This window comes from Camelina sativa, chromosome 3 (genome assembly GCF_030686135.1).
Source record: "Camelina sativa cultivar CO46 ecotype springtype chromosome 3, ASM3068613v1".
In the NCBI taxonomy this organism is placed as follows: Eukaryota; Viridiplantae; Streptophyta; class Magnoliopsida; order Brassicales; family Brassicaceae; genus Camelina; species Camelina sativa.
In genome coordinates this window covers 6,463,725-7,467,721 of record NC_141882.1, presented here as the reverse complement: position 1 = coordinate 7,467,721, position 1,003,997 = coordinate 6,463,725, and the positions used below count along the sequence as shown (strand labels likewise).

The 1,003,997-nt window shown below is 37.1% G+C and overlaps 243 protein-coding genes, 19 long non-coding RNA genes, 8 other non-coding genes and 27 pseudogenes across 535 annotated transcripts in view; 130 read left to right on the top strand and 167 right to left on the bottom strand.

The window, feature by feature from the left end:
* The window catches only part of LOC109124621 (actin-related protein 4), a 4,357-nt gene extending 2,193 nt beyond the window's left edge, over positions 1-2,164 (bottom strand). Inside the window, exons 1-10 of the mRNA XM_010499930.3 lie at positions 1,889-2,164; positions 1,709-1,800; positions 1,440-1,598; positions 1,277-1,350; positions 1,114-1,194; positions 960-1,020; positions 770-819; positions 570-624; positions 270-347; positions 137-190 (exon numbers count right to left, since the gene is read on the bottom strand). Coding sequence (XP_010498232.1) covers positions 137-190; positions 270-347; positions 570-624; positions 770-819; positions 960-1,020; positions 1,114-1,194; positions 1,277-1,350; positions 1,440-1,598; positions 1,709-1,800; positions 1,889-1,901 — 717 coding nt within the window. The 5' untranslated portion in view covers positions 1,902-2,164. The remainder of the gene's footprint in view (positions 1-136; positions 191-269; positions 348-569; positions 625-769; positions 820-959; positions 1,021-1,113; positions 1,195-1,276; positions 1,351-1,439; positions 1,599-1,708; positions 1,801-1,888) is intronic.
* Positions 2,165-2,186: 22 nt separating this feature from the next.
* On the bottom strand, positions 2,187-4,289 carry LOC104775957 (peptidyl-tRNA hydrolase, chloroplastic). Of its 2 annotated transcripts, none has more exons than XR_015590490.1 (8): positions 3,825-4,289; positions 3,659-3,743; positions 3,314-3,373; positions 3,141-3,191; positions 2,983-3,056; positions 2,714-2,772; positions 2,545-2,621; positions 2,187-2,466 (listed from the first exon to the last, which is right to left on the bottom strand). XR_015590490.1 is itself a non-coding variant. In XM_010499929.3 (8 exons), exons 1-8 carry the CDS (start codon positions 4,158-4,160, stop codon positions 2,353-2,355), a joined length of 864 nt encoding a protein of 287 aa, XP_010498231.1. In that variant the 5' UTR covers positions 4,161-4,289; the 3' UTR covers positions 2,187-2,352. The 2 variants fall into 2 exon arrangements, 1 of the variants encoding a protein (XP_010498231.1); XM_010499929.3 differs by having other exon boundaries at positions 3,306-3,373.
* A 43-nt stretch (positions 4,290-4,332) lies between these two features.
* On the bottom strand, positions 4,333-4,404 carry TRNAD-GUC (transfer RNA aspartic acid (anticodon GUC)). The gene has a single exon. It is a non-coding gene; the product is annotated as a tRNA-Asp (tRNA).
* Positions 4,405-4,429: 25 nt separating this feature from the next.
* LOC104775956 (putative aluminum-activated malate transporter 3) lies at positions 4,430-7,065 on the bottom strand. Its single transcript, XM_010499928.2, has 7 exons — positions 6,866-7,065; positions 6,470-6,699; positions 6,239-6,376; positions 5,863-6,132; positions 5,626-5,765; positions 5,364-5,510; positions 4,430-5,293 (listed from the first exon to the last, which is right to left on the bottom strand). The coding sequence occupies exons 1-7, from the start codon at positions 7,063-7,065 to the stop codon at positions 4,655-4,657; spliced, it is 1,764 nt and encodes a 587-aa protein (XP_010498230.1). The 3' UTR covers positions 4,430-4,654.
* LOC147946666 (uncharacterized) lies at positions 4,963-7,355 on the top strand. The gene is made up of 5 exons (XR_015590491.1): positions 4,963-5,104; positions 5,293-5,557; positions 5,649-6,184; positions 6,287-6,404; positions 6,514-7,355. It is a non-coding gene; the product is annotated as an uncharacterized LOC147946666 (long non-coding RNA).
* A 151-nt stretch (positions 7,356-7,506) lies between these two features.
* LOC104778772 (non-specific lipid transfer protein GPI-anchored 10-like) lies at positions 7,507-8,512 on the top strand. Its single transcript, XM_087500495.1, has 3 exons — positions 7,507-7,963; positions 8,073-8,156; positions 8,246-8,512. The coding sequence occupies exons 1-3, from the start codon at positions 7,624-7,626 to the stop codon at positions 8,392-8,394; spliced, it is 573 nt and encodes a 190-aa protein (XP_087356621.1). The 5' UTR covers positions 7,507-7,623; the 3' UTR covers positions 8,395-8,512.
* Positions 8,513-8,817: 305 nt separating this feature from the next.
* Positions 8,818-10,998, bottom strand: LOC104778771 (SNW/SKI-interacting protein pseudogene; annotated as a pseudogene). The gene is made up of 2 exons (XR_015595332.1): positions 10,964-10,998; positions 8,818-10,732 (listed from the first exon to the last, which is right to left on the bottom strand). The product of XR_015595332.1 is annotated as an SNW/SKI-interacting protein pseudogene (transcript).
* A 424-nt stretch (positions 10,999-11,422) lies between these two features.
* On the top strand, positions 11,423-17,240 carry LOC104775955 (kinesin-like protein KIN-14O). Of its 4 annotated transcripts, none has more exons than XR_015590481.1 (21): positions 11,423-11,538; positions 11,658-11,716; positions 12,064-12,107; positions 12,195-12,290; positions 12,406-12,533; positions 12,665-12,748; positions 12,866-12,943; positions 13,023-13,115; positions 13,202-13,231; positions 13,328-14,047; positions 14,124-14,205; positions 14,306-14,401; positions 14,510-14,664; positions 14,832-14,938; positions 15,046-15,224; positions 15,361-15,525; positions 15,648-15,901; positions 15,978-16,141; positions 16,260-16,576; positions 16,676-16,833; positions 16,921-17,240. XR_015590481.1 is itself a non-coding variant. In XM_087500491.1 (21 exons), exons 5-21 carry the CDS (start codon positions 12,426-12,428, stop codon positions 16,986-16,988), a joined length of 2,883 nt encoding a protein of 960 aa, XP_087356617.1. In that variant the 5' UTR covers positions 11,423-11,538; positions 11,658-11,716; positions 12,064-12,090; positions 12,195-12,290; positions 12,406-12,425; the 3' UTR covers positions 16,989-17,240. The 4 variants fall into 4 exon arrangements, 3 of the variants coding, with proteins under 3 accessions (XP_087356617.1, XP_087356612.1, XP_087356609.1); XM_087500491.1 differs by having other exon boundaries at positions 12,064-12,090; positions 14,510-14,689; XM_087500486.1 differs by having other exon boundaries at positions 14,510-14,689.
* Positions 17,241-20,314: 3,074 nt separating this feature from the next.
* LOC104775954 (transcription factor BEE 1) lies at positions 20,315-22,641 on the bottom strand. The gene is made up of 6 exons (XM_010499925.3): positions 22,191-22,641; positions 21,967-22,092; positions 21,805-21,870; positions 21,346-21,414; positions 20,948-21,025; positions 20,315-20,569 (listed from the first exon to the last, which is right to left on the bottom strand). The coding sequence occupies exons 1-6, from the start codon at positions 22,536-22,538 to the stop codon at positions 20,483-20,485; spliced, it is 774 nt and encodes a 257-aa protein (XP_010498227.1). The 5' UTR covers positions 22,539-22,641; the 3' UTR covers positions 20,315-20,482.
* Positions 22,642-24,988: 2,347 nt separating this feature from the next.
* On the bottom strand, positions 24,989-29,309 carry LOC104775953 (LEAF RUST 10 DISEASE-RESISTANCE LOCUS RECEPTOR-LIKE PROTEIN KINASE-like 1.2). Of its 2 annotated transcripts, none has more exons than XM_010499923.2 (4): positions 28,398-29,309; positions 26,572-26,613; positions 25,743-26,380; positions 24,989-25,645 (listed from the first exon to the last, which is right to left on the bottom strand). In XM_010499923.2, exons 1-4 carry the CDS (start codon positions 29,152-29,154, stop codon positions 25,130-25,132), a joined length of 1,953 nt encoding a protein of 650 aa, XP_010498225.2. In that variant the 5' UTR covers positions 29,155-29,309; the 3' UTR covers positions 24,989-25,129. The 2 variants fall into 2 exon arrangements, with proteins under 2 accessions (XP_010498225.2, XP_010498226.2); XM_010499924.3 differs by having other exon boundaries at positions 26,820-29,122.
* A 2,758-nt stretch (positions 29,310-32,067) lies between these two features.
* LOC104775952 (kinesin-like protein KIN-7A) lies at positions 32,068-37,125 on the top strand. Its single transcript, XM_010499921.3, has 15 exons — positions 32,068-32,615; positions 32,885-33,134; positions 33,231-33,320; positions 33,414-33,514; positions 33,604-33,720; positions 33,823-33,904; positions 34,005-34,072; positions 34,158-34,217; positions 34,314-34,438; positions 34,532-34,730; positions 34,823-34,933; positions 35,022-35,123; positions 35,197-36,174; positions 36,258-36,586; positions 36,680-37,125. Exons 2-15 carry the CDS (start codon positions 32,894-32,896, stop codon positions 37,005-37,007), a joined length of 2,931 nt encoding a protein of 976 aa, XP_010498223.1. The 5' UTR covers positions 32,068-32,615; positions 32,885-32,893; the 3' UTR covers positions 37,008-37,125.
* LOC104778770 (uncharacterized) lies at positions 37,112-40,014 on the top strand. Of its 2 annotated transcripts, none has more exons than XM_087508639.1 (7): positions 37,112-37,846; positions 38,566-38,604; positions 38,690-38,760; positions 38,865-38,929; positions 39,028-39,117; positions 39,194-39,286; positions 39,373-40,014. In XM_087508639.1, exons 1-7 carry the CDS (start codon positions 37,719-37,721, stop codon positions 39,772-39,774), a joined length of 888 nt encoding a protein of 295 aa, XP_087364765.1. In that variant the 5' UTR covers positions 37,112-37,718; the 3' UTR covers positions 39,775-40,014. The 2 variants fall into 2 exon arrangements, with proteins under 2 accessions (XP_087364765.1, XP_087364766.1); XM_087508640.1 differs by lacking the exon at positions 37,112-37,846 and adding an exon at positions 38,108-38,303.
* On the bottom strand, positions 39,869-41,135 carry LOC104775951 (mitogen-activated protein kinase kinase 7). Its single transcript, XM_010499920.3, has one exon. The coding sequence runs from the start codon at positions 40,971-40,973 to the stop codon at positions 40,035-40,037; it is 939 nt and encodes a 312-aa protein (XP_010498222.1). The 5' UTR covers positions 40,974-41,135; the 3' UTR covers positions 39,869-40,034.
* Positions 41,136-41,698: 563 nt separating this feature from the next.
* LOC104775950 (general transcription and DNA repair factor IIH subunit TFB4) lies at positions 41,699-44,029 on the top strand. Its single transcript, XM_010499919.3, has 11 exons — positions 41,699-41,948; positions 42,046-42,134; positions 42,217-42,499; positions 42,701-42,747; positions 42,934-42,971; positions 43,063-43,108; positions 43,190-43,243; positions 43,318-43,386; positions 43,481-43,557; positions 43,643-43,738; positions 43,835-44,029. Exons 1-11 carry the CDS (start codon positions 41,918-41,920, stop codon positions 43,908-43,910), a joined length of 906 nt encoding a protein of 301 aa, XP_010498221.1. The 5' UTR covers positions 41,699-41,917; the 3' UTR covers positions 43,911-44,029.
* A 159-nt stretch (positions 44,030-44,188) lies between these two features.
* On the top strand, positions 44,189-46,550 carry LOC104775948 (uncharacterized). 4 transcript variants are annotated; one of them, XM_087508637.1, is made up of 9 exons: positions 44,189-44,355; positions 44,436-44,538; positions 44,865-44,944; positions 45,046-45,354; positions 45,482-45,558; positions 45,735-45,777; positions 45,861-45,926; positions 46,042-46,103; positions 46,192-46,550. In XM_087508637.1, exons 1-8 carry the CDS (start codon positions 44,332-44,334, stop codon positions 46,069-46,071), a joined length of 732 nt encoding a protein of 243 aa, XP_087364763.1. In that variant the 5' UTR covers positions 44,189-44,331; the 3' UTR covers positions 46,072-46,103; positions 46,192-46,550. The 4 variants fall into 4 exon arrangements, with proteins under 4 accessions (XP_087364763.1, XP_087364764.1, XP_087364762.1 ...); XM_087508638.1 differs by having other exon boundaries at positions 44,201-44,355; positions 46,212-46,550; XM_087508636.1 differs by having other exon boundaries at positions 44,284-44,355; positions 46,045-46,103; positions 46,212-46,550.
* An 891-nt stretch (positions 46,551-47,441) lies between these two features.
* LOC104775947 (protein REVEILLE 7) lies at positions 47,442-49,792 on the top strand. Of its 2 annotated transcripts, XM_010499918.3 has the most exons (5): positions 47,442-48,024; positions 48,158-48,265; positions 48,359-48,470; positions 48,549-48,610; positions 48,704-49,792. In XM_010499918.3, exons 1-5 carry the CDS (start codon positions 48,010-48,012, stop codon positions 49,472-49,474), a joined length of 1,068 nt encoding a protein of 355 aa, XP_010498220.1. In that variant the 5' UTR covers positions 47,442-48,009; the 3' UTR covers positions 49,475-49,792. The 2 variants fall into 2 exon arrangements, with proteins under 2 accessions (XP_010498220.1, XP_087364760.1); XM_087508634.1 differs by lacking the exon at positions 48,549-48,610 and having other exon boundaries at positions 47,784-48,024.
* LOC104775946 (mitochondrial import inner membrane translocase subunit TIM22-4) lies at positions 49,766-51,490 on the bottom strand. Its single transcript, XM_010499917.3, has 4 exons — positions 51,130-51,490; positions 50,531-50,721; positions 50,366-50,438; positions 49,766-50,130 (listed from the first exon to the last, which is right to left on the bottom strand). The coding sequence occupies exons 1-4, from the start codon at positions 51,299-51,301 to the stop codon at positions 50,045-50,047; spliced, it is 522 nt and encodes a 173-aa protein (XP_010498219.1). The 5' UTR covers positions 51,302-51,490; the 3' UTR covers positions 49,766-50,044.
* Positions 51,491-51,598: 108 nt separating this feature from the next.
* LOC104778769 (glucan endo-1,3-beta-D-glucosidase-like) lies at positions 51,599-53,074 on the top strand (annotated as a pseudogene). The gene is made up of 2 exons (XR_015594649.1): positions 51,599-52,185; positions 52,434-53,074. The product of XR_015594649.1 is annotated as a glucan endo-1,3-beta-D-glucosidase-like (transcript).
* Positions 53,075-53,093: 19 nt separating this feature from the next.
* LOC104775945 (nudix hydrolase 4) lies at positions 53,094-54,568 on the bottom strand. The gene is made up of 2 exons (XM_010499916.2): positions 54,128-54,568; positions 53,094-53,782 (listed from the first exon to the last, which is right to left on the bottom strand). Exons 1-2 carry the CDS (start codon positions 54,316-54,318, stop codon positions 53,347-53,349), a joined length of 627 nt encoding a protein of 208 aa, XP_010498218.1. The 5' UTR covers positions 54,319-54,568; the 3' UTR covers positions 53,094-53,346.
* Positions 54,569-56,502: 1,934 nt separating this feature from the next.
* On the bottom strand, positions 56,503-57,322 carry LOC104775943 (uncharacterized). Its single transcript, XM_010499915.2, has one exon. The coding sequence runs from the start codon at positions 57,269-57,271 to the stop codon at positions 56,738-56,740; it is 534 nt and encodes a 177-aa protein (XP_010498217.1). The 5' UTR covers positions 57,272-57,322; the 3' UTR covers positions 56,503-56,737.
* Positions 57,323-59,653: 2,331 nt separating this feature from the next.
* On the bottom strand, positions 59,654-60,916 carry LOC104775942 (non-specific lipid transfer protein GPI-anchored 3-like). Its single transcript, XM_010499914.2, has 3 exons — positions 60,332-60,916; positions 60,125-60,190; positions 59,654-59,954 (listed from the first exon to the last, which is right to left on the bottom strand). Exons 1-3 carry the CDS (start codon positions 60,696-60,698, stop codon positions 59,833-59,835), a joined length of 555 nt encoding a protein of 184 aa, XP_010498216.1. The 5' UTR covers positions 60,699-60,916; the 3' UTR covers positions 59,654-59,832.
* A 1,567-nt stretch (positions 60,917-62,483) lies between these two features.
* Positions 62,484-72,957, top strand: LOC104775941 (uncharacterized; annotated as a pseudogene). Its single transcript, XR_015595331.1, has 42 exons — positions 62,484-62,768; positions 63,061-63,136; positions 63,342-63,422; positions 63,516-63,596; positions 63,694-63,770; positions 63,899-63,953; positions 64,049-64,097; positions 64,344-64,481; positions 64,858-64,936; positions 65,110-65,188; positions 65,281-65,327; positions 65,467-65,661; positions 65,971-66,046; positions 66,166-66,246; positions 66,316-66,396; positions 66,600-66,676; positions 66,740-66,794; positions 66,886-66,934; positions 67,036-67,173; positions 67,429-67,510; positions 67,584-67,660; positions 67,924-67,970; positions 68,327-68,534; positions 68,690-68,777; positions 68,900-69,019; positions 69,124-69,242; positions 69,358-69,430; positions 69,516-69,635; positions 69,763-69,831; positions 69,966-70,136; positions 70,232-70,279; positions 70,369-70,510; positions 70,611-70,708; positions 70,844-70,988; positions 71,069-71,154; positions 71,227-71,337; positions 71,475-71,549; positions 71,739-71,804; positions 71,901-72,089; positions 72,186-72,293; positions 72,382-72,462; positions 72,602-72,957. The product of XR_015595331.1 is annotated as an uncharacterized LOC104775941 (transcript).
* Positions 72,958-72,976: 19 nt separating this feature from the next.
* On the top strand, positions 72,977-74,024 carry LOC104775940 (protein FLOURY 1-like). Its single transcript, XM_010499912.3, has one exon. It carries the CDS (start codon positions 73,282-73,284, stop codon positions 73,978-73,980), a length of 699 nt encoding a protein of 232 aa, XP_010498214.2. The 5' UTR covers positions 72,977-73,281; the 3' UTR covers positions 73,981-74,024.
* Positions 74,025-74,154: 130 nt separating this feature from the next.
* On the top strand, positions 74,155-77,471 carry LOC104775939 (ERAD-associated E3 ubiquitin-protein ligase component HRD3A). The gene is made up of 6 exons (XM_010499911.3): positions 74,155-74,797; positions 74,925-75,416; positions 75,536-75,751; positions 76,200-76,523; positions 76,678-76,920; positions 77,022-77,471. The coding sequence occupies exons 1-6, from the start codon at positions 74,276-74,278 to the stop codon at positions 77,256-77,258; spliced, it is 2,034 nt and encodes a 677-aa protein (XP_010498213.2). The 5' UTR covers positions 74,155-74,275; the 3' UTR covers positions 77,259-77,471.
* Positions 77,472-78,140: 669 nt separating this feature from the next.
* On the top strand, positions 78,141-79,754 carry ATLP-1 (Pathogenesis-related thaumatin superfamily protein). The gene is made up of 3 exons (XM_010499910.3): positions 78,141-78,617; positions 78,847-79,171; positions 79,266-79,754. The coding sequence occupies exons 1-3, from the start codon at positions 78,560-78,562 to the stop codon at positions 79,618-79,620; spliced, it is 738 nt and encodes a 245-aa protein (XP_010498212.1). The 5' UTR covers positions 78,141-78,559; the 3' UTR covers positions 79,621-79,754.
* Positions 79,755-82,210: 2,456 nt separating this feature from the next.
* On the top strand, positions 82,211-84,308 carry LOC104775934 (putative calcium-binding protein CML27). 3 transcript variants are annotated; one of them, XM_010499903.2, is made up of 2 exons: positions 82,407-83,002; positions 83,296-83,774. In XM_010499903.2, the coding sequence occupies exons 1-2, from the start codon at positions 82,504-82,506 to the stop codon at positions 83,322-83,324; spliced, it is 528 nt and encodes a 175-aa protein (XP_010498205.1). In that variant the 5' UTR covers positions 82,407-82,503; the 3' UTR covers positions 83,325-83,774. The 3 variants fall into 3 exon arrangements, with proteins under 3 accessions (XP_087364759.1, XP_010498205.1, XP_010498204.1); XM_010499902.2 differs by lacking the exon at positions 83,296-83,774 and adding an exon at positions 83,780-84,308 and having other exon boundaries at positions 82,410-83,002; XM_087508633.1 differs by lacking the exon at positions 83,296-83,774 and having other exon boundaries at positions 82,211-83,246.
* On the top strand, positions 82,861-86,249 carry LOC104775936 (ras-related protein RABA6b). Of its 3 annotated transcripts, none has more exons than XM_010499907.3 (3): positions 82,861-83,002; positions 84,803-85,036; positions 85,597-86,249. In XM_010499907.3, exons 2-3 carry the CDS (start codon positions 84,816-84,818, stop codon positions 86,048-86,050), a joined length of 675 nt encoding a protein of 224 aa, XP_010498209.1. In that variant the 5' UTR covers positions 82,861-83,002; positions 84,803-84,815; the 3' UTR covers positions 86,051-86,249. The 3 variants fall into 3 exon arrangements, with proteins under 3 accessions (XP_010498209.1, XP_010498211.1, XP_087364758.1); XM_010499909.3 differs by lacking the exon at positions 82,861-83,002 and adding an exon at positions 84,477-84,701; XM_087508632.1 differs by lacking the exon at positions 82,861-83,002 and having other exon boundaries at positions 85,589-86,249.
* Positions 86,250-86,267: 18 nt separating this feature from the next.
* LOC104775933 (golgin candidate 2) lies at positions 86,268-90,264 on the top strand. Of its 4 annotated transcripts, none has more exons than XR_015595328.1 (10): positions 86,268-86,616; positions 86,971-88,029; positions 88,330-88,440; positions 88,542-88,601; positions 88,785-88,842; positions 88,992-89,044; positions 89,137-89,279; positions 89,397-89,522; positions 89,618-89,665; positions 89,752-90,264. XR_015595328.1 is itself a non-coding variant. In XM_010499900.3 (10 exons), the coding sequence occupies exons 1-10, from the start codon at positions 86,563-86,565 to the stop codon at positions 90,115-90,117; spliced, it is 2,028 nt and encodes a 675-aa protein (XP_010498202.1). In that variant the 5' UTR covers positions 86,268-86,562; the 3' UTR covers positions 90,118-90,264. The 4 variants fall into 4 exon arrangements, 1 of the variants encoding a protein (XP_010498202.1); XM_010499900.3 differs by having other exon boundaries at positions 89,137-89,229; XR_015595329.1 differs by having other exon boundaries at positions 86,362-86,616; positions 89,141-89,229.
* A 2,821-nt stretch (positions 90,265-93,085) lies between these two features.
* Positions 93,086-94,053, top strand: LOC104775932 (GCK domain protein). The gene is given in 2 exon segments (XM_087495287.1): positions 93,086-93,430; positions 93,433-94,053. Coding segments are annotated over 2 exon segments (495 nt in total). The 5' UTR covers positions 93,086-93,333; the 3' UTR covers positions 93,831-94,053.
* A 620-nt stretch (positions 94,054-94,673) lies between these two features.
* Positions 94,674-96,087, top strand: LOC104778768 (golgin candidate 2-like). Of its 2 annotated transcripts, XM_019243524.2 has the most exons (5): positions 94,674-94,825; positions 94,921-94,968; positions 95,055-95,315; positions 95,526-95,582; positions 95,698-96,087. In XM_019243524.2, the coding sequence occupies exons 1-5, from the start codon at positions 94,709-94,711 to the stop codon at positions 95,704-95,706; spliced, it is 492 nt and encodes a 163-aa protein (XP_019099069.1). In that variant the 5' UTR covers positions 94,674-94,708; the 3' UTR covers positions 95,707-96,087. The 2 variants fall into 2 exon arrangements, with proteins under 2 accessions (XP_019099069.1, XP_010501508.1); XM_010503206.3 differs by lacking the exon at positions 95,698-96,087 and having other exon boundaries at positions 95,055-95,540.
* On the bottom strand, positions 94,759-97,587 carry LOC104775930 (uncharacterized). Of its 2 annotated transcripts, none has more exons than XM_010499895.2 (10): positions 97,448-97,587; positions 97,265-97,334; positions 97,093-97,160; positions 96,916-96,977; positions 96,715-96,796; positions 96,359-96,592; positions 96,132-96,260; positions 95,985-96,046; positions 95,781-95,900; positions 94,759-95,650 (listed from the first exon to the last, which is right to left on the bottom strand). In XM_010499895.2, the coding sequence occupies exons 1-10, from the start codon at positions 97,496-97,498 to the stop codon at positions 95,575-95,577; spliced, it is 954 nt and encodes a 317-aa protein (XP_010498197.1). In that variant the 5' UTR covers positions 97,499-97,587; the 3' UTR covers positions 94,759-95,574. The 2 variants fall into 2 exon arrangements, with proteins under 2 accessions (XP_010498197.1, XP_010498198.1); XM_010499896.3 differs by having other exon boundaries at positions 94,759-95,644.
* Positions 97,588-97,621: 34 nt separating this feature from the next.
* On the bottom strand, positions 97,622-98,956 carry LOC104775931 (peptidyl-prolyl cis-trans isomerase FKBP17-2, chloroplastic-like). Of its 2 annotated transcripts, none has more exons than XM_010499898.3 (3): positions 98,531-98,955; positions 98,386-98,430; positions 97,622-98,141 (listed from the first exon to the last, which is right to left on the bottom strand). In XM_010499898.3, the coding sequence occupies exons 1-3, from the start codon at positions 98,875-98,877 to the stop codon at positions 97,781-97,783; spliced, it is 753 nt and encodes a 250-aa protein (XP_010498200.1). In that variant the 5' UTR covers positions 98,878-98,955; the 3' UTR covers positions 97,622-97,780. The 2 variants fall into 2 exon arrangements, with proteins under 2 accessions (XP_010498200.1, XP_087364757.1); XM_087508631.1 differs by having other exon boundaries at positions 98,029-98,141; positions 98,386-98,413; positions 98,572-98,956.
* A 71-nt stretch (positions 98,957-99,027) lies between these two features.
* On the bottom strand, positions 99,028-104,834 carry LOC104775929 (putative serine/threonine-protein kinase SIS8). Of its 11 annotated transcripts, none has more exons than XR_015595325.1 (14): positions 104,402-104,738; positions 103,590-104,303; positions 102,968-103,408; positions 102,637-102,740; positions 101,136-102,277; positions 101,011-101,051; positions 100,818-100,882; positions 100,614-100,714; positions 100,367-100,445; positions 100,165-100,263; positions 100,025-100,093; positions 99,803-99,852; positions 99,522-99,698; positions 99,028-99,420 (listed from the first exon to the last, which is right to left on the bottom strand). XR_015595325.1 is itself a non-coding variant. In XM_010499894.3 (14 exons), the coding sequence occupies exons 2-14, from the start codon at positions 104,106-104,108 to the stop codon at positions 99,285-99,287; spliced, it is 3,027 nt and encodes a 1,008-aa protein (XP_010498196.2). In that variant the 5' UTR covers positions 104,109-104,303; positions 104,402-104,834; the 3' UTR covers positions 99,028-99,284. The 11 variants fall into 11 exon arrangements, 3 of the variants coding, with proteins under 3 accessions (XP_010498196.2, XP_019099067.2, XP_087364754.1); XR_015595327.1 differs by having other exon boundaries at positions 104,672-104,738; XR_015595322.1 differs by having other exon boundaries at positions 100,614-100,746; positions 100,818-100,886; positions 104,402-104,735.
* A 2,683-nt stretch (positions 104,835-107,517) lies between these two features.
* LOC104775928 (mitogen-activated protein kinase 8) lies at positions 107,518-110,464 on the top strand. Of its 2 annotated transcripts, none has more exons than XM_087508629.1 (11): positions 107,518-107,732; positions 107,835-108,110; positions 108,302-108,368; positions 108,500-108,559; positions 108,703-108,852; positions 108,974-109,129; positions 109,228-109,365; positions 109,459-109,532; positions 109,621-109,737; positions 109,829-110,027; positions 110,141-110,464. In XM_087508629.1, the coding sequence occupies exons 1-11, from the start codon at positions 107,683-107,685 to the stop codon at positions 110,216-110,218; spliced, it is 1,365 nt and encodes a 454-aa protein (XP_087364755.1). In that variant the 5' UTR covers positions 107,518-107,682; the 3' UTR covers positions 110,219-110,464. The 2 variants fall into 2 exon arrangements, with proteins under 2 accessions (XP_087364755.1, XP_087364756.1); XM_087508630.1 differs by having other exon boundaries at positions 107,528-107,732; positions 107,838-108,110.
* Positions 110,465-113,360: 2,896 nt separating this feature from the next.
* On the top strand, positions 113,361-116,107 carry LOC104775927 (laccase-1-like). The gene is made up of 5 exons (XM_010499890.3): positions 113,361-113,661; positions 113,838-113,989; positions 114,101-114,345; positions 114,465-114,593; positions 114,699-116,107. The coding sequence occupies exons 1-5, from the start codon at positions 113,554-113,556 to the stop codon at positions 115,820-115,822; spliced, it is 1,758 nt and encodes a 585-aa protein (XP_010498192.1). The 5' UTR covers positions 113,361-113,553; the 3' UTR covers positions 115,823-116,107.
* Positions 116,108-116,481: 374 nt separating this feature from the next.
* LOC104775926 (GDSL esterase/lipase ESM1-like) lies at positions 116,482-118,250 on the bottom strand (annotated as a pseudogene). The gene is made up of 5 exons (XR_015595319.1): positions 117,916-118,250; positions 117,654-117,766; positions 117,355-117,555; positions 117,067-117,273; positions 116,482-116,890 (listed from the first exon to the last, which is right to left on the bottom strand). The product of XR_015595319.1 is annotated as a GDSL esterase/lipase ESM1-like (transcript).
* A 2,502-nt stretch (positions 118,251-120,752) lies between these two features.
* Positions 120,753-123,298, top strand: LOC104775925 (protein MOTHER of FT and TFL1-like). The gene is made up of 4 exons (XM_087508627.1): positions 120,753-120,955; positions 121,569-121,630; positions 121,764-121,804; positions 122,760-123,298. The coding sequence occupies exons 1-4, from the start codon at positions 120,761-120,763 to the stop codon at positions 122,981-122,983; spliced, it is 522 nt and encodes a 173-aa protein (XP_087364753.1). The 5' UTR covers positions 120,753-120,760; the 3' UTR covers positions 122,984-123,298.
* LOC104775924 (exonuclease 1-like) lies at positions 123,299-126,722 on the bottom strand. Its single transcript, XM_010499886.3, has 11 exons — positions 126,494-126,722; positions 126,322-126,358; positions 125,930-126,104; positions 125,743-125,821; positions 125,254-125,298; positions 125,025-125,174; positions 124,815-124,929; positions 124,630-124,730; positions 124,438-124,535; positions 124,257-124,349; positions 123,299-124,140 (listed from the first exon to the last, which is right to left on the bottom strand). Exons 1-11 carry the CDS (start codon positions 126,569-126,571, stop codon positions 123,372-123,374), a joined length of 1,740 nt encoding a protein of 579 aa, XP_010498188.1. The 5' UTR covers positions 126,572-126,722; the 3' UTR covers positions 123,299-123,371.
* Positions 126,723-128,840: 2,118 nt separating this feature from the next.
* Positions 128,841-131,906, top strand: LOC104778767 (uncharacterized). Of its 5 annotated transcripts, none has more exons than XM_087508623.1 (13): positions 128,841-128,949; positions 129,049-129,167; positions 129,260-129,403; positions 129,507-129,637; positions 129,730-129,870; positions 129,969-130,135; positions 130,313-130,413; positions 130,629-130,775; positions 130,870-130,925; positions 131,027-131,084; positions 131,168-131,291; positions 131,433-131,543; positions 131,629-131,906. In XM_087508623.1, the coding sequence occupies exons 1-13, from the start codon at positions 128,940-128,942 to the stop codon at positions 131,646-131,648; spliced, it is 1,329 nt and encodes a 442-aa protein (XP_087364749.1). In that variant the 5' UTR covers positions 128,841-128,939; the 3' UTR covers positions 131,649-131,906. The 5 variants fall into 5 exon arrangements, 4 of the variants coding, with proteins under 4 accessions (XP_087364749.1, XP_087364752.1, XP_087364750.1 ...); XR_015595318.1 differs by having other exon boundaries at positions 128,852-128,949; positions 131,173-131,291; XM_087508626.1 differs by having other exon boundaries at positions 128,852-128,949; positions 129,739-129,870; positions 131,636-131,906.
* Positions 131,907-135,849: 3,943 nt separating this feature from the next.
* LOC104775920 (cyclin-dependent kinase B1-1-like) lies at positions 135,850-137,534 on the top strand (annotated as a pseudogene). Its single transcript, XR_015595317.1, has 4 exons — positions 135,850-136,591; positions 136,690-136,759; positions 136,956-137,094; positions 137,258-137,534. The product of XR_015595317.1 is annotated as a cyclin-dependent kinase B1-1-like (transcript).
* Positions 137,535-137,898: 364 nt separating this feature from the next.
* LOC104775921 (small ribosomal subunit protein RACK1z) lies at positions 137,899-139,778 on the bottom strand. The gene is made up of 2 exons (XM_010499883.3): positions 138,763-139,778; positions 137,899-138,230 (listed from the first exon to the last, which is right to left on the bottom strand). Exons 1-2 carry the CDS (start codon positions 139,645-139,647, stop codon positions 138,129-138,131), a joined length of 987 nt encoding a protein of 328 aa, XP_010498185.2. The 5' UTR covers positions 139,648-139,778; the 3' UTR covers positions 137,899-138,128.
* Positions 139,779-141,116: 1,338 nt separating this feature from the next.
* On the bottom strand, positions 141,117-142,376 carry LOC104775919 (uncharacterized). Its single transcript, XR_766086.3, has 2 exons — positions 141,592-142,376; positions 141,117-141,499 (listed from the first exon to the last, which is right to left on the bottom strand). It is a non-coding gene; the product is annotated as an uncharacterized LOC104775919 (long non-coding RNA).
* A 1,029-nt stretch (positions 142,377-143,405) lies between these two features.
* On the top strand, positions 143,406-148,474 carry LOC104775917 (uncharacterized). 2 transcript variants are annotated; one of them, XM_087508621.1, is made up of 20 exons: positions 143,406-143,604; positions 144,392-144,433; positions 144,505-144,579; positions 144,824-144,874; positions 144,989-145,042; positions 145,141-145,245; positions 145,323-145,434; positions 145,523-145,568; positions 145,684-145,755; positions 145,875-145,937; positions 146,031-146,185; positions 146,281-146,345; positions 146,429-146,579; positions 146,856-146,961; positions 147,044-147,179; positions 147,278-147,342; positions 147,421-147,585; positions 147,780-147,852; positions 147,953-148,033; positions 148,134-148,474. In XM_087508621.1, the coding sequence occupies exons 1-19, from the start codon at positions 143,601-143,603 to the stop codon at positions 148,009-148,011; spliced, it is 1,599 nt and encodes a 532-aa protein (XP_087364747.1). In that variant the 5' UTR covers positions 143,406-143,600; the 3' UTR covers positions 148,012-148,033; positions 148,134-148,474. The 2 variants fall into 2 exon arrangements, with proteins under 2 accessions (XP_087364747.1, XP_087364748.1); XM_087508622.1 differs by having other exon boundaries at positions 148,131-148,474.
* A 205-nt stretch (positions 148,475-148,679) lies between these two features.
* Positions 148,680-150,492, top strand: LOC104775916 (uncharacterized). The gene is made up of 4 exons (XM_010499881.3): positions 148,680-149,034; positions 149,382-149,564; positions 149,659-149,718; positions 149,951-150,492. Exons 1-4 carry the CDS (start codon positions 148,891-148,893, stop codon positions 150,242-150,244), a joined length of 681 nt encoding a protein of 226 aa, XP_010498183.1. The 5' UTR covers positions 148,680-148,890; the 3' UTR covers positions 150,245-150,492.
* Positions 150,493-153,738: 3,246 nt separating this feature from the next.
* On the top strand, positions 153,739-156,366 carry LOC104775913 (cyclin-dependent kinase D-3). Its single transcript, XM_010499878.3, has 7 exons — positions 153,739-154,039; positions 154,201-154,499; positions 154,588-154,696; positions 155,141-155,266; positions 155,414-155,649; positions 155,728-155,985; positions 156,066-156,366. Exons 1-7 carry the CDS (start codon positions 153,929-153,931, stop codon positions 156,112-156,114), a joined length of 1,188 nt encoding a protein of 395 aa, XP_010498180.2. The 5' UTR covers positions 153,739-153,928; the 3' UTR covers positions 156,115-156,366.
* Positions 156,344-158,891, bottom strand: LOC104775914 (putative protein phosphatase 2C 8). Its single transcript, XM_010499879.3, has 10 exons — positions 158,460-158,891; positions 158,119-158,227; positions 157,963-157,999; positions 157,815-157,859; positions 157,661-157,713; positions 157,360-157,521; positions 157,192-157,275; positions 156,899-156,988; positions 156,754-156,801; positions 156,344-156,650 (listed from the first exon to the last, which is right to left on the bottom strand). Exons 1-10 carry the CDS (start codon positions 158,759-158,761, stop codon positions 156,540-156,542), a joined length of 1,041 nt encoding a protein of 346 aa, XP_010498181.1. The 5' UTR covers positions 158,762-158,891; the 3' UTR covers positions 156,344-156,539.
* A 129-nt stretch (positions 158,892-159,020) lies between these two features.
* LOC104775915 (putative 12-oxophytodienoate reductase-like protein 2A) lies at positions 159,021-162,742 on the bottom strand. 2 transcript variants are annotated; one of them, XM_010499880.3, is made up of 5 exons: positions 160,558-162,742; positions 160,319-160,459; positions 160,095-160,225; positions 159,819-159,980; positions 159,021-159,739 (listed from the first exon to the last, which is right to left on the bottom strand). In XM_010499880.3, the coding sequence occupies exons 1-5, from the start codon at positions 160,623-160,625 to the stop codon at positions 159,138-159,140; spliced, it is 1,104 nt and encodes a 367-aa protein (XP_010498182.2). In that variant the 5' UTR covers positions 160,626-162,742; the 3' UTR covers positions 159,021-159,137. The 2 variants fall into 2 exon arrangements, with proteins under 2 accessions (XP_010498182.2, XP_087364746.1); XM_087508620.1 differs by having other exon boundaries at positions 159,819-159,975; positions 160,558-160,921.
* On the bottom strand, positions 161,216-162,689 carry LOC104775912 (UNC93-like protein 1 pseudogene; annotated as a pseudogene). The gene has a single exon (XR_015595316.1). The product of XR_015595316.1 is annotated as an UNC93-like protein 1 pseudogene (transcript).
* Positions 162,743-164,956: 2,214 nt separating the features above from the next.
* On the top strand, positions 164,957-169,532 carry LOC104775911 (nuclear poly(A) polymerase 1). Its single transcript, XM_087500475.1, has 12 exons — positions 164,957-165,722; positions 165,860-165,937; positions 166,029-166,136; positions 166,553-166,615; positions 166,708-166,869; positions 167,160-167,273; positions 167,370-167,432; positions 167,525-167,854; positions 167,937-168,101; positions 168,193-169,035; positions 169,121-169,188; positions 169,292-169,532. The coding sequence occupies exons 1-12, from the start codon at positions 165,618-165,620 to the stop codon at positions 169,329-169,331; spliced, it is 2,139 nt and encodes a 712-aa protein (XP_087356601.1). The 5' UTR covers positions 164,957-165,617; the 3' UTR covers positions 169,332-169,532.
* Positions 169,533-169,806: 274 nt separating this feature from the next.
* LOC104775910 (putative E3 ubiquitin-protein ligase HIP1) lies at positions 169,807-172,385 on the bottom strand. Of its 2 annotated transcripts, none has more exons than XM_010499874.3 (5): positions 171,564-172,385; positions 170,866-170,967; positions 170,521-170,619; positions 170,300-170,434; positions 169,807-170,192 (listed from the first exon to the last, which is right to left on the bottom strand). In XM_010499874.3, exons 1-5 carry the CDS (start codon positions 172,149-172,151, stop codon positions 170,058-170,060), a joined length of 1,059 nt encoding a protein of 352 aa, XP_010498176.1. In that variant the 5' UTR covers positions 172,152-172,385; the 3' UTR covers positions 169,807-170,057. The 2 variants fall into 2 exon arrangements, with proteins under 2 accessions (XP_010498176.1, XP_087364744.1); XM_087508618.1 differs by lacking the exon at positions 171,564-172,385 and adding an exon at positions 171,113-171,227 and having other exon boundaries at positions 170,866-171,043.
* Positions 172,386-174,866: 2,481 nt separating this feature from the next.
* LOC104778765 (threonine--tRNA ligase, mitochondrial 1-like) lies at positions 174,867-178,973 on the top strand. The gene is made up of 18 exons (XM_087508617.1): positions 174,867-175,108; positions 175,254-175,346; positions 175,468-175,542; positions 175,635-175,766; positions 175,858-175,974; positions 176,057-176,100; positions 176,195-176,291; positions 176,383-176,469; positions 176,597-176,681; positions 176,851-176,945; positions 177,249-177,281; positions 177,369-177,452; positions 177,548-177,640; positions 177,722-177,814; positions 177,921-178,148; positions 178,220-178,291; positions 178,618-178,689; positions 178,784-178,973. The coding sequence occupies exons 1-18, from the start codon at positions 174,944-174,946 to the stop codon at positions 178,865-178,867; spliced, it is 1,749 nt and encodes a 582-aa protein (XP_087364743.1). The 5' UTR covers positions 174,867-174,943; the 3' UTR covers positions 178,868-178,973.
* Positions 178,974-181,353: 2,380 nt separating this feature from the next.
* LOC104775909 (transcription factor MYB52) lies at positions 181,354-183,094 on the bottom strand. Its single transcript, XM_010499873.2, has 3 exons — positions 182,645-183,094; positions 182,112-182,537; positions 181,354-181,687 (listed from the first exon to the last, which is right to left on the bottom strand). The coding sequence occupies exons 1-3, from the start codon at positions 182,760-182,762 to the stop codon at positions 181,482-181,484; spliced, it is 750 nt and encodes a 249-aa protein (XP_010498175.1). The 5' UTR covers positions 182,763-183,094; the 3' UTR covers positions 181,354-181,481.
* Positions 183,095-185,076: 1,982 nt separating this feature from the next.
* On the top strand, positions 185,077-187,036 carry LOC147946665 (uncharacterized). 2 transcript variants are annotated; one of them, XR_015586770.1, is made up of 4 exons: positions 185,077-185,139; positions 185,372-185,428; positions 185,526-185,856; positions 186,817-187,036. It is a non-coding gene; the product is annotated as an uncharacterized LOC147946665 (long non-coding RNA). The 2 variants fall into 2 exon arrangements; XR_015586776.1 differs by lacking the exon at positions 185,372-185,428.
* Positions 187,037-189,957: 2,921 nt separating this feature from the next.
* On the top strand, positions 189,958-194,063 carry LOC104775907 (uncharacterized). Of its 13 annotated transcripts, none has more exons than XR_015595312.1 (14): positions 190,043-190,277; positions 190,421-190,472; positions 190,536-190,616; positions 191,335-191,602; positions 191,712-191,783; positions 191,875-191,933; positions 192,013-192,151; positions 192,311-192,407; positions 192,513-192,579; positions 192,694-192,792; positions 192,926-193,015; positions 193,089-193,432; positions 193,517-193,618; positions 193,716-194,063. XR_015595312.1 is itself a non-coding variant. In XM_087508610.1 (14 exons), the coding sequence occupies exons 4-14, from the start codon at positions 191,356-191,358 to the stop codon at positions 193,801-193,803; spliced, it is 1,215 nt and encodes a 404-aa protein (XP_087364736.1). In that variant the 5' UTR covers positions 190,043-190,277; positions 190,421-190,472; positions 190,536-190,616; positions 191,335-191,355; the 3' UTR covers positions 193,804-194,063. The 13 variants fall into 13 exon arrangements, 8 of the variants coding, with proteins under 8 accessions (XP_010498171.1, XP_087364741.1, XP_087364738.1 ...); XM_087508610.1 differs by having other exon boundaries at positions 193,278-193,432; XM_010499869.3 differs by lacking the exon at positions 190,536-190,616 and having other exon boundaries at positions 189,958-190,277; positions 193,278-193,432.
* Positions 194,064-194,530: 467 nt separating this feature from the next.
* On the top strand, positions 194,531-197,131 carry LOC104775906 (protein MAINTENANCE OF MERISTEMS). 2 transcript variants are annotated; one of them, XM_010499867.3, is made up of 7 exons: positions 194,547-194,684; positions 194,825-194,862; positions 194,996-195,075; positions 195,178-195,825; positions 195,933-196,085; positions 196,171-196,551; positions 196,636-197,131. In XM_010499867.3, exons 3-7 carry the CDS (start codon positions 195,019-195,021, stop codon positions 196,831-196,833), a joined length of 1,437 nt encoding a protein of 478 aa, XP_010498169.1. In that variant the 5' UTR covers positions 194,547-194,684; positions 194,825-194,862; positions 194,996-195,018; the 3' UTR covers positions 196,834-197,131. The 2 variants fall into 2 exon arrangements, with proteins under 2 accessions (XP_010498170.1, XP_010498169.1); XM_010499868.3 differs by lacking the exon at positions 194,825-194,862 and having other exon boundaries at positions 194,531-194,684.
* Positions 197,132-197,775: 644 nt separating this feature from the next.
* On the top strand, positions 197,776-201,780 carry LOC104775904 (homeobox-leucine zipper protein HDG12-like). Of its 2 annotated transcripts, XM_010499865.3 has the most exons (11): positions 197,776-198,163; positions 198,466-198,710; positions 198,799-198,916; positions 198,989-199,177; positions 199,269-199,724; positions 199,814-199,915; positions 199,998-200,198; positions 200,280-200,460; positions 200,542-200,804; positions 200,908-200,997; positions 201,075-201,780. In XM_010499865.3, the coding sequence occupies exons 2-11, from the start codon at positions 198,592-198,594 to the stop codon at positions 201,429-201,431; spliced, it is 2,076 nt and encodes a 691-aa protein (XP_010498167.2). In that variant the 5' UTR covers positions 197,776-198,163; positions 198,466-198,591; the 3' UTR covers positions 201,432-201,780. The 2 variants fall into 2 exon arrangements, with proteins under 2 accessions (XP_010498167.2, XP_087364731.1); XM_087508605.1 differs by having other exon boundaries at positions 197,800-198,710.
* Positions 201,781-201,812: 32 nt separating this feature from the next.
* LOC147946664 (putative wall-associated receptor kinase-like 13) lies at positions 201,813-204,583 on the bottom strand. Its single transcript, XM_087508604.1, has 3 exons — positions 203,539-204,583; positions 203,299-203,427; positions 201,813-203,190 (listed from the first exon to the last, which is right to left on the bottom strand). The coding sequence occupies exons 1-3, from the start codon at positions 204,566-204,568 to the stop codon at positions 202,052-202,054; spliced, it is 2,298 nt and encodes a 765-aa protein (XP_087364730.1). The 5' UTR covers positions 204,569-204,583; the 3' UTR covers positions 201,813-202,051.
* An 883-nt stretch (positions 204,584-205,466) lies between these two features.
* LOC104778763 (putative GDP-L-fucose synthase 2) lies at positions 205,467-207,025 on the top strand. The gene is made up of 2 exons (XM_010503201.3): positions 205,467-205,743; positions 205,885-207,025. Exons 1-2 carry the CDS (start codon positions 205,719-205,721, stop codon positions 206,826-206,828), a joined length of 969 nt encoding a protein of 322 aa, XP_010501503.2. The 5' UTR covers positions 205,467-205,718; the 3' UTR covers positions 206,829-207,025.
* A 250-nt stretch (positions 207,026-207,275) lies between these two features.
* Positions 207,276-208,903, top strand: LOC104775900 (basic transcription factor 3). The gene is made up of 6 exons (XM_010499860.3): positions 207,276-207,450; positions 207,868-207,935; positions 208,029-208,177; positions 208,286-208,342; positions 208,436-208,474; positions 208,573-208,903. Exons 2-6 carry the CDS (start codon positions 207,868-207,870, stop codon positions 208,749-208,751), a joined length of 492 nt encoding a protein of 163 aa, XP_010498162.1. The 5' UTR covers positions 207,276-207,450; the 3' UTR covers positions 208,752-208,903.
* Positions 208,904-208,922: 19 nt separating this feature from the next.
* On the top strand, positions 208,923-211,476 carry LOC104775902 (putative zinc metallopeptidase EGY3, chloroplastic). Of its 2 annotated transcripts, XM_087508607.1 has the most exons (7): positions 208,923-209,152; positions 209,234-209,723; positions 209,804-210,001; positions 210,101-210,325; positions 210,410-210,648; positions 210,740-210,894; positions 210,971-211,476. In XM_087508607.1, exons 2-7 carry the CDS (start codon positions 209,436-209,438, stop codon positions 211,327-211,329), a joined length of 1,464 nt encoding a protein of 487 aa, XP_087364733.1. In that variant the 5' UTR covers positions 208,923-209,152; positions 209,234-209,435; the 3' UTR covers positions 211,330-211,476. The 2 variants fall into 2 exon arrangements, with proteins under 2 accessions (XP_087364733.1, XP_087364732.1); XM_087508606.1 differs by having other exon boundaries at positions 209,073-209,723.
* On the bottom strand, positions 211,363-212,184 carry LOC104775903 (kunitz trypsin inhibitor 5). The gene has a single exon (XM_010499862.3). It carries the CDS (start codon positions 212,015-212,017, stop codon positions 211,430-211,432), a length of 588 nt encoding a protein of 195 aa, XP_010498164.2. The 5' UTR covers positions 212,018-212,184; the 3' UTR covers positions 211,363-211,429.
* A 382-nt stretch (positions 212,185-212,566) lies between these two features.
* Positions 212,567-215,247, top strand: LOC109124531 (rhodanese-like domain-containing protein 8, chloroplastic). Of its 5 annotated transcripts, none has more exons than XM_010499858.3 (8): positions 212,567-212,948; positions 213,082-213,135; positions 213,282-213,431; positions 213,573-213,729; positions 213,938-214,029; positions 214,193-214,296; positions 214,397-214,672; positions 214,812-215,247. In XM_010499858.3, exons 1-8 carry the CDS (start codon positions 212,619-212,621, stop codon positions 214,963-214,965), a joined length of 1,317 nt encoding a protein of 438 aa, XP_010498160.2. In that variant the 5' UTR covers positions 212,567-212,618; the 3' UTR covers positions 214,966-215,247. The 5 variants fall into 5 exon arrangements, 2 of the variants coding, with proteins under 2 accessions (XP_010498160.2, XP_087364734.1); XR_015595309.1 differs by having other exon boundaries at positions 212,570-212,948; positions 213,287-213,431; positions 214,381-214,672; XM_087508608.1 differs by having other exon boundaries at positions 212,570-212,948; positions 213,287-213,431.
* LOC104775897 (ABC transporter G family member 11) lies at positions 215,080-219,258 on the bottom strand. Its single transcript, XM_010499859.3, has 10 exons — positions 218,050-219,258; positions 217,556-217,845; positions 217,298-217,469; positions 217,087-217,209; positions 216,876-217,004; positions 216,583-216,777; positions 216,394-216,480; positions 216,048-216,320; positions 215,851-215,958; positions 215,080-215,750 (listed from the first exon to the last, which is right to left on the bottom strand). Exons 1-10 carry the CDS (start codon positions 218,431-218,433, stop codon positions 215,400-215,402), a joined length of 2,112 nt encoding a protein of 703 aa, XP_010498161.1. The 5' UTR covers positions 218,434-219,258; the 3' UTR covers positions 215,080-215,399.
* Positions 219,259-221,535: 2,277 nt separating this feature from the next.
* Positions 221,536-224,516, top strand: LOC104775895 (uncharacterized). The gene is made up of 6 exons (XM_010499857.3): positions 221,536-222,194; positions 222,867-223,087; positions 223,189-223,423; positions 223,526-223,611; positions 223,711-223,802; positions 223,925-224,516. Exons 1-6 carry the CDS (start codon positions 222,081-222,083, stop codon positions 224,191-224,193), a joined length of 1,017 nt encoding a protein of 338 aa, XP_010498159.2. The 5' UTR covers positions 221,536-222,080; the 3' UTR covers positions 224,194-224,516.
* A 792-nt stretch (positions 224,517-225,308) lies between these two features.
* LOC104775894 (uncharacterized) lies at positions 225,309-230,417 on the top strand. The gene is made up of 8 exons (XM_010499856.3): positions 225,309-225,594; positions 226,757-227,224; positions 227,446-227,684; positions 227,793-228,414; positions 228,519-228,885; positions 229,031-229,125; positions 229,277-229,471; positions 229,563-230,417. Exons 2-8 carry the CDS (start codon positions 227,006-227,008, stop codon positions 230,241-230,243), a joined length of 2,418 nt encoding a protein of 805 aa, XP_010498158.2. The 5' UTR covers positions 225,309-225,594; positions 226,757-227,005; the 3' UTR covers positions 230,244-230,417.
* LOC104775893 (putative aquaporin TIP3-2) lies at positions 230,359-232,048 on the bottom strand. The gene is made up of 3 exons (XM_010499855.3): positions 231,655-232,048; positions 231,095-231,360; positions 230,359-230,951 (listed from the first exon to the last, which is right to left on the bottom strand). Exons 1-3 carry the CDS (start codon positions 231,794-231,796, stop codon positions 230,556-230,558), a joined length of 804 nt encoding a protein of 267 aa, XP_010498157.1. The 5' UTR covers positions 231,797-232,048; the 3' UTR covers positions 230,359-230,555.
* A 615-nt stretch (positions 232,049-232,663) lies between these two features.
* Positions 232,664-233,417, bottom strand: LOC104775892 (early nodulin-like protein 22). Its single transcript, XM_010499854.2, has 2 exons — positions 233,171-233,417; positions 232,664-232,981 (listed from the first exon to the last, which is right to left on the bottom strand). The coding sequence occupies exons 1-2, from the start codon at positions 233,379-233,381 to the stop codon at positions 232,779-232,781; spliced, it is 414 nt and encodes a 137-aa protein (XP_010498156.2). The 5' UTR covers positions 233,382-233,417; the 3' UTR covers positions 232,664-232,778.
* A 1,929-nt stretch (positions 233,418-235,346) lies between these two features.
* On the top strand, positions 235,347-237,626 carry LOC104775891 (transcription factor GTE5, chloroplastic). The gene is made up of 4 exons (XM_010499853.3): positions 235,347-236,905; positions 236,993-237,038; positions 237,169-237,270; positions 237,359-237,626. The coding sequence occupies exons 1-4, from the start codon at positions 235,637-235,639 to the stop codon at positions 237,406-237,408; spliced, it is 1,467 nt and encodes a 488-aa protein (XP_010498155.1). The 5' UTR covers positions 235,347-235,636; the 3' UTR covers positions 237,409-237,626.
* Positions 237,627-237,646: 20 nt separating this feature from the next.
* LOC104775889 (uncharacterized) lies at positions 237,647-239,838 on the bottom strand. Of its 2 annotated transcripts, XM_087508609.1 has the most exons (6): positions 239,492-239,838; positions 239,250-239,396; positions 238,926-239,049; positions 238,442-238,817; positions 238,190-238,344; positions 237,647-237,966 (listed from the first exon to the last, which is right to left on the bottom strand). In XM_087508609.1, the coding sequence occupies exons 3-6, from the start codon at positions 238,989-238,991 to the stop codon at positions 237,751-237,753; spliced, it is 813 nt and encodes a 270-aa protein (XP_087364735.1). In that variant the 5' UTR covers positions 238,992-239,049; positions 239,250-239,396; positions 239,492-239,838; the 3' UTR covers positions 237,647-237,750. The 2 variants fall into 2 exon arrangements, with proteins under 2 accessions (XP_087364735.1, XP_010498153.2); XM_010499851.3 differs by lacking the exon at positions 239,250-239,396.
* Positions 239,741-241,986, bottom strand: LOC104778762 (histone-lysine N-methyltransferase, H3 lysine-9 specific SUVH7 pseudogene; annotated as a pseudogene). The gene has a single exon (XR_015595306.1). The product of XR_015595306.1 is annotated as a histone-lysine N-methyltransferase, H3 lysine-9 specific SUVH7 pseudogene (transcript).
* Positions 241,987-248,373: 6,387 nt separating this feature from the next.
* Positions 248,374-255,750, top strand: LOC104775888 (cleavage stimulation factor subunit 77). The gene is made up of 22 exons (XM_010499846.2): positions 248,374-249,150; positions 249,257-249,319; positions 249,413-249,522; positions 249,633-249,733; positions 250,430-250,491; positions 250,563-250,694; positions 250,824-250,952; positions 251,172-251,218; positions 251,586-251,649; positions 251,736-251,856; positions 252,080-252,138; positions 252,224-252,286; positions 252,502-252,642; positions 253,048-253,112; positions 253,294-253,390; positions 253,778-253,837; positions 254,163-254,315; positions 254,427-254,493; positions 254,579-254,656; positions 254,752-254,934; positions 255,031-255,222; positions 255,412-255,750. The coding sequence occupies exons 1-22, from the start codon at positions 249,094-249,096 to the stop codon at positions 255,582-255,584; spliced, it is 2,217 nt and encodes a 738-aa protein (XP_010498148.1). The 5' UTR covers positions 248,374-249,093; the 3' UTR covers positions 255,585-255,750.
* Positions 255,742-259,639, bottom strand: LOC104778761 (leucine-rich repeat receptor-like protein kinase PEPR2). The gene is made up of 2 exons (XM_087508603.1): positions 256,359-259,639; positions 255,742-256,272 (listed from the first exon to the last, which is right to left on the bottom strand). Exons 1-2 carry the CDS (start codon positions 259,255-259,257, stop codon positions 255,902-255,904), a joined length of 3,270 nt encoding a protein of 1,089 aa, XP_087364729.1. The 5' UTR covers positions 259,258-259,639; the 3' UTR covers positions 255,742-255,901.
* Positions 259,640-260,387: 748 nt separating this feature from the next.
* On the bottom strand, positions 260,388-264,158 carry LOC104775887 (D-3-phosphoglycerate dehydrogenase 2, chloroplastic). Its single transcript, XM_010499845.3, has 3 exons — positions 263,259-264,158; positions 261,567-262,054; positions 260,388-261,477 (listed from the first exon to the last, which is right to left on the bottom strand). The coding sequence occupies exons 1-3, from the start codon at positions 263,875-263,877 to the stop codon at positions 260,710-260,712; spliced, it is 1,875 nt and encodes a 624-aa protein (XP_010498147.1). The 5' UTR covers positions 263,878-264,158; the 3' UTR covers positions 260,388-260,709.
* A 461-nt stretch (positions 264,159-264,619) lies between these two features.
* LOC104775886 (ESCRT-related protein CHMP1A) lies at positions 264,620-266,522 on the bottom strand. 3 transcript variants are annotated; one of them, XR_766084.3, is made up of 4 exons: positions 266,016-266,496; positions 265,451-265,733; positions 264,892-264,977; positions 264,620-264,807 (listed from the first exon to the last, which is right to left on the bottom strand). XR_766084.3 is itself a non-coding variant. In XM_010499844.3 (2 exons), exons 1-2 carry the CDS (start codon positions 266,338-266,340, stop codon positions 265,447-265,449), a joined length of 612 nt encoding a protein of 203 aa, XP_010498146.1. In that variant the 5' UTR covers positions 266,341-266,522; the 3' UTR covers positions 265,291-265,446. The 3 variants fall into 3 exon arrangements, 1 of the variants encoding a protein (XP_010498146.1); XR_766083.3 differs by having other exon boundaries at positions 264,892-264,973; XM_010499844.3 differs by lacking the exons at positions 264,620-264,807; positions 264,892-264,977 and having other exon boundaries at positions 265,291-265,733; positions 266,016-266,522.
* A 604-nt stretch (positions 266,523-267,126) lies between these two features.
* LOC104775885 (serine/threonine protein phosphatase 2A 55 kDa regulatory subunit B beta isoform) lies at positions 267,127-272,205 on the top strand. 2 transcript variants are annotated; one of them, XM_010499842.3, is made up of 14 exons: positions 267,127-267,701; positions 268,514-268,617; positions 268,712-268,807; positions 268,901-269,020; positions 269,271-269,453; positions 269,702-269,793; positions 269,912-270,030; positions 270,176-270,299; positions 270,508-270,631; positions 270,743-270,811; positions 270,903-270,994; positions 271,090-271,167; positions 271,255-271,322; positions 271,404-272,205. In XM_010499842.3, exons 1-14 carry the CDS (start codon positions 267,584-267,586, stop codon positions 271,538-271,540), a joined length of 1,524 nt encoding a protein of 507 aa, XP_010498144.1. In that variant the 5' UTR covers positions 267,127-267,583; the 3' UTR covers positions 271,541-272,205. The 2 variants fall into 2 exon arrangements, with proteins under 2 accessions (XP_010498144.1, XP_010498145.1); XM_010499843.3 differs by having other exon boundaries at positions 267,141-267,701; positions 269,271-269,450.
* A 1,307-nt stretch (positions 272,206-273,512) lies between these two features.
* On the top strand, positions 273,513-275,188 carry LOC104775884 (inorganic pyrophosphatase 2-like). Its single transcript, XM_019243517.2, has 4 exons — positions 273,513-273,725; positions 273,832-273,953; positions 274,044-274,245; positions 274,525-275,188. The coding sequence occupies exons 1-4, from the start codon at positions 273,723-273,725 to the stop codon at positions 274,906-274,908; spliced, it is 711 nt and encodes a 236-aa protein (XP_019099062.1). The 5' UTR covers positions 273,513-273,722; the 3' UTR covers positions 274,909-275,188.
* A 575-nt stretch (positions 275,189-275,763) lies between these two features.
* On the bottom strand, positions 275,764-276,544 carry LOC104775883 (PRA1 family protein F1 pseudogene; annotated as a pseudogene). Its single transcript, XR_015595304.1, has one exon. The product of XR_015595304.1 is annotated as a PRA1 family protein F1 pseudogene (transcript).
* A 1,134-nt stretch (positions 276,545-277,678) lies between these two features.
* Positions 277,679-283,343, top strand: LOC104775882 (protein NUCLEOLAR FACTOR 1). 2 transcript variants are annotated; one of them, XM_010499839.3, is made up of 24 exons: positions 277,679-278,023; positions 278,137-278,272; positions 278,409-278,533; positions 278,748-278,910; positions 279,008-279,152; positions 279,259-279,382; positions 279,468-279,568; positions 279,702-279,833; positions 279,926-280,006; positions 280,262-280,458; positions 280,559-280,631; positions 280,719-280,778; positions 280,978-281,016; positions 281,099-281,187; positions 281,280-281,344; positions 281,476-281,522; positions 281,758-281,817; positions 281,885-281,956; positions 282,148-282,177; positions 282,332-282,426; positions 282,521-282,626; positions 282,745-282,807; positions 282,899-282,973; positions 283,129-283,343. In XM_010499839.3, the coding sequence occupies exons 1-24, from the start codon at positions 277,891-277,893 to the stop codon at positions 283,201-283,203; spliced, it is 2,286 nt and encodes a 761-aa protein (XP_010498141.2). In that variant the 5' UTR covers positions 277,679-277,890; the 3' UTR covers positions 283,204-283,343. The 2 variants fall into 2 exon arrangements, 1 of the variants encoding a protein (XP_010498141.2); XR_015595300.1 differs by having other exon boundaries at positions 277,699-278,023; positions 281,121-281,187.
* Positions 283,344-283,433: 90 nt separating this feature from the next.
* On the top strand, positions 283,434-285,168 carry LOC104778760 (putative F-box protein At1g30930 pseudogene; annotated as a pseudogene). Its single transcript, XR_015595301.1, has one exon. The product of XR_015595301.1 is annotated as a putative F-box protein At1g30930 pseudogene (transcript).
* A 541-nt stretch (positions 285,169-285,709) lies between these two features.
* LOC104775881 (uncharacterized) lies at positions 285,710-292,070 on the bottom strand. 8 transcript variants are annotated; one of them, XR_015595295.1, is made up of 18 exons: positions 291,877-292,070; positions 291,362-291,679; positions 290,958-291,045; positions 290,701-290,808; positions 290,278-290,462; positions 289,756-289,951; positions 289,371-289,628; positions 288,914-289,054; positions 288,750-288,831; positions 288,334-288,447; positions 287,888-288,033; positions 287,571-287,655; positions 287,361-287,478; positions 287,074-287,118; positions 286,801-286,927; positions 286,591-286,705; positions 286,308-286,498; positions 285,710-286,217 (listed from the first exon to the last, which is right to left on the bottom strand). XR_015595295.1 is itself a non-coding variant. In XM_019243514.2 (18 exons), the coding sequence occupies exons 2-18, from the start codon at positions 291,676-291,678 to the stop codon at positions 285,838-285,840; spliced, it is 2,700 nt and encodes an 899-aa protein (XP_019099059.2). In that variant the 5' UTR covers position 291,679; positions 291,877-291,996; the 3' UTR covers positions 285,710-285,837. The 8 variants fall into 8 exon arrangements, 2 of the variants coding, with proteins under 2 accessions (XP_019099059.2, XP_087364728.1); XR_015595294.1 differs by having other exon boundaries at positions 287,043-287,118; positions 287,361-287,482; positions 291,877-291,996; XR_015595296.1 differs by having other exon boundaries at positions 287,043-287,118; positions 291,877-291,996.
* Positions 292,042-292,115, top strand: TRNAV-AAC (transfer RNA valine (anticodon AAC)). Its single transcript has one exon. It is a non-coding gene; the product is annotated as a tRNA-Val (tRNA).
* A 56-nt stretch (positions 292,116-292,171) lies between these two features.
* On the bottom strand, positions 292,172-292,243 carry TRNAD-GUC (transfer RNA aspartic acid (anticodon GUC)). The gene has a single exon. It is a non-coding gene; the product is annotated as a tRNA-Asp (tRNA).
* Positions 292,244-292,673: 430 nt separating this feature from the next.
* On the top strand, positions 292,674-295,240 carry LOC104775880 (uncharacterized). 2 transcript variants are annotated; one of them, XM_010499837.3, is made up of 6 exons: positions 292,674-293,434; positions 293,841-293,893; positions 294,081-294,168; positions 294,257-294,355; positions 294,594-294,721; positions 294,885-295,240. In XM_010499837.3, the coding sequence occupies exons 1-6, from the start codon at positions 292,826-292,828 to the stop codon at positions 294,919-294,921; spliced, it is 1,014 nt and encodes a 337-aa protein (XP_010498139.2). In that variant the 5' UTR covers positions 292,674-292,825; the 3' UTR covers positions 294,922-295,240. The 2 variants fall into 2 exon arrangements, 1 of the variants encoding a protein (XP_010498139.2); XR_015595302.1 differs by having other exon boundaries at positions 292,733-293,434; positions 294,081-294,175.
* A 208-nt stretch (positions 295,241-295,448) lies between these two features.
* LOC104775879 (glyoxylate/succinic semialdehyde reductase 2, chloroplastic-like) lies at positions 295,449-297,891 on the top strand. Of its 3 annotated transcripts, none has more exons than XM_010499836.3 (12): positions 295,449-295,659; positions 295,757-295,838; positions 295,968-296,033; positions 296,140-296,215; positions 296,309-296,364; positions 296,532-296,616; positions 296,709-296,769; positions 296,934-296,986; positions 297,078-297,148; positions 297,224-297,296; positions 297,372-297,476; positions 297,576-297,891. In XM_010499836.3, the coding sequence occupies exons 1-12, from the start codon at positions 295,473-295,475 to the stop codon at positions 297,738-297,740; spliced, it is 1,080 nt and encodes a 359-aa protein (XP_010498138.2). In that variant the 5' UTR covers positions 295,449-295,472; the 3' UTR covers positions 297,741-297,891. The 3 variants fall into 3 exon arrangements, 2 of the variants coding, with proteins under 2 accessions (XP_010498138.2, XP_087364727.1); XM_087508601.1 differs by having other exon boundaries at positions 295,472-295,659; positions 296,140-296,219; XR_015595292.1 differs by lacking the exon at positions 296,934-296,986 and having other exon boundaries at positions 295,473-295,659; positions 296,709-296,795; positions 297,059-297,148.
* An 80-nt stretch (positions 297,892-297,971) lies between these two features.
* Positions 297,972-300,293, top strand: LOC104775878 (heterogeneous nuclear ribonucleoprotein 1-like). Of its 3 annotated transcripts, none has more exons than XM_010499835.3 (7): positions 297,972-298,094; positions 298,289-298,491; positions 298,652-298,692; positions 298,971-299,134; positions 299,214-299,322; positions 299,392-299,561; positions 299,645-300,293. In XM_010499835.3, exons 2-7 carry the CDS (start codon positions 298,295-298,297, stop codon positions 300,065-300,067), a joined length of 1,104 nt encoding a protein of 367 aa, XP_010498137.2. In that variant the 5' UTR covers positions 297,972-298,094; positions 298,289-298,294; the 3' UTR covers positions 300,068-300,293. The 3 variants fall into 3 exon arrangements, with proteins under 3 accessions (XP_010498137.2, XP_010498136.2, XP_087364725.1); XM_087508599.1 differs by having other exon boundaries at positions 297,995-298,171; XM_010499834.3 differs by having other exon boundaries at positions 297,992-298,491.
* On the bottom strand, positions 300,291-303,101 carry LOC104775877 (putative pentatricopeptide repeat-containing protein At1g17630; annotated as a pseudogene). Its single transcript, XR_015595293.1, has 2 exons — positions 300,865-303,101; positions 300,291-300,541 (listed from the first exon to the last, which is right to left on the bottom strand). The product of XR_015595293.1 is annotated as a putative pentatricopeptide repeat-containing protein At1g17630 (transcript).
* Positions 303,102-304,566: 1,465 nt separating this feature from the next.
* LOC104775876 (NDR1/HIN1-like protein 13) lies at positions 304,567-305,985 on the bottom strand. The gene has a single exon (XM_010499831.3). The coding sequence runs from the start codon at positions 305,588-305,590 to the stop codon at positions 304,787-304,789; it is 804 nt and encodes a 267-aa protein (XP_010498133.2). The 5' UTR covers positions 305,591-305,985; the 3' UTR covers positions 304,567-304,786.
* Positions 305,986-308,357: 2,372 nt separating this feature from the next.
* LOC104775875 (disease resistance protein Roq1-like) lies at positions 308,358-310,071 on the bottom strand. Its single transcript, XM_010499830.2, has 2 exons — positions 309,480-310,071; positions 308,358-309,372 (listed from the first exon to the last, which is right to left on the bottom strand). The coding sequence occupies exons 1-2, from the start codon at positions 309,953-309,955 to the stop codon at positions 308,721-308,723; spliced, it is 1,128 nt and encodes a 375-aa protein (XP_010498132.1). The 5' UTR covers positions 309,956-310,071; the 3' UTR covers positions 308,358-308,720.
* Positions 310,072-312,633: 2,562 nt separating this feature from the next.
* Positions 312,634-316,486, bottom strand: LOC147946663 (putative disease resistance protein At4g11170). Its single transcript, XM_087508598.1, has 5 exons — positions 315,937-316,486; positions 314,710-315,856; positions 314,301-314,627; positions 313,054-314,220; positions 312,634-312,962 (listed from the first exon to the last, which is right to left on the bottom strand). The coding sequence occupies exons 2-5, from the start codon at positions 315,793-315,795 to the stop codon at positions 312,762-312,764; spliced, it is 2,781 nt and encodes a 926-aa protein (XP_087364724.1). The 5' UTR covers positions 315,796-315,856; positions 315,937-316,486; the 3' UTR covers positions 312,634-312,761.
* LOC104778759 (toll/interleukin-1 receptor-like protein pseudogene) lies at positions 315,936-316,397 on the bottom strand (annotated as a pseudogene).
* Positions 316,487-317,414: 928 nt separating the features above from the next.
* LOC104775873 (disease resistance protein CHS1) lies at positions 317,415-318,951 on the bottom strand. The gene is made up of 2 exons (XM_087508597.1): positions 318,307-318,951; positions 317,415-318,216 (listed from the first exon to the last, which is right to left on the bottom strand). The coding sequence occupies exons 1-2, from the start codon at positions 318,901-318,903 to the stop codon at positions 317,647-317,649; spliced, it is 1,167 nt and encodes a 388-aa protein (XP_087364723.1). The 5' UTR covers positions 318,904-318,951; the 3' UTR covers positions 317,415-317,646.
* A 104-nt stretch (positions 318,952-319,055) lies between these two features.
* On the top strand, positions 319,056-322,812 carry LOC104775872 (TMV resistance protein N). Its single transcript, XM_087508596.1, has 5 exons — positions 319,056-319,607; positions 319,698-320,802; positions 320,888-321,190; positions 321,302-322,393; positions 322,519-322,812. The coding sequence occupies exons 1-5, from the start codon at positions 319,141-319,143 to the stop codon at positions 322,705-322,707; spliced, it is 3,156 nt and encodes a 1,051-aa protein (XP_087364722.1). The 5' UTR covers positions 319,056-319,140; the 3' UTR covers positions 322,708-322,812.
* Positions 322,813-323,047: 235 nt separating this feature from the next.
* Positions 323,048-333,219, bottom strand: LOC104775869 (myosin-5). 10 transcript variants are annotated; one of them, XM_087508588.1, is made up of 38 exons: positions 332,948-333,219; positions 332,463-332,588; positions 332,174-332,311; positions 331,951-332,096; positions 331,704-331,860; positions 331,555-331,613; positions 331,190-331,349; positions 330,942-331,091; positions 330,720-330,856; positions 330,482-330,628; positions 330,286-330,387; positions 329,883-329,940; positions 329,695-329,796; positions 329,492-329,529; positions 329,275-329,401; positions 329,005-329,175; positions 328,788-328,919; positions 328,478-328,587; positions 328,328-328,388; positions 327,969-328,146; positions 327,537-327,742; positions 327,298-327,417; positions 327,102-327,200; positions 326,762-326,980; positions 326,424-326,563; positions 326,123-326,240; positions 325,991-326,041; positions 325,859-325,909; positions 325,601-325,771; positions 325,325-325,480; positions 325,044-325,253; positions 324,534-324,680; positions 324,366-324,436; positions 324,185-324,284; positions 323,999-324,112; positions 323,836-323,916; positions 323,567-323,649; positions 323,048-323,450 (listed from the first exon to the last, which is right to left on the bottom strand). In XM_087508588.1, the coding sequence occupies exons 1-38, from the start codon at positions 332,948-332,950 to the stop codon at positions 323,327-323,329; spliced, it is 4,563 nt and encodes a 1,520-aa protein (XP_087364714.1). In that variant the 5' UTR covers positions 332,951-333,219; the 3' UTR covers positions 323,048-323,326. The 10 variants fall into 10 exon arrangements, with proteins under 10 accessions (XP_087364714.1, XP_087364715.1, XP_087364712.1 ...); XM_087508589.1 differs by having other exon boundaries at positions 325,325-325,474; XM_087508586.1 differs by having other exon boundaries at positions 332,936-333,209.
* Positions 333,220-333,736: 517 nt separating this feature from the next.
* LOC147946662 (uncharacterized) lies at positions 333,737-334,255 on the bottom strand. Its single transcript, XM_087507198.1, has one exon. The coding sequence runs from the start codon at positions 334,253-334,255 to the stop codon at positions 333,737-333,739; it is 519 nt and encodes a 172-aa protein (XP_087363324.1).
* A 1,937-nt stretch (positions 334,256-336,192) lies between these two features.
* TRNAS-AGA (transfer RNA serine (anticodon AGA)) lies at positions 336,193-336,274 on the bottom strand. The gene has a single exon. It is a non-coding gene; the product is annotated as a tRNA-Ser (tRNA).
* Positions 336,275-336,335: 61 nt separating this feature from the next.
* Positions 336,336-337,736, top strand: LOC104775870 (large ribosomal subunit protein uL14my). 2 transcript variants are annotated; one of them, XM_010499826.3, is made up of 3 exons: positions 336,336-336,512; positions 336,963-337,051; positions 337,162-337,736. In XM_010499826.3, exons 1-3 carry the CDS (start codon positions 336,479-336,481, stop codon positions 337,588-337,590), a joined length of 552 nt encoding a protein of 183 aa, XP_010498128.1. In that variant the 5' UTR covers positions 336,336-336,478; the 3' UTR covers positions 337,591-337,736. The 2 variants fall into 2 exon arrangements, with proteins under 2 accessions (XP_010498128.1, XP_010498127.1); XM_010499825.3 differs by having other exon boundaries at positions 337,159-337,736.
* Positions 337,737-337,926: 190 nt separating this feature from the next.
* Positions 337,927-341,206, bottom strand: LOC104743357 (protein phosphatase 2C 7). 2 transcript variants are annotated; one of them, XM_087500462.1, is made up of 4 exons: positions 339,562-341,206; positions 339,014-339,364; positions 338,812-338,917; positions 337,927-338,620 (listed from the first exon to the last, which is right to left on the bottom strand). In XM_087500462.1, the coding sequence occupies exons 1-4, from the start codon at positions 340,312-340,314 to the stop codon at positions 338,286-338,288; spliced, it is 1,545 nt and encodes a 514-aa protein (XP_087356588.1). In that variant the 5' UTR covers positions 340,315-341,206; the 3' UTR covers positions 337,927-338,285. The 2 variants fall into 2 exon arrangements, with proteins under 2 accessions (XP_087356588.1, XP_087356590.1); XM_087500464.1 differs by having other exon boundaries at positions 339,014-339,412; positions 339,562-339,700.
* An 870-nt stretch (positions 341,207-342,076) lies between these two features.
* Positions 342,077-345,557, top strand: LOC104775867 (U-box domain-containing protein 52-like). The gene is made up of 11 exons (XM_019239783.2): positions 342,077-342,409; positions 342,488-342,585; positions 342,673-342,794; positions 342,884-343,102; positions 343,193-343,385; positions 343,470-343,526; positions 343,631-343,708; positions 343,792-344,199; positions 344,278-344,641; positions 344,730-345,139; positions 345,243-345,557. The coding sequence occupies exons 1-11, from the start codon at positions 342,253-342,255 to the stop codon at positions 345,270-345,272; spliced, it is 2,136 nt and encodes a 711-aa protein (XP_019095328.2). The 5' UTR covers positions 342,077-342,252; the 3' UTR covers positions 345,273-345,557.
* An 815-nt stretch (positions 345,558-346,372) lies between these two features.
* LOC147946661 (mitochondrial import inner membrane translocase subunit TIM23-1 pseudogene) lies at positions 346,373-347,361 on the bottom strand (annotated as a pseudogene). The gene has a single exon (XR_015590453.1). The product of XR_015590453.1 is annotated as a mitochondrial import inner membrane translocase subunit TIM23-1 pseudogene (transcript).
* On the top strand, positions 347,352-350,652 carry LOC104775864 (telomere repeat-binding factor 4). Of its 4 annotated transcripts, none has more exons than XM_010499811.3 (6): positions 347,352-347,759; positions 348,745-348,977; positions 349,100-349,184; positions 349,679-349,762; positions 349,910-350,195; positions 350,299-350,652. In XM_010499811.3, the coding sequence occupies exons 1-6, from the start codon at positions 347,610-347,612 to the stop codon at positions 350,328-350,330; spliced, it is 870 nt and encodes a 289-aa protein (XP_010498113.2). In that variant the 5' UTR covers positions 347,352-347,609; the 3' UTR covers positions 350,331-350,652. The 4 variants fall into 4 exon arrangements, with proteins under 4 accessions (XP_010498113.2, XP_010498111.2, XP_010498112.2 ...); XM_010499809.3 differs by having other exon boundaries at positions 349,679-349,780; XM_010499810.3 differs by having other exon boundaries at positions 349,676-349,762.
* A 284-nt stretch (positions 350,653-350,936) lies between these two features.
* Positions 350,937-351,825, top strand: LOC104775863 (uncharacterized). Its single transcript, XM_010499806.3, has 2 exons — positions 350,937-351,346; positions 351,491-351,825. The coding sequence occupies exons 1-2, from the start codon at positions 351,137-351,139 to the stop codon at positions 351,668-351,670; spliced, it is 390 nt and encodes a 129-aa protein (XP_010498108.1). The 5' UTR covers positions 350,937-351,136; the 3' UTR covers positions 351,671-351,825.
* A 36-nt stretch (positions 351,826-351,861) lies between these two features.
* On the bottom strand, positions 351,862-358,055 carry LOC104775862 (putative phospholipid-transporting ATPase 4). Of its 4 annotated transcripts, none has more exons than XM_010499804.3 (11): positions 357,258-358,055; positions 354,918-356,810; positions 354,724-354,834; positions 354,352-354,628; positions 354,177-354,265; positions 354,012-354,096; positions 353,714-353,923; positions 353,493-353,618; positions 353,295-353,393; positions 353,018-353,209; positions 351,862-352,924 (listed from the first exon to the last, which is right to left on the bottom strand). In XM_010499804.3, exons 2-11 carry the CDS (start codon positions 356,708-356,710, stop codon positions 352,238-352,240), a joined length of 3,669 nt encoding a protein of 1,222 aa, XP_010498106.2. In that variant the 5' UTR covers positions 356,711-356,810; positions 357,258-358,055; the 3' UTR covers positions 351,862-352,237. The 4 variants fall into 4 exon arrangements, with proteins under 4 accessions (XP_010498106.2, XP_010498107.2, XP_087356547.1 ...); XM_010499805.3 differs by having other exon boundaries at positions 357,123-357,677; XM_087500421.1 differs by having other exon boundaries at positions 354,724-354,844; positions 357,258-357,677.
* A 2,651-nt stretch (positions 358,056-360,706) lies between these two features.
* Positions 360,707-363,981, top strand: LOC104775860 (uncharacterized). Its single transcript, XR_015590435.1, has 4 exons — positions 360,707-360,859; positions 361,265-362,945; positions 363,023-363,604; positions 363,693-363,981. It is a non-coding gene; the product is annotated as an uncharacterized LOC104775860 (transcript).
* A 1,848-nt stretch (positions 363,982-365,829) lies between these two features.
* LOC109131052 (uncharacterized) lies at positions 365,830-366,511 on the bottom strand. The gene is made up of 2 exons (XM_019241539.2): positions 366,364-366,511; positions 365,830-366,133 (listed from the first exon to the last, which is right to left on the bottom strand). The coding sequence occupies exons 1-2, from the start codon at positions 366,392-366,394 to the stop codon at positions 365,931-365,933; spliced, it is 234 nt and encodes a 77-aa protein (XP_019097084.1). The 5' UTR covers positions 366,395-366,511; the 3' UTR covers positions 365,830-365,930.
* A 179-nt stretch (positions 366,512-366,690) lies between these two features.
* LOC104775859 (protein IQ-DOMAIN 7-like) lies at positions 366,691-368,892 on the top strand. Of its 2 annotated transcripts, none has more exons than XM_010499801.3 (5): positions 366,691-367,017; positions 367,108-367,365; positions 367,634-367,828; positions 367,919-368,032; positions 368,113-368,892. In XM_010499801.3, exons 1-5 carry the CDS (start codon positions 366,955-366,957, stop codon positions 368,608-368,610), a joined length of 1,128 nt encoding a protein of 375 aa, XP_010498103.1. In that variant the 5' UTR covers positions 366,691-366,954; the 3' UTR covers positions 368,611-368,892. The 2 variants fall into 2 exon arrangements, with proteins under 2 accessions (XP_010498103.1, XP_010498102.1); XM_010499800.3 differs by having other exon boundaries at positions 366,697-367,017; positions 367,105-367,365.
* A 51-nt stretch (positions 368,893-368,943) lies between these two features.
* LOC104775858 (developmentally-regulated G protein 1) lies at positions 368,944-372,413 on the bottom strand. The gene is made up of 12 exons (XM_087500397.1): positions 372,311-372,413; positions 371,757-371,854; positions 371,447-371,514; positions 371,069-371,145; positions 370,755-370,935; positions 370,546-370,602; positions 370,374-370,448; positions 370,150-370,269; positions 369,822-369,992; positions 369,578-369,691; positions 369,312-369,482; positions 368,944-369,186 (listed from the first exon to the last, which is right to left on the bottom strand). The coding sequence occupies exons 2-12, from the start codon at positions 371,824-371,826 to the stop codon at positions 369,091-369,093; spliced, it is 1,200 nt and encodes a 399-aa protein (XP_087356523.1). The 5' UTR covers positions 371,827-371,854; positions 372,311-372,413; the 3' UTR covers positions 368,944-369,090.
* Positions 372,414-373,940: 1,527 nt separating this feature from the next.
* LOC104778758 (uncharacterized) lies at positions 373,941-377,121 on the top strand (annotated as a pseudogene). Of its 3 annotated transcripts, none has more exons than XR_015590409.1 (2): positions 373,941-374,191; positions 375,108-377,121. The product of XR_015590409.1 is annotated as an uncharacterized LOC104778758, transcript variant X3 (transcript). The 3 variants fall into 3 exon arrangements; XR_015590403.1 differs by having other exon boundaries at positions 373,969-374,191; positions 375,056-377,121; XR_015590396.1 differs by having other exon boundaries at positions 373,977-374,191; positions 375,006-377,121.
* Positions 377,122-377,750: 629 nt separating this feature from the next.
* LOC104775857 (uncharacterized) lies at positions 377,751-381,863 on the bottom strand. Of its 2 annotated transcripts, XM_010499797.3 has the most exons (9): positions 381,346-381,863; positions 380,784-380,951; positions 380,476-380,650; positions 380,122-380,231; positions 379,160-379,918; positions 378,810-378,944; positions 378,293-378,571; positions 378,143-378,199; positions 377,751-378,044 (listed from the first exon to the last, which is right to left on the bottom strand). In XM_010499797.3, the coding sequence occupies exons 2-9, from the start codon at positions 380,904-380,906 to the stop codon at positions 377,904-377,906; spliced, it is 1,779 nt and encodes a 592-aa protein (XP_010498099.1). In that variant the 5' UTR covers positions 380,907-380,951; positions 381,346-381,863; the 3' UTR covers positions 377,751-377,903. The 2 variants fall into 2 exon arrangements, with proteins under 2 accessions (XP_010498099.1, XP_087356499.1); XM_087500373.1 differs by lacking the exons at positions 377,751-378,044; positions 378,143-378,199; positions 378,293-378,571 and having other exon boundaries at positions 378,813-378,991; positions 381,346-381,562.
* A 48-nt stretch (positions 381,864-381,911) lies between these two features.
* LOC104775856 (protein ELF4-LIKE 4) lies at positions 381,912-383,130 on the bottom strand. Its single transcript, XM_010499795.3, has 2 exons — positions 382,990-383,130; positions 381,912-382,459 (listed from the first exon to the last, which is right to left on the bottom strand). Exon 2 carries the CDS (start codon positions 382,404-382,406, stop codon positions 382,062-382,064), a length of 345 nt encoding a protein of 114 aa, XP_010498097.1. The 5' UTR covers positions 382,407-382,459; positions 382,990-383,130; the 3' UTR covers positions 381,912-382,061.
* A 240-nt stretch (positions 383,131-383,370) lies between these two features.
* Positions 383,371-391,782, top strand: LOC104775855 (uncharacterized). The gene is made up of 17 exons (XM_010499794.3): positions 383,371-384,006; positions 384,087-384,453; positions 384,537-384,611; positions 384,744-384,806; positions 384,941-385,126; positions 385,212-385,841; positions 385,940-386,674; positions 386,786-387,067; positions 387,225-387,377; positions 387,633-388,036; positions 388,335-388,806; positions 389,015-389,332; positions 389,665-390,415; positions 390,496-390,554; positions 390,683-391,147; positions 391,242-391,280; positions 391,424-391,782. Exons 1-17 carry the CDS (start codon positions 383,651-383,653, stop codon positions 391,607-391,609), a joined length of 5,541 nt encoding a protein of 1,846 aa, XP_010498096.2. The 5' UTR covers positions 383,371-383,650; the 3' UTR covers positions 391,610-391,782.
* Positions 391,783-392,263: 481 nt separating this feature from the next.
* LOC104775853 (transcription initiation factor TFIID subunit 12b) lies at positions 392,264-396,415 on the top strand. Of its 4 annotated transcripts, none has more exons than XM_019243511.2 (9): positions 392,264-393,429; positions 393,714-393,926; positions 394,376-394,969; positions 395,061-395,135; positions 395,232-395,310; positions 395,418-395,479; positions 395,618-395,653; positions 395,747-395,983; positions 396,083-396,415. In XM_019243511.2, exons 1-8 carry the CDS (start codon positions 392,485-392,487, stop codon positions 395,927-395,929), a joined length of 2,187 nt encoding a protein of 728 aa, XP_019099056.1. In that variant the 5' UTR covers positions 392,264-392,484; the 3' UTR covers positions 395,930-395,983; positions 396,083-396,415. The 4 variants fall into 4 exon arrangements, with proteins under 4 accessions (XP_019099056.1, XP_087356482.1, XP_087356478.1 ...); XM_087500356.1 differs by having other exon boundaries at positions 392,288-393,429; positions 393,723-393,926; XM_087500352.1 differs by having other exon boundaries at positions 392,297-393,429; positions 393,723-393,926; positions 396,090-396,415.
* LOC147946660 (uncharacterized) lies at positions 396,406-398,444 on the bottom strand. The gene is made up of 4 exons (XM_087500358.1): positions 397,365-398,444; positions 397,151-397,243; positions 396,769-396,836; positions 396,406-396,584 (listed from the first exon to the last, which is right to left on the bottom strand). Exons 1-4 carry the CDS (start codon positions 398,100-398,102, stop codon positions 396,476-396,478), a joined length of 1,008 nt encoding a protein of 335 aa, XP_087356484.1. The 5' UTR covers positions 398,103-398,444; the 3' UTR covers positions 396,406-396,475.
* A 672-nt stretch (positions 398,445-399,116) lies between these two features.
* Positions 399,117-403,466, bottom strand: LOC104775852 (lipoxygenase 3, chloroplastic). The gene is made up of 8 exons (XM_087500347.1): positions 402,848-403,466; positions 402,359-402,639; positions 401,858-402,095; positions 401,422-401,751; positions 400,829-401,022; positions 400,429-400,730; positions 400,059-400,325; positions 399,117-399,951 (listed from the first exon to the last, which is right to left on the bottom strand). Exons 1-8 carry the CDS (start codon positions 403,239-403,241, stop codon positions 399,195-399,197), a joined length of 2,763 nt encoding a protein of 920 aa, XP_087356473.1. The 5' UTR covers positions 403,242-403,466; the 3' UTR covers positions 399,117-399,194.
* A 7,246-nt stretch (positions 403,467-410,712) lies between these two features.
* LOC104775851 (putative nucleoside diphosphate kinase 5) lies at positions 410,713-412,290 on the top strand. Of its 4 annotated transcripts, none has more exons than XM_010499785.3 (5): positions 410,713-410,995; positions 411,249-411,458; positions 411,541-411,648; positions 411,879-411,988; positions 412,084-412,290. In XM_010499785.3, the coding sequence occupies exons 1-5, from the start codon at positions 410,925-410,927 to the stop codon at positions 412,113-412,115; spliced, it is 531 nt and encodes a 176-aa protein (XP_010498087.1). In that variant the 5' UTR covers positions 410,713-410,924; the 3' UTR covers positions 412,116-412,290. The 4 variants fall into 4 exon arrangements, with proteins under 4 accessions (XP_010498087.1, XP_010498088.1, XP_087356459.1 ...); XM_010499786.2 differs by having other exon boundaries at positions 410,733-410,995; positions 411,257-411,458; XM_087500333.1 differs by having other exon boundaries at positions 410,741-410,995; positions 411,831-411,988.
* Positions 412,291-416,765: 4,475 nt separating this feature from the next.
* On the top strand, positions 416,766-418,501 carry LOC104775850 (protein LAZY 2-like). The gene is made up of 5 exons (XM_019239782.2): positions 416,766-416,914; positions 417,122-417,732; positions 417,811-418,000; positions 418,085-418,151; positions 418,245-418,501. The coding sequence occupies exons 1-4, from the start codon at positions 416,806-416,808 to the stop codon at positions 418,102-418,104; spliced, it is 930 nt and encodes a 309-aa protein (XP_019095327.2). The 5' UTR covers positions 416,766-416,805; the 3' UTR covers positions 418,105-418,151; positions 418,245-418,501.
* Positions 418,502-422,100: 3,599 nt separating this feature from the next.
* LOC104775847 (protein TIFY 11A) lies at positions 422,101-424,199 on the top strand. The gene is made up of 4 exons (XM_010499783.3): positions 422,101-422,828; positions 423,149-423,236; positions 423,330-423,719; positions 423,820-424,199. The coding sequence occupies exons 1-4, from the start codon at positions 422,642-422,644 to the stop codon at positions 424,046-424,048; spliced, it is 894 nt and encodes a 297-aa protein (XP_010498085.1). The 5' UTR covers positions 422,101-422,641; the 3' UTR covers positions 424,049-424,199.
* Positions 424,171-425,518, bottom strand: LOC104775848 (uncharacterized). Its single transcript, XR_766081.3, has 2 exons — positions 424,818-425,518; positions 424,171-424,740 (listed from the first exon to the last, which is right to left on the bottom strand). It is a non-coding gene; the product is annotated as an uncharacterized LOC104775848 (long non-coding RNA).
* Positions 425,519-425,764: 246 nt separating this feature from the next.
* Positions 425,765-429,500, top strand: LOC104775846 (oligouridylate-binding protein 1B). Of its 2 annotated transcripts, XM_010499782.3 has the most exons (12): positions 425,788-426,244; positions 426,717-426,778; positions 427,183-427,285; positions 427,401-427,477; positions 427,583-427,644; positions 427,735-427,822; positions 427,934-428,009; positions 428,105-428,135; positions 428,236-428,355; positions 428,477-428,562; positions 428,674-428,850; positions 428,957-429,500. In XM_010499782.3, exons 1-12 carry the CDS (start codon positions 426,134-426,136, stop codon positions 429,227-429,229), a joined length of 1,266 nt encoding a protein of 421 aa, XP_010498084.2. In that variant the 5' UTR covers positions 425,788-426,133; the 3' UTR covers positions 429,230-429,500. The 2 variants fall into 2 exon arrangements, with proteins under 2 accessions (XP_087356472.1, XP_010498084.2); XM_087500346.1 differs by lacking the exon at positions 426,717-426,778 and having other exon boundaries at positions 425,765-426,244.
* Positions 429,501-432,840: 3,340 nt separating this feature from the next.
* Positions 432,841-438,085, bottom strand: LOC104775844 (uncharacterized). 12 transcript variants are annotated; one of them, XM_087500336.1, is made up of 11 exons: positions 437,707-438,085; positions 437,390-437,591; positions 436,879-437,009; positions 436,594-436,782; positions 436,406-436,506; positions 436,291-436,318; positions 436,048-436,200; positions 435,138-435,964; positions 434,531-435,027; positions 433,242-434,430; positions 432,841-433,146 (listed from the first exon to the last, which is right to left on the bottom strand). In XM_087500336.1, the coding sequence occupies exons 3-11, from the start codon at positions 436,935-436,937 to the stop codon at positions 433,019-433,021; spliced, it is 3,171 nt and encodes a 1,056-aa protein (XP_087356462.1). In that variant the 5' UTR covers positions 436,938-437,009; positions 437,390-437,591; positions 437,707-438,085; the 3' UTR covers positions 432,841-433,018. The 12 variants fall into 12 exon arrangements, with proteins under 12 accessions (XP_087356462.1, XP_087356465.1, XP_087356463.1 ...); XM_087500339.1 differs by having other exon boundaries at positions 437,700-437,934; XM_087500337.1 differs by having other exon boundaries at positions 437,390-437,594; positions 437,707-437,873.
* A 1,867-nt stretch (positions 438,086-439,952) lies between these two features.
* LOC104775843 (putative complex I intermediate-associated protein 30) lies at positions 439,953-443,101 on the bottom strand. Of its 4 annotated transcripts, none has more exons than XM_010499776.3 (8): positions 442,764-443,101; positions 441,987-442,116; positions 441,570-441,683; positions 441,260-441,316; positions 440,998-441,089; positions 440,721-440,801; positions 440,512-440,610; positions 439,953-440,345 (listed from the first exon to the last, which is right to left on the bottom strand). In XM_010499776.3, exons 2-8 carry the CDS (start codon positions 442,036-442,038, stop codon positions 440,157-440,159), a joined length of 684 nt encoding a protein of 227 aa, XP_010498078.1. In that variant the 5' UTR covers positions 442,039-442,116; positions 442,764-443,101; the 3' UTR covers positions 439,953-440,156. The 4 variants fall into 4 exon arrangements, with proteins under 4 accessions (XP_010498078.1, XP_019099052.1, XP_010498079.1 ...); XM_019243507.2 differs by having other exon boundaries at positions 442,768-442,906; XM_010499777.3 differs by having other exon boundaries at positions 441,554-441,683; positions 442,764-442,868.
* Positions 443,102-445,363: 2,262 nt separating this feature from the next.
* LOC104775842 (auxin-responsive protein SAUR77 pseudogene) lies at positions 445,364-446,072 on the bottom strand (annotated as a pseudogene). The gene has a single exon (XR_015586763.1). The product of XR_015586763.1 is annotated as an auxin-responsive protein SAUR77 pseudogene (transcript).
* Positions 446,073-448,194: 2,122 nt separating this feature from the next.
* Positions 448,195-453,234, bottom strand: LOC104775841 (phosphoinositide phosphatase SAC5). The gene is made up of 16 exons (XM_010499774.2): positions 452,775-453,234; positions 452,118-452,322; positions 451,824-451,989; positions 451,491-451,713; positions 451,303-451,379; positions 450,927-451,114; positions 450,734-450,831; positions 450,483-450,616; positions 450,250-450,378; positions 449,804-450,107; positions 449,592-449,713; positions 449,390-449,500; positions 449,113-449,280; positions 448,850-449,020; positions 448,662-448,749; positions 448,195-448,554 (listed from the first exon to the last, which is right to left on the bottom strand). Exons 1-16 carry the CDS (start codon positions 452,859-452,861, stop codon positions 448,471-448,473), a joined length of 2,355 nt encoding a protein of 784 aa, XP_010498076.1. The 5' UTR covers positions 452,862-453,234; the 3' UTR covers positions 448,195-448,470.
* Positions 453,235-455,393: 2,159 nt separating this feature from the next.
* Positions 455,394-456,047, bottom strand: LOC147946659 (uncharacterized). Its single transcript, XM_087507197.1, has one exon. The coding sequence runs from the start codon at positions 456,045-456,047 to the stop codon at positions 455,394-455,396; it is 654 nt and encodes a 217-aa protein (XP_087363323.1).
* Positions 456,048-456,344: 297 nt separating this feature from the next.
* LOC104775840 (uncharacterized) lies at positions 456,345-458,752 on the bottom strand. 5 transcript variants are annotated; one of them, XM_010499773.3, is made up of 7 exons: positions 458,123-458,752; positions 457,933-457,963; positions 457,815-457,833; positions 457,290-457,387; positions 457,051-457,149; positions 456,717-456,889; positions 456,345-456,628 (listed from the first exon to the last, which is right to left on the bottom strand). In XM_010499773.3, the coding sequence occupies exons 1-7, from the start codon at positions 458,288-458,290 to the stop codon at positions 456,542-456,544; spliced, it is 675 nt and encodes a 224-aa protein (XP_010498075.1). In that variant the 5' UTR covers positions 458,291-458,752; the 3' UTR covers positions 456,345-456,541. The 5 variants fall into 5 exon arrangements, with proteins under 5 accessions (XP_010498075.1, XP_087356454.1, XP_087356455.1 ...); XM_087500328.1 differs by having other exon boundaries at positions 457,290-457,482; positions 457,558-457,833; positions 458,123-458,513; XM_087500329.1 differs by having other exon boundaries at positions 457,483-457,833; positions 458,123-458,348.
* A 415-nt stretch (positions 458,753-459,167) lies between these two features.
* On the top strand, positions 459,168-460,079 carry LOC104775838 (MADS-box transcription factor 23-like). The gene has a single exon (XM_010499772.3). It carries the CDS (start codon positions 459,277-459,279, stop codon positions 459,919-459,921), a length of 645 nt encoding a protein of 214 aa, XP_010498074.2. The 5' UTR covers positions 459,168-459,276; the 3' UTR covers positions 459,922-460,079.
* A 1,343-nt stretch (positions 460,080-461,422) lies between these two features.
* Positions 461,423-465,486, bottom strand: LOC104775837 (alanine aminotransferase 1, mitochondrial). The gene is made up of 14 exons (XM_010499771.3): positions 464,872-465,486; positions 464,174-464,224; positions 464,036-464,086; positions 463,878-463,943; positions 463,739-463,800; positions 463,560-463,638; positions 463,371-463,475; positions 463,178-463,288; positions 462,910-463,047; positions 462,622-462,817; positions 462,373-462,527; positions 462,179-462,253; positions 461,896-462,099; positions 461,423-461,798 (listed from the first exon to the last, which is right to left on the bottom strand). Exons 1-14 carry the CDS (start codon positions 465,106-465,108, stop codon positions 461,682-461,684), a joined length of 1,647 nt encoding a protein of 548 aa, XP_010498073.1. The 5' UTR covers positions 465,109-465,486; the 3' UTR covers positions 461,423-461,681.
* A 1,030-nt stretch (positions 465,487-466,516) lies between these two features.
* Positions 466,517-467,193, bottom strand: LOC109132221 (uncharacterized). The gene is made up of 2 exons (XM_019243506.2): positions 466,843-467,193; positions 466,517-466,749 (listed from the first exon to the last, which is right to left on the bottom strand). Exons 1-2 carry the CDS (start codon positions 467,058-467,060, stop codon positions 466,683-466,685), a joined length of 285 nt encoding a protein of 94 aa, XP_019099051.1. The 5' UTR covers positions 467,061-467,193; the 3' UTR covers positions 466,517-466,682.
* Positions 467,194-470,179: 2,986 nt separating this feature from the next.
* Positions 470,180-473,243, top strand: LOC104775836 (ubiquitin-conjugating enzyme E2 34). 4 transcript variants are annotated; one of them, XM_010499770.3, is made up of 10 exons: positions 470,180-470,338; positions 471,044-471,133; positions 471,359-471,413; positions 471,683-471,721; positions 471,804-471,867; positions 471,968-472,029; positions 472,116-472,155; positions 472,233-472,260; positions 472,433-472,524; positions 472,702-473,243. In XM_010499770.3, the coding sequence occupies exons 2-10, from the start codon at positions 471,077-471,079 to the stop codon at positions 472,976-472,978; spliced, it is 714 nt and encodes a 237-aa protein (XP_010498072.1). In that variant the 5' UTR covers positions 470,180-470,338; positions 471,044-471,076; the 3' UTR covers positions 472,979-473,243. The 4 variants fall into 4 exon arrangements, with proteins under 4 accessions (XP_010498072.1, XP_087356450.1, XP_087356451.1 ...); XM_087500324.1 differs by having other exon boundaries at positions 470,236-470,338; positions 470,938-471,133; XM_087500325.1 differs by lacking the exon at positions 471,359-471,413 and having other exon boundaries at positions 470,236-470,338.
* Positions 473,244-473,397: 154 nt separating this feature from the next.
* Positions 473,398-475,837, top strand: LOC104775835 (O-fucosyltransferase 5). The gene is made up of 3 exons (XM_010499769.3): positions 473,398-474,743; positions 475,051-475,300; positions 475,510-475,837. Exons 1-3 carry the CDS (start codon positions 473,437-473,439, stop codon positions 475,684-475,686), a joined length of 1,734 nt encoding a protein of 577 aa, XP_010498071.1. The 5' UTR covers positions 473,398-473,436; the 3' UTR covers positions 475,687-475,837.
* A 648-nt stretch (positions 475,838-476,485) lies between these two features.
* Positions 476,486-478,313, top strand: LOC147946658 (uncharacterized). Of its 2 annotated transcripts, none has more exons than XR_015590012.1 (3): positions 476,486-476,811; positions 477,129-477,544; positions 477,683-478,313. It is a non-coding gene; the product is annotated as an uncharacterized LOC147946658 (long non-coding RNA). The 2 variants fall into 2 exon arrangements; XR_015590006.1 differs by having other exon boundaries at positions 477,652-478,313.
* Positions 478,314-479,895: 1,582 nt separating this feature from the next.
* Positions 479,896-485,712, bottom strand: LOC104775834 (ATPase 10, plasma membrane-type). The gene is made up of 22 exons (XM_019243503.2): positions 485,397-485,712; positions 485,166-485,267; positions 484,957-485,076; positions 484,590-484,688; positions 484,352-484,489; positions 484,121-484,255; positions 483,839-484,018; positions 483,522-483,728; positions 483,241-483,360; positions 482,991-483,110; positions 482,671-482,793; positions 482,483-482,587; positions 482,214-482,358; positions 481,913-482,074; positions 481,586-481,824; positions 481,405-481,437; positions 481,242-481,323; positions 480,998-481,158; positions 480,734-480,907; positions 480,447-480,629; positions 480,206-480,354; positions 479,896-480,098 (listed from the first exon to the last, which is right to left on the bottom strand). Exons 2-22 carry the CDS (start codon positions 485,229-485,231, stop codon positions 480,062-480,064), a joined length of 2,778 nt encoding a protein of 925 aa, XP_019099048.1. The 5' UTR covers positions 485,232-485,267; positions 485,397-485,712; the 3' UTR covers positions 479,896-480,061.
* Positions 485,713-486,014: 302 nt separating this feature from the next.
* LOC104775833 (receptor-like protein 2 pseudogene) lies at positions 486,015-488,786 on the top strand (annotated as a pseudogene). Its single transcript, XR_015589975.1, has one exon. The product of XR_015589975.1 is annotated as a receptor-like protein 2 pseudogene (transcript).
* A 1,251-nt stretch (positions 488,787-490,037) lies between these two features.
* LOC104775832 (leucine-rich repeat receptor-like serine/threonine-protein kinase At1g17230) lies at positions 490,038-494,347 on the bottom strand. Its single transcript, XM_087500322.1, has 3 exons — positions 490,844-494,347; positions 490,378-490,761; positions 490,038-490,296 (listed from the first exon to the last, which is right to left on the bottom strand). The coding sequence occupies exons 1-3, from the start codon at positions 493,758-493,760 to the stop codon at positions 490,271-490,273; spliced, it is 3,327 nt and encodes a 1,108-aa protein (XP_087356448.1). The 5' UTR covers positions 493,761-494,347; the 3' UTR covers positions 490,038-490,270.
* A 269-nt stretch (positions 494,348-494,616) lies between these two features.
* LOC104778756 (translation initiation factor IF-2, chloroplastic) lies at positions 494,617-500,252 on the bottom strand. Its single transcript, XM_087500323.1, has 12 exons — positions 498,226-500,252; positions 498,096-498,128; positions 497,717-497,830; positions 497,393-497,542; positions 497,159-497,257; positions 497,007-497,069; positions 496,568-496,723; positions 496,400-496,465; positions 496,000-496,236; positions 495,622-495,897; positions 495,170-495,358; positions 494,617-495,050 (listed from the first exon to the last, which is right to left on the bottom strand). Exons 1-12 carry the CDS (start codon positions 499,768-499,770, stop codon positions 494,895-494,897), a joined length of 3,084 nt encoding a protein of 1,027 aa, XP_087356449.1. The 5' UTR covers positions 499,771-500,252; the 3' UTR covers positions 494,617-494,894.
* A 211-nt stretch (positions 500,253-500,463) lies between these two features.
* Positions 500,464-505,919, top strand: LOC104778755 (uncharacterized). 2 transcript variants are annotated; one of them, XM_087500318.1, is made up of 8 exons: positions 500,468-500,792; positions 500,999-501,164; positions 501,610-501,736; positions 502,039-502,385; positions 502,482-504,255; positions 504,351-504,601; positions 504,687-504,754; positions 505,364-505,919. In XM_087500318.1, exons 1-8 carry the CDS (start codon positions 500,641-500,643, stop codon positions 505,368-505,370), a joined length of 2,892 nt encoding a protein of 963 aa, XP_087356444.1. In that variant the 5' UTR covers positions 500,468-500,640; the 3' UTR covers positions 505,371-505,919. The 2 variants fall into 2 exon arrangements, with proteins under 2 accessions (XP_087356445.1, XP_087356444.1); XM_087500319.1 differs by lacking the exon at positions 505,364-505,919 and having other exon boundaries at positions 500,464-500,792; positions 504,687-504,790.
* Positions 505,193-506,923, bottom strand: LOC104775830 (CASP-like protein 2A1). Its single transcript, XM_010499763.3, has 3 exons — positions 506,477-506,923; positions 505,736-505,856; positions 505,193-505,650 (listed from the first exon to the last, which is right to left on the bottom strand). Exons 1-3 carry the CDS (start codon positions 506,824-506,826, stop codon positions 505,375-505,377), a joined length of 747 nt encoding a protein of 248 aa, XP_010498065.2. The 5' UTR covers positions 506,827-506,923; the 3' UTR covers positions 505,193-505,374.
* A 1,512-nt stretch (positions 506,924-508,435) lies between these two features.
* On the top strand, positions 508,436-511,847 carry LOC104775829 (uncharacterized). 4 transcript variants are annotated; one of them, XR_766080.3, is made up of 4 exons: positions 508,436-508,793; positions 508,890-508,965; positions 509,737-509,813; positions 510,180-510,398. It is a non-coding gene; the product is annotated as an uncharacterized LOC104775829 (long non-coding RNA). The 4 variants fall into 4 exon arrangements; XR_015589933.1 differs by having other exon boundaries at positions 508,458-508,793; positions 509,771-509,813; XR_015589927.1 differs by lacking the exon at positions 510,180-510,398 and adding an exon at positions 511,289-511,847 and having other exon boundaries at positions 508,483-508,793.
* On the bottom strand, positions 510,423-511,583 carry LOC104778754 (glutathione S-transferase U26-like). 2 transcript variants are annotated; one of them, XM_010503194.3, is made up of 2 exons: positions 511,269-511,583; positions 510,423-510,927 (listed from the first exon to the last, which is right to left on the bottom strand). In XM_010503194.3, the coding sequence occupies exons 1-2, from the start codon at positions 511,581-511,583 to the stop codon at positions 510,445-510,447; spliced, it is 798 nt and encodes a 265-aa protein (XP_010501496.2). In that variant the 3' UTR covers positions 510,423-510,444. The 2 variants fall into 2 exon arrangements, with proteins under 2 accessions (XP_010501496.2, XP_087356446.1); XM_087500320.1 differs by having other exon boundaries at positions 510,473-510,927; positions 511,403-511,583.
* A 476-nt stretch (positions 511,848-512,323) lies between the features above and the next one.
* LOC104775827 (glutathione S-transferase U25) lies at positions 512,324-513,335 on the bottom strand. The gene is made up of 2 exons (XM_010499762.3): positions 512,897-513,335; positions 512,324-512,817 (listed from the first exon to the last, which is right to left on the bottom strand). Exons 1-2 carry the CDS (start codon positions 513,209-513,211, stop codon positions 512,473-512,475), a joined length of 660 nt encoding a protein of 219 aa, XP_010498064.1. The 5' UTR covers positions 513,212-513,335; the 3' UTR covers positions 512,324-512,472.
* Positions 513,336-515,197: 1,862 nt separating this feature from the next.
* On the bottom strand, positions 515,198-516,644 carry LOC104775826 (glutathione S-transferase U24). The gene is made up of 2 exons (XM_010499761.3): positions 515,979-516,644; positions 515,198-515,693 (listed from the first exon to the last, which is right to left on the bottom strand). Exons 1-2 carry the CDS (start codon positions 516,300-516,302, stop codon positions 515,352-515,354), a joined length of 666 nt encoding a protein of 221 aa, XP_010498063.1. The 5' UTR covers positions 516,303-516,644; the 3' UTR covers positions 515,198-515,351.
* Positions 516,616-518,534, top strand: LOC104775825 (ribokinase). The gene is made up of 4 exons (XM_010499760.3): positions 516,616-517,382; positions 517,638-517,823; positions 517,964-518,159; positions 518,258-518,534. The coding sequence occupies exons 1-4, from the start codon at positions 516,714-516,716 to the stop codon at positions 518,350-518,352; spliced, it is 1,146 nt and encodes a 381-aa protein (XP_010498062.1). The 5' UTR covers positions 516,616-516,713; the 3' UTR covers positions 518,353-518,534.
* Positions 518,535-518,633: 99 nt separating this feature from the next.
* Positions 518,634-519,640, bottom strand: LOC104775824 (uncharacterized). Its single transcript, XR_766079.2, has 2 exons — positions 519,053-519,640; positions 518,634-518,972 (listed from the first exon to the last, which is right to left on the bottom strand). It is a non-coding gene; the product is annotated as an uncharacterized LOC104775824 (long non-coding RNA).
* A 1,923-nt stretch (positions 519,641-521,563) lies between these two features.
* LOC104775823 (exopolygalacturonase-like) lies at positions 521,564-523,458 on the bottom strand. Its single transcript, XM_010499759.2, has 4 exons — positions 523,312-523,458; positions 522,696-523,004; positions 522,103-522,621; positions 521,564-522,015 (listed from the first exon to the last, which is right to left on the bottom strand). The coding sequence occupies exons 1-4, from the start codon at positions 523,456-523,458 to the stop codon at positions 521,785-521,787; spliced, it is 1,206 nt and encodes a 401-aa protein (XP_010498061.1). The 3' UTR covers positions 521,564-521,784.
* Positions 523,459-526,147: 2,689 nt separating this feature from the next.
* On the top strand, positions 526,148-526,797 carry LOC104775822 (VQ motif-containing protein 1). The gene has a single exon (XM_010499758.3). The coding sequence runs from the start codon at positions 526,267-526,269 to the stop codon at positions 526,558-526,560; it is 294 nt and encodes a 97-aa protein (XP_010498060.1). The 5' UTR covers positions 526,148-526,266; the 3' UTR covers positions 526,561-526,797.
* A 203-nt stretch (positions 526,798-527,000) lies between these two features.
* Positions 527,001-529,773, top strand: LOC104775821 (E3 ubiquitin-protein ligase DA2L). Of its 3 annotated transcripts, none has more exons than XM_010499756.3 (9): positions 527,001-527,406; positions 527,670-527,906; positions 528,019-528,070; positions 528,160-528,205; positions 528,291-528,372; positions 528,473-528,623; positions 528,707-528,770; positions 529,106-529,172; positions 529,250-529,773. In XM_010499756.3, the coding sequence occupies exons 2-9, from the start codon at positions 527,706-527,708 to the stop codon at positions 529,589-529,591; spliced, it is 1,005 nt and encodes a 334-aa protein (XP_010498058.1). In that variant the 5' UTR covers positions 527,001-527,406; positions 527,670-527,705; the 3' UTR covers positions 529,592-529,773. The 3 variants fall into 3 exon arrangements, 2 of the variants coding, with proteins under 2 accessions (XP_010498058.1, XP_010498059.1); XR_015589801.1 differs by having other exon boundaries at positions 527,014-527,406; positions 528,696-528,770; XM_010499757.3 differs by lacking the exon at positions 527,001-527,406 and adding an exon at positions 527,436-527,517.
* Positions 529,774-532,610: 2,837 nt separating this feature from the next.
* On the top strand, positions 532,611-534,612 carry LOC104775820 (interactor of constitutive active ROPs 1-like). 2 transcript variants are annotated; one of them, XM_010499753.3, is made up of 4 exons: positions 532,611-532,735; positions 532,923-532,978; positions 533,240-533,328; positions 533,431-534,612. In XM_010499753.3, exons 3-4 carry the CDS (start codon positions 533,315-533,317, stop codon positions 534,428-534,430), a joined length of 1,014 nt encoding a protein of 337 aa, XP_010498055.1. In that variant the 5' UTR covers positions 532,611-532,735; positions 532,923-532,978; positions 533,240-533,314; the 3' UTR covers positions 534,431-534,612. The 2 variants fall into 2 exon arrangements, with proteins under 2 accessions (XP_010498055.1, XP_019099045.1); XM_019243500.2 differs by lacking the exon at positions 532,923-532,978 and having other exon boundaries at positions 532,614-532,735.
* Positions 534,613-534,634: 22 nt separating this feature from the next.
* Positions 534,635-537,210, bottom strand: LOC104775819 (uncharacterized). The gene is made up of 8 exons (XM_010499752.3): positions 536,675-537,210; positions 536,106-536,255; positions 535,874-536,008; positions 535,691-535,756; positions 535,439-535,489; positions 535,220-535,345; positions 535,047-535,110; positions 534,635-534,953 (listed from the first exon to the last, which is right to left on the bottom strand). The coding sequence occupies exons 1-8, from the start codon at positions 536,870-536,872 to the stop codon at positions 534,766-534,768; spliced, it is 978 nt and encodes a 325-aa protein (XP_010498054.1). The 5' UTR covers positions 536,873-537,210; the 3' UTR covers positions 534,635-534,765.
* Positions 537,211-537,307: 97 nt separating this feature from the next.
* LOC104775817 (cationic amino acid transporter 8, vacuolar) lies at positions 537,308-539,468 on the bottom strand. The gene has a single exon (XM_010499751.3). It carries the CDS (start codon positions 539,341-539,343, stop codon positions 537,571-537,573), a length of 1,773 nt encoding a protein of 590 aa, XP_010498053.1. The 5' UTR covers positions 539,344-539,468; the 3' UTR covers positions 537,308-537,570.
* An 808-nt stretch (positions 539,469-540,276) lies between these two features.
* LOC104775815 (ubiquitin carboxyl-terminal hydrolase 15) lies at positions 540,277-545,805 on the top strand. Of its 4 annotated transcripts, none has more exons than XM_087500314.1 (15): positions 540,277-540,772; positions 541,364-541,977; positions 542,070-542,475; positions 542,589-542,760; positions 542,854-542,952; positions 543,028-543,155; positions 543,248-543,336; positions 543,457-543,542; positions 543,633-543,795; positions 543,915-544,038; positions 544,125-544,282; positions 544,368-544,452; positions 544,554-544,766; positions 544,855-544,916; positions 544,996-545,805. In XM_087500314.1, exons 2-15 carry the CDS (start codon positions 541,529-541,531, stop codon positions 545,555-545,557), a joined length of 2,796 nt encoding a protein of 931 aa, XP_087356440.1. In that variant the 5' UTR covers positions 540,277-540,772; positions 541,364-541,528; the 3' UTR covers positions 545,558-545,805. The 4 variants fall into 4 exon arrangements, with proteins under 4 accessions (XP_087356440.1, XP_087356442.1, XP_087356441.1 ...); XM_087500316.1 differs by having other exon boundaries at positions 540,443-540,772; positions 542,884-542,952; XM_087500315.1 differs by having other exon boundaries at positions 540,509-541,212.
* LOC104775816 (uncharacterized) lies at positions 545,772-546,893 on the bottom strand. The gene is made up of 2 exons (XM_010499750.2): positions 546,366-546,893; positions 545,772-546,282 (listed from the first exon to the last, which is right to left on the bottom strand). The coding sequence occupies exons 1-2, from the start codon at positions 546,638-546,640 to the stop codon at positions 545,853-545,855; spliced, it is 705 nt and encodes a 234-aa protein (XP_010498052.2). The 5' UTR covers positions 546,641-546,893; the 3' UTR covers positions 545,772-545,852.
* Positions 546,894-547,496: 603 nt separating this feature from the next.
* Positions 547,497-548,530, bottom strand: LOC104775814 (uncharacterized; annotated as a pseudogene). The gene is made up of 2 exons (XR_015589787.1): positions 548,133-548,530; positions 547,497-548,047 (listed from the first exon to the last, which is right to left on the bottom strand). The product of XR_015589787.1 is annotated as an uncharacterized LOC104775814 (transcript).
* Positions 548,531-550,432: 1,902 nt separating this feature from the next.
* LOC104775811 (large ribosomal subunit protein eL20z) lies at positions 550,433-553,118 on the top strand. The gene is made up of 6 exons (XM_010499747.3): positions 550,433-550,605; positions 550,693-550,872; positions 551,139-552,035; positions 552,437-552,521; positions 552,660-552,777; positions 552,881-553,118. The coding sequence occupies exons 3-6, from the start codon at positions 551,822-551,824 to the stop codon at positions 552,938-552,940; spliced, it is 477 nt and encodes a 158-aa protein (XP_010498049.1). The 5' UTR covers positions 550,433-550,605; positions 550,693-550,872; positions 551,139-551,821; the 3' UTR covers positions 552,941-553,118.
* Positions 550,590-551,096, top strand: LOC104775813 (uncharacterized). Its single transcript, XM_019243498.2, has 2 exons — positions 550,590-550,872; positions 550,967-551,096. The coding sequence occupies exon 1, from the start codon at positions 550,590-550,592 to the stop codon at positions 550,860-550,862; it is 273 nt and encodes a 90-aa protein (XP_019099043.1). The 3' UTR covers positions 550,863-550,872; positions 550,967-551,096.
* Positions 553,062-555,750, bottom strand: LOC104775812 (septin and tuftelin-interacting protein 1 homolog 1). The gene has a single exon (XM_010499748.2). It carries the CDS (start codon positions 555,748-555,750, stop codon positions 553,189-553,191), a length of 2,562 nt encoding a protein of 853 aa, XP_010498050.1. The 3' UTR covers positions 553,062-553,188.
* Positions 555,751-558,456: 2,706 nt separating this feature from the next.
* LOC104775810 (cytochrome P450 72C1-like) lies at positions 558,457-562,084 on the top strand. Its single transcript, XM_010499745.3, has 5 exons — positions 558,457-559,074; positions 559,592-559,809; positions 560,634-560,878; positions 560,984-561,371; positions 561,462-562,084. Exons 1-5 carry the CDS (start codon positions 558,792-558,794, stop codon positions 561,885-561,887), a joined length of 1,560 nt encoding a protein of 519 aa, XP_010498047.1. The 5' UTR covers positions 558,457-558,791; the 3' UTR covers positions 561,888-562,084.
* A 563-nt stretch (positions 562,085-562,647) lies between these two features.
* LOC104775809 (solanesyl diphosphate synthase 2, chloroplastic) lies at positions 562,648-565,179 on the bottom strand. Of its 3 annotated transcripts, XM_010499744.3 has the most exons (7): positions 564,685-565,131; positions 564,508-564,611; positions 564,050-564,174; positions 563,831-563,958; positions 563,624-563,727; positions 563,407-563,534; positions 562,648-563,323 (listed from the first exon to the last, which is right to left on the bottom strand). In XM_010499744.3, coding segments are annotated over exons 1-7 (1,140 nt in total). In that variant the 5' UTR covers positions 564,687-565,131; the 3' UTR covers positions 562,648-562,774. The 3 variants fall into 3 exon arrangements, with proteins under 3 accessions (XP_010498046.1, XP_010498045.1, XP_087356438.1); XM_010499743.3 differs by having other exon boundaries at positions 564,508-565,179; XM_087500312.1 differs by lacking the exons at positions 564,050-564,174; positions 564,508-564,611; positions 564,685-565,131 and having other exon boundaries at positions 563,624-563,742.
* Positions 565,180-565,657: 478 nt separating this feature from the next.
* Positions 565,658-569,293, bottom strand: LOC104775807 (SH2 domain-containing protein A). Of its 3 annotated transcripts, none has more exons than XM_010499740.3 (11): positions 568,734-569,293; positions 568,343-568,534; positions 568,042-568,251; positions 567,801-567,953; positions 567,556-567,720; positions 567,167-567,442; positions 566,792-567,072; positions 566,546-566,708; positions 566,112-566,449; positions 565,964-566,041; positions 565,658-565,853 (listed from the first exon to the last, which is right to left on the bottom strand). In XM_010499740.3, exons 1-11 carry the CDS (start codon positions 568,890-568,892, stop codon positions 565,835-565,837), a joined length of 2,034 nt encoding a protein of 677 aa, XP_010498042.2. In that variant the 5' UTR covers positions 568,893-569,293; the 3' UTR covers positions 565,658-565,834. The 3 variants fall into 3 exon arrangements, with proteins under 3 accessions (XP_010498042.2, XP_010498044.2, XP_010498043.2); XM_010499742.3 differs by having other exon boundaries at positions 565,942-566,041; positions 568,734-569,259; XM_010499741.3 differs by having other exon boundaries at positions 566,792-567,066; positions 568,734-569,259.
* Positions 569,294-569,660: 367 nt separating this feature from the next.
* On the bottom strand, positions 569,661-571,864 carry LOC104775806 (uncharacterized). Of its 2 annotated transcripts, none has more exons than XR_015589520.1 (4): positions 571,350-571,766; positions 570,581-571,167; positions 569,978-570,468; positions 569,661-569,870 (listed from the first exon to the last, which is right to left on the bottom strand). XR_015589520.1 is itself a non-coding variant. In XM_010499739.3 (4 exons), exons 1-4 carry the CDS (start codon positions 571,624-571,626, stop codon positions 569,736-569,738), a joined length of 1,515 nt encoding a protein of 504 aa, XP_010498041.1. In that variant the 5' UTR covers positions 571,627-571,864; the 3' UTR covers positions 569,661-569,735. The 2 variants fall into 2 exon arrangements, 1 of the variants encoding a protein (XP_010498041.1); XM_010499739.3 differs by having other exon boundaries at positions 569,978-570,493; positions 571,350-571,864.
* A 595-nt stretch (positions 571,865-572,459) lies between these two features.
* LOC104775804 (protein SRG1) lies at positions 572,460-574,956 on the bottom strand. Its single transcript, XM_010499738.3, has 4 exons — positions 574,433-574,956; positions 573,435-573,682; positions 572,991-573,321; positions 572,460-572,911 (listed from the first exon to the last, which is right to left on the bottom strand). The coding sequence occupies exons 1-4, from the start codon at positions 574,685-574,687 to the stop codon at positions 572,669-572,671; spliced, it is 1,077 nt and encodes a 358-aa protein (XP_010498040.1). The 5' UTR covers positions 574,688-574,956; the 3' UTR covers positions 572,460-572,668.
* Positions 574,957-576,854: 1,898 nt separating this feature from the next.
* Positions 576,855-578,484, bottom strand: LOC104775805 (uncharacterized). Its single transcript, XR_766077.3, has 3 exons — positions 578,205-578,484; positions 577,753-578,033; positions 576,855-577,600 (listed from the first exon to the last, which is right to left on the bottom strand). It is a non-coding gene; the product is annotated as an uncharacterized LOC104775805 (long non-coding RNA).
* Positions 577,407-578,232, top strand: LOC147946657 (uncharacterized). Its single transcript, XR_015589770.1, has 2 exons — positions 577,407-577,637; positions 577,733-578,232. It is a non-coding gene; the product is annotated as an uncharacterized LOC147946657 (long non-coding RNA).
* Positions 578,485-578,725: 241 nt separating the features above from the next.
* LOC104775803 (protein SRG1) lies at positions 578,726-580,865 on the bottom strand. Its single transcript, XM_010499737.3, has 4 exons — positions 580,340-580,865; positions 579,647-579,894; positions 579,243-579,573; positions 578,726-579,160 (listed from the first exon to the last, which is right to left on the bottom strand). Exons 1-4 carry the CDS (start codon positions 580,601-580,603, stop codon positions 578,918-578,920), a joined length of 1,086 nt encoding a protein of 361 aa, XP_010498039.1. The 5' UTR covers positions 580,604-580,865; the 3' UTR covers positions 578,726-578,917.
* Positions 580,866-581,616: 751 nt separating this feature from the next.
* On the bottom strand, positions 581,617-583,579 carry LOC104775802 (protein SRG1-like). The gene is made up of 4 exons (XM_010499736.3): positions 583,159-583,579; positions 582,717-582,964; positions 582,300-582,627; positions 581,617-582,091 (listed from the first exon to the last, which is right to left on the bottom strand). Exons 1-4 carry the CDS (start codon positions 583,414-583,416, stop codon positions 581,849-581,851), a joined length of 1,077 nt encoding a protein of 358 aa, XP_010498038.1. The 5' UTR covers positions 583,417-583,579; the 3' UTR covers positions 581,617-581,848.
* A 6,263-nt stretch (positions 583,580-589,842) lies between these two features.
* Positions 589,843-590,680, bottom strand: LOC104778753 (uncharacterized; annotated as a pseudogene).
* Positions 590,612-591,928, bottom strand: LOC147946656 (uncharacterized; annotated as a pseudogene).
* Positions 591,929-592,313: 385 nt separating this feature from the next.
* Positions 592,314-597,740, bottom strand: LOC104778752 (putative alpha,alpha-trehalose-phosphate synthase [UDP-forming] 2). Of its 2 annotated transcripts, XM_087500311.1 has the most exons (18): positions 597,478-597,740; positions 596,564-596,752; positions 596,379-596,479; positions 595,718-596,103; positions 595,510-595,624; positions 595,293-595,394; positions 595,057-595,207; positions 594,886-594,974; positions 594,737-594,785; positions 594,527-594,627; positions 594,241-594,428; positions 594,039-594,156; positions 593,777-593,935; positions 593,565-593,687; positions 593,394-593,481; positions 593,164-593,294; positions 592,949-593,047; positions 592,314-592,860 (listed from the first exon to the last, which is right to left on the bottom strand). In XM_087500311.1, exons 2-18 carry the CDS (start codon positions 596,703-596,705, stop codon positions 592,471-592,473), a joined length of 2,532 nt encoding a protein of 843 aa, XP_087356437.1. In that variant the 5' UTR covers positions 596,706-596,752; positions 597,478-597,740; the 3' UTR covers positions 592,314-592,470. The 2 variants fall into 2 exon arrangements, with proteins under 2 accessions (XP_087356437.1, XP_087356436.1); XM_087500310.1 differs by lacking the exon at positions 597,478-597,740 and having other exon boundaries at positions 596,564-596,892.
* On the top strand, positions 597,221-603,406 carry LOC104775801 (ATP-dependent DNA helicase 2 subunit KU70). The gene is made up of 18 exons (XM_010499735.3): positions 597,221-598,600; positions 598,726-598,803; positions 598,932-599,051; positions 599,157-599,271; positions 599,576-599,681; positions 599,792-599,909; positions 600,030-600,113; positions 600,219-600,277; positions 600,502-600,679; positions 600,902-600,978; positions 601,232-601,379; positions 601,791-601,852; positions 601,982-602,042; positions 602,166-602,258; positions 602,351-602,471; positions 602,567-602,669; positions 602,758-602,920; positions 603,037-603,406. Exons 1-18 carry the CDS (start codon positions 598,535-598,537, stop codon positions 603,148-603,150), a joined length of 1,866 nt encoding a protein of 621 aa, XP_010498037.2. The 5' UTR covers positions 597,221-598,534; the 3' UTR covers positions 603,151-603,406.
* An 86-nt stretch (positions 603,407-603,492) lies between these two features.
* Positions 603,493-604,900, bottom strand: LOC104775800 (uncharacterized). The gene is made up of 4 exons (XM_010499733.3): positions 604,391-604,900; positions 604,137-604,259; positions 603,907-604,029; positions 603,493-603,820 (listed from the first exon to the last, which is right to left on the bottom strand). The coding sequence occupies exons 1-4, from the start codon at positions 604,422-604,424 to the stop codon at positions 603,756-603,758; spliced, it is 345 nt and encodes a 114-aa protein (XP_010498035.1). The 5' UTR covers positions 604,425-604,900; the 3' UTR covers positions 603,493-603,755.
* A 5,179-nt stretch (positions 604,901-610,079) lies between these two features.
* On the bottom strand, positions 610,080-610,652 carry LOC109131387 (precursor of CEP13 pseudogene; annotated as a pseudogene).
* A 1,705-nt stretch (positions 610,653-612,357) lies between these two features.
* LOC104775799 (F-box/FBD/LRR-repeat protein At1g16930-like) lies at positions 612,358-614,764 on the bottom strand. Of its 2 annotated transcripts, none has more exons than XM_010499731.2 (4): positions 614,521-614,764; positions 613,385-614,224; positions 613,154-613,294; positions 612,358-613,057 (listed from the first exon to the last, which is right to left on the bottom strand). In XM_010499731.2, the coding sequence occupies exons 1-4, from the start codon at positions 614,683-614,685 to the stop codon at positions 612,770-612,772; spliced, it is 1,434 nt and encodes a 477-aa protein (XP_010498033.1). In that variant the 5' UTR covers positions 614,686-614,764; the 3' UTR covers positions 612,358-612,769. The 2 variants fall into 2 exon arrangements, with proteins under 2 accessions (XP_010498033.1, XP_010498034.1); XM_010499732.2 differs by having other exon boundaries at positions 613,385-614,343; positions 614,521-614,762.
* Positions 614,765-615,580: 816 nt separating this feature from the next.
* Positions 615,581-617,664, top strand: LOC104775798 (ras-related protein RABA1b). Its single transcript, XM_010499730.3, has 2 exons — positions 615,581-616,008; positions 617,021-617,664. The coding sequence occupies exons 1-2, from the start codon at positions 615,788-615,790 to the stop codon at positions 617,448-617,450; spliced, it is 651 nt and encodes a 216-aa protein (XP_010498032.1). The 5' UTR covers positions 615,581-615,787; the 3' UTR covers positions 617,451-617,664.
* Positions 616,842-618,578, bottom strand: LOC147946655 (uncharacterized). Its single transcript, XR_015589511.1, has 2 exons — positions 617,865-618,578; positions 616,842-617,712 (listed from the first exon to the last, which is right to left on the bottom strand). It is a non-coding gene; the product is annotated as an uncharacterized LOC147946655 (long non-coding RNA).
* Positions 618,030-618,645, top strand: LOC104775797 (uncharacterized). Its single transcript, XM_010499729.3, has 2 exons — positions 618,030-618,188; positions 618,257-618,645. The coding sequence occupies exons 1-2, from the start codon at positions 618,125-618,127 to the stop codon at positions 618,400-618,402; spliced, it is 210 nt and encodes a 69-aa protein (XP_010498031.1). The 5' UTR covers positions 618,030-618,124; the 3' UTR covers positions 618,403-618,645.
* A 443-nt stretch (positions 618,646-619,088) lies between these two features.
* On the bottom strand, positions 619,089-621,037 carry LOC104775796 (EP1-like glycoprotein 2). Its single transcript, XM_010499728.3, has one exon. It carries the CDS (start codon positions 620,556-620,558, stop codon positions 619,194-619,196), a length of 1,365 nt encoding a protein of 454 aa, XP_010498030.2. The 5' UTR covers positions 620,559-621,037; the 3' UTR covers positions 619,089-619,193.
* Positions 621,038-621,458: 421 nt separating this feature from the next.
* On the top strand, positions 621,459-623,022 carry LOC104775795 (uncharacterized). Of its 3 annotated transcripts, XR_015589759.1 has the most exons (5): positions 621,590-621,825; positions 622,014-622,072; positions 622,165-622,256; positions 622,444-622,600; positions 622,753-623,022. It is a non-coding gene; the product is annotated as an uncharacterized LOC104775795 (long non-coding RNA). The 3 variants fall into 3 exon arrangements; XR_015589756.1 differs by lacking the exon at positions 622,014-622,072 and having other exon boundaries at positions 621,459-621,825; XR_015589757.1 differs by lacking the exon at positions 622,014-622,072 and having other exon boundaries at positions 621,590-621,849.
* Positions 623,023-623,530: 508 nt separating this feature from the next.
* Positions 623,531-624,905, top strand: LOC104775792 (EP1-like glycoprotein 4 pseudogene; annotated as a pseudogene). The gene has a single exon (XR_015586761.1). The product of XR_015586761.1 is annotated as an EP1-like glycoprotein 4 pseudogene (transcript).
* Positions 624,906-625,360: 455 nt separating this feature from the next.
* On the top strand, positions 625,361-628,918 carry LOC104775791 (alpha-1,2-mannosyltransferase ALG9). Its single transcript, XM_010499719.2, has 10 exons — positions 625,361-625,792; positions 626,273-626,360; positions 626,450-626,609; positions 626,803-627,020; positions 627,149-627,444; positions 627,584-627,695; positions 627,789-627,927; positions 628,100-628,296; positions 628,393-628,482; positions 628,580-628,918. The coding sequence occupies exons 1-10, from the start codon at positions 625,509-625,511 to the stop codon at positions 628,709-628,711; spliced, it is 1,716 nt and encodes a 571-aa protein (XP_010498021.1). The 5' UTR covers positions 625,361-625,508; the 3' UTR covers positions 628,712-628,918.
* A 264-nt stretch (positions 628,919-629,182) lies between these two features.
* On the top strand, positions 629,183-631,592 carry LOC104775790 (ubiquitin-conjugating enzyme E2 36). Its single transcript, XM_010499718.3, has 8 exons — positions 629,183-629,691; positions 629,922-629,949; positions 630,069-630,155; positions 630,444-630,502; positions 630,825-630,866; positions 630,981-631,054; positions 631,150-631,247; positions 631,340-631,592. Exons 1-8 carry the CDS (start codon positions 629,656-629,658, stop codon positions 631,375-631,377), a joined length of 462 nt encoding a protein of 153 aa, XP_010498020.1. The 5' UTR covers positions 629,183-629,655; the 3' UTR covers positions 631,378-631,592.
* Positions 631,593-631,658: 66 nt separating this feature from the next.
* LOC104775789 (ACT domain-containing protein ACR11) lies at positions 631,659-634,138 on the bottom strand. 8 transcript variants are annotated; one of them, XM_010499717.3, is made up of 11 exons: positions 633,991-634,138; positions 633,691-633,844; positions 633,485-633,530; positions 633,250-633,390; positions 633,073-633,167; positions 632,853-632,937; positions 632,708-632,767; positions 632,375-632,430; positions 632,139-632,244; positions 631,971-632,039; positions 631,659-631,891 (listed from the first exon to the last, which is right to left on the bottom strand). In XM_010499717.3, the coding sequence occupies exons 2-11, from the start codon at positions 633,840-633,842 to the stop codon at positions 631,829-631,831; spliced, it is 873 nt and encodes a 290-aa protein (XP_010498019.2). In that variant the 5' UTR covers positions 633,843-633,844; positions 633,991-634,138; the 3' UTR covers positions 631,659-631,828. The 8 variants fall into 8 exon arrangements, with proteins under 8 accessions (XP_010498019.2, XP_019099038.2, XP_087356433.1 ...); XM_019243493.2 differs by having other exon boundaries at positions 634,003-634,134; XM_087500307.1 differs by having other exon boundaries at positions 633,250-633,387; positions 633,991-634,132.
* Positions 634,139-634,658: 520 nt separating this feature from the next.
* On the top strand, positions 634,659-637,284 carry LOC104778750 (uncharacterized). The gene is made up of 7 exons (XM_087500301.1): positions 634,659-635,286; positions 635,390-635,556; positions 635,737-635,948; positions 636,032-636,286; positions 636,389-636,475; positions 636,550-636,722; positions 636,908-637,284. Exons 1-7 carry the CDS (start codon positions 634,847-634,849, stop codon positions 637,017-637,019), a joined length of 1,446 nt encoding a protein of 481 aa, XP_087356427.1. The 5' UTR covers positions 634,659-634,846; the 3' UTR covers positions 637,020-637,284.
* A 66-nt stretch (positions 637,285-637,350) lies between these two features.
* LOC104775788 (protein SHOU4-like) lies at positions 637,351-641,236 on the bottom strand. 3 transcript variants are annotated; one of them, XM_087500304.1, is made up of 6 exons: positions 640,554-641,236; positions 639,981-640,148; positions 638,831-639,771; positions 638,449-638,604; positions 638,137-638,348; positions 637,351-638,057 (listed from the first exon to the last, which is right to left on the bottom strand). In XM_087500304.1, exons 3-6 carry the CDS (start codon positions 639,692-639,694, stop codon positions 637,865-637,867), a joined length of 1,425 nt encoding a protein of 474 aa, XP_087356430.1. In that variant the 5' UTR covers positions 639,695-639,771; positions 639,981-640,148; positions 640,554-641,236; the 3' UTR covers positions 637,351-637,864. The 3 variants fall into 3 exon arrangements, with proteins under 3 accessions (XP_087356430.1, XP_087356428.1, XP_087356429.1); XM_087500302.1 differs by lacking the exon at positions 639,981-640,148 and having other exon boundaries at positions 638,831-639,774; XM_087500303.1 differs by lacking the exon at positions 639,981-640,148.
* A 1,161-nt stretch (positions 641,237-642,397) lies between these two features.
* Positions 642,398-643,341, top strand: LOC104775787 (uncharacterized). The gene is made up of 2 exons (XM_010499712.3): positions 642,398-642,767; positions 642,857-643,341. The coding sequence occupies exons 1-2, from the start codon at positions 642,520-642,522 to the stop codon at positions 643,068-643,070; spliced, it is 462 nt and encodes a 153-aa protein (XP_010498014.2). The 5' UTR covers positions 642,398-642,519; the 3' UTR covers positions 643,071-643,341.
* Positions 643,342-643,809: 468 nt separating this feature from the next.
* LOC104775786 (uncharacterized) lies at positions 643,810-645,470 on the top strand. 2 transcript variants are annotated; one of them, XR_766076.2, is made up of 4 exons: positions 644,102-644,640; positions 644,813-644,888; positions 644,985-645,091; positions 645,230-645,470. XR_766076.2 is itself a non-coding variant. In XM_010499711.3 (3 exons), exons 1-2 carry the CDS (start codon positions 644,232-644,234, stop codon positions 645,065-645,067), a joined length of 492 nt encoding a protein of 163 aa, XP_010498013.1. In that variant the 5' UTR covers positions 643,810-644,231; the 3' UTR covers positions 645,068-645,091; positions 645,230-645,470. The 2 variants fall into 2 exon arrangements, 1 of the variants encoding a protein (XP_010498013.1); XM_010499711.3 differs by lacking the exon at positions 644,813-644,888 and having other exon boundaries at positions 643,810-644,640.
* Positions 645,471-645,643: 173 nt separating this feature from the next.
* On the bottom strand, positions 645,644-647,975 carry LOC104775784 (putative pentatricopeptide repeat-containing protein At1g16830). Its single transcript, XM_010499710.3, has one exon. The coding sequence runs from the start codon at positions 647,573-647,575 to the stop codon at positions 645,737-645,739; it is 1,839 nt and encodes a 612-aa protein (XP_010498012.2). The 5' UTR covers positions 647,576-647,975; the 3' UTR covers positions 645,644-645,736.
* A 54-nt stretch (positions 647,976-648,029) lies between these two features.
* On the bottom strand, positions 648,030-649,849 carry LOC104778749 (reticulon-like protein B23). Its single transcript, XM_087500300.1, has 4 exons — positions 649,331-649,849; positions 648,750-648,891; positions 648,475-648,544; positions 648,030-648,266 (listed from the first exon to the last, which is right to left on the bottom strand). Exons 1-4 carry the CDS (start codon positions 649,495-649,497, stop codon positions 648,157-648,159), a joined length of 489 nt encoding a protein of 162 aa, XP_087356426.1. The 5' UTR covers positions 649,498-649,849; the 3' UTR covers positions 648,030-648,156.
* LOC147946654 (U2 spliceosomal RNA) lies at positions 649,655-649,849 on the bottom strand. The gene has a single exon (XR_015596073.1). It is a non-coding gene; the product is annotated as a U2 spliceosomal RNA (small nuclear RNA).
* A 180-nt stretch (positions 649,850-650,029) lies between these two features.
* LOC147946653 (uncharacterized) lies at positions 650,030-650,833 on the top strand. The gene is made up of 2 exons (XR_015589592.1): positions 650,030-650,192; positions 650,399-650,833. It is a non-coding gene; the product is annotated as an uncharacterized LOC147946653 (long non-coding RNA).
* A 116-nt stretch (positions 650,834-650,949) lies between these two features.
* On the bottom strand, positions 650,950-652,321 carry LOC104775783 (uncharacterized). Of its 2 annotated transcripts, none has more exons than XM_010499709.3 (3): positions 652,191-652,321; positions 651,488-651,648; positions 650,950-651,390 (listed from the first exon to the last, which is right to left on the bottom strand). In XM_010499709.3, exons 2-3 carry the CDS (start codon positions 651,636-651,638, stop codon positions 651,110-651,112), a joined length of 432 nt encoding a protein of 143 aa, XP_010498011.1. In that variant the 5' UTR covers positions 651,639-651,648; positions 652,191-652,321; the 3' UTR covers positions 650,950-651,109. The 2 variants fall into 2 exon arrangements, with proteins under 2 accessions (XP_010498011.1, XP_010498010.1); XM_010499708.3 differs by having other exon boundaries at positions 651,488-651,645; positions 652,191-652,320.
* Positions 652,322-652,357: 36 nt separating this feature from the next.
* LOC109130251 (uncharacterized) lies at positions 652,358-662,728 on the top strand. 2 transcript variants are annotated; one of them, XM_087500245.1, is made up of 22 exons: positions 652,358-652,780; positions 652,951-653,335; positions 653,507-653,623; positions 653,712-653,791; positions 653,918-654,070; positions 654,171-654,319; positions 654,395-654,525; positions 654,628-654,750; positions 654,857-654,930; positions 655,357-655,935; positions 656,026-656,134; positions 656,263-656,400; positions 656,746-657,039; positions 657,198-657,468; positions 657,574-658,703; positions 658,957-659,359; positions 659,489-660,405; positions 660,489-660,554; positions 660,635-660,760; positions 660,925-661,163; positions 661,253-662,295; positions 662,406-662,728. In XM_087500245.1, exons 7-22 carry the CDS (start codon positions 654,436-654,438, stop codon positions 662,435-662,437), a joined length of 5,634 nt encoding a protein of 1,877 aa, XP_087356371.1. In that variant the 5' UTR covers positions 652,358-652,780; positions 652,951-653,335; positions 653,507-653,623; positions 653,712-653,791; positions 653,918-654,070; positions 654,171-654,319; positions 654,395-654,435; the 3' UTR covers positions 662,438-662,728. The 2 variants fall into 2 exon arrangements, with proteins under 2 accessions (XP_087356371.1, XP_087356367.1); XM_087500241.1 differs by having other exon boundaries at positions 652,405-652,780; positions 653,918-654,064.
* An 11-nt stretch (positions 662,729-662,739) lies between these two features.
* Positions 662,740-663,466, bottom strand: LOC104775782 (uncharacterized). The gene has a single exon (XM_010499707.3). The coding sequence runs from the start codon at positions 663,352-663,354 to the stop codon at positions 662,917-662,919; it is 438 nt and encodes a 145-aa protein (XP_010498009.1). The 5' UTR covers positions 663,355-663,466; the 3' UTR covers positions 662,740-662,916.
* A 127-nt stretch (positions 663,467-663,593) lies between these two features.
* On the top strand, positions 663,594-668,792 carry LOC104778744 (pyrophosphate-energized membrane proton pump 3). Of its 2 annotated transcripts, XM_087500236.1 has the most exons (16): positions 663,594-663,808; positions 664,353-664,419; positions 664,494-664,691; positions 664,880-665,083; positions 665,201-665,352; positions 665,444-665,591; positions 665,664-665,796; positions 665,977-666,149; positions 666,277-666,397; positions 666,587-666,774; positions 666,975-667,412; positions 667,504-667,668; positions 667,768-667,923; positions 668,001-668,112; positions 668,197-668,416; positions 668,524-668,792. In XM_087500236.1, exons 3-16 carry the CDS (start codon positions 664,593-664,595, stop codon positions 668,621-668,623), a joined length of 2,409 nt encoding a protein of 802 aa, XP_087356362.1. In that variant the 5' UTR covers positions 663,594-663,808; positions 664,353-664,419; positions 664,494-664,592; the 3' UTR covers positions 668,624-668,792. The 2 variants fall into 2 exon arrangements, with proteins under 2 accessions (XP_087356362.1, XP_087356361.1); XM_087500235.1 differs by having other exon boundaries at positions 664,353-664,691.
* On the bottom strand, positions 668,763-670,326 carry LOC104775781 (uncharacterized). Its single transcript, XM_010499705.3, has 4 exons — positions 670,213-670,326; positions 669,850-670,092; positions 669,601-669,751; positions 668,763-669,534 (listed from the first exon to the last, which is right to left on the bottom strand). The coding sequence occupies exons 2-4, from the start codon at positions 670,000-670,002 to the stop codon at positions 669,011-669,013; spliced, it is 828 nt and encodes a 275-aa protein (XP_010498007.3). The 5' UTR covers positions 670,003-670,092; positions 670,213-670,326; the 3' UTR covers positions 668,763-669,010.
* Positions 670,327-670,364: 38 nt separating this feature from the next.
* On the bottom strand, positions 670,365-674,140 carry LOC104775780 (U-box domain-containing protein 51-like). Its single transcript, XM_010499704.2, has 11 exons — positions 673,736-674,140; positions 673,496-673,587; positions 673,255-673,376; positions 672,962-673,152; positions 672,810-672,864; positions 672,397-672,727; positions 672,205-672,306; positions 671,699-672,118; positions 670,815-671,567; positions 670,660-670,730; positions 670,365-670,570 (listed from the first exon to the last, which is right to left on the bottom strand). Exons 1-10 carry the CDS (start codon positions 673,911-673,913, stop codon positions 670,674-670,676), a joined length of 2,301 nt encoding a protein of 766 aa, XP_010498006.1. The 5' UTR covers positions 673,914-674,140; the 3' UTR covers positions 670,365-670,570; positions 670,660-670,673.
* A 5,406-nt stretch (positions 674,141-679,546) lies between these two features.
* Positions 679,547-682,508, top strand: LOC104775778 (uncharacterized). Of its 2 annotated transcripts, none has more exons than XM_010499701.3 (11): positions 679,547-679,893; positions 679,999-680,050; positions 680,140-680,226; positions 680,313-680,429; positions 680,519-680,668; positions 680,745-681,235; positions 681,326-681,425; positions 681,504-681,563; positions 681,651-681,743; positions 681,829-681,948; positions 682,030-682,508. In XM_010499701.3, the coding sequence occupies exons 1-11, from the start codon at positions 679,862-679,864 to the stop codon at positions 682,339-682,341; spliced, it is 1,614 nt and encodes a 537-aa protein (XP_010498003.1). In that variant the 5' UTR covers positions 679,547-679,861; the 3' UTR covers positions 682,342-682,508. The 2 variants fall into 2 exon arrangements, with proteins under 2 accessions (XP_010498003.1, XP_087356348.1); XM_087500222.1 differs by having other exon boundaries at positions 679,694-679,893; positions 680,755-681,235.
* LOC104775777 (uncharacterized) lies at positions 682,446-684,137 on the bottom strand. The gene is made up of 2 exons (XM_010499700.2): positions 683,631-684,137; positions 682,446-682,802 (listed from the first exon to the last, which is right to left on the bottom strand). Exons 1-2 carry the CDS (start codon positions 683,814-683,816, stop codon positions 682,608-682,610), a joined length of 381 nt encoding a protein of 126 aa, XP_010498002.1. The 5' UTR covers positions 683,817-684,137; the 3' UTR covers positions 682,446-682,607.
* LOC104775776 (uncharacterized) lies at positions 684,114-685,139 on the top strand. 2 transcript variants are annotated; one of them, XR_015589445.1, is made up of 3 exons: positions 684,114-684,680; positions 684,765-685,010; positions 685,091-685,139. XR_015589445.1 is itself a non-coding variant. In XM_010499699.3 (2 exons), the coding sequence occupies exons 1-2, from the start codon at positions 684,207-684,209 to the stop codon at positions 684,921-684,923; spliced, it is 633 nt and encodes a 210-aa protein (XP_010498001.1). In that variant the 5' UTR covers positions 684,114-684,206; the 3' UTR covers positions 684,924-685,044. The 2 variants fall into 2 exon arrangements, 1 of the variants encoding a protein (XP_010498001.1); XM_010499699.3 differs by lacking the exon at positions 685,091-685,139 and having other exon boundaries at positions 684,765-685,044.
* On the bottom strand, positions 685,075-688,760 carry LOC104775774 (protein HIGH CHLOROPHYLL FLUORESCENCE PHENOTYPE 173, chloroplastic). 2 transcript variants are annotated; one of them, XM_087500214.1, is made up of 14 exons: positions 688,494-688,760; positions 687,804-688,390; positions 687,447-687,659; positions 687,146-687,350; positions 686,983-687,058; positions 686,662-686,797; positions 686,471-686,575; positions 686,264-686,344; positions 686,073-686,162; positions 685,876-685,941; positions 685,752-685,808; positions 685,560-685,637; positions 685,404-685,451; positions 685,075-685,324 (listed from the first exon to the last, which is right to left on the bottom strand). In XM_087500214.1, exons 2-14 carry the CDS (start codon positions 688,368-688,370, stop codon positions 685,253-685,255), a joined length of 1,794 nt encoding a protein of 597 aa, XP_087356340.1. In that variant the 5' UTR covers positions 688,371-688,390; positions 688,494-688,760; the 3' UTR covers positions 685,075-685,252. The 2 variants fall into 2 exon arrangements, with proteins under 2 accessions (XP_087356340.1, XP_087356339.1); XM_087500213.1 differs by having other exon boundaries at positions 687,804-688,407; positions 688,494-688,735.
* Positions 688,761-689,120: 360 nt separating this feature from the next.
* LOC104775773 (histone acetyltransferase HAC12) lies at positions 689,121-697,919 on the bottom strand. Of its 2 annotated transcripts, none has more exons than XM_087500209.1 (18): positions 697,459-697,919; positions 696,834-697,228; positions 696,404-696,518; positions 695,964-696,210; positions 695,471-695,863; positions 695,215-695,342; positions 693,541-695,109; positions 693,089-693,385; positions 692,716-692,994; positions 692,420-692,548; positions 692,115-692,315; positions 691,881-692,023; positions 691,480-691,792; positions 691,222-691,361; positions 690,953-691,031; positions 690,447-690,839; positions 690,077-690,294; positions 689,121-689,895 (listed from the first exon to the last, which is right to left on the bottom strand). In XM_087500209.1, the coding sequence occupies exons 2-18, from the start codon at positions 697,058-697,060 to the stop codon at positions 689,781-689,783; spliced, it is 4,986 nt and encodes a 1,661-aa protein (XP_087356335.1). In that variant the 5' UTR covers positions 697,061-697,228; positions 697,459-697,919; the 3' UTR covers positions 689,121-689,780. The 2 variants fall into 2 exon arrangements, with proteins under 2 accessions (XP_087356335.1, XP_087356332.1); XM_087500206.1 differs by having other exon boundaries at positions 695,949-696,210; positions 697,459-697,879.
* Positions 697,920-698,737: 818 nt separating this feature from the next.
* On the bottom strand, positions 698,738-700,352 carry LOC104775772 (uncharacterized). Of its 2 annotated transcripts, none has more exons than XR_766074.3 (4): positions 700,141-700,352; positions 699,848-699,920; positions 699,429-699,542; positions 698,738-699,225 (listed from the first exon to the last, which is right to left on the bottom strand). It is a non-coding gene; the product is annotated as an uncharacterized LOC104775772 (long non-coding RNA). The 2 variants fall into 2 exon arrangements; XR_015589431.1 differs by having other exon boundaries at positions 699,037-699,225; positions 699,848-699,977.
* Positions 700,353-700,506: 154 nt separating this feature from the next.
* Positions 700,507-702,790, bottom strand: LOC104775771 (NADH dehydrogenase [ubiquinone] iron-sulfur protein 8-B, mitochondrial). Its single transcript, XM_010499691.3, has 9 exons — positions 702,628-702,790; positions 702,417-702,516; positions 701,872-701,950; positions 701,720-701,773; positions 701,517-701,608; positions 701,321-701,434; positions 701,145-701,212; positions 700,928-701,039; positions 700,507-700,834 (listed from the first exon to the last, which is right to left on the bottom strand). Exons 2-9 carry the CDS (start codon positions 702,468-702,470, stop codon positions 700,739-700,741), a joined length of 669 nt encoding a protein of 222 aa, XP_010497993.1. The 5' UTR covers positions 702,471-702,516; positions 702,628-702,790; the 3' UTR covers positions 700,507-700,738.
* A 171-nt stretch (positions 702,791-702,961) lies between these two features.
* LOC104775768 (uncharacterized) lies at positions 702,962-706,492 on the bottom strand. 8 transcript variants are annotated; one of them, XM_010499687.3, is made up of 13 exons: positions 706,036-706,492; positions 705,685-705,903; positions 705,455-705,587; positions 705,276-705,378; positions 704,769-704,892; positions 704,587-704,652; positions 704,396-704,434; positions 704,207-704,287; positions 704,056-704,103; positions 703,907-703,957; positions 703,734-703,802; positions 703,384-703,623; positions 702,962-703,292 (listed from the first exon to the last, which is right to left on the bottom strand). In XM_010499687.3, the coding sequence occupies exons 2-13, from the start codon at positions 705,829-705,831 to the stop codon at positions 703,083-703,085; spliced, it is 1,311 nt and encodes a 436-aa protein (XP_010497989.1). In that variant the 5' UTR covers positions 705,832-705,903; positions 706,036-706,492; the 3' UTR covers positions 702,962-703,082. The 8 variants fall into 8 exon arrangements, with proteins under 8 accessions (XP_010497989.1, XP_010497987.1, XP_010497988.1 ...); XM_010499685.3 differs by having other exon boundaries at positions 705,685-705,960; positions 706,036-706,437; XM_010499686.3 differs by having other exon boundaries at positions 705,685-705,960; positions 706,132-706,386.
* Positions 706,364-710,153, bottom strand: LOC104775769 (uncharacterized). Its single transcript, XM_010499690.3, has 9 exons — positions 708,944-710,153; positions 708,577-708,706; positions 707,982-708,478; positions 707,818-707,898; positions 707,612-707,716; positions 707,404-707,517; positions 707,227-707,310; positions 707,080-707,151; positions 706,364-706,956 (listed from the first exon to the last, which is right to left on the bottom strand). Exons 1-9 carry the CDS (start codon positions 709,262-709,264, stop codon positions 706,696-706,698), a joined length of 1,665 nt encoding a protein of 554 aa, XP_010497992.1. The 5' UTR covers positions 709,265-710,153; the 3' UTR covers positions 706,364-706,695.
* A 126-nt stretch (positions 710,154-710,279) lies between these two features.
* On the bottom strand, positions 710,280-712,917 carry LOC104775767 (cold-responsive protein kinase 1). 2 transcript variants are annotated; one of them, XM_010499683.3, is made up of 7 exons: positions 712,487-712,917; positions 712,172-712,256; positions 711,924-712,039; positions 711,617-711,827; positions 711,288-711,531; positions 711,047-711,197; positions 710,280-710,939 (listed from the first exon to the last, which is right to left on the bottom strand). In XM_010499683.3, exons 2-7 carry the CDS (start codon positions 712,224-712,226, stop codon positions 710,544-710,546), a joined length of 1,173 nt encoding a protein of 390 aa, XP_010497985.1. In that variant the 5' UTR covers positions 712,227-712,256; positions 712,487-712,917; the 3' UTR covers positions 710,280-710,543. The 2 variants fall into 2 exon arrangements, with proteins under 2 accessions (XP_010497985.1, XP_010497986.1); XM_010499684.3 differs by having other exon boundaries at positions 712,172-712,250; positions 712,487-712,870.
* A 628-nt stretch (positions 712,918-713,545) lies between these two features.
* Positions 713,546-717,233, bottom strand: LOC104775766 (uncharacterized). Of its 4 annotated transcripts, none has more exons than XM_010499682.3 (12): positions 717,012-717,233; positions 716,821-716,916; positions 716,630-716,713; positions 716,358-716,432; positions 715,928-716,008; positions 715,548-715,687; positions 715,204-715,422; positions 714,907-715,081; positions 714,713-714,796; positions 714,490-714,619; positions 714,260-714,411; positions 713,546-714,147 (listed from the first exon to the last, which is right to left on the bottom strand). In XM_010499682.3, exons 1-12 carry the CDS (start codon positions 717,132-717,134, stop codon positions 713,965-713,967), a joined length of 1,542 nt encoding a protein of 513 aa, XP_010497984.1. In that variant the 5' UTR covers positions 717,135-717,233; the 3' UTR covers positions 713,546-713,964. The 4 variants fall into 4 exon arrangements, 3 of the variants coding, with proteins under 3 accessions (XP_010497984.1, XP_087356273.1, XP_087356275.1); XM_087500147.1 differs by having other exon boundaries at positions 715,204-715,417; XR_015589406.1 differs by having other exon boundaries at positions 713,863-714,147; positions 714,260-714,421.
* On the top strand, positions 714,006-714,679 carry LOC147946652 (uncharacterized). The gene is made up of 2 exons (XR_015589417.1): positions 714,006-714,129; positions 714,220-714,679. It is a non-coding gene; the product is annotated as an uncharacterized LOC147946652 (long non-coding RNA).
* Positions 717,234-717,438: 205 nt separating the features above from the next.
* LOC104775765 (B3 domain-containing protein At1g16640-like) lies at positions 717,439-718,621 on the bottom strand. The gene is made up of 2 exons (XM_010499680.3): positions 718,381-718,621; positions 717,439-717,975 (listed from the first exon to the last, which is right to left on the bottom strand). The coding sequence occupies exons 1-2, from the start codon at positions 718,447-718,449 to the stop codon at positions 717,646-717,648; spliced, it is 399 nt and encodes a 132-aa protein (XP_010497982.1). The 5' UTR covers positions 718,450-718,621; the 3' UTR covers positions 717,439-717,645.
* A 1,819-nt stretch (positions 718,622-720,440) lies between these two features.
* LOC104775764 (uncharacterized) lies at positions 720,441-723,358 on the top strand. Its single transcript, XM_010499679.3, has one exon. It carries the CDS (start codon positions 720,665-720,667, stop codon positions 723,146-723,148), a length of 2,484 nt encoding a protein of 827 aa, XP_010497981.1. The 5' UTR covers positions 720,441-720,664; the 3' UTR covers positions 723,149-723,358.
* Positions 723,359-723,581: 223 nt separating this feature from the next.
* LOC104775763 (protein PAT1 homolog) lies at positions 723,582-727,559 on the bottom strand. The gene is made up of 5 exons (XM_087500142.1): positions 726,998-727,559; positions 726,654-726,790; positions 726,459-726,515; positions 726,260-726,323; positions 723,582-725,945 (listed from the first exon to the last, which is right to left on the bottom strand). Exons 1-5 carry the CDS (start codon positions 727,077-727,079, stop codon positions 723,967-723,969), a joined length of 2,319 nt encoding a protein of 772 aa, XP_087356268.1. The 5' UTR covers positions 727,080-727,559; the 3' UTR covers positions 723,582-723,966.
* A 3,387-nt stretch (positions 727,560-730,946) lies between these two features.
* On the top strand, positions 730,947-734,362 carry LOC104775761 (serine/arginine-rich splicing factor SR45). The gene is made up of 12 exons (XM_010499677.3): positions 730,947-731,326; positions 731,511-731,579; positions 731,670-731,758; positions 731,981-732,027; positions 732,112-732,192; positions 732,290-732,455; positions 732,537-732,756; positions 732,828-732,893; positions 733,033-733,146; positions 733,351-733,417; positions 733,521-733,558; positions 734,017-734,362. Exons 1-12 carry the CDS (start codon positions 731,121-731,123, stop codon positions 734,099-734,101), a joined length of 1,248 nt encoding a protein of 415 aa, XP_010497979.1. The 5' UTR covers positions 730,947-731,120; the 3' UTR covers positions 734,102-734,362.
* Positions 734,363-734,638: 276 nt separating this feature from the next.
* On the bottom strand, positions 734,639-736,151 carry LOC104775760 (DNA polymerase zeta processivity subunit). Of its 2 annotated transcripts, none has more exons than XM_010499676.3 (6): positions 736,008-736,151; positions 735,832-735,912; positions 735,628-735,740; positions 735,358-735,547; positions 735,005-735,254; positions 734,639-734,910 (listed from the first exon to the last, which is right to left on the bottom strand). In XM_010499676.3, exons 1-5 carry the CDS (start codon positions 736,033-736,035, stop codon positions 735,046-735,048), a joined length of 621 nt encoding a protein of 206 aa, XP_010497978.1. In that variant the 5' UTR covers positions 736,036-736,151; the 3' UTR covers positions 734,639-734,910; positions 735,005-735,045. The 2 variants fall into 2 exon arrangements, with proteins under 2 accessions (XP_010497978.1, XP_010497977.1); XM_010499675.3 differs by having other exon boundaries at positions 735,340-735,547; positions 736,008-736,145.
* LOC104775758 (UDP-glycosyltransferase TURAN) lies at positions 736,124-739,237 on the top strand. 4 transcript variants are annotated; one of them, XM_010499672.2, is made up of 16 exons: positions 736,124-736,337; positions 736,436-736,533; positions 736,622-736,655; positions 736,729-736,784; positions 736,869-737,006; positions 737,099-737,247; positions 737,331-737,420; positions 737,518-737,584; positions 737,690-737,753; positions 737,842-737,947; positions 738,034-738,176; positions 738,263-738,435; positions 738,535-738,587; positions 738,659-738,734; positions 738,819-738,947; positions 739,033-739,237. In XM_010499672.2, the coding sequence occupies exons 2-16, from the start codon at positions 736,441-736,443 to the stop codon at positions 739,054-739,056; spliced, it is 1,395 nt and encodes a 464-aa protein (XP_010497974.1). In that variant the 5' UTR covers positions 736,124-736,337; positions 736,436-736,440; the 3' UTR covers positions 739,057-739,237. The 4 variants fall into 4 exon arrangements, 3 of the variants coding, with proteins under 3 accessions (XP_010497974.1, XP_010497973.1, XP_087356158.1); XR_015589343.1 differs by having other exon boundaries at positions 736,243-736,337; positions 738,020-738,176; XM_010499671.3 differs by having other exon boundaries at positions 736,243-736,337; positions 738,659-738,947.
* Positions 739,150-741,805, bottom strand: LOC104775759 (uncharacterized). Of its 2 annotated transcripts, none has more exons than XM_010499673.3 (6): positions 741,308-741,805; positions 740,867-740,986; positions 740,419-740,668; positions 740,130-740,326; positions 739,855-740,042; positions 739,150-739,770 (listed from the first exon to the last, which is right to left on the bottom strand). In XM_010499673.3, the coding sequence occupies exons 2-6, from the start codon at positions 740,959-740,961 to the stop codon at positions 739,472-739,474; spliced, it is 1,029 nt and encodes a 342-aa protein (XP_010497975.1). In that variant the 5' UTR covers positions 740,962-740,986; positions 741,308-741,805; the 3' UTR covers positions 739,150-739,471. The 2 variants fall into 2 exon arrangements, with proteins under 2 accessions (XP_010497975.1, XP_010497976.1); XM_010499674.3 differs by having other exon boundaries at positions 741,359-741,526.
* LOC104775740 (cell division control protein 48 homolog C-like) lies at positions 741,645-744,593 on the bottom strand. The gene is made up of 3 exons (XM_010499662.3): positions 742,881-744,593; positions 742,647-742,799; positions 741,645-742,556 (listed from the first exon to the last, which is right to left on the bottom strand). The coding sequence occupies exons 1-3, from the start codon at positions 744,279-744,281 to the stop codon at positions 741,795-741,797; spliced, it is 2,316 nt and encodes a 771-aa protein (XP_010497964.1). The 5' UTR covers positions 744,282-744,593; the 3' UTR covers positions 741,645-741,794.
* Positions 744,418-750,338, bottom strand: LOC104775752 (molybdenum cofactor sulfurase). Its single transcript, XM_087500092.1, is given in 21 exon segments — positions 744,418-744,756; positions 744,826-744,936; positions 745,028-745,161; positions 745,232-745,464; positions 745,535-745,656; positions 745,735-745,799; positions 745,922-746,032; positions 746,339-746,453; positions 746,560-746,664; positions 746,756-746,833; positions 746,999-747,115; positions 747,254-747,356; positions 747,548-747,704; positions 747,770-747,808; positions 748,012-748,057; positions 748,141-748,246; positions 748,675-748,801; positions 748,947-749,262; positions 749,415-749,473; positions 749,654-749,752; positions 750,020-750,338. Coding segments are annotated over 21 exon segments (2,451 nt in total). The 5' UTR covers positions 750,126-750,338; the 3' UTR covers positions 744,418-744,654.
* A 154-nt stretch (positions 750,339-750,492) lies between these two features.
* Positions 750,493-758,032, top strand: LOC104755973 (LOB domain-containing protein 3). Of its 9 annotated transcripts, none has more exons than XM_087500075.1 (10): positions 750,493-750,591; positions 751,023-751,081; positions 751,193-751,312; positions 751,398-751,464; positions 751,730-754,280; positions 754,404-754,493; positions 754,601-754,678; positions 755,079-755,348; positions 756,648-756,822; positions 757,542-758,032. In XM_087500075.1, the coding sequence occupies exons 8-10, from the start codon at positions 755,272-755,274 to the stop codon at positions 757,860-757,862; spliced, it is 573 nt and encodes a 190-aa protein (XP_087356201.1). In that variant the 5' UTR covers positions 750,493-750,591; positions 751,023-751,081; positions 751,193-751,312; positions 751,398-751,464; positions 751,730-754,280; positions 754,404-754,493; positions 754,601-754,678; positions 755,079-755,271; the 3' UTR covers positions 757,863-758,032. The 9 variants fall into 9 exon arrangements, with proteins under 9 accessions (XP_087356201.1, XP_087356196.1, XP_087356192.1 ...); XM_087500070.1 differs by having other exon boundaries at positions 751,023-751,091; XM_087500066.1 differs by having other exon boundaries at positions 751,398-754,280.
* A 110-nt stretch (positions 758,033-758,142) lies between these two features.
* LOC104778739 (uncharacterized protein At4g15545-like) lies at positions 758,143-760,693 on the bottom strand. The gene is made up of 9 exons (XM_010503179.2): positions 760,107-760,693; positions 759,711-759,779; positions 759,549-759,605; positions 759,307-759,370; positions 759,155-759,223; positions 758,835-759,068; positions 758,680-758,725; positions 758,508-758,586; positions 758,143-758,426 (listed from the first exon to the last, which is right to left on the bottom strand). The coding sequence occupies exons 1-9, from the start codon at positions 760,374-760,376 to the stop codon at positions 758,334-758,336; spliced, it is 981 nt and encodes a 326-aa protein (XP_010501481.2). The 5' UTR covers positions 760,377-760,693; the 3' UTR covers positions 758,143-758,333.
* A 592-nt stretch (positions 760,694-761,285) lies between these two features.
* On the top strand, positions 761,286-761,739 carry LOC109131049 (uncharacterized). The gene has a single exon (XM_019241526.2). It carries the CDS (start codon positions 761,408-761,410, stop codon positions 761,669-761,671), a length of 264 nt encoding a protein of 87 aa, XP_019097071.1. The 5' UTR covers positions 761,286-761,407; the 3' UTR covers positions 761,672-761,739.
* A 1,920-nt stretch (positions 761,740-763,659) lies between these two features.
* On the top strand, positions 763,660-764,612 carry LOC104775692 (auxin-responsive protein SAUR41 pseudogene; annotated as a pseudogene). 2 transcript variants are annotated; one of them, XR_015589332.1, is made up of 2 exons: positions 763,660-763,750; positions 763,823-764,612. The product of XR_015589332.1 is annotated as an auxin-responsive protein SAUR41 pseudogene, transcript variant X1 (transcript). The 2 variants fall into 2 exon arrangements; XR_015589333.1 differs by lacking the exon at positions 763,660-763,750 and having other exon boundaries at positions 763,956-764,612.
* A 918-nt stretch (positions 764,613-765,530) lies between these two features.
* Positions 765,531-766,823, bottom strand: LOC104775675 (uncharacterized). The gene is made up of 3 exons (XR_766040.3): positions 766,344-766,823; positions 765,978-766,082; positions 765,531-765,805 (listed from the first exon to the last, which is right to left on the bottom strand). It is a non-coding gene; the product is annotated as an uncharacterized LOC104775675 (long non-coding RNA).
* Positions 766,812-768,096, top strand: LOC104775684 (uncharacterized). The gene is made up of 2 exons (XR_766044.3): positions 766,812-767,199; positions 767,732-768,096. It is a non-coding gene; the product is annotated as an uncharacterized LOC104775684 (long non-coding RNA).
* A 3,996-nt stretch (positions 768,097-772,092) lies between these two features.
* LOC104775662 (uncharacterized) lies at positions 772,093-773,355 on the bottom strand. The gene is made up of 2 exons (XM_010499618.3): positions 772,952-773,355; positions 772,093-772,792 (listed from the first exon to the last, which is right to left on the bottom strand). Exons 1-2 carry the CDS (start codon positions 773,177-773,179, stop codon positions 772,295-772,297), a joined length of 726 nt encoding a protein of 241 aa, XP_010497920.1. The 5' UTR covers positions 773,180-773,355; the 3' UTR covers positions 772,093-772,294.
* An 8,945-nt stretch (positions 773,356-782,300) lies between these two features.
* Positions 782,301-787,124, top strand: LOC104775634 (transcription factor MYB58-like). 2 transcript variants are annotated; one of them, XM_010499599.3, is made up of 5 exons: positions 782,301-782,569; positions 782,657-782,786; positions 782,868-783,401; positions 783,486-783,564; positions 783,726-787,124. In XM_010499599.3, the coding sequence occupies exons 1-4, from the start codon at positions 782,431-782,433 to the stop codon at positions 783,535-783,537; spliced, it is 855 nt and encodes a 284-aa protein (XP_010497901.1). In that variant the 5' UTR covers positions 782,301-782,430; the 3' UTR covers positions 783,538-783,564; positions 783,726-787,124. The 2 variants fall into 2 exon arrangements, with proteins under 2 accessions (XP_010497901.1, XP_019099032.1); XM_019243487.2 differs by lacking the exon at positions 783,486-783,564.
* Positions 782,485-783,314, bottom strand: LOC147946651 (uncharacterized). Of its 2 annotated transcripts, XR_015589396.1 has the most exons (3): positions 783,194-783,314; positions 782,971-783,061; positions 782,485-782,850 (listed from the first exon to the last, which is right to left on the bottom strand). It is a non-coding gene; the product is annotated as an uncharacterized LOC147946651 (long non-coding RNA). The 2 variants fall into 2 exon arrangements; XR_015589395.1 differs by lacking the exon at positions 783,194-783,314 and having other exon boundaries at positions 782,651-782,850; positions 782,971-783,100.
* Positions 784,115-787,124, top strand: LOC104775650 (putative pentatricopeptide repeat-containing protein At3g13770, mitochondrial pseudogene; annotated as a pseudogene). The gene has a single exon (XR_015589378.1). The product of XR_015589378.1 is annotated as a putative pentatricopeptide repeat-containing protein At3g13770, mitochondrial pseudogene (transcript).
* Positions 787,125-787,212: 88 nt separating this feature from the next.
* Positions 787,213-790,174, bottom strand: LOC104775599 (proteasome subunit alpha type-2-A). 4 transcript variants are annotated; one of them, XM_087500127.1, is made up of 13 exons: positions 790,026-790,174; positions 789,883-789,945; positions 789,704-789,770; positions 789,533-789,609; positions 789,379-789,443; positions 789,148-789,194; positions 788,984-789,059; positions 788,778-788,845; positions 788,459-788,528; positions 788,096-788,181; positions 787,859-787,921; positions 787,529-787,594; positions 787,213-787,441 (listed from the first exon to the last, which is right to left on the bottom strand). In XM_087500127.1, exons 3-13 carry the CDS (start codon positions 789,742-789,744, stop codon positions 787,393-787,395), a joined length of 708 nt encoding a protein of 235 aa, XP_087356253.1. In that variant the 5' UTR covers positions 789,745-789,770; positions 789,883-789,945; positions 790,026-790,174; the 3' UTR covers positions 787,213-787,392. The 4 variants fall into 4 exon arrangements, with proteins under 4 accessions (XP_087356253.1, XP_010497883.1, XP_010497894.1 ...); XM_010499581.2 differs by having other exon boundaries at positions 789,911-789,945; XM_010499592.2 differs by having other exon boundaries at positions 789,925-789,945.
* Positions 790,175-790,269: 95 nt separating this feature from the next.
* Positions 790,270-793,356, top strand: LOC104775570 (thiosulfate/3-mercaptopyruvate sulfurtransferase 1, mitochondrial). 2 transcript variants are annotated; one of them, XM_010499562.3, is made up of 13 exons: positions 790,270-790,405; positions 790,497-790,526; positions 790,870-791,058; positions 791,178-791,237; positions 791,399-791,461; positions 791,612-791,736; positions 791,843-792,005; positions 792,121-792,180; positions 792,427-792,485; positions 792,636-792,717; positions 792,800-792,863; positions 792,928-792,995; positions 793,081-793,356. In XM_010499562.3, the coding sequence occupies exons 3-13, from the start codon at positions 790,942-790,944 to the stop codon at positions 793,180-793,182; spliced, it is 963 nt and encodes a 320-aa protein (XP_010497864.1). In that variant the 5' UTR covers positions 790,270-790,405; positions 790,497-790,526; positions 790,870-790,941; the 3' UTR covers positions 793,183-793,356. The 2 variants fall into 2 exon arrangements, with proteins under 2 accessions (XP_010497864.1, XP_010497860.1); XM_010499558.3 differs by having other exon boundaries at positions 790,386-790,526.
* Positions 793,357-793,480: 124 nt separating this feature from the next.
* Positions 793,481-793,553, top strand: TRNAR-CCG (transfer RNA arginine (anticodon CCG)). The gene has a single exon. It is a non-coding gene; the product is annotated as a tRNA-Arg (tRNA).
* Positions 793,554-793,631: 78 nt separating this feature from the next.
* LOC104775557 (tRNA (mnm(5)s(2)U34)-methyltransferase, chloroplastic) lies at positions 793,632-795,316 on the bottom strand. Of its 4 annotated transcripts, none has more exons than XR_015589307.1 (6): positions 795,049-795,302; positions 794,879-794,960; positions 794,457-794,652; positions 794,293-794,374; positions 794,028-794,183; positions 793,632-793,890 (listed from the first exon to the last, which is right to left on the bottom strand). XR_015589307.1 is itself a non-coding variant. In XM_010499551.3 (6 exons), the coding sequence occupies exons 1-6, from the start codon at positions 795,251-795,253 to the stop codon at positions 793,758-793,760; spliced, it is 828 nt and encodes a 275-aa protein (XP_010497853.1). In that variant the 5' UTR covers positions 795,254-795,316; the 3' UTR covers positions 793,632-793,757. The 4 variants fall into 4 exon arrangements, 2 of the variants coding, with proteins under 2 accessions (XP_010497853.1, XP_087356133.1); XR_015589311.1 differs by having other exon boundaries at positions 794,879-794,942; XM_010499551.3 differs by having other exon boundaries at positions 794,293-794,366; positions 794,879-794,942; positions 795,049-795,316.
* Positions 795,317-795,493: 177 nt separating this feature from the next.
* On the bottom strand, positions 795,494-797,582 carry LOC104775546 (serine/threonine-protein kinase RHS3-like). The gene is made up of 3 exons (XM_010499546.2): positions 797,447-797,582; positions 796,585-797,198; positions 795,494-796,494 (listed from the first exon to the last, which is right to left on the bottom strand). The coding sequence occupies exons 1-3, from the start codon at positions 797,483-797,485 to the stop codon at positions 795,636-795,638; spliced, it is 1,512 nt and encodes a 503-aa protein (XP_010497848.2). The 5' UTR covers positions 797,486-797,582; the 3' UTR covers positions 795,494-795,635.
* A 185-nt stretch (positions 797,583-797,767) lies between these two features.
* LOC104775532 (mediator of RNA polymerase II transcription subunit 22b) lies at positions 797,768-799,417 on the bottom strand. Its single transcript, XM_010499539.2, has 3 exons — positions 798,791-799,417; positions 798,560-798,625; positions 797,768-798,168 (listed from the first exon to the last, which is right to left on the bottom strand). The coding sequence occupies exons 1-3, from the start codon at positions 798,971-798,973 to the stop codon at positions 797,935-797,937; spliced, it is 483 nt and encodes a 160-aa protein (XP_010497841.1). The 5' UTR covers positions 798,974-799,417; the 3' UTR covers positions 797,768-797,934.
* A 1,400-nt stretch (positions 799,418-800,817) lies between these two features.
* LOC104775511 (metacaspase-8) lies at positions 800,818-802,432 on the top strand. Of its 3 annotated transcripts, none has more exons than XM_010499530.3 (2): positions 800,818-801,378; positions 801,663-802,432. In XM_010499530.3, the coding sequence occupies exons 1-2, from the start codon at positions 801,030-801,032 to the stop codon at positions 802,061-802,063; spliced, it is 750 nt and encodes a 249-aa protein (XP_010497832.1). In that variant the 5' UTR covers positions 800,818-801,029; the 3' UTR covers positions 802,064-802,432. The 3 variants fall into 3 exon arrangements, with proteins under 3 accessions (XP_010497832.1, XP_087364711.1, XP_087364710.1); XM_087508585.1 differs by having other exon boundaries at positions 800,918-801,378; positions 801,739-802,432; XM_087508584.1 differs by having other exon boundaries at positions 800,921-801,334; positions 801,739-802,432.
* A 2,473-nt stretch (positions 802,433-804,905) lies between these two features.
* LOC104775492 (dihomomethionine N-hydroxylase-like) lies at positions 804,906-807,368 on the bottom strand. The gene is made up of 3 exons (XM_010499521.3): positions 806,310-807,368; positions 805,714-805,987; positions 804,906-805,491 (listed from the first exon to the last, which is right to left on the bottom strand). The coding sequence occupies exons 1-3, from the start codon at positions 807,291-807,293 to the stop codon at positions 805,121-805,123; spliced, it is 1,629 nt and encodes a 542-aa protein (XP_010497823.2). The 5' UTR covers positions 807,294-807,368; the 3' UTR covers positions 804,906-805,120.
* A 3,706-nt stretch (positions 807,369-811,074) lies between these two features.
* On the bottom strand, positions 811,075-813,539 carry LOC104775479 (dihomomethionine N-hydroxylase-like). The gene is made up of 3 exons (XM_010499517.2): positions 812,384-813,539; positions 811,814-812,087; positions 811,075-811,574 (listed from the first exon to the last, which is right to left on the bottom strand). The coding sequence occupies exons 1-3, from the start codon at positions 813,359-813,361 to the stop codon at positions 811,204-811,206; spliced, it is 1,623 nt and encodes a 540-aa protein (XP_010497819.1). The 5' UTR covers positions 813,362-813,539; the 3' UTR covers positions 811,075-811,203.
* A 649-nt stretch (positions 813,540-814,188) lies between these two features.
* LOC104778737 (dihomomethionine N-hydroxylase-like) lies at positions 814,189-830,824 on the bottom strand (annotated as a pseudogene).
* Positions 819,778-819,884, bottom strand: LOC147946650 (small nucleolar RNA R71). The gene has a single exon (XR_015595686.1). It is a non-coding gene; the product is annotated as a small nucleolar RNA R71 (small nucleolar RNA).
* Positions 830,704-832,507, bottom strand: LOC104740324 (organic cation/carnitine transporter 3 pseudogene; annotated as a pseudogene). The gene has a single exon (XR_015589284.1). The product of XR_015589284.1 is annotated as an organic cation/carnitine transporter 3 pseudogene (transcript).
* Positions 832,508-834,128: 1,621 nt separating this feature from the next.
* LOC104775450 (cation/H(+) antiporter 1-like) lies at positions 834,129-837,539 on the top strand. The gene is made up of 4 exons (XM_010499507.2): positions 834,129-834,376; positions 835,000-835,977; positions 836,075-837,015; positions 837,235-837,539. Exons 1-4 carry the CDS (start codon positions 834,218-834,220, stop codon positions 837,512-837,514), a joined length of 2,358 nt encoding a protein of 785 aa, XP_010497809.1. The 5' UTR covers positions 834,129-834,217; the 3' UTR covers positions 837,515-837,539.
* Positions 837,524-839,318, bottom strand: LOC104775437 (organic cation/carnitine transporter 6 pseudogene; annotated as a pseudogene). Its single transcript, XR_015589279.1, has one exon. The product of XR_015589279.1 is annotated as an organic cation/carnitine transporter 6 pseudogene (transcript).
* An 820-nt stretch (positions 839,319-840,138) lies between these two features.
* On the top strand, positions 840,139-841,449 carry LOC147946649 (uncharacterized). The gene is made up of 3 exons (XR_015595291.1): positions 840,139-840,447; positions 840,660-841,064; positions 841,170-841,449. It is a non-coding gene; the product is annotated as an uncharacterized LOC147946649 (long non-coding RNA).
* Positions 841,450-842,058: 609 nt separating this feature from the next.
* LOC104775423 (putative ALA-interacting subunit 4) lies at positions 842,059-844,770 on the top strand. 2 transcript variants are annotated; one of them, XR_015595288.1, is made up of 9 exons: positions 842,118-842,272; positions 842,853-842,911; positions 843,031-843,105; positions 843,200-843,313; positions 843,414-843,484; positions 843,567-843,864; positions 844,083-844,372; positions 844,518-844,626; positions 844,732-844,770. XR_015595288.1 is itself a non-coding variant. In XM_010499495.2 (8 exons), exons 1-8 carry the CDS (start codon positions 842,185-842,187, stop codon positions 844,573-844,575), a joined length of 1,053 nt encoding a protein of 350 aa, XP_010497797.2. In that variant the 5' UTR covers positions 842,059-842,184; the 3' UTR covers positions 844,576-844,770. The 2 variants fall into 2 exon arrangements, 1 of the variants encoding a protein (XP_010497797.2); XM_010499495.2 differs by having other exon boundaries at positions 842,059-842,272; positions 844,518-844,770.
* Positions 844,771-844,997: 227 nt separating this feature from the next.
* Positions 844,998-847,316, bottom strand: LOC109124597 (inosine-5'-monophosphate dehydrogenase 2). Its single transcript, XM_010499492.3, has 5 exons — positions 846,755-847,316; positions 846,032-846,627; positions 845,744-845,923; positions 845,385-845,642; positions 844,998-845,286 (listed from the first exon to the last, which is right to left on the bottom strand). The coding sequence occupies exons 1-5, from the start codon at positions 847,161-847,163 to the stop codon at positions 845,215-845,217; spliced, it is 1,515 nt and encodes a 504-aa protein (XP_010497794.1). The 5' UTR covers positions 847,164-847,316; the 3' UTR covers positions 844,998-845,214.
* Positions 847,317-847,418: 102 nt separating this feature from the next.
* LOC104775386 (2-dehydro-3-deoxyphosphooctonate aldolase 2-like) lies at positions 847,419-850,445 on the top strand. 8 transcript variants are annotated; one of them, XM_087508577.1, is made up of 15 exons: positions 847,419-847,540; positions 847,649-847,714; positions 847,789-847,892; positions 848,105-848,201; positions 848,540-848,605; positions 848,689-848,748; positions 848,825-848,899; positions 848,990-849,074; positions 849,166-849,224; positions 849,341-849,385; positions 849,490-849,588; positions 849,687-849,734; positions 849,806-849,841; positions 849,922-850,024; positions 850,124-850,445. In XM_087508577.1, the coding sequence occupies exons 2-14, from the start codon at positions 847,676-847,678 to the stop codon at positions 849,976-849,978; spliced, it is 870 nt and encodes a 289-aa protein (XP_087364703.1). In that variant the 5' UTR covers positions 847,419-847,540; positions 847,649-847,675; the 3' UTR covers positions 849,979-850,024; positions 850,124-850,445. The 8 variants fall into 8 exon arrangements, 6 of the variants coding, with proteins under 6 accessions (XP_087364703.1, XP_087364704.1, XP_087364705.1 ...); XM_087508579.1 differs by having other exon boundaries at positions 847,453-847,540; positions 847,789-847,968; XR_015595289.1 differs by having other exon boundaries at positions 847,457-847,540; positions 847,789-847,968; positions 849,494-849,588.
* Positions 850,446-850,627: 182 nt separating this feature from the next.
* LOC104775362 (putative cyclin-B3-1) lies at positions 850,628-855,676 on the top strand. 2 transcript variants are annotated; one of them, XM_010499476.3, is made up of 23 exons: positions 850,628-850,786; positions 851,145-851,184; positions 851,279-851,339; positions 851,422-851,454; positions 851,546-851,597; positions 851,693-851,744; positions 851,823-851,898; positions 852,086-852,121; positions 852,287-852,341; positions 852,516-852,570; positions 852,653-852,710; positions 852,905-852,959; positions 853,117-853,162; positions 853,272-853,339; positions 853,544-853,816; positions 853,895-854,017; positions 854,141-854,230; positions 854,343-854,504; positions 854,599-854,658; positions 854,732-854,830; positions 854,925-855,103; positions 855,181-855,359; positions 855,452-855,676. In XM_010499476.3, the coding sequence occupies exons 1-22, from the start codon at positions 850,772-850,774 to the stop codon at positions 855,314-855,316; spliced, it is 1,824 nt and encodes a 607-aa protein (XP_010497778.1). In that variant the 5' UTR covers positions 850,628-850,771; the 3' UTR covers positions 855,317-855,359; positions 855,452-855,676. The 2 variants fall into 2 exon arrangements, with proteins under 2 accessions (XP_010497778.1, XP_010497780.1); XM_010499478.3 differs by having other exon boundaries at positions 850,638-850,786; positions 853,550-853,816.
* On the bottom strand, positions 855,587-856,923 carry LOC104775348 (uncharacterized). The gene is made up of 2 exons (XM_010499470.3): positions 856,375-856,923; positions 855,587-856,262 (listed from the first exon to the last, which is right to left on the bottom strand). The coding sequence occupies exons 1-2, from the start codon at positions 856,701-856,703 to the stop codon at positions 855,773-855,775; spliced, it is 819 nt and encodes a 272-aa protein (XP_010497772.1). The 5' UTR covers positions 856,704-856,923; the 3' UTR covers positions 855,587-855,772.
* A 185-nt stretch (positions 856,924-857,108) lies between these two features.
* Positions 857,109-859,845, bottom strand: LOC104775326 (metal tolerance protein 10). 5 transcript variants are annotated; one of them, XM_010499465.3, is made up of 6 exons: positions 859,296-859,845; positions 858,571-858,683; positions 858,229-858,474; positions 857,981-858,061; positions 857,674-857,904; positions 857,109-857,563 (listed from the first exon to the last, which is right to left on the bottom strand). In XM_010499465.3, the coding sequence occupies exons 1-6, from the start codon at positions 859,483-859,485 to the stop codon at positions 857,222-857,224; spliced, it is 1,203 nt and encodes a 400-aa protein (XP_010497767.2). In that variant the 5' UTR covers positions 859,486-859,845; the 3' UTR covers positions 857,109-857,221. The 5 variants fall into 5 exon arrangements, with proteins under 5 accessions (XP_010497767.2, XP_010497768.2, XP_087364700.1 ...); XM_010499466.2 differs by having other exon boundaries at positions 858,543-858,683; positions 859,296-859,695; XM_087508574.1 differs by having other exon boundaries at positions 858,229-858,462; positions 859,296-859,616.
* Positions 859,846-860,568: 723 nt separating this feature from the next.
* On the bottom strand, positions 860,569-863,443 carry LOC104775312 (glyceraldehyde-3-phosphate dehydrogenase GAPCP2, chloroplastic-like). The gene is made up of 13 exons (XM_087508573.1): positions 863,425-863,443; positions 863,274-863,341; positions 863,149-863,187; positions 862,911-863,011; positions 862,566-862,678; positions 862,324-862,423; positions 862,008-862,154; positions 861,848-861,908; positions 861,657-861,754; positions 861,432-861,574; positions 861,232-861,315; positions 861,062-861,151; positions 860,569-860,968 (listed from the first exon to the last, which is right to left on the bottom strand). The coding sequence occupies exons 7-13, from the start codon at positions 862,104-862,106 to the stop codon at positions 860,914-860,916; spliced, it is 630 nt and encodes a 209-aa protein (XP_087364699.1). The 5' UTR covers positions 862,107-862,154; positions 862,324-862,423; positions 862,566-862,678; positions 862,911-863,011; positions 863,149-863,187; positions 863,274-863,341; positions 863,425-863,443; the 3' UTR covers positions 860,569-860,913.
* Positions 862,246-863,969, bottom strand: LOC147946648 (glyceraldehyde-3-phosphate dehydrogenase GAPCP2, chloroplastic-like). The gene is made up of 8 exons (XM_087507196.1): positions 863,877-863,969; positions 863,469-863,539; positions 863,274-863,341; positions 863,162-863,215; positions 862,911-863,011; positions 862,566-862,660; positions 862,324-862,423; positions 862,246-862,257 (listed from the first exon to the last, which is right to left on the bottom strand). The coding sequence occupies exons 1-8, from the start codon at positions 863,967-863,969 to the stop codon at positions 862,246-862,248; spliced, it is 594 nt and encodes a 197-aa protein (XP_087363322.1).
* Positions 863,970-864,409: 440 nt separating this feature from the next.
* LOC104755946 (uncharacterized) lies at positions 864,410-867,971 on the top strand. Of its 2 annotated transcripts, none has more exons than XM_010478433.2 (13): positions 864,410-864,766; positions 865,056-865,265; positions 865,407-865,457; positions 865,658-865,788; positions 865,876-865,992; positions 866,103-866,222; positions 866,413-866,474; positions 866,692-866,861; positions 866,975-867,028; positions 867,138-867,247; positions 867,343-867,456; positions 867,543-867,668; positions 867,758-867,971. In XM_010478433.2, the coding sequence occupies exons 2-13, from the start codon at positions 865,056-865,058 to the stop codon at positions 867,783-867,785; spliced, it is 1,293 nt and encodes a 430-aa protein (XP_010476735.2). In that variant the 5' UTR covers positions 864,410-864,766; the 3' UTR covers positions 867,786-867,971. The 2 variants fall into 2 exon arrangements, with proteins under 2 accessions (XP_010476735.2, XP_010476734.2); XM_010478432.2 differs by having other exon boundaries at positions 867,755-867,971.
* Positions 867,972-868,037: 66 nt separating this feature from the next.
* Positions 868,038-870,436, top strand: LOC104775252 (DEAD-box ATP-dependent RNA helicase 36-like). The gene is made up of 6 exons (XM_010478429.3): positions 868,038-868,816; positions 868,917-869,239; positions 869,332-869,535; positions 869,628-869,709; positions 869,808-869,906; positions 870,118-870,436. The coding sequence occupies exons 1-6, from the start codon at positions 868,202-868,204 to the stop codon at positions 870,268-870,270; spliced, it is 1,476 nt and encodes a 491-aa protein (XP_010476731.2). The 5' UTR covers positions 868,038-868,201; the 3' UTR covers positions 870,271-870,436.
* On the bottom strand, positions 870,417-876,019 carry LOC104740312 (RAF-like serine/threonine-protein kinase 20). 2 transcript variants are annotated; one of them, XM_087508571.1, is made up of 9 exons: positions 875,469-876,019; positions 872,415-875,107; positions 872,260-872,340; positions 871,928-872,080; positions 871,649-871,812; positions 871,415-871,562; positions 871,219-871,341; positions 871,048-871,135; positions 870,417-870,816 (listed from the first exon to the last, which is right to left on the bottom strand). In XM_087508571.1, exons 2-9 carry the CDS (start codon positions 874,935-874,937, stop codon positions 870,617-870,619), a joined length of 3,480 nt encoding a protein of 1,159 aa, XP_087364697.1. In that variant the 5' UTR covers positions 874,938-875,107; positions 875,469-876,019; the 3' UTR covers positions 870,417-870,616. The 2 variants fall into 2 exon arrangements, with proteins under 2 accessions (XP_087364697.1, XP_087364698.1); XM_087508572.1 differs by lacking the exon at positions 875,469-876,019 and adding an exon at positions 875,252-875,467.
* A 492-nt stretch (positions 876,020-876,511) lies between these two features.
* Positions 876,512-879,232, top strand: LOC104775238 (wall-associated receptor kinase-like 8). The gene is made up of 3 exons (XM_010499434.3): positions 876,512-877,537; positions 877,632-877,736; positions 877,832-879,232. Exons 1-3 carry the CDS (start codon positions 876,640-876,642, stop codon positions 879,037-879,039), a joined length of 2,211 nt encoding a protein of 736 aa, XP_010497736.2. The 5' UTR covers positions 876,512-876,639; the 3' UTR covers positions 879,040-879,232.
* Positions 879,205-881,563, bottom strand: LOC104775225 (F-box/kelch-repeat protein At1g16250). The gene is made up of 4 exons (XM_010499430.3): positions 881,242-881,563; positions 880,482-881,057; positions 879,765-880,343; positions 879,205-879,651 (listed from the first exon to the last, which is right to left on the bottom strand). Coding segments are annotated over exons 1-3 (1,152 nt in total). The 5' UTR covers positions 881,244-881,563; the 3' UTR covers positions 879,205-879,651; positions 879,765-879,769.
* A 58-nt stretch (positions 881,564-881,621) lies between these two features.
* On the top strand, positions 881,622-883,618 carry LOC104775201 (syntaxin-51). 2 transcript variants are annotated; one of them, XM_010499420.3, is made up of 6 exons: positions 881,622-881,874; positions 882,118-882,343; positions 882,461-882,666; positions 882,749-882,849; positions 882,930-882,974; positions 883,165-883,618. In XM_010499420.3, exons 2-6 carry the CDS (start codon positions 882,129-882,131, stop codon positions 883,294-883,296), a joined length of 699 nt encoding a protein of 232 aa, XP_010497722.2. In that variant the 5' UTR covers positions 881,622-881,874; positions 882,118-882,128; the 3' UTR covers positions 883,297-883,618. The 2 variants fall into 2 exon arrangements, with proteins under 2 accessions (XP_010497722.2, XP_010497725.2); XM_010499423.3 differs by having other exon boundaries at positions 881,699-881,874; positions 882,125-882,343.
* Positions 883,570-886,047, bottom strand: LOC104775187 (putative protein phosphatase 2C 6). The gene is made up of 5 exons (XM_087508570.1): positions 885,456-886,047; positions 884,852-885,217; positions 884,650-884,767; positions 884,347-884,570; positions 883,570-884,273 (listed from the first exon to the last, which is right to left on the bottom strand). Exons 1-5 carry the CDS (start codon positions 885,714-885,716, stop codon positions 884,049-884,051), a joined length of 1,194 nt encoding a protein of 397 aa, XP_087364696.1. The 5' UTR covers positions 885,717-886,047; the 3' UTR covers positions 883,570-884,048.
* Positions 886,048-886,337: 290 nt separating this feature from the next.
* LOC104775157 (uncharacterized) lies at positions 886,338-888,131 on the top strand. Its single transcript, XM_010499409.3, has 3 exons — positions 886,338-887,251; positions 887,515-887,634; positions 887,843-888,131. Exons 1-3 carry the CDS (start codon positions 886,694-886,696, stop codon positions 887,858-887,860), a joined length of 696 nt encoding a protein of 231 aa, XP_010497711.1. The 5' UTR covers positions 886,338-886,693; the 3' UTR covers positions 887,861-888,131.
* On the bottom strand, positions 888,074-891,278 carry LOC104775172 (putative ubiquitin receptor RAD23a). Its single transcript, XM_010499414.3, has 12 exons — positions 890,880-891,278; positions 890,454-890,615; positions 890,158-890,196; positions 890,030-890,068; positions 889,863-889,936; positions 889,561-889,738; positions 889,359-889,484; positions 889,203-889,268; positions 888,960-889,007; positions 888,755-888,864; positions 888,549-888,633; positions 888,074-888,459 (listed from the first exon to the last, which is right to left on the bottom strand). Exons 1-12 carry the CDS (start codon positions 890,943-890,945, stop codon positions 888,343-888,345), a joined length of 1,110 nt encoding a protein of 369 aa, XP_010497716.1. The 5' UTR covers positions 890,946-891,278; the 3' UTR covers positions 888,074-888,342.
* Positions 891,279-891,598: 320 nt separating this feature from the next.
* LOC104775123 (uncharacterized) lies at positions 891,599-894,395 on the bottom strand. 4 transcript variants are annotated; one of them, XM_087508567.1, is made up of 7 exons: positions 893,952-894,395; positions 893,375-893,611; positions 893,046-893,285; positions 892,846-892,957; positions 892,588-892,762; positions 892,258-892,498; positions 891,599-892,060 (listed from the first exon to the last, which is right to left on the bottom strand). In XM_087508567.1, the coding sequence occupies exons 2-7, from the start codon at positions 893,556-893,558 to the stop codon at positions 891,774-891,776; spliced, it is 1,239 nt and encodes a 412-aa protein (XP_087364693.1). In that variant the 5' UTR covers positions 893,559-893,611; positions 893,952-894,395; the 3' UTR covers positions 891,599-891,773. The 4 variants fall into 4 exon arrangements, with proteins under 4 accessions (XP_087364693.1, XP_087364695.1, XP_019099031.2 ...); XM_087508569.1 differs by having other exon boundaries at positions 893,375-893,577; positions 893,952-894,150; XM_019243486.2 differs by having other exon boundaries at positions 893,375-893,570; positions 893,952-894,092.
* A 286-nt stretch (positions 894,396-894,681) lies between these two features.
* Positions 894,682-895,763, top strand: LOC104775109 (uncharacterized). Its single transcript, XM_010499384.3, has 2 exons — positions 894,682-894,820; positions 895,270-895,763. Exon 2 carries the CDS (start codon positions 895,288-895,290, stop codon positions 895,564-895,566), a length of 279 nt encoding a protein of 92 aa, XP_010497686.1. The 5' UTR covers positions 894,682-894,820; positions 895,270-895,287; the 3' UTR covers positions 895,567-895,763.
* A 138-nt stretch (positions 895,764-895,901) lies between these two features.
* On the bottom strand, positions 895,902-898,548 carry LOC104775094 (wall-associated receptor kinase-like 5; annotated as a pseudogene). The gene is made up of 3 exons (XR_015595286.1): positions 897,583-898,548; positions 897,360-897,482; positions 895,902-897,275 (listed from the first exon to the last, which is right to left on the bottom strand). The product of XR_015595286.1 is annotated as a wall-associated receptor kinase-like 5 (transcript).
* A 457-nt stretch (positions 898,549-899,005) lies between these two features.
* On the bottom strand, positions 899,006-901,778 carry LOC104775060 (wall-associated receptor kinase-like 4). Of its 2 annotated transcripts, XM_087508566.1 has the most exons (4): positions 900,659-901,739; positions 900,464-900,586; positions 900,052-900,377; positions 899,006-899,963 (listed from the first exon to the last, which is right to left on the bottom strand). In XM_087508566.1, the coding sequence occupies exons 1-4, from the start codon at positions 901,599-901,601 to the stop codon at positions 899,880-899,882; spliced, it is 1,476 nt and encodes a 491-aa protein (XP_087364692.1). In that variant the 5' UTR covers positions 901,602-901,739; the 3' UTR covers positions 899,006-899,879. The 2 variants fall into 2 exon arrangements, with proteins under 2 accessions (XP_087364692.1, XP_010497664.1); XM_010499362.2 differs by having other exon boundaries at positions 899,006-900,377; positions 900,659-901,778.
* A 365-nt stretch (positions 901,779-902,143) lies between these two features.
* Positions 902,144-904,727, bottom strand: LOC104775073 (wall-associated receptor kinase-like 3). The gene is made up of 3 exons (XM_010499369.3): positions 903,748-904,727; positions 903,546-903,662; positions 902,144-903,470 (listed from the first exon to the last, which is right to left on the bottom strand). Exons 1-3 carry the CDS (start codon positions 904,682-904,684, stop codon positions 902,341-902,343), a joined length of 2,184 nt encoding a protein of 727 aa, XP_010497671.1. The 5' UTR covers positions 904,685-904,727; the 3' UTR covers positions 902,144-902,340.
* Positions 904,728-905,254: 527 nt separating this feature from the next.
* Positions 905,255-908,568, bottom strand: LOC104775038 (wall-associated receptor kinase-like 1). Its single transcript, XM_010499354.3, has 4 exons — positions 908,238-908,568; positions 906,893-907,903; positions 906,683-906,811; positions 905,255-906,598 (listed from the first exon to the last, which is right to left on the bottom strand). Exons 2-4 carry the CDS (start codon positions 907,827-907,829, stop codon positions 905,469-905,471), a joined length of 2,196 nt encoding a protein of 731 aa, XP_010497656.1. The 5' UTR covers positions 907,830-907,903; positions 908,238-908,568; the 3' UTR covers positions 905,255-905,468.
* LOC104775052 (uncharacterized) lies at positions 908,062-909,221 on the top strand. The gene is made up of 2 exons (XR_765669.2): positions 908,062-908,352; positions 908,664-909,221. It is a non-coding gene; the product is annotated as an uncharacterized LOC104775052 (long non-coding RNA).
* A 384-nt stretch (positions 909,222-909,605) lies between these two features.
* On the bottom strand, positions 909,606-912,320 carry LOC147946647 (wall-associated receptor kinase-like 22). Its single transcript, XM_010499319.3, has 4 exons — positions 912,252-912,320; positions 911,225-912,079; positions 911,015-911,143; positions 909,606-910,909 (listed from the first exon to the last, which is right to left on the bottom strand). The coding sequence occupies exons 2-4, from the start codon at positions 911,805-911,807 to the stop codon at positions 909,717-909,719; spliced, it is 1,905 nt and encodes a 634-aa protein (XP_010497621.2). The 5' UTR covers positions 911,808-912,079; positions 912,252-912,320; the 3' UTR covers positions 909,606-909,716.
* Positions 912,321-913,346: 1,026 nt separating this feature from the next.
* Positions 913,347-915,466, bottom strand: LOC104774967 (wall-associated receptor kinase-like 22). 4 transcript variants are annotated; one of them, XM_087508564.1, is made up of 5 exons: positions 915,304-915,466; positions 914,496-915,146; positions 914,298-914,386; positions 914,087-914,212; positions 913,347-913,995 (listed from the first exon to the last, which is right to left on the bottom strand). In XM_087508564.1, exons 2-5 carry the CDS (start codon positions 914,591-914,593, stop codon positions 913,724-913,726), a joined length of 585 nt encoding a protein of 194 aa, XP_087364690.1. In that variant the 5' UTR covers positions 914,594-915,146; positions 915,304-915,466; the 3' UTR covers positions 913,347-913,723. The 4 variants fall into 4 exon arrangements, 3 of the variants coding, with proteins under 3 accessions (XP_087364690.1, XP_087364689.1, XP_087364688.1); XR_015595285.1 differs by lacking the exon at positions 915,304-915,466 and having other exon boundaries at positions 914,496-915,279; XM_087508563.1 differs by having other exon boundaries at positions 914,298-915,146.
* Positions 915,467-915,547: 81 nt separating this feature from the next.
* Positions 915,548-917,338, bottom strand: LOC104775003 (uncharacterized). The gene is made up of 5 exons (XM_010499341.3): positions 916,773-917,338; positions 916,349-916,566; positions 916,121-916,249; positions 915,914-916,045; positions 915,548-915,820 (listed from the first exon to the last, which is right to left on the bottom strand). Exons 1-5 carry the CDS (start codon positions 917,116-917,118, stop codon positions 915,707-915,709), a joined length of 939 nt encoding a protein of 312 aa, XP_010497643.1. The 5' UTR covers positions 917,119-917,338; the 3' UTR covers positions 915,548-915,706.
* Positions 917,339-917,478: 140 nt separating this feature from the next.
* Positions 917,479-919,750, top strand: LOC104775026 (tubby-like protein 8). Its single transcript, XM_010499347.3, has 9 exons — positions 917,479-918,095; positions 918,182-918,296; positions 918,408-918,584; positions 918,691-918,746; positions 918,840-918,936; positions 919,031-919,120; positions 919,198-919,290; positions 919,375-919,442; positions 919,568-919,750. Exons 1-9 carry the CDS (start codon positions 917,674-917,676, stop codon positions 919,641-919,643), a joined length of 1,194 nt encoding a protein of 397 aa, XP_010497649.1. The 5' UTR covers positions 917,479-917,673; the 3' UTR covers positions 919,644-919,750.
* A 42-nt stretch (positions 919,751-919,792) lies between these two features.
* Positions 919,793-922,834, bottom strand: LOC104778734 (AP2-like ethylene-responsive transcription factor At1g16060). The gene is made up of 8 exons (XM_087508565.1): positions 922,563-922,834; positions 922,370-922,452; positions 922,134-922,142; positions 921,664-921,752; positions 921,387-921,460; positions 921,217-921,267; positions 921,025-921,101; positions 919,793-920,420 (listed from the first exon to the last, which is right to left on the bottom strand). The coding sequence occupies exons 1-8, from the start codon at positions 922,739-922,741 to the stop codon at positions 919,954-919,956; spliced, it is 1,029 nt and encodes a 342-aa protein (XP_087364691.1). The 5' UTR covers positions 922,742-922,834; the 3' UTR covers positions 919,793-919,953.
* A 2,181-nt stretch (positions 922,835-925,015) lies between these two features.
* LOC104774954 (uncharacterized) lies at positions 925,016-926,947 on the bottom strand. 3 transcript variants are annotated; one of them, XR_015595283.1, is made up of 8 exons: positions 926,598-926,947; positions 926,426-926,491; positions 926,239-926,281; positions 925,975-926,029; positions 925,737-925,896; positions 925,600-925,667; positions 925,416-925,524; positions 925,016-925,286 (listed from the first exon to the last, which is right to left on the bottom strand). XR_015595283.1 is itself a non-coding variant. In XM_010499313.3 (8 exons), the coding sequence occupies exons 1-8, from the start codon at positions 926,775-926,777 to the stop codon at positions 925,173-925,175; spliced, it is 684 nt and encodes a 227-aa protein (XP_010497615.1). In that variant the 5' UTR covers positions 926,778-926,947; the 3' UTR covers positions 925,016-925,172. The 3 variants fall into 3 exon arrangements, 1 of the variants encoding a protein (XP_010497615.1); XR_015595284.1 differs by having other exon boundaries at positions 925,810-925,896; positions 926,598-926,921; XM_010499313.3 differs by having other exon boundaries at positions 925,737-925,785.
* Positions 926,948-927,208: 261 nt separating this feature from the next.
* On the top strand, positions 927,209-929,357 carry LOC104774940 (heat shock 70 kDa protein 5). The gene has a single exon (XM_010499308.3). It carries the CDS (start codon positions 927,209-927,211, stop codon positions 929,159-929,161), a length of 1,953 nt encoding a protein of 650 aa, XP_010497610.1. The 3' UTR covers positions 929,162-929,357.
* A 101-nt stretch (positions 929,358-929,458) lies between these two features.
* LOC104774881 (uncharacterized) lies at positions 929,459-930,257 on the top strand. The gene is made up of 2 exons (XM_019243480.2): positions 929,459-929,824; positions 929,914-930,257. Exons 1-2 carry the CDS (start codon positions 929,602-929,604, stop codon positions 930,162-930,164), a joined length of 474 nt encoding a protein of 157 aa, XP_019099025.2. The 5' UTR covers positions 929,459-929,601; the 3' UTR covers positions 930,165-930,257.
* LOC104774895 (vacuolar fusion protein CCZ1 homolog A) lies at positions 930,204-933,491 on the bottom strand. Of its 6 annotated transcripts, none has more exons than XM_087508556.1 (10): positions 933,076-933,342; positions 932,720-932,833; positions 932,461-932,554; positions 932,166-932,349; positions 932,030-932,068; positions 931,810-931,919; positions 931,190-931,729; positions 930,952-931,107; positions 930,650-930,867; positions 930,204-930,571 (listed from the first exon to the last, which is right to left on the bottom strand). In XM_087508556.1, the coding sequence occupies exons 3-10, from the start codon at positions 932,467-932,469 to the stop codon at positions 930,541-930,543; spliced, it is 1,287 nt and encodes a 428-aa protein (XP_087364682.1). In that variant the 5' UTR covers positions 932,470-932,554; positions 932,720-932,833; positions 933,076-933,342; the 3' UTR covers positions 930,204-930,540. The 6 variants fall into 6 exon arrangements, with proteins under 6 accessions (XP_087364682.1, XP_087364684.1, XP_087364685.1 ...); XM_087508558.1 differs by having other exon boundaries at positions 932,720-932,829; positions 933,076-933,315; XM_087508559.1 differs by lacking the exon at positions 932,030-932,068 and having other exon boundaries at positions 933,076-933,491.
* On the top strand, positions 932,824-936,252 carry LOC104774854 (magnesium transporter MRS2-1). Of its 2 annotated transcripts, XM_010499272.3 has the most exons (7): positions 932,824-933,972; positions 934,073-934,126; positions 934,216-934,269; positions 934,461-935,072; positions 935,186-935,647; positions 935,735-935,782; positions 935,873-936,252. In XM_010499272.3, the coding sequence occupies exons 4-7, from the start codon at positions 934,482-934,484 to the stop codon at positions 936,101-936,103; spliced, it is 1,332 nt and encodes a 443-aa protein (XP_010497574.1). In that variant the 5' UTR covers positions 932,824-933,972; positions 934,073-934,126; positions 934,216-934,269; positions 934,461-934,481; the 3' UTR covers positions 936,104-936,252. The 2 variants fall into 2 exon arrangements, with proteins under 2 accessions (XP_010497574.1, XP_087364681.1); XM_087508555.1 differs by lacking the exon at positions 934,216-934,269 and having other exon boundaries at positions 933,700-933,972.
* Positions 936,253-936,254: 2 nt separating this feature from the next.
* Positions 936,255-937,039, bottom strand: LOC109132215 (uncharacterized). The gene is made up of 2 exons (XM_019243481.2): positions 936,807-937,039; positions 936,255-936,534 (listed from the first exon to the last, which is right to left on the bottom strand). The coding sequence occupies exons 1-2, from the start codon at positions 936,979-936,981 to the stop codon at positions 936,443-936,445; spliced, it is 267 nt and encodes an 88-aa protein (XP_019099026.1). The 5' UTR covers positions 936,982-937,039; the 3' UTR covers positions 936,255-936,442.
* A 516-nt stretch (positions 937,040-937,555) lies between these two features.
* Positions 937,556-940,325, top strand: LOC104778733 (putative cyclic nucleotide-gated ion channel 7; annotated as a pseudogene). The gene is made up of 6 exons (XR_015595281.1): positions 937,556-937,738; positions 937,821-938,397; positions 938,493-938,705; positions 938,776-939,086; positions 939,163-939,511; positions 939,600-940,325. The product of XR_015595281.1 is annotated as a putative cyclic nucleotide-gated ion channel 7 (transcript).
* Positions 940,326-940,350: 25 nt separating this feature from the next.
* Positions 940,351-942,430, bottom strand: LOC104774841 (photosynthetic NDH subunit of subcomplex B 1, chloroplastic). The gene is made up of 7 exons (XM_010499266.2): positions 941,949-942,430; positions 941,690-941,840; positions 941,409-941,599; positions 941,081-941,338; positions 940,851-940,956; positions 940,675-940,760; positions 940,351-940,598 (listed from the first exon to the last, which is right to left on the bottom strand). Exons 1-7 carry the CDS (start codon positions 942,362-942,364, stop codon positions 940,430-940,432), a joined length of 1,377 nt encoding a protein of 458 aa, XP_010497568.1. The 5' UTR covers positions 942,365-942,430; the 3' UTR covers positions 940,351-940,429.
* Positions 942,431-942,575: 145 nt separating this feature from the next.
* Positions 942,576-945,326, top strand: LOC104774814 (uncharacterized). Its single transcript, XM_010499254.3, has 5 exons — positions 942,576-943,758; positions 944,248-944,305; positions 944,402-944,485; positions 944,604-944,745; positions 944,858-945,326. Exons 1-5 carry the CDS (start codon positions 943,296-943,298, stop codon positions 945,158-945,160), a joined length of 1,050 nt encoding a protein of 349 aa, XP_010497556.2. The 5' UTR covers positions 942,576-943,295; the 3' UTR covers positions 945,161-945,326.
* A 1,043-nt stretch (positions 945,327-946,369) lies between these two features.
* Positions 946,370-949,453, top strand: LOC104774783 (metal transporter Nramp6). Its single transcript, XM_010499238.3, has 13 exons — positions 946,370-946,724; positions 946,859-946,937; positions 947,052-947,092; positions 947,187-947,265; positions 947,353-947,457; positions 947,573-947,682; positions 947,777-947,958; positions 948,035-948,104; positions 948,184-948,357; positions 948,457-948,561; positions 948,641-948,772; positions 948,855-948,950; positions 949,028-949,453. The coding sequence occupies exons 1-13, from the start codon at positions 946,632-946,634 to the stop codon at positions 949,334-949,336; spliced, it is 1,575 nt and encodes a 524-aa protein (XP_010497540.2). The 5' UTR covers positions 946,370-946,631; the 3' UTR covers positions 949,337-949,453.
* Positions 949,328-952,822, bottom strand: LOC104774803 (cinnamoyl-CoA reductase 1). The gene is made up of 5 exons (XM_010499247.2): positions 952,367-952,822; positions 952,075-952,229; positions 951,490-951,675; positions 950,994-951,346; positions 949,328-949,842 (listed from the first exon to the last, which is right to left on the bottom strand). The coding sequence occupies exons 1-5, from the start codon at positions 952,497-952,499 to the stop codon at positions 949,638-949,640; spliced, it is 1,032 nt and encodes a 343-aa protein (XP_010497549.1). The 5' UTR covers positions 952,500-952,822; the 3' UTR covers positions 949,328-949,637.
* A 365-nt stretch (positions 952,823-953,187) lies between these two features.
* Positions 953,188-958,236, bottom strand: LOC104774769 (sister chromatid cohesion protein PDS5 homolog E). 2 transcript variants are annotated; one of them, XM_010499232.3, is made up of 14 exons: positions 957,756-958,236; positions 957,254-957,457; positions 956,942-957,123; positions 956,694-956,820; positions 956,414-956,611; positions 956,249-956,299; positions 955,383-956,159; positions 955,209-955,298; positions 955,050-955,123; positions 954,884-954,935; positions 954,727-954,792; positions 954,564-954,598; positions 954,394-954,468; positions 953,188-954,312 (listed from the first exon to the last, which is right to left on the bottom strand). In XM_010499232.3, exons 1-14 carry the CDS (start codon positions 958,098-958,100, stop codon positions 953,409-953,411), a joined length of 3,180 nt encoding a protein of 1,059 aa, XP_010497534.2. In that variant the 5' UTR covers positions 958,101-958,236; the 3' UTR covers positions 953,188-953,408. The 2 variants fall into 2 exon arrangements, with proteins under 2 accessions (XP_010497534.2, XP_087356093.1); XM_087499967.1 differs by having other exon boundaries at positions 955,380-956,159; positions 957,756-958,137.
* A 583-nt stretch (positions 958,237-958,819) lies between these two features.
* Positions 958,820-960,024, bottom strand: LOC104774732 (sister chromatid cohesion protein PDS5 homolog E-like). The gene is made up of 5 exons (XM_010499218.3): positions 959,805-960,024; positions 959,525-959,722; positions 959,378-959,417; positions 959,119-959,265; positions 958,820-959,002 (listed from the first exon to the last, which is right to left on the bottom strand). Exons 1-4 carry the CDS (start codon positions 959,886-959,888, stop codon positions 959,252-959,254), a joined length of 336 nt encoding a protein of 111 aa, XP_010497520.1. The 5' UTR covers positions 959,889-960,024; the 3' UTR covers positions 958,820-959,002; positions 959,119-959,251.
* Positions 960,025-960,316: 292 nt separating this feature from the next.
* Positions 960,317-962,112, bottom strand: LOC104774747 (small ribosomal subunit protein eS12z). The gene is made up of 5 exons (XM_010499224.3): positions 961,818-962,112; positions 961,601-961,672; positions 960,907-961,204; positions 960,717-960,782; positions 960,317-960,599 (listed from the first exon to the last, which is right to left on the bottom strand). The coding sequence occupies exons 2-5, from the start codon at positions 961,606-961,608 to the stop codon at positions 960,540-960,542; spliced, it is 432 nt and encodes a 143-aa protein (XP_010497526.1). The 5' UTR covers positions 961,609-961,672; positions 961,818-962,112; the 3' UTR covers positions 960,317-960,539.
* Positions 962,113-962,480: 368 nt separating this feature from the next.
* On the bottom strand, positions 962,481-963,989 carry LOC104774720 (putative CCR4-associated factor 1 homolog 2). The gene is made up of 2 exons (XM_010499212.2): positions 963,657-963,989; positions 962,481-963,521 (listed from the first exon to the last, which is right to left on the bottom strand). The coding sequence occupies exon 2, from the start codon at positions 963,368-963,370 to the stop codon at positions 962,507-962,509; it is 864 nt and encodes a 287-aa protein (XP_010497514.1). The 5' UTR covers positions 963,371-963,521; positions 963,657-963,989; the 3' UTR covers positions 962,481-962,506.
* A 1,901-nt stretch (positions 963,990-965,890) lies between these two features.
* LOC104778732 (uncharacterized) lies at positions 965,891-967,400 on the bottom strand. The gene is made up of 2 exons (XM_019241505.2): positions 966,971-967,400; positions 965,891-966,801 (listed from the first exon to the last, which is right to left on the bottom strand). Exons 1-2 carry the CDS (start codon positions 967,001-967,003, stop codon positions 965,893-965,895), a joined length of 942 nt encoding a protein of 313 aa, XP_019097050.1. The 5' UTR covers positions 967,004-967,400; the 3' UTR covers positions 965,891-965,892.
* A 714-nt stretch (positions 967,401-968,114) lies between these two features.
* Positions 968,115-972,845, bottom strand: LOC109124450 (factor of DNA methylation 1-like). 3 transcript variants are annotated; one of them, XM_010499198.2, is made up of 8 exons: positions 971,878-972,845; positions 970,471-971,394; positions 970,210-970,391; positions 970,013-970,102; positions 969,611-969,898; positions 969,065-969,277; positions 968,573-968,805; positions 968,115-968,317 (listed from the first exon to the last, which is right to left on the bottom strand). In XM_010499198.2, the coding sequence occupies exons 2-7, from the start codon at positions 971,375-971,377 to the stop codon at positions 968,575-968,577; spliced, it is 1,911 nt and encodes a 636-aa protein (XP_010497500.2). In that variant the 5' UTR covers positions 971,378-971,394; positions 971,878-972,845; the 3' UTR covers positions 968,115-968,317; positions 968,573-968,574. The 3 variants fall into 3 exon arrangements, with proteins under 3 accessions (XP_010497500.2, XP_010497504.2, XP_087364676.1); XM_010499202.3 differs by having other exon boundaries at positions 971,915-972,225; XM_087508550.1 differs by lacking the exons at positions 969,611-969,898; positions 970,013-970,102 and having other exon boundaries at positions 971,878-972,290.
* On the bottom strand, positions 972,270-972,818 carry LOC104774663 (uncharacterized). The gene has a single exon (XM_010499183.3). It carries the CDS (start codon positions 972,816-972,818, stop codon positions 972,471-972,473), a length of 348 nt encoding a protein of 115 aa, XP_010497485.1. The 3' UTR covers positions 972,270-972,470.
* Positions 972,846-972,978: 133 nt separating the features above from the next.
* On the bottom strand, positions 972,979-976,529 carry LOC104740274 (putative disease resistance protein At1g15890). Of its 2 annotated transcripts, XM_087508549.1 has the most exons (4): positions 976,453-976,529; positions 975,547-976,263; positions 975,266-975,403; positions 972,979-975,152 (listed from the first exon to the last, which is right to left on the bottom strand). In XM_087508549.1, exon 4 carries the CDS (start codon positions 975,048-975,050, stop codon positions 973,248-973,250), a length of 1,803 nt encoding a protein of 600 aa, XP_087364675.1. In that variant the 5' UTR covers positions 975,051-975,152; positions 975,266-975,403; positions 975,547-976,263; positions 976,453-976,529; the 3' UTR covers positions 972,979-973,247. The 2 variants fall into 2 exon arrangements, with proteins under 2 accessions (XP_087364675.1, XP_087364674.1); XM_087508548.1 differs by having other exon boundaries at positions 972,979-975,403; positions 976,453-976,525.
* A 197-nt stretch (positions 976,530-976,726) lies between these two features.
* Positions 976,727-978,491, top strand: LOC104774638 (Golgi SNAP receptor complex member 1-1). Its single transcript, XM_010499166.3, has 5 exons — positions 976,727-977,062; positions 977,304-977,543; positions 977,677-977,841; positions 977,975-978,088; positions 978,214-978,491. Exons 1-5 carry the CDS (start codon positions 977,024-977,026, stop codon positions 978,325-978,327), a joined length of 672 nt encoding a protein of 223 aa, XP_010497468.1. The 5' UTR covers positions 976,727-977,023; the 3' UTR covers positions 978,328-978,491.
* A 78-nt stretch (positions 978,492-978,569) lies between these two features.
* LOC104774651 (uncharacterized protein At2g39795, mitochondrial) lies at positions 978,570-979,952 on the bottom strand. The gene is made up of 3 exons (XM_010499173.3): positions 979,591-979,952; positions 979,001-979,323; positions 978,570-978,893 (listed from the first exon to the last, which is right to left on the bottom strand). The coding sequence occupies exons 1-3, from the start codon at positions 979,834-979,836 to the stop codon at positions 978,731-978,733; spliced, it is 732 nt and encodes a 243-aa protein (XP_010497475.1). The 5' UTR covers positions 979,837-979,952; the 3' UTR covers positions 978,570-978,730.
* A 147-nt stretch (positions 979,953-980,099) lies between these two features.
* On the bottom strand, positions 980,100-982,625 carry LOC104774612 (uncharacterized). Of its 5 annotated transcripts, none has more exons than XM_087508553.1 (12): positions 982,414-982,595; positions 982,160-982,225; positions 981,886-981,928; positions 981,687-981,771; positions 981,492-981,566; positions 981,372-981,408; positions 981,181-981,264; positions 981,004-981,064; positions 980,787-980,893; positions 980,629-980,694; positions 980,400-980,548; positions 980,100-980,295 (listed from the first exon to the last, which is right to left on the bottom strand). In XM_087508553.1, the coding sequence occupies exons 4-11, from the start codon at positions 981,743-981,745 to the stop codon at positions 980,453-980,455; spliced, it is 585 nt and encodes a 194-aa protein (XP_087364679.1). In that variant the 5' UTR covers positions 981,746-981,771; positions 981,886-981,928; positions 982,160-982,225; positions 982,414-982,595; the 3' UTR covers positions 980,100-980,295; positions 980,400-980,452. The 5 variants fall into 5 exon arrangements, with proteins under 5 accessions (XP_087364679.1, XP_087364680.1, XP_087364677.1 ...); XM_087508554.1 differs by having other exon boundaries at positions 980,404-980,548; positions 982,414-982,548; XM_087508551.1 differs by lacking the exon at positions 981,886-981,928 and having other exon boundaries at positions 982,414-982,625.
* A 913-nt stretch (positions 982,626-983,538) lies between these two features.
* LOC104774594 (uncharacterized) lies at positions 983,539-986,195 on the bottom strand. The gene is made up of 5 exons (XM_010499144.3): positions 986,059-986,195; positions 984,875-985,138; positions 984,463-984,646; positions 984,160-984,271; positions 983,539-984,040 (listed from the first exon to the last, which is right to left on the bottom strand). Exons 2-5 carry the CDS (start codon positions 984,926-984,928, stop codon positions 983,842-983,844), a joined length of 549 nt encoding a protein of 182 aa, XP_010497446.1. The 5' UTR covers positions 984,929-985,138; positions 986,059-986,195; the 3' UTR covers positions 983,539-983,841.
* A 1,538-nt stretch (positions 986,196-987,733) lies between these two features.
* Positions 987,734-990,059, top strand: LOC104743326 (uncharacterized). The gene has a single exon (XM_087508545.1). The coding sequence runs from the start codon at positions 987,904-987,906 to the stop codon at positions 989,911-989,913; it is 2,010 nt and encodes a 669-aa protein (XP_087364671.1). The 5' UTR covers positions 987,734-987,903; the 3' UTR covers positions 989,914-990,059.
* A 246-nt stretch (positions 990,060-990,305) lies between these two features.
* On the top strand, positions 990,306-991,480 carry LOC104774548 (chlorophyll a-b binding protein CP24 10B, chloroplastic). Its single transcript, XM_087508547.1, has 2 exons — positions 990,306-990,603; positions 990,806-991,480. The coding sequence occupies exons 1-2, from the start codon at positions 990,377-990,379 to the stop codon at positions 991,353-991,355; spliced, it is 777 nt and encodes a 258-aa protein (XP_087364673.1). The 5' UTR covers positions 990,306-990,376; the 3' UTR covers positions 991,356-991,480.
* LOC104774561 (uncharacterized) lies at positions 990,806-993,702 on the bottom strand. Of its 2 annotated transcripts, none has more exons than XM_087508546.1 (5): positions 992,761-993,700; positions 992,504-992,586; positions 992,218-992,329; positions 992,055-992,107; positions 990,806-991,949 (listed from the first exon to the last, which is right to left on the bottom strand). In XM_087508546.1, the coding sequence occupies exons 1-5, from the start codon at positions 993,629-993,631 to the stop codon at positions 991,806-991,808; spliced, it is 1,263 nt and encodes a 420-aa protein (XP_087364672.1). In that variant the 5' UTR covers positions 993,632-993,700; the 3' UTR covers positions 990,806-991,805. The 2 variants fall into 2 exon arrangements, 1 of the variants encoding a protein (XP_087364672.1); XR_015595280.1 differs by having other exon boundaries at positions 991,533-991,949; positions 992,504-992,581; positions 992,761-993,702.
* Positions 993,703-994,599: 897 nt separating this feature from the next.
* On the top strand, positions 994,600-997,508 carry LOC104774528 (uncharacterized). Its single transcript, XM_087508544.1, has 5 exons — positions 994,600-995,059; positions 996,557-996,613; positions 996,697-996,759; positions 996,846-996,914; positions 997,002-997,508. The coding sequence occupies exons 1-5, from the start codon at positions 994,718-994,720 to the stop codon at positions 997,089-997,091; spliced, it is 621 nt and encodes a 206-aa protein (XP_087364670.1). The 5' UTR covers positions 994,600-994,717; the 3' UTR covers positions 997,092-997,508.
* Positions 997,509-998,411: 903 nt separating this feature from the next.
* LOC147946646 (uncharacterized) lies at positions 998,412-999,187 on the bottom strand. The gene is made up of 2 exons (XM_087495778.1): positions 998,474-999,187; positions 998,412-998,429 (listed from the first exon to the last, which is right to left on the bottom strand). Exons 1-2 carry the CDS (start codon positions 999,185-999,187, stop codon positions 998,412-998,414), a joined length of 732 nt encoding a protein of 243 aa, XP_087351904.1.
* A 1,110-nt stretch (positions 999,188-1,000,297) lies between these two features.
* Positions 1,000,298-1,003,317, top strand: LOC104774503 (uncharacterized). 5 transcript variants are annotated; one of them, XM_019243477.2, is made up of 10 exons: positions 1,000,298-1,000,422; positions 1,000,733-1,000,850; positions 1,000,982-1,001,075; positions 1,001,261-1,001,342; positions 1,001,651-1,001,771; positions 1,001,966-1,002,080; positions 1,002,182-1,002,305; positions 1,002,560-1,002,635; positions 1,002,768-1,002,879; positions 1,003,152-1,003,317. In XM_019243477.2, the coding sequence occupies exons 2-10, from the start codon at positions 1,000,753-1,000,755 to the stop codon at positions 1,003,194-1,003,196; spliced, it is 867 nt and encodes a 288-aa protein (XP_019099022.1). In that variant the 5' UTR covers positions 1,000,298-1,000,422; positions 1,000,733-1,000,752; the 3' UTR covers positions 1,003,197-1,003,317. The 5 variants fall into 5 exon arrangements, with proteins under 5 accessions (XP_019099022.1, XP_019099021.1, XP_087364669.1 ...); XM_019243476.2 differs by having other exon boundaries at positions 1,001,261-1,001,351; XM_087508543.1 differs by having other exon boundaries at positions 1,000,326-1,000,494.
* The last annotated feature ends 680 nt before the right edge of the window (positions 1,003,318-1,003,997 follow it).

Below are 1,003,997 nucleotides of genomic sequence, written 5' to 3'. Positions count from 1 at the left end.
TCTGTCTCATTGCCCAGGATAAACATCACATCTTCTATGTCAAGAACGCAAAACCAATTTTCGAAAGCCTCCCTCTCTTTCTCCCACTCAATAATTAAATACTACTCAAATAGTATTCACTGATTTACATATGCACCTGGAATTCCCCTGCTCGTATTTCCTTTCTCTTGAAAGAGTATCTAGGTTTTATCTGCAGGAAAAAAGGACCAGCAACACTCAGGTAAACTGGCTCAAATGATAACGAACAGTGCAATAATTTTTTAACTTACTTTGATTCCCTTACTCTCCAAACTTTTCAGTAGGCAGTCAGTGAGAAATTCCCCTCCAAGTGGAGATGATACAACAGCCTGCGAATAAAAACATGGTCAACAGTCGGGAGGGTAACAATCTACATCAATGCTGTATAAGTAAAACTGGTCAAAAGTCGCATGGATGAGAATTTATAGAAGCTACAGATGACACTAAGGAAACGAGAGATGGGAAAACATTCTCCTGCAGTAGAAAACCCCAAACCAAAGAAATAGCATGATAAAGAACTAAATTCTTACAAAATTGAGCCATACAAATACCTTTTGAAGAACATAACCATCATGCACCGGTGAAATAGTAGTGGATCCTCCACCGCTGGAACACAATAAGTCTCATCAGTGCTTCCAATATTAGTCAAATCAAACACAAAAAAAAAGTAGACTTTCACAGCATATAGGACAGAAGTGGAACATTAGTATACTAGAGAATCTTCTAATAATTGAAGTATAAAAAATCTTACCAGTCAACAACCAAAGAAGTAGCGCGCCCAGTAGCAAAAGACGTGAGAACCTAGCACCAAAAAAAACCCAAAGTCGTGTAGATAGTTATATATCTGATTACACAAAAGCTGGCTGGAGATCAACACTACAGTAATCGCCATGTAATAATCTATATCAAAAGAATGATGAACCAAAGTAGAAGGAAGATACAGGATTCTTAGCCATAAACAATGCAGGAACTTTGTATTTTTCAAACATTAGCTCTGCCGCCCTGTCAAGCATATGATTTGAGAAAATCAGTAACACACTCCAAGATAACGCAATATAGAAAAAAAATGATTATATCAAAGCAGTAAAATCGTACTTCTCTCTCTGCTGTTGGCTGTTTAGAGGAGGCTCAGCTAGCAGCATGGGATGCTCCTTGGGATCAATCATAAGACAACTCCTTTAAAAAGAGAAACCTTTTATTAGAGATGATGAAATTGAACACCAATGTAAGACAAAGTATAATGCTTTTACACAGTTACCTGAAAGCATGTTCCCATATATTGTCCACCAAATCCCAATCAGACACAATGCCATCTTTAATGGGTGACAGTACCTGATGAGAGAAAATGCAATCTGTAATTTCACTACCAAATTTATAAACTTCAAACAGTAATCAACGAGAAAAAGCTAAGAGAGCTAAACCTCCATATGGTCTCGGCGGTAACTCAAGGCCTGAGAACCTACATAGAGCTTGCGTTTTCCCTTTTCTTTTTCAGACTCGGTCTTTGAATCCTCGGAATTGGCCTTTGTAGAGTCAACATCCATATCCATTGCTTCTACCCCATCTACTGCCCCAATAACCTTATGAACACATCCGTACAAACAAACAAAAAAAAAACCCTAAGAGTCTGAAGAAACAAAGGGCATGAAGCTCATAGTGACATCAAATGCTAGCTACAATCAAGACTTACGGAAGGGAACACGGCTTTAGGAGCATCTTCTCCGGCGTAACCAGCCTTGCAAGTGTGCGAACCCAAGTCAACCACAATAGCTGACACTTCATCTGTGAAACCCAAAAATCAAATGTTAAACGAGAGCAACTCAAAAAGATGAACGACAAAGCAATTCTAGGGTTTAAAAGAGAAACCCACCTCCGCCGTACATGGCTGCAGCTAACGAGAAGGGTGGAGAGAGGTTCTCTGACTGAGCTCGTCGTCGGAGGGTTTAACCACGGGACGGGTTTCACTGTAATCTCGGATCCAGTTGAATCGGGTCGACTTTTTATTTTACTGAGTTCGACTTGTGGGGGGATCTCTCATTGAAATTTCCGGTTTAAATGATCCGATTAAACCAAACCGAACACAAATTTTCTAAACCGAACCAACTTTTGTGACCACCCCCTTTTTTGGATAAACGCAATTCGACCCATATCTTTCGAGTTGCATAAGCTTTTATTAAAATCAAAGAGCAATTATGATAAACGAATAATCTGGTTTTCTTCTAATATACAATTTGCTCAAAAAGGATTCAACAATATGTATGGAACAAAAGTGTATAATAAAAAATGAATCGACTCTGTAGTTGTTGTATGTAATGAATGTAAACAATGCCTTTTTTAGCTAAGTTGCTCCATAGATTTTTGAGTGTTGACAAAAGTTGCACTTTTGTTGATCCCCTCAAGCAAAAGAATCCTTATTGCTTCTATCCCGGTTTGGAATGTATAATCCAGCTGTAAAACCATACACAATCAGGTCTTTATATTTCTGAAGTACTGAGATAATGTTGGTATTTATCTTCTTCTTTTTACCTCTCCCTGTTCTTGTCTACTGAACTGGCGAAGAACAAAGTTGGCTGTATCCATCTTCCCTGGAGGCCGTCCGATCCCTGAAACCAAACACACATCGATTTCCATGAATATAAAAAGAAAAAATAATCGGGAATTGGGTATGTTGAAGTGGAGAAAATGATAACTCTACCTATTCTTAGACGAGGAAAATCACGGCTACCTTTGAGGCGATCTATAATGCTTCTCATCCTGCAAGTAAAAAAGACAATAAGAATTTCATCATGTTTTCATGAAAAGTACTTGTATGATTTGATTATGAAAACATTTACAGCTACCCATCCACAAAATCTTAGTTCCAACACCACATTGCTTTCATAAGTCAAAATTAGAAACAATACTTAAACACTAGTGAAAGGCATTCTTAAACAGGTAAGATAAAGTGTGGAAAAACATGTGTACCCATTGTGCCCTCCGTGACCACCTTTTGGCAATAAACGCAGTTTACCAAAGGGCAAATCTAAATCATCGTATATCTGAAGAAGACACAGAAAGTTCTTAAAGACGCATATGTACTTAAATCCAGAATTGGGAGAGTGAGAGAGAGAGGTAAAGTATACCACAAGTACTTGCTTAAGCGGGATCTTGTAAAAGGAAACAATCTGTCCAACCTTCAAACCAATCCAGCAATCATACACAGAAAGTACCAAAATTACAAGTGCTCATAGGTAGGGAAAATTTGTTGACAAAATAAACCAAAGTTGATTTCCGATGAGCTCACTTACAGACTCACCACTTAGGTTCATGAAAGTTTGAGGTTTAGCTAGCATAATCGGTATATTCCCAATAACACCTATGATAGAGAAACCGATTTCCAAGGTTAAAACAATTCAGAGACAAGAAGGCTATATAAATCAATCACTCTGCATCTAATAAAACTAAACCAGGCAGCTTTACAGACTAGTTATGTACATCAAATAGGATTATGAAACACGCTGAATTTTCAAAAAACAGTTACCCAATGTCATCAAACACTAGTGACGTATAAAATTGAAATAAAAGTTTCACACTTTAAGATAAGAAACCATCAAAAAGATGAAAATTTACAATGGAGAAGATAAGAGAATGAATACAGAACCTTTCCCAAACAAGGCCTTGAAGTTAACGGTGTTCATAGATATCCCTTCAGCATCAGCCAAAGCATCAACCATCTCAAAACCAACCTGCAATTCATGATCACGTTAGGAAACACGAAAAGGAAAACACCAAAAGTGAGAAAACAAGAGAAGAGAAGCAAGAGATACGTTATGGCGAGTGCCCTGGTACTTCTTGCCTGGATTACCCAAACCCACAACGAGCCACGGCAGCTGTGGTGGCGGAGGCTTTGGCTTCGAAGAAGGTAAAGCTTGAAGCAGCTCTGATTCCGGTTGGGAAGACAATGACTGTGAAGATGATGACAAAGACTGAGACATCAAGCCTCCAACACCTCTTCTTCCTCTCGCTAGCTTCCGACAAGGAGCTGGTCTCGAGTAAGGCAATGCCGGAGACAAAAACGCCGCCGGAAATCGAAATAATTGTGCGCAACAGCCGTAAGGGTAGCTGAGATTTGCGATTTTAGCGGGAAAAGCTGCAGCTTTCATCTTTCCTTCACGGATTTAGGGTTTATAGTTTATCCCCAAATTGGATTCTGTCGGTGTCGCCGACCAAACAAAAAAAAAAAAGTAAAGTAGGGAAAAGCAAAGTGAAGGGACTAGAATTTAAAAGACCCCAAAGTTAAGGGACCGAAAACAAAAATATAACAAAAAATAAAATCGCCGTTGCCGGGGATCGAACCCGGGTCACCCGCGTGACAGGCGGGAATACTTACCACTATACTACAACGACCTTGTTGCTATACAAAACTAGAGGATTAATAAAGTATAAAACCTCAAATTAAGGGACTAAAAAAGTAAATAACAAAACAAAATAATCGCCGTTGCCGAGGATCGAACCCGGGTCACCCGGGTGACAGGCGGGAATACTTACCACTATACTACAACGACATCATTGTGATTTGATTAATTGATTAAGAATTCAACAACATTAACTTATTTAATTAACAAAATACAAACGTGTTGCACAGTTTTCGTCGTCTTCACTCAGTGACAGCTTCGTTGAAATTAGCTTTCACACACAGCTCGTCGTACGCATTCACGAGATTATCAAGCCTCGCGACGAATTCGATCAGTAGCGAAGCGAACGTAGCTAGAGACAGATTACTCGCGCTCACGAACATCTCCGACGCCTCCTCCATTGGTGGCTGTAACATACTTCCCTGCATTATAGAGATCCGGCTAGGCCACGACGGCTGTGTTTGTATCACCGTCCTCGATTGCTGGTGAGGATACATCGTCGCCGAATTCAAGTTCTTAGCTGTAGTAACAGCATCCCAATTCGGAGGTGGACGAAGCGTGGCTTCACTTTGGGATTTATGAGCCAAGATCCGACTTAGATCCCCGTCGAGATTCGAGATTTTGTGTTCATCACTCGAACCTTCTTCTCTATCCCTATTCCCGATTTCCCAATTCTTGGCGTTCACGAGAAGGTACGATTTCTTGTCGATTTTGCTTTGTAGTTCTTCGGCTGCTTGGTGTACCTCGTGGAGTATGTCTATTATTGGGTTTAGTTTCTCCATCTTCTTTAGTTTTTCCCCAATGTATCTGAGTACTTTTGCTCCTTCGATGCCTACTCTTTGAAGCTCATTGCGAAACTCTTGTCTTCTATCCTCTGCAGCCTGTGTAATTACAAACTCTTGTCTCAAATCATTTTGAGAATTTGAAGATTGGAAGAAGCTAGTAATGTACCTGAATCTCTGAGAGAATGCAGCCGTGTAATGCCATGACCATAAAAGCACAATGCCTCAGTGCACCACCTACTTTCACATACATTGCCCATGGATATCTATAGGATTTGTATGGACCGTGTGGTGGCTCCCATGAAGCAAAGCCCATCTTCACAATCACACCAACAAGAACAATAAAAGATGTGAGAATCTGAAGTAAGTTGGTCTTTTGATATAGATTTGATGTTGTCCCTTATGTGTTGGATGAGTGAAGTGAATTTTACCAGAGTGTCTTCTTGGCTTGTAGATTGAACGGCTGATCTGTAACCACTGTACACTGGGTCTTCTGTGACAGCTGCATATACCAGAATCCTAGATGGGATCGTATCATATGCTACGCAATCAAGATATGCGTTCACACAACCTGCAGAAAGAAGCATTTTCTATGGATTGGATTTGACAGGAAACAGATTAAGCCTTTCAACCAGATGCTCAAATTCAGGGAGAGTGCTATAACAAACCTTCCAAAGAAGTCGCTACATTCACAAAGTTCTTGGCGACTAAGTTATGGAGATCTTCTCCAGCCCATATGGGATAGATGCACGTATTCACAACGAGGCCAATACAGGCACCAAGAGCTATCAGAAGGAACCTTGAAACAGCAGTATCCATGAATTCCCCTGTTTTGTATCCTGACACTATTACATAGCAATAGGTCAGCAAGAACACCCGGAATCCGTACTCATATGCCTTCAACGTTGGATATAGCTTTGCATAAGTCGCAAAAAAGGCTGATACAAGAGCAGGCACACAGTGTTGTCAGAAATCAGAATGGGACTTAAGGTGGAAGCTTTAATTTAGAACACACCTGATCTTATTATATATATATATATATACCTACTACAAAGATGCTAGAAGCATTAAAAACCTCTGCCCAATTTCCAGTCTTCTCGGATATCCAAGCCATGCCAAGTGCCAGTCCTCCTGCAGATAATGTTCCTAGTCCCCGGTTGCATCCTTTGCTAAAGGTGGCTCCTACACACAGAAGAGAAGATCACGTCAGGTATTAGTTTACTTAGAATATTCAAGTTTGATGTGTTAAGTAGACTAGTAGTCTGTTGCATTTACCTATACTGAACTCGAAGATAACAACTACTGTGAGAATTGCCCAGAGATAGTGGCTGCTGAGCTCTAATCCTGGGATCTTAAAGAATATGAGGATAGAGGTAAGTGTCAGAGCCAAACCCATCTTCGCCGAGAATATGATCTTCCTCGGGTCAGATGTTCCCATCTTCCATGCTGTTACAAAAACATCCTGTGATGTCTTCACAAGCGCAGTGATCTTGTCGGAGAAGTACCTGCAAACATCACCCATAACATTTCAAGACTAACCATTTGAGATTGTTGTTAGACGATTGAGACTGGATTATAAGAGGCATCAGATACGACAAGAGGGCTTCAAAATGTTCGGTCAACAGAAGGTTCTGGAGTTCAGGAGAGGAGAGATTGTATGTAATGTATAACCTGTATGAGCAGCAACGAACAGAAGTACTGTCTTCGTTGGGGATCCCGTCTTCGTTGACATAGGAATAGCCTCTGGTATGTTGTGGGATAAGCCTATCTTTTATGCTTTGTCTAAACGAACCATCGAACATACTACCTCGCCTGAAAGATCCATCGAACATGCTACCCCGCCTGAAAGATTCCAGCTTTGGTGCCGCCATTTCCGGTTCTTAATTCTGATGATCCCAGAAGTTTGAGAGATGGGAAGACTAGGGGAAGATTTTATTTCCTGTGCATTGTGGTTTATGATTTCTATCAAAAGCACGATGGTGTCATGAATCATGAATTGATATAACCCAGATTCCAAAAGTTGTAAAAAAGTTCGGATTTTGTGAAGAAATGGTATGCATATCTTGTATGATTGCTATGCACGTCTTAGAACACGTTTTCGTGTCTAAATACAGATTGTTTAATCCACACATTCTCAATAATATTTCTTATAATAAAGAAATATAAACGGTCAAATAAATATAACAGTAATAGATTCATTCTTTTGTAGCAAAAAGACACAACTTGAAGAATTTCAAGTGTTGCACAGAAGAACACACATTATGCATGAATACATGAATTTGTCCTTTTTCTCCATTTCATAGTAAATTTCAGTTGCATAACAATTCCATTGAATCCCACCTTAAATTCACATCTTACATAAACCCTAACTCTGTCCACTGTTACAAAGAAAGGAGACGAAACTTATTCTCGAAAGACAATACACATAGATGGCATCTTCAAGTCTCTTTATCACTACTGTCTTAATCTCCTTGGCTCCAATCTTGCTCCAACCAGGTCTTGCCCAAGGTCCGAGTCCTCCAGCTTCCTGTGCTTCTTTGTTGCTAGCCTTATCTCCATGCGGTCCATTCGTGCAGGGATTTGTGCAGCTCCCAGCTCAGCCATGCTGTAACAGCCTGAACAAGATCTACAGCCAACAACCGACCTGTCTCTGTCTCTTCCTCAACAACAATTCTACTTCATCCTCTGCTTTTCCGATCAATCAAACCCTAGCTCTCCAATTGCCTCAGCTTTGTAGCATTTCAGCCAACTCACCTGTTTGCTCCTCAGGTATGTAAATCCTTCTTACACACGCAACAAAAAAAAAAAAAAAACAAGAACTCGATTTTGAGATTGATCGGTTTGGTGAAACTGACAAGACCACTTTTCTTGTTGTAAGGGGGTTCCTCTTTTGCTCCACCATCTACCAACTCAACCGGTTCTCAAATCTCTCTGGGTGCAAAGAACCACTCGGCTGCTGCAGGTAAGCCAATCATTCAATTTCAGGCATAAGCTAAACTGAATTAATTCGTACGGACTGGGCTGTTGACGTACTTGATTACTCTTTGTCAGCGACTCCAGTGGCTCAAGTGGCACCAAAACCCCCAACCAGCATGATCGGTTTGGGTTATGGTCTGAAATCCTCTTGTCCGAAGTCTAAGATTCAGCTGACTATCTTTGTGATGGTAGCGAGTCTAACTGGAACACTCTTCCTTGTCTGACTCCATAGGCCTATTTACTATAATTTCCGTCTAGTTTTATATTTTCCTCTCTGTTGCTATCTCTAGAACTCAGAACATCTACACTTTTCCATAGATTTATGAATGAATGAATCGAACAGTCTCATTTTTTCTTCCTTAGATTTGTAACTGTTTGGTTATATTACCACAGGTACTTACTTTAAGCAAGAGTGCAAGACCTTGTAAAAAACAACAATTTATCCAACCTTGAAAGAATCCTAGCAGCTTAAAATAAAAAGTATCAACTCCAAGTGATTTCCCTCATCAAACATTAAAGAAATATAAACTTGAAATTACATATTCATACTTTGGGAATGAGAATTCTAAAGAGAAAAAGAGACTGAAACAAAAAGAGCACACTTTGTCAAAGTAAAGTGTTCATGGATGGGAATCAATTTAGCATCAGCGAAAGTGACCACAATCTTAAAACCAACTTTGGTGAAATTGGGAATACTGTATATTCGAAAAATTAAGGAGCTAGAATTAAAAAAAAATCTCAAAGCAAATGGAACGCCAATAATAAAAAAAAGTTATGAGTTCAGGTACTCGCTACAAAAGTTATACTGAAATCAAAGATAAAGATGCAGAGCAGAGGAGTCCAGACTTCAGCTGCCACGTTTGAAATTGATCTAGGTCCGACAAGAACCACCGAAGTCATCCCTTGAAGAGCAACCTCCTCTCACATATTTCCTCCAGACCTGTTTTTGACAGTCTTACCTTTCTTCAAATCTGACGCCCACTGGACAAGACCAAAAGGATCTTGTTCATCTTCCTTCTCGAACTCAACAGGCCTGCCTCTCTTTCCCGCACTCTCGGAAACCAGACCACTGAAAGCATTGTCAGGTTTGAACTTCTCAGTGCTCTTGAGCTTATCAAGCTTCTCGTCTGCATTTCCATACATTTCATCATCCATATTCTTCTTTGGCCGGTATAGCGTCGAAAGAGTAGCTTGTGCAGTAAACAAGCCTTCGCCATATACATTGTACTGGTCATCAGTAGCAAAACCAGAGTTCATTCCTTTCTCCTGGTTAAACAATCGTTGATCATACATAACTTCACCACCTCTTCCTCCAGTATTTGCCATTCCAAGAGCAACCTTCTCACTGACATCACGGTCTCTGTCTCTTGTGATCTTGCTCTTCTTTACTTCCATCATTCTGTTCTCATTCTCTCTTTCCCTACGACGCTCTTCTCGAATATTCTCCCTCTGGATCCGCCCTTCATTTTCCATTTCCCTCTCGCGATCCCCTATTGGGACATCATCAAGACTCTCACTTGCAGCAACGTTTCTTTCAGAACGAGCCTTTTGAGCAAGCGCCCTCAACTCCTGCTCTTTCCTTTCCTTCTCCTTCATCTCCATCTCTCTTCGAACTTTTAACCGCATTGAAACAGTCTCTCTAGCTATCTGCGCAGCCACATCGAGCGACTCTGACAGCTTGGAAAAGTTATCATTGATTTGATCCTCGTGTAAGACTCTTCCATCAGCTGCAAGACGTTTATCAAGAGGGATTGTATAACCTTTCTGGTTTTTCCAATTGGAAATACAAGGCGGGATGTTCCAGTCTTGTCGATCCTTGACAGTAACAGGCCTAGGCGGTGAATGCATGACAGGCACAGCCTCTGAAGAACCAGAAGATTTTGGAACACGCTTGTGCCTGAACTTTGGTGGATCAAGTGGATCTACAGGCATCTCCGAAACCCTAACGATCCTCTCTTTAGCACCGGAATTGAATGCTGCAGATTGCTGCAGGGATGGCTTGTATTTAATGTACTTTGGCTCACATGACTGCTTCACAACATTCATAGGCAGTGCTGCATTCACAGTCTTTTCAATGGCAGCTCTTGTTTCTTGAGTAGTAGTATCCTTCTTCAATTCCTCATCATCATCATCATCAATATCTACCTCGTCTTTGAGCATCTTTGGAATAAGATCGCTATGTCGAGAGTAAACAATCTTTCTCGAGTTCTCATTCTGCCTCACGATGGCGTCAAAGGCCACGTTTCCATGTGCATCCACGGTAACAGGCAAAACCATGGATTCAGGCTTGTTGTTAATACGACGACAACCCAAACCAAGAGGGCACTGAAGAAGATGAATCTCAGGGAAGGCACCACCATCTCCAAAATCCTCAGGATTCCTCGGATGAAAGCCTTGTCGTTTCAGGTAAAGAGTTACTGCTTTAACAGAGATTTGTTCAGCCTCAGATTCAAAGAAACACATATTATTTGAGTGATCAAAATACCTCAGTGTAGTTTTTGTTGATTTGGCAGAAGTGGAACGTCTCTTGTAAGAGTCAAGATAGCGTAAATTGCTTTCTCCCTGAATCAACAAAAACAAAAATCAATGACGAAAAAAAAAAAAACAGACCTTTGATACACAATTCAACGCCGGTTACACTGGTTTCTGAAATTAGGGTTTATAAATCTGACAATCTGTGAACTAATTTGAGATCGGGAGGAACCTTAGAAACGAAATCAGAAAACTTGCGTTTATAGAAACGAAAGAACAAAAGAAGGATTTGATCTAAGAAGTAAATCAAAGAAGCTTTACCTCGAAAGAACAATGAGCGAGTTTTGAGACAGAGAGAAGGCAGAGCAATAAACGTCGATCCCAAGCTTTTCTTCTTTTATAGGCTTTATAGCAAAAAAAAAAAAAAAAAAAAAAAAAAAAAAAAAAAGGAAAAGAAGATTACAAAAAAGGAAAACTTCTATTTAAAAAATGGAAAAGAAGTAAATAATGATATGTTAAATATCACTGTTGAGAAAATCCGTTCGATTTTATATTTTTAATACACATCTGTGATAAACAAAAACATTGGGACAATTTTTGTAATACACAAAAATACATGGGATTTTAGTGAAAAAAACTAACATAGGATAGGACTAAAATTAAAACCCGATCCGGCCCATTTAATGAAAAACGATTGGAGAAACAGAGGGATACTCGCGCTTCTTCCTACATTCGCGCTACAGCTAAAATAAAAATAAAACCAATTAAAATCAGTAATTTGTCTTAATTTTTTTTTTAAAAAGAAAACTAAAAAAAAAAAAAAACTCAGAGAAGTCAATTGACGTGAGACTAAACCACGTCTCTCCTTCTTCTTCTCCGTCTCTGTTTTCTCGCAGGTTTGGACTTTCTCTGCTTTCCCGAGAAAATTTCCCCAGTTTTTTCATGATCTGATTATCTGATCGTAATTTATGTAATCTGTGTGTTTTATTTTGTTTGGGGGACTTAAAAAAAAAAGAAAAATCGAAATGCCGATCTTCTCTTGTTGCAAAAAGGCAATCTTCTGTTCCTCTCCAGGTAGGTTCGTCTCTCTCTACTGCTATTTTCCTTCTTCATCCGCCGCATTGTTCTTACCAACTTGAGGGGAAAATGCTACTTTCAATCGATCATCCTTCTGATTTCGGTTTTACTATATAAGTAATCGAAATAAACCTATCTTCTAATTTCGAGAGATTAAGTTAAGATTGGAAAAGGATCTACAATTAAGACCACATGGCCTCAATATATATATATACATATATATATATTTTTAATGGCAATGCGATCCTTAATTATGATTAGTTACACTCTCTACATATAGTTGTTGATCCAGCGTTATGTTTGGTCTAATGTTTTATGAACAATGGTGTTATGTTTGTTTTCAGGCCTTGTTGATAGAGAATGAAGGACTTGTGTGGCTTTCTCTCAAGTGTTTTCCATAACTTTGCTCTCCCATTGCCTCTTTTTTTTGGGTGATTGATTGATTGATTCATGAATTCTCTCACTGATCAATCAGGCAGCTCTCGTGGAGATTCCACTCCCCGTAGTCCCTTCTCTCCCTCTACTTCACATGATAGGCACAAATCTCTCCGTCCCAATTCTTCACCATTTGGTACATTTTCTCTTTGATTTATGTGTTTGTTTTTTGTGTACTGTACATAATGTTGTCATTAGAATAAGGCCTCTTTACATACTCACTCCATGAAATTGGTTTCTTTCTACCACAGATCCATTATCCCCTGGATCAATGCTCCATGGAGGGCACAAGTTCCACGAGGCTTTCCAACTGAAACAGGGTCGGTTTGATCTCCAAGCTGCAAAGATTTCAGAAATGATGAAATCAAACAACTTAGATGTATTCCTGCCTCTAAGCCTCTTTAATTACCCTTATTAAATGAACGAATACTTCTCTGCATATCCTAGGCTCTGTAGTTTCTTTACAAAGTCGTTTGTAATAATTACCCTATGCTCTTCTATTGAATGCAGAATGCTCCCACTCAGTCACTTCTAAGTATCGTGAATGGAATTCTTGATGAAAGTATTGAGAAAAAGAGTGGTGAAATCCCTCAGGTAACTTGACTCTAACAATCCTCATGAGAATACTTTATATGGATGCTACATTCATTTTGAATGGTTTCTGCAACACATCTGTCTCATTCTCTTCCTGACCCGATCGATAATGACCAGCGTGTAGTATGTCTGCTGAAAAAAGTCGTCCTGGAAATCGCGCGACGTATTTCAACTCAATCTGAGCATTTAAGAACGGTATTTTGTTTTTGTTTCTCTTGGAGAAGTAGTAAGTGGTGTTCGATTGTTTTATATATCTGAGTTCTCTTTTGTGCAGCAAAACAGTGTATTCAAATCTCGTGAGGAAAAGTACCAGTCAAGGATAAAAGTTCTGGAAACCTTAGCTTCGGGTACTAGTGAAGAAAATGAGGTATCATAAAGAACTTAGGCCCTGAGATTTTTGTTTCATGACATTCACTAATGTGTTACCCTGCCTATCAACTTATGTTTCACCAGATTGCTACTAGACAACTTCGAAAGATTAAGGTAATGCGTATGTCATGTAAAATTGCTTACTGCCAGTTTGCGGTGATAAACTTGATTCTTGCGAGATGTTTATTTACTTGAGAATGACTATGATAGACAGAAAAGTCCAAGCTGGAAGAAAAGAAGAAAGACAAAGAAGAAGATATGGTTAAGCTAGAGAAAGAAAATGGTCAATCTAATCTTGAAATTTCTACTTTAAGGAGAGAACTGGAGGCAACCAAGAAAGCATATCAACAACAATGCTTGCAAATGGAAAGCCAGACAAAGGTTGCTACTGCAGGTATCGAGGACAGGGTGAAAGAGCTTGAACAAATGAGAAAGGATGCAAGCATTGCAAAAACTGCCCTTGAGGAAAGGGTTAAGGAGCTTGAAGAGCTGGGGAAAAAGGCAAATGCTGCTAAAACGACCCTTGAGGAAAAAGTAAAGGAGCTTCAACAATTTAAAATAGAGAGTATGACTGTTACTACAAGCCTTGAAGCAAAAAATCGAGAGCTTGAACAATTCAAGAAAGAGACATTGACTGTTAATACAAGCCTTGAAGCAAAAAATCGAGAGCTTGAACAGTTTAAGAAGGAGACAATAACTGTTAGTACAAGCCTTGAAGCAAAAAATCGAGAGCTTGAACAATTTAAGAAAGAGAGAATAACTGTTCATACAGCCCTTGAAGCAAAAAATCGAGAGCTTGAACACAATCTTGTCCACTGGAAGAACAAAGCGAAAGAAATGGAAGAAAAATCAGAGTTGAAGAATCGGAGTTGGAGTCAGAAAGAACTTTCGTATAGAAGCTTTATCAGTTTCCAGTTCCGTACACTACAAGTATGTTTACATATACCATTGACTAAATTTAATCATCAATTTTGTCTATGGTCACCTCAACTAGCCAATTTTCCAGGATTTGAGGTTATATTCTAAGTCCATCAAACAAGAAATACTAAAAGTTCAAGATAAGTATACAGCAGAATTTAGTCAGTTAGGTACGTCAGTTCAGATACATGGTTTTTATAATAGCTCAATATGATATATTTGTGACTTTGTAAGTTTGGTGGTGTTTAATAACAAATCTTTGTGACTCAGGGAAGAAATTGCTTGAACTTGGAGATGCTGCTGCAAATTATCACGAGGTCCTAACTGAAAACCAAAAGCTCTTCAATGAACTTCAGGAGCTAAAAGGTAATGCAGATCATGTATAGGATATAACACATTGATGTTTCTTTACTACTGAGATTCATAATTTCCATATTCTATGCAACCTATAAGTTCTCTAGTTTTGGCTTGCAGGAAACATTAGAGTGTATTGTCGGGTGAGGCCTTTCTTGCGTGGGCAAGGTGCAGCAAATACTGTGGTGGAACACATTGGTGACCATGGGGAACTGGTAGTTCTCAATCCAACAAAACCTGGGAAAGATGGTCTTCGCAAATTTAGGTTCAATAAGGTCTATAGTACAGCCTCTACTCAAGGTCTTATTTTATTACCTTTTCGACCTCTATCCTGAGGAATTTTCTTCCATAACATTTAAACTATCTATTGGATTGGTGTGTGATTAATTAAGAGACCAGTTTAGAATTATCAGTTTCCGTTGTATCTTTACAATTCTTGCAGCTGAGGTATTTTCAGATATAAAACCTCTTATCCGATCAGTTCTAGATGGGTACAATGTTTGTATCTTTGCTTATGGTCAGACAGGATCAGGGAAAACTTACACAATGGTATTGATTCACTTTTCTTTTTTGATAAATGTGAATGTTTGTATCTTTGCTTATGGTTAGATGAATGATGCCAACTGCATTCTTACCATTACTCCTGTTTTGTTCAGACTGGTCCAGATGGAGCCAGCGAAGAAGAGTGGGGAGTAAATTATCGTGCTCTCAATGACCTCTTCAAAATATCTCAATCCAGGAAAAACAACATAGCATATGAAGTCGGGGTGCAGATGGTGGAGATATACAACGAACAAGTGCGCGATTTACTCTCTGGTGAAACTTCTCAAAAGAAATATCCTTTTTTTTGCTCTACTCATTACTTTTACCCTTTCAAAATTTGTTCCTCCATATTATCTTGACTGCACTTTATGTGTTCTCCCTACGTTCTGTTTGTGTTGCCATTCTTTTGTTTTCTTTGACTTTCACACACTAGGGATTCTTTCTACAACTCAACAAAACGGTCTTGCAGTACCTGATGCAAGCATGTATCCTGTGACATCCACGTCGGATGTTCTAGAATTAATGAACATTGGACTACAAAACCGAGTCGTTAGCTCCACTGCCTTGAACGAAAGAAGTAGCCGCTCTCACAGGTTCTCCTATTAATCTGTGTAACAAACATGTGTTTCGTCTTTTATCATTCTTTGGATAGTTATGTCTCCTACACTATGTGAGAAGAGACAATAATAACTTGGATAAATGATTCCTTATGCAGTATTGTCACTGTTCATGTACGTGGCAAGGACTTGAAGACCGGTTCTGCCTTGTTTGGAAATCTACATTTGGTAGATCTGGCGGGTAGTGAGAGAATTGATCGCTCTGAAGTTACAGGAGACAGACTTAGAGAAGCACAGCATATAAACAAGTCACTCTCAGCTCTAGGAGATGTGATATTCTCGCTTGCTTCAAAGAGTTCTCATGTACCATACAGGAACAGCAAACTAACTCAGCTTCTACAGAGCTCTCTAGGTTAACTCAAAATTGGCTGCTCTGTTTTACATCGTGAACTAGATCAGTAAACTTATCTCTGTGCTTAATATCACAGGTGGGAGAGCAAAGACACTGATGTTTGTGCAACTCAATCCTGATGTAACTTCATATTCAGAGTCAATGAGTACTTTGAAATTCGCAGAGCGTGTCTCTGGAGTTGAGTTAGGTGCTGCAAAAAGCAGCAAAGATGGCAGAGATGTTAGAGACTTAATGGAGCAGGTAAAGTTTTTAAAACACACTCTCACAATATCTCATGAATCTTCTCTTATATAGGTTTCAAATAGATCTACGTACCATAAGCTCGATATTTCACTAAACCTAAAAGAACTGTTTGCAGTTAGGGTCCCTTAAGGACACAATAGCGAGAAAAGACGATGAGATAGAGCGGCTTCATTTGCTTAAGGACATTAATTACCCACAGAGAAAGAGCTTAGGACAATCCGATGACTTCAACTCAGAAGCTGGAGATTCGCAGTTGTCTATAGAAGAAGACTCAAGATTCCAACAAGATTCTCTCAGACCGTCACGACACTCGGTGACGGACGGAGAGACCTTAGCGTCCTCTATTGATGCAGAAAATGATGATGAAACAGAAGGATCCCTTGATGTTGCTTGTGCTGCAGAAGGGAGAAAACCATTGAAGATTCCAGCCAAGTAACGTTATTTTCCCTCTCTTGTTTCAAAAGAAATCTATTTTACAGGTTTTTTTTTTTGTTTTAACACATTTTTATTGGTGAATCCTGAAAATTGCAGAACTAAGCCGGTGACTCCAAGGAGTAGTACGACCACACCACGACCACTAGATAAACTCAAGCAAGTCGCTACGAGGACGTCGACCATTGCAAAGGTCACGTCAGGTTTGTCTTCACCAAATAAGATGTCTTCACCACATAAAATGTCTTCTTCACCAAGTAAGAAATCACTTATGAGGGTTAAGTTATTTAATCAAAGAGATTGTTTATACTTTAGTTGTGATATATAATTTCTTGTAATTCAAGGCATGAAGAAGACAGGAAGTGCTTCTAATTTGCTCAAGGCATCGAAAGATTCAAAACGGTGGTCATAGACAGACGTTTTGTCCTTTAGGCGGCTAACTTTTTTAATCTTTTTCAAAGAATTTAGTTTCTCCTTTCCTCTCTGAACCCAATATCAAATGATCAATGGTTTCAGTTGGGACTTACTTTTGTAAATTTTTTTTGGTTTTTATAAACACATGTTGTTAATATACGAATCGTATATTGCATAATGTATGTGAGTTAAGTAATATATTAATATATGGAGTAGGGTCACCGAAGGTGGGAAAAGAAGATTATGAAAATGAGACTTGTAAAGCATAACAAGTATCATCAACAGTTAGGTGCATATATCGACCATAGTAATTCCACTTAAAAAAAAAACTGGTGGGTAGTCAGTCCCCACAGTGTTATATTGCATACTTGAATTTAGCCCAGTTTTTGTTCTGATCTGTCACCGAATGATGTGACCGCCAAATCTGTTTTTGGAATATTTTGGGGACCCAATAGTTTTCACTAGTTATTGTAAACCCCCAATTCTGTCCTCTTCAGCATCTAATACACAATATATATATGGATCATCCTGAACACAATATGATGTTTTCATGTATGTTTAGATAACAACAGAAGCATTGACTAGTTGAGAAGAATTCACTTTACTCCCCCTTTATTTATTTTTCAATAAAAATTTGAAAAACGAAAATAAATAATTTGTTTAAGTAGTTGAAGTTTTTGTTTGAGAGAGCCATACATATATGAAAAACTAAAGATTTTAACCATTTTTGTATTAATCATCATCGGCAGTAATAAACAAAAAAATAAGGATGACTAAACATATCACAATATTTTAAAAGATGATAGACACTCTCTGACATTTTTCTTTCATGCCCATCGCACAAGTATTAATTTTATCAAAAGAGGAAAAAACAAATAGATCATTGGTCTTAACTCTTAAAGCAGACAAAGGAGATACAGTATTGGAAAAAAAAAATAAAAAAAAAAAGGAGATACAGTTTTAGATCACCAAATAGGCAAATACAATAAATATTTATAAAACGACAAAATAGATGGTAGTGTAGAAACAAGTTGTACCCAAGAAATAAAAAAAGAGAGGAATAATCCATGATATATGTGACCCTGACTTATATATTATATTGTTCGATTTTATGATCGTAAAGTAATATATATACAACACTACATAATTTTTAAGAATTGAAACTACCACAAATTCTTTAAGATTAAATTTCTTAACACGAGAGTTTTCATGTCGTAGTTTTTCATAAATAATAGTTAATATACGGGATAGAATTCGCGTGATAATATATAGAGATAACACACTATTTATACAACGTAGTAGAATATATTATCTGTAGTAATTCCACTTTTCCTTCTCAATAAACAACGAGAAAGTAAACATAAAATCCCACAGTGGCCATCCTTCAACGAATGGTCCATTTCAAGCTGTCCATACTAATTCCATGGATGCATGTATCTTTTTTTCCTTTTAACATTAATTTTAAGTTTCTTGAAGTAGTAATTAAATTAATTGGGGTTTGCATTTTAGCAATTTTTATATGTAAAGCCCTAAAGGTACTCCTTTATACGTCATGATCATATGTCAATCAAATATTCAAATATATATTTAAAAAACTATATATAAAAAAAAAAACAGGATTTGATCGGTTCATATGGAATTATGGATTAAACACTCTTAATTCGGATATTTATTTCAAACGTAGATATGAATGTTTAATTTTCCAACTGGTATTAAAAAAGTATAATAAAAAGGTGAAAAAGTGTATGTCCTGCATGGATCTATGCATGATCCAAATTCAAGCACATATCATGTAGTAAACTAGTATTAACCCAAATAATTTCGTAAGGATGTGATCACAAGCCATATACACCATACTAATCTCGAGTGAATTGCGTAATACTTAAGTTAAATCCCTCGATTGCGATACAAAGATATGCCTATTTAATGTTAAAGTATCCAAACAAAAAAATATTTCAATTCAGATAAACAATCAAGTAAAAGTAAGATCTGAAAAAATAGAACATATATGTAGCCAATTTACATGCATTAGGAAGAAGAATAAAAAACATAATATTGATTCTGTTACATTGCCAAAAACTTCAAACAACTTTTGTCGTATATATTCAGATACGACCTGTCTTGTGGACTAAGAAATGTTGAAATATGCCATCTTTTAAAAAAAATTGAAATAAAATGAAAGAAATTAAACATAAGGAATAACATAGGAGACATAAGTGTATTATTACATAACGAAATATCTGAATTGTTAATCTCAATCATGAAGATTATGAATAGGCAACATCAATCAGATGCTGTGAACCGTCTCTATTATAGAATTATATGTTTTTAAAAGATAAATAACTAGAAAGAGTCATTGGATGGATAACATAAGAGAGACCACAAAAGAGGAAGTAGAAAGGGTCTTGGAAGTTTTTGGTTGTTCGTCTGCAGAACACGTCCTTTGGCTTCGCATCACACAATTTACTATTTTGTCTCTGTTTTTGGTTTGGGAGACACGCATCATTGTCTTCGGAAAGCAACAGAAGTGAAGGGTGTTTTTGTCACTTGACACCGACAAAGTCTCTTTGGTTTCCATACCATATTTCTTCTCTTCGTTTCCAAAAACCCTTTCGCAACTTGCCTCTTCCATTTTATTATACTCTTTATTTATGCCTAGCTATTTCGCTCTTTTGGCTTTGGTCAAACCTATTCCGCTCAGTTTAGTTATTTTTGTGACAAGAAGAATAAAGAAGACTATCTGTTAAGCTAGTTGTAAAGCCAGAGAAGAGAATCCATACTATCTAAAAATCCAATTAAATGCTAATGTTAGGTTTTAGAAACCAAAATCAATTGTATATGTACGCTATCGTAACTATCTCTTATTATGTTAGGTTTGACACAAACTTATCTTTATTTTTAGTTGATTCCATTTATAGTGCAAGCCGTTTTTATCCATCTCTATGTGGGAAAGTGAAGTGGAACGAACTCCTGACATCAAAAGCACATGTCTGAAAAATGGTTTAGTTACTAATATCAATATTTTAAACCGACTAATTATAACACTTATTTCTTTTTTTGTTAAAGACTCCCATTTCATTGTAACTTTTTTTTTTTCATCGTAACTTTGGTAATATACACAATTGCATTTTTTCTTCACAGCATCAATTCACTCCTCAACACTTTGATACATAAGATAATTCACCCATAGTTTGATAGTTGTAATAACTTTTTTTTCATATGAGCTAATAATTCATCCATTGTTATAACTTATTTTGCAAAAACCCAAAATAATATTTTATACGTTTACAAAAATCGCAAGAAAGGAAAAGGACAACTGAGATATTTACATGACAATAGCCAACAAATTCATAATGTCGAAATTACAAGTATACAGATTACAAATAGTATCCCGAGTTGGGTCGTATGACATATCACATATCGCATCCAAATAAATATAAGAATAATTTCGAAAACAATATTAATAAAATAAAGAAAAAGAGATAACAAAAGTCAAAGGGACCATGCTGATAAATGGAAGACAGGACTCCCATCTCTTGTTTGTCTCCCCATCTCTACTGTCTCACGTGCCTTTGCTCTCTGCCAATTGTATCCCATTCATATTCAATACTTAGAAATAATTTATCACACTAAAAGGAAATATAATTGTCATCGAAACAAGTACTAGTTACGTTAGACTTAAACCATATATAATAATATAATGCCAAAAAAACCAAAAAATACTAAACCATAAATAAGATCAATTATGCAAAGGCCGGATTGGACCTGTCGAACATATTTTAATTGCGGGTTACGTAGGCCGCATGATCACATTGTCCGATAAGATTAAATACGAAAACCTGTATTTGAATATATCTGTGTAGAACCGACTCTATCAAAACATACTGGACCCATTTCTACGCTGATTAAATATGTTTTTGCTTAATTATTGAAAACATTATTAGAATGTTCTAGTACCTGCACGGAATCAACAGCATCGGTCTCTGAGTTGAAGTCATAAAACGAACTTGCTGCAGTAAGTTTCATCGAGAGAAACTGGATCGACGACAGAAAACAAAAACAAAATGAATAACTATGTAGGAATTATTAGTAAAAATTGAAAAACATATATATATCGAAAAGGTTGATAGGTTGATTGAAAGGTTTTTAAGCGTTTAAGGTTTCCGATTTTTTTTCTTTCTGTATTTTGGAATACTTCAAGATTTGTGAAAATTATTAAATAACAAAAAAATGCCACTTTTTAGTTGTTGTTTTCTCCAAAATAACAAAAAAGAAAAAAAACAAAACAAAAACAAACAAACAAACAAATCGTATTGATATGCAACTTAGGGTAAAAAATAATTCTAATTACTAACCTCGACTTGATTCTGTAGAGACTGGACATAATTAATTATCTCGTCAAGCATCGTAGCCATTCCCATAGCCTGCACCCACCAAACATATACACTTTCGTTATCACCAATAAATCAATGAAAACTCACATTATGATTATAGCAATGATATAACAAATATGAGAAAAACACTTTTCGAAAATTATTATGAGGGTTGTCAAAGAAAAAAAAAATATTTAACAAAAAATCTCACACATGCACATTAAAAATATTTTTTGGATATACATATGTAAATCTTTTTGTTTGATAACAAATATTTACTTATATCATAAAATACAAAATTTGTTTACGTTTAATCCAAATAAATTAGTAATTCTAATGGCTACTAATTCTTTTTTGATTACAACAAATTGTTAATTTAATGAAAATATCGAGAATAACCACTTCTTCTTTTTTTTTTTTTTTTTGGCATTCTTAAGTTACCTTATAACATCCGGGAACCATATCTTGCAAACATCTCAATCTCTCGTTTATTTTCCCTCGTCGAACCTGAAATGATATAGACATATATATACATGTAAATAAATACATCACGTTTTTTATATGAAATTAGCTATAGAAAAAAAGAAGAAGAAGCGATTTTACCCGTTCGGCTAAGCTGTGGCTATCAGTGGCTTGGCCTCTTCTGGCTCTCACGTGAACAACTTCTCTTTCTTTCCCGTCTTCTTCTTTCTTCTTCTTCAACCTCTTATTACCTCTTCTCAAAGAACCCTATGTTTTTGTTTACAAAACAAAAGCATTTAATTATTTAAAACGAAATGTCAGAGAGTTTACGAAAATGATAAGATTAGGGTTTCGAGATCATTTACGGTTTCGGTGGTAGTAATATTTGCATTATCAGAGACGCCACTATTCTCCGATGAAGACAGAGAATGTAACAAAGCTTTTCTCTTCTTGTCATTGCTATGATCAGAATGGAGGAAACTAGAAGTTGAGGAGACATTGTTACTATTATCAGGAGAGTTTCCGTGAAAATGAAGTAATTGTTGTTGATGATGATGAAGGAATAGCGAGTTGAGAGAAGTGGAGGATGGATGAAATGTTTGAAAATGAAGGTTACTATTGTTGTGGTTTAGATCTTCAGCTTGAGTTATGGAAGAATATATATCCATGGCTATTGTCTGAAATTCAGAAGAAAGATTCTCGAAATTCGCCATTAATATATGACAAAATTGAATTATGATTTTTCTTGAAACTTTTTTTTTTTTTTTTTTGAAAAATTCTTGAGACTTGTTTGATACAAAGCTTGAGACATTTATATCGTTCAATTGAAGTTTTTTTTTAATATATATTTTTATTATATTTATAATTGAGAAAAAGAAATGTGGGGAAAATTAAGGGGAAAAAAGAAAAGAGAAATAAAGGGAGAGCCACGTGGGCAAGTGAACGTTCTGGGATTTGTGTGTCGGGGAGATATGTCCAAACAAGGGAAGTGGGACCACTGTTTGGTCGTGTGGGTTCCATTAGGCTCTCTCTCTCTGCAAGGGGGACGAACATTTCTAGTCAGTTTGGTGGTGTATAAAGGTTTAAGATCTTAATTATAAATTTAATTATTAATATTTGGAAGATAATGAAATGGATGTAGTCAAACTAAGTTAATATCAAAGCAAAAAAAAAAACTTGGTGTAATGAAAACATTCATTAATGTTTTTGCAGAGAGGGTTTTGTGTAGGCATATAGGGTAAAAGATCACATCCATTTGCCAACTTATGCTTTCAAATGGCCAATGCCAATTAATCGACAAAAAAAAAAAAAAACAAATAACATTGTGAAATAGTATGGAGATAAACGAAAATGTGTAATAAGTAAGCGCAAATGTTCTCGTTTATAATTATATGTTGACGTCAAACTCGTTTAGAAGTTACGTAAAATTTTGAGTCACCCAAATAATATATTTAGTGAAGAAATTGGCATGCATTCTAGAGCTTTCTTTTGTATTTCCTTAAGATGATCAAACACGTTGAGGTTTTAGGAATGAGTTAGGTTGCAACAAATGTCAATATTTAGTTGGGCCATTACTGAAGATTATCAATTATGTATGGTGGTGGAGGGATCTGATTCACATGCAATTACACTCATTCAAGATGACTTACTCTCTAACTTGTTCATTAATTGAAGTAGTAAAACATGCATGCCCTATATTAGAGTGCTTTAATTAGGAAATTTTGGGAAAAAAAGTATGGGCTTTAAAATCATATAGGACGTTAATTAAACTTTTCTGATTGTATTTAGTTAATTACCATCATAGGCATCATTAATTTGATGCAATAGTTAACCCACAATATAAAAATAGAGCTTTCAATTGATAGCGATACAAAGCTATGTAATTACGAATATAGTTGTCCATCTATGAGGAAAATAAAAAGTTTCGAAAACAAGACAAGAGTATAAATTGTCCACCGGAAGAGCTACTGGTTAACTGCGACTTCAAGCCGCTTCTCCAAGACCATAAATAGTCTTCTCGAGTTAAAGCCTACGGTCATTAATTTCCTTCAATGCGAGGTTGGTAATAGCAGATTCGCCTCCTTCTGGTATGATAACTGGACTGAGTTCAGTCAACTTATAAGGTTTGTAAGGTCAGCTGGGCCTAGAGCCCTGCGGATAAGAGAAGACACAAGGGTTGTTGAAGCTGTGCGGAATTCTAGTTGGAGGCTGCCAGCGGCCACATCAGATAATGTACAGGCTCTATCGGTTGTTTTAACGACCATCTCTGCGCCAGTAGCCTCAAATGGACCAGATACTTACCTTTGCAGGAATTCATTGGGAGTTTTTCTCTCATCTTTTTTCTCTAAAGAAACGTGGAATCAGATTCGTGCTCACTCCCCTATTGTTCCTTGGTCGAGGGTTGTATGGTTTAAGGAATATGTACCATGGTTCTCTCTAGTAACATGGATGGATTTCCTAGTACGCTTACCCACTAGAGATCGTCTGCGAAGGTGGGGTATGACAGTCTCTCCAGACTGTCTTATGCTCTGGTGGTACTGAGACGCATGAGCATCTGTTTTTTCAGTGCCCGTTCTCAGCTGGCATCTGACGCTTCTTTGCTGGTAAGTTTTTACCAAATCCTCCTGATGTCCTTCATGCAGTCGCTGCCTGGATTCTTCTGCATCAACAGCCACAATTTAGATCCACTTCCACTCTGCTCAAGCTCCTGCTTCAGTCTACGGTCTATTTGATTTGGAAAGAGCGAAACGTAAGGATCTTCGCCTCCCGCTACTCTTCGTCGCCAACTGCTCTCCAAGTCTCTATTGATCGCTCCATGAGAGACACGCCTTCTCTCCTTTCCGGCTCGAAGGCTATCGTCCTCTTCTTTTCTCTTAATTTATTTCTCTTATATTTCTCATCCGTAGATATCGGGTAATATGGTCTGTCTTGCTCCTGTTGGGATTAGATTTTTTGTCTCTAAAAACTTATGTAACTAAAAACTTATGTAACTTGGTCGATAAATGAAATTTAACATTAACAAAAAAAAAAAAGACAAGAGTATAAAAAAAACCCTTCAAAATGAAAATCGTGCAATTACTAAATTATACAGAGGCCAAAATCCGGGCCAGGCCCAATTACGAGTTTCTTGTACGCAACTGTGGTGAGAGTGAGAGAGTATAAATTTATTTACGAAACTCAGATCATATATACAATCCCAAAATTGTCATCTATTACAGAACACAAACACCAGTCTCTAACTGTCAATTGACAAATTTTAAACATAATAAACACATACAAATGTTAGTGTCCGTGTGAGTCTAACTTACTTACTGTCCCATTTCACAATTACACTATCAGGAGACTGTGCAAGCAACGGTCCACTCTTCTTGACATCTAAAACCTCAATGTCCGAACCACAACCATTGATCTGTATCCTCGTCAGCGTATCCTGCACGTGCGACATACACGGCCTAAGATCTTTATCCGACTGCAAGCATTGGAACGCCAGCTCAGCGACAGCGATCACCGCCTGTCTCACTCTTGTATCCGTGTCAAACCCTAGTGACGGATCCACTATGTCGCGTAGCTCGTGGTTCTGGATTTTAACGACTGCCATGTTCGAGAGGTTGATCTCTTGGCGCGGTCTTGTGATATCGACTGCTGGAAGCGAGGAGATAAGCTCCATTAACACTACCGCGAAACTGTACACGTCGCTTTTGCTGGAGAGTTGATAGCATAGGTGGTAATCTGGGTCGACGTAGCCTGGAGTTCCTTGTGGAGCGGTTGATACGTGCGTTCTATCCATCGGAAACAGCCTAGAGAGTCCAAAATCCGCTACCTAAATGTCGAAAACAGGAATAAAATGAAAGAAGTTAAGATTATAATCAGATCATATCATACCAGACTATAAGTAATAACGAGTGTGAGTTACTGACCTTGACAATGAAGTTTTGGTCGAGAAGGATGTTGTTAGATTTAACATCACGATGTATGATCTTGGAGGCGTGTAGATACTTCAAGGCAGAGGCAGTTTCAACAGCGATCTTGAGCCGAGTAGACCAAGGAAGCGAGCTCGGGTTAGCTTGTGGACCATGTAGATGATCAGCTAACGTGCCGTTTGCAACATACTCATACACTAGAAGTAAATCCCGGCTCTGTTTTGAGGAGCATCCAAAGAGAGCCACGAGGTTCGGATGGCGTAAACCCGTTAAGATCTCAACTTCGTTCCTGAACTGCTCTGCTCTTTTGAAGTTGTTATCGTATAACCGTTTCACAGCTACGCTTCGTCCATCTTTAAGCTTACCGTAATAGACAGTACCAAAGCCTCCGTCACCGAGTTCTTTAGAAGGGTCGAAGTTATTCGTGGCTTCTTCAAGCTCTTCGTAAGAGAAAAGATGAACTCCAATTAATAATTTCTCTGCTTTCTCAACATCGAAAGACTTTGAAGATGGACCTGAGGAGATGTTTCTTGGAAGCAATGCTGAAGAAGTTCTATAACTTTTTGTTTTTCTACGATGGTATACATAACAACAGATGCTCGCAGCTAATATTCCCAAGATCCCAGCGGCAACACCTGAATGAGATTTTGTAATCTGTTAAGAGTTGAGTGAGATGATACACTAGAAATAAAGAACAGAGCATAACCTAGCAACTGTAACCACGTTGCATATTTTACCAAAGTGTCTTCTCATAATTATTTAACCACAGATCGAAGTCGAGAAATTTAAGCCTATTTCCCAAAACATAAGCTTGAAAGAATCTTACCAATGAGGATCTTCACCTTCACTCTTCTCTTACGAGTACTACCTGGGATGAAAGAATAGAGAAAGAAATAGTCACGGTTGTTTCAGAGTTTAGCATTCGCAAGAACATAGAAATTGAGGCTGAAACATTAATATAAACAATCAGACTAACATAAACATAATACAACGGATTTGTTGAGAAAACTGAAGCAAAGAAGAAATAAATATAACGTCAGAAGATTAATTACTCGTAGATACACAAGTGGTTACCATTCTTGCAACTATCATGAATTTTAGGTCCATCAGGACATAAGCATACAAATTCTTGTTGATCAGTTCCACATCTCCCGCCGCTTGTGATGCAGCGGAAACAACTGTTTGCAGTCCAATTCAGAACAAAACCCCTCTTCAAAATCTCGACATAAGTCATACCCATCACATCAGACTCCTTACTAGCTAAAACAGGAACATCGACTAGTTTCTGGCACGACAGGGATGCTATTTTTCTCTCTTTTCCTAGTTTCTCCCTGTCAAAGACCCCAAAAGACTGAAGAAGACTCTTATTGCCAGGACAAGTAAGAGTGTATGTCCTAACATCCTCCAGCATGCGGTTGGAGCAATTGTAAAGTATGGTGAAGTTGATATGAGAAGGGTTCACAAAGAAAGGTGTTCTATGGAAGGTAAGATTATGCAAAGGGCTGGGACATGGATCATCATGAAACGCCTTTGAGTTGACGACCTGAAACGACTGCGTCAAGTAAGATATGTTTTTGATGAGGTAATCCTCACCAGAGATGCCAAGAACAGGAAGCTTCTGATCATCATCACAAGTGAGTTCGAAACTGGGATAGCCACAAAAGGATTCTTGCTTGCCTGGTAGATAGAATGGATAGGAGATATTGGGACCTCTGCCGCATGATTTCGGCTCACAAGCCTTGAACTTCGGATCAAGAGAGAGGGTTTGAGTTGCTAATATTGTGAAGTAAAAGATGGATGTGTAGAGTAAACTTGGAGTTGAAGGATCCATTTTTTTAGGGTAAGAAGAAGAGAATTAGATGAAGAAAAAACAAGAAGAAGAGAACAAAAACATATAGAAAACAAATCAAACCAAAAAGATTTTTCAGAGGAGTGGGTGAGAGAGTTAAAAAGTTTGTTCAACTAGTGTCTGAAAAAGAGTATAATAATACTAATTTTCTAGGTATAAAGAAAATAAAGACTGCAATTTGACTTAAAAACTGTCTCTTTGAGCCTCTGAGGTTGAAGACGACCCCACAAAAGAAAGCTTTTGTAATGGGAATTGTGTAGTGCACTCAATTATTAATTTCAAAACTGGAGAAATCATTTGAATAGAGTTTTTGTAAAGAGAGGGTCATTTGTTTTTTTTTGCAAGAGGGTCGGTTACTAGCAGAAGCTTCAACAATAGAAAACTTTAAAGTCGTTTTTTTTCATCTTCTAAGACCGACCATGAAAATGGTAAACCGGATCGACAATAACTTGTGTTGGCCCAAAAAGCCCAAGATTCGATCCAGCAGCCTGCTTGCGTTACAAGAGCAAAAAAAAAAAACAGATCCTAATTTTTTCTTTTGAAGGCAGACCGTCACATAAATTGATGAATGAAAAACAGGACACGTAAAATTAGGTTGAAAAAGTCAAAATGTGTCTTTAAAAGATTATTAAAAGTTTGGGTCAATTACGATAACAATTCTCTACCAACTAATGTAGAACCCAATTTGGTCAAAGTATACGTTCTAACAAGTCTATGTGCAGAATCGATCCGATGGAACCAATCTTTAAATTTTAATCACAAAAAAACTTGGGACTGAAAGAAGTAAACTATGAAGGACTAACCTTTGTTACCATCGTGACAGGAGGATTTGTGAGGCTTGTCTTCACATAAACATTGGAAATTTTCCGACCCTGTCTCTGAACCACAAATCCCATTGGAAGTGGTACAAGTCTGGCAAACTTGATTTGCTATGCTATACTTCAAATCGAACCCTTGTCCCAAAGCCCGCTCTAATGCTCTGTTCGAGTCATTTGACTGGTGAAGGTCATTCTTAGCAGACCGAAGCATCGGAATTTCTCCAACCTTTGTACAACCATGGACATGAGCATACGACGGTTCAAAGACGTGATATGTTATCCGACTATCATTGCTTGTTTGGCAAGAAATATTTGATAGCGAGATTATGTCTATGGGGCAATCGAACAAATCAATCTTCTCGGTGGAAGGGTTTAATGTAAACTCCTTATCTCCGGTGAAGTTGAAAATCTCTGGGCAGTTCCCATCTAACCAGCTCTCATCAACAACGGTAATTACTTGATCCTCCAGATTCACGGATTTAACGTGAAGTTTGAGATCCCCGATCTCCAGGGATAGGGTTTGATTATTCTCGCAGGATAGTTCGAACGATGATTGGCCGCAGAATTTGGGTTTATTGGATCCCCAGAACGGGTACGAGGTGTTCGACTCGAACACCTGCGGTCCAGATCCACATCTCAGAGCTGAGCGACACTTTTCGTACTGTTGGTCGGCTGAGAAACACGACGGGAGGTCAGCAATGGAGAAGACGACGAAGCTGGTGAAGAGAAGAGAGATGGACATTGGGTTTTGACAACTAAAGAGCTCTCTTTTTTGTTTGTTGAGAGGTGTTTTGGGAGATTTTATGGGAGATTTGTCAAAATGATCGGTGGCGACTTTTATTAATTACGGTCCGGCGAATATTAAACATATTATATTATTATGTATGATCCCTGATTAGTGATTAATAATTATTGCATCCTAGATAAAATTATGTTTTTTTGTATATGAACGGTCAGAGAGTCGTACAGAACTTTAATGGTTACTTTGACTTGGAACTATAGGTTTTTTTTTGGACATGCTGAGAGCGACTTGATAGTTGATACCACTATACATACAACTGTTCGTCTCATGTTTTATGATGACTTATTTGTAAATTGTAAGTTACTAGATTTTAACCCGCGGTACATCGTAGGACAATATTTTTATAATAAAAAAACTAAATTGTTTAAACATTGTATTTGTTTAGTATTTTTAAATTTAACCCATAAGTTTAATGTTTTTAGATTTAACCCGTGAAAAAACTATATCCATAAAAGTTATTATGCAGTATACCGCAAAATAAATTATATTATAAATACTTCTATTTATTAGATTTAATCCATGAAATAATTATTTTTATATTTTTTATCACCATCTTAATAAATATGAAAGATTTTAATTGTTCATATCAAACAGTATAGTTACTATTGAATATTAGAGTTTTTAAAAGAAAAAAAAATATTGTATATATATTTTTAGCATATGTTATTAAGTGTTATAAATTTCTAAATATATAAATTAGTTTAGGAAATTATAAACCAAATTGGTATAGACATTTTAGGAATGTAACTGATTTTGTTTTTTTGTGCAAAGAGATTAAGTAACATAACAATTTTTAGAGATTAGCTAGCGACCCATTATAAGGTTAATTGTATCTTAAGAAACGACTTCTTGAAAAGCTGTTTCACCTTAGCAACTTTTTTCTATAGTAAATATATTTAAACCATACATAAAGTTTACTTTCGCCGCCTAACAAAAAAAGTTGATACGGGGTTTTGTATTATACAGGATGACACTGATAGCAACTAACAATATGAAATATGGAAGTATGACCTAAACGGCTAAACCCCAAACACGAATTACCAGGTTAGTTAATTATAGACAGATTAATAAGGTTATGAAAAAGTGAGAAATGGATTCGGTGATATTAGCTGCTGTAAACTGAACGTATTTATAGTGTTTAAACTTTAAAGAGATCGCAGAGTTTTTTTGTGTGAATATGTAGAGATAATCTTGGTGATCAAGTATATAATATCTTGAAAATATTACAATTTTGGAAATAGTTATAATATATGCTAGTAATATAGTACGCCACTAATTATGAATGTAGGTGTAGTATATCATGTTTCATTTTCCTATTAAATCTCCATGTGTAGTTAACATATTGATAAGTCGAAGATTTGATGAGGATATTGTAATTATAGTTAAAATATTAAATTATTTGAAGTACTAAAATAATTTAACATTGAAGTAGTGAATTTAACATTGGAGTAGTAAATTTAACATTAAATAATATAAACAGCTAAAATAAAAAAACGGAAATATGGTTAATATCCTCATCATAAACAACAAATAAACATGAGATTTTTCTGTATGTCTATTTGAGTTGTTAAGAATATAGAACAATATTCAGTTTCTAAAGGAGATATATATAGAAATAAATGTATTTCTTGCTTACAAAGTTATATATTTGCTAAAATTTGATTTTCTTAATTTGGGTTATCGTGTTTATGAACGTTATCTTCGTCGTAAGTATAATTGAGAATGTAATCTTTTGTTTCTTAAAGTCCCTCGATTTACATTCAATTATCATAAAGATGTATTAAAATAAGTTTTGAGCATTTATTCTCGATCTCTTAAATGATGGTGTCATGCTGTGTATGGCAATAAACATAGATAAATTTGATCGATTAATATAGTTCCATTAATTGAGTTAAATAGAAATGTTATTTTAGGAAAATCTGTAGAGGTTAATTAAGTAGAAATATTATTTTAGAAAGGGTTAATGTTGAAAAAAAAACAAATTAAATAAAATAAATTTCAAGGGTATAAAAATGTACTTCAAAAATGTTAATATAGATAAACATTTTAATTATTTGCCTAATTTTTCTAAAAAACATACTTATAAGTTTTGTCAACAAATCTATTGCGTTGTTAAGCTTCCAACCCATATATAAACTTACACAAATCATTGAATATAAGAAAACGAGTACGGTATGATGTTAAAATTTATGTTATTTTTTTTTTTTTCAGTAAAACCTCACTAACTGACTTCAACCGTAATATTGTAAAACAGAGGCGGACTGGTGGAAATTGTCCAATTGTATATAATTGCATCAAAATCTGAGTGAAGATGGTTTTTGATATACCTTCTTCTTGAAAATGTCAACTGAATGATATAGACTAGTTTGTATCCAATAGAAAAATACATCATTGAATTAAATAACAGACAAATGGAGAATTGATTGTTTAAGTTTGAATTTTGACCAAGAAAAACGATAATATATACATGTTTCATGTTATGAGTCGTGTCTCTATTTAATCTATTTACTTGGTTTTCGTTGATAATTCAATTTTCAACTAAAGTTGATATAAAGAAAATAAATAAGATCCAGGCTTGCAGTTGCATATATCTCAAAATCACAGGCAAAGACCTTGACTTAACACCTCAAAGACTCATAGGGGAAGGTTCTCCGCATAGTATTTGTATACGCTAAATCGGAAAGTATTAGCCTATTTTCCGATTGAGTTGCAAATAAATTAAAATAGTTTTACAGCACCAAAGAAAAAGAAAAAAAAAAACAATAAATGACCGTTTTGTTAGTAAGCCAATAATTCACAAGATGACAAAATCTCATCATGTTTACATCAAAATTGTTAGCAAAGGGAAAAGGTGGAAACGAAAGCTCAGGAATAAAATCAATTCATATTCAGTAAATACAAGTAAATAAAATTCCGCAGTAACTAATAATAATAATCTAAACGTGTTGACAGAAATAGAAAAATTTGACAGAAATAGAAAATGAGGTTTTATTCATAAGAAAAAATAAAATGAAATTAAAGGTGATTTGTAGAAGAAATCGAAATGTGAAGGGTAGCTTTTGAAATAAGATAAAATTGAAAGCCCCTCAAAAGAAACATGGATAGAACTAGCCGTTAGAGGAGAGGCTCGTCAGATTCAAAAATCTTTCTCTCTCTCTGCACGCACTTCCGTAAAGACAAAAAGAACCCCCAAAATCCGTTCGTCTTCTTCTTCTTCATCATCAATTCTTCTACCACAAAAGCTCCACGATACTCAGACACCTCTCTCACTATCTTCTTCTTCTCTCATATTCTTTTATTTTTTTAAAAAAATTTATTTATTGTCTCTATCGTCGATCTGAATACGATTCTGCCTGAGATCTGAGAGTAAAATCTCCGATTGCTTGCTTCATTTTTTCTCTGTAAGTGTTTTCGATCTCCTAATTATTATTGTTTAGTGAAATGAAGCTTTTGGGTTAGTTTTTGTGTTTAACATTTCTGGATTTGATGGAAACAATCTGAACATTTCCATTTATGGATTTAAGTTTGGTTCCCTTATATGAGTTTTTTTCCATAGATTAGATCTGAGTAAATTTTAAAAACTATCCCTAGATTTGTGGGAAGTTTTTTTTTTTTATGTGGAGCTGTATTAGTAAGATCTGATGAGAACAAAATTATAAACGTTTTGTAGATAACATAGATGACAATGAGAACTCCTGGGACACCTGTTTCGAAGATGGACAGAACACAATCTGTAACACCAGGTGGAAGCTCAAGATCCAGGGAGGAGAAGATTGTTGTTACTGTAAGGTTAAGGCCACTTAACAAGAAAGAACTGTTAGCTAAAGACCAAGTTGCTTGGGAATGTGTGGATGACCACACCATTGTCTCTAAACCACAAGCTCAAGAACGTTTGCATCATCAGTCCTCATTTACATTCGGTAATTGAAGTTTGATATCTGCCTTTTATGTTATGTTTTCCAACTCTTTGTTCCTGAGGTTTTCTGATGATTTTAATGCATCCTTTTTGGTTTCAGATAAAGTTTTTGGACCAGAGAGTTTCACAGAAAACGTGTATGAAGATGGTGTTAAGAATGTTGCATTGTCTGCTTTGATGGGCATAAATGGTACTTGTCTTCTTATTATGGCTAAATTCTGTTTTCTTGGCGTTTACTTGGATTTGATCATATAGATTGACTAATCCTTTTTTATTGTTTCAGCAACGATATTTGCCTATGGACAAACGAGCAGTGGGAAGACATACACCATGAGAGGAGTAACTGAGAAAGCTGTCAATGATATTTACAATCACATAATTAAGGTAAGCATTGCTATGATCATATTTGCTAATCAATGTCTTTAGATGTCATTGCAGTTCTTCTGACCAATTTGTTTCACTGTTATTTCCAGACCCCTGAAAGAGATTTTACTATCAAGATTTCTGGTCTGGAAATATACAATGAAAATGTCAGAGATCTCCTGAATTCAGATTCCGGCCGTGCCCTTAAACTCCTCGATGACCCTGAGGTATCACACTAGTTTACACTAATTATGTTCTTGCTGATGTTATGGCCTTGGTTGAATGTGGACTTTTCATTGATCTAATCACCTAATTATCCACAATTGCAGAAAGGCACTGTGGTTGAAAAACTGGTAGAAGAAACAGCTAACAATGATCAACATTTGCGGCATCTGATTAGTATTTGTGAAGGTAACTTCAATAAGTTGGATCCTCTTTGGCTTTTTGAGATTATATTCTCCTGGCCTTTTTCAATAAAACTGACTGCTGGAGTTTATTTTCTTTGTTTTAGCTCAAAGACAAGTTGGGGAAACTGCTTTGAATGATACCAGCTCGCGGTCACACCAGATAATCAGACTGGTAATGATCTCAATTCATTGATTCACTAAAACACAAATACATATACCCTGTAAATGCTAATAACATGCTCTTGATGGCAAAACAGACGATACAAAGTACTCAACGTGAAAATTCAGATTGTGTGAGGTCATACATGGCTAGTCTGGTAAATATTGATCCCTCTCTATTCAATTTCTCTGTGTTTGCATAATGTTTAACTAGAACGTTGTGGACTTAGTTTGTGTGTGTGAATGCATTGTAGAACTTCGTGGACTTAGCAGGAAGCGAAAGAGCATCTCAATCGCAGGCAGATGGAACCAGACTCAGGGAAGGTTGCCATATCAATCTAAGTCTAATGACACTTACAACTGTCATAAGAAAATTAAGGTAATGTACTTGCATATTGTCTGAGAGTGACATTAAGATCACAAACACTTTTTAGTAACTAAACTTATATCTTAATCTGTGAACTCTTCATAGTGTGGGGAAAAGGAGCGGCCATATACCTTACAGAGACTCCAAACTTACTCGGATTTTACAGCATTCACTAGGTGGGAATGCCCGAACAGCCATTATATGTACATTGAGTCCAGCTTCGGCTCATACTGAACAATCAAGAAATACTCTATACTTCGCTAACCGAGCCAAAGAAGTTACAAACAATGCCCACGTGAACATGGTATTGATCTTTGTTCCATACTTTTGGTTCTTCTTAGTGCCCTTTGGGATAAAAACAAACAAAAATTTTACTTGCTGTCTAAACATCTACAGGTTGTCTCTGATAAGCAACTAGTGAAACATCTTCAGAAAGAAGTGGCTAGATTGGAGGCCGAGCGTAGAACCCCTGATCCATCAAGAGAAAAGGATTTCAAGATCCAGCAGGTTTCTGTCCACTTAAGATTTTTCCGAACACCAAAATATACAATTGAACCAAAAACTTAGTTATTGGCTGTTTTGTGACATTTTGTAGATGGAAATGGAAATCGAAGAGCTTAGGAGACAAAGAGATGATGCACAAATTCAACTTGAGGAGTTGCGCCAAAAGCTTCAAGGGGATCAGCAACAAAATAAGGTCTCTAAGTCTACCTCTCTGTCTCTATACTGTGCTAATTATATTCACACGCATTCCTTTTGTTGTATCTCAGGGCTTAAATCCTTTTGAATCTCCAGACCCACCGGCCAGAAAATGTCTATCCTATTCTGTTGCCGTGACGCCTAGCGCAGAGAACAAAACCCTAAACCGGAATGAGAGAGCAAGAAAGACTACGATACGCCAATCTATGATACGGCAATCATCAACTGCTCCTTTTACATTGATGCATGAAATCCGCAAACTTGAACACCTTCAAGAACAGCTAGGGGAGGAAGCAACAAAAGCACTTGAAGTGTTACAGAAGGAAGTAGCTTGCCATAGACTAGGGAATCAAGATGCAGCTCAGACGATAGCTAAGCTTCAAGCAGAGATAAGGGAGATGCGTACTGTTAAACCATCCGCAATGCTTAAAGATGTTATGGGTGTTGGAGATGGCATAGCTCCTAACAAGAGCGTAAGTGCCAATCTCAAGGAAGAGATAACAAGGCTCCATTCACAAGGAAGCACCATTGCAAATCTAGAGGAGCAACTTGAGAGTGTTCAGAAGTCAATAGATAAGTTGGTGATGTCTCTTCCGAGCAATATCAATGCTGGAGATGAAACCCCAAAGTCAAAGAATCATCATCAATCAAAGAAGAAGAAGCTTCTGCCTTTGACACCAAGCAGTGTATCCAACCGCCAGAACTTCTTGAAGTCTCCATGCTCTCCTCTTTCCGCTTCTAGGCAAGTCTTGGATTGTGATGCTGAGAACAAAGCTCCTCAAGAGAACAACAATTCTGCAACTAGAGGGGCAACGACACCACAGGGGTCTGAGAAAGAGACTCCACAGAAAGGAGAAGAAAGCGGAGATGTGTCGTCAAGAGAAAGCACTCCAGGCTACAGGAGATCAAGCTCTGTGAACATGAAGAAAATGCAGCAAATGTTCCAAAACGCAGCAGAGGAGAACGTGAGAAGCATAAGAGCATACGTAACTGAACTCAAAGAACGTGTAGCTAAACTACAGTACCAGAAACAACTTCTCGTTTGTCAGGTTAGACAAAGATACGCACCCTAAAATTAAATCCTCTTGTTCTCCTTTTATATCTATTTTCTCATCAGTTTTAACTTGTTCAGGTGCTTGAGTTGGAAGCAAACGATGGAGCAGGATATAGTGTAGAGAACGAGGAGAACACGATGATGGAAGATGAAGAGCAGAATCAAGTTGCGTGGCATATAACTTTCATAGAGGAAAGACAACAGATCATAGAGCTGTGGCATGTCTGCCACGTCTCGATAATCCACAGGACACAATTCTATCTACTGTTCAAAGGTGATCAAGCCGATCAAATCTACATGGAAGTCGAGCTAAGACGGTTAACTTGGTTAGAACAGCATCTAGCAGAAGTTGGTAACGCAACTCCAGCTCGAAACTGCGACGAATCCATAGTCTCTCTATCTTCAAGGTAATTAAGTGAACGTATATTTACCTCACTTGCAAAATGTGGTCACAAAGCGTTACGTTTGTTTAATTAATAGGTCTTTTGTTTCGTTATCAGTATAAAAGCATTGAGAAGAGAGAGAGAGTTTCTGGCGAAAAGGGTAAATTCGAGACTGACGCCTGAGGAGAGAGAGGATTTGTATACGAAATGGGATGTGCCATTGGAAGGGAAACAGAGGAAACTTCAGTTCGTGAACAAACTATGGACAGATCCTTACGACTCAAGGCACGTGCAAGAGAGTGCAGAGATAGTTGCGAAGCTTGTAGGGTTCTGTGAAAGTGGTAACATATCAAAAGAGATGTTTGAGCTCAATTTCGCTGTGCCTTCTGATAAAAGGCAGTGGAACATTGGTTGGAACAACATCTCTAATCTTCTTCATCTGTGAAGAACATTTTTTTCTTTTGTGTGTGTTTATTAAGTTGTAAACCATTGAACCCAAAAAAAAACAAAACGCTGCGTTTGTAGTTGAAAACAAGTTATGCGCCACGTGAGATATTTTAGAAGACTCTCTCCTCGTTCTTTTCGCTGGACAACCGTCTCATAAACATATCTCAGCTACTACTAACCACAACAACATTTCTTTTTTATATATGGTTCTCTGGAATTATTCTTCTAAGAAAGTTTTTCACCAAATTGCTTCATCACTGTCTTGTCGATCCTGCTTCTCTCATTTACTCGAAGCTCTGTTTTTTTTTTTTCCGTTCTGAAAAACCCCAAATTTTGATTTTTTTTTTTTTTTTGTAAAGGCGATACAAAATCGTCTTTTGAATTTGCTTCGTTTATGATCTGTTCAAGTAGAGGAACGATCGCAATTGCTACTCTAAACCCATTTCTAAGGTTACCCATCAAACAATCTTCCGGATTTCATGTAAACCGGACTCGAATTCGAAATGATCTCTCCATCAGTGTCGTAGCTATTCGACCATCATCATCAGTGTCGGTGGACACGATGATGCCAATGAGATTAAGAAGATCATCACAGAAGAAGAGGAAGAGGAGCATCGGTTGCGGTGTTTCCCCTTCTTCTTCTTCTTCGACGACGACGACGACGACGACTGTGGTTGATGACGAAGTGGCTGTGAGATGAGATTTGGCTATGAGGCGGGTTTTGGAGGATAACGGTGGCGATGGAAGCTCCGTCAGAGATTTCTCGCTATTCACGTCCAAGAGAGGTGACACGTTGTTCACTCAGTCATGGACACCTGTTGACTCTTCTAAGATCAGGTCACTTCTCGTTTTCTTACTTGTTTTGTCTCTTCTCGATGATTGATTCGATTGTTTGTCTGGAAAACAACTTCGTGAATGTAGAAAGATCTTTTAGCCTTTTTTTTTTTTTTTTTTGGCTATGTTGAGTAACTAAAAGCAATAAGAACGAGGTCCCCCTCTGTCTTGAGACCTGTGGTTCACGAGATTTTGAGCTTAATTAATGAGAATAATGTCGTTTTCTAGGGGTTTTTCTTGGATTCCTATATCGTTTTCTCAGCTGGTCCTAACTATTACCTTGCATTCAGTCGTGTCTTACTTAGATTTTTATTAGATAAGAGCTATTTAGACTAACACGATAAAAAGATTTGTCATTACCAGCATTTGTTTTAATTAGTAGCATTTCTTGGCTTCATTGTGTTGTTGCTTGTTTGAGACTAGTTCGATTCATGTGAAGATCAGAGATAATCTTTAGGAGGTGATTCTGCTTACTAGTCAACAGATCTTGAAGATCTATGTATCATACATTATACATTAGAAATTTTTCTCATGAGTCTGTCATGACCAAGTCTTGAGTGTTGGTGTACATTGATCTTCAAGATTTCTGACTAAACATAACTTTGCGTCACCTATTTTTCCAGTGTTGTATCTTTAGTCTCTTGTTTATAGTCTTCTTCTATTATATCTTGTTTGGTTACCTAGGTCCTATACCTGATATCTTTTTGTGGGTTTGCTTGTAGGGGATTTGTTGTTCTGCTACATGGTCTGAACGAACACAGGTTTGTTGTGTAGTTTTAAGTTTGATCATGAACTCTACTTCCATATAAGAAAATTAACGGTGAACTTTATTCAAATGCTCAACAGTGGCAGGTATAGTAATTTCGCAAAGCAGCTAAATGCTATAGGATTCAAGGTCTATGGGATAGATTGGATCGGTAAAACCACTTTACCAATTCAAAGTGCTTGTGTTAAGCGTTTGTCAGTGTATAATTTCTTTATTGCGATACTGAATTAAGTTTTATCTTGCTCAAATAAATAGGTCATGGTGGAAGCGATGGACTTCATGCTTACGTTCCTTCTCTTGATTTTGCTGTCGCTGATTTGGTATGATCACCTTTTCAGTTTCAAAGACATGCCATTCGCTTAATTCATACCAGTGCTTAAACACTAAACTGCCTCTGAAATAAATAAAATGTTTGCAGAAATCGTTTCTTGAGAAGGTAATTGCAGAAAACCCGGGATTGCCCTGTTTCTGTGTTGGCCATTCAACAGGAGGAGCCATTATTTTAAAGGTTAAAAGATCTTCAAACACGTTCATATCATTGCTCTTTAAACCATAAGTTAACTATATAACTTATATTATTGCAGGCTATGCTAGATGCAAAGATCGAAGCTAGAGTTTCAGGGATTGTGCTAACTTCACCCGCTGTTGGAGTCCAACCATCTCATCCTATCTTCGGCGTAAGCTTAGCCAAATCTCAAGAATCTGAACAATTTGTCAAACTTTTTTTTGGCTTTTGTATTGAAAAATGGAGCTTTTTCAACAGGTAATTGCACCGGTCCTCGCGCTCCTCATTCCGAGACGTCAATTAAGTGCTGCAAAAAAGAAAATAATGCCGGTTTCTCGTGACCCGGAAGCTGTTATGGCCAAATACTCTGACCCGTTAGTCTACACTGGGTTTATCCGAGCAAGAACCGGTAACGAGATCCTTAGAATTGCTGCCCATTTGCTGCGGAATCTGAACAGAATCAAGGTCCCGTTTCTTGTGCTACACGGCACAGCTGATACAGTTACTGATCCCAGAGGTACTCAGAAGCTATACGAGGAGGCTTCCTCGTCGGATAAGTCGATCAAGCTGTTCGACGGGTTGCTACATGATCTGCTCTTTGAACCAGAGCGGGAAGCTATCGCTGGAGTCATATTGGATTGGCTACACAAGCGGGTTTAAGTTGCTCAAACCAAATGTAGCAGTTCCTTGCTCCTTCTAAACTTCTAGTAAAGAGGGATATGCGAGGAAGAAATACCTAGGAAGAGTTGCTCTGTTTCGTAGGAATTATCTCGACACCATTTTGTATCACGTTCATTTTAGTTGTAATGAATACACGAATTTGTAACAATGCAAGTGGTTATCGTAACCACTTCTTGTAGAGATAATTGAAAAGTATATACAAGTATACAACTAAGACTCTACCACAAGAGCAATCGGATCTAAACACTTTGACGGAGAAAAGAGTGACCGAGAAGCTGCGACGCCGTCCACCTCTCACTCGATTCTTTACGTAGACAACAATCAACAAAACTCCTAAACTCGTCGGAACATCCTTCCGGCGCACGCGGCGGTTCTCCGAAGCACACGGCGCACATCAGCGTCGCCCAATCAGGTCTCTGTCCCCGAGGAAGTAACGGAAAATGTCCGACGAATAGCTCGAGCATCATCAATCCAAAACTCCATATATCGCCTGAGTATACATCGGAGTTCTCTCCGGCGACGGAATCGAATCTCTCGGGGCTCATGTAAGCGCACGTGCCGACGAACGAATCGCAGTAATCCAACGACCGGATCATGATTTTGCTCACTCCGAAATCGGCGATTTTAACTTCGTTTCTCGAGTTCAAGAGGAGGTTTGCAGGTTTGATGTCTCTGTGAACGATCTTGAGCGAGTGGAGATAGCTCAGTCCTTTTAAAATCTGGCGGGAAAACCCGGCGAGTTGTTTCTCTGTTACGGCGCCGCGGATAGATTCTAGGTTTCCGCCGTCCATGTACTCCATGAGAATTGAAACCTCTCCGGAGATTGGTTTCTCGAAGATACCGTGGCACCGGACGACGTAGGGAGAGTCCGTGCGGCGGAGGATCTCCATCTCGCGCGTCAGTTGTCTCGTAAAAGTCGGACTCATGTCGCCGTTGACCGTTTTCAGAGCGTAAAGCTCCGCCGTGGTTTTGTGTCGGACTTTGTATACGATCCCGCCGTTTCCGCTTCCGAGGACGTGGAGTTTCTCGATATCCGAAGCGGAGATCCCGTTGGTGATAGCGGTGGATGCGACGGCGGCGGCGGTGGAGGAGGGAAAGGAGAAACAGGGGAGGCGATCTGAGAGAGGTGGAAGAGGTAGACGGAGGTTGATCTGACGGCGTTCACGAACAAGAGCCATTGAAGTAATTAAAAGTGATAATGATGATTTGAAAATTTTAGAAGAAGAAGAGTGATGGAAACTGCAGCTTTTATTTGGAGTTTGAGTGGGATTTAAGTGAGGAGCCTGCGAAGGTTGCTTTAAAATAGTAATCAATCACTGACACTAATATTAATCTTTTTTAATTTAGTTTTATGTTTTATCTAAATATGGCAACTAGTGATTATGTTGAATCTTGCACGAGGTTAAATGCATGGGACTGTAATCTGTCCTACTAACCCCGAAACTGGCTAGTATGGATTGAGATGACGATTAGATTTAGTCATTTAGATGTATTTATTCAAAAAAAAAGTGTTGTGGATGTGCTGTCACTCAAACTCACATTATGCATAGTGGTAAAAGAATAATAAGATTACTAACAAGTGGAATGGATTATAGTTTTATAATTTGTGTTGGAGAGTTTAAAAGTGTAACGTCTATTTTGTGAGGTTCAATGTACCATGGAGGCTGAAGGGCGTCTAATGAAAATGACCAACCAATAATTTACTTTTAGGCGCCATCGTGCAAATGCTCTGCAATGGCGCCGGCCATCTCCGATATCGCCAAAAAAAATATATTATATAATTAAATAAATTGGACACGCACATGCCCATTGGGCTTATTTTTTTTTTCCTTGGAAAATTGAACAAACGCCATATTTGGGCTTTATTCGTCGTATATAATTGTCAGATCCAAACCCGTTTGACGGACCCGGCTCTTACCGAATCAGTTCAGATTAAAATCACCACCCCTTTGGAAGTTCTCTCTCAGTTCTCACATAGCATCCGAAACCTCGATTTATAGAACTAGTTGGAGAAGAGAAAGACGATTTCTCGGCACTGAGTGTTAGCATAATTGAGTCTCGTTTCCCCCGGGAAATTCTCCCGGTACACTGTTATATTTCTGACTTGGATTTCGTGTAAACTATGCCTTCCGTTGCTTCTAAGCAGTATTCAGGTTCTTACTTTCGAGACCCTAACATACCTGCGTCAATCATTGATGCTGCATTCGTATAAAAGTCTGATTAATCGTGATTTGTTTTGTTCGGTTGCAGACGATGTTAGTCTTCTAGTCTTGTTGCTTGATACGAATCCCCTTTTCTGGAGCAATACTTCGATTACATTCTCTCAATTCCTTTCTCATGTAAGTTTTTGTTTGTTTTGTTTCAATGCTTCGTTTAGTTTGTTAATTCAGATATATGGGTGGTGATTGCTGTTATGTGTAGGTGCTTGCGTTTCTGAATGCGGTTTTGGGGTTGAATCAATTGAACCAAGTTGTAGTAATAGCTACTGGATACAGTTCCTGTGATTACATTTATGATTCGTCTTTGACATCTAATCATGGGAATTTCGAGAGCAGAGGAACCGGGATGCCTCCTCTCTTTGCTTCTTTGCTGAAGAAACTGGAAGATTTTGTTACCAAAGATGAGGAGCTCAGCAGGGAGGAGGGGCATGAGGATAGAACTCCTTCTTGTCTCTTATCAGGATCACTCTCCATGGCTCTTTGCTGTATCCTCTAGACTAATCATTTAGCATTTTGATCACTCTTTTGTTATTGTGTGTGGTTTTCTGTATAAATTGATAGGCTTTGTTTGCATAACATCTGCTAGTAATATTGAAACCTTAGCTTCCACTCTTCTCAGGCCATCTGGTTATATATTTGGTTTATCAGTCTTCTTTTTTATTTTTTTCTCTAAACTTCCTGGCTAGATATACAGAGGGTTTTCCGTTCTGGACATCTTCATCCCCAGCCTCGGGTGCGTTTTCAGTATGATTGTCATATATATAGTACATTCTTGATTCCTCTGTTGGGATTTTCATCTTAAAGTCTTGTTTCTTACATATAGACATAGACCCCTCTCTATTATTATGATCTTGTCTATTCATTGCATAGGCCCTTTATATAGAACTGATTGTGCTATTGGCATATGTATGAAATACAGATTTTATGCTTGCAAGGTTCTCCAGATGGCCCGGAACAGTATGGTCTTCTGTAACCTTTTTCTTTTTCCATTTGCAATATGTTTCTCCTTTATGTCTCTGGACTCATGAAGGGCTTTGTTCTTTTTTAGATATGTAGCTGTTATGAATTCTATTTTCTCTGCCCAGCGCTTAATGGTAATCTTCTTTTTGATTGTTTCTGTGGGATTGTCTTTCTCAATATTCCAAACTCAAGTTGCTTTATCATTGGTTCTTTAGGTTCCCATAGATTCATGTTACATAGGTGTACAAAACTCAGCGTTTTTGCAGCAGGTAATTAACCCTATCTTCAACTTCTCAAGCTCAACATATGCGTCAGTTTTTTTTACTACCTGGCGTATCTGTAGGCATCTTATATAACCGGTGGTGTACATCACACACCTAAACAGTTGGATGGGCTGTTTCAGTATCTAACGGTATGCTTTCAACTCAAGTCCTAATGACTCGTTTCATTTAGCGAACTTAATGGTGTGCTAACTAACTTTTGTTTGTTTTGTTTTGCTCAACAAGACAATCTTTGCAACTGATTTGCACTCCCGCGGTTTTGTACAACTTCCTAAACCCATAGGTGTTGATTTTCGAGCATCGTAAGTGATCAAATCACCGTCTCTTCACTTAATATGGTTTCCGCTGCATATGTATAACTGATGGTTCTAAGTACAAAACTTGCAGGTGTTTCTGCCACAAGAAGACTATCGATATGGGCTACATATGTTCAGTGTGTCTGTCCATTTTCTGTGAGCATCACAAGAAATGCTCAACGTGCGGGTAAGAGATTTAACCCATCTTGTTCTTCCTTCAGTATAACAATTCTATCAAGCTGTTTTTGTTTCTGAAATCCATCAACTTATTGGAATTTTGCAGGTCAGTTTTTGGTCAGTCAAAACTTGATGAAGCTTCATCTGTCTCTGATAAGAAGAGAAAAGCTCCTCACACCTAAATTCACCTTTTGTGCCAGAGAGAGAACTTCAAACGTTTTGTTCGATACTTGTAGTTGCGTTTAGAATCTATGTGTACAAATTATCAAATTGAAAATCAATTAAAATTCAATTTTGATTATCCAACATAGTTCTTTCACCAACTTGTTCTCGTGTTAATCAAACTTGAACAAATTGATCTTCTTAATTAAAATAAACCGAACAAGAGCCCTTTATAGCTTATAAAAAGAAGTTGGGCTTCTCTACTTAAACTTGATGAACAAACAAAACCTTTGGGCTGACATCACATATAAATTTATTGTCGGATATGTCTCGGGTCGAAACCCGTTTGATGGATCCGGCTCCTACCGAATCATTTCAGACGGGGAGAAGGAACGAGAGAGAGAGACAGAGGAGAGATCATCGGTGAGGAGAAGGCGAGCAATGGATTTGAAGAAACGGCGAAAGGTAAAAAAAAAAATCTCGGAATTAAAGTTTATGGTTTCATAGCATTCGAAATTTTACATGTTTCGATCATTCTTGTGCAGATTTTGGAGAAGAAGAAAACGATTCATGACCTTATCAAAAAAGCTTCTTCCATTGTCGATCCTCTTTCTCCGTTTGATTCTTTCCGCCGTTACCAAAACAATGGTAATTTTTTTGTTTTTGCTGCTGCTCAATTTGATTTCCGCCAGTTAAACTCTTTTAAGGTATTACAATTGTTGATGATTATAAAACATAATAATGAGGTAGATACAGTGTAAGTTTGAATTCGTTCTGTTTAACATAGATAACATGGTTTTAGATTAAGTTATGAATCCTTTCTCATGCAGACTTTGGTTATTTATGATCAAGTGTGCTCTAATTTTTGCTTATAAGTTGTTTTCAGGGATTATACTTGGTTTGGTTTAAATTCACAGAAAGAGTCTCTTGACATGGAGATAACTCTGTGTTTGTGTGGTTTTTACAACTTGTAGATTTATCTGTGTACCTGGAATCTGGCCGTGGAGATAGACTTCCCTCATCTGTGAAGCAGTACATTCGAAATCTCTTGAAGGTAAAAAGGAGAATGAAGCAGGATTAAAATGTTCTGAACATATACTCTTTAGGAGTTTCGTGTTAATTTATTGTTTGTGCATGATGTTTGTAATTTCACAGACGAACATGGAAGGGTTCTATGGGTCTGATTGGCCAATACAAGCAAAGGTGAAGCGTAAGGAGATGTCTTCTGCAGACGCACATTATATATTTGTGCTTGAGATGCGTTATGGTAAAGAATATGAGACATCTACTCGGAGAACTTGCATGCAAGGGTGTAATCAGATAGCTGGATTTGTGCATTACCGGTTTACTTTAGAGGAAGAGATACCTGTCCTTTATGTGTATGAAATACAGCTTGAATCCCGGGTTCAAGGAAAAGGACTAGGAGATTTTTTAATGCAGTTGATTGAGCGCATTGCTTCTAAGGTTGATTCCAAAATTGGCCTCTCATATTCCCCTTTTTTTTCAGTATTGAAGGCACTAGCTTTCGTTTTCAGATTCATAGAGCTTGCTGATGGTATAGATTGTGTTTTTTTTTTCTTGTTCTTCTCAGAATCGGATGAGTGCTATCGTGCTAACTGTTCTAACATCCAATGCATTGGCAATGAGTTTCTACATGAGCAAGCTAGGGTAAGATGTAACCTTTTGGAAGATGATCTTATTGCATGTAGCAACTCAAATGAGATTTTCTGGAAGTGTTAATGGGTTCCTAATATTTCAATTTTTTGCTATAGTCAGTAATTTGTTTCCTTGAGTCTTTACTTATCTCTTCCAAACATCTAAATTCTCATTCGTTTTTGATACAGATACAGAGTATCAAGCATTTCACCATCGAAAGCTAATCTTCCGGTACAGAATCAGTAGTCTTGCTTTTCATTATCTTTAGATAAGACATTCATGAAAATAACTAGTACAACTTTTTGTTACTGCAGACTTTCTCGGCGAAGTATGAGATACTTTGCAGAACATTTGATTCTGAAGCTAAATCTGTATTGAAGGTAGGTCGTTTTGCTGCATCACTCGCATATATGACAAAACAGCTGATCGAATATGCTTCCTTTGCTTTCTATCTTGGTCTTGTATTGAAACTGTCATGTTTGCATATTTTTCAAGAAGAACGACGAAGAACCTACCAAAGATTGAGTATCAATAATGGAATAGCACAAAGATTCACGGTAAGTAAGTTTCCACTTTGGTCTACTGGAGATATCAACAATTGTTTATCGTTCAGTTTTCTGAAAACATTTTGCTTGAATCTGACAGACAACATGGGGTTGTGATAGGATGCAGTGATAAAAACAGACAGATCCGATGTAGACTTGGTTCCTCTAATTGCTTTTCACACCAGAAATAGAGATACAGAACTCCAAAAACGCCTAGCAACTAAACAAGACCATTGAAGTCTTTTCGATTGCTAAAATGACCATTTTTGAACTCCAACCTGAGTTCGCGCAACAAATCAGTCGTTTGCCACCAGCTGAAATTATGTTTGGTAAGCTGCGAGTACTTAGGAGAGATTGTATAGAGTTTTATAGATTAGGAGGAATTGGACTTATTAGAGTGAGAACAATTCTTGAACTGGGTTTCTAAGTTGTTTATGAATCAGAGAGATCACTTTGATATCGTTTCCTGGTAAAATTGCGATAAGTGCGTGAACCTTAATTTCTTGTAGACAAATGTGAGAAAAAAATATGAAGTTGCGTAATAGAGAAGGAACTTTAAGGACCTCCATATACCTCCATATATCTTTCATCTAAATAAATAGGGGAAAAAACTCTTTTTTTTCTTTTTAATATATATAATTGGGGAGAAATTCAGAGAGGGATGATTTCAATTTTATTTTTAAAAGTATTAAAAGAATGAAACAAAACACATTAAAGAGAGGAGGAATGGGGGTGATCTGGCCATATCAAAATTGTGGCTCTTATTATAGTGCGTGCGATTAAGTGATACGGTTGTCACATCCGACACCATATGATGTGACTGATTTGCCCATTATCCCAACCATTAATAATCTTTTCCGTTTAATTCTTATTCGGGTTTTTTTTTTTTTTTCTTATTTGGGTTTTGCTTAAAGAGACTAAAGAGATAATGTATTAAATCAACGGGATATGAATTTGTTTACTTCCTTTTCCCATTCCTTTTGCTCGAAATTAGGAAGTGTAAACTGACCCTAATTTAACAGTGTTAATCTAATAAAAATATATTTAACATGAACTTATACACGTTGGCTTGATAATTAATTCGGTTTAAATAAAAAATCTGATCACACCATTATTTAATAGCCGAAAAAAAAACTTATATAAAAGATTATGGTCAATTTATTCATTGTTAATTAATTATTTAATTTTAAATTGAAAACCTATATTAAACCCTAATTTAACCATCTAGTAAAAAAAAATATTTTCAGCCTTAACGAAAAAAAAAAAATTCAAGGTTAACAAAATGAACAACGAGACTAGTTTTTGAGGAAAAATTGTAAAATATCAAGAAAGCAAGTGGGGTAAGAAGTCAGAGACGGATAGAAAGCAAACAAAAAAATATCTTCACAATAATTACAAAAATCTCAATATACCTAATCTCTCTACGCCTCCACCACCACCACCACCACCACCACCACACTTTTTGATCCATTTTTTTTTTTTCCGGATTAGAGAAAGAGAAACAGATGAGACTCTTCGCGTGGTGCTCACGGCCAAGGGAGCGAGAGTGAGTGATTGGTTAGGTTTATTCTGAGCCACAACATGTCTGTACTCTGTACCTTCTCGAAATTTCCATTGATATTTAAAAAAATAAAGATGTGACGTGGCTCATATCAGCTAATATTTAAAATATGGTCACTTGCTCCTTCTGGTACCTTCTCTTCTCTCTTCACTGTCTCCTCTTCTCAACTTTTGTTATTTTCTCGGGAAAAATATCTTCCTGTTTCCGGGAATTTGATTGATTTCTCGAGAAAAAAAAAAAAAAAAGAGCAGAACGTTCTCTCTCTTCTTAGCTTATTTTGTTTTCCCTGTTGTCGTGTGTCGTCTCTTCGATCTGACCGGTGAATCTAATTAGCGGCTTATCAGAATATATTTCAAAATGGCCGCCGCTGAGGTAATTTAACTACAGATTGATGAAGATGAAGCTTATTCGAATTTATACGAAGAGAGATTCTTTTTGTTGGAAGAAGTTGAAGAGAAAGCTTTTGATTTTGATGATGTTCATTGGTTTTTTATTTGCACTTTAGGATCGAAGTGAGGAGGAGCTAAGCAGCAATGTTGAATATGGAAGTTGCAATTCCAATGAAGGAACTAATCCTGAAACCACCAGTCATTGGACTGAGAACGTTCGCAAGGTATATGTTTTGTTATGAGAATTGTGAAGACAGATATTCAGGTTTCTTTACATTTGGTCTGATGACTTCTCTGTGTATTGTTGTTTCTTCAAGGTTAGGAAACCGTACACAGTAACTAAGCAGAGAGAGAAGTGGAGTGAGGAAGAGCATGACAGGTTTCTTGAAGCTATTAAGCTTTTTGGTCGTGGTTGGCGTCAAATCCAAGGTACTTCATTCATGAATTGAAGCTTCATTTTGCTGGTAGATGTAGTTCCGTAGGACCTAAGGCTTGGTTTTGGTGCAGAACACATAGGTACGAAAACCGCTGTACAGATTCGAAGCCATGCTCAAAAGTTTTTCTCCAAGGTCTTGTGTATTTACATGTTCTATAACACAGCAGCTGTCCTGATATGGTTAGTTTGTAGTAATCTGACAGTTATTTTGTCTGATTCATTGCAGATGACTCATGAAGCTGATACTATAAGTGAAAGATCGAATAAGGCCGTTGTGATCCCGCCTCCTCGTCCAAAGCGGAAACCGGCACATCCTTATCCTCGCAAATCCCCTGTTCCATATTCTCAGTCTCCTCCATCTAATTTGTCAGCTATGGAGAAAGGAACTAAGTCTCCAACCTCAGTGCTATCATCTTTTGCTTCAGAGGATCAAAACAACAGATGCTCTTCGCCTAACTCGTCCACCAGTGACATCCAATCCATTGGTGTAACTTCCATTAATAAAACGAATTACCAAGCAACATCCAAGCAGTTCCTTCTCAAAGAGGTTGCTGTCAATGGTTCTACACCAATGTCAAGCATTGTGCTTTTCGGGAAGATTGTTCTTGTCACGGAAGACTCTCACAAACCATCCTCTTACACAGATGATAATGATCGTAAATCAGTGACTGGGAAACAGAATCACTGCTCTGGGATCAAGGATTCGACATTGCACATTGATTCGAGGCATGTTGACACTGATCTATCTCTTGGAATTTGGGAAACGTCTTGTACCGGTTCTAATGCCTTTGGCTCGGTTACAGAAATGTCAGAGAACTTGGAGAAGAATGCTGAGAAACGGTTAAGCTTCTTAGAAAAACAAGGATCCTGTGATCCTCCTGCAAGCGGGTTCAGGCCCTACAAGAGATGCCTATCAGAAAGAGAAGTTACATCATCGTTGTCACTGGTAACTTCAGAAGAACAGAAAAGCCGAAGAAGGGCACGCGTATGCTCCTAGCGCAAGTGCAACCTTCTTGTACAGTTTAGAATCTATTTATGATGATCCGAGAGCATATTGTTTCACCATTGCTGGGTGACTTGGATCATAACATTCCACGAACCAAATCCAAATACGAATTGGTAAGTGATTTTTTACTTGTCTACCACATGTAATTCCTGTAATGAAGTTTCTTCTGTTGTTTAACATCAAGAAGACAGTTCCTTTTTTTCTTCATATACAAACTCAATTTACAGTGTACTTGTTTGGCCACCTATCTATTTGTAACTGTGTTTCAATCTTTAGGTCTGGTTTATGAATGTCATTGGTAACTTCAAACTCTGAGAATCAAAATTTTGTGCAAATACAAGCCCCTTAATTTCTGTGAACACTTACTTAAATATCGGAGCCCTCAAGTCTAATGAAATCTATGATAAATAACAACAATAATTGAAGAATACTCAATCAACACAAGCCTTGCTTATTCTATGTTTCACAGTTGCAAGTCTAGTTTCTCTCTCCCAGTGATGAACTATATCACTAAGCAGCAAAAAAATCTCAGCAATGGCGTATGTTAGATATCTCGTTAACTTATGTATGCCTATCAAAGAACTTCTCTATGAGTACAGAGAAGGTTGCAAAGCCAGCGCAACCTATACACGCAGCTTTTGGCCCACCTGAAACAAAATCAATCCATCCAATGTTTCATGTAAGCACATTTCAAAGTGGTTTAAACTACTTCAACCGAGAAAAAAGCATAAGAAAGATCAAATGGAGAACTCATTATCAAAGAAACAACTATATCTAGGAGACTTGAGTATGGGAATCATGCCATAGGAAATAGATGAAGATAACATCCAAAGTTGAGTTTGTTAACATCCAAAGTCCATAAAAAGATAGAAAGAGATTCACCTCTAGCGGACATTGAACCACCGGTCACACATCCAGCTATAGCGGTGTTTGTCGTATCATGCTTCGCCCTTGCCTTTTTCAGAGAAGTAAAAGGAACAATCAAGGTTTAGAATACAGGAGTCAGTAGGGGAGTTTCCTTGTTTGAGGGGGTCAATAATATAGTACCTTCTCGACAATGCATTCCGCTGCTGAGAAAACCAAACCCATAACCGCAAATGTCTTGCAGGAATTCCAACTCCTTTGCCCCATTTGTTTTGCTGTGAACACAAACTGCTGCCTAGCCGTCATCGTATCATTCGTTATAGGATTATCCAATGCCCCCAAGAACAGACCCATCATCAACCCAAGACCTCCTCCTACACCACCAATTCACAGAGAATGTAAAAGTCAACTAAATATCCCTAATTGTCATTATCAACTTTAGAATAGATTTCTGGTACCGGAGAGCATTTATATGAGTAGCTTTATATCAGAATAGTTTCATTTACAGAGTATACAACAGATTTGATTCGAGATTTCACATTACCAAATCAACTAACTAAATCCGACAATAAGTGCAATATTAAAGTGAGTCATTAACCAGCTCAGAATCATATCAACTATTGAAAATCTAAACACTTTCTCCAAATTTATAGAATGTACAACCAATTTCAATATCTTCAAATCATTCAAAGACACAGTTAGAGCTTTTAGTGATTTTCACTGAAAAAGAAAGAAGCAATGGAGGAATAAAGATCCGAGAAAGAGAGGAGATTTGAACTGACCCATAACTCCACTAGTAACAGCACGAACGGCGCAGTTGTTCCAAACCTCTTGAGCTCGGATCTCCTCGATGGTTGGCATCCGGATCGGCTGAATCTGGGTAACGTTCTCATCAGAGCCCACGGGGGCCGGAGTAGCGGGCGCACCGGTTGGTTCAGGACTTGAATCCGCCATTTTCAAAGGGTATAGAGAGTTAGAATCCGACAAGGGAATATGTCATCAAACGCTTAAAAGTAGGGATTGTAAGAATCAGATCAAGCGTGCGTGCGTTCGCGCGCCTTGAGAGAGAGATAAAACAAATCAGGGTTTATCCCATCCCGAGGTCCTAGGGTTTAAGCCACAAAACTATTACTTTCCTGGCCCATTAGTTCACATATTGGGCCTATATTTAAACTAATTTTTAGCCTTATCGGTTAACGCCGTAGATGCTATTTTAGGTTTTGACTTATGAGATCTAGATTTACCACGTGAGGAGCAGCGAGGTTGGCTTTAATAGCGGAAGAAGTTTGCTATCACGATGTGATTCCGAAGATTACAACTTACCTGAAGAATATGATTGAGCCGTGGTTAGATGGGAGTTTTAAAGCAAACGGGTTTCTGTATGATCCTAAATGGGGAGGTTTGGTCACGAAGCTAGGATCAAAAGATTCACATGCTGATTTTGGGTTCGGTATGTATAACGATCATCATTATCATGTAGGGTACTTTCTCTACGCTATTGCCGTGCTTGGTAAGTTAGATCCTTTGTGGGGAGAGAGATACAGAGCTCAAGCGTACAGTCTAATGGGGGATTTCATGACATTGGGGGAAAAAGGTGATCATTCAAATTCAAATTCTAGTTATCCCCGTTTAAGAAATTTTGATCTTTTCAAGTTACACTCTTGGGCTGGAGGGTTAACGGAGTTTGGGACGGAAGAAATCAAGAGAGCACGAGTGAGGCCGTAAACGCTTATTACTCCGCCGCTTTGTTAGCGCTAGCTTACGGGGACACACATCTGGTGGAGACGGCTTCAACGATCATGACGCTTGAGATACACGCCGCGAAGATGTGGTGGCAGGTAACGATATTTCTTTATCCAAATTATTCAATTGAACCGAACCAAACCCAAAATATTGGTTTAACTATTCTTGGTTACTGATATTGGATCGTTTTTTATCGGTTATATGAAAAACCAAACTAAATAAGGACGCCAAACCAAAACATAATTTTCTTTTCCTAATGAGGATCTATTTTTATTACAGTATTCTCAAATTCAGACGACAATTGTTTCAGTTTGATCACTGTGTTTTCTTTTTTGGTTGGCAGGTGAAGGAAGGTGACGCTATGTATCCTAAAGATTTCACGGCTGAGAATCGTGTGGTTGGTGTTTTATGGTCTACAAAGCGAGACAGTAGCCTATGGTTCGGGCCTAAGGAGTGGAAAGAGTGTAGGCTCGGGATACAGCTCTTACCGATACTTCCGGTGTCGGAAATTCTCTTCTCAGATGTACAATTCGTGAAGGAGCTCGTGAAGTGGGCTTTGCCTGCGTTGCATAGAAACGACGTCGGAGAAGGCTGGAAAGGATTCGTATATGCTCTGGAAAGTCTTTACGACAAAAAAGGCGCTATTAAGAAGATTCAGAAATTAAATAAGTTTGATGATGGAAACTCTTTGAGTAATCTATTGTGGTGGGTTAACAGTAGAGACTGATCTCATGGGTGGTGTTTGTTCATTGTTGTTCGATTTTCGTTTTTTTGGTTGTTTAACTAATGTTGCTTTGTAAAGCAAAAGTTGGTTCATCTCATCACATAATGTGAGATTTTAGACGGTTTCAATGTTTACCCTTGAACCTTTGTCTACATATTTTTGAAAGGAGGGAGTTAGTAGTAATGTCTGCTTCTTTATTCATGTGTCCCAATGGTGATGGTTTTAGCGTTGGGTATAATGAAAAATGATTTAAGTTTTAAGTGATGGAGTTAGTAAACGTTTTTAAAGGAACCTGTCTAGTATTTTATTCACAATGAAAGAATGAATGAATAATCAAATAGTACAAAAGAATGAATAAAATTAGAAGACAAAAGTTGACTTTCATCTAACAATCAAAACTATTCCACACCTCTCAAGAGACAGAGAGAGAGATGCTGTGACCAAATGAATCCCCTCAGGAAGCATCAGCTCAATGTAGAGGGGTTTCAAAGTCAAAAGCTCTGTTCCACCAACTCTAAACAACATCGTACTACTAATTCAGGTTCCAACTTTCATCGTTGGTGAGAGATTTCAGGTTAACGAATGCTTTAAGAGCTTCTCTCATCCACCAGTTGTGACAAACTTCTCTTGCTTCATCCAAACTGACCCATCTGCGTTGTCTAATCTCGGCCTCAGGCCAAAGCTCAAACTCTTGAGAAACAAGGAGAGCAAACATGTATCCGTCGTGAATGATGTTATGTCTTTTGCTTTTGTATTGCCATTTCCCAATCTTTCCTTGAAGCTCTCCTGTAACACCAGCTTCTTCGATCGTCTCTCTCAAAGCTGCTTCCTCCATTGATTCATCCATCTCCCAACCACCTTTTGGGAATAACATTCCTTTGCCCTTTTGAGCACTGATCAGAAGAACTTCGATTTCTGTGGATTCAATCCCATTGACTTCTTGTTTCTTGTATCTGTACGGTACACATCTGCACACACAAAATTTGACCAAAATTTCAATAAGATTCCACACAAAAAAAAAAAAAAAAACAAAGCTCGTCCTCAAATTTTGAATAAATATTCACACGTTCTGACCACCCGCGCGCGGTTAAAAACAGATTCCAAATTGTCGCGGGATTAATAAATAATTAACGGTTTAACGATCTTCTACAGAAACATGAAATTTTAAAAAAAAATTGGTACTTTTGACCACAAAAGCAATACTAAATTAGATTTGATCCTAAATCATTATGAATTCAAACCACGGCTAAGATAATTTTCGAAATTGGGGGTGAAAATTTAGGGTTTGGAAGAAAAAAAGGAAGAGGGGTTACCCGACGACTTGACGATAGCCAGAGGTATCGTAACGCTGCAAATCTCTACCGGTACGAGAGACCAAAGAGACAACCTTCTCGATCTGGGCCGGGACAACCTTCGTGGAAGGGATGCTCTCGAAGATCGGAGATAAATACGAGGCCACATTTGACAAGTTCGAGACGAAAAGAGACACAGAGAAGCCTGTCATTTTGTTTTTTGTTTTGTTTTGTTGAATCCCAATTTACCAATGGATGAACCACGAATTCAGAACAAGAGAGAGAGAGAGAGAGAGAGAGAGTTTGAAATCAAAAAGGCTCTGCTCGCGAATTCGGGAGGATCGATTTAAGGAAGTCTGAGAGAGAGAGAAAGAGATGAAACGGATAAGCAACAAAAAAAATAGAGAGAGAGATGCGAATTTGTTTTTAGGACAAATCTCTTTCCTTTATATGGAACTTCCCACGCGCTTCAGTTCAGGTACCTTTTCGTTTTAACTATTTTTTTTTTTTTTGTTTAAGAAAATTATTAATCAAATTGCTCCATTTCTTCGAAATTATATATATTTCTCCGGCTATTGACTCAATTTTTCCCCGGTTATTTGAGTTATGTTCTCGGTTTTGTTTGGTTTAACTGAATCTGACATAACAACTTCTGTTTTTGTTTTTGGAGATCTGACTGTTATTAATGAGACAATCCCCTGATCTGCACTGTAATAATTAACAATATTTTCGGATTCACAAATGGTAGTTACCATAAATATGATTTATTTTTAATTTTTTTTTGTACACGAGTATTTCGTTGATTTTCTAGAATTTGTTTTTTCGTCAAAGAAAAATCAAACTTAGACATCCTAAAACAAAAAAAAAAGAGGTCAACTCGTAAACAAACAAAAAAAAAACCTCGGCACAGACACGGAAGGAAGGGTGTGTGTAACACGTGAATCATAAGCGCGTGAAGAAGCTGAGCAAGTGGGTTATATATATAGTGACCTCGTTTTTGTTTGTTTGTGGGGTTTGTAAAAAAAGTACTGAGAGAGTGTGCTCATCCACAAACTCGTCCCTGACACAAAACACGGTATTAGGCGATTCCTTCTTTATTTTAATAGTAGTATGTTTTTTTTTCAACATTTACTATTTCTATTAAGTAAATTATATAGTATGACTCACACATTTTGTTTTTTTTTTCAGTGTCTTCTAGAAGCCCAAACTTTGATATAGACGAAAATCTTATTAATGGGCCTAGCTGGCTAGCTCCATGTCTTTTCCATCTTATTGATATTTTTTTTATCTCTTTTAAACAAATTATTATTGGTACTAGAAGGTCCGGCTGGATCACCTTCTTTTTCAGGGAGAGCTAATAATGTTGTTGAATTGTAATTTTTTTTTCTTTGTTGATTTGTAAGTTAATTTGGTCTGGTTTTTATAATGAGTTCATTTTTGTTTCTTTAATATAAACGGAATTCAATTTTGGAATAGTAAGTACTACAAAAGAAAAAAGTACGTGCCAAAAGCTTACTTCTAATATCGTTTTTGTTTGTTTATGATGAATGGTGATAATCAACGTATGCTCAGATATGTGTAGGTAGACTTTTGGCCAAGTAGTGTAATGAAGAAAAAAAACTGCGCAGGTCCTTTCTATTATCCTCCTTTTAATTATTGGATCGGCTGGCGAGATATCTTTTATATTCAGAGTATCTGCGAATAATTCCAATCAATTTCTCAAGCTCATATTACTTAAATATTGGGTTTATACATATTTATATACGTACCAACAATTTTTTTTTTTGGTAAAGTATTACGTATCAAAGTTTAAACTATATACTGTATATACGTACTAAATACCAAAATAGCTGTACCTACAATCTGGTTTACCAGAAACCCAAGTCTTTGATTCGTTGACCAGTATCATCACTTTTTATCTAACAAAGAAAAATCCAGACTCATCATAGCCGTCGGATTATTACTTCAACGGCGCCAAGCTAAAGTGTATCCAGTCGAAGACTCGAAGTCACTTATTTACATGTAAGGTTACCACAAATAGGATTTGTTTGTTTGTTTGTTTTGTTTTGGTAAACTTTACCAACACCCTTTTGCGTTCAATGCACGTCTATGAAAAAAATACTGTATATTATGTGTTCCAAAACTAGAGATGTATATTCTGACTACCCCAAAAGAAACATAATATATAAAAAATAAAAAATAAAAACTAGAGAGTATGTGTTTATACTAAAAAAAAAAAACTCATTGCTAATTTCTATAATTTACAAATTAGTGAATTACAGTGCTCATTTTAAACGTCTAGTTGATAGGCTTGTCACAATTGAATACCGTAAAACTAATTGCTAATCCTAATTCTGTTAGTTATGGATTTATTTGTGGTAAATGCAATTAAAACGAAGACAAATGAACTAGTTATCCTCCACCTGATAGGATGTCCACTATATATATTGATCAAAACTTAATTACACATTGAATTACTAATCTACACGGAAATTCAAATGGTGAACAAAACCACATAGCCTCGGACAAAAAAATTCAAGAAAAAAATAAAAGAAACAAAATACTCTCGTCTATGATTAAATATTGATTTATATGTGTAAAGTATTTAATGATCCTTGAGATTTTAGGCATTTAGCTTTCCACGATCGTCTCCAATTTGGGCCTCCAAGATCCATGTTTCGATTCGTATAGCACCTTCTCTTCTAGGGTTTGTCTTATTTCCACACCATCATGATCATCCTGATCATCATCAACTGATGATGAGTTTCTTCTTCTGTCTCCGGTCACCGGAAAGATGCAAACCGGGAATATTCTCTTCAAATGGTTATACCGGCTTTCGTTGAGTGTCTCCGCGGCTTTGTTGGAGATGAGGGCGAGTTCTTCGTGTGTTAAGACAGAGAAGAGCATGTCGGTCGGGAGGAGGAGGTAGAGATGTCGTCTCGGCCGTAAAAAATCGTCAGGAGACACGGCGGTGACTCGTTGGCCGATTTGGAGTAGAGTTGAGTCGGTGATAAAGTGGCCAGAGTTTCGAGAGACGATGTCGGAGGTTTTGATGGTTTTTGAGAAAACGTCGAGAGTTCCCGTGAACGGAGCCAAGATTTTGACTACTCCTGAGGGTGAGTGCGATGATATGATCAATGGTGCGCAAGAAGATGTGTTCCCCATTATTATGATCAGAGTAGAAGAACGAGAGGAAGAGACAGAGAAAGAGAGAGAGAGAAGTTTCGAGGAATGGGCTGGCTTTATAATTTATGTGTATATAAATAGTTGCATTAGTTTAGGGATTCAGTGATGGTTAAGTATTAATTAATTTTTGTTAGCTGGTTGTGTACAACTGTGTGTATCTTCTTTCTCTTCGTATTATAGTTGTCGCTTCTTAACTTTATTGAGACTTTATCTGATAGATGTATTTTAAGTTATTAAACTACAAAAAAGTAAGGTTTTCGTTTCAACAACACTAATTAATTCATTACTTCACGTATACATATTGGCCGCTACATAATAAATTTTCATATAATCAAGTCAAAACTCGATAATTAATCAGATTCAGCCCTTATAAGACCAGCTGCTTATTTGTTAAATGTTTCGGTCTACGGAACAAAAAGAGATTACAAATATTATTAAATGTACATTAAGGTGTGACTTTTTGTTGTGACAAAGGTCATTTAGAACTAAATGTTCTCTTTCAGCAAAACAGCATGAATCAAGGCGGTAAGAGTAACTACAAAATATATTTGACTTTTTTTACAGTTTTCGGCCGTCCGATAAATCAACTATAGAAATTTTCAAGTGGTGGTATTTAATCAACATATACAAAATTAACTATTGTCATCATAACTCAAGTGTGTGTGTGTGTTTCTTCTTTTAATTTATGTGTTTGATACATTATGTGATTAATTAAAGATAATAAAACAGTAGTTTGAGATGATATATACGATGAGAAGAAAAAATCGAGTTTTCAAAATCCCGCTCTAGTGGTCTCTAAATATGAGTTCAATACATATATATTTAAGTAACTAATTATCTCCTAGAAGAGACAAGCCATTTTTACTTAAATTTATATAATTAACTATAATTAATACAAGCGACAAGCCATTTTTTTATTTGGTAAACGTAATTTAATCGAGATCAGTAGATTATTAATTTTCTGGTTTTACACCAACATACATGCTGTGAAATTTGTTTTTAACACAATAGGATAAAAGTGAATAAAAAACATTTGGATTAAATACGATAGAGTAGAGAGAAGAAAAGGCACATGGATGAAGGATGGGGGTGATTGTGAAGAGCTGGGGCGATTGGGCTGAGCTCGAGTCACGACGCTACCTAACTCATCATTAGACATGGCTTCTCCCTCCGTTTTGTTTTTCTTTTCATTTTTATACTTTTATATCTATAATATAAATTTAGTTCATTTGATTTTAGAAATTCCAAAAGCCAAAAACAAAGATTACATAAGTCGGTACCATGAAACAATATAATCTTATCATATATATACAGCTCTATAGTTGTCTGGATACATCCATCATACATATATAATAAAAGGCAAATTTGTTAGTTGCCACATTTTTATATGATCTTTAACATTTAATTTGTATTGTTAAAAACTAAAGCATTATAAAAAGCATGCTCATATATAATCATGTATAATGTAGATTTGGTATTCAGATGTAGACAGATAAATTCATGTTACTCTATAGACTAATGTTTATAATTTTAAATTAATAATTTTGTAGTTGATTTAGAAAATTATATAAATTGCATACGTATGTGTAAACTAAACAATACTAACACACAATTTAGTATCAATTATAATGCTTTATAGATGTACAATATATCAAAAAGAAAAAAATGAAACCTCGTGGATACATAAACACTAAAATGTGACTTGCGTATATCATCAGTATATGTTGTATTTGTCGCTGTCGGAGATCACACCAGTTCGAATTATGTGATTTTGTTTTGTAAAGTGCCCTGGACTTTGGACTCTACTTGTTTTGTTGTTTCTTGCTCGTTTTGTTGGCTTTCAATCTAAAAACTAAAATAAATTAAATCGAACCCATTTGATGAACTGTCAAAATGATTTAGTATATAAATAATTAAACAACACAAAGTCACAAACACTCGGATAACATTATATAAGCACATCCAATTTAGCTACTAAAGTGAAAAGGGATCTCAATTAGCTATCGTCAACATATTTTAATCAGGGAATAATTATTACATTATCTGGGAGTTGCAATGTCAAAATCTTGACAGGAGCTGAAAAGATAGCTTCCAAAAAGTTAGCTATCACACTCTAACGAGGTATACAAAATTACAAACTAGTGTTATTGTATGTTACTATGTTAACATATTAAGAAGAAAAAATGAGATATGTCTTTGTAAACTAGTGATTTGTATTGTAACATTATTAACATATTTCATTTTTAGTTTGCACTGATGTACATCATGTACATGTTTAGGAATCCTATAAATGCAAAAGGATAAATAATATACGAGTATGTTGCTTATTGGTAAAGAGTAGTTACTATTATTTGAAATGTCTTTTTCAAAAAAAAAAAAGTTGTTACTATTATTTGAATTTCTTGTTACATATGAATAATCAGTTTAAGTTGAAAATAAAAATGTTGCCGAAATATATTGGTCTGATTATTTTTCCAACAAATGAAAACCTACCTAATAAAAAAAGACGTCCGTGAAATAAATATAATTAAGAACGTAGATCAGAAGAAGAGTGTTGCCACGACAGCCGATGCAAAGCTAATTAGTCCCGCGAAGTTGATGGCCAGAGCTGAGCTTGTTGATTTGGTCGTCGAAGAAGCTGAATCTCCGGTGGAACCGCTTCCTGTTCATGCGTTTTAAAATTAAATTTAAAATATTCCACTATTTTTTATATATAAAAAGACGAAAACAAAATATGCCCCATAAGAAAACCATAACAATGATATTTAAATTTGATTTTTTATTTTTATTTTTAAAGATTTGAATTACTATTTGAATATGTGTATTCGTTACCGGTGAAAGATGCCGGAGGAGTTTTCGGGGTTGCCGGCGGTGTCGAAGACGAAGACGGAGTAGTACCTTCGTTAACAACACAGAATCAATCAACAGAGATAAGAAGAATTAATGTCGCATTAGGCTTAATTAAGAAATTCAAAAAGGCGTCACAATAGGCTAATTATAATCAACCAAAACGACGCCGTGTTGTGATGTTATACTCACCACCGGCGCTGTTTTTGCATTGAGACACGTCAGCTTTGGCGCCACAAGCGTTGGGGAGAACGAGAGCGTTTTCTTTAGTGAGGTTAAGCGATTTGAGCATATCGACGTTGTTGAAGACGGAGCAGAGACACATCACGTCACTGTCGACGATCTCCCTCAACGGCATGCAGCACGACGGAGGAGGCGGGGGACTCACCGAGTGAAGATACGGCTGACAAGGCATCAGTTTCTGTATACACGGCAATGCGTGCGCGTCTCCTCCTGCACCACCGCTAGGTGGTGTTGGTGTAGTCGCGGCGTTAGAAGACGTAACGGAGCAAACTACAAGAAAGACGGCGACGGCGACGGCGAATCTAACAACCTCCATTTTTTTATTTTTGTTTTGTCTTTTATCTTCTTTCTATCTTTAGATGCTTGTAAGAATCGATGTAAAAGTTGTAAACAAATGTGGTTATATATATATATATATATATATATACGCACTCGGTGGTTATAAATTTTGGTTTTTGAATTCAATCTACCTGATTTTTCGAGATAATATGGTTTCTCTGATCCTATCATTACGCTTTTGAACGAAGACTAAGCTCTGGATTAGTGAAATTTTGACTTGACTTAAATTCGTTAAAAATCCCAATCCAAAAATCAATGTAGAATATATCGTTACATTTTTATTACAAGAGTTGCCAATTGTAAGAGTTTTGGTGTTTGTTTGTGTAGAAAGTCGAATGATACGACGTAACCTTAAATAAATGGGCCTATCATTATTATTACATCGTAACAGACATATAAATGGGCCGCCTCCGTCCAGTTTTGTTCGTGGGCAAAAGCGGACCAAGCCTATTTAAGCCCGTTCAAAATATGGGCTTGTCTATGACCCGTCCATAATAAATTGGACATAGGTAAACCATGGACAGCTTGTCCATTTTGACCGCTCTGATCATAACAATACAAATTATTTTTGTTCTTTTTATTTTATTTAGTGCGATTATTTTTGTTCTGGAAAATTTCCAAAAAAACATCAATTATTTAATATTTGCCGGAAAAAATATGAACTTTTTTCGTTGCCAGATAAATATGCAAAATATTTTTTAATTGATAAAAAATACACAAACTATTATATTTTTCCAGTTTCTCCTCGTCTCCGTTACGACCATTAACAGTATTGTAACGGAGTTACTATTTTTGAAAAAAAATTCCAGATAAAAATACAAACTATTTATTTTTGCCAGAAAAATACATGGACTTTTTTTTCTTTGCCTGAAAAATATATAATTTTCCATTTCTTATTTTTTCATTAACAATGTTAGAAATCAAAACTCATAATTTTCTCTGCTCTCTTGAACTTCATACAAGTTTTTACTACTATTTAGGATAACTAAATTCAAGAACATAAATACACAATTAGATTAATCGATTTCAAATTTCTCAATTAGTGTTGTTTTTGGATTTATAACTTTACAAATTTTGAAACTTCATCAACACTTAAACTCTAAAATTTTATGAGATCTCCACCTTTGTAGACCTTTGTATACCTTTCATACTCCATTTGCGCATGAGATAAGGTCAACAAATACTTGATCATTGTTTTTGGCACATACTCCATCTGCGCTTGAGATAGAGTGGTTTTCAGGAGGTGAAAAAAAAAAGAAGACTTTCATTTGATTTACAAAAGTGGAGATCTCATGAAATTTTAGAGTTTAGTGCTGACTAATTTAATTGTGTATTTTTGTTCTTGAATTTAGTTATCCAAAGAAAATTATGAGTTATGATTCGTAACATTGTTAATAGAAAAATAAGAAATAGAAAATTATGTATTTTTCAGGCAAAGAAAAAAAAGTTAATGTATTTTTCTGGCAAAAATAAATAGTTTGTATTTTTTTCCGAATTTTTTTTCAAAAATAGTAACACCGTCACAATACCGTTAACAGTCGTAACGGAGATAAAGAAAAATTAGAAGAAGATAATAGTTCGTATATTTTTTATCAACTAAAAAATAGTTTATGTATTTTTCTGACAATAAAAAAAATTCATGTTTTTTTTGTAAATATTAAATAGTTGGTGTTTTTTTGGGAATTTTCCCATTTTTGTTTTTGTCTTCAGAAAAGTTTATGCTTTTGGGTTTTGGCATATAAGTTAAAAAGGCTTTTTGGATATGGCTATCCACGTATGACTGTACGATGCATTAATCTCAATTTAGCTAAATAACAATAATAACTAGTTCATCATATGTAATATATATGATATATATATCTACAGAAAGAGATACGTATGAAATTGGCTCGTTGACTGTTGTATATTACAATCGGAGGAGGAAACGGGGTGATCGGAGAACATGGGAGGTGATGGTGGCGTTGTTGGGTTTGTTGGTCTTGATTCTTTCAACTTCGAGTTAGCTTCTTCTCTTCTTCGTTCTGGGTTTATAGTTCAAGCATTCGAGGTCAGTTGCTTCCAATTTTTTTTTTTTGTTTTTTGGATATTATTCTGGAAAACCAGGTTGATCGGGTTTCAATTATTCGGAACCAAACATGTGAAATTTGTGGGGTTTGTAGTAATTTCGAAATTCTCAGTCTATCTCCCAGGAGTTCAATTGAACTGAAACAAGTGAAATTGATTTGATTAGTAGTGCGGGATTTTGTTGATTATTGCTTTGTCTATTGAAATATATATAAGGAGGAAAGCTAAATTGTTTTTTTTTGGGCAATCTAAATTGTTTTATCTAAATTCCACAGATAAGTACAGACTTGGTGGAGAAGTTCACTGAATTGGGAGGACACAGATGTGACAGCCCTGCAGATGTTGGGAAAGGTGAAAGATACATGGAAAATAAGTTCAGATTTTCAAGGGAAAATGGAATTTTTGTTTACTGTTTATCGAGCATTCGATATCTAGTTTTAGTTGTGTTTCTGCTGCTATCTCGTTTCATGGCTTTGTTTATTACTTGTGATACTGTTTTGTGTCATGTTATTTACTTTGCTTCCTTTATCTTCTGTGTTTGTTCTTAATTAAGCAGGAGCAGCAGCCGTGGTGGTTTTACTATCCCATCCTGACCAAATTCAAGATGTTATTTTTGGTGATGAGGGTGTTATGAAAGGTATTCCCTAAGATTCTTTACCTCACAGTTTATGAACTTTATCTCAGAATTATTGTGTAGGAGGAGACTGTATGCGTCGTTTTTCTCTCGCAGGTCTACAGAAGGGCGCTGTATTGCTTTTGTCTTCAACAATATCGCCTTTGCACCTCCAGACGTTAGAGAAACAACTTACAGGTTTCAGTTTGATATTTTGAGGCATGGTTTGCCTTTCATCTCTGTATTTTGGCGCTTTTCAGTTGTGAACTGTAAATGGGATTTGTTTCTATTGCAGAGGATAGAGAACAGATTTTTGTAGTCGATGCCTATGTTTTAAAAGGAATGTCTGAGCTTCTTGATGGAAAACTAATGGTATATATTCTCTTTTCCTTGCTAAGTTTGTTACGTTGGTGGAGGAGTACTGTTGTGCTCGTTGATTCATTGTTTAAAGTCGCATGTTTACTGTACTTGTAGTAACTCTTTTCTTTCATACTTATAAGATAATAGCATCTGGAAGATCAGATTCAGTCACAAGAGCACAACCTTATCTAACTGGTAAAACTAGTTAACTCACGTATTTAGACCCGCTCAAGATGGAGACTTATTGCGAATTAATTTTGTCACTGAGACAATTTCTTTGTTTTATTCAGCAATGTGTCAGAAGCTTTACACCTTTGAGGGAGAAATTGGTGCTGGAAGGTATGGAACTTTCCAGGTCATATATAACCTTTTCGTGATCACTACAACTTCTAAGAGTTCGACTGCCTGTTTCCTCATCTCGAGTCATATCAATCATGATGCTCAAGTTGTTTGCCGAAATATTATGAAATCTATGAGATCTCTGGTCATAATATGCATGAAACAAAACCTTTGATGAATCTAACTATTCCCCTGCACTATAGGTTAACCCACTGATCTCGTTGGGTTTTTTTTTTTTTGAACCAGTAAAGTTAAAATGGTGAATGAGCTGCTTGAGGGCATTCATCTTGTTGCTGCCGTGGAGGCTATATCTTTAGGTTCTCAGGCGGGTGTGCATCCGTGGATACTGTACGACATCATTTCCAATGCTGCTGGAAATTCATGGTATGCAGTATGCTTTATGCTACAAGGACGTTCCTTCCGCTATGAGTAATAAAAAGGACTTCCAGTACCAAATTGGAGAGATATTGATAGTAGGACTGTTATTGGTTACAGTGTTGACGACATTTAGTGTACTACTAGATCTTAAGTATACACTCATTTAGAGGAGGGAAAAAGAATAAGCTGAATAGTTTAATTCTGGAAGTTTCGAGAATAGACTGTTGCAAGTATGTTGTAACTACAGCATGGTTTCTTGTTTACCAAATTTAACTGGAGGACAAATAGATTTGTTTTTAGCTTCTCAGTTAGTCCCATTGAAGATATATCTGAATGTTTATGCCAAATTGACATGCCCGTCTTTTGATCATGGCTTTCTCAGGATTTACAAGAATCATATTCCGTTGTTGCTAAAAGATGATATAGAGGGTCGCTTCCTGGACGTTCTCTCTCAGAATCTGGTATGATACATCAACTTGAAAGATGATTCGTTGTCATTCTTTTGGTCACAGGAAAATAAGAAAGAGAGAAATGCAAATTTTAGCTCCAATTTATTTTATTTCCTTACTGTGATTAAGTCTTGATGTTTAGCATATGTGACTAATGAGACGCTAACTGACTTTCCGATGGCAAGGGCATTGTTGAAGATAAAGCCAAATCGCTCCCATTTCCTGTCCCACTTTTGGCAGTTGCACGCCAACAACTAATCCATGGTATAAATCAGTATGATATTATGTCCTCTTTTGACAATGATAACGACCTCTTTTCCTTTATTTAATTATATGCATAACTTTCCCCTCTCCAGGAATATCACAGATGCAGGGAGATGATACAACTAATTCATTAGCTAAGGTTCGCAATAAAGTTTTCTTCATCTGTTTTCTAGTTCTTTGGAAACTTGTGGAGGCTGTAACTGTATGGAAAATACTGTCATAGACCATTTACATGACACATGACTCTCTAATGAAAGGTTCACATTATGATTGCTCAGATCTGGGAAAAAGTACATGGTGTTGGCATATTAGAAGCAGCCAATAGAGAACTTTACAAGCCAGAGGATTTGGCCAAAGAAATTGTCTCTCAAGCAAAGCCTGTGAATAGAATTGGTTTTATTGGTCTTGGAGCAATGGGTTTTGGAATGGCAGCGTACCTGTTGAAATCAAATTATTCTGTCCGTGGTTATGACGTAAGCTCTCTCGACTGTGAATGTCCTAGGGATTCGATGGTCTACATGTTCAGATTGTGTTAGTGGGCTTTAATTAGTTATATGAGTCAGTAGTATAGGTACATGTCTACTCCTCTACTAGTTTCCTAGTTTATAGAGGCTCTTGGTTTGCCTCCCGCTAGACTTTTGGCTGTAATGCATATATAGATGCCTTTACTTTTGGCTGTTAGTAATAGTGACATAATTTCAAAAAGAAACGCTGTTTTATCACTCTTAAGCAGTAAACGTGCCACTTTGTTAACTGAATGTTGATCGTGATCTGAATTTTAGGTATACAAGCCAACGCTTGTAAGATTTGAGAGTGCTGGGGGACTGGCCGCAAATTCTCCAGCTGATGTGACGAAAGGTACTCCTCAAAAGCAAATAGAATACAGTGTAGATGTGTCATTCTAAGATGAAGTCATTTCCCCTTATATCAAGTCATTTCCCCAGAATAATGCGTATAATCTGTTTCTGCTCCTACAGATGTAGATGTTCTTGTAATTATGGTAACAAACGAAGTTCAGGCTGAAGATGTCCTGTATGGACATCTTGGCGCGGTTGAAGGTATATCTCTGTGTCCTAAATTTCTCAGTAGTGGAGGTTAGAGCTAATTATTCTATTCAAATATTTCAGCTATTCCATCTGGAGCAACTGTTGTACTTGCGTCAACAGTTTCTCCCGCATTTGTTAGCCAACTTGAAAGGCGTCTAGAAAGTAAGTTTTTCTTTGCTTGATGATATAGGAATATCCTTATAGATGTAAGTGTTATCAGTAAGCCGCTACAGTAATACCTGTTGCATTCTGGATGGTCATATGCACCGTTGGTCAATTTTTACTTTCACCATAAATCATAATCTTTTACGGTTTCTTGACTGGGTACTATGATTTTTTTTATATATACTTGGGTAATGTTGCAGATGAGGGAAAGGACCTAAAGCTGGTTGATGCTCCTGTATCTGGTGGTGTTAAGAGGGCTGCCACGGGGGAACTTACGGTATGAAGTTTAGAAACCTATCTTATGTGTCTGTAAGGAAGCTGAAGTTGTATAATTTTTCAGATAATGGCTTCAGGTACCGATGAAGCACTTAAGTCTGCGGGACTTGTGTTATCAGGTGACGATTTCCTGTTCACTTTTCTGGTGAAATATTTCATGTTCACATCATAACCTGGATGTGCCTGATTATATTTGTCTTTTTTGAGCAGCTTTAAGTGAGAAGCTCTACGTGATTAAAGGAGGTTGTGGGGCCGGAAGGTAATTTTGTTTTGATCTTTTGTTATCACTATCACGATCCTTTCTTTACTGACATGGACACCTTCACTTTCTTTGTTACTTGTTCATTCGATGTTCTATAGTGGTGTAAAAATGGTCAATCAATTGCTTGCGGGAGTTCATATTGCATCAGCTGCCGAGGCAATGGCATTCGGAGCTCGGTTAGGTCTGAATACTCGAAAGCTATTTGATGTTATTTCCAACAGCGGTGGAACATCTTGGTATGCATTACGTAGATCTTTATGGAATAATCATCTCTGGAAAATTTTGTGTTACCATCAACGGCTTTAACATTTCTGATGAAAAGTGCATCAGTCTGATGCTCTGCAAAATGTTAACTATCTTAAGCCTAAAGCCTTGTCTTCATGAAGCCATTTGCTTTTCCTTGTTGATATCTTGTTTTACAAGTTTATGAGAAATGCAATTGTGTTAGCCTGTTAGGTCATAACGATTCTTTTTTAATATCCTGCTTGCAGGATGTTTGAAAATCTTGTTCCGCACATGCTGGATAATGATTATACACCATATTCTGCTCTTGATATATTTGTTAAGGATTTGGTAAGATTAGTTACTGTAATCAATTTGTAAACTTGTTTTGTTTTCTAAACTTATGTTAGAGTTGTGACTGTAGGGAATTGTTACCCGAGAAGGTTCATCCCGTAGTTCCACTCCATATATCAACAGTGGCACACCAGTTATTCGTAGCTGGTATACTCCAATCTTTTAACTGTTCTCAATTCATCTTGCACGTGCATCATTTTTGTCCTACGTTTTCAACAATGCAAATTATTATTTAAGAGCTCAGAACTTGGGTTAAATATAGAGTTAAGAGTTTCATGTGGTCAAAGTTTCTTTAATTATATAATCAGAAAACTTTCTACTTTTACTGAGCTATACTACTACTATAGTTCCTTTTCCTTTATGCCCATAAGATGGTGACAAATATGCTTAGAGATACTTCCATTTTACAGGCTCTGCTGCGGGCTGGGGACGGATAGATGATGCTGGAGTGGTGAAGGTATAATTTTCACCTGTCTTATTCCTAGAGCCAAAATTGCAGTTGAATTTGAGACAGCTTTTGACTGTTAGTCTCCGTTTCTCTATAAACAATAAAAATCCTCTTTTAACTTGAAAGGGCTGCAATTGAAAATGTTTGCTAGTAAATGTAAAATTTACAGTTTATGAAATATTTTGAATTTTTCTCTTATAATGATGAACTATTGGACGCAAGATCTGCTTATAGTGTTTGCTAGGTATCTTTATTAACCATAGATGGAAATGTGGAGCTACAACAGTATCAAGATTGGTATATTGTATGTTTGGTGTGACTCATGTAGCTGTAAGTAACTAAAAACCGTATTATTATATTTATAGGTATATGAAACCCTTGCTGGGATTAAAGTCGAAGGGCGACTTCCTGTTCTGAAAAAACAAGACCTACTGAAATCTCTTCCATCTGAATGGCCTATTGACCCTACAGCTGACATAGACTAAATATGGGAAACTCGAAGACATTGGTTGTTCTTGATGATGATCCAACCGGGACACAAACAGTTCATGACGTAGAGGTTCTAACCGAATGGTTAGTTTTGCATGATTTCTCATGACACTGAACTTGTCGTGTCAACACAAAAGAAATATCATGAATCTTTCATTGAAATAGCTGGCAAGTTGCTAACCTAGAACCCAATGGAAGGAACGAATAATTGGTTAATGTTTTTCCCTACATTTTGACAGGAGTGTTGAATCTATTTCTGAGCAGTTCAGAAAAAAGCATGCATGCTTCTTCATCTTAACAAATTCAAGGTCATTGAGCTCTGAGAAGGTCAAGACATTTTTTTTATGTGTAGACTATTTATTGGAGATTTCTATGTCATGGAATAATGAAAAGTTAAAGGTACATTAACTTCAGCAATTGGAAGCTCTAACTGCATATTTCTTCAACAGGCTAGTGCGTTGATCAAAGACATCTGTTCCAACCTATGTACTGCATCAAAAGAAGTTGGCAACGCTGACTACACAATAGTTCTGAGGGGTGATTCAACATTACGTGGTCATTTTCCTCAGGCAAGTCTGGTAACACTATCATAAAATGGCACACTATTATTTCAATGTTACGATTTTAGCTTGGCATCTGTAGATGTCATTACTTGATATTATGAACCTTACAGGAAGCAGATGCTGCTGAATCAGTACTGGGGGAAATGGATGCATGGATTATTTGCCCCTTCTTCCTTCAAGGAGGGCGTTATACTATTAATGATGTGCATTATGTTGCAGATTCTGATAGGTATATCTTTGTGAAAAACATGTTTAATTTTTTTTGTTTGTTTCGAACTTCTAGAATCAGGGAAAACTTCCCTTCAGAGAAGGAAGATTGATAGTCTTCATCTTGAATATTGCAGTCTCGTTCCTGCAGGAGAGACTGAGTTTGCCAAAGATGCATCCTTTGGATATAAATCCTCAAATCTGCGTGAGGTTTGAATGCTTCCGACAAGAGAATCGTTTATGTATAGTTTGACTTTCTAAGAAATTGTTACCATCATATTTGATATGATTCCAGTGGGTGGAGGAGAAAACCGCTGGTGGCATTCCTGCTAACAGCGTTCAGTCGATCTCAATCCAGCTTTTAAGAAAAGGTGGCCCTGATGCAGTGTGTGAGTTCTTATGCAATTTAGAGAAGGTAAAATTTTCAAGCAGATTTTATGATGACTTGCTTTCAGTGAACTTAGGTGGTCTTCATAATTTTGGAATCTGTTAGTTCCCAGCTGTATAGTCTTACCTCTATCTCGATTTCTTATGTAAATCAGGGGTCTGCATGTATTGTCAACGCAGCTAGTGAAAGAGACATGGCTGTATTTGCAGCAGGGATGATCCAGGTAAGCCGCCCAATTCTTCCTCCAGTCTTTCTACTTTTTTTTTTGAGGCATATTCAGTTAGAGGGTACATATCTTTTTCTCTTATATTTTTGGTCCCTTACTCCCTTATTTCGATTGAACATTATATTTGGCAGGCAGAACTGAAAGGGAGATCCTTTTTATGCCGCACTGCTGCTAGCTTCGTGTCTGCTCTATTAGGGATTATTCCAAAAGATCCTGTTTTGCCAAAAGATTTTGCATCTGACAAAGAAAGCAGTGGTGCACTAATAGTTGTAGGCTCATATGTACCGAAAACAACAAAGCAGGTTTGCGTTACCTACGAACACAAGTATCTTAGTTATGTTTTTAATGAAACAAAGGTAACGAGTCCTGAGTCCATTTTCTTCTTTCAAACTAACAGGTTGAGGAACTTCAGTCACAACATAAGCAGAATTTAAGGAGCATCGAGGTAAAAGAAGTAGATGTAGCGATACTTATAACAGTATCTCCCAGTAGTTATGCATGATATTTTTGCTAAGTTCTAGCTATGATCAACAGATCTCTGTAGAAAAAGTTGCTCTTAAATCTTCCGAAGTGAGAGATGAAGAAATCAGAAGAGCTATTGAGATGGCCGATGCTTTCCTTCGAGCTGGCAGGGAGACTCTGATTATGAGCAGTCGTGAACTCATAACTGGAAAAAGTAGTTTCTCAATTCTAAATCAATAAATTTATTTTTTTCGTTGGTATTAAGTCATGACTGAGGAATATCATCATTAACGGTTCTGGTATTCACTTGACAGCATCTTCAGAAAGTCTTGATATTAACAGCAAAGTGAGCTCCGCTTTGGTTGAAGTAGTGAGCCAGATAACTACCAGACCTCGTTATATTCTTGCTAAGGTATTTTGGCAAGCATTTGTTGCTTCTAGATTCAGCTTTCCAACTCATAAACTGTTTGACACAATTCGTCAATGCACAACCGTTTTTGGTCCAGTATCTTTCGATTTTTTTTGACATTGTAACGACCTTGTTTAGGGGGGAATTACGTCATCAGACACAGCAACAAAAGCACTTAAAGCAAGACGTGCACTTGTGATTGGTCAAGCCCTTGCTGGTGTTCCAGTATGGAAGTTAGGTCCAGAAAGTAGACATCCTGGAGTCCCCTACATTGTCTTCCCAGGTATATATTAATTTGGTTCAAACCATTCAATTAATTATAAATAGGTATTCTTAATAAACTCTTTTCCCCATATGTAACAGGTAATGTTGGCAACGGCACAGCTCTTGCAGAAGTTGTGAAGTCCTGGTCAGTTGTAGCTGGACGGTCGACAAAAGAGCTGCTTCTTGTGAGTATACCTCTCGTACTGTTGCCTCAATTTTCTCTTCATATATTGATGTTGTGTTTCTATGTAAAATAGAAAGCAGAAATAGGTGGATATGCAGTTGGAGCATTTAACGTGTATAATCTGGAAGGAGTTGAAGCTGTTGTAGCAGCTGCAGAGGAAGAAAACAGTCCTGCCATATTGCAGGTTAGTGTTCTGATTAAAAGTAAATTTCTGTTACATCAACGAGTAACCAAAGAATAACATTCTGTTCTGATATATGACATGAAAGCTGATCTTTTTTTTTTCTTTTTTTTTTTGCTTTGTTTTGGCTACGCTTTTAGGTCCATCCGGGTGCTTTCAAGCAAGGAGGCATTCCGTTGGTTTCTTGTTGCATCTCCGCAGCTGAACAAGCCAGGGTGAGTGGGATTTGTGACTGTTTTTTAATTCTGCGCTATTATAGAAACATACCTTTATTTTGGCAGTCATGTATTTTTGAACTCGCTAAGCAACTTTCATATGTGGTCTTTCCAGTCCGGAATAGATGCTAAATACCCAATACAAGGGTTTGACACTGAACTCCCTGATTAATATGCACAATGTGGCAGGTTCCAATATCCGTACACTTTGACCATGGAACTACAAAGCATGAGCTATTAGAAGCCCTTGAGCTAGTAAGTTTAAGATCTCTGTCTACTATGCTCAACCTCTTTGTCTTCTTCTACTTATTCCTAAATTAAAAAATTCATACTGAATTGATTCCGTGCTAGGGATTTGATTCAGTGATGGTAGATGGTTCTCATCTTTCCTTCACAGAAAATTTATCATACACGAAATCCATAACAGAGTTGGCCCGTTCTAAAAACATTATGGTGGAAGCTGAACTAGGTCGACTCTCAGGAACAGAGGATGGCTTGACCGTGGAAGACTATGAAGCAAAGCTCACCAACGTTCACCAGGTCCTTGTTGTTTTTAAGCGCCGATAAATCCAATATCTCAGCTAACAATTTGTGTCTGCTAAACCAAACTACAACTAAATTTTATGAGTTTTTCAGGCTAAGGAATTTATGGAAACTGGTATCGATGCTTTGGCAGTGTGTATAGGAAATGTCCATGGAAAATACCCCGAGTCCGGTCCAAACCTCAAGCTTGACTTACTTAAGGTTGAATATATTCTTGTGCTAAGCGAAGAAGTTCTATGATGTTCTGAGTTTGTGTCATTCTTATTCTAACTGATCGACATGTATATAGGAACTGCACGCCATAAGCTCAAAGAAAGACGTCGTTCTTGTTCTTCACGGAGCTTCCGGTTTGTCTGAGAAGCTTATCAAGGTGAGTCTATCTACCATGTTTAAAAAGTTTCTTGTTTGGTTAAATCAGCGCCAAAAGTTTCACTTTTGATCGAGAATTTGGTATGGATATAACAGAATTAACGTCTTTGTGGGCTATATGGAAATTTGAATGAGATCAGGAATGCATTGAGAATGGAGTGAGGAAGTTCAACGTGAACACAGAAGTAAGAAAGGCTTACATGGAAGCTCTTAGCTCCGGGAAGAAGACTGACCTTGTCGATGTCATGTCGGCAACAAAAGCAGCCATGAAAGCTGTGATCGTTGATAAGATCCGCCTCTTTGGCTCTTCCGGAAAAGCTTGAGTTGTTGATGAACAACAATGTCCGGTTTAGTACAGTTGTACATCACACATCCAAAGAATAAAAAACAAAAACAAAAAAAAACATTTTACATCCCATCCAAAAAATAATGAATGCATTTGTATTTTGTATGCAATGCACTGTTGTTGGAAATAAATAAAACATTTTTAGTACTATCTATTGTTCAGTGAAATATCTAGAAAAATGAATTAAAGATAAGAATTCGTTGTGATCGGATAAAACAAGTAATTTATTCGGGTGGATATGAATGATCCCTCCTTTACATTACATTATGTAATCCTCGCAATCTTCGCCGTTTATCTCCTCGTTCCCCGACTCAAAAATATTCCAAACTCTCACACACATTCTCTCTTCATTGGGATATTCAAATTCTTCTTTCTTTTTTCGTGTTCTTTTTTTTTTAACTCCCAAGTACATTTATTACCTTTACGAGTTGTTTCGTTTCTATCCACTGATGTCTAGTTGTCTACTCCTTTGTAATGGAGTTTGCTTCGTTTCTGAAGCTTTTGAGTCAAACCGATGGTTTTGGATGTGGGATCTTCGTTTTTGGTTGCTTCTCTCACTTCTTCAATCTCGTCTTCCTCTGTTTCTTGCTTCTTCTTGGACTCAAGTTTCTATTTTTAAATCGAATTTCTCAAAAGTTCGAGTCTTGCAACTCCTTTGAACATAAGGATTGCAAAAACAATGGGTTCGTTTCAGATTCTAAGATGGTTGATGGATTGGATCGGAAGAAGTCCATTATTTTACACTGGAGTTCTGATGTGTTGAGCTACGAGAACTGTGATCGTCTTATTCTACGTGATGATGATCACATCAAAAACAGAGACAGTACTGCGGCGTTAACGGAAACAGAGCTTGACGAGAAGAATCATCAGGAGAGCGAGGACGAAAAAGAGCCACGGTTTCGGAGCGATGTAGAAGACCAGGTTTTCGACGTTATTACTCTGAGAAAAATGGTGAAGAGAGAGAGGAAACGTGGGGATTGCATGAAGAAAGAGCTGGAGAAGGAGAGAAGAGCAGCTGAATCAGCTACGGAAGAAGCCATGGCTATGCTTCTGAAGCTACGGATGGAGAAAAGCGTTGTGGAGATGGAGGCAATACAATACAAGAGAGTTGCCGAGCAGAAGCAACTCTATGATCAAGAAGTGATTCAATCGTTACAGTGGATGTTGATGTAACTTTTGTATTCTATGCATATATAAATGAAACAAAAATTAAAGTATGTTTATGGTTCCGATTAAACCAAACCGGAAATTGAATTTAGTGTTTTTAAGACAAGTCAAGTTACGTGGCGGGTGATTATTGGATGCGTGACAACAAATTAACGTGGCAATTTATGGTTTGGCTGAAAGACGTTATTACCCCTTTTATCTTCTTTCTTTTTTTCTCATCCTTTCTAAAACACGATCGATCGGATCAGTGAGAAACTGCGCCGGCGACGACGAAGAATACGGTGGAGGAATATAGGGTAGAATGAGAATCTCAGGTTTCGGAATTGTGATTCTCTCTGTACTCATTTTCTATTTCGTGGAAATTAGCGTTCACGCTCGTCCCGTTGTTCTCGTCCTATCCAATGACGATCTCAATAGCGGCGGCGACGATAACGGAGTCGGAGAGTCCACTGACTTCGATGAGTTTGGGGAATCCGAACCCAAGTCCGAGGAGGAGCTTGATCCCGGTTCGTGGCGACCGATCTTCGAGCCAGAAGACTCCACAGTCCAAGCCGCGTCGCCGCAGTACTACTCCGGCCTCAAAAAGATTCTATCGGCGGCGAGTGAGGGAAATTTCAGGTTGATGGAGGAAGCAGTGGATGAGATAGAGGCTGCTTCTTCAGCTGGAGATCCCCACGCGCAGTCCATAATGGGATTCGTTTACGGGATTGGAATGATGAAGGAGAAGAGCAAAAGCAAGTCGTTTCTTCACCATAAATTCGCAGCTTCCGGTGGTAATATGCAGTCGAAGATGGCTCTTGCGTTCACGTATTTGCGACAAGATGTAAGTAAAGATGGAAACATTGATTTGTTTGCTCTTTATGATTAGATTGAAGTTTGCTTAAGCTACAATGGTGTTTTATTGTATGATATAGCTGAGTTTGTAATTTGACTTTGCCATTTTGTTACAGATGCATGATAAAGCTGTTCAATTATATGCTGAATTAGCAGAGACGGCTGTCAATAGTTTTCTGATCTCAAAGGATTCTCCGGTGGTTGAGCCAACTAGAATTCACAGCGGAACTGAAGAAAACAAAGGTGCTCTGAGGAAGTCCCGTGGCGAGGAGGATGAAGATTTCCAGATATTGGAATACCAGGCACATAAAGGGAATGCTAATGCCATGTACAAAATTGGGCTGTTCTACTACTTTGGCCTGCGAGGGTTAAGGCGTGATCACACCAAGGCATTGCACTGGTTTTCGAAAGCAGTAGAAAAAGGAGAGCCGAGGTCAATGGAACTTCTCGGGGAGATATATGCTCGAGGAGCTGGTGTTGAAAGAAATTATACCAAGGCACTTGAATGGCTTACGCTTGCTGCAAAAGAAGGTCTCTATTCAGCATTTAATGGAATTGGCTACTTGTATGTTAAAGGTTATGGGGTAGATAAGAAGAACTACACTAAGGTAAAATTCTCTTTATGATCTCATACTTCCCAGGCTTGTTTGTTAGTTTAGCAGGAATTATTTAATCATAAAGGCATAGATTAGTCTAACATTCCATTGATATATGCCTTCAAATGCAGGCAAGAGAATATTTTGAGAAGGCTGTTGACAATGAAGACCCCAGTGGGCATTATAACCTTGGAGTTTTGTATCTTAAAGGCATCGGAGTCAAAAGGGATGTGAGGCAGGCAACAAAATACTTCTTTGTTGCTGCAAATGCTGGTCAACCAAAGGCTTTCTATCAACTCGCCAAGATGTTCCATACTGGAGTTGGGCTTAAGAAGAACCTGGCAATGGTAATTATTTTTAGATTTCTGAGACTTTTCTACCTAAACATGGATGCCAGATAAACTTACTTATGTACATAAAGTTTCCTATCTAAAATTCAGAAAAATTAACTTACAGTTTTTTGGTTATGTTAAATCTCATTACCAAAAGATGTTACTTGCACAAGAATGTGGAAAGCTCTATTTTATTGTTGATGTTATTGATAGCTCCTTATTAGTATTATAATGTCTGACCAGAGGTTGTATTTTTTAATGTTGAGGTATGAGTGATATTCTATAAGGGATCAGGGTGCCATATAGTACTTGCTTGTGTTGATGGTAGTCTGTTTGTTATGTTTTCACTTTCTCCTTTTAAATGTTTAGGAATTTGCTTTGAGCACTTTGGAGACATCTCCGGCCTTTTTGAGAGCATTTGTGATTTAATTACTCGTTCATGTTCCTCGCATTTTGGTTGCAGGCGACTTCATTTTATAAGTTAGTAGCCGAAAGGGGACCGTGGAGTTCCCTCTCGAGATGGGCTCTTGAAGCTTACTTAAAAGGTGATGTGGGTAAGGCTTTGATCTTGTACTCAAGAATGGGAGAGATGGGTTATGAAATAGCACAAAGTAACGCTGCCTGGATCCTTGATAAATACGGTGAAAGAAGCATGTGCATGGGAGTATCTGGGTTTTGCACAGACAAGGAAAGACATGAGCGGGCTCATTCTTTGTGGTGGCGTGCCTCTGAACAAGGCAATGAACATGCTGCTCTGCTTATTGGAGATGCATATTACTATGGCCGGGTTAGTTTTCCTCGTATTTAAATTTAGATCATGAACATGAACTGATAAGTCAAGACATGTTAGTATGTTACAGTGGCTGCATTAGATGTGAATCAGCTAAAAGAAACTTCATACTAATCACCAAATTTTCTCTTGCTCTTTGATCTTTAATTAGGGAACCGAGAGAGATTTTGTGCGTGCAGCTGAAGCATACATGCATGCTAAATCACAGTCAAACGCGCAAGCAATGTTCAACCTCGGTTACATGCATGAACATGGAGAAGGACTTCCCTTTGATCTCCATTTAGCAAAACGTTACTATGATGAAGCCCTCCAGAGCGATGCAACCGCGAGATTGCCAGTTACACTTGCTCTCGCTAGTTTATGGCTCCGTAGAAACTATGCTGACACCTTCCTGGTAAAATCTTTCGTTCTTATACTAATAGTTTGATGCAATTGAAACAGATGAAAGAATGACAAAAGAAGAAATACGTTTGTTTGTTTTTATTTTACTGGTAGGTGAGAGTTGTGGATTCATTAGCAGAAGTGTATCCGAAGGTAGAGGCTTGGATAGAGAATGTGGTGTTTGACGAAGGTAATGCAACAATACTTACACTATTTGTCTGTCTCATTACAATTCTCTATCTCCGGGAAAGACAACGTAGGCAAGTCGTTGTCGCCGATCAAGTTGCTGCTGACGTAGCACAACCCCTCGATGCTGATGTGGCCCAACACCTCGCTGCGTTCCAACGGTAATCAAGTATAATCGTCTTTTTTTTTGGGGTGTAATAGCAAAGTATAATCTTCTTTTTTTTTTTGGTGTTTTGTTTGTTATTCTGATGTACAGTGTAAAAGTTAAAAACTTTACTTCGAACCACAATGTGTGATACTCTTACGTAGGGGCGGCCTGTGTCTCGTATAGATATGGCCCATTTTACGTTAAATTATTAACCGAGATTTTAAAGCTCAGTGAATCTTCTATGCCTCAGAACTTTAAAAAGATCATCTTGTCTTCTTTTTCTTTTGAATTTTGAACTAGTCGAGAAAAGCTAGATCTACCCATGCGTGTTTATCAGATATAGACTTCAACAATGCTTACGTTATATACCATGCGTGCTTATCAGATACAGACTACATAAGTTGTTTACAACTACAACATGAATTAGCTAAAAGAATGTAAACAAACAAACGATAAAAACTTAAATGTTTACACAATTCCAACAACAATAACCTTTTTAAGAGTTGTGTATATTAAATCATACTGTAAGTCTGCAATTAAGTACAAAATATAGGTAATTAGAGTAGTATGTGGCTATGTGTAGTCAATTTGTTTTGAAGAGTGTGAAGAATGACAAGCATTCCAAGAAGAGAATCTATGAAAGGAAAGGAGACATGGGACCTACTATACTTTTCGAATTGGTCAAGAAAATTAATTTACTTTATAGTCTTCTGTTTTTTACACATAATTCATTCAATATAGTGAAATTAATCCGTACTACTAAATTTCACCTTAGTTCTTTTTATCTTTATAGCCGTTAGTCCAAATCGATTGTTGGCAAAACCTTTATACAAACATTTTTGAACTCGAGTTAAATGTTACATTAGAGATCTCTCTGTTTTTTTTTTTTTTTTTTTTGGGAAGGACGAGTTTTTGTTGGAGATTAGAAAAAAAAAATAAAAAAACAAAAAAAAACTAGGATGGTTTAGTTAGATTAACTCAATAATGTTGTTGTTGTCTTGTTGACATCAAATTTTCTAGGTAGAATGATGATTTCAATTGAGATCAGATAACGAATATGATGAAGAGTTGATAATTTGATGATGGAAGGACAGTTACATTATTATTACTGTGTAAAAAGGAAAAAGCTATAACGCACTAACTTCTGGTCTGACAGTCTCGAGAAGTGTGGGTAACATTTGCCATTATTACATTCCCCAAATTCTCCTTTAATTTTTTTTTTTTTGTTTTTCTCTTAAAATCCCATAAAAAGCACTGAGAAGTAAGTAAACAACAAGTTGATTCAGTCTCACTCTTGCTCAGTAGAGAGCTCCATCAAATGGCTTCAATCAACCTCTTCAACTTTGCTTTCCTTCTTCTCCTCTCTCACGCTTCAGGTTATTTTCTTTACATTCCCCTTAGCTAGATATAGACCTCTTTAAGTTTCTGTTATTTTCTAGTCTTTGCTTCAACCTCGTCTATATGTCCATAAAAATGTACATAAATCTGAGTTGTGAAATATTCTACCATTGGTTAAAAAATGCACTTTTATTAGATACTTAAGTTTAACTTGAAGATTATTATTTCTAATAACACAAGCTAGCTTTGTTGTTTCTTTGTGAGCAGCTTCTACGGTAATCTTCTACAACAAATGCAAGCACCCAGTGTGGCCAGGAATCCAACCCAGCGCCGGCCAAAACATACTCGCCGGAGGAGGTTTTAAGCTTCCGGCTAACAAAGCCCACACTCTTCAACTCCCACCACTCTGGTCCGGCCGCTTCTGGGGTCGCCACGGCTGCTCCTTCGACAGATCTGGTCGTGGTCGTTGCGCCACCGGGGATTGCGGCGGTTCTCTCTCCTGCAACGGTGCCGGCGGTTCACCTCCGGCCACTCTCGCCGAAATCACCCTCGGCCCTGAGCTAGACTTTTATGACGTCAGCCTCGTCGACGGGTCTGTAAATAATCTTAACTTCAAATTTGCTTCCCTGTTTTTTTTCTCTCACTAATTTTGCTTCTTTTTTTTTGTTTGTTTGTTGTAATGACAGTTATAACCTGGCGATGTCGATAATGCCGGTTAAGGGTTCAGGTCAATGTAGCTACGCCGGTTGTGTAAGCGATCTAAACCAGATGTGTCCGGTTGGGTTACAAGTCAGGTCACGTAACGGTAAACGCGTACTAGCCTGTAAAAGCGCTTGCTCTGCTTTCAATTCACCACAGTACTGTTGCACCGGCTTGTTCGGTAACCCACAGTCTTGCAAACCAACGGCTTACTCCAAAATCTTCAAAGTCGCTTGCCCCAAAGCCTATTCTTACGCTTACGATGACCCAACCAGCATCGCCACATGTTCAAAGGCTAACTACATTGTCACCTTTTGCCCTCACCATCGCCATTTAAATTAGCCGAACAAAACAGTAAGAACTAAGAAGCAGCATTTCTCTATTAGCAACAGCATCTTGTTATGTTTCGAAATCTTGAGTTTTCTATCGCTACATTTGTAACACTAATGAAATGCAAATCCTACAATCATTATCAATTGAACTCATCCAACTTAGTGATGTGTTTTGTGAGTCTAAAATCTATATAAAGCCTTCGTGGACCAGGAGCAAAGATTATTGCTATCGTTTGCCATATATAAAAACACACACACACACGAAGTCCTTGAATGATATTTTTGATTATACCAATTAACAAATCTCTGGGACTGGTTGTAGGAGTCCACAACGAGAAAACAAAAACCTTCTCGTTTTAGGCTTTAGAATATAATAACTAAATGTGTGTCAATTCTTCAACCAAAGGAAATAGAATTGCGGTTATGCGAGTTCATGAAAGCGGGTCGTTGCAAAGAATCATTTACTGCTTTGAAAAATCGTAGAAACACGGATGAGTGTCGTAAACTCTGGCCTAGGCTCTAACTACTATCAGCCCATTTTGTCTCTTGTGAAAGCTTCTCAAGAACTGGTATATAAGGATATCTTAGTCTTCGCCGTATCCGAAGGGGTGTTATCGGAAGAAGAGGCGGCTCTGCGACTGAGCCACCTGTTGGATTTTGGGAATAAGCAGTATTGTATTTGGGAATAAATTCTTCTTAGGAGCAAAAAAAGTTTCGTTTGTTAGCTTCCCAACTATAGTTAAGAGTTAAGACTGGTTCTGTTTATTAATATGATTTGAGAGATCTTGATTTGCTCTTAAGGTTTTGTTGATGCCCATACATGCATGAATGTTTTAGTGAAAAAAATCTATTTCCTCACTTGAATGTGATTTGTTAGCTTCTTCGACAGACGAGGATCTTCCTTACATCTTTGTGCTTAAGATACCACTAGCATTTGTTTTCCAACTTCAATTTGATAATGACGAGGTTCTGTTTGGTTAGTGTCGTCTTATCAGTTTGAAACCCTCGAAGTGTCGTGTTTCTTGTTTGTAGGGAGAGACCAGAGATGAAACATTGCACAACTTTATCTCTGTTATTAGTCTCCATAAATGCACCATCTGATTCTTTGCTTTCTGAATGATTATTCTATTGAGATGACTAACCATGACTCATGCTTGCTTCTCAGCCATGGTTTGATGGCGTGCTAGGAACGATCTTTTCCATCTTTAAACTCAATGTTAAACTATACCTTCCATTTCCCTTTTGAGAATGACATCAAACAAGAACGTTGATCCGCAATGATTTTGGCACAGTCACCACAACAGAGATTGCTACCACGGGAGAGAAGTTTTTTTTGTTGTTGTTGAAATTTGTTAAAATCTCTATTAAAACAAGAAATTTGGAATTTTGACAAAAAAAAAAAACAAGAAATTTGGAATATGTGATGAAGATGAAGTTAACTGATTATCAAAAGTATAACTACTACTCTAATAAAGTACATAACTAAACCAGTCATTAAGAAGGCTAAAACAGAATACCAAAACAATCTAATCTCAAACTTTAGTATTTCATAATGTCATAATTAAGAATAACATAATGAGATTCAATCGTAATCTTTTGAGAACTCTTGAGGGTCAAGGATACATCAATGCACAGTAGAATAAAACAAAAACAAAAACCGATGATAAAATAAGAAGAAGACCCCACTACACTAGTACTACTACTAGTAAAACAATCACCCCGCGTAAAAGGAGCGTGTCCCGGCCGCGTTAGATCGAGACATATTTTCCTATGAGAAATTCCTTTAAATATTATTAAAAAGGTTTTTTTTTAAAATACTATATTTTATTTTATTTTTAAAAAATACCACAAAACTTTTTTTTCCAAAATTACCACAAACACAAAAAATTAAAATTTTAAAAATTAAAATTTTCTTTTTTAGATTTGGGTTGATACATTTAGTTTTAGGGTATAGCTTTTAGAGGTAGAGTTTAGTATTTATAATTTAAGAATTAGTTTTTACTTTAATTCAATTATGTGATATTTTTGAAAAACATTACATTTTAGTGATATTTTTAGAAAAAAAACTAAATTATGATATTTTAAAAATAAAAACATATTTTAAGTGATATTTACAATTGTCTTTTTTTTTCTATTGACTTAGCATTTTTGTTTGCATTGACTCTCCCACTCCAACTTAATGCATTAAATAAAACAAAAAGGTATTAAAAATAGTGTACTTTTAATACTATAATAATAATACTACTAAATTACTAATACGATATACTAGTATTTAACAGACTATAATATAGTTTAAGACTGAATCAACTAGTTGGATATAATTAAAGACTTGTCTGTTTGAAGATTATTTTAAGTGATGAAACGAAAAGATATGACCGGGAGCTTTGCCTTTTTCGATAAGAGGTAATGCCATTTGCAACTCTCATCATGTAGGCACGTGACATTTATCGCGTCTTGCCGTTTTCATTAAACCATGTAATACGTGAAAAGACTGAGAGTAATTGAGTAACATATTATTATTATCTCCACCCGTATACAAATTACGAATCATGTACTCTAGTACTTGATAAGAATTTTATTATATAAAACTTAGCTTTGAAATTATTCATTAATTAAATCATAACGCACGTCAATTATATCAATAATATATCTATACATATCAATTTTAAATTTTGATTGAATAAACTTATACTATTTTACATAATATTTAAAGTCATTAAAACTCTATTTGAATCATCATAACCTAATAACACCCATAAATGTATTAAATCAAATAATGTGTCTATAAAAAGGGTCAGACGCATCATTCTCCAAGTGCTCCTAAAACCCACCCCCTACAGCTCTCTCTCTCTCTAACTTTACCCTTTTAACAAAAAAAACAAAGAAAAAAAAAATGGCAAGCGCAAATCCAGAAACCGCCAAACCCACGCCTGCATCGGTGGACATGGCTAACCCAGAGGAGCTTAAGAAAGTCTTCGACCAGTTCGATTCCAACGGCGACGGCAAGATCTCGGTGCTCGAACTCGGCGGCGTGTTTAAAGCCACGGGGACTTCCTACACGGAGACGGAGCTCAACCGCGTCCTTGAAGAGGTCGACATAGATCGCGACGGTTTCATCAACCGAGACGAGTTCTCTACTCTCTGCCGCTCGTCTTCCTCCGCGGCGGAGATCCGTGACGCCTTCGATCTATACGATCAGGACAAAAACGGACTGATCTCCGCCGCTGAGCTTCACCAGGTTCTTAACCGCCTTGGAATGTCTTGCTCTGTCGAGGACTGTACTCGTATGATCGGACCTGTGGATGCTGACGGAGACGGGAATGTCAATTTCGAAGAGTTTCAGAAGATGATGACCTCTTCCTCCCTCATCAACAACGGATCTGCTAATGGAGGTTCGGCTTAGGTTTTATTTATTTTATCGATCTGGATTCTTTGAGAAATGGAATATCCTCAAATTGGGAACAAACAATAATAATAGGTACTCGTTTAAAAATGTGATAAATCATCATCATCAGTCTAACCTCAATACTTTAGATGGTGGAGATTTCCTTTATTTTTAAGTAGATCTGTTGCATATTCTGGAAATTATCATCATCGTTGCTCTGTCTCTTTGTTCAAACAAATTTGGTTTGTAAATTCCTTTCGTCTTGCATTCTCGATTCTCTCTGACTCAGTTTTATACTAGTTGGCATAGAAACGAAATCACTGTCTTGAATACATCAAACCTTAAGGCTTCCGGGAGAAACTCATGACTTTTATAAGGCGTTCCAAATGGTCAACGGACGCGTTCTCGGTATAGGGAAAAAAACAAAGAGATAACTGATTCACATGCCTTTATTTTACTGTTTGGGGACCATCAAAAGTTTTTTAGCCGAGGATCTGGTTTCAACGAATTTACTAATATAACTCCTCTCCTACTACGAACCAAGAATGCTGAATTGACGCCCAGATTGATACAGAGTAGTATTCCCTCCGTTTCATAATATAAAATGTTTAGAGAAATATTTTTGTTTCATAATATAGGATGTTTACAATTTTCTACGTAATTTTTTTGATTAATTTTATATTCTATATTATGCAGTCTCGTCTATAATTGGTTAAACTTTGTAAAAATAACTATTTCTTAACATGCGTATTTTAACTAAAATATCATATATTTTGAAATGTAGGGAGTAGTATATTCGTATCTTTGTCTATATTAAAGCTATTTCCGGGTGTAGTAATCAAAGTGGTTTAGGAAACAAGTGTGATTACCTTAAATATATGGCAAGCAACTAGTCCTCGTGAAAAAGACAACCCCAGTTTGCAAAAGATATATAGAGATGGAATCCTATGGTGCTGGTTGACTGGTTGTGTACATTGGAAAAAAGAAGACGTTTACGTCTTCGAATCGTATTCCACTCTTCCTCTTTGGAGTAAAAAGAATCAAATGGACTTCCATTTGTTCGTTCCACTCGTTCTCTATGGAAGAAGAACTTTTGACTTGTTTGTGTAAGAGTCCGGCCTATTAAATCCCATCTTAGGCCCTAAGTTTATTTTATTTGTAATTTTGTTAACAAGTCATAACCTAACCGTGAGTGAGTTTGGTAATTGTCAAAACTCAAACGTACCGACTACTACTTTTAAAACATGCATGATTGAGCTTTATGACTTGAGTCTGAGAATACAGATATATATATATATAAATCTATTTCATAATAATACGTTACAACTTCATCCTTTGTTAACCTAATAGTAACAAAACAACTTGTTGAAATGAATAGATAGCACAATATTTTTTAAATCAGGAGATAAAATAAATCTCGTTGACAAATAAACACACTATATAACAAATATCTTGGATTGTGTTGTTATGTTACAATCTCTGTCACGCCTCTTTTATCCTTGTCCTGCTCGTTTCATTTTTCTATTTTATACATACTACTTTTCTCGAAAAGTATTTCGTCCTCAATTAACTCTTCCATGAGAACAAATAAAATATTAATAGTACTATATAATTGTCGCAATCATATGACATTATATGCATAATTTATACATGATTTCAATAACACAGAGGCACATATATACTTGATGGAAAGACTTTCTTGAGAGGTTTCTATACAATAAAACAAAACCTTTCTCTCGGATATCCATCCATTATATCGATCGATCCTTTGTTGCTTTACTTACATAAAACTCTAATTAAAGCGCAGATCACCGTAGAGCATGGCCGAGGAATCGTACGACGAAGAGTGCGACTACCTATTCAAGGCTGTGCTGATAGGAGACTCGGCCGTCGGAAAATCAAACCTCTTGTCGAGATTCTCGAGAGATGAGTTTCGGTTAGACTCTAAACCAACCATCGGAGTAGACTTCGCTTACAGAAGTGTTCGCGTTGCTGATAAGACCATCAAAGCTCAGATATGGGACACCGCCGGCCAAGAAAGGTAATAGAATTCAACCTTGGTTATAATAACGGACTTGATGAATCATCAAAATATATGTATTTAACGTAAGAACAATATTGTTGCACATTTTTTTTTTTCACTTCCATTAATTGTTTTTACATTGACCACGAACAAATATATCCTTCAATTTATATCAAATTTTTAACGTAGACATACGAAACAAACGAATATGTCAAAACTTGTTAAACTTAATTTCGACATTTCTTTTTGTATGTAAATGTCAAACGGTAAATATGTTAGACAAACAACAAATAATAAATAATGAAATATAGGATTGGGATGATGATGATTAGGAAAATAGACCACGCGCAGAAGAAAATAATGAAAATCTTGATAAGCAATCGATGTCATGCGGACCTAATCTTAGTTAAATGTCGCGACCTTTTCTTCCTTTTGTTTTTCTTATTTAATTTATTTTTATTTCGACAAATCTTATCTTATATTGATAATTGTGAGATTCTATAATAGTTTGTGTGTGTTTTTTTTTTACGTATCTTACTGTTTCTTTTTCTTTTCCTTTTTGAATGGGAGGAAATAAGATTTAGAGCCATAACGAGTTCGTATTATCGTGGAGCCTTGGGAGCTTTACTAATCTACGACATCACAAGGCGAACCACTTTCGAAAACATTAAAAAATGGTTGTCAGAGCTCAGAGGCTTCTCTAATCCGGACACCGTCGTCATTGTCCTCGTTGGTAACAAATCCGATCTCCGGCAGTCTAGAGAAGTTGAAGAAGAAGAGGGTCAAAGTCTAGCCGAATCGGAAGGTCTCTATTTTCTCGAAACGTCGGCTTTAGAGAACCAAAACGTGGAGGAAGCGTTTCTAAGCATGATCGGACGGATACATGAGGTTTTGACTCAGAAGATCGCTTTAGACAATAGACCCAACGGTGACGGTACGGTCATTCCCGCGGGTACAGAGATTGTGAATATTCATGAAGTTACCGCCACTAGACCGTTGAGTACTTCACTCTCAAGTTGTTGTTACAAGTAAATAAACTGATTTTCTATTTTTTTCTTATTAATATTGTTTTGAAAACATCAGTGATGTCAAAACTAGCTAGTAAGTAATTGTTGAATTGTTGGCTTGGCTGGACTTGTCTTATACATTTAATGAAAAAAAAACACAAAATGTAACTATGATCCATCCATATTTTGGTTTGGATTATTTAATTTCTGGAATTAAACTAAAACCATTGTTTATGTAACAGTAACAGTAACAGTAACAGTAACACTTGGAATTAAATGAACCAAAGACAAAATGAATAGTAAACCGGAAAACAAAACCGGATTCCGCTGGGTTTAGTTGCGGAGTCTCTTTCGGCGTTTGCTAAAATAACTACGTCACCGATACGTCACTGTAGCAACACACCTCTCCGATTCATCTTCGTCTTCTTCGTTGATCTCTGATGCGAGAGTGCAATTGAGAACTCACTTTGGTAACAAAACGGTGTCGATGGGTATTTAATCCCATCTTCTTTTCATAAAGAGCATTGAAGAAAAAAAATGGCGAATTGGATCTCGTCGAAGCTCAAAGCCGCCGAAACGATTCTTCAACAGGTTAGAGAGAGAGAGAGAGAGAGAGATATGTCGAATCTCATTATCGTTTTGCATAGATTAAGTATGAAAATTATCGGATTTGGAAGTCGTCTGGGTTCTAGCTTTAATCTCGATCCTCATGTTTGGAACTCTTTGATCCCCACGTTTCGAATGTAAGAGTAGTTTTATTGAAATTGATGTGATTCAGGAATTTGATTTATTTGCACTGCACCAATTACTGCTTATACTATCTCGGATTCTTGCGTTTGTTTTTTGTCCAGTTTGTTACTCGAGAGTCTAAATCTACTTGAGCTCGTTACCATAAAATTTGTGCTAATTTGGAATTATGTAAACTGTGTTTTTTTTTTTTTTCAGCTCGATCAGCAGGCAGCAGAGTCTCTACGAAAGGATGAGAAGTCTGAGACCCATGACGAGGTCTTTGAGACCTCTCCAAAATCTGGAAGTAGTCCTGTTTCTTTGAAAGATCAGCTGAGAAAGAAGACATATGAAGGTGGTAGTGATTCTGGTGGTGGATCTCAGATGAACTCAGTTGAGCAAAAACCACCTAGCTACTTGAGTAGTGGCAAAAAATTACGCAAACCAGATCAATCCCAAGAAAGGACAAGTTCACCGTCACAGGGTTTGACAGAAGATAAAACTGATAAACTCACTGACAATGACTGGACAGAACTCCTGAGTTCTCCAAGTCAGGGGACCAGCACTGCTAAGCCTCGTACTCCTGGTGGAACATCTGTGACTCGGGGATTGAAGAAGGATGTAAAAAGGCATGGGAATGTGGGGAAAAATCCTTTGTTATCTGATGGAAAGAAGAGTGAGAAGAGTATTGGTAATGTTGTCGATTCCAAAGGGAGGCCACAAAAACAGCCGAATAAGGAACCTAGCGACAAGGAAGTGTCTAGCCCTTCTGATGCTGACATGGAAAGTAGGAATGCTCCTAGGGATATGTTTGTGAAGTCAACTCGTAAAGAGAGTGAGAAGGATGTCAGTGCTCAGCCACCTACCATGGATGACTCCACGAGATCGGCCCATGAGACTCTCCCTAAGGAAACATTACCAAGTCCCGGAAAAAAGGATGGTCGTGAGCCCAGAAGAAGTGCGGTATGGGGAAAGCATTTGAGGGAAGAAGTCTCGCACTCGCAGAGCAATGTTTCTGATGGTCTAAAGAGGAAGGATTCTTCCTTGTCAAGTGATGAATCTGAATCCGATTATGAGTCTGATTCGAGCACAGACTCTGAGAGAGAGCGTCAGAGGGAGGAGCGTAGGAGGAGACGAGAGAAAATCTTCGCTGAAAAAATTGCAACAAAAGCTGTAGCGGTCATCAAAGAGCGAGAGAATATGGTAGCAAGACTTGAGGGTGAAAAACAGAGTTTAGAGAAAATAGTCGAGGAACGAGCTAAACAACAGGCACAAGAGGTAGCAATTTTACCAAGTTTTTTGCTTGCAATGATGAAGGTTTAAGCAATTAAGACTGCAACTTCGACTTTATGTTATGTTTCAGCTGACAAAATGCAAGCATATTACTTGATTCAATTTTTAAATTGACATGCTTATTATTGTTGACTAGCAAAACGCTAGTTTCACTCTTAGAGTCTGAACTGCAAAGCTCCTTATGCATATGACAGAAGCTGCTGCGAAAACCTACAATATGATTTGACAGTGATATTACTCAAGCTAAATGAACTGGATATGCTGTGTTTGTCCTCTTTCGTTTAGGCTGCAGAGTTGCAAACAAACATGATGGAAACACTGGAAGCTGCTGACCTTGAAAAACAGAAGCATAACAATACAAGAATGGAAGTTCTCACACGTTTGGCCGGATTGGAGGTATTAACCGCGTAATTTGTTTGGTGACATTTCAAAGTGCTGTTAGTATAATGGACGGACCTGTTTTCCTGTTTTACATATTAAAAAATGGAATGTTATAGGCTGCAAATGCGGAACTTACAAGATCGCTTGCTGCTGGGCAGAAGAAACTTGAGACTCAGGTATAAAGATTAAATCATCTAGTTATTTTGTTTATTGGTAATGTTCAGCGTTCTTACTAAAAGATGTCGATCTTCTGACGCTAAGGATGTTTTGATCAATACCTAATTGTTGAGTCAAGGTTTTAGAACCAATTTCTATATCTGCATTTATTTACTGATCTCTTTCCTTTCTGATGTGACCAGATAGAGCAGGTGGCAGTACTCCGACAACAAGTTGAGCATAAAGAGTCTACTCTGGAAGGTATGGGTTCTTTCTTTGAGAAATTATACAGTTAGGCACCTCTCTTATAAAAAGCTTCTTCTACTTCACATGACTTTTTTGTACTGCTCTTATTCACTTGGGGATAATCACTTCTCTGTTTTGCTGAAGAAGTTGTCTTTATCATGTAGAACTGAAGCGGAATACTTATAGTAGCGGGGAAAGTGGATCAATTCTGAAACAGGTGACTTGGGACTCCTTTTCTTTCTGTTTTCTTTTCTTTAATCTTTTTCTCTTTGGTCTGAAAACCATGCTGCTTATATGTGGGCTGTGTAGTCAGATACTTCTAGGGGAGACATATTCGAACACCAGATGCTTGAAGCAGAGATTTCCTTGCTGACTGATAAAATCGGGCGGTTACAAGATAAGGTTAGCTAACACCATTGTCTGGTTGACTTTTGCTTCAGGTTTCCTATTAGGTATATGCAGCTGTATAATTTTTCATTAAAGACTGGAAGATCCATCTATTATGATACAGAACTCAAGATTATATTTGAAGCTCATACCTTTTTTGCTTGATTCCTTGTTAAATTCAGGCAACTAAAATGGAAGCAGACATAGAAATGATGAGAAAGGAACTCGAAGAACCAACTGAAGTGGAAATTGAACTGAAGCGAAGACTCAACCAGCTTACTGACCACCTTATTCAAAAACAATCCCAGGTATATTTACACTTCAGATAGAGACATTTAGACCAAAAAAAATTTCCAGAATAATTTCCAGAATAATTTCCAAATTGTCTTGTCAACTTTACCAGGTCGAAGCGCTTTCCTCAGAGAAAGCAACCATATCGTTTAGAATCGAGGTACATTGATGAATCTCACCAACCTGTTTGCTCCCAAAACATAAATATTTGCTTCCATACCCAATCCAATTTGGATTATTTGCCAGGCTGTGTCAAGGCTTATAGAAGAAAACAAAGGTATGTCTGCAATTGAAGCCGCATCCCAAGATCTTGAAGCAGGAGATTGGGAACTCTCAGGATCAAAGTTTAAACCAGCTTTCCAAGATAAAATCCGGTCAGGCAAGAAACATTTGGGATGGCTAGTGATGCAACTAAATGCTATCTTCGTCTCGGGAACCGTCTTCTTGCGTAGAAACCCGACCGCCAAAATCTGGGCTGTGCTCTATCTTGTTTGCCTTCATCTCTGGGTATTATACATCTTACTTTCTCATTCTGATACTTCTTCTTCAGGTGAACTTAGATCAGGTGCCGTGATTTCCTTAGAGAACTTCAGTAACAGTTCACATCAATAGTCTTTTCCATAGAGAGCGTGTCATTTGAATCATATGTACTTGTCCTTCCAACAATTTTTTAAAGCTCAGTTTGATTGAATCTTATTGTATTCACAATCAATGTATCATTCTCTTTTCGCAAGTATGTAAAGGTATAGAGACACAAAACACACTGATATACACTTGGAACGCACCAAGCCAACTTTCTCTTCAATCTTATTAACAAAACTTATCTCTTACAATGATACAATTTTATCTCGGCCCTTACTCAACCTATTCTACCCAATAGGATTGACTCCGACTAAGAATGAATCTGAAACTTTCTCTTTTCTATCTAACACAACACCCTATGTAGATCTAAGAGAAGAAAACAATCCTCTCTCTTTTTATCTATGAGAGAAGAAAACCAACCCTCTCTCTTTTCTATCTAGACTCTCACCAGTGTAGATCTAAGAGAAAGAAAAACAATTTTCTGCACACTTAATCACCTCCCTGATTAACGTCACAGAGAACTGGGAACACATCTTCTAAGTCTTATTTTTGTGGCTTCGAAGTTTACAACTGTATCAATAATCTAGAGTGCTCAACTTGGCTCGTGGCCTACTCCTAGAATATATATACACTACTTGAGAAACCGTAGAAGGCGAATCTCCAAGTATCACGGGATAAAGAAACTGTTTGCTCCTCAAGCTTATCCTTTCCTTATATTTTGTAGAGAATTTTCTTCATATCTCCAAGTACAATTTCGTCTCTATCTCCAATGCCAAGTCAGCAACCTTCTTCGACACATCATCACATCCACTCACGTCCTGCCACGTCAGCTCACACATCCACGTCAGCAACTCAGGCGTTTGTGATCTGATGCAACTTCCTGATTGGCACAACACTCTATTCGGCACAACGACTTGTTCCTCTCAGCGAGTTGTTTTAGAAACTGCATTTACAATCTCTCCCTTTTTGACTGAGTTTGATACTGAAGCATCTCTCTGGTTCATTCTGAAAAGACACTCCAACAAACACAAGCCAAAACAGAACAAGCAACAACTAGACAAAACAATAGTCATTATCTAGCAAAATCAATCAACAGCTTGTTCAAACAGAACTATGATTAAGAACCTAATAATCAGAAACCCCAGCGGGCTGCAGCGGAAACCATGTTCTTCATAGCTCTCTAATCAGACTTAATCAATTGGCAAATTCTCAATCATTAGCAACCTAAGATCAACCAATTAATCAACTAAGCCTCCCCCATAAACAATGGTTCTCCCCCTAAACCAAGTAGCTACAAGGATTCTCCCCCATAAATCCAGAACTCCTTAACATTAGGCGTTGATTAGAATTATAACAATAACCAGAACCAGAATCATTCTCCCCCAGCTTGAGTGATCAACTAAGTCAAAAACAGACATATGTATCACAACAATATAATGAGTTATGGGAATCACTTACCTGCTAACAATGCTTCGCATCCTTAAGCACTTTGATGATCAATCTTGTCGCCTATTGAAACAGCTTCATGTGTGTAGGCATTTTGATTCTTCTTGCACCCACAACTATATGTTGGGCAATAGGACATTGATAGTCGAGAATTCGAACAACAAGTAGCTCTTTGATCGAATTACAGTGTGGATGTGACCATACACAAGCTTTGCAGGAAAGAACAGCACCTTGTGCAGCATGTTCTATACTTCCAAAGCTCTGCTTCACTGTGAATATCCTTCATTCTTGCATCTAAACCAGTTTCTTTGAACGATTCTACACAGAGTCTTGTTGCCATTACCTAATTAGATGAGCTAAACACATATCCCTTCTCCAATTCGTCATATGTGAGACTCCAAATGCACAGTTCTTCACAAGAACATTCATTGTCTTGATCAAACCCCTGATAGTTGACAGATTTGCCCGGAAAACTCATATAACTATGGTTATGTAAGGCTTAATCTCAGACACAGTTTTCAGAAGCCCAACAGCTTCAAACATCCTCATCCATCATTATTGGAACCAAACACAAGCGTTCGTTCTTCAATGGATGTAAATGACCTAAAACAGAGTATCACACACCTCTGTTTTCACTGCAAATAACATGTCTCATCACAAACATATGCACTTGTGGATCATCAAGGGTGAGACGATCACCTTTCCCTCTTTTGTTGACTCCACGACACTGAAGTTTCAACACACTTCTGTAGATGCTCTCTTAAAGCATCAAATACGTTGATCAAGGGTGGAGCTCTAATGAATAACCACCTGTTATACAGACATGAAATAATAACTTGCAAGCACAATCTTCTGTCTAGGAGCATTCATCAGCCTCCGGTACATATAGCTCCTTTCCTTCGTATCATGGAACTGACACTATACTCATTTATCAATAAAAAAAGTATCAGTCTTTCGAATTGTCCTCAGACGCATGATGAATCAACACCAATCCTCTAATGTCCTTTCACCACTAGAGTCAAGTTGTGAGTTTCAGTAACAGCTACTTCCAATCTTTCAATACTCCTGGTACACCCAAATATTTAGATGAACACGCAGCTATTTGATCATACTTACATGATCAATCCGTCGTTCAAAACTCAGACTCTTGATCAATTGCTGCTCTATGGATTTTACCACTTAGAGAATCATGATCATTCTTCTGAGCTGAAACAAATGAGTTTAAACCTGAAAACACTTAACACACATTAGTGCACACCTGCTGAAAACATACAAGCATTCTTCATCAACTGCTTAATTTTTGTAATTTTTATTTAAAAAAACTGCTTAATTTTTTGATAATTATCTTTTTACATTAAAATAATTTTTTTGTTTTGTGTCGTAATCTAAAATCCTCTATTAAATATTAACTTTTATACATGTTAAAATCTCATATTAATAATTTGACAAATGTCAAAATTATGGTAATGGTTAACTTTAAAAACCAACTTTATATAATAAGATATGATATTTGGACTTTTGCAAAAAAATCATTTAGGTGGAATCAACAATCAACCCCAAAAAAAAATTGAAACTACTTTTTACTTATAGAAATTTGCTAAAATAAACCGGGCAATTATCTTGTTTAATGATTAATACTAATCTCTTGAAATATGAAACCCTAGCCTATTTTTTCCCTATTTTCTTTGATATATATACTCGTCTTTTTCGTACATCTCTAATCGTGTCCTCTTGTTAATTTATTGACCGGGTGAATCGCCGATTTTCACAAGAATATTATTTCACGGCCGAGAAAGATCGATGGGGATCATCACGTCATCAACGATTTTGAAAACGGAGGAGTCAAAGTTCCATTCTAGATACCCCCAAATCACAGCGGAGAGACTGAGAGCTTTTAATTTGTAGATCTATTAGCGAGGGAGTTCGACGCCTTATTCCCGCCGAAAGTGGGAGATACGTCAACTGACCAACCAAAGCAAAGTGAGACCGAGAGGGATGAGGAAATAGAATTGCGGTTATGCGAGTTCATGAAAGCTGGTCGTTGCAAAGAATCATTTACTGCTATGAAAAATTGCATAGATGAATCTCAAAGATACACGGATAAGTGTCATAAACTCTGGCCTAGGCTCAACAAGTGTATGCGTGCTCACTCTGACTACTATCAGCCGATTTTGTCTATTGTCAAAGCTTCTCAAGAACTGATATCTAAGGATATCTTAGCCTTCGGTGTATCCGAAGGGGTCTTATCGGAAGAGGAGGCGGCTGCGACTGAGCCAGCGGATGGATTTTGGGATTAATCAGTACTGGATTTGGGAATAATTTTTCTTGGGAGCAAAAATAAAAAGTTTCGTTTGTCAGCTTCCCAACGAAAATTAAGATTGGTTTTGTTTTTAATATGACTAGGAAAGCGACCCGTGCTTTGCCACACGGAGAGGTGAAATTCTAAATTGAAATTTAACATTTGTAATTCATCCTAAATTCTTTCTTTTCTCAATCAATTTGATCATTTTTACTTTTTGCTATTGCTTTCTGCTGATTAAAAAGTCAAAAATTCATTTCAATGTTATTATATTTTATGTTGTCACACACAAATGTGAGCCTTTTTTAGAGCTTGATTTACTATGAACATTACTTTTAACCATATATAAAATTTCATTTATGTTTGTCTCCCACCATATGGTGCTATATATTGATATTCTTTCTTAATTCGCTATTAGAAATTGTCTTTGTTGTTGATCATTATCAATCGAAATACATACGAGGCTGCTTATCTCTTGGTTTATTTACTGTATCGAGAAAATACTAAATGTCACTTGTCGAAGGAAGGTCGAAGATTGGGATCGGAGTAGATGGTTGGATTGAGTTTCGTTTCCCCTTCACTTTGATACGCGATTTCTCTTTCCATAGATTACTGATTCACAAATCACAATCAATATTCCGATGGTGTAAACAAGTGGAGTTTGTATATAAATGATTTACTATAAACATTACTTTTAACCATATATAAAATTTCACTTATGCTTGTGGATGTTTTTTTCTCTCACTTTTAGATATGTACAAAACCAAATTTTATATGACAGACTGGAAGATCCATCTATTATGATACAGAACTCAAGATTATATTTGAAGCTCATACCTTTTTTGCTTGATTCCTTGTTAAATTCAGGCAACTAAAATGGAAGCAGACATAGAAATGATGAGAAAGGAACTCGAAGAACCAACTGAAGTGGAAATTGAACTGAAGCGAAGACTCAACCAGCTTACTGACCACCTTATTCAAAAACAATCCCAGGTATATTTACACTTCAGATAGAGACATTTAGACCAAAAAAAATTTCCAGAATAATTTCCAGAATAATTTCCAAATTGTCTTGTCAACTTTACCAGGTCGAAGCGCTTTCCTCAGAGAAAGCAACCATATCGTTTAGAATCGAGGTACATTGATGAATCTCACCAACCTGTTTGCTCCCAAAACATAAATATTTGCTTCCATACCCAATCCAATTTGGATTATTTGCCAGGCTGTGTCAAGGCTTATAGAAGAAAACAAAGGTATGTCTGCAATTGAAGCCGCATCCCAAGATCTTGAAGCAGGAGATTGGGAACTCTCAGGATCAAAGTTTAAACCAGCTTTCCAAGATAAAATCCGGTCAGGCAAGAAACATTTGGGATGGCTAGTGATGCAACTAAATGCTATCTTCGTCTCGGGAACCGTCTTCTTGCGTAGAAACCCGACCGCCAAAATCTGGGCTGTGCTCTATCTTGTTTGCCTTCATCTCTGGGTATTATACATCTTACTTTCTCATTCTGATACTTCTTCTTCAGGTGCCGTGATTTCCTTAGAGAAATTCAGTAACAGTTCACATCAATAGTCTTTTCCATAAGAACGTGTCATTTGAATCATATGTACTTGTCCTTCCAACGATTTTTTAATGCTCAATTTGATTGAATCTTATTGTATTCACAATCAATGTATCATTTTCTTTTCGCAGGTATTCAAAGACAAACGAGAATCTATACAAAAAAAAAGAGAGAGTTTGATCATGAAGGTAGAACTAGGCGATGGGCGAAATATACAATACTTTTCTGGCTCTTCTTATTTGAGTTTCCTCTATCCCTTGCGCGTAAAAAGAATGAAAATAACTCATTAGGTTCATGACACAGACTTTGTAGGATTACAAAGAGACTGAAGCCAAATAAATGACAAATGTGCTGTGAATAATTCATTCATATTTCAAGAGACTCACCAGACTGTAGTAGTTTCTTGAGGGAGATTCCGGCTGTACAATGGAAACTCAAAGAGAAAGACTGTCTTGCACCATTTTGGTAAGTACCCATACACTCCTCGCGGTAACAGAATCAGAGGGCTGTAAACAATATCCAATTGAAAGAGGGACTTAAAGCTTATATTCGAGGGCCAATAACGGGGTTCAAAGAGCTTTGTATCATACCTAGTTGTCTTCTTATAGTGTCTATACGCTCCCATGTTACCATATTTTTTGTCCGCAGATCCCTGCATTTATACACAACAAGAATGTTGTTTCTGCTGTGTAACAGAATGTGCAAGAGTGGAAAGCGAGAGGAGAGATAGATAGAACCTCGAGTAATGGTATGCCGCTAACAAAGAAAAGTAGCAAAGTGAGAAAGAGTGGTCCAACTATGACAAGGTACTCGACACCTTTAAGCACAGGCAATGCAGCCACATATATGCCCCACCAGAGTAACATCTGTGAATTTACAATCACACCCATCATTTTGTTCTTTTTTTTTTTGGAGCTTCTTCTAATTCATACAAAACCAAAATATGTTTTCAAACGATACTAACCTCACCAAAGTAGTTTGGATGGCGTGAATACTTCCATATACCAACGTCACACCATCTTCCTTTGTTTTCTTGACAGTTCTTGAATGAAAGCTTTTGTTGATCAGCTATAGTTTCAATCAAGAACCCTGCAACCCACATTGTCCAACCTATAACATCTGCGGGCTGAAACAATCTTCCACCGTTGCTTGCATTAACAAAGGTAACAGGTAGACTAACTGTCCAAACCCACACAGCCTGGTAGGGAAAAAAACAACAAAAACCCACATGGTGTTAGATAACAAGACTCCAACTTAGCTGAGCTACTTTCTTCTCTATTTTCAAAAGATGAAAAACCAAAGTTCGTATCGTAGCTAAACCTGAAAAGCCCAAAAGACTACAAGTTTCCCAATATTTCCACGCATTTCATCAAAGCGTCGATCTTCACCCCATTGCAAGATCCTACTCAAACGTTAGGATGGAATAGATACATCATGACATGACTAGAAAAACTTCATTAACTGTTATGTATTTCTGTCACAACGATATTTTTGCAGATGCCAAGGTGGCAAGGTGCAGACCTCATTAGGAGGAACAGTCCCAGACGAAGTCCCCATACGACTACTAGCACAGTCAAGACTACCTAGGAGATTAAAGAATTGAGTCAAATATCTCAGAACGAAAAAAACTCATGAGACTAGGAAATAACTCAAGAAAGATGATCTCAGAGAGAAAGAGAGGGTGGAAGGTCTTTTAACCTGACGAAAATGAAATGTCCCTTTGAGAACCAGAGTCAATACAGCAAGTATTACGAAATTAGTACTTCCTGACAAAAACAACATTGAACATTCATTTCCGAGTCAATACATGACAAAGTATACAATCGAAAGAAGAATTACGAAAGGATTTTATATAAGAGCGTCAACGTACCGGCAAAGTCTGTAACTTGATCAAATTTGAAAAGAGCTGTGATTACGAAGAATATAAATTGATAACCAACCTACAGAACAACAAAACGTTACATTAGGGAAATGACCCAACCTAACCCCCCCCCCCCCCCCCCCAGCTCTTAATTTTCTCGTTAAACGCCCCCAAAAAAAAAAATGACATTACGGTGACAATGGCGGTGACGGCTAGGTAATGCGAATCGATCACTTTCACCATTCTCTCCAACCAATCAATTTCTCCAAACTCCGCGCCGCCTCTAGATTCCTAATCCTCGTTGTTCCTTTCTTCGTTCACAGCCGAAAAATGTATTCTTCAAAGTCGTGGCTAAGACTTTATCAATGTCCCAAATACAGTACGTTTAAACCACATAAAAAAAAAAAAAAAATACAAATATTATAGAGTTACATTAAAAGTCAATATTTTGACCCGGTTTTGTTCGGTTTATTTAATCTCATAATTGGCAATTAAACCAAAAAAGCTGTACATAAATAATAATAATCAAGCAGGCGCAATGGAGACTCTATCAATCTCAATTACATACTCCAACGAAGCATTGGGAGGAATCTGCAAACCCGATTCAAGTTCAGCACCTTCCTCTCCAAATCCTAACGATGGTGGAACGATCACTCTGCGTTTTCCTCCAGCCTTCATAGACCTTAGAATATAATCTATGCCTTCACATAATCCTTTGCTGTATGGCTTTGAACCCACCACAAGTGCCAGTGGCTTCTTCTTGCCTTTGCTTCCAAATGTGTCCACGAATACTTGTCCAGTTCCTTGCACTTGCCCTTTTAGATCAATCACTACCAAGTCTCCTGCCCTTGGTGTCGCTCCTCCTCCAACCCGTAGATCATAGTACCTACAAAGGTTGTAGATCAGTGACTGATTTAAGAGCAGTCTGTTTTTGTAACATTGCTACATCAATAGCTACAATGGCTTAATAAGCTCATTACACAGAGAAAAACACACAAGGACACAACTTTGAATAGCTTCAATGGTTGTTTATACAACTTTTAAGCAGGTAATTAAAAGTTAATCCATGGATGAAAAAGCTCATACAACTTTGAATAATCTAAGTGAATGGCAATAAAATTGCAAAGTACCTAATGCCGTTGGGTAACACAATCTCTTTCTCTTCTACTACATCTCTGCAAACCCCAACAAAAGAAACAACTTAGAGAATCCAAAACTTCATTCTTTGTGATAAGTCAATTTGTAAAACTTTGTGAAGAAATATATATTAAAGACCTGGTGTTAGCTACTTCCTGAGAAACCTCAATCCGAGTCTTGATCTGTTCGGAGATGACACCGAAAGCGAGAAACCCCGCCCAGGCAAGACCCGCCCCGATTCCGAACCGTCGCGTCAGGGAAGAAGCAACCCAATCCGTCGTCTCAACGGTCTTCTTCCTCTTCTGCTGCGATGTCAGCGGTTGAGACGGAGAAGGAGGAGGAGGAGGAGAAGAAGAAGAAGAAGAAGACTCAGGCTCGGGCGGAGTGGAAGAAGAGGCGTAGCACTGATGATGGGACGGTGTCGTTTTGGTGAAAGGCTGTGAAACTCTGAGAAAAGGAGCCGTAGCAGTGAATAGATTCGCCATTTTCAGCTCTCTCTCTCTCTCTCTCTCTCTCTCTCTAATTTATGATATCTTATTGATGTTATTTCAAGACAGAACAGAACAGAAGGTTTATTCCATTTATTGTTTAGTCGCGAAATAATCAAAAAAATTTCAATTTTTTGCAACAGATAATAGTAACAGTTAACTTTGAATTTCGTATATAAGAGAAATGAAAGTTCAATTCTCAATGATTTTTTAACCATTGACAAAATAATTTCTTTTTCCTTTTTTTTCTTTGTCATTCATTTTTTTTTTTTTACAATTTGTAAACAAAAACATGGTGAATACACACACATGAACAGCAAGCACATCACAGAACACAATATGTAAAGAATTGATCCCCCCACCATCATCATCATTTAGTCTCATCATCTTCTTCAAGCATGTTGTTATTGTTCCTGCTCATCAGTGATCAATGAAGAACTGGGAACTCCTGCTCTCTGGTTGTTCGGACCCATTATAGGTTTCTGTAGCTGCTTTAGAGAAGCCATGATCTCTCCAAAACTTGGTCTTAACCTTGGATCCCTACCAATAATACCAGATCAAATATATAATTAAACCATTACAGACAGACCAGAGCTAAATTTCATTGACAAAACTGACTCTACTACTATAAACTGACTTACGTCTGCCAACATTTCCTGATGATATCTGCAATTCCAGGATCCACAAACTCTGGGATTTCAAGTCTTCGATGTTGAAACCCTACTGCACCAACAACTTGCATTGGGTTCATTTTCCCCCATGGTTGCTGTAACGTGAAGAGTTCCCACAGGATAACTCCATAGCTGTACACATCACACCTGTTTTCACATTATGTTAATAAGGAAACATTTCATGGGACAAATATAATAAGAAGCTAGAAGCATCTTTCTTTTGGTAAGGAAAGCTTAAGAAAAAACCCTACTTTTCATCCGCTGGTTCGTTTCTAAGCACTTCTGGAGCCATCCATTCAGCCTAAAATGAGAAAACACACAACATCACGCCAAGTAAGAAATGATGTTGTTTCTGATGATATTTGACTGTCGAATTATGTTCCTCGGCTTGATGAATTGAGAATCTACTCAAATCTTTTTAGTTGACATTAACTATCATAGTGGAGAACAATGAATCTCTTCTAGCAGCTTACCGTGCCTGCTGTTGACTTTGAAGACAGGTATGTGCTTACTTTCATTCTAGACAACCCAAAATCGCACACCTGAGAAATATGCAAGCCATTAAGAGATATAACAGGAGCTAGAATGAAATTAGAGAGGAAGAATTACTGACCTTGACAACCCAGTTTTTGTCAACTAGAAGGTTTGGGGATTTAAGATCACGATGAACAATTACCGGATTACAGCTGTGTAAATAATTCATTCCACGGGCCTACAAAGGTTCGAAGTTATTTTGTTTTTGTAAGAAACAACCAAGAAGATACAAAAATATCGTAAAGGTAAAAAAGGAGAGGAAGAGAAATGAGTAGTAATACAGCATCCAGAGCCATCCTCAGACGTTTTCGCTCATCTAATTGGTTATTTGGCCTGTGGATTAACCTATACAAGCTACCTCTGCACAAGCAAAATTTTCTTATAAGCTGAAAAGAACACACAGAAAAGAGAACGATGAGTCTGATCTCTGCTCACTAATAGATGAGACAAGGATAGTTATCATCAAAGATACGCAAATCATGTAGCGAGCGTGAAAACAATTAAATCATGAAACAGATCATAGCATACCTAGGAAGAAATTCTGTAACAATTGAGAGATTTGGAGGGCGAGTTACAGCTCCCATGAAGAGAACAATGTTAGGGTGTCTGAGCCTTCTCATCATCCGGACCTTGAATCGAGTCGAAATGAAATATTACGAATCTGTCATTTAGCGGTTAATATTTGAAACTTGAAAGGGTGCAAGAATTTCCAGAGAAGGAAAGAACTTATACCTCACTTCTGAATTCCTCCAGTGCCTCTCCAGTAATATCTTGGTCAATGAACTTCTTGACAGCCACTGCCTACCAAATCAAGAGTTTCATTGATAATGAAATAATAAGCAAATTTACCACGCTTCTCTCATTGCCAGCCAATTAGTAAGCTACATTGATACTGTATTAAGCTAACGAAATAAGAGATACTCACAGTTCCATGCCAATCTCCCCTATACACCTCTCCGTATGATCCTGCATCAAAATAGGTAAATCAATAATACTTATTTGTTGTAGCAGTTGTTACGCTAAAGCATTTAGTAGAGCATAAGTTAGTACCCAGTCCGATACGCTCAGCCACAGTAACCTCCTCCCACAAAATCTCGCATTCAGCCACATCATCAATTGCAGAATCAGATTTTGAACTTTCATTGCCAGTAGATCTGTCAGATTTTCGTTCTCCTCCTGAACCTACCCCATGAAGCCCAGCAGAACCAGCATCCCCGTTGCTATGTGAATCTAGTTCAAGCTGCCTGCTCACTGCAGCAGCTGTCGCCACAACTGCAGCAGCAGCTGCAGCAGAAAGTTCTAAGGTGGATGAATCCGAGTTTGCTGACTTGGCAGCAGCAACAACCATGGAAGATGCAACAACAGCCGCTGCAGCTACGGCAACAGGAACATTTCTGGGATAGTCAGTCGATGTTTCAGAATGTGACGAATCAGACTGACCATCAATTTTGCAATCATCAGACAAATGACCGAGTCCAGGTCCTGAATGTTCACGTCGATCATGAGTATTTGTTTTAGGTTGCGGTCTTGGAAGTGGAGGTAAAAACCTCACAGGGCCAAGACTGCTCTGGTTTCTTCCTTGCTGGATTGTTCCAAAATCTTTCCCTTTCTCATCATTGGATTCAGCCACAGGTTTTATTTCAACTGTTGCCTCCATTGACTCTGAATAAACTTCTGAAAATAAGTTTCGAGGAGCAACAACTCCACTTTCAAGTAACACATCATGAAGCTTTTGAGCTAGTTGTGAATTCTCTTTGGCAGCATCGATCATATATTGTGAAACATCTTTGACTTTCATCCTGCGTCCAGCTGGAGAGCTAACACCTTCAGTCCAAGATGGTGATCTGGCATGGGTGAAAGAATGAGTAGGTTTGCCGGATACAGGTTGAACAGGAGCCTTATGACTTCCCACAACTTCCCTACAAATATTTGGATGAATCATGAGATCCCCTCCACCTTCAGACTGGTTTTCCCCCCGGGAACCCTTGGTCCTAGAACGATGTTCCGCTGACCAAGATCCTGCGTGCTCTTCAATTGAGCTCTCGACCCCACTGCTGGAAGAAGCTACATGAGATGAATAAGCATCCCTGGGACTGGCAGAGTAGACAGAATCATCATAGTCCATTTGTAGTCCAGCTGCATCAGCGGGGATAAGCGTGCCTGGATCTCCCATGAGATCAACAATGTACTCCCTAAAATTCACATTTGGATGCATTAGGGAAAATACTTTGCCATTTGCAGACTGCAATAACAGTAACCACAATACAAGCATGACGCATGCTCCCTGCTTTCAATCCTAACGGTATTGTTGCTTACACCAAAAAAAGTTACACTTTTATCAATCCTAGTAAAAAAAGTTACACTTTTAGTTACACTTTGGCCATTTTAGAGATGCGAGTTAGCTATAACACACGCCCAAGTCCATATGCACATATTTTCATATACACCCACACACGGTTGGTGAGCAGAAATATACACATACATTTTTCTCTACAAGTGACAGAGAAATTGTTGAAAGTACATAACAATTGAATTCAAATTCGAAAGTCACCTGCCATCATCAGTCTTAATGGAGTTCATTGCCACATCATCTGAACCAGTATATTGCTGTCCTTTGACTATTCGACAAGGAACACCGACACTATCACACAAAACCTACAAAGTCTCATAAGAAAGAAGAGACGAAACACCACACCGCGTTTTAGAGGTGCAATAAGCTTTGTATGTAAGAAAACATAGTCAGACAAACAAGGGCATTTTGCACAAAATTTCAAACACGCACCAAACTAGCAAGAAGCTTCAACAGTCATGAGATTACAAAAAGTTACCCTCGTATGCTAATTATCAAACAAAGCAAAAGTAAAAGAGGGCAGGGTACATACTTTGAATAACAAGGCACGATGACGAGCCAATCCAATAGTTAGAGAACCCAGGGGTAAAACCATGCTACGGAGGGTTGCTTTCAAGCTGTAGCTCAGACTCCACCAAGCTCTTAACGTACTATCTGGCTCCACAACTGGTCCACCCATGTAATCTGCAACTAAAACTGCCAGCTTCCTTACCAGTTCACTGTTCACAAACCCTGAAGAAGACGCTGACTTTGATTTTGCTGCAATATCAAGAGCCTTTTGTTCAAGCCTCAACAGATTAGGATCTTCGCTTCTGTTCACAAGAACAGCATCCCAAGTTACACCATCCGACACAAGTGTCCCTTGGAGATCAACTAAGGGAGGTATTCTTTCTAAGGAAGATTCATTCATTACTCCACACAGGTCATAGAAACCATCCACAATCTTGTCATCATAGCCAAGACAGTTATAATTCTGCAAAATTCCAGATGATATAAAATTGGTCAGAAGAAATAGTATAGAGTTACTAGTCAAGAAATCTCTCTAGGTGGATTCTGGTATCAACTCAACACTTAATTCTATTGAAGCACAGTCTATTATTTGCTCAAGTGACTAAGGAATTGTTTCTATTTCTAGCAATGAGTCAAAAACTCACCCAGTATCTATATGCCATGAGTTCAGCTGGAGAATTCTCGGGAGGAGAAGGACGAGAACCTAAACTGAACTGCTTCATAGCCTCAATCTGGGCAGCTTCAGGATCCTCCCTAGCACTTAACTCTAGAGCCAACTGTATCTGGTATTCTTCTTCAACTTCCGGATCCTTGGAATTAGTAGAACCCAAACCCTGCAACCCAGATTCCGACCCACCACCAAGTTCCATGGTTGATTCATCCTCTTTACTAATGGCATTGGAAGAAGTAGTAGTAGTAGTAGTAGTAGTAGTAGTAGGGCTACGTCTTTGAGCAACAGAGCTTAACCAATTGGATAAACCAGAAAAGGGTTTGAATTCAGGGTTATTACTATGAGTCGTATCTTGAGACCTCAAAGAATCAGAAGGAGATGGTTCTGCATCGCTGGACTTGTTGCTTCGGTTAGAAACAGAACCTTCACCGTCGTCTCGTTGATTGGGAGTGATACGCAGCTTTTTAAGAAATTTCTTCATGTTCATCTTCATACTCAAAATGTCACAGCAGCGAACAACATCGACCCGGAGGAAACTTGTCCACCATCATCCCTACCTCAAAATCCAAAAAGAGAAGGAGGACAAACTTTTTTGAGCTAAAACCCTAATTTCTCGGCAACAACACACACACGACCCGGAGATCTGGAACTCAGTCCAGATCAACGGCTCGTCAAAACCTAATAATAACTGCAGCCAACAAAAAAAAGATTCAAATCGGAATCCAAAATCAAAAGCAAAAAACTCTTAAACGGAGATCAGACTTCGATTTCAAGAAAAATACCCACTTTTTTGTATTTATTGGTGATTTCAAAAGCTGATCAAAAAACCCAATAAGAGAAACAGATGAAAGTTTCGAGCTTTTTCTTCAGCAAGTTAACAAAACCTCTTTGCTTCTCTCTTGAGTCCTTTGACTCTCTCTCTCTCTCTCTCCTATAAAGAGAAAGTCCACAAAGACGCCACTTTCTCTCTCTTAAAGTCCGACAAAATTCAACTAAAAAAAAATTGCGTAAAAAAAAAAAAAACAGAGTAAGATATAGATTGAGATTTGAGATTACTAGTAGAGGAGGAAGAGTGGATTTTTGAGCTGGGCGGAGACTTGAATTTTGTACAACATATCCTAATAAAAATGTAAAGGCGCTGCCTTTTTTCAACTTTATGTTTTTTTTTCCTTTCATCGTCATTGGTCGTTAGGATTTGGAAAAAAAACGATTTTTGGTCGAAAGACAAGAATTACACATTGCGCCATAAATAAGTAGTACTCCTGTAGTAACACATTTATTAAAGTCTTACTCGTAAAAGAAAAAGAAAAAGTGAAGAGTAATTCACAAGTGGAATTAGTAATCACGTGAATTTTTAGAGAAAATATATATATTCTTCTTGTTTCTCCTTAGTTTATGTAAACAAAAATAAAAGCAATTCGAGAATTAAACTCAATTCTGTAGAAAGAAATTCTCTATTTTGTACCAACCAGTCAAAGCTAATAACAGAGCTATATAAATAAAAACTCACCAATTCACTTTTATTTGCTAATCGTTAAAAAAATTTAGATGACTACTGTAAGTAAGTTATCTAATTTAAAATAAGAAAATAATACAATCGTTGAATAGTTTATGATCGTGCTTTCCATATTCAAAATTCCTTCTTTAGGGCTATTCTAATGCTTCGCTCACCCACCTTGTGCATTATTCTCCCATGACTTATCATCACTATTCACTAAACTATCAAAATTACATTTTCATATTATTATTAAAAAAAAAACCTAATATGGCTGGTTGCTAAAAGCAAATTGCGGGAGTGAAACAAGCAATAAACAAAACTAACTGCCAGTTGGAAGGAGAAAATGGTTATGGTCTTCTTATATATGGACATCTAAAGGTTATAATGAGAAAACTTGAGAACGATCGAGGAAAGATTGAGACGTACCTTCGCAAGATCAACAACATATAAATAATTCGAGAGTCGAGACTATATCCTATTAGTTTCAGAATCTGATATTTTATTACTGGGAAATGAAAAAAAAAAAACTTATATTACATGACTATCGGAATCCATCTATGACGTTAACTATGATGTGCTTTAACGACGACAGACTCCTGCTCTCAGTTGACTGGTCCTTATATGTAGGGGCGGATCTACGTAGTGTTGGGGTGTGGCACGTGCCCCACACTGATTGATAAAAATAATCTAATGTATAGCAGTTGTATTAGTTCTCGTAGCTTATTTGGTAGAGAAGTGTCCCATGCATCATTTCAGGTGCGGTGTTCGATGCGTTTCATTCTAGTTTTCCGGTTTTTTTTTTCATAATATGTTTTACTGATTTACTAGTTTTGCAATATCTTTTAAATAAAAAGTGCTCCATACAAAAAAAAATTCTAGATCCGCCCCTGCTTATATGCCCCTGATCTCGTCGGAACAAGCAAAGAGGTCATTAGCTTTTTTAAGTGTTTCATTCAGTTTCATAATTAGAAAGTTTAAGGGGTGTTATTGAACAATGTATATTTTAAAAATTTGATGTATTTTGGAATCCAACATTATTTAATTAGGTATTTGAAAAAGTATATTAAAATTTGTTATTATTGGATTATATATATATTTGATGGATTTTAGAATATGTTTAAAACACTGTTATTCAATGTCCATTGGATTTGATGTCATTTTAGATTTCAACGTATTTCACTCCAAAAAGATGAACAAACACAATCCAACATATTTCTCAAGTATTTCAATCTCTCTATCTTTCTATCTATTTTCAAAATTGATTCAGGAGATTAATGTAAGAATTAAGAAATACTAGATGGCCATGGCCAAAATATCATTGTTTACACGATCATGATCTTTTATTTTGGGGCTTGACACAATTTGCAGATCCTCATGTCAGATTCTGCCTATCCAATTCAAAGGTTGAAGCATAAGAAGAAACAGCAACAACAACAAGTTTCGGTTTTGGTACGTTTGTTACATCTTAATTCGAATGTTGTTGACTGTTGAAGAAGCAGACGTAGTCCTCTGGAAAGGCAAAGGTGGTCAATTCAAGACAAAGTTCACCACCAAAGAAACCTGGGAGAATACTCGATACCCGAGGCAGAGGGTGTCGTGGGTGGCGGTAGTGTGGTTTTCTCACGCCACGCCAAATTTCTCCTTCATTGTTTGGTTAGCCACTCTTAATCGCTTAGCAACCGGAGATAGGATGCAACACTGGCACACGCAGGTAGATATCTCCTGCTCTTTGTGCCATGCACCGCTGGAAACAAGAAACCACCTCTTCTTCTCTTGCCCCTACTCGACTGCAGTTTGAACAGGTCTCACCTCGAAGCTCCTAGCACACCAGTTCTCCACATACTGGACAACAAACTTGGCTCTTCTCACAGACACTTCCTTGGAGAAGACAACTCTGTTCTTACTGCGGTATGCTTTCCAGGCATCCATCCACACTCTTTGGAAAGAACGAAATAATCGCCGCCATGGGGAACCATCGATACTACCTACTCTATTTCTTAAACGTCTGGACAGGCTTATCCGCAACCGGTTACTCTCTCTTCCAACTAATGGAAATCACTTGGACTATATGGCTAAGTGGTTAGCAACACGCTAATTCATGATCACAAGTTGTTCTTATTTATAGATTATTTGTTTTGTTTTAAACTTTAAACACTTTAAACAAACACCTTAAGATTTTGTAGCACTTGAAATAAAAACGTTTTTTTCGAATAAATTTTATATTTTATTTAAAAAAAAAATGTTGTTGACTGTTGGAGGAAAATAACCTTTTTTTACAAAGCCCATACAATATACAATAAAATGCATGCCCACACGGTCGGTCGAATCCGGTATAATCAAACCGGGTCGTCGAAATATTATTATTACAAAGGTTTAAAAACTTTAAATAATAATACTCACTATTAGACAAATTTGTTCGTCTCCCTCCACACTCTCTCTCTCCATCCAATAAGGGAAAAAATATCTGAGCATGATAGGAAAGAAAAAAAAAAAAAAAAAAAAAACAATAAATAAGTAATAAAATAACTGAAAATTAAAATTAAAAAACAGGGGAAGAGAGAAGAAGAACATGGTCTCCAACTCCGAAGGACCAAATCGAGAAACGCGGCGAGAAATATGGTGATTTGACGAGAATCGTTTGGCTCAGAAAATTTTCGGATACCCAATTTTGTAAATTACTAATCTTTTTCTGATTTTTTTTGTCCTTCTTTTCTAATCTAGTAGTGGTGTATGGGTGGTGGTGGGAATCTCGTCGACGGTGTTCGTCGATGGCTTTTTCAGCGACCTTCTTCTTCTTCTTCTTCCAATAATAGCAATCACGAACAATCCATTCTCAATTCTTCTTCTTCTTCTCCTTCTCCTTCTAACCCCGATCATTCCGCTTCCTCTGGAGATTTCAAAGAGCTTATTATTATTGAAGATCTCGATTTCTCTGGTCTTACTCTTATCAAAGTTCCTAAACGTAATCACTTACCTCCTATGGATCCTCACAAGAAGGTACCTTTCTCATCCCTCTTTCTATGTTAAGCTGTTATCTTCTCTTCTCTTAATGTTACCCTGTCATTGCATTGGCTTCACTAAAGGATTGATTTTTTTTTTGACTTTTCTGTTCCATTTGATTGAAGATCTATCAGTTTTTTTTTTTGAAGTAAGAATGAATACATGAATAACTTGTTTATGGTGTGCAGGATACTGAGTTCTTCACGGAGTATGGTGAAGCAAACAGGTATCAGATTCAAGAAGTCGTTGGGAAAGGTAGCTACGGTGTTGTGGCTTCTGCTCTAGACTCACACACTGGAGAGAGAGTTGCCATCAAGAAGATGTTCATTATGTTTCTTCTAACTCTTTCTGTGCTTGTAAACTAATCCTTTTATGTGTGTTTGTAGGATTATGTAGCTACTCGGTGGTATCGTGCCCCTGAACTCTGTGGATCGTTTTTCTCCAAAGTAAGATTATTTTTTGTTATTGTTATTTTTCTCTGTATCAAGAAAAGGCTTCTAGTTTGATATTTTGTAGAATATTGTTCTGTGGTTCATAGTGTTGATAAGACCAACCATCTCATGCTGAGTCTACTCATGTTATATTTCAGTATACCCCTGCGATTGATATTTGGAGTGTCGGTTGCATTTTTGCGGAAATGCTTTTGGGTAAGCCTTTGTTTCCCGGGAAAAACGTGGTGCACCAATTGGACCTAATGACTGACTTTCTTGGCACTCCACCTCCTGAGTCGATTTCAAGGGTTAGTCAATCAAAACTTCTGTTCATAGTTTCTGTAGCAAATTTAATCTTATTCCATTCCATCCATCATTTGAGAGTAATTTATTCCCTGTAATGAGTTTTGCAATCTTGGAACTCTACAGATTAGAAATGAAAAGGCGAGGAGATACCTTAGTAGCATGAGGAAAAAACAGCAAGTCCCTTTCTCTCATAAGTTCCCTAAAGCTGATCCTTTGGCTCTCCGCCTTCTGGAACGCCTGCTTGCCTTTGATCCCAAAGACCGTGCATCAGCTGAAGATGTAAGTGAGAAGTAGATTTGCTTTGTTTTTCCCTTTTTTTTTTTCTTTTACCCAGACTGAAGCTCTTATATTCGTCGTTTTGATTTCCTTATTTACAGGCACTAGCTGATCCATACTTCAGTGGTTTGTCAAATTCAGAACGTGAACCATCGACACAGCCAATTTCAAAGCTTGAATTTGACTTTGAGAGAAAGAAGTTAACAAAAGATGATGTCAGAGAACTAATTTACCGAGAGGTAACAAAAAAAAAATCTTTGTATTGTTTGGTTTTGTTTCTGTATTCTTCATTGATACTAACAATCACTCGTCTTTGGATAACCAAAAATCAGATACTGGAATATCATCCTCAGATGTTGGAGGAATACCTTCGTGGTGGTGATCAGCTCAGCTTCATGTACCCCAGGTTAGCTAATTAACAGTTACAGAAACATTAAATCTTGAAAACAGAAAGTTATGAAATCAATAAAATCTTTTTTTGTTGTTACACGCAGTGGTGTTGACCGATTTAAAAGGCAATTTGCGCATCTTGAAGAGAATCAAGGTAAACCAGGAGCAGCAGGAGGAGGAAGAAGTACTGCACTTCACAGACATCATGCTTCTTTGCCAAGGTAGTGTCTTTCACAGAATCTCTCTTTCTCCTCTCTTTCTCCTCTCTCTCTCTCTCTGAGAGCATTGTGCTTTTCTGTGATTGTGTTGCAGAGAGAGAGTTCCTGCTCCGAATGGTGAAACTGCAGAAGAAACCAGTGATGTTGAGAGAAGAGCAGCTGCGGCTGTGGCTTCAACCTTGGAATCTGAGGAGGCAGACAATGGAGGAGGTTACAGTGCTCGTAACCTCATGAAGAGCGCGAGCATCAGCGGTTCTAAATGCATTGGTGTTCAGTCTAAAACTGACAAAGAGGTTAGTTAGTTAGTTAGTTAGTGAAGAAGGAAAGAAAGAAAAACAGAAGATCTTGGAAGGAACAAGAAGAAGGAGAAGTTGCTTACTATTGTTCTGTTCTCTCTGTTTTGCAGGACACCATAGCTGAGGAAGAAGATGATGAAATTGTTGCAGAGCTAACTGATAGAGTTGCTTCTCTTCATAATTCTTGAAAAAAAGATTTAGTTATTTTTGTTCTTTTCACGAAAGTTTTCTGGTGAAAAAATTGGTTTCTCCATTTTCTTCTCCCTTCTTCCACATCTATCTTCGTGGTTGGGTTTGATTGTTGTATTTAATAGTTTGGAGGTGAGAATGAAAACTTCAAATAAATACAGTGATCTCCATGTATTTTTTTTTCTTTTCTCCTTTTTAAAAGACTCATACTAATTTGAATACATTTTACTATTTTGTTTTATCAATTCGTTTCAGTACGTCTCACACTCAGGGACAAAATCTGTGTGGTTGGTATATCCGGTTAGCTTAAACCGGGATATTGGGTCTTGTATAATAAACCCGGAAGACATACTCGACTTCTTAAAAGTTAATAGTGATTAAATAAATAAAAATAAATCAGCAGTTCAGCACACATAATGGCTGTGTTAGTTGGCTTTCTAATGACGAAGACTAATCTAGAGTTTATTATTATAGTCCACGGTGTCAGAACCTAAATTGTATCATTATCCGATCTGTGTAGTATGGTCTCCATCTGAATTACTATTGTTTTTGGACTAATCTCATAAAGAAAAAGTATATTATAATTAAGAAATCATTGGTCTGGAATATAATGGTTTTTTTGATAATGGTATGGTCGAGTAAAGTGAGCTCTAGGGAGCTTACCCATACCCGCCCCACCACCAACTCCAAACAACAGCCTCAACAAGAAACTGCAAAAAGTTGAATGGCATTTTCCTTTTCCAGAACAAAGTCCATATACGCCAGATTGGTTAAGCAATTAAGCTACACTGTTCTCTTCATAATTTATTTGGAAATAATAATTAAAAATTTTACACGTCCAAAAGTCAAAAATCTAACTTCTCACTTTAATATTATAATAAAAAAGATATGCCGCCACACTTTGGAATTTGACTTCAAATTATGACTATCAGAACTCAGAAGTAAAAGAAATGGATTTCATGTGAATTATATATAGTTCAAAAATTACATATTTTCTGTTTTCATATACAGTAATACAGTTTGGACTATATTTACATTTTCAAAATTCATTGTTCAAAGTAGCTAGACATTCAAAAATATTGAACGCTTGAATAGCTTTTTAACAGTTATGATATATGAATTGCGGTTATCATGTTGAACTTCACAATTTCACATACAATTTTATTTTATTTTTGACTCCTTCTTAACATTGGGTTGTAATTTCTATCCGATTTCACAAGGATAATTTATAACTTTAAACCCATGTTAAATTGTTATATATATTTTTTTCTCAGATTTATGAGTTGTGTTCTGTAGTATGTATTCATATGCTTTCTATTAAATTTAAAATAATTCGCAATTTAGTCGTATTATTTGTTCTCTTCGATGGCTCGCACGTCGCACCAACCCACCGATCACATCACTTTATCGACAATAAAGTTTCAATGATTTTCCAAAAAAAAAAGAAAACTTTTTAAAAGTATTTTTATCATCATAGTCTCATGGTTAAGTGAATGCTTGTAATAAACATTTCTAATCAATAAAGCTAGATGTTAAAAAAAGTCTAACGTCATTCTTATAGTACCCCTTTATTAAAAATTATAGTATCCTGATAAAAATCTCAATTTACACTTGTCACTTGATTATTGGATTGTTTAAAACAAAATCAAATTTAATTAAATAACAAAATTTTATTTAAATTGTTAGTATTTATTGTTAACCGATGGAGATGCACCATTGCAACATACGGCAACTCTCTCACAACCAAATAACTCAATAATTCTCATGACGCTTGAACCCAAATAAAGAGATTTTGGGTTTATTACTAACTTTGAAACACTTTCTAATCGTTATACAAGACGGTTAAAAAAAAGGATTTGGACGTTACTATTTATAAATTGTACACGTTTTACATATGTGTGAGTTTAATTTTACCCCACAAATCAGTTTCTACTAAAGACTAAAAAGTAGACATAACTTTTTACGTAACCAAAGTTTACACATGCATGTGCTTCTTTTTCAGAAGGATTAACCACCGTGGATATGTTCCACTTGTGAGTGTCAGATTGTATACTGTAAACAGAAAAATATTGAAAATGAAATTGTTTTTCAGCCGTTCAACTTCAAGAATTCATAGTTGAGATTTCCATATGTTGGAACATGAACTAAGTTATCTTCCTTCTTCTATATTCACCGAGAATTATGGACCTTTAATTAGTTGGTCCTGTTTTATATTACCTTTTTGTACATTTGTTAGTGCTATCCATTTTCGTTAATTAGATCAAATTGTTATTTTTAGTCGAAGACCGACACGTGACTAAGATATCAAGTCTTATAGTCATCTTAATTAATCAACTATCAAATGTGACAAAAAGAGGAATCGAGAGTGTTTACAAAATGAGCAAGTTGTTGATATAAGAGGTATCGGCGGCCGGATACATATATAAATCGAGGGATCAGGGAAGTTTGGTGAAAAAGAGATGATTGGGTACTGAAATTGAGAAGCCGATGTAGTTGAGATATGAGGTCCCCTGAGAAGAGAAATTAAGAATTATAATAAGAAAGTAATACATAGTAGTTAGAACTATTTGAGGCCTTCAAGCTTTACAAAGAGAAAAAAATCTTCTTCAACAAAAAAAAGAAGAAAAAGAAAGTAGGGTATACATAAAGAAAAACTTTAATTCAACACAAGAGGGCAAGTAGCTTTTATACAAATGAGTATGGTCAACTGATGTTGATTTATCTTTCTCTCTTTTCTTTTTCTTGTCTTTTGGTTGTTGGATGTCACGTACGTGGTGGTCTTATGGATGTGGGGAAAATAACTAAATCGGCCTGTAGTAGAGAGATTCATATAAAGCTAAAGCTGAAGATAATACGTTCAAAATTTATAAAATTAGTCTTTACAAAAAAATGTTCGGACTAATAGATAAAAAAGTTAGTTAACTAGTTATGACTTAAAAACAAGAAAAAGGCTTAGTTTATAAGATAATCGTTTTAGTGGTACTATATTATTTAGAAGCAGTGAATTAAATCCATTTGAGATGAGACTATACGAGAGATTTGAAATCTTCAAAAATATATAAAATAACTGGCTCACTTTTTTGTACGTGGTACACTCACCTACCGATCCAATAATGTAAGAAAACTTACCGGTTATTATTCAGTTCCTTTTTTCTCCTTGCAAGACAATATTTTTTTGGGAAAAAGATGAACTGGGGGGAGGGGGTGTCTTAATAAAGTATAGGTACTTTGACAGAATTATGTGATCCTATATAAAGAACCTCCACAACAGCTAACTTGATCAATAATCATAGCTAATTAAGTAAAACAAAGAGGCTAGATCAGTATTCTATAAATGAAAATGGAGAAATTAGGGTATCTAATGATTTCGACCTTTTTGCTTCTATTTGCAACTCTTCTCCCTCATTCTTCGGCTTCAAACATCCGCCGATTTCACTTCAATGTAAGCAATTTTAGTTTCACTCATATTCATGTTTTTGACACCTACACTTTATTTTTGTTACTATTCATTATACACATCTTTATGAGTCATAACTATATAAAATAGTTATGTGTGATGGTAACATTTTCAATATGATCATATAGTAATCTTTTTTTGTTTTTTTTTTGGTTTTTTAGGTCGAATGGAAGAAAGTAACTCGATTGTGCCACACGAAACAACTTTTAACGGTGAACGGACAATATCCAGGACCGACCGTGGCGGTACACGAAGGTGACACCGTAGAAATCAAAGTGACTAACCGGATCGCTCACAATACAACTATTCATTGGTAAAAATTAATATAACAACAACATTTCATGCATGCATAACTTAAAACACTTACTTCTTTCTGTGAGTTCATATATTTATCGATTGATTTGGGGTTTGTGATTACGAGTAGGCATGGTTTAAGGCAATACCGGACTGGTTGGGCAGATGGACCAGCTTACATAACGCAGTGTCCGATAAGATCGAAACAATCATATACATATAGATTCAAAGTGGAAGATCAAAGAGGCACACTCCTTTGGCATGCTCATCACTCATGGCAACGCGCCTCTGTCTACGGCGCCGTCATCATCTACCCGCGGAAGCCTTATCCCTTTTCCGGCAGCCACATCCAATCCGAAATTCCCATTATACTCGGTATACAAAATATAACTTTATTTGTTCGTCTTCCTTTTCCATTAAAATATTGTACATGTCAAGTCCAATTTATTGCACACGATGTAAAATGAAAAAGATATGTGAAAATGTTGTTGTAGGTGAATGGTGGAATGATGACGTCGACAAAGTGGAGAAGGAAATGATCATGACCGGAGGTGGGGCTAAACCTTCCGACGCTTACACCCTTAACGGGCTTCCCGGCCCACTTTATCCTTGTTCTACTAAAGGTCCAACAATTTGTTCTCTTAACCGATGATTTTAAATTCTAATTCGGATAGGTTCAATTCCGGTTCCATTTCGGTTCGTTTCTCACTGATTATGATTGTGCACAGATACTTTCACGGCGACCGTAGACGCCGGAAAAACCTACATCCTCCGCATCATCAACGCAGCTCTAAACAGCGAGCTCTTCTTCGCTGTATCGAATCACACACTAACCGTCGTCGAGGTCGACGCGGTTTACACCAAATCGGTGGAAACCAAAGCAATCATGATCGCTCCGGGTCAAACCACCACCCTCCTTCTCCGCACCAACCAACTCTCCGGCGGAGAGTTTCTCATCGCCGCGACTCCTTACGTCACCTCCGTCTTCCCATTCGACAACTCAACCACCGTCGGCTTCCTCCATTACACCGGCAAAACCAAACCGGAAAAAAAATCCGAAATCACACGGCGGAGACGGCGATTAACGGCGATGTCGACGGTCGTCGCAGCTCTTCCGAACATGCTGGACACGAAATTCGCGACGAGATTCTCCGATAACATCAAGAGCCTCGGGTCGGAGGAGTATCCATGTAAAGTCCCGACGAAGGTCGACAAGCGTGTGATCACAACGATCAGTCTCAATCTCCAGAACTGTCCGTTAAATCAGACCTGCGGAGGTTACGCCGGGAAGAGATACTTCGCATCTATGAACAACGTCTCCTTCGTTCGACCTCCGATCTCGATCCTCCAGAGCTACTATAAGAAACAGAGCAAAGGAGTGTTCTCACTCGATTTCCCTGAGAAACCACCGAACAGATTCGATTTCACGGGAGTAGATCCGGTATCGGAGAACATGAATACCGAGTTCGGGACGAAGCTATTCGAAGTGGAGTTCGGGACGAGGTTAGAGATCGTGTTTCAGGGAACGAGCTTCTTGAACGTCGAGAACCATCCGTTACATGTACACGGACACAACTTCTTCGTAGTGGGAAGAGGATTCGGGAATTTCGACGCGGAGAAGGATCCGAAAAAGTACAATCTGGTGGATCCGCCGGAGAGGAACACTTACGCGGTGCCGACGGGAGGATGGGCGGCGATTAGGATCAATGCGGATAACCCAGGAGTTTGGTTTATTCACTGTCATCTAGAACAACATACTTCTTGGGGATTAGCTATGGGTTTTATTGTTAAGGATGGACCTCTTCCTTCACAGACTCTGCTTCCTCCTCCTCGTGATCTTCCTCAGTGTTAAACAAAGTAGTGGTCCGTTCATCATATCTGTTTTGAATTAGGGTTTTTTTTTTTTTTTTTTAATTTTTGAGTGTTTAATTAAATGTTAAAAATTAAAGGCTAGGATGGTGTACAACAACATATGCAGTCGACATTAGTAGCTGACATGCTATGTGGAAAGTGGGGGTTAACAAAATGGTTGGCCATAGAATGCTCTGCTTCCTCCATGATCTTCCTCAGTGTTAAAAAAAAAAGTGTTTATGATCATATGTATTTTTTAGGGTTTTGTTTTAAATATGTTTTTGAATGACGTCTCTCTAAGGTCTAATATGAAGATGGTGCGAGGATTGATGTCACGAGGTTTTAAGTAGACTCAACACAATCCATTCTGCCGAAAAATTCAGGGTAAAACTTGTGTAGTTTAGAAAGTTATCCTCATGGACGTTCAATGTCAGTTCATGAGTAAAAATCTTTAAGATCGATCGATTCTTGTATAATAATCATAAACTTTAATTTAATGTACGTTTAATAGTACGAGTCATGCAATGTCAATCTACCTCTTTATATGTTTATAATCTATGAGCTTAATTAGGTTAACTGTCTTGTATGTTTTTTTTTTTCGTTTCTTTTTACTGTCTAGTCTGTCTTGTATGTTGCAAATTAACGATATATTTCTCTGAAGATTTTAAACGATCGAGAGGAAACCTTATATTATTGTGAACGACAAATTATTTATGATTTATGAATAAAAGACCAGAAAAGAAGAAGGAAAAACATTAGAAGTATATATAGTCGTCTCTTTAACCATCAGTTGTGATGGTGGAATTGTTTGGTTGCCAATACTCACGCATAGGCTCGTTAAAAGGATAGACAATGAGCTCACGAAGGGTCATCGGCTGAACGACGTTAGTGTCCGCCCCAAAGATAAGATGCGCAAATTCTTCTTGTGCCTTCTCTGTGTTGTGACGTCCGTCGAAGAAGAAATAAGCCCTTTGGTACTCACATAGCTCCGACCGCACGTTTCCCATACCACAGCCGTACGCATCGTGCGTTCCCACACCAAAACATGACGTGTTTGACACATAAAACCCTGCTTAATTATAGTGTTTATATACTCCATTAGTTTTATATATGGAACAAGTTAACTACATGGTTTTGACCTATATTTGTTTGTCCGATTTTATTTGTTTTCTTAATTAAGTTTACAACCAAATAAAATTAATTGTCGTAACTGTATAGTTTTGGCTGGATGACAAGATGACTTACTGTAGTTGAGATTCCTACGTGTCCGACGTAGAACGGCGTTGTAGAAATCGAAGATGGTGAACTGTAAACCGGGGGATTTTTTAGCAAGGTCGTTCAACATTGGACCAATCTTCTCATTGTGTTGTTTGGCCAGATTGTTGAGCGGCTCGTGACACTCGCTGCCTGTCTTATATTGGCAAATTTAATCGCTTTTAAAGAGTATAGGAACTGCAAATATTATAAGTGTTAATTTATATCGTGAATGTATAAAAATTAACGTGTAATCATATATATCAACAACGTACGTACGTTGATGTCGTTCTTCAATTGATTAATAGTGGAGAGGACAAAAGCTTGCTGAGCAGAGGCGTCTGCATTGGGTTTGCTCTTGGTAAAGTTGAAGTAAACTTCTGTACCAATGTAAATCATAAACAGTGACTTTCCAATGAAATCGTCCGTCCAGTTTGATTTCATACTTCTAAATTTATCCACTTGCTGAGTTAGTGTCATCTACATATATACGTACAAATATATACTTGTAAGAAAATTTAAATTACGTACGAATAAATGCTTCGAAAGGAAATTAAATTAATTAAATGAGGGCTTACGAATGTTCCGGGAAGAATAGAAGCATCGGCGACGGCAAAACTGGCTCCACGTGAAATATCAACGCCAGGTTTAAACGCTGGTGGGATCTCTTTCGTAATGCCCATGAATTCAGCTATATCACCAAATTTTAAATTTATTTTATTTTTTAAAGAAAGATAGTTAGTAAGCAAGCATTGGTGTTCGAAAGAAAAGAAAAAAGTTTGTAAGCATTGAGTTCTCAATAATATACAAACTAGCTACAAGTATGTAAGTGTAACGTACCGATAAAGTCAGGGACAATGTTGCCGTTAGAAAACTTGCCATTAGGGTCATCTCGGGATTTTCCATACGGCCATTTGCTTTGGGGAGGATTTTGGTTTTCGGTGAGAAACAATTTGTTTCCAGCGTCAAAGTAGGAGTCTCCGAAAGTGAACAGTCCTACCGGCGGAATACCCTCGCCGCGGTTGGTAGCAACAATAACCTGATTATGGAAGATGGTTAGTACCAACAATTCCCCAAGAAGAGTGACCAGATTACAGTTCCCTGTCATTCTAGCTTATTAGTATATGCGATAGATGGAGATGGCACTAGGCTTATTAATACATACGAATTCGTATAACCTAGTGATTGTTGTTAAAGAGCATGAACATATTTTACGCCTTCGATTAGTCCTTTTGAAAAAGAAGCTTTAGTGGCGTGTTTGCTTTAACCTCCTGATTATTCGACGCGGTTGGTTGCAAATTGTTAGTATATGAGATCCGAACCAAATATTTATTATAAAGAAAACTGGTTGGCATGATAAGTACGGCTTCCTTTGAATAGTGTAAACCAAACTGATATTTAAAACTTAATAAAAGTAGTGGTTTTTAAACATGAAGGCACTTTAAGGGTGTTGTTTTGTCACACGATCCATGACATAAGCAAGAGTAACATCCGATTTCTGTTTCAATCATCTTCTATTTCTTTCAAAGAAAATAAACAATATATAACTGATGCTTTCAATGTAAATAAGTATTATGGTTGAATAAATTTTATTACTTTCAACTAAAAAAAAATCAAGTGATTGTTTTCGGATAGATGGTTTTGGTTTTGGCGCAATCGTGGGTTGATGTCGTTTTGTTACAAGAACTTCTTCTCTATTCAAGTGGCTTATGGAGACATTGCTTCTTGAACAATAATTATGGCATTCGATGCAGCTTCTTCTCTAAGATGTGAGAGTTCGTGTATATATGCATAATGTAATTGACAGATTTAGTAGAATTTAATTTGGGCAAAGATTGAACGAGATTAGGTTTCCAATACTCTGTTTTTATTTTGTTCTAATAATTGTGAGTCTCTCTACTCCTTCTGCGATATGTTGTCTCGATGCGATCATCCCAACAGATTTTCTTTATTCTTACTTGTGAGTTGTGTGTGACCGTGTACATGAGCTCCAAAAACCTATAGTATATGATTTTAATAAGAGTTACCACCAGTAGAAATTAGTTTACCAATCGAGTACCAAGGAACTTCCACGTGTAGAGGATGATCCTTCCTAACCGACGGCAGAAATGCTGTCACGTGGCACGATGAACAAAAGGGATCGTGGGTAACAGCTGAGACGAAGATACGACACGTATCATAATTGTGGATGCAAAAGAGTTTGAAATGGCCTATGCATGGCCTATAGGTTACACTAATCCGACCAAATCCTTCTTTTAACCTTTTCCTTCAGTTTCTTCTTCCTCTCTAGCTCGCTCATTATAACCAAGGCCAAAACTGTGTATTGTAGTTGACCCGAAAACATTAAATTTGCTATTAATGAGTACTAAACTTACTTCCGGTATCTCTCAACATTTAGTTCTGTTGTTTTACTCATTATAGGAAAGTAAAATATATTTTCATTCTCACGGTAATTTGTATCAAAACATTTTGATGTTCTATAATGTACTGATATTTTTCTTTCTTTTTATGCTTTTGATGTTAATACTGATCATGATTGGACCGACCATAGATCATACGACACGAGTGGACTGTGTCATGATATATTTTTACCATTGACGACAAAATAGATGATAGTTTATTTGTTCATTTACTTTCAACCAAAAATTTTACATTTTCTGATTCACAATAAGTATCAAGTTACGTTGTAATATTGTTTCACAAAAAATATCATTTAAGATTTAATCCTACAGTTTAGAAGTAAAAATCTTTTATATCTTTAATATTTTAATTTATAAATTAGAAAGAATACATTTTAGTGTATATATAAAAAGTATAGTAGAAATTTACATAGTTTTCTTAATTTATATGTAAAATGTTAAAATTACACTCTTTGTAATACAAATAAAGTTTATACTTTTTTTACAATACTATCATAACATTTTTAAAAAATAATTTCATATTAACTTTTTAATTCGATACATACAAAAAAATTATGTAGAAAATCTGCTACACGTGATTACACATCTAATTAACGACAAAATTTGTTAAAGAACATAACGCTCACATAATAATCCAAAAAAGAAGAAAATAACGCTTCACAATAGTTTCTTTATTTTATTTTGTTATTATAAAAACATTACACGTTACGTTTATACGTTACGTAAAAATATATACTATATATACTCCAAAAATAAAATATGTCTCACTCATAATTTTTTAAAGTTTATATATAGAAATTTTGTTCTTTCTATAGTTAACAGAGAATTTAACAATAAAAAGTTTGTATTGTGTGTTTTACTGCGCTGCAATAGATATTTCGTAAAATGTTAAAAAGAAAACATGGTAAGAAAATCAATTAATATTGTTTCAGTATAAACTAAAATAGTTATAATAATTTAACGTCGAATTAAATATCGAAAAATGAATGTATCGCCATCGTGGTTCATATTCATTGTATTTGTCCGAGGCTCTTATTAAATATTTTCCTGATGTAAGGAAAAAAGTATTTTTTACCATTTTGTTTTTTTGTGAAAGGATTTTCTATATAAACCATCACATAGATGTCCATCCGAATTCGGACATGCGATATAAACAAAACAAGGATTCTTTTAAAATAAGAATCTCTCTCTCTCTCTCTCTCTCTCTCTCTCTCTCTCTCTCTCTCTCTCTCTCTCTCTCTCTCTCTCTCCCTCTCCGTGGTTCGATGGCAGCTTCTGTTGATCCTTTGGTGGTCGGAAGAGTGATCGGAGATGTGTTGGACATGTTCATCCCAACCGCCACTATGTCTGTCTACTTCGGCCCCAAACACATCACTAACGGATGCGAGATCAAACCCTCCACCACACTCAACCCTCCAAAAGTCAACATCTCTGGCCATTCCGATGAGCTTTACACTCTCGTATGTATCCATTTTCTCACATCTATCCATTTATGTATTAATAAACATATATTTGTGTAAATATATATGCACATGCGTTACATGATTCCTTTTCATCATGATCATGGTCTACCGTCATCATTATAGTATAAACATGCATGCATATTTACTTCAGCACCATTTTTAAGATGTCCAATGCATTCGAACACAATATCTAGTTTTTTTTTTGTCTTTCTATTTATGATAAACTTCAAACATGTATATATTTAAATAGAAGTGTTTTGCTGTGATAAAACTTTCATACATGTATTATGTATACGTATTGAAGCATGAAGCATCTATCTGGAATCTATTTTCTTAATACATTAGATATACTAAAAAACAAACGTTGAAGTGCTGTACTACTTTACACATACTGGTACATTCACATAGATGTTGACGTACGTAAATTTTATATTAACATAGATAGGTGTAAATATAAGTGAGTTTCTAATACATACTTAAATGCGTTAGTCACGGTTTAGCTGAATTTTTGATTACAATAATAACGTTTAATTGTTTGAGCTAGACGACGTGTTGCATGTGTTAAAATTTCATTGGCCATCTGTAAATATAAATATTTCGATGCATGCAGGTGATGACAGACCCGGACGCACCTAGCCCAAGCGAGCCGAGCCTGAGAGAATGGGTCCATTGGTGCGTTCAAGTGACGCACTCTTGTTTTTTGTTTTGACATCAACGTGAACAATTTATTAGTCTTATAACGTATAAATAAGGGTAAAATATATTAGTCTTAGCAAAAAATAACACTATTATTATTTATTTCCAGGATTGTCGTGGATATTCCCGGTGGCACCAACCCCTCAAAAGGTATGAAAAATATCAAAGCTAAGTTCTCGATTTTGAAAACAAAACATTGCTTCTTAGGATATTCTATTACGTTAATATCTTTACTACAGTTATAACTCATGAAAGTGAACAGATTCTTACAACAGTGAACAGATTTATTGCTTCTTTCTTTTTTTTTTTTGTTAAAAAACAGGTTTATTGCTTTATATTTTAATTTGCTTGCATTATAGATAAAGTGACGTTAGTGTGCAAGGGCATTAAGAAAATGTAGGAATAGTTAATTATGTCCATGATAATGTTTTTAAATCTAATTGACTATCCGTTAGACTAATTTTTATATTATTCATTTAATCATTATTATCTTCGGACCGTGGTGCTTTCGGTTTACATATGAAAGTAATATTATAAGAATAAACATAACTTGATTAGAGAACAACGACTTCAGTATGGCACGATGTCGATTGGTCGAAAACAATATACCTAACTCTCTCATAAATTGCTTATGTTATATAATTTTAGTTGGCAATAGCCAAGTTTTATCCTGCGATATATAACATTTGCAAACCAAACATAATTCAAATTCAAATACATTATTCTTGAAGAAAGATGAACCCAATTAGTAGTTTACATCAGTTTTAACTATACATATGCTTATCTATAAGGCAGGCATATAATTAGAGTCACTAGTTAATATTCCTGTGAGGTTCAAGTTATGTCCCACAGTTGCGACATGTGGTGTCCTCTCAAACCAACATCTCATGTTTGTCCGTACGTGTACATTGATGTCTATCGACTAAACAACGTACACATGTCATCTAATAAAAAACCTTAAACACCACAAAACACAAATGAATAAACTAAAAGAAGCCGTCTTGTACGAGACGAGACTTTCTCTAGTGAAAACAGTTATTGTATCTTGCTTAATTTATTTTTTTATTTTAGTACGATGAAAAATATTTCATGTTTTGAATTTCAGGAAAGGAGATACTTCCTTACATGGAACCAAAACCACCAGTGGGGATTCACCGTTACATATTTGTACTCTTCAGGCAAAACTCACCGGTGGGTCTGATGGTGCAGCAGCCGCTGTCACGAGCCAATTTCAGCACCCGAATGTTCGCCGGACATCTCGATCTTGGTCTACCTGTGGCCACTGTCTACTTCAACGCCCAAAAGGAGCCTGCTTCACGCAGGCGCTAGTACAAGCAACAAACAAATACCATCTGCTGCAAATGAGCCCAAAATCCGGAACTTTCTGGTTTAAAAACCAAAAAGGGCCTTTACCTATATATATATAAACCAGAGCGGACAAAAATGTGGATTAATATATCAAATCACATTTTATATTAGTCCGGTTATAGCTATAGCCTATATTAAGCAATATAGCCATAAAAAGTATGTCTCTATCCGGTTATACCTATAATCTATATTTGCAGATATTTTTGTGTACCCTCCTTTTATTCTCCATATGATGGAATTATGGAGATGCTTGCTATAATATATGGTGTTCGTCTCTTTATCTTCTAATAAATTATATATTAAAGAGTTATGATGAAGCAAAGAACATATTACATACCAAAAATAACGACTATAATCGTTGGAAGAAATCTAATATACTGTGTTTCTTCTTGATTGTAGTCTTCTTGCTCTCTGAGCTTCTACAGTTTGTTTTCACTTTGAAACTCTCCGCTCTAGGTTTTGCTCCACGAATTCTCTTTGTTGTAATGTTCACATGGTTTTGAATTTCCACTATATCTTCTTCTGTTGATTCGAATTTTTCCTTCTCTATTTTCTTCTCCGAGTCTTCTTTGATTACAGAGTCTTCAAGCTTGGACAAATCGATCATTACCTCTTCTTTATCCATTGCAAATTCGTGTTCGTTAGATTTTGGTGAAGAAGAAGACACATCCACTGCTTGGCTCTTCGTCACAAAAGAATTCTCAAGTTCTTGCAAATCGTACTCTGCAAATTCCAGATTGATTTCATCGTTTTTTCTTATCTTGAACGGATTGTTGTCTGGAATGACTGAGGGATTGCTGGGCCGGATAACCTTATGATCCCTATTAGGCTGAGAAAGCAGTTTGTGTAGATCTGAATCTTGTTTGGAATACTTTGTCTCCTTCAGAACAGTGTCTAGATCGATCATAGCTTCATCTGCATTCCTTTTGAGCTCTATTCTTTCCTCATTTTCAGACAAAGAACATAACAAAAACGAGCTTCTCTTTTCCTGTTCCTTGAATGATCGAGCAGGCGGCTCCAACTGTCTCTTAGCCACCGGAAAGCGGTTAAAAGCCTCCATGGTTATGGGATCAACATTTCCTTCAGCAATTGCAGCAGCAACAGATGGTGACAAATCTCTGATGAGTTAGATGTATCAAGGTGAACAAAACTGCAAAAAAGTCTTGTAAATATGTGATGAATGATACTATAAGAGAAGATTTAAAATATTTAGGGAGGAAATGAAAAAGGATACGGTCCCAGGAACTCGAGTTGTTCAACTGGAAAACTCAGGAGGTTCTGAGAGAGGGGTTTCAAGTGCTTCAGCTTCTTAGCATCAAAGTCATATCTGCAACACATTGAATCAAAGGGAATCACAGTGTGAATCATAAAAGAATGAATACTAGCAACACCTAAGGGAGACGAGAGTTACTTACATACGAGCATGCTGAAAAACTGAAACTGCTTCCGCAAAAGAGCTGGAGTAATCATCAGGAAATAGTTTGCCCTTTTTCGTCTTGAGAACTGACAAAACCTACAGTATTGTTCCCACATTTAGATGTCTTAGGCTTTTTGCTTTAGTGATGGGAGAAAGTATCAAGCAATCATCGGAGAAAGTAAATGCTTACGCGTTCTACACTCTGGTACTTGGAGATGAATGCATGAGCTCTTGAAATGCCAACACCAGGAACCGAGGGGAGAAAATCACATCCCGCTAGTACGCACATTGCTGTAAAGAGACCAGACCAAGAACAATCATCAACAATGTATCGAAGAATGTTGGGAAGATTACATAATATAGTATAATACTAACCAGTGAATAGCTCTTGATCAAAATTCTGGAACGAAGGCTTTTGATCAACGGCTTGGAAAACATTATCAAGAATTAGTTCCTCCCCTTTACCATACCGGTCCATCTTAAAGATTACCTTTTACCAAACAGATGTTGGGGAAACATATCATACATTGCTCTTAAAACACTTATTATGAACTTTGTTTATTTTGCAAGAGAAGAAAATCTTACAGCTTTGCAGCCATATGCAAGTAAATCGCTGTCCTCAGTTATAACAGCAGCAATCCCGCCTTGTTCCAGTTCGAGGCTGGATAGGTAAGCTAGCTGAGCATCAGCCTCATATGGAGCTACAATAAATTCGACGTTCTCTGAACTCAGAACCTGTGAAGTTTTGTTAGGGTCTAAAGAAAGTCCATTTTATTATAAAGAAAATATACTCAGGTTAATAAACAATCCATACCTGAATCAATTGATGAGCCATGGATGATGTTACACTGACAGCTCTCTGCATATAGTGATGACAATGGGCATGAGCTCACACAATATCATAGTCTCGACTAAATTCCATAAGCAGAGTACAGGATCAATTACTGACTAAACACACAAACCAACACATCAATGATGCCTAACTAGACTTAAGAATCAAGATGAACATGTTATGTTTGATTGACTCAAATTCAGACACAAAAAAAAAAACGGATAAAGAGAAAAACTTAGTAATAATATGTGCTTCCTAGTGAATCCCAAACTAGTCACAAAGCTTTCATAGCTAGAAGCTCTAAAGGAAATCAGTTATAATACAACTCATTGATATAAGCCATTGAAATGAAAAGAGCTAAGCACCTGAAAAAGATGAGTAGCTAGCTGCTAATTAGCAGCGTTAGCAACTCAAAAAGGCAAACAGTTATACAACTTATAGACTTAAGCAATTGAAATAAGAAGTAAGCACCTGAAAAAGCTCGGTCGCAGCTCCAACATTCCCTTCCTTAAGCTTAACCATTGCAGCGTCAAAGTTAGCCTTTCGCTTCCTGGTAATCAAAATCAAAGCCAAAACGATTAGTTATAATGAGAAACGTTCATTAAGGAAAAAGAAAGAAAGAAGATATGAGAAAACAAGAGAGGGAGAGAGAGTTTGCCTTTGACGTTCATCACCAGTGGCAGCCTTGCAGGGCATATGACCACCATCGAGAACAACGACAGGGATGATCTCATAGTGTTGAAGAAGGTTGACTCTGTGCATGAAGTAATCAATGTACCTCAGCTTCTTCTTCCCATCAGTATCTAAACACAGCTCCATACTACATGAGTATGCTGTAGAACAAGAATCAAATTAAGTCATGGAATTTAAAGTATCAGCTCGAAAACGCATCAATTAGTTTCCACATTCGAAATATCCATTAGTTTTGTGTATTCATTACAATTTTAAGGTTCACTAACAGATTTAAAAAAAAAAAAAAAAAAAAAAAAAAAGCAACTTTATTTGGACCAAGCACGAAATAAAGGAGATTGAAGAGAGCACGAAGCTTACCTCCTTTGTGAAGCCATGAATATGCATCGATTCCCACCTGCAATGTGTTAAAAAGGTATTATTTAAAAACTTGATTTTTTTTTTTAATTTTAATGGAGATTTTACCAACCCAGACGGAAGGATTAACGGAGACTAAAAATCGAAATGAAGAAAACAAATAGGAGGGAATTACTCGTTTCCCGGCGTATTTCTGGATGTGAATGGGAAGGATGTAAGGCTTCATGAACCTGAGAAGATCCTTTATGCCCATTTCCGCTTTCTCCTTATCTTCTCTTCTTTTTCTTTTTAGGGTTCTTGAGTATTTTTCTTTCTTTATCTTTTTTTTTTTTTAATCTCCGGTCTCGCTAGCTTCCGAGTGAGAGTAATTAAAAAAAAAAACACAAGTTAAAAAAGATAACCTTGGCGCGAAATGCCAATGGCGGGAGTGAATCAAAATACGACAAATGCCACGTCAGCAACTATTTCACTATACACCAGTTTTCGCGACAAGAAGCAAGCAACTGTTGAGAGTTGCAATCTAATCATGTCTAGTACTTTCATATTAGTTCGTTGACTTCGTTCATTCGTTGCAGCCTGCAGGTGCTCAATTATTTTCTAATTTCAAATCATTTTAGTAATTTTTTTTTTGTCAAGGATCATATTAGTATATGATTTCAAACTATTAATATTTTTAGATTTAATCTGTGAATCATATATAATTTAGTAATTTTAACTCGTGGTATATTGCAAAATAATTTTTAATTTTTACATATAATGATTTAGTTTTTTTTATAGTTTTTAATTTGATATTAATAAAATTCTATGAATTAGATTTTTAGTTTGTTCAAAATTTAACCTGTATTATATATGTAATTTAGTATTCAATTGTATATTTAAATATATAAGTCATCATACGTAGAAATTACGCCAATATCTATCATGACTCGTTCCACCAAATTTTGTTTTCAATTTTACATTATAAATTATTGTTAAGGATATATATAATTATAACTAATATAATTTATTTATATTATGCTAACTAATATAGTTTGTGAAAGATAGAGAGAAAGAGTAATATTATATTTTAGCAAGGAATATGCCATTTTTTAGATTGGTTGGTATATTAAGAAGAAAATAAAACAATAAAAGATTGACCTAGTTTTCTCTCTGGCCGCCTCCTTTAGCACAAAGCCTTCGTTAAGCCTTTGACCGGCGCGTGGTGGCTCATATAGCACCGGTGTCGGTCACCTCTTTTAAATTTCATGCTTAGTTTCTAGCCTTTGTCTTTGTATTCTACGGTTGAGGAAGCGTGGAGATTTTGGCGATGTGAATCTGAAGATTTGAGATCGAGAGCTAGTGAGATATTGTCCTTGTTTCCGGATTCTTCGAATCTGTGGGTTGTTGGTGAGCTCGGGTTGCCGTTGCTGTTCGCTATTCACGGAGTGGAGGCTCAGATCTATTCGCTGGTTCACTTTGGTTGAGAATACGCGACAGTGGAGATCCTTGTTTCCTCCTGCGACGGCTCTTCTTCCTACCTTCATCGACAAATCTATGCATCATTGGATCTCTGACTCTCCTTTATCTTGGTATTTCGTTTGCCTCTCCTCTCTCCTTTTTGTGTCCCCTGTTTGCTCTGATCAGATTGTAATTGTTTAAAATCTGGTATCATTAGAGCTCAGGTTTAGTAGCCTCCCTTGTTTGGGCTGTAGTCTCCCTCGTTTGGGCTAAGTTTCTCTTCCTCAACTATTTCTCTTTGTTAGTTTGAGGTTGAGCTTTGGTTATGTTTGAATTAGTTCATCTAGTATTAAGCTTTGTTTAAGCTTAATTACTTGGTCGTTGTGGCGTTGAAAGGTTCAAGTGGGTCTCGTTTATCTTACAGTTACATCCCGGGAGACCCTTGACAAAGCAATTATAGAGAAAGATGCATCTTCTGCGGAGAAAACCAAGTTCCATTCTCTTGTTATGGCCATATGTGTTGAAGCCCGTTATTATCTTTTGGTATGCAGGAAGTCCTTATGGTTTTTCGAGAGCTAAATCAGTTTCGAGACAAGATGTTTTTGGTTTAAACATTGTATCTGTAAATTCCTTTCCTCTTCTAGTTGTAGGTTATGGGTAGATCCTTGTGTCTCTGTAATTTCACTCTCGTCTTTTCTCTTGTGATTTGTAATCTTTCCGAACTCTTTTATCAATCAATATAATCTTTCTAGTGAAAAAAAAAAGATTGGTTGGTATATTTAGTTTAAATTTTGCCATGTATTAGTTATTGTCTTCTTGTGCAATACTTTAGGAGTTAAGTTTATATATAACTTTTTTTATTAGTAAAAAGGTAGAACACAAAAGATATTTAAAAAATGTTAATATAGATTTTAATTTACTGTATACTTTTTTTTTGCCATTGTAAAGCAGTCAGCAGATCAAACCGGTTCGAATTTAAACCAAAACTGAATTAAATACATACGTATCCGGTTCAATTCCCTAAAGCGCCCGCCCAACATTGAACAAAACAAAAACCTAAAAAGAATTTATAAATTAGTTAGCCTGTCTGTTGCAGAAAAAAATAAAAAATAAAAATATAAATAAAAATAAAGTTAGCGTCTTTACCGGAGTCTGAGAGAGAAAGACAAGAGAAACATTCAAACATGAGACCAGGTCTTGAATCGTCTTCCCTCTCCGATACTTTTTGTTGAGCTAGCTTTCAGTGACAGATCCATGTTTTGGGTTTCTTTTTCATTAAATTTTGATTTTCAGAAGTTGCCGGGTGTTATTACGACGAAGAGAAGAAGAGATATTTCCCCTTTTTGGGCCGTTCAAAATTTTCTTCTTTTTCTTCAATTACGAAACGAAGTCACGACTCAAAGCCTGTCCAGGTCTGTTACTTTCGAAATTTCACCTTTGTGTTAAGGTCGAGTCTTTGTAGTAGAATTAGTGAGCTAATTATGTTATAATAATAATATCTCAGGAATCTAACTATCAGAAGAGAACCAAACTAAAAGCATTGACGCTACTTTCTTCCCGAGAGTTGAATGGCAAAGTTATTCATGTCAATAAGAAAAAGTCAAACTTCGAGGAAGAGATTTATAAGACACAAGGCTCTACTCCTCCGGTATTAATTACTAGTTCTATTACTACCACCGTGAACCAAAACTATTTCTCTGTTTTTTTTTGTTTGTTGTTATTGTAATGGTAATAGTGATATGATACTTTAGGTATGGAAATACCCTTCGACGAAAAATACAGGGAATGCTGCTTTGAAATACATGCAGATTGATATACAAACGTCTAGAGGCCTGACCAGAAAGAACATCTTAGTAGCAGGCAGTACAGGAGGCACCTTGAGGTCGGTTTGTATGAATTTATATATATCCATGTTTGTATAAATTGAAGAACTTTTTAGTTATGTACGCTTTGGAAGTTTGTTTCTTGCTGCAGCGTACTTAGCGTACTTGGAGTCGCACGCACTTTTTACGGAGTACGGAGACTTCCACACTCTTTTCGTCCGGAGGTTTCTAGTATATCTTCTATTCAGCTGATTGGAAGATCTGACAACTTCCACCCCGTGAACCGGGCACTGTATCCTTCCAAAAATGTGTCTTTTATCTCTATTTTTCTTTTGGTTTCTCTCCCATTTGTAAAAAAAAAAAAAAAAACCTTGACAGGAGAGAAAACAGAATAACTACATTGAGAAGAACTGGGCGTAGGTCAGTTTTTTTCTTAAATCTTGCTGAGGGGCGTAACACAATCACTACGCAAAGCATCCAAAGGAGTGATGATGTTCCCTTTGAGTGTACCATTTGGACAGCTGATTGCAATATAAGTGGGAGTCATGCAGCTCTTGGTACTTCAAATCTTTCTTTCTGACTTTGTTGGTGTTATATATGTTTGTCACCACCACCATGATTTGTTTTTGTTTCATTACGGATACACTTTTTACTATAGAGAGCAAACTAACAGTAGAAGGAGATGCAGATATAATTTTACCAGTGCCTTAAGGATTTCTTTTTAAGTATTATAGGTACCGACTTAGGCGCTGCTTTGGTTGATTTGGAAACAGGAGCTGGTTCATACTTCCTCCGAAGCGAAAGCGATGTTTTAGCCTTACAGTTTCATCAATCGGTATCGTCCTCTAAATTCCTCTATGCTTTTGAGATGCATCGATTTCTAGTGGGATCAGTACTGTTTCTTAATTTCTTGTTGCTATAAGTTCGTTCACTGGTCTCTCGAGCCAAGTTTTCTGTCTGAACCTCTCTTCTGACTTGTTAGGCCGTGTCTTCGTTTTTAATCAGAAAACATATATATGTTCTTAGGATATTTCTACTTCTTTCGCCCAGGGGAACATTGTTCAATGCGGGCTCAGAAATGGAGCCATTGTGTCTCTTGATCTACGTGAGAGACCAAGGCTCACTAGACACCAGATACGACATCACCAATCATCGAGTCAAGCCGGTCAAACTACTACAAATAAACAATGGTTCGAGGTACTTCTAAGATACAGCTTTGCATCTCTCTCTTGAGCATTCCTCACAACCTTCTGGTGATACTTTTCTCTTAACTATATATTACTTTTGGTAGCTCCACGGACACATAAATCCGTCTCAACTAATCTATATGCCCTCATCTCTTACATGGTTGGTAAACGACTGAAACCATATAGGCAACTTCTCTTTACTTCATTTTTTTTTGCTTTTATCGTGACTAGCTTTATGTAATTCACTCATTCCTTCTCTAGCCTGAAGACACTGAAAACTTATGATCAGTACTTAATGGCAAGCTCCATGGATGGGACAGTGAGTACCTCTAGTAGCTCTAGCTTCTGCGTATACTTTGCAAAGAGATTTTCTAGAGAGCAAACTTTTTTCTCTTTTCTTAGATCAGGCTATATGATCAACGCATGGTCAACAAAGGGGTAGCTGTACAGACATATGAAGGACACGTGAATTCTAATTTTCGCATCAAATTTGGCGTCGACCCGTCGGAAAGATTTCTTATATCAGGTAGTAAATAGGAACCATATTTGTTCGGAAAACAGAATCCTTATGTTGGATCTTTGATAAGCATCACAAGTTTGATTTCAATAAGATGATTTGAGTTTTTTTTTTTTTTTTTATCTTTCTGTCTTGTGGTGTTTGATTTAGGAGGAACTGATTGCTATACTCGCATTTGGAGTATCAAATCTGGTCAACTTCTGTCTGAAAATAAATTCTCCAACACTGTCCCTTCAGTTGTGTGTTGGTCTGCTGTTGAAAGTACTTGCTTCACTGATCTTTAATCCTGGTTTTTGACTTCTTTTATCTCTAGTGGGAATTGAAACTTGAATTGTCGGATTTTCAGGGCAGAGACTGGAATGGTAGCATTGTTCACGGGGCATGGCTTGGGTCGAATGAAGCAATAATGGAAGTGTTTTAATAAGTCTTCAAGAAATAAAACTGTAGATTTGGAGAGGGGCAGGCAATCTAGAGTTTTCACCACTAATTTAATAAAGTAAAAAAAAAATAAGTATGTTCAAATTTCATATAGTTTTTGAAATCGAGCTGTTGTAACTTGTGAACTTGATTGAAATTTATGAAAACTATGTAAACTGATGAGGAAATCAAAGTTACAGAAATCAAGATGAATGTATAATAGTTTCAGGCTTACAATCAGACATGAAAAACATTTTTCCAAGACATTGTTCAGGAATTTACTCATAAAGTTTCAGAAGTGGTCATTGTAAAACAGTTGGGGTTTTCTTTCTGTAAAAGCAGGACTGATGTAGAATGTGAGATGAATGCAGAAGGTTAAGTTCTGATGCAACTAATTCAGAAGATTTTTTGAATGATTCTAGAAGTCTGAGGTCGTAACAGGATCCAGTTCATCAAAGAGCAGTTGCTCAGTCGCTCTCGCCCTCCTCTCTCCCTCTCTTCTTATTGAGCAAAAACGCAGCAGGTGTCCTTCTGGAAGCATAAAGCTGATCCACTTTCATGTACTTCAAGTAAAGTGCACGCATACCCTGTGATGATGATGATTTTTTTGCTATCTCCTGATGTAGAGTAACCATCTTGCGAGCCAGTTCCCTTCAACAAATCAGAACAGGCATCAGAGAATCCTCAATATACCTAACAAAATAAGTTTTGAGAGAAACTTGTTCTTCTTACTCAATTGCGCCTTCTGTGTAGCCTGTGACTGTACTCAATTGCGCCTTCTCATAGCATCTTTAGATTGATTCATTGTACACTGAGCAGTGTACATTGCTGACGCTGCTAGCATAGATGGACGACACTCCACCATCTCGAACTCAGAAAAGCAAAGCTCAATGAAGAAGAGAGATAAAGGCTCAATCTGAAACAAGAAAATTGCAATTCATTAGCTGGTTTCCATACAGAAGAAAGCTTTCAGGCTTAAGGGAGATGCAAACCCGGATCTCAGAATTTGTAGCGTGGAAATACAGTCTCATGAACATGTAGGGATTTGGGAAACAGAACTCGAAGTTCAAGGTGCAGGCTATTAGAAGCTCCTGTGATATCACTTCCTCTAGAGTGTAACTTTCTTCATCAGTTATAAGTGAACCGATATTAAAAGGTTTTACTTCTTCGTATTTGCTGGCCAAAGACAAGGCAGCAGCACCAACAACTCTAAGGTTTTCCTGCAGGGGTTGATGAAGGGCAAAGAACCTGTCAATGATCTGGATCGTAAGGTGAAGGCTTTCATCCATCAGCCCAAGCTCATCATGGAACTACACACAAATAATTTCAAAAAGATTCATGTTTCAGTCACATTGAAACAACAACTAGAATCATCAACTAAGTTGAAGTAGCTTATTTACCTTAATCACCCAATCAACCAAGCGTTCCCTTAGCTCCTTGGTTATATCTTCTCTGTTTTCCATGTAACCGATACTAACACCAATCTCCTTCTTCATCATATTAAAAAAAAAAAAAAAAAAAGCACACAAACGAGAGGTGAATATGTCATCTCCTTCATATAACTCTGCTCCTTCATATAAGCCCACGGTACAGAAAACCTCACCTCCATCTCCTTCTTTGAGGTGAATATGTCAGCCTCAACACATTTGGAAGCCAAAATATTCACAAAATCTTTCTCCTTAACCTCGAGCTGTTCAACAGTATCGCCGGATAAAATCGCTAAATCTGGTGGGAGTGTATTATCCTAACAGAAAGTTAAAAGAACCATCAGAAACCGAGTTATGTTGCTTCTTAGAATAGGTTTGAGTGTACCTGATCAAGAAGAGTTAACTTCTGAAACCGTGACCGAGGTACTTTCAGAATAATTGTGTTACTGAAAAACTTTATTGCAGAGCCAACTTCAGTTTGCAGTTGGAGAATTGTGTCCCCATCAACTCTCTGAGGAGAGAAGAGCAGAGTTAAATTAAATTATGCAGCGCGTTAAGTGTATGATCGTAAACATCATATACTGTACCTTCAGTTTTGGGATGATTTCTAGATTAAGAGCTTCAGCTTCCAGAAGCTTTTTGAGGGCTTTCACGTTAACCCATAGGTTTGAAGAGTTGAGAGCAGGATCCAAGGCATCATCAGCGACCTCCATACAATAGTCAATTTTATTCTGGATTACGTGGTTCAGGATTCCTGAAGACACCCGAAATTTGTTACTATCCCCCAACTGCAACTAAAGCAAAGCAAGAAAAGAGCAAACTTACTCAAGTCGACAACGGCACCCAAGTTGTCTGCGTTGGAGATGAAAGCATATTTCCTGGACTGAATAGCGAGAAACCCGGACTTAAAATGGGAACCGCAACACAATCATCAAGGATATGTTCTGACCAATAGAGTACCCGTCTTAATAAAAATCCAATCGTGTCAGAGGTCCACAGGGGTGTGAACGCATCACCAGGAGAATACCAACCATCCTTGCTATGAAATGGCACAAATTCATCCGCAAGAATAGAGGGATACTTGATCTATATAGCAAACATAGAAATGAATCGTTTATATAAATGAAGTCTCTTCTTCTTATTGTAATTGGATTGACATGAAGTACCTGACAGACAGAGTGAAAGTCAACATTTGAGCTGTCATCCTCCAAAATCTGAACAAGGGAAAAAATGTCAGGAACAAGTACAAGCAAATATAGAATTAGAGAGGTGAAACATATAAGTACCTTTTTCGTGTGAGGATCTGCAGTCAATGAGCTCATGAAAATCACCGGAACACTGGAGTCATAGTCGGTATTAAGGTTCTGCCGGAAAGCACTATGTGAGTTATGCAAAGGCATCAAGGTTTAGAAACAAAAAAAAAAAAAAAAACGAAAAACTGACGAACATCAATCTCGTTAGTAATCTTGTCAAGAACAGTGACTCCTTCTTGGACTTCCACAAACACACTGCAATGGAAACAAGAAACATCAAACCTATTGCTTGAAAATGACACTCACATAACCTGAAAGTGAGTTGTTTGAGAGCTTACGTAGCGCATCCTGTTGTTCCCCAGGATTCATTCATCTTTATCATCGAGAACTGTTCCAAGAGATGCTTGATCTTGGAATCTAAACACACAGCAAAGAACCAAATACTCTTGAAATGGTATGGAGAAGAGATCCAATGATATACCAGCACACATAGCATCTATCCAGCATAAAGAAAGCTAAATCAAATTCAGACTTGTAAACAATAACAACATATACCTCCGAAGACGATAGGTAATTCACTGAGAGGAACTGTTTTAGGTATCTGGATCTTACTCCCTTCACCGTGCTGGGCCTCGCCGCTCAATTTCATATGAGAATCAGAGAATTTCTTAGAAACTAATTGTGTCTTCTAGATGTAATACGAAGCTAATTTTCTAGATCTGACCACAAATCCGATACAATTTTCAACCAAAACTCGATCGTTTCCAAAAAAAAAAAAAAAAACAGAGCTACGTCTAAGAACAGAGAAATCTCTCAAACATCAACTGGATCATCTCAGAAAAATCTCTAACATACACGACGAGTATTTTCGAAGGCTAGAAACTCTTAGATCTTCACCGATTCAAAGTTAATTTCAACAAAATTACGATCAAAGCACGATATACAGATTCGCGGATTCAACAATCGGAAGCGGAAGCAGGTGACGAGAAGACAAACCTCAAGTAGCGTGTAACGAGGCTGATGAATAGATACTTCTCTTGATCACTGAAACAAGGCTAACAGATCAGTATAGACGATGGAGAAAAGTATCACTGAGTATGAAGAAACGAGAGCGTAACAGCGTCGCAAACCTCATCTCCCTAAGCTTATCGACGGCTGATTCGAGCTTTTGGAGCTTCTCCGTTGCGTCGGCCATGGCTTCTTCCGTAGAGAGTACGATTCAGAGAAGAGAAACAAATCGCAGAGAGGACAGAGAGAGAGAATTGGAGCTGGAGAAACTAAAAATGTCCGTTTGGGGGTTTTGGCAATTGAAAACAAGAAATTTTGTCGTTTCCTCCACGGTTTTTCCCTCCTTTTTTATTCAGTACTGACCGGTTAATTGTTTAAACCAACTAAACCAATTCAAATTGATCCGGATTCTAAAAGAAAAAGATTGGTTTTGATTTTTTTTTTTTTTTTAATTAGGTCATTTCGTTCCGTACGTACGATTACAGAGAGGGGGACGAAAGGAGCGATCTCATCAGTCATCATAATCGACAACCTTGAACCCTTGATAGTTCGATTGGAAGATCTCAGAGGAAGCGGTGATGGAGAAGTACGAGAAGCTCGAGATGGTTGGGGAAGGATCGTACGGGAAAGTGTACAAAGCGAGGGAGAAGATGACTGGGAAGCTTGTGGCTCTTAAGAAAACGAAGCTCGACATGGTCGATAAAGTTATTCCATCTAATACACTTCGTGAGATTTCGCTTCTGAAGATGTTGTCGAAGTCGGAGTAATGTGGTTCGCTTACTAGGCGTCGAGCTGCCCGTTGTTCCATCTCCAGCGGAATTGGGATCCCCCAAATCATCCCATCTCTATCTCGTTTTCGAGTACATTGATACTGATCTTAAGAAATTCATCAAATCGCAAAGCCCTAAGCCCCTTGATCCTTGTCTGATCCAGAAGCTACTGTTTCAGCTCTGTAAGGGAGTCGCACACTGTCACAGCAACGGTGTGCTTCACCGTGATCTGAAACCAGCGAATCTTCTTCTGGTGGTAGATGATAAGCAACTTCTTAAAATCGCTGATCTAGGTATTGGACGCGCTTTCACTGTCCCTGTCAAGACATACACGCACGATGTCGTCACGCTCTGGTATAGAGCTCCTGAAATTCTTCTTGGCACCACCCAGTATACTACTGCTGTTGACATCTGGGCTGTTGGCTGCATCTTCGGTTAGTCTCAGTTATGTTTTTTGTTTCCTTTTCCGTCGTCTCTGCACTCTCTTTATTTATCTCTTGTTGGTGTCAATCTTTTTCTAAACCTTGCACAGCTGAGATTGTCACCGGGGATGTTCTTTTCTGTGCCTACAGCGAGATTTCGCAGTTGCATGAGATATTCAGGTATCTTAACCTTTCCACTGCTTAATTTCCTCGATCACTTGCTATGCTCTCTACCTACATTGGATCATTTAATGATACAACATTGTTTTGAACTCTCCTTTGTATTTGCTGAATTCATGCGATTAATTATCTGAACCAGCGTTTGTGTAGAGACACTAACTAGTAATGGTTGTTGTTTTTGTTTTGGTTCATGGAGTCTGCTAGGAACACCAACCGAGCAGCAATGGCTGGGTGTTACCTCTCTGATTAACTGCAATTCCTTTCCAGATTGGCATCCCAAAGACCTAGCAAGTGCTTTTCCATCTCTTTCGCCGCAAGGAGTTGATCTTCTCACGGTAAGTAACCCGCCTTATTCTCTTGAATATTTTGCAAAACATCTCCAAAGAAAAAGATAGATTCTCTTGCTTCTGCTTCCTCTTTTTTCCTAATTTCTAACTCTTTGTTCCATCTCATTTTCTCTTTCATCTTATTGAACTTATGTGTTCCCAACAAATGCAGAAACTGCTCAAGTTGAATCCAGCCGAAAGAATTTCAGCAAAAGCAGCACTTGATCACCCATATTTTGACAGCCTTGACAAGTCTACATTTTGAGGCAAAAACTGAAAGATAGTTGCAGAATCCGTTGTCATCATCTTGGTGGATATACTTCATTTGATTTTTGTGGACATCAATCAGTGTCTCTCATGTTTAGAGATTTGTAGTCTTGCAAAAGAAACCGGGTAACGTTTGTTTTCTCAAGTGGGTGAATGTAAAAAAACTCATTTTTGTGGTTGCATTCAGATGGTTCCGAAAGATAGTTTATTTTTCTCTCTTTTTGTAATCATACAAACTTGATTGCTCAACTCTTAGAAGGTGTCAACTTTGAAGTGAACAAAAAAGGGGCAATGCACACTGTTTTCTTGTAAAAAGAAAGGGTGGCATCGTTACAAAACGGTGACATACAAGTCATTTTAGACAACAAGAAAACAGCAAGCATATGATTTATGCGTATTGGCAGCAGGTTAAAATATTGTGTAAGGCCTTTCATTGAAGATGTGAATGGCTTATATAAATGATGACTCGTTTGTTTACTCGATTGGTTACTCGTTTGTTTCAAGTGACTATGTAAAAATTTACAGATTCATATGCATATTCCGCTATTTTTGGAATATATTACTGATGAATTCATTTGACACAAAATAAGAGTAACTCCAAAACCGCAAGATTCTTACATGATAAGATAAAGAAGCAAACCTAGATTGACATGAAACCAAACATCCTTCTGAAAACCTCAGGGTACTTTATGAGTTGTTGACAAAACATAAGTGATAAAAGAAAACCAACAACGAGATAGCAGGTAGAGCAACCAAGTGAACGAGTGATGGGATTACTAGTAACGACCAATACCCCAAACTCTAATAACTCCATCGGTATAACCACTGAACAGGGTGCTTCCATCAGCGCTCCAGTTCAGGCTTGTGCAGTAAATAACCTGACCCAATCAACAAACATATCGAATTCAGTTTCCATTGTTATACACAGAAAACAATGGGCTATGTTTGAAATTCTTCAGGAAATGAAGTCTAACAACATGAATCATCCAAAAACGAACACTTTAGAAGATATCAAGTCTTGCAGGAAATCTCAGGTAATCGAGGAGTATGGAGAATGGAATACATTAAAACCCTACGTTGACAAGGTAGTCTCAAATCTATATACTCAAAACGTAATTGTTATACAGGTTTCACAGATACATATCCTGACCAAGAGGGTGCATCTACGGTAATGCCTCTATGTGAAGCTAAATACAGGCAAAGAAAACAACCAGAACAACAGACCTAGATTAATAATAAATCAATCCATTACAATCTTTTCGATGAACTTCCTCATTTCCTACAACAGACCTAGATTACTACTTAATCATCAGACATAACCAATAATTACAAAGAACAACAGAGCATTCTATCAATACCAAAGTGAAACTAGAAATCAATTCATGCGTTAGTTTGTTAGTATGTGTGTACCTTTTTCTTGGTGGCAGCAGGACCACTGTTGTCAGCCTTCTCGGCCTCAGCCTTAAGATCAACCTTCAAATCCTCAACAATGGTCTTGCTCTCCAGGTCCCAAATCTTAATACCCTGTTCAGTTGCAGCACAGAGCCAGTACCTGTTGGGACTGAAGCAAAGGGCATGGATCACAGAGTTAGCTTCAAGAGAGTAAAGCTTCTTCCCCTCAGCCAAATCCCACAACAAAACAACACCGTCTTTGCCTCCACTTGCACAGAGTGAACCATCAGGTGACACGGCAACCGTGCTCACGTATCCAGTGTGACCAGCAAGAGTCGATCTGAGCTTGCAGTTCGAGAGGTTCCACACTTTCACGGTCTTGTCCCACGAGGCTGACACAATCGTCGGCTGGAGTGTGTTAGGGCTGAATCTGACGCAGCTAACCCAATCACGGTGTCCCTCACCACCTCCTTCTGAGATCGTGTACTTGCACTCACCTAGAGTGTTCCACAGCTTGATCGTACGGTCACGAGAAGCAGAGACGATCTGACGGTTGTCAAGGGAGAAGGCGACGGAGAGCACATCCTTGGTGTGTCCAACGAACCGACGAGTGGAGACGCCAGCAGCGAGATCCCAAAGACGGAGCTCACCGTCCCAGCTACCGGAAAGGGCGAATTGTCCGTCTGAGGAGAGAACAACATCCTCAACGAAGTGAGAGTGACCAGTGAGACGCCTCTGAGCTACACCGTAGGACTTTTCGTCCTTGGTGAGTTTCCACAAAATGATGGATTTGTCGCGGGAAGCTGAGACGATGATGTCAGCGTTATCGATTGGCGTGGCGATTGCGGTCACCATGTCGGTGTGTGCACGCATGGTGCCCTTCAAAACGAGTCCTTCCGCCATTGTCGGTGTCTGGAAATGCCTCTGAAACTAGGGTTTTCGTTTTCTCGGGGAGGCGGAAATACAAAGAAGAAGGGCGTAAAAAAAACTGAAGAAGCTATTTATATGAGTGTAACAGAAAATGGATTAGGGTTAATTGAATAATGGGCTTATTTGATAGATTTATTAGTGGGTCTATTATATCTTAATGGGCTTTTGTGTATTTGGTTTGGTGTCAGCTTCATGTAATCCGTTGGTGCATAAAAACACATCCCACTCAGACTCTTTATAGCTTCACTCGACCTTGAAGCATAGGCTACGAGCCTCATTTGGACAATATGAGTTGCTAAAATAATCTCGGACTTGGGGAAACTATTTTTGAGAATGATTCTCAGGTGTGTTGGTCAGTATTATAAAGAAGTAAAGAACCCTATCCTGATTCGTGGCTAAGACTTCGAAGCTACATTTGCGACATAATGGACACAAGAAGCATGCTTGTATTTGGATACACTAATGTGCAGATACCAATACCAAGCATGCTTCTTCTTTACTTTTTTTGTTGCTCTGTTTTAAAGGTTTGATTTTCTTTTTATCTCTTATTAGCTTGTCTCAACTGTTAAAAGGGAGAAACTGAATCGATGTTCTTGAGTATGTTTTTAAGACGGAAAAGAAGCATCCACCTATTTAATATTGACCGTTAGTAACAATTTGCATCTTCTGATTTTGATATTATTAGAAAATTTTATGGCATAAAAAAAAAATACTAATTTAAGTGGTGGAATGAATCTATGAATTGGTCATTATTTTTGTATATATAGTAAAAGATAACGAATTTGTTGTAGTATATTTCAGTTTCTAAATTTTTAAGTTTGTTTTCAATCACATACAGTATTTTCTTACATGTGGTATATGAGGAAATATAGTCATCAGGTCAATACTAGATCTTCTCCATTTAAAAGTAGTTCAATATCAGCTGAAATAGCATAATATCTTATTGAAATATAGCAGAACATCTTAGTATCAAAGCTATTTTATGTTTGTAAATATTATGGATTCTGGAAAAGCAATAACACTTGCTAGTGGGAAAGAAATATATGGAAGTATGGAACTCCACACTTACACTTGGAAAACAGTTCCAGCTGCATTGAACATGTACCTACACACTATATTACAAATTTGAAATAGTATAGGTTTTCATTTTCAATCTGAATCAATGCAGCTATTAAGCCAATCCGAATCTGAATTTAATAAGATGACCCAACAACGATTTGGCCAAAGTTATTTAAAATTCAGGCATTCAAATTTCCAACTAAATCTGTTGAGTATTAAATTTCTTCGAACAGTGTGTAACAACTACACATATATCAGCTGGGTTCATTTAAATAAAAGCCGTTTCCGAGCAAATCACATACTGTATTTTATAAGAGGTGGATATATGATTAACAAGTACAACTATATATGAAGACGGATATTAATTACTTGTAGACACTTGGTTTATTGTGCATCAAACTAGATGCTTTATTTAGGCAGGAAACAAAATTATTAAGAACTAGTCGTGGTATACAGAGAAGCATAACTTCACATGCGAATTAATTAACAGTGCAACATAATTAAAGTAAAGTGGAAATACAAAGTACAAAGCATATTAAAAAGTTACATATTAACATGTTACCAAAAAAAAAAAAAAAAAAAAAATCCTTTTCCAACCTAGTCAAGATCCATCATCCATGTATGTTCACCCCCTGCAGCACACAGATAATGATCAAAGTCATTATTAAAGTCAATAATAATTTGAGAGAGAGATAGGGAGAGAGAGATGAAGAGCTCCCTTCAATCCAAAGAAGAATGAAGCCATTAAAAGGGTAAGTGAAAGCTCCTGAAATATGGAATCCATAAAAAAACCTTATCATCAATGATTTTGAATTTGATAAGGCTTATGGGATCCATAGCTTAGCAGCTTTACTTTACCCTGCTAAACCCTCCATTGAACTTCAAGGAGCTCTTCCTCTTCTTCTTCCTTTTTTGTTCTTGTACATAATATCGTGTGCATCTGCTTTAAGTAACTCATTTTCATATGATCAAGAACCCCTTGAACTTTTTTTTTTTGTTAGTCACATGCATCCTCTAACCTAAACCTATATATATGTTTCATATGGAGATATTTATTGTAATACGGAGGGTAAAACAACTAGGTAAATGATATTTGCAGCATTTGAAACCAACACTAAGCCTTAAATCACTAGAGATCCAAACAAGAAAAACAAGGAGGGAGACTTGTACTTGGATTCTTAAGTTTAAACAAAACCTCTATAAATTAACCATTAAACTATTAAAAACAGAAGAGTTAACTTAAAATAACAAATGGAAAGATCAAACTTGAATGAAGGAAGCTGGTAGATCATCGGATCTATTATCAGAGATAAAAAAAAACCTATAATATATGAGAATTCTGGAAAGAAAAAGATAAAGGAGGAGAAAGAGAACAAGTGAAGAATAAACCATCGGAGAATGGCCTTTTAAAGACGAAAATCTTTAGCCCTAGTGAGAGAGAGAGAGAGAGAGAGTCAAAGATGGTAATAGATCATTTCGAGGATTTTTTTTTCTTGAAACCATGGTTTACAATTGATTCAATTCATAAATCTTTTATATTAATCCAAATTATATATGTACATAATACATAATTGATAATTCGTTAGCCACTTATTCACTAACAGTTGTCACTCATATACTCGAGAGCTTGCTTTTTTTTTGTTTTCTACTTCACTTTTTCATGTCTATTTAATGCTTTTCGTACTTATATTACCAAAATCACAAAACAAATCTTGTCAACCAAACAAAACAATTCCTATATATATTTTTCTAACCTACTTTTTATTTGGTTAGAGGTTCTAAGTTCTAACCTACTTTAGATTGGAATGATGCCAATATTCAATTGTAACAAGAATATTTAAAGAGAGTGGACACGGCAACTAATGAATAGACGAGTTTGATAAAGATTTGCTATAAAAATAACATCGATTATGAAGCTTGGTTGATTGTTAATACATGAAAACATTATCATACAATACAAAATATTAAACATAAAAATGATGGGTGGACATGAAAAGGACTTTGGCAAAAAATGTACTGACATTGTTTAGCTTAGATTCCCTTTTTAAATAAAAACGTCACATGCCTCTCCATTGGCTTTTGTGCTTACCCCACTCCTCCTTTTATCATATCTTTAAATCTTATTGTAACATTCAATTTTTTTTTCCTTAAAATATGCTACAAAACAACAAAATATTGGGCGGTCAAGATTGAAGGATGGATATAACAGATGATAATAACCCGAAAGAGAATCTATGGGTAGATTTTCTTACAGAAAAAAACTGTCTCATTACTTGTTACATTATTGCTTTGTGTTTTTTTTGCATCCAACTTTAATTAACTAGAGGAAACTATGTAAAAGATAAAAATTATTGAAGATTCTAATGGTGTGTGAAAACAAAAATACAGTTACAAAAAAATCTCTGCGTGTTTACATTTTCACAATATAAAAATTATAAACATCTTTTGAATTTATTTAAGTTCAATTATTCATTCTTGCAAAAAAAAAGTTTGTTCACAATCGTGGATTTGGGCCTTCCAACAAACCTACACGTACGAATGAATAATTGGATCCATTCAGGCCCATCTTAAGTGACTATTAATTGGGTTTTTGCGACGGGCCTTATATATCCTAACCGACGTCGTCTCTTAAAGCTAGTGAAACTCGACACGTGAGTTTTTTTCTTCGGATGAGAAAAAAGGAAAACTTGGCTACGCAAAAAACTAAAGAAAAGGGAATATTTAAAGATCCACCTAAGCAAAAATTAGAGCCTCATAGAAGCGGCACTAGTTCCATTCACGCGCCTCTTCTTCTTCTTCTTCTTTCGCGAGAAAACCTAGAATCCTATTTCCTCCTCCTCCTTCCCTTCGTACTTGTACAATCCGCCATGGGTAGGGTTTCCGAGCTCTATACGTCTTCTTTCTTTCTCGATTATGCGCTTACTTTATTGTTTGTTCGATCGGATCTTTTCTCGGTTGAATGTTCGGTGTTCCGTACTGTGTTAACATCGATTGTAAAGTTGATTGATTCGTTTCTCTGTTAGTTAAATCTGAAATCGGAAGGAAGATTATCAGCTTGCAGCTTTCGTGATTAGGAATAGGATTAGGGTTTAGCTGATTGGTTGGTTTTAATTGGCTTGTGTAGAACTGACCTGGGTTTTTTTTTCTTTCCTCTTTGAATTTCGTGTTAATTTTAGCTTACGGATAATGTTCGTTGCCAATTTTTTTTTTGTTGGAGAGGATAGGTGTTTTGTTTTTCCACAAATTTTTTTGTAGAAATTTCTGGATCTAAGCTATCGGGGTTAAAATTGAAGTAAGAGCTGTATAGTTTTCTAGCATAAGAATTTGGATTATGTTATGGTTAACTGCAGGGACGTAGCAGATGGCTCAGCAGTGGCTTTATTCATTCGTTAGTTGTATTCTAACTGTACATATATGTTCTGGGATTGAGTCACCGTGATCTTCCGTTTATGTGAAATCTTAATGGGTCTGCCACCTTTAACTATTGTTTGATTGTGATTTTTGTTTCATGGGTGTTTAATATGCCACCACATAGTAGCTGTTAGTCTGTTTCCAATAAATTATTTATTATGCAATTGTAGTATCTGGGACTTGTGATTCATTCATTCTTTTTCTTGTTCTTATTTCCTGTCTCTCATACAATTTCTAAACCACGCAGATCTTGAGGCAGAGATCCGCGCATTACAGCTTGATTCAGCAGGTAATAGAGATAACTAGCTTAACAATATTTCTATTATTTCAATGGTATTGAATTTTGGTGTGTATATGCAGATGAAAACAATGGTGGTGTCGTTCCAGAAGATCATAGCTCTGTTGAAGTTGAGAAATCGGATAAAGAAGCAGAAGGTTTGTTGCAGCATGCCTTTTTTTTGTCTGTTTATAGTTTCTCTTTAATTCTGTTTAATTTTTGCCTATCTGTGGATTGCGTGCACACCTACCTACCGTGTTACTGCGGCTACTACAATAGAAATAAATGCACAAATTGAAATGCTTGATGTATGTCTAATACTGTGATGAGATTGAATACTAAATATTTGATGAGTCCTTGACATATAGAGAATAAATCTTGGGTTTTTATCTTTACTTACAGACCTGAAAGATGAGGTGCAAGAATCAGTCCCAGTTCCTGACGAGCAACAAGGTTCCTGAATCATCAGTCTACTTTTCTTTTTTTCGCTCCAAATGAGTTTACTTTATCTAAGGTTTGCCACATCATTGATTTTTTTTTTTTTTTTTGGGACTTCGGTGGTTTCAGCTTCTGAGGATCATGATGAAGTAATGCTTCATCCAGTGCATAACCCAGCAAAAGGTTCGTAGACTATCTTCTCATACTGCTCCCATCTTATCTCTTTAGTGTCCTCTGCCTCAAGATTTATCTATCTTTCTGATATATATAATCAATTTTAGCTAAAGAGAAAGCTGCTCAAGAGAAGGCTGCCAAAGAGGAAGCTGAAGAGGAAGCAGAAGCAAATAAAAAGAGACACTTGAACGTGGTGTTCATTGGGCATGTTGGTAAGGCTATCTACTTGTTGTTTTTTATAATGTCTGACTTTTTTCTTTAATCTTTACACTACCATTTTTTATTATAGATGCTGGTAAATCTACAATTGGAGGACAGATTCTTTTCCTTAGCGGCCAGGTGGATGATCGACAAATCCAAAAGTATGAGAAGGAAGCAAAAGACAAAAGTAGAGAAAGCTGGTGAGTTCTTCTCCTGATTGGTTAAAACTGATAAGGAATGCCTTGTTTTTTAACTAATTTGCAAACTTGGTATTGCCCTGTATTCTAGGTATATGGCATATATAATGGATACAAATGAAGAGGAGCGGCTCAAGGTACTTCATGTGTTTATTTTTTTGCTAACAATTCGTCTGAGTTCACTTGTGCATGAAAATCCCATCAAGGTTATTGATTTCATGTTAGCTATGGCTAATATACTTCACTTGACAGGGTAAAACAGTTGAAGTTGGAAGGGCACACTTTGAAACTCAGAGCACTAGATTTACCATTTTGGATGCTCCGGTAAGGGATCAATATAAAACTGTCTTCCATTTATTTTTGTTTTTGAGGAATCTGGATTGCCGCATACATGTTGGATGAGTTTTCTGTTCTAATCCCCGTGCACTTTTTGTTACTCATAGGGACACAAGAGTTACGTACCTAATATGATTAGTGGAGCATCTCAAGCAGACATTGGTGTGCTGGTTAGTCTGAGAATATATAATTTGTGTTCTGATTGATTTCTCTTCTCTGGTAGGAGGCCTATCGACTTCAATACCCTTATCTCTCTGTTATAGGTGATTTCAGCTCGAAAAGGTGAATTTGAAACGGGATATGAGAGGGGTGGACAGACACGTGAACACGTTCAACTTGCCAAAACATTGGGTGTGTCGAAGCTGATTGTTGTTGTAAACAAGATGGATGATCCAACTGTAGGCTGGTCGAAAGAAAGGTAATTACAGATTTACATTAACCTTTTGAATCCTTGTCATTGATGATTTCGTATCTTCTTCCATACATCTTTGCACTTATGTAAATTCTACGCAGGTATGATGAAATAGAACAAAAAATGGTACCGTTCCTAAAAGCCTCTGGCTACAACACAAAGAAAGGTATGCAGTGAATTGTAAACCTTAAAGGTTAACTATAGTCTAAGGGCATGTTTAATTTGTTCTCTTACTCTTTTGGTGTTAAGATGTTGTCTTCCTACCTATATCTGGTCTGATGGGAATAAATATGGACACGAGGATGGGTCAAACCGTTTGTCCTTGGTGGAGTGGCCCCTGCTTTTTTGAAGTCCTTGACTCTATTGAAATTCCACCACGGGATCCTAATGGTCCATTCAGGTGAACTGCCACTGCCTTCCTTTTTTTTGTTTCTCTCTCTTTTCAATATCTTTGTTGTTTGTTATTGATTATTGGTTGATGCATTTAGGAAATCCGTGACTCGTGTTTCTGCACATGCAACTGTTCTAACTTTGAAAATGTCTTTATCCCACTTAGGAGGACATGTCTTTTGTAGTTTTTTCCTCACTCTCTTAATTAAAAGAGAATTTACAGTTTGTATACTTGTTTTCTTATGTTGTAGACTCTGTTAATCCTAATCGGTTTTATGGATTGTAGGATGCCTATTATTGATAAATTCAAGGACATGGGAACTGTTGTTATGGGAAAAGTAGAATCTGGCAGCATTAAGGAGGGTGATTCCTTGGTTGTTATGCCAAACAAGGTACTTTCAGTTGTCTTTTTCCCCATTTCATACTTCTTTGCCAGCTTATTGTTTTCCATATGACGTTCATGAATTAATGCAGGAACATGTAAAAGTTGTTGCTATATATTGCGATGAAGATAAAGTTAAACGTGCAGGACCTGGTGAGAATTTGAGAGTTCGTATTACTGGTATAGAAGATGAGGACATCCTCTCAGGTTTTGTCTTATCCAGCACTGGTAAGTGTGATGCTTTACAGATGGCCTTAGCTACACGTGAATTGTCTTCTTTTCGTATGCTTTACCAATCTGGAGTTTATTTTTGATGTCTGTTGCAGTGAAACCTGTCCCTGTTGTTACTGAGTTTGTTGCCCAACTACAGATCCTTGAGCTGCTTGACAACGTAAGGAACTCATTCTTGAATGTTTTTAATGGGTATATACAGTTTTAAATAGGCTTCATTATTTTGCTACTCCTGTAGGCTATTTTTACAGCTGGTTACAAGGCAATTCTCCACATCCATGCGGTGGTTGAGGAGTGTGAGATAATCGAATTGAAAAGCCAAATTGATCTCAAGACAAGGAAACCCATGAAAAAGAAAGTTTTGTTTGTGAAGAATGGTGCTGCTGTCGTTTGTAGAATCCAGGTCTGGTTTCTTCTATATTTATCTCTCTCTCACATACATTTATTCTTAGCCTTAGGTTTTAATCCCAACTAAAACAAAAGCTGAAATGTTATTTTGTTTTAATTGTGTGTTATGGTCGATATTCCAATGTATTAACTTTCCAAGTTGATGTTAAGTCTTTCTAAATTTGCATACTTGTATGTGTATCTGTGCAGGTTACAAACTCCATCTGTATTGAAAAATTTGCGGATTTCCCTCAACTTGGAAGATTCACTCTACGAACTGAAGGTAAAGAATTTATAGACTATCAAGTGCAACGAAAAATAGATTTATTCATTCATCCTAGTTTATGTGCATGGATTACAAAATTATCTGGGATGACGTACAGGAAAAACAATTGCTGTTGGAAAGGTGATTGAGCTCTCAAGTGCTGCCTCAAGCGCTTGATCCAAATTTTGTGAGAGAAAAGGTGAGGAGTCTTAGGATTTCAATTATTTGGAGAGCAAATGGGAGAACAATCTTTAGAAAGTGGCTAAGCTAAACTCGGGTTTTGTTTCCTTGAAAAGCAGGAGACGGCTTTCGGGTTGCACCAAGAGGGAGATTAGGAGAATGCTTCATGAATGATTCGGACTAAGAAATCTGTTTTCCCTAAAACCCAAATCCTATTCCTTTTTTTACAGTGCACAGTTGATGAGGTTTAAGATTCACAAGCTGTGGAGAGGTGTAACCTGAGACTGGTTTTTCTAGATATTTTAAAGCTAGAGAGAATTATGATGAACATGAGTGAGAGTTTTCTTGTTTTTTTTGTTTCAAGTTACAAATTTACAGTTACTATGACTACCTACACCCCTTTTGGCCGACGAGTCTTGGAGATTATTTCATAGTTGAGGAAACACTATTTATTCCGTAATACTTGTTAGTAAGTTCGGTTTTCTAGCCTTCTCTATTGGTCTGGTCAAATCCATAATAACTTCTGTGTGCATCTAAAGTTCATTGGTATAAACCGAATTGGATTGAATCTGTTAATCACGTCCAAAGGTTTTCGTTAGGAAGCCTAATTGAATTGAATCAGTTACATTGATGCTTATTAGAACTTGCTCAAAATTGAATTGCATAAGGATTCGGTCCGGTAATATTGAGAGCGGTCGACACGAATAAATTTAATTGAAAGCCCCTCCCAGCCAAATAAAACTTGTGTGGATTACAATCGAACGACGTTTTTTTCTTCTTTTCTTGTTCTTTTCTCTGAAAAGAGTTGTGGAAGAAAAAGAGAAAAAAGAATGATGAAGGAAATGAAGAAGTGAGGAGCCTTTTAGAGAAGAATCGATGTTGGTTTCATTAGCTTCATGGGTTTCGTCCCCATCTTCTTCTCTCTTCTTTAGTCGTGGCGAGAGATTACATTTCGTGAAAGCCAGGATCGATGGTAGGAACGAGATTGCTCCGCCGGCAAAAGATCAAATCCCTAGCAAAGTACACACACTTTCTTCATTTCGATTTGTTTTGTAACATATTGTAGACCGATGAAGAGTGGTTTCGTAAAGAACTGAGTCTCCTACTGAGAATTTCCTGTTGTTTTTCACTACCAGCTGAGCTGAGGAGTAGTAAGCTTATAGACTTTAGTTTCTGGTCAAAATTCATAACATGGGACTCTTGGATAAGTGTTATGAGTTTATTTATAGGAGATAGAATTTCATACGAGTTGTGCCATTTTGGTTGAATTGAATGGAAGTTACATGAATAGTAGGAGTTATTTTTTTCAAATGCAAGACTCTCTTATGGGCTCTTTTCTAGATTCTGAGTTTATTTGTGAAATGCAGGAAGTACTGGAGAGCGTGAGTGTGTTAAAAACCGCTGCAAAAACTCGGAAAGTTGCAGCAGATGAGATTTTAGCTGCTTTTTCTGCCATTGAAAAGGCTAAACTTGATCCATCAGCATTCCTCGAAACACTTGGTGGAAGCGAGTCCCCTGGAAGAACATGGATGCTGATCTTCACCGCTGAGGTCTATTGGAAATCATATTGGTCTTCATGTTGTTTAAAAGTTGTAGTCTTGTTCAATGCAAATCCACTCACTTGGGATTTTAATATATATACAGAAGAAACTGAAGAAAGGTCGTTACTTCCCTCTAACCGCTGTTCAGAGATTTGATGCTGCGGTAAGTCTCTAGCACAGAATTGGATTAGAGATTGATTGATCCACTTATATATCCACTCACATACATTGTTAATATAATCATGTATGCTTGTCATTATCGTTTTCGATTTGGCATATCTTTCACGAGCTTTTCCAAGGCTACAGCTTAGATTGTTAAAGTTTTGTTTTGAGGCACTTGTAAGTCCTGAAAGCCGACATTGTGGAAGTAACAAAACATTTTGTTCTTGAAACAGGGAAAAAGAATAGAGAATGGGGTGTATCTTGGTCCATTAGGAGCATTGACATTCGAAGGAAGGTTTTCATGGAAGAACCGGATCCTAGCTTTCATATTCGAACAGATCCGCATAAAGATTGGACCTTTAGATCCTCTGGAGTTCAGTTTGGGGAAGAAAGACGCCGAGGAAGAGCCGAGCAATAAAGACCCTTTCTTCATTTGGTTTTACATCGATGAAGAAATAGCCGTAGCTCGAGGAAGAAGTGGCGGTACAGCTTTCTGGTGTCGTTGTCGCCGCATTGCTTCCTCATAGAGACTACTCACTCTTCTTCTTCTTCTTCTTCTTCTCAACTCTCAAGAGCTTCTTCTACTGTAAATGATATATTATAGATTACGGAATCATTTGCAATGTTCAAAAACCGGATGCTTTAGTAGACAATGTAAAAAACCGAATCGGTTTCTGATTTGGCTCGGACCGGGTTTGTAAGACATTGTATGTTCAAAAACGATGTCGTGTAAGTGCTTTACCTTTTCAAACTAATAGATTAAAAAAATTAAAAAGCGCACTTAAACTACTTTATCCAGCTATAGAGAGTTTTGTTTCCTTTTTGTTTGTTTTTTTTTCCTTTTCATTTTTTTCTTCTTTTTTATTTTGTTGTTTGTTTCCCTCGATTCAATTGCATCAGCAAACGCGCCAACGACTATTTTGTCCCCCAGAGACGGAGCTCCTTAACGTCGAAACCCTAATTTCCTCCATCTCCTTCTCATTGTCGATTTTATTAGCAGAGTAGTATCAACAACTGCTCCGATCTCAGCTCTAATCTCCTCCGGCAAGAACACAACACAATTGTCTCAAATCCAATTTCAGATTCACATAAGTAAAACAGAGAATGAAGGAGTCGAAGAGATACCAACGACTGAAGTGATTGAGACAATGAGCTGTACATTACCTCGGTCCAGCAATAGTCCAGCATTGCAAAAGCCCAAGTTCAACAATGCAGACATGCCCAATATGTCCAGCAGTATAGTCAGGCCCAATACGCAGAAGAAGTCTTCCTCCTCTCAACGGCTAACTACACCTGCACAAAGAGACGAAATCAGAGACAATAAAGTGAAAGCAATGAAGGACTGCACGGATCGTATACCACTCAACAATAGGTTTGAATGTTTGGACATATATGATGTGTGATATGAGTAGTGAGTTGTCAAGGGTAAAACCCTAACAATGTAATGCCTATATAAGACAAACTATGTAACAAACCTATGATAAGGAAATAAGGCCATCATTATCGGCAAAACACACTATGTGTTCTAAGCCCAAAATAATTAATAAAAAGTGAATAGTGGGCTTAGATCAAATTTTCTGGTCTTGAATGAGAACTGATCTAAGCCCAATTCTCATTTGTGTGGTCTTACGTGATTGGTCGAGATGTTTTGGAAAGAAAGAAAAAATTTCATTTCTCCCATCCTCTTCGAAATTGATTCTAGGGTTTCTCTTTCTCTCCAAAATGGCGAAAGCTTCGTTGTCACCATATTCGCCGCCGAAGGTTAGTTTTCCGGCAATTGAAACACCAAAATCGAGAGCTCTTCCATCTAGAAATCAATCTTTGCATAGCTTCTCCAACAAATCCGTTTCAATTCCCTTATTTTGTCGATTGATATGTCCAGCGATTTGAAGGTGAAGTCGAAATCTTCTTGCTGAGCCTTTGTCTCCTCTTCTCCTTTGTCTGGCAAATCTCATCTCCGGCGATATAGACAAGGTAGTTCTGTCGTTTCCTCTTTCAGTCTTTGTTTCTTGGATGTTTCATCGATTTAGGGTAAAACTGAAATCTGTGAATTAGGTTTCGGTTTAGTAACATGGTATAGGGTTTGTCTCATCTGTCAATTAACGGTTTTGATTAATTAATATAGGATTTTAGTGAGCTTATCTATGACTGAATTCCGAGAGTTGTATTTTGAATTTGAAATCAACCATAACACTCATGAATTAAAATTGAATTTTCTTTGTTTCGGAGGCTTGTAGGTGAGGTTAACCAGCGCAAATTAAATCGGATAACCATCAAGAAACCTGCATTTGCTCGAAAGTAAAAGGTAAGTCACAAGGTTGGTTTCCTGATTTGAGTGGTGTTGTGGTTTGTGTAGTAGTGTAAGTGTTTATTCACTGATTTTATTTGATTAAAGTGGCTTGTTAATTGTTGTTTGATTGTGTAATGAGTTTCTCTGAATTGTTTTGTGGTGTCGGATGTTTGATTAGGTTTATTTCTTGTAACTGAGTTGTTGTGAATTTAGTGTCTCTTTGTTTTGGTTTGTATGTCTCACCATCTAACTTTTTATCATCTGGTCATGTTCTCCATTCTTGACACTCTCATTGCCAAGAAAGAAACTCTAGACGAAGATGAAAAAGCTCTAAAGAAAAAGCTAATGGCTGAACTGTTTTAACTTAGAAGAAATAGTAGATTAAGTTTGTTTTAAGTATGTTTGTCTTAATGTTTTTACTGAATCTCGGATGTTTGTTTAAAGTATGTTTGTTCTTTATGTTTTTAATGAATCTCGGATGTTTGTTGTACTTTATGTTTGTACTCTATGTTATTAATGAATCTCCGTTGTTTGTTCTCTATCTTTTAACTATGATTGTTCTCTATGTTTTTAATGAATCTCGGTTGTTTGTTCTCTATGTTTTATATAGTTGGGAACTTATATATGTGTTTCGGTTTCAGGTTGAAGAAGTCATGGACCAACTATACGACTATGGATAAACAGCCCATTAGACTATAGTTCTGATTCAGAAGAGGAGGTTGAGACCTGTTACTATCCTCCGCAACCATCAACTGCGATTGGATTCAGAAGTCTATGGAGCCGTGAAGCTCAACCACTACCTGATTATGAGACACAACTGAACCAGCTCAAGGACCAACTGATCCAGCTCAAGGACCAACTGATCCAGCTCAAGGACCATCAAAACCAGTCAGATCAGAGGTTGGTGAATCTGGAGAGGCTTCTTACTGAAGGACGAGAGAAGAAACCATTCTTTCAAATGGCCCCTCAATTAGTAGTTGTTGTTTGCTTCGGTATGATGGTTATGGTAGTGGTACTTTTCATGGTAGGTAAGTAAATTTGTTTAGGCTTCGGTATGATTGTAAGCTTTTTGGTATGTACCCGTGACTTGTATGATTGTAGGCAAAGACTAGTGAACCCATGATCAGCTTGTTTGGATTTTTGTTCAGGCTTAATTGTAAGCTTTGTTTAGGCTTCTTTGGTATGTACCCGGGATGGTGAACCCATGATCGGATTGATTGTAAGCTTTGTTGTAAGCTTTTTTGGATTTTAGTTTTAGAGTCAAATTTTAACAAAGTCACGAGAGTTTATGTATCACAAACATTGATGTTTCACAAGAGTTGATGATCACTCTATATATATGAGAAAAGCACAAGGTTTTATTTCAACAAAAACAAACATTTGTTTCTCTCAACAAACACAAACATTTTATTCTCTCAACAAAACATTTTATTCTCTCAACAAACATAAACATTTCCTTCTCACAAACATTTTTTTTTTTTACAATGTTTTTTTTTTCATTTGAATTTAGTATTGTATTTTGAATTTTAGTTAAAATTTTATAAGTTTGTAATTTAAATATTATTTTATAAGTTTTTATAATTGTAATATGTTTAACAATATTATATTATTAAATTTAATGATCTTAAACATGTTGTCCCAATAATTAACCTTTTAACAAAAGATTTTAACTAATGATTTTACATTATTTTTATAATATTTTTACTCTGAAAACATCCAAAATATTTTTTTAATATTTTTACTAATGATGCCTAAAAGAGCAATGTTCTTTACCTAAAAGAGCCGCTCTCCTCGCTTCTTCAGATTTTACCCAATTTTGTTTGAATTTCAGAAAGCAATCGAAGTGTATCGAGTGATTTTAACGTGAAAAGGAAGAGAGAGAGAAGGCTTCGAATTCGATTAGTGTGGGTTGTGTGATATTATGAAAATGACGGAGATGGAGCAGCCAAAGAAAGTTGCTGATAGGTATCTCAAACAAGAGGTTCTTGGGCAAGGTACCTATGGAGTCGTCTTCAAAGCCACTGATACTAAGGTCATTTTCTTCGAATTTTGTTTGAAAATTAGGGTTTAAGATCTGTCGGTAGTACCAGTTTCTTCTCGTCTATCTCTAGGGGAATTTATTGGGTTTTCAATTTTGAGAATCGTGTAGCTTCAGTTCTGAGACTTCTGAATGTTACTTTATTTTTTTGGCAGACGGGACAAACTGTAGCAATAAAGAAGATAAGGCTAGGTAAACAAAGGGAAGGTGTAAATATTACAGCTCTCAGAGAAATCAAAATGCTCAAAGAGCTAAAGCATCCACATATAATTCTGCTGATTGATGCATTTCCTCACAAGGAGAACTTGCATCTTGTTTTTGAGTTCATGGAGACTGATCTTGAAGCTGTCATCCGCGATTCCAACATATTCCTATCACCCGCCGACATCAAATCTTACCTCCTTATGACGTTTAAAGGACTTGCTTATTGCCACGATAAATGGGTTTTGCACAGGTTACTTGTTTTTTTATTAAAAGACCTTGCTTTTTGTTTCTGTAATGCTGCTTGGTTTGGGACTGATCTATGTGTCGCTTGAGTTCAGGGATATGAAGCCAAATAACTTGTTAATAGGAGTTGATGGACAGCTGAAGCTTGCAGATTTTGGGTTAGCGCGTATATTTGGTAGTCCAAATCGTAAATTTACTCATCAGGTATTCTTTTTTCGGCAATGCCATTTATCTTTTGGTGTACTATAATCAAATTGAATACTAACACTCACTCGTAGGATAGTAATCATATATGAAGTGATCAGGGTAGTTTTTACCTGTAATTCTGTGGATCAATGAGAAAGATTGAAGTTTCTTGTTGTATACTAATCCCTGCAATGCTGAAATTTCTTGATGCTCTTACTGGATTTATGCTTCACCTGTCGATATTGCAAAATGTTTCATGTATTAATCAGTCTCAACTCAAATTACATGATGTAGCAGATCTCTGACTTTAGCTATTTCTGCCATCTTGTTTCCCTTTGGACACCTAAGATTACTATAGAACTCATGAGAACTTTCTTTCCAGATTCGTGCAATGCACCTCATTTTCTGTTGTTTCTAGTTGTTTCAATATCTTCATATCTTGATTCATCTGATGATGCACAGGTGTTTGCTAGATGGTACAGAGCACCAGAACTTTTGTTTGGTGCAAAACAATATGGTGCTGCAGTTGATGTTTGGGCAGCTGGCTGCATATTCGCCGAACTTTTGCTACGTAGACCATTTCTTCAGGTTAATAATCTTACTCAACTAATCATGGCTAACAATAAAACGTAGTCCAATCATCATCTCTTTGGAATGTTATACTCTGAGACTACGCAATTACTTCTTTATCAATAATTTTTCGGTATGCTTACTTATTCAATTTCCTTTGTGCAGGGAAACAGTGATATCGATCAATTAAGCAAAATATTTGCTGCCTTTGGAACACCAAACGCAGATCAGTGGCCTGATGTCACAGACCTTCCAGATTATGTAGAGTATCAATTTGTCCCGGCACCGTCTCTACGTTCTTTATTCCCAGCAGTTAGTGATGATGCTCTCGACTTGTTGTCCAAAATGTTTACCTATGACCCAAAGGCTAGAATCTCCATTGAGCAGGCTCTAGAACACAGGTGCATAAAGTTCACTATCTATTTATAGGCAAAGTAATATAGCCTTCTGCTCTAACATCTTTGCTTTCATTTTCTCAGGTACTTCACTTCTGCACCTGCTCCTACTGACCCGGCTAAGCTCCCGAAGCCAATTCACAAGCAGGATGGTATATCCTCTCACGGTAAACGTGAGGCCATTACAGTGTTATCACCACCACGTAAGTTTAGAAGAGTGATGCCTGAGCGTGGGAGGGTTGATAGTTTGAAGTCTCATGTTGACAAGGATCAACAAGCACCCATGTCATTAGATTTTACCATCCTTGCTGAACGACCTCCAAACCGGCCAACTATCACCAGGTAAAAACAAAGTCATTACACCCCCTTTCTCTAGATTGATTGTGTTTTGATGGCTTATTCTTACCTTGTTCATTTTGTAGTGCTGATAGAACCCATCTGAAGAGGAAACTCGACCTTGAATTCCAATAAGACTGTTGGTTTTGCACTCTTGCCTCGTTCTCCATTTTCATGTTCTGGTGAGACCACAACATTGTTAAGTTGTCAATTTACTGCTGCTTGTGTAAGCTGGCGATTTATTCCTTTTCATTTTTTTTAGCTTAATTACATATTAAAGGGACCTTAAATTCACAATGATAATATTTTGTTGTCCAATAGGCTTTATTCATTGTAAACTGATCATCCTGTACTATGCCGTCTATGATTATAAAGCTTTCTTCTACTTTTGCTTCTGGGAATCTTATGCACTACAAAGTGAACTCTGTTTGAATGCCCCAAGAATTTTAATTGATCCATTGACAGCTCAACAAGAGTTAACCAACACAAAGCTTATAAATCTCATACAAGCCAGAAAAAACAGATGCCCCCGGCCACAGGTTGGTCAAGCTCTTCTTTAGTCATCCGCGCTTGAAGACTATCACGATTGCTGTGCAATTGTCTTTGCAACGACGTTCTTTAACAGCTTCTTTTACCAGACGGCGACTTATCATGCTTACAGGCAAGCCCTCCTGTAAAATAATAGTAGCTGTTAGCATATAAGAAATCTCTCATTTAATTTTCCTTGCATTCTTTAGGACAAAGTGATTTGGCAACTGTAGGTATTTTTTTTACCTTCAAAAGTTTCTGAACAAACCCAACAGCATCGCTTGGTCCAAACACCTGAAAACGAATGCATTGTGTAGATTATATAAGTAGCAAACTTTGAATAATGCAATGTTCTTATAGAGAGCTGCACAACCACAAACGGAGAGCTTACCTCCCACAATCCATCGCAACCAAGAATCATGAAGTTTTCTCTTTCAGTTAATTCAAACGCATGAATGTCCGGAGTTGCAGTGACGCCAAACTGGATTTAGTAACTTGTGTTAGATACTAATATCTCATAAGATTTCAGGATGACTAACAAATTCAAGACAAAATTAATGTCTGGAGTTGCAAAATGACACAGAGCAAGGTTCAAGAACATGTCTAAAGGATTTTGCAAGCAAGAGCTAAAATGTCACAAGGATTATGGGCTCAAGTTAAAGTAGGAAGCCATAGTATTATTACCTTCTTGAATTGACGATCACCAAAAGCCCTAGAAACCTCAAGACGTCCTTGTAACCGTCCATTTGAGCTTATAACACCACCTGCCTGTGAAACCCAAACTAAGTTAATTATTGGGCATAGTGTATGCAAATTACAGAGAAATCACTTTCTGGCTAATCAAAGACTAACCTTTTGAATGCGAGAACGCTCTTGTGGATATATTGCTTTGTGCTCTCTCGTCAAAACAATTGCTTTGAGTGGAATACATGCTTCTGTATGACTCTCCGATTCGTTGGTAGTAGAGGATCTTGCCAAAACAGCCTTAGCATCACCGATATTGGCAATAAAAACCTAAAATGCATGACAGTGAATGGGTGTGAATACTGGAGAAAAGGTTAAGTAATTTTATGAACTCTATTAAATAACAGAGTCAACATATTCAATTCCAAACTAGGAACGACCCCATCACTGCCATCCCAACGGTCAGTACCTTTTGATCAACTATCCAGACACACACTGCTGTGGCGCCATCTAGCCATCCTCCTGCACCAAACACAAAGAAGTTCAGGGAGAACCAAAAGTTTGACATACAGGTGCAGAACATACAGCTGCGCGAAAACCTGTCACAAACATACAAAAATCACCTGAAACACTTTCTTGCAGGAGCAACTCATCGGTTTTCCGGAAACCTGATAGCAAATTTGCTTTAACAGTTCAGAATCTGTGGGATCTCAATAGCCAAAACGGAATCACTAAAAAGCTTGAAAAAAGTTATGAAGTGAACTAATATACCTTCAAGAATAGCCTTTTTAGCAACTTTGACATCCAGCTGAGGCAGTAATCCAACATTTTGACAGAAAAGAAGGTGAAGTGAGACCGACTGAGTAACATCAATAAAGTCTTGCTTTTTGATAAAGACGTTAATAATCTGAACCAAGTTAAACAGACCAACTCACGTGGTAACCCAGCTGAAAGAACGTTAAGATGAAGATGCTTCTTAGCAAACTCTGCTGCTAAACGACCTCCGTGCCCATCATAAATGGCAAAATGTGCACACCTTCATAAGAAGCAAATCATTACAGCAGAGTCTAGTTTTGTGTTGAAACGAAACCAACAGGTTTACAAAACAAGCGGAAACAAATGATTTATGCCAACCAAATCAAAGCCTTCAACTTTCAACACCAATAAGACCAGGATCTTCCTAATTCCAAGTCCCACAGACAGAACTGGCTTGATGTGTCCTATTATTACACTAGATTCAACTGAAAGCTTGTATTTTTATTTTTTACCTTAGTTTCCCTGGGAAATCCAAAGAAGCGTCAGGCAAAACCACCCAAACATCTTCCATTGTATGTCTAGCTCCTTTGTCTTCAGCAACATCAGCTTCAACCATAAATTCCTTCTTCTCTTCAGCTACACAGCCCGGGATATTAGCAAGAGCGGCTACGGCTTCTCCTCCGCCGGAAACCTCCAGCTTCTCATCCGATGTATCACATCCAGTATCCTCTGACTTCTTCGCCTTTTTCACCGGTGAAACTAAATCCTCGCTGGATAACGAATCAGCCGCGTGCTTGTGATTCGGGTTTTCCATTTTCTCAGTTTGTTTCCCGGCAATAATCTTTGTCGCCGTCGCAAGGATTTGTGACACAATTAGCGCTAACACCAAAGTTGCAAGAATTTACAAGTTAGTACCTTTAGTCTCTGTATACTTTATTTTAAACCCCCAAAATTTACAAATTTTATTTATACTCCCTGTAGCAGTGTAGCTGTAGCATTTGCCATTTGAACCTAAATTTTGGAACCCATTTGTTTGGTTCCATAATGGTGTGATGATATATTCAGATGATTCATTTTTGAAATGATAGGACTTTGAGAGTTGGACACTGTCCGAGCTGTCTTGAGGCAAACCTTTGCCTTATGAGTTTGACAATTATGTTTTCCAAATTATGCATATTTTAAGAAACCCCTTAAGAAGTTGTGTGTGTGGTCTCAAGAAAAGGGTAGTCTGTGTAGCCCACTACAGGATCAGAAGTGTAGAACGTGGATCTGTCGTACTTATTCAACGGTGCATTGAGTTCTAATCTCCTCGTCAGATCAGGATTCGCCAGGAACGTCCGTCCATAAGCCACCAGATCGGTTCTTCCCTCTCCCACCGCTTTGTTCCCATCATCTCTAGAATAACCTCCAGCCACTATGAACGTGCCTTTGAAGGCATTTCTCATCGGCGTAAGCGATTCCGTGCACTCGAAGCTTCCTTCAAGGGTTTTCATTTTAGGTTCAACCACGTGACAGTAAAGGATTCCATGCGTGTTCATAGCTTGCACCAGGTAGAGTCCTAATGCTTCTGGATTCGAGTCTCCAGACTCCATGTAATCTGCGAACGGCGAGAGTCTGACTCCTACATGATCTGAATCGATCTCGCTCACCACTGCTTTGATTACTTCCAGAGCGAATCTACACCGGTTCTCTAGTGACCCGCCGTATTTGTCACTTCTGTCATTTACTTTGTCTTTCAGAAACTGATCAATCAGGTAACCGTGTGCGCCATGAATCTCCACTCCATCAAAGCCTGTACTTATATATGTGAAGTGTCTTGATTAGCTTTCACTTCCATTTCATTACATCTAACATCCAAAGACTTTGCTTACCAGCTTCCATCGCATTTCTTGCAGCAATTCTAAAGTCGTTGACAATGGCGGGAATCTCTTCAGTCCTTAACCGCCTTGGAGGCATAAACTGACCTCCATACATGTTCTTGCACATCAATGGCTTGTCTGTAGAGGAGACAGGAGCTTCTCCATTTGGCTGGTCTAAAGAACAGAGCAAATAAGTATACAAGGCAAGAATTTAAAGCCTCAATGTTTTTGGTGTTTTTGGTTTTTTTAGTATACAATAATTAAGGAGAAAGCAATTTAGTGGGAAACCTTGATGAAAAACCCTGCCACCATGCCAAATCTGGCAAAAGAAGATGCCGCCTTTCGAATGAACAGCATCCACAATGGGCTTCCATGCTTCCACTTGCTCTCTGGTCCATATACCAGGTATATCCGGATAACTTCAAAAACATAGCTCACATGTTAAAGCAAAGATAGTGGTTTAGTTTGAACTGTAAGCTAAGAATATTACAATCCACAAGAGTTATATATACCCCAATGATGTCTCGGACACTACACAAGATTCGGAAATAAGAAGACCACCAGGTGTTGTTCTCTGAGTGTAATATAACTTGGCATGAGGCTGAGGAATGTTACCATACGATCTTGATCTCGTCAATGGCGCCAGAACAACCCTGATTGCATTTCAAAGATTACAGGCAGCAACAATTATCGACAAAGACTATGGACTAGTGGAAGGTTTAGCAGAAAGAGGCAAAGACATTAGAGGTACCTGTGAGAAAGATTGAAGGGTCCCATCTTATAAGGTGTGAGGAGAGGTATACTCTGTTTGGTCTCCATGGAATCCGATGATTAAATAAAATAATGTGTTGTCTATGTTGAATTGTTGATCCAGATTTCAAGAACTGTTCAAAGATAGAAGTATACAGGATAGAAATATGGTGATAGCGGTGTGTTGATTGGTCAAAGCCGTGCGCAACTCGTCGTCTTCTAGTTCTAGTCGGTCAGAGCCGTGCCCAAATTTTCCCAAGATTATCTATCCACTCTGAACAGTGCACACCGGATCATGTAAGAGAGGCCTACAATGTTTTTTCACATTAACACATTTCAAGTTTTGTAATTTATTATCTGAGGGTAAGTTTTCTGTCTTTAATCCTTAGCTTTGTGCATTTTCTGAAAAGGTTAATATGGGAATTGCATATTCGATAAGGATGCGACTGGCGCGTAATACACCAACTTGTATATATGCTCTGTTATGTTTTCATCTCTAGACAACCTGACTTCTACGACGCCACTACTAATCAAAAAACAGACTCAAACAAAAGTTATGTGGACCACTCAATTACCATGAAAGAATAGAGACATTTCAGTTGACAAAAAATGAATAGAGACATTTTACAGACTCAAATCTTTGTTTGCTAGCTCCATTATTTCAACGAGAATCTTAAAAAATTGCACTAAAAATCGAAAGTTACACAATATTCTAATCTTCTTCCATATACTACGTACTCTCTAAACCTTATTACCACTATCATCATCATCATTATTATCTTGGTCTTTGACATACAAGTACACAAGAAGCACCAGTAGTGGATAACTCACACTAGTGAGTGACCAATTAACAATAAGTTGTGACATTAACGGAACCTTACGAGTATCCACTTGCCAAGCCACTGCAGCTCCTGCACTCTGCACTCCTTTGTAGAATCCACTGTATCTACTCAAAGTCTGTGAATCATCAGCCAATGCTCCTATCAACCAATACACCATACTCTGATACATGGCATCTAAGAATCCATAGCTCATATATAACACGAACGGTCCCGCGAATTCGACCCCTGAATCTTTAAAATCAAGTTTCTTCTCCGGTAGATTGTTCAACGAGTAACCGTGCTGATTCGCTAACCCTCCGCCCCATATCGCGGTTCCGACCACCGCAACTAATGATATTCCGGCGAATCCTCGAGCTCTCCGGCTTTGAAAGCTGAAGTCCATCACGTAACCTATCGCGATAGAACCAACCATTTGAGCTCCCCAATAGAAGACGTTGTTGAATCCTCTGGTTCTTAAGTTGAAGAGAAGTCCATTCACATTGTTGAACTGGTAGCTGTAGAAGAAGTTGCTAGCCCAAGCCGCTGGGACGATGAGGAGCATTTTCCGATCGAGGAATAGCCGGAGGACGGCGGCTGCTTCGGTGGACGGACGGGAGTATTTCACGGCGGAGCATTTGGATCCGTCGTTACGGATAACAGAGTTTGCAGGGAGGATTCCGAACGAGAGGAGAACGCCGGCGAACATGAAACACATGAAGGCTATGTACGTCGAGTCGTTGACAGATGCGGCGGAGCTACGGTGGTAGTTTAGGATAAACGGGATTAATCCGCCGATGACGCCGCCGAGATTGAAGATGCTCCAGAACAAAGCGATGTAAGTGCCTTTCCGATGCGGCGGAGGGTATGACGTCATCACAGCTCCTTCTCCGGCCCATAAAAGTCCAGCGCCGCATCCGAGTAAAGCTCCGGCGACGATAGCGAAAGCTTGGTGGTGGTGATGGTTGTAGTAGAGGAAAGATCCGGCGTAGAGAACGTAAGTCGAACATCCAGCGGCTAACGTGAGCCGTGGACCGAGCACGTTGTAAAACGCGCCGCCTAAAACCCCGAAAACGGTGAAAGCGGTGTAAACGGCGGTGTTAGCGTTGTTAGCGGCGGTTGGATCTACCTGACCACCGCCTCCCATGCCGGAGAGAGCGTTGAACATTCCTGGACAACAGAAACAGACGAATCCCATCAAAGTCACTTGAGCCAGAGGAGAATTAAATCGCCATTTTTTATCTCCCGGTGGTTTGTTCTTTTCTGCTCCGCCGTGAGTCTCCGCCGGAGTTTTTTCATCGTCTCTCACATTCATGATCGGGGAAAAAAAAAAAAGATGAGAATTTTTATTATTCTTCTCGTAAACTCAAAGCACGGATCTTTTGATTGTGATCCTTATAATGTTACGATTCTTCTTCCTTTACTAGCGGACATATTCATGGGAAGAAAAAAAATTAAATAGTATCAATTAAGCCTAATTACCTTACAAAACAGATTAAGAGATCGTTGACACTTGACAAAAAAAAAAAATAGAGATCCTAGTATCTCTAACTGTAATAACTACAAATATGTACAGTGGAAATAACAAGACAATTGAAGGTACTATTTGTTACGTTCTGGATTTTAACAAGAAAAAGTCAAATGTACTAGTAATAATTAATTTTAGTAAGAAGAAGAACTAATTCTTGACGTTAACAATTGCCAACCCAAAAAAAAAAAAAAAATGGTCGATATAATCAATTAATAAAGACTTTTTTGTTTTGACATAATAAATAGTGATCGAGTTAATACCAATTTTTTGCATCTGTATTTTTTATTTATGATAATTAATCAAAAAAATTCTTCAAATGTTTTTATCATTTTGATTTTGGTATATATTTCTTATTTGCGTGAACAATAATATATACATTTTAAACATTATTTTCTACTTACTTTTCCATTATAATTAATCATAAATATAGTATGTAAAATATGAAATAATTCTAAATTCTATCATTTTAATGAAATTTAAATTATTTGATCTTTGATATAATTTTATAACTAATTACTTAATGTGATAAGTGGAAATATGTTGTTTTCATATATAAATAAAATATTTAATTTTTATCCAAAAAAATAATAAAATAATAAGTTATATGTAGATAGTAGATGTGGCATGATGATGTGTCATCGAGAGATTTCTTTCAATCTATAATATATTATTGAACCCAAAGATACTTATACAACCATTTTAAAAGCTAGGAATAACAACAGCAGAAAAAAAAAGCAAATAATTGAGAACAGTTCAAGAATACAAAAGAGAAAGATAGCTCTTCCTCTTCCGTAGACCCATCGCTCCATCGGGTCGTAGATTTGAAGTCGTTCACTGTAGTGGAGTGCGTGGAGATGACAAATAAATCGTTATTGCAGTAGTTCACCTGGTCAAACATTCCTCCTCTGGGTACGAGATTGTCGCCTTTGGTCCATTCTTCATTTTTAACTTTCAATTTTCTATGATTCTAACAATCGGCAAGAACATAGTCATTAAAAATTTTTCTAAATCCTAAACCAATACCTCCCCTTAATTTAAGTTTTAAAAATCTCGTCTTTTTCACATTATCTCTTCCTCATTTTCAATATGATATTGTAAATTATTATTTGGATTTTTAATAACATAATAGGATTTGTATATTTTCAATTTATTTACATAGTTATTTGTTTAATAGGGCAAACCGATCTATATGTGTTTACAATAATAAAATATGCAATTCTATAAAACTCACACGTTATTATGCCATGCAGGTATGTATACAATTTCATCAATATTATTTATGGTTTCATATACATCAATATTAGTTTGCAAAATTTACAATCATATTATAGAGCGGGTTTGTCAAAAAAAAAGAGTCGATTAGTAATAATATTTTTGCCGATGCAATTTTTCATGTTATACTTTTAACAAATAATATATTTTACAATATTTTAAGTTTATTGCTACTTTTAATATAAATTATATTATATATAAATAAATATTCCTCCGCGCTATAGCGGAAATTCGGTTATAGTAATTTGTTGTTGTAAAGGTTAAGTGACAAGTTTTATGGCCGAGAAAATAGAACAAGTTTCCAACAACATATATTTTTTTAACATAATATTAAAATGATCCGAGCGTTTTACGACTTGAAAAACTTGGATATTTCGTATGCTCTAAAAAAGTATATAATAATCTTCTTTCTCTCTCATATAATCCAATTCCTTTGGAATAAAATTTTTCTTTTTATTCAATTTTTCTTAATTTTTAGATCTTTTGGTATCCACGAATTCTACATAAAAATAGTTATAGTCTCGTTAATTAGAATTCAAGCTTAAATAATAGTATATGATATATATGATTTGGTTTATATTTATGAGTTGTTTTTCTAATCAAACTAAATCAAATGGAAAGTTATTAATTAAAGCAAACCGAAAAAATAAGTAGAAATTATGTGTAGTTTATTTCAAGAAAATCTCAATTTGTATTGTTTAATTGTAAATAGTAACGGGTCGGGTTTTTAATTATTAGAAACCGGATATATAATCGGGTCAGGTATAGGAAGACGGTTTAATTCTCGTGGGAATATCAAAAGGTCCGTCCCCTAATCTCCCCATAAATCGTATATATGTGTGTGGCCCGAGTGCTCTTTGTCGCAACCCCACCCCACCCAACGCGAGAAGTTGCGACCCTAACCTAGAAACTCCGCCACGAGAATTTTGGGGGAAAATAGTTTCTTCTTCACTTCGCCGGAGAATCAATTCGTCGTGTATCGTCTGAGATCGACTCCACCGACCGGACCCAGTTCGAATCGATCAATCTGGTGTTCAAAGGCCGAGACTTTCTGCTGTTCGCTCGTTATATTACCAATTCAATCGGAGTAGGGTTTAAGGGATTGTTCCCGCGAAGAGCCTCCCGACTCGTTTGGCTACTTTTGTATGAGATTCCCTTGTGTTGTGTTTTTTGTTGCTTTTTGATTTTTAATTTAGCAAAAAAAAGCCTTTTGATTTTTGTATTCTGTATGATCAACAATTTCTCCATAGTAATCTTCTCTGCGTCTTCGTTTTTTTAGCTTTACATTATTCGATTAATATTCAGGCAAAAAAAAATTGTTGAGAAAAAAAAAAGATTGAAATTTTTTTATACTCGGTAGAATCTGATTGAAATATTAAGGGAAAAAAAAAATAAGAGTGAAAAAAAGAAAGAGAGGAAAGAACAAAGTAAGTAAGATCTATGGCTAGTGTCCAGCAAAATGGGCAAAGGTTTGGCATTACAGAACCTATCTCTTTGGGAGGACCATCGGAGCTTGATGTGATTAAGACAAGAGAGCTTGAGAAGGTTTCTTCTGATATCTTATATAGCATGTGTCTTGTTATGCTTCGGTTTTCTAGTTTCTTAAGTTTATGATTGAAATACTTGTATCTTTAAGGTTTATACTGATTGATTATTATATTTGTTGTTACTTGGTTGTTCAGTACTTGCAAGATGTTGGATTGTACGAGAGTAACGAGGAAGCTGTTAAAAGGGAGGAGGTTCTGGGGATACTAGATCAGGTTTTGTAGTATTTTCGAATCCTAAGAACTTGTGCTTGTTGATTTTCATCCATGTTTTGTGATGATAGATCTTCGTTGTTTATGTGTCCAGATTGTAAAAACATGGATTAAAACAATCAGCCGGGCCAAAGGGTTGAATGATCAGCTGCTTCATGAGGCGAATGCAAAGATATTTACTTTCGGTTCTTATCGACTAGGGGTAACGATATAGAAGATTTAGCTTTGTTTTAGTCATTCTTCTTGTATTGCTAAATATTTGGTGTAGAGGGAAAAGGAACGATGTGAATTGGTGAAAGCTGTGTTTTATTTCTGTTGTCTTGAGATGTTTCTGAGTGGGAAGTGGTATCACTTGTCTTCACATGCTCTTTGCGTGCATTTAAAAGTATTGAGATCAATGTTATATTTGACACTTGAATTACATCTGAATTGAGCTTTTCAGTCATTTTTAATTGTTGGTAAACCTAGGACACAATAGGGTGTCCTTGGTGAGAACAGTTCATTCTTAAATTTTCAGTGTCCTAAAAGAGTTCCTTTTCAAGTTTGATTGCTCTTACTGTCACCAATTTCTAGTATATTGAATGTTCCTATAACTGTTCGTTTTACATTTTCAAATAGGTACATGGACCTGGTGCTGATATAGATACTTTATGTGTGGGACCTAGACATGCAACTAGAGAAGTACTATAACCTCTTGCATCTATGTATATGTAGTTGTATATTTCTTCTGTCGATTTATTGTGTTCAATATTCATCTTCGTATTTCCCTTTAGGGTGATTTCTTTGGTGAACTACAAAGAATGCTGTTAGAAATGCCTGAAGTAACTGAACTGCACCCTGTGCCTGATGCTCATGTTCCATTGATGGGATTCAAACTTAATGGAGTTTCTATAGATCTCCTTTATGCACAACTTCCACTCTGGGTTATACCTGAGGTAATTTCTGGCTTACAGTGAGATGATTGGTTGATTAATGAGGATTAGGACGTAGATTCCATTTTATGGATTGTTTTGTTTTAACGTTTAGATATGATCCTCACTAAGCCCATCCTTACTGATTAGAATCACTTAGTTTCACGCTATTACGCAGTTTACATTATGTTCATGAATTTAAATGAATGTTATGAGGGGATCTCTTAGAAAATAGGTATTCTGAATATGGAGCTCTGATTGTGTTCCTCATATGGAATCTTAATTGTGTTATTTGCCCGATGTTAATGGTGCAGGACTTAGATATATCACAAGATTCCATTCTACAGAATGCTGATGAGCAAACTGTTCGGAGCCTTAATGGTTGTAGAGTTACTGACCAAATCTTGCGTCTGGTTCCAAATATTCAGGTTTTGTGCTCACTGACGATACATCTCTTATCTTTAAATTTTTTATTGCATCCATATTATTTGCTTACTCTGAATACATGTTTGGTTTCTGAGCAGAACTTCAGGACAACACTAAGATGCATGCGATTTTGGGCCAAACGACGTGGAGTATACTCTAATGTATGGAGAATCCTTCTCTACAACTCGTTATTCCATTTCATTTATGTGACTATCATGTTGCTAAGTAAAGTCTTGTTCTGACAATTTGCTAGGTCTCGGGATTTCTTGGTGGTATAAACTGGGCGTTGCTTGTAGCTCGGATATGCCAACTTTATCCTAACGCCCTCCCGAATATGTTAGCATCTAGGTTCTTTAGGGTCTACAATCAATGGCGTTGGCCGAATCCCGTTCTTCTTTGTTCGATGGATGAAGGATCCCTCGGTCTTCAAGTTTGGGACCCTAGAAGAAACCCAAAGGACCGGTCGCATATAATGCCCATCATTACTCCCGCTTACCCTGGTATGAACTCCAGTTATAATGTCTCTGCAAGTACATTGCGGATTATGACAGGAGAGTTTCAGAGAGGAAAAGAAATATGTGAGGTAAGATTCAGATACAGTAAGTTCAAATGGTAGGCTTTTATGCAGATTCAATGACTTATTAAAACGGCATGATGTCATGCAGGCTATGGAAACAAACAAAGCTGATTGGGATACCCTTTTTGAGCCATTTGCATTTTTTGAAGCGTATAAAAACTATCTTCAGATAGACATCTCTGCTGCAAATGTCGATGATCTAAGAAAATGGAAAGGCTGGGTTGAGTCACGTCTCCGGCAGCTCACACTGAAGGTAAAATGTCCTGTTTTCTCAAATCGGAATAGTTTCTCCTGATTTTGATTCTATAATGATTTGACTTGGATTTTTTTCATTATAATCTCAGATCGAGAGACATACTTATGATAAGCTTCAATGCCACCCTCATCCCCATGATTTTCAAGACTCATCCCGACCACTCCATTGCTCTTACTTCATGGGTCTGCAGCGTAAACAAGGAGTTCCTGCAGCAGAAGGCGAGCAACAATTTGATATTAGAAGAACGGTCGAGGAGTTTAAACACACAGTTAACGGTTACATGTTGTGGATTCCCGGGATGGAGATTAGTGTCAGCCATATAAAGCGGAAAAGCTTACCTAATTTTGTGTATCCTGGTGGAATTAGACCTTCACATACCTCTAAAGGAACATGGGACAGCAAACGCCGTTCAGAGCATAGAAATTCTTCTACATCAAGTGCAACAGTTTCTCATACAACTACGACTGAAATGAGTTCTGAAAGTAAAGCTGGTTCGAACAGTCCAGGAGATGGGAAGAAGAGAAAATGGGGACATGATGAAACACTGACCGATCAGCCAAGACCCTCTAAACACGTTGCTGTTTCAGTACCTGTAGAGAATTCTGAAGGCGGGAGCCCGAATCCATCTGTTGGATCCATTTGTTCAAGTCCTATGAAAGATTATTGTACAAACGGTAAATCTGATCATATTAGTAAGGATCAAGTAGATAATGTTTTCAGTAAGGATCCACCAATAGAGAAGATAGCCACTCCTCAAGCTCCTAGTCAAGAAACTGAGGAGCTTGAAGAAATTGGTGATTTTGGGAATCAAATGATACAGCAGATAACTCCCAAAGATGCAATCTCGATGGTTACTGCAACTATACCTCCATTGGAAGCTACTGCTTTGAATGGCTCTCTATTCTCCAATGAAGCAGTGGAAGAACTCGAGGTTTCTTATTTTTTCCTTATCAATTTTCGGGTACATAAACTGGTCTCTTGATCTTGTTCTTGTCTGATTTTTCTTATCTTGGAAGGTTCTTCCCATGCGACAGCCTGAGGCGGCACATAGAGCTTCAGTACAACAGCGGAAACCGATAATTAAGTAAGTGGTTTTCTGTCTGTTTGTACTCTCACTGTTCTTTTAACTCTGCATTTTTGGATTTTGACAAAGATTGTTTGCGTTTTTTTTGTCTGATTATTTGCAGATTGAGCTTCACATCTCTAGGCAAAACCAATGGCAAGTAATAATGGTGTTTTCCCTACATTGCCAAGAATCTCAGCATGTACCCGATATTCAAGATGTTAGTCGAAGGGTTCTCTATGTAAAAGAAGAGTCTTCTTATATTATGTTACTTTTCTTAGATGTTGCAAGTCCTAAATACTTTGATCTCATGTAAAACTCGTTTGGATAAGATTAATGTAATGTGTTCTCTCGTCTATCCGAAACACTTTTTCTCATGTCCTGAAACAAAACACAAAGTGTGGGTTGAGTTCCAACTTCACAGATAAATTAATACATACCAACATTTGGAGTATATTCTACTAATATCATGTTGATTTTAGGTAGCCTCGAAGAGATATGTTTTGATTAATTTCTTTTCTTTGTTAAAATCCGAAGTCTCGATCCAGACGTTAAAACACCGTCTTATATCTTAGTTGCAGGCGTTATATATTAAATTACTCTCTACCAGAGTCTTAAATCTACCAAGGATACAGAACATAGTTTCAAACTCTTGTTCTTCTTACAAGTGTTGTAAAAGTAGTATTTCAATCACATAGTCATAAATAGACTCAACAAAATAATAAGATTGAGAAACACAGTAAAAACATAATTGTGATGATTGCTAAATCCAAAAACAAAACAAATATGAATACAGCATCAGATGATTCAGATCTATACAGGGAGATAGCTTAAATGAAAGATCTTGAGGTATCATAAACCAGACAAGAGATACAACTCTCTCTTAACTCTTATGACTTGAAGTATGCTGTCTTCTTACAGACCGGACAAGCATTCTTCCTCGATAGCCATTGTTTCACGCAATGGACATGAAAACTGTGTTCACAGTTCAATTTTCCAACCTCATCCTCTCTCTCATACTCATCCTGTAATCATCAAACAACGAGAATCGCGCAATATGAAACTCATGATCCCACAGTAATAATCTGACTAAAGTTTTGAGAAGCCATTGACCTCTAAATCATGACTTTACCTGACAGATGCTGCATTTTCTGTCAGCAAGAGTATGTGATATGGAAGGTTTGATTTTCCCAAGACAACGATGTATCTCGCTTTCTTTAAGTCCAGTATTCACATAACCAATTCTATCACCAAGCTCAAGAAGTTGCTGTGTAGGTCAAAGCAAACACTCTCGATAAAGTTGACAAGATGAAATTGTAAACTCTTGTCTCATGAGATTTTGAGAAAACATACCTCGTATGACATGTTATCAACATCGAGCCTCAATTCGTGGTAGTGATCACGCAAATCTGTTATTTTTCCCATGACAAAACCATTCTGGAGCATCATCATCTGTCAGTGAAAAGCAGGATTAATTTAACATGACTACACTGGCTGCATGGTTTTATAATATAACTAGCTATTAGCCATCCAAAACAGTTTACAGCACCATATAAAATATTTAGCCGAAGTAACAAGTCAAACCTTAAAACAGTGTTGAGTGTGATCAGTTAGTAAAGTCAGGGGTAGTCTATCACATATACCAGAGATATAAGAAAGTTCGAAAGATGAGCAAACTATTCGGCAAGAACATTCTACCTCGGTAAGATCATCAGGGTAAGAGCGTTGAAGTTGGCTACGACATCTACTTGATAACAGTGTTGGTTCAGCGCGTGATGATGTCAGAAGAACAGAAGAACCCTGCAAACATTCGTAGCATCCCATTATCATTGTTGAAACATACACAAAAGGGTCCTAACTTTCAAGTCCTCTGAAACTGAATAAACAAAAAATACTCAGACAAAACATAATCCCAAGAAACTTCCCTAACAAAATGAACCCATACATAAGCTTAAACAATGCTAAGATTCCATCCTCTAACCAAACAAGACAGAAGCATGCTAATATTCCATCCTCTAACCAAACCAGAGTTCTTCTCAATTTTGATTTGTTTATTTCCTATCAAACCCAGAGGACCACCACACACACACATCAAACAAAGTATATTCTAACATTATCCCTCACATATGAAATAAAAACTAATAATAGAGAATCTCTACTACTAAAGTAGACCCTTGTGATTGTCTAAAGAGAATCCAAAACCAGAAAAACACAAATTTAATAGACCAACCAACAAGGCCCAGCAATATCATAGAGCTAACTACAACCACTCCAAACAGTTTAAACTAAACAATTTGCTCAAAGTCAAATCCCAATAACACTCCTAAATTATAATTAATACTAAATTCATCACCAAATACTCAAAAAAGATCAGTGGTAAATTCATCTAAATTTACCTCAGTATTGTGGTTAAAAATGTTGTTATCCACATCAATTTTGCGACGAGACGACGGAAGATTCCTTCTCCGAGGAGGGTCGACGGATCGATCAACAACAGCATCCGTCGAGAACCCTAATCCAGGTCCGCACCAAACATCAGGAACCGAGACGCAACCACCAGCAACGACGTCTCTAGCCTCGCTCAAAATCCTAATCGAACCATCTTCGTAGCTGTTCTTCTTGCTCTTATTCTTCTTCGTCTGCTTCTTCTTATCTTTTCTAATTCTGGCATCCCAATCCGCGGAGGAGCGAATCACGGAAGGAACAGAAACTTGCTGAGCTGCTGCAGCGGCAGTGCATCCCATCCCTCGAAACGACGCCGTTTGGTACGGTTTCTTTTTCGCGGTTTCGTTGGAGTTGGAGGAGGAGGAAGCCGGGAGGAGAAAGAAGGAAGACATTGCGGAGTTACAGAAGATATTAGGCTGAGAAATCGGAAGAACGACGTGGCTCAACGGCGGATCATCTTCGGCGGCTTCCAGGTGACGGATTGTTTGGTTCCTAGCTCGTCGGAGTCTGGTGTGCACTCCGATTGTTGTCGAAGACATTCTCAGAAAGAGAGAAGAGACTACAGTGCGCGGGGAAGAAGGATGAGAGAGAGTGATTTCAAGCTGATGATGATGATACAGTTTTTGTATAATGATTATATTTTCGTATATTTTATTTATTTATTGATTAATTTGTGTGTATATATTTGTTTTTATATATGCAACCGTTTAATATAATTCCAAAACAAAATCAGCTTATGCATATCTCGTGATTATTATAATATATGGCGTGTTATCAGAAAATTTTCAAATATGAAATGTATATAAATGGTGACATACTAATTTTTGGTTAATTTTAATAATTTTAAAATAAGCATACAACCAAATAATTTATGTTGTTTAATGTGAGAATTTGTCTGGGGTTTGTTTTGTTTTAATATAGATTTTGGGAAATTTACAGTGTTAATGATTTTGCTTATATTTTTTGTTTTCCTAATTCCAGAAAAGTAAATTTAAAATTTTATAAAAAGTGATGCTTGCTTGTAAATATAGGAAAGGTCTCATCTCAATGTCACTTTTTTCCTTTTTGTCAGATCTAATTTCGCTATTTACACCACCACTTGAAAGTTGCATCCAATTTGACACTGGTTCTATCTTCTACATCAACACGCCTGATGCTCCTTTGAGAGCTCAAAATTAGACCAAAATAAGCCCAACTTGAAACTGGTTCTAGCTTCCACATAATAAATAGGTATAATGGTATACCTTGGATATTATTGGGAATTATTGTTAGATATGGTTTAGAACAAAATTAATAAAACTAGAGAATATAAAATTTAACAAAATAAAGGAAAGAAACTCACACACAAAAAAAAAGTAAAGAAATATGCTATATATATTTCAATTTGCATTAAAAGCTACAATTCAACTGGAAATAAACCAAAAGAATATATAGAAAACTACTAAAATACGAAAAGGTATTATGTAATAACAACAAAAAGAAAAAAGGAAAAGTTCTGAAGGTTGATATGAATGAATGTATTTATTTAATTTATGTTGATATGAATGTATTTATTTTGTATTGGTCTTTTTGGATGAACCAAAGACATACATATATTTTGACAAAAAAAAAAGACATACATATATTGGAAATAAAATAAGGTGTTAAAATATAGTTTTGGGACAGTGTTAATTAATTTTCACATCTGGCACAAGAGCTCTAACAAAAGATTAGTAATCTCTACATTTAATTAACATATGATCCACCTTAATTATAGTACATGTGGTACGAAGTAATTAACATAAACCCTGAGAGGCAGAGTTTTCAACAGATAAAAAAAAATCGAAAAAGGGAACACGTTCTAGTTACTAATTCGGTTGTATTGATCGAAATATTCTTCTTCGTCTTTTCTTGAATTGTCTATCACTTCGGGTTTCTCTGAATCCGTGTTTACTGGGAGAAAATTATAGAACTCCATAATCCATTGGTCGTTTAGTTTGGTCTTATTGCTCTGACAAAAACAATCCATGTCCAAAAGTTAGTTTTTAGAGGTAATATTATACTCCTCCCTCCGTTTTATAATATAAGATATTTTAGAATTTTTTTTGTTTCACAATATAAGATGTTTTCAACTTTCTAGGTAATTTTTAGATTACTTTTATATTTTCTTATTATTTATTTTATGTAGTCTTTTTATGATTGGTTAAAGTTTTTTAAAGTGGTTATTTCTTAATCTGCGTGCTTTCACTCAAAACATCTTATATTTTGAAACGGAGAGAGTATAATCGTATCTACAAGCAAGTGCACATGATCGTTTAATTTCAAACTATTTTAAAAAGATTGTATTTAGAATTTTATCATCAAAAATAAATTGAGTGCTTAACTATGAATTCTCTAATCCATATCATCTCGTGAATATTGGCATTTTGTCAGATCTATTTCGTTATTACAACTTGATAACTGATTCTAGCTTCCACATTAATTATAGGCCTAATGGGCCTTTGGATAATATTACCCTATTCATAACTGTTAGATATGTTTTTAAATATTTTATCTACAAATGTTGAAAAGGTTTTAATTAAAAAAAAAAGAAAAAAGAAAAGAGAATGCAACAAAAATAAATACTACTAATTAATTAAAAGAAAATCACGCCAAAAAAGAATAAAAATCTAGTCAACAATTTTAATTTGCATTTAAAGCTGCAATTCAATTACTACTAGTAATAAACTAAAAAAAAAAAAAAAGGAAAAACAAATACTAATAGAGAAGGAAATTATGTAATAACAAAAAGGAAAAAGGAAAGTTACAATAAAACTTGACCCCCAAGTTTATTATTTTTGTCTTTTTGTGTGGTGTAGGCTTGTAGCTGTACAACACCTCTGCTGCTCTCAGCCTCTCAACGTCATCTTCTTCAGTTTCTTCTGCTTCTACTTTCTTACAGTAATTCTCTTTGTCTTTCGTTCTCTGCTTAACTCCTCTATCAATGGCGAATCATCTTCTTCCTCCCAAGGATGAGGCTTACCTCTCATCAGTCATCTCCAAGCGTATCAGGCTCTTCCAGCAAATCCAAGCCGATCACCTCGAGCAGCTTCAATCTCTCCCACACGATCCGATCAAGTAAATACGATGCTTTCAGAATACATTAGGGTGCACTAAATTTGTTTTTTGCAATTTCTTAGTTTCCTGGTTTTTAATTTGTTTGACTGCAATTTCTAGGGTTACTCTTCTCCCAGACGGTATCGTGAAAGAAGGGAAGAGATGGGAGACCACTCCAATGGACATTACAGGGTAGATTTCTAGGGGTTTGGCAGAATCTGCCCTCGTTTCCTCGGTTAATCGTGTCCTGTGGGACATGAATAGACCCCTGGAAGGTGATTGTTCGATAGAGATTTTCAGATTTGACAGCGACCAAGGTCGTGATACTTTCTGGCATTCTAGTGCTCACCTTCTCGGCCAGGCTCTCGAGCAGGAGTATGGGTGCAAGCTTTGCCTCGGTCCCTGCGAAACCAGACATGAGGTAATTAAGAGGAGTCACTGTTTTGTTTTGTTCTGTTTTTTTTTTTCCTCTGTTTCTTTTGCTCGGAATCCATATTGCTTGGTTATTGTTATTTCATATGTAATGTGAGGCTCTCTCTGATGTTAGTAGTGGCTTGTTATTGCAGGGTTTCTATTACGATGCTTTCTACTATGGCAATCTGGGATTAAACGACAGTCACTTTCCAAACATCGAAGCAGGTGTTGCAAAAGCTGTTCGGGTATTGCTTCTTCTATAGTCTTATTTATTTATATTTGATCAGTCAGATCTTCCTTGCAGTAGAGTATAAGATGTTGTAATATGTTTGCCAAGTAATATATATCTTCTTACATTGATCGCAGGAAGGACAACCATTTGAAAGGATTGAAGTGACCAAGGATCAGGCACTTGAGATGTTCTCTGATAATATCTTTAAGGTGGGTTAATTTTAAGTCAAATGATATATAAAATATCATTCAACCTTTATATTAGACTCATACTTGTGCTGTGAATTAATTATCATATATAGGTTGAAATCATCAATGGCGACTTGGCTAAAGAAAAGACAATTACAGTCTACAGATGTGGCCCCTTGGTTGATTTGTGTCCTGGACCACATATACCAAATACTTCCTTTGTGAAAGCTTTCAAGTGTTTGAAGGTGAACATTCTCCAACTCTATCTACAACATTACAAACTCTAGTCTGTTTTCTTATGCTTTCCAAGTTTAACGCATGTTCTATTTATCTCAGGCGTCACCAGCTTACCGGAAAGATAACAGAGAATTGGAGAGAGTGTTTGATCAAAAAAAAAAAAAAGACTTGGAGAGAGTGTATGGGATATCTTATCCTGATAATGAGCAACTCAAGGTACTAGCACTTGTTAAAAAAACATTTTAAAAATCTTCATAAACATATGACTTTGCATTGTTTTGATTATCTTTATCTGCAGGACTTTCTTATTTCACAGGAGCTTTTCTTTTCTCACCCATTCAGGTTCGTTCTTTCAGTTCTAATTAATATACAATTTCGTGCTTGTTTGTTAGTTCCTCTTTATTTATATTTGACGAAACTGATTATATACATTCAGTACTGGAAGTTTTTTCTTCCTCCCACTTGGCGCTCGCGTATATGACAAGTTGGTGAAATTCATCAAGGCAGAATATTGGGAAAGGGGTTACACTGAGGTTTCTTTCTCATTTTCACTATTTAACACACTTGACGAGTATGTGCTGGGGGGAGAGGGGTTGCTAAATTTTATAGCATTGGATTTGGCAGGTCATTTTACCAAATGTGTACAACATGAAACTCTGGGAAACATCAGGACTTGCTGAAAACGACAAGGAAAACATGTTCACGTTCGATGTAAGAGTGCATGCAAAAGCTCAATAGTCTTCTTATTTTGGCAACTAGCTAGCCCATTTGTAAGCTCTAGGTTTTTAACATTATAACATGTGAAGTGAAATGATTTTCTCTATTCTTCCTTGCGCAGATTGACAAGCAAAAATTCGGGCTCAAACCTATGAATTGCCATGGTCACTGCTTGATGTTCCAACACAGAGTTCGGTCATATAGAGGTTAGGGGCTCTGTTTCTTTTTAGTACAGTTTGATCTCATTATAGTTGTGACTTTTTGGACAGAGACGCTATGGAGAATTAATGCTTTTCTTTACCAATCTTAATTACTCATATAGTTGTAAAGTCTATCTTTGCTGACAACATTTTTTATGGTATGGTATATATATAGAACTACCCATTAGACTGGCTGACTTTGGTGCGTTACATCGAAATGAGGAAAGTATAGCTCTTAGTGGGTTGACCCGTGTCCGACGGTTCCAACAGGTACCTTTTGTTTCAAATTTTGTTTCGAAAATAAATGATTACTTTATATAAGAGGCGAACTAGTACAGCTTTAAGGTTTTTGCTAGAGTAAGTTAGGAGAGAAACAATGGTTTAGTTTAACTTCATTACGAGTTGACAAAAATTCCTGAACAGCGGGCTTTAACGTAAAACCAGAGCTTAGTACTAGTAGAACAGAAAAAGTTCCTGCACTCTAGCAGTAACATTAAGAGCCTACTTGTCAACTTGCTCTTTGCTCCTTTTCATGTTGCATATTTGTTTGACATTCGCATATTTCTTTTTCAGGATGATGCACACGTATTCTGTAGAGCGACGCAGGTTTGTGATATTTGTTTTCTTATCTGGCAACGTTGGAGTTCCTTATCATCTTAGTTTCTTGTTTATACGTATGCTGTATATTTTCAGGTTGAAGAAGTGAAGGGTATATTGGATTTTGTTGACTATGTTTACACAGTGTTTGGATTTACCTATGAGCTAAAGCTTTCAACGGTAGGATATATTTGCAGATTTCTTCTACAAAATCTGACACAATTTGCGTGATAGGATCCTTTTATCTTATTGTTTCATGTTATTTTCAATTTCAGCGGCCAAAGAAGTACATTGGAGATTTGGAAAAATGGGACAAAGCTGAAGTAGCACTTGAAAAAGCGCTGAAAGATTTTGGAAAACCGTTTCTTGTATGTATACTATTTACTGATCATGCTTCTTATATACTCACAAGAGTATGCATTCGTTCTAAAGTATGATGTTCTCTGCAGATAAACAAAGGAGACGGTGAAATTTATGGTCCAAAGATAGATATAACATTAACTGATGCAATGAAAAGGAATTTCCAGTGTGCTACTTTACAGGTTAGGCTCCCAAAGTACTCTGTTAAGTTTCTTTTCTATCTTTTGCCCGTTGCATTTCTCTTGGTATGTTATCTAGTATGTTGTTTCTGTTGTTGCCTGATAACAGCTTGATTTTCAACTTCCTGAATCCTTCACATTGGAATATTCATCCTCAGCTGAGGATGAAACGAAGAGCGAGCAACCTGTGCTGATACATAGAGCGGTGTTGGGCTCTGTTGAGCGTATGTTTTCCATATTGTTGGAACAGTGCAAAGGAAAATGGCCCTTCTGGCTAAGTCCTCGCCAGGCCATAGTTTGCTCTTCGTCAAAGGATGATCGTTCCTACGCAGACAAGGTTTTACATTCGTGACTATGTACTCTTTACAAGCTTAATTATTTGCAGAGTCTAATCTGTTCAATTTACAGGTGAGAGATCAAATTCACAAAGCTGGCTACTATGTTGATGCTGACACGACAGATCGAAACGTCAGCGAGAAGGTAACTGTTACAAGGTCCCTTAGCACAAATGATTGAGGTTTATGTTTTGGTATTTTCGATTGGTGGTTGCAAGCAACTATTGTGCCTTTTGACTGGAACCAGTATGTCATGCAATGCAATAGGCAAACAACTTCAGTGATCCATCTTGTTAATTTGTGTTTCAAATATTTGAATTTTCTGGAACATTTATTTGACTTTCTTTTAGCCATATAATAGTCTTGTTTGTTAGATATGTGTGGGTTTTGGTGAAATATTTAATTTGTAGATATGGATAGTTATTTCCCGTATACATTTTGAATGATGATTTTTGTTGTATATATATGTAGGTGGAAGAAGCCCAAGTTGCACGGTACAACTACATACTGGTCGTGGGTGACGAAGACGCTAGAAGGGGACAGGTTAGAGTCATGTTATGTTTATGCTTATTCCAATATATGTCTGAGCATCAAGCCTCTGTCAATCATATAGCTTTTTTTTCTTCTTCTTCTTCAGGTGACTGTTTGGCTTAGAGTCGAAGTGATGAGCATTGAGGCTCTGTTGGATGAATTCAAGCTCAAGACTGCCAACTTTCTCTGAGACCCGATGGTTTTATATATTGTATGTTTTCCTTGTGTCATAAGGACATGGATTTTTTTAGTAAAACATTTTTTGGCCTAGTTTAAAACTTTATGAATTTTTGGTATAATTTTAGTTATCTATGATGATACTCAACAAGACTTCATAAATAGTTTATATACTAGAATTGGACGGAAATTAAAACAAAAGTGAACTAGTGTTATAAATAGTTTCTCATGCAATGAAAAGAAAATTCCAGTGGCCTGCACCATACAATTGCACACACAAAAAGGCTACAACCGGACAGGTTAGAGGGTCACACTTTTGTTTCATGATTCCTATGTCTCTCTAAGAGACTATGACCATCGAGCTTCTCGAAATTTGATTGATATGTATTTTATAATGGTCTTTTTCGTTGAACCAAGACATATTTTGGAATAAAGTTGTTAAAATATAGTTTTATTTCAGTGTTATCTCATCAATTAGTCTTTCTCAAGTAATTTTGCTCTTTGTTAAATTACCTGTGCTGTGTATATGCATTCATTGTTTTCTTAGCTAGAACTCAAGCTTAATTATTTCAAAGCTAAACGAATGAACTAGTTTCATAATTGAAGTTTTTTCAGAAACTTGCGTCTGGGTTTTCTGAAAGATGGTAAAGTATCTATTCGCACTTTATTGCGTATGCTCTGTAAAGTCTGTCATTATTTTCATCTTTAATCATATCTATATCTGATAAATTTCAAACATTTTGAACAATTTATCAACCAGTCGTCACCGCTGAAGATAATTCAACGACCCGCTTCATTGATTTTCATAGAGCTGGGCAAAATAACCGATAACTAAATAACCGACCGAAACCGAACCGAAAAAACCAAACCGAACCAAACCGAAATTCTTCAAATATCCGAATAGTTAGTAAAATCTATATCCAAACTAACCGAAATCAAACCGAACCGAACCGAAAATTAAATGGTTAACCGAAATATTCGAAAACCTAGAAGATACCAAATATTCTATATTTAATATTATGCAAAACTATAAAATAAACTTAAAATATAAAACAATTAAATATTTCGAATAATCAATATATTTAAATGTTATTATTTTGAATTTACAAAGTTAAATACTATTTTGTAAAATTGAATCAATATTTTTCCTTTTTTATATTTTTGTTATTGTATATTTGGTTAATTTTGGTTATATTCGGTTAGTTTTGGTTATATTAGGTTAATTTGGTTAATTTAAATATAAATTATGTTAGTTATGGTTACCTATTTAACTAACCGAACCGAAACCGAACCGAAAGAAACCGAATTGAACCAAAATTTCTAAAATATCCAAATGGTTACTATATTACTATATCTAAAATAACCGAAACCGAATACAACCAAATGGTTAACCGAATGCCCATACCTTCATATGAAGTGATTTAGTGAGATAATATACACATCGAATCAGAAACTTGTACATTTATGTTCTAGTGGGTGTCTTAATCTTATCCAAATTTGATTAATTCAACATTTTTATACAGATGATCAACGTTTCGTATAATTATCTTCCATGATAAAATATGTAGTTACTTATCTTTTTGGGTTGTTCTTTCGTATTGTTTTAAACAATATCAGGGTGACATACATATCTAACTCAACGAGGAAACCCTAGAAGTCATAATGACATCATGAGGTTTTCAAATTGGAATAAAATATAGTAGATATGCTTAGATTATATAAATAAATTTTATTTGGAAACAAGAAGTATGGTTATAAGTCGTGTCAAGATGTGTGTTCTTCATCTCCACCTAAATAAAACGAACTATTTTATTCGTGTTTTCTTAAGACAAAGGTAGATTTGCTACTTTGGATTGTATTTCTTGGTGGCTGATAACTACTCCCAACTTAATCATATCTATACTCCAACCTCGATTTCGTCTTTCCGTTATTAACTTATTATTATTCTTCACATTTAAAGAAACTAAACTATAAACTTTATTGTAAAAAGTTGAAACGCTCGCTCATAAAATCATTAGTTAAAAAGTTTCTCGTGTTTTTTTTAAACATCTCCCAAAGAGGATAAAAGGTTAATCATCGCAAGCTATACGAGTCAATTTAGTCTGCATGAAACTATACGCGTATTAAGGATCATTTGGCGATGCATATACTTCAGCACCCGTGACATATTTTCTTTGGTTGATATATAAGTAAACCTCTTAAGTCTTAACATTTGCTATCTTACATAAGACCACAACAACACATTTTCTATCCAACTATTGCGAATTCCACAAAATTATTCAAAGATTTTGGTCTTGAATAAAACCTTCGATTACGATAATATTTAGATTAATCAGGACAGCGTTTCTTTTTTTCAAGTACATACAGATCTCGCAATTTAGACATTAATACTATAGTCTGATTAAACATCGTTATAATAAATCTAGAAAACTGGACTTGATAAAAGTACAACTTTGGTCTACAAGGAGTTTGTTCAAAAAAAAAAAAAAAGATTTGGTATTCAAGGAAATGTTGCGCTGTCTTAATTAATTTTCACATTTGGCTCAAACATGTAACAACGGATTAGTAATTTCTACATTTAATTAACATATGATCCACCTCCTTATAGTACGTGTGGTACGGACTAATTAACATAAACCCTGAGAGGCAGAGTTTTCAACAGACAAAAAGTCGAAGAAGGGAACACAATTCTCGTTACGAATTCGGTTGTTTTGATCGAAATATTCTTCTTCGTCTTTTCTTGAATTGTCTATCACTTCGGGTTTCTTCGAATCCGTGTTTACTGGGAGAAAATTGTAGAACTCCATCGGCCTTTTAGTTTGGTCTATTGCTCCTGACCAAATAATCAATGTCCAAAAGTTAGTTTTTAGAGGTTCTACAATTATACATAATCGTATCTACAAGCAATTGTACATGCATATGCATGCAACTATGAAAACAGAAAACCATGATCGTTTCACGCTATATATTTAAAAGATTCTTCACAATTTTTATCATCAAAAATAAATTGAGAAAACTAAGAATTTTAATCCATTAAATTTTATTCCGTTTTATTTTATTTTTATATCAAGTTGTATACGAATTGCACCAGTAGTTGCACACTAAAGAAGAGGAATGTACATGTTATCTAATGGTTATGAGTTTGAAACTTATATTATGCCTATATGTATTCACTCAAGATATACCTATATACTACACACGTTCTATATTAGCTGCATAAAACACACAAATACTTAAACCATATTTTATCTAATTACCTTCTTTTATTGGAGTAGTACTATTCTGGAACCCGATCTTTCCGGTCAAGAACTCTTTGAGAACTTGAAAATGACTAATATGAGAGAACTGATAAGGAAAATTGATAGCGGCCGTAGTTGCCAATCTTCTCTCCTTATCGAAGTCGTTATAATTACCCATCGTCCCAGTAGAAGCAGCCGTGCCATCGTGGCCAAGGCCACGTGGACGCAGCTTAGAACGTTCTCGGCCACGACGAGCCATGATGACGTGCCAATGGTTTTTAACTGCGTTATCGGTTCGACCGGGAAAAAATCTAGCGATCACGGACCATCTGTTCCCATGGATCCGATGAGACGCTAGAAGCCTTTCTTCTTCTTCCTCCGTGAAAGGGTTTCGGTTAATTCTAGGATCCAATTGATTAAACCATCTCAATCTACAACTCTTACCTGTAAAACCAAACCAATATATATATAGTAATTAATTATATATTAAACCCTAGTTTATGCTTATGAAGAAATTTAAAGAAATGACTTTATAAAGTTAGTTTTTTTACCAGATCGACCAGAAAGCTTCTGAGCGATGGCGTTCCAATTATGAGGACCAAACTGTTCGACGAGTTCTCTTAGCTTCTCATCTTCCGCAGGTCTCCAATGGCCTCGACTGCACATCATTCTTCAATTCCTGTCCGTCCGATCTCTCTGTGATATATCTTCTGTAAATCAAAACCTATATATAAATCTATATATGTTGATACAAGAAAGAACCCTAGGTTTGATGTAGGTGAGGGAAGATGGGTATGTAGGAACAAGAAGAAAGCTGAAGAGCCAACAGCACCATATATATACATATATATATTTAGATATTATATATGAAAGAATTGAAAGTAATGAATATTATAAGATTCGTTAGAGAGAGCGAGAAAGAGAGTTTGGAGGGAAGTTTTCACCGGCGATTGATGCCAACGTCTTCCCTAACCAAACACACTCCTTTTAAGTAATCTACCTTTTTTATTTATTTCTCCCATCTACAATATTTATTATTTTTTCAAACATTATTTCTGTTTATGTGAGAATTTTATATTAATTGTTAAATTGATGAATATTGAAAAGAGAAAAAGGAGATTACACAGGAGGGGAGAGATTGCTTGGTGGGGTGAATTTTCGTTAAACTTTCAACGTCTACTCAATTTTTTTTGTTTTCTAACCTAAACCCTCTACTTCAGCCACCAATACTTCATCTACGTTCGTATACTCTTCTGCAAGCTACATATTATATATATATATATGTGTGTGTATGCGATTTTTTAAGTCAGACTTATTCATGCTTTATATCTAATCAACTTCTAGAATATGACTCAAGGTGAAAGGGACTATACAATCTATGACTCAACGAATGTACAATTAGATTGCAAACATTAAAAGTTAACACTGTGGTTGCATTTATATGTTATGTTATGGTATTGAATACGTATAATTTTTATGAAAATCATATACGCAACAATACTTTTTTTTTTTTTAAATTAAGGATGATAAAAACACTTAATATGTTATTGATTTACTATATGAAAACACCAATTTTAAAATTAATCAGAATCTTAATTAACAATCCAGGTACATTACATATGTAGATTTAAATCAAAAGTAAAAGTAATTAAGGAGATATCGTTTGGTCCAAAATACGGGAGAATGTATATAACGGTTGTTATTCCAGGGTTTGTGGGATCGAACTTGATTACTAAATTTCAACCGTATTGCCTTTTGGTATAACTAATCGACTACATCAGTTATCACAAGTTATTAAATGCTTTCATAACTTATATAATTTCTAAAGAAAAGAAAAACTAGAGGGGAAGGAGAGAGTTTGGTAAAGATGTTGTGGACCTGTGATTTAATTGCAGGTCACGTATAAGTAGAAGTTAAATTAATTAAAGTATCTTTGGATATGTTTTGTTAACCTTTCAGACCTAACCAAATGTTTCTTTTCCTCAAATCGGACCAACGTGGAAACCCTAAAACGACTCTGTGTCTTTATTAATTAATTGGTTAACTGGTTGATATATATTATTAGTGGCTTTGTACTTCATAAAAATGAATTTGACATCTTATTTGCTCTCTAACATTTGGTCTCTAAGCACACATCACTAACTTTCTCTCTTGTCTTGTCTACGACGTTTAATTAGTTAGCTTTTGAACTCTCTCAGACTCTCAGTCCTTTAACAAAATTAATAAATAATAAAAATGAAATTTGGCACCACTACAACAAATATGTACATTGATAGCAGACGGATATAGCTCATTTTCCGTCACTGCTATGAAAGATGAGATTTTTTTTCGCTTACTTTTTAATAGCATCTTATTAACGCTATGATAGGAAAATTATGTAGCGGGAAACAAAAGTGACTTTTGTCCGCCAATACTTAGTGAAATTATTCACTTAATCGCCAAATAAAAAAAAAACCCAAAAACTCGACACACTCTCTCTCTCTCTCTCTCGTTACAACCTAAGCTCAACCTAAGAAGATTTCTTCTTCTAAATTCTCTGTGTGTGCTCAAATTCTTCTAAATTTCTTATCAATTCTTCAGTTTTATCGCCGTTTGTGAAAAGCCCCAATTTCGCCGTTTGTGAAAAGCCCCAATTTCGCCCTAAATCTCCATATCCATCGCAATTGATAGCTCGAATCCATTTTTGAGGCATGTCTTTCTTCTTCCTCCTAATTTCGTTATTTGTTTCGATTATTTGTGATTTCAAACAGCTTTTGATTTCGATAAGGGTCAGATTTAGTTATCTGTTTTGTTAGGGTTCGATTTATCTAGATTTATTTCGTTATCTGTTTTTTAGGGTTCGATTATTTACAGATTTTGAGAATGTGGAGTTTCGAATCCATCTGTTTTGTTAGGGTTCGATTATTTACAGATTTGACTCAAAAATAGCTTTTGGATTTGAGTATTTGCGCCTTCATAAACTGAACGATTTTTTTTTTTTCCCAAGTGTTGGTGATTGAAATGTTGGGGAACTGAAGCTTCTCATTTCTCTGTACTCACACAACAGGTTAGTATCACTCAACCAATAGTTAAACATTATTATTACACACGAATATTGGTGATTGCTATGTTTTGTCCTTTGAGTCTGATTCGTATAAATAGTGATTAGATTAGTGAGATTTTACACAGTTAGATATTGGTTTAAGAGCATCTGTATGTGTCTGAAGTAGTGCAGTATTGTCTGAATTGTTGCTTAATGTGAGCTTTGTATAATATGTATCTCTATTTTATCTATAAAGGTTAAAATTTATATTATAACATATAATGTTGGACAAGGCATGGGTGCATCTATGCAGGTAAGGAATTATATTTCATAATTAGGTTTTATTTTGGGTTTGGATACTTTAAGATGTTCTTTTAGTTATGATTTTTTTCTTTAATTATCCATTGAAGAGCTGATCCTGGTTATAAAAGTGGAGCTTGGAAATTTGTAAGGGATGTGTCTGCGGCTTTAGGTGACATAGAAATGATAATATGTCCTTGTAAAGACTGTCGTAATGTAGTACGACAGTTAAACAGTGTTGTGGTTGAGCATCTTGTAATAAGAGGGATGGATGAGGCATACAAGGTGCATAGTGATTGGTATCATCATGGAGATGTGAAGTCAGTAGATGAATTTCAAAGTAAACCAACTCAGTGGAATGAGGAAGTTTTTGAGTTATATAAAGCTGCTGAATTTTTTGATCAAGAGTTGGCTTTTAGAGGTGACTTAGCTGACCAACCTGTGGGCGACTTAAGTGAGATTGCAGAGGGTGAGGACCAACAAGAGGATGAGTTCCTTGCAAAGATCCGGGATGCTGAAACCCCACTATACCCTAGCTGTTCAAACCACAGCAAGTTATCGGCTATTGTGACTTTGTTTAGGATTAAGACACATAATGGCTGGTCGGATAAGAGCTTCAATGAACTGCTTCAGACATTGCCAAGCATGTTGCCAGATGGTAACAGCTTCAAAGGCTGCATCGCAGGCCAAATCTGCATCTATGTCTTCTAAGTCTGCATCTGGTTCTGAGTCTCCTGTTGATGATGCAACGGGTCCAATATCACCAATAAAGAATACTTTACCATCACAGTCTCCTCTCAGGAAGTCTCCAGTAAGTGTTTTCATATGTTATGAAGTTGTTTTTGTTAATTATATGATGACTGATGGTTTATATTGTAAACATGGCAGCGCATTAATAAAGTTATTTCCAAGGAGAATAAGAAGTGCAAGTTGATGGATTTAACTGAAAAGAATAGGGTTGTGGCTGAAGGACGATGGGGAACAAATGATCCAGAACATAAAGTTCACTTTACTCGCTTGGGTTCTAATGCAGTTAAAGTGTGGATAGATGTTGTGAAGGTGAAAAATGTAAAAGTTTGGAGGCCATCCGATGAAATAGAGATTATTGAAGATGCACTTAGCTCCTGCATTGCTTGGCCAGAGAACAAGGTCATTATGTCTTAAACTGATGGTTTTATTGTGTAATGTTAAGTACTTGAGATTGCTTGTTTATTTTGGATGTTCTTGAGACTTTGATGGTAAACTGATGTTCTTGAGACTTTTGTTATGTATTTTGGATCTGAGACGTTTATTAATCAGATTTTATGAGATTTTATAAAACAGGTTATGTGTGCTATAATCACATATCAGAAAATGCTATAAAAGTACAGGTAAACGTTATGATAAAAGAATATACCATAGCACAGTAAACAAGATAAAACAGCATTTCGCAACAGCTATATTAGATATGTATAACATAGCACGAAAAATTAAATATTGTATAAATTTTTGCAAAATTATAATCTTGATAATACAGCAGTTTATTAGAGCTATGCTATAAAACTATAACATAGCACGAAAAAACAAATGTTGTATAAATTTTTTCAAAATTATGATCTTGATAATATAGCAATTTCTTAAAGCTATGTTATATTTTTATAACATAGCATACGTAATAAGTGCTATTGTATATGGGGTACATATAATAACAGTGCCCTAAAACAGCGCTCATGAAAACGCTATCAAAGACCTATGATAGCGTTTTTCTCTGGTTAACAATGTGCATATTTGTTGTAGTGCACTAATTACCGGCTTCTTTTTTGAACATATGTGTATTGTCACATTTCTAACATAGCCTAAAAAGCTTAAGAAAATGAAAATATATATAGAAAAATGACGGAATAAAGTTATAAACCTGAAAAGGTGATATATATGTTGTACTTTGATTTTCCTTGGGATTGCTTGCAAAACAGTTCATAGAATCTTATTAAAGATTGATTGGAGATATAGCTTATAATCCAATCAACTAAACAATTCAATCCTAGGTAAGCTATAAACAATCTGTTTTAGAACTCATTTGCACGTGTGTTTTACTGGTGAAGTTTAGTAGGAAAATAGGCAAAGTTAGTTGGGAAGGAGTCAAATAGGATCCATCACAAATAAAAACATTTCTTCTAATACCACTACACAGGCACACGGGATCCTGATTACATAAAACCGGCCGGTCTAGGTCTATCAACAAATTGGTTAATGAGAAACCGGATCTTGAATATTACACCAAAATTGGTCTCTCTAAGTCTTGTTAAAGAAAGCATTTCAATCCAAATCCTAAACTGTATATATGATCTTGAGTTCTTGACAACGAATTCGAAAAGATGCTAGAGCCGAAAAAACAGATCAGCCATCTCAGCATCAAAATCCAGACTTTCAACAAATTCCCTTTACTTTTTTTATGAACTTGTAAATATCATTAAGAAATGAAACGCGTTGAGGCTATAATTACAAAAAGTTAGACTTACACTTCACTATCTAGTCAAAAATATAACAAAACATAGCATAAACACACAAGACTTAAGAGCATAACCAAAGCTGCATCAATTTTGCAATTCCCTTAATTTATGGGATTCCAAGAAGAAAAATCCACAGATGCTCTGGCCATATATGGCCACGTACTAACTTTGACAGGAGACAACTATGTTCGGGAGATGAAACGACGATGTATTTTAGTGAATGTTGCCGTGTAATCCGGCGCGTATTGTCATTTTTTGACTTTTCACTCAATATGACGTTGTGTATGATTTGTAGCTTTCACCTAAACGACCCGTATGATGTATATTTTTTTAGCTTTAATTCAAACGAGGTAGTTTTATTTTTCTCTTTGTATTTCAATTTCTTTTTTTGTTCACCTTTCAGTTTATCTTTGACAGATAAAAAACCCACCATCGCAAAAGTATTATTTGAAAGCTTGTCAAGTTACCAGTTGATTAGGTAAGTAATAATTCAACATAGCAATAACAACACTGATTTAGTGCTCTAGTGATATATAAATCACCAGAACAAAAAAAAGACTGTTCTATAAAAGGAAAGAGTCCTAAACGAAAACGAAAAAGAGAAAGGAGAAGATATCTTCAACACAACGAAAATGATTGAGGGACACGTGTCGTCACCAACCACCTTGCCAGCCTTATAAAAGCTTTTCCGACTGTCCCCCGACGGTGACCGTGAAAGACAGCCACGATGTTTCCAAACCTTTGACACCTGTCCTCTCGTCCCCACACACAATAATTTTATTAGTACTTTTGTGTTGAGCCCGCCCCAAAACGGTAACGTCACGTGCCCAACGTGGCCGCCACGTGGAATATGACATTACCGGCGTTTTCCTTGTATATAGCATTGCCTTGAGCTGCCCAACCCAGCCATGGGGCCTTATTAGACTTGGTTATGGGGACATAAACAAACAAGTGTGAACGGACGTGGAGTTCTTATGCACCTTGTAAACGTAATTAGGCCGGTGACGATTTTTGTCCGTCATTAATTATTATTCTATTTGTAACACCAACAAAAATCTATAAAGTTTTTTTTTAATGACGATTGTCTTTTTGTTTGCTGTGGTCTCGCAATCTTACAATAAGCAATATGTTCAAATCCCATATTTGACAATATGAAGTTAACCGCGGCGTTTTTAAAGATATTTTTGTGTGTTTTAAGCTGCACGTTTAAATGGATGATTGCGGAATGCAATGAATGCTAAGAAAATGTCAAAAATGTAGGTTGATGTATTCTGTTCATTCTATAAGTAAATAATTTTTAAAAAGATTCGTCTGTTAAACAATTTAAGTTATGATTATGAGACATTGAGTTGTATTATTCTATTTTCCGATATAGTTGATGTAAACTCAAAATATCTAAGTAATAATATTAAAGCGTATAAGTATTAATATAACATAAATGGCTTTGAAAATACGGCAAGAGAATCGTATTTGAGATAGAGATGTACCTATATAATTGTCATGTAACAAACAGAATAAAAGCTGTCTTGGAGAGCAAATCTACAAATATATATCTTTAAAATGAGGCCGATGGACAGCTAATGGTACCAATAAGTCCAAAGTTATATATCATTAAAACACTAGTCATCCCCACTAGGCAATAGTATTTTCAATTTTCATAGAGGATAAGATCACTTTACATTCTAATTTATATGTAAGTGTATCATTGAATAGTTTGCTTTAAGATATGGAGTTGCACTTTAATATCAGTCTAAACATAGTCATTATCATAAACACCTAGGAAAAATCAGTTACTAACGGAGCGAATTAATTTGTTTGATATAAAAACTAGCTTTTCACACTGCATAGTTAGCATGTGGTTAACTAACTTATAATGGTCTAATGATTCTGTAAAATTTATTCAATTGGTTATCATAAATGTCTCAAATAAGAATAATGTTTTTCTTAGCTTATGATGAAAAGATTTATCAGATTACTAATGAATTAATTTTGTAAACTGTTGGATAAATGTTAATAATATAATTAGAATTTAGAAATAACGATTATTTTTCTTACAACTGTTTTTTGTTTTTTTTGTTTTTGGGGTAGTTTAGCTGTACTAGTGAAGTCGTAGTAGTAGCCAAAGCTTTATTTTTTCTAGTCGCGTTGAAAAAATTATCGGTGCCTTTGTAAAAGAAATAATTTCCTCTTTCTTCGTCTTCATCTGGGATTATTCATCTCTCTTTCTCTGTATCAATTATTTTAAAGAAACCATTCGCTTCGACTTCTTCAATGGGGAGCAACATAATAATAACTCATGCGATTCTGAATATGTGATAGTCTCTCTCTCTTTCTCTCTCCCAATATAAAAAAGAGCGGTTTCGAATATCTTAGGTAAGAAGAGCGGTTTCTACTTCTTGTTATATACTCTTTTTTTTTTTTTTTTTTTTTTTGGTGTGGTCAGATTCATTGTCAATTTCGTATTTCTCCGATACAATTCTGAAAGATTCAATGCTGAATTAAGGGTTTTTTTTTAGCTTGTGCTTGTCTAGTTGCTGCTGTGCTGCTGGCTCCGTCCAGATTTTTTTGGTAAGTCTACTCTTTTCCTTTTTCTGTGGGAAAATGTTGCTTAAGGTTTTACCTTTTTTTCAGAGATTTTGTTTGGCTGGTTAGGGCAAGTTAAAGCATCCCTTTCCATTACTACTCTTCCTTACATTTTTTGCATAATTCTTGGTGAGCCTTTACTCAAAATCTTCCCTTTTTTTAACTCAACTTGCCCTGTGTAAATTCCTCCTTTTGTTAAAAAAATATTGTATTTGGTATATAACGTTTCATAGTGGAGAAAATATTATACGAATTGCAAAGTTTCATTCATGCTTTCACCGTGATTCCCTTCGAAACGCTTTCTTTTTATTTATTTTGCCAATTGAGTCCCTTTTCCCCCAGTTCTTCCAGTAATCAATCGAGTTGATTAGATAGCTTATAGCCTATTTATCTGAGAAGTGTCAAGGTTGGAAAAATCAACAAACTCTTTTACTTGTTTGTCAAACGGTTGTCATATTATTTACTTGTTTGTTTCTGCTTGGAGCTTGGTCTTAAAGTTTGATTGTTGTGAAGATTCGTGTAGATTAGATAGCCACGTTGAGTTATGAAGATGGTTTAGTCATGGCAGATGGCTCGTGACCTGGTTTTTACTTTATCCTTATGAATATCTAGTGGAGGAGAGGAAAGACTTGACCTGTTTTTTTTTTCCGGTTGGACATTAATTTTATCAACCTCTCCTTATTGCATTGTTTTTTTTTTTTTTTTTTTTTTGATTTGTAATCATTCTCCTCTTTTCTTCTAGCTTTCTTGATCATTTCATACTCACATATTGTTTCTCACAAGATTCATTGTGAAATCTTTTATCAAAATTTGGCACTTACACTTGTAGATTTTGTTGTGTTTGTAGATTTCTTAAGCTCTGTCAAAAATGGGATGCTTTGCATCAACGCCGAAAGAAACTGGTGGGAACAGGAGAAAGCCAACAAGCATCGGTGAGGTTTCAGTATATGTACCTGGTTTAAGGATACCGAGAGCTGTGGATTTTTTGCAGTCCATTGGCGATCAATTACCCAAGGCTCTAGTGGAACGCTTGACGGCTTTAAGAACACGTATAGTAGTGATGGCTAACCAAGAAGGACCTACTATAACAAGAACTAGGAGAAAAACGCAACATGGTATTTATATATATGTTTCTGAACATCTTTTTGTGTTTTCTAGCTTTGCCTGCTTTCTACTGTTTACTGTTTAGAACTCTTCATGACTATTGTTTTTTTGGGTATGGAGGTTCAACGCTCTCGGATCTCCATCAAGCTTTGGTAGACTATCTACCTGTTCTCTTGGGATTAAGTAAAGATGGTAATATATACTGTTATGTGTTTATAAGAAATAGATCTGTTTGGTTTCAGAGATTTATACTTGACCCTGCTGTATTTGTAATGTTCTTCAGGTAGCCATATACAGTTTAAAGTACCATTCAATTGGGTAAATCAGGAGGATGAGGAAGAGGTGCGGTTACTACCGAAGCAGTTTTTCTTCAAGTGTCATCATAATGTAACAGACTCTTACAATGTTTACTTTTAACCAGGAAACAGAGATGTCAAACGTTTGGTATGAAGTTTTATCCGTTTTGCATCTAATGGCAATGCTACAAATGTCTCAAGCCAATTTACTGCTTCTCCCTAGAGGTTCTAGTGATGGTCACAACCATCCAAAAGTATCAGAAGGTTAGGCTTCTCTGATAGTTTATCTAGAGGGGGATTTACATACATTCTGTTATGTTTTGTCCTGTTTTTTTCATTTGATGATTTTCCCTTTCTAAGTGGTAAATGAAATGTGATGGTTACGAACCGCAGACTGAACAGTGTTTTTTTTTTTCGTTATAGAAAACAGACGAGCTTCGATTGATATCTTCTTAAAAGCAGCTGGATATCTTGATTGTGCTGTTAAGAATGTTCTCCCTCAGTTTTCTGCTGAACAAAGGTTTGTAGATGAAAAAATGTTCCAATGTCATTTTACTCTACATTTGGATAATTCTTAGTTGATTCTAATGGCACAATCGTTGTCCTTGTTTTCGTTTTCTTACAGGAGAATTTTACCGGTTGACTTAGGGGAAGGAGTTCTACGGGCCCTTTGCTTGCAGGCACTTGGCCAGGTAGCACCTCTCTTTTAATGGATATGATTAAGCTATCCCATGGCATATAATTGTAGCTCATGTGGTTTCTTTCTCTCATTTAGGATCTAACATCTTTCATGTTGCTGATTATAGGGTGTTGATATCCAACTTGGCATGGCGATTGATAGCTCGAAGGCCACTCTTGCAGTGAAACGAAGACTTTCATGTGAAATGGTGAAATATTGGCAGCAAGTAAATTCCCTGACTCTTATCCAACTTCTTTGTCATTGAGGCATCGTCTATTGACTGCCCCCCCACTTATCTTGGGAACATCTGAAACTTTACATTAATTCTTCCTTTTCCTTGTCGTTGTGCGCTGAAACAGGCACAAGATAATCTAATGAATCTTCCATTAGCAAATGGTTGGGGAGAAAAGCATGGACTCTTTGTTAAGTGGAAGTATGTTGAAGCTAAGGTATTGTTTGATTCTTTCTTTCTTTCTAGCGCTGTCACTCCTTTCATATGTAAACTTGTCTGGTTCTTTTCAGTTATTGTCCTGAGCTATGGCCCTTCCTTGTAAAGTCTTTGTCTCTGTCTTTAGAAGACACAAAACTTCGGTTCTTGCTTATATGATCCCTATCATTACATTCTGAGAACCATGAGGCTTTTACCAGAATAGGCGATTAAGGTCCATTTATCTAATGTCTCGTTTCATCTTCTGGAATCTTTTGGATCAGGCTGCGGCTTACTACTATCACGGTTTGATTCTTGATGAAGGAAACACAGAGAAATCACATGGCATGGCAGTTGCTGCTTTACAAGCTGCAGATGAATGTTTCAAAGAAAGTAAGAAAGCATCCGAAGCATTCAACGCCTCTTCACCTACTTCAAGGTAATTTTTCTTTCTCTGTTATTCTGAGCTCTTGGGGTGAGAGGTTAGCGATAGTTTTGAAGATCTAATTTATTTGTTCTGCAGAACACCACCGCTTTTTGGAACAATGAAGTATCTAACCGAGAAAATCCCGAAAGACACTTCAAGTAAAGTCAGGATAAACCGTGATCTATACTCTTATGAAAAGTGAGTTTAAATCTGCCTTTCTTACTTTTGCAATAACATATAATAAAGCTCAGGATTTTTTTGATGTTAATCTGTAAAAATGCTCTCTGATTAACAGAATCATGGAGACAGCACCGACACTTCCTGATTTCGCATTGGCATTGAAACCAGATGAATATCAACTTCCTCTCGTTGAAGCTTCGTAGTCTGAAGATGCTCAAAGTGCTTCAAACCAAGTTTACGAGAGCAATCGAAGAGTAGAGATGTGTAAACCTTATAGAGCCAAAAAAATCAGTGGTTTCCAATGGCTGCCTGCAAAATTACGGGTTCGATGATCTGATCTCTGTTGTGTGTGAGATGGAAAAAAAACTTGTCAAATTGGGTTTGGATCAGTTTACATGAGAGAGATATCTTGGTATGTTAATGTAATAGTATATTTTTTCAATAAAGTAATATTCTTTTCCAATTCCAATATTGATAGTAATTTAAACCCAATTTGATATATATATATATTTTTTGGTCAATTTGATATATATTAAGACTTATCAATATATATATATATGTTCTTGGTGATGAAAGTTGGTGTGGTAAGACAAGGTTTTTTAACTTGGAGTAAAGCAGAATCTAGAGGAGATGGTTTCGATTCTTTCAGACAGCAACAAGACCAACAGCTTCCTGTTCGGTCTCCGTTTTTAGTTTTTTACTTTTAGGCTTTAGCCAGAGCCCAGAGGGCAATTAAAATATGTTATTTATTGAAACAGTAATGTGAATTTTCATTATTAAAAAAGAAACACGTAATTTATTATCTAACAAAAATTAGTGAACTTTGAGCAAAAATGAAAATTTAATAAAGTTTAAAACATGCTCGCGGTCGTGGAGAAATTATATTTAATGATTATTTCATGAGTAAAAATATTAAAAAAATATACTGATGATTTATCTTTTTGAGTTTTTTTTTTTTTTTTTTTTTTTTTTTACCAAAAGAGAATAATTCTTCAGTCTCTCTGCCCCGCGTTTGTTCTCAAATTTCTCCGAGAAGCACAACCTTCTGCGATCTTCTTCCCTCCTCTGTTTTCGTTTCCAAATCGTAAGCTTTCGTTTCTGTTGATTATAGACTTGTTGTTTCTTCGTCCCACTGATTTGTGCCAGTTTCAAAGTTAAGAGATTGATGAACCCCTAAATTGTTCCCCTTTCTAATCGTAATTGTACTGCTCCTTGAAATTTCAGTTTGATTCATCGTCATTGTAGCCTCGTAAAGTCTTAAGGTAGGTCAGGAACTTGAAAGTTTTATTGCATTGTTTAGATAAAACGGAACCCATTGATGGAATCATCCTGTCGAATTGATCGCGTTTCACACAGAAACCCTAATTTTGATTTCCATTATCACTTATGTATCAGATCAAACCACGCAATTGCTGACCATGCCTGTCCTTTACGAGCAAGATAAGCATGTCTCCTCCGCTATTTTGACCGGACAGGTAAGTTAGTAATCACAGTTTCAAATCAATCTCCATCTGTATTATCTTCGTCTTAAATTGAAGAACTTGGGATAAGTGTTTTGTTTTTCTTTGTCTTAACAGGAGAGAGGTGTGCTTAGATGCCAGGAACGGACCTCATTGCTTCATCACTGGAAGCTCAATAAGGAGCAGATAGAATTGGTGGACAAAGCTGGTTTTGGTTGGTTTCGGCTTATAGGATCGATTAGTTTGAACAATTCACTTATCTCTGCCCTCGTCGAGAGATGGAGGAGAGAAACCAACACATTTCACTTCCCTTGTGGCGAAATGACTATCACTCTCGATGAGGTATCGTTGATTCTCGGTCTTGCTGTTGATGGCAAACCTGTGGTTGGTGTTAAAGAAAAAGATGAGGACCCTTCTCAAGTATGCCTCAGACTTTTGGGGAAACTACCTAAAAGTGAATTGAGTGGTAATCGAGTCACTGCGAAATGGTTGAAGGAGAATTTTGCAGAGTGTCCAAAGGGAGCTACGACGAAAGAGATTGAGTATCACAGTCGTGCTTTTCTTATATACCTTATTGGGAGTACCATTTTTGCAACTACGGATCCCAGTAAGATCTCTGTTGATTACCTTATTCTCTTTGAGGATTTTGAGAAAGCTGGAGAATACGCTTGGGGTGCTGCAGCGCTTGCTTTCTTATATAGACAAATTGGTAATGCCTCCCAGCGGTCTCAGAGTATCATTGGTGGTTGCTTGACACTCTTACAGGTTTGTTTTCATTTGTCTGGTTCTCTGTTTATCTTTTAAGAGCATCATCTTCTCCCTTATTTATTTATGTCTGAGAGGTTCTTATCCAGTTGTGTTACTATTGTCAGTGTTGGAGTTACTTCCATCTGAATATTGATCGGCCAAAGAGAACCACCCGGCAATTTCCACTGGCACTTTTGTGGAAAGGAAGGCAACAAAGTCGATCAAAGAATGACTTGTTTAAGTATCGCAAGGCACTTGATGATCTGGATCCATCAAATGTAAGAGTTAAATTCATTGTTTTCTTATACATTTCTTTGTTTTGAACCCGTTATGATGTTTTGTTACCACTGAAATCTCTTTTAGGTTAGTTGGTGCCCCTTTGAAGGAGATCTTGACATTGTGCCACAGAGTTTTAAAGATAATCTACTACTTGGAAGGTCCAGAACAAAATTGATTGGTCCAAAAGTAGTAGAATGGCACTTTCCAGATCGATGCATGAAGCAGTTTGGTCTGTGCCAAGTTATCCCGGGAGAAGTTCCTCCGAGAAAAAACGAGAAAAACCATGACGAAGACTTAGTGGAAGATATGAACACAGCAGACGAAGAATGGATGAGACGAAGGGAAAACATTGTGGAGAATGAAGGAGGAAACGGTGATGAAAGTGAATATATGCAGTGGTTCAATAGCATCACAGTCCCGAAGCTTCACAGAGATACAAGTCTCGAAGCTGATATAATGAATGTGGTAAATGCATCTTCTTCTTCTTCGTTATTTATGCATAGTCACCTCGAAATTGCTTGTTAATACGATTTCTGTGGTCTTTTGTAGCAAGCTGCTATACTACAATTTGACGAGGTGGCCTCAACGTTATCATTAGAGGATCTACATCCAGAGGAGAGAGAAGCAATTGAAGAAGCAGTGATGTGTATGTCCAATGCCTTGAGAGTAGGAGATTGGTATGAGGCGTCAACAACAAATAAACGCAAGCGGAGAGAGGAACAACAACAAACGGATTGGAGCGAATGAAAAAATGAAGATCCTTCTATTGATTAGTTAGCTTCAGACATTCACTTAGAGAAAGAAGATGTGTAAGTCCCGTCCTCAGTTGAGTTTATCATGCTTTAACAAGCATTTTATATAACATTGCTAGTTGTTTGACATTAGAAGTAAGTAGAAATCTTGGTTTGGTATCTTAAAGAGTACTAAAGAAGAGGGTACATATATATTCAAGAGAGAGAGGTCATAAGTGTTTAAACTGTTGGCATGGCAGCTGCAGATTATTGAGAGAAATCAATATGTGCAATTAATTTCGTTACAGCGCAAACAAGAGCATTAGATGAGAAGATACTGTCACACGTTAATATCATGTCTGAAAAATTAACAAGTAGGTGTTCTAATCAGGGGTTGTATTGGAGTAGTCATTAATTCGCACATAGCGAGTGTTTGATGTTCCTCAGGAAACGAGATGCGATAAATATGGATATTTCATTGTACTCCTATGTTAGCCACCATTTATTACAAAAAAAAAAAAAAAACAAAACAAAAAAAAAGAGAAAAAAGATGAGTACAACTTCACGCATTAATTGAGTATTCAGCAAACAAAAAGTATAATTTTCCTAGAATGATGATGACCCCCAATTGCATAGTTTTCCCTAAACTATGCTGGTTTATGTGATTTTTGCATACAAGAACATGTAAGAACATTTCCAATTTTTGTGTATTACTATTATTTAGTAAAAATCGGTATTAAATTTAAGAAAGCAAAAGGAAGAAAAAGAGGAGAAGATGAAGTCAGCAAAAAACCCAGAAGGAAAAGTCAATTTTTGTCATTACATGACAACCTTGATAAAAAAAAAAAAAAAAAAAAAACCTTACTCGTGCCGGTTTTTTAAAACCTCATGTGAATTTTAAACACGCCGGACCATTTTAATAAACCGGAACTAATATCACCGGAGACATAAAAAAGAAGGGGTTTGGTATGAGAGCATTAGAGGGGGAGCATCAGAGAAAGAGAGAGAGAGAGAGATAAAGAGAGAGAGAGAGAGGGGGTTATGATGGGTTTTTAATTCTCTTGCTTCTTTCTCCATTACTACTACTCTAAGTGATTTGCTCTCTCTCTCTCTCTCTCTCTCTCTCTCTCTCTCTCTCTCCCTCTGTCAAAAAGAAACGCCATTAAAAACCCATCAGTATCAGTTACGCAATTTCTCAAGGGGGAGACAGGTAAGAAGAGAGAGAGATTTGGAATCTGCAATGAATGTAAAAGGAGCGAAAGGTGGGAAAGAGAGAGAGAGAGATGAGCAAATCAAAAAAAGCACTAATGGCGCTACTGCTTATGATGATAGGCTCGAGATGAAAGGTCCATCATAAGATCAAAACTTTTACTCTCCTTTCCAAGGACCATAATTACGGGTTTTTAAAATTTTTTGGGGATTTTATTAAATTGATTCTTCTTCTTTTGGCTTTTAAATAAAACCATCGTATACCAAATCTAGCCTTTTCTTCTCCCCCCCCCTCCCCCCTTAGAATATATATTTTCTCAGATTCTCTTCCGTTTCGTTTCTTCTCTTTTCTTTTTTTTTTTTTTATTCTCTTTTAGAGATCTTTTTTTGATTAAGGGAAGAAATAAAGTTTGAAACTTTCTTCATTTTGTTCCACTAGGTTGGGCGTTAATGGTTACTTACAGTTGTGTGATGGTATAGAGTTAGTAAGTTTACCCTTACTGATTTGGTTCAAAGGACGGGAGAGAGATACTGTTTTGTTCTGTCGACTCTACACTACACTTTGATGAACATGGAGTTTTTCGGTGACAGCCAAAATCACGACGGCTCTGAAACCGATAAGAAGAACAAGAAGAAGAAACGATTTCACCGTCACACTCCTCACCAGATCCAACGCCTCGAATCGTATTAGCCCCCTTTTCCTCTCCTTGTTTCATTTCTTCTTTTTGTTTTCTATTCTCTCTTCTCTGATGACATTGGTCTTTGTTTTCAGTACTTTCAATGAGTGTCAACATCCAGATGAGAAACAGAGGACTCAACTTAGTAGAGAACTGGGTTTAGCTCCGAGACAGATCAAGTTTTGGTTTCAAAACAGAAGAACGCAGAAGAAGGTTTTTGTTTTTGTTTTGTAAAGTTTCTCTCTTTCTTGCTTTGCCTCCATATGAATCTCGAACTTTTTGCAGGCACAACACGAGAGAGCTGATAATTGTGCACTGAAAGAAGAGAATGATAAGATTCGTTGCGATAACATTGCCATTAGAGAAGCTATTAAACATGCCATTTGCCCCAACTGTGGTGACTCTCCTCTTAATGACGACGCTTACTTTGATGAACAAAAGCTTCGCATCGAAAATGCACAGCTTAGAGATGAGGTTTTGTTTTTTCTCTGAGACCATTTTGTTGCATTGTGATTGCTTTTAGTGTTTTAACTTCCATTAACATTTCATGTTCTTTTTTTGGCAGCTCGAAAGGGTTTCGAGTATTGCTGCTAAATTCGTAGGGAGACCAATCTCTCATCTTCCACCATTGCTAAATCCTATGCATGTTTCGCCATTAGAGTTATTCCATAGCGGTCCTTCACTTGATTTTGATCTTCTTCCAGGAAGTTGTTCTTCAATGGCTGTACCTACTTTGCCATCTCAACCAAACTTGGTTTTATCAGAGATGGACAAGTCTCATATGACCAACATTGCTGTGACCGCTATGGAAGAATTGCTTAGGCTTCTTCAAACTAATGAGCCTCTATGGATCAACACTGATGGATCCAGAGACGTTCTCAATCTTGAAAGCTATGAGAATATATTTCCAAGATCAAGTACCAGTGGTGGAAAGAAGAATAACCTTCTAATGGAAGCATCTAGATCTTCTGGTGTTGTTTTCACTAATGCTTTGATACTTGTGGACATGCTCATGGATTCTGTGAGTCATATATAACCCATATCAAAGTTTTTTTTTTTGGTCACATTCGGTTTCTTATTTGTCTCATATAGGTTATCATTAATTTGCAGGTTAAATCAGCAGATCTTTTTCCTTCAATTGTTGCAGCATCTAAAACCCTTGCAGTGATTTCATCAGGGCTGCGTGGAAATCATGGAGATGCATTACATTTGGTAAAAATAAACACTATTTTCTCATAAAGATGATAATAGTTGTGTGAAACTTTTGCTTAGCTTTAGCTTTGGCTTGTCTTAGATGATCGAAGAGCTTCAGGTTCTTTCACCACTGGTAGCCACACGTGAGTTCTGTGTGCTAAGATACTGTCAGCAGATTGAACATGGAACTTGGGCTATTGCAAATGTCTCCTATGAGTTTCCTCAGTTTGTATCTCAATCTCGGTCATATAGATTTCCTTCTGGTTGCCTGATTCAAGATATGTCCAATGGCTATTCAAAGGTTTGGAACTGTTCTGTTTTGTTTCATTCTTTTAGCATCTCAAATCATTTTATTGTAACATTTAAGTATGCTCAACAACAGGTTACTTGGGTTGAGCATGCTGAATTCGAGGAGCAAGAACCGATTCATGAGATATTTAAAGATAGTGTTCATAAAGGGTTAGCTTTTGGAGCTGAACGTTGGATCTCTACTCTTCAACGAATGTGTGAGAGGTTCACGAATCTATTGGAACCTGCAACATCATCCCTTGAACTTGGTGGAGGTAACTAAAGGCATTTTTTTTTCAGAAATCTTAGTTGATCAGATAATTAAACCATAAGTGACCCATTTGAAATCAATCCAGTGATTTCATCGTCAGAAGGGAAGAGAAGTATAATGAGACTAGCTCACAGAATGGTAAGCAACTTCTGCTTGAGTGTTGGCACATCTCACAACACTCGCTCAACTGTTGTCTCCGGACTGGATGAATTTGCGGTCCGTGTGGCTTCACATAAGAGCCGACATGAACCAAATGGGATGGTTCTATGTGCAGCCACCAGTTTCTGGCTCCCAAACTCTCCACAAAACGTCTTTAATTTCCTCAAAGATGAAAGAACTCGGCCTCAGGTATTACATAGCACTACCATAGAAACAAGAATCATTTGGTGTTTTTAAAACTGATTAAGCGAGTGACATTATCTTTGTTTTTTCCTCTGTTTCGTTTTTAAAGTGGGACGTCCTCTCAAATGGAAACTCTGTTCAAGAAGTTGCTAATATCGCAAACGGATCAAATCCTGGAAACTGCATATCGGTTCTTCGTGTAAGCTTCCTCCATTTGACACTACACAGATTATTGAATTCTTGATTCTAATGATTGGTAATTTTTGTCTTTATCAGGGTTTCAATGCATCATCAGCACAAAACAACATGCTGATCCTACAAGAAAGCTGCATAGACTCATCAAGTGCAGCGCTTGTGATATACACTCCAGTGGATATACCAGCATTGAACATAGCAATGAGCGGTCAAGACACATCTTGTATTCCCATTTTGCCCTCGGGGTTCGCCATTACACCAGACGGAAGCAGCAAAGGAGGAGGAGGAGGATCATTGATAACGGTTGGGTTTCAGATAATGGTGAGTGGTTTGCAACCGGCAAAACTGAACATGGAGTCAATGGAGACAGTTAATAATCTCATAAATACTACTGTCCACCAAATTAAAACCACCTTGAATTGTCCTTCAACTGCTTGAGACGTCATTAAAAGCTAGTATTTCCCCATCTGATTTCTGAGAAGGGTCTTCAATGAGCAGAGAAGTGAAAGGTCTCATTAAAAGTATTTGTCTTCAATGCCTGCAAAGGGTGTAAGAAATCATTATTCTTCTGGGTATCTCTCTCTCTCTCGTTCATTTTTTTTGGGTTTCTTTTTTTTAATAAGTTTAGTGGAAAGTGGGAGTCAAGAACGCACCATGCACAAAAATGTTTTTTTGTATGGTTCGGGCATTGACTTCTGTTTGTTTTTTTTCTTACTTCTTTTTGTCTATTTACAACTACTAAGTTACTATTATTGGCTTATTGGTCTAGTTTATTTCATAGTTTCTCTAGCTATCGCCATTAATCTCTCTCTATTACTATTGACTATTGAGTTATAGTTTAGAATCTGATAGTATGGGTGGTGAGCTGATAAGTCAAACAATGGACTGGCAAGTTGAAGAGTTGTTGCCTTTGAGAATCAGAACCATTATAAATATAGAGAAATCAATTGAGCTGCAAAAAAAAATAAGTTAACAAAGCCTTTACCAAATACATCAAACGTATATGACTACATTATTACTAAGACTTTGAGACGACCATCAAATTGCTCCCCATTGCTTCACATTGTTCTTGAAGTGACCGTTCTATAAGAATCGTCTCTGTATATTCTCTCTTCTCCATCAATTTGAATTTGCACCTGAAAATCCTCTGGAGATGAACATATCCTCTCCAAAGCTGTTGAAACTTCTCTCATATCTGGCCGAGCCTTCCCCGCCTTCTTGAGACACCTCATCGCCAAATGTGCCATGGCAATTACTTGCTCAAGCTTGCAATCATTTCGTATTCGATCGTCGATGATATCAAAGAGTCTGTTCTCTTTCATTGCAAGTCTGAAATAATCTGCCAACCCTTTTATTTCTTGAGTATTCGAAAGGGTTATAACAGGCTTCTCTCCCGTAATAAGCTCCACTAGGACAACCCCAAAACTATAAACATCACTCTTTTCGGTGAAATGGCTTGACCCGTAGTATTCAGGATCCACATACCCGACTGTACCTGATATTAGCGTGGTCCAATGAGTATGATCTATAGTAACTGATCTTGAAGTCCCAAAATCAGAAACTTTGGCTCGGTACTTCTCATCTAGTAATATGTTTGTTGACTTGATATCTCTGTGATAAATTGGAGAACTCGCGGCAGTGTGAAGATAGGAAAAAGCTCCTGCAATATCTACGGCAATGCGCATACGTACACCCCATAACACTGTGTAGTCATCAAATTCTTCATGGAGATGTTGAAACAGGTTTCCATTGGTTATAAACTCGTAAACCAAAATAGGAACCTCTGTCTCAAGACAACATCCCAAGAGCTTCACAACATGTCTATGGTTGATCTGAGAGAGAATGATGACCTCGTTGATGAACTCTAGTAGTTTGTCTTCATCTACAACATTGGATTTCTTGACTGCAACGGATCTACCATCTACAAGCATACCTTTGTACACAGTTCCTTGGCCACCTTCTCCAATAATCCTGTTTTCGTTGAAGTTATCAGTGGCTTTCTCCAGCTCTCTCGAGCTGAATATTTTTGTTTTCTCAACTCTGCCTTGAGTTGTATGTAACTGTTGCTGCAACAGTAGTCCCCCATTACGTTTAAAGAATTTCCTCTTGCGCTTTGTCATCCTTTTTTTTTTAAGAATCTTTCTCAACCACCATATACCACCGCCAACCATTAAGACAAAAAAACCTGCACCTAATCCTGCAAACACCGCACAAACAAAAAAACTAGAGTTTCATCATCAATTTTTCTAAATATCTAATTTTTTTGTAGTTTGAATTTCGATATATAACAAATTCAGTGACTTACCTAACATTACTTCTGGAATGTGGTAGTCCATGCATTCATGACTTCCCGGCGTATTCTTACAAGTCTTGCGATATAAAATACTGCTATCCCAACAGGGATTGTGTGGTTTTTTGGCACACTCATTAACGTCTGCAAACGAACAAGTCATGATCTACTTATAAAAAGGAAATCGTGAATTTGTACTGAAATGATGGGTGAAGGAAACAGAAATCTAGAAGGAGCAATTAGCCAATTACTTACCTTGGCAGTCGTCTAGAAGGTATGGATTACCCTTGTACCCGCTAGCACATGCACAACTTGCATAATTGATCCCGGAAGCTGTGTGATTATCGCATGTGCATTTTGCTGATATCTTAATAGAGAGTCTTTTACTTCTATCGAACTCTTCTCTGTTTCGGCAGTCCAGTGACTCTAGGAACGAATGATTCTTAGTTTGGATGAACCATCCTAGGCTAACAGTAGCGTATCCATTTGAGAAAAACAGTTCTGGATTGGTTGCATTCCATAAAGTGTAGACTTCATCTGTTAAGAAGGCGACTTTGCATTCTCCTCCCTTTGTCAAGTTTCCATTACTAGTGTTCGCTATTGTGACACCAATGAGTTGTTGAGCACCATCAGGTGCTTTTGCCTGGCAGCATCCGTTCCCGTTGCAGATTGTGTCTTCTTGTTTTTGTGTCTTATTGCAAAACGGTATGTAGTTGTTAGGCAAGATGTTTTGAGTGTTGCTGTAGGAAGACTCAGAGCATCCAACTTTGTTGAACAAAGATATGCTCTGTGCGTTTATGCTTGTAGTGCAAGTTGACTCGCATCCCACCATACTTGGTTCTACATTTGTCAGCGACGCCTTGTTGTTGCAACCAACAGCTACGAGGTAGTTTTTGTCCCCAAAGAAAAAAGGAGAGGCCGTCAAATTCAAAGTCGATCCAAACTCTTCTCCACTGCTAGAACATCCCATGGATGCAATCGAACTTTTGACACGAATTGAAGAGAATTTTGGGGAACTAGCAAAGAGGTTATAATTGGCCACAGGAAGGAAAATATTTACAACCTCCATGTTGATTTTGGGAAGGAATGGGAGACTTTTCCCGGAAGTAGCATTTGGTCGACATTCGATTTTGTACCACTCATCGAGATAGCAACCGTCTTCGACTCCAAAGGGGAACGGGATCTGGACATCTCCACATTTGGGTGTACAAGAGCTTGAATGAAGGATGGGTAGAATTAGAAAAGAGAAGAGAAACAGGGAGGAGTAATTCTTGTTTCCGTTCATGATGCTGAAATGTTTCTTGTTAAACAAGTATGCATGGCTGAGACGGATACTTATAGGTTTATAGGGAAGGTTAAGTTTATCGTTTCTTTAGACCAGGTCTAGTACAATGCAACTTGTTTGTTATGTCCGAAACGGTGTTGGCCGTAGAAGAAATCAAACAGTGACAAATATCTGATAGCTCAAAACATCAAAAGTCAACTCCCCCAACATCCCTTTTTTTACTTACTACAGCTCAGAGTAGCAGAGTTGCAGCCAATCAAATTTAATATTAATCATCTTTGACTACGGATTAAGTACTATTTTGAGTTGCAACCAAGTGGTTCTTCTATTTCCTTTCCCTAATTCGTTTCTCTAAAAGGTCTATGAGCGAATTTTTCAATACATAAATTGATTATTTTTGTCCTCTTATCGTGTAAAGAAGAGGTCTAAGAACATTATAATAACTAATATATACTTTACCCTTGGATCTAACCCCTGGCGGTCACAGCGTCATTTGCTAACTACCATTACTTGTTTGTGTTTGCCAATCATACATGTCTAATGAGAGATGATGTATAACAAAAAATATGACATATTTGTAAATGTTCATGCAAATTAATTAATTCGGTAGCCCTGTACCAAACCATGTTAATTAACCCTGTCCTCGCTACATGTATTTGAATCCTTGATTTCGAAGTCTCTTCTTATGGATGGTACGGAAACCACCGAGTTAATGCGCCCACTATCATTCTACCAATTTGGCACCTCACACACTCTCACAGGCTCACTCACAGCAGCGAACAGGTTTAACCATCACAACAGTTTGATTGACTCAAATTAATAATTGAGAACCGGAATTTTGTCCGGTTAACAGTGCAAAAAAGTAAGTTAAATGGACAGAGAATGAGGTGACTCGTTTATTAAGGCCCATGGGCCATGATTGAATATTCTGAACTGATGCTCTCATCTAAAGTAAAAAAAAAGAAAGTAACCGACACCGATTCAGATCGCCGGCGGGTATTCAGATCTCCTCCACCTCACATTCTCCGAGGAAATATAAACTTTACCTACAAATCTACGTTTCATGTTCGTTGACTTCGAGAAAACTGCTTAGCTATAAGTCAAAATCCCCTTTCTCAATCTCTCATCTTCTCTCGTACAAACCTCGACAATGGCGGACACCACAGCATCATCGGGTACGTCAATCTTTAATCCATCTCTCTATGATCTAATTACCTGGATTTGAATGTTTCATACGAATTATATGGAATTGAGAATTCTCTCGTGGTGAAAATTTGGAACCCTAGGTCATTTGATTTATCATAATTCTGTTGCAGAAATGGAGAAATCAGGTAAGATCTTTGTCGCTGGACACAGGGGACTGGTTGGATCAGCCATAGTCCGCAAGCTCCAGGATCATGGTTTCAAAAACCTCGTCCTTAGAACCCATTCAGAGCTTGATCTCACTAGCCAGTCCGATGTTGAGTCCTTCTTTGCTACAGAGAAGCCAGTTTATGTCATCTTAGCTGCAGCTAAAGTCGGTGGGATTCATGCCAACAACACATACCCAGCTGATTTCATCGGTGTCAATCTCCAAATCCAAACCAATGTCATCCACTCTGCTTACACACACGGTGTGAAGAAACTCCTCTTCCTCGGCTCATCTTGCATCTACCCCAAATTCGCTCCTCAGCCTATCCCTGAATCAGCTCTTCTCACTGGTCCGCTCGAACCGACTAACGAGTGGTACGCCATTGCCAAGATTGCAGGGATTAAGATGTGTCAAGCTTACAGGATTCAGCATCAGTGGGATGCTATATCCGGTATGCCAACGAATCTTTATGGTCCGAACGACAATTTCCACCCGGAGAATTCCCATGTGCTTCCTGCTCTCATGAGGAGGTTCCATGAAGCTAAAGCCAACAACGCAGATGAAGTTGTGGTTTGGGGAAGTGGGAGTCCGTTGAGGGAGTTTTTACATGTCGATGATTTGGCTGATGCTTGCGTTTTCTTGATGGATCGATACAGCGGGTTTGAGCATGTTAATGTAGGTAGTGGTGTTGAAGTGACGATCAAAGAATTGGCTGAGTTGGTTAAGGAAGTTGTTGGGTTTAAAGGAAAGCTTGTTTGGGATTGCACGAAACCGGATGGAACACCAAGGAAACTGATGGATAACTCGAAGCTTGCTTCTTTGGGATGGACACCCAAGATTACATTAAAAGATGGCCTCTCCCAAACTTATCAATGGTATTTGGAGAATGTTGTGCCGAAGAAACAGTAAAAAAAAAAAAAAAAAAAAGACCAAACTCAAACGCATGTCATTCTCTGTACGTTTGAATGTTTTTGCGTTTGCGTTTTGGTTCTATACAAATCTCTTTAATGTTTTATATTTATGGATTTGGTACCCGTGAGCAAACTTTGTTTTCTAATAATGTACCAATGTTGAGATTATCAATAATCGAATAGCTTCTTCTTCTAGTCAGTTCATTGATAAAAAAAGAAACGTTCCATCTAACGCGGTAATCGATTTCTGAAATTCTACTTAGCTTTTAAACCAAAAAGATTCTGGTTTGGTACGCTCTAAAACGGGTCAAATTCTGATAATATTTTATAAGGCCAGCTAATATTGGGCCTATGGGTGAGGGAAATGATTGGGCCATGATTATTAGTTGAGCCTCGTTAGAAGATCCAACGGTAGAGATTGAGACATCTTTATGGAAGTTCTGATATACACCGTTGGATGAACAGACGAGCTTGACTCCGAATAGCATATACTTAAAAAGGGCAAAACCCTCCAGCGCCGCCCCGCGTCTCTCTTCTGTTTTTCGTTTTGCATTTTTTTTTTTCTTTTTTTCTTATCTCCTCCTTACACTCTTCGGAGAAGGAAGAACCCTAATCTCAAGGTAAAATCCACCACCTTTCTTTTACTGTCTCTTACCGTTTGATTTTCTGATTTTGCAAACGGGTCAAGCTCATATTTCAGATATATAACTTGTTTCTTGATTCATTTCGCTTATTTAGGGATTTAGGATTAGTTTTGTCCGTCTTTGAAATTTCGGAGATGATTTTTACTGTTTTTAAAACTTCTGTGGGTTTGATTAGGTGACTAAATACCTAACTGATTGAAAAAGGTTGAAACTTTAGGTTTAGACTAATAGTGATATAAGCGCGTCTGAGGTCGATTTTGTTGGCGTTTTAATCTTCTTACTTTCTTATGGTCACTGGAAGCTTTGTTCTCAGTATGTTTTGTGAATGTAGTAACCATAGTATTGTGATGAGATTTGGGGGATTGATGGATTTGGCTTATGCTTTGTTTACAGATGAATCGTGAAAAGTTGATGAAGATGGCTAACACCGTCCGCACTGGCGGAAAGGGTACAGTCAGAAGGTATAGATATTATTCTTTTCTACCCAGTTTGATTATTCAATGCTTAGCAATTACTGTGATTGATGTTATAATACCATTTGATATTTACTGCAGAAAGAAGAAGGCTGTGCACAAGACCAATACCACTGATGACAAGAGGCTCCAAAGCACCTTGAAAAGAATTGGAGTTAATTCCATTCCTGCAATTGAAGAGGTTAACATCTTCAAGGATGATGTTGTCATTCAATTCATCAACCCTAAGGGTATGATTCTGATTCAGCCTTTTTTTTTTCTTGTATTGTATTTAGGTGTTTCAAAACCTGTTTCCATGTTATTGATGATTGTGTTTCCCCTTTTGAATGTTACTACAGTTCAAGCTTCAATTGCCGCAAACACATGGGTAGTTAGCGGTACTCCTGTGACCAAAAGTAAGCATCTGTTCATATCTTTTCATCTCTATTTTCTTGTTTCTTTATCAGTGCGTTTTCACTGACTGATGTGTAAACCTTTTTTACCTGCAGAGTTGCAAGATATCCTTCCTCAGATTATCAGCCAACTCGGTATGTACCATGTTATTGAGCTGAATTCAAGATATTCACGATGTTTCTTCCCCTAAGCGAAGATCCTTAACCAATATGTTTATTTTGATCTCTTGCAGGACCAGACAACATGGACAACCTAAAGAAGCTGGCAGAGCAGTTCCAGAAACAAGTTCCTGGTGAAGGTAATGCCTCAGCAACCATACAAGAGGAGGATGATGACGATGTCCCAGAGCTAGTTGGTGAGACATTCGAAGGTGCCGCAGAAGAGAAAGTACCAGCTGCTGCCTCTTCTTAGAGTGAACAAGAGCGAAGACCACATAAAAAAAAAACAAAAAGAACCGCACTTTGATTTTTACATATCTTTATAATATGTTTGTTCGCTCGATCGTTTTTGTAGTTTCCAACCAGAATCTTGTTTCCCCTCTAATGACTTAAGGTTTTATCCAATTATTTGATGTCTTATTAAACCTCTCTTTTGATTCTCTTCTATGACAGCGAATCAGGTTCTCTCTCTCATCTTCTCGTCTTCACTATGTGGATTGCATTTGATGTTGACACATTTCACTGTCTTGTTGCGTAAAAACCATTCCACCTGTTTTGTTTTGAGTTTCTTCTCAAACTTTCCAGACATTTCATCGTTCCCTCTACAAATTCATTCGCAGAGACATGTCTCTTCTTCGTCAAGTCTCAATCTTTGTGAGTTTCTTCTGTAAACATGGCTTCCCTCTTTGTATCTACTCCCTCTTCATCTTCCTTAACTCTCAAATCCTGTCACAGTTCGAGCCTTCGTCGCTGTTACAGACCATTACCTCCCAAACTTGTGAATCAAAAGTACAGAACGAGACGCTGGAGTTCTTTGAGATGCTCAGCGGAAGATGATCGAGTTCGTAAGTCTACTAACGAAGCTCCATCTCCGGTGGCCATAGCGGAGGAGCAAAATGAGAACCACGGGAACGAAAATGCGTCGCCTTCTCCAGATATGAGTGAAGAGGAGAAGGAGGAGGAGGAGAAGAAATCGAAGGAGCAAGAGAATGATTGGAAGACGGACGAAGAGTTCAAGAAGTTTATGGGGAATCCATCAATCGAAGCTGCGATAAAGCTTGAGAAGACGAGAACTGATCGTAAGCTGAAAGAGCTGAACAGAGAGAGCAACAGTGAGAATCCAATCATCGGAATTTTCAACAGCTTGGCTCGTGACACTTTGACTAGAGAAAAAGAAAGGCTTGAGAAAGCTGAAGAGACTTTCAAGGCTCTTGATCTCAACAAGGTACTATACGGCCATGATGACTCTTTTGTGTGTTTGTTGGATTGCATCGTTTCTGAAAGTGTTTTTGTGATGATGCACAGTTGAAGAGCTGTTTTGGGTTCGATACGTTTTTCGCTACGGACGTTCGTCGGTTTGGAGATGGAGGGATCTTTATTGGGAATCTGAGAAAACCCATTGATGAGGTCACACCTAAGCTTGAAGCAAAGCTATCTGAAGCAGCAGAGCGTGATGTTGTTGTGTGGTTTATGGAAGAAAGGTCCAATGAGATCACAAAACAGGTAGACGAAGGCCTATAAAATTCTCTAACTTTGAGGTTCATGATTTTAGGATTAAGGCTAAAAAAAATTCTGGAATGTTTGTTCTTTGTGTTTGTAAAGGTGTGTATGGTGCAACCTAAGGCGGAGATCGATCTACAATTTGAATCAACTAGATTAAGCACTCCTTGGGGATATATTAGTGCAATTGCTTTATGTGTTTCAACCTTTGGAACCATAGCTCTTATGAGTGGTTTCTTCCTTAAACCCGACGCTACTTTTGATGACTACATTGCTAATGTGGTTCCTCTTTTTGGCGGGTTCCTCTCCATCTTAGGCGTCTCGGAGGTAAACAAAAGCAAATCAAAAGAGCTAGCTCCAAATTACTCTGTTGATTACATCTAAACTAAACCTGTTAGTTGTTTGTTTCAGATAGCAACCAGAGTAACCGCTGCACGACACGATGTCAAATTAAGCCCATCGTTTCTGGTGCCATCGAATTGGACTGGTTGTTTAGGAGTTATGAACAATTACGAGTCATTGCTTCCTAATAAAAAGGCGTTATTTGATATCCCAGTGGCGCGTACAGCTAGTGCATACCTGACTTCGCTGCTTCTTGCAGCTGCCGCGTTTATATCTGATGGTAGTTTCAACGGAGGAGACAATGCTTTGTGAGGATTTATTAGATGAAATTCTTATTTTGTGTTACCGTTGTTTCTATGCAGTTTTGTGTCTCTTATTGGTTTATTACCTTCTACACAGGTACATAAGGCCACAGTTCTTTGATAATAACCCGTTGCTTTCGTTTATCCAATTCGTTATCGGTCCTTATGCGGATGATCTCGGTAATGTATTACCTAATGCGGTTGAAGGAGTTGGAGTTCCCGTTGATCCGCTTGCTTTTGCTGGTCTTTTGGGTAAACCTCATAACTTTTGTTGGTTTCTCTTGTTAGTTTTTTACTATATTCTAAACCGTAAATAAACTCTTTTCAGGTATGGTAGTGACTTCATTGAACTTATTACCATGTGGAAGACTCGAAGGAGGTCGAATCGCTCAAGCAATGTTTGGAAGAAGCACAGCTGCAATTCTCTCATTTACCACATCACTCCTTCTCGGTATCGGAGGTCTCAGCGGAAGCGTCTTATGTTTAGCTTGGGGGCTATTCGCAACTTTCTTCCGCGGTGGTGAGGAAACACCTGCAAAAGACGAAATCACACCTCTCGGAGACGATAGGTTTGCTTGGGGTATAGTCCTTGGACTCATTTGCTTCCTCACTCTCTTCCCCAATAGTGGAGGTACTTTCTCCACTTCATTCTTCAATGGACCATTCTTCCGTGGTGATGATTTCTAAAGATGTTGATTAGTTAAGTTGTAGAAACAAGCATTGAAAAGACTTCTTATTTATTATTATTAATGGTGTTACAGAAGCATTGTAAATATTTTTGTTGTATCTATGCTCTTTTGAACATAACCTTTAATGGAACATCACTTAAAGCAAGTCTTCTCTTTCCATCTTGCACAAACACACCAACGTCTCTGCAGATGACTTTGCAGAAATTGCAGACAGTAGGACAGAACCTGATCTTGTAATCGTTGTCAAATTTGTCGATCTTGAACCAGTTATCAACCGTTGTCTGACCCGGATTCCCTTCAACGCCACAAGTTGAAATTAAATTTTGACTCGTTGCCTCGTCGAAATTGGCTAACTCCCAGATCGAAGTTGGAGAGAACTTGATGTTTTGATCAGTTGAGACACGGACGATTCTTGATCTGTCATACGGTGAGAAACTCACCGGTAGGCCGTGAGAGACTTCGAATTGGTCCTGGATCACACTTCTTGGACATGTTTTGTTCTCGGGTTTGGACATGGTTAGTCCGCCCCCGCGCCCCCGAACTACAGGCAAGATGTAGTAGTAGAACCGTGTTTGGAGAGGTTTTCCATTGATGTCCTTAACTGCTTCGACGGGAGGTTCGGTGGCGGCTCCACCGTGGCTGATGAAGACGGCAAAGAGGAGGAAGATACAGAGAAGGGATGACATTGTAGGAAGGCTTTCTTTATATGGAAACTTTTAGTATGAATTGAATTGGGATAAGAGTTTAGTACTTATATAAGCTGGACGAAGTAGATTTATAAAAAAGTCAAAGTCAAAACTTATATCTGTATTAGTTTGTGGTCGAGCATATATATATGATAAATCTCGTTGGCGTGTTATAATATGGTCAAAGCTTCACGACGTCATATGTCGATCACCCCTGACGACATCCCTTTCATTGACTAGTGGATGGATACGATTACCTGTCTAATTGTACAATTAGACTATAAGGAACACCGACAACAAGTTTAAATCTCATGATCCAATTTAACTTCCTGACAAGGAACAAAAATCCAAAATTTATAATAAAGCATTAATCTAATAAAAATATTTATACTTCAAATACAGTAGAAAAGAATAAAAGTTTGAATCCAAAACCGATACTATAAGATAAAATGGGCTTGTTGGCAAAAAAAGAAGATAAAATGGGCTTGAGTTGGGCTTAGGCCTCATATCACAAAAATCTCCTAAAATAAAAAATAAACGTAACATGTTGCTCTCTCTCTCTCTCTCTCTCTCTTCTCCACCCGCAAGAAGATAATAATTAATGAGAGTTTCGCCGGCGGCAATGCTCTCAGTCTCCTTAACTATTCCACTACTACCTCTCGCTTCAACCAAAACTCGTTCCTCCGACCAATCTTTTCTATTCAAACAATATGCTTTGAACAATCAGAGCATCTCGCGACTAGGAAGTCTCGTCTTAGAGAAACCCAGCAGAAGAAGATGGACCTTCTCCTGCGAATGCCGAAACAGAGGAAGAAACAATCACGCAAAATTCGATGACGAAGGAGAAGATTTCATTGTTGTAAACTTCTACCGGTTTGTATCAATCGAAGATCCCGAAGCTGAAATTGACAAGCACTTGTCTTTCTTAAAGGTCAGTCTTTTTATTTAAGTAATGTGAATTGTCCAAATTGTTCGAAAACAGTCTTGAACTTGTTAACATTCCTTGTTCTTGATTCAAATTTTGAAGCTTTTCTTATGTTTTTTTTTTTGTTTTCGCCTTCCAGGATTTGAATATACGAGGTCGGATATACCTCAATGAACAAGGAATTAACGCGCAGGTACTAATTATCATTTTTGTAATCACGCATTTAGCTTTGAACACACTCTTTTCATCAAACTATATGAGAATGCCTCCATGTTTATGTGAACTATATCAAGCTCTTGTTGTGTGTTAACTTCTGTAATTCTTGTTTTTTTTCTGCAGTACAGTGGACCATCTAAAGATGCTCTTGCATATGTTGAATGGTTGAAAGAAGATGATAGATTCTCGGATTTGCTTGTTCAGATTTCTCCTGCTATTAACGGGCACGCGTTCCCTAAGTTGAAGCTACAGAACAAACCCTCCTTAGTCCAGGCAAGCTACATTCCATAACAACCACTTTAAATCTATGGTTCAGAATGAGAATATTCTTACTAATAGTGTGTGATACTAATGCAATATCAAATATGGTGTAAGACTACTTAACAGTAGTTGTGTTTCTTTTTCTATCTGTAGTACGAGGGGGGAATTTCACACCTTCCCCTACTTGATCCACCAATGCGAGCAAAACCTTTAGAACCATCTGAATGGAAAAGGAAACTGAATGACGTAACGGATGATGATGAAGCTTCAAGTAGTGGTAGAAGCTGCATATTATTGGATGTCAGAAATGGTATATCTTTTTTTCCTTTCTATCTGTTTACAGTAACAAAACAGTCTTGATTTTTCTTATTATCTAGTATCTACATTACTGATCATTAGTTTTCTATTAGTTGTGCACATGTATGATTGTTTGTGATTCTTATTCTTAAAGGGCCTCACTTATTTGCTCAACTTAAACCTACTGGTATTTCGAAGTGATAGACATTTTGTTTGAACAGGTTATGAGTGGGATGTTGGTCATTTTCGTGGGGCACCTAGACCTGAAGTTGATTGCTTTCGGAACACTTCTTTTGGTCTATCTGATGAAAAGGTACAATTCATCCTTAACCGTGGCAGCTGAAATTTTCTTATTTACAACCTGTAGATTCTGATAAAGTGATCAGACAAGTCGCTTTTGTAGGTTACATAATATATAGTACTGAAGGTACAGATATCTAACAGTGAATAATATCGACTATGCTTCTACACTATAGGAAGCTCCTTCAGACCCTTTGATAAATGTTGACAAGGAAAAGACAGATATACTGATGTACTGTACTGGAGGTATACGTTGCGATGTATATTCAGCAGTTTTAAGGTAGGACTGCGGCTTCTACTACTGCATTGTCTTACTAACATCTCCTCGATATATTTTTTTCCCAAATAACTTTCTTGTGAGAAGTCAAATTTCTTTTCAGACAACGGGGTTTCAAGAACCTGTATACACTGAAGGGTGGAGTTTCGCATTATCTTAAAGAAGAAGGCACTGCTGAATGGGTTGGAAATCTCTTTGTGTTTGACTCTCGTCTCTCTCTCCCACCAGCTACCTACGGTAACAACGCCGTGGGTGAAGCCAGAGAAACTCCAGTAACACCTGTGGATACAAGTTTTGCAAGATGCTACATTTGTGATTCTCAAATTCAGGAATTAAGACATCGGAACTGTGCTAACATTGACTGCAATCGACTTTTCTTGTGAGTTGCATTATGGTTTCTGCTTCATCTTTATGTCTATTAGCAGATAGTGTATGATTTACAAAATTTTGATTTTGATGGACCTGGTAACTGGTAAGTTGCCATTGTTTTACTAAACTTACCTCTATCTTCGGTTCAGATGCTGTGCAGAATGTGTCGTCCACTTGAAGGGATGTTGCTGTTCAAACTGCATTACTGCTCCCAGACTTAGACCTGTCTTGCAGGGCGTAAAGAGATATGAAAAATGGCATGTATATCGTGATTCAGAAGTGCAAAATGCGCCATTGGTTTGATCAGATGAGATATGAGAAACATAACACAGAAACAGCAGAAGCTAAAGAAGTTAATCAAAAGCCTGTTCCAGGAAGAACTACTAGTCATTCTTTGAGGTTCTTCGAGTGTGAAACTTGTCAGAACTCAGTTTTCATTTCAACATGTACAAACAAAGCTTGCAGAAATTCACAACTTAATATACCAGCTGTAATTGCAGCACAATGCAAACTGTATAATGCAACAAGATGGTGCTTGTTACTAGCATAGTAGAAAAAAGAAATGTAGTGATTATTTTAGACAAATCCGTCATTTAATATTTCTATAACTAACACACTCGACTTTCTCTGCTCTCACATTACATTGAGTTTTGATATTGCAGGCCTAGTGAAATATGGTGGTTATGCTTTGATCAACTTTCTTGAAATGTCTTCAGACACTGGACAAGCTCAAAGCTCTACCATCTGCGAGCTCCACCTGTTTGTGTAGCAATGTAATTTCTCAGAGAAGGAGACTGGGTAAGACCATCTGGTGCAACTGTGGTGTTTTGAGTTCCATTCTTCTGCTTCATCCTTCTGCGTGCTATGTAACCTCTGACCCAAGGAGTAACATCCTCGTTGGTCTTAATCATAATGAAGAAGATGATGCGGTAGATGATAATCATGCTAAGAATCACACTGAGGTTAATCCATTTTGATCGGTTCACGTCGATCTGGAAAACGTTCTCCAGAACGTATTCACCTGAAATCTTGAAAGCACTCCCCTGGCTGTCAAACATCAATCCTCTCAGATCATTCTGGTACTGACCCTGGTGAACAAGCAAAACAAGAAAATATTAGCTCTCTGCTATTATTATCACATGATGATGAGCTGATATGAAACTTGTTCTTGCTTCAACAATATATTACTTGTAGAGCCCAAAAGTGAAAGCTGATGTATGACATTGGATAACGCCAGAAAGGCTTGGGGATGTCATTAGGAAGCCTAAAGAATCCAGAAACCAACATGAAGATGCCCTGAAATAGAAGTAGAGACAAACAGATTTAGGAAGAGCGTCTCTTCTGCTTTAGAAAGTGAAACAGAATGAATGTGTTTGGGAGAGCACCTGGATTCCAGCTCCTATGATGATACCCATGAGGAAGTTGGGAACAATACTAGCTATCGCCATCATTAAGCTCTCCACAACGGTGACACTTCCATAAAGGCAGAGAACAAAGAAGAGGTAGTGAGTGAATCCTGGATGCAGACCCACCATGAAGTAACAGATTGTCCCGGAGATGAAAGTTATCATGATCAGAAATGGTGTTGCAGATAATGTGTTGGCTATCACAAACGCAGCTACTCCATAGTGCCCGTTTAGTCTCTCTCTTTGGAATACCTGCAATCAGTTTCAGTTTAACAAAACCGTTTGGTTCATTCGCAAGAAAAATTGCAGAAGTGGCTAAACTAACCTTCATGTCTTCAACAAAAGAAGGAAATCCACCAATTGACATGAAGGTTACGAATCCAAAGACAAAAGACGCGCATGAGCCGCGTGCCTGATTTCACAAACAGAAAAAGGACGGATATGGTGCGAGGTAAGATAATGTTCAAGTTTGTGTTTGAATTGTTCTCCAATAGATGATAATATTAGCAAATACCAGAATGGCGCTGTAGCTTGTCCCAACGTTCAGATATATGGTTCCAATGCAGACGGTGACCAAGATGTAAATAAGAAGTCTGAGCCAGTAATATCCAAAGTCCCTTGACATGTTGATGAAGGATCGCTTAGTTAAAGTATAGGTCTGCAGAAGGAAACTAGCCTGACTGCCACCAGAGTCAAGAATAGTCCCTTTCTGTAAACAGAAAAAAAATTAGGAAACGGGTTTAGAGAAACCAGTGACACGTCCTAACATCAAACAAAAGCTCAAGAAAAGTATTAATTAGTACTTACAAATTGGGATATCTCCTCAACTTTAGCCTTTGCTGTGTAGTAGTGGTCAGAAGTGTGGTAATAGTCAATCAAGACCCTAATAGCTTCAGTTGTAGTAATTTTCTCCAACGGATCGTTGCTTGCTTCGAACTGGAAAGTAGAATAACAAGTCCATCAGCAAATGAGTCAAGCAGAGAATTGAAATCAGTTAAAGGGGAAGGTTTTTATGTACCCTTAGCTTCATAGAACCTTTCAAAGTGGCTCTAACTTTGTCAAAGTCTGAGTTTATGCATCTTAGGAAATGATCAGAAGGGTTCCTTAAAGCAGGACATGGAAACCCCGCTTGTGCAAAGAACTGCAATCAAAAGCAAAAAAAACACGGATTAGATTCCAAGATTTCTTCAGAGAACCATACAGTATTTTCTTTCGGTTTGGTTTCTTGCCTCATATGCATCTGAAGCTTGACCAAAGTAAACAGTTTTGCCTCCAGAAAGCAGATACAACCGATCAAACAACTCGAAAACCTCACTGCTCGGTTGATGGATCGATGCTATCACCGTCCTTCCGTCTCGTGATAGTGCACGCAAAGTCTGAGTCACAAAGAAAGCAGACGCACTACACAAAGAAAAACCAACAGGCATCAAGCTTGATAAATAATGACAGTTAGCAGAATCTGAAAATTGAAGAAGCTGTCTTTTTACCTATCAAGACCACTTGTTGGCTCATCGAGAAAGAGTAAACGAGGTCTCATGAGAATCTCGAGAGCAATACTGACTCTTCTCTTCTCTCCACCACTAATTCCACGCAAATGCCAGTTTCCTATAACAGTATCTGCACAATCCTGAAGACCCATCTCTATGATTGTCCTCTCCACAAGAGCACGCTTCTCCGACCGTAACATCTTGTCCGGAAGACGAACTCTCGCTGAATACCAAATAGTCTCTCTCACAGTTAACGTACCAATCAAGTTATCGTCTTGCGTCACATATGCCTGTAAATTATATAATAAGATTCGTCAAAAATGAAAAACACAACTTGTAAATATACAAAGATATACTTTATTTGTTTTCTCTTTTCCAACACTATGAATAGCTAAGCTCCAAAATCCAAGAACATTCTTTATATATCATACCAAGACAAAAATAATGTAAGCTAAGTGAAACCTAAGCATAAGGGGCATAAAAAAAATACTAACAGCTGTGCCAAAGGAGAGTTTGGTTTTGCGGCCGTTAAGAAGAACGGTGCCGGAGAGGAAAGCGTTAGCGGCGAGGCGGCTAGCGAGAGCGTCGAGCATAGTTGATTTGCCAGAGCCGGAAGGGCCCATGAGAGCCGTGAGAGATCCAGGTTCAGCGTAACCGGTAAGACCTTCAAGAACGTTTTGAGTCCCACCATCTCCCATAGTAACCATGACAGTCAGATCTTGCCACGTAAGCCTCGCAGAGACGTCTCCGACGAACTCCGTTGGAGCTTTCTCTCTCCATATAGCTTCACTCAACGGACTTAACCCACCAACCGGAAAATTCCCTCCGGCGGATGAAACCGGTACGGTGGTCTGTTGTCTGCTTGCTTCTATCTCCATCTCTTTTAAACCGGAAACAGAGGATTTTGTGTGTTTCTTGAAAAAAAAAAAAACAGAACCCGAGAAAAAGGGGTTTTGTCTTAGGAAATGGAAAAAGTGTGAACGTTGTTTGAACTCTGATAGATAAGAAAAGCTATAGAATCAAATATATAAGTAGAAGAAAGTCAGGAGAAAAGAGTTGAGTAATGTAACAGAGTCATGAGAATATTGCATGAACAACAAACTTGGACTCGTTTCTATTCTCATGAACTTGTTGAATGACTGAAACACAACAAACACTTCTCCTTCTCCTTCTTACTTTTTTTTTTCTCTCTCTTTTTTATCTATCTCATCTACAAGATAATGAGTTTTCTTTTATTTATTTGTTTTTGGAAAAAAAAAGGGTTCTTGATTCGAACAAGAAATGAGATAGTTATGAAGACAGCAAAGAGATGGTTGGGAGAAGAATTGAATGAAAAATCTAAAAAGAAAAAAAATAAAAGTGGGGTCTAGAGTTTTGTTGATGTGGTGAATTTTCATCTTTTTTGGTTGTTGTTTGCATTTATTGTAGTCTGGTAGTCGATAGAAGTTTGCATTTAGTAATGAATAAGACCACCCCAAATCTGACCCTTTTTTTTTTTAAGTTATATATTTACTTTACTTTCATAGTATTTGATTGAATATTTTTCTTTTGTTCTTTTGTTCTGTAGATGATGAATTATATATTTTGATTACTAGTGTCTTAGTGGTATTGAAAAGGGGTTACATAGATTAGTTAGTTATGAAGGAAGTATCTTAGAAGAAAATATATACTTTGATATTGAAGTCTTCTGTTGTAGTTCATCTGCTATATTTTTGGTCTAAGTAGTAGTAGTAGACAATTATGATACAACAAGAACCATAACACTTTGTCTTTTAATTATAAAACATGTGTGTGTAAATGCTGAAATATTGTTGACAGAAAAGTGCCGAAATATTAGAAAAGAGTACGAGTCTATTCTTCATTTGTTGGTACTTGTTAAGGACCCTTTGATGGCATTCTATCGTAGGTCCATTTTGTCATTAATGATAACAAAATTAAGTAAGTAAAAGTAATTATTGGAAACTATATGTATAGAGGCTTTTTGAATGATTGTAGATTTTGAAGTTGTTTTTAGTTTCTTTTCAAAATTTAGTCAATGGGAATTGTAAAAAATAGAAAATCTAACTTTTGATAGTTCTTGTCAGTTCTCAAAGCAAAACTAAATCTATGCTTCATCGGTTGACTTACTTATTCCGTCTTTAGTTTTTTTTTTTTTTTTTCATACAAAATCTAAAAACCACTTTAAAACTTGCATACATGCATGGCTTAATTATATAGTATATTAAAACAAATGTACCAAGTTCTCTGTCCCTTTGATTTTCAAAGATTCATCACGACAGAATCAAGAGATACTCAAAGAAAGTTATATTTGGGCTAAAATGTTTATAAAACTCTACTAGGTCAAGGCATGTGTGGATAAAAGAGTCAAAGCCCAAAAAACAAATTGGAACGTATAGTAATGGATCTTGAACCAATTAGGCCCAATAATTGAATTTTCGTTGTTTCCCCCGAAGATATTGGAACCGTGCTTTTTCTTTCTTTCTTTGAGCTATTGAATCCGTGCTTACTGTGAGGAAAAAAGAGACGAATACATATGAATCTGGTGCCAAAACCAGCTTTTACTTAACTTTTTTGTTTTTCTTTTCTAATAAGAAAAATAGTTTAATAATATATATAGATTAATTCTCAGTCAGACTAAAGTCAATATCACCGCAAAGACGAGAAAATTGAGGTGATAAGTTATTGTATTCGTTACCAAAAAAAAAATGATTGATTATTAGAAACGAGGAAAACGACAAGAAGAGACCAAAACACGTGACTCAATTCTAAAGAAACCAGTAGAGATTAGAGAGACATTAACAGAATTAAATATAGTTTTTATTTAAATCAAACAAAAAAAAACGTAAAATTGTATAGAGGTCTCTTGTAAATTTGTGATAGTGAAAGTTTATTTAACAATACTATCGGACTTCAAAAGTAAACCACTTGTACTACTGAAATTATTAACAGTCATAGATTGTTGAATTAAATGTTATTGACTTATTTAGTTCGTAATATTTTATCTATTAAATTAACAGAGTGTAATAGTAAATTAAAAACATGCAATACATGATGAGAGTAATTTATCAAATCCAATTTGTCAACTCGGTAAAATAGTAATTATCAAAGCCCCAAAGGAGAGTAAATGTGATCGCGAGAATTTTGTTTTTGTATAATCTAAAGAAAGTGAAAGGAAAGAAAAAAAAAAAAAAAAAAAAAAAAAAAAAAAGAAGAAGAAGGAAAAGACAAGATAAGGAAGAGAACAAAATAGAAAGAGAGAGAGAGAGAGAAGCAAAACGCGAGAGATCGACGCAGCCTTGCTTCATCGACAACATGTGGCGACCAGATTAATTCATCACTCTCTTTCACACACAGTTGCTGTCTGTCTGTGGTTTCTTCTTTTTCATTCTATCAATTCTGTCAAAATTTAACACTAGTAAAAAATACACTGTTTCTTTTTAAAGCCCTTTATTACTATGTCGCACACACATACAAAATGACGATACTGTATACCTTTGGATTAAATCTTTTTGTCTAGACCACATACGTTCGTTGTATATATAAGGTATTAACAACTATTTTTTTCTTCTTATTATTTTGGCTGAATAAGGTACTAATAAGTGATAACTACCTTTTTCTTGAATATTGAAACATAGTTTGTAAATCCTGGCATGATCTATAAAGTTTTATGCATATTCTGTCTTCTAATATGCTAATATATATATCATAAATGTGGACACAAAATTATTTTTTCTGAAAAAAGTTTAAGTTCATATAAAAGTGAACCTAACCATTTTTTGTCATAATGAATTTAAGCCAAATTAATGTATATATATATATATCACTTTTGTGGTTTTAATCCAGAAGGTGATGATTAATTAATTAATGAAAATCTGAAAACAGAAAATTTATTAAAGAAAAAGCGGCAAAAAATCAGTATCTATGTTTAGCTATTTTACTTTGAATATAAATTGTTTAACAGCATTACAATAAAAGAAAATAGCTTTTTCCGAGTTTTTTAATTTAAAATTTTGGATTTTTTCTTTTGAATGAGGCTTAACCAACTATTACACGATAGTTTATTTTAGAAACATGTTCACTTTGAGGAGGGTTGACCAAAGAAAAAGAAAAGTTCACTATGAAGGTGTTGAAAATAAATTAGCTAAGAAAAGTAAAAAAAGACTAACGATAAGATCTTAGAAGGGAGAGAGAAGAGAGAGAGAGACAGGGTGAATTGCTGAATTAACAACAACATAAAATAGATTTACACGATAAGAGTGAAAAAGACAGAGGAGAGAGAGAAGGAAGCTTTTTTGGTCGTGTTCGTTTTTTCTTTTCTTCTTGGAATAATAATAAATAGAGAAGCAAGTCATACTCACAAAAACTTTCATTCAAACTCTCTGTTACTTCTTTTTTTTTTGTCCCCAAAAGATTCTCCTCATAGATTTCATCTAAAATTCAGTAAACTCATATCTGCGGTTTCTTGCTTTTTTCTTTAATTTTTAGCCAAACAAAAAAAAACCATAAGCTGTTCGAAAAGTGGGAGATGGAGAGCGAGAGAATGTGGTGGAGGTCATCATCGTCGACGAAACTCCGATCAAATCTTGAGAGATTTCTTTTAAGGATCACTCCAAAGCCTCCTTCTTTCTCTTTATCACAGGTTACCTTTTTGTTTTCTTTTTACCTTTCTTTTTTTTTGTAACATCTTCTCCTTTTTTCTTTCTAATTACCTTTATTTATGAAAAAATTACTATAGTAATTGTTTTTGTTTGTAATTTTCTTTCTATTGGTGTGATTTCTTTTCTAGCTTCCGAGAATCCTCCACGTCAAGCATATATACTCAGATTAAGTCCTAAATCACCTGTTTATAATTACATATCGATCGACAGAATCAATAAATTATTAAAATACATTTTTTTTTTGGTAAAATTGAGTATTTTTCATGGCATTTTCGTGTAGTTTTCTTTCACCACGTGGAAACCTTGCGACAGCATTTTGCCATTTCGTGTGTTGAAAATGAAATATTAAAAAATCAAATTATTTTTTGTCTTATACTGAAATAGGTTTGAATATTCTGGATTGCTAAGGTATATCCTGCGAATGTGTCTGCTTCATCTTTATACCATTAGATGACTATCACTTTCAGCAATTAATTATTGTAATTTAATGTGTAATTAACTGCTTATGTGGTGAATTTATTACTATTAACAGTGTTGAATTACAATGCTTTTTTTGTAAGTGGGTTTTATAAATGATTATCATTATCACTAAACACATGGGACTTTACTTTTTAATAACTTTGATCCTTTTTGTTGTTGTTATTATTTTGTAGAGCTGCGAGAACGATTTGAACAGTTTTTGGATCCAAGAGAGCAAAGATGAGATTGAATGTTTCAAGCTTAGTGATCTTTGGGACTGTTTTGATGAGCTGAGCGCTTATGGACTCGGAACAAAGGTTGATTTAAACAATGGTGAATCCGTTATGCAGTACTATGTCCCCTATCTATCCGCCATTCAACTCTATACTAACAACAAATCTTCACCCTTTTCCAGGTTTGACTTTCCCACTTATTCTTTTTTTTTTTCTTTTTTTCTTTTAGTTTTATCAATTGGGGACTATAGTGTTCTGAAGCAACTTGAGATGGTTTTTGTAGGAACCAGAGTGATGTGGTTGATTGTGAGAGTGAATGTTGGAGTGATGATAGTGAGATTGACAAGTTTTCAAGGTCACTGAGCAGTGGTTCTAGCAAATTATGGGATTCTGTTTCTGAGGATTCTGGTTATGAAATCGATGGCGTTTCTTCGTTGATGCGTGATAAGCTCGGTTCCATTGATTTTCAGTACTTTGAATCCGCTAGGCCGCACTTGCGGGTTCCTCTTACTACCAAGGTTTGCCTTCATTTCCTTCCTAGTGATCCCATTCACTTAAATTAGTCTAGCCTAAATGATCTAATGAAGTAACTTTTGTATCTTACATTTGGTTTGTTTTAGGTTAAAGAATTGGCTGGGAAGTATCCGGGACTTATGACTCTAAGGAATGTTGATTTGTCTCCGGCAAGTTGGATGGCCATTGCTTGGTAAGTATAGAAACTGATCTGCTTATTTGATATGCAATTATTTTCTGCCCTCGATGAGACAATGATGATGGAACTCTTCAACTTTTGTTACGAATTTAGGTATCCGATCTACCATATTCCATCTCGGAAGATGGATAAAGACTTATCGACGTGTTTCTTGAGTTATCACACGCTATCTTCGGCTTTCCAAGGTAGACACTTATGTTCATGCATGGTATAATCCTTAATAGCTAGTGTTGTAGAAACTATTAGCTAGGCTTAAAGACATGTTTTGGTACAAACTGTTGAGACATCTAGCTTTTGATTTTCTTAGGTAATTTGGTAGAGGGAGACGATGAAATAAATGAAACCATGGAAGAAGAAACATTGTGCTGTGAGGACGAATCAATGACCAAGAGGCTTCCTTTGCCTCCTTTTGGTTTAGTTTCCTACAAGTTGCAAGGAGATTTGTGGGGGAATCAAGAATCATGTGACCGCGAACGTCTACTTTATCTCCGCAGTGCAGCGGATTCGTGGCTGAAACAGCTTAATGTTCATGATCACCATGACCATATCTTCTTCTCCATGAACAAGAGCTTGTAGGTTCAATAAGACAAGACTGTTTTTTTTTTAATCTGTTTTTAGTTGTTCTCGACTCTTAGGTATATATAGCAACTCGCCATAGTAGAGGTTTGTTTTGTGAGGGACTATGGGAATTGAAACTTGCGAGTTGTGTGAGTTGTGTCTCCTCATGTTTTTTCTTGCTCTTTCTAGGATCTGTTTTATGTTTTCTGACCAAATAACTTTGTTGTCGGAACAAATCTTGTCAGATGTTTTTTTTTTCTCTGTAGATTGGTTCGTCGTTACAGACGAAGAAGGATCGAATACACTTTGCATTTGCTAATTCTAAACAAAACAAATTAATCTTTCTTTTTACCAAATATGTTTAAAGAGAACCAAAAGACATCTAGCTTTTGATGTTCCAAAAATAATGTATATTAGTTATTTTGCAATTTCATTGTAATTAAAACAAACTAAAGTATATATTAATATATATAATTTATAAATATTTAATAGATATTATTTATAAATATATAGAGAGAAATAAGTTATAACTAATATATATAGATATGTATATATATATATATATTCATTTCTTTCTTTAGCTTGCAAATCATATAATATATTACTAATAAGGTATCATTTATCAATATTGTATATAATTACCATAACATTGTAATTTTCAATAATTTTTCAGTAATTGTATATAATAAAGTTAGTTTCTTCTTGGACAAGCTCTAAGATACTACCATTTGTCACTCTCTTCTTACGATATGTGTCATTTTTTTATTTAATATTTTTAGTGTATTTTTTCAATTAACTTTATATGACATACAATATATTATTTATATTTAACACAAAATATAAATTGATATTATATATTACAAGATGTTCAATTTATTCTTTTATTTGTATAGCATATTGTCAAAAATAATGATTTTCTCTTTTATTTCTTTACTTTAATAGAAATAATTAACATGATACGATTATTACATTATTTTGCAATTTGATTCTAATATTTAATATTTATAATTTATAAATATTTAGAGAGAAATAACTAAATTATATGTCTTTTAAAGAAAGAAATATATATTTATAATTTCTTTAGCTTGCAACTTATATCATATATTACTAATGAGGCATCATTTATCAATATTGTATATAATTACTATAACATTGTAATTTTCAATAATTATTCAGTAATTCAAGAATAATTTTTCTTTGTAATTTCTATCATATTCTACCTCTCACAAAAAAAATTTAAATTTTGTAATATCAACTTTTGTTTAACTAAAAAAATCTTAATTCGTTTTTCTCATTTATGTGATTTTTGTGGGTTTTGAAACAACTAAGGACAGTTAAAATTTTGGACCATCTGTGAAAAGGCTAGATGAAGAAGGTCTAAGGCACATGACACATTCTCACTTTTAGAAGAGATACAAGGTATTTCGTATCTTCTTTATCCTTCGTTTCTCTGTTTTGTTCATGTTTTGAAGTTAGTAAATATTGTATTTTGTTTCTTTTGATATTTGATAAATTTTTAATATAAAATTATAAATTTTAGATAATAATTCATAAAATCAAATAGATTTTTAGTTTCCAGTTAATCTATCAATATTGTACTTTGTTTCTTTTGATCTATTTGATAAAAATTTTATAGAAAAATCTTATGTTGTTGATAGAAAATGTTTTTAAGCAATTATGTTATTTTTATTTTCTTTTAATACATACATTTTAAAGAAAGTAAAACTGTAACTTATAGAATATTAAATATAATTTAATATGTATCTGATTTTTTAAATATATTAGAACATATTTTTAAATTAGTCTATCATAAATTAATTTGACTTCAATTTTTACTTTAAAGTATAAAAACTATTTTTTTTAGTTTACAGTTAATATATTTTAGTTACAATATTAATATTAATTATTATTGAATGTATTTTAAAATAACTAAATATATTCTATTACGTTTATTTTACCCACACATCCTATGGGACTTTTTCTATATTATATACAATATTATTTCTATCTCTAATAAAAGATTGACTAATAAAATCCTACCAAAAAATAGTTTGACCAAAAAAAGAACTAATAATACAATTAAACAATGTAATTATGACACAATCAAAAAGAATTTGATTTTGATTTTATTCTATAATAATTTCATTAGATAATTATGGATATGAGTTAATGAATTATAAAAAAAATATTTTCAAGTGGTTGAAAATAAGTGCGGTGTTTTTTTTCCTCAACTCGGTTTTTTTAACTTTTCGTTTTTAACACGCTGTGATTTAAAAACATAACATATACTTTATAAATAACTTCATTATTTGAAAAATTACTAGCGAAAAATGTTTCTTTAATTACAATTTTGGTAACTCACTTGTTTTGCTAATTTTGAACAAAAATTTGGTGATCTACCTAATTAAATATCATTATTATCATGTACATCTTTGACTACATACTAGGTTTTTTGGTACCTTTATATTGCAAAAGCAATGGAAGGGCATCTCATTCATACATTTTTTTTTGTTTTACAAAACCATATTAAAAATAAATCTAATTTTAATTGAATTTTTAATTCTTTATTTATAAAAAAAAGAGGACGTGGTTGAATATGTTGTTTAAGGCAACAAAAAAGGAAATTAGAATTTGGTTGGAAGTTGGAATCGCGGTTCCAGAGATGGATGATGGGCTAATCCCACAGTTTTCTCTTTCTCCTCCTTTGACACTGACATGAACAACTTCTTCAACGCCTCGATTCTTTCTCCTCCTCCCAGCAGCTTGTTTCCTTCTCAAGAAACCCACACACACATTTTCCTCGTCGTCGTCAGCTCAGAGCTTCCCGGAGATGTTTTCGTTTGTGTGTTTCGTGTTCCTCCTCTCTGGCTTTTTCCTGGGAATTCTCGCCGTCTTAGCCGCCGAAGCTGCTGGCTTTATGTATCTTCTGAAGCGATTGAATCGTAAGAGAGATCAGATTGAGTCAAAACCCGCTTCTTCTGATGATGATCCATCATCTACCACCAATCCTCCTCCTCCCCAACCCATCGATTTCTCTATCAACAAACAGGTGATTGATCTCATTCTCAATCTCTCTCCTTTAAGGGTTTTGTATTTCCGATAAGAAAGGTTCGTCCTTTAAAGATAAGAAATTGAATTCTGGGTATTATAATTTCGGAATGTGTGCATGTGAGAATTGAGTTCGTTTCGTTTTGATGAATCTGTTTCTGGCAATTTTTTGGATGTCTTTCTCAGAATTTTCTGTTTTTGTATGTTTTAATAATAACACAGGGAATGGTATGGATTTTGGAGTTGGATGAGGTTCTAAAGAACTGGATGATGAAGGAAAAGTTACCAAAAGAGCACAAGAGGAAGAGAGACTTCTTGGAGATTCATCCGCTTCGTAAATTTGCTCGGATCAAAGATCACAAGCTCATCTTGTCGGAACCTGATGGCACTCTCACCATTGTTTCTTTAAAAGGTTGCTCTATTGAGGCTGTTTCTGGCTCTGATCTCCCTACTAGGAAATGGTATATGTTTTTTTTAAGCCAATGGGATTGTGAAATTCTGGTCCTTTGAATCACATTATATCAAGTTTTGATTGTTCTAATGTTTTCACCATTTTTTTTATTTTTAAGGGCCAAAAGATATCCTATAAAAGTTGAAAGCAAGATTTCTCCAGACTTGTATAAGGGAAACCAAGTCTTTTACATCTATCTCGAGACTTCTTGGGAAAAGGAGTCATGGTGTAAAGCCCTTCGTCTTGCTGCTTGCGAGAATCAGGAAAGGTTTATTTGGTACTCCACCAAACTGAAGGAAGATTTCCGCAACTATGTGACGTCTCTTAATGTTGCATATCCTTCTTTTATGAAACCATCGCTTGGGTTTAGCTTTGAGTCACTTGACAGAGGGAATAGAACGGATGGTTCTTCCTCAAAGGTTCGCTTGTTCTTGAGGAAATTTTCTAGAAGACGATCACATCGTGAAGACAGGAAAACCTATTCACAACGTGGAAGCAGCTCAGGGAAGAGTCTTTCAGGAAAAAGAATGGGAGATTACATCACAGATGAAACTGATGCGCCTATTTTTTCACGTTCTGTGAGCCATAGCAGTCATGTTTCTGGGGTTTCAGATGGAGACTCTGAGGACAAGGTTGATACGGATGAAGGAACATTAGCCTGGAATTTGCTAATTTCTAGGCTTTTTTTCGATCTCAAACGGAAAACAGGAGTGAAGAATTCAATGCAAGCACGAATCCAGGTCTGCACTTTTCTAGATTCTGAAACCTTTTATGAACTCATAATTTTGAGATGATCTGATTTCTATAACCAACCAAAGATGCAACTTTTGTGGTTTTCAAACAGCGGGTGTTATCCAACATGAGGACTCCAAGCTACATAGGTGCACTAATCTGTTCCGATGTTGACACTGGAAATCTCCCACCTCATATACATGCCACAAGGGTTCTTCCAATGGAGATGAGTGGTGTGTGGGCATTCGAACTGGATATCGAATACTCTGGTGAAGCGGTGATTGACGTTGAAACACGTGTTGACATCCGCGAGGTGGATCTGCAAAAAGGCATAACCGACACAAGATTGCAGACAAGTTCTGCAGGGGAAGTCCCATCAAACTTCGCTGCAGGTGTTGAAGATTTTGAAAAGCAATTAGTCATCCCTGCGGGAACTGTTAACGCTGGAGGAGTGAAAAATGGTGGAGCCAATAAAGCAGGCTAGTCATTGTTTACTGAATATGGATTATTGTAGTCTTCTCTCATTTTGCCCTCAGAGATCTTGCTAGCAACTCCTGTTCAAATGTATTTATCAGGATGATAGTTACGAAATGAATTTTCTTATCATCTTTTTGTTGGTTGCAGATGAATCCAAAGGCTCAAAAGGTACGAAGGCAGCTCCAAATGGTGTATCCAGATGGAAGTCTATTCTTAAGACAATTGCTGAACAAGTTTCCCAGGTTAATTCTCATTTTTCAAATGTCTACAAGACAATTTTTTTTTCTGCTTGTTGGCTTGATATAACCTTTGACTGGGTTGTTATGTTATTTTTTTCCAGCCATTCATGTCTCAATATGGTATCTTAGAGAAATCTCTGTATCTCAAATGCAGGTGCCTATATCTTTGTCAATACGGGTGTCTTCTCTTCGAGGGACACTGCGGGTACACATGAAGCCGCCTCCTTCTGATCAATTATGGTTTGGATTCACGAGCATGCCGGATATAGAATTCGATCTCGCATCTTCTGTTGGGGAACACAAAATCACCAACAGCCATGTTGCAATGTTCTTGATCAACCGGTTTAAGGTACACTTTCTTTCTCCTTTGGGGTTCTCTTCTGTTTGGTCTCTAATTGAACTTTTAGCTGACAGACTGAGACTACATTATGATTCTGCAGACGGCAATACGAGAAGCGGTGGTTCTTCCCAACTGTGAAAGCCTGACAATTCCTTGGATGATTGCTGAAAAAGATGATTGGGTTCAACGCAAAGCCGCTCCATTCATGTGGCTGAATCAAGAAAACGATCACAACAGCTCTCAGGCAACAGATGCGAGATCTAAATCTGACAAGCCACCGACTTCTTCCTCCTGTGTTCAGTCTGAGCAAATGCAGAGAACTGCAAGCGCCACCCAGAAGCCGGTGATTTCAGAAGCAGGAACTATATCTTCTTCCTCCTGTGCTCAGTCTGAGAAAGTGCAGAAAGCGGCCACTGCTTTCCAGAAACCTAGTACTGAAGAAGCAGAGGCTATTATGTCTACACCATCGTCAAATTCCTCAACTGTAACTTTAGAGTGTGATAAGACCTTGGAAGAACTGAATACTCCACTACTGCTATCCAGTAGCAGTGAAAAACAGGAGATGAATTCAAGAGGGAGCACCAGAGAGTCTTCTGCTGTTCAATCACCATCTAGGTCTGTATTTTCAAGCGAAGATGATGATTCAAGGGGAAAGAAAGTGGGAAGACGAGCAAGGATGTTGGATCTTGGGAAGAAAATGGGGGAGAAGTTGGAAGAGAAAAGGCGTCACATGGAGGAAAAGAGTAGACAGATTGTTGAAAAGATGAGAGGACATTCTTAACATGAGTACAGTTTTTTGCAGGTTTCCGGATACAAAGACTGATTTTATAGAAGCAGAGGAAGTTAGGAATTGTTACATGTACAGCGCTTTGAGAGAAAAGCCATAGATGTCTCCATTCTTATCAGATCATTGAAAATCTTTATTTTTTGTTTTTATAAGTACATTACAAGAAAAGATTCTGGTGTGGACTCAAATTATACATAGGAAATTGCAGGGGAAAAAAAAAAAAGCCAAGAGAGACAAACAACACAAGCAAGCACAGAGATTATTTATACAAAGAGAAAACCCTCTCCATATGAAGATTGGTCCAGTCTAGTAATCTTCCGGAGCCAATGGTTGGTGGATACTGTGGTGAGGAGGTTCGTTCACGCTGGGGATGACCATGTACTCATAGATGAGTGCCGCGAGAGCACCACCAATGAAAGGTCCAACCCAATAGATCCAATGGTTACTCCATCTCCATCCTACTAGTGCTGGACCAAAGGCTCTTGCCGGATTCATAGAGGCCCCATCGAATGGTCCTCCCACCAAAATGTTTGCACCAACTATGAGCCCAATGGCTAGCGGCGCTATGATCCCAATGCTCCCTCTCTTTGGATCGATTGCGGTCGAGTAGACGACATACACCAATGCAAATGTTAGTATGATCTCCATCACTAACCCATGAAGCTCACTAACTCCAGATGCCACATGGAAACCTACTGGTCGCTGCATCACAAATAATCACATTCAGTCATAAGCAGAGATATATATACAAAGTTCCTAACCGTACCAATCGAAAACCTGACTAGACGGTCATGATATACATGCAATAGTAATATAGAAATAGAAACTGATGAGAAGTAACATACCAAGCCATTAGTGGCAAGCCTCAGCAAGAGACAAGCGAGGATAGCACCAAGAAGCTGAGCAATCCAATAGTAGATAGCTCGGATCACCGAGATCCTGCCTCCGATTAGAGCAGCAAAAGTGACAGCGGGGTTAACGTGGCCACCAGAGACATTGATGGCTGCCGCAACAGCCGCGAACAAGGCCAAAGCATGAGCTAACGCCACCAGAACTAACCCTCCCGGCGTGTTTGTCCCCGTGTGAGCCGCCGTGTCCCAATACAACTTGTCTGTCCAATAACACATATATATAGAGGTTCATATCACACATGCATGCATATATAGCTCCAACGATAATATCTATAATCGTTAATGTCAAATGAAGTCATATTTTCTTTACTTAGTAAAACAAAAATCCTGATTTTTAACTGATAAATCTAAAGTGTTTACATAATTAGTAAGTTTGTGAAGGAACTAGTGTTACTTCTCATTAATACTCTCTCAAGTAAAGATGGTGGTAATTGGTAACAATTATTATACGGCTGAAATTGTTCCTTTCTTTTGGGATGTTATAAAATACGAACCTAGAGCGAGGATGGAGCCTTCTCCAGCAAAGACGAAGACGAAAGTAGAAAGAAACTCAGCCAAAGTGGCTCTCATGGAGTCCGGGTGAGTCGCCTCGTCAGCTCTCCCGAATCCGTATGCCCTTCTAGCAGATGTTGCCATTTAAAACCCTTTAAATTAGAGAGGATCAAATTAACCTCTGATGGATGAAGAAGGAAGAACGAAGAAGGAAGAAAAGGTAATAGGAGAAGAATTGAAGAGCGAGAGAGAGGAGAGAGCTTAAAAGACGCGCAGTGGAAGTAATTAGGAGACAGATGTGGTACGAGAGTGTCTGAAGCTGAACACGTGGATCCTGTTCGTGTCTATCCATTCCTTGATCTTACCTGATCATTCAATCTGGACAGTTCCTTAATTAAGATCCAATATACAACACTGGCACTATGTATATGTGTACGTATATATATTATCTATGTTATGCATGTGTGACAAGTGGATCAAGTTACAATTCTCTTTATCTTGATCCGGTTTCGGTTTTCCTCGTCATTTATTTTTGTCTTTTCGTGCGAGAGTTATGTTTCCACTTTTGTTACAGAAGGAAAAAGCTAGAGTCAACATCAAAATATTTTGTTGATGGAGCACAAAAGCTACTAAATAGCCAAATAGGAGAAGATTTCAACAATATTTCTTAATTGTATGAATACATAACTAGCTTCTATATCATTATAATCATTTAAATGGATCATCCAATGCTAAATGGTCAAACAAACTGGGCAGAGTACAAAAGCTATTAAGGCCCCGAATGAAGTTTATCAAAATCATTTTATTAATTAATCTAACGTTTTAAGCACTTAAACTGGTACAAATAAAACTTCAACGCTACGAAAATACTAATTATCATATCACTTATAGTTAATTGATATATATTTAATTCGGAGGTGCCAATGCTTTGACGGCCATTTTCAAAGATGGATGTACAATATGCCAGAGAGGTTTTAAAGTATGTAGGCTATAATTAAAACGCAATACCAATTTATCAAGATATTTTATTAATCTTTGATATTTTGAATCCATATATATAACACTACGAAAAACTTAACAGATACCACTTATTATAGTTCATTTAATTTTATTTTGGAGCCAATGCTTATAATGCTTTGATGGCCAGCTTTAAACCGGTGGTACAATCCTCGGGAGTATACGTTCCGATGAAATAGTTATAACCGTAATGAAGTTGGATCTTATCGTCACCTGAGTAATACTCTTCCGCTCCATCGTTCGGTTGACAAGTTTCATAACCCGTTCGGTTTACCACAACCATATTGAATCTCTGATAATCGTACTTGAATTCTGCAATGTATCACCATAAATATACCAATATAATTAAGAAAAATTCTATAATTAAATCTAATGTCTTAGAAGATTAAAGTTACCCCAGTAAACTATGAATAGATATTTTACCAAAAAAAAAACTATGGATAGATTTGGTTATCAATCACGTTACGTACTATGAATAATTTTAAGATCATTGATACATACCGAGGATATCACCAGCATAAAAGGTTTTGCCTTGTGCCCAACTGTCCATCGGAATAACCGGGTCCCAACCGTCTTGTCCTCCCACAGTGTAAATGGTCGGTCTTCGGGCATGGGTCACGGCATTGGCTAGAAACAAGCATAACACTGTCATGATAACAGTTATTGGAACCATAGCCTCAACATAGGAAACGTGCCTAGATGATTGAGCCATTTGGTAATGTATCGATCCCTTGCAATTTCAAGAATAGTCTATATATGTAAGAATTTATAGGTGTTTACTAGGGTCACCAAATTAAAACCTTTAACATATTGACCCAAATGGTTTTAATTTGGTCAAGTAGTCAACACCTATAAATTCTCAATATAGATTGTTTCTTAAATTACCTTCCTTTTTTAATAAATTCGTAGGTTTCCTTCCTTTTTTCAATTTTTTTCTATTGTAACATGCTTGTGGTTCGGACCAAATATTTGAAGAATATATATAAAATATATCATACCACTCACTAACCAGGACATGTAATAGAGTATCTTAGTACTGTTGGTCATGCCATAACCTGAAATTAAAATCTAAAACGTGTGCATTTTGCGTTTATATACAAATCATTATGAGTAAAAAATTTAACTACTTTCCTCATGAACAAATTCATGGACAAAACTAAAAGTTAAATTTATATATGCACGTACAACATTATAATGTACTAAGAATCAGAGCCGTTCCTAGGACTATATGGACCAGAATCAGTATTTTTAGAAAAGGCCTTAATTCAAATACAAAATTTTTTCAAAGTAATAACCAGCATAATCCAAAAACACAAGAGAGTAAAACCAAAACTTTAAAACAAACTTTTCTTCCCTTTTGTGCTACTAAAACATTAACCAACTCTCAAAGTGTTACTAGAACGAAATATAAATGGACAAATGAGTTAACTTAATGTCTGGTGTGTCACCGGAGAATAATGTGAAAGGTTAGTTTCTTAAGAGCATCTTTACTCGAGTCACCCTCCTAAGTTGCTCAGAAATTAATTAATCATATAATTAATACTAAACTAATTAAAGCAACCCACTAAGAACTAAAACAAAATTTTATTTCCACTAGAGAACCCCAAAGCAAGTTGCTCACACATTTAAATAATAATTTTTTAAATTTTGTTTATTAATTATCAAATTTTAATTATCTAAAATGATAAAAGAATTTTAGTTATATATAAAATGATAAAAGAATTTTAGTTATATATAACTAGCCATCAATAACAATCTCATTCACATAACCAAACCATAAAGATTTCCTAAAAATACATATCCGAGAATACTCCTTGCAAAATCACTAGAGTGAAAAGGAGTTCAACACTTGCCAAGAGCAACAAAAGGATAATAAAATCGGAAACAAGTCATGATAGACAACATCATCGAAACATCAACATCATCTAGTTTATTTTAGTTTTAGTTTCTAATTCAACTCACAATATATGTTTATCTCTTTTTTCTCAAAATCATCGTTGCTTTTGCTCCTTCTTTCTTTTACAACATACAATATTCTCTATATAGATCTAATTATACTCAATAAACTTTGGAAAAATTAAGGCCTTAAGATTTTTTCTGAAATAATAGGCCGGAAGCCAATGTTTCTTTTATTACTACATAGCCACGGCTCTGCCAAGAATATCACAAGCATAAAAGGTTTTTGCCTCTTGCCAAGTCATCCCCAACAATCCAAGTCCCACCCGTCTCTATCTCCGACCACAAAGGTGGTTGGGTTTCGGGGATGGACCATACCGCATGCCACAACCAAGCATAACATCGTTATGATTCTAGGTGATGCTCGAGCCATTTGGGTCAATATGGGTTAAAAAGATTTCCGTGAACTTAAATATTGTATATCCATGAATAGATGCTAAGTAGTTAGACCATTGTGTGTTTAATATGTAACTGATAGATAAAGTATCATAATTTCGTAGATTGTTCTTTAAAATGGAGGAGACATACGTATAAATAACATCACAAAAGGTACGTAACCAGCCTAATGGATTACGCAATTTTGATTAACAGTTATAGGTCGAGGTCAAGTAAACTGTAAAAGGGACATTCTAATTGGTACGTTTCGGTTTGTACCGGTTTGGTATATTGTTGGGAGACACCTGAGAACTTTTTACTCTGTTTCACTTCCACAGGTATGTTTATCCCAAATTTCTCGGGTGCTAAAGCGCGTGTGTTCAAGCGCGTGAGCTTACGCTATTCTCGCGACTCTCTCTCTCACCATTGTTTCCTTTTAGGGTTTTCTTCAGCTTTGCAAAAAAAAATAAAAAATAAAAAAAAATCCAGAAGCGATCTTCATGAACTAACACGATTGATAACCCTAATTTTTATCCTCTTTCGATTTCGATTTGGTGTTGTTAATCCTCAATCTCGGTACCTCCCGAGCCTTAAAAAAAACCCCTAGATAAACCCTAATTTTTGGTTGTCAGGGGAATGTCTTCTGACCATATATCAGGTGGTGGAGCTTCGAAGACGAAGACGAAGACGAAGCATAAGAACTGGAGCTCGAACCACAACCGATCCAAGCCAATGGTGGTTTCTAGACCGGAGCGATCGGTTCCTCTTGTGTCTCCCTCGAACTCGTTCGCGTCAGAGGACGATCATCACATGTTAAAGATAAGTCTGAGCTCGATTTCTAAGCTTGAGGTTAGGAACTTGAAGCGGAAGCTTAACGCTGAGCTAGATGAGGTTAGGATCTTGATCAAACGGCTCGATCCCCCGCAAGGTGGGAATATTGGGTCTGCGGCTAAAACTGGTGTTCCTGGGAGAAACAAGAAGATGAAAACAGGGAATGGAGGAGGTAAGAAAGGTGGCCCTGGAGCTGCTGATAAAGGTATGGTTCAGGTTTTCAAGAACTGTAACACTTTGCTTACGAAACTGATGAAGCATAAGTGTGGTTGGGTATTCAATGTTCCAGTTGATGTTAAAGGACTTGGCTTGCATGATTATCACACTATTGTTGAACAACCTATGGATTTGGGTTCAGTGAAGACTAAGTTGGAGAAAAAATTGTATAACTCGCCGTTAGATTTTGCCGAAGATGTCAGGCTTACCTTTAACAATGCTATCTTGTATAACCCGGTTGGGCATGACGTGCATCGTTTTGCTGAGGTTTTATTGAGCATGTTTGAAGAGAAATGGGTGTCCATTGAAATGCAGTATGATAATCTTCATCGGAAGTTCAAACCAACTCGTGATATCGACTTCTCTGCTCCTGTTTCAACCGTTGCTCCTACTGTGGAGCCGTTACCTGCTCCTACACCTTCCCCATCTCCTCCTCCTCCTCCAACAGCTCCTGTACTTGATAATATGAATTGGGAGAGAGACGAATCTATGACGATCCCAGTGGAAACTGAAACTGTCACCACTGCTCCCGAGAAGCCTGAAGAAGAGGAGGCACCTGCTAATAACAACAGGGACCTGACGTTGGAAGAGAAACGGAGACTCAGCGAAGAGCTTCAGGACTTGCCTTTTGACAAACTAGAGACAGTTGTTCAGATTATAAAGAAGAGCAATCCAGAGCTCTCTCAACAAGATGATGAGATTGAACTGGATATTGATAGCCTTGATATCAACACACTCTGGGAGCTTTATAGATTTGTGACAGGGTATAAGGATAGCTTGAGGAAGAAAAAGGAGCAGCATCAGGGATTTGGTTCAGAAAGAGATGCTGAATCTGTTCACAATATTATCCATGAACCAGTAAGATTCCCATATCTATTTGTTATTCATGTCCTCTGCTCTTACTGATTTTGGCTGATAGCATTGTCTCTTCTTTTGTATTCATAGACCACTCTAGTAACTGGCACCGAAACATCAAGAGTTACTGAATCAGGTAAGGTTTTTTAACTCACAATATACCAAATTCGGATGTAACAGTATTTATGTAACTACACACACACAAAGAAGAAGCAGGATAAATAATGATCCTTCCATACATTTTTGTTTTGACATGTAAAAACCAGGAAAAGCAATTCGGACGTCATCTCCAGCTCGCCAAGAAAACAACGCAAGTGGATCAAGTAGTTCTAACAGTTCTAGTAGTGACTCAGGATCTGGCACTAGTGGTAAATGTTGAAACTTTCTGTCATCTCTTTTACCATATCAGCATCACAATTCACAACTCACTTAACTTTTCTTTTGATCTGCATGCAGATTCTGACAGTGACAGCTCCTCAGGCCGTGAATCAGATACTGGTAATTAGGCTAGTCAGCGCCGTCATGCTGTTTGATCTCTTTCAATAGCACAGTTAGATTTTTTTTTCCTAAGTCGATAACTCTTCCCAAACGGATTGATTTCTGTATTAGGATTTTTACTGTAAAGAAAATATGAATTAACTTTTCAGATGTGTTAATCTCCTGCTTTTTTATCTAATCAACCATACTTGTTCCATGCTTAGTTGGAACAATTTTCTTGTCTTAAGCAGCCAAAGAAACTAGACGGAACCGAAAGAAGAATTTGTTTTTTTCATATTAGTTACAAAATTATTCTTGATATGTTCAAAAGCATCACATGAGCCTCACCAAAATAGAACTCCTTTTTATCTTTACAATATCTCCCACTCAGAATCTTCTGATACAAATGGCACATTTGACTGTGAGCTTTTGGAGTCTGGAGAAGTTGTAGCATGTTCTTTAGTGTTAGCATGTTCTTTAGTGTTTACAAGATCACAACCCATGTCTGCGTCTCCGAACCATATTGCAAGCTGCTCATATTCCTTCTCTCTTCTTTTTTTGGTAGTTAAAGCATCCATTATCTTTCTCTGATGGTAAAGAAGAAACATATTAGGAATAAGGAGATTGGGAAAACAGTATTCAATCTTATGACAGATAGATAGATCATGCATATATCTTTTCAACTTTCATAGAATGGAACTAAAATTGTTTCCCCATGGTCCGAAACTAGCTGTTGCTGTTGAAAGTACGTGCACAAACACATCTATGTGTCTTTGTGTATATGTGTGAGAGAAAGAGAGAGAGGACCACCTTGAATGATCTGAGTTGCTTAGTCCTGTCACGCGTTGCATAGAGCAAATTGTCGTCAAAATCTGAGGGGTCTTCTCGAGTTGTCATGTCATACAAATCAATGGTATCCAAGGGACCAACATCGAAGTCTTCAATGCAGAACTCATCTTGATTAACTACACACGAAGAGTTGAACATGATGAAACTAACAAAACTGCAGAGAATAGCAACTCCAAGACTTGTAGAAAAAAAGATGAGAGAACAGCCACAAACCTTTCATAGAGTTGCTGCTAAAGGACGTAGTGTTGGCCACACTGTCTTGAACAGGTGTAGCTTGAATCTCTGTAGCGAATGGGATTAGATTTGGGACACCCGTAGAAATCCCAGAGGGCGATACAAAAGTATCATCATTACATGGTATTACAGTAGTCATAAAGCTATCCGGGGAGCGATGAGATGCTGGAGAAGATATTGGATCTTTGTGGCAAAGGGAAGTGCCAGCTGTCTGATCATCATCACAAAGCTCTTCAAACTCCTCATCAATAAACACAGAGTCTGATAACTTCTCCTTTAAACTACTATCCCCATCCATTGGTTCCTCTGCTGGTTCATCCTTTACAGAATCATTTGATTCTAAAGAAACCTTACCCTGTCCAACATAAAGAAGAACCAAAGAGAGACTTCATTTACCTCTACTCTACATCTTTTTTTTTTATAAAACTCAAGAGGCAGACTAGGGAAGTAGCAAAAAGGGTACCTGAGAAACAAAAGTGTCCTTATCAACCACAAGAATCGTTTCCAATCTACGGTAAGACTTTACCATACCAAGCTCTTCCTTTGGAATCTCTACTCATAGCTCACAACGACAATATACTTTACTACTGAAAAGAACAAAGTACCAACAAATCCCCAAAACAAGATCATCATCATAATATTTATCTAAACGCAAGTCGCAAAAAATTGATTGATTACAGGGAAGGAAGGCTTTTTCAATCGAAAACGAGAAACTATATATGTCATCAGACAAGAATGTCGAAAACGTATAAAAGAATCTAAGCAGTTTGGTCTGAAAAGTTTTAACCTTTTTTTTTTTTGTCTTTTTATGACGAAAGAATATACAATTTCTACCGAATTCGTGATCAAAGGCAACAAGGACAGCAGAAATGGAAAGTGAATTTCTCAGGAAGACGGACGACTGGCCCAGAGCATAGAGAAATCAAAGAAAACCCTAATAATACACCAAAATTAAGAACAGATGTATATATGAAAATCAAACAAAGGAAACAGAGAGATAGAGAGACCCGAGAAAGTTATAAGACTTACGAAGAAGAAGGTAACCAGAAAAATAATAACACCCAGACCAGACCGAGCCTTTTTTTTTTCTTTTCTTTTTTCTTCCTTCGTCAATTACTTAATTATAAAAACAAAGGGTTCTTCTTAATTGTGTTTTCTTTTCTTATCTCTTCTTTATTATTAAATCTATTCACAAAACAAAATCTATTAAAATTAATTAACCCCAGATTTTGAGCCTCTAATAATCCGATAATGAATTTGATGATCTAGGCAAAAATATGATACAAAATTCGACAAGTTTTTTTTATTTTTAAAAAGATACAACAGCAAATAAAAACATAAACACACAAAAGAAGATTTTTTTTTTTTTTGCAGACAAAGGAAATTAAAAATGACAAAGGGACAAATGATAAAAAAGTACAGAGATTAGGCAAAAGAGCCACGACACTTGACTGAACCACATAGACAAATCTGATTGCCTTTGTAAAATACATTATCTTCTCCAATACGCTCTACCGATGAAACTCCATAGTCATATGTCAACTCAGTCATTGGAGGGATATGCTTCATTGCAAAGAGCCCAATACAAACATATCTACCAACCTTATTTTCATATTCAATAGGTTGCCATAAAACATTCGGCGAGCAGCTGTGGTTCATGAACCGAGCAACGTTTCCTTTCTCCTTTGCACTTATCAAGACTTGCGTCGGCATATTATAAACCTCAGGGACGCTTTCCCATACATCCTCACACACAAGCTCAGGTTCGTAGTTCCATCTGAACTTTTCGTAAACCCGAGATGAGTCAAACAAATAGTCGTTACCGTCTTCTACTTCTTCTTTTGTCTTCCTCACACCAGCAAACTCGCATATAAAGGTTCCGGCTCGGATTGGATCCCAAGAACGTAAGCCCCAACCACAATTTGTCGTCTTGAACACTTCCATGTGGAGCTTCAAACCGGTTTGAACCAATCGGTTTTTGCAGTCGTTGGGGCAGGGACAAGATTCACCACACTCGTAAACCATTGGTTTACGACAAACCAAAATGGAGTCATGGTACGGTGATTTGCCACCATTTTTTTGCATGCATATGCAGCTTAAATGATCAATACATGACTGACCTTGACAATTTTGGCATCCAAGTTCTTGGCCATCGATATGGATATTGGGCACCATACTTGAGTAGTCCTGAGATGTGATGTAATCAAAGTCTTCAGGCATCGCTTTGTCATCTTCATCGACATCGTTAAACAACAGGACCCGTAAAAGCTCTTTTCCCAAAGACAGATCTTGGTTTACAAAACCATTGCGCCTCAATGTACTCATGCCACGCGTTCTTAAATCTTCAGCTAATTTCCAGATTGCATAACCAGAATTAGGTTGGTCTGGTTTCCTCTCCATTCTAAACTTGAACTCCTTACAACCAGTTTCTCCTATCACATGATACGCCTCAGAAACTCGATAAAGGCCATCGTAGATATATACCTTTTTACCATTAGCACAGGGGTCGGCTTTGCCTCGGATGACTCTAACGTCAGTCTCTTTCATTCTACTTCTTTCTAGTGCCAGGTTCCCATTGGTCATAGTTTGATCAATAGGTAAACTGTTCTTACTGCCATGTCCGGAGTATATCAACCATTGAAGATCCTCAGTTTTGTTATCGTAATGTCTTGATGATGTTACCACACTTGTTGCAAGAGGTTCCTTTATGCCATCTTCTTCCGTCATATAGTCAATGCCAGCGACGGTTCGTTTGTGAAGGCCAACTAAGCACATTTCCCCCCAATAGTAGAAAATATCACCTACATCTACTCCAGGGACTGGACCAATCCTCCTTCTCTTGTTAGTCTGGACCCTCATTTTCCTGCAGTTAGAGTCAGCCGTTGTAAGGATGCCTTTTGTGAGTTTCTCTTGGCAAAATTTTCTTTTAACCGCGTCAAACCTCGTCAGAACTGACTCCACTAACTCACGATTTCCAGTATCATTCTCTGCTTCAGTTATGCCTGAATCAAAGTTTTTAATGTCAGTAATCTTTCTGCTGTTTGGACCTTCTGTTTTGACTTCTTCGTTGAGGGCGTCAGATTTTTGTTTTTGGAACCATTTGGTTGGCCAGATCGTTGTTTTTCTGGAGCAGTACTTGAACCAGCATTTTTGGAACCCTTTGGTCGGCCAGGTCGTCGTTTTTCTGGAGCAGTACTTGAACCAGCAGCCACATCAATGGAGCAGTTATTAATGCCACAAGATGGTCTAATGATCTGCAGAGGAGTGATCATTAACGGAGCAGGAAGGTCGGTGGTTGTAGTGTAGGTTCCATCCTTTAACTCCTGACAAGATTCTAGTTTTGTTGGAGCAACACTTGGACCAGTAACTGCATTATCGGAGTATTCATTGAAGTCAGCAGATGTTGGTCTAATAGTTTGAATGGGCGTAATCAGTAGAGGAGGGGGAAGGCCGGTACTAGGACCATCCTGATGAAACTCCTTAGAATCATCAAAGGAAAAAATTCTTGAGGCCATTGTTGTCGGAGCGGTTCCTATATTATACAAATAGAAAAAGTTGAAGATTAGTAAAATATGGTTGTTGTTTTTAAAAAAAAATAATAATAATAATAATAATAAAGAAAAAATAAACAGTCGTTTTATTAAGTCTAATAAATGAATGAGTCTCACTCACACTATTAGTCCTCCTTAAAAGTTCATTTTATTAGTATAAACGCAAAGCTTTCCTAAAAATTATGGAACCCTAACATGATAATCAAGTATGTAAAACTCGGTGATATATATATATGCTATTGAAACAAAGACACAACAAGCAACATTTCTAAAGTTTTTTTTTTAAATCTCTCAAGACAACAAGGGGTAAAATCTCAAATCTGACACCAACAAAAAACATAAAAGAAAAATTATTTACTAGTATGATCTTTCATCCCGATAACACATTAAACAAATAAATAAACAAAAAATATTTACAGCTTAACAAAAAAAAAGAGAAATGGTTGAAAAAATATATATATATATATATATATATATATAATCATCAACATGAACTGTATATAAAACAATAAAATAGTGAACAACAAATTAAATTGAACCAGTAAATACCTTGACAAGCCGAGAAAAGAGATAGGTTACAAAAGTAAGGAGCGAGATAGAACAAGAAGCGAAAGACAAAAAAAAAGAGAAGAAGAATATTATAAAAGAAAAATGGTTGAAAAGTATCAAACTGGAAAATTGTTTTTTTTTTTTTTTTGATGTATGAGAGTGTGGTAGAGAGTAATGAAAACCTCTATTTAAAATAATCTTAGGATGATGTGTAAAGATAAACAAGAGCCGTTAGATGAATATAGATGAATCTTCACCCTAGAAAGTTTTAGTCATTAAGAACCCTAGATTTTTTTTCTATTATTCAATGTATTTAAAAATTTACTCATAAATGTTTTTGGCACATTTGTCTGAAAAAATCATTAACATAAATGGAAAATATCTTTATTTTCTTTTTAAAATTATATTTTTTAACATATGTGTAATTTTTTCAACTATTTTGAAAAAGTTGAATGGGTACAGCTAATGAATCATATGATTAAATGTTTGGTTGTCTTAGTTTGAATATGACTATTAGAAGATTGTTATTTAAAAAGATAGAAAGTACTTTATTATTATCTTTGAATAATCCAAAAAGAGTAGTATATCTGTATATGTATGGCTCATAGATAGCAAAGTCATTATGGTTTAAAAAAGATATTCCACATTTTTAGATTCAGACACAAATTAAAAGGCAAACGAGAAGCACAGAACAAATGTCAATGGGCCAAATACTCAAGCCATGTTTCTGTTATGTGGAAAATTAAAGCTTGCATTATAAATTAACAAAGCCATCGTTATGTGATTTGTCATGACATATCCACTCAGGACAAATATGTTATCGCATGTACATTATCTATGAGTACCAAGCGCTTGCGCTTGTTGCAGTTCTTTATATATTTGTTTTTTTTACAAACCAATTTGGCTTATATATATATATATATATATGTGATAAAATTGTTGAATGGATATATTAATATTTTGCTGCATCCCCTAAGTTCTTTATATAGGTAGAATTATTTTTTGTCACAATATTTTGAAGACAACTGGGGTTAAAACAGATATATCCTGCAAAGATTATGAGATATATTCCTATGGGAAAAAGGTCATAGAGATACAGTACTTTCGTAGTAGAGTACAAAAGAAATAACAAATGGACCAAGAATGGATTTGGACCTCCTTAATATATAGAGAAGAAACTGACAATAGTTTTCTTATAATCTTATAACAAATGGACTAAGTATGGATTTGGACCACCCTAACATATTTTTTTGTATTGTAAATACCTAACATGTAGAGCTGGATCAGAATTAACAAGGTAAGATAGGCATGATATTGCTCAATTAGAAAAAAAAATATATTTAAGTACCGGATAAAAGACAAGGGGTGTACTGAAACATGGACTGTAGAAGTTTTTGTGGAATTTAGGGGATGTTGATGAGACAAGTATTTTAAAAGATTTTTCTTTTTTTTTTTTAATAAAAAATTACATGTTATTTAATTTATGATTTTCAAATAAACTACCAAATCTAGTGTTATTGAATCTGAGATTTCTATAAAATCACAGGAAAAAATGGTCGTTTCCTTTCTATTTTGTTTTTGGCTTCGCTCTCTTCTGCTCATCGTCATATCTCTCTTGTTCTTCAATCTAAAAACATAATTGTTCTACCACAGCAATTCTAAACGTCTTAGAAACCTTCTTAACCACTTGGTTTTGGTTTCGTTTCTTTCAACAGTCGATGGTATATTCACGATGAGTTCCACAATTTTTTTTGTTGCTTCACAAGAGTAATTCTATATTCACTACTTGTCTTTTCTTTCATCTTTTTCATCTTTGCTTTGCACTGTAACTAACTTTTGAAATGTTGTCCCTTGTGGAAAGAAGCAAGATGAATAAAAGAGATAATTATTATTTAAAAAAAAAAACATGAAATGGAGATCAATCTACTTTCCCTTTCGAATTGAATCCAGATTCCTATTCTCCAACCTATTATGTATCTTCCATATTTTAATCCAAAATCCTCCATTGTTTTTTTGTTTGTTATATATTACGTACATACATGATCACAAAAGGGATATTTGATTTATTAAGGTTTCAGTTCAGCAGACATCGTTTATATACATTACTATACTATAGTCGCAAATCGTTTTCAAATTAGTCCCGGAGTATAGTCGTATAGAACACGAAACCTAAAGTCCTTCAATCGAAGCAGACTTCAAAAACCTCTAGAAAAGAAAACAACGCCAATTAGTAATAAATTGAGTCAAAACAGAGTAAATTAAAAATTAACCTAGTACAGATGACGAATATTTTATGCTTAATCCAAATAAGGAAGGACCAAGATTAATAATATTCCTCTGGAAACGAATCTGTATATATGTCATCAACAAGATTCACGCTTGTCTATGTGACGACCTTTCATTATGGTGCAATGCCATTAGGTGATCATTCAGTCACAACATTACATGCAATACCATAGGAAGCTTATAGAAGAAATGCAGACATACATACTCATGCATGCACTGGCTGTATCACTGCTTAGACGTACGTAGCTAGTTGCTCGTGTTTTGCATTGTCATCTCAAGAAAATCTAGGTTCGATTTCTCGCTTAAATCGTTTGTTTCTTTCTCGGATTTGATAATAAGAATTGGGATTTTTGTTTCCGGGTATTGGATTAAGGATTTATATTCGTAACTTCAATGCGTTCATTCGCTTTCATACCATTAACTTTGCTGCTTGGGGTTTATCGAAAGCATCAAATATGTAAGTCCATTGTTTACATATATATGTTCGCTCTGTTAATGGTAGTTTCTTATGAAGCTCCAGGACAAAAAAAAATTGTACAGGGAACTTGACATTCTTGGTTAAGCTTGAGAACCTCGATGTATATGAGGAATAGATTGACGATGATGTGACCTTCTTTGATTTCTCGTCGTTAAAAGCAATATTCTCCGATCCTCAGAATATGGTGCAGCTGGAGATGGATTTTGTGATGATACTCAAGTGCGTTATGCTACTAGTTAATCTTGTAAAGTATAACTGGTGGAGGAAGTTGACAATTGTATTTACAGAGCCCGGTGTTGGTATTTCTCAATTCTCATCTTTGTTCTTTTTATATATATTTAGGATTTTTCATAGGAGTATTTGGAGATAATCTTTGTAAAGTGACTTGTCTTGTAACGAGTTTAATTTATTCATTTAAGAACAAATATGAGAAATCTCTTTATAGTCCCACCGGCTATACCATAGTCCAAGACAATAAGTCATTTACTCTAAGAAAAAACTATCCCCCGTTGTAACACGTTGCGCCCTCTACTCTAAGAAAAATTGTGGCTCAGACAGTTTTTTACTCAACTTGGAAACATAATAAGAATCTACATAACTACCAACTAATCCCACCGGCTATACCAGGATCATTGACCGTGCGATCATAAACTCTATCAATACAAGACGACATCGGAAAAGAATTCGGAATCTAATGACCTGCTGGCTCATTTGAAGACTTACACAAGTCACAAGTTCAACAAAAGTTTAGTTGTTTTTTTTTTAATCTTTTTTTGTTGCCAAGGAACTAAGGTTTAGGTAAACAATATGTAAATCCTAACTTTTCATTTTATATGATATATATATATATATATATATATATATATATATATATTTATATACTCACTTGGCAAAGAAAAAACAAGTGCGATACAAAATAGTCATTCACACGTATAAGAAAAGGGAGATATTTAGTATATGATAAAAGACATTAATTAACTGAAAACAACTAAACTTTGAGAAGCGAGAGACAATAAGTCATTTACTCTAAGAAAACTATCCCCCGGTGTAACACGTTCCGCCCTCTACTCTAAGGAAACTTGTGGAAAACAACTAACTTTTGTTGCACTTGTGACTTGTATGATATATATTACTCACTTAGCAAAAAAGACAAGTGCGATACAAAATACTCATGCACACGTATAAGAAAATAGAGAGATTTAGTATATGATAAAATACATTAATTAACTGAAAACAAAATTTCTTAAAGTTTTCAAAACATACAAGAAGAAACATGTGCATTAGAAAATAAACGTATAAAAAAAACGTATGTTACCACATTAAAAGATAAACTCATGCATACATACTTTAATTTGCGTACAAATTATATAAGTAAAGATACAAAAATAAGATATATTACCAAACAAATATAACAATTATGACATGACCTTTCTTCATCTCTGTCGTTTAAGCTAATTATGGATATGCATGCGTATATATAGCTCATTTTCATAAATATACTAGAATTTGTACCCGCGCACGCGCGAGATTTTAATTTAAAATATTTCTTATCAATAGAAATTGTTGAGCTCAAATATAATCATTTCAATTTTTGAGTATATATCGATATAAATACTAAAATTACTTTACTCAGCGATATTCAACATATATATTTTAAAAGATAATATTTCTTTGTTATATCTATTTTACGTGTGATTTTAGTTAAAATTTTAATCAATAAGAATCATTGAATATGAATATAATTTGAAAATTAAAAGATAAATCTATATAAATATCGTACTTATTTTACTAATCTATATATAATATATATTGTCTAGTGTTGCAATAATATTGTCGACAATCTTCTGATCTTTTATATTTAAAAAAGTTCATTCCATATTCATAATTTTAAAAGTTCTAACGTCAATGTCGATAATTGACCTAATTATAGAGATCATTTAAACATATCGATATCCTACATTAAATGTGAATATACAAAATTTCATGAACAATTTTAGTGTTATGTCGCTACAATGCATCATTTGCCATAATAAAATTTCTGACTAAGTCAAGAATGTTTAAATGATGAAACGTTTAAACCCCACAATGTATATCTATTCACTAATCTAAGTTACATATATTTCTAAAATCTCATATATTATTTGCAGATGTTAATTTTGTGATGTAACCCATCTTCGTCTTCTAAAAAAAAAAATCACAATGTACTTTAAATATGTTGTTTTTTGCTAATGTTTTGGGTAAAACGAATTTGATATATATATGTTATGTTTGTTATATATATTTTATATCATGTTATAAAATTGTAGCTCCAGTTGATAATATACCTTATACAAATCACATGTCACCTTTTGTAACGGCTTACTTCTCATTTTTTCTATATTTCATAACCGTTGATTTTATTTTTTTAGATAGATTATTTTTTTTTCAAAATTCGTTTTCATAGTTTTCCCAAAAAAAAGTGTACCCCTTACAATGTCTTTGTTTCAGATCAAAACTTTTAAGTTAAGTAATTAATTTTTTTTTCTTCGAAATAAAATTTAATAATGAATCTTTAAGGTATATGTTTCTTAGAAACTAACGTTTCACTTCAATTTTATTTTCATATTTAGATTTTTATAAATACAATTACATAACTTGCTTTTTTACTCCATCATGCATTAAAATCTTACTTACATTCTAAAGCTCATTAACCATTCTAAATTTTGGAGTATAATCAGTTTTATAGTATTATTTTTACTATTTTAAAATTTTCATTTATTTTACTTAATTCATTTTTAGATAGTTATTATTTTTATTATTTACTAAAAAATTATATTATTGTTTATACTATTTTAATATTTAATTAATTTTAGTTAATTCATTATTTATTTATTTTTTATTATTATTAATTATAAATAATAAATATGCAATGAATAAATATTAAAAATAGTATTTTCTTATGCAAAAAAAAAAAAAAGAGAAATGATTAGGTGGATGCTGATGTGGAGGAAGGAGAAGTGAGCAAAGTTAATTTTATATATATAGATTTAACATGCATATGTGAGCTTAAAACTTAAACTGATTTGATTTTTGGAAATAAAAGAAATAAAGCAAACTAACCAGGACATACTATATACATCTGGGTTTACGAAGCAAAGATCGAATCGTTGTAGTTGTCACCATTACCAATTATGTTGGATCTTGCTCTTGCTTCATATATAGACATCCAACATAAATTAGCAAACTCCTTTAAACTTTAAAGGGTATTCAATTATATGTAAATCCTTTTATTCCTTGTAAAAGTGGAAGGATGTTTCATGACAAACTACAATGAACGGCCTGAGTCCAATAGAAGGCATAATAATAGGCCCAAATTTCAATAGATGGGCCTTAAATCCAGGTCCAAATAAAAATTCCCTTGTTTTTGCTATATAGTCGAATCCTCGTGCTCTCTCGTTGGGACAACCGCGGATTGTTGTTTTTGGTTTCCTAAAGAAGACGGACGGTGGTAGCTTTGAGACCTTTGAGTTTCTCCGTTGGACAATAAGGTTTTGTGTTTCGGCCAGACCCCGTGGGAGGAGAATCTCAAAATTAGGGTTTACTTGTTGGGTAAGCTTTAGAAGAAGGTCTGTTTTTCTGGGGCAAAATTTGGTGGCGTTGAGGCAGCAGCACAAGCTTTAGCTGGACTTGTCGGAAGATTGTTACATACACTGATTGAATCTATCTCAGATTAGGATTTTACTTGTATCTCCTTTTGAAGGACTGTTCTCATCCGGAGGTGAAAACTTATGGCTGATAATAAGTACAACGTTGAGGAAGCAGAGGCTTTGGCCAAGAGAGCCTTGGTACACAACTCTTTCCCCAGTTTCAATACTTTCTCCTTCTTTTATTTTTTGAAAAAAATCAGATTTTTAATTGTTGGGTTTTGTAAAATTGTTTGCTTTTCTTCAGCAATTACCAATTTCACAGGCGACGCCGATCTATGAGCAGCTTTTGTCACTTTATCCCACTTCTGTAAGTTCCCCATGAGTTTGCTTCCGCGTATTTTTGGGTTTGGGGGTTAATTGTGCTGAAAATTTTCCGGATTTATTGTGAGCTCCTCTGTAGGCGAGATATTGGAAGCAGTATGTGGAGGCACAGATGGCTGTAAACAATGATGATGCTACGAAACAGATATTTAGTCGTTGTCTGTTGACCTGCCTTCAAGTTCCTCTCTGGTATGAGATCCTTTCCCTTTTTCTTTTAACTCGTTAATAAGATACAGTCAATATAAGATCTTTTTCTTAGTCATTGTTTCGTTGTAACTCAAACATCTTATTTCTCTTAGGCAATGTTACATTCGGTTCATCAGAAAGGTCTATGACAAGAAGGGAGCTGAGGGTCAAGAGGAGACCACAAAGGCTTTCGAGTTTATGCTTAACTATATCGGTATTGCTTCTCTTCAGGCGTTTGGCTCTACTTTCATCTTTTCAGTCTTGTGTACATGTCCGATAAGTAAAGGGAATAATTTCGCATACCTTTGTCTTGACATAATTGTATAAGTAATACTGTTGGGAGTTGATTTTACATTAGATTCTCCAGTAATGCTGATTGAAGGCATGATATAATAGCTTGGGATATATGCTGACTGTAAAGGATATGCGTGTTACGTTGATTAAGGTAGATAGAAGCATGTCGTGTCGCAAATTGTGGTGTTCATAATACTTGAAATCCTGAAAAAAACTTTGTCCAATCCTCTAGCTCTGTTAATAAACTTCTTGTATGTTCTTATAAGTGGCATTAAAATTGTGGTATGTATTGCTGATTGATAGTAATGTCCTTGATACTATACCATTTCTCTAAGGACTGACCACTACCAGCCAAAGAGAATCACATCATGGACTTTCACTGTAGTATAAATATATGATAATGCATAGAAGATGAATCAAAAAAACCGTTTCATATGTCATATTGAAGTTTCATAACATGTGAAAAGGAACAAGGGATTCAACAGAATAAAATGAACGTTTGATTCAACAATTATGGCTTTGCATCCATTTAGAGCTGTAGTTTCTCTTGAATATGCCAACACAGAAGATAACTTGGCACTACTGATGCTCGTTTATTTCGTTGTATGATCTCCAGGGACAGACATAGCATCTGGACCTATATGGACCGAGTACATTACCTTTCTAAAATCTCTTCCGGTTCGTTATATCATTCTCACTTTGTTCTTGATACTTTTTTTATTGCAGAGAAACTAATAGATTCTCCGCAGGCTCTTAACTCCTACGAAGATTCGCAACGACTCCGAAAAGTGTATCAGAGAGCTATATTAACTCCTACCCACCACGTTGAACAACTTTGGAAAGATTATGAGAACTTCGAAAATTCGGTTAACCGTCAATTGGTAAACTTCTAAGAAAACTTAAAATTGTGTGGTTTCTTATTTTCATGAATTTTTAGTGTATTAGCAGCAGGTTCGAAATTCTTTCTCTTTGTTTAATTGATGGATGGTCTTATCTGATCATTTGAGCAGGCAAAAGGACTTATAAATGAGTATCAACCAAAATTTAACAGCGCAAGAGCTGTATATAGGGAGCGCAAGAAGTACATTGAAGAAATTGATTGGAACATGCTTGCTGTCCCACCAACAGGATCTTCCAAGGTAAAGAATTTCTCTTCCATTTCTTGCTTATCTTTTTGAATTCGACGATGTTGGATATATTGAATCATAAATTTGAAAGGACATTATGAGCATAATTTCACGTTATGAGATCAGGTTATTAAGATAGGAAATACATATTGAGCTATAAGTTCTTTCAGATTTCGATTGAGCATCATTTGCTCACTGTGGTACTTTGCGCTGTCTTGTGGTTTTATGCAGGAAGAAATTCAGTGGGTGGCCTGGAAAAAGTTTTTATCCTTTGAAAAGTAAACCCCCAAAATATCATCTTACTCTTTTACTTTAATTTACTTTTCATTCAGTAATGACATACATTTTTACGTAGCTGCTTAGCCATTTTTCATCACAAAGGTAGATATTATTATATGGCAGCAGTTAATTGGTCCCTTGGAATAATTTTGGTTCTGTTCGGTGTACAACTAATGATGAGACTTTTTTTTTTAATCTTGTTCTGTTTCTTATTTTGCTGATTAATTTAATCTTTATAGGAACTAGAAACCTGAAGTGAATATTATCCAGTTGCATTCAACTAGTGATGATTAGGTCTTATGCATATTATTCTTTAACAAGTCCTTTTAAGTTATAACAAGCTTCTAATGCAATTGTAACTTTCAGAGGAAACCCTCAAAGGATTGACACGGCCTCGTCAACTAAGCGGATTATATTTGCCTATGAACAGGTACGGGAAGAGTCAGTGATATGCTCTTGCTGAAGTTTAGGAGGATTTAATTTCTTAATTAGCTGATTATTACTTTTATTTTACAGTGTCTGATGTGTTTATATCACTATCCTGATGTATGGTATGACTATGCGGACTGGCACGTAAAATCTGGTTCTACAGATGCCGCCATCAAAGTATTTCAGCGAGCCCTTAAAGCCATTCCTGGTAATTCTAATCTATCCTTTATTTCTGTTTGTCTAGGAACTATTAGTTGCTTTATGGAGGTTTGACTATGACTCTTTGCTAACCTGCTGGCTTAAAGTTTTAATCTTATCTTCTATCTACTCTTAAGAAGTCTATTCTATTTGTTGTCTCCATTCTGCATTCTGCATTATGCGAGTCTTTTATATATCGTTAAATGTTTACATTGCCCGCTTTCTTATGTCAGATTCAGAACTGTTGAAATATGCTTATGCCGAGATGAAGGAATCTCGTGGAGCAATTCAGGTTCTTGTTCTTGCTGCTTGCTTCTCATTTTCTAGCTAGATTAATTGTTCTCGTACTCTCTGCTTATAGTTTTATGATTTTGCAGTCAGCAAAGAAATTGTATGAAAGCATTTTGGGAGCTAGCACAAACTCTTTGGCACATATACAAGTACGTATACTGAACTTAGGACTGCTAAGATTGACATAAAAAAGCATATCTATGCTTTTCATAGTTACACGCTGACTATTATATTTTTCCACCATGCTCATGCTATTTGTAGCTTCTCTCCATCTATATCCTCATGTATAATTCTTTTCACTTTTTAGAATGTTTCTTTTCTCTCGAAACTTTCTCATATGATATACTTTTATATTCTTTTGCAGTTTCTTCGCTTTCTCCGGAGGGCTGAGGGTGTTGAAGCTGCTCGCAAGTACTTTTTAGATGCTAGAAAATCTCCTAGCTGCACATATCATGTGTATATTGCTTTTGCTACGATGGTCTTTTGTCTTGACAAGGATCCAAAGGTGGATTTTCTTTCCCACTATGTGTTATATGTGTTATTTCGAACTGCTTTTTTTTGTTTGGCCTTGTTGGTATATAAATAATTGATTATGAAGTAAGTAGTGGTCGCTCAGTCAAGTTCACAACCCACTCGTCTTATTTTCCTCTTAGTTCTTTAAGTAAGCCCTGAGGCTTTTGTGATAATAAAGTCAAAACGATTTGAAAATTGGGGGTGTTTTGGTTATTGATGCACTTAATCTCTTAATTTGTTCGCAAAGTACTTTTATTTCTCGTATATTCATCTTTGTCTTGATTAGTTCGAATCATTAACAGAAAACTTACACGTCATTCTCGAGAAAAATATATAAATGTAGCATCTGACTTCAATTTCGCTTCACAGTACGGCTTATGTTTGTATACTTATGCAGGTTGCTCATAAGATCTTTGAGGAGGGATTGAAACTCTATATGAGTGAACCTGTTTACATTCTTGAGTGAGGGTCACTGCAGCCTTACTATTTCATTTCTTGAAGATATACTTGAATCTCTTCTTTTATAATGAGAAAATAATGAGCTTTAGGGCCTTCTCAGATAAAATATCCTCGAAATTGTTTTTCTCTTCTAAAGTTACCTGAAACAGAATTTTAACCCTTCTGGTTTTGCTTCGCATTATAGGTATGCAGATTTCTTGACTAGATTGAATGATGATAGAAATATCAGAGCTCTATTTGAGCGGGCCTTAAGCACATTACCAGCTGAGGAATCTGCTGAGGTACGCTGATACTGATGTTTTCTTCCTCAAAGCCATTAATTAACGCAGTTTTTGTTCATAAGCATGAAAAGAGACACTAGGAAAATAACCAACCTGCTAATGAAATAACCGAGCAACTGATTTGATTATAGAATTTCTGAATGCCTAAATATGATGATGGTTTAGCAATTTAGGGTGTAGTCTTGATGTACATCAGAGCCTTGTGAACAGTGCTGGGATGACAGGCATTTAAACTTACAACTGAAATAGTCCAATATTATTGCCTAGTTAACATGTAATAATGTTGGAAATCCTAATACAATAAAGACGCCAATTGAGGGCAGTAGGTTACACCCTAGTGCTAATTGCTTTCTAGGATTAACTTTTTTCCTGCCATTTGTTTTGCAGGTCTGGAAAAGATTCATACAGTTCGAGCAAACATATGGAGATCTTGCTAGCATTCTAAAGGTAGTCAACTCAGAGTGTTGTCAACGTGTAGTAGGAAAGCGAATATAGTTAGCCGCCTGTGTTTAAACATTTTTTTGTAGTTCTTTTGGTTGAATTCGTTGTGACGATGACAAGTTTGTTGGAGAGTCCCATTATTTATGTCTATTGCATTCTGGCTTATCATTGCATGGAAGATCCTATAAAATGCTGACACTTTCAAATTATTGCTAGAATAGTCTAGGACAGAGTGTGCATCATAAAAGAGAAATTTGATAAACTATGATGGGCCCAGTATCAAGTGATGTTTTCTCTGAGATATTTCTTTACTATGAAAACCTTGTTGTAGGTTGAGCAGAGAAGGAAAGAAGCACTTTCTGGAAAAGGGGAAGAGGGATCTACTCCTCTAGAGAGTTCACTTCAAGATGTTATTTCACGGTACAGTTACATGGATCTTTGGCCATGCAGTTCTAAGGAGCTTGATCATTCAGCCAGACAAGAGGTATGTCACTTGCAATAATCACAATAAGCCCGAATAGCTACTGATGATGGTGCTAGTAAGTGCTAAGTACTAAGTACTAATTCTTACCGATCAATGTTCTCGCTATAATAGTTGCTTGTGAAGAATCTGGATAAGAAAGTAGGGAAGACAAATCTACCTCATGGTCCTGCAGCTATAGGTCTGTAATTATTTAAGTTTTCTGGGTTCTATATTATGAACATTGGTGATCGCTGAAGTAATTAAACCGCCTTGTGGGCTGACAGGTAGTGTAGCTTCTTCGTCGAAAGTTGTTTATCCAGATACATCTCAGATGGTTGTTTATGACCCGACAAAGAAATCAGGTATGTGATTTCCACTTTGCAGTTTGGACCATCATTTGGCTGCATGATGAATTGAATTGTGAGCTAAATCTGAACCATGCTTGATTTGACTGTAGATTTTGCTAGTTCTGCAAACCCAGTGTCCGCTTCTGCTTCGAACACCTTCCCAAACATTGTGACTGCGACTACAACTGCAACTGCTACTGCAACTCATGGATCAGCCAGCACATTTGACGAAATACCAAAGACTACTCCACCTGCATTGTTAGCGTTTTTAGCTAACTTGCCTATTGTTGACGGTAAGTCTCTTTAAATCAACTCCAAGTTGTTCGAATTGAGCACCTGAATATGTTTCCACTAACCAACTAGGTTATTACTATCCTCTCAATTATCAGGTCCAACACCCAATGTGGATGTTGTTCTGTCGATATGTTTGCAGAGTGACTTACCAACAGGTCAAAATGTAAAGCAGAGTTTCGCTGCTAAAGGCAATGCTTCAAGTCAAAACGATCCCTCGGGTCCAACCCGCAGTGGGTCTCAAAGATTATCAAGAGACAGAAGAGCTACAAAGAGAAAAGATTCAGACAGTAAGTTATCTTTGCTTATGTTTATGTTCAAATATATATAATTTATGGCTCATGGAAGTGAATCATTTATGCCATCAGTCAAATGGTTGGGACTTAGTAGCTGCAGATGAATATAATTTCTCCCTTAGAACGACCATTGTAAATGATTGTTAGTTGTCTTACTCTTTATCTACGTCTCGCTATTAACAGGGCAAGAAGAAGAGGATACAGCAACTGTACAAAGCCAGCCTCTGCCCACAGATGTTTTCAGACTTAGGCAGATGCGTAAAGCTCGTGGGATCTCAACATCATCGCAGACACCAACTGGTTCCACGTCGTATGGTAGTGGCTTCTCTGGCGAGCTTTCCGGTAGCACTGGTTAAAATATACTGAGATGGGGAAATTCATGCTTCTCTTATTCTTGTAAATTATTTCTCCGAACAATTTCAACTTATGAAATAACAAATTCATGATGCTTCTCTTTTTCTTGTATTTATTTCTCCCAACAATTCATTCAACTTATGAAATAAAATAAGCCTCTTTGGATAATATACAGTATATGTTTCTCATATTTTCTCAATGATAGTTACATTTATATTAGTGGCCTGGCAGCTTGTTTCTAAACCTTCATACATATGTCCCTTCTGTTTCAGCAATGAATCTCAAAGAACAGTAAACTATGAACATGCAAAATCCAATACTACTGATCTGAACCTGAAGTGCTTCTTACAAAATCTTTTAAATCAGTCAAAAGTTTCACCACATCTCTCATGGATGGTCTGTTCTCCGGCCTCTTGTCTGTGCACCTTAGAGCCAAGTCTGTAACTTGGATTGCTTGTTCCCTAAGCTTCGTATCCAGAAGCTCATCCACAAGTGTTGGATCAACGATTGGACCAGCAGTATCATCGTCATCTTCATAGCTACTTAATACAGATCTGACCCAGCTCACGATATTGGTATCCTCCGGGAAAGATCTGTCCACTGCTCTCTTTCCTGTTACCAGCTCGAGCAAAACAACTCCATAACTGTAAACATCTGATTCCTTGCTCCTCACTGTCTTGTAAGCATTTTCTGTTTGATAAAAAAAAGAAGGTTCAGAGCATGTATAAGCTAACGGTGACAAAATGCAAAAGTGTTATGCTGAGAAGTAAGCGTACCTGGTGCAATGTACCCGGTGGTGCCTGTAACGGTGGCAGTTGAAACCGTTGAGTCATCTAGAATTCGAGACAATCCAAAATCTCCAATATGAGGCTCCATATCCAAGTCCATCAGTATGTTCTCTGGTTTGATGTCGCGGTGAATGATTGGTGGATGACAATCATGGTGTAGATAAGCCAGTCCGTGTGCAATCCCAAGGGCTATGTTGAACCGTGCAGACCAGTCAAGAATGGCTTCTCCTTGATTACGCCTGTGCAAAACGTCATGCAGGCTTCCATTTGGCATGTACTGATACAGCATTAAGCCATCTTCTTTCCTCATCCAAAATCTTTCTAACCGAATGAGATTTCTGTGCCTGACTAGCCCGATTGTTTCAATCTCCCTCTTCATATTTTGGTTTGCGCGTACGTGTTCCGCAAAGTTGAGTTTCTTCACAGCGTATTCTTCGCCTGACCCTAAAGAGGCTCTGTAAACAACTCCATGGGCTCCTCTTCCAATAATGTACTTGTCATCCAGATTGTCAGTGACTGCAAGAACTTTGTTCAGCAACAAGGATATACCTTCTTCCTCGGCGAGTACATTATTAGCATCTTCTTTCTTGGCTCCTCTTTTGCAGCAGCGGAAAACCAAAACCAGCGCAAAAAGCAAAGCCAATACAGATATAAAGGATCCAGCTGCTATAAGGGCGATCTTCCAAGTGCTAAGTTTGGCTTGACCTTTGCAAGATTTTAACTCGTTGCGGGTTATGGCACTTGCTGAGTAAGGAGGTTGAATGCAGAGGTCTGGATTTCCAGAAAACGTTGAAGAATTTGATATCAGATTTGCCGGTATTGGACCCTTGAACTGATTATGCGAGACGTCAACCTGACCCAAAAACTTAAGCCTTTGAAGAACCGATAAAGACCCTGTCAACTTGTTGTTGGATATGTTGAGTCGTTCAAGATTGATAAGATCCCCCAATGCGGTTGGAATCTCACCTGTAAAGTCGTTGCCACTAAGGTCTAAGCCATAGCGTAAACTCTTTAACAAGCCAACCGATGAAGGAATCTCACCTCCAAAAGCATTTCGAGCTATCCGCAGATCTGAGAGGCGGTCAAACTCAGCCAAGAACAGTGGAATGGCTCCTAAAAATTTGTTTTCACTGAGAACTAAAGTGGACAAGCTTTTCCAGCTTCTGAAGCTCGATGGAACAGAACCGTTTAATGAGTTTGACCCTACATCAAAGTACAGCATTCTCGCACAACCTGATAGCTGGGATGGCAGAGGACCTTCCAGATGATTATGTGAAAGATTCAACTCTCCAAGGCTTTGCAGGTTTCCCAGTTCTGGAGGTATCAGACCCGTGAGTTTGTTTCGAGAAAGGTCAATGGTAATGAGATTCTTACAGCTTCCTAAGCTGCGCGGGATAGATCCTTTGAAGTTGTTGCTTTTGAGGTTCACATAGGAAAGACTATGACACTCAGGAAAATCCGGAAGAAGACCTGTAAGCTTGTTTTCTTCAAGTCTGACTCTCTCGAGGGTCTTACACTGACGAATAGACGCCGGTATCGTACCATGAAGCTGATTAGAACCCAAGACGAAAATTCTCAACTTCTGTCCATGGCAGAGATAGGGTGGTATCTCCCCTGTAAAACGGTTACCAAGAAGGTCCACCTCCTCTAAGCTTTGATTCATGCCCAAACTCATTGGTATCTCTCCATAAAAGCTGTTGTTAAACAGTGTAAGATTCTTAAGGTGCTTCAGCTGAGTTACTTCAACTGGTAATTCCCCGGTGAGAGTGTTGTTATAAACGAGTACCTGTGTCAGACTCTGAATCTTCCATATGCTAATAGGAATCTCACCGGACAGCTTATTCACAAAAAGCTCCAGGTTTTGTAGCTTCTTTAGCTTTCCCAATGCATGAGGTATCTGGCCTTGGAGCTGGTTGTTATTCAGCTTCAAGGTTTCCAATCTGCTGCAGTTCCCGAGCTCTTGAGGGATACTACCCGAGAGATGGTTATCAGAAAGGTCAATAGACAAAACCTTGTTCAACATACCCAAGGATGATGGTATTGTACCTGTTAAGTTGCAGTTGATAATGGCTAGAGAGTGAAGGCTACTACAATTGCCAATTTCAGGCGGAACACCACCTTGGAAACCGTTGTAAGACAAATCTAAATTCACCAACTTCTTGCAATTGCTAGAACCGAAGTGAAGCCTTCCTCCAAGACTGTTGTTATTGACAAACAAGTCACCAAGATTCTCAAGTAGATTGAGACTCACAGGCAAAGAACCGTTTAACTTGTTCCCGTTCAAAGCCAGATACTTCAGCTTACTGCAGTTCCCAATCGACTCGGGAATGGTACCAGACAAGTCATTACGAGTCAGACTCAGAGCTACGAGCTTTACCAATTGACCAACACTTGGAGGAATCAGACCACGAAGATTATTACGATCAAGATAGAGATTCTTCAAGTTCTTCAAGCTACCAAAGATATCAGGAACGTCTCCGGAAAAGTCATTGTTAGACAAATCCAAAAACTCAAGTGAAGTACAGTTCCTTAAACTAGAAGGCAATACACCAGAGAGACTGTTGTTACTTAGATCCAGAATCACCAAGCTCTTAAGCTCCCCTATTTTAGAACCTAATTGGCCTGAAACCCCAGAAGCAGGCAAATCAAGCATCTCGACATTACCAGAACTACCACAACTGACACCAAACCAGTTACCACATGGAGTGGTTTCAGATGTGTTCTTCTTCCACGTCGAAGCTACTTCAAGTGGGACTTTATCAAAATGCTCGAGAAGCGAGAGTAAAGCCAAACCCTCAGAGTTTAAACAGGAGACAAAAGAATCCGTACGGAAGTAGACAAAGAGAAAGCAAAGCAGAGTAATTTGGACTAACCCTAGATTCCTCATCTGAGATTAAAGCTCAAGATACGTACCTAGACCTCAAAATTTTGAAACAACAACAACAACACTCGTAGGAGCTGCACCCAGAAAGAGAAAAATAAAAAAGGAGAGAGCTTTGATTTGATGAAGGGGTTTGTTGAGCGGAATCGATTCAGGCATTATTTAAGAAACGATCTGAGATATGGGTTTGGTTTTGAGATCATTGAAAAAGGAGAACACTCAAAAAAAAAGGCGCCTTTTTTAGCTCACTCGTCAGAGATTGCGAACCTGACTTTACGAATGAGCGAGCGCGACTTCAACGCTGTTTCGTGTTTACACGGAGACTGTCATGCTCTTTTGTGACGTTTTTTTTAATTATATTTTCCATTTCCCCACGTTTTTTGTTATTAGTTTCCAATTCTTTAACACATCATTAAAGATAAATTTTGATTGTTCTTGTTGATAAATTATTAATATAGTGTGGAGCACTCATCAGTTTATGAAGTCTAAAACTACTTGTAATTGTATATAAATTTCTCCCTCTCTCTCTTTTACGGTATTATGTTTCTATCATGATTGATTTTGAAATTTCATCATTTTGGGATTACTCTTACTAAAACAGTATAACACGCATTCTCAACTTTTTATCATTTTTTCTAATTGTTTAATTCATTCAACCAACAACAACAACTCAATTATTCGATGTGCACAGTGCACCATAACACATTTGTAATTTCTTATTCTTAATTCCATTTGGGCACATGGCAATATGGCATTAAAGAAGTCAAAAAAGTCCCGAAGGAACGAAGAGAATAATTACATTCTTTAATTAATGATATTCGTTTGTCCACTCTAACAAGTTGCATTTTGAAAATAATCATATTCTCTCCATTAAGTACTGGTTGGTCGTCAGTTTTGTAGGTCCCAAATGAACTTAAATAAGAAGAAACTTCTCTCTATACGCATGTTTCCATCACCAAACCCTATGATTATACTAGCTAGAGTCGATTTATTTATAGCTTGACAGATAAAATGTGATGTACATCAAAGGATTTAGAGAGTGGTCCTTATATATTCTTTCTGTCTTCTAGTATCAGTTTTCTTTCTAGTTTTTATTGTTGTGTGATTCTTTTTAAGAGGATGTTGAAAAATGAAACTGACTTCAATGGATTTTCACATTAGATTACAATGAGGTTTGCAAATTACACATTTTAGTCACAAGTTCACAAGGGCCAATTAAACCCTAAGATTTCAGGTTCCCTAAACAGACACATTTCTTTGACATCAAGAAACAAGAGAAACATGACTTAAGCCAAAAAAAAACATTACATACCATAAGCAAGCAAATCAACACCAATGTAAAAAGTACCAACTAAGAGACTCACACTGCCACAGATTCTCTACAGCTTAACCACTGGATAAACACACCTAATTAATCCGGGTCACAGTTTTATTCTCACTGCAATTCCATCTCAAACTTTATAGTTTCAGAAACACAAACTCTGCAATCGCAGAGACGCCTCCAATCCTCTCGAGTGTTTTGCTGTTTGGCTCTTCATCAACTCCTATCGCCATTATAGCTTGTTTCCTCACAACTGTTCTTCCAACACTCATGAAATTCACATTCACGTTTTGTTCCCCAAGTATGTTACCAACCTGTCCAATCATCCCTGGTTGATCCACTTGCCTGCACAGTATCAGATTCCCTTCAAGGCTCACATCCACAGCAAATGATCCCACGCAAGTTAAATGCGGAACTCCGTACTTCACCTTCCCTTCGATACTTATATCTCCAGATTCAGAGACAGCACCAGCAAAATTCGACTCCACATTCAGAATCTGAACTTGGATAGAATCAATAGGGTACTCTGGTGATGTATCAACCACCATTCGTTCCTCACTGATACGAAGACCCTTTTGCTTAGCTATGAAATCAGCATTCACCAGGTTGACGTATGAATCTGAGATAGGTTCAATGATTCCTTTTGTGATCATCGCACGGAGTAGTCTAGTGTCCAAATCATCTCGGTCACGAGCTGACCGATACACAACCCTGATGGACTGTACTCCTTTACCTCCAGATGCTAACTGCACAGCTAACCTCCCAATCTTCTCAGCTAAGACGATGTAAGGAGTCAACTCAGACAATACCTCAGGAGCCACCATTGGAGCATTAACTGCAGTAGCTGATAACTCTCCTTTCAATGCCCCTGCAACCGCCTCTGCTATCTCAATGGCTACACCTTCCTATAAAGATCAAGAACCATTCATCTCATAAACTCGAACAAGCGTAGAGAGATGAATCAAGTAACATCAAGAAGATCAAGAAGTGATACCTGAGCTTCTTTTGTGCTAGCTCCAAGATGAGGTGTGACAGTAACATTTTCATGCTGAATTAGTTTACTGTCTTTCGAGGGTGGTTCCTCACAGAACACATCTAATGCTGCCTGAGCAACGATTCCAGCATCGAGAGCTCTAACGAGAGCATCCTCATCGATAACACCGCCTCTAGCGACATTAACGAGACGAACACCTTTCTTCATCTTAGAGAAGGTTTCGTCGTTGAAGACCTTCTTCGTGGCCGGAGTTAAAGGCATGTGCAAGGACACGAAATCGGCGGTTGAGATAGCTTGGTCAAAGGAGACAAGCTCGACACCGAGAGCTCTAGCTCTGTCAGCTGGCGCGTAAGGGTCGTGAGAGATAACGTTCATGCCTAAACCTTTGGCTCGTCTCGCCACCTCAGTCCCGACTTTACCGAAACCCATCACGGCCAAGGTTTTTCCGACGAGTGATACGCCGACGTACTTGCTCCTCTCCCATTTTCCTGCAAACTCGACGGAGGAGTCAACTCAAAATGATTTACAGAAGAACTCAATTATTTTTAAAACATTTAAAATAATTACTTAGAAGAAATAGTCATATTTTCATTTTCTACACTTTATGTCTCGATCGTGTATTGATATCAGTATTGACTGACTATTCCACCTTAACAGTTACCCGGAAACAAATAATTGAGTCTTATCAATTATATAAATTATATAATGCATCATTATATAAAATGACCCACTTGTATTTTGTGTATTAAAATATCCTACAAACTCTGTATTATTGTAATTCTTCTGTTAGTCAAGTTGCTCCGACACACCGAATCAATTAAGGGTGATTTAAAAAACTGTAATAATAAAAAGTTTTATGTCATGATATTCCAGTTTCCAGAATTGGTGGAACTCATGAGAGTTGTGTGGCGCGTCAAATTAGTATAAATTCGTGATTTTAGGAAGGAGACTCCAATAATTAAGTTGTGCAAAGTGGTTGGTAACTGATGAATGACTCGGAGAAAAGTAATATTTCTAGTGGCAGGCCCCAAATATTATTTCTAGTAATATTTTCTTGCAGACAGTACAAATATGGGGACCATATATTTTACTTTGACAAGTTTATTTTTCTTTTGGCGTTTCTTTTTTTTTTCCCATCTTACTTGGAGAGGAATATGATATATCTGTTTTTTAAGAAAACTAGAAATTATACAAATACATACGATCGTGAGAAGGGAATAGTCACGTTTGGATATTTTTGTTTCTACTTACGTAAACAAATTTAATTTCTACTGCTGATATGACTTTTCAGTTCTACAGTGACAAAATTGCCACTTCTATGCTACAATTATTGCGTAACTCCAATTTCTATTGAACAATAATTACAAAACTAGACCAACGCCACTCAATTGTAATAATTCAAATGGACCATGGCTCTCTCAAAGATGACAAGATCTGATGACCAAAAACCAAGTATATAATTCTTTCATACTAGTACTGTTAAATATTAACGAATTACCTAAAACATGTTAGATTAGTTTCTTTTCCGGGACCGGTACTTCAACTCGTGATGAAGTCAGTGTATATAAGCTAGCTTCAAATTAATAAAATAAATAAATCTAGATCTAGCTAGGTACAAAGAGTCAATCAATGTCTCATATCACTAAAACATAATAAAATGGCTAAATCAAGATTTTGTCTGCAGGAACATACCGGCTTTAATAGAAGCGTCGGCCTGAGCGACGTTACGTGCCATAGAAGCAAGCAAAGCTATTCCATGTTCGGCGGCAGCCACCGTATTAGCTGTGGGAGCATTAACAACCAAACAGCCGTGCTCCGTTGCAGCCTGCAGGTCAACATTGTCAATCCCAACTCCGGCTCTTCCGACCACTTTCAACCTCCCCTTCGCCGCCTCAAACACTTCCCTCGTCACTTTAGTTCCGCTTCTCACGATCAGAGCGTCACTCTCCGCCACTTTCTTCTTCAGATCCTCAGGGGAAAGCTCGTAAGAGCAGTCAACGTCGCCGAAGTCCCGGAGAAGATTCAGGCCGGCTTCTCCCAGTTTCTCGGCGACGAGGATCCTCGGCTTTGGAAGCGTTGGAATGTCTTGATCAGAATCAGATCCGGCCGAGGAGAATTTGTTATCCTCTGTTAACGTCGTTTGCTCGACGGTTTCCAAGGCGGCGCTTGTTGCCGTTAACTTGATGTTAGTTGCGTAGCGGCGGTGGATGGAGGTAGGGAGGAGGGAGAATCTAGAAGAAGGCGACGGCGACGGAGATGCCCACCGTGTGTTGACGGCTTTGATGGATGAACACGAAGATGAAATTGCCATGATTCTTTTTTTTTTGTTTTACTCTGTTTAAGGGTGAGTTTGTGAGTGTGTGAAGAAGGGCTAAAGTGGTTGGTTATTAAATAGAGAGCTTATTACTAGAGGTTATTGATAAATTTTAGATTAATCTTTTTTTATATTGCAGTCAAAATGAATACTAAGGGCCTAACTACCAAAAATTACATGAGATACGTTGTTAAATTGTTGTTTGGTAAGAAGTATATAAAATGAGATGCACATGCACCCGGAGTATGGCGATTTTGTCTAGGTGCATGATTGTCTCAATAAAAAAATATCATATTAAAATAAGCAATTCATATAATTAATTATATCCATTTTTAAAAATGTTGAAATTTGGTTACCGATTTTATATTTTAAATCTATGTGTTGTAATCAAATAATTTTAACACGTGAAAATATAACTGTTAATATAATTGTAATTGTTGATATAATCTTTACACTAAAACATGCACATTGTCGTTTACTTATGTTTTCTATCGTCTATATTATTATAGTATGTTAATAATTATCATCGTGTGCATCCTTAATCCTTATTAATAAACGAAAATAATTGACGACCAATCTTTTTTTTTTTTTTTTTTTTTTTGACAAAAATTGACGACCAATCTTTTCTGTGATTCTCCCACTAAAATGATGGAGTTTCTGAAAGCATCTTTAACCCCTTCATTGTTTTTTTTTTTGCAGAAAAGATAGATTCGCACTTTTCTATTTTTCCACATCACTATTAAAGTGTTAATAATATACACAAAATTTAGTTGATATATACAAATGCGTATAAAGAAATAGATAAAATAACAACGAACTTGAATGGTTCGACTACGCCAATCAGATGATACTGATACCTCAACTTACAAATCCTCTTCCCATCCCACCAAGCTGCTGTCTGCAGCACCATCCCGTTCAACCACAAACCTAGAATACCGCAAACACCATTAATAAATCTAACGCAAACTACATAACATTCAAGAACCAGTATAAAAACTCTGCAAAAAGGACCTTCTAGCATCATCGCAGAAACTCTGAGTGGGCTTCTTTTTACTTCTGGCATCCCCAACCCCCTCAAATGCTCTTCCGTCCTCTATCTAACAATCATAACTTGATATCAAAATCCTTATGGACCTAGAAATATTGGTGACAGTACTACCAGAAAGATCATCAAAGGTAATCAACACTTTTTCTTCAGTCAATCTGAAACATCAAGTAGTTAATGAAATTTCTAGTGCTAAAGCATCAAGTGTTCAATATCCGATGAAGTAACTCCTGTTCTTGCAACAAAAGCAGAAATGCAGGAAAAAAACTGATGTGTGAACTGTGAAGTAGTAAATTTGATGTCTAGAGGTAGTCAGAACAGAATAAAGAGTAATGTAGAAGCAAAACATGCTAGGCTCTAATATCTGTGTAAAAGCACACTCAAGGTTTTATATAAACAAAAACATATTCCAGAGTGAGCGATATACACAAACATTCCCATCACGTTCAGGGATTAATAGTATCAACATGTTGATAGAAGTAGATTCCAAACACATTTTGTTTGTTTGTTAGGTTCGTAAATTACCCTCTGGCTTTAAGCTCAGCGAGCCTCCTGGATAAATCATCCTCCTCAACTTTCTCTTCAGTCTTGGTAGGAATGGCATGGCCAGCAGGCTGAGGCAGTCCAACAGAAACTTCAAGACCGTAATCATCTGCTACTTGCTGCATCAAGCTGTTAACTTCTCCCTCTGGAGTCGACAATGAAGTAGAGCCAGCCATTGCGTTCTCCATGAACTCAGCTTGAACTTCCATATTCACAAACTGTTTCTCAAACGAGTCCATTGTCTCTGACATCTTCTGTAAGTTGCCTGTTGCAATGAACAACATATCAGAAGACGAGAACCTGAGTTGCTACAGGACAACATAATCACTCAGTCTATTTCCTTCTCCCTCCATACTAAACTTAACAAAAAGAGAGCACTCTCTGTAACCACACACACAACTTCAATTCAAGCTATTCCATCAAAACCAAACCAAAAATGCATAACTTTTCAATCTATACTATAATGCTAAGAGCACCAAAATTGTCAGTAAATTGGATCAAAAAGAGAAGAGATTATATAATAGAAAGTATGAATTTGTGAAAATACCGGTGGCAAGAGAAGATTCGAGGGATTTGACAATGCTAGTCATAGATTTGGTGATGGTGGCCATCTTGGCCTGAGTATCAAGGCGAGCAACAACAGCGTCCAAGCGAGAGGAGAGGCGAAGGTAGTTCATCTGCTCGCTGCGCTTGCGAATAGCGTTCTCGGCATAGATCCGAGCACCATCCATGTTACCTTTCTCAATGGCTTTCTTCACCTTAAGCTTCTCCGACTTCTCCTCTTCCTCGCACTTCCTCGCTTGCCTCTGCAGAGACTTTGACGTGAATTTCAATTCAAAGATTTGGTTCATCAGCTTGTCCGTATTACCCATACCGATCACTTTTTTTTCCAAAAACAATCGCTTCTTTGATCAATCGGCAGAAATTAGCAGATCGGAATAATTTAGGGTTCTTTCGAATTTGGGATAAGCTCTGAAGCGCGTGTTTCTTCCGCAGGAAATGATTTGATATTTGACCACTTACTTTTTAAACGATGAAGCTTCTTCTTTCCTATATATCGGATTGGACTGACTGGTTCAATTATTCGGTTATATCCGGTTTAGTTTATTAAATTATACACTTTTTTGACTTTTTCTGTTGTTTCAATTTTGATTTTACTCCCCGAGCAAAAATTAATGAAATTATTATCTGGTAATCTGGTATAAAATATAGTAATACTTTTAAATCTGCGTTTATCGTTTTTTCTACCGCTTGGATAAATCTCAGGAGTTAATTTTGACCCCAAAAAAAAAAAAAAAAAAAAAAAGTTGGGTTGAAAATACTCTAAAATATGGAAAAAAATAACTATACTAAAGATTATTATGTGAAGAAAACTATTTTTTTTGCTGTCAAAAAAAAAAAACTATTTTTGTTTAAGTAAAATTATTATAATATTGTTCTTGCAGAAAGAAAAAAAAACAATGTGCAATGGAATGATACTGTAATTTGGGGGGGAAATAATGATTAAGTAGTACTAATGATATTTATACATTTGCCCCCATCACATAACAGTGGCACCTCCACCATTGACCAATGGAATGCGGATACATATGTCACCGTCCACTGATATTTTACCGGTCAATAAAAAACATCACCGCTTGTATCTCTACTTTAGAATCAGGACAAAAACATTATAGTATTATTTAGACATTAACTTATATGATTTGTTCCTTCGTTTTGGTCTCCAAGGAACCAAAAATAAAAATAAAAAAGTTGTAATTCCAGTTGTGTCCTTTTAGAGAGAGAAAAAGGTGAAGGCGTTTTTTCTTCTTCCATCGTTCCTCCATTTTCTACAGAGAGAAAGAGATATCAAAAGTTCCATTTCTTCTAGAGAGAGAGAGAAATATAATCATCGATCAAGTTGCTTCTTCAATCGCGAGAAGAGAGGAAAAAAAAAATCCATGAATAAGACAATGGAATGGAATGTGAATCAAGGGATTTGGTTATGGTGATGTCGCGATCTTCGATTCGATTCGGCTATTGAAAGTTCCAAGCTCAGATTTCAAGCTCGGCTTTTTTTTTCTTCTTCTTCGAATTCCTTCCTCTCTGTTGGATTATATAACTCGAAAAGATAAAATGAACGGTGGTGACGCTGCTTCTTCCTCCGCCGCTACTAGTGGTCCTCCTCCATCTTTAGACTGGAGATTCTCTCAGGTCTTCGGCGAGCGAACCGCCGGAGAAGAAGTCCAGGAAGGTAATTATTGTCTACGCTTTGGTAGATTGCGAATTATTATGTATTCGGGGGTGATGAGTTTGCTTCTCTTTTTTTTTTTAATTAGATCCTTGAGGAGTTAAGGGTTTGATTTGTGGTTTGGATCTGATTTGGATGATAGGGATTAGTGAGTATTATTTATTCCTCTACTGTGACTTTGATTGCACTGTTAGTAGGGTTTCTAAGTTCTCTGACATTTGGATTCTTGGGTATTCTGATATCAGAGCATCTTCATTCCCTTAACTCTTAAGTGACTCTTGTGAAGTTGGATGCTCTCAGTTTTGTTCAAGTTTTCAGCTGTTTTGTTGATTTGAATCATCTTATATGGTAATGATAGTGTTAAGTTGAGATTTGAGGGTAATCTAGCTTCAAGCTTTTGTCTGTTCAATGCACATAGCCATGGGTACTGTATCCACTGGTAGAATGCTTTCTCAACTCTGAGAAAACAGCTTAGAAAATCACATGAGGAATTGTGTTTTTGAGCGACAAGTGTGAAGTGTTATCAGTGGTCATGCACTTTTGGTTCATGAGTTGGATTTTCTAATATTGAGTTAGTCTGTATCTGAAGAGACTTCCGGGAGTCTGATGATGTCGCTAGGTTGTCTTCAGAGACACTTTCCATATGAGATAAATTTAATCTACTCTCATGTTATTGTATGTAGTCTTCTTCATCGGTTTATGTTCTCTATGTTATGGAGAAAGAATAAACTAGCTGCATTTCAATGTATTTAGCTCCTTGAATTTAGTGGTGACTTCTAATGTAACGATTCTGTTTGCACAATTTTCTTCCGCAGTTGACATCATTTCAGCCATCGAATTTGATAAAAGTGGAGACCATCTTGCAACTGGTGACCGTGGGGGCCGAGTAGTTCTTTTTGAGAGGACAGATACTAGAGATGTGAGTTTCTTTTTTCTTCTGCAAGATTTATTTCAATCGTCTTTCAAAAAATGTTTTATTCTGTAATGCATTATTGTGCATTGTTACTTTCCAGCATGGAGGGTCCAGGAGAGATCTTGAGCAGACAGACTATGCAGTCAGGCATCCTGAGTTTCGATATAAAACAGAATTTCAGAGTCATGAACCAGAGGTACATTATAATAACTTATCACCATATTTTACTTACGGGTAAATTGTGTTCCTTGTGCTACTCTATAAGCTTTGTCTCTTCAATCTGTTTCAGTTTGACTATCTCAAGAGTTTGGAGATAGAGGAGAAAATCAACAAAATTAGATGGTGTCAGCCAGCAAATGGTGCATTGTTTCTGCTTTCCACAAACGATAAAACCATCAAATATTGGAAGGTGCGAAATCTAGATGGACTTTTACTTCATATGACTACAAAATATACGCCATTTTATAGCAATTCCTTTCTGACCACGTTAATTTTCGCAATCTTGTTTCATATGCTTTATAGTGTAATAATATATATAGCGTCACGTATGAAAATGGTCTAGAAACTGCTAAATTATGCTTTCAACACGCAAGAAAGAGAAATAGTTTTTGTTTATTTACTCTTATAATTTGACTTTTCATTCATTTGGGATCAAACAGGTACAAGAGAAGAAGATCAAGAAAATTTCTGAAATGAATATTGATCCATCGAAAGCAGAAAGTTCAAGTAGCCCTCCTCAGTTAGTTGCTAATGGATTACCTGCCGATAAAGCACAGGGTTACCTGAGCAATGATTTTTCTTTCCCGCCAGGAGGCATCCCATCTCTGCGTTTGCCTGTGGTAGTTGTACTCGATGCAATATTTTTTTCCTTTTCTATTGGGTGTCAATTGAAGTGAGTTTTAGTTTCAGGGTTCTGGAAACTAAATGCATATAGATATCAAGCCTGTACACTAGTTTACTGGAAATTGTGGATATTTTCGTCATGTTATTGATCCTATTACTTGAGTTGTGAAACGTAGGGAATTACTTACTGTCATGCATTAGTCAATTAGTACTTTGCTTGAAATAATGGGTCTTTCTGCATATTTAGGTTACTAGCCAGGAGACCAACCTTGTGGCTAGATGCCGAAGAGTGTATGCTCATGCTCATGATTACCATATTAATTCGATCTCAAATAGCAGGTAATCGTTTTCCTAAGTTTTCGCTCAAGTTATATGTTTTACTCTTGATGTTTACCTTTCAGCATGGATTGCATTGTTTTGTTCCTTCAATAATTTATCATTCCCCTAATTTTTATAGTGATGGAGAAACCTTTATTTCGGCTGATGATCTGCGAGTAAATCTCTGGAATTTGGAAATCAGCAACCAGAGTTTCAATATTGTTGATGTTAAGCCCACAAACATGGAAGACCTAACTGGTATGCTATTTTCACTATTCTGTTAGAAGTATTTTATATGGTCTTAAATTTGATTCATATGTCAAGAACCTCCTTGCTTTGAATGTGTTCTTTTCACGTTTACTGCTTGTTGAGCATGCTTCTAAATGATATATTGTCTCTGCAGAGGTAATTACATCAGCTGAGTTTCATCCTATCCATTGTAACATGCTCGCATATAGTAGTTCAAAAGGCTCCATCCGTTTGATTGATATGCGGCAATCAGCTCTGTGTGATTCTCATACGAAATTGTAAGTTCTGTTCTCCTTGCCTTTATCGAAAATGATAGTCTTTTTCCGGACATGAGCAGGTTTTGATATGTGTTTAACTCGTGTACAGTTCTAAGTAATAAGTAGGTTAATTTCCAATCTTCCTCTAATCTTGTCAGAAAAGGACTTGGAATTGAAGGTTGTTAGGGTAATGTTTCAGACCACTGACCATTGTTGCTTCATATCACAGATTTGAAGAACCAGAAGCACCTGGGTCAAGATCGTTTTTCACAGAGATAATTGCCTCAATTTCAGATATTAAATTCTCAAAGGATGGGAGATACATACTTAGTCGCGATTACATGACGCTCAAGGTTCGAAATCATCGGGGTCCTATCATAGTTTTCTGATTGTGGGCCAATATATGTCTATCCTTCAGTTTTTTTTTTCTTTTCTAATATCTTCTGCCCTTTTCGACGTTTCAGCTCTGGGACATAAACATGGATTCTGGTCCAGTCGCATCTTACCAGGTTCATGAACATCTGAGACCCAGGGTAAGAGCTTTTTTTTTTCTTCTTCTGTGGCTTCTCTTATTTGATGATTCTGTCTTGGAAATTAACCACATTATGTTTCACCCGTTTGCAGCTATGCGATCTATATGAAAATGACTCCATCTTTGATAAGTTCGAGTGTTGTTTGAGTGGCGATGGATTGAGGGTAGCAACAGGTTCCTACAGGTTTGCTGCTTGTCTTCTGGTTATTACTATACTTTTCTATCTTGTATAAGAGACAAATGGCCAATTTTATTAACCTTAATTTTCTGCTGAACCAGCAATTTATTCCGCGTATTTGGAGCGTCTCAAGGAAGTACTGAAGCTGCGACTTTGGAAGCTAGCAAAAACCCGATGAGGTAAATCAGAAATCAGAGAACATTGACAGCTAACCTTACGTCATAGAAGTATGTATTGATCAATTGCATCAATGGTCTATATTTTAGGAGGAAAATCCAGACACCTGCAAGACCTTCCAGATCTATTGGCAGTATGACACGCGTGGTTAGACGAGGTTAGTAGTCGCAGTAACTGCAAAATATTTTTCAACTTTTACTGTTTTCTTGTGGAGTAAAAACTTGTGTTTTGGACGCAGGATCAGAGAGTCCCGGAACAGAGGCGAATGGGAACGCATATGATTTCACAACTAAGTTGCTTCATATGGCTTGGCACCCAACAGAAAACTCAATTGCTTGTGCAGCAGCAAACAGCTTGTACATGTACTATGCATGATTTGGAGAGAGAAAGAGAGAAGACAAAAACATGGAACCAGCTTGCTCCAATTTAACTTTCTCCTTTTTCAGGCTCTCTCTTCCCCTTTTCTCTTTCTCTATCTCTCTTTCTCTTTTAACTACCAAAGTCATGATGTAACCAGAAAAGGTGTAGTAGTAACAGAGTTATGCTGTGACCAAAGACAAAAGCCTGACCAGTCACTGCAATTGGAGTCCACGAAAGAAGCAACAGTAATCTTTTCAGGAGTTTAGAAGGTAAATTGTTGGGTTGGGAAAGAAAAGAAGAAGAGACCTTTTTTTAACAGAAGGGTAATGTCTGAAATATCTGAACCACCCCTCCTACTTAGGTTGTCTTTTTTCTGGGTTGCAGAAGGATAATTTTATTTTAATTTTTTTAGTTTCGATTTTATTACTCTCTTTTTTTTCTTCTTTTTTTTTTTTCTCTAAGAAACAGCATATGGTGTGTGGGGTTTTTTTTAGTATGAGACGATTGGGAGGGATGTGCTTCAAATTTGTTTATTGATTCTTTTGTCATATCTTCTTCTTCTTGAACACAACATATGGCTTTTGCTACTTGTCTATTTTTCAATTGTATCTTTCAGACACCCCTTTTGTGATTTTTTAACTTCTACAATAAAAAAAGGAGCTATCTCCTCAATTCAGTTATCATCGAGTACAGTTTGCAATGCGCTTTGTCTAGCAAGTAACTAGAGTGTTATCATCGACTACAATGGTTTTAAAGTATAAAGGACGTGATAAATATATAAATGCCCACGGAGCAACATACGTAATTAATATGATTTCTGCTTAAGAAAATGAAACATTGAAACCATTCAAATGGAGTGAAATGAGTCATCCCTGTAATGGATGTTCGTGGTGCTACATATCTACAACGAAAAGTATAGTATATATATTATATTCCTTTCTTTTCTATCCTTATACTACATACTAAAATCATCTAAAGACATGAGGAAGACGAATAAAAGAAACCTTTGTATTTTTGGTTATGCGGATCTACTGATAACGTCTGATAGAAATATGTAATATTTTATAGAGATATATATATGGTTTACTTTTTTTGAAAGATGTATATGGTTTACACACACATAGTTTTGTTGTCATGTTGAGACTTGTTTGGTTAGAACACTTTTTAAATTCTTATAGAAGAAATCTAAAACAGACGATTATTGAAAGATGTGGCCACCAAAGAAAAGATGACGATCCTCTTAACCCCAAGAATATTCTTTTTGGCTTAGATTTGTCGCCCAACCTTCCTCGCTACTCGCTAGTGCCTTCCGATGGAATTCCAATAATATTATGATTGATCCAATGTTTGAGGTTAACTTTTCTGATTTTAACTTTATTGATAAAGTGTGTGACCTAATCGATAAAGCAACTAATCCTATCCCATGCACATTCATATTTTCATTTTAATTGGGCATCAATATCACAAAAATGTTATTATTTTGATATAAACCAAAAAACTACTTCTTACAACAAATGAATAAATATATTCATTGCAGAATTTATTTATTTGGGTTTGGGTTGAGTCTTAAAAGAAAATAATCCTATTTTTTTGGCTAACAAATTTTATTTTACCTTTAAATAAAAAGAAAACGGATGAATAGGTGGAATATTCTTTGATCTCATTTTCTTCCCGTGTCTTCTCAACTGCCTAAATCCCACTAAATAAAAACTTAACAAAGCCAAACTAAAAAAAAAAAAAAAAAAGAGACGTCAACACCCGTCGGATTAGCTTACCTATTCAATTCAATGATTTGAGTCATTTGACACTTATCAGATCCGACGGTTTAAAATAAACAGCGTATCATATCAGATTAGGATTCTCATTAACCTTGAGTCTGAAGGTAAGTAATATTCCAATGGCATCTTCCTAGAAATATACCTATACGTCTCTCTCCTCTTCACCTTCTCCCACTCATATATATATACATTCCGTTTTACCACTCCTCAATCACAGACACAGAGATCGAATAAAAAAAAAACCAATAAAAAATTTCTCAGAAGATCATAATATAATGGCTAAGAAGAACAATATTGTGATCGTCTTTGATTTCGACAAGACAATCATCGATGTAGACAGTGATAACTGGGTCGTCGATGAACTTGGCTTCACTGATTTGTTCAACCAGCTTCTTCCAACAATGCCTTAGAACTCTCTCATGGTTTGTTCATCCATCTTAAATTAAACTCCTAGTTAATTACTCTGTTTCGTTTTCTCGAATCGTTTGTTATTCTTTGTTCATCGAAAATTCTCTTATCACATAACAGGATCGTATGATGAACGAGCTTCATCATCATGGCAAAACAATTGAAGAGATCAAACAAGTCCTGAGAAGAATCCCTATCCATCCTCGTGTCATCCCTGCCATCAAAGCAGCTCATGCTTTAGGGTAAACATTCATCATGTATCTTAATCTTCTTTCTATGGTTCAAGAAAAGACTCACGGTACTGAATTATGCGTCATCCGATCCGACATTAGGTGCGAGCTGAGAATAGTGAGCGATGCTAACACGTTATTCATTGAAACGATCATTGAACATCTCGGGATTAGAGAGTTTTTCTCTGAGATCAACACAAATCCAGGAGTTGTAGATGATCAAGGAAGACTAATAATCTCTCCGTACCATGACTTCACCAAATCTCCCCATGGTTGCACTCGTTGCCCTCCTAACATGTGCAAGGTACTGTTACACTAAATTTCCATTAAATATTTCTTATATATAGATTTGATTTGATTTGATTAGTTCAAATCTATGATTATTTTCTGTATTTTGATATTTGAGAAATTAAAGGACGAAAAGAAAAGCAAAAAAAAGTGATCGTGCCAATTGTCATGTAAAATATGTTATCTTTGATTTCTACCAAAAAAAAAATGTTATCTTTGATTCCGTTATGATCAACACATGTCATGTACGCTGAGTCAAGTTGTTTCCAGTGCTAAATTAATATATTTTATATAGGGTTTGATAATTGAGAGGATTCAAGCTTCTCTAACTAAAGAAGGGAAGGAGATGAAGATGATATATCTTGGAGATGGTGCTGGTGATTACTGTCCGAGTCTTGGACTCAAAGCTGAAGATTACATGATGCCAAGGAAGAATTTCCCTGTTTGGGATTTGATTAGACAGAATCTCATGTTGGTTAAGGCTACGGTTAGAGATTGGACCGACGGAGAGGCAATGGAGAAGATATTGATGGAAATAATCAACGAGATTATTTCATCAGAGGACGAAGAAGAGAAGGAGAAGATGTTGAGCTCTGATATTTGCAAGATATCTGTTGGGATTGCTCATGAACCTATGGTGCCTCTTGCTCTTCAAGTTCCTCTTAATTTGGTCAAGTAATTGATGCAAAGAACAAGGAGTTGAAGAATCTTTTTTCTTTCTTCGAAAATATATATATACATATTCTTTATGCAATCGAGGAAAAAAGTATTTAAGATGCCTATATAAAGTTGAATTGTTCATGCACGTACTGACGTACGTAGGGTGAATTCTTTTTGACTCTGATTGTAAGAGATTTACTTTACTTCGGAAGGCTAAAGAGGGCCTTGCTTCCGAAAGCTCGTGTTTAACCTGTGTTTTTCAATAGTGGAATATCGTAACATTAATACATTATATACTATGATCCAGTAGCCAAAACGCTAGAGCTACAAGCTTTCCGCATATAATAAATACTTGTATTATATTAATAGTGTTATCGCTTCTTTATACACCTAAAATATTTAGATAAATGTTTGAAAAAAGAAAAATTAAATGTTCGTTTAATCGTTTTCAAACCTTAAACCGTGAAGATTGGTGGTATGCAATGGGCCACGTCCAAAAGATCAAGGTTTTAGAACAGTTAAATTGGAAGACGCGGCCTCGCCTATTTTTAGACTCTGTTTCTCTATACTAAACCACACCAGACTTGAATATACCCGGCTTAAATACAAGTTTTCAAAACTATCAAATCAACCCAACTAATGACCTAATGTTACAGTCTTACAGAGAATATCGATAGATCTTGACATAAGTTTATAGTGTGACGAAAATTCTTAATTTAACTAAAAAAACCTTTTACGAGTAGTCGGTACGATTGTTTTGATATGTTAGTTCTATTCTTTAACATCATACTACTTCTTTACGTACTTAATTATAGTTTTCTTGGGTTTTACGATTCCATGTTATAATATTTAGTCCTCCTAACTCCTAAGGTCATAACGCAGAGAAACACATGCGTAATTAAATGATCATAAACGTACAATCATGGTTTTAATATTTAGTTTTCATAACATTGAATCAAACATTCAAACGAACCTAAACGCAAATAAACAATCATAGTCATAATGCGAAATAATCTAACAAATAATGAAATGACGATCATTTTCTTAGGGGTTTAATAGACTGGTTTCTTTGTCATTTTGGTGGTACAAATCTTCAGTTTTCCTAACAGCTGCGTGAGACAACACAGCCGTCGTACCGGCCACGATAGCCACCGCGATATTGAGCTTAGCGTCTGTCAAGAAAAGGATCGAGAGAGTGAGAACGGACATGACGATGAGTACAATACGATGGTCGATCTCGCGGTCGAATACAGCGAGCGGTTCGTCACGGAGGAAGTAGAGGAAGAGCCACGCACCTAGCAGAGCAAGTAGGATTAGGAGGGAGAAGGGGTTCCAAATCAGACTGAGGAACACGGAGAATAGGACGACTATGGTGTAGTTGGTCTGGAAATAGACGGTGTTGGCTCTGACTCTGGAGGTCACGGTGGCTAGTTTGCGAGGGAAGTTGAAGGAACGGAGGTCGAGCATTTGCTTCCAAGGGCGGCGTGTGGCGAGGCCGGATATTACGTTGTGTTGGTTGTTGCCGCGGGTGATGTACTCGAGTTTGGGGGCTAAGTCGTTAGGCGACGTCGGATGTGTGCCGTATGTTGTCATGTTGTGTTTTCTTTATTCCCTCTATTTTGTGTGATATGGGAGAGAGAGAATTTTTTTTTTGCTGCTAGTGATATGTGAAGAGAAAAGCTGTACAACTGAGAGGTTTTATATATAATTTTTTATCTTAAAAAATTAAGCATCTTGTATCTATACCTTTTAAAAAAAAGAAATATGGGATACATTAAAAAGAAATACCCTAAAATAGCTAAAAATATGGGACACACTATAATTAAACACACTATAAAACCAATTGTTCGGAACATATATATCGACGTGAGTATTGAGTCATGATTGACTATTTTGATGAATGATGATTAGCCAAAATTGTCTACATGCATGTTAAGAGTTTATTTCCAAACATAATTTGTACATTTCTTTGCTCTCGTTTTTTTATTTTATTTTTATATTATGCAATTTGGAAGCTAATTTGTTATTAAGGTCAACATGTTAATTATCGTCATTTATATTTATCAAAATTGTTAATTGTATGGTATTGGCTTGCTAATCGTACGTGATTGATTTATATAAGATAAAATGATAGGAAACGAAAGTAATAACGCACTCATAAAACGACGTGAGAAAAACCACAACAAAGATTAAAAAAAAAGTGTATCAACTTACAAAACGACGAGGTGAAAGGTGACACGGGAGGCAACAACAGGCCACGTTGGCATTGTCTCAATTTATAAAGTGAAAAGATCGGTGACACCCAGTGAGAAGGTGCCAGATGAGGGACTGTGTAATAAATAACAACAAGAGAACAAGGAGAAAAATGCAAAAGCCATGAAAGGCCAGACCAGAAAGAGATGAGACTTGCCGAGTTAATTTTCCTTGCATTATCGTTGAACAATGAACAATTGAACATGGCTCGTTTAAGCCCACACCACTCCTCCAACTTGAAACACTAGATAATTATTATTTTATTAAACAATAAACAGTCGAATATGATGATATGATTGTATGATATATAACAGTGATCGTATAATGATGCATTGATGTTTATGATGGTATCACGATGATGATGATGATGATGATGATGATGATGATGATGATGATGATGATGATGATGATGATGATAAAGTACACTGATGTTGTATTACTTATAAAAAAAGGTGGGCTTGAATTTCTTTTTGGGCCTTTGGCCTTTTTAGTTTCTGTTTAAAAAAAAAAAAAAAAGTAATAAACCTTTTAATTACATGATTACATGTATTGGTTCGTTTTCTCCATCGACGACATAAATCAGAATCCCAGCTCAATTCGCGTCACGGTTTATCAAAACCAGACCACACTCTCTAGGCGGAGGCGAAAACGAAAACTAAGTATCAATAAACCCTAAACCCCTTTTAATTGAAAAGAGCGGCTCACCCCTAAACACATCTCCCCTTTGTAATCTCTTTCTCTGCCACAGATGGCTCCAAACTCTACCAAAGTGATGAAGAGGCACAAGTCACAAGAAAAATTTGATAAGAAACGGGATGCTAAGAAGCACAAACGTGGTGCCAAGGAGGTTGTTTCGAATCATTCAGTAGAGGAGGATTCAGGTTTGTTGTTAAACTCTCTCTCTCTCTCTCTCTCTCTCTCAGTTTGTTGTTTCTCTGCAAGTGATTTCAAATTTAAGAAAAAACGTTTTTTTTTTGGGTAATTGTATCGTTAGATTCACCTGAAGAAGACACCAACTCCATTGAGACTGAATCGGAACCAGTCGTTTACAGAGAGCCAACACAGTACGATAATTTGCTGGCATCTCTCGGTTCATCTAACAAGGTTGTTGCTGATATGAACAAAAGAAGGTACTAAGCTCAAATTATTCCTACTGTTATATGCCATTGTGTCATAGCATTTTGATTCTACATTCTTGTTCCTCTGTTGAAGATTGTATATTTATTGGTTGCAAAGGGTTATATGATTCTCCAAATGATTTCACAGGCAGAGAGAGGAAGAGGGTAAAAGCGATTCAGAAGGAGACGAGGACGAAGAAGATGAGGAAGACGAGGAAAACAGTGGTCTTGAGGATTTAAGCTCTACTGATGGAGAGGATGATGAGATTCAAGGTTAAGTTTTTCCTTTATCTAGTATTGGAGATTATCTGTAGTTTCTATTACGCTGAGCCTTCGCATACTCCTGTAAACTTGATTGCTGTTTTAACTCAACTCATTTGGTAGTTACTCATCTCTCGCCTTTTTTGGTTCTTAACTTTTCTTTAAATAGTTGCTTATTTGTCAGCCTTTTGATTATCAACTGGGCTTCTCTTTGTCTTTCTTAAAGGGGATGATCAGAAAAATCTCAAAGGTCTTTCTGAGGACATTACGCAGGAAAGCATTGATAATCAGAGCGAGGAAGAATCTTCTGACGACTGTGAAACGGATGAGGAGCATGAGTTGACTACCACCAATGGCCAATCCTTTGTAGATGCTTCTTCATCTATTAGGTAAATTTTATTCAGATGGTTGTTCCTTTAGAGTTTTGTGTACAGTTTGACATGCTCGTTAATCCAATTCAATTTTTTTCATTCATTTGTTTCTCAGCGCGTTTAGTGAACACCTTAACCACAAATTATCCAGTGAAGAATTGGAAACTTTACCAAAAGGCAAGTGGAAATTTAAATGGGAATCACCTGCCTTTGACATGCCAAATTGCAGATGGAAAGGAACGTGTGAAAATTTCCTTGATGTATGTATTCTATAAAACCTTTTCCACAGATTTTTTTTTTTTTTTTTTGCATAATCTGCCTCCAAACCTAGTAGTTCTCAGTAGCACTTTTTTTTGTATTTTGTAGGGTATTCAGAGTGATGCAACTTACGGCCTCAAGCCTAAGCTATATAAGCATTGGCTTCAATTATACAAGAAGTCTGGAGGCAAAGATTTTGACTCATCGAAAAGGAGAAAGTTCTTCTCCATTTGTACGTATTAGATTCTGGAAATCATCTAAAGTTCTTCTTGTTTCTTTTATTGCTCTGTCTCTGATTATTGTTTTTCATTTTGTAGGCAACAGCTATCTGGATATATTACATTCTAACAAGAGACCCTTTTACAACAGAAGCTCTGAAGAAGACTCAAGTGCCATGGACGCATATCTTATGCATTCTGTGCGTGCACACTTGTATTCCTTTTTCTAAGATAATTTGTGCACACTTGTATTCCTTTTTCTAAGATAATTTATGAGGTTTCATATGACGTAGCATTTCTTCAGGATTCATTGAAGTAGTTTGTCTTATGCAGTTGAATCACATCTTTAAAACTAGAGATCTTGTGAAGAGGAATGACAGTAAAATAAGCAAGCATCGAGAGACCTCTGAAGAGGAAGTTCTCTCTGAGGATGGATTTCTGGATCAAGGATTTACTCGTCCAAAGGTGACCCTTCTGCTTTTCTTTTGCAAATGTCTAATGCGTTTAATGTTGTAGCTCTGATTTGACAATTGGTCTTACGTTTATTGTAATTCCAGGTACTGATTCTATTACCATTGAGGAGCATCGCCTTTCGCGTTGTTAAGAGGCTCATACAACTAACTCCAGAATCTCTAAGGGTATATAAATTTATGAAATTCTGTCATCAGTTTTTCAATTGGCATCGACTGTGTAACTGTGTTGCCTTTACTACGTGGATGATCAAATTCTCTAGTTTCATAGTATTAAATGATCGAAAGAATAGTGTGTGTGTGCGTGTGTGTTTTTTCTTCCGACATATGGGGCGAATGTAGAGGTTTTCTGCATTTATACTGTCTATGTTGTTGATAATGTCTTGATCGCCTAATACCCTCTGTATCATTCATTGGTTTCAGGTTAATGTAGAACACCTTGACCGGTTTAATGATGAGTTTGGATGTGAAGAGGGTACTGATGACGGTGATGAGGAAGATAATACATCGAAAAATGGAAAACCAATAAAGCAAAAGTCTTCAAAACCTTCTGATTGGCAAGCTCTTTTTGGTGCGACTAACAACGATGATGAGTTTATGTTAGGCATTAAGCATACAAGGTATATCTTTAGCATACATCCTCTATAATGTTGCAGTGCATGCTTTTTGGTATCTAATTTGGTCGTTGTACTGAGATTTGAATCCTATTGTCAATTCCAGAAAGAGCGTTAGGCTGTATGGTGATTTCTATTCCTCAGACATTATTATTGCTTCCCCTCTCAAGTTACAAATGGTAGGCAGCCTTGTCTATCCTTTCGTAAGATGATTCAGTTATGCAAATCTTCTTGATTATATCTCTAATTAGTTCCACTCTTGTTAGGCCATTGGTCAAGCAGAAGAAAACAAGGAACGGGATGTTGATTATCTTTCCTCCATAGAGGTACTTGTGTTTATCATTGCTTGCAGAGGATATATTTTATAGATAGCTGACTGTTGATGGCAATGATGTTCGGTTACATTAGTCTACTATTGCTTTATCTCTTAAACCTGGTCTATTACTGCTTGTGGTTGCAAATATTTGAATATTCTGCATCTCATTCTTGAACTTGCTAATATCTCTTTCGTTGACATGTGGATAGGTTTTGGTTATCGATCATGCAGACATAATATCTATGCAGGTAGGTTGTGGGGTGAGTTTATGGGTTTCAAAGATAGGATATTATGAGTCTATTTCTTATATGCTCTTTTATAATGATTCAGAATTGGTCGTTCCTTGCCACAGTCGTAGACCACTTAAATAAATTGCCATCAAAACAACACGGTACCAATGTCATGCGAATTCGGCCGTTGTACGTAGTTCTCCGGACTCACAGCTCTTTTTTCTAATTTGTCTAGCAACCCATCTATGTCAGAATTTCTAAAAGAATCTTCTTATGTTTAGGTATCTGGATGGACATGCACAGTTCTTTCGGCAGTCAATAATTCTAAGTTCTTATTCAACCCCAGGTGTTGATCTGCCCTCTTGTTTTCACCTATGTGAAAATTTTATTTGTTTTTCGTTTATCCTATATTTCCATAACCCTTATTTATGGTGGAGTTTCCAAACTCGTACTAACCCAAATAATATTTCGTTTCAGAGATCAATTCTCTATTCAATCGCCGTTGCTTGAACTATAAAGGAAAGGTGGGCATTTCAGCATATTATCCCTAAATATATTATTTGCATTTTGGTTGTCCTTTTTTTTTTTTGTTAGTGTTGTGAGGGGATTAGATGATTAATCGGATGGCTAGGCTAAATGATTTGAATTGAATTTATTATATGTTCCACATACTAATACTGTAGATTTTTAGTTGACTGTTCTTTCATTTTTAGTTTTAATTAAAACTGTCCTATAATGGTTTTGGTTGAATCTATGCAGATAAAGCTGGCGTGTGAATACAAGGGTGTTCTTCAGAAAGTGTTACTCCCTGTCCGTCAGGTATAAAAACATATCTTGCTAAGACAATTAAAGTCTTAGACATCTTATATCTCTGTTTGTGTTCCAGGTTTTTGAAAGATTTGATGCAGACTCTGTAACCCAAGTGGACGATGCACGTCTTGAACATTTTACCAAGAAGGTCCATTTTCTAATTTGTTTTGTGGCTTTGCCTATGTAGTAACTAGATTTTCATGAATAAAATATGTGAAGGATGGTTTTGTGCATTGTTGCATTTCTTTGTTCGTATACCCATTGTAAGTAGGGTCATTGCACATATTATACCTTTTAAATTTATGTTTAATGCTAAACACAATATTCTTTTGATTACAGATTTTCCCAAAAATTAAAGATTCTGTTCAGGTACTCCCACCTTCCAAGGCTCAACTATATTTTGTTGCCCATACTTTAAGTTGCCAAAAAACATTGATAGAACAACAAAATTGGTCACATAAAGACCTTGTTTTTATCACGTAAATTTGGGAGCTTGATTGTTGTATTCTAATCATACTTGCAGGGAGGAGTAATGATCTTTATCCATTCTTACTTCGAGTTCGTCAGGCTTAGAAACTTTTTGAAGTCGCAGAATGCCTCTTTCTGTCTTCTTGGAGAGTGAGTTCATTTTTCCTGTTTTAAAGTTGCTGCTTCTCTGTAATCTGGTTTTCTTTCATTTGAAGGTAGTCAAACGTGACTTACTGTTTTCCAGATATGCTAAAAATGCCGACATATCCCGCGCACGAGAACGGTTTTTTGTAGGGAACCGAAAGATCATGCTTTACACTGAGAGAGCATACTTTTATCGGAGATACCAGGTTTTTTTCTTCTTCTAAAATTATTTTCATCTTTGATCTTTTATTAGGTTTTATGATAAAATTTAGTATACTGACCAATATGGCTGATGTATGATGATGTTGGTTTCTGGGGTTTCAGATCCGTGGTATAAAGAACTTAATCTTATATTCTCTTCCAGAGCGGAAGGAGTTTTACCCTCAGGTAAGAGCATCTTAGTCGAATTTATTAATTCCGTCACAAGTCTTATCAGGAGAAAGACAGTCGGATCTCATCATTTTAGCTTTAACTGCAGATAATGAACATGCTTGAAGAAGGACCACATGACATGATGTCCACTGCACTTTTTTCTCGTTTTGATCTGCTGGAGGTACTTAAACAATTCTCATTTTCAGTTTCCTGATGGTACACTTAAGATTTGTTTGAAGGCTAGCTTAACTTAACTCAGACTTGGTACAAAGAGTAATGGTATAATATCTGAGTTGTAATGGCAAGTGTTCTTATGTAATGTGATGTTATTTGCAGCTGGAAAGGATCGTTGGGTCTTCTTCCGCAAAGAGAATGATCACTTCTGAGAAGAACATCTTTGCTTTCGCTTAAGAAACAAAATAGTTACTGTCTATTTTATTTTGGTGATATTAATCGCCCAGTTTTGATTCTACCATTTTCTTTGTTCAGACATACATATACATCAACCGGTTCAAACCTAATTAAATGAAATTCAGTTTTAATTTATACCATATCATTGCATTGCTGAATCCTATCTTTCCAAAACCATGTTTTGCCTTTGAAATATATGTTTCGATCAACACAAAAAAAACACAAGAAATTAAAAAAGTAAATAAAAAATTGGATGGTTAAAAAGCCCATGCTTGTTGGGTGCCGATCCTGATTAGGCCCACCGCCCTAAACTTTTGATTGATTAGGTCGAACTTTCAAGAGATGTGTTGAGTCTTTTATGATATTTGCGATTTGTATTCTCGAGAACCGTCCGGTCCGGATCATGGATAGTGGAAAACCTTTTGATTCCATTCCAGACGATCTCCTCATCAAGATACTGTCGAAATTGCCAGCAAAATCAATAGCTAAGTGTCGTTGCGTGTCGAAGCTTTGGAAGTCCTCGGCTCTAATGAGGTCTGGATTCCACCGTGATGACTTCACCGACTTGTTTCTAACCAGGAGGAGGTCCAAAGCTCGTCGACGACGACTCTTAATTGGGGTACTACAACTAGAAGCCGGTGAGTGGAGCTTTTACTCAACTCCTCAGCCTCAGAATCCATCTGAGAAGTCGTCTTCTCTTGTAGCGGATTTTCATATCAACTTCTCTAAAGGCATAAGCAAATACAATTGTAGCTATACCTCTGGATTGATCTATTTTCATAAGATGTGTATCCCAAGAGAAGATGAAGATGTAAAGCATGTGATATGTAACCCTCTCACAGGACAGTATATGATCTTACCTCAACTTAGAGGTGGATCGTATAGCTATCTAGGGTTTGATCCGGTTGACAAGGAATTCAAGTTACTGCTCATGAACACTCGTGACTATATAGCTTCTAAGGATACAGATCAGTATATTTTGACAATAGGAACTGGGAGGAGGGAGTTGAGGTGGAGGAAGATCCAATGTCCTTTTACACATGAGCCTCTATGGGAAAGGGTTTGCATCAATGGGGTTTTGTATTACTTGACTCATCATGCTACTAATGGAAGGTTTTATGCGATAGTTTGCTTCGATGTTAGATCTGAGAAATTCAAGCTCGTTACATACGGTTATGATCGCCGTTTTAATAATTTGATAAACTACAAGGGGAAATTATGTGGGATTTATTTGGATTATGCTTATGGTGGTGGGTTTCCCGTTAAGTTGAGTATGAAGGTTCTAGAGAAGCGGGAATGGTCCAGCTATGTCTACTCCTTGTCGGCTGATCAGAGTGAAGTTGTTAATGTCGAAAGGAATCTATCCGTTGTTGGGGTGACTGCTTCTGGTGATATTGTTTTGTCGACGAATTCTGCGTCTAATCCTTTTTATGTTTTCTACTTCAATCCGGAAATGAACACTCTCCAAACTGTTGAAATGCAAGGTGTTGGAGATAATTGTGATTGGAGATACGCCTTTGTACAAGACTATGTAGAGGATATTAGTGTTACTGATGCAATGCAACTGAAGTCAACCACCCCTTTACAACTTGGCCAAAACATTGTTCCCGAGAGGCCAAAACCACAACAACGCGGAGGTACGTCTCTTGACCTCTCCAAGTCTTCTCAATCTGTGCAAAAGAAGGAGCAAATTATTGTTTCCGAGAGGCTAGAACCACAACGACGTAGGCATATGTCTCCTGACCTCTCCAAGTCTTTTCAATCTGTGAAGAGCAAGGAGCCTAACAAGTACGAATTATCAGCTGACCTGCTCTTCCGCTCTGCTGGCTTAGCTATTTTATTTTTTTTTGTTTTGGTTTGTTTGTTTTTCGTTTTGTTTCGCTCTATTCTGCTGGCTTTTAGCTAAATTTGTAACATATGGACACATAAGATCAAAAACGCCTAATCAATAGTCTGATTATTCAATTGTTATGATTACAATATATTTCCCTGTGGTTTTTCCTCGTTGGCTCTAAATCGGTCTGATCCGAAACTTTTTCTTGATTAACTGTGGATGGACAAATCAAAAAGCTGATTCTAAAGAATGAAACAAAAGACAATATATTCATGGTGTTTGAAATAAGACAAGCTTTTGATATGTTTGTTTCAACTCTCAAAAAAATTATTTTTTATGTGAATTTATATTAATCTGAATTATTAGGTTAGAACGTGTTAGTATTAGCATATTGAATTTTATTTAACTCTGCATCTGATACAAAGTCTACGACTATAACAGGGGAATCTCTCTTATAACAAGTGAAAAAAAAACAATAACTGGAGCCTGGAGGGCGTGTGACGGGGCAATCCTGTTAATTATAATGAGAATGTGGTCTTATGAAGTGGAAGTGCTTCAATCAGATAAGCGTATTATTATTGATATCAGAGTTAAACTATAGTAAAAGGAACATTTCCTAAAGGAACTCTGCTAATGGTTCCAAGATCGTCGAAGTGCAATATCCAGATCAAGTTTTATGAAGTAATGCATGAAAACAAACTTTGTACTCTTTAAATCAGTTGGAACATAGATAATTTCGGTTTGTTTCGTAGTGTTTTATCTTCGTTTGGAAAAAAAAAAAAAGACAATGATAACGAGACTCAGAAAGTGCAGTGATCCTTTAAGACTTGCCTCGCGAGATCAAACGCTCCACTGTGCTTATAGATCAAATGCAGATTGTGTGCAGCTTCTTTGCGTAGGTCACAATTCACAGGCTTCCGCTCTTCCGCAACATTCGGATCCTCGTTAGGAAGTTTTGGCATCGGGTATTCTTTCTCGTAAATCGCTAAAACCTTCTCATAGTATGAAGCTGCAAGAGTCACTAGTCCCACGTGCTGATAGGCTCGAGCAACGTTATACAACGCCTCCTGACTGTTACTGCAGATTCTGAGATTGTTGTACAGAAATGCAAAGCCTTGAGCTAGACACTGATGTCGGTTTTTGAGTCGAAAACCAAGGGCTAAGTTGATTAACGCAGCTCCTGAAAAGTATCAACGAAGGTGAACCTTCAATTAACTAATTTTGGAAATTTGGGAACGTGAAAGAGAACAATATGAATACATATACGTACCCACACAGAGGTTAATTAAAGGACTATCAGGCATTAGTTTATATGCTTCAAGGTATTCTCTTGCAGCATCTTGATGTCGGCTTGTCACGGTGAAGTGATGACCAGCAATTAGAATGGGCGGTACGCAATCTCTATACTTACTCCTTAGATGATGCATGAACTTAGCTTCAGTTGATGCTCTTTTCCCTAATCTGCATATAATAATAATAATATGATATTAATTTGGTAAAGTCGTAAACAAAACATGCTTACAATACTCTCCAAGTGAAATGCCGCTCTCTACCTTGAAATGACTCTGTAATAGCAGTTCCAGGCATTCAAACGATACGGATGTTGCTGGATGACAGATCTTACACAGTCAAACCACTGCTTTGGATCCATTGTATCACATGATATCTCTGTCAATATTATAAGAAGAAAGGGAGTCAAACACAGGTAATAAACCCAGCTGTAAGATCTAAAAGACATGATTTATCAAGGTTGCGTTAGGTACTAGCTCCAAGTGACTGAAGTTCCTTTTTTATCTCAACAGGCAGCATTTTAGCATCCAATCTCCGAGCAAGATTAACTATCTCCAGAGCTTCCCAATATCTTTGCAGGGATGCCAACGCTTTGCACAACTACAAGACATATAATTTTAGGAGTCATGAAAAACATAAAGCAAGATGGTATCAAGGAAACTATACGGTCATAAGCAAGAAAAAAAGTATGTAAAAGTAACGATATTCAATATACTAGATAATGGTAAAAGAGAACAGTTAATCACATCCACGAAAAGACGGTGATACTCTTCATCCTTGATAGCTTCTTCCTGAGTACAAAAGTCAAAGGATAACCCCAGTCAATATAAAAGGGAAAAGCATTTTTATGTTTCAAACAAAGAGGTCAGAATCGGCAATAATGGTATACGAACCAACAAAAAAAAAAAACAGCCTAGGCTGTCACCCACAATATGGAACCACATTTGGGTAGGTTGAAACACAAACGTCTTCTGGTACAAGCTTGTATCAGGCAACAGGGGAAGGTGAAATAGTGTGCACATTTGATAGTTACCTCAGATTCACTGCAGATATCTTCGTTATGAGCTTTAATAGCAGCTCGTGCTCTAATTCTTTTTGTTTCATTTAATGTTGCCCTGATTTTACGCCACTTTTTTGGTCCGCCTCTCAACCTTGCTCAACATGTCCGGAAGAAAAGTTAATAATAATGTGTAGACAAGAATCACGCGGCTTAAAGCTTACGGTGGATACATGTTATACTTACTGGGAAGATTGAGCATCTCTAGGACGTCGGCGTTTTTTGTTTCTTTGATGTTCTGAAAGAACCAAACGCTTTCTTTCCCCTTGACCTAAGTTTTACATCAGGCCGAATGCAAATACAGAGTAAGTCAAGCATACAATTTTTTTTTTTAAGAAACGACATTCTGCTGTGTTAAATGATAAACCCCTAACAAAATGCTAGATGTTCAGGTGGATCCATGTAGCTTTTCTTCAAGAAGCAGTAGTTTTATGTTCACAATTTCGTTTGCATTTTTATTATAGGAGAACGCATTCCAAAACACTTCGATATAGGGATATTACCGTCCGCCGCCAAACCCACTTAAGAACCAACTGCAGTGCTGTATTGGCGAAGTCCTCAAGCATTTCCTCTGAATGATATATCTGACAAAGATTCATCCTGATCTTTTTGTTTTTCCACCATGCCTTCAGTTTAGCAGTATCAGGATCTACACTTAGGGAAAGAACCATAGTTAGCAATCTATATAACAGATGGCCCAACACAGGAGCACAATTGGATGCAAATAACATAACTAACATTTGGAAACATAAAGCCGAGGAAAAATTCGACACCAAGTAACACAATCATTATTCATTCACAAAATTTCGCATCAAAACTGTCAAAGTGTTGTTTAATGAAGTAATGTAGTAATGTACCATGAGGACCAAATCTTAGGTAAAATATGCACTCGCTTAGACAATGCAGGCAGAAAATCCCCAGAAAAGAGACTACAATTTTCTCTACTGACCTGGTTTTTCCGGAGGAGAAAGCACTAATACAGCTTCATCTCGTTTGCCATCTTCCAGGAGGAGTGAAGCCAGAGTTATGCGAACATCAACCGTATCACTGAGTTCATTCAAAGCTGAGGAATATTTCAGTTGGCAGCAAATCAATTAGAAACAAATGAGAAATCGAAAAGACTAGACAACACCATTTTAAATTTGCAAGACATACAAGATCATAAAGGATTGAGTTTTGAGACCTCATAACATCCCATGCAATCAATTAACTATGGACAGAACATAGTGAAATTGTTCAATCCTTTTACACTTGAAAAGAGAGGGCTTAAGGTAGAACATAAGTATCCACGAGCTCTTTCAATTTAAAAGACACATATACACAATAACTAAATCAACTTCTTACTCAATGAAAATATGAAAGTACCTTTATAGTAGAAAACAATGGCCTGTTCTCGTTCTGCCAGTGACATATAACAACGAGCAATTTTCACAAACAAATAGCCATTCTACAAGGAAAACCACAAAACTAGTTATCCAAAGGGTGAAGCAAAAGTTGTAAGAGAGGAAACAATGGAGCAGATTCCTTACATTTTCAGGTTTGCTGATTGCTTCTAAATAGTATTTGAGAGCAGAGTGAAAATTCCCAATGTTTGTTAGTTCATCAGCCAAATTGGTAATGAGCTCTGGATGTTCAGATACAGCCTCCTGTGGTAGAATACTTAACACAATCTGCAAATCAGGGAAGCAGCATCATTCACAAGAATAGAAACACAACATCTGATAGCAACAAAGGAATTTTTATAGGCAGGTACAAAATCACATATTGAAAAGATTATTATGCCTTGGTAAGTCCTCATTCTCTCTCTCTCTCTCTCTCTCTTTTGTTAATCCTCAGGTTTCAAACAAAACAAGGATTGCAACTCCGGGTCATTAAAAGCAGAGAAAATGTGTTCCAGGCAATACATAATTCGGGGAAAATGAGATGGCTTATAAAACCAATCACTGATATAAACAATTAGCAGGTTTATAATATAGATATACAAACCTCTGCCTGCTCCATATCTTCAAGGTGAACATGACAGATGGCTTGTCTTATTTTCAAGCTGGAAGATAGTTCTTTTCCTACTTTGTAAATCTGGCGCACATCATGAATATACTTAAGAGCTCTATCATGCGCATTAATTTGCATGAAAACAGAAGCCAGTAAATCCAAGATATCGTGCCCCACTTCAGATGAATGGGATTTGATATGATCCTCTAAGATGCTCGCTGCTCGTTCACCCTCACCGGATTTAAGGAAATACTGAAAAGACCAAATATGACAATAAGTTCATAAAAATGGTCCAACCATTTGTTTTTGTTTTCTAGCTACAGAAACCACATCACAGGGATTAGAAATGAGAAGAAATTATACGTCATTCAGCTTATACCTCTATCCCCCACTTGAGTGCTTCAACTCTCTCAGGACACCGACGAAATATTTGCTCATAGGTTTCAGCAGCTTCTCTATATTTTCCAGCTTTTAGGCAGAGGTCTGCATATTCATATTTTAAAGGGATATCCTCTGGATCAGCTTGTATTGCTTTGGATGCATAACTCCTTGCTGCCGACATGTCCTCTTGTTCCCTGAAATCAATCATTTTTTCTACTTAGCTTGCCAAAATCAAAAAGATTCTAAACAGAAAACTAAACAGGTTCCTTTCCCCAACCACCTCCCGTCACTTTCTTTCTGTATCCTTCTCTTCCTTCAACTCATCTTCCCTAAGAATTCATACTACTGACTAACGAGGCTGACAATGTTTACTTAATCATTTGCAAGCCCTACAATCTTTACTTAGGTCCTACTGTCAAAAAAATTATAGTGACATCTAGATAGAAAAAGAATTTGCGTTTGGCGTTTCTGCTGTACAAGATGATGCAAATGAAGACTAGGTTGAACAGAGAGAACTTACCTGAACCTCTCATAAAGCAACTTCCAAAAAGGTGATTTTGGACCTTTGATATTTGCAGCAATCTTTAATGCTTCCGTAGAAGATGATTCAGTCCTACCAAGTTGCTCAGAAACACGTGAAAGTTGATAATATGCTTGATCGAAGGTTGGTGCTTGCTTAATAACTTCTAATAAAATAGGTAAAGCCTGGAAGAAAGTAAATCCACATAAATCTGGATCAGTACCTATAAATAAAAGATAGATATACGTGCACACATACTATTTAGGAAAAAGCAGTGTTTCGAATATGTAATAGTCAAACCATATTGTGGCAGAAAAGGAACAGCTTATTTTTTTCCAGGAAATTATGAAGTGTGTTCCTTCGCCTCGGTTTTCTCTCTATAAGCATGATACCAGCAGAGCATATACACTTCACCTAGATTACCTCACTGTCACGGCCATGGGCATGAAGAAAAAGTGCCTCCCTAAACCTCAGTAGAATGTCAGGTGCAACTCCTTTCCTTGACCCATGTTTTCTACCCTTTTTTTTATGCTGCATAAGTAAAGAAAGTAGGATTTAAAAAGAAGTGGCAGGATATGCAGTATTGCCAACTGAAATTTTGTTGGAGTGTAGCACGAATGGAAATTCATGTTTCTAAATTAAAAGACGATGTAAGACAAGTTAACGTGTGGAATACACACCTTCCTGGATTTTCGTCGGCGACCGGAAGATAAATATTCCATGAATCCCTCCACGCCCGAGGTGTTATTCGAGATGTTAGTGGCACCACTGTCACATTTACAAACAAATAATCAGCACAAAAGAATGTAGGGTAACGCAAGGGAAGTGCTTGACCAACAAATCCATCTAAAAGGTTCGCAATTATAAATCCGGATAAAACTAATGGGGTATGCATATCCGCTCTCGAGTTTACCAACGAGTGCTTTTGGAAATCTTCACGCAAGAAAGTTAAGTAAGCAAAGTCAGACTGAGATTAAAAAACTGCATCCACTAAATTGCACAGTCTCAGAATCATTGATTTTTCACATAGTCAAATTCAACATTGTACCCAAAACATAAAAACAAAGGATAGAGAGAAACTAACCGTTGAGAATCAGCAAGTGCTTTGCGTCTCTTCTCAGCCAGAGCTTCGTACTCAAGTCGTTCAAACGTGCTAGGAATTTCACTTGCAGCTTCAAATTCATCTCCTTCTTCTGAATCATCTCCATCATCATCATCATCATCATCATCATCTACCAGACCTTCTTCATCACTGTTCACGTCTTCATCATCATAGTTATCATCACTACAATCACCACCAAGTACTCCCTCTTCACATTCCATATTGCTTGGACCTTCTTCTAACTCAGAAACCAAGTTTCCCTCATCTCCTCCCACCACACCCTTTCCCTTATCTTCCATCCTAATTTATCATTAAGAGAAAGAATAAACAAAAATCAAAAACTTTCTTTTCGCCTATAAATCTGCGCCACGGAGGAGATGCTGACACCGGCATGGAAGCTGCGCAGTGGCTGTTACCCTATCCAACTATTAAACAGGGAAAATCGAAAATCCCTAATTTGTTTATTGGGATCATGAGTACCCGAAGAAATTGTTTACCTGGAAGACGAGGTGGAGTTCTTCGCCGTAGAACACGTCGGGAACGAGAGTAGTCACGGCGGTGTTGGAGAATATGATAATATATATCCGGAGGTCAAATCAATTGTGCCGACCTTTTTTAGGTGTATAGAATAAATAGAACTTTGTTGACCAATTAACCAATAGGGTTTCGTGGTGTAGTTGGTTATCACGTCAGTCTAACACACTGAAGGTCTCCGGTTCGAACCCGGGCGAAGCCATCGTTAATTTTTTCATGATGATAGACGTATTATAAATTCTAATGAAAAAAATTAATCGCCGTTGCCGGGGATCGAACCCGGGTCACCCGCGTGACAAGCGGGAATACTTACCACTATACTACAACGACTCAGATGCTAAATGTGAAGATACATAAATTATATTAAAGATGTCGAAACAGATGAAGTCTGAAAAACATATTCAAAATGTATTTACATGTGTTTCTGTTTTGTAACATTACTAACTTGCTATAGACAAATTTTTCAAAAAGGACTTTGTATTAATAGTTTAATACTACACTAAATTGCATTATTAATAGTCTAACAAGGCAAAGAAAATTACTCACACCAGTTTAAATGGTTTAGAAGTAAAGACCAGATGTTAATAGTTAAGACTTAAAAGAGTGATATTTAGTCAGGATATATTATTAGTATCTTACCATAAATAGAAAAAGAGTCATCTATTCTTAAACCATTTTAACTACAACTACTGTATATAATCTCATAGATTTATATTCCTAATATCTCTTAAATTAAATGCAAAATGAAAGACCAAAAGATAATTAAAAGTTGCCAAAATATCCTAAGTTCTAATACCAAGAAAAGCAGCTCTTTTCGTCGTCGCTTTCATTTTTCTCTCTCTCTCTCTCTCTCTCTCTCTCTCTCTCTCTATGTGCCTTCCCTCTGTGATGTGATCAGTACGAAGCACGTTAATGGCGGCTCCGCATTTCACACAAATCAAAATTACAGCATCTTACTCAATAAACCCTCTCATGTATTCCTTTCTCATCTTATCTCTACTAGCTCTCTCCCTCCTCTCATTCGTCTCCGCTCTCTTCTTTCTCCACAAATCTTCTAGTCGCCGCAGACCTGCTCTGTACGGAGGCCAGAAACTCATATCCGAATCCGTAGCTAAACTCGAACCAGAGTCGTCTCTATCCGATACTTCAGACTCAGCCCGTGAAGATGATGATGACTCGACGCATTTGACGAATTCGCGTCTCTACGAGTTACTGCTCTCCGATTCCGATAAGAAGGATGAATCGGATTCGGAGGACGATCCTGCGAATAAGAAGAAGAAGAAGAAGAAGAAGAAGAAGAGGAAGCGAGGTAAGAAGAAGCAACCAGATGGGGTTGGTGAAGGAGATGGGGTTGTGTTGAATCCGATGTCTGGCTCGATTTCGATTCCGGATAACAAACCGGAGCAGTTTGTTTGTTTGTATCCTTTTACCTCGACGAGCAGTGCTACGCAGAGGAAGATTAAGCAGCAATACGATCAGCTTGTTAAATGCAATAGTGCCAAAGGATTGACTCTTGCTCAGGTCTGCTTCTTGTCTTTAGGTTATGAAATGCCAACTGAGAACTACAACTCGTGAGTTCCAGACTTACAAATTGAAGTCAACTGCGTTAATGCCTGCTAAGCCTGTGTCTGTGATTTGTGTAAAGCTATAGGCTTTTAATCAGCATCTTAAAACCTCTGTGATTTGTGTAAAGCTATAGGCTTTATTCAGCATCTTAAAACCTCTGTGATTTGTGTAAAGCTATAGGCTTTATTCAGCATCTTAAAACCTCTGTGGTGTTTGTTCTATATCCTATACTAACTTCGTTGATAAACAAAAAGGACTTTTGAGTTGGGGGATTTTAGTACTCTTTAATATCAGCTTGCTTCCTTATGATATATGTCAGAATGATTTGCTTCAATCTAGCCTTTGGATTTACTACCTGCAGGTTGGGGACTTTGCTAATTGTTTGATAGAAGCCAAAAATGAACTACAGCACAAGTAAGTTAACACTATCATATTGTCATCTCTGATCCATTTTCTTAGTTCTTCCTACATTTTGAAGACAAATGGCTGCTTTCTCCTCTATTCTTTGTCATATATTCCAATTCATGTTTATTGTTAGTGGTGTGACATACATGTTTCTTCTTTGGTGACGCTGATTTAAGCCTGCTTCTCTGTATGGTAGGTCAGAAGTAATCAAGCGCAAGTTTGCAATAACAAAAGCCCTTCTCTTCAAGGCTGATAGATCATCCTTTGACCGACTTCGTCAACAGGTGAATGGTTAGCTTCATCAATAACCGTTTGGTTTTTTACTCGGTCTGTTGGTTTTGAACTAAATTGTAATGTTTTGTGTGTCATCAGATCAATAAGCTGGAGATGGAACAAAAAAGGGTCGAAGAAGATGCACTTGTATATAATTGGCTCCAGCAACAGCTAAAACTTTCACCTGCATACAAAAAGGTTAAACCAAACTCAATCACTTGTTCTTGTAGATTGTGTCTGTCTATAAATGATGTTTCTGATTCTGGATTAGTCTTGCTGATTCTTGTTACTGTCTGATAAACCAGTATAGTCTTATCTGTTTTATTTCCTTTATTGGACTCTGTTAGCATAGTTGGGACTTTTCTTGAGTTTTTGGGTTTATCTTTTGCTCAACAAAAGTTATAGCCATGAATACTCACTCTTTCTGATACTGTAGGTTCTTGAAATAAGCGCTTCCATGGAACTGAAAGAAAAATCAAGTAGAGAGTTAGACAGTCCAGATGATGAATTTTCAGACATCTCCTTCGAAGAGCTATTGGAACAAGAGAAGAAAGACTCCTTTTGGTCAGCATCTCTCTCTCTCTCCTCAAGCTTATTAGTAACTCCAAATTACTTGCTCCATAGGCGAATAAACTCATAATCAGGATTGATTTCTTAAATCTCAAAACTTTGTGGTTTTTGTTTCAGCATAATTGCTAATCTTCTCCACAATTGTGTTGGTTTTCAGGCATAAAAATGGAAAATTGCGAACTTGCAGAACATGATTTGGTGGGATTGATTGAAACTGCCGTGAGCTCAGCAGGAAAACTGAATCCTTTATGTTCTCTCTTTTTTTGGTGCTGTATATATAGACAGACTATAGAGAGACAAAACCAGTTTCCTCCATAGGTCTAGCTAGTCCTGGGACACACACATTACCGGGTTTTCAAATCGATATTTGGGGTTCGGTTTGAATCAAATTAATTTGGTTTATCTACATTGAACTAATTAAGTCCAAAGCATCTCTGGAGACTGAAGATACGCTTTTATGTAGACAATACTATTTGATATATACAAGCATGATGTACAAATCGGCGGTAAAAAGGAGTTGATGATTTAATTAGCTAAAGTTTATCTGTTTATATTATCATTTGCACTTGCAAAATCATTTTATGGTTAAAAGCATCTTAACCGACCGGTAGAATTATTTTTGCTTCCGAAATTAGCTTTAAACCGAAGGCATGGATCATAAAAATAAAAATAAAAATAAAAATAAAACTGTCAATTTCTCCGCCTCGAATTGTGTAAATACTTTATTACAAAGTGCAATAGCCCAATGGCCAATGCCTTTTTGGTTTCATTATCTTTATTTTCATCTTCATCTTCAAGAGCCATGGCTTTGTGCTCCATCTTCTGCCCTCGTATCCCTCTTCGATTCAGACCGAAACCCATTTCCCCTTTCCTCTCAAAACCTCTATATTCACTCTCTTACAGGGTTTACTCTTCCCTCCAATCTACCAAAGGTACTTTCTATACAAACGCTCTTGTCCCGAAACTCTCCATTATCCCCTTTTTGGGTTAGTCGTTTATCTGATGAATTATGGTTTGTATGACACCCAGATGAACTTGGAACTTTCAGCATTGGGTTTCTTGGTATGGGAATCATGGGTTCTCCAATGGCTCAAAACCTCATCACAGCTGGGTATAAAACAGTTTTTCACTTTGGGGTCTTATGTGTTGACAGTATCATTCACATCAATTTCGCTACTTTTTACCCTTTTTTTTTGATGATGCGTGCCACTTTTTTAACTCCTTGGGCTTGCTTGTTTAGGTGTGATGTGACTGTATGGAATCGAACTCAGAGCAAGTGTGATCCACTCGTTGGATTAGGAGCAAAGTAAGACTTCCAATGCTTCTTTTCAAGAATCACAAATGTGGTTTTGGTGCTATTGTAAACTTTAAAGGCAAAACCTCTTATTAAGAAATTTTCTCTTGTTCCGTAGGTACAAGTCTACTCCTGAAGAAGTGACTGCAACTTGTGATCTCACGTTTGCAATGCTTGCTGATCCTGAAAGTGCAGTGCGTATGTCTCACTTTTGTTTGCTTCTCTTCTTCTTCTTCTTCTTCTTTCACCCCATATTTAAATAGAATCTGTTTTTTGCTTTCCGTCAGATTGATGTTGCCTGCGGAAAGAATGGAGCCGTATTTGGAATTAGTTCAGGAAAAGGGTACCTACTCCTTCATGATATTTAATGTGGTTGTTTCAAGATATCTGTATTTTCTTATGTAACTACCGCAGAGTTTGCAGTCCTTCTTTTTGGTTTTCTGCTTCGAATCAATGTAATGATTTGGTTGATACCTTAATTGTAAAAATGGGACTTGCCTGCTAATGCAGGTATGTTGATGTCTCAACCGTTGATGCTGCCTCATCGATGCTAATCAGCAAGCAAATAAAGGATACCGGTGCATTGTTTTTGGAGGTAAAGACTATTTAATAATCGATGTTTGGAATCACCAAACAATGTTGTAGCAGATTACTTGACTTCACTCTCATCTCTATTGATATTCACAGGCACCAGTTTCCGGTTCCAAAAAGCCTGCAGAAGATGGGCAATTGATATTCCTCACTGCAGGTTAGTAATAGCTTACTTACTCCTCAGTCCTCACTGGTGTGTATTGATAATCTATCATCACTTATATGTATCAGATTATTTTTGCTTCACTGGTGACTTGTCTGTGTCTTGTAACATGGTTGAATGAAAAGAAAATTAAGAATATCTGCCACTTAACATTTCAGGTGACAAGCTGCTATACGAAAAAGCTTCTCCTTTCTTCGACATCATGGGAAAGGTATGTCTTATTGCCAGTGTTTTGCTTTCAGATCTTTTTTATTCTGTAAATATAAACTATTTTCATTACTAGTTTGCATTATATGATCCAGTCAAGATTCTATTTGGGTGAAGTTGGTAATGGAGCAGCAATGAAACTTGTCGTCAACATGATCATGGGAAGGTAACATTTGACCATATATGGCTTCATTCATTTCTTGGCAAATCACATATTCTTCTCCTGATCATACTCATGCAGTATGATGGCATCTTTCGCGGAGGGAATACTTCTAAGCCAGAAAGTTGGACTCGATCCAAATGTACTGGTTGAGGTAATTTAAACACCATTGTTTAGCTGAAATTTACTTCCCAAAATCCGCTGTAAACCCTGGGAAAAACCTCTGCAGGTTGTCTCACAAGGAGCTATCAATGCGCCAATGTACTCGCTAAAGGGTCCTTCGATGATCAAGTCAGTGTACCCGACAGCTTTTCCATTAAAGCACCAGCAGAAGGTTTGTGTAACTGTGTTATTTCCTTGTTTAGTAGATCCTCACAAAAACTCTCAAGAGTTTGATGAGAGACCATAAATGATTAAAAACGTGCGCGTATAGGATATGAGACTCGCACTTGGACTAGCGGAATCCGTTTCTCAATCTACTCCAATTGCAGCTGCTGCAAACGAGCTTTACAAGGTTGCTAAATCCTATGGATTGAGCGATGAAGACTTCTCTGCGGTTATTGAAGCACTAAAAGCTGTAAAATCTAGAGAAGCTTAGCTAAAAACATTTGTTATTTTTTCTTTGTTCAATGTGAAAGAAGAGAGTTTCTTTACTGTATGAAAAGATTTCATCTTTACAATGACTGTCAAACACAAGTCAACCTTTGATCTCCTCATGTTTATAGGAAAATGTTTTTGTTTGTTGACAAGGCGACAAGAGAATTGTTTGACCAACGTTCGTAATACGATGTCGTTTTCATATATTCCGATGATAAGTTGATAACACCGAATCAAAAATCAAATTTTTTTATTATGTTTCAAAATTTTCTCAGTTGGCTGACTCAACTCAAGTGTTAAAAGTTCTCGCCTGAGCTTTGTTGTTTGTTGCCGTTTCAACTTCACCCATCTTTTGGTTAGGGTTTTTCTCTTCCAAGTTCTGAACTTTTTGAATGTTTGATGCTGTCACTTTGAATCAAGCAGTCGAAATTGGTGAAAGATACAAAGTTTCATTTTTTATAAGTTTGGGTTTCACTCGTTTCGCTTGAGCTGCTTCATCATCAGCAGACCGAGAAATTTAGGGTTTTTTTTGTTTTGATTGAGCCGCAGTGATCGATGGATTACAACTCAGATCGTGGTTATGATGACTCTTACCACCGTCACCTACACAAGGAACAACTACCTCCGTCGGATTATGAAGTGGAGACCTTTGTTGACCGGAGTAACGGTGGTGCAGCCGTTGATACTGGTGGGGTTCAGATGAAGCATGCCGTTGAGAATCGCCATTCGTCTTCGTCCATGTCTTCTCCTGGGTTTGTGGTTTCTTAGGATTTACACTTTCTTTCTCTTTTCATTTTTTTGGTTTGGGTTTACTTTTGATTTTAATCTCCTTCTCAATCGATCAAGCTGGTTATTAAGATATTGATGGAAAGGTTTCTTATGGTGTCTTTTGTCTTTGTTTATGTTTGTTAGGAAACTATTCGTAGGTGGAGTTTCTTGGGAAACAACTGAAGGTACCGTATGATGTTTCTGGTAGTTCTTGCTTTTGTTTGAGTCATTTCATTGTCTTGGCCTTGAATTGAGCTCTTTGGAGCTCCAACAAATAATCTGTCCTTATCCTGTATCTGGTATGAGGATTCTTTCATATAATTTGATCATTAGAACTCACCCTTTCCTTACTCTGTGACTGGCAATGGAAGAGTTAAGTCACTGTGATTCTCTCTTTGTTCTTGGTTATTTTTTCTTATGCGTATTGATTCTATTGCTTCTACTTTGTTTCTTTTTTTTTCAGAGACTTTTGTGAATTACTTTGGAAAGTTTGGAGAAGTTGTCGATTCTGTAATCATGACAGATAGAATGACTGGAAACCCAAGGGGATTTGGGTTTGTGACTTTTGCTGATTCAGCTGTTGCTGAGAAAGTTTTGGAGGAAGAACATGTATTAGATGATCGAAAGGTAATATATCATCTGCTCCGCTTTTGTTTCTCAGTTTGTTAGCAATTGGATGCTTTGGCTAATTCCTATTAAATGTTAGGTTGAACTGAAAAGGACTGTTCCTAGAGGGGACAGGGATACCGATATCAAAGCGGTATCAAAGACTAGGAAAATCTTTGTTGGTGGACTTCCACCACTTTTGGAAGAAGGTACAAGTTTCTTTTATTCTGTCTGTTTTCTGTTACTGTTGCTGATAATGTGCCTTTTCATATTTGTAGATGAACTGAAGAATTATTTCTGTGTATATGGTGACATAATCGAGCACCAGATCATGTATGACCACCTCACTGGAAGGTCTAGAGGGTTCGGTTTTATAACTTTTCAGACCGAAGATTCTGTTGACAGACTTTTCTCCGATGGAAAAGTTCACGAGCTCGGTGACAAACAGGCAAACCTCGTTTTACTTTTGTTTTAGAATTTAAGCTAAAGAAATCAATATAGCAATCTCAAGCACTGATAATGGATTAATAGGTGGAGATAAGAAGGGCTGAACCGAAGAGAACCGGGAGAGATAACAGCTTTCGATCATATGGTGCTAGTGGCAAGTATGATCAGGAAGATTGTTATGGTGGGAAAGGAAATGAAGATTACAATATGTATTCGGGTTATGGTAGTTATGGCGGTTATGGAGCCTACGCAGGGAACTCCATGGTCAACGCTGCTGGATTTTATGGTTACGGTGGCGGCTATGGCTATGGTTATGGTTATGGAGGTCAAATGTTCAACCTTCTCTATGGAGCTGGCGGTTATATGGGTGGTGGCTATGGTGTTGCAGCGGCTACTGCTTATGGAGGTGGAAAAGCTCATGGGAACGGAAACAGCGGCTCAAGCAGTGGCAGAGGAAATGGGACTAATGGTTCAGGGCCAGCTCGATACCATCCTTATCAAAAGTAAGAACCTCCTGCTGTTGCGGAGGCTCTTCTTTTTGTAAAAAGATGTTTTTCTCTCTCTTTACAGTTCAAGGAACGGGTTAAGTTAAGAAATAGATTGGGATACTTAACCAATTCTTCACATTCAACTGTTGTGAGAGAGACCTGTTTGAAGACAGGTCAATTCAATTTTGTGACAAAGGTGTTATTTAGGGAAAAACGTTATTATTGATATTGAAATTCTTTAATAACGTTGGATGTATGATTATTAGATTAGTATCAAACTTCAACAATTGTAATCATCTCAAACAATATATCGCTATACACACCATTCTTCTCTTCTCTTCAAGGGTTTTAAAGGGGTGTGTGTGACCATCAGTGCCAGATTGAGCGTTCCAGTGCTACAACTCTTGGTTCTCCTATCTTACAGCAGCTTGACATTGGTTGATCTGTAGCTCAGGAGAGGCAAGAGATGTTCTTTGCCTATTACCATCAAAGATAACGCCGAGGATTATTAGAACCTGTAACATTAAGATATGCAGCAGACACTGTTATGGAGTATTCTTGCAATTATTATGATTATTGAAAAGGTAAGAAGATTACGAACTGCCAAACTTAGCAAGATAAAGCTTCAGAAGAACTAGTTTGGGTTTATCATGACTACCATTCTTCTCATTTGAAGATTGATTTGGTAACTGGTCAATGCTAGTTTCAAAGGTCTAAAGCAAGCTTACCTGATAGGTTCCATAAGTTCGGTTTTTGTTTGATGTGCATCATCTCAGTCTAAGCGGGATATACTCATCTCTTATGCTGTTCATAATTGATCATCCTCATAATTGTTCCCATCATGTGTAGGGCCTTTTTTCAACATATGACTAACCAAATCCTCCAGAACCAGGTAGACGCTCGCAAACTCGCTCTGTACTATTGACCCTGATGAGAATTTGTAGGATTTGTTCTTCAATTCAATCCAACTGTTTCCAGAAACTTTCTTCAAATCTTTTTTCTTGGCTGAAGCCCTAACCTTTGCAGATTCTTCCCATTTTCCACCAGCAGAGTAGATGTTAGAAAGCAACATATAGCTTCCTGTCTTCTCCGGTTCAAGAACACTAAGTTGGGATGCTATATCCTCCGCAATGTCCATGTTTTTATGCATTCGGCAAGAATTTAACAGAGCCCCCAACACACAGACCTTAGGCTCCATAGGCATGTTCTTCACAATCTCACTCGCTTCTTTCACAAACCCTAAACGACCAAGGAGATCAACAATACATGCATAGTGCTCTTGTTGGGGCTCTAATCCAAATTTCTTGCTCATCGAATAGAAAATTCCGCGTCCCTTTTCAGCCAGCCCTGCATGACTACATGCTGAAAGAACAGCTACCAAAGTGATCCCATCAGGATGACGCCCAGATCTTATCATTCGATCGAACATACTCAGAGCTCTCTCACCAAACCCATGCATACCATAACCTTTGATTATCGAATTCCATGAGATCAAATCCTTGTCCCTAATTGCTTCGAATACTAGACTCCCTTCATTTAGTAACCCACATTTTGTGTACATATTCACCAATGCATTCTGAACCAGAATGTTACCGCTCATTGAGGTCCGTATCACATGCCCATGGATCTCTCTTCCGAGATTCATAGCTGGAAGCTCGGCACAAATTGATAGTATACAACAAATCGTCACTGAATTAGCAAACACTTTGGAAAATTGCATTCGTCGGAAATACTCAAGTGAATCGTCTCCTCTTCCTTGGACGTTACAACCCTTGATAACAGAGGTCCAGGTAACTACGTTAGCCTTGACGTTACAAACAACATTCATTTCCTCCAACTCAGTAAACAATGAAAGAGCCTCGTCGAGTTTACCAGCATCCACAAACGATGTTATCAAAGAATTCCAGCTCTCTATACCTTTGTTTCTTATCTGCCGGAACAACAGCTCTGCCTCTTTAGCTTTCCCTTGCTTCCCGTACACGTGTGTCAACGCGTTCTTCGAGGGCAAATACTCATCAAACCCACCTTTTATAACATACCCATGAACTTTCTCAACGGTACTTAACGCTCCTAACTCAGCACATACAGAGAAGAAAACAGCAAGTGCTTCGCCACTTACTACACTTCCACTCATCCTCATAACATGAAAATACTTAATCACATCTTCAAACTTGCCACATTGCGAATGACATGATAAGACTGAAGTCCAAGTCACTTCATCTGGTATACACTCTTCACGTTGCATCCACTCAAAAATCTTAACAGCACTTTCACAGTCATACTCTTGGGAAAACCCTTTAATCATAACATTCCATGACATACGGTTTCTCAGAGGCATTTCAACAAACAGTTTGTAGGCATCTCCAACGCTTCCCGCATTATTAGCATACAACACGAGCAACTCGTTAACCACATGAAGATTCTCTTTCAAACCAATCTGAATAACATGACTATGAAAAGCGTGACACAAACCAAAACGACGCAAGTATCTACAAGCTCGAAGGATCAAGGGTAACACATACGCGTCCCCTGCGAGACCTCTTTCACGCATTCCATTGTAAAGCTCAAGAGCATTCTCGTGTAACCCATGAGACACATTAGCTTTGAGAATCGAGTAACACAGACGCAAATCAGAGCACAAAACAAGCGAAACAGTGTCAAAGACGTTACGGGCGTCGACGAGGAGTCCTAACCGAGAGTAAACCGATATGAAATTCGCAGCTAATGAACCAGAACGGTAGATGAAATCGGATACAAGTACTTGGGCGTGAACTTGCTTGCATTGCTGAGCCGTCGAGCATAATCCAAGAACGTGATCGAAGAGGGATTGATCATTGTTAATCGTAAGGGAGGAGTAGTACGAGGAAACTGAAACGACGTCGGGGGAAGAAATCGGTGTGTGTGGACGACATGGAGAAGTGTGGAAACAAGAATTATGAAGACGCCAAGGGATTTGTTGAAGACGAAATCGCCAAAGAGAAGAGTGAACCATGTACAGACAGGTTCTTCCAAATTTTAAAATATGTTAACTTTGACGCTCTTTGTTTAAACATTAACTCTAGGTTATATATTATTAAAACATCAAAATAGGTTAGTAACAAAACAAATTATGTAAACATATTAAATTTAAATTACGCATAACAAAATAAATTATTAGCATGAGGTTTACTTTTTTGTACCAAAGGCGTTTTGGTTGTGTTGTGCGACTAAAAAAGTCAACTTGAACACCTAATAACATGTGGTGGTCACATGTTTTTTTTTGTTTTAGTCCTGTAACATTATCATTTATCGACCCCATTAACACGCCAATATATACAAATAATATAAGATTTAAACAAACATATTTGTTTTTTTTTATTATCATTATTTTTTAACAAACATATTTGATTACGCTTTTCAGAGTTATGTTACCATCTAACAATTTGTTTTTACTTCAAAATATACACATTGCACTTGCACAAACAAATAAGGATAACATATATCTTTTGTTTCTCTCGAAAAAAACTCGATAACAAGTTAACAACAACCAACTTGGAAAAAGTAGAATAAGAAGAAGAAAAAAAACACACTAAATATGCCTTTTTGTGAGGGAAAGGTTTTATCAATCTACGATTTTGAACAATATATGTGATTGGTTAATCCATAAACGTAAACTATGTATTTGTAAGCAATAGTCTATTCGAGTTGATTTATTGTAATCAGAATAGTATTATTATTAACCGATTAAACTAACCAAATCTCTGCTACTTGATTTTTATTATGATGTCGGAAACGAATAAATTCCACCACATGTTAGCCGTCGTTTGACACCATGACCATAACACCTAATCTCTTCTTCTTTATTTATAACTTGTTTTTTTTTTTTTTTATAACTTGTTGTTGATAATTACATAACACCTGATTTTGAAATCATTGTATAGCTTTTGCTTTTTCTTGTTAAAATTGAATTCATTTCACCGACACCTTCTTACACGTTAAGGGGACGTAACTTCCCACCCACACTTGTAATTAAATTATTCAATAAGACTCCCGAAGATTTTTTTTTGTCATTTGCCAACAGACGGGAGACTTATTAATAATAATAATACACATTAATAATTATATGTAATTAAATTTATGGTTCTGCAAATAATAATACACCGGTTTTCAAGACCGGAGCCATCAACCACTCGGCCATCTCTCCGAAAGATTATAATTGACAGGCTCTTCTTAAGGGTATATTCTTCTTATACACACATGGACCACATGGTAGCTTAGCTTAATTATTTGATACTACAACAACAAAACAAATACTAAAAAGTAGCCACCTTAATTGACCAAAGCACTTGTTGTACTAATAGTTGCGTTTTGTTGTTGCATTATTACCTCACTTGAGATAATGAGGGTCACACCTCACTTGCATTATTACCCTATTAATTAACTTACTACCAATAGTTGCGTTTTATTCCCACTTATCTTTTTCGCGCCATAGATTAATAATCACTGTTAAATAAACTCGAAAACTAAAATATTAACAAATGATTAAAATTTTAAATTCTCATACCCAACACAAATATATATCTTCATTTACATAAACCCAAAAAAAAAAAAAAACGTCTTACAGGAATCGAAGAACTGTATATGAAATCAAATTTTTAAAAAGAACACGAAAATTGAAACAATGGTTATAAAGAAAAAATAATGGAAACTCAAGAAAACTAAGAATGTGTGATTCCATTAATGTTTTTTTCTTCTATGTTTAAAAAGTAATTTTCCAGATCTTGAATCTGGGATCAACCTTACACTTAGCGGCGGAGGTAACAGCCGTAGTCGGCTTCTTCCCGGTCGGAGCCACCAATTTGATCCCTTCACAAGTAACTCTAATCCCTGATTTAGGAGTTTTCAGAGATCCCATCTTCACCTTCACTTTGGTGTTCAACACAATCTTAACCGCTACTCCTTTCTTCGCCTTGAGATCTCCTTTAAGCTTACCCGCCGATATCTCATCTAGATCTCCCGGAGGACTTCCGATCGTAGATCTAAGCATAGTCGTGTTCTTCTTCCCGTGAACAAACGAAGGGATCGATCCTTTACCGATGACCACGTCATCATCATCACCTCCTCCGGTGGACGATTTGTAGAGCGTGATGTCCGTGTCGTCGTATAGGAACCCGACGTTTTTGTTAGGGTTTCTAGCGATGACGGAGAGGGAAATGGCGGTGGTGAGGTGAGTTGCGGAGGTGAAGTTGAGAGACGAGATTTTGAGTGAAGAGACGCTGAAGCTCGGTCGTTGAGGTCGGTAGATTAAGTATACGACGGCTGATGCGGCGGCGACGAGGAGGACTAAGAGGATGATTACGAAAATCGTCCAGCAGCAGCAACGGCAGCAACATCCTCGGCTGTGGCTACTACGGCGACGACCAGCTGGTGGACGGTAAGCGGGACGGTTTGCGCTGTAGAGCTGAGCTTTGTTCGCCGGGAAAGTTGGATTTGTTGTTGCGCCGCCGCCAGCTCCGACGATGCCGGGAGGTTTTGATGCAGGGTAAACTCTGTCGTCTGTCATAATCGGAGATTGAGAATGAGAGAGAGATTTGATTAGAGGGGAACAAAATAAGGGGGTAAGATTTTTAGGACATGTTATGTGTTCTTTATAAGGGGAGATTTATTATTTATTACAGTGTGATTAGTTTAATAATTAAGCGAAGATTAGTAGTGGGAGAAGGAGAGAGGAAGCGAAGTAAAAAAGAGATGAGAGGACCGACAAAGAGAGTGACAGCTCAACGCGGAACTAGAGCTAGCTTACATGCGTCACATTAGCGCGTGCTTGTCAAGCGTTCGAGAGTGAACCGAGAGAGTACAGTTGTTTATTTGCTAAGCATTTTAAGAGCAAACCCAAAATAAGACTATTATTAGTTGTATTTAAAAATTGGTAGTAATATATAAATGTAACTAATTGCCGAAACACACACAAATTTGTGACTAGTTATCATCCTTCTTAGTATTGTCGTATATACGAATTTGTTCGTAAATATATAGTCCTACATTCACATACAGTATTTCAGTTGGAGAAAATATGAAACTTTGTTTTGAAACGATAGAATAAACATGATTGATGATGATATTCTGATATATGTGAGATGAAACGTGAAATCGTACACCAAACATAATTTTTCCTTTGTATTGAAGCAATGATCATATATATTAGATTAGGCTCGCAGATATAAGAAAATATGATTTATGTTTTTGAGAATATTAATTTTATTTTATTTTATTTTTTAAAAAAACGGATTTAGAGTTCATACACTCGATTTTGCAATACAATTTTTTTTATATATTATATGATGATAAAATTAGATTTTAATTCTATGCATTCAATCCCATTGAATAACATTTACAATTTTCATAAAAATAAATGTGCATTGTATCAAATTTATACTTTACTAAATATTTTTTAAAAACTAAAAATTAATAAAACATAATTATCAGAAAGAACTGAAATTAATAAAACATAATTATCAGAAATAACTGAAAACTTGGTTTATCTCATATATGAAAAAGTAACAATATCTTAAATATATTTGTTTCATATTTTGTAATCTCATACGTAATAGTTTTACTACTTGTCCAACTAATTTTAAATAAAACTATACTAACATTACCATAAATTAATCAAAAATTCAAAGATGTTATTTTGAGACAATTATTTGTTTATGTAAAGGTGAGTATATACAATCCTTTTTCTTTTAGGATTAATAATTGACAGTATAATTTATTTAATTAAGGTATTATTATAGTAATTAATTGTATAATTTTCTTAATTATTTTTCTTATAGAATTAGTAATTTAAAACTAGAAGTAGTATTATTTTTATATACATATATAAATTATCTATTTATATTTATTAAATTTGTTATATTTTTAATTTCTTATAATTTACAAATATGTTAAAACAAAGTTTTTGTATAACACATGACAAAATCTTTAATTGTTAAAATTGACACATGTCGCGATCACATGAGTTACTAACTTTGAAACCAAGGTTTATATAATAACATAATATTGAATACGCTATCAAATCATTCACCGATTGAAAAACTTAAGAAAATTACATTAATTTCTTATTTTGATTATCTTATTTTTCTTGTATTATGTTAATCACTAATTTTAATACATTAAATATTTTTCTACTTTAATCACTTTTCTGTATAAATTTCTTTTTACTATATGATTATAATAAATAATAATTACAATTATATTCAAATATTTTCCTTATTAATTGCAAATATTTTTCTTAATAATTTCACATGTTTTATTTAATAATTGCACATATTTTCCTATTGAAATTAGTAATTTAGAAATAATTTTCATATTATAATTAGTTATATAATATATTACTTTTGCTTTTATATAATTTTCAAAAATATTAATTGTAATCCTTTTATATTTAGAATTTTAATTTTTCTATAATTATTTAATAAATTTTCTTTTTCATACATGTCAAAATATTATCGAATGGATGCTGGACAAACATAGATGAGTGAGTCGGAAACCGTCTTCCATGTGTTCCCAAACACAAATGCAACCACGACGAAGGAAGGCGTGAAAAAAGCTGAAGGATCCAGCTCCCGACAAATCCGTTCATCGGAAAGAATAGGAGTGTATGACCAACCCAACAAGTAATCTTGACAAGTGTGTGGGCTTTGCTGGTTGCGGCGTCCATTGCCTTCATCGCCATTACTAGGTTCGTTTCATGGTTGAAAGCATGAACCTGCCAAAAAAAATTAAACACCATGTCAGCATCATGTATTTAACAGATTAACAAGCAAACTGCTAACAAGCTTGAATCAGATTTCTTACCATCCATTTCTCTTGGAGTGAAGAGTTGATCTGAGAAGTCTCGCTTAGGAACATGCTCATTAACTTGATAGCTGCAGCTTTTGACACATGTTGCCATTATATGAATTGAATTATTAACTTTAAAAACTAGGGTTTATATAATAAAATATATGATATAATCACTTTCCTTATAAATTTGATCTAAAATAGCAAATTTATATGATCAAGCCATGCTAATAAGAGCATTAAGGGAGGAATTGGAATAAACATTGGATATGGATGTGAATTTTTTACTCTTCCTTTTAAAATCACGATTACGTATAACTTAAGGAATAGAATAATGTTGGCAATGCAACGATCGATGGGTTCAGTCTTCAATATACATTTTACTTTTGCACAACAACGAGAGAAAAAACACGTGGGAAGGAGTGATATTAATGTACGTTGGCGGTGAAGCGTGGAGATGGTTAAATCCCGCGCCTAAAATTCCGTCATTAACTATATAATGTACGTTGACATTTTTTTTAATTTTTCCGAATTGGGAACACACAACAGGGCTTTCAATGTAAGGAGAGCCCAAGTTCATTCCGTTTACACCAATCCATAGCAAATTTATTTGTTATCTAACCAACTAACCTCCATAAAACAGAGCTTTTCTAGGCTTATGCGTTGTTATCGGATCAACCGGTTTTACTTTTTTTGCACACCGGCTACTATATAAACAATTTTACTAATCCTAAGCCAAATCTTACTAAGTAGGTATAATAAAACTTACCTATATAAAAAGCTTACCTCTAAGAGTTATACAGAGGAACCTAACAATTTTTCTAGGACCAGAAACAGAGTTACCAACCCATTCAAGAAGATTCAGAAAACTTGGAACCAGGATCATAAAGATCTCTCTCTCTAAAGCCGATTTGACGAAACAGTTGACGAACTTCAAAGCACCTCAAGCACTCAACTTCATACACAATTTTAACCCCAAACGCAACAAGAAGTTGTTTGTCTTGTGTAGTTATGATCACTAGGCTACCTGGACCAAAACAGTTAAAATCTTCCGCAAGAGCATCTAGCTGTTCGAGTTTATCCACGTTGTTAGCCACAAGTAGAACTTTCTGGCTCATGAGCCTTGTTTTGATCAACACTGAGGTCTTCATCTTCGAGTACCCTCCTTGAATCCTGATCAGAAACTCGTCTCTTAGGTTCGACATTTGGCAATCACGAGGAATCTCTTTGACGTTTTCAAGAAAACACTGGCTTTGGAATTGCTTAAAGATCTTCTGATAAACGTATCTAGCTAGAGCTGATCTTCCATTACCTCCTCTTGCCCAAATTCCAATAACTCTCACACCTTCATTAGAATCCAAATCCAACAATGGATACAACTCTTTCATGTGTGCACCAAATCCAAATTCTTTACTGATCCCATCACTTGCTGGTGTTGCAGAGAATAACAACATGTCAGAAATTCTCTTGGTAATCTCGTCGAGTAGCTTCGAATCATCTTCCCTAAAAACAGAGCAAATAAATTCGAATTGTTTCAACAAAATCTGTATGAGTTCGAGTTGTGATATAAATCAAATCAAGATATGAACTAGGATATGAATATAAGTTACCAGTCACGAGAACAGTGACCGGAGATACTTGCCAAATTGGTCAGTGCTTGTCTCCATGACACAACAGTCTCGTGGTTTTCTCTATCTTCATGTTTCCTAAACTGTAGAGCTACTTTTTCGACTTGTCTCCTCACATGAGCAGGCTCGACGTTATAAAAGATAGGCATAACGATGAGCGAACCTCTTTTTTCAACATCCATGATCATGGCTAGCTCTCGGAGACACCAGGGAGACGCAGGATAATTCTTCGAGACAACCACGACGGCGATTTTGGAGTTTTCGATAGCGGTAAGGAGATCTGAAGAAATCCTACGGCCGCTCTTGAGTTCGACGTCGTCTTTGAAAGTTCGAATACTCATACGAATGAGTTCTTTGTAAAGAAAGCTGATGAAGGACCTGCGAGTGTCTTTGCCTCTGAAACTCAGAAAGACATCGAACTTTTCGGGAGGAGTTGAAGAAGTCGACGATGGATACATTCGATTCAAGCGGAAGCATCGGTTTTACTTCCAAGCTTTGTATGTTGTTGTAAGACGATGAATAATAACTTGAGGATCGCATGGTGTCAAGAAAAGAAAAGAGTGTGAAATTTCCGAGAAAATTGTTGAGAATTTACTAAAAGAAATATGTTTTGGTTGTGGAAAGTCATGAAACAGAACAGGTCCAAAGAATAAAATCTACACATATTAGCTTATTCGATCAATATTCGATTTGGCGATCTACGTGGTTATGCTTTGAGTTGACGAGATGATGACGACGTAACGCGAATTCTATATGTATAGAAAAACTTGATATACGTATTTTTTTATCACCATTTGGACTTTTTTCTAATGTAAACGTGCAATCCTAAGTGTATGGCACGGAATAATAAACGGTCGGATCGGAGTTGGATGAATTAAACAGTTGATGCTGAGCAAACGGAAAAACTTTGGTCAGTGTTGTTATTACATAGAGATATATTACTATTTATTATATTTAATATTTATTCTTGATTATGATTTATGTGTTGACATAGGTAACGCGGAGGACTTATATATTGTCATCTAAAGTTGGCGTAATACACAAGACAAGACTCTCTCAGAGGGGACCGAGAGAGAGCACGACAACATATATAGGTTAGGGCTGCCTAGTCGAACATATATAGGTTAGGGCTGCCTAGTCGTTTCAAACGACTCGTTTGTGTCTGTTTTTGTTTGTGGATTTATTGTTAGGGTAGAACTAGAACAAGAAGCAAGGGACAACTTGATCCTCTCTATCAATAAAATGTACAAGACTGAACAGGCCAGTTGACTTGTAGACAATTTAATACTCGAAATAATTGGAAAATACAACGTTTTTTTAACATAGTTTAAAAAGTAGTACCTTTACTATTTACAATTGGTAAAATAGACATTGAACACTATTTATTTGGCACTGTTTTGTTTACAGTCAAACCTCAGCTATATATTATATTTACGAATAATGCCATTGGAATTATTAGTTTTTTTTTTTTCCTTTTTTTATTCTTCTTTGTTAGTGTTTCTCTCACAAAGAGATTTAGCTTGGTTTGTATATTTTTTTCCCTTTTGAATACACGCACTCGATTCTTCACCCAATTGAATATTCACATACCCAATTATCTGATTTTCTTTATTTTTCTCCATCTCTCATTGATTGAAATCCCAATTCATTAAAAATTGACGATTTTCGTGTATGAGAGGCGAGATCTGACGCAAAGAGATAAAGGGGTAGAAGGTGGACGGGGTTTGTGTGGCGGAGGAGGAGGAGTAGTAGCGGTGGTGGGAGGAATCTTGTGGTCGGAGAAAGTAGGAGTGGTGCAGCCGCCGCAGTCATCATCATCTCTGGTTGTGTTACATCGGATCTTGATGGCTGGTGGGAACTTCAAGATGGGCAGATTTTGTATTAATCCAAATAGTTGAAATAAAGAAAAAATCGATGGAAAACAAGTAGTTTAATGATCGGCGGCAATGAATTAGGGTTGCAGGTTCAGAGAAATCGGATGGAGAATAAGATTTAGAGTTGACGATTTTGCCCTTCATTAAAAAATCCACAAAATAGACTTTTCGGGGGTCGAACTCGTGAAGCCTAACATTGCAAACTGGTTACTAACCAACTATTCTGTCTCTATCTCAATTGAAATACACGCAAATAAAGTATATAACCACAAACACTGCAAATATTAATTATAAAAGTATTAAAAATATCCTAAACCGTACATCATAATCATTGTAAATCATAATGGTATGAATCTATTTAACATGCTAGCTAGATGGTGTAAACCATACACCATAACTTTTGTACAAAAAAATTGTGTATACTACAACTATTGTATAGAATAGTTGTGTTCAGTAGTAACAAATCAGTTAACTACATCTGTACAATTAATAATGTGTACAGATTACTTAATAAGGTGTACGAATGACAAAATTTGTAAAAAATATTTAATATTATCAAATAAATTCATCAAACAAAATGCATATCAAACTATAGAAAAAAAACACAGATTTTCTTTTTTTTTTTATCTGGAATTTTGTTTTTAAAAAATTTCATTGACTAATATCTGTACAATCGAATCGAAAATTCCGTTTAATATATATTTTAAGTTTATTATATACATCTTTCGTATTCATACACTTTTTTAAGCTGGATGGTTTAAACCGTACTCAAATATTGCTGGACGGTGTCAATCTATATTACATGGTGGATGGTGTTAACCGTACACCATAACTGTTGTACAGAATAATCGTGTATACTACAACCATTGTGTAGAAGAGTTGTGTTCAGCACTATCAAATCAGTTAATTACATCTGTACACCTTATTAAGTGTACAAGGTGTACAGATATAATTAACTGATTTGATAGTGCTGAACACAACTCTTCTACACAATGGTTGTACACTTAATAAGGTGTACAAATACAAAATTTGTAAAAAATATTTATGGTTCATTTCGAAGAATGAGTATCGATTGTCGAACGACTCGACTCGTCTCGTCTCTCATCATCAGTCATCATCATCACCAGTCCACTCTGGAATAACGATTTGAGTATTTGGACTCACAATCTGGGTTTGTAATTTGGCTGCTTAAAATTCCGACTACAAAAATCGATTCGCAACTAAGTGGAGTCTTTACGCATTTTTCACCTGCACAATTATGCTGCCTCAGCTCGTCTTTCTTTGTATTAGGAAAATTTGTAGAATGAAACACTCACATCACACGTCCTTTGGAAATGTGAGTTTCTTACAACAGAGAAATCATCACTAGTTATGTGTGTTTAAGTATATGTTAGTTGTGGCGGAAAGGATTTGTTCCGGTCGTAAGCAGAATGGCCAGACTCACAAGCAGAATAGCCAGACACGCAATCAAAACGCACCAAGCAAAATCCCACAAGCATGGCTTTAAATGCTGCAATAGGATTGATATAGCCACTTGATAACCCGTTGTAGCTTTGGTAGTCTCCTTGAAGCAAGCACATACTGGTTCCTCCTAGTACGCGGGGAAAAAACGAGGAAATGAGCTTGTATATTGTTCAGAGAGACAATTGACTGTAGAAGATCTTTTCTTTTTTTTTTCTTACCTGTTTACTGCGTCTTCCAACTGGAAACCGAGTGATTTGACTGGAGTTCTGCTTCCAATGGGGGCATGGAGTTAGATCAACAGAATGTATTATGCTGGGTAGGGTGGAAGCTTTTAGAGACTTGCATCCATGTGCTTTTAAACTCTTGAGACTCCGTGGAAGCCCTGTTAGTGATACGAGGTTGCTGCAGTAATTGAGGCAGAGAGTTACCAAGGAGGTGAGGCCCATGATGCTTGTCGGTAATGTCTTGAAATCTTGTCTGCTGAGATCTAAATATGTCAACTTTGTGAGATGACGTAGCTCATCTGATAGTGACTCAATGTTCTTGCAGTTGTCAAGCCAAAGCTCGAGCAAACTGTATCTAATTTCCTGATCAAGCTTCATCAATGTTCTGAGGTTTGTACAGTCGGAAAGTATTAGGATCTCCAGCTGAGATAGATCTGGCAATTCGTCCAGACTGCGGCAGTTACAAAGCGTCAACTGTTTCAACTTGCTAAGAAGCTTCATTGTACTAGGTAACCCTTTTAAGCTATTCCCACTGAGGTCCAACTTCTCTAGGACTCCCATATGGTGGATGTCATCTGGGATTAGCTGGATGTTTAGGTTGATTAGATTTAACTCTATCAACCATGGAAACCCTGCAAAGCTAATACACTTGAAACTTCTCTTCTTGTTGCTGTTAAACCGCATGATGTCGAGTGAACTAAAACCATAGGGAGGTGACTCGAGCTCCAACTTCATCAGCTCACGAGAGATCTGTTTCTCGGAGGTAAAAGATAGATGCTCTGCATATCCTTTTAGAAGCTTTAACTCCAGTTTTAAGTTTCCTTTGATCGATGGATTTTCAAGAGAAATGCCCTGAGAATCTGCCACAAACGTTTCTGTGCTAAAATTTTTCAGGTAGACTGATCTAACGCTCGAGCTTGTGTCTTGGATGACAGTGCTTAAAGATTCCGTTATTTTGATCCAAAGATGCGTAAGCCCATCACAATTTGACACATCAAATTTCTGCAGTTTTGATAGGCTACAAATGGACTTTGGAATCTGTTTCAAGGAAGTGCAACCTTCCAATATCAACTCCTCGAGACACACTGCTTCCTGAAGATCTGGAAGTTCTTTGAGTTCCTTAGATCCTGTCAAATCAAGTTTCCTCAAATGCAGAAGTCTCTGAAAAGAAGGGGAATGTTAACAAAAAAAGAAGATGCAATTATTAGCAAGGATATGAGGAGACAGCAAAAGTAGCATACCGGGGTTCCACTCCAGAGCCTTTTGAGCTTGCTGTAACATAGATTTAGTTCAACAAGAGAATCTGGACTGATATTGGCAGACAAGGTTGTAAATGGATATACATCCCAATGGAGGAATCTAAGCTTATGAGGAATACTCCATTTTTTTTCTAGAACCAGATCTTCCCTGCGGGATTCTAAACATACAGAGTGCCTGTAGATCTTCAAATAACTGAGATTATGCATCGGCTTGAACATATTCCACTTGATATGAAAATCACTGGACATCGGCTCAGAAACATCTAATGCCATGGCTTCGATTTTGCTTGTACCCTGATGTATATAATACTAAATGTACATGTCAGTATGTCACACTTACTATTAAGATGATGACCAAAAAAAGAGAATTCAGGACATTGCTTGTACTTACTGCGTTGTCTTCAAGTACTCGACAGATGTCCTTCTGTTGCCACAAGATTCGTTGTTTGGCAGCGCTGTTTTCTGATTCTTGATGCACAATTTGTCTCCCTGTTTGCTCTAACAAAGGGTGCATAGCTATACGCCCATCAGCCGATATGTCGATGAGAGACATGTCTACTAAAGCCTTTATTCCCGCTCTACCTCGTTCAAGAAGTGTTATGACTCGTCCGACAGGATCTCCATTAAAAAGGCATGCGACGTGAAGAAATGCAGTCTTACCAACTTTGTCTAATTTATCATAGCTAGTTTTCAAGACCGTCATGATACTCTCGTGTGGGGATTCCTCAAACATTTTCAAAGCATCTTGCCACACTCCTAGGGACTTGTCATGGAGATGGAAGCCGAAAGTCTCAAGTGCCAAAGGAAGACCTTGAGAAAGCCTAGAGAAACGGTCTGAAAGATGTTGGTAGTCTCTGTCTCTAGGAGGATTCCTTCCTTTAAATGCAATCCGCTGGAAGAGTTGGAGAGCTATATCATCATCCAAATACTTAACTTTGTACACATTTTTCACTCTAGAGGAGCTAAGCAAGCTATTGTCCCGTGTGGTTATGATGATTCGGCTCCCTGGTCCAAACCATCCAACCTTTGCCAAGGCATTCACCTGTTTCACATCATCCACGTCATCAAGGACAACTAAAGCTTTTAGGTTCCTAAGCCTTGAATGGATATAACTAGCTCCCTGCTCAATGGTCTGAAAATTAAGATCTTCTTCGCCAAGGATATTGGAAAGAAGCTGTTTTTGTAAATATAAGAGATCATGTTGTGCCGAAGAAATTTTATGAATGAAACAATGATGACTCGAGAAATATTTCTTATGTTGTTCATAAAGATGCCTGGCTATGGCCGTTTTACCAATGCCTTTCATTCCCAAGATTCCTATTATTCGAACCTTATCTTCCTTGGTGTTGGTGTCATTGTCCGAGGGTTGGTTTCGAGCCTCATCATTCTTGATGTGGATGTCCATGGCCAAGAGAGGGTTGATTTGTGCCAAATGAGCTTCCATTCCAACGATATCCTCGGTAGCCGTTGGCAACATAGAGAACAACTTGCATGAAATAACTTAAACAATTTCTTCAACCATCGTGACATCGTCCTTGCTGCCATATCAATAAACAAACAGTAAGGATTCGATGGATACGTTGGCACATTGTTAAATAAAAGGGAGAAAAAGCCTTACTATTTACTGGACTCTGCGCCTTTTCGGTTTCCAATACGCCTAAGGGCTACTCTCCAGTTGGGAAGCTTCTGCGCCAATTTACAACCTCGATGGCATGTTAAAGCAAAAGTCCCTCGAAGATTTTTAACGTCAGAGGGGAAAACGTCGTAGAAGATCGGGATGACACAAATCTTTTCTTCCAATCTAAGTTTCATGATCAGATGAAGCTCGTCCAAACACCACTTTGAAGTAGCGTAGCTCTTTGAGATAACCACAACGGCAAACCTTGAACTCTTGATGGCCTCTTCAAGTTTTTCAGGGATGGAGTCTCCCAGCTCAATCCTTGGATCGTCTTTGAAGGTGTAAATCCCTCTGTTGACAAGTTGTTTGTACAAATAGCTAGCGACGGTTCTTCGAGTGTCTTCACCTCGGAAGCTGATGAAGACATCGTAGTAACCAGGAGGTGCAGGGGATGAGGACATTTGACTTCAAGTTACTTCCCTCTATCGCTCTTGGGACAATTACGCTACCAAGTAGAAGGATGAAGGAAGCGATTTCGACAACCAACATTGAGATCAAGACTGAGACAGGCAGCTGTAGTTAAGGGGAAAACTCAGCTTCATTATTCAAAGTCAACGCATGCACACCTGGATGTATATTCTGAGTTTTTAAAAGTCATTATCCAAAAACATGCTTATTTTTGTGAATAATCATTTCATTTTGTTTAGTTTGTATCTCTCTAGTCTCTACCAGCCAGTTCAGACAAATTGTATGCCAAAAAAGAAAAAAGAACAAATATATACATTAACTCATCTAGTCATTTGTATCCTTTAATCCATCCTCATATCATATACTTACCATGTTACTTATAGTTTTAGTACTTATATAACAATTTACTAAATAGATTGATAATCTAAACATTGCTAATGTAAAGATACCATTTGAAAAACATATGACATGTACATACCCATTACCCTCACTGTGCTGGACGTGCTTGCTAGTCGTGGCAAATTATTAGAAGGAGAATAATCTCCCTTAGTCTTTTTCTTTTAGTTTACTACTATCTAAACATTATTATCATTGCATCCTTGGCCAGCTATTCTTATTTTCTTTTATTCCCTTAAAAAATTACAGTCCTTTTTTTATATTTATAATCTGACTAAAGTTCTTGTTGGTTCAATGAGGAGACTTACAAAGGTTTATTTCAGAAAATAACAAAGTGAAAAAAATCAATACAGACAAAAAGAAATTGAAACGAAATCTAGAACTTGAATGGAACATTTAACACGATAAATAATAATAGTAATTTATAAACTCAAGATCAGGTCTTAATGCTATTATGAGTGTGACCAGAATCGTCCTTTCAATGACAGTAGTCGTACTAGGGTCTTAGATGTTTTTGAATGCATTAATATTGCCCATTCTCTGTATCAGCGGTTTCAAGCAGGTGTGTCTCCTCTATTTCTGCTACTACGTCTACTTTTATTGGATCAGTGAGATAGCACGCAAATACCAATGTGTTTATGACCATAGCTGTGTGAAAGAAACTAAACAATCTGCGCTTATAATCTATCTACTAACAGCAACAGTTAAAACTTGTCGCCACAGTTTCAAGAAATATAAAGCTTATGGAGTTTGTGGATACCAACATTTTACAAGCGTGGACATACATATATATCATCATTGAGGAAACCAAACCGGTGATTCTTCGGACTTGTATTAGTTACATGCCTAACTTTGTGATGCTTCCACTATCTCTTCATCTTCTGATGCGTCCATAATCTTCCACACTTCCATTAAATCTTTACCTTGCTTTGCATTGAGTTTAAGCAGTGTAGCTTCCCACTCCTCTTTATCTCTACCGGTTACAAACGAACCAAACAGTCTAATGGTCACAGGAAGAAACCCTGCGAGCTGGACAGCACGAACTGAGAGGCGTTCGAAATCAGGAGGAGGATATGACAGCTGCTTGAAAGCAAAACGTGACAAGAGTTGGAGAGCTTCATCATATCTTAGAGAACCAACTTCATACACATGATTAACTCCAGATTCCACAAGCAAACTTCTTTCTTGGGTGATTAGAATGACTCTGCTTCCTGGAGCAAACCAGTTGGCGTACTCAGTGATCCACTTCCCTTGTTCAATGTTGTGCACACCATCAGCTATAAATATAACCTTGCGATGTTTTTTCTTTGCTTCGGCCAATTCATTCAACTCATGATCCAAACCTCTAAGATCTTCCCCTTGGAAATTTTCTGACGGTAGAAGCATGTCTTTCATGTTTTCTAGGAAAATATGTGCCTGAAATTTAACAGAGATGTCTGCATAAGTGTACCTTGCAAGTGTTGTCTTACCCACACCTGCACCACCCCAAATGCCAATGGTACGAACCTCTTTGTCAGATTCTAAAGCCAACAAGGCATGAAACGCTTTCATGTGACGATCCATTCCTGCAAGGCCTTTGAAATCGCTTGATGCAGATGACAGAAACATAAGCCTAATGTCATCAGCAGTTTGCTTGATCCGGTGTGTTCCGTGGATCACCGGAAGATTCCGAGAAAATGAATACTGTGCAGCTATGCTTTCCAGTTTGGCAATTGCAGTCTTCCAAATTTGGGCTTTATCAGGAAATAATTGAAAGACTTGTCCCACATCCAAAGGGTGTTTTGTGAGGAAGATTGGTATGACAGTGAGTGAACGTTTCTCATGAGACTCAACTATTACCATAAGCTCTTCAAGGAAGCCAACTGAAGAAGCTTCTTCATCAGACGTCATGACAACTGCAACTTTGGACTCTGTCAAAGCCTCAAGTGTTCGTTGATCAATTGGTTTGAAAGTATTCTCCTTCCAGCTTTCGGATTTAAAAGATTTGATACCATTCCGAGATAAATCATAACCGAGATCAAGGTCAAGAGCTACCTTGCCGCTGAAACTCAAGAACACATCCAACTCTCTTCCTGCCAACAAAAATGAATAAGAAGAAGACATTCTAATTTTTGTTTTGAGTAAATTGTGTGAATTCTAAAAATTTTGAAGGAAATAAAGATAAGGAGTACAAGGCCATTTAGGCGTAGACTTTTCACTGTAAAGTCAGTCAACCACTACTAGTATTATATGAGAGTTCAACATTTTCCCTACTTGTGTTCACTTTTGCAATTTCCCAGAAAAGAAGACAACATTACATAATGCATATAACTCCGGAGACCAAATCGTTCTGTACGAACAATGGCGTCATCCTCTGCACCTCATGTATCCAAGTACGACGTCTTCCTCAGCTTCAGAGGAGAAGACACCCGCAAGACTATCGTCAGTCATTTATACGCAGCACTTGAAAGCAGAGGAATTGTTACTTTTAAAGATGACAAAAGGCTTGAGATAGGTGATCACATTTCCGACGAACTCCGCAGAGCCCTAGATGGTTCCAGTTTCGCTATTGTAGTTCTCTCCGAGAACTACGCTACTTCGAGGTGGTGCTTATTGGAACTTCAACTGATTATGGAGCTTATGAAGGAGGGGAGACTTGAAGTCTTTCCCATCTTCTATGGAGTTGATCCTTCCGTGGTAAGGCATCAGCTAGGAAGTTTCGCTTTAGAAAAGTACCAAGGTCGTCCTCAGATGGCGGATAAGGTTCTCAGGTGGAGAGAAGCTCTTAACTTAGTGGCCAATCTTTCAGGCGTGGATTCAAGAAACTGGTAACCTTTTTACACTTTCTCAAGCTGTGTTAGCATTGGAAATTAATTGAGTTTTATTAATTAAGTAGTGTTTATTTTCGATTTTACTAGTGTTGATGAGGCTATAATGGTTGGAGAAATTGCCAGAGATATTTCGAGACGTGTGACGTTGTTGCATAAAATAGACTCTGGCAATATTGTTGGGATGGAAGCTCACATGGAAGGTCTCAGTCATCTCTTGGATCTGGAATCCGATGAGGTTCTCATGGTAGGAGTCTGGGGAATGGGAGGAATTGGGAAAACCTCCATTGTTAAGTGTCTCTATGACCATCTCTCACCTAAATTTCCAGCTCATTCTTTCACCGAAAACATTAAGAGTAGTGTTAGTAAAGATAGTGGCCATGATCTTAAGCATTTGCAAAAGGAACTGCTCTGCAATATCCTCTGTGATGATATTAGGTTATGGAGCGTGGAAGCTGGATGCCAAGAGATAAAGAAGAGACTTGGGAATCAAAGGGTTTTTCTTGTCCTTGATGGTGTGGATAAAGTGGGGCAGGTGCATGCCTTGGCCAAAGAGAAGAACTGGTTTGGTCCTGGCAGCCGAATTATCATTACCACTCGAGATATGGGATTGCTCAATACCTGTGGAGTAGAAATCGTTTATGAGGTTAAGTGCTTGGATGATAAGGATTCCCTAGAGATGTTTAAGCAGATTGCTTTTGAAGGAGGAAGTCCTCCTTCTGATGGTTTTGACAAACTCTCAATCCGAGCTTCTCGGCTTGCTCACGGGCTTCCTTCTGCCATTCAAGCCCATGCCTTATTTCTCCGTGGAAGGAAGGCGACTCCTGAGGAGTGGGAAGAATCTTTGGGTGCACTTGAAAGCAGTCTTGATGAGAATATAATGGAAATCTTGAAAATTAGTTACGAGGGATTACCTAAACCACATCAGAATGTATTCCTTCATATGGTCTGTCTCTTCAATGGAGACACTCTCCAGCGTATCACTTCCCTTCTTCATGGCCCCATACCTCAGAGCAGCCTGTGGATTAGAGTTTTAGCAGAGAAGTCTCTCATCAAAATATCAACTAATGGATGTGTTATTATGCACAAGTTGGTAGAACAAATGGGAAGAGAAATTATCCACGACGACATGTCTTTGGCTCGAAAATTCCTCAGGGATCCTATAGAAATCCGCGATGCCCTGGCTTTCAGAGACGTATGCAACTATATTAACCTATTCTTTTAGTGTGTCCTGCACCATGACCTGACGGTTTTCTTGCTTTTTTCTTCTTTATCATCAGGGAGGAGAACAAACTGAATGCTTATCCCTGCACACGTGTGAGATGACCTGTGTGTTTTCAATGGAGGCCAGCGTCGTTGGCCGTATGCATAATCTCAAGTTTCTCAAAGTTTACAAGCATGTAGATTACATTGCGTCGAAGCTGCAACTCATTCCAGAGCAACCGTTCCTGCCTCGTAGCCTAAGGTTATTCCATTGGGATGCATTTCCATTGAGAGCCCTGCCTTCCGGTTCGGATCCATGTTTTCTTGTTGAACTCAATCTGCGTTACAGTGATTTAGAAACTCTCTGGAGTGGAACACCGGTATGATATTTCTGAAGCTTGTGTTTGTGTGTTTTGATAGAGCAAATCATGTGAATCCTTGCAAGAAACATATTTCCGACTATTTGCATGTGTTGTTGTATCTTTGCTTAGATGTTGAAGAGTTTGAAGAGACTAGATGTGACGGGATCTAAGTATCTCAAGCAGCTTCCAGATCTTTCAAGTATCACGAGTCTTGAGGAACTGATTCTGGAACACTGCACGAGACTGGAGGGCATCCCAGAGTGTATTGGAAAAAGGTCTTCCCTGAAGAAGCTTAAGCTATCCTACTGTGGTGGCAGGCTTAGAAGTGCCCTGCGGTTTTTTTTACGGAAATCTACAAGACAGCAACATATTGGACTGGAGTTCCCAGACGCAAAAGTGAAAATGGATGCACTTATAAACATAACGATTGGAGGAGACATAAGCTTTGAGTTTTGTTCAAAATTTAAAGGATATGCTGAATACGTCTCTTTTAATTCTGAGCAACAGATACCCGTTCTATCGACGATGAGTCTGCAACAAGCACCTTGGGTCATGTCAGAGTGCAACAGATTCAATTCCCTCAGCATCATGAGGTTCAGCCACAAAGAAAATGGTGAATCTTTCTCCTTTGACAGCTTTCCTGATTTTCCCGACCTGAAAGAGCTAACACTAGTGAACTTAAACATCCGGAAAATCCCATTTGGGATTTGTTACTTGGAGCTCTTAGAGAAGCTGGACCTCAGCGGAAATGATTTTGAGAACTTACCAGAAGCTATGAATAGCCTCTCCCGGTTGAATACTCTCTGTCTTCGAAACTGCTGCAGGCTCAAGGAGTTACCAGAGCTGCCTCAGGTACAGTCACTGACACTTTCAAACTGTAGAAATCTCAGATCATTGGTGAAACTCTTTGACACAAGCCGTCTGGGAAGATTCAGTTTGCTTGAGCTTAGCCTTGAAAACTGCAACAGTGTTAAGCCATTATCAGATCAGCTTGGTTATTTCACCAAGTTGACATATTTAGATCTTAGCAGCCATGATTTTGAGAGATTACCATCAAGCATCAGAGATCTTACCTCTTTAGTAACTCTCTGCCTCAATAACTGCAAGAAACTCATATCACTGGAAGAACTCCCTTTGAGCCTCCAGTTTCTTGATGCAAACGGTTGTGATTCACTCGAAGCTGATTCTGTAGAATATTCCAAGGAATTACCAAACAAAGAGGTGAATAATTGGTGGCTCGTTTTTGTTTGATAAGAACTTGGTGGCTCCTGACCCGTATCTACTATGATTGTATATCTAATCCTTTTTTTTTTTTTTAATATATATCATCTCCATTCTTTTTATAGGTACAGCCGCGAAAAGACTGCTTTCAAGACAGTGAGATGCCGAGTTATGTACTGAAAAACCAAGCCACAAGAAGTGGCCGAAACATCCGCCTTCCAAAGATCACACCCTCGCTCATGTTTGTAGGCATACCTCTCTGCATGACGCTAGTGGCTATTCTTGTGATTTTTCTCTTGCGTGTTTTCAATTGAAACTCAAGACTCAAACCAGAGACCAGTCACCAGCAGCTTCCTCAAGACTTACCAGGTTGTAGCAACAAACATTACTACATTTCAACTAATGAAGAATTAAGGTCACTGACTTTACATTTGGAATCGGATTAAAAGATTAAAAAAAGGATTGTTAAATGTATATGTGAAAACATCTGCTCTTCGCTCTTCATACACACCATTTCAGTGTTGAGCAGATGTTTTCACATATACATTTAACAATCCTTTTTTTATCTTTTAATCCGATTCCAAATGGTGTGAAACATCTGCTCATCACGTGATCAAATAACAAAATCAGCCTAACAATTTGAAAAAAATACTATGAACGAAGGGAAATTTTCATTAAGCAAATGGTCTATCAAAAAAACATGGCCACAAACATTTTAATTCACAAATACAACAACAGTTGCAATGGTTTTTTCAAATATTTAGATATAGTTTTCCTACCCATTATACCCCATATTAATAGAAAAATATTACCAAAGCCACTAGCAAAGATAGGCCTAATGTACTAATGTACAGCACAATTCTGATCTCCTAATCTGAAGAATGTCCTAGAGATCGATCGGGTAAAGGGAATTTACTACTTCTGTCTGCAACTTCAGTCTGACCTTTCCAACAAGAACATGAAGTTGGAGTTTTGGCGAATCATCGGAGGAGGATCCACCTCTGCAACCTCTACGTTTTGCATCGATTTCGAGATATCGTCAACCGAGAATGGGATGCTGCAAAAAAAAATCACCAAGACCCATTATTTTTTCAAAAGATCAACCTTTTTTAAAGTGAAATCATAGCGTCTGTTTTGTTAATGTTTTTTTTTCTTTTTCTTTCTGGGGTTTACCTCGAATCGTCATCTAGTAAAAACGAGTTGCTGATCACGTTCGTTGATTCATCTGACATCGTAAGCCGCATGCTTGCTATCACCTGCATCACCATTGTTTTGTCAAGCGAATTTAAAAGAACATACTTAGCTCTTCTATTACAATCCGCTCTCGATAATCTTGGATTTTCGTAAAACATGACTCCAAGTAAGACTAATGTAAACGGTTTGCTCGAGCGTGTCTATCAATCAGGTGAAAGTGAAATCAAGACAGAAAAATATTCACTTGCCTCTGGAGATACGCTCTGTGTACCGTATTTGTCGTCCCAATACATACCACTGATCCTGTACACTTGCTGAATGCTAAGCACCTGCAGAGAAACAAAGAAGTTTCATTCGATTTACATGAGATTAACTGATGAAGAAAAGGGCGCAAAAAACAACTGAACTAACCGGACAAAGTTCGGTAGTTATCTCTTTTAAGCTCTTCTTAGGCTTCTGATGTATAACCAAGAAGCCAACAGCTTGTCTGATGTGCTTTAGTTCATCCCAAGCCAAACCAACAAACTGGAACACAGCAAGCATCTTTTAATAAGCAAACTGTCGGAAAAATCCAAAGAGGATTTGAACATCTATTACCTCCTCCGTTGCATCATGGCACCACTTTTCCAGCTCCGCAAGCCCTGTTTTTACATACTCTCCATTGCTAAACGAGCAGCACTCACGTCTCAAAAGAAGGCTACACGATTGACAAAAAAGAAAAACATAAGTGGATATCTACTATATAGCGACATGACGGTGCCAACTATAACACATTTACCTGTTAAACAACTGAACATTGATAAATGAAAATATCTGCCCGAACATTTTAGAAATTAGCAACGAAGGCACCTGCAGTTTTGGAAAGGTTCAAAGTTTGTGAGGAAAAGACAAAGACAGTCGAAAACTAATACATGTCCGCTGTGGCTAATTTTTTTATTTTACTCACATAATTGGCCCTCATAGTCCTCAAGTGGCCGTTCAGACATGTAACAATGCTTTGCCAATGAGCAATTAGCACTTGTTGAGCAACAAAATTATTTTGTGAACGTCCCTTTACTAAACCAGAACGTGGTGCCTTTGGTGTCCTTGGAGCCTGTTTCCATCAAACCACGAAAGCAAAATGATAGAAGCAGTGAAAATGGGTTAAGTTAACCATGGTTTGTTGTGAGAGTGAACCATGGTTGGTTTAGGTTATTTTCTTAAGTCTATGTCTATATATAAGGTCTGAGAGAGTGAGAGAGGGTAATCAAGAAATTTGTGGGTTAATTCTGGGGGAGTGGGAGGAGCTTCATTAACAAAGTTCTCAACCTTTTGTAATTCTCGTTTCTATAATATATCAAATCCAGATTATATAAGCAAATCGTATCACAAAACCAGGCTTAGGGGGTTTAATACCACACTTATAGAAAAACGATATTTTTCTGTGAGAGAAAAGGAAACTAAAAAGAATGCCTACCTGGATGCAAGAAGCAAGCAGAGGAGAAATCTCTTTCTTCATCTTGTCTCGGATCATTCCATATATCTTTTCTAGGAAAGCGGTGAGTTGCTGCTTGAACAGCAAAGCAGGATATTTAGCTTCGACTTGACGTAGTTCATCTAGCCCACCGCCAATCGCTCTTCCATTCATAAATGGGAATCCAGCAATTTGTGGAGAACCTCGGAGACTCTATTATGCAGAGAAAAGTGAGATTAATGAAATCAAAGCATTTAAGAGAGATATATAACACTTCTAACCACCTGAGACACCCGTCCAAACAAAGATGTAGGCATTCCCCGACGTCTCGGAGTAATTATGCTTCCTGTAGCACCGGCTTTCAGAGTGCGTTGAAGCAACATCAATAGTGTGGCGGAATTGGATAACCAATAGCATAGTACATCGCTGTTTTCCTGCATCTGCAAAGATGTAAAACTTAGCATGCGACAACCCATGAAGCAGGTGAACTATCCAACCCTTGGAACATACTACAGCCCTAAAAGAAGATTTGCGTAGGTATGAAAGAACATCAATACTACCTCGACTGCAGATGCTATTGTCTCGATTATACGATTAAATATACTGGTTCTTTCTACTTCAAAAGATCTCCAGTGTATCAGACACTTAAATATCAGGCAGGCAGCAACAGGTTTGCCTTCAGAAAATCCTATATCTTCCGAAATAGACTTTAGTAATAGCTCTTGATTTTCCTGCAAGATGGAAAACCGCACATACTGAGTATGCAAAATGCATATTGACACAAAACAGAGCATCTTGTCGCCGTAAATGATAGCTACCTGCTGTTTCTGATTAAGCGATTTCTGGGGCCTATCCTCAGTTTCAGGTTCCTGGAGCATATCATCAAGTATTAGATCTCCATCACTGGAAATGGTAATTAGACAAGGGGCTTGTTTTGTTTGTCAACATACCTGAAGTTGTGTTGTTTCTCCATTGGAGAAAGCATCTTTCTGGGGAGTTCTCTGAAATTCCAAGGAAATATCAAAAAGGTCATAGGCACAGTTAAGAAGTTCAATGCAAAGACAGCCGGTGTCCACTAGTACCTGAATTATGGTAGTTTTTGGTCTTAGAGCCAAAGCTCTAGTAGTCGGTGTGATGGTAAGAGTTTGTTGCCGAAGTACTTTATTCTCCGACTCTAAGTTAAAGACCTTTTCTTGGAATCTAATTTACAGGAAGGGAATCTTTTGTTAGTCTTCTTATTTTAGAGAACAAATAGGCACTAAATGCAATATCTAATACTAATTAAACCTCTAAATGCATGACGTCTTGACGTGAGAAAATAAAAGCTTATTAATAAGGGTAAGCAAATGCATCATAATCTCAAATTTGCAAATGAAAACAAACCTCTGAACAGAATCTTGAAGCTGCTCTATTTTTCTCCCAGCTTCTTCAAGTTTCTTACTTAATTCCTCATTTTGGACCAAAGTACTACTATAAGCCTGCTTTGCTTCATCTGCCTTATGTGTTTCTAATGACAACAGTCCCTGCATTAGGACCATGTTCAGATTGAAGATCAGTGGCACAAAAAAATCAAATATGGAGGCTTTCAACATCAACCATTTTCTTTCTTAAATCCAGAAACAGAAAGAATTCTCATTATTAAATTTACACATCTGCATTTATGGTGCAGAACCAGTTACCTCTTGAAGCTATTTCTTTGGATTAAATATGTCAGTTTTTACCTTTAGCCTGTCAACTTCGTTGCTCAAAGTATCAATCTTCTCTGTATCTTCAACAACAACATGTTCCTTATTAACTGAACTTGCTTCTTCAATTGCTATTCGAGCCGCCTCCTTTTCTTTTACTACCATTGCAGTAGCTCCCTTCAATTGTAACTGCATGGTATGCAATGCCTCTTGCAGCTTTGCAACTTCTTGCACCTTTGCCTCCTCAAGATCAGTCTGTTAATCAGTGTAAAGATAACCATATTATCCAAATTTTGTAACTGACTTTGCAGACCACAACCTGCAACCTGGTTTAACCTAAAGAAATCTCCAAAAGAAAAATTGACATCTACGTTACCCTTAACCGCTTCTCCAATTGTATACGCCAGGTAAGCTCTTCAACCCGCTTCTCCAATTTATCTTTAGCATCTTTAAGAGCACCAGTTTCTCTTGCAGCCTAAATCAATGTAAACATGGAAGTAAATAGCTGAATAATATTTTTCATGCACACTGTGTTAGAAAGCAGCGAAAAGTTATAAAGCAAAGAATCTAACCATTTTCAGCATCCTAAGCTCTCTTCTAGCAAGTCTGCATCTCCAGGCACATTGCGTGACTATTGCCGCCTTCTTAAGTCTTGTGTAGTATGAGTATGCTTGGCGACCACGCCAATGAGCCTGAAAACAAAGGAAATAAGAATCTTTTATGCATCAAAGAACTGTCACCAAACTTTTCCTATTTCCGTCCTGAGAAGGTTATGTAGTTCGCTCCCAGTAACGAGGAAACTGCGATCTACCTGAAGCACAATGGCGGCTTTTGTTTGCCTTCTTAACCTGAATTCACTACGTGCAATCATAGCCCTTAAGCCAGTCTGCAACACGATTGCCGATGATCTTGTGGTAACAAAAGATTTCCTGTCGATGTACCGGCGGAAATTCTTCTGGAATCTTAGAGCTGCAGCTTCTATTTTCAGTTCTTTGTGTATTGTCCGGGCAATTTCGCCTGCAATTAATAAAGCATATTTATACAACAAATTAAAATTACCAGCTAGTACTACCAATAGAAAAGGATAATAAATGATCAAACAGAAAACAATAAGCCGGTAAGAAAGGATTATGCTCCAAATGATGGAAACAAAAGGAGGAAATGATAAAAGAATGGGTAAGCACTACGACTCTTACTGAACAGCCTACACCGAAGTCAAACCTTACTGATGTGCAGAAAATACCTCGTAGGAAGGATTGCAAAACAATAGCAGCATTGCGAATAGAACGGAAATTCTTTCTGGCAAAACAAGTGCGGAATTGCCTCTGAATGACTCTGGCAGCATTCCCAAGCACCTCTGCTCTCCTCGCATCTAATTCAGCCATCTGACCAGCTCGAAGGAAGATCTTTGTCTTTCCTACCTGGGAACAACATGGTAAAGGCACGTATGTGATCCCTGAACAAATACTGACAACGTCGATAGTGAGAATGATGGAAGGGAGATTTTTTTTATCAAGACCACAACGCTAAAAGTCTCCATGAACTTGTAAGAAAATAAGTTGGAAAGAAAAGCAGCAAACCAGAATGAAAATTATATCACACCTGGTAGTCCCTCAGACCTTTCTTATCAAGAATCATTTGGCAAGCTACTTTATCATCATAACTGTAAAAGAATATATGATAAAATTGCTTACTACACTTATGTTTATTTCAACAAGTGTTCATGGAGATAAATCTCACAGAGAGACTTACTTTCCTTCCAAAACTTCTGGAGCAAGGAGACCAAAACGGTCAAGAAAATCATAGAAGGCAAGCCTGGTAGGATAGCCAGCGCAACTGATCCTAATGGCTTCAAGAACACCCTACAAATGAAACTAGTTGTTATTTTCTGAGGAGACACTGCATTTAATGAATACAAAACATATAAAGAACCATCCTATTTAAGTAAGTGTGTTATTATATACTTGTTTTGGTGATTGCATTTATAAATTTATATAAAAATACAAAGGGGACGGTGTATTATAGGTCTAACAAGAGATGTAAATACATGGGACATCCTTACCCCACAACGTAATTGATGAATGACGTTGAAGTTCTCAAAGACACCAGGTTTAAGAACATTATTCGGCTTTATACATCTGATGTAATGAGGTTCTGTACCATTCAGCGTTTCCATCAGTGAGTGAAGTTGTTGCTGCAATATAGATAAGTAATATCAATGAACTTACGTTAAAGCTTGCAATACATATTTAGAAATTTTACATGCAAATATGCAATACCTTGAACCGTGACCCAATGGAAGAAAATTTTGATGACCTGGATGAGTCTTCATGAAGTGCATGAAACAAACTCGCCACAAATGAGCAATTAGATGCAGTAAATAGCGCTTGATGTTCAGCAACTATATAGTCCCTGTTCTTATCGAGAAAATTGTCTGATTGATAAGTAACCTTGCAAAATGTTGGAAACACATCAAGAACAGAAAGCTTCAACTTCAATTCATTTAGGAAAGTAAAAGAAAAAAAAATCATGAAGAAGCAATACTGTACCTCTCCCGCATAATGCGATATGGTAAAATCAGTGGGAGAGAGCTTCGGTTTAGAAAATCTCTTGTGATTTTTGAACGTCAGGAACAACTTTTGGGAGAAGTCGTTATGTTTAAACGTGGGAAACATGCTGTGTTGAATTAACCAGTAAACATGAGTGGATAGTACTATACTATTATATGAAAGGCATACAAGTCAATCAGAGAACGATAAAGCTTACCAGGCTTCATCTAGAAGTGAAATAATTCCTCCTGGTTTCTGATTTAAGACATGCAATTTTAACATAAGAAAAGGGAAAGCATAACATAGTTGTGCAATAAACAAGATCTCTGCTCTTAAACCTAAATATAGTTGTCATCAAGCAAGCAGATATAACAAACTGAAAATGTAAGTCTGTTAAATTATAAGAAACGAGAAACATACTTTTTCAATTAAATCGAGAACATCTTGGTTATCAATAAACTCTATGTAACTCCAATCGATCTCTTCTTTGGTGTACTCTTCCTGCTCCATCTTGAACACATGCTGCAAAAAATGCTACCAGAATAAGTCGAATCTACTTATCAAAAACCAAAGGGTCTGATCGATTAGGGAAATATAAAAACGCTAACCTGATTAAAATGCTGTTGCAGTTTTTCATTCGTGAAATTGATGCAGAATTGCTCAAAACTGTATCATAAGCAGAACATGAAATCAACGACAACTTCAATAATTGATAAATCTACTAACTTTCCACGTTTAGCAATTTCATTCCAACATCTTGACAGACATTATATAAAACTATATGTAACCAACGTAGTATCACAAAAGTTCACAGCTAACTCTTGTAATTCTATTAAATTTTTGAGACGCTGCAGATAAAATAGAGACAGGCAATTTTCAGTTCAAATAGCAGAACATGACAAGGAAATATTTCTTTAAAGCTATCTAAACATGTCTAGATTGGTCGTCCCTAACTCCTGGAATGAAATGGGCTAAAGGTGAAAGCAAATTATGTTTTACATAAAACAATACCTATTGCATTTGAAACTTTCAAACCCATAAATATCCAAAACTCCAATAATCGACTTTGACCTTGGGTCCTGTCCGATGGAAGTATTAATTTTGTTCACAATCCTGTAGATGACAGGATAAAATGTATTATGGAATATATAAATATATAAATGCCAGGCGGGAAAATGGAAGAGGGGGTTCGCTTGAATAGCTTCACCAGTCAAACAAGTGAGAATATATTGTCTTGGCCAGGGTATCCCTACTAACAATTGCACTGTTGGGATCAAGCGTTCTCGTGATAATCTCTTCAGGTGTAACCATCACACGCCTAATAAGAGCATCTTCTAGGCTCTGGGCGTCACACCTATCAAAACAAGTGCACTATTTAGAGAATAATCCACTAAAACAAAAATGGAATAACAATGTCAAATATAGTAAGAAACGAAGTAGCATACATAAGTAGCTCTGCCGCCAAGTTAAGATGATGTCGGGATCCTTCATCCTTGATGACAGAGGAATCAATCTCTTCCCCTTTTCCAAAATCAATGTTACCAAGATGAAGAATTGCAGCAACCACCCTGAAGATTGCCTCCTGTAAATATTACTTTAGATGTGAGACCCTAACATGAAAGTAGCGGAACAGAAACCTAACCTCTTTAACACATCAATTTGAGGACCTGTTCATCATTACTGATTCCAACTACATCCATAGCTTTTCTTGTTTCAAGGTATTCACTAGCATCATCAACACCATCCAATTTATAACAACTTGACTGATTTAGGTAATGGAATGACTGTGGGTTTTTCAGCTGGTACTTCTCTATATCCTGGAAAATAACCAAGAATTTAGAAAATAAAGTGTATGATATCGGAATGGGGTGAACATGCACATAATGTGTCAGTTACCAAAAAAATTATGTGATACCTCTGGCGGAGCAGCACAAAGAAGATAAAAGCAATGGTAGTTCCTTTCGGGATCTGAGATTTGGCAAACACGGGACCTCTCCAGCAGATAAGTCCTAATAGCTGCCCCAGAAATCCTTCCATTCTTGTCAAATTGGATTTCAACAAATTTACCAAAACGACTGCAAGGTGGTGCCATCAAGAAGAATGAAAATGGCCAAACAATCATAAGTACGAATTTTCTTAAGGCATAACCAGAAGAATTATAAAAGCATTTTTAAAAAATCTAAGGAACCAAGCATTTAACAATAAATCCTGGTAACAAACTAATTACTAATTAATGAACTTAGCTGATAAAAACCAGATTTAGAAAGATGGAGAATGCACCTCGAATTGTTGTTTCGTAAAGTTTTTGCATTGCCAAATGCTTCAAGAACCGGATTGGACTGCAATATTTCATGTGGGGATATAAGCATTTAGTTGCATACAAACATAAATGGAACAATCCTCATTAAAACATGAAAGTTAAAACAAACCTCTAAGACTTGCTGTTCAACTGTCCTTCCTTCTACACCAGACCTCCCTCCCAAAAAGGCAAGGTACCTCATGAGCATCTTTGTCGTCTCAGTTTTACCAGCACCACTTTCGCCACTTACCAAAATCGAATTGCTTTTTCCTTCATTAATCATCGCCCTAATATCTTACACAGTGACTAAATAAGTAAATTATATCACAAAACAGATTAGAAGTATGATAAAAAGATGGATGTGAACATGCACAAACCTGTATGCAGCATCCCCGATTGCAAAAACATGAGGACTTAGTTCTCCAAGTGCAACTCTCTTATATTGTTCCATCATATCGGTTTCATAAATATGAGGCAGCCTTTTGAATGGATTAACTGCAATTAGAATATTCCCTGTATAGGTCTACAGAAGTAACACAAAACTTATTCGTATCATAACTTATTAGTATCATAGCTAGAAAAAAAGGTAAAATATCTTACGTAGATTTCATTGAGTTCATATCTTGTCTCTAGGTTTTGTAAGACTCCAGGCTCATGCAAGTATGAAAGTTTAGTCATGTCATCTACACCTCCAGGTGGAGCTTCCGTATCCTTGGGAAAATATACATTGGTCACAACCTGAAATCCATACGACACAGGGGCATGTGAGGAGAACCATGGCCAACAAGGAAGTCCGAACATTTATACTTAGACAGCAAAGAACTCATCAAACTAATCGTCTATATTCAAGTAAAAAAAAAAAAAAAGGTATAATCTTGAAGAAACTTACGGTTTTCCCCTTATTAGTTTTGACATGAATGTTATCACCATCGATTCGAGTAACTTGTCCATCTATCCATGCCAAATGTGGATCTTCAACCCACACATGTGAACCCACAATTATGACTGGAGCAGCCTGCAACCATTGCATTGCAATAAAAAAACATGAACAACACTGCCTCCAATAATTCACGAGTTCAATTAACACATATGTCATCTACATTGCAGCTCTAGGCAAAAAAATATACGAAAAAGTCAGAAAAAGAGCAAGCTGGTCGAAGAGAGCTAGACATAGTCAAACCAAAACCGTGCAGAAGTTAAAAAACAATCATAGGCAAAAAAAGAATTAGAGTCTCGATTAAGGAAAACCAATAAGGTAAGCAAACGCAAGAACAACAACAACAACATTAACGAAACAAGCAAGTAGGGTTTCCAATTGCCAAAATAAAACAAAGAAGCGAGAAAGGGGGAATGAGTGAATACATTTGAATTTACCATTTGAAAAGAAAGGGGGAAAACAAAACCCCAGATGATGATGATGAGATTGGAGCAGAAAAATCTCTACTTGTTGTGGGTGGGGAGGGGAGGGGAGAGAGAGAGACTTGGGGAGTGATAAAGTCAACAACTTTTCTCCGGAAATCTCTGGAAAGGAAAGCCCTTTTCGTCTCCGGCGAGAATCTCTCTTTTGGTGTGTGCGGTGGAGAGTTTCAAATTATGAAAAAAAAAAAGAAAATAGCGTTTCGTTTGATTTTGCTGCGGAAGAAAGAGCGTTTGATGTCTCTTTTTATTTTGTCTCTTGTCTGATACGGATACTACTGGGTCCCACCGGCTCGCTTCAAAATGGACGGCATCGCTTCACTCTACGTTTCTTTTTTATTTTATTTTTTATTAAGGAATATTTCAAAACATTTTAGAAAATTTGGATTTTGTCACGTATGTTCATGAACCAACTATTATAAAAGGAATATAAAAACGTTGAAAAAGTGGAAATAAATCTTTTTATTTATTAGGACACCATTTTTTGAAGACTACTATTATTTTTTAAATTTTTAGTTTTTTTCTACATTCTGATTTTTTTTTTTTACAACAGCATACAAGATTGACTCAAACGAGCCAATGCGAAGGTAAATTGTTTACAAAGGTAACTAATTGCGGAAATGAACGAACACGTCGCGCTAAATTATTCGCTTTACCATTCTGAGAGCGAGGAATGTAGATTAATGAAAACGATGTGAACTCCTCTTCATCCACCTGTATATCCTCTAGATAAGGCGTGAAAGCTGGTCATTCAGAAGGCGAAAACACCATCTTCACTAAGTCGGAGCAATCTGTAAGGAAAACAATAGAATGATTATCCGCCCCAATCATGCATCTCATTGCCCATAGAAGAGCTTCCATCTCAGCATGAAGAGGTGAAAGGTTGCGACGAATGTTGACGGCTCCCACAGTAAGGTCATCTCCCGTAGGCGAAACGCAGAACCATCCTTGACCAGCAAACCTATCTGACGCTTTCCAAGAGCCATCAATATAACAACGATAACTCGTCAGAGATCTGAGAACCCCGAGACCCCCATCCCCATATATTACACCCGTATTCGGAAGAGTCGTCTCTGGCCCTATGGACTCTGTCTGAGCCAGAAACCAGGCTTTAGCCTCATCCTCCGCTAAACGCAAAATTGCATTTGGATTAGAATCCAAGTTGCTGAAAAGTTTATCATTTCGTGCTTTCCAAATATACCATAGAATCCACGGGAAGCCATCATGTGATGGAACATCCTTAAACCGCCAAAATAGGAAATCCATATTTGTGAAAATAGAAGGCGAAGGGAAAACCCCCGGGCCGTCGGGAATTGTGACAAGGCCCAAACCTGTCTGGCTGGCGGACATTCAAACAGAGTATGATTAATTGTCTCCGCCTCATAGCCACAAAGGCCACACACGGGATCACAGGTCAGCCCACGCTTCCGTAAGTTAGCTGTGACTGCTATGCAACCCGAGAGTGCTTGCCACCTGAAGTGTCAAAGTTTTGGTGGGCACCTGATTTTCCACACAAAGGCCTGTAGGGGAACATAGTCTGGCCCAAGGACCTTTAGTCCTACCGTAGCCGACTTATGTAACCGAAGGGTATTATACCCTGACTTCACCGAATATTTACCGGACTTGGTAAAATGCCAACCTAACAAATCCGGTTTGTCCGGTTGTCGTAGCGGTATGGCGGAGATTATGGCGGCATCCTCTGGTACAAAAGTAGCCGTTAGCTGAGCCATATCCCAGGAATTAGAATTCCTGTCAATAAGATTGTGAACGGAGAGCAGAGGGTCAAACGACACCCCCGTGTCTAATGCTGGTCTCGGAGATTGAGCAGGGATCCAAGGGTCATTCCATACAGAGATGGAAACACCTGATCCTACCCGTTTAATAAGTCCTTTAGTAACCAGAGAGCGAGCAGAAATAATGCTTCGCCACCCATAAGACGGCGAATAAGATTTTATTGGATCCAAGGGATCAGAATGCCGAAAATACCGGCCTTTAAAAACCCGTGCAAAAAGTGAATCCGGAACAGAGATCAAACGCCAGAGCTGCTTTGCTAGCAGGGCGGTATTATAATCATCCAAACATCGAAAACCCAAACCTCCCTCACATTTACCGCTACATAGTTTATCCCATGCCACCCAGTAAAATCCTCTTGATTGGCTAGATGCACTCCACCAAAAGTTTGAAATCGCACTAGTTAGCTTCCTTGTAATCGTTTTGGGTAACCGAAAATACGACATCACAAACGTTGGGACAGCAGTAGCAACAGATTTAATCATTACCTCTTTACCGCCCTTGGACAGAAGCCTAGCCGGCCAACCACTTGCCCGTGATTGTAATTTATCCTGAACAAACGAAAAGATTTGCGTCTTTGCCCCCCTTAAGCTCTCCGGTATCCCTAAATAAGAACTCATGCCACCCAAATTAGTAATACCTAAAACCCCTTTTAACTCTTCCCTCAGGACGTGGTCCACCTTATGCCCGAACTGGACCGATGATTTCTGGAAATTAATTTGTTGGCCTGAAGCCCGCTCATACTTCCGAAGTATCTGGAGCACCAACTCACATTGCTCCCTATTGGCCCGACAGAAGAAGAGACTGTCATCCGCAAACAAAAGATGAGAAATAGCAGGACTAGCGGTCGAAACCTTAATGCCAGTAATAAGCTTCATCCGTTCCGCCTTACGGAAATGTGCGATAAGCACTTCCGTACAAAGAATAAAAAGATAGGGAGATAGGGGATCCTCCTGCCGCAATCCCCGACAAGGAGTAATGGAGCCATATGCCTGACCATTAATCAAGACTTTATATTGAACCGACGTAACACAAGACATAATCCAAGAAACCCATTTATCACAAAAACCGAATTGCCTGAGTAAAAGCTCAACAAAAATCCATTTGACCCTGTCATAAGCCTTGCTCATGTGTGTCTTGATGGCCATGAACTTCCCTTTACAAGAAGGATTGGTTTGGAGACCATGAAACATTTGCTGAGCTATCAAAATGTTATCTGAAATAAGCAGACCTTCTCTTTACATTCTGATTAGATACAAGATATTAAAAAAAAAAGTAAAAATAGTTGGAAAATAAGCTGTAGCCCTGGTAAAATGTAAAGATAAGAAAGTATATTTTCGTTTTGTTAAAAAGGTCATTATTTGAGATATTAGGGTAAATATGATGGAAAATAAAAGGGAGAATTAAAAAAACGTGAGCAGCAGGATTCGAACCTGCGCGGGCAAAGCCCACATGATTTCTAGTCATGCCCGATAACCACTCCGGCACGCCCACTTTTTGAACATTTTGTCGCTTTCTCTGCTTATAATTCTGCCGCTTATCAGTACACAAAGCCCTGATGATCGAGACGGGTAAAAGGAAAACCCTAAAACTTCGGACATTACATTTGGGCAAATCAATCGTACGATTCATTCATTCACTCTCAGATCCTCCTGGCCCTGAGCCGTACACTACGACTGAAACCTCTAAATCGCAGAAATGGCGGCAGCTTTAGCCTCCAGATTCTCTCGAGGTACTTTTACGTTTTCATCTCACACTGTTCTTTCTTTTAGTCCCAAAATTTTTTGGGTTTTTATTATTATTATATAATGTTTGATAAAGTTTACTTCTTTCAATAAAATAATATCTCTACTCCCATACTATTAGATCGTATGCAACACTGAGTACTACGAAGAACCGTGTTTAAAGTTTCGAAATTATCTTAAATCTTCTACACTCTTTGTGAGTTTGGCTGGCACAAAAAAAAAAAATTAAATCAAATCATTGAGAAGAAGATATGTTCATTGTTGGTTTCACGTATTTGTGTCGTTGAAGTTGTAATTGATTTGAGTCATGATCTTTGCTTGGTTTGGTTCATGAAATGCAGAGTCAAGAGTATTAATTTTTGTTGTTCTTGTGTTTGTTGATGTCACTAACTAATGCTTCTCTGTTTTTGATTTGATTCATCGAAAATATGGAGCAGGATGCTCATTGCTTGGAAGTCTTAGCAATGCTTTCTCTGGTTTGATGAATTCCTCCAATGGAATTATGAATGGAAACATCCTCTCTCAGGTCAAAAAGCCTCATCAAGATATATAATATTTGCCAAGATATATCTTTATCTTGATGAAACTTTCTTAACATGTGAACTGTGTCCTGATGATTTTTCCAATTTACAGCAGCAACAAAGGACATTCATTCAAATGGGGACGACTCTCAAAGTCGTGGATAACTCCGGTGCAAAAGAGGTGAAGTGCATTCAATCCCTGAAAGCTAATAAGAAAGGAGCAAGACTTGGCGATATCATTGTTGGTTCTGTGAAAGAGGCGATTCCAAAAGGTAAAGTGAAGAAAGGAAGGGTCGTTTATGGTGTGGTTGTGCGTGCTGCGATGCAGAAAGGGCGCGTTGATGGAAGCCAAGTCAAGTTTGATGACAATGCGATTGTAGTTGTGGGCATTAAGGAGAAGAAGAAGAAGAAAGTGGAGGAGAATAAGAAGAACAAAGTGGAGTTTAACCAACCAACTGGTACCCGAGTGTTTGGTCCTGTCCCACATGAAATGCGGAACAAGAAACAGCTCAAGATCCTTGCTTTGGCTCAGCACATCGTTTGAGAGTGTACATCACCACTAAAAACACCAGTTATGATCTCTTATGTAACTCTCATCCATCCGTCAATTAGGTTTCAGTTTCATTCTGTAAACTCTCGACTTTTCTGTAGAGTCTAAAAGATCAATCCTACCTTTTTTTTTTTCGGGCAGATCAATCCTACCTTTCTACACCTCCACAATGAAATTGGAGAGACTTTTGTTACAAGAACAACCCTCTTGAAACACCATTATTTGTTATGTTTTATAAATCAGTTTATAGTATAGTTAGGTAATCAGTACTATTACTTTTTGCATAACAACAGATAAAAAGAGACAATAGTTACTCTACTACAACAAGTATTTATATAAAGAAGAAAATATATTACAGAAAAGTATCAAAAGTGACATAAAATTCAATTACAATTCCCATACGTCACATCTCCAATATTACAACATGATACCTACACTTTTTATGAAAGATCCCAAGATAAAAATTATAAAAAGAAACACTTCTTCTCTATTCTTCTTATACATAACAAACATACACATTCAAGTCCATGAGAAAAAGGAATGGACTTTTTTAGCTATGCATCATCAAGGTCTTGATTCTTTTTCCCCCAACATTTCACTTCTTATTTTTATGTAAACTTGTTGAAACTTTTTAAAAAAATAAGAAATAATAAAATTATAATAGTGTAAGAGCTCGAGCGTACAGTGTTTCAAGATCTGGTCTTGAACTTTCTTTGAGCTTTCAAGTCGACCACTATGATCGAGATATTGTCTTTGCTTCCCTTTTGAAGAGCGAGCTTGGAGAGATAATCAGCCGCTGCTTGACACGCGGGGTCTTCCCCTACACCTCTCTCAGCTAAAGGCAGTGCTCCATTCTTCTTGTGCCAAGCCAAGATCCGTTTCCTCGCAAAATCGCAAGCTTCTTGGTTACTCATTACATCCCAAAGTCCATCACTGGCCAATATAAGACACTCGTCTTCTCTTGCTCGTGGCATGAACATCACTTCGGGGTCTGGTATTACATATGGCTCCAGATATTCATCACCTGAAAATGATGCAGATTGAAACCCATTTTGAGGCGTTATACTAAGTTTGCAGAGACTGTAACAGTAATGATCCTCATCTCTTAATAAGGTTACTGAATGCTCAATTTATCGACAACTTTGGCCCATATAACTCTCTTAAGATTTCTGTCACAGAGCAAGATTGAAGAAAAACAGTGCGGGGTTGACCTACCGATGGACCTGGACATGGCAAGAACGCCAGAAACACGAGCACCTTGCCATTGTATAACCTTTCCTCCAGCTTTTTCTATTCTTGCATACTCATCCTCTCTATCTGGCTGCAGAAAGAGTGTAAGAAATTTCATGAATGAGAAGTTTGGAGCTTTCTCTGATTGTATTAATTTATTATAGAGGGAAAGAGAAGAATTTTTTACTTTGTGGTCAACTGATAAAGGCATGGAGTCTTTGCCTCGGAGTAAAACCGCTCTAGAGTCACCACAGTTTGCGACTATTATATGCGATGAACAAACCAAAGCAACCACAGCAGTTGATCCGACGGTTTCAGGGGAAACAGCTTCAAGAACCATCCTATCAGAAGAACCAACAACAGGTCTGTTGATTTTCCCTTTAACCTCGTTATCGACCTTTAGGTAACAATCTACAAAGACTTTCTCCCACTGGACCTGCCTACCCTCGCCAGTGTTCCTCCTACACAATTCCACTTTGATCCGTTCGATTTCTTCAGCCAAAGCAAAGTGGATCCTATCATGACAATAGTCAGCAACCTGCAAGAATCCCATTTCCACCAAAGCCATCACATATTACATAACAACCTGCAAAGAATCCCGTTTCCAGCAAACCCTTATCATATATACATACAACCTATGGCAGCAAAACATAAATTCATTTATCTCCCAGGTTCATAGTTGAACTGACTCTCTATTGCTAATATCAATATAAGGATTTGCAAAGTACAGTATACCTGAGCGCCTCCGTGGCCATCATATACACCAAAGAAGTGGCTAGTGAGATATGGGAGACTTGGACTCATCCCTTCATGATCCCCCATAAGCATTTTGATGGGTATTTTCAGAAAATGAGGTAAAGCTCTAACAGAATCCTCCATTTCAGATCTTCCACCGCAAATTGAGATTGTGCCCCAAAGAGGTATACACTCTAGTTCATAGACACTCCTGCTTCCTCTTGCTACATTAGGATTTTCTTCAGGCAACCTAATGACTACCTCAGAAGTTGCCACCTCCATATTCACATCGTGATTCAGACTCGCAATAAGGACTTCAGCTGTGGGAACCTGTTCTATGGTGGTCTCGTTGAGGATAATGGCCGTAGCAAGAACTCGCTTGTTATCTGTTTCAACTGTATCTGGCAAGCTTATCTCAGACCTAGCGTCCACAACTATTAAACCCTCGCTTATAATAGTGGCATCAGAAACTAATGGCTCATCTTCTTCTGATTCTTGGACAGTTCCACTAAAATCAGAAGACAAGCTTCTCACTTCAGATAAAGTTTTCTCTTGTGGTTCTTCTGAAACATGTTCCATCATAGAATCGACCACTCCGTTACAATATCTATGACTTTTGTGATCAGACAACATGTCAACAGCATCAGTAACATTCTCCAGCTCGGTAATATCTAAAGTAGATGAGATTCCAGAGTCACACATGGTGTTGGCTAAACTCAAAGTCAGCGCAACCGCCGGTGCAATCTCTTCCATGAGTTCCTAAGCAGCTGCCACACGTTTAACGGCTACAAACAGAGCTAAGCGATTCAATAACCTTCATCATTCTTTCTCTAAGCTATGGTCTGATATAGTGATACTACATCCAAATTCAGCTTTCCACAGGAACCCAACCGGCGTTTTTTTCCACACTAACTAGTGAATCAAGAAGAAGTGGCGTACCTCCAGGTGAACAGATCTGACGGATCTATACGAAACGGATCCTCTGTAATTGTGATCACTCTTTACGATCCTCAATAACTCTTGATCTTCATCGAATCAGAAAGATAAAACACTCAATAATCCCACACTAAACCTAATTTAGAAACCCCCTCAAAAAAAAAAAAAAAAAAAATCAACCTTTTATTTTGTTTCCAAGAGAGATGACAAGAGAGAGTACTAAGAGACGAAGACACAAAGCTCAAAACTTTATCCAAAAACAAAAGTCACGTGAAACTGAATAAGAGCAAGAAGAAACAGAGAGGATTGATTTGAATCAGCAAGCAACAACAATAACAACAACAAAAGAAGAAGGAAAAGAAAAAAAAAACCCTAAAAAGTCGAAGCCTTTATCTTTATCTTTCCAAAACGAAACATGGGTTCTCCTGGATCTATATGGTTTTTACCCAAAACAAAAAGATAAACAGAATTATTAAAAGAAAGGAAGAAAAACAAAAAAAGCTCTCTTCTCTCTCCACGGAATCCCAAGTTCTTTATGTGACAACGACCTCTATATTATTAACACGTTGATCCAATCAGTTTTTTAATTCATTTATTAATCTTTCTTTTATTCAATAATGGCAAGATTGTTGCCGCGTGTCCTTTCCTCTTTAAAGCTTCAAGTCTTCTCTGTTTATATCTTCTTTTAGACTTCTTCTTCTTATTACACAACTAAGTTAACAACAAACTAGCTTATTGATTTTAAAGTACACTATAATAAAATGAATAGATCAATTTATATTCGATACACACGTATATATTTATTTATTATAAGACTATAGAGTGAAATGGCATGAAATTTGAATCTCATTGTCAAAATTAGTAATCAAAAAAAGCCAGAATTATGGAAAACGATATGATCCTTTTTAAATATATACAAAACATCGTTTCTTTAAAACATTTGAATTCGTCTAACAAAGAGCAATTTTGTAATAGGGTGATAAACCCGAACTCAACTGAAATCTTCAAATTCTCGGTTCGGTCTAATTAATTAATTAGGTTCCAAATTAATGTCCCACTCCCAGGCAGGCCTAGTCTTGTACAAGAAAAAGTCACGCCGACCAAAACTAGTTTTAATGGACTAACAGTTCAGGCCCAGTCAGCACTCTAATGCGCTCGTAGTTTCGCAAGTGATCGAGAGTAGAGAGTAGTGATGATTCTATTTCTGTGGTATGTATGTCATGTATACCGCATAGTTTCAGATCATCACAAACATTTGAGGTATGAAACGTTGGTCCAATCAATCATAAAATCAGTTTGAACTTTTTGGATTCCAAATTATCCTAGTTTACATATATTAAAATAAGATGTCATTACGCAAATATTTGTCCTAATTATACAATTTACAAGATGCTGTCAAATAATAAAAAAGAATTGCAGCTTACAAAATATGAGATGGAAGTTCCTAAAATAAAAAAAACATTGTAAAGATAAGTCATCAACTAAAATTGAAAAAGACTGTTAAATTGTTGGAAATAAAACCCGCTAAATTTAGCAAAGTGCAGAAACCATTATAAGGTTTGGATTTTCCCAACAAACAAAAACAGTTAACATCTGTTTTCTCTTCTCCTCTCCTCTTCTCTTCTCAATTTCTTTTACCATTTTTCATTATCATTCTGTCTCCTCATTTCCTCCTCCTGAGGCTAAAAGGCCACAAGTCTTTCTAGTTTCTCGAGAAACAAGTTTCAGACATTATCATCTCGAGGGCTGAGAAAGATGGCTGCAAGAAGACTTAAAGGAAAAGACAGTAAAGCAGTTACCGCCATAGCCATTGATAAAGATAAAAACAGCCAACACGCTTTGAAATGGGCTGTCGATAATATCATCGTCGATTCTTCAAACTGTATCCTTCTCCATGTTCAAACCAAATTGAGTAATGGCATCGTTATCATCTCTTCTATACCATCATCACCACCATCATCAATCAATCTAACGATATTTCTTATAACAGGAATTGGTGCAGGAGAGAACACAGAGGCTACACATGACAACCAGGAAGAGGCGCACCAGTTCTTCCTTCCCTATAGAGGATTCTGTGCTCGGAAAGGGGTCAGAGATCAATCTCTCTGTCTGTTTACAACAATCACACATATGTATATATATATAGCTCTGACCTCATCATATATGTTCTCTCAGATTATAGCAACTGAGGTTCTTCTTCACGATATTGACATCTCGAGTGCAATTATTGACTACATCACCAATAATTCCATTGCAAATATAGTCCTTGGAGCCTCTGCGCGAAATTCCTTCCTCAAGTCTCTATCTTTCTCTCATATAACCTACTACTGTAATCTCAAACTTCGGTTCCATGAATGCTAAAACTCTTTGCTATGGTCTTAACCAGGAAGTTTAAGAGCGCAGATGTGCCAACGACGCTGCTTAAAACAGCTCCAGATACATGTGCTGTCTTTATTGTGTCTAAAGGTAGGCTCCTAACAAGCAGATCAGCGACTCGGACTCAGACACCTCAAGGTCCTCAACACTCTCCTCCTCCTTCAAAACAACCCGCAATGATGTCTGATCCTGGCCCACCAAGTTATACCCCTTCCAGTGAACCCGGAAGGTAATTAACATGGTTTTTTCATCCGGTTCTGTCTGGTGAATCATTGCTTTTTTTTATTTCACAGGAATCATTGGTTTATCATTCTTGCAGGTCATCTCCTGCGTTGAAAGAAGATTTTTCTCCACCTAAACCTCATTACAAGCCAACCATTAACAGGAGTCCTCTGTCAGAGCTTAGCAATGAATCCTCTTCCAGCGGTCACAGTGCTGAATCAAATGCTAGTTTCTACAGCATCCTAGGACGATCCACCTATGGTGGAAGCTCACACTCTTCCACATCCATGGTTAGTAGTATCCTCATCACGTTTCAAACCGACATTCTTGCCTCCAATTTTTCTGGCCTTTTACATTTTCTTTCAAATCTGTAGTCTGAGATGACTGATGGAGAGGAAGGCTTATCTGAGGGAATTATCACTGAACACCAGGTAAATTAATGTTCCAAAAACGTCGATTTGGTGTTTTCGGGTATGCAGAATATCAAGTGCATGGTTCTGAGATGTTTGTGTTCTTTGTGCATGAATATGCTCAGAATCAAAATCTTGAAGCAGAGGTGAGAAGATTGAGACTCCAATTGCAGCAGTTTAACGCTTCCATGTGTAGAGAAAGTGTAAGATACTTACTTCCATATGGACAACCGAGAATGCCTCCTTGAAAAGGTCCCAATATCAGAAATTGAATAAATGCTTGCAGGCCCCTCATCTTCAAGTACCTAGAGCTGCCGCGGAAACTGAAAAGCTGGAGGAATCAAAGGCAGCAAGAGAGATGCTTAGGGCTTTGTCTGAGATGGATAAGCAAAAAACACAGAGTGCGATCGAAGCAGCTGAAATGGCACAACGTCTAGCGGAAATGGAGACCCACAAAAGAAGACTTGTGGAGATGCAGGCCAGGTTCAAGGAACAGAAGATGGCCAATAGCATATCCTACAGAAGATATAGCATAAGAGATGTTGAAAGTGCTACAGACGGTTTTTCAGATACTCTAAAGATTGGGGAAGGAGGGTACGGACCTGTGTATAAAGCCGTTCTTGAAAACACTTCTGTTGCCATCAAAATCTTGAAGTCAGATATTTCACAAGGCCTGAAGCAGTTCAACCAAGAGGTAGTAATATAATCTGACATCATCCCTAATATATTGCATGTCTTCTCCATACTAATTTGCATATGTTTTTCTCACCAGATCGAGGTTCTAAGTTGCATGAGGCACCCTAACATGGTGATCCTCCTCGGTGCTTGTCCCGAGTATGGCTGTCTTGTGTATGAGTACATGGAAAATGGAACACTAGAAGATCGTCTCTTCTGCAAAGATAATACTCCACCATTATCTTGGAGAGAACGGTTTAGAATCGCTGCTGAGATTGCTACAGGACTTCTTTTCCTTCACCAGGCCAAACCCGAGCCACTAGTACATCGAGATCTGAAGCCAGCAAACATTCTGCTAGACAGACATTTCATTAGCAAAATCAGTGATGTTGGTTTAGCTCGGTTGGTACCTCCCGCTATTGCTGATAGCTTCAGCCATTATCACATGACTGCTGCAGCCGGTAATACTTTCATTTTACCTTGAACCAAACAAATATAATCTTTCCATCTCCTTTTGGTGTCCTAACATGTATCCAATCGCTGAAACAGGTACATTTTGTTATATTGACCCCGAGTACCAGCAAACGGGAATGCTTGGAGTGAAGTCTGACTTGTACTCATTTGGGGTGGTGCTTCTGCAAATCATCACAGCGATGCCAGCAATGGGTTTAAGCCATAGAGTAGAGAAAGCAATTGAGAAGAAGAGACTCAGAGAAGTTTTGGATCCAAAAATATCAGACTGGCCTGAAGAAGAGACTCTGGTTCTAGCTCAGTTGGCTCTGCAGTGCTGCGAGCTGCGGAAAAAGGATAGACCTGATCTTGCTTCCGTTTTGCTGCCTGCACTGAGCAAACTACGGGAGTTTGCAACAGAGGATCATGAAGTACGTAACTCCAACAGAATATTTTCTGTGTCACGTGCTCACAATTCGGTTCCTCTTTCCCCAATATCTTCCTCTCAGGTTGGTTTATTAGAACCTGCAATAACACATATCTAATCTTCATCTCGAAAAGGAATACAATATCGACTTCTTTGATTCCTGAGTCTCTATTTCAATCATGCAGATAGAGGATGCATTGAGAACATCCTATTGACAAAAACATTGGAACTTCGACGTAGAACAAAGTGAAGCGACATTGGCTATCTCTGAGATCTGCGATGAACTTGCTCAGTTTAAGCATCCGATGCCCTCCCGTACTTATTAGACGAAGGCGATTTACATGATCATAAACAAGCCAATGCGATGGAATTTGCTGTCAGTATTTCATGATTTGTACTCCACCCAAAGTTCAATGTTGATCTCCCATACTGTCGAAGTTCCTATCTTGTATATCAAACACTTTATTTTTTGGTCTCTTGAAAAAAACACCTTTCTTATAGAAGAGTTGTCTCGCCCTTGCAAATTCAACTCACCTTTGCGCAAGAGCATTCCATCTGCAGCACAATAAAATCTTTTCTAAGATACAGAAATTACAGCCTATCTTATTTGAATGTAAATTTTTTGATGCAAGTAATCACACACAAATAATTTAAACCTAAGGGAATACCTGTCAGAGCTGCACCAGCAATGTTAGCAGACAAGGCACTTTGTCAATTTGAGACAATACCGGCTTAGACTTAATACACAGCATGCAAAAAGCAAAAGATACTTGAGACTTAAGAGGCAAAAAGGAGAAATCCACAACAGATCCACGTTATATCATGAAACATATTGTTGAAGTCGTTACCTAGAGAAATTTCAGAGATAAAACGAAAAACTTCAACAGAGAGTCCGGATATGAAAATGAGTACAACTAAGGGATATGTGTGATACTCGCACGTTCTGGATCAACGAACAATCACATACAATAAGAAAAAGTCCCCGCTAGAGAAACCAAGAACTTAAAATAACTCAGAAATGCTAGTAGAGATTAGATGGCCAACTGTTAACAAATGAGCGATCAACACTGGTGAATAACAGAGCCAAACAATCACTGGTGAATACCACAGTCGAACAATCACATAGTGTGAACAGTTTAAACTATTCATTCTTCTTTACAAAATGATGAAAGATAGAGTCATTGAGGAAAGGAGAACGAAAGCTATTTCACCTCTTGAGTCAGTCTGATAACAACAACATCCACGCTTTTTGGACAAGTGAAAAAGAGGCACAACAAATAACAAAAACTAGCATGATCATAAGCAAGAACTCATGGAGATTCAAATACCAAACGGTAAAACCTTTATTATCATTGTTATTATATATAAATAAAGGTTCTCAAGCTTTAATCTTGCTATATGAAAACCAGAATTCTACCCTAGAAACCCCAGAAAGCTCTGATTTTTATGATTTCCCTATCCCATACAGGTACTCTAAAGATCACTCCGGTTCTTCATATGTGAGCATACCGCTTGAAAACCTGCTTCCCAGCGACAACAGCACCAGCCGCTACTCCGCCAAGAGCACCAGCCACAGACGCAGATCTCACTCCTCGAGCTGCCCTATAGACCGCTCCGGTTCCGAGGCCAGCCACAACACTAGTCCAAACATCGTCTTTATCAGTTACCACCACCACACCGCTCTCAACCCCTGCGTAGATCAACCCAAGCACCCCAATCCTATTACCCCAAGTGCGACCTGCCTGACCAGACGAATTCAAAATCCTGTTGATTTTAAGCTTAGTCGTGTCTCCATTTTCAAAGCTCCTGATACCGGAGAAGACCCCAGCTGTAGCACCGGCTACAGATCCGCCGAGATAACCTACCCCAGTGTAGAAGGTGAGATTTTCCCCCCATGATCGACGCTGCTTGAGGGACTCTTCCGTGAAGAGGAATTCTGGAGAAGTAGGGAGCTTGTAAAGATACTGAGCTTTGATCGGGACTTGGTAGCTCTGGTAAGGATGGTAAAGACGCGTGTTTTCGTCGGACTCGTGATCCGAGCCATGATTGATCGCCATTAGAAGACGACGGAGTGAGTGAGTGAGTGAGAGAGAGAGACAGAGAAAAGCTCAGAATTCGAAAAGAGACATTTTTAGGGTTGGTAAGATTTTGTGATTGATTCGAATTTGACCCCTGATGTTTTATTTAGAATTATTTACCCCAAAATCTTTACCCAATTTAAGTTTTTTCCAATTACGACCCTATAGTTTTCAAACTTTTACATAATATGCTTCTTAAATTGTAAATGCTACCATAACAACCCATTTTGTAGATTGATCTCTTCAATATACCCAATAGATATACATACATATATCAAAAAAAGATTTTTGTATGGATTTGCAAATAAATATTGAATAATAAGAAGAGAAAAAAAAAGCAATAAGTTATTGGGGACAAAGCGCGGCGGAAGAATCGGCGGCGAGACGTCCTTTGTCACCAATAATATTTGATTTGTGTGATTATATACACACAAAAAAACGAAGAAGCGACACAAAGAGGCGATAACAGAAGAGATGGGAAACCAGAAGCTTAAATGGACGGCGGAGGAAGAGGAGGCATTACTCGCCGGTGTTAGAAAGCACGGTCCCGGCAAGTGGAAGAATATTCTCCGCGATTCTGAATTCGATGGGCAGCTCTCTAATCGTTCCAACATCGACCTCAAGGTTTTTCTTTTATTTTATTTATAATTATTATCTTCTTCTTCAATTACTCCTTCTTTTTTTTTACTGGCTGTTGTTGAAACATGGGAAACCCTAATTATAGAGTTTAAAAGCACAACGGGAATGATCACTTTGTTAACTGAATACGTCTGATTTAGTTCAAGACTTCTTTGGAGTTGAAATTTGAAATTTTGTGATTGGTTCAATCTTCTCCCGGTGCTTTTGTTTTAGAGTAGGTTACTGATATGAATTGAGTGCGTCGTTTGTGTTTGTTTTTTTCCCCAATGATGATTGAAGTGTGATTTGTTACTTCTCTAATATTTACTATTTATGTGTTCTATCATCTTTTACTGGACTTTGAATTTTAGTTGCTTTATTTGAGTGTAAGTTTTTGCTGAAGAAAGATTATAATTTGTAGATTTTTTCTTGAATTGAGTTTCTACTCTGGTGAGTCAAGTCGACAGGTTGTCTTCTCTGTTTCTTTTGTAGTTTTCACCTGCGAGAAGGTCTTCATATTACTCTGAGATCTAGGTGTTTGATTCGCTATAATGGCTGTATATGACACTAGCTAAGACGGTTATAGAAAATGTGTACTTGTTTTAATCTAATGCTATGCAAGTAGAATCTCTAGTTATGGTTTGCACGACAAAATTTTGAAACTTTAGGGTTAAAGCAGGTGATCGGTATTCTTTTCTTTTTCTTTTTACTCTTTTCTGAATCTGGTTTAGGAGAACCAATTTTAGTCGATCATTGTCTATGATGACTTTTGTCTTCTTATGTCATAGGATTTTTTTTTTTGAAAAATCTTGATACGAACACAAATTTTCAAACCTAAAGAAAGTATGTATTGTTGAGTCTGAACTTTGAGGTTGATATCTCTGTCTTCATTTTATTTCATCTATTCAGGATTTGAAAATTAGCACTGTCTCCCTTATTTGTTTACCTATGAAACACGAATCTTAGTCATCCGATGTTTCATATGTTTTAGGATAAGTGGCGTAATTTAAGTGTTGCCCCTGGCATTCAAGGCTCTAAGGATAAGATAAGGACACCAAAAATCAAAGCTGCTGCTTTTGATCTGGCTTCCGCTGCAGCTGCCGCTACCTGTAATCAAATCCCTAATGCTATCCCTTCTCCAGTAGCTAAACTTATCCGTAATGTATCTTCTGAAAACATTGAGGAGTTTTGTAACATTGTTGTTGATGCGAAGAATGTTCCCAGGTTTGATTTCATTACTTCCTTCTTTTCTGAGCCAGTACTTAATCCTGTGGAGATTCATAAGTACTGTAAATTGCTAGTCTACTTGCATTGTTACGCTTCTGATGAGCCATTATTTTATGAAGATATGATGGAATGATATTTGAAGCTCTTTCAGCCTTGACGGATGTTAACGGATCTGATGTCAGTGCAATTTACAACTGCATTGAGGTTAGTCATATACTCATATTTTGGCGCTCTCTTTATTCTGCAGTTGTCATCACTGAAACGCTGATCTATTTCGCAAGCTGCTTATTCAGTTATGCTGAAAGCAAAGTCAAGCTAATCTAATGAGCAATATAAACAGTTAAACACCAATCTTATCTTGAATTCTGAAATACACAATCATTGTACCACTTTAAGATGTGAATGAAGCATTGGTTTTGGCAAATTTAAATTACTTGAGTCATATCTATTCATCTGTCTCAACGTTTCGTCTGTTAATCAGAGTTATCAATGTAAAGTCTTATATTATTCAACCATTCATTACGATTATAATTTGATCCTAGTTATTGCATTGAAGTCAGTATGATAATCTTAAAAAAATACTATAGAGCTCTATTAGGTTCAGTATCCACTATCAGTCTTAGCAGCTAACCCTGTAATGGACAAGTTTGTGATGTAATGATCAAATTCATGATAACGGTCTGGTATGTGTATAGCAGCAACGACATGGAGCACCACCAAATTTCAGAAGGGTTCTTAGTTCAAGATTGAGGAGGCTTGCTGCTCAGGGAAAACTTGAAAAGGTTAGCCACTTAAAATCAGTAAGTCTTGAAAGCCTTGGTTGAACAAGTGCGCAATCTTTCTTGGTCTGTGTTGTGTCCTCATTCCTGCTTATTATTATTATTATTATTTTTTTTGGTTCTTCAAAAATGCAACAATACACACAACAGACACAGAACTTCTACAAGATGAATGACAATAGCTTGATACCAAGAACACCACAAGTAGCGAGACCAAAAGAGATGAACGCGAAACCCCGGCAGACACACAGTCAAGGACCCTCTATTTCACAGGAGATGGTTGGTGAAGCTTCAATAACCGCAGCTTATAAGCTCGTGGAAGTAGAGAACAAATTAGATGTGGTCAAAGGATCGTCAGAAGAGATAGAGAGAATGATGAATCTGGCAAAACACGCGGAGTATATGCTAGTGATAGCGAGAGAGATGCACGAAGAATGTAAATGAATTAAAAAGAATCCTGACACACTATTTTCATCAGTATTCTTCCTTGTAGAAATCTTTGGTGTCTAATCTTTGTCAGATTTGTTCTGTTGTTGCAGGTTGTCAGGGAAATATTATGTTCCTGGATTGAGGATGATGGGACAAAAAAGAAAGCAGCACAGAATCTGGAGTTGCTAGTTGATAATAGGGGCTATATTAGCTTTTTGCGTTATCTTCTTCCTTTGTTTTTATGATTACCAACTTTAGGAATATGTTTGGACAAAAATAACACTTAACTTTCTTTCATTTTATCATCATAAAATTAGGTAGTTGAGTAATTTTAGCCCAAACATCTGAATTTCTGGTGTGGTTGGAAAGGATCGTATTATTTTTTTTGTATTGTGTGCTTTTAAAAACCAGATGATTTTTTTAGCTTGAAAAACTATATAATAAAGGATCTTTTGGAGGTTAAAGACTTTGACCAGTCGTAAACTAACCGAGAAGAACAAGTTGGCAGAGATTACTTGCTCAAATTTACCATCTATAGGAGAGACTCTTGAGTGTCAAGCAATATTAAAACCATTTTAAATTGGAGAGATACCCTAATATTTTTAAAAACTTGTCTTTCTATAAATAGTGCTGTTATTTAGTATTTACCGATACAGTTTTTGGAAGAATTGACTATGACATGAACGAATTTTAAATCTTAATGACGTAATTTTCTAAATAAAGTAGATACAATCTTCAATTTCAGATTGAATTTTTATAGTTTGGGGAAATTTTGGTAAAGAATTAAGAGATTAGCGGGGTTGAATTGAACTAAACAAAAAAAAGATGGGCTTGGGTTTAAGAGTTTTTTTTTTTTAATTTGCTCGTAAACCGAAAGATCTGAAAAATAATCACTTAGAATAGGGAGAGAGTCACACATACGATAGATACATTAGCTGGTGCTTGTCCATGGCGATCAAAGCGGGGAGGGTTTTGAGAACGGCTACTGCTGCGGCGAAGAAGTTCCATCAGAAACAGTTCTCAGCCGCATCGTCCGCGTCTACTACACCCACACCGCCTATTTCTCCATCTTCCGGTGTTGGATCATTTCTGGGTATTCTCAAGGAACCTCGCTCTGAATCCGATTTATTGATCTCCAAGTACATCAGACTCTGCCAGGTTATAAAATCTGATAGAACAAAATTCACCACATTTGTAACATTAATAGTAGTAGCCCACCACCTGTTCGATGAAATTTCTCATAGAGTGATGAATCGATAAGACTAATCTTGTTTGTTCAATTGACTTAAATTGTTTCTCTAGGGACGATTGACGACGAAGAAAGGTGATTTCACAGAGGATAAGCTAACGAAGTTGTTGGCTGGTGAAGACAAGATTGGGATTGGTGAGACCATGAATTTGCTAGAGGGCCGCAAAACTGGGATTGAATCTTCTAAAAACAATGCTCCATCCATTGACAAGCCCAAAGCCAAGAAAAAATAGTTCCTCTGTTTCATCAGAGTGTTGTACCGCTTCGAGCTTTTGCATTCTTGGTTTGCAAGTTTGTTTGTTTTTTTTTGGATTTCAACAAGTTGCTGTATGAATCACTATATAAGATCCAAAACATCAATTTTATTATATGTTCTTTCTTGTGTCCAGCATTTTCTGAGTCAATATTAGCAAAACAAGAACCATGAGAAAATATGTTTGTCTATCACAATTCGCAAGTATCCTTTGGAATCTGATGTCAGAATAGTGTAAACAACATTTGAGAGAGGAACAAAAGGAGGATGATACTTTTTTTTGGTTGGTGTTGCGATCTGTCCTAAGTATACACAAAAAAAATCTATGTATAGTTACTGTTTCTGATACAACAACAAGAACCCCCAAACCATCAGTCAGCTCACGCTATATAAGATTCTCCCTTCTTCCATGTCATACACACAACGGCATCAAGAGCTATCTCCAGTCTGAAATCAAAATCCAGAGCCTGATACTGTTTCTACAGGTTGGAAATCTTAAAAAGTATAATTAACCTTTAAGAGAAAATTCCTGAGAATGCCCCAGAAGCTATACTGATCTTGGGGACATTGTATCTTGAGCTGAAAAATGTGACATATTTGACTGTTTCTTATTCAGCTTTGACCTTAGATGTCTGATTTTCGCGTCAACTCTAGCTGTGAATCCAATCTTTGTCTTCTCCCGTGCTTTGGACCGTTCTCTTGTCCACATTCTTCTATCCTCTACATCTCTCTTGTAGTACTTGATCTCTTGAATGATGTGATGATCCAACGGATATAAGAATCTTTGAAAAGATATGTGGGCAAAGTAAGGGAGGACTGTGGTCACTGTGACCAAAAATGTGGTTACCCAATATATGGGTGCAGGAGCAAGAATCTCAACTAGAATTCTATATATGTTGCCTGAAAGACTTGGAGGCATCATCCCGTAGAGCGCAACAAAAAGATACCATAGACCTATGCTTCCCCAGATTAAGACGTGCTGGATCCAAGTGAAGTGACTCATCGTCAAAGCGATTTGCACATTCACAGCCCAAACAATGCAAGTAAACATGGTAGTACCAACAGCATCCATGTCAGCAGTTTGGCCACTGACTCTGAAAGCTTGCTCATAAATGACTCCAATGTTGAGAAAGAATATAACAAGGGAGGAGTACACACCATTTCCCATCCACCCGAATATTCTATACCAGTCAAAGAAGAGATTTTTCTTCCCTTGTTGGTATAACGCAGGAAACTGCAGAACAAAGAAAGAGTTCTTTTGTTGTGAGTGAGAAATTCACAGAAGTTTTAAGGTTTGACTTCTCACAGCAGCTTAGCTGAATCTTACCTGTAAGCAGATCTCCGAGGAAACATCTTGTTCAAAGACTCCAAGGGCAATCACTGGCAATGAAGTTAGGACGACGTTGAAGAGTAATAGGTAGTAGTCATTATATACTGATTGCCCAGAAAACCCAGTGAAGGCCTCAAAATAGAAGAGAGTGAGACCAAATGCTATGTTCTTGTAAAAGAAATAGCAGATCTGGATACAGAACAATATATGTAAGAAACCAAAAGAGTAAAATAGGATGCATTAAAATTAGAAGACATCTTGTACACATATATACCATTTGAGCTATTCTTTTGTAGCACCAGTGTCCATGAACGACGAGCAATCTTTCAAGAAACCGGAACTGGGCAATAGAAAAATCACTTGCCATAACAGCCTGCAAACGAATGATAATCAGCAAAAGCAATGCCGGGATAGGAACAATCATTGTACATTTGCTACAAGTTGGGACACCAAAAATACATTCTACACTAACCTGCATTCCTTCAACCCCACTGATACCAACACCAATGTCAGCTTCTTGAATCATTCCAACATCATTTGCACCATCACCAATTGCCAAGGTGGTTTTCCCGGTTCCCTCTTTAACTAACCTCGTTACCTTGTTTTAGAATTTTTTTGAAATAAACATAATTATAAGGAAACTCATAATGCCAATGTGTGCAGATGCATGGCACAAGCGAAGGGGGGAAATACCAAAGCTTTCTGCTTAGGAGACACACGACAGCAAATAACTGACGCACAATCGACCGCCAAAGCAAGAAACTGATACTTCATCTCATCCTCCAACGCATAAGTTAGGGTTTTCCCGTCAATGATCAAGGCAAATGCAGCGTGTGGATCTTTCTCTAGCTTCACCATTTGTACAGCTTTTGTGATTTGAAGCAAAATATTCTCCTTCACAACCTGATCACATCAACAGACATGTTAATTAGATCTTCAAATTGTAGGTCCTTACGCTTAGGAAAGGGAAATGATTTTAGCCCCATATTACTTTTGCTTCTTGAGATCCTCCTTCTGAGTTCATCACAGTTATACATATCTGTTTCATGCCTTGCCGAAGTAAACTACACGAATATCTGCAGTTCAAAGCAAATAGGTAAGTTGGTCAAAGAACTTCAAATATAGATTTGCTTCAAGGTATTGTAGTTGTTCTAACCCGATGTTGATTGCTGTTTCCATCTTATCCCCAGTCAAAACCCATAATTTGAGTCCAGCTTGAGCAAGTTTATCTATGCATTGGGGCACCTAATTCAAATGAAAAAGGAAACTCAATTTTACATAAACAAGATGGAGGAGATGGAACTAAGGTGTCTTGTCTGATATCTACATACCCCTTTCTGGAGTTTGTCCTCCACAGCAGTTGCACCTATAAGAATAAGGTCTTTTTCAATCATATCCGATATCCTCTCAAGCAACTCATCTCTATCAGATCCTATAGAAGTTTTGGCCTTGTGAAACTCAGCGTTCCAAGCTGAATACTCATCCTCGTCAAGCTTTCTGTATGAAAGTGCAAGAGTACGGAGTCCTGCTTCTCCATATTCATTTAAATGCTTAGTGGTAGGTCCCAAGTATGTCTTCCCATTTTTCGCCAGTCGCTCAAAAATAATACTGGAAAAAAAAACAAAAATTATAAGAACTGCTTCAAATATTCATGAAGGTATAAAAATTAAAACGGACTGTATCTTTCTAGCTTTTCGTCTGACCTGTCAGCTCCTTTGCATAGCAAAAGAATTTGCCCTTCCTGGTCACGTACAACTACTGACATTCGCTTTCGTTTGCTAGTGAAATCCAACAAATTCAGAACTTTATACTCCCTGCATCGTTCTGGTACACATTCAGGATGTGTGTTTAAAACAAATAATCAAAGAATCAAGAATAGGTCTCTAAGAAGTCTCACCTTTCAATAGTTTGCCCTGAAAAAGATAACCTTTCATGAACATAAACGCTTGATTGGGTTCTCTTAAAGAACTCAAAACCAAACTCACTAGCAGCAGTAAGAAAAGAAGCTTCATCTGGTGACTCTGCTTCATAAGTGTACTTGCCAGTCTCCTCGTTAAGCTCCGGAATAGCAGTGTGACAAATAGCTAATATTCGAAAAAACAGCAAAATGTCATTTGTATGTGGCTCTCTCAACCAATTCCCATCCATTAGCCTGATATCCTCGAAACCAAACCCCTTTATAGGAATTCTTTGATTATGCTCAGCTCGATGATTACTGCTACTTTCTAACTCAATTTCTTGAGCCCGGGCCCTTGGAGTACTTGTCCTACTGGATACTTCTCCGTGATCATCAAGATCAACAGCCATTTGCTGTGCAGCAGCAACTTCGACTTCACTGGAACGTACTCCATAAGAAGTGCCAGCAATTGAGCATTTCAGAAAATCCATCTGATTACAAGTCAAAGTTCCCGTTTTATCAGAAAGGATAGTATCCACTTGTCCTAGCTCTTCGTTTAGATTCGATGTGCGTGCGTGTGCTGGAACACCACTCTCACTATCATACATGTGTAAATCTTTATTGATGAAAGATGCCTGCAACACTTTCACAACCTCAATGGAGACATAAAGAGAGATTGGTATCAAATATCCGTACAGCAACAGAGCAGTGATCAGATGGACAACTCCAGCATAAACAGGATTACTTGGATTGGTTAAGTTCTCAGGCTCCTCAGGTCTTAAGTACCACCATTTCGGCATGTGAAACTTTGTCTCCCAAGCAAATCCGGATGAACTTATGCAAGAGATCAAAATAAGTAGGACGAGAAGCGTGTAGATGATATAATCCATAGTCTTTTCGATTCTGCTCCTTTTCGAAGGCGATTTTGTTGAGTTCTGCATCACCTTAGTATCATGCCCTGTAAATACCACCACTCCATAAACATAAGGTGTATTCCTAAGCTTTGAATCTCTCAACAGAATCTGACTTGGATCCAGTGGAAATATCTGTCGCTCATACTCAAGATTGCCAACAAATGTGTAAAGACTTGGGTTTGGATCTTCACATCTTATAGTCCCCGTGAAATCTTTAAAAGATTCGTCGTCATCCAGCGATAGTGTCGCTTCCAAGGACCTTTTCACTTTCAAGTTGGTCTCACCATCTAAATTCATAGTCTCTACATAACAAATCCCATCTTCATAACTGGACGACAACAAGAGCAAATCAGCAGGGAAGAAGCCATCTTTCTCCACTTTGACAATATCCCCAACAATAATCTTTTTCCACTTTCTGCGACGAAACTCGCCATCACGTTTATGAACATAAGCTTTCCGCGCATTAATCTTCACATCTTGCATAAACCTACTCCAATCTTCAAGAGCCTCCTTTAACATACTGAGCCCAACAACAAACACCAGCGGAGCAATCATGCTCCATTTGTTGAAGGGCGAGAGAGGGAACACAGAAAGAATGGCAGCTACCAAGAAGTAGAAGTTGGCAGCGCGGTGAAACTGTTCGTAGAGTGACTTGGGAAAGAAAGTGATCATATTGTACCTGGTGGTAGAGACATAGTTAGAGCGGTATCTCAAAGGTTTCTTCTTGTGCATATGAGGCTGATTACAGTAGACAGTCCTGCTAAATCCTGGACCTTGGATTGGGTGAGGATCTTGACCCTCATCTGCACTTGGCCTAAGACATCCAAATGTGTATATATGGCTAAGTCTCAGCTTTGACCTTCTTCTACCTCTTGCCATTCCTCTCAAGAACAAATACAGGAATCTTTATCAAGAACTCTTCTTCTTCATCAAGATTCTCAATTGTGGTCAATGTCTTATATCCCTAGTAAATGTTGGTCTGCACAGAAGATTAAACCCAATACACTATAAGATTTCTCATTAGATAAAGGTTCAACCTTTTGAATGAAAATATATATGTATGCAAAAAAAAAAAAGCATACTTTATAAGAAAGCTTTATACAAGTCAGTAATCACAAATCTGTATGAGGAGTAAAACTAAACTGAGCCCCAATATTATCAGATTTAGCGGACAAAAATGAATCGATTTTAACATTTTGGATTTCAAATCTAGCAAGAAACTCGGAAAAGGACAAGGAAAACAAAAAAAAAGAAACTTTTAAAATTCAAACGCATTTGCCACTTCTCTTACAAGAGATGAAAGAATCGGTAAATCATTGGAAATTCCGATTGATCCGAGGAAAATGTGAAACGCAGTGAGCAAGCTGCAAAAGCTATTCCAAGATCTTCAAACACAGTAACAAGATCTTGGACGGAGAAAAATTACCGAGGTGGGGAGGAGGAGAGAGGAGACCGAAGCTGATTGATGAGCTGAGAGAAGTTTGATGACAATGGCAGATCAAAGACGCAAAGAAACACAAAAAAAAAAAAAAAAAAATTAGAAACTTTCTCTCTCTCACTCTTTTTCTCTTGAATAAATTGACTTTCTCTCCAGAGACGTAGTAGTAGAAGTAGTAGCAAAGCAACACAATTCACAGGGGGGAGGGTTTTAGTTTTAGGAGAGAGACACAGTTTTGGGTCTCTTTCTCTCTCTGTTTTTGTGAATTAGCTTTTGTTATTTGCTTATTGCTTAAGACTGAGAAATCTGAAGCACTAGAGTAGTGCTGCCAAAAGGATCTTTCTGTGTTGCTTCTTCTCCGCCTTCTTCTCTCTCTCTCTCTTGGACTATGATGAACTCTAATTAATTAACTTCAAATTACCTGCAAATTACTAAAGTAAGAAGTATTTTTTAAGAAATAAATTTACTTCTGTAATAATATATTAATAAATGTCTATGTTGTTTTGTAGAAACACTCTCACACTAATCTAACTTTTAAAACTAAATAAATGATTTACCAAATTGTAATTTTAGCAGGAAAAAAAAGATTACTACAATTTTGCAGATGAATGATTTAAATTCTGATCAAATTAATGGACTTAAATTTACAATATAAAATCATTAATGTGAAAGGAGGACTGGTCATAGTTTTTTCCATTTCAATTAATTTGAACACTCTTTGATTGGTCAAACAAACAAAATCAAAAGAAAGAAAGAAAAAAACTCTAATTCCACTCAAGTTTGTATAAGTTCAAAGATTTGTTTTCATTTAAATTCATATAATAAATGCCGACAACTCTTTAATTTAAATTCATATAATTTAAAAAGAGTCTTTGTATTTATTAGGTACATATTTTAAAAATATTACGGCAATTTTGAAAAGATTAGTATTTAGTATTCCCCTCCCTTGTCTAAAGAAAAAAGGGAAGTGTTGCTTTAAAAGTATTTAGCCCCATTGGGAGATGACGTGTCAGTAACCTCCTTTTCTTTTACGAAGCGAGATCGCGGCGAAGTTAATTACACTCAGTGGATTGAACCGATCCGCACCGTTTTTGTGTCTTCTATTCAAAACTGATCCATGGATGATGTTTCGTTCGTTTACTGGTCACATGTGTTTATTATAGAGACGCACTTTGCGTATTACAACAGTACAACACTCTCTATAAAATCAATAGATATCATTGTCTACTTTTTTATACGTTTAAACATGTAATTATAATGAAAGTTATGAATTTATGATGATAGATGGTGACATGACATTGCCTGGTGTGACATCCAGAGTATATGGACAAATTGAATGTAAGCACAGCAGGGTAATAAAAAGAGTGCAACATGCCAAATCAAAGTCGGATGAGGATTAATTTAAAGCATGGCTTGAAAGTGAGTGGTCATTGGTCAATTAATATAAGTAAATCTTAGGTAGGAAGGATAATCACATGCATGGGATCTCACCACCATGATTCCATGGGAGCTTTTATCGAGTCTATCGCCCATCACTATGATTTGAACTTCCTTTTCCCGTGCACTACATTTGACTTACTTTTTCCACTTTTTTTTACTAATTCTTTTACCCTATTTGTTTTACACAGTAGTAATAATATGTATACCCCTTGCTTAAACAATTTAGCTATTGAAAAGATTCTATTAAATCCATTATTGATCCCCAACAGCATCATAATATTTGTCTAAATAACAGTGGAGATTATTAAAAAGACAAAAAAAAAAAAAAAAACAAGAAAATATCTAAGGTTGTTGTTATAGTATTGATTAGCTAGATTAAACAAGAAACATGGAAAACAGTGGAATTATAGATGAGGATGTAATAACAATAGTGTCCCTTTACAAACCCGAGATATAAGTATTTATTTAGATTTGAACAGATACGATAAGATGCACACACATGACTTAGAGAGTTCAGAGTTGAGACAAAACGGTTGTAGTTAAAGAGAATTAATTGCTATTTCATTTTAAGGGCCGTTGATTTGTTTGACTTTTCCACATAAATAATTTAGGGTCGTTGATTAAGAAATCGAATAGCCATAACATAAAACGTGAGAGAACTCGCACATAGTGGCGTCCCATGACTATATATTATCCATTCAAGGCATTTTTTGTTTCAATATGCAGTTGGATATATTTTTAAAATTGCATACGTTTATAGTAATGCATTTAAATTTCATATGGGTATGTCGCACTGTGATCATAATATGACAAAACAAAAAGGACAACCGTATTTATGAAAGTTCCATGAGTTATTAAATCATTTCATTAATATATATATATATATATATATATATATATTTGATTGATATATAGTAGGTGCTATTATGTCGTTTTAAATTTAAATCACTTTCCGTTTTTATTTCTTTCTACCCAACGGTATCGTACGCGTCAGTCGTATGCTATTTACTATGTTACTTCTTTTCTGTACATTCCTCCCACAAACGATAATAGTGGAATATGTAAGTAATTCAGTACTTGTTGAGAGTAAGTGAGTGGTCGGTCGTGAAAAAGTGATTTGTATATGAAAGACAAATTGTATATAAGTATATAATAAACTCATTAGCCATTAATCACATATATAAAAAAGAATTATAGTTTAGTATATCATTTTATGAACTTTCATAATGCGGCGCATCAGAATTCCGAATATAACTGTAAATAATTGTATAATAGTATATCAGAATTTCCCAAACGCTAAAAATGCAAAGGATCTAATATTTGTTTGGACAGTCAAATTTGAAAAAGAATATCATTGCTTTTATCATTCAAATTTGCAAGGAAAAAAGAGCAAATGGACCAATTTTCTCTTAAAAGTATATATGATAATGGTGACAATTGTTGACTTTGTATAGGTGTTTTTGTGATGGGAATGTTCAAATATCCACAAACGAAACAAATTAAAAACACATGCACAAAGCACAAAATACACCACATTGACGTGACAAGAGCATTGAGACAAAACTAAGAGACACAGAACAAAAAATGATATGTTTGGTTTTTGGTATTTTGCCAATCTTAAAAGTCAGTCCGTATGTCACTCTCTTCTCTTTTCCTTTCCAACACCAAAGTTATAAACTATTGGACGTATTGTTGTCTTAATAGTATATTATAGGGAAAATCCCATAAAAACCATTAAGGTGGCAATGATTTCCAGCCTTCAAACTATTATACTTCCAACTAAAACCATGAAAATATTAAATTTATTAAATCAAACCTTCAATATGACATTTGTATTCGTGACCCCACATTTATCATCAGAACAGTTAACTCCGTTAACGAAAAAGTTAACTCCGTTAACGAAACAGTTAACTCCGTCAAATGAATAATAATTCCAGTCGTTTAATAACCCACATGTAAATTTTAATATATTTTTCTATTAACAAAACAATTAAAATAATTAAAATAGAAACAAAATAAAAAAAACTTCCAAAATCAAATCGATTTGAGAGTTAGGGTTAGTAAAAAAAAAAGACTTATACTTAAGAAGAAGAACCAGAAAAAGAAGAAGAAGAAGAATAGTGACAGATACACAGACAGTTAAAGAAAAGGTATGATTTCTATGAATCTACTTTATTTTGCTTTGTTGTAGATTTTTTATCTTCATCTTTCCTGTAACTCCAAATTATTTTGGGTTTTGATGTCAAATTCGATTTCAAAGGAGTGGGTATACGAATGTCTAGGTTTTTATGTCAAATTGAATTCTTAAAATCGATTTTAAGAGAGATACAGTTTATGGGTTTTTCTGGGTTTTTATTTAAAATCAAGTTCTTTAACTTTTTATATATATATGAGATCGAGTTCTTCAAGGTTATACAATCTGAGTTCTTCAAAGTTTTGATTTAAGTTTCTTGTTATACAATTGAGTTTCTTCAAAGTGTAACATCTAAGTTGATTTTTAGTTGTAGCATCTCAGTTGAGTTTTGACTGATTCAGATTTTTTTTTTATAATACAGTGATGACCAACTAGTAAAACTCTCAATCCACTATGGTGGAACGATGAAGAAAGAAGATGATGGTTACAATTATATTTGTGAATTGGGTTGTAAGAGCATTTCCTGGAAACTTTCTGAGATTCGATGGCTGAAGTTTGAAAAATTCATTCAATCTGTAGATGTTACGACACCTATTAGCTTAGTCTGGTTTAAAGAAGCAAGTGAGGAAACGAAGATGATGAAGTATGTGTTTGATAAGACTAGTGATGACATGCTGGAGCTGCGTTTTTCTGCAGAAGCAGCCGGTGAGGTTGATGTGTATCTTGAACATGATTGTAAATGGGAAGTTGATGGTGGATATGAACCTGATGAGGATGAGATAAGAGCAGAAGAAGGAAGTGAATATGGCAATGACAATTCAGATGAAGATGATAAGCCACCAAAAGAAGATGATGAGCCTGAGGAATCTGAAGACGAAACACCTGCAGGTGATGGTGAAAATGAAAAGGGGAAATTTGGTGATGATTTAGATGAAATTCAAGAACAAGAGACTGTAAATCAGAATGGGTCAGAGGGTTTGAATGCAAATCAAATTGAGGTTGATGATGGGGATGAGGTTGTTATAGATGCAGGAGATGGTCGTGATGATGATAGGTTTCAGTCTGTATTTGAGGAAGGTTCAAGGATAAATGCAGAGTTAGATAATGCAACTCGAAAACTGGCAGAAGAGCAAGCAACAGAAAGAAGGGAAGAGGAAGTAGAAACTGATCCAGAATTCGGATTAGAGGATTCAAAATATCCAGATACACCATTAGAATCAGAAGAAGAGTGGGAAGAGTGGAAGAATCCAAGAAGAGAGAAGAGGAAAGATAAGTTTCATGGAGATTTGAATAAAGAGCCTTACATCTGGTTGTTTCAGACTTTCAACAGCGGATTAGAGTTCAAAGACCAATTGCTCAGATACTCATTACATACTCAGTATGATGTTAAAATGGCAAAGTCAGAAGCAAACAGGATTGCTGCTGTTTGTTGCAAGGATAAATGTCCATGGAAAATTTTCTGCTCAGTTGAGCTTCCAATAAACAAGTGGATGGTTAAATTATGTCACTACAAGCACAACCATGGGAAGTCTAGCAGAGTATCAATGCTGAAGCAAGGTGTTATAGCAGGCTTATTCAGAGAGGAGATAAGAAGGAATGTCAATTTATCAGCTGCAAATATAAAGGACATCATCAAAGAAAGGTATGATATAGTTGTTAACATATCAAAGTGTTATAAAGGAAGAAGGATTGCTTTGGATTCAGTTCTAGAAGCTCAGGCAATTCAGTTTGCTAAGCTTTGGAATTATGAGGCTGAGCTTAAACGGTCTCACAAGGACATCAAAACAGAGATTGTAACAGTTGAGAACAATGGTAGACAACAATTTCAGGCTTTCTATATCTGTTTTGATGAGTTACGGAGAACATGGCTGAAGTGTTGTAGACCGGTGATTGGCTTAGATGGATGCTTCTTGAAGTGGGATTTAGAGGGTGATTTGCTTGCAGCTGTTGGTAGAGACGCAGATAACAAGATGTATCCAATTGCATGGGCAGTTGTAACTGGTGAAAACAAAGACACTTGGGGTTGGTTTATCAATAAATTGAAGACGGATTTAAACTTAGGCGTGGGCGAAAATCTCACCATCATTTCTGATAAACAGAAGGTAATCACTAAATATGTTTCATAATTATTTATTGCTTAGTAAACTTATTATTGATGTCTTGTTATTGATATTTTCAGAGTCTTGTTATTGCTATGGGTTCAGAACTTCCTCAAGCAGAGCACCGTATGTGTGCAAGGCATATTCATGGTAATTGGAAGAAGACTTTTTCAAGGTCAGAATACAAAAATTTGTTTTGGGGTGTTGCATACAGCTACCATCAAGGGGAGTATGAGGAGAAGATGAAGTTGGTGTATGTGTATGATCCTGTTGCCTATGAGGCTTTATTAAATTATGAACCAGAGAAGTGGTGTAGAGCATTCTTTAATCCTGAGTCTCATTGTGCTGATGTGCACAACAATCTTTCAGAAGCATTTAATAGAACAATTAGATAGCAAGAAGTAAGCATGTCATTACCATGTTGGAAGATATTAGAAGACAAGCCATGGTTAGGATTTCACGTAGGTGGGCAAAAACAGATAAGTGTAATTCCTTTCTCACACCAATCACAATGGCAATATTGGAGAAAGCACGGGTTGATAAGAAGTATTGCAGCACATTACGCAGTAGCTCCTATATTTATGAGGTAAATGAGTTTAATGTTGGATATACAGTTGACTTAGCAAGACACCAATGTGCATGCCGAAGATGGGATCTTACAGGTGTGTTTTTTGGTTCCTTAAATATTAAATTTGTTGTGGTTTATGTTGATTGCTTATTTTTGGAGTTGTTTATGTTTTGCATTGACAGGAATACCATGCAAACATGATGTATGCGTATTAGATGACAACCAAGATGATCCAGAGAAATATGTGGCTAGCTATTATGAAACTTCATGCTTCAAGAACACATATGTGGAAAATATCAAACCTGTTAATGGTGAGCAGTTCTGGAGTAAAACAGGGAAACCTCCTATTGCAATTCCAAACATTCGTAAGCCAAGAGGTCGGCCAAAAAAATGTGATAGGAAGAAAGAGCCCTTTGAATGACTTAAAAATCATGGAAAATCAACAAGACATGGTAGGATACCACATTGTAGCCGTTGTGGTCAAGCTTGACATATCAAGAGTGGATGTAAAAATGAACCAGCGGTTGTGGAGGGACCAAAAAACAGGCGTGGTAGACCACACAAACAACCATCTGAGGTATTGTCTCTATTTTTCCTTATGTTCAGTGTAGGCCTCAAGTTCTGCTTTTTAATGTTTTCTTCTCATGAATCAGTTTCCACCATTGCGTCAGCCAAAGCCAAGAAAGAGTAAGGCCAAACCAGTTGGTGAATCCCAACCATTAGCTACTAATGAAACATTTCCTGCTTCTTCTAGTGCACCTCAGCCTTCAGTCTCTTCTAACAAACCAAAGCCAAAGAAGCGTGGACGCCCACTTAAGGTAAGGAAAGTGGAAAACATTCCAAGGGGGGTTGGAACATTTTGGAGCCCCTTCACAGATCGACCTTTTGAAGTGTTTGGAGACAGAGTTTATGATAGGTCTCGAAATGATCCTTAACCTCCTGTTTGAAATCTGGAGTTTATGTTTGGTTTATGTATTTTTTTGACACTGATGTCTTTTTGTAATCACTCAGAAGCATTTTGTATGAACATGATTTATGTTTTATGGAATGATTTCTTTTTCATCTAATTGTTTAATTTTGATTTATTTTTTATTTTTTTTTACTTTGTAATGTCTTCACGTTTTTATTCACGTTTAAAATCTTAAATTATGAAAAAGGATGTTAATTAACAGAATGAACGGCGTTAGTGTTTACTTGACGGAGTGAAATAATTGTTAACAGTTCCAGTGATAAATGTGGGCCCGAGAATACGATTGCCACTTTGAAGGTTTAATTTAATAAATTTAACACTTTGATGGTTTTAATTGGGAGTATAATAGTTTGGAGGTTTAAACTGGAAGTCATTGCCACTTTGGTGGTTTTTTATGAGATTTTCCGTATATTATAGGGTGTGCTTGCTTTTGTGTGTGTTTCTTCTTTTTTTTCGCAGTGTCTTTTTTAAGTTTGAATTATTATTATCATGACAGTTGAACTGAAATCGTAAAACGCACACGGTTATCTTGGTTTCAAAGGATTTTAATATCTTAACTTCATTAACTCCAAAATAATGATGTCAAGATGATGACAACATATGAAGAAGTATAAAATCCATATAATTTAAACAAGCATTGATTCTGTTAGAAGAAAAAAGTAATGATGTCAAGATGCATGATGACAACAGAACGGAGAATCAATCAATCTAATTGGTTCAAACTTCAAAGAAGCACGGATTCCGTTTTACAAAACAGTCGTAGGTAGTTTTGAAAATATGCAGAATGGTCTTGGGTTTACATTTCGGCCCACGAATTTATTACCTTGAGATCATGACTGACTTCATTTTTTGGTTCTTCTTTACATTGGGAAACAGTCAAGTCAAGTCATTCAAGAATCAGGACAACAAAATGAAATATTAACTCCCTGGACCCTTGGATTGGAGAAATTGATCTTTCACGGGGGAAAAAGCTGTTAAACTTAAGGATAGTCCTGATTACAGTATCCAGAAAAAGTCCAACCTTCATATCCAAATGGAGAATAGAGAATGTTGATTCAAAAGCTTCATAAGACATTACCCTTCACCTGGTTGTTAAGGTTCTTTATTAATCTTTTCATACAATTTTCATTATGAATCTCAAACCTTAACTTGTTATTCTTTAGTTAGCTGCGCAATGGAATTCTGATTCATCATGGTATGTAACCAACCAACCATTGCAGAACCTGAAGATGGTTAAACTCAAACTTGGGTAGATCACAAATCCAGAACGAAACTATATACAGTACTCTCATCTGGTGCGAAGTTTCCATTCTCAAAGATGATATATGTATGGGGTTTGTTTAGTCAAGAATCAAAAAACTCGGGTCTTTTATTATTAAGCAAAACGGGTGGTTACATTTTCTTACACAGATGTATAGGAAACAAAGAAAGAGGAGATACTAATCCCTCATCACTTGTCTGAACTTTTCGTAGGAGTAACTGCGTCAACAATGGCTTCAACCTCTTCCTTCATCCGACCGAGAACACCAGGTCCTTTAACATCATCAACTCCTGTCTTCTCATCAATGTCTTCACTTCTTCCATGGGTCTCCTTCCCATGAAACATTGATTCTTTCTCTTCCTTTCTGCTTCCAATCACATTTGTCTTCTCCTCTGGGGAAAAACCCCAAATCCCAGAAACAGAAACGATCATCAATGAGATTAATAAAACGCCCAAATTAACCATCTTTTATAGAAACCTCAACAACCCAAAAGCTCATGATTCAATTACATATAGAAAAAAAAACCCTAAATATGGCAAAATAAGTCAAATTCATAAACGACTAAACATAAATTTGTGAAATTGATTTACATGTATATATTCATGAAAGATTCGGTGTTACCAGAAAGAGAGCTCTGTTTTGGATCCTCCATGGATGATCTCTTCCTAGTTCTGTCTTTGATCTTGTTCTGTTATCGAGTTTCCTAAAATGTAGACGAAGATGAATGTGTTCTAATTTGAACCGTCCGATCTAATACAAGATGAACGTCTAGATCAAACCGACACGTCACAGTCGGTTGTTGCGAAAACCCGACCCGCCCCGACACAAATGGGTTTTTGTATTCAGAAACTAACGGGGTTAAATTGGAGAGAAAATAAAAAGTAAAGGGACTTTAAGAGAAAATGTTAGGAACAAACTTTTAAAGTCTTACCGTTATTTTAAGAAATTGCTTTCGTACCCCAAAATTTTCAAAATTCAAACGTTTTCTCTCTCTTTTTATTTTATTTTATTTGTTCTCTCTCTTCTTCTTCTCTTTTTAACACTGCAAACTTTTTGTCAACATCAATCCCAATCACACTCACACACCCAATTCCAAGAAAACGATCTTTCATTTTTTTTTCCCACATTGCATCCCTATAGCTTAGAATTTGTGAATCAATAGCTTCTGAAGTTCTGATTTTTTTCACAAATCAAGGTCTAAATTTTGAGAAGATGGGTGGATCAGGAAATTGGATTAGACCACTAATATCTCATAGAAAACACGTAGATGATCAGGTACTCTAAGAAAAGCCTCCATCTTTGTTGTTTCTTCATACTACATATACCAAATATTTTTTTATAATCTTGTGTTAAATTGTGAAGCAGGATAAGTTAAGTGAGAAGAGCCGCAAGAAGAAATGGAAGCTCTGGAGGCTTTCATCGGAGAGCTTCACATCTTCTTCTTTCAAGAGCCGAGCAAGCTATGGTGCTTCTTCGTTAGGCTCCGAGCCACCGTCTTTCTCGGCCGACGAGGCTTTCACTACGGCCATGGCAGCTCTCATTCGAGCTCCTCCTAAGGATTTCTTGGTTGTTAAGCGAGAATGGGCTTCAACAAGAATTCAAGCTGCTTTTCGTGCTTTCCTGGTTTGTAACCTTCTTGACTACTCTGTAGTTTAGCCGTTCCTAATATTATTATGATTTATCTTTTTGAATTAAAAGAGTCTGCTCTACAATTACAATTGCTCCCAAAGTTATTTATATATTGCTTTGGTGGTGGTGTCTTTTTGCTTCTATAAAGTTTTAAACTTCAATGATCTTTGCGTAAGAAACTTAATCTTGGTATGCTTGTTCATTATGTTGTCTGTGATTCTAGCATCTAACAAACCTTCTCTGCGTTTGGATTCTTTTTCAGGCAAGACAGGCGTTTAGAGCTCTGAAGGCTGTAGTGAGAATTCAGGCAATATTTCGTGGCAGACAAGTTAGGAAACAAGCAGCTGTTACACTAAGGTGTATGCAAGCTCTTGTTCGTGTCCAGTCTCGTGTAAGAGCTCATCGTAGAGCGCCTTCAGACTCAGTTGAGCTAAAAGATCCTGTAAAGCAGACCGAGGTATGTATAAATAAAAAAAATTGCAGGAGTTTTGAGTAAGGTTATTGAACATTACTTTTTAAGTATGTGAATCTGGTTGATGTTTTACAGAAGAGTTGGTGTGGTAGCCCCAAAAGTGTAAAGGAAGTGAAAACGAAGTTACAGATGAAGCAAGAAGGAGCTATCAAGAGGGAGAGAGCTATGGTTTATGCTCTCACTCATCAGGTTGGTCAATGTATTTTCAGAACATAAATTTGAAAGTGTTTCACTGATTGTAATCATGTCTGATGAGTTTGTTTTGGCAGTCGAGGGCGTGTCCAAGTCCAAGCGGAAGAGTTCTTACACACCATGGTTCGCGCAAGAGCAGTCCTGGTTGGAACTGGCATGAAGATGTAGGGACATTTTCAAGGAAAAGTAGTGAGAGCAGTGTAGTCTCTGAATATGAGACTGTAAAAGTCAGGAAGAACAATCTAACTTCAACTAGAGTTCTTGCTAGACCTCCACTTCTTCTTCCTCCGGTTTCGTCAGGCATGAGCTATGATTCTTTATACGATGAGACATCAACGTCGTCGACATCTCAATCACCAGTTGCATTCTCTAGCAGTGTTCTTGATGGTGGTGGATACTATCGAAAGCCAAGCTACATGAGCCTGACACAATGTACTCAAGCCAAGCAGAGACAATCAGGATTATCTTGCAATGGAGATGCAAGACGCAGTGCTGGTTCAAGCCAGTGTACTGATCTATACCCACCAGGGATAGTAACTGGAAGACATGTCTGGGCCAAGAGCCAGCGAAGCTAAAAGAGCGAGCAATGATGTTATTTATCAAGTGATTTTCAACAGCCTGTTGGTTTATCTTTGTCTTGCTTCGGGAACGGTTCCTGAGAAACTTATACACGAACTAAAGAGATACAGAAACAGCTTCTGTGTACTGTTTACATATATAAGAATATTGATTGGAGTTATTTGAGCTTGTAATTTGGCTACTTAAGCCACTTCTCAATAACTTCGAATTCGAGTCCATTTTGTTCCTCCTTGTTTGTAAAATCTTCATTATGGATGCCTTTCATTGTTTTACTTGAATATTTCAAGAGTTAGCGGTGGACTTCCAAACAAAATCAAAAACAGAATATATGGAAAAAGTATAACGGGAACTTGTTTGACAATTTATATTGTGAGAGAAGGTACAAAGATTCAGGATTCAACATAGTAAATCTTAATCAGATGAAATCATCAACAACTATGATGGTGGAGATGGGCATATAGAGAACACTGATCAGCTTACTGCTTAAGAGGAGCTTTCTTCTCTCGGTCTGCAATTCTAGCAGGGGCGTTTGAGTGTGACTTGAACCGCCCTCTTCCTCCTTCGTCTCTCTCCTAAAGATTCCAAGATATGCAGTATACGTTAAGCTAGTCTCATCATGGAACAGAGATCAAAATTCCAAGATTTGCGCAACTAGTCTACTTGAATAGTTGAATGGATAGATTTTCCATTTATGTACCTTTTTCTTGACGATCTGAACAACATCTTCGTCCTCAAGATGTTGAGAAAGACCACAATTTTGAGGATTGTGCCTTGCGCTCGTGCCCCAAACGAGTGCATACTTCATATCCTTCACGAGAGTCCTGTGGACGTGGTTACAAAAGTCTTCCACTGTGCAGCCACCTCGATCCTGATGAATTACAAGTAATCAAAGATGAATATATCATAGATATGGAAGAGTTTCTAGGGTTATTTTGTAAATAAGAAAAGAAAAAATACACTTACAGATGAGAGGACAAAAGGCTCATCAAAATCTGGTTGCTGGCCTTGCGGCTTTGAGTAAACTCTCACAAGGCCCATTTCATCCCACATCCTTGCAAGTAGTCTGTCTAAGTTTAGCTGTTTCAAGGAGCAGTAAAATGTAAAACTCAGAATAAGAATGGAAACTAGAACCGCAACATATTGGAGTTATAACATTTACCATCCTTGCAGACCTAAGACTACTCTTTCGAAATGCTACAAAACTTGCCTTTAGATTGCAGCTAATAACAATGGAATGTGGCTGCCGTGATAGTCTATCCACATCATCAATTCCAACCACATCTATTTTGTTGTAGACATATACACACTTAATATATTTGCGGTTGCCTTCAATGACATCGATGAAATCATCCACTGTGGCATTCTCACGAAATAGCACCTGCAATACTCCTCACCACAGACTACGATAAGAAAACTTAAAAAATACTCACAAATGTGTGCTAATTCTACTCATAACACTCAAAGAGGACAAGACAAGCCAGGAAAACCTTGTATGAGGCTGAAACTGATAGAAGTAAAAAGTTGGAACCTCGTACCTCAGCATTGTGAATCTTGTATTCGTGCAGGATTTGATAACAGAGCTTCTCATCAATGTGAGTCAAGGGTGCTGTAGTGTTGAAAGAAATTCCACCAGTCTTCTTCTTTTTGAAGTATATCTGGTAAACAGAAAAAAAAAAAAATTACATAGAAGGAGTTTTTAGACTTCAGACTTTTTAATGCTACATCTAAAACTTGGCACTGCTAATAAGACAAGCTTTACCTGTGGAGGAGTTTTGTTTAGCCGCAAGCCCACAGCCTCAAGTTCCTTAGTCAGAATTTGCCTGTGGCCTTCACTCTAGCAATTTTTGAAGAGCAAAAAAATAAGATTAAATAAATAAGTGCAGAATGACCACCAAATAGCAATTCACATGGACAGCTAAACCATAACTCACCTTTGAGGCATCAAGAACCATCAATACAAGGTCGGAAGACTTTGCAACAGCAATAACCTGAGATATAAGCAATCATAATCACAGTTCGTACCATTTTGATTATATCTTTCTGATAAGAAACTTTGGAATTAGTCGAAAATATCTAACTTGAGCACCCTAAGAAGAATAATCAGATAACCAATAAGAAAAGAAAGAAACTAGATTTCAACCTGCCTTCCTCGCCCCTTTCCTTCCGAAGCACCTTCGATAATCCCAGGAAGATCGAGAAGCTGAATCTTTGTGTCATTGTAGTGAATTACGCCAGGGATGCATGTAAGTGTTGTAAATTCATATGAGGCTGCTTCAGAATGAGTTCCAGTTAACATAGTCAAAAGCGTTGACTTTCCGACACTGCGAAGTACAACCACTTCCATCAGTTTTCCAAACCCAAGCCAGCAATTTCTAAAGGAGCAATATAATTTAACCAAAATGGGAAATATATGCAAATGGATGTTTGAGAGTATAAGTATCTAAGACATTCAACCTCGGAAATCCTATGAGTGCAACACGTCCATGACCATACTTGGTAACTTCAAAACCTTCCCCACCTCCACTAGCACCCTGTTAAAGGAATTCGGAAGACAATTACAAACTAAAAAGCAGACTCTACTTCAGGTACAAAAACAGAGGCCACGTAGCAGGTAATTCCCCAGTAGATAGCCTTAAACATATAAGCTAAGGTGACGAATAAAGCAGTAACACACTGTCTATTTCAGTTGTAAACATACAGAAATAGCAAGGAAAAGTATAACGATGACCCGAGTAAGAAAGGAATCGAATAAGCTTCAATAATCTCAATCAGCTATAAAGAAACAAGCGCATAAGCTAATGGTTTAGTCATTTATTAAAGAACCAGCATTACTTTAGGAGGCTCTAAGAGTTGTGTCCTGAGCTTTGCAATCTTTGCCTTGAGCTGACCAAGATGATACTCTGTCCATCAAACAGAACATTATCAATTAGCTGACAGTTACTCTGTTAATTTCAGCAAATGTAAGATCAGAAAAGGAAAAACATAAGCAGCAAACGAAAATGTCAAAGCTGCTATCTGAAGTAAAAAATTATAATGTACTCTAGAGGATCGCAAATCTGTTTACTGTAATATTCCTCATCTAAATTCGTCTCCTAAGGATACCTATAATAAACTACGTGTTCTATAAGTGAAAAAAGAGAACCTGTAGCTTTATTCTTCTGCGTCCGAGCCATCTCGGCCTCGATTTCTTTAATCCTTTCGATGATCCCCATTGTGCTTTACTTGTTTCTGCTACTATCACTAAAGAAGAGAAGAAAAGACAAAAAAAAAATTGAGTTTATAGACTCACTCAGAATCAGACGCACGTAACTAACGACAATCAGAGAGTTCACAGATTATCATATAACTAAAACGGAAAACTTGAGAGTGGTATCTAAAACTAAAAGTCAGAGCTAAATTAAACCCAGAAGAATAAATCGAAAGCATAAATTAGCATAGCTATCAATCAAACCAAATCAAGCCAATAAAAATATACAAAAAACGAATTCTTCGATAAATGGCAAAAGCTGAGCTCTTCACGTCAAATTGTGTAATCCAACAAAACGGTATGTCGAGACATCGACTCCCAACATGAATTCTATAAAACGAGCTCGATATGCAGAATAACATGTAAAGATATGCGATTTCACAATACGTAAGTAGCTAAATCAAAAGCATATGCATGAACAAGTTGGGAAGATTTGATGTGCGACTCACAGTAGAAGAAGTGATGAAGGCGATCTCCGGAGAAGAGAGAGGGGGAGATAGAGAGAGAGCACGCACGCCTGTAAAGAAGAGAGCAATAGGGCGCACGAAAAACTACATGGGCCGATTTTATTATATTTTATAGCCCAAAAGGCCTATTTTCTAATTCGATGCTTATTAATCTTGTTTTCGTGAAACGCGACGTTTAATAGCTTATAAAAAACGCTGCGTTTTCTATTTTTGAAGTCCCGAATAGTTGTGCCTAGTTTTCATAAATTAGTTACGTCTCCAATCATATGGTTTTATTAGTATCCATTCTTAATTCGCTCTTAGAAAATTGACTTTATTGTTGATCATCATCTATCGAAATACATAAGAGGCTGCTTCTCTCTTAGGTTCTCTATTTCTACTCTTTAATTTGTTTTTTTCTTTCTTGTGGTATATGTTTTTGACAAAGCTACACTACACTAGGCCAAAAAGAAGAAATACTTGTTAGTGGAAACTAAATTTAGTATGTGTGGATTTATGCATTTGTAAACATGAATTTCTTATTTTTCTGTCACTTTGATGTATTTATTTAATTAAGTTATGAGTAGAAATTCATCTGGTTTTCTTTATTTGTTTCTAGTTACTTAGTATTTATCAAAAAAATATATATTTTTTTTTGTTATGTTTAAAATGTCAAATAAACACTGATGTTAATTTGTTATCTTATGTGCTTTCAAATAAACCAGAATATCTATAATATCTGACAACTCTGATAACTTGGATAATATGCAGTGCTTAGCTAATGTATATAACGATACAACAGATATTGTTTTATGGTTAGTGACACTTTTGATCCCAACTTCCATATTTGGGTTTAGGTTCCATCTTATACAAAAAAACATTGTCTTATTTTACCATTTCAGATCGGTGCAACAGCAACACCAAATGAATTAAACTACGAATATATCGACGATTTTGTGGCAAGTAAGTATTTTGTTTTCATACATCCTTATAGAAAAGAGTTTTTTTTTTTTTTTGGGGTAACTAATGGAATGTGAAAGATTAATTCTAGTTTTTTTTTTTCAGTTTCAGAGCATACTTTGAGCACAACCTACTACATCTCAACATTATGCAAGTCTTTCTCAAAAAAATGGAATACCGTATAAGGTGAATTGATTTGATAATTGAGTGCTTTACATATTGTAAAGTGACACATTTTATAACTGAGTGATTCTTTACCTATTCTGAGTGACATAGTTTCTAAAATTTGATGTATTCATACGTGAAGTTTTCTTGATCAAATCAGTTGACACTACACCATTACTCCAGTTGTTCTTACTCATAAGTCATAAATTTGGATGTCTCTCAGATTACCCTTAATGTGTCAACATTAAGAGGTTGAGCAGAGTAACACTGGCACATTGCAAAGAGGATCTCCTAAGCAAACTTCTTACCAACTTGAATTATTTTGATTCTAAAATTACTCTTTTTGATTGCAATTAAGTATCATTTAGAGATAATTTCAGTCGCAGTTAAAACAAATAAATTATTGATTTTGAACATTTTGTCCGAAATGTACTTCAGTATTAAACCAACATAAATTGTACCATAACCGGAATAAAAGGCAGAAACCGATTTATTGCCTTTTCTTTTTGTCCTTTTTTCTCTCTTTTTTTTTAATCACACGGATGACTTCAATTTCCTTTTTTTTCCTTTTTTTTTTTTTTGTAAAATAGGATATTAGGGTTTTCTACGGCGGTTAGGACGACAGTGTGGGTGTATTAAAACAAAAAACAAAGGAGAAAGCTTTGGAGTTTTCTAATCGGCTTTTTGATTGAAGGAGAAGAATTAAGTTATCTGTGAATTTTGATTTAATTCCATTCGGACATCGCTGTTGTTCCAAAGGTATAATCTACTTTTTGAGTTTGTATGTCTTGTCGAATTCAATGTTTGGACTTTGCTTATGGTCTCTCTCGTCTGTAGCAAACTATGAGTAGCGGCGGTTTTGTTTAAATCAGTGTATACATCTCCAGTTTTATAAACTTTTTTTTTCCACAGATTGATATTGCCATCTTTCTATGTTTATTGATTTTTTTTTTTTTTTTTTTTTTTTTTTTTTTTTTTTTTGTAATTGCTGTTGTTGCATTGCTGAACAAATTGAGCCAAAAAGTAAGGATGGATAGCACTCTACCTGATGATATAATTATCCAAAAGCAATTCGTTTTACCTGATATTTTCACTCAAAGTGACAAGGGTTAACAAGATTATTAAATGATTTAAATCAATATATGTTAGCCTTTTTTATACACAAAACATTAATAAAGTTTAAACTAAGACTTGTAACAAATTTATACTGTATGATATCCAATTTAAACATAGATTATTTAGCTCATTTTTATACACAAAACATTAATAAAGTTTAAACTAAGATTTTAACAAATTTATACTGTATGATATCCAATGATCTATGATTTATAAGATAAAGAATATATAAATTGATGTTTTGAAATATATGCTTTTATCTAAAATCTAACTTTGACTTATTGGATAATAAAAAAATAAAAAAGAAAAAAAGAAAAATAAACACGTTTTCTTGTTTGGAGAATTTAAGGAAAATCCCATTCTTTTCCTTTTTCTAATTGGAAAACATGTATAGGTTTAATCCTATAGATAGAGGCATAGACATAGAGGTAACGAGAGCATAATTACTTGTCAACAGATCCTTAATTAGGTTTAAAGGGAGCTGATTATATGACCACATCATCGTAGGCTTTCCGCCTAAGCAGAACATTACTGATTCCGTGGAGCTTTCCGACTACAGACTCCGCCGTTGGAAGGAGTTCGAGGACCGGGTCCGCGGCAGAGGAGGTAGCATCCATGAATGGATCAAGTATGCGCGCTGGAAAGATTCACAGAAGGATTACGCACGTGCTTGGAGCGTGTGGGAACGAGCCTCGGGAATCTATTACCGGGAACATACGCTCTGGCTCAAGTACGCCGAGTTCGAGATGAAGAACAAGGCGATCAATCACGCGAGAAACGTTTGGGACCGTGCCGTTAAGCTCCTCCCCAGCGTGGACCAGCTTTGGTACAAGTATATTCACATGGAAGAGATGCTTGGGAATATTGCCGGGGCTAGACAGATATACGAGCGGTGGATGGACTGGTCACCCGATCAACAAGGTTGGCTCTCGTTTATTAAATTCGAACTTAGGTATAACGAAATCAACCGTGCACGATCACTCTACGACAGACTTGTTCTTTGCCATCCGAAAGTTTCCACTTACATCCGATACGCTAAGTTCGAGATGAAAGGATGTGAAACTGCGCGTGCAAGGAATGTGTACGAACGCGCCATCGAGGAGTTTGCAGACGATGAAGAACTTTTTGTAGATTTTGCTGAATTCGAAGAAGGCTGCAAGGAAGTGGAACGAGCTAGGTGTATCTACAAGTTTGCTCTGGATCAAATTCCTAAAGGAAGAGCAGAGCATTTGTACAAGAAGTTTGTTGCGTTTGAGAAACAGTATGGTGATAAGGAAGGGATTGAGGACGCCATCGTTGGCAAGACAAGGTTTGAATATGAAGATGAAGTAAGGAAGAACCCTCTTAACTACGATGCATGGTTCGATTACCTTAGGCTAGAAGATAGTGTAGGGAACAAAGATAGGATCAGAGAAATCTACGAGAGGGCCATTGCTAACGTTCCACCGACAGAGGAGAAACGATACTGGCAGAGATATATCTATCTTTGGATTAATTATGCACTCTTTGAAGAGATTGAAACTGAAGATGTGGAGCGTACGCGACTTGTATACAGAGAATGCCTCAAGCTTATCCCTCACGCCAAAGTTTCTTTTGCTAAAATATGGTTGCTCGCTGCACAGTTTGAGATAAGGCTATTGAATCTCACAGGTGCTCGGCGGATATTAGCTAATGCGATTGGAAAAGCTCCAAAAGATAAGATATTCAAGAAATACATTGAGATTGAAGACGAGCTGGGAAACGTAGATAGGTGTAGAAAACTATATCAACGGTATCTTGAATGGTCTCTTGAGAACTGCTATGCTTGGACCAAGTTTGCTGAGTTAGAAAGGTTCCTTGCTGAAACAGAGCGAGCTAGAGCCATATTTGAACTTGCAATATCTCAGCCTGCTCTTGACATGCCTGAGGTGCTGTGGAAGGCATACATTGATTTTGAGATATCACAAGGGAAAGTAGAGAGGACACGAGCTTTATATGAGCGACTCTTGGACCGTACAAAGCATTACTAGGTCTGGGTTAGTTTTGCAAAGTTTGAAGCGCAACAACAAGAAGATGATGTTACCAACTGCATCAGACGTGCCAGAGCGGTTTTCGACAGAGCCAACACGTATTACAAGGACTGCACACCAGATCTGAAAGAAGAACGTGCGTCACTAGATTGGGTGAACATGGAGACGAGCTTTGGTAAGCTAGGAGATGTTGATCTCGTTCGACCGAAGCTCTCTAGGAAGCTCAAGAAGAGAAAGGCCATCACTACAGAAGACAGTTCTACAGAGTACGAAGAATACTTTGATTGTGTCTTCCCAGAAGAATCGCAGACTAAGAATCTCAAACTTGTTGAGGCTGCATATAAATGGAAAAAGCAGAGGCTTGCTGCTGTTGCTTCGTAAGATTCAAGATTAATTATTGTTTTTTTCTTTCTTTTTTGAGTTTATATCAACAAAACGAAACGGTTATAGCTGTTGTATTCTGAAGTCCATCTTTTTTTTCTTTTATGAGATATCCCGATATATATGAGGATGAGGTACATTATGCAAGATTCTAAATATATACATTGGCGCAATTTGATTTTATAAGGTATTCTTTTGTTGTTGTTTTTTTTTTTTTTCGTCGTCAAAGCTCCATATGTAGTTCTTTTGTTGTTGCTTAGAGGACAGAAATTTGTCATATTTTGGGAGAAATAGTGCATAGAAAATCTATGGCAACACCGTTTGATACTGTCTTTTGCAGTGGTTACTTCTTGGAGAAGGTTAAGCTGTCTTTATGTTAACTGTCAACAACTGTCAACCACCGGACAATTGTGTAATATATATAAGTGGGATTTCAGCAAGCGCAGGAATTAGTATGTATAATATCAAACCCATTTTTAAGGGTCTGCTAGATCATATTTCTAATCCAATGGTTGAAATTAGTTTTATTATTGATCTGAAGGTTGTCGTTTAAAAAAAAATTTGATTAAACCAAAAGATGTGACTTTTCAATTGCAACCTTTGTGTTCACGTTCTTTTGTGAACCATCACGTCGTTTTATGTCTTCTCCCATCTCTACGATGCCAACCTATGCAATTTTTGCCCTCTCACATCACGGTCTTTGTGGTGGGATTCGATCATCTGGTTTGGTTCGATACTAAACGCTGCGTTTTAAACGTTACTGGTACTGGAATTTGCTTTTTCAACTTTCTAACACTTCGCACGAAACCGCATAGAGTAAGGAACCATCTCATATCAATTCCAATAACGCCAGTTAGTAATCCGGTTTAATTCACAAAAACTACCTTTAAGTCTACAAAATCCAAACAAAAAGAGCAGAGTTGATCCCTTCACTACTACTCTACTTTACGAAACGAAACGGAACGCTACAAGAAACCATTTCTTGATGATCCCTTCACTACTACTCTACTACCCTTGCGAACCGGTGACTGTTTCTGAGCAAGCTCTCTTACCTGCAACATAATGTGTGTAGGAATGGCCATTGACCCCTGTTTCTGTGGACCTCCCTGCAAATTCGCTGGTTTAGTCTAACACCAAATATAATTATACATTAACTTGACTCTGTTGTATGATATAAAAAAAAATCATCTCGGTAAGTGCTAACCATCCTGTTTGACGGAGTTTGAGAAAAGCATGCTCTCCGTAAATTTCGCCATTTGTCCTATCATGAGAGACAGTTGTAGTGTTAGCGAACAAAAAAACAGGAGGACTAATAATATTGAGTAGAGGCAGTTTATAGTTATGTTGAACCAACCTTGAGATCAACAGGGGTACGGTACACGAATGATGAAAATAAAACCTTTTTGATCTCAGACCATTTCCCTACTCCATATTTCGTCACACCTTCGACAAGTTTTTCAACTTCAGTGAAAGTCCAAGCTCGATGATGCTTCCTTCTAATTCCACTTTGCGTGATTGGTAGATCAACGCGATTATTCTCATCTGAGCTCTCTCCAGATGAATCTAAGTTCTCTGACTCCATGTAGTCTTGATCCACGTCATTAGAAATTGGTTTTAAATGGTCCTTACTGCTCTGATAACCAAAATACATAAAGCAGTGAGCAACTGTGTCATACCATAAATCCAAGTAATTTGGCATATAAAAGTGCAAATTGAGAATGAGAATGAGCATGAGAATGAGACCATTTTCCTCAAAGTGTAAGGATATCTTTCGATAGATAAAATTGCAAAAATATGGATTATGTATTGACAAAGTTGTATCCACTATAATAGAAATGGTTAAGTCATATAGAATGCTTAAGTGATCTTACTTCTTTCTTGACAGGTCTAGAAGCAGATTTGACACCTGAAACTCGTTTCACATCATTGTTCCACCGAGATGGGCTTAGATTCAGGTTACTCTTGTCAGGAGTAGCTTTCACCTCCCATGACTTGGAATGAAACTCCTATAAAATGTTCAGGTAAACTACATTATCCTTAATTACCTTGACAGCTGCCAGCACAATAAAAGATAATTTCGTCTTTATTCCTCTTTTCCATTGTGTAACAATAGACATTGATCATCTAGCACGGGCCAGATATATGGAAAGATTTTGATAGCTCATCTGAAAAGGAATGGGGTTAATTAAGATATTGAAGGACATGAGCAACAGAGACATACCCCAAGTGCCATTATGTTTTCTCTTGGACGGCTTCTCCTTACATGAGAAACATAGGGAACCTGAATTCTGGAACCAGCAAGGGATATCATCCTGGTGATAACAACTCTCCCTCCTGAAGAAACGGCTTGAATAGAGCTCTGATCTTTTGAAGGGGTCATTGACTCATCACTTTGCTGTTTTTCATTGGGTTTTGAAATTTCTTCAATGTATCTCCTACTAGGCTTCCTAACTCTTTTTGCAGACCTATATCCACCTTCAAAATCTTCATTCCCAGAATAATGGTCCACAAAAGTCTCAACAGGACTACGCCCAAAATCATTTGAATGTCCCTTTAAGCAATCAGGACTAGATGGCGTATCTTTGCTTTCCATAGCTCTTGCTTCATCTACTGTATCGTTGCTAAAAGCATTGTCTTGACCTCCACCAACCAGTTTGTTATCATAAATTTTCAGGCTAGTTGTTGGAACAATAGATGAATTAATCATTCCCATTGTGATCCTCCTTTTCAGCCATTGTTTGCTCTTGCAAGTAGTTTCACGACCAAACTTTGCTCTGAATGTATCTTGCAATGATTTGATTGAAAGATCATCCAAGCATATCTCGCCTGCTACTCTAGAAACTTCAGGTTTACACGCAGCAGGTTCTTTAGGACTACCTGTAGCATTTGAGTATGGTGACACATCCCTACATTGATTCATACTGCATCCATTTGATGGAAAACGAACTGGCTCCCGCAGCAAAGCCTCGGATTGGACTTCCTGCACATTAGAAATCTGAAATTAGGTCTCCGGAAGAGCAAAAAGCATCTGAGATTCATATATCAATTCTTCTTTAGACTGCAAAAGTTTCAAAGGCGACGTAAAATTGATGGATTAAACATCCATCTGATACAAGATAGTTATCATAAAAGAAACAAATATTAAAAATTTCTGTTTCTAGAATTTGAAGAAAGAAAACAGACCTCAAGTCGAGAATTCAAATTTTCTGGATATGCTTCTGCAGTTTCTGACTGAAATAAGCCCGGATCAAAAATTTCTGTATATGCTTCTGCAGTTTCCGGCTCATATAAGCCTGGTTTCAATAGCTGAGTTAGATAAGCCAAGAGGCACAAATGATTGCAAACTACAAGAGAACTGACAGTCCTAGACATCATATAGGGATGCAGCAGTAAACACATTTACACAAAAGTCAAGTCAGACCTCCGACATTGCAAATAATCCAATAAATATAGGCACATTAGACGAATTAAGCTAACAAAGGCTCTAACAAGAGTGATTTAACATGTAATATAAGCTTAGAGTGAAAAGGACCAAACCTTCAAAACATTCTAGCTGCAGAAACTGAGAAGGTGAACCTTCGTCGGGAATGTAATCCTCAGTCTGTCTAGGATCTGGCAAAACAGGCATATCATTCTCATTCTTCTCAAGTAACTCTTTGACCTCCAACATTTCTTCATCAGTTGCAGGAACTAGTCTCCCATCTTCTGCAACCTAAAGCATTCACAGAACCAATCTCATATAAGATACGGAAAAGCTAAAACTTGTAATCGCAGTAGTCAGAGTTCTCAATTCCAGGACCAGCAAAAACATCATGTTTCTCTATTCTATAGATCTGAGAACATACCCGCACAAGCTTGTACGCAACAGGATTTTTAGTTTGATTTGTTGAAGAAAGTGATCCACTTTTTGACTGAAGAAAAGTACTGTCTTGAAACATCTCTTCATAGTATTCCACAGTTCCAAACATTGTTTCCAAATGTTAACCTACCAAATGCAGCTTCAAGCGAACAACCTGAAAATGAAATCACAAAAACAGATGGAATTAGGAAACAAACTTACCAAGAAATAGAAACAAATCTTACACAATACCGTAACTTTATACTCAAAATTCTAGCTTCACCTTTAGAAAACTTTAAAGAGAGAAGCAACAATAGTACATCTTCGAAATAAATGTAATAGTTTCCAATTTTTTTTGGGGGGTAAACCAAAGGTCGTAAATTTGAGCTACGTTTTTACAAATTTGCATGATAGAGTCCTCACAGTCATGGTTTTGACAGATTTTACTAAGTTTAACTCCGAATACATTGAATCAAACAAACCCCAATATTGAATTTTCAGGCTAGAAACATGAAAAGTAACAAAAACATCAAAAACCTCAGTAAACGAGTAGTACAGAAGCGAGTTACCAGAGAAAGTAGAACGCGAACGGAGAAGAAAAAACTAAACTTTCCAGTGAACTCGAAATTTCGGCGGAGGAGAAGCTTCTTGACTAAGCAAAAAAGTTGGGAAATTTAGAAAATTTTTGCTCTGCTTTTTTTTATTTTTTTTTTTGGCTCGCTTTCGCCTTTTTTTTTTCCCTAATACAGAGTGCAGCACAGGTCCGGATTCCAAAGTTTTTTATTCACTCGATTTCAGGATGCCAATTGGGATCCGCATAGTTTTGCGGGAAGCTACTAGATGTTGCCACGTCATCAAATAACGAAATATCTGCCGAAAAAAGAGCGAACTACGTTCCGTCCTTACCCTCGTGCACTACGACTGCGTGCCGTCTCACATTTCCGGATTCGAATTACGTGTCGCCTTAAAGTTGAACAAATTAATTGCACACATGAAATTCTCGCATGGTTTGAATGGCATACACCAACAGGCAATGATTGAGATCAATGAAGGAAGAATCAAATCGAAATGTTGTGTAAACTTTACAACAATTTTCTCCAATAGTTTGTATAAACCAACAATAACTTAAGAGCTCTTTTAAAACTGAAAATCAACTTTGATATAGGATGTAACACTATCATTTCAACAAAGATATTACAATAGTAGAACTCTACTGCTTGACTCCTCTCAATCAAATTAGCTCTGAATATAAATCAACCTTTGGTGTTCTTGATAAAAAAATATACTAACCGGATCTAAATCTCTTTTGGTTAGCTTTCCCATCAGATTTCAAAGTACCACTAGATTCACCTTCTGATGAAGCATCAACTGATCTTGCAAAAGAATGAGAGAGGTCACCGTAAAGGCTAGCCACTCTTCTGATATTGTTGTTGAGCTCTTTAATCAAACCCACGTTTCTACCCAAATTATCCGGTTGTTTGGACTCGTGGTTCTGATTGATCTCGTTGATCAGTAACCGGTTCTGATCCAAAATGTCTTGAACATCCACAAAGCTCTTCTGGAAGCCCTGCAACAATTTACCATCCACATTGTGTCTGTCTCCAAATCCTGAGAACACATCTCCTTCCATTTCCCGGTTAGTATCCGGACAAAACCAAAATCTTTGATTGATCCTTTATATTCCTGCAATGTGAAAAGCCAAGAAAGGGATCAAGTTTACATAAAAACGTTGACTAGAGAAATAGTTTCATCAATAACACACAAGATTATTCTTCATGCGTTGACCTGACCCTATCTTGATTTCAGAGCTATCTAATCCTTTAATCTTCTTAACATAAAGATTCCATTAGTACACAGACCTTTTTCCAGTTACAAACCAATCTGATTTCAGACAAGATCCCAACAGGACTCAGGTGAAAAAAGTCATGATTCGTACGGGGAAAAAACAAAAAAAAACACAACTTTGTTCTTATGAACCAAGAGGGAAAGAGATCTAAAAAGCAAGAAGTAAAAAAGCTGTTTCAGAAATAGCCTTAGTAAAAACTTCACAAAAAAAAAAGTAGAAACAGATTCAGATACGATTCGTAATCCTCAATAATACGAAACACCCAGAAACCAATAAACAAATGCATAATTCCACACAATCCTAAGCAAAGACATACAAAATTGAACACAGCCCAGAATTGAAAACAGTTCCGATCTAGTTCCCTTACCTTCGGAAGTAAAGAAAAAGAAAAAAAAAAAGGTCTGATGGACAGATTGGAGATGGAAGTCGAGATTTTTATTCTCGGGAAACAAACAAAGAATCTTTCTTTTTCATCGATAATTTATATGACAACAAAAAAATCTTTTTTTTTTTGTCTGCACTTGCTCTGAATCTCGATTTTTGCAGAGAGAGATACAGAGGTTAGAGAAGCCAGAGACAATCTGGATCGAATTAATCTGACCCGAAGTTTTAAACCCGACCCGTATAAGCTTCGTGCTTGTTTGTGACTACTTCGGGGTTAAACACCATGCCGTTTCAATTACCAATAAAACGACACGTACGTAGGGCTATTCTCGTCACTTACTTTGTCTCACTCTCATCCCTAATTTACGTTTTTTTGTTTTTTTGTTTTTTTGTTTTTTTGTTTTTTTTAATTTCGCAGTTTCTGTAGAGATTCGATCCCGTCACCAAGAACTCGGAATGTTTTTCGCTTCGATCGTCCTCTCTGATCCCGCCATCTTCGCCTAACTCTAAAAAATCTTCCCAAACCTCCCTCTCCGGCGAGAATTTCGTGTCGCCGGGAAATCATCTGACCGACTAATTTACCGGCGGAATATTTATCCGTTAACCTAAAACCTACCGGAGTAACTTTATTTGGATGATGAGAGATGGATTCGATTCTATGCACGGCACTAGAGGAGATCTGTTGTCAAGGAAATACAGGGATCCCACTCGTTGCTCTCTGGTCACGCCTCTCTCCTCCTCCTCTTTCTCCTTCCGTCAAGTCTCATGTTTGGAGTAATCTTCTCGCTGTCCCTCAGCTCCACTTCAAGGCGAAGAACACTGTCTACGAACCATCTGATGCTTCAATTCAACAGCTGGAAGAAGCTCTCAGACTCGATTTGAGGATCGTCGCTAATGAGAAGCTCCGAGGTAACTTCGTTGGCTTGTACGATGCTCAGTCCAATAACACAACCATTTCCGCCATTCAGCGTCGCGTTCTTGAGCGGCTTGCTGTTGCTCGGTAAGCTAATTCAAAAAAAATTCTCTTCTAGTTAACTCTTAAGAGTTCCGAGTTTGTATAATGTCTGTGTTTTGATGCAGAGCCAATGGAGTTGCACAAAATCTGCTTGCTAAAGAGTTTGGTATCGAAGGGAGGAACTTCTTCTATATAGTGAAGCACCTTGAGTCTCGAGGTTTAGCTGTTAAGCAACCAGCTATTGTGAGAACAAAGGAAGTTGATGGTGAAGGTGATTCCAAGACCACCTCATGCATTAGCACCAATATGATTTACTTAAGTCGTTACGCCAAGCCTTTGGGTTCCCAGCAGAGGTTTGAAATTTGCAAAGAGGACTCTTTGATGGACACACCAATGAAGGAGCAAGAGGCTACAAAAGATGATACGCTTATTAAAGATTATCTACCAGCAATGCAGGCAATTTGTGATAAGCTTGAAGAAGCTAAAGACAAGGTTAGTAACTGCAGAATTATTTTCTTTCTTATTTTTATCAAGCTGGAGCATTCTTGCTCTATACTCATTTCCTTGTAGTGCAGGTTCTAGTTGTCTCGGACGTTAAGCAAGACCTTGGTTATCTGGGATCACATTCAAGGCATAGAGCTTGGAGAAGTGTAAATCTTTTTTTTTTCCCTTATCCTCTTACTTTTCATCAGCTTGGAACTGAATACTGTATTCCAAACAAAATTTGGAAGGAAAAACAGACTTTCAAACTTTAAAAAAGTGTTTATTTTGGGTAACATCAGGTTTGTCGCCGGTTGACAGATTCTCATGTAGTAGAGGAGTTTGATGCTGTGGTGAACAATAAGGTGAACTACATTGCATTCCATCATTCAAACAGATTTCACCACATATCGTGGCCAGTTGCTTTTTTTTTTTTTTTTTTCTGGTCGGTTTTGTTTGCATATATAACGAATATTCATGTGGATTGTCCTTTCGGCAGGTTGAACGCTGCCTCCGTTTGTTAAAAAGATTTTCACCCAAAAATTTCAACTACTCTGGGAAAAAGCAACTTCTAAACTTTGGAAGGAGTATTCAAAAAACAGAACAAACTTTGGAGCTTCCGATAGATAATCAAATTTATGATATGGTTGATGCTGAAGGATCCAAAGGCTTGCCTGTGATGGAGGTAATCGTTTGATTGGTTTGGCTTACATCTTTTTGGTATTCCTAAGGTTGGGGGTTACAGTGTGTAGTAACTTTTATTTTACCAGGTATGCGAAAGACTTGGAATTGACAAGAAGAAGAGCTACTCTCGGCTTTATAGTATTTGTTCAAGAGTGGGGATGCATTTACAGGCAGAAAGCCACAAGAAGGCTAGAGTATTTAGAGTTTGGACTTCTGGTAATGCTGGGTCCGACTGTTCTGATCTGTTTCCTGAGAAAGCTGAAATTCTTAGCAGGGAAAATAGTGCACCAGCTCATGATTTTGGCACACCTCATGATACTGGGGGATTGGCTCAGACCTCCATTGAGCGCAGTCTTGCAGTTTCTGATGCTGACTTTGCTACACCTGCAAGGTTACCTGATTCTGAAAACAATTCAGGAGTTCTCCACTTTGCTACACCTGAAAGGTTAACTGATCCTGAAAGCAATTCAGGACTTGCCAACTGTTCCCCATCTAATGCCAAAAGAAAAAATGTCCTTACACGCCGTAACTTACATGAATCATTTCATGAGAGTTGTGATAAGGTTGTTGATGCTACAATGGGGTCCCCTGATTTGGCTTTGTCAGAAATGAACCATCTCGCTCTATCTCAGCTAGTCAAACCAAAGGTGCATCAAACTCAGCCGATTACTGTTGAAAACTCTCGAAGAGAGCGGAGAATACTTGAGCGCTTAAATGTACTTACTGTTCTCTTTATCGACATTGCATGCCATAATTTATTTATCCTTTTCCCCTCCAACTGACTATTTCTTTCTTCTTTCTTGGCTGGCCAAAGGAGGAGAAGTTTGTTTTGAGAGCCGAGCTACATAAATGGCTTCTCAGTCTTGAGAAGGACAGGAGCTCCAAAGTGGATAGGAAAACCATAGACAGAATTCTGAACAGGCTTCAAGAAGAAGGACTCTGCAATTGCATGAACATTAGTGTCCCAAATGTTACTAATTGTGGTCGTAATCGTAGCTCTGTAGTAGTTTTTCATCCATCTGTTCAAAGTCTGAGTCCTGACATAGTTGGCGAAATTCATAATAAGATTAGGTCTTTTGAACTGGGAGTCCGTGGCCAGAACGTATGGAAGAGGAAAAGTAACGAGCCAATTCCGATATTGAATGACGTTCAGAGAGGTCAATCTAATGTGGATTTGGATGCGCGTGCTAGCAAATCAGGAGCCATGCGAGCCAATGGGTTTGTGCTTGCAAAGATGGTTCGTGTGAAGCTCTTACATTGTTTTCTTTGGGACTATTTTAGTTCTTTGCCTAGCTGGGACGATGCCTTTTCGTCTGTACATGATCAGAAATTTGAGAATTTGTTTGCACTTGAAGATGCTTTTAGGGCCATGCCACTCGAACTATTTTTACAAGTTGTTGGATCTACTCAGAAAGCTGATGATATGATGAAGAAATGCAAACAAAATATGCGTCTTTCTGAGCTTCCTGGCGAAGAGTATAAGCTTCTAATGGATACTCTTGCGACTGGGAGATTATCGATGCTTATCGATATTTTACGCCGGTTGAAGGTATTTTTAAATATTAATAATTAAATATCACCTCAAGTACCATATTTCAGAGAAGTGTGCAATTCGAAAAATGAATATTTTTTATTGCCTGTGCCTATTTTTATTTTGTAGTTGATTCAGATGGTAAGTAGTAGACTCAGACGCGATGAAATTGAGGAGAAGTATGCTAATCTAACACATGCAATGGAGCTTAAGCCTTACATAGAGGAACCTGTGTTTGTTGCTGCTACATCCAATGTCATATCTCTTGATTTTCGTCCACGTATTCGACATGATTTTATTCTATCAAACAGAGATGCTGTTGATGAATATTGGCTAACTTTAGAATATTGCTATGCTGCTGCCGATCACAGAGCTGCTAAGCTAGCATTTCCGGGATCTGTTGTTCAAGAGGTATAAGCTTGATCTTTTATATTATGGCTTATCATATGTATAACAGTTGAGTCCATAAAACTAAAATATCAAAACCTACCAGAATATGTAAGTGTGTTACGCTTGTGTAGTTATGTTAGGTATTCAGAAAACTGTTTCTAACTGACAGTTCTTCTAGGTTTTCCGTTTCCGCTCTTGGGCCTCAGATTGTGTCATGACAACGGAACAGCGTGCTAAGCTCTTACAGCGCATTGCAAACGATGAGAAGGAAAAACTCTCATTCAAAGAGTGTGAGAAAATTGCTAAGGATCTGAACCTGACCTTAGAGCAGGTGAAGATATGATTTGTGTATGCTGTATATATTGTTTAGGTTATCTGCCTGAAAAAAAAATGATTTATGACCAGGTGGTACTTTGCCAAATAATTTTCTTATTGTTCTTGATCTTAGAGATCATGCCAGACTCTTGATTTCCGATTTAGGCTTTCTCATCTCTGGTCCATGAACAGAGACTGACCTGAATGTTCTCGTTGTTTCTTCTTGTTTTTTTGGGTGAGGTAGCTGATAGTTTTTGGTTGCATACTCCAGGTTATGCACGTCTATCATGTGAAGCATGGACGACGGGTGAAATCCAAATCGAAAGATAAATATTTAACTGTAGATAATAGCCCTTGTTCATCTTCCGGGAAAAGAAAAAGAGCAACCCTCGTAAAGACTACAGGAGAAGGTATCAGATCCATGATAGTAGATGGAGAAAAGGTTCTAAATTCTGATGCCGTTGATGCCTCAAATAGTGGGAATTTTCAAAATTCATTGGAAGAGGACCAGACCCCCATTCCGATGCATCAGGAGCATAGTCAACAAGAAAATGCAGAGATTGGGGATCTTACTGAAGATGAAGGCCAGTGTTCTTCTATTATCAACCAGCATGCAAGTTCAAAGACCACATCAACTTCTTCACAAAGATTTTCGTGGACAGATGAGGCTGACAGGTACTTGACACATCCAATGAAAATTCAGTAGTAGATCTGTATGTTTATAGAAATGCTGTTCATATATCAAATCAGTTTTCGTTGTAAACGTCCAATGTAATGTTGGTTTTAGGGGTCTCTCTTTAGGGAATTCATACCTCAGAGGAGGGTCAATAGTCAATAGGAATTCATGTTTTTTTATTGCCAATTAACTTCCATATGATTGAGTGTTCAGTCGTGCATTCTTTAAACCTCTCAAATCTTTTATCTTATTATATCTGATTGATTTGCACCACTGACACAATTATTTTCTTGTCAGGAAATTGTTGAGTCAATATGTTAGACACCGTGCAGCTCTTGGGGCGAAATTTCATGGAGTAATTTGGGCTTCAGTTCCAGAACTGCCTGCCTCTCCTTTAGCTTGCAAGCGAAGGGTTCAAATATTGATGAAGAATGATAAATTTCGGAAGGCAATCATGAGGCTTTGTAATCTGCTAAGTGAGCGTTATGCAAAACATCTTGAGACAAAACAGAAATATTTACCAGAGAGCAACAAGTCGCATGTTCTTGTTAGGCATATATCCCCTGCAACTGGTGGAACAGATTCTGGTTCTGTTGAGCATGGTAAAGATATATGTTCTGATGAAGAGAAATGGGATGACTTCAATGAAAAGGGTATAAGTCAAGCATTTAATGATGTTCTTGAGCTCAAGAAGATGGCTAAACTGGTGGCCCCTAAACGGACGAGACCTGGCTCTCGGGAATGGTCAAACAGAGATATAGTTGATGAGGTGCATCCTTATTTCTTAATTTTCTTTTGTTTGACATCCTCACAATTTCTTGACCTTACTGTGACGTTTCACTTATATTGCTGCAACCCTTCATACATCATTTTGCTGGAAACATGTGCCATCTCATTCACCCTGATCTGGAAGGTCTCAATTTCAGTGATTTTTTCGCTTTTGGCAATTTATGTAAATTAAAATTATGAACTCGCAGGGGAGTGAAATGGTTCCACCTTCAATTCACTCAGAAGACATTCACAATGTGTCTGTGGATCAAGTTAAAGATACATCTCGACGATCTGGACATTATCGCCTTCATCAAAATGTTAAGCCTGCAGATGAAAAGGACAATGGTAGTATACAAGTTCGGAAATCTCTGGCAGTTTCTACTGCTGCAGAACTGTTAAAGCTTGTTTTTCTGAGTATGCCTACCGCACCTGGTATGCCAAATTTGCTGGAAGATACCTTACGACGTTATTCGGAGAGAGACCTCTTTACAGCCTATAGCTACCTCCGAGACAAAAAATTCCTGGTAAAATTACCTATTACTGTCCTGTTGCTGTGTTAAAATTTCTGGTTTGTTATATGCTTATCGGTTGTTTGAAGAGGCATAGGAGTGTCGATGTGAAGTTCTATTTCAATAGCATAGCATGTTTAGTTATTAAGTATCATCTTTTCTTCATTTTTCTTCGTTCGGTGTTGCTGTCAAAACCACACAATGTGCATGCTTGATGTTTGGATGAGATGGTGAATAAGAAACAGTTTTCTTCACCTCACTTTGATATTTCACTGTTTGTTTAGGCAAACTTGATAACTCTATTTGTAAGAGAAAACTGAGAAGTCTTTTGTATGAAATTGTTCCAGGTTGGTGGAAGTGGTGGACAGCCGTTTGTGCTTTCTCAAAACTTCTTGCATAGTATTTCAAAGTCTCCATTCCCAGTTAATACTGGGAAAAGAGCAGCCAAGTTCTCCAGCTGGCTTCTCGAACGTGAAAGAGACCTTATGTCTGGGGCAGTCGCTCTTACTTCGGATTTGCAATGTGGCGATATTTTAAATTTCTTTTCATTGATTGCTTCTGGTGAACTCTCTATCTCTGTATCCTTGCCTGAAGAAGGTGTTGGAGAGCCTGGAGATCGAAGAGGTTTAAAACGTAGGGCTGATGACATAGAAGAATCTGAAGGTGATAGTGCTAAGAAATTAAAGCTACTAGGTGAAGGTGAAATCAACTTCCGAAAGGAAAAGGGTTTCCCTGGTATAGCAGTATCTGTACGACGTGTAGCTCTACCAGCAGCTAATACAATACAGTTGTTTAAAGATGATGACTCTCGCACTGGTGAACTTCATTTCAAGTCGGAAGAAACGAATAGTGGCTGTAATTCTGATGACATGAAAGAAATTTTTAACGCTACGGATTCTACTGTCGTACCAAGCAGTCTAGGTGATTCTCCCTGGCAAGTGATGGCCAGTTTTACTAATTGCATTATGTCCGAATCAGCAGGTGAGGAAGTGAGTTTATCCAGTCCCAGGGTTTTTGAAACCGTTTCCAATGCCCTTCAGAAGGCTGGCGACCAAGGTTTAAGCATTGAAGAAGTCCACCGTCTTATTGATACCTCAAGTAAGCATCAGGCAAGCTCTTTAACAGGCTTTGACTTTTGCATGTCGTGGTGAATTTAACCTCTGTTTATTCATCTGCAGGCCAAGGAATTTGTGACTGCATTGTAGATGTACTTCAAACATTTGGGGTAGCTTTAAAGGTTTGTCCTATATCTCATACTTGACAAACATCGTTGCCTTTATTTAGAAGAAAGTTGCAGTGCTTGGTTTACTAGTTATATTACATCGTTTTACAAGAAAGTTTTTAACCAGACATTATCTTATTTAGGTGAATGGATATAATAGTTTCCGTGTTGTCCATTCCTTCTACGAATCAAAATACTTCTTGACATTGGAGGAGGGTGGAACTTCCCAAAAAGGTCCACAGTCTCTACCACTGAACTACCTGGAAAGAGCTGTTGGGGAACATAGGTCAACAGATTTTATTGCTAGCGGCTACAGTACTTCACAGGAGAAGCAAGAGCATCTCGCTGGGAATAGCGTTCACAAGGTTACGATACTTAACCTTCCTGAAATGGCTCAAACGAGCGGTTTGCACGAAGCATCTATCAAAGCTCCATCTGTTACTTATGGAACGAGTATTGAGGGTGAAACAAAGGGTCCAACTTCTGGAAAACCACCTGTGCCTATATTTCCATGGGTAAACGCAGATGGGTCAATAAATAAAGTTGTCTTTGATGGACTAGTTCGCCGTGTTCTTGGTACCGTGATGCAAAACCCCGGTATTCTAGAGGTAGATACTTCTCCAATTCTCACCCGATAAGCTCATACCATCATGGTTTCAAAGCTCTATGAAAATACTAATCAAAACATTTCATTTGTGGCAGGACGAGATCATAAACTTAATGGACATACTAAATCCTCAGGTAAACCCTAAATCTCTTTCTCCTGTGGTTTCATTTACTGAAACTAATCAAAATCTCTTAAAACTCTTCGTCTCGTTTCAATATTCGAACTGTGTGTTTGTTCTGTGATAGCATTCTGTAACTTTTTTGCTTTTGAATCTCAGAGCTGTAGAAAGCTTCTGGAGCTGATGACGCTGGACGGGTATATGAGAGTGAAGGAAATGGTGCAAACCAAATACACGGGTCCTCCGTCTCTATTAGCCGGTCTTCTCTCAAGCGGTCCAAGAAAACCGGAGCTTATCCGCCGGAAACACTTCTTCGCCAACTCCACGGGACTCTTTGCCTTGTAATATTGTAAAATCTCTCTCTCTCTCTAGTTCAGTCTTATACACTATGCAATAAATTATTAATGTTATATGGGGGTAACTTATTACTCGATATACTAGTAATTTTAGTGATTTGAGAGTGTGCAATTTGTTGTAATTGCACAGATGTAGGTTTAATGATTAATTCTCTTTCTAGATTCATGGTGCCGGATTCATATCCCTATTATATATAGTAGGTTTTTTTGTAGTTCAGGTAAACCATACAAGAGACAAACAAAATTCCGTCTAGTTTGTATAGTTTACTTAGCTAACCAATAATTGTTAAGGCTTAATCTGTATGTTAGATATAAAAAAACAAAATAGTAGCATAGTTGTAAGAATCAAGAGAGAAACAAAATTTGAGCAGAATAAAATTTAAAACATAATTAAAAAACAATTGAAATACAAAAAAAAACGTGAAAATATGGAGTACAAATGACATGTAGATCAGCAGAATCTTCTTTTATAAAAAGCGAGATCACAACAACACTGCACACACTATTCATCACTTCAGTAACGAAACTGTTTGACTTTCTTTTTTCTTAATATGTAAAGAAAAAAAAAAGCAAAAATTATCTGATGCAAATGGTGAAAACAAAAACAAAACATAAAAAGAAAAATAAAAAATGTTAAAATAATTGTTGTATTGAGTGAGGTTTGATCAATGGGAAGTACTCAAAAGTGTTAAAGAGTTAGATGTGTGTGAGAGTCTGGAATAATGAAACACACACAGAAGAGGTACACACAGTACCTATATTATTTTTCCTATAAAATCTACTGACGTGTACGGCTCAGATGATTCTATTCTCTTTCTCCGGCTCGAGTATTTATTTTTCTGGGGAAATTTCTTTTACGATTTCATGAGAGAAAAATCGAAAGAGAAAAAAAGGAAAAAAAAAAAAAAGACTTATTTAGTTTTTCTTCTTGTAATGGCGGAATCAATTCCATCATCGTCGTCTCTGTCACCGAAATCACTACAATCTCCTAATCCTATGGAAACTTCTCCTGTAGCACCTCCTCCTCTTCCACCTTCATCATCATCGCAACAACAACAACACATGACAGCTCCTCCTCCTCCTCCGGCGATTTCCAATTCTGTAAATTCGGCTGCGTCTCCGGCGATGACTGCAACTACGACCGACGGTGTTGTCCTTCAAAACAATTCGCAACCCAACAACAACAACAACAACATCTCCTCTCCCAACCCTACTTCGAACCCACAACCCGTTGTTGGAGCTCAGATCCCGTCTCCTTCTCCTCTCTCTCATCCTCTTCCTCCTTCATCTTTAGATCAGCAAACTCAGCAACTCAATCAATCTCAACAGCTTCACCAACACCAAAACCAAAATCAAAATCAGCAATTACCTCAACAACAACAACAGATGATGCAGCAAATCTCTTCATCTCCGATTCCACAATTATCGCAACAACAGCAGCAGATTCTTCAGCAACAACATCTGAGTCCACAGCAAATCCCAATGTCGAATTACCAAATTGCTCAATCTCTTCAGCGATCCCCTTCTATTTCTCGCATGAGCCAAATTCAGCAACAACAACAGCAGCAGCAGCAGCAAGGTGGTCAATACGGCAACGTTTTGAGGCAGCAAGCTGGGTTGTACGGTACCATGAACTTTGGTGGCTCAGGTTCAGTTCAACAGAGCCAGCAGAATCAGCAGCAGATGGGTGGTAACCCTAATTTGTCCAGAGCATCTTTGGTTGGCCAAAGCGGTCACTTGCCTATGCTTAACGGTGCAGCTGGTGCTGCTCAGATGAATATTCAACCCCAATTATTGGCTGCTGCTTCGGTACTACATTCCTTACTTTATTACTCTGTTTTTGATTCAGTTCATTACATCATATAGATATAGATATAGATATTTTTTTTATTTTTTTTTTGTGTTTCTCGTTCTCTTGGTCCTATAGAATGCAATTGGATTAGAGTGTAAAGTTGTAGCTTTTTTATGAATTGGAGTTAACAACTAGTGTGTGATGGAGGTGACTGCAATTCTATGGTTTCTCCTATTGTGTGAACAAAATCACTTTTTTTTTTTTTTAATTCTGTCTGAGACAAGTGAGCTTTCCGTTGTAGCCGAGGCAGAAATCTGGCCTGGTCCAAGGTTCGCAGTTTCATCCGGGGAGTTCTGGACAACAGTTACAAGGGATGCAAGCTATGGGAATGATGGGATCACTTAATTTGAGCTCGCAAATGAGAGGCAACCCTGCTCTCTATGCTCAGCAGCGAATCAACCCGGGGCAGATGAGACAGCAATTGTCACAGCAAAACACTCTTACTTCACCTCAGGTATGACTTTTCTGGTTTACTTTACTTACACTTCTTTCTCTTAAATTGTGAACTTGTTTAGTAGATACAAATGATTTCTCGTGTTGGACCCTTATACTTAGGTTTAGGCTTACTGCTGCCCAGTCTTAGTTAAACCAATCCGTGAGATGTTGGTAGTTTAATCACATAATATTGGCTTGCAGAGGTTTTTTTAGCGGTTTCTGTAATTGGCAAGTAAAATACCTGAATGAGGTTGGAATGGTTCTTAAATTTAACAGAATTACCATGTCTTGTAAAACTGACATTTGTATCTATAGAGGTACGAATACATTTATGTTGTGCCAAGTGCAAAAAATTCCTGATCCTTTTGTACGCATGTGTTTTGTTCTTTTCAAGTTAAAAAAAAAAAAAAAGAGTTACCATCTGACGTTTCCACTTCACTTGGAAACTTTTTGTAATCCCCTGTCTAGGTCCAGAGCCTCCAAAGATCATCTTCTCTCGCATTCATGAATCCTCAGCTAACGGGTTTGGCCCAGAATGGACAAGCTGGTATGATGCAAAACTCCTTGACGCAGCAGCAGTGGCTGAAGCAAATGTCTGGAATAACTAGCTCCAATTCATTCCGACTCCAACCGAATCAAAGGCAGGCTCTACTCTTACAGCAGCAGCAGCAACAGTTACCCTCTTCTCAGTTACACCAATCTGGTATGTCCTTGAATCAGCAGCAGTTATCACAGATTATACATCAGCAGCAGCAACAGTCACAGATAGGCCAGTTCCAGATGAACCAATCCCAGCAACAGCAACAAATACAACAGATGCAGCAACTACAGCAGCAACCACAACAGCAGATGCAGCAACAACAACAGCAAATGCAGATTAATCAACAACAGCCATCTCCAAGGATGTCAAATCATGCAGGACAAAAATCTGTCAGTTTAACGGGGTCACAACCGGATGCCACACAATCGGGTACAACAACACCAGGTGGTAGCTCAAGCCAGGGAACAGAAGCAACAAACCAACTCCTTGGTAAAAGGAAGATACAGGATTTGGTTTCGCAGGTGATTGTCTTTATTGAACTCTTTAGCATGTTTCTATCTTCTTCTGTTCATTTAAAAATATGTCTCATCCTGTTGTATTTATGATGTTCAGGTAGATATACATGCTAAATTGGATCCTGATGTTGAAGACCTCCTTTTGGAGGTAGCAGATGACTTCATTGATTCGGTTAGGAGCTAATATCAGTTATTTAGTATTAGTTTTGATTTTTCGCTTTACATATTTGTGGAAAACTATCTCTATCTTACCAATACTTGATTGCAGGTGACGTCTTTTGCATGTAGCTTGGCTAAGCATCGTAAATCATCCGTATTGGAGCCCAAGGATATATTACTCCACCTAGGTCTGTACTTAAAAAATTTAATTTCGGTGATGACTGATGAGCTCTGTTCATTGTAGATTATAAGTAGTCGCTATTGTTTATCATTTTGCTGTTTGCTGGATATGCAGAGAAAAACTTGCACTTGACAATTCCTGGATTCTCAAGTGAGGATAAAAACCAAACGAAAACCGTAAGTTATATACTTTTTAAAACTATCCGAGAACTTAGTACACGTGAATGCGCATCGCTATCTGAATGTCCAGATGATAATTTACGAAAGAAAAAACATGAGTCTGCTAGATATTGATCTGAGGTTGACAACTTGCAGGTACCAACTGATCTCCACAAGAAGCGACTTGCAATGGTACGTTAAATAGTAACTATCGCATCTCTTTGTGTACAGTCAAATTTATGGACATCTCTCTCAAGTTTCTTCAATGTGTTGTTGGGTCAACAGGTGCGTGCTTTACTAGAATCCTCAAAACCAGAGACGAATGCAAGCAACTCTAAGGAAACTATGAGACAAGTGATGGTGAACCCAAATAGTGGAAATCATCTCTTAAGAGCATCACCAAGTTCAGAGCAATTGGTTTCGCAAACGTCCGGTCCTCACATGTTGCAACATATGACACGTTACTAAAGTACTTGAATATAAAAGTCTGAGCCAGCTCTCACTGCTATGTTCATCTTCTTGGTAAACTTATACACAACAAAAAATTACCATATTTTTCATAAAGAAGAGAAGCTCGAATATTTATATGGTTATAGTCCTCACCTTTTGCTTTTCTTTTAGGTTTCAGGAGTTTACACATCTATGGAGAGAGTGAAGCACAAAGAGTCAAACTGTATGTATTATATATATTAATTCATGAGTCTTATAGGCAATCAAATAATACAGGTGATTTGTTTTTTTTTCATAGTTGTGACTCAAACTATTTCTTCTTCTTTTCAGTGGGTTTTTTGTTTTTTTTTTTCTTCTTTATATTTTTTTAGTTGTCCACTTCATTTTAAGCTTGAAAGTTTTAGTCTTTTTGCTGAATCAGCAAGTCAGCAGCGAGTTCCATGTTTTTTTTGGCTTTGCTGCAATGTGTGAAATAATGTCCACTATGTATAATATTTACTCAAATCAAGTGCATATAGATATCTAATAGAAGTAGAAGTATATACAAGAATAGAAATCAAACATTTAAGATAAGACAAACGAAATGATTAAATTATTGAGAGTAGTTGGTGCTTCAATGTTAACAGCGTGTCCAGTTTCCTTGATTATCTCTAATCTTGAACTCTCTAAATACCTGCAAAAGATATATGATTAATTTCGACATATTGATTCACGATAATTTTTATTTACATGCGTTTCAACGATCGATGTTGTCGATTACGATCGTTGTTATTAACACTTTATTAATTTATGGGACGCATTAGAGAAGATCGATAATGTAATGAGTGTGTAGAGTAATGTATATAGTATAAATTTACCTCTGCAGCCGATAAGCATGCTCCAAAGGAAATACTTTATCCTTGTCCCCCCAAACGATTAACGTTTTCTGCATTATGAATATCAAATTAATCACATCATTTTTTATATTGGTAGATTCGATTTCTAGTAAAGCATCTCTTAATCCATAGTGTCCTCCACTGGCCTATAAATAATACAGAAACGTTAAAGCAAAGAAACAAAAATAGTATGTCTGGTCTCCAAAACAAATCCAGTCACAAAATTATCTTTTTTCTACAAAAGTATAAGCGACTCATCAACAACTTGTTTATATTTTTATCTTGATGATTTAAAAGTTATCATTACTAGTGATTAAGAATCACTAAATACCAATTTTGATTCATAAAAATTTACTAAAATTACCTGTGAGACTACAGTCAATTCTGGTTCCTCTTCTCTCTCCAACAAATTCTTAGCTAGCTCAAGAAGCTCCTGCCGATTTTTCTCATACATCACCTGTCAGTCATAAGAAGAGAGAGGATAATAATCAATCACTAATTTCATACCTTTAGGTTCATAATCAACGAACAAACAATTTACAGGACCAAAGTTGCAAATAAACAGGAATAAAACTTACAGAGATGAATTGAGAAAGAATGAAATCAGGAACCCAATGAACGAACGTTAAACCGGTGTTCATAGAGATCTTAATCAACAACCGCAGATCCATCGGAGTTTTCGGAACAAGAATCTTCGAACAATCTCCGCCGTGTTTCTTCATCTCCGCCGTCTTCTGCTTCTGCGTGAACCCCACTCCACTGCTCACGATCACCAGTTTCTCAACCATCTCGGGCCAAATCTCCGCCATTCTATACGCCACGAATCCACCGTAGCTTATCGAATACACCGAGACCCTTCCTCCCCCTACTCCTTCAACACAACAACAACCAAGTTTCTTCAATCCTCCGGCGACGCTCCTCGCCTGAATCTCGACGCTCCGATCTGGATTCCTCGAGTAAGATTTCCCGAAGAAGACCAAATCGGGGATGAAGAGATTGAAAGATCTCGAGAGATCGGAGACTTGGTGAACGAACTGCCATTTGGAGTTTCCACCGTATCCGTGGAGCATGACGAGATTGGGACGGGAGATTCTGCGGTGCCCGGAGATCCAGAAATGGACAGTGGTTTCTCCGTCGTCTAGATCGACGGTTACAGGTCGGAGATCGCAGAAAACCAAGAAATACAGAGATAAGAACGAGTCAGCGATTTTGATGAGTATGGGGAAATCGAAGAAACATGGAAACAGGCTTTGAAAGAGACTGAGAACGATTGAGAGATAACGACGGAAGAGATGAACGTCTTTCATCGACGCCATTTTTATAAAAAGTCTGATGAAGAACCTTCTTTTTTGCAGAGACAAAGGTGGTGGTGTGTGGCGAGAGAGAGTGTGCTTTTAAATTTGAAAACAGAGTTTAACCAATTTGGTTTATTACGGTTATCTACGGTTGAAGTGTTTTAACCGGTGTTGATATCATCTAAACGTGGCAAATTGCATGGAAGCGTTTCGACATCTAGATTTACAATCCGATCTTAGCTATATATGTTCATTTTTCAATGCAAATTAGAAACCGTAAAGAAAGTAAACGAGAATAGGAAAAAGACTAAATTGAGCTAAATTATTACGGCTGTTTAAGAAGTATATATGTCCTCTCCTCTCGCATGAGAGCGCCACTGGTCGATATAAATTATACTGTCTCTTCATTTTGTCTTCTTCTTTACATCATAATTAAATAAGTCCAGCTCGATTGTGAATCTCCATCGTTTGTTCAGGTTCAACTAAAGGAAGCTAAGACAACAGTGTATCACCCGTTGCCAACTCAAAGTTCCTATATACGTACGTATACTGCCAATGAAATTATGTCTTCAGGTCCAAGTTAAATTTAAAGCCAAAGAAGAAACATTTGTCTTCAATCTTAAGCGACTGACACTGAGTGTCTCTAGTTTGAGTTCCTAGAAAGAGAATAACGAAGTTGCAACTTTATATCTCAATGTTGTGAAAAAAGGATAGTTTGAGACCCAAGTTAGGTCAGAAACATAAAGAAGCCATGCCACATTTCAGGCCCAACTTCGGATTCATTTTGCAATTATATCCTCTGTTTACAAATAACACATCACATGTACTCGAACGTTATGGGAAAAAACACATTATTGTACTTCCAAATTCATAATAAATATCATCATTGAATGTTTTTCTTTTAATTTGTCTCAACCCACTGAAATATTTCTATTTCGAATATATAATAACATTTACAAGTCATTTTATACTGGCATATATATATATATATATATATATATATACGTTACGTATAGGTTTCCAAAACTACGTAAATATTAGAAAATCAATTATTTATAATAATTTTATACATTTAGTTAGTTACTTGCCAAATTAAAATTTGGTTACACAGAATTATATGGATACACTATTAGGAACACCTCTACAGGTAACACCAGGCTCAGAACTGGGAACCAACAACTCATAAGGCAAAACACCAGCCCCACACCTATTTCTACGGTCAGGATCAGAGTTCCTTTTCTCAATCTCTTTCTCTATCCTTCCTATCTCCGCCGCAAACCCATAAAACGCGTCAACGATCTCCGCATCTCCGGTCCATATCGACGGCTGTTGTCTTTCTCCTATATACTCTTCATCCGGCGAATGCGTCGACAACGTATCAACCACCGCCATGAACTTCGACGTCTGCGCCAAACTCGGCATCGACGAGAAGTAGTACTTCTCCGGATCGGATATAAAGCTCGCGTACTCCGGATCCGACTCGTCTGGAATCAACCGCCGCATCAACGGTGGCCGGTTCGGGACGTAACCTCCGTACGGGTATTGTCCGAAGTTGAGAGCGGCGTGTTGAGCTGAGGCGAGCCAGATTATGGTGGTGAGGATCGAGACGAGGTCGTCGACGGTTGATAACTCCGGCCACCACTCGGCGTCGCGGAGGTCGGCGTGGCCGACGTTGATCGTTTCGGAGTACCATAATTGTAGCTCCGTGTCTGTTTTTATTAAGTTCGGGTTTGGGTAGTATCGTTCCACGTAGGTTCGGACCCAGGTTCGGATAGCGGACCAGAGTAAAAGACCGTCGTTGGCGTATGGATAGTCTTCGATTAGGAGTTTTAGACCATGTGGTTGTGTTTCGTCAGAAATTGCCATTCCTCTGGAAAATAAAAATAAATAAATTGAAATTAGATTCTAGGTAGTAATTTTAAAAGCAACACTGTGTGTGTGTTTTATTAGTGACATAGTTTAGGTAAACTAAAGTACCTGCGAATGAGATCAGCGGGGAGGCCTTCCTTGTCGAACCGCCAGCTGCTTTTGTATGCGGCGGCGCTCATTTCCATGCCGTAAGCGCCAGCAGTAAAGCCTCCTTCGATCACACCATCTGCACTGATCAACGATTGTCTGGCCAATGCATTGATTTCCAACGTGTATCTCATGTGCGGATCCAATAGCTTGAATATGGGATGCATAGCGCTCAATTGCCTATGTGCAGCTATTATAAATGGCTCTAAGCACGCATGGGTCCGTAACCTTTACAAACAAATATAACAAAAACATGTCATCAGTAACTCTATATGTATATACTACTTGTTATAGATAAAATTGAACGATAACATATATATTGAGTACTAACCAGTGATTGACAAGCTGATGGACACCAGCGTCGTTAGAACTAACGTGGGCTTTAGCGAGTTGCCACATCCAGTTGGAGGTTGCATCGACTGGAGGTGTAACCACACGCTTGGACCGATGTTTGGGGCCGTGAAATGGGAGGCTTAGCTCAATGGCTACCGGCTTAAGTGTGCCTCGACGGGTCAAGAAGAAAATGGTTCTTGTAGCATAAGCTTTGCGTCCGTCTAGCGCATTGATCCGGTCTAGGAACGGTAAGAATATGTCATGGTAATCCAGCATATACAATCTGTTCTCTTCTAACGCCTGAAATATTACAAAGAGACAAAAGTTAATTAATTATTTTTTGATTAGTTTAGTTAATCCATTGTAGAATATATGGGGATTTATTTAGATAAACGTACTTGTTGTACGGAGAATCCGTCGAGGTGACCGATGATGTGGTCGTCAGTAAGAGCGGAGTGTTGTAGACCGTAGACCTTGGGGTCAAGATTGCTGACCGGTGGAAAAGTCTTGACTCTCTCAATGTTCACTGGATTGATTCCAGCTATGGCTTGGCGTGCGAACTCGTCATCTCGTAGCCATGCGTTTTTATCCTCTGCATTATTTATTTTTCAGAAATCAGTTTATTAGTATTAACGTTGTGAGTAAATATAAAGCAAACGCGCTTTTGTTATATCCGCAAAACGAGTTAAGAAAAGCACGTGGAACATATGTATGCTGTATTTTGTACTTTAGTATAGCGCGTTTGTCTGCTTTTTGGAACTAGAGGGATTTAATCTAATTATTTTTCTTGGTGGGATGAAAATTTCATAATGGGTCCCAATTAACGATACACAAATGGCCAAACAAAGACCAATAAAATAAAGTAAAACTCTAGGAAATATTGTTAGGGGATGTCTCATGCTTGCATATTAGTATATTTAAATGGCATGAGTTCAATGTCTTAGTTATAAAATTGATGTTAAGGGACGTTATCAATTTAGACTATGCTTACTTGATAGTATTTTGGGAGTGTCGTATTTGAGGAGTCCTTTAGAAGATTCTTGGAGGGTATCAACGACGACCTTAGGCAAAGGGAACTTCTTAAAGATGTCATCTTGAAACCCTAACTTGAGTAACAAGCCTTCTTTATAGAGACTATCGATCTCGCCGAAGTCTGCAAAGTCCTCGGCTACAATACTAGCTTTGAGCGACGGAATTAGGTGGTGTAAGACCGCTTTTAGCCTCCCTGCAGCGAAAGTTTCCTGCTTTGACTCTTCGAACTGCTCGTCTCGTGGCACGTACATTGGTAATGGCTTCTCTACTCGGCTCTCCGCTTCTTTATCTGTCAACAATGGTACAGATCATTCATTAAGGTTGTGTTCCTTCCTTTTGTAATTTGTATTACTATATAAGTGATGTTTTTGTTAAAAGTTCACTATGAAATATACCAGTAACGGTTGATTGACGACCGGTACGACATCGTCTAGGGTAAGGAATCTCTCTGCCGCCGAGTTTGGGGCGAGAGAGTTCAGACGACTTGTCAGGATTTCCAAGGTCGTTGTAAATATCAAAGTCGTAAATTCTGTCTGATAATTTTCTCACTCCACTCCCATCTCCTCTTAGATACTTCAACTCTTTCTCCCTCAATACCCTTAATCCGCCTGGTGTCTCATTCGGCAAATACGGCTGAGAATTATATTTCAATTTACATAACGTTAGTTATATTATTATTATATCATTTCCAACCACAAAAAGAATATACTAGTACTACTATAGTACTATATAGTTGGGAGATGGGTATTATTATAATATGGACCCACTATGGCATAAATATTAAAGAAGATTTTGAAACTGATTAAGATGTGTAATCAATTCGTGGGGGGATCGAGAATGACGTGTTTTAAAGATTTTGTTGGGAACCATGATTAATTACTTAATTAATCAGTTACCTGATTAGTGAAGAAGATTCGTTTCTCCGGGTGATCATTTTGGGACTGAACCCAAGAATTGCATGGAAAGTGAACAGGACCAAGTGCGAAGCCTTCGATGGTTATGCTCTCCACGAAAAACTCTTTCTGATGTTTATTTATGACGGTGATGGCTCCCGGCGTGCCAAACGCAGCGTCTACCGTGAACTCCGCCGTGTAGTGAACTCTCTCTGCCTTGGTTTTCGATTTCTTTGACCAATCCTTTAAAATCGCCGCATTGCTCTTCTTTGGCAACTTCGTTTCTGTTTGAATCAATAGGTTTAATTTTTTTTCTTAGTATTACAAAGCCATTTTAGAAACACGAGTCTAGAAATCTCATTTAGATTTAAATAAAAAAAATTATATAAAAAAACCATTTTTAGAAACACGAGTATAGAAATCCCATTTTGATTTTAAAAATATACTATATGATTGTTCTGTTTCCTTTTTTAAAAAAAAGAAACAACTTACTTGGATCAAGTTGGGTGCTAATAAGCTCCAAGACGATGTTTCTACCGATTTTATCGGCAAAAGCATCAAAATGCTTAGCAATAGTGTCTTTCAAATCCTCCTTGTTCTTGTTCCTCACAGTAACCACAGCTCTCACCTTGAACTTCACAGCCGCTTTCTCCTCCTCCTCGCTCTTTCTGTCTCCGGTGGTTGTGGAAGTACGCAGCGTTTTGATCAAATCTTCGCTGATGGCCGCAACCACACCGGATTTTGTCTTTCTTGGTCTCCGATCAAAAGGGTTGATGGAGAATTGTGTTGTCTGTGTCCTCTTCTTGAAATGCGACGCCGGTGAAATAAATGATGATGACCTCTCTGTGATGAGAGGATAACCCATTAACTCTTTAGCTAAGGCCATCACGATGACGTAGATTAATTGAGTGATTAGTAGTATTCAACTGAATGAATCTTGATATTAGTGAGAGAGGAAGAAGGAAAGGAGTTGTTAATGTCCGTTCTTCTGGTTACTAATAATCCGGCAAGTGAGAGAGATATATATAGAGAAAGAAGTCTTGCCGTCCACACGTTTTTGTTGATTGGACTAAGGGGATTGTCTCTACGGCAAAAGTAATGTGTTAGTGGTAGTTATTGGTTTGAGATTTGAATAGATATTTGAAATGTTACTTAGAATCTATTGTTATTAAATCAAGATTTCGTTAAATTCTGTTAAAATTTAAAAAATTATTTAAAGTCATTTTAAATTTTAACAAATTTGGGTTATTGAAATCAGAATTTTATAAAGTTATTAAAGGTTTTGTGTTATTTAATTAAAAAAAATTAGGATTGTTAATGAGTTCAATTATTATATTATTGATTCACGATTTTAGACATTTTTTTTACAAAATAAAGTCATAGAAGTTATATCATGAAAATACATGGATTGTTTGGAGGAATTTACAAGATTTTAGAAAACTAATTAACAAACTCTCTAGCAATCTTTAACAATTTTTCACTTATTCATTTTTAATGATTTTGTTGAAATCTTCAAAAAAAATAAATTAGAACCTAATACCTCCCCTTATATTTTTCTTTTTATAAAATGTGAATACTCAACACATGTTTCAAGTAAGATAATTTTTCGTTCCAATTTTCGTCAACTAGAGCTAGTTTTCAAACTGAATACTCTTATTCTGATTATGATACCTTTTCATGAGACATGTGTTTCTTTAAATTTTTAGAAAAGACGTATGTTATATTTACGTGAAAATAACCATACGTTGTATTTACGTGGCGTATAGTAGTAGAATTTCTTGTCCAATCCAAGATTCCTAAGCATGTTAATTAAAATTTACAGATATATATGATTGGAACAAAATAAAGTTTTTCTTGTTATTTTTTTATAAAGAAATTAAGGTTTTGAATGAAAAGGGTATGATTTTAGTAATGATATTTGTAAACTAGAGTATTGTTCTCAAGGAGTTTTACTAATGCATAGTAAGTATTAATCTTTCATTTGTATAAATTAAAATTACCAATTTGTCAAAGCAACTATATGTGATTTTTTATTACTGATGAATAATGTTTCTTAATTAGTACTACTAATCAATATAACGTGAGAGAACACATGAGGGGTTTGTTTTACTTTTACTTCTCTCTTTGTTTGGGTAATTAAATAGGGAATTTACTTCGTCAACCAGTGTTATATTTTATCTTTGTACTGTAGTATAAAGTTTTGCGAGTTGCGTTATGAACATCATAGTTGGCTGGCTATGTTTTACCAACCTGAGAAGACATATATGTTGTGAATTTCACTAGGGCCAATAAAATAGAACAAAAGCAATGTGTGTGAAAAAGGTGGGGTAATATATAATATAGTCAAAGACAAAAGAGAGTTCCGAGTCTAACCGGACGCGTGTAGTTTACGGGCGAGGAAGCAAAGGAGAAACTCCATTCATGACTATTGTACCCTCCAACTTCCCCAAATTAACGGATTGCGCTTTAGTGGATTCACCGGAGAATGTTGACCATCGTCTTTTATCTCTCTCTAATATATATATATATATATATATACTTTATTATTTTTAGTTATAAAGTAACAAAAGCCACGAGAAGTAAATAAATAATTCGACAACAAGACGTTTGAAGATCGGTTGGTAATTGTTTTGAGAAAAGAAAAAAAAAATCATAAGAAAATGGTGTTTGGTAGTTATGATAGTTTTACACACAATCATAAAAGAAAACTTAGCCGCAAATAAATGGGACATAAATGTCCTTTTTGCTTAAAATAAGTACTACCGTATACAAAATAAAACCTTTATTTATTAATTAATTTACCAAGATCATTCTGATCATTTTGAACCATAATCTCTTCCAGCAGCATTAACAAAATAAAACCTTTATTTATTGATTAATTTTTAAAGATCATTCTGATCATTTTGAACCATATAGTCTCTTAAAAATCGCATTACAAACCTGGTTAGTATACTATAATCCATTCTCCATAACATATCAAGACTCAATTTCATAATGTTGGGGCGCACTCGCTTTTTTTGTATATTGGTAGAATGAGCTACCAAAGATCAATTCATAGTTAAATCTATTTGGTTTTTCTGCAATGGAATTGCCCATGCACATATATGGTAAGAATTAGTATTTGATTTAGTACCACCAATCCAGATATGATATATTGAATCAATAGATGTGTTATTTAAGTGTTTTAAAATATCCTATCTCATATACATATGGTGTGTGACCAAAGTATCGTGGTCGATGGCCACAACCAACATAGGAATAAATTCATATCTATTTTAATTATTTATTCGTATATAAGTGTATTATGCAGTGATCCCGAATCATCATGAACTTGCCGAACATGTTATGCCGTTAACATAGTATGTTTAAATTGTCGAAAACTCGAAAGTTAGTGTTATACAATATACAGTATTAAACTCAAAATATTATTATGTTTAAGTTGCCGTTAATTAATTGGTTTTCAGCTTCTTGAACAGCACGTTAAACTATACTATTACTCAAAAAAAAAAATATATATATATATATATATAGAATAAAGAAAGTCAAACTGATGTTCAACAAAATTCTAAATGTTACTAGTATAATTTAATTAAATAGTACTTAAGACTTTCAATTGTGAGTCTCGGTTTGACAAATTATTGAGTAGTCCAACTTTCAACATTGAGTAGTAAACCTATCGCGTGTCAAGATTTTGTCTAATTTTTACCAAGATTTTAATCAATTTTTTTGGTAAAAATTGTCAAATATCCATTTAAGTTTTTAAAAGATGTGACCTAAAAATATCAAATATACATTTCAGAAACGTCATAATCAGAAATGTGAATTTAGGAGAAATGAAGAACTGTAACAAAAAAAAAAAAAAAAGAACTGTAAGATACTAAGTTACTAACATGCATAAATCATAATGATTAATGGGAACGATGAGAAAGCATATCTATGGACGGTTCAGGTCTATTTTGATGGGCAGAAAATTAATAGCGAACTTCTTTTATGTTATAAAAACTATGCCCACAGCTTCCTTTCTAACTAGCACCGTCCATGAAGATTGCGGCTTAAAAAATCAAGACCTTACTTAATGAGTAAATGCAGAAATACAAAACATAAAATAAGTACCATATATATTAGATAGTAATCCAGGCTGTACAGAATACAGTGCACATAATATTTATGTAGATTTTGATTCACTATTTATAAATAATAATTGAATAATATATGATTACACTACACATTTTATAAATTACTATATTAAATTTATTTAGTTTCATACATCAATTTCAAACTATAATCGGTACCACTATTTTGGTTTAGGTATAATGTTAGCTAATTATAAATTCGTTAAAATCCAACAAAATTTGTATTGACCCGTGATTCAGTATTACACATTACAATGATCATGAATGTGATTTATTTTTAAAGTTGTATATACAATATTGAATAAAATATGATATTTTAGTTGTACATTTATATAATTAATATATCAACATAATATTGGATAAGAACAAAATAATACATGATGTCAAATAAATATTAGCATATATATATTTTCAACCAAAATAAATTAGATAATAATGATATTTAAAAAAAATTTAAGTGATTATTTTGTACTATAAATAATACTTATAAGTAGGGGTTATTTTATCTGAATTCTGAATCGGATTTGTTTTGGATTGTTCAAATTTCAGATTATTTAGTAAAAAAATAACTGTTTAACAACATAAGCTCCTTCTGATATTAATTGATTTGGTTTGAAGTCACTTAATTTCGATTTTTTGTGCAGAATAATCATGTAGCACTAATTATAACAAATTATAATCATGTGGCACTTATGCAATTATAAAAAATCTGTTTTTATCATAAGTAATACTTTTAAAATATTTGTTTTTATTATTTAAATAACTTATAATTTTCTATTGCCTTTCTGGGTTAAACGATGATGAGTTTGATGACAATGAAAGAAGTAATTCATCCTTATATAGGAGTCAACTTAGTTAGGGGTTGTTAAATCTCTTATTATATTTTTTGGTAGAAAAAATCTCTTATTAACTGAAAGATTTACTTATTAATTGTAGATTTTTTTTAAACATTAGTTAGTCGAATATTACTCGAAAATATTATAGAAGCAAAAGAGAAAATTCAATAAAATCTGGCAAGTAAGAAATTATATATTTGACTATTAAGAAAAAAAAAAAAGAAATTTTGACATACATTTAAAATACAGAAAATCTAGATGATGTATATACTATCTAATTACAAAACCGTATGTTATTACCTAAATATTTGTGAAATTTTGAATTCTCCTTCTTTGATTTAATTATGTTAAGCATGGATTCATGGTTTGTGGTTAAATGAATAATTTAAATTGAAAAATACACAAAATTTCTGCATAACTAGTCTCGTTCCGAGATATATGAATACAGAAAAAAGAGCAACTTATATTTATTGACATTAAAAAGCGATGTATTGTAAGTGTAAACAAGAGGATAAATCAACTCTTTGCCCAATTTCCAAAAAATTATATATATTTGTGAAACAGAAAGAGTATACAGTACTGTTATACCTACTTAAATTCTAATAAAAATCCCAGTAAATTTCACAAGCTCTGTATTATATTACTCCTTCCGTTTCATAATATAGGATATTTAGAGAAGTATTTTTGTTTTATAATATAGGATGTTTCCAACTTTCAATGCAACTTTTAGATTAAATTTATATTTTATATTATGCAAACTTGTTTATGATTGATTAAACTTTTTAAAAGTAATTATTTCTTAATATGCGTATTTTCACTAAAACATCTTATATTTTGAAACGGATGGAATATCTTTTTTACCATCCACTAAAAAGTAACACGCACCATCCAGCTAAAACATCTGTGTGACATTGGTATCAGAACAAGAATTTCAACAAGTCCAGATTTTTTTTTGGGTTAAGGAAACCAAGTAAAATTATACTACTACAACTTGTCAGTATCAGTTTATTGGTTTATTATATAAAGGAAAATAAAAATAAATTATGAGATTTTGGATTTTGGTAGATCTTTTTTATTCGAATGCTACACGAATAAGACGTCTTTGTGAATTTCGGCCCATGAATCAATCCACATGCTCCATCTACCACCGTCCATTTTTTTTTTTTTTTTTTTTATGTTTTCCAGTTTCCATAATTAGTAATGTTAATAGTTTAGTAGGGTGCTAGATAGACAGCAATAAGACACGAGTTTAATAAAAAAAAAAAAATCAATTTCTATAAATATGAATGTTACATTTAATTGAGAAGCCAACTACCATCGATCACTACCTTAAGCTAGCTCGTGATTAGTGAAGAGAAAACCCATGGTAGGGAAGAAGCAAAGACAACACATTTCACAGGTTTTTGCCCTCCTGATCTTTTCGACACTTGTAAGAACCACTCTCTATGTTTGTTTTTTTTGTAAATTGTCTGATGTGATCTTACGTTTGAGCGAAATGGAGATACTTGCCTCCATTAGTTAGTCAAAAATTTCAAATTAATTAGTCCGTTTGTTCCCATTTAGCATTAGCCATAGCATATCAGTCTGGTTTTTGCAAGTTCAATTAATAACTGACCTGGACTTAGCATTTCTAGTCAGTCCAAGTTCAGAGACAAAAAATCTGGGGTCCCATAGGAATTAAGAAAATAACACTATAATTTACATAATATCATTAACTATAAAATAAAATAAAAATAAATTAAAAAAAAAATTTACTTGAAAAACATAGTAATGTAATATCTTAAAAAAAGAACTAACAAATTATGTAAATTTTTACATTTTTTCTACAAAAGTTACTCAATTTTTGCATATATTTACACTAAATATAAATACATAACATATATATAACAAAAAAAGGGCTCTTAGAAATTGGGGGTCAATTCAAAAGTTTCACGTCAATGCCCTTAGGTTCGGCTCTGCCCTAGGTTTTGAGCAATGGTGATATCTTTCGTGGATGTGGATGAACCAATAGCCAATATTGTTCTCCTCATCATGATGTGGCTCTTCATTTCATTTCTTGTCATATCATATTTCCAAAAGACTAGATACCCCAAGAAGATCCAAGAGGTTCTCTTCTACTGGTATATTACCGAAGCTTTTTGATAACATTTTGCGAGTTATATAACTTGTGTTGTTTCAGGTTCATTGACTTGGATGACTTGGCTAGATTCCTTCCGTAAAACGATGCTTTGGCAACTTTGAGCATTTCAAAAGGAACATCAAACAGTATCTTCCCTTGGTCCAAATAAAATTAGTTTAAAAAGAAATGAAGATAAACGATATATCCATTTTGGTAGCTAAGATTGTTTATTTAAATTATGGTATAAATATTTATCATAAAAAACAAGAGAATTGCAACAAAAATTAAATAATGAGTATTATGCAAATAGGCAATTTTCCGTCTCATTGGCTCGTTTGAGATAATTTTTTCTTGACAAAAAAAAGAGTATTATACAAATGTTATGCATATATTATGCAAATCTTATGCAAAACATATGCAAAAAGAGTAAAGTTATTTTGGATTCAGCTTGTTAAAATTAGTACTTACAAAATAGTCTTTGTGTTGCAGGTATTGTACAGGGAGATACAATTAAGAAGGTGGGATGAGTAAGACGTTTGATGGAATCAAAGGACCTAGCGAGGCTAAATTTAGCATATTTGGTAAACATTGTTCACGGGCAGGTGGATATTTTATCTACTGTTTAGTTAAAAGAAAAAAAAACTTATCTACGATTGCATCAACGGCCAGTGCCGTTGTAAAAACAATCCAGGTCTCTTCTAATATTGTACGCACTAGAAAGAAACAATGAGCTCCAATAATAATAACAATGAGCTCCAACTAAAGTGAATAATAAAGTGAATAAGCCATTCTAGTTGTTGTATTTTGGTCCGGGTTCTAAAAGCTGTTCTACCAACACTTTGGTTGATCATGATTTAATATAGTGGGTTTTGGGTGGGAAAAAAAAAGTGAAGAATAATAAAAATCTGTTCACTTTTATTATGGATGTTGTTTATTTTATTCTATTTGTCTCGCACAATATGGACTACTTGTTTATTCAGACTCTGATTTACATTACAATTATCATCAGAGCTGCTGACTTTTTTTTTTTTTTGGTCAAGGTTTGGGATAAGTTTTTGTTTAAACAAAATCAAATTGTTAACCAAAAAAAAAATTACTCAGATAGTTTGCATAAATTCTATATAGGTTTATTTTAGTTGAATTGGACGGCATACCTGTGATACAAATACTTGAACAACAAACACATGTTAAAGTTGAAATATGGTGATTCATCTTGTCAAAATTTTAACTTGACCAACATATGACAAATGTCTGTTTATAAATTAATATATATTTTAAATGGCAGGTTCGCCCAAACAAACTATAAGTTAGTTATTTTGGGGGGGGGGGGGGGAGGAATAATCGTGAGTAGCAATCTCTCGATATTAAACGCGCCGGAGGAGCGAACTCGACGAACCCAATTAGGCTTTAATCTCAAAGTTACAACTGCCCTAATTCTTCCGCCGGATTCTCACTGAAAGTTTTGTTCGCCGATCAATTTTATGTCAGGATTCCGACATCAACTAGTCTTCCTCCTCCTGCTTCTACTCTCCGTCTCCTTGTCGCCGGTTAGGTGAGCGATACAAATCTTAGGGCTTCCTTCGTATGAATAACACAATTGAAATGGATCTGCGATTTGGGGTTTCAATCCAATTGATTAACAGCTCTCTCTCTCTCTCTCTCTCTCTCTCTCTCTCTCTGAATCTAAATGATTAGTGATTCCCGGATGAGTCTCGTAGATGTTAATAAGTTCAATCCAATTGTATTTCATTGTTTGAACTTGTTGTGGTAATCGATGTTTGATGTGCTAAAACCCCTCTGTTTAGGTGTTTAGGTAGTGAGGAGAGAACATTGGCTATGATTAAGCCAGATGGAGTCTCTGGTAACTACAGCGACGATATCAAAAGGATTATAGTGGAGGCTAGTTTCAATATCGTCACGGAGATGCTTACTCAGCTGGACAAGGACACAGCTTCTGCGTTTTACCACGAGCACTCATCAAGGAGCTTTTTTCACGATCTTGTTACCTACATGACGTTGGTAATTTCTTTTTTTGCTCAATCTCTGCTGCTTTGTCTGCGTTTGCTAATGTTTGTGAACTGTTTCTTTGAAACCAAGTGGTCCGGTGTTGGTGATGGTATTAGAGAAGCCAAACGCTGTTTCTCATTGGCGTGGTATGATCGGGCCAACAGATGCCCAAAAGGCTAAGATATCTCACCCTCACAGGTTTGCTTTTTTCCCCTAAAACACACTTGGCTCCCCCCCCCCCACCGATGATGCTCTGAGACTTGCTTGATTCTTCTTGTATTACTTGACTTTGCAAACCCGATCTTGAGGCTAAGATGTATATAGTCGTAAGCTGTGTCATCTGAAACCGTTCTCTCTGACTTGTTATGAATCTTTGTTAGGTTGCTCTCTGATCCTGTTTACTATATGGTCTTGTCTTGTTCTTGCAGCATCAGAGCATTATGTGGTAAGGACTCACAAAGAAATTGTGTGCATGGCTCGGATTCAACATCATCAGCTGAACGAGAGATCAACTTTTTCTTCAAGGATGTAGTTCCAGGTCACCCATCTTGCTTCTTAAACTCTGTCTCCTTCTTTTCGATTTCGTATTATTTGTTATGATCACTGACCTACCAAAACCCATTGTAATGCCAGGTGACATTGCTTCACAGCATGACGAACTATAAGAGAGACCAATACAGGTTCTTTAACCCCCATTGTCTGTTGTAATCTTGTAACTGTTGGTTTTATCAGTCTATGATTTGGATTTGGATCTAGCAAATGATTAAGACTAGTGAAAATATCCATATAATTCATAATTGTATCAAATTTTTTTGGAAAGAGGGCTATCATTTCACCCAATTTTTAATCATTGACACATCAGGATAATGTACATAAAGCCAAAGCCGAAGCTTTATGCATAGCTCAGGCCTGGCCCAAGTAAGTTGGGAAATAGGAATACTGTATGTGCAAAGAAGGCGTAGTGGTTGTAGTCAAACTCAATCTGATAAAACTTGTTAGACTTACTATATAATAAACAAATTTTGAAAAGAAAATGGTATAACAAAATTTAGAATGGAAGTAAAAGAGAGAGAGAAAATAAAATACTGTATGTGCAAAGAAGGCGTAGTGGTTGTAGTCAAACTCAATCTGATAAAACTTGTTAGACTTACTATATATAATAAACAAATTTTGAAAAGAAAAGGGTATAACAAAATTGAGAATGGAAGTAAGAGGGGAAAAAAGCCAAAAAATATTGAATCTATTTTTTATTTGACGTTTAATATTTAGTTTTTTTTGTTGGAAGAATAATATCCAAATTAATAAAAATGTGTCATTTAATATCTCAAAAATTAAATGTTGTCATTTTCCTACTTACGATTTCTTAACAAAAAATAAATTACAGTTTTATCTCTATTCATTTCTATTATTTATTAATTTATAAATAACATTAAAAATTATTTTTAAATTTTTACATAAAAAATGTAATTGTTAATATTTAGTGTCTAGTCCATTTTAACTACTATGCTGCATTGAACTGAAACAGTGTAACAATACCAACTCCAAAATTCGGTCACTATGCCTCCCTTGTATTTTTGTTTTCCACTACACATTCAGTTAAAATTTACTTTAACAACATAATTTTTGTTTAATTCGAATAATCATAACTATTTTATTCTTTATTACTTGTTGGTACTTAACTGATTAGGATATAAGTAATCCTGACGAATTGCGTGACGATTGAGCATCCCATTAACAACATAATATATTTCATTCCAGCAACCTAATTTAAAGAAATACATATATATATGGTTCTAAAATGGAGTAAAACAAAAGAATTTAGATGCTTATATAACACGTGTACTGTTTGAAAATCACAAAGACAACTTAAGAACTCCCTAGATTTTGTGTTTAATCACAATTCACAAGAGTTTAGGCAACGTCTTAACTGTATGATCCACATATTAATCACTGTTTAAAGTGGTCCCTAATCCTAATCCTTGTCCCAATGTCCTACTTTTTCTTAATTTAACTTCATTTTAAAATCAATCCTGTGTGCGTGTCAGTGTTCTGTCGCTACAAACATTCGGATTAATGTTTAGTTTTACTTTATAGTTACTTAGTCTCGATCTTTTTTATAATGATATTCCACTTCTTACGTAATTTATCGACTAGTTTTTAAGATCGTATTCAGAAGAAGGTAGCCGAGCAAGTTGAAGTAAAAGACAAAATTTCATGGAGACCAAGAAGCTATCCAATGATGTTACTTCATACGGTAACCTGCAGCAATTTTCTATATATTGGAGTTTGCTGATCATTTTATATTTTTATTTTACTTACATGTTATCTTGTAAGCAAGTTGAAAGACTTTTTGACTGATCCATATATAGGTCATAGGTGGGATGAATTTCTCTTATCATGGCTATTGCGTTATCAAAATAATTGCAAACTGAAACCATTTGCAAACTACATAAAAGTTACTGGTCTGTCTAAAAGAAATAAAAACTACAGTATATAAGATCCATCACTGTATGTGTTCATGAACAGATCGAAAAAGAAAATCAAAACTACAAGTGACTAGTTCATATATATAATAAAAACTACAAGTGACTAAGTCTAATGCAGTATATATTAGTTCATCATCAGACAACCTTGTTTAAACATATGGGTGTATATATGTGTTCAATAAATATCAATTCAAACTCATATAGTTTTGCTTAGTGTGAGTTTTAACTTGTAATAAACCAAAAAAAACACATATCGAATGCCTTAATATCTCTACTAAACAAATACAAACGGCAAACCCCTTAGAAACCTTTAAGAGAATGTGCTCCTAAACCATTCAACTGTCACAAGGAAGTTTATAATACCTTGGGTTTATCATATCTTAAAATCATACTAGCTAGCTGTACAGTTTGTTGACTATTGCCCATTGGGAATAACAAATCTTAACATCATATCGTATATTCATATGCTTAATTTGCAGATTATAATTGTTAACAGTATAAGAAACCACAAATCCGAAGCTCCCTAAAACTAAGAAAATCTTATATCTCTTGGATTTGTTGCTTTGTTTGATAGGTGATTCTTGTCTAGCAGATACGTATTGAGACAGACTGATATTTTATAAATGATTTTATCCACCTACTACTACTCTCATCTAAGTATAAAAATATGCAATGGCATTTGAAAGTCAACCCGACCTCTTTGGGTAAAGGGCTAGACAACAGAAGAAGATTGCCAAAATAGCCTCTGTTCTCGGACACGTGTACATATACTTTTCTCTTTTACATCTGTATACTACTATACTCTATTAATTTGCCATTTACGTTGATATTATTATGTGGCAATCCTTAATTGGATGAGTTTACGTGATTGGGAATGTGTGGTGGGGGTTCACCAAGTTTCCTTTATCTGCAAAAAAAATAAAAATAAGCGTCAGTGCTCTTTCATAATTTCACTTTCCATCTGTCTACTGTCGAGTGTGTGTACTAGTCTACTACTACTTCTCAACTCTTTTTCCGCACGTGAAAATGTATAAGTTGATTCGTTTGAGATATATACATTTGATTGAGAGCTAATTCGAGAGTAAAAAAAGAACCCACCGTGTAATTTCTACTTTTTACGTAATTTTTTTAAGCTCCATGCAGATTTTGAGTGACGATTTAGCTAGTAATGGATCATATAACTGATGATTCTCAGTATATAGTATGGTTTAATTTAGGGATATTTATGTAAGCACAAGTTTGAAAAGTTAATACATATAGGACACTTGCCCTAAACAACTATAGGGCACATTCCCTTATATAAAAAAGAGTTAAGAGTTAAGGGGACATCAACACGAGCGCTCTTCTTGGATTTTCGTTATTTGGTTCGCTCTTTCTTTCTGACTCTTTTCCTTTTGGTTTTCTTTGAAAATAACATATATAGAGCTATAATTATATTTACAATTTCAATAATTTTCCCCCATATTATCTAACACTATAGTGGATACATAATTGGTGAGCAATAATACATTTCAATAGTCGATCTTCCAAAACTTGGATTTAACCGGCTTGTCTCTATTGTCTATATTTGACGTTTAATCTGTATATGTATGAGTTATGACGACAATGAATTGACACAAAAATTTATAAGTCTAGGTTAAATGCATTTTTCCACATCCAATATCAGCGCATATGTAATTCGAGGGTTAAAATTTAATTAACTTAAGAAATGATAGATACTAGGATGCAAATATGTAATATATGAGACTTATAAAACCGAATTGACATGATGAGACGATATAAATAAATCTAAGAACTTTAGGATCATATAACATTATCTAGATGTATTGTATCGATATATAATAAAAGTGCAAAAAGAAGAAAAGAGCAAATTAAAAAGGCTCTAAAATAAATACATACAAAAGTCTTCTGGACCATGGTTACAAGTATTTAAAGAAGTGAATTTCCTTCGTCACAAGAATTTGTTTTTTCTTTGTTATTTTGAAATTAGTACAACTTTCGGTAATTACGATATTTTTTTCTTTTATTATTTTGCATATGCCCATATTATTAACGCTGGAAATAGGAATGTGCATAGAAACACACCTTTATATCGGATCACAAAAAAAAATGATAGTCAAAAATGTGGGATACTATATAATCACAAGTTCGTATAAATTATATATAACAAAATTCATGATCGAACCCTCTCCGTGTCACCATAGTAACCATTCAATGTTATGCATTTCTAGGGATTCAATTTCTCGTTCTTAGAACTTGCGACTGGTACAACAGATCAAAATTTAGTCTATATGTCGTTAAGGGTGGCTCCACGGTGTATGAACCGAGATTAATGGCGTGACGTTCTCTCCCATGCACGGGGGTTTATTATTAACTAAGTTTTTTGGGCGTTAAACTTTAAAGAATGTTAATACCAGTACAAATATTAATCAACGGGCCATAGAAGAATGTTGGTGGACTCGTTGGTTACGTTGGGATATGCGCATTAATATGAGTTTGTGAGTTGTATAAAGAAGCAACTATGAACTAACATCTGAACACAAGATTACAAAAACAGTTTAAAAGTTTTTAATTTTTTACTTAAAATTCTCTCTTTTAAGTAGTCAAAGTTTGGAACTTGAACACCATCAAATTCATCAATTTACTCCAACTTGTCTAAAAATCTTATCTTTTTTATCTCTATTATAATCAATCTTGATTCATCAATAACTCGAGTTCATACACATATACATTGATCTCTCTCTTACAGACAATTGTCAAAACAGAATTAAAAAAAAAAAAAAAACATGAAGGTTAGTTTTACTATCATTTGCGTTTAGCTAGTTAGATGATATCTATCCAGTAGGTTTCACTGACTTTTATTTCTCAGATGATGTCTAAAGTGTTTTCATCTGACTTTTGTTTTCAGTTCTTCGGGTGGATGCAAACCAAGCTTAATGTGGATCATAACAGACCAAGCACTTCCTCTGCTTCTTCTCGTAAGTTTTACTTTTCATAAAATCTTAACTTCTAGATTTATTGTCTACTAGGGATATGTGCAAGCAATGCCCCAAGATTCTTGTCTGGTAGAACTTGCTTGTCTTAGATCTCGTTTGGGACCTTATTTTGACAAGATTCTTGTCTTAACATCTTCAATTTTACTGGTCCTCTGAAATTATTTTGATGTCTTGAATCTTGTCTTTTAGATCATGTGAAGCAAGAGCCAAGAGAGGAGTTTAACGACTGGCCTAACGCGCTGCTAGCTATTGGAACATTCGGTACAACAAGCAACAGAATGAGCGAAAACGAGGGGAAGAGCGTTGTTCATGAAGAGGTTGAAACGGAAAAGAAGTGTACCACACAAGCCGAGCAAGAAGAAGAGCCTTCTTCTTCTGACGATCTTGAAGATTTCACTCCCGAGGAGGTCGGAAAGCTCCAGAAAGAGTTGATGAAGCTCTTGTCAAGAACAAAGAAAAGGAAGTCTGATGTGAATAGAGAACTCATGAAAAATCTTCCTTTGGATAGATTCTTGAACTGTCCATCGAGTTTAGAAGTCGATAGGCGAATCAGCAATGCGCTTAGCGCTGTTGTGGATTTGTCAGAGGAGAAGGGGGAAGATATGGAGCGAACGATTAACGTTATTCTAGGTAGATGCAAAGAGATATCAATAGAGAGTAAGAAGAATAATAAGAAGAGAGACATAAGCAAGACCTCTGCCTCCTATCTTTTCAAGAAGATCTTTGTCTGCGCAGATGGGTTTTCTACAGCCCCAAAACCTAGCTTGAGAGACACGCTTCAAGAATCAAGAATGGAGAAGGTAAACAACTGAGTGATGAATTTAAAATATATATAAATTTTTAACTCAGCCTAATTAGTGAGAAAAATCAAATCACAGTTATTGAAGATGATGATACATAAGAAGATTAATGCTCAAGCCTCCTCGAAACCAACATCATCGACGACAAAGAGATGCTTACGAGACAAGAAACAGCTCTCACTAAAGAGTGAAGAAGAAGAAGAAGAAGAAACCAACGAAAGAAGAAGTAGTAGCGACGGATATAAATGGGTCAAAACAGACTCTGACTGTGAGTTTTCATCAGATCCTCATTACATTTCAATAACACTCAAAAACAAATTAACAACTGATTCGATCTTTCTTTTGATGACAGTTATAGTTCTTGAAATCTGATCCAACCTTCGTATTTTAAGCTCTTGCAAAATCTTTTCCAAGTACAGGTAATTAAGTCACGACAGTAGAATCTGTTAATTAAGCTTCGACGTTTCTCTTTTTTCAAGAACTCATGAAAGATATTCTATCATTATATGCAGATACATCATCTTCTCGAGAAAATTCAAAAGAAATAATGAAATGAGTCTTTCATTTCTGAGGAAATTTTTGGGTGCATCTGCAGATTAAGCCTTGGGCTTTTAGAATGTTTTAACTTCTATTTTTGCATGATTAGATCTGTGGGCATTTGGGTCCATAGAACTAAACATGTTCTTGAAATTAAATTGCATACATGCGTGCGTGTGATTTGTGTAATTTTAAGGTGGATAACCTCAGCTTATAAAGATTATTATTTTTTATTCTTTGTGTCTTTCGGTTCACTTTTTTTTTTTGTAAAAGACAAGTCAAAATCTAGAGATGAATAAAATTTCCCTCTCGTTTTTTCCTTCATTGTGTATTAGTCCCACGATAGAAATAAATTAGCTTTTGCTATTTTTTTTTTGGTCAACCATTGGGCCACAACCATTGGACCACAACCATTGGGCCACAACCATTGGACCACAACCATTGGGCCACAACTGACTAGTCCATTAGTAAGAATAATTAATATATATTATTGTAAAAAGAAATCAGGTTAAAACTAAAAAAAAATAGCTAAATTAGAAAAGGATATATATTCATTTACGTCAACTGGATAAATGTATTCCCAACACACAAATTAGGAAATTAATCAGCGATATAAATCAAAAGGTTAACGAATATCGAACATTTCAAAGAAATATGATTGTTTTTTCGTAGCCTTTTTGAAATACGAATCCTTTGCTTACTTTATTTTTATAAGTTGTTGTTGTTAGCCCAAAATCAATGTGAAGTTTCCGCCAAGCCCATATGGTTATTTACGTCTTATAAATTTTATTTTTCTTCTTTTGGGTCGTGACATTCATATTGTGTATATGCAAACATTTTTTTGTTAAAGACAAAAAAAAATATTTAGTTGTAAGTTTGTAACTTGTAGTCTTACATAAAGAGAACTTACTGTAGATAAGAGGGAAATGCCAGATTCTCCGATAGAGATTAATTTAGTAAAACGTCACAGATACAAATATTCTACCAAAACCATAAGCTAATCTTAAGTTTAGTGATATGATATGTTGGAATATTACAACGATCAGAGAAAAAGAAATGCTAAGAAAAGTGGAATATTGAATGAGAGGCTGGTATCTATGACGTTTTCGGTTAGCTTTCATTTTTTTTTTTTTTTATAATTATTGTTACCAAGAATATATGTCACTTTCAAAAGGACCCATTCTTTACCCTATTTTAATTCCAAACGTTTTTTTTTCCCTCAAAACACACCAGCCACTTGGCCTGCGCACCTCAACTAGTAGTGGAGTATGGATAACGAGTTACACCAAACGGTTTGGTCCAATCCGGTTCGACAATTATTGGTTCGATAAGCCGATCGCTCGGTTTGATCCACAATCCGACATCGTTTTAGTCCAATCGACAGCAACAACACATAATAATAATAGATTATAGTCACATCTAAACTTTTTCTTGTAGTATCATTTTCCCGAACACGTTTTTCATTGTTGTTGTTGGAACAAGTCGTAGTATTGAAGCAACCAACGTAAGGAATGATGATTGTTGCGTCCGTGAAAGGGGCAGTTCGGCCAATTGATTTTAGGGTCAATTGCAGTTATACCCACTTTGAATCAAAGTTCGTACAATTACACCCACTTTGGATGGAAGGTGTACTTTTGGATGTGTTTTGCATATGTGGCATGTTTTTTTGGACAATTTTAATCTTGTATTTGGTTTGGAGTAAAAACAAAAAATAGTGAAGGATAGTTTTTTTTAATCGATTATTTCTCTTTCTCTCTCCCTCTTCTGTTCTCTTTACTATTACTTTTTTTTTGTCACTTTAATTAGTTATTATCAAAAACTTATCTAATTATTTTTATACAATAAATTATGATTTTATATTTTCGACATTTGAAGATCCATATTACTATATTTTAGATGAACTACTCTACATTAGGATACAACGACAACATCAAATTCATATGTTCATGGTCATGTGGATACCAATAGAATTTGTGGGTTCTAAAGATTTAGGGAATATGATACAATCCCAACATCAAATCTATATGTTCATTGTCATGTGGATACCAATAAAATTTGTGAGCTCTAGAGATTTAAGGTTTAGTATACAACGACAACATCAAATCGATATGTTTATGGTTATGTGGATACCAATAGAATTTGCGGGTACTAGAGATTTAGGGTTCTAAGATACAACGACAACATCAAATCCATATGTTCATGGTCATGTGGATATCAATAGAATTTGTAGGTACTAGTAACACATGATCATAAATGTGTGTATTAGTAATACATCAAAGTTTCTTATCAAACCCATAACACATGACCATAAATGTGGTACTATCAACACATCAAATCCATATATTTGTAGTCATGTGGATACCGACCGAATTTGCAAGTTATAGATATTTAGGGTTTAGGATACAATGACAACATCAAATCCATATATTCATGGTCATGTGGATACCAATAGAATTTGTGGGTAATGGTAACAAATTAAAATTCCTTAAAACTTATCCAAATAAATAACTACTTATGAATTCAATATTTTGTTAATCCATTATGCATCTAATTTAAGCTTAAAGTATATGGACAAATAGCCTATTTCATATTGAAATTTTAATTAAATAAATTCATTAATTTCTCAATTATTTAATTAATTTAGTTTGGACTTATAAATTGTTGATTTGACTATGAAGAACAATTCAATTGTATTTGATTTATATTAGTCTCATAATTTTTTTTTTTTTTTTTTTGTGGAAAGATAAATATTGAAAACTGCAAAAAATGTTTATTTACAAGTTTCTTAACTTTTTTTTTGTGAACAACTAAACTTACTAAACTTAAACATAGTAATTAAAATAAAAAAACAAATGTTAAAGAACCAAAATATTAAAAGAGAAAGAAATAATAGAGGGAGAAATGAGAAAGAAAAAGAAAAAGTAAAAAGTGAATGTTAGTTTAGTTGGAGGGTGTAAATTGTAATTTGACATAAAAAAGATATAGTGGTAGTAGAAAGTGGATAAAAGTGCGTGTATTAATAGTTTAGGGAAAAGTGGATAAAAGTGCAAAATTCTCTTGATTTTACGAGTATTACTATTATTTTTTTTTGATTTTTGACCAAACTAATTAGGTGATCTCTAAAAGATTGATTTTTCCTTTCTTTTTCTTTTGATATTTTCTTTTCTTATAGGGAAAGTGGGAAAAACGCGAATCACACAAAGCTGTTGCGAGTGCGCCTGTAAGATTGCGATACGTGTCACAATCTTAACGGTCTCTTTTATTAAAACACGTGTTTAAAAAACTTATGTCGGATGATGGATGGGTAAGGCTTTGATTTTTTTTGTTCAGACAGACAACACGAAACTTCTTAGGAGATGTTCGGTTCTATGGATGGTGGGATCCCACACATCTGGTCCACAGACTTAATTCAATTTGTATTGCCGTTTAAGTTTCTTAGCTAACGCGAGGTAACGTCGCAATTGTCTAATGTCTGAAAAGGTCATGAACATTGCTTTTTATTACGATGATGCCACCATGTTGAATCAGAGCGTGTCCTTGTGTAAGAGCAAATCTTGTAAATTACGAGGAGTATTCAGGTGTTTTGAGGAATTTTAGGATATAGTAAGTAACGCTGTTTAATAACGGTCCGTCGGTTCTGAATTCTTAATTATCTTTTATTTAATCGTAAGTAAAACGTGCGTGAGAATTCTAACGAAATCTATTTTTGAAGTTCAAATTTTTTTTCCAAAATCTGACCGTCGATGATAAACAATTCAAACAGTACCAAAACAAGAAAACAAAGGTGAACATATGTTTTATGATAAGACAGGGCAATAAATTTGTTATACCAACTCTCAGCAAAAATATAAATTACTTGCACACTGTTGAATTATTGACATTAATTTTCTTATCATAAATCATTAACCAAAAATTTCCCTTCTTTCACACGAGATAGATTATAGATATAGTTATATTTAGTGAAAATTGTTTTCGTGTGATGGAATATTACTAAATATGTTAATACTATAATCTAATGGCTTCATTACCATAATATACTCCAATGGCTTCAATACCATATATATTTTTTTAAACTTGTGTTGTAGTATTTGATATTAATTATATTTTGGTAAAAATATATCGAAATAAAACTTTAAAAATAGAAAGTTCCTTCTTCTTATTTTTTTTCCATTAATTTATGGGAGGCTATTAAAGTCACATGAGGCTATATTGGTCGAATGAGTTTTATATATAAAACATATGAGCATAGCTCGACACATCCTCTTGTACTCTTACATTTTACGCGCAATCTACGCACTCAACAAAAAAAAAACGAAAAGAAGAGATAAACAATACATATAAAAAAAAGAAGTCTGGAGAATATTTGCTTCTCATGTACAGCATGTCGTCAAGAAATGAAAATGTTAAGGCACAAGCGCCGGAGAAATCAGATTTTACCCGGAGATGTAGTTTGCTCAGCCGTTACTTGAAGGAGAAGGGCAGCTTCGGTAACATAGATCTTGGTTTGTTCCAAATACCTTCTTCCGGTCTAGGGTTTACCGGAAAATCCGATCTACCAGGTACTTTATCTCTTCCTCTCTCATGGCCGCCACTTATAATTAAGTTCTGTTTTTTTTTTTGCTTTTGCCAGATTTACTATTTTTTGTTTTGTTTCTTCAGTTCTAAGTCAGTTCATTAGAATCGGAAATAAATGAGCCCTAAGACAAGTACATAACAATATAGAGGAATTAGGCAGGATAGATATTGATTAAATTTTATATGGTTCATAAAAATCCCATACGACATGTTGTATCGCCAAGAAAATAATTATTCCTTTGATTCTAGTGAAGCTGGTCTATTGAATTGTTCACCAAAGTTTATAACCTCTTGTATTATTCAGGGAAACAAAATGCGTTGCAGAGGGCAGAGCATTGCAAAGGCGAACCCTCTAATTCATCTGGATGCAAAGTCAAAGATGCCGACCTCAGGTCTCTCTTTTAATCCTGGGGACTAGGAAAAGGAAACCCGGTTAACCCCGGTTTTAAATGGTCGTGTTCTGATATCTGGTTTTTGGTTTACAGTGAATCACAGCCAGAAAGTTCTCAGCTGACCATATTCTTCGGAGGGAAAGTTATAGTATACAATGAGTTCCCTGCAGACAAAGCTAAAGTGATAATGGACGTCGCTAAACAAGCCAAGCCTGTGACTGAGGTTAACAACATTCAGATACAAATCAATGTCGAAAACAGCAACAACAAAAGCAACATTCAGACACAAATCCATGTCGAAAACAACAACGACAACAAAAGCAATATGGTTCTTCCTGATCTTAATGAACCTACAAATACTGCTGATACTGATCATAGTCACCCTACAATGGAACAACAGAAGCAACAAGAACAAAATCAGATCGTGGAACGTATAGCACGTAGAGCCTCGCTTCATCGATTCTTTGCTAAACGGAAAGACAGGTACTTTTGATTTTAACATATATATACTTGTTGAAACATGTTTAGAATATGTTCCATTATCCTCAAAAGCTGCGTAGTTTACATTTTTTTTCTATTACAGAGCTGTAGCTAGAGCTCCATACCAAGTTAACCAAAACGCGGGTCATCATCGTTATCCTCCGAAGCCAGAGACTGTAGCCGGTCAACCACTAGAGCCAGGACAGTCGTCACAAAGAACGAACGACGCTGTTGCTCAAACCATGGCCCAGCCCAAATCAGATTGTGATAAAGATGTTACAATGGATATTGAAGAAGACCAAAATTCGAAAGATCTCGATCTAAGGCTATAGTAATATTTGCTAAATGTTTTTATTAGGAACTGAGCTTCTAGATTAACGTTTCGATCCTCTTGACTTATTTTAAGTGATTTTTGTTTTGTACTGATGTCTGTAATCATAATCTAACTTGAATATTTATAAACGAAATAGTAAATTTAGATAACGACATACATATATAGGAGTTCATTTACAAAACCAGAATTATCAGGACTACTACTACACTGCATTTAAATAGAACAGAGGGACTGATAGAGTTTGTCGTTATAACGACATACATAGGAGTTCATTTACAAAACCAGAATTATCAGGACTACTACCACACTGCATTTAAATAGAACAGAGGGACTGATAGAGTTTGTAACTCTAAACTATCCACCATTACAAAACAAGAACCCTAATATCGAAATCTGGATGGATATTTTCTAGAATCTAAATAAGCATCTAAGAAACTCATATGTAATTAGTCGCCAACAGAGTTATCACCTCTGCTTCACAAACCACAATCAAGCATAATTAAGCCCCTCCAATAGTCTCGACTTCCTTAATATACTAAAGGATCTCAAATAAACACTCAATTCCTGACCCAAAGTTGAGCAAGCCGGCTTTGGCGATGCAGGGTAAGAGGCAATGAAGTCTTTTTGAACAGTCGACCGTCAGTTCCTTTACTTCAGGTTCACCGCACACATAGGACTTACATAGCGCATCTGCAAAACATTTCAGGTTATATAGTATTTTTCTTGATACAAAAACTTAGGTTGATAAGATACTAAAAGAGACTCACACAGGAAGCCGAAGAAAAAACATAGAGCAACCTTAATTATCGTCACGATTTCGATCCGATCCTTTTCATCATATATGTACATTAGAATAGACATACATAGTAAAGCAGAAAGCACAGTTGTGACCATGGATGATTAACTGAAGCGTTTAAGGTTTGTGGCCATGGATGATCTTTTATCTCGACGTTTAGGCTCGTTGTGAGCAGGAACAGTAAAATTCTCGACAGCCAGCTTCGAAGAGATGTAATTCTCGTCCGACAAGTAAATCTGAAACAAGGCTCATCATCTCTTCAGAACCGGAAACATGGTCTGGATTTGGGGCTGATCTTTTGAGCACGAGTGGAATTCGAACCGGAAGAATTAGGGGTTTAACTCAATTCTACAGACATTGCGTAACCAATGGATGAAGAACCAGACTTGATCGAAGATTGAAAGAGGAATCCCGATTTTAGGGTTAGATTCGCTCTGACTCCCTGACAAGTGAAGTGACAACTATAAAAGAAGGAGAGAGTGGAACCCAAGTGTCACTTAAGTAACCAAAGGGTTTAGGACCAAACTAGCCAAGTGTCAGTTGTTAAGTAACCAAAGGGTTTAGGACCAAACTGGTTCGTTATCTCCTTCAAAGTTTTGTGTCTACTCTAATTTCCACCAAACATTTTTTAGCTGATACATGAATTAAACGATTCTTTTAAAATGAAAATACATATATAATTAGTACTGATGGTAGTGAAAACATTATGAATCAATTAACAATGAAAGATCATAATCATCTTTCTAATCAAGAACTTGATTGCAGATGAGGAATCTGAAAAATCAATTTAATGGCTAAATTTGTTAAAATAATTAAATTGATACGGTGTATCTCAAGATTTCACTAAATAAGGGGGTGTCTGTTGCAATTACGTGTCAGGTATAAAGTTCATTGAAGGCGTGTCTGATTCGAGACAGTGATTTGGGCTGAGCCATAAGTCCATAACTATTAACGTGGTAGCAGTTCATTGGCTGTTGTTTTATTTAACAGGTCTGTGAGACTGTGACATTATTTAGCTTATCGAATCGATGTGTAAAAATAAGTAAATCCAATAAATTCGTAAGAGCCACTCGATTGCTTCCTTCGCTTTCTATCAAGTATCAAGAGACTTCCTTTTTTTTTTTTTTTTTTCTTTTCATTTGTCATAAATTTTTCTCGAACACCGAAAACACTTTTCGAACCCTAAAAGACAGAACACTGTGTCAATTTTTCATTTCCTAGGGGGAGCCAAGACAAAATAAAATCAAAGACAGTAGTTTTTTTTTTTTTTTTTGTTCTCGAGAGAAAATGCAGAGGTTGAAGCAGCAGCAGCAGCAACAGCAACACGTTATGATTCAGCAAGCTCTTATGCAGCAACAACAGTCTCTCTACCATCCAGGTCTCCTCGCCGCTCCTCAGGTTTGCTCTCTCTTTTTCTGTTTGTTTGTTTCTTCTTCCATTTCATTTCTCGATTTGGGTTTCTAGGGCTTTTTCCAAGCTCGATTTCACTTGTTTTTCTCCCTTTTTTTTTTGTTCGTATAAGGACCAGGATTAGAAACTCTCCTATCTATGGTTTTATTTTGATTGGAGATGTTTGTTCCTCTTGTTTTTGTTTCATCTGACTGGGTCAAACGATAAAAAAGTTGTGAAATTAATGAGATTATCACTAATAGACATTGTTGTTGTAGTCTTAGTTAAAGTTTCTTTTAAAGTGTTTGTCTTATTATTTGATTTTGGTTCACCAACTCCATGACAAACCTTTGAGATGATACTGATTCGTTATAGTATTAGCTTAGTCGCTGAGACATTAGGAAGTAAAAAATTTTCCCTTTTATTTCTTTCTTTTTCATTTTCTTTCGTTTCTTTTTTTTGTTTTTTTTCGTTTTTGCAGATAGAACCAATCCCAAGTGGAAATCTTCCCCCTGGTTTTGATCCAAGTTCTTGCCGCAGTGTGTGAGTGTTAGGTTTTTTTTTTTTTTTTTTTTTTTTTTTTTTTTTTTGTATTTGTCTTCTCTTTTATGTATGTTTTTGTGTCTTTCCGCTTATTATAATCTCACTGGTGTAGTAGCTCTAGTTTACAGTTTCAGAGCCTTAGAATTAGTCAGGGGAAACAATAGTGCCTTGTAGTTATATACGAACACATATATTGTTAATAATTGTGCAGTTGAGTAAGTTTTTCAGTAAATGTCTTTGTTCTTGAAAAGGTTATTCTTTGTTATTAAGCCTTCATTGGTGATTTATTTTAATTGAGAATTGTGGAACTTGGAGACATACTGTTTTAAATTTTTGGTTTGGTTTTGTTTCTTTGTTCTGTTTCCTTTTGAGATTTTTAGTTTGCCTACTTTGAGAAATTGCAGGTACGTTGGAAACATCCATATTCAGGTGACGGAACCTCTGCTTCAAGAGGTTTTTGCTAGCACTGGTCCTGTAGAAAGCTGTAAACTAATTAGAAAAGACAAGGTTAGTGCTATCTTGCACTCTTAAACTATTATAGTTATAGTCTTAATTCTTGAAAATGATATATCTCTTAATTCAAGAGGGTTTTTTTTTCTTCTGATATTCTGATTTTGAGCAGTCTTCTTATGGGTTTGTCCACTACTTTGATCGAAGATCGGCTGGTCTTGCAATCCTTTCTCTCAATGGAAGGCATTTGTAAGTTAACGGACTTGGTTATAGCCTTTGGTTAATTTAGCATGAATAAGATACTCTGAATTTCCTAAGTTTGGATTAGTTTACATTGGTTAATGTAATGTGCAGGTTTGGGCAACCTATCAAGGTTAACTGGGCTTATGCCAGTGGCCAGAGGGAGGATACATCAAGTCAGTTCCTTATGCTTGGTTTTCTTGCTAAAACAGGATTTTGTATTTACTATTGGTAGAATAACGCACTTATGTGATGTTCATGTGCAGGTCACTTCAATATATTTGTTGGGGATTTGAGTCCTGAGGTTACTGATGCAATGCTGTTTAATTGCTTCTCTGTCTATCCGACTTGCTCGTAAGTTTTTTTTTTGTTGTATACTGCTGATGATGCCATATGAACTTTCTTGTAGTGAAAATGGAAGGATAAGATTTGCGTGAAATCTTCTAACATTGTTGTTATATGTAGGGATGCAAGAGTTATGTGGGATCAGAAAACTGGACGTTCACGAGGATTTGGATTTGTTTCGTTCCGTAACCAACAGGTATTGGGATTGTCTAACTCTCAAGTCCCTTTGTATGCATTGGCCTCTACCTTGGCCATTTTATTGATTGCTGCCATTCTTGTTTCCTTGTGCAGGAGGCCCAGACTGCAATAGATGAAATTGGTGGTCAGTATTGCTACTTTTTTTTTTGGCCCTTGATAGTTAGTGTTAATACTTTGTCATTTGCCCTTTTTGGCCAACTGGAATATTCTCTTCTGATTTTCAGGGAAATGGCTTGGGACCAGGCAGATACGTTGCAACTGGGCGACAAAGGGAGCCACTTCTGGTGAGGAGAAACAGAGCTCTGATTCCAAAAGTGTCGTGGAACTAACCAGTGGTGTCTCTGGTATGTTTTAACTATTACCACTCATGAGATAGAGAATCAAATGGAGACAGAGAGAAAAGCCTCAAAATGGTCTTAATTCTTACACGTTGATATTTATATATTGGCTTATTTGTTTTTGCAGAGGATGGTAAAGATTCTAGTAACGGTGAAACTCCTGAGAACAATGCTCAGTACACTACTGTTTATGTCGGCAATCTTGCTCCAGAGGTAAAATAAAACATTGTGGATATAGATCTTCTGTTGACTTTACACAATCATCATCAACAAAGTTTATAGTTTCTTGGATCAACAAAATATACTTTCGTTCAATTTTTTCAGGTTTCCCAGGTTGATCTTCACCGCCACTTTCATTCCCTTGGTGCTGGGGTCATTGAGGAAGTCCGTGTTCAAAGAGATAAAGGTTTCGGATTTGTGAGATACTCTACTCATGCAGAGGCTGCCCTCGCTATTCAGATGGGAAATACACATTCCTACCTCGGTGGCAGGCAAATGAAGGTACAAACTTGCTAAATTAAATTGTTTTTCTTTAGGTGGGACTCACCATTCTTTCGGTTTGGGAATGCTAAACATCTTCCTTTTTGTTGTTGTTCCCACTTCCCAGTGTTCTTGGGGAAGCAAGCCAACTCCAGCAGGAACAGCTTCAAACCCGCTTCCTCCGCCAGCTCCTGCACCAATCCCGGGATGCTCAGCCAGCGATCTTTTGGCTTATGAGAGGCAACTAGCGATGAGCAAGATGGCGGGAATGAATCCGCTGATGCATCATCCGCATGGACAACATGCTCTTAAGCATGCTGCAATGGGAGCCACTGGTTCTAGCCTAGGAATGTATGATGGTGGTTTCCAGAACGCTCAGCAGCTCATGTACTACCAGTGAGTTCTTCCTTGGAGCCTTTATTTGAATGAAGAGTTTTTTTCTTTTCTTTTCTTTTCTTTTTGTTATGTAATGTCTTCTTTATTGTATCTTTTTCTTTTCTTCTAACTTTATGTTCTTGTTATAATGTTATCATGTAGCTGTGGCCTGTGGGTTTTGTGGTTTGTGTTTTTTTCCTTGGTTAACTACGATTTACGTTTTTGCGCGTCTTCGTTACTATTTACAGACATCTGAGATGAGAAAAAAAAAAATGTTGCTTAATGTTATGTAAAAAGATGTGTACACGCAAATATTTGATTAAAACGACAATAAAAATAAACACATACCACTATATTTTAAAGAAAAATTTGTATGAGTGAAACGGAACTACCTCCTCCTTTTATTATATGTTAATATAGGTAGACTTCTCTCGTAAAAAAAATTAGCTCTTATGTGAAACTATTTTCGTATGAATAACGAAGCTAATCCGCTATGGATGTGATGGTTGTCGATTCGATCAATTAACATCCGCTATGGATATGAATATGATGGTTGTCGATTCGATCAGGCAAAAAGATATGGTTAGATTTACGCTTCCTACCAACAACAAGTTCGTTTGTAATTGTTCATATTTGATTTAATAATCGTTTCTCGAGGTCTGTCTCTCATCCAAAAAAAATTCTATTAACAAAACTAACTTTTCAATATTTTTTTATTTTTTTCCTCTTACCAGATGGGCATCCACGATTACTCAATACTTCATGGGTTGAATTTTAGGTTATCATCATTGGTAATATTTTATAATTACCTTAATCATTAATCAGGTAAAAAAAAATTTGGTTAAATTTGGTCTAATCCTTTTTTTTTTTTTTTTTAAGGATCTCGATCATATTTGTAATTGTTCAAATTTGGGTCAAAATTTGGTATCTATCTTAGATCTTGATCGATTGGCCGGGCCTCTCATAATTCTTCACGATTACTCACTCAATTGGCCAAATATAAATATCTTCAATATTATCGTCATTGGTAATATTTGTTTAATTACCCTTAATCGTGTGAAGAATAATTTTGCTTAAGTTTGGCCTTAGGTCCTTTAGATAGAGGTTATGCTCCTTTGGTGGAATCTCTACAAAAAGTTGGTTTCCGTACTTGCTTGATATCCAATGATTGGAAGAACACTAATGGATAATTTTTAGCATTGAAATGAGATTTGAAAATACGGTTAGTGAGCTTAGGTTGATAAGTGTTAGCAATCATTGGCCTTATGGTAGAAGCATCTGAAGCAAACCCTGTTCCACTCACAACATGTTCTAAACCTGAAATGACTAAAGTTAGCTGTATCAACAAACTTAACCCTTTCTCCGTCCCACATGGTAAACGACTCAACCTAAAATGAAATATATATATATATATATATATAAAATACATATGGAAATTTCTCGAGGATTAGTTAAATAAAAAACTACTATGAAAAGGGAATGGTGATTCCCTTCCTTGGTCCACTTTTAAGTGTCAAGTGGTATGTATGTATACTAGGATATAACCAGCGGTACACCACATACTATATTTTTAAAATTTTAAATATTTAAAATACGTATATTATATTTATTTGTTATTTTGTTGTTGTTATATTAATTTTTAAATTATATACTTATAATTATTTATTAAATTTACGGGACGATTTTAATGTTCATATATGATTTTAAATAAAATGGTTAAGTTTTTTTTTGTTTTTTAATATAAATGTTACTATGTTATCTAAGTTTTGACCCGCGGTACACCGCTTGATTGCATTTTTTATGTAGAAAAAAATAGAGATATGTGAGAAGTAATAGTTATTTTATGTGTTTAATGTATATAAAAATTACTTATTTTCATTTTTAATTTATCAATCAAAATTCATTGTTATAAAAGTAAACAGATCATATTACTATGCAGTGTGTATATATATATATATATGGTCTTTAAAAGAGAATAACAATTAATTTAGCCGAGATAATTTAGGGAAACTATATTATCACCTTCAATAAATGTAGAAAATATTAAATGTAAAAAAATATTAAATGGAAACTATTAATTTGGCCGAGATAATTTAGGGAAACTAATAGATTTTTTCTCTAAAGATCTATTAAAATAAATTTGAAGATTTTTATGAGATGAAAAAATTAATGTGTAGAGTTGTTTGTGGAAAAATTGAAATGTATAGATGTTATCCAGCTATTTTTGGCAATAAAATAGTTCCATCAATTGAGTTTCTATGAAATGTTATTTTAGAAAAATTGTTAGTGGTTAATATTGTAAATAAAATATACTAAATAAGCAAAACTTGAAGGGCATAATCAAAATGTACTTCAAAAATAATAATATAGATATTTTGTTATATTTAGAATCCTTTAAACCATTTACTTCCTCTTGTTCATTGTGCAGAACATTGCTTCCCTGCACTACACTGAATGGGTTCCACTCATCCACTTCTTCACAGAGGATCACCACTTTCTGTATGGTTTTAATTTCCACTCTTGTCAAACATTGGTATTTCTTTTTTACTTTGCTTAACCAAAGCTTTTTTGGCCTTTGAAACTTTTATGGTTCTTTAAATTGCTAGTAATCCGTGACCATTTTGTTTATGTCTTAGTTTTGCCATTAGTCAACTTTCTCTCATATTTAATTGAAAAGAGTAAAGGAAAAAATAGACTTGAAAATAAGCATACTAGATAAACCAACACCATGGGCCTTCTTCTCCATTCACGTCCACATTCTTAAGATTACATTTGCTGCCCTCATGCTCCATTCACTCAAAATTTCCTTCAGCCTTTCGTTTTCTTCAATATACTGCACCACACACACACAAACTTGGAATCTTAAAGAAGTCTTAAAGATTTTCCCTGCACTGTCTCCAAAACCGGATTGTTGGTACTGCTGACACGCTGCACCTCTACATCTCTTTCTCCGCTATCAAATATTTCTGATCTGTTTTATTAAAGGAAGATTCTCAAAAATAGCACAAAAATAAGTTTTTTTTTTCAAACTTAGCACAACATTTCTAAAATTCTAAAAATAACACTAATTAATCTTTTAAAATTAAATCCTAAATTTAAAATACTAAACCCTACCCCTCAAAACTATATCTTAAATATGAAATTGAGAACCCAAACCTAAAAAAACAAAATTCTAAAAATTAAATTTTTAATTATTTTAATATGTTAAATAGTACTATTTTTGGAAATTTATGGAATGTGTGCTATAATTGTCCATAAAACTTGTTTTAATGCTATTTTAGAGTATTTCTCTTTATTATTAAATATGATAACTTTATGTTTCCAATATTTCTGATCTGTTGCAAGTTGCGATCATTCACACCCTAATTTATAAAAGCTATAAAGATTTTTGTTTGACATGTTGTTTGTGTGCATACTATTGGTCTATTGAACCATTCACTTGTTTCTCGTCCTGTGTACTTTGATTTAACTTAATCTTATTTTATATTGGGTCTATAAACGTGTTCTTAGATCTTATTTAGAATTCTTTATTCTTCGTCACAACAATGGTCACAATCATCATGATCACTTCCAAAGATCGTGCTCAGAATAGTATACTGTATAGGGTGTGATCATTACAGTTAGCAATGCGGAAAGTTGTGTAATATTTAGCTCTTACTTATGTATATTTAATTTGAAGTTCATAAGTATCTAAATAATGTTGATCTCATTTAGATATTAAAAATCGAATCTAAGTAGTTAACTTTCAACACTGCAAACTTTGTACTTGTGCTGTTGTAAAGGAAAACATAGAGAGTTCGGTTCTGGTCTTCTGCTATCTTGGCTTCGAGTCGTTTCCTTTGCTACGAAATGTAGAAAGTGAGAAGAATGATCGCTTAAATTCACCATCTTTCACTTTAAAGCTCCCTTGATGATGATGCGGCTGAATCAAATTGTTTGAAGCTATGAAACACGAAACACAAAACACAAAGCTGATGATTAGAGGACTTTTCATAACACCATTTTAAGTAAATAAATGAGATATAAAGAGATGTTACCTTGTTCATCCTCAGAAAACTGACTCTGAGAAGATGCCATTCTTGATTTTCTTAACTCATCCGATGATCGGTAAGCAAAGTCATCGTCTCCTTCAGATGTTGTTACAGAAACCCAATCCATTGGACTATCCGCAGCACGAGGTTTCTTCCCAAACTTGAGAAAACGTTTGATCCCTTTTGTTAAATCCTTCCGAGAGTTAGGAACAAGAACAGGACTCTGAGCTGTTGATCCCCATTTCTTCCTCATTCTTGAACTCCAAGAAGCTGGACTTCCCATGGGAGAATCATCCACTGAAGCATCAACATCCGAGTGCTCGTGTGGATAAGAGAACGCGTGTTGCAAGTTCGAGCTCCACGAAAGAGGACTCTCATTAGGTGAATCCAATAACGAGGCAACATTATGCTGCAGTGTTGATGAAGGTAGAGTATTCGCAGGTAAGTCTACATGAGAAACTGATCTCAATGTAGTGAAATTTTCATCCTCTGATGAGTTCTCAACTATTTCAGTAAGTGAAGGCGTTTCATCACCAATATCCTCAACTACTAGATTTTCCATTTCTCTAGCTTCTTCTTCTTCTTCTTCTTCTTCTTTGACAGGATTCTCCAAAACTTCTTTTTCTTCTTCCTCTGCCTCGGATTCAAGGTCATCAAATTCTTCAACTTTCAAATTCTCTGATACATCATCATTGTCTTCTGTGTTCTGCTTCTGATTCCTCTCATTGTTCATCATATCATCAGAATACAGAGTTGTCAACTCTGTGAATTCTATGTTTGCAGAGAAGCTTTTCCTTAGTGATCGTGGTCTTCGTTGCACAACAGGAGAGGGTATATCTTCCTTTGAAGTCTTCTTATTACTACTTCTCACCTGTGTTCGCATCATGGTAGTAGTAGCAGTAGTATTTCTACCAGCTAAAGCAGATGGTTTTGTGTTTTCCTTTTTAAGAACAGAGAATTTAGGGAGAGAAGATTGTGCAACCAGGTTTATGTCTGCTGTTTTTCTCCCTCTCCCGGAAGTATTAATGTTTGTGTTTGAAACTTTACCTGACGGTTTCGAGACTCTGGAGCTTCGGTTTGGTGATGGAACCTTTCTTACTTGGGAGCTTCTAGAAGCATTTTTTCCAATGGGATGTCCACTGACTGGCTTGTCTTTTTCATTTTCTTCTGCACTCTGTAATGAGCTTATAGGATGCTGTGAAGTATTAAAAGTAACTACTAAATCAAGTTGCAAAATAATTAGACAAAAGTTTGCTATCATCATCATCATCAAAGAAACTACAACGATTTGATACCTGACACTTTTTTGTACTTGTCCGAGAATTAAAAGATCTGAACTTCTCTGCACGTTGGCGGGTACTTGACATCGAATCCTGCCTCTTTACGGAAGCAGTAGAAAACTTAGCCTTCATCTCAGTTCTACTTCGGTCAAGAGCTTCTTGCATTGACTTCAACTTAGTTTCTTTTGCACTCCACTCTTCTCTTAGTTTTGCATCCCTTTTCTTCATATACTCTTCATACAACTTTCCTTTAGAGTCATCTGAGAATCTTAACTCAGATAAGTTCCGACGCAGTACAACATTACCGTGGTCTTTATCGTCATCAGCCTTTATTTGCAACTCATCATCAAATCCTGGAGGGCTTTCTCTAGACATTCTTGTCCTCTGTGTTTGATCCACAGATGTCGCACGAACTCTATTATTGTAACTTTTCCCAGCTGATTCTGCATTTACAAGACTAACCTCAAGATCATCCTCAACACCAAATGATTTTTGTCTCTGTTCATTAGACCCTGCAGAATCATTAAGAATTACAAATAATAGCTTTGATTTTTAGTATTCAAAAGACTTTAATATGATTTTAAGGATCTTGTAAATTTAAAACACTGTTGAGTGAACTAACCTGCAGAAACTGGTTTTGTAGAGGGTTTTAAGGCTGATTGCTTGTCTGATGGAAACAGCTCTTTCTTCCTGCCTTTCGATTGACGTTCATCACTTTTGATATCAATACCACCTGCAACATGAGCCGACCGAGAACGCGAGTGTCGATAAGGAAACATGACTGATGATTGTGCCATATTCTGTGATTTGGATGCATAGCTCTCCTCTTCTCTCTGCATGGAATTGCCATCAGTCATGACGCTCCCTGGACTATCAGTCTGGTTTTGAAAATCATCAGATTTACTTGAACGCACATCATCATCTTCCTTTGTACTGTTCTCTTCAGGCTCCTCGGGGAATGTGGCATCAGGAATGGACGAAGGTGTACTCAAAAGACCTTCTTCGGTGCTACCACAGTCAGACTTCTTATTATCCATTGTAAAATCAAAGCTCATGTCACTAACAATACTCCATCTTCTCAAAACAGACTTCTCAGGGAATGTAGTAGCAGCTGATGAGACATCAGAGGAAAGTCTCTTCAATTCTGTGGATTTCGCAACAACTATCGGTTTGTTTCCCGTGGAGTTTGAGTTTTCCTTTTGTTTGCTCTCAAAGAGGTTAATCCTATCTTGTACGCTAAGTCGCCTTGTATGATGAATGGTCTTAACAGTAGAAGATTCTTCCAAACTCTCATCGCTTTTCTCCTCCTCATTCTTTGTGTTGCTCTTAGTACTTTGATGGGGACTGATATGTGTTTCATTGACTGATGTTTGTGTATTAGTATTCAGGTTCTTGGTGATCAGGTCTGGTCTTCTTTGCGATAGTGAAATGTATTTGCCGCATGCTTCACTGATAAAAGAAAGATATTCGAATCAAAATCGAGACATAATTGCAAAAAAAAAAAATGAAGCACCAAGAAAAAACTAGCTTACTCCAAACGATGTGCGCCAAATCTATCAGCAAAAAGCTGGAGATCAGAAACAGTTTGAGGGTCGAAACCATTAGCTGATGCATGAGCAATCGCCGTGGTTAAGTCCTTTTTAATTGCCTCGAGTCTCAAATCTATAGCTCTTGAGAGCTCCTTCCTATATATACATAGACAAAGAAAAAGCAATCAACAAAACAGTTTTAAACACACAATGTGATCCAATGTAGCAGCAGAGACATTTACTTACTTTGTTGTATCTGCTACGCCTCCATCTTCTGAAAAAGAATAGGAGAAAAAAAAAATAGGATCAAGTTTGGACGTAAGCTTTGAATTTGATTGAGCTAATGAGAAATAAATCATACCTTGAGAATATAATGTCCGAGCTGCTTCCAACTGTGACATCTCCAAATCAAATGTATTGACTCTTTCCAACAATTCTGGACTATTAACATATAGAACAAATCTGGAAACGAACAATATAAAAAAAGGTCACAGATCGTTAGGAGCTATAATTCATAACAAAGAAAAAATGATTCTTTTTGAAATCAACCTTTCAACTGTTCTTTTTGTGAACCAAGATTTTACGCCATTGTCACTTTTTTTAAATTCCAGTCTAATAGAAGATTCTGTTCTCTGCGAAGCTTGTGATTCAAGAACTCTCAAATGATTGAGAAAGGGTTGTATCAATCCTGAAGCCAGTTTCTCTTCTTCTTCATTACTCCATACAAACAGTTCATATCTGTAACATAAGATATTAACCAAACTCATGAGACCAAAACTCCTAAAAAACGTTACCATTTGTACAGAGAGAAGAAAAAAAAAAAGATTTACACACCGTGAATTTTTGGGAGAAAGCTCAAACACAGCATAGTCAAGAACAGTATCAGCCTTCATATCTCACACAAGTGAAAAGACTCTTGCTTAGAGCAAAATGTGTGAATCGTTCATAAGATTCTCAAATGAAACCTGAGGAAGCAAAAGAGTAGAGAATTGATTGTTCAATCAACAAACTTGGTCAATCAATCTCACAAGACTAGTAAGTAAATAAATGTAACAATAAAAGCTTTAGAAGAAAAAAAAAAACGTATCAGAAATCAATGCAACAATTATAGATAGTGTAGATACAACGCAGCTCCAAAACTATTAGTATAACCGATCACTTCCCAGATCTGACCCCAACACTAAAATTCGAAAAGACAAATTCCAAAAAATCCAAACTTGACTCATCCGACAAAACAGAATTCCCAAAATTCTAACTCTAAAAAATCAAATCCATCCCTGAATTATGCTAAAAATAATCGAAAGCAAGAAGCTTTGAGCTACTCAAAAAGTCAGGAAGAACTTACGACAAATTAGCCGATCCAGCATTGATCAAAATTCGATTTTTCTTCCGATCAATCTTCAAACTTTAGTAAAGTTTTTTTTTTTAACAGTGTTGTTATGTATGAATACTTGTTACTACAATGGTGTTTGCTGAAAAATGCAATCTTTAAATATTCCCAAATCGAAGAAAGAAGTTTGCTTTTATCTCTTCTCTCTCACCATGCCCTGCTGAAACGCACACACAGAGTCTCTCTTTATGTAAGAAGAAGATACTGTAGATATATAATGTGTGGAGAAAATGAAAAAAAGAGAGAGCTTGCTTCAGAGAGACACCTTTCACCTTTTTTATTTTTCCTTGGCGTAACAGTCTGTAATGGGAAAAATACGAAAGACGCAGCATTACTAGTAGTCGTAGTTGTCAAGAAGAAGATACCACGGCGGCCATATTTTACCAAATTACCCCTCCTGTTGGACCATGTTGCATCCACATTCCCACAATAATATCATAGTAAAATTTTGGTATTGGAAGTGGTTTGTTTGTAGTATTGGGGGTAATAGTGTAATAGCCAAACTCAGTTGGAGAGATGTGGTCAAGGTTTTATTACTAAATGTGGACCAAACATGGAAACATCCAATGATCAATTTTTAACGGTAATAATATCTTCTTCTTTTTTTTTTTCTCTTTTGTTTGGGGAAACAAACATATATAAAAATACTTTGAGATAGACAATGAAACAAAAGTCGCATTATATATTTATTTCTTGTTTAATTTTGTCAACCTCATATCTTTTTTCATTTTGTTTCTTCTGATCAATATATTAAGAGTATACTTTTTCTATTGTTGCCGTGGCAATCCTTGATCCAAAGTTTGGTGATTTTATCCACTTCTTTGCGTTGTTTTATTTTTAATGTATGTAAGGGAAAATATCGATGGTCTCACACAGATAACATGTAAAAGAATCTTGAATATTAATTTTAGTATTCTAATTTCTATCATTTATAAAAGCGATGTTTACTGAAAATAATAATATAATCGTAAAAAAAAAAAAAAAAAAAAAAAAAACCGTACAGTATAACGGTGTCGTATGATTGATTTCTAATACTATGATGAATCTTCATGGAATAATTATTAACACTACACGTGATGTGAACGCGTAATATTATTCTTCACTTTTAGTTTTTTAAAAAATCTGAAAATTGTTTCGTTGCCAATATTAGTGTCTATGTTTTCAAATTAATTAACATTGAATCAAATGTAACAATAGTCAAAAACCCATAAATGGGCTAAACCCTACATTAAACCTTAGTTTGAAACAAGTAGTACAGTATATGGTGGTAATTTGAAAACACACAAATATTTTTTTATTTCTTCCTAAAGAAAAGAGACCTTATTTTTAGTGAACAAGATGCTTCTAGATTAATTGTCGATATGACGTAAAGTTCAGCACATGCGACATGTTCTTCTCATTCCCCTCTTTCTTTTGTCCCATGTGTCTTTTCCTCAATAATTAAATCTCTCTTTATTAATCTTCATGCTACAATTTAATAGTATATTATTGTATAACTTTGAATAATGATTGATCAAATCAATCTTAGTAATTGATTACTTTTATAAACAAAACAAATTGGATTTAGTATGTAACATTGTAAACTAAAACCAATCTACATGAGAATTCTCAAATGCATGAAACCTTGCGGTCCTTGCACTTAAATTTTAAAAAATGTATTATCCGATTCCTCCTCTCTCTCAAGCCATCAAAATTCGATTGGTTCAGAATTCCCAAATGAAGCGTTAGCGGCTTTTTTACCCACAAAGCAAAGCAGGGGGTGGTGGTTTAATGGGTCCCGTTATCCACTGAAACAACCGCATCATCAAGCGACTATGTCCAGAACAAAAGCAAAAAAAATAAGACAATGAGTAGATCCAACGGTGCAGATTCTGACAGTAAGAATAAATAGCTGTCCCACCATCTGACGAGTCGGTGACTACACGTGTGTCTCTCTATCTAACCTTCTTTTAATTTGGTTTGGACTTTGGACTCGAGAGTTCTCAAAGAGATAGAGAAACACAGAGAGAGAGAGCCTTAGGGTCTAACTAGGTGAAGTAACCTATGTAAAACACAAACTTCATATGTATAATTATTGTAAAAATATACTTATCGAAAATTTCTGAATCGTGTTTTCCCTTTTTGAATTTCCAGGTGATTTAATCACATATGTATGTACAATTTTATTCAATAATTGAATACCATGAATCTACAAATTACTCAAAAGTCAAAACCTGCAAAATATGGACTATTCTTTGATTTCATATTTGAGATTTAGTTATTTTCAATAAATAAGCTGAAAGCTAATGTAGTCATTAGTCATTACTCATCAATATCCTCCATTATTTTTCTTTTATTGGTCGTCATCAATATCATCTATTCTATTTGCAAGTTCATAATGGAAACATCAAACACGTTATAATACAATTTTATTATTTTCTTTGTTCCACCAATTTAAGCATGACCCTATTCAATCACGATCATAACCTAATTGTCTACGATAAATAAACTAGTTGACCGAAAAGGATAGACTACAAGGTAAACAGAAGGTAATCACATCTTTGATTTGTGTCAATTCTTTTATTTTATGACATGGTAAAAAAACATGGCTCAAAGTGATAACCAACTTTGCCGCTACACAATTCACCTATGCTCTGGCCATCAAGTATCAACTCAGGCCTGGTTTTTACAAGCTAAAACCAAGAACAATAAAAACACCATGCATTGCTACAATGTTCAACATTCATGGCAATCTCAACGCTTTGATCCAGTCGATTTCTATTCGGAAATCACCTGCTCCTGATTTAGCTCCAACCGCACCACCTTCTGCGTTTACTGACAGTGACATACCTAGAACGCGACCTGGATTCATCTCCATTTCCACATCTATAACATTTCCTCTCCATGTTGGCAAGTATCGAGATAGAGGGATCTGATATGTTCAACCTTAGGTTATTTATAGAACCATTCAAGGACACTCATAATCATGATCTGTCTTGTTCAGCAATATACCTAACTAAAGACTTAACAGCAAAAAAAGGAAGTGTAAAATGCTCTAACGCTCTTGGTTGGTAACATCTATAGAAGTAAGGACTTGCCTTAGCAATATACCAATTGTCCTTTGGAGCAAAAACAAAAGCTTGCCACGAGTTATCTTCTGCTTGCCCCGGTGAGTTCACCCAGTTTTCGGTATAGATCTGAATCAAAGCCAAGGTTTACTATAACAAGTAACAGCTCTGTTGCTCCTACAACGATTGTTTCATCTGGAGTAAAGGAAAGGAAAGGTGAGTATCAACATGAAACTTACAGTAGAGATATAACATCTTCCATCTCCTCTGAGCCTGAGGGCTATTGCATCATACCCATCGAGATCAATGAAGCCATCAAACTACAAAAACAGAGTAAGATAGAATTGGTTACAATTGAACGCTCAGCTGCCTCAAAAAAATTCTACGAGTTACAAAACCAAGATAACAAATACAGTAACCATTTTTCCTTCTTTTGAACAAAAAAACTGATATGCAGAAAATATGTTTTGAATAAGAACGCTTTGTAATAAAAAATGAAAGCTCTGGACTGTTAACCTTCTTTGAGCGCATTCCGCAGAAACCACTCCGACTGATGTTCCATTTTGATCCTTCGCTAAGGTCAACAGATAGGTTCCCCGAGAAAATCCCTATAGAAGATATTTGGATGAAAAACACTAACAAGTGAAGCAGAGTAGAAAACAAAACAAGACATTAAGAAACGATGGTATCAAAACATAGAAGAAATCTCATATTGTGTATTGATGAACTTCAACACAATGACATGCAGGAACACAGAAGGAAATACTAAGTTTCTAACCGGTGCAATCTGATCCATCTCCTTTATCTGGGATCTCCAAGGAAGCAGAAGATAATCCTGTAAAATAAGTATTAAACATGTTGCCGGAAATTAAATATCAAACATGTTGCCAGAAAATAAATACTATATGCATAGCGGGTTGTTTACATATCAATGAAATTATGTGAAATGCAAAACTTCAAAACCCTTCATTTGTCCCAGTAGTTGTATCAACAATGCATGGAGATGAAAACGATAAATAACAACAGAAACAATATAAGATCCTCTTTACAGAGCAGATGCTTGAAGTTGAACCTGTCGGCTTAAGTACCTCCATATTCAGAATCGGAATAGAGATGCCATTTCTTCAAGTCTTCTTTAGAGTGAAACTTAAATATATGCTTCTCTGCAGGTGGTACCCATTCTTCAACGTTCCACGTAAGAGCTAACAGTTTGCAGATTGGTGAAAAGAAAATAAGTGAGAAACTAGCACTCCCTGCTACATTCAACACCATAATAGCTAGTAGAGAAATAGGAACATAATCCCGAAAATTTGTAAGTAAGGAAACATAGAACCAACGCCATATTTTCCCTCAAACATCACATTTGCTATCAGTCATTTTCTTAAGTATAAGCACAAGCACAGTTAGATAGAAGGAAGCATCGAAACACAAACAGAAAAACTAATAGATCAAAGAATTAAGTAAGACGTGTATCATAATTGACGGAAAAAGTGGCAGGTGAATACCCTTCTTTGTCGCATTTACTGAGGCTTGCAACAATGATCGAAACCTTGACATGTCTCTCTCTCTCTCTCTCTCTCTCTCTCTCTCTCTCTCTCTCTCTGTAGCTTTTTTCCCAGACTAAAATGAAGGAAGCTTGTACAGGTATAAAAAAAAAGAGGAGTGTTAGGAATTAATCAAAGCTCATATATTTCAAAATGTTCACACACACGAAAACTCCATGACCAGAACCACACTCCAAGAGAATTAATTACATAAAAAGATAATGCCTTTGCAAGGTTAGAAGATTACGCATTATAGACAGAAGAACTACTATTTTTTTGTTAATTGAAGACGACTGAGTCTATAGTGATGTGATGCTAGCACCACTAGAGCTAGGATTCAATTCAAAACCTTTTTACTCTTAAGACCCTAAACTAATGACTAAGACTAGTACCCGTTGAAGCATTTCAACAAACACCTTGTGAATTGTGATCCAAAAACCGATAAAGTCATCACCAGCGTAGACAGCGACAAAAAAAAAAAAAAAAAAAAAAAAAAAAAAAAAAAAAAGACAACTTGTCGGAAATCCTTCTGAAATAAACCCGACACATATCAACAGAAGCTAACCAAAACATTTCCATTACAATTCATCTTTGACAGGAGAAAAAAAAAAAAAAGAAGAAGCTCAAAACAAGAAGATCTGATGGATGATTAGAATAAAGTTAAAATGCTTAGAACACACGATTACTAACTCAAAATTTGAGTAATCAGTAAATGCAGCGATAAGCAAAGGAACTCACTCACTGGATTTGCCGTCACCGTCGCACAATCAGCCTCGGTTTACCGATTGATTAACCCAGTCAAACTTAAAAAGACGAAGAAGACGCACGTCGCCGTTTTAATATACGGCGTCGTTTCCTGAGGCCAATCTTTTGACATACATGGGCCTATTTGGCCCAAGTTCTCCAATACATTCGCAAATAGACTAGGTAAATACTCTTTTTGGAGTATTTTTTAAACAAATTGTCCTTTTTTTTAAATCAAGAAAATTACGTAAAAAGATAGACCAAATATGGAAGGAGAGTATTTTTTTTTTTTTTTTTTTTTTTTTAGAAGGAGAGTATTTTTGTCCAGCGATAACTATCTTTAGGCAACGAGATCGTACATATTATCTGCATATTTTGGACATGAGATACTAAGATATTACATAAATAAATAAGGTTCATTCATTATGGTACGGTGGTCGAGTTGAAAAGCTTCTCCTATGTCTTCTTTTCTATCCAACACCATTGTACTCGAATCTTAATTAGGACACTAGGAGCCAAACATAATCACATCGTAGTCATCCTTATATAAATATATACTCAAAGAAGTTTATACCTATTTTTGATACCAAAAATGAAAAAAAATGTTTATATTTAGCCTTAGGTCTGTAATTAATTACACTTCACGCCATGATTTAATATATTTTTTTATACATATGAACGATTATCAGTGCATCACAAATTTACAACTCGGGCACACTTATAGACGTCGTTACTTAATAAGTAAATTATAAGATACTTTTATTTCTTATACTATTAAAGTAATTATTTTCCATGACAACCATTAATGCTGCCACTTGAAGTTGAAAAGCACAATCACAATTGGATATCCAAGTTCTCTGTTCCACGTTCACTGGAGTTGACAAGGTTCCACCAGAGTTCACCAATGTCAAGCTGTGGATCAGGTCTATAAAAAACAAGCTGTGGATCAGGTCTATAAAAAACTTCACCAGATCATGTTCGAGGAATGGAGAGGAAGTCGCAAGGTTTGTTCATAAACGAATTTTACATATATGATTCTGAGAATGATTTTTGATATCAAATTTTGGTTTTTTTGTATCAAGGGTTATTCCAGGTATGGGCGAAGCATCAGTAGCAGCGACAACTTCCAGCAACAATAACTGATTGGGAGTATAGTATAGATATAAATGGTTGGTGTGATTGTTATATATATGGCAACAAATTAGTCATTTTTTTTGTTTTTTTAAATGTTTAATAGATATTAGCAAAAAATAAGCAAAACATATGTAAAATATGGACAAAACATAAGTAAAATATTTTTACATATGTATTTATAACACATAAAATAGAGACTCACATATATCATATCATCTATTTTTATTATCACATAAGCATTTTGTTAGTTCATTAAAAATATCATTTCGTATAAAATTTTAATACAAGTTCAACTTTCATGTTATATTTTGTATTAAAAATCCATAATATTTTGTTTGTTATGAACTTGTATTAAAATTTTAATATCAGGCCTCTATTTTAATGTATATTGTCTTGTTACTTCGTTGACAACCTCCTGTACAGCTAGCGCTAAAAAGGAAAATAAGCATGGCACCTAATAAAGGGATTGAGTATATTGAATTAATCATAAGGCTACACACATTTTATAGAGAGATTTAAGAGAGCTCTAGACTTAACCAGACTTGACTAATTACATTAAGACCCCTTACATACAACTTGTATATTTACAGCCCATATATATACAACCTCAGGCTGTTAAAGAGAATTCAAGCAATATACTCATAATCACGATCTGTCTTGTTCAGCAATATACTGTACCTATCTAAAAAGACTTAACAGCAACAAAAAAAAAAAAGATTTGTAAAATGCTCTAACCCTCTTGGTTGGTAACATAACATCTATGGAAGTAGGGACTTGCCTTAGCAATATACCAATTGTCCTTAATTTGGAGCAAAAACAAAAGCTTGCCACGAGTTATCTTCTGCTTGCCTCGGGGAGTTCACCCAGTTTTCGGTATAGATCTGAATCAAAATCGAAGGTTTAGTATAACAAGTAACAACTTTGTAGCTCCTACAACAATCCTTGTTTCATCTGGAGTAAAGAAAAGGAAAGGAAAGGTGAGTATCAATCAACATGAAACTTACGGTAGAGATATAACATCTCCCATCTCCTCTGAGCGGCAGGGCTATTGCATCATACCCATCGAGATCAATGGAGCCATACGTACTTTACTTAATTAGTCATGTTTAAATTATACTCAAAAGAATATTATACTTGTAGTTACACTTCAGACTTCACGTCATGAATCATGATAGTCATTTTTTATTCATATCATCTCAAATTTACAACTCGGGCACACCTATAGTTATAGGCATAATTAGTACGTATGTAATTTTTATAAGATACTTTTGTTTATTACTTTATTATATTAAATAATTATTTTCCATGACAACTATTGCTGCCACTAGAAAGGCAAGTAGGACCGTGCGTGCAATTGGATGGCTCTGCACATTATGTGCGGCGAATTTCATTCTTCTGAAAAGTAGTAACACGCGTAAACAAAAATAAATACGTACTATAGAGTACATGTACATAAAACGGACCAAAATCAATAAAAGATCAATTTTAGCATTGTTTCAATTTATTAATCATTAGGGATAATTATATTAGACACCCTCTTGTCCGACATAATTAAAATAGTAATTGGTTAAGAGAACTAAAATCTAAACAAATAGCTCGGGGAAAAAGAAAAGCAAAGAAAATGGTTTGTGACCGCATTGGATCATGTCGAATCAAACCAAAAAAAGTATATATTAAAAGAAAAAAATTAAATGTAAGTATTGGGTCATCAATAAGTATAGAACTCAGCCAACTCCTCGACGGATCCTCTTTCGCGATCATCACCATCGTCGAGATCAGAGCAACTGTTTTTGAGCATCCATAACAAGTGCTCGAACAATACGACTTCACAAGCTACTAATACAGTCTCTTGATCGTGACGTTCTTCTATGAATCTCGAAGACCGATCAAGTAGTTCTTGGAAAAGAGGATGAGCAATGATGTGGGAGCTAAGCATGTAAGGTCTTCGTGACTTTCCGACGTAAACCATATGGAGATCGTCGCACTTTGAGACCTCAGAGGCGGTGGACGCGGTGGTTGAATGGTGGTTCTTCGTCAAGGAAGGCCATTTCTTTATGGCTGACTTGAGCTTTGTCAGTTTCCCGAATCTAGCCATAATTAGTGAATATGCGCAAGGTATTATTGGTATTGAAGATGAGAAACAAACTTTCTTGGTACGTAAACGAAGTATTGGGTTCGTTTGTATTTATATAGAGGGATAGATAGAGAAAGAGAACAGCTAAGATAGATAATTTAATTTAATATAAGAAATATAAAAGGCTACAGAATCCGTAAAACTAGACTAGTGTCTCCTTTTTCTATTTTAATTTAATATCTATAGAATATCTTATTATATGTATGTAGATGTGTCGATGCATGTTGATATGTGCATACGTGTGTTTGTGGGCTGGACGATCTCCTCTTGTGTATTGTTGTGTAATGTATCGGACCAAGGGTGATCGATTCTTTTTAGATAATAGATTACATATAATCATGTCGACGATGTTTGAGATATATTTATAAGAGATCTTTATGATAATTATATTTAGTGTCGCGCGTAACGTTATGATTTTGGCCGAAATGGCACGGTGTCGGTGTAACTAGTGAATAGTAATTACTAAAATAAATTACTCATAAAAACTAATAATTTACTGTTTATTTTAATTGACCAAGACCGCAAAACGGAACAACAAATGATAAACGGATATATCTAGTTTCTTCTTTTGAACAAGCGGTCCGTACATTTTAATTCTTTGTATATTTGTACTATCTTGAATAAAAACAAATTCGACAATTGACATCATATAACATATATACATTATTGGGTGGAAGAAAACCTTAGCATCTGTCAATATCAAACTACAAATTGTTGAGAGATAAGCTAATAATTGAAGGAGGTTTAGAAAACCTCTATAAGATGGTCCAAGCATACACTGTTAAATAGTTTAGTCTAAGAGATATCAAAACAACAAAATAACCACGAGCATCATTAGCTATTCATCACCTAAGTAATACTAGTGGTTTTTAATGCTTATTAATAAGTAGTTGTAGTCGTCTTAATGATTTACTCAAAAATGGAATCCAGATATAACTTTCTTTAGCTAATTAAACAAAGCAAATAATATTTTGCTTATGTGCATTTGACTATCTGCGATCGGTTCAATGTATTCTACTACATTTTTTTTTGTACATTCATAAGAAGGTATTTTTTAAAATGTTGACATTGGCCATGTTCTTTTCATCATTTAACATTTCCATCTAAATGATCTATTTAAATGATACATCTAAATGATTCATTTTAATGACAAATGACCCAACAAACAAGATAAAAAAATAGTTCATTTGGATAGTCAATCAATAATTCTCTTGTTATTTTTTTATGAATCATCTTCATCCAAATGAATTTCAAATTTTTGACTAACATTTTAAAAACCATTCAGATGATCCATGTGAATGATTCTGGATGATGTTTTTTTTTTGACAAAAACGAACAACACTTGAATGATTCATTCACATGGTCCATCCAAATGAATAAACGAACAAGGCCATTGTAATTTAGATATATTAATTTCAAAACCTAATGCTATAATTTTCTAATTAAGAACTTGTTTGGTATATACCCTGAACTGTTGACACAACCCTGGTCCTCGTAGACAATGCAGTGTATAGACGTACCAACTCTATTGACTAAATTTTTATTGTTTTGTTAAATGATTAAATCCAACAATCATCGAATTAAATTCAACAGTGAAGAAAAGAACTGAATTTTTATTTTTATTTATCTCAGAAAGATCGGCCAGCTGTATTTATTTTTGGTGGGCGAACATACAATTGCCAGCCAACAGCCAACAAAATCAAAATATTTAATGAGAAGAAATAAATAAAATATTCTGAACAAATTTGTTAGTTGCAAGAGCAAAAAAAAGCCAGTTGGGATGGTGTTGTTCTTAAAGAGTGCGTCACAACTTCTTTGGTAAGGGGTTTAACCACTAACCAGCCAGTTTAAAGAGTTTGAGACATACCAATGTATGTATATTTGCCTTTACAGTATAATCTAAATAAACTTTTTGGTCCAATAATTTTATCAGTTAGGATTTAATTAAGAAATGTATTTGCTGGTGTTGATTCTAGTATTGAGGCATTAAACGCTCGCGCGACATAGGATTAAAAGTTTAAAACCAGATGATGATGATGTTTCTTGGTTGTAATTTTTCAATACAATGCGGTATTATGCGTTCCAACTCCTAATCACACAATTTCTTTCGGTTCAAGAATGGGCCGTAACTATATGGAAAAAAAAAAAAAAAAGGAATAATCAAACCAAACCCTCTCTATACCAAACAGAAAAAAACAAAATCAAATTTTGTGGGTGGTGAAAAAAAAGAAAAAGAAATCAAGGTTGCTAGGGAAACAATAAAAACAAGAAACATGGACCTTTACAAGGGTGAGTCGGATATATATACAGAGATGTGTAGCTGTTATGGTGTGCTGTCCTGTTATATATTGCTCTTCAACCCTGGAGTACCTGGCAAGTAACCAACGTTACCTTCCGATGCAAGGCACAAACAATTTCATCTCCAAACCCTCTTTACCATGGTCTTCCTGAGAATACCCACCGAGCGAATTCATTTGAGAAACCAGACAGCAAATCGGAACCACCAATTATAGGAAACTGTAAATAATGGGAAAATCCAATCGAGTCAGTGTCTTTCTCTGCGAACGCGTTAAGAAAAAATCGATAACTTGAATTGAAAATGATATGGAGAAGAAGGACATTACATCAAAACTAGAGTTTGTCTTGGTTAACGAAGTAACGGATTCATCCAGGTCGGTGAACAAGTTATCTGAGGAACAAGAAGACCTTGAGCTGCAAGAAACATTTAGAACATGAAAGAAGGTTCATGTCTGAATATCGTAAATGTATCACAATGCTATAGGAACGATGCATACGGACGAATGTTTTTTACCTGCAACGTTCAAACATTTCTTCTGCTGGAGTAAATTTAGTTTTGTATGAGTGTGCAAAGCCAGGTACATCACTGGGCCTGTGAGCTACATAATTAGAGGAACTGCCTGGAAACATCTGCCCTGACCCTGTTTCTCTTAAAAGATCTTCATTGCGCATAACCGAAAGGAAGCTGAAGATGTGATCAAAGACAAAGGTAGAAGAATCAGAAAAAGAGTGTTAATAAATGCTTCAAACAAGTTAAAAAGAGAATCTGATTCACACCTTAAAGAAGCTGGTTCAGTTTCACAGAATGGAAAATCTAAATTTGTTCCTGAGACACCCCCGTTTAACCCTTCATGTGAAGGCTGAGAATTTTCGCGTACCAGCTCCCCCAGATTTAAATCACAGTCCATGAGAATGTTATCGGAAAATGATCTCCTAATTAGTGGCCTGCAGTTCATATAGTGTATTGGAAGAGATATTAATCATTTGTAATTTACATGTCAACTCAATTTAGAATAGTTTCCGGTTTAGCCAAATTTTCAACAAAATTAGGTACCTCATATTTTCGATATCTAAGTTAGAACCAGCTCTTCCGATGTTGTGCTGATCAGAATCCAGCTCCCATAGTGCTGGCCTCCCCACTCGAGGCCGGAAATGCCCCAAGAACCTGTCACCAGAGACAGTATTTAGACTAAACGAACAAGTAGCAAATTTAAAGACGAAAAAACAAGACAAGAAGTTTGTAAAATATAGCTTACACATTGATGGCGTTCTGCTTATCACTGTCCTGATACGCGTTATTGTAGTGACGGCGCATAGCTGTGAATATATCACGCTGCCTCGTCACCATGTTCCAGTTACCTCTCAGATCACAAAACATCTGCATACCATAAACTTTCTAAAGTTGAAACACACAGTTCAAAAATATATCTAAAGCATAGTCAGAAAATGTGTTGTAAAACCAATTCACCTTGCTGTGTGCTTCCGAGCCACCATACTGCAGCGCAAGTGTATTACCCATGTTTTGGTAAGCTTCCATTAATTCTATTGCCAGAGGATTATTAAGATCGACGACAGGAGGTCCTGATATTTCCAATGTATGTAGCTGATGCCCAAGAGCTACGAGTCCGTGGGCGTACTGCGCAAAATTAGTGCGATCCAAGCAGTCTATGCAGTTTGTCCTCAAGACCCCATTTTGGAGAAAAAATATTTCTGCCTTGGAAGCTTCTTTTTCTGGACTATTTGCTTCTTCATCTTGACTCGGAAGAGGGTTACTAAAGCATAGTATCATTAGTATTAGGACTTACCAACAAACGTGCAATAAATTCAAAACTATGTGTAAGAGAGATAATCAATAAATTACAGCTATTGTTACATGAAGAGTGCATTTGCTATATAATAGCATACCAAACTTACTTGTAAAACGAATCATAAATTACTCCATCAGCTCCTACACCTGAAGGAACTTTACAGTAAAACAAGTCAGTTAACTCCAATGCTTTCCTTGCAAAGATACACAAGTGGTTGAATGCACCATCAGCTCCTCTGCCAAATGAAAGGAAAAATGGTTACAATTCTAGGATATAAAAAGACTTATTATACAGACCAACTCATTAGTTTCTGCTTAAAGGGTGCATAAAATGCAGTACTTTTTGTAGTGTTTGCTTAGATCGAAATGGATTGCCTTTAAACGATTCTCCTTGTCCATGCCTCTGTTAATAAATCGGATCGTCTTTGCAAATTCTCCCCGCAAGATGTTTTCTCGATGCTTTTTCTCACCTGTCTGATAACACAAAATAGCAATGATATATACACTCAATATTATCTTTCAATAATCCAAGAACAGGCAGAAGCAATGTATACAATTTGAGTTTTCCTAGAAAATGAGAGAGCAGCTTACCTTTAGGAGGTTCAGAATTATTATCCTCTTCCCATACCTCTCTCTCAGATTCTTAAAGTGCTGTTGGGTAGCCTCATAATTCCCGTCCTTCTTATTCACTGTGACCCAAAAAACAAGACAAAACCAAGAGTATTAAAGATAAGATATGGAAAAGTCCAAGGGATCCTTTTTGCAATTTTCATATGGTGCTTACATATAATCTCGGGCTGTGGGTTGAAAACCGATGCCTCCTGTGACCAAAATAAGGGTATGGAGCCTCGAATCTGCACAACTGAGGTTATTGGGATTTTCTGACCAGCAGGAACCACTTTGGAAACAATCTGCTCCGTCTCAACATCATTGGCTACCCTGCCTATATCATTTACACCACGCCTTAAATATCTGCACATTAACAAGGAGGAGTTCATATCAAAGGGATATCAATACTTGCCCCGATCTTTCAAAGGGAGTACTGAAATATGGTATTGTGTAATCCCCCAATATTACAATTATGTTAAAGAGCAAGTAGGCCGTGAGACAAAATGAAAAAAGGAAACATAGAAGGTAAAGCTTTCAGAATGAAGAACTACCTTGTGCCAGCATAATGACGTGAACGCCGAGCAATGATAGTGAATACAAACTCTTCACCAGATACTGAACATTTAGTCTAGACAAAGCAAAGGATCAGTAGACATTAGTGAGGAAAAACTTTAGATTAGCAAAGTTTTGGAAAACCATCAGTCTAAACAATTCATATAGGCATGCATTTGTTTATTACCTGCTGAAAGAAGCCGTATACCAATGCAACTGTCCATATGGTATTCTGCAGGATCCGTCTGATCTGGCGTGTTAAGAAGGCGTTCCACACGAACATTGTGTTGTCGTGAACGTTACCTCTCTCAGTGTTGCCGATGTTCTTCTGAAGGGTATACATGAGGTGATATGTGTAGCTGAAGTAGAAGTTTTTGCTAAGATTCACCACGCTTAGGAGCCTCTTGTACCTATAATAGGAAGGGGAGTACATGTCGGATACGCGTTCTGATAAAGTTAACACCATAAAGTTTTCATTTTAAAAGAACATAACCATTAGAAGAGTAATCTATAGAAATACCTCTGCTCGGCGTCAGACTTGGCCACTTTGGTCAGAATGGAAGGATGTGGAATCACAATCATTTGACTCTCAGCAATACCATAAACTGTATGGCCGCAGATCTCACCCACTTTCTTTCTTTTTGTAATCACCAGCATGTAATAAGGCTCCAAGAATCTCACAAACCCTGCACCCCAAAAAAATCAACATTGCTCAGTGAGTACAGAGCGATACACTGAAACCTCCAAAAAACAAAACAATGAGAAAAGGACAAGGGACAGAGTGGTAAACTGGTAAAGAAAGAAGAGGACATACCAATGATACCATAGCAAGTAGTGATAGCTTTAAAGCCACCAGAATCCTCGTTGCCTACACTCATCCGCCTTTTAAGTTCGCGCATTTCTTCTTTAGTATACCTTGTAGGATCTTCATATAAATTCAACTCGTTCAAGTCCCTTCGATCAATCTTAAGAATCCTCCTAAAGCTCTTGTTCTCATCTCTTCCAATCAAGTAAAAATTCTGCACAAAAAACACATTTTATTCACAAAATTCAAATTCAAGTGCTAGATTATAAATTGCTAAAAATTTCATGTAAGCAAAAAACAGGCTAAGAATAACTTAGAACCAAAATTAGACTCTATACATAAAGTCAAGCTAAAGGCTCATTCATGACTTACACATTACAACTAAATTGAACCACCAAGCAAACACAACAGACGGACTCATTAAATAATAAACCAAAACCATCTTAGAGAATGTGAAACCAAAAAAAATCAAAATCCATTAAAACCATAACAGTAGTTATCAAGGCAATTATGGGATTTAAAAAAAAAAAAAGATTGACATTGATGCAAATCAACATAAATTTAAAAGAGACCAAGAAAATCAACAAGATTCACATAACCACAGAGCATAATCGGACCGAAATCAAGAGAAACAGGACAAGGAGGAGAAGCTTTAAGTTTGGTTACCGAGGGAGTAGCGTAGAGTTTGAATTTATGAAGAACAGGCAAGTTAATCAGTTCGGGCCTCGGTTCGAACCGAGGCTCTGATCCCATCAGACCAGATATATCTGAAATTCCGAAACCTGAACAGAAGCTCCGACCCGGTTTCTAACCCCCGATTTCGAAATCAGTCGATAACAGAGAAACAAACAGACCAAAGCAGACGAGAAAAAACTAAAGCGTGAGGAATTAGTAATCAATATGGGAATTTCTTAGAAATTTCCGAATTGGGAGAAGGAGATAGCGATGAAGAAGATGATTCGAGAGAGATGATAGAGAGGAGTGGAGCCGTCGAAGGATTGTGACCAGGTCGAAGAAGATGATGAGGGGAAGACTTTGTTTTTTTTCTTTTTCTTTTAAATGGTAAAATTAATAATCTGGAATTTTTAGTAGCTTTCTGCTTTTATTTGTTTACCTTTTGGGCGCTAATTCCCCCCCCCCCCCCCCCCTTTTATTTATAGGCTTTACGATACGCTGTCGTTTTTCGTCAGGTATCTTCTTTGTTAAAAAAGGCTCTCGCCTTTTGCGTCTTCTGATTTTTTTTCCTTCAATTGATTTATTTTATATACATAATTTTTTTACTTTTTTCACCTTTTGTAATTGTCAAATGTTTTTATAATTTAGAAAGGCAACCTTTGTTTTCTCTTCTGTGTGTCACTTTTTATATTCCTTTTTTTTTTTTTTTTTTTTTTTTTGAGAAAATGAGTGTTGGTTATATTCTCATAAATAAGAAATACTTATTCTGTTTTAATATAAGATGTTTTAAAAAATAGAAGATGTTTTAGAAAAGTTTTTTGTTTCATAATATATGATGTTTTCAAGTTTAGATGCAACTTTTAGATTAGTTTAGTATTTTATATTATGCAATATTATTTATGATTGATTGAATTTATTAAAAGTAAAGACTTTTTAATCTGCATGCTTTACTTAAAACATCCTATATTTTGAAACGGATGAATATATGTTTTGGTTTCAATAGAATTTTAAATCATGATAAATTTTTTATTTTTTTCAACCGAAGATAGTATGGTAAAATGTAACATATCTTTTTCTTTATTTTTTTTTACGATGGAATGGAATGTCGTATCGTAGAGATGCACGCTAAACACATGGAGGAAGAGATTGGGTCCACCATACATAACATCATCCCTAATAATTTAATTCACGATGATGATGGTGATCTTTTCTTATAAGTTTTCTAAAATATTTCACGATAATAATAATAATAATTCACGATCTTTCGTTATTCTTTCTTTTTAAGTCTTACTGTATTATATTAGTTCATCTTGGGTCCGGCTTCCGATATTATTACGACTAATTCTAATTTCAATAGGAGGGAATATAATGACATTTTACCCTAAATTACGTACATGGACTATACTTTTACTATGCCGCCACGGCACCACACCACCAACATGTTTCAATTTCCGTTCTAGTCACAACTATTTCCTCCTCCGACAAAATTTTTAACCGTAGGGTCATTTTACGATTATTCATTATAGATAATTGTAAGTGTAAGTTAAAAAATAGGTGACTTTTGAAATGTAATTAGCTTATGAAGACTTTTTATTAAAACACAAAATGAAGGCGTAATGGCCGACCTGTTCGATGGGTTGAATCACTAATTACTCCTCTCAGTGTTGGACGTGTGTTATGTAGAATGGTAATAGATTATTATTGCCTATACCCGAGATTAGTCTTTTCTTTTCTTTTCTGTTTTTTTTATTACTACAAACCAAAGCAACGAACGACTTGGCTAAATGTGAACAATATAAATCCATTCGATGCATTATTATTAATTTTAACAGAAATTCCTTTTGCACGAAGTTAACTCTCTTTCCTAATATTATTTGTTAACAACTGATTATGGAAGCAAAGTCCCAAAAAAAAAAAAAAACTGAGGAACAATTGTCAGTAAAAGAAGAAAAAAATGAATAAAAATTACTGCAAAAAAATGTCAGTAAGAATAATCATGTTTAAATAGCAAAGGGTATTTGAACTTCGCTAATGATAGCTAACACAAATCATATAGACTCTATACTTAAATACTTATTTGGAAAACTCAAATATGCTAAGGTCTAGCTGGTAGTTCTTTTTAAACCGGCCATGAAACTGATATTATTTTTAGTGTTATAAAATCGAACTTAACTACCATCACAGATAAGATAAAGATCACCCAATTAACAAAAACTAGTATTTGTTAAAAATATACAAGTTTAAACAATGTAATGTTATATAATATATTATGGCCGACCGATGATAGCCTCGATCCACTTAAAATTCCAGAAGACATATTTTTAAGTCATGTTAGATGATATCATCATCTTCCACTTATATATAAAGAAGACTTAAAAACGAAAATAGAAAGTCAATATTTAAACCACTGACTTTATAAAAACCCTTTACGAAAAAGACAACAACTGACTTTGGCGTAAAAAAAAATGAAAAAAATGAAAAGAATAAGACTGGCTCTCTTTATCAAAAAAAAAAAAAAGACTGGCTTTTTTTTTTTTTGTCGTCTGAAAAATTCCGAAACAAAGCGAGAGTTATACATAAAGAGAAGAAAATAAAGATAAACTCAAACGATTATGCTGTCTCATTTCTCACTTGATGCTGAAGCCAAGAAGGCCCTCCAAGTGATAGATAAGACTGTAATCTGCCATCCTTTGAAACACTTTTTGCTATTGCCCCTGCGACTGAATTTGCAGTACTTGCGACTGATGTGGCCTTCCAAGTCACAAATTTAGAGAGGTTCTCATGAATGTTGCTTAACAAGATACTGAACCGCGGCCAGGCTGATGGATTCTTGATCGCTTCAATGACCATAGCGTTGTCCATAGCAAATTCTACTTTAGTAATCTGAAGAATACTCAAAGCTTCTATCGCCCAAGATAAGCAGTGAAGATCCGCTAAGAATTGTGAAGCATGTCCTGGACGTGCATCTCTCGCATGATATAGAACCTGTCCAGCCTCGTCCCGTACAATCCACGCACCGCCTGACAAGTGAGATTGACCATGCCACGAGGAACCTACATTGCATTTAACAAATCCCGGTAAAGGTTTACTCCATTTTCGCTCCAGAATCCCTTGTGAACGAGAGTGACGCAAAGTATCCTCAGCAGGTACAACTTGGAGTGCTTGCCATTGATTCCAATCCTCATATGCCTTGGAAACTAAAGCACGAACATCACCACTCTTGCCCTCAAACACAACTGTGTTACGGTGTTTCCATATCCCCATAGTATCCAAGGGATCGGAGCTCGGATCATATGTGGGATCGTGTCATCCTGTAGCACCATTAACAGATGTTCTCAATTTTTACCCAAATCCACAGTAGAAAAACCCCCAACTGGACTCGGGACGTTAGCTAAGGCAAAAGCCTGTCTCGCTATTGGACACACAAACAACATATGGCAAATGGTTTCTGCATCGAAGCCACACCGCAAACAAGATACATCCCTACTACACCCACGCGATGCCAAACCTTGATTCATCCCACAATCATTGGCATTGACAAAATAAAGAAAAACCTAATTATTAGCACATTTATAATTTTTATTTTTAAAAACCAAAGCATTTTAACATTTATAAATGTAAACTTATCACGAGGTATGTAAACCACATATATTGGTTGGTTTGGTCGGGTACAACTGACTGATTTAAATCAAATTAAGTAACTGGTCGACACATCCTCTGCTTTTTTTCTTCATGCATCATCGATCATTCTTAACTTTTCAAGCTGACCCGTCCCACTCTCCATAGAACTCCTTAAGAAACTCTTCCATAAACTTGTGCCTTTTCTCGGCCCTCCTTCTACCCGCCTGATATTTTTTTCAATCCCACATTCAACTCTCAAATCTCAAACAACTTTCCGGATAGTATATAGAATTGTTTTTCTGTTAATCTTACCTCGGTTTTCATCAGTTGCTTTAGCTTGAGGAGTTTCTCATGAAAGTGATTAATAGTTGTTTGCTCCTCCTTCTTAACGTACTGCTCTTTGGTTAGCTCGGTCCGGGGCTTGACGTCAGGATCATGAAGCACTCTGTTCCTGCTTCCACCAAATGTAAAGCAACGAGCAATTCCTAAAACGGAAAGAGAACAACAGAAAGTCAGCAACTACGATCACAACAAATTTCCTAATATAGAGAATCTCCTGATGACATCACAGCAGATATTTGGCAATGACATATCAAAACTCTTAAACTGTCAGAGAAGCGAAATACACACAAGAGAGCATTCTTACCTATGGCACCAATTGCATCAAGGCGATCAGCATCTTGAACTACCCCAAATTCTGGAAGAGATTCGCAGAGTGCTGCACCAGCTAACTCGTCTATGAAACCTGGAAACAATACACTTGTTCTGTTCTTAAATGTAGATACAAGAGAATGCAATTTACAGACATATTTTGCTTAGTCGCAGTGAAAACTCATGCAAGTTAGTAACAGTACATTGGATATGCTGAGTAAAAGTGAGACTAACCCATTCCATTGATGATCGTTAGTATCTTCATCTTCTTGGTCTCTTCTATACCTTCCTCATCCAGGAAATTCTCAACAAGTTTTGCTTCCGAAGGGTCTCTGAATCCCGGTTATAATGTAAGTTTGCCATGAAGCAACATGTCAGGGGCAGAAAACTAGTCATCATCATCATTCATGTAGGAATGTTTTATTACCTATATACACAGTAAATTTCACTTAGTAGAGCCTAGGGTGGGGAAATCTGGCAAGGAATCTCTCACAAGCCTCACCTAATGGTATCCAATATAAGCATTTGCGAATATATGGAATCTAGCACCTATGTTACCAAATTACGAGGAGACTCTAGAAGCACTTGTAAGTGTATTAATCAATCCAGGTTAGTTCAAACAAAGTTAAATGCAGGGGAACATAGAGAGTTTCAGGGGCAAAAAAAGTAAACACTTTTACATAGTGGAAGTACGAATCTCAAGAATGTTGCAAGGGACTCGAGCTGTTGAAAATGAAAATAAGACTTAGGGAAACAAACCTTATGTACTTGTAATCACCTGATAAGAGAGAGTAAGAGATACACACTATATATGATCGATCTTTGGAGTATAAACACATGGCTTAAAAGAAGAGGATTAAAAAAAGAAGGTGCCTACCTATATCATGGAGAAGAGCAGCTAACTCCACCTGCAAAAAGATCAACAGAGATGGTTCACCCAGAGAGAAAAATTTAATATTGACAAGAAACATCTCACAATCTATAGCACTACAAGAACTTAACTAAGACTGGACTAGGAATGTGAAAATAGAATAACGAAGAACAAATTAAGGGTTCCAAAAACTCACAATTTCCATGGAGTCGGAGTTGGAAGAGAGACCTTCCTCGCGAGCAATAGAGAGAGCAAGGTCTCGGACCCTCCACACGTGCGCGGCGTCATGAGAAGCATCGTTTCCTTTCATCGCCTTACCCACCAGCTCCTCCGCCTTCTTCATCACCGTCGCCGTCGCCGTCATTTATCTATTCTCAAATACGCAATCTTCGGACGGAGGTGGATAGAGATTTTGATTTTTCAATTGATTCAACTCGGCCGTCTTTTCCCGACGACCTTTACCGGAGTCATCGGGGAGGAAGAACATGATTTTACCCTTTTACCCTTTACCCTTTTACCCTTTTACCCTTACGCTTAGTGATAAGAGAGTATCTTCCACATAGTGTAGATGAGATCGGACTGCACACAAATTGGCAACATTCATATCAATAAATTATTATATACACAAAAATGTATACAAAAAAATTTAACTAGCTGGTTTATTAAATTTAATTTTCCGTTAATCATGATTTGGATTGTTATCAATGAATAGGATCGGAATGATGTCATTCACTCATCAATCACTTGTTGGCCACGATTTGAGATTATTTAATTTTGATCAATTAATTATTTAGACATTTTACCGTGAATCCGTGATATTTTGATCAATTAGTTAATGTAAGCATTAAGCAAAGAAGACGTCATCATGTTCATTTCTTCTGCCGATCGACGGCCGCCATGCATGATGTTACGTGTGTGTGTGATGATGGATGGTTGGTAATACATGATTCGCTTATCTTTGGGTGGACCATATATTTATATGAATATTTTTGTTTTTTTTGGTCGATTATATGAATATATTACGTGTGTCACAACTGATTATTCAACGAACGAGTAAAATGGGAACTTATCCCGGATATATATATATATATATATATATATTTATTTCTATAAATTTTGTCTAACAAAACACGTGTCCTACATTTTAGCGAAAGAGTATCTTTAATTCATGAAATCATTCCCAAAATGTTAAATAATTGGGAGTGCATTTAAACCAAACTTTCCATAAATAAAGCACAATATTACAATTGCCTTTATTACAGCATAACGATGAACAGCTATATAAATCCCCACGTCCAAGAAAAACCTAATGATATATACTTTCTTTAATCTCTCCTTCCCGCTTTGGTCATGGAAGAAGAAAGAGAAACATCATCATCGATGACCTGCGTGACGACGTCCAAGGATCCACTTCAAACCCCTAACGTGTCTGTTAGTAAACCCAAAAAGGAGACAACAGCACAAACCACCCCTAAAACCACACGAGGTAGACAGAAGATAGAGATCAAGGAGATCAAGGAAGAGAGCAAGAGACAAGTAACCTTCTCCAAAAGACGCCGTGGGCTGTTCAAGAAATCAGCTGAACTGAGCGTTCTCACCGGTGCAAAAATCGCCGTCATTACGTTCTCTCGATGCGGTAGGATCTACAGGTTTGGCCACGTAGACGCATTGATCGACAAGTATCTTCGTAAGATTCCGGTGAAGTTGGAGGGATATGCCGGTAATAACGCGGCGGAGGAAGAAGGTAGGAGGTCGTGGTGGGAGCGTCCGGTGGAGAGTGTTCCAGAGGAGGAGCTTGAAGATTACGTGGCAGCATTGAGTGTGTTCAGAGAAAATTTAGGGAAAAAGATCATGGCCATGAGCAATGATCGGCCGGTTGAGATTGTTCCGGCATGGCCAATCAACATGATGGGTTGGAAACCGATGATGGATATGCAAAACTTGGAAAATCTGACGGATGGGATTACTCGCTGCCGTGTAGGTCAAAACGGGTGATTGCTTTTGGTCACTTGTATAAGTATTCCTCTAGAGAATTTCTCAAGTATTTGATTTAGTTTTATGAGTTTAGTTATATGATTTTATGCTATTTTATATTTGATTCATTGTTTTCTTAGCTTGTATACTTTATACTTTGGAAATCAAGTTGTTTGAATTATTAATTTTTGAACACGTACTCATAATGTAGAAAAGTATTAAATCAGTCAATCCAGCTTCCAATGTTTTTTTAATTTTTCCATACAATTTGACTCAACGCAAAAAACAAAAAAAAAGCGTAGACTAAAAGTGTTAGGTTAATCCAAAAAAACTTGCAACTCGCTATTCACCAAAAAAAAAAAAAAAACTTGCAACTCGCTTTTCTCTTTCACGTTGGACCGTCTGTACAACTGCGCTCCTTCAGGCCTCAACACATCCAGGCTAGCTCATCACTGACTAATGTTGACTATTTCTCCACGGACAGCATACTCATACCGTCATACGTGAGAACCTGAAATCTCCAAGAAAAATCATATTATTAGAGTAACACAATTTAATTTTCAAGACTTCACTCACTAGAGTTAGATTCAGACATAGAAAAAGAAAAAACCACCTTGGTATTGATGGGGTCAAGAGAGGAAGAGGAAGCAGAATAAGCCATTTCCGAAGAAGAAGACAAGTGACGTGATGAAGAAGCAGGAGTAGGATTTGGGGAATTCGTTGGGACTTTTCGGAAGCTATCTTTTTCTCTTCTAACTGGGGCTTTCTTTAGGTTCTTGCCTACCTGAAAATCTCTCACAGCTTTACCAGAAGGTGTCATTGTTAACAGAGAACGTCCCTCTACACTATACATACTTGCTGCTAAAGATACAAATAACACAATGAGAGCAACTGAATAGAATCTCTTCATTGTGAGTTCTCTTCTTGCAATTCCGTTAGGAGTCTTGAAAGCTCGTATAACTTGTTTGGTCTGTTATGTTTTTGTAATTCTAACTGAGAAAATCTTGGATAGATGTGAGTTAGATAAAGAGAGACTTATAAAGCTTCGTGCTATGCTTTATATAATACGATTGGGGATCTAACCACGTGATCTTACTTTTACTACTGCTATACTAATCAGATGGTGAGACACTTATCTTAATCTCAATCGTTTTACTGGTGATGATAGTCCTCAGCATCTGCATTCAATCATATCGATGATACCATATCATATGTAGAGAAAGACGACAGATCCACCTATACACATTACCTAACTCATGTGCAACTAACTGTACATGTGTGCTTTGAAACTTGGGGATGGTGGCCACGTGAATAGAGAACGTGATTACTGCCTACTGTTATTAAGGGAATTTGGAGGTATTAGTGCAAAGTCCAATTTCAAAGGAAAATTTTTCCAGGTAACAGCTGTTTTGTCTCTCTACGAATCATCACTATTTTCCTGCAGTCGTATGCAGAGATTTATATTTTTTAAATGAAGAAAGAACGAAAATGATTCTATGAAATCGTGACTTAGAACATGGAATGGGTGGAAAAGAGTTTAACAATCGTTTATAAAAGCTCTTTCAATAATATAGTATGGTTTATGACTATCAGCCAATATAAAAAAACAGAACAAAAGGTGAATAAGAAGAAGAGAAGAGCACTAACTAATGCTCTCACATCTCAAAAGCTTCTGTAAACACGATGTCGGTGAAAAAGAAAAGGAATGCATGGGACCTTTTTCTTATTATTACTCAAGATTGATCATAAATCTATATAGAGAGATCTTCAAAACAGAATGCTTAGTCGCGGAACTCGTCCATGAAGCTCTTGTGGAACGCAGTTAGACGATCAACAATCGCTGGAATCTTATCCTCTTGGGGAAGTATAGTGCACCTGAAATGCCATGTTCCGGGTACCTATATCAAACCCAAAAAACACACACACACAAGATCAATAACAGTAAGTGAGCTTTTGGTTCGGTTCTTTAAAAGAAAGCTTTTTCTTTTTCCAAACCTGTCTAAAGCCAGAACCAGGGACTACAACTATTCCAGTAGCTTTTAGAAGGCGTTTGCAGTAGTAGTTGTCTGGTGCTGTCTTTTCCGCCTCGGCAGCTGCAATCGCCTTCTTTGAAAGGTTAAGGCAAGGGAATAGATACATAGCTCCTTCTGCTCTATTGCATGTAACACCCTCTAGCTTGTTCAGAGCCTCTTCAAGAGTCTGCACGGTTTAAATCCAGACGTATTAAGAACAGGAACATCTAATGATTAGTCCTAATTCTCTATAATATGCGACTAACCTTTGCACGTTTTGCTAAAGACGAGAGAATGCCATCCTTCTCTGCTATGTATGATTCGTAGGAATCATCACCAGGCTGATACAATTTCATAAAAGCTGTTAAAGTCAATTATCGGAGTGGCAAGTTCAAGCCACCTGGAGGAAATTGAATCAATTGTGAATATGTGATGAGAAAGTCATATAGATGTTTTATACCTTGGGTGGGCTCATGATGAGGCTAGCAAGAATTTGACCACCGATGTTGGAACAAAGATTCACAGAAGCAACTTTGTAGATCTGCTCTCTTACATCAGAAGTAAATCCAGTAACCTCCATGTAACCACCTCTCTTTCCACACTCTCCATGGTATCCTGTCGAAAGAATGAATCCAGTTTTAAGACTAATTTCATATCGCCAATAATGAGAAGCTTATCAATTAACTAAGATGATTGTTCTTTTTCAAACCTTTGGAGATAGACTGGAATGAGACTAAGGCAAGATCCTTTTCACCGTAGCCCATAGACCGGGCTACTTTCTTGAAGGAATGAAATTTCTTGTCAGGGACGTAAACATTTTCTTGGTAAACCTCGTCGGCTAAAAGAACTAAACCCTCTTGTTTGCAGAAATTAACAATGTCACGCTGGTTTTCTTCCGCAAGAACCTTAACAAGAGAATAGCAGAGGTCACATTTAGACGAAACTATCATTTGCATGGATATAGATTTGTGAGTTTTAGTCTCCAAGATCCATTTACCTGCCCTGTCGGGTTTCCAGGGTTGATGACAGCCAAAGCTCTCACAGTGATACCTTTTGACCTAGCATCGTCAAGTTGCTTCTTCAGCTCAGATATTTCAAGGCCCCATCCTGATGCTTCGTCAAGGTAGTATGGAACCTACCAGAAGAAGATGACAAAAATCAGAAGAAGGAAGACAAAAAAAACTCGGAAGTAGATTCATTTCCCCAGTTGATATAGTCATCAGTCAAAATGATATCATCATCAGAAACAGACATTACAAACATACCAAAGTTCCACCGTGAAGGGCAATTGATGCTGAGTACAATGGGTACTGCGGAATAGGGCAAAGGATTCCATCTTTCTCTGAAGTTATGAGAAGTTGCATCATCATATGAACCTAGAACGAGAGGAACGATATTGTCACCTTCAAAACAAGGGTTTCAAATTCTAAGAGTTTAGAGAAGTTTGATAATCATTACCCCTGGGCTTGCGCCATCTGTCATGAAAATATCATTAGGATCAGCAGGGAAACCATCACGGGCTTCAATTCCAGCAGCAACTGCATCTCGTAATCCCTTGATACCCTGAGGCAGAACAGAAGATTAAAAGACTGGATCGTATATTGAGAGGAAGGAAGAGATGCTATCAAGAGTTCTAATGCCACAAACCTGGCTGTGGCTGTAAGCACCAGTCGCTTTCCCGGGAATTTGGTCCAGAATCTTCCAAGCCCGCTCAATTGAATCAGAACTAATAAAAGTTGCAATCAATTTTAAACCAAGTCTTATACCACGATACAGAAGCAGAGAATTATAGTGAGGTAGAAAAAAATATAAACCAGTTTTAGTACCTGAACAAACCATGTGTTGCACTCTCGTCCAACAGGGCAGTGTGGGAACACAGAGCAAGAACCTGAGACATAGATGTTACAAGTTAACTCACAAGTAACATGTGGAACAAATCAGCACCATAGAAGCTCACTTATGTACCTCTCTGAAGAATGTTATAGGCTGTTGACCAAGAGACTGAGGATTCCCGATATTACAGTAGATAATCTGTCAAAAGCATAGAAGCTTGTAAGCTTTCATTCAAGACAAGAATCAAGTTAGACAACACCAAAAAGGACTAAACACCGATTATAACGTACCTCATCAAAGGGATAAGCGTCCTTGTTAATCTTCAAATCATCTTGCAATTTCTGTGAGGTGAAAGCAGAAATCAAAATGAGCAAAACAGTATCCACTTAAGAAAAATACAATCAAGGAAAAAAAAAAAGATGTTTTACCTGAGCAATGTTGACAATTTCTCCACGGACAGCATACTCACATTTGAGAACCTAAGATCCCCCAAAAAGAAACTCTATCGTTAGAATGAAAAAGAAAAACCCAAACAAAAGCTTCAAGACATCATCAGTCACTAAGAGCTAGATTAAAGATGCAGAACTGTTCCTTGACAAGAAACTATTCAACTGGAATAGTATGAGCTAAATCAATTCAACAAATTAAAGAGAAAAAGTAAGCATCAAACAATCATTTAATAAATCACAAGGATCGAATCTAGGAAGAACACATAAATCCAGACTTTTATAACATCCACAAAAAGGGTGAAGAACAAAAAGAATTTCAAAAAGTCCCAGTTTTATATGTGTATAATATAGCAAAGGATCACCAAGTGATATATATATAATACTTAAAAGAAACAAACCCATCAAGGTGTCAATGATCTAGCTGCGTAAGACGAGGATACGATATCATATCATATACCCTTAAGCACACAAGCATATTCTCAATATACCCTCCTAAATCTAGCACAGAGCAATCTTTAAGAAGGTAAACAAAGCTCTTCGCTTTTACAAAATCAATCGAAAAATCCAAACCCAGAATGCAAAATCACCTAAAACTCCAAAAGATCAAACTATTGTTGATTGAACAAAGAGAAGAAATAAAAGGCGAGAGAAACAAAAAAAAAAAAGAAAAAACCAACCTTGGGATTGATGGTGTCAAGAGTAACGGGAAGAGAGGAAGAGGAATCAGAAGCAGACATATCGGAAGAAGAAGAAGAAGAAGACAAGAGACGCGATGAAGAAGAAGAAGCGGAAGGAGCTGAAAAGGGAGGAGGAGGAGGAAGAAGAGAGAGAAAGGTGAGGTTTTTGTGATGATGATGACGACGACGAGTCTGATCTACAAGATTTTTGGCTTGACCAATCACGAATCTCCGCATCTGTGTTGTGTGATAGAGGGATTTATACTTCTATATTTCCTTGGTGCTCAAACCAAATTTCTCTTTTTTTTTGTTTTGTTTTTGCTCTCCAAAAACGAAAGTTCCCTAATTCCTGTCTTCTCTCTCTCTCCTTTTCACACTGATTTTGACATTTTTTTCCTTCGTCCACCGATTTGGAATTTATGGAATTTGCCTTTTCTTTCAACGAATATTTATTTATTTATTACTTTTTTCCCCTAATATTTGTCACAAAAGTATTTCTCCTTTTCAATTTCTTTCTACAATTCGTACATAACCCCAATTTTGATTTTTCTTTTTGAAACGTCTTCCATTATATTAATGAACAAATTTACTGTGAATATAAACAACTTCTGGATCGTGGATTCAGACAAAACCATGTGTTTTTATTGTTTGGGGGGTCAGCGCTGAAACCGCTGTTTAAGATTAAGAACTTGACAAATCTCGCTAATTAAAAAAATGGTATAGATTCTTTATCATTATTGGCCCAATTACTTTTAGATTCTCTTTCGGCCCAACTTGTTAGTGAGCAATTTTATTTTAATCATATTGTATTGTTATAAAGCAAAACGGCGTCGCCTTTTATCCTTAAAAAAGCTATAGCCCTGTAAGCGGCGGCAGTTTTTTTTCAATGTCTTCCTCAATGACTGAAATGGATTTACTGATGAGTTGAATTGCTAATTGTTTTTGTTTCTTTGTAGGCATTAGCTAGGGATTTCGTAGATACTAAGTTAGGTTTTACAAAATGATTTGCTAATGATCCTTCTTCAAATATCAACTGCTCATTTCAAAAATCATTAGCAATTGCTAATGTACATATGCCAGTATTTTGTGTTGGATGCCACTTTTGTTCCAGATGTCTTGTAATTAATCTGTATCGGAAATTTAGAGAAGTAAACTTTTATGTGTCAAAGTGAATTTAGTGCTCACAAGTGCTGGTAAATCATTCTGAATTTGGGATTATACTTCTTTCATTTTGAAGTGTCCCACAAAAATAAATCGTTATAGCTGTTTTGCAGTGAGAAGTAATCAGTGGATATCAAGACAGCCAGCTAAATAATCAACATATAATTAGCTTTGATCTGTATTTGGTTTGAGAAAATCCTAATTTTCCTCAGAACAACTTTCATTTGATACAGACTGACTGACTCTCAGGATGCATTTGTAGCTTAACAACCAAAGAACACAAGGAAATAGTTTAAGAACCATCGTCAAGAAGATGCTATGGGAAAGAATAGAAACCACAAAGCAGAAAAAAAAAAAAAAAAAAAAAAAGAAAGAGAGAAGAACATAAAGACTCAAAGAGTTGAGAAGTAAGGTTAAGACTACACGAGTGAGGCGTTATAAAGTTTCCTCCATTCTTGATCTATGAATTTTGAATGCACCATAATTAAAAGATAAAAGAGTTTTATATATGGGAACTTTATATATATCAAGTAGATTACAGCATCAAGAAACACATGTCTAGGTACCTTAGTCTAACAAAATAGGAAAAAAAACAAACGTAAAGAGGATCTAAGATCAAAAAAGAAGGAAAGAAAAACAACTGAAACATCCTAAGGTTTTTTTGATGCTGTGACCTGCTGTTTCCTACTTCCTTCAACATCTACGGGTGGATTACACCTGATACAAAAAGAAACACTCTTGATGTCAATTACCCTAAAACCCATCTTTGGAAGATACATAAAAGAATTATGTGTATCGTATCTTCTTTACTTGTTCTGTATAGGGTTTGAGCCGCTCCTTGGGATTTTTCTGAAGCTATCTTTTTCTCCCCTAAGCGGCCCTTTTTTCATCTCCTTGCTTATCTGTAAATCTCTCACAGCTTGACCAGAAGGTGTCATCGTTAACAGAGAACGGCCCTCTACACTATACTTGCTGCTAAAGATAGCTACAAGTAACAGAACCAGAGCCACTAAACCATATCTCTTCATTGTGAGTTTTCTTCTTTGTAAATCTTTAGGAATCTTGAAACCTCTGAACTTGTGCTTGTTGTGTTCTGTTCTTGTAACTGAGAAAGTCTTGATGTGAGTTAGAGAGAAAGAGAGATGGAGAGAGACGAGAGACTTCTAAATTAAGCTTGGTACTTTATAGAATAAAAATATGATGAGTTAGTGTTTGAACACATAGTTATTGGGATCTGATCACGTGATGTTTTACTTTGACTGTTGTTATATAATCCAGATGGTGAGATACTTATCTTATTCTTAATCATTTACTGATGATGATGATATTCCTTAGCATCTACATTGAAACGATGATACAATAATCATATGTCAGAGAGAGAGAGACAAAGATCCACCACAAATACACATTACCTAACTCATGTAACTGCTTTGAAACTCACTCAAGTGAAGAGGATGGATGGTGGTCATGTGATAAGAGCACGTGATTTCTGCCTAGTCTTATTGGGGAACTCAAAAGAGGCTGAAACATAACTTTGTTGAATTTTATAAGTTTTCTATAAGACATAACTTTGGAAATTGGAGGTATTAGTAATATAAGTCCAGCTTCAGAAAAGAAAATAATTGCAGTTGCAGGTAGCAGCTGTTTTGTCTCTCTCTACTACTGATAATCTGACTAAACAACTCTAGAAAAACTGTTTCAGTTATTTACATTTTATTAATACACAAAAACAGAGAAGAAAAAATTGATTCCAAGAACGAACCGGCTCAGATTCTTGATGAGTAGATCCTCCCAAGTTGGGAGAGGTGAAAGAACTAGGAGAAATAATTATGAAATCACTACTAGGGTGAAAGTACTCTGCCGGACTAAATTATAAATTAATGTATTTTAAATAATATTTTTAATTTATTTAGTTTTCAAATTTTTAATTAATTAAATTTTATCTAATTAATTTATAATTTTGTTTAGAATGTTTTTCTTCTTCTTACGTTTTATACAATTTATGACCTAATTACATTAAATTTGTTATTAGATAGAATATAAAATTTTAAGACACTTAATTTTATTTTCTATAATTAAACAGAGGTATATTTCTATATGGTATGTTAGTGTATATTTTTATGTGTATACAGTTTTTTTTTTGGAATATTAAGAATGTGTTGTAGTATGTGTAATATTTTGTAGTTCATATACTAAATAATTTATAAGTTAATTTTTTAAACTATGACTACAAATCTATAGTATGAAATAAACTAATAGTTTTAGTGTTGGTTCTATAGTCCAAACCCGCCATGCTAGGCGGTTCACGCAACATGTTCAAAAAGAATTAATCCACAAAAACTTATCATACGAAACCCGTGAAAGTAAAATATAGTATGTGAGGTTAAAAGTCCCTTTTTATCAAATCAGTTTTTCAAATTTGTAAAGAACAATACATCTTTACTCACCTTCTTATAAAATAAATAAATAAAATCTGTATATATTGACAATGATGTTGGTTACCTTTTAAAGCAATTAGTTTCTATAAAAAAATCAAATATAAGTAGAATTAATTAATTTATTAAATTAATTATTTAGTGTTAATGACATAAATAAGTGTCAGGATTTATTTTATAAATGTCTATATAGATGATGAATGATCAACTAATCTCAATTAGAGGGGGTATTGAACTTGGTATTTTAAAAGATTTTAGAGTATTCTTAAAATCACTTGTTATTCAATTGATGATTTTTAAAAATCTTTTAAAATCCTATGTTTTTCAATTTGGATTTATGTAAAGTTATTTAAACTACTCTAGAATCTCTTGTTATTCAATCAATGATTTATAAAACTTACTTGAAATCTACTGTTATTCAAAATATTACAACTTTTAAAAAAACTGCTACTTTGAATGATTCTAAGAGATTTTGATTTGTTTTTTAGTTAAAAATGCTCTCCCTCAAAATCATACATTTTGAGGTAGGATTTTACAAGAATTTATAAGAAAAACTGCATTTCTTGGAAAATCAAAATTGAAACAGAAACAGTCTCACCTCATCACGTCTTCTTCCCCACTCCTCCGCTCCAATCCCACCACCGGCATAAATATCACAAAGTTACCAAATGATTGATTCATCAAGAGTAAAACTAAGAATAACCTGTTTTACGTGAAACATGGTAAACGTTCAAGATAATAGATAACCTGTTTTCTGGCACTTCTACTCCTTCGTAGCTTGATACTTTCTGGATGAATTGCTGCATCGATTTTGAGATATCACTAAGATCAAAATTGTTCATGTTCGCATCAGATGAGCTTCCAGCTTCTTGCTTCTCCTTTGCTTTCTTTTTGCTTTCCTTCTTTGAGTTATAAAACTCCATCTCTTTCTACCTCTCTTGAAGAACAGAGTTTAGCTCATCCTCACCATCGTAGAGCCAAGAATCATTATCAGAAATAGGAACTTCCATACCCTCGAAGTCATCCTCCGAATAAGGTAGAGCAAGAACCTCATCAATACGTCTCACTGGCGCACTCATAATGTCTCTGCACATTAAAAAAAAACAAGAACTCAAGATCATAATCAACTCAAAGACAAATCCTTTTCACTGAAAACAACCAAAAACAGAGTTTTGCTTTGATTTTTATTTTTCTGCCTCGTTTCTACGGTGGCGATTGTGAACGCCAGCGATCCTTACTTCTTCTATACATGGAACGTGACATACGGAACTGCCTCACCTCTCGGTGCTCCTCAAAATGTGATTATCATCAACAGTCAATTCTCTGGTTCTAACCTTAACTCAACCACTAACAACAACGTTGTCATCAATGTCTTCAACAACCTCGATGACCCTTTCCTCTTGATCTGGTAATCTGTCTTACCGAAATCGATGAGAAGTCGAGAGCATCCATCATCGTTATCTGAGTTGGCAATTTTTTTTTGTTGTTATAAAGTACCCTAAAATCTTCCAAAATCTAATAATAAAATCTCATCAAATCACAACGTATTTTTAGAAAAATATAGAAAAACTCTAAAAAATAACCATAAATCTTGCAAAAACCTAAAATATTCAAATCCCACCAAATATCTTAAAAGACAAGTTCAAAGAGGTGAATGAATTATTGAATTAAAGAACCGGAATGGATTATAGAATACCGGCCAAATTTGTGAGGTGGTGGAATTATTGAATTATTGTTCGGTTAAGCTAAACCAGCTGGAAGTTAGTGTGAGGCTTTTCTCTCTACCCCCTCTCTCTCTCCCCACCACGAGAAAGAAGAGAAAATAAAACCCCAATCAACGAAAAATATTTCTCGACAAAATTTGGATTCAGGTGCTCGATTTCTTTCATTTTTTCGCAATTATTTCTTGGATCTGATATTATTTACTTGATAGAGCGAAGTTTGGTATTGCAATTGGAATCTTCTATCAAAACTGATGCTTCTCGGTTTATTAAATCAAAGTTTTTTTTTTTTTGATTTTCTAGGGATTTCTGAGATAATTTCCTTTCAATTGTTTGGGATTCGATTGAATTCTCGTTGCTTTCAATTGGTTTTACAGTGATTTATGTATATACGTCCTCAAGCTCATTGATTTTGGGGATTATATTTAAATTAGGGTGTCTTTGGTTCTCATAGTGTTGTTTGTTTGATTCAAAGTCTCATTTGATCTGGTTAAATTTTCTTTTCAATAAGGTCATGAAAGTATTGCACATAGTATAGTAGCTACCAAGTATTGTTTTGTTGTTTGTTCTCTTTGTAATCTGTATGCGTTGTGATGTAGTCCAGTAATAGGTAAAGGTTTACTATTACAATCGCACCAAAATTTGGTTTGGCATTTGTTACTTTTTTTTTTTTTTTTTTTTCTGTTTGTCCATGATAAAAATTTCTAAACTTGACCTGAAGTAAATTTCTTGATATTATTTGTTTACAGGAATTTTGATTGTAACCATTCATTGATGCCACAGATTCTCTTTGGCATACACGGATTGATTGATTTTGTAATTCGTTTTGTTGATTATGTTAAATGGGTTCAACAGGCTGCAGGTATTCGCTTAGTCCATAGCACTTAGATGGCAGAAAAGGCCTGTATAAAACGTCTTCAAAAGGAATATAGAGCACTTTGCAAGGTACATTCTCTCTTTTGCTCTTCCTACCTACCTCTCTCGAGTAGGAACCAGGATTCCTCATTTTTATACTCAAACCAGTTTTCTATGAACTTCTCAAATGATGCTGTATCTGTGTATGAATGCTTTTCCTTTGCCTTTTTGGTCTATAGTAAGTTTCATATATTTCTTTTCTTTATTTTGTTTCCTTGGGAGTTATCTATAATATGTTCTGTTTTGTTCCTTTAGGAACCAGTCTCCCATGTTGTTGCTCGTCCTTCCCCAAATGACATTCTCGAGTGGCGTAAGCCTTTCCTATTTTTTTTCTTTTTTTTTTTTGGCCTTTATTCCTCCTAGTGGCTTCCCCGTAATCACATATTAATGATTATGCTTCAAGAGTAAATGCATAGATTTGTTATCTTTCTTCTCAATTGTGCAAGGCTGTCAGTCTTACTGTTAGCCTGATAGCGGTTACGGAGTTTCAGTGATTTTAGTACTACCGCATTTAGTATGTTAAAAAGGTAGCTTTATCTCTTACTAACAAAGAGTTACACTATTGGATTAATCTTACAGATTATGTGTTGGAAGGTAGTGAGGGAACACCTTTTGCAGGTGAAAATCGTCTTTCTAAAGTTTGCTTGTTAGTGTTGTCTTTTGCAGTATCTATCTTTGATGCTAAAATTGTCTTTAACAGGTGGATTTTACTATGGAAAGATCAAGTTCCCTCCCGAGTATCCTTACAAGCCACCCGGGATTACGTATGTCCCAATGGTTTTTCCTAAATTAGTCTCGACATTACTCTCCCCTCAGTTTTTAGTCCAGTTTCTAATGAACCAAATCTTTTGTTGTTTGCCTCAGAATGACTACACCAAATGGTCGATTCATGACACAAAAGAAGATCTGTTTGTCTATGAGTGATTGTAAGGACAATCTGCACTACTATCTGTTCGTTAATTTGTCTCAATTATGTTGTACAATATCTAATAACTTTACATGGCATCTACAGTTCATCCAGAAAGCTGGAATCCGATGTGGTCTGTGTCAAGGTATAAATTCTTTCTTTAGTTTTGGAAGATAACGATCCATATACCTGTTAATAACCAACATTTTTTCGTGAATGCAGCATACTTACAGGACTTCTCTCATTTATGGTAAGCTCATTGTAGCCAGGTTCTACAGATTTATGGACATCTTGTTTGAAAAATCTCATATATTCTTCTATTGTGAAGGCCTATTAGCTAAGCTTAGATCTGATTATATAACATGGCAGTGTCTTTTGTTTTTGTTCTCAAGCTTTCTCTAAACGTTGTCCTTGTGGCGCAGATGGATACCAGTCCGACAACTGGAAGTGTAAACACGACTGTAGCTGAGAAACAACGGTTGGCTAAGTCATCTCTCGCGTTCAATTGTAAAACGTAAGATTATCCCACCATTTAAAAGTTGTCAAGTTCGGGAACCATTTAAAAGCTAACTTTAGTTATTTGTGTATCATAAAACTGGTTGGAGTACCAATACAGGAATGCATGCATGTAGTCCTGAGCTTACATGTTTTTGGTCTTTCACCTGAATCCAATATTCTTAATATGTCACAGCCCAGCATTTCGAAAGCTATTTCCAGAGTACGTAGAGAAGTACAACCAGCTGCAAGTAGCTGAGGAAGCTGCCACGCAACCGACAGCACCAGAATCTCCTCAAAAGAGCAGTACCAAAGCTGAGTCAGAGAAAACCGTTGACCCAGCAAAGGAGGACTCAGAAGGTGTCTTGAAGGAGAGGAAAAAGAACAAGAAACAGGGTTTACCAGCGTGGATAATACTGTTGCTAGTGTCGGTTTTCGGTGTTGTAATGGCGTTGCCTTTACTCCAACTGTGATGTCTATGCAACAAAAAAAAAAAAATTGGACCTGGACAACTCTTCCAGTAAAGTCTCTCCTGGTCTTTCTCGCCTCAGTAACAAGAGTAGTCTCCTTTTGTCTAGTGCTCTTCTTCTGAATTTACTTACTCGTTTTAGCCCCCTCATGGTTTGTGCTTCGTCTAAAAGCAGATTACATAAGTTTGGTTTTCACATTTATATATACATATTGTAGCTTTGTTGGATCTACTTTGTATAGTATATGAATTGAGTTGCATTTCATAAATAGACCCAGCCGTATGGTTTTCAATTGTACATCTTCGAGAGCTCACAGGTTGATTCGTCAATCAACTCGTAACACACTCACTGTGTGATACACAATATTGTCGGTTAAGAAATATATTAATGTTAACGTGATAGTTACATTAATAAATGTCTACACTGAGAAAAGTGAATCCCCAGCTTACTGTGTCTCGGCGATGGAGCGTAACTCGTCGGACGAAGAAGAGGACCACCAGAATTTGATCCCACAGAACGACACTAGAGACAACGATCTCAACCTCCACCGGGAAAATAAGCTTCAGTCCGTCAGGGCTAACGGCGGTGGCAGGAGTCCGAGATCGGCGTTCCAGATCGACGACATCGCATCGCGAGCTCGCAACCGTTGGAAAATCTCACTCAACAAGCGTTACGTCGTTGGTGCCGTCTCTCTAGCTCTATTCCTCGGGGTTTTGTTCTTCTTTACTGATACTCGTAGATTCTTCTCGGTGGATCTCTCGAGCTTTAAGCTTGATCCACTATCGAGTCGGGTCAAGGAATCTGAGCTACAAGCTCTGTATCTCCTGAGGAAGCAACAGCTTGCGCTTGTATCTCTCTTGAACCGTACATTGGTAGACCAATCAGCCAATTTCAATTCTTCGAATGCAATTGGTTCGTCTGTAGTAACAGACAATGTGAAAGCAGCTCTAGTGAAGCAGATCTCAGTGAATAAGGAAATCGAAGAGGTGCTTCTATCACCACACAGGACTGGGAATGACTCTATCACTGGTTCTGGTTTAGATAGTATTAGTGGTTCTTACTATGATGATGGTAGATGTAGAAAGGTAGATCAGAAGAAGTTGTTGGATCGGAAAACAATTGAATGGAATCCTAGATCAGATAGATTCCTTTTTGCTATCTGTCTCTCAGGTCAAATGAGCAACCACTTGATTTGTTTAGAGAAACATATGTTCTTTGCTGCTCTGCTAGATCGAGTTCTGGTGATCCTAAGTCCTAAGTTTGATTACCAGTATGATAGAGTGATAGATATAGATCGGATTAACACGTGCTTGGGAAGAACTGTTGTTATTTCTTTTGATCAGTTCAAGGAGGTTGATAAGAAGAACAATGCTCACATTGACAGGTTCATCTGTTACTTCTCATCTCCACAGCCTTGTTATGTGGACGAGGAGCATATCAAGAAGCTGAAGGGATTGGGGATTTCCATTGGTGGGAAGCTTGAGGCTCCTTGGAGTGAAGATATAAAGAAACCAACTAAGAGAACTTCTCAAGAGGTAGTGGAAAAGTTTAAGTCTGATGATGGTGTGATCGCCATAGGGGATGTCTTCTATGCTGATATGGAGCAAGATTTGGTGATGCAACCTGGTGGACCCATCAAGCACAAATGCAAAACACTGATTGAACCCAGTAAGCTCATTTTGGTGACAGCACAACGATTCATCCAGACATTCTTAGGAAAGAATTTCATCTCGCTTCATCTCCGTAGACATGGGTTTCTGAAGTTCTGGTGAGTCTTTTTTTTTTTTTGTTGCATCTCCCTCTTTTTACGATACAGAACCTTGTGCCATTTATATTTCTTGATACTGTAGCCCACACTCATTTGATTAGGATATCAGAACACCTTTCCGTTCTGGTTTGTTAATTAGTATATTATCTCCATCGAGCAGGTTGACATTTGCTTTACGTAGGCACTTCGGTGTAGCAACTAAATACTGTGCTGATGTTGATGATCGATATAGGGACTAGGTTTGGATTTTGACATAACTGTGCCTCATTTATAGCTGTCTCTGTCTGATAAAATGATTTCTGTCCAGCAATGCAAAATCGCCAAGTTGCTTTTATCCCATACCACAAGCTGCAGACTGCATCAGTCGGATGGTGGAAAGGGCCAATGCTCCAGTCATCTACCTTTCAACAGATGCTGCAGAAAGCGAAACGGGTCTGCTTCAGTCACTAGTAGTCGTTGATGGAAAAGTCATCCCCTTTGTCAAGCGTCCACCTCGCAACTCAGCAGAGAAGTGGGATTCGTTGTTGTATAGACATGGTATAGAAGATGACACTCAGGTAACGAAGTTATAACTTGTTTATGGGCCAAAGACTTTCTTCTCTACTGGAATCGTAACTCCAGTGTGGTACTGTAAAAGAAATCAATTCTAATGGACTATGATCTAGTAACAGTCTTTGGTCTGAGAAAACTACTTGAAGACTCTTTTGTTCCTGTCTTCTTTGACGAGGCATTCACATGCTTATGCTTTGGTTTGTGGAATGTGTAGGTGGATGCTATGTTGGATAAGACAATATGTGCAATGTCCAGTGTCTTCATTGGAGCATCGGGTTCTACTTTTACAGAGGATATCTTGCGGCTAAGAAAAGACTGGGGAACTTCATCTATGTGCGATGAGTATCTCTGTCGAGGCGAAGAACCAAACTTCATAGCTGAAAATGAATAAAAAAGTAAACACATTCGTTTAACTTTCATCTTGTCTCTGATTCCATGGTTCTTCTTCTTTACCTGTATTATAATAGAATAGGCGAGTTTAATTCTCTTCCGACGATTTTGTTCTTTTGCCGGTGAAATATAGTTTTTTTTTCCTTGAGAAATCTCGGAACAGCTTGATTGCTTTTGAAACATGTAATTGTAAACCAAAGATTATTGAACACGGAACGTGGGCTAAATTAGCAGTTATTGAACGAGGGGGTGATATTTGATTACACAGGAACTAAAAGGGGTGAATATTATTTAATCTTTTTACCCACTCTGACGAAACGATGCCGGGTCAAACTCTCTAGGCTAAAGGTAGGAGTGTGTTCTGTTATGGTCCTCCTGGAACGGTAAAACTCTCTTGGCTAAAGCCGTGGCTAACAGGACTGCATCAGATTTTTACTCGGGTTATAGGGACTGAGCTTGTTCAGAAGTATAGTTGTGTGGGAGCTCCTAAAAAACAGTGTAAAAAACCAGAGTCTTCCAAGCTCTCTCTTGCGCATATATTAATTTACCTTCTGAGCAAAAAAAAAAAACAAAGCAACTAGAAAAACAAACAAAATATGAACAACAATAAAACAAAAACAAATGTCAGAAAATGCAAATCATCAGTGGTAAGATAACCACAAACAAGTTTGCTTGGTGTTCAAAAGCCAACGCTTAAATATCGATTATTAGAAGGAAAAAAAACGAAAAAGAAAAGAGTCTTCCAAGCTCTCTTACATAATTAAGGTCCTGAGCATGATTACTGATCGATTCTCACTGGGTTTCTTTTGTTTTTGGGGCCCAAATAAATAATAAAAAATCCAAAATGGGTCCATTTAGCCGAGAATCGTTACTGCCGGAAGCATTCCGAGCAACACCCCAAGAACGATATGTGGCGTGACGAGAGTGGTTGGAAAATAAATATAAAACCGGGTTTTTTTTTTTCTCTCATTTCTTTTTTTCTTTCTTCCCGACTGTCTCTCTCCCTTCTCTCTTGTTTCCGCATGCGAGAGAAACGGCGATTGATGAAGAAGTCGGAGAAAACAATGGATTCTCGTCGAATCCATTGAAATTACCGGTGCAAACCCTAACGAATCGGAGAGAGAAGGTTCGTTTCTCATGTCTGATTGATTGCATGTTTTTCTTTTAGGGTTTCAGATTAATCGGATTGATTGTTAGGATTTCGGATTAATCCGATTAGAGTTTCTTTCTCTTCCTCTTCTAATTGTGTTGATTCGTTTCTCTTCCTCTTCTAATTGTATTGATTCGTTCCTCTTCCTCTTGTAATTGTGTTGATTTGTTTCTCTTCCTCTTGTAATTGTGTTGATTCGTTCCTCTTCCTCTTGTGTTTGTCTATTAAATCAATTGGTTTCTAGTTTTACTCATCTAAAATTCTTAATTTGGAATGTTTTTTTTGGTTTGCAGTCAAATTAACAAAGATGTGGTTGCTTCCGTTGGAGAAGAAGTAAAAGAAGAAGCTTTGATTGGAAACGAACCGTCACAGAACGTTGATGATGTACTGTTGGCGAAGTCGGAGTTGAGTGATTTCACATACGAGGAGGATCAATGGGTGACATATGGGCATGCTACGATTCATATGACTCTGTATGTGAAGCTTTGGTGGATGGAACGGTGGTCATGGCAGAAGGAATTGGAGATGTGAAGGTGATGAAGGGACGGAAGAAGAAGACAATCGCTTATGTGATTTCTGTGCCTCAGATGAATTCAAGAGGCTGCTCATTCAAATCGGGAGAACATGGTGAGTGCATTGTTCGTGATCGGAATGGAGCAGTGTTTGGATGAGAGAGGATTGTCTATTCGTTTGCAAGTGGTTGGTGAAGGTAATCTCACCTCTTAAGAAAGCTATGCTCTTTTCACAATTTGGTACTAGACCACTTAAGTCGTATGTGGACGTATAAGTCATGGTTGGTGTATTCTCAAAAACCAGCTGGATCGATGAGCTAATGAGGCTGTTGCAGGACATGAAAGTTGAAGGAACCAGGCTTGATGCGAGGCTCTACACCTCAGCTTTGAATGCTTTGCGTGATGCTGGTCTCAATTCCCAGATCAGATGGCTGCAGGAAAGCTTCGACGCTGCACAAACTAGTGCTTCAAGATATTCTAATATGAAGAACATAAAAAATTTGCAGGGTTCTGGAGTTGAAAGTAAACTGTAGAAGCCAAGATTCTTTTGTAATTAAATATACAACAATTGCCACAGAGTGAAGGGAGCTAGAACCATAACTAACAGTAAGCTTCTTTAGTCTCATATAACTCTTTCTCAGCTTGTTTTCTTGCTTGAGATCCTGTGTCGGTTTCATATCCCTTTGACTGTGTTATGTGATTTCCCCTGCAGCCCCCCTGTTTCAAATCAGATTGTGGTAGTATAGCGTTTTGCGGTTACTTTTGCAGGGTTCCAAAGATCCAAACTACACAATGTATTCAAAACCAGAAATTGGAGAACAAAGTCTAATTGGAGATCCTTGTTTTTGTTTTGTTGTTGTATTGATATTAGACCACAAGAACAAATTGAAACTAAACATATTGAATAATTGTTTTGTCATTTTTAGATAATTAAAATTTGATAATTAATAAACATAAATTTTAAAATTATTATTTAAATGCTTGAATAATTTTCTTTGGGGTTCTCTAGTAATAGGATGATTTTGCATTAGTTCTTTAAGAGTTACTTTACTTAATTTATGATTATTTATATAATAAATTAATGTGAGAGTAACTTTGATGGGTTACTCCACTAATGATGGTCTAATGGGTTACTCCACTATTAGAGAAGAAAGAAACAATATAAAATAAAACACATTACAAAGAGGCAATACTTTCAATGTGTTCGGGTGAGATAGTGACGCCCGGACCGTCTACGAGTCCATATTGGCGCCGAAACTCCTCATTGTCCGCAATTCCATGGATCCTTACTCTTCTCATGTCTTTCTTTTCCACATTGTAGTAGAAAATGAAGAAGTACAAATTACAATGTCTTGGAGATAATTTGTACTGATTATCTATGAATACTGATTCAGTCAACATCCCTACACACAACGACCGGATCCATTCTTGCCTTAGGTGACCAAGCAGCACTATAGAGGGAACCATTGATGTAAACTCTATCGGTTACAGGGACATAATTCGCGGTGGTAACCTGATTGCGTGATGCTTCTCCTCCTGCTCCAAGTGTTATAAACTCGTGCACAAGATAACTACGAAACTCGCCAGGACCAGTGACCAGGTAAGGTAATGACTTGCTTCGTGCTCGGGTTACATACAATGAAAGTAGGGCAATTAGCACAACCGATAAAGCCGTGGATGGAAGGACACCTGTAGCGGTAAGTCCTGGACACAGAAGGTACTGTCATCTCTAGCTTGGCAACCAAAGAAGAAGGAGAAGAAGTTAAATCTTGTTCCTCGAAGGAAGAGGAAAAGATGAACAAACGCCTTGTGGCATGAGGGGCGTATAGACCGTTACTGACAGCTATTGTGAAACGAGATCGCGCCGAGGACAAAGCGTAGAAGGAATCGACGAATCTCTGGCTTCGGATTATGGAAGACCAAATCTTGGACACGCATTGGAGCTTCATCAGAGACTTTGACGGTAATCTGGTCAGTAGGCAACGCCTCTAGATCGTCGTCGTCCTCGTTACGACCTCGCTTAAGGAGTTTCTTTTGAGAGTGGGTCTTCATCAGAATCGGTTCTAACATACTTGGGCTGCTCGCAGCTTCTTCCTTACGTTTCGTGACAAAAGGAGGCTCCTTTCTTTTCAACACAAGATCGGCTCCCGGCTAAACCCTGAAATCGATTTTGGAGAAGATAGATTAGGGTTTTGACCTGAGAGAGAGAGAGAGAGAGAGAGAGAGAGAGTCAAAGGAATCGCAAAGACCTGCTTTTGCTTTTTTTTTTTTTTTTTTTTTTTAATTATTATTTATTTATTTTTTTAATTTACTTTTCATATGTTTAGAGGAGTTTTTTTTACTGCATTTTGTTTGTTTTTGTATTCATTTTTGAGAAATTTACTAAAATCCCTTCATTTTTTTCTGCATTTTGTTTGTAAATTATAAGATTTTCTTGATTCAGTAGCCAAAGTGGTGAAGAGTTACTACAAGTTCATTGCAACACCTACATATATGGTTTACAACTGAGCTCAAGTGCTCAACCGTAGATCAGGTGAAATTTCTGCTATCACCAGAAAACAACATTATAATATATATAGACTACTACTACAGATTATATGAATCCCTCTTTATGTAAATTTTGAGTTAGGGAAAAAATCATGAGTGTTTTATTTAAATGGTGTGAGCTGCACCGATCATCTTTGGGTCAATTTGTTTGAGCTTGATCACCGATTCTAAATGCTTGACGCCGAGTGTACCTCTCCAAGCCGCCTACAAGATGAACAAAAAATATAGTCATTTTCATGGATCAGAAACGGTTCTGGTAGTATGTCAAATGGAAAGAGAATACTCAAATAGCGGTATAGACCAAAGAGAACCTGGCAGTTTCTGCACGCCTCCTGGTTTGTTCAGTGATCCAAGAAGCGCCACTTCCACTGAGTTCTTCTGCAGAACGACTTCTCTTAGAGATGGTTGCATTAGCCGTTCCATCATCTTTCCCATAATATTTCTTATAAGTAAAAGCTGTCTACAAGACAAACCAACAGTCTCGCCTTTAATAAATGCAGAGTATATATATCTGAGACTCAGTAACAAGCAGAGGACATAACATGTACTAACCTTACGGTCCAATACAAGATTCCAAGCTTCTCCACTCAATGCGTAGTGAAAGACAAACTTTATAATATCTAGAGGTATGTAAAATATTAGACTGTATAACCATATAACACCTGCCCATCCCCATCCAATGCTGGTGATGTTAGCAAAGCTGATATTGGCATAGACAGCAATCAATGTAGCTGCCTGTGTACATGAATTGACAAGTCAAAATTAATGTTAGCGCAGCTGGCTATGTATGCATATATAGCATTCTGTGGTGGAGCATGTGAAGGATGGCGAATTCTTACAAGTTGAGCAAGAACGAAGGCAAAAACCAAGAGGGTCCCAGGACGTTCGAAAAATGACCAGCCTCGACTACGTGTTACAAATATGAGTGCCTGACTGATGATGCTCACTTGGAGATACACAGCGGATGATACTTGTTTACTGTTGTTGGCGATTGATTTTACATGGAAGTGTTTCTGCAGCCATTAAAGATCCAGGGATGGTCAGTGGTATGCATTCTTCTTTAGTAAGCAAAATCTAACTTACTTTGACCCATGGGAAGATACCTCAAAGAAGGTTGTAAAGACAATGATCCAGTAGAAGAGGACGGTGACCAATGCAAGGTAAGTTCCAATGACAATTCCAGTCGCAAATATCTGGTTGAGTTTCCAACTTTCGGGTATAGGAGATGGCCTGACTCGATCTTTAGAAATAGTCATGATGGTCCCTGATGCGTAGGAGATATACAAGAGCACTTAGCTTGAAAATGTTAAAAATTAATTTTCTTACATTAATTGATTAAAAGGTTACCGTCATTGAGTACTGCGATTATCAGAACCATGAAAGGTGGGAAGTCGTATTCCCATATCAACGCTAAAAGTGTAAAACCAAGCTGCATGAAACAATGATAAGATGAGAAAGTAGGTGTAACTTAACTGACATGAGTTAGATCGTGTATCAAAAAGCTCCCTACCACTATTCGTATGGTGATAGAGACCGCATATACCTGCAGATTCATTCTGATTAGTCAGTAATTCAGAGAAAAACATCAGCAAATTAAGAATTTCATCAAACTACTTGAAACTATGAATTTGCTTATCTTTAGCTATGTGGAAACAGATGATAGTTTTGAAACCAAATCTTTAATACTTAACTGTATAGTTCCTCATTCGCTGGAAAATGGCTCTGCTGGTCAAGACAGCACTGATAATTACACTTAAGCCAGGCTCAGTTAGTACTATGTCAGCAGAACTTCTTGCGGCATCTGTTGCATCCGCGACAGCTATTCCGATGTCAGCTTTTTTGAGAGCAGGAGCATCATTCACACCATCTCCGGTCATTCCAACCACATGCTTCATTTCTTGTAAAATCTTTACAATCTCATACTTGTGTTCTGTAACATTAGAGACAAACGATTGAGGATCAGAAATGAGAGCAAATCTGAAACTCGGTAGAAATAAGAGTTGTGTTGTAATTATGACCAGGGAATACTCCAGCAAATCCATCTGCCATTTCAATTAGCTCATCCACTGGTATGGCTTCATGCTCATCGTTGTTGTGGCCTAACAAAGAGGAAGAGGGATACATATTGGTTCCCATTCCTAGACGTCTGCCTGTCTCCTTTGCAATGGCCAACTGATCTCCTACATTTTTGTCCAAACTTATCATTAGCTTTTCACTCATTTTCTCGGAGTTTTACCAATGTGTGTCTCTCTTGGGCCATGCTCTAGGATAGGTGTTTAAGAAAGATTCTAGCTTTCATTTGTTAAGGTTAAGGCTTACCAGTGATCATCTTAACGCAAACTCCAAGGCTAAGAGCTCTAAGGATGGTTTCAGCGCTGTCATGCCTTGGAGGATCAAACAGTGGCAACAAACCACAGAACCTCCATGGTCCTCCAGGAGTATTGCTGCTTTTCTCTGGTATTTCCTGGAACCAATAGTTAAAATGATACAATGAATTGGAGTAACTATATCATTATAAGGTTCTCGTTAAAAGTACACTTGCGAGAAACCCAGATCAAGAGAGAATGGGGGAGGACAATGATAGTTACCTGATAAGCAACCGCGAGAGACCTCAAACCTTTTTCTGCAAATCTATCAATGATGGCGTAAACTCTTTGCGCAATCTCATTTTTCTGTTGACACAAGCTTAGAACCTATAATATAGTACAGTTGGATCAGTGATGTTTTATTTTTTATGGATACAGAACAAAAGAATAGGGTAATTATACTTAGCTACCTGTTCAGGAGCTCCTTTGGTAGCACGATACCATCTTCCATCCGAATCAATATATGTTATTGCAGTACGTTTGTCCACAGGATTGAACGGAAAGAAATGAATTTCTCTAATATTTGCACGTGCCTACAGATAAACAACCTTTGTATGAGAAAAACTTTTTAGCAGGTGAGGGGAAAAAAGAGAGCTTTGGGATTCGCTCACTTCTTAATTTAGAGTTATCGAGATTCTCAATGTGGAAAAGAATAGTGCCATTAAAACTTTTTAGCAGGTGACAAAATTCTTATAATAGAGAGTTCATTATTTAAGAGAAATATATCTACCTCTCTAGGATCAGCAAGCATGCTAACAATGGCTGCATCTATAGCATCCTGATTTTCTAGTCGTGAAGCTCGGCCTGCAAGCAACAAAATTGTGTCCTTGTCCATGAAGTCGGCGAAAACCTGTGCAGATGAACTTTCACATTATAACACCTAGATAGAGAACACAGGGAACAAACAAGGAACATGGAGGCAACTGTTTTGAATTGTATTCTTTGAACGTAAAATGCAAGTTATATGAGGAGTTAAGTACCTCAATAAGATTTTTATCAACAGTAAGACTATTCAATGTAAGGGTTCCAGTTTTATCACAGCAGAGTACATCCATCCCAGCCATTTCCTCTATTGCGGTCATCCTTTTCGTAATTGCACCCTTTTCAAACAAGTAGAAATACATAATTGCTAGCAAACTGTTTACAAGAATAACAAAAAAAAAGGATTTCCTTTTGCATTCAACAGCATAAAAGTAGGATTCTTTTCAATTCACTCTATTATAGTTATATACTAAAGAGAAATGAAACCAAGATTTGTTACCTGTTGAGAAAGTCGATGAGACCCAATAGCAAGTGTGACAGATAGTACAGTAGGCATGGCAATGGGTATCCCTCCAATCAGTAGTACAAGAAGGTTATTGATCCCAACTCTGTAGGAACGATGTTGTATAGGGAACATGACAATGATTTCAAGAACCATTCCAACAGAAATAGAGCAAATGCAGAAGTTTCCTATTGCTGTAAGAACCTAAAAGTTAACAAACATGTCAAAAGAAAATGTCATTCTCTTGCAAGCTTGTATTTCACCATCTTAAGAGAACAGTCGGTTCAAATGGGAAATAATGAACAACAAAGAACCTGCTGAAAATGTCCAGTTACATCTGTGCTGTCCACCAAGCGTGCTGTTTTTCCAAAGAAGGTGCTTCCTCCGGTTGCTATTACAACAGCTTCTATTTCACCTTGTTTACAAGTAGAACCAGAAAAGACTTGGTCTCCCTTCTTCTTGGTCACAGGTAGTGATTCTCCAGTCAGCACCGACTGCAGGAATAAATGTTTAACTATTCTGTCACAAAAAGTCTTTACATAATAAGACACTGAAAGAGAAGAGATGCATATAAATTCTAGATATCCTGGATGTGCCTGATCAATCTTCAAGGGGTCTCCTTCAAGAAGGCGAGCATCTGCAGGAATGATATCCCCAAGCTTTATGCTAATTATATCACCAGGTACCAAGATAGACGCATCTTGCTCTTGCCATTGTCCATCTCTAAGTACCTATAAGAGGCGATGTAAATCAAATAAAAGGTAATATAGAAACGATAATGCAGCTAGCTTTGCCACTTTTGGCTCCCACAAGGTAAAGAACCATACTCTTGTTTTTAGAGCCAAGCGAGCCATAAGAGCAGCAGCAGCATTGCCAGCATTGTTTTCTTCAAAAAAGCTGATTGTTGCGTTGATCAGTAAAAGGCAAACAATTCCAACAAAGTCTTCCCAGTCAGGACCCAGTCTCTGTAAATACAATTTTCACCAAGAGTTTCAAGTTGTATATTGACATAGTAAAGAAGAGAAACTATTTGATAAACACTAATGAAAACTCTGATTGTCTTACTTCACTATTAGCGAGGGCGATGGCCATCAATGCTGCAGCTTCCATAACCCATGACAATGGATTCCACATAAAACCTAGAAATTTCAGAAACTTGTTATCCTGCATCATTGTTTTAAATAGCATTAGCAAAACAATCACATAATATCCAAGAGCCAATGTAAAAAAACCACAACTTTCAGAAATAACAAGATGAATTCATGACATCATGCATCAAAAAGAAGATACCGCCAGTGTAAAACTAAGGGAAAAAAGAAATTAAAAAGTGGTCATAATGAATTAAGATCTCAGAACTCATAAGCTTCTCTTTTTTTAACTTGGCAAGAATACAATAGAGAGAGACAAACTTTGAAGATAAGCTGTTTATTACCTGTTTCTCTTCAAGTCTGTTAGGACCAAATATGGTCAATCTTTCTTCAGCATCACCAGATAGAAGCCCCTCAGGCGATGTTCTTAGGTCTTCAAAAACCTCCTCCAATGGCAATATACCCTGTCAAGCTCAAGCGTCAAAACCATTTGGCCACAAAAAAAGGATCCAAGATTTTGAATAAAAAATAAAGGAATAACGAAACAATGTACCAAGTCAATTCCTTTTCTATCGAAAGAATCACGATCCAGCAATGGTTTCTCTAAATTGTCAGCCATGGTTTAAAGCCTCAAATGCCACCGTACAGCTTCAAACTGTGGACAAGAACCAAAAAAAAAAAAACACAGAGAAAGTTCCTCAATGAATATAAGATTATTCAAGTAAATAGGAAACCATCAAAACTACACACCAATGTTCCATCTTTCTGATTGAGAAGGACTTACCAGTTACCAGGATACGATGGCACAACGCCACTAATTTCGTCGTCTCGGAGGAGGGAAATAATACAGAAATAGAAGTGAAACAGGGATCCTTAAAAAGGGTCCATGAATTTTCCAATTGAAACCACCATTCCATGGCTGACCAGTTGATAGAGCGTGGGGGAAAAGGAGACTCTCCTGCAAGTCGTAATTAGTATCGCCATTACCGGGAAGCATTTGCGAACAGTAGATGCGAAAGACGAAAAGGAAGCCGAACACAAGTTTGGTTGAGCTCACTTACTCCACCTAACAGTATTATTAGATTTGAATAAATTCATCTTCTGTTCCTATTAGGCTATTAAAATGATTTTGTTTTCGTTCAGTAAAATAAACTTTTTTTATTCATCACATACATTCTAATTTCTACCAAATTTGAATTACGCCCTAAGGAATAGTTAGTATTCAGCATTTTTAGGTTTAGGGCAAAACTTTTACAATATGAAAATCCAATTAAATTTATTTACTTTTTAGTGACATATATAAAATAACATAGTTCTCTTAGTAATTTGAATATTTAAATACTTGGCTGTAACTTATTAAATCATCCAATATTGGCCAATTGCAAATTTGCAAGTAAGAAAAGTCAAAACTACATTTATTAGAAAACAAATCCTACTATCCAAAACAAATCTACTAGATAATAGTCAAACAAAAGAAATAGGAAAGACTTGGCCTTCTTTTATGTCTCATACTCGATCTTTTGGGCACTATCCAAAATAGTTCCACTTGCCAACATTTATTAGAAAACAAATCCTACTATAAACAAAACACAGAACATAGAATTAACAATGGTATAAGAGAATTAGTGAAAATATTAAATCAATTAAATATATATGAAAGCTTTTGACTATTTGCCTTGGTCAACGATGGTTTTGACAAGATCACACTTCTCTATGGGTGACTATTTTGCCTTGGTCACCTCTGGTATTGACAAGAAGTTCTCTATTTCTCTTCTTCTTCTTCGTCTTCTCTGTATTGTTCTTCTTCTCGATATGATAGATAAGGAAATGAGATCCAAAGCCAAGGGTCTTCTGAGACCATTAATCACGAAACGTATACAACCTCTGAGTTCTTACATGCATCTCTTCCTCCTCTGTGTTCTTTTCCTATCTGCCCTCTTTCTTACACCTTCGGAAGCTGTCTGTAACTTGCAAGATCGAGAATCTCTCCTGTGGTTTTCCGGCAATGTTTCTTCTTATATTTCTCCTTTGAACTGGAGTTTGTCCACTGATTGTTGCTCCTGGGAGGGAATTACCTGTGATGATTCATCAGATAGTCACGTCACTACGATTTCCTTGCCCTTTAGAGGACTCTCTGGGATTCTCACTTCGTCTGTTCAGAAACTTCACCGTCTCTCTCGTCTCGATCTTTCTTATAACCATCTCTCGGGTCCTCTCCCACAAGGTCTTTTCTCGACCCTTGATCAGCTCATGGTTCTTAATCTTAGTTACAATAGCTTTGATGGTGAGTTGCCACTTGAACCAGCATTTGGAAACGGAAGCAATAGATTCTTCTCAATTCAGACACTTGATCTGTCGAGCAATCTTCTGCAGGGTGAAGTCCTCCACTATAGTTCTGTTTATCTTCAGGGCGCTATCAATTTGATCAGTTTCAATGTTAGCAACAACAGCTTCACAGGTCCAATCCCTTCTTTCATGTGCACGAGTTCACCGCAGCTCAGCAAACTGGACTTCTCCTATAATGATTTCAACGGCCATATCTCCCAAGGATTAGGCAGATGCTCGAGGCTAAAAGTTCTACGAGCAGGCTTCAACAATCTCTCTGGTGAAATCCCAAGTGACATTTACAATCTTTTCGAGCTCGAGCAACTCTTTCTACCAGTCAATCGTCTTTCTGGAAAGATCGACAAACATATCACCCTGCTCAGGAAACTTACCACGCTTGAACTTTACTTCAATCACCTGGAAGGAGAAATAGCAGTTGGTATAGGCAACCTCTCCAGCCTGCACAGCCTCCAACTCCATATAAATAACCTCACCGGTTCAATCCCGCTTTCTCTTGCAAATTGCACCAATCTCGTCAAGTTGAACTTGAGGATCAATAGGCTGGGAGGAAGCTTAACAGAGCTCGAGTTTTCCCAATTGAAGAATCTTAAGGTTCTAGATCTTGGAAACAATAGCTTCACTGGTGATTTCCCTGATAAGGTTTTCTCATGCAAATCGCTCACAGCAATCAGATTTGCAGGCAATAAGTTAACGGGACAGATATCTCCTCGAGTACTGAGACTTGAGTCCCTGTCGTTCATGGGTTTATCAGACAATAAACTAAGTAACATTACAGGGGCTCTCAGCATTCTACAGGGCTGCAGAAAGTTGTCCACTCTAATCATGGCAAAGAATTTTTACGACGAAACAGTTCCAAGCAAACAAGACTTTCTTGCACCAGACGGATTCCCCAAACTCCGAATATTTGGTTTAGGTGGATGCAGATTGAAAGGTAAAATACCAGCTTGGCTGATCAATCTCAAGAAGGTAGAAATTATAGATCTGTCATTGAACCGATTCGTAGGTTCAATTCCTGGTTGGCTAGGAACTCTTCCAGAGCTTTTCTACTTGGATCTTTCCGATAACCTTCTTATAGGAGAGCTGCCAAAGGAGATCTTTCAACTAAAGGCTCTGATGTCCCAAAAGACGTACGACGCAACAGAAAAGAACTATCTAGAGCTGCCTGTTTTTCTCAATCCCAATAACGTTACCACCAACCAGCAATACAATCAGCTGTCCAGTCTCCCACCTACGATTTTCATCAGAAGGAATCTTCTGACCGGGAGTATACCAGTCGAGGTTGGTCAGTTAAAGGGTCTTCATATCCTCGAGCTTCAAAGTAACAGTTTATCTGGCAGCATCCCAGATGAACTGTGGAACCTCACCAACTTAGAGAGGCTGGACTTATCCAACAACAAACTATCCGGTAGAATCCCTTGGTCGCTCACAGGACTCCATTTCATGTCCTATTTCAATGTGGCGAACAACAGTCTAGAAGGGGCAATACCAACAGGAAGTCAGTTTGATACTTTTCGAAAAGCATATTTTGAAGGAAACCCTTTGTTGTGCGGTGGTGTACTGCTGACTTCCTGCACACCTCCTGCTACACCTACAACCACGGTAAAGGATGATGGGTCAGACAAAACATTTCTTATGGGGATTGCCAGTGGATACTTTTTAAGCTTTATTTCGACTTTAGTGGTGCGTGCCTGGCGGATGTAATGCAATCATATATGTGCAGCGAGTCACTTAAAAGACGTTTTGTCGTTTCATTTCATTTTTCCATGGAGGTTTTATGTATCCTCAAAAAAAAAAAAAAAAAAAAAAAAAAATCAATTTGATGATCAAAGGAATCTAGTGCACTTGGAATCTTGAGTCACCAACGACCACATATGACTACAAACTGAAATTGAAAGTGCCGAGCACTAGAATGTAGATGGCAAAATTTGCAAAAAAATAAACAGTGAAGAAAAAAATACCTGGAGGAGGGCATCGTATCTGGAAATGAGAGAGAATAAATTAGAGACGGCGAAAGAGATTCACAAAGTGAATTCACCTGTCTTCTTCTTCTCTCGCTGAGCGATTGTGTTTGTTGTTGGCTCAGTCAAATTTAATTATTTTTTATATTTACAGTTTGGTACCCCCGTTTTCTTTTCTCCTTTCTAATTGGACCAATATTATTATTTAAACTTTTGGGTCCAAAACCGGGTGCTACTGTGCTAGTATTACATCATTACCACATTAATATAGATGATAACCGAACCAAAAAAAATAGAGAGATAAAAAATCCGGTCCGGCCGGAAAAATGTAAGAACTGACGCCGTGAGCTTCCTCCCCGGCGGAACATTGCACTAATCAGTCGCTGTAGCTTTAAAATAAGAAAACCTAATTCGCCACGAGGGGAAAGAGGCCCAAAGGCCCAAGATAGACAAATTAGAGTTCGACGAAAAAACATAAATTAGTTAACGTGATTTTTAGTTTGTTTGATCTTCTCGTAACAGATTATTATTAGTAACCGTCGCGATCATCCATGTACGAGCGGAGTAGCATTGCGGCGCAGAGTCGAATTATACAGAGACGAGCGTGTTGTTGTTTCATTAAAGACGAGCATTTCGAAGTGAAGCTGTAGCTGTTTGAAATCAGACTTCTTCTTTGTCAAATATCCACCCATCTTTGGGAATTTGGTGTTCGATTCGAATTTTTTGATGAATCACCTCTTCTCTATTTATACGAATTGGATTCTGGGATTTGAAGGAAGCCTGAACTTGGTCATGTTTTAGTCTCTTTTTGGGGATTTTGCGCGTTGAGGTCCTCAATCTCGTCTTACAAACGATTGAGTGTATCAGACTCAGTTTTATCCTATCGATACAGAAGATTTTGTTTTTAGAAAGAAAAAAAATATCAACACTTGACTTCGATTTCAAGTTTGTCTTTTCCTTTCGATTCTTGGGTTGCTCTTCTATTTTGTTGGAGAAGTAAGCTTGTTTATGTTCAATGTATGTCAACGAGAGTTTATCAGAGAGCCACGAAGTTTCTAGGAAGATACGTTTATGGATTTTTCCCCCTCTGAATACACGTATAGATTGAAACATAACTGATCTGTAGAACTAATTATATTTTACTTTAAGAGAAAGAAAGATCTTAGCGGCTTATCTGTTCTTGGACTCTGGTTTTGTTCTTTTGCAAAATAGTTAAAACAATGCTTTACATGTTTTCTGCAATGTTTCTGAACAATCTGTTGGTTTATCCAATAACTGCAGAGATCATTAATGAATCAGAGTCAACATTTCTTTTTTTCCCACTGTAAGACTGAACTTGATTTATTTGCCGACTTCAAGGTGATGCAACAAAGTCAATTTCTGCAGAACAGCAAGAAATGTTCATATAAGAATCAGAAAAATTGAATGAATGTTGGAACTTGCAGAGAAAAAGTATGTTACCTTTGGAGGAGTTTGCTTCGTCTAGAGGAGTTTCTGATGTAATGGATGAAGAAGAGAGACTAGTTGATCCCCGAGCTTCGATTATCATTGCCACAACTTCTCTCATCGTTGGTCTACTAGCCGGCGAATTGCTGGTACAGAACAGTGCAATCTTTAGGACAAGAGACATCTCATGAACCGTTCTCTTATTATTTGTATCCAGCCTCGGATCAAACATTTCAATGGTTGGAACCATGTTACGGATTGATCTCCTAACCCAATTGACTAGATCCCCTCCTTGCTCCAGCGGTTGTACTGGGGGCTTTCCTGTTATTAGCTCCAAAAGCACTACTCCAAAGCTATAGATGTCGCATTTCTCTGTCACCTTCATCGTGTAAGCATATTCTGAAACAAAGCAGAACATCAATCAGATATGTGTCAGATAAGCCAGTGTGGGAGAAAGAAACCTGTGATGTTTTTTACTCACCTGGAGCGATGTATCCGTAAGAGCCTGCAACCGCTGACATGGACTTTGAGTAAGAGAGGTCAATCAACTTAGCCAGGCCAAAATCTCCAACATGAGCCTGGAACAGTTCATCAAGAAGAATGTTGTTCGATTTTATGTCGCGGTGAACTATTTGAGGTCTGCAATCATGATGGAGGTAACACAGACCCTCTGCAGCGCCGAGGGCGATTCTGTACCGAGCATTCCAATCCAACAAGCAGTTTTTCTCACCTCCTCGCTGTAGTTGTTCGCCAAGGCTTCCTTTTGACATGTACTCATATAAGAGAAGATTTGAGTTCTGGTGATAGCAGAAACCATACAGCTTCACAATATTCCTGTGTCTTATCTTTCCAAGTGTTGATATCTCAGCTCTGAAGCTATTATCAGAACTAGCTCCTTCGCCGCGAGAGTTTAGCTTCTTCACGGCTATCACCTCGCCATCTGACATTTCAGCTTTGTAGACCGTTCCACATGCTCCTTTCCCTAAAACCACGTCTTCGGAGAAGTTTCTGGTTGCATCCACAAGGCCTTGATATGTGAAACCTTTTTTAGGGAAATAGTAGCTGTCCATGACATCCGGTTTTGTTTGATCCTCAAGAGCAACAAAGGCTGGTTCCCGCCGCTTTATTGCCCAACAGATACCAAGAAAAGTGATAAGAAAAACCGAGCCGATCACAAGACAAGTGATTGTCAAGATCTTTTGCCTTTGCGAACCGTTCATCAACCAATTTATCCTCGAATCAGAATTTGGAGCAAGTGGTTGGCAGTGGCTTCTCTGAGAGTTACACAAACCGTGGTTTCCAGCAAAGTTTGATGAATCCATCCGCTGGAACACTGCTGTGTCTGGTACTGTTCCTAACAAGTTATTGTTTGAGATATTGCAGATGAGGAGGCTCATGAGATTCCCAATTGATGCAGGGATCTCACCTGAAAGCTTGTTGTCGTTGAGGTAAAGTATCTCCAACATTTGTAGATTTCCCAAACTGTCTGGAATCGTACCTGAGAGATTATTGTGACTAATGTTGAGGGATATTTGCAGAGAGGTTAACTTTCCAAGCTGCACTGGAATGTTTCCAGACAAGAGATTGCCTCCTAGTTGTAACTCCATGAGCCGAGTAAGATCTCCAAAGCTATGAGGAATTTCTCCGGTCAGTCTATTATCATACAATTTCAAAATCTCTAAATTCACCAACTGACCAAGCTCTTCTGCTATGTACCCGGAAAACTTGTTGCCACTAAGGTCAAGCCTCTGAATAGTGACACAACTCCCCAGCTCTTTAGGGATGTGACCAGTGAGCTGATTGGAGGAGATGTTTAAGCCAACAATCTTTGGGAGACTCCCAATCTCTGGAGGAATTTCACCAGTAAAATTGTTGTTAGCTAGACGCAGTCTTTCTAAATTCTTGAGCTTTCCCAGGTCTGCAGATATATTCCCTGATAACCAGTTTTGGTGAAGCTCTAATGCAGTAAGGTTCTGAAGATTAAACAATTCAACGGGAAGGCTTCCTGTTAGCTGGTTATCGCCTAACATTAGCTTTGTCAGTGACTTGCAGGTTTTCAGATCACGAGGGATGTTTCCTGATAACTTGTTTGAGCCAAGACTCAGAAGTATTAGCTTCTGAAATCTGCAGAAGTGAGCAGGGATTGAACCAGACAGAGAATTGGCAGACATATCAAGAACAGAAAAATTGCTATAGAAACCGATTAGTGGAGGAATCGTCCCTTCAAGCTGGTTGTCAAAAAGTTGCAAATCCACAAGGTAAGTTAGGAACTGAAGCTCTCGCGGGATAGTACCGTTTAGTCTATTGATAGACAAGTCTAGCTTCTCCAACTGTGCCAATTCCCCAAGCTCCCTAGGAATTGGACCTCCAAGGATGTTCTCAAAAAGATGAAGTAATTGGAGATTCAGGATCTGACCAAACTCTGTCGGAATGAAACCTGTTAACTGATTCTCCGAAAAATCTATCTCAACTGCATCTGTCAAGTTGCCTATTTCACGAGGTATCTCTCCGGTTAACTGGTTTGTGTAAAGGTACAGCCTTTTCATCTTTGTGAGCTTCCCAATATCTCTTGGAATTGATCCTGTGAAGTAGTTTTCGTGGAGCGCAAGCACCTCCAGACTGGTGATGTTTCCTACGGAAGGAGGTATCTCGCCGGATAGACAGTTTTGCCAGAGTATCAAATCAGTAAGATTTCGAAGCTTCTCGAGCTGCGTAGGAAGAGATCCCTCAAGAAGATTCTCTGCTAATCCAAGTACCTTTAGGCTCTCGCATCCGCTGATTTCAGACGGAATCACACCCGAAAACGCGTTCCGTCCTGCCCTAATGACCCGGAGCTGTCTCAATTTCCCCATGGAAGGAGGGATTACACCGGTGAGATTGTTGCTATAGATCACAAGCTCTTGCAGCGAAATCAAACTACCAATTTGTCTAGGGATTGAACCGAAAAGATAATTCTCGCATAGATACAGCTTCTTAAGAGTGATGATCATGGTTAGCTGAATTGGTATTACTCCGTGGAACCTATTTGTGCAGAGATCAAGAACCTCTAGGCTTCGACAGAGAGATAAATCTCGAGGGATCGGACCAGAGATGAAGTTGGTGGAAACATTCAGTTTCCTTAAACCATTAAGCTTGCATATGAGAGGAGATAGCGTACCTGATAGATTCATCCCATTTAGATCAACAGAAGTTACAGTTTTGAGACGGGTACACGCGATTCCGGTCCAGTTGCAGGGATTTGAATCCATCTGATTCCAGCTTGCTAGATAGCCGTTGGAGTCATTAAGCAGACCTTTAAACTCCAGAAGAACACGCCCTTCTTCGTTTAAGGATCTCACAAAGATGAAAGAGAAAGAACAGAGAATCACTATTGCTAGGAAACATATCCGTCCTCTCATGTTTATACAAGTTAGCTTCGGTATGAACACAGAGTGATCTCCGGAAACATCAGGAAGAAACGAAAAGAAACGTCGGTTTGGGGCAGTCACGGAATGGTTTTGGCTAAGAGGAAAAAAAAGACAGACCGACTTTGATTGAGATTGAGAAAAAGACAGACCGACTTTGATTGATCAAGAAAGACTATCTGCAAAACACTTTGGAAAGGTTTCTGTTTTCTCTGTCTCTACAAGAAGTCAACTCTGTTTTAGTTCTCTTTGTCGACGACATCGTCTCTTTCTCCGATTTGGTTCACCATATTTTTGAGCTGCTAGTGGTTTCAAATCACGTGATGGTGATCTGGTTTTGTAGTACAAATCCATTGAATAAAAATGTAGGGATCCTTTTTAGTGTTTCTCTGGGTTGTCAATCGAAGAAAACAGAGGATCTTGGTTGTTGTGACGGTGAGGATTTGATGAAGACGACACGTGAAAAAGGATGATTCAGGACAATGATCTTTTAAGTGCACTGTTTACTTTTTGTGTTTTAATTTTCTGGTGATGGGTGAGAAGAGAGCGTTGGAGTCTGTGAACTCATCATTTCTATCGTTGACCGTTAAAGCCACTTCATACACACATAAGTGGGGGAGTTATTGCTGTCTTTTTCGCGCCCATCTTGTCTGTTAAATTGCCACTACACCAATGTTCTCCCACTTTCTCATATTAGGAGGTGAATTTTCAGAAATACCATTTTTGTGATCTTATTTTTCAAAAATGTTATCAAGCCAAAGGTTGTTCAAACACATAATTTTGTAACTTTATAAAAAATTCTCAATTGAGGCGTAAATCCATTTATAAAGCATTGCGTGAAACCAAAAAATTAAAAAACAAGAGGGATGAATTTATTATAGACAAAATAAATAAAGGATATTATTTTGTGACTTTTTCAAGATAAATATTGTTTCATTTGGGTCTTTTCCTTTTTTTCCTACATCATCAACCATATGTAGAAACATTTGCCATGTACAATATGAGACCATACAAACAATGTACCAACCAAACTGTTGTGACCCAAATCTTACCCTGAGGGTCTGATTTTGTTGTTTGCTTGAGTTTCTTTGATGACTTTAGTCTTTAGAAGCAAAAGCAGGATCACAATTAGACTCCAGCCTCTTCAATCGCGGCAGACATTGAAGCCGATGCTTCTTCTAGCGTTCGCCTCTTTTGAACTGCGTTAAAGGCCTCGATGATGTCTCCTTCAATCCAATCATCGTAGTCATCCATACCAATACCACATTCTAATCCAGCACCCACCTAGAAAATCATAATCAGCGTGAGAGGTTTATATTGACCAAGTAAGAAAGTCTAAAGAGACAGGATTTGGTTTGGATTTGGACATATCTCAGCATGTAAGATGGAAGCTGATAGTTTACCTCTTTCACGTTTTCTTTAACTCGTTTAAGAGAATCAAGGACACCGACATGGACAGTTTTACCCTTCCGGAGTACCCTGATGCCACAATCTTTGACAAATTTCCCTTCATTCACCATACACCCAGCCACACGACCACTACCACTGCTGAAAGTAGCCCGAACTTCTGCTGAGCCAATCGGGATTTGTTCCTATCAACAGCAACAGAAATCTTCAGTTTTCGAAAAATCCAATAAGCCTCATGAACTGAGACCAAAACCTATGTTTTATGATACTCCATGACATGACACAGAGATTTACTTTTCAGGCTATTCAACCAAAAAATAAATTCCAGTTGTTATGCCTACTCATGTGGAAGGAACAGATATCTCATCGTGTGTAACTCTAAAGAGGCTTGTTATCAGATAAGGCAACAAAAAAACGCTTCCGAATTGCTTAAGAAATCAATGCTAACCTCAACAGACTCAAGAAGTCCTTCCATTGCGTTTCGCACATCATCAATAAGCTCATAGATAACTCTGTATAGTCGGATTTCAACACCTTTGTTTTCTGCAGCTTTTTTAACAGAACCAGACGCTTTGACATTAAATCCAAAAATGATGGCTTCACTCGCTGATGCTAGATCAACATCACTGTTGCTGACGTCCCCTGTCGCTTGTAGCAAGAATTTTAAAGTGACATTCTCCTGAGGGAGGACTTGCAGGGCTTGTCTGACGGCTTCAATGGATCCCTAGTTGTCACATTGATGATTTGCATCAGCATAAATTAGAAGCGACCGCAGAAACCAAAGTGTTTAAGAAGATGAGCGGATGAAACCATATAGACTCTTTACCTGTACATCGACCTTCAAGATGATATTAAGCTGATGCAAATCTAAGCCTGACATCTTTTTCGCTGATACAGCAGAAGCTAAAGAGGAAAGCGTGACCTTTCCATCCCCAGCCTTTGCAGATATTCTTTCATCTCGTAGTGATATTGCACGTGCCTCTGCCATCTCACGCGCCACATCAAGGGAAGAGACAATCTCAAACTCGTCACCAGCAATGGGGACATTATTTAAGCCAATCACCTGCAAAATGTAATTCTCAAATTAGATATCTAAATCAATCCACACATGAGAACATAGTATCAAAATTGTGTCACCAAGAAAATAAACATGAAACTGCATAGGGTATTTCCATTAGTGAGTGTGCAGTGACGTTTAACTTAGGTTAGATTATGAAACTACAAACCTGTGCAGGTATGGAGGGCCCAGCTTCATCAACTCGTTCCCCGCTGTGATCAAATAAAGCTCGTACCTAAACACAAAAACAGAGCAAGACCAAAGTAGGTAAGTTTCTAGCCATTTTATAACATCTGCACAATGCGGCTTCAGGAGAAGACTAAAATTTTGGGTAGACCTTTCCGAAAGCTTCTCCGCAAACAACAACATCCCCTCTTTTCAAAGTGCCCTTCTGAACAATGAATGTCGCAAATGGTCCTTTTGCTTTATCAAGTCCAGCCTCGATAACAATACCCTTGGCATTTCTGTGTGGATTTGCTTTCAACTCTTGTAGCTGTAACAGTCAAAATAGAGTCAGTCCACAAGCAAAAGCTATTGAGAAGCAAAAGCAGAGACTAGGAGAAAATATATGAATTAATCCCATATGTAAGTGTTATTAGTCTATAGCCCTCCTTAAAACAAGATTTTGGGTCCACTTTGGAGCAAGTATGTAAGTAATTTCGTAGCCACTATGTAGCTTACAAGAAGAAGTCAAAATTAAGCTTCATTATGCATCTAGCAAAAAGAGACGGAAAAATCAAGCAAGCTTGTTATCATGGGTATTATAACAAACTAACCTCTGCAACAAGCATGACAGTTTCCAACAGATCATCTATATTCTCCCCTTTCAACGCACTGATCTGTTAAGGGCAGATATAGAGCATGATATGAGAACCTATGGAACATGTGGACCCTGAAACATATATGTGATGAAAGTATGTATTTCAACCTGAACCATTGGAACATCACCACCCCAGTCTTCAGGCATCAAACCAATTGAAGAAAGCTCTTGCATCACTCTCTCTGGACTTGCTCCTTCTTTATCTATCTGGAACAGGAAATGAATCAGACTGAGAGAAATTACATATTCACAAAGTAAAGAAGAATTAACAAAACAGAAACAGTACTCAGCAATCTTTCTATTCGTAGATAGAAGAATACATGTGCTACATGAATCTACTACCTTATTTATAGCTATGACTATTGGTACAGCAGCAGCCTTTGCGTGAGCTATTGCTTCACTTGTTTGAGGACGAATCCCATCATCAGCAGCAACCACAATGATTGCAATGTCAGTGACCCGTGCCCCTCGAGCTCTCATAGCACCAAATGCCTAGATGAGCACATAAAAGTCAGATGAGTAAAACTATGGTATGCCTAACAAGAGATATGAGATAGTCAAGAACATGCTACATGGAAAAATAGAAGCTCAGGAAGTATATAATCAATGAAAATTCAGCATCAGAAACGAACAAGTGAACATTCAACTGCAAGAAAAAGGATCTACCTCATGTCCAGGGGTATCAAGGAAAACGCAGGACTGCAACTTTCCATCAACAGGGACCGACACCTTATAGGCACCAATTCCTTGTGTAATTCCCCCTGCTTCTGAAGCAGCAACCTACAGATATCCAGCAAAGCGAGATTAGCTGAAGATGCTATGTAGCACTAACCTTGGTAGTAAGCAAAATGAACAAACATAAATAGTATTTCAGAAACAAAGCAGAAATATAAACTCCTAAGCTAAAGATGAGTTGCATCCTCAACACATTAATTTCCATTAGCCATGCTTTAGAATTGATAAAGAACTTAAGAAGCCACAATGAACGTGTTGATAAATAAAAAGGCAAATCAATGTTACGTCAGATAGCTAATCTCATCCATACCTTGCTTTTTCTGATATAATCCAGAAGAGTAGTCTGCAAAATAGGTAACAAATGCCATTAGGACTCTACATATCTTATGGGCGAGTAGGATATGAGAGAAAAAAAAAACAGTAGTGCAAACTGTGCCTACCTTTCCATGGTCCACATGACCCATTATCGTTATGACAGGAGGCCTGTCCTCTAACTTGTCCAAATCTTCTTCATCAAAAGTTTGCCTTTTCTTTGCCATCTCTTCTACTTTAACTGAATCAGCATCAAGGACCTCAACATCGTAATCTCTACAAATCATCTTCACCATCTCGCGGTCCAAGGTCTGCACACCATCAGGTCTAATCCCTTTTGAATATAGATACCCAAGGATGTCACCTTCGCCGATGGCTAGGTTGTAAGCCAAATCCTCGATGGACATTCCTTCTTCCTCTACTTCTAAGATTTCAGCTTTGACAGGTGCTGCGTCTTTTGCAGCCTGGAGTCTCACAGCCTTCCTACTAGCTTTACTCCATTTTCTCCCTTTTCTACCTGATCGAGAAATGGATGTATCTTCGTCGCCGTCATCTTCAGCAACAACTCTTCGTCTTGGACTAGCTGGTGCATTTTTTTTATTACGGTGCTCAACTCTGAACTTGTTAGAAGGAGGACCCTTTCCAGGCTTAGTAGGAGCTAACACAGCCTGAGAGGCCACAGGATCAACACCTTTTTTCTTGGAAGCAAATTTGTCAACCAAAATAGGCTTCCTTTCTTTACTTTTAACGCTAGAATCCACTTCTTCAGAAACCAAAGGCTTTGCTGCCATACCAAGATCTTTTAAGATGGGTGTTTTCTTTACAGGTGGCTTAACGGGTGACGGAGCTACCATAGGCTTCCCTTGTAACATTGGCTGGGGTCTTACAGGAGGTTGAGGTCTAAAAGGTGGCTGAGGTGGTGCCAATTGAGTGCCTGCTTTGGCATTAACCTCTTCCTCATCTTCTTTCGTTCTAGGTTCAATTTTAGGTGATTGCTTAACAACTTTTTGCACAGCAGCAACAGCATCGCCCTTACGCCACACACTCTTCATAGTTTTCGTCTTCCTTGTAGCTGCAGCGCTCGCATAGCTACCATTTCTCGAGTTACTACTGTTGGCACTAGGCTGTGACGGTTTAACAGCCTCACCACCTTCTTTATTACCCGGTTTAGGGATTTCCAATTTCTCAGCTTGATCTAACACATCACCAAGAGATTCAATAACCTTATCCCTCTCTTCCTGCCCATCGAACTTACCCCCATTGGATAAATCCTTACTCCAAGGAGCAGTATTCACCCCCAAACCTCTTTCAACCCTTGGCACAGGGGGTTTCAACACAGGTTTAGGATTCTGCTTCAGCACAACCTCACTATCATCCCCACCATCTATACTCCCTCTAAACGAGTTAGAATCTATAGAAACTGAGCTGTTGTTTTGCTCAGCAATGAAGTCAGCAGTAGTACTAGTAGTAGTAGTAGTAGAAGACGAAACGGAATATCTACAGAGCCATTTCTTAGTACCCTTAACACTTCTCCTTGACAAAGAAACCCTTTTAACTAATGCATACGACGCATCCGAAGAAGTCGATCCTGAAACACTTGCACAAGCACCACCTAGACTAACCAGAGAAGCTAGCGATGGCATTGTGCCGACGAGAACAAGCATCGACGGCATCTCCAATAAAATCCAGAAAACGAACTATAAAAAGGGATAGAGCAAATTCAGAGACTTTCTTATCTCATTCCAATTTTCCGACGAATTTTCGAACCAGAATCCGTAAGAAATTGAGGTTATCGACGTATCGAATCCGTAATCATCAAGCTGAATTGAGAATTGATAAGCGAACCAAAGAGATGGTGAGAGAAAGAAAAAGAGAGAGGAGGAAGAAGAAGAAGAAGAAGATAAGTGGAGGAAGAAGAAGCGGAGATAACTTTGAACATGAGAGCTTTGTGTGTGTGTGTGTGTGTGGGTGTGGCTGCTTCTCTGCCTGAATTTTTCGCGGATTTCCGATAAGGCCAATTTTTTACAAATAAAAAAAATACTAACAATTAAATGTCATAAATTATTTTTACTCTAATAATAATTATAAAAACCATTTTATCCACACAAAAAAAAAAAAAAAAAAAAAAAAAAAAACTCAGTTTCCTTTCTTGTCTGAAAATAAACTATGATATTGGGCTCAACAGAAAAGCCCATTTATAAATGAAACCCACCTCCGTGATTAGCACACTGCACACGTGACAAAATATTAGCCGCATATATATGGTATAGAGAGGGCAAATTCGTCACCCAAACAACCGACGATAAAATTAACTTTTTTTAATATTATCATCAGTAAATAAAGGGCATTTAATATTAAAATTAAATAAATATAGATTCAATTAATAAATAACGCTAAAGGAGTAAAGAGAGAGAGTTTTGAGATTTGAGATTTTCTCTCTCTTTACCTTTACTCTGTTGTTGAAAGTGAAGAAGCGAGGAGCCCCGACCGATATAAGAGAGAGTGTGTGTGTGTGTGTGTCGTTGAGTTGACCAAGGGAGAGGATGAAGGAAGAGGATGTGAGTTCGCAGAACGTAAACCCTAGGAGTAATCGGAACAGTGTTGCCTCAGCTTCTGCTTCCGCCTCTGCTACTCCCGTTGATAGGTTCCGACGTCGTGCTAGATCGCCTTCCCCTCCTCTCACTGCTGCTGCTAGGTAACTCCCCCATACCCAGATCGAGTTTCACCAGCGCGAAATTATGATTTCATTTTGTTGAATTAGAGCCGATACGAGAGATAGATTTTAGGGTTTCGCTTGTTTGAGATTTGCATCTTTAAGTTTTGCTAGCTATGCTTTGAAAATTTTCAAAAGTTTTGATTTTTGGGTATTCGACGATTTGATTTCAATTCAAGCATTAACAGCTCTGCAGGTGCATCATCTCCTGCTGTTTTGGTTAACGCTGGCAGTGTGGATTGGTCAGGTCATGGGCTGGCTTTATCAGGTCGTTCCTGTAGAACTTGGGATAGAGGAGATTTACTTAGACGTCTTGCCACTTTCAAGCCTTCAAACTGGCTTGGGAAGCCCAAAGTATGACTCTTTTCTTTTTCTCCTTATATTCACACTTTCACATGCTAATTCGTTTCTCCACACACTCAGATAAACTAGCGGTAGTGCATATCCTACCAAATTTTTAAGTTCAGTTCTCCTAATCTAGTTAACATAGTGATGGGAGTTTTTCTTTGGAATGAATGCAGATAAACCTAATAATATATAGCCTCCTGTAGTTGTTTTTGGCTCAAACAGATTTGGTATAGTTGATCCAACAATATATCTAATTAGCCTTTATGTTGACAAGTTAATCCTAGTAACTTACGTTGCCTCATTTGTGTGTTTATATACTTAATCGTCTCTCTCTCTCTGTTTTGAATTGATTCTTTCTATCTCCTATGGTATCTGTTGCAAGTTTTAGCTGGTGGAAAGAAATGTTGTTTGATTAATGGTGTGTCCTGCCATGGTATTCTTTTGTTTGCAGACAGCTAGTTCTTTGGCTTGTGCTCAGAAAGGTTGGGTTAGTGTTGATCTGGACAAAATTCAATGTGAATACTGTGGGTCTAATCTACATTACTCTCCTCCACAAGATTCGTTGAATCATCCTGAAGGTCAATTCTTGTTCCTGTAACTAAACTGATCTTCTTTTTCTATCTAACTCTCGGCACCGAGGTGTTGTTGGGATAATTTAAGTCTTCGTCTTTCACTTGTACTGTATCAAAAAAAAAAAAAAAAAGAGAATCTCTCAAACCCTTCCTGGGCATCTTCGGAGCCAAGAGTTTTGATCAATAACCAACATATACCAATGAAAAGAATTTTGTGTTTGCTCTTAAGCAAGAAAAATCAGTACGCATGAATCAGCTTTTTTATATGGTGCTCACATTTGATATTCCTTACTCATATTTGATAACAGCTGATAGCATCCGAGAAGAATTCTCCAACCAGCTTGATGCTGCACATGAGAGCTCTTGTCCTTGGGTAGGACAAAGTTGTGCAGAAAGCTTAGTTCAGTTTCCTCCAACTCCTCCATCAGCCTTGATTGGAGGTTACAAGGATCGTTGTGATGGGCTCCTACAGTTCTATTCTCTACCAGTTGTCTCGCCATCTGCGATTGACCAGATGCGTGCTTCAAGACGACCACAAATTGACCGCCTTTTGGCACATCCTCAAGTCTATGCCAATGATGATCTCAGTTTCAGAATGGATAATATCTCAGCTGCAGAAACGTCCAAAGAAGTGGCTCTCAGTAATTACTATCGCGTAAGAACTCAGTAAAATGTGCTCTTACATTCGTGAGAATTCAAGCGTACTAGGAATAAACTACCATTGTTTCTTATCTTAATTTTTATCTTACAGGCTCAAAAGCTGATAAGCCTATGTGGATGGGAGCCTAGATGGCTTCCAAATATCCAAGATTGTGAAGAACATTCGGCCCAGTCAGCTAGAAATGGGTGCCCTTCTGGCGCAGCTAAAAATCAAAGTCGTCTACAAGATCCTGGTCCAAGCAGGAAACAATTTTCGGCTTCATCCCGAAAAGCCTCTGGAAATTATGAAGTTTTGGGTCCAGAATATAAATCGGAATCCAGATTACCCTTACTGGATTGTAGTTTATGTGGTGTAACCATCAGGATTTGGGATTTCATGACCACTTCTCGGCCGGTTCCGTTTGCCGCTATAAATGCCGATCTTCCTGAAACGAGCAAGAAAATGGGAGTGGCACGTGGCACTAGTGCAACAAGTGGGATAAATGGATGGTTTGCTAATGAGGGCATGGAACAGCAGCAAAATGAAGATGTTGACGAGGCTGAAACTTCAGTTAAGAGAAGATTAGTATCAAATGTAGGTCTGAACTTATATCAAACTGCAGCTGGTGCATCATCCTCTGCACAACTGAACATGTCCGTGACCCGCGATAATTACCAATTTAGTGATAGAGGAAAGGAAGTGTTGTGGAGGCAGCCTTCAGGAAGTGAGGTTGGTGATCGTGCTGCTTCATATGAATCACGAGGGCCTAGTACTCGTAAACGGAGTCTGGATGATGGTGGAAGCACGGTTGATAGGCCTTATCTACGGATACAACATGCAGACAGTGTTGAAGGGACTGTTGTTGACCGTGACGGTGATGAGGTTAATGATGATTCAGCAGGGCCTTCAAAGCGTACCCGCGGCTCTTATGTGCATGAAGCTTATCCTCCCTTGTATGGGCGAGACTTATCAGTAGGGGGGCCAAGTCACTCACTGGATACTGAAAACGAGAGGGAAGTAAATAGAAGTGACCCATTTAGTGAAGGAAATGAACAAGCTATGGCTTTCCCAGGTACTAGAGACTCCACGCGGGCTTCCTCTGTCATTGCAATGGATACAATTTGCCACAGTGCCAATGATGATTCTATGGAAAGTGTGGAAAACCATCCAGCGGACTTTGACGATATAAATTATCCCTCTGTGGCGACAGCTCAAAGTGCGGACTTCAATGATCCTTCGGAACTGAATTTCAGCAATCAAGCTCAGCAGAGTGCTTGCTTCCAACCAGCTCCTGCTCGGTTTAATGCTGAACCAGGCATTAGCAGCATAAATGACGGTGAGGAAGTACTGAACACTGAGACTGTCACTGCCCAGGGAAGGGATGGACCAAGTTTAGGTGTCAGTGGGGGTAGTGTCGGAATGGGTGCAAGTCACGAGGCAGAAATCCACGGAGCTGATGTTTCAGTCCATAGGGGAGATAGCGTTGTTGGAGACATGGAACCAGTTGCAGAGGTCATAGAGAATCTAGGACAAAGCGGTGAATTTGCACCAGAGCAAGGCCTTACTGATGATTTTGTTCCTGAAGAAATGGATCGAGAAGGTAGGCTTGGGGATAGTCAAGATAGGGTGTCTCAATCAATTGTAAGGGCGGACAGTGGCTCTAAAATTGTTGATTCATTGAAGGCTGAATCTGTTGAAAGTGGTGAAAAGATGAGTAACATAAATGTGTTGATCACCGACGACAGTGTTCATCCATCTTTGTCTTGCAATGCGATCATGTGTTCTGGTTACGAAGCATCTAAAGAAGAAGTGACCCAAACGTGGGAGTCCCCGCTCAATGCTGGCTTTGCACTCCCCGGATCAAGTTACACTGCGAATGACCAAGGTCTGTAGATTTCTTCCTGTGGATAAAGTCCAAACTTCATCACGTAAAAGCAGTGTAAAAAATGATAGAATAAGCATATGCTGTTTCTTTTTCAGGGCCTCCAAACGGAGACAGCAATGATGAAATTGTGGAATTTGATCCAATAAAGTATCATAACTGTTACTGCCCTTGGGTTAATGAAAATGTGGCTGCTGCTGGATGTAGCAGCAACAGTTCGGGTTCTTCGGGTTTTGCTGAGGCGGTTTGTGGGTGGCAACTAACTCTTGATGCCCTTGATTCGTTCCAGTCGCTTGAAAATCCTCAAAACCAGACAATGGAATCAGAATCAGCTGCATCTCTGTGCAAGGTTTGCGATAGCTTGCATCTCCGTTACTTAATTTTCTTCCTTCGTTTGATGATCTAACACTAATACTAATTGGTTTTGTTTGTAGGATGATCACCGACCTCCTTCCCAGAAGCTCTTGAAACGCCAATCTTTTATCAGCAACCATGGGAAAAAGTAAGATTATTTTTACTTGCGAATAAAAATCAAAAAGGTACAATTGCAATTTTTCTTAATTCAGACAGAATTCGATATATATATATATATATATATATATATGTGTGTAGTAAAGCATATAAGCTTGCACAACACTTGGTTAGGGGTTCTTTTACTTGGGTTTCCTTTTCGCAGTACAAATAAAGAAGTTTCTATAGTCTCCCGAATCTACAAACTTTTGTATTTCTTTGAAGTAAAAGGAAAAATTTGTGTAGTAAGAAATAACTGTTAAAAGACGCCTAAACAGAGGTGACAGTATTGAATCTAGTTTGATGATCTTATATTGACTTATTGTCCTGTTTAATCCTGAATTCAACGACTTTGGTTGGGTTTAAAACATTCAATTTTCAAGATAATGTGCATGGAACCGTTGTGTTAAGGATCATTAGTGTCCAGTAATTTTGTGTGATTCTTATATGCTTCATACCTTTTATATAACATTACAACCAGTCGTAACATTTAATACAAGCACAATAGAAAAGATAGTCCAAACACAAAAGCATTCTTTCTCTTGACCCAAGTTAAAATGACAACTTCTGAAACTTTGACTAATTAGATGTATTTGAAAAGCAAATGAAGGATCAACTTCCGAAGACAGCGACTTCGATGTTCTTGTCGGAGTCAACAATGGAAGGAGGGTCAAAGCGAGTAAAGAGCTTATAAGAGGAGATTAGAGAGAGAACAACGTAGAAGCAAACCACGAAGAATGTGATTATAACAGAAGCAGTGGCTTTATGGCAGAAACTGCCATAGGAGCTACATGCATCGCTCCAAGTAATGGCTGCATCCCCATTGTAAGCTAAGTATAGAACTTCCGCGGACACAGCTCCAGCAGCAAGAACCAGATAGGTCAGAAGCTGAGACAATTAAATATTGAAAAATTAATATCAGTATTAAGCGGGTCATTTAGTTGATGATTAACCGAATTTTACTATACTAAACCTGATCGAGACAGAAGAAGGTCCAAACACGAGGCATGGTTGAAGAAGAACGAGGCATCGCTGCTATGGCTGCTGATAGAAGAGAGTAGCCTGCACATATTCCATTTGCATGCACCAAGTACCTAATTTTGAAATGACATTTTTACCATTACCGATAATTAACAAATAAAACAATATTTAAGCCATAATAGCATTCTTAATCAAACCTTATATGGCTATATCTATGCTAACTTCGATAACAACAAATGTAGCTTGACTAGTACGTGTCTGCGCCTAGCATTTTGGGGCCCTAGACAAAAAAATAGAAAAGGAAAAAAAAATCTCCATTCTGTAATTCATCAGAGCCGCATGTTTCATGATAAGAGTGAAACGAAATTGGGACCAAATTAAGATGAATGACAAGTTTGCAACCAAAGATTACCGGTCATAATCAAACTAGTAAACCAAAAAAAATCAAATTAGAAATGGCTCTACGTGTCTTCATAGTTAACACAATTGTTGAGGGGAATATTGGAACTCTAATTATAAGTTTTGGTTAAATATGTATAAACGTAGATATATACATCAGTTTCTTGAAACTACAACCTTTTTTTGTGTTTCATGTAAAACATCGGTAAACCATCTCACAACACACAAACCCTAATTATACATAGTATGCGAGGAGATGTGACTCTGAATCTTAAGAGATGAAAGATTATTACAATTATTCCCATAATTACATGTGTATGGATAAGATTCGTACCTAAACGCTGTGAGATTGGAGTAAGATATAGAACCGAACTCATTGTCTTCGGAGTCCTTAAGCATGACAACAAGCGCCGCAACACAAAGCCCCACTGGAGCTAACCGGAGCATTGTTTCGGCGGTTCGCATTCCGGGACCAACCTCCTCCCACTTATCCGTCGCACCGCCACCGGAATCTTCGTGGTTAGCCTTGTCATGATCGTTACTCTTCTCCATTTTGATCTTCTCAATTTTATTTGTCTCTTTTTGTGGTTCCTGAGGAAAAATGTGGTTATAACAAGTGGTGATGATTTTAATGTGTGACATTAAATAAAAGGATGTGTTGGATCGATAGGTTGGTGAATGCATTTAATTTCGATATTCATGACGCTTCTCACACTTCCCTATAAGAAAACATTTAAATTTAAAGGCTTCGAAATTGATAAGTACTCCACTAAAACTGCAAAACAAAATAGATCACTCCACTGCAATGTATTTTATTTAACATAATTTCTTTTTAAAAAGACGATTTGTCTAAGAAAATAATTTTTATAAAGATAAATAAATAAATCAGGAGCTCATTCTACTCATTTTAATATAATTAAGTACACTTTATATTTAATAAAATTAAAAAATCAGTTACTCACTCGTGGACATGTTTATTTTATTCGCTTCTCACGGTTTTTTCACATCCTTTGTTTCAGTTCAATCTAAAGAACAGTGTATTTTAAAACATAATAACATATATATATATATATATAACAACATTGTATATATTGATAACTTACTGTATTTATTTTCGACGTTGCATAAGTAATCATATTTTTTCAGTATGGGCTCATGCTCAAGTTAGAAAACCGGTTACCATCTCAAATCTCAATCAAAGAACCCTAGCTTTAAAATTTGAAGCAAATATTTTGCAAGACTACTTCGTCTTCGTGTATATATTTTCAAAGAAGTAAACTGTGTTTATAGGATACAAAATTTTTGGAGCTAATTCAATCTCGTGATCGAGAATATATCCAGAATAAAACTTGCTTCTTCGTAAATAATAAATGTATAGAGTAATAGTGTGGCTACGCACGTTTCCTCATAATAGTATGGTTACCGGATTAGTTGGTTTAATAAAAGCTACTAATTCTAAATTTGTATCCCCACTACTGACTATTTTTGGTGGATCAAATGAATGCTCCTGCAAATTTTGATAAGCATAAGAATTAGACACCTCCAAATTTTTACCTTTGTAAATCAAGAATCTAAATAAATATTATCAAATATATATTGAATATTACGAGATAGTACGTAGTTTTGAATCAAAATGTTTTTTGTTTTTTCTTAATCCATTTATAGTTATATATTCGTTCCTTTTTTTTCTTGCAACCATGACCTGACCCTCTAATTTTTTAAAAAAGTTGAGGTGTATCCAATCGAACTTCTATAATGATTTATGCTCAAATGGGATAAGAGAAAATACATTTATTGATTAGTTAAAAAAAACTAGTAAATACTATGGTTTATTTCTTGTATAATAAATGTGCCTACTCTTTATTAAAAGATCTACAGTTATATTTTAACAAAAATCCAAAAATCGAAAGTTATTCGAATGGGGGTTGTTAATACTGTATAGTGCATAGTTTCAAATCTTATATTATTACTTTATAAGTATTAGCATTGGTTGAAGGATAAGCTGGAGTGATTTGTTTAATTTGATATTTTTGGATAGATATATACGGTACAATGATTACAAAACATCTAAAACCTTATAAAATCTTAACAACAACAATATATATATATATATATATAATTATATATGGTATCTACTTGACGATGTACTCTTTTTATGCAGGGGAAGTGTAGATTACATCGTTTTCAAAACAATCATTTTTATATCGTTGAGATCTTCCCTGCTGTGCTCCGCTTAGAGCATGTACAACGGTGAGTATTTAGAGATTTTTAAGAGATGCTTAAACTTAAAAATAAATCAAAATACATTATTAACGCAGAAATCGATCCTAAGTTAAGCATTTTTAGGATTGCTAAGGATCTCATATGTGTCTCTCTATGATTGGTTGCTCAAATTAACAAAAGGAAAAAACAAACTTCGTCGACCCTTTTTTCCTCTCTCTCTCTCTCTTTTCTTTCGAACCGTTCTCATCGGCATGACCAACAATGGCCTGCTCTCTCAGTCACTCTGAATCCTCAGTCTACCAATCTCCGTTAATTTTCCCTCTCGATCTATGTGTTGTTCTTCGGTCGTTGTCTCGTTCCCTCTTCTTAATTTTCGTCATCTTCATCGGTGTAAAATCAAATTATTGTGGTCGAATTTGAGTTATAAGGTGAAATTGTGTTTGGGTTTTCGTTATTTGCATAGATTTAAGGTTTTATTTTACATAATTTGGTACTAATCCATCAATTGTTTTTCTATTTTGCAGGGAAGAGCTGGGTGGTGAACCTTACTTAAAGTATTCAAGTGTCAAGTTTTGGGTTTCGCTTTAAAGGTTTTTTTTGGTGAGTAATCGATTTCTAATTGATATGTATTGACTGTTACTGCAGTTTATTTTCGCACAAAGAAGAACTATTTAGGTGTATGTGAGATTTTGATTTCAGTTTATTGCGGTTGTTACTCTTTTTGCTTCTTTGCTTTCTTTCTAGTGTGTTGATGCATGTGAGTGAATGTCATAGTTATTCGAGTGTCTGATCCTTTGAACTTATTTATCACAAATTGTATAATCGGTGGTGTGGAGCTATGGTCATGTTGTCTGCTTTGGAGTTTAATTATTCATATTGGTTTTAAATTTGCCAATTAGTTTTGTGGTAGTAACATCAAAACCTGAAGTTAGTAGGCTCCCAAGATATGAATCTGGTTGAGATTCATGTTGGTAGTTCATTGACTGAGATTTGTCTAAATCATGTTTAAAGGATCAACTTGTTCAAACTCAAGTGTTAATCTATATATTGTTCTGGTTATGGGTCTATGAGCAACCTGAAGCTTACGATCACTAAGTCACCTCTATTGTGGATGTTAGATGGGCGTTTTGATGATGATTACTTTTAATAATCACATGAATTCAGCCAAATCAGACAGGAGTATGAGATGAGAAAAATTAAGCAGGGAAGAGATATTCTATAGGACTTGTTTACTTGAGTGTAAATTAGAAACAATGTCTGGACATGATATCTGAAGGTTTAGATGCTTTGAAGAACATTTGCATCTGATATGAACGAAATGAGTCTATTAAAGTGCAGCTCCTAACACACTTCCCTTATACACTTATTCAGTACCTGAGCTGATGGTCCATGTCACAACCTGCAGGAGCGGGATAGGCAAGTCTCTGATGGTTGAAATTGACACAAAGGTAAGTATCTTTGGGGCATACAAATTTTCAAAATAATTTTTAAAAACCTAAAATTAGGATCTACCATTAGAGACATACAATTTTACAGTTTTTTTTTAAAAGTTTTTAACTTAACTATCTCCAAAATTTATAATTAAATATAACTAAGTATCTTTTTTTGGTATCCACCGTTGAACATGCCCTAATTAGTAACGTCATTTAAATTCAGGTTATTAATTAGTGACCGATGAGGTGGGATATTTTACTTTTACTTAATACTAACAAAATTCAATCGTCTTTGTAAAACAATATAGGAGACTTTTTTCCTAATTTACCCTCTAATAATAATAGCGGATATATTATTAATAATCAGTTTGATAATGATAGGATGGGAGACATCTTATATCACCGTTATGTTGGGGCATCTGTACTGGAGTAATGGTGACCATTTCTCAAAAAAAGAAAAAGTTACTTTTTTTACAAATTTTCTCTTTTATTTATTTTTTTAATATTTGAACCACATAATAAATGACATTTGTCTCATTTATTTGTTGTGAGAACCGTTTCTCAAGTTTCTTCTTGAAGTATGATTTTTTTTCTGCTAAAGATCCTATTAAAGTCTTTTGCAACTTAAAACAACCTAACATATATTTTAGCCAGGAAAAAAAGAACATAAATAGTAGTTTGGAAGTAGTAATTGTATTTCATTAAGTGGGCACATATATACTTCACAAAAAAAAAAAAATTTAGTTTGACCATGTATTTTTGTTTGCTTAATGTAAAATTTAAACTGACTCGCAATCTCCTTCAAGTCAGGTTTAAACTTAAAACCAAAAAGAAAATAAGAATCAGCTAATGCGTTAACCACACTCTCTCTCTCCAAACACCTCTTGGTCCACGTAGTCAATTTCGGAAACTCTTTTTGGATACTGAAATCACCAAATTTCTCCATGGCCTTGAACCAGCTGTAATATCCCATTAATGCAATGTCCATGAATCCGAACACTTCACCACCATAATAAGGCTTGTCTCCGAGCTCTGTTTCAAGTGTCTTGAAATGTTCCAACAGTTCCTTCTTCACTGCAGCATGTTCTTCGCCCACTGTTGCCCATATCTTCCATGATGGGTCGTAAAACTGAACCAAATCAAAATCACCAAAGTCAATATTGTTCAAAAACGAGCATTTTGATATTTTTTGGAACTCGATTTAATGTTTTCGTTTGTGTGTGTGTTTCTTTATTCCTAAACGAATTTAAAACCTTAACGACCTAATATTTTATGTTTTTGGCGTTAATTTGCATGTTAGGAGTATTTTAAAGAACCGAGAAATATAATGATTTTTGTTTTTCAGTTTTCCATTTTCTACCATTTATGCGATATCAACTATGATAACGTCAAGCAGGCCCAACAAAACATCATCTAAAACACTAAATTTTGGGATCACAGTTACAAAAAAATAATTAATTAATTAATAACCTTTCTGTCGATGAAATCAGCCCAGAATCTAGCTTGAGACTTGAGGTAAGGATCAGAGGGAAGGATCGGGTATGTATCGGACCAAACCTCATCGATGTACTCAAGCTGAATAAGAGACTCACAGATGGGTTTACCTTTGTGGATGAGAACCGGAATCTTCTTGTGGATAGGGTTCATCTCGATGAGCAAAGGAGTCTTAACCCAAGGATCAGTTTCCTTGTACTCATACTCCACTCCTTTCTCAGCCAAAGCCATCTTTGTCCTCATCCCGAACATGCTTGGCCAGTAATCAAGAAGAATCACTTCGTCCGCCATTTTTTTTTTTTTTTTAAGAGCCGGTTTAGCTTTGATCAATTGATATTTTTCAACTGCTTGTGTAGTGTTTTGTTGAAATGTAGATGCGTATATTTAAGAGGTCGAGGGTTTTTGGGGATTTTTCAAGGTAGTAACTACGTCCACGATAGAATTGGTTACTACTCGTTCCACGTAACATGACTTAGTTTTTTTTTTTTTTTGTATCAAAAATAAATAATGTTTTTGTTTTCTTATAAATTAATATTATTCACGCCTGCCCCATAATTTTAAATCTTTCATTTTTTTAATACCATAAAGGCGATAAAAAGAATATCTAATCTAGATACTCTCAGTAAAATAATATTTTTAAAAAATAAAAATGTATGAGATAAGATAGAAACGGTCTCTCTCATTTGACAAACTCTTCTGCCATGTGTTTTTATTTAGTTGACAAACTGATTTTTAATGATTTAGGGATTTATTTACCCATTTGAATTTACAAATATAAAATACCTGCTAATGATTAAGTTTATAAGCTAGATAGATAGCCCATTTAACATTGGACCTAACGTATTCGGTTCGCAATATTAAAATCATCCAGTCCGTTTGTTTCCCCCTTTGTTTTTTTTTAAAAAAAAGACCGGATTAGTTTGGTACTGTTTTAATTCGATATGGAAGACTTTTTAAAATCTTCTTCTCATGACAATGGGTGAGATCGCAAAAACTAACCACCATTGGAAGTTTGAAACAAATGCAAAATATTAGGCATGCGGAATGTGTCATGTGTGTATTATTTTGAAACACCTTTAGATTTTCGAAACAGAAATTAAAAAAAAAAAAAAGCAGAGCAAAAACAACAAACACAAAAGAGAAACGTAGAAACATTACAGAGTAGAATTAAAAGATCTCTCTACTCGATCCCAAAATGTTTCTTTAGCTCAGGAACGAACTTAATGATCTTCTCCGAATCAGGAAGAGACTTAGCCACACTCTCTCTCTCCACACACCTTTTACCCCAAGCTATCAGTTTTGGGCACTCTGCTTCAATGCTGAAATTCCCAAACTTCTCATACGCCCCAAACCAGCTGTAAAACCCAATGAGAGCTATGTCCACGTAACCGAACGTTTCACCTCCAAAGTAAATCTTGTCTCCAAGCTCAGACTCTAGTGTCTTTAGTATCTCGATCAACTCCTTCTTCCCTGCCTCCTGCTCTTCGCCTTTCGCTCCCCAAGTCAACCTCGCCGAAGCATACACCTAAAATCACAAGAAAACATTACTGGCGATGTCTTGATTCACAAGAAAGCTATTTTTTTGGAAGCTAGATTGATTTTACCTTCTTGTCGATGTAATCTCCCCAAAACTTGGCCTGAGCTCTCTGGTAAGGATCAGAAGGAAGGAGTGGGTTTATCCCGGGCCAAACTTCGTCGATGTATTCGACTTGGATGAGAGATTCACAGACCGGTTTACCATTGTGAATGAGAACCGGGATTTTACTGTGAACCGGATTCATCTCGAGGAGAATCGGGCTTTTGTTCCATAGATCTTGTTCTCTGTAATCGAACTTGACATTTTTCTCCTCTAGAGCAATCCTCGTCCTCATTCCGAACATACTCGGCCAGAAATCAAGAAGAATCACCTCGTCCGCCATTGTTGTTGTTGTTGATTAAGCTCACTGAGATATTTTGTTTTGTTTGTTTTGTGTCTTAAGTATATGGTGAAGAGAAGAAGGTTTTATAGAGGAGAAACATTAACTACAAAACGAAATCGCATTTTGCTTGCTGGTAAAGTCAGAAAATGCATCAACTTTTCCGATTATACTAATATCTAAAATTCATAAATAACGTTAAAGTAGTTTATTTTATACGAAGGGAATAAACTTTTCACTAATCATTTTTTTTTCATTAGCTTTTCAGCTTAAGATATTCGTTTAGTTTCATTGTTTTGTGTTATTGAATGTGACTGCATGTATCAAGGGGTTTTGTAATTAGTATAGTCATTTGTGAGATTAGTATGATAAAATTTCATGTTGAGTTTTTTGCTTGTTTTCTTAAGTTTATATAACTCCAGTAAATCAAATATTTATATTTTTCAGACATGTTAACATTTACGGCAATTTTTTAAAAATCAAATGCTTTTTTTTTGGGGCAAACAAATCACTGCTTACGTCATCATACTTGATACACACACACATCCTACTTAATACACTCACATTTTTGATACAAAAAAAAATCAAATGCTTACCCAGTATAAAGTATAAGCTAATCAATTTAGCTTAATTTCATTTTTTGAGAGGTGCAAGTCGTTGACCTACTCAGTTTATTAAAGTGTTTTAGATTCATTTACATTGACCACAGGATTTACAGAGTTGAATTGGTTATGTCACTGCTTACGTCATCCTACTTTTGAGGTTGGAGTTTGGACGGTGGGTTTTCAAATGTATTCCTTGCCAAATCTGTATTAGTTGTTAGTTTGATACCAAAAAAAAAACAAATTTGTATTGGTTACCTTTTTTATTGTCGGGCCTCTGTTACTTACTTTTAAGGATGCCAACAAAAAAAGAAAAAACGATCAAATTTTAGCTGTCTAAAACATACTCAAATTGATCTATTATACATCTGTTATCATATGTCTCTGCCTCTCTGGCATCCTTTCCCACTATTCCCAATTTTTCCAATACTTAAAATGATGAAACGAAGTCTGTTTGAACCAAACACAATCCAATGATTTTTAGATGTGTTCGGTTAAAAAGTTCTTAGTTAGGTTTAGTTTTCAATTAGTTTGTTTCGTTCTTACTGTATATTTCCTGCAAACGGTAAAATAGACCAAATTCACTACTGATATCCACTCTATTGCATACAAATGTTTATATTTCATCATTCAACTCTTCACATACTATTGTATATTACATTGCATACTATATAGTCCGCTCTCTACCCTAATATATAGGTTAGCATACGAAAAGTTAGTCCAGTATCGGATATACAACAGCGTATTGGATAACCATTCAAAGCCAAGAATTAAAATATATAAATAGGCTAGAGGTGTAAATTTGAGTACTCACATACTCAAAATAGGAACCGAGTAGATGCAGGTAAATTTGAGTAATTTAAATAGTTTTATTATGATTAACACAACATTCTCCAAATTTATATAAGCAAAAAACAAAAACAAAAATGGAATTTAAAAAGAAAAGGGATTTGTATAAAGTATAAACTGTAGAAAACAAATCTTGGTAATAATTTGTATTTTCATACTCGAACTGTTTCTTCAATCTGATTCATAATTAATATGAGGCTCTAGAAGAAGAAGATCCAACCACACTTCTAACGTACACCCTCAAGAATAGCCATTACTTTCAGAAGAAGTTACTTGAGCAACATAGGGGATTAATGTATAAATCGCATATAAAATCTCGTGGTCGCTCATTCCTGCTTCTCCCAAGAAATTAATCAAGTCTAGTCTGCTCCCACCCTCGTCTCCATTTGCAGAAACTTTAGAATTGACAACCACAAAAACTTTAGAATTGTGTATGTTTTACCTTGTATACGATATTAATATATTATTATGTCAAAATTGTATGTTCACACGCTTTTAGAAATGATATACTCTTATAGATGGATAAAAGCCAATTTAATTATGTCAAATTTGTATAACCGAGGTTATTTATTCCTTTATATAATTATTAATTTTGAGTATACAAAGGAATATATTATTTATGCAGACAAGACCTCATACAAAGAAAGAACGAAACAAGAAGAGACATGGAAACAGAACAAAAGAAAAGAGATTTAGTCTAACTCAAGTTTCTTCCTACGCTCGGAAACGAACGTAGTGACCTTCTCCGACTCAGGCAAGGCTTTAGCGACGCTCTCTCTCTGCAAACACCTTTTGGCCCACGCAATCAGTTTTGGACACTCTGATTCGATATTGATATTCCCATACTTGTCGTACACTCCAAACCAGCTATAGAACCCAATCAGGGCTATGTCCACATACCCGAACGTCTGGTCTCCAAAGTAATCTTTGTCTCCAAGCTCGGATTCAAGCGTCTTGAGTATCTCGAGTAACTCCTTGGATGCTTCTTGCGCCTCACCTTTCGTCGCCCAAATCCTCCTCGCCGCAACATTCACCTGATCCATTAGTAAAAAGTTACAAACAAGAGACTCTAGCTGAAAAAACCGAACCAAACCAATCCAATATACTTAAACCGAAAAAAAACTAGAATTTGTGTAGAAACCAATTGGTTTAACATTTGAAACAGAGCAGTTTTGAAAGAAAATAAATATACCAACAGTAGTAGTAGTAGTAGTAGTAGTAGCATCAAACCTAACCGAAATCAAATCAAACATTAAACCGGTAGAAAGCATATAAAGAAACAAAATAAACCAAACAAAACCAAACCGTAAAATTGATACCTTTTTGTCGATGAAGTCGGCCCAGAATTTGGCAAGAGCTCTCTTGTAAGGATCGGAAGGAAGGAGAGAGTATTTGTTGCCGGGCCAAGTCTCGTCTATGTACTGGAGCTGAAAGAGAGATTCACATACCGGTTTGCCATGGTGGATGAGAACCGGGATTTTCTTGTGAACCGGGTTCATCTGGAGGAGCAAGGAGCTCTTATTCCATAGATCTTGTTCTCTGTAATCGTACTTGACTCCTTTCTCCGCCAGAGCAATCCTCGTTCTCATCCCAAACATACTCGCCCAGAAATCCAAGAGAATCACCTCCTCCTCCTCCGCCATTACTTGTTTGTTGCTCTCTCGATTTAGCTCACTAAAATAAGAAGAGATCTCTTTGCTACTCTCTCGCTCGTTCTTTTGATTTGGTGGTGAAGAAGAAGAAGAAGAAAACAAGTTCCGTGATTTATAGTGTGATTGATGAGTAGTAAACTATATTATAATAAGGATGATCTTCATTTAGCTGCTTACGCCACTGCCTGGTCATCGATTGTGCTTGACTTAATTAGTGGAGTAATTTGTATTAATCACTTTTAAAATTCGATATGATTAATTTAGTAATCTTCCCTATTTTTACATTTTTAGAGCGTAACCACGTGCGAAAGACTCTTTTTAACTCAATACTTTTTAGTAAGACATTAAAGATCACTAAAAGTTGTTTCATAGAAGTCAAAACTTTTGCAAATAGTAACGAAGATGATGACGAAAGGGATTTCACTTTATCAATCCACCAATCTTAATCCTACGAACATCGAATTCAATCGACCCAACAAGCTTCAGATCAACACTCTCAATCCTAATCCAACCCATTCTCGATTTCCCCGACGACCCCTCCGTGTTCTCTCGCTCTCCGTCGATCCATCCGCGGCGAATCGGAATGTTAAATCAGCCGTCGAAGCCCACGCGCCGCCTTTAGTGGTTGTGGGATCTGCGAACGCCGACATCTATGTTGAGATCGAGAGGTTGCCCAAGGAAGGGGAAACGATCTCGGCCAAGACAGGGCAAACGCTCGCCGGAGGAAAAGGCGCGAACCAGGCGGCTTGTGGAGCGAAGCTTATGTATCCGACTTACTTCGTTGGTCGTTTGGGTGAGGACGCGCATGGGAAGCTAATCGCCGAGGCGTTGGGCGATGGTGGCTGTGGGGTTCATCTAGATTACGTGAGATCCGTTGATGATGAGCCGACGGGACACGCCGTGGTCATGCTTCAATCCGACGGTCAGAACTCGATCATTATCGTTGGTGGTGCTAATATGAAAGCTTGGCCTGAGAAGATGAGTGATGATGATCTTGAGATCGTCAGGAATGCTGGTATTGTCCTGCTTCAAAGAGAGATCCCAGATTCCATCAATATTCAAGTTGCTAAGGTCACATTGTTTTACTTCTTTTCAAAATTCAATTTTGAGTTACTTCAGTGAGAGTTGGTCTAGTAGTATCTATTAGGGAAGCTCTGTTGAATGGATGCAGCTTTAGTTTGGATTTTTGAGTCTTGAAAACGATGTCAGTTTTTGGGATAGGAGTGTAGGTTGACCACTCTTATATATGGTTGGATCATCTTGATGGGGATTGCTATTTCTCCAAGAAACACTTAGGTTTGCTGGTGGTGGGGTTTTGTTTTGCAGGCTGTGAAGAAAGCAGGTGTTCCTGTCATCCTTGATGTTGGAGGAATGGATACGCCAATCCCGAATGAGCTATTGGATTCTGTTGACATCTTGAGTCCGAATGAAACTGAGCTCAGTCGCTTGACCGGAATGCCAACTGAATCTTTTGAACAGATTTGCCAAGCTGTTGCTAAGTGCCATAAGTTGGTAAGTCCTTTTTTTTGCTCATTACCAATGCATCAGACGTTAAATTTTGGCTAATCATCCTTGTTGCAACTGGACTCTTTGAAATTGCTCGTTTAGTGGGTTTTTGGGGTTTTTAAGGTTTAAGCTATGTTTATCCTCAGGGAGTTAAGCAAGTCCTAGTGAAGCTCGGGTCCAAAGGATCTGCACTATTCATAGAAGGGAAAAACCCAATCCAGCAGTCTATAATACCTGCTGCCCAAGTTGTCGATACTACAGGAGCTGGGGATACTTTCACGGCAGCATTTGCAGTGGCTATGGTAGAGGGCAAGTCCCATGAGGAATGCTTGAGATTTGCTGGTAATAATTAGTGGACAAATTCCAAGAAATCTAGTTTTCTAACACATAATTCAGATTAGTTTTGTCTCACTTTTGGCTCTATCTTCCGGTGCCTACAGCTGCAGCTGCCTCTCTTTGTGTCCAAGTAAAGGGTGCAATACCGAGCATGCCCGACCGAACATCTGTCTTGAAGCTCCTTAAATCTAGTATCTAAAACGTGATACTCTCTTTCAACTCTTTTTATCAATAAAATCTCTTTGGTATTCTAGTTTGTAGTTTTTATCAATAAAAACCTCTTTGGTATTGTGATATACTTACTTAATAAATTACAGAATAAATAGTTGTATATGAATATATATCCTAAAACCAGATCACATTAAATTGTTTGTTTTAAAACCATGGTGAAATACTCTCTATCTGGGATTTTTTTTGCTTACTTAATACTTTCTCACATTGCATTATGATGCGACTAGATAATTATATAAGATATCAAAATGTTAACTTTTTGTCCTATTAAAATATATGATAATTACATAATTCAAGATATTTTATAACAAAAACTAATATAAAAATTGTATTGCTAAAAAAAACCTGCAAATGATAGTCTGATCATAGACACTCTAAAAAATTCTTGTGGTTGCAACTTTGGCCTTAACTTCAGTTTTGAATTTCACGCAAACCAACCTTTCCTTTAAATCTTTGATGATAATCAGTTTTTTTTTTTTTTTTGTTGATTTGAGAAGTCTCCCTCTCCAATAATCTAGGGAATATGATCAAAAGCTTTAGAGCACCAGCAGTTGGAAGAAACCGAGTGATGTCCTCCAAATCATCAAACTTGAGCACACAAGAACCTTAAATCAGATAATCTTAATAAAGCACAAAAAACCATAGAACGAGAAGTTCAATACTCATACTCTAATCCTGGCTTGGCAATTCTCTGGAAGACTCTTCTCGCTGCAATTCTAGCCTCAACTTCACTTTTGAACTTCACGCGTAGGCCATCATATCCTTTTCCTTTTATGATCATCTTCTTCATGTTCTAGGATGATCTCTTTCTGAGATCAAATAGATGGCTTTTACCGGGGAGAGCTTTGATCACGCTACAGTTGAAGAGACACTCCTTCCACCTAGTTGTGGTATGTGGTCATGTGGAACCATGCAGCAGAAGTAGCCATGATCACAGCCTTGAGGACAGCGATGGAAGAGAGGACCAAGAACGAATATACTGCAGTTGTGCGAATCCCACCACTACAGCCTGGTTCTCCATGATACTCTACATCTCTGCGAGTATCGTAGAGGAAGTACTCCCACCGGCTCCTAGATCTGAGCAGAGTCAGGAGCAAGTGCCAAAGAGGTCTCACGATGACGACAGTAAGGCGTCGTCGTCTAGAGAGGATGTTCACCAGCAGAAGGAACTCTCATTTCCATAGGTTAAAGGCTTTCTCAGCCAGGGTCTAGAAGAAAAACTCCACGTGTCCGCGAGTACCTTGAAAAGTACTCATATATTAATGGGATGATCACTAAATCTTCTAATATGAAAGCAACATACATGTGGTTATTATTTCAACAGATATGTCATAGAAGTAAAAGATTCATTTTTCCTCCTAACTAACAAATAATTGAGCTTATCCTCTATTTTTTTTTGTTAATTTTTTTGATATTTGCTTATGTTTTGCTTATGTTTTTCTTATATTATGTTTATTTTTTTCAACTTTTATATTTTTCAAAGTTTCAATATTTCCTTTGTATTGCACATTGGTAGTAAAAATAATGCATCATTTGAATGCATTAAAAACTTAATTTGCTGTTTTGAAAAATATGTGATATAAATTTATTGATTCAGAATGCTAATATCATATGAATTTTAAATTGAAAAATTATAGAACCATAACAACTTTTTTAAGATCAAATACTTTAAACTTTTTGTCTACAAAAAAAAATAAAAAAGTCCTAACTTTTCTAAATCATGTGAGTTGACTATAATCATCATTCTCAAAGTTATCAATCGTTAAGAGTTGTCATCGATAAAAAAAAATATGTATCTACTAATATATTCATTTTTTATAAACAGAATTATATAATTTGAAATTAAATGTGTTGATATCATCTATAATTTGAATGAATTAATGGTTTTAAAACTCAATTAACAAAATATTTGGATATAAATTTTATAATTTGAAATCACATGTTAAAACATCAATTTATCGACCATATTACAAACTTGTGGTTTAAAAAATTGAATATTAACTTCTGGCATTGAAGTTTTATGTCTACTATATAATCTCACTGAAAGAAATAATTTATTTTTCATAGCCACTGAAATATATAACATTTACTATATATTCTCACTATAATAAAATAAATAATAAGAAGCTAATAAAATCAAGCATTTCTCTAGCTAATGGCCGAAAACGGTGCGCCCCAAAAAGAAACGTCACGGCCTATTTGAAAATTTGAAAACTCATGGGGTCATTTGATAGAAATTCATAGTAGATTCAATGTTGACTATGCTTTTTTGGGGGGAGCTATTTCATAAATATGTATTTATAAAGAAACCGGAAATATTATGGCTCTTTTTCTCTTTTTAGGATTCTGAAACTATAGCAAGTAAATCTTAGTGCTACTAATCTTAGTGTTTTATGATTAAGATTATATATACTGATCGATGCTAATCTTACATCTCGTTTTTTCATTTTTTTTATTTTTAAACTTTTACAAAATTCTAATAATACTAGTGGGATAGTTTCTTGTTAATCTAACGAAGCAGACAAAATAAAAGAGTTAGCAAAGCAGTAGCACTGTAGGAGGGTATCGAACAAAAAGAATAAAGAAAGTGGAAGTTTCCCAAATGTTCACGTTGCTGCATGAGGCGATCTTAATTCCGTCGGTGTTTGGGCTCTTTCCAGGTGCCGTTATAACGACTCTGGTGATGTTGGTGATCGACGGTGAATAAATTCAAGCTAGTGCTCTCCTTTGCTATTGAGTGATTTTAGTCTACTGATTCTTGAGTATCTCACGAAATAGAATCCCATGTTCTGCAAAATGTGTAAATTATATGCCAAACGTAAATATAAATATATATGTAATCCATATAGTATTTAAAACAATTTAAAATCGTACCGCAGGTAGTCTAGGCCAATAATATTTTGCATGCACCGGAGGAGGACCAAGAGTCACTTCCTTGGCCGTCGATGATTCGAATGCTATTACTACTACTGTTAGTTTTTTCATTCGAGCATTGCTTGCATCTGCCTTGCTAGTAACATTTAAAATCCGTTTTAATTAATTAGAGGCTATATATATACGAAGTCTTGTCATTCAATAAAAAGTTAAACTACAAAAAAAAAAAATAGATATGAGTATGTATAAACTAAACCCGTGTGAGTGAGTGAGTCAACACTTTTCATATCTAAAAGAAAATTCAGTATGCAACTTTGATACTTTATTTCGAAAGTATCATTTTTGTATTCTTTAAATAATACAAACAGAATTGTTGAATACAAAATCAAAAGGTTGAAGGATTTTAATTTAGAGATTATTCTTATTAATCTAATTTAGGATCTCATCACAACTAGAGCATGCATAAATAAACACCACAGCTATCACGAAAATATCAAATACACCAAAACGACTTGTTTTGACAAAATCAATTCAAGCAATGCGGAGGAATCATCTTGCCGGTAGCAGAACCTTTAATGTTTTCACACAACGTGATTGCAGGACCGTCGACTCCGTTGTGCTTTAAATTAATGTCACTTGAGTGAACATTTTTGCAAGGAAAACTTTTGCTACATTGAAATTTCACAGCCACTTTGTCCCTTGATGTTCCCCAAATATTTTTTAGTGTCACGTTTTGGATCTGAATGTGAGAATCTCCCTGCAAACATGATAATTTAACTTGTAAATTAAACTCGACTAAGACTTTTAAAAACAAAGAAGTTTGTTTTTTTGCGTAGTAAGTTACCAATTTCTGGCAGGATGGATAAGGACAATACTTCTGGTCAATGTTGATAGGAGCTCCAACATCAATCATCTGTAAATTCTTATAAACTAAATTGGAAATTGCAATCGTGGAAGCTGAAGATTCCCATGTCTTGATCCGAATACCGTCGGACGTACCAGTAAATATTGTATCCCTAACCGTTAAGCCGTTGATGTTCTTCTCATTTTTATCTTTTCCCAAACTTCCAACACTTATCCCATGTCCTGGACCGCATGTGACATTATAGATATCAAAATTGGTGTTTCCAGAGAGCATTGCTATACAATCATCTCCAGTGCTGATGTGAGTGTTTGAGATTTGTATGTTGCTTGATAAAGCTATTTTGATGCCGTCAGTGTTGGGACTATGGCCGGGAGTTGTTATGTTTACTCTTGTGATGTTAAAATGATCAACAGAGAAGAAATTAAAGTGCCCTGCTTTGCTGTTGAGTGATGTTATCCCTTCCATCCTTGATTTATTTACGAAATCAAATCCCATATTCTGTAACGTATACAAACACTGCGAAAATATGATTAAAAAAATGTTATAGAAAAAGTTTAAGAAATGGTACGTACTATAGCAAGTTTAGGACAATTAGTATTCTTTTGGCAGTCATTTAGTAACCAAGACTCTTTTCCTTGACCATCGATGGTGCCACTGCCGGAAACTGTGAGATAGTCGATGTAGCCAAAATTGATCCACGTGTCTTTTTTAATGTCATTGTTGTTGGGAGGAGCCAACAAAGTTCCATCAATGACAAATGAAATCTTACTAGTGCACGGTCCTACAAATGATACACCACCAAGATAGAATCTTCCATTTGGTATGTACATTTTGCTCGGTCCATCCCATGTGCATGCATCCTTCCATGTATTTGTGAACGCCTTATATGGTATACATTAACAAATAAGGTAGACTATTTTATTAGATAAAAACTCTTTAGTAATTTATAAGATTCAAAAAACTTGTAGTCACAAACAAAAAATATGCTCTTCAGTAAATTAAAAAAATTAAAAAACTAATTATAATTCCATCATACTAAATAGGATGGAGGTACGAAGTTAAATTAAACAGATCTGAAATTCAATATATAAAAAAGTCAAGCAAGCAGCCCATATTCTATGGAAAATGGACAAATAACTAGAAAAAAAATATTTTGTAATTAAAAAAAAAAACAGAAAATATCAATACCTTGGTGTTATCCGTTTTACCGTCACCTTTAGCACCATATCTTCGAACGTTGAATACTTTAGGTACAGTGGTCGGGCGACTTGTGGTTCCGATGATGAAAAAAAGAGTCAAACTAGAAACCTTAAACACAAAATCAATGTAAGCCATCTTCTTCTTTTTTAGTAGCTTCTATTCCCTCTCTTGTTTTGAATTATTTAAAGTTTTGAAAGAAGAAAAAAGATGCTTAATTTTCTTAAATGATTTTGGAGTCGATATGATTACAGGTGTTGGTGTACTTATACAGAAATATATCCGAAGGATCTATGCTAAGAAATCCAGAATGATAAAAAGTGATATGTACTACTTGACATGTATATTATTTGGATATCTGTATCTTTTTTTTTTACCAATTATGGGTAAAAATATATTTTCTTTCTAAAATCTGTATATACAATACTTGATATGTATTTTATTTGGGTTTGGGGTCTGAATCAATTGAGATTAGCTAGCTGTATAAAATATTCTTGAAACTCATGCAACAAATTACAGGAACACAATCAAGAAAAATACTATATTATATTAGTTTTGGTTGCATCTATCTATATTAACATTTTTAAAATACATTTGGTGTTCCACTTTTAAGTTATCCTTATTTAAAAAGTTATTTATAAAGTTAATCCTTATAAAGTTGCATAAAAAACAATAAATAAAACTACGGAAAATCAATTTAATATACCAAATCGATTTAATATTCATGTATAAGAATTTTTATAGATAAAGAAATCAATTATGAAAATTTAGCACCATTCCACCGAAACAATCAATTATTAGTAGTAGGATTTTTAGAGAAAAGAAAATTCATTATGATAATTTAATGCTACGTAACATATTTAAATCGGAATAAATTTCTTAGTTTCTAATTTTTTTATACATGCAATCAAGAAAAGATAGCAACTTAAAACAAATTACTAAACATGCACTTCTTATTAATGGTATATTCCTTAGCTAAATACTAAATCTTCAACTTTAATTCGTAATTGTGATATTTTTTTTAGATTGTATAGTGTACTTACCCAACAAAATTTTCGACAATCAATCACACATAAAGTTAGGAGTGTCAATCGGGCTAGTCCAGTCTGGCCCAACCCGAAATCTATAAAACTCGTATATGTTTGAGCCCGGTCCGGTATGAAATATTTCCGAATCTATATTTCAAAGCCCGGACCCAACCTTAACAAACTACAGAAAAAAGTATATTTGTATATTTGTATATTTGCTACAAAAAGAAACTGTATATTTGTTATTATATTTTATATACAAAAGAAAATGTATATAACAAATGATGAGACATATAATCTTTTCTTAAAATCTTTTAGCTTAAAATGTTCATAGACTTCTTACAATTGAGTCTAATTTGTTATATTGTTTTTTTATTTTGTCAAAGTGTATTGCTTCTTACTATATATAAAAACTTTGATTTACCATTATTTGTTATATATTTGTTATATAGAAATATTTAATAGCATGTTACATAATAAAATATAATATGGTAAACAAATGATATAATATAAAATTCAAAACTAACTTTTAAATTTATAAAAGGAAAACGTATATTTTCGTATTATTTTGTAGTAAAATTTTATTATATAAACTTTTAGTAAAGTTATGTAATTTTTTAGCTTTTTTGTTTATAAAAAAGTAACAATTTTATTATTTTTAATCAACACCAATCACTATTAATCAATGTCAGTCAATATCCGTGAACACCAGATTCTAGCAAATAAAAAATCATCAAAATTAGATATTTATAGTATTATACACATAATTAATATTTATTAATTAATATTCTTATGTAATAACAATAGTTGATGAAGCTAATCGGCCTACATTTATTCTAGCAATCATTTTTCCTTTTTATTTCCTCGTGTACGTTTATCAACACCGGTGATTATATCGTAGGCTGGTTTCATCGTGATGTGATTACCACATCCAATCAAATAAGGCGTGCTTTGACCCATTAAACAATAGTACATATACTATATAATAGTATGATTCTTTCTTTCAATATAAATAAATAAATGGTCAGATAATAATAACAAAAGTCCATTTATTAGTTGGTCCGTCAAGGCTGCTTGAATTTTTTAACGGTCAAACCTGTCTCACCCGTACAAGAATCACGTCGAAGACCAATACAATAATTGTGAAGACCATAGATAGTTTCGTATTGCCCCAAAGACCATAAATATTTAAACTTTAATCGAGTCTCTTGACTCTCTTTTAGATAGATAGATAATTGCTAAATAAAAATATATCATCGAACTTGTCTACCAAAACAAATAACAACCCCAATCAGAGATTTGTCTACATATCAATTATCAATCGAAGTGAAACGTAGCAAAAAAAAGAAACAAACCAACAAGTAATAATCTCCAGTTTCAGTTGACCCCGCCGTTACAAAACTCTAGATAAAAGATTTTATACTGTAACGTTAATTACTTAATTAGTTGAGTGTAATTTCTTTAGTACGTGGAAAATTTGCGCCACTCCTAAATCCTGATATCTGTATATAAAAGATTTTTTTAAAAAATTCATATGATCGTAACACCACACGTAAGCATTTTTTCTAGAATAACAAAAAAAATCATTCGACACCTATATAATTATTCTTTTCCAGTACACCAAATACAAACTATGCTAAAAAAAAAAAAAAAAAACTCTTATCCATAGTACATACATAAAAAAGTCCCCATGATAATAAATTTCTATAAAAAATAATTAAAAATCTTTAACATGACAAAAAGTTCAGTCTTCCCACGAATATAATCTTTTATTTTCTATGTGTATATACCTTCATAATTATCTACACATATAAATACAAGAAACATCTCCGGAGAATCAAAAGGCAAAACTACTCAACAGAGAGGAAAACCAAGTGACTTATTTTTATCGTGTACCAAAAATCATAGAAACAAAAGTATGGCTGGAGTAAGATCAGAGCCGATGAAGGTTGTATTCATAAACACACAGTACGTTCAGACAGATGCTCGGAGCTTCAAGACGGTTGTTCAAGAACTCACCGGTAAAAACGCCGTCGTCGCCGATGGTTCTTTCGAATTCTCCGGTCAAGGCTACGGTGGTAAAGATTCATCACAGAGATTCTGCGACGCAGGAAAAGAAGGAGAAGGAGGTGCAGATACGACGGAGTTCGATAGCTTTTTCAGGGAAACCCCTCCCGTCGGCGAATTGTATAATCTTTGGTCAGACAATTGATGACTCTTAGTGAAAAAAAATCGTTTTTTACTTTAATTTTAAATTTCCCTCAGTCTTTTTTTCACAAATTTGGTCTATTAAAGGCCCATTGGGTTTAATCTTATAGGATCTATCATCTCAAGCCTCTGTAAAATACATCCCTTACTCCTTTAGAATGTGAACAACATTTTTTTTTTCTTTTTCTTAATGCATTTTTAATGTACATAAGGAAATAATATGCACTTTTTCATTTTGAAATTATATGTAGCAGAATTACATAATGTTTTTGAGCCAGATTTTTATTTATTATTAATACGGTTTTTTTTCGTCTAGTCTATTTTATTTTTACAGCAAAACAATTTTTTTTTTGAAATTGACAAAAGTCGAAATGAATAAAGTAAAAAAATAAAAAAAGCGTGGAGTAGTTTAACGCGCGTGGACGATAACGAAGGAGGAAGAGTGAAAACAAAAACAAAAAAGATAGACGACGATTCATTTCTTTGGTATCGGACTAACTCCACCGTTTACGATTCTTCTTCATCAATTCCATCATCATCTTTGTCGAAATTTACAATCTTTTTTCAGTCAAAAGAATCGGTAAATCATACCGAAAACTCAAAACTTTCAGACACGAAACTCCGTTTTTTTTTTAAAAAAAAGGAAAAAAGAAAAAATCCTTTGCGATTATACACATTGTACGTAGCGGTAGAGCTACACAACAACATTACTGTCTCTCTCTCTCTATCTCTCTCTCTCTCTCTCTCTCTCTCTCTCAGAGGAAAAGTTCTGATCTTTGTCTTCTCTTATCGTTATCTAAGTCTCTCTGACTCTCTCTCTCTCTGCCTCGAGATTCTCCACTCCATTAAGGTATATTCGCTGACTCTTTCAACTTTCTTACTTATTTTATATATTCAAGGGTTTGAAATTGTTGTTCTGTGACCCTTCAATTGCGTGGAGTTGCTGTAATTGATATCAAAGGTTGGAAATTTGGGTTTTGATCTTTGTTAGTTTCGTGAAAAAGGAATCATTTTTGGATTGCTGCGCGCTCTTAATTGCGTTTGTGAATTGTAGAAAGGAAAATATAGTATTTGATTTCTTGTTGTGAGTGTGTGTGTTCTCTGTGATCTTAGTTTGAAGGCATATATAGCATTGAACAGACAATTGTGATGGGTAATAAGCTGGGAAGGAAGAGACAGACTGTGGACGAAAGGTTCACTAAGCCACGACAAGGTTTATACATGAGCAAAGATGTTGACATTAAAAAGCTTAAGAAACTCATCTTAGAGTCTAAGCTTGCTCCTTGTTATCCTGGTCATGAGGAAAGCTCCTGCCATCATGATCTTGAAGAGTGTCCTATTTGCTTTCTGGTTTGTGTATTTGCTTCTTCAAGTCTTTCTTTCTTCCTTTACTGCTTTATATAACAAGATGAAATTGACTAACTCTGTGTAATTTATTGTTCTTGTTGTTGTCTGTTTCTAGTACTATCCGAGCCTTAATAGGTCAAGATGTTGTATGAAAAGCATTTGTACAGGTAAACTGAATATATTCGTCGGCCATCTCGTCACTACCGAATCTTTTATATTCTTGTGTTTATCGACTTTGTGTTTTGGTTTTACACAGAGTGCTTTCTGCGGATGAAGAGTCCTAATTCAGCTCAACCTACTCAGTATCCTTTGATTTCTCATATTACGTATTAAGGTTTTGTTCTTCACATATAGAAATTTTCCTTGTCGCCCTTAACAAAATGTAAGATGCCCGTTTTGCAAAACTTCCAATTATGCTGTCGAGTATCGTGGAGGGAAGACTAAAGAGGAGAAGAACACTGAACAAATTGTAAGCCAGACTTAAATCTTGAAAACAGTTACTTTCTTAATGAGTATATGATGGAACTACTGGCTGAGTCTGCCTGTATTGTTCTCTCTGTGTTCTGAAGGAAGAGCAGCGAGTTATAGAAGCTAAAATAAGGATGAGGCAGAAGGAGGTTGAAGAAGATGAAGAAAGAATGCAGAAACGTCTGGAATCGTTTTCTTCTAGTTCTAGCACTAGTGCCGCAGCTGTTGATACAGAATATGGTTCTGCTGCAGGTTAGTCTCGGTTATAGCATGTCTCAGAACTTCCATTTATGTTTTTCTTGGTTTGCAATCACAATCAAATAGTTTAAACGCAGAGGATGATGGGGAAATTGTTTCATCTGAAGACTCATGTCTGCTATCGCATCCTCAGGTTACAAGGTTTGTCATTTTTCCTAGAAATGGATCTTAGTGAATTTTTATGTTGGTTCATGCCATGAGGTGCATAAGATTCATCCCCACAACTATTTTTCTCGATTAAGCTTGTTAATTTTCCATTGGATTAGTCCTTTCTCTTGAGAAACTCTGATGTTTCGAGAACAATCACAACCTCTTGTTAAGTTGTCTCTAGTTAATCAATCATTGTTTTACATTTTTCACATCATTCCTCTTCTGGCTAAAACTCTATTTACAACGGTAATACCTGTTTTAGAAATTTGAACCTGAGTGGTCTACAACTGGTTACTGATTATGTGGTTATCTGGAAAACTCTTCAGGGATGGCCAATCTGACTTTGATCTTGAGGATATAATGGTCATGGAAGCAATATGGCTCTCATTGCAGGTAATTTGTTCGATTTCTTAACTTTTAAGTATGTTTTCTGAATAAGATAAGCCTAACTCTTTTTCATTTTGAATCAGGAATCTGGAATTCAGAGAAATACATCACCTGGTGAAATTTCAGAGAAAGTTCATAATGTGGAACCATCGACTCCATCATCATCATCATCTCCATCGGGTGGGCTAGCTTGTGCAATCGCTGTTCTCGCTGAACGCCAGCAAATGGTTGGTGAATCTTCCTCCAATGAAAACGATAACGTTGCATCACACAACATGGTTATAGGCAATTGTAACAACAGCCATTACAATACCATAGAAGAAGATAGTAACCATTACCTACAAGGAGCAGGAACCAGCTATGCAAGATCTGATATAGCTGATGATAGTGCGAGTGAGGTTTCCAGGGAAGTAACATGGCAATAGAGTTCCAAAATGTAGGAAGTTTAAGAGTTGTTATATAGTCGTTGCTTATATATGTTAGTGTGAGTGAATGATTTAAGTTTTGTTAGTTAGTTTTCAGGGTGTTCGTTGAGCACTCGTACATGTGCCAATAGGAAAAGACAAATGGTTTTCAATATCAATACAGAAGCTTGGTTGTTTGGTTACATATTCCGACTGACTGGTAACATACCGGTCTGGTACGAGTCTTTTGTGATTGATTGATCGTACAAAAATTGGAATATATATCGTTATTCTGTGAGAATCTATATTGGTAGAACCTTTCATAATTGCGGAGTGATTTTGACATGCTAGCATCCGATGAACTATCAGTTAGAGCTATATATTTTAAACGAGTTTGTGACAAATGGATGATTGTGGGATACAAAGGGAGTAAAAGAACAGTTAGTTAGTAGTTGAGGAAATGTCAAGGACGACAAAAATGAAGATTCACATGCTTCGGTCTCTTTGATATTAAATGAGAAGAGAACATAAAAATTGAATTGTGGTGGTCATCTTTGGGGGTTTAAGGGGTTTTATAGCCTTATAAGGATTTACTTAGAGTTCCTCCACTCACATGCCTTTGTCTTTGATTTTTCAAATATCAAGAAGTAATAAAAATTCATTAAACGTAAACGTGAGTACTATGATAGTTTCTAATTTTTGACCAAACCATTTAACCCATGTTAGTCCAGTCCTATTGGGGTTTATATTCGAAATGGGAAATGATCAACTTAAACAAAGTTGTATATGTTTTGGAAGTTCATGATTATTAGTTTTTCTTTCTTTTTTTTTTTCTTTTTCACACACACCATTCACCTTTACTTAAAAACTAAAAAGAATATAGAGTTCAACAAATTATAAACTGAAAAATCAAATTTCATGAAACAGAAGTACTATTATTATCCTGTTTTCAAACACGTGAAACTAAATTTGAAGGTGACTGACTTTGTAGCGCACTATTTGAAGAAGTAATAGAGCCAACTACATAGTCTATTACATTGACCAAGTAATGACAAAAAACTAATGACATTGACCAAGTAAAATGAAATTCAAATTTGCTGGTGACAATATCAAATAAGTTTAGCTAAAAATACTACACAAAATTAAGGAAGAATAATTGTTTATTGATATGGACACCCATGCCATCAATATATTAAACGGCTATTCAATGCTCGTTATAAAATTACACCTTTTTTTTGTTCGTAGTCGTGTTTTTGGTTTTTTGTTTTCCTTAAGAAGCATCAAATTGGTTTCTCGACGTGTTGGAGATGACAAAAAGAAACGTCGAAATTAGAGAAGGGTGTAATAGAAAAAAGGTTTGTAAAAAATTGGAATTTGTAGAAAACCGACAAAAGGAAACAAGAGTGTCAGAAATATGGACATGTAGGTGAAATACATGTGTGTGTGTATTTATTTATGATAAACCATAGAAACCAACTAATAATAATGTATGTCACATAAACCCACATTTATATGCATATTTGCCTAGGCTAATTCCTGAACTTTATATACATTCTCATCATTATAACTTACAGATCTTTTTAATTCTACTTCAGTTATTTATTTTTTGTTCATTATCAGGCACAAAAAAAAAAATACTACAAAATTTATGTGATGCCATTAAATTTGAGAAATGACATTAAATAGATGGTTTGCAATTCAAAATAATAAAGAGGACTTATTATATACAAGATGTTATGTAATTGTGTATATGTGGACGCTATTACAAGACAATAAAAAATGAATACTTTTTTTTTGTGCCCTTTTTCTAACCAATGGTCCCTCGATTTTAGAGGGAGGTATTCAACTTGATATTTTGAAAGATTCTAAAGTATTCTTAAAATCACTTGTTATTCAATTCATGATTTTAAAAAATCTTTTAAAATCTTATGTTATTCAACTTGAAATTTATGTAAAATCATTTAAAATAATCTAAAATCTCTTGTTATTCAATCACTGATTTATAAAACTTACTTAAAATCTAATGTTATTCAAAATATCACAATTTTTTTAAAAATAGTATTTTGAATGATTCTGCAAGACTTTTTTTGGTTTTTTAGTTGACAAATATGAGTAACAAAATACTACCTTTTGAGGTAGGATTTTAAAGGATTTAAAAAAAAAAAACAGTCGATGAAATATCAATTCCGACGACAGCTCTAATCTCCACCGATCAGCAGTCACCTCCTGAAGCTTCGTATCTTCCTGTGAATTAAACCACCATCTCTGTTCAGTAAGCTCTCTCTCTTGTCCCTCTTAATTTGAATCTCAAGGTTCAGTTTTAACTAGAATACCTCAGCTCGTTTTGTTTTTTGGACTGCAATTTGCCTCTGTGTCTGCGCAAAGTGTACCTCATCGTCGTAAAAGTATATCGGATCATGGTAAATTAATGGGCTGTTCTTTTTAGAATCCATATATGTTACAACAGGAACATAATTAGCTTTTGATCATTAGATATCAAACAAAACGAATCATGATAATGAAAAGAACAAAAAAAGAAGTGGAATGCAATATGTTCGTGGCTTACAAATTTCTACATAAAGTCACACCACAATGGAAAACTCAGATCTTTTTGGTTTAGGTTTTTCTTCCTCTCTTCTTCATCTCACTTAAAGCTTTTTTCTTTGTTGCAGGTTTTAATTAGAAACTCACATCTCAACAATCAAATATGTTATTATGGGATCATCTTGACCAGATTTTAATTGCAGGTTTTAATTAGACTCTCTGAGCATAATTTTTTTTTTTGGCATATAATTTTCTTTCTTTATATTGTAAAATATTTAAAAATCACCCAAAGTTTACTCATAGAATATCATAGAATCTCATAGAATCATATTTCATTTCTTTTTTTAGAAAATAGAAAAACTCTAAAACACAATCAAATCTCCTAAAAATCTTCTAAATCTTTCAAAATTCTAAAATATTAAAATCCTACAAAATCTTTAAAATATCAAGTTGAATACCTCCCTCTTAAATCCTCACCACGCCCAACTCCACTCAGCTTTATTTCAAATCTTCAAAAAAAAAAGACTATTCATTTCTTACTCTGTCTCTATCTCTCCCTCTCTCAAGGCTTCTTGGATAGTGAGAGAGTGTCTTCAAAATAAAGTTGTCTGTTTCGAAAAGGTACATGCGTTACATTACAACATCCATTTCTCTCTCCTTTTTTTTTTTTTTTCTCTGCTCATTTTTGGGTATTCTTCTTCTGGTTTTATGTTGTTGTTACTATTATTAACTCGCAATCAGCCAAAACACAAATCCATCTTTTTCATATTCACACTCTTTGACTATTTCTAATAGATTCTCTTTATAGTCACTTTGTTGGATTTCAAATGCAAAGTAGACCTCATCATCATCCTCTATAGCTAGGTGAGTTTTAAATCTTTTTACTCTTCTGTTTGCTTAGAAAACTTACTCCAGCTTTGAAAATTCTCTGTTTCTGGGTTATTTCTTCTCTCTCACTTTGGGTGAAAGTTTAAAGATTGCTGTCTTTTGTAAACATACACGCGCGCTTTTAACGGCGCGTGATTACAATCTCAGTTCTCCAAAATTTTCAGACATGGAGTGATGATGATGGCTTTGGTAGTTGAAGTAATGAATGACATGTTCTTTTTTTCTTTTATGCTCCAGATTCTCTCATAAGCAATCCATAAAACCCTCGAGCATCCAGCAACTGTAGTGTTATATCCTCTGAAGAATATCATAATGCCAAGACCAAGGTAAAAGGTTTCGACATTACATATTTGTTGGAATTATGATCTTTTGATTCAGAAGTAAATTGTGTGACTAAGATAAGTTCTTGCGGTGTTGTCTTTCTTTAGAGTTTCAGAGTTGTCTCAGAGGCAAGCTCCAAGGCTGAGGACATCCTCTTCTACTTCTGTCTCCAATCATCCCAACCGTCTCATCACTACGGACCGGAGTTTTAAGCCTGGTGTTGTTGACCGTAGATCTCCTAGAAGCGCTGGACCTCACAGTGATCCTCTTCGACAGAAGAAACTTGGGGGACGAATATCCGATCTAGAGTCGCAGTTAGTACAAGCGCAAGAGGAACTGAGATTGCTCAAGGAGCAGTTGGCTAATGCTGAAGCTGTCAAGAAACTAGCTCAAGATGAGCTTCATATCAAGTCAAAGAAACCAAACCCGCTGGCTCGGGTGGAGGGGTCTGCATCTGATGAGGCCGCTGAGACCATCGATAGAGACGAAATACCTGGTGATGCCCAGAAAGAGACTGATGTGTTTGAGGTTCCTGTTGAGAAGATTGCGGTAGAGGAAGTAGAACCGAGAAGCGGAGATGAAGAAGCTGAGAAGTTGGTTGCAAAGGAAGATGAGATCAAGATGTTGAAAGCTAGACTCTATGATATGGAGAAAGAACATGAATCACTAGGCAAAGAAAACGACAGCTTGAAGAGTCAATTGAGCGATTCAGCTTCAAAGATGTCTAATGTGAAAGCAGATGAAGATGATATGGCTTCAAAGGTGACTCGGATTGGGGAAGAGTTAGAAGAAAGCAGAGCAAAGACGGCTCACCTGAAGGAGAAGCTCGAGTCCATGGAAGAAGAAAAAGACGCATTGGAGGCTGAGATGAAGAAGCTTAGAGTTCAAACTGAGCAATGGAGGAAAGCCGCGGATGCTGCAGCTGCCGTTCTTTCTGGGTCAGCTGAGAAGTGTTTTGCAGGTGGGTTGTTTGAGACGACAGCTGCTGGGTTTATTGAACCGCCAGGAATGGTTGATGATTCTGATGATGGATCTGGAAGTGGAAAGAGGAAGAGTTCTGGGATGAAGATGTTTGGTGAGTTGTGGAGGAAGAAAGGGCAGAAGTGAGATGCAAATGCGGTGGAGTGTGATTCAAGAAATTGTGTGCTCACCATTTCTGTTTTTTTTTTTATTAGGATGCATGTTGCTGAACTTATCTGGAGATTTTTGTAAGTTGGTCGGCTTCATCAGAAGCTAACCTAACTATCAATCCAAATCAATTGCAGATTCTCTTGCTTCTTACCTGCAAACACAATTTCATGAACAGCAATATGCATCGTAACATAACCTCAAATTTACTGAAAGATCTCATATATGAACAGTACAAGGATGGGCTCCAATTCTCCAATTCTAAAACAGTGATAAATCTGTGAAAGTGCTAATTCTGTTTAGAACAAAAACAATTAATCCTCGTCTTCATCACTACCATAGTTTTGGAATAAAGACACTAAACTGGCGTTGGCCACACCATCGCTCTTCTTCTCCTCTGGTTTTGCAGAAGTTGGTTGGGATTGCTTCTTGATGATTTTTATGTGAACGGATTTGAACGGTTGTTTGCTGGTAGCTTGTTTCTTTGGCTCCTTTGGTTTATCTGATTGAAAATAGAGATTCCCATTAAAGGTTATTCAACTGAAAAAATAAAATCAAAGTCGTAAACTTCAAAAGAAAGATTGATATAACACACCTGCAGAAGAACTAGTCAAAATATCTGTGGGGTTGCTTGGACTTTCCTCTGATGCCTTTCTCTTCTGTATTCAAATTAAAGGAATTAACAGTTAGTCATGATTCAAAAACAAAACCAACACATGGTGATAGAACGAGGCAGATCTGAAAGAACTATGTTTTTATGGCGGATACCTTTGAAAGATCTGAAGATGATCCTTTCTTCTCCTTATTATGGCTGGGAGAACCAAAGCTCTCATCATCATAATCATCATCATCAAAGTCGTCATCTGCAATCCTCCTAATAACTTCTTTCTGTTTCTGCATTTCAGATGAAATAGGAAATATGAACAAAGTTTAGTAAAGTATCATGTGGAGAACCAACATTTACACAAGAATGATATGAAAACTTACACCAAATATAGACTTTATAACTGCTTCATCTTCTTCTTCTATTCGTTTTACCTGTCAAAAGAAACAGAAATTATTGCCTCAGTCAGCAATCGAACTTAACATATCAATAATCCAGACGACTTTTATCAGAGAGAGAGGTACACGACGATATAAGGTGTGCAAAGAGCAATAAGGTGACTCGCTTATTAAGAACAACAATTGAAATTTCTGTTCGTATGTGTATTAACCAAGCAAAGAGCGACAGGAACAGACCTTTTCAGCACCTGTTCTTTGCAAGGCCTCCAGCATTGCATCTACGCTGACATGAGCATGTCTAGTCTGCAAAAAGAAAAATAAAAAGTAAATCAGTACAAAAAACTTATCCGGCAGTGTAACCAAAGTATGACGAAAAATATCTTAAGAGTTGTACACTGTGATCAAAAAAGGAGAAGATACCTTCATAGATTTCATTTCATCAAGTGCAGCTATAATGTCCATTTCTCTTTTAGAGTCCAAAGTTCTGTTCTCCAAGGACTTCATCGCATCCCCCATCTCCTCAGCATCTCTTTTCTGCTTATCCTTATCAACCTCCTGCACAGAAGAAATCAACGTAAAATTTAGTATACTAGAAAGTGTGCATCAGTATCGGGTACGTAATCCTCAAAAGCTAAATGTCTGAAGTCCTTACCTCATCTTCAGCACGCCAGGGTTCATAATTACGAGATGCCCCAGATTCGACAATGTAATCAGAATTCTGTGGATCCGTCTTCATAGTCAGCTCTGCAGAACACTTGGTGCACTTGAAGTAGAATCTAAATATTTGAATCCCAAGATACGTCTGCATATCAGGAAAAAAAAACTTTTTATTAGAATATGCCACAAAAATAACACCACGAATAACTATTCAAGTAGTTCGAACTAGATTATGGTAAAGGCAAAACTCCATGCTCAAAAGCGAAATTAGTAATATCAAGAGGTAATGGTACTAGTTATATAACAGGACGTAGAAACTAGCTTCTCTACCACCAAGCCCAAACAACAGCTCAATTTCTCGAAACCCTAAAACCCCAAATCTGAAATCGTTTTCAAGATAAGTCTCAAATTAACGAACTGACGACAGTAATCTCGATATTCTTCACTGAAACCAAAAAAACAAAAAAAAATAGATGACATTCCTAAGCATTCGTATCAACACTTTACAAACCAATTGCATAGAACAGAGATCAAACAAAAAAAAAATCGAATCGATTCAATTACCTCGCCAATGACGTCTTCTTTACGGGAATTGAACTTGGTTCCCTTGTAGATATAGTTTCCGCAGGTACCGCATCGGACACTCATTGGAAGCATCATACGAACCTTGATCTGCTGATTCTTCGGTCGCCGGAGCCTGGGAAGCTTCGACGGATCGAAGTCCGGCGGATAATACTTATTCAGCACCTTCCGTTCTCCCATGTCGCCTCTTTCTTCTTCCTCCTCGAGCTTCTTCTTCTCCTTCTTCTTCTTCTGATGAGCAAAATCACAGGAAAAAGGAAACTTCGCGTTATTATTTCAAGCTTTCGTTTCTATCCCGGCTTCTCCTTGATATAAAGTCCCGTCCCGTCTGATGCACCGCTACTAGAAATCGGGTTAGAACTCGGGTCATGGGCTTGGGCTTAGGTTATCTTATCGGGCTGTTTTAAATGTTCGGCTTATTTAACCGGGTCGATCCCAGTTACCGCCTTACCGGGATATGTGTCCGGGTTACCGGTAGTTCGGATCAATGATATTTTTCTCTTTACCATCAATGGTGTGATAATGATATGACATATGAAGATAAGTTTTTATCATGATTTGTTAGAAACTGTGATCTTACTAATTGAGGAACTCTATTTCGAACAGGAAGGGACAGATAAAATAAAATCTATATATAATCACAAATGAGCTAAATGAAGCTGTGAGAACACGTTGTTCAATCCCAAGATAGATGATACAAATACAAGTATACAACACACAGTACGACAAGCTTTTTCCAACATTTAATGAAAATAATGGATGTGGAAATATCAATTCTTATTGTACATTTGATACATGAATATTGAAGTTACCTAAGAAAAACATGGAAATTTATACAATTTACCAACCATACTGAAGTGTTGTGATCGATTCTTTTATCATCTCTCTTCCTCAAACTTTGCTTGCTCCGGTGGCTGATGAGCTACATCATATGTTGCATGAAGTCCAACGAATAAGTAGTACACAAGCATCACCATGGTACAGATAATGAATCTCAAGAATGCTACATAACCAAGTGATCCGATTAGGAAAAGATTCATGGCGATTGAAAACGATGGCAGCCATGGAACAAGCGGGACTCCCCAGACCTTAGGAACACGGGATGTTGGTATCAATGCCAATCCCAAAGTGCCTATGAACCAAATAACTCCGATTAGTGCATAAGCGATCCAACCTCTAACGCCTGCGTTCCAAAGCGCTGATACTCCGATGGAAGACGCAATGATTACAAACAGAAAACCAGTAAACTTTACCAAACGGGCCTTAGGAGTTACATCTTTCACGTAGTAACGTCTCACGAGCAATGCTACTGCCACAAGCATGAAAATGAAGAGGGTAGCAAAGGAGAAAACACTTGATAGTACATCTAAGCTGGTGAAAAAGGAGATTATTGCGCTGAGTATAGTTACAAGGAGAGTAGCATTGATAGGGGTTCCTGTTTTGGGATGAACCAAAGCAAACCATGGAGGAATCATATGTGACCGAGCAATCTGAGTCGTGTACCGAGCTTGACCTAGAGATCCAACAAGCAGGCTTGTGGTCATTCCCTTTAAAGCGCATATACCAACCAAGTACTTAGCCCACTTCATCCCAATCTGAGCAAAAGCAACGGAATACGCCGCATTTACATCAATTTCAGTGTACTTCACCATCATAGTCAAAGCCAAAGCCATCAAACAATAAACCACAGTGATCATAGACATCGAGCCAACCAAACCAATAGGTATATCTCTCGAAGGTTTCTCGGTTTCCTCAGCCATGTTCGCCACCATATCAAAGCCAGTGTATGACCAGTACACAACTGCAGCTGATTGAACCACACCTTTGGCTCCGTAAGGGAAAAAAGGAACCAAATTGGAGCTTTTAGAATGAGTAAACCCCACAACGACGATAAACACAATAACACAAACAGTGACAATGGAAGTAATCAAATTCAACCAAGAAGTCCTCTTTGTTCCACTCATGGCAATACCATTAGCAACCAAAAGCACAGCAACAGCAACCGGATCAAGAAGATCAAACCCTTTGGCAAAGGAATCGACTTTAATCCGGAAATAGTCAGAATCATTCTTGACCAAACTAGCTAGATACGAAGACCATGACCTCCCTAATCCAGCAGCACCAACAATAGCCTCAAGCAGAATATTCCCAGCAGCAATAAACGCAAGAAAATCCCCTAATTCAACCCTGAGATAAGAGAAAGAACCTCCAGCGACAGGAATCTCAACTCCAAACTCAGCATAACAGAGAACTGAGAGCAAAGCAGAGACACCAGAGATAGCGTAAGAGAGAACAACGGCAGGACCCGCTCCAGTCCGAGCCTCTTGACCCGTGATGACGAACACACCAGAGCCGACAACTGAACCAAAGCTAAGCCATAGAAGGTCCCACCAAGTGAGACAGCGACGCATAGGGTTCTCGCTTTCCCGGCGCGCTGCATCGATCTCGTAGGCGTCGGAAGAACGAGAGAGTAGACGATCGGCGAGGCGAGGACAAGTGGCCGAGAGAGCTGATTTGTATGAAGAGAAGCTCTGGAACGAGAATTCCGGGAAAAAATCTTGCTTTCTCCATCTCCAGTAGCTCCTCCTCCGTTGACTTAAGTCATCGGATCCCGACTCAGGCTGCTGCTGCTGCTGCTGGTGAGCTTCCATTGAAGAAGGATAATTCGTCTTCTCTAAGAGTGTGGAAAAAGATTGATAATAAAAAAAAAACTAAAGCGTCTTTAATTCACTAACAAAAAAGTTAAAGGATTGAAATTGTAAATAGTCAAATAATTGTAGTTAAAAATTCGTGCAGAGTTCACTGAAACTAAAAGGGTCGTGACAGTACAACCCTAAAACACGGGACCCACGCTTAGGTTTCGTCTTAAAAAAAGGGAAAATAGAAAATAATAATAGCGACGGTCAGGATTGGAAGATGTGAGACTCTCATCTCTCTCACCTTTTGAGATGAATCGTACAAAGAGTGGGACCCATGTTTTCTGACAAGTTTTGATCAAATGGCTAAACGCCACGTGACGAAATGTCTATTACGAGATCATGCCACGTTCGTGGATGTGAGCGAGCTTGACTGATTTCTTTCATCAACTTGCTAGTTTGCTACTATAAATAAATTTTTTAAAACTGAATATTTCTTTTTAAAAATACTTACTAATATAAGAAGGGAAGAATCCATGTATTTTTCGTTGTAAGAAATATGTATTTGTCTTTTAAAATTCGCTTTTGATTTGACAATAACAGTTTTTGTTATTACTTTTCTGATGTAGTAGAATAGTAGTAATGTAGTATACAATTGCTTTTCGATTATTATTTTTGCTGATATTCTACGTGACGTTTTAACTATATGAGAAAAGTAAGATTAATTATTAGCAGATTCATTATTACTTACCACCGGATATAGTTGTAGCAGATTTTGTCACAACAGTCATTTTCATACTTCAAAAAAAAAAAAACTTACATGTTACCTGTCAAAAAGGTTCTTAAGGATTAAGGTGGTGAAACATACTAGTAAACCTAATGTGACATGTATTTTAGGACAATGATAGACTTATTTTATAACTAGTAGTTCTTAATAGAAAAAAAATCACCAACACTTGAAATAAACCATCAATTTGGTTTAAAACATAATTACGGGTGATAAAACATAGTATTCGGGAATCTATTAATTAATTTGGCTGCCTATATTTTTGGTTATTAACCAAATTAGCCCTATATTAAATTATAGTAATAATTGTCTATTTTCCTTTTTTGTAATTTGGTTAATTTTTTAATTTATTTTGGTTTTAACAGCATCCTGAAGGACGGAGAGAGACAGAGTATGCGAAGAGTGTGAAAACGAAGAGCATAAACAACACGGGACGAAGAGAGAGAGAGAGAGAGAGAGAGAGAAAGTGTGTTTTAGAAAGAGAAAGATAGAGAGAGAGACAAAGAGACTGTTTGTGTCTTCTTACCCATTCGAGGAATCAAAGCATCTTTTTTCGAGCTCAAGAAGACGAGAGGCTAAAAGATAAGGGAAGGGGCTGAAAAATTAGGGTTTTTTTTTCCTTTATCTTTCTTCTTTGCATTCAGCTCGCTAAATAAGGTATGCCCTCAAAAATTCTTAATAAAGCTTCAATCTTTCCTTTTTCTTCGGACTTGTGTCTTTAGTCCTTGTCGAATTTGTTCTTTAGCTGCTACTTTGTAATAAGGGGGTTTTGTGGGTACTGGAATCTTAGATTCGAGAGAGCAGTGGAGGCTTTCACTAACCTTACATTTTTATGGTTAGTGAACTTCTCAGGAGTAAATTTATTGAGCTGCTTGGTAGGATAATGTGCTTGGTTCTGTACGGATTTGGGGTTCTTTAGTTGGATCGCGAGTGTTTGGCGCTAGTTTTTCGGAAAAGTGTTTCTTTTTTTTCTTTTGTTTGTCTGAAAAATTTGTGATTTTTCGGACTCATCTCCGACTACTTTGCTTTGAATCGGGGGTTCTTCAGTGAGATGCTTTACTCAGTTTTGGGGGTTTGTTCGATTTGAGGGATTAGAGGTAATGAACGGGGACTAGATTCAATTTGGCTTACTGCTCTTGTTCTGTTGAATGTGTACATCCGATTTGTTACCTGTTTCTTATATGATGGAATAATGTGAGTAGAAATTGAACTAATTATATTGGTGTTTTTTATTTTATTTTATTGCAGTGTTATCCATCTCCGAGTAATCAAGTAGCTTCACAACCTAAACCTGGAAATAGATCTTGGTGCATCTCAAGAGTGTGATTTTTAGGCATTATGGTGATCTGAATTTATGTAGTTTGTAGGGACTCTCACGGGCTGTGATCGGGTCATGAATGCGTGTCTGAGGACATGCTTGAACCAAGGGGAGCGGACATACCAATATTGTTCCTGGTTTTGGTTGTACTTCCTGTGGTAGCTTACATATTATTAGGAAAATGGAGTGATATTTCTGCTAAAAGAGGAAGGGCTAACTTGCTGGCTCAGATGGCAGCTGAAGAAGCTTTTAGAGCTGAGACCATGGTTAATGCGAGTAGTGATGGTAGATATGAGGCTGTAGCTACTGAGATTAGGGCTCCAAGAACTAAGACCAAGACTGTTTCTGCTTCTAGTGGTACTGTAAGAGCCGAGTTTGTGGCTGGTGTGAGTGGGACTATAGCAGAACAGAGATCTGATTCTGTGGCTGCTACAAGTGGGATCCCAGCTGTGGCTACTCTCAACAATAATGAGTTACATGTATGTGCAAAATGTTTTGGTCCTGCTAAGACACGTTGCTCAAGATGCAAATCTGTTAGATATTGGTAAGTTTCCACATTGTTCTTACTTCAGATGTGTTTCTTTCTATCTCTTTGAGCTTTTTACTCATAATTGTCTTGAATTTTGATGCTTGTAGTTCTGGGAAGTGCCAAATAATTCACTGGAGGTTAGCTCATAAAGATGAATGTATCCCTGTGGAGGCTTGCTCTTCTTCATCTGAGAGGGTTTCCTTTGAGAAAGATGTTTTGTATGACCATGGCATGGATTCTACAATGTATAGTAACAATACTACCCAGGCAGCAAAGGGAAAGACTTCAAAAAGCTCTGTAGATTTTGCAAGTTTGGGTATCTCTCAGACAGATATTACGGCACAAGTCAACACGCAAGGGAGAATAAGTGTAGGAAAACAAAATTCTTCCAAGTCCAACCGAGAATCATCTAGAAGAGACAGTGCTACTTTGTTTGATTCTTCTGAAGAAGTTTCTCGAGGTGAAGCTGCTTGTGCTGGTGGCGATAACAAGAAGGGTCACACTAAACATAAGGTAAGCAGTTCATGAACTATTAATCTCTCTGTATTGAATGACAGAAGATAAACTGTTTCTTACTAAAAATACAACACTGTGCTTGAATTTAGACCTGGTGATTTTGCTTGCAGTCGAAAAGCAACAGCTATGCTGCCGAAACAAATCCTAGAAAGCATTCTGTTGACAGCTATGGTGTGCAAATGAAAGGACAGCCTTTTGTAAGTGGTATGCAGGAAAGTCATGAAAACAATTTGGGAGCAAGAAGCTCTTTTGGTTGCCCAAACACACAAATTCCTGCAAACGGTGAGGCTTAATACCTAAGCTGACAAAAGTTACTCTAGTATAGGTTTAGTCAGTTTGAGATTTACATCTTCTAATGTATGTTGAATTATATAGGTTACAAAACTGCTACATTGCCCAAAACAGGTGTGAACAAATCTGGAGAACAAGCATGCACCGAGACAAGTAAGAATGGGCAAGTTGCTGCGGTATCAAGTGAGTGTCTCTGATATTTTGCTTCGACATAAGATTTTTTTTGTAGAGTGTCTCATGTTTGTATCTATTATCCAGAGATTAATAGGTCTACGGATACTGGCATCGCTGTAGAAAGCAATGGCATCTCCGCAACGATGGGAATAATGAAGATGATGGGTTTAAGAAGTTCTACAAATCATGATGATCGACATAAGAACCTGAAAGTTAGTTCCCTGTTGATATTATCATCTTTGCTAATTTAATTTTGTATCTTTAGTTTTCTACTTTTCTGAGTCAATTAACTCTTATGTTTCAGATGCTTTTTCCATACGAGGAATTTATTAAATTCTTTCAGTGTGAAGTGTTTGACTTATCACCTAGGGGCCTTGTAAATTGTGGAAACAGGTATTCACTCATTTACTTCTTCACATTCTGTTTAACTGCAAATGGAAAACATCCATTTTTGTATAATTATCCTTATCGTTGTACATTCTTTCTAAATTTACTATCATCTTTCTTCTCCAGTTGCTACGCAAACGCAGTCTTGCAGTCCTTGACATGTACAAAACCACTCGTTGCTTATTTGCTTCGACGATCACATTCAAGATCATGTAATGTTTTTCCCAATTAAACTCGTAGCATAAATTGTTGCATATTTAGTATACTACGTCTGACAAAGCTATGTTATTCTTTCCCAATAGGTTCTGGGAAAGATTGGTGCCTTATGTGTGAACTTGAGCAACATGTAATGATGCTTAGGGAATCTGGAGGTCCACTTTCTGCTAGCAGGATTCTCTCACACATGCGAAGTATAAATTGTCAGATTGGTGATGGGAGTCAAGAAGATGCGCATGAGTTCCTAAGGTTTTTCTTCGTGTCCTTTTAGATCTGATTCTGTGGATCTTTTCTTCTGAAAGTGATTATATTACACTGTTTATGTTGATTTCTCATGAAATTACCATATTTTGGTATTCTGGATGTAGGCTTTTGGTTGCCTCTATGCAATCCATATGTTTGGAGAGGCTTGGAGGTGAGACCAAAGTGGATCCAAGACTGCAAGAAACAACCTTAGTTCAACATATGTTTGGTGGACGTCTCCGCTCAAAGGTGTTTAAATCTCTTGGCTCATAACTATCTCTACTTTGGCTTAACACATTCTCATTGTTTCTGCTGCTGTCTATATTAAAAACCAGGTGAAATGCTTGAGGTGTGATCATGAATCAGAAAGATACGAGAATATAATGGATCTCACATTAGAGATATATGGTTGGGTAGAATCTCTTCAAGACGCCCTTACTCAGTTTACTAGACCGGAAGATCTCGATGGAGAAAATATGTATCGATGCAGCAGGTTAGATCCAAAAACCAAATTGCCTGTCCTTCTTTTGTGGTATCGAAACTAACTTGTCATTTTGTGAAAATGCTTCTAAAAAAAGGTGTGCTGGATATGTTAGAGCAAGGAAAGAATTGAGCATTCATGAAGCACCAAACATTCTCACAATTGTCCTCAAGAGATTCCAGGTATCAATTACTTATAGTTGTCTACAAATTTTACTCTTCGGTTTCTCGTTTTCTTTATAAACAAATTCCTGAATGTACTTTTAAAACTCTTGTGCATGCAGGAGGGAAAATATGGGAAAATAAACAAATGTATAACTTTTCCTGAAATGCTGGACATGATTCCTTTCATGACAAGAACTGGAGATGTTCCTCCGCTTTATATGCTTTACGCTGTCATAGTTCACTTGGATACTCTCAACGCATCTTTCTCGGGTCATTACATTTCCTATGTCAAAGATTTGAGAGGGAATTGGTACAGAATCGATGATTCCGAGGTAGAGTCTATTTTTCATCCTCCTCTTCCTTAATGCGGCTAGCCAAACTGTTAATGAACTTGTGCAATTTTCTTTTAAAACTCTGCAGATTCATCGAGTACCAATGACTCAAGTTATGTCAGAAGGAGCTTATATGTTGTTCTACATGAGGTAGGAAGATACCGGTTTGCAACTTGTAATGGTTTTTCTCCTGTTTACGGTCATGGAATCTGAATATCATTTTTTGCAGATCTTGTCCGCGTCCTCAAAAAGGAGAATACTACGGAAAAGCTCAGGTTCAGCATTTGCAACCAAGATACGAGATGAAGGAACAGAGGAAATCACCGGTGAACCGCTTCAAACAGAGAGCAGACCACAAGAACACCGAATCATCATCAAGTGAATGGTCTCTCTTCACGAGCTCAGATGAAGCTTCTTTCACCACAGAATCAACCAGAGACTCTTTCAGCACCATAGACTACACAGATGTTTGCCACGTTGGAGACTCTTCTTCTCCTTTTGCCATCTTCAACAACTTATACCACAACGTTGAGCCATCGCCACACAACACTGTTGCTTGCAGAATGTTCTCAGGTACCAAACCAGAAACCCGGTATTTCGTCGAGGAACAAACAAATCACAACAACACGGTCGTGCTGGACTCTTCATCATCACCAGCACCATATCCAAGTCAATCAGCAGCACCGTATCCGTCCCAAGATTATTACGAGCAGGGTATGTATGTAAATTATGAGACTAACCCAGAATCTAACAATGGTCAGGATCAGGATCGAACTTACAGTTACTGGTAGTTAGTAGAAGAGACTAGAGAGGATTCTGTTTTTGAACCTCCCTGATTTTTAAATATGTTTAGAGAGATCTCTTTAGGGATACTTAACTCAAGTGCCCTGAGATTTTTTTGTTTGTCTTTAAATCATCTGTGTGTTTGGGTATCAGGGCAAATGTTTAAATCTCATTTTATCAAATTCCCCTGTTTCTGTATGCTCTGTATCTGCAAAATTTAAATCGGAAGAAAAAAAAAGGTTGAGCCTTTACAACAGATCAACCTCTTATTTTATTGGAAAGGTTTAAAAACTTAACAGAGGCTTAAACGTCCATTTCAAACGGTAACCAAATCTCATTGATTCGACCGGTGAACTCGAAAGGTGAGTTATACTGAGCCACTGTGTAAGCTGAATCCGACCCGACACCACCTTCTTTTTTGCTCTTCTCTATTGCATTAGCCCAAGCCGTACCTTTAAGGCTGGAGTCAAGCGCCGCCGCTTCTTGTCCGACGCTGTCATCGGAGACGAAGCCACTGAATTGTCTGACCGCCACGTACCTAGGGGTCCATTTCTGGATATGAAGATTCTCAGCTGGAGCAGGATCAGGCTGATTCTTTTTAGGAACGTAGAAAGATACAACGAAGGAAGATTTACAAAAGGGACCATCGCTTGGTAAGACTTGAGAGATGACCGGAGCAGTCATTTCTATCTTCTGATGATACTCGTTCTTCCCCTGGATGTATGCGAACAATCTGAATTCCCCAAACAAATATTAAAAATTCAATCTTTATCCGAATTCCAAAGAAAAAAATTAAGAGTTGAGTTTTGCACTTACTGGAAGAAAGCAGTTCTGGTAGCACCTACGAGAGAGATATCTTGAATCGGTTTAGTGGAAACCCAGACGGAGGTATTGTACCGGCGAATCTCGTATCCATTTCCGGAGTGAACCAGCTCGTAGCTTGGGCACTCGATTCGGTTACAAGACGGCGGGAACTTCCCGATTTGGGCATGTCCGGATTCGGATCCGGGACCTAGTAGTAGTAGGTCTGATCCACCGGAGAGGAGGCTGAGGAGGAATGAGAGCTTGAAGAAGCTTAAACCGGCAGCCATGGCGTAGGTAGAATAAATTGTCTCTTCGTTTTAAGCGGCCTTATAAATGGTAATACTGTTACGTCTGAATGTGTGGTTCACCTTTGGATAGGTTTTGTGTGTTAAAAAGTTTGGACCTTTTCTTAATTCTTTTGGTTTTGTTATATGTGTACGTCTATGAACCGTTTGTGTTCTGAGTTTTGTGATTGCCACGCGTTAAGACTTATGAGGGTTATATAAAAAACACTAGGATTAAATCATAACAAATGAAACTGCAGAGGGATCCTATAGCAAATTACATCAATGTGGTAAAAAAAAAAAACTAAAACCCAATTAAAAATCTTCTTTTTTTGGGTAAAAATGTGGTACACTAAAACCCAATAATCAAGGCTATACACACCCCAATTTTGCATAATTTTGTCAAAGGTAATATTTAACCTTTATGCAAGATTTTGAAGAATCAAAAATGTATTCGGAAGCATCATAGCTCAATCCTATACTTCATAGATGCACTGAACCCTCTAGAAATGTTTATAGATTGCTTAACTAACTTGTGCACAGAACCCTCTACAAAGGCCAAGCTCTTTGCTGCTGGACCTGGTGGTTCTCTGTGTTCAACATGATAGTCTGCCTTACTCATCTGAATCTCTTCTTTTGTTCCCCAATTTTGTATTTTGTGCAAGTCATTGACATATTCTCGTTTCATCTTGCCATGTTTTAAAACGATTTGACTTGTGTGAACGATATGTCAACTGTGTTTTTTATTATGCAGAGACTTGTCTTTAAAACTATACCTTTCAGAGTTTTCTCGCTGTACGAGTTGGGCAAAAGTTTTGATATCCAAAAGGAGAAAGTTCAAAGCACAAGAGTTGACAACGGTTTTAAATAGTGTACTTTATAATAGTTGTTCATGACGTTCCAATTCATCATAGCTGTCTTTACAAAAATGTACTTTATAACGTATTAACCTCTTATTTTATTTGAAAAGGGTTGTTAAACTAAACAGAGGCTTAAACGTCCATTTCAAACGGAAACCAAATCTCATTGACCCGACCGGTGAACTCGTAAGGTGAGTTATACTGAGCAACCGTGTAAGCTGAATCCGAGGCAGCACCACCTTCTTTTTTGCTTTTCGCTATTGCATTAGCCCACGCCGTACCTTTGAGGCTGGAGTCCAGCGCCGCAGCTTCTTCTCTGAATACGAAACCACCGAATTGTCTGACCGCCACGTACCTCGGGCTCCATTTCTGGATAGAAAGATTCTCAGCCGGAGCGGGATCAGGCTGGTTCTTTTTGGGAACGTAGAAAGACACAACGAAGGAAGATTTACAAAAGGGACCATCGCTTGGTAAGACTTGAGCTATGACCGGAGCAGTCATTTCTATCTTCTGATTATACTCGTTCTTCCCCTGAATGTAAGCGAACAATCTGAATCCCCAAAACAAAAACAGTATTAAAAGACTCAATCTTTCTTCGTGTAAAAAGCCTTAAGATTGAATTGTTTAGCACTTACTGGAAGAAAGCAGAGATTGTAGCATCGACGAAAGAGATATCTTGAATCGGTTTAGTGGAAACCCAGGCGGTGGTATTGTACCGGCGAATCTCGTATTCGTTTCCTGAGTGAACCAGCTCGTAGCTTGGGCACTCGATTCGGCTACAAGATGGCGGGAACTTCCCGATTTGGGAATGTCCGGATTCGGATCCGGGACCTAGTAGTAGTAGGTCTGATCCACCGGAGAGGAGGCTGAGGAGTGAGGAGGAATGAGAGCTTGAAGAAGCTTAAACCGGCTACCATGGCTGTTTTTTTTTGGGGTATAGAGGAGCTACTTGTCTTGTTTCTTCGTTTCTTGCGGCCTTATAATATAACGAATGGTAACATTGTTACTTATATGAATGTGTGGTTCTTCTTCGGATAGGTTTTGTGTGTTTATCAAGTTTTGAGCTTGTATTAGTTTTTTTCAGTTTTTGGTCTTTTTTATATGTGTCTATGAACCATTTGTCAACAACAGTTCTGACTTCTGAGTTTTGTAATTGCCACGGGTTCAGAGGGTAAAATATAAAATACTAGGATTAAATCGTAATAAATGAAACTGCAGAGGGATCGTTAATAGGAAATTACAACAATGTGGTCGAACACTAAAACCCAATAAACAAAGGAACCCGACACCGAAAACTGATTTTGTACCCTTATTTACGAAATTACCCCACTCAAGGAACTTTACTAAAAAACTTCTCCCACCCAAGTCATCTCTATTCTCTGTTATGATCTGTTTAATAAACTGCCCATCAAGTGTTCGACGAAACGCCTGAAAGGACAGTTGCTTTCTTAGACGAGTACTGACCTGCGGGTATATGTATATGTGATTATGAGTTGAAGAAACGTTGTCACTTTTTAACTTTGAGATCTTCAGAGTTTTTATTAGTTTTCTTAAACGTTGTCACTTTTTAACTTTGATATCTAACCTTTATGCATTTGAGTTTGAAGAATCAAAATGTATTTCGAAAGCATCATAGCTATACTTGATAGATGCACTGAACCCTCTACAAGTGTTTATAGATTTCTTAATTAACTTGTGCATTTAAACGAGGATTTTACTGCTCTAAGACCATTCAATCAAAGCTTTTAAATTTTGTATTGTTTTCACTCAAACTTTGGGATTATGATGAAAACAGTAATGGCTGAATTATATGAGAAACTAAAGTACTGCCCAGCTCTTAGCTGCTGGTGGTTCTCTGTGTTTCAACATGATGTTTGCCTTACTCATCTGAATCTCTTCTTTTATTTCTCCACTTTTGTATTTTGTGTAAGTCATTGACATGTTCTTGTTTCATCTTGCCATGTTTTAAAACAATTTGACTTGTGTGATCGAATGTCAACTATGTTTTCTTATGCAGAGACTTGTCTTTAAAGGAGAAAATTCAAAGCAGCAGAATTGGCAACGCTTACTAAAAACAGGTTAACTTTTTTAGTAATTTCGTAGTCTATATATGTTTTGTTCATGGCTTTCGAATTCATAACTGTCTTTACAAAAATGTACTTTATAATAGATTGTAAAATCCTGAGACTTTCTTTCTATATTGCAAAATGCAGGTAGTCAATGATAAAATTGTGTGGTTATTGTGATAAATAATCTATGAATTCAGATAAGATGAAGTACTAGTCTAGTTTTACTAGTTCAGGTTGCCACAAACTTATTTGTCAATGAAGTTTTATTCATAGTAATGCGTTCTTGTTGTTTACATCAAACTTAGAATTCTTCAAACCCTTTTAACAAATAATTTGTAGATAGATTATCATCCACACTCAAAGCCACATATTGAATGCTAACATCAGATAATCTTTATAAACAAATGGTTTTTTTTTTGTCATACTTAGATTCCAAATCTTAGATTCAATGTCTGAAACAGACAGATGGTGAGATGATCCCTTCAGATGCTATTGCCATTCACTGATGGAAACTGTGTAGGTGAAACCAAATACCCTGCGATATGGTAAAAGGGTAAGATGCAATTCCCTTATCTAAAACTGAAACATACAATAAAATATGTCTTGTCAGTAACTTATATAACGTGTACTTCTTTATAAATATGTGTACACTAATGTCTTAACACAATAATATATATCTGTCTATCTATGAAACTCACAGATTTGGTGGAAAGGGAAAGAAAGAGACAAATGCTTTTGTCATGCTTACCACCTTTATCCGTTGAAAAATCTTTTCTCCACCGCAGACCCAGAAAATAATAATATTGTTTTCTTTAATCCTTTTTGTTGTCTTCTTATAAAGAGATGTAAAACACACAAATACATTCAGATTTGAGCTTTCTTCTTATATCTTCGAGGGGGACCAGAAAATCAAAACTATATTGGTTCAACTTCTCTTGAAAAGTGAAATACTTTTGATTTCTCCTTCAGTTTGAATGATTCTGGTGTTTGTTAGCCAACCAACATGCTCAGTTTCCAAGAAGAATGGATGCTTACAATTGTATAGTCATAATCTTCTGCATCGCCTTGTTTGCAATCAATCTAGTGTTTTCATGTTTCACTTGCTTCTCCATTCTATTCATGACAGAGGAAAACAAGGATTTGAGTGATCTCAGAAAGAATCTTCTCGAACCAGAAGAAGCCAAACCGGATGAGAAGGTAATGATCATTACAGTCTCGGGTAGCCAAGGATTCCCAGACTCCACTGATGATGATTGTGGCCAAGATTGCTCTCATGAAGATATTTGTGCTTGTTAAAAAGAAAAAGGTGGCTTCTATTTTCAATACAGAGTTCTTCTCCTCATGTTTTGCAATTTTTTCCTTCATCTTACTCCTACATGTACATGGTCTTAAATCCATAGGTTGAGAGAGCATCACATCTTCTGCTTCAGAATCCAGATTATTTTTTTCGTTTTATTATGTATCTTGAAAGAAAATCATACAGTCTGCAAACATAAGTAAAATAAATGGAGGTGCACAAATTTGTGGAAAGTTATAAAGTTTTGTATTGTAATACTCTTTTTCTTGATTCAGTTTAGGTTTATGTTTCTTTGGAGGCTGAGGATTAAAGGTTCCACTAAGACAGGGAAAAGAAGAAGAGAAAACAAATTCCACTCAGAGAAAGTAAAATATAAAGTTTAACAACCAAGTTGTTAGTTGACAAAAGTGACAATTTAGAAATTAAAACCAAAAAAAAAAATCAAGGACAACGAATTGCTAATAGTGACACATACTTATGGAAAAAAAAAACTCTTTTTGTATTATTTTTTTCATGAACTTTATATTGCATAATAAGGGAAAATGATTGAATCATATTCATCGTTGATTAGTAGTTAGTTAGATGTTAGATCACTAATATATAAAGAATATGAGTTAGTTCCATAATCCTTTCCACGAACTCGAAGCTTCGATGGACGCATTTAATATATTTATAAATCTCATACCACATGTTACTTAATAAATTTTCCAAACTTTATAATTAAAATCAATAAATAGAGTAATTGTACAAATATCAAACATTTCAGTCGGTGGTTGTAGATAAACAAAAATAATAACTCCGGGCCAAAATTGGAAAATACGCGTTATTACGGGTCTGACAGCAAATAAACAAAACAACAGAAGACTTGGTTCTTCTTCATCTTCCAAATATTTGATTCAAAGAATTTTGCAAATCTCGATTTTGAGCGAAAGAGCGATCGATCACGGAGAAAAGAGATATGGGTCACGGAGAAGAAGAGAAAAGGAGCAAAGGATTCGCTTCGGAAGAAGGTAACCAGCATCATCATCAATACGGTACCTTTCAAGGTGTTTCCAATTACCCTCCGCCGCAGAGCTCTGCTCCGGTCACTGGGTTTCCTCAACCTTCAGCTCCCCCTGGAGTTTACGATTCCGGAGCTCCTTATTACGCTCATGGTTATCAAACTGTTCCAGGTATCTAGCTTCTCTCATCCTGAATTGGATCATGCGGATTTGGGAATTTTAGATTTGGATTATATTTTGTAAAATTGTTAGGCAGCGATCATGAAATTGTCTTCATTAGATGCTAAATCGATCACGGGATCGTTGTTTTGTTTAGCCAGAGAAACCAGTTTAGGGTTTGTTCATTGTTTCAATCAAAATGTTAGGGAAAAGGATCTGTATGTGAAAATCTAACTTCTTTGTCATGCATTGAGATGGAACATGATGTGTAACCTTTGATGAGAATTTAAAAGTTTGGAGCTTTGAGTACTTTATAGGAACAGCTCAGTTAAAAGTTAGGTTGTATCTGGTTTTAAATGTATGTCTTGTTCAGCTGTTCGTATGTTTACTCTTTCTTATTGTTTTATTTTCAGTCCATGGTGGTGTTGCTGAAGGAAGACCTGTCACTGGGAGACAACGCCGCCTTCCTTGCTGTGGAATTGGTCTTGGATGGTTCCTGTAAGTTACCTTCAAAACTCACATTGCTGCACAACTTATATGTCCTTGCTTCTTTCTAAACATGTCCCTGGTAACACAAGCCTTTGCTCGTTTGGTTGTTATAATATCCCTGAGAAAGTATTTTTGGTCTTCTTGAAGGTTCATAGTTGGATTTTTCCTTGGAGCAATCCCTTGGTATGTCGGATTGTTCATCATGATGTTTGGACGAAGGATCGATTACAGGGAGAAACCAGGATACATTGCTTGCACTATCGCTGTAATATTTCCAACACGCGCTCTCCTTTATCTTTCACCTTGTTTATTTTACTCCCATGATGGGACTCCAACAAATTTAGTTGATCCATGTCTAAACATTGCAGGCTATTCTTGCAACAATCGCTGTGGTTCTGGGTGTATCTAAAGGATCAGAGGACTGGTGATTGATCGAGCAATCATCCTGTCAGTTATTCTCAAAACAGTTGTATAGGTTTTTTCTTTATGGTGTGTTGTATAACTTCTTTTTGCTAGCTACTCTATGAAGAAAGAAAAAAAAGTGTAAACTTAACAGAAAATTATTTTGGGTTTTGTTATTTAAATAAGAAGTCAAATTTATGAAAACTTAAAAGACAAAATGTGATCAGATTGAAGATTGTTTATACATCAGAAACCTTACAACATAAAATGCAGTCTACCGTTTTCCAGAAACAGTTGTATTGTTGTGCATCCTCAATAAGTCATCAGGAGTTACAAGAAACCAAGCTCCATCTTTCTGAGCGAACAGCTTCTGATTCACTGAGTCTATTATCACACTCACGTTCCCAAACCCATATATCTGAAGACCATTGTGCATTCTATTCGGTTTAGGTTTGAACAGCAACTCCTTCTCTTGCGCAAATACTTCCAACACTTCTTTCAAACTCAGCACCTCAGTGCTATCCATCTGCTGAGCCTTAGTTTGAGGTTGAGCCTTAGCTGGCTCGAACTGTCTATGCACATTTGCCTTTGCCCTTGGCTGAGACACTTCAACTCCTTCAACTATTTCCATCAACATATCTAAACCACGCTTTAACTGGATTCTGATCCTCTCGTTTGCTGAAAGCTCTTGCGGGAATAATGATTTCCAACCAGAATACCATCCGTGGATCTCTTCGAAACTCGGTTTAGACAGTAACCAATGGTACAACACATCCAGCCATTTTGGGAAGAAGAACCTCTCCATCAAATCAGCCATTAGATGTATGGGTACTGCAGATGCCCACATCATAACCCAATGGAACCTTTCTAAATCCTGGCCTCTCGGGTTTACCTGAAACTCTTGCAAAACCAGCTGAAGTTTGGGAACTATGTAACGGCGCATAAGCTGTTCCCAGCTTGTAGCATCAAAAACGGTCTTCCATGGCGAAAGAATAGTGTAGACAGACTGATCATTAGGATACCAAGCATCAAGAACATTACTCAATTTCATCTGAATTATCTGGTACATAAACTCCAACTTCTGACCAAGTATAGGCAACCAAGGATGCACCCAAACATGGATGGCAACACGTTCCCTTTGGGGATCCCAATATTCAACAGCAGTTGACAATTTTGGCAGCACTACTGTGTCCAAAATCGTATGCAAGACAGATGAAGGCAGCAAATTTTCCCATGTCTCTAGAAATGTAAGCATCGGCTCAGGGTCTCTAGGTTCCCAGGAATTAATGCCTGCTATTCGCACAGCAGGTAACACTACCTCCGAGACTAGTTGGCTATAAGGCGTCGAGACTACCCAGATATTTTGGTCTTCCTGGACTTCTAAAAGCTTTCTCCAAGAAGATATAGCCTGGAGACCATGCACTGCATCCCTAAGAGGGTCCCAACCTTGAAACATTCTGATAAAGAGAGGCAAGGCCAGTGAGCAAGCAATGGTGGACAAGTTACAAAGCTTATAATCATCAGGGTAGCTTGCTTGCAGGTCCTCGAAACGATTAGCAAGTGAGTCAAGTGTCAAATTCCCAGATGTATTCTCCAGCTCGATTCGACTTATTTCATCTGCGATATATTCCATGTTGACTAAGTGTCTTTTTTGTTTCTCTTCCTCTGTTATAAGCATTTCCTTCTCCTGCTGTAAGCTCAAGGCTGATTCTCTCTCGTTCCTCAAGTCCCTATCAATCTTCTGAATTTCATGCTCAACTAGATCGACAATCAAGCGCAAGTTGTGTTGTAACTCTGGCATTGGAACATCTGGGTCTTTTGCTTTCTCCTCTGCATCTAAATTTTCCAAATTCGTCACAACCCGAACCTGTGGTCCTCGCATATCAATAATGGTCTGACCACCACCAAAACCCTCTTCCTGCTTCTTCTCTAACAACTCCTCTGCAGTGACATAAACTTCCTTCCTCACCTTCTTCTTCTTCTTCCAAAGATTTCTCCCTCCGGTATCACCATGACGCTGTTCATTCTCACTGACACTGACACCAACAATCTTCTTCTCCTCAACCTTCTTTAAATCAGGCAACTTAGCCTCCTTGAAATCATTGTACCCCATACCCATATTCTTCGGCCTCAACTGCACTTCAATAGGAGCGACAATACCTTGCTGATTCTTCCCAAGCCCACCTCCCTTATACCCCATCTTTTCAAGCAGCTTCATACCAATTCCTTTAGTAGACTTCTCAAACTGACCTATATCACCGGCCAAAGTCTTCTTCTTCCCTCCCTTTGCACTACCACCCTCTTGACCTCTCTTCTCCATCTTTGCCTTCCCTCTCATCTTTGCCCTATCAGCTATCTTCTTCCCCAGAGCACCCGGTAAGAGATTGTCCTCATCATTAAAACCATTCGAATTAAACCCTAACCCTAACCCTAAACCTGAGCTTCCAATACCCAATCCACCTCTAACTGGGACATCCTCATCAATCATATCACCATCTTCTATTTTATCACTATTTTTATCACCGTTATGTTCTCTAGAATCCTTATCAATCTCTCGAGTCGGCGATACCGTACCTGTAGAAACAAAATTGACAGGCTTGGTTGAGTCGGCCTTCATTCCCGAGTCTCGATCCTTACGCCTCTTCCTCCGACCTCCTCCGCCGCTAGAACCATCGGAATCAGAATCGCTCTCAGCGAAGATTCCATAAGTAGCGTCGTGTTTGGTTTGTTTCCGCTTCTCCTTCCTCTTTTCGTACACAAACTCGTCACCTTCCCATCGACCTCCTTCATAGTCATTATCCATACTGAATCTCTCCATCTCTTGATACTCGTCCATGGCGAAGCAGCTGGATCCGAATCTCTTGCCAATTATTTTTTCCAAACTATCTGAGAGAGACACAAGAATCAAAAATCAATCGAACAATTTTTAAGGTTTTCGGATTTATTCGACTCCCAAATCGCCGACGTCGCAGCGTATCATCGGAGAGAAAGTGTTAACCGAACTAGGCTTTTTAAATAAGAAAGGCCCATTTATTTTTTAACCAGAGCCCATAATGTTTCAGTTTCACTCGATTATGTTTGATATTGTATTTTGCTGGGTTTGCAGTCTAGTGTTATTGGTTGATTAATGTGGTTCTTAGACTAAGGATGTAGCTGGTATGAGCTAAGTTATTACTTGTTGAATAAATTTGTTATAAAAACACAGCAAATTTAACATAAACTTATCATAAAAATTGTTGAAAACGTTAATTTTATCATTCAATTTAGTTTTGTGTGCCACAATGTCTTACTCTGGTATCATACCATGTAGACTTTTGAAGCTAAAAGCCTTTGGATCAGTGCATGTTGTACATTTCCTTCTAGTTTATATATGTATCCATGGAGAAGCAGATTGTTAAATTGATGAACCGTTAACCTGTTGCTTCACTTGTTTTATCACTCTCACAACTTGTGGTTTGCTGATTTATCAACTGCTTTTGGTAAAGAAATTTGTAAGATTATGAGATTTACTGAGTCATAACTGCATTCAAATTATATAATCCCTTTCTTACTTTGTAAAAGCTACACACTTGTTGATATTTTAGACGGCACCGTCTTTCCCAATTTGCAACTATAATTATATGTTTTTTTTCACATTTCATGTCTCTGTCCTCTTATCCTCTTTCGTTGGTTATTTCAGTTTTTGGTCGATATGATCACTCTCCAATTTTGATATCGATTATGTATTTTTCTCTTCTCTTTTAGGTGGCTTTTTGACTTCTTCCTTTTGAAATGTTAGGTTTATCCTTGTCACTTGGTATTCATTAATTAATTAATCCCTATGATTTTTTTAGAATTAATTGTCTCTTTAAGATATATTTTTCTTCTACGTTATTATCAACAACAAAAAAAATACACATACAGTATCTTTGTTCTATCTTATTGAATTCGTTTTCCTTTGGATTATAATAAGTCAATATCTTTTTGGTTCACGCAGTACGTATTATATATTAAGTCAAGATTTTTTAGGAACACTTTATTTTCTCTAACCAAACTTTTGTTATTTGCAACAAAATGTATTAATTAAAGAAAGAATAATTATATTCTTTTAGAACTAGTACAACAAAATCCCATTTTTTCTGTTACAAATCACATAAATTTTGGGATTTCAGACTATAACACATAAAGAAACCCCCCACCTTTTTTTTAGATGTTTTTATAACAAAAAAAAGTCGGTTGTGACTGACTATGACTCGACTTTTTCTATTTAGTTGAATGTTTTTGAAAAATCTTACGTAGGCTTGGACGTCATATTTCATAATTTGACGCAAAAGCCAAAAGCTACCATTGTTGTTACCTTGTTGAAATTAATAACTAAACGTATATATATATATATATATATACACACATTTTTAATATATCTCTCATGATAGATGTAATGTATATATGTCGTCACTTAATCGCACACATTGCTTGAATAACGCAACTTACTTTTCTTAACCATGACTAGACTTTTTTTTAACTTTCATGATCAACTTATTAGACTTTTTTTAACTTTCATGATCAACCTATTAGACTTGTTTTGAATACCTCCAATAAATAAATAAAATATGTTTGAGCTTCGCGACAAGACGTTTTTTTCCTTTTGTTCTTCTCTAAGCCTAGCCTATTTATTATTCTTGAACAAACAAACCAGTTAATTACTATCTAATCTATAGCTGCTAATCAAATAAAAAGCATACGTTATAATTATTTTAATTAACCAACGACGCCCGTAGCCGTTAGACCTATTTTGTCCATCCTAGGTGGAATTAGTAAATGATAATGACCCTAGTCTACGCGTAATTGCATTATAATTTATTTAAAATCAGAAATTAATTGATATGGTTGGACGAACTTTATCTTTTTGTGTATATATTAGTATGATATTATATATCACATGCGTTTCGTAAGAGAGTTGACATTGCTATTCATCGTCTCCAAAGAACAACGCCACCTGGTTCCATATTTATTGTCTCCATATTAAATTAAGGGTAAATTTAACATTACCAACTCATGTAATCATGTTTACTTTTTTTCTTTTTACTTTCATATTTCCTCCATTCTTAAACACTATCATTATAAAGTTATATTTTTATTTTACAAACTTCATCGGTTTGTATTTCTACCACTAATACATCAGTTTTAACTTTATTAACAAAGATAATTAAAAAAGACTTGTACAGTTTTTAATATGTGTAACAAACTGACAAATGGTAAAATAATACTGTTTGTAAAACAAATGCCCTATATTTTAAGGTGACCAAATATTATTTTTTCATTGTTTTTAAGATTAATTTCGAGTTATCCACCTAAAAAGGTTAGTTAATTGAAGAGAAATTAAACAAACAATTAGTGAAAAAAATATTCAGGAGAGAGTTACGTGGGAATTTTCCTTTCTCTAATTACGACATCTACGATATGGGACGCAAACAAAAATGTGAATATGGAAGCATCGTCATATAATATATTTTAAAAGAAAACAAATATATACATATACTAAATACTCATGCAATAAAGCCACATGGATGTAGCGTAAGGAAAGGAAGACAAAATTAAATTTTTGGAAATATACACCAAAGAACTTGTTGTTATAAATTCATTGCCAGTTGCAGATACAGCGATTTATTACATTATATATCCTCTCTCTATAGTGTCTATATCTATTATAAACCAAGTTTTTGTATCACATTTTGTATCCTACAGTATACCTATTCACGCATATATATAGCTAGATAGATGTACAGCTGCCTCCAACATATATAGTCAACTGATGAAATTATAAGCATCATCATTATAGTTTTGTCTCCTTTCTTTCCTTCTTTCTTTCTTTCTTTCCTCCTCTCATATAGATCAAAGATGATGATGGAGATAACTAGTGTAAAAGTGTTCTTGATCGGGGTTTCGATCTTGATACTGAATTGGGTATGGAGAGCTGTGAATTGGGTTTGGTTAAGGCCAAAGAGACTGGAGAGATATCTCAAGAAACAAGGATTTTCTGGGAATTCTTATAGGATTTTGATGGGAGATATGAGAGAGAGTAATCAGATGGATCAAGTTGCTCACTCTCTTCCTCTTCCTCTCGACGCTGATTTTCTTCCCCGTGTCATGCCTTTTCTCCATCACACTGTTCTAAAACATGGTATGATGATCCCGCACATCAAAGTACTCTCAACTTATTAATTATCAAGTTTCGTAGGTGTTTTAATTATACTTACAAGAATCTAAATAATTAAAGAACCAACAAGTACACTTGATCTTGTGTTATTAGATTCACAAACGTTATATTTTGATTAGGAGTTGGTCATCTTCTTCTTCTTAATTTTCAGTTTTAGCGTTTTCAAGGCATATATATATATATATATATATATATATGAACAGGAAATTCAGAGTAAGGAACTAGAAGACTTAATTGTGTATTATACATATACACACATTTGCATAATTTAGATCTAAATCTGATATCTATATTTTTCTGGTTATAGTCACATAAAATAGAATAAAAGCACTCTTAGCGGATCATATCAAAGATAATCTTGTCCAACATAGCATTCTTGTATGTGTTGTGTTTTGTTTCATATGCATATATATATTAGGTTGTTTAAACTAAAAATGGTGGTAGTTAATTAATCAATATATTTTTTGTTTGTTTTTAATAGGGAAGAAGTGTTTCACATGGTACGGACCGTACCCGAACGTGATAGTAATGGATCCAGAGGCACTACGAGAGATAATGTCAAGGCACGAACTCTTTCCAAAACCAAAGATTGGATCACATAATCATGTTTTCCTCAGTGGTCTTCTCAACCACGAAGGTCCTAAATGGTCCAAACACCGAAGCATTCTTAATCCTGCTTTTCGTATCGATAATTTGAAGGTATGTTTTTCTTAATTATTTGCTATATTAAAGAAATAGTATACACACTGCTCATTTTGACTCTAATAATATTTTTTTTTTGTTTTTTTATGATTATAATTTTGAACACTGACATAATGTGAACTTTGTGAACATCATTTTCGTCTCATTCTTTAGATTTTGGTCAGTTTTATTCTCTTTTACTTTTTTTGAAAAGAAAGTCAGATAAGTAACGTCTTTTTGTTTGTTTGGTAGCTGAGAGATTTATACAATACAAAAAATACATATTTTCAATAACTTAATACATTTAATTTTATTTTTTCCAAGATAAAAAAAAAGAAATAAATCTCTCAGACAAAATAAAATATTAACTGTCACTTGGAGAAAAAAAAACAAAATATTAGTATTAAAAAAATAAACTGAAAAAGGTATTTGAAGAAAAAAAAAAAACAGAGAAAAAGTCCACACAGGAGACTAGAATCCACGCCACGCCACCTACTAAAAGTCTAAAAGCGAGAAACAGAAAAAGCCAAAAAGACACATTAACGAAAAAAGTGAAATCATATTTCAAGAATTCTAAATATATATCCACTTTTTTTTTTTTTTTTTTTCCGTCAAAAGAACTTATGAATTTAGTACAGAAACGCACATATGCAGAGCATTCAGAATTCTTTAACAACAACATTATGAGCCAATAATTATTAATATATCAATATCAATATATGTGTGTGTAGCTTGTTATTCTACTAGAAACCATATGTGATTTTTTGGGTGTGAAATGTTGGTTTTGATTTTTGAAATGGGAAATAATACCTGATAATATTTTTAAAAATAAAAATGAACAGAGCATATTACCAGCATTTAACACGAGTTGCAAAGACATGTTAGAAGAATGGGAGAAATTAGCTTCAGCAAAAGGAACAGTGGAACTTGATTCATGGACTCACTGTCATGACTTAACGAGAAACATGCTTGCTCGTGCTTCTTTTGGTGACTCCTACAAAGATGGAATCAAGATCTTCGAAATCCAACAAGAACAGATCGATCTTGGTCTCCAAGCTATTCGAGCCGTCTACATTCCTGGATCCAAGTAAAATAATATGTCTTCTTTTAACAACTGAGTTTAAAGTTGTGGAAAGCTAATTTTGCTGATTCAGTTTTCATGTTTTTGTTTTTGTGGATTTGTCATTTGCAGATTTTTGCCAACAAAATTCAACTGGAGGTTGAGAGAAACCGAAAGGGACATGAGGGCTATGTTTAAAGCTATGATTGAGACTAAAGAGGAGGAGATAAAAAGAGGAAGAGGTACCGACAAGAACAGCGACTTGTTGTTCTCTATGTTGGCTTCCAATACAAAAGTGATCAAAGAACAAGGACCAGATTCAGGGCTGAGTCTTGATGATCTCATAGATGACTGTAAGGCTTTCTATCTAGCTGGTCAAAATGTGACCTCTTCATTGTTTGTTTGGTCACTTGTTGCTTTAAGCCAACATCAAGATTGGCAAAACAAAGCAAGAGACGAGATTTCTCAGGCGTTCGGTACCAACGAACCAGATTTCGAAGGGTTAGGCCATCTAAAAGTCGTAAGTAGACATTTTTCAAAACCGATTAAACCACATTATAACTAGAAAAAGGGTTGTTTGCATAACAACTTCTTTGACTATCATCATTAGGTAACAATGATCCTGCATGAAGTGCTAAGACTCTATTCGCCAGCTTACTTCACATGCCGGATAACTAAACAAGAAGTGAAGCTAGAGAAATTCTCTCTACCAGAAGGAGTTGTAGTTACAATACCAATGCTCTTAGTGCACCATGATCCTGATCTCTGGGGAGATGATGTGAAAGAGTTTAAGCCCGAGAGGTTTGTTAATGGTGTAGCGGGCGCAACCAAAGGAAGACTCTCCTTCTTGCCGTTTAGCACAGGCCCTCGGACTTGTATCGGTCAAAACTTTTCCATGTTGCAAGCTAAGCTCTTCTTGGCAATGGTACTTCAAAGGTTCAGTGTAGAGCTCTCTCCATCGTATACTCATGCTCCTTTCCCGGCTGCAACTACATTCCCACAACATGGAGCTCATTTGACCATCCGTAAGGTTTAGGTGGTAGAAGAAGAATTATAAAAGTAAAGGTGCTTCCCTTTTTTTTTTGTTCATCATCAAAACAGAACCTTGAAGGTGTTGTAGTGGTAATGCAGTTTGAATCCTGTCAAGAAATCTTTATTTGGGTGTTCTTTTTTTTTTTTGTATATATGAAACAGAATCAAATCTAGAAATTTCATTATATTTATTTCTTGATATTTTTCCTCTTAATTTTCCTCAAATTGCTGCTCTTTGCAATATTTTTGTTTTGTTTTGTTTTTGGGTTTAAAATTCCTATTTGCAAGTGTTCAATAGCACATTAAACCATAAATATCCAGTGCCTGCTGAAACTAGTGGCCCTTACAGAGAAAAGTGGAAAGAATCTTGTTTTGAATAGACAAGTAATACACTTATCGAAACAGCTCAAGTAATGTGTTTGTACGTTTTTTGCAATATGTGGCAGCAAAAGGCAAAAGCTATTAATAGAGGCCTTTTTTGTTTAATTTCCACTATCCCAACAAAAAAAAAAAAAAAACTTGTCAAACTAAGTTCCATGTGAAAAGAAAATGTCACGTGAAATAATTAGATTAATTATCATATATTTGTTGGAAAGTCGACAAAATAATTAACCAACATGTTTTTAGCTAGAAGAAGAATCAAAGAATCAAAGATGATAAAAAAGACTAGATGGTTGGTGAGACACATCACACAGATGTACTATTTCAAGATCAGATGTTTTATCATTTTTTCTTTCTAAATTGTATGATTTTGCAATAATAAGTAATAAGTACTATGAATGTTTTCATTATTACTTTATGAAATACAGTAAAAAAAAATCTGTGTTTGAAGTTTGAACAAATAAAGAGTATTACAGTTTCCTGTGCCAAAAGATCCTTTGAGAGTTGAAACTAATCAATCCTTTCAAGATTAAACATCACCATATCCTCAAGAGCCGATCTGAAACCACTCCTAGGAAGACAATTCAGATTCTTTAACGCAAGTTCAGCTTTCTCCTTAGCCAATTCTTGAGCTCTCTTGATCCCACCTCGATTTCTAACTATTTCAATCGCTTCCTCAAGCGATCCAGACTCACAGAACTCAGACTCAATGATCTCTCTTAGCCTCGGCTCATTCTCTAGTGCAAATATCACTGGCGCTGTTATGTTACCTTTGGCTAAGTCATTTGCTGCAGGCTTTCCTAACTGCTCTGTTGACTGAGTGAAATCCAGAATATCATCCACTACTTGGAAAGATAAACCGAGATTCTTCCCATATTGATACATTTGCTCTGCAACCTCGCTTTCAACTTTACTGAAGATTGCAGCTCCTTTTGTGCTTGCAGCTACTAATGAAGCTGTCTTGTAGTAACTCTTTAGCAAGTAGTCATCGAGCTCGACGTCACAATCGAATAAACTCGATGCTTGCTTTATCTCACCGCTCGCAAAATCTTTGATAACCTGAAATGCATAAATCAAGATTCAAACCAAAATCTTTGTACGGTAAAAAAGTTTCTTCTAATCTCAGAAAAAAAAGAAAATACCTGACTTATGAGCTTAATGACTTCCAGGTTTTCAAGATTCGCTAAGTACCATGATGCTTGAGCAAACATGAAGTCTCCAGCTAATACAGCTACTCTTGTTCCGAAAAGCTCGTGAACCGTTTCTTTTCCTAACAAACACAAAGTGAAAGCTTAAAACTTTACAGAGAGAAAATGTACATTCTGATCAAAAGAATATAAGAAATTGTCTCAAACAAACCTCTTCGCATATCACTTTCGTCTAAGACATCATCGTGTATTAAACTTGCGGTGTGAATCATCTCAATGATCTCACCTAAACGCCGATGTTCTATTGTAAGTTCCCTGTACCAAGATCAGCTAGAAGCCATCATTTTTATTGCTAGAGGTTTTATACACAAATTTAAGGTCAAAGATGTAATGATAATGTGGCAGTAATGTAGATTACTTTAAGCCAGCTAATTCCGCGGTGGCTCGTGATACAAGGAAAACCAAACCAGGTCTCATCCTCTTTCCACCAGCACTGAAAATTTGCTCAGCTGCAGATATTAAAACCGGATTTTCGGCACCAACAATCTAATAAAAGAAGAGCATTTGAGATTATTAGAACATAACTCTCTTAATTTTAAGAGACCATAAGAAAAGAAATGTTGCCTGAGGTACTAACCGATAAAAGATTATCGTTCAACCTCTGCAAATCATCAGCTACAACCTCAAAAAGATTTTCCAAAGATATAGGCTTCTGTGATTCTGTCTTCAGATTGAGCATCACTGTTTTATCTTGACCAATACCTACACAACCATCAGTATTTTCATAAGCATTAATTAAAACTCCAGTTTCAAAAAATTTCAAAACCTGAAGAAAAGTCTTATATGTTTAAAAGCTGTTGCCTCAACCAAAGCCAACGATTTAATATTTCTATAGTCATGCATGCTCAGAAAGAAAAAGAAAAAAATAATGGATAGTACTACTCCTAATTGACATTAGTATGTACCAGAAAAAAAGTGAAGACCAATCATTCAATTACTTAACAAACCAAACATCAAAACTAAAGAATCTCAAATCAATTATATGACTACCAAAAATCAGATAGTTTTAAGATAAAGAGTAGATATGGTTGTTACCATCGAGGAGATAAGTATCCTTTGGTTTAGCAGGAACGGCTCTGCAAGTCCCCAAATCTGGACGAAGTAAGACCAAGTTGCCACCATAGCTTCTGCCACCAATCCTACAAAAATTCTTGGAACAATTCCTAAACAAGAGTTGACGAATGGTAGGAGAAGAGGTACAAGAACACCCACATGGCATCAGATCAAGAACACTCGTACCCAAGTCAACATTCCGACATGACATCATCATTTCTCAGACAAAAATGACGATAACTTTTTAGGCAATCCCAAAAAACAAATACGGTTAATAAGTTCGGGAAACAGAGAGTCCAAAGAGAATCTTCGGAAGCCAAAGTTACGTTTTTTTTTTTTTTTTTTTTTTTTTGCTGACGAGAGAGAGAGAGAGATTGGGTGTGTGTATGGAATTTTTTTGGAGAAAATGAGAAATAACAAAATAAATGAAAGAAGAAATTACAAGTGAATAGAGTTTTTTTTTTAATTTTGGTTGATTTTGTTTGGGTGGACGAGACAAAACCACATAAGAACTCTCTCCTCAAAGTCTGTCCTTTGGAGGACGAAAGAGAGATTTCAGTTTTGTGTGTTGTTGGGTCCTGTCCGTTTTTGTTCTAATTCAGTTGTACTCGCAAATTAGTGAGAGAGAGAGAGAGAGAGAGAGGGAAAACAAAATAAAACGAGTCCATCGTTTTATTCTTTATCAAAACAGAAGCTGAGATATTACCACGTGTTTACTAGCTATTGGTCAGTCATCCAACTCTAATCAAAATATTTAGAGATTAGAGAGAATATCCATTTCTTTCTGATTTCAAGGCAATTATAATATCATTATTATTCTAGATCTCACCATTAACAAAAAAAGGTTTACCGACAATAATTAGGTTTTTAGGGAGTACTTTTTTTACTAATACTATAAAACAACTCATCAAATTCCGTGAAATCATTATAAATGAGCCACACACAAATATAGTAGCCGAACGGCGAAACTGAGCCACACACATAACAAAATACAAATCCGTAACTCTTTTCTTTTTTCTTGACGTCATCTCGTAACTCCATTAGTTTCTTTTCTTCTTGTGCCAAAACTCAATAAATTCAATTGATACTTAGAAAACAAAATACTAATATACTAATATAAAAAGAAAGCACCTTTGGTTTCAACTTATTAATATATCACTGAGCTTTACAGAAGTTAGTATCAGTATCAGTATCACGAATTTAGCAACAACAAAATCTGTTCCTAGTTCGTACTATATATACTAGCAAAAGTCTAAACCTCAACAGTATATATCCGATGCTTGTCTATCTTGTTGACTGTGTTTATCATTCAAATGCCTCTTACGATCCTGAAATATGCAACAAACCAAATCAAAAACCAATTTATGATTTTGAATTTGATCTCTCTTTGCTTGCTTCAACGATAATAACTTAAACCTTTCTCTTCTCTCTCTCTCACCTTCCAAGCCGAGATAGCTCAGGTTCCGCCAGAAGCATATCTTGCAACGGTTTTGCATCTGTATACCTATCACTAGAACTGAAAACCAAAACCAAATGTCACAAGACAGACACATACACACAGAGAGGAGAGAGAGAGATTTACTTACTCGCACATGTGATCGATTGTGAGTAATCTATGATGAATACCTAAATCATGACCAACATAAGTCACAACCAAGGAACCAGCATCGGGATGTGGCCAGCTTCTTGATGCAGGGAACCTGAGAATGAAAGTGCCCGGTTCTTGATTTTGAAGTGAACGTTCTGCCTCTTCTTTGGTCACAAACCCGTCTATCCATTTAGGCGTAGCAGAGCGCCACATTCCATTGATCAATCCCCTGGATATAGCTGATGCAACAGGGAACAACCAACACCACATTTTTTCAAAATTCTCTTGAGTTATGTATTCATGGCATCCACATATTCTCCTTAGAAGCTCAAAATCCTGATCACATTTTTCATGTCAAAATCACAAAGACCAGATCAAGGCTTTGATCTTGGCGAAAGTATAAACTTATATGAGAATAGAAAGAGACAAGACCTGGTGAGTGAGAGATCTACTGCTGCATTTAGCTATTCTCATGAAATGTTCTTCAATCTCAATTACCACATTATCCCAATGAACATGTTGATAGTTCCGCGAGATCAGAATCCACGCATTTGTTCCTTCTGCTATCAGTTTTCTTGCCATTTTGATTTGATAGCTAGAAAAATTGGACGATTAGTGTTCTATTTATCCTCGTAATCCACATATTTGAGGCAGGTGAATTTAATTCAATTTCTTTACCTGTGGTGGGAGCATCCAGAATAGAGAGAAACTTGATCTGCAAATTCCGAGACTTCTTCATCTGATGAATTGTTTGTGATTTCCTTCAGAAGAAGAGATCTCTCTGTTAAGTTAGCAAGGCAGTATCTGAAAATCATCGAGTCTGGGATTGTATATCTCCTGAATCCAGTCGAGTCTTTAATTTTGGTGTTTTCAGAATCAGTTGAAGAGTTATCTTCTTCTTCTTCATGGTTCTGAGCCTGAGGTCTCCATTCCATACTGGTGCCATTTCCATTCTGAAACTAACTCGAGAAAAACAACAATGCAGAATAACAGTAAGTGGGATGTGGATACGAAGCAGAACAAAACGTAACTCAGAGAGATTGGATTATGTACCTTACTCTCAGAAACCTTTTCTTCACCTAATCTGATGCGTTTCATAGAGGAAGAGCTTTGTAGAATATCTGGTGTTCCATTTCTTGAAGCAAGTTTTTGATCTCTTCCATCTAATGGATAATCAATGTGGTTCGACCTTTTAGGGGTAACAGAATCACGGTTCCTCAAAATGCAACGGATTTGGTTGGTAACAGTTTCGAGGAAAGGATAGCAAGCCTTCACTTCTGGTATTTCGAATTTGATGCAGAACAACCTCTCATCACTCATGGGAGAAAGCTACAAAACAAAAACAAAACAAAAATCCTTCAATGAGTTCCAGCAGAAACAAGAATTCTAACGAGGATGTGCAATCCTGCCTGTTCCAATGGCCTAGAATTTATAACTATCACCTGAGATATTTTGAGCTTGAAAGAAGCACATCCGTTCAATAAGTTGCACGGCTTATCTGCAGCTGCGAATTCAACTCCTTCATAGCTTACCAAAAGAGGAGCCTCAAAGCCACTCATCTTCTCAACAGGCGTCCCACTATCAGCATACAGTAGAGAAGCCACAACCTGCAACATCAAACCGACAATTCGCTATCACAAAAACTTCCAGAGCTTCACAAGAACAGAAATTTAGGGAGAGAATGAACCTTTACATCCTTGTGCACAGGCTGTCCAATAGCATTAGTTAAAACAACATCCAAGGAACAAAAAGTTCCGCCAACAATACTCCAAACACCATCTTCATCTAATTTGATTCCAGATGTAGATGGCTTGTCAACAGATAAGCATAAAGGAGGGTCCTGGCAAACAAATGAACCGAAATAAAGAAACACAGCACAAGAGTCTTTTGCTGAAAAGGAAGACGCGGCAAGGACAAGAAACTGGTACCTTTTTGTAGTGATAACATGCAGGGACATTAGAAGGCAAGACTTCTGCGCAGTGAATGAAACCCTGAACACTATAACCATCTCCACCAACACTAAATAACGATATCTTTCGTGTGCGATCAAAATATGTGCCATTGGTCATCAGGGAAGTCAAAACTTGCTCTCCTGCTAACTCTCCACATATATAAAGGCGCATATAGTTTCTAGAAACCTAGGAAACAAGAGAAATCAATAAATTCCAAGAAACTCAGCGATCTTCAAAGATCTTAAGAAAGAGTCTTCAGAGATCATATCAGTAATACCTCGCAGCCCACATGAACCCATGTCTGAAGCGGAAACTCAGCTGTTGTAGAAACATTAGGAACTTCGGTCCAAGACGAAATGTTGACAGGATCAGGAGCTTCCTTGTGAAGGAGAGTCAATGGCAAAAGCATCATCTTCTTTTTTTCATCTAGAACAAGGAACGGTGCACTAACACTCATGTCTGAGTGAACCTGAGAAGAAAGCCACATGAATCAGAAGCTGCCGTATCAAAGAACCCTTGATCCGAAAACTATGATGAATAAATCAACATCAACACCGGTATATAAACAACCAAAACCAAAAAGTGGGAAGCCAAAATTGAACTCAAAGTTCAAACCTTTTTCCCACAAGAGAGTAAAAGAAAAAAAAAAAGGTAATCGGAGAACTGACCTGTCTGATGATTGTAGAAGGGTAAGTGGTGGAATCTAAGAGATAAACCCAGAAACAAAGAGAGAAAGACTCAAAACCTTGGTTTTGGACTTGAACATCGACATTAAAATCCTCCAAGAGAGAGTATTTCTCGGTGTTAATCGCACAATCACCCGCCATTATTATAACCCCCTCCCAAAAAAAGTGAAAAAGTTGTCGACTTTGCAAGCGAACCCCTTAAAACCCAGGAAATGAAAAGTGAAAACACACACAGAGCAAAAAGAAGAAGAAGAAAAGCAACAAAAAAAATTGATCTTTCTCTTGCTTTTTTGCTCGTCACCTAAACAAAACTCAATCGCGGAGGAGCTTTAAAGGGAAACTGAAAAGAAGAACCTATGAGGAAATTTTCGTCACGTTTTTTGACGGCTGTTAATTAACGGTTTGGTACCGTCGTGTGTGTGTCTTCCGGTGGTGCCGTGGTGGTTTCAGTCTACTAGATCAGCAAAATAATCTACTGCATCCACGACCATTGTTCTAACTTATTCTTAAGCCAATCAAAATTCTTTGATTCTTTAGATTTTATTGACTTGCCCTGACCTTGACTACCTTTTCTTTTATTTCTTTTTTCATTTTCTTTGGATTAAATCTGCAGTTACAAATTCGTTTTGATTTCGATTTATTTGAGCTTATTCTTAAAAGTTTTTTTGGATTAAACTTGGTTCGATTTAATTAAGAAAACTTATTGAAAAAAGTGGAATTATGTAATCCAATATTTTTTATTTTTTTAGATTACGACTACTTTAATATATATGTTCATATTAAAAACTTGTTAAAACAAATATATCAAACTATTTGGTTACACTAAAATTGATTTTGGTTTCTGGATTTAAATTACCAAAACCAGCCGGTTTGTAAAATACTTGTGGAAAATCTAACTACTGAAGGAAATTATCTCAAAGTCGATGTATTAGTAGCAAACTAGCAATTGCCAATTTATAAACGATAGATTACACCACTTCAAATTTAAATACCTGCATTTAGTATAACAATGTCGAAATCAGTAACAGTCCATTCAGCAATTTGATTCTGGCTCATATATATCTCTGCTCCTAAATCTATCGACGACCAATGTCTCTCCACCGGTTTCGTCCCTGGATCCTGCATATTTTTGTTTTTGTTTTTATAGAACAAAATTCTTTTGTAATGTATGTTAATTAAATCCTGAGATATATATATATATATATATATGTAAATTACAAAGATACCTGGTAGAAGTGGAGTGATTGAGAGAGTTTCCCGACGTCAAGTTCCCAAGTTCTTGGATCTCCAATCCAACCTTGTCCTTTCTTTGTCGGATACCCAAACTGTTCCCACACCGGATGAGGCAAGATCTGCAGAATCTCCTGCGGCTGTGGATTGCTGTACGGATCGCATACATCGTACGGCTTTTCAGCGAACCGCGCGTTTCCCGGAACGCAGTAGTAGTGATACGCTTCGTAAGGGAACTTCTCAGTCTCCGTCCTGTGAATTTTTGTCCCGTTTGGAAACGCGTGGTACGGCGGACAGGCGCCTATGCGGTTAGGGTTACAAACAGCGGTCGACTCCGGGTTGATTATCATCTCGCTGTACCTCGTGACGTCGGTTGTGACGTCGCCGTCGCAGTCTCTGCCGTCGTTTTTCCAGCAGCTTCCCATGTCCATTAGGTAGAACTGGCTCCCTGAACCGCCTCCTTTTAGAATCTCCAGCTTGAATCTAACTTTGAAGTCCGGCGATTTCAGTGTCTTAAATGTGCCATGGAAAGATTATGAAACAGAGTATTTTCTGCGTTTGCGTTTAAAAACAGAGTAAAATCGCGATTAGAAACTTACCATCTTCATCATCCCTCTAGTGTCGTAATGATAACCACCAGAGAAACCTCGAGAAGCATCAGCTCGTAGATAAAGCATCAACCATGGATACTTAGACGAAGTCTTTAACAAATGATGAAATACCCAACTCTCATTCCCACCAATCTTCTTCTCCCATTTCACTTTATAATACGAATTATTACCAACCGGATCTTTTTGGTCATTGTCCAAGTCCCAAGTCCCATAAAAACTCCCACTCATGTGATGACCTTGTTTATTCACAAACCTTGTCTGCTCATGATGCATCGATGGCATGTTCATACATCCTTTTCCGAAACATGGAAACCTCCCAGTCTGAGGAAATGGTTTTGCCTTTTTCCCGTTTTCAGGACAAATCGCGGCTAAGGTATCCATATTACCGCTCTTTAGCATTATCATCCAGAACTGCCATGGGTTTGGCTTGTCCATAACTTGACATTTGTTTCCTAAGTATATCTCCTTTTGTGCAGCGTAGATATCTGCGTTGTCTCCAGCGCTTATTCCTCCGTAGGTTCCATTTCGTACACCGAGTTTGTTGTCCTTTTCGTCGACTTTGTGGATTATTTTCCCTAAAAATGTCCAAAGAACACAATTAATGTCTCGATCGTTTGTTTGCGTGTGCCATAAGTCATAAGTTCATGCAAAAACTGTTAAAATGTTTTCGAAGTGTGAAGATTGTTTTTCTCATGTTGGCACAAAATGCGTTGGAGAGGCCTAAAACCCGCAAGTAAAGACAACGATATGAGTTTACCAGGCAAGCTAGAGTTGTCAAGATCGAAGCAATCTGCCATTCGAGGGCTTCCCATGTTCGTAGCTTCTTCTCCGACCTCGTTGCATTGGTTCCAAGCTTCTATAGCCACCCTCAAGTTATCATTTCTCATCCCGGGATCTCCCAAAGCTGAGACATGATCCATATTTGTTGTTTCTGTAAAGTCTGATCGAACAAATGAATACGAAAGACAAGAAAGTATAATCATAAGTCTCTTGATGAGTCTGCATGATTCATAGACACTCTTCTCCGTACCCATCACAGAGCTCAAAATATGACAATTTCCTTATTATATTTTGGTATTTTGTATAAATATAAGCAAACCCACATGTTTTTAAATAAAGAAAAAGAAAAAGAATAAAAAAAGGAAAAGGAAAAGAAAAGGGAAGAAAAAACACATGTGGCTGGGTTGGAGAATAAATAAATTTATTTTTGAAATTTGATAACAGGTGAGAGCTAATTGATTTCAAATGGAGTTTTATTTTATTTCTAACTTTACATTTGAAATCAATTAGCTCCCACGTCTTATTTTTTTAAATAAAAACAAATGTGGCTGGCTATGGAGAATAAATGATAAATTAGTTAAAGTTATCATTTTGATTTCAAAAGTTAAAAATAAAATAAAACTCTTTTAACTAGTTTATTTATCATTTTGAAATTGTGGAGCTCTGCATATTTGCCTATTTGCCCACCAACTAAAAGAACGTTTAACCCTAATTTTAAAATAAAATTTGGCTGTTTATCCATTTTTAGGGAAATATATACATGTTTTAAAAAATCTACACCCGTTATTGTAAACGCTCTTGATGTTACCCACAAGATTGAGCAAGAGATTGGTAATACGTTAAGTGCAATGTATGTCTTACGTCGACGTTTCTTATTAATTTATCTTTAAAAAAAAAATTGTAAGCTAGTCTTTTCCCGCAGCGCACGCTAACAAGTAGCAACACAAAAGTTACTAAATTTGGAAGGTGAAAATAAAATTTGGATTTTGCGATAAACCGTCGGCTTCTACTCAAAATAACAGAGTGTCTGTGAATCATGTGATCACACTATCATTGGATAAGTATTCGAACAATACGGAACGTTAAGTAACCAAAATATTCAAGCTTATTGTCTTATTGTAAGTTTGTAACAATACGTACAAGTATTCTCCACTGGAGATTTTTGTCTTTAACAGATATGCAGCAACTAGAAAAACAATGAAGATAAAAGATACTAGATATTATTTGTTGCATAAATTATTAGAAAAAAAAAAGGAGGAGAAACAGAGCAGTGAGCCACACAAGGCATTGCCTTGTTTAGATTCTTAAAGCATCAAGATAAGCTTTGCCGTCAAGCGTACGAGAGAACAGGCCATCATTAAATTCTTTCATGGTCATTCTTTTGAATTTTGCAACCTTTTGCCTTTCAACGAGACTTTTCGCGGGGCCAAATTCTCTATACATTTCCGGATTGTGAAACGTTGCAATAGAGAGCCTCTCTTTCTCTGCATTCGCAACTCCACGATGTTCTATGCTTCTGTATGTCCCATTTGTTATGATCTGCATTAAACAAAACAAAAAACCATCATCAGTATCATTTACAATGATATACTACCATATGCATTTTATATAATTCTACCTCTAAGATGTCTCCAATGTTGACAATGAAAGCATTTGGGAGAGGTTTAACAGGAATCCATTTCCCATCATTCTTGATTTGGAGACCTTCAACTTCGTTCACCGGCATCAGTATGGTGAGTCCGACCGAATCAGAATGCGGAGTTAGACCGATAACCTGATCGGGTTGTGGACACGGTGGGTAGTAATTCATCCTCATAGCTTGGATTGAATCGACATTATTAAAAAAAAATTCCATTTCCTCTGGTTTGATCTCTAGGGCTCTCGCCATTTTCACTGTCAAGATATTTGCAATGTTCTGTACTTCAGCAGAATACTTCTCCAATGTATCTCTGACGAAACAGAATATACCAATATTAATTTTTAGTTTTATACAGAAAAATATACTTCGAAATACTTCGTGGAGTTAGTAAATAAATGTTGAGTTAGAAGTTTAGAACAAAACCTAAAGGGAAGAGGTAACTTGGGGAACAAGTGAGGTTTGCGTAGTTCAACAGGTTTCACTGTATGGTAGAACAAGTCTGCCCAATCGAGTTTCTGATCTTCTGAAACCACAAAAGCTTGTCCGAAGCCTTCGATCTCATTTGGTTGCTGCCAGAACTTCTTCTTTGCTTCCATGGGAAGGTTGAAGAAATCTTGAATCTCCAACTTTGTTTTGTCCAAGAAACTTGAGTCTATCCCATGGTTTACAAGCTGAACATAACCATATATGATATAGTGTTGTACTCCATAATTTTGAGTTTAATAATACAAAAAGAACATGGTTTCTTTTGTAAGAAACGATTTTATCTGGGTAAGTTGGGTAACCTCTCCAAACCAAAACTGGATAGGTAGTTGTTTATAGTACTTGTTAACATGAGCCGTTATTGCTCTTCTCACTTGTTAACTGTTTGTTTCTGTAAATCATACCAATATCCTTTTATTTCTTTGTAAGAAGAATTTTTAAACCTATGAGTATTGTGAATATTGTGGCCGTGGTGGAGCTCTTTATATATTAAAGGCTCGGTTATCAAAGCCTCCATTGCTGTCCCTTTCGAAGGTTTTGTTTATGATTTTTATTGCTGGGGTCTAGATATAGATAGATGAAGTGGAGTAAAATTAAAGGATGGGGGACGAATAATTAAGACAAGAGAGAAATAATTAAAATGTTGTTGTAAAATGGGAATTATTTTCTGAATGATTGAGTTGTTTAGTTTTTTACATGCGAGCCTGTTGTTAATTCTCATCCATTAATTTTTCTGAAAATTACCTAGTTTGACACAAATTTGACCAAAAATAACTGATTTAAACTCACAAATTTTGTGTAAAAAGTCCAAAAAAGAAATTTATTTTACAAAATCCATGCTTCTTAATAAGAAGATAATTTAAATATTTAATAAAGAATCAAATAATCCTCGATTTCAAGCAAAGAATCAAATCACCTATAGAAGTAAGAGAGTTTACCTGAAAGAATCCCCACTCTTTGCAAGCAAAGTCGAGTTTTGCAATCTCAGAGTCCATGATGGTCGGAGAACATAAACGATTCATGTCAATGATTGGGATCTCGATATTCAGACCAGAGTCATCGGCGACTTCAGTTTTGTCTTCATCAGACCGGACATACCTGGAAGGAACGTTCGTGATCATCTTCTCCTTAACCATCTCTTGAACAGAAGGAACTAAAATAGAGCTCCACTGCACTGCTCCTTTTGCTTCCATGGAGACTTCTTTATTGTATGAAATGGAAGATATTGCTACTCATGGTAAGACATTGTCCCTCTATATATGTGGTCTGAAAAGCGTATATATGTACTGTACTACTTGATGTAAATAATTGATTAGGTTAATTGACCCATATCCAATAATTAGGGCAAAAAAACAACTTGAATGACTTGGTTTAATTTCATCCATCCAAAGTTAAAAAAAAAAAAACATTTCTGTTAGGGTGCCATCTCATATATATTAGATGGTCGTATACAAAATATTACGAATTCTTTTTTTTTACAAAGACAAATATAATATATATATATAGGTACAATAGAACCTCTATAAATTAATACTCGGTAAATTAATAATCTCTATAAATTAATAAATTTTTCTGATCCCAAGTTGAGACTAGTGTAATTTTAGACACTATTCGATAAAATAATAAATTAATAACTTTTTTAAAAAAATCTCATGTAAAAACATGGTCCCATCAATATCATAAATTAATAATTAAATAAACTAATATATATATATATATATCTAAGAATATCTAGTGAAATATGAATCTATTGCTGTTTGTTTGTTCTTGAATTTGCATTCTTGTTGGAGAGCATCTCTAATTTTTCTGATTGCATCAAAAACTTTTGGTGTTGTCTTCTCAAATCGCATCCAAAAATTGTAGAGAGTTCTTGACGCGATAATTGTTTCCTTGAGTGTAACTGGTTCTAAAAGTATCGTCGTATCTTCTTCAACTTCATCATCACCTTGAAAAATAGTAGCAGCAATTTCTTCTAAACTTTGAATTTCTGATAAAAAATTCTATTCATAAATTAATAATTATTAATTTATCGATAAATTAAAACCTCTGTAAATTAATAAAATTTCATGCTTATTAATTTATAGAGGTTTTACTGTACCTATATATATATAATAAATCATATCACTGATAGTTTCTTAGTTACACTATTCAGTTTTTGTTAGTTAATTACTATATATAACTAAAAATATATGACTTTAGTTCAAAAAAAAAAAAAGAACTAAAAATCTATGACATGCACAAGTGAGGAAAAATAAATATGGCCCAACAAATATTTAATTTTGTCGATAGACAGGTGGCAAATAATTCAGGTTAGGGATTTCGAAAGATTTTTTGGTTTATTTTTAAATTATAAAACTAAAAAATTCACCTAATTATTGCATATCTTTTAAAGTCTCCCCAAATCTACTACTATCCATCAAATCTGAAATTACTAATTAATTCCCGGGACTATGTTTAACTTCTAGTCCAATACACACACTTGATATAGGTCTATGTACCAAATAAATCATATGATCTCATCTTCTCAACAACTAGTGTATAGTGGACTTTTCTAGTTTCTACCACGAATTTAAGGGATGAATGATTACGGAAATTGACCGAGAAAAAGTTAAACTTTAAGGAAACATCAATAACACTCACGCTATTCAAGGACTTTTCCACTAATCAAATTAATTTAGTAGTTGGACTAGGTAATTTTTGTTTTGCAGGATAAATAGTTTCATGTTTTTGTGTCTATTATTATATCGTCCTCTACACCATGGTAAAGATTTCAATACAACTCTCAAGTATTTTTCAGTTTATTATTAAAATTATTAAAACAATAATGTGAAAAGATATAGTAATAAAAGATTCCACTTAAGCTACACTAAAGGTTTTAATTTTGAACTTGTTATGTACTATTTGAATTTTTAATGAATAAATTATTTACTGTTTTAAAAATAAGAACGCTTGATCTCCTAATTAAAATTATCCCCTCCAATGGTGGGATATAATTTTGAGTCTCTTATTCAAAAGATAGTTTTTTGAAATTAAAAAGTTTCATGACACAAGAAATAAAAATGTGTTTGTTACACCAAGAACAAAAGTCTCTTCATTAATCAGCAATCCCAGTTTATAGCCAAAAGTTTTTAAAATTACTATAAGAGGTTGTTTGTATATGAAATAAGCAGCACAAACAATTTCATGGAGATGTAACATAAGAGAAATGCTAGTATTACCTTGTAGACTTGGGATAAAATCAACAAACAAATGCTATTCCTGAAGAATCACGTCATCTCCACCCTTAGTCCATAACCACAATATAGACGCAGTTACATGTTTCAGCTTTTGATTAATGTAAAAACAGATTGGGAGGAATTATTTTGTTACACCACCGGCATGTGATTTGCTTATGAATTATTTTGTTACACCACCAACAAGAATTCCACCAAGGGCATTGTTTATTACCGACAGTCACAGTGCTTGTACAAACAATCAGAATTTACAGTTCTCTATCAACAAAATCGTTTTAGGCAAAAGAAAGAGAGATCATTTAGTTACCAGTGTTAAAGCAGTCCAACCATGTGAAAGAAAACCATATCTTTTCATCGCTTCACCATCTTTTAAATTAAGGTACTTTACTAACAAGCAGAGCCAGAGGCTTCCAACAATTGACATCTCAACCATCGCTAGATATGATGTCTTCTTGACCTGTAACCTGTAAACGTTATCTTGTGTTCTCTCTCCCGCCTCAAAAAGTGTTCTCCTTTTCTCACAGATTTAGACTTCTGCTAGCAATTTGTTTTCCATGTATCATCAATTTGACCACACTTCATGCAATGGCCCAAAGGTGAGATTATAACACAACTTAATTCCAAGAAACGAAAAGATGAAGCTTTCAGCATTTTGCTCAATTTTTGATTTGTCTTGCAGGCTTGTCAGTGAATACTGTGACTGGAAAAGATGCTCCCGTTCTTCTGTGTACTGGGGAAGCTAGGGCAACAATCTCATCTATATGGAACTCCTAGCTATTGGGTCCAACGGTTCTTTGCAGAGTCAAGTGGAGCAACACTTCTCACTTCAACACTCAAGGGAAACTCTTCTTCTCTTGTGGCATCCGCAATATCCTGGAAAAACAATGGAAAAGATTACATACGCTTACAGGTAAACCGAGAGACATACCCGCAGAAACTTCAATCCTGAACTCTCATTCTAACCCAAAAGAAGATAGAAACTGTTAACTTTGGATTCATATGCAGGCAGTAAACTTCGGAGCTACCTCAGTAAATATGAAAGTGTTGGTAACTGGATTGGACCCGAACGTGATGAAAGTTTCATATGATAGATGAGAATTCCTTTCTCACAGCCAGAGAAGGTATAATAAAGTCAAGAAACATACAAATCATCATCACAAATCCCCTGTTCAGGCGGGAGAGAGAACACAACAATTGACTCTATCTTCTTTTGCTTATTGACAATCACGGAGCCAATCACACTCAGAGTATCCACACATCGACAATCACGGAGCCAAGATGGACGATCTTTGAGGATTTCAGCGACCTATAGTCATTTTGAAAAATCAAGATTATATATTTATTCTGATCACAAACACAAGCCATAGAAGAATGAAACAAAACCACACATGGTTTCTAAACTCACGAGACCGTAGGTGAAACTTAATCGAACATGTAGAACAAAACTGTCGCGAATTCTTACTATCAGAAAACTTACAATGAGAAATAGGTTCAAGCTTCTCCGATTCTATCTCCTCTGATTTCAGTCGATTCAATCTCCTCATATACAATCTCGTCCAAGTTTAATCGGGCCAACAAAATAATTGAGAGATTCGCGACAGAGAGGAAGGGATAGAACACGGGAAAAAAAAATTTTTGCTCTGAATAAAACTCTTCAGCCAACCCTGCAATGACACGTCACAGTCTCTTATGTAAAATCGAGTATACTATATAAAAGGAGCTTTCTTCTTTTTTTTTTCTTCTATTTTTCCACTAAAACTCCTTTCTAAAACCCCCGTTGGGGTTAACCTAACTAGTTTCAAAACCACTGACTTCCTGTAGCATGACTTATTGGGAACTCACCCTAGAAAGCAATTCGGCAATCCAGGTCACCTTATATTGTATGCTTTTTTTTATTTGTTGTTAATCAAGAAAATGTATTAGCCATAATACCTACTTATTAATCTATATTCAAAACTTCCATGGTCTAATACATAGATAAGTGTCTAAATGTATATATCAGAGCAAGCTTGTTGTCTTATTGTAGCAATATGTACGTAATAACATTCTCAACTGGAGAATTTTTGTCTTTATATGATGTGAAGCAATATGAGATGAGGTAAAGATTAGAGAGATTGCCTATTGTAGAAAATAAGAAAACATAATAGATCTATGAAAAAGTTTATTGGGCCACATGGCATTGCTTCCATTTTAGATTCTCAAAGCATCGAGATAAGCTTTTCCATCGAGCGTACGAGAGAACAAGCCATCCATGTACTCTTTCATTGTCAGCCTTCTGAATTTTGCAACCTTTTGCCTTTCAACGAGGCTTTTCGCTGGACCAACTTCTTTATACATTCCCGGGTTGTGAAAGGTTGCAATAGAGAGCCTCTCTTTCTCTGCATTCACTACTCCCCGATGCTCAATGCTTCGATATGTCCCATTCGTTATGATCTACATTAGACCAAAAACTCATTCATTATAGAATCATTGACCATTATCTATTACCATATGCGTTTGGTACCACTTAATTTACCTCTAAAACGTCTCCAATATTGACAATGAAAGAATTTGGGAGAGGTTTAACAGGAACCCATTTCCCATCTTTCTTGATTTGGAGACCTTCAACTTCATTCACCTGCATCAGTATGGTGAGTCCAACCGAATCAGAATGTGGAGTTACACCGATAACCTGATCGGGTTGTGGACATGGTGGGTAGTAATTCATCCTCATACTTTGAGCTGAATCAACATCATCAAACAACTTTTCCATTTCCTCTGGTCTGATCTCTAGGGCTTTTGCCATTTTGGCTATTAAGATCTTTGCTATGCTCTGCACTTCAGTAGAATATGTCTCCAATGTATCTCTGAAAATAAATAAATAAAACAAATTCAGAGAAATATTTTGTGGAGTTTATTTGGGTTAAGTTAGAACAAAACCTAAAGGGAAGAGGTAGCTTGGGGACCAAGTGAGGCCTCCGTATTTCAACAGGTTTCACTGTATGGAAGAACAAGTCTGCCCAATCTAGTTTCTGTTCTTCTGAAACCACAAAAGCTTGTCCGAAGCCTTCAATCTCATTTGGTTGCTGCCAGAACTTCTTCTTTTCTTCCATGGGAAGGTTGAAAAAATCATGAATCTCCGACTTTGTTTTGTCCAAGAAATCTGGGTCTATTCCATGGTTTACAAGCTGTAGATGACCATAAATACATAACACCATAGCTTATAAGAGCGCTGTAGATGACCATAAATACATAACCAAAATAAAAATTTGAAACAGTGTTATATATCGCTTTGGGGTTTAACATGATAATATAAAACGAACCGGGGTTGTTTTGTAAGAAAAGATTTTAACAGGATAATTTCTTCCAATATGAACGGTAAATTCCTGAGACTTGCTTACAAAGAAAAACAGAACAGGGAGTTATTTTGTAAAAAATGTGTTCATGACTTCATGCAGAGCAATTTCGTCAAGCAAAAATAGTAAATTTTTTGAGAGACTTGTCTATAAAAACAAGTCTTATAGAGTACTAGGTTTTTTGACCCCAAAAAAAAAAAAAGTAATAAATTCCGTATGAAGAGTTAAGAAAAAAAAGATTGGTTGTTGTGTAAACAGTAAAGTTGGAGACTTTTACTTGGAAAAATCCCCACTCTTTGCAAGCGAAGTCGAGTTTCTCAACTTCAGAATCCATGGCGGTCGATGAACATAGCCGCTTCATGTCGATGATTGGGATCTCGGTACTGAGACGACCCGAGTCATCGACTACGTCAGTTTTGTCTTGATCAGACCGGACATACCTGGAAGGAACGGTCGTGATAATCTTCTCCTTAACCATCTCTTGAACAGAAGGAACTATAATAGAGCTCCACTGTACATGTGCTGCTCCTTTTACTTCCATGGTGGATTCTTGTAGAACAAATTAAGCGATATAAAGATATATATTGGAATTGGAGATGCTACTGATCTATAGGGTGATTATTCTTCGGTTGGTTGATCTGAAAAGGTAAGGTAGGTGGAATTGTCTACGGTAACTGATTGATTAGTTTGAACATTGGGACTTGTAATTTTACAATATACTATAACACGTGATAATCTTGAGAAAAAGACACATGACCCAAAAGTTGGGCGTAAAGAAAGACATGATCGGGTAATGTCATAATGACATATCGTCGTCAATAATTGCTGTATTTGTTATTTTGACTAATAACACCTTTGCTTATTTAACTCGAAGTTTTTGTTTTTTTTCTGTAATTCATAATATTTAATTGTCTTATATTTACAAATCAATTTTATAGTCACACTCACACCTTAATTTAACTGAAGTAAAAAAAATATTTAACTTCTCTGCCTTAAATTAACATTGAAATTGTACATGGTGTGACGGTATAACGATGGACGAGAAGCGAAATCGAAGAAGACACATGCATGCGTTTCCTTTCTATGACGAACAACTAGTACTTACTCTTCTCTCTGTTTAGCCCAAAAAAAAAGTATTCTCTCTGTTTTATTAATCCGATATTAAGAAAACATATTAAAAACTGATTTCAGATTTATAAAATCTGTGTATCTTTTTGCAACAATTTATTTTCCTAGAAATTAGATAAATAAGAAAGAATAGAAGGAATATTAGACAACGAAAGTGAAGGCTCCAAATAAAGATGTTGCACACAGTAAATTCAGGGCCGGCGATAGGGAGGTGCAAGGTGTGCATTTGTACTGGGACCACTTAAAATTAACATAAAAACTAGTGTATTTTAAGGCCCAAATTAAAAAAAAAAAAAAAAATTTATATGTAAATAAGATCCATTTTTCTAAAATTGAACTGGGACTATAATTTTTTTTGGGATATTTACACAGGCCCTGAGTAAACTGGTACTAGTATTACTGTTTGTTATGTTTGCATGTGGACGATGACGCACAAGCTTATATCATATTATTATATCAAACACATAAGTACTAAATAGTAAATACTAGTGAGTTTGTCTTTTAACAGATATGAACCCATAAAGGAGAAGGACGGAACTTACTTAATATAAAACCAAAAAACAAGAGAAGGGTAAAACAGGGTACTAGGGTAGGTGTACACACGACAGTGACTAGTTTGAGAAAACAGAGTTTCTTGGCGAACAAGATATCGGGTCCCTTAGATTCTCAAAGCATCAAGATAAGATTTTCCTTCGAGTTCACGGGAGAACAAGCCATTCATGTAGTCTGTAGTTTTCAGGCTTCTAAACTTTGCTGCCTCTTGCCTTTGAACAAGGCTTCTCGCCGGACCAATTTCTTTATCCAGTCCCGTACTATGAAATGCTGCAATGGACAGTCTCTCTTTCTCCGAGTTCACCATTCCCCGATGCTCGATGCTTCGGTACGTCCCGTTCGTTATGATCTGCAGTACCATTACCCATTAACTGATCGTCAAAATATTTACAATAACACATGTCACGGTGGGTCCAAAAGCGATAGTCTTGTTTTGTCAGGGTTTGTTGAGAATGATAGACTTCCAACTCAAATCAGTTAATAAAAAGTGGGTTAGTTCATCAAAAGTTCTCTGTTTATATTGATGCCATATGGTCTCTCCATTTAATATGGCTTACCTCTAAGATGTCTCCAACATTGACAACGAAAGCATTTGGTAGAGGTTTGACAGAAACCCACTTGCCATTTTTCTTGATTTGGAGACCGTCAACTTCATTGACCTGCAAAAGTATCGTGAGTCCGACCGCATCGGAATGGGGAGTTAGACCGGTAACCTGATCAGGTTGTGGACACGGCGGGTAGTAATTCATCCTCATACTCTGCGACATATCATCACCAAATAATTCTTCCATCTCCTCTGGTTTGATCTGCAGGGCTTCCGCCATTTTCGCTATTAAGATCTTAGCTATATTCCCCACTTGAGTGGAATACATCTCTACCGTATCTCTGAAAAACATAAACCAAAACGTAAACAGAGAGACTTTTTGGAGTTACTTAAGAATGTTAAATTAACACATTTTGATGGAATGCAAAACCTAAAAGGAAGAGGTAGCTTGGGGAGCAAGTGAGGCTTGCGGAATTGAACAGGTTGCGTTACAAGGAAGAACAAATCTCCCCAGTCGAGTTTCTGATCATCTGAAACCACAAAAGCTTGTCCAAACCCTTCCATCACCTTTGGTTGCTGCCACAGCTTCTTTTTCTCTTCCATGGGAAGGTTGAAGAAATCTTGAATCTCTGACTTGATTTTTTCCAAGAAACTTGGGTCCATTCCATGGTTTACAAGCTGTAGATGATCACAAAGACGTAACCAAAATGATAAAATTTGAAACAAAAAGTGTTAGGCTCCATTTTGGGTTTAACATGGTAATAAAAACGAAGATAATTAATTCTCATACTTGCATGAACAAGTCTAATAAGCTCCACGTACGGATCTAACATCGATTATATCGTAAAATAGTGTAAAGTTTGAGACTTTGCCTGGAAAAACCCCCACTCTTTGCAAGCGAAGTCGAGTTTCTCAACCTCAGAGTCCACGGCGGTTGAAGCACACAACCGCTTCATGTCGATGATTGGGATCTCGGTTGAGAGACCAGAATCATCGAGGACTTCAGTTATGTCTTCACGATCATACCGGACATACCTGGGAGGAACGGTCGTGATCATCTTCTCCTCCACCATCTCTTGAACAGAAGGAACTATGATAGAGCTCCACGAGGTTTCTCCTTTGGTTTCCATGGCGGTTCTCTTCTTCTGGAGCAACGAAAAAAATGATGTAGATTTTAAGCTAAAAGCCTGATTTATGGAAACTACTTTTGGTTTTATTTGAGCATATATATGTCTGTGTGTGTATAATCCTATATATTGTAGACTTATTTATAGTTCAATGGGAAATCTTCATAGCTTAACAAGTCATCATGTCATATTTAAAACTTCTAATTACTTTTGGTAGAAGAATAAATCATGCATTGACTCTTTAACTTTTTATTGACTACTCCCTCTATATCATAAAAGATGATGTTCTAGAATTTTTCTTTGTATTACAAATGATGATTTCTTTAGTGTATTTAATGTATTTATTCTTAAAATCAAATTAGTAATTAATGTTTTTACTTTATAATGAATAACTAAATATATACATGCATTTGAATGATAAGTGTGAGAAAAATATGAGTAAATGAGTATTAAAAGGAATATAAAACCAAAGTACTTAATAATACTACAACATTTTTTTTTTAATCTTGGTGAAAATCCTAAAAAATCATCTATTATGATACAAAGGGAGTATACAAAATTGGTATGTGTACAACTATTAAATGTATATATGAATCAGCTAATATAAAAATTCAATCTATTAAAGTTTATCAAAATATACATAAAGATAAAATTAAGGAGATAATTAATTTACTTTTAGATTTAATTTAAGTATTAACATATAAAAATATGATGTTATAGATATTCTGGTTTATTTGAAAGCAACATAAGATGACAAATTAACATCACTGTTTATTTGACAATATTTTAAACATAACAAAAAATTGATCTTATTTTTAGGTAAATACTAAGTCACTAGAAACAAATAAAGAAAATGGAATGAATTTTTACTAATACCTTAATTAAAGAAATACATCAAAGTGACAGAAATATAAGAAATACTTGTTTACAAATGCATAAATCCACACATACCAAACCTAATCACTACGATCATCTTCATTGGTTATACAAGTGAGATGGTCTTGAAACAGTAGATAAAAGAAGAACAAAATTTAATTTTAATAGGTGAACAATATAGATCCAGAGTTTAAAATATCTCTGTCAAGACATAAAAGTTGCTGGGAAGATAAAAGATTTATACAGATCTATATTGTTCCTATTTTATTTATTATTATTTTTTTTAAGACACTCAAATTCTGATTAATGATGAGAATGCCCTAAATAAAAAATATAAGAATGTACAGTTACCAAAATAGGAAAAAAATCTGTCAAATAATGAAAAGTTTTCTCGCCAAAAACGAAAAATTTCCCGCCAAAACTTTTTTTTTCCCGCAAAAATCAAAAACCAAAAATTTTGAAATAAAATGTTTACAAGATTTTTAAAGGGTTTTTTGATAAGTCATTTACAATAAAAGCCTTATAAATACTTTTAAAAACCTTGTAAATTTTTTTTGGTGGGAAAATTTGGTCGGAATTTTTTTTTGTCAAAAAGTTTTTGACGGGAAAATGTGTCGGAATTTTTTTGGCGGGAGAATTTTATTTTTTCATTTCATTGATTAAAAACTTTTTTATGTAAAGATAAAATGATCATTAAAAATTAAAGTAAGGCAAAAATAAAAAAGATATTTTTAAAAAAGGTATATAAAAAATGATATTTTTAATAAATTCTCTTCTTAGTTTTGGCCTAGTGTAGTGGAGCTTTGTCAAAAACCCAACCCTACCTGATTTATGGCGGAAAGTGGAAACTACTTTTAGTTTTATCTGAGCATAAAATGAATGATCGCCCTCACCCATAACAATTAATGTGAAGGAAGTAAAGCGGTTCACGGCAATGAAGGATTTCATTTTCTGTTAATCTTAACTAGGATGTTGGCCCGTGCGTTGCCGCATAGGAAAGTAGCCTACATTATTAATTTCATATTTCGAGTGGAAACTTTATAGTAACTTTTTAACTGTGTAGTAGAAAAGTCATAAATAGTGACTAAAATAAATCAACCAAATTAATTAAATAAAAATTTTGTTGTATATATAAAAATCGATTCAGTGACAATAAGAAAATAATGATAAAGATATATAAATCAAGGCTTGATGAATCACACTCAGATAATCAATTTTGAAAGATATTCACATATAATAAAATTTAAATCATTATTCTATCTAAATTTACAAAAAAGAATAAGAGAAGCATGGAGAAATAACTCATGATTGCAAGCCTACAACCAACCAAATTGAGTAAAAAGATAAATCTATGAAAAATTATTAATCACAATCAATTAACTAAATTAATACTTAGAAGATATGGTCGATTTATGTATTAGATGGAAAATGACACCAAACAAAAGTTAGATGAACGAATCAGTAAATAAAACAATCCAATTTAACAAAGATAAGTGAATCAGTGTTGAGTAGAACATTGAAAGAAAATAATACTAATAAATTTTAAAACTTGGAAGTGTGAAACAATACTAAAAAAACAAAAACTCTTTTCAAAGTCCATAAAAATCTGTATACATATAAAAATAAAGAGATGTCAAAACCAAAATGTATGAAATAAAAAGATGTGAAACAAAAATGTGTGAAAACTACCAAGTGCAAACATTGAAAGCTAGGGATACAACGAAGAAACACAACTGTTGGATCAAAACATTGCAACTTTTAAGATTATTAAAAAATCTAACTGTTAGATGAGACAATAAAAACCACCCACAACTAACCCGCTATTTCATTAGCTGATGGTAATTCATATTGACGTTTCCTCTTATCATATCCTACCATATGGATTTTCAGTTCCTCATCATTCCTGCATTCATATCGATCTCTACCCTTTCTAAATGTTTTGGCTATAATATTATTTTCATCAAGCATGTTTATTAGAGCTAACAAAATTTGCTCATCTACTATTTCTTTCCCATTTGGAAATATAGATAACCTATTTTTCAACTCATTAGCGGTGTCAGATATATACAATTGTAAGAATTTAGGTTGTTGTCCATCCAACGGTAGAAGTGACCCAATACTATGATAATTTTCACCATGCACTTTAAAACAAAAAGGGCCTGCTGAGTTTAAAATTGAATGTCGACACCTATAGAACACATAGAGAGCATTACAAAAGTTTTTTCAACGAAAGCGGAGGTTCTTGAATGTTAGGCAATTTGACACGCCCTTGTTTACAACATATTGTAAATAAAGGTCTTTTCATTTGGCGATCCCAGTACTTTCCTTAGGCCATACTAAAGCATCACAATCCCCACACCTTATTAATTGATTCCGTTTGGATTTTTTTGATGACATAGGTTGTTTACCTACATTCAGTTAAACCAATTTGTTTATTAATTACTTACATTATGTTTTTAAAAATATACAGATTACAAAGTCATCAAAGAGCAAATAAGTTACCTTTAAAAGATCTTTTCTTTCTAACTTGACTTGTTATTTGAATTTTCTGATCTTTGTCTTTTCTTTCTCGAATTTGATTTTTGTTGTCATAATTATGTCTGGCTTTTTCTTCGACACTCTCTATTTCCATGCAGAATGCTTTTATATATTATCAAAATGTTTGATATCCAAAAAGTAAAAGAAAATAAAATTTCAACTAAAATTTCTAATAAACTTTACTTCAATTTTTACAATAATAAAACTAAACTGGATCATCTATATCCAATTGACATCCCTCATAAAAAAAAAAAGATTAATACATTTATACCATATTTGTTAAAAAAATTAAATATGTTAAATAAGACAATACAAGAACATATATAAAATTATACCATGTTTGTTAAAAAAGTTTGGCTTATTCGTGTCTCTAGCATCACTACATGTCATCATGTCTCTCGTATCTCTTTTTCAATTTTTCTGGGTTACCGTCGCTGAGTTACCACTGGTCGGGTCTTACTCCGGGCGAATAAGATGACGTTATTGATATTTTTGTTTTTCTGGATCGTACTGTCGTGCAAGAGAACATTACAAAAAATAACTATATGACCACATGTATTACATTCTCTACAAAATAACAATCTTAACAATGGGCACGATAGATATGTCGGTTTTAAATTCAGGATAAATACTAACCAACGTGTTGCGATGCAAACTCAAAGGAGTCCAGAGTGAAGATCGATGCTTTTTAAGCTATTCATTAAGAAAATTAGCCTTTGTAAGCCCAGCGATGAGAATACTAACTAACCAGTTGTAAGAATGGCAACAGTGGCGGTGGCGAGAGAACGTACGGTGTAATCAACTTGAAACAGAATTGCAAATTGCAATCTATTAGCAAATTAAGTCTCAGCCCATGATAAAGAGAAATATCATTTCAGACAAAGCTTCCTAGAATTGTATATGGAAAAAAACTTCTCAATTCTAGGAATTTTTAATCAATTATGCTGATATGCATATATTATCATGCGATGTAGGTAGCAGAACAAGCTCTGTTCTTATGGAACAACGACCAAGTAGTGGGTTTAATTGCTCAGAACAGAAGCGTGATCCATCCTATCATATTCGGTTCGCTGAAAAAAGCACAGAATCTCACTGGAACCAAGCAGTTCACGGTCTAAGCGTGAATATAAAGAGAATGTTCATGGAGATGGACCCTGAACTCTTTGAAGGTTGCCATCAACAGCAGTACGAAGAGAAACAAGACAATCTAAACAAGTGGAAGAGCAACGCCAAGATAGGTGGCCATCATGTTATAATTCTAACTAACACCGGCAACAGTTAGGGCATGTTCTTTATCTTGTCGCAGGATTGAGGCGAGCGACCAACGAAATTCAACGTTATTCACCACCGGTAATCGGATGTCTCTGGTTTTCTCCGCAACTGTTTTGGTGAGTCGCAGCGTCTCCGATATTAACATCGGCGTTGTACCCTCCCCATATATTTCTTTCCAAAATTTTTTGGTCGCTACGAGACCCATATTAAAAAATAAATTACGCCCCTTTGTGCTACAGATATTGATCTCACGTCCTTTTGTTAGTCTACTTTAACTTGAAGAAATTAAATGTAAGTGCTATCTTGAGTAAATTATCTAACCGACAACACATAGACAAACATAGTATTTAAAAAAACCCAAAATTTCGTTAATCTATAATCTAAATATGAGAACGAAAAGGAAAAGGGAACAAAACTAATTTTTCAGAATGGACACTAACAAGTTTATAAACATACCTTGATATAGAGATTGATGTAGGTTAATTTAAAATCACTCCAATAAAACAATTCTTTGGTTTTATTTTTAACTTGTAAAAATACTCTGAAAACGATAAATTCGAAACTTGTTTTTGTATTCCATAGAAGTTTATATATAATAAACTAAAATGTGTAAAATAAAAAGGTGTAAAACATATAGGTGTGAAACCAAGATGTGCAAAAATAAATAGGTGCGATTTTTAAAAGATGGAGATACGTACGACGAATAGATGCAGCATTAAAAGGTACGATAATTAAAAGATGAGGGTACGATGAAAAAACACGATTATTTGAAAGAAAAAGACTTGCAACTCTTGGATTATTAATAAATATCAATCATTAGATGAAATAGTAGAACAATTCTCATCCGTTGGATTAAAGATGATACAAAAAAGTGAGTGTGCTATTGTATATAGATTTATTTGCAAATTGCAATATATAGTCTATGATTTTTGGACTACATACTTACATATATGGAAGTAGGACAATCTCATAAGTTTGGTTTGTTTTTGAGATCACAACTCTTTGCATTATGTGGGCATAATTTTAGACCTTCGGCTAGTCAACAACTTTTAGAATTCCACCAATACTTTTTTTTGTTCAGATTGATTATTGTAGGTCCGAATAATTTTGGTCTTAGCCTCGTACTTCTCCTTGTCGGGAGGGACTAAAAGTTTTCTCAAAGAGTAGATTCTAATTCTAGAAAGCAGATTACTATTTTATATGATTCTATCTAACACAATTCTTGGTAATTCCACCATTAGTTTTTTTCATTTATATGTTGAATCTACTCAACGAGGTTTCTTCTAAAATTTCAAATTGGAGCCTGTTTCATTACATTTATCAAAAAAAAAAAAAAAAAAATTGGTCAAAGATTACACATTATCTATCATTTGGAGTTTAGATTAGCAAATCCAATAATTAGTGCAAATGACGGAAAAGCCTCTAGGCGGTGCCACATAACCCAATGTACCAAACACCACAACGCGGTAACAAATGCTGTCACCACGTTGGTGCCCATTCAATACTCAATATTCAATTTTAGTTATTTGGTAACGTTTTAATAAGGTAAAAATATTTGCAGGAAGAAAAGGGATAAGAAAAACAGAAAAGAGAATATTTGCTTCACGATGAAAATAACAGCTAAACAAAAAGATGAGTACTCTGTATAGAGAAGAATACAACAGTCAGCAGGCTATAACCGTTTCGATTTGTTGATATAAACTCAAGAAAAAAAAGAAAAAAACAATTAATTAATCTTAAATCTTATGAAGCAACAGCAGCAAGCCTTTGTTTCTTCCATTTATATGCAGCCTCAACAATCTTCAGATTCTTAGTCTGCGACTCTTCTGGGAAGACACAATCAAAGTATTCTTCGTACTCTGTAGAACCGTCTTCTGTAGTGATGGCCTTTCTCTTCTTGAGCTTCCTAGGGAGCTTCGGTCGAACGATATCAACATCTCCTAGCTTACCAAAGCTCGTCTCCATGTTCACCCAATCTTCCAATAATGACGCACGTTCTTCTTTCAGATCCGGTGTGCAGTCCTTGTAATACGTGTTGGCTCTGTCGAAAACCGCTCTGGCACGTCTGATGCAGTCGGTAACATCATCTTCTTGTTGTTGCGCTTCAAACTTTGCAAAACTAACCCAGACCTTGTAATGCTTTGTACGGTCCAAGAGTCGCTCATATAAAGCTCGTGTCCTCTCTACTTCCCCTTGTGATATCTCAAAATCAATGTATGCCTTCCACAGCACCTCGGGCATGTCAAGAGCAGGCTGAGATATTGCAAGTTCAAATATGGCTCTAGCTCGCTCTGTTTCAGCAAGGGACCTTTCTAACTCAGCAAACTTGGTCCAATCATAGCAGTTCTCAGGAGACCATTCAAGATACCGTTGATATAGTTTTCTACACCTATCTACGTTTCCCAGATGGAGTTCTATCTCAATGTATTTCTTGAATATCTAATCTTTTGGAGCTTTTCCTATCGCATTGTCTAGTATCCGCCGAGCACCAGTGAGATTCAATTGCCTTATCTCAAACTGTGCAGCGAGCAACCTTATTTTAGCAAAAGAAACTTTCGTGTGAGGGATAATCTTGAGGCATTCTCTGTATACAAGTCGCGCACGCTCCACATCTTCAGTTTCAATCTCTTCAAAGAGTGCATAATTAATCCAAAGATAGATATATCTCTGCCAGTACCATTTCTCCTCTGCCGGTGGAACATTAGCAATAGCCCTATCGTAGATTTCTCTGATCCTATCTTTGTTCCCTACACTCTCTTCTAGCCTAAGGTAATCGAACCATGAATCGTAGTTCAAAGGGTTCTTTCTTACTTCATCTTCATATTGAAACCTTCTTTTGCCAATGATGGCGTCCTCAATCACTTCTTTATCCCCATAATGTTTCTCAAACGAAACATACTTCCTGCACAAATCCTCAGTTCTTCTTCCTATAGGAATACGATCCAGAGCAGACTTGTAGATAGACCTAGCTCGTTCTACTTCCTTGCAACCTTCTTCAAATTCAGCAAAAGCCACAAAGAGTTCTTCATCGTCTGGAAACTTCTTGGTGGCGCGTTCGTACACATTCCTTGCACGCGCGGTTTCACCTTCTTCCATCTCGAACTTTGCGTATCGGATGTAAGCGGGAACTTTCCGATGGCAAAGAACAATTTCTCGCAGATTGATCGTGCAAGTTCGATTTCGTTATACTTAAGTTCGAATTTAACAAACGAGAGCCAAGCTTGTTGATAGGGTGACCAAACCATCCACCGCTCGTATACCTGTCTAGCCTCGGCGATATTCCCAAGCATCTCTTCCATGTGAGTATACTTGTACCAAAGCAGGTCGACGAGAGGGAGGATTTCAACGGCACGGTCCCAAACGTTTCTCGCGTGTTTGAACGACTTGTTCTTCATCTCGAACTCGGTGTACTTGAACCAAATCATATAATTCCAGTCAAAGCTTCCCAAGGCTCGTTCCCACACGAGCCGAGCATGTGCGTTATCATTCTGTGAATCTTCCCACTCCGCATACTTGATCCAAACATGGATGGTACATGTTCCGCCGCGGATCCAGTCCTCAAACCCCTCTCGACGTCGGAGTCTGTACTCGGAAACCATAGAATCACCAATCTTCTGCTTGGGCGGCCGGATCTCATCAGCTTCTTGCCTTTCTCGAGCCTGGCTGATAATCTGTTCGGCTTGATTTGCACCGTTGCGGGAGTTTTGTTCTTCACTCGCTTGGGGCTTGGAAGCTTCACTTCCGTATCCATCCTGGTCATGTACTCTTAAGCTACGATCGAAATCTTTGAAAGAGGTATCAGTTTCCTTTAGTTTTGCTTTCCTTTAGTTTGCTTTCTCCATTAAAACCTAGCTAGTTAAGGATCTGATGACAATTAATATGCTCTCGTTATATTTATAGGCTACATGTTTCTAACTACAAAAAGGAAAATGGGGATTTAAAGAAAAAGAAAAAAAGAAAAAGAAGAGAAGATTTTCCTTATATTCTCCAGAAAACGTGTTTAGTTTTTTCTATTTTTCCAATAAGTCAATTTTAGATAAAACTACTATACTATATTTCAAACATCAATTTTTATATTTATCTTATAAAACATAAATCACTGAGACTTTGCCACATAGACTTTAGCCAAATATATAATCTTCTATATACGAGACATTTAGAAGGTTATGTATTTTTGATTTATAAATATGAATACTTCTCGTACGAAGGTAAACTTTTTGTTTTGTTTTGTAAAAAAACTAGATTTTTATGTGTTATTTGCTGATGATATTACAAATTAATTAAAGATATAGTAATTAAGTTTGACAAGAAAATAGATTTAGTAATTAATAAGGTTTACAAATGGTTTAAGTCCAAGACCTGGAACTTTTTTTACATGTCGATTTGTCCAGTGTCTCCATTCACCAATTCCTTTCTTCCGACATAATTGATCAAGCTTTTTGAACTTGTGTTGTCATTGCGAGTCCGATATAATTCGCTATCAGAAAATGAGTCTGTCAATCTTGTCGTTGGAACTGCAACTACAAGCTTGTGGAGCAAGTCTACTACATCGTGAGATGAGTGAATGACGTAGCGAGCTTTTGTACGAGTTTGTCCAATAGCTGCAGAGAAGTAATTCTCTTTCTTGAGGTCAAGAACGTTCAACGAAACCTTCCTTTTCTTCTTTAGGGAATGATTACTTGATGGAGACTTGGACCTAGTTTCATGAGATAACTTGGGCGACAAGACTTCTGATTCAAAGAATGTGTAAATGTCTTCGTCCTGTAAAATTTATCGACCCATTTGTATGAAAAAGCCAGACGGATATAATCTAAAGTCTTATTAGTATAAAGAGTATGACAAGCTTTACCTTCTCCAAGAAGTAACCACTGCAAAAGACAAAATCAAACGGTGTAGTCATAGATTTTCTATGCACTATTTCTCCCAAAACACGACCAATTTCTGTCCCCTAAGAAACAAAGAAAGAACAACTTATATAATCAAATTGATATTTCGAATGTTGCATAATGTAGCTCATATATATAGGAACATCTCCAAAAAAAAAAACGAGAAGCATTTATTTACCTTAGTCTCACCAGTGGCATGGACTTCAACAGAATGGTTTCCTCGAACAACATCAACTGATGCATTAGAAATTGGTCCTCCACATAAGTATTGTAACATGTCTCTTGCTTGTGCTCTCCCGAATTCAACATCTTACAAAAATAGTTATAAAAAAAAAATGGAAAAATTTAACAAAAAGTTATATTGCAAGGTGGAAAAATAAATCCCAATAATAAACTATTATAGCTCACCTGCGTGTTCGTAATTCCATACAAGCGAAGTCTCGCTTGCTTCAAAGAACGATCTTGGAGTCCGATCAGTGAAGTACTGAAAAACATTCTACAATACACAAAAAAATTAACCAAGAAAAGATTTCAAGAAAGATATAAATTAAAAGATCATATATATAGGAAATTACTAACCTTGGCACTATCAACCCAATCGAGGTTCATGTTTTGAGGCATATTTGTTACCCATTCTCCATTAGAACGCTTTAGGAACCTTCCATTTTCCGCAGCCAGCCACATATTATACTTTCCAAAATTCTGTATATAGTACGACATCAGTCACAAATAAATATAAAAATGTGTGATAACAAGCAAAGATAAGAGAATAAGAAAGATATTGATCATACTTTGTCTAATATGTCTCTTCCGCTTCTACTCAATACAACTACTGTTGTTTTGGGATCATTGCATAATGCTCTCAGTGTTCCTTTTAGCTCTGAGTTTAGTTTAAGATCCATTTCCTTAGTTTGGCTACTCATTGGCGCAGTGAGTGTTCCATTAAAACCCTGAAAACATATTTTACAGTTTATTAATTAAAGCCAAGTAAACAACAAAACCATGAAACTCTTTAAAAGAGTAAGAAAATATCCCAAGCTAGCTTATAATTACCAAGATTATCAGTCTATTGTTAGACTGCGAATATCGTTGAATCATATCTTGCTGTGGAAGTTCATGTGGGGTTTTCCTAAGTTGCATCTCGGATTCAGCAATAGTGTCATTGAGTACACTGCATAGAGATGACCAAAAACTTAGCATAAGAGTTACTGTTTTCAAGAAAAGTTATGGTTTCTTCTTCTACTCTTTCGATTACCTCATGAAATCATCTCCCCATTTTTTAGCAGAATGAATATACACATACTGAAAGTTTACTCTATATCTTTTTTCCCTTTCTTCAGCTGGCATAATTAAGGCTTCTTTAATGGCAGAAGAAACTTCTGTAACATTCGAAGGGTTCACAAGAAGAGCTCCAGCACCAAGAGACTGTGCAGCACCTGCAAACTGTATAGATTATATGCAAAGAATCAGTTACTTTAAAATTTAATCTAAAGCATTAGTAAATTTACTGCTAATATAAAAAATGCAATTATTTTTGCTACCTCACTGAGAACAAGAACTCCTTTTTTGGCCTCTTGACAAGCAACAAATTCATAACTAACAAGATTCATTCCATCTCTCAATGATGTTACAAGCATTACATCTAAAGAAAAAAAAGAAAATAAACTCATCAAAGAAGTGATATATATCTCTAAAAAGGACTATAACCATATCAAGAATGATCACCACATGTAGTGAAGGAGATTAATTACCTGCAACCGCGTACAGTGCACACAAGTAACTGAAGTCAACAGAACAGTCCTATATAACAGAGAATATAGGAGACAACTTTATCAAGAAACTATAAAGAATGCATATAACTTATGAGAACATGAGTTACATAGAGAGAAAGCAAACAAACCAGATGATGAATTGGAAGAGAAGAGACAGAACCAAATCGACCATTGATGCGTCCTACCAGTCCATGAACTTGGTCTTTGAGCTTTCGGTCTGTATATAAAACATAATCTCATAAAATTGATGATCAATGTTATCTAAGTTAAGAAGCATAATAGAATATAAATGTTTTTACATTCAGGGACATCATTTCTTGTTGGCACAGCAATTTGCACTAGCACTACTTTATGGCGCCAATTCGGATTTTCTTCAAGAAATTTCTCAAATGCAAGATACTTTTCTGGAATCCCTTTGATCGTGTCAAGACGATCAACTCCTAATATTACCTGTCAACACCCAAATGTATTACGTAATGATCTCTTCTTTGTAACTAAGCATCAAACTAAAAAAAAGTTAGAAACAGATTTTTACCTTTATGCCAGCAAACCTCTCTTTAAGCTCATTAATTTGCTGTGTGGCTTCAGGGAGCTTACATGTTCTTATAAACCGATCCGGATCTATTCCAATGGGGAACTGAAAATACCGAAAGAAAACATAAATAGAAGATATATTGTTATGATGTACTGATTTAAGTTTTGGAGAAACTAAGTATGATTAAGATGTTAAAGATTTGAATATGAAGTCATACAACAGCTACTCGAGTGACTCTGCCTTGATCCACAACTCCTTCAAATGTTGCTTCAACTCCAAGAATTCGAGTACATGTACTCATGAAATGGCTTGCAAAATCGTATGTGTGGAAACTAAAAAAAACATATAGAAAAATTGTAAAACTCTTCTGACTCAAATCAAATGATTCCTAACCATATACGACTTTTTCAGAGTTTGAATTTTACCCGAGTAGATCAGCTCTAAGAATGGAACGAAGAAGCTCTGATCGCGATGGCAAGGTTTTGTAGACCTCTGAGGAAGGAAATGGTGAATGGAGAAACCATCCAACTTTGATGTTGTTGTTGTATTCTTTGAGATATTTGGGAAGAAACATGAGATGATAATCATGGCACCAAACAATATCTCCTTCTTCATAGTTCTCAACTATGGCATCAAGAAACATTCGGTTTGCTTTCTTGTACGCATCATATTGTGTTTCAAAAGTTTTGTTTGTGTCATGAGGATCTTCTTGTGGAAGTCCCATGTAATGAAGGATTGGCCACAGAATACCGTTGCAATAACCATTGTAGTATTGATCAAAAACTTCATTAAGGAACACAGGGATGCAGTTCTGCAAATTAGAAAGAACAAAAACAGAGTAAACATCATGTTTTGTAAAATATTTGTGAGTTTTCATATGATAATTGACATCATTTCTTTCGAATTACTAGACTCTTGTAACATGTAAATATTTAATATTTCAAAAGTAATGAAAATTGAGAAGAGTAGTCTATAACTCTTATATAAGAGACTATACGCGTTTCTATATATTTTTAATTTTATCACGTACGTAAGATTCCTAAATCGCTAATATTTCAATAAAATTGTTTGGAAAAAAATTCGTACCATTTCAGCTAGCGATTTAGATAGTGCAGTTTTCTCAACTTCATTATACACATCAACTCCAGGCCATCCAACCCATTTGGTATCAAATTGAGATGTCACACCTTCAAGTTCCCACCAATAAAAAAAATTATAATTTATAATTGTGATTTTATGTATACAATATATAAATATGTCTCATGGCTTACCTAGAAGACCACTGACTAAACCACCAGGACTCATTTTCATAGACCAAGAATTTTCCCCGGTTTTCTTTGCAGAAACGGGAAGCCGGTTAGCAACCACAAGCAGTCTTGGCCTTTGACCACATGCACCATCATTAGTCATCATTTTCTTTCAAACTTAGTGATCAAACACTTGTCAAACTAATCAACGATCTGCACAATTTGGGTTTCCAAACAAAGTCAGGATTTGTTAATAAGGCGTGTAATTAAATATTCCATCTGTCTCTCCAAAATGGATATTTGAAGGATTTCACACAAATTAAAAAAGAATGATTATTAATTTTAAATATAATAAAGTTTTTTTACTAAAAAGTATTATATATTTATAAACTAATGACTATTGAATTTTTTTAATGTTTATTTTTTGAAATTTACAAAAGTTTAATATTAATTAACTAAAAATAGTAAAATATCAATCTTTGTGGGACAAAAATAAATCACATAACATTAATCTTTGAGAGACAGAGAAAGTATCATCTAAGGGCGCCAGAAAGATAACAAGAACCACTTTTAACAAAAAAGAAAAGAAAAAAGTAACAAAATTTCCTTTAATTAATAACTTATTATGTTTTCATTGTTTTCTGCAAAAGAAAATAAAAAAACCAGTGTGGAAATCAGATTGTAGAAATAAAAGACAACTTTAAATGTACATATACATATGATTTCTTGAATCCTGACAAAAAGAAGTTTAAAGTATTAAAAACTCTATATGATAATTAGAAATTTTGTTGAAAAAAAAACTATAAACACTTTTTATTTGATAAGAGGTGATATGGTCAGATCAATAGCTGATATGGTCATCACTTATTTGTTTGATGAAAAACTGATATAGTTGGATTTAAAACTGGTTTACAAGCAATGTAAGTATTTTTGATTACCAGAAGATTGTCAAGAATGAGATGGAGACTGTGAGAATATTGTTCTTGTCTTCCTCCAAATTTATAGGAAGTCTAAGATTCCACTTTTTGAGGGTGGAATATACCCCTCTCTAATAATGTGGTCTAATTTTTTCCTTGTATACATGTCATTAGATTATACTAATTACCCTTCAATCTTTTTTTTTTTATCTTACTAATCCTTTTCCACAAGATTCATGAAATCTAGTATGTCACGTATATCTTTTTTTGCTTTTGGTTTTCACTAATATCTTAGCCACATTGGGATAAAATTAATTATACCTATTGTAATGGATAAAATTTAAGAAATTCCAGACTTAATTTGATTTTCTATAGATTCTGTTACATTATGAATCTATACTATCATTTATTTGGTTATAATTATGTAGAGAAATTATGAAATTTAATTAAAAATCTATATTTTCAGCCACTGGCTCATTAACAGATGTACACCTATTAGTATAGTTTTTTTTTACCCCAAAAAATTGGAGCTTCTTTAAACCATCTGGCATCAATCAATCAGTTTATATATGTTCTCATATACATACTCACATTTGCAACAATTAATAGCTCATCAACATGTTTATCTTTCAATATGATCTTAATCAATAATTAATTAACTTTTAATCATTTGTCATTAATTAATTTCGTTAAGACACACATACACATGTCAGTTTATCTATAAAGTTTTGTCGTACTGATCACATTATTTCCAGCAACAATGACATAATTTTACACATGATGAAGATGAATTATTAAATTAATTTCTCTAAAGTCTAAATCATCATCATACAGTAAATATTTTTATTTTAATGTAGTTTTAATCTATGTTTGTTTTGGGCCAATTCCAAAAAGCTTCACATCCGTAGCCCATTAAAAAAGCTTCACATCGTAGCCCAATAAGGTTCACTCAGGTAAAAATTGTTCTCTGCTAAAACCATTCTGAACAAAAAAATCGAGGTTTTGCAGAGGAGCAGCCATCATTAGTCACTGACTCAGTTGCTGTATCGCTGTCTGTTCATTGATCCCTTGTTCGGAGATGGAATTGGACCCAGATGATGTTTTCAGAGATGAAGACGAAGACCCAGAAAACGAATTCTTTCAGGTTTTGACATATTCTTCTTCTTCTGAGGTTTTTTTTTTTTTTTTTTACAAGTCAAAGCAAAAAAAAAAAAAAAAACCCTAATTTGGATTTGCTTATTGAGTGTGTTTGTATGTTTCGTGTCACAGGAAAAAGAGGCTTCCAAAGAATTTGTAGTCTATCTAATCGATGCTTCTCCCAAAATGTTCAGTTCTACTTGCCACTCTGTGAGTATACCTAAGAAAATTCAAAATTTTTATGTTTGATTACGCCGAAAAATTTCTCAAAATGTTCTGTTTTTGTATACTTTCTTAAAAATGTTTTGTTTAAAAAAAAAAAAAAATGGTGTTGGCAGGAGGAAGAGGACAAACAAGAAAGTCATTTTCACATTGCAGTTAGTTGCATTGCTCAGTCACTCAAGTCTCATATTATCAATCGTTCAAATGATGAGATTGCATTTTGTTTCTTTAACACTGTAAGTGTCTCGATGATTTGTGTTGTATTGTTTTCTTTTTCTTCTTTTTTTTGGCTCTTCACTTATTTGTTTTTAATTTTTTTCAATCTTGTTGTTGTTTTGCAGCGTGAAAAGAAGAATCTTCAGGACCTAAATGGTGTTTATGTCTTTAATGTTCCAGAAAGAGAGTGTATTGACCGTCCGACTGCAAGGCTGATTAAAGAATTCGATCTCATAGAAGGTATTATATGTGCCTTATTACCCTTGCATCATTACAAGTTTTAACACAAGAGTTTCGAATCCCTTTCTTAGCATCACTTAGTAAGAAAAGGCATTACATGTTAGAATTAACATATACAACAGTTGAGCAAGCTTTTAGCGCCTCAGATTTCTATGGTAGTTCTCAGACTGAATCAAAGATTAAAGAGTGGAGTAGTGTGCTTAAAGAGAGCTATTTACTTTGTTGCTTGGTCTTACTTGTATGTGTTTGTGTGTACGCTTAAAATTTCTAAGGGGGAAATGTATACGGTATCTTTTGGGTGTAGAATCATTTGATAAGGATATTGGCAGTCAAACTGGTATCGTCTCGGATTCTCGAGAGAATTCCCTTTATAGTGCCCTCTGGGTTGCACAAGCACTACTGCGCAAAGGGTAACCATCTAATTCAACTTTGATATGGTACCAAGTTTGTGATATGCATTCAATTTGGCCTGCCATCTGATCCCTGTGTTGGTAATATTTTGTAACAAAAACATACTTAGATCTTCAAAGACAGCAGATAAGCGCATGTTTCTATTCACTAATGAAGATGATCCTTTTGGGAATATGAGGATCTCTGTAAAAGAGGATATGACGAGGACGACGTTGCAGAGAGCTAAGGTACTTTAGTTCCAATCGTACATAGATATGTTTTACAATGAAATCTATTGGTTTCTTGGTAATCAAACTGTAGAAGGACTAATGGGTTTACTTTTTATTACTTTTTGGTGATTTCGTAAGGATGCACAAGACCTTGGCATCTCAATCGAGCTTCTTCCTCTCAGTCAACCTGATAAGCAATTTAACATAATTCTCTTCTACAAGGTTAATCTCTTAACCATCTACGTCTTCTGTTGACCTTATAAAACGTAGATATGCATTTTTATCTATAATTTATATTTCCATGATTTTTTGTCAACATATTTCCAGGATTTAATTGGATTAAACAGTGATGAACTTACAGAGTTCATGCCATCGGTTGGACAGAAGTATGTTCTTTCATTTCTTTGTCTGGTGAAATTCTTTATATGTCTTTTTCATTCCGTTGCTTATAGCTTCATAGTGCTACACTCAGATAGAGCAGTGATGGATTTTTTTAGAAGTTTCAAGACTTTAAAAACACCACTTTGTAATTTCTCTTTAATATGAATTTGGCTTTATAGGATTCACGCAGTTTGTTGTACTCTTTTTTGCTGAAATGTTTCTATTTCAGATTAGAGGACATGAAGGACCAACTGAAGAAGCGTGTACTTGCTAAGAGAATAGCAAAAAGAATTACGTTTATGATCTGTGATGGCTTGTCTATTGAATTGAATGGTTATGCTTTACTTCGTCCGGCTATTCCTGGCAGCATAACCTGGCTAGACTCTACTACTAATCTTCCTGTAAAGGTAATCTAACAGACAAGCTCCTTCAAGTGAATTAAAAGTATGTGCGTTTACTTGTCTTCTGTTCTTCTGGCTTTCATTACAAGTGAACACCTTTGTTTTCAGATCAACACTGTCCACGTTTTTAATATCGTAAACCAAGAATTGTCCTTGATATCTATGTTTTGGTTTTTAAAAGATCCATCTTTCCTTGCTGTATAGTCTCATGTGCGGGCTTGTCTGCAGGTGGAAAGATCATATATCTGTACGGACACTGGAGCCATAATGCAAGGTCTTATACAACGGATTCAGCCTTACAAAAAGTAAGCCTCTGAATAGCACCCTGTTTTTTTTTCTGGTTTCCTGTAAGCATAGTAGCAATGGTCGTTTATTGTTAGTTATGTCTACATTTCAATATCATTACAAAATTAAATTGAAGGAAGAAACTATGAGAGCAAATTAAAATACAGGAAATGTGAAATTGTGAATCTCTTGGCAGTCTAAAATCTACTTAAGCCCCCACTCTTTCATGTCCACCAGAAGTTGGCTTAAATTTTTTTTTGTTCTCCTTTCTAGTCAGAATGTCATGTTTACAATGGAAGAACTATCCCAAGTGAAAAGAATCTCGACTGGACACTTAAGATTGCTGGGTTTCAAGCCACTTAATTGCCTCAAAGATTATCACAATTTGAAGCCTTCTACATTTCTCTATCCAAGTGATAAGGTTAGCCGCATCTCGTTTATCTGATGGCTGTGACTAATATTCTTGTAGTTGTTCATTATTTTGGCACTTAGAAAAGAAAAAGAATTTCACTTTGATGCTGAAATTGTTTATCCAAATTTGGTCGTTCTCTTAGTTATAGAGCTTCAGGACCCTATATAGCTATATCATGTTTATTTTCTTTGTTGTTTCTACCAACATTAATTTCAGTTCTTTTTATGCTCTTTTCGTTCGTCAAAATGGTGTCCTATGATCAGTTGGGAGCTTCAGATATTTACCAGACTTTATCATATAAGTTACAGAGTTATAAATTTTTTGCTGAGAAGTTCTGAAGCAAGGGACTTGAATTGCATGTTTTTCCGTCAAACAGTTGTATATCATGGAAACTCTTACTTTTGAGAGCTTATGATGCAGGAAGTTATAGGGAGCACTCGTGCATTCATTGCCTTGCATAGATCCATGATTCAGCTTCAACGGTATGCACATTAAATATAATCCTATGAACTCGAAGTTGAATATAACTTCTGGATATTAGACAGACTATTACACTCTAGCACTTGCTGTGATATACTAACCAATAATTACTGCATCCTCTTGTGTTGCAGTTTTGCTGTTGCATTTTATGGTGGCACTACACCTCCGAGATTGGTTGCGCTTGTTGCTCAGGTGAGAGAACTACTATAGAGGCCTTTCGTCCACATACATATATTTCATCTTGAAACTTCATTCCTTTTTGATTTGTGCTTTGTTAAACAATCTACTCAATGTCTTTTTCTTAAACCCAAACAGGAGGAAATCGAGAGTGATGGTGGTCAAGTGGAGCCACCAGGGATGAACATGATATATCTTCCATATGCTAATGATATTAGAGATGTAGAAGAGGCATGAGATTTTTTATTTATTTTGAAAAGTTACTTGGTTCCAACATTATTCATGTATGTTAAATTTTGACTTGTTGGTGGGATATTTGGCAGTTGCATTCAAAACCTGGTGTAGCTGCGCCACGCCCATCAGATGATCAGCTTAAAAAGGCATCAGCTCTAATGCGACGTCTAGAGTTGAATGACTTTTCGGTTTGCCAATTTGCTAATCCCGGTATGTCCAACACACTTGTGTTGTTCCTAATAGTTGCCGAGCTGCTGATCTGGAAACCGTTCATATATAGAAATTGAAGTCCCTCTTTGTTGCAGCTTTGCAGAGACACTACGCGATCTTACAAGCCATTGCACTGGATGAAAACGAGCTTCGTGATACCAGAGATGAAACACTTCCTGACGAAGAAGGAATGAATAGGTTTTCCACAAACTTTTCAAATTCTCTGTTTCGGCATTCCTCTATTCATCCATAAGCAAATGATTTTATGAGCCGTTTTGTCTTGTAGACCTGCAGTTGTAAAAGCGATAGAACAATTTAAGCAGTCGATATACGGCGATGACCCTGATGAAGAAAGTGACTCAGGGGCAAAGGATAAAACAAGAAAGCGCAAAGCCTGTAACGCAGATGACGTAAAGTATGACTATATTGAGCTTGCAAAAACGGGAAAGGTGAAAGCAACAGTCTAAAAAACTGATTTAGATCTCTCTGCATAATGAGAATCATTTTGTTTCATTGCTTTTTAGATCTCTCTATCTAAACTTCATGCTCTGTTTTATTCTTTTAGCTGAAGGACTTGACTGTGGTAGAGCTGAAGACATATCTGACAGCCAACAATCTTCCCGTCGGCGGAAAGAAAGAAGTTCTGATCAATCGGATTCTGACTCACATTGGTAAATAACCTTAACCGTGACTTATAATATAACTCGGCTGTAGAAGGCTAGAAGCTACGTTTTCGTTTCCGATTTTGAAACTTGTCTGGTCCTTTATGGGAACCGGACCTAGTTATCTTCCGGTTCACCCCACAATTATCTCTTTTGGTTAACCAAGTCATGTAATTATGATACGATCTGTTATCTTTGTTCTAACATTATGGTTTTTCTCTTTCTTAACTGCCGAAATTTACATTTACGAAATCTATAAAATTCTTTAATCTTTATGATTTCCATATTAAATTACAATAGTGTTAAAATAAAAAGTCTGAATCTTGAGCAACAAGATAGAAAATAAATTACAATTATTATGAGCAAAGGTAGGTTTTTAACTTTTTATTGATCAAAGGTTCTTCTCTGTTGGTAAAAAATTATAAAGAAATTTATGGACCTTTGTAATCCATTTCACTCCTCGCAGATTTTCACATACCTAACGCAGAGTCACATATAGATGGCAATATCCAAACAAGAAAAAACGTAGCTGATTTAAAGTTAAACACACATGATTCCTTAGAAATACATACACAAAGCGAGCTTTTTTGTCGTTCTTACTTGTTACTTCTCTTGAATCTCTCTATTTGGTTCGGATCAAGTTTGAAGGATCCCTGAGAACGTATTTAGGCAGTTCGTACTTGGAACCTGCAAAAGCGAACATCTCAACACTACTGCTTATACTAGTTGTGGAAAGTAGCTAGTAAAAGTGTTTTTTTTAATATATTTTTTACCTTTCTCGTCGTAACAAATGGTGAGGTCAGTGTTCTGAACAATCACACCGGCACTCTCAATTATGGTTTGCGCAAGCGATAAATCTTCCTCTTCTGCTGCAGCTCGTAACGCATCCCATATCTCTGTTTTACATATGTATATACACATATTGATATATAAAAAAAGAAACTCTTTTTGACATGACTAATGAATTAACTTGTTTCAGATATATAGTAAATGTGATTTCCACCTTTTTTGCCTCCATAGTGAGGAGCTGTGTCCCAGAACTCCTCTCGCATCTGCGTGAGCTCAGCTCTTGATATCGGTTGAGGATGTTTCCATGTTTTTGGTCTTCGAATCTTTTCCTTTTTCCCTACAAAACACAATCGAACCACATAGCACGTCAGTTGTGGTTGAATGTGTTTCAATCTACAAGAAACCCTAGAAATTAACTAAGAACATTCATGAAGAAGAAAACATTAGATCACATGAGAAAGAGAGTACCCTCTGCAATGGTTCTCGAGCTAGAACAACCCATTATATATTTGTATATTCCTTCGTAGAAGATAATAACAAACGAACATAGCAAAAACTACAAAGCAGGGAAAACAGAGCAGAGGCAGGGATAGAGAAAAGAGAGAGAGATAGATTTAAGTCTGCAAAAGAGATTTGTAGACACATAAACTAGAAAAAGAGAGATATCTTTTGTGTGATAAGAGATAATAATGATGTTTGCGTTATCTCGTGAATCAAAGGTTGCTCTTTTTCTTCGTCTGTTTTTACTCTCCATAATGTTTGGTCTGTTCGAAGTGAGATACTCGTGAGCCACAAAGGTGTGGTTGTAGTAGTTGTTGGAATTTCCTCATCTATAACTATTTATGGTTAAAGATAAGATCACACGTAAACTCTACAATATTTTACAGAATTATTCATACTACATATGTTACAAACCGCAGATAATATTATCTCAAAGCCAAATTTTGGAGAATGTTTGCTAGGAAAACTTCCCATTTCATATATGAATCCCACAAATCGTTATTTTATGTACCTCAAGACGACGCGTCATTTGAGTTTGTATACATGCGCTCATACGCCATTTTTTGTTTGTATTATTGGGCTTTCAGTTTGAAGGCTGTAGGCCGTAAGGCCCGTACCTATCTGCTTCTGCCCACCGTACGTCCGTCCCCATTTTCACTTCTTTTTTTTTAAGTATAACTGACTGAATCATGTTAGACTATTAGTCAAGATTTCTAAAAATGTATAACGACAACTTAAGAAATGTATTAGTGAATTTATAATGTGGTTGAAGATAGTAAATTTACACTTATTATATAAAAGATATCATCTATAACAGTATAAATATGTAACTGAATTATTTTAGTGCTTCATTTTAATACTGTTAAATATTTTGGAGTTTTTTTTTCTTATAATTAACGACAGGTATAATAAAATGAAGGATACATAGTTTTCACCTTGGTAGATATCAGTCGGTCAACAGGACTGTGATATAGTGGACTAAGTATTATATATATTTATACAAATTAATACTTATATATACATAATCTAGTATTTATCGTGTTACTGTTAATTATGTTGTATATTTCAGAAAAGAACAAGAAATCTTCCAGACAGTATGATTATTTTATATTGTCGTCATGTCAAATAAAGAAGGCAGATGTCTTAATTTAACTACCAAGTAAAAGTGAAGTAAACTTTTATACATCACTATCAAAGAATATGAAGTGAAAAGAATGGGTTTTGTTCTAAGACGACGCACCGACATGTCATAAAATAGTAAAAGTCACAAATTGGTACGATTCACATGCTGATAATGAAATTAACGTGGTTTACAAGTTGCAACAAATCTATAATAATGCAAATTTACCAAGATTTATGTATGATAATGACTCGTTGAACTATTAAAACTTTAGTTTTGGGTTTACGAATACAACACGTTATAAATGTCTTTTCAACAGTTTTCAAGATTTGGAATCTGGAACCACATTTATCTCAGAAAATAGCCTAATTCTTCTAACTTTGATATAACAGTAGCGTGTCATATAATCTTATTATAAACATACTAGTTTGGGAATCAAGTCAAATTCAGAATTTATGAATAAAATCTGATGGCACATTCATCTGACATGATTTTACATATGAAAGTCATAGGACTAGCTTGATTTTTTGTTGTTGCTAGAATAGCTCAATTTTAATCCCAGTAACGAAGGATCGAGGATTTTGACTATACATATACTGTATAGGTTTACCTACTTTGAAACTGAAAGGGGAAAACTACTTAAAATAATTGTATTAATTAATTATTTATTAACAGTTGACAAAAAAAAAGAAGAAAAAGAAGCACGACTTAAAGATATAACATGCATTGAATGTGTGATAAGCGGCTCCATCTTTTTTTTTTTGAACTAAACCGATTTCATTTCAATTAAAGATCGTTCATACCGGTTACAAGGCTTTCCTTAGCCAGAGCATCTGCTCGACAATTGAAATTCTTAGGAATGAAAAAGAATTCTTTGCTGTCCAGATGGCCCAAAAGATCCAAGGGGAAAGAGGACCGATGGTAATACCGGTTGGAGGAAGACAAGTCACTTTCACAGTTTGGGTAATCCCCTCTTGTATAGACTGAAAGCTCGTTGGATTGATTGGGGGTATAGAGGGGTTTGTGACCATATCTGCTAAAGCTGCTCCATCTTATAAGTTGGTTAGTTAAACTTATTAAGAAAATACAAAATAAGGAAAGTGAGAGAAGGTCTTCACGACAAAAAAGTTAGTCCTTAAATAGTATAATCCCGGAGATGAGCAATAATGGTGTTCCTTATATTATTGCATGTCTATTTTCACTTTTACCATTTTTTTCTACTTCTCTTTCGTTTTAAACCCTGAATCTATTGCGATATCATAATACAAAAACGTCAACGGGACAGAGGAAGACGTCTCTCTTATTACGTAAACAGACAAATAATTATATATTTAAATGTCAAAGCATCAGCTTTTGCTACAAAGGTGCCAAAGTAAACATTTGAATTATTATTTACTTTCTAAGTTGTAGCCGTATAGGCTTATAAATGTAACTTTTTCTATGAAGAATTTCATTTACATACGCAACTAAATATTTCGTCCTTTTAGCTTCATTGTATTAATATTTGAAGTAATATTCATCGTGTGAACTAATTATGCATCTTATTAGTCTACTAGAAATTTCGTAAATTATATATGAGTATCCACAAATATATATATTCCACCAAATTTAAGAAATATAGTACTTAAATTATCCTAAATAATACAATGAGTTTTTTTTTCTCTCAAATTTTCTGCAACGTTAATATCATTTCTGCTTGATTGTTTTTATCTTATTTATAAACAAACGCGAAAAGAGCTTCATGTAGTGTTTTTTAATTTGTTATTCTTTGTTTTTTTTTGAAATTTAGCTTCATGTAGTTGTAGACATATTTTTAATATTCCATAACATACATATTTATTTTGAAAGGAAAAAAAAAGGATAAAAAGTGTAGAATATTGATTTATTACATATATATGAAGCGGACAGACTCAAACATTCTTCTTCATAATCATAATAAGACGCAGATACTATTATATGAAAAATACTATTTATATTTAATATTATGAAAAGAAATCGACTGTATATATGAAGTGTAAACTCGAGAATCAATTAATGTGGCCAATGACCCACGCCCGGGCTAGGGGATGATCCAAGTCGACGGTAAATCTCTGGCGGCGGGTTAACTGGTATCATGTGCTGATCGGAATCATCCCGGGGAGCTGTGTGACCCTTGCGGGCCTTGCCGCTTCAATCCAAAACCCTAGATTCTTCTTTTTTCTGGCATGGCTTCTTCTTCTTCTTCTTCTTCTGTCTAGTGTCTCCGTATATTGATGATATATCTCAATCTATGGGACACCGAGAGCGTCAAAATACTGAGGGATTTTGATCCTCGTCTCGTCATGCCCAGTCTGAAGCTATTTCATTCTCGGTGCGGCAGGACTCACACATTCACCGAAGCTGTCGTTGCAAAAACGACCAACAACCTCATATCGCTCTTACTAGCTTTGTCAAGACGGATTAGACCTCACCAGCCTCGACGTTAGAGGGAAAGATGTGGCTGACGAAGAAATTCGCAGAAGAATGGGGAGCCACTGGAGACTCCCTCCAAGAGGTTAGAGAAGGGGAAGGGAAAGAAATGGAGGAGGAAGAGTTCCATTAATGCCAAGTTTGAAGCTATTTCATTTTCGGCTTCAGTAAACAGCTTTGGAGAAAGACTAAACGGAAAATTAACTAGAGGATTATTTACTTCTTAACTATCCACAACAAGTCTGATAAGTTTGATAAACGCCACAAGAGAATCAAGTCTGAATGCAATAAGCAATAAGTGCATCTAAAGAAAATAAAAGGATTATGGATACTTCAATCAGAATAGGAGGATCTCTCTCAAACACCTTATAAAACAAATCAAAAGAGTAAGTTTACTACCACAACTTCGGTGACTACTCATCCCTGCCTTCGGAGTTATAATTCATCGTGTGAACTAATTGTGCATTTTATTAGTCGACTAGAAATTTATATCTTATTATATAAACTTTAGTTTTCAAAATTAGTAATTCATATAATCGCGACATATGTCAAGTATATCGATAATATTTTGATATATGTGAAGAGAAATTTTATTTAATAATTATAAGAAATTTAAAAAATCTAAAAAAATAAAAGGATTACAATTAATATTTTTGAAAAGTATATAAAACCAAAAGTGATCAATTATATCACTAATTCTAATAGGAAAGTTATCTATTAAAATTACTAATTTCAATAAGAAAATATATGAAATTAATAAGGAAAATATTTGCAATTAAATTTTACTTGTTATTTATTATACTCATATAGTAAAAAGAAATTAATACAGAAAAGTTATTAAAGTATAAAAAGATTTAATGTGTTTAAATTAGTGATTAACATAATATAAGAAAAATAAGAAATTAATGTAATTTTCTTAAGTTTTTCAATCGGTGAATGATTTGATAGCTTATTTAATATTATGTTATTATATAAATCTTGGTTTTCAAAGTTAGTAATTTCGCGACACGTGTCAATTTTATAAATTAATGATTTGTCATGTGTTATACAAAAATTTGTTTTAACATATTTGTAAATTATAAGAATTTAATTTTTAACAATTTGTTAAATATAAAAAGATAGTTAATATATGTATATAAATAATAATAATAATTCTTATTTTCAATTACTAATTCTATAAGAAAAAGAATTAAGAAAATTATACAATTAATTACTATAATATCATAATTAAATAAATTATATTGTCAATTATTAATTCTAAAATAAAAAAGATTGTAGATAATCACCTTTACATAAACAAATAATTTTCTCATGATAACGTCTTTGAATTTTTGTTTAATTTATGATAATGTTAGTATAGTTTTATTTAAAATTAGTTGGACAAGTAGTAAAACTATTATGTATGAGATTATAAAATATGAAACAAATATATTTAAGATATTGTTACTTTTTCAAATATGAGATAAAATTAGTTTTCTGTTTTTCTTTTTGAGAATTATGTTTTATTAACTTTTAGTTTTTTAAAAATATTAAGTAAGATATAAATTTGATATAATACACATTTTTAATATAAAAATTACAAATGTTACTCATTAGGATTGAGTGCATAGAATTAAAATCTAATTTTATTATCATGTAAATATACAAAGAAATTGTATTGCAAGATGGAGTGTATGAACTCTAAATTCGATTTAAAAAAAAATCAAAAAAAATCAAATTAATATTTTGAATACAACTTAAAATTTAGTATATATATATTTTTCTTATATCCGCGTTAATACGCATGCCTAATCTAGTATTATATATGAGTATCTCCACAAATGATTTTTTCCCCCAAAATTAAGATATATAGTACTTAAATTATCTTAAATAATACAATGGGTTATTTATTTTTTCTCAAATTTTATGAAACGTTAATTTAATTTATTCTTGATTGTTTTGTCTTATTTATAAACAAACGCAAAAAGAGCTTCATGTAGTGTTTTTTTAATTTGTTATTTTTTGAAATTTAGCTTCATGTAGTTGAAGACATATTTTTAATATTCCATAACATACATATTTATTTTGAAAGGAAAAAAAAGACAAAAGTGTAGAATATTGATTTTTATTATCACTCAGTCACGCACAACATAAACACATCTATATACCATATCATATATGAAGCGGACAGACTCAAACATCTTCATAATCATAATAAGAGGCAGATATATGATAAACACTATTGATATTTAATATTATGAAAAGAAATCGACTACATATATGAAGTGTAAACTCGAGAATCAATTAATGTGGCTAATGACCCACGCCCGGGCTAGGGGATGATCCAAGTCGACGGTAAATCTCTGGCGGGTTAACTGGTACCATGTGCTGATCGGAATCATCCGGGGGAGCTGTGTGACCCTTGCCGCTTGGACCCGAGGGTGGTACATTGCCCTTGGGTAGGGCACTAAGAAACAAACCCTTGCTTGTATTGTAAGGAATTAGAACCTTTCTAGCTTCAGAAGATTGCAAGACAAAACTAAGAGTCAAAATAATGAGTAAGAAAACAATCGAAATGGAGATCCTTGGACGAGCCATTTCCTGTTATTGCTTTTATTATAAAATACTAAATATTAATTAGATGAAGCGAGAAAAAGTGTTGGGTGTTTTTTTTGTATTTGGTTTTGCTTTTGTGTGAATGAATATACTTGATCATAGAGTGGATCTATATATAGAGAACGGAGATGGCCGAGGTCAATGGTAATTTATTTGAGTTAGGTACATATGAACTAAATTGGTGAGTAGTTCGTATATATTAATACAGTGATTGTGATTGTAATTTATATGGATCAATTCATAATTGCATATACTGTATATGGAAATATGTATTATTCACTTTATTTACTTGTATTTATATTGTTGGAGAACACTCTTATATACTATCATGATCTTTGTCCAATTTTTTATGTGGATATTGTATCATTAATATGATAGGCAAGAGAATATGTATAATTCACCTGTCTTACTTGTATATATTGTATAATCAATGTGGAATAGTGATTTTTTTTAAATAATTGAAACAGCATTGTGTGCCCTTATAACTCCAAGAACACTAGACAAAAACTCACGTTATATGCTTGTCATCACTATCTCATTAGTAAATATTCGAGCAAAAGATAAATAACATCGTCTCATATTAGAATCCAGCATATTATTTAGCATTAGTATAAAATTAGCAGAATTAAATTTTATTCACGAAACATCATTGAGAAAAAAGAACAATATTTCTTCTTTTTTACTTTCAGTCTTTCACCACTACAAAATGTAAAAATACGAAACCAATTTGTTTGCCATTATATTCAGTTAAATATATATGTCCAATGTCTATCTTCTTAATTGAAATCTTTAACAAAAAAGAAAAAAAAAAAAAGAAAAAGAAAAAAAGTTCATAATTGAGATGTTCCGTAAGAGACAAGAAAACTTAAGAAAGTGCTATTTTCTTCATAGTGCATAGTCGATGAACACTTATTTTCTATGACTCATTATCAGTGTGGTTCATTACTATGACTGCTTTTTGTTGTTGGAGTATTGTGTGTTTAACTGTTTATAGCAAAATTTTATCTATGGCGCACACAATTATATATATATATATATATATGCTTTTAAATCTTACTTTTCATACTTCTTCTTCTCTATTATTGATGGCTTCTAGTGAAAACATAAACCCAAAATGTTTTAGATAATTAATGATACATCAGAGAATTTGGTTGTATATAGCAGATTGAAAATTTTCTTCTATATACATAAAGTACAACTTGTGTTTTCAGATAGCCAGTTTTATTTTTGGTTAGACAGTAGCTCAACAGAGACTGAGATGAGACTTTAACTCCATACATCTGGTCCACAAATTGGGCAGCCTAAGCTCAGCATCTCCATTGCCAGATTGTCAACAAACTTAATTGGTTGTAGATCCATGATCCTTAGACAAGGCAAAGAAACTGAGTCCGGCTATTTAGGCAAGCTAACGCCATAGAGTTTTAAAGGATACCAATCTCTCAAATGATGTGTAAATGGTTGAAGGTATCGTAACTCTGTTAAAAGTTCTGCTTAATGCGTTTATCGACAGCAGGTTCAAAGTATTGTACCCATTTCCAACAAAACTTAGCTTAACTCTCTGTAAGCACAAGTTACTGTTCAAACCTATAAACCAATTGAGAAAATTGACCTTAATTATCATAATCTTTGAAGCCATTGGTCACCAAATCCAATCCAGGCACAGATTGCCAAAAATTTCCTCATCTACGACATAAAAGGCTAGTGTATTGAGTCTTGACCACACCCTCCCTGGGAAGATTGAAAAGTACACACAAAGCAAAGATTCTGGTAATTGGTTAATCATATCTCATTCTCTGACTATATAGTCACCAAAATGTTTCACTTGATTTTCTTATTCTTACAACTCCAAACACCAACAGAGTGTTATAGTAACTTGTAAGGTACTAAGTAGAAACAGGGTCTGTAAATAGAGAGTTCACTTGCGGTGAAAAAAAATAAAAAATAAAAGAAAAGAAAGAAGGGAGTTCACTTAATCGCCTGAGCTTTTTTCTGCCTTGAAAGAAAAGTACATTAAGACTCCTAAGCAGCTCCTGCAACGATTTCCCATTACATAGAACACAAATTGGTCTGAAAAAGCTCAACAAAATTTCCGCGATTACTGGTTAAGTTAAGGACGCAAACAACCCTTGATTTATCTGTAGATCATTGGATACAGAACTGGATAACCTTGTATGCTGGCTCAGTTAATCCATGACGACTTCACACTTGGTAGAACTCCTTGGAACCGATTTAATTTTGTTGATGATGTTACAGAAACTCGCACTTACTGTCAGTTTCTTGAGAGCTGCACCATTCTCCAAAAAAAACTTTGCTAATTTCATCTTACTTGATGTTCCTGTAAGTGGTCTCCCTTCCTTTCGCATGTTTACAGCATATGGAGCCTTCAGGTGAGCAAACTCAAGAGATGATAGGAAACATTGTGGCACAGATGAAAGATCAATCTGCTCTGTCTCCGGAAGCAAATCAAATTCCTGATGATATATAACCAAGGGAAGTTTTGAGTTTTTTTTTGTAAATTATAAATTTTAATGTGATTTACATGAGAGCATAGGTAAAATGAGACGCACCAGGATGACAGAGTGTAGATTTGGGAAGCTCCCAAGGAAGGCTGGCAACATTTCCCACGAAGTTTCTTGGAAGTAAGCATGCAAGTGAGACAAGTTGGAGAATTGAGGTAGCTGTTCAATCTCGCAGTAATCATGAATAACCTGTGCAGCGAGAAAGAAATGAGAACATGAAATCAATGAGATAACGATAAGGTTAATGTTATTAAATCAACCTAGTATATTATATATTACATTTTGAGTCTCAGCAGAGATGGTCATGTCGCTGACTGTAGCTAACCCGGTGAGGAATTTACCAAGCATAGCTATCTTGGAAGAATCATCTGTATCCAATGGCTCATTATATTCCACATTGAAGAGAACATCAATGTCTACCTTTGCAGATGGACCAATACTGTGTATAAAAAAGCTGTCAGATCGGTGATCGCTGAGATTCATATACTCAAGTCTTGGAGCATCAATTGCAACAACATGATCTTGACTTTCATAGCGCTCAGAATCTATTTTGAAGCTTTTCAGTGACTTGGAACGCACACACACAACTTCAAGACAATCATTGGGATCACGGACTATGGTTAACTCTTCTAGAACAGGACAGCTTGATATCAGACTCTCCAGAGTAGAATCAGTATCATACTTGACCATAACTAGATGCATAACCTTGACAGAAGGTAACAAAACAGTCTCGGGACGATTCAAAACGACGCGGTAAAGTCGTAAGTCCACTAAACTCTCACAAGAAAAAAGAGATTGAGGCATCTTAACAATCTCATCGTCATCCACATCACTATGAACATTAAAACGACGAACCCTACGCTTAATCACAGCATCGATCCAAGACTTGAAACGAGAAGCATCGTGCTCATAAACCTCATAGATCAGCTTGAATCTATTCAAGTGCTGCTCATTTTCAGAACCTAGAAACTTATCTAAGAATCTCACGAAAACATCATCCTCAACTGGGAAGTTATTAGAATCCAAATCCAACGCAGGGACATGTAACCAGAGATTTCTCCACCGTTTGGATAAAACGCTGGTGCGAACCGATTCCTTTGTGGAGAGATCGGAGAGAATCTGACATAACAAGGGATCAGGTAAATTGCTGATCCTATCAGAAGAGTTCCTCTGCTTCTCTTTGATAGAGGTTTCACCATCCATGTTTGCTTACTTATATATATATTTGCCTTTGAACTCTGAATTACGGAGAAAGTATAGTCTTTTAAGATTCAATCATATATCAATCACAATTTTTTTTTTTTTTTTTTTTTTTTTGTCAAAGATCAATCACAAATCTATTATAGCTAAAATGCCTAAAAAGTCAACTCAAAATCTCCAGAAAAAAAAAGTGGTCAAACAGTAGTGAAATTTACCTGCAAGTAAAGAGGGGCGGCGGGTCCGAAGAAATCGACGGCAAGAGAGGAAGAAATCGGCGTCAATTCGCCGGGGAAATGGCACAGAGATGGAACTGTTGAGTTCACTTCACAACAATAACTCAGACCAAATAACTGAAAGCAAGGTTTTAAAAGGAGTGCCATAATTAAAGATGAACAATTGTTGGGTTCACTCCTAACATTCTTCACTTTTCATTATTTTAGCCAATACATCTCATAATGCATTTAAAAATCTATTCATTCACCTTCTTATAAAATAAGGAAATAAAATCTGTAAAATTAAAAACTTAAACCGCTTATTTATAAACCCAAACCGATATATAATTTCATTCTAATTGTAAAATCTAAACCCTAACCATCTCATTTGTAAACCCCAACCGATATATAACTTCATTCTAATTATAAAATCTAAACCCTAACAATCTCATTTATAAACCCAAACCGACATATAATTTTATTTTAATGGTAAAATCTAAACTCTAACCACTTCATTTGTAAACCCAAACCGACATATAATTTCGTTTTAATGGTAAAATCTAAACCCTAACCACTTCATTTATAAACCCAAACTGACATATAATTTCATTTTAATTGTAAAATCTAAACCCTAATCATCTCATTTGTAAACCCAAACCGACATTTAATTTTGTTTGAATTGTAAAATCTAAATTCTAATCACCTTATTTGTCAACCCAAACCTATACATTATTTTATTCTATAATTGTAAAATCTAAATCAAACCAATATTTAACTTTCCTTAAAAAAATTATACATAATATGTTTCTTTAATTTGTTTTGCTTTTTAATATAATTTTGATTTATTCTTTTAAATAAAATAATGTATAGAAAATTATGATCGGTTGAAAAGGAAGAAGTGAACAACAAGGTTAGTGAACCTAAGTATTTTCCATTAAAGATTATGTTGATTACTACTTGTATAGTTTTAAAACCTACTCGCTCACATGACACTAGCCTTAACGGGTAAAACTGTAAAAAGCCTTGACAGATCTAACTCACAAGTCACTACAATCACCAACGCGCACAGATAGATCAACGGACAAGATATAAGATTACAATCACAGACTGTCACCGCTAGTCGCTTTAACTCTTTTCCAATTTCTTCGCGTTATTTCAAATCTCGGTTTTACACCTTTCTCTTTCCACTGCGTCTCTCTCTCTCTCTCTCTTTAGTTCTCAGATTAATTAATCGCTGAGGAGAAGCGCCACCACCTGAGACGGCGGAGAGATGGCAGGGTACAGAGTGGAAGATGACTACGATTACCTCTTCAAAGTTGTTCTTATTGGCGATTCTGGAGTCGGGAAATCGAATCTCCTTTCCAGATTCACCAAAAACGAGTTCAACCTCGAGTCTAAATCCACCATTGGCGTCGAGTTCGCTACTCGTACCTTAAAAGTCGATGGTAAGGTTATCAAAGCTCAAATTTGGGATACTGCTGGTCAGGAGAGGTTCGTTCGTTCTTCTTCTTCTCCGCCTCTTCACTTCCTTCCTTCTTCGTCTTTGATTTGTATGTAAATCGGCCGTCAAGCTAGATCTTGGTAATTTACTTTTGAGTACATTGCAATTAGAAGCCACTTTCACGGAGGAGATCACTCTTAGCTCATTTGCTTACATACTTAGGTTCTCGATCTAACAGTGCCTTTTTAATCGAGTTTCCACAGATCTATATCGTTCTGGTTACTTTTACAGTGGGACGCTAGCTTTTGTCTGACTTGATCTGAAGTCATTATACTGTATCGAAATTGAGCTCTTTAAGCCCAATCTATATGTGCTATCAAAATAGTTATTTAGAGTGAATGAAAGCTTAAGATGAAGCTTATCTTCTATAGGTCGGGTGTGGTGACTATGCATTGTCTGATTCATTCATTCACTGGCTTCTATGCTTGTTTTTAGTTTTTTTGTCCCTTTTTGAGTAGAGAATGTGCTCAACAGTCTCTGCGTTGACTTTGTTCTTCTGAAAACGGTTGACTGCATTTGACCACCATTGAAAGATAGAATATGGAGGTAGCTAATAATGTAGATTAAAAAAACTCCCTTCTTCTGGAAATACATCTTTGATTTGACTCAATAGGACCATGATTGCTTGAATTGGATCTTTAATTGGATGGACTACTATCAAGAACTCGTGATTCTTTCTGGTCAATGATCACTAGAATCAGAAACGCTTCCATAGACTATCGTTAGAATGTACCGCAAAGAACTTGCTCTCGTTGCTTGCTGAGTTGCCTCCTTTGAAACGATTATTTTGCTGTCTTCTTTGACCTGCCAATTTGGTTATCACTTTTGGCAAAACTGTTGGATGTCAGATTAGTATAACACATCCTTTACAGCTTGATAAATACATTTCAGGATAGTGAAACATAAAAAGCTTATAAGTATTTTCTTCCCTAACACCTTTGCTCTTTTTATCACTGATTCTCGCAAACAATTTTTAAGACTCAGTTTAATTCTTATCATCAGGTACCGTGCCATCACTAGCGCATACTACCGTGGAGCTGTGGGTGCACTCCTAGTATATGACGTAACCCGCCGTGCAACATTTGAGAACGTAGACCGGTGGTTAAAGGAGCTCAAGAACCACACAGATCCAAACATAGTAGTGATGCTGGTTGGTAACAAATCCGATCTCCGCCACTTACTTGCTGTTCCTACAGAAGACGGGAAATCCTACGCGGAACAAGAATCGCTCTGCTTCATGGAAACATCTGCCCTTGAAGCTACCAATGTCGAGGACGCATTTGCAGAGGTGCTGACACAGATCTATCGCATCACAAGCAAGAAGCAAGTAGAAGCTGGTGAAGATGGGAACGCCTCTGTCCCAAAAGGTGAGAAAATTGAAGTTAAAAACGATGTCTCTGCTCTGAAGAAACTCGGGTGCTGCTCAAATTAAACCCGGCTTTTTTTTTCTTCTTACTGTTGAGAGAGAATTATAACCCCCCCCCCCCCCCCCCCCCCCCCATGGTCCATTGTTTGATTATGTCCTTGTTTTGTAATACTATCGACATTTATATGAGTTTTAGACTATACACTACTACATAATGTTTATTTAACTTCATATCAAGAATTGTTGGTGAACCAGTTTCAATGTACATCAGTTATCTAAAGGACCACCGCTTTTGACACAGGATCATGGGTTTGTAAGCTGCCATTGCCTGTAATGGAACAATGGCAAAACGTTCATGCTGCTGCAACATTGAACTTTTCGGCTTGATTTTTAAAATAAAGAACAGATTCTCATTTGACTCTGAGAATGAATAAACTCAAGATTGTAGGGGAAAAGCAAGATAAGATGGTGCATTTTTACCGTCCGTGTGTAGAGAACACTCGAGCAATTTGAAAGAAGCTAGTTTCTTTTGGTTGACTGTTGTTGTTGAGCAAAGATGTGATGAAAATCATAAAACCATAACTTCAGAACCGGGTCGGGTTGCGTTATGTTGTCCGGGTTTAGGTCTCATTTTGTCACAGAACTACAAAACGACAACGTTTGAAGCAACTCTTTAGAAAAAAAAGACTCGGAAGCTCAGAGAGAAGAGAGCAGAGAAGAAGAGAAAGCCATAAGAAGAAATGATGGAGGAAGGTCCACCAGCTCCGAAGATCCTAAGAATGGTCTACTTCGTCGGCGCCGGATGTAAGTTCTCTCTTTTTTGCTTCATATACCCAACAGTTTCTCATGAGACTGATTGTAAAATGTCGCAGTTCTATGTACTTTCGCGATCAATAAATGGCGTGAGATGGAGAGAAACGCGATTCTGAAGCAGGAGGAGCAAAAGAATCAACAACAAGGCGGTGTAGGTTTATTGCATCAATCGCCTACAGATTCGATTCACAAAGCTATGAAATGATCATCGCTCGTCCTCCTTCTTTTCTTGTGATTTTGTTTCTTGATCTTGCGATTTTGGTACTGTTGTTGACTTTAAAACTTTGGATCTTTTTCACTCTCCAGTGGAAGAAAGATTGAAATTGCCTCTGTGTATCTTGTTTTTTTTTTTTTTTTTTTTTTAATGAACCCTAGAAATCTGATGGCTAATACTCATACACAGTGGTTTTTACTTAGTGCTCAATGTAATGATTGTTAGCTTTTGTTAGCTCATTGGCTCAATTGTCTCAGTTTGATCAGAGGGTTTCCAAAATTTCAATGCATTCCCCAATTTTGGATGTCATCAACACACACATCATTACCAAAATCCAAAGGAGGTGGAGTTCTTGACGATCGATTTATTTACCCAAATTGTTAACGAATCTTTCAGGCGGCGGTCTCTCCGTCTCCGTCGCGAGATCTGTTCGATCTACTCGTCTTTACGGTGGACCTTTCCAAACAGCCCAATGGACCCAAACCCAGTTCCATCGGGCCCATCAACCCTCTACTGGGAAATACCTAATTGCAAACCACCTTGCTTACTAGAATAGAAAGCTCTAATTTTTTTCCCCACCAAAAAAAAAGCTTTACAATATCTGGAGATCCAACTAGAGATTTGTGATGGATCATTCATTGCATTTTTTTTTTTAACAATGTCAAATAATTTTAAACAGTTCAAAAAAATCCAAATCGATTACTAGTAAATAAACAAAAAGTATCCAAAAAGACAATATATGTAAAGATGATACAATCTGGTTTACTAAAAAAAACTAAACACTAATATTTCATGTAACCAATGGAAGTCTTAACATCTTTGATAAGTGTTCCTAATAAAGGAGCAAGCAAACACTTATTAGTCTTCTCTTTAAAGAAGAACCCTAAACACTTGCAATCGCCATCGCACTTCTTCTTGCAATCACTAACCGTAGTTGGCCCTTCACCATCATCAACATAAGGACCATTAAAATGCTCCACGCCAACAATCTTATAATAGTTTACGCTTTTACCCTTACCCCCACAAAACCGCGTCGTTTTAATCGGTGGCGAGCACTTCTCGCTCCAACCGATCAAGCCCTTAGGCGTAGGACACGCGACGCACATCCCGTCGTCGCAGTAACCAAATTCACCGCACCATGACGGTAGTCCGCAACGTCGGACGAAGTAAGTCGAGAAGAAAGCGAAAGTTTCTTCCCATTTTAGATACGTAGCCCTTTCGAAGTAAGTGAAAGCTTTGAGGCTTCCGTCTGAGCCAAGTCTTAGAAACGACGTCGTCCCATCGTAGTTAATCTTGTTAAGGATTATCGTCACGGCGTTTCCGATCTTCCTTACCTGTAGCAACCGTCGCCGTTTGTTCCCTGGATTCTCATCGGCAGAGCCTAACTTCAAGACAATCTCGTAAGCGGACGGAACAGTTACGTTGTCTATTTCCCTTGTAACGTCAAAAGTGACGGAACCGTTGAAGTCTCTCTCCGTCCATCCTCCGTAAGCAAGAGACTTACCAGTCTTGTTAACGTACATGGTTAAACCTTTGTTGTCGAGAACCATAGTGTAAGGACCGTCTGAGCCGTCGGTATCGGATTTACGGCTCACGAGTTTGTTGACTCGGACGGTTCTAAGAGACTGACCGGTGAGAAGAGTGTCGGTTGGGTGGTCGAAGCTCTGCCAAACGAACCCGCCGTTCTTGTCGTGTAGTACGAGGTTACCATTAGGTATGAGACGGAGACCTGTTACGCCTTTGTTAACGGTATTTGTCTGCCATTTGACCCGACCGTTAGACTCCGCGAGGACCAGGTTTCCGTCGCGGTTAAGAGAGAGAGTGGATTTTTCTCCCACAGGGTTGTTTCGATTGGCGTCCCAAACCCAACGCATGAGAGATTCGTCTTTTGGGTGACCAGCTCGGATGGCTAAGATATATGCGTTTGGAGTAGTATTGTAGAAAAATAGTTGGAAAGGACCTGAAGAGAAAATATTACTCTGGCTTTCGGTATGAATGATTCTATAGTTAGCGTTGTATTCGGTGATGTAATCCCCGAACTCGCCTTGGTTTATGATCTTGAATGTTTTGTTGGAAGGGACTTGGGCTACTATAGTCCGAGTAGTGGACATTAGAAGTAGGGTTAGGAAGAAATTAAGTGGAGACATTACTTAGTTTGTTATTTTCTTTGGTAATGAAAGTCTAATGATTGTGTTGTGTTTAGAACTCAAATGTTGGATGCGTGTATATATATATATATATGTGTGTATTTCATTATTGAGGGTAAAGGGTGATCTAGAGTTTTTGTTTTTATAGTAGTCTTTATTTGACTAGTTCGAGTTGAATGGTAACACTTGGGTTCACCTAATGATTACTGTGAGGATTGGATAAGGACTATATGCAAGTAGTGGGAATTTTCGAATAATTTCATACAACTTTATAAGATCTGGTCGCTGACGCGTGTACAAACAGATGGCTACGGGACGCAAGAAGAAAATGTGACCCAATTGGATGGTCCTTGCTCATCATTGTGAGTTGTAAATGGTATGAGGCTATGAGCCTTGGTTGAGGAGATTTAATTACGAGTAAAAAAATACTTGGAGATGTATACAGTCCGATTAAAATTAGTATATAACAAGACAATTAGTACAAACCCCTGTGAAAATAAGCGAGAAAACAGTTCTCAGTTGACATCTTTCTATTTGTGGTGATCGTTTGTAATTATATAAATTCCTTTTTAATGATTAGTTACTGTTGGGGTTGTCACATAATTTAAGATAGTGTCACATAATTTAATACCTCACCTGGAAAACCATAAATCCAATAGAGCTTTAAGAGTCGACATCTTCAAGTTAAAACTTATTTGACATCTTTATCTCAACGCAGTTCAAGTTGATGAATAATTAATGAATAACGATACTGTATATTATTAGATGGATCAGTGTGTACGGAGATCTAATTATATGTCTTCTTTTTATATACTTTTCAATTACTACCTAAACTAGTTATTGACTTCGGAACCATTTTTATTTAGTATAAACGTGGGTGAACGGTGAACCATTAGAGCTTCTCCAACGGGGGGATTTAGCACGCCTCTTATGTTATAATTGGACAAAAAATAAATCAAAAACATAGAAAAGAATAAAGGCAGTTCTAATTTCGGATCAATAAAAGGTGCCTCTTATTGATACGTGTCAGCGTCTAGTTTGTTGATGTTTTAATACTTAAAAAAAAAATTTATATCGACTCATTTTCTTCTTCCTTCTCTCTCTTACCCGATAATATCTCTGCAAGGCGAGATCGACCTTCTCTGCTTAATTTGAGGAGATGGATAGTTATCTGAGGTGATCGGACGTTTTATCATCATCTCTACCGTTGCCGAGTGTCAATGTCGACTGTGGTGCAGCTAATCGGCCAGTCGATTCATGGAAAACGGTGAGTCTCCTTCACCAAACTTGGGTAATTCACTGAACTCTTTATTATGAGTGAGACTATAGATTTTGTCTTCTGGGTCTTCTTCATCTGAGTAATTTTAAATTAGTTATCAATTGGATTGTAATCTAGTTGATTGATTTTACTGTCGATACTATCAAAGTTGAAGCCTTTCTAACTTATAAAATCAGGGTTCTCTTGTGTCTCGCTATAGATAAGCGAAGATAGTGCTGGTGGATCGAGGTTCTGGGTAATTAGGTTTCGTGATTAAAAGTTTGTTACTTGTTTCTATTTAATTGGGAGTTACTGTGAATGACTTTTGTGGGTTTTTGTGTAATGCAGTGAGAGCTAACTTTGAGTTTTTAAAGAAACTTGGTGTTGATTGGTGGTGTTTCCATGACAGAGATATAGCACCTGATGGCAGTACACTTGAGGTAATAACTCCAGCTTCTTACATTGTGTGATTGAAACTACAGTTGGCTTTATTGCTTTGTGTTAAAGACCGTATATGATATTTGGTCCTTGGACCTTGTAATTCTTTTGCAGCTTGCATCTTTGTTTTGCTCTTGTTGGCCTAATGTTGACTTGTTCTATAACCTGTTTATTCTCATTTATCTGCAGGACTCTAACAGAAACTTGGAGTTACGCTGCTGCTCAAGTGAAGAAGGCAATGGAGGTGACACATTACTTGGGCGGTGAAAACTACCTTTTCTGGGGTGGCCGTGAAGGTTATCAGACGCTCTTGAACACTGACATGGGAAAAGAGCTTAATCATCTTGTAAGTAGCTCAAAAACTATAAGAAATGTATTGACTACTCCATAGTGATCTAGTAATGCATCTGAGTTCTTGTGATGGGTGTATAATTTATTTATCTCAACTCATTAAAAATGTGATCACTGATCAGTTTCTCTCAACCTTCTTGTGATCAGTTTGGTCAGGGAGACCATGGTAGACTTGTGATCAGTTTGGTCGGGTAAACAAATGGCAACAACTAGAGAATTCAAGCAAGATGATTTGATTAAGCATATATGGCAAAAGTTTGGCACAAATTCAAGATTACAACTAATCTATTATCACATTTATGATTTGTATTCCTATTTTTACTATGCTTTTATAATTTGTAAGTTTAAAACTTAATGTTTAAAAATTTATGAAATGCTGTTATTTCTCATTTTTATACAATTTAAAATATTTAAACATTCAAAGTAATTATGTTTTACTTAAATTATTTTCATTTCATAAATAATATTTTTGACAAATATTTTTTTTTTTCAAAATTAAGAATCTCAATAAGAGCTTCACCATTGGAGGAGCAAAATTTTAATTACTCTTTCACAAATTCTTATTTTCAAAAAGTACAAAATATATTCTTAAAAAATTTAAAAACCTCAAAATAACATCCTCACCATTGGTGAAGCTCTTATGTACGTTATACAAACACAGCTTATAATTTGCTTGTCTCCCCAACCTCAAAATCATCATCCACCACACGACGATAATGATCTTTAAAATTTGTAGTGCGAAGCCCGAGTAATATAGTCTAACGCACCCCCAGCCACATGTACGATGTCGTATAGTACGGCTTAAGAAATTACTCAAATTGCCAAAGAATATAAACATTCAGACTTTAAGTAAGTCAAGCCAGTTTGACTACTTTATTTCTTGCATTATAAATACATCCGTTTGATTCCCTTTGTTTCCATCCAAAAACAGAGAAGAAAAAAAAAATGACATTAGCATCAAAATTACTTACTCTTCTTTCTCTTTTTCTTCTGATCTCGCTTGTCCGATCACAAGTTCCTCCGTTGGAGCAATTCCGATTCCTAAACAACGGCGACTTCGGGGAATCCACGGTGGAGTACGGCGCAAGTTACAGAGATTTAGGTGTAATCCGTAACCAATTTCGTCTATGTTTCTTCAACACCACGCCAAACGAATTCACACTCGGTATCGGGATGGGAACAGGAAGATCTGATTCCATCATTCGTTGGGTATGGCAGGCTAACCCGCAAAATCCAGTCCAAGAAGAGGCTTCTCTTTCGTTCGGACCGGAGGGAAACCTCGTCCTGGCCCAACCGAATGGAAAAGTAGTCTGGCAGACTAAGACGGAAAATAAAGGTGTTATAGGCTTAACGATGAATGAAAATGGCAATCTTGTGTTGTTTAATGATGGAGGATGGCCAGTGTGGCAGAGCTTTGATTTCCCTACTGATACGCTCTTGGTCGTTCAGTCTCTTACTCTCGATGGCCTGAACAAACTCGTCAGCCGCAACAACAGGTTTAGTCTTATCTTAGAGCCCGACCGACTCGTTCTAAGCCATTCAATCCCTAAGAGCAACAACAAATCCGTTTTGTATTATGCTATAGAAGGTCGCTTTATTCCAACCGCCACGCTTTACGCCGCTAAAGACCAAGGGACCGCGACTCAATTAGGCCTAGCCATACCGGGGCTTAGGCCTGAGTTTCCTTATAAACATGTTCTGGCGAGGCCTAGATTCAACGCGTCACAAAGTTTCCTCAGGCTTGACGCTGATGGAAATCTTAGGATCTACACTTTTGATTTCAAGGTCACTTTTCTTCCATGGGAAGTAACGTTCGAGCTTTTCAACCACGACAACAACGAGTGTATGTCACCGTCGAAGTGTGGAGAGTTTGGGATTTGTGAGAATAATCAGTGTGTGGCTCCGTTGGAGGTGGGCTTACAGGGCTGGAGTAAGGCTTGTAAGCCTAAGAAGGTGAAGAGTTGTGATCCGAAGACGTTTCATTATTATAGACTAGGAGGTGTTGACCATTTCATGACTAAGTACAACGCTGCTCTTGCGGTTGGAGAGAGTAAATGTCGTGGTTCGTGTAGTCGAGACTGCAAATGCCTGGGATTTTTTTACGATAAGAGTAGCTCCAAATGTTGGATTGGTTTTGAGCTTGGGACTTTAGTCAAAGTGTCTGATTCTAGAAAAGTGGCTTATATCAAAACCCCTAACGTTTGATCAGTAACGAGCGTTAAATCTATGTCAACTATGAAGTAAGTCGGTGTACAGTGTACTCTTATAAACCAAAATTGAATGTTGTTATGATTAATTAAGCCTCTATATCCAAGTATCCAACAGAGAACTATCAACTATTCTCATCTAACAAATATTTTAACCAAAATATTGTGCTTCTTAGTTACTTAGCATAAATTAAACATGTAAAGTCTCCAAATACAGAATTAGTATGCAAACTAGCATGATGATAGTAATCGTATTCGTATATAGTAGTTTAATAGACGTAAACTCGTTTTCTTCCTAGGTTTGAACATGAAATGTTCGTAGATTTCTTCTTCATCTCTTTATCGGACCATCTCCACTCTCCAGTTTGGTTGGGTTTTTTTTTCTACTTTATTTCTAGTGTGGTAGTCTTTTTACGCGTGTAGTCGAAAAGGTGAAAACATAACGGGCTTAAGAAGGCCCATTAAATGAAAGACAATTTTTTTTTTTTTTTTTTTTTTTTTTTTTTTTATCATTCTATTTAGGGTTAAAAAGCCTTCTTTTTTTTCTCAAAAATCTTAAATGTACCACAGTGACCCTCTAATTTCGATACGATACTTTTTAACTTTGTCACTAATCCTTTTTTCATTGCTTGCTTCGTCGAGAAGGGAAAGAAGCTAACTTCGTTCTGCAATCTCCATTGTTCACCAAAGCTCTCGATGGATCTAACGACGACGCGCCAGAGGCGTCCACTTCTCTCTGATTCATCTTCTTCTTCTTCTTCTACCAATTCTTACTCGAAGACCGATAAGCCCGGCCGATCTAACGGCGGCGATGCGGAGGATCCTGGTCTCCGGTGGTTCTTGCCGTTTATAGCTCTATGTTATCTTCGTTACATGAGCGCGACTTCTAACATCATTCATGACTGCGATGAAGTGTTCAATTACTGGGAGCCTCTCCATTATCTTCTCTACAAGTCGGGGTTTCAGACCTGGGAATACAGGTTTGCTCTTCCGCTACATTTTTACTCTTCTTATGCGTTATTCTATAATGCGCATTCACGTATTAGAAGACGCGATGCTAGCTCGAGTGAGTGTGTCACTTGAGCTGTTGTTCTATGTGTATGAATCTGTAATAGCTTGGGAAATTATCTCTACAGTTAGTTCGAATTTGCAATCTGAAATGTGAAATTTGTTTTCGACGGAATCGTTCTTAGTGTTTCGAGCTTTGCTTTTAGAGTGTATCCTGCTTTTTTTTCAAAAGGAAACAAGTGTGGCTGGGTTCTCCTTGCTTATTAGTATCTGATGCTTTGAATTCAGATAGCTTAAATCGCTATATTACTATCTGATGCTTGTCCTCCATCTAATGAAAATTGAATTTATTTTCTGTCTATCAATATCTTTGTAACTTGAGTTTTTATATGAAAACATAATTATGGGACTGATTACTTCTTTTTTTGTGTTTGTGTATGTGTGTTTTGCAGTTCTAACTTTGCTCTTCGATCCTACTTATACATTCTATTCCATGAACTGGCTGGACGGCCTGCTTCTTGGTGGTTTGGTGACGAGAAGGTAAGCAATGCAAACTTACTGAAGTACATTCTAATTCGTATATATAACTGCATATCTCTTATCCAATTTTTTTCTACCATTTTGGGTAGGTTAGAGTCTTCTATGCAGTAAGACTCTTCCTCGGACTGGTTTCTGCAGTTTCAGACACTGTCCTGGTTGTTGCGCTCTCCAGAAAGTACGGGAAACGTATTGCTACATATGCAGTTGCGATGCTTTGCTTAACCAGTGGCTGCTTCTTTGCTAGCACCAGTGAGTGTTTTGTTTAGTGTTGATTTCTTACACTTTCTTAAGCTCTTATATTTCTTTGTTTATATAGGCTTTCCAAGATATTCTTGCATCTGATAAAAATTCTTGCATCATATATCATTTTTCTTCTGCCTTGGTGCGAATTTGGCATTATGTTTTGGTTTCTTACTAATTCATGTTTCCCTAAATTGGATAGGTTTCCTCCCCAGTTCATTCTCCATGTACGCTATTAGCCTCTCATCTGGTTTACTACTTTTCGAGAAGTATGCCATGGCTGTTGCAGTTTCGGTTGTCGGGGTGATTCTTGGCTGGCCATTCTCTATCTTGGCTTTTTTACCTGTCGTTATTTACTCTCTGGTTAAGAGATTCAAGCAAGCATTCATCTCTGGCGCTGTCACCTCTATTTTTATCCTAGTAAGTTTACACCAATTGTAGGTGCTTCGTCTGTGTGGATTATATGGGAATTATTGCATGTTGCTGACTTTCATTTGCATCTGGAACTAAAAGTTACTTTTTTCTGAATACTTTTGTCTCCTTTCCAGGGACTCTCAGTACTTGTGGATTACTATTATTACAAGAGATGGACATCGTCGGTTTTGAATCTTTTGATATACAATGTGTTAGGGGGTGGAGAGAGCCATCTCTATGGAACTGAAGGACCATTATTTTATATAAGAAATGGATTCAACAACTTCAACTTCTGTTTCATCTTGGCAATATTGTTTGTCGCAATATATCCTGTTATCAGAAAAAAGTATGACCATGGCCTGCTAGTTGTGATTTCGCCAATGTATATTTGGCTGGCGTTCATGTCACTTCAGCCCCACAAAGAAGAAAGGTGACTTTCTTTATCTTTCATCTTGTATTTCTTGGAGCAGTTATTTGGTGGCTTCTAGATCTTGAGGAATCTGATTTTCTGATACTTAAATCACGGAATCCAGCAAACAATGTTTTTGATTTTCAATTAATTGCTGCAGATTCCTATATCCTATATACCCTCTTATATGTGTCTCTGCTTCTGCTGTTATCGAGAACATCCCTGAACTTTTCCGGGAAAAGTATAGCTCACGTGAAAGTTTTCTGGTGACAGTAAGTTCTACTTACTTACAACATATCTGTCTCTGATTTATTCCTTTTCATAAATTGAAATGTCCGATACTCACATTTCTTTTTAATATGTAGATAACCAAGTATCTCCGACCTGTGATTCTGGGTGTTATCTTATGTGCTTCACATTCTCGCACATTTGCTCTGATTAATGGCTATTCCGCTCCCTTAGAGGTCTACAAACTACTGGAGCACCAGGATGATGCAGGACCAGGTATATTTATTTCGAACATGACTCTTTGATCGTTAGGATGCAAATACGAGTGAAAGACCACATCTCACTTTTACTTCAAAGAATAGGAATTTGCCATCGGACTTAGAGGAATGAAGTTCTTTTGTCAAAAGTTTTCTGATCACTGATGAGTTCTTGGTTGTTGGTATATCAGGTTCTGTTCTATGTGTGGGAAGTGAATGGCATCGATACCCATCATCGTTTTTTGTGCCTGACTACATTAGCGAAGTACGGTGGATCGATGATGGATTCCGTGGTCTTCTTCCATTCCCATTTAACAGTACACTTGGAGGCACTGCAGCATCACCTCCATACTTCAACAACAAGAACCAAGCGTCTGAAGAACAATATGTAAAAACTCAACACTCTTTTTCCAATGAAACCCTTCCAAACTTCTTGAATCATAAAGTCGAGCATCGCTTAATTATCCCCATCTTTTGTTTTCAGTTAAAGAACATCGAAACATGTACATTCCTGATTGAGTTGCAGCTTAGCAGACCATATCAATATCGAGGCAGCGACTTATCTACATGGGAGGTATAAGAAAAAAACCATTTTCCTGAAACAAAATCAAATCTTTAAATCTCACTTACCTCATCTCCGCTTGTTTTTTTTTTAATGCTCTTTTTTTCAGGCTATTGCGGTGTTACCTTATTTGGACAGAGAGCTATCGCCAGCTAAGTATAGATCGTTTTTCATCCCGCACATGTGGCAGGATAAAAATGTGTTTGGCAAGTACGTCGCACTTAGAAGAGTCCCAAAATAAATAAACACGAATCCTTAAACTCTGTAGACTTGTTTGTAGCTTTTAACTCAGTTCATTGGCCAGTTTTGAGCGAGATATAAGAACTAATATAACTGATTGGTATCGGCTTCTAAATTCTCACGTTCACGGTTGTAGTCGTAAACTTTTGAGGTACAAACGGTCGGAAGGACATGAAAGATTTTGTTTATAATACTCTTGCTCTTCAAAGTCTGTATCTTTTATTTGTCCTTTTTGGTATTGCGGATTCCAGTTTCGACTATTAAGAAAAAGAGATTAAAACGAGAAGACTATGGAGAGGACTAGATATTTCTGTCATCTTGAGTTAGCGTTCGACCAACGCATTTGTAAAAGGCACGAAAAGAACAAAACAAATATGAAAGGCACTGACGAACAAAGGTTATCTTTAAAAAAATTATTGAACTAAAAAAGGTTTTTTTATAATATCGTCGTTTGTTATATAATAGCGTCATTATGTTACCATCCAACCGAGTTCAATAGTGCATGTCGTTATGTTAACAAAACAAACAACGGATTTTCCGAAATGATTTTTAAGAAAATATATCATACTATTCTTCTCACCATAATCATTGATATTAGACGTCCTTAATCATGATTTAAAATAAGAAATTATAAGAAAAATAGTAGTATATATTAGAATTTTGATTTTCACAAATGAATTATGTGATGTTTCCTTATATATTTTTGGTCAGACATATTAATCATAAATTTTATTTTCCGAAAAGAAAAAGATAAAAAAAAAAAATAGAATTAAAAGCATCAAAGGGAGGGGCACGAAACGAGAGACAACGAAGCGTACTCGATTAATCATCACCTCACCTCCTTTGCTAAGCTTCGTTCTCTCTCTCTCTCTCTCTCTCTCTCTTTCTCTCTCAAAAACCCTAATTGCTCCTCCTGTGATCGATCGAATCCGATAGCCCGAGATTATGGCCAATAGTAATCTTCCCCGAAGAATCATCAAGGTACGTTTTCCCCCGATCCTCTGTTCAATCCTCCGATCCCTAGATTTCATTTTTGGGGATTTGTAAATCCGAAATCAGACGAAGGAACCTCTCTCTGCCTTATTACTAGTTCAGTATAATTTGGGATACGAAGAATTTTTGATAGCTTTGTTTGATTTTTATCTCCCATCTACGTTTCTGCAACTTATGTGATCTGACTCTTTACTTTTTTTCTTTCTCCGATCTGATAGGAAACTCAACGTTTACTTAGTGAACCTGGTAAGTTCATCAATTTTTTTGAGTTTTACAGTCGATTTGAGCTGAGTCAGTTGGTTTTGGTTGCTGGAAATTATGGATTTTAATGGATGTAAACTCGATCGACCTTTTTTTGTATGCAGCTCCTGGGATAAGTGCGTCTCCATCAGAGGAAAATATGCGCTACTTCAATGTTATGATTCTTGGTCCTACTCAATCTCCTTATGAAGGTACTTAATTTGTTTTCATCTCTTAAGGTGCTTTTTTTGATTGCATGCTAATGGAAATGTCACTGCCTTGATCTTTAATAATACAAACAGATATGTCTGTTTAGGTACTAGAGTTTCTATTGATCTTATAGATTGCTGGTGTTTGGGATTTGTGGTGGTATGAATAATGATTAGTCTATAAGCTACCTTTCCTTTGATTTCATGTTTTACACAGTTGGTTTAACTAGCATCATATTTCTATCAGATTGATGTTTACCAAATCATTTTGTTTGGTTTCGAATTTCGCAGGAGGAGTTTTCAAGTTGGAGCTCTTTTTGCCTGAAGAATATCCTATGGCAGCTCCCAAGGTAAGTTGCTTCAACTCTTGTGAGTTTTTTCGTTTTCATTTCACGTTTCTGATCTTTTCGATGCATTTATTACATTTCCTGGGTTTAGTTGAGTAGAATTAGTGTAGCCCCACATCGTGTTAAATGTAAATGGCTATTCAGGATTGGTTTTAAGATTCTCTTTACTCTTAATATTTGGATTTTATACCAAATGGGTTTTTATTAGATTGATGATTCTGGTTCCAAATATATTTTCACGTTTAGCATGAGACAAGGTACCCGTAGTGTTTACATCTGATATAAAAGTTTGTGGGCCTTATTGATGATATTATTTGAAACACAGGTTAGGTTTCTCACCAAGATATACCATCCTAACATCGACAAGGTCTGTTGTGAAATCTTTCCTTTTCTTCTCTTAAATAGCAATATCATTAACCAAACACATGGTCTTTGATCCCTATGAAATGTTTTTTGTTTGCTTTTTATCATGTATATGTAGCTTGGAAGAATCTGTCTTGACATACTGAAAGACAAGTGGAGCCCTGCACTACAAATACGAACTGTGCTCTTGAGGTATGAAAATTTTCTATAGATTCTTCTCTTATACGAAACCAAAGACATTTATTGCAACTAACATTAGTTATTGACTTATTATGGTTCTCCAATAGTATTCAAGCGCTTCTAAGTGCACCCAACCCAGATGATCCACTGTCTGAGAACATAGCTAAGCATTGGAAAAGTAATGAAGCAGAAGCTGTGGAAACAGGTGATAACTTAAAAACTCAATAAGTTATATAACAAAACATAGTCCTCTCCTCTTTAAATCTGGTAATCTCATATCAATGTGAACACATGCAGCTAAGGAATGGACTCGTCTTTACGCAAGTGGTGCTTGAATGAAGATTGCAAATGGAGAAAGATCATTGTCATTTAAATAACATTATATATGGTGAAACTCTATCTCAAGGTTTTATCTGAATCCTTTTTTCTGAAAAAAAAAAAACAGGGGAAAAGATTTGTACTCTCTGAATTTGTATAACTAGGGGAATTTAAGACTTGTTTACCCGTATTTGCCGTCTAACTTTCTTCAAATGTGCTTGGCTTGATGATCTTTGCTTGTGTCAAAAATTCTCTATGTTACTTAAAAGCAATCCAGATAATCAGACTTGACAGGTTGTTGATGAAGGTAAATTTGATGAATAATGTAGAATGTTATTATTACAGGTGTATGAGATGTCTACTTTAAATGAAGAAGTTTATTTTGGTCAAAATGTGAAACAAAAAAAAGAAGTGGTAAAAAGTAGTCACAGACGAATGAGATTTTCATAGTTTGTAAAAATGGCATTATCAGAAACTTGACTCGTCAGTTGATGGACGCCTCAAGAAGTACCTCATACTATTAACAAGAACCTACAAAACCAAATGTGCTTTCATTTCAGTAAAATCATTTCGACCCAATAAGAGAAAAGCCTAATTATAAAAATTTTACCTGCTGGAGAGGCTGGATTAGGGCTTTGTTTCTGTAGCTTACATGGAACTTTACCTTAGCCAACAAACCCTATTTGTTTCGCATACAACAATAAGAACCAACATGAGAAGAAGAGCTAAAGAGGGATATTATAAGGTTTAGTGTTTAAAACTTAAGATTGTTAATTACCTCAGTATCGAATTCTCCAGACTCGACAGCGACGCTGATATCTGTAATGATCTTCACCAGCTCAACTAATAGTCCAGGTCTATCCGCTGTTTCTATGAAGAGTAAACTGCATCCTCAACAAAATAGTTACGTATCAATGATAAGATCATATAGTATTATAAAAAATATATGCATTTCGATGGATAAATGAAGATATGGAGCTAGAGTTGTGGATAAGGTATGGGTTTTTGTTTAACCTGCGGTCTGGTCCATCATCTTCAATGCTTATATGTGTTGCTATGTCCACATCGATCTGATAATAAACACAAACAGACAAAATGAATTATGGGACTAACTTCGAAGTTGCGTGCTTCATCCCTTCTTACATCAAAAGTGAATACTATAATAAAGATTTAATACTTGTACTCTACATTGACCCGCCAAATCAAAACATGTTGATTATAATTAGTTAAGTCTTTGTTATCTCTATTCTTATATCTTAGCTGTACATGACCGGGAAGAGGAAGAGCAATTAATGTTAGATGATAAAGTTACATACAAACAACATCACATTTTAAGGATTTGTTTACCGGTTCAGTTGGAGGAAGAACACCAAAAGCTGCTCCCATAGCCAATTGAGAACTTGATTCCTGATCCAAATCATCCAGAAGAGTTGAGAAACTATTTAACATAGGAAATTAAAAAAGAGAGTATATTAGGATACACGTAACTTACAGGATGAAACTCAAGCAAATTGTTTATGACAGTGAGACGAATAGCCTCAAGCAGTTCAGGGTCTTCTACTTTTCTGCCACTATCCCTGTTCAGAACAATAGAGTCAGCACAAAACTCAATTCCAAAGTCAACTCTCTCTTAAAAAGTCAAAGTAACAACATTAACGATCTAAACAACTCTTAAAGCTCAGAAAACTCTTTGATGATATGAAAAGACATACGCTTTAGTAATGGCAAACTTGTTGTGCTTGCCGGAAGAATCGAGGTAAACATTTGCCTTGACGACATTCAAGCCCAAGTTCTTGAGCGCATTCATCTGGATCAAAGTTTGATCATATCAAGAAGCAATCAAAACTCGCAAATAAAAAAGGGAGTTAAAAGAAGACGGAGTAATTTACAGTGTCAAGAAGAGCACCAAGACGGTCACCAAAGGTAACTTCAAGAACGGTAGCATCAGGGTCAGAATCTTGGTCGATAATGACAACTGGAGTTGGAACTTTATCAGAATCAGCCGCACTTCCATCTTGCTTTCCATTCTTCTGAATCAAGAAAACAATAATAAAAACTTGAGAGTCTATTTATTAGATTCTTATTAGTGTCATCTTGTGTAAATCCAAATTCATTTCCATATACCTCCACAGCAGTAGCATTTGATGCTCGAGTCTTCAAATTGGATAATCTGGAACACAAAACACAACAGAAATATACAGCAGAGAGAAACAAAGATCATCTTCAACCCAATCCAAAAGATACAACTAGATTTCAGAAACAAAGTAGTAGTAATTACAAACTTGATTGGTTATATATATATAACCAATGGATTGAATTGAAAAAGATACCTTAATCGCTGATCGAGATTGACAAGAGATTTATGAACAAAACCAAACGTAATTGTTCTTCTAGGACTGGGAGCAAAGCAGAGAGCTCGAGAGGTAGAAGCATCAGTGAAGCAAAGAGCAGAACCAGAAGCAGAGGCCATAGCAGCAGCCATAGCTGATATCCCAAAAGTAAAAAAGAGGAAAACGTTAGAGAGGAGTAGTAGTGAAGAAGACGATGAAGAAGAAGGAGAAGAGCCTCTGGACAGTTCTCGTGTTATCCGCCATGAAAGGATAATAAAAGGATATGGGAGACACACTTACTCACACACACACACACACACAAATTGTCTTGTTATTATCTTCAACGTTAGATCGCCATTTCTCTTGCTTTCCTTTTCTTTGTTTTCTTTCTTTCCCCCACTTATTATTAAAAATTTGGTCTTTCTTTTTTTTTTGCTTATTCATTTTTGACAATTCGACAAATTTCGTTATTTTATTGGCCCCAATTTTATCGGATGTGACATTCTATTGGCTCTTCCTTTAAAGTCTTTTACTTTACCGCGTAGTTAAATAAATTAGATGACGTTAAAGTTTTTAAAACTATAGTATTAGTTTGACCCCAAGAAAAGAAATGCTTGTTTGCTAGTTGGCTACCTAACTATATATTACCAAAGTTGAAAAAAATAATCGTGGGAGCAAAACCATAAGTTTAATAATAAGTATGATTTTTACTGGTTATTAAAAACAAATGACTTTGTATTATATTATACAAAATAGTTTTCTCATACCTTATACTATATCAGATATCAATAAACTAAATATTCGTTTATTGATTAGAAAAACTAACGATAGTTCTATATAAAAAAAAAAATTATAGCTGGCAAAAAGAAAATAAATTACAAACAAGAAGGTTAAATAGATACGTGACGTAATAATCATATCAGGAAATGGATTCAATCTTTTCATCTCAAACACGCTATATATCTGTCGGCCCATTATTAAATGGGCTCAACGCCATAAGTAGAAAAATAGTCAAAATTTACAAGTTTGCCACTTAGTTTAGCTCGCTGCTTCAGCCCCTTTCCTTTGGTCGTCAGATTTGCGTCCAAATCCCTCCCTAAAACCTTTTGACGGTGACGAGAGAGTGAGAGAGAGAGAGAGAGACGAAGCCAGCGAAATGTGGAGGCCTCTCGTAAGAATCGCCGCCGGGAATCTCAATTTGAATCGGAGTTCTTTAATTCTAAATGATACCGTTTCTCATTTCTCAGCGTCGAACTCAGCCGCCGCCGTGGGAAAACTTCTCCCGAGTTTAGATCATGCGCATCGATGCTTTTCATCTTCCAAGAGTACGAAATCTTCAATCACCAAGACGAAGAAGGCTGAAGGCAAAAAATCCAAACCTAAAGGCGGCGATCCTAATGCAGCCGGAGCCGAGGACGGAGAGTTTGGAGCCGGCGTTGGAGATGACCTTGAAGCCGGTCGAGCCAAGAGGTTAGCTGATGATGAGAAGATTCCGTCTCTAGATGTAGGTCCTAATGGAAGGCCTCTCTTTACTCCCAAAGATACTACACTATCGCAGCTTTCTCATAAGGATATCGGCTCCTACTTCAAATTCGAGTAATCTCAAATTCTATCTGAGACTCTGTTAATATTTTTCAGAATTTTTTTGTATGTATCATTGTGTGTGTTGATGTTTATGTATAATGTGGAAATGTTATAGTGAGGCTGCTTTGGAAACAGTTCTGCCGGAGGGTTTGGCTTCAGGGATCAAAGATGAGTTTAAGGGATCATGGAGACCTGCTTTGCTTGTGAGAAAAAGTTTCTTGTCTCTTAGGGATAATTTCAGACGCCTTGCTGATCCTCCCATGTGGCCAAGTGACGGTAAAGGTTAGTCTTTTTTGTTCATCCTTTTTGTCCGTTAGGTTGTTTTCTTTAAGTATAGTAGCAGGTTGTATTTTCTCCATAGAAATGTAAGCAGTGTAGTCTGTTGGCTTAGTCTTGCTTGTCATATGACCTTATTTGGGATCTGTAATGCCGTTAATCATTGCTTCTCTTTTTGGGGAAAAGGTGTCAAACTTAAGAAACAGATTGTTTTGGATGGCCCTGTTAAATGTGGAAAGAGCATTGCTTTGGCGATGCTTGTTCACTGGGCACGTGACGAAGGCTGGCTAGTTTTATATGCCCCGAAAGGGCGTGACTGGACTCATGGAGGTTACTTCTATAAGAATCCTCATTCAGGTTTATGGGACACTCCTCTGCAAGCTGAGAATATTCTCAAGGCAAGATTTCACATGATTCCTCTTTGCCAATGGAATTCATCCTAGTTTAGGAGCATCTCTTAATTTAAAGTTAACTTCTGTAGGACTTTGTCAAGTTCAATGAATCCCGTTTAAGAGAGTTAAGGTGCAAAATACATGATCCCCTCGTGCTTGGAGAGGGTGCGGGTGTAGGATACTTGAAAGGAGCAGATACTATGCCAGTTCCAGAGGATTCAACTCTGTATGACCTTGTGCAAATGGGGATTAAGAGCACTCATGCATCTGTTAATGTCGTCGTGCGACTTAGAAAAGAACTCTCACTCGTAAAAGATGTACCAGTGTTGATAGCAATTGATCAAGTTAGTCCTCGGATTTCCCTTTTGTGATATCATATGATATGATCTTAAAGCTGCATCCTTTTCCACTAGTGTTAATTTTGTTTGCTTTTTCTCGTCTTACAGTATAACAGTTGGTTTACATTCAGTGAGTTTGAGGAGCCTGTAACACCACGTTCTTGCCGACCTATACATGCAAGAGAACTTACAACGGTGGATTTTTCTTCCAAATTCTATCTGATTCAGAGGAATAAAGAAAACCCCAATTCACTCAATTCTTTTGGCAGGTAAATGCTTTCAGAAGCATGATGCATGAAGATATGATGGTGGGTGCATTTTCACATTCAACAGCAGTGGGAAAACTACGTAAAGACTTGCCAGATGTTCCAGTTGATGCTCGTCTGCCTTTCCCACGTTATTCTTTGGAAGAAGCAGAAGCTGTCTGCTATTACTATCTTAGGTGAGTGACATGAAACTAATTTGATGTCTTAAGAGTTGATAGTACTCAGCTCTGTAATCCTCTCTACTTATCAAACCCCCCCCCCCCCCCCCCCCCTTTTTTAGTTTTGATTCATCATGGAGTTTATCTACTTGAGACGATGTATTAAAGTGAATATTGATTTCATGAATCTGCTATTGTTTCAGGCAAAGACTGGTTCGGCGTGAAGTATTCACAGAAGAAAACTGGAAGAAGATATACTATTTGGCAAATGGAAATGGAGCTGAGATGCGTTGGTTAGCCCCTTTCATGCGTTGACGTTGGTTAGTCCCCCATTGTTGCGTTGAGAAGCAAACACAAAAACAAACAAAAATAGATTGTGATTTTGATTACATTAATGTCGCCTTTGCTGGTGTTTTTAAGTTATCCAATTAGTTTGGGAAAGAAACTCTTTTCAGTGACTTTTCTGAATTAAAGGAAGATTTTTGTTGTTTGCGTTCGTAGTTTTTAGGTTTTGGTTGTCTGTAAAACACTGGTTTTTGAACCTAAATTTCTTTCTAATAAAATCAGTGCCTCTCATTTATTATTGCTCCAATTGACAACAATGTAACCATACAGATGGGGATATCATATCAGCAGCTCACTAATCTTTTATTTAATGGAAAAAAAAAAGATTTGGATTGCATATTTATTCTGTTGATTAGGAATACAAAAATAGCATATAACATGACATTGACAGAAAGGGTTTAAAAAGAACAGCAAAAAGTTTGTTTTCACAGAAGGAAAGATTTAGACAACATTGACAAAAATACACAAGTTCTATTGAAAAAGAATTGACTTGAAGAGCTATACAAACCAAATGGCGAAGAAGAAGAAGAAGAAGAAGAAGAAGAAGAAGAAGAAGAAGAAGAAGAAGAAAAAACAATTAGCTCATCTTCAGAAAACGAAACCACACCCTCCACCATCAACATCGCCATCACCATCACCATCCTAACCGTAATAACTCCGAGAACACAGAAAAAAATTAATGAGAATTAAAAAGAAAGAAAATAACACTACAACCACCAACAAACGAACCCACCAGGAAGATCACATTTTCCAGATTCATGAAAAAATATTTAATGAACCCAAACTCGGATGTTGATGATGATGATGATGATGACTCAAACCGGTATGGCATCAACGTTCGATGAGTCTTCACATCTCAATACGATTCCTTCGAGACTTGTAGGGAATGTACATCTCCTCCATTGCCAACCAGCTGCAAGTGGCTCAGATGAGGGAACTATCATTAACACATTATCGTTTCTCTGCACCACTCCAATCACACTCACTGTGCTTCCTTCTTTTATATACCTGAAATTTTGAAATCCAAGAATCAGGATCTAAGCTTTTTACTACTGTGGGAGCTGTTAATGAAGTGCTTGTTCAGTACCCTTCTTTGAGCCGCATTATTCGATCATCGCTTGTTAGATTCTTCTTGTTTAACCATCGAACAAATTCTGGAGACAATTGCTCGCTTCCTTGATTAAAATCGATGACAGCAGAATCATCTACAAGAGGTGTTACCTTTGCACCGTTTCCAGTTTTGACTAAGGCTCTGAGACCAGATTGAAAATCAGAAATGTAGAAGTCCACCACATGTCTCTGCCACATACATAGACCAAGGAAGTGTTCTTTGATGACGTTGAGGAAGATAATATAACATTTCCTCTGTTGAAAACGAGATATTGGGGGAATAACTAACCTCTGATGATCGCAGTCCCCATGTGAAGTGACGATGGGAAGAGTTGGCTGGTTTCGAACCCCATCCACGATACTCGTAAAGACATGTTGACGTGTACACACATCTGGGAACTCTTTGGAAGGATGACTCAAGCGGTACATTACCACAAGTAACCACCTTCAAACAATAAAACAAGAATCAAGGTCATAAACATAGCAAGCCAAGATCACACTTGCAAGCCAATATCTGCTTCTATCCATCCAAATATGTTTTATTCCACTATTATAAACTGCTATATAGCCTTCTCTTAATTGCAGCCAAATAATTTATTGTATGATCAGACACCGAAGTCACACTGAAACCACAAAACAGTCAATTGTAGGACTGGCGAGTGGATGCTTACCCCAGTGACCTTCACGTATTGACCATTTTTGGCGGTTCTAAGATCAGCATCAGGATAACGAGCAATGAAATCGGTGATACCACGTCTCCCCCAACACATATTCCAAATAAAAAGCGCAGCAACAACTATGAACAAGATGGCGACAACAACGAGGAGAATTGGGTTGTGAACTGCTCCAAGAATGAAGCCTCCGGCAAGGAACCCCATTACGAATATAAGAACAACCAACCACAGCACAGGCTTTGGGAAGCTTTTCAAGCAGGAAAAGTCATCTTCTGGACCAAGGGTAGTTACCGCTTGGTTATGGACAACAGAAGGCATATGTGACTTCATCAAACCAGAAGAGTCTAGAGGACCAGAAACCTTCCTGGGTGCCCCAGATGAATTCAGAGGGCCTGACGTAATAGGCCCAGAGGTAATGAGACCTGTAGCTGGAAGAATAGGAATAGGTCCGGAATTTTGCCGTGTTCCACCACCAGATTGCGGTCCAGATGATTTCTTCAGAGGCTCTCCATGCTTAGATAAAGGTCCAGAGTTGGTTTTCTTCATTGAAACAGAACCAGCAGAAGCTAAAGAGCCAGACATACGGCCAGTGGCAATAGGAGCACCTGGACCAGATTGAGCAGTTCCTGCAAATGAGCCAGACCTTGAAGGAGCACCAGTTATGGGGCCAGACTTCCTTGACTTAGTCCCATCTGTTGGAATATCAAACATCTTCCCCAATTCTCCTGATCTCTTGATATCGCCACCCGTGTAAGGCATGGCTACTGCGCTCATGGTTGGAGGACGTTCTTTGGGTTGCTCAGGGCGACCAGACACAAATAGCCCATTGCTGAGCTGATGAGATGGGTATCTCGAACCCATTTTGGTTACTTGAAAGAAAACCCAGAGCAAGTTACTCTGAACACCACACTTTGTTCAAATCGTAAGAGTTTCAAATCCTACTGAAACCAAAAAAAAAAAAAAAAAAGAAACAGAGGAAGAAGTAGTGAGCAATGATGACTCAAAGGCATAACTGCTTCACATGTATAGAGATAACAAACATTATAAAAATGAAGAAAAAGTCCTCTCCGTCAGATTAAGATTGAGACGGATGAAACAATGGGCAAATACCACAAATCAGAAATAACAAAAAGCTTGAAAGACAGACCTATGCCGACAACTAACAAGCTAGCCGCCAGAACTGAGTTATATTTACTCAGAAAGCAGGAATAGCCCATTTGTATTCTTAAATGGACCACTAAAAGTATAGGCTCAGATCTCTAAGTTTCTTTCTACCACCGGCGATTATGACTAGTTGCAATCTAAAAAACGTTTCCTAAAACAAGAGAATCAGCAGAACAAAATTAAATCAAATGCCCGGAATCCAAATTATAGAAAATTTCCAAATACTACCCAAAAAAAAAAAAAAAACATCGGTGGACTTATCACTTGAAAATTTCAACGCCGTATCCACACACACACCAAACAAAGGAGTTCTCTCAGATTCCGAAACAGTTTCCATTTCAAGTAAAATTTCCCAAAAATCAAATACAGTACAAAAGTGTGAAATCTAGATCGCCATTTCCCAAACAAATCCCCAAAAATAGCCCTAGAAAACTCGAATCAGGTGAAAATGCAAAAAAAAAAAGGAATAAACCCCAAAAATGAAATCACGATCAACCAAGAAAGAATCGAATCTAGGAAAATGACAAGAAACGGAGGAGGTGAGATTGATTGGTACCTGAGTAGGAGTATTGTTGTAAGTTTCCGGAGAAAAAATGCAGCTAAGCTATCAGGAAGATGAAGTTATTGCTATTTGTTGTTGTGGGAGTGACAGTAGAAGACGAAGCGGAAGCAATACTGGGCAAGCCAAGATCCCATCACCGGCTCTTCTCTCCGTCGTGTGGATCTCGATCTCGATCTCTCTCTCTCTCTCTATTTCTGCCGCAACAACTGATGAGTTGTCTCAGTCTCTCTCTCCCTCTCTTTCTTTCTCTCTCTAAAAGGGCTAAGGTTTTTTTTTTTTTTTTTTTAAATGTCGACAAAACTGATAGGAAGAGAGGAAGAAGAAACACTCTGGTACTTTTTCTCTCTACAAGAGAAACAAACAAAACAAAAAAAAAAATGTAAATTCAAATAATATAATGTAGTGTTTTTCAATCTCAGCATTAGGAAAACGTACTTTTATCATCATTATAAACATTTAATCATTTGTAAATAAGCTTCTTTCCACCTAACTTTCTATTTTTAAATCTACAATATTGATATATATTTTATTATAGCAAGGTATATAATACATCTATATCAATATCATGGGAATAAAAGTATCTAAAAATAACTCATCCTTTAATCCATTTTAATCGCTCGTAGGAAAATAATCTTTTTAATTGTTCTGTAAATAAACCACAAAAAAAAAAAAAAAAAGTTGGATTACACAAGAAGAACTGTTATATTTATGGCGATAATTTTTCCATAGATATAATTTATAAACTCTGTTCGGTAGTGTGTTCATACAGTTTGATGGTTATGTGGGCGATTAGATTTGTCAAATGTCTTTTTCTTTTGCTCATTGGTAATTGAAGATAAGATGTTTTCTTTTCCATAAGGCAGAGACGTGTTATTGGTTTGTTTTATTTGGTCGATTTATTGGGTTAAGTTACTCTATTGAATTTGAAAGCTTTTCTTTCAAGCAAAGTAAAATTCGTAATTATGATTGGTCACATCGACTGGTTAGTCAATCTATTACCCCGTTAATCAAGCTCTATCATAACTCTTAGTATGATTTTAATCTGTATCTTGAAACTTAACATCTAAGACTATAAGAGATTAGGTTACATCAACTATTTTAATCAAAGAGAGATATATACAAATTTATGAATTATTTTTGCAGAGCATGTGGTTTCATTCATTAGTATGCATTATGCAAAAAACCTCGACGCGCGAAAGACACGTAATATCTAATAATGTAACTCATTTATAATGATTGAAGCAAGACGAAAACAACATTATATACTACAAAATAAACTAGATGTTTCTTAAAAATGAAAATAACCAAAAGAACAATTTTGAGTCAGGCCTTATTAATATTAAAACATCTATAAATAATAAACACAAACGTGGTTACCTGTCTTGATGCTCTCTGGACTGTATAGTTTATCTTAATCAAATCAAACCAAAGGTGTATAGGTCTCGTCATTTTAACATTTTTTTTAATCACAACATAACACTGACCGAATATAAAAATATCAGTCACTTCTTGATTTTTCAAATTTGGGAATTTAATAATTGTTTATCATGATTAGTCACCTAATGCCGTGCCCTTACGTTGGACTACCAAACCAATTAGAGTTTTACGCTTTTCTTTTGTCGTGACATAATTTCGAAATGATAAATCGAAACGGTCGGAGAATACCGGTTGGCTCAACTAAAATAAACCGGTCGGTTCAAAAATGAAAAAACGAAATAATCTGAAAGTGGTGAAACACCACGTGTCTCAGTGTTCCATGGGCCACCTCACTCACCGATTCACGTCGGTAGTTTTGTCGTTGCGTGCTTAACCCGTTGGACGCGTGGTATGTCCCTACCAAGACTTTATGGCCGACTCACTTGGCAAACTCAAACCCCTTTTAAGTTTGAGTTTCATCCTTTAGGTTTCTCTTACTGCATTAATTTAAAAACAGAAAAAACAACTAAAATAACATCTAAAGATGGCAGAAATAGTAAAGCATGGGAAAGGTTTTCACTTGCTATGCATATTCTCTATCTTCTTCATCCTCTTCGTATTATCAGCACACGTTTCGGCTGATGTCGATTCTCATATGAGAGGGGTGCCAAGTGAAGATAAAACGACGACGGTCTGGCTAACTAAGATTAGAAGTACTGGTAAAAATTACTGGGCCAAACTCAGAGAGACTTTGGATCGTGGACAGTCCCACTTCTTTCCTCCGAACACATAGTAAGTATTAGATAAATTACTCTCAAATCTTCCTTTGGTTCGGAGAATCTTTGTTTTGAACCGTTTCTTGTATATATATGTATATATAGCTTTACAGGAAAGAGTGATGCCCCGATGGGAGCCGGTGAAAATATGAAAGAAGCGGCGACGAGGAGCTTTGAGAATAGTAAAGCGACGGTGGAGGAAGCTGCTAGATCAGCGGCGGAAGTTGTGAGTGACTCGGCGGGAGCGGTGAAAGAAAAAGTGAAGAGGAGCTTTTCCGGTGGAGCGACGCCGCACCCGACGGGTTCTGAAGAGCTATAAATTAATACGCCTGTCGTCTTTAGGTTACGGGACCCTTTTATTAATGAAAATAATCAGTGTGTTTTGTTCTATTGAGTATTAAACGACGCAGTTTTGGGGGATGATATCTCCGATCCACTCCACGTCATATGCTTGCTTCTCTTGTATGCATAATCACATCACATGGTTTCTCCTGTATACAACGACCAGATCCCACTTGAACTTATCCTTCTTCGTATTTGTTCACGAATATAATAATATTTTAAAGATTCTACATTTTGATGAAACAAAACTGGGATCTAATTACGAATGTGTTTTTTTGCATTGAGGATTCGATAACTCATAATCCATATCTAAAACCTATAAAGGTTAATTATCAACCTAGAAGGAAACGTAGCCTAGTAACTATAAAAGGATGGGTTGTCCACAAATTAAAAAGGGAGGGATTAGTCCCTCTCGTATATGCTATAAAGTAATAGTGTTCTTCTACGTATACCATCGACGCAAAATATCGAATACACACACTTTAACAAAAGAAAATTCCAATACGGCCGAAAAATATTTATGTCTATTCCAGAAATATCTATACAATATTTTTAAAAGGCTGGGAATATAATATACCGATAAGACCAATTATTGTGATATATGACGGTGATTCAACTAGTCTTCGATCGTTGCTGAAAAATAGATATTTTCCATCACGTTAGAATTTAGATACACCTTTTATTTGTTTAATTTTTTACTTGTAATAAGAGATTAAAATAGTGATGAGAGACATACATACGTATTTGGTTTTTACATCTTTCACAGTCTTGGTCGTTTGGAGGTACGGTAACAAAAAGATAAACACAATTTAAATTTCGGTCCAGATTCATACGTTTAAACAAAATACGTATCTTGTTGATACATCAGTCTATGTAACGCCCCTTAGGATTTAAAAAAGTCTAACCATGGGCGTCCTAGTAAATCCGTGGATCATCCGTATACGGTACTTGAAAAAAAAAAAAAAGACAGCTAATTCAGTTTTAAGTCGGCTGGAAAGTAAAATAAAACCAAAACAAAATTACGATAAAAAGGTGGGAAAAAACAAAGCTTTGTCACAACATTATCCAAAACTTTAATTACAGCGTTGAAACCGAAACCCCGATCTCGTTCGTCGCTCTTTCCTCTTCTCTTCTCTAGATGATGATGATGGCTCGATCTCTTTCTCTTTCTAAAGGCCGTCTCGCCACCGCCGCTGCATCGTCCTCTCTCCTCCCTTCGTCACACATCGTCTCTTCCCGATCTCAATCCTCCCATCGCCGTGTCGATCTGTACGAAATCGATACCGCTGAGGCGTCGCAATCGCCGTCGGATCCTTTGATTCAGAAGCTAGAGGACGCCGTTCACCGGATATTCGTACGCCGATCTGCTCCTGATTGGCTCCCTTTTGTTCCCGGTGCTTCGTATTGGGTGCCTCCTTCTGGATCTGGAACCCAGTCTAATGGAATCGCTCAGCTCGTTGTGAAACTCGCGAATCCGTTAACCGATAAAGAATCGTTATCTGCTAATTCTTCTCATGGATGGCCTTCCTCTGATTATTTCCTTAAAGGTTCTTATTTTTGTTACCTACCTATCTGAATTTGATGAAAATGCATTTTCATGGATTTTTAATTAGTGCTTGTTGATAATCCATTTTTTTTGTGATTAGGAATTGGAATCTTTAATATGTTTAAGCTTTTTAATCATCGTTAGCTAGTTATTGCTCGATGTTGTTGTTACAGGTTCTGATTGGGATGTGATTTACATTTAGAGAATCATTCATTATTCATATAGGCAGTATCGTATTTGGTGGAGCAGGTTCTTTTTAATTGATAGCTGTGTGTTCTGAGAATCGATTTTGGTGTCGGTCATTCATTAACATTAGTGTTTTGTTCCTTTGTGTGGTTTATTTAGGTGGTACACCTAAATTGATGGAGAACAAGACCGACAACACAGTTTCAAATACTGAGTCTCACTCCGAGGATGAGGAAGTGTAAAACATAACCCCACTTCTCGTTTGGGTGAGTGGTTATTCACCCTAAACTTAAGTTATGATGACCTTAATAATGGAATGGTCAAACCACATTTCTGTATCCATGAATCCTTAAAGAGTCCAAAGTTTTTTTTCCTGAGGTCTTATGATTTTGTTGGGTTTTCAGGATCTGTAGATTTGTCAAGAACAGGAGCCACCGGGACAATGAATTCAGACGTCCAAAGAGCAAGTGCAAAGATGCGATATAGAAGAACCATCTTTCTCTATCTGATCCCGAAATGTGGGAAAATTGAATAAAGAGTAGTAGTTTGTTGTAGGTTTCTAGCATTTCCTTCTGTTTAAAATTAAATGTGTAACCTGTTCCTTTTCAACAGTTGGTGTGTATATATATTTCTCTTTCCTTGCTCTTTCAGTTATTAACAAGTTGTTTATGTTGTTAATTGGAAATATGAGGTAATCTAACCTAGTACGGTTTTTATACTTGACGAAAAGAAATTGCAATCTAATTTTCCATTTCGTCTCTCTCTCACTCATCCCCTTCTCTTGCGTTTTTCTCTCTGGTTCCTTTACAAATGAGAAATTGTAAACTAGTGGTCACATTTTTGATGATACAGTCTATAAAATGTATAATTACAGCGCCAAGCCAATTGTACATTATACATTGTCCTCCACCTCAACCAACAGAAACAGCTAAATTATCGTCCGAATCAGAAACATCCACGTTCTCTGTGAAATCCGATCTCCATTTCTCAAAAACCGATCTAAACTCAGAGAAATCTCTGCGATATCGAGACAATAGACTAATAACTTTAAACTTAGTATTAGGATCCAACTCAACTCCCTCCTCAATGCATTCCCGTAAAATCTTTTTCACTTTCTCATTCTCTTTCTCCTTGCACAAACCAGAGATAAGAGTCCTGTAAGTACGTCGATTCGGAGAAACCCCATCTTCTTTCATCTCGTAAAACAAAGACCAAGCTTCATCGATCCTATTCGCGCGCACAAGCCCCTTCATAGCTACTGTATACGACACAACATCTAAAGGATACTTCTCCAAGATGCACCGTTTAAACAAATGAATCGCGGTAGTGTATTCACCAAGCTCTATGAGACTGTCGATTACCGCAGTATGAAAATGAGCATCGAGACATTTGTTCTCCCGGATTATGATCTCATACATCTTAACAGCCTCGCGAGATGCTCCTCCTCGACAAAGCGCAGTAAGATAACCAGTAAATGTATAACAATCCAAGGCAAAGTCTTTGTTAGACATGCTGCGGAGTACTTTCAACGCATACAGATTGTGACCAACCTTGCTGAAACAGTTCAAGAGTATGTTTCCAGTTACCAGATCAAAATCTGTTCCTATACCGCTGGCGATCCTAGGAACGAGATCAAACTCCCTGGACAAAGATAAACTAGACAGTATTGAAGCAAAAGTATACTGATCCGCCACAAGTTTCCTTTTTTGCAAACTGGTGAAAACGTTACGAGCTTCTTCGAATCTTCCGAGTCTAGTGAATGTTTGTATCATCATATTGCAAAGAACAATATCTGGAGCTAAACCTTGGGATTGCACAATACTTAGCAAACTAAACGCTTCGTTAACCATTCCAAAATCCATAAACCCTTTGATTAGACTAGTATATGTCACGAGATTAGGAGAGCAACCGATCTGAATCATCTTATTGAACAGATCAACCGCCTTTTGCGGCTCTCCTGATCGAAAACAACCACTAACCAACATGTTCCAGACATGAACAGAAACAGAGATTCCACTAGATATCATCAATCCAACCACTTGAAACCCTTGAGCGACGCAGCCTTTTCTACAGCACAGTCTAATAATCTGGCCAAACCTCTCACCGTTAGGATAAAAACCTTCTCTAATCATCATCTTCAAAACTATCTTAACCATAACTAAATACTCTCGACTGCAAAAATGACACAATGCAATGTCGAAACTAAAGAAATTTCGAAAACGTATCCCTTCGAAAATTTCAAGAGCTCCATAAAGAAGATTGAGTTTGAAATGAACATCCATCATCATATTCATGGCACGAGCGTTGGGCACATATCCGAAACCATTCATGCCATTGTAGACCTCGATAGCCTTATCGTAGATATGACCACGCCAAAAGATCTCCAACAGTAACAAGAAAACACGAGGCTTAATCTCACAACCAGATAGCTTCAGTTCCTCTATGACTCGATCGATGCTATTGTATTGCCGAGTTAGTTTCTCAACAACACTAATCATGTGATCAAATGCTCGATCATCGTGGAAGTAGCTGTTCTGCTTCGCGCACCAGAAGAAGTAATTCAAAGTTTTGAGATCGGATGGTGACTCTCGTAAGTAAGAATACACATTATCGTGCGTGAGTGGTGGCTTCGGAGCAATTCTTGGAGAGTATTCACTTGGTTTCGTGGTGAATTGATCTTGAACCGAAGAGAGACTGAGTGTGTTAAGGATTCTCTTCCTCTGCTTCACCCAATTGCATCTCCATAGCATTTTACCCGCGACTCCAAGGTCGTAACCATGAAACGATTTTTTCTATGGGAAAGTGGAAACTTTTCTGGGAAACCCAATTGAGATCGAGGACAATGTTTGCGACTTTGAAAGGAAAAAAAATCGCCGGCGAGATTAGTGAAAGCAAGAAACGGGGGAAGGGTTTTGGTTGGGTCTGAAGAAGATTTAGGAGGAACACTCGAACTTGCGGCGGAGCCAATAGATGACTATACCGGATCCGATTCGGTACTTATGGAAATCGGTAGACTCCGGTTTAAGATTTTGCTTTAATGATTTTTTTTCTTACAGCTTGAGAATCTCCTGAACACATCATCAACAAGACAACAACATGATGAATTTATAAAACTGATGGTATCATTTGCTTAGAACATACAGTCATTTAATTTTCAGCAAAACTTTGTTACTTTCTTCCCTAATTAACATTGATAAATTTAAATTAGGAAAAATATTTATTTAATTAGGAACTGCAAGAATTATTACAACTATCCAAAGCTATGAACATGGGTGGTGGAAAAAGAACAAAAAAATAAGAAGAGAACAAGTTCAGATAGTTTGATTGTACATCAGAACTCCGAAGGTGTTTCTCGTTCCAAAATCTCTCGGTTTCTTCGGTTCAATACGGAGTTTCGATCGGAACTCTGAAAAAGCCTGGAGAGACAGAACAAACATAGTCCTGTTGTAGACAGAAGAATTAACAGAGTCAGAAACAATATCTGCAGATACATTTTATAACCGGAAGTAGTAGAAGAAGAAAAGTATCAAAAATAAATATTGAAAGCATCATTCCACATTATCTTTATATTCATCTTTATAAATGCTACAAGCCTACAACATAGCGGTAAGTTAGCATTATGGTTGAGAGCGAACCGTAATGCTTTTACCTGCATAGGCAATGGTAACCCCCGACATGATTCGTCCTAGAGCTGCCAAGAAGTAAAGACAGACCACAACCTGAGAGACATAGCACAGGCGGAGAAAACAAAAGTTCAGTTTCTAATTCTGCCACTAAGTATAAAAACCAGAGAAATGTATTGCATCGGTGTGGTACTTGACTAATTGGGTAAAATCACAACTGACAGGTTTCTGCGGAATCTTAGTCCATCTTCTAGGCTTTAATAATGGGTGTAAACAAGGAAGAAAAACAGAATGCACTTGCCCTAAGAAATAGCCTCTTGTCATGTCCGGTTGCTGCAACCCGCAGAACGGATTTAGCTGCTCCAACAGTATTAGCTACGCGCGCAACAATGTTACATGCTGTGTCCTGTGATATTTGCCACTCTAATGGATCCACAGGTACTCTTCACCCAAAATATATTTGTACTTTGTAAAAAACATTCTACTTTCGAGAATACAGGAGATTCTTTGTAAATCATCAAATCATGTACACTTTTCGTGTTGATGACTTATACATTGATCAGATCAAGAGGGATGAAAAAACCCCCAAGCTCATGGTTATGAATATCAAAAGCTAATACATTCACACATAAGCTTGAGCTTCGTACCCTAATTCGTTAGATTGAAAGAAAAAGCAAATCAAACAAGTGATTATGTGAGATCAAACACAGCAGAAGCACACTCAATTTGAATTTGAACAGATCATACACCTAAACAAAGAATTTCACAACTTTTCACCTTCAACAGACAAATTGGAGACGTATGATTAATCCCAATACTCAAAACAAAAAGATTTTGAAGAGATTTCTCAAATTTTAGGGGGGGGGGGGGGGGGAATCTTACGAGACATTGAGTTGACGGAAAAGAAGGCCGAGGAGGGCGAGGGAAGATAAGAGAACAATGAGAACGTCAGAGAGGAGTGAGAGAAGAGTCGCGTTCCGATTAACGCAATGGTAATACACTAGCGTCCCGCTCATCAGCAATCCGATCGCCTTTCCCATTTCTCCCATCTCTTCTCCTCTCACAAACTTACCGTTTGCTTCCGACTTTGCGACGAGTTTCGGTTTGGTTTTTAATCTAGTGCGTTGGTTCTGAAATTGGGGTCGGTTTGGTTAAAAAGGAAATTCATCAATTTTGCAATTAATTGTGGTTCAAGTTGGTTTTCTGTTCTTTCCAGAAAACCCAGACAGTAGTGCAACGCATGGGCGACTCGCGAAAGCCCAGACAGCAAGCTATCTTGACGGGCTTTCTCCCTTAAAAAATAGAGTTAATATCGTGTGGACCGATGGCCCACATATCAGATATTAAACTGATAAGAACAGATACTACACTTGATCTTAGCCAAAAGGCCGAGAAAGGTATGAGTTGTCAGTTGGATCCGACGTTTTATTTATACCACTCGGGTTAGAGCGAGAGTTTCCTCATTCACCGATGTGGGACATAAAACTAAACTAATGGCGTACGAGAGAGTAGGATGTGGACGCGAGTACAAGATTATTATCCCCCTCTGTAATTCTCAGAATCAAAAAACTTCTACAAACTCTTGTCATTCATTTATCAAATGTACTGTTGATTTCAGGTTCTCTTGTTGTTGCCGACGGTATGGCCAATGGCTGGTGCGGCTATGTATGAGTTAGTTAGTGCTTGGTACTTAATAAAATAACTTAATTGGTGAAATTATTAGGCTGGAAGGCCACAATCCAAGGTTAGCTTTCATCTTCTTATTTTGGTATAACTTGTTTAAAGTCAATCATCTCATTTTGATACATTTCAGATGGTTGTCTATTAGGCATAGGATCTCTAAACTTGCATCTTGGTATTTTTCTTAGAACACACAAGGTTTTGTGGTCTTTATGTTGTCTTTGAGATGGTTCAATTGCAGCTAATTTGTATTTGTGCTCGAGCTTACAGGCTACTATCAGTAGAGCTTGGACCAGGAATATTGGGAAATATCTTTTATGGAAGTTGGCTTCAGTTGGAAACTTAAAAAATTTAGATTGGAAATAACATTACCAGTTAGAGATTCGAGCTTCTCACTGTTGCTGGATATTAATCTGGTAACTTTACAAAGGCCTTTGAACCTGAAGACTATTGCAAAAACATATGGTACATCTCTCGCGGGTTCGTCTGTTCCAGCTCTTCACAAAGATTGTCTTTGGGAGTTCCAGCCAAATAAATTTGGTATTATGTTTACCGCACAACATTACTTTGTTGAGCTCTTCCTTCACTTAATAAGAGATACCCTTCAGGGATCATCATTCCATTTGTTCTCTAAGTTGCATTATTGGTCCTTTAATACTGTTTATACTTTTGTCCACAAGATAGTTGATTGATCTTCCACAAAAATCAGTTTCGTACGACATGTGGTTCAAAAAGGTTGAAATTCTCGCTAAAACTTTATAAATTGAGGAATGCAGAAGAATTCTCGCTAAAACTTTATAAATTGAGGAATGCAGAAGAAATTTTTGCAAGAAAATGTGTTCTTTTGGCATTAGAGTGTAGAGAGGTGGGGATTACATAATTGAAATGTTGTAGGAATAAACATAACAGACAACCAACATTAGTTTGTTTAAAGATGCCAAATTGAGAAGGAGAGTAAAACAAAGCCAAGGAAAATCTATATTAACCAGGTCCGACTTTGGGGATATCGTAGTGCTCACTCATGTTAGCCAGATACTGATTGAAATCCTCAATCCTGTTACGGTGAGACTTGTTGGCTTCCTTAGCTAGCTTCTGCACATCCAATCTCTGTTTCTGCTCTATGTACCTTCTTTCTGCAGGCGTTAAGAGTTCATCATCATCTTGCTGCAAGTTCACATCCTCCCTCAAATTTTCAATCCTGCCCGCTTCTTCACCTTCTTCTTCTCCTTCGATCAATTGACCCAGTGCTTCTGTGCTTTCTCCTAATAGCCAAACAACAACATATCAATTTTCCATAGTCCATGAATGTTAAGGAACAGTTAAAAGACATGTTATGAGAAGAAAGTGGTCGAGTCTTACCTTCAATGAGATCATGTTCAGTAATTTTAAGAGCTTGTTCTTCCTGTTTCTTATGTTTCTTCTTCTTCTTCTTTACTCCACCTGCTTTCACATCCAAAGCCTTCCCTTTTAGCTTCAGCTTCCCACCAATAACATTTTCGTATGCTGACATCTCTTGGCTGCTTGTAACAACACAGAACCACAAAACACAAATTTAGATTTACATATTGGAAGCCAAGAATGAGACTTAAAAGCTTTTGATTTCATTGATGAGGTTCGTTAACAGACAAAAGACTTTGTGGCACATTGAACAGTAAGATCACAAATATCACAAAACATAAATTTGGATTTTGACAAATTTGAAGCCAAGAATGAAACTTCCAAGTCTAAAAAGCTTGAGAATTGGTGACTTCTCAAGAAATTTAAAAGCAAAAACTACCTAATTCAACAAGCAAACGGAGAGCACAAATCATCCCTAAACCTTTTTCTTTCTTTCCCCGTGTATCACCCAGAGATTTTAGACCTAGGCGCTGAACACGAGTACACGACTAGCAAAGGAGCCATAGTAGATCTATATAGTGTATATACCCTAAAAATCAACAGAGAATCCGTAACACCGAAGCATACTCTACAAGGTTTCCATATAGATAACAATAACAGAACAACAATCGAAGCAAAAGCATGTAATTGAGCTAAAACTCAAAACCCTAACCCAATCAATCACCTGAAATCGAATGAAGATGTTGCAGAACACGAGAGAGAGAGAGAGAGAGAGAGAGAGAGAGGACGAGGTTTATTTAAAACAAAAAGACCAGAAAAAAGGAATTATTTTCTATTTTTTACAATTTTCCATTCAATTAATATAAAGCCCAATAGGCCCAGTTTATTTTTGTTTCCCACGTTCGAGAAAACGAGGTCGTGTCATTGTTTTTTTTTTTCTCCCTACGCTCGCTTTTTTCTCCCACTAAGGCAACAAACAGTAAGGGCTTTCAAAATTGGTTCTCCTCCTCTTTGAAATCAAAAAGTATTTGTCGACGAGAGCCAAGAAATTCGCATTAAGCGATTTCAATTTGGTTCCTCTCTGTAACATCAAAAACCCTAATTCCAGTCGCCGGAACTTTTGACTACGGCCCTGTTGGATTGTTTTTTTCTTCTTCCGCCGTTGTTTTAAATTGAGAGCTTAAAAAAAATGTCGAGTAAACTCTCAAGTGGAGAGCTCTTGAGCCGGTGGAGGAGAATCGAGGAAGACGAAGAGGAGAATGACGATTCTGATCCCTCTGCAGTACGACGTCTTAACCAGCGCAAAGAACAATGGTTTGTTTTTGCTATCTCTCTCTCTCTCTCTCTCTCTCTCTCTCTCTCGCTTGCTCTGATAGTTCATTGTTAAAATCGATTAGGAATTCGAAACTTAGACAAAATTTAGCTATTACATTGCTTTGATTTCAGTTCTAGCTGACCTCTTTTTTGTTTTCGATCTCGTTTAGGTTTACAGATGCATTCACTTTATTGATATCATTGCCCAAGGATACTCATATTTGGTGTGGGCATGGGGATGTAATGGGACCTCTTATAGAGACTTTCTACAATTACTTCAAAGATGATAGAGTTGATTCACCTCTCAAGGTCTTGTGGAGGAGAATCTCTGAAGAAATGCGGCTTTGTGCTCAATGCATTTGTCAGCACCATCAGACTCAAGAGATGTATGAAAAAGAGTATGAGTGTTCTTCTGTTGGTCCATTGCTTGATGTGTTGCGGAAACTTGATGAGGAAAGGGTGACTAGGCACTTGCAAGAGATTAACTCGAGAATTGAAAAAGGAACATATGATCCGGATCATCACCATGCACAAGTTGTTACTGTTATGTACGAGGTACAGTCAGTGGTCTGAGATTTTTCTGCAATAGTTTGCTTTTTCTTTACAATTATTGGATTGTTATTTTCATTTGATGAATCATTTGCGCTCTGAATCCTCATGTCACATCATTTCTTTGCATCCTGAAATTGGCATCTTGTAACTTGTGAGCCTTGTTTCTGGTGTCAGGTTTTGATGTTTCCGTTCTTCTTTGATGATATGTCCTTATGCGATGAGTTTGAGAAATTTATTGAGTCAATCGACAACATTCACGAGCTTGCGTTTGCTGAGAATCAAGAATTTCCGGTATGTTCATATCCTCAGGAGAGCTTCTCGTGTTTCCTATTAAATAATTTATATGAATTGGTGTTTTCTCATATTTCATCCTTTTTAGGGTGTGTATGCACTCCTTTTTCTCAATAGAAGGGTGCGTATAATTGGTTATCGCTTGGCAAGGGCCATGGGAAAGTTGAGGTATATTCCCCTTTTTAATACAGCGACTAAGTAAATTCATAGCTAACTCTGTTCTCAGGACTGTCTTTAGTGCTTGTGAAATTTTGATTGCTATCATGTATGTGATATTATCTGCTATCATGGCAGGTCAGCAACACAGTTGGAGCGCCTCCAGCCATTGCTCAAGAAATTCATTGGAATTCTGGAGATGGAGGGACTGCCTTCTGCGTCTCAGGAGCCAAGGCCGAGGATTTATCTAGATCGCTCAGCCATATGGCTTGGGATGACATCATTGTAAGAGTTAGTGATTAATTCTCCCCTTATAGTTTTATTTTTCGTTTACTGTTTTCGATATTATTCTTGATTTGCTGATTCCCTGAATTTTTCCCGCTTCTTAAAGGCTTGAGTTCTTAGAAGGCCCTGCTTTTGAAGAGGGGATATTAGAGCCTTATCCCATTTTTGTCGATACAGTGTTGAATCATATAAGCGGTGATTCGCCTGAATTTTCGTTGGCTGTTAATTGCCTAAAAGAGCTATTTAAGACACTTGGTATGGTAACTATTGTTTTTTTGCATATCTTGAAGCTCTATATTATGTTATTGACACATTCGCATATGATGAAAGGTTGTAAGCTCTGGCTTAGGTCTACCTTATCCCCAAGTGTGATGCGTAACACATTGTTGGGTCAGTGTTTCCATACAAAAGCTGAGAAGATCCATAAAGCCATTTTTGATCTTTTCCAGCCTCTATTACAGGCAAGCCTGCATTAGTCTCTCTTACATATATAATTCTCTAATGAGATTGACATGACCTCATATTACTAACCTTGCCATAATTTTCATATCTTGTTTGTCCAGTCCCTTGAAGCGTTGCGTGATGGTGAGCATGAAAAGCAACGTAGACACTTTCTCTACTTTCTCCTTCATCAGGTCCCAGTTAGCAGTAACTTCAGCCTTTTAGCAAGAAGAATTGGCCACAAGGTAGTTCTAGTTCTTTCTCACGAACACACATCTGTGGCAATTTTTATCTTGGAATGAAGCTCCATTAAATTCTTATCTTTACCGAACTTCTGAAATTTATCTTCAGATTGCTCTTCTTATTGTACTCAGAGGTTACAAGATGAACCCACCTTGCCCTCCCTTTGAGTGTGCACACATGTGGTTAGTATAACTGGGCCTATCATTTGTTTTGCAGTTGTTTGTTGTGTCTGTTACTTTCTTAAGGAATTGACTTGTCTCTCATCCTTGGTTTTATTATATGACATAAATGATATTTAGTAGGATGGTTCTAGTTTCATATATATATATATATATTTATAGTTGTGATCGTTTATTTCTCCTGGCAACTTGCATGTTAGCTATAGCTATATATGCATGCCAACTATATTGACAGTCCTATGTGGAGAATACATAAAGTACACTGAGATCTATTTGCAGCATGCCAAGATAGATATTTTTCATGTTTTGAATGCTGTGTTCGGTGTATTGTCCCGTTCGTTTTGTATGTTTGGAAATATTTTTGCGTATGTTAGATAAAGACACTAAGTTCTCACATAGACAATTCATGGAAGTCAACTGATTTAACAGGGGCCCATCTCTTGTGTCGTCGTATAAAGATTCTTCACTTCATATTTCATTGCGGCAACCTGCTATTGATCTTGTCCAAGCTATCTTGGTATCTGATGCAACAGCCTTACTAGCTGCACTGCTACGTAATAATACTGGTAAATATATGGGCGATGAGTTGCAATATGACGACGATGACAGGAATCTCCCATTTTCCCATACTGCTGAAGATGTAAGTGATCGTCCCTGGAGTGACTTTACCCAGCAGAGCAAAATTACCCTTGGGGAATGCAAAGAGTGGATGTGCATCCCGATGCTGTGGATTTCTACTCTTACAAATACAAATCTTCTAAACCTTCCAGTATCGCTATCCCAAGCAGTATTTTGGTCTCGATCACGTTTTTGTTTGGTGGAATCTGATAAGAATGATGAAATGACACTTGATATAGAAACTTGGCTTTCATCTTCTGCTGTTGAAATCAAAGGCACGCTTGGGTGGAAGGTAGCAACAGGATCTGATGACGGGGGCCCAGGAAAGGAGTCCAAAAACTCTGTGACAGTATCAAAGATGTGTCTTACTTTGACACGAACATTGAAGAGGTATTTTTGCATTTCACTATTGTGGTAAGAACTCTACTAATCTTTCTATTACGCTTTGTAATACTGATTTTTTGGATTTTGAATATGTAGATTGACCACTTGTTATCTGGTCCAAATGGGTGAAGAATGTCGAAAACAGTGGACCTGGGTACCAGGGATGGCCGAAACCTTCATCCTTTCTCTTTCAGACCCAGATGATGTACGTAACGACCTGTAATGATTGCTGGGTTCCATTATAAAAGATAATTACTTGATATTTATTACTCTCTGTTTTGGTTCTTTTATCTTTAAAGTTGAACATTATTGCTAGTTTATTTTTGTTAACAGAATGTAAGGCAATTTGGAAAGTCTATGCTGGAACACGTTTCAAATACCAGAGGTCTGTCTTGTGGGCTGAAGTTTCTCTGCTCTCAAAGTTCACACCTCCTATTCGTTTCTTCCGGAGTTAGACATGTCTTACAGCAGGTAGGCAGCAACTAATTTTCTTTCAACATATAGGAGGATATGCATACAATGAGTCCTTTAACTATCCATTTTTAAGTTTTTCTCTCGGAATGCAAGTACAGTAGTAATCTGCATCCTTTTGCTCTGTACGTATTGTTGTTCTTATTGTTAGTCTTTGTTAAGGCTACAAATCGTCCACCCTTTTCCACTTTCGAAACTGAAAGTCTAGGCTGAACATCTCACATTCTATTTGTGATGTTTAGTTTTTTTTTTTATGTTTTAAGATGAGTGTTTAGGTAGATTAATCTCTGACTGCAACTGTTCTTGTATTGCTTATATCTGTTTTTTATTTCCTGATTTGTGCAGGTCCATTTGAGCTCCGTTCTACAAAGCTTTCAGATCTTGCACCATTTTTTCTTTTTATTGTTTAAGTTGCTGAAGGAAGAGGAGGTGGCAATTACTGAGGGAGTGAAGAGTTCGGCAGGGGGATTTTTGAGGCAACCGAACTTTAATGCTTTGCCCGTGAGAGAGGGCAGAAATTCCTCGAGTGCTACGCCGGAATTGCTGAAGTTTCATTACTTGCTGGCAGAAGTTGCATGGGGCGTGATAAGGAAGTGCCTAGTTGAGGGAAAGGCTTTTATCCATCAAAGTATTTGCCAGGTATTATTAGAAAGTTCTCATGGTGAACCTTGGTTATACTTTTATAGCTTGCTCTTTATTCTACTGTACTCTTCAAATCTCATCTTTGAGCTGTATGTGCTTCATATGGATCGAGTCTGCTTTTTTTTTGCTAAGGTTCCATTTTTATAATTTGGCAGATGACATGTGTGCGTTTGCTTGAGATTCTTCCTGTTGTTCTGGGAAAACTTAGAGTAAGCGGTGAAAACTCCTGTGATACTAGAGGAAGTTTGAAAGATGCATCTGATCTTAAATGGCTTCCTGATCTCATTGATTGGGGAAGGTCACAACTTAAGGTTGTTGTTGCGTATTGGAAACGAGCATTAGTGGCTCTGCTAGACATCTTACAAGGTTCAAACAGTGACGCTTGTTCCTCGGCTGTCCAAGCTATCAGAAATGTTCTACTCTCTGGTAAGTGGTTTCCTGCTTGTCGATAGTGTATAACTGCCATTATAAAACTTGTTTTTCTTCCCCCTGTGACCTAGTTCTTTAATGCTGTGTCTTTTCTTAATTCAGATGATGTTGACATCGAGCAATTGGCAGAACAAATCTCACGCCTGGTTCCCAAGGCAAATGAGTACCAGATTCTCAAACCTGTTGATGTTGTTGGTAAAGTACTAGATAATATGATGGATCTAACAGTGGATGGGGCAGAAAAGGAATCATTGAAGGAGTTACCTAGTCTGCATAAGTCTCATCTACCTGAAATCAATAAAGCTCCTTCACCTATCAAAAGTATCTCACAGGTCTCTTCCAAGAGTACTTCTAGTATGGATGCTTCAAAGCTTTCAGCGTCAGTTCTCTCAGAGAGAGATGTTATAGTTAGCTCCAGTAATATTGTTAAGGATCTTCCCCCGACAGACGCTGAGCCAAGCAAGGCTGCTAGTATGAGTAGGGAAGCGGAAAAAAGACAGAATATGGAAGATCCTGTTTCAGTTGGAAACAGACACAACTTAAAGAAGGCTACTGATGAAATCGTCCCTCGTGGAACTTCAAAAGAGGCTCAGAAATCTGTGACTTCTTCCAAAGCAAAAGGAATGGATTTGAGAAAGATAGTGAACGAGACAGAGGCTGATCCACTGGACTTGGCTCTTAAACCTCGGAAAGTGCAGCCATTACCCCTGGCAAAACCAGGGCCCATTGTTCCCAAAAGACAAGTCATTCAACTTTGTGCACCTATCAATAAGACATCCGATCGTTGGCAGAGGCAAGAAGCCGGATTCAAACGTTTCAGACCACCAAGGCTTGAAGATTGGTTTAGAAAGATTTTGCAAATGGACTACTATGCGATAGTGGGATTGGCATCAACAAATAAAGATGAGAATCAGAATGTTGGAAAGTTTAGGGAAGTTCCTGTACGCTTTGGTTCACCTGAGCAATATATTCAGATTTTTCAACCCTTGGTTCTGGAGGAGTTTAAAGCACAGTTGCAAAGTTGCTTCCAGGAGATATCGTCACTGGAGGAGATATATTATGGTGTTTTGTCAGTTTTATCGATTGAAAGGGTTGACGATTTTCACTTTGTTCGTTTTATGCAAGACGAAAATGATGGTACCAACTCGAAAAGTTTCTCTGAGAATGACTTGGTTTTGTTTACAAAAGAGCATCCAGAAAACAGTAATGTTGGTGTTAATATGATGGGAAAGGTATGTGGTAGTTTGTTTTACTTGCATGCGCTTGATAAAGTAGAATCAGGAATGTATATGCTTGAAAACCATAAGAATACTAGAGTTAGTTGACCTGATATATTCATGGTGCTGGTTTGGAGCTTCGGTGGAATTTGATTACAAATTTTAGATAAGATAAAGGGTTATTCCTGATGTTCTAATACTCTACATAGTTGTTGGATTTATACTTTGAAAGATCAGGATATATATTAGTTACCTTGGTGTTTCTTAGGTGGAAGGAAGGGAATGGGATGACAAAAAACGGTCCAGCATTTTGAATGTGCGCTTGTATCTTCAGAATGCTTCTTCACGTCTGAATCTAGCTAGAAGGAATCTCTTGGAACGTAGCCAGTGGCATGCAAGTCGCATTCTCAACATTGCATCCCAAGTTCGCGAATTTCAAGCTCTGTCATCCATAAAGGATATACCTGTACTTCCTCTGATCTTAAGTCCTATGAGTGATGCTAATTATGATTCCGAAGTTAAAAGATCAGATCTGCGTTCACTACCACATTCTCTACAGCAAATACTTAAATCATCTTTCAATGAGAGCCAACTTCAGGCTATTAGTGTTGCTATTGGCTCATCCAATTTGATGAAAGCTTTTGACATTTCACTTATTCAGGGTCCTCCAGGTTAGTAATTTAATTTCTGTCAATAAAGATGATAATATCTATAAGATGCTCCGGGAGAAAGATTAGCACTTTGAACTAATTGATGTTGATGTTGGACTTTAATTGTTAAGAAATTTGTTTGCTCTGTAGGGACTGGCAAAACTCGCACTATTGTTGCCATTATAAGTGGCTTGCTTGCATCCGTTTCACATAAAGCAAGTGGTAGGGGAAATTCTGAACAAGATCATAGTTCTTCAACTTCTAGGCAGAGAATGAATCCGAATGTCGCTATTGCAAGGGCATGGCAAGATGCAGCTATGGCTAAACAGCTTAATGATGACGGGGAAACAAAAAAAAAGATAGCAGAAAAGATTGGTAGAGGAAGGGTGCTGATCTGTGCTCAGTCAAATGCTGCAGTTGATGAATTAGTTTCAAGAATATCCAGTCTAGGTATATATGGCGGGGATGGGAAGATGTTCAAACCTTATCTTGTAAGGGTTGGAAATGCAAAAACTGTTCATCCAAATTCATTGCCCTTCTTTCTTGATACCCTTGTTGATCAGCGTTTGGGAGAAGAGAGAATGCGGATAAACGAATCTAAGAGTAATAAGGGTGCAGATTCTTCTGCAATACTGCGCTCTAGTCTAGAAAAGATTGTCGATCAGATCACGCATTTTGAAGCTAAGCGTGCAAACATAAATCAAGAAAGTTTAGACGCAAAAGATAAGCCGGAGAATGAACACCTCAACAAAGATGATGATGGGAAGCCAATGTCCGATGCGGAGCTAGGAATAAGATTGCGGAGGTTATATGAGCAAAAGAGAAAGATTTACAAAGATCTAAGTGCTGTTCAGGCTCAAGAGAGAAAAGCTAACAATGAATTAAGAGCATTGAAACATAAGTTGCGGAAGTCCATTCTTAAAGAAGCTCAAATAGTTGTTACAACTTTAAGTGGCTGTGGAGGAGACTTGTACAATGTGTGTGCTGAATCTTTATCGGGCCATAAATTTGGTAGTCCATCTGAAGATAATTTATTTGATGCGGTAGTGATTGACGAAGCAGCTCAGGTAAATATTCGACATGCTTGATTGTTTGGCATAAGGTATTCTCGACACAGTTCATCACTTATTGGATTTTGTGGCTTTTACAGGCTTTGGAGCCCGCTACTTTGATTCCTCTACAGTTGTTGAAGTCAAGAGGAACGAAATGTATAATGGTGAGTATTGTTCACTTGCGTTACAAAAGTTTCTATTATATCTGCAGTTGTATCTAAATAACCTTGTCTCTGATTTACAGGTTGGAGACCCAAAGCAGCTTCCAGCAACCGTTCTCTCTAACGTTGCAAGTAAATTTATGTATGAGTGCAGCATGTTTGAACGTCTACAAAGGGCTGGGTATCCTATCCTTATGCTTACCCAACAGGTACGCTGATTAATTGATTTTTTGGCCTTCGTTTAGTTTGGAAGTTTTTCCTGCACGTTTTTTATTTATTTTTGTTGTGTTTATAAAATGTTTGAAAGTTCGGTTGAAATTAGAAAACTATGTCTGTCTGGAAGTTGAGCTAATAATACTTTCTCTCCTAACAGTATAGGATGCACCCAGAAATTTGTAGATTCCCGTCCATGCACTTCTACGATGGCAAGTTACTAAACGGCGTCGACATGTCAAACAAGTCAGCCCCGTTTCACGGAACTCGTCATCTTGGACCATACGTTTTCTATGATATTGTTGATGGCCAAGAGCATCGAAGTGGAGATTCTAGCTCCGTTTGCAATGAACAAGAAGCTGAAGCTGCTGTTCAGCTACTTAAATTTTTCAAGAAGAGGTCATTATTCATCTTAAGCTATCTATTCACACATGTTTAAGAAAGTTCTATGATATCATTTTACTCACTGGCTAGCTTATTACTTACAGATACCCCTCTGAATTTGTGGCTGGAAGGATTGGCATTATAACTCCTTACAAACGTCAGCTTGCCTTCTTGCGTTCGCGTTTCACTGGTGCATTTGGGGCTCAAGTAACAGCAGATATGGAACTGAATACTGTGGATGGTTTTCAAGGCAGAGAAGTTGACATATTAGTGTTATCCACTGTAAGAGCTACACATTCTGCTCCTGAAGGGATCAATCAAAGTCGAATTGGGTTTGTTGCAGATGTTAGACGCATGAATGTTGCCCTCACTAGAGCGAAACTCTCCCTTTGGGTTTTGGGTAACACACGAACCTTGCAAAGAGACCATAACTGGGCTGCTCTTGTGAAAGATGCAAATGAAAGAGGTGTCATCATACCAGTTAAGCGGCCGTACAACTCCATGTTCGGCGAAAAATTGATGGATCAAAATCATTCTGAGAATCTTCCAAAGAAATTTCCTAACCCTGAGAAGCAGCATTCACGTCGTAAGGAACAGAAAGCAGGGACATTTGATGATAGAAAAAAGAGGAAATCTGATGAAGAAGTTGTGCCTCTCTCATCAAAAGGATCAGAGAGCAAGCACAGCAAACGAAAAGCCAAAGAAGAAGCTTCTTCTCAAAGGGGAAAACTAGTAGCAAGCATGGAGAAAGTAACATCCGAAGAGACTCTGAGAGGGAGCCATGAAAAGAAAGAAAAAATGAAAGTTAGGGAAAAAAGTAGTAATCCAGAGAATACAGATGCAACTAGTTCGAAGAAAGAAAATTCAAATGAGTGGAAGAAATCTAAAAAGGCTTCATCAAACGGTAGCAAGATGGCAAATCCGACAGATGAAGTTGGACAGAAAGATAGACAGATAAACAAAGGCAATGCTTCTAATCAAGGAGGTGTTGAAGATATGATATCCAAACGAAAGCAACAGCGTGAAGCTGTTGCTGCCATTCTAAATTCGTCTCTGATTCCTTCACATAAGCCCAAACCTCCAAAGCGACCATTGTCCCCAGGTTCAACCGCTGGCAGTCATACAAGACCGCCTAAGGCAATCAAAGGTAAGATTTCATTACATATCCAACGTCTCTATGTTTCGCCCCAGAAGCTGATGTGCAATAGTAAATTACTGTCTTAATGCTAAAATTCACTTCATGCTTCTTATTTGCAGAGTCCAGCAAGAACAACAGTAAACAAAGATAACACAGGAACTGATGTAACAAAGTTTATTTCCCACAACCGTGCCTGTTGCTAAATTCCGGTTACATTGGTAAGTTTTAGACATTCCTCTGGTATCATCATAGTTTCTCTCTGAAACTAGCAGTGAGAATTTTTTGGCTAACCTGTAGTATTTGCAACTCCAGTATTTTGCTAACCTGTAGTATTGGCAAAATTTTGTCTGTGAAGTTGCCTGCTAAGAATTTTTTTTTTCCGTTTGCTGTGTACATTATCTTTTAATTGAAAGTAAAACATGCCTCGTATCAATTTTACAACTATTGGTTGTCTTTGTTATGAAGCAAAACTAATTAGGATAATTTCGTAATGAGAGTAGTAGTTCCAACAATTACAAAAATTTGAAGTCGCTGCTGATACTCAGTTTCGCTACTACAACACCGTAAGAACAAAGAAAAAAAAAACAAGAAACGAAAATCACTGGAGAAGATGAATCCCTATCTAACATTTCAAGGGGCAGATGAAGAAGGATCAGTCCCGCTCTTAACGGCGGACCAAATTTGGGCAATGCCTCTGGTGAGGTGAGGCCAGACGGCGTTAACTCCGTTAAGTGCAGCACCAGAAGCTAAACCCAGCACGAAAGTCTCAACGTATCCAGGTTTGGTCTCCAGCTTGGCGTCGACGACTGCGAGCCTTCCGTTAATGGCGTCGATTTTTCTGGCGTCGGTTACAAGCTTATCCTTACTGGATTGGTTTCTGGAAGACGAAACGACCCGGACTAGCGCGTTTTGGAGGTCTTCGATGACCTTAATCGAAGCTTCGGCTGGTTCAAGGCCTCGTTTCTGGTAGTGAGAGATTAGTTCCGTCGGAGTAGGGAATTTCTTCGATTTCTGCTTTTGTTCTGCTGTAGTTTCCTCCGCCGCGTTCGGTGTCGCCGGTTGCTTCATCTTCTTCTCCGGAGAAACGAATTCAGAAAAGGATTCTCTTATCTAAGAACTTTTTTTCTCGAGTGAAGCAGCTGCGTAATAAATAATAATAAAAAAATAATTTATTGATTCTTTTCATGTAAAAAAAAGGAAAATAAACTCTGGGTAATAATTTCATTCGTGGACCGTATGTTGGGCTTTGGCCCACGAATATTGTGAAGATAATTAAGGGTATGATTTCTTAATTGATATGACTTCTTGAGAGAGAGAGAGATGATTATTTTATATTTAAACCATACTGCATAAATTAAGTAATGAAAAAAAAGAGTGTAATATTAAATATTCTTCAAAGTCTTTTTTGGATTTTACGGTGACAGAGAGAGAGAGAGAGAGAGAGAGAGAGTGGAGAACGCTTCTTCGGCTACGACAAGCTTTCGTTTACATGGCGGTTTTCTTCTGATCACTCTCCGGAGCCGTAATCTCTCTCTCTCTCTCTCTCTCCTCTCTACTGTTTCGCCGATTTAGGTTTTTTTTTTCTTACTCACATTTAGAGGGAAGAAAATTATTGGTATCTGTGTTATAATTTGCCTACAGTTTCGCTAATTCTCTGTCGTTCCTTAACGTATTCCGTTTCCGTTTAGATCATGCAAGTGACATTTTAGATCTGATTGTTGGTGTTCATAAGTTTAGCTGAAGCTTCATTGTGTTTATTATTATTATACATAAACTGAGGACTTAGTCAAGCATTTCCTCGCGTCTCATTCGCATCCGGATCCCCGGAGGTTCCTGATCATTAAGAGGTTTTGACTGAAGGGACATTGAAATTTTTATTGGGTGAACGATAAGTATAGTTGAAGCTTACCGTTGAATTTTTTAATGTGTTTGTTGAGTATTGGGAGCAGTTTTGCATATATATATATATATATGTATGTATGTTAATTACAGTATGCTATTCGATTGCCGATTAATATATAAAGAGATATTTTTCCGGGGTTTAATTCTTGTCACTTTGGTTTCAGGAACTCTTCTTATATGCTGAAAACTATATATGGGAAGCCAATGCCGAGTGTTTGAAGAACCTGTGAGGTCAATATATAGTCAGACTTAGTGGGTTCTCTTGTTATGCAGCTTTGCTAAAATCTTTGGAGGGTAATTTGTAGCCTATCAAGATTCAGCGTCCAAGTTCTGGGGCCGAGCTGCCCCGTAGCACTGACTTTATACCTCTTCCCATTATTCGGAGGGCAAATTCATTACAAAACATGATGATGGATGAAGATATTGAGCAAGCCACTCTTATCTCTTACACTGACAAGCCAAGGACTTTTCCAGACATGCGTAGTAAAACCTACAGTCCATTGGTTAGTATATAAATACCCTTCTCTCTCGAACATGTCTTTCTTATGCTATTCATTGCATCAAAACACCGTCATTTGTATTAAAACATGTGTTAGTCTTATAACTGGTTTCATTTCTATTTCTTTTTGCATCCCAATACCTTGAGCATGTTCTTTTCCTCTTTGTAAAACTAATGACTTGTTTTGTGCAGATAATCCGGATTCTGAGAAATTTAAATGTTCGTGCCCTTTCTGTTCTTCTGCTTTTGAGCTTTGGAGGGATCTTTTACATGGGAGCACGCACTTCTCCCGTCATTGTGTTCGTCTTTGTAGTATGCATCATCAGCTTCATGTTGTCAGTATATCTGACCAAGTGGGTATTAGCAAAAGATGAAGGACCTCCAGAGATGGTTCAGGTAACATCACACAAGTTTAGGTTGTTTATTTGTGATTTTGACTCTGTTTCTTCTTTTCACTCAGTTGCATTTTTAGTTCTGTGTTATGACTTATGAGCTTATTCTTTTTCCGTCTAGATATCAGATGCTATACGTGATGGAGCTGAAGGATTTTTCAGAACACAGTATGGTACTATATCAAAGATGGCGTTCTTGCTAGCTTTCGTGATTCTTTGCATATACTTGTTCCGTAACTTAACCCCCCAGCAAGAGGCTTCTGGTCTTGGAAGGTGATGATGCACAATAATGTACACAATCATTTGTTTTATCTTTTGTGCTGTGTTATAAATAATACTCAATTGTAGAATTTTTTTGCTTCAGGACAATGTCTGCATATATTACTGTTGCTGCATTTCTTTTGGGCGCGTTATGCTCAGGCATTGCTGGATATGTTGGAATGTGGGTGTCAGTTCGTGCTAATGTGCGGGTCTCCAGTGCTGCTAGACGATCCGCAAGGGAAGCATTACAGGTTTGCTTAGTTTAGGATTTAATAGGACTTCCTATACACATGGCCAATATTAAGTGATAAATTTTAATTCAGATAGCTGTTCGTGCTGGTGGATTCTCAGCGCTGGTTGTTGTTGGTATGGCTGTGATTGGTATTGCCATCCTGTATTCTACATTTTATGTATGGTTGGACGTGGATTCACCAGGCTCAATGAAGGTTACTGATCGTAAGTCATAGGTTCCTGCTCCCTGAAATTTCTTTTTATTTTCGGCAATTTTTATAGTAACTAGCCATATGCGTAACGTTTTCCAACCCAAAATTGCATTTGCATAGAGAATACTGGAATGCTTGCTTGTAGTAGTGTTATGTTTTAGCTTAATGATTGAAATTTCCTTTTTTCTTACAGTGCCTCTTCTTCTTGTGGGATATGGATTTGGGGCATCATTTGTTGCCTTATTTGCTCAGTTGGGTGGTGGAATATACACTAAGGGAGCTGATGTTGGGGCAGATTTGGTAGGGAAAGTTGAGCAGGGTATTCCTGAGGATGATCCTCGAAATCCTGCTGTTATTGCTGATTTGGTATTAGTTCTTTTCATTTGTGGACCCTATGTTAATTATTATTTCCAGCCTAGAACCTGTGGTCATCAATCACGCCGAAAGTATTCATTTTCTTCATCATTGAATCTTAAATCGCATCTTTTTGAAGGTTGGAGACAATGTTGGGGACTGCGCTGCTCGTGGTGCTGATTTATTTGAAAGTATAGCTGCAGAAATCATTAGTGCAATGATACTTGGGGGTACAATGGCTCAGAAGTGCAAAATTGAAGGTTTGTGAGGAGTATCTGTATTATTGATAGAGTTATTTAGTAAAAACTGCATGGCCAGTTCTACTGTGGTCAAACTAGCATAAAGGGTTTAAGATCCACAACTACGAATCCTTCTGTGACTAAGGTTCACCTTTATTCCTGCTTCATGATTTTTTATTGTTTACCCAGTTTTTTTCGTTTATCATGCAGATCCATCTGGCTTTATTCTATTTCCTCTAGTTGTTCACTCTTTTGACTTGGTAATATCATCAATTGGTATTCTATCGATCAAGGGAACTCGAAATGCTAGTGTGAAATCTCCAGTAGAGGATCCAATGGTTGTGCTTCAGAAAGGATATTCGCTAACTATTATATTAGCTGTTTTGACATTTGGCGCGGTAATTTCATGTACATATGTCATTGATTTTGTTGTTCATTCCATGGCTGTTACACACTAGCTTTTTGATGTTATTTTTCATTTTTATAGATAGTTGACTTTACACACACGTGCACATAAGGGCACATCTTAGCAATTGAAGTCCTTGTTATTGTGGTAATTCTGATGAATTTCTCTGACAGTATTACCTCTGTTTTGTAGTCAACTCGTTGGCTGCTATACACTGAAAAAGCTCCGTCTGCTTGGTTGAATTTCTTTATGTGTGGCTTGGTTGGGATCATCACAGCTTATGTCTTTGTCTGGATATCCAGATATTATACGGACTATAAGTATGAGCCTGTCCGGACATTGGCTCTTGCGAGCTCCACTGGTCATGGAACCAATATAATTGCTGGGGTCAGCTTGGGTCTGGAGTCCACGGCTCTTCCTGTTTTAGTTATAAGTGTAGCTATTATTTCTGCTTTTTGGCTGGGAAATACCTCGGGGCTTATGGATGAAAATGGAAACCCCATTGGAGGTCTATTTGGAACCGCTGTAGCTACAATGGGAATGCTAAGTACTGCAGCTTATGTGCTTACAATGGACATGTTTGGTCCTATAGCTGATAATGCAGGTGGAATTGTTGAGATGAGCCAGCAGGTAGATGTCACATGAGTGGTTGGAATCATTACTATTTTGTATCTTTGATTTTCAAGCTCATGGGAAAATAATAGTCTCTTACCTCTTGCAGCCAGAAAGTGTTCGTGAGATCACAGATGTTCTTGATGCTGTTGGGAACACCACAAAAGCAACAACCAAAGGGTTTGCTATTGGATCTGCTGCCCTCGCATCATTCCTTCTCTTTAGTGCCTATATGGACGAGGTTTCAGCGTTTGCTAATGTGTCTTTCAAAGAGGTATGTATATTATTTCTCTTTGTTGAATTTTGTTACCTCTTATTCCATTCTATTTTCAGGCACCTCCTCGTACTTATCCTTATCCTCTTATCTAACCAGGTTGATATTGCTATCCCAGAAGTCTTCATAGGTGGGTTGTTAGGTGCCATGCTTATTTTCCTCTTTAGCGCTTGGGCTTGTGCAGCAGTTGGTCGAACTGCACAGGAGGTTGTCAACGAAGTAAGAAGACAGTTCATTGAGAGGCCTGGCATAATGGTAAATATACTTCCTCTCAAGTCCGTTCCCTTTTCTTCCTTTTTCCATTGGGTGTCCTTCTGAACTTTATGTAACAGGACTACAAGGAGAAACCAGATTATGGTCGATGTGTTGCCATTGTCGCATCTTCAGCTTTGAGGGAAATGATAAAACCAGGAGCTTTGGCTATAGTATCACCCATTGCAGTTGGTGAGTCAGTAACACGTTGGTTAATCTGTGAAACGAGAGAGAAACAGACATAATGATAAAACCCTCTGTATTTGGTGTCCTCAGGTTTCGTGTTCCGGATATTGGGATACTACACGGGACAACCTCTGCTTGGAGCAAAAGTAGTAGCTGCAATGCTAATGTTTGCAACAGTATGTGGTATCTTGATGGCACTCTTCTTAAATACAGCAGGAGGTGCTTGGGACAATGCAAAGAAATACATTGAGACTGGAGCACTTGGAGGCAAAGGAAGTGATTCCCACAAAGCTGCAGTAACTGGCGATACGTAAGCAATCTTTCATTTTCTTCTTCATTGGTCATTTCCTTTAACTTTTAATGTTACAAAGTCGGAACAGTTTTCTAATGTGAAATCATTTTTTTTAAATGGCGAAGTGTGGGAGACCCTTTTAAGGACACAGCCGGACCGTCGATTCACGTTCTCATCAAAATGTTGGCGACTATCACGCTTGTCATGGCTCCAATCTTTCTCTGATAAAAGGTATCTAATCCTCATTTGCACATATATAGAGTGAGTGAACGAGTGAGGTAGGTTATGAATTCATTGAACATGTTTTAAAGTTTTTGTTTTTCCTCTCATCTGACCAAATAATGTTAGGTTTGGCTAGAATGAATGAATGATAAGCAAGCACTTCTCAGTGACACTTGATATCTTAAACCAAAATTTAGAGTCATGTTTTCAAACAGGTTATAGATACACCAAACTTAACCCCGAGAGACACATCAGTACATCACCATTTTACCCGAGAAAGACAATTTAAAACCACCTAAAGCCGTCCTGACTCGTCTTTAAAACACTACACTAGCTAGTAGCTTATCATCTAAATAATACTAATATCACTGATTAGTGAGCATCCCACCGTTACTCCCATGTACCGCGAAGCAGGGGAGTGGCTTCAACATCGTCCCCAAAAGTCTTCAAAAGATCGTACGTCGATTCATCACCATCACCCTCAGGCTCCAACTCCACCCCTAACTCTTCCTCTATATCATCAGACGCCGAGATCAGCAACAACTCGCATCCTTCGTAATTCAGGAAATCGGGAGGGTCCGCTGCCCCAAACCGGGTATGACCTAGATGGGCTTGAAGATGTGCCGGAAACTGGGCCCTTCTCTTTCTCTGCAGCCCACCAAACCCTGACCTTCCTCCTCCTCCTCCTTGCTCTGGATTTCGTATTTGGATCAAGAAAGATCCTTCGGGTTCGATGTTCATCGACTCTTGTGGCTCCTGTGCTCTGTTCGATGGGAACTCGAGCTTGTAGACAAGATGTGTATGGTGTTTTCGTGTCGGACTAGGCTTATGTCGAAGAATTGGATAGATTCCTTCTCCGACAGCTCTCGCCCGCGGTTTGTGCCTATGTCCTCGTGTCTTCGTCTCATACTCCTCTGAGAAAACAAATCATCATCATATAAACTCACCAAACAATATCATAAAATGCAAGAAATTATTACCTCCTTTGAGAGCAGCTTTAACATCTTCAACATTTGTGGTCACCATCTCCACGAATCCCCAAAAAGGTTGCGACTTCTTGCTCGGATCAGGTAGACTTTTCCTAACCATAACAATGAATCGTAGCAGAAGCTGCTTCTCGATGTTCACTTTCTACAAAGATTGAGATGAAAATATCAATCATATTTAGTCTAAGTAATAGTGAAGAGCTTAATCAGTAGTGTTTTGTTCTTAATTCTTCTTCTAGCTACCTCGACGCCGTGTCCTCCTTCACCACCTTGGTTCTTGGCGCCGGAAGAGCTAGTAGTCGCGTCTCCGTCACCGGAATATTTATCGGAACCTTCTTTACCTGAAAGAGGGTCTTGTTTCTCCTCGGTGGGATTCTCACCGGACTCAGGACGCATCACTATGTAGAACCTTTGAACATCGTCCACACTGTGAGCTTCTTCTTTGTTAACCTTTGGCCTATAAAAGAAGAATATTTCTCCTCTTTCCTGATTAATACAATAAACTGAACTCATCAAACAAACAAACAAACAAACAAAAACAGAGACCATAGAGTCTTTTTAAACTTGGATGCATCAGCAAAGAACAGAGGGAGGTAACTTCTTTACCTTGTCCCATTGTTTCTGAATCCTCGTTTCTTAGAAAAATAATGCTCTTTTTAAACACTGTTAAAAACGACTTTTTTTGTCGGAACACTTGACAACGTCAGAACATTCCCACGTTGTTCTCTACTGTGAGTTACGTGTCGACCAACATGTAATTCATAGTTAAAATTATAATTTCACATTTTCTCCAACATGAATGTGCATGGGAAATTCATATTTCCACGTATATACATATGGTTTCTTTAATACAAAATATACACAACTTTTTATACACAAATCCGAATCTAATAAAATCGTAGCCACCTTTTTCTTCAGCTCAAAATATGAATTACTCTTGGCTTGCTTCTACTGAAGTTATCTCCTGCAAATCAAAATCTCAATCATGAGTGTTTATCTCAGCGAAACTTAATTAGACATTAACTTAAGATGAAACAAGAGGTTATATCTTACCAAATTCCTCAAAACTATGGGTTTGACATAGAAGATCCTGTATTTGATATCAAAGGAGCACTCCTACCATCCTGCAATACCCACAATAACATCAACCATCACAGCTAGAGAGACATCGAATCTAGTAGAAATGTTTTCGGATTAACAAGTCTTACCGATGAATATGAGACTTGACTAGGATGTGAAGATCTTCCTTGTCCAGCATAATACACAGACTCAAGACTCTCTTCACCAAGCTCTCTAAGTCTATTAAGCTCAGGCATTATTTCTTTACCAAGATCAGGCCTATCTTTTCTTCGTAACTCTGCACATTGTAGCGATAACTTCGCAAGAGCCAAAGCTTCCTCTACTGGCCAATCTGGTACTGCAGGATCAAGCATATCTTTCAATGTCCCTTCTTCAATCGCTTGTTCCACGTAATAAGCCAAACCCATTGGCTGCTTCGCCGTCAAAAGCTGCAAAAGCATGATTCCGAGAGAGTAAACATCCGACTTCACACCCAACATTCCGGTTTGTTGATACTCAGGGTCGATGTAACAAAACGTTCCTGCAGCTGATGTTACTCGGTACTGGGTCACGTTTTCAGCTACAGCGGGGACGAGTCTTGCAAGCCCGACGTCGCTGATCTTGCTGACGTAATTGTGGTCGAGAAGTACGTTTCCTGGTTTCAAGTCTCTGTGGACAATTGGTTCTGGTTTGGTCTGGTGGAGGAAGAGGAGACCCGTAGCGATCTCAGCAGCGATTCTGAAACGCAATTGCCATGAAATCGGCGGCGTGTTTCCGCGTCTGAAAAGGCGGTCATCTAAGCTTCCTTTGGCCATATATTCATAGACGAGAATACCGAATTCTGGACAAGCTCCTAAGAGAAGCACCATGTTTGGATGTCTTATGCAGCTTAGTACTTCAACCTGAGCGTCAAAACACATCAAGTTTTTTAAAAAATTTCATTTAATAACCTTTTTCTTGTAACACAAGTAAAAACTATAGGGAAAACAGAGTTAATGGAGAAAAATTGTAGAGAAGATCGATGTATTGTTACCTCTTTGTGAAACTGTGATCTTCCTTGAGCAGCGTCAGGGCGTAAAACCTTAACAGCAACACTTGTGTGATCAAGATGACCTCTAAACACAGGTCCATACCCTCCTTCTCCAACTTTTCTCGACTCTGCAAAGTTATCTGTACCTTCTTCGATTTCTTGAACAGTGTATTTCCTGTATCGAACGATGCTATGTCGAGAGAAAGAACCGCTTTCTTTCAATACCTTCATCTCTGCGTTTAGCCTCCTCTTTGCTTCCACTTCAGCAAGCCTGTTTGCAGCTTCAGCAGCTTCAGCAGCTTCCAAGGCTGTTTTGGCTTTTGCTCTCTCGTTTTCCACTATTGACATTGCTGTTTCCTCTGTCATCTTTAGTTCCTCGAATCGTCTTTCCTCCTCTGTCCTTAGCTTTTGCAGCTCTGTCGCCTAATCCAGATTGTAACCAAATTTATGAATCAACCCTCTTGAGGTGAAGAACAACTTGGAGATATAGATGTATGTATAACAATTACCTCGTGCCTTGCGGTTAAAGCTTCTCTGCAAGCTGAGCTATACATATCCATAGTTTGTTTCAGCTCTAAACGGAGTCTCCTCATTTGAGCTTCAACATCATCCTGCAACAACAATACAAACATTTTCATGGAATGTAATAGAAAAACAAATCTGGGAGCGACACAAAATCATGAGTTGATTCCAACTTATACCAAGCTCTGAGATGAATAAGAACAAGAATTTCTTCCACTCTCTTCAGAAACCGTAGAAGAACCATTGAGATAACTCAGATCCGTAAACTTGATTCCTAATCTATGAGACCCGATGCTCTGATCTGAGCTCGTTGACATTCTTGAGGATCTTGCTGATTCTGGTAGATCGTAGGTAAATGATGATCGGTCTACACTCGGCCTCCCCGAGCTGCTGATGAAGGAAATGTCGGATTCATGTTGAGAAGCACTGATGAATGAGAACTCGGACTCTGAATCTGAGAAATCCCCCACTAATTTCATATGTCCTTGTGGCGGTTTCGGAACCCCTAATCTACAAATGTCGAAACCAAGATTTACGAAATTGTTGAGGTATAGTTACACAGCGATTTGTTTAACCTAACAGAATATAATACCTGGTACCATCTGAATCTACTGATCTTCGTCCTCTATGCAAGGCCTGTGTGTTAGCTGTTGAAAACAAGGAAGATGGGACAGATTTAACAATGTGTTTTGAGATGCTTGTCACGCAAGCAACAATATTTCCTCTGAAGATTAAAACTCTGACCTGTTTTATGTTTTCTCTCAAGGGGAATAGTGTCATGATGACTCTCTGATTCGTTAAGAGCTGATGGATGATAAGGAGCAGGACGCGAGGCGTTTCGTACCGAAGAGATCTTTCCTTTGGAGATAACGTAAACATTGCAGAAATCTGGAGCAGCCTTTGACACACTCGCTGGTAAATCCGTTTTGAATCTTCTGTTAAGGAACAAAATCATCAAAGGAAACCCTAAATTTGGTTAATATATACTTCTTCCGCACGTAAACTAATAAACCAAAACCCTAATCAGTTTTAGTTACCGCATAAAGCTGTTCCGTGATGGAGCACCAAGAACTAAATTCTCAATCGAAGAAACCGTAACATATTCGACAATCGCTTTGACTTTGTCTGCGTCTTCAAGCACAACGTCCTGACAATGAATCTGCATGCAGAAATAATGATCCAAAAGTAAAATAAAAAAAAGCTAACTACTCATGTGATATATTCATTCAACCAAAAGTTAAATTGGTTTCAATAGGTATTATTATTTTAATAAAACACCTCTTTGCGGCTGCAGTAACAGTGGAAGGATACAAAGAGATCTTTCGTTTGTTTCTCCATTTGCTGCTTATGTGATATTCCTTCTTCAATATCTGCATGCATGAAACACAAAAGTGAAAACCCGGCCCGAAAAAGAAACTCAAACCTTTGCGCAAAACAAAGAAAGAAAACATTGAGCAAAATAAACAAAATAGGGATTCTAATTATAGTATGTGCATGAGATTGCAGTGAAATGTTAACCTAAAGAAGATTGAGATTTGGGAAGGACATGAATAAGAGCAAGAGTTTGTCCACGAGAAGCAAGATTCTCCAAAGTCCATTTGATAGCATTTTGACTACTTTTGTCTTTATCTATTGCAATCGCCACAGAACCACTTCTTGTTTCTTTATTTGTTGCTTCTGCTTTCGGTAGCCACATTATTATTATTAACAGCTTTTTTTCTTCTTCTTCTTCCTTTCTTTTTGTAAAAGGAACAAACTAAAAGAGATTGAGAAATTTCATTACTATTCCCCCTTAATAATTAAGTGTTAAACTTGGAAGATTTTTTTTTTTTTTGAAAAATAAAATAGAATCACCGCATTTTTCTATAATGATAAAAAAGAGAAGGTAATTATTACTATTATGGGTTGAGAGATTTTTCTGTTATATTTTTTAATCTGATGGAAGCTATTTGAAGGTTCTATATTTGGAAGAAAATAATCTAATTTCGGAGGTAATAACTCAAACCACACAAATACTTTTCTTTTGGGTAGAAACTCATCTGAATTCTCTTAAATTTGTGGAAACTAGAAAAGTGTTAAACTAAGCTATAGGATACAAAAAGAATATATATTTCTATTGAATTAACCTTAATATATTTTTTGAATACTTTCAAAATAAAAAGGTGCAACAACAAAAGTGAAGAAAACGAACAGTATTAAAAATATACATATAAAGTTCTTTTTTCTGATTCCTGGTGCTGCCACCTCAGCTACTCTTTCTATTTAATAAGGCCAAATTTTATAAACTATCCATTAACCATTTTCTATTATTTTTTGCACCAAATTTTTTTGAAACCCCTAATTATTTGAGATTTCTAATATGAAACGTCAATTAGATTTTAGGTTGCTTTCTATGACTATATATATATATATATGTAGGATTTCGAGGGAGGTTCGACCTCACCTCCTTCATCACATTTAAAAACGAAACGTCCATTCTTCTACTTCCAATCGCTTCACATCCTATCTGAGGGTTTCACCCTTTCTTATTTCATTGTTTTCTCGGGTATGTGCAAGTTCCAGAGATGAAACTGGTCTCATGGACGTTAATTAGGATTAGGGCTTAAACGTTTCAAATCCTGGTGATAATGACTTATTGTTCGGGGAAGTGCAACTCATTCCGGAATGTAAGTGTCTAACCAAAAAAAAACATCCATTCCGTATTTCTTTTGCTTCCTCCGATTGGTGATTCATTTTCTGATCTTTTTTTTCCCAGATTTAAAAACCTTGACTGATGGTTTCAGTTTGGTTTATCAATCACTTACGTAGCCAAAAACGCCAGGTAGCTGCTCTTTCTTAAGAACTTATAATAAATTTTGTATTTGGAGAACTTATATTAAAGTTTAGTATTATCTTCGTTTGATATGGATATAGTCTGACGCATGTGGAATATGTCCAATCTATAATAACTTATGTTGCTTATCTAAACCTTTTTCTATGTAGTAAATTTGTTGATTTCTTGGGTGAAAAGCTTTGGATGAGGAGAAAAATCCAGAGACCTACATACGAAGACTCCTCCAATTGCTAAATCATAGGTACGACTTACATTAGGAAGAGTGATTTTGTTGGGCTTTTCCTATGCCGATCAAACACTTTTTCCTTCGTTGGTCAAACCATTTTGTGTTTATTTAACTGTTCGTATGTACTCTTATTAATAATGTGCTTCATGGGGTTAAAATAATTGAACTACATATCATGATTTGATTATTTTCTCTACTTTTGTTTGCGTTTTTCATTTAGGAAGTTAAGAAAAAGAAACGTCACTGCGAAAGAGTTTGAAAGTTATAAATGCTAAGCTTCCACAACGTAACTGCCTCAAATTAAGGTTAGGCTAATAGACATTCTCTTATTCAATACTCTGATATAATTTGTAAGACTGTCATGGCAATTAAATACAAATAGAACTTACACTTTTGTATATTAGATATTTTATAAACTTCCTGCTATTGCATGATTAGAACATATATATGTACTACATTGAACATAGTATATCCTCACTATACATATTTCTCAAGAATCCCAAAATGTTACTAATATATTCGTTGCAACTCTTGTGACGTTTTTGTTACAAATAAAAATTTGTGACCATTGTATTGCAACCATTCAAAAAACGTCACAAATGCGTAACAATGTTTATATTGTGACTAAATAATTTTAATTGTGACTAAATATTTCGTCTTAATAAAATTATTTTCTTGTAGTGCTTGAAGATGCATTGAAAGGAGGAAATACAACACCATGATGTCTATGCTGATGATGATCAATTCGTTTGTCACATAAAAAGACGAAGAATGTGAGGAGGTGGTGCGTTAGTGCAAGAGTGGAGAGAATGAAAGTGTTGTAAGTTATGTTAGTAGTTTGGTCGGAAAAACCAGTTAAAGTAGAGCCAAAGTTATGTTTTCGCTTAGATTGTTGCACCTCCAATGCAAATAATGCAAATGGGTATGTATATGGGTGTGTATGTGTTCATAATCCATTGCATATAGTAAGTGGAAAAGCTTAAGTGATTGGCATGAATTCTGCCGCATAATCTTTTGTGTGCTCTACCAGTTCTAGATACAAAATCAAATCAACTTTTACTTTGATGGAAAATGATTGAAAAGTAACAAACACGCTTAGCTATAAATTATCGCATGAAAACATGTATTACTGACTAATTGTTGTCATGAAGGATAGATAATAGCATTTCAGGCCGACAAATTATAGTTTTATTGTACAAAGTTAAGATTTCATACTTTAAAATTTCATCATAATGATTTATGTTACTTATACTTTTAATTCATTCAGAGTACTATCCAAAGAAAATAAAACATGAATTTGCTGCCATTTCTTATCATGAAAAAAAATATCTTCACTCTGTATATAAGCTTATAAAGAATATTTTATTACTAACATCTAGAATGAATATAGACATCAAGATTAACAATTCAGAAACTCAACTAACTAATATCATTAACAAAAGTAAATGAAAATATTCAAACTACATTTGATATTGTTCAGAAAAAAAAATCTACAAAATAAAAAAGCTACAGAAAAATTTATTAACACTTTAGCATTGTCTTATATATTTTAAAAATTAATTCGTGTGTAACGCGGCATATCGTCCAGCCTATAAATAACAGTAGGAAAAAGTCTTAACCTAAAAATCAAACACAACTTGCAAAAAATGCTGCGAAACACACACTATTCCCTTGAAGAACTACCAAACGACATCCTCGGAGATATAATCTCTCAAGTTGCTAAGATTTCATGCACAACCGTGAGACATGTTATGCAAGCATCACCACATCTAGCCAAGGCAGCCCAAGATCACTGAGTCTACAAGAATATCAACCTAAGGTCCCTAGCGATGAATCCACTAGCAGCACTAACGAGATACCAAGACCTCATGGAAAAATGCATTACAAGTGGAAATGTTGAGGCTCACTATATCAAAGGGATCCAAGAGTATTTTCAAAAGAACAACACAAAAACAGGGCAGGAGCACTTGAAGAAGGCGGCAGAAAGTAGTTATGAGAATGGTATGTACCTTTACGGAATTGTGAAGTTGTGCAGGGGTGACGCAGCGGAAGGAAAAATTTGGCTCGACAAGCTAGGCTGGAAACAAAACAAAGCAAAGGGTGATCAATGCTGGAAATATATCAAAAAGGCGTTACACAGAGTCAATGTACAAAGCCTACAATGATACTACACTACATTGGCAGCAATCAGACCAACTATTTACTGCACCGTCAATGACATGGAAAATAGATGCGCACACTGCTACTACTACAAACAAATGCTCAAGTTTGTCTTTTTCACTTAGCTTAAGGAACAACAATATGGTTTACCAATGTTATCAACCTTAAATCAATTCCACAATTCGAAATAGAAATCTATGATTTTCTCCTTCTTAAACAATAGTGACACCTCCAAAAGAATTTAAACAAGAGAATCAAGGAACAAACCTGAAAGTATAGCAAGTAAACAAAAGATATATATAAAAAAAAAAAATTAAGTCCGCCGCTTACCATCACATCAAAATCAGAACATAGAAGATCAAAATATGTTGAAAAAACTTCCTACAATCCATCTCAAGAAAAAAGTCTTCAAGTATTACGACCAACATGACATAGATATATGCAAAGAGGTCTTTACCTTCAGGGACAACTACATCATAGAAAAACTCGGCTTAGAAAAACTGGGCTATACAAAATCAAAAAGAATAACTAAATCAAAGCAAGGCAACACAAGCAACACTTTCAGAGGATCAGGGAAACACAACTAGAAACCAATTAACATTATTTGGCAGCACTTCACAAAACCATCACCAAAGACAAAGAAGGTAAGAGATGTACACACCTTTAGTAATCGTAGAACTAAATTATATGAAAATGAAAACTGAGCCAACAAAAAACAACCTGGACTGTATAAACTAACAGCTAAGAAAATTAATTTTTTCCAAAACACAACTCACATTGAATCGAAATAATCACTCAAGAGGACAAACGGAAAAAAGTATAACTAAGAACACAAAAACAACTCACAACTTAATTAGGAAATCTAAGAAAGACAACACATTTTCATATAAAAAAATTTGAACACAAATTCACATTTACGTTTAACGAAATCAACAAGGAGATAACCAAATATCTCCTACAGATGCGAAGCGAGCAGGAAATCAACTAAATACACAAACCCAAAAAAAAAGATAATGGATATATGAAAGGAATGACTGAAAAAACGATTACGAGCATCAAAGAAATAGGTTCAATACTCATATTGTCCTCTAGATCGCAAACATTGCTCTTCTCCTATTCGTTCAGGAAAAAAAAAATGATTTTCAAAACTTTTAAAAAAATAAAAGCAACAAAAGTCTGATTAGCTAAAAATGACTGTAAATGTTTTAAATATTTTTAAAGTCTTAAAAGTATTTTTAAAGCCTAAGTTAATGGAGATATATTTAGGTTCGTTTTTTCATGAGGCTATAATATGAAAACCCACGCGCACCTATCGCGCGTTGAGCGCGTGCTACAAAAACCCGTGGACTAACCCTCGAAATTGGGCCTTTTTCGCATATTTTAGAAATTGAGAAGGCCGAGAGCGCGTGGTTTTGGGCCAGGTACTATTTTTTTTTTTGTTTCTTCCTTGAGCATTTATTTCCTGTACAAAAGAAAATGCATACGTTACTTTCGCATTTCGATCTCTTTTAACACACTGCATTTATTTGCATACACTTTCATAATAAAAATAGTTTTTTTTTTTGGTTTTGTTATTCTTATTTTCATTTATTTCCAAGCAGTTTTATAGGGCAAGTCCTTATAGAGAGGAGAGGATTGTCAACTACTACAATAATACTATTGGGACTTGCAGAATATTTATTTTGGCTCGACTTACTTTGGAAAAAAGAGTTTCCAAATCATACACTTTCACTATTAAACTGTAAACTTTATCTGTGTTATGGACTATAGTACATGTAGTGGGAATGTGCTTTCATGGAGATTCCTCAACTTTGCTACCATTCTTTCTTATATATTTTTTTTTAACTTTAATTGGTAAAACATTAATTGTTGCTCATTTATTTTATTTGGCTTTCAAGTCTTGAAGATCATCAATCATATCTTCTGATTTCTTTTGCAAAAAAAACCAAAAGCAATCTCCTTTTATATTCCAACTAACATAACGTGAAAACAAACAATCATACACACATCATTATCAAATTTTAAAAAATTTATAAAAAGCCTAAGAATAATGTAACTTTTATTAGATTTACTCGAATGGTTTAAAAGAGAAAAAAGTTTCTTGGAAGGTAAAGGTTCGAGCTTTAAAATTTACTCTGTTTTTTTGGGTAGAACAACTCGTGCAATGGGGGCTGTGATGAAAGTGACAAATAGCTAAATATTTCTCATGCATTTATTGAGTCTCCTCTTTGGACCCGATCCCATTCAACTCATCTTCACAGATGTCCCAAGCTCTCTCTCTTTCTCTCTCTCTCTCTCTTCTCTTCTGTTTCTTCTTTCCTGATCACCAGGTTCTTTGTCTGAATCTCATTTTGTTGAGTCATTTCATTATTAAGCGACTGGAGAGATCCAGACCAAGTTTAAAGCCAAATTCATCGATCATACAATGTCTGGAGACTCTCTGATCGCATCTAAACAGTAAAGTTTCATTCCTTTTTTTCCAGTTTCTTTTCTTGTCTGAATAAGTCTTTCTTCTTCCTCCTCTCTGTTTCTTCCTAATTCTATCATTGATGTGTTATGCAGAGCAAGTTCTTTGTCCAGATTCTCTCAGACCAAAGCCGTTAATCTCTCACAGGTTTAGTTTCCTTGAATCCAATGAAAGAGTTTCCATTAACTTGCTCCTCAAGATGTCAATTTCACTTTAAGCTTTCTCTCAAAATACAGCCAAAGAATGTTACTAAAGTGATCAACGGTCTTGATTCCCCCAAGAAAAGCAAGTTTCACCTTTACAGATTCGAACTCGAGCACGATGTGAGTTTCACTCACCTCTCTTTTAATCATGTCGAGAAATCTGTAAAAATTTGTAACAGCTCAGACTCTGTTACGGTCTGAAACAGGTGCAGCGATTAAGAGATCAATTGCAGAAGGAAACTGCACTACGCGCTCTATTGCTGAAGGCTTCTGATCAAAGCCATAAGATTGAGCTGTCTCACGCATCTTCTCTTCCACGTAGCGTATGTTTCTCCAACTTGTCTTAAGTTCTAAGCTTGGACGGTCATGGATAAAAGCTTGAACCTTGTGAATGTTCCTATAAAACCCGCAGGTTCAAGAACTTCTATCCAATATAGCAGCAATGGAAGCTACGGTCTCTAAGCTCGAACAAGAGATCATGTCTCTACATTTCTTGCTGATTCAAGAGCGAAACGAGAGAAAACTCGCCGAGCATAACCTCACGCATTCTCTATCTCCACCTGTATGTTAATTAAATTCTTCTGTATGTTTAATATTTGTCTCATGTGCCTGGCTCTGATTACAACATTGTTGCCCAGAATGCTATAGATTTGGTTAGACTTTCTGAAAAGAACGAAACATTACGCCGCAAGGAACACAAAGGACAACCTAGAAGCAAACTGGCAAAGTCCTTGCAGAGTTTTGATAATGCTAATGAACTATCCAAGGAGATGATTAGATGCATGAGAAACATATTTGTGTCTCTAGGAGAGACATCTGCAGGATCCAAATCCTCACAAGAGACTACCAGTTTTTCTTCTCGTGAGAACCCTACATCATCGTCATCAACATCGTGGTGGTCTCCTTCAGAACACTCACGGATCTCCAGGTGGGCACAGAGACCACGGATCGATATTCAGAAGAACTCAGATGTTTTAGCAACAGAGAGCAATGCATTTGATCCTTATAGAGTCCAAGGAAAGCTGAGCTGGGCTGACATAGGGAGTTACAGATCTGCAACTGAAGTGGCTTCAATGTCTGTTGAGGAGAAGAGGCTCGGATATGCTTCAGATGAGTTATGGAGATTCAGGTATTTACACAGTTTAAGCATCTTCTGAGATTCAGTTAAGGCCCTTGGAATTTGACAAACGCTAACTCTTATGTGGTATTTTTATTACAGGAACCTCGTCGAAAGACTTGCCAGAGTAAATCCAACAGAACTAAGCCACAACGAGAAGCTCGCCTTCTGGATCAACATATACAATGCCTTGATCATGCATGTAATAATGTCTTCCGAATTTTCGCTAAACTTCAGTTTGCAGATACAAAACTTACAATTTCCTGGTCGTCTGATTCAGGCATACTTAGCTTACGGCGTACCAAAAACCGACATAAAGCTCTTCTCCTTGATGCAAAAGGTTTGATCTCCAAACACAAAACTACCTTAACTTATTGGTTTGGTTCAAACAGGTTAAAATAAGTCTCTGATTTGGACGTTGTATCAGGCTGCTTATACAGTTGGTGGGCATTCATACAACGCAGCAACGATCGAATACATGACTCTAAAGATGAACCCTCCACTGCATCGACCTCAAATCGTACTAAACTCAGCTCAAACTTCTTTATTTTCTGAAACTTTTTCATTTTCTATTCTATATCTCTTACCAAAACCGGGATATTCAGGCTCTGCTTCTCTCCATTCTCAAGCTGAAAGTATCAGAAGCACAGAGACAAGCAGGGATAAGCACACCTGAACCTCTAGTGTCTTTCGCTCTCAGCTGTGGAATGCACTCATCTCCTACAGTAATCTTTCCACATCTATCTGCGTTTCAAATCAGAATTTTTGAATCCACATAGCAAATTTCTCACAGAAATCACTTGCAGGTGAGAATATACTCAGCCGAGAACGTAGCCGAAGAACTTGAAGAAGCTCAGAAAGATTATATCCAGGCGTCAGTGGGAGTGAGCCCCAGGGGGAAGTTGATTGTGCCTCACATGCTTCACTGCTTCGCCAAGAAATTTGTCGATGACTGCAAGGTTTCTCTGTGGATTTCACGTCATTTGCCTCCTCGCCAAGCCGCATTTGTTGAGCAATGCATTCACCGGCGACAACGGTGGGGTTTTCTGGGTTCATCTAGTAGCAAATGCGGTGTAGTTCCCTTTGATTCACGGTTCCGGTATTTGTTTCTTCCATAACAGGGCATTTATGCGCAATGACGTGATTATAGCAAATACTGTTCCGATCCTAGGGTTTAGGTCTATAACTATTTAGGTGAATTAATCTTCTTTTCTCAAAGTAATAAACAAACCAGTGTATTTAGATTTGCTAAACGAAATAAGATGACGAAATACATTTTCTCAAATTGCAAAAGTATAGTAGTATCACCGGGGTACATGTTATTCTGACAAATTACTAAATATTATGTGTCCTTAAGGAGGAGATGAAACTAACTTGGTCCTAACTAGGCATTGATGGATGAAATGTCTACTTTCCGAGATGCTTGGACCACGTTCTTGTTTCCAGGGAAGGACTTGCGGGAAACGTCCACAAGTGCTTTGAAGCTGTAAGGTTCGTGCATAGATAACTCAGAGAGGACTTTCCTGTTCAGCTGGATGTTCTCCTTCATCAGTCCATGGATGAAGTTACCGTAGTTCACCTGTTTCAGGTTTTAGATGTTAGGATTCCAATGAAATATGTCAATCCATGTTTTTCACAAGAAACAGAGTATTAATCTACATATAATAGCATAGATTTGAAAGAGCATTAAACAATGGAACCAAGACTACAAGTGAACAGGAGTCATCAAAAATGTGTTGCAAATCTAAAACCAAGTAACTAAGTTAGAAAAATATGTTACTCTACTTGTATTAGGAATTAATTACAGTTTCGATTAGTTGGAAACAATATTACCAACACGAAATGATACTTGCATAGTTACAGGGTAAGACATTCACATCCTAAAATCTCCATTTGGATAGCATCTCATACATTTGAAAACTCCAAAATTGATCTTCATAAGCATAATATCTCAGAATTTCGAAAACACCAAAATTGATCAAAGATAAGATACAAGCAGTATAAAATGCCCTTCGTTCAACATTTCAGCAAGTTCAATCTCTATCAATATGTGGATGCAAGCACAGAGATCCATTGCATAATAAAATTATCGAGGATATAGCAACATAAACAATCAAACTACAACTTTTGACATAGACGAAGACAGTAAAGCAATTAGGTATAAGTTATACCGTATAACAAAAGCAATTATTTCAACAACTCCGGCGAAATTAAGCACCCCAATTGAACAAACAAAACCCTAAATCGCTAGGATTCGATTACGGACCTAAAAGCTGCCATCAATATCTCAGAAATGTCATTTCTAAACTAAATCATAATTTATCGAATAAAGGCATTATAGCAGTGACGCGAAGCAATCAGGCAAAAACCTAATATCAATTTGTGGGATGAAAAAGGAAAGACGTACACCGTGTTGACGAGAACCGGCGTTGATGCGCTCGATCCAGAGACCTCTCATCTCACGTTTCTTGTTACGCCTATCTCTGTAAGAGTACTGAAGAGCTTTCTCTACTCTCTCCCTCGCAATTCTTATGCAGTTCTTCGCTCTTCCCCTGAAACCTTTCGCTAGCTTGAAGATCTCCTTCTTGTTCATCTTTCTCCTCTCTTCTTATTCCTCCCTTCTCTCACTACTGTGTAACTCCAGTTCCTTGGTCTAACGCCGCCTCTGTGTTTTCCCCATTTTGTTTTCATTTCCGGGTCGATCGAGTCGGGTCGGGTCTGAGATAAATCCGGTAACAATCAAAACCCATTCTCCGTCTGATGGGCCTTTGTTATTTGATACCACAAACTAAATAGAGCCCATTAACCATCCAGTAACGCATAACAGAAGACACGTGTTGCCACGTCATGAAGAGACATTAACACAAACAAAAAACAAAACCAGAATGATAGGTTTAAAGTGGCTTTGCTCTGTTCCGTCACACACAAAAACCCAAAAAAAAAAAGTGAGAAAAAGACTTTTTGAACTGTCAAGTACAACAAAATGGATAATCATCGCCAAATCTCCGCCACGAAATCCGACGGCGTAGAAGCTTCGGACGGTGTGGGGCAGGGGAAGCTATACTCTCCAGACCACGCGATCAAAATCGCTACAAAACGCGACGAAAACGTGGACCAGGGTAACCTCTACTCTCCTGACCACGCGATCAAAATCTCAGAGAAGCCTAACCCGAACAACCCTGTGGAATCATCAGATTCAGAAGAGGGAGATAAGCAGAGGAAGACGACGATGGTGTTGGGGCTGAAGAGTCTTGCATCGGTTAAAGATAGAGTTTTAGAGAAACTAGCCGCTGCTTCGGTTCCGTCGGAGTCGCTGGAAAACACTAAGCAGTTTTTGGAAGGTGTGATCAAGGATTTCGCCGGAGCGGCTCAGGGGATGACGAAAGACGCTTTGCACCGGATTAAAACCAATCTCACTGTTATTCTCCCCTCTGTTTCTCCTGATGTCACCGGAAAGGTTTGGTTTTAAAACTTTTTAGTTTGACGGCAAAACAATTTGGGAATAATTTTTGTCTTGAGTTATGTTAACGACTCTGAGCAGATTGTGGACGATGCTGAGAAGGAAGCCATTAAAGGAGAGGAAGACGATGAGAGAAAGACAAAAGAAAGCTCCGGAGACGAAGTCGCTGACAAGTTGCCGTACGTGTCTCCGACGTCTTCGTTCTTCGGCTCTCTCACCAAACCTTTCTCGAAGCTCTGATGAGTTTTTGGGTCTTACGCGTACAAGTTATTCTAAGATGAATAAGGAAAAAACCTGAGATTTCATGTTTATTGCTCATTTTATAGTGTGAGTTTTGTGTAATACAGAATAGAGTTTCACAGTTTTGTTGTCTTATGTTCTAGGCCTTATATTTTTCTTTGTTTCAGCACACAAATTTAGAGTTGAATATAAGAAATCAATGTTAATGGACATAAAGAGACCAAAGAGATTCTTGTCTGTACAAGTTATACAGGTACGTATGTATATATGTATGTAATGCGTACTTGTGATGAATACATCAGACAAAATGGAATCAATGATTCTCCGTTTCATGTGTTCTTCTCAAGTACAGATAGAGCCGGCGTCAGATAGTTGTTCGCCTTGTCTGGCAAATGAGCCACCTGCGAGAGACAGAGAGAAACTCTTATCAGATGGTATGATGATGAAGATGTGACTTATATAGCAAGTGAGAACTCTTACCAGCTCATAGAGCTCTAATCCTTGCTCCGCAACGTATTCATGGCAAACCTGCAAAAACCAATAGAAGAATGTGAGAGATCCAAGTTGTGATTTCTTCTTTATAGGTCCAAGATTGGATCTTTCTCAGTTGTTTCTTTCTTATGAACTGCCACTCACATCAAAGCTTTTATTTCTGGCGGTTGAATCATGCAGTGCCTTGACACATATATCAGCCACATCCGCACAACTAATGCCCTGAAATTGAAACAGAGTTGGGCATTTTTCAGGTTATAAGTTAGCTCGGGCCAGAGAATCTTTTGTGGTATGCAAGCATATGACTTGAGTTTCTGTTTCATGATTGAAAATAACCTGAGAAATTCTGTTTCCTTGATCAAATATCAGAGCTCGCTGGCCGCCTGGTTCCTCCTGTATCAGAAAAAGTTGTTAGTAAAGGCATCTTTATACACATTGGTGGGAACTCAAAGAACAGTACCTTCAAGGGACCAGGACGAATGATGGTGTATCCAAGGCCTGATCTTCTCAAAGAATCTTCACCAGCCTGACAAATTTAGAAGTCAACAAGAGAGAGGGAGATGTGAAAACATGCAACTTACTGGCACAAAGCCCTGAGAATCCGTAGCGTCAAGATTCAATAGTTTAGTGTGTGTGTTTCAGACAAAATAGACTTACCCTCTTAGCTTTGAGGACTTGCTCCCTTCTGTTGGGTTCTACTCCCGAACCAGTACACGATACTAGAATAAAGTCGGTTTCTTGACCTGCCTGCAGACAAAAATGTGGAAAGTTGAGATCTATACATTTCCTGTTTTTTCGTTCTCTCGGTGATGATCTTCAGCAAGTATAAATTAAGTTGGAGTACTTACAGGTAAAGCTTTTATGTACTCGAATACAAGGCTAAAACTTCTCAAATCTTGTTGCGTACCAGCAAGTCCGTCAGCAGGTCTCTGGAAGAGGAAAAAACCCAAACAGATTGCTAAACTCAGACACAAAGTAATGAAAGTTTTTGGTTAATGATTTAACAAATCAAGCGCCAGAAACAACTGCTCAAGTATTGAAAAGAGTAAGCAAACCTGTCTTTTAGGCTCAAAACGTATTGTCAATGTGTGAACGAGAAACGGATCGAGCGGTGGATCTTCTGGGTTAACCGGACGAAGAGCTGAAAATGGCACTCTTACCTGCCCAAGGAACCAAAAGATTTAGCCAGATAAATAGCTGAAAAGGGGTCAGATTTAATTAGCAAGACCGGTGGTGCTTTTCATACCCGACAAAATCCTGCTTTGGTATTGATCCTAGCGAAATACTGTTTGCTCTGAGACATATCTGATGTTGGACCAGCTTCAAGGATTACAACATAGGATCTTCCGTTCCCACCAACTGAAAGAACTAAGCCTTCATACCTATTGATATAGAAGCATAAGCACAAAAAGGAAGCTAAGGCTCTAGTTGGGTTTCAGACGGTGTTATAACCTTCATTAATACTACTTGCAAGTTATCCCCCATTCCCTAAGTTTCTATGATCGAATCATTTCACAGAACAAGCTGGGAGTAAGGATGGTTGACACATTTTGAAACCAGACTTTACCTGTCAAGAGTGGCACCCAGTGGAAGTGAAAGTTTCTTCGACAACTCAACATATCCTCCACGGGTGAAAACATAACCTGCATTTAAAAAACCACTATACCTTAAAATTCACATCAAAAGTAAAAAGTTTCACAATGGGATATTCTCAGAAGATAAGAGTGTACCTGAAAATTCGGCTCTCTCAGTTTCGGTGAACTCGAACTTAGCATTCATTCCACCATCATATTTACTAGCAGTTGTGTCCTGAAAGTAACTTCCTTGACGAATTTCCCAACCCTCAAGTGCCTCGGCCGACTTGAACTTAGCAATTAAAAGCTTGCTTTTGCTGCTTTTACCCGCTCTTAGTTGCGCTAGTCTGTTATTGTAATCCTGCATAATACACAAAACCAGTACACAGGAATGACTACTCTGTGCTCAACAAAAACAAGAAACCGAATCGACCACGTGGACAAACTTAGTTTATACCTGAAAAGCCTTGGTGAGGTTATAAACACCCAAATGATCAACCCGGGTAAGGTCAGCAGTAATAGTAGACCGAGCTGTGGCGCAGTAGATGATCTTGTTGCAGCTTTCAACTGCGGATTTGAGCGTTGACGGTTCGCCCACATCTCCAACAACAATATCCACTGATCTTGGCAGCATACTCATCACTTCCTCATCTTGTTTCCTCACCAGTGCCTAAACACAACAACCTCAATATTTAAAAACTCTTAAAAGCAATTGCATATAAGTGTATCCACCAAATACTTGTAGTATTATATGAATATTGAGACTTGTGACCATTATTATTATACAAGGGAATCAGTAATGTAATCGAACAACCTTAACGGTGTAGCCACGGAGCAAGAGTTTACGGACGACGATACGGCCGATTCGACTAGTAGCTCCGACGACTAAAACGGTGACGTTTTGAGCGCCAGGAACAACGAACTCACACATAGGTCCTTCTCTAATGAGAAGACTATCAAGAGTCTCCTGCTCATCGGGTCGGGTCGTCCTCGACATCTGACCTAATCCAGAGAATTTACGCCACACCTCATCGAAGATCTGCCGCGATCGCCGTCCTAACCCCACAGGGTTCACATCGTCCAGCTTCAGTGACGGCGGTGACTGAGGCGAAGGCGGAGCTGCTGGTGCTGCGTCGAGTTTCTTCGCCGCAGTCTCTTCGCTTTCCTTAATGGTTGTGGTACCGGGTCGGGTCTTGGACTTCTTTTTGTCGGAGGGGGGAGATGGGGACGGAGAAGAAGACTGAGCCCTAGGGATTACGATTTGGGAGCGATCATGGAATCTGTGAAGTCTGGTGTTGATGCTGAAACTGTTACCAAAATTGGAACTTAGAAACCTCGCATCAGTCGCCGCCATGTTACTGCCAACAATACTACCCACCATTGTTTTGTAATACTCTGCTTCTGCAACCAAAACAGAGCTGAAGTTTTTATAAAAATTATATATGTCAAAACAAATGAAAAAAATTGTGTAAAGTAGTTTGGATAAATTGTTGTAAAGGCATACACTTGTTGTGTTATGTGATAAATCTTTTTGAATGCTAGACTGTCATTGAGAAGACTCTCCTTGGTAGAAACTGGAAACGGATAACGAAAGTGAGACTTTTCAAGTGTTTTTGTCGTTTGAGAAATGGTTGGATCGGAAGATTTTGACATATCAGAAATAAAAGAAGAAGGTGAAGAAGAAGAGAGAGAGAGAGAGAGAGGAATAAGGAGAGAAGATGACCACAGAATCTGGTTTGTGAGTTTTGGACAGTGATATCACTTCTGAGCCAATTAACTTGCCACGTACATTCTCGCCTTTCCTCTTCTTTTCTTTTTTATTTTTATTTCTTCGTTACAAAAACAAATGGGTGAATTGGCTGTATAACCAAAATCAGTAATATAATTAAGAATATAACACTATATTTGAAGAAATTAACCATAGAACTAATCAACTAAAGATTAGATTACATAAAAGAGTATCGTATTCGTATCGTATATGACAAGTTGACAACACAAGAGTTAAACAAACTGTTTATATAGTAGCAACAGTAGAATATGAAGCAAATTATGCATATTATAAATTAGATCTAACAATTGCATTACACAACTTTAGAATATGTAGCAGCAGGTCGTGATAACGTTTACCTTATTAAACCAAAAGCCTAATCCAATTAACGAACGATGCGAAAATATTAATACAGGTTCACCCAAAAATGTAAGAGATGCATCCTTAGATACTCTCTTCAACTTACTTGGCTAGCAAGTTAATATGTCACTATGTATATATATTACATTCCCCCACCAAAGTTATAAAGGCATTTTACAAAATGTACCAGGCTCCAAAAAACTGGAAGAAGAAGAAGGCAGTAAGACACAGAGTGTATGTATATATAATCAAACTATCACACACCAGATCAAGCCACTGAACTGCATCCAAGAGTCTATCGAATCTGATTTCTTCCTTTTCGCGACCTGACCCAGATCCTAAGTTAGCATCTACCAAGATTCTTCTGCTTCAGTGGCACTTAAAGCTGAAAAACTCTTCAAAATCACGCAAGCGCTTCCCCCCTCAGTCAATCATCATCATAATCACTCCATGATTTGTGTCTGTTAAATATGAATCCATCTAAATTAAACCGTTGTAGGGTTTGTTTCCTGTCTTCTTACGTGCCTTCACTAGCAGGTGTTATTCACTTCTCCTTCGTCTTCTTCAAGTGGAGCTCAGAAACAAAATCTTCTTAACCTTGGGAAGAAGATTACATTTCCACTTCTGCTTAGATCCTAAATTGATTTAGTATATACAAATTAATCAACCAGAGGTTCCAGCGACTTCTGCAGCTCTCTGTCTCATCATCTCCATGACGGCAGCTCTACGCCGTGAATCCGATTGCTGTTGTAATCTTCTCAAATGTTCCTTTAGGTCCCTGAAAAGAGAGATTTACAATGATCAATACAAATCTTACAGAACATTAGTTTTGTAAAGCTTTGCCATATGCTATGCCCGGTTCTAATATCCAAAAATGACTCGAGTGAAGAAAAAGATTGACTTTTAATTTTACGTTTTTACTTGTCTTAAGAGACAGGGATAGAAGTTAAAGAGTTTACCCGCATCGAGGTACGTCACAACTGGATTCCTTGCAGGCCCGAGCGTGGAGTTGCAAGAGATACCACATTTTCTTGCATACAACACAACCTCCTGAGGCACGTATTTTGCAACGGAGACCATGTCGAAATAGCCCCTTCACTTTGCGGCAATTGGGATATTGGCAATGTGAAGAACGGCATTGCGACGCATGCACCAGAAGATCGAGCATTTTCCTGAGCTGCATATTTTAGATAAATGAATACTTTAGCAATTCAGAGACATTTTGGAGCCATATGACTAAACCAAGCCCATCTATTTCTTAAAATAAAAGAAGCCTAAATCAAGTGAATAAGAGGCAGCTTTTCAAAAAGAAACTGAATATTACAATACCTGCAAGACACGCAATTGCCTAGCTTCTTTATTCTGAGCGTTTTGATCAGCTAGTGATGGATGATTAGTTAACTTGTGAGGATGATTAACGCCACCCTCTTTATTGTAACACGCATTGCAGACATCATAGTCTGGGCAAACTTCACAGCGCCAGCCTTGACCACTTTCAATATCGAGGTGGCATGCGTTACATGTTGTCACAAAGGCAGGAGCAGTTGGATTATGCAGATGATAAAGCACCATCATGGAAGAATGCTTTGCCCGCCTCAGTGTATCATACTGATAATGGTTCCCTTGACAAAGACTCAGAAATGCTTGCCTCGTATCGAAAAATTCACTTTCAAGTATCTCATCTCTGTCCTTAGTGTCTGCAGGAATATCGCCAATCTCAACCTACAGTATCAAGACCACTATCTTGTGAGATACAACAAAATACAGAAACGCATGAGCTTAAATGACAGACCCTCTTCTCAATTCCTGACCCAAAAGAAACCAATGCAACTTACAGGATACAGTTTATGTTTATCTTTGTGATTAACAGGATGCCTTTCTCTGTCTTCTCGTTTCTGTTCAGCCTCATAGCACCTGAAAAAGTAGAACAACGTTTTCTAGATTGCAGTACTCTACCAGGATTAAGCACACATACGTTTACCAATAAGTCTCTTTCATGAAGATAATTACCACAGCTTCCAAGTTGTACAAACCAAGTCACAACAACAAAAAAACCAAAAAGAGAGAAAAAGCTAACCAGCAAACGAAAAAGGACAATTCTTACCCATCGCATAACTGGAAATCTTTGCACTGGCTGCAAACCCAACGGTTTCCTGTAACCATCAGTGTACAGCAATGCGTGCAACAATGCTGCAAGTGAACCATGATAAAATCCTCCTTCATTGGGTGAATGGTCTCACCAAGCTAAAAAACATAGAGATATAATATTAGCAAAAACCAAAAACAGAAAAACTAAACAAAAGAATCGTATTACGAAAGCTGATATACAGAGAAGGGAAGGGGCATGGAAAGAAACGACTACTTTATGCATTAGCAGCAGATCTTTGGACGCATTCCCAGAGAAATCTGACTGGCCAGATGCTTTAAGAGCTCTTTTTGTAATGGGTTTCTTGAGTATTCCTTTCTTATTTCCCTTTCTACCATCATCATCTTGACTCATTTGGTATATGATATCCTCTGCTGCACCTGGCCAGTAGTCACCATCGAAGTACGGGAGCCTAGCTGCTGTAACCTTAGCTCTACATTCACCAGTTTGCAAGAAAAAATGGTCATATAGATTTGTAGTTTCCGCAACAATCCCTTCCTTTGCAGCTTTTCTCAACATTGCTAAGTACCTGTGTCGACCATGAGCAATTGGAGGATGTTAAGGGATTTTCCTAGGAAAATTTGATGAAGAAAATGACCAAAGACAATTGGTCTGACCATTCTCGTAGTTTATCAGACTTGGGCGTTTTCTGAATTTCTGGATGGCAATATAGGATATAGTCCTCACCCTTCAGTGGTGGACAAGCCCATATGTAGCAGCTCGTGAAACCACGCAATTTGCAGTATTCCAGGTAACCAATCTGAAAAAAAAATCATCAATGTATATTCTTGTCTCTTGAATCCTCCATGTAATGTAGAAGACCACACAAATCTTGGTTGAAAAAGACTTACAAGAATTTCGTGGTAAACAAAAGTGCGCAAAGCCTCTCCATTAGCAGATTTAATATCAGGTCTAAAGTACTTCACGGAATCCAAATATGAGAGATAAACACGGCGTTGATTAGGAGATGAACATTCGGATCCAAATTCTTGGACATACATCCCAAACAAGCATACTTCTACACCTTCTATCTTCTGGAACAACAGAACCACCTGACAGAAAAATGTGGAGCGCGAAATGTATTATTTCAAGAGAGGAACTCAGAAAATGTGGACATGAAGCAAATACGATGATGGTGTGTGTCGATCATTCATACCTTGGATTTGTATGGAAATTCTGTCGGAAAATTATCCTCCCGAAAAATTTCGAGAAATCGAGATTTGACTTCCAGCTTCTTGTCAACAGATGAAACAACTCTAACCACAAGGGATTCAGCAGTAGGAATCTGTCAGTGTCAGTTAAAAAAAAAAACGATGAGTGACCAACCAGTACGCTTCAATCTAAATTCTAATGTTTCCAGTGAAGTAGCACTTCAGAAAACCATAAAAGATAGGACTCGAATGAAAAATCATATGAGACTTTAAACCTTCTACATGTATTCCGCCAGTTTACCTCATCATAACCTGTTCCTTGAACCCTAGCTCTCGCATTCCTTTCCTGCTTCAGCCTTTTAAATAACCGCTCCTCTATATGGTCACTGAGAATTGTTCTTGGCAGGTCTTTCCCTCCGAGAACAGCACTATGAGGTAAAGGCTTTCTCTCATTTTGCTCCACCTCAACTATATAGCAATAGGGACAGGTGTACTCAGCTTGCCCTCCGTCATTCCTCCTCCCATTAAAAAGAGCACATATCTGATGCTGCCAGGCCTCACATTTATCACACTGGACCCACTGCAAATAACATGGAACACAATAGACAAACTCAGAAAAACCTATAAAACCGGAGGCAAATGACAATACAACTCTACTGAGTGGATAATCTTACCCATTCTTCAGTCTCTTCATCATTTTTCTTTTTCTCAAGTCTTGCCTTCTGTATCGAAGTCCCTTCAGCGAGAATAGTGTCTCCTCGGGATTCATTATAACAGGGAATACAAAAGTAATGACGAGTTTCACCACCTCCAACAGTATAGTACATCGCATTTCTCTTGATACGAGCACCACAAGGAGTACAATAAATAGGTGGTGGCTCAAATGTAAGCTTCTCCACCGCACATAACTGGCAGGAATTCTCACTCATCGAATTCTCCATTGCCTGATTCTTTTCTGCTTTGGCTTTACTCTGCAGACACATGGAAGTTAAATGATGAGGTATTCATCAGTGATCACGTAGCTAGAAATTCATCTTTAAACCAATACGACAAAGAGTAAACACATATAGTATATATGAATAAAACTTGCTTCTCTGTAAATTTTTTCGGAAAAAAATTTGCAAACCTGGCCAACCCACTGACGAAGACCACGAATATGTTCTCTCACTTGTTCGGGAGTGAACAATTCAGTTAAGGAAACACCTTTTATCTTTGGTTTTCCAGATTTCGATGCAGGTTCAGAAGTGTCCACCAGATCTTCTTCCTTCGGCTCAGGCTTTTTCTCCATTTTGATGTTTTCTTGTTTTGGCGAGTCACCATGTTTACCTAGCTCACTGACAAGCCTAGGTTTGGGAACATTATCAACAACTTCATTTTTCACTTCTTTAATGCCGAATCCTGTTTGAACAGAAACATCAGGAATTTCTGCTTTCACTTCCACTGTCTCTGACTTCAATGGCTTATGATCCTTTCTTTCGGCATCCTGAGGTAAATCTGCCTCTGTAGTAGAAACAATGGTGCGTTTACAATTTTCAGTCTCAGGGACCACAGGTTGAAAAGATTGCTCCACCTTCACTCGCTTTGTTGAAGGTTGCAAATTATCTAAAGTATCAGCACAACGAGGGGCACCAGAAACCGTTCCAGCATTAGCGTGTAATGGATCATTTGATACTACAGATCTATTCACTGAACTCAATGCACTGCTATCACTTTTTAAACGGGCCAGGGCTTGCACATTAGCTTGTTGCTGATAGGTCTTCACAGGCACACAGACCGGGCACCGAGGATCCTTGCAGGTTTTATAGTGGCCAATCAATCCCTTTGTGTGACGACAACGGGGATACGGACACTGTGTATCAGAACAATTGTCCATGTGACTCCATAGTTTCTGAACAGTTACACAATTTCGATCTTGGCACTTCCCTCCTGGCGGTTTGCAACTCCGTGCATGACGTAGAAACAGGAGCCATCTCTGTTGATTTCGGAACTTGGGATCGTGACTTATTTTTCCATATGTACATGTAGTACCGACAGAATTTTGCATATTATGGGATTCTGATATACTAGAAGTATGATTTTGACCAATAACAGACCCTCCAGTCAAATTATTAGGTTGAGCTTCATCAGATCCGGTAATTATTTGGTGGAAATCCTGCTGAATGTGCTTTTCACTTGAGATAGCATTAGACATTTGCGTGTGTTCCTGAGACTGGGAAGGCCACTGACCTCGTGGGTTGGATTCTGATTTTACTCCAACAGCAAGATTGCTAAAACTGTTGATAGAATCAGTACCTATATTCTGAGGGTGAAGCATTTGCTGAATCTGTTGGCTATTTTGAGGGAGTGATGTGCATATATCACTCTGACTTTTGACTGGGAGAGGCTGAGCGTCTGCATGACAGTCTTCTCCAGACTTCTGATATTGATTCTGGAGCTGAGAAAGCTGGAATCGTTCAGATGCTTGGGAGTGCATAGCTTGACTCTGGTTCTCCATTCCAGGCTCATGTTTCACATTTGTAATCATGTCAGAGTCCACCTGAGCTTTCCCCAAGCCATCATTACTTATTAATCTATGTTGCTGCAGGGTCTGCTGCTTCAATTTCCTATGATTGATAAATTGCTGCTGCTGCTGTTGAATCTGATTTGGTTGTTGCTGGGATCGATTAGGCGGCTGCTGAAACTGTTGTTGACGTGACTGCAGATAATGAGAAAAGAAGATTGAAATTTCGAATACTCAAAGTGATAAGTGTTTAATTTGTCTGCATTGTTGCATGCATAGTGAGGTTGACTGATTGCTCACCAGAGAAGAGTTAACTCTGGACACCGACTGGAAACTTGCTGGATTGATATTTTGAGCATTTGTCATCGTCCCAACCGATGTTATAGCTCCATGGAAGGGGTCAGGATTTGTTGTGCTATAACCTTCCCCTGAAATATGAAACACGCTTTCAGTATTCTGAGTGGTATGTACTAGTCATTCACAATCGCCAAACTACAATGACAATACATGAGAAATATGATAATCAGGACAGAAAAAAAAAAAAGTGACAAGTTACCCTGCTGTAGTTTTTTGGACGCATTGGTGTAAGATGAACCTGAGTCTACACTTTTTTCGTTCACTCCAACAGTACCATTTACAGAGCTATTGGCCACCCCAGACGGCTTTGGTTGTATGTCAGGTCTAAGGCCAGCAGCCATTTGGTTGGACAACGTGTGACTATTTTGCCCACCTGTATGCTGCCTTTGTTGCTGCTGCTGCTGCTGCGACCGAGGTATCATTGTGGGCTCAGCAGAAAATCCACCTCCGTTGTTATTAGTAGCACTGTTCACAAACCCGGGTGTCGGAATCATCTGGCTAGTACTTCTTTGAGAACCCATGGAAGCCATTTTCCCTCCAGAACCAAGAGAAAAGTTTCTCGAAGAATGCTGGAATCCATTAGACATATTACCTACAAACAAGTTTCAAGGTGTCAGAGAAACGTGAGATAAAAAAATATCCAGGAGAAATATCTACGATCACATTAATAAAAGAACCTCTATGCACCCCACCAGCAATTAGAGGGCTTCCAGTGTTCACGGCTGTGCTTGTGATGTTGGTGTTGCCAGCTACTGTAGCATCAACAGAGGATGTAACCATCGAATTAGGATTACCCGCAGTGTGTGATAATCCTGGAGTAGGTATCATCGTTCCAACCGAAGAAGAATTAGCATGTCGCTGACTGTAGTTATTTACAGGTCTGCCTTTTATTAGGCTTGTAATCCGAAGTTCAAGGGTTGACCGGTTCATGTAATCATCCTGAAAGTGCCACAAATGAAAAGAAAGAATTTAAGTAAGGACACGAGTCAACAAGCTGGATATAGAGGCAACATGTCAAAAAAGTATCAGCCAATCTAGTTAGAATTCCCCACTCCCCAGTAAACCAAACCCTAAAATGCTACGTACCAATCAATTATTTTTCCTTAAGGCAGACAGAAATATTTTGGTATACCTTTGTGGTAGCCATCCTAAAAAGCCCGTCTTCTATACGTTTAGCAACATCAATATACTTTGCCCTTGATGCAGCATCAGTTGGAGATGGTTGCCGTTGCTGTAACATGGTAAATCTGGAAAGAACGGAAGATCAAGAAGGATCAGTTAGAAATAGTCCCCTATGCAATAACCATAAAGAAATCTCAAGAAGCAGAACACAAAAATCTCCGGTTCTTAAGAAATGAAGCAGATATGCCATAATGCAACCAAAGCAGTAATATGTTTGTATCATTCCCAGCCCACATTGAGATAACATTAACGTAATCAATAATACAGTGGCAACTAACAGACAAGGAGTGCAAGATGAATGAAACAAATCCACAACTCATAGACATGCTAAAGTGGGAGGATACAAAAAAAAAAAATGTAGCTGAAAACTGAAGGCTTACACAAGAGTTTGCATGTATTGTCGAAGTTTCTGAACCTCATGATCCATGGCACCATTGATGTTTCGTGAAGGCCCTACTACACCAGTACTAGCACCGGGAGCAGTAACAACACCAGTAGCAGCACCAGTGGCACCAACCAAATTCTGCTGCATTTGAGAGTTGCCATTATTGTGGGGCATAGTCCCTTGGTTCGGAACCTGTCCCGACATGTGAGCCTGAACATTCATGTTATCTCTTAAATTTGCGTCGCCTTCTCCTAAAACTTCTTGCAACTAGCACTAACAGACACTGCATAACTCTTGTGTCCCAGAGAATCCAGATGATCGAAAGTTCATCTCCTGCTCTTAAAATTATTCTTCAGATGATCTCTTAACACCTAACACCGTGAAAATGTCCTGAAAAAAAAAAAAAAAAACTCTTACTCTTGTTAAAACTCAAGTGACATGACTATATCTCAATTTAATTGAACTAGAAATCAATTAGACTAATGATCAAAGCAACAAAATTGTAAGAATTACGAAAGCAGATAACTAAAGAAGCAATAAGCACAAGTGTATCCAAAAACATATGAATTAAATTATAAAAAAAAAAAAAAAAAAAAAAAAAACCTAGAATTCAATCCAACCTTGCAAGTGATTCACAGAAGTAGCAAACTTCAGCCGCAAAGAGCACAACCCAGCATAAAATAATTCACCCCTCACACAGCCGATGTCGCACGTGCGAACTCACACGAAGCAAAGCCCAGAAGGAAAAAAATAACGAAGGAGAAAAAAGATTTAGGATCAAACAAGCAAAGTTAGACAAAATCCCAGAAAGCCAAATAACCTAGAAGACGAGAAAGAAAGAAAAAAAACGAATTATCGACAAATTTGTTTTTGAAAAATTGTAAGAGAGTTTGTTTTTCGCAGTCGGACTTCTTCGAATTTGGGGGATTTTTTTCGGGAGCTCACTCGATTTGGGGATTTTTGATTTTTCTTTTTTTTTTCCTAAGTGAGGGATTTTTCGTTTTGATTTTGTAAGTAAAAGTAACAAAGAAAAAAAGACACATTAAATAACACTTACCTTATGTTTCTTATGTCTGAATACAAAATCATCAAAAGTTAATTGTGGGAACCAATGAAGAAAATCGAACAGCTGACCAGATAGATGCGCTCCTGTCCGTCCGATCAAAATTTTCTAATAATTTGAATCTTCACCCCTTGTAGTTTTGCTCTGTTTTTAATTTCACAAAACTACTTCTAGGCTTCTAGCTAACTGCACTTTTTTTGTCTGTGCCAATTTACCAAAGAGTAGACAAAACCATTCAAATTTATGCATACACCAAGCCATAACCGGAAACAAATCATAACCTGTGTTTACACCTTTGGTAAGATCTTACAAGTTACAAGCAGCAAATAATACAGTAACAATGCAAAAGCTATAGTGTATTGTGCAATATATGATATCATCTCTTTCCTTGTAACATCAGCCATATAAACGTTCCCAAACAAGTCGGAATAGACCTTTCTTATAATCTTCAGCTCTCAAGGCTCACCACCGACTTCAGATTCTCTGCAATCTCTGTCTCGCACTGATCTCTGTTCTCATTATCCTGCTGCACTGACACAAAATAAATATTGGAACTTCACAAAGTTCAGAATGTTTATTACATGGAAAGTTCGAAGATACGCCTCTTAGTGGGAGTTCGAAGCTCATGAAGCATGATTAAATATACGATGTACCATAGTCGGCTCAGCAGAAACTTCTGGCGAAGTTGTTACAAGCGAAGAAGAATTAGCATTTTTCTGATCGTAGTTAATCAGTTGTGTGCCTTTTACTGAGCTTGTCAAACGAGATTCAATGGTTGACAGGTTCAAGTACTCGGTCCAGCGCCGGTCCGGTTAAATTTGTGGCCAAATACGGAATCCAAAATTGAGGCCTTTATATAAAAAATAATACCACAAACTTTTGCCAAAAAAAAAGTTTTCCCAACATAAAACAGAGAAACGATAGCTTATTTAAACTTTTTCTTGAAGATACTCCTTGGTGCTTTTCGTTCTGCAAAGTCATTCATCAACTTCTCATAATCAAGGTGTTTGATCATGTCTTTTTCAATCGATAACATAGCTAAACCATTCAACCTATCTTGTGACATTGTCGATCTTAAGTAAGACTTGATCAACTTTAGCTTTGAATAGCTTCGCTCTGCCGAGGCCACTGAAACTGGGATTGTAAGCATAATTCTATAAGATTGTACTTGTAAACGTATATCGATTCCAGTTGTTGGTCCTTATCTAGATCTCTAACAGGCTTTCTTAAGCATTACAAAAGAAAAAATAATTGGGCTTTTATTTTGAGGCCCGATACGAATGTATCATAAGGATATGTCAAGGGCCGGGCCTGAGTACTCCTCCTGCAAGTTTTCCAAGTTAGAAAGCCTCACAAACGAAAAGAATATCAGTAATTCGTAAGGACATAACGCCAACAAGCTGGATTCAGTGACAACATGTCAGAAAAGCATCAGACCATCTTGCTTAATTCGTTGAATCTCCTCAGAAAATCAAATCCCAAATGCTAATTAATACTAAATCAAGTAAAAATATATATTTGGTATACCTTTGTCATAGCCATTATATAAAGTCCCTCCTCTAAGCGTTTAGCAGCATCTAAACACTTGGCCTTTGATCCATCATCAGACGGAAAGGGATTCTGCTTCTCAACTTGCCGAAGCTGGAAAGATTTTAAGATCAGTTAGAAACGATAATTCCCCCATGAGATAATAACCATCAAGAAATTAACCCTCCCAAGGGTTTAATTAGTCAACGACAAAGACCAATGTAGACAACCGACAAGACTGGAATCCAAAATAAGTAGCATTTCTGAAGCAGAGACACCTCCTGTTAAGTCTTAGAACAAAGCAGTTATGCAGGATTACAGAACCGAAAAAACAGTAACAAGTTCTTTGCCAGCAACATTAACTCAGTTCATGATACAGCAGCAACTAACGGAAAAATTAATATAATTTGAATGCTTACATAACGTCGCGCATGTAACGGCGAATTTGCAAAAAATCATTGTCCATGAGAGAAGTACTGTAACGTGGAAGCCCTAAAGCAACACCAATTCACCAGCAGAAGAAGCATCATCCATCAGTAGAAACACCAACTATAAGCAAACGTAAGTGTATATATTGAGATATATGTCTGTATCCCCCACATAAAACCTAGACTTCCATCGATCCAACGTTAAATTGCTACTCAAATGAAAGAATCAATCTTCCACCGCAAAAGACCGGATCCCATAGAGATCACAGAGGCGAAAATGTTACCTGTAATTACGATGATGATCGATTCTCCGAAAAAACAGAAGAACGGTACAAGTAAAGTCGGATGAACAGACGATTTCACGTGCGCGTCTAAAAACTCACGCAAGCAAGGAGTAAAATGAGAAATCTCTCGGAAAGAGATGTTGAAACCGAGAAGTAAAGCTAATTTTAAACCAAAATTCCTAATCCGGTAAGTTCTGTTCTTTTGGAGTCTCTGACTCGGATTGCAAATTATGCATGTTTATGCCCGTCTAAAAATTTACGACTTTACCCTTGCAGTTCTTTATTTATCTTTTCTCATTTTTTCTCTTCGGAGTTTCGGATACAACTACTAGCATTTCTTTGTTTGACCAACCGACACACACTGAGTAAACAAACAACACCATTGAATCGTACTTCATTTCAAGTTCTTGGTATGGTATATACCATAATGGACTGTCCAGCTCAAACCGGAAACTAAACCAAAATCGGTTTTACCATCGGTAATGAACTTACAAGTAATACAGATAACAGTGCAGAAGCTGAAGTATCCTTTATTGGTAAACTGAAGCAAAGGAAAATGTTTTCTGAAGAATTAGCAAAAGGCATTCAGATTATATATTCAGCGGTAGAGGCTCTCCGACCTCAGATTCTCTGCAATCTCTGTCTCCCACCGATCTCCATTCTCAAGAAGCTTCTCTTTGTCATACAGAAGTTCCTGCACACCAAAAATAATCAGAATGCTATTTATGTAATCATAATAAATATTATTTTGAGAAATCTTATGTCTCTATGAAGTGTTTATGCAGACCTCATGTGTCTCAGTTGCAAACTCAAAGTTTGGTCCTTCAACGATTGCATCAACAGGGCAAGCTTCTTGGCAGAAACCACAGTAGATGCACTTTGTCATGTCGATATCATACCTGTATAGCTCCAAATCATCATTACACTATGACATGTATTGAACCAGCGAGAAAAGACAGTAATAGAAAGAAAATGGTTACTAAATGGGAACTCAAGGGGGTGACCTAGTGGTTCTGCGGCTGCCATCTTCCCGCTCCTCTGCCTCTATTGTGATTGCTTGAGCTGGACATACCTGATGAGATAGAGACCAGTATCCACACAAAATCAAAATTTCAGGTCATATTGTGATGCTATGGGACGAATTCTCGAGTAACATAGACTTAATAAAACAAAAACTCACAGCTTCACATAGTTTGCAGGCAATGCAACGTTCTTCCCCAGTAGGATACCTACGAAGAGCGTGCTCACCACGGAAGCGAGGGCTCAATGGACCCTTCTCAAAAGGGTAATTGATCTGCACACAAAGATAAAGTCTTCAGAATTAAAATATGTTTATTTCAACCTAATTACTCAATTCTGGTAAGACTGCCACTCACTGTAACTTTGGGATCAAAGAAGTACTTGAGGGTCAGCGACAAACCCCTGACCATTTCAGTGAGAAAAAGAGTGTTGATGCTCCGTTCAAAGACTGTGAAAGTAAGAAATATCAGGAATCGCTAACAGTCACAGATGGAAGTAACCACAAAGAAAAGCTAAGACAAATAGAAAGTTAGAAAAGTGTTTGGATCAAATAGCTTACCAGTACTCCAGTCCTTGGAGATCTCTTTAGCAAGCTGCTCAGCTTCTCTATCATCTACAAGTTACAAGAGGCAAAGAGGTTAGTAACATATATGCCTGAAAATTCATAGCCTAATTAACCAAGAAAACCCAAACATCAGTAAGAAACTATACCTTTGTTGCTTCCATAAGATATAGCACGGGACTGTAGCAGACAGAGATGAGATCCCTGTAAAGCTTGCCCTGAAAAAGCCTATCAACGAAGACAAGGCAGATGTTAAATGCAAGAAAAAATCCCAAAGCATAACCACCAGAAGCTAAACAATGTAAAAAGTACTTGTATTTGCAGAGATTGAGTTGAGATAACAACATTTTGCCTACACATTCTACCTTCAAGGAAGAGTAATGATCTATAGGAAAAATGAAGCCTCACTAGATTGAATGATGAAGCTACACGTAGAATCAACTATAACTGTAATAATCTAAATCCCTAATACTCGGACTCCCAAGGAAGACACACAAAAAAATCATTCTAAAGTCAGAAATAGAACAGGTTCACTCCAGTTACTATTGATGTGATGTCCAATCCCAAATTCTACCAACGCGAGACGAAAACAACGATGCAGAGTGGAACAAATATCAACAGAAATGACGCATTTCTAGGAACACAATCGACATTAAATGAACAAAATAAAATAAAGAGCGAACGAGATTCATACGAGATGTCGAGCTCGGAGAGCATTGAACGACTTGCGAGCCAGCAACGAAGCCATCGATACAACAAATCCAAATATCAAAATTAGGGTCTTTCTTCTTCCGCTGTTCCAGGTGAGAGAGAGAGAGAGAGAGAATAAATCCGATTTAACTGAAAATCCCAATGAAACAAACGAAGGATTTAACAAGAGATAAGACAAACAAAAACATCCGAACCTCTCAACACGCGATACTCAAAAGGAAAGAAGAAAAATCTTCTGCAGGAAGAACCCAGAGAACGTTCGTTCGATCTCACAAGAAGAACATATTGACACGAATCCTTCCTTTTTAGCTATAAAAGTGATTCACGGTCATCGGAATAAGACGGGCAACTAAACTCGATTTCGCTAGTAACCGGGAATTCTACCTTAAATCAAACCGGTTTTCTTTGGTATGACAGTCAATTCCGTTAAACGAACCAAGTTTATAAGACGTCGACCAAACCAGACCATTACCCGAGAAAACGTTCTGTGGTCAACTAACCAGACCTAAAAATTCAGATCAGAACCGATTACTCTAGACCGAGATTGTTCATTTAACCGGGAAAACCAAAGAAAAATACACAAAATTCAGAGATACTAGCGGAGAATTTTTTTTTTACAAAAAAGTAAAAGAAAAAATTAGTTGAGATGTTATGGTGCTATGTAGAAACTGTTGCCACAGTTAATGTGGGTTTGCATTAGAGGATTCCATCTATCATATACAATCCTACCGCCCCGCCCAACTCTTCCTTGAAATCGAGCTCTTCCGCTTCTTGATTCTACTGGAGGGCCGATTCCTGCAGCAGCCAGCTTATCTGGGACCAGCGGTTTTGTGAAGAGCATTACTGGCTCATTAGGATTCTACATAAAACAACAAACAGCTTAACGTACTTATCTTATGATCTCGAGTGATTCTATTACAGCTAACAACAACGATGATCTAAGGAATTACCAGTTTGTGGAGCCATCCGAGTCTTCTTCTTGCCTCTTGCTTCATGCTCCCGGCTTGAGCTCGAGCGAAATTTGAGTCGTAGAAACGAGGATGAGGGGTAAATGAAGGCCTTGCGAGTGTTTGGGTGGTGGTTGGGTCATCCGAGTCCATGAATTCATCTTCGCTTGAACCAAATCTGTAAGACGTCGAGAGTGGAAACCCAGACAGAGCCAAACTATCTTCCAATAGTTCAGTTTCGTGCTGCAAGCCAGATCAAAATCCAAAAAAGATGAATCAGGGAGGAGATCGAAATGCACAATTCTGCCAGGTTACAAAAGAGAACACTCCAGTGCAACGTTTTAAAGAAGTACCTTATATTTGAGTTGGATTCTCTGAAGGCTAACCTCACTCGCCATGAAATCCCTCTTTTTTTCTTCTCTCTATAAAGGTAACATGTTATTAGTTAAGTTAATACTTCATACCTATGGAGCATGCAGGTTTCTCTTAAGACAAGAATAAATTTACATTCATGTAACAAATATACCTTGATTAGACCTTCTAGAATGGTCTTTGCTTGGTCAAGATTGCGCCTGACCTGGCAATAACATATCCCAGAACAGAACAGAAGAACATGTTTGAGAATCCAAAAAAAGGATTATAAATAGTTGAACATAGATTTAGGTCTTCCCTTACCTGTCGAAGCTTTTCAAATGACTGCGCATTGTTTTCTCTCTGCTGCATCTGAAGGGAGGTCAGCAATTGTCAGTAAGTTATGGTGCAATTTCCATACTCAAAATTGTAAAATAAGAAAATTGATATAGCTACAGGCAGCAAGATAGCCTACCCTTCTTGTGTGTAGTCTATGAGCTTTCTCCCGTGGCCTAAACACATTGAACGGATTTGTATCATTGACTGGTGGTGGGGGCTGTTCCAAACAAAAAGGACACAAGCTTAGCTAATTTCTTTAGTAAATTTGCGAATAAATTATTTTCTTCCACATGTACGATTGAGACCAGTACAAATGATGATATACCTGTAAACGCCGCAAAATAGGCTTCTGCCATCTTTCACGCTAAGACAATACAAAACTATACTAGATTAGTTGGTGTTATAGGCCTATCCCCAAAGAGCCATTCACAACTTCTCATTAAAAAATTTCAACTGTCATCAAACTACACAACAACTATAACCAAAAAAAAACTCTCAATGGTTTATATCTCAAACCTTATTTTTCCAATAACTGAATATAGCCTGGAAAACTCCATATTTGATGGGCAAAGATTGCAGCGCCTGTAAAAAAAGTGGAAATAGCACAATAAGAACAATTTAAATGTGATTCACTGCCTCTGAGTAAAATACGCAGCAGAAATATACAAAATAGACCAAAACTAGAGAACAAAAGATACCTCAATAGCAGCATCAAACTGCAAAAGCACTGGAACTGGCAAACCAAGGGTAGGAGCAATAACTCCAGCTCTTTCCCGCGCCTTATGATCCAATACCTCTAGTTTAAAAATAATAAGTTCAAGCCTGTAGAACAAGAGATTAGGGACAGAAGATTTTGTTTTAAAACAAGAGAAAAGTTGAGCACTATCTCAACTCAATATTAGGGACATATCAGTTATAACTACTTCTTCTTTCAGTTTCCACTTGATCATATGGTTTTTGCACTATTAGCAAAATCCAGAATTCAGGCACCAGAAAAGAGAGAAGAATAAGAGTCTAGAGCTAAATCCATCTACCACACAGCAAATTAGAAATCTGGATAATCCAAATCATCTCAATGCTTAAATATGGAAAGCACGTCATATATGGTACAAGGCAACAGAAAAGGACTGTACAGATAGATGGGAAATTTGTAAACCAAAAACAAACAATTAACAAAATCTGAAATAAGTGGTTGACTACTTTACATTTCAGGTGTGAGAACCATCGTCTCCTTATTAAACTCAAAAAGCCAGTCATCATCGTCGTTGTCAAGATCATACTCCACAAATTCTCCAAGCTCAGCCCGGGCTGCAAAACAGATTTTTATTCTCCACGCTAAAAGATAACAATCTCTCAAAAATAAATTCTTAAAGATAACGGTTACCTCCTCTAGCGCGTAAATATGAAGCAGGCTGATTAAAAGTCCTAGAGTAGTCTCTTTCATATGTATCCACAACAAGATACTGAGGTGTTGGAATTTCTGAAATCAATTTCTTGGTAGGCACTTGAGGCTGCACCTGATTATAATGCGAAAACAAAGAATCTTCAAATCATCACTCTAGAACTTCACATCCAAACTGATGATACACAGAAGATAAAACTAGACAAGTTCACCTCATTGTCAACCTCTATACGGAGCAACTGAGAATTTCTAGTAATGGAAGAAGGAGTCTCTTCATCTTCAAAGTCTTTAAAGGACTTTAAAACTGGAAGCTTCTTGTGAATGTCCAGTGGACGGGGTCGGAAAGATAGCCTACTCATTTCACTACCTTCCTCCTCCTACTCTCTCTCTCTCTAGCTATTTGAGTACGAAGACCTCATCAACGCTTTCTTCTAATTTGCAATTGAAAAGAAACAACAGAAACCGCACAGCTTCAAAATCCCAAAACCCTAATTTCGTAAATGCGGAACAATTTTAGTGTAACATCGGGCAAAAAAAAAGACAAATGAGACCTAATTACTTACAAGTCGAGTTTTTTAGGGTTTTTTTTTTCTTCTCTTCTGGACTAATAGTACCGGCAAATAAAAAATGGGAGGGTTCAATTCTACTTTCGAGCTTACCCAGAAGCCGAGAAACGTTGAAATTTGAGGAAGAAAGAAGCTTTATAAATGTCCGAAAGCGAAATTGCAAAATCTCTCACTCGACAATTGAAATTTTTAGTGAATCTCGAATAGAACAGACAAGACAAACAGTTGAACCGAGGAGGGAAATTTGTTGGTTATATCAGCTCCGGTTTAATAAATATGAGAAAATGCAAACAACAAAACATATAGTAAAAGATTCAAACTTCACTAGTCTAAAACGTTTCTTCAGATATTGAATTGTAATAAACTTTCTCGTTACAATAATTTTCGATTTCTCAGAGAAAACAAAAAAAAAACATAACATCACAGTACATAGATAGATGGACAGACTGGATTCTATTTACAGACAAGGGATCCAAAGATGACCATCCAACGATTTGTTTCATGCTTCCATGTCCCTTTCTTCTTCATTAAAGTTGTTTCCTTTTCAGGCTAATTCCTTCATATCTTCGCTCATTATCCGTTCTCGGAAAGAACAAGCCATAAAAAGCCCTTGCTGTTGATCTTGCCATTGTTGTTAATTGTGTTGTTGTTCTTGGGTCAAGTCGATGTTCGTCGTGATTGTTTCTTGGTTAACTTGAAAGGACTCCAGCTTTTTCTGCGTTTTGATGTCTCACAGAAGAGACCAGAAGCTAGAGCTTGTTGAAGCCATAACTCAAACTCTTCCTCATCCTCATCCATCATCTCCACATCTAGATCCCACGGGAACCTGCTCGAGTTTGATCTCTGGGTTGCCTTTTCTAAACCAACCATGTTCACGTGGAAACTTGGTCTGTGTGTGTTTGGTCTACACGCCATTTCCTTCAATGGAAATGAAGCGTACATATCATTAAGTATACAAATCTTTTGATTCTTAAGCTGCCTTATTAGTCGAACTAATTCTGAACACACATCTGGTTACTTATAAAAAATGAAAACACCAACCTGGCAGATAGCCCATTCTGAGACATCAAAGATTTTGCCCTCCGCACAAACAAATGCTCGTGGTATTTCAATCTACAGCACATGATATAAAACGATTAATTCATCATTACCAATAAACAAACTAAGACTAAAAAACTGAAGCTTAACCTTATGTGCTTTCTCGAATACGAGAGTCCCTTTGTGTTCAACCCATCCATCACCATCTTTGGCTTGATGATATTGACCACACTCCTATAACAGTAATAACCATTAACACAAATTAAATGTTATGAGGAGGAATTTGAACTCAAAATGCTCGGCAGGGAGAAGTGTGAGTTGGCTAACCTGACACCATCTGGCCTTTGCCTTGCTCCTGTTTGTACATATCCAAATGTGTGAATTCCCGCATTTCGTACAGTGTATGCGCCTTGACTCTTCGGATCGATAACCCGGAACATTCTGAAGAAATTAGAAAATCTTTCAATCACTTTTTGTAGGAAAACAATAGAACAACACAGGACGCAAAAAAATCTCACAGATTATTTCAACTAACCTGATGAGAAGAAGCGTGCGAGGTCTGACAGACACTCCTGGTCCTAAATTCTTCTTTCTTTAACTGCTCATCGTAATCTCTCCTTTTAACAGAATCAGAAAGAACCTGCAAACTCAACCTTCCATGTCTCAATATTTAAGATAGAAAATAAATTGAGAAATCTAAGCTGAAAACTTCTGGTCACGGATGCATTTTTCAGGAATCACCTCGTAAGCACTTTGAAGTTTCTTGAATGAGTCACTTGCCAAAGGACTTCCCATATTCTTATCCGGATGAACCAGCATTGCCTATATAAAGTAAAACACAGCACAGAAATTAGAACAACTAAATTCATTAGCAGAGAGAGAGCTCTGAAGCCAAGAAAACAGACCTTCTTTCTATACTCTTTCTTTAGCAGTGCGTCATCAATCTTTTTATACCGAGGGATTCCCAATGCTTCATAGTGATTCAAACTATGAAGTATTCTTTTCATCTCATCAGCTGAATCCGTTTCTATTTTAACTACCTTAACACTAGAAATCTCCTTCATGTTACTAACAACAGTTGACGGTGATGCTGGCTTAGTGGACGACTTATCTTCATGAACCTTTTTCTCAGGTTCTTCAACAGGAACAGAAGAATACTCAAACTCTCCTGGAAACTCATCATCTATTACAGTTTCAGGTTTCTTTGGCTCCTCCGCTTGTGTTTTTTCACTAACACTATCACACCACTGAAGAAGACGGATAAGTATATCGTTGGACAAGAATGCAAGATTCATTGAGAGAATAACTCCAGGCCATCCAAGTCTGACTTTGACACAGTACATTGCATACATCGTCGCCATAAGAACCACCACCCGCGCGTGATTCAAGGAGAACAAATAACCTGATTCAAACAACAACAGACATTAACCCTATATGAAAGATTCATTAGCAATAAGATAATTAATAATAAGACTTTCTTAAAAAGAAAAATTCACTTGCCTCCAACTATAAATAATGTTCCGGTGATCCAAAAATTAGCGTACATCCACAAAATCAAAATTCCAAATAGTCCTACAATGAAGATCCCAGGAGTGCGACCTAAGTACAAGACAACAGCACCAGCAGCTGCCTGCGATGGTAAATCAAATATAGGTGAGACTCAACTCAATTATGCACTGCAACCAAATCTTTAAATGTAAAATTTTACTGAAAATTTCAATACTATTTGCGGGAATAATTTGTAAGATCAATATATTGTAGTTTTCAGTATTAGTTCTCCAGGCACTCACTCTCACCACACCCAGAAATCTACAATAGTTAAAGATATAGAACTCATCAAGAATTCAAAGGGCTCTAGAGGCCTTACCATACCGAGCAGAACATAAACCAAGCAAGATAGTGAAGTCAGGCTAAGGAAGCAACCCCACATAATCAGGAGCAAAGCAGCTGAACCAAATTTAGCACTGGACTGGAAACCCCTCGAAATGCAGTCTTTCCAGTAAACAAACGATATACTAAGCAGCCCTAATAGCTTCCCACATCCACTACACACTAGTGGCCAATGACGCTCTGCCAAAGCTTCTGTCCTTTCCCCAAAACATCGAGTTGCAGCACAAACCCATGAGCACAAATGTTTCTGAGACTGCAACCATATCAAACCTTGCTTCACCAATCCTATATCCTCCATAGCTAGATAAAATAACAAAACCCTAAAATCGTCCTCCAAAACCAAAGCTCAGGTAAATTGACAGCAGAAAGAACAATGGCACTGAAGAACCAGGTTTATCGAGAAATCAAGCTGCTTAGCCATTGCTTTGATCACTAGAAGATACATTAGGCTCGTAGCTTATCCAACTGGTTTTCCCAAGAGAGAGAAGATACAACAAAACATAATTAGCAGTAAACGACAGCAAAATCCGGCTTTAAGCTTATTCGTTCAACGCATATCCCTTCAGATACAAGTTTCCCCAGCAAAGAATAAACATACAAAAAGAAAAAGTAATCTCTAGAATATCCCAGAACCTTTCTTCCCCTCTTTTCAGCAATCACTTCTCACAAAACCCTAAAATTACCCAACAACAACCCAGTTTAGTACATAGCCTCAACTCAGATCCGAGAAGCTTAATCAATCGGAGTATTCTCCGGCGGAACAACGCAGACCCAGAAAACAAAATAGGTTCTTTAGAGCATTTCACCGAGTCGGTGTAGAGTAGATAGATAGAGAGAGAGAGAGAGAGAGAGTGAAGAAAAAGGAAGAAGAAGCAACAAGCTTTAGTTTATTGAAGTAAAATTGGTTACAACAGTAAAGATAAGCTCGGGAAACATGAAACCCCAAAAAGAGCTCATGAAAAAGAAGAAAAGAAGAAACTTTTAAAAGATTCAAATAAAGTTGTTCGAGGAGAAAGAGAGAGAGAAAAGGGAGAAGACAGTGGCGTATAGAGACAGAGATTAGAGACGATTTAACCTTTACTTCTTACTTCTTAGCGAATGAATCATTCTTTTGGAATTGGATTAAGTGATACTGTATTACCGGAATTTTGTGGGTCCTACGACTTAACAGAACCAGAGTTCTTGAACCGTTAAATCAAACCGAGGAGATGGGATTTCAACTCGGACCGGAATTGGTTTAACCTTCTGGTTTTTTAATTAAGCTCATCCAAGACAGTTGAAGCTACTAAACATAGAGTAGAGAGACTTCAAGATAAGAGAAACAGATTCAACTTCAATCTATGGATATATACATACATACACTCAAATCTCTGTTTTGCAGATGTAAGACGACTTGAACAACAGCGAGCCAGAGACCACCTTTTCTGCAGTCGTTATCAGCTCAAAATCTAACAGAAAGCCAAAAGAAAGAAGAAAAAGAAGAGAAGACGCAGAAACATCAAACTCCTCCTTTTCCCATTTACATCTCAAAAACAGAAATGAGGAAATTTTTCAAAAGAGGGATTTTTTTTCTTTTTTCAAATGGTACTGCTGAATGTATTACCAGCATTAGCTGATGAAGCACCTGATGAGTAAGCATTTGAGTGATCCCTAGACGAGGCATTCGAAGAAGAAGAAGGGTTTGTGTAGTTTTGTCTGTTCACTTGCTCTGCCTTTGTTGCCACCGGCCCTCTCACTTTCAAATCCATGAAATCAGATATCAAACCCGGTCTGCTTATTTTCTTGTAGTCTATATCCTTCTCCCCTGTTAGAAACTTCACCACTGTGGACATACTTGGTCTTAGCTTAGGACTGTCTTGCGTGCACAAAAGACCGATTTTTAGGTACCTACAAGCTTCCTCTGCGTCAAAGATTCCATTTAAACCTGAATCAACTAGATCCACGAGCTCATTCCGCTCATAAAGATCCCAAGCCTGTTGAAATGTAAAAAGAGGTTAGCTTTCCAAAACAAGAGCTTAAAGAAGGGTAAGATCGATCATGCGGATTCATCTGACCAATTCTGATGAGTAGCAAGACTTACTCTTTCCAGAAGATATTGATATTCCGTGGGTAACCGGGTGTTTTTGTTACTTCTTCCACTGACTATCTCCATCAGAAGGACTCCAAAGCTGTATATATCAGCTTTACGCGTCAACTGTCCCCTAACCGCATACTCTGGTGCTAAATAACCACTGCCCAAAAACAGATGTGAATACATGTTAAGACCTGCAGTTTTTAGTGGGGAATTAGGGAAAAGGGAGAAAGAAACATATGGAACTCACATTGTCCCAGCGACGCGAGTGCTGACATGAGTCATGTTAGGTGGCATAAGCCTAGCGAGTCCAAAATCAGAGATCTTAGGAGATAGATATCTGTCGAGTAGAATGTTGCTTGCTTTGATATCTCTATGGATTATGTGTGGCCGTACTTCTTCATGGAGAAAGGCAAGACCTTTAGCAACCCCAACGCAAATATTGGCCCTACTACTCCAATCAAACTGTATCCCACTCCGAGTATAGCCGCCAGCTGAAAAAAAAATCATTTGGTTAGGAATAACATTACAAAGCCAGAGAAGCTGACACTTAAAAAGTAGGAAACTAAAGAGAATCACCTAGAAGCGTCTTATCAAGACTATTGTTCTCAAGAAAGTTGTAAACAAGAATCCTGTGAATCCCCTCCACGCAGCATCCATACAACTCAACCAAATTCTCATGTTGTATTTTGGATATCACATTGATCTCAGTCAAGAATTCTTTTACACCTTGTCTTGACTCAGCCGAGAGGACTTTGATAGCCGCTAGCTTTCCATCTTTAAGACGTCCCTAGACATTGAAATTTGTTTCAAAAAGAGTTAAAAAACATGAAAGAGAGAATGTGAAAAAGAAGATTGAAGCAACTGAGTTAATTATCTCATTCACCTTGTACACAGAACCAAAACCTCCTTCTCCAATTTTATTTTCAGCACTGAAATCATCTGTTGCCTGACGTATCTCTCTATATTTGAATATCTTTACGTTGTCTATCGCTGCTATTTCTGTATACATATCAAGCACTTGAAGTTAGAGACACCCAGAAACAAGAGGAGTATACACTATACAGGATTAACATTCCATATTTAAAACAAGTAATCATCCTATTTAAAGAACCCTAGATCATGTATCTGTACCTCCATCAACTTCTCTAGCTTCTCCACTCAGACATGCGAACCAGGAGCAACCCATCAATGTAAGACAGAGACCTGTGACCTGTTTCTGCCATGAATAACCAGAAGCAATTAAGAGATTTGACTTCTAGCTAGTAAAACAACCACAGATGGATTTTAATTACAACTCAATTCCTCAATAGATACTCAGTCTAAGTCAGAAACCCTAGTAGTGGGGGGACCAAAAATTAAAAAGCTGTGAACTTGGAATTTGGGTTTTGTCATAATTCAGAACAGAAGCAGACTACCGAGAAGAGAAAGAAAATAAGAGAAACCCACCTCAGAAAGATCCTAAATTTGGAAGATCGCTGCTGAAGCAAACCAAAAGAGAGAGAGAGAGAGAAATCGCAGGTTAGAAACTTGAAGCTACTAGGGTAGAGTTGGTATTAAAAGGCTGCGTCTTTATTACGAGATGAGAGTCCTTGTTTGTCTCTCGCCGTGTTTGAAGATCAGATTACGGATTTGTTGAAATGGGAGACTAAAGACGAATGAATGAATAATACATTAAGGAAGACCGTCTTCGTCTTGTAATGGTGGCGGGTAAAAGTCAATGCCCCCAAACGTAACCAGACGTCATCATTTAATACGTTGCTTGCTCCGAGTCCGACGACCAAATCTACTCTTTTTTTTTTTTTTTTTTTTCCTTCTGTTTTTTCTTAATTTGTGTTTTTTGCTCGTGTTTAAAATGCCTTTTATGAATTATATGATTCGACTTTTAATTATTGAATTTGACTCCTTCATTATTCATTTAACTTTATGCTTCAGTCATGGCCTCATTGCCTTGCCCATAATTCTTTCTCTTTTTTGGGCATAAATATTGTCTTTTTTTTGGTAGTGGCATAAATATTGTCTTTTAAAAAAATATTGTCTAGTTCATTTATAGTTGGAGCTAATTATTTGTCTTTTTGATTATAGTATTGCAATAAATGTTTTCAACATGTATAGTCAAAAAAAAAGAAAAAAATCCAGCATCTTTTGTCAAAAAGATCCAACATGATTATGTTTTGTACTACTATTTCTATTTTTATTCCAATATATATATATATATATATATATATATTCTTCACACAATTCAACGCGATCAAGTGTATTAACATAATGAAAAATGTAGTTACAAAAATAGTGAAATATTGGAACTACAAACACTATACTCTTATGATTTGTTTGTCAAAGTATAACTTTGTATTAGTGATGTTGTAACATCGTCTAGGTTATTTGCATCTTTTTGATTTTGAAACCTTTAATCGATGCGTTAAGAGTCTATTTAACACGTTAGAATGTGAAAACGTGTTTAACAGATACAAAAAACATCATTGCTTGTATAGTTGTATTAAAATATGTGAAGTTTCAATGATTCATCCCATTAAAATAAGAAATAAAATATAGCGTTAGATGATGAAATACATAAACAAAGACAGTAATTAGAGCCTAACACGGGTCAAAAAGTCAAAGGTAGGAAACCTTATCACAATTTCTTTCTTTTGTTCTACTCGTCGTCAGGAGGAATCGTCACGACGAACGAGACGGAAATAATGGGACATGTGTTCACACCACGAAAATGAAGGACAGCTCAAACAAGAAACCAAAGGTTCTTTAATGACTCTTCAGATGAGTTCTCTCTCTCTTTCTCTCTCTCTCTTGACAGCTCAGTGAAGTTTTATAAATGAAACCAACATGTATTATAATAAAAAAAAACTTCAACGTCAATTCCAACAGAATCAAAAGAGAGGTTTTTTATAGTTTTAGCCTTTTAGGGGTCAAAGTCTTCTAGCAATAATGGCAACATTCCTAGGTGAGATGTTGGGATCAAATATGGGAAGCATCATAACTTTAATGGAGTCACCTTGTTCTTGGAGAAACATTAGTCTATCAAGCAAGATTAATGTCTCAAGCACTGGTCCAAATGCAGCTCTAATAGACCAGTAAGGACCTATCAGTTCCTGCATTTTTTTACATTTTTTTTTTAGTTTGACAACACCAAATACAAGCATCCATCAATGTATGGGAATCAGGGACAGAGGAGAATGCAAGAGAGGATGAGAAATTGCTTACAGTGAATGCATCAGCTTCGTTCCATGTGGCATTCAGGTCGAGATCTTGAGGATGTTCTAGATTCAGGCGGGAAAATGCTGACAGGCAAAACTTCTCGAAAGAAGAACACGAATTCGAGCTTGTCTGCCTCATGGAGTTCTTGTCATCGGTGTCTGCAGTGTACTATAGATATAAAAAAAAAGTGATTTTGGTCTCATTTATTATAAAGTCTAATCCATCGGCCTACTGACCTTTCCTAGTGTTATCAACTGTTGCTGGGGTTTCGAGGGCTTTTCTTTGCTGTTGACGGCGGAATGCCTTCCCTTGGCGCCCAATGGAAGGACTCGTCGCCAAAACCTCTGGATAATGTTGCGAGAGAACCTTCAAAGAGTAAACAGATTTGTTACTTGTTACTATAAATTCAGATTCGATTTACAAAAAGTCTATTCACAAACAGAACCAAACCTATATTACCATTTGAAAAGCTGCACGAAAAGAATGCAACTCGAAATTCTGCAGACCAGCATCTTCTCCTAAGCTGCTCCATCTCTCAGCACTCTGAGAAAACTCATGTTAGTTCTTTACAAAATTAGATTACTGAGATGAAACATTATGATATAAAACAAAAATGTTGCAGCATCAAAAAGAGATAAAATAATGGACTATACCTGACAAGCCAGATCACGTGCATTTTTGCCAAGCGAAAAGTTCAAGAATTTGAGTCCAGCACTCATAGGAAAACCACATTTGGAACAAGAATTCTCACTGCTTTTTTCCGATAATAAGTTGTAACAGCAGCCAATGCTCACTACTGCTTTTACTTCTTCACACTCCATAAAAGTCCTGACGAAGTCAAGTTAGCACACTGTTTCAGTGTTTAGGGACAATCAGGACAAAACTATTAATGTATTCAGAAGATGACAGAAAACACAGGTGAAACAATTACAGCAAGCATTCAAACTAACCTCAACATTGTAACAGGTAGATCTCCACATGCATGAAGGCCAGCAAGAACAAGTGAACAAGATCTGTTTGCATCATTTGGTGATTGTGATTTCCTTGGACCTTCATTTGAATCCAAGTCATTTTTCTCCAGAGGAACATCAGTCAAGGCTTTCAACATCTCTGTGGATAATACACGGCATGTAATCGTCATTGGAACATCAGGGCACTTGTTTCCTGAACTAACAGTGAAAAGGTTAAGTAGCATCAACTAGTCTAAAAGACCAGAACTGTGCATCGGGAATAAGGAACATCTATTACTTTGTAAAATGTTTAGATAGAAAATTATAATCTGCAGATCCCTTACCCAGATTTACGCATCTGTGCTGCAAAATGCTTTCTGATACGTGCTGCACGTGCATCTGTTACCTTTCCGTGATGAGAGGAAGAATCAATTGCAACCACTGAGTGCTTATATTGGAACGAAAGAACCTGCGCTAGATAACCCTGAAATAATATTTTTAACAAGTGAACAACATATTTGCCAATGATGTTATTTAACACAATTAGTTAAAACTATAAACTACAAAGTTACTAAAACTCAAATATAAAGAAAATATCATCAGAGGAAATGTTCATTATACAACCAGAAAGAGAATTTACCAATGCAGCAAACAAATGTAACCACGCAAATTATGACAAAGGGAGCTCCAACACTGCTAAACATGAGAAATGAATTGAAGATACCTGACCAGAGCCGACATCGACGACAGTAGGAGCTCCAACACTGTTAACGACTGAACTAACAACAGCGGAAAGAACTTCAACCTGCATGAACCTTTAGAAGTGACTTACAGATCCATTGAAACAAAGTGACCAGTAGAAGGTACATGACGAACCCGGAAGATACATTTAACAAATACTAAAACATAGGTTTACTCCCAAGAAAAACATAGGTTTACTCCCAAGAAAAGCATAGGTTTACATGTGAAGTAACAAATGACATTTCCGGGTTCTTTTGGTAAATAGACCAGAACAAGTTGCAAAACATTGATCATCTCTTTTCAATTTAAGTTGGGGTTAGTCACCAAATCATACTACTGAAGGTCCATATCCAAAGAAGACATACTACTGAAAGACATGGAAATTCACCTAGGAAAGTGATAAAACAATATACCTCATGTTTTTTCTTTAGATTCATGCCCTGTGAAAGAACAGTGCTAAGAGGTACCATACCCACATCTGCAAGTACCTGCCAAAAATAGAAAATAATTAAGCTTGATATACTCTAGAATCTGAAATAAAAATACCACCAGATACAGCAGAAAGAAGTAAAGATACATACCACCATTCAGTATTCATACACTATCAGAGGAACTTAACATGGAGAAACTCGTACCGCAATACAATTCAAAGAATGTAAAATGTAGAGCAAAGAAAAAACAGTACCGCCTGTAAATCCGCTTGCTCTCTAGGAAACGATAGAGACCTCAACGTGTGAATAAAGTCCTGGAGTGAAGCAGGCCAGTGATCCTAATAAACAAATCCAATAACACAAAAATATTCAGACGCATACCATCGAGCATACTTAAAAAAAATGTACCCTTTTAATAAAATATATCTTAAGACCAAAACTTTACCTGGACACCACCGGAGGGGATAAGAAGAATGTTTTCTGGCTTCTCATCCTTTAAGCAACTCATCCATTCTTCATCAACAGCTTCCCATTGTTTACCCTGAAAACAAATTCCATCAATCAACTCACACAACACAACACAACCCAGCTGGAAGATGAAAATTTCTGATTTTTGTTTCCTATAACCGACCATACCATGAAGAAATTGACAACGCGAGCATTGATTAGGAAAGAATAAGGTTGGATGAAATCGATAATGGAGGTGATCCATTCTAGGGTTTCGGCTCTTGTGTTGCAAGAATACTTGCTGCTCTTCATTTTCCCGGTGACCTGAGTAGCAGCAACGATTCTAGTTTCCGCCGCCAAACGGTGACCAAATAAGGAGCCGTCGAAATGTTTTCTAAAAAACCTCGCTTTAAACTTTATTCAATTTACCCCCCCAAAGTTATTTATTCGTAACAAATACACCCCCACAGGAGACTCTGACCTGGCTGGAAGGTTTAGACTCATGTCACCACTATCAGATATTCAGATGTATCACACTATTCTTCTGTGACTACTGACTACCAAACACATCTCTTGTTAACACTCCTCTTCACCAAATGCAGTTCTCACAAAGAAATGATAACAACACACAGTTAATTTTATAAACCATATTCTAAACAGATAATATAGAAGATAACAAAAGAGTATTCATGATTCATGATACTTAAAAACTAAACATCCCGTTACATAAATCCAAATATAAAAAACTGACTACTATAACTTAAAAGCAACATTTGGTTCTCCCTCCATGGATAGGATATATACCCAAATTTTTAGTTTACTTTTATTTTTGTTCTTCAACTTCTTCATCATCTTCACCGGTTGCATAGTCATCAACATCTACAACGACTTGAGGGAAGTCTCTGAACTCGCTACACATGTCATGACCAAATATGATAACATAAAAGGTCCTATCGCAGTCATAGATGAAGTTCAAGTACTTGCCATCTTCGAGATCGTTATCTCTTACAAAATTCTCCCAACCAAGTGTTAGCAACACTTTCTCTCCTCTTTTCTTCATTCTGACCGTCCAACATCTCCCACTATAGTCTAGGACGTCCACCGTAATTGGCAATGGATCCGGGAAGTATTCGTTAAATCCCAATGGAATCGCCTAAAATCAAACACAGAAAAGAAAAACAAAAACAACTCTTAGGAAGGAGACAAGACCAGCAACGCAGGAACAAGAAGCTCTAGTTTGAAATCTGAGTATTATTGGTGTTTTACACTACCAAAGAGATGTTTGGTTTCAGCAGCTAGAGCAAAACACATAACTTCAGTTAAAACTTGCAAGATTCAGTAAAGACAGTCTATGACTTCTTGAATCTACACAAAAGGCAATTGAAAGCTTTAAACTTGTATATTTTTGCTAATTTGGAGCTAGAAAAAGAGATTTATAGGACCTTAATTAGTTCTTAGCTCCATATAAATAGAGATTAAATAAAACAGTTTACCCTAAAAACAGAAACATTTACACACACAGCCTTTCCTTTTAATAAGAAGGGAAGAGAATTCTCACAAATGATTTAGATGACTTCTGCGAGATGAAAGCCTTCACAAACCGAACCTCACTACTAATGGCAGCCATGGAAAAGAGAGAGTGAGAGACCAAATGTAGCCACGAGCAAAGAAGTCTAGAGATGGAAGAGAAAGGAACAAAGAGAGGTGTGTTGTTTTAGAGAAAGAGAAGACACTTTTAAAACAACCTTTTTGTTTGTAATGCAGAAACACAGAGAGACAGGACAGAGACATTGTGCTTTAATGGTGTGACTAATCGGACTATTCAATTTTCTCACCAACTACTTTATTAAATTTTATTTGTAAATAAAGAAGATAGGAAATTTTAATTTGTCGTTTTCTGAAATAAGGAATTGATGTCATACTATTAAAACAACTTGCTACCTTTTTGACCAGTCTCAATCTCACACTGCTTTTCTAACTTTACTAGGCCCATCCCCGATGAACTCTTATTAATATTATTATTGGGCTAAATGATACAACCCATTAGCCCAGTAACGAGCCTCGAGCTAGCAACTCAAAAACCCTAGAGTTCTCCGCTATATAAACCTCAGATCTTTAGTATCATTATGTCGCATAGTTCTTCGAAATAGCTTCAGCTCTAGAAATTTCAATGTTTTAAAAGGTTTTTTTTTTTGTAAAGCTCGATTCGGTTTTTTTCTTTTCTTGAAAAGTTCTTTGTCGATCTGTAGAAGTGTCGTCGTTGGTCTTCTTAGAATTTAAAACTCGATTTTTTGGTTTTTGTATTTGTTTTATTTTCAAAAAGAAGAGTAGAGAGGGGGATGATAATGATGATGAAAGATGATTCCATAGAACAATCCAACTCTGACCATCATTGATGATCATTCCATCATGCACTACCATCTGAATCTCCCCCTCTCCCCCTCTCCCTTTACCTCTTTATTTTTTTTAATGGTTTTTTACAAAAAAAATTATTTGCTGGAAGTGAGTTTTTGGATCCTGTTTCTGCATAAACTTGTGATAAGATGCGTTCTAATTACTACTACAGAGTGCAGACCAATGGTTCTGATTAATTCTGTGTGTAAATTGATTTCTGTCAATTATCTTTCAGTTTTTTTGGATTAGTTCTCGTCTATGTATGCTCATAAACCTAAAGATTCAATAGGAAAATTTGATCTGAATTATGAAAAAAGGAACCCTTCAGCAATAATTATTTACCTTCTGGACAAAATTAATTCAAAAGATGATCATAAAAAGAATCTATAAAAAATTGAGAATAAGAAATCCTTGGAATTAAACCAAGGACTCAATAGCAAAATTTGATTAATTATTATTAAAAAAAAGGAACCCTTTAGACCCCAAAATTAATTCAAAAGATTTACATAACAAAAATAAAACTGAATAAATTAAAAAAAGATATCCTTGGAAATAAACTAATAAAACCAGCTATTTGTAAGAAATTTCAGACTAATGTGGGATTTGAGATTTACAGCAAAGGGGTACTTTAGTTTGGGATCGACAGTCAGAGAAAGTGTGAACTTAATGGGCCTTAGCAGATAACTAAATCTGTTCCGTTTTTCAGTAAAAGGCCCAATTTCAGACTACAAGTCTACAACCTTCCTACTGGTTTACTTGAACTAATTCATCAGTTTATAGGCCCAACGGCTGCTTTTCATATTTGATCCTAATTTTTTTTATTAAAGGTTCCTTAACGGCTCTTTTCTTTTACGAGACCCACAAGGATCAGACGTGGCATCATCGTAGCGGTCAAAATATATCACGTGCTCCAACATTCCCGGCAACACAAATTGAAAATCAGATCCCCAATATTTTGAGTAATACCAATTTCTTCCAACTGTTTCTACAATCTTTATAAAATCCATAAAAATTAGAACAAAAACTAAAAAAAATGTGTCCTTTTAATCTTATTCTATTAAAAAAATTCCAAAACTTAAGTTATGAACTATTAAGAAGCATGGGAGTTTAAAATTTTACATTTAAAGTTTATGGGAGAAAGACAATAGAGAGATCTTTGAAAAAAAACTTGGGGATGCAATAGACAAATATAAAGACAAGAGGGGTGAAACAAAAAGTATCTCTGCCAAGATTAGAATCATTTTGCAGTGACATAATAAAAATAAATAGACGAACTAGCCGTTACGATCTCTCTATCTCTTTAAAAAATTTCAAAAGTTTGGAATCTTAAAAGCCATTCTCACACAATCTTGCAGATTCTTGATAATCATTTTCTTTCCTTTAACGAGCGATAAAAAAAAAGATCTGAGATTTGTTAAGTAATAATTCCGGAAGTGATTTTTCAAATTATGTCTTCTCCTGCGAAGAGCAAGATCTCTGTTTCTGCTTCTTCCTCTTCTCCTTCAATGCCTTCCAGACCAAACCCTAAACCCAGAAACTCCGAGACCGGAGACGTGATGCGGCGTAGTTTTCGTGGCAGCCCGTTCTCGGCAGATTCGTCCCGGAGAAACTCTCTTGGTAAAGAATGCAGCAATCTTGTTGACTTCGGAGGTAAAGAGAACGACAAGGATCTTATCTCCTCCAATGTCGTGGTCAACAAAGGCCTCAAAGTTTCCAAGCATTTCATGTCGCCGACGATTTCAGCCGTTTCTAAGATCAACCCATCGCCGAGGAAGAAGATCTTGTCTGATAAAAACGAAATGTCTCGATCCTTCGACAAAGCACAACATCAGGTGAAGTCATCATCTTCTGTCTCATTCTCTGATGTGATAAACATCATTGGGGAAGAGATTCGCATCGATGAAAAGGAGGAATCGTATGATGATATTACTGTAACTGATCTCGATGAGAATCTTGAGAACAAGAGCGACGATGGTTCAAGCTTCAAGATCAGCCCTCTTCCTCCTCCTTGTGTTCCATACACGTTCCCTGTGTTTGAGTCTTATGAAGTGGAACCTATGGTGGCACCTTATGATCCAAAGAAGAATTACTTGTCACCGAGGCCTCAGTTTCTTCATTATAAACCAAATCCAAGAATTGAGCATCGTTTCGATGAGTGCAAGCAGCTAGAGGAGCTTTTCAGCTCTTCTTCTGAGACTGATTTGTCAGCAGAGGATAGCCAACAAGAAGAGGAAGTTGATTCTCAAGAAGTTGTAGTAGTTGCAGTAGAAGCAGAGGCAGAGGAGATTCTAGATGTGGATGGTGAAGAGCGTTTGGAAGCAGCAGAGAGTGATAAAGAAGTAGTAGAAGAAGATGTGGTTTGTGAAAGCGTTGAAGAAGAAACTCACCAAGTTTCAAAACAGTCTCGTTTCAAGATGTCCAAGCTACTTGGTTGGATTATGGTTCTTGGTGTGGCGTATGTGTTGCTGGTTTCTTCGGTGTCATTCACTCAACCAAACATCACTGAAGGTTCACCTTTCTATCAGTTCCACATCCCAAAAGAGATTGTGATGTCGGCAAGCGAGAGCTTTGAGCAGTTGGGTGCAAAGCTGAGGATGTGCGCAGAATCATCTCTTGTGTATATTGATAAGCTGATCTCAAGTCTACGAGAGGAAGAGGGACATGGTCCTTTTCTGTTTCATAATTTGACAAATCTATTGGAAGATAAAAGTTTGTCTGATTCTGTTTTCCAGACAACTGGTGACGAAATCAGTGTTGATGGGTTCTTAGTGGGTAGACAAGACTGGAGCTTAGAAATGGATATAGAAGAAGAGAATGTTGGTCATCAGGAACCTGAAGAAGAACCGGATAACAGTGGTGAAATCAGTCTTGAAGCTGTCTACGAAGAGGATGGTAATGAAGTCGAGCAGGAGAGTGAGGTAGACTCAGAACTGGTTTATGAATTTGATGAGCAGGCTGAGATCAAGATAGCCACAGATACAGAGGTGAATGAAGGTGAAATATACTCAGAGCCTCTTTCTCAAGAACGAAATGGTGAGCAGGAAACTGATACTGTTGAAGGGCAGAGAGAATATGAAGAAAATGGCCAGAAGAACATCGAGGAAGGTCATGAAACTGGATTTGCCCAAAACGATAAGAAAAACATGGAAGAACCTGAATCCAACGCACACCACCAGCTTGATGATGTGGAGTCTGCTACAATCAGTGGTCATCAGCAAAAAGAAACAGAAGTAGGCAATGCTGAAACTGTATCAGAAGAAGAAGGTGTTGGGGAAGTTAGCCTCGGTGTTTCAGAAGAAGCTACAGATGTAGAACATGATGGTAATGAAGTAGAAGTAGAGAGTGGGTTTGGTGAGGCTGTTAATGATGCAGGTTCGGAGGGAATTGCGTTGAGTAATCAGAAGAAAGTGGTAGTCGTGTTTTCGACTGTGTTGATTCTACTTGCAGCAGCAGCAGCAGCTGGTTTCTTATTAGCCAAGAAGAAGACAAAACCAGTGAAGATGCAACAACGTGAAGATTGTGAACCAACAACTGAAGTTGAGCATGTGCCAGTAGAGAATCTGATCAAAGAAAGGCTTTCTTCACTTAATTTCAAGGAAGAAGAAGAAGAAGTTGGTGATAGAGAAAGAGAGGTATCATCAGTACCTTCTGAGATGAGCTTCAGTTTCAGTAAGAACAAATCATTACACAGCTGCAGCAACAACAGAGATGATCTTAAAGAATATCAAAGCGGAGGAGGAGGCAAGAAGAGTAATGATAGCGGCGAATCCATGGCTTCCTCGGCATCAGAATACTCCATAGGCACTGTTTCATATGGGAGTTTCACAACATACGAAAAGATACAAAAGCGTAGTGGTCACAAAGAGAAAGAGATGATAACACCTGTGAGGCGTTCAAGCCGGATCAGGAACCATCAACATTCTGGACAATGAGTTAAAATTAGCTTTGACTTTATGAACTACTGATTTGTAGGAAGCTTTTCCATCTCACTGAAGCTCTTAAGTAGTATGTTTCTTTCTTGGTAATCTTTGCTTTTTAGTTTTGATTTTCTCCTTTGAAGTTTCTGGCTTTATGATTTGTCTGAGACATTGTACTCCAATACTTTTCCTCTAGTTATAATAATATAGTTCATCTTTTCTTAATTCTCTTCTCGTATATTGCAAAACGATGGACACTTTCATACACCATGATAATGATTGAAGGATAGTTATATAGGTATAACCGTATAATTAACCTTAATGGCTTCGATGTTGTTCAGTGACCAGATTCAATCTAAGATTCTTTTGTTTTGAGAATTGCTTTTAGATTTGTTTGTAACAAGGGCAAAAACAAATTCACAATAACAACAAATTACGTGAGAATAAATGAAGACAAAACACTCATAGTAAAACATTTATAAGCCCTATATTCGTTTAGGAACCATTTGAATAACAAAAGAGAAATACTCAAAACACAAGTGAAAAGGATTTGTTGATTCCGAGTAAAAAATCGATACCTTTGTGAGATAACATGCATACAAAGTAGTAACTGTCATCTTCATTGCCTATCTTATAGATAAAAATAAGCTTCAGATCTTCTCTGTACACTCCAACCCTAACTTCTCCTGCTTCGTTAACATCATCCATGTCGTCACACAAAAATAGAGAATCAAAGAAAGAAGAACCACTAGTGGAATAAAAAGTAGGATACTATTTCTCAGTTGCTAACTATTTCTGCTCCATGTTGTACTTAAAGTTTTTATCCACTATCATCAAGCTACAACTGATTCAATTTTCTGGCTACCAGGCTTCAAGAATTCCATAAGTATTCTCTTTTGCTCATCACTAATGTGCGGGAAACTTGCACGTAGAAGCTCGATAGGCATTTCCCTGACAATAGCTTGTGCAGCAGCGTCAGACATCTCAGTGGCAAAGTGTGGTAACAATTGCGAATTCAGGTTCTGCATTATACTGTCGTACTTGCTTATGCAGTGTTTCATCAGTAAGTTAAAGAACTCATCAAAGGAAGCACGCCACAGATTCATGCCTGCGTTGTTGTATTTGTTAGCACTGAGAAGCTCGGAAGCTCTATCGAGTGCAGATTTCAGTATAATAGTAGATTCGTCTCCAACTGGGCTACCCAAAGGACGAAGTGGTGGGTGCTCGGAAGAACAAGAAACTGCTGCTAGACAAGCGCTTACGGGTCCAAGATCCATGGTGTGAATGCATAACGCGACAACTTTTCCAAGTTTGATTGTTGTTTTTGTGGTTTCGGCATCTGATGATCTCACTCCAAACAAAGACCTTAAGTGTCTAAAAATAGCCATGCAGACGATTCGCATTAGATCACTGCCGGGGTAAAGAAGCTGGAGGTACCTTGTAAGTAGCTTCCGACCCTTTCGAAGGGAGGTGATCCTTAGAAAGACAAGATCCTGAGATGCAAGCCCACTGTTTTGCCCATTTTTACCAAGTGGGTCAACAAGCTGCAGTGACACTGCAAGCCCATCCAACAGCGCTTGCCGCTTTTGCCTCAACTGGTTTCCACCATCCGGGAGTTGATTGAACTCTAAGAACCGGTCAATATCATCTACCTCGAGGAAGAGGTAGAGACCTTCTTCAATAATCACCCTGGCTGCAAGCATTGGTTCTTGTTCAAGGGGCTTGTCTGTATCTTTCTGGTCCAGATTACCAGATTTATTTGAATTTGGAGGCTCCATTTCAAGCAGAGGCCGAGGCCTGCGGATCGAAGAGAAAGGAACTCTACCAAGAGCATCAACCTGAAGATATGCATGGGGCTCATTGTTAGTACGTGCGCGAGATGGAAGGTCTCTTAAATGATTCGGACAGAAATGATGCTTCAGTTTGGCGCCAGCAGACTTCTTAGCAAGACGCCCCTGGTGGTAATAATCATCTACATAAGGATCATTGCTATGTGTAGCTACAAGCTGCATTCTTAAGATGTTCTCTATTTCATCAGCTGTCATATATTTCGACCGGAAAGGAGGCCATGCATTATTTCTCCTCTGAAGCCCACCATCAAAACCCTGTTGAGGAAAGCGCATGTTGTGTCTGTTCCTCTGCCCCGATCCTGGTCTTGCTTCCCTCTGATCACCAAACCCAAGCATTGCATCATAACTGCCCGAGGACGCTGATCGAGAAAGGTGGGAATTAAATGTTTGAGGCTGCATTCCTGGCAAATGCCCATGAGGTTGCATCGGATGTAGTAACCTACTCTGAGGAACCTGCATCTTAGGTATCCTCTGCTGTTGCGGCATCAAACCGTTTTGATGAGATAACTGATGTTGTGGTAACATATTGTTCATGATCCCAGAATTGTCCCCAGGAAACATATTTTGGCGATTCATCCATTGAGCTGAGGGGGGATTGTTCACGAGAAGAGAAGGTCGCAATTGAGGCATGTTTCCAGTGAGTTGCGGTGATCCATGATGCATGCCAACCAACTGAGGATGAGAACTTGGAAATGAAGATCCCATATGAGGGCCTACATGCTGATCTGGCACAAGAATCGGTTCGCTGGAAAATTGTTGTTGGTGCTGGTATGGGGGCTGTTGATGCTGTAGTTCAGGATATGATGTTGCTCTGTGCAGGTTTCTTTGCTCAGCAAGATTTGGAGTAGGAAAAGGCTGTGATGGCCACCGTATGTCATCTTGGATGGCCTCAGAGTCTGAACTTTGCTGGTTATACCAATTTGGCAACTCCTCCCTATGGTTCCACCCATTACCAACATAATCTGAGGACAAAATATGAATGATAAAAGGGTGAATTAACGATTCAGTAAAATGTAAACAAAAGAGCATAAATGATCCCCAAACAACACTTAAAGTGAGTCAGGAGAATGGGCTAAGAAGTTATCGCACCATAAATCTTAAGCTATTTACACAACTAAATAGATCATACACATACAATAATCTGGTAAAATAGAAATGTTTTAAATTCACCATAGAGAAACCGTGACACAAGGTCTACAGACAGTATGCGATAATCAAAATTTCCATTCTAACGTAAAGAGTTTTGAGATAAAAATCAGTGCACATAAGAACTCACTCTGTCTTGAACCGTTACCAGCTACGGGTACCGTGCTCCTATATTTTTCAGGATCCCTATTCAACTGTAACAAGAAAAAACAAAAAATCTTCAGATTATAAGCGTTTAAAGCATAAATTAACCGGTCCTGGATCAGCAAAAGCAAAGAAAAATCTACGAAACGAGAGTAAGAACAGTCACTGGGCATATGTTAGCTGACCTTTGAAAATGTACTAGCAAGATCATCAGCGTCAAAAAGAGTTCTAGAAACTTCAGCCTGCATATATTGGGGAGAATCTTATGAGACACCAGCAGATGAATCCAAAAAAAAAAAAAAAAAAAAAAAACACCACAAATTCCCCTGAACTCTCAACAAGGAGACATGGAAAAGATAGAGATGGTGGTTAGAACAAACCTCTTCCTGATCAAAGGCAAAACCATCTTCTATTCCAGCCAAGGGTAAATCCTCTTCTTCGTCTTCCAATCCACCCAGCTCAACCTCCTCAACAACATGGTTACCAAAAAAAGCATACTGAGATGCATCAAAGACACCTGCACCCAAGGAATCAATCACCGTTTCTAACATTCATGAGAAGCAAGCATTATTTGAATTCAAAAAAAACTCTAGGGTTGGATCAACATATCATCTTATTTTCCAAATTCATGAGGAGCAATAATATTAGAAACTACTTGTAAACCATTGAAGAGCAAACAAAAGCAAAGTTAAGCATTAGTAAACTTGAGAAAACAGAATAAAACCTGTAGAATTATCTCCAATCTGCTTAAGATCCATGGATTGGGAAGCTTGTTCGATACTACTCCCACAGCCAAGACCGTTCATAATCTATATAGCTCCTTTACCCACATCAATCCAAAATCTTCAGTTAGTCTTTTATAACCCCTACTAGCGTTCTTTAACAAGTCGTGATCGACAAATAAAACCAGAAATATCCCCAAGCGAATTTCAAAATTACGATTCTTAAATCGTTAATGTAGCAGAACGGGGAGGATCGGTTCACGATCGAACTTTTTGTGATTTGAGGCAAGATTGGGTTCCTGGAGTTTGGTTAGGCTCCAGGGACGAGGAGAAGAAGAAGAGCCCTAGATGAGAAGAGAAGATAGCGAGATTGGAGAATTTTGTGATTGAGGAGGAGAAGGAGGCAATGATAAATTGAATAATTCTGACGAAGAAAAAACAAAATTTTATTTTAGAGAAAAAGAGGAGAGGTGGTGTGGGGTTGGGCGGTTGCCAGCTTTTTTTTTTTATATGTTAAAAAGGAGCAGCAACTTGAAAACGATATTTACATATCATCATCTTCCTTTATTTTATCATTAAAATCCGTTAATTATATTTATTACATTAAACCGACCATAATTTTTTATTAGAAACTAGGAAAAAAATGCCTAGCTACACAAGGTATGACGCAATACATGACCACACATCTCAAATTTAATAATGTATGCCCAGTTACATTAAGTATATGTTTGGCATGGCCACATGCACCAAGTACGTGACGTCATGTATTTTACACCATGGACATAAAATCTCGATTCACCGGTCATTTCTCTCGGCAACGACCGGCGTTGACTCATCAGAACCATAATCGGGGAAAACTAAAACCCGACCCGAGCACCTGCAACCAAAATAAAATACCCGACCTGGACCCTTTTTTAATGGGCTTTTTATCTAAATTAAAAAAAACATAAGATCCATAACATTTCCCATTTTTCCGAAATCGACAAAAAATTGAATATTAGGGTTCTTCATCGTTTGAGAAACTTCAATTCGGAGTGAAGATGGAATTAACATCGGAATCGTCTAGTAGTATGAGGAGCAGGTCTGGAGTCGGGCAAGTTTGTGATTGTGGATTGCCGGCGAAGATGTTCATCTCGAAAACGGCAAGAAATCCAAATCGAAGGTTCCTCGGGTGTGAGTTGTACAAGGTATGTATCACTTGAATCTCGATATATGTTGAGGTGAGTAGCTTTGTTGATTAAGTAATTGTTTGATGTTTGTGTAGGAAGGTGGTAATGGTCACTGTAAGTACTTTAGTTGGGTTGATGAAGAAGAAGTGAAAGGTTTGCCGAGAAGAGAATTGGTTGAAGCTCAAGCAGAAATTAATGAGAAGAATAAGATAATCAGTCAACTATCAACGACAATCATGGAGCTGAAGGGGGATTTAGAGAGAAATCAGTTGCAGAAGAAGAAGATTGATTATATGGAAGCAATTGTGTCTCGTCAACGCCTCGTTATCACGGGTTTGACAGGTTTGCTTGTTTGTGCAATTGGAGTCATCGTACTGGGTTAAGTTAATTACTATGTAATGTATTTCATTGTACTTGGATTTGTCAAGTAGTTGTTATTGATGTTGATTTGTAGGATTTGGTCCGTTTAACATATTGAACCAAAAGTCGGATGGTTTAAAGAACTTTTTGTTTGGATGGCACAAGGATGAAATACAACAATCAAAGTATGGTACAAGGATTAAACTGTATACAACAAAGTACCAAAAACAAGCTTCGCCGAATAAGGGTTTCCTTTAAACAAACATACTAAAACCCAAATCAAAGTGTGTTAATATCCAAAAAAAACCCAAACACAACATCCAAAAAGAACCCGAACACAACAACAACCAACATCATCTTGACTTCCTTATGGTGCTGTTGATGACACATCTTGCACTTCAGCATCATCTTGATCTTGATGCTCCATGGCAACCAAAGCTCCTCCAATTTCCGGATTCTCTATAGCACAATATATGCTCCAAGTACAACCTTTTGCTTTACAAACAGTTTCAAGCTTATCCTTCTCCCACCTAGCATACACCACATTGCGTCTCGTCTTCAATATATATCGGATGATGTTCTTCTTAAACTCACTCCCACTATTGAATAACTGCCTCAAACTAAAGACTCCATCAGGTAAGCCTTTCTTAACCAATCTCTCTGTTTGTTCTTCTTCATCGTCAGATTCATCATCTGTTGCAGGATATACTTCATCATCATCCGGAATTTGTTCTTCATAGTTATCATTGTTGAAAACTTGAATGTCCTCCTCTGCAATACCAACATCATTGTCAACAATCTCATATTCATTATATGACTCTTCAAGTTTGGATAAACCTGCATCTGATTTACCATCCCCACTATCATCCCCACTATCATCTACTATGGCTTTCTCAGCAACATCCTTTTCTTTTTCTCCAGCAGCTTCAAGCGGTTCTTCTTCTGCCTTTTCAAAGAAGATGTCCACCTCTCCCATCCAACGTCCTTTTGAAACCAGTTTATTCTTATTGCTATCAACATTCTCCCACAGAGGCTGCCTATCAGAAAGTTCTTCAAATGGTAGCTTGTACCACATTCTCCCAAGATTGTTGACTCTTTTTCCAAGCATTTTTAGCAATATGTCTTGAAAAATTGTCAATGAATCAACCTCAAAAACTTCAATAACTCCATCGACGTACTTCAAGACTCCATTGTCTGTCTTAAATTGGCCAGAATAATGGCAATTCACCTTCACTGTAATTTTTCCACTACAAAAAAAGATATATAATTCAGAGAAGACAAAGACACGTTGTTATAAACAACTAATGAACCCGACAATAACCTCAACAATAACCTATTAACAATGTATAAACAAACTTAGGCTACACAACAAGACTAGACAATAACCTAAGTAACATATAAAGAAGAATTGAATCTTGCCGACAACAACCCCACTTTCCCACTTGTTTAAAACGACAAAATAAAAGTTAAAAATCAACAGCAAACTGCGAGCTTTACCTCATTGGGACGAGAATCAACAGGCAATGTCTTCTTTATTCTGATTTCCAGCAAAGATTTCACTGCATTATCTCTGTTAAAAAACCTAATTGAAAAGAGGATCTCACAATTCTTCGATATCTTCGATAAAACGATAAAACTTTTTCACACAATTTTTTCACTTTTCTTGTTTTGATCGATGAATAATTCGAACATGGGCCTGTGTTTTTTTTTTAATTTAGATAAAAATTCCATTAAAAATGGATCTGGGTCGGGTATTTTATTTTGGTTGCAGGTGCTCGGGTCGGGTTTTAGTTTTCTCGATTATGGTTCTGATGAGTCAAAGCCGGTCATTGCCGGGAGAAATGACCCGGTGAATCGAGATTTTATGTTCATGGTGTAAAACACATGACGTCACGTACTTGGTGCATGTGGCCATGCCAAACATATACTTGATGTAGCTGAACATACATTATTAAACTTGAGATGTGTGGCCATGTATTGCATCATACCTCGTGTAGCTGGGCATCTTTTTTCCTAGGAACTACTACGAAGTGGTATCTAATTACTTTTAATATACTTTTAAGCCATTTAGTTGGTGGTGTGTACTGTGTACGACCGTCGACAAAGAGACTAGCACCCATTGTTATATCAGTTAGAACATTCTCAAACAAGTGGAGTGGTCTAAGTTTTAATTCTGAGTTACTAGTTTTTTTATATTTTGAATGTACATAAAAACAAAAAAAACAAAAATTCAACTAAAGCGTGAATTTTTCAATTGTAAAAGCCATAAATAATATTAATTCATGGCAGTAAATTTTATGGCCTTTTGGTTTTTAACTTGTAAATTTTATGGATTTAAAAGTATTAACAAATGCTCAAAAAGATCTAAAAATCCAACGTTTAAGCAAATAAAAACCTGCCACGTATCATCTCGCGTATTGTATTTTGTTAAGTTGGGTAAATAAATCCACAGTGCGCGAAAAAAGAAAAGAAAAGGACCACATAATAAAAAAATAAAAAAAAATTGACAGTCTCTCCTTCTCTCGTCTAATCTTTTTTGTTTATCAGCTAGGGTTTTGAAGCAAGGTTTCGCTAGTTGCGTCGTCGATATCGCCCCATGGCGAAACCAAGTCGTGGCCGTCGTTCCCCTTCCTTGTCTGGCTCTTCTTCTCGTTCCAGCTCCAGATCCCGTTCCCGCTCTGGTTCTAGTCCCTCTAGGTCTCTTTCGCGCTCCCGCTCCCGTTCTAGATCGCTCTCTTCATCTTCATCTCCTTCCCGGAGCGTCAGTTCTGGGAGTCGCAGTCCTCCACGCCGTGGAAAAAGGTTAGGGTTTCTTCCTAACTTTTTCCAATTTCCAATTTGATTCCTGTAATTAGGCTTTCATCCTTGTTGGGGGAAGAAGAAGAAGTTTGTAAGAACGGAGGCTTTTTGCAATTTGACCTATTTTTCTGGGCTATATATATCTAATCGTGACCTTGATGTTCTGATAAATCTTTTCTTTCTGCAGTCCTGCTGGACCTGCTAGGCGAGGTCGCTCTCCTCCTCCACAATCTAAAGGAGCCTCTTCACCTTCTAAGTAATCTCGAAACTCCTTTCTCGATCACATAATTCATGCTTTCGTCAGATGCTCAGTTTTGCTGACTTTACAATCTAATTCTGGTTTCAGGAAAGCTGCTCCTACTCAAGAATCTCTTGTTCTCCATATTGGTTCTCTTAGTAGAAATGTGAACGAAGGCCATCTGAAAGAAATTTTTGGTATGTTTATTGGTCTTTTGTGTTTCTTCTGCTTGTTCTGATTTTATTACACCATTACCGAGTATACCAGTGCTTTAGGCCTCAACTTTGATCAGTAGTGTATAGGTCAATACCCATTAATGGCCATTCTGATTATTTTATTTGGGATGACTAGTTTGCTTGGCGAAGATGTTAAGTCTTAACTCTTGACGTTACTAATGGCTTATTTTTTTGAATTTTTAGGCAACTTTGGTGAAGTTATACATGTGGAACTTGCGATAGATCGAGCTGTAAGTTGCTATTTCTTTACTCTCTTTTGTTTACTGGTGTCACTTGTTAAGAAAGTTGCTCATAATTCTTTTCCATTTCAATAGGTTAATCTTCCGAGAGGACATGCCTATGTTGAGTTCAAGGCAAGAGCTGATGCTGAGAAAGCGCAGCTGTTCATGGATGGTGTACGTCTCTTTCCAGATACGAACTGCAATATGTCTGTATTTAACATATTTGCTGAGAAGATTTATGCAAACTTTTTTTTTTGTTTACTTAACGCAGGGCCAAATTGATGGAAATGTTGTTAAAGCAAGTTTCACACTACCACCTCGTCGGAAAGTATCTCCACCCCCTAAACCTGTCTCAAGTGCACCAAAGAGAGATGCATCAAAATCTGATAATGCGGGTGCTGAAATTGAGAAAGATGGTCCCAGGCGCCCAAGAGATAGTAAGTCTACGTTTTATATTTTTGTTATTGTTGTAGTCAATGATTTGTATTGTGTCAATGATTATGATTTATATGTGCTAGCATCTCCGCAACGGAAAACAGTACTTTCTCCAAAGAGGAGATCACCTCCACTTAGGAGAGGCGGATCACCTAGGCGATTGCCTGATTCTCCCCCTCGCCGGAGGCCTGGATCTCCTATCCGCCGTCGTGGTGATACACCACCTAGACGCAGGCCAGCATCGCCATCTAGAGGCCGTTCTCCATCTTCTCCCCCTCCAAGACGATATAGATCTCCTCCAAGGTTAGCTGTGGCACCATATGATATGTGTGATGTTTTTAGAATTGAGAGCTCACCTTTTTATCTGTCAACAGGGGTTCCCCTAGAAGAATTCGTGGCAGTCCTGTTCGAAGACGGTCTCCTCTTCCTCTAAGGAGAAGGTAATTCTATGTGGTACCCTAATTACGGCTGTAGTAATTGGATGGTCGGAATTACAGCTTTAGAGATTATAGTACTCAGTGAATTGCATCTTGAGAAATGTGGAGTTTTAATATACATTTTGTATTGGGCGTGTTTCAGGTCACCTGCAAGGAGAGTACGCAGTCCTCTCAGAAGATCCCCAATCCGCAGGCGTAGCCGATCCCCAATTCGTAGACCTGGTCACTCTCGTTCAAGGTCCATCTCACCCCGCAGGTATGTTTGAACTCATTTAAATTTTTAGCCAAGGTTTTCTACGGTGTCTCCTGAATTGTATTTTGTTTCTGAGGAATAGCTAAGATAGTATAATGATATAAGATTCATAACATGTTTTTGAGCCTTGCACAATTGATGAGTATACCCGAATATCCTACTTTGTCCAATCCTTAGTGGTGTAATTATGTCTTTGATTGTAAGCAGGGGACGAGGTCCAGCTGGGAGACGAGGGAGGTCATCTTCTTACTCCAGTTCACCAAGTCCCAGGAGGGTAAGGGGCTGTTGCAGATCCCTCTTTAGCTATAAAATTGTTGGTGCCTTGTGGAGTTATGTGTTTTAATTCTCTATTCTGTGTGCATTATAAAAACTTGCAGATTCCTAGGAAGGTTTCAAGAAGCCGCAGCCCTAGAAGGTAAACACTTTCTTTATCTTAAGATTAGTCCTCTCCTCTTCTCAAACTGGGAACACCTTAGTCTGTGGCATGCACTAGTAAAAGAGCTTTATCTTAAGACTAGTCTTCTCCTCTTCTCAAACTGGGAACACCTTAGTCTGTGGCATGCACTAGTAAAAGAGCTCCACTGTTAAGTTATGTGTAGTGAGACTAGGTTACTCTAGTTCGTGATAAAAAAGACACCATAAACATCTGAAACCTACACTATGTTGAAATCTTGAGTTCGTACGTAGATAGCTCCCGGCAGTTAGATACTGAAGCTTAAGATATGGTAGCAAATAACACTTTTTCTTATGTAGGATTTGATTAGTTAATGAGACTGTGATCATAAAAAGACAGATAGAGTTGGTTCAAAGATTCCGTTAATTATTTTGTCTAATCATCAAAGAAAATATGTTGTTGTTGTTGGGTATGTTTAGGCCACTGAGAGGAAAAAGAAGCAGCAGTAACAGCAGCAGCAGCAGTTCACCGCCGCCACCTCCACCTCCACCTCGCAAAACTTAAAGGTAGTAAAAGTGTTATAAAAAAAAAGCTTGGAGTCTTCTTGTAGCTCTCTTCGACAACTTTATCTTTATCGTCTGTCTCGCCCTCTTTACTTATAACCGATACAATGTCTAGCAGAGACCAAATGAGAGTTATGGCTTTTGTGGTGTTGGATGTTTTAATCTTCTTTTATGTAGGGATCTCATCTCCCATTAGATCTTGCAGTGATATTTTGACTTGTCCATTTAAACGTATTAAAGTGATATATTCAGTCTTCTCGAAGAATAGATCCTTCACCAAAGATTATATATGTCATAGAATATTCTTGAATAAAAAAGAAACAACTATCAAAGGTTCCTACCACCAACAAATACGGACCTTCTTATCCTATCTTCGACTTTCCACATTCTTCTCTTTATCACAACAACAACAACAACAAAATATTATATTTTCAAGCGGGGGAAACGATTTTCAAAGTTTATGACTGAATAACCTACGAAGACGATCCTACCTACAGAATATTGTACGTATTTATGGAGCACTCTGCAAGATGTTCTATACAAAAGAATTGAGCATATATCTAATTAACAGAAATAATAACACCGTTTATATATATGATATGAATTATTACATCATTGTACTAGGTGAGCAAGATTAATAATACATTCAATATGGTACTTGAATATCTTTGGGATGAAGTCTTCATCTTCATCGTTAATTAATGCCAAATATGCATTTGACTTCACATTCTCAAACATGTTTCAAATGCATATTTGGAATTAGTTAACAATGGCCCTTATTGAACGATGGTCCTCCTTCACCTTCACACCCTACAAAAACAAAATGGGAGTAAATAATATAAAACAATAATCCATCTTTGCTTCAGAAATTGGGTCCAACTGCGTCCCCAAGCTCATGTGTTACCTGACTTGTGGCTCATCAGTGGAGGTGCATTTCCTGAGACATCATTGGGCATGAGGTTGTGGTTCAGAGAAATTTGGGTGTTCCAAGTAAAGCTGCAAACAGAGTGGCTCGCTGTTCAAAGACTTGACAGGCGTTATAACTGGTGGCTTCTGCCACTGCTTTGTGTCTGTTGGAATCCATAGCTCTCCTTCTTTGCTTGAACCCACTTCCGGAAGTGACCTCAGATAAGCCGTTACCTCCCATCTACAATCTGTTTTCGAGTGAGAAACATTGCTATAAGAACAGAAAATGTAGCGAATAAGAAGTAAAAAAAGGGTGGAGCTAGAAATGTATACATAAACATATATATATACTTTGAGGAAGAGGCTTGACAAGGGATTTTGAGACGGAAAGCTTGATTAAGAAGGACCTAAGCGCGAACTCCAATTGACCCTCTTCTACTAAACCAGCGGAAGACGTGTTAATTGTGACCTTGAAGATGAATTTCTCCACAGGAACATTATCCTCACTGAAAAATATGACTGCTACTCTCTCAACAAGACCCTGTTTCATTGAGCAAACAACAAACACTGTTCATGTGATATTCTATTATGATATAACTGGAATTGATATAAACTTAAAACCTTTTCTATAAAAGGAAGTAGCCCGGAAGCAGCAGAGTGGATATAGTCGCGTAGCTCAGGATGCCTTGCTCGTTGTACCACCACATTCATATATCTTCGCCTTTCAAATGCCTCTTCACAACACACAAGATGATAAAATCAATCAATCACTTTGGGGATGGATGCAAATCAAAATGAAAACACAATCCGTTGCTCTTTACTCACCAGATGGGTAAAAACCTTTAAGGGATACAATCATTGTGATAGCTACTTCCAAAAACTCCACCACAGTGCGAGCAACTTCTCCTGAATGACCCAAAAATCACAAATTTTTTGAGAAGCCAAACTCATAGGAGTACTAATGTTGTTATGAGATTAAAAATCAAAAATGAGGAAGTTACCTGACTGATTATCATCCCTCCGATTCATTAGCGTCACACAATCTCAGAGACCTCCTCTTTGATTTAAGGAATTAACTTCGCCGTTGATGGCGGCTTCGCCGTGAATATGAAGTCCTTCTTCTTCTTCTTATATCGCCGTCCGATACTCAAACATGTGACAGACACGTGACTCTTTACTTCCTTGAAAGAATTGTAATCATGGGCTTGTAATCATGGGCCAACTTAATTCCTTATTAGGCCCAGTTTTGTGTTTTCATTAGTGTATCTCTTTCTCCTCCGCCTCATCGTAAAGTTTTGCCCGGAGCATATCGACGGGATCTGGGAGAACCGGTAAGATTCGATTCAACTTTGGATTTTTTTTTTGTATCTAGCTTCCTATGGATCAGTAGAGTCTGACTAATATGGTTAACTCTGTGATGAGATTTTAGTGAAGATGGGGAAAAGAGGAAGGGCTTGTGTAGTGGTACTTGGAGATCTTGGTCGAAGTCCTCGGATGCAATATCACGCTCTTTCTCTTGCTCTCCAGGTTTACTCTCATTTTCATTTGTTCATGTTCTAATCATCTCAGTTGATTCGATCTTGAGTTTATTGTTTATTGTCAAATAAAACTGCAGGCATCATTTCAAGTGGACATTGTTTCATATGGAGGTAAGGATCCCTAACTCAGTGTTTCTTGTGAATCAGAATGCACTGTTTAAATTTTTTTAACATTCATGAATAGGTTCTATACCCCATGAAGCTGTTCTAAATCACCCATCAATCCACATTCATACAATGGTATGCTATGATCAATTCCTATATATAAACTAGCTACTAGTAAAATCTGTAGATTCATGATCATTAGTTTCTTGCTTAAAACAGGCGCAGCCTCGATTTCTTCAGCTCTTTCCAAAGATACTTTATCCTGTTACTCTCTTGCTCAAGGCATTTATTCAGTTTACAATGCTTCTCTGGTTTCTTTTCGTAAAAGTACGAGCGCCTGACATTTTCTTGGTCCAGGTAAAAGTCCTTATCGTCTTCACTTTGAAAATTTCCAGTAACTTCTATTTTCTTGCAGAATTTGTAGAAGTTACACGTAGTTATTTCTGCAGAATCCTCCTTCTGTTCCAACCCTAATTGCTGTTAAGTGGGCGAGCTCATGGAGACGTGCAGCGTTTGTTGTAGATTGGCATAATTTTGGATATACGTTGTTGGCATTGTCTTTAGGAAGAAACAATTTGCTTGTATCTTTATACCGCTGGTATGTGTTTCAACCAGTTGCTTAAACTATCTCTGGAACTTCTATATCTCTAAGGGTGGAATAATAAGAGTAGGATGATTTAGGTTTGAGAATCATTATGGAAAGATGGCAACAGGTTCGCTATGTGTGACAAAAGCAATGCAACATGAACTGGATCAGAATTGGGGAGTGAGGTGAGATGAAATTTTTCATAGATTGTAACCTGTAACATTTCTGAAGTAAAGAAAGTTATGTGATTCTGATTGCGTATGAAATAATGTTCTGAAACAGAGCCAAAGTTTTATATGATCAGCCTCCTGAGTTTTTCCGCCCTGCTTTGCTTGAAGAAAGGCACGAGGTTAGCTGGTTGTTTCTTCCTTTCTAGATTGTTTTTATCATTCACTTTCACTCTGGGTAGAGAGTACTGTATCGAGGGTAATGTCAATTTTTGTTACTTCGTTAGTTGTTTTGCCGAGTGAAGAAAGATCTTTGCCATCCAGTTGGCGTGTATGATTTCATCAGTGGAGGTATCCCCTTTAAATTAAAAGTTCATCTTTTGATTCCTTTTCAGCTTCTCCATTTGTTCTGATGCCGAATCTTGTAATTCAAATTTAGAGTTGGAGAATAAAGAGTTTAATGAAACCCTTTTTACTACCAAAAACAATGCGGACATCTCGCTGAAGCAAAACAGACCAGCTCTTGTTGTGAGCAGTACAAGCTGGTGAGGACACCTCATCATTGTTTGTTCACTTTCACTCTTGTGACGCCAGCCTTCCGTGACATTGAATACTAGACATGAAATTTCAGGACCCCTGATGAAAATTTTGGTATCCTATTGGAAGCTGCAGTGATGTATGATCGGCGTGTTGCTGCAAGATCAAAAGGAAGTGATACAGCTGAAATTTCAGAAGAGCAACACTTTTATCCCAATTTGTTGTTCATCATTACAGGTAAAGATGGTTACGTTTTTGTTTAGAACACAATAAAATTTTGCTGTTTTGTCTTTTATCATGAGTTATCTATACTGTCCATGAAGGTAAAGGACCTGAAAAGGAGATGTACGAGGAGAAAATCAAACGATTAAACCTCAAACATGTGGCGTTCCGTACAATGTGGCTTGCAGCTGAGGATTATCCATTGCTTTTAGGTTCTGCAGATCTTGGTGTTTGCCTACACACTTCGTCATCTGGTTTAGACCTTCCCATGAAGGTACGTCCATTATAATTAGAGCCCATGTGTGCTAATAAGGTAAAGACTTGGATTTTTATTTCCATTGTGTCAACTTGTTACGAATGTTTGGCATTTTAGGTTGTTGATATGTTTGGATGTGGCCTCCCAGTTTGCTCGGTTTCCTACTCATGGTAAATAATCAGTGACTTTCAATACTTTCACGAACAAAGACTATAATTTTTAAACCTTAACTTATGTGAAGCATTCAAGAACTCGTTAAGGATGGGAAGAACGGACTCTTGTTTTCATCTTCATCGGAATTAGCAGATCAATTATTGGTTAGTAACTTTCTTTCTTTTAAAGCCACTTTTCACCTAATCTACACTAGTAGTAATGTTCTTGTGTCCTGTTTTTCTGAACAGATTCTCTTCAAGGGTTTTCCCGGGAACTGTGATGCACTAATGTCGCTTAAAGCGGGTGCAATGGAGACTGGTTCTTCGGGTCGATGGGCTACAGAGTGGGAAAATTGTGCTAAACCTTTGATTACTCGGGTAAAATCCTTCAGCTTTGTCTCTATATCTGACACATAATTTTGTTGGGCTATTTCTCATTATATGTCTCGCCTGATCCATGCAGGTCGTATCTCAAATAGCGGATTGATGAAAGAGAAGACTCAAATTGGTGGGCTTAAAAAAATCTGGCAACTTATTTTGTAGATTCAAATTTTTGTACACAATCATATATATCACAAGATTGTCTCAAAATATTGACAAATTTCAAAAAGATTTTGGCATGAGTCTGTATGCATGAGCATATGATATCAAAATCTCAATTGACCAAACATAAGGCAAAGGCAAAATTCGGAAAGGCTCAAAGCAAATTCAATAGTTAACGTATAAACAACATTGGAAAAAACTGAAGAAACCTGTCACTAAATCCAGACCAGCTAGCTTTAAACAAAAGACTCTGCCTTCTTGATATTTGTATCCATTTCCACCTTTTATTTTTTCCCAATGCTTATGTGGTCTGAGAGAAATCGTGCAATCGAACTGAAAACCTTGTGAAATTTGGCGACTCACTTTGCCTTTGTTTTAGATTTCTTGAGGAGACTGGAAGTTCTGAACTCAGCATCGTCTCTAATGAAGCTCCACCACAGAACGGTAAGGGGAATTGTGGCAGCATGCCAGATCGAGTGAGCATCAAAGTAGCCTTCATATGGAGGAAAATCATATATCTCTAGAAGCATGGCTAAGCCTCCAGCAATGACAACCACCCAAAGTTTCCAATTAGATGGATGGCTCGAGACAGCGGCCCATCTTGCCCATAGGAGAAGCTGAGAGACTCCCATTGCCACACACACAATCATGTTCCAACCTGTCAACAGCATTCAAAACCATTGAAATTTACCCAAAAAAAGATTGACTCGGTTTCAGATAGGTGAAAGAGTTTGTAGCGTACCATAGTCAAGTTTGTAGAAGTTGATGTATAGTATGTGGGTGGTAACAAAAGCTAGTATTGGAGCAGATACCATGACCCTGGCAGCCTCGACCCGAACATCAAAGGTTCTTAAGATGGCTAAGATAAGTGAGAATCCAAGAACGGCTACTGCTGATGAGTAGTCCAACCTCTCTGTGAGGTCAACATCCCTGAGAATCATGGGGACGGATTACTAGAAAATCATATGATAGATGAAGCAGATTGTGTATGAAAAAAGGAATGGGTAGATGATTTACCTGCTGTGGAAAACAGCACTCCAGAACCACGAGTTCATGGATAGGAGACCATAGATATGCCACAAACCAACGTATTCATAGTAAGCTGTCCTATCTTGTTTCAGAGGCAATTTGTAGTACAGCGTAATGAAAAAGGAAAGCCAACCATGGAAATGCATTGCTAGGTTGAGCACAGAGAAAACAACAGAAGCAGGCTCCTATCAAAGAACAAGGTAAAGTCAAAATTCATGCTCAATCTGATTAATGGAAACAACCAGAAATCCAGAAGTGACTGAAGAAATAAACAAACCTGAATCCCAAGTACACGCTTGAAGGGCCATTTACCATGGTATTTGATCGGGGACTGACCGAGAGTTTCACGTTCTCTCTCTCTATTAACCATACACTGATAACGGCAATCACCTTGACAACCCCCTTTTTTCCATTGTAAGTACAGAGGTTCTTGGATGTACCATGGAGCACCACTGGATGAAGAATTGCACTGAGGAAAGCACTCTTGTCCAACACAACCGCTAACCTCACATTCTGAAACACATGACCTGATACGAAATTGCAAGATATTCATAACGCCTATGAGTCAAACGATGCTAACATCCTGGCTACTACTACTAAACCAAGTTCACGCTATAAACTTAAATAAAAGAAGCATGCTTATCTTGAACACAAATTCTACCATTACAAAACAAGTAAGATATGTTCGGTATGAATCCTAAGGAAAGTTAATTAACTTATAATACCTGTAACTTGGATCAGCATCGCCAGCACTAGCAGTAGAAAAAGTGAAAAGGCATGGCAACACTAAAAACAGGGCTGTCCAGTAGCGGACTGCCATCTGGGCAGAACAACAACTACGCAATCTACACACGAAAAATACGAATCAGACTACCAAAAGCAGAAGATAAAAAATAGGATTAGGCCGTATGAAGGATCATTCATTCCAGTGAAAGAAAGAAAGAAAGAAAGTTTTACATATCAAAAACAAAACAAATCGTTTTCTATCTAATTGGAACTTGTGGAAACTAGAGAATCTCGTTGTCAACGATGGAACTAGCTTTTAGAAAAGCATATAACATTCAGATTCCTTAACAATCTAATCCTACGATAACCAGATTCGATCAGATTATCGAAAACTCAGAACGTAAAATCAAAATTGAGAGTCTAACATCCAAGAGATCTACCAATTACGCAAGGACAACACAAAGATAAGAATCGCAGATCAGACTGAACACCTCCGAGCCTGAGCCTGAGCCTGAGTCGGAGTCGGAGTCGGAGTCGGAGTCTTCAAAGGTTAAAAAGCTCCAAAGAATATTATTCTCGCTGTAAAAATAATGGAGAGGACCAAGGCCAAGTAAGAGCACGTGTCTTATTTATTTTAAGAGAAAACGATGCCGTTTTCCGCATTATTATCTTGGCTTTACAAAATTTATCAAAAGTATACCGAAGTCCAAAACCTTTGTTGTGTGTATCAGGCCAAAACAAAATAGAAACATTGTAACAAAACCTAAAATAGAAACATTGTAACAAAACAAAACCTTTCTTATATATATATCTCAAATAAATAATTGTTAATTTGTTACGAGTAGTCGGAAAAATGGGATTTTGAAGACATTCTTATGAGCAAAAGAGAGTTTAACAAGTGTAGGCCAAAAAGATGATCCTTCCTTCCTATGCTTTCCTTCCAATGCTTTCTTGGAGCTTTTTTGAGAGTTCCTCGTAGTGTCTTCGTTGCTGTTTGTTCACAGATGGTGATACTAAGGACAAGGCTTGCTCGAAATTAGTCATCTTGATGGTACACTTTGTTAAATCTGTAACATCTTCATCATCATCTTCACAGGTGCTTGTTATTTCCTCCACTGCCAGGAATGTAGCCTTTTGCACCAAGTGAGCAAGATCAGCTCCGCTGAAACCTTCACATCTCATCTTTGCAATACCATCCAGATCAACGCTAGGATCTATGGGCTTCTTCCTTGTTATAGCTTTAAGAATCGAAGCACGCTGATCCGCGTTAGGGAGGGGTACGTAAAGTAGATTCCCAAACCTACCGGGTCTCAAGAAAGCTGGATCGATTACATCTGGCCTGTTTGTAGCTCCCACTACGTATACATTACGTCTCTCTCCACCGTCCAGCTCAACAAGAAACTGGTTCAAAAGCCGTTCAACAACCCAGGCACCTTCTTTGCCACGGCTTGTTGTCAGAGCATCCACCTCGTCAAAGAAGATTACACATGGCGAGCATGTCCGGGCGCGCTGAAACAATGTCCGAATAGCAAGCTCGCTTTCTCCAACGTACTTGTTTAGAAGTTCTGCACCCTTGATGTGCATGAAATTAGCTCCTGCCTCGTTAGCAACTGCCTTGGCAATCAATGTCTTCCCACATCCCGGTGGTCCATAGAGCAAAAATCCTGTCTCTAAGCTTACCCCAAAAGCCTAAATAGATCCAAAGCGACACATTCAGACCTCAAGTGACAAGCAAGTATTCTAGTCTATATAACAGTGCCAAGTGACGTGTGTTAGTACCTTATAAATATCAGGCTTTTTGATAGGTCTGACTATATAACGGTTGAATTCAAGTCGTAGATGCTCAAGTCCACCAACATCATCCCACTTGACATCAGGCACGATAGAGAATCCTTCTCTTGTTAAAGATGCCTGAACTAGATTCACTGCTTCCTGGTAGATAACAGAGAACAAGAATTTGTAACCATTGAAGTACATAAAAGTAGACTCATATCACCCCTGCAATTAACATACCTCGAAATCAGACATTTTGACAAAAAGTTTGTCCAACTCTTCTTCTGGCCAGGGATGCCTTAGCCAAGAATTATCATCTTCACCGTTTGCAGACAGTTGAGATTTTCTTGAATCCAAGATTCTCTTTGTGGCTATCCTGCCAGCCATGTTAGCAACACCTTCCAAATCGGCTCCAACAAAACCCGGTGTTAGACGAGCTATTGTTTTCTTGTCAAAGGGCCCTTCTAGTCTAAGTTTTTGGGCTACAACCGAGAGTATCTCAGCCCTTGCATCTTCATCTGGAACACTCAGAGCAATCTCACAATCAAATCTTCCACTTCTCCTCAAAGCAGGATCAAGAGCATCAGGCCTATTTGTAGCTCCAATAACGAGAACAAATCCAGCACTAGCCTCAGGACCTTTGTTATCAGGTCCATCCATACAAGTCAATAATTGCGTTACAATCCGCTTCTCCATCTCCCTTTGCTGATTTTCCCTCTTTGATCCAATTGCATCAATCTCATCGATAAACACAATGGAAGGCGCAGTCCTATATGCTTTAGAGAATAGCTCTCTAATATTCTCTTCTGAAGCCCCAGAGACACCACAAACCACATCTGTAGCTGAAATCTTATAAAACGGAACACCAACTTCATTGGCTATGGCATTGGCCAGCTTGGTCTTTCCACAGCCAGGTGGTCCATGAAAAAGAATCCCACTCGGTGGCTTAACTCCGATTTTCTTAAACGGTTCAGGATTGAGAATCGGAAACAAAACATTCATCTCCAGTTCATCCAACACTTTCTTTATCCCACCAAAATCTTTAAAGGTAGGTCCTTTATCATCCACCACTTCCAAATCACCATTACCAGTAGTTCCACTTACAGAACGAGAGCCCTTAGCCTCTTTTCTCAACCCCATAGTAGCCATCTTGCTTCTACCTTTGTTGCTTACAGTCTCAACTTCGACATTAATTTTCACAGGCGACTCAACTGGTTTCTTTGAAGAGTTGTTCAACTTGGAGTAGTTATCTCGTAGACTGTTATTGATCAAATCAAACCGCGGCGGACTCAGCTTCTTGCTGTAAACAGCGTCCTCGTCCTCAGAAGTCGAAGAAGAAGTCGGAGAAGATGAAAATTTCTTCCTCTTAGCAGCAGCAGCTTCTTCATTGTTGTTATCATCTTCCTCTTCGGCTTTGTTGTTTCTGGCATTAAGGATTTGTCTTACGTTGAGCAGAAGCACTTGCCTAGTCAACCGGGCAAAGTTACCGTACCTTGAACGGAGATCATCAGCGATATCCTCCGCCGTTGTTAAATCCTTCCCGCATGAATCAATAACTTGACTCAGATATCTACGATTTATCCCTCCGCCCATACCACCCCCTCCGCCGCCACGACCGCGACCGCGACCTCTCCTCATCATCTTACTGTTTAGAGCGGGTTTCAGTAGCTAGCTAAAGTCTGAGTCTTTCTTACTTTTGGACGCTTTTTCACCACCGACACAGCCGGAGGAGGCAGCGGGTAAAGAAAAACCTAATTTAGTGTCTCTCAAATGTGTAAAAATGTAACCTTTTGTATTATTCCTTTTCTATTACAGGGGTATTACATAATGTTTGATTTTCTCACTACAGTATTTGGTATACTCAAGACTTTAATGTCTGAGGCTCTGAGCTATATTATCCAGAATTTGTTTTTTTTTTCTCTACAAACTTGAAAGAGTAATACAATGGTGTACAGACTTTTTCTCATATGCTTGATGCTTCTCCTTATGTTTAGTAATACACACGAGCTTGAACCTATTCAATATCTGGATTTACTTCATCCCCAACTCCAATCCAACATTGTGTTTTCTCATCAATCTCGTATCTCAGAAGAATTCCAAACACCAAGATATGTTACTCTTCATAAACAAGGGATGATCAAATGCCCTTTTATTAATGGAAAAGCTTGGTTTCAGAATGTTGAACCTTTACTCTCCTATATGAAGCTAAAGTTGTCAAGGGCTCATTGGATTTCTTTACTAGTCCAGCCTCATTACTTATGTTTATCATCTGGCACCGGTTACAACCGCCCAACGACTGCATCGAAAGAAATGAACTTTAAAAAAAAACAGCGAACCATGACGTTTATACATATGATTACGAATCTTGTGTGGGTCCATGGACTTACTGTGAAATGATTGTCACCTATCTTGATAGTTCTCCATTTATCTTCAGCGTATGGTTCACCTCCAGATATAACCAGATTTGGTCTGAATCTATATGGAATGAGTTTCTCATGAGCCCGTTTGTAATCCTCGTTTTCTGCAACCAAATCAGTTTTAATCGAGCGAAAAGGAACAAGATGTAAGATTAAAAGGTGATGGAAACGTACTTGCTTCCAATCTTCTGTTTAGGTCAGCAACACTCTCCTCGGAGATTAACAAGAACTGAGCTTCATTAGCAAAGTTGATATTGCTTTCCAAATCTCTGCACAAACCAGGACTCTTGTTTCTGTTCAAGCAGTGTTTTGAAGTAGAGCTAGAATACCGTAGCAACTTGCATTGTCGACCAATGGCATTGGTGAACCAACTATTGATTCTCGTTTCCTCGTTAAGGTTGTCAAGTCTGCAACACAAAATCAAATATATTACAAGCAGCTGATGTAAGACATCACATGATACGGAGCAATGCATACATGTTGGCATGTGAATCAGACTTGATTTTTATGTGCAACTTGTCTTTGCAGCGAGAGGATTCTACAGACAGTAGCCCTTCCTCAAGGTCGATAAAGGTTCTTATAAGAGACATCTCAGGTACCTAGAAGCCATTCCCAAGCGAATCAAAAATTTCGTGATAAGTACATAAAAAGATTCGAGCTAGAAGATGCTTTATTACCTTCTTTTGGGTAAGAATATCGCCTGTCAGACCCTGAACCATCCATTCTCGATCATGCAGCAGGCCTTTTATGTTTCAAAAAATAAACACAAGTTATGCATAAGTGCCAAAGAAATCAGCCCAACCACTAATACCTGCACAAACAGCAGCACCGATTTGGAGTAACCAAGCAAGTTAAATGAAATACCTGTTCTGCAAAGTGGCCATCGCATCACAGAAAAACCAGCACATGACTTGATTGGGTATATAGTAATTGACTCAAGGTAGTGGCTTGGAAAAGATACTTCACTTTCAAGTTCTGCAAATCAACAAAACGCGGAGATCCACAGAATTAAGACGTCATTTGTACTATATGAAATATTTGCTATCTAGCAACTAGCAAGTTATGTCTCGTGGTTTCCCAAAGATTATACGAAGTAACGACTAGCTCCATGCACTTTATTTGTGTGGCTAAACAGAAGCATCTATTACCAAAAATTACGGAAAGGTAGCATGTGAAGATGGGGACTTTTAATAAAGTCACATCCCAGAGAATGAGTGGTGGAATCAATAACAGCTAGTGTTACTAGGAACAAAGCACCATAAAAGATTTCAAAGAAAGTACCTTCACTAGGAAGTTGAGGAAACCTTCCACTGACATTTCCATTCCCAATCTTCTTGGGAGGTGAAACAAATGAACTTATGATGAAATCAACAAATTTCTGTGAATGAAGTATACACTTTAAATTAGGTGGCCGCAACAAAAAAAACAGCCGAAAAAAAGAGCTTTGTTTACGACAACTTCCGATACATGGATTTGGGAAAAATCTAAATAAAGGAACATACATACCTTGGCCTCTTCAAGGTTGACATATAACCAAACGAAACCCTAACAGCCCCTGTTGGTTTTCCATTTATCACATCATTATCATCCCAGCAAATATGGCCAGCCTAGTTTAAATTAAAAGGATGTCATGGTCAACTATATAATACCAGATCTGCTAAAAAATCAGGGCCAGCAAAAAAATATGAACAATTATACCTCTACATTAGACAATAGATCAGAATGAGATAAGTCGAGATACTTTGCACATGCGCCAGGATTGCAAAAACATCCTGTCTACACCAAAATGAAGTATAATGACAGATGAAATATCAGCGTCAAATGACCTAATGCAAGATTACCCCTTGCCAGCGAGTGCAAGCCCCTAATCTTACTTACATAACTTCTTTTCTTTGGGGTGGAAGAATTCAAAGAGAATAAAACTGTGTTTCCAAAACATACCCGTAACTGAATTCCAGATAAAGAAGCAAGCTTTTCCACCTCCAAGTAACCAAACCAAGAGCCATCAGGTCTTTTCAAGTTGAATGTAACCGTTGGGCCTGATTTATGTGAAGATAACTGAAACATAAAACATAGAATGAATCAAATACTATGGTCACAAGAAGAGTAATTCCATATGACTTCTAAATTAAATGATGACATTTAAAAAAATATACATATATGAACTGACCACTTTTTAATCATGAAAGAACTGACCTTCAGATTTTCACTGCCATACAGAATACATACACCAGCGCCGTTTCCATGTCGTAAAGCCTGAAGTTTCTTTTTTACATATACGGAAAGTGACGTTGTGTGCCTAGTAAATAGATACAGAACACACTTAGCTTCTACAATATGAGATCGTTTGGAGGGCACTTTAAACTTCTGCAAATTTCAAACAATGATTAACAAGAATAAATAACATATAATCTACTAGAAGATCTACTAAGGAAATTTTGAAGTCTTTTTCAAGATTGGAAATTCTGAACAGAGCAAAGTTCTACTCACATCCAAATTGCAGAAGGTGTAAGCGACTTGAGTAATTTGAAGCCATGACGGATGGCTGCTATGCTCAGGAATGAAGCAGAACCATCCTCAAAAGACTCCTCCACCCTTTCCCTTCTTTTTACAAAGTCAATGTCAGCAATAGAAGCCGCAACAGTGCCTGTAAGTATTATGTTCATCAAATGCCAAACAAATATAAACATTTTACGCAAATGAGATGCTTACCTCCACTAAAATAAGTCTTTTTGAGCAATTTGGCTGAGTCTGTAGATTATAATCACGAGAAAATATCATGTCAGATCTTGTTTGAGATTTTAGTCTCAAAGGTGATTAGAATGAAATATTGGAGATCTTAACAACAGAAATGCTCTGATCTAAGTAATGTATTTAACGAGAATGTTTCGCAACTACAGTCAGATATGTGATGATTTACTGAAGGAGATAAATCTAGGGAACTAATTACGCACCATTCCGTACAAGGAGAGCGCCAAGCCCAGTAGGATAACCAAATAACTTCATAAAAACAGCAGAAAACAAGAAAGTCAAAATCTGATAACAAAAGAACTTCATTTATTTTACAAAGATCCAGGAGTTACCTTGTAGAATGACACAGCAACAAAATCTGCAGGATACTCCGATAAATCAGGTGGTAGTGTAGCACAACCCTTTGCAGCATCAATCAAGACCATCCACCGCTTGCTCCTTATAAAAAAGTATAGAAGCCATGATGAGAGAAAAATAATAGAAACCAAAAGGTCCAAAACGAACCACCCTCTTAAGTCTTATACACAGAATCAACAAAGAAAGAAGTATCAAATCAAAGCCAAAGTAGTTCCTCCAAAACAAAATTAGTGGTTTTAGGCTTATATTATCAATTGTTATAAATCATCAAAATGTGCACAGTTCATTTCTCTATTTTTTAACATTAACAGCAGAAAAATCATATCAAAAACATATGGCCGATTCCTGTAATACTTCTCCTGTTCAAAGGCTGTATTTAACTCACACTCAAAGACCATGACAAAAAAAAATCACTATGCTCAAGGAGTTGAATTGTTCTAGGCATAGCATCGCTAAACCTCATAATATGTATCCAAGCAGATGAAGAGAGAACGTAAAACGACACTTACTTGCTAAAGGGAGAACCTTGTAGCGTGGTTTCAGTATTTTCTTTGATCAAATTCACCAGATCTAGATTAAACCTGAGGCCGGAAAAGTTGCACTCTGAGGGGAAAGCAAATAGATTATAGGCATCTCCTGTAAACATAAGAGTGAAACACAGGATAAGCAAACCAGAAAAGTCAATTATATACCCAGCATGCAAGAATATGACATGTGATGCATCTTGAATAGATTCTATTCAGAATGAAAAAAGAAAGAAAAGATGATCAAGCTAACGGACCTCTTGACTCTTCCTTTTGGAGAGTGTTTCTCATCAGCACATCACGATGCGTTACCTTGATAAATGGTCCTGAATTTGTGAGGTGGCCTCCTGGTTGGTCAGCAGCCTCTTCAATATCCACAGCACATGCTGAAGCACCTTGAGCTAATGCATATTCCCTGATACCAAGTACACTGTTGTGATTCTCCATGGTATACAAAAAATAACTGTCTTGGGTCCACGGAAATGTCTCTCCCACAAGCTTAAGCGCTGCGGTGGCTCCGGAGGTGAAAATGCAACTGTAATCTTCAGGAGAAGCATTGAAGTATTCAAGCACCTAACTCCAGTGTGCAATGAAGAAATGATTGAAACATATAGAACCAACTTAGAAGATGAATATCAGTAATTAATCCGAAGATGAAATATAAAAAAAAAACTCCCTATATACCACATATATCAGTTGAAGAAATGTTAAGAATGTAGTAGTACCTGATGTCGAGCATCGGCTATAATGTCACTGGTCGCAGAACTGATATCACTTTGACTATCTAAATCATTATTAAGGAACCTCTTTCCAACAAAGAAGATGTACAGAAAAAGATATTAGCTACGTTATTTTCACCAATCAACATCAAAAGTTTCACATATTCAAGACATTAACTTAGTGCTCATCTAGTAAAAAAAAAAAGACGATGTGTTATGTGGTTGAAAAAAGATGAGAAGGATACGTGGATTTCCAAAAACACTGCTAGTAAGGTCCTTAAAGATATCAGCCATCTGCAACTCAGAATACAAAGTAGAACCAGCATGATCCAAGTAAACAACACCTGCATATACCCATAAGAGCTCTCATAAGTTCAGACTCCAATATAACAATACAACTACTCAAAGAAAAATATATTATTCAAGTCGGTGTGGATGGATAAAAAGAGAGTGATAACCACCAGTCTTAAAAAAAACTGTACACCCGGATTTAAAATATCTTCAATTTACATACCTAAACTCAATTTTAAATTGAATTCGAAACTAGTGAGAGCTGTATTAGATCCAAAGAGAAGAATTCATACATGATTCAAAGAAAGAAAAAAACGGACCTTGATCTTCTAATCGCTTGAACTGGGAGTGGCGGATCTGATTGATGTGATTGGGACCATCTGGGTATCCATAATAATCTCCGAATTCTTTCAGAAACGCTTCCATCTCCGACTCCGATTCCTTTTTTCCGACGAATCGAAATAAACTAATCTATCGTTTTCTCTCTCTCTGATGATAACTCGCCGCACAGAGAAGAAAGACGGTCGTTCCCGGCTTTTTTAAAATAGTTGTTTTCTTTTTTCCACGTAATTGTTTTTTTATTTTCTCTCTTACATAAGAAAAAAGGAAATATTGTTCTAGAAGAAAACGAAACACAACAATTAAAAAAAAAAAAAAAGGGAAAATAGTTTTAGAAAAAAAGGAAAAACCTAAAACGAGATATGGGCCGACGCTCCTAAGCCCATTATAATTAAACCGACTTACCTGAAATTGTGAATGGCCTATATAAAGAGATCGCGAGGTTTGTTCATTTAGGTCTGAAAAATCGCTCTCTCTCTCTCAATTGTTGTCGTTCGCTTCCAAATCCGTTTGCGAAGGCGACGATCATCGTTCTTCTTCTTCTCCTCTGCAAGTAAGGTTTCTATATCTCTAATTTGTTCCGATGAATTTATTCGGAGTTTTTTTGATTACGCAATAACCAAACCCTTGTTTTGTGTTTCGTAATTGTGTGCTTTTTCTTAGATTTCAAACCTCTCTGTTATAAAAATCAAAACTTTGTTTTGGTTTTTTCTTCAAGCAAAACTAAAACCTCTCTTTGATTCCCTCTGCTATTCGTCTTAGATTAGGGTTTCTGATTATTTTGTTTCTGCAAATCAAAAATTCCCCTCTTTTGGATTCGGGATTGTTACATTAAAACCTTGTTGTGATCCAAAAGTTGATTTTTATTCTCGGGCGAATGTTTTTTTGCAAGTTTGAGTTTTTTTTCCTTTTAAAAAGATTTGATTCTGTCTGATTCTTTTGAGTGATCTATTAATATGAATCTCTTTTGTTTTCTTTTTGAAGGATAACTATTCGATCGTAGAAGTTGATTATGATGCAACCAACTTGAGGAGATGATCAAGGTGGATTATCGTAAGCTTGCTTGCACTGCTTAGTACTCAGATTTTGTTAATTTGCTTTTGATTGAAATTTGTTTAATGACTAATGTTCTTGAGATTCTTAACTATATGCAGAAGTGGCATCCTTGGTGATACTGTGGCTACTTACGAAACTTCAAAGGAGACTAATGAAGCTTATAATGGTGAAGTGGCATCTCTTCTCTTAGCTTTATTATCGTAAGCTTGCTTGAACTGGTTAGTACTCTCAGCTTTTGTTAATTTTCTTTTGATTGAAATTTGTTTGGTGACTAATGTTTTTGAGATTCTTAACTATATGCAGAATGGGGATCCTTGGTGATATGATGGCTACTTACGAAACTTCAAGGAAACTAATGAAGCTTATAATGGTACTGTGGCATCTCTTCTCTTTGCTTTTATGTTTTGTTTTAAAGTTTTCTGTTTTCTTAAAACCCAAAAGAAAGGGACTATGTTTTGTTTTAAAGTTTTCTGTTTTCTTAAAACCCAAAAGAAAGGGACTACACATTACATGATTGTGTTTGTCCGTTTCTAACTTGGGGAAATTGTCCGTAAGGGAAAGGCTTTTCACATACTATCTATGGTCCCAATAATTTTAGAGATTTCAATCTCTACTGTCTTGCTGTGCTGGGACAGGTTGACAGAAACTTCAATATCTCTGCTAAAAAACCTTTTTTAAGGCTTGGACAATGTCCTGAGAAAGTTCATTCTCTCTGCTAATTTGATGGAGGATAGAAAGTTGTAGAAAGGGAAAACTCTGTCCGATCAAAAACTCACTGAGCTAAGACAGCAAGTCAGATGCTAACTTCAATATCTCTGCTAAAAGACCTTTTTAAGGCTTGAACAATGTCCTGAGAAAGTTCAATCTCTCTACTGATTTGCTGGAGAATAAAAAGTTATAGAAAGGGAAATCTTTGTCCGATTAAAAGCTCAATGAGCTAAGACAGCAAGTCAGATACTATGGTCCCAGATTAAAAGCTCACTGAGCGATTAAAAGCTCACTGAGCTAAGACAGCAAGTCAGATACTATGGTCCCAAAAATATTAGAGATTTCAATCTCTATTGTCTTGCTTAACAGAAAATTCAATATCTCTGCTAAGAGACTTTTATTAAGGCATGGATAATGTCCTGAGAAAGTTCAATATCTCTGCTAATTTGATGGAGGATAAAAAGTTCTATAAAGGGAAATCTCTAAACGATTTAAAGCTCACTGAGCTAAGACAGCAAGTCAGATACTAAGGTCCCAAAAATACTATTGTCTTGCTGTGCTGGGACAGCTTGACAGAAACTACAATATCTGCTAAAAGACCTTTATTAAGGCATGGACAATGTCCTGAGAAAGTTCAATATCTCTGCTAATTTGATGGAGGATAAAAAGTTCTATAAGAGAAATCTCTAAACGATTTAAAGCTCACTGAGCTAAGACAGCAAGTCAGATACTATGGTCCCAGATTAAAAGCTCACTAAGCTAAGACAGCAAGTCAGATACTATGGTTCTAGATTAAAAGCTCATTGAGCTAAGACAGCAAGTCAGATACTATGGTCCCAAAAATATTAGAGATTTCAATCTCTACTGTCTTGCTTGACAGAAAATTCAATATCTCTGCTAAAAGACCTTTATTAAGGCATGGACAATGTCCTGAGAAAGTTCAATATCTCTGCTAATTTGATGGAGGATAAAAAGTTCTATAAAGGGAAATCTCTAAACGATTTAAAGCTCACTGAGCTAAGACAACAAGTCAGATACTAAGGTCCCAAAAATACTATTGTCTTGTTGTGCTGGGACAGCTTGACAGAAACTACACTATCTCTGCTAAAAGACCTTTATTAAGGCATGGACAATGTCCTGAGAAAGTTCAATATCTCTGCTAATTGGATGGAGGATAAAAAGTTCTATAAGAGAAATCTCTAAACGATTTAAAGCTCACTGAGCTAAGACAGCAAGTCAGATACTATGGTCCCAGATTAAAAGCTCACTGAGTTAAGACAGCAAGTCAGATACTATGGTCCCAAAAATATTAGTAGACTTCAATCTCTACTTCAATATCTCTGCTAAGACCTTTATTAAGGCATGGACAATGTCCTGAGAAAGTTCAATATCTCTGCTAATTTGATGAAGGATAAAAAGTTCTATTAAGGGAAATCTCTAAACGATTTAAAGCTCATTGAGCTAAGACAGCAAGTCAGATACTATGGTCCCAAAAATATCAGTAGACTTCAATCTCTACTTCAATATCTCTGCTAAGACCTTTATTAAGGCATGGACAATGTCCTGAGAAAATTCAATCTCTCTGCTAATTTGATGGAGGATAAAAAGGGAATGTAATAAGGGAATGTTTTGTCCGGTTAAAAGATTGTTGTGCTGGGGCAGCTTGACAGAAACTTCAATATCTCTGCTAAGACCTTTATTAAGGCATGGACAATGTCCTGAGAAAATTCAATCTCTCTGCTAATTTGATGGAGAATAAAAAGTTCTTATAAGCGAAAGTAATAAGGGAATGTTCTTTCCGATGTCTTGTTGTGCTGGGACAGCTTGACAGAAACGTCAATATCTCTGCTAAGACCTTCCTTAAGGTTGGGACAATGTTGTCCTGAGAAAATTCAATCTCTCTGCTTAAACTATAAGATTCAATAATCTGCAAATTTGATGGAGAATAAAAGTCTATATATATAAGGCTTCTTTAGTGGCTTTCTAATAAGGGGAAAGATCAAGTGTTCGATTAAAAGCTATCTTGTTGTAGTTGGGACAGCAAGTTACATTCTAATACTCTGCTCTAGAGAAACCTTCAATCTCTGCCAAGACCAGCCTTTAAGGCTTGTATAATGATGGCTCTACTGATCGATGGAAAAAAAGTTCTGCTGTAGCTGGGACAGCATGTTAACACATTCAATATTCTGCTCTAAAGAAAGCTTCAATCTCTGCTAGCTTCAGCCTTTATGGCTTGTACAATGTTGTCCGATGAGAAAATATTCTGCTGTAGCTGGGACAGCATGTGAACACATTCAAGATTCTGCTATATAAAAAAGCTTCAATCTCTGCTAAGTACAATAATGTCATAAGAAATTCAATTCTGCTGAAACTATATAATTCAATATTCTGCAAATTTAATGGAGAATAAAAGTCCTTAATAAGGCTTGTTTAATGGCTCAGCAAAGAGATTTCTGCACAACCTCTATACAGTACTTTGTAAGTTCCTTTTTACTTTTTTATGTACATCTCCTATAAATCTTATTTTATTAGAAGAATAAATTAGTCTGTACTTGCCTTATTGTGCTCTAACCACATTTTTTGGTGATTCGTTCTTAACAGGGAAATATAGGTATTGCAGAAAAACCAACGTGAAGACTGCATCTTTCCCTTCTTTTGATTAGGTAATTGTCTTCCCTCTTCTAACACAAGGTATGATCTTCACTTACCATTTGCATAAATCATATTTTGAAATTGTTAATGTCTCTCTTCACATATACATTATCTTTTGCTTAACGAATATATGATTTTATTTGCAGAAAACATATTGAAGTTGTGTCGTGTATGTGTGTATAATACTGGACTTTGAAATTGGAAGTTCGATACTTTTCAAGCATGTAAGTATTTGATTCTTGCAAGTTTTATTTAAGTCAAAGAGTCTTGATTGTACATCTGATTAGTTTTACAAATATGGCATCTTTGGTGGTCGTAGTGTGTGCATCATTATTCATTACATGAATGATGTTAGCATTATGTTCGGTTTCTCTTTTCCAAATTATAGTGTTGCTGCTTAATTGTTTAGTGAACACTGAACACTGTCCGATTTTTAACCAGAAAAAAAGAAAAAAAGACAGCAGGTTTTGATCAGATAATTTGTTATCACTTAATGAAGGTTGTGATTCATATAGTGTTATGTTTATGTAGATGCAAAGTTCAGAATTTATGATTTTCAACATTCTGTGATTTCTTTTGTCTTACCATACTCATTTAAGGTTTATTTTAAACTTGCCGGAACAGAGGAACTATCAGTTATTATCTCTCCAAGTCCATGCGACGGTAAACTTCTGACTTTGCCATCCGTTTATTGTCTAAATAAAACCCCATTCACTTCTTTGAAACCAAAGATATACCCTATAAACATCTCGTACAGTTTTAGAGACTTCGATATTTTTAAGCACACAATTTTACTCTTTGATTCTTTTAACATAATATGGTTGGAGCTTCTGTGGACTGTGGTGCACGTCGTCTTCAAAACTCCTCTTTCCAGTTAGGTCAGGTAGTTATCAGGTATGCATTCGATTCCTTAAATCTACTTGATACATTTGTGCATGCATTCTTTTTAAAATTTTAGAATTGCTGCCTTCAATTTCTCTCTCTTTTGGCTTCCATTTTTAGTACTTGTCTGGCTTGCATGTGTTTTTAAGTTTGTGACAGGTCGCAGGAGGTTCGTTCAAGGTTATTTGATTAAGGAAACGAAACCTTAATTAAGTTCCCACATTTTTAGTGGTAACACCCATACAAACTCCTTACATGAACGCATACACACAAATGTAACTTCTATGCTCACTGTGAAACAAACATCTAAAATGCTATCACTGGTACAAATATATACGCATGACACGCAAACATACCGCTAAAACGTAAACATAATTTTTGTGCTCCCCAACACGAACGCTAATATTAATTAAGAAGTTAAAAAATTTAGAATTTTGGCTCATCCAAGAAACATGACAAAATTATATTGTTATGAAAACTATTACAAATTATTTAGAAATTTTATCCCAATGATTGAAATCGTTACAAAGTATGTCATTAATTTATCTATTAGGTAGAAGTTATAACAACCGACCAAGAGCAACCAACTATTTCATTACGTGAGCGTAGATGTATATTGATATCTACACCCAAAGATCTTACGTTTGGTATTTACGATTTATCATACATTATTTTTGCAACTTCTTGCAGAAGTAAAACGAAAATTGTTACTATACTAGTAGAGCCCCAAACGGTTTTCGTCGATTTTGAATCAATTGAACAACACAACTTACAATTATAAATAATATTTGATAAAAATATATACATTTGTTGACTAACTCGCAATACAGCATTTGTTCATTCATATCAAGACGATATAACATGATTTCATGATAAAGAATACTAGCTAGATCTTGATCGCAAAGAAGTGACAATCCCATACCCGACCAAAACAAGGAGAAAAAATAGTGAAGCAATGTTGCTTCAACTTGCAAGAAACAAATAGAGGAAACTACATAGGTAATAGTATTGAATTCAATATACAGACAAAAACCTATTCAACACATAAATAACAAAAACCATGAGAATTTGAAAGTGGGCCAAAGAAATCTTAAGGAAAAGAGATGGGATATTTTGTCCAAAGAAAGCAAATCTAATGACTTATTTACTTTTGGGTTGGACCCACAAGAAGATTTGATGTCTCACTTTCTCTTCTTTGTCTATATAAACGCAAGTCACACACTATTCTCTAAAAGTGTTCTCCTTCTTCTTCTTCTTCTCTTATTATTGTCTTAAGTCTCAAAAATCTTTTTTTTTTTTTTTCTAAATGAGACAAAAGGGTCACAGACATGGACGACCAGCATCGCCCTGTGCCGGGTGTAAGCTTCTCCGGCGGAAGTGTGTGAAAGATTGCGTCTTTGCTCCATATTTTCCGTCTAAAGAACCTTACAAATTTGCCATTGTCCACAAGATTTTTGGTGCTAGTAATGTCAATAAGATGTTGCAGGTGAATATTCACTTCTCTAGCCTTTTTTTTTTTTAATTTAAGTTGTGTAAAGGCTTGTGAATTTTGATATATGATTTCTTCTTGATTCAATTGTATCATTGTGTGATGTTAACCCGCAATTTTGTTGTTATAGTCTTGTTAGCTATAGGGTGAGAAAGGGGGTTGTATAATCTTCTTACCTAAATGTTCACATTTTAGATAAGTTTGGATGGATCATTCAAGTTGTTAAATTATGTAGTTTGTTTTTGATTTTTGCAATTTAACGTTTTAAACGATTAGGGTTTTTTCGATCTTTTTCAGTGTGATGACATTGCTTTTTAAAGATTTTTTTGTTATTTTTGGAAAATATCGAAACCGCGTGTAAGAATATTGTAGGAAGTCTCTTTCAAGTTTGATATTAAAAGTCTACATTGCATGTCACGTTAAAATGCCGAATCGTGACATTTATATCTTATAATTTGTTATCTTATGACAAAGTATGACGCTGTGAATAATTGATCCATGTCTAAAAGCGACTTCTTACTATTTTCCACTATTGAATATTACTATGATATCATTGACAAAATCATTACAATTTACAAACAATGAAACAACAAACGCATCATTTGTTTTAAACATACGTATAATTATTATTTGATTATCACTAAAACTTCCAAAAAAAGGAGTGAAAGTAAATATTACAAATATCCTAATTAAGTTTATTAATTCAACGATCGTAGGAGCTATCGGAGAACCAACAGGGCGACGCCGTGAATTCTATGGTGTACGAGGCCAACGCGAGGGTGCAAGATCCTGTGTACGGATGTGTAGGGACAATTTCTTCATTACAAAGGCAACTCGAGGCTCTCCAAACTCAACTCGCTTTTGCTCAGGCCGAGTTGATTCATATGAGGACGTCGACGCTCTGCCGTATTGACATCAAACCTTCGCCGTACACACCGAGCACCGTTACTTTCCCGACGAACAAAGACTTCTCCAGTGACGTCGACATGGCTTTTGTGTATGAGGATGGTTCGGGAGACTCCCTTTGGTCGTGCTAGCTTTTCAATTAGCACTCTATCTTTGCATTAGTTATAAATAAATAAATTATAAGATGTGTATATGTACAAGATAAGTATACGATTAAATTAATTTACAGTAGTTGTCCAGAGGTAGAATAGTTATTATCAAGTAGCAACTACAAGTATTAAGGTTATGGACTTTATTTCTCTCTGCCTTATTTTGGATGTATATGTTACATATTGATATGTTGGTTTATATCATTATAATAACATCAATTAAATTTCAAAGCAAAAAAATCTATTAAAATGCATTTAAGAGTTAGGACCAAAGCGAGATATATATTACGAGGAAGAAACAGAACACTTTCCAAAACGAGATGTTTCTTTCTTTTTGTGAAGCACAAGCACACTTTGCATGTCACTAAATCCCATCGAGAATACACATCACAATACTACAATGGTTATGATCCTATCACATTGGCCAGTTCAAGATAATGGGCTTATGAAAGTTTAACGCATGTTTCGGTTAAGGAGGCATTGGAATGATAAATAAAGATCTTTGTTATCTTCCCCAAATATCTCGTCTGCTTTCCTCAGAGTTTCCTGTCAAAAGCATCAACTTTTTCAAATCTGTAATCTGGACATATAGAGAGGCCAAAAACAATGGCGTACAACAGTTTTTACCTCTCGGGTTTGCTTTTGAGCATTGAGCTCCTTGATGTTAGCTAAGAAGGAACTGAATTGTTCGTACGATAATCGGCTCCTGAGAATGATGGAGAAACAAATCAACAATTTGAAACTGTGATCAATGATAAAACCGACACTTATTAGGACAAGAAGTGATGAAAAGCCTCACCTAGCTTGCCGGAAAAATTCTTTACCATCCATCCGCGGTGTTCGAGCTGACAAAAAAAAAAAAAAAGTTTTCTACATTAATAATATCTATGAGAGAAGCAGATACTTGAGCTTTTACAAATTAATACAAGCAACAGTCATTAAGATCCTATGAACCTGGGAGTGTGCGGTGGCGAGGAGGAGAATTTGCAGCTGATGATTGCTGACTTGATGGGTACCAGAGTGTTGCCTTTGTGGGAGAAACCGCACCTGATGTCCTTTTAGGAGAACCCGCTGCAGAATAGCCTCGAGGGGATACACTTGTAGAGATGATCTTTGGTGTTGCGGTTGGTGTGAGACGTGGAGAGATGTATGGTGTCATTGAAAATTTGTTTCCAGTGTATTTCGAAGCTGCAGATTAAAAAATTCTTACGTTGTTCTTCAGTTTCAGCACAGAGATAAAAGCATAACAGGGGGTACTTGGTTCAACGTGTTACCTTCGACACCTGGATTGGTCATGTCTGTAGATCCACTGTAGTTCGTTGAGTGCGCATGGGTTCTTTCATCTGCATGTTAGAAAGATAATTAGCTCGCAGATGGACCAAAACAAGACAATTCATTAATTGGGAATTGATAATTGATGCAGTACCTTTGCCTGGGTATGATCCAGGAATTGACTGGTCGCATGTCCTGATATCAACAGGTTCTGTTTGCTGTAATAACAAATGGAGAAGGAGCAAACTATCAATCTCTTAAATCAAAGGCCAGAAGCGTGCAAGATAGAGAGAAATAAAACACACACCGGAAATGCTTTAGTCCCCTCACTGGAGTGCACTAAAACACACAAAACAAGAAAAGGAATGTGTTCTAACAAAAGCTTGAATCTCTTACCGGAGGACCACTCTCATCGCTCAGGGATTTGATCAACTGCCGCTTGAATGTCTCCAACTAAAAAAAGTAGAAACATTAGCTCCCAAAAGTATAATGATGTGAAACTCTCTTACAATACAAAAAAACAAACATGCATCAGAAAACCAAAAAAAAAGTTATCACCTTAGCCAAATCACGAGTGAGTTTTGTTACAGTCATTGCCAGTGAATCCTTCTCCTTAGTCAGGTTCATCTTTAGCAGAAAAAAGGAAGACAGTTACAGTCTATAAGAGGAAGACAGATATGTTCATACACTGATTTGGATAAGAGCAAACAAATCTCAATATACAGACCACAGCTGAATAAATAACTACCTATATACCAACTTCACAGCATTATACAACACTTCTCAAGTCTAAACATCAAACCAATACACCAAATATTAAATTAAACACAAAATTGTCCTGTAACACCAAAAAATCCTGAATCTAATTAGTCATTCCCCTAAGACTATGTCTCCATCAACAAGAAACTATCTCGGCAGAATTGGATACTGAAACGAAATTCTAATAAAACTCACATTGTCCTCGAGGACAATCTTCAATCTCGAATCAGCCTCGCGGCAATCTCTCTCAAGGCGAGAAGCCTTCTCCTCGAGCTCACGAACAGCATTCTCTTTATCCACAAGCTTCTGCCTCAATTCCACCACCTCAGAGTCTAGATTAGAGACCCTTGAAGCTATCGCCATTGACGTGATCTTTCTAGCGAGATCCAGCTGCTCAAAAGGGTCCATCGGAATCACCGACAGAACCTCTTCGGGGAGCTCGAAATCTAGCTGGTCTTCTCCCATTTCTCCACCCCCCCCCCCCCCCCCCTTAACGTCCCCTTCTACGCCGGAGATAAGGTTAGATATTGAACCCTAAATTTTGGAGATGACCAACCCCCGAGAAGATAGATTAGGGTTTTCAGCTCTGAAATTGTCCGATTGCCTCTACTTGTTTGTTGTTGCAGAAGACAAAACGCCTTTACAGTTGTCATTTTCTCATTGGCTATATATCTTTTTCTCGTCTCTATTTTGAATTTTAAGAAAACCACTTTTTCATTACTTTTCCCTCCAACGTAAGAAAAAAAAACAACAACAATTTTATATTTCTCACAGTTGTGTTTACAAAAATACTAAAAATCAAGAAAATAAAATTGTGAGTGCATTTTTGGTCCTACATTTCAAAAAGACAAATAATGACGTGAAATCGCATTTAATTTTATGTGGTTTTAAAATATTATACATATTGGCCTGTTGGGTAATATAAATAATTAAATACTCAAAAGTTATTAGAATTGCAATAATAAAGGCTTCAGCAATTTTGTAGTTATGAAGATGAGATGTCACATCTAATGCAGTTGAGCAGAAGAAAATACCAGACACGTATTGAAATGCATATCAATTTCGTATCTTAATCTGAGTATGTTAAAATTTCCTTAAATGTATGAACACATATCCGGTTTTTTCCGGTTTGCATTAATTATTTGGACGATTTAATCCATCCTAATCTCCTATGCGTCGGTTGTATCGCCCGGTATACCATCGAAAACCGGACTATACAGTACTACCAAATCGATGAGAGGGACAAGTATCGGCTTTGAGCATTTATTGCATTGTTTGTTCGGTACAGAGTGGGTCTCGTCGAGTATGTCTGATTGTCTGTGTGCGTATAGATAGAGATACACGCGTCCATGCGATTTACATACACAAAAATCACACACACGTATACGGTATACTGTTATATATACACACATCTCGACGCAAAGAAAGAAAAAAACATCGATATCGTCTTCTGAGACTTCTGAGACTTCTTTCTTTAGCTAACACGAAAAAAAAGGATGTATTGTCTTCAAGTTGCAGCTTATCACTTGTTCTTCAACGCATCTCAGATATGTTATCTTCTTGCCCTGGTTATTTTTGTCTTTCTCAGATTCTTCGATGTGTTCCAAAATATCTCAGCAGTGAATCAAGTCGGCGAGCTCGGAGCGACGTCGTTTTTAAGGTTTGCCGATAAACAACAAGCTAAGGGAGATTTTAATGTAACATTCTCTGGTGTTTTCTTTGCATCTGCAATCAAAGATATTGCTGGTATAGTTTTGTAGTTAATTTTCTGTTGTTTATGTACTTATCGTTATAATTAATCATAATTAGTAACGATGTTAAAAGCAAACGTTCCAGTCTTATCACGATCATAAGTTCCTTTACTTAATTCTTTCATTTTTTTTTTTTAAACTAATTAAACCTTGATTGGGTTAGACCGGAACTTATAGAACAGTTATTTATATAAGTGGTATTGTTATTGTCTGGTTTGGTATCAAGCAACGAGCGTTCGTAGTAGGAGAAAGAAAATGTTTTATTCGGTTTGATATCATGAGTTCGTGACAGTTAATAGTACTGTAGTATTAATTAGTCTACGGCAGTCAGATAAAAAGAAATGAATGCCAACCAATCAAGGACTCTGAATAAGACAGTCTTACCAAGCTCGATCCTATATATATAGACCCGTTTAAAAATAAGTTAAACTTTTTCCTTTTCATATATACCCCAAAAAGTAGCCGCAAATTATCGATTCGTAATCACCAACTTAATTATGTTTATTTTCCTCTTCAAATATTTCTATTTTTAGATTATTTGTTAATCTTAAACTTACATTTATAGTTTCGTTAATCGTATGTAAATACAGTTAATTGTATTTATAATTATAGACTATATAGTTAAATAATACACACAAATGAATTATGTCCGATAAAAAAATAATGGACCTTCATCATTTGCAAAGGCCCAAGCTGAACCTCAATTATATTGGGCCGAACCTCATTTATCTTATTTAAGATATATTTTGTTTTCATCACGTCAGGTATAAGATATTAATGACATTATAAAAATAAATCAATTAATCTGTAAACTAATGTATAAAGAAAAAATAAGAAGGGTCCGTACTGAGGGTAAGAGAGAAAAAAAGGACAGGCAGAGAGTTGGTGGGTCACACTCTGTATGAATGACCGTACAACCAAACCCACCTGCCACTCTTTTAATACCTTTATTTACACGTCATTTAACCCAAAAAATGTTTCTTTATTTTGATTTTATTTTTGATACTACTCCTCTTTATAATAATAATAAACATAACTTTTGAATTGAATATTTGAACCCATCCATTTTCTAGGAATATCACTTATAACTACATACGTATATATGGAAACTGTTGAAAATTCGTACCGGAGAACTTGATAGAAATCCCGTTTCAGTTTGTTTTTTTCTGTAAAACATGCCGTTTAGTTTATGTAACATTTTAATTTATAAATAAATAACAAAATCGTAAATTTCCAAAACGCTATGGGACAAGAGTGTCGTGAACAACTTGTCTAGTGACTCCGAACTTTGTCGATGTTTTATGTTTATGCCTCGATGTCTTTTATTTACATACTTTGTCACTATTTGAGGTTTTTTTTTTTTTTGTGTGACAAGTAAATTATACATTTGTGAGACATGCGAATGACGTTTAGCAGACAAGAAGTACTTATTTAAATGAACCAAAAAATGTATTTGTATTGTTGAGAAACTTATAAATCTTGTCGGGCAGATCACGAAGAATAGAAATAAACATAAAACAAATCATACTGTATACGTTTTTAAGAATATCACTAAACAAATAAATAAAGTTATCATGGAAACAAATTCATTATAATGAAAACGAAGAGCCGGCTTAATATGATTTTACTTGTAGTACTATTCTGTTTGACTTCTTGGTCTTCGTGTAATCTTAAAGAATGTTGAACTTTAAATTAGCCGCAGATATTTCATCCAACCATCTGTAATCTATTGACCAATTTTACTTACAGAAACAAACAAAAAACTCAGAATATTTTATTTATTATATGAATCAACTCTACTGAACCACCAACCACACAAAATAAGGTTTTTCAAAACATTTCCTGTTTCTTTCATCTTTGACCTTAATGATGTAAGAACAACTTGTTAATCATACTCTATTCTGATTTTAATCAAAATCGCGGACTATTTCGATTGATTGGTTTAAACTCCACTAGCTCCATTTATATAAATTTATATATTATTAGGTAATATTAATACACACCACGGAAAATAAAATAATAACAAAAATGTTTAATAGAGAATTAGAGATAGGGCTATCATCAACTCATCACTATGTTAATGGCAAAGTAAGTAGGTCAAATTTATTTCAGTTGATAATTTTATAAGTCCATTAACAATACGATTTTTGTTTTACGCAGAATTGTACTCCCTATTTTTAATTTGTAAGCTAAAATAAAAGTAAATTTCTCGGATGTTGTACCTGGCAAGTACTTGCTTATGTACCCTCTCCTCTATGTTCTCGACATAATCTTTACATGTCTTGTCTCTCTCTCTATATATATTACTACTAGCAACCTCTTTCTCACTCTCTCTCTCGTTTTGAAATTTATCTCTCATTATACTTTAAAACGCCGGAGTCAAATGAAGCATCTCATCCGCCGCCTCTCTAGAGTCGCCGACTCATCTTCCGAGTTCTCCATCCGCCGTTCAGCTTCCTCCTTCCGTAACCGCCGCGGTCACCACCGTATCCACGCGCCGCCTCCGTGGTCGATATGTCCGACGAGAGGAGTCAACTCCGTCCCCGCCGGTCACGTACCTGTCTACGTTGGGGAAGAGATGGAGAGGTTCGTTGTGAGCGCAGAGCTTATGAACCATCCGGTCTTCGTCGGTTTGCTTAACCGGTCAGCTCAAGAATACGGCTACGCTCAGAAAGGAGTTCTTCATATCCCTTGCCACGTCATCGTGTTTGAGCGCGTGGTGGAGACGCTCCGGTTGGGAGGATTCGAGGACTCCGGTGAGAATATTCAGGATCTCGTCGCTTCTTTGCTTGCCGGTGATGATGAGTTGATACTTGAAACTACAGAGTAGCTAGCTTTTGAACATGAATAATCCAAATTCGGCGATTTGATATTTTCTCTGTTTTTTTTTTCAAGTTTCCGTTTTCTATATCTCGATTTTGTAAATATATATACTTTGCTCACTTTAATCTTTGTTTTAGCCGATCAAGAATCATAATATGAGTATGATATAATCTGAAAATGCAGAAATTGAAACGTCTTTGGGGGGGTTTTGGCCGCCAATATAAAAAGCGTAAAATAACAACAGAGAAGACGAAAGAAACGTGCGTCCCACACGTTACATGTACCGTTTGGTTTATGAATCAGATTAGCTCAATTTCGGAATTGCACGTTTTGGTTATACAAGTCATAAGTGTGCTACCAAGAAACGTACGAGTTGGTACATTTATGGATTTCGACCACCGCAAACTTAGGACTACATTCGATTTGAACTATGTAACAAACAATAGAGCTTACAGGAAAAAAAAATGGGAATCTGAACAGTTGATTTGTTTCATTAGTTTAATACTAGTGATCAAGTGATACATACTACTACGAAGGATATGTTCTGCATCCACCACAAACGGAAAAAACGAAGCACCGGGTTAGTTTCGTCATTTTCAAATAAAGTATGGAGTTGTGTGCACCGTACGGATCCATCAGATAAAACGTCCAAGGATCCATTTGATATTTAAATATATAAAGATATACTACTATATATATAATTAATATATCTTTATATAATTGCACAGTCGACATGCACTCTGTTTTTTTGGCGTATACTTTTTATAGCTTTTGTAAAATAAAATTATACAGAAATTATAGAGGTTATTAGTTGCATATAAGCAAGTGTATATTAAGTTTAGGTCAAACTTTTTTACTTTCATTTACAGGTTTCAATTTTGTTTCTCCTTTCTATATAACCTAACCTTAAGACCATCTTTATCGGTAAACAACTAAGAATCCATGAAACCAATTTTTTTCTACTAAATTTTGGATTTGTCAATGTTTAGAAACTAATGGGGAGTTATTAAGAAAAACTTTCTCCAATGGTAGAACATATGAGGGATTCTTAAGAATTCTTTTTGAAGAGCTCATATTCACATCAAAAACTTGTCAAATGCAAAACATAGATTCATTGACAAAAAACAGAGATTCAAAACAGAGATTCATGACTATAAGCAAAGAGATTCAAAACAAGCAGTCAAATCCACTTTACACATTCCATCAAGCATTTGGGAGCAGATGCTTGATAAACACATTCATGACAGAGATTTTGTATCTTGTCTCCTTCAAGATGCCTCAAGTTTCCTTTCTTCACGCTTACTCACCAAAATATGCAGCCTGCAAATGAAAGAAGAAGAACTCAAAGTCTTTACTAACTCTGTTTTGCCAATTTACTCAACACAAAGCTTTCACAGAGAAGTCAAAGTTAAACTCAAAGCTATCAAAATGGGAGCAGATGAATTTGCAGAGGCAAAACAAAAACATCATGATGTGTAAGTAAGGGAAGTACCTTTGGTTCGAAGAAGACAACGAGATATGGATCACAGATGCAAGACAACAACAATCCCTTTGCTTCATTAGTTAGTGAATGGCTATATCACATTCACTACCAAAGCTAAAATTGAAGACAACCACAATCAAATTGAAGTTACAGGACAAGAACACAAACTCTCTCTAAACATTACCATACATGTCTTTAAATTACACAAACCATAACATTGCGAATTATCAGAAACCCTCAAATTCATATTAAATCCAATCTAATTTTACCAATTCTCGAGATTACTCAATGACCCTTTTGTTCAATGACATAAACTAAGCAATCAAAACTCTAAATTTAACCAATAGAAGCAGAAAACAAGGATAAATAACAAACCGTTCAAGAAACTGGACTGATCAGACAAATCAAGGAGGTTGGACCGAATTTGGTTGGATTGAAAAGGAGCAATTCGAGTTCTCAGTAAAGATGCGTTTTTAACCGCAAAACAGAACATTGAAGGAGAAACGGAGAATTAGGGAATTTGATTAGGGTTTATAAGAATCTGGCTAAAGCAGCTTGATTCTACTCAGATTCTCAATAAGAAAGAGTCGATACAGAGAGTTGAGAAAGAGAGAAAGCGTCGTCGCGAAAGAGAGAGAGAGGAGGAAAAGAAAAAAGCAAAACAGATAATTTTTTTCTTACCCAGTAAATATCGAACACGTCACTGCCTCTTAGGGGCTCTTAAACCCTTTTGTTAAGAAGTTCATCTTAGAAGTTGGACTAAGAAGTCCCAGTAAACATGTTCTAAGGGCATCTTTATCGGGACCTCTTAGTATAAATTCTTAGGTTTAATCTGAATAAAATTAAATCAAAATTAGGTATATTATTAAGAAGAGCTTCTTAAATAGGAAGTTTAAGAGTCCATAACAGACGTCGACGTGTTCAGTAATTGTTGGGTGATGCGTTTAATATAAAAGGAATTATTTTCTTCTCTTCTTCTTCTTCGTTCCGTCTCTCTTCTCTCTCTTTCTTGAAGGCTCCGACAACGAAAGCAAACCCAGAAAGTACAATCCGTCGAACTGAGAGGAGATATGAGACGGAAATTTATCTCTCGTCGTCGTGTTAATCATCTCCACCGACGCTGACACCATCAACGATTTCAGTTCATCAAATCAGAACCATGTCGGTTCACCAAATCGGAGATTCAAGTGGCCAAAATTGGACAGTTTGGTTCAATGATGCTCTGGTCTCGGTAAGAGTATCTAAAAATCTCTCTAATTTCATTTGTAATTGAGATTTTATGTTAGCAAAATTAGATTTCAAGGAATTGGAAATTGATGTTAGCAAAATTAGGGTTCTATGATGTTAGGCAGAGTGGGAATTGGGAATTGATCTGTTTGTTTGAATAATTTGTTTGAGTGACAGATTGTTTCGTTTTTTATCCCTAATTTGAGGTTTTTTTTTGTGTTTTGTTCTGTTCCTCCTGTTCAGTGATTGTAATGAATAGGTTTGTCGTTTGTGTTCTGTTCTGTTCTTGTTCAATGTTTGTAATGAATAGGTTTGCCGTTTGTGTTATGCTGTAATATCTTCTTAGCAATCAGTCTTAATGTTATTGTTTCACTGTCTTCTTGGAACCAAAGTACTTTGTTGATTGATTGTCCATTTTCGGTGTCTTGTACCGAGTAAATGCAAACATGTGCAACCATAATTTGATTTATTTCTCTGTTTTGAATTACTTTGTTGATTGATTGTCCATTTTCGTTGTCTACTGTTTTCATTTTCAGGCTGCATATATTGATGAATCTGTGAGATGCAAATTTCGACTGCATAAATGACAAGTTTTGAGAGTGTGTATTAAGTTAACTTGAGAGTCAAAATATTTTATACATATGAGTGATTTTCAAACTTTCAGTTTTAAGAACTCCACCATTGGAGTATGTTTTTTTAAAAAACATTCATGAGTTTCTTAGAATTTGATTTAGCTATATTTCTATCATAAATATGGTTAAAACTCCATGTGAAGTTCTTAACCGTTAAAGATGGTCTAATAAGGCTATCTGACACCGAAAGTTCTAAATTAATAATGTACATATCACTACATTAATTGAGTGGATAATCCACTAGTACTACTTATTAGAGCAAATTCTCATATAATTGTGTATCTTGATAAATCATTGTCAACAAAATTAAAAATTCTTTTGTTTTACTATATATTAGTATATTTGCATTGTAATTTTTATATATTGACAAAAAGTTTTACAACGTGGTAGCTATGATAACGGTTGATCGTTAATCGTTTGTATATACTACAGGTGGTCCAGTCGAAGACCTTCGACCAAAATTACAAAAAACAAAAACAAAATTATTTGTAATATAACCAACAAAAAGAAAACATGATATATACAAATATATATGGTTTTCTTTGTGTGTGTTTAATATAATTATTCAAGATAAAAACGATTACGATATGCATTTGTATACATGTCTACAATTATATGAAGGAAATAAAATAGAAGCATTGTATCTTCAAAATTGTAATAGCCAAAACCAAAGCTCGTACAAACAATTAAAGCTATGAAAATACATTACTGTTACAATGATTCATGGAGACACTACAAAAAAAGGTCAGTTTGTATCATTTATTTTGAATATTTGCATTACTTATAAATGATGCAAAAGAATTTTTCATCGTTTATTTAAATGATATAAAATGGGGTGATGCAAATAATTGACATCGTTTCATTAGTAACTGATGCAATTATCTATAATATTTGCATGGGTTGTTTTAAATGATGTTAATTTTGTGTCAATTACAAAATATGATGCTAGTATTTGGTAAATATAAAGAACAGTTTAGAAAATGGATTATAGTATATAGCATTATCGGTTATAAATTATCATGTATCTGTTAATGTATATATATATATACATATATCTGTAATAATGTTTTCGAGATGAATGGTACGGTGTTGAACTATTTACTCCGGATTATTGAGATCTACAAAATAAAAAGAAGTAGCACGACTAGTGATGTGGCTGTCAATGATTTGCTTAAAAGCCTTTAAAGGTTGATTTGGCAAATCTAAGGCACATGTGTGCTAGTTCATTTAACAGCTAACTAGTTCGCATAAAGTAAAATAAGGTACATAAATAAAACAACAAAGTACAGTGTGAGTTTGCAGCAGGCAACTTAAATCCGTACACCAACTTTTGTACTATATGGTTACACTTATTAAAAATTTAAAACACTAACTTCTCTATATATGTTTTTTTTCCTTTTTTTTTTAGGTGAAATTTTTCGATAAATTTATAGCCGAGACCATGTTTGCTTTAATTTCTTCTACTTATGATCACTCGAACTAAAGGTATTAGAAATTAGTATAATATTTAGAGGGTTTTAGAGAAACACATCAAGAATCAGTTAGTGTCTCTATGTAATATGTATACTTACTAGAGAAATACTACTAATGATGTATATCATACGTATATATACGTGTAAGTAACTGAGTATTTATAATACCTGTATAAATTGACATACCGATAAGAAAAAAATGTTATGCTTATTTTCTCTGTAGTCTCATTGAATCATCAGTAACAACAACAGAGAAGTGTAATTTAGAAGAAACTTTTAAACTGAGCTCACACAAATTAACATCGTATTGGGCCTGAGCTAGTTATAGTAATGTTAACTTCTAGATGGGCCTAAATTACTATGTAAGCTAAATTTTTAAAAAGATCTGTAAGCTAACTTAGTGAAATCCAAGAACAGTAACGTCATTATCCTTCTTAAACATAGTGGTATTAAGAGAAGGCTGAGGAGTTATTAAAGACGGAGAGAGTGGAGACTACAGAATCGTTACGGGCTGACAAATAATGTGAAAACAAAAAAAAAAGGAATCTGAGAAAATGAAGCAATTTTGGATACAAAAATGCTTGAGGTACACTATCAAAAATTGCATAATTAGGGAAGTTGAATTTTCGCTGTTTCCACGACCCTTATATTTAATAACGATCGACGTGCATATAATGACATTTGAATATTACTCCATCTATCCTAAAGATTGATGTTTGAGAGTTTTTATACAAAACAGAAAACAACTATTATTAAGTTTAAATACAATATTATTTTTCAACTAAAAAATATTATATATTTATAGACCAATAACTATTCAGATTTTTAAATTTTTTTAATGATTATTTCTTGAAATTTATAAAAATTTAATATTAATTAACTAAAAATAGTATAACATCAATCTTTGTGGGATATGTGGGATATGAAAAAACCTCATAACATAATCTTTAAGGGACAACAGAATATTATTTACAATCAGAAATGGTATTTCTCTCCTTTTTGGGATTGCCTTTGAAGCAATACTAAGTGCCAGCATAATTTAATGTAAGATGGTGACTCGAAGATTTTAGACTTTTCCTTAAAGATTTTTTTGTGTGAAAAATTAACTCAAAAATGTTATGTTTTTAAGAGCATTAACTGTTATTTATTAGTAAAGGTCGCCATCCAATTAACTGATTTTGTTTTCACTAGCATGAATTTCTCGATAATTTATGCCCAAAAATATACAATACTACTCTACCAAAAAGTTCATCTATGCCTCCGAATAGAAACATGCGGAAGTGCGATGCAGTTTTATTGTTTGAATAATAACAAAACTTATATATAGAGATATTTTTGTTATTTATATCACTATTCGGAACTTCTATTTTGGATATGAGTTATCAAATTAATTTATAATAAGAATCGTTTATATCATCTATATACGTGTTATTCACAAAATAAATAATTTTGCATATAGTAAAAAATAAGAAAATATGCAATTTTTTTTGTTTGTATTGAATGCATGCTATTAATCTGTGTTTGGACATGATGAACGGTAGACTTTATTACTCCCTCTTTTTCTTCTTTACTTTGTCATTTTAGAGATTTACACACAAATTAAGAAATTATATCAATGTTCTATTATACTCTTGTTTGACTATTAGAATCCTAAAGGATTTAATTTTTTATTTATTAATAAGAGCAAATGAGATAGTTTTCTACTAAAAGTGGTATTGAAAAACGAAAACGACAATTAAACTAAAACAAAAAAATTAGGTTTAGAATGACAAGTATTTCAAAACGGAGGGAGTATGTATATTAAATTTGTTGCCAATAATCTGTAGTTTTAAATGTTTATTTAATCCAAATAATGTTGTGATATAAAATCATGTATTGACACTTAAACTAAAGTTTGTAACAGTAGACTCATAAATACACTAGAGCTTTCAATAACTTGATAAAGACAAATACCAACCAAAGCGTATAGCATACCGTACTCCATCAGGAACGTTTTTAATGAAAAAGTTATTCTACGATGTTAATTTAGGTCCTACTTATTAATGTATACATCTATTATACTTTTGTAATTAATTTTATCAATATATATATATATATATAAATATATTATTTTTTCAATTAAATTATGTCTAGAACATACAATTTTATATTTTTATTTCTGTCTTAATGCACTAAAAAATAAATTAAAACTGAAACCCGGTACAAATTAAATCGGACTGATATTTTTACATATAAGTAGAGTAGTAGTACTGTAGTAGTATGTATATGCGTGAGCGTGAACTGATGAACAATAACATGCATCGTTGCCCTATGGAAGTGAAGTTTTTTTTTTTTTTTTTTGGTATCAACGTTAAGTTATGAAAGTGAAGTTACGTCAGCAAAACTTTAATGACTAGTTTTTCCCACTTAAATGCATATTTATTCGTCAGTTTTTTATTTTTATGTATTTACAGACTTTACAGTCTATGCCTGGCAGTAAATGCGTCATACTTGCCACTTATTCACTTAACTAATTAAGTGTCATGTAACTTATGTATATGTGACTTCTACTGAAATTTCGAAACAGAGAGTATATATAATAATAAAGTAACTTACAAATTTCTTCAACTAATTTCGAACTAAACCGTGACTTTGAGTAGACTAAGAGAAGCACTGGGTTGCGGAATAACTAGGAGTAGTTGAAAGTTAAATGTAATTAAAACTATTGACCATATAATTGTACTCATCCATTAGACTTAAAACTTTTTTTTTTTTGTTACCTCTTTGGTCTTTACTTTAGACTTTCAGAGTATCTTTTTAAAATAAGATAAAAATATTTTATCAGAAAATCCAATACAGAACAATATAGACAAAAAAAAAAAACAACCCTCATATCTTCCTATTTTCGCATTCAATTTCTTTCCAATGAAACCCTCTGATTAATCTATCATTTACAGAAATCGAACCTAAAAAATAAGAACCATTCAATTGTTATCCCACCCATGAGTTTTTTTTTTCAAATCGATATGTTGAGATCAATCTTAGGCTTCTTCATGGCAGGCAAAGGAACAAACGAGTGACACCTCGGGCATTTCGGATTGTTCTTGGCTACCAAAACGTACGATAAGCACTCTGGACACCCAGCCGCCACCTGAGACGCCGCGTCCGAAGCGTTTTGATCGCAAACGCTGTCTTCTTCTGGCGATTGGCGTTTTTTTACATTATTCTCCACCCGCTCCAAAGCCGATTTCACTTTGTCGAGCGTGCAAACACTCGATAGATACGAGAGAGACGGAGGAGGAGGAGGAGGAGGAGGAGGAGAGAGAGAAGAAGGGACTAGCTTCAGTTCGAGGCTTGCGTCGTCGTTGTTTTCGTCGAAGAGGCTTAACAATGGTTTCGCCGTAGATTTACCGGGGGTCGGCGGGAAATTTAAATCTTGAAACCTCGGAACTGTCTGGTGAGTCGATGAAGACGAGCTTGTTCGATTGCATTGTTGCAGATAAACTTTCCCTGACTGTTCAAAAAATTCACAATGTTAGCAACCCACCTGAAAAAAATCGTTTCTTTTTCGAAACAGAGACACTCTGTGTTTCGTTCTGTTTCATACTTTTTAAAGATTTTCTCGGGAAAACAAAATAATCACAAGAAGGAAGAGAAAAAATGGAGAGGAAACCTTTAAGTCGAGACGTTTTTCCCAACCGTTAGGGACATGGAGGTCAAGGTCAAGCTCCAGGGACTTATCCTCTCCTCCTTCTCCTCGTCCCCCACAACTGCTGCCTCCGAGGAGATCGCGTGTCATGAGGGTAACCGTTGATCTCGTTCCGATGGAATCTTTTGCCGCCGTTCGATCGTCTTTGTACCTACTCAGTATCCGTACGAGAGAGCTCACGTCAGCAGTCATACCAGAAAAGCAGAGAAAGTGTGAGAGAGAGCAAAGCAAAGAGAGAGAGAGAGAGAGAGAGAGAGAGAGAGAGAGAGAGAGAGAGGGAGGTCAGTAATGGGGTCTCTCTGGTTAGGCAGAGAGAGTTATATAGATGGGGCCAAATTATTAAGAAACAAAAAAAGAGTCTCATGTGTGTAATGAGAGGACGGTTATAGTAAATTTATAGCCAATTGATTTTGTTTCATTTATTCTACAAAATTCTATGATAGTAATTTTAATATTCAGTATTTGCATGCAAAAATTTATTAATGTTGTACTACCGTTAAAGATTAATTTCATGTTAATTTTTGGTGTATTCTAACTATGAGATTGTTTTTTTGCAGTTGTAGAATCATTTCATTTTTTTTTTTCAAATCCTACATTTAGAAAAATTGGGGATTGAAACCATTCATGCCTTAGTGGGGTCTAGGGAAGGCTAGGTAGAAACCATCAAAGTATCAAGCCCATAATGCTATATTGCTGTTTGCCATTTCAAAGGTTGTATAGTTCAGTACTTTATAGATCAAACTCTCTCTTTTCTTGTTATTTCATCTATAAATTCAAACTTTACATTACAAGTTCTTGTTAAAAAAAAATTACTTAGAACTTTATTTTGCCAAAAGGCAAAGAAAAATGTGTGGATGGAGGAATTCAAGGAGGAAGCAGACACGAAGTGTAATAAATGCGAAGAAAGAAAATTAAAACAAAAAAACGCATTAAATGCATCGAAACTACAAGTAGATTCAGCTTCTCTATTCAATTAAATTACATATTTTGCCCCTCCTAACTCTTCTCTACGTACACTTGTAATCATGTTTTCAAAACGTTTTTATGGAATACTTTCAAACTTCCAATTAATTACGCATTGATGAATTACGTATTTAATGCAGTTCGTCCTCTTTTGTATTGGGCACGTCAAAGATATTTAAATGAAGTAGGTATTGGTGGTACGAATGTTATATTTTGAGTAATCCATCATTAGTATAGTCATGAAATTTTATTATTGAAACGATTACAATTTAGATTACAACATAAGCCGGCGGAAAAACGTGATATCTCCGGAGTCTAAAGTCGGCAGAAAAAACAAGATCTTTCTGGAGTCTAAAGCCCTATATAAGGGAAGCTAACAACTGTAAATACAAGGCTAATACAGAGATAGAAGGAAAAACCCATAACAGAAACATACCAAAACGAAAACCTCACGAAGAAGGATTATACGAAGTCCAACAAGGAATGCTACCTTCAAGAGATCCTTTGCTTGTACAAATCAAACATGTCCTCGGCCAACCTTCGAAAATCCATTTCTCCTCTAAGAAACTGCCTAAAAGTATCAGGACTCCTATGCTAATCTTCATAATCTGCAAAGACAGAACCACTCATAGTTCTTCACACTTTCTTCCGGATACGGCGACGTCGTATACAAGGCGACTTTTTTGCACCTAGATAGAAGCAAAACCCATAGGACCAGATCTCGATCAGATCTGAAAAGCAAAGACAATGAACGAACAATCCACACTCGGTACCACCAATCACAACTAAGGACAACAGAAGATCGAACCAGAATGAACCAAAAGAGAACTCTTAAGGACACAAAAGAATTTGTAGGCCTGATAATCACCACAACGAGGATTTGTTTGTTCATCAACAAGCATAAAACTCTATATTGCCTATATTTATAAATCTTGAATTTTCGAAATCTTATTATAACCAAAGGTTTCAAATTAGACATACATCACTAATATATTCATTTAGTCCCTGATAATATCAACCTTCCCTACCTATATTCTTTTTGTTGTTGGATACCTATATTCAACTATGGTGAAATGGTGTTAAAGTACAATGAAATAGTTTTATAAAGATATATATTCATTAGAATAGACTAACTTTTTAAAAATTAAGGAAATATACCATTTTGTTATATTTAAGTAGAAATTAAAATTAACGCTTACAAAAGTAAGATTGATGATTTCGAGTTTAGGGTTTTGATTTTTTTTCATGAATTCTTGTTACAAATTCTTTTTTTTCGATAAGATTTATTATAGATTTCATGTGACATCTCTATTCGAGTTTTTTTTTTTTAAAAAAAAAAACTTGAACATCTTATTCTTTGGAGTTAAAGATTTCGGGTGTACTTTTATTATAAATTATTTATATTTTCTTTTAGTTTTAATAAACTATCTTCATAAGTATCATTTGATATATATACGTTAATTTAGAAAAAGAATAAAAATTTAGTAACCGTTGTAAGGGGTAGAAAAAAAAACTTTACATTGTTGTGTTGTCTTTTTAAAATCTAGAAAGTTATCATTTATGTGTTTTCATCTATGATAAACATATATAATTTTAAATTATACTTTAATACTCTTTCCAGTTCATAAAAAGTAACGTTTTGGAGTTTTGTTTTTATTCTACAAAAAAACGTTTTACTTTTAATGTGATCTTTTTAAATAAATTACTAATTTATTTTTAACTTGAAAGCTACTTTTTATTTAATTTAAATCATTAACTTGTGTTCTTTGAATTTGTATGAAATGTACCAAAACTATATATTGCGAAATGGAAGAAATAATAATTTATACTACTATTTTTAGTTATATTTTGACACCAACGCAAGCTACTAAATTGTTATTCAAATTTATAGAGAAAGGTTAGATTATTACACGAGCTCGTGCCCATGTATGACGTGGTTTGCCGTCGGAGGTGTCAACGAACTTTTCCGCTCATCCAACTAATCCAAATTATCGAACTTTGATTTAAGTTTTTTTTAAACCGTTATTTTGTTTGACACAGTAATTAGGCACGTATCATTTGTATTCCATATGTAGGTTAATAAAAGTACTCCTTAAATATGTACTAGCTAGTGTATTTGCTTTCTCTTCTCTTCTTCTTCTTTTTTTTTTTTTTTTTTTTTTTTACCGGAAAATGTGCTCAGCAAGCAAACGGAATTAATGACGGTCCTTTTTTACGTTGGTAGAAACAACACATAGGTCTATATACTGCCATTTATGATAAAAGGAAAATAACGAAATCGAAGTGCTAATTACTCTGCCACCAAATGCATAAGTATATGGGCTATTTGCGATTTCATCAAAATAAAACTACAAAAAAAAAAGCGTATGTATATTAGTGGGACAACTAGTTAAATGGAGTTTCTAGGGGAAAAGAGGAAAGTGCATGCATTGAAGAGCTTTAAATAATAACGTTGAAAACGTTACGATAAATCTGAATTTTCTTTTTTATTTAATACAAGTAAAAGGTGAGGAAGTGATGATGCTCACGGACGATATTCTCACGACACCAGCACAAATTAAAAGCTCTTTAATTTTCAACATACACACAGAGACTGTTCAAACTACATGCACGTACCTTTCCTTTTACTAGTATTAATTCTAGCAGTATCCGTTTTCCTCAAGAAGGGACCTTATATAGATGCACACTATAGGTGCTTGATTTTTCAATATATTACGCATGTTACAAATATTGAGGGCTTCTAATTATCTTTTTTTTTTTTTTTAAATGAGTAATATTCATTTGGAGTAGTTGGTTGGAACAAATAAAGTATTTCACCAAATAACTTATAAATTAATTTAGTCCCTTTTTTTCCTAGCAGAAATCAATTTATGGAAGGTACTCCTAACTAAGACGGCTAGCCCTAAATGTATATAGTAGGAATTAAATTGGACATATATTTATTAATTGTAGCGAGAATGGTCTTGGGATTTGAATGCATTTTAATGCGAGACCGGTAAGGGGTTTTAATACGAAAATTTAATGGCATTCACCTTTTATATGCTATGATAATATTTTAAGAAAGTTAACTCTAATTGTTTAAAAAATGCATCTGAAAACCTTAAATTCCGAGGCCATAAAGGAAGTTGCAGCAGTCTGAGATCGGATTTTACACCACCACCAACTAACTTTTTCAATATTTATTTGTTATATTTGCTTGCAATGCACAATAAGTTGCTAGCAGTCTGTGGCCAAATGTACAATTAAGAATGTCTTAAACCTTTAAAGTTATCAAACAAAAGGAAAAAGATACTATACTATAGAAAATACTTGTCTCATCAACTTAACAGAGTACTAAATGTTTAAAGGTTGTTAAACAGGAATTAATAACTGATAAAGATAGCTATGTTTTTGTAAAATTGTTTAGACAGGTGTTAGTCTTATTATATTTTTTAATATCAAATATTGTGAACCAGGGATAACGTAAAAGAACCAGGAGTATTATTCATATATTAGTTTTTCATGTACTAGTATATAAGAGATTAATCAAAAGTAGTATATAAATGATTAATCAGTACTGCTTGTATTATTATTTATCACAAATCACAACCGTCAGTCGAATTCAGCGTCGGCACCACTATTAATTAACATCGCCTGAAACCACTTATAGTTCTCGAGGGCCGGGTTTAGAGTTGGCCAGCACACGATACAGCAGAAAGATTACTAAAAGGCCCATACAGCAAGCATATCTTAAGCCCATATAGTATACATATATAGACTACGGAAAACGTCATTGTATTCAGCAAATGTTCTTCTTTTTTTTTCTCCAAAAAAACATAGACAAGTGGTTTTCTTTTACATTACACCATATTTAAATAATAATGACAAAGCATTTATCTGTTTCAGTGGGTGCAAATTTTTATTAAATTATTACTTATATAAATATTTATTTAACCCGCACAACGTGTGTTTTTATTATATTGAGATAGTACTATTTAATGCGTCAAATATTAATAAATTAATTTACAAAAGTGCCAAACAAAAATAGATTTAAACTCAAAACAACAATTTTAGATTTTTTAATAACCTTATACCAATACTCTTTTGCTACAATAGCCACTTTACATTTGTAAGTAACTTAATGTATTTGATATTATAATTCAAAATATATACCACTAATAAAATTGTTTGATTCCAAATGTTAGCTAGAGCTATATAAATGTGTTAGTTTCAAAAAATTAGTTAACAAGATTATAACAAAAGATAGTAGCAAATTCATGGATACTTCTTAAGTAAACGGTGCGTCATGCACACGTAATGTTAACGTCCCCCTTTTTCTTAATCACCATGTACTTAATCTATGCATTTTTGAATTAATTATATAAAAAATTTTGATTCCTCAGTTTGGACCTTACGAGTGATTAGTTAGGTAGTCATGACTCATGAAAAAATCATCACTATTAAGTAAATTTTTCTACCAACTAACTCCTATAACTTAAAATATTTATTTATATATCTTCCAAGATTATGTTCCCCTATTGGGATTACTTTATAATTGTTCCATCATTTTGTGTTCAAGTTATAGAAGATCTTCATGTGATGATTAGGTAATTTTAATCATCTTCATCATGTACTATATTTTTGCTCAATCATGTATAATTAACTAAGGAAGATATGACACAAAATGTAATTATAAATTTATATTTTCTTAAGAGATCCCGAATTAATCACTTGCTAGATGTATAATATGTACTAGGTTTTACTCCGTGGTACACCAAAAGTCTATTATTTTGTTGATATAATACTGTAATAGTTTTGTGGTGTTTGTAGTCGATGGTGAATTACATCTATATATATAATGTTAATGGTTGTATATAGGTTTTGTATAAACTCTTGATTTGCAATTTGAAAATATATATTTTATGATTTGGTTAGTTATAATTTAGGAATTAATGATATGTCATATTCTTATTTTGATTCTCAATAGATATTATTGGATTAATAGTGTACATTTAAAGCTAATAAAAACTTAGCAAATATGTAATCGTTTATTAAACGCAAATAAATTATTGTTAAGATAGATTATCATTACATATTTATTGTTGAGTTGTAAGTTGTCATTTATAAACTCAGAAAATCCAAAACATGAAAATGCACATCCATTACAACCAACTACAGTTTTGTGTAACTTGTAATTTATATATATTTCTTAAATATTTTAAAATTATAAGAATGAATGCGACGTGCCAAAATATATCAAACAATGCGTGCATGCATTCTTTGCGTATTATTAAAATTTCAAATTGTCTATAAATTATCATTTAAATTAGATTGTAGTTGGTTTCTGATGTGAACACACACTTTTAACTTGTTCTATTAGACTATTGTCAAAAAACAAAGTCAGTAAATATGATTTCGACGTTGAATGTCTTACTGAGTTATCTATGCGTTTCTGAAAATTTTATGGCACATATATAGGGCAACAAAATATATATATCTCCTATTTTCGCATAAAAAAAAACCTATTTTATCAGGCAAAGAAAATCTTGTTTAACTGCTACCACCGACGTATGAACGTTAATTAGTGTCTCACCAAACGAATCCATCCTCTTTACATTAATAAACACATAATTTTATAGACAAAAAACAGTAGTATCTCACCAAACTAGAACATCCTCTATATATGCAGTACTTTTAAATTATCAACTGTAGTATTTAATTTAATCAATGTTGTAGAAATAAAAATAATAAAAAAACTGACGTTGCGATCAATAGAGAAAAATATAGTTGGTGCATGCGTGCATCCAATATATCTAATCTCCCCCATATAAACAGTGATCAGACAACAATTGAAAAATGAATGAATAGTTAGCTGAAGTATGAAAAATCAGACTACCCATTTTCTTAAAAATATTTAAGCCCACCAGGCCACCACTATTCCAAAACTCAGTTGACATAGAATTCATTGGTGTACCACAATTTTACAATGTCGTAGTGTACCCTTTTGCGGTAAGAGATTGCCTTAGAAACCATTTTCATTATTATAAAAACGTTCGAGATTCCTTGTTGCTGGTTAGCGGTACTATACTGAAAGCGAACGCGGATTAGTGAGTCACACCTTACTATACGATTAATTTCGTTTTGCTTTTGGTATTTTATTCCTTAAGAAAACGGGCGGCCGAACAAAATCGAAGACTAGAAAAAGAGGCATGCCAATAGCAACACGTGTGCTTTTGTCATGCAAATTCCAGTTTATTTTTTCGTCATCGATTGGGATATTTCAACTTTCTTTCACTTTTTTTCAACCTCGTTTACTAAAACCTTTATTTATATCCGATGGCATGCACCTAATTGGTTCGAAGTTAAAATAACAATTTTCGTAAGTTGTTCACCAAACAAAAGAAACCTATATAATAACTTTATTAAAGATGCATGCACTATAAATCTATAATGCTGTTTTCGTAAAAATAATACTATTTATAACTTCGTCACAAACTAAAGACAAATTATTGGATTACAGGATTGATCCATCAACATTAATTAAGTTTTTGGTTAAATAAATTAAGTTTAAAGACAAAATTATACAGGTACAGGACATGCATGATGCATGTGAGAACAAAACCTGTTGTCGTTGTTTCTGGTAATTGAGTTATAAATTTATGTAGCGAAAATAACATCGATGTCAATTATTCTACACATAATTTATAATGTAAGCATGAGTTCGATCGTCATATCTTGTTTGGTATTGATCCTACTAATATAGATCATCCTATTAAATAGAAGGTCAATTGCTTAAACTCAACTCCCTATATATGGGAGGTACCGAGGTGAAAACAAACTGTGATCGATTCGGTTATGATTCTATAGATGGATGAACGTAAGTAAAATTTATTAGTAGTGTCATTGTATCTTTAGAATTTAGGTTAATATATTATATATGGCCAAAAACTTTGAGTGTAAAATTAAAGTTGATCAAGTAGTCAAAGAAAAAAAAAAGTTAAAGTAGGCAAAAATGTACAAGTCAACACCGATTAACAATAGATATAAATGTTATAGTTTTTGGTTAACAATATGAGTAGGAAATACTTGATTCAGTGAGAGAGATGTAAACTGAAGAAAAAGAAAGAAGAAAGAGATAAAACGTCAGAAAATGTTATGTCTGTATAAAGTAAAGGGAAGGTAATTTGATCATTGTATTCAAAGAAAACAAAAAAGAACACCCATGTTAAAGGGTTATAATTACGAGATAAGAAGTTTAGGACCATGCCTAGCTATTTTTCTAAAATATATCTCCTATTTACAACTTTTCTTAACTGTTCTTAAATTAGCATGATTTGATATGTATATGTAATATGTGGTTGTAGAATTTTATTTATTCTCCACGATTCTTAAACCCTAACCAGCCAAACTCATTTTTGAAATATATATCATAATATGAGAAGATGGCATGCAGTCGTAAGGTATATAATATCCTTACGTCTTGTTTGGTACATTAATAACTTAAAGTACGAAGAATAAACATTTACAAGTCAAGTTTTATTTCATCAAGTTTCCGCTTATCAAACTTTCTTTGGCCGTTTTCCAAAAGTTGGTAAAGTTGAAAATCTGTTTTAGACTCGTATGAGACTTAGTAAACCATATTTATCCATCAGCCAAAAAATCTCAAAGTTATAAATGAGCTAATATTAACTAACAAGCTACGCATGTTTTCAGCAGTACAAACTTAGTCAAAATTTTAATTATCAGAGGCAATCTTTATAGGTTTCACATTGCATAAAATATGTGAGACTCAATGTTTAAGTGTCAAACATGTTTCATGTATGTATGATGTATACTCTTTCTGGTATGTGTATTAGAATATATCATGTTTTAAGAATTTATCTTGTATCATAAAGATTGATTTTCTGTATTTTTTTATTAATTAATGTTATGAAATTGTAGAATTAAAGATTCATTAATTGAGAATTTCAAATTTTGATTAACTATTATTGATAGTAATGAGAAATATGTTATCATAAATAAAAATACATTTATGACTAAACATTAATTGTTTTAATCTATGTGAAAATCTTAAAAAATCATCCTTTCTACTACTTGATAACATTTAATCATTATTATTTTTGACATATGCATATTGGGAAGTATATGATAATTATTATTAACTATATGACATCACATATGCATATTGGGAAATATTGATTATTATTATTTTTGACATATGCATATTGGGAAGTATATGATTATAAAAAGATGGAATATTGACAGGTACTCATCTACAATATAGACAAGTTTTTAACTTCAACAAATCTGATTTGACAATTGTCAATGTCTTTTGTTTATAACATCTTTCTCAATGTCAGGATCACACACCACTTCTCATGTATAAATACACATAAGACCAATTAGATTGGTAAAAGGGAATCTCAAAAGTGTGATAGAGAGGAGAGAGGAGAGAGGAGAGAGGAGAGAGGAGAGAGGAGAGAGGAGAGAGGAGAGAGATAATGGGCAAAGGAAGAGCGCCATGTTGTGACAAAACCAAAGTGAAGAGAGGACCATGGAGCCAAGATGAAGACTTAAAGCTCATTTCTTTCATTCACAAGTGTGGTCATGAGAATTGGAGATCTCTCCCAAAACAAGCTGGTAAGTTTGCGATCTTTAAAATCCTATTTCTTTAGATTTTCTAATCTTCTGGTTCTGATTCTATCTATGCATGCAACTACAATGAAGGATTGTTAAGGTGTGGCAAGAGTTGTCGTCTACGATGGATTAATTACCTCAGACCTGATGTGAAACGTGGCAATTTCAGCGCAGAGGAAGAAGAAACCATCATTAAACTTCACCAGAGCTTTGGGAACAAGTATGTGTTCTATCTTGTTCATACCTTGTATGGCTCAAAAGTTTCAATTTTGACACTTGGTTTCCTGCATTTTCGATACAGGTGGTCAAAGATTGCTTCTAAACTGCCGGGAAGAACAGACAATGAGATCAAGAACGTATGGCATACACATCTCAAGAAAAGATTGAGCTCGGACACTACTAACCTTAATACCGCTGAAGCGGGTTCAAAAGGTTCTCTGAACGAAGAAGAGACCTCTCAAGAGTCATCCCCTAACGCTTCTATATCGTCTTTTGCTGGTTCCAACATTTCAAGCAGAGAAGAAGATGACGCACAGATGATGAGTCAAGCGTTTGAGCATATCCAAACTTACGGCGAATTTACAGGGATGTTACAAGAGGTAGACAAACCAGAGCTGCTGGAGATACCTTTTGAGTTAGATCCTGACATGTGGAGTTTCATAGATGGTTCAGACTCATTCCAACAACCTGAGAACAGTTGGAGTCAGTCAAGGGCTCCTCAAGAGTATGAAGAAGATGAAATCGAGAAATGGTTCAAGCATCTGGAAAGCGAACTCGGTTTAGAAGAATCATATTTATCATCATCACTCTTGAAAGGTTACGAACTCCTGAGAAGGTGAGAAATTTTCAATCTTTCTTTCTTCCATTTGTCGTAGCGAGTGAGACAGAGAGAGACCTAATGACTTTGCAATCAATCCAGATCCTCTCCATCGAGCACAGTGACGTGCAGAGGGTTTACTGGTGTAAGATAAAACAGTTGGGGTAAAATAAGAGACAAAGTAATTAGTACGGGGCTCATATCGAAATTATGACTTTTTAGTTTCTATTGTAAACCGGTACATATCGGTTTTATATGGTTCATTAATTCCGGTTTCTGGTATGCCTCTCCGGTTTGGTTTTTTATTTTTCCTCAAAAGAGCCCTCTTTTTTATTTTGGTAGGTTCCTTAAAACCATTGATATTTTCCGGGGAACCACCGTTGAGAAACACCGACGAATTAGAGCTGGCCAGTTTGAGACGCAAAGTCCTGTCTTTTCAGGGCGGCGAAACTCGTTTACTTAGTGGGTTTGTCTCCCGTCATTCGAAGACGCGACGATACTCGACATTGCAATGTTTGGAATGGGTGGAAGAAGGAGAAGAAGAAGTAAAAAAAGTTACCAGATTGAGAGGATGTTTCTCGCTCTCAGACCATTGGAACCCGGAATTATCTTGTTTCGATCAAATTGGTTTCTCTCAAATCAGTAGAGAATCTACGGGAAGAGCTGTCCATGCGCTTTGTGTCAAGGGATTGGTTCGTCTGAGTGTTCTGCACACCAACACTTTGATTAACATGTATATGAAGTTTGGTCGAGTCAAACCTGCACGTTACCTGTTCGATGAAATGCCTGTGAGAAATGAAGTTTCTTGGAATACCATGATGTCGGGACTAGTCCGTGTTGGATTGTATTTGGAAGGAATGGGATTTTTTCGGAAGATGTGTGATATTGGTATTAAGCCGAGTAGCTTTGTGATTGCTAGTTTAGTAACAGCTTGTGGTCGGTCAGGTTCTATGTTCAGAGAAGGCGTTCAAGTTCACGGCTTTGTGGCTAAGTCTGGTTTGCTGTCTGACGTTTATGTGAGTACAGCTATTTTGCATCTCTATGGGGTTTATGGATTGGTTTCGTGTTCTAGAAAAGTCTTTGAGGAGATGCCTGACCGAAACGTGGTGTCTTGGACTTCACTGATGGTTGGTTACTCGGATAAGGGTGAGCCAGAGGAAGTCATTGATATCTTTAAAGGTATGAGAGGAGAAGGAGTTGGGTGTAATGAGAATTCCATGTCTTTGGTAATCAGTTCCTGCGGATTGCTTAAAGATGAATCCTTGGGTCGTCAACTTGTCGGACAGGTTATCAAATCGGGACTGGAGAGTAAGCTGGCTGTGGAGAATTCTCTCATATCCATGTTTGGTAATCTGGGAAATGTAGACTATGCAAATTACATTTTTGATCATATGTCCGAACGTGACACTATTTCGTGGAATTCAATTACTGCGGCATATGCACAAAATGGTCATTTCGAGGAATCATTTAGGATTTTCAATTCAATGCGTCGCTTTCATGATGAAGTGAACTCCACCACTGTGTCTACTCTGTTATCAGTTTTGGGTCATGTAGATCATCAAAGATGGGGTAGAGGAATTCATGGTTTGGTGGTTAAAATGGGATTTAATTCGGTTGTTTGTGTGTGCAATACTCTTTTGAGAATGTACGCAGGCGCTGGAAGATCAGAAGAGGCAGAGTTGGTGTTCCAACTAATGCCCACTAAAGATCTGATCTCATGGAACTCTTTGATGGCTTGTTTTGTCGAGGATGGGAGGAGCTTAGATGCTTTAGGACTTCTTTGTTCAATGATAAGAACTAGAAATTCAGTGAACTATGTGAGTTTTACAAGCGCATTGGCTGCTTGCTTTAGTCCTGAATTTCTTGATAAGGGCAGGATCCTTCATGGGCTTGTAGTGGTCACCGGTTTATTTGAAAATCAGATTATTGGTAATGCATTGGTTTCTATGTACGGAAAGATAGGTGAGATCAGTGAATCCAGACGGGTACTCCTACATATGCCTAGACGAGATGAAGTAGCTTGGAATGCTCTTATTGGTGGCTATGCTGAGAGTGAAGATCCCGACAAGGCACTAGCCGCTTTTCGAACTATGAGGTTGGAAGGTGTTCCTGCAAATTATATCACAGTGGTAAGTGTCCTTGGTGCCTGTTTAATGCCCGGTGATTTGCTTGAACGGGGGAAGCCATTACACGCCTATATAGTTTCTGCTGGATTTGAATCAGATGAACACGTGAAAAACTCGCTTCTCACTATGTATGCAAAATGTGGTGATTTAAGCTCGAGTCAGGACCTATTTAATGGATTAGATAATAGGAATATCATCACGTGGAATGCTATGCTTGCGGCAAATGCTCATCATGGTCATGGAGAAGAGGTGCTAAATCTTGTATCAAAGATGAGAAGATTGGGTTTGAGTCCAGACCAGTTCAGTTTCTCTGAGGGACTCTCTGCTGCTGCGAAGCTAGCGGTCCTAGAAGAAGGCCAACAACTTCATGGTTTAGCTGTAAAACTCGGGTTTGAACAAGATTGCTTCATCTTTAACGCTGCTGCAGACATGTATAGCAAATGCGGGGAAATAGGGAAAGTTGTGAAAATGCTTCCTCCATCAGTCAATCGATCACTCCCTTCGTGGAACATATTGATATCAGCTTTTGGGAGACATGGGTGCTTTGAAGAAGTTTGTGGGACTTTCCATGAGATGCTTGAAATGGGAATCAAGCCGGGTCATGTTACATTTGTCTCTCTTCTTACAGCGTGCAGCCACGGAGGGTTAGTAAACCAAGGCCTTGCGTATTATGACATGATTGCTAGAGATTTCGGTTTAAAGCCGGCGATTGAACATTGCATCTGTGTAATTGATCTTCTTGGAAGATCAGGGAGGTTAGCTGAAGCGGAAAGCTTTATATCTAAAATGCCAATGAAACCAAACGACCTCGTGTGGCGTAGTCTGTTAGCCTCCTGCAAAATTTATGGGGATCTAGACCGTGGAAGAAAAGCAGCAGAAAATCTCTCGAAGCTAGAACCAGAAGATGATTCTGTTTATGTCTTGTCCTCAAATATGTTTGCAACAACAGGTAGATGGGAAGACGTGGAGAATGTGAGAAAGCAAATGGGGTTCAAGAACATCACGAAGAAACAAGCTTGCAGTTGGGTAAAGCTAAAAGACAGGGTGAGTTCGTTTGGTATTGGAGACAGAACTCATCCGCAAACATTGGAGATATACGCGAAGCTAGAAGACATCAAGAAGCTGATCAAAGAATCTGGGTATGTTGCAGATACTACTCAGGCTCTGCAAGACACAGATGAAGAACAGAAAGAGCACAATCTTTGGAATCACAGCGAAAGACTCGCTCTAGCTTATGCGTTGATGACTACTCCTGAAGGTTCCACACTTAGAATATTTAAGAACCTTCGCATATGCAGTGATTGTCACTCTGTGTACAAGTTTGTTAGTAGAGTCATCGGACGTAGAATTGTGTTGAGAGATCAGTATAGGTTTCACCATTTTGAGAGTGGGTTGTGTTCTTGCAAGGATTATTGGTGAAAGAAGAGGAAGCTCGATTACTACTCTGTACAGTAGCTAGCTGACAGTTTATAGGATTCTTTGGATACGGTTTTGGGTTTCAATAGTTTTGCTACATTACTCTGAAATTGGAATTTTTCCTCATAAAGGGATGCCTAATTTTGTTTGTAGACAGTTAACTGTGTTGATAATGAATGGAATAGAATAGGTTTCTCGATTTGGAGGTGAAAAAGTTGCCATGCGACCAATTCATTGACTGATACATAAGACTATTTCAAAATATTTCTCTAAAAACCTTCAATGAGTGAGAAGAAAACACGGATTTCATTAGTTATTGAATCATAAGAAAGACACTCAGCTTGAGTTCAGCAACATACTATTTAAAGATCCAAAGTTTTACAGAAAAAAGACAACTCCTTAAGACTCAGCAAATGCCACGAAAATCAGGTCTTAAACGCATGTTCATTGCTAGACTATGCTCGAAGTTATTCAACTTCAGCAAGGTAATCATCGATCTCCGCTGGTGTTAGTACCCTACATTAATCCCAAAAAGAACAATTGAGTATCAAGCACATTCTACTTAAACATATAAAGATTCTTGATTTTAAACAAAATGGGTACCTGAAAACTTTGTCAGCACCGATTTTGCCAATTTCAATATTTTTGCTTGAGATCTCTCCCTCAAAGCTACCAAAGCAAAAACAAAAAACAAATGAGGTGAAGGCTTGTTGGCAGTGTAAAAAGCTTAAAGCTACACATGTATTGTGTGTGTGCGTGAGCGTGTACACCATCATCAGAAATAGCTGAAGGTTTACTACAAGAATACAAGTGCTTTTATCCATGTGCTTTCATTATAAACGACAGTGCTATGGGTTGGTAATCTCACAGCCACAAGACTAGTTTCTTTCTAATGAATGATTAGTGATCTTGAATTCAAAGATCTATACTTACCCTTCTTTCAATGTCAATATAGCTGTGTGAATGGCATCATCAAGTTCCATGTCTTCTGTGTACCTGCAAGAAATTTGTGGTTGGTTAAGGTTGGTCAGCGAATGAGGAGTGCTTTCCTGACAGGAGCCAAACTAACGAAATTTGACTAATAGAAGTAAAATTTTAAGATTAGTTAACTGGTTATATGTTTCACGTATCTACCATCTTTGGATATCAACAAATAGTAAGCACTATTACCTTTTCTCAAGGAATGTTTTTGCGTTAGAAACGTTCTTTCCCATGGCTGAAGCTTTCCAAGAGAAATAAGAGCCAGATGGATCCACCTAGCATAAGAACAAAAAGTATAGAAGAATTAGACCCTGAGTAAGGAAAGCAAAGTTTAATTCTCAGGTTAATCTCAAGATGAATGGTAATTCGGTTTAGACAGAAATATAAGGTGGTAATTATCGTAACAGGATAATGCCAAAAAGGTAATTTACAAAGCTACAAGTTTCTCTAAGTTTAGTTTTTCAGCACTGTAAAGAACATAAATTGAGGTATGAAGATTGCAAGACTCGACTGTTCTCAATATAACTGACAGATGTACTGAGGACGAAATACCTGATACAGTTGTGGACCCTTGTCATCATATCCAGCCACAAGCAGGGAAACTCCGAAAGGTCTAACACCACTGTTAACAAGAGAAGGTACAAAAAAAGAAATTGGAAACAGGATATATGGTGGGTACAAATTTGCTAAACCAGCATTATTTCACGCCAAGTCAATGATCAAATCTCAAATTGCAAGTGCAAAGCTACGCACTTGATAATTGCTTTTTCTGAGAAAATAATTTAGTTCAATCAAACATATTGGGAATATAGGAAGAAGTAAACATATGACATATGAGGTTGTATTTTATAGTTTAAAGTATAACACTTACCCCGATTGAGTAAACTCTTGCATAACAGTAGCGGTTTCCCTTACAAGTTGGGTAACAGGGATGGGTTCCTGCAATAAGATAGCTTCCTTAGATGATAAAGCAACTGAATTGACAGGGAAATAAGTATTCACAGAGGAAAATAACTGAAACCATATCACATTGGCAAGGAATACAAGAAATTTTGAGGAAAAGAGAGATATGATTACTTTGTAAAGACGGAGATATTGCTCAGCCTGTTTCCTACTCTTCCTAACAAGAACTCGAAAATCAGGACCCATGCCACTTCATAGAAGAAAATGCAAAAAAAAAGTTAGCAGCAAAATTAAAACCAATATCATATAAATAGCTCAAGATAGGCGAGGAGAAAAACCTGTAGACAACTCCAATATTAGGAGTCAAGTGCTGAATTTTTTGAACCTGAAACAGGCAGAAGAGAAACCTAATGTCAGAAATGTTGACTGGATTACGCAATCTAAGAAAGCATGACCATCAGGCAAAAATACAAAAAAAACTTATTTCTTAAAAACGATCCAATTCTCTTAATTCCCAAAGGCAAGTTAGTCTACCATATAATGATTAGGTAGGAAGATTATCAACTTACAGATGCTTCATCAACCAGAATAGAAGGCAGTTTCTTTTCGGTTGCAATGACAACTCCATTGGAAGCTGCAGTAAAAAAAAAAAAAAAACAGTTATCAGAAGAAAACTAAAAACTTTATTAGATCAATCAGCACTTCATCATGTCATAATCAAACCTTTAATCCCCAAAGATGTTTGGCCTGATCCAACAGCAGTAAGGGCATGCTCTATCTGAACCAGCTTCCCAGATGGGCTGTGTTTCCATTCATAGCCACAGCACAAATTAGTCACAGCAAAAATGCTCGGAAGACATGAATGTGAATGAATTGATTAAACTAAGTTGGTACCTGAAAGTGGTGAGTGAAAATGAGTACTGACTATCCCCCATAGCTCCTTAAGCAAATCCGCGAAAAGCTGTGAAACAACACACACAAGAGTGAGATCAATTTAATTTATTGCAAAGAACTTCAGAAAAAATTGGAATCGTGATTCTAAACCCCCACGAAAATTAGGGTTTCAAAGTCACCGGGATCAAACGATTCAGGTCTCGTTACCGAAAGATACTCACATCAGACTCTTTAAAAAACTCCTAGAAATTAAAAGAATGGGTTTTTTGAGATCGATACGAATCTGCAAACAGGAACTAACACTGTGAAGAGACTAGCTTACCTTGAGCTTGAGCTTGAGAATCGAGATCGACGAAGCGATTAAGTTGCAGAGAGAGAGAGATAAATAGGCTTTTAGGTTTCGTGCACAGAAGGTTGGAGTGAGATTTTACGATTTTTTTTTTTCTTTTCTTTTCTTTTGGAAGAAGAAGTAACGCCCAAAAGGACTGCGTTTTATACTTAAAACGCTAGCGTTTGATAAAGAAAGAGAACGCAAACGCGATTTTTCTGTAACCAAAGTACCCAAACAACACTGTCTTTAGTCCTGATCAGTGGTGGGGAGTAGAAGCAGCATCGTTAAGAACAAAGTTGCGAGCTTGGGGAATCTTCTGAACAGTATAAACTCAACAACGTGTTATCTATACAGTAGATGGTATTTTCGAGGTGATATATGGCTTCGACCCTTTACTCAAGATCTTTATTGGTTGCTCGTCGCTGCCTCTTTAATCCTTCTCTATCTCCTCTTCTTCCGCAGAGGACCCCTAAATTTGCAACCTTTCTAAACGTAAGTTGTTATCAATTTGATTCTCCATCCTTCTCTCTCAGCTTACGTTTTCCTTTGATCGTTGTTCTCACTTCTTGGTCTCTGATCCTTCATCGGTTTAGTCTTGTATTGGCTACTAGTACTAGTAGTGGGCTTTCGAGTTTACCAAAGGTTTCACATTGGGAGGTGTAGTTAATTGTCTAGAATAGATTATCCGATGATGTCTGTGTTTAATGACTTGAATTCGTGTTTTTTCTTTCACTTTGTTGAATTGTTGTAACCAAAGTTTGGACTTTTTTTTTTTTTTTTTTGTTATGTTGTTTGAGCTGGATCCTTGTGTTACGTTTTGTAATGTTTATTGCAGAAGAAAGCACTCAGCTCACAGTTGCACTCTGCCTATTCAACTTATAAATCATCTACTCACGTTAGTCGAGTTATGGCTTCTACTGGAACTGAGCCAAAAGCTAAATACGCCACATCATCCGTATCTTCCAATGAACCTGTTGTGTCTGTTGATTGGCTCCATGCTAATCTTAGAGGGGCTGATATAAAGGTAACCGCCATTCTTGCTGTGTTGAATTTGATCTCAGATTTTGCACTTGTTGTGACTGTAGACTTCGTCAAGACTTTTTCCGCCATGATTCTTATGTAACTTGTTTGTTTCCTGGTCAGGTTTTGGATGCCTCATGGTACATGCCACATGAGCAAAGAAATCCAGTCCAAGAGTATCAAGTGAGAATATTGTACACTTTTGTAGGTTACTAAGTAAACAAGCTATTAAGCCGTTGTTCTGGATGAGCACTATGAAAGTTTTGTATGGAAAGGAAAACTATGCATTAGCGTTAGTATACGGCTTTTTTGTTGATTGGCTTGTATGTTATCCTCTTCTACAGGTTGCTCATATTCCAGGTGCTCTCTTCTTTGATTTGGATGGAATATCAGATCGAAAGACAAATGTGAGATTCCCTGCCCCCTTTTCTTTAGAGAAGACTCTAGCAACAAACCTAGACTCTATGCTGTGTTATTTGATTGTGAATATTGAGAAATTTTCCCATTAAAGCTTTGACAAGCCTACATATTGTGAGTGTCTATGTGCCTTATGTCAGTTACCACACATGCTACCATCTGAGGAAGGTTTCGCTGCTGGCTGTTCTGCTCTTGGAATCGAGAACAAAGATGGCGTGGTTGTATATGATGGAAAGGGGATCTTTAGTGCAGCTCGTGTATGGTGGTGAGTTATGGATCTCATGTCCCTGAGCTTTGTTAATCTTTGCTAAATATGTTCTCTTAGGTATAATCAAATTAATGTGTGCGCCTTTTGTTAAAACTTAAAACAGGATGTTTAGAGTCTTTGGACATGAAAAAGTATGGGTACTTGATGGAGGCTTGCCAAAATGGCGTGCTTCAGGTTATGACGTTGAATCCAGTGCCTCAAGTGATGCCATTTTGAAAGCCAGTCTAGCAAATGACGCTGTAGAGAAAATCTATCAAGGACAAACAGTGAGTTAATTCATTCATAGAAAAGTTTTTGCCAATCTGCATGATTCTTTAAATTGCATAGTCAGTTGCTTTACCTGCTACTTATGGTTTATCCACATCTTTGCTGGTTCCACAGATTACTCCAATAACTTTTCAGACGAAGTTCCAGTCGCATCTTGTATGGGGACTTGATCAGGTTAGCGTTTCCTAAACATATTTTTTCTTTGAAATTTGATGAACTTGAGATGGTGCTATTCAATTCATTTTTTCCCATAATCACCTGGTTTATTGTTCCGCAAATCAAATCCTTGGTGGTATTGAAGCGGAGGAGCCTAGTAATAGACTAGTTTATTTTCAAAGATACCACTTCTGTCATAAATAGGTTTAAAGTCTGTAGATAGTTCGCTAGTAAGATTACCAAAGCTAATTGGATAATTGACAGGTAAAGGAAAACATGGAGGATAAGACTTATCAGCACATAGATGCACGTGCAAAAGCTAGGTGTGTTTCCAAGTCATTGCTTAAGTCTGGATTGTAGTTTCACTATATAGTATGCTTAAGTCTGGATTGTAATTTCACTATATAGTATGCTAATGATTTTAAATTGGTTCTGCTTATAGCATTTGATATAGAATTTACTCTGTTTGACAGATTTGACGGTACTGCTCCAGAACCTCGCAAGGGAATACCGAGTGGTCATATACCTGGTAGCAAGTGTGTCCCTTTTCCCGACGTAAGCCACCGTCTAACTTGAAGGACTTGCCGTTATATTTGTTTTGACACCATAGAAAATGATAATATATTTCTTTATGCAGATGTTTGATTCCTCTCAAACACTGTTACCAGCGGAGGAGCTTAAGAAGAGGTTTGAACAAGAAGGTACAATAAAAATCCATTACCTAAGCCAGCTGTTTTAAGCGATTACTTAACCGTTTATCTGCAGGAATTTCACTGGACAGTCCAATCATGGCCTCATGTGGAACCGGTGTGACAGCTTGTATTTTGGCATTGGTAACAAAATGATGATGTTAGAATTTACTCATTTACTATGATATGAAAAAAATCTGAGACTGATTACTCCTTTTTTACTGGTCAGGGATTTCATCGTTTGGGAAAAGCCGATGTCCCGATCTATGATGGGTCTTGGACTGAATGGGCAACCGAATCAAACTTGCCCATGGTGGGTTCTTCTTCATGAATAAGTCAAGAAGAAGCTACAGATCAGTCACAAGCCTAGCTTGGTTCAATCTATTTTTCTGCGTTAAAAAGTTTAGCCAAGAATTAAGGGATTGTGTCTAAAATTCTATATACTTGAGGATTTATTGAGTTTGGATTCATCTGTGTGAAGATTAATAAGAATTCCTTTGAACAACCAGGAAAATTGTTTCTCTCAACTATATATCTTCTTCCCTATGTTCTTGTTGTCTGACGGTATATGTGTGGAGTACGGATTGAATATAAAATATATAAATCTAAGGGTAAATGAATACCAAAAGGACCGCGTGGCCTAATGGATAAGGCGCTCGCCTCCGGAGCGGGAGATTGTGGGTTCGAGTCCCACCGTGGTCGCTATGTTTGCTGTTTTTGCATTTTTCTTTTTTCCTCATCGTTTTCACTTTTCACTCTCCCACAAACAGATTTTAAAGATGCCAAAAACGAAGGTAAAATAGATTGATATATCAACAAAGTGATCTCTCAGATTTAAGCATCAAAAACATATCATTATCATGTACAAGTGAGTGATGCATACAAAGCTTCTGTGGATCTGAGTAATCATTTTAGTTCTCTTTTGAACATGAAAACAAGAACCGGAGCTAACGGTCGGTTCAGCATTTGGAATTTGCAGCAGACCCAATCACTGACCGGTAAACTCGACCCAAAAGCTTCTACCACTTCTAACTCTTCCCTGAACAACAAAGTGACAAACCAATTTACAACAAGCAAAATGGATCATCATCATCAAACTATGTTACAAAACTACAAATTTCGCCTTACTAGATAATGAGAGAAATATTTCGCCAGCAGTTACTTATTAGTTATTACCTTCCACCAGGATGGCCAATGTAAACAACCAAGCTGATGAGGCCACCAGGCATTAAGATTCTCTCAGAAGCCTTCAATGCCAATAATGTTGTATCTGTGACCGTGATTATCGACTTGTTGCCACCTGGAAGATACCCGAGATTGAATGCAACCATCCTAAGATCAACAGAAAAAAAAAATCGACCTCTCAAGCAGCGTGCCAACTAAACCGATAAAGCGAGGAAATTGTTTCATAAAAAAATGTTCCATCAGGTAACCAATGTACCTCACACGGGAGTTTTGAGGGACAATCTCTTCCATTTTACTATGACAGATGTTAAAGAGTTTGACGCAGTCCTTCTGCATTACTTCAGCAGAAATGGAACAAGGCTCGATATTAGTAAGAACCATACACCCCGCAATGGAAACGAGCTTCGGTAATCATCTAACCTCTTTTGAGCCAAGGGTTAGATCCAGCAAAGAGGAAGTGCTCTGAATGGCATCTTTTTGAATGTCCATTGCATAAACATAGCCACCAGAAACAGAATCATCCATAACCATCTTCAACATTGCTAAAGTATCATTCCCGTTTCCGCATGTAGCATCGATAACCATATCCCCCTTTTGGATGACCTTCTCCCACACGCTGAAAGGGTAATAATCACCAAATTAGTTAATGCAGCTTTAAAGCATGAACATTACCCTTAACAATAGTCAATAGGATCCAAAGATTCATTCTTTAATCCAGGGACAGCTTTTCTGATGTAATTTGCTAAAGCTCCAAGGTTAATGCTATTAATTGACATCAAATCTGAAAGCTTTTAAATGTGAAGACAGGATTAGTTCAAGTATCTGAGTTTAAAAGTACTCACACATGAGCTACTTCTGTTGCCTTCTTCCTTCCAAAGAGATAACCAACAAAAACATCCTCTAGCCCTGAAGACGAACAAAAGACTGAAATTTACGCGCTAATCACGATCCGTAAAGCTACGTAGCTGCTCGATTTCTTTCTAAAATCAGTTTCGGGTATCAAAATATTTACCTGGAATCGGAAAGTTTGGTGAATGCGAAGGAGACGAGCTGAAAGCAGCAGCTACAGGAGAACATCGAATTCTGGTGAAAGGGTTTTGTCGCATTGCAATTCGAAAATCGAAGGACATTGGTGTTTTGCGGAAGGGAATCGAGTATGAGCGCGCCAACGTAGAGGATAACATTGACATCTCTGCTTTAAAGAACCCAGCCGCCATTAAACAACAAAAGCTTCGATCGATCTGCTCTCCGAAATTTTTTCCACTTGCACTTAAAAAGTATATTATACCTTCCTAAGAATATTAAATAGTGGGCTTTATCTCTGGCCCAAAAAGTTATATCTCAAAAAAACGAAAATGAAACGCGACGTCGTTTGGCACTACAAATGAAGCAAGCAAATTCTATTTTGTTGTGATGTATTTTAAATTTTATCTCATGTTCCTATATCCAATCTTATTAACTATCCAAAATGAAAAGATACAAAAATCGATAAACAAAAAAAATATTGACAGTTTGAATAGAAAAATAGGATACACACAAACCATAGAATGAATTCTAAAAGCGGAAAGAATATCAGAGATATTAAAACGTGATCATCGTCTAAAAATACTCAAAAACAATGTAATCATCAGGATCACTACCGCTCTTAGCTTCATTACACGTCTTGCTCTTCTTAACTTCAGCGGCCACGTCCGTAAACGCCGGCAAAGACTCCTTCTCTTTCTTCATATAGCACGAGAAATCCACCGGCTCCGGCATATGCGGCGGCGTTTCTCCACGGATCAACGCCCAGTTCACGCCTTCAAAGAACGGGTGCTGCTTGATCTCCGTCGCGCCTCGCTTATACGCGATTCTGTTTTGCGGCTCTTTTACCAACAAACCTTTGATCAAATCCTTCGCCGTAGAACTCACCTGAGAATATTCAGGGAATCTCAGAGGTTGTCCGATTACATTGTAAAGCGTAGCTTTGTTTCCTTGTCCTTTAAAAGGTGTCGCTCCGTGGAGAAGCTCGTAGATGAAGATACCGAACGTCCACCAATCTACGGCGCTCCCGTGACCTTCGTTTTTGATAATCTCCGGCGCTAAATACTCGTGTGTTCCGACAAAAGACATTGACTTCACGTCTGTCGGCTCTGCCATGAGTTCTGGTAATGATCCATCGAAATCGGATTTGGATTTTCGGTTTTTCTTCGAGGATTGGCGCATTCTTGGGAAGAATGTGGATGGTTGGTAACATCCTTGGACCGACGCATCGTTGTCAATGATTCCGGTGGTTCCTCCTCCGTTGAATGATTTGACAAGTGTTGGATTGACTGAACATCGGAGGGATAAATCGAAATCGGAGAGCATAATGTGACCGTCGTCACGAACCAGAACGTTCTCTGGCTTTAAGTCTCGGTATACGATTCCGAGCATGTGTAGATACTCTAATGCTAATAACACTTCTGATGCAAAGAACCTGTAATTATAAGCAACAAAGCCAAACCCTTAAATATTAGTTAATTAATGTTTTCTCTCTGTTTCTATACTCTGTTTTGTATATACTAACCTGGCAGCATCTTCTGTGAAACACTTGGTAGGTTGCTTCTGTCTCAAGGAATAGAGATTGCCACCGCTACAAAACTCCATGACCAAGCAATAGAATTTATCAGTCTCGAAGTGAGCGTAAAGAGTCGGCAAGAAAGGATGATCAAGCTGAGACAAGATCTCTCTCTCCGTCTGAGCTCTCAACAGCTTGTTCCTGCTCACAAGAGAAGCCTTATCCATTACTTTCATGGCGAAATACGTCGTAGGATTTGCTCCTTTGAGTTCAACAAGATAAACACTTCCTATATCTCCATAACCTAGCCGCTTCAAAACGCGAAAATCGTTGATTCCCAGCTTGATTCCTCTCGATTTAAGGGAGTTCACGGCGTCCCACCTAATATCTCCTCCTGTGTGAGGCTTAGAGGAATTATCAGTGGATGTACGTCCCATGCTGTTGCTTCGCGAGATCATGTTACTGATGTGATTGCTGATGAATGGATTCGGCTCTGTTGTTGTTATATCTTCTTCAATCTTCTTTGTGTTTTGATCAATTTGCTTCTGCTTATCTTTACGTGGTTGTCGTTGTTGAGATTTATGGTTTGATGAGCATGAGGCAGAGTCAGGATGATGACTCTTCTGCAGACGAACATAAGACGATTTCATAGGGTTCTGTAAAGTAGAATGAATATAGGAAAAACTTTGTATATATTGTGTTATTAGGTCACACCGTCACAATTCCGAAACATATATACACGGTTCAAGATAACTAGATAAGTACAATATATTCCTAACCCTTATCTAAATAGGTATATCCTAAACACTTTCTTGGAACACTTTCTTTATCCAAAGTGAGGAGAATTATAGATGTTTAATTAAAATTTTACCTCTGGCGAGACAAGCTTATTCCCGGGTTTCAATAACATCGCCAGCGAGTAAAACTAGATCAAGAGTGTCCTCTTTTCCACGTACAGAAGAAGAAAGAAAACAAGAATCTTGTCTTAAAGCATCAATGTCGAGTTGACTATGTTTTTATCAATCAAGTTTCGACATTACTTGTTGTCACGAATATAACAACGCTTCATCTGCCTACCAAGATAGGTGTGCACGTCGTACATTATATTATTGGGAATTAAGAAGTGAAAATTAACGAGTGGAGACAAGTATATTATGAATTGCTGAGGAAGTGGGTAATGGAGATGGTGCAGGGAAGAAAATGTCTCTTGGATTAAAAAAACACTTAGGTTCAAAGTTAAATGCCCATTTATATCACATTTTGTTCAGAGACAAAGAAGCCTACAAAGATTTGGCTATATAGAAGTAAGAAGATCATCCTAAAATTGCTATTTTCCCCGGATTAGATACAGAAACCCCTTTATATGTCTAGAGTCAATCTCTGAGCAGAAGAGTAATAGTGAGACTCGAGCTCTTTAAGACTAGAAGAGGCAGTATCGGCTATAATAGCCAACAATCGATTAGTCTTCTCGGCCTCTTGATCAAACTCTTCAATTCTTTGTTCTACATGATCGTTCAGTGATGCAAATCCTGAAAAAATTGCTGTTTGCTTCAGATCCGATACGAGTTTTAAAAGAGAATCAGCTGCTTGAACCTGTTCATCATCATAAGTAAAAAAACTCAGTTAACAAACAAAATGATGGCAATACATAAGCCTACCAAAACAAACCCAGTCGAAAACCAAAACTAAGATTAGATTTTGGAGACCTATTAGTGAAATGTGAGCTCAATTAGAGTTCCCAAGTACTGCCTTAAACCTTAAACTCTAATTGCATCTTCCTAAGTTAAAAGACATCAATTTTACCACTCTTGACAAACCTAGTTGTAAACCACAACTAAGATTAGATTTTGAAGACTCATTATTGAAATGTGAGCTCTGGATTCAAACAAACATTTTTTTTTGCATCTGTGAGCTTCTTCAGATCCCAAGTACTGCCTTAAAACCCAAATTGCATCTTCCTAAGTTAAAAGACATCAAATTTTACCAGTCTTGACGCTCGCATCTCCATCATGTGTGTTTCTTGCGAGTTCTTCACCGGTGGAACACTCACCTACAACAAACCAAAACGTTCCTTCACCTTCAACGAACTGAGAACGAAAATCTAAAGTTTTTTTTTTTTTTTTGTAAAACAGATCTCCGATCGAAATCTATGCTCCAGATATTGAACTCTGATCCAATACTAACAAGTTAAAAAAATCGAAATCAAATCACAAACCCTCGAGACATTGACGATTTGAGTGAAGTTATCGACGACGGATGTGATGTCAGTCTCTACTCTCTGTAACAACGCCTTTTGCTTCTGTAGAGCAGCGACGGCTGCTGCGGCCGTTGGTCCGCTTCCTCCACCGTATCCACCAGCCATACCGCCACCGTAACCACCGCCTTTGATCATCATCATCACCACTGGTGAGAAACAAAAGAAAAGGAAGCTATGCACGTTTTTAGTACGAACACAAGCAATAAATTAAAAGAGGCCTGAAAGTATTATTGGGCCGCCTAAACTATTGGGCTTATACATTATTCCGATAGTGTTTTGAGTTTGTTTTGTGGTAAAAGCAAAACTGCAAAACATAAAGAAATAGTATTAGCATAAGCTAGGAATTTAGTGTGTGATTTTCGACAAGCTTCCTTCACATATCAGCCTCGGGATCAGAGTGTCTTTCTAACAAGTCCTTGTAACACAGTCTGTCTAATACTTGGGGCATTCTCAACTCTTAGAGCAGCTGCATTCGTGATCTTTTCATCAGTGTCTTTTTAACAAAAAAACAAAAAAAAAATTAAAAAGGTGAGGAGAGAGAGATTTTGTGTCTCACATAAGATATATTAAGACACCCACAGACCCTCTCTCTCTCTGAGCTATCACCATCTTATTGCTCGATTTAAAATCAAAATTAATTAATTTAATTAGATAATAGTATTATATTAAAGTATTAATAAAATCAACATAAAATCTCAATTTTGAAGGGTTACCAATGGGAATGACCTTAGGGTAGTCTTAGACAAATACAGTAAAACCTCTATAAATTAATACTCTATAAATTAATAAATACTATAAATTAATAAATTTTGCTAGTCCCAAATCGGGACAGTGTAAAAATTAACAAAATTCGATAAAATAATAAGATAATATTTTTTTTGAAATCCCCATGTAAAATATGGTTCCGATAATATCATAAATTAATAATCATGTAAATTTACATATATATATATATATTTAGATGCTGATATAGTAAAGTATGTTTCTCTTAAACCTTATATATATAAAACAATTGTTATGTTGTATCTTCAAACTATAATGATATAAAATATTCTATAACATTTCATAAAACAGCTAAAATTTTTTAAAATTTTCAATTTCTAAATATGCATCATTTACATTTTCATAGTTTGATAGACTATTAAAATACGAGAATAGATATTCTTATTCATAAATTTAAATATTTATGTCATATGTATAAGTGAATTTGTCTATAATATTTATAATTCATTGTCAATAATATTTTTTAATTATTTCACATTCAATTCCAATACCATAAAATTTACAACATCCAAAATTCTTATCTTATTTTGCAAAAATTGTCTCAATTCATTATTTTTATTAAACTAAACAATTAAAAATATACCTATAAATTAATAATTATTAATTTACACTATAAAATAATAATTATTAATTTATAGATAAACTAATATCACTATAAATTAATAAAATATCTTGGTCCCAATATTATTAATTTATAGAGGTTTTACTGTATTGTACTTATGCATTATATTGCATAACAAGTTAACAATTAAGTTAACATCTAACTAGCTAACCCAAAAATTGACTCAATATTAAAATGAGCATAAACTAGTTTCCTAAACATGGAATTGAATTATTGACTTTAAATACACAACCACATGGGGAAAACTAATTAGTAAGATAGTGCCAACCTTTTTTTTTGTTTTTGTTTTGCAAACTAGATACGCAAACTCAATTTTAAAATAAATCAAAACCTAACCATATAATTCCTTATTGACCACTAGTATAATATTATTGCAAATGATTAGCTTAATGGCTCTCATGTTTCTTTTCTTCTTAATAATAAGAATACCATATTACCATATAGTCCATTCATGCTTTAAGAAAAAAAAAAAGAAAAAAGATAAAGACTAAAACAAGTTATATTAATATCTGATATTACAAAGACCAATGAAATAGCCGCCAACAAAAAATATAAAGAATGAGACGTAAAAGAGGCCATTATCAAACAGCACCCCCACAAAGGTTCTTGGAAGAGAAAAAGGCAATATAACAGTCAAGAATGTAAGTCTGCATCAGAACTTTCGTGGTAGTTTTAAATGCTAAACTCTTCGTTTATAAATAACATCAAAGTGTATATCAATACAATTTTTTTATATATAAAAAAAAAAAAAAAAAAAAAACAAAAGCAAAAGAGAAGACTTGTACTTCGTCAATGGCGAAGAAAGCTCTATTGATAGGAATCAACTATCCAGGAACAGCGGTGGAGTTGCGTGGATGTGTCAACGACGTCCGTCGGATGCAGAAATGCTTAATCGAACGTTACGGATTCTCCAAAAAGGACATCACAATACTGATCGACACAGACAAATCCTGCATCCAACCCACAGGCAAGAACATCCGCCACCATTTGGAAGAACTCATCGACTTCGGGAAATCTGGTGACTTTCTGGTCTTCCATTACAGTGGACATGGCACGAGACTTCCGCCTCCTGATGACGAATCAGGCGACTCTACCGGGTATGACGAGTGTATCACTCCTTCCGATATGAATCTAATCATGGGTATGATATCACAACAGTAACCTTACATTTTGTTTTTCTTCTTTTTGTTCGTATATTTCATTATATAACCATTCATCAAAAAAAAAAATCGTAGTTAAAACATAGCCGTATGCAATCGATTAAGAAAACAGAGAGCTCTGTTTCTTGAAACAGAGCGGATACGTTTTTATTTTGAAATTTAGATTTAATTGCGTTTCTGAATCAACATTGGTGTTTTGGATTATTTTCAGGGTTTTACCTGATCATTTTGTTTTGTTGTTTTGGCATATATGTGTTTTTTTTAGACGATGAATTTAGAAGTATGGTGTCAAAGGTCAAAAAAGGTTGTCAACTGACGATAATCTCCGACTCTTGTCATAGTGGTGGTCTCATCGAGGAAGTAAAGGAGCAGATCGGGGAAAGCCATGTGAAGCCGATCGAGGAAAACCATGCGGATCCACCAAAACCTGGGATTGCTAATTACTTGCTTAGCATTCTGACGAGCTTTTTAGCGATTTGTGGAATCTCAAAATCTCAGACGACAGACCGTGGCGGTGGCCAAGAAAGTTTTGCCGAGGAGTTAGAATTAGAGACCGATGAGACCTTTGATGTAAAAACAAGATATATACCTTTCCATATCTACGTAAGTCTTCTCAAACAAAAAACCGGGAAAACTAATATCCAATCTGGGAGTCTATCTACATAAGCTTATGGAGCGTTCAGTGATGCTATTCAGACGATACTGTCGGAGACGAGAAAGGACAAGAAGATCACGAACAAAAAACTGGTTATGAGAGCTAGGGAGATTCTCAAGAGACATAGGTTTAGTCAACGGCCAGGTTTGTATTGTCATGACCGTTATGTTAAGAAACCATTTATATGCTAAAAACCCATAACAAGTTCATCAGAGAATTTTGGTTTAATGGTTTCTTCTTCTGTAATTTAAGTTTTTTGATGTAAACGTTTTCTTTTTGTTGGTGGGTTTGACTAAGCCCTAAGTGACTTGTGATTCAAGTAATGTACAATATGTTAACAGGATTAATGAAAAATAAAAAAATAAAAAACTTAGTCACGACGATTATTTCAATATTCCGCATATGAAATTAATATAACGGTGACGTGCTTACCTCTAATTTAAATAACAACTACTGTTATGTCAGATCACCCAATTTTTATGTATCGTTAACAATGAGCTAATAAGCCAAGGAAAACAAAAACACGGACCAAACGGTGTTGTTTACCGAGAGGGAAAACAACGTAACGTTGTGGAATGTAACAGACACGTAGTCTTATTCTCTGGCGTCTTTCGTTGGAGATACATATACTAGTGATGAGGTGAACGCCGGCGAATCTCCGTCTTCATTCAACTCGTCGATGACTTGGTAAAAAACTCGGTAAATCCACTTGTGGCCCTGGAGGAAGATGTTTAGATGGGCATGTGGGCTACTGGGCCTTGATATAACTCTACCCATTATAGTATACAACCTTGAACATCGTCATAGGGTGATGATATGGTTCATGTATTGTGGTGTGATAGTTGTGGGAACGAGGATGAGATGATGAATTGATGGTACATGTTGTGAGAATGCCTTTGGGTTGGTAACCACGTTTTTTTCTTTTATATAATTTGATGTACCATAGAGATGAACTGGCCTTCAAAGTGTCGCATCCCATTACGTACGGTGGTGGAGTTGAGTCTGACTGTTATAATCTTAGTTCCATCTCCTTTTTTTTTTTTTTTGAAGTAAAAATTATTCGAAAAAATATAACGTTTTTACATCAAGCGCTTCGGATGTTTGAGTCTGAAATGAAACTATTCAGTACAGTAGAAATTAAAAGACATCCCTAATGAACTGTGAACCAAACTGCCATACAGTCCTCGTAGCGACTATCACCTAGCTCTCGAATGGAGGTGAGGCGGTTGCAAACATCTTTATCTAGTCTCTTAAGTAGCTGAGCCGAGGGAGTGTGAGGTTCCCCATGCCGTCTACCGTTTCGTTCTCGCCAGAAAGTATAAACAAGGAGCTGCAAAGTATATCGTAAGAGGAATAAAAGAACCTTGCCTACTGACCTGTCTGTGAGTAGGTTGAAAATTACCGCCCAGTCATCTCTTCTTTTTACATGGGGAAAAATATATAAAATTAGCTTTGATTCGATTCATTTTATAACTTATAGCTATTCAAGTTTTTGAATATTCTTCGCTAGCTCTATCAGTATCATCTGTCTATACAATATAGAAGGTGAATTCTAACTAAATTATTCCACAATCTAGTTTTTAAAACATTTTGTAAAACATAACCAAAATAAATGCAAATTTTGAAAATACTTTAGTCAAATACTGATTAAAAGACGGTTAAATGGAAAATATATTACACAAAAGAACTATAATTCGGTAAGCACAAATATACAGTATTATGTATACTTTTCTGCAATTTTAGACTTTTTAGACTTAGTAAACCTAATATCTATGATAGAATCTATATGAATGTCTTGGTAGGTCGAGTACGGAGCTTGTTCTGATCGTGTGAGTTGTTCTCTGTCTCTCATATTAGTTGTAAGAAGATTGTACAAAAACACATATAGGTTTCTACCATTGGAGACATCAAATTTTATTTAATAGTAAAGAATCTCTTAACTTGAAAAGAAACAAATTTTATAACTAAAATAATGTAGGGATACCATGAGGGTTTCTTTGCATTGGAGATGACCTTATACTGGTAATGTGGAACGATGACAGTGGTGGTGTCATGTCCCCAATATTACTATATTCCTACGTACGGATTTTTAACTTTTTAAGTGAGTTTTGTTGTCGTCCCCAATATTACTATATTATCTACGTAAGGAATTACTTTTAAGTAACCTTTTGTTTTGTTTGAGGATTTAGATCACTTCACATCAGCATCCTTTTTTTTTTTTTTTTTTGTGCAAAACACATCTGCATCCCCTATTCAAGGTTTTCACTATTGAATTAATAAAAAAAAATCTTCCCACATATTTGTAGTGCATCTCTATTTATTGCTAACTAAAAATTAGTTCCATGATAAAATTATGATAAAAAGTAATATTTTTTTTATTGATAAGACATTTTTGGTGAGGTCTTCACCCATGTAGATGTTTTCATAGTACTATAATCCTTATTTGAAAGTCGAATTTGGAACCTATACGCCAATTTTCAAGTGAGTGAGGTCGGTCGAGTGGTCTCAGTTGGGGATGAGATTGCACAAGTTTATGGATTGAACGAGATTCAAGCTGGTGAAATGGTTTCCCGTGTAATCATGTGCGAGTGTAACCAGTTTGACTAAAATAAGTCCAATAAGATGATACAAAAAAGAGAGTTAAAAGCTGGCTTATAAGAAAGTATAGTGGGCATGGTTTAGAAGGTAGGAGGCTTTCGAGAATGTCGTCCACCACCGGCCCTACTCCTTCCCGAATCTAGTTTTTTCACGTCGTTTCAGTCGTAGTGGTGGACTAACAACATTTCAATTAAACACGATCGACCATCATTAACCTCGTAATTAAGTTATAAGTTATAATTATGCTACTTGGAATGTTTGATTGCATATTTATTATGAAGTGACGGATATAACAAGATAACAACAAACGAAGATCGACAGTAAACAACATTGGACAACTAAGCATAGTAACATAAAATAGAAAACGACTTGAGCGTTGGCCAACATAACAGAGAAAAAAAAACAAGGGGTCTTGTTTGATTCTTCTTTGTTTTCTTATTTTATTTTCACACAATCTTACTATTTTCTTCTTAAGGACGGAATTTTGGATAAAGGTTTGATGCCAAGCGTGGCTCAACGGACAATAGAAGAGGTTTAGCCATAAGCAATAATGCATCATCTTCCTCGAGGCTTAACGGTCCAAAATCTTGATGGAGTTTCCAGTTAAACCCTTGAAGAAACCTAGCCAACATCATAACCATCATGACAGTCCCGACTTTAACACCGATGCAGCCACGTCGACCAGTGCTAAACGAGACAAAACGCATCTCCGTTTCCACCAGAGTAACCTCTTTTGTGATTCCGTCTCCTTGGAGGTGACGCTCCGGTTTGTATACCAATGGATCTTTCCATATTTTAGGGTTCCGGCCTAGTCCAGGGCGGCATACATGAACGTGGCTACCTGTCCAATAATCAAATCATTTCTTAATATATATCGAGTCATCGAGATATTAGTAGCTTAATCGGTTGGTGTGTGATGTATAACATGTTTGCTGGATCCAAGTTTAAATACGTTTTGTGGATTTGCCACAAGCAAAATTTAAATAAAATGAGGAAACAAGAAAATCAAAATGTAAAAACTATGAAAATATATACGTAAATGGTTAGATGTATATCTTTATACCTTGGGGAATGAAATAACCCCCGAGGATGGTATCTTGACGGGCAACATGAGTAGGGACATAATGAGTGCTTGGGTGAATCCTGAACGTTTCCCTGCAACAAGCTTTTAAGTAGGTTAGGTTTGGTATGTCTGATTCTTGCACAAGCCTGTCTTTTCCAACTACTTCGTCTAACTCTTTCATAGCCTTTTTGAGAATCTCGGGGTTGTTTAACATTTCCGCAAGTGTCCACTCCATGTTATTTGCCGGATTATCGATCGCTGCTATACAGAATTCCTATTACCAAAAACACCAAAAACAGGAAACAATATACCAAATCTTATAAGATTCTCAATACAACTTGTGTTCATTAATAGATTTGTTCATACAATATTGAATTTCTATCCTTTTGAATGATTTTAAGTTAAATAAAGAAATAATATTATGTGTGAAAACATGATCTAAACTACTGGTTTATAACATTATATCTGGTAACTTTAGTCAAATAATGTTTTAACATATTTTCCTTTACTAGAATTACGATGATCATCTTATTTAGTGTATATATATATATATACACTATATATGGTTACTATTTATTTTTATTTTTTTAACTTACAACGCATTGAGCTTTCATTTCGTCTGGCGTGACCACGTAGTTTCCTTTTTGATCTTTTAGCGTAATAAAGATATCAAGCCAATCTTCAACAGCAGGCTTACCACCTTTTGCCCTCCATAACTCGATCCTTTCGTCGATTATGGGATTGTTGTAACTACGAACAATATTACAATTCACTGTCACCCTCTCATCTTGACCATCAATATTCCAACCTTTAAACCATTTTTCCACATAGTCCGCGGGACTAAATCCCGGCAAACAGTATAGAGTGTTGTAAATAGCCTCAAGATGGTATTTTTCCGCTTTTCCAAGTCTCCCATCATCCGAAAAAATGTTTTCTTGCGTGACATGTCTCCTTCCAAACAGCATTCTCATGGTCGTTGCGTAACCATAAACCCTCGAGAGCTCTCTAACGTCGACCGTCTCTGACCGTTGATACATCGAGTGAACGTAAGCCACGAGATTATCCGCTTCGATGGTTCTTGCAGCTACCAACATGTTCAACGTTTTAACGGACATTAATTCCGTTGTGATCACTCTTTTCATTTTCATGAATTGTTCACCGTACGGTGAGATTCCCATTGACTTGTAATTGTCTCCGATGGTCTCCATGGTGAAAAGATTAGGCCTGTCTGCCAAATCAGCGTCTCGCTCTCTAAAAGCTTCCCTAGCGATCTCGTCGGAGTTTATGGTGATGGCGCGGATTCCGGCGAAGTTGAAACATGCGATATCAGTTTTTAGCTCTTTCATGGCAAGGTGGAAATATTTGGATCGAGGAAGAGTCATGTATAGCTCCGGTAAATTGCCGAGGATAGGCCATCCTCTTGGGCCAGGAGGAAGCTGGCGAGATCGGTCCTTGGTTTTTGTGCGGCTTGATAGAATTCGACCCAGTAAAGAGATTGATGCAGTGGAGAGGATAAAGACCAGTAGGATTTGAAAAGGGTATGGTAATGATGTGGTAAGGCTCCTTATCATCATCATCATGATGTTTGTGTGTGTATGTAGTGAGTTGTGTGCTCGTTAGCAATGAACACTTGCGATATTGAGAAATTGGTTGTTATGTTAAGTATTTATAGATTGTATATATCATGCATGTGATGCTCAGGTGGGGTTTGGGCATATGGGTAGGTACTAAGATAATCACGTTTGTATATTTTGTATAAGTACGGATTGAAATTAAAAGCTTTATATATAGTTTGTTTCTAAACTGGGGTCGTTTTGTACTTTTAATGTAAAATTATATATACATATTTCAAATTTTATCCATAATATTTTTATTTATTAATTAGAAACATGAACTTATAAGTGTATTAAATAAGGATCTAATTTATTTCCTTCATTTCGAAGTGTCGTTTCAGATTGTTTTGTTTACTTATATCAAAAAAACAGTTAAATTTTATGTTTTATCATTTACTTATACATTATACAAATTTGTTCATTTGGTCAATACATTAAATAGTAGGGATGAAACTAGAAATTATATTTTACCAAATATTGAAATGACTCTTATTTTTAAATATATTTAACTGTTAACGACATTTATTTATTTGAGAATAATTAAGAGAATTTGGTACATCCGTACATGCTCTCTATTGTCATTCGAACCGACATTTATTTAAAACGAGCAAAAGTGTAAACTTGAACACTTTTCTCGATACATATGTATCGATTATGGAAATGTTAAAACAACACTTTACAACTAAACTAATAAAATATAGTGTTTTTTTTTTTTTTTTTTGGTCAAAAAATATAGTGTTTGTTATGAAAAGATATGTATGTGGGTCATAATTAGTAGTGTTGTAAATGTTCACCCAAACGACTATGTTAAGGATTTAAATGTAGTAAAATAAAACTTAAAATGGTAATGTTAAAACAACACGTTACAACTAAACTAATAAAATAAAGTGTTTGTTATCGAAATGTGGGTCATAATTAGTAGTGTTGCAAATGTTCAACCAAACGATGAAACGTCTATGTTAAGGATTTAAATATAAAATAAAACTTAAAAAGTTTAATAAGCTAGGGTGATTCTTAGGTGACAGAGATTTAGTCAACGACCAGGTTTGTATTGTCATAACCGTTATCTTAATAAACTATTTATATGCTAATTAAACACACAACAAGTTCATCAGAAAATTTTGGTTTGATGGTCAATTTTAAGATTATTTTTTTTGTGATTTAAAGTTTTGATGTAATTGTTTTATTTTGTTGGTGGGTTTGACTAAGCCAGCAATGAATTGTGATTCACTATAGGATGAAAAAAAGAACTTAGTCATGATGATTATTTCAATATTATTACACATTACACAAATGGAATTCTTATAACGGTGCATAACTACTAACCTCTAATTAAATAATAACTATTGATATTATGTGACATTATTTAGGTCAGATACTCAGATCACCCAATTTTTATCTATAGTTTAACAATGAGCTCTTTGTCCAAAAAAAAAAATGTTTAACAATGAGCTAAGCCAAGGAAAACAAAAACACGGACCATTACCAAAAAGTGTTGTTTAGCGAGAGGGAAAGCAACATAACGTTACGGAGTTTAACAGACAAACGACACGTAGTCTTTTCTCTGACGTCTTTCAGTCTTTCTTCTTAAACGCTTCAGGTGGTTCGGTTTCGTTGGAGATACTAGTGACGACGTTAACGCCGGCGAATCTCCGTCATCATTCAGCTCGCCGATGACTTGGTAGAAGCTCGGTAAATCCACTTGTGGCCTTGGAGGAAGATGTTTAATTGAATTAGATGGGCATTTGGGTATAGGGTTACTGGGCCTTGATAGAACTCGACCCATTATAGTATACAATCTGTCAATCTGACATAGGGGTGATGATGATATGTAACGTGCGTGATATGGTTGATGTTTGTTGTTATAGTTGTGAGAATGAGACCTGAGATGCCTCTGGGTTGTTGTTAATTATAGTATACGTTAATGGTATACGTTAATGGTAATTGTTGTGAATAACACTAATAATATAGTCAATCCTGCACGTGATACTAACGTGAATTTGGGATGCCTCTGGGTTGGCAACCACGTTTTTACCATAAAGTTTTCTAATTTTATATAATTTTATGTACGGTAGAATATCGTTAACGGACTGACGGTGAATTATCTAACTAAATTAATTAAGGGATCCACAATCTAGCTAGTATTTTTTTTTTTTTTTTTCGGTAGAAACATAACCGAAATCATTATCAATATTTTTTTAGTCAAGCCACTAATAAAAAATGGTTAAATGAAAAGATATCTTACAAAAAATAAACAAACTATATAATTTAGTAATCAAAAATATACTGTACTAGGAGATATCTTATGTTTTAAGCACGGATAACATTTAAAAAAAAATTTAATATAATAATAAAAATTATTGTTATATATTTTTTAAAAATTATTTTGTTTGAGATAATATTTGTTTTAATTATTCTGAAAATCTATTAGTCTTTTTGAATACTAATTATTTTAGAATATTATAGTATTTTATTGTTTGACGTATATTACAATTTTATATTGTTTGTTTGTTGTATTTGCATCATTATTTTGTGAAATATGAAGTAGTAGTTTTAATATTATAATTGTGAACAAATAAAAATTATTACTTTATCATCTATATAAATTTAGTTTTACCAACCCGCCAAATGTGGAAATGTAAACACATATTTTTTTAGATTGAGTAGTATATCTTCGTTTTAAAAAATTCAAATCACAACCTATGCAGAAAAAATTCTGCATTTTACTAATCATAACTATTATATGAAAATTCTAAACAATTTGTAAATAAAATAAAGTAAAGATTATAGGAGAATCATAATTTGAAATCTTAACAAAATCTTCGAAATTTAGTTATTAAAATAATTATATTGTGTACTTGGATATAAAATCTTAGTTTTTGAAATTCTGATTGGTTTATATTTAAAAAATTAGATTTAGTAATTTCCGTCCATATTAAAGAGAAAAAATATTTCTTTTTTTATTTTTCTAGATTTTTTTATATTTGATCTGGCAGTGTTTTTATTTTTTTTAATTAATTATTTTTATTAAATTAATTAACTAAGCTTAATTAAGTTTTTCTAATGGCAATTTAATGTAATTTTTTACACATTTCAAAGTTAGTTTCATATTTTTACTTACCAATTAATATAGGAGGATTTTCTGCAATTTTTAGTAAACACAATGGATCTGATTGGTAACGTAGTCAAAGCTGTAAGCTGTTACGGAATAGTGTAAAGCTGTAAGAAATAGTTGTACATAAAAGCTGTACAAAAAAAACTGGGAGTAAAACTTTTAATAAAGTTTTTGGTAAAAATTTTATGATTGGTAAAAATTGAAAACGGTACCACTTGTAAAGCTTTGTTTTGGTTACCAATCAAATCCAATACCTAATAGATAATAGATTCTGTATTAATGACTTGGGTAGGTAGACACGTTTATACAGGTAGACACGTTTATACAGGTAATGTGGAACGATGGCAGTGGTGTCATGTCCCCAATATTACTATATTTCTATCTACTGTAAGGCTTTATTTTTGAGTCTTTACTTTTTAGTGATTTTTTTCCTTTCTTTTTTCTGAGGATTCGCATTGTACCATAATCCTTAACAACATTTCAGATAAACACTATGTTTGGTATTTATTATGAAGTGACGGATATACAAAAGAAAAAGACGAATTAAACGACAAACAGTACGTCAAGCAACGAAACATATATAGAAAACGACTAAGCGTTGAGGAATACAACGGAGAAAAGAAACAAGGGGTCTTGTTTGATTCTTATTTGTATTTATTTAAAACATTGTCTTACATTTTTATTCTTTTTTTTTTTTTTTTTTTTGTTAAAGGGCATTCAATTAAAACAGAAGGGTAATACAATTGTCTTACATTTTTATTCCTAAGGATGGAATTTTGGATAAAGGTTTGGTGCCAAGCGTGGCTCAACGGATAAGCGAAGAGGTTTAGCCATAAGCAATAACGTCTCATCTTCCTCGAGGCTTAACGCTCCAAAATCTTGATGGAGTTTCAAGTTAAACCCTTGAAGAAACCTAGCCAACATCATGACCATCATGGTCGTCCCGACTTTAACACCGACGCAGCCACGTCGACCAGTGCTAAACGAGACAAAACGCATCTCTGTTTCCACCAGAGTAACCTCTTTTGTGATTCCGTCTCCTTGGAGGTGACGCTCCGGTTTGTATACCAATGGCTCTTCCCATATTTTAGGGTTCCGGCCCAGTCCAGGGCGACATACATGAACGTGGCTACCTGTCCAATAATCAAATAATTTCTTAATATTATATCGAAATACTGGTAGCTTAATCTGTTGGATCCAATATCAAATAGGTTTTGTGAAATCGCCACAAAAATATACAAAGACTAGTCTGTCACCCTATAAAAGCTAAAACTGAAAATTATTTTTTTTAAAATGAGAATCAAGAAAATCAAAATGTGAAAACTATGAAATATATATGTATCCACAAATGGTTAGATGTATATCTTTATACCTTGGGGAATGAAATAACCCCCGAGGGTGGTATCTTGACGGGCGACATGAGTAGGGATATAATGAGCGCTTGGGTGAATCCTGAACGTTTCTCTGCAACAAGCTTTTAAGTAGTTTAGGTTTGGTATGTCTGATTCTTGCACAAGCCTGTCTTTTCCAACTACTTCGTCTAACTCTTTCAGAGCCTTTTTGAGAATCTCCGGGTTGTTTAACATTTCCGCAAGTGTCCACTCCATGTTATTTGCCGGATTATCGATCGCTGCTATACAGAATTCCTATATATCAAACAACAAACGATTTATACATATATTTATTGATGTGAGTAAGACATATACCAAACCTTATAAGATTCTGACAACAACTATTAAAACAAAACGTTATAAGATTCTCACAACAACTAAATTTATTAAAATATGATTGAAACTACTAGTTTAACATTATATCTCGCAATAACGTATTTAACATTTCTTCCCTTTTCTATTTGGTCAGAATTAAGATGATCATTTTATTTAACTAGTGTAAATATCTATTTCTCTATAGATGATTACTATTTATTTATTGTCTTACTTACAATGCATTGAGCCTTGATTTCGTCAGGCGTGACCAAGTAGTTTCCGCTTTGATCTTTTAGCGTAATGAAGGTATCTAGCCAATCTTCAACAGCAGGCTTACCACCTTTTTGCCTCCATAACTCGATCCTCTCTTCGATTATGGGATTGTTGTAACTACGAAGAAGATTACTATTCACTCTCGCACTCTCCTCTTGACCATCAATATTCCAACCTTTAAACCATTTGTCCAGATAATCTGCGGGACTCAAACCCGGCAAACAGTAAAGAGTGTTGTAAATCACCTCAAGATGATGTTTTTCCGCTTTTCCAAGTCTCCCATCATCCGAGAATACATTTTCTTGCGTGACATGTCTCCTTCCAAACAGCATCCTCATGGTCGTTGCGTAACCATAAACCCTCGAGAGCTCTCTAACGTCGACGGCCTCGGACCGTTGATACATCGAGTGAACGTAAGCCAAGAGATTATCCGCTTCAATGGTTCTTGCAGCTACCAACATGTTCAACGTTTTAACGGACATTATTTCCGTTGTGATCACTTTTTTCATCTTCATGAATTGTTCACCGTACGATGAGACTCCCATTGACTTGTAATTGTTTAAGATGATCTCTAAGATGAAAAGATTAGGCCGGTCTGCCAAATCAATGTCTCGCTCTTTAAAAGCTTCCCTAGCGATCTCGTCGGATTTTATGGTGATGACGCGGACTCCGACGAAGTTGAAACATGCGATATCCGTGTTTAGCTTTTTCATGGCAAGGTGGAAATATTTGGTACGAGGACGAGTCATGAATAGTCCCGGTAAATTGCCGAGGATAGGCCATCCTCTTGGGCCAGGAGGGAGCTGGCGATATCGGTCCTTGCTTTTGGTGGGACTTGATAGAATTCGACCGAGTAGAGAGATTGATGCGATGGAGACGATAAAGACTAGTAGGACCTGAAAAGGGTATGGCAATGATGTGGTAAGGTTCATTATCATCATGATGATGTTTGTGTGTCTGTGTGTCGGGTGTGTGCTCGTTAGCAATGAACACTAGCGATATTGGGAGATTATTTGTTGTGTTAAGTATTTTATAGATTTCAGATCATGTATGTGATTCTGACGTGTGATTTGGGCTTATGGGTAGGTAACTAAGGGTAATCACGTTTATATATTTTGTATCTGATGTACGAACTGAAAAAGCTTTATATAGTTTAAATTTGTTGTTCACTGTAAGTTTATAAAAAAATTTCCAAACTTAGAGACATAAGTGCATTTATTAATGAAAGATATAATATACTCTCTTCGTTTTAAATGAAGTTTTTTATTACACATATTAAGTCATAGTCAGTAAGGGTCTGCTATATTAAACGCCATTAAAAATGTATACTACCAAAATGGATCTAAACAGAGATGGTTTTTTCAACTGAGAAAAAAAAATGAAACAAGCATAATCAATAAAATCATGTATTTGACTAGTATTTTCATACAAAATTATTAATTTGAAATCAAATAAAATTATAATTCTGAAATTTTGTAAAATGTAGTTAGTTTTTGAGGGTGGTTTTCTCTTTAAAAGAGAAAACGAATCACAACATGTCACATGTCCAAGAATATGATTAATGATTAAATTATCTCTGTAATAAAGTATTAAGTATAAAGGAATTTGGAATGGAGGAGACCATAATGAGCTCTTGGGTAGGTAAACCACGTTTAAATGTTCTGTATTGAATTTAATACGATTATAATTAGGCCTGGGCGAGACTTTCTAAAATACCATTTTTATAATTCATTTAAAACCAGAATAATATGAATTACATCAACACCGGTTTAAGCCTGCACGCTTTTAACTTTTTAAGACAATGCAACAAATCAGTCAAGAACATATAACTATCCCACACAAAAAAAAAAAAAAAAAAAAGACAGAACACGAATAGAACAATATACCATTTTTGGCAAAGTATAGTCTGAAAAAGAACAAACAGGCGAGAAACACAACATAGAAACGACAAAGCGTCGAAGAAGAACATAACAGAGAGAAAGAACAAGGCGTCTTGTTTTTTCCTTTTCTCAAGGATGAAATTTTGGATAAAGGTTTGGTGCCAAGCGTGGCTCAACAGACAAATGAAGAGGCTTAGCCATAAGTAATGCATCGTCTTCCTCAAAGGCTCAACAGTCCAAATCCTGGATGGAGTTTCCAGTTAAACCCTTGAAGAAATCTAGCGAACATCATAACCATCATGATTGTGCCGACTTTGACACCAATGCAGCCACGTCGACCGGTGGTAAACGAGACAAAACGCATCTCTGTTTCGACCAAAGTAACCTCTTTTGTAATTCCATCTTCTTGGAGGGTGACGCTCCGGTTTGTATACCAATGGATCTTTCCATATTTTAGGGTTCCGGTCTAGTTTAGGACGATTTACATGAATGTGACTACCTGTCCAAAAATCAATAGTTTCTTATATATAGCGCAAAATTATATCAAGATATTGGTAGCTCAACCGATTTGATGTTTGACGTATAAAGGTACGGTGATTAGATCTAAATTTCAATACATTTTGAGGAGGATCAAGCTCTACCACACACAAACAAAATTAAAATTAGGGACCCTATTTTGCAAATTTGTATATAACTGTAAACTACCTATATCTCATAAAGTTAGTAGGTAGTTCTTTTTACCTTTGGGAATGAAATAACCCCCGAGGGTGGTATCTCGACGAGCAGCATGAGGAGGGACATAATGAGTGCTTCGGTGTAACCTGAATGTTTCTCAACAACAAGCTTTTATGTAGTTTAGATTTGGTATGTCTGATTCTTGTACGAGCCTGTCTTTTCCAACTATTTCGTCTAATTCCTTCAAAGCTTTTCTAAGAATCACCGGATCCTCTAACATTTCCGCAAGTGTCCACTCCATGTTATTTGCTGGATTATCGATCGTTCCTAGACAAAATTCCTGTAATAAAACATCGTAACACCTCCAATAACAGTTTCTCAGTGGACATCTAAAGATTTTTTATAAAAATTTGAAGTATAAAAAAGAAGCTGAGAAACGTCTCAATTTTATCAAAAGAAAAACTAATTTTTTTTTATCAGTATGATATATATATATATATACTAGGATGTCGGCCCGTGCGTTGCTGCACGGAAAAATAGATTACATTGTTAATTTCACATTTCGAGTGGAAACTTTATGGTAATTCTTTAACTGTGTAGTAGAAAAGTCATAAATAATGACTAAAATAAATCAACCAAATTAATTAAATAAAAATTTTGTTGTATATATAAAAATCGATTCAGTGACAATAAGAAAATAATGATAAAGATATATAAATCAAGGCTTGATGAATCACACTCAGATAATCAATTTTGAAAGATATTCACATATAATAAAATTTAAATCATTATTCTATCTAAATTTACAAAAAAAAATAAGAGAAGCAGGGAGAAAGAGCTCATAACTGCAAGCCTGCAACCAACTAAATGGAGTAAAAAGATAAATCTATGAAAATTATTAATCACAATCAAATAACTAAATTAATAGTTAGAAGATATGATCGATGTATGTATTAGATGGAAAATGACACCAAACAAAAGTTAGATGAACGAATCAGTAAATAACACAATCCAATTTAACAAAGATAAGTGAATTAATGTTGAGTAAAACATTGAAAGAATATAATACTAATAAATTTTAAAACTTGGAGGTGTGAAACAATACTAAAAAAAACAAAACTCTTTTCAAAGTCCCATCAAAATCTGTATACATATAAAAATAAAGAGGTGTGAAAACAAAAATGTATGAAATAAAAAGATGTGAAACAAAAATGTGTGAAAACTACCAAATGCAATCATTGAAAGCTAGGGATACAACGAAGAAACACAAATGTTGGATCAAAACATTGCAACTTTTGAGATTATTAATAAATCTAACTGTTAGATGAGACAATAAAAACCACCCACAACTAACCCGCTATTTCATTAGCTGATGGTAATTCATATTGACGTTTCCTCTTATCATATCCTACCATATGGATTTTCAGTTCTTCATCATTCCTGCATTCATAATGATATCTACCCTTTCTAAATGTTTTGGCTATAATATTATTTTCATCAAGCATGTTTATTAGAGCTAACAAAATTTGCTCATCTACTATTTCTTTCCCATCTGGAAATATAGATAACCTATTTTTCAACTCATTAGCGGTGTCAGATATATACAATTGTAAGAATTTAGGTTGTTATCCATCCAATGGTAGAAGTGACCCAATACTATGATAATTTTCACCATGCACTTTAAAACAAAAAGGACCTGCTGAGTTTGAAATTGAATGTCGGCACCCATAGAACACATAGAGAGCATTACAAAAGTTTTTTCAACGAAACGGAGGTTCTTGAATGTTAGGCAATTTGACACGCCTTTGTTTACAACATATTATAAATAAAGGTCTTTTCATTTGGCGATCCTTTGCAGTACTTTCCTTAGGCCATACTAAAGCATCACAATCCCCACACCTTATTAATTGATTTCGTTTGGATTCTTTTGATGACATAGGTTGTTTACCTACATTCAGTTAAACCAATTTGTTTATTAATTACTTACATTATGTTTTTGAAAATATACAGATTACAAAGTCATCAAAGAGCAAATAAGTTACCTTTAAAAGATATTTTCTTTCTAACTTGATTTGTCATTTGAATTTTCTGATTTTTGTCTTTTCTTTCTCGAATTTGATTTGTGTTGTCATAAGTATGTCTGGCTTTTTCTTCGGCACTCTCTATTTCCATGCAGAATGCTTTTATATATTATCAAAATGTATGATATCCAAAAAGTAAAAGAAAATAAAATTTCCACTAAAATTTCTAATAAACTTTACTTAATTTTTAAAATAATAAAACTAACCTGGATCATTTATATCCAATGGACATCCTTCATAAAAAAAAAGATTAATACATTTATACCATATTTGTTAAAAAATTTTTAAATATGTTAAATAAGACAATACAAGAACATATATAAAATTATACCATGTTTGTTAAAAAAGTTTGGCTTATTCGTGTCTCTAGCATCACTACATGTCATCATGTCTCTCGTATCTCTTTTTCAATTTTTCTGGGTTACCATCGCTGAGTTACCACGGGTCGGGTCTTACTCCGGGCGAAGAAGATGACGTTATTGATATTTTTGTTTTTCTGGATGGTATTGTCGTGCAAGAGAACATTACAAAAAAAGAACTATATGACCACATGTATTACATTCTCTACAAAATAACAATCTTAACAATGGGCACGATAGATATGTCGGTTTTAAATTCAGGATAAATACTAAACAACGTGTTGTGATGCAAACTCAAAGGAGTCCAGAGTGAAGATTGATGTTTTTTAAGCTATTCATTAAGAAAATTAGCCTTTGTAAGCCCAGCGTTGAGAATACTAACTAACCAGTTGTAAAAATGTGATATGTTACGGTTTTGACTCACTTTGACCCCGTTTATTTGATAGTTTTGTAGTTGTTTGAGTCCTTTTCAGGTTATAATAAGAGGCTAGGAAGCTAAAAGCAAGGATTGGAACAGCAGGAGCAATCGGAGCAGAAAAGAGTTGAATTGGAGCAGAAAAGCTGATTTTAGACCCAGGAGCACATGCTCCCGATTTCCGAGCACATGCTCCCAACTCTACGGTTTCATGACGACACGTGGCAAGCATCTAGGCGCCGATTCCCTGCCTAATTCCCCTTATTTTAGGCGATCTTTTGTGAGAGAAAGAGGGCTGAGATCGCTTTTTAATAGGGAGATTTGAATTTGGAATCTTTCCTTATTTTTCTCTACTTGTATGCTATTTAACCTAGGGTTTTTAGGAGAGATAATATACCTTTTCTTTTGTTTTTGAGCGACGCTTTTGTGAGAGGGAGAAGAGCGGCTACCTTGTGAAGCATTCTCTGAACCCTTTTTATTTTTATGTCATTGAATTTCTCATCTTTTGCTATGATTCATTTCTCTATGTCTGAGTAGTTTTCTTTGCTAGATTAGGGGTTTCAAAAGGGGTTTCATGGGTTAGCAACATAACACAAATAGGGCTTTATATAATCGATTGTCTTCACTATTGTTAGACTTAATGCTTAGGTTGATTTGATCACCCATTCTATGATTCTAGGTTTATCTATTCATCAAAAGTGTAATAGGTTGCTAGAAAAGACATTAGTGGGCAAATTATCCTAGACCTGCGAAAGTTGATGTGTAGGTGATTTGTGAACTTATCATTCCTGTTCTTTAATGCTTGTCTGTGATTCTGGGCTCAAACGACAGTTTAGGGTTTATGGACCGCCGAGCATGTGCTCCGGATGTCTGAGCACGTGTTCCGCGTTTCCGCACAGAATCGATCAGATAGAGTTATTGATACCACGACAGTGGATCAGTTTATATTTATGTTTGAGTTCTAGACTGGTACTTAATTTATGCCCTGAATAGTTGTTTAGTTGCTATCTCTGAAATTTCCGAGAATTACCCCTGATCTAGTGTTTTGCTTATTGCCTTTTTATACCGTTTTAATCGCGTTACTGTTACCAAACAAACCCAACTTTGAATTGTCTTAGCTTGAAATTGAACCAATAGAACCATAGAGTAAAACTTGGTCTTCGTTGGATTCGACCCCTAAGTACTACTTCTTTGATGTGCACTTGCAGTAGGAAAATAGGGTTTAAAACTCTGTGTATCAAGTTTTTGGCGCCGTTGCCGGGGACCAAATTTTTACCTTTGGTTTTCGGCGAAATTACTAGACTAAGACCTTACTGATTTGTCTTTCTGCTTCTTTTTTGCGTGTGTTTCAGGTGCATGTCAAGAAGATCTACAAGAAGAAACAACACCAAAGAACTAGTTGCTTTGTCAGCCGCAGAGCTCTCTTTGGCAGAAAGAACAAACCGCAAGAACAGAAAGTTTCAATCCGTCAACATGGGTGACAATAGAAACAATGAGGATATGGCTGCCGAGTTGCAGCAACTTCGACAACAGTTGGGGCAGTTGCTCCGTGCTCAACACGAAAGAGCCGCGCCGCCACAACCGTCCATTGGGGACAAGGACAACCCGCATGTGTTCTACACCAACCGAGCGGCGATTGTTCCTCCCACCATCCCGAGACAAGATTTTGAGATCAAGCCACAGATGATCTCTCTAGTGAAGCAGCACCTATTTCACGGTCTCCCAGCTGAGATTCCGATGGACCACATCGAGAATTTTGAGGAGATATGTAGCACCACTGGTTCAAATGGGATACCGCCAGACTTTCTGAAGTGCAAGCTCTTTTCCTTCTCTCTTGCGGATAGAGCTTCACGTTGACTGAAGTCATTGCCACCTGGGTCTCTGACATTATGGGAACAGTGTAGATTTGCGTTTCTGGACCATTTCTACACCAAGGCTAAGACCGCTGCCTTGAGGAACAAGATTTCATCGTTCCAACAGCACACTGGAGAAGCCTTCTGCGAGGCTTGGGAGAGGTACAAAGAGTACCGTAGAGAGTGTCCGCACCATGGATTCAGTGATGAACAGATTCTGGGCATTTTCTATGATGGAGTTAACTGGGACTACAGAAACGCTCTCAACTCGGCCAGCAATGGGGATTTTATGACAAAGTCTAAGGAAGGAGCCTATCAGTTGATTGAGAACCTAGCTGCAAGCTCCAGCAACAAGGCTCCAGAGTATGACAGGTCCGTGAAGGTCAACAGTGTCGATACGCAAAAGATCGACGAGTTGACAGCCAAGGTGAACCTTCTTCTGAAGGGGAGCCAGAAAACTGTCCATTTTGTCGATGAGACCGGAGACATGCCGCTAGCTCAAGAGATTTGTGATGGAGAGGATGAAACGATGGAGGTTAATTATGTGAGTGGGCAAGGTTTTGTGCAAAATAGGGGTTTCAACCCGAACTACAAAAGCCATCCGAATTTGTCCTATAGAAGCACCAACGTGGAGAATCCTCAGGATCAGGTGTATCCGCAGCAAGGAGCTCATAATCAGATGGGTTATCAGAAAACCTTCTCAAACAACTTCCAAGGCAAACAGTTTGTGCCCACTCAAAACCGTTTCCAAGGGGGGAACCAGCAGGCATATACAAGCGCTCAGCAAGCACCACCTTTCACCAACCAGCAGTTGGGATCTTCACCTGCTAGCAGCTCTCAAGATGAGCTGAAAAACATGATGCAACAACTCTTGGTGAATCAACAAAAAGCTTCAGTGGAAATCAACGCTAAGGTCAATACCATGTACAATGACCTTAATGGGAAGTATGAGGCAGTAATTTCACATGTGAAGAAGCTTGATGTTCAGGTTGCACAGACTGCTGAAGCCGTGAAAAGAACTCCTGGGACTATGCCCGGAAAAGGGGAAGCAAACCCGCGGAACGAGTATGTCAATGCGATTGAGCTAAGGGGAGGAAAGAAGTTACCCCCTAGAGAAGCACCATCCGCTAGGCTTGACAAGGGCAAGGGTATTGCTGAAGAATACCTTCCTCAACATGCTGCTGAGACTCCACCGTTGAGTCAAAAAGAAGCCGAAACATCCGGCGAGCATGTGCTCCCACCCAGCGAGCACGTGCTCCTGACTCCCGATGAGACCGTTCCTACTGAGGTACCTCCTGCACGCGTGTACACCCCTAGGGTTCCTTACCCTGTTCCTCCTAAGAAATCTCGCAAGGATTTGGAGGATGAAAAATGCAAGGAGATGTTGAGAGAATTGACGGTAAAACTACCCCTAGTTGATGCTGTTCAGATGATACCTGCTTTGAAGAGATATGTGAAAGGGTTTGTTTCTCGGAGAGTGTCAGAGGAAGAGAACATGATGATGGTTTCAAGAGAGTGCAGTGCTGTGCTGCAAAACAAAGTGCTAAAGAAGAGAGATGATCCAGGGCGATTTGTCTTATCCGTGAGAATCGGTAAAACGATTTTTGCAAACTCCCTCTGTGATCTAGGTTATAGTGTGAACCTTATGCCATATTCAGTGGCTAAAAGGCTGGGATACATGAAGTTCAAGTCTACACGGATTTCGTTAGTATTCGCGGATAGATCCACCAAGTGCCCCATAGGAGTGTTGGAGGATTTACATGTCCAGATAGGGGACACGCTTATACCAGCAGACTTTGTGGTTCTGGAACTTGAAGAAGAACCATGTGACCCCCTGATCTTGGGTAGATCATTCTTATGAACAGCTGGTGCGCTTATAGATGTGCAAGGGGGAGCGATCGATCTCCAGCTGGGGGATATGATCGCAAGGTTTGAGATGAACAAGCTGCTCAAGAAACCTATGATAGATGGTCAGACTTTTGTGGTTGATGATGGTTCAGAGGTTGCACATGAGGTTACCGATGAAGTTCTCACTCTCGACCCGTTAAGGTTGCCTTGACAAAGGCAGAGGGTAAGTATAGATTCTTGAATGAGGAAGCTGACGGTTTTACACGCATTTTGGATGCAGGCACACGGTTCCAGCAACTGGTAGCTTACGCCAGCCTAGACGATGAGAACCAATCAGGGGAGGAATCCGCCGAGGGAGCACCTGCTCCGGATTCCGGAGCACATGCTCCGGTAAGTCAGCGGACGGTCCTTGGAGCGAGTTAAGAGCTCCAAAGGTAGAGCTAAAACCACTTCCAGCCGGGCTAAGGTACGCGTTCCTAGGTCCTAACTCTACATACCCCGTGATAGTGAACTCTGAACTAAACAATGTAGAGACCGCTTTACTCCTTTGTGAACTTAGGAAGTATAGAAATGCTCTAGGGTATTCACTAGATGACATCCCAGGAATCTCACCAGATCTTTGCATGCATAGGATACATCTAGAAGATGAATCAATGACTTCTGTAGAACATCAGAGGAGGTTGAACCCGAATCTAAAGGATGTTGTTAAGAAAGAGATAATGAAACTTCTAGATGCGGGTGTAATTTATGATATTTCTGATAGTTCCTGGATTAGTCCAGTTCATGTAGTCCCTAAGAAAGGTGGAATTACAGTGGTTAAGAATGATAAGGATGAGTTGATTCCTACTAGGACAGTTACGGGACATCGCATGTGCATAGACTATAGAAAACTTAATGCTGCGACCCGTAAGGATAATTTTCCTTTGTCGTTTATTGATCAAATGCTTGAGAGATTGGCTAACCATCCTTACTACTGTTTCTTAGATGGCTATTCAGGTTTCTTTCATATCCCAATCCATCCCGACGATCAAGAGAAGACCACCTTCACATGTCCTTACGGTACCTTTGCTTACCGCAGAATGTCGTTTGGCTTGTGCAATGCACCAGCGACCTTCCAACGATGCATGATGTCCATTTTCACTGACCTGATTGAGGATATAATGGAAGTTTTCATGGACGATTTCTCCGTCTATGGGAGCTCCTTTTCCGTTTGTTTGTCTAATTTGTGCAGGGTGTTGCAGCGGTGTGAAGACAAACATCTGGTGCTGAATTGGAAGAAATGCCACTTCATAGTCAGAGATGGGATAGTGTTGGGACACAAGATTTCTGAAAAGAGGATTGAGGTTGACAAAGCCAAGGTTGAGGTGATGATGAGTTTACAACCGCCTAATTCGGTAAAAGGGATCCGCAGTTTCCTTGGCCACGCCGGTTTCTACAGACGGTTCATTAAGGATTTCTCCAAGATATCAAGACCACTTACCCAGCTGTTGTGTAAGGAAGTGAAGTTTGATTTCGATTCTGCTTGCTTGGAAGCGTTTCACACGATAAAGGGAGCCTTGGTTAGCGCTCCGATTGTACAACCGCCAGATTGGGACCTTCCCTTTGAGGTCATGACTGATGCGAGTGACTATGCCGTGGGAGCAGTTCTGGGACAGAGAAAAGACAAGAAGTTGCACGTGATATACTATGCCAGCCGCACCTTGGATGAGGCTCAGTGCAAGTACGCTACAACCGAGAAAGAACTTTTAGCGGTTGTGTTTGCTTTTGAGAAGTTCCGATCATACCTTGTTGGTTCCAAAGTGGTTGTTCACACTGATCATGCGGCATTGAGGTATCTACTGACCAAGAAGGATGCAAAACCAAGGCTACTCCGTTGGATTTTGTTGCTTCAAGAGTTTGTCTTGGAGATTAAAGACAAGAAGGGTATTGAGAACGGAGTTGCAGATCACTTATCAAGAATGAGGATAGAAGAAGAGCTACCCTTGGATGATAGCCTTCCTGAAGAACATGTTTACTTGATCGGCATCTTTGATCCCGCCGAGCACATGCTCCGAAAACCCCGTGCAAGGAAATCGATACCAACAAACAGCCGAGTTTTCCCTGGTTTGGAGAGTATGCAAACTACCTAGCAGCAGAGAAAGAACCTACTGAGTTTGTGGGGAACAAGAAGAAGAAGTTCCTAAAAGACATAAGGCGGTATTTTTGGGATGAGCCTTACCTCTATAGGCATTGCTCGGATGGTGTTTTCAGGAGGTGTGTGACTGAGGAGGAGGTTCCTGGAGTCTTGTTTCATTGCCATAGCTCACCCTATGCAGGACACTTTGCTACTTTCAAAACCGTGTCCAAAGCTCTTCAAGCGGGTTATTGGTGGCCTACCATGTTCAGAGATGCGCAGCGGTTCGTGTCTACTTGCGACACATGTCAGAGACAACGGAACATCAGCAGGAGGAATGAAATGCCTCAGAATTTCATCTTGGAGGTTGAGGTATTTGATGTTTGGGGAATTGACTTCATGGGACCTTTCCCGAACTCATTCGGCAATGAGTACATATTGGTGGCTGTCGATTACGTGTCCAAGTGGGTAGAAGCTTTGGCCAGCCCCAATAATGATGCAAAGACTGTGCTCAAGATGTTCAAGTCGGTTATTTTTCCACGGTTTGGTGTCCCATGGGTAGTCATTAGCGATGGTGGATCGCATTTCATTAACAAGGTCTTTGAGAGTCTTCTCAAGAAGAATGGAGTGAGGCACAAGGTCGCCACCCCCTACCACCCACAAACAAGCGGCCAAGTTGAGATCTCTAACCGGGAGATTAAGAGCATTTTGCAAAAAACAGTGAACACAACAAGGAAGGATTGGTCTCTGAAGCTAGATGAGGCTCTATAGGCTTATAGAACCGCCTACAAAACACCCCTGGGGACTACACCGTTTCACTTGGTTTATGGTAAGGCGTGTCACCTTCCTATTGAGCTAGAGTACAAGGCTGCTTGGGCAGTGAAAATGCTGAACTTTGACACTAAGAGCGCCCATGAAAGGAGGAAGATGCAACTGCATGAGCTAGAGGAGATTAGGCACCTCGCCTGTGAAAACTCAAAACTCTACAAGGAGCGTACCAAAGCCTACCATGACAAGTGGATCCTCACTAGGACCTTTGCTCCTAATGATCAAGTCTTGTTGTTCAACTCTAGGCTGAAACTGTTTCCCGGAAAGCTAAGATCATGATCGTCCGGACCCTTCACCATCAAGGAGATTAGACCATACGGGGCTGTTGTGTTGCTGGACACAAAAGGAGGAGAATTTGTGGTGAATGGACAGAGGCTGAAGCCGTATCTTGCTGTCTCTGAGCATACAAGGGGTGAGACCGTCGCCCTAGCCGATCCTCCTACTGCCTAAGGAGCTTTCGAGTCAAGCTAATGACTTAAAACAAGCGCTGGGTGGGAGGCAACCCACCAGGTATATATTTCTGAGTTTTTCTTTTTCTTTTTAGGATTTGTTTCTTCTCTTTTTGGTTTCAGGAATGTTGGAAGAAGACGCGGAGCACATGCTCGCAGGACGCGAGCAACCCGATGCACATGCTCGGCGAACTGAGAACCAAAGAAAAAGAGAAGAGCGATTGGGCCAGGTAAGTTTAATGAATTTCAGGCCCAGGCCCACCAGGCCCAGGCCCAGGAGATGGATGGTCGAGTCGCAGCAGAAGAACAACAGCTTGATGCGGAGGATCCTGACGGCACTATCTCGCGGTTGCTGCCACCACACCACCACCGCCGCCGACCCAAGCCCACCGGTGAGACCACCACGTCGGAGGCACCGCCTTGCCCGTTCGGAGAGCGAGAGCCTAGACGATTCCGACGCCTGATCGCGGTTACACACACCATCATTGTCCTATCCGCCTTATTTTCTTTTCATTTTTATTGTTATCTTTATTTTTCTTCTTGTCTAGGTCTCTCTTTGGCTTATTTTCACACCGGAGACGGTGTGAAATAAGTCCGGGGGAGGGTCACCAATGACATTTGTTTTCTTTATCTTTCTTTTTATTGAGTCAGTTTGTCATGTGAGTTGAACCAAAACTTGTGGGAATTAGGACCGAAATCTGTGATGTTTTTAACCATTTGTGAGTTTGACCGTTTTTCCTAGTGACCATTGTTGCAGAACTAAGAGTACAGAGACGAGCTAATACCTCTTCACATTCGGACCCTTCTCTTGGCCAGAAAAGCTTCATCCCATTAAGGTTTCACCGGAAAGACTTAGACTCTACTTTATTGGAACCTAACCAGATTTAAATTCTTCTGGTTTTGGGCATTAGGATAGGGAACGTGTCACATATTCAGGACTTCTTATTCATTTTGCCAATCTTGCTGATCCTGAATAGCTAGCTCATTTTAAGTTAGTACCCACCCCGAGCCTAACCTTCTTTCAAACCACTTGCACTTGTATTTTTGTTTTCTCATTCTGTGCAGCTATGTGCAAAACGGTCTGGGAGAGCAGGACTGACACAATCTCTAACTCGCTCTTGCTGGAGAACCAAAGAGGATAAAGCCGGACGGACAGAGCACGTGCTCCAACCCAGCGAGCACCTGCTCCGAAATTATATAAATCCGAGTCCGCAAGTTGTTTTGAGCAGAGAGAGAGCCTAGGATACGGTCCGCATGCTCCTGGGGCAATATCAGAAGAAGATCCCCCATCATCCTTCATATCATCAAAAAAAAAAAAAAAAAAAAACGTTTAAGGATGATGGAAAGGGACCAGAGTTAGTGTTACACACCCCCGAGCATGCGTTGTACCCTGAGGAGAAAAGAGAGGTTGAGTTTGAGAAGATAAGAAGAGGAGATTGATTAGAGGTTGTGGACATCAATGAGTCCACTCTCCCTTACCATTTTGTGCGATATCCTGCATCTCTTTCGAAGTAATGGTAACTCCTAAACACTCTATAGCTCCACCATTAAAACAGCTTTTTATCTACCAAGCCTCGATTTCACTAGCTTAATGCCCTTAATGAGAAGCTCACGCCAATTTTAATTGAATGTAAAGAGTCTTTGTCTGGAAAGTGATATTTTTCTGGGTTTGATTGCCAATTATGGTTCTGGTTTTGGAGATGTTTGCTGGAGAATTTTATCGGTATAGCTTGTTCTAACACATGTGGTCTGCAGGTCATGGTCTACTCACGGTTTCTGAGATTGTTGCGAGTTCCCACCTTGGCTCTCTTGGCGCTTGGTTTGAGTTTGTTTGAGGACAAACAAAGATCTAAGTCCGGGGGAGTTGATATGTTACGGTTTTGACTCACTTTGAGCCTGTTTATTTGATAGTTTTGTAGTTGTTTGAGTCCTTTTCAGGTTATAATAAGAGGCTAGGAAGCTAAAAGCAAGGATTGGAACAGCAGGAGCAATCAGAGCAGAAAGGAGTTGAATTGGAGCAGAAAAGCTGATTTTAGACCCAGGAGCACATGCTCCCGATTTCCGAGCACATGCTCCCAACTCTACGGTTTCATGACGACACGTGGCAAGCATCTAGGCGCCGATTCCCTGCCTAATTCCCCTTATTTTAGGCGATCCTTTGTGAGAGAAAGAGGGTTGAGATCGCTTTTTAATAGGGAGATTTGAATTTGGAATCTTTCCTTATTTTTTTCTACTTGTATGCTATTTAACCTAGGGTTTTTAGGAGAGATAATATACCTTTTCTTTTGTTTTTGAGCGACGCTTTTGTGAGAGGGAGAAGAGCGGCTACCTTGTGAAGCATTCTCTGAACCCTTTTTATTTTTATGTCATTGAATTTCTCATCTTTTGCTATGATTCATTTCTCTATGTCTGAGTAGTTTTCTTTGCTAGATTAGGGTTTTCAAAAGGGGTTTCATGGGTTAGCAACAGAACACAAATAGAGCTTTATATAATCGATTGTCTTCACTATTGTTAGACTTAATGCTTAGGTTGATTTGATCACCCAATATATGATTCTAGGTTTATCTATTCATCAAAAGTGTAATAGGTTGCTAGAAAAGACATTAGTGGGCAAATTATCCTAGACCTGCGAAAGTTGATGTGTAGGTGATTTGTGAACTTATCATTCCTGTTCTTTAATGCTTGTCTGCGATTCTGGGCTCAAACGACAGTTTAGGGTTTATGGACCGCCGAGCATGTGCTCCGGATGTCTGAGCACGTGCTCCGCGTTTCCGCACAGAATCGATCAGATAGAGTTATTGATACCACGACAGTGGATCAGTTTATATTTATGTTTGAGTTCTAGACTGGTACTTAATCTATGCCCTGAATAGTTGTTTAGTTGCTATCTCTGAAATTCCCGAGGATTACCCCTGATCTAGTGTTTTGCTTATTGCCTTTTATACCGTTTTAATCGCGTTACTGTTACCAAACAAACCCAACTTTGAATTGTCTTAGCTTGAAATTGAACCAATAGAACTATATAGTAAAATTTGGTCTTCGTGGGATTCGACCCCTAAGTACTACTTCTTTGATGTGCACTTAGAGTAGAAAAATAGGGTTTAAAACTCTGTGTATCAGAATGGCAACATTGGCGGTGGCGAGAGAACGTACGGTGTAATCAACTTGAAACAGAATTGCAAATTGCAATCTATTAGCAAATTAAGTCTCAGCCCATGATAAAGAGAAATATCATTTCAGACAAAGCTTCCTAGAATTGTATATGGAAAAAAACTTCTCAATTCTAGGAATTTTTAATCAATTATGCTCATATGCATATATTATCATGCGATGTAGGTAGCAGAACGAGCTCTGTTCTTATGGAACAACGACCAAGTAGTGGGTTTAATTGCTCAGAACAGAAGCGTGATCCATCCTATCATATTCAGTTCGCTGAAAAAAACACAGAATCTCACTGGAACCAAGCAGTTCACGGTCTAAGCATGAATATAAAGAGAATGTTCATGGAGATGGACCCTGAACTCTTTGAAGATTGCCATCAACAGCAGTACAAAGAGAAACAAGACAATCTAAACAAGTGGAAGAGCAACGCCAAGATAGGTGGCCATCATGTTATAATTCTAACTAACACCGGCAACAGTTAGGGCATGTTCTTTATCTTGTCGCAGGATTGAGGCGAGCGACCAACAAAATTCAACGTTATTCACCATCGGTAATCGGATGTCTCTGGTTTTCTCCGCAACTGTTTTGGTGAGTCGCAGCGTCTCCGATAGTAACATCGGCGTTGTACCCTCCCCAGATATTTCTTTCCAAAATTTTTATAAATTTTGTTCGCTGCGAGACCCATATTAAAAAAAAATTACGCCCCTTTGTGCTATAGATATTGATCTCACGTCCTTTTGTTAGTCTACTTTAACTTGAAGAAATTAAATGTAAGTGTTATCTTGAGTAAATTATCTAACCGACAACATATAGACAAACATAGTATTTAAAAAAACCCAAATTTTCGTTAATCTATAATCTAAATATGAGAACGAAAAGGAAAAGGGAACAAAACTAATTTTTCAGAATGGACACTAACAAGTTTATAAACATACCTTGATATAGAGATTGATGTAGGTTAATTTAAAATCACTCCAATAAAACAATTCTTTGATTTTATTTTTAACTTGTAAAAATACTCTGAAAACGTTAAATTCGAAACTTGTTTTTGTATTCCATAGAAGTTTATATATAATAAACTAAAAGGTGTAAAATAAAAAGGTGTAAAACATATATGTGTGAAACCAAGAAGTGCAAAAATAAATAGGTGCGATTTTTAGAAGATGGAGATACGTACGACAAATAGATGCAACAATTAAAAGGTACGATTTTTAAAAGATGGGGGTACGACGAAAAGACACGATTATTTAAAAGAAAAAAACGTGCAACTCTTGGATCATTAATAAGTATCAACCATTAGATGAAATAATAGAACAATTCTCATCCGTTGAATTAAAGATTACACAAAAAAGTGAATTTGCTATTATATATACATATATAATCTTTTCAAAGTATTTTTTGTAATTCGTATTTATTATATGATGCGCAAAATTATGATAGCTAGAAACTACTATTTTAACATTATATCTCGTAACTTTAGTCAATAGTATTAAATTATTAATGATTGCGCTATTTATCTATTTGTTCACAATTTAGAAGATCATCTTATTTAGTGTATTTTTCCATATATATGATTACTACTTAATAAGGCATTGAGCTTTGATTTCGTCGGGCGTAACCAAGTACCTTCCGTTTTGATTTTTAAGCGTAATGAACGTATCAAGCCAATCCTCAACAGCAGCCTTACCACCCTTTTCCCTCCATAACAGTATCCTCTCGTCGATTATGGGATTGTTTGTAACTACGAACAAGATTAATATTCCCTTTCACCCTCTCCTCTTGACCATCAATATTCCAACCTCTCAACCATCTTTCCACGTAATCCGCGGGACTAAAACCCGCCAAACAGTTTAGCGTTTTATAAATCACCTCAAAATGATGTTTTTCGGCTTTTCCTAATCTCCCATCATCCGAAAAAACATTTTCGTCCGTGACATGTCTCCTTCCAAACATCATTCTCATTGTCACTGTACTGCGTAACCATAAACCCTCGAGAGCTCTCTAACGTCTACCGTCTCGGAACGTTGATACATCGAGTGAACATAAGCCATGAGATTATCCGCTTCGATGGTTCTCGCAGCTACCAACATGTCCAACGTTTTAACGGACATAATTTCCGTTGTGACCACTTTTTTCATCTTCATGAATTGTTCAGTACCGTACGGTGCGGTTCCCATTGATTTGTAATTGTCTCCGATGGACTCTATGACGAACGTATGAGGCCGGTCTGCCAAATATGCGTCACGCTCTCTATACGTTTCTCTAGCGATTTCGTTGGAGTTTATGATGATGACGTGGACACCAGCGAAGTTGAAACATGCGATATCTGTTTTTAGCTCTTTCATGGCACGATAGAAATATTTGGACGTAGGACGACTCATGAATAGTTCGGTAAATTGCCGAGGATCGGCCATTCTGGTGGGCCAGGAGGAAGCTGGCGTGATCGATTTTTTTGGTTTTGGTGGGCCTTGAGAGAATTCGACCCAGTACAGAGAATGATGCAATGGAGACGATATATATATTATGTATATTAGTCTAATTAATGATAAAAGTCAAATAATGCGACTATATGTATATGTATATATATATTGATTATATTAAGTATTAACTTGGATCATAATAATATAAAACAAATTCTAGCATTGATTCAAGTCCGAATGATTGTAATGAATTAACACGTGGTTCATAAATTCATAGAGCAGAATGATTGGATTCAAGACCGAACCGGCCAGTTTAAGCATGCACACTTTTATTACAACAAATCAGACAAGGACAACACTGTCAGCCAATAAATTGTCCCTTGCCAAAGTCTTATACTCCTCCTCGTCCATAGTGTCACATAGAACACTTCCTCTAGTCTCCGGTAATCCAACCACAAACAATCCACACAATCCTATGACCAAACCAAACAACCCATACGACCAAAACTGATTTTCCCGACCAGCCGCAACCATCACTGGACTAAAAACGCCGCCAAACACCAACGCTTGCCTCACCATCGCCATCGCTGAGTTCCTCACACATGTCGGAAACATCTCGATTGTGTATATAAGCGTCATGTTAAACGCGGTGCATGCACTGAAAAACGAAACGAGCTCTAACACAATCTGTAATGACCCTATTTGTTGCCCTAACGCCGCGATTAGAGCGCTAGAGATCCCACTTAGAGCTGTAAATCCGATCAACGCATCCCTTCTGTTGATTTTATCAATGAGGAAAAACGTTATGAGAAAAGCTGGGAATTCAGACAAGGCGTTCAACACGACACCCAAGTAGAGATTGAAGTTTAGATTCGTTAAAGCTAATGGCATTCCGTAATAAACCATACCGATACCAAATCCAAGAGCCATAGCCACTAACAATCTCTTAAGCAACCAACGTTTCCTCACCAAGATCTTTGACGCGTCGTAAATATCAGGGTTTAACTCAGATTGATTCTCTTGTACAGCAAAACATAAGTTCGTGGAGCTCACAGTGATTGCATTAGAAGCAATGCTTTGGAGAATCGAGACGGCTTCTTCTTTACGACCCTTTACGATAAGCCATCTAGGAGACTCTCGGACGAAAATTCGAACCAAACTGCAATAGATTAAAGTCGGTATTGATGTCCAAACGTATAGATACCTCCAAGAATTCCCCTTATTGATGTAACCAAACATTGGAAGCGTTAAAAACCCTAACGTGAAGCAAAAGAAACCCATCGCACCGACTTGGCCTCGCCATTTTTTACCGACTAACTCCGTCGATAGAACGAGGGCACAAGTCCCGATCGTGGCTCGGCCAAACCCGTTCACGAATCTCAAGAACGCATAAACCCAAATGCTCGTTGAGAAAGCTGTTAACATCGAAGAGAGAGACATTATGAGATACGACAACAAGAGCATGTTCTTACGACCGAGCGATGAGTCGGCGAGTGTAGAAAGAGCTAAGCCGCCTATCAGACAGCCGAGGAAGAAGGAGCTTGCAGGCAATCCCCTGAAGAACGAGCCTGCACATTGTAGGCCCCACTCGGATATGATTGACACGTGTAAGTCGAAGTCCCACGACCAGGTTTGGTTGGGTAAGGTGCAGAGGTTAGAGGAAGTGTTGCATACCGAGTCGGTACAGTGCCACGTGGGTTGTGAGTCGGTAAAGACAGTGATGAACGTTTGCTGAGCGTCGAAGAACCAAGCGAATGAGATTAAAGTGGCTTGGAGGAACTGTGCCCATCCGAAGTTTCCGATGCATTGCTCTATCGTCTCATCAAGGGATCTTGGTGGTGGAAGCTTTGACTCCGACGAGTTGGAAAGAAACGGCCGAGTCGAGTCCGCCATATATATAAGAAGAGATAAGGTCTTTCTTTCGTTCTGTTATGTTTTGAATTGATTTGCATGTCTATGAATTTTTGTTATTCTATATATAGAGAATGAATTACAACTTGCGTGTGCAATTAAATTAAATTTCTTATATAAGTAGTGAATCATTACTTCGGCAAATTATTGGATCTTTAAAGTTAATTTTAGAATGATTGGGAAAATCTTGTAAATATTGTGATTGTGATGTACATTAGAATGGTATAACTAAGTTAGTTTGGATGCAATACTTTCCGTGAGTCCGTGACAAGGATCAAGCAGGAGTTTTATAGAATATGGCATGTGTCCGAAGAATTAGTGATTCTTCTTACTTACTTTGTTTTTTCTGGTCTAACCCATTATATATTTAAAACGCATTTATTAGATATGTTCAACAAGATAAATAAATGAATCCTATAATAACTCTCCATGGCTAAAGTGAGTGGCTGAGGATGAGCTATCTCTTGTTTGTATTTTCTTTTCTGAAAGAGATAACTCTTGTTCTCAGGGACTTCTTCCCCACCGTCGTTAATTAGCAGCATACCACTCAACCACTTTAATTTGGAGTTAGCTATCTGCCTATCTATTTTTGGTCCACTTCCTATCATATTTTTTCAGGTGAGTTTTTATTTATTTATTTATTCTCCTTGATATACATCTACTGATCTACGTAAAAGATTAGAACGGTTTAATTCATTTATTAAAATCTTTGTAAGAAATACATATTCTTTGGGTAAATCTTATTGTAAGATAAGTACAAAATTACAATCAATAGATGCCGTAACTACTATAATATATGTTACAAATTACAATAATTATAAAGTTGGGCTGGTTGCTGGCTTGCTGCAGTTGGACAAGATAAGCTTGATCGAATTGCTTTCCAGGGCATGGGAGATCTCTTTTCGAGTGTCTTAATTGGTCATTTGGAAGCTTGTACGTAGCCTCATGTAAGAGAGAACCTAAATAAAATATAGAAATTTATGAGAGGCATTATAATCGTATACAGAAACATTGGTATGTCTTTGAAAGTCCAATATGTAGATGGATGCCCTGTTTCTTCATGCAGTTTATATCAATATTCGATTTTTTTTGGGTAGGCATATAAGTGTTTTAATCATAAAATTAAAAATAACATTTCAAAATAAATATGATAGACATGTTTGAATTAAAAGAATACTAATTATCAATTATAGTGAAACAATTTGACGTATACCTGTTTTACTTTAATTCATAACATACATAAAAGGCTAAAAAAGCTGGTATAGTTTTTTCATTGTTTTTTTTCGTTGGATTCATTTTAATAAATACTTTTGAAAGAACTTAATTAGTACTGTATTTGAGGTTCAAATTCAATTAAGATATTTTCATATCTGAATTATTTAAAATTATTTGAACTCACTTGTTGTCCTTTATAGATGTCAGAGGAACTAATTAAAGTAATACTCTTGCTGGAACCGAACTATTATATTATTTTACCAAAATAACTACTCCAATTAATTTGGGTTTGTTATATAAAAAAGAAATATGCATTTTCTGATTTAGTAAGTTTTATCCGCTTTTAAGGGCGAAAATTAAATGTGGAGACAAGAAAAATAATGGCGAAAATAATAGAGGCATGGAGTAATTGAAGGAAAATCACGTAAATGTAAACCCCTCAAACTGCAATCAAGACAAAATAATATAGTTTAAAAAAAAAAACCAAAAATATATATTTGTCATTTTAGACGAAATTGAAGTTTCTTTCACATTTTATTTTTCCCGCATTGATCTTTGAAGAATGCTCATCGTCGAATCAAGATCAAAATGGATCCAAAGATGTTGTTTTGTTTACCAGAAGGAGATGCATTGTTTAATCCACTCAATACAATGTTTATCCAAATGGCTTGTATCCTCGTTTTCTCTCAATTTTTCTATCTCTTCCTTAAACCCTGTGGCCAAGCTGGTCCCGTTGCCCAAATTCTCGTAAGTCTTTATTACTTATTTTATTTTAAAATCCTTAGTTTTTATTTTTTCACATTTGATTTCTAAACTTTTCTGATATTTAAACTCAAACCTCAAATGAAATTCCTACACAAAACCGGTTAAATAGTAATCAGAAAATTATTACTTTTTCTTAATTAATTCAGTCCGGCATTGTGTTAAATTCTCTCTACTTTTCTATTTTATATTTGAGAATCTATGAAGTCCACAAATTTTCTTTTGAATTTATTCACAATTTACGAATGTGCACTTAAACCCTGAGAGTAACATGTAGTGCATGAAACATGAGGATATTAAGTTGCATATAATTTCTCTAGAATCTTTTATTAGCTTCATGTCAAATGTTAAGTTGCAGTAGTTGTAAAAACGTTTTTTATTTATTTTAAATATAATTTAACATTAAATTCCAAAAAAATAAAACGAGATTATATATATATATATATATATATATATATATATATATTAATCAACCAAAACAGTGGAAAAATCGGAGAACTCCTTACATAATCAAAAAGTTACAAAAGATACCACAAAACCGAAACTAGGAAGAAGTAGTTTGATATAAATGTTCAAAAAGAACTGACAGTTTGATTAATTTTGTTCAGGCTGGGATTGTATTGAGTTTGCTTACAATAATACGCAAAGTCCACGAGTTTTTCCTCCAAAAAGACTCAGCAAGCTATTACATATTTTTCTCATTCCTTTTGCGAACAGGTTTCATGTTCTTGATCGGTCTCGAGATCGATCTTGATTTCATGAAACGGAATTTGAAGAACTCCATCGTCATAACGTTATGCTCCTTAGTCAGTTCTGGCATCATCTGGCTCCCTTTCCTCTGGTTTCTCATCAATTTCATTCAGATCAAAGACGATTTCTTAACATTTTACTTAGCATTCCTCGTTACCTTGTCCAATACGGCAGCTCCTGTCGTCATACGTTCCATCATCGACTGGAAACTCCACACATCCGAGATTGGGCGGCTAGCAATCTCATGCGGATTGTTCATCGAGATAAGCAACATATTCCTCTACACAGTCGTCGTTTCTTTCATCTCGGGTACTATGACCGGCGATATCTTTCTCTACTCATTTGCCACCGGAGTTATCATTTTGATTAATAGATTCTTAGCTTCATGGCTCCCAAAGAGAAACCCTAAAGAGAAATATCTCTCCAAAGCTGAAACGCTTGCTTTCATCATCCTTATTTTAATCATCGCGTTAACCATCGAATCCAGCAACTTAAACTCCACAGTTTTTGTGTTTTTCATCGGACTAATGTTTCCGAGAGAAGGGAAAACTTACCGAACGTTGATCAACCGGTTGAGTTACCCGATTCACGAGTTTGTTCTTCCGGTTTACTTTGGTTACATCGGGTTTAGATTCAGCGTCAACTCGTTAACCAAACGCCATTACCTCGTCCTCGGCATGACAGTAGCTCTAAGCCTACTGGGGAAGCTGTTAGGAGTGTTATGCGCTTGTTCATTCCTTAAGATCCCAAGGAAGTATTGGCTTTTCTTGTCAACCATTCTTTCCGTCAAAGGTCATGTCGGTCTTGTTCTTCTAGACTCTAACTTGGTTTACAAGGTATTACAACAAATTATGAAAATTTTACTTAATTTAGTACTTTTTCAAGTCGGTTACTAAAGTCTTCATCTCCGTGTCATTGCTTTTGTCTTTGTAGAAATGGTTTACTCCGATAGTTCATGACATGTTCGTTGCTTCTCTGGTGATCATGACATTGTTTAGCGGAATTATGACGTCTTTGTTGCTTAGAACGCAAGAAAAAAGTTTTGCACACAAAAATACATCGCTTGAGTTTTTTGATACTAAAGAGGAGCTACGAGTGTTGACTTGTGTCTACGGCGTTCGTCATGCTCGTGGATCGATCTCTTTAGTCTCTGCTCTAAGTGGCTGCTCTCCTGGAGTTTCGCCTTCGCCGTTTACGCCTTATCTTATGCACCTCATACCCCTCCCGACGAAGCGGAAAACGGAACTCTTGTACCACGAATTAGAAGAAGATGCAGGAAACTCCAACGGCGGAGACGATGAGTTCGGGACTAACGAAGGACTAGAGATCAACGACTCGATCGACTCGTTTACTAAAGACAGAAATATCATGATCCGGCAGGTGAAACTCGTGGCGCAGATGGAGAACATGCACGAAGAGATCTGTAACGCGACTGAAGATCTTCGCGTCTCGATCGTGCTTCTTCCCTTCCATAAACACCAGAGGATCGACGGGAAAACAACGAATGATGGGGAAGCTTTTCGACACATGAACCGGAAGGTTCTAAAGCAAGCTCAGTGTTCGATTGGTATCTTTGTGGATAGAAACATAACGGGGTTTCACCAGCTTCATGGGTCTGATTCGGTACAACACGTTGTGGCATTGTTCTTCGGTGGTCCTGATGATCGTGAGGCACTGTCCTTGTGTAAGTGGCTTACCAATAACTCTCAGATTCACCTCACTGTCATACAGTTTGTCGCGGATGACTCAAAGATAGAGAAACTTGTTGGAGACGCGGTGACCAAGGAGAACAACGAAGTATTCTTGGAGATTGTTAGTAAAGATCAGACCGAAGACGAAACTGATCGAATCTTCTTAGAGGAATTCTATAACAGGTACCTTACAAATACTATGTTTCTACGTTTACTTTGTTCCTTCAAATGCTCTGTTATTGACATTAATAGTACTCTGTTTATTAGAGTACTCTGTTTCTTGGATTACTCTGTTTCTAAAATAATGTCCCTACAAATATACTCTGTTTCTTTCTCTTATCTTCATCAGATATGCATTGTGTTTTTTTCATTTACGGGATGGTTTATTATTTGTCTTGACAGATTTGTAACGACGGGGCAAGTAGGATTCATAGAGAAGCGAGTGAGCAACGGATTGCAAACGCTGACGATTCTGAGAGAGATAGGGGAGATGTATTCACTGTTTGTGGTGGGAAAAAACAGAGGAGATTGTCCGATGACGTCGGGAATGAACGATTGGGAAGAGTGTCCGGAACTAGGACCGGTCGGAGATTTCTTGGCTTCATCAAATATGGATGTAAATTCTTCTGTATTAGTAGTTCAAAGACATAGACACTCATTTGACAGTTTTGTAGATGAATAGCAAATACTCTTTTAGTTTTTCCTTCAATTCATTTATTTTCGCCCTTATAAAAAATTCAACACATACATCACATGATTGGGAACATATGGGATTAGAAAATGTATAAGCCAACCAAACTCTTAAACTCAGCAACAAGGGCTAGTGTTTACGACTTGATCTCTCTTTTCTTGCTCTTCCATCGTATCACAGAGACTCAAACCTTTTGTCTCGGGAAGAATCAAAACGAACAATCCTAAACCAGACATTTCAGTTCCGAAAACCGCAAACGATACTGACGGTATGTGTATGTCTCTTCCAATGGACGCAATTAACGGACAACAAGCTCCTCCAACAACAAGTGCCTGTCTAAACATCATCGTTGCTGAACTTCTCACACAAGTCGGAAACATTTCAACCATAAACACAACCATAAGGTTGAATCCGATCCTAGCGCAGAAGAATGTTGCGAGTTCGAACGCAAACGCGATCTCTGTTTGTCCGATAATGCTGAGTAGGAAACAAAGCACTCCCGATGCCCCACCGAGCAAGGTATTGATTAGAACAGAGCTTCTTCTGTTGAATCTCTCTAACAAGATTGGAGTGATCACGAAAGTAGGCAACTCCACCAATGCGTTTAGGGTTTCGCTCAAGTAGATATTGACGTCTATGTCTCTAGCTGCTAAAGGAACACCGTAATACGATATCCCCAACCCAAACATTATTATCATAACAACAGAAATTCTCTGAAAAGCCCATCTTCGGAAGAAAAAGTCTTTAATCGAGTAAGTTGGCACTTGTGCATGGTTTTCTTGCTCGAGGGGCAACTTAGAAATCACTGATTCCAGATAAGCTCTGTTCTTAGGTGACATCTTTGTGAGAACATTAATGGCTTCTTTGTCCTTTCCTTGCATGTGAAGCCACCGAGGCGATTCGAGTGCGAAGAGGTAGAGGAAGATACAATAGAATATTGCTGGAACGGATGTGTATAGATATAGATATCTCCACGAAGAATGTTGTGCAAGGTAAGCTATTCCAGACAAGGACATAAACCCTAAAACGAATAGGGCAAATGGAATCATCGTAGCTCTTGGTCTCCATCTGGTGGAGACACGCTCACTGATGAGTACCAGCGCGTACGACCAGGTCTGTGATCGCGCGAATCCGATGATAAACTTTAGGGATGCATAAATCCATACATTGGTTGAGACGGCAGCAAAGATCGAAGTGATTGACATTGCAAAGGTAGAGAGCAAAACTAGTTTCTTACGACCCAAGGAATCGTCTGGGATCAAAGCTAGAAAGAAACCACCAACAATGGCACCGATGTAGAAAGAAGAACTAGGCATACCTCTGAGAAGTGAACTCGAGCACTCGAGGCCGAATTCTGAAATGATGGATTTGCCCTTGGAACCACCGTCCCATTCCCAGGCTGATCTTGGAAGCTTGCAGATGTCGGAAGCCGAAGGATCGCAGATTGTGTGGTTAAGAAAGTGCCACGAGGGATATGCATCTGTGTAGACGGTGATGAATATCTGCTGAGCATCGAAGAGCAAAGCAAGCCCAACGAGTGATACCTGGAAAAATTGACAGAATCCAAAATCAGATAGGCTCTGCTCGACGATCTTGTCGAAAGTCAATTCTTCTGATCTGCTGGTTTTTTCGTTGACTTCAGAATCATCGACGAGATGAGACAACAATGGTTCTAATGGATTTGCCATGATCGTCTTGTTTCTAGCTTCTTTTTTGGTCTGTTTTGCTTTTTTTAGAGTTTGACTATAGGTTTACTCTCATTCTACCATTCGTATCAACTAAGTCTGAAGTCGAAATCTGCGTTTCCATTATATGCAAATCTCTAATTTATAGTCTTATAGACCATACCATGTTTTATTCTTTAATTGATATAAATATTTTAACATGTGAAGCTTGGGTCCACGAAGTCAAAGTATGATATAACTGATTTTGGAAGAGTGTGCATGCATGTGTGATAACTGATTTGCTGTTTCACTTTTATATAGTTTCCCATCTATATCTTTTTTTTTTCTTTTTCCCATTCTGAGTAAAAAAAATGTTTACGTGTTTTTTTTGATAAAAATATAAATATAAAAAACATGAAAGCATACTAAAATCATAAAATCAAACCAATAACAAAAAAGGGTCAAAGGGATAAAAAAATGAACGTGTTGAACGTTATTAATTACACACTCATGACCTAATTTTTTAGTCAAATTTATGTTTATATTCTCTTATGTTCTCTTTTAGTCCTTATTTATAGAAAATTAGGTTGGTGATATTCCAATGCTTAAAAATAATCAAATTTTTGCATTATTTTGGCGTCAATCACACTATATGCCTTTGTCATATCGAAAAGCGAAAGACAGGATAGGACAAGAGCAAGTAAGCAACTAGTTAGAGCATCTTTACTGGCAGTTACTCTCATGGTTACTCAACCATTTGGGGCCAAAAAACTGAATAAAAAATCTATTTACAATCTATTTAGGAGAGAATCGATTCCCTGGGAAGCATCTGAAGCAACACCATGAGTAACCGTACGTGGCCTATTTTCATTCGTAAATACATAAATATTAAATGAATTTTTTTTTTTCCATTTTCTTTTTCTTTCTTCCCCATTCTCTCTCTTCTCTCTCGATACAAACGGAGTTCTCACGACCAACGACGGCGGAGGGTTGTTGGATTAACCCTAAGATTTGACGCTTCGGTTCTCACCACCAACGACGGCGGAGATTTCTTATGCTGCGACAACGACGGCAGCTCGATCCCGGAGGTCTCCGTATCAAATCCCCGCCACAACACAACCGCCTCCGTCGATGGTGACTGAGACGGAGAAGGTTACAGTCGAGCGTCACTGTGCTGCAAAAGGTAAAGGCTTGAATTGCTTGGTTCCGCCTCCTAAAGGTTACCATCAGCTGGTTCCATGGCCTAAAAGCCGTGACGAGGTAACTCCTTTGTTTGCAATCTCTTGTTAGAGTTTATTGGCTAACTAAAGCTTAATAGCAAAGCTCAAGTGGATTAAGCTTAGAATCAGAATGTAATAAGCCTAAGTAGATTGGATTAAGCTCAATATTCTCTTGTATTGCATTTTGGTTGGAAAATTCTGATCTTGGGATTAGCTTAAGTAGATTAAGTGATGTCGAATTTGGATTTGCAGATTTCTTAAAATAGCTACAATTACAAGTATCTTCAGTTAGAGGTGCCAAGGTTGTTACTGATCCAAGTAATGGGCGATCAAAAGGTTATGGATTTGTTAAATTTGCAGAGGAAAGTGAAAGGAACCGGGCCATGGCTGAAAATGAAATGAATGGTTTGTATTGCTCAACAAGGCGTATTATCAGTATTGTTAAGAACTTAGCCAACGTTGATATCTTCTTCTGTGTTTGCCTTTGACTGGTTTTGTAAAATATATTGGACCGGAGTCGAGAGCATGAAGAGTGCCACTATATTATGTAAGTGATATGACTAGTACCTGAAGAAAGAAGAAAGAGGTTCAAGCGGAAAGTTATGTTGATCGTCAATGTCGCTTCAAGGTTCTTTCTTCATTGTCTTGATTGCCAAGGTGACCTCTAATACTACATTCACACCAAGTTCTTATTAATAACAGAGGCTCTAGAAGCTGAAATAATGATAACAAAGATGTAATCAGCCAGGTGTGTTTGTGCAGGTGGGACAATCGAACTTCAGCATTAACACCGGAGAAAGAGATATTCTACCTAGTGGCGATCCTAACATCGGCAGTGAATGTAGTAACATTAGTGAATGTTTGTATTGCTCAACAAGGTCATGTGAATGTAGTAACATTAGTGATAATCAAATATGACAAAAGTTGGTATCCTTTACATTGTAGATATTTGTTTTGTAGTTTAGGTTGAAATTTGTAGGGTTTTTTTTGTACTTGTATTGCAGGTTCTGTTTTTAAAACTGCAGGTTCTGTTTTTTGTTCTTGAATGTTCTTGATTGTGTTCTGTTAATCTATCCATCATGCAATGCAATATTTGTTTTAATTCACTATTCATCAAGAAAGTTGGCAAAAAAGAAAATTTGATAATTAATAAACACAAAAAAAAACAATATATATTTTTTAAATGTTTGAGTAACCTTCTTTGGGGTTCTCTAGTAATAGAGTGATTTTGCTTAAGTTCTTTTAGGATTGCTTTACTTAATTTATGATTATTTATATAATTAATTAATGTGAGAGTAACTATGGTGGATTACTCCACTAATGATGGTCTTATAGTTTTTTCTTCTTATTTTTTGTAACACGAGGCTATATTTTATTTCTACCAACCGCAATTAATTATATATGTACATATACAGAAACAATTATTTTATTTTAAAGGCCTAAATCGATCGGATCCGTTCACATGCCATGGATTAATTCTATGTTAGTTGTCATCATGTCGAGAATCCAGGTTTTTTAGTGTGTCATCATGTCGAGAATCGATCGGATCCGTTCATATGCCATGCATTTGGGATCGGCTTGACCAAAACCGTTATCTGTAGTAAAAAAATGTTTAGTGTGTATACATGTGTTGTTACTTACTACGGAGTATGTGATAATTCCAATTCAAATCAAATCGACTTAAATATATGTTTTTGTCAAAAAAAAAAATTATTTAAGATATACAAAAAAATAAAAACAAAATAGTTTTTTTCCTTGTCATTTTTTCTTCGTAATCATGAGCTCATCTGCGACGTCCTCAATTGCCTTAGGCGGTGGATCCGCTGAGGCTTCTGCTTCCCAAAACACCTCAAAGCGTCCAAAATGTAATCTATCATGATCTATTCTCCAATTTTTGATATATACATTTTGTCATTTGCGTTTGTTACTTTTCAGTTTTTCTTTTTTCTTTTTTCTTTTGCTGATTTGATCAAATGTGTACGTTGGGATTGTAGTACCTAGTGTTCTTGAATGCTTTTTCAGTTTCCACGAATATAATTGTTGTAATTGATCAATCCTTCTATGTTTTTTTTTGTTCTCGAAGGGAATTTATTTGCGCATAGGAAAAAAATATAACAGAATAACTTTTTGAGATGTTGCTAATTGCTACCTCTAGCTCGGTTATCATATTCCTCAATTTCATCACATAGCATCGATCTATCAATGAGAATGACTGATAATTTACAGATGTATACAGATATATCTATCATATAAGGGATAAATTCAGATTACTGATATTAATCTAGTACACACACAAATGGGTACTGATGTTACTCTATTATGTGTTTGTTGGATTAATGTAACTCCCAACAATGTAATACCTTATGATTTCTCTCTTTTTGAGATAAGTTTCCTATAAGTTGTGAACTAAAAAACCTAATCTGTTGGAAAATTTTTCCTCATCAGATTCAAGATTTATCCAACAGGAGCTTCCAGCATGCAAACCAATTCTTACTCCAAAATGGGTAAATGCTTCAATAACTCATACTTATAATGTAACATTTTTATGGGTACAATTTCCAATTAATGTTTTATTATAGTTTAAAGTATCTTTTTCTTTTCTTTCTGCCTATCTTATATGCAGGTGATTCTGACTTTTCTTATCTCAGGAGTTGTCTTTATTCCTCTTGGAGTGATTTGCCTATTTGCTTCTCAGGGTGTATGTTTTAATCTTTTCAGTTTTCTCACTTTGCAGCTTCGTTTATTTCTTATTTTGTGAACATGACTTTTTATTATTTTTATTACATGATCAGGTCACTGAAATAGTTGATAGATATGACACAGACTGCATTCCGTTATCATCTAGAGACAACAAAGTCAGATATATACAGGGATTAGAAGATAAGAGGTGTAACAGAACAATAATGGTAGATACACTTATCATCTTCAGTTCTTGCTATATTCTTCTTCATTAATTAGCTTTCTTTCACAGCCCTTTTCTTATAATTAATGTTTCATGTTTGATAGGTAACTAAAACTATGAAGAATCCTGTCTATATATATTACCAGCTTGAGAACTTTTACCAAAATCATCGACGGTAACATCTCACTATTAGTCTTCATCGTACTAAAACCTCTCTGAACATGCAATACTTTATGTGATGTTTTTGCAAATTGCAGGTATGTGAAAAGTCGACAAGATGGACAATTGAGAAGTCCAAAAGATGAACATGATGAGAAGTCATGTGCGCCTGAAGACACTATTGGTGGTGAACCTATTGTTCCTTGTGGTCTTGTTGCGTGGAGTTTGTTCAATGATACTTATGACTTCAGTAGAAATAACCAAAAAATCCCTGTGAATAAGAAAGGCATCTCATGGAAGAGTGATAGAGAATCAAAGTTTGGTAAAAATGTCTTCCCAAAAAATTTCCAGAAAGGATCTCCCATCGGCGGTAAAAGTCTTGATCAACATGTTCCAGTAAGTTATTTTGATGAGCTGAGAATCTCACATCTTAAATAACAAAAAAATCTTAAGTGATATATAAACTACAAGAGATATTAATCAATCTACTCACTGTCAATTGATTTGATGTTACATTTCCATAACCATTGGACACTTTCTTTAATCATAAAAGAACCAGTACATGATGTACTGTATATAGACTTTGCTTAAAATTAAATGTATGTTTCTGGCAGTTGAGTGAGCAAGAAGACCTAATTGTCTGGATGCGAACTGCAGCTTTACCAACATTTAGAAAGCTGTATGGTAAAATAGACACTGATCTTCAAGCTGGAGATACAATAAAGGTCTTGTTGCAGAATAATTACAACACTTATAGCTTCGATGGAAAGAAGAAGCTTGTGCTATCTACCACAAGCTGGCTTGGTGGAAGGAATGGTTTCCTTGGGATTGCGTATTTGACTGTTGGTAGCATATGCTTGTTCTTGGCTATTTTCTTCTCCGTCTTGTATCTAGCAAAACCAAGGTATGTCACATTTTCTACAATGCTACATTTCATTTAGAAGATGCTCTGTTTCTTTGAGACTTTTGTCATAAAAACGGCATAGAGAGTCTTTAAAGAATCTCCATAGCACAGAACTAAATATGTTATGTTTTATTTATGTGTTCAGGCAATTGGGAGATCCATCTTACTTGTCATGGAACAGAAGTGCCGGGGGTGGACGATGATAGAGTTCTTTTAAGCGCTCCTTTGCTGTTTTTGGGGATCTGTCTCTATTGGTAAATAAAGTCCTTCTCATGTTTGTCTAAACAAGAATAGATGTTTACCGTTTACAAGAAAAAATATGTCTGGACTAACCAAGAGTATTATACCACACATTGTAGTACTTCTGTTTGATAGAAAGAAGTCTTTAATTTGCAAAATGACTATGGACCTATGTCAGAGAATCATGTAAAATGTACATGAGCGGTTGCAAATTGCATGGGCTGGAAAGCATGAACATGAGTAGTCATACCTTTAAACCAATCGTCTGAACATCTGGAAGGCATGTGAAACACTGAAACTTAAAATGTTCACAATGATCTATACGCCTGCCTTGTTTGTTTATAATACTAGTGAAAAAAATTTGTATTCAAGTCTCCATAACACATATTTCAACTGGACCACGATATATTTGATGAAATAAAACGACCATAATACAAATTTTACTTGGTCCACCAGAATTCTTATTTGTTGAGGTTCCTTAATCCCAAATGGTTGATCTGGGGATATGAAATAGCATTAGGAAACACGATTCAACTATAACAAGATTCACGAATATCAACTGAGCCGAGTCCTTATTGTTGAGAAAAGTAAACTCGAGAAAGTTAAAACGATTTCTTTTCATAAGAAACCAGTCCATGAATTCCACCTTCTATCTGTGCTGCACCAGTACGAGCCTATAAACAACATCAAAACCATAAAAAGTAAATACACATCAAAACAGCGTAAATAGCAGATTAAGATAGTTTTCCAAGGAGTAGAATTAACGACATACCTCGAGTCTAAGGACATTATCTCTCAATAGCTCGTGAGCAGACTGCAAAGAGGAAGCACCAAGATCTTGGAAACCTTGCTTCACAGCATGCATTGTGTAAGGTATAAACTTCAATACCGAGCCTTTATCTGCAACTGCTCCAACTACTCCTTGTGCGATCTTGAGTTTTGTGGTATCTCCCAAGTATCTCTGGTCGCTTCCTTTGGTCATCGCTTCTAATGAACCCATACCTCTGTATTTCTTCACTCTCCTACCGTTCTGTATAATTAACACAAGACAGACCAAACAAAGCAAAATCATTGAGGAACATGGTAGTTGGTTTAAATCAATATTCAAAGTAGGAAGTTGTGTTCAGTTACCCGATATTCATAAGCTCCAGGAGCCTCGGTGCTTCCAGCTAAGAAGCTTCCCATCATCACAGTTGATGCTCCAAGAACTAGAGCCTTCACAATGTGACCTGAGTTTGAGATACCACCATCTGCAATAACAGGTACACCGTGCTGAGCAGCAACCGTAGAGACTTTGTACACAGCAGTAGCCTAAGAGAGTACCAATCACATAAAAATAAAGAACCCAACTTTATAAGGAGCAATTCATAGAATCAACTTAGCACTCTCTTTCAAATATGAAAGCTTATTTTCATTTACCTGTCCACGTCCAACGGCACAAACCTCTTGTGTAGTGCATATAGATCCAGAACCCATACCGACTCTCAACCCATCAACTCCTGCTTTAATCAAGTTCTCAGCCTGATACATAGTCACCACATTCCCACCAACCACATCCAACTCTGGATACATATTCTTCACATACTTAATCATTTCAATCTGGTAAATAGAGTTCCCTTGCGAACTATCCAACACCACAACGTTAGCTCCAGCTTTCACCAAGTGCTCTAACCTCTCCTTGTCTGAATCCCTAGTCCCTATAGCTGCACCAACCATCCATTTATTGTCTGCACCAACAGTTCCTGACCCTAACTTGGGATACCCTTTAACCCTCTCCACATCGTCTTTTGTCACTACGTTCACTGTCTCACCTTCCTTCTCAAGAACCACAAATCCTTTCTGCTTATCTTCCAAAACCGCCTCGATCTTATCAAGATCAATATCCCATGGAACATTGTAATCAATACTCTCAAAACTCCTCATGTAATCATATATCTTCATCTCCTTTTGGTCATCTTTCAAACTCGACCACTCAGATTTTGAGACATAACCCAACAATTTCGGTGTCAATGTTCCTGAATTAGTCAAACAACAACAAAAAATGTCGTTTAGTGAAAACTATTTCAAAATAGTATTCAGTCATCTACTTATTGACCACTATTTTGAAATTGGAAGAGACGAATAAAGTAGTTAACTTTATACCTGTCTGGGAGACAAAGACGAAGGAAGAAGGACCAAAATCATCAACAGAACCAATCTGATGCTCTGGGCATTTGAAAACAGCATCGGACGCAATCGGAACCTGAAGCGACTTGGCGTGACGGATGACGGAAGCTTGGGTGTCGATGTCGCAGTTATAGTGAACGATTCCGATTCCACCAAGAGCAGCCATAGCAGCAGCCATGTGGGATTCAGAAACAGTGTCCATCGGGGAAGCGACGCATGGGATCGAGAGTGGAACGCGCTTGCTGAGGCGCGTGGATAGAGAGACGGCGTCCGTGGAGAAGTCGATGTAGTGAGGTAAGAAAATCACATCGTCGTAGGTGTATGAGTATCCCTGTGAGAATAGCCTCTCAGCTGAGAATCCATCTTCGAATCCTCCTCCTGACATCTTTCGAATCCACTAATGGCGTCGCTGCGTTGAGAGATAGAGGGGGGGAATGAACAGTGAGGGTGAGCTAGGGTTTAGTGATGAGGTTGGTGAAGGAAGGAAGGTTTTAGGAGCGAAAGACGACAAAATCACAAAATAAAAATAGAAGTTGGTGAAATAGATAAAACCGAAATCGAAGATATTAAACCGAATCAAATCAAATCAAATCAAATCAAATTTGGTTTTATAAATCGAAATCAAATCAAACCGGATCGATGATTATCTAGGCGACTAGGCTAGGGATTGTGCTGTTTCCGTATCCGAACAACACGTTATCGGCCAATTTCTAATTTGGCATCTCAGTTTCCTTCACTCTCACTACAGCTTCGAGTTCAAAGGTCAGGTCCATTTGTAATCTACGACGATGTAGATCAATGTAGAGAAATAGTCTAATTTCTTCGTGAATTTTAAGGTTCTGATTTTGGATTTTTCTTTGAAAACTTTAGGTTTTGTTTCTCTACGATAAAAAAAAAATGGCGGATTCATCGTCACTGTTGTACGATCAGCTCAAGGTTGAGTATACATTCACAATGCTCAGTGTTATTTTCTTTTATTCTGGTGAATTCATATTTGGACTCTTTGTTAGGTTGCTAAGCCGTTCTTCTTGTTGGCTGGTCCAAATGTGATCGAATCTGAAGAACATGTTCTTCGAATGGCTAGAAGCATTAAAGATATTGCCACAAAATATGTGTAACCATCCCACTAGTGAAGCTTTCCTCCAGAGATCTTGTGTGTGGAACGAATAAAAGAATTGATTTAGGGGGAAGTATGTTCAAATATTGATCCACATATAGCAATTGGGTCATAGTTGAGAGCTTGATCTTTTTATCACATGAGCATTTTTAGGTTATTGAGTAGTGTGTGTTACTTATGCATGTTGTTGTTGTTTGTGAGCGCTGTAGGCTTGGGTTGCCTCTGGTTTTTAAGTCAAGTTTTGATAAAGCTAACAGAACTTCATCAAAGTCATTCCGAGGTCCTGGCATGGCTGAGGGTCTGAAGGTAATTTTTTTCCTGTTTACTTTTTTTTTTTTTTTGGGATAAATTCATTCCCTCTTGTTTCAGTTGCAAGTATGGATGATCTTCTATCCGGTACTGTTAGAATTGTGCATTTGAAATCCTTCAAGATCAATGCAAAAAGGATCTTATATTTTTTTTTAATTCAAAGGTCTTTTTAAATCTTTCACCATCAGCTGACACCAGCCATTGGTAGTAGCTCCTGCCTATAATGCAACCAACCAATCACACTAACAAGGACTAGTCACGATGTGGCTTCTTTATTAGTGTGTAATTTCTGCACAAGTATAGTAAGGTAGTAACTTTTCTGGTTCTCTTAACAGATTCTTGAGAAGGTGAAAGTAGCATATGATCTACCAATTGTTACTGACGTTCATGAATCGAGCCAGGTATATTGAGTTTGAGTCACATCAGAGAATCAAGATTCGAAAAATCTTTGTTCATTTCTGATGCTTAGTTTATTTTTAATTAGTGTGAAGCGGTCGGCAAGGTTGCAGATATTATTCAGATACCCGCATTCTTATGTCGCCAGGCAGAAATCTAACATATGTTTTCTTCAGTTCATTTTGGCTTTCCATTTTTCATCTAACTATTAGCTATATCTCCAGACAGATCTTCTGGTTGCGGCAGCCCAATCTGGGAAAATTATCAATATAAAGAAGGGACAATTTTGTGGTCACTCTGTGAGTTATCTTTTCCTTGGTGTTTTAATATGGCCAAACTTTTGTTTCCTGGTACATTATAGTGCCTGATTTCATGTAATCCAATTTAAGGTCATGAGAAACTCGGCCGAGAAGGTTAGACTCGCAGGGAATCCAAATGTGATGGTTTGTGAAAGAGGAACCATGTTTGGATACAGTAAGTTAACTGTTCTTTGTGTTAATAGAATTGGCTGCGTGAATGAAAAGACACTGAGTACCTTCCTTTTACATTGGATTTTGTTGCTCAGATGATTTAATAGTAGATCCACGAAATTTGGAATGGATGAGGGAAGCTGATTGTCCCGTTGTAAGTTAATCTTGCTTCTCGTTCTTTTTCTTGTTTCGGGAGTTTATATCTTAGTATTGATGTTATATTGTGATGTTTGCCATTCTTATAATACAATTTATAATTGTTGGCTTCAGGTTGCTGATATAACTCATTCATTACAACAACCTGCAGGCAAGAAGGTATGAAAATTAGAGCCAACAATGCTCTTAGTAAATAGGAAGTGCTTAGAATTTCAAAGATAAATCATAAATGGTCTAAGCTCAAATATACCTTGTTTATATAGTTAGATGGTGGGGGTGTTGCTAGCGGAGGCCTTCGCGAATTAATACCATGCATAGCAAGAACCGCTGTAGCTGTTGGTGTCGATGGAATTTTCATGGAGGTACTGAATTGTTTTTGCAAGTTGATTGTATCTTGTGTCACTTTAATATCTTTGTACCAATTTTATTATGGAACTTGGCTAATTTTCTGGTGAATTAGGTGCATGATGATCCTTTAAGTGCACCAGTTGATGGTCCAACACAATGGGTGAGTTATACTTTTTTTTCAAACCATATCTATTCGCATTCTTGATCATCTTTTTTTGCTTCCCGTTTTAGCATCTGCGTCATCTAGAAGAGCTCATTGCAATCGCGGTAAGCCATTTACATCTCCATAGATTTACTGTGTGTTTCTCAATTTGTTGTAACCTTTGGCAGTTATGACATCTTTGCAGAGTGTCTCAAAAGGGAAACAACAGTTCCAAATGGACCTCACGCCTTATCGTGATTAGAATCAATGGGGTGTATTATCCAGGCAAGTAACTGAAAAAAATCAAGGTAAAAAATGATGAACTCTCTTCTTCTTCTCATCATTTGCAGATATTATGACAGGTACTTTACTTGACTCGGATTTTTCTTTTTTCCTGAACTTTGCAGGTCTCTGACTACATTTTGGGTGTAACTACACCTTAATAAATATTTCAATCTTGTCCGAGCAATACGCATTATATTTGCTTGTCGGCAGTCGGCAAAATACATCTCCCCACAGGCCACAGCGACTATTGTATTTTCAAAGTAGCTGATGTTGCCAAATATCAAATGTCTTAAAGCTAAAAAAAAAAAAAAACAATTGGAAGTTAACTTACTAATTTACTAAAGTATACAGAAGTTACGTTTTCTATACAGTATTTTATATTTGTACACATAACATAAGCTTTTTCTTTTGAACTTTCTATATAATGCATGGTTTCTTACTTTCTTTCTTTGTTGCACTTGCACAATCGATAAAACCTCGACAAACAAAATGCAAAAATAGTAATGTCTTTTTATTTATGCAAATATATTGATGGGCCTAAAAATTGGATTCAAGTGGGCTCGGGTTAAACAAATTTAGCCCAAACAAAACAGTGAATAAGTATAAACTGAAGAGGGCTAAATCGTAAATTTTCATAAGCTCAATTTCAAATATCAGAGAAGCGGCGTCGCTGATTCCGGAAATTTGCAATTTGCAACGGTAGAACTCTCTGGCGATTGAGAGAGTTTCTGGGGGAAGAAGAAAGCAGAAGATCTGGTGATTTAAGGAGAATGGCGTTCGCGAAGGTAAACCCTAAATTCCTCAAGATTTTGAATTGAAAACCGAGATAGGGTTATATTACACGTTCATCGCAGATGAGATTTGAGATCGAGGGCCTGTTCCTGTTTTCATTCGATTACCATTGAGCTGTTTTGTCGTAAATTTCAAGGCGCGATTAGGTTTTATCGAATCTTTAATTTTTCGTATACAGAAGAGATTTGGCTTGTTCTTCTGCTTCTTTTATCAGTCTGGTAGACGGTATGGGGAAGTTACAAGATTAGTTTCATGTGATTTTCATCTCATATTTGGTTATTTGGTTGACATAGTATTAAAAATCCACCACTGACAAAGCCTGAGAGTTCTTATTTCACTTACTAATTGCAGGCACCAAGACTTAGTAGAGATGATATACTTGGAAATCGAGGTAAGGGAAACTGTTTTATCCTCTCTGTTACTTGGTGAATCTTTTTCATTCTTAATCAAAATAATTCAGTTCTAAATGTTTACATCTGAAACAGTGAGCACTAGGAGTTTCAAAATTTTCTCCGATAATCAGAAAACTGATCCAGTCGGTACACTGTAAGTGTATCTCTTGCATTCATCTTTCAGTACTATTGTTATTTGTTTCATCTGAATTAATTTTTTTTTTTTTTTTCTGCAGAGGGATTTCACAGAAGACTCGTATTCCTTTGAGGTTTGTGATGAATTTGGCTTGATCATTAAGAAGTAGACTTTAATTAACGAATCACAAGAAATTATTAATCTTGTGCTTTTACATTGTTTAGGAGAAAGTCTGTTACAATTAGCAGTGTAGCAGCTTCTAACATCAATATGAAGGTTTATCCCTTTCCCTCTCTCTGATTTCATCCAAGTGTTGGATATTTATGTAGTTAATTCACATGTATGTGCATTTTTTTTTTTTGATTGAAAAGAAGGGCATTTCGAGAATCATAGGCAAGGGCAAAAGCAATAATGAAAATTCTGGTAAGGTTATCGCAGAGAGTATTTTCATTACAATTTTGGGATGTAAAAGTTAACTCTAATTTTTTGTCTCCTTTTCAGAGGAATATAATAAAGTCAAAAGAAAAGCTTTGGCTGATTTAAGTAATCTTGGTGGGAATATTGGCAGCACTAGCATGTAAATATCTTAACTCCTAAGGGTTTCTTTTTGCGATCTCTTATGGAATCATTGATAAATTTCCCATGGTTTTCATTTCTTAGTCAAACTGATTGTATGTTTAGAAAACATATTTGTTTAGTTAGTTTTTATTGTACTGATTTGTGTTCCGTTCTAAAACTATTCTATTGAACACGCAATAATGCAGGAAATGGAAGGGTGTCAAATGTGGAAATTTGCAAAGGTATGTAGTAATAGCTAGCTGCTACTAACATACCTACAATAGCGTTACAACAATTAGTATCAGTCAATGAGCTTTTACAGAACGAATCTGCAGAGTTTCATGTATGAACTATATAATTTTTGACAATGAGTTGATGAGCGCGCAAATTGACCTTTCTATGTGTAGGATTTCAGTTGGTTCAACCAGAGTTAATGATCTTTCAGTTAAAAAGTCTACCAAGGTATAGCAACCGTATTGGCAAACTATATTGATGTTGTATACTTGCAAATTACTATCACTAGATCCATATGACTTGCAACAATTATCCCAAACGCTGTGTCTTAAAGCATCTTCATCGCTATTGCCTTCAATTTTCAGTAAAACCTTATCTTAGATTTTTTTCCCCCTGATATAGGAGCCTGATAGTAAAAGAACAACCGAACTTGGAAACAATAACCCTATTAAGACAGGTGAGTTCCTAAATGTTATGATTGTTTTCATGTTTATGGCTTTAGTTGATCTGTACTTCCGATGATATAATTCATATTTTAGGTCAGAAATTCATCAAAAGCAAAACCCTGAGCCTTGGATCAACGGCTGGTGGAACAAGGTACATTTAATCTCATGCCTAATAGAATATACCCTTCTAGACTAGATATCTTGTTTATTCCCTACATTACCTATCAATTTTTCGAAGCTCTCATCAAGTGACCTGTTGTTCATTCGGACCTTTTCCTTAATATCTGCTGAGAATGATTCTACATATTTCACTGGTTAACTTCCTTGACTGATTTCTTCTTGCAGAAAATCCTTACCAACTTTAAAGAGAACAAGCCTCGTAGAGAAGAGCATAAAAAAGGTTAGCTCAAAAGTCAATCTACTTGACATATTTTTGTCTTATAGTTAGCTGGTTGTACAACAACTCGTGAGGCTAATCATTTAGGATATTTTAAGTAATTGTACGTGTCTCTACTTCCTGTCTTTGATTCTGATTTATTCTTATTTTCTTGGCGCAGTACAATGTCTCAAGCTTGAATTCGAAACAGTTGGGTCAGGGTCCAGGTAGCATGGATTCCTCTTCTAAACTTCTTATGTGTGATGAAAATGTATATGTTAAAGTTGTAACTCGATTGGCTCAGTATCTGATATTAGTGAGGTTGCATTGTTTCAGCTAGTAAAGTCAGCAACAAAGGCGTCCCACAGCTGAGCAGTGTCCATCTCGTAAGGAAATCTATCAAGGTATATACCGCGTTCTCTTTCTTATCTTTGTATACAAGGGGTCTCTCTGAAATAATTTGGGCCTTGGCCATCATCATTGAACTACTAAATCAGTCTTCTTTCACTTTTATTGTCTTGCTTCTGATCATTTATCTGGCAATAGTTACAGTCATATTGAGGTTTTTTTGTTTAGTATATATGTGACAACTTTCTCTCTTACTCAAGATCCAGAAAACAGTAAAGACGTCGCTACAAAACCGTAGTTCTCTTAAGAAGCCCCCAGTTGGTAGAATTTCTTCAGTTCCTTCTTCTGATGAAGTTGTCCCAACACTGTCACTTCCGAAAAAGGTTGAAACAGAATGTCTCAAAGAAGATACTCAGGGACAGAGTTCTTCTAGTGAAAACAATGACCCAACAACAAAAGTGTTGGATGTTACAGCAAAGCCAAAATCAAAACGTAGAATGTCTTTCACATCTCTACTAGTGACAGGATCAAAGGTTCATAATTCTACTAGATGTTGGTTCATTGTGACTTTTTTGTCTCCGTTATTACTAATTTGGTAACTTTTTTTGCAGTTTGATGAGAAAAATGGTGATACTGCACTGCCAGAAAAGCTTCCCAACATTGATAATGAATCCAATCAGCTGGAAGTTGCGGAATACGTGGATGACATATATCAGTTCTATTGGATTGCAGAGGTAATTCACTTCTTATTCCACATACACAATTTCGCTTGCCTTATATTCGCTTTTTCATTTTTCCTTATAATTTTGAATTTGAATTTTAGCTTTCGAAGTACTTAACGTGAAATGTTGTTTCAGGCATTAAGTCCAGCTTTGGGATACTACTTGTCAGCTCATGCAGAAGTTAGTCCAGTTACACGTGGAATTTTGATCAACTGGCTTATCGAAGTGAGTTCATCGGATTTTTCCGTTTCCATTTCAACTAGATATTTTCCCTACTTAAAGTTTTTCTTCTCCATGTAGAATCCTTTTAACTCAGTACTGCCTATTTGTTTTGCAGGTTCATTTCAAATTTGATCTAATGCATGAGACACTCTACCTCACAATGAACTTATTAGACCGTTACCTTTCCCAAGTTCCTATACGGAAGAACGAGATGCAATTGATTGGTCTTACTGCACTCCTATTGGCGTCTAAATACGAGGACTATTGGCATCCCAGGGTATGTGACATTTTATCCTGAAAGCTAAAACCTCTTCTTAATCTCCTATGGTTTCAAACTTATAATTTTGTAACCGGCCCATGTCCATGTGCAGATCAAAGACTTGATTAGCATCTCAGCAGAATCATACACCAGACAACAAATCTTGGGAATGGTAATTAGTGAACTCTGTTTAAAATCAACTTCTCTATATTCATTTTAACAAACTTTGGTCGTTTTCTTTTCAGGAGAGGATTATGCTTAAACAGTTAAAGTTCCGTTTGAATGCACCCACCCCCTACGTTTTCATGTTGAGGTTCCTAAAAGCTGCTCAATCAAATAAGAAGGTACACACAAAACTTCTATTTAAATGCTATAGAAGCTATGAAATTAATCTGTCTGATTAGGTGGACATTGAATGGTATTATTTTTCTTTATCAGCTTGAACAACTTGCCTTCTACCTTATCGAGCTGTGCTTGGTTGAATACGAACCTTTGAAGTATAAGCCGTCATTGCTATGTGCATCAGCCATTTATGTTGCCCGATGCACTTTGCATCTGACTCCAGTTTGGACCCCGCTCCTAAACAAACATACCCACTACAATGTCTCTCAGATGAAGTAAGTAAACATCTTTTTAATAACTCCTTAGACTAATTACATTGTTTTCCTAATCTTACACAATTCTTTTATCACAGGGATTCTTCTGACATGATCTTGAGGTTTCACAAAGCTGCTAAAACAGGAAAACTGAGGGTCACTTATGAGAAGTACATGAATCCAGGTCACAGTAACGTTGCAGTCTTGAAACCCTTGGATAAGCTCCCTCTTTAAGTAGAATTCTACAAAAGTCACGGCATGCCTCACCAGTCTAAAGGTATATACATATATGTTCATGTAGCTGAAACTTGGTTTCTATTTGCTTTCTCGGTTGAACTGATTTTGTTCATTCTTACTCGGAAATTGCAGGGAGATAGAACATCTACATGGACTCTAGCCGAATATTAAGAAAACTCAAGGCTAATGGTGATTCTTGAATAGGTGTGTGTTTTTTTTTCCTGTGTGCTTAATCACTGAGTAATATTACAGTTTCACATGATCATAAAGACAAAACTCCAATGTAGTGATAACGTTGTATAAAGCTTCTGGAACAACATAACAGTTCTAGGTTTTCCCAAGAATTAAGTCAAACCAGATCTACTCAAAAATATAAAAAACCTTTAATGTATAAACTATATACACCTGAGATGTGTGCCCTTGAGTGTGTGTTGTATGGCAACTCTACTTCCACTATGAGCATGTGAGTAAACTGTCTGTGACAAACACATCCTCTGTCTCCAGTGTCCGTCTCACTGCTTGGTAAAAGTTAACCCATGAAGATGAATAAGAGTCCACAGGACCGAGAAAGAAGGTAGGATTGGGACTACTTGCAGGGGAAGCAGCAGTCACCAAATCCAAAACCGAAGCTGCGGGTTTGAGCTGATGGGGGAAATTGAATGCCAAGTTATCAACTTTATGCTCATAGATTTTGCCATTACGATCGAGTTTATAGCGAGAAGTGCCTTGAAACTCTCCTTTAGCTTCCCATGGAACTCGAGGCACACCCTTGAGATTCCACCTGATGAGGATCATGTTCTCTGATGGTTGCCATACCCTGAAGATCTCAAGTGAGATATCCCTGAACAATATCTTCCCATGAAATCTGAGTGCCCAGAAGATCAATTTGTAGTTCTCAATCCCAGTGAACGTGTTCATCGGATCCACAAGTGTTATATCATCCCTGTATAAACAAACATTCACAAAACAGAGATCAAAGGAGGCTCCTTTTTTTGTACCCAGAAGATAAATATTCTTTCTTTCATCTCGTATCATTCAAATATGAAGAGTAATACCTGTAGATGTCGTAATTGAGGTCTCTGGTGAAGAGCAAAGGCAAATCTTCACGAAGTGTACGGACAGCGACACCAAGATTGATGTAGAATTCATCTTTGTCGTGGTTATTATGCTTGTCTTGAGAGGCGTGTCTTGTCTTAACCTGGGCATCTTTAAGAGGAGGAGACTGGATGCTAGAAAGAGAGAGTGTAGAGAAATCATCTTCCTCAAACTCGTAGCTAATTGAAGACGACGATAGAGATTGACTGAAAATGGGTTTAAGGTTTGGGTATTTTCCGGTTTGAAGATGGATTGAGGGAGATGATAGGTTAGTAAGAAGAAAAGCCATAGCTGCTTGCGTGGTTTTTGAGAAGCTCCGTCTTTGGGTTTCTTCTTTACATTTTCATGGCGAAGATTCTGAGCCAGAGAAATTGTCTTGTGGAGAAGAGCAATGTAGCACGGAACTTTTGTTGGAAGATAGATAAATGAAATCAAAAGCTCTTTATTTTTTAATTTTTTTTTGAGTGGTTTTGATTTAAAACTCATTATTTTTATTATGATCTTTTTTTGTTAATCTTTATTTTTGTGTTTAGTTAGTTTAGTGTTTAAAACAGAAACGGAAACTAATGTTGTCGTTGTCTATTAGCTTCAAACGTCGTGCAGTCCAACCTACTCAAAAACCACACAAAAGTGCATCTCATATACAAAGACGGCACAACGTTAAGTACTACACACTTTTTTTACTCGCATATTGTTGGAGTAACTAAACAGCGTTGGACTTCATTCATTCGACTGCCACATACATATAGAGTACATAAACTAAGGAACTAACACTACCACTACAAGTACAAGATTTTACTTCAATATCTAATTACATTTGTGTTCAGGACGATGAGTGAACTCGAAGTCTATGTGGACAAAAGCTCGTTCCACTTCAGCGAGCTGCTCTAGCTTCTCCTGAAGAGTCTCTCCGATGTTGTGAGCCTCTTGTAGTCTCATGTCCTCTGGCAAAACAATGTCCACTTCCACGAAATAGTGTGTCCCAAAAGTGTAAGCCCTTACTGTGTCAATATGCTTGATTTGTTCGTGATGGTTCCATATCAAGAATGTCAGTTTCGCCAAGAAATCTGGCGGCGCAGAGCGTCCTATCAGCGAATGGACGTTCTCTAGTACGGTTCTTGCCCATGTTGCTATGGTGTACAAAGCTATCTGCAAACATAAAAAGAAAGAAATAACCATTAATTTTCTCTAGAACACTTCTTGATTTTAGATTCCAAAGTTGAGATTTGATATGACTACAAGAGCAACTGAAGACATACAAGTATAGCACCAGAGGGATCAATCCACCAGTAGAATTTGACGGCCAAGACAGCTGTTGCTAAGCCGATTGAATTGGTAACGACGTCAAAGAGGTGATCCTGAGCATAGGCCCTAACGATTTCGTTCTGAAATCCTCTGCAATAAAGCATGAGTAGAAACTTCACGATGGTGACAGAGACCATGATCCCAATCATCCATTTCTCTTCTGTGCTATTCATATGTATACCACTCTGTAACAATAATAGAATTGGTTAAATAGATCAAGCAACCGATGAAAGCAGTGACCAGAGAAAACATGTGATGTACCTTAGCAACTAGTTGCCTTCCTGACTCTAGTAAAACTTGCAGTCCAAGAGTTGCCATCACAGAAGCAAACACAATGATGCCCTGTTAATTTATAGGGTATATACACTATCATTTCGAGTCTTTCACATAAACACAAGTTTTGTGACCAGGCTTGGCTAGAACTATATATAAGTTTCTTGGGAGACAAGTAAGTGTTCGCAGGAGTCAGAACAAAACCAAACAAATACAGAGAAGACAGAGAAGCATACCACAGGTTGCATCCGGCGCTTTCCGATGGGATAGTGAAACTGGTTTGGTTTCCTCATGGCGTTAGCTGTAAACCAGAGAATAAAACCAGACAAGAGATCCAAGAGAGAGTCCAAAGTTGAAGCAATCACAGCCATGGATCTACTCTCCATAGAGGCATAAACTTTAGCCACAAAAAGCACCAAATTTGTTGCGTTGGAGATGTGAACTGCCAGTCTCTCACTCTTTGCAAGCTTCTTCATTTCTTCCTGTTGAAACCAAAAAGATTGAGGAACCATAAAGGACTAAAAGAAGAAGAAATCTCAAAGAGACATACCAAAAAACTAGATAAAGAGCTGCCAGACCTCGGTTGGTGCACCAGATGCAAAACCAGTTTCGTGGATAGTCTCCATCTCATTGAAACCCTCAAGGAGCCTCCCTTGCTTCTTGTAATATTCAGAGACTCTACGTTCCTTTCCTGCATCACAAAAGACAACATGTAGGATGTTTAAAAACCCCTGTTTCAAGATATAACAAACTTGATAGCCAACCTTGGTGGTTTTAACATATTATTCATATCCTTTCTATAACTTGTTAAACCTCTGTAAAGAATCAGATTCAGTATCAATATCATTTTTAAAACAAAGAATCATCAGCCATATACAAATTCCAAAAGAGAAGCTTTAAGATTCCATCAAAAGCTTGAATCAACAAAAGATTAAAAACAAAAAAAAAGAAGATTTATTATTCCACCAAATCATATCAATCACTAACAATTAGAAAGGGCTTTAGACCAAAAAAGTCATACACAGTAACTCTAGATTTTTTTCCACAAGACTTAAAATTATACTTTCAAGCGATTTCAGTTCATTTCTAAACTGTATTTTCCGAACAAGTCTCAACGGAATAAAGAAGAACTATACATTTTGCATAATCACTTTTCTGATTCATACAACTGATTAGGCTCCAATCACAACTCTTAGTTCCTCGATGATCATGTATACGACGCAAACGTTTATATAAACGGATTGAGTGCAGATCACGAATATAAAAAAAAAAAAAAGCAGGAAGAAGGAAGAAAGAGACTGACTTGGGGTACGGAAATAGCGAGAGAAGCGAGTGAGACCGTCGTGACGGCCGGTGGAGGAGGGTGAAGAAGGGAGTTGAAAAGCGTCGAGGCTGAGACGCCAAGACGACTGAAGCGGCGGCGCATCGTGGTCGCTCGGTAAAAGCTCGACATTGTATTCGTCTGCCGTTCGGACTATATGCTCCGTCGCCATTCCCCGATCGCTATCGAAAAAGGTGTATCTTGTTCTTGGGGGGAGGTTGGAGGAAGTTTGCAAGAGAGAAGAAAAAACAAATACTTGTTGCTTGCTTGTATGATGAAGCCTATGTATATGTATATAGATTATAGATAGATAGGCAGGAGGAGTTTATAAAGCATTACGAGTCATACACTACTCTCTGTTTTCTCTGTGACATGCTAATATATTTTTTTATATTAATAGAAAAAGGGATTTAATAGTTCTTTTTCCTGTTAATAATTTATAAATATATATATATATATATATTTTGCTTTACAATATATAAAAAAATGTTTTTCTTGTTAGAATATAAATATATATAGATCCTATCCTACTTCAATAGTCATTAGTAACTAATTACAAACATACTTCAATTAGAAAATTCTGGGTTGAATTGGTATATTACAAATGATATTTTTTGCTTAGGTATACACGAAAATATCTTTTGTCTGGTGTGTTTGTTTAAAAATGTGCACATAATTGGTAAAAACGAATTAAAAGAAGTATTCGTATGTTGTTAAGAGTTTGACGAAGTAGGTGGTCATTTGCTCACTAGTGATGCAAAAAGGCGTGGTCCAAAATAACAACATGATCAAGGGAGTCCCCAATTCTTCTACATTACGTTTTCCTTCATCTCTTCTTCTAAAAGGTTTTCTAGACGGCCACGTCAAAATGATTAAGTAATGTAATATTGTTTTGTGCACATTTGTTGCAATCAAAGTGGTTTCCCACGATTGCAAAAAAGCTTTTGTCCCCTTATGCCTTTTGTTTAATCTTCTTTATGCCACCATTTTCTCCGAGTGCGGTTTTTTTTTCTTTCTTTCTGATGTAACGTCGTGTTACTATTAACAACATAAATCCTATAATTCTGTCATTATGTTTTTTCTTTGCATATAAATTAATCAATTTGAGACGATTATCAGATAATTTTGCCTTGAAGTGGATCTGATGTCACTATTTCATCATATATTATTAGGTAGAAGAAGGTTAATCAATAAAACTCGCTTACCTAATCTTCGGGTAGTGTAGTCATGGATGGTTCACTGTCACACTTTCGAATATATCATCTCGACAATTATCTTTTAACATAGACATGCGTTATTGACGCCAGTTCCAAAAAAACATATAACCCGAAAATTCAAAACTTGGAGACCAATCTTTCTACTTAGTAGGCTAGCTGTATAAAACGGTACATCTTTCTCTCAACACTCAACAGGGATAACTCGCGAACAAATGTTTCTCAATACAAAAAAAAAAAAAAAAAAAAACCTTTCCCGTATTATTAAAATCGTCTAGTTCAATATTCAAACCCCAACAACAACCAAAACCAAGAAGCTAGGTACCTAATGAATCGAATAAGGAGGAACTTTTTGGCTTCTCTAAGAAAGCAGCATGGTTCAGATTTTAGCGGCTGGCTGCAACTAATGCCATGTGCTCTATCAGGTCGAGGACTCGGTTGCTGTAACATTACAACACCCACAAATATTTTACTCTTGGGGTATAGTCAAATGGCAATGTGACGGTAAAGAAATGCAAGAGAACTAACTGTTACCTGTAACCCCATTCGTTGTCATACCAGGAGACAAGTTTTATGAAAGACTTGCTTAACCCAATCCCAGCATTCGCATCAAAGATACTTGACCTAATTTTGACAATAACCACAACATCTGAGGACCAAGCTAGATTTTGAACGATCCGTTACAAGATTTAAGAGTGGAATACCTTGAGTCTCCTACAAAATCGTTAGAGACGACATCTTCTTCTGTATACCCAAGAATGCCCCTAAGTGGTCCTTCTGATGCAAACCTGTTAAGAGGTTTTTTAAATCAAAATCGTGAGAGGGTTATATTACAAGTTCCATGGTTTATTCATGTAAAGAGAATGATATGGGAATTGGTTGAACAGAGTTTTGGGAGGAATACTTTATGGCTGCCTTAACGTCTTCATACGATGCATCCTTCTCAAGTCGACAAGTTAAATCCACAACAGAAACATTTGCTGTTGGAACACGGAACGCCATTCCCGTTAGTTTTCCATTGAGTTCTGGAAGGACCTTACCTACAGCCTATTGAGACAAGTTAAGCAAGCCATGACTTAAATATGATTCCAGATGTGATGTTCATATAGAACCATATGATTTTGTATACCTTTGCAGCACCGGTTGAGCTAGGAATGATGTTTTGACTGGCGCCTCGGCCTCCTCTCCAGTCCTTCATTGATGGGCCGTCCACAGTTTTCTGAGTAGCTGATTTTACGAAAGCAAACATGAACAAAATACATAATTTAGCTAGTCTCGTCAGGTCAATGATATACAATGATATATACAAGAATAAAAGACCTGTGGTTGCGTGGACTGTTGTCATCAAGCCTTCAAGAATACCAAATTCCTCATGCACCACCTGCCATATACAAGTTCTTCAGGGCCAGACAATTTTATTTGACCTTAATGAGGTTCTTCAAAACAAGTTATACACAGGACAAAAAAAAAATGTACAAACCTTGGCAAGAGGTGCCAGACAATTGGTGGTACAGCTTGCATTGGAGACTATATCCATATTTGGTTGGTATGTCTTCTCGTTTACTCCAACAACAAACATGGGCGCGTCCGCTGAAGGGGCAGAAATGATGACTTTCTTGGCACCACCCTGCACAGGCAATGAAAGGTCAAGCAAACCGATGGCAATTTTAGTAGATGATTGTTTGAATTAATATAAGGCCTGTAGATGATTGTTGGAATTAATATAACGCCTGTATTCAATGTTAAATCCAGTGAAACAAGTAGATCAACAAGTGCGTTCAGATGGAAGTGCAAACCTTCAAATGTGCTGATGCTTTTCCAACAGTGGTGAATACTCCTGAAGACTCAACAACATACTCGGCTCCAAGATCAGCCCACGGGATTTCAGCTGGGTCTCTGAGAAAGAACCAATAAGATGTCAGGCATTAAAAGGATACGACTTTTACCCTATCAATACGAAAAGTCATGAAAACTGATTTCATCATTTGTCCATGTCCATTTCTACAGATATAGATGAGTCAACAGTTTGAGGCAATACCTATTGTTGACAACTTTGACCTGTTTTCCATTGATCTCCAAAGTAGAATCATCAATTACCTTGATGGTTCCTTTGTAATTTCCATGAGTAGAATCCTACTTGAACATGTAAGCCTGCATAAGACGGGAGAAAAGATCTGCAGTTAGTTGATATACAAGTATTCCATGCCTCTTAATACGATTTCCTTAAACAAAAAAAGTTACGAAGAATAAGATACACTGAATGGGTAAAGACTATAAGCAGCAGTAATACAAAAAATCTGGCTAAATATACATTACAAACTAGTAAGATCAAAACGCACTGTAAGTTGCATCTACTGCTAAATAAGACAGTAATCCTCCTTACCATGTACTTAGCGTCTATGAATGGATCATTGACAGCTACAACCTCAATATCATCCCTAAAGGTTGCAATACGGAGGACCAGTCTTCCAATTCGACCAAAACCTGTCCAATACATAATAAGTACAAGCATCGGTAAGAACTGAAAAGGCGACGGGATAGAAGCAGATCAGAAGGAATGAAGGCATACACTATCTGATGATCTCAAAATGAATCTAACAACAGATAAAAAAGTAACATACCATTGATGCCGACCTTTGTCTTTCCGCTGCTCCTTGACCCTTAACAAGTCAATCAAATCGACGTTAACTGCAAGAATGCAGCACCAAACACATCAGGTAAGAATATATAAATAAAAATTTCTTACTTTGAACAGCAGGAGGTGCTGCCGTAGCAGTGGCCTTGATAGGTTGTACGCTTCTAGCATTGCATTTTCTGTAAATTTGAACATATATATAAAAAAAAAAAAAAAAAAAAAAAAAACTTCAGAGAAGCAAAGAAAGCATCGTGTAATTTACATGTAGTACAGAGTTGGTCACTGAACTGTCAAGATGAAGATGACCCAGTTGAAACTGCAGCACCAGAAAATCTGGACGAAGTCAGGTTGTGACTGAAACCAAGACTTGAAGTAACCTGATCATTTGATACAAAAAGATATAAACCTAATGAAACTCTCGAAACGTATAAAACCCTTAATGCTATCAAATCATCTATTCGAGTTCATCAGATAACACAGGGCAAACGACTAGAGAAGATAACGATACAATAGAAATGCCCGAGTTAACTTCTCATAGAGAAATTGAAACCATAACCATAGACAAGAAGACAACACCTCCAACAAAATCCATGAAAAAACTCCAGGCGACACGGAAATACAAATTTGAAGCAGATCAAAGCTAAATGTAAGCTGAAACAAATAAAAAAAAACCAAAATCCGAGAGAAAAATAAAAAACGAAACACGTTTTATACCTGAGAATGATCGTATGAAGACGATGGATAAAGCTCGACACGAGGAGCCACGGCGGAAGTGGCGGCAGATCTGAGTAGAGAAGAGAAGGCCATTGCTAACCAAGAGATGTCGCTCGCCGCCAAAAAAAACCTAAAACCTTCCGCCTTCTTTTGAGTGTAGCTGAATAGTCAAAACAATAAAGGAACCTGAAGTCTCCAAGAAATTTGCTCGTCGAGTTGCAATTGCACACTGTTATTAGTCTACTTTGAGTTGAAGAATATTCTCATGTTAAAGATATATATGCTTACGACTCCGCAGCGACGATGACAATGTTCCGATGCGGCGCGCCCCTACTGTAACTACTTTTCCGATGAGAATTAAGGGACGAGATCTCACGGAGGAAAAATTACAAAGCCGCGTGTAGCGGATCAACGTCTTATTAGGCCCATGATTTGGTGGGCCAACTGGTCATATTTGAACAACGTTGACGTATCTTTTGTCGTTTACTGGGGGAAAGCCCCCTACTAAAACCGACGTTAAGTTTTGCCACGTCAGACTAAAATGGCCAGTATGACAGGTGGCAGATTCAGCTGGCTCTCCCCTCTAAAATTGGGATTACTGTTAAAAACGACGACGAGCTGAGCTGAGGCCAGCTTCTCCGAATAGGCCACGTGGCATTGCGCTCGAAACAATCGTGCTGTTCGTCTCACACTCCTCTCTGTGCTCCTTTCTGGCTCTCCCGTCAAAAATGGCGAACCGTCGCTTTCTCTGTATCTCTAGAATTCTCCATAGATTAATTTGAACCTGAATCTTTCCTCTTCTTCTCTAAGGATTCGCCGGGAAACCTTGTTTCTTTCTCTGCTCCTATCGTTCGACGTTCTCGGGCCTTCGCGCTTATGCCATCGGCAAGGTCTCTCATACGCACGAAATTTCTCGTTGTGTTAGTTTGTTAGGATCCGTTTTGTTGAGCAATGTATTGACATGCTACTACAGAGTTTACCGATTATAATTTTCTGAATGAGTTCTTCGGGAATGGTTGATTCGTTTTCGTATGTCTTCTTAGATTTGGCAAACTTATTAAGATCGTGTTTATGTGGCTTGAGTTCTTCTCTTTCCATTAGGTAGTTTTGGTTGTAAAATCTCTGATTGCCTCTGTGACAATTATCTTTTGTTGTTGTCGTTGTTGTAATTTCGGATAGATGCCAATGGAAAGGTCGTATAGCAATGCAAGAATGGCCAACAGTTTCATGTTCTGGAATGATTGTGTTGAGCCAGAGGATTTAGAAGAAATGTGGATGGATCCTGCAGTGAGTGCTGAATGGATTGATGTTGGTGAGACTAAAGGGCAGAAGGTTCACCTCTCTAGGGATCCTGATGGACAACCTTATCTAACACAGACCGAGATGAAGGTATTTTCACATTCTAAAATCGTTGTATGTTTCTCAGATGGTTTTCATTTGATTTCATACATTGATGTGGGTTTTGTGAATACTATTTAGAGCTTTCTTTCTTTTTGCCTACTTATATTAGTCAGCCCCTTATTTTTGCAGGCTGTTGCTGATATTACTGTCCGGAGGCATTTTGATTCCATATTGGATCCGGTATGCTTCTTTTTCACCTATCATTGAGAGTTTCATGTTCGATTGTTGGTCAGCTGTAATCATGATTCTGAAGTGTTTTCAAAGTGGGCAGTTCTTTATAAAACAGTACTTATGAGCTTTGGTTTTAGCTACTCTTTAGGCTATTAAACTCATATATGCCTTTCTGATCTCAAAGTTTGCTTCCCCCTCTTCCTCTTCAGGAAATGATATGCGCAATTGCTGAGCTTGAAAGTGACCGGAAGCCTCTTATTATGCGGTACAGCAAAAAGACCAAAGAAACTGGCCTAGGAATTTTACAAGTTTTCGAAAAGACAGCAGCGTGGTTGGCTGGGTACAACACGATTTCTAGTTTCTCTCCTTTTCAAATCTTGAATTTATAAAATCTAATTTTCCGGTTTTGGTCTTAACTTTACTGCAGGGGGCAAGGCTATCAGGCATATAATGTGGATGACAATCCAGATCTTCTTCACAAGCCCTTTATAAATGTATATTTTGGTGCAGCTTACCTGAAATGGTTAACAGACTATCAGAATAAGTATGATATACTGTCCCATGTTGACATTGATAGCTTTACTATTTCAATGACAACAATGTCTAAATTCCTTCTGGAGTTACTTAATTTTTATAACAAATTTCCATGTGCAGCCAGAGAAGTGAAGAGTTTGTTGTCAGAGCATATAATGGTGGGACAAAAAAGGCGACTCACAAGTCGACATTACCATATTGGAAACGATACCTTGCAGTGAAAGAAAGTCTTCCTTCAAGGTTGTTGTTTCTGTTCTCCGATTCCCCTTTTACCTAGTTTCTTAAGTCATATTTTATGCATGGTTGCAAGGGAAAATGTTTTGTGTTGCCATGTGCTTTCATACTGTTATTTTTGTTTATACTTAAATACTTATAGTTGCACCAAGAAGGGAAGCTAATACTTCAGTCTCTTTGGTAACTGTTGTTGCAGAAAACATGTTGATGCTGGCCCTTCAAGCTTTCATCCTACGAATCATGCTTTAGCAGGCTCAAGTAATCTCTCCCTCTTTCTGTTTATTATGTATCATATAACAATGTCTCCACGTTTATACACATGCACCTATGTCAAACATATTAAGATCTCTAGAAATAGTAGGAGCATGGTGCCGTGTGCCAATGCTTTAGGTATATGCTCATATATATTTGGAGACCTTCTATCGTTCTCCTTTAAGTTTTGATATGAACTGGAATATACCCTCTGGTGGAACAGACACCAATTTCACATACTGGGACTGTCGAGCTTCCCCTGAAGATATGGAAGATATGTGGAATCATTCTGAAGTATGTAAAGAGTGGACAAAATCTAAAGAAGAAAGGGGAAAGGTTCGTTTTTCACAAGATGGTGAAAAGAGGCCTTACCTTTCTCGAGGGGAACTAAAGGTACTGTCTGTCTTTTAGTTGTGCAGTTTGACATATATTTCCCGGAGAACAATAACTGACACCGCTCTCACCATATTGCTGTAAAAAAAATGCTATATTTTCGGTTTCATCAGGCTGTTGCAGAAATAATTGTTTCAAAGTACTTCAGCACGAAAGGAATTAGAGTTGTAAGTGTGCATATCTGTGAACGATCACTTGCTGAGGCAACTTTTATTGGGAATCTTTTTGGACTATTCATATGTTATACTGATAAATATGTTCCATTTCACTGAGCAGCCTCTTGTGTGTGCGGTTGCTGATACTGTGTGCATGCGGTTTGTGAATGGTACTAAGAAGCATGTTGGAATACTCGGAGTGGACTACTCAACCGCTTCCTGGTTATATTCGTAAGTTTGTGACCAAACTTCGTTTCTCTATAGTTACATTATGAAGTCTTACGCAAACATTAAATCCAAGATTGGGGATTTTTTTGTGAATAAAGGGAGCTAGGATACCGAGCATACAGAGTTGATTCAGCAGACGATCTAACCAAACCATTTGTCTCAATGTACTTCGGTGTAGCCTATTTGGTTTGGTTATCCGAATATGAAGGAAGGTACAAGTCCATCAATCCTGATAATTTGCATACACATATCTTAGTCAAAACATATCAATCTGATTCAAACTATATGTGATACGCAGTCAGAGAAGTAATCAATTCATTGTCCAAGCTTATATGAGAGGTCCTGACCACGTTGATCTTGAGCAATCATGTCCAATCTGGCTCAAGTTCGAGCAAGCTCTAAGCTATTATGAAGAGTCCAAAAGGTATCAGTCAATGTTCGATTTTTAATTTTGTGATAGGAAACAAATCTGATTATTGATATATTTTATGATGGTTCTTTGTCTCTCAGCAGGGAATCAGGAAGTTGCATTATCCTATGAGACAGAGTCTATGATGAAGATTAAACGTTTTATAGCTTTGGTTTCATCTATTTGTATCTCAACGTTTTCGTTTATGCGGTTTCTGTGTTTTTTTTCTTTAATTTCCTTGTATTACCTTTTTTTTTGTACGATGAATATGATTTACCGTGTAGAAAAATTAAACAGTAAAAAAAAGTAATCTTCAAATTGGAAAAACTTCAAACATTAGCTCAATAAAGAATAAACCGCAAATTAATTGGGATATCTAAAATCGTCGGTTCGTTCGGGTCGCGGTTTTATAATTAGGTTCGGCTAAACCGGATTTGAAGTCCCCTAGTTAACGCGTGTATATACATGTCGAGGACAATTTGAGAACGGCGGCTAACATATTTCCGGCGATAACTTGGAATCAATCTTCTTCTTCTAATCCAAAGAGAATGGAGGAACCAACGTCGGAGGATGGAGGTGGTATCACCATCATGGCTAAATCCCGTAATACCCCTAAACCCGTAGAACCATTCCAGTCCCAGAAACTTGATTCCGACCAGAATGCTCCTCAGTTTGAGAAATTCACAAATCCTAACCCTGGTTCCGACACCACATCCGCCGCTAATTTCGAAGGGCTTGGATTAGCTGAGTGGGCAGTGGAAACGTGCAAGGAGCTTGGCATGCGTAAACCAACTCCAGTTCAGACTCACTGCGTGCCCAAGATATTGGCCGGACGGGACGTCTTAGGTCTTGCTCAGACTGGTAGTGGTAAAACGGCGGCGTTTGCTCTTCCGATACTTCACCGCTTCGCTGAAGATCCTTATGGAGTCTACGCTCTTGTGGTGACGCCGACTAGAGAGCTGGCGTTTCAGCTCGCTGAGCAGTTCAAGGCTTTAGGCTCGTGTTTGAATTTGCGTTGCTCTGTGATTGTTGGAGGAATGGATATGTTGACCCAAACGAGGGGCTTGGTTTCACGACCTCATATCGTCATTACCACTCCCGGGAGAATTAAGGTTTTGCTTGAAAACAATCCTGATGTTCCTCCTGTTTTCTCTAGAACCAAGGTAAAAAACACAACTTCTGAGCTATCAAAGTACGTAGCTTGCTTTTCTTTTTCTTAGTTGATTCTTCTTAGCTTTCCTTAGTGTTGTTGTGTTTGATTAGTTCTTAGTGCTGGACGAGGCGGATAGAGTTCTTGATGTTGGTTTCCAAGACGAGTTGCGGGTGATCTTTCAGTGTCTTCCGAAAACTAGGCAAACATTGTTGTTCTCTGCTACGATGACTAGTAACTTACAGACATTGCTCGAACATTCTTCAAACAAAGCTTATTTCTATGAAGCCTATGAAGGGTTGAAGACTGTTGACACTCTTACGCAGCAGTACATTTACGAAGACAAAGATGCGAAAGAACTATATCTTGTGCACATCTTGTCGCAAATGGAAGACAAAGGCATTCGATCAGCTATGATTTTTGTCTCCACTTGCAGGTCTGGTACTCATTTCTTTGTAAAGAAAGTCATTTATCCTGCGGGTTATATTTCATTTGCAGTTACTGATTAGACGTTGTTTCGTGTTTTAGAACATGTCAGAGGCTAAGTCTTATGCTTGAAGAGCTTGAAGTGGAAAATGCAGCTATGCATTCTCTGAATTCTCAGTCTGTTCGACTATCTGCATTAAGTAGATTCAAGTCTGGGAAAGTACCGATTTTGCTTGCGACTGATGTTGCCAGCCGTGGATTGGACATTCCTACTGTTGACCTTGTCATCAATTATGACATTCCGAGGTACCTTTTTGGTGATGATTTCCTTTTTCTTTAAATTTATTGTGCTTTTCTAGTTTAACTGATATTCTAATTCTACATTTGGCTCACATCAGATATCCGAGGGATTATGTTCATCGTGTTGGACGTACAGCTAGAGCTGGTAGAGGAGGACTGGCTATAAGCTTTATCACTCAGGTAAAGTAGTCAATCATAGAACCACATCAAACATGGACCCTTAAGTGTTGTTTATCATGGTTGGGCTTACAACCTAACCCTTGCATATCCTTTTGCAGACCGATGTGAAACTTCTCCATGGAATAGAAGCGGAAGTTGGAAAAAAAATGGAAGAGTACAGCTACAAAAAAATCACTGACAGTTTAGAAGTCACTAAGGTAAGATTCGCTGTGTAATATATAAAAGTTCTCGTCTTTTATCCTTGGCTCAGTCTGGTCAAATACTGAGTCATACCAGCTGCATGCCAATCGCCGTTATGCCTAGGTTATAGTTCATCTGGGTATATAAGAAAAGTAAGATCAGTTATTTGCTGCGAGTTATAGTCTAGCATGTTTTACTGATCCAAACTTCAAAAAACTGAATCCGCAGGTGTCAAAAGCCAAAAGGCTGGCAATGATGAAGATGCTAGATGATGGATTCGAAGACAAGGTTAAAGACCGGAGGAAACTGAAACGTAAAACACTTACTGATAAAGGCTTGTTTAAGAAGCGGAGCAAAAGGCCAAAATCAACAGAAAATTGATGACTAAAATCATCTTCAAGTTTTGTTCTCTTTACTGCATTTTTAGCAGCAAATCTCTGACAATCCATGTTTACGAGTGTTCTTTACTTTGATCACATTTAGCAAATCCCTTAACTCTTGAATCTTGTTGATTATTCACATTTGTGTAATAAAAAACGTTTTGACACTCTTATCATATTTCCTTCCTCACATTAGCGAGAAAAAAACAAACTTATTATTTATTTTGTTTATGGTTTTTTGGTATAAAAAAAAAAGGGAAAGGAGAAAAGGGTCAACAAATATCTCCCTCCTCACCCCAAAACACTTGGAAAGAGTCTAGAGAAACCTATAAAATATCGCGACTGTTTCACTTTGAAGCCTTGTGAGCTGGAGGTTTGGATTGGTTCGAAGTAGCTGCAGTTGACATAACACGTAACCGACCAGCTATCTCTGTGAATGATGGCCGTGCTGTTGGGTTAGGCGCCCAACACTCCTCCATTAATATTCGCCAGTCCGAATCACAGTAGCTCGGTATGGTTGGCCTCAGTGTGTTGTTCACTATCCCACCTGCGTTCAACCCGTTACATTTATGAGCAAGAAGGCCTAGTCGTGTCCAATCCGATTTTACCAATTCCAAGGCCAAAAACCCAACCAGAACCAAAACTAAGATGGAATAGAAAATAGGCCGACTATAAACGATTCAACACGAGCCGAATGGTATTCAGTTTCTATGTTCCATACACCAAAACAGGATTAAACAGGAAAAATCGAAGCTTGTGGGTTGGTTAAAACACGCACCTATTATAGCACCGTAGTGCATATTAGCATATGGTTCCTCTCCAGTTAGAATCTCCCACAAGACTATACCGAAAGAGAAGACATCGACCTGCAGGCGAAACCAGTTATAACTCGATTTGGTTTTGTTCCCATTCTTTATATTCAGTATTCACTATGAAATAAAACTTTTACCTTCTCTGAAACTTTGCTGCTGCTACCACTGAGAAGCTCTGGTGCCATCCATGGTAGGGTGCCACGTACACCACCAGATACCAATGTATTTCTTTTAATCTTCGACAAACCAAAATCACCAACCTTGAGGAAGAACAAACGTGTGAAGAGTATGAATAAATTTTGTTTATCGACATCATGTGAATAAACATTTTACCTTGCAGATTGGGCGAGAAGGATCTTTGAGGTTCACAAGTAAATTGTCACATTTCAAATCGAAGTGGACAATGTTTTTGGCGTGCAAATATTCCATTCCAAAGGCAGCATCCATGGCAATGATTAGTCTCTTACGGCGATCCAGGTGTCTGACAATATAAAAATGAAAAGCAAATAAATCTTTAACCGTTCATCAAATAGGAAAACACAGAATCATGATAAGAGAGATTTGTACCTATCTTTCCTAAGTAGAACATGTCTTAGAGAACCATCAACCATGTACTCTGTTACAGTAGCCAATGTTGCGCCAGGTCCATCTTTTACAACACCATAAAATGCAACCACATTCGGATGATGAAGCTTTGAAAGAATTTCAGCTTCTCCCCAGAATTCACCAGTCTAGCAAACAAAAAAGGTATTCATAAGCGTCCCATGGTCAGTAATCTAGAAGTGTTATCACTCCGCAATCCTTTTAACATATGCCCAAAGGAAAAAAATTCAAAAAAACACTTACTAATCTTTCTTGCTCAGATGATCGGCCAGCAAAGCAACTCTTCTTTATCCTTTTGATGGCAACATCTGATCCTCTCCATTTTCCATGATACACTGTACCGAATGTGCCAGAACCAAGCTCCTTTAGCTCCTCGAGATCGTCATTCATAATGATCTAGAAACATAAGAATAGAAGAGTCACAGAAGGAGACTAGAAGCAGAAAATTTATTGTATATGCCAAACAGGGGTTAATATACTATGTTTGATTCTTCGAACTTAAAGAAAAACTTTCCTATTTCTCATGCAGACAAGTAAAACTTCTATCAGGTATAAGAATATATAGTGTATCATACCTGCAAGCCACTCGTGTCGTAATCTGCCAGAGACGGGCCAACTGGGGGAAGTCCAGCGTTTCTTGTTTCTGTCTTTTCATCCTACCAAACACTCATCATCATTAGTATACTCATGGTTTTTGAATCGTGAAATCAAATCTACCAGAAACTTATACCTCATGTTCACAGTCTGACGTCCTTAAATTCTCAACCATAGCATCAAATTCCTCACTCTCTGTGACATGCAGCTGAGGATCCACACGGGGTTCTGTTAAAATTCCATCTCTAGTCAGCGGAGCAACGCGGTTCAATCTGGCAATCTCTCCACCATCTTCCATGTCAGATGGAAAGCCAGGGGTTCGGTCAATATAAGCAACATCCCTGTCACTAAACTGTTCCTCGGCAAGGTTCCGAAAATAAGACCAATTTTTAGGATCATGATTTTCTACATTCAAGCTAACACCAGCTCCATCATGCTGATATGGATTGGCATCTGATGGCATATCATCAGAGAGTGCCTTTGCAAATATTTCAGAAAGGAAGTCCTGAGGGAACCGGTCATTGATATCAATAAGAACACCTGAAGAAGTTTGCTTTTCAAGGATATCATGGCTCATTTCTGTGTCTACATGGCTCAAGTTACGAGCTTCAGTCTCAATACCTCCACCACTGACCGTTCTTTTGTCCAAGGTTTCATTTGATGCCCCTACTTTTCCAGAGATATTTTCCACATCATTAACAATATGGGAATCTTCATGAGATTTACCCGCTGCTTCTTTTGCTGGTTCTTGCTGTCCAGTGTTAGCTTGTGAGTGAGACATTAAGAACTGAGAACCAAGTGAGTCATCAGACTTTGACAAGCGGTTTAGCATTTCTAACTGTTCACGAGGTATCCTCTCAGAACGATATACCCTCCGGGTGGGCTGTAATGGTTCTGGATAATCAAGATCAATTAGATTCGACTCAGAGTCGGTATGATTAAGACCACAGGTACCACTTGATGTTGAAAGCTGATCATCTTCACCGGATACAGGAACCTGCTCAGTAATAACAGCATCACGGTAGGTAGAAGGCTTCACAGGATTGTTCTGCCGTGTGTCTCTTCTTGGGGGCAACATATGTACAGCATCCTGGCTAGGTACAGTTGTTGCAACTGATGCCTCCCTATTCTTAACCTCTGTATTATCCGCTTGAGGAGGATTCTGGTGATTATTTGCCACAATTTGACGAATTTCAGGCTCCACATAATCACGAACTTTCGTCTCTGGTTTTATGCTTGGCTCCTCTACCTGAACTGGTGCGTTTTGCTGTGTAATGCCAGGGTGAGGGTATGGCTGCCCTTGGAAAGGTATGGGAATAGAGTAATTAGAAGTATTGTGATCATGATGCTGCATTGGAAATTGCTCTCTTTCTCCATAATATTGTGGGTATATTCCATAAGAGCCGGAGGAGATCGATTGTGGATACTGGAGAGTGGAATTTGGTAGAATAGATTGAGGGTACTGAATGGACGGACTTGGTGGAATGGACTGGGCATACTGAAGAGTAGCATTTGGTGGAACAGATTGCTGAAATTGAAATGCAGCATTGTGTGGAATAGATTGAGGATACTTACTAAAAGAGCTAGGTGGAGCAGAATCAGAATACTGTATAGAGGATTGTTGGAAATCTGCCCCTGTTAACTGCGAAGGGCCAACACCATTGATTCCCTCAGTGTGCCTGACATCCAGCTCAGCTAAATTGTTTGCAGAAGAGCTGTCCATGCCATTAAGGGTTGAGTTGCTTCTTGATCCAAGGTCCATGTCGTTTACAGCTACAACATACTGGAACTCAGAGTCAACATCACTTTTGTTAACCCCCAAAAGAGCACCATCCAAATCACTCACAGAGAAGAGAAACATTCTAAGCTTTTGCGAACCCCCACGGGTTTCCATCTCATTATACTCCTCCATCATATTCTGTAGATCTTCGTCACATGATACAGACACCAAGGCGTCAAGATCTTCACCAGGAAGTTGATACTTCACAACATGAGTCCGGTAGTAGATTTCAAGAACCTTTTGCCTGAGCTCCTGCCAAGATATGTCCTTTCTTATGGAAATAATGTGTGTTTCACCTCCAACATATCTAAGCTTTGAATCACCAGGACGTGGAAGTATCTTCCCACCAAAGCTATAAAGGACTTTAACCTTTGCAGTTATACTACCTGAGGCAGAAGAAGATGCATATCCATGAAAATTTCCTAAACTTCTATCTTGACGTAATGAAGCTTCTGGTGCTGAATGGATATGTCCAAGTTTATTGCCAAACTCGTGAACCGTGGGGTTTGGTCTCTCATACTGCCTCATGCCATTTCCTACCATGCTCATCCTTGAAACATCTGAGCCAAATTCAGACCCTGCGTGGCCGTTGTAACCTGTGGTATTATAACTCATATCTCCAGAAGAAATGGGAATCGCAGACCTTTGAGAAATCACCCGATCACGCAGAAACTCAAGAGAAAATTCCTCTCCTGTTTGAATGGAGTAATGAAGCCCAGGCTTGACATCAGAAGCATTCGTATTGGGAGGTCGGACATTTGCATTGGTGACACCCGTCTGATCAGGGTTAAATCCTTGAGGGACAGGGTCATTATTATTAACATAACCAGGTTCCATGGGGTGTTGCTGGAACGGATGCTGTGGTCTGTTTCTATCCATCACAACAACAACAACAACAACAACAGTGCTTCAAATTATTCTAATTGACAGCACCTGTAACAAGAATCTGACATACTGGAGGAACTATAAAGAATCACTGCTAAAGATGCCAAATTGCTTCAGAGACTGTAGGCGATACCGCCACAAACCTCCCTTCCCAGATATTTGAGCTGAAATGAAAACAATGGAAAGAAACAAATAAGCTTTAAACAGAAATGAATCCTTCAGAGAAGTAATCAAAAAAAAGTCATTCATACTATTAGATTAACTCAAAGTTGTTCAGATACTAGAGATTTAAAGATGAATAATCCGACCAGAAAACTCCAAAAACATGCTTTTCTTCCTCCTACCAAAGATTGAAACTTTAAGACGACAACCTAACAACCATCAATGAATCCAAAAACCTCAATAGAAGTAATTTAAAGAAAAACAAAAACCCTAGCTCGATTTGAAAGATTTAGGCCATAATCACATCTATAAAATAAGCTCCAGACAAAAAAATATAATGCTTGAAGAAAGAACAATACCCACCAAAAAAAAATGTGAGAGCTTGATGAAGCGGTGCGGTGAGAAATAAATTAAAAAAAAAAAAAAAAAGAAAAAAACTCAAGAAGGATTGTGAGAGCTAGCAACAACAAAAGAAAACATCTTCTCTATGTTCAAATCTCATCAAAACCCCTTTTTTTTTGTTTTGTTTCTCAGTTTCTCTCTAGGTTTCCTCGTAGCTTACTCAAAAATGATAAATCCGTTTAAAGAATTCTATTAAAAAAATAAAAAAATTGACCAAATTGTCATAAGAGTTTTTTTGTTTGTTTGTTTTGTAGTGTAAATGGTTCGAGGCCGTGTGACTCGGTATGCTTTAAAACCAGAAGAGACGAGAACCGTAGATACATTAGATGTAAAGGGATAATAGACGGACGAGATGAAGAAAGAATTAGGAAAAGAGTAAGTGAGAAGCATGGAATCAAGTCTCCCCGTAGCTTAGGTTATACGGTTTTTGCATTAAATGGGACTCTCAATATCATCCAGATCCTAAAACGAATGACTCTCTCAACTGAATTCTAATAAATACAATACAACGTGCGGATGATGATACTTTCATTCTCATTTTCCTTACTTTTTAAATTTCTCTTTTTTATTTTTTTCCCTTCATGTAATGTTTTTTTTTTTTTTTTCTGAATTCAATTTATCTGATTCCATTTGAATAAATATAACTAAAAAAACTTTTATGCTGGTTGGACATAATAGAAGATTAACTAGCAATGGTAATAGCGAAAATTTTAATTATTGGCTGGATACAGATTCAAAGTAGAGTAGATGTATATATATATATATATATATTTTTTTTTGTCAAGATACAGAATTTAAGACTGGTAAACTCTCAATTTTTAAGCCCATTGAGCCTAAACATAAAAAAGTCCACAGACGTTCGTCGTTTCTACCTTTACATTGATGCGGCGTCGTTTGAATGTGTATATTATTTTCACATTAAAAAGTCAATAACACGTACTTTATATTTTGTTTTTGTTAGTTGAAGCGGTCAAGGTCTTCGCTGATGTAATTAAATTATGCAGGAAAAAAATGAACACCAGCATTGACCACGAAGAAAGTTCAAAGAAAGACCAAGAGGAACGATACTATGTGTTATATACTTAGCCAAAACTTGTGGCTTGTCAGAGTGAGAGAGTGAGAGCGAGAGAGAATGGATTGTGAGCTTAAGCGTTTCTTTGTTGTATTGACTCTGTTGCGAATCTGCAAAGATGCAGCTGCTTATACTTTCCCTCTTGCACTTGCTAATTGCAAAGACCACTGCGGAGATGTCAGTGTTCTTTACCCTTTTGGGATAGGCCAAGGTTGTTACAAGGACAAATGGTTCGAGGTCGTCTGCAGCAACTCATCAGACCAAGTCTCTGTACCTTTCCTGCTTAGCATCAGACGGGAAGTTCTTTCATTTGACCTTGGAAGCTATTACTCCATCGATGGCCGTTTTCATTATCAGAGCAACAAGATTCACATTCTGAGTCCACTGAAACATACAGGTTGTTCCAATGGATCAGTAGGTGATTCGTCGTCTTTAAATCTGACGGGTAGTCCGTTCTTTATATCAGACAGTAATAAGTTCACAGCCATTGGATGTAACAACAAGGCCTTGATGAAAGGCCAAGGGTCACAGATCGTGGGATGTGAGGCCACATGTACTTACGAAAATGATACCGCCAGGGGTTGTGTGGGTTATAAATGCTGCCAGACCCAAATACCATCGGGTCTTCAAGTGTTTGATGCAACTGTGGAGAAGATGATACCCGGTCAAGCTGGATGTCAGGTTGCCTACTTGACACATTTCCAGTTGTCTCCGTTCATGTTCAAATCTCCTCAACTACCAGAGTACAGCAATTACGTGATGATGGAGCTGCAATGGGCTCTTGATGGTTTCCCCATCCCTTCCGAGGGTTCAACGACAGTATTATGCGCGGAAAGTACGAAAGGTGAACTAACTCCAATAACTTCAGCAGACCTATATCTATACCCCCCAACTGGATATCAGTGTTGGTGTAAACATGGTTACCAAGGAAATCCTTATATACCTGGTGGATGTCAAGGTCTGTACAAGCTTCTTTCTCATTCTTAAGTATATATAGCCTTCATACATAAAAATTCTGTAAGTGCTTATGTGAAGTTTGGTATTGTCCGTAGACATTGATGAATGCAGAAATTCATATGAAAATAACTGTGGAAAGAACAAGTGTGTGAATGTGTCCGGATCATTTAGATGTGAGAGAATTTGGCCAGCCATTTTAAGTAAGTTAATTTCTGCATAGCCATCTATCTTTCTACATTGAAACATGCTGAAAATGAAAAGATCAACTTACAATGTCTTGAGAGTTCTTCTACAGGTGGAACACTAAGTACTGGATTGTTGCTTTTGGTCGTTGGAACGTGGTGGCTATGCAAGGTGAATAAAAAGCGGAAAGCAGCCAAGCAGAAGAGGAAGTTCTTCAAACGAAACGGAGGTTTGTTGTTAGAGCAACAAACATTGTTCCTTCAAGGAAGTGTCAACAGAACCAAACTGTTCAGCTCCAATGACCTGGAGAAGGCAACAGATAGATTCAATGCGAGCAGAATATTAGGGCAAGGCGGCCAAGGTACAGTGTATAAGGGAATGTTGGAAGATGGAATGATTGTTGCAGTCAAAAAGTCCAAAGCATTGGAAGAAGCGAATCTTGAGGAATTCATCAATGAGATCATCCTTTTGTCACAAATTAACCACCGAAATGTTGTCAAGATCTTAGGATGTTGTCTTGAGACAGAGGTACCTATATTGGTGTATGAGTTCATCCCGAACCGTAACCTTTTCGATCATCTTCACAACCCATCAGAGGATTTCCCAATGACTTGGGAAGTCCGTCTCTACATCTCCTGCGAAGTTGCAGATGCTCTCTCATACCTGCATTCAGCCGCCTCTATCCCAATTTATCACAGAGATGTCAAGTCAACAAATATTTTATTGGATGAAAGGCACCGTGCAAAAGTTTCAGATTTTGGAATCTCGAGATCTGTTCCCATAGATAACACTCACTTGACAACAATTGTGCAAGGAACAATTGGATATGTAGACCCAGAGTACCTTCAGTCCAGCCACTTCACAGGGAAGAGTGACGTCTACAGCTTTGGGGTTTTGCTCATTGAGCTCTTAACCGGAGAGAAACCTGTCTCACTTCTGAGGCGGCAAGAAGTCAGGATGTTGGGCGCTTACTTCCTCGATGCCATGAGAAATGATAGACTTCATGAGATTCTCGATGCTCGCATCAAGGAGGATTGTGATAAAGAGGAGGTCCTTGCAGTAGCCAACCTAGCAAGAAGGTGTCTGAGCTTGAACTCAGAACATCGGCCTACCATGAGAGATGTTTCTAACGAATTGGACAGGATGCAATCCAAGAAAAGGGGCATTCAAAGCCGAATTCAGAATGACGAAGAACATAGAAACATTCGGGTTGCAATGCCCGAGTCTATGTCACTCTTTTACTCTTCTCCGGACATAATCATTGAAAACAGCTCATTCTCACTGGAATCAGAACCACTCATGCTTCATAAGACACAGTGACAAGAAACCAATACGCTTCACCTTTCGAGATTAGTACGTCAAGAAAGAATGATATGCAATCAACCTTGAAAGTCCTCTTATAATGTGTGTGCATGTATTCCATTACCTCAGCTTATAATTCCTCTATCTGCAACTTATAAGACTTTATGTAGGAAATCATGGAAATAAAAAAGAAGCAAAACTATTTGTATTACTCTTAATTTATTTTTCACGTGTTTGGTCTATACAAATATTACACCTCAGTGCAGGTCAAATGGATACATAAAAAAAGTAAAGTTTATTGACACTCAAATACATTCAGATAACATGAATCTTATTATGTACAAGTTTAATTCCATATATGAGTGACAGTAATCATCTCATATCAACAAACTGAACTCTTTTGACATAAAAGTGGAAGCGTTTTACCCGGAAGATAAATGCATAATAGGGTGACTTCTCCGTTAACTACTTCCCTTAAAAACAACTGTTTACAACCACACGGTTTCCAGTGAGCATCATGTCCAGTTGTCTGTGCAATGAGTATAACAGCAGAAGCTTCCACTTTGACACTGGGACCGATGTCTTTTGCAGAGAAGGAACACACTCAGACATTCCATGAATATTTGACAGCTACAGCAGAAAGAAAAAAATTTTAGAGAGTGTTTTAGCAGCCTTACTGGAACATACGCAACAATCAAAGAATCGACTGTAACAATTATATACATCCAGAAAGATTATATTACCTTGGTTAAGGCGAAAAAGATTCTTCCAAGGATACACAACCAACGATGGTCCCACCGGCTGGAATACACATTGGTTTGGTCTCTCTCCAATTCAGAGGCCTATCCAATGGGTTACATACCCTCACAACGGGCAATCTGACAATGTCAAATCTCCCTGCCCCTGATTCTTCCCATTTAAGGACCTTGCCTCCTATAACATAGAGTTCACCCCTGAGAGCTGCAAACCCATATCCAAAGGCCTCTAACTCTCTCGGATGGTTAGGAAGAACAACAGAAGGAACTGAACCAATATCATACCATTCCCCATCATCTGCATCTCTGGTCTTAATCAAGCTTTCTCCCCAATCAACAATTGTGTACACACGATCATTTTTCATGACCTGAACAGCAAACTGCATGGCTCTAGAGAAAGGCCAGACATCCTCAACAGTGGACCAAGTCATGTCTATTGGATTTAAAACTTCAGATGAATTTTGCTCTGCAAATCCCACCTGGTCACTCAGAACATGAAAACACCCTCTGTACGATAATCCCGAGCAGTCCATCTGTGGTCTAGGCATTGCTGGTAGTTCCTCCCATCTGCAATACTGCTATGTCAGACTCCAATTTGACAGCTTCTCAAATAAAAAATAAGAAAACTTAAAACCAAAAATATTATCTTGTGGAGGTTCTATTACTACACCAGATATTACACAAGAATAGAGGCGGAAAAAGTACCTATCGGCGACAGGATCATAAACCTCAGCAGATGGAATTCCCCTGGAATGGGTTAAATTGCGACCACCAGCAACATAAACCTTGCCAGAGACAGCAGTACAAGCAAAGTGAGTCCGTGGAGTTCGCATACTAGCAACCATTTTCCATTCTTTCTTAAACGGATCAAACCGCATGACATCTTTAGTAACAACAGGCTTCTGATGAGGAAACGATGACACAGAAGGAGCATAGCAACCCCCAATCACAAGAAGACAATTGGAAACACAAACACAGGCAAAACCAGAATGATGCCAGCCATCTTGAACAGCTCTAGTTCTAGGCAAAGGATGCCATCGATCAGCTTCAGGATCATAAGCAACCCATTGGTTCTTAGAACGTTCTGTCAACACAAACAACCAGCTCCCTGACCATCCATTCCTAGCTTTATAGCATGAATAATCAACGCTACGAAGTAAATCTCTCCAGCCTCTGGAAACACACTCGAGCACTCCATGATACCCATGAGAAAGCTTCGCTATGCATCTCAAAGCCAAATCATCAGGTAAACCTGGGATTATAGACTGCTCTACCCACTCCCTGAAAACAACAATTCATACCCACTAACGATCAAACCTCTTTCAATCAATAATCAAAAATTCAATCACTGTCGTAGAAAAAAAAAATCAAAAATTTTTAACGTAATTTGGAATCAAGGAGATAAAAGGTTAAAGATTTAGATTCAATTATGTACAAGAAACAAATTTAGAGAGCTAACACTTACATAAATCGAACTTGAGAGATTGTTGTAACGTATTCTGCGATCCCCTTCTCGAAATTGCTTTAGAACACTAAAAAAATTACCCTTTCTTCAAAATCCACCACTCTCCCGGAAACGAAACGCCATTAACGATAACAGGAAGAATCAAAAATAGAAACTCAAATCAGACCGATCTATCTATAATTGAAGCAAGCACACTGAGAGAGGAACTCAAAGATTCTGGAAAATACATAAAAGACCCGAGGACGACGAAAGAGAGACAGAACACAAGGAGGGGTCAAGCATGGGACAATCGAATTGGATTGGATAGATCCATTAATTATTTATGGGTCGAAAATATCCAAATAATATTTATTTGATCCTTTCTTTATTACATGATTTATGTTTCTTAACCCCTTACTTTCTTAGATAATTTATTTAACCCCTAACTTTAAACGATCGCAATTTCGTAAACGGCGTCGTTTTTGACTTCATCTTTCTTATCTTTATCTTCTTCTTCCAACGGTGCGTGACTCCATTTCCTCCGATTCACGGTGGTTCCGCGACTACAGAGTCAGAATTCGACAAGCTGATCCCTTTACACAATTCGATCGCCGTGAAATTAAAGGTTCAATCAAAGATCCTATTGATTTCTTGGTAAGCAATTCGATTCTTTTAACGATGTTATTATATAGGCCAATCCTAGAGCATTGATTTGGGATATATCTGTCTCTGAATCGCTCCGATCCTCCCTGATTCTGGATCAATTTGTGTATATTTGTTGTTTCTGTTGCATCTTCTATATACATGGTTGATCAAGTTAGTATTTTTTTTTTTGTTGAAATTGATCATGGTCTGTATAATTGGTATCGACTTTGATTAGTTTTTTGATTGATATAGGAATCAGGTCAATGGCTTCCTCTTCGGATTCATGGATGAAATCATACAACGAGGCTTTAAAACTTTCAGAGGAGATAAATGGAATGATGTCAGAAAGAAGTTCATCAGCTGAAACAGGGCCTGATGCTCAGCGTCGTGCTTCAGCTATACGAAGAAAGATCACCATGTTCGGAACCAAATTAGACAGTCTTCAGTCCCTTCTTGCTCAAATTCATGGAAAACCTGTGTAAGCCATTAATCCTGATTCCTTAACAACTGTAAAAACTAAGACACTTTTTAAAAAAAAAGTTTAGTATTTAATCTCATCTTTGTCAAATCTGAATTCATTTACTTACTGACACAGTTCAGAGAAAGAGATGAACCGGCGCAAGGATATGGTAGGGAATTTGAGGTCAAAATCAAACCAGATGGCGAATGCTTTGAACATGTCAAACTTTGCCAATAGAGACAGCTTGCTTGGACCTGAAATTAAGCCTGATGATTCCATGAGCAGAGTGACTGGCATGGATAACCAAGGAATTGTTGGGTATCAACGACAAGTTATGAGAGGTAACCTCTTTTTTTCTTCCTGATACAGATGTTTGCTTCTGTATTAGTTTATGTATTGAATATGTTCATTTCTTGTGACTAGAACAAGACGAAGGACTTGAGCGATTGGAGGAAACAGTCATGAGTACAAAACACATTGCTATGGCTGTTGGTGAAGAGCTTGACTTGCAGACTAGGCTTATTGTATGTCTCAGTCTTTTTTATTGCCTTTGCCTTGATTTGGATTTCCTGGTCATAACACATCTGGATATTCCTTTATGCAGGATGACTTGGATTACCATGTGGATGTTACTGACTCTCGCTTAAAGGTAATATATTGCTTCAACTCTTATATATTTCAACAATTTACTTCGGTATCCCAAGCTGTAGTTGGTTCATGCATGAAGTAATTGATCTATTGGTGATCTGTTTTGGTTTGCTCAACCAATAACCACATTATGCTAAGCTAGTGACTAATTAAAGACATTGATCTGTTCTGTATGTTGTTTCCTATTACAGAGAGTGCAGAAGCACCTTGCTGTCATGAATAAGAATATGAAAAGTGGTTGTTCTTGCATGTCAATGCTCTTGTCAGTGCTGGGGATCGTCGGTCTTGCTGTTGTAATATGGCTGTTGGTTAAGTATCTGTAATACCAACATCCGAGAACTTATAAGTTTCTCTGTAGGTCACTGGCCTCTCCTCTCTCTGTGAATGATTGCGATGTATTTCCTCATTTCACATTTGTGAATGGTTGAGCTTTTCATTTCTCTTCTGTTGCAAGAGCCCTTAATAATAGTATATGTAATGTGTGCAGTTTTCATTTCTCTTATATTGCAAAACCCCTTAAAAACTATATGTAATGTTGTGTGCAGTTTTCGCCATTTGCTGTCTGAAAAAAGATTTTTAAGTGGTAGCAAGTAAAATGCAGAGACAAAAACGTATCTATATGAGACTTGTTCTTCCACGAGGAAACTTGGCTTCACTATATGAAAATGAAACAAATAGCATGTTGTGACATTCGTTAAAACTGATTTTCATGTCATCAATGGAAAGAAAACCAATCATGAAATGAAAATCAGTGATTGCTTCTTTGATCACGTTTTTTGGATTTGTTGACTCACAGCCATTTTCTCCAGCTACTTGATCTTAGCTCGCCAGAGAAGAACCTGGGAATGCTTAAAAGACTGTTGACTCTTGTCAATCCTTCCAACGCCGACCACTCTTCATCATCCTTAACCGATATACACTCGGCGAGTGTTGTCTTCTTGGACTCAATCCTGCAACTCTCAGGCGTCTTATCTTCTCTTATCTCCCAAACCGGTATGATCACATCTGTTTCTGTTGCAGCCTCTTCCTTCTTGTCAGCATCTTTGTTTACTGTGATGGTGACACACTCTGTAGACTATTTGTGTGAATGATTTTTGGAATCTGAAACTTCAATTGACGCTTCTGCTGGAGAATCTTCAAGAAAGAGGCATACTACAGCACAGTCATCGTTCTTGGAAGTAGGATACTTCAGCCTCCATGCTCGAACTGCTGTGTCGACTAGAGAACGAGCCGCGGTGTTTCGACTAGGAGCTGAAGCCACTATATCAACAGCTTCTTTGTTCGACAAAACATCCCATACCTAGCATAACAGACACTTGAGCTCCAAAGATTTCGATAATAAACCCGTGAGAAGAATAAGATGAGAAATGTACCCCATCTGTGGCTAGAATAATGAACTGATCTCTTTCAGTGAGTCGATGGTAGTTAATATCCGGAACGGAGATTAGACCGTAATCTTTAAGACAGAAGTCCCCAAAAGCTCGAGCCATTGCTAGACCAGGTGAATCGCTGTTTGGTAACCAGACACGCGCAACCTCAGGCTCGTCTTGTAAAGCAAAGACTCTACCTCTACATTTCTGGATTCTTGCTGATTCACCTGAAGTAGTTTACATACAGAAGAAAAATTGGATTGGTGTTTCCAAAATGATCAATACTGACAACATGAAGAGTCTTACTTGGCAAATCTGGTTTTAAGTCTATAGTCAATTTAACAGCGACCAAAGCATTGTCTTGGTCTATGGTGGCAAGAACGGCTCTCGAGTCACCGATATTTCCCACCACCAGATCCTTACCCTATAAAGATAATACACCAAACAGTCAGAGCAGTTAACATAGAGAACCAATGAGGGAGTATATCACCGGTGACATGACTTTCACCTGTTTGATCACAGTGACAGAAGTCGTTCCACTGCAGAAACAGTTGATAGTTGGATGCATTTTTAACTCTTTATCCATCTGTTGACAAGTCTTCAGCAAAGCCCGTTTCAGCGGCAGATACATCTCCGGAAGTAGCTTCTCGTCATTCTCACTCTGCTGTAAGTCACACAATTGCTCTTCGTCTACACAAGTATCAAACTCGAGGCCATTCTTGGAGCCGCTTTGTTCTGTTACCGAGGTCGTTTTCAATTGAGTTGATAATGTGAAAGGTAACATATCGCGGACTCTCTTTGAAACCATATGACCAAACGGACCATGTCCATCGAATACACCACACAACACTGTATCGCTTCTCGAACAGAAATTCTGAAAAGAAGTTGAAGAAGAAGGATATATCAAAAACCTGAACCAAGGTTGATAAGTGAAAACTCAAAACAACACAAGAAGAACATAAATAGTAACAAGAAGAGTTCTTGCAGCTGCAACTAACACAGAGAAATCAATAGTTTTCTTCAATAAGTGAACCATAGCAAAAACTTGTAAAACCAAATAATCCCACATTTCATCAGTCAATTTCCAAAAAAAGGGAGAGACAAGAACGAACCTCCCAGACAAGCATGGCGTCTTGGTTAGTTCCTTTTTTGCCTTGTTGTGTGTAAAGACAAGCAATATCACTTGAACCATTGCCAACAAGCCGACCCACGACTTGTTGTTGAATCTCATCGATTTGGCCGCCGCTATATAAATCTTTCTGTCTCCTCAGCCTCCCAGTGCTTTGTCTCTCGGCCGTAGTAACGACAGTGCTTGATGTTCCCGTTTCCTTCCTCGTGGTGGTCTTATCAATTCTCGAATGACACAGACCCATTTTATTAATATCAAATCTTTCGAGACAAGTTTAAGCCTTTTTTCTTAAAAATCGATAGTTAGAATCTACCAGAGAGACCTGATTTGGTTGGCAATAAATTCCCCCGGTTAAAGACTCTCAAGCTTCCATTACAGAAATCATCAGTGGGGAATAGAGAGAAGAAAAAACATATCTTTACTAAAAAAGTAAAACCATAGAAACAACCAAAAAATGAAAAATCTCGTAAACTGTTAAAGATTCTATGTTTGAAAAGAGACGCCAAAACTTGAACACAGACAAGAGCACCAAAGTGTTTACTAACTCCACTACCAACACATAAGACTGACTGACTAACTATTCAAAAAAGTAATAAAAGTATTTTTCTTTGAGTCAAAAAGAAGGGAGAGACATTGCAAACAGGTCTACTGCTACTGCACGTGAGCTCATTAATCAACACTGTTACTAAAACGTAAAAGAAAAATTTACTTCTTTGGCTGAGAAACCAGTTGTCCTAACTTGTACCACCCACACACCAACTGATAAAACAATTAGAATTGTTCACGTCATCGACAATAAACAAGAAACGTTTCTTTTGTCCTTTGGTCGACTGATAGATATTGCGATCAATTTAGTACTACATATATGTTTTATGCTTCTCGAAACCAAAGTTGGTTGAACCGTTAAAGCTCTCTCAAATTCGGACAAGAGAAAACATGTAGTGAGAATGTGAGATTAAAAAAGGAAAGAAAAATCCCGGTTAACAACCTTAACCAGCACAAGAAATAATAACAATGATCTCGGTTTGTTTCAGATAAACCGGCTTTGACCACCGCTTGAAGCCTTCAACCAAACAAAGAGATTGACATTAGATAGGGTCTGAGAGCAAGCGATACGGTTAATCCAATTCTCTCATTTCATACAAAGATCGTAACCCTAGCGATTTCAATACAACTCTCATCTCATACAATCGAGATCAATTAACCCTAGCGAAATCGAAGATGCCGAAGAAGATGGGTGTGAACAGCAAGGCGGAGGTCGCCAAATCCCGGAAGAACGCCGCCGAGGCTGAGCAGAAGGATCGTCAGACACGGGAGAAGGAGGAGCAATACTGGCGCGAGGCGGAAGGTCCTAAATCCAAGGCGGCGAAGAAGCGGGAGGAAGAGGCGGAGAAGAAGGCTGAGACCGCCGCTAAGAAAGCTGAGGCGAGGCGTCTCGCTGAGCAGGAGGAGCAAGAGCTGGAGAAGGCTCTTAAAAAGCCGGATAAGAAGGCGAGTCGCGTCACTGTTCCGGTCCCTAAGGTCACAGAGGCTGAGCTCATCCGAAGGCGCGAGGAGGATCAGGTGGCTCAGGCCAAGAAAGCAGAAGACTCTAAGAAGAAACAGACTCGCATGGCAGGGGAAGATGAGTATGAGAAGATGGTACTTGTGACCAATACCAATCGCGATGATTCTCTCATCGAGGCCCATACCGTTGACGAGGCACTTGCACGGATTACGGTGTCAGATAACCTCCCCGTTGATCGACATCCGGAGAAAAGGCTTAAGGCTTCCTTTAAGGTTATCTCTTGTGCCTTCTTTGCTTTTAGCTTATTAATTCATAGCAAGTGTTTGATTGATGCTCAGATTTCGTAACATCCGTAATTCTATTGGGAAGATTTTATAGTGTATCCTTGCTTGTCCTGAGCTGAGTTCTAGAAGATATTAGTGATATGCTAAGTTCTGGTGGATTTATAGATTGTATGATAGATTGATCACTGATCATGATATGCTAAGTTCTGGTGGATTTATGTGCTGATCCCTTGATATTATTGTGGTTGAAGGCATATGAAGAAGCTGAACTTCCAAGGCTGAAGGAGGAGAAACCAGGTCTTACTCACACTCAGTACAAGGACTTGATTTGGAAGATGTGGAAGAAATCACCAGATAATCCTCTTAACCAGGTTAGTTAATGGGGATAGGAATTAAGAGTGGCTTGTTCAACTGTTCAAAATGCATTATGTGGTTGGTGTTTTTATACCCAAAAAAAAGGTTATCAGTTAACGCACCTTAGGGCTATGGACTGGAAGCAGTAGTGGGCAGATGGTTTATTTGAATTAATAGTGATTGTTTATTTCGAAATAAATGGAAGCTGAAATATGCGTTGAACAGGCTGCTGCTGCTGAGTGAAATGCAACTTTGGAGTGGGAACAAGGGAATGAATGTATCATGAAGAAGGGAGATGCATGGCAGAGAGTATGATGAAGATCTTTCCTTTCCCAGAGAAAATGTTGAGTGGGAGAGACTATGTGTAACATACTTTGGGCATGATTCTGCTGGCCAACGTTGCTTATTGTTTCTTGTGCTGTGTGTATAAACACATGATATAGTAGACAAGATCGATAAAATAAGGATATCCGTGAGCTATTATAATAACAACCACATCATATGTTTATGACCACAGTTTAATTGTTAACATTAGTTTTCTGTTTCCTGTGCTATTTATGAGAAAAAAAAACTTAAAAACACAACGGTGAGTCAAACTTGTTCTATAAGATAAATATGGAGATGTATGAATAAGAAATGAGATTATGAGCAGAGTAACAGTTCAGAAGAGGGGGGACAGAAAATTTTCTTGTGCTCTGCTTTGGTTAAAAAAGCCAGATTTTGTCTCAGTCTTCAAAATCTGCGGAGTGCTCTAGCAGATAGTTTGCAGCCAATTCCTCGTTACGGTCACACGCAAGGAAGGCTTCTATGACTAATGCTCTATCAAACCCCATTGCTTCGAGCTGAGCAAAGATGTTTAACGCACGAGTTAGAAAGGATGAGAAAATTTTATTACAGTTTGTTATAACGGTGTGTATGTGTGTGTATGTACCCGTTGAATCGCTTCTTGCTCTGCAGGGGTAACGTTGACTGCGTGGGGCATTTCTTGCTCAGGTTGATCGAAAATATCCATATCCCTGAGAGTTTTGAACAATTAATAAGAGCCATTGAGTCATGGGATCACATATAGACGTGATTGCTTTAATCACACAATGGCCAAACCAAACCAAGAGAACGATCTGCAGACTAGATACTCACCCGTCAGATCCTTCGTAGGGCTCATTTAGTAACTGAAGAAATTCGGTTTGGTTCTCTTGAATTAGCCTCAGAAGTTGGGGGTTCTGCTTTCCGAGCTCTTGAAGCATAGGCTGTAACAGAAGCGGCAACCGAATAGTGAAATGTTCAGAAGCAATATAAAGGCCAGCCAATCATGGACCCAAAATAAATGATAAGACTCGCTCACCTGCAGAATCTGGGGGTTGGAATTGACCATGGTGCGTAATTGTTGGAACTATAACATATGGAAACAAAACAAGATTAGTGTATGAGGAAGCTGTATCAAATGGTTAAAGCAATATCACATAGAAGTAGGCTAGAATACACCTCCGAAACAAGCTTCTAACAAATCTGGTGACCAAGTTTCAAATCCTTAATCATTCTATTCGAGCTCACAAATGAAAAGAGGGGTTAAGAATAAAATGATAACCTGATCATTGCCTCTGAGGAATTCAAGCGTTCCAAGATCTCCACCTACAGCATCAGAAACTGCTTCCTGGAAAGGAAAAGAAAGAACCCATATCATGCAATGGGAACTCAGCTTCAATTATCTCTTTCCCCTGAAACAAAAGTACCAAGCTCTTACCTGGGGAAACAAATCCAAAGGAGATGAATTAGGTCCTCCAGAAGCAGGAGGAGCAGCATGTTCTGCATCAGATCCTACTCCAGAAGGAATAGTTGCTGCTGGAACGACTACTGTTTCAGGAATTCCCTGAAAATTAAAATAGATATCAGCACTTTCATTCCATGAAAATATAACAGACGCCTGTTACAGAGAAAGGGCATACAGAATATAGATAATCCACTGCTCTCTCAGGGTTGTTATACGCTGCACGAAGAGCACGAGTAACTGTTTCTTTGTCCCAGCTCCCACCTCCCATTTCCATTATTTGTTGAACCATTTGCTCAACACTACTGCCACTAACTAAAGTTGAAGCAGCTTGACCATAAGTGTCACTTTGAGACCTACAATGGTGTGGATATCATAGAGTATCCATCAAAATCCTCAAAATACAAATGCAAGTGTCTTAAGTTAATGAAGATAAAATAAATATCCAATGAAGCCTCTTATTTCAAAAATAAAACATACGCAGGTTGTTCTTGAGCGGAAGTAGAATTTGGAGCTGGCACAGCTATTGATTGGGTTGTCAATGGAGCTGCAGGCTGGTCAATTGATACAAACTCGTGTCAAATGAACCGAGTAAACAAGACGTTGATTGCATAATTCCCAACAGAAAAGATATGTAAGAAAATTACCGTTGTTGAAGATACGGTAGATGTAGGGGTGGAAGTAGGCTGTGAGATAACAAAGTTCTCCAATGAGGGAATACTCTCAACTGACCAAGTGATGTGCACAAACATGAGAAAGTAATAAATAAACTTACCTGAACAGAAGAGGGACCAACAGAACTTGCAGCTTTACTCTATCCATTGCAAAGAAAAGGCAAGAACATTGTTAGTGCAAGCACATAGGTTCTCTTGTTCACAAAATACATCTCTCAAGTATTTGCTTATAACAAAAGCAAAGGCTTCTCAGTTGGAGTTTCTATTATTGTTTGTGACTACTAGTATTAAAAATACAACCAGCCAGTATGTGGGATATACAAATCCGGTTTATCATACTATTACAAAAGCACTATCCTCCTACCTAATAGGAAGATAACGAATTAAAAACAAGTACCTTGCTAAGCATGACAACAAGAAAACCTTCTTCGGTGACCTTGTTCTCCACCAAAGTAGTTTCATCTTTCAAAACTTTTCCATTGTGAATTAGCAATTGCTGTCCACAAGGATAGTTGTCTTTGCTTTGTGAATCTTCAATGTTCTTCTTCACTGCCATTATCTTTTCATATAAAGTAGAAAAATCCCAGAAAATAACCATATAAGAACCTCATCGACACTTACTTAACCAAATACATTTCATCGGAAAACTCAAAATTCTGAATCTAGCATATTTAAAAAGCTGTTTATCAACAAAGCTAAGTCCCATATGTTTTTACATAACCCAGATTGGTATTTGCAGCATCTCTCCTCGTTTGAAACATATCCAGATTTTCATGATACAAAATTACATGCACGAAGGAAGCGGAGATGGAGAAGGACTAACCGTGTCGGTGGGCAGAACCCTGATTTCGAAATGACTACCCTTAAGAGTCTTCACGGTGAGCTTCATGTCGTCGAATTTAGACTAGAAGAAGATATTTCCGGCGGCGTCGGCGAACTCCGGCGAGGAAGCGAGAAAATAGAGTGACCTAAAAAAAAAAAACAAAAATATATTTTTTTTGATTTCCAACAATTGTAGCACAATGCCGACTTTAGCAAATCAGGGTCAATATTAGCGTTTCGGATTTTAAAACGCGGCAATAGCAACCCCCACGTGCATCGCACGCTGACACACGCCCTTAGCCAAAAAATATCATCATGCGGAGACAGACTCTCTCAAATATTTTTTTTTTCCAGCCAATTCATCATTAAGGTCACAGGTCACCTGTGTGTCTGCATGGGTAAAGCATATTTGTTGCTCGGGTTGATTGAGAGTATCCATATCCCTGAGAGTTTTGAACAACCAGGAAGAGCCATTAAGTCATGGGATCGCATATAGACGTGAATGTTTTTGACTTATTGATCATTCACAGATTTAGCGATTCAATAAGTTTCCACGGGTAAAATGGAGATCTTCTTGATCATAATATTAACACTGAAATTATAACTAAAATTATGAAATTTTAGTGCCATCAACAGTTCTGGAATCTTTTAGTTTGGTTCACTGCAAATTTACGTTTACAAATGGTATATAGCTTCCGCGAAAGTCGACACAGATGAAACTTACGAGAAAGGGAATTATTCATATATTTATATTACAGATGAGCCAACAAAGGCCATGCGTGGTTTTAAAGCACACGAGACTCTCTATTATAGTCGAAAGAGAGAATCTATTTTTACAAATTCAAGATTCATGAAATGTAGTTATTCAGAACCTCCAGTAGATGATGCAATTAGCTCAGAACTCACGGTCGGGGAAGAGAATCGGAGCAATAAGTGACCAGATGAAGAGACCAGCAGTTGCCCAGCTAGTCACTACACGGACCCACACAGAAGGCCACCCGACATCTACCAGCTTACCACTTTCACCCACTGAAGTTGACCAGCCGGTTAACAGCATCGCAGAGTACATGCTAGCGAGAGAGAAGATGATGTGGAAGAATGCGTATGAGTATGACACTGGTTTCTTACACTCTTTCTCTTCCTTCTCATCTGCTTTCCCGTCTAACGGAAGCAGAGGCTTCTCTGAAATTTTTCAATGAGAGGTAAATACCTTATCATACTTAGCTCTTAAGCACTCACAAAAAGGTTTCAAAATATGGGATTTGAAATACAGGTTTCAGTTCAGATTTGATTCAAGCTTTCAATCAAATAAACCCTTATCATGCAAAAAAAAAGGAAGCGGAATTTGAGAGAAGGGTTTTTTTTCTTCCAAAACATACCTGCGCGGGGAGAATCAGGAGGAGAGAGAAGAGTAGTTGAAGAACCAGCACGAACAGCGGAATATACAACAGAGAGAACAGTTGTGAGTAACCCAATGGTCATTGTGCCTGTTGAAACAGCTTTGGAGTGTTTGTGGAGACCATTGCACTCGTAGTCGCGGGGTTCACTTGCAAGTCCGCTGTAACAGAGGTACATGCAATAGAGAGATATAACCGATGCTGGTAAAATACTTCCACCGACCTGCCAAAAAGAAAGTTCATTTGACTTGAGTGAGCCTGAAGCAGAGAGCCAAGTAAGATACATATAAGAAAAATAGAGTCAAAACTTACAGCGGGATGCAAAACCACAACAGCAAAGACGAATACAAATATCAGAGTCATGAGAATGAAGAAGGTGTTGAGTCCACAATCATGTCCAGACGGAGTAAACCAATGGAAGAGAAGCCCAGAGAAGACGAATGTAGCCAAGTAGCATACAAGGGAAACAACGAGTAACGCAGCATACCTATATATAGAAAGTCAAATACTTAGATTGACAGTGGGATAATGAAGCCGCATATGATTTCGATTGCAAATATGTTAACTAACCAGAACTGCTCGTCATAGCCAACCCATGTGTCATTCCAACCATGAACGAAATCCAAAAGAAGCACAACTTGAACAAGAAGAAAGAATCCAGCACCAAACTTTGACATGGATTCTGAAAAATGTCAAACTGATTCTCATTAGTTCAAACGCTAATCCATTCACTCATCACTTTGGTTGGCAATTAAAAAAAAGAAACTGACCATAGAAACTGATGATTTCATTAGGAAGGAAGAACATCAAGATGACCAAAATGCACCAAGAGATAATTTTCATCATCCAACCACCATGGTGGATACCATCACGAGGGTCTTTCTGAGTTTTAACACCGATCATCATAACGGACAGAATAGAGAAAAACAAGAAATTCCCGAAGCTGACACGCAACACAGCATCAGTCTCAAACCATTCACGATCAGGTGTCTTGTGAAAATGGTTAATCCCTGCACCAATGTCGTCAACAATTAGTTCCATAAGATAAAAATATTGTTAACCATTAGAAGTATTTAAAAAATAAAATAAAGCAACTTACAAGGGAGCTTCTCCATGAGAGGAGCAGCAACCTCACGGAGAATCCATGAAACGATTAAGGAAAGAGCAAAGAGACCACAGTAAGCAATCCTTGCGGAACGTCTGCTGATACCAGAAACCACAGTACGGCAAGCATCGCAAGCACAAGCAGCACAACACGATGCGAGACAAGAAGCTGCAAACATCTTTCTTTCTTTCTTTCTCCTCCCAAGATCAAAAGGTTGTATTCAATTTTCAGCTGCTTAGTATCAAAGAATAAACGCAAAACACATATAATCAACAAAAACCCTAAATTCTAAATTCGGTTGGAGACGGAAACAAAAGCTTCTTTTTTTTTTTTTTCCAAAATCGAATGGAAAAATAATCAATTCAGCTCAGAAATAAAGAGAATGATTTGGAATCGATCCTATGAAATTGGAATTGGGTTCATATTTTTCCCAGATAAGAGATGGAATCAAAGTTTCTGATCTACACTTTAACCGAAGAGGCTAGTTTTTTAGTCTGATCGGATTTTACCCTCTAGAGAAGGAAAGAAATAAAGCAAACCAAAATCGACTTGAGAGAGAGAATCCAAATACCTTGAGCGATCGATCAAAAAAAAAACCCTTTGAGCTCTCTTTCTCCTCCAAAAGTAGAAGAAGAAACAAAATAAACAAACTCGGTATTTTCTCGCTCCTGATTTCGGACTTTTGACCAAACTAAAGTGGAATTTGGTGGGTGAAAAATATAAATCATCTAATAATATATATCCTTCATATTAAGCCCACTAAATGGCCCAATATTCCTTGTGTATTAAAAAAGCTTTTAATAATACAAACAAAACTCGTATAATTATAACCGCGTAAATACATTCTTTTGGATGCTTAAATGCTAACGGAGTTCCTTTTTTACCATACACACTGTTTCACGATAGACGGCAACTTCATACAATACAGTATAAAAGACTTTTGTTCACATGAGAACCGACCTGGATTGATGAGAGAAATACTCGATAGTGAGTTTCATTCATGTTGTGTTGGTGTACGGAACTACGGACCGTAACGTACGTATTAACAAATTTGTAGATGATGATCTGTAAAATACGTGTGTGATTGTAAAACACCCTCTGGATGCTGCAAGAGTCAGAGATCCTAGGTAAATGAGAGAAGTGGAAGGAAGCGAACAACGCATCATATCATTTTTATTTTTATTTTCCTTCTATTTTTTTCTCTCTTCTTTTTCCTTTTTCTTTGGTTTTGGGATCGCATATAAAATCCCTAAATTCCCGTCTTATGTAACGGACTTTTTAATAAGCCGCTTACGGCGTATCCGGCAAATCGGCCCAGCTCGATCCCATCTTCAATCAACGGCGGAGTTGATTTCGTCGGAGCTGGATTCAGCTTTTATCTTCTCCAGATCTCTCTCTCTCTCTCTCTAAACCGATTCTCACCTGTTTCTATATCCACCGGTTCGTTTCTGTTTCCCTCAATCTTTTGATTTCTCTCATCCCTCGATTGATCGTTTATAGTCCATTTCCTCCAACCTCTCCTAATCCATTTTGTTGTTGCTGTTGTTGTGAATTGTGATTTGTGTTTGATGGTTGATTGAAATTGAAATTGACGTTTCGCTTGGCCATTGTTGCTCTTATTTCCTTGTTTCCGCTTAAGATCCAAAAAAGCACGTCCTGTAATTGTAATGCCAATCATAAATAAAAGACTAACCTCGATTCGAAATTGCTGCTTCTCATTGACAATTAAAATGATCTCCAGATTCTTATATATATATATATATATCTTTGGTAGCTGGTAGAAATGGTTTATTTGATGGAAACATAAATCCCAACATTTACATTCAATCTGATTCTTCGTACCCTGTTTTGTTATTTGTGTAAACTTAATGGTGTGTCAAATGTTTCAGGTTGATTGATTAAAAGCCATGGTTCTTGATGGGCTTGTATCTTCACCATTAAGGAGACAACAGTGTCTAAAGATGCAGTGGGAAGATTTGGGTAGCTGCTCCACCGTTGTTCAGAGGCATCGATATCTCTTGACTGCATTGGCTCTTTTGGCATTCCTCTGCACTATTTATCTCTACTTTGCCGTCACTTTAGGCGCTAGGCACTCCTCCTGCTATGGCTTGACCGGTAAAGACAAGGCAATCTGTCAATTACAACATGTTCAAGCTATCTCCAAAGGCAAACTTAAATTCTTCTAGAGTGTTTGTTTATTTATTGGTGATAGCTGATACCAACCCATTTATTATTCTTGTAATAAATAACATTCTTGTATCTTTTTTCTTTTCTTGATTCTAATATTGCTATTTGTGTGTATTATTATTACATGTTGAAACAAAAAAAACAAAAAAAAACAGATATTCATAATTGAAAGATAAACCATTTTGAGTCGATCAAACCTTTTTAGATACTTATTGTAACACATGCATTTATGTGTCTTTGGGAATACTTACCAGCGGAATAATGATATTGATTGCAGTGGGATATGATTTGTAACTCAAACAGGTTTAGACTATTGAGACTGAAGCCACAATGCTAGAAGTCAAAACATTTTCTGACATATCGTTGACAACTTAGTAATTGCTGCTACTAGACAAGTAAGTTTGGGTTCTTTTCAGTGATTAAATTCATTTTCAAAGTACATATAATTCAAATATACTTTGTGGATAAATTTTTTGATGACTTATTGCCCATTGTGATCTTATTGCTTTTCTTGTCACCATGTTCGTCTAAACTTTAGGGATTCACTGAACATAAGGGTTGGAACAGTCTTGCACACACCTTCAGAGTCATCCTCTGTTGATCTCCACGGGTTGATCCTCTTCATCATCGTTTTCAAAATGGGCTTCTAAATCTCCAGGTGATGAACGGATCCTCTCCAGCTCACTTGAAGCCTCTCTCATGTTTGGTCTTTTACTTCCTTTCCGGCTAAGACACTTTCGAGCAAGTTTTGCCACTGCCATCAGTTGGTTAAGGTTGCTTTCATCTTTGATCCGAATATCAATGATGTCAATCACTCTGTTTTCTTTCATGGCCTCGAGGAAATGAGTTGCCAACCCCCTTCCTTCCTCAGCACGGATTTGGGACAACGGTTTTTCTCCGGTTATGAGCTCTACCAGGACAACCCCGAAACTGTAAACATCACTCTTGTCAGTATATTGGCTTGATAGGAAGTACTCTGGATCCATGTACCCTAACGTTCCTGCAACAAGTGTTGTCAGATGAGTTTGATCAATGGTTACTGATCTTGAAGTTCCGAAATCAGAAACCTTAGCTCCGTATTTTTCATCCAGTAGGATATTGGTAGTCTTGATATCTCTGTGGTATATTGGAAAGGTTGCAGCTGAGTGCATGTATGAAAGAGCTCCTGCGATCTCTATGGCTATGCGAAGACGCACTTCCCAAGTCATCGCATAATCCTCGGATTCATCATGAAGGCGCTTGAACATATCTCCGTTGGGAACGTATTCATAAACCAAGATTGGAACCTCTGTTTCCAGGCAAAATCCCAAGAGCTTCACAATATTCCTATGGTTAATCTGTGAAAGAAGGATGATCTCATTGATGAACTTTTCCAGCTTATCTTCATCAACAACTTTGGATCTTTTAACCGCAATGATCTTTCCATCAACCAGCATGCCTTTATACACAGTTCCTTGGCTGCCTTTCCCAAGCACCCTCTTCACGCTAAAGTTATTGGTGGCTTTCTTCAACTCTTCTGAGCTAAATATCCTCGACATCTCTACATTGCCGTCATTTGTAGTAGTTAGTTGTTGTTTTAACAACAAGCCTCCATTACGTCTGAAGAACTTCCTGCTACTGATGACCCTCCTTCGCTTTCTTATAAGTATGACCAACCCGAGTATCCCAACAAATAAAAACAGTAGTCCCAACAGACCTATAAGAACCCCTGCAACAACGAAGAAAAACATAAACTATACTACTTCATCCTCTGCCTTGTAGTATGGTCGATGCAAGGTGCCATTGGACTCACCTTGTAGCACGAGGGATCTGGCCGGCTTGATTATCTCGGGATCGAGCTCGCATCTGTAGCCTCCTGGAACGGAAACACAAGTGCCTTCTTCACAGACATTGGGTCCTTTGCAATCATCATTGTCTGCATATATAAAACTTTATCAGTATTTATGATCTGATTTATTCTGAATAATAGTCAAGGCCACAAAAAAAAAAAGAAAAAAAAAGAAACAAACACTTACCTATGCAACCCCCTCGAAGGTATGGGTTTCCTGTGAAGCCAAGGGAGCAATAGCAGTTTCTATAACTCATCTCGGAAAAGTAACCATACTCACAAAGACAACTATCACTGGATGAGTAAGATCTGTGATATGTTAAATTTATGCAACCGAAGGGGCTTCTAAAGCGTGGATCCGAAGTATCGAAGTACCAACCTAACTCTACCACCGCGTAGGCACCAGCATGGAACTGTTCTGGTTCGGTAACATTTGATGCGAATACCTCTTGCTGGACAAGAAATCAACCTTGCACCCTTCTCCTACTGTGGCCTCTATATTGACACCTAGCACTTGCGGACGCTCCACCGGTATCCTCGCCTGGCAACATTGTAACCGTCACATGTTGAGGTTGATACTTGTTGACTACTCTTGCTGTCTTCACAGCTCGATTCACAACCCAAGATCTCTGATTCAGTATCCGTCACCAACGCCTTTGTACTGCAACGAACCGCGAAAAGGCGATTCTCGTCTGTTAGAAAATATGGGCTTCCCCTGCCTGTGAAGTTCAAATCTGGTAGCGACTTTTGGGATCCTTGGCTAGTATTACTTGAACAACCCAACGAAGTCACAGGACCTTTGATGTGAACCACACCGTGTGGTTCATAATCTGGAAGAGAGATGCTCACCACTTCCCGGTTGATCATAGAGAGGAACGGAACAGTAGTTGTGTTAGACTCAGAAGTGGTTGCACTGTTGCAGATGACCTCGTACCAGCTGTTGAGATAACAATCCTTCCCGCCGATACCGAATGGGAACGGAATCGAGATTCCTCCACAGCTTCTATTACAAGAAGCCGAAGCATTATTACTGTTTGGAGGTGTAGGTGTTGCTGCTGATGAGCCATTCATGAACAGAGTTAAGACATACACTACAATACATAAAAACCGGTAATTTTGTGTCTTCATATTTCTTTCTTTTTATTTATGATCAATCTCAATCAGCTTTTCTATGAAAAAAGAAGTTATAAGGACCCGCCAGGTCTGATGTTAAAGGTCAAGAGAAGCAAGTTACAAAGCATCCCTATAAAAAACTTGGTCAATGTCAATATGCCTAAGGGATTATAAAAATCCAATCTTGTTTTAATGGCCATATGAAAATAGACCAACCATACTATACTCATTTGACCATCGTCACAATGCTGGCATGTTCGTTCAATGAATCAGGGATACAAAACAAAGTTGACCAAAAATTACGTTAACTTAAAAGTCAACGAATAGACCAGTCAAATCAAATGTAATCCATGTAGTGGCGATGACATGGTTAACGGATAGATGACGTGGTCATCTTCGGTTTCTATCTTTTAATCTCGGCAACTAAGGTCATAGCGTAAGAAAGAAGGTTCCAAGGTATCTCCTATGAGAAACTGATGGAAACACATATAAATATATTTACAGACTAAAACATTCTTTATTTCTTGGTTTCATGATGCAAATTGTGCGTATTGTTACATGGTGAAAAGCTAGAATTCATAATTGAAACTTGAAAGATAACAATGTTTTTCATCAAATGCAGTGGTACACATGCATTGTTTCGAGTTGACCATCACCACGTTCGTGGAGGAACCAGAGGCTCAACATCAGATGTGGAGGATCCATTATTAAACATAGAGGCTGGAGCAGTCGTCATACCAACATCCCAAGTGTCGTCAAAGTTAAGTTCCATGGCTTGATCCTCCTCATCATCATCGTCTTCATTACGAATCTCTGAATCATAAGGTGATGAACGAACCCTCTCCAGCTCAAGCGAAACTTCTCTCATGTTAGGCCTTTTCTTTCCTTTTCGGTTTAAACATCTCTTAGCGAGTTTTGCCACTGCCATCACTTGGTCCAGGTTGCATTCATCTTTGATCCGATCATCTACTAGGTCAAGAACTCTGTCCTCTTTCACGGCTGCCACAAATTGAGCTGCAAAACCCCTGTTTTGTTCAGACTGGACACGGGAGGACGGCTTTTCCCCGGTAATGAGCTCCACGAGGACAACTCCAAAACTGTACACATCACTTTTATCCGTAAACTTGCTTGATTGAAAGTACTCCGGATCCACGTACCCAAAAGTACCTGCAACTTGAGTTGTCAAGTGAGTTTGATCTAAGGTTACTGATCTTGAAGTTCCAAAATCCGACACCTTAGCCTGATATTTCTCATCTAGTAGTATATTGGTAGTCTTGATATCTCTATGGTATATTGGAAATGAGGCAGCTGAGTGTAGGTACGAAAGTGCTCCTGCGATCTCTATTGCAACGTGAAGGCGCACTTCCCATGTCATTGTGTAATCATCAGATTCATCTCGAAGACGCTTGCATAAGTCTCCGTTTGGAACAAACTCGTAAACGAGGACTGGAACTTCTGTCTCAAGACAACATCCCAAGAGTTTAACAATGTTTCTGTGATTGATTTGTGCTAGAACAACAACTTCATTGATAAACTCTTCTACCTTGTCTTCATCCATGGCTTTCGACCTTTTCACTGCAACGATTCTACCATCAACGAGCATACCTTTGTAAACAGTACCTTGACCTCCTTGCCCAAGAACCCTATTCTTGTTAAAGTTATCAGTAGCTTTCTCCAACTCATTGGAGCTAAATATCTTTGACATCTCTACATTGCCTTCTTTTCTAGCTAACTGTTGTTTTAACAACATACCTCCATTACGTCTGAAGAACTCTCTCTTCCGAATTATCCTCCGTCGCTGCTTAATGAACTTGTACAACCCGAAAATTCCGAAGGCAAAAATCAATAGTGCTGAACCTATAAGAACACCTGCACCAACAAAAGAACAGCATGTACAGAACAGAACGATAATATGTTCAACACAACGCTCAGGATAAACACAAATTGACTTTTACCTTGAATCACTGGTTTGAGCTGTTCTGGTTTCTTTGGCTCACACTCAAACCAACCGGGCCTATTCACACAAGTTTGGTCTTTACACCTTTTGCGTCCTTCTTCGAGTTTACACTCATCAATATCTACAAATCCGATTCATAATTAACAATAGATGACTTGGTCTATGGTTGCAGAAAGATAAACGTATCTCTTACCTACACATCCACCTGGAAGGAATGGATTCCCTGTGTAACCCATCGAGTTACAAAAGCAACTCCTATAGCTGAATCCAGAGAAATAGCCATACCAGCACACGCAACTCGACTCGACACCGTACCCGCCACCTTGTGATGGATCTGACACATTTGTACAACCTATGGGGTTTAAAACACGGGGATCCGAAGTATCAAAGTACCATCCAAGCTCGACCACCGCGTATCCGTCACCATGAAACTTTTCTGGCTCTGTAACATTGAAACTAGAATACTTGTTGCTCGTCAAAAAAGCAACTTTGCATCCTTCTTCTGTTGTGTTGCGATCTTCAGGGATCTCTAAATTGACTCCAATTACTTGCATCTCCCCTTCTGGTATCCTCGTCTGACAACATTTATAACCATTGCATATATCGTTTCTTGTTCTTTGGCTGCTGCTACTGTTTTTCTTGTCACAACTTGACTCGCAACCGATGATCTGAGATTTGACATTCGTCATAACGGCCTTGACGTTGCAACCAACAACCATGAGGAGGTTCTTGTCAGTGAAAAAAAAGGGGCTGCCTTGGCCGGCAATGTTTAAAGGCGGATGCTGAGATGGTCCAGATGAGCAACCGGACGAAGTTACGGGACCTTTGATGTGAACTACTCCATCTCCCAAATGGTGTGGAAAAGAGATTTTCACCAATTCTCTATTGATTCTTGAGAGAAACGGAACAGAGTTTTTGCAGGCAACCTCGTACCACGGGTTAAGATAGCAATCTTTCGCACCAATACCGAACGGGAAAGGAATTGACAAGTCTCCGCAGACTCTGTTACAAAGATCTGGAGGTTTTCTTGCGGATGAGACGCCATTGATGAACAGAGATAGTAGAACAGAGATAACTAGTAGAATACAGAGGAGTTTGTGAGTCTCTGTCTTCATAGTGATGTTTTTCTTGTTCATGTTCTCTCTCAACTTTTGAGTCTTATAAATGTCGTGTGGTGTAACGAAGGAAGAAAACAAAAATCAAGACTGGTATAGCTTGACGAAAATGTCAGATCAGATGTGATAAGATGGATCATGCGTGAAAAAAGATGCAAAACAATGTTGACCAAGTTACTCTAAAAGCACAAAAATGTCAATTATCTCATGACCACTCAAATATAATCAAATATAATGGAGATGACGTTGACTCTCTTGATATATGACAAATAAAATAACGACACTTGACAGAAGAAGTCTGTTTAAACAAAGTTAGCAGCTGAATGGCGACGATGACAAGTCCAACATCCAAGTAATTTGACCCCTCATAGCTGACGTGGACAAGTTTTGGTCTTACTTTTTTGTAAGAAATAAAGAATTGGATGTGACAAGTCACAAAGAATAACTCCTCCCCCACTAATCGTCGACTACTCTTCCCCCGTTGTTGTCATCTGAAGAGACCAACGAAACTTCCGACAAATCTTGATACTGATCTTTGCTAGTTTAACGTTCTGATTAAAGAATAATCTATAATCTCCCATGTCATCTTCTTATTTGCAAACCCTAAATTTTGAAGAGAACATATATAGTGGTTTTACAGCTTCTTACACTTATTATTAACACGCTTGTTTGTTAAAAAAAAAAAAAAACACGCTTTATAATTCCTACAAGCAAACGCATTGAACACAAGTTTCCAGCAGAGTCTTAATATACACGCGGTTTAAAAATCATCTTTTTGGTTGATTTCCATGAGTTCCTCCTCCTCTTCGTCTTCGATTTCGGTGTGGACATCTAAACCTTCAGGTGATGTACCAATCCTTTCTAGCTCCATTGAAACCTCTCTCATGTTTGGCCGCTTCTTCCCTTTCCGGTTAAGACATTTTCGGGCGAGTTCTGCTACCGCCATTACTTGCGCCTGCTTGCCTTCGTCTTTGATCCGAATATCAATTATGTCAACAACTCTGTTCTCTTTCATTGCTTCGAGGAAATCAGTTGCCAAACCTCTGCCTTCTTCAGACCGGACACGTGACATTGGTTTTTCTCCCGTTATGAGCTCCACCAACACAACCCCGAAACTGTAAACATCGCTTTTGTGAGTGTATTGGCTCGACATAAAGTACTCTGGATCCATGTACCCGAATGTTCCCGCAACTAATGTTGTCAAGTGCGTTTGATCAATAGTTATGGATCTTGAAGTTCCGAAATCAGACACCTTTGCTCTGTATTTCTCATCCAATAGTATATTGGTAGTCTTGATATCTCTGTGGAATATTGGAAACGATGTAGCTGAGTGCATGTATGTAAGAGCGCCTGCCGTCTCTATGGCTATGCGAAGCCGCACTTCCCAAGTCATCGTGTAATCATCAGATTCATCATGAAGCCGTTTGTACAAGTCTCCATTGGGTATATATTCGTACACTAAGATTGGAACTTCTGTCTCCAAGCAACATCCCAAAAGTTTGACTATGTTGCGGTGATTCATTTGTGAGAGAAGAACGACCTCATTGATAAACTCTTCCAATTTGTCCTCGTCCACTAGTTTTGATCTTTTAACCGCAACAATCCTCCCATCTATCAGCATTCCCTTGTACACAGTGCCTTGACCGCCTTGGCCAAGCACCCTATTAATGCTGAAGTTATCAGTGGCTTTCTCCAACTCTCTTGAGCTGAATATTTTTGACATTTCAACACTACCGTCCGTTGTTGTCAGCTGTTGTTTCAACAACAATCCTCCATTACGTTTGAAGAAATTCATGCTACGGATGATCCTCCTTCGCTTTCTAATGAGTTTGAACAACCCGAAAATACCAACAACCAAAAACAGAAGTCCCAACAAACCTATAAGGACCCCTGAAGCAACAAAGGAAAAAATAAGGTACACTAATTTCTCTGTTCTATAGAAGACACGGTATTATTTTGACTAACCTTGAAAAACAGCGGGTTTGGCTGGCTTGGTTGTCTTTGGCTTGCACCCGTACGTACCAACAATGTTCTCACAAGTGTCTTCTCCACAGTTATTGGGTCCTTTGCATTCATCAATGTCTACATATTTGAATCATAAATATTTTCTGATTGATGGTGACGATTATTAGAAGAAAAATAATAAAAGAAAATACAAGCAAGTTACCTATGCATCCGCCTCGTATGTATGCGTTTCCTGTGTAGCCAGTGTTGCAATGACAGTTCCTATAATTGATCCCTGAAAAGTATCCGTATCCGCAAAGGCAGCTGTCCAACGAGGTGTAAGATCCATTAGAACGAGTCAGATTTTTGCAACCCAAGGGGTTCCTAAAGCGAGAATCTGAAGTATCAAAGTACCACCCTAGCTCTACCACCGCATAGCCATCGGCATGGAATTTTTCTGGCTCCGTAACATTTGACGGAAAATACCTCGTTTTCGTAAAAAAAGCAACTTTGCATCCTTCTCCTCCTGTACCGTTACTGCTCTCTATCTTAACACCTATCGCTTGGAGACGGTCAGTTGGTATCCTTGCTTGGCAGCATCTGTAACCGTTACAAATCGAGTTTGTAACTTCTTTACTATTCTTGCTGTCTTCACAACTCGACTCACAACCCAAGATCTCTGATTCAATATCCGTCATCAACGCCTTTGTACCACAACCAACAGCCACAAGGCGGTTCTCGTCGGTGAGGAAATATGGGCTGCCCTTGCCTGTGACATTCAAACCCGAGAGCGACTTTTGAGGTCCTTGACTAGAACAACCCAACGAAGTCACAGGACCTTTGATGTGAACCAGTCCGTGTGGTTCATAACCATCTGAAAGAGAGATGTTCACCACTTCCCTGTTCATTCTAGACAGGAATGGAACAGTTGTTCCAGAAGACCCGGGAGTGGTGGTGTTACATACAACCTCGTACCAGTTGTTGAGGTAGCAATCCTTCCCGCCGATTCCGAACGGGAACGGGATCGAGATTCCTCCACAGGTTCTGTTACAAGGAGTTGACGAATTACTAGTTGAAGGTGTTGCTGCTAATGAGCCATTCATGAGCAGAGGAAGGAATGACACTACAATACATAGGAAGCAGTAAGTCTTTGTCTTCATTATTCTGTTTTCTTTTTCTTGATCTGATCAATCTGCTCATTTTGAAGAAAAGAAAAGTAAGTACTTGCATGATCTGATGATGAAAAAGTCCAAAGAAGTTTATGAAGAAGCGTGAAGAATGTTACATATCATTAAAATACTATTAAAAATAGCTCTACGCCTCTACTCCAGCTAAGCAAACTCGAGAATTAGGAAAACAAAATAATTTTATACTGATGAATGAACAGTAGAGAACGTAGACCCTGGTGTTGTTTACGCTATTCCAGATACTAAGTCAAACTACAGAATTAGGAGGGAGAAAAAAACAACAAGAAGAGCATCGTAACCACTGAAAGGCTCTTTTTGTGAAGTGGGAACAGAGTGCTCTGCTAATGTGAGAAGTGAAAACAGAGTGCTCTGCTTTTATGAGAAGTGAAAGTGAGTTAGATTAAATGATCTAGTTTGATTTCATATTCATAATTCATAAGCACGCTAAACAAATCCTTTGTATAAGTAGGAGATCGGAGTCAATTAAATGACAGATATTTCAAACCACTTCAGATGCTCTTGTAACTCAACAATAATTCCCTATAAATAAATTAAATTCATTCATACTTAACAAAAACAGAATTCAGGGATATACATGCAAATAAAAACATCCATAATTCAGTCATCAATATACATGCAAATCAAGTCTTGCCACCACCAATCCACATTTCATTTTAACAGTGCATGTAAACTTTTATAGATGTACACATATGACATATATCATATACGTTCCAGCAAAGTCTTATATTCACGCGGTTTAAAAATCATCTTCTCTGTTGATTTCCTTGACTTCATCCTCCTCTCCGTCTTCGTTTTCGGTGTGGACATGTAAACCTTCGGGTGATGTACGAATCCTCTCTAGCTCTATTGAAACCTCACTCATGTTTGGCCGCTTCTTCCCTTTCCGGTTAAGACATTTTCGGGCGATTTTTGCTACCGCCATTACTTGCGCCAGATTGCTTTCGTCTTTGATCCTAATATCAATGATGTCAACAGCTCTGTTCTCTTTCATTGCGTCGAGGAAATCAGTTGCCAAACCTCTGCCTTCTTCAGAACGGACACGTGACATTGGTTTTTCTCCAGTTATGAGCTCCACCAACACAACCCCAAAACTATAAACATCGCTTTTGTGAGTGTATTGGCTCGACATGAAGTACTCTGGATCCATGTAACCAAAAGTTCCGGCAACTAAGGTTGTCAAGTGAGTTTGATCAATAGTTATGGATCTTGAAGTTCCGAAATCTGAAACCTTTGCTCTGTATTTCTCATCCAGTAGTATATTGGTAGTCTTGATATCTCTGTGGAATATTGGGAAAGATGCAGCTGAGTGCATGTATGTAAGAGCTCCTGCCGTCTCTATGGCTATGCGAAGCCGTACTTCCCAAGTCATCGTGTAATCATCAGACTCATCATGAAGCCGTTTGTACAAGTCTCCATTAGGAATATATTCGTACACTAAGATTGGAACTTCCGTCTCCAAGCAACATCCTAATAGTTTCACTATGTAGCGGTGATTCATTTGTGAGAGAAGAACGACCTCATTGATAAACTCTTCCAATTTGTCTTCGTCCACAAGTTTTGATCTTTTAACCGCAACAATCCTCCCGTCTACTAGCATTCCCTTGTACACAGTGCCTTGACCACCTTGCCCAAGCACTCTGTTCACACTAAAGTTATCAGTGGCTTTTTTCAACTCTTTTGAACTGAATACCTTTGACATCTCTACATTTCCATCCTTTGTAGTGGTTATTTGTTCATTTAGCAGCAAGCCTCCATTTCGTTTGAAGAACTTCTTGCTTTGGGTGATCCTTCTCCTCTTCTTAATGTACTTAAACAACCAGAATATCCCAGCAAAAAACAATAATCCAGATAAACCTATAGCAATGCCTGCACCAGCCAATGTAAAAAAAGATAAGGTACATTATCCTCTACTCTTAGCTTATAGTTTATTAGTTAAAAGATGCCACTCACCTTGAATCATGGTGAATTTGGCAGGCTTGTTTGTATTGGGTTTAGGCTTGCACGTGTATGCCGATCCAGGCATGTTAACACAATAAGTCCCTTCACCACATCTATGCTGCCCTTCGCATAAATCAGTTTCTACACAATTTTGAATCATAATTATTGATGATATAATCCCTTTTTGAGCTAACAAAAGAAGAAAACAGTTCACTTACTTACCTATGCAGCCACCTCGAAGGTATGGGTTCCCTGCGTAGCCAGAGTTGCAATAGCAATTCCTATAACTCGTCCCAGATAAGTAATCATACTCGCAACTGCAACTTTCTGGGAAGTAATCACCATCGCTGGTCAAATTTGCGCAACCCAAGGGGCTCCTAAAGCGAGAGTCCGAAGTGACAAAGTACCATCCTAACTCTACCACCTCGTATCCATCGCTATGAAACTGTTCTGCCTCTGTTACATTCAACGGCGAATACCTTTTGTTCGTCAAGAACGCAACCTTGCAACTTCCTTCTCCTCCCCCAGAGTTTTCTATATTGACGCTTATAACCTGAGGACGCCCCACCGGTATCCTTGCTTGGCAGCATCTGTAACCGTTACATATCGAGTTTGTTACTTGTTCACCACTCTTGCTCTTTTCGCAGCTGGATTCACAACCCAAGATCTCTGATTCAATATCCGTCATCAAAGCCTTTGTACCGCAACCAACCGCCACGAGGCGGTTCTCGTCAGTGAGGAAATATGGGCTACCTTTTCCTGTAACATTCAAACCCGTGAGCGACTTTTGGGATCCTTGACTAATATTATTACTAGAACAACCCAACGAAGTCACATGAGTTTTGATGTAAACTACTCCATGTTGGTCATATATCTCTGGAAGAGAGATGTTCACAACTTCTCTGTTAATCCTAGTGAGGAAGGGAACAGTTGTGCGGGATCCGGAGATGGTGCTGTTGCAGACAACCTCGTACCAGCTATTGAGATAACAATCCTTACCGATCCCAAAAGGGAATGGAATCGAGATTCCTCCACATGTTCTGTTACAAGGAGTTGAAGAATTACTATTTGGAGGTGTTGCTGCTGATGAGCCATTGATGAGAAGAGTAAGGACATATGCTACTACTGTAAATTGGAAGTTGTAAGTCTTTGTCTTCATACTTCTGTTTTCTTTAAGTTGATCTGATCAGTCTTCTCTTTTTAGAAAAAACATTTTTAAGTACTTTCTCTGATCTGTTGAAAAGGTCAATAGAAGTTTAGATAGAAGCGTGAAGCAAGTTGCAAAACATTAAAATACTATTACAAAATTCAACTCTACGCTTGAGGGATTCTGTTTAAATTAATGAATGAGAACATTGGATTATAAAATTCAATTTTTGAAGACCATATGTAACTCCAGAATTTGGAAAACAAAAAAAAACACAAGAAGAGCAATTTCACCCACAAAGGCTCTGTTTTGAGAACAGAGTACTGTACTTATGTGTTTGACCGAAATATCAGAAAAGCAAGTTGAAGAGAGAAAGACAACTGAAGAATGTTGAAAAATATATTGACCATGAAGACCTACTTGGCTAAAATTGTGAGGCTGTAAATCTAGGTACATCTTCAAGCTGATGCAAACAAGGTCTGAATCCGAGGCAGAATTGGCCCATTCCTACTGTATGTGAAGTCACTTATCTCAGGTATGTTTATTGAATCCTTTGTAGGAACCAGATTTATTTTGGTTTTGGTATGCGTTAGTATGGGGGTAATCTTGGATTGGCTTTAATTATGCCAACTAGTTCTGGAGAAATTTCATAGATAGAAATTTTAAGAGCTCTAGATGAAGTGACTTAATAAAAGGTGTTAGCTGAATCCTACATTATTTAGTGGTAAGCTATTTTGTTAATTGTTCTCATAACAGTCTCATTATGGCGATTGTTCTCTTGTTATGGGGTACACAAGAGTTTCATTACGGCACGTATCTTTGATTTAAAATATTTGCTTGCTACAGAATATGCAGGAGAACTAAGTGTTCCTATGCCCTTATGACTCAACTTCTTAATCCAAAGATCTAGACTCCCATCCTGTTCTTACCACCTGGAAGAGAGAAATTTTCACCAGTTCCCTGTTGATCCGTGAGAGGAACAGGACAGTTGTGTCGGACAACCCGGAAGAGATATTTGTGTTGCACACAACCTCGTACCAACCATTGAGATAACAATCTTTCCCAATGCCAAATGGGAACGGAATTGAGGTTCCTCCACAGGCTCTGTTACAAGTAGTTGACGAATTACCATTTGAAGGTGGAGACGTTGCTGCGGCCTGCGGGTGAGCCATTGACGAGCTGCAGAGTTAGAACAGAGACTACAAAACATATGACGTTGCAAGTATTTGTCTTCTTCATACTTCTACAATTTCTTTTAAATAGTCTGGTAGATATTCTTTTATCTTGTGTGTGTGACAAAAGTCCAGTGACGCGTTCAAAGAAACCCTATTATTATCGTCGGAAGTCAACTCCGTGTGGATCCTTTCATCTCTCAATTATATTTGCTTATGTTTTGAAGTTTGACTTGACAGCAGAGAATATCAAGTAACAGTCAAGCTAAGCACAAAGCCCGTCTAGCTTAACCTTGTGGTCGTGGGTTCGAGCCCCACGGTGGGCGAATTTTTTTAAAATTTATGAACCACAATAATCCGCGTAAAGATGATTGGTGTGTCCTAATGAACCAGGTGCAACAACTAGAACTACAAAGTACAAATGCAATGGATGAGACTACTATTCTAGTTCTAGTCCAATCTCATAAACGTTCTAGTCAAAAGCGATTACTTTCGTTGATAAATGGTTGTGGTCCTTGCTAAAATAATAAAGTCCGGTTACGTTCGTGGATTCATTTCTCACCTAAGTATTGGATTCTAATGAAAACTAATGTCTAGTGGGATTGGAAACCAGAGATTGGAAAAAAATAAAATGTTATTGCTCAATATATCATTCTCCAAACCGGATAAATCAACATAACTAGATAAATCGAATCACACCAAAATGTTAAATGATACGGTTCGAATACTAGTGGTCTCTCAAGCTCACAAAATGTTTCGACGATGTGGTGGTGATGTTGGATGAAGAATCAGTAAGAATGTTCCAAGGATCTCCTAAGTTGATGATCTCCATGGCGTCGTCATCTTCCTCGTTATGAAGTTGGACTTGTGAATTTCGAATCCTCTCCAATTCCGTTGAGACTTCTCTCATATTGGGACGTTTCTTCCCATTCAAGTTAAGACACCTCCTCGCGAGGTTTGCCACCGCAGTGACTTGTTCCATGTTGCAGTTATCTTTGATTCGAGCATCAATAATGCTGGAAAGCTTGGAATTTTTCATTGCAAGAATGAAATAAGTTGCCAAAGTTCTGTTTTCGTCAGACCTCAGAAAAGAAATCGGTTTCTCCCCTGTGATGAGCTCCACAAGCACAACTCCGAAGCTATAAACATCGCTCTTGTCTGTAAATTGGCTTGATTGAAAATACTCCGGATCTACATAACCTACTGTACCTGCAACTACAGTTGTGAGATGGGTATGGTCTATGGTTACCGATCTTGAAGTTCCAAAGTCAGACACTTTGGCACGATATTTCTCGTCCAACATTATGTTTGTGGATTTGATGTCTCTGTGATAAATTGGAAATGATGCCGCTGAGTGGAGGTAGGAAAGGGCTCCCGCAATATCTACAGCAATACGTAGACGCATTTCCCAAGTGGCCATTGTGTAATCATCAGACTCATCATCGTGATGGAGATGCTCGAAAAGGTTTCCATTGGGAATGAACTCGTACACCAAAATAGGAACGTCTGTTTCAAGGCAGCATCCCAAAAGCTTCACGATGTTTCTATGGTTGATCTGTGAAAGAATAACAACCTCATTAATGAACTCTTCCAGCTTGTCTTCATCTACAACTTTGGATTTTTTAACAGCTACTATTCTACCATCAACGAGCATTCCCTTGTAGACGGTTCCTTGACCGCCCTGACCAAGCACACGGTTTACACTGAATTTTTCTGTGGCTTTCTCCAATTCTTTCGAGCTGAACACTCTTGTCCTCTCAACGTTTCCTTCGTTGGAAAACAATTGTTGTTGCAACAATAGCCCTCCATTACGCTTAAAGAACTTCTTCTTCCGTTTTATCTCCCTTTGCTTTCTGATAAACTTATACAACCACCATACTCCAATGGCTAAAACCAACAAGCCAAAGCCGAGACTAATACCTACATACACATCTCAAAGGAAACACATTAAAAGCCAAATCCTTTTTCTTAGGTTTTCTATAAATGACGACGTATTATTGCATAGCCTGATGATCGGTAGCTTACCAAGAATGATGGCTAGTGTTTTGTTTTTTTTGGATGTACAACTTAAGTTTCCCGGGATATTCTTACAGTCAGACCCTTCCCCACAACGGTTGTGCCCTTCAGCTTTGGCTTCTTCACACTCATCAATATCTACATAGAGGAAAAACGCATCAATGATTCATGGAGCTTGCAGAAACTAATGCAAAGTGATACAGGATAATATTAATTTACCTAAACATCCACTCGAGAGATATGGGTTGCCTCTATAACCACTGTTACACATGCAGCTTCTATAGCCTCTCTCTAAATACTTACCATATCTACAAATGCAACTTTCATAGCTACTGTAACTCCAACCGCTTTTACCCTCGATAATTGGATAGCAAACCCCAGTATCAACGGACATATTGTGTAACGTATCTATGAACCAACCTAACTCCACCGTTGCATACCCCTTGTCATAAAACAACTCTGGTTCGGTTACATTTGAAGGAGAATATGCCTCGTCTGTCAAGAAAGCAACTCTGCATCCAACTGATTTCGTTGTGTTACCATCAAGGCTCTCAATCTTGATGCCAATCTGTTGCAGACGGTCAGAGGGTATCTTTGCTTGGCAACATCTGTAGCCGTCACAGCTTGTGTTCTGTCCTCTCTGCCCAAATCCCACGTCACAGGTAGACTCGCATCCTCCAATCTGTGGCTTGACATCCGTCATCAAGGCCTTGTTGTTACAACCAACTGCTACTAGAGTATTACGGCCGGTGAGGAAGAATGGGCTTCCGGTCACGTTCAAAGGCGTGTTGAGTTCTTCCATATTGGAACAACCTAATGAAGTTACCGGATTCTTGATTCGGATTAGCCCAAAGGAATCGCCTGAGAACTCGTCCGGGAGAGAGATATTCACCAGTTCTCTGTTGATACTTTTAAGAATGGGCACAGGGTTTCCTGAGGTTCCGTTACAGGTAACTTCATACCACTCGTCTTTGTTGAGATAACAATCTTTACCAATTCCAAAGGGATAAGGAATTGCTATTCCCCCGCAATGGCTTTGACAAGAACTTAGGATTGTAAGATCTTGAGCCGTCGCTGTATTCGAACCATGGGTCAGCAGAACCAGAAGAGAGAGCAGGTTAGATATGGAAAAGCTCTTTCTGCTCATTATGCTCTGTTTTTTCTTTCTTTCTTTGCAGAATACTGAATTATTTTATAAGATGCTAATGTTAATGTAAAATCATGTGTTATGTAGCAATAAACTAACCGAAGAACCTTCTTGGCTGTTGCCTATTTGGACCTCCGTACCTGCAAATGGCTGAAACTTCAAACAAGATTGCGTGGACGGACTATCCTGCTTCATAATTTGTATAATTCCAAAAAGTTACATGTGTGGACTAACAAGATTAATTGCGTAGTCTCTGTCTTAATCTTTTTATAATTGAAAAGTCTAGTCTTCCCTAATTGATGGGACAAGAAGCACAAAAAAGTTGATTAATTGAAAATGAACAGTTTGCGCGGATAAGTAAAGTCTAGACTTTTTACAAAGGGTAGAACTGATTGTAGTTATCAGGTAACTCCATCTTAATTTCACTTCTCATGCGTTCACGCTAGTTTTCAAATCATCTACTCAAAAAGATATAAAAATACTACTTTGTTAATACAGACACTCACAGTTTATACGGACTGACACTCTACTTCATCTCTATGTTCTTTCTCCACCATGCCAACACTTGCACCTGGATGACAAGCTCCAACAAGCATAAATGCACAAATCCAAATGAGTTTCTCCAACATTTACTTCTGAAAAGCTTCCTTGTCAAGTACGGTACCTAACCTCAGAAACACCAAAAATAAAGAACACATTTTGTTTTAAAATTTGATCTGGCAGCTATTAGTATTAGCGTTATTTATAGATCAACTAACTAGCAACAGTCAAACTAAGCATAAAGCCCGTCTAGAGCGCAAAGCTCTTAACCTTTGTGGTCTTGAGTTCGAGGTCACTTTCTAATTTATGTTTTTAGTCAAAATAATCCACGTTTCCCGAAACTCCATTGGTAATTGGTTAATACGATTGGCGGGTCCTAATGAATCAGGTGCAACAATAATTAGTCATAGTCTAATCTCATAGACGTTCTAGTCAAGAGAGCGATTACTTTCGTTGATAAATGTTTGTGGTTCTTGCTAATATAGTATAGTCCTATTACGTTCTTGCATTCCCACATAAATCTTGGATTCCAACACAACTAGTGGGACGTCAACTCTAAATTTAGAAGCAAAATCACCAGTTTTCAGAGAACATTAATGGTAAGCAATGAAGTAGAGTACTAACAATACGATTGAAGACCAAAGCAATAAGACGTTGCCACAAATATTTGTTGATAAATGTTTGTGTTTCAACATAGCTGAACTCCACTATGTTATATATCACAACGTTTGCCACAAACCGAACCAAAAAACAAAAAATGTTGTTATTCAGTATAAAATTCTCCAAATCGGATAAAACAACATAACAAAAACAAATTGAATCACACCAAAAAATTGAATGTTACGGTTCGAACAGTAGTGGTCTCCGACGGTCACAACGTTCTTACGATATGAAGATGTGGTGGTGATGTTGGATGAAGAATCAGTAAGAACATTCCATGGACCTCCCATGGCGTCATCATGTTCCTCGTTATGAAGTTGGACTTGTGAATACCCGATACCGAATCCTCTCCGATTCTGTTGAGACTTCTCTCATATTTGGCCGTTTTTTCCCCACTCAAGTTCAGACACCTCGTCGCCAGGTTTGCCACCGCAGTTTTCTGTGGCTTTCTCCAATTCTTTAGAGCTGGACACTCTTGTCTTTTTAACGTTGCCTTCGTTCGACATAAAGTTTTCTTGCAACAATAGTCCCCCATTAAGCTCAAGGAACTTCTTCCGCTTCATCTCCCTTTGCTTTCTGATAAACTTATACAAGCACCATGCTCCAATGGCTATAACCAACAAGCCAATGCCTAGACTAATACCTACACATCTCAAAAGAAACACATTAAACGCCAAATCCTTTTTCTTGGGTTTTCTATAAATGATGACATATTGCATTAGCCGGTAGCTTACCAAGAATGATGGCTAGTGTTTTGCTTTTTTTGCGACAACTTAAGTTTCCCTGGATATTCTCACAGTCATACCCTTTCCCACAAGGGTTGCGCCCTTCAGCTTTGGCTTCTTCACACTCATCAATATCTACATAGACGAAAATTGCATCAATGATTCATGGAGCTTGCAGAAACTAATGCAAATTAAGTGATACAAGATAATATTATTTTACCTATACATCCACTCGAGAGATATGGGTTGCCTCTGTAACCACCGTTACACATGCAGCTTCTATAGCTTCGCTCTAAATACTTACCATATCTACAAATGCAACTTTGATAGTTACTGTAAGCCCAACCACTTGCACCCTCGATAATGGAGTAGCAACCAGTATCAACGGACATATTGCGTAACCTATATATGAACCAACCTAACTCCACCGTTGCATATCCCTTGTCGTAGAACAACTCTGGTTCGGTTATATTTGAAGGAGAATATGCCTCGTCTATCAAGAAAGCAACTCTGCATCCAGCTGATTCCGTTGTGTTACCACCAAGGCTCTCTATCTTGATGCCAATCTGTTGCAGACGGTCAGAGGGTATCTTCGCTTGGCAACATCTGTAGCCGTCGCAGCTAATGTTCTGTCCTCTCTGGCCAGACCCCACGTCACAGGTAGACTCACATCCTCCAATATGTGACTTAACATCCGTCATCAAGACCTTGTTGTTACAACCAACTGCTACTAGAGTATTACGGCCGGTGAGGAAGAATGGCCTTCCAGTCACATTCAAAGCCAAGCTGAGTTCTTCTATATTAGAACAACCTAATGAAGTTACCGGATTCTTGATTCGGATTAACCCAAAGGAATTTGACAACTCGTCCGGGAGAGAGATATCCACCAGTTCTCTGTTGATACTATTAAGAATCGGCACAGGTTTTCCTGAGGTTTGATTACAGATAACTTCATACCACTCGTTGTTGTTGAGATAGCAATCTTTACCTATGCCAAAGGGATAAGGAATTGCTATTCCCCCGCAATGGCTTTGACAAGAACTCAAGATTGTGAGATCTTGAGCCGTTGCTGTAATCAAACAGACCAGCAGAACCAGAAGAGAGAGCAGGTTAGATATGGAAAAGCTCTTTCTATTCATTATGCTCTGTTTTTTCTTTCTTTTTAGAATACTGAGTTATGTTCTAAAGCTAATCTAAAATCATGTGTTATATAGTAAGTAACTAACCGAAGAAACCTTCACGGTTGCCTATTTGGACCACCTTGCCTGTAACGGTTGAAACTTCAAACAAGATATGCGTGGACTATCCTGTTTCTTAATTTGTATAATTCCAAAAAGTCTATACAGGTCTCTGTCTTAGTTTGTTTATTCTTGAGTAGTATAGTCTTCCCTAATTGATGAGACAAGAAGCAGGAAAAAAATTGATTAATTGAAAATGAACAGTTTGCAAAGATACTTAAAGTCTGGACTCTTTACAAAGGGTGAACTGATTATCATTATCAGGCAAATCCATTTATTTTCACTTCTCATGCGTGTACACAGTTCACACTAGTTTCAAATCATCTACTTAAAAGATATAAAGATACTACTTTGTTAATACAGACACTCACAGTTTACAGGGACTGACACTCTATATCACTTTAAGCTCTTTCAGCCATTCAGTATGGAGGGGACAGGGATCCGGTTTCCCTTCTGCAACCGCCTTCTCTGAGAGCGAATAAAACCAACCATTCCTCCATTTAAACTGCAATATCAGAAAACTAGATGAAACACAAGATACTGGTGTACAAGCAGTTAACAAGAGAGATCATGATGAACATACATATTACATATGTACCTCTTTAACAGCAGTCGGGAAATGAGAAACAGCTCGCGAGTAAGCACATAGTCTCTCCACCATATTCTCTTCAAAGGTCAGTCCTTTCTCTGCAGCAGCAGCTGCTGCAAGTTCTTGGATGAGTCTCGACACCTGAACGTATAAATAATTAGAACTAAACAGCGATTTTGAATGCTAAAACGAAACTGAGGAATGGAATTTCTGTACTTCATCTCTATGTTCTTTCTCCACCATGCCAACACTTGCACCTGGATGACGAGCTCCAACAAGCATAAATGCACAAATCCAAATGAGTTTCTCCAACATTTGCTTCTGAAATGCTTCCTTGTCAAGTACCTAACCTCAGAAACACCAACAAAAAGAAGAACACATTTAGTTTACTAATACAGATTCTGCTTTATGAATATAGAACAAATGATTTGCTTCTTGTATAACCTTGCAAGAGAGGCCACCAGATTCCAATCTTGCAGCTACCTCTGAAGCCCATTTCCCATAAGCAGCAGTTAGACCTTCTGGATTAGTGTCAGTCTTCCCATCCACTGGAGGCTCGCCGAGCTTTGACACAGCAAAATAGGCCAACACTTGGTCTGTATCACCCAAACCTTTGCTCTCAAACCACGGCTCCATCATTCCATTTTGGAAAAATACCAAATCTGATTAATTTACACACAACATTTTTAGTATACCAAGTCATAAACTTATCATATTAGTTACACATCCAATCAAATTTGACAATGTGATCATTTGATCGTTCCAAATCTGATGATAATGTAGAACTGGGCTCTGCCACAATCGAACCCCTAAAACATCTAACAATTTGGTACAGCAAAAGATAATTAGTGCGTACGAAAGTTTCTACCTTTCCATCTAGACTGGGGAGTAGCTTCAAGAACAGCATCGAGATCATCATTCCTAGTACAAACCAAAATGGGTCCTTCAAAATCAACCGGAACTGCTTCTCCTCTCTTCACCAACAAATCCTCGCCATTACCCATTTCCTCCAACGCTCTTCCGACTCTTCCGCCACCCACAATCACGGCTGGAGCCAGCTTTATAGCGGTTGCAACAGAGGCAGCCATAGCCATTGGGACGGCGAATCTCGCACTCGGAACTGAGGGTTTGAGAGACTCAGAGCGTCGGAGGATAGAGAAACGAGCTGAAGCGGAGCAGGAAACAGTAAACAGAGTACTGCTGGCTTTAGCCATTGTGACAATAATGGGCTTCGACGACGATGTGGCCTCTCATGATGACGATGGTTTGAGGCTCTATCTTATCGCTTTTGGATGACTCACGAAGATAAGACGGCACGACGTTGAATATAAAAAAGCAAAACAGCAAGTTGTTGATACTGTTAACTGTTTGAAAGTTGAAACACAGTTCTCAATCCAATCATCAACCTTCACTTTCCCGACAAAGGTAAACGACAAAACTAATCAAAAATCCCACTACTACTATTTATTTAGTGACCGTTGGGTCCTTGTGAAATAGAGAAAAGGCAAAACACAAACACAGACATCTAAAAATCTTTGTGTTAAGACAAAGAAAAGAAAAGTCCATCTGTGTCTTTGGTTTTGTCATTTGTGCTCGCACAATCCCCAATGACTTATTCAAATTCAAATGAAAACATTGTGGGACTTTTATAAAACGTTACTTTCAGGTCAAACCTTACCCAACATTGTCAAACACCTATTTCTAGATTCATATCTTCAAAAAAACTATAAAGATATAAACTTACCTCCCAGGAAGGGAAAGAAGAAAACATGGCTGGTTCAGGGAAAGAGAATGATTTGTTAGGCGAAAATAAGGAAAACGTGGACACTTTCTCAGGTTCTGTCTCCGTTAAGAAAGGAGAGGATAAAGAGAATGTCTCGCCGGAGAAAAGCTCGACGTCTGTGGAAACTCGGAAACAAGATCGAGCTTTGAAGTCTCAATCGATGAAGGGCAATTCTGGGTTTCCCGCGGAAGTTACAAATTTCAAGTCTTTCTCAACGGGTGGTCGAACGGCTCTGAAGCAGACATCGCTGCAAGCGTGTATGCAGATGAACAGTGACGTCGATAAGGGTAGTGTTGGAATGAAAACTTGGACTAGTGTTGATTCTGAGCATTCTAGTTCGTTGAAAGTGTGGGAGTTTTCGGATTCTGAAGCAGCACCTGCTTCCTCTTGGTCTACTTTGCCCAATAGGTAAAAAACACCCCCAGTTACCACAATTCTTATGTTTGTTTTTGTCCTAAACATGTCTGGAGCTATATATACAATTTCTTGAACAGGGCGTTGTTGTGCAAGACACTACCTTTGGATGTGGGTAGATGTACTTGTCTGATTGTAAAAGAACAATCACCAGAAGGCTTACGCGACGGATCTGTATATTCACTTTATACACATGTAAGTATACATTATACAGACATCTGAGCTAATATGATGTTGTTTGAGAACTGAGAAGCAGTGATGTTGAACCTTTCTGATAACTTACAAGTGTTGGATGGAATATTTCAGGAAGGTCGCGGGCGAAAAGACCGGAAGCTGGCAATGGCTTACCATAGGAGGCGTAACGGGAAAACTGTATTTAGGGTGGCACAGAATGCTAAGGGATTGTTGTGCAGTTCGGATGAAAGTTATGTCGGTTCTATGACGGCTAATCTCATGGGTTCCAAGTACTACATATGGGATAAGGTCCTTGCTCATCCTATAATCACTCAACTCTGGTATATTCTCTATGATTCTGCTCAAAGGTTTGGAATCCAAGCTAAATGTTTCTGGTCTTTTGATACCATGGCAGGGAGTTCGAGTGAGTCCTGTAGGTAAATTGGTGAAGCCGCTTCTTTCGGTTGTAATGTGAGCTTTGGGAATTATGTATTGTGTCTTTTGACAATCACTCTCCCTTTATTTTTGGTCTGCTAATGCTAATGCCAATGCTTGTTTCTGCAGATTTACACCCACCATAGCTACTTGGACAGGGAGCTACAGAAGAATGAGAGCCATCTTACCAAAGCAGCAGCCAGTGCAGAAGAACAACAATAAGCCGGTAAAAATGCCTAGTCTTGAAACTTCTCTCCATCAATCTTGCATTCCCAAAACCAAGACTGTTAATACACAAACGTTTGTATCTGTTTTTATAGGTCCAACAGGTATGTAAACTACCACTTGATTGGCTTGAGAATAAGGAAAAAGTTCAGAAGCTATGCTCAAAGATACCACATTACAACAAAGTAAGTCTCACAGGCCTTCATTGGTACTATCTTCCATTTCCAGAAGCTTAAAATTGATAGTCTTTTCCTCTGTTTAGATCACCAAACAGCATGAGTTAGACTACAGAGACAGAGGAAGAACAGGACTGAGAATACAAAGCTCGGTGAAGAACTTTCAGCTCACACTCACGGTGCATTTCCATAACTTCTTTAAAGCTGTTTATTCAAAACTAATCTCACAAGAATCCTAAAACCATGAGTAATTTGGCTTCTAGGAAAATCCCAGGCAAACAATAATTCAAATGGGAAGAGTGGACAAAGCAAAATATGTAATCGATTTCAGGTACTTGCTCAGAACCCGAATGAGATAAACAAACAATACTTTTAAGCTTAAAATTAAGGCTTCAAGAGATCAAAGATATAGTGCATCATCATATAACAACAACCTTTGCTTTATCTGTTTTGCAGGTATCCATTTTCTGGCTACCAAGCACTTTGCATTTGCTTGGCTTCCATTGATTCCAAGCTTTGTTGTACTGTTTAATCATTAGACGAGTTCAATCTCTGAACATCCCTCCAATGTTATCATCATCAACTGTATTCCTATCTTTTACTACATATAATCAATATTTCAATCTGAGTTTCACAAAACTAGCTCAGTGCCTCTCAAATCAGATTCACCCACAAAGAAACTGTTAAAAAAAGATTCAAACTTTATTATATAAAATTGTCACAAGAATGAATAATCGATGTGTCAATGTTGATTTTTCACAACCGAGATTCCAAAAAAACTAAAAAAACAAAACTTATCAAATCCTTTCTTTCTTAGAATCTTATCAAAGGAACACTTTTTTTTAGCAACCATCTAACTCACTGTAGAAATCAGGCGTAAGGAACGAATCTAAACCACCGAATATCACGTCATCTTCCTCCGTCGTTAACTTGCCGGAGTTTTGACACCCAAAATACGTCTGTATATCTTTCGGGAAACTCCGACGAGGCGGAACAATCTCCGGAGGCGTCGATGGTCCTATCACCTCTTCTGCATTCAAAGGTGACGACTTTAAGATCTTTGTTTTCCGATCATCTTTTTCGCCCGACGAAGATTGGCTCTGTGCTAACTCCGACTCGTGGTTTGGGTTTATAAACGGGCTCAGATCAGACGGCGGGATCTCCTCCAGGGGATGATTCGCGGCGTCAGTAAGGTTCTCTGGCGCCGGGAGTTTCAGATAACGGCTGATATCGAAGTTAGTAACGGCGTTAAGTCCACGGTACTCGATTGCTGCTATATCATACGCTATGGCCGCTTCTTCTTGTGTAGCTACGCCAATACATCAAGGGGTGCAAATTGTCACAAACAAAAACATTGAGTAGTTAAAGATAATTTTATGGATTTATTAATAATTACGTTTTACCCCCAAACTATTATGTAATTACATATTCAATTATCACATTATACAGTATAATTTTTATTTATTTTAAATGTACTTTTTCCCCCGTTGATATAGGACAATATGGAAACACATAATAAATAGAATTAAATTGGCCAGTAAAATTGGATGAGCAACTTATAATTTAAACCAATAAATATTTTATGTAAATAAATATAAGAAAAAATATAAAACTAAATAATAAATAAATTGAAGGCTTGACTAAGTGGTTGGGTTTGGTGATCTATTTCCCAACCAACACAAGATCTGATTACGTGCATATCAACTCCTATTAAAGACTTCTAAGTGAAAAAGTTTTGTTATTATTATGAAGACAGAATCCCACATAGCATTTCTAGAGTTCTTTATTTATTTTTCTTTTGTTATATATACAACTACTACCATCGAATTTAGTAGTGTTTGTAAATGATGATATTTGTCTTGAATTCTTTTACTAATTTAGCTATGTGTTTGTGTTTAAAGGAAATAGGTTACCGTAGGTTCCAAGATATAGATATTTGTTGCCAAACACTCTTCCAATTCGAGCTTCCCATCTCCCATTATGGTGATGCCTGCAAATCCATAATAGCCAATTAACATTGTGAATTAGTATATTGAGAATATTGTTAATTCTCTCTAATAATCCTTATTTAATATATATGTTTATTTTGGAGCATTCTAGCTTACTTTGCAACGCCTCTATATTTTGACACACCACGTGAAAACCCACTACTTTTCCTGTAAAAAAATTAATCCAACAATAATTTATTAATCAACTCTTAGTTGTTAACCAAAAAAATAAAGACAATTAGTTGATCACCAATCATTCAAAAACAAGAACTGATTTAATTATTTACCTTCTCAAAGATCCAATGTACTCTTCCTTTGACTGGCTTTCCATTTCTTTGATGTCTTCTTCATAATTACACAACTATAAATCACACACACACACACACACAAAAAAAAGAGGATTAAACAAAAGTTTAACTAGATGTAAACACTCTTCTTATTTCTTTGCTTTAGGTAAGAAAGATTGTGAAGCAAACAAAAGATCATATGAAAAGTAAGTAGCTATATTACAATCTAATTTAATCTATAAGTGTATGTATTAATTTGGGATCCGAGAAAATTTACAGGGAAGTTCAAGACGGTGTCTCGTCCCCAATATTTCAATGCTGCTAAGTCGTAGGCACGTGCTGCTGCATCTTCTTCGTCATATGCACCTGTGCAAACCATATTAATAAAAACTTTAGGTTACAAAATTTTCTTTCTTTTCATTTACGTGTTAACAATATTATATTTACGTACATATTTTTTTACATATACTGTATACGTCAGTTTTTTTTATAATGTAAGCACTTTACAAAAAAGCCAAATCGAATAGTACTTTTTTTAGTAATCAGATCATTTGTTTGTTTTTTCACGCATATACCTTTTTTTGTTTGAACCACCAAGTTGGCTTTAAAAAGAACTGATAAAATAAGGTTCTTAATAATTTAATTTATAATAAGAGTGGTAATTAGCCTCACTCACTAATAAAGTGTCTACCAATTTGAGAGTGCAATTAGAAAACGCCATATGAAAAATGACCAAAACAAACTCACCTAAATATACTGCACGTGATGGAGTCAGCCAATATTCCGGTCAGCATCGTCAGAGAAAAAAAAAACATATTAACAACAAAAAAAGATATGCAAATTAAATTTTCAAATCAAGAACAGTGACGACGAACTCATTCCCCGGAGTAATCGGAGTCAAATTAAAAGATCGTAACGAATAAATCTATCTTTAATAATAACTCATAAATATGTATGTATATTATGATGTACAGACGACTGACCTTGTCTTCCTTTTTTGGTCTGAGTCTCGTTCCAACTATTCTTATCCCACAAATGTGCTTCGTACCTTCCAGTCCATCGATGCCTATATATACTCGGGAAAATATTTATGGTTAAAGCCTTAAATGAAAGGCAAAAAAAACTGTGACGACGTTTTGAGCGTGTTTTAATTTGTTCTCATGAAAAAAAACAAACCTGGTGACGCCTCTATGGACGGAGCTGCGTTGCGGAGGAGCTTCTCGTGGTTGCGATCGGCGTTTGCGTTTAGCTTTAATGACTACTGGCCCTGCTGACTCATCGCTCTCAACTGAAGTCTTCTTGCTCCTCCGTGTGATCTCTTCCATTACCGGAGAAACTTCGACGGCGATGTACATAAAAAAAGAAGAGAAAACAAGAAAGATGAGAGAAACTGATGATGATGAATCGGTGTGTTTTTTTTTGGTTAATAAGGAGACTGACTAATGACTATAAAGAGAAATGGTTGAGTGTTTATATTAAAATATTTTCGTTTTTTTTTTTAAAAAATTTTTAAGCTTTAAAAGATTTCCGTAGTTGCGGCCCTCTTTGTACTTTGTGTAATTAGATTTCTCATTAATTAAAATTCCTAATCGCAATCAAACCATTTGAACCTGAATTAAAGTGATTAGCAAATTTTCATCTTTTTTAATATAAGTTTGAATCAATGTTTGAATTAAGAACAAATGAGGAATTGACATGTGGAGGTTTGGATCCGCTTAGCCAAAAATATTGGAGAAAGTGGGCAAGCAAATTCAGAGCTCCATAATTTCTCTACTTCTTGGTTGATCTACTTTTTGGTCGGGCCGTGAAAGATAAATAATACAATATACTACTATAACAACCTTATATTATTTTACACTTTTTGTTCCATAAAATTTGATCTGTCCTTCGAAATATATGAATTAGATTGTAAAATATGCAAAATATTACACTGTTATGCATATGCAAAATATGCAAAGACGTGCGTTTTCCTTGCAAGAAATTAGGCAATAAATTAAACCTCCAAACATTTTAACTCTCATATATTTTAATAAAATTTAGTATATGTATATGTTTTTCAACAACATATACAATATTAGTATCTAGAGTATATGTATATGTTAAATTTCCCTCTGGACTGACTTGGTTTCTAGAGTTAAATTATTAGTATCTTTGCACTTTGGTTGGTTTTGTTTTAAAATCTGGTGTTTAGTTTGTAAAATTTCCTTGTTTGCACTTAAGTTTCACTTAAGTTCCTGGGGTTTTTTCTTTGTACCTGCTGGCTCAGTCTCCGAAAAGATTTTATTCTTTTTGGCAATGTATAACTCAAACCCATTCCATCGATGAAAATCCTTTTAGTGAAAAAAAAAAAGTATATGCTTTTCAACAACATAGAATATGAATAGTTGAACACCATTACGAAACTATTAACATTTTTATGATAAATCATGATGTGAAATTTATAGCGTAGAATATGATCTTTTTTTGTTACGTGTATAATAAAGGTGATTTTTACGAGTGCGTCTCTTTTTTTTTGGTAGGCGTCTCTTATATAATAAGACAGTGTTTCTTATAATTTATTTTTATTGATAAACAAGTTGTTATTTAATGTGTATGTTTATATACCTGCCCCTTAATTAGATGGGAGCAAATGTCAACAATCATGGTAAAAATTGTCTACAAGGGTCCAATCTAAAACGGGCCACATGATATTTTGCGTGTTAAGAAATATAATGAATTAGCAACTTAAGAGATACGCTTGACAAAGATATGTTTACAACCTGATGAGATTCTGAATTAATACACCATACTAGTTGAAGTAGTATATATGTATACAAATTATGTTTTACGAATAGATAAGTGTAGTTTTCGTATCAAAATTACGATCAAATCATAAGTAGAACCTTATTTTGGAATTTTTCCACATATTTAAGATCGTCCCCTACTCGACCTACTATCAAATCTACATTGATCTTACATATTCAACCAATGAACTTCAAAACATGACACTTTTTTACATTTATGTGATGCATTTCGTTTCTATCAAATAAACACATGTAATCAAACGATAGTACCATGCAACTCATAGTAGATAGTCGAACTTTTTAGAGCTATTGAATTTTTACAAACTTGAAACCAAATTTGTGTGACGCGTGTGATATATGACTAAATGCAAGCAATGGTCACCTTTTCGGGTAAGCCATCTTTTTACGGCGTTGGTCCATGTTTCAGAGTTTGCACTTGGCAGCATTTAACCATTTTATGTGAAAAGGCCGTGACATAACTGAGACCCTGTCAGCCAATAACCACACGCCACGTCATCCGACAGAGTCTGTTCATGGTAGATGTCAAGTACAGTCAACACTGTGCTTGGCATCGTGTACTATATAGTATTGCATAGAATATACAAATTTGTTTTTCGCAACTTGAAAATGTAGGTTTCAACAAGCACAAAATAGGAGAACTTTCTCAGTCCTTTTTTTATTTTTGTTAGATTTCTAAATTTTAACGGTTGTCGGCAACTACAAAACGAATATGAGGGCAAAAAGAAACGAATATGTGGATACATAGGCTTCTCATTTGCATTTTACCAAAGTATGTTTGAATGAAAAGAGTGTCTCTCAAGTCTGTGATCGTTGGTTGACGTTAGCTGTTTGCAAATTATGAACACTTGATTCTATGTGGAAAATAAGAAATTGTGTTCAAGCTAACAAAAAAACCTTGCCCTATTGTTATCTCTCAATCTAGCAATCAAGTCAAAAAAACAAAAAGAAACTCATTCTGCTGATCCAGAGCGATTGACCAATTCTAGGCTAGCTTCAAATTCTTGTGTTTCCTGAGAAAAATCATCAAGCTCAAGGAGACAATTTGTCCAACAACGTAGCCTCCTATAGCTCCATAACACACACAAATCGGCCACTCCTGTTAAGAACAATGATACAATGATTATTAGTTTTATGTATATAATCACCACCACTTCATTCTTGCAATAGCCGTGATCATGACTAAGAACCAAGGTCTTGACTGTATATTGAGGTAAACAGATATTACCTGCCATGGCCTTTCCCAGTCAAGTGGCATAGGCCAAGCTCCAAACCATCCTCCAATAATTGCTCCATATGCTGGAGTCAAGATCATATATTCTATATTCCCGGTTGGTCTAAAAGAAAACAGAAAGATGGATTAAGAATAGATATTGTGTGAATTACCATACAAGGTAATATCAACAACTTACTTTAGTGAGGCGAAGACACGATGCCAATTTGTCCATGATGCACCAAAAACAGCAGTCGCTGGTACAACCTGTGAAAATCAAAGACCATCAAAAGGACTGTTCCAAAGCAGGTATAGAAACTAAAGCAGGCAACTAACCGTGAAAACAGAGATTAGAAAGGACCAGTGAATTGTTTTTGGTAGAGATCTGCATAAGATGAAAGGTAATTACTCATGCCAGCAGTTGAAACTCAGGTGACCGTTAAGTCGAAGTGTGATCACAATCACCACCAAGGAGTCTCATTTGTAATCTGGACAGCTGAATTTACAAACAACATTTCCAAAAAAAAGAAAGAAATCAAAAGATTAAGAGAAACAAGATATTGATGAAACATACTGCAGCCCAATAGGTGCACCCAAAGAAACTGCTCCCAAAGCATTTATGATAGCCCCTATCAAACAACGAAACACACAAGTTTAAAGAAGTCACAATCAAATGGATATTGAGAATTAGCAAGACGAAAGCATAATAAGAAGCTAATACTCATTCACATCTTCAGGTCAAGATTAACACTTTTGAATTTTCAAGTGAAACTCATTCAGCAAATAAAGAAAGTAGCGAGCTATCATATAATAAGCTGAAAAAACCAAAATTACTAACCGGAAATTAGTCCAACTATGCTTCGCCCAACAGCTCTAAAGTACTGGAAAGCAATATGAGGAAATCATTCAGAGAGTCAAACACACAGGAATCCAAATCTACTCTTTTTGAAATCAAAAACGAAGCAAGGAAGAAGCAACCGAGCTAAATGAGAAAGTCAGCTTCTTTAAATCACAGCTACACTCACCGAGCATTTCTTTGGGTTACTTCTGAACAAGCTGAAGATGATTACCACGATCGGGAACTCAATCATCTGAAAAATTAACATCAAAAACAAGGCTAAATTAGCTTAAACACACACACACACACATACACTAAAACATTCAATAGCCAGGTTGTGTAAAAGATAGTCTTAGTACCCATAGGAGACGCAGAGTGAGAGATGGATCAGATATGAGATCGACGGAGTACTTGTCACGGACCACCCAGAATCCGACGGCTAAAAATAACCCAGTAATCAAATAAACAAAAACAGCCCCCAAAGCTGATATCGACTCGCCAATGGAGGTCTCTGGCTTCTTCTTCTTCCCTTCTTTCATAGCTTCCCCTTCTTCTGTCTTGTCCTCGACGAAATCAGAACGAACAAGTGAAGAAGAAGACGAGGCTAAATTACTGAAATACCCTCAGGGCCTTTTATTATATATGGGCCTAAAGTTTATACTTTATGGGCTTTTATTAGACCCACTAAATTTTAAAGCGGTGGCCGGAGATAAAATAAATATGTGCCGGCGAAATCCAGAAGTATCTGGTAGTTAAGCGCGAGTTCTCCATGTTTCCACAGACCCTGAGAGCTTATCTCTCGAAATGTCTCGTTTCTCTTTTCGGATTCGTATATATATCTGCTTCCATCGATTCAGATTACCTCATCAAGCAAATAAACAAACAACGACAAAACAAAGAAATCGAAATCCCTAGTTTTCTACTAATTCAGCGAAATCTCCAATTTTACTGAAGCTTATATTTAGTAACAATGGCGACTAAATCAGAAAAGGCTATTGGCATCGATCTCGGCACTACATACAGCTGTGTCGGAGTTTGGATGAACGACCGTGTGGAGATCATACCTAACGATCAGGGAAACCGTACTACGCCGTCGTACGTCGCCTTCACTGACACCGAGCGGATGATCGGAGACGCGGCGAAGAATCAAGTGGCGTTGAACCCTCAGAACACTGTCTTCGATGCGAAACGTCTCATCGGGAGGAGATTCTCTGACCCTTCTGTTCAGAGTGATATGGTACACTGGCCCTTCAAGGTTGTTTCCGGTCCTGGAGATAAACCGATGATTGTTGTCTCGTACAAGAACGAAGAGAAGCAGTTCTCTCCTGAGGAGATATCTTCTATGGTGTTGGTGAAGATGAGGGAAGTCGCTGAGTCTTTCCTTGGTCACTCTGTCAAAAACGCCGTTGTGACTGTTCCGGCGTACTTTAATGATTCGCAGAGACAGGCTACGAAGGACGCCGGAGCTATTTCTGGGCTCAATGTTCTGCGGATTATTAACGAGCCGACTGCTGCAGCTATAGCTTACGGTCTGGACAAGAAGGGTACGAAGACTGGTGAGAGGAATGTTTTGATTTTCGATCTTGGTGGTGGAACGTTTGATGTTTCGCTGTTGACGATTGAAGAAGGTGTCTTTGAAGTGAAAGCTACTGCTGGAGATACTCATCTTGGAGGTGAAGACTTTGACAACAGACTTGTGAACCATTTCGTTGCGGAGTTCAGGAGGAAACACAAGAAGGATATTGGTGGGAATGCGAGGGCTCTCAGGAGGTTGAGGACGGCTTGTGAGAGAGCAAAGAGAACGCTTTCTTCCACAGCTCAGACGACTATTGAGATTGATTCCTTGCACGAGGGTATTGACTTCTACGCGACCATCTCACGTGCCAGGTTTGAGGAGATGAACATGGATTTGTTCAGGAAATGTATGGATCCTGTTGAGAAAGTTCTTAAAGACGCCAAGCTTGACAAGGCACGTGTCCACGAGGTGGTTCTGGTCGGAGGTTCTACGAGGATTCCGAAAATTCAACAGCTTTTGCAAGATTTCTTTAATGGGAAGGAGCTATGCAAGAGCATTAACCCTGATGAAGCCGTTGCGTATGGAGCTGCCGTTCAGGCTGCGATTCTGACTGGTGAAGGGAGTGACAAGGTTCAAGATCTTTTGCTTCTTGATGTTGCTCCGCTAAGCCTTGGACTTGAGACAGCAGGTGGTGTGATGACTGTGCTAATTCCGAGGAACACGACGGTTCCTTGTAAGAGGGAGCAGGTGTTCTCCACTTATGCGGACAATCAGCCTGGCGTTCTGATCCAAGTCTATGAAGGAGAACGTGCGAGGACCAAAGACAACAACCTGCTTGGAACGTTTGAGCTCAAGGGCATTCCTCCCGCCCCACGTGGAGTTCCTCAAATCAATGTTTGCTTTGACATTGATGCGAATGGGATCTTAAATGTCTCGGCGGAGGACAAGACCGCTGGTGTAAAGAACCAGATCACGATCACAAACGATAAAGGAAGGTTGAGTAAAGAAGAGATTGAGAAGATGGTGCAAGACGCTGAGAAGTATAAGGCTGAGGATGAGCAAGTGAAGAAAAAAGTCGAGGCCAAGAACTCGCTGGAGAACTATGCTTACAACATGAGAAACACTATTAAGGATGAGAAACTCGCCCAGAAGCTAGATCAAGAGGATAAGCAGAAGATCGAGAAGGCAATCGATGAGACAATCGAATGGATTGAAGGTAACCAGCTGGCGGAAGTTGATGAGTTCGAATATAAGTTGAAAGAGTTGGAGGGTATTTGCAACCCAATCATCTCAAAGATGTATCAGGGTGGTGCTGGTGCTGGAGGTCCAACAGGGGGTATGCCAACAAATGATGGCTCCGGTGGTTCCAGCGGTGCTGGAGGTCCAAAGATCGAAGAGGTGGATTAGAGCGTGTGCAATGTTCACAGATTGCAGAGTGCAAGGAAAGACAGAGTGGTTATGCGCCTCTTTGTATTGTGTGAGAGTTTTAAGAGTGTTCATAGGTGTCCTGCTAGGGTGAGCAATGAAAGTAATATATTTGTGTGCTTTACACGTTTCAGTATGTTGAGTAATAAAAGAAAGTTGTCTTCTATTTCTCAAGAAAGTTGCCTAGTATTACATTGACATATCCATATAAAGTTTGTCCAGTCTTTGTGCATAAACACAACTCTATGAACGTGGTCAATGAGCTCTTATAAGGAAGTGTGTAGATAACGATGAATTTCCTTTGCTTGTTGGACATGTCTTTCTCCTGAAAAAGGAAGAGTCAGAACTGAGAATTTTGATTTTTTAACTTTGAAATATCATAAAGAAAAGTATATTTGATCCCTAACTTGTCACTTCAGAACATGTTCTGTCTTGGCCCCACGCCCACCCACACACATATATATATATACACACTGTTAGCTTCACAACAGTCACATCTCAAATCCGTAAAGCTTAGACAAGCAATGGGGAGAGGATCGGTTGCATTGTTATTCCTTTTCCTCTTCTTTCTCTGCTTCCCCTTCACATCAGATTCCCAGAAAGTCAATCCATCGACGAGCTTACTCAACCAAGAACAAGCCCATGGTGCTCTGTTTTAAGCATATATTGTTTCTCTTATGTTTATATGCCCGGAGAAGTTGAGCATCATTATCTCATGTTTGTTCTTTTTATAGCAGAAGTTACAATCAAAGACATAACAGGAGAAGAAGATGACAAGAGCATCGACATCTGCCGCGCAGGGAAAGGAAGTCATGGAGTTACAGGTGGAAAAGGCGGAGGCCGAAAAGCAACTCCAAGAAAGGGTAATGCCACCATGGACCATCGGCCACCGTTGGTCTTCTCGGCTGCCTCTGTTCTATTTACTGGTTTAATAATGTTTTCATTAACTTCTTTCGGCATGTCAATAAGATTCTGTTGTGCCTAAACAAATTCATTAACCTGAGAGTGAAACATATGTACTGAATATTGTAAACTTTGAAATCTATTGAAACTGAAATGGAGTAACAATAATTGTATAGTACTTAGTAACTAAGATTGGGTATATACAACCAAACCTAGAATAAAGAACCAAGTGAGAGATTTTTTCCTACGCACCAAAACAAAAAGGGTTTCGTTTGCACTGATTGAAAGTGGAAACCGTCGTTACATATCTACAGGTCAACCAAGAACACAATTCAATTCACACAACAAAATTAATGGCTGAGAGAGAGAAGAGCTCATTTCTTCTGCTGAGTTTTTCACTTAGTACTTGAAACTCAAAAGAAACCTCTTCCCAAAACCAGTAGACAGAACACGAAAACTTAGTCCATCAAGAACGCTCCGCTGCAATACCTGATTCAATCCCAGCACCTTATTTTTCAGAATCATGAATTTGTTTCCAATGCCGAGTATTTAGTTTAGTAGCAATACCTGTTGCTGAATCTATCAACAGCGTCTGCGGTTTCAAGAAGAGTGTTGCGGCCTTTCTCCAAAGCCATATAAAGCTCTTTGCCTCTGGTCACACGGGTGATAACCCACGCGTTGTTCTTAGCTCTGATGCATATTTCCATGTCTTTATCCTGCCTTCTCGCACGGCCTTTTTCAAAATCCACTTCTTCTCTAAGCTTGTTTAGTGCAAGTAGGGACTCCTGCGTTTATCAAAATCCATACACTTTTGAGTCCAAGGTAATGGTAATTTCAACTAGTAAATCTTAACAAGTGAAAGACGTTACCTTTTTAAGTGTTGCTACTTTTCCTGAAGGCGAAGCTCTGGAAACTTCCATGTCATTATCAACTACTAAGTAACGGTAACCCTTGGTATGGTAAGCATTCTCACCGCCCCACCCTCTTGAAATATTCTCTTCAATTTTTAAAATTCTCAGTGATGCCTGGAAAAGAGATATTGGGTAATATTTTAGAAGATGCCAAAAAAGATATTCACCATGAAAGATGGATGGGTGATGTGCTAACATCTTCAATAACTTGCTGTTTCACGACTGAGACGTTTAAATCTCCATTGACAATGGCATTTGTAGGCATGAGAAGAAGTAAGGTGAGACTTTTATGCTGATAAGCAAGGAGATACACTCTTTCTTGTGTTTGCTGAAGCCAGATTGTAGGGATGGCAGAATCAGGGGAACCGCCAGTCTCTACACCCCAAATATCGGTTAATAGAAACCCATCTTTCCCTTTTGTCCACTTGTCATTCTGTAGTGGCCTAATAACATGATGCATGTTATTACCATTTCCTGAGGGTAGGGAATCAATTGAGCCAAAGGGTGCCAAAGTGGATCTATTAGAGATTTCAGATGAACCAGGCCCCTTACGTAGATATGACCAAGAATTCGCATCAGAGGATAAAGCTTTTGAGGTCAACCTCATTACAGCAAATGTAAATAAGTTGACGGTATCATCAGCTGAGAGAGTTGTTGAAACCAACAGATCTTGAAATAAGATCATAGAGTGGCATCTTAAGCTCCCAGCACATGAATCTAGTACTTGAACAAGAGACTGTATATCCAAAAATTGCTTGTCAAACAACAAAATATTATGTGTGTGATAAATAGTCCAACAGATTTGGAGAAACAAACCTGAACTTCAAGTGCAGTGTCCTTTGCTAAAGTAAGCATCTGAACAGTTCCACGCTCTCTCAAAGTTTCATGGAAAGTTGGTAGCTGAAGTTTCTTCCCAACAAAAAGATCTGCCCCAAAAAGAAAACCTTTGCATAAGAGACACGAACCAACTTAAGCATAATGCGGGTATGCACAAATCCAAAGGAAGGCATTTGACATAGCAACTTCAGCATTATACCACAGCAGCAGAATTCCGAGGGAGACAGCTTTTGAAATGCTGACAATTAGCGACATAAAATGTATTGAAGATGAACACCAAATGAAAAGGAAAACACTGGAAATTTTATGTGCTAGATTTTGGGAGAATCACTTACTGGTTAGATAATCTGTGAAGAACGGGTACAATTGTGACCGGGTAAGCTCTCCTGTTGGTTCTTTTTCGATTAATGCCCTAAGTGACCCATGAAACATGACAAAGAGTGAGTGCACTTCCTTAAGCACTCTCCTTAATGCATCAATCCTCCATATTGCCCCTGTCTCTTTATTTTTCTCCACAACCTGCCACTGTCTAGATCAGATCTTGTTCACTGACATTACTAAGACACATCCGGTGCATCGTTCTTTAAAAAATTCTGTGCTATAACAAGTAAAAGTAAGACATTGTCTTACCATGACCATCCAGATATCGGGTTCAGGCTCATAGAAAACATGGGAATGTCTTTCTGCTTCTATAACCTCACAAGCTGCCTCCGGAGAGAAAAGTCTGCATTTATTAGTCACAACAAGCCTCAAAAGATGAACAAGATTCACACAGACTATTGATTAAGGAGCTTGATTTTTATCGAAAAAGATCATAAATGCAACCAAATTTCGAACACCAATAATGAAAAAAAAAACTAGTAAAAGGGAAGAATGAGCAGCAGCTAACCTAGTAAAAGTAATAAGACCTTCACTGAGCCCTATAACTGATAACTGCGTGGATACGTCTAAATCGGCAGGATAAAAGAACAAAATCTTGTCTACGAGCTCATTAACACCCTGCCTAACATAAAAAATGCAAGAAACGCTTCAGAACTCAAGCAATGTTAAAACCGGTTGTTTCTAATATGTACATACTCTACTTCAAAATCCCCAAGTAATTTTAAGGTTTCCAAGGCCCACATTGGTGATTGAACCCACGGCACTCAAACCTAAAACAACGTTGCTAATAGGAAGACCGAAGAACCCATCTATCGAGAAGAGAACAAATTACTATTTTAGGGCGAAATTTGGAAAATTTACTACCTTTGAGGACGAATTCAAAGAGCGAAGTCCCAATGAGTAGTAAGTAATCAATCTTCGGGTATAGCGATCGGAGACAGATTCACGAAGAACAACAAAAAGAAGTCAATTTCAAAATTTGGTGGAAAGCTCAAAACACAAACTCAATACAGAGATCGATCGAATTAGCTAAAATCAGTTGAAAAAAATTAAGCGAAATTTGGAGACAACAAGGATAAAGGAAGAAGAAGAAGACAGAGGAGGAAGCAGGTGGACAAGCTAACCGCCACTGAAAAAAATTCCGCAGGAGAAAAACGGGTCGGGTTATCAAAAGAATCGGGTCAATATCTGAAACGGGTTAACCGAATATTTTTCAAGATTCTCAACAGCTGACGTCATCTCAATCAGTTTTTGTCTCTTTTACTCTATCACACTCTCTCGGTTAAAATATGATTAATTTTTAGCATTAAATTATGGGGGAGAGATAATGATAATGACAACATTAATGATCTTAAAAGTAGATTTGATGATATTTTATACTACAAATTAGTGGGTAAGTTAGAGGTAACCCGGTAAATTAACTAGATAAGTCGGTCGGTTAGCATTCCGGTTTAACCCTCAAGTAGGGGGTGGGAGCAGTAGTTTCTTACTTTCTTCTCTCATATCATTTCACCACCACGACTCATTTGCAAAGCTTTTTTTGTTTTTGCGTGTGTTTTTTTTTTTTTTTTTTTGTCTCCATCGCTCTTTTGTTTCCGACATAAAGGAAAACAATATCCGACGAACCATTCGGTGTTTTGCTTGCAAGAAGCTTCGATCGATCTCTTAGGTTTTATTTTCTTCTTCGTTTGGTTTATGAATCTCTCTATTTCGTTTTCATTGGTTTAAGCTTGAGTGATGAAACCAGTCTCCGTGTCAGAGGTAAAATTCAGATACATCTGCTAGGTTTTTTTTTTTGGGGTTTTCTTCGCTTCATACCCGATTGATATGATTATGTGTTCATTTTGTTTCCAATCTGCAGCTGTTTGATCCGGTGGCTGGTAAAATTTTACGGCGTTTGTAGGCTGTAGCTTTGGTATGGCTTTGTGCTTCGTTTGCTCTGAGTTTCCAATTTTTTTATCTCTTATCGGAATCTGATATTAGTTTATTGTTTTCTGGTTATAGTTAGTTGGCTTGGATAGAGTAAGAACGACGACGAGATCACCCTTGATTTAACTGGTATCTCTTCTTTAGCTTCCTGTAATTTTGTAGCCTGTGGTATGTGGAATACGTTCTTAGTCTGCGCCCAATAGAGTAGTATCATATGACGTTTTTGTTGTTTTGGTTATTTTTGCAATTCGGTATCTGAATCTAAGTATCTGTTTTGTTAGATTGTTTATGTTGATCTGTGTGATTGTTTGGCATTTCAGTTGTTTTTTGGATTTTCAACAATGTCTGAACTAAAAGAGCGGCTGCTTCCTCCAAGACCTGCTTCAGCTATGAACCTCAGAGATACTGCTGTGTCTCGCCCTTCTGCTTCTGGAAGAGCTCCCCTTCTTGGAGTTGATGTCTTGGGTTTGAAGAAGCGTGGCCAAGGCCTACGGTCTTGGATTCGTGTTGATACTTCTGGCAATACTCAGGTCATGGAGGTTGACAAGTTCACTATGATGCGCAGATGTGATTTGCCCGCCCGTGATTTAAGGCTCCTCGATCCCTTATTTGTGTATCCGTCAACTATCCTCGGCCGAGAAAAGGCTATTGTCGTCAACTTGGAGCAAATTCGTTGTATTATTACTGCTGATGAAGTTCTGCTCCTCAATTCCCTTGACAACTACGTGCTCCGGTATGTTGTTGAGTTGCAGCAGAGACTAAAGACTAGTGCTGTAGGTGAGCTGTGGCAGGAGGAAAATTCCCAGTTGAGTAGGAGACGGAGCAGGAGTTTTGACAATGCTTTTGAGAATTCATCCCCTGATTATTTACCTTTCGAGTTTAGAGCTCTTGAAATTGCCCTTGAAGCTGCTTGTACCTTTCTCGATTCTCAGGTTAGTAACAGTTTAGCTTAGACTTTGATTCCCCCTTAGATAAAACAGACTAATGCTAGGCTTGATTTGGACTTCTACACACTAAGTTGATCAAATTTTATCTTTCTTTATAGGCTTCAGAGTTGGAGATTGAGGCATACCCGTTGTTAGATGAGCTTACCTCAAAGATCAGTACACTAAACTTGGAGCGTGTACGTAGATTAAAGAGCAGGCTTGTAGCACTGACAAGAAGAGTTCAGAAGGTAAGGGATGAGATCGAGCAGCTAATGGATGATGATGGAGATATGGCAGAAATGTATCTAACAGAGAAGAAGAAGAGAATGGAAGGTTCTTTGTACGGTGACCAATCCATAATGGGTTACAGGTCAAATGATGGTCTATCTGTTTCTGCACCAGTCTCTCCTGTTTCTTCTCCACCTGATTCCCGAAGACTTGATAAAAGCTTGAGCATTGCGAGGAGCCGGCATGACAGTGCAAGGAGCTCAGAAGGCGTCCAGGAGAACATAGAAGAGCTAGAGATGTTGCTGGAAGCTTATTTTGTTGTCATTGATAGCACTCTAAACAAGTTGACATCGGTACTTAAAGCCTCTTCTCCTTTTTTACTTTCTGTCTTTCCTTTCTATGAAGCTCTAATCATTTGTATCAATCTCTTTGCTTTACAGTTGAAGGAGTACATTGATGACACCGAAGATTTCATTAACATTCAACTGGTAAACCCCAAAAATTAAACTTTTCCCATCATCCACATCCAATATGAGAAACCATAAGAGCCTGCTGAAAAAGTCTTTGATTTTGTGCAGGATAATGTGCGGAATCAGCTGATCCAGTTTGAGTTGCTTCTGACGACTGCAACATTTGTTGTAGCCATATTTGGGGTCGTAGCTGGGATCTTTGGGATGAACTTTGAGATAGACTTCTTCAACCAGCCAGGTGCATTCAGATGGGTACTCATAATCACTGGAGTATGTGGACTTGTTATTTTTTCGGCATTCGTCTGGTTCTTCAAGTATAGGAGACTCATGCCTCTATAAGAAGATGGAGAGATAGACATGAATGTGCCATGCCTCCCCAGAAAAGTAGACTTAAACTTCTATTGTTATGTTGCTTACAGATTAATGATTTGTTTCCTTTCCACAATGGAATCTTAAGCATTTTTATCATAGAGGTTTGTCAATCCAAATGTGATAGAATCTTGATCTTTTTATTTAGAAACGGATAACCAAACATGGTGCTTAAAAACAAATTCAAGAAAATGAGAATGACTTTGGTAATCTAAACCACAAAACCTCAGAGATCTTATACTGAGTTTTTAAACATCTTATACTGAGTTTTTAAACATGTGTGGCAGTGACTCCATACTTGAAGACAGACTACTTGTTAGATGATGGAGACGATGAGAGACGTGCTTTCCGAGCTTTATCAGCCTTGTCCATGTAATCTTGGTGAGATTGATGCTTTGACCCTGAAAGAAACCAAAAAAAACTGCAAGGATTTAGCCTAAACAGAGTAAAACCCTATGAGTTGTTGTAACCAAAATCAGATGAAATACTGATTCAGCCGTTCAGGTCCAATTGGAATGTTAAATTGGAAATACTGAGATACCATTTATTCAGTGTTATCTAGCAGTCAAGCCAATATGATTATAACATCTTCTTTCGAACCCAGGACCCACAAGAACTACTGATTCATCTTCATATATACAATATTATTAAACGATGAGAGTCGAGATCGGACCTTGAGTCATCAGATACCAAGGAACTCCGAAGATGAGCGAGACGATTCCGATCCCAACGATGACGTGCTTCTTTTCACCACTGTAAACGTAATGTTCCATTTTAGCTCTGAATCCTCCTCCGCCTCCGGCCAAACTCGCCGCAGCACCGCCATTGGTCTTCGTCTCATTTCCCATCCTCAGATTTCGTTCGATTAACTTTACTAACACCAGTAGTCAACAGGGTTTATCAATCCAAGAATTAAAGGGGATATGAGATTTGGGTCCAGAATTAAAGTAGGAGTAGCTTGCTGTGGTGAGGTTTTTAATGGGCCTTAATTAAAGGCCCATCAACATTAAACTTTCTCTTTGCCACAATAACATTTTGCACCCCATATTTTGTTGCATATTAGTGTGAAAGCGTTATAACTTTCTTCAATTACAGTTTTAGCCCAAAATACGTGGTGGGTAAAGAAGATATGAAAAACCAATCTAAGAGAGTGAATTACACAACAACACAAGAGAGCTATAATAACTCTTGGCGCCTCGTCAGATTACGCGGTAAATACGCTCCTCATTCCTCATCAAAACATGGTTAGTGTATGATTAATTCAACAAACTTTCACAACGGTCGAATCTCAGTCAATCGTTCTTCCGCCATCTATGGTACCAACAACTAAGAAGGAATCTTCACTTTCTTCTTTCCCAAGTTTCTTCAAGCCTTAGAAGATTAATCCAAAATCATTCATACACTTTTCCATATTTACTAGAAATCACTGCAAAAGTATTTTGCATTCGATGCTCTCCTTAATCGAATCTCCCCTTTTTCCCAGATTTTATTTTATATAATCGAGATCTGTGGTGATACTAGCTAGCTAGGTTAAGCGTATGGTTGTTTCTCAGAACAAATGTACAAATCACAATACATAAGCGGCCAGAGAGAAAAATTCGTTAGGTAAAGATCCAATAGTATATTTTCTTGTCTTTTGTTATATCTTCAGATCCATTGAATGACGGTATGAACTTTGAATGTACAGGTTAGATGATATAGATTCAACTTCTTCTCCCGCGACTGGAATAATGATGAAAGGAAACTGTTTCGGATTTAACCTAAAGAATCGAGGAGGAGGAGAAAAGAAGAAAGTATCCAAATCTTTCAGGGAAGGAGTCAAAAAAATCGGATCAGAAGGTCTAATAACCATCGGCAAATCGGTTACAAGAGCCGTGTTTCCGGAAGATTTGAGGATAACAGAGAAGAAAATATTCGATCCTCAAGACAAAACACTTCTCATATGGAACAGATTGTTCGTCATTTCTTGTATTTTAGCTGTCTCGGTTGATCCATTGTTCTTTTATCTTCCCGTTGTCGATAATTCCGGAAGCAGCTGTATAGGGATTGACACGAAGCTAGCTGTTACAACCACTACTCTTAGAACCATCGTTGATGTTTTCTACTTGACTCGAATGGCTCTTCAGTTTCGTACAGCTTATATAGCTCCTTCTTCTCGTGTGTTTGGTCGCGGTGAGCTTGTCATTGATCCTGCAAAGATCGCAGAACGCTACTTAACCCGTTATTTCATCGTTGATTTCCTTGCAGTGCTTCCTTTACCTCAGGTAGAATAGAGTCAAAAATATCATTAGATGGTTACTAAAAAAAATGGATTCTTTTTTAGGATTCATTAATATGATGTTTTGCGTGGCTATTACAGATTGCGGTGTGGAAGTTTCTTCACGGGTCTAAAGGATCAGATGTGTTACCGACGAAAACAGCATTGTTAAACATTGTGATTGTGCAGTATATTCCTAGATTCGTTAGGTTTATTCCGTTAACATCAGAACTGAAGAAAACTGCAGGAGCTTTTGCTGAAGGAGCTTGGGCTGGTGCTGCTTATTATCTCCTCTGGTATATGCTTGCAAGCCACGTAAGTTTCTCTATGTATATATATGACTCTTCTTTTGTGACATTTATTTATGATTTATATACACTTGCAGATAACTGGAGCGTTTTGGTACATGTTGTCAGTGGAACGTAATGATACTTGTTGGAGATTTGCTTGTAAAGTCCAGCCAGATCCGCGACTCTGTGTTCAGATTCTGTATTGTGGGAGTAAATTTGTGAGCAATCGAGACACTGAATAGATAAAAACAGTCCCTGAGCTTCTCAAAAGCAATTGTTCTGCTAAAGATGATTCAAAGTTTAACTATGGGATATACGGTCAAGCTATATCTTCAGGCATTGTATCATCAACATCATTTTTCTCCAAGTTCTGTTATTGTCTTTGGTGGGGTCTTCAAAATCTCAGGTAAGGCATTGCAACCGATTAATCAACCGTTAGCTTATGCAGTAATTTTGATATATTTTGGTGTCTTCTTGAACAGCACGTTAGGTCAAGGGCTGCAAACAAGTACATTTCCAGGAGAGGTTTTGTTTTCCATTGCGATTGCTATAGCAGGACTTCTTCTTTTCGCGCTTCTAATCGGTAATATGCAGACTTATCTTCAGTCACTTACTGTTCGTCTCGAGGAAATGAGGATCAAGAGACGTGACTCCGAACAGTGGATGCATCACAGGTCACTTCCACAAAATCTGAGGGAAAGAGTTAGACGCTATGATCAATACAAATGGTTAGAGACAAGAGGTGTCGACGAAGAAAACATTGTCCAGAGTTTACCTAAAGATCTCAGGAGAGACATCAAACGCCATCTCTGTCTAAATTTAGTTAGAAGGGTAAAGTTTTTAGAATCAGAATGCTAGAATCGCTTCAGATACTAACGAACTAACTAACTATAATTAACTATGTGTTCTGTTTCTGCAGGTTCCTCTGTTTGCTAATATGGATGAAAGATTACTTGACGCGATCTGTGAGAGATTAAAGCCGAGTCTATACACGGAAAGCACATACATTGTGCGTGAAGGAGACCCGGTTAACGAAATGATGTTCATAATCCGAGGTCGGTTAGAGAGTGTAACAACAGATGGAGGAAGAAGTGGTTTCTTCAATAGAGGGTTACTGAAAGAAGGAGACTTTTGTGGTGAAGAGCTTCTGACATGGGCACTTGACCCTAAAGCAGGCTCAAACTTACCTTCTTCCACAAGAACAGTGAAGGCTCTGACTGAAGTAGAGGCTTTCGCTCTTGAAGCTGAAGAGCTGAAGTTTGTAGCAAGTCAGTTTAGGAGACTTCATAGTCGACAGGTTCAACAAACTTTTAGGTTTTATTCTCAGCAATGGAGAACTTGGGCTTCTTGCTTCATCCAAGCTGCTTGGCGTCGCTATTCGAGAAGGAAAAACGCTGAACTGAGACGCCTTGAAGAAGAAGAAGAAGAAGAAATGGGTTATGATGAAGATGACTATGATGACGAAAGTGACAAGAGGCCTATGCTTATCACTAGAAGTGAGTCTTCTTCTAGGCTGCGTTCAACGATATTAGCATCAAGATTTGCTGCTAATGCTTTGAAAGGGCACAGAAGAAGGACCTCAGATAGTTCAAAGAGCTTGCTGAATCTGCAAAAGCCTCCGGAACCTGATTTTGGTGCCGAGTAATCCAATTCTTGTGCAGAGAGGCCAACATCAGAACAGAGACTTTATAATTGATTTATACACATAAATTCTATATATAGATCTTGTTTCAGAAACTGTAAGATTATCTACACGAGAGCCAATGATCCTTCAAAGACCTGCATTGCATTTTTAACAGTTTCTATCTCGATATCTGCTAGTTTCCCGGTCTTCGAAGCAACAATTACACAATTGTTCTTCTCTTCTGCGTATGGTACGAAGAGCTTCCCTTTCTCTTCTGAGGAGAACAACCCAATACTGAAAAAAAAGAAGCACACAAATGTCAATTCTTGAATAAATTGTTCACTCTTTTATCTTAATCAGATAGTTTCACCTCGGTTTGTCTCGCGCATTAGCTAATTGAAGCGCAGCTGTATTTGTAGCAATAACTCCAGCAGAATCGTTTATCAGAGCAGCCAACTAAGTAGGATCAAGAAAATGATACAAGTCAGATCAGTATATTCAACTTTGTTTATAATTGATAACAATTAGACAGATCAGCATACATACCTGTCCTGGTGTTGTGATGAACACCATAGATGTATCATCACCCACAAAATCTTCAACGTTTTCTCTCTCTTTCTCATGAGGAATCACAAAGAGCGGTTTGTATCCCCTGGCATTTTCCAGAATCATGTCTCAGAGGAAATTTCAATCTCATCGAAACAAAAACATTACATTATGAAAAGGTGTATAGTTAGTTACCTAATTCCCTGATGGAAAAAAAAAAAAAAAGTTACCTTATTCCCTTTACAATCTTAGCCCATTTTTCAAGTGAAAGTAAACTATCACTATCTCCTTTTGATTGCATTGATGCCTTTGAATCTGATTCAATCCCATGAATTACTATAAACTTCCCTGTGGCTGCTCCAGCATTCCTGTACTTCTCAGCCACAACCTCTTTCAATTTCCGCGAAATTGATACTCTAAGTGGCAGCACAGGAGTCCTTGGAACACTCCTAAACGGTCTTCCTAACCAATCTTCCATCTGATCATACCTGAACCCATCCACATTCATTTAATACTGTCGAAAAAAATATGCAATTACGTCGGTTTCAAGGAACTCACATGCTATAACCTAATTCTGAAAGGTTGGTATTTTCTGCGGTAAAAGTTTCAGACAGCATCAGACCAGCTCCAGCAGAGTTAACATTCGGGTAAATGTAACTAACTCTGTCTCGAGCCGTTGTCATGAACAAAAACGCTGCGTGGCCTAACCCTGCGAGCTTAGTGGACAGAATCATGTCATAGTACCTTCCCTGAAACATGACTTCAAGAAAAGTTAGTTAACTAGTCTTCTAACGGAAAGATATTAAACAAAGATTGAAAAGTTTGTAAAAGTTACAAACTTTGAGAATTCCGATCATGTCAGTGTATTCAGCTGGTTCAGGCCAATGATCATCAGGATCATACACATTTGCCCATCTGACGTTTTTGTTTAACTCAAATGTTTGTTTTCCTCTTTCAGTCGTTAGTACATCTACCTGAACACCAGGATACCTTACAAAAACAACATGAAACGTACGGACAATGTTCTGCATTACACACAACTTAAGGTTTTTGAAAAGGTCAAACTGGAGTCTGGAGAAAGTGTTTATTCAATGTTACCTGTCTTTGAGTAGCTGAATAGTGGGGAAAAAGAGTAAATTCTCGTAAACGCCACCGGAGATAACGCAGCAACAACGTCTAACATCTCCTCTGATTTTCAACGGCAAAGAAGCGAGCTCTACGGTGTAACCCTTGGGAAACTTCAAGAAACCGTAAGGGTTATCAGGATTATCCGGTGGTCGTGGATCCTCGTCTTGCTTCCCGTCGACAAACAAGGACCCGTATTCGTTATCCGGGTCTTCACCGCTATCAAACGGGTCGAGCCATTCGTTCTTCTTCTTCTTGAGATTGACGGAAACATCGGAGGATCTCGAAGTAAGGCGAGTTTGAAGAAATACGAGTGGTTTGGTAGTGGGAAACGGCGGCGTATTGAAGAATGGTGAAATGGGTTTGGGTAACAGAGGAAGTGAAGCCATTAGAGAGAGAGAGAGAGGTCTCTTGAGCCAAAGAAACAAAGTTTTGGATTTTTAAATGTTGTTTGTGAAAGAAAAGAGATAAGCGGGTCCCTTTTGTAGCTATTTTCCGACCGTAGAAGAAAATTCTCATTTAATTATATTTTTTTGGTTATAGCAAATTGGCAATTACTTACAAAATAAATATTCTCTGTTCAATTAATTAAAAACTTTTGTCTTGATAATGATATCGCACGCGCAAAACATTCCTTATTGCAGAAGCATTAATTAAACAAGTACTGTAGTAACTTTACAGTAAGCAATCTCAGATTAAAACCCAATTTTAATTCAAGTCGGGTTGAGGCAATAAATTACCCGTTTCATTGTCGGGTCGAGGAACAAAAGATCAGAAAAAAGGCGGAAGAACCAAAATGTGACGTGTTAAGCGGTGACTGGTGAACGACCTTTTCTTCTCGTCTCTCTCTCTCTCTCTCTCTCTCTCTCTCTCTCTCTCTCTCTCTCTCTCTCTCTCTCCGATTTGATTCGTTTCGTCTTCGATCAGAAAAAGCTTCCTTCTTTATTTTTTTCCCTGAAGTCAAAAAGGGTTTTTTTTTTTTTTCTTCACTGTTCAAAGATTTTATTTTGTTTGTGTGTGTGTATGTGTTTCCTCAGCTTCTCTCATTGTATTCTAACCATACTTTTAGTTTCTCGTGAACAAAGCAAGTAACTTGGCTTTGTTTTGCTAGAAGATTCCTCAAAATAAGATATTTAGCGGTGACCAAAAAAAAAAAAGGTTATCGTTTTGGGTGCTAATGTAGCTGTAAAGTCTAGGGCTTTTGATAGATAATCTCTTGAAATTGGTTTCGATACTGTTTAAATTACCAATTTTGATTCTAGTTGTGATCTAGTGTTAGATCTGTAGTTGTGAGATTTTTTTTTTGTAAGAATCGGGTCAATGTCTGTTCCACCTCGATTCCGGTCCGCGGATTCCGGTGAACGAGAATTCCGATCAGTTCTTGGTCCAACAGGAAACAAGCTGCAGAGGAAACCACCGGGGATGAAACTGGAGAAGCCGATGATGGAGAAGACCATCATCGAGTCAAAAGATGAGAAAACGAAGAAACCAACTACTCCGGCTTCGCCAAGGACGACTCTGAAGCAATGCTCGTCTCTTTGCTCCTCGCTTCTCAGAAAGAACAGTGCCTCTATGACTGCTTCGTATTCCTCTGACGCTTCTTCTTCCTGCGAGTCGTCTCCTGTGAGTGTGGCGTCTTCTTCGAGCTGTAAGAAGGTTGTGAGGAGAAGTGGAGCTGTCTCTTCCACGAGGAAGCTCAGTGTTGGGAAGGAAGAGGAGAAAGTTGCTGGTGATTGCTTTGCTGATGGGCGTAAAAGGTGTGCTTGGATCACACCTAAAGCTGGTAAGAATCAAACTTTCACCTATCAGTCTCACCTATTTCATAATGCGAGAGTTTTTTGACTTTAGATGTAGAATGAACAAGAATTTGAATGTGAGATTGAGTTTGACCTGATTTTCTGAATCAGTGAAAGAGTCGATGAAGTTATCTGGTTTAATCAATGAGACTGATTTTAGACAAGGAGATAGGTGTTTTTTGTTTGATCTAATCATTGTCTTTTGTATGATTATAGTGAAGTAACACAATGGTCAACGAAATGCTTGAATTGTTCTGTACTTTGTCCAGTGAGCAGTGTGTAGATAATTTGTTACATAACTTATGTAGTATAGCTTGTCCTGAAGTTTCCTTCTAGATGTTTTAACTTCTCATTGTTGAAGATATCTAACTTCCATGCTAAGAGGCGCTTGCCAGTACTCTTTGTTGATCTCTTATATCCCATATCTTTCTCTGCTGTAGTTGAATAATAATGTTGTGTTCTTCTTTCTTGTAAAGACCCATGCTATGTTGCTTTCCACGACGAAGAATGGGGAGTTCCTGTACATGACGACAAGTACGTGGTATCCTCAACTCTTTTCCTTTTATCAGAGATGCTCTCTGACTCTCTGTAAATTATAAGAGTCTCTTATCACTTGGTTAAATTTTGTAGGAAGCTTTTCGAGTTATTATGCCTCTCTGGTGCTCTAGCTGAACTCGCCTGGACCGATATTCTCTCCAGAAGACAATTACTCAGGTAGCCATACCAAGTTCTTTGTAATCCGAATTTGAAATCGCAGTATGAACTTCTGATACCAAGCTAGTAGTAGTTCTGATCTCTCAGATTGCTTTATTTGCTTCTTACTTGAAAACAGGGAAATTTTCATGGACTTCGATCCAGTTGCTGTTTCTGAATTGAATGACAAAAAGTTAACAGCGCCTGGCACTGCTGCCTTTTCCTTACTATCAGAGGTCAAGATACGGTCAATCCTCGATAACTCACGCCATGTGCGCAAGGTAAACATTACTTAAACTCACACTTACTGATCTATATTAGTCAAAAAAACTTATTAACTCCTCTAAATGTGACAATCTCTCTGGCTGCTGAACTTTTTTAACTTAAATACAGATTATAGCTGAATACGGATCCTTTAGGAAGTACATGTGGAACTTTGTGAACAACAAGCCTACACAGAGCCAATTCAGGTATCAACGGCAAGTCCCAGTGAAGACATCAAAAGCTGAGTTTATAAGCAAAGATCTAGTACGCAGAGGTTTTCGCAGCGTTAGTCCAACGGTTATATACTCATTCATGCAAGCAGTTGGGCTCACAAACGATCATCTCATAGGGTGCTTCAGATACCAAGACTGTTGCGTAGATGCAGAGACGATAACAACAACCAAGGCCAAGAAGAAGAACGAGCGAGAGTGACATAGAAGAGCAATTTCTGAAAACAAGCTAATTAACGTATTTGAGTACCGATGTTGTTTTGCTTTGCTTTCAAAGATTATATTGACACAACGAGGTTTTGTTACGGTGAAGTGTTTTTTATTTTTCGTTGTATAGATGTTTTTTTTTTGGTAATCGGTTTAGCATAGTAGGATGTTGCCATGAACTGTTAGACCGGACGTATCTCTCTGAATCGATTACATGCTACGTTTTAAGTTCTCTATTAACCAAATAATTTACATCTAGGTATTGTCGAATGGAGTACACATTTATGGTCTATGATGCTTTATGCTTAACTTTAGAGAAGGAGAAACTGTATTCGTCAAGTTACATCATTTAAAATTTTTAAGAAAAAAGTAATTTGATCTTAGATTGTTTTTTATTACCGAATTGTAAAAGAAAAAAAATAACATTCTTGATGAATAACGGCCGTGCATTGTGGACGTCGAATTCATCTTTGGGCATATTCTTTTAGTTCACTTGTGATTTTCTGACATTTGTAATTGAAACCAATGGTTCGTGTGTGTTATATAGCCTTTGGGGTATGGTAGGCATCTTATAGTCAATTACATGAGAAGTCTCTCAACAAAGAAGTACAAAACTATCAATCTATATGATTTTTTCCTCAGCTATTATTTCCTCATATATACTCGATAAATTGAAGAGCTATATTATACTACAAAATTAGGTGTCCGTGAATCTTGATATGGCGTCAATGAAATTTTTGACGTGTCGATTATAAAATAGAAACAAGTATAGAGTGTTGTTGTTGACTATCGAATCTTTACCAAAATAAAAAAAAAGTGGGATGGATGGATGGTGATAGATCCCACTTCGCATAGATCCTGACCACGCGCACTTCCTTGTGGGACTCCATCTTTTTACCGTTAAGGTAACCATTTTACAATCTCTTCTTCTTTTGTTAATCTGTTTTCAATTTGGATACTTAGGTAGTGAACTTTTCTAATACGAATTGGCTTTTTGCTATTACTAGTCTGTTAAGCTGATGAATAGATCTCGAAAGTTTTTTTTTACGTAACATTCATCTACTGTTAGTTTTATATAAAATGATCTGAATCAGTTTTTCCTACGTATTTAACTTCCCTAATTTAACAAATGGAAGAAAGAGGGAATTTGTGGTAAATTTGTGATACATTATCGAAATATCCACACATGTATTTGTAGATTGCTGATGCATTCATTTATCAAATTCTTCCCCCAAAAAAAAAGTAGTTTTGGCAATTGCATTAATGAAATAAAGAAACATATTTTTAGTGAGAATTCATTACCCAAAAAAGAAGAAGAGATTTTTTTATTTTTTGACTGAAAACAAGAAAGAGATTTTAACTTTCTTTTAATTAATTTGTCTCTTACATTTGACCAAAACACGTGTATATGTATCTCTGCATATTTTTTTTCAGTTGTAGACAGAGAGAGAGAAGAGAGAAAGGCGATGGCGGCTGCAACAGCAAGTGGGGGCAACACAAGTTTCTCAAACTCTCCTCTCATCGAAAACTCTGATTCTAATCAGATTGTTGTCCCTGAGGTCTTTCTCTTTTTTTTTTCCTTTAAATGGCTTTCGAAGTTCGAAGTGGACAAGAAGTTTTTTTTTTTTTTTAAGGATTCAGTGACTTGTTGGTTTTAATATAATGTTTAGTTTCTTTAATTTATAACATGCAGAAGAAGAGTTGGAAAAACTTCTTCTCATACTTAGGCCCTGGCTTTCTCGTCTCAATTGCTTACATTGATCCTGGAAACTGTAAGATTCCACTTCTGTAGATACTATACATAATTCATAAAAGTACATGTGTAACGCTTTAAATTTACACAGAAACACAAAAACTATGCTTATTTGTTGTTGTTGTTGTTACAGTTGAGACTGATTTGCAATCAGGAGCTCAATACAAGTATGAGGTGCGTTACATAATCAGGAGCTCATAAAAGTGTAACCTTTACGTTCTTTGTCTTTGTTGGTTCTGATTACTCGTTTCTTCGTCACATTAAACAGTTACTCTGGATCATATTGGTGGCTTCATGTGCAGCTTTGGTGATTCAGTCTCTTGCTGCAAATCTTGGTGTCGTCACAGGTTTAAATCCAAAATATACAGAACAAAGTCCTTCTTCTATTCTAGTCTAGTTTTTATATACATCAATCAATCAATGTGTGATCGCAGGGAAGCACTTAGCAGAGCATTGTAGAGCTGAATACTCCAAAGTTCCAAACTTTATGTTATGGGTAGTAGCGGAAATCGCTGTAGTCGCTTGTGACATTCCTGAAGGCATGTGTTTTCTTACTTTTGTTGCAGTGATGATGGGAGTATTCTCATTATGTTAAGTTTATCAAACAAATGGTGATTAATGAATCAATCAATCATTGGTTTTCTTTGTATACAGTAATTGGAACAGCATTTGCTTTAAACATGCTTTTCAATATCCCAGTTTGGATTGGTGTTCTTCTCACTGGACTTAGTACATTGATTCTTCTAGCACTTCAACGATATGGGGTATCTACTTTTACATTTGTTATGTTTTTTTACTCTTTATCTGTTTCATGTGGCTTTCTAATCTGTATTTTGGTTGTTTTTTATATCCTTACAGATTAGGAAGCTCGAGTTCTTGATCGCGTTTCTTGTGTTCACTATTGCTCTATGCTTCTTTGTTGAGATTCATTACTCAAAACCAGATCCTAAAGAGGTCCTCTATGGTCTCTTTGTTCCTCAGTTAAAGGGTAATGGTGCAACTGGTTTAGCGATCTCTCTCCTAGGTGCCATGGTTATGCCGTAAGCAACTCTCTGTCTCTCTTTCCCTCTCAACGAAACTACGAAAATTCTCATCTGTTTTTGCTTTGCTTCACAGGCACAATCTCTTTCTCCACTCTGCTTTAGTTCTCTCTAGAAAGATTCCTCGTTCAGTGCCCGGCATCAAGGTAACTAATCCCCTATATCATACATACATTCTCTTGGTCGGTCGTTATGAGTTCTTAAGTTCCTCATTTTCATTTACAGGAAGCTTGTCGGTATTACTTGATCGAAAGCGGATTAGCACTTTCTGTGGCATTTCTCATAAATGTCTCTGTGATATCAGTGAGTGGTGCAGTATGTAATGCCTCAGATTTAAGTCCAGAAGATCGAGCGAGTTGCGAAGATTTGGATTTAAACAAAGCTTCATTTCTACTAAGGGTAAATGCATGAATCCAATAGGTTTTGGTTCAACTTATAGCACAAGTTTTCACAAGATTATAGATATATAGACATTGCTTTCTTCTTGTGGTCTCACAGAACGTTGTGGGAAAATGGAGCTCAAAGATATTTGCAATTGCGTTGCTTGCTTCTGGTCAGAGTTCAACAATAACCGGAACATATGCAGGACAATACGTTATGCAGGTATGACCAAATCCTAGATAAATGCTCCTAAGTCCTAACTTGTGTCTAAATCTTGTTACTGCTCTTTTTTTTTTCACAGGGGTTTCTTAATTTAAGACTACAACCATGGCTCAGAAACTTCTTAACAAGATGCTTAGCTATAATCCCAAGTTTGATCGTTGCTCTCATAGGTGGCTCAGCTGGTGCTGGAAAGTTAATCATCATTGCCTCGGTATAACCCCTCAGTAACTCAAATCCAATCTCTGAATCATATATACATTCTTAACATTAATCATCTTATAATCTGTTTGCAGATGATCTTATCCTTTGAACTCCCATTTGCTTTAGTCCCACTTCTCAAATTCACAAGCAGCAGAACCAAAATGGGCTCACACGCCAATTCACTTCTGGTAATAAATCAACTTCACTTCTCTTTATATATCAGTAACATCGACAAAATTTAACTAATCCTGCGGTTTTTGCGTAGATTTCAGCTGTGACTTGGATCATTGGTGGACTTATTATGGGAATAAACATATACTATATAGTAAGCAGCTTCATCAAGCTGCTTCTCCACAGTCACATGAAGCTTGTAGCCATTGTCTTCTTAGGACTGCTTGGATTCTCGGGCATTGCCCTTTACTTAGCTGCCATTGGTTACCTTGTTCTCCGTAAAAACAGAGAGTCCTCCACACAGTATCTCCCTTCTGATAACTCTCAGACCGCAGAAACACTTCCTAGAGAAGACATTGTGAACATGCGGTTACCTAATAGAGTAGCAGGCGACTTAAGTTGAAGACATATAATATAAGATGGAAGAAACATTGTTTACTTATTGTGATCTATTACATAGATTAAACATGACTTGGTGTAATCTATTACATAGATTAAACATGAAGCCTTTTCTACAAAATCCATCAAAACGGTTTGGCTAAAGATCCGAGCATATAGATTCATAACCAGATCACAATACATTTTGAAACAGAGGCTTAACATAACCAGAGACAAGAAACAAAGATCAGTTTCTTGTTTTTTTTTTTTTCAATGATAAAACAAAAGTAATATCAATGGCTTAGGATACTGAGGGAATAAGCTTTTCAAGAACCGATCTTGATGCCGTTTTCGATGGATTCTTGTGAAGTTGAAGGAGGGGGAGGAGGAGGAAGGTGACCTTTCTCTTGCAAGCTCTTGACTGTGTCGTAGAGGCTTTGCTTAGTGGATGTGAACTCTAAGCCTAAGTCCTTAATCTTTTGGTTAGTGAATTTGTATGGCTTGGCTCTAGGGTTCTTCTCGTCCTTGCACCTGAAAACATTATTACACAAGTCAAACATCGTCGTTACTTACCACAATCTTTTGTTTTACTTGGGTCAATTATTTGGGCATTTGGCACTATCTTAGTTGAACATTATTCACTCTAAAGCGACGGAATTGTCTAATTAAAGTCAGACAAAGAGCAAAGACTAGCTCCATTACAACTACCGTTTCTTTTCGACTCATATTACGTTGTGTGTTGTGTATATCATCTTATGGTTTCAATAGTATCAACGTCAGCGGTTGGTGAGGAGTGGACTTGGACTTATGCCTTATATGGTGTGAGTTGTTGGGTATACCAACTTTCACCACAAACGATCAAAAAAGGATCATGGGACCAAACTCACAGCCATCATTGGTTTTATTATCAAAGTCAGTGATATCAAAAAAGAAAAGAGATAAAAAGAAGAAAAGAAACATTCTCACATGGTCAGTAAATAAAGAAATTGTATGTACTTTTTGTTTTTGTTTTTTGACGGTAAAAAGCTATGTCAAATTAGCGAAGACGCTCTAAGTGACGTCAGATTCTCGTCATAATCAGCTTTAAGTGTTCATATGTTTACTGATTAGTGTTGGTGACGACTGACGACTTATTCTTATTAATGTACACTAAACCTGACGCCTGTGGGTATGCATTTGTATAAAAAAAAGTCTTAATACCAATAAGAAAAATGATAGTTATATAAAGCAGAGTACTTGAGACCGGTCATTGCTTAATTGATACACAAGACCTAACATCGTGACTAAAAATACTACGTTATCTGCTTTTTTTGTTTTCATTTTTACTCCAGTGTGAAATCATGCATCTATGAGGTTACTAGGCGTTATTGATGCATGGGTGCCAAGTGTATCATCATTCGTCCTAAATAGCTGATACTACGAGATGGCGTGCACACATTAAATTGGATTTGTCGTTTCAAATGAGTAGAAAATTAAATATATATTGGATCACATTAATTATAATGCTTGATATCTTTCAAGTTGGTTATGTTTCAAATGGATTATGTTTTATCACTTTCTAAAAGTTTTCAATTTTATAATATGATTCTCGTTTCAATGTAAAAAACTAACCTTAAATTTGTAAACTCTTAACCGACATTAGTTAGAAAAGATTGGAATGCTAAAAGCAAAGTTTTACTTACTTGGTGGGAAGTGGATACTCCGGGAATAGCTTAGCCAGAATCTCAACAACTTCACCACGGTGAAGTGCGCTCTCGGCAAGGAGATAACGCCCGGAGGCCGATGGTGCCTCATAGACCAGAACATGAGCCAGCGCGACATCGCGAACATCCACATAAGCCTGAGTCAAGTTAGCGTAAGTCTTAGCCGAGCCGGTTAGGTATTTGAGGACGTGGAAGAGACTGGCGTTGATCGTCGGCTGTAATGGGGGTCCAAGAACAAGCACCGGATTCAACACCACCAAGTCAACACCTTTCTCTTTTGCTGTCTCCCACGCCGCTTGTTCTGCCACCATCTTACCGTAACAATACCAATTCTACAAAAATACATTCAAATTTCAAATAATAAATATATTTTTACATTAAAACCGAAGCACAAGAAAAAAAGAGTGTTGAAAGGCTTAATTATATTAGTAATTATATTAGTAAAAGCAAAAAATATTAAAGAAAGCAAGAAGACCTTGGTGTTTTTGCAGAAGTCAAGATCACTCCAACAACTTTCGTCAACGACTGCGTCAGGGTCACGGTTAGGGTCCATGTAGACGGCACCAATAGAGGAAGTGATGACAACACGCTTAACCTTAGCTTCAGCCGCAGCATTAATGACGAACTTGGCTCCGTTCACAGCCGGCTCAACCATTTGCTCCTGAAGATTAATAATTAATCATATTCATTGATCTGCCTTCCAACATTCCCCAAAAATTATAACCATTTTTTCTTCATTTTGAAGTCTTTTCATGCAATAAATAAAATTCATTACAAGAAAACAAAGATAATGATTTTCTCGGATGTTTCAACAATGACCAATACGGCAATACCCACTAAAGAACAATAATGCAAGAAATTTCAACCTTTCATCATACGATATATCTTTTAATAAATTTAAATAATAATCATGATTTATTTTATTGCATGAAATCAGCTCCACTACCATTTTATATCATACTTATTTTATTTCGTGAAGGTCCTTAACTTTAATTAATTCTCTCTGTAAGCCACAGAAAGTGCAAGAAGGATATAGAAAATCCCACAAGAAAATACTTACGGGATCGTCAGTGACCGGAGAAGCCGTATGAAAGACGCCGTCGCAACCATCAACCGCCGCCTTAAGAGCTTCGTAGTCTTGAAGATCTGCTTTGCACAGGACCAGTCTCTCCTTTGCTCCTTCTAGTTCTCTCAAATGTGTATTCTTCGGATCATCTTCAAGAAAATAATAATAATAAACTTTAAAACAAATCCCAATTGTCAATACAACAAATAATAAAATTGACCTTATTAAGAACTTAGATTATGGTTTATATATATAATGAGTAAGAAACGAATATAATATATCGGACCTGGATTCCGTACGGTTCCTTTGACTGTGTAGCCTCTCTCAAGAAGTGACTTAACTATCCAAGAAGCGATGTATCCACCGGCTCCGGTGACGCATACGGTTTTTCCGGCCGGTGATGTTTCGTCGACTGGCATATTTTTCGGTGATCGAAAGAAAGTATAGGAGCTTAAGTGTTGTGAGAAGAGAATGCGTAGTTACAAATTGAGTTACGTTTCGTATATATAAAGACCGAAAAGGTAAGTTATCTTTATATTTACACACTTGCCAAGTTTCACCTAACCTAACAATGGTAATTATATGTTTTGTCTATATTTTTATTCGCATTATCTTAGAAAAAGTATAACTATAACTTTTATTTTTGAAAACAAAATTTATAGAAAGAGGGGTTGGTGGAGGAAGAAGAAACATTTGGAACTATATACCCCCTTTTTTAAATAAAAAAATGTTATCTTTAGACAAACTCATAATCTTGGACAATATATTTAGATGATACCTACAATCATTTTAACCTGGGTATAATATTTATATCTATTGATAAAGACAACATACTCATACATTTCTGGATGATGATGTATAAAATGGAAATAAAAGAGAATTACAGATTGATTAAGATGTACTATTCTTTTGGTACAAATTTTATGTTATGTTGTTACTCCTTCGTCTAATATTATATGATTGATTAGATTTATGCACTTTTCTATGTATGATCAAAGTTTTATGTCCAATATCAGAAATGACAACACAGACGAATCTACGATCATTATTTGTGTTATCTAACCTGATAGCGAGTTTATTCATACACCTACACATAAGTCATAGGCATGTCTCTAAACATATAAATATAAATATATATGCTCCTAGCCAGGTGACATAAGATCAAACTAGTTCCATAACAGGACATAGGTCAGAAGAATCTACTAACAAGAACACCACCATTCGTCTCTAAACAAGCAAAGCTTTTAATTAACACAAAAGTTGTTACCTAAACCACCAGAACCAATTTTTTTTTCCTGAATTATACCATTTACCTAACCATGCTTGATTCATGGATCAACCTGAAGCACGGTTGTACTCACTTCTGCCTTATCAGACTCTGCTTCCAGTTCCTTAGTCACTCTCTGATCATCTTCTTCAGCTTCATTTTCTACTTTACCAGTCTCAGGCATGCTTCTATCTGTTTCTTTATCAACCTCTTGTCCCTTTGCCTCAGACATATCCTCGTTCCCAATCAATTGTGTACCTGCAGTTTGCTCTTCTGCTGACTCTTTCTCTTCTACCTTGGTTTCAGGCTCTGCATTTGGCTCTTTCACTGACATTTGCTCTTCTCCCTCAGTTGTGGGTTCAACAGGCGTCTCTTTCACTGACTCTTGCTCTTTCTCATCAGTTTCAAGTTCTGCATTTGTCTCTTTTGCTACCTTGTGCTCTTCCCCATCAGTTTTGGTTTCCGCAATTGGCTCTTTTGCTGCCTCCTGCTCTTCTCCATTAGTTTTGGGCTCTGCATTTGGCTCCTTCAGCGAGTTACCCTCTTTTCCATCAGTGTCAGGTTCCTCATTTGGCTCTTTTGCAGATCTTTCCTCTTCTCCATCAGTTTTGGTTTCTGCATTTTGAATCTCAGGCAGTTGTTGGTGTTCTTCCATAGCATCAGGCTCTGCATCTGATTCTTCCCCCAATTTCAGACTGTCTTCACCTTTAGTTTTGGGGTCTTCCTTATCATCACAATCTTTTTCACTCTCCGGGTGCATAGCTCGAGTCACCTTCTGCTTTTTGCCAGTCCTGCTTTTTGTTCTATCAGGTTCACCATTCAGGTCTTTCAAGGATTTACAGTTCCCTTCAGTGCTTTCTGGTTCATTGCTTACAGCCTCAAGTGCACCTTTGGTTCTTTTCGCTTGCTTAGTGGAGTCTGTTACCGAGTCTTTCATCTTCATCTTCATCTTTTGCGTAGAGGATCTATATCCATATTTGTAAACCACTCAATCAAAGATCAAATCTTCCAACAACAATAATATTAATTATTATAAAGTTTCATACCCGACTTCTGGAGAACTATTTGGTTCCACATTCTTCGACACATTTTTGCTTTTCTTGGCTTTCTGCCTTTGTATACTGCACATAACAGCAAAAACTCAAGACTAAAAGATACCAAGCTATATCAAAGTTAAAATTGTGGGTTATCACAAAACTTTGAAAGTTTCACTTACATTTTAATTAAAGGAGTAGACTCCTCATCAATATCCTGCTTAAAAACATTTTGGGGTAAATCAGTTACATATATCTATAAGATGTTTTGGGAAAAATAAACAATGGAGAATAAACAAAGAGAATCTCAATGTAAGAATTTTTCACACTGGCTGAAGAATTAACCTGGATTATCTCAAAACGTTCCACTTTGAGATTAAGCTCTTCTACATCCCCATCTAAATATTTCACCTGCAACGAGACCAGCAATGGAAAAAGTCTATATTAAACAATTATGTAGCAAAGAGAAAATTTAAATAAGCAAATAGAGAAGCTAACTCACTTGATGCATCTTCTTAAGACTACAATAGGAACTTATCACACCTTCATAAAATCTGTGTACACATAAATGGTAAGGTTGGTACCATTTCGTCCCCAAAAAAAAAAGTTTGCTACCATTCACATTACAGTATCAAATATGAAGTAAGCAAGTTTTACAATAAACTTACGCCTTGTCGAGTGGCCACCAGACATTAACTTTCTTATTAACCATTTCCTCACCAAGCTCATTTGTATCGGGCTCCTGAAAAGAGAAATCTATACCATATGAATACAGGTGACAAGTCAATACCTCATAGCATGGACAAAGAAAGCAAGTAATTTCATACCACTCCTCCTGCTGTCTGTTTCCTCTTGAGATGGCTCTTAGGAGTTTGTTCAGATTTTTTGGTTAAAGGCGTCGTTGCACAAGAATCCTTCTGCACGGTTATCACATTGTAAGTAAGGATGTTCTAGGATATTATATACTGATAAGAGAAATCATGGTTCATAAAACTTGCTACCTTGCTCTTTGATGATCGGGGTACAGGCGTATCCATGCTTGCACCTTCTGAATTTTTTTTCTTAGAATCTGAATGGACTGATTTTTTCATGCTTGCACCTTCTGAAGTCTTTTTCTTAGCATCTGAATTGACTGATTTTTTCATGCTTGCACCTTTTGAAGTCTTCTTCTTAGCATCTGAAAGGACTGAGTTTTTGCCACTGTGCTTTACCATCTTAGTGTCTGCAAGTGGCTTCTTTGCAGATGTTTTTGCTAAACCATTCTGTGCTTTCTCCTTTTTACTTGACCTACCAGACTTAATGCGATCTTCAGGTTTTTCAAGGTCAGATTCCATCAAATCTTCTTCTTCAGGATTATCTTTCTTCACAATCTGTTTCTTTGATGGTGGTGTAGCTAAGGAATCTACATCATGATTTGTCTCTTCCATCTTTGTTCGGCTTCGTTTACGCGACCCCGTCTGATTTGTTTGACCAACTTTAGTAGGTGAAGATGCTTTCTTGGCAGCCACCTTCGCAAGTGATGAATCCTTGAGTTTTTTTTCCTGCACCTTCTTGCTTGAAGACGTCTTCTTAAATGAATAGCCTTCCTCAGGATTCATCAGAGAATTGGGTTTCCGCCCTCTCTTCCTTCCAGACCCTGATGCAGTCTCTGCATCTGTAATTTCGGACCCTTCATTTCCAGTTACTACTTTGTCGTCTCCATTGGCCCGACGAGTTCCACCTCTAGCAGTTCTCTTGGATCTATTTCCCTTGCGAGAAATCCCCAAATTCAATTTGACCTAATTCAACAGATTTTTAAGACATTGGTTAAGCAACAAACAACGTGAAGCTGAACACTTGCAATGAAAAAGCCTTTCAAATTAATTACCTCTAATGAATCACTTGGAACTACTTGTTCTTCTGATATCTTTTCATCTGCCTGAAAAATTGAAAAAGATATGAGAAGCTTGATACGCACTGTTGGCAGTTGCAACCTTCAAGATTATAACACACAACTATCAATCAAACCAAGAGCTCAGAACATAAAGAATACCTCATTTTCTTTGCCCTTAACATCACTGTGCCCTTGAGTAATGGCAGATTCGTTTTGGCATATTAATGAAACTACTGGAGAATACATGTCCAAGCTGGTCCCTGTGGACTTCAAAGCTTCCATGATGCAAGGCTGAAGCTTACGGGCACAACTACTAAGAACCTTCTCCACAAGCGTGGAAGCCGCTGGTGAGACATCCTAAGGCATGTCGATCAGACAAATTAAACCTCAAGTGAATTTAAAACCTGGGAGAATCTAACCTCAACTGGGGAAAATTTACCAGGCTTTCCTTTTTGACAGAATTTAAGAGAACCTCGAGCAAATCCATGGGTACTTCTTCACTTTCATCTATAACTGTGATCATAATTGTTTCCATTGAGAGAAGCACCAGTAGAGGATGACCCAGCCTAAACAGATGCACAAAAGAAAAACATCATCATATGCCAAACGTAAATACCCCCTGAAGCCAGTTTCATATGAAGTACCTAAGAGTTAATTGAGCTTTGTGATAACAGGATCTACACCTACCTTATAATTTTCAGGAAACGTCGAAACATATCTAGGACAAGATCATCGCACTCCAAGTCCAACATAACTAAGGAAGATCTGACCTTTGCAACAGTCTCAAGAACAACCTCCGCTTTCCTGTAACTGCGACTGGTAGCATCAGCTAGTTTATCAAATGCTTCTATTGTCACCTCGAAAATATCCTGCAAGTCAAAATAAGCAAAGCCAATGGCCTCATGAGAGAATTATTTGAAATAAGCATTGCAGAAAGAAGAGACCAGATTCACTGGAATCCAAAAAGGTACACAACTTGTGGTTCAGAGGTATATCAACCTTCATCTGGTCATCGTCATAAGGGGCATCTGGAGCAGTAATCCTCATAATTTCAGTCAAGCAAGAGACAACAGAAACCCTAACATCAGAATCAGGGTTTCTCAAGAGATCAGCAGATACCAAAGCCGCCATGGATGGTTTTAGGTCATTTAGTAATGATTCAGTAACATCTTGCTCGACAGTGGCGAGCAGAGACTCAACATTCTACACATAAGAGGCATCAAAAATCAGATGATTGAACATAAATCGCAGAGAAAAAAAAATTAGCTTAGGGATTTGAAAGCAGCAATAGAACCCTAAAAAAGATTTCACCTTTTATCCCAAAATATCTCAGGAAACGCTACAAAATCACTAACGAACATTGAACAAGACAACAGAAATCAGAAACCCTAATCGTTTCCTACAATCTAAGCCCCCCCCAAAACAGAGAAATTTCACCAAACTCATGAACGAAAGCAACAAAAACCAGAGAATCTCGAGAGGGAGTGAGAAGGAATCGTACATCGAGAAGACGGAGAGTCGCATCAGTTGAGGAATGAGGCTTAACGAGATTGTCTGCAGCCTCGAGGAGTGCTTTAGAGAGGTCGGTCTCTCCGACAAGAGGACCCATTTTAGGTTTTGTGTTCTTCTGGAGAGATTTCAAAACCCTAGAAAACAAAGAAACATTCCCCGAATTGAAAGGGAAAAGAGAGAAAATAAAAAGACTGTGTCTTTTGGAGAGAGCCTCTAAAAATCCAAAGGGTTGGAAGCAGAGGGGAACAATAAAAATGACAACTTTGCGCCTTTTAAATGCGCGGTGTTGAAACATGCAAGAACTGCTCTCTAGCTTATGTGTGTACCCGTACATGAGAAGATTATTAACTCATAACCAAACAAAACTAAACAAAAAAAAACGCTAGTCTTTTAAACTCGATTATGTCAGTGTTGACAATTAAAATAAAATAAATCAATTATGTCAGAGACAAATTTTTGATTTTATTCATATATACTAAGACTAGTTAATAATTGTTGCTCTAATACCAGTTAATCGGTGGTGGTGCCAAGCTTGGATTCGTCTCTTCCCGCCCTTCTTCTGGAGCTTTTCACTTCAAAAAAATTGAAAATTTCCAAGTGTTTTTGTATTCGTGTAAATCGTCAAAAAACCAAAAACCATAGGTTCCTTTATATTGACGGCGATATAGAACACAAAGCCTTTATTATATTGACGGCGATGTAGAACACAAAGCCAATAAGGTCCATGAATAAAATAAATAATTGATCTTGAATGGACTGAAACATATTTTGAATGCTTTAAAGGATTAAACACTTGCCTTAAAGATATAGATTCTGTATAGATTGAAAAACAAACAAATCTCAATTGTCAATTTAAAAAACCACAAGGTTAAACTGCAATCAGTGAAGTAAATTTTTAATTGATCATATTTCACTTTTCAGTACCTAAAAGGCCTATATAGTATAAGGCTATAGGTATACCTGCAAATTTTTAAACATTTATTTTTATGATAAAGTGAGCCAAAAATAAAAATCTAGAGCAAATTTGGCCTTTGGAAGAGCAAAGCCTAGGAGGATAACAAAACTTGACCATGTTCCAAACAAATCTCAACAGCTGTCCGCTAAAATATTAAATATTAAAACCAAGAGAAAACAGCATTTGGGATAAAAAAACATCTGGTAAATTCGAGTTTAGAGAAGCTTCATGAAATTTATTGAGATTCAATATGCTTCTTGACGATATTGAGAGCAGTAGTCCTGACAAGAAAATCACATAAACGCATTTAGTGAAAGACTACGGACTGTTGTCAATGAATCCTATCACTTAGATGATTCAAAGGGTACACAAGTTGAAGCGTTAGGACTTTATTTACCTTGACATGAGCATCCAACAACCTTCCTGGCATCTTGATGAAAAAGACTAGCGTTTCCCTCAGAATCAATCTTGCAAAGGTAAATAAAACAAGACATGAGCATCTAACAACCTTCCTGGCATTTCCCTAAGAATCAATCTTGCAGAGCTGCAAAAACAACATCAAAAAGATTCAATTCGTTGTTAAAAAAAACAAAAATTCATTTGGAGCAAAACAGAGTTTTAGCATATTGATGAAAAAAGCCTTTCAAATACAGTACCTCTAAGAACTACTTGTTCTTCTGACATCTTTTCATCTGCCTGAAAATTTGAAAAAGATAGAAGAAGCTTGATACGCACTGTTGGCAGTGAAACTTCTATACCACACAACTATCAATCAAACCAAGAGCTCAGAACATATAGAATACCTCATTTTCTTTGGCCTTAACATCACTGTGCCCTTGAGTAATGGCAGATTCGCTTTGGCATATTGATGAAACTACTGGAGAATACATGTCCAAGCTGGTCCCTGTGGACTTCAAAGCTTCGATGATGCAAGGCTGAAGCTTACGGGCACAACTACTGAGAACCTTCTCCACAAGCGTGGAAGCCGCTGGTGAGACATCCTAAGGCAAGTCAATCAGACAAATTAAACCTCAAGTGTATTTAAAACCTGGGAGAATCTAACCTCAACTGGGGAAAACTTACCCGGCTTTCCTTTTTGACAGAATTTAAGAGAGTCTCTAGCAAATCCATGGGTATTTCATCACTTTCATCTATAACTGTGATCATAATCGTATTACCAGAACGATTAATCGGTGGTGTTGCCAAGCTTGGATTCGTCTCTTCCCGCCCTTCTTCCGGAGCTTTTCACTTCAAAAGAATTGAAAATTTCCAAGTGCTTTTTGTATTCGTGTAAATCGTAAAAACTAAAAACCATAGGTTCCTTTATATTGACGGCGATATGTAGAACACAAAATATGAAAATAGACGCCAATAGGATGAATAAATTTATCTTGAATAGGCTGAAATATTATCCTGCTAATTATTACAAAAATAGAATTTGAATGCTTTAAGGCGATAACACTCGCCTTTAAGATCTAGATTCTGTATAGATTGAAAAACAAACAAATCTCAATTAATGAATTAAACTATCATCAGGGAAGCAACTTTTTATTTTCTACCATCACACTTGTAACTTTCAGTACCTATATCAGCAATTATTTAAACATTTTTATTTTATGAGAAAGTGAGGTAAAAATAAAATCTAAGGCAAATTTGGCCTTTCGAAGAACAGAGCCTAGGATAACAACAAAACTTGACCATGTTCCAAACAAATCTCAACAGCTGTCCGCTAAAATATTAAATATCAAAACCAAGAGAAAACAGCATTTGGGATGAAAAAACATCTGGAAATTCGAGTTTAGAGAAGCTTCATGAAATTTATTGAGATTCAATATGCTTCTTGACGATATTGAGAGCAGTGGTCTCCTCGCCGTAGTCCTGACAAGAAAATCACATAAACGCATTTAGTGAAAGACTACGGACTGTTATCAATGAATCCTATCAATTAGATGATTCATAGGATACACGAGTTGAAGCGTAAAGACTTTAATTTACCTTGACAACAAGACATGAGCATCCAACAACCTTCCTGGCATTTCCCTCAGAATCAATCTTGCAGAGCTGAAAAAAACAATATCAAAAAGATTCAATTCGTTGTTGAGAAACCAAACATTCATTTGGAGCAAAACCGAGCTTTAGTAAGTAAGGTTTATAGAGGAAGAGTAGGAAATAATAATAAACTTACTCCAGCCCATTCTCCGAGGGTCTTGGCACTTGGAACGGTAAGCAAATTGATGTTGTGATCAGCACAGAGAGCTTTCACAAGCTTAACGTAATCAGGCTGGTTGCAGTCTTCAGCCAAGACACATAGCTGAGCCACACGCTTCTCAATAAGCTTAGCACACTCATGGAGACCACGAACAACACCACCGTGAGCACGAGCTTTCCTTAGAGTCAGCTCCAATGCAGTGTTTACGTCCATGTCCTCAGGGATGGCCGCTGGCTCAGCAACGGGAGGAACAACAGCAGGGGCAGCTTCATCACTGATACAAGTAAAGAATCATAATTTAGACAGAGCAACAACAGATAATGATGGAACAGATTGAGATTAAAAAAAAATCAAATTACAAACAATAAGCCCATTGATACTACTAAAGCATATAAAACATCTGCATCGTATTAAATCACAGTACAAGACTAGAAAACTTTGATTAAAGTTTAAGACAAGTCATAGGTTAATCATAAAGCAGATTTTTGAGAAACAAATAAGATTAATCCGCAGCACAAGAGAAATCATAAAAGTATCAGCAATCGACAGGAACATTCATCAACATCAACAATGCAATAATCAAAATTAACAGAAATAGATAAAACCAAGTATACGAAATGTCGACGAATGAGAGAAATAGATAAACCCAAGACAGTATAACTAAGCTTACCCTGACATGTTTTCTCTTTGATTGTTGTTTAACGACCGGAAAAGAAAAAAAAAACAGAAGTCCTCTTCTTATCTGTCAATACAAAAGATCAAGCAAAATCGGAATCAACAAACGGAACAAAATCGACGGGGGAAGAACAAAGCACAACAAATACATAGCCAAGATTACAAAAAAGTAAGATCGTTCGTTAGAGCGATAGAGGAGCTGAAACACTGACCTCAGGAGACGAAGACGGCAGCAGCGGAAAGGATGTGAAATGAATTTGTAACAATTTTATATGCTCACTTTACTAAAACCCTAATTTCACCACAAAAATGACCCTTTAACGGATCGTCGCGGACTGTATGTTTGGGCTTGGACTGGGCCTATTAGTTGGCTTCGTTAACGACGTCGTTTTTTTATTTATTGTTTATCTAGCGTTCTTCTCTCCCACTATGAATAAAACTGTCTTACACGAGTTTAGGGGTTGACAGTAACGTGGATTAGTGGAATCATTAAAAAAGGTAAGTGTCTCGTTTTTTTTCTTCTTTCGTTGTAGTTTAAAAAAACCAACTTGTGTAACGCCCCCTGATTTATTTCTTTTGGTTATATGTGTCATCAGTTGCGCGGCATCTAAAACGCAATTACACAAAAAAAAAGGTATGATTGATAAGAAAACAACGGAATCATTTCACACCATATCAATCAAACTCTCTCAACCAAACAGTAAATACATGATTTTACTTCTACATATAAGATTATGGATAATTTTTAAACGGCTCTTGACTATAAAATTCTTGTGCATCATCATCATATTCGCTCTAATTAACACCTAATTGTAATGCTCATAACACCTAAAGCAGCCTAACCAAAGCAAAAACAAAAAAGAGACACACCAAACAGTTTAAATTTTTTTTGTTTTGTTTATTATTTTTTGGATCCGGCGAGTCGCTGAGGATTATCTAATCCATACAAAAAACCAGAATATCTATCCAAGGAACCAGTGAAGAACATCTCTTTCATCTTGTTGAAAGCACGCAACGTTAACAAGCTATCCGAACCAGCCTGATGAGAAATCCCAACCCGTTTCACACCAAGTATATCCGCTACTCTCTCCAACCCTCCATAGAGCGGTGCACAGAATCCCATCAAGTATTTGATATCGTACACTACAGGGAAATAGCTCGTCACCTGATCGAAGAACTCCGATTTCTCCTCAGGCAAATCTTTCCCTGACAAGAGTTTAAGCAAATATCCAAAATCGTATCCGCAGTGGAACGTCACCCACTGTATCTTATCGTTAAGCACTACCCCGGAACCCATAAGAAGCTCAGCGAATCGTTTCGAATCGACGCCGCACTCTTTGTTCTTCTCGAAATCGATGTTTGAGCCGCGGAGGAGGTTGATGGAGTCCATGGCGAACATGTCGGACTTGAGATTGAACTCCCTGAAATTGAATTGCCAGATGCATTGCCTTTTGTTGGTTCCACAGGTTGGCAAGTTCCCTCGCTCATCTGATAACGTGAGACCGAGCTGAATCAACTTGAGCATGTTCACGTTCGTCTTCAACGTCCCGTAGTTGTACTCGTAGTGTTTAGGGTTCGGGTTTGGATTCGCCGTCACAGTCTTGCAAACGATACCTGGGAACTCAGTGTCCATGGCGACGTAAGGGAAATCGTCAATGGATTGTTCAATCAGAGCCATCTCTTGTTCGAGGTTATGGGACCAGACCTCGCGGATTTCAATCGTATTATCATCGTCTTCTTCTTTTGGATTCGGAGCCTGCGACATTTCTCTGCCGATTTATGATGATGATGATGACTCCGCTTCAAGAGCATCCGGATGCAAGAGAGATTGAAAAAAAGACAGAAATCGAAAAGGAAAAATGAAAAAAAACCTAGAACGGATCTAGAGAAAGATCCGATCCGGTTTTCATCAGAATCTGCAAACAAAATCGAATTCGAATAGACAAAATGAGCAATTAATCGCAAAGAAGATGAAGATTCAAAACAGAAAACACACAGAAATGGAGAAAGAGATATAAGAAACGCGTTTAAAAGGCGGAGGTGATTCGAACCTGGAAATCAAAAGGAAGTAAGCTAATAGAAATAGATAATTATCTGGAGAAGGCGGCGATTCTCCAGATTAGGGTTTTCAGAGGAGTTGGTGGTTTATTGAAGAGGATGCTGCGAAACTGGGGAAGAAGAAGAAGAAGAGGCGGCTATTAAGGATTTTTCATGTATATTTATAAATCAAAAAAAAAAAAAATTACGACGCTGCTTGCCCCCAAAAAGAAAAAAATCGATTTAGCTTTTTTTTCTTTTTCTTTTTTTTCCCCAACGCTCCTCTCTTAATTCTCCTCTGGATCTATTTATGGTCTCTTCCCCACAAATTTTCTTGTTTCTGCATCAAAATAAATTAATCGTTTTTTTTTAAATTTAAATTAGGAAACCTATATAAAAAAAAAAACTCATTTACTGCCAGAATATTGAGTTTTTTTTTTTTTTTTTAACATGGCAAAATAATCATAACTTTCCAAACCCACACATATTGGCTCTGACTGGTAACACGAATTATCAAAATCGAGTTGCAGTAAATATTAAAATTCGATTTAGCTTGCAGTAAAAATTATATGGTATAAACGGCAGTTTGATGTAGTGAATTTGCAGTAAAAAATGAATTAAACATTTTCTTTAAACGACTGACTGGTAACATTTTTGATGTATCATGTGCAGTATCTATTAGAAATAAAAATTAAAAAATTATTAAGAACAATAACATTTTTGAAATAGAATAATTCAAAATAGATAAATAAAATGATCCTATGTAAAAAAAAATGAAAAACATTTGAGACATAGAAAATAAAAAGAGAGAAACTAATGACGACGTACATTCCATAGCATATTTGCTATCTCATCTCGTACGTTATTCATATATTGGCCATCATTTGTTCCCTCTTCTTCCTCAAGTCGATTAAGTTCGCCTTCTGCAAATCGTCGTCCACGACTATCTCGAGCAGTGACATTTTCGTCTTCAAAATCAGCATCTGGAATTCTATGAAGCCTGATAAAATTGTGAAGAACCATAGTAGCATGCACAATTCTGTTCTGAGTCTTGACATCATAACGAGGCAAATTGTCAAGAATCGTCCATTTTTTTTTACAAACTCCGAATGTTCGTTCTATCACAGAACGAAGTGATGCATGCCACCTATTATATAATTCTTTTTTGTTCCTCGGAGCACCTGCATCAAATTCTGAAAGATGATATCTGATGTTTTCTCTGCTGCTTCCTCTATATGGAGCTAGAAATCCCCGCTTGTTCGCATATCCAGAATCGACGAGATAATACTTACCTATAGGAGGTCTCGGGAATAAAGGATCTCCATCTATTGCATACTGCAACACCAATGAATCATGTGTGGATCCAGCTGCGCCTAGCCATGCATACTTGAAGATCATGTTTAAATCGCATATGGCCATTATGTTTAGACTTTTCTGTCCATTTCTATCAAAATACCCAACTGCATCACTACCTCCAACCATTACTTTGACATGCGTTCCATCAAGTGCTCCAACAAATCCACTAAAGAAAGGCCAATATCTTGAATCTTCTTGTAACTTACGAGGATAGTGCTGGAGTGATGTTGTTGTTGGAGTTTTTAAATACTCACATGCAAGTCTCTCTACAGCGTCCAGTACCTCATGGAACTTTCGGTAAGCAGTCTCTTGGGAACGACCAAAAGTCATTCCAACAAAGCGTTGAGATGCATTTTGACCGCATGTAACCAAAAATATTGCCACCATCTCATCAATACTGATATTATCGGTACTCCGTAAGTTGTAACGTTGCTCTAGCGTTGTGCACAGGTTCTTGAATGCTTCCGGATGCATCCTTAACATGTTCATACAATTTACCGGCTTGTTACGAATCTGCCTTTCAAGGTTTTGCCAACCTAATCCTCGTTCTTCCGCCATTGGTTGTTTAGAAAAATAACGATTGTAATATTCCATCAAAGGATGCATTATCGTATCCATATACTCATCATCTTCTAGATTGTACAACTCTAGCAACTCGTCTTCTGTAAGATTTTCTAAACCCCGAGAATACAACTCGTTTAATCGTATGACCTATAAATAGATGAGAATAAAAAAAAACTAGGATTAGAACTTAATTATTTTATTAATCATAAACCATGTAACATTAAGTAAAATAGAACTAATTTCTTAGCATTGAACCAAAAAAAAAAAACAAAAAAAAACCTTAACCTAAAATGCATTAGAAAAAGGAAAAGGAATATTATTAAAAGATTTTTAATCTTCTAGATTAAAAGTCTTCGTCTGACTTGATTCTCCATCACAACCCGTTTTCTTGGTTCCACCTTCATACCCTATCTCTTTGAATAATGACATGAGCTCTGTATGAGATGGAGCATTGAATTCTTCGTGAGTCTCCATGTTTGTGTTACGGATGTTCAAATCCAGGTTGACACTTGGAGGACCTCTTTGGCAACTTTGCAAATTATTGAGACGATTTCCAATGAAATCTCCGTTACGATCATATCCCGTATAACCCTCCAAGAATATGATCTTATCATGATCATTTTCACTAGAGACCATCATTTCTCGGGCAAAGAGATCCTCCTTTAGTACTTTGATACACGCCCACCAAAAATCTGTCCACCTTGTCAAACCTTGAATTGATTGCAAGACTCCATATGCCTCTTTGTATGGTGTAGCTTCATTCTTTTCTCTACGTTCTCTTGCCTCTTCTACTTGAGCACGACGAAATTCCATCATTTCTTTGAATTGTCCACCCATCTCTGTTTCAAATGCCGTTCTTCTTCGTGGCATGTTCTTTTCTCCACTCCGTAGTACATCTTTCCCTCGATTACTTGGGTATGGAGTAACACGTGATTGTTTTTTAGCTGACCGCTTCGCTGGACCAATTGGCGACAGTGGAGGAGATTCGTTTGTGATGGTTTGAGACTGTAGATGTGCATCCTTTGTAGGAGTACGGTTTGAATCATCTCCATCATCATCTACGGCTATCGGAACGAACTTGTCCACTGATTGCCTCTCATCTACCTCAGTATTGTTTGCATCTTGCTTATGAGTTGGGTACATAGCTTCTGGTTTACTGCCTTGACAACCAAATATGCGTCTCATAAGCTCCATATGGGGAATTCCTTCTTCACGGATAATTTTGGCATATGGTATCTCCTGCACAATATTTTTAAGAATATTAATATGATAGCTAGCAAAATAAAATATGTATTACAAACAAGCTTATTTCTGGATTTACAAAAAATAATACATAACCTTAAGTTACTATTAATATATAAATTAACTAATTTAAACTACAGAAAAAATAAAATAAAAAAGAAAATACCTTTTCACGGTCAACCCACCAGTCCGGATCCATGTAAATCAAACCCGTGTTCTGATCATAGTGTATTCCAGTGAAATTTCTCAGCCTCTTATAAGCATTCCACTTATTTCTCAAAGCATCGTATTTGCTCTTGAAAGAATCCCACAGAAGATTTATCTTAGTTTGTTCCAAAAACTTTTCACAAATCCGCACTCGGCCGATTTCTTTCGGTAGCTTCTGCTTGTATCTAATTCTAGCCAATTCAACATCAAGAAGCTCCAAGAATATTCTGATATACTCATCATTCCATACAATTTGTTTCTATAATACACATTAAAAGATTAAATACTAAACATCCAACGTTTTTAAACTGCGTATGTGATATATTCATTACCTTACGGCGGATACTTCCACTCCCACCAACATCCTCGCCACCAGCTGCACCAGCTGCACCACCTTCATTAGACATCTTCATCAAAAACAAATAAAATATATTAGTAATATGCACTAATATTTTTAAACATATATATAAACTCGATGGATAAAAAGAGTAGAAGAAAGAAAACCATACTACGTACTGTTTCTTCAAAGTGTGCTTATTTGACAATAAGCTTTAGGCATCTATATATACAACTTAAAATTTCCGTGTACGTTTCAACGACGAATAATAGTAGGAACAACTTTTTTCGTTTGAAAGAGTCTGATGAACACTAGAAAATTTTAGAAAAATCTTTGACCAAAGTTGTTTACGGGTGCTTAGCATAAAAATAGAAACAAATAACAAATATTTTTTTAAAAAAATAATCGATTGAATAATTTAAAAAACTGATAACTCAACTCTAACACATGACAATTTCCATGATGTTGAATAATCTTTTGAGTTAACAATTTTACAAAAGATATACATCAAACTTGTACATCAACCATAACACATGATTATTCAAACTCAACTTCAAAAAATTTAGTTTTGTTAGTGATTGGTAACATTTTTGAATAAAATTTGAGTTGAGACCATAACTCAACATAAGTCAATAGTAACACATGTTACCAGTCAGAGCCATTATATGATCATCATTTCTATAAAAGATGAATCACCTAAGGATTTCCATGTTACTAATAAGATAAAACCATTTAAAAAAAAAAAAAAAAAGGATAAACCAGAACATTATCAAGAAAAGCCACTGGTTACATTAACTGTTACAAATCTTTCAAAAAGATACAAGTGGAAGAAAATTAGTCTCTTGATACAGAGAGCTGAGAGAGCATATGAGCCTCCTAATTATTTATTTTAACATCCATTCTCAGTTATCTTAATACACAAAAACCTCAACCATTTCAACTTCTTCTTCTTCTTCTTACTCCTCCATCCTGGAAACAAAGTAGAAGATTCATTGGATTCTTCAGTTCAAATCTAAATGGCGGCACAAGACCAAAGCCAGACAACTTCTTTCAATAAACGAGATCATGCCCTGTTGACGAGTTTTGTTTACCCCAAACCTTATAAAGCCTTTTTACACGTTTTTTTTTGGTCAGATTATGGAGTGTATGTCTTTTTTAAACCAGCAAATTACATATAAAAGCTCTATAAGGAGACCTGTCTCAACTGAAGAACATTAAGCATACCTTCAGGTCCTTTTGCGTTTCAGCGTTTTGATGTTTTCTGAAATGAAGGAAATCACTTCCTTCAGTGTTGCTTTTCTTCCTTCTTTGAAGTTCCACAGTTCTGGAGTTGCGTACCGACCACTTGCATTATACTCATTCATCTCCTCAAGAGCTGTTTTAACTGCGTTATGCACCGCTTCTCCCCACTCTCTTTTAAGCTTCTTCAGCTGCTCATCCTCCTCGTCCACCACTTCCTGTAAACCATAGCCCATCTAACAACATTACCGCTAACTCACAAAAAAAAAAAGCAGTTGTACCACCAACATATGGATACAAGTGTTAACATTCACAGAATCACAGGTTACTCCTACATATTCAATTAAAACAGTCACTTTCAACATTCACAGAGAGGGTAAGTAAGATCAGACACTTTTCATTTTTTTAAAGTCGTAAAGGCGTCGAACTAAATCAATGGTTCAGTGCGATAAAGACTCGTAAAATGAATGAACCTACCTTCACTCTGCCCCCACTTCCTACACGTTTGAATGGATGCCACGATGGATTCTTGAGGTTCTCTTGCCATGTAGAGCAAAGGGTGGCAGCTTCAACCGTAGCTTCATTTGCAGAGTATCTCAGCTTGCAAACATTCAGGAAAGGTTTTTCATCAACTTCCCCCATTCTTTTTACTCCGATATCGGTTTCGGCACCCAACAGTCCTGTCAAACCCTGGATAACATATAGAGGTCATTGGTACAGGCATTATGCATCTTCTAGACACCATATAGTCGTAAATATCTGTGACTTTTACCAGAGTCCTATAGCCATCATAGACCGTAAACTTATCAGATAAAAACTCATCATCAATCTATCCCCATCAAACATGTTTTATCAGTATATTTTAATTTGTATGTCCAATTGTCAACCAAATATATCCAACAAAACTAGGGTGTTTTGACTTTTGACCATGTCTGCAGTATCTTAGACACGAATAAAAGCTACGTAATGGCAAAATGCAAGTGTGTCAGTACCCAAAAACACTAAAGCATGAGAAATCTGTACCGTAATCAATTTTTTCCGTGCTGCTTGTATCTCATCATTGCTTTGACGTTCTTTCGTCATCAAGTCTGAGTTCATCTGCTCTAGCCCTTCTAACTCAGATTTTTTCTCCTCCAGCTCATCATTCATCTCTTGCATTTTCTTCTTGACCGCCTCATCATCATCATTCCCCAAATGCTTCATCACTTGCAATTTGCCTTTCAGCTCTTGAATTTCCATTTCCAGTGTCTGTTTGGTGTCTAGCTGCTTCTCGAGCAGAAGAATCTTGTTCAAAGCGTCTTCGTTTTGCCTCTGGAGTTTATAAAGGAGAGAGTTTCAAACTCAGACACAAATAAGATAAGCCTTTTCCTCTTAATTTTGGGATCAACTCATTAGTCAGTTTACATAGTGCACTATGAAATATACCTTATGCTCTTCTACAAGTCTCAAGACACTTTCGTCGGCCTTTTTTTGCTCACGCGAAGCTAACAGCAGGGATTTGTTCATAGCCTCACTCTGCCAAGAAAAAAAATCTATAATGAGCATTGGTTCCACGGAAAAGATAAATGCATACATATTCAAAGACTGATTGTTTCCTGTATCATACTAACTATGGATATTACCTTTTTCTTTTCTTCATCAAGCTTTTGTCTCTCCAGTTCAGTTAGTGCTTCCTGTTTTTCCAATTGTTTGGCCCGAGACTCCAAGTCCCGCATCTTACGATCCAGTTCATCGCTTAGCTTATCTTTGTCATATAGGACCCTCTGGATATGGCGACGCGACGTCTCCTGCATCTTCTTTGTTTCTGAGGAGGATAAAACATACACAAAAGTCAGATACCCTAACACAAGCTATAATAAACATATTAGTGTGTCAGTAAATACCGTTAGCAAAAGCTTCATGCAAATTTCTTTTCTCATCTAGGACCCTCTGCAATGACATTGCCGTCCTGTGGTAACTGTATTGGACCTTGCTCAGATCATCGTTAGTCATAGCAATCATCTTTGTAAGTTCATCCAGAACAATGTTTCTATCCTGCTCTTTTTCTTGCGAAATATCTGAAACTGTTCTTAGCTTTCCTTCCCTGGAGAGGTACTCACCTATTGGACCTTGAGAGTAATAGTCTTGTGCACGTGCACACCAACCATAGGCCTTAGACTCAGAATCTCCAGTCCTCTCAGTCCACTCCTTTTTGCTGTGCCCTTGGTTCTCAAATTCCTTTTCAAGCTCTGTGGCACATGCGAATCCACCCCAGTCGCTGGTAAACTTAGCAATAACCCCAACAATCGAATCTTGTTCGACCAAAAAGGCATTGACCTCAACAGGCTTGAATTTTGAAAGCCTATCCAACCAATATTCAGAATCAAGTAGAGCTTCCTTGTCATCAGTGGCTGTCAAAGGATTAAGAACAATCCCCATCCATGGCCAGACATAGACGTCACGGGGGTTTGGTTCAACTGTCTCCTCAAACTGAGGAGGAACTGGTGGAGGGCGTGGAGCAGGTTCAGCATGACCAGCAAGCTCATTCTCTAAAAACTTAGCCAAAGCGAGGTGATTGGCCTTCTGTTTAGCACTTCGAGTGGCAGATCCTTTGGAAACCCCAGAAGCATGTGCGTATAACTCCTTGTACTTGTAATCTTGCTTCTTCTTTCCAGAACAGAAGGGGCATCTCAGCTGTCCATTCACTTTAACCTTGTAGCTCCCGTTCTGCAATAGCATGTAGGGTGTTTCGGAATAGTCATCAATCTCAGACTCGCTGATCTCACACTCATCGTCAGATGAAATACCCATCCTCCTACCTCCTTCACCTGGAAATACAATGGAAACATTTCTTGAGAAAGGAATTTGAAGAAAATAAGCAAATCAAAAAGGATGATTCGTTCACCAAACAAGCTAAAGAAAATGTCTTAGATTTCGAAACACTTGTGTCTTAAGACTAGTCTGTCACACCGGGATAGCTCATGCAGCAAAGTTTGCTGATCAGCCTTTATGAGAACAAACAGCCCCAAAAGAGACTCAATTTCTAGCAAACCGAGTCGATAGCATCCAAAATTATCAAGAGCAAGATAAACCCTTTTAGGCAGGCTAGAACTAAACCAAAAAAGACATCAGATAGAGAGCAAAAGAGACGAAATTGATACAGCATTTACAAAATCGGCAACGAGAATTCACGCATGCATGATAAGAAACCTAGCGAAATCCAAAATATTCTAGAACAAAAAAAAGTGAGGAAAGAAGCGAGATCCCCAGACGAAACACACAATACAATAAACAATCGTAACGAGATTTACCTGTGAAAACAGAGTATAGAAGAAATCGTGAGCTTACGTTAGACTAGGGAACGAAGCGAAACACGGCGAAGAAGCAACGCTTTGCTCGAGAGAAGAGTCTGAAGAGAAGAGACTATAGAGAGAGTGAGGAATCCGATGAAGCAAATGCCCCAATTAAAGAAAAAAAACAAAAGAGTACGAATTAGGAAAAAAAAATATCAGAAAAATAAAAATCATATGTCAAGATTGGGATATGAACCCATGACCGTCTTGACTACTGTTTTGACCAAAATTTCATTTTGCTTTTTTGGACTTTTCAAATTTGATAAATGTTACAACAAGCTTAGGCCAATGTTGTTTCACATTGGAATGAGCTAATGGCGAACGAAACTTTTACATTGCTGAGCACAACACTGAACTAATTCCAAAATTTTAGATTTCATGAATCATAGCTTGGCACAGTAATACATCAACCAAACAATCTGAGTACATTTTATCTGAGCACTCACATACAGTTCAATGAGATCACCAACAAAAACTGTGATGATCCAAATCGATGATCAAGCTTTGAATAAAACTACACTAAACAAGCTTTTTAAATTGTTTTCTTCTATTCAAATCGGAAGGATGGGTCGGGTTTGACTGGATTCAGAACGTGATCTGCGAGGTTTCCAAAAGAAGATAACCAAAGCAGCAATCACAACTCCAATCGCGTCCGCGACTGCGTCTCTTGCCGAGGCGCCTGCTGAAGGAAAGATACCAAATTGATCACCATCTTCTTTAGCCGCACCGGCGGAGAGTGAGAACGCAGATCCGATCCAGATGGAGTGACGGCGTAGAAACGAGTAACGGGAGAGAGAGGCGAGCGTCGCGAAGATGAGAGAGATTGAGAAACAGAATATTACATGGTAGAGTTTGTCTCGAGCAAACCAAGGATCTTCTCCATGAACTTGCCTCTCCATCTTATGCGCTTAACAAAACCGGGAGATTTTGAAACAAAAGAATTCAAAAATATTAGAGAGGAGAGATACCAAATACACTAGAACACCAAAGTCTTTGAAATGTAAAGTTTCCAACTTTGATAAAATGAGAAGCAGAGCAGTCACACAAATGATGACAGAATTTAGCCAAACAAAGTACGTATTTGGAATTATTACACTGTCTCAAAATGCACACTTGACATTAAGGTCTTTGAAACAATGCCACTACAAACACAAACCCAAATTCGTAACTGAGAGGATACAGATACAGTCACACAAAGAAAGCGAGGTAATGAAAGTGTGAGCCAGAGAGGTAATGAAAAAAGTACACATCTGTAGTAACTTCATCCTGCAAACTTGAAGAATCGCAGTTTGTGGTTGTGTGAGAAACCTTCCACTGGCTTACTTCTCTCATTCTTCACCAATCCACCCACTCCTCTCTCCGTTGTCTCTCAAACTCTGTGGCAGCTTTGGGCAATTTCGGACAGTGAACTCTGTCAGCTTTCGAGGAGCCCGAGGATACCCACAGATTATCTTTAGTTCAGCCATGTCAGTTACCGTAAGGTACTCCAGTTTCCTAAACGGTGCAACAAAATGTCGATGTGCAGTTCTGATACTGATTCCTTTTTCTTTGTTTATTATCTCTTCTATGCTTGATGACCTCATCACATGTAGATACACGAGATTTTGAGCAAATGCCAGCCATGTCAAATCCCTTGGACCTTCCAAATCACTTATCAAAATACTGGATAAGTTCTCGAAGCTTGGAGAACTTGTACTTGGTAAAACTTCCCTTCTTTCTTTGCTTTCCCAATCTATCTTTATCTCAAGTATATTGCAGTTCCGTATCACAAGTCTTTGAAGACCACGCAGAGCTACCGTGTTTAATACCACAACCGCTGCTGACATCTTTCTGAGGCATAAACTTTGAATACTACTCGCCAACCGGTCCACTCCTTGTATCCTCTCCAAACTCACAGCATCATCGACCGTTGCTTTTAAAAGCTTTAAGTGCTCCAAGAGCTGTAACTCTTCCAGTAATATGGCATCAATACAAACACCGGAATTATAGAACTTTAACACTTGGAGATTTTGCAAACTCATCACTATCCCAACAATGCTTCGCAGTTTATAAGTATAATCCACATTCAAGTAGATTAATTTCCTCAATGCCTTCAGACCAACTGGTAATGATTTTATCCCTGTGTGTGACAAGTTGAGGTATTGCAAAGATCCTAAGTTTGAAATTTCTTCCGGCAATCCAATAAGCCTCTTGTTCTCAGAAAGATCCAAGACTACAACTGCTGGCATAAACCTAAAGAATTCACCTGAGATATCCACCAGCTTGTTATTCTGGAGTAATAAGGTCGAGAGGTCGGGGCACTGGGGACTGCAAGATATCTCCGCAATCTGATTATTCATGAAAGACATCCTTCTTACAACCTTTGAACTAATAATGTCCTCAGGTATCTGTTGTAACCACACGCCGGATTTAACGCAAAGTATTTCTTTCTGTTTCCCAAAGTTAGTCGCTATCCAAAGCCCCATCTCGCGCACCACACCATGCATTTTCACTTTCGTTGTGACTCCACCATTCATCAACAGATGTGAAGAAACTAGCAAATTAATTATATCAAGACCTTCCTTGTTAGCTCCATCCTTATCTCTGTCTCCATCAATAAATCCTTCGCATAACCAATATTCTATCAATTCATTCTTCTGTATTTCATAATCTTCCGGAAACAAACAACAATATAGGAAGCATGATTTGACTTTTGCACTCTCTAAACTATCATAACTGACCATCAAAAGAGGAAGAACCCCTCCTTCGTTACTTAGAAGAAACTCTTCGCTAGGCAAATTCAGAGCAGTAATCGCATGACTCCATTCTTGTACAGTCTTTTTTTGTGCCATGGTTTTGCCAATGACATTGAGTGCAAGTGGAAAACCGTTACATTTACCAGCAACTACTCTAGCGAGAGCGGGTATATCCGGATGACTTTTTAATGTGTTATCTCCAAGTTGTTTGTGAAACAATTCCCAAGATTCAGCTATTGACAAACGTTTAACTTCTATGCCAACAGCCTCCATATCTTCGCAAACTTCCTTAGAACGAGTGGTAAACAATATAACTGATCCGTTTTGATAAGTTATAGGTGGAACACCTACCTTGGTCAGATCTACTTTGCTCCCTAGATCATCCAATAACAGCATAAACTTCCTCCCCTTCAGGATGTTGTGTATCTCATTAGCTCTTTCCTCTTCTGTATCTTGTTCCCAATCCTTGTCAAGATTTAGTCTTCGCAAAATCTGATCCTGAATGCTTAGATATTGCAAATCATTAGATACGACAACCCAAATAACAACCTCAAAGTCATTAACCGTCTCAAGAAAGAAATTGTTAATACTAGCTAAGAGAGTGGTCTTGCCTATTCCACCAATACCATAAAGACCAAAAGTTCTTCGTGAATATAACTGTAGTTGGCAGTATACCATTTCGAGCCTCTCAGTCAAACCAATGGGTGATTCGATATGCTTCTTCTCCCCCTTAGGTTTAAAGCTTCTCTCTGTCAACACTTCAAAAACTCCATTAGTTAGAAGTCCTTCAACTTCGTTCAACTTCTTCAAAACCTTTCTACCATAACTGCAGCCTAATATGAAATGCAGAGAACAATATCCGCAAAGACACAATCTTTTAGTTTGTTTTGACCTGGCTTCAAGCAGATCATTGACTTAAGGCTCAACACCTTCTACTTTTGAAACCATCCTTGGACTTGACCAAGCCGTTGCAATCCTTTATCTTCTTCTATTGTGACTCTTCTTAGCAGATCATCTCGTCTCTCACTGAGTTCTTGCATAGCCTTCTGAAGAGCCTCGAGGTTTGCCTCATCTATGTGCATGCCATTCTCATCGCTGGACATTTCTAGTGATACACAGTTCCCCATTTTGCTCACAGAAAGCAGGTGAAAGCCTGAAACTTTTTTTGCCAGGAAACAATGCAAGAGAAAGGACTATATGGGAAGAGAGAAAGAGGAAATACATGTTTACCATATAGCCTCAGGAAAAATCGTGCCTTGCTGACTTGATCAGAAAACAAAAAAAAAGTCAAACTGCAAGTTCTTTAAGTAAATTGAAAGTGTCAAATGTTAGTTTGGATGTCACTACTAATTGATAAAATGTTATAAAGAAGTTTTCATATCCACAAAATACAGTAAACAACAGATAATGAAAAGAACAAATCTCTATCTGACAAATGTAATATTCTGCTACAGAAGCTCCTTTCCATAAATATTTGGCAGGTATAAGAAAAGCAACAGAGCTACAGAAACATAAAAAGATACTAATTGTACCCATAAGTTTGGTCTAGCAAAATACACCAGTGAAGACGCGGCCTAAGCTAAGCTGCATATCTTCTTTGTCATCCTTTCTGTTCACCAGAAAGAGGGGACTTATCACTTATGAATGATCTTGAAAGAAACAAAGATCAGACTAAAAACGGAAGATGAACATTGGGGGATTACAAGTCACCCGAATATAGCAGTGAAGGAATGTGAAGCAAAGGGAATTAGGAATAGAAATAAGAAGTGGATGAATGATACAGAGATCAGAGAGTTACCGGCGGCGACAAGTAGTCGGCGACGCAAATGCTTGGATTGATTTGTGTGACTTGGTGAAAGTATGGATGGTCCAGATGATGAGAAAACCCGGCGGTAAGGCTTAAAGGTATTAATTTTTATTATCCGACGTGGCGCTTATAATAAGTTTGACTAGAGCGTTTAGGTCAACATATACACTACTAATAAGCGCTTATTGTAGGATGAAAAACACACGATCATACCCCCTCAAAATTGAATTAAGGAATTTGTTAATCAAGTGGATTACGCAAAATCGAAGCAAATTAGCTCTGGTGGTTTGAAGGGGCACGCAGCAAAATTTGTCTGCGTCTCCGAACCGACTCTCGCGATCCGATCCCGTTTTCTCTCTACTTTTGTCTCACAATTTCGAACCAATTAGATCGATCGCATCTTTCTGGTTTACGAGGAAGAAGAAGAAGAAGAAGAATCTCTTTGCTCCGGGATAATTGTCGTCTCATCGGTAAAAAAAAAAAAAAAAAAACGGAAACGACACGATCCGTTTGATCTCTTTCAGAAAGAAGAGAGTTTTTTTTTACAGATTCTGTGGACGCCATGGATGTACCTAGCTCTTGGGATGCTTTACGGAAACAGGTACTTTCAATTTTTAAAAAATTCTCTAGCGTGATTTGATTCCAAGCTACTGGGGTAATAATTATTCTTTGGAACACTTGTTGTCAAGCTCGTAGCGTCTAATTTTAGGTTTTTTTAAATTAGATTCTATTCGAATTAGGGGAATTTATCATTCTACTGGATCCAATTGAGATGCAATCTCTCTTCTGATTACTTAAAAAAACGAGTCTGTCTTTGTGTTGTTGTCATTTGAATCCCACAGGCTAGAAAGATTGAAGCTCAGCTTGATGAGCAGATGCATTCTTATCGTAGACTTGTTTCCACTAAGCCTTTATCTAAGTTAGATGGCACTGAGAGTGATCTTGAAGCTGGTATTGACTTACTTCTTAGACAACTACAACAAGTTAACGCCCAGATGCAAGCTTGGGTCTCTTCAGGCGGATCAGAAATGGTCTCACATACTTTAACTCGACATCAAGAGATCCTTCAGGATCTTACTCAGGTATATCAGTCTTGTTCCTGTATGTTTGACTCAACCTTTGTTATATCAGTCTTGTTCCTGTATGTATGACTCAACTTTTGTTATATCAGTCTTGTTCCTGTATGTATGATTGATTGATTCACTTATAATGCAGGAATTTTATCGACACCGCTCCAGTCTTAAAGCAAAACAAGAGCATGCTTCACTTCTTGACGACTTTAGGGAATTTGATCGGACTAGATTAGATTTAGAAGCTGGGGATGGCTCTGAACAGTCCTTGCTCAAGGAACATATGGGAATCAACCGCAATACAGCGCAGGTTTAATATACATACTCCTTTGGTATTAATATTTGTTAGAGTCTACAGCTGTTGCATACATTAAGACAGGCTTTCTCAAGTTAATCCAACACCCCATGACTTATGTGAGCTGCCTATTATATAAACTCTGCAGATGGATGGTGTCATTTCACAAGCTCAGGCCACACTCGGTACACTAGTCTTTCAACGTTCAACTTTTGGAGGCATCAACTCAAAGCTTAGCAATGTCGCCAGCCGTCTACCCACGGTACAAATATCTTTCCTTTTATTATCTACACACTTGTTTGCTTTCTTTATGTCCGGGCATGGCCCGTGTTATGTGTATCATCCATATATCTCACCCTGCAATGCGATGGTTTAAAACCACTGCAGGTCAACACTATTCTGTCAGCGATTAAGAGGAAAAAGTCGATGGATACAATCATTCTTTCTCTAGTTGCGGCTGTATGCACATTTCTCATATTCATTTACTGGATAACCAAGTAAAATTTGCCCATTTCTTTCGTTTGATCTCTATGTTGGGCCACGTTTGGTTTTCCCATGGTGTTAATTTGTTCTGCAATTATCGGTGTTCTAGTAAAAGATCAAAAACATAAATATTATGTACAGCAAATTTCGTCCCTGACTTTGCAGTTTAGACGAGGTTTCTATTTTGGAGATGTCACACATAGAGTACAACCATCTGTTTCTCCCATCTTGTAATTTTTTTTGGCCGTGGAGTAGGTTGCTGCATTGAGAAGGGAACAAGTATGTACGCAATTATATCATATTAGATCCATACATGTCACATAACTCTGGAAACTAAGAACCATGCCAATAAAATTCTATATAAAACCCATATCCAAGGGAACATTCATTGGATGCTTAAGAATGTGGTAATCAGAAGGTTTCATTTTTGCTCAACATAAGATTTAACAGTCTCCATCCATCTAATATACTCAGCTTTATCTTTGTTCTTCATGTACTGATGCAAGAACTCAGCAAGATCATCACCTATACCTCTATCCTCCAAAAAACGATAAACCGAGTCTTGAAGTTCCTCTTCCATTTCCCTGTAAATTTATTAAAAAACCAACATGAGATACATCATATCAGAAACACACAAAACACAAAAAGAAGAAGTTAGTTCTATAAAAAGAGGGGGATAAAATCACAGTACTGGAATTCTGGTCCAATATAGGCATTTGGTGAGTTCTTGCTGTATTTACGAACAAAGAACTTGGAGATCTGTATGGTATCAGGCCAAGCAGAACACATGATCTCAAATGTCTGACCATCACCCTTAGAGATGTTGACAATGAAAGTAATATGAAGCTGAACATCTTCAGGGTCGCTGCTTGTAGATTTTGATGATGGAACTGATCCATCAAACATGGTTGCTTCGATTTTAATATCTTCCTTGTCCCCAAATTTTCTTCTCAAGCTAATCCATTGCTCCCCCGGCCGCTCTTCCACTGTGAATGGGCCAAACCTCTCCTCAGGCTGAAATTTTTATGTACAAACAATTTTGCTCAGTTCAGCTATCAGACAAACCAGAATGTCATTCTTACTCGAATTGGGCTCTCACAAAAGGCATAAACTAAACTTTTGTGTTTGCCACAACAAAAACTCAATCAAACGGGGGAACAAACATGATTCGAACTCGAGATCATCATATTGCGTTTGAGATGATTCATATCACAGATTCCAGAAAGGTCTAGACTTTAGTATCAGATGACTGATGCCAAGCAATTACAAAAATGAAAATACCTGAAGAGGAGGCGAGTGATCGAGCTCGGACTGAATCTCAGAACGAATTAACCGGAGAATGTTACCCTCGAAAGCTGATTTCCTCATTTCCGACACATAACCCCCCGAGCTAAGAAACTTACGGCTCGTCAACAAACCAATAGTCCCATTTTGATTTGACAGAACACATGTTCTAGGGTTTCGGCTAAAAATCGAAGGCGATGAACTAATCACTGTTCTTCTCAGAAATCTGAAGAGACGTGCCATGAAGAACTCGGGACTCACGAGTAGCAAAGGTTGGGGGGTTTTCCTAGGGTTTAAGAGAGCATCTGGAATTCTTCGTAAGGGATTTTTGGTTTGATTCTCTTCTTCGCGGGGTTTTAGGATTCTTTAGTAATGGTGTAAAAGCTAATCTAGACCGTCCATTGGAAAATGAATCTAATGGTTGATAAAATGTTAAGAGTGTCGTGTGTGTAGCAGAATGACGTCTGTTTAGATGAATAAGTAAATGTATATTATACACACAGTGATTGTTCAAGCAAATTCAAAATCATTGGTTACTAATATAGAACGTTGATGTTTATGAACCAAAACATAATGTGTTCCCTCTATTGAAAGTTAATCACATGTAACAAGAATCATATAATGTGTCTTTTTTAATGTTTGAAAGATGAAAAGTGAAGTAAAAAATGTGCTGAAAAAGCTGTTTGATGAGCCCCACTGATCCTGCAAACCATACCAAAACATCAAAGATAGTGTTAATAACCAGAGCAAACAAAACAAAAACAAAAAAGCCTAAAGAGGGTTCAAGTTATATCGGAATGGGTTACCTACTCAAGTAAAGACGCTTTGAAGCTGAGACTTGGGAGGACACATAAGGATTTCAGGCTTGTTTTTCAGCAATCCACTCAACAAAATTGTCAAGAATCAACGGCCATGCAAGCTCTGGGTTGTAGTTGCCCATGTCCGGGAAGCTTATCTGTACAAGTAAGAAACAATTCGAGTTAGTTGATGAAGCTTGCTAAAGTGCTAAGAGATAAGAGAATTGGGGAAACATACCTCGTTACAGAACCGGTACAAGCCCATCCATTGGTCCATGTTTATGACTTTGTAGTCGTTTTGGATCTGTGTCAAACAACAAATCATATAATGTTATGAAAACATTGCTAATAAACCATAATGACAAAAATGTGAGACTCTCTCAGAGTGATTCAAACCTTAAGATACTCGACAAAGTAGTCAACTTGGGCTCGAAAAGTAGATCCCATAACAATTTCTAGGAGTTGGCAGATAGTCTCTATGTCAATACTCTTCTGTTTTTCCTCTGTGCATTGATTGAATAGTAAAACAAAAAAAAAAAAGTCACACAAACATGGAAAGAAGTGAAAGAGAAACAGCAAAATATCTCATGAAGAAACAGAAATAAATCCAAACCTGTTAGACAATAATTGAAGGCATAAGCATAGAAATCTGCAAAATTGGTAGGCCTCCTGACCTTTTGAAGAGACAAAACAAAAAATAAGGTAGAAAAGTTTAACATGATCCTCCAGTCTATTAGGATAAAACAACAATACGAAGTACAAAATAAAATAAAGGACAAAAAGTGTGAACCTCTTTCTCAAGCTCGGGAAGGGCTTTCTTCAACTTATTGAGAGTATCAGCTCTTAAAGCCTTGAGGCCTCTTCTCCACTCCTCCTACAAAGGGATAGCATTGCAGAGTGAGTTAATAAAGATAAAAAAAATAACCAAAATCACAAACTAAAATCCGAGTACCAAAGACAAAACTAGAGCAATCCCCTTACATTAGTGAAGTAACCTTGTTTCTCAGCTTTCATTTTCCTGGGAATGGAAAAGTTTAGAAGGGGATTATTATGTAAACAGTGGTAAAGAAGAAAACAAACAAATCAAGGAAAAAATTTTACCAAGCAAGCATCAAGATTCTGATATCGGTATGGGAGACATCCAAATTGGAGCAGAGTTGCTCAATTCCTTCAGGGCTGTTGAGGGGAGGGATGATAAATTAGTACCCAAAAAAAAAAAAAAGCATATCGAAGTAGTCATAATGCATCTCAATCTCAAGTGAATAATAAAAGAAGAATTGGGATTTGATTACATACTCAATGAGATTGGAAGATCGATTGGCATACTGATTGAATAACTGATCAATACGATCCATCTCTTTAGTCGAGGCCTTGCTCGAAGCTGAACCAAGAAAGCAAAACAAAAGGTCAAAAACAAAGTAAGGAGGATACAAAAACGTATATACAAAGCCACCGGGCGAGAGATAAAAAAACAAACAAAGTATTAGTGACCTACTGGTTTTGTTAGATTTTTTTTTTTTCAATCGCAGAGCTCAATTCTGAGATAATCCAATGATTCGTTCATCAGCGCAAAAGAAGAGCCCATCAAAAGAGTAATGAGAATTCGATCCAAATTTGGAATTGAAAAAAAAATAAGAAGAAAGATTGGAATTCACAAACGAAATCCCAAACCAAAGAAAATTATAAAAAAAAAAAAAAAAAAAAAAAAAAAAAAAAAAAAAGAAGAAGAATCACATAAACCCTAAAGCGAGAGGGAAGAAGAAAGAAACCTGAGCGAAAGAGATCCGTGGCGACTGATTCAGCTGATTTCTTCTTGGATGATGAGCGACGCATCTCTGCACAATTTTGATTTTACAATATCGCACACAAAAAGAATTAAGAGATATACACACGAGTTTTCGTTTTTTTTTTTTCTTTTTCTTTTGGGGAAGACGAAGCAACTAATAATTATATATGTATATATAAGCAAAAAAAAAAAAGAGAAAATTAACAAAACACAGAAAAGGAAAGAGAAGAAGCAGACCACGAGACGATAGAGAGAGAGAGAGAAAGAGCCAGCAGCAGCAAAACAATATTTATCTGAGAGAGAAGACTTCTCCTTCCTACTTGAGTGCTGTGCTGACGACGAGGCCACCTGATTGGAACACACACAGAGTCTACGATTTCCTCCTCTTCTTTATATAATTAAAATGATTCTTTCTTCTCGATAACTCACAATTTACTTTTTTTACTTTTTAACTTTTCCTTTTCTTTTTTTGGTAATAATCAAGACGTGTTTAAGAAAAGAAAAAAAAGTAAGAAACATTAATGGGCTTTACAAGCAAAGTACTGACCAACTTAATGGGCTTTACGAAGCATTATTGAGATTTTGATTCTTGTCTTCTTCAACTTTTCCACCACAATCTGCTCTCTGTTTACAAAGCCTCTCTCTAGTAGTCTCTATATACACCTTCTTCACATTATCATCATAGTTAACTGTCTCTGCTTATAATTGGAATCCTCGCTCAAGGGACCCAGACATAGTTTCTTGCTCCGCGTTTCCTCATCAGAATGAGTTTTTGGTATGTACTCTTTCTCCTTGTTTTGTTTGCTCCATCTTTGATGCTTAAGACATTTCAATTCTTCCTATTCAAACAGAGCAAGTTTACAACTATAGGTCCATTTTTTGCTATATTTGTTGGTTCAGTTGGGGGAGGAGTTGTTGTTCATCACATTGATGATGCACAACTGTGTAAAACAAATACACTTTCAAATGCCGCAGACTAGGCAATAATACTATTTGCTTTGAATTCCCACCGGTAAGCCCCCTATGATTCAACAATAAAAAGATGTACACTGATAAGCGTATGCGGTATGCATCTCTTCCATAAATTTGATATGATGCAAACACCAGACAAGCACTAAACTATGTGGGCACTACATATGCTCAGTATATAGGGTACATTTCTCATTGCCATATCATCATCACACATTGAAATGTAGTATAGAATATTGGGACAATGTAATCACAGATCAATGTTGTGTTGGTTTCAGGAAACTGATGTGAAGGCCAAGACAAAACTCATTTCATAACACAGTGATTTCTACTAGTTCTACATATGGAGAAGGAGCAGTTTAAAAACATTAAGTCCCTTAATTCTCTTCTGGATGTATCTTAACCAATAGCATTTCATTTAAATCCACACACTGAGTGACTGTTACACTGAGAAACCAAAGAGAGAAGAGAAGTGATAACCATACTTTACTTACAACTGATGCTACAGATACACATCAACATAGTCTTATAAATAGATGAGTATTTTGTGATAGAGGCTACCCTATTGAGCTCCCTAGGTAGAGCTTATATCAAAAACTAATCCTCAAAGCCTAGGAACATGAACAAAATAAGACTACTTGATCACCTGCAACTGGATAAAGATCATACAGCGTGTTCACCTGTTACCATCATCTTTTATATCGGTTTCGTACGCCCTTGACGACGAGAAGGTTTCTCTGTCTGAAGAGCATGACCCACGTTCTTAAGATACCAAAGCGCTGCTTCGGCTGCCTGCTCAGCTGCTAGTTTCTTCTTAGAATGTGGATCCCCGAAACATTCCAAAAACGTTATCCCAGAATCCTCCTTCATTTCAATCGTAGCTTTGACTGTAAATCTGAACACAATAAAACAACAACAAGAAGATGGATGCTAACACTAACAGATTCATATAACCTCAAATATATATATATATAAAAAAAAAAAAAGAGAGTGCAGAAAATGATGTCCTCTTACAATTTCATATGGCCAGGTCCCTCAGCGATGCTCTCATATATTGGTGCGTTCCAGTGCTTCACAGAACATAACGTATACAACTGTGATTTGGCTGACAACTTTTGAGTCTCCTCTTAAAAACACATGCATGTGAACAACACAAGAAAATGTCAACAAATGAAAACTAGACCCATAAAAACCCTAAGAGATACTTAAATGCAGCAGCTCTCCAAGAAAGCAAACACAATACTCACAGCCATATAACCCAATTACCTCAAAACATAAGCTTAGCTAATTAAGTAAGAGGGTGAAACAAAAGAGTACCTTGAGTAGTGGGCTCTGCTGCTGTGTGAGGCACCAAACCTGCTTCTGATTCGGAAACGGGATTACTCTCTACTTGTGTGATGTTTGACTCGATCTGCTGCACATTATCTTCTACAACATCATCGTTAAGCTTCCTTAGCTTAAACCCACTGTCGCATCTCTGTAGCATCATCCTCTTTGGTGCCTGATAATAATGAATTAAACAAATAAACAAACAAGCAACACTAAAATTAACTGATACGACGACAAAAGAAAGTAGTATTAACTCTCAAGTTAGGATTTTTCCTCCTTTTCCCACAAATGGGTCTTACTTAAAAATTGAATCTTTTTCTTCCCAATTAAGAAGATTTTAACCAGAAAGAAGAATACAGATATTCTCTGTAAAAAAATTACTAAATTAGAGATATCATACCAAAGAAGATGAAGAGGTGGGATCTGATGAAGGGCCCAAAGTAGGAAGATACATCGTTGAGATTTTAGAGATAAATCTATCGGATTTGTTTATTAGCTCTGAAGTGCTACTGCTACTACCTTCTCACTCATCGAATTTATTCATCCGATTCCGTTGAAATCCTTTGTTCCGCTGTACACCTTTCTAATTCATTGAGTTATTTGGGCCTAAACTTAAAATAGGCCTTTGGTGAATATACGGCCCACATTGTCGACCTATTTACTCCTGCGTAAATTATTATTTTATCGTTTCTCTTTAGTTATTTTATTTTTGCAATTCAGAAGTGAAGAGTGTTAATTAGCAGTAGTGGTGACTGAAGATAATAGTTTTGACTATTGAAGAAAACGTTGTCAAGGAAAAAAAGAGTCTGCAGAGGATAAAGATAAGCATGAACTGAATGAATGGGCAAAACATTCAATTTCAACGGTGGCACATCATTCTAAGCAAACTTAGCTTTCAATGCACATATACCAAAATCTAACGATCCTTTCTAGATTAGTTTTGAGAATGAGATATACAAAAATAAATCACAATCATTTCTGTATAGTTGTATTACTAACATTAATTGACTCAGATAAACGATATATACTGACCTAGTTAATTTGCATGTTTTTTCTACGGTTAAAAATAACTTAAGAAAAACTATATGGTCCATGGAAATACCAAAAAACTAGTAGCAAGTAAAACTACTAAAGAACATGCCGCAAACCTAAAGTTTTATGATTCAGATTGGAAAATAAAAAAGGTCGTGTGCCATAAATGAGTTTTAATTTATGTGATCTGTCACTTTGCCAAGCTGTGTAAGTAATCAGGAATCAGAATATTAATCTTTATCCTTCCCTCGGCATTTACTATTTCTACATTTTCCCATGACATGCATCCTCATCACATTAATCAAATTTATATATTCATGGATACAAAATATGCAATACAAATAGAACAGTATTAAAATGGTCTTTTAATCTCTTAATCCTAGTATATAATTGTATTGTACGTTGCGGTTTTGTACCCATAAGAAGAAGAGAGCCAAAGAGATGATGAAAGCAAAACAACTACTTGTGGTTGTATTTTTGTTGTCTCTATTCCTTTTAATCATTCACACAACAGAGTCAGTGTCCATATCAGATCATGAAGAGAAAGCTTACCTTAACGCAGAAGCTCTGACAATAAAGGAACAAAAGCAATCAAACAGAGGAAGACGCAGAGATAGCGGTCAGAACCGTGGACGCAGAAACTGCGATCCTCTGTATCAATACTTATTCGGAACCTGTGGCCATTGGCCTTTCCCTACAACACCCTCACCGGAAAACCCCTTTCTTCCTTTCCAACCATCGCGTCCACCACCACGTCCGAGACCGCGTCCAAGGCCGTCCCCACGGCCACCGTTGGTCCCATCACCACCACCGCCACTGCTTCCGCGTCCAAGGCCGCCCCCACGTCTACCGCCGCTTGTGCCTTCTCCACCGCCTTTGGTTCCATCACCGCCACCGCCTCCACCTTCACCGCTCGTTCCTTCTCCACCTCCTCCCTCTCCGCCACCATTTTTCTACTTCCCTTCACCGCCACCGCCTACGATAGTGTTTCCACCGCCTTTGGTGCCGTCTCCTCCGCCGCCACAACCAGGTGGAAATCCGACGACACAGCCCCCGCCGTTATGGCTACCACCACCAGCATTTCAATTCGAAACGCCGCCTATGTTCTCTCTTCCACCGCCGGAGTTTGAGTTTACACCTATGCCGCCAATAACTTGGCTGCCTCCTCCAGATGTTCCCGTACATTTCTCGACGGTGGACGGAGGCCTTTGATAAGGTTCCTCCACTGTTAATGGAATCCCCTCCGCTCAAACACTAGTCATTTTCTGATATCACTCTGCTTTTTTCCGTTTCTTTTCATTTTGTCTTTTTTTTTTTTTCTTTTTTATTCTATCTAAGCTGGTGTGAATGTGATGATGATTACTAAACAACGTAGAATGTAACGTTACAATTTTGTTTGTTTGTAAACAATTTTTGGTGTTTTCTTTAAATCAATTCACGTAATGAATAATCATCACGCATCTAGTAAAGTTCAGTATATTCGTCTACTCTAGGCTAAAAAAGTTATTCAAACCCTTAATATAATGGGCCGAGCTTAGTGATTGATTATTAAATTTGGGCCCAAAAAGTATCGAAGACTATGAGTCATTTAAAGGTAAAAAAGGGTCATTCTGAGTATGTGGGTCAGAGCAGTGTTAAATGTGGTAATAACTAATAACGAAGAGCAGCTGAAGCAACGGCGTAGAATAAGATAACGTTAACATGTCTCGAAGTGAAGAAAACTCTCGATTTGTAATTCAATGCGACTTCTTCGATCAGAGCATTACATAGAAGAATCCACGCACGTCAGCCTTCTCCGCATTAAGTTACTTCTTCTACTCTCTTCTTCTTCTTTACCTTTTGTTTCTTCATATCGATTTAACAATATCTCCTCAATATTTCATCTCCTCGGTCAATTATATTAGATGTCTTGCACCAACTCGGTTATGATCAAACCGGGACTATAGACTATGATTTTGGGCCTTTTGGCTTTAATCCAACCAAATTAAAAAAATCTGATTTTGGTATCAGCCAAGCCAACCACGTATATGATTTATTTATGGGTTAGTTGGAGATTTTTTGTGACAACAGAAACCAAATACTCGTAGTTCTGTCTATATTCACTTCAATATTCTATGAGCAGAGTGTGGGCTGGCTATCACTTACCTCAGAGCTCTAAATTCGAGTCACTTTTAGTTATTGCCTTCTTTTACATTGGATTGTGTATCCAAATAAATACTCCTTTACTACCAAAAATATTCATTGAATTGAATCCTTACAAAAACTTTGGTCATTTGGTAGTGTGTCAAACATAAGAATTGCCAAAAGAATCCAACATAAGTAGTCACCCATCAATGATTCGACTATAAATACATACACATATGCCTAGTTTAGTTCTTGCATGCCTTACGAAAAAAGATGAAGAGAATCGTCCTAAGATGTGTAGTTACACTTCTATTGATCAGTGTTTCAATTACAGAAGCAATAGAGAATCCACACAACAGACACAGAGACAACAACAAGAATAGCTTGGCAAAAAGAAACAAGACAGTCAAAAGCAGCAGAAGAAGAAGCCGAATTAGAAACGGTGAAGCCTTCGCAACAAAGTGTGACGTGTTTTTCCGGTGCATTTTCGGCACTTGCGGTCAATGGAATTTCCCACTTATCCCTTGTCCTGAAAACCCTTTTTTGCCTCCTCCGGTGATCTTACCACCGCCTCTTCTCCTTCCTCCCCCACCGTTACTCCCTGTTGTCACACCCTGCCCACCACCGCCGCCTCCAGTCATAGTCAACGGTGCACCACCATGTGTTACTTGTGTACAACCATCACCGCCACCGCCAGTTCCGGTTCCTTGCCCACCTCCACCATCGCCTCCTCCACAGCCTTGCATTACTTGTGTCCCAACCCCTGCACTGCCACCTCCTCAGCCTTGCATCACTTGTGTGCCTGCCCCAGAACCACCAACTCCTCAGCCTTGCATTAATTGTGTGGTAGCACCAGCTCCACCGGCACCAGTACCTTGTCCGCCGCCGCCAGTACATCCGGTTATGCCATTTGTCCCTACGCCGATTTTTACACACCCTCCATTGCCACCATCGGTGACGCCGTCTCCTGTTCCAATCCTACCTCCACCTACTACTCCGGTATTGCCGCTGCCTCCACCTACTGCTCCGGTACTGCCGCTGCCTCCACCTACTGCTCCGGTACTGCCGCTGCCTCCACCTACTGCTCCGGTACTGCCCCTGCCTCCACCTACTGCGCCACTTCCGCCACCATTATCTTCTTCTCTTCCCTCACCACCTCTTCCATTAGTTTTATCGCCACCACCATCACTACCTGGCGGCACGGTTTCACAGCCACCGTTTACAATGACTCCGCCTCCTCTTTTAGGCGGTGGAGCTCCGGGAATCACCGGCTCACCTCCTGGTCCTCTTTTAGGTGGCGGAGCCCCAGGAACTGTCGGTACATCTCCTCCGCCGCTAGTTGCCGACCTACCGCCCATGCCATCAATAGCATGGTTTTCGCCGCCTGATATACCTACAGGCTCACAGCCGCCAACTCCAGTTTTTCTCCTTCCTCCGCCATTAGACCGGTCTACATTAACGCCGCCAGCTGCACAATTTTTACCGCCGGTTATAACCACCGGAACTCCTCCACCGGTAGATGACCTCCCACCGGATGTAGTCATCGGAGAACCGCTGATTCCATCGCCGCCTGACCAATCTTCGCCGGAGCTTCCACCACCTGATGTAACCATCGAACCACCAATTGAACAGTCAACACCTTCGCCACCAGTCATTCCCGTGACTCTCCCTCCACCGGTTCAAGATTTCCCGCCAATTTTACCCCCACCGGTTGAAGACCTCCCTTCGATTTTACCTCCGCCGGCTGAAGATTTCCCACCGATTTTGCCTCCACCGGTTGAAAACCTCCCTTCGATTTTACCTCCGCCGGCTGAAAATTTCCCGCCGAGTTTGCCTCCACCGGTGCAAGACTTACCTCCGCCGGTTGAAGACCTCCCTTCAATTTTACCGCCACCGGTTCAAGAATTCCCGCCGATTTTACCTCCGCCGGTTGAAGAGATACCGCCGGTGATTACATTACCTCCGCCGGTTGAAGAGATACCGCCGGCATTTACATTACCACCGACTGTAGAAGATCCTTCGACAGTTCCGGTATTCTCCGCACCACCGGTCCTCGGAGATTACCCACCGCAAACTCCCGTATTTACGAATCCGCCAGAGGTCACGAATCCATGGCTACCGCCGGACCAAACGCCGGTAACGTCATTCGCGCCACCGATCGAGTCAATCCCAACAATACCGGAAAATCCATTCCCGGTTACACCAAACCCGGACATGGGTTCAAATCAACCGTTGGTTCAGCTTCCTCCGCCCACTTGGGATTCACCGCCGTTTAATCGTTAATTTTCTAATATATTTCAAAATTCTGTTCTTTTTTTTTTATAAAAATCATGTAATGGTGTAATCTTAAAATAGCTGCAATGCCACGTTGTACAAATTCATTGGCTGTCATTTGCATTTCAATAAGAAGAAGGAGACTGAGTTTCCCACGTGTCATTTTATGTTGACGTCATAAATTTGATTTTAGAAAAGGAAAATATAATAAATAAAAAATACTGAGTTGGCAGAACAAGACAGTAGTGAGTGTGGGTGATGTGGATATGGTGAAGTTGTATATTGACTCCTAATTGGTCAGATATCTATCCACGACAGCCTCTGAGATTTCGTGTATAGATTCTCATTATCTCTCACATTGTCCCTCTTTATCTCCTCTCTCTTTGATTCTTTCTACTCCGAAAAATTGAGAGTGAACAACCAAAGAAACACTTATTTCTCCACATCTTGAGAGAGGTATATTAGAGATCTCATGGCGATGGCGGTCTCCGGAGCTGTCCTCAGTGGGCTTGGTTCTTCTTTCCTCGCCGGAGGCAAGAGGAGTGCCACCGCGTTGGGAAGCGGCGTAGGCACTGGAGCTCAGAGAGTTGGCAGGAAAACTCTGATCTTCGCTGCTGCGGCTACTCAGTCTAAGAAATCTTGGATCCCTGCCGTTAAAGGTGGCGGCAACCTCCTTGACCCTGAATGGCTCGATGGCTCGTAAGTCTATCCTCTTTAATGATTAAAGTTTAATCTCTCACTCTCAGTTACTAGTATGAACAATGCTGACTATAGCTTGAACAATAGATTTTGATAGTTCTAAAGGTCTTGGATACTCATTTGGTTCTAATATATTTCACTGTGTTCGAAAGAGTATGAAAAAGGTCGAATTTATTGAGTCAAATGTGTATGATATTTGCAGGCTACCGGGAGATTTCGGGTTCGACCCATTGGGTTTGGGAAAGGACCCGGCTTTTCTGAAATGGTACAGAGAGGCTGAGCTGATCCATGGCCGATGGGCGATGGCGGCAGTTCTTGGGATCTTCGTCGGCCAGGCATGGAGCGGTGTGCCGTGGTTCGAAGCTGGAGCTGAGCCAAGCGCGATCGCTCCCTTCTCCTTCGGGTCGCTTCTTGGAACCCAATTGCTTCTCATGGGTTGGGTGGAGAGCAAACGATGGGTCGATTTCTTCAACCCGGATTCTCAATCGGTTGAGTGGGCGACACCGTGGTCAAGGACTGCCGAGAATTTCGCAAACTATACCGGTGATCAGGGATACCCCGGTGGAAGATTCTTCGATCCGTTGGGTCTCGCCGGCAAAAATCGCGACGGTGTTTATGAGCCGGACAGAGAGAAGCTGGAGCGGTTGAAATTGGCAGAGATTAAGCACTCGAGGCTCGCAATGGTTGCCATGTTGATCTTTTACTTTGAGGCCGGCCAGGGGAAAACGCCTCTCGGTGCTCTTGGTTTGTGAGAAAACGGCATATGATGTTTTGAGTCTGTAGATATAATTTCTCTACCAAAAACCTTAATGTTCCTCTTCTTCAATGTGACATTTGGGAAAAGATCATTTAAATCATTGCTTTAAATTGGCACCAAGTCATGAGCTTAATTTAGCTAGCGAAAACTGTAAAATGAAAAATCATGAGGCTTGTTCGTAATTAACTTTATTATCACAACTCAAATGTGAAAGGGATTACTAAACATCAATGAAAGAGATCCACAACTTCATTTCTTTGCTACAAATGCATGATTGAAGAGCTCCAGGTGGAACAATGGAGTAAGAGAAAGTAGAACAAGTTTCTTCCCTACATAGTAAAATGCCTAAGAGGGGTTTGAACAGCTAAGCCTCACTCACAACAGAGAGTTGCCTGAACCAAAAAGAGTGCAGACATAAAATCACAGGGTTTCTACCGCATAAAGCTTATAACTTGTACTCCGGGTTGTCACGAAGGCTGAGTTTTGACAGGACAAGGCAGTAAGAATTCCAATCAGTTCGTCTTAGATATTTCAACAGTTTCTTCCGTTTCTGCACCATCCCTAATAGCCCCTTCCGTGAATGCTTGTCCTACGTTTATAAAGCCACCACCATGTATAAACATAAGGTGTATAGAAAAAGAAACTGGGACGGTAAGATTCACAAAAAAATATCGTAAACAATTTGAAGTTTCACCTTTTTGTGTAGAGACGAGGATAAATGCTTGATCTTAGTAGTGAGTTGTGCCACTGCAAGAAGAGACCACAGACACCACAAGACAATCGGTCTAAGAACATGTATTCCTTTTGATGGCTAAAACCAACATTGATCATAGCACTAGCCTTTATGTAGAAATTACCTTGCACACGTGCAGAACCACAATCTGATTCCGACATCTTGAACTCTTCCCTGACTTTCGTGAGCTCAATTTTCATCTTCTCCGCAGAGGACATGTTATCTGGGTGGAAATACTTTGTCGATGCAGTCAAATAAAACAGATCAATACCCACAGTTTCTTGTAATAGTCACAACAGAGCATTGTAGAAACTATCATAGACGAAAGATCACCAAAGAAGCCTTTCGATTCCGACTAAATTAGATTAAACAAGTAACTAACTTCAAAGTGTAAGAGTGAAAAAACTTACAGTCTCAACTAGCTCCTCTTTTGGAGGAAGAAGCTTGTATTTAGGGATACCACCCAGATGACCCATAATGACAGCATTCTGCTCTGCAAGCAAAGAAACCTCCTCATATATATGACATATATGTCAATTCGACAGCAAAACATAACTCCAGACAACAAAATCAAATCTACATCTCAACACCTCGAGTCCTAAGCAAAAACCAACACATAAAGTATCGCATAGAGAGAGAGAGTCATAAGAAGAGGCTCAGAACGTACGGGTGAGAACTTCATTTTTGTCAGAGTCATTCTTAATAGATGATATAACATTTCTGAGTGCCGCAAAGTTCTTAGTCCGAGATTGGGCCTCTTTCTCTTCCACTTGCCTTAGCTTAACCAACCTCTGATTCAACTCCTGTAAAGAGAACCATCCTTCTTCTTTATCTCCCTCTGGCCTAAGCATCCTTAGTTTCTCACCTAATTCTTCTTCGTTATAAAACGTTAAGAACTCTGTAATCGTCTCCTCTGTTTCACCTTCCCTTCTCTCCGGGGGCATGTGCAATGCTTCTCCTCCAGTGCTCTTGAAGTTCCCTAACAAACTTCCTCTCTTCCCCATGTTGTTCGAAGTGTTAGTCTGCGTCCTCAAATTCTTCAAATTTTCCAGTAAGGTGCTCGAATCGAAAGAATGGGCTTTCCGATATCTAGGATCCGATGAGTTTGGTGCGGCCTTCTGCTTATTAAAAAGCGCCTCAAAGGAAACCTGCGGCGGAGACTGTGATGGATCCCTCGGAGGTGGGACGGTGGATCTCCGCTGAAACTTGGCGAGGTTCTTCCCCAAATCCTGTTGAGATACGCGTGACTGGTTACCGGAGAAACTAATCGGTCCGCGATTCTGAGATTGGGCATCGGATCTGGGGAATGTTCTCCTACCTTGCTCCTGCTGATTCTGCAATTTCTGTTTCAGTGTGGTCTTGATGTCGAAGAAGGGAGAAGAGTCCGACGGAGACGGAGAAGACGGTGACTGAGAGGGTTTTTCAACAGATGAGTTTGCGACTTTGGGAGGTGAATCCGATGGCGAATTTGAGAAACGCCGAATCAAATATGGGTTTGATGGTAACCTTTGCTGGCGTCTGGCGAGATGAAGCGCCATGGTTTTGGCTGGTCCGAAGGATTTAGGGCTTTGGGGGGGTGTGTGTGTAAGTGGAAGTGATGACGATAACAGATTACAGAAAGTGCGGTTTAAGTGAATTGAAAATGTTGACTTTCCGGTTCATTGAGAATTAAAATCGGTTAGGCAAAAGTCTGATAAACCGGATATAATTTTCAAACACGTTTACAGATCGAGACATGTCTAGTTAATATGTTAAAAACAAAAAAGCCCAATTGAACTTTCTATTTCGACCCACGAAGTCACAAAAGCCCTTAGGTGTTGTTTTCTTTCTCACCGACTTTTTTTTTGGTTTTTTTTGACAATTTAAAAAATGAACTGGGACTTTAAATTAAAATTTCAATTGAGGCCAAAAAAGAAAACAACCCGAGTTCAATGCATACTTGAGAAAAAGAAAAAGAAATATAAACTCAACTACTAACCAGTTAGGTTATAAATGAACATAAAAAGACAAAAGAAAAAAAATCCTAATTTCGTAAAACTTTATCCAACCATAGTGTACAATAGAAAAATGGAATCTACAGACTACTACAATCGTGAAAGATGAAAATGTTTTTTTGCCTGTAAGAATTGATTGAGCTCACACGTCCACAAAACAAAACTATCCCGAAACTGCATTAATAGAGGAGTAATGGGACGTAACTGAACCGTCACGCAAGCCAAAATAGATAGCTCTCACTGTCTCACACTCACCGCGCGAATGGTAATCGTACAGACTCCAGACCGACGCCAAACCCTACTAGGCGTCCATCCATTACCTTTTCGCAAAGTACCAAAAATACTTAATGCCACGTATGTATTCTCATGGGTCCCACTTTCACCAAGAAAAAAAGACATATTCAGGGAAAATTCACAAATAATTTCAATCTACTAATAATAATAATAACTGTGTATGTGTGTGAAAACGTTCCCAATCTATATATATATATATATTTTTTTTTTATATATATATAAATAATCCACCCATTTAATATGCCACGGAGATTTTTCTTCTTCTCCACTTTTCGCCACCATTTCTGCTTCTTCTCTCTCTCTCTAAAATCGGTGGAAGGTCCAACGTAAGAGACCATGACCGGCGGAGACTGGATTCATGAAGCTATGGATGATGATTCATTGGTGGCGCAGGCTCTGATCTGCCTCCTCCATTCTGAGCCGTCGTCACTTCCTGATACGAAGTGCGGCGGCGGCGGCGGCGCGTCGGATCTCAAGCTGAAGTGGACGGTGCGTCAGAGGAGGACCAAGTCGGCGTCGCTGAGGAAGAAGGGAGATGAGAATAATACGCGTGCTAGTCCCACGACGCCTCTTTCCTGGAGCGGTGCCACTTCTTTTAGCGGTGGTGGTGCTGGTGCCGTTGATGGATTTGAGGAGTCGAGCGGTGCCGTTAAACTCTCTGAGGCCGTTAGATCTAAGGTTCGTTTGATCACTTCCCTTTTTGGTTACTACATGTTCAACAGTTGAAAAAAAAACAACTAGCGTTACTCTGTTTTGTTTTGTGTGTGTGTTTAACGTATATACCCCTGGGATGCGGCGTTTTGACGGCGGCTATAGCCACCGTGTCATACCTAAGAAGCCTAGTCGTTTTGTTTTGTTTTGTTTTTTTGTTTTTTTTGGCCATTCCCATCTTCACGTAATCTCTCTCAGTCGTCTTCCTTGTTATCCGCAACTACCGCCACTTTTGCTCATATTTGTTTCTCTTAGGGTCATTTCCGTCATTTCTTCCAGGGATCGGCTTCTTCGCCGGTCACGCAACCTTGGCCTTTCCGATCTATACTCCGACTTCACGTTGACCATAAAATGTCACTATGTTTACCCTGGATGTCCCGTCAAAGCCTCACGTTCCTTTTTTTCTTCATAGTAACTCAATTTAATCTATCTTCTCTGCTTTTTCCATTTCTGCGACTCCGTGTCCTCACATCTAGATGATTGTGTTAAGTGGTGGTGTGTGACCAAAGTTCACGTCTCACGAATGCTTTGTTCCTGAAACTGTTCGCTAAATTCAAGCAAGGGTCATCTTCATCCATTCCAATGACGAGGTTACCCCTGTGATTGAGTGTGTCTAGGGGGGGTAGTTGGGTCCAATTAGAGAAGTAATGGCTGGCGTTATATATAATTGCTTATTATGAGGGTTGCCTCTTTTATGGGTCGTGAGGCGTTTTCGTGGCGGATTAGGTTTGGGGGGTTTGGTGCGTCTGTGGTGTGATCAGATGCGGCGTGGAACATCATACGTCTCATAGGTAATAGCTGACGTGGAAAAACAAAAGTCAAAAACTCTCCACTCCACGCGGCAGTTTGACTGAGCCCTCCAAAAGCACCTTCTTCCTTTGGTCAAAATCGCTTTCCTTTCATATAAATTATTGGTGACAGTCTTGTTTACTTACTTAAGCTTATTTTTTCTTTATCTATGGTTTAATTAAGGCGATGAATCATCTTATCTTACCAAAGTAGAGAACCCACAAAGTCACCAGTTTTGGGTTTGTAAATTAAAAGAACGTGATAAGGACAAGTTGGGGTTATGTGGATAATTCGTGACAAAAAAAAAAAAAAAAGTGTGAGGTCGTGGCCACGCTTATAAGTCTTCCGAATCACGCTCCAGTCACGTGATTCTATTCTTTCGAATTTAAGTTTGTGTCTCGATGTAGGAGAAAAAGATGCACTTATGTTCATATTTGCTTTTCTTTTATTTTTTGTTTGGTCTAAGTAAGTAAGTAGTTGACCAAGAAAGAAGATTCCTTTTTAGTGTTTTTGGTGATTAACTAACTGTCTATGATTTGGCGTTTTGAAATATGTAGGGATGTCTTAAAGCTTATGATCCTCTAGATTTCACAGAGATTGTTCTTTCATTGTCTCATTGCGTATCTAGTGTTGTCAGAAGCCACAATCTTTTTTTTTTTGGTTGGTTTGTTGCAGATTTCTCAAACGAATGTAAAAACAACAATCCCTTTCAAGAGATCAAGAAAGAAAAAGGTAAAACAAGGAAAAGAAAGAACATTATCCGTTTTTTGTGAGATCACATCTTTAATCACTGTATGTTGCTTTGCTGTCTACAGACGCTTGCTCAACTTAAAGAAGAGGAGAGTTTGCTCTTAAAGGAAAAGAAAGGCTTGAAAAATGTAATCTCTCTTTCCCCATGTTGTTCTGATTATATCAAGTACAAAGAGTCGCAACTTTTAATATTTATACTTGTTGCGTGAATCAGGAACTCGCAAGTATGCGGGAACTGCTCAAGCAACAAAAAGCAAGAAACGAGTCTTTGAAGAAGATGCAGGTTAAATGACCCACTCTGAATATTATCACTCTTGTGAGTGAGTATATGTAACATAAAAATCACTTACAAATCATATTATGTGTGCAGGCTGAATCACAAAAGAATGAGGATTCCTCCTTCTTGCTCCCTGACCTTAACATTCCTCTGGATAACAACAACCCGAGCCCTGATATGTAACTAGGACAAACACAACAACCATCAACAAGAACATTCTTTTGTCTTTGACATGTTCTCTAGACTACGCATAACTGTAACTATATGATATGGATAAGAATATAGATAGATAATCGTCGACTCGTCCCATTCCCTTGGCTTTTGCAGACGGATAAAATGATTCTAGTGACAGACAGTGAGACGAGTTAATTTTTTTTTGTATTTTTTTAGTTTTTTTTTTTTTTTTTCCTCTGATAGATGATGATGTCAATTCGTAAAGTTGTAGCAAGTTTTTGCTCTTGCCCATCTTTTGTTGCTTCTCTTTTGTTCCCTTTTCCACTCTTTTATCAGTTTATGCTTTTATTTTATAAGACGGGGAGATGTAATTAATAACTCTTACTAGTTATCTTCGTAATCATGGGCCGACGGTTTAGTTTCCCACGAGAAGTATTGTATCGAACCAGATAAATCCCGTTTTTTACTCTTCGTCTATATGTCCCCGAAATAAAAGTTCCAAACCAATTTCCCTCCGAATCCAAAGTTCGAAAACTATATCTCCACAATTCTGGATTATATCGGTTTACCGTCTAAACCCGAGACCAAACCAGATATGTCCCGAAAGTAAACCAGATGTTGAACCAGTTTGATGCACAAACCCGATCCGTTTACTATAAACCCAGAATCCCAAATAAAACCTAAAATCGATTTTCGTTGTTCATAATCGATTCCTTTTATTGAGTTTGGTTCTTCTTCTTGAGATTACTTCTTCTTGAGATTACTTTTTGGGTTTGTCCTCATGACATCATTGTACACACCAGTATCATAGCAGTAGATCCTCTCCAAGTGCCGCTTGTAATCCACATCATTGTAAGACCATGCTAAATCCCACAATAGTGGCTTCATTCGGGTTTTATTACCATGATACTTCTTCAAGTTCCCATAGATGTGTTGCACACACATTCGATGCTCCATCTTTGGTAACTCCAGCTGAACAGCCTTGATCAATCCCTAAACAATAAGAATAATCATTGTTAGTTACCATAAACAAAAGAACTATCAACATCAGTTACAAGCCAAGAGATAAGAAGTTACCTTTTGCCTATCAGAAATCAGTATAAAGCCATCACCATCATTCAATCAAAGGTCAGTCTTCAGCAACTTCATAAACCAAACCCAATTGTCTGTGTTTTCAACTTTAACATCCCCCATGCTATTGGATAGATACCAATGTTCGCATCCCTACCTAAAACTACCAAAAGCTGTCCCTTCACCTTATTCTTTAGGAAGCAACCATCAATTCCTATTAGAGGCCTACAAGTCTCTTTCCATGTTCTTCTTATGTTGTCAAAACAAACATAGAACCTATTAAACATGTCTTTCCCTTCATCAGTCGTCACACATTCAACCTCTACATGTGAATCTTTGTTAGATTCTAATATCTCAGCAGCATAATCTCTTAATCTAGTAAATTGTTCATCATACTCCTTATCAATCCAAATTAGTGCCTTCTTTCTAGCCGCCTGACACTGATGCCTAGTGACACTAATCTTCCACCTTTCCTTTATGATTTCTTCCATTTTCATTGGCATGAAATACTCAGGATTATCTCTAATCTTATCAAGAAACAACCTAGCTATATGTGGAACTTTGAACATCTCACATTCTCCATTAGGGATACAACTATGCTTATCATTAAACTTTCTAATCCTCCACATGTTATCACTTGGCAGAATTGCGGCATACACCTTCCACTCACACCGTGAACCATCATCTCCATTACAACCAACACATATAAAGCCAATTTTATATTTATCATACATGTATTGCTTCAGATTGTTTACAGTTCTGAGAACATAGTCCGTCACTGCTTCTTTGAAAGCGACTCCACTGAAGAATGTCTGCTTATCGTACAAATGCCCATCACCGCGCCTGATATGTGTATGAATTGGCTCTGTACCATCACCGTTTTCATCGGTATCACTCTCCGGATACACATCATGGCGGACTGGTGGTTCATCGACGAACTCATTCACCAACTGGTCGATGTGAAGTTCATCTCTGTCATGTGCTTCTTCATCGAAATCTCCTCCGAAGTCAGCATCTGAAAAGACAATCGCCATTGAAGCTGTTTTCCCAAAGAAATCTAAGCAAAGAATTGGGTTTCGATCTAGGGTTCTTCGCAAATTTGGGGATTTTTAGTTTTAGGGATTTTGGGGATAATGGATAGTGAAATCGAAGATAAACGGGTCGAAATCGGGTTTAGTTTGGTTTAATCTAGGTTTAGTTTTCTCCTAATCGGTTAAGTAAATAGTTAACCGATATAATCCACGATTATGGGTTAATTGATGTAGAAGAATTAAACTGTGGAGATATAACTTTCGAACTTTGGATTAGGGGGAAAATTGGTTTGGAACTTTTATTTCGGGAACATATAGACCGAGGGTAAAGAACTGGATATATCTGGTTCAATACAATACTTTTTGTAGGGAAATAGACCGTGGGCCCTCATAATCACATTCATTTTCCCATCTTTTGTGATAGGCCTGGGCATTCGGTTAACCATTCGGTTTCGGTTCGGTTGTATTCGGTTTCGGTTATTTTGGATATAGTAATATAGTAACCATTTGGATATTTTTGAAATTTCGGTTCGGTTCGGTTCGGTTTCTTTCGGTTCGGTTTCGGTTTGGTTATTTAAATAAATAACCATAACTAACATAAATTATATTAACATTAACCAAATAAATCAAATATAACCAAAACTAACCGAATATAACCAAAATTAACCAAATATACAATAACAAAAATACAAAAAAGGGAAAAATATGGATTCAATTTTACAAAATAGTATTTAACTTTGTAAATTCAAAATAATAACATTTACATATATTGATTATTTAAAATATTTAATTGTTTTGAATCTAGAAATAATTTATATTTTAAGTTTATTTTATAGTTTTGCATAATATTAAGTATATAATATTTGATATCTTCTAGGTTTTCGGATATTTCGGTTAACCATTTAATTGTCGGTTCGGTTCGGTTCGGTTTCAGTTAGTTTGGATATAGATTTTTACTAACCATTCGGGTATTTGAAGAATTTCGGTTCGGTTCGGTTTGGTTTTTTTCGGTTCGGTTTCGGTCGGTTATTTGGTTATCGGTTATTTTGCCCAGCCCTATTTTGTGATGTATATGTTTGGGCTCAGTGGGCCGTATAACTCCAACCTCTGTACTGTTGTTTGTTTATTCGGATGTTTGCCTATTCTCATATTTCTAAAACGATCTTTCGTCTCTCCGCACCGCACCCCCTGAAGGAAGGCTGAGATTCGTCGATAGGGTTCTTGATTTGAGCTTTGAGGTGCAAACTTTTGAATATCCTACTTTTTTCTTAACGCTTTGAGCTGAGATGCGAAAGTAATATTGTCACCATGTACGATCTCGCTTTTTGTTTTGTTTTTAATCCCTATTGATTACGAGAATGGATTAAACGTTTTGATTTGGCCGATAAAGTGAACCCACGAAACTGTTGGTACTCAATCGTTCGTTCTGTTTATTTGTACTTCCATTTGATCGCACTATGCACGCCCCTAGACACCATGATATAGACATATAGGGTAATTCATTCACACATTCAATATTTGTTTTAATTGATGAGGTTATATATGTAGAAGTCTACTATATATACTTGATGAGGCCTCCTCTTCAAAGTGGAAACCCCACCATGGACACATATGATTGGAGAACTCAAATGACACCTGTTTTACGAGGGAAGATCCTCAAGAAAATGTAAGTTTTTTTCTTGGTCTCTGATTATAGTCTAGTATTACGTATATATAGTAGATTTTTGTTATTGATGATCTATAAGTTTTTCTTTTCTTTCTCTTTTACTTACCTGGTTTACTTGCCCACTGGCGCAGAGTTAAAACATTAAAGAAGCACCTTAACGAGCACAAAGCCGTCCATATTGCTGGTTCTTTCGAGGATAGAACTTTCAGATGTGCTGTTAACCAGGTAACTGACAAATAAATATGCCCTTGGCTCTGAACATATATATTTTTGTTTGTTAGTGTGGTAAATATAAAGATTGTGATTGGCAATGAAAATCACAGCATGACCATAAATACTATTGGTAGCCCCGATATGAAATCCATGTATACTCCTGATACACTTTTTTTTTTTTTTGTATCTACTTTCAGACTGATTACCTTCGGAAAATATCAAGGAAGCTACTAAAACTGGAGCAAAATGCAACTGGTTCTTCCCCATCTATCCCTGCCGGTAATAACGGTAACATCGATCCATTGATTCGAGTTGATAGATTTTGGAGGAAACCTTAGAAAGTTAGAAGTATAATAGTTTCTCTCAGATTTATTAATTCATTAGCCAGTAAGCTTATTTATCCAAATATTATATACCACAGCCACTTACTCGCTTAACAAGTCCTTCACATTTATGATAATAGTAAATCTACCCTTTTATCAATAATATATAAGTCTTTTCATCAAGTCAATCATGTGAATCCCGGAGATCTCCTAAATCACAAGCATGTATTGATACTTTTCGCTCCATGGCTTGTAAAAATACAGGACACTTGATGGATGATAACAATCAGAGGCCTTCTATTCCAAAAGAAGAACCTGCCATGGACACATGTGACTGGAGAACTCAATTGCCCCCTGATTCACGTCAGAAGATTGTCAACAAGATGTAAGTTTAATATATACCATAGAGTACTTTACATCCCTGCAAAATTTTCTAATTATCATCATTCCCACTGTAGCTTTCGTATAATTATTTTTTTTTGTTAAATCCTACCCAAATGCAAGGTTTTATTGTGGTGTCGTTGTTCCTTGACCCTATATATATATTTTTTTAAACTGATTTACTTGCCACTTGCGCAGAATCGAAACACTAAAGCAGTACCTTCCCCTTCCATCTTCTTTATCTGGACTAGAGGAGCTCAGAAGAATTGCAACCAGATTCGAGGAGAGTGTTTTCAGCGGTGCTTTAAACCAGGTTATTAATTAAAAACGTATCTCTCAACATATATAAAGATTTGTGAGAGGGGAATGGACTCACACAAATATATGGGCTGTGAAATCCATGTATACCTTCAGACTGATTACCTCCAGAAAATATCCATGAAGATGAGAACTCTTGGGACTAAGTCGCAAAATGCAGCTGGTTCTTCCTCATCATCTATCCATGCCGCTGCTAATAATGTAACATCCATGGATTCGGGTATATATAGTTAACGACTATTTTTTTTTTTTTTCCTGTCACTGTCAGTAACGTCTTTCATGTAGGAGCAGAATCTTGTTTTGGTGTGATAAGGTGAATGTCTTCATGCAAAGCTGTGTAGTATGTTCTCTACGCTTGAGACAGACAAAATATGATATGTTTTTGTTTTCTCAGTTTTATATGGAATTAGAAACATATTCGTAGATGCTCATCATATGGACAATGACAATTCAAAGCATTTATTTTTCTGAAAGGAGAACCTGCCGCGAACACAGATGACTGGAGAACTCAACTGCCACCGGATTCACGCCGAAGTAATGCCTACAAGATGTAAGTTCATTGTAGAAATTGTGTGTGTGTCGTCATATTTTCTCACTTGAGAGCCACTTTAAAGCGAAGTTTCTGTAGATATATATAAAAGGATACATCGATCTTGACCTATCAACATGTTTAATTGAGCAGAATGGAAACACTAGAGAAACAAGTTCCAAATCTTGGGCTACAAGGAATTAACGAGCTCATGAGAATTGCTGTCAGCTTCGAGGATTTGATTTTCAAAAATGCTATAAATCAGGTTTCATCATTAATTTCCTTTTTTTTTTGCCTCTATATTGTTAACAAAGTTTCATTCACCGTTCTACTGTTTGTGGATTACAACAAACCCAAAACATTAATAGATAGATTTCTTAGGCAAAAGGGCCGCAAAGATCTGAATCATTGGTACTATCATGAATCCTATTATTGTTGTACCATCCCCAATTTATATATTTTTGATTAAGCTCCATTTGTGCCTTCTTTTGAGATAGAATCCCATTCTTTTTTTTTGATATACTGTTTATTTTCCAGGTGGATTACTTTCGCAAAGTATCATTCAAGATGTTGAGTTGTTGAAGAGGGCGATTAACATTTCAGACTTATTAAATATTTTTATTTTTTTCGTTGTATTTTACTGATCTAAACAATATTTGTTATGATTGACTAAAATAAGAAGAAAATTCGAATGCATTTGCTCTCATTTTTGGTAATGTACTCATTTGATATTTATGTATATTAGTTGGCAAAATTAAGTTCGTTTTTTGTGCTAGGGATCAAGTTAAGTTCTAAGCCGATCATTGTAGGAAACTTGATTGATATTAAGACTAATGATATACTTGACAGAGAAAAGAGTGTAAATAAAGTAGATGTATGCGTGACACTTTAGGTTTGTAATTAGAATATGCAAAACCATGTCAAAGAAAAAAAGTATGAGATCTGAGAAAAAATGTTATTATGGTCAAGATCGTTAAACGGAAAGTTTTTGTTGTTTTTTTCTTGACCAGGTCTACGAAAAAAAAATCAAAAATACACAAAATCATTTGAACAAAAAGGTATTAAGAGTAGAAAACATAAAAGAAAAAAAATATGTAATTCCAGTTTTGAAATATCTACTCTACCGCATGTTATTACTTTTGTAGATGTTTCTCTTTTTCATTAGCTCATATGAGCTTATCTTTTTTTTTTACTTGTTGTCAAAAAAAAAAAAATGTAAACTATCATGGTTTGATATCAATACCGATTATCAACAATATAACAAAAATTATTTTTCAATAACAAGCAATATAAGAAATTTTTATAACTTATTTAATATTTAAAAATGATTTATTATCACATTATATTATCTAGTAAATACAATTTATGATAAAGTAAAATATA

What these genes read in the sequence shown, in the direction of transcription:
- LOC104775957 (XM_010499929.3), bottom strand. Translation starts at nt 4,160, where the DNA reads ATGAAAGCTGCAGCTTTTCCCGCTAAAATCGCAAATCTCAGCTACCCT. An exon ending in GGTCACGGAGGGCACAATGG is followed by an intron (nt 2,773 to 2,982) that starts GTACACATGTTT and finishes TTTTACTTGCAG; the next exon opens with GATGAGAAGCATTATAGATC. An exon ending in TTTTCCTCGTCTAAGAATAG is followed by an intron (nt 2,622 to 2,713) that starts GTAGAGTTATCA and finishes GTTTGGTTTCAG; the next exon opens with GGATCGGACGGCCTCCAGGG.
- LOC104775956 (XM_010499928.2), bottom strand. Translation starts at nt 7,065, where the DNA reads ATGGCGGCACCAAAGCTGGAATCTTTCAGGCGGGGTAGCATGTTCGAT. An exon ending in GTTCGTTGCTGCTCATACAG is followed by an intron (nt 6,700 to 6,865) that starts GTTATACATTAC and finishes TGATGTTTGCAG; the next exon opens with GTACTTCTCCGACAAGATCA. An exon ending in TTCTAGCATCTTTGTAGTAG is followed by an intron (nt 6,133 to 6,238) that starts GTATATATATAT and finishes CTCTTGTATCAG; the next exon opens with CCTTTTTTGCGACTTATGCA.
- LOC104778772 (XM_087500495.1), top strand. Translation starts at nt 7,624, where the DNA reads ATGGCATCTTCAAGTCTCTTTATCACTACTGTCTTAATCTCCTTGGCT. An exon ending in CTCACCTGTTTGCTCCTCAG is followed by an intron (nt 7,964 to 8,072) that starts GTATGTAAATCC and finishes TCTTGTTGTAAG; the next exon opens with GGGGTTCCTCTTTTGCTCCA. An exon ending in GAACCACTCGGCTGCTGCAG is followed by an intron (nt 8,157 to 8,245) that starts GTAAGCCAATCA and finishes ACTCTTTGTCAG; the next exon opens with CGACTCCAGTGGCTCAAGTG.
- LOC104775955 (XM_087500483.1), top strand. Translation starts at nt 11,668, where the DNA reads ATGCCGATCTTCTCTTGTTGCAAAAAGGCAATCTTCTGTTCCTCTCCA. An exon ending in TCCCAATTCTTCACCATTTG is followed by an intron (nt 12,291 to 12,405) that starts GTACATTTTCTC and finishes TTTCTACCACAG; the next exon opens with ATCCATTATCCCCTGGATCA. An exon ending in GTACTAGTGAAGAAAATGAG is followed by an intron (nt 13,116 to 13,201) that starts GTATCATAAAGA and finishes ATGTTTCACCAG; the next exon opens with ATTGCTACTAGACAACTTCG.
- LOC104775954 (XM_010499925.3), bottom strand. Translation starts at nt 22,538, where the DNA reads ATGGCGAATTTCGAGAATCTTTCTTCTGAATTTCAGACAATAGCCATG. An exon ending in ATATTACTACCACCGAAACC is followed by an intron (nt 22,093 to 22,190) that starts GTAAATGATCTC and finishes ACAAAAACATAG; the next exon opens with GGTTCTTTGAGAAGAGGTAA. An exon ending in CTCTACAGAATCAAGTCGAG is followed by an intron (nt 21,026 to 21,345) that starts GTTAGTAATTAG and finishes TCGTCGATCCAG; the next exon opens with TTTCTCTCGATGAAACTTAC.
- LOC104775953 (XM_010499923.2), bottom strand. Translation starts at nt 29,154, where the DNA reads ATGTCCATCTCTCTTCTCTTCACCAGCTTCGTCGTCTTCTCCATTGCT. An exon ending in GAAGGTGAAGATCCTCATTG is followed by an intron (nt 26,381 to 26,571) that starts GTAAGATTCTTT and finishes AATCTCATTCAG; the next exon opens with GTGTTGCCGCTGGGATCTTG. An exon ending in ACCAAAACTTCATTGTCAAG is followed by an intron (nt 25,646 to 25,742) that starts GTCAGTAACTCA and finishes TTCGACATTTAG; the next exon opens with GTAGCGGATTTTGGACTCTC.
- LOC104775952 (XM_010499921.3), top strand. Translation starts at nt 32,894, where the DNA reads ATGACAATGAGAACTCCTGGGACACCTGTTTCGAAGATGGACAGAACA. An exon ending in ACAATGCCCACGTGAACATG is followed by an intron (nt 34,731 to 34,822) that starts GTATTGATCTTT and finishes AAACATCTACAG; the next exon opens with GTTGTCTCTGATAAGCAACT. An exon ending in GGGATCAGCAACAAAATAAG is followed by an intron (nt 35,124 to 35,196) that starts GTCTCTAAGTCT and finishes GTTGTATCTCAG; the next exon opens with GGCTTAAATCCTTTTGAATC.
- LOC104778770 (XM_087508639.1), top strand. Translation starts at nt 37,719, where the DNA reads ATGAGGCGGGTTTTGGAGGATAACGGTGGCGATGGAAGCTCCGTCAGA. An exon ending in CTATGGGATAGATTGGATCG is followed by an intron (nt 38,761 to 38,864) that starts GTAAAACCACTT and finishes TCAAATAAATAG; the next exon opens with GTCATGGTGGAAGCGATGGA. An exon ending in CATCTCATCCTATCTTCGGC is followed by an intron (nt 39,287 to 39,372) that starts GTAAGCTTAGCC and finishes CTTTTTCAACAG; the next exon opens with GTAATTGCACCGGTCCTCGC.
- LOC104775951 (XM_010499920.3), bottom strand. Translation starts at nt 40,973, where the DNA reads ATGGCTCTTGTTCGTGAACGCCGTCAGATCAACCTCCGTCTACCTCTT.
- LOC104775950 (XM_010499919.3), top strand. Translation starts at nt 41,918, where the DNA reads ATGCCTTCCGTTGCTTCTAAGCAGTATTCAG. An exon ending in TGCTTCTAAGCAGTATTCAG is followed by an intron (nt 41,949 to 42,045) that starts GTTCTTACTTTC and finishes GTTCGGTTGCAG; the next exon opens with ACGATGTTAGTCTTCTAGTC. An exon ending in TCTCCAGATGGCCCGGAACA is followed by an intron (nt 42,972 to 43,062) that starts GTATGGTCTTCT and finishes GTTCTTTTTTAG; the next exon opens with ATATGTAGCTGTTATGAATT.
- LOC104775948 (XM_087508637.1), top strand. Translation starts at nt 44,332, where the DNA reads ATGGATTTGAAGAAACGGCGAAAG. An exon ending in ACATTCGAAATCTCTTGAAG is followed by an intron (nt 44,945 to 45,045) that starts GTAAAAAGGAGA and finishes GTAATTTCACAG; the next exon opens with ACGAACATGGAAGGGTTCTA. An exon ending in CATCGAAAGCTAATCTTCCG is followed by an intron (nt 45,778 to 45,860) that starts GTACAGAATCAG and finishes TTGTTACTGCAG; the next exon opens with ACTTTCTCGGCGAAGTATGA.
- LOC104775947 (XM_010499918.3), top strand. An exon ending in TGGTTGGCGTCAAATCCAAG is followed by an intron (nt 48,471 to 48,548) that starts GTACTTCATTCA and finishes GTTTTGGTGCAG; the next exon opens with AACACATAGGTACGAAAACC. An exon ending in CTCAAAAGTTTTTCTCCAAG is followed by an intron (nt 48,611 to 48,703) that starts GTCTTGTGTATT and finishes GATTCATTGCAG; the next exon opens with ATGACTCATGAAGCTGATAC.
- LOC104775946 (XM_010499917.3), bottom strand. Translation starts at nt 51,301, where the DNA reads ATGGCGGATTCAAGTCCTGAACCAACCGGTGCGCCCGCTACTCCGGCC. An exon ending in CGGAATGCATTGTCGAGAAG is followed by an intron (nt 50,439 to 50,530) that starts GTACTATATTAT and finishes TCTCTGAAAAAG; the next exon opens with GCAAGGGCGAAGCATGATAC. An exon ending in TGGTTCAATGTCCGCTAGAG is followed by an intron (nt 50,131 to 50,365) that starts GTGAATCTCTTT and finishes ATTTTGTTTCAG; the next exon opens with GTGGGCCAAAAGCTGCGTGT.
- LOC104775945 (XM_010499916.2), bottom strand. Translation starts at nt 54,318, where the DNA reads ATGACAGGCTTCTCTGTGTCTCTTTTCGTCTCGAACTTGTCAAATGTG. An exon ending in GGCTATCGTCAAGTCGTCGG is followed by an intron (nt 53,783 to 54,127) that starts GTAACCCCTCTT and finishes TTGTGTGTGCAG; the next exon opens with ATGTGTACCGTACAGATACA.
- LOC104775943 (XM_010499915.2), bottom strand. Translation starts at nt 57,271, where the DNA reads ATGGGGAACACATCTTCTTGCGCACCATTGATCATATCATCGCACTCA.
- LOC104775942 (XM_010499914.2), bottom strand. Translation starts at nt 60,698, where the DNA reads ATGGAGGTTGTTAGATTCGCCGTCGCCGTCGCCGTCTTTCTTGTAGTT. An exon ending in ATGCAAAAACAGCGCCGGTG is followed by an intron (nt 60,191 to 60,331) that starts GTGAGTATAACA and finishes TTGTTAACGAAG; the next exon opens with GTACTACTCCGTCTTCGTCT. An exon ending in TCCTCCGGCATCTTTCACCG is followed by an intron (nt 59,955 to 60,124) that starts GTAACGAATACA and finishes ACGCATGAACAG; the next exon opens with GAAGCGGTTCCACCGGAGAT.
- LOC104775940 (XM_010499912.3), top strand. Translation starts at nt 73,282, where the DNA reads ATGGAGTTTGCTTCGTTTCTGAAGCTTTTGAGTCAAACCGATGGTTTT.
- LOC104775939 (XM_010499911.3), top strand. Translation starts at nt 74,276, where the DNA reads ATGAGAATCTCAGGTTTCGGAATTGTGATTCTCTCTGTACTCATTTTC. An exon ending in ATAAGAAGAACTACACTAAG is followed by an intron (nt 75,417 to 75,535) that starts GTAAAATTCTCT and finishes CTTCAAATGCAG; the next exon opens with GCAAGAGAATATTTTGAGAA. An exon ending in TTAAGAAGAACCTGGCAATG is followed by an intron (nt 75,752 to 76,199) that starts GTAATTATTTTT and finishes TTTTGGTTGCAG; the next exon opens with GCGACTTCATTTTATAAGTT.
- ATLP-1 (XM_010499910.3), top strand. Translation starts at nt 78,560, where the DNA reads ATGGCTTCAATCAACCTCTTCAACTTTGCTTTCCTTCTTCTCCTCTCT. An exon ending in TCTCCTCTCTCACGCTTCAG is followed by an intron (nt 78,618 to 78,846) that starts GTTATTTTCTTT and finishes CTTTGTGAGCAG; the next exon opens with CTTCTACGGTAATCTTCTAC. An exon ending in GACGTCAGCCTCGTCGACGG is followed by an intron (nt 79,172 to 79,265) that starts GTCTGTAAATAA and finishes TTGTAATGACAG; the next exon opens with TTATAACCTGGCGATGTCGA.
- LOC104775934 (XM_010499902.2), top strand. Translation starts at nt 82,504, where the DNA reads ATGGCAAGCGCAAATCCAGAAACCGCCAAACCCACGCCTGCATCGGTG. An exon ending in CAACGGATCTGCTAATGGAG is followed by an intron (nt 83,003 to 83,779) that starts GTTCGGCTTAGG and finishes TTTGAAATGTAG; the next exon opens with GGAGTAGTATATTCGTATCT.
- LOC104775936 (XM_010499907.3), top strand. Translation starts at nt 84,816, where the DNA reads ATGGCCGAGGAATCGTACGACGAAGAGTGCGACTACCTATTCAAGGCT. An exon ending in GACACCGCCGGCCAAGAAAG is followed by an intron (nt 85,037 to 85,596) that starts GTAATAGAATTC and finishes GGAGGAAATAAG; the next exon opens with ATTTAGAGCCATAACGAGTT.
- LOC104775933 (XM_010499900.3), top strand. Translation starts at nt 86,563, where the DNA reads ATGGCGAATTGGATCTCGTCGAAGCTCAAAGCCGCCGAAACGATTCTT. An exon ending in TAAAGAGTCTACTCTGGAAG is followed by an intron (nt 88,843 to 88,991) that starts GTATGGGTTCTT and finishes TTTATCATGTAG; the next exon opens with AACTGAAGCGGAATACTTAT. An exon ending in GTGGATCAATTCTGAAACAG is followed by an intron (nt 89,045 to 89,136) that starts GTGACTTGGGAC and finishes TGGGCTGTGTAG; the next exon opens with TCAGATACTTCTAGGGGAGA.
- LOC104778768 (XM_010503206.3), top strand. Translation starts at nt 94,709, where the DNA reads ATGGAAGCAGACATAGAAATGATGAGAAAGGAACTCGAAGAACCAACT. An exon ending in TTATTCAAAAACAATCCCAG is followed by an intron (nt 94,826 to 94,920) that starts GTATATTTACAC and finishes CAACTTTACCAG; the next exon opens with GTCGAAGCGCTTTCCTCAGA. An exon ending in CCATATCGTTTAGAATCGAG is followed by an intron (nt 94,969 to 95,054) that starts GTACATTGATGA and finishes ATTATTTGCCAG; the next exon opens with GCTGTGTCAAGGCTTATAGA.
- LOC104775930 (XM_010499895.2), bottom strand. Translation starts at nt 97,498, where the DNA reads ATGGTGAAAGTGATCGATTCGCATTACCTAGCCGTCACCGCCATTGTC. An exon ending in TCAAGTTACAGACTTTGCCG is followed by an intron (nt 97,161 to 97,264) that starts GTACGTTGACGC and finishes TGTTTTTGTCAG; the next exon opens with GAAGTACTAATTTCGTAATA. An exon ending in GGACTGTTCCTCCTAATGAG is followed by an intron (nt 96,797 to 96,915) that starts GTCTGCACCTTG and finishes ACGTTTGAGTAG; the next exon opens with GATCTTGCAATGGGGTGAAG.
- LOC104775931 (XM_010499898.3), bottom strand. Translation starts at nt 98,877, where the DNA reads ATGGCGAATCTATTCACTGCTACGGCTCCTTTTCTCAGAGTTTCACAG. An exon ending in CAGGAAGTAGCTAACACCAG is followed by an intron (nt 98,431 to 98,530) that starts GTCTTTAATATA and finishes TGGGGTTTGCAG; the next exon opens with AGATGTAGTAGAAGAGAAAG. An exon ending in GTGTTACCCAACGGCATTAG is followed by an intron (nt 98,142 to 98,385) that starts GTACTTTGCAAT and finishes CAACCTTTGTAG; the next exon opens with GTACTATGATCTACGGGTTG.
- LOC104775929 (XM_010499894.3), bottom strand. Translation starts at nt 104,108, where the DNA reads ATGAAGATGAACATGAAGAAATTTCTTAAAAAGCTGCGTATCACTCCC. An exon ending in GTTACAGAATTTCTTCCTAG is followed by an intron (nt 100,446 to 100,613) that starts GTATGCTATGAT and finishes TTGCTTGTGCAG; the next exon opens with AGGTAGCTTGTATAGGTTAA. An exon ending in AACGAACCAGCGGATGAAAA is followed by an intron (nt 99,699 to 99,802) that starts GTAGGGTTTTTT and finishes ATGTGAAAACAG; the next exon opens with GTGTGATGTGTACAGCTATG.
- LOC104775928 (XM_087508629.1), top strand. Translation starts at nt 107,683, where the DNA reads ATGGTCTCCAACTCCGAAGGACCAAATCGAGAAACGCGGCGAGAAATA. An exon ending in CATCATGCTTCTTTGCCAAG is followed by an intron (nt 109,738 to 109,828) that starts GTAGTGTCTTTC and finishes ATTGTGTTGCAG; the next exon opens with AGAGAGAGTTCCTGCTCCGA. An exon ending in AGTCTAAAACTGACAAAGAG is followed by an intron (nt 110,028 to 110,140) that starts GTTAGTTAGTTA and finishes TCTGTTTTGCAG; the next exon opens with GACACCATAGCTGAGGAAGA.
- LOC104775927 (XM_010499890.3), top strand. Translation starts at nt 113,554, where the DNA reads ATGAAAATGGAGAAATTAGGGTATCTAATGATTTCGACCTTTTTGCTT. An exon ending in TCCGCCGATTTCACTTCAAT is followed by an intron (nt 113,662 to 113,837) that starts GTAAGCAATTTT and finishes TTGGTTTTTTAG; the next exon opens with GTCGAATGGAAGAAAGTAAC. An exon ending in TTATCCTTGTTCTACTAAAG is followed by an intron (nt 114,594 to 114,698) that starts GTCCAACAATTT and finishes GATTGTGCACAG; the next exon opens with ATACTTTCACGGCGACCGTA.
- LOC104775925 (XM_087508627.1), top strand. Translation starts at nt 120,761, where the DNA reads ATGGCAGCTTCTGTTGATCCTTTGGTGGTCGGAAGAGTGATCGGAGAT. An exon ending in CCGATGAGCTTTACACTCTC is followed by an intron (nt 120,956 to 121,568) that starts GTATGTATCCAT and finishes CGATGCATGCAG; the next exon opens with GTGATGACAGACCCGGACGC. An exon ending in TGGCACCAACCCCTCAAAAG is followed by an intron (nt 121,805 to 122,759) that starts GTATGAAAAATA and finishes TTTGAATTTCAG; the next exon opens with GAAAGGAGATACTTCCTTAC.
- LOC104775924 (XM_010499886.3), bottom strand. Translation starts at nt 126,571, where the DNA reads ATGGGCATAAAGGATCTTCTCAGGTTCATGAAGCCTTACATCCTTCCC. An exon ending in TTGCATATGGCTGCAAAGCT is followed by an intron (nt 124,930 to 125,024) that starts GTAAGATTTTCT and finishes GTTTGGTAAAAG; the next exon opens with GTAATCTTTAAGATGGACCG. An exon ending in TGATCAAGAGCTATTCACTG is followed by an intron (nt 124,731 to 124,814) that starts GTTAGTATTATA and finishes GTCTCTTTACAG; the next exon opens with CAATGTGCGTACTAGCGGGA.
- LOC104778767 (XM_087508626.1), top strand. An exon ending in CACCCCGTGAACCGGGCACT is followed by an intron (nt 129,871 to 129,968) that starts GTATCCTTCCAA and finishes GAGAGAAAACAG; the next exon opens with AATAACTACATTGAGAAGAA. An exon ending in CCTTACAGTTTCATCAATCG is followed by an intron (nt 130,414 to 130,628) that starts GTATCGTCCTCT and finishes TCTTTCGCCCAG; the next exon opens with GGGAACATTGTTCAATGCGG.
- LOC104775921 (XM_010499883.3), bottom strand. Translation starts at nt 139,647, where the DNA reads ATGGCGGAAGGACTCGTTTTGAAGGGCACCATGCGTGCACACACCGAC. An exon ending in CTGCTGCCACCAAGAAAAAG is followed by an intron (nt 138,231 to 138,762) that starts GTACACACATAC and finishes TGATTGGGTCAG; the next exon opens with GTTATTTACTGCACAAGCCT.
- LOC104775917 (XM_087508621.1), top strand. An exon ending in AGTTCCTGACGAGCAACAAG is followed by an intron (nt 144,875 to 144,988) that starts GTTCCTGAATCA and finishes CGGTGGTTTCAG; the next exon opens with CTTCTGAGGATCATGATGAA. An exon ending in ATGAAGAGGAGCGGCTCAAG is followed by an intron (nt 145,569 to 145,683) that starts GTACTTCATGTG and finishes TTCACTTGACAG; the next exon opens with GGTAAAACAGTTGAAGTTGG.
- LOC104775916 (XM_010499881.3), top strand. Translation starts at nt 148,891, where the DNA reads ATGTTGGTTTCATTAGCTTCATGGGTTTCGTCCCCATCTTCTTCTCTC. An exon ending in TGCTGATCTTCACCGCTGAG is followed by an intron (nt 149,565 to 149,658) that starts GTCTATTGGAAA and finishes ATATATATACAG; the next exon opens with AAGAAACTGAAGAAAGGTCG. An exon ending in TTCAGAGATTTGATGCTGCG is followed by an intron (nt 149,719 to 149,950) that starts GTAAGTCTCTAG and finishes TTCTTGAAACAG; the next exon opens with GGAAAAAGAATAGAGAATGG.
- LOC104775913 (XM_010499878.3), top strand. Translation starts at nt 153,929, where the DNA reads ATGAAAATGACGGAGATGGAGCAGCCAAAGAAAGTTGCTGATAGGTAT. An exon ending in GATAAATGGGTTTTGCACAG is followed by an intron (nt 154,500 to 154,587) that starts GTTACTTGTTTT and finishes GCTTGAGTTCAG; the next exon opens with GGATATGAAGCCAAATAACT. An exon ending in ATCGTAAATTTACTCATCAG is followed by an intron (nt 154,697 to 155,140) that starts GTATTCTTTTTT and finishes GATGATGCACAG; the next exon opens with GTGTTTGCTAGATGGTACAG.
- LOC104775914 (XM_010499879.3), bottom strand. Translation starts at nt 158,761, where the DNA reads ATGGAAAACCCGAATCACAAGCACGCGGCTGATTCGTTATCCAGCGAG. An exon ending in AGCGTTCTCGCATTCAAAAG is followed by an intron (nt 157,276 to 157,359) that starts GTTAGTCTTTGA and finishes TGGGTTTCACAG; the next exon opens with GCAGGTGGTGTTATAAGCTC. An exon ending in TTGTTCAGAAACTTTTGAAG is followed by an intron (nt 156,651 to 156,753) that starts GTAAAAAAAATA and finishes ATTATTTTACAG; the next exon opens with GAGGGCTTGCCTGTAAGCAT.
- LOC104775915 (XM_010499880.3), bottom strand. Translation starts at nt 160,625, where the DNA reads ATGGAGACCAAACAGAGTATACCTCTCCTCACACCTTATAAGATGGGA. An exon ending in GTGTCCGAGACATCATTGGG is followed by an intron (nt 160,226 to 160,318) that starts GTATATATAACT and finishes ATGTTTTTGAAG; the next exon opens with TTATCCGGATATACCTGGTA. An exon ending in AAGAAATGCGATGGAAGCTG is followed by an intron (nt 159,740 to 159,818) that starts GTAAGCAAAGTC and finishes ATATAAGTACAG; the next exon opens with GCTTTGATGGAGTGGAGATT.
- LOC104775911 (XM_087500475.1), top strand. Translation starts at nt 165,618, where the DNA reads ATGGCTAGTGTCCAGCAAAATGGGCAAAGGTTTGGCATTACAGAACCT. An exon ending in CTAGACATGCAACTAGAGAA is followed by an intron (nt 166,616 to 166,707) that starts GTACTATAACCT and finishes ATTTCCCTTTAG; the next exon opens with GGTGATTTCTTTGGTGAACT. An exon ending in TCCGGCAGCTCACACTGAAG is followed by an intron (nt 168,102 to 168,192) that starts GTAAAATGTCCT and finishes TTATAATCTCAG; the next exon opens with ATCGAGAGACATACTTATGA.
- LOC104775910 (XM_010499874.3), bottom strand. Translation starts at nt 172,151, where the DNA reads ATGTCTTCGACAACAATCGGAGTGCACACCAGACTCCGACGAGCTAGG. An exon ending in ACCCTGATGATCTTACCGAG is followed by an intron (nt 170,620 to 170,865) that starts GTAGAATGTTCT and finishes TTTCACTGACAG; the next exon opens with ATGATGATGCTCCAGAATGG. An exon ending in GAAAATGCAGCATCTGTCAG is followed by an intron (nt 170,193 to 170,299) that starts GTAAAGTCATGA and finishes TGATGATTACAG; the next exon opens with GATGAGTATGAGAGAGAGGA.
- LOC104778765 (XM_087508617.1), top strand. Translation starts at nt 174,944, where the DNA reads ATGAATAGACCCCTGGAAGGTGATTGTTCGATAGAGATTTTCAGATTT. An exon ending in TCCAGTGTGCTACTTTACAG is followed by an intron (nt 177,815 to 177,920) that starts GTTAGGCTCCCA and finishes GCCTGATAACAG; the next exon opens with CTTGATTTTCAACTTCCTGA. An exon ending in ATCGAAACGTCAGCGAGAAG is followed by an intron (nt 178,292 to 178,617) that starts GTAACTGTTACA and finishes ATATATATGTAG; the next exon opens with GTGGAAGAAGCCCAAGTTGC.
- LOC104775909 (XM_010499873.2), bottom strand. Translation starts at nt 182,762, where the DNA reads ATGATGTGCAGTCGAGGCCATTGGAGACCTGCGGAAGATGAGAAGCTA. An exon ending in GAAGCTTTCTGGTCGATCTG is followed by an intron (nt 182,538 to 182,644) that starts GTAAAAAAACTA and finishes TTGGTTTTACAG; the next exon opens with GTAAGAGTTGTAGATTGAGA. An exon ending in TACTACTCCAATAAAAGAAG is followed by an intron (nt 181,688 to 182,111) that starts GTAATTAGATAA and finishes TTATTTGGTCAG; the next exon opens with GAGCAATAGACCAAACTAAA.
- LOC104775907 (XM_010499869.3), top strand. Translation starts at nt 191,356, where the DNA reads ATGGGATGCTTTGCATCAACGCCGAAAGAAACTGGTGGGAACAGGAGA. An exon ending in ATCAGGAGGATGAGGAAGAG is followed by an intron (nt 191,934 to 192,012) that starts GTGCGGTTACTA and finishes ACTTTTAACCAG; the next exon opens with GAAACAGAGATGTCAAACGT. An exon ending in CCATCCAAAAGTATCAGAAG is followed by an intron (nt 192,152 to 192,310) that starts GTTAGGCTTCTC and finishes TTTTCGTTATAG; the next exon opens with AAAACAGACGAGCTTCGATT.
- LOC104775906 (XM_010499868.3), top strand. Translation starts at nt 195,019, where the DNA reads ATGCCTGTCCTTTACGAGCAAGATAAGCATGTCTCCTCCGCTATTTTG. An exon ending in CCGCTATTTTGACCGGACAG is followed by an intron (nt 195,076 to 195,177) that starts GTAAGTTAGTAA and finishes TTGTCTTAACAG; the next exon opens with GAGAGAGGTGTGCTTAGATG. An exon ending in GTTGCTTGACACTCTTACAG is followed by an intron (nt 195,826 to 195,932) that starts GTTTGTTTTCAT and finishes TACTATTGTCAG; the next exon opens with TGTTGGAGTTACTTCCATCT.
- LOC104775904 (XM_010499865.3), top strand. Translation starts at nt 198,592, where the DNA reads ATGAACATGGAGTTTTTCGGTGACAGCCAAAATCACGACGGCTCTGAA. An exon ending in CAGATCCAACGCCTCGAATC is followed by an intron (nt 198,711 to 198,798) that starts GTATTAGCCCCC and finishes CTTTGTTTTCAG; the next exon opens with TACTTTCAATGAGTGTCAAC. An exon ending in ATGCACAGCTTAGAGATGAG is followed by an intron (nt 199,178 to 199,268) that starts GTTTTGTTTTTT and finishes TTTTTTTGGCAG; the next exon opens with CTCGAAAGGGTTTCGAGTAT.
- LOC147946664 (XM_087508604.1), bottom strand. Translation starts at nt 204,568, where the DNA reads ATGAACGGAAACAAGAATTACTCCTCCCTGTTTCTCTTCTCTTTTCTA. An exon ending in CCTTCTAGACGACTGCCAAG is followed by an intron (nt 203,428 to 203,538) that starts GTAAGTAATTGG and finishes GTTCGTTTGCAG; the next exon opens with ACGTTAATGAGTGTGCCAAA. An exon ending in CATTCCAGAAGTAATGTTAG is followed by an intron (nt 203,191 to 203,298) that starts GTAAGTCACTGA and finishes CGGTGTTTGCAG; the next exon opens with GATTAGGTGCAGGTTTTTTT.
- LOC104778763 (XM_010503201.3), top strand. Translation starts at nt 205,719, where the DNA reads ATGGCGGACACCACAGCATCATCGG. An exon ending in GGACACCACAGCATCATCGG is followed by an intron (nt 205,744 to 205,884) that starts GTACGTCAATCT and finishes ATTCTGTTGCAG; the next exon opens with AAATGGAGAAATCAGGTAAG.
- LOC104775900 (XM_010499860.3), top strand. Translation starts at nt 207,868, where the DNA reads ATGAATCGTGAAAAGTTGATGAAGATGGCTAACACCGTCCGCACTGGC. An exon ending in CGGTACTCCTGTGACCAAAA is followed by an intron (nt 208,343 to 208,435) that starts GTAAGCATCTGT and finishes TTTTACCTGCAG; the next exon opens with AGTTGCAAGATATCCTTCCT. An exon ending in TCAGATTATCAGCCAACTCG is followed by an intron (nt 208,475 to 208,572) that starts GTATGTACCATG and finishes GATCTCTTGCAG; the next exon opens with GACCAGACAACATGGACAAC.
- LOC104775902 (XM_087508606.1), top strand. Translation starts at nt 209,172, where the DNA reads ATGGCTTCCCTCTTTGTATCTACTCCCTCTTCATCTTCCTTAACTCTC. An exon ending in CCAATGAGATCACAAAACAG is followed by an intron (nt 210,002 to 210,100) that starts GTAGACGAAGGC and finishes GTGTTTGTAAAG; the next exon opens with GTGTGTATGGTGCAACCTAA. An exon ending in AACGGAGGAGACAATGCTTT is followed by an intron (nt 210,649 to 210,739) that starts GTGAGGATTTAT and finishes CCTTCTACACAG; the next exon opens with GTACATAAGGCCACAGTTCT.
- LOC104775903 (XM_010499862.3), bottom strand. Translation starts at nt 212,017, where the DNA reads ATGTCATCCCTTCTCTGTATCTTCCTCCTCTTTGCCGTCTTCATCAGC.
- LOC109124531 (XM_010499858.3), top strand. Translation starts at nt 212,619, where the DNA reads ATGAGAGTTTCGCCGGCGGCAATGCTCTCAGTCTCCTTAACTATTCCA. An exon ending in AGCACTTGTCTTTCTTAAAG is followed by an intron (nt 212,949 to 213,081) that starts GTCAGTCTTTTT and finishes TTCGCCTTCCAG; the next exon opens with GATTTGAATATACGAGGTCG. An exon ending in GTATATTCAGCAGTTTTAAG is followed by an intron (nt 214,297 to 214,396) that starts GTAGGACTGCGG and finishes ATTTCTTTTCAG; the next exon opens with ACAACGGGGTTTCAAGAACC.
- LOC104775897 (XM_010499859.3), bottom strand. Translation starts at nt 218,433, where the DNA reads ATGGAGATAGAAGCAAGCAGACAACAGACCACCGTACCGGTTTCATCC. An exon ending in AAGGTTCTATGAAGCTAAGG is followed by an intron (nt 217,005 to 217,086) that starts GTACATAAAAAC and finishes TCTACTTTCCAG; the next exon opens with TTCGAAGCAAGCAACGATCC. An exon ending in TTGAGGAGATATCCCAATTT is followed by an intron (nt 216,778 to 216,875) that starts GTAAGTACTAAT and finishes TTCTGTTTACAG; the next exon opens with AAAGGGACTATTCTTGACTC.
- LOC104775895 (XM_010499857.3), top strand. Translation starts at nt 222,081, where the DNA reads ATGGAGAGCGAGAGAATGTGGTGGAGGTCATCATCGTCGACGAAACTC. An exon ending in CTTCTTTCTCTTTATCACAG is followed by an intron (nt 222,195 to 222,866) that starts GTTACCTTTTTG and finishes ATTATTTTGTAG; the next exon opens with AGCTGCGAGAACGATTTGAA. An exon ending in AAATCTTCACCCTTTTCCAG is followed by an intron (nt 223,088 to 223,188) that starts GTTTGACTTTCC and finishes TGGTTTTTGTAG; the next exon opens with GAACCAGAGTGATGTGGTTG.
- LOC104775894 (XM_010499856.3), top strand. Translation starts at nt 227,006, where the DNA reads ATGTTTTCGTTTGTGTGTTTCGTGTTCCTCCTCTCTGGCTTTTTCCTG. An exon ending in GATCTCCCTACTAGGAAATG is followed by an intron (nt 227,685 to 227,792) that starts GTATATGTTTTT and finishes TTTATTTTTAAG; the next exon opens with GGCCAAAAGATATCCTATAA. An exon ending in TCTTGATCAACCGGTTTAAG is followed by an intron (nt 229,472 to 229,562) that starts GTACACTTTCTT and finishes ATGATTCTGCAG; the next exon opens with ACGGCAATACGAGAAGCGGT.
- LOC104775893 (XM_010499855.3), bottom strand. Translation starts at nt 231,796, where the DNA reads ATGGCAACATCTGCTAGAAGGGCATACGGATTCGGGAGAGCTGACGAG. An exon ending in AGGCTCCATCCTCGCTCTAG is followed by an intron (nt 231,361 to 231,654) that starts GTTCGTATTTTA and finishes GTTATTGGACAG; the next exon opens with ACAAGTTGTATTGGGACACG. An exon ending in GGCTTGCCACTAATGGCTTG is followed by an intron (nt 230,952 to 231,094) that starts GTATGTTACTTC and finishes TTTGTGATGCAG; the next exon opens with CGACCAGTAGGTTTCCATGT.
- LOC104775892 (XM_010499854.2), bottom strand. Translation starts at nt 233,381, where the DNA reads ATGGCTCAATCATCTAGGCACGTTTCCTATGTTGAGGCTATGGTTCCA. An exon ending in TTATGCTGGTGATATCCTCG is followed by an intron (nt 232,982 to 233,170) that starts GTATGTATCAAT and finishes GATACATTGCAG; the next exon opens with AATTCAAGTACGATTATCAG.
- LOC104775891 (XM_010499853.3), top strand. Translation starts at nt 235,637, where the DNA reads ATGTCTTCTGACCATATATCAGGTGGTGGAGCTTCGAAGACGAAGACG. An exon ending in ATCAAGAGTTACTGAATCAG is followed by an intron (nt 237,039 to 237,168) that starts GTAAGGTTTTTT and finishes TGTAAAAACCAG; the next exon opens with GAAAAGCAATTCGGACGTCA. An exon ending in CTCAGGATCTGGCACTAGTG is followed by an intron (nt 237,271 to 237,358) that starts GTAAATGTTGAA and finishes ATCTGCATGCAG; the next exon opens with ATTCTGACAGTGACAGCTCC.
- LOC104775889 (XM_087508609.1), bottom strand. Translation starts at nt 238,991, where the DNA reads ATGGTAAAGTCTTACCGTAGATTGGAAACGATTCTTGTGGTTGATAAG. An exon ending in AGGACACTTTTGTTTCTCAG is followed by an intron (nt 238,818 to 238,925) that starts GTACCCTTTTTG and finishes TATGTTGGACAG; the next exon opens with GGTAAGGTTTCTTTAGAATC. An exon ending in TAGCAGCAACTCTATGAAAG is followed by an intron (nt 238,345 to 238,441) that starts GTTTGTGGCTGT and finishes CTTCGTGTGTAG; the next exon opens with TTAATCAAGATGAGTTCTGC.
- LOC104775888 (XM_010499846.2), top strand. Translation starts at nt 249,094, where the DNA reads ATGGCTGATAATAAGTACAACGTTGAGGAAGCAGAGGCTTTGGCCAAG. An exon ending in TGACCCGACAAAGAAATCAG is followed by an intron (nt 254,657 to 254,751) that starts GTATGTGATTTC and finishes ATTTGACTGTAG; the next exon opens with ATTTTGCTAGTTCTGCAAAC. An exon ending in AAAGAGAAAAGATTCAGACA is followed by an intron (nt 255,223 to 255,411) that starts GTAAGTTATCTT and finishes CGCTATTAACAG; the next exon opens with GGCAAGAAGAAGAGGATACA.
- LOC104778761 (XM_087508603.1), bottom strand. Translation starts at nt 259,257, where the DNA reads ATGAGGAATCTAGGGTTAGTCCAAATTACTCTGCTTTGCTTTCTCTTT. An exon ending in CACCGGGTACATTGCACCAG is followed by an intron (nt 256,273 to 256,358) that starts GTACGCTTACTT and finishes TTTATCAAACAG; the next exon opens with AAAATGCTTACAAGACAGTG.
- LOC104775887 (XM_010499845.3), bottom strand. Translation starts at nt 263,877, where the DNA reads ATGGCAATTTCATCTTCGTGTTCATCCATCAAAGCCGTCAACACACGG. An exon ending in CGACGCTTCTATTAAAGCCG is followed by an intron (nt 262,055 to 263,258) that starts GTATGTTCCTGC and finishes TCGAGTTTGCAG; the next exon opens with GAAAATGGGAGAGGAGCAAG. An exon ending in CTAGCACAAAAGAAGCTCAG is followed by an intron (nt 261,478 to 261,566) that starts GTATCACTTCTT and finishes TGATCTTTATAG; the next exon opens with GAAGGTGTAGCCATTGAGAT.
- LOC104775886 (XM_010499844.3), bottom strand. Translation starts at nt 266,340, where the DNA reads ATGGGTAATACGGACAAGCTGATGAACCAAATCTTTGAATTGAAATTC. An exon ending in CGAATCTTCTCTTGCCACCG is followed by an intron (nt 265,734 to 266,015) that starts GTATTTTCACAA and finishes TCATTGCAACAG; the next exon opens with GCAACTTACAGAAGATGTCA.
- LOC104775885 (XM_010499842.3), top strand. Translation starts at nt 267,584, where the DNA reads ATGAACGGTGGTGACGCTGCTTCTTCCTCCGCCGCTACTAGTGGTCCT. An exon ending in AGAGGACAGATACTAGAGAT is followed by an intron (nt 268,618 to 268,711) that starts GTGAGTTTCTTT and finishes GTTACTTTCCAG; the next exon opens with CATGGAGGGTCCAGGAGAGA. An exon ending in AAACATGGAAGACCTAACTG is followed by an intron (nt 270,031 to 270,175) that starts GTATGCTATTTT and finishes TTGTCTCTGCAG; the next exon opens with AGGTAATTACATCAGCTGAG.
- LOC104775884 (XM_019243517.2), top strand. An exon ending in AAAGCAGCTCATGCTTTAGG is followed by an intron (nt 273,954 to 274,043) that starts GTAAACATTCAT and finishes ATCCGACATTAG; the next exon opens with GTGCGAGCTGAGAATAGTGA. An exon ending in GCCCTCCTAACATGTGCAAG is followed by an intron (nt 274,246 to 274,524) that starts GTACTGTTACAC and finishes TATTTTATATAG; the next exon opens with GGTTTGATAATTGAGAGGAT.
- LOC104775882 (XM_010499839.3), top strand. Translation starts at nt 277,891, where the DNA reads ATGGCTCCAAACTCTACCAAAGTGATGAAGAGGCACAAGTCACAAGAA. An exon ending in GCTTGAACTATAAAGGAAAG is followed by an intron (nt 281,523 to 281,757) that starts GTGGGCATTTCA and finishes GAATCTATGCAG; the next exon opens with ATAAAGCTGGCGTGTGAATA. An exon ending in TGTTACTCCCTGTCCGTCAG is followed by an intron (nt 281,818 to 281,884) that starts GTATAAAAACAT and finishes TTTGTGTTCCAG; the next exon opens with GTTTTTGAAAGATTTGATGC.
- LOC104775881 (XM_019243514.2), bottom strand. Translation starts at nt 291,678, where the DNA reads ATGGAAGATAAGGGAAAGGGTGTGGTGGGAGGAGATGAGGGAAACTTG. An exon ending in TTCTCCTCCGGAAAAACCAG is followed by an intron (nt 288,034 to 288,333) that starts GTCAGTAGAGAA and finishes CCCTAAGTGTAG; the next exon opens with ATCCTGATACTGCTAAACTG. An exon ending in ACTTCAGTCACTTGGAGCTA is followed by an intron (nt 286,706 to 286,800) that starts GTACCTAACGCA and finishes TAATATTGACAG; the next exon opens with AGATATCATGTGATACAATG.
- LOC104775880 (XM_010499837.3), top strand. Translation starts at nt 292,826, where the DNA reads ATGGCGGCTCCGCATTTCACACAAATCAAAATTACAGCATCTTACTCA. An exon ending in AAGGATTGACTCTTGCTCAG is followed by an intron (nt 293,435 to 293,840) that starts GTCTGCTTCTTG and finishes TACTACCTGCAG; the next exon opens with GTTGGGGACTTTGCTAATTG. An exon ending in TTGACCGACTTCGTCAACAG is followed by an intron (nt 294,169 to 294,256) that starts GTGAATGGTTAG and finishes GTGTGTCATCAG; the next exon opens with ATCAATAAGCTGGAGATGGA.
- LOC104775879 (XM_010499836.3), top strand. Translation starts at nt 295,473, where the DNA reads ATGGCCAATGCCTTTTTGGTTTCATTATCTTTATTTTCATCTTCATCT. An exon ending in CAAAACCTCATCACAGCTGG is followed by an intron (nt 295,839 to 295,967) that starts GTATAAAACAGT and finishes TTGCTTGTTTAG; the next exon opens with GTGTGATGTGACTGTATGGA. An exon ending in CATTAAAGCACCAGCAGAAG is followed by an intron (nt 297,477 to 297,575) that starts GTTTGTGTAACT and finishes GTGCGCGTATAG; the next exon opens with GATATGAGACTCGCACTTGG.
- LOC104775878 (XM_010499835.3), top strand. Translation starts at nt 298,295, where the DNA reads ATGGATTACAACTCAGATCGTGGTTATGATGACTCTTACCACCGTCAC. An exon ending in TCGTCCATGTCTTCTCCTGG is followed by an intron (nt 298,492 to 298,651) that starts GTTTGTGGTTTC and finishes TATGTTTGTTAG; the next exon opens with GAAACTATTCGTAGGTGGAG. An exon ending in TCCACCACTTTTGGAAGAAG is followed by an intron (nt 299,323 to 299,391) that starts GTACAAGTTTCT and finishes TCATATTTGTAG; the next exon opens with ATGAACTGAAGAATTATTTC.
- LOC104775876 (XM_010499831.3), bottom strand. Translation starts at nt 305,590, where the DNA reads ATGACAGACGACAGAGTTTACCCTGCATCAAAACCTCCCGGCATCGTC.
- LOC104775875 (XM_010499830.2), bottom strand. Translation starts at nt 309,955, where the DNA reads ATGTATCCATCGTCGACTTCTTCAACTCCTCCCGAAAAGTTCGATGTC. An exon ending in GGTCACTGTTCTCGTGACTG is followed by an intron (nt 309,373 to 309,479) that starts GTAACTTATATT and finishes CTCTGTTTTTAG; the next exon opens with GGAAGATGATTCGAAGCTAC.
- LOC147946663 (XM_087508598.1), bottom strand. Translation starts at nt 315,795, where the DNA reads ATGTTGCCAACGGCTACCGAGGATATCGTTGGAATGGAAGCTCATTTG. An exon ending in GAGTACTTGAAGACAACGCA is followed by an intron (nt 314,628 to 314,709) that starts GTAAGTACAAGC and finishes ATGTACATTTAG; the next exon opens with TATTATATACATCAGGGTAC. An exon ending in TTGGAAGACGCAGTAAACAG is followed by an intron (nt 312,963 to 313,053) that starts GTAAGAAAAAAA and finishes CCCGCGTACTAG; the next exon opens with GAGGAACCAGTATGTGCTTG.
- LOC104775873 (XM_087508597.1), bottom strand. Translation starts at nt 318,903, where the DNA reads ATGTCTTCTTCTTATTCATTTTTGTTGGCAGGAAGAGAGTTGGATGTG. An exon ending in CTTTAGAATCTGACAAAGAG is followed by an intron (nt 318,217 to 318,306) that starts GTTCGTACCATT and finishes GTTAAATTTCAG; the next exon opens with GCACATATTTTCCTAGAAAA.
- LOC104775872 (XM_087508596.1), top strand. Translation starts at nt 319,141, where the DNA reads ATGGCGTCATCCTCTGCACCTCATGTATCCAAGTACGACGTCTTCCTC. An exon ending in CTCTCTGGAGTGGAACACCG is followed by an intron (nt 321,191 to 321,301) that starts GTATGATATTTC and finishes ATCTTTGCTTAG; the next exon opens with ATGTTGAAGAGTTTGAAGAG. An exon ending in AGGAATTACCAAACAAAGAG is followed by an intron (nt 322,394 to 322,518) that starts GTGAATAATTGG and finishes TTCTTTTTATAG; the next exon opens with GTACAGCCGCGAAAAGACTG.
- LOC104775869 (XM_087508586.1), bottom strand. An exon ending in TTACGAAACAACAATTCGAG is followed by an intron (nt 331,350 to 331,554) that starts GTGCATTCTCCA and finishes ACCACCTTGCAG; the next exon opens with TCGTTTTGGTAAATTTGTTG. An exon ending in AGCTTAGGATGCTGAAAATG is followed by an intron (nt 327,201 to 327,297) that starts GTTAGATTCTTT and finishes ACATTGATTTAG; the next exon opens with GCTGCAAGAGAAACTGGTGC.
- LOC147946662 (XM_087507198.1), bottom strand. Translation starts at nt 334,255, where the DNA reads ATGGATTTCCTATTTTGGCGGTTTAAGGATGTTCCATCACATGATGGC.
- LOC104775870 (XM_010499825.3), top strand. Translation starts at nt 336,479, where the DNA reads ATGGCGGCAGCTTTAGCCTCCAGATTCTCTCGAG. An exon ending in AGCCTCCAGATTCTCTCGAG is followed by an intron (nt 336,513 to 336,962) that starts GTACTTTTACGT and finishes AATATGGAGCAG; the next exon opens with GATGCTCATTGCTTGGAAGT. An exon ending in ATGGAAACATCCTCTCTCAG is followed by an intron (nt 337,052 to 337,158) that starts GTCAAAAAGCCT and finishes TCCAATTTACAG; the next exon opens with CAGCAACAAAGGACATTCAT.
- LOC104743357 (XM_087500462.1), bottom strand. Translation starts at nt 340,314, where the DNA reads ATGGAAGAGATTGCACCGGCGGTTGCGCTGACTTTGAGTTTAGCCAAC. An exon ending in CTTTATCAGTTGACCACAAA is followed by an intron (nt 338,918 to 339,013) that starts GTAAAAAATTCT and finishes CTCTTTCTGCAG; the next exon opens with CCAGATAGAGAGGATGAGTA. An exon ending in TGCCATGTCCAGGTCCATCG is followed by an intron (nt 338,621 to 338,811) that starts GTAGGTCAACCC and finishes CATCATTTTCAG; the next exon opens with GTGATGAATATCTGGAGCCA.
- LOC104775867 (XM_019239783.2), top strand. Translation starts at nt 342,253, where the DNA reads ATGGCTGCAAGAAGACTTAAAGGAAAAGACAGTAAAGCAGTTACCGCC. An exon ending in CCTTCCAGTGAACCCGGAAG is followed by an intron (nt 343,103 to 343,192) that starts GTAATTAACATG and finishes TCATTCTTGCAG; the next exon opens with GTCATCTCCTGCGTTGAAAG. An exon ending in CCCCAATATCTTCCTCTCAG is followed by an intron (nt 345,140 to 345,242) that starts GTTGGTTTATTA and finishes TCAATCATGCAG; the next exon opens with ATAGAGGATGCATTGAGAAC.
- LOC104775864 (XM_010499808.3), top strand. Translation starts at nt 347,610, where the DNA reads ATGGGAAACCAGAAGCTTAAATGGACGGCGGAGGAAGAGGAGGCATTA. An exon ending in GATGCGAAGAATGTTCCCAG is followed by an intron (nt 348,978 to 349,099) that starts GTTTGATTTCAT and finishes TATTTTATGAAG; the next exon opens with ATATGATGGAATGATATTTG. An exon ending in CAATTTACAACTGCATTGAG is followed by an intron (nt 349,185 to 349,675) that starts GTTAGTCATATA and finishes GTATGTGTATAG; the next exon opens with CAGCAACGACATGGAGCACC.
- LOC104775863 (XM_010499806.3), top strand. Translation starts at nt 351,137, where the DNA reads ATGGCGATCAAAGCGGGGAGGGTTTTGAGAACGGCTACTGCTGCGGCG. An exon ending in AGTACATCAGACTCTGCCAG is followed by an intron (nt 351,347 to 351,490) that starts GTTATAAAATCT and finishes TTGTTTCTCTAG; the next exon opens with GGACGATTGACGACGAAGAA.
- LOC104775862 (XM_010499804.3), bottom strand. Translation starts at nt 356,710, where the DNA reads ATGGCAAGAGGTAGAAGAAGGTCAAAGCTGAGACTTAGCCATATATAC. An exon ending in TCAGGGCAAACTATTGAAAG is followed by an intron (nt 354,835 to 354,917) that starts GTGAGACTTCTT and finishes AGAACGATGCAG; the next exon opens with GGAGTATAAAGTTCTGAATT. An exon ending in ACAAAAGAATAGCTCAAATG is followed by an intron (nt 353,210 to 353,294) that starts GTATATATGTGT and finishes TTCTGTATCCAG; the next exon opens with ATCTGCTATTTCTTTTACAA.
- LOC109131052 (XM_019241539.2), bottom strand. Translation starts at nt 366,394, where the DNA reads ATGGAGGATCCAAAACAGAGCTCTCTTTCTG. An exon ending in AAAACAGAGCTCTCTTTCTG is followed by an intron (nt 366,134 to 366,363) that starts GTAACACCGAAT and finishes GTTTTTCCCCAG; the next exon opens with AGGAGAAGACAAATGTGATT.
- LOC104775859 (XM_010499800.3), top strand. Translation starts at nt 366,955, where the DNA reads ATGGGTGGATCAGGAAATTGGATTAGACCACTAATATCTCATAGAAAA. An exon ending in GAAAACACGTAGATGATCAG is followed by an intron (nt 367,018 to 367,104) that starts GTACTCTAAGAA and finishes TAAATTGTGAAG; the next exon opens with CAGGATAAGTTAAGTGAGAA. An exon ending in CTGCTTTTCGTGCTTTCCTG is followed by an intron (nt 367,366 to 367,633) that starts GTTTGTAACCTT and finishes ATTCTTTTTCAG; the next exon opens with GCAAGACAGGCGTTTAGAGC.
- LOC104775858 (XM_087500397.1), bottom strand. Translation starts at nt 371,826, where the DNA reads ATGGGGATCATCGAAAGGATTAAAGAAATCGAGGCCGAGATGGCTCGG. An exon ending in AACTCTTAGAGCCTCCTAAA is followed by an intron (nt 371,146 to 371,446) that starts GTAATGCTGGTT and finishes TTCCTTTAACAG; the next exon opens with GGTGCTAGTGGAGGTGGGGA. An exon ending in ACAAGATTCACAATGCTGAG is followed by an intron (nt 369,993 to 370,149) that starts GTACGAGGTTCC and finishes GGAGTATTGCAG; the next exon opens with GTGCTATTTCGTGAGAATGC.
- LOC104775857 (XM_010499797.3), bottom strand. Translation starts at nt 380,906, where the DNA reads ATGTTTGGAACTGTGGAATACTATGAAGAGATGTTTCAAGACAGTACT. An exon ending in ATTTGAATTCTCGACTTGAG is followed by an intron (nt 379,919 to 380,121) that starts GTCTGTTTTCTT and finishes TCTAATGTGCAG; the next exon opens with GAAGTCCAATCCGAGGCTTT. An exon ending in AAACTCCGTCAAACAGGATG is followed by an intron (nt 378,045 to 378,142) that starts GTTAGCACTTAC and finishes GCGAATTTGCAG; the next exon opens with GGAGGTCCACAGAAACAGGG.
- LOC104775856 (XM_010499795.3), bottom strand. Translation starts at nt 382,406, where the DNA reads ATGGAAGGAGATGTGTTCTCAGGATTTGGAGACAGACACAATGTGGAT.
- LOC104775855 (XM_010499794.3), top strand. Translation starts at nt 383,651, where the DNA reads ATGGATTCGATTCTATGCACGGCACTAGAGGAGATCTGTTGTCAAGGA. An exon ending in ATGCTGTGGTGAACAATAAG is followed by an intron (nt 384,807 to 384,940) that starts GTGAACTACATT and finishes TCCTTTCGGCAG; the next exon opens with GTTGAACGCTGCCTCCGTTT. An exon ending in CATTTGGGGTAGCTTTAAAG is followed by an intron (nt 390,555 to 390,682) that starts GTTTGTCCTATA and finishes TATCTTATTTAG; the next exon opens with GTGAATGGATATAATAGTTT.
- LOC104775853 (XM_019243511.2), top strand. Translation starts at nt 392,485, where the DNA reads ATGAGAGAAAAATCGAAAGAGAAAAAAAGGAAAAAAAAAAAAAAGACT. An exon ending in CAGATGACTTCATTGATTCG is followed by an intron (nt 395,136 to 395,231) that starts GTTAGGAGCTAA and finishes ACTTGATTGCAG; the next exon opens with GTGACGTCTTTTGCATGTAG. An exon ending in GGATATATTACTCCACCTAG is followed by an intron (nt 395,311 to 395,417) that starts GTCTGTACTTAA and finishes CTGGATATGCAG; the next exon opens with AGAAAAACTTGCACTTGACA.
- LOC147946660 (XM_087500358.1), bottom strand. Translation starts at nt 398,102, where the DNA reads ATGGCGTCGATGAAAGACGTTCATCTCTTCCGTCGTTATCTCTCAATC. An exon ending in TTCTTTCTCAATTCATCTCT is followed by an intron (nt 397,244 to 397,364) that starts GTAAGTTTTATT and finishes TATGACTGACAG; the next exon opens with GTGATGTATGAGAAAAATCG. An exon ending in AATTGACTGTAGTCTCACAG is followed by an intron (nt 396,837 to 397,150) that starts GTAATTTTAGTA and finishes TTCATAATGCAG; the next exon opens with AAAACGTTAATCGTTTGGGG.
- LOC104775852 (XM_087500347.1), bottom strand. Translation starts at nt 403,241, where the DNA reads ATGGCCTTAGCTAAAGAGTTAATGGGTTATCCTCTCATCACAGAGAGG. An exon ending in TAGCACCCAACTTGATCCAA is followed by an intron (nt 402,640 to 402,847) that starts GTAAGTTGTTTC and finishes TGATTCAAACAG; the next exon opens with AAACGAAGTTGCCAAAGAAG. An exon ending in CATCAGCTTGTCAATCACTG is followed by an intron (nt 400,326 to 400,428) that starts GTTAGTACTCAA and finishes TTGTTTGTAAAG; the next exon opens with GTTACGGACCCATGCGTGCT.
- LOC104775851 (XM_087500333.1), top strand. Translation starts at nt 410,925, where the DNA reads ATGTCAGGATTCCGACATCAACTAGTCTTCCTCCTCCTGCTTCTACTC. An exon ending in GTCTCCTTGTCGCCGGTTAG is followed by an intron (nt 410,996 to 411,248) that starts GTGAGCGATACA and finishes CCCTCTGTTTAG; the next exon opens with GTGTTTAGGTAGTGAGGAGA. An exon ending in AAGATATCTCACCCTCACAG is followed by an intron (nt 411,649 to 411,830) that starts GTTTGCTTTTTT and finishes AATCTTTGTTAG; the next exon opens with GTTGCTCTCTGATCCTGTTT.
- LOC104775850 (XM_019239782.2), top strand. Translation starts at nt 416,806, where the DNA reads ATGATGTCTAAAGTGTTTTCATCTGACTTTTGTTTTCAGTTCTTCGGG. An exon ending in CACTTCCTCTGCTTCTTCTC is followed by an intron (nt 416,915 to 417,121) that starts GTAAGTTTTACT and finishes CTTGTCTTTTAG; the next exon opens with ATCATGTGAAGCAAGAGCCA. An exon ending in GGTCAAAACAGACTCTGACT is followed by an intron (nt 418,001 to 418,084) that starts GTGAGTTTTCAT and finishes TTTTGATGACAG; the next exon opens with TTATAGTTCTTGAAATCTGA.
- LOC104775847 (XM_010499783.3), top strand. Translation starts at nt 422,642, where the DNA reads ATGTACAGCATGTCGTCAAGAAATGAAAATGTTAAGGCACAAGCGCCG. An exon ending in CGGAAAATCCGATCTACCAG is followed by an intron (nt 422,829 to 423,148) that starts GTACTTTATCTC and finishes TGTATTATTCAG; the next exon opens with GGAAACAAAATGCGTTGCAG. An exon ending in TTTGCTAAACGGAAAGACAG is followed by an intron (nt 423,720 to 423,819) that starts GTACTTTTGATT and finishes TTTCTATTACAG; the next exon opens with AGCTGTAGCTAGAGCTCCAT.
- LOC104775846 (XM_010499782.3), top strand. Translation starts at nt 426,134, where the DNA reads ATGCAGAGGTTGAAGCAGCAGCAGCAGCAACAGCAACACGTTATGATT. An exon ending in AACTAATTAGAAAAGACAAG is followed by an intron (nt 427,286 to 427,400) that starts GTTAGTGCTATC and finishes GATTTTGAGCAG; the next exon opens with TCTTCTTATGGGTTTGTCCA. An exon ending in TGCAATAGATGAAATTGGTG is followed by an intron (nt 428,136 to 428,235) that starts GTCAGTATTGCT and finishes TCTGATTTTCAG; the next exon opens with GGAAATGGCTTGGGACCAGG.
- LOC104775844 (XM_087500334.1), bottom strand. Translation starts at nt 436,937, where the DNA reads ATGAAGGCTGATACTGTTCTTGACTATGCTGTGTTTGAGCTTTCTCCC. An exon ending in GGCGTAGCAGATACAACAAA is followed by an intron (nt 436,201 to 436,290) that starts GTAAGTAAATGT and finishes ATGTATATATAG; the next exon opens with GAAGGAGCTCTCAAGAGCTA. An exon ending in TTTGGCGCACATCGTTTGGA is followed by an intron (nt 435,965 to 436,047) that starts GTAAGCTAGTTT and finishes TTCTTTTATCAG; the next exon opens with TGAAGCATGCGGCAAATACA.
- LOC104775843 (XM_010499776.3), bottom strand. Translation starts at nt 442,038, where the DNA reads ATGTCAAGGTTTCGATCATTGTTGCAAGCCTCAGTAAATGCGACAAAG. An exon ending in GCGGAATGCGCTCAAAGAAG is followed by an intron (nt 440,802 to 440,997) that starts GTTAACAGTCCA and finishes CTGTTTTTGTAG; the next exon opens with TTTGATGGCTTCATTGATCT. An exon ending in GAAGATGTTATATCTCTACT is followed by an intron (nt 440,611 to 440,720) that starts GTAAGTTTCATG and finishes GCTTTGATTCAG; the next exon opens with ATCTATACCGAAAACTGGGT.
- LOC104775841 (XM_010499774.2), bottom strand. Translation starts at nt 452,861, where the DNA reads ATGGGATCAGAGCCTCGGTTCGAACCGAGGCCCGAACTGATTAACTTG. An exon ending in TATACGGCTTCTTTCAGCAG is followed by an intron (nt 451,380 to 451,490) that starts GTAATAAACAAA and finishes TGCTTTGTCTAG; the next exon opens with ACTAAATGTTCAGTATCTGG. An exon ending in GCTCGGAAGCACACAGCAAG is followed by an intron (nt 449,714 to 449,803) that starts GTGAATTGGTTT and finishes TATGGTATGCAG; the next exon opens with ATGTTTTGTGATCTGAGAGG.
- LOC147946659 (XM_087507197.1), bottom strand. Translation starts at nt 456,047, where the DNA reads ATGGGGATATGGAAACACCGTAACACAGTTGTGTTTGAGGGCAAGAGT.
- LOC104775840 (XM_010499773.3), bottom strand. Translation starts at nt 458,290, where the DNA reads ATGACGGCGACGGCGACGGTGATGAAGAAGGCGGAGGAGCTGGTGGGT. An exon ending in ACTCCGACTCCATGGAAATT is followed by an intron (nt 457,964 to 458,122) that starts GTGAGTTTTTGG and finishes ATCTTTTTGCAG; the next exon opens with GTGGAGTTAGCTGCTCTTCT. An exon ending in TGATGCAATTGGTGCCATAG is followed by an intron (nt 456,890 to 457,050) that starts GTAAGAATGCTC and finishes TTTCCGTTTTAG; the next exon opens with GAATTGCTCGTTGCTTTACA.
- LOC104775838 (XM_010499772.3), top strand. Translation starts at nt 459,277, where the DNA reads ATGGAAGAAGAAAGAGAAACATCATCATCGATGACCTGCGTGACGACG.
- LOC104775837 (XM_010499771.3), bottom strand. Translation starts at nt 465,108, where the DNA reads ATGCGGAGATTCGTGATTGGTCAAGCCAAAAATCTTGTAGATCAGACT. An exon ending in CAGATGGCGCAAGCCCAGGG is followed by an intron (nt 463,289 to 463,370) that starts GTAATGATTATC and finishes CTCTCGTTCTAG; the next exon opens with GTTCATATGATGATGCAACT. An exon ending in ATTCCAGTCTATCTCCAAAG is followed by an intron (nt 462,528 to 462,621) that starts GTTTGAAAAAGA and finishes TTCTTTCGACAG; the next exon opens with GATACCATGGAGAGTGTGGA.
- LOC109132221 (XM_019243506.2), bottom strand. Translation starts at nt 467,060, where the DNA reads ATGAAGAGATATGGTTTAGTGGCTCTGGTTCTGTTACTTGTAGCTATC. An exon ending in TCAAACCCTATACAGAACAA is followed by an intron (nt 466,750 to 466,842) that starts GTAAAGAAGATA and finishes TTTTTGTATCAG; the next exon opens with GTGTAATCCACCCGTAGATG.
- LOC104775836 (XM_010499770.3), top strand. Translation starts at nt 471,077, where the DNA reads ATGGCAGAAAAGGCCTGTATAAAACGTCTTCAAAAGGAATATAGAGCA. An exon ending in CAGGACTTCTCTCATTTATG is followed by an intron (nt 472,261 to 472,432) that starts GTAAGCTCATTG and finishes CTTGTGGCGCAG; the next exon opens with ATGGATACCAGTCCGACAAC. An exon ending in CTCGCGTTCAATTGTAAAAC is followed by an intron (nt 472,525 to 472,701) that starts GTAAGATTATCC and finishes AATATGTCACAG; the next exon opens with CCCAGCATTTCGAAAGCTAT.
- LOC104775835 (XM_010499769.3), top strand. Translation starts at nt 473,437, where the DNA reads ATGGAGCGTAACTCGTCGGACGAAGAAGAGGACCACCAGAATTTGATC. An exon ending in CATGGGTTTCTGAAGTTCTG is followed by an intron (nt 474,744 to 475,050) that starts GTGAGTCTTTTT and finishes ATTTCTGTCCAG; the next exon opens with CAATGCAAAATCGCCAAGTT. An exon ending in GTATAGAAGATGACACTCAG is followed by an intron (nt 475,301 to 475,509) that starts GTAACGAAGTTA and finishes TGGAATGTGTAG; the next exon opens with GTGGATGCTATGTTGGATAA.
- LOC104775834 (XM_019243503.2), bottom strand. Translation starts at nt 485,231, where the DNA reads ATGGCTGACAATTTAGAGAAACCATTGCTGGATCGTGATTCTTTCGAT. An exon ending in TCGCCCTCGCTAATAGTGAA is followed by an intron (nt 484,490 to 484,589) that starts GTAAGACAATCA and finishes TTGTATTTACAG; the next exon opens with AGACTGGGTCCTGACTGGGA. An exon ending in CTCATCGACTTTCTCAACAG is followed by an intron (nt 483,361 to 483,521) that starts GTAACAAATCTT and finishes TTGTTTGAAAAG; the next exon opens with GGTGCAATTACGAAAAGGAT.
- LOC104775832 (XM_087500322.1), bottom strand. Translation starts at nt 493,760, where the DNA reads ATGAGAGGACGGATATGTTTCCTAGCAATAGTGATTCTCTGTTCTTTC. An exon ending in TTACGGATACATCGCTCCAG is followed by an intron (nt 490,762 to 490,843) that starts GTGAGTAAAAAA and finishes GCTTTGTTTCAG; the next exon opens with AATATGCTTACACGATGAAG. An exon ending in CGAAGCAAACTCCTCCAAAG is followed by an intron (nt 490,297 to 490,377) that starts GTAACATACTTT and finishes GCTGTTCTGCAG; the next exon opens with AAATTGACTTTGTTGCATCA.
- LOC104778756 (XM_087500323.1), bottom strand. Translation starts at nt 499,770, where the DNA reads ATGCCGTCGATGCTTGTTCTCGTCGGCACAATGCCATCGCTAGCTTCT. An exon ending in GGCCCTCCATACCTGCACAG is followed by an intron (nt 496,237 to 496,399) that starts GTTTGTAGTTTC and finishes TACATTTTGCAG; the next exon opens with GTGATTGGCTTAAATAATGT. An exon ending in TCTTGAAGGTCGATGTACAG is followed by an intron (nt 495,898 to 495,999) that starts GTAAAGAGTCTA and finishes TGTGACAACTAG; the next exon opens with GGATCCATTGAAGCCGTCAG.
- LOC104778755 (XM_087500318.1), top strand. Translation starts at nt 500,641, where the DNA reads ATGAAGGAAGAGGATGTGAGTTCGCAGAACGTAAACCCTAGGAGTAAT. An exon ending in TTCGTTGAATCATCCTGAAG is followed by an intron (nt 501,737 to 502,038) that starts GTCAATTCTTGT and finishes ATTTGATAACAG; the next exon opens with CTGATAGCATCCGAGAAGAA. An exon ending in CTCTCAGTAATTACTATCGC is followed by an intron (nt 502,386 to 502,481) that starts GTAAGAACTCAG and finishes TTTATCTTACAG; the next exon opens with GCTCAAAAGCTGATAAGCCT.
- LOC104775830 (XM_010499763.3), bottom strand. Translation starts at nt 506,826, where the DNA reads ATGCATTCACCAACCTATCGATCCAACACATCCTTTTATTTAATGTCA. An exon ending in TCCAATCTCACAGCGTTTAG is followed by an intron (nt 505,857 to 506,476) that starts GTACGAATCTTA and finishes TTTCAAAATTAG; the next exon opens with GTACTTGGTGCATGCAAATG. An exon ending in CCTTCTTCTGTCTCGATCAG is followed by an intron (nt 505,651 to 505,735) that starts GTTTAGTATAGT and finishes TAATTGTCTCAG; the next exon opens with CTTCTGACCTATCTGGTTCT.
- LOC104778754 (XM_010503194.3), bottom strand. Translation starts at nt 511,583, where the DNA reads ATGGCGGACGAAGTGATTCTTCTTGATTACTGGCCAAGCATGTTCGGG. An exon ending in CTGATTTCATCGACAGAAAG is followed by an intron (nt 510,928 to 511,268) that starts GTTATTAATTAA and finishes GATTTGGTTCAG; the next exon opens with TTTTACGACCCATCATGGAA.
- LOC104775827 (XM_010499762.3), bottom strand. Translation starts at nt 513,211, where the DNA reads ATGGCGGACGAGGTGATTCTTCTTGATTTCTGGCCGAGTATGTTCGGA. An exon ending in GAGATTACATCGACAAGAAG is followed by an intron (nt 512,818 to 512,896) that starts GTAAAATCAATC and finishes TTGTGATTTTAG; the next exon opens with GTGTATGCTTCGGCGAGGTT.
- LOC104775826 (XM_010499761.3), bottom strand. Translation starts at nt 516,302, where the DNA reads ATGGCGGAGGAGGAGGAGGTGATTCTCTTGGATTTCTGGGCGAGTATG. An exon ending in CCGACTTCATCGACAAAAAG is followed by an intron (nt 515,694 to 515,978) that starts GTATCAATTTTA and finishes CTAATGGATCAG; the next exon opens with GTGAATGTTGCGGCGAGGAG.
- LOC104775825 (XM_010499760.3), top strand. Translation starts at nt 516,714, where the DNA reads ATGATGACGAAAGGGATTTCACTTTATCAATCCACCAATCTTAATCCT. An exon ending in TCAATATTCAAGTTGCTAAG is followed by an intron (nt 517,383 to 517,637) that starts GTCACATTGTTT and finishes TTTGTTTTGCAG; the next exon opens with GCTGTGAAGAAAGCAGGTGT. An exon ending in TTGCTAAGTGCCATAAGTTG is followed by an intron (nt 517,824 to 517,963) that starts GTAAGTCCTTTT and finishes GTTTATCCTCAG; the next exon opens with GGAGTTAAGCAAGTCCTAGT.
- LOC104775823 (XM_010499759.2), bottom strand. Translation starts at nt 523,458, where the DNA reads ATGGCTTACATTGATTTTGTGTTTAAGGTTTCTAGTTTGACTCTTTTT. An exon ending in ATTGTCCTAAACTTGCTATA is followed by an intron (nt 522,622 to 522,695) that starts GTACGTACCATT and finishes TATACGTTACAG; the next exon opens with AATATGGGATTTGATTTCGT. An exon ending in ATCCATCCTGCCAGAAATTG is followed by an intron (nt 522,016 to 522,102) that starts GTAACTTACTAC and finishes TCATGTTTGCAG; the next exon opens with GGAGATTCTCACATTCAGAT.
- LOC104775822 (XM_010499758.3), top strand. Translation starts at nt 526,267, where the DNA reads ATGGCTGGAGTAAGATCAGAGCCGATGAAGGTTGTATTCATAAACACA.
- LOC104775821 (XM_010499756.3), top strand. Translation starts at nt 527,706, where the DNA reads ATGGGTAATAAGCTGGGAAGGAAGAGACAGACTGTGGACGAAAGGTTC. An exon ending in TCGCATCCTCAGGTTACAAG is followed by an intron (nt 528,771 to 529,105) that starts GTTTGTCATTTT and finishes AAAACTCTTCAG; the next exon opens with GGATGGCCAATCTGACTTTG. An exon ending in CAATATGGCTCTCATTGCAG is followed by an intron (nt 529,173 to 529,249) that starts GTAATTTGTTCG and finishes ATTTTGAATCAG; the next exon opens with GAATCTGGAATTCAGAGAAA.
- LOC104775819 (XM_010499752.3), bottom strand. Translation starts at nt 536,872, where the DNA reads ATGGGAGAACGGAAGGTGCTGAATAAGTATTATCCGCCGGACTTCGAT. An exon ending in AAAGAACAGGTGCTGAAAAG is followed by an intron (nt 535,490 to 535,690) that starts GTCTGTTCCTGT and finishes TTCTTTTGACAG; the next exon opens with GTAAAACGAATAGAAGAAGA. An exon ending in CATCTTCAGATCTTTCAAAG is followed by an intron (nt 535,111 to 535,219) that starts GTATCCGCCATA and finishes ATTTGAATACAG; the next exon opens with AAGAGAAAGGCATCAGAGGA.
- LOC104775817 (XM_010499751.3), bottom strand. Translation starts at nt 539,343, where the DNA reads ATGGAAGCTCACCAGCAGCAGCAGCAGCAGCCTGAGTCGGGATCCGAT.
- LOC104775815 (XM_087500314.1), top strand. Translation starts at nt 541,529, where the DNA reads ATGCTTGAACCAAGGGGAGCGGACATACCAATATTGTTCCTGGTTTTG. An exon ending in GATGCGCATGAGTTCCTAAG is followed by an intron (nt 543,796 to 543,914) that starts GTTTTTCTTCGT and finishes TTCTGGATGTAG; the next exon opens with GCTTTTGGTTGCCTCTATGC. An exon ending in TATATGTTGTTCTACATGAG is followed by an intron (nt 544,917 to 544,995) that starts GTAGGAAGATAC and finishes CATTTTTTGCAG; the next exon opens with ATCTTGTCCGCGTCCTCAAA.
- LOC104775816 (XM_010499750.2), bottom strand. Translation starts at nt 546,640, where the DNA reads ATGGCTGCCGGTTTAAGCTTCTTCAAGCTCTCATTCCTCCTCAGCCTC. An exon ending in ACCAGAACTGCTTTCTTCCA is followed by an intron (nt 546,283 to 546,365) that starts GTAAGTGCAAAA and finishes TGGGGAATTCAG; the next exon opens with ATTGTTCGCATACATCCAGG.
- LOC104775813 (XM_019243498.2), top strand. Translation starts at nt 550,590, where the DNA reads ATGGATGCTTACAATTGTATAGTCATAATCTTCTGCATCGCCTTGTTT.
- LOC104775811 (XM_010499747.3), top strand. Translation starts at nt 551,822, where the DNA reads ATGGGTCACGGAGAAGAAGAGAAAAGGAGCAAAGGATTCGCTTCGGAA. An exon ending in TGGTTATCAAACTGTTCCAG is followed by an intron (nt 552,036 to 552,436) that starts GTATCTAGCTTC and finishes TTTTATTTTCAG; the next exon opens with TCCATGGTGGTGTTGCTGAA. An exon ending in ATTGGTCTTGGATGGTTCCT is followed by an intron (nt 552,522 to 552,659) that starts GTAAGTTACCTT and finishes GTCTTCTTGAAG; the next exon opens with GTTCATAGTTGGATTTTTCC.
- LOC104775812 (XM_010499748.2), bottom strand. Translation starts at nt 555,750, where the DNA reads ATGGACGAGTATCAAGAGATGGAGAGATTCAGTATGGATAATGACTAT.
- LOC104775810 (XM_010499745.3), top strand. Translation starts at nt 558,792, where the DNA reads ATGATGATGGAGATAACTAGTGTAAAAGTGTTCTTGATCGGGGTTTCG. An exon ending in TTCGTATCGATAATTTGAAG is followed by an intron (nt 559,810 to 560,633) that starts GTATGTTTTTCT and finishes AAAAATGAACAG; the next exon opens with AGCATATTACCAGCATTTAA. An exon ending in GTCTACATTCCTGGATCCAA is followed by an intron (nt 560,879 to 560,983) that starts GTAAAATAATAT and finishes TGTCATTTGCAG; the next exon opens with ATTTTTGCCAACAAAATTCA.
- LOC104775809 (XM_010499743.3), bottom strand. Translation starts at nt 564,742, where the DNA reads ATGATGATGTCATGTCGGAATGTTGACTTGGGTACGAGTGTTCTTGAT. An exon ending in TGAACGATAATCTTTTATCG is followed by an intron (nt 563,959 to 564,049) that starts GTTAGTACCTCA and finishes TTCTTTTATTAG; the next exon opens with ATTGTTGGTGCCGAAAATCC. An exon ending in CGAAAGTGATATGCGAAGAG is followed by an intron (nt 563,535 to 563,623) that starts GTTTGTTTGAGA and finishes TGTGTTTGTTAG; the next exon opens with GAAAAGAAACGGTTCACGAG.
- LOC104775807 (XM_010499740.3), bottom strand. Translation starts at nt 568,892, where the DNA reads ATGGCGGGTGATTGTGCGATTAACACCGAGAAATACTCTCTCTTGGAG. An exon ending in CTTCTACAATCATCAGACAG is followed by an intron (nt 568,535 to 568,733) that starts GTCAGTTCTCCG and finishes CTTTCTTCTCAG; the next exon opens with GTTCACTCAGACATGAGTGT. An exon ending in AAAAGGTTTCTGAGAGTAAG is followed by an intron (nt 567,073 to 567,166) that starts GTACATAATCCA and finishes TTCTCGAGTTAG; the next exon opens with TTTCAGAATGGAAATGGCAC.
- LOC104775806 (XM_010499739.3), bottom strand. Translation starts at nt 571,626, where the DNA reads ATGGGTACGGAGAAGAGTGTCTATGAATCATGCAGACTCATCAAGAGA. An exon ending in TGACAACTCTAGCTTGCCTG is followed by an intron (nt 571,168 to 571,349) that starts GTAAACTCATAT and finishes GGACATTTTTAG; the next exon opens with GGAAAATAATCCACAAAGTC. An exon ending in CTAGAGGGATGATGAAGATG is followed by an intron (nt 570,494 to 570,580) that starts GTAAGTTTCTAA and finishes GGCACATTTAAG; the next exon opens with ACACTGAAATCGCCGGACTT.
- LOC104775804 (XM_010499738.3), bottom strand. Translation starts at nt 574,687, where the DNA reads ATGGAAGCAAAAGGAGCAGTGCAGTGGAGCTCTATTTTAGTTCCTTCT. An exon ending in AAGTTACCTCTTCCCTTTAG is followed by an intron (nt 573,322 to 573,434) that starts GTTTTGTTCTAA and finishes CTGTTTCGTCAG; the next exon opens with AGATACATTGGAGAAGTATT. An exon ending in ACATTGGAGACATCTTAGAG is followed by an intron (nt 572,912 to 572,990) that starts GTAGAATTATAT and finishes TGTTTAATGCAG; the next exon opens with ATCATAACAAATGGGACATA.
- LOC104775803 (XM_010499737.3), bottom strand. Translation starts at nt 580,603, where the DNA reads ATGGAAGTAAAAGGAGCAGCACATGTACAGTGGAGCTCTATTATAGTT. An exon ending in AAGCTACCTCTTCCCTTTAG is followed by an intron (nt 579,574 to 579,646) that starts GTTTTGTTCTAA and finishes ATTTATTTTCAG; the next exon opens with AGATACATTGGAGACATATT. An exon ending in ATATTGGAGACGTTTTAGAG is followed by an intron (nt 579,161 to 579,242) that starts GTAAATTAAGTG and finishes GGTCTAATGTAG; the next exon opens with ATCATAACGAATGGGACATA.
- LOC104775802 (XM_010499736.3), bottom strand. Translation starts at nt 583,416, where the DNA reads ATGGAAACCAAAGGAGAAACCTCGTGGAGCTCTATCATAGTTCCTTCT. An exon ending in AAGAGTGGGGGTTTTTCCAG is followed by an intron (nt 582,965 to 583,158) that starts GCAAAGTCTCAA and finishes GATCATCTACAG; the next exon opens with CTTGTAAACCATGGAATGGA. An exon ending in AAGCTACCTCTTCCTTTTAG is followed by an intron (nt 582,628 to 582,716) that starts GTTTTGCATTCC and finishes TATGTTTTTCAG; the next exon opens with AGATACGGTAGAGATGTATT.
- LOC104778752 (XM_087500311.1), bottom strand. Translation starts at nt 596,705, where the DNA reads ATGATGACTAATGATGGTGCATGTGGTCAAAGGCCAAGACTGCTTGTG. An exon ending in GAAGAGACATATTAGACAAA is followed by an intron (nt 593,688 to 593,776) that starts GTATGATCAATA and finishes TACTATATACAG; the next exon opens with AATTTTGGAAAGTATAATAT. An exon ending in ATGCCACTGGTGAGACTAAG is followed by an intron (nt 593,048 to 593,163) that starts GTAAATAAATGC and finishes TTTGTTTCTTAG; the next exon opens with GGGACAGAAATTGGTCGTGT.
- LOC104775801 (XM_010499735.3), top strand. Translation starts at nt 598,535, where the DNA reads ATGGAATTGGACCCAGATGATGTTTTCAGAGATGAAGACGAAGACCCA. An exon ending in CAAGCACTACTGCGCAAAGG is followed by an intron (nt 599,682 to 599,791) that starts GTAACCATCTAA and finishes AAACATACTTAG; the next exon opens with ATCTTCAAAGACAGCAGATA. An exon ending in CGGATTCAGCCTTACAAAAA is followed by an intron (nt 600,979 to 601,231) that starts GTAAGCCTCTGA and finishes TCTCCTTTCTAG; the next exon opens with TCAGAATGTCATGTTTACAA.
- LOC104775800 (XM_010499733.3), bottom strand. Translation starts at nt 604,424, where the DNA reads ATGGGTTGTTCTAGCTCGAGAACCATTGCAGAGG. An exon ending in CTCGAGAACCATTGCAGAGG is followed by an intron (nt 604,260 to 604,390) that starts GTACTCTCTTTC and finishes TGTGTTTTGTAG; the next exon opens with GGAAAAAGGAAAAGATTCGA. An exon ending in TCACTATGGAGGCAAAAAAG is followed by an intron (nt 604,030 to 604,136) that starts GTGGAAATCACA and finishes TATGTAAAACAG; the next exon opens with AGATATGGGATGCGTTACGA.
- LOC104775799 (XM_010499731.2), bottom strand. Translation starts at nt 614,685, where the DNA reads ATGGCACTCCTTTTAAAACCTTGCTTTCAGTTATTTGGTCTGAGTTAT. An exon ending in CCGCCCCTCTTTACTTGCAG is followed by an intron (nt 614,225 to 614,520) that starts GTAAATTTCACT and finishes TTGTTATGTCAG; the next exon opens with ATTCTCTCCGATCTCTCCAC. An exon ending in TCTCTGCTGAGACTCAAAAT is followed by an intron (nt 613,295 to 613,384) that starts GTAATATATAAT and finishes CTCGCTGCACAG; the next exon opens with GTTATTCATGATTACTGCGA.
- LOC104775798 (XM_010499730.3), top strand. Translation starts at nt 615,788, where the DNA reads ATGGCAGGGTACAGAGTGGAAGATGACTACGATTACCTCTTCAAAGTT. An exon ending in GATACTGCTGGTCAGGAGAG is followed by an intron (nt 616,009 to 617,020) that starts GTTCGTTCGTTC and finishes TCTTATCATCAG; the next exon opens with GTACCGTGCCATCACTAGCG.
- LOC104775797 (XM_010499729.3), top strand. Translation starts at nt 618,125, where the DNA reads ATGATGGAGGAAGGTCCACCAGCTCCGAAGATCCTAAGAATGGTCTAC. An exon ending in CTACTTCGTCGGCGCCGGAT is followed by an intron (nt 618,189 to 618,256) that starts GTAAGTTCTCTC and finishes AAAATGTCGCAG; the next exon opens with TTCTATGTACTTTCGCGATC.
- LOC104775796 (XM_010499728.3), bottom strand. Translation starts at nt 620,558, where the DNA reads ATGTCTCCACTTAATTTCTTCCTAACCCTACTTCTAATGTCCACTACT.
- LOC104775791 (XM_010499719.2), top strand. Translation starts at nt 625,509, where the DNA reads ATGGATCTAACGACGACGCGCCAGAGGCGTCCACTTCTCTCTGATTCA. An exon ending in CTGCTTCTTTGCTAGCACCA is followed by an intron (nt 626,610 to 626,802) that starts GTGAGTGTTTTG and finishes TAAATTGGATAG; the next exon opens with GTTTCCTCCCCAGTTCATTC. An exon ending in GCGACTTATCTACATGGGAG is followed by an intron (nt 628,483 to 628,579) that starts GTATAAGAAAAA and finishes TCTTTTTTTCAG; the next exon opens with GCTATTGCGGTGTTACCTTA.
- LOC104775790 (XM_010499718.3), top strand. Translation starts at nt 629,656, where the DNA reads ATGGCCAATAGTAATCTTCCCCGAAGAATCATCAAG. An exon ending in ACCATCCTAACATCGACAAG is followed by an intron (nt 630,867 to 630,980) that starts GTCTGTTGTGAA and finishes ATGTATATGTAG; the next exon opens with CTTGGAAGAATCTGTCTTGA. An exon ending in ATACGAACTGTGCTCTTGAG is followed by an intron (nt 631,055 to 631,149) that starts GTATGAAAATTT and finishes GTTCTCCAATAG; the next exon opens with TATTCAAGCGCTTCTAAGTG.
- LOC104775789 (XM_010499717.3), bottom strand. Translation starts at nt 633,842, where the DNA reads ATGGCTGCTGCTATGGCCTCTGCTTCTGGTTCTGCTCTTTGCTTCACT. An exon ending in CAAATGCTACTGCTGTGGAG is followed by an intron (nt 633,391 to 633,484) that starts GTATATGGAAAT and finishes TTCTTGATTCAG; the next exon opens with AAGAATGGAAAGCAAGATGG. An exon ending in AAGTTTGCCATTACTAAAGC is followed by an intron (nt 632,938 to 633,072) that starts GTATGTCTTTTC and finishes TGTTCTGAACAG; the next exon opens with GGATAGTGGCAGAAAAGTAG.
- LOC104778750 (XM_087500301.1), top strand. Translation starts at nt 634,847, where the DNA reads ATGTGGAGGCCTCTCGTAAGAATCGCCGCCGGGAATCTCAATTTGAAT. An exon ending in GGCTCCTACTTCAAATTCGA is followed by an intron (nt 635,287 to 635,389) that starts GTAATCTCAAAT and finishes GAAATGTTATAG; the next exon opens with TGAGGCTGCTTTGGAAACAG. An exon ending in AAGCTGAGAATATTCTCAAG is followed by an intron (nt 635,949 to 636,031) that starts GCAAGATTTCAC and finishes TAACTTCTGTAG; the next exon opens with GACTTTGTCAAGTTCAATGA.
- LOC104775788 (XM_087500304.1), bottom strand. Translation starts at nt 639,694, where the DNA reads ATGGGTTCGAGATACCCATCTCATCAGCTCAGCAATGGGCTATTTGTG. An exon ending in GGGGACTGCGATCATCAGAG is followed by an intron (nt 638,349 to 638,448) that starts GTTAGTTATTCC and finishes TGTATGTGGCAG; the next exon opens with AGACATGTGGTGGACTTCTA. An exon ending in ATAATGCGGCTCAAAGAAGG is followed by an intron (nt 638,058 to 638,136) that starts GTACTGAACAAG and finishes TCAAAATTTCAG; the next exon opens with GTATATAAAAGAAGGAAGCA.
- LOC104775787 (XM_010499712.3), top strand. Translation starts at nt 642,520, where the DNA reads ATGGCAGAAATAGTAAAGCATGGGAAAGGTTTTCACTTGCTATGCATA. An exon ending in TTCTTTCCTCCGAACACATA is followed by an intron (nt 642,768 to 642,856) that starts GTAAGTATTAGA and finishes ATGTATATATAG; the next exon opens with CTTTACAGGAAAGAGTGATG.
- LOC104775786 (XM_010499711.3), top strand. Translation starts at nt 644,232, where the DNA reads ATGATGATGATGGCTCGATCTCTTTCTCTTTCTAAAGGCCGTCTCGCC. An exon ending in CTCTGATTATTTCCTTAAAG is followed by an intron (nt 644,641 to 644,984) that starts GTTCTTATTTTT and finishes TGGTTTATTTAG; the next exon opens with GTGGTACACCTAAATTGATG.
- LOC104775784 (XM_010499710.3), bottom strand. Translation starts at nt 647,575, where the DNA reads ATGCTATGGAGATGCAATTGGGTGAAGCAGAGGAAGAGAATCCTTAAC.
- LOC104778749 (XM_087500300.1), bottom strand. Translation starts at nt 649,497, where the DNA reads ATGGGAGAAATGGGAAAGGCGATCGGATTGCTGATGAGCGGGACGCTA. An exon ending in TTCCGTCAACTCAATGTCTC is followed by an intron (nt 648,892 to 649,330) that starts GTAAGATTCCCC and finishes TTTTGGGTGAAG; the next exon opens with AGTACCTGTGGATCCATTAG. An exon ending in GGTTACCATTGCCTATGCAG is followed by an intron (nt 648,267 to 648,474) that starts GTAAAAGCATTA and finishes TGTCTACAACAG; the next exon opens with GACTATGTTTGTTCTGTCTC.
- LOC104775783 (XM_010499709.3), bottom strand. Translation starts at nt 651,638, where the DNA reads ATGTCAGCATACGAAAATGTTATTGGTGGGAAGCTGAAGCTAAAAGGG. An exon ending in TGAACATGATCTCATTGAAG is followed by an intron (nt 651,391 to 651,487) that starts GTAAGACTCGAC and finishes TTTGGCTATTAG; the next exon opens with GAGAAAGCACAGAAGCACTG.
- LOC109130251 (XM_087500241.1), top strand. Translation starts at nt 652,656, where the DNA reads ATGTCGAGTAAACTCTCAAGTGGAGAGCTCTTGAGCCGGTGGAGGAGA. An exon ending in AACCAGCGCAAAGAACAATG is followed by an intron (nt 652,781 to 652,950) that starts GTTTGTTTTTGC and finishes GATCTCGTTTAG; the next exon opens with GTTTACAGATGCATTCACTT. An exon ending in TGGCTTGGGATGACATCATT is followed by an intron (nt 654,065 to 654,170) that starts GTAAGAGTTAGT and finishes CGCTTCTTAAAG; the next exon opens with GCTTGAGTTCTTAGAAGGCC.
- LOC104775782 (XM_010499707.3), bottom strand. Translation starts at nt 663,354, where the DNA reads ATGAAGCAACCGGCGACACCGAACGCGGCGGAGGAAACTACAGCAGAA.
- LOC104778744 (XM_087500236.1), top strand. Translation starts at nt 664,593, where the DNA reads ATGATGATGGATGAAGATATTGAGCAAGCCACTCTTATCTCTTACACT. An exon ending in CTCAATGAAGGTTACTGATC is followed by an intron (nt 665,797 to 665,976) that starts GTAAGTCATAGG and finishes TTTTTCTTACAG; the next exon opens with TGCCTCTTCTTCTTGTGGGA. An exon ending in CTGTTTTGACATTTGGCGCG is followed by an intron (nt 666,775 to 666,974) that starts GTAATTTCATGT and finishes TCTGTTTTGTAG; the next exon opens with TCAACTCGTTGGCTGCTATA.
- LOC104775781 (XM_010499705.3), bottom strand. Translation starts at nt 670,002, where the DNA reads ATGCGTCCTGAGTCCGGTGAGAATCCCACCGAGGAGAAACAAGACCCT. An exon ending in AAGGAGGACACGGCGTCGAG is followed by an intron (nt 669,752 to 669,849) that starts GTAGCTAGAAGA and finishes CAATCTTTGTAG; the next exon opens with AAAGTGAACATCGAGAAGCA. An exon ending in TAAAGCTGCTCTCAAAGGAG is followed by an intron (nt 669,535 to 669,600) that starts GTAATAATTTCT and finishes TTGTTTTCTCAG; the next exon opens with AGGAGTATGAGACGAAGACA.
- LOC104775780 (XM_010499704.2), bottom strand. Translation starts at nt 673,913, where the DNA reads ATGTGGCTACCGAAAGCAGAAGCAACAAATAAAGAAACAAGAAGTGGT. An exon ending in GTTACTGCAGCCGCAAAGAG is followed by an intron (nt 673,377 to 673,495) that starts GTGTTTTATTAA and finishes TTCTGCATGCAG; the next exon opens with ATTCATTGTCAGGACGTTGT. An exon ending in TCACGGAACAGCTTTATGCG is followed by an intron (nt 673,153 to 673,254) that starts GTAACTAAAACT and finishes GTTCCTTAACAG; the next exon opens with AAGATTCAAAACGGATTTAC.
- LOC104775778 (XM_010499701.3), top strand. Translation starts at nt 679,862, where the DNA reads ATGTCTGGAGACTCTCTGATCGCATCTAAACA. An exon ending in ACAATGCCTTGATCATGCAT is followed by an intron (nt 681,426 to 681,503) that starts GTAATAATGTCT and finishes CGTCTGATTCAG; the next exon opens with GCATACTTAGCTTACGGCGT. An exon ending in TCTTCTCCTTGATGCAAAAG is followed by an intron (nt 681,564 to 681,650) that starts GTTTGATCTCCA and finishes ACGTTGTATCAG; the next exon opens with GCTGCTTATACAGTTGGTGG.
- LOC104775777 (XM_010499700.2), bottom strand. Translation starts at nt 683,816, where the DNA reads ATGAACAAGAAGGAGATCTTCAAGCTAGCGAAAGGTTTCAGGGGAAGA. An exon ending in CCGGTTCTCGTCAACACGGT is followed by an intron (nt 682,803 to 683,630) that starts GTACGTCTTTCC and finishes AACCTGAAACAG; the next exon opens with GTGAACTACGGTAACTTCAT.
- LOC104775776 (XM_010499699.3), top strand. Translation starts at nt 684,207, where the DNA reads ATGGATAATCATCGCCAAATCTCCGCCACGAAATCCGACGGCGTAGAA. An exon ending in CTCCTGATGTCACCGGAAAG is followed by an intron (nt 684,681 to 684,764) that starts GTTTGGTTTTAA and finishes GACTCTGAGCAG; the next exon opens with ATTGTGGACGATGCTGAGAA.
- LOC104775774 (XM_087500213.1), bottom strand. Translation starts at nt 688,642, where the DNA reads ATGTCAAAATCTTCCGATCCAACCATTTCTCAAACGACAAAAACACTT. An exon ending in TGAGAGAGCCGAATTTTCAG is followed by an intron (nt 687,059 to 687,145) that starts GTACACTCTTAT and finishes TTTTAAATGCAG; the next exon opens with GTTATGTTTTCACCCGTGGA. An exon ending in AAGTCCTCAAAGCTAAGAGG is followed by an intron (nt 685,942 to 686,072) that starts GTAAGTCTATTT and finishes TAAATTTGTCAG; the next exon opens with GCTGGTGAAGATTCTTTGAG.
- LOC104775773 (XM_087500206.1), bottom strand. Translation starts at nt 697,060, where the DNA reads ATGAATGTTCAGGCTCACATGTCGGGACAGGTTCCGAACCAAGGGACT. An exon ending in TTAGGATGGCTACCACAAAG is followed by an intron (nt 696,211 to 696,403) that starts GTATACCAAAAT and finishes TGGCACTTTCAG; the next exon opens with GATGATTACATGAACCGGTC. An exon ending in TGTGACGTACCTCGATGCGG is followed by an intron (nt 689,896 to 690,076) that starts GTAAACTCTTTA and finishes CTCTCTTTTCAG; the next exon opens with GGACCTAAAGGAACATTTGA.
- LOC104775771 (XM_010499691.3), bottom strand. Translation starts at nt 702,470, where the DNA reads ATGGCTTCGTTGCTGGCTCGCAAGTCGTTCAATGCTCTCCGAGCTCGA. An exon ending in ATCTTATGGAAGCAACAAAG is followed by an intron (nt 701,774 to 701,871) that starts GTATAGTTTCTT and finishes TGTAACTTGTAG; the next exon opens with ATGATAGAGAAGCTGAGCAG. An exon ending in GGCAGCCGCAGAACCACTAG is followed by an intron (nt 701,040 to 701,144) that starts GTCACCCCCTTG and finishes GGAGCTATACAG; the next exon opens with GTATGATATCGACATGACAA.
- LOC104775768 (XM_010499687.3), bottom strand. Translation starts at nt 705,831, where the DNA reads ATGAGTAGGCTATCTTTCCGACCCCGTCCACTGGACATTCACAAGAAG. An exon ending in AGTTTGATGCTGCTATTGAG is followed by an intron (nt 704,653 to 704,768) that starts GTATCTTTTGTT and finishes CTTTTTTTACAG; the next exon opens with GCGCTGCAATCTTTGCCCAT. An exon ending in TCGGATGGCTCCACAAACTG is followed by an intron (nt 703,293 to 703,383) that starts GTAATTCCTTAG and finishes TGTTTTATGTAG; the next exon opens with AATCCTAATGAGCCAGTAAT.
- LOC104775769 (XM_010499690.3), bottom strand. Translation starts at nt 709,264, where the DNA reads ATGGAGGATATAGGATTGGTGAAGCAAGGTTTGATATGGTTGCAGTCT. An exon ending in AGAAAGAGTATAGAAAGAAG is followed by an intron (nt 707,899 to 707,981) that starts GTCTGTTTTCTT and finishes TACTTTATATAG; the next exon opens with GCAATGCTGGTTCATCCGGA. An exon ending in CAAAGGCCAGATGGTGTCAG is followed by an intron (nt 707,311 to 707,403) that starts GTTAGCCAACTC and finishes TTACTGTTATAG; the next exon opens with GAGTGTGGTCAATATCATCA.
- LOC104775767 (XM_010499683.3), bottom strand. Translation starts at nt 712,226, where the DNA reads ATGGGTTGCTCCTGGTTCGCATGTCTGAGTGGAGAAGCTAGAGAAGTT. An exon ending in GTTTTGGTTCTGTGTACAAG is followed by an intron (nt 711,828 to 711,923) that starts GTGAATGAGATA and finishes TTCAATGTCTAG; the next exon opens with GGACGTCTTAAAGATGGAAA. An exon ending in ACTCGCGTCGCTGGGACAAT is followed by an intron (nt 711,198 to 711,287) that starts GTGAGTTCCATA and finishes GTTTTTGGGCAG; the next exon opens with TGGTTATTTAGCACCAGAGT.
- LOC104775766 (XM_010499682.3), bottom strand. Translation starts at nt 717,134, where the DNA reads ATGAAGAGCAGCAAGTATTCTTGCAACACAAGAGCCGAAACCCTAGAA. An exon ending in AGCAAGCGGATTTACAGGCG is followed by an intron (nt 716,433 to 716,629) that starts GTACTGTTTTTT and finishes TATTTTTGGCAG; the next exon opens with GTACTTGCAGATGTGGGTAT. An exon ending in TTCGTGCAGCTTTTCAAATG is followed by an intron (nt 714,620 to 714,712) that starts GTAATATAGGTT and finishes TACTCTTTGAAG; the next exon opens with GTTCTCTCGCAACATTATCC.
- LOC104775765 (XM_010499680.3), bottom strand. Translation starts at nt 718,449, where the DNA reads ATGGCTGCCATTAGTAGTGAGGTTCGGTTTGTGAAGGCTTTCATCTCG. An exon ending in AGAAGTCATCTAAATCATTT is followed by an intron (nt 717,976 to 718,380) that starts GTGAGAATTCTC and finishes GTTTGATTTTAG; the next exon opens with GCGATTCCATTGGGATTTAA.
- LOC104775764 (XM_010499679.3), top strand. Translation starts at nt 720,665, where the DNA reads ATGTCTTCTCCTGCGAAGAGCAAGATCTCTGTTTCTGCTTCTTCCTCT.
- LOC104775763 (XM_087500142.1), bottom strand. Translation starts at nt 727,079, where the DNA reads ATGAACGGTCTTGGCTGTGGGAGTAGTATCGAACAAGCTTCCCAATCC. An exon ending in TTGCTAGTACATTTTCAAAG is followed by an intron (nt 726,324 to 726,458) that starts GTCAGCTAACAT and finishes TTCTTGTTACAG; the next exon opens with TTGAATAGGGATCCTGAAAA. An exon ending in TGGTAACGGTTCAAGACAGA is followed by an intron (nt 725,946 to 726,259) that starts GTGAGTTCTTAT and finishes TTTTGTCCTCAG; the next exon opens with ATTATGTTGGTAATGGGTGG.
- LOC104775761 (XM_010499677.3), top strand. Translation starts at nt 731,121, where the DNA reads ATGGCGAAACCAAGTCGTGGCCGTCGTTCCCCTTCCTTGTCTGGCTCT. An exon ending in GGAGCCTCTTCACCTTCTAA is followed by an intron (nt 731,580 to 731,669) that starts GTAATCTCGAAA and finishes TTCTGGTTTCAG; the next exon opens with GAAAGCTGCTCCTACTCAAG. An exon ending in AACTTGCGATAGATCGAGCT is followed by an intron (nt 732,028 to 732,111) that starts GTAAGTTGCTAT and finishes CCATTTCAATAG; the next exon opens with GTTAATCTTCCGAGAGGACA.
- LOC104775760 (XM_010499675.3), bottom strand. Translation starts at nt 736,035, where the DNA reads ATGAATCGGAGGGATGATAATCAGTCAG. An exon ending in GAGGGATGATAATCAGTCAG is followed by an intron (nt 735,913 to 736,007) that starts GTAACTTCCTCA and finishes TGGGTCATTCAG; the next exon opens with GAGAAGTTGCTCGCACTGTG. An exon ending in AAGTATATATATATGTTTAT is followed by an intron (nt 735,255 to 735,339) that starts GTATACATTTCT and finishes ACTCGAAAACAG; the next exon opens with ATTGTAGATGGGAGGTAACG.
- LOC104775758 (XM_010499671.3), top strand. Translation starts at nt 736,441, where the DNA reads ATGGGGAAAAGAGGAAGGGCTTGTGTAGTGGTACTTGGAGATCTTGGT. An exon ending in GTTTAGACCTTCCCATGAAG is followed by an intron (nt 738,436 to 738,534) that starts GTACGTCCATTA and finishes TTGGCATTTTAG; the next exon opens with GTTGTTGATATGTTTGGATG. An exon ending in CTAAACCTTTGATTACTCGG is followed by an intron (nt 738,948 to 739,032) that starts GTAAAATCCTTC and finishes TGATCCATGCAG; the next exon opens with GTCGTATCTCAAATAGCGGA.
- LOC104775759 (XM_010499673.3), bottom strand. Translation starts at nt 740,961, where the DNA reads ATGGCAGTCCGCTACTGGACAGCCCTGTTTTTAGTGTTGCCATGCCTT. An exon ending in GATGCTGATCCAAGTTACAG is followed by an intron (nt 740,669 to 740,866) that starts GTATTATAAGTT and finishes ATTTCGTATCAG; the next exon opens with GTCATGTGTTTCAGAATGTG. An exon ending in CTTCTACAAACTTGACTATG is followed by an intron (nt 739,771 to 739,854) that starts GTACGCTACAAA and finishes TGCTGTTGACAG; the next exon opens with GTTGGAACATGATTGTGTGT.
- LOC104775740 (XM_010499662.3), bottom strand. Translation starts at nt 744,281, where the DNA reads ATGATGAGGAGAGGTCGCGGTCGCGGTCGTGGCGGCGGAGGGGGTGGT. An exon ending in TCAAAATGTCTGATTTCGAG is followed by an intron (nt 742,800 to 742,880) that starts GTATGTTAATTG and finishes GTTATCTACCAG; the next exon opens with GAAGCAGTGAATCTAGTTCA. An exon ending in AAAAGCCTGATATTTATAAG is followed by an intron (nt 742,557 to 742,646) that starts GTACTAACACAC and finishes GGATCTATTTAG; the next exon opens with GCTTTTGGGGTAAGCTTAGA.
- LOC104755973 (XM_087500075.1), top strand. Translation starts at nt 755,272, where the DNA reads ATGGTTGGAGCTTCTGTGGACTGTGGTGCACGTCGTCTTCAAAACTCC. An exon ending in TTAGGTCAGGTAGTTATCAG is followed by an intron (nt 755,349 to 756,647) that starts GTATGCATTCGA and finishes TTTCTAAATGAG; the next exon opens with ACAAAAGGGTCACAGACATG. An exon ending in ATGTCAATAAGATGTTGCAG is followed by an intron (nt 756,823 to 757,541) that starts GTGAATATTCAC and finishes CAACGATCGTAG; the next exon opens with GAGCTATCGGAGAACCAACA.
- LOC104778739 (XM_010503179.2), bottom strand. Translation starts at nt 760,376, where the DNA reads ATGGGAGAAGACCAGCTAGATTTCGAGCTCCCCGAAGAGGTTCTGTCG. An exon ending in TCACTCGTGATTTGGCTAAG is followed by an intron (nt 759,606 to 759,710) that starts GTGATAACTTTT and finishes TACTTTTTTTAG; the next exon opens with TTGGAGACATTCAAGCGGCA. An exon ending in GAATTTTTCCGGCAAGCTAG is followed by an intron (nt 758,587 to 758,679) that starts GTGAGGCTTTTC and finishes CATCATTCTCAG; the next exon opens with GAGCCGATTATCGTACGAAC.
- LOC109131049 (XM_019241526.2), top strand. Translation starts at nt 761,408, where the DNA reads ATGTATTGTCTTCAAGTTGCAGCTTATCACTTGTTCTTCAACGCATCT.
- LOC104775662 (XM_010499618.3), bottom strand. Translation starts at nt 773,179, where the DNA reads ATGACTGCTGACGTGAGCTCTCTCGTACGGATACTGAGTAGGTACAAA. An exon ending in AAAAACGTCTCGACTTAAAG is followed by an intron (nt 772,793 to 772,951) that starts GTTTCCTCTCCA and finishes TTTTTTGAACAG; the next exon opens with TCAGGGAAAGTTTATCTGCA.
- LOC104775634 (XM_019243487.2), top strand. Translation starts at nt 782,431, where the DNA reads ATGGGCAAAGGAAGAGCGCCATGTTGTGACAAAACCAAAGTGAAGAGA. An exon ending in ATCTCTCCCAAAACAAGCTG is followed by an intron (nt 782,570 to 782,656) that starts GTAAGTTTGCGA and finishes ACTACAATGAAG; the next exon opens with GATTGTTAAGGTGTGGCAAG. An exon ending in CACCAGAGCTTTGGGAACAA is followed by an intron (nt 782,787 to 782,867) that starts GTATGTGTTCTA and finishes TTTTCGATACAG; the next exon opens with GTGGTCAAAGATTGCTTCTA.
- LOC104775599 (XM_087500127.1), bottom strand. Translation starts at nt 789,744, where the DNA reads ATGGGGGATAGTCAGTACTCATTTTCACTCACCACTTTCAG. An exon ending in TTTTCACTCACCACTTTCAG is followed by an intron (nt 789,610 to 789,703) that starts GTACCAACTTAG and finishes ATGGAAACACAG; the next exon opens with CCCATCTGGGAAGCTGGTTC. An exon ending in AAAACATTCCTTGAGAAAAG is followed by an intron (nt 787,922 to 788,095) that starts GTAATAGTGCTT and finishes AATTTCTTGCAG; the next exon opens with GTACACAGAAGACATGGAAC.
- LOC104775570 (XM_010499558.3), top strand. Translation starts at nt 790,413, where the DNA reads ATGGCTTCGACCCTTTACTCAAGATCTTTATTGGTTGCTCGTCGCTGC. An exon ending in AATTTGCAACCTTTCTAAAC is followed by an intron (nt 790,527 to 790,869) that starts GTAAGTTGTTAT and finishes TGTTTATTGCAG; the next exon opens with AAGAAAGCACTCAGCTCACA. An exon ending in TATCAGATCGAAAGACAAAT is followed by an intron (nt 791,462 to 791,611) that starts GTGAGATTCCCT and finishes GCCTTATGTCAG; the next exon opens with TTACCACACATGCTACCATC.
- LOC104775557 (XM_087500007.1), bottom strand. Translation starts at nt 795,253, where the DNA reads ATGGCGGCTGGGTTCTTTAAAGCAGAGATGTCAATGTTATCCTCTACG. An exon ending in ACCAAACTTTCCGATTCCAG is followed by an intron (nt 794,961 to 795,048) that starts GTAAATATTTTG and finishes CGTAAATTTCAG; the next exon opens with TCTTTTGTTCGTCTTCAGGG. An exon ending in TAACCCTTGGCTCAAAAGAG is followed by an intron (nt 794,367 to 794,456) that starts GTTAGATGATTA and finishes GAAGTAATGCAG; the next exon opens with AAGGACTGCGTCAAACTCTT.
- LOC104775546 (XM_010499546.2), bottom strand. Translation starts at nt 797,485, where the DNA reads ATGTTATTGAAACCCGGGAATAAGCTTGTCTCGCCAGAG. An exon ending in ATAAGCTTGTCTCGCCAGAG is followed by an intron (nt 797,199 to 797,446) that starts GTAAAATTTTAA and finishes GTTCGTCTGCAG; the next exon opens with AAGAGTCATCATCCTGACTC. An exon ending in TTCACAGAAGATGCTGCCAG is followed by an intron (nt 796,495 to 796,584) that starts GTTAGTATATAC and finishes TTATAATTACAG; the next exon opens with GTTCTTTGCATCAGAAGTGT.
- LOC104775532 (XM_010499539.2), bottom strand. Translation starts at nt 798,973, where the DNA reads ATGATGATGATCAAAGGCGGTGGTTACGGTGGCGGTATGGCTGGTGGA. An exon ending in AAATCGTCAATGTCTCGAGG is followed by an intron (nt 798,626 to 798,790) that starts GTTTGTGATTTG and finishes GGTTTGTTGTAG; the next exon opens with GTGAGTGTTCCACCGGTGAA. An exon ending in AGATGCGAGCGTCAAGACTG is followed by an intron (nt 798,169 to 798,559) that starts GTAAAATTTGAT and finishes GATGATGAACAG; the next exon opens with GTTCAAGCAGCTGATTCTCT.
- LOC104775511 (XM_010499530.3), top strand. Translation starts at nt 801,030, where the DNA reads ATGGCGAAGAAAGCTCTATTGATAGGAATCAACTATCCAGGAACAGCG. An exon ending in CGATATGAATCTAATCATGG is followed by an intron (nt 801,379 to 801,662) that starts GTATGATATCAC and finishes TGTTTTTTTTAG; the next exon opens with ACGATGAATTTAGAAGTATG.
- LOC104775492 (XM_010499521.3), bottom strand. Translation starts at nt 807,293, where the DNA reads ATGATGATGATGATAAGGAGCCTTACCACATCATTACCATACCCTTTT. An exon ending in AAATGAAAGCTCAATGCGTT is followed by an intron (nt 805,988 to 806,309) that starts GTAAGTTAAAAA and finishes TTTTGGTAATAG; the next exon opens with GAATTCTGTATAGCAGCGAT. An exon ending in GGGTTATTTCATTCCCCAAG is followed by an intron (nt 805,492 to 805,713) that starts GTATAAAGATAT and finishes ATTATTGGACAG; the next exon opens with GTAGCCACGTTCATGTATGC.
- LOC104775479 (XM_010499517.2), bottom strand. Translation starts at nt 813,361, where the DNA reads ATGATGATAATGAACCTTACCACATCATTGCCATACCCTTTTCAGGTC. An exon ending in AAATCAAGGCTCAATGCATT is followed by an intron (nt 812,088 to 812,383) that starts GTAAGTAAGACA and finishes TTTGATATATAG; the next exon opens with GAATTCTGTATAGCAGCGAT. An exon ending in GGGTTATTTCATTCCCCAAG is followed by an intron (nt 811,575 to 811,813) that starts GTATAAAGATAT and finishes ATTATTGGACAG; the next exon opens with GTAGCCACGTTCATGTATGT.
- LOC104775450 (XM_010499507.2), top strand. Translation starts at nt 834,218, where the DNA reads ATGGATCCAAAGATGTTGTTTTGTTTACCAGAAGGAGATGCATTGTTT. An exon ending in ACTCTAACTTGGTTTACAAG is followed by an intron (nt 835,978 to 836,074) that starts GTATTACAACAA and finishes TTGTCTTTGTAG; the next exon opens with AAATGGTTTACTCCGATAGT. An exon ending in TTAGAGGAATTCTATAACAG is followed by an intron (nt 837,016 to 837,234) that starts GTACCTTACAAA and finishes TTGTCTTGACAG; the next exon opens with ATTTGTAACGACGGGGCAAG.
- LOC104775423 (XM_010499495.2), top strand. Translation starts at nt 842,185, where the DNA reads ATGAGCTCATCTGCGACGTCCTCAATTGCCTTAGGCGGTGGATCCGCT. An exon ending in CAATTCTTACTCCAAAATGG is followed by an intron (nt 842,912 to 843,030) that starts GTAAATGCTTCA and finishes TCTTATATGCAG; the next exon opens with GTGATTCTGACTTTTCTTAT. An exon ending in GCCTATTTGCTTCTCAGGGT is followed by an intron (nt 843,106 to 843,199) that starts GTATGTTTTAAT and finishes TTACATGATCAG; the next exon opens with GTCACTGAAATAGTTGATAG.
- LOC109124597 (XM_010499492.3), bottom strand. Translation starts at nt 847,163, where the DNA reads ATGTCAGGAGGAGGATTCGAAGATGGATTCTCAGCTGAGAGGCTATTC. An exon ending in CGTCTTTGTCTCCCAGACAG is followed by an intron (nt 846,628 to 846,754) that starts GTATAAAGTTAA and finishes TGACTAATTCAG; the next exon opens with GAACATTGACACCGAAATTG. An exon ending in CTGGAGCTTATGAATATCGG is followed by an intron (nt 845,643 to 845,743) that starts GTAACTGAACAC and finishes TTAATTATACAG; the next exon opens with AACGGTAGGAGAGTGAAGAA.
- LOC104775386 (XM_087508577.1), top strand. Translation starts at nt 847,676, where the DNA reads ATGGCGGATTCATCGTCACTGTTGTACGATCAGCTCAAG. An exon ending in GACAATTTTGTGGTCACTCT is followed by an intron (nt 848,900 to 848,989) that starts GTGAGTTATCTT and finishes ATCCAATTTAAG; the next exon opens with GTCATGAGAAACTCGGCCGA. An exon ending in AAGAGCTCATTGCAATCGCG is followed by an intron (nt 849,842 to 849,921) that starts GTAAGCCATTTA and finishes ACATCTTTGCAG; the next exon opens with AGTGTCTCAAAAGGGAAACA.
- LOC104775362 (XM_010499476.3), top strand. An exon ending in TACTAGTGACAGGATCAAAG is followed by an intron (nt 853,817 to 853,894) that starts GTTCATAATTCT and finishes CTTTTTTTGCAG; the next exon opens with TTTGATGAGAAAAATGGTGA. An exon ending in AGGACTATTGGCATCCCAGG is followed by an intron (nt 854,505 to 854,598) that starts GTATGTGACATT and finishes GTCCATGTGCAG; the next exon opens with ATCAAAGACTTGATTAGCAT.
- LOC104775348 (XM_010499470.3), bottom strand. Translation starts at nt 856,703, where the DNA reads ATGGCTTTTCTTCTTACTAACCTATCATCTCCCTCAATCCATCTTCAA. An exon ending in CTCAATTACGACATCTACAG is followed by an intron (nt 856,263 to 856,374) that starts GTATTACTCTTC and finishes TTGTTTATACAG; the next exon opens with GGATGATATAACACTTGTGG.
- LOC104775326 (XM_010499465.3), bottom strand. Translation starts at nt 859,485, where the DNA reads ATGGCGACGGAGCATATAGTCCGAACGGCAGACGAATACAATGTCGAG. An exon ending in CATCTGGTGCACCAACCGAG is followed by an intron (nt 858,475 to 858,570) that starts GTCTGGCAGCTC and finishes TGGTTTCAACAG; the next exon opens with GAAGAAATGAAGAAGCTTGC. An exon ending in GAAGGCAACTAGTTGCTAAG is followed by an intron (nt 857,905 to 857,980) that starts GTACATCACATG and finishes TTATTGTTACAG; the next exon opens with AGTGGTATACATATGAATAG.
- LOC104775312 (XM_087508573.1), bottom strand. Translation starts at nt 862,106, where the DNA reads ATGTTTGTTGTTGGAGTAAACGAGAAGACATACCAACCAAATATGGAT. An exon ending in GATTTTGTAGGAGACTCAAG is followed by an intron (nt 861,152 to 861,231) that starts GTATTCCACTCT and finishes TGTCAAAATTAG; the next exon opens with GTCAAGTATCTTTGATGCGA. An exon ending in GACAACGAATGGGGTTACAG is followed by an intron (nt 860,969 to 861,061) that starts GTAACAGTTAGT and finishes GTAATGTTACAG; the next exon opens with CAACCGAGTCCTCGACCTGA.
- LOC147946648 (XM_087507196.1), bottom strand. Translation starts at nt 863,969, where the DNA reads ATGGCCTTCTCTTCTCTACTCAGATCTGCCGCCACTTCCGCCGTGGCT. An exon ending in GGTGCTGCAGTTTCAACTGG is followed by an intron (nt 863,342 to 863,468) that starts GTCATCTTCATC and finishes TCAAATTTACAG; the next exon opens with AAAATGCAATGCTAGAAGCG. An exon ending in AGCACCTCCTGCTGTTCAAA is followed by an intron (nt 863,216 to 863,273) that starts GTAAGAAATTTT and finishes GCATTCTTGCAG; the next exon opens with TTAACGTCGATTTGATTGAC.
- LOC104755946 (XM_010478432.2), top strand. Translation starts at nt 865,056, where the DNA reads ATGCCAATGGAAAGGTCGTATAGCAATGCAAGAATGGCCAACAGTTTC. An exon ending in ACAGCAGCGTGGTTGGCTGG is followed by an intron (nt 865,789 to 865,875) that starts GTACAACACGAT and finishes ACTTTACTGCAG; the next exon opens with GGGGCAAGGCTATCAGGCAT. An exon ending in TTATCCGAATATGAAGGAAG is followed by an intron (nt 867,457 to 867,542) that starts GTACAAGTCCAT and finishes TGTGATACGCAG; the next exon opens with TCAGAGAAGTAATCAATTCA.
- LOC104775252 (XM_010478429.3), top strand. Translation starts at nt 868,202, where the DNA reads ATGGAGGAACCAACGTCGGAGGATGGAGGTGGTATCACCATCATGGCT. An exon ending in CTGTTTTCTCTAGAACCAAG is followed by an intron (nt 868,817 to 868,916) that starts GTAAAAAACACA and finishes GTGTTTGATTAG; the next exon opens with TTCTTAGTGCTGGACGAGGC. An exon ending in ATTTTTGTCTCCACTTGCAG is followed by an intron (nt 869,240 to 869,331) that starts GTCTGGTACTCA and finishes TTCGTGTTTTAG; the next exon opens with AACATGTCAGAGGCTAAGTC.
- LOC104740312 (XM_087508571.1), bottom strand. Translation starts at nt 874,937, where the DNA reads ATGGATAGAAACAGACCACAGCATCCGTTCCAGCAACACCCCATGGAA. An exon ending in CATCTGAGCAAGAAAGATTA is followed by an intron (nt 871,813 to 871,927) that starts GTAAGTGTTTTT and finishes TTTGTTTGCTAG; the next exon opens with ACTGGTGAATTCTGGGGAGA. An exon ending in GTTCTACTTAGGAAAGATAG is followed by an intron (nt 871,563 to 871,648) that starts GTACAAATCTCT and finishes TTATATTGTCAG; the next exon opens with ACACCTGGATCGCCGTAAGA.
- LOC104775238 (XM_010499434.3), top strand. Translation starts at nt 876,640, where the DNA reads ATGGATTGTGAGCTTAAGCGTTTCTTTGTTGTATTGACTCTGTTGCGA. An exon ending in TATACCTGGTGGATGTCAAG is followed by an intron (nt 877,538 to 877,631) that starts GTCTGTACAAGC and finishes TATTGTCCGTAG; the next exon opens with ACATTGATGAATGCAGAAAT. An exon ending in AATTTGGCCAGCCATTTTAA is followed by an intron (nt 877,737 to 877,831) that starts GTAAGTTAATTT and finishes GTTCTTCTACAG; the next exon opens with GTGGAACACTAAGTACTGGA.
- LOC104775225 (XM_010499430.3), bottom strand. An exon ending in TATGATCCTGTCGCCGATAG is followed by an intron (nt 880,344 to 880,481) that starts GTACTTTTTCCG and finishes GCAGTATTGCAG; the next exon opens with ATGGGAGGAACTACCAGCAA.
- LOC104775201 (XM_010499420.3), top strand. Translation starts at nt 882,129, where the DNA reads ATGGCTTCCTCTTCGGATTCATGGATGAAATCATACAACGAGGCTTTA. An exon ending in CAAATTCATGGAAAACCTGT is followed by an intron (nt 882,344 to 882,460) that starts GTAAGCCATTAA and finishes TTACTGACACAG; the next exon opens with TTCAGAGAAAGAGATGAACC. An exon ending in TTACTGACTCTCGCTTAAAG is followed by an intron (nt 882,975 to 883,164) that starts GTAATATATTGC and finishes TTCCTATTACAG; the next exon opens with AGAGTGCAGAAGCACCTTGC.
- LOC104775187 (XM_087508570.1), bottom strand. Translation starts at nt 885,716, where the DNA reads ATGGGTCTGTGTCATTCGAGAATTGATAAGACCACCACGAGGAAGGAA. An exon ending in CTGTCACTGTGATCAAACAG is followed by an intron (nt 884,768 to 884,851) that starts GTGAAAGTCATG and finishes TTATCTTTATAG; the next exon opens with GGTAAGGATCTGGTGGTGGG. An exon ending in CTTAAAACCAGATTTGCCAA is followed by an intron (nt 884,571 to 884,649) that starts GTAAGACTCTTC and finishes AAACTACTTCAG; the next exon opens with GTGAATCAGCAAGAATCCAG.
- LOC104775157 (XM_010499409.3), top strand. Translation starts at nt 886,694, where the DNA reads ATGCCGAAGAAGATGGGTGTGAACAGCAAGGCGGAGGTCGCCAAATCC. An exon ending in GGCTTAAGGCTTCCTTTAAG is followed by an intron (nt 887,252 to 887,514) that starts GTTATCTCTTGT and finishes TTGTGGTTGAAG; the next exon opens with GCATATGAAGAAGCTGAACT.
- LOC104775172 (XM_010499414.3), bottom strand. Translation starts at nt 890,945, where the DNA reads ATGAAGCTCACCGTGAAGACTCTTAAGGGTAGTCATTTCGAAATCAGG. An exon ending in GGGTTCTGCCCACCGACACG is followed by an intron (nt 890,616 to 890,879) that starts GTTAGTCCTTCT and finishes TTATATGAAAAG; the next exon opens with ATAATGGCAGTGAAGAAGAA. An exon ending in TTGGTCCCTCTTCTGTTCAG is followed by an intron (nt 890,069 to 890,157) that starts GTAAGTTTATTT and finishes GTTATCTCACAG; the next exon opens with CCTACTTCCACCCCTACATC.
- LOC104775123 (XM_087508567.1), bottom strand. Translation starts at nt 893,558, where the DNA reads ATGTTTGCAGCTTCTTGTCTCGCATCGTGTTGTGCTGCTTGTGCTTGC. An exon ending in GGCTATGACGAGCAGTTCTG is followed by an intron (nt 892,763 to 892,845) that starts GTTAGTTAACAT and finishes TTCTATATATAG; the next exon opens with GTATGCTGCGTTACTCGTTG. An exon ending in TTGTGGTTTTGCATCCCGCT is followed by an intron (nt 892,499 to 892,587) that starts GTAAGTTTTGAC and finishes TCTTTTTGGCAG; the next exon opens with GTCGGTGGAAGTATTTTACC.
- LOC104775109 (XM_010499384.3), top strand. Translation starts at nt 895,288, where the DNA reads ATGGTTCTTGATGGGCTTGTATCTTCACCATTAAGGAGACAACAGTGT.
- LOC104775060 (XM_010499362.2), bottom strand. Translation starts at nt 901,601, where the DNA reads ATGAACAAGAAAAACATCACTATGAAGACAGAGACTCACAAACTCCTC. An exon ending in CCTTCCAGGTGGATGTGTAG is followed by an intron (nt 900,587 to 900,658) that starts GTAAGAGATACG and finishes TCGGATTTGTAG; the next exon opens with ATATTGATGAGTGTAAACTC. An exon ending in GCTCAAACCAGTGATTCAAG is followed by an intron (nt 900,378 to 900,463) that starts GTAAAAGTCAAT and finishes TTGTTGGTGCAG; the next exon opens with GTGTTCTTATAGGTTCAGCA.
- LOC104775073 (XM_010499369.3), bottom strand. Translation starts at nt 904,684, where the DNA reads ATGAAGACAAAGACTTACTGCTTCCTATGTATTGTAGTGTCATTCCTT. An exon ending in CATACGAGGCGGATGCATAG is followed by an intron (nt 903,663 to 903,747) that starts GTAACTTGCTTG and finishes TCAAATATGTAG; the next exon opens with ACATTGATGAATGCAAAGGA. An exon ending in CAAACCCGCTGTTTTTCAAG is followed by an intron (nt 903,471 to 903,545) that starts GTTAGTCAAAAT and finishes TTGTTGCTTCAG; the next exon opens with GGGTCCTTATAGGTTTGTTG.
- LOC104775038 (XM_010499354.3), bottom strand. Translation starts at nt 907,829, where the DNA reads ATGAAGACAAAGACTTACAACTTCCAATTTACAGTAGTAGCATATGTC. An exon ending in CCTTCGAGGTGGCTGCATAG is followed by an intron (nt 906,812 to 906,892) that starts GTAAGTAAGTGA and finishes AAAATTGTGTAG; the next exon opens with AAACTGATTTATGCGAAGGG. An exon ending in CAAATTCACCATGATTCAAG is followed by an intron (nt 906,599 to 906,682) that starts GTGAGTGGCATC and finishes TGGCTGGTGCAG; the next exon opens with GCATTGCTATAGGTTTATCT.
- LOC147946647 (XM_010499319.3), bottom strand. Translation starts at nt 911,807, where the DNA reads ATGGAAGAACTCAACACGCCTTTGAACGTGACCGGAAGCCCATTCTTC. An exon ending in TCTCTCGAGTGGATGTTTAG is followed by an intron (nt 911,144 to 911,224) that starts GTAAATTAATAT and finishes TCCTCTATGTAG; the next exon opens with ATATTGATGAGTGTGAAGAA. An exon ending in AACACTAGCCATCATTCTTG is followed by an intron (nt 910,910 to 911,014) that starts GTAAGCTACCGA and finishes ATGTGTATGTAG; the next exon opens with GTATTAGTCTCGGCTTTGGC.
- LOC104774967 (XM_087508562.1), bottom strand. Translation starts at nt 915,216, where the DNA reads ATGAATAGAAAGAGCTTTTCCATATCTAACCTGCTCTCTCTTCTGGTT. An exon ending in TCTCTCGAGTGGATGTATAG is followed by an intron (nt 914,213 to 914,297) that starts GTAAAATAATAT and finishes TCGTCTATGTAG; the next exon opens with ATATTGATGAGTGTGAAGAA. An exon ending in AACACTAGCCATCATTCTTG is followed by an intron (nt 913,996 to 914,086) that starts GTAAGCTACCGG and finishes TGAGATGTGTAG; the next exon opens with GTATTAGTCTAGGCATTGGC.
- LOC104775003 (XM_010499341.3), bottom strand. Translation starts at nt 917,118, where the DNA reads ATGGCTAAAGCCAGCAGTACTCTGTTTACTGTTTCCTGCTCCGCTTCA. An exon ending in CTGGTGGCCTCTCTTGCAAG is followed by an intron (nt 916,250 to 916,348) that starts GTTATACAAGAA and finishes TTCTGAGGTTAG; the next exon opens with GTACTTGACAAGGAAGCATT. An exon ending in AGAAAGAACATAGAGATGAA is followed by an intron (nt 916,046 to 916,120) that starts GTACAGAAATTC and finishes TTATACGTTCAG; the next exon opens with GTGTCGAGACTCATCCAAGA.
- LOC104775026 (XM_010499347.3), top strand. Translation starts at nt 917,674, where the DNA reads ATGGCTGGTTCAGGGAAAGAGAATGATTTGTTAGGCGAAAATAAGGAA. An exon ending in TGGTCTACTTTGCCCAATAG is followed by an intron (nt 918,096 to 918,181) that starts GTAAAAAACACC and finishes TTTCTTGAACAG; the next exon opens with GGCGTTGTTGTGCAAGACAC. An exon ending in AGTACTACATATGGGATAAG is followed by an intron (nt 918,585 to 918,690) that starts GTCCTTGCTCAT and finishes ATACCATGGCAG; the next exon opens with GGAGTTCGAGTGAGTCCTGT.
- LOC104778734 (XM_087508565.1), bottom strand. Translation starts at nt 922,741, where the DNA reads ATGTACATCGCCGTCGAAGTTTCTCCGGTAATGGAAGAGATCACACGG. An exon ending in GTCCATAGAGGCGTCACCAG is followed by an intron (nt 922,453 to 922,562) that starts GTTTGTTTTTTT and finishes GAGTATATATAG; the next exon opens with GCATCGATGGACTGGAAGGT. An exon ending in TACATTGGATCTTTGAGAAG is followed by an intron (nt 921,268 to 921,386) that starts GTAAATAATTAA and finishes ATTTTTTTACAG; the next exon opens with GAAAAGTAGTGGGTTTTCAC.
- LOC104774954 (XM_010499313.3), bottom strand. Translation starts at nt 926,777, where the DNA reads ATGAAAGAAGGGAAGAAGAAGAAGCCAGAGACCTCCATTGGCGAGTCG. An exon ending in TCACTCTGCGTCTCCTATGG is followed by an intron (nt 926,492 to 926,597) that starts GTACTAAGACTA and finishes TTAATTTTTCAG; the next exon opens with ATGATTGAGTTCCCGATCGT. An exon ending in GTAACCCAAAGAAATGCTCG is followed by an intron (nt 926,282 to 926,425) that starts GTGAGTGTAGCT and finishes ATTGCTTTCCAG; the next exon opens with TACTTTAGAGCTGTTGGGCG.
- LOC104774940 (XM_010499308.3), top strand. Translation starts at nt 927,209, where the DNA reads ATGGCGACTAAATCAGAAAAGGCTATTGGCATCGATCTCGGCACTACA.
- LOC104774881 (XM_019243480.2), top strand. Translation starts at nt 929,602, where the DNA reads ATGTTCTGTCTTGGCCCCACGCCCACCCACACACATATATATATATAC. An exon ending in CAACCAAGAACAAGCCCATG is followed by an intron (nt 929,825 to 929,913) that starts GTGCTCTGTTTT and finishes TTCTTTTTATAG; the next exon opens with CAGAAGTTACAATCAAAGAC.
- LOC104774895 (XM_087508556.1), bottom strand. An exon ending in CTCGGAATTCTGCTGCTGTG is followed by an intron (nt 931,920 to 932,029) that starts GTATAATGCTGA and finishes TTTTTGGGGCAG; the next exon opens with ATCTTTTTGTTGGGAAGAAA. An exon ending in AAGTAGCAACACTTAAAAAG is followed by an intron (nt 930,868 to 930,951) that starts GTAACGTCTTTC and finishes TGATAAACGCAG; the next exon opens with GAGTCCCTACTTGCACTAAA.
- LOC104774854 (XM_010499272.3), top strand. Translation starts at nt 934,482, where the DNA reads ATGTCTGAACTAAAAGAGCGGCTGCTTCCTCCAAGACCTGCTTCAGCT. An exon ending in CTCTAAACAAGTTGACATCG is followed by an intron (nt 935,648 to 935,734) that starts GTACTTAAAGCC and finishes TTTGCTTTACAG; the next exon opens with TTGAAGGAGTACATTGATGA. An exon ending in ATTTCATTAACATTCAACTG is followed by an intron (nt 935,783 to 935,872) that starts GTAAACCCCAAA and finishes GATTTTGTGCAG; the next exon opens with GATAATGTGCGGAATCAGCT.
- LOC109132215 (XM_019243481.2), bottom strand. Translation starts at nt 936,981, where the DNA reads ATGGGAAATGAGACGAAGACCAATGGCGGTGCTGCGGCGAGTTTGGCC. An exon ending in TTGGTATCTGATGACTCAAG is followed by an intron (nt 936,535 to 936,806) that starts GTCCGATCTCGA and finishes GGTTTCTTTCAG; the next exon opens with GGTCAAAGCATCAATCTCAC.
- LOC104774841 (XM_010499266.2), bottom strand. Translation starts at nt 942,364, where the DNA reads ATGGCTTCACTTCCTCTGTTACCCAAACCCATTTCACCATTCTTCAAT. An exon ending in ATTCAGCTACTCAAAGACAG is followed by an intron (nt 941,841 to 941,948) that starts GTAACATTGAAT and finishes TGTTTTTGTAAG; the next exon opens with GTATCCTGGTGTTCAGGTAG. An exon ending in ACATGATCGGAATTCTCAAA is followed by an intron (nt 941,600 to 941,689) that starts GTTTGTAACTTT and finishes GTCATGTTTCAG; the next exon opens with GGAAGGTACTATGACATGAT.
- LOC104774814 (XM_010499254.3), top strand. Translation starts at nt 943,296, where the DNA reads ATGTCTGTTCCACCTCGATTCCGGTCCGCGGATTCCGGTGAACGAGAA. An exon ending in TTGGATCACACCTAAAGCTG is followed by an intron (nt 943,759 to 944,247) that starts GTAAGAATCAAA and finishes TTTCTTGTAAAG; the next exon opens with ACCCATGCTATGTTGCTTTC. An exon ending in TCCAGAAGACAATTACTCAG is followed by an intron (nt 944,486 to 944,603) that starts GTAGCCATACCA and finishes ACTTGAAAACAG; the next exon opens with GGAAATTTTCATGGACTTCG.
- LOC104774783 (XM_010499238.3), top strand. Translation starts at nt 946,632, where the DNA reads ATGGCGGCTGCAACAGCAAGTGGGGGCAACACAAGTTTCTCAAACTCT. An exon ending in CGCTTGTGACATTCCTGAAG is followed by an intron (nt 947,458 to 947,572) that starts GCATGTGTTTTC and finishes CTTTGTATACAG; the next exon opens with TAATTGGAACAGCATTTGCT. An exon ending in CAGGACAATACGTTATGCAG is followed by an intron (nt 948,562 to 948,640) that starts GTATGACCAAAT and finishes TTTTTTTCACAG; the next exon opens with GGGTTTCTTAATTTAAGACT.
- LOC104774803 (XM_010499247.2), bottom strand. Translation starts at nt 952,499, where the DNA reads ATGCCAGTCGACGAAACATCACCGGCCGGAAAAACCGTATGCGTCACC. An exon ending in CTCCGGTCACTGACGATCCC is followed by an intron (nt 951,676 to 952,074) that starts GTAAGTATTTTC and finishes ATTAATCTTCAG; the next exon opens with GAGCAAATGGTTGAGCCGGC. An exon ending in ACTTCTGCAAAAACACCAAG is followed by an intron (nt 951,347 to 951,489) that starts GTCTTCTTGCTT and finishes GTATTTTTGTAG; the next exon opens with AATTGGTATTGTTACGGTAA.
- LOC104774769 (XM_087499967.1), bottom strand. Translation starts at nt 958,100, where the DNA reads ATGTACGGGTACACACATAAGCTAGAGAGCAGTTCTTGCATGTTTCAA. An exon ending in CGTTTCCTGAAAATTATAAG is followed by an intron (nt 956,821 to 956,941) that starts GTAGGTGTAGAT and finishes GCATCTGTTTAG; the next exon opens with GCTGGGTCATCCTCTACTGG. An exon ending in TTCCAAGTGATTCATTAGAG is followed by an intron (nt 956,160 to 956,248) that starts GTAATTAATTTG and finishes CTGTTGAATTAG; the next exon opens with GTCAAATTGAATTTGGGGAT.
- LOC104774732 (XM_010499218.3), bottom strand. Translation starts at nt 959,888, where the DNA reads ATGATCACAGTTATAGATGAAAGTGATGAAATACCCATGGATTTGCTA. An exon ending in CTGTCAAAAAGGAAAGCCGG is followed by an intron (nt 959,723 to 959,804) that starts GTAAGTTTTCCC and finishes GACTTGCCTTAG; the next exon opens with GATGTCTCACCAGCGGCTTC. An exon ending in TTAAGGCCAAAGAAAATGAG is followed by an intron (nt 959,418 to 959,524) that starts GTATTCTATATG and finishes TCAAATTTTCAG; the next exon opens with GCAGATGAAAAGATGTCAGA.
- LOC104774747 (XM_010499224.3), bottom strand. An exon ending in CCCTCGGAGAATGGGCTGGA is followed by an intron (nt 960,783 to 960,906) that starts GTAAGTTTATTA and finishes TGTTTTTTTCAG; the next exon opens with CTCTGCAAGATTGATTCTGA. An exon ending in GCTCATGTCTTGTTGTCAAG is followed by an intron (nt 960,600 to 960,716) that starts GTAAATTAAAGT and finishes TTTTCTTGTCAG; the next exon opens with GACTACGGCGAGGAGACCAC.
- LOC104774720 (XM_010499212.2), bottom strand. Translation starts at nt 963,370, where the DNA reads ATGTCGCAGGCTCCGAATCCAAAAGAAGAAGACGATGATAATACGATT.
- LOC104778732 (XM_019241505.2), bottom strand. Translation starts at nt 967,003, where the DNA reads ATGGATCCGGACTGGTGGGTTGACCGTGAAAAG. An exon ending in GGTGGGTTGACCGTGAAAAG is followed by an intron (nt 966,802 to 966,970) that starts GTATTTTCTTTT and finishes AATATTGTGCAG; the next exon opens with GAGATACCATATGCCAAAAT.
- LOC109124450 (XM_010499198.2), bottom strand. Translation starts at nt 971,377, where the DNA reads ATGGGTATTTCATCTGACGATGAGTGTGAGATCAGCGAGTCTGAGATT. An exon ending in TTGATGAAGAAAAGAAAAAG is followed by an intron (nt 970,103 to 970,209) that starts GTAATATCCATA and finishes TTTTCTTGGCAG; the next exon opens with AGTGAGGCTATGAACAAATC. An exon ending in GAAGTGGGGGCAGAGTGAAG is followed by an intron (nt 968,806 to 969,064) that starts GTAGGTTCATTC and finishes TATGGTTTACAG; the next exon opens with GAAGTGGTGGACGAGGAGGA.
- LOC104774663 (XM_010499183.3), bottom strand. Translation starts at nt 972,818, where the DNA reads ATGGAGAGGCAAGTTCATGGAGAAGATCCTTGGTTTGCTCGAGACAAA.
- LOC104774638 (XM_010499166.3), top strand. Translation starts at nt 977,024, where the DNA reads ATGGATGTACCTAGCTCTTGGGATGCTTTACGGAAACAG. An exon ending in GGGATGCTTTACGGAAACAG is followed by an intron (nt 977,063 to 977,303) that starts GTACTTTCAATT and finishes TGAATCCCACAG; the next exon opens with GCTAGAAAGATTGAAGCTCA. An exon ending in TCAACCGCAATACAGCGCAG is followed by an intron (nt 977,842 to 977,974) that starts GTTTAATATACA and finishes TAAACTCTGCAG; the next exon opens with ATGGATGGTGTCATTTCACA.
- LOC104774651 (XM_010499173.3), bottom strand. Translation starts at nt 979,836, where the DNA reads ATGGCACGTCTCTTCAGATTTCTGAGAAGAACAGTGATTAGTTCATCG. An exon ending in ATCACTCGCCTCCTCTTCAG is followed by an intron (nt 979,324 to 979,590) that starts GTATTTTCATTT and finishes TAAAAATTTCAG; the next exon opens with CCTGAGGAGAGGTTTGGCCC. An exon ending in TATATTGGACCAGAATTCCA is followed by an intron (nt 978,894 to 979,000) that starts GTACTGTGATTT and finishes ATAAATTTACAG; the next exon opens with GGAAATGGAAGAGGAACTTC.
- LOC104774612 (XM_087508551.1), bottom strand. Translation starts at nt 982,223, where the DNA reads ATGCGTCGCTCATCATCCAAGAAGAAATCAGCTGAATCAGTCGCCACG. An exon ending in CGATCTTCCAATCTCATTGA is followed by an intron (nt 981,567 to 981,686) that starts GTATGTAATCAA and finishes TCCCCTCAACAG; the next exon opens with CCCTGAAGGAATTGAGCAAC. An exon ending in CTTCAATTATTGTCTAACAG is followed by an intron (nt 980,894 to 981,003) that starts GTTTGGATTTAT and finishes ATCAATGCACAG; the next exon opens with AGGAAAAACAGAAGAGTATT.
- LOC104774594 (XM_010499144.3), bottom strand. Translation starts at nt 984,928, where the DNA reads ATGTATCTTCCTACTTTGGGCCCTTCATCAGATCCCACCTCTTCATCT. An exon ending in AGCAGAGCCCACTACTCAAG is followed by an intron (nt 984,272 to 984,462) that starts GTACTCTTTTGT and finishes TGTGTTTTTAAG; the next exon opens with AGGAGACTCAAAAGTTGTCA. An exon ending in GGACCTGGCCATATGAAATT is followed by an intron (nt 984,041 to 984,159) that starts GTAAGAGGACAT and finishes TATTGTGTTCAG; the next exon opens with ATTTACAGTCAAAGCTACGA.
- LOC104743326 (XM_087508545.1), top strand. Translation starts at nt 987,904, where the DNA reads ATGAAGAGAATCGTCCTAAGATGTGTAGTTACACTTCTATTGATCAGT.
- LOC104774548 (XM_087508547.1), top strand. Translation starts at nt 990,377, where the DNA reads ATGGCGATGGCGGTCTCCGGAGCTGTCCTCAGTGGGCTTGGTTCTTCT. An exon ending in CCTGAATGGCTCGATGGCTC is followed by an intron (nt 990,604 to 990,805) that starts GTAAGTCTATCC and finishes TGATATTTGCAG; the next exon opens with GCTACCGGGAGATTTCGGGT.
- LOC104774561 (XM_087508546.1), bottom strand. Translation starts at nt 993,631, where the DNA reads ATGGCGCTTCATCTCGCCAGACGCCAGCAAAGGTTACCATCAAACCCA. An exon ending in TGGTTCTGCACGTGTGCAAG is followed by an intron (nt 992,108 to 992,217) that starts GTAATTTCTACA and finishes CTCTTCTTGCAG; the next exon opens with TGGCACAACTCACTACTAAG. An exon ending in CCTCGTCTCTACACAAAAAG is followed by an intron (nt 991,950 to 992,054) that starts GTGAAACTTCAA and finishes TTATAAACGTAG; the next exon opens with GACAAGCATTCACGGAAGGG.
- LOC104774528 (XM_087508544.1), top strand. Translation starts at nt 994,718, where the DNA reads ATGACCGGCGGAGACTGGATTCATGAAGCTATGGATGATGATTCATTG. An exon ending in AGAGATCAAGAAAGAAAAAG is followed by an intron (nt 996,614 to 996,696) that starts GTAAAACAAGGA and finishes TGCTGTCTACAG; the next exon opens with ACGCTTGCTCAACTTAAAGA. An exon ending in AGTCTTTGAAGAAGATGCAG is followed by an intron (nt 996,915 to 997,001) that starts GTTAAATGACCC and finishes TTATGTGTGCAG; the next exon opens with GCTGAATCACAAAAGAATGA.
- LOC147946646 (XM_087495778.1), bottom strand. Translation starts at nt 999,187, where the DNA reads ATGGCGATTGTCTTTTCAGATGCTGACTTCGGAGGAGATTTCGATGAA.
- LOC104774503 (XM_019243476.2), top strand. Translation starts at nt 1,000,753, where the DNA reads ATGAGGCCTCCTCTTCAAAGTGGAAACCCCACCATGGACACATATGAT. An exon ending in GGGAAGATCCTCAAGAAAAT is followed by an intron (nt 1,000,851 to 1,000,981) that starts GTAAGTTTTTTT and finishes CCACTGGCGCAG; the next exon opens with AGTTAAAACATTAAAGAAGC. An exon ending in CGAAGTAATGCCTACAAGAT is followed by an intron (nt 1,002,636 to 1,002,767) that starts GTAAGTTCATTG and finishes TTAATTGAGCAG; the next exon opens with AATGGAAACACTAGAGAAAC.